We start from the raw sequence: 1,145,363 nt of genomic DNA, 5'->3' as shown, positions 1-1,145,363 counted from the left end.
TCTGTTGAAGTCATTCACTTCCTCATTCACTTCCATCCCCAGATTTGGAATCTTGACTCTGTCCCTGATGATTGCGTCCTAGAGTCCCAATTTCCTGGGTTAGAGGACTACAATTGCAAGCAGAAGTAACCCAATTCAAGCTGGTGTAGGAAAGAAGCAGAAGGCACTGGCTCCTGCATCTGCAACACGGCTGCCAGCATGGATGGCTCAAAGCGTGTGGCGGGGTGACGCTTCAGCAGACCCTCGGCTCTGCATCGGCTGGGCTCTTCCTCAGGTGGGGGCATCGCACGCTGTGTCAGGGTGACCACGGCATGCCCTGTGCTGGGGTTGGCAGCAGGCAGCGCCCACCATAGACACTGAACCGGTAAGATGCCCAGACCAAGAACCAGCCCCACAGTGGCACTTCACACTCGGGAGGCCAGGAAGCCTTTAAAATCTCATCCCGAAGCCAACTGAAAGACCCAGGAAGTGCAAGTCAGTAAATAGCAATGAAAAAGCAGGCACAGCTATTGACAAGAGCAAAGACGTGGAATCAACCTAAGTGTCCATCCACGATAGATTGGTCAAAGAAAATGTGGCACGTATACACCATGGAATACTGTGCAGCCATAAAAAAGAATGAGATCACATCCTTTTCAGGGACATGGGTGGAGGTGAAAGACATTACCCTCAGCAAACTAAAGCAGGAGCAGAAAACCAAACACCACGTTCTCACTTATAAGTGGGAGCTGAATGATGAGAACACCTGGACACATTACCAGGAACGACACACACTGGGGCCTGTTGGAGGGTGGGGTGTGGGGGAACAGGGATCATCAGGAAGAATAGCTAAAGGGTGCTGGGCTTAATACCTGTGACGGATGATTTGTGCAGCAAACCACCACGCACACGTTTCCCTATGCAGCAAGCCTGCACCCTGCACGTGTACCCTGGAACTGAAAAGTTGAAGGAAAAAAGAAAAGTGAAAGCAGGCACGAATCTTTCTAGGCCACACACGTGCGCGCGCGTACACACACACACACACACACACACACACACACTGATTTATAAAAGCAGGTACAGATTGGACGTGCATGGACTGCGCTGCAGCCACGAGGTGGGACTCTCTCTGCCCCTGGGTGTGGTCTGGTCTTCGAGTCGGTGTGTGCCACTGTCCCTCCCTCCGCTTCCTGCCCCTGCAGATTCTCTGTGGACCCTGGAGAGTGGCTGCTCTGAGAAGTCTTGGGTCATGAAAGTCTGTGACCTTGCCTAATGCAGTTCCCAAACTCATTCGTGCCCAAGGCTTTATTTTGAAAGATGCCTGTTAGAGCTCCCAGAGCTCCAGCTCTGTGGAAAAGCCCCAGGGAAGGGCCGGTCTAACCCGATCTCCCCACTCTGCAGATGAAGACACTGAGGCTCAGAAGCGCGGAGCGGCCTCTCCACGGATGCAGAACGAGTGAGTGGAGCCCCAGGCACGTGCTCACCGCCCAAGGTGCCACCTTCCAGAGATCTGCGGCTGCTGCTGTGGGTTGAGTTGTGTCCCCCAAAAAAACATGTTGAAGTCTGAACCCACGGCGCCTAGGACCTTATGTGGAACAGGGTCCCTGTAGATGGAACTGGTTATGATGAGGCCATGCTGAGTAGGGAGGGCCCTAGTTCAATGGCTGATGTCTTTGTTAAATGGGAAACATGGACACAGACATTTACAGAGGGAAGACGGCCACACAGCAGCAGGGGCAGGGACCCAAGTGCTGCATTTAGGAGCCAGGAGTGGTGAGGAGCTGGAAGAGGCAGGAAGGCTCCTCCCTGCAGGGCTCAGAGCAATAGGTCCCAGGCTTCCAGCCTTCTCTGGAGCTGGAGGTAAGAAATTCATGCTGTCATTTGCCACCTGGCTTGTGACACTTTGTTACAGTCACAGGTGGGGGATGGGGACCACCTGCTAAGAAAGCTTCATTTATAGTTTATACTGGGAGGGGTGCGTGAAACAAAACAGCCCCTCCTCATCCCCCTGCTGCGCCCCCTGTGATTCTAAAACTTCTTCCAAACCTGCAACGGGCCTCACAGATAGGAAAACTTAGTCACATTCATCTTAACGGAAATTATCTTCCTATTTGTTTTCAAAAATACCAGTTTTCTTCAAATATGAATATAAGCCTGATAAATTGGTGTATTATATTGAAATGTTCAGTTACTTACAATAATTATAATTAAGCATGGAAATCCAACTCAAACCAATTTATTTAAATGAACCCTAACCTATGAGAAAACATAAAATTCGTGTGAAAAAAAAATGAGGTTAGAATTTTCTGCAATCCCTCGACAGTGTTCTTTGCAATCATGCTTGGTAGATCAGAGAAACTCCTTAGAGCCCAAAGACAATGTCTAGAATAAAGTGCTGTAGAAATAAAACCCTTTATGTATTTTTTATAAAGTCTAAAGCAGTCACGACCCAGGCAGCAGTTTCTACACGTTTATATTTGGTTTGTTGCACCTTTAATGGAATGCTATCAATTGAAGCATTTTAACACCACTCTAGAATAAACGCTTTTTGTGAGTTCATCCTCAAGTTCAAATGGAACTGCATTTCCCGATAAAATTTTACCTTGTAATTATTACATTTTTTATCATCTTCATGCCACAAAATGTGAAGTCCAAAATATTTTATATTCCCGATTGTCAGTCTTTCCTTCTTAGAGATGTTGAAGTGAAAACAAAATAGATGACTCCTTCTGCTGAATCAATACGGGCGCATTATCACAGCAAGTTACGATTCAGGTGCACAAAACCTGCATTGTCAGAGCACAGCGAGGACGTCAGCAGGTGCTGAGGCACAGCAGGTGACTAATATCAATCAAGTGGCCCAGATCTGTGTTCCAACAGCAGAGTCGGGGGCTAACTTCAACCCACAAAAGTGACAAAAATCAGAGTGAAGCCCAGAGCCCCACCCCGAACTTGCTCTGCCACGTGGCAGCCAGGGAGGGTGGCCTGCTGATGTCCAGGATGGGTCACTGCTCAGTGACCTTGCCACATGGAGGGACCATGATTCCTCCAGGGCAGAAGCAAACTGATGAGCAGAAACAACTCTTCATGGGAGCCCAGACACAGGGATCAGGGCACAGGTGTCCTGAACACCATCAGGCAGCTCCTTACTCGCAGCTCACCTGCTTCCATCTTCCTTCCTCTGTCTCAGCCACAGCCTCCGCATCTTGATTTCTTTTCCAGAAGCAACATTGTAACATAGAAGAAACCTCGCTAGTCCACCGGGAAAGCAGAGCTTTACAGTATTTAAGCGCATTTCTGAATGCACGGAGATACGCCGCATTGGAATGTAAATTCTGTGTCTATTTTGACTTCCAGAGATCACTCTCTCTAGAGCTTAAACTACACAGAGAGTCTCCTACAAAGAGTGAAGAGCAGACCCCGAAGCACTGAGCATTTTCCTGGCTGCCCACCTGCCACGTCTTCAGCATACGTGGCCGACTCTCGGGCCCAGAAACAGCACACACATGCGGACCCCAGCCTCGTTCCCTGCACCACCGACCAGCACCTCCCCGAGAGCCGGACCAAACAGGGACCCCGTAACCCACCGCAGCCTCTGACCTTGCTCAGGACCAGGCCACAGCCAAACATCCCAGTCACCCATGGAATTTAGAGGAGGTTAGAAATGTTTCTGTTGTATGATTTCAGGACATCGAGACACTATTTTCAGGCATGTGAGTCATCACAGTGTTCCCTGACAGCAGCAGCCCCTGCGTGTACACGACACCTACAGTGACGGGCTGGGGGAAATAGGCTAAGCCCAGCTCATGGTGCCTGGGGATCCACCCAGCACCCAGCAGTGACCACAGTTCAGGGCGTCGGGTCTTGTCCTGAGCAAGGTGGGAGATACAGTAGCCCCAGGCAGCGGTGGTGAGAGGGCTGTGTGGGGTCAGTGCCTCCTGCTCAACCCAGGACACCCACAGCTGGGCAATGGAGGGCAGGTGCTCATTCCGCGTCTCCTGGAGGCCTGGAGGCAGCGGGGCCTGCGGAGGCAGTGCAGTTAGATAAGGCAGCTGCCCCGAGGGAACAGCCTCTCGAGCATCACACCCATCTCACCATCAAACACGAGTGTGCACGCATGCACACACACGAGCACTAGGGCGAGCACACGGGCACACAGCACAGAAGGGCACAGAGAGCACACACAGGTGCACGTGAGGGCACCTCCATCACATTCCATAGCAGCCGGAAACCCTGATACCCGCCTTGATGAAGCTCCATGACAGCGGCTCCCGGGCCCTGGCTCTGAGGTGGCCTTGAGGACTGGCTGGAAGCTGGCGTGCAGCACCGAGCCTCAGCTGGCACCGCAGGCCCCTGGATAGCATGGCTTCCTTCAGCGTCCTCTCCTCAGAACCCTAGTGAGAAGGAAGCTGGATTCGGGCGGCACTGGCTCATCCCCCACATCTGCGTGGGACCCCATCGGCTCACTGCACAGACAGCGCCGCAGCCATAGACAGCACCAGGCCTCCCACCGCTTCATGTTCTCCCCCGGAGCCCTCCCACCACGGCGTCTTTCCCCCTTTCCCCGCCAAGCAGCTATCCCACCGCCATGTGTTCCCTGGGAGCCAGCCCCTCCCTTCAGCCCTGGCCTGTATCCTTGAGAGGGTCGCTCACCCTCTCTCATCCCGTTGCTGGGGGAGGTTAGAAAATCTGATTTAGGGCTGGATGCAATGGCTCACATCTGTAATCCCAGTGGCCAAGGTGGGCAGATCGCTTGAGGTCAGGAGTTCGAGACTGACCTGGCCAACACAGTGAAATCCCGTCTCTACTGAAAATACAAAAATCAGCCAAGCCTGGTGGCACATGCCTGCAATCCCAGCTACTGAGGAGGCTGAGGCAGGAGAACTGTTGAACTCAGGAGGCGGAGGTTGCAGTGAGCTGAGATCATGCCACTGCACTCCAGCCTGGGCAACAGAGTGAGACTCTGCCTCAAAAAAAAAAAAAAGAAAAGAAAAGAAAAACCCAGATAATCTGATTTGGAAAAGCAAACTTCCATGGCACACATGGCTTCAGTAAGATTCTTCTACCTTCCCAGGGCTTGAGAATGTCAACTAAGAGCAATAATAGTAATAATAATAAACTGTATTCCATAGAATAGAATAAATACCCATGAGCTTAAGCTGATACAAATAGGTAATCACATAAATACACAAGGTCAGGGGAAGACAGCCCTTTCCCACAGGAGACTCAGTGTGGAAGGAAGGAGGAACACAGGAAAAGCAGGGCGCCACCATTTGGCAAGCAGCACGGTAAAAATGTAGAAGGCAGCGTTCTCGAGGGACCTGAGATTGGCAGGCAAAAATATGAGAAACCGCTATTTATGCAGCCCCCAGACACCTTTTCATAAGACACTGAATCACGGCAAAGGGGAAAGTCACAAGCTGACAGAGATCCCTGGCAGATGCCACCTACCCCTGTGGTCAAAGTTGCACCACCAGGAGTGAGGCTGGGGGACGTTGTGTGCCCACCAGGGGGCCCGAGAAGGACCCAGCGTCGCTTCTGGGCATTCTGGCCAAAAATGTGTAATTTTAATTTATTCATGAGGAAACCCAAGACGAACCCAAACTGAGGGACATACATTCTATAAAATCAGCTCTCCAGAGCGGCCACAGTTACTGAAGAGGAATCTACAGGGATGAACTCCCCTACCTGGGCAGAGGCCAAGGATACAAGTAGCTAGAAGTAGCCTGGGGCCCTGGACTGGGTCTGGGACCAGAAGAGACAACTGCAGGCAAACTGGTAGCATTCACATAAGGCCCATGACTATGAAGTGTCATCTACCATGTGACTGTAAGTTTAACACAATGAATTATGTAAATTATGTAAGCACAGGCTTCGGGGAAGCCAGGTTGAGGGTAGGGCAGATACTTTATACAATTTTTGCAACTCTTTTATAAGCATGAGATTATTTCCAAGGTGTATTAGTCTGTTTTCACACTGCTATGAAAAAATACCTGAGACCGGGTACTTTTATAAAGGAAAGAGGTTCAGTTGATTCACAGTTCTGCATGGCTGGGAAGGCCTCAGGAGACTTAACAATCACGACAGAAGGCAAGCAGGAAGCAGGCACCTTCTCCACAAGGCAGCAGGAGAGAGAAGTGTGAAGGAGGAACTTCCAAACACTTATACAACCATCAGATCTCATGAGAACTCACCATCATGAGAACAGCATGGGGACACCTCCCCTATGATTCAATCACCTCCCTCCCTCGACACATGGGGATTTCAGGTCAGGATGAGATTTGGGTGGGGACACAAAGCCAAACCATATCACAAGGGAAAAGATAAAAGATAAAAGAAGGCCAGTGACTAACTGGTGTTCCTCACCATCCTTGCTCTGGATTTATTTAACCAAGGGCATTGCCCAAGCCAAACCCCCAAGAAGAGATGCCATCGTTTCTGTGGTTTCATCCGTAGATGGAGTCTTTTCTCAGCCCCTGGCTGCACCTCCAGTGGCCAGGGACCTCACAGGGACCTACTGTGAGGACTTACTCCTCTTCGGGGCCTCAATCTTCACAGAAAACTATGATGGTGACCACCCTACTCATCTGATTTGCCTCCTCCTCCTCCTCCCTCCTCCTCCTCCTCCCCCTCCCATCCCCCTCCCATCCCCCTCCCCCTCCCGTCCCCCTCCCTCCCTCTCCCCCTCCCTCCCCCCCTCCTCCTCCCTCCTCCTCCTCCCTCCTCCTCCCTCCTCCTCCTCCTCCAAATGGATCCCATCCTCTGCCTGCAGCCTCCACCAAACAGCCTGGAAGGAGTTCCCGAGACCTGAGGTCAGAGCCATGGGTTTTGATGTTTTTGCACACTAGGTGTTTTGATGTATTTTATTTTAAAGATTATGGAGTGAAAGCATAACAAGAAAGATGAAACATTCTCTATGGACTTGCCTGTAGTCACTCAACAAAGGTGATGAACCGCAGGAGCTGCCCTAGGCTACCCTGGGCACAGAAGTTCCCATTCCCACTCTCAGGCACAAGTCTCAAGGCCAAAGGGCTGAAGGCAGAGCTTCCTTTGTTCTGGGCTCAGAGTCTCCTGGGTGTACACCCTCAGCTCGGTCCTCTCACTCAGGAGACCATCAGGGGATGAGGGGCTGGGGCATGCCACGTACACAGCCACTCGGAGCATGGTGGCCAGTGCTCCCGAGGTAGGGAGGGCACCAGAAAATGACTACAGGTGGATCAGGTGTGGGGAGAAGGTATGTGGATAATTACACCATTGTAAACATGTTTACAGTAAGTTTCTTGTTTATTTTGTCTTTGGTCTTTTGGAGATAGAGCCTCAATCTGTCGCCCAGGCTGGAGTGCAGTGGCGCTATCTTGGCTCACTGCAGCCTCCACCTCCCGGGTTCAAGTGATTCTCCTGCCTCAGCCTCCTCAATAGCTGGGACTATAGGTGCATGCTACCACACCCCAGCTAATCTTTGTATTTTTAGTAGAGATGGAGTTTCACCATGTTGGCCAGGCTGGTCTCAAACTCCTGACCGCAGGTGATCGGCTCACGTCGGCCTCCCAAAGTGCTGGGATTAGAGGTGTGAGCCACCGCCCGGGGCCAAAATACGTTTTTTAAATCACAAAGGACAAGTGTCAGGGACACGTTTCCATACTTATCCCAGCAGCCGCCTGATAGCACAGCCTCCAGCCCTCCTCAGCCTCATGCCTGACAAAGGACCTCACCCTCAGCCCGCTACCCACTGGGACCCAGCCACCCACAGCCGGCTTACACTTGGTCACACTCCACGTGAGCAATGCCCCTTGGCTAGAAGCTTCCTTGGGTCACTGTCTCCAGGCCACGAGGCCCCATCCATTTACCCCACGGGGCAATCCTCCTCCGAGCTCCTTTAAACATACATCCAAACTCTTTCTGGAAACACACAGATCTTTCTGCAGGAACTCAGAATGGAGCACTCAGATCCCCCATCATGAACAAATTATTCCTGTTGGCGCTTAAAGTAACTCTGTATTGTGGGCAAAGAGTGTTAGAAATGTGTTGTGGAAAGAAAAGACTTTTCATTAAAGCCTCTAACCACAGGGTCAAGAAACCAAAAGTCATGGGTGAGGCCCTCACACCCCTGCCTTCTGCATCTCCAGACGGAGCCTGCAGAGCCCAGCACAGCCCCGGGATCTCCGGATGGAGGACGACACTCTGCCGTCGACGTTCTCGCTCTGCACTTGCTGCCCGAGGGTGCCTTCTCTTCTCCCCATGCCCATCCTCCAAGTCCGACAGGAGGCTCGTGCTCCCGGCTGCTTGAGTCCCCCTCTGGAGCGCTGTCAGCTATTCCCCGTCCTCACGCTCAGTGTGACCGTGTGACTCTATCAGTTCTTGCTTGCCTTTAAGTCAGCTTGGGCTGCGTGCAGCCTCCCACAGACCTAGACAGCCATGGGCTGCAGTCCCCATCCCTGGCCCTGGGACCTCAGGAAACGCCTGCCATGCGCTCTTCCTGCACTTACTCAGAGACCGTGAAGTAGATTCACAGGCTTCCTGGCCTCTGTGAAAGGAACCGGGGACATCGATCAATTTCGAATACACGTCTGTATCAGTCAGAGTTGTAGGCACAGAGCTGGAGCATCCCCCAGAAGCAGCGCTCGGCGGCCGTGAGTGGGTGTTCAGCCCCTTCCAAAGCTGCAGCAGGAAGATACTGGTTTTCTGCTCACTGTGACCATACAAAGCCCCTTAGAGTCGGCACACAGAAGAGCTGGACCCCCGACGGGCTGAGGTCCAATGTGAGGCACCCAGCAGAAAAAAAATGTTCACGGCCCCAACCTTCCGCAGCCACAGAAGGGCACGCACAGGACACGCGGTGTTCACACAGGATTCACGGCTGCGTTTGAAGTTTTTTTTTCTTTTTTTTTTTCCAGTGAAGACAAGTTTTACCGAAAACTTGTTCTATCTGCCTCATCAGATCTCAGGCCATCTCTGGTGGTTTCAGCTGCTTTAATTGAGTTAACTTTAAAAGACCTGGAGAGTATTAGTAAAATATACTCCCTGGTCACAACCCCATGGACGTTAACAACTTGTCCAATTACAGGGAAGCGGGTCCGGCCCCCTGGCACCTGGTAATTAAAATTGCTAATCACCAGCAATTATCTGGCTGCGCTTTGGAAACCATTTGACCCTTCGCCCACCAAGGGAGCAGTGTTTGTGGCCCCTCCCGGAGCCAGCCAGGCTGCCCCCAGAGCCTGCCTATTAAGTGCCACTAATAAGAAATCAACAAAAGCGGCGGGACATCTGCATGGCCGTCCCAGGCGGGCCCAGGTCTGAGTGCACAGGTGCTGGCCATGAGGCCGCCACAGAAAGTGCCAAGAACAAGAAATTCAGAACAATGAGGAGGACGGTGCCCGCTTCGAAGCCCGCAGCCCCATCGCCCGCAGCCGCGCCTTGGCCTCCCAATAATTAGGTGCCAAAACCAGGGAGCCCTTTGTCCTGGGCGGCTCGCCAGCCAAAAGCACTGGACAGAGAGTTTAACAATCTCTTCTTTTTAATGACTCTTGTCCCTGCTCAAGCATAAATGAAAGATGTTATTTTGGAAAACGTCCGCTGAGAGGATCTTAATGTGTAGGCTTTATGTTGTAGGGATGGTGGGGTTTCCTACTCCTACTGCTGGAGCGTGGAAGTTTCCTTTCGCTGCTGGGTTGAAGCGGGCTCACAGGAGTGACCCTGATTGTCATCTGCTACTCAGAAAAGGTTCTGGGATAGTCCAGGCTCCTGGGAAGCTGTACATTTCAGCAGCCCCGTCCACAGGTTTCTGCAGGGCCTGCCTCTTCCCCCCATACGATCTTTTTAAGACACCCCTCGGCCCATTCAGCAGATTCACAGACACATCACTCTCTCTTGCCGTTTGAGGATGAGATGGTCTAAGTTTAGAAATTCATCCTGGGAGTGGTTTCAACAGCTCTGGATATAAAAACAGCACAAGAAGGAAATGTAAATGTAGCTGAGTGGGACGCGTGTGATTTCAGACCAATTACCGGCAGACTGCGGAGGGGACAGATGCTGACGGCTCCAGATGCGGGAAGCGCGCTCCGGTCAGGGGCTGTGATCAAGGATGATCATCTTCTGCATCGGCCCTGGGGTCTTCATGAAAAAATAAAGTGAATAAAATAAATTGCTTTCCCCCGTGTGTGTCAATTTCCTGCTCACCCTGTCCTGCCTCCCCTTAATCTCCCTACAACCTGGGTGTGGCATTCAGTGGGCAGTGGGCATTGAGGCCTCAGCACAGTCCGGCCTTATTGCTACATGGGGAGAAGCAACCTGGCACGGTGGGAGTTTTGTCAAAGCCACAGTCATTGCCAAGGTCCACTGTCCATGTGTCTGGGCTACAGTGGCTGGTTTCTGAATTCAACATGTAACGGTGCCAGTGATCCCTCTGGGAAGCCAGTAAAAGGCACATTGGAGGCTGCTGCCATGTTCCACCTGACCTCTGCCCCCATGCCGCAGCCAGGCACCTCTACCTTCCCCCAGCACAGAACGGGGACTGCCAGACACAGGCTCCAGAGAACAGGGCTGCCGAGACCCCCAAGAGGCCTGCTCATCCCTGTACTCAGGAACTGGGATGAAAACCACACCCATGTTTGTCCAGAATGAGTAGAGACTGGACTTCAGGGCTGGCCCCAATGCAGGGCTGATCAGGGGTCGGGAGGCATTTACTGGAGGTGCTTCCTGGCCCTTCCAGCCCCTGCCTGGCTTCCTCATTAGCCTTGGCACTGGGACCCTGCATTTTCTTCTGAATCCTTTATCCAAGCTTGGACTTGATAGTTCTGTCTATTCTCCCTCCCCAACTCTCCTCCCCTCTTCCTAACAGGTTTCTGGGCTTCTTACCCCCACCCCCGACCTCACCACAACCCTTGTTCCAATGTAGTACATACATAAACTGGTACCATAATGGTTGACAATCCTTCTCAAGTACTATGTACTGTACACAGCTGTCTGTGCTAGACTCTTACACGCTGGCCATGCAGCAGGTTTGTTCACACCAGCATTACCACACCCACATGAGTCACACATTGTGTGACCCCAGGATGGGTGTGATGAAAATTATGAACAGCAGTCATACTTGGTCATGGTAACAAATGATCGTGTCACAGGTTGACGTATTCATCACGCTCTACTTTTTATCACTGTCTTGGAGTGTGGTTCTTCTACATATAGGCAAGTTAACTGCAGAACAGCCTCAGGTCCTATGGGAGGTGTCCAGAAGATGGCACTGTCACAGATGACAGCTCCGGGTGTGTCCCTGCCCCATTCATGGGAGGTGCCCAAGGAAGGTGTGCCAGTTTTTACCTTTTCTGTTGTATTTTTCCTGTATTTTTTATGTTTAGATATATGTAGATATGTACCTACTTACCGTTGTGTTGGAGTTCCGACGGTGTTTGGTACATTCACACGCTGTGCAGGTTTGTAGCACAGAAGGAAGAGGCTGCACCATGCAGCTGCAGCGTGAAGCAGGCTCTGCCACCCAGGCTGTGTCAGCACACTCCACGTCAGGGATGTTCAGTCTCTTGGCTTCCTTGGGCTACACTGGAAGAACTGTCTTGGGTCACACATAAAACACACCAACACTAACAATAGCTGATTAGGTTCACACACAAAAAAAAAAAAATTACAAAAAAATCTCATACTGTTATAAGAAAGTTTACAAGTTTGTGTTGGGTCACATTCAAAGCTGTCCCAGGTCACATGCGGTCCCTGGGTTGTGAGTTGGACAAGCCTGCTCCAGATGTCCAAACAGTGATGAGATTGCCTAATAACGCACTTCTCAGAAAGCACCCTGTAGTTAAATGATGCATGGCTGTAGTTTTGGATTCCCATGTAGAAACTAACCTTAAAGAAACTGCCACTTAAATTTTGGTGTAGCATCGAAGCAGACCCAAATGTAACTGCAAAGGCCATTAAAAGACTCCTCTCACCAACTGTGCATCTGAGTGAATGGAATTTTCTTCTTCCACTTCCACCAGAAAGAGATGTGGGAATCCACTGACTCCTACGGAGCCAGGCATGAAAGAGATCAGCAAAGGTATACACACCAAGACCACTCTTCTCATTAAATGTTTTTTATTTGGAAAATATACACTTTTAATAAAAATATGCTAGGTTTACACGGAATCCATTTAATATTTTATATTTCTTAGTCTTCATATCTATCATTGTAAAGAGTACAAAGCTGCCCAGAGACGAGGCCACTTGAGAACAGTGGCTCTACCTCCCCCGTCCATGCTGCAAAGGCAGCCACATCAAAGGCAAGCCAGGATTCAGGCAGCTCCTGACACACATGTTGGAGACTTGCTTTCCCTGGAAGCTGGAAGCCTTTGGAATGAGATCCAAAGGAGCTGCCACCATCACAATCGCCGCCTCCTTTGTGTACCTGTTTCAACCCAGTGCTGAGACACCAGTCTCTCATCAGCCCAGATGCTTTGGCCTGGCTCTCAGAAGGATGCTCAAGCAGCTCCTTGGTGACAGCCATGGCAAAGAACGGTATCAGGGTCTCTGAGGTGGTGCAGGTGAGCTGCACATGCCTGCAGGAGATACATGATTTTTTGCACATCAGCCACAAAACCAGATAAGGAACTTCCAGTTCCAGACAACATGAAGCAGGTCCATTTCTCTCTATTATTCTCACTAAGAACAGCTAGAACTGTGTGTATAATACATCAAACACTCAAGAAAAAGCTGTGAAGATTAGAGAAGGCAGACAGGTTACATACAGCAGGAACTGAGGAAACACATCGCATTTTCTTTATCCTCACTGAGGCCTGGAGAGTCCAGCAACCAAGAAACACTAGCAGACACAGACCCAACAAAAGGCCCAAGAAAAGTCAATCTCTCTCTAGGTCAAAGGAATGGGGCCACTTAGCAAGAAGGAAAACTTTTCAACAACTACAGCCTCATCCAGCCAAGCACCACAGGAAAGATTGTGGCCCTGCCCACACTCCTGATGGGTGGATCAGCAGAGACCTGATGGAGAGTCTGACTTCCACCCCCTGCACTCAGAAAGCACCTCCCAACACCCCAGGTGTCAGGGCACCTAATGAGAAACCTGGACTTCTACCCCTAATTGACAGTAATAGGGCAACACCCTTCTCCCCTGACAGTTTGCTATCAAAGGAGACCTGCTAAAGCAGAAGGTGAACATAAGAATGTGGTGTAATACTGAAGGTATTGAGATACAATTAAAAATCACTCACCTGGTGAGTCCTCAGAGACCTAGAACCAGAAATACCATTTGACCCAGCAATCCCATTACTGGGTATATACCCAGAGGAATATAAATCATTCTATTATAAAGACGCATGCATATGTTCACTGCAGCACTATTCACAATAGCAAATACATGAAATCAATCCAAATGCTCATCAATGATAGACTGGACAAAGAAAATGTTGTACGTACACACCATGAAATACTATGCAGCCATAAAAAACAATCCGATCATGTCCTTTGCGAGAACATGGATGAAGCTGGAAGCCAATATCTTCAGCAAACTAACACAGGAACAGAAAATCAAACACCACATGTTCTCACTTATAACTGGGAGCTAAATGACAAGAACACATGGACACAAGGAAGGGAACAATAGATACTGGGGCCTGTGACAGGGGGACAGGGTGAGGGAGATCATCAAGCAAAATAGCTAATGCATGCCAGGCTTAATACCTAGGTGATGGGTTGATAGGTGCAGCAAACCACCATGCGCACATTTACCTATGCAACAAATCTGCACTGCACATGTATCCCAGAACTAAAAATAAAATAAAAACCACTCTTCATACCAAAAATCTGGAAAACCTCAACTTAAATGAGAAAAGACAAGCAACAGACAGCAACTCTGACATGGCACAGATGTTGAAACTATCAAACAAGCAATTGTCACAATTACAAACCTGCTGGAAACACATGTGAAAATATAAAACATCAGCAAAGAAATAGAAGGTACAGTGAAGAACCAAATGGAAATGTTAGAACTGAAAAGTATGATAATGCAGATTCAAAAACTTATTGGGAGATCAAAACCATTCTGGCCAACATGATGAAACCCCATCTCTACTAAAAATACAAGAATTAGCCAGGTGTGGCAGCGTGCACCTGTAGTCCCAGCTACTCAGGAGGCTGAGGCAGAAGAATTGCTTGAACCCAGGAGCTGGAGGCTGCAGTGAGCCGAGATTGCACCACTGCACTCCAGCCTGGGTGGCAGAGCAAGACTCAATCTCAAAAAGTAAAACGTAAAAAAAAAAATTTAAAAATTTAAAAAAAAACACCAAACCTGCTGCATGGGCTCAACAGAAAAATGTAGAAGACAGAGAAAATAGCCAAAAAACTTGATGATAGAACAGTAGAAATTACCCAGTCTGACCAGCAGAGAGAAGACGGGTTAAAAAAAGAATAAAATGGCTTCAGTATTTTGAAAGTAAAACAACCACCTAACATTAGTATTGTTGGAATCCCAGAATGGGAGAATGAGAATGAGACTGGAAAAGCATCTAAATCGTACACTTCAGAATCAAAAAACTGAGCAGAGCACAGACAGGATAAAGCCAAAGCAGAGCCCGTAACCCAGTCAAACTTCAGAAGCTAAAGGCAAATACAAAAGACAGTAAATTTCTCATCAGAAATCCTAGAAGCCAGTCCCAATAGGGTACAAAGTCAAAAATTCTTCAAGGGCTGAAATAAAAGAACTATCAGCCCAGAATTCTATATCCAGCAAAGATTTTCTCAAGACTTAAGGGAAAAACAAGAAATTCTCAGATGAAGGAAAATGGAGAACATTTATCACAATCAGACCTTCCTTAAAAGAATGGAGAGAGGGAGTTCTCTAAACAGAAGGGAAATGATGGAAAAGGGAATCTCTAAAGGCCAGGAAGGAAAGAAGAGCAACAGAAAGCAGGAAAATGCTGGTGGACACAATAGACCTTCCTCCTCCTCCTGAGATTTTGGGGGTTTTTGTTTGCTTGCTTTTGTTTTTTGATTTTATTTTTGAGATGGAGTTCTGCCCTTGTTGCCCAGGCTGGAATGCAATGGTGCGACCTTGGTTCACTGCAATCTCCACCTCAGACTCCCGAGTATCTCCTGCCTCAGACTCCCGAGTATCTGGAATTGCAGGTATGCATCACCAGGCCCAGCTAATTTTTGTATTTTTAGCTGAGATGGGGTTTTGTCATGTTGGCCAGGCTGTTATCAAACTCCTAACCTTAAGGGGTCCACCCACCTCAGCCTCCCAAAGCACTGGGATTATAGGCATGAGCCACTGCCTCAAGCCTCGTCCTGAGTTTTCTAAATTTTGTTTGGAAGTTGGAGCAAAAATTATCATGTTGTGATTCCCAGTACATGCAGAGGAAACTTCAAAACAATAATTTTACAAAGACAGGGGTTGATAATGAACTTACAGGAATGTAAGGTTTCTTTAGTTCACTCAAACTGGCAAAATGTAAACATGAAAATAAAATAAAAATCGTTTAAAATTTTAAAAAAATAAAATAATTCAAAGACTTTGGAGAACTTTAAAAGGGAAAACTGAGGATAAGTGCAGTCCCTGGAGCAAAGAATGTCTGCTGGGCATCGCCGGTGGGGGTTGAGGACATGTGCCAAAGCAGTGCTGGTGGCACCTCTCTGCTACCACAGAGACCCATCAAGGAAAATGTTGCTGTCTCCAATTTACAGGTCAAAACAGATCCAGTGACTTGCAAAGTCCAGCACCCAAAAACCAGGAAGTGACTAAGTGAAAATTCAGACCTGAACCCCAACTTATCTGCTGCCAGTGCTGCCTGGCTCCATGGCACCTCTGCGTCCAGCATCCCCCATACTCATGGGGACACACTGCAAGACCCCAGTGGACACCCAAAGCCGAAGCTCCTACGGAACCCTGTGCTGGCGCACCTCGTTTTATTGTACTTCATTGTATGGTGCTTGGCAGATACTTTGGGGTTTTGTTTATTTGCTTTTTACAGATTGAAGGTTTGTGACAATCTGTGGTGAACAAGACTGTCAGCATGACTTTTTCAACAGCAGCGCTCACTTCATGACCCTGTGGCACATTTTGGTAATTCTCACAATATTTAAAACCTTTTCATCACTATTACATCTGTTATGATAATCTGCGATCAGTCATCTCTGATGTTACTATTGTAATTGTTTTAAAGTGCCATAAACCGTTCCCATATAAGACAGTGAACTTCACTGAGAAATGTTGTGTGTGTTCTGACCTTTCCATCAACCAATTGTTTCCCCGCCTCCCTCCTTCTCTTCAGTCCTCTCTATTCCCTGAGACACAATATTGAAATTAGGTGAATTAAGAACCTTACAATGGCCTGTAAGTGTTCCAGTAAAAGAAAGAGTGCACATATTTCTCTTTAATCAAAAGCTAGAAATGATCAGGCTTCGGGAGGAAGGCATGTCAAATGCTAAGAACGGGCAAAAACTAGACATCTTGTACCAAATAGTCAGCCAAGTTGTAAATGCAAAGGAAAAAATCTTGCATAGAATTAAAAGTGCTACTCCAATGAGCACACAAATAAGAAACAGCCTTATTGCTGACATGAAGAAAAAGATCAAACCAGCACAGCATTCCCTTAAGCAACAGCCTAATCCGTAGCAAACCCCCAACTCTCTGCAGTTTTGTGAAGGCTGAGAGAGGTGAGAAAGCTGAAGAAAAGTTGGAAGCCATCCAGGGTTTAATTCATGAGGTTGAAGGAAAGAAGCCATCTCTGGCATTTCTCCCCATGTTATCCCTCCACAACCTTCCTACACCCCACTGTCCCTCCCCTTGTCCCCCCAATCAGGCCTCTATGTGTGATGCTCCCCTCCCTGTCTCCATGTGTTCTCATTGTTCAACACTCACCTGAGTGAGAACATGCAGTGTTGGATTTTCTGTTCTTGTGTCAGTTTGCTGAGAATGATGGTTTCCATATTCATCTATGTCCCTACAAAGAACACGAACTCATCCTCTTTTATGGCTGCATAGTACTTCATGGTATAAATGTGCCACATTTTCCCAGTCCAGTCTATCACCGATGGGCATTTGGGTCAGTTCCAGGTCTTTCCTATTATAAACAGTGCCTACCACAATGAATATATGTGTGCATGTGTCTTTAAAATAGAACCATTTATAATCCTTTGGATATATACCCATTAACGGGATTGCTGGGTCAAATGGAATTTCTATTTCTAGGTCCTTGAGGAATCACCACACTGTCTTCCACAATGGTTGAACTAACTTACACTCCCCCCAACAGTGTAAAAGGGTTCCTATTTTTCCACATCCTCTCCAGCATCTGCTGTCTCCAGATTTTTTAATGATCGCCATTCTAACTGGCATGAGATGGTATCTCGACATGATTTTGATTTGCGTTTCTTTAATGACCAGTGATGATGAGCATTTTTTCATGTTTGTTGGCCTCATATACGTCTTCTTTTGAAAAGTGTCTGTTCATATTCTTTGCCCACTTTTGAATGGGTTTGTTTTTTTCTTGTAAACCTGTTTTAGTTCTCTGTAGATTGTGAATATTAGTCCTTTGTCAGATGGGTAGATTGCAAAAAATTTTTTCCCATTCCGTTGGTTGCCAGTTCACTATGATTGTTTCTTTCGCTGTGCAGAAGCTCTGGAGTTTAATTAGGTCCCATTTGTCTATTTTGGCTTTTGTTGCCAATGCTTTTGGTGTTTTGGTCATGAAGTCCTCACCTATGCCTATGTCCTGAATGGTTTCACCTAGGTTTTCTTTTTTAGTTTTTATGGTGTTAGGTCTTATGTTTAAGTCTTTAATCCATCTGGAGTTAATTTTAGTGTAAGGTGTCAGGAAGGGGTCCTGTTTCTGTTTTCTGCACATGGCTAGCCAGTTATCCCAACAGCATTTATTAAACAGGGGCAATATTCTCCTTATTGCAGTGGTCCAGAACCAAAACTGCAATATCTCTGAGCTATGCCTGTATGTACTGTTTTTTCCTATACCTGTATACTCATGATAAAGATCACTGTGTACCTTAGGCACGGTAAGAGATTAACAACGACTAATAACAAAATGGAACAATTACAGCAATCTACTGTAATAAAAGTTATGTGAATGTGCATGTACACATACACACACACACTCGATTTCTCTCTAAACATCTTATTGCACTATAGTCACTGGTTTTCAGACCACAGTTGGCCTTGGGTAAATGAAACACAGAAAGCAAAACTGTGGATGAGGACTACAGCGTAAGTGTAAGACACTCTCAAAGCCCGTGTACGTTTTCTTGTACCAAAATCTGAGAATGGTTTCACAATTTTTAAGAAAAATAGTAATCAAAAGGAAAATAACCAGGAAATCAAGTGATTTCCGCCTATTTTGTAATTTCTGGGACAACGGTGCTCAGGGTGCTGCATATTCAGGAGCCACAGAAATCCCTGCTGCTCAGAGTGCAGCCCAGAGCCTGGACCCTACTCCCAGAGCCCATGTCAGCCAGTGTGAAATCTAATGTCACAGCTGAGTCCAGTGCGCAGCTGGGGGCAACTCCGGTTGAGAACTGCTGCTCCAGGGTGATGCCAGATCTTTACCTGAATTCAAAACCCATTTGAAATGTTAGTGTGAAAGCCGAAGGAAAAGCAAGGGATATATCCACATGTCGAGGACACAGCCCTGTCCTCATCAATTGTGGCTACCACGCAAGTGCCCTGACCTCATGAAGTCTCACTTTCCTCACTGCAAAATGGGAACAGTCCCACGCTTTCCTGGTGTCCTGAGGATCAAACTAGTGGAGGAGTTATACCGTGGTCCGAACCCCCCAGAACTCTGCAGGAGGCCTCATCGGGAAAGGCTTCTCTTCAGATGTTGTCCAGGGCCTGGAAAGGAGATTGTCCCAGATTAGGGTGGGCCCTGCATTCAGTGTCCTTTTAAGAGACACAGGAAGTGAAAGCACAGCCTGGGGGTTGGGGGGTGAGACCACCTAGGCAGAGACCAGCATGATGGAGAGCCAGCCAAGGCGCTCCTGCACCACAGGAAGTGGAAGAGGCAACAGGGACCCTCCCTTGCTCCCTGGAGGGAGTGCGGCCCTGAGACGCCTGGGTTTCCGACTCCTGATGTCTGACCTCCCCCACGCCCAGAACTCTGAGAAAAGGAATTTGTTGTTTTATGACAATCAGTGGGGAAATCTCCAACAGCAGCCACGGGCGGCTCCTGGCACTGGCTCATGTGTGTGGGGGGGTGGTCTCTGCATAAGCAACTGTGGATGACTAGTAGCCATGCTTTCAGAGACTTATTCCGAAGCTCATCCTCTGCCTCCACCTCCCCGAAGTGTGAGAAGCAGCCTTCGAGCCTCGGTGGGGACTAATGAAAATGCAGCATTAAACAGCTTCCTGCTCCGGGAGGGCCTGGAGATCCCCTTCCCTGCTCAGCATCTCCAAGTGCAGGTCGCCATTCCTGTGCTCATGACCCCGAGGTTCCAAGAGCTGGTGCAGGAAGAGCCGCCTGTGTGGGGAAACACGGGGATCCCGCTGGGGAAACCCCAGAGGATCATCGGCCACATCCCGAATGGTGGGGCCCTTGCTCCGGTTTCAGCAGCCCCAGCTGCCAGGGAATCTAGGGACGTCGAGGCATGGCCCGGGTTTGTCCAGGGACACACAGGCCGTCACTCCAGACGCTGCATCCCCCCGCCCCATGCCCTGCCCAGGGCGGATGGGGTCCACATGGGTGGGGCGAGTCCACAGGACAGGCCAGGTCTGCAGGGGAGGAAGGCCGACTGCAGCCTGCAGGACGGGACCAGGCCCAGAGAAATACTCTTCTTAATGGAGGGTGTTTCCAAGTAAGGGTGCACCACTTCAAACACTGGTATTACTTTTGTCATTAAAAAAACTATTTCGCACATATACACCATGGAGTACTATGCAGCCATCAAAAAACGATGAGTTTGTGTCCTTTATAGGGACATGCATGAACCTGGAAACCATCATTCTCAGCAAACTGACCCAAGAAGAGAAAATCAAACACCACATGTTCTCACTCATAGGTGGGTGTTGAAGAGTGAAAACACAGGGACACAGGGAGGGGAGCCCTACACACTGGGGTCTGTAGGGGGGAAATGGGGGAGGGACAGCGGGGGGTGGGGAGTTAGGGAGAGACAGCGTGGGGAGAAATGCCAGATACAGGTGATGGGCAGGAAGGCAGCGCATCACACTGCCACGTGTGTACCTGTGCAACAATCTTGCATGTTCTTCACATGTACCCCAAAATTTAAAATGCAATTTTTAAAAATTAGGGGGAAAAAAAAAACATTTGGTGACAGAATGAGTCTTTTTGTACCTAACCATTCCAGGGAGCGGGATGAAGTCGACCCTTCTGTTCCCGTGGTTTCTGAGGACCCCTGGGGACCCCGCGGTGACAGCCCCGGCCATGCTCACCACGGGATCCGTCTGCAGGGCTGTCGTGGAAATTATGAAGGACCGAAGGCTGGGCCCGGTTTCCAAACGTGCTCGGTGAACGGTGCCCGCCGACCCCACAGCCCCAGCCAGCGCGTCCGCCCAGCCCCTCTCTGCGCGGGGTGGGGTGTCAGACAGAACGCGCAGCGGTCCCGGGGGTGCGTCCGCGGGCCCTTCAGCACCCTCGCCGGCCTCGGAGACGCCGCTGGCTCCCGCCTCCCCGTCCCGGTGCGCGGCAGCCCGAGGAATCCCCTCCCGCCCCACGCGGGACGGCGCCTCCGGCCCGTTTTCCTCAGGATTTCTCCCGCCGACCCGAGAGCCGTGACCTCCGTGGCCGCAGAGGCTCCTGGGAAGCAGCGCGGCCTCCACCTCCGAGACTTCCGGAAAACGGCCGGAGCCGGCACGCACTGACCTCCCGGCTTCCGAGGGCGCCGTCCCGCATCCGGCTCGGCGAGGTTCCGCGGAGCCATCCCCTCTGCTCTCCACAAACGCCAACCTGCGGACGGAAGAGCGTGTCCCAGCCCCAGGCCGGGAAAGCGCAAGATGGCGGCCCGCGCCGGGAAGGCACAAGATGGCGGCCCGCGCCGGGAAGGCACAAGATGGCGGCCCGCGCCGGGAAGGCACAAGATGGCGGCCCGCGCCGGGAAGGCACAAGATGGCGGCCCGCGCCCGCCTGTGCTCAGGATTCTGACAGAAGCAGAAACTTCGCGCAGTCACCCCCCAGGGCGAGCTGCTCCTCCCGGAATCCGCAGACCAACCAGGCTCCGCCCCGACGGGCCACGACCCGACCCGAGAAGAAACGTCTCCCAGGCAAGCTGCTCCCGAGGGCCGTCCCCGAAAGACGGTAAACAAATGTGGGAAAGTGCAGGGGTGCGTCTCACACCGGCTCGGAAGGGGACCCCGAAATAAACCAGAACGGAAATGGCCGTTACCGGCGAGGCCCCGCTCCGCCTCGTCCTGGTCTCGCTCTGAGGAGCCCGGCAGAATCGGCCTAGTAGCCTCGGGCCTTCTGAACCATGGTTCAAGAAAAACGTCGTTTGAACTCCTCCAACTTCCGAGCAGAAGGCGTGTGTAAAAGCTCTGTTCTGGGGTTCGTGGGGGCCCCTCGCCTCCCCGGACGGGTTCGTGGGGGCCCCTCGCCTCCCCTGGCAGGCCGTCAACAAATGAGCTTTTCCTTCGTGTGGGGAACTTGGAAGCCCTAGCCCTGAGTTCACAGGTTGCACCTGTTTTCAGGAGAGAGCAATGACATCATAAACGGTATCTTGTGAATTGGTCATCTAGACTTCTGGGTTTTTTCTATTTTTAATTATGGTAAAAAACACATACTTTTAAATTTACCATTTTATCCATTTCTCAGGGTCCAATGCCGTGGTGTCACATACGTGCACATTGATGTGTAAGAGATCTCCAGAGCGCTCTCACGCCCCAAAACTGAGACTGCACCCATTAAAGGGCGTCTCCTCGCTTCCCCTCCCAGCAGCCTCTGGCTTCAGTTATTTGCAGTTTCTAACTATCAAAGATCTAATTTAAAAATACAGAAAGACAGACTATTCCGACCCAAGGAATTGGGGGCTGTGAAACAGAACAGAGAGATCAGTCCCTCAGCTGGAGAAAATGGACGTAGGCCGCATTAGGCCTGCCCAAGGTCTCGGTGGCAAAATTAGTAGTAAATTCTACAAAGACACTGAAATCATGGGCCCTGTGCTGGAAGCATGTGCGTCTTCCTTTGACTTGAAAGCCATTTTTTGCAGTGAGTTGGTCTTTCATGACTGCTGCTGCTGGACTCCCATACAAAAAGAAACAATCTTCGCAAGTTCACGTTTTCCATTCAATCAACTTACCATCTCCCCAGTAAGTTTAGGACTTGCTAGAATTTTTTGGTTCTGTGCGTGGGATCAATCCATGTTACTCATAGGCTTGAACTGATGGATAATGCAGCTGCACAAACCTCTGCTCCCTGCCTGGGACCCCCAGGGCTGCAGTCGAGGGGCAGGAGTTCAGAGCACGGTTCAGAGTCGGTGCCTGTTGGCAGCGCTGAGGTTCCCGCACACTCCGTACCTAACACTGTGATGTTTCTATCAACTTCGGAGGTACGCGATACAAGGTTGTATTGTTTCACATGCCGAGAACTAGACAGCCATGTTTATTACGTAGTTCTTCTATCAAGCAGTTGCTACTTTTCATCAAGATATTCACAAGGTGATGAAACATTTGGGCAAGGTGGCTCCTCAAGGGAGGAGAGGGGCCCAGGAGAGCTGTGCTCCGGGCGGGCACCGGTCACTGAACGTATGCCCAGCAGAGGGCTGGATGTGCAGCTGCGAGGTGGGCCGGGCAAAGCCCCACACACTGAAGCTCAGAAACGCGGCTGCACCAGGCCCTTCTCGTGTCCCTGCAGTGTCGTGTCCGATGAAGGTAATGAGGGCAGCATTTGCCTGAGCCCCTGAACGCCTCCCCCACCGGATGCCGGTGTGGTGGTGTCAGGCCATCCAGGTGGGGCTACGACTCGTCTCCACTGGATGCCCCTGAGGCTCCCCAAGTCACGTCTGCCAGCTCCCCAGAGAGAGGACACCAGCAAGGCAGGTTCAGGGCAGTCTCGGAGCCTCCAACAGCCTCTGCCGGATGGAAGCCGCTGGGGGAGGCTGCAAGCGACGCCCTCTGCAAGCGACGCCCTCCGCTGGCCCGGCCGCCCTCTCATCAGTCATCAGGAACCGCGGGGAAATCACTCTGAGCCCCGAGGCGGGAGCAGCCGGCAATTGTCTGTGATTGATAGCACTAAATATGAAACCGCATGTACCTCATCCATGCAGCATGGAATCAGAGGCATATTGTTAGTGGGGGAGATGAATGGAACTTGAGATAACCTCAGCAAATTAGGCACGTGTTAGCGTTAAGCTCTGTCAGTGAGCAGGCTATAAATTACAGACAGATTGTAACTCCATAAACTCTTCTAATGAATTGGATGACAGTGGTAATTCAACACGAACACAGCGGCTTAACCCTTTTAAGAGGACAGCCCCAGGCCTCCAGGATGCACCCAGCCAAAAGGCACCGTCAAAGTCTGTCTCTAGCATCTCCCCAGAGAGCACGAGAGAGCAGTGCAGCAAGATAAAATAACTTCGCGTTTTTTGCATATCAGAAACAAAAGTTCAAGACCCTATAGGCAATTGCGTTATTTCATAGTTCATGCTTTTGAGTTTTTCTCCCCAGCACATAATTTTTATCATAGTTCTTTTTTTCCTGAAAGTGATCTCACTAAATGCACGGAAGGTAGAAGCCCCAGCGCGCTGCAGTTCTGGGCGATTACCAGGCACATGGGGGGTATCGTGCACTCGCAGGCTAAAGGCTCAGAGACTTTCACCAGAAGGAGAGACGGGCTTTCCATACAAATGCACTACCTGCGGTGTCTTGTTGCAATAATGAAATGGAATTTATAAATAAAAATAAGGTGGCGAGACAGACCCTGTGCGATTTCCGGCCATTACTGACAGAGGCACGACGTCAGTGACAGCTAAACTGGGGCTGTGAAGCTGTTCCATAATTTGCTGTATGTTTTAGTAAAAGTTGCATGTAGAAATAACTGACAAATCAATGTTGATCAAAAGAAAACCTTAAATTCGAATAGGAAAATTAAAGGTAATATGTCATTATTTAAAATGTGTTGACATAGTAAAAAGCATTCTTTAGTTCCTTTTCAAAAGGCAGTAACACAAAATAGCACCAATGGGTATAATTACTGTTTATCAGGTACAGCTACTGGTACTCATGTTACAAAACTAAGAATTTTAAAAATAAACTACCCTTATCTAGGTATATTTTCTCTTCTACAGAACACAATTCTTTGACTGGAGATGTTAAAGGAAACGTGTTCTTTTCTCCTTTTATCATGGTGTTAACCGTAGCCATCTCTTTCTTCATAGGCCTGCAGCACGTAATTCCAACCAGACATTCAACCCCTGCAGATTTTACCTGAGCAGATCCTCAGTATCATTTTCTCCGGCTCCAGTAGAAGGCGTCTGTTCACAGAGCATTTCTGCAGCGCCAAAGCGTAGTATTTACGGGAGCCGGGGAAGTGAGTAACAGCGGTAACTGTATTTTACATATTCTCATTACACCTTCAGTCTGATCATCTTCGAGGACTTTGGAGGACAGTGTTAGAGTAGTGTCTGTTTTAGTGACTTACGCACTGCAATCATTCAGGAATCTGAATTATACACCTTAATAAATCTAATTCTGGAAAACAATCTATGTACTTGTCCTTTGTCACTCAGACTGTCAAACGTCTGCCACTTTTGTGAGGCCAAATGCATTCTTTCGTTAAAGTCAAGTGCACAGCCTCATCTCACCTTTCTACGATTCACCAAGAATCACTTCGTCTGCCCGGGGGCGTCAGTCACAGCTCAGCTGGCCCTGTGTGAATGGAAGTCGCAGGGATGGGAGGTTTTCATATGTAGGAAAAAGGACCCTGCATCTAGGACCCCGTTCCCTGTCCCCATGCCTGGGACACTCCCGGTCTCAGCCTCCCCACGCCGGCCCCCTTGGCTGCTGTGTCTCCTGAGGCTCCGTGTGTGCACTGGGTCTCGGGCAGACACTCCGTGGTTCTGGTGACAGACACAAACACAGCCACTGACGCTCAAAATGTTTCAAATATTCTCGGCTATAAGGGTGGCCCCGAGACCTGAGCAGGTCATTGGCTTGTTTTGTTGGCTTGCCTACTACTCAGAGAAGAGAGGACTTCACATAAAAACCCAGCTTCCCATCCATTCTCAAAACTGAAGAGCAACCGTGCAGCGCCTGCTTGCCAGCGAACAGTGCCTGGAGCCCCATCTCTGCGATTCCTCCTGGGGCCACAGGTCTGGCAGCCAGTGCAGCCCCCACCTAGCCTAGCCCAAGCCTTCCCCTCTGTCCTTCTCACCCCAGGGCCATCCACAAGACTCAGTGTGTGAGCCCCGGATGAGAACACCTGGGGCAGGAGCCACCACTGGCCTTGGGCGTGACTGTCCCCTGCTGGGAGTTCTCGTGTGTGTCTCCTTTCAAGTCCTGGTTTCTCAGTGAGCTTCAGTGAGGAAAAGGCGTGACTTTCACCATTCTGACCTTTAAGGTGAAGTCCTTGACCAGCAGCCCCACACCCACCTGGGAGCTTGTTAGGGATGCAGAGTCTCAGGCCTGCCCGGGCCTGCTGAGTGTGAAGCTGTGATTTCATGAGATGCCCAGGTGGTCCTGAGCTCACTCATGTGTCCTCAAAGGCACCTCCAGCCGGATTTGGAGCAGGCGCACAGTCAGCACTGGCCGACGGCTGGCAAGAGGATGGTGCTGGAGAGTGAGAACCCACACCCGGTCCTGAAACAAACCAAGAAACCAACAGAAACCGCACAGAGGTCAATCAGCAGAGCGGAGCCACCGCTCCAGAATTCTAAGACCTTCAGGGAGTAACATGAAGAAATTTATGGCCAAATTATGCAGTCCCATTTTTTTAGACAGCCACTGTGCTGGAGAGTTGAATGATGCCCATGAGTTTTATTGATAAGATTTCGAGAGGACTGAGAACTCAGCTTCCTGCTCAGGTGAGTGGGCTCTGCATGACTGCTCTTAGATTTGTTGAGAAGGGATGGGAAGCTGGATTTTTAAGCGGAATCTTGTCTTTTTCGAGTAGCAGGCAAGCCAAACAAGCAGGCCAGTGGGCCGGAGCTCAGCAGTATTTAACGATGATCTTCCTTGAGCTCACAGCTCTGCAGGGAGGTGTGCTCCATTGCAAAGAGGAATAGAAGGCGACTTTTGTCCTAAAGGCACTCAGAGTCTAGTGAGGGTGTTTGCAAATTTCTGTTTGTGGTAGGAGAATAACAAAGAAGCGGCCGTGAACCTATCCGTGAGGTCCTCACAAGCCTGCAGCTTGCTAGTTATGCGGGTGCCCAGGCTGCAGCCCGAAGACTCGAGCCCAGTAGCATGGAGGTAACACAGTCGTCACCCTTGGCACAAGCACCTGCAGACTCGCGGAAGTGGGCAGCACCCCTCTCGGGTTCCACAAGTGTTTGTCTCCCTCATACATATGCAAGGACGTGTGTGTTGTTTAAATGAATGGAGAATACAGTACTCACTTGTGGCTCCAGAACAAGGGACACTAGGTCAGAGATGTGGCCCTGGAGCCACCCTGCCTGATGGCAGGACTGGCCTTGCCTCTCAGGGACACTTGCTCTGCTCGTCTTTCTAACTTCACCAAATTCAAGACTACATGTCATCATCCACTCAGCATGTCTTCACAGACTGCCTGCGAGCAGGGCCCGACCTCCCACCACCTCCCAGGCAGGCTCCCCAACATCCTGGGCCCTGGCTCCAGCCGATGGGATGGGCTGACGCAGCCAGCCCAGCAGCAAGCAACTGCTCTGGTTACCCCCTGGTGGTCACTAGTGCAGATGAGGGAGCAGCAGCTCCACTGAGCAAGCCAGAGCCAGCTCCTAACCCGCCACAAACACGCAGATTCTCAGGAACAACCTCGGTTTTCTCATCTGTAAATGAGGAACTGAGAAGAAAGAACCTCTTCCAGCATTTAAATTCTATGATCAAAAACTGTCACTACTTTAAACCATCTCCCAAGTACTGTTCACCAAGAGTAGTACCTTTGTGTTCCATTTGCTGGTAGCTCTCTTTGCAGATCTGTGTTCAAAGGCTGTGCACAGCTGTGCATGGCTGCAGGTGGCTGTGCATGTCTGAACGGTTGTAAATGTCTGCATTTGGCTGTGCATGGCTTCTGGTGAATGTGACTGTGCATGGCTGTGCATAGCTGTGCATGGCTGGGAGTGGTTGTACATGATTGTGCATGGTTGTGTATTACTGAGAATGATTGTGAGTGTGCACGGTTGTGCATGTATGCGCATGGCCAGGAGTGATTGTACATGATTGTGCATGGTTGTGTATTACCGTGAATGATTGTGAGTGTGCACGGTTGTGTGTGTCTGTGCGTGGCTGGGAGTGGTTGTACATAGTTCTGCATGGTTGTCCATTGTTCCACATGGCTGTGCATAGCTGTGCATGACTGTGATTGCTTGCAAATATGCATAGTTGCACATGGCTGTGCCTGGCTGTGCATGGCTGTGCACGGTTTTGCATGACTGTGAATGGTTGCGAATGTGTATGGTCGCACATGTCTGCACATGGCTCTGCATGACTGCGTGGCTGGGAGTGCTTGTACATAATCGTGCATGGCTGTGCATGATGGTGAATGGTTGTGGGTGTGCACAGTTGTGCATGTCTCTGTGTGGATGGGAATGGTTGTGAATATCTGAATGGTTGTGTAGGGTTGGTTTCGTGCAGCTTTGAGTGACTGTGTATGACTGTGTGCATGGTTGTGCATGGTTGTGTGTGGCTGTGAACTGTCTTAACAGTTCTCGTGTGAGTGGAGTTTGTGCTCTACAAACACTGTGTTTCCTCACGTCCTCCAAAATATATGCCATATCTTCATCACAAACCTTACACTCTCCATCTCTCTCTCTTCCTTTTCTCTCTCTGTCTCTCATTCTCTCTCCTTCTTTCTGCCTCTCCACAAAAGGCAGAAAGCATGTGTATCTTGGTCTGTAACTTAATGAAAGCTCAGCCTCAGAGGCTGTAGGTGTCTACCAGGTTGCAGAGATGTTCTGGGATCCAGTTCAATTGAAACAAAACAAGATCTTTTGCTGAAAGCTCTGCTAGAGATGATTTCTGTATTAGGTACGTGTTGCCAACCACTGAGGGGAAATAAACAAGGTTTGTTATAACTAAAGTGCACTGAGCAGTCTGGGGAGCAGGTGTGAGGCTCAGCCCTTTCCTCTGATTCCCTCATCTAATCCCAAGCACGTCGTCAGGTGGGCACTGCTGCGATTCTGTAGGTGAGTTTGTATAGCCGGTGAGAAGTCCAGCAGGAATCTGGGGAAAGGCATCTGGCTGCAGAGCAGCCGGCTGAACCACTGTGTCATGGTCCTCACAGGTATTACACCCTCAGGTCCATGAAGCATTTGAGTTTCTTAAGTTTCAAGGTATTTTTCAAATACCTTTTAATAGTGCAAAAAAAAAAAATCTGGTGAATGTTGAGAAATATCTTGGGAATGGGAGTAGTGTTTGTGAAGCTCCTGCTAAGCTGGCTACACCTAAGGGCCCCTGAGTCTTGCTCAAAAAAGGATTATTGGGACCCTCAGAGTGCAAGGGTGGGGCCTTTTCAGCACCTGGGGGCTGCGGATCAGGGGCTGCAGCACCCCAGGCTCCAGGGAAGACCTCACAACTGCAAACTTCCATTGAGAACCATCCTGTAGATGGAAAGCCCATTCCCATCCACCAAGGCCAACTCTTTTTTCTTCTGTAAACACAACACTATTTGTTGTACGGTTTTAGTACATACTGAATTCTCCAGTAACGCAACGACTTTGAAAATCAAGAGAGGTCAGTGCTTTATTTTTTCAGAATGTTATCAAGTCTTGTTTATCATTGAGGAAAATCAATGGCTGGGAGTGCTTGTGCATAATTGTGCCACAGAAGGAAAATCCTGTCATTACTGGTGTTATTTGATGCAAAGATAGATAGAATTTTTGGTGTATTGGTCTGCATTTGGAACTGTTGCATTCATGGAAATCCTCTGTATTAGGATGTGCAAATCCAAATATTCTTAGGTAGCTTTTATTTCAAAACAGTAAACACAAAGTCTTCACAACAGGCAGCTGGACGTTGCTTCAATCCTCTGAAACCCGACAGGCTTGTGTGAAGGACGGCAGGCGTTTGTCTAATTCGCTCTGTTCACACAGTCACGCCCAGGTGTTCACATATTGAAATACAGGCCATTGTAAATTCATGTCCTTTTATTACAGTTTATTTTAATTACTTTCCTATCTTAAATCTAAGGTGTAATGCCATTTCTCAGGGGTGTGGATTACTCATACTAGCTGTGACTTTCATTCCAAGTCAAGGGAAGTGACAGCGTGTCTGTCATGAAAGCCGGTGGCAGTGGTTTCCGGTGGGGTTGGAAACCGCAGCACCGGGGACGCTGCCCTGCTTTGCCATGTTCCGACGACCGCGAGCAGCCGTGTTCAGGGAGGCAGCTCTCTGTGTGTGCGGCAGAAAACACACGTGGTGTTTTCCAAGGTAAATAAATAAATAATCCCTTTGATAAAGCGGGAAGGCTCTCCACAGCTTTCTCCCTCCGCCACTGAAAAACTGCTAGCTTAATAAAGCCATCAGAGTTTTCGCATTCTGACCCCACAAAGGCAGTGAATAGCTAGAACTTTGACTTTTAATCTAAGCTGCAGCATTTGAAGAACAAGGTGCTCTCGAAGGCCTTGAAGCCCAGCACCCCCGGCCACTCTTGTCCTTGGGGCTGCGCGCCTGCCAGACGCTCACCATCACGGCACAAGAGCAACTTGCTTTTTGAAAGGAGGCCTCAATCTTGTCGCTTAACCCCAAAAACATTCATTATTTTCAGCCAAAGGATAACAAGAGTTATTTCAGAAATTTTTTTCAGCCTCGTCTCTGGAGCACACTTCACCTCCAGACTTCCATTGACTTTGTCTGCCGAGGACCTTGCCCAGCGGCTGCAGCCTCACAGAAGACAGGCAGGCTGTGTGCCGGGCTCTGAGAAGAAAAACATCTTACAACGCTTTGGGTGTCCAGTCGGTGGTCAGTGGGATTAAGAATGAGGGGGACAGGAAAGAACACGAGGCAGCCAGGAAGCAACGCCTTCGGGGACACACGGAGGGGACAGTGAGCTTAGAAAACATCAGAAGCTGCTGGAAACCCCCCTGGAGGCGACGGCTGCCAGGCCCACTGGACGGCAGCACAAGGGTGCATTGTGAGCTGAGAGCAACCGAGGATCCGGGACCTGGGACCTCCCTGGATGTGCACCCAGGAGCTGGGCTACTGTGAGAACACCCGGCCCGGACACCCAGGGAAGGCCTGACTCAGCAAAGGAAACCCTCAGCCCCATCCACGGGGGGTCCTGGAAAATGGGCCCCAGGGCCTGGAGGTCAGGAAACTTCGTGGGGGTAGATGGTGGAGAATGAAGCCTGGGCCCCAGAACCCCATAGAGACTGTGCCAGGCCCACAGCCTCCGAGGGGCCTGGAGGAAGCAGCTCTCACTCACTGAGCTGCCAAAATGGCATCGGGTGATGTGACTGTCACCTCTGAGCCCCTGACCCACCACTGAACCTCTGTGGCCACCCCAGGCCCCACCTGCCAACAGGGCTCCCAGCCATGGCTACCCAGGGACGACACTCTTCCATCCCCTTTAGAGACTCTTCAAGCTCAACTGTCTTCTACCCAGCCTCCCTCCCTTGGGCCAGCCCCGCAGAATTGTGGAGGGGAGGGGGCGCTGAGTTCCCTCACCCCTGTCTCACCCTGTCTCCCCGAGGGGGTTTTGAGCTTCCCGTTAGCTGGGAGGGTTCAGACTCATTGAACGGGCCTGGCATGGGGAGAAGCTGTGACCGCGGAAGCCAGAGTCCAGGGCTGCAGAGTGACCCCCCACCCAGCACTAGATGCCGCGGGGCCCACTTGCCTGATCCTCCCCATTCTGGGGGACCCCACTTTACAGATGAGGAAACGGAAGCACCGGAGCTTAGGTGGCCTCTGAGGGCACAGAGACGCCGGGGACCCCACCCCTACCCCAAGGCAGGGCGCTGTCCTGCCTCGCGCGGGCGGGCCGATGCCATGCCTGCGATTGCCCCAGGGCTGCCAGGCAGGAGCAACAGCCCCAGAGGGCTGTAGAGGAGGAAAGGGAGACTGAAGCGGGAGAGCCACCCAGCCAGCCATGGGGGTCGCGTGCGGTGGTGCCCTCAGAAGCCGCAGATGTCTTTACTCAAGTTAAATCAATATTATATTTAAGTTAACTTTGCTCTAATCAGTTGTATTATTCAAGGCTAAGCCAGCAGAAAGGTCCAGGTGGAAGTGAGAAAGGCAGGCAGGCACCAGGCCCGTGGCCCCAGTCAGGACGCCAGCTGTGAGCGCAGCCCCCCGGGGGCTCTGCCGGCTGGAGACAGCCGCTCTCTCCTTTGGCCTCGGTCTCAGTCTGTTTAGGCTGCAGTGACAAGATCATATGAACTGAGTGCCTCGTCACAAAAATGTATTTCTCCCAGGTTCGGAGCTGGAAGTCCAACAGAAAGGCACCGGCAGATTTGGTGTCTGGAGAGGGCGTCCTGTTTTGCGGACGGGGCCTTTTCACTGCTTCCTCACACGGGGGAAGGGGTGAGGCAGCTCTCCAGGACCTCCTTCCTAAGGGCGCAAATCTCATTCATGGGGGCCCCACCTTCATGACTTCATCTGGACTGATTGCCTCCCAAAGCCCCACCTCCGAACACCATCACCTTGAGCTGAGCATCTCAGTACATGAGTTTTGTGGGGGACATGAACTAAGAGCGTGGCAGCCCCCACCAGCCTGCGGCAGCCCCCTGGGGTCTCCTCCTCCTGTCCTCAGCTTGCTCTGTGCCCCTTGCTCTCCTGGAACCCCTTCTGCCTGTTCTCCCTGTCTCTGCTCCACACACACACCCAGACAGAAGAGCTGGCAGTGTTGAGGTGAGGCAGGCACCCACGCAGGGGCACAAAACCCACCCCAAGCTAGGAACAGCGATGCCATGGTCCTGCAGGGCAGGCAGCCCTGGGAGGGCCCATGAGGGCCTGGCACACAGGGCCCCTTAGCGCTTTCCCTAATGTGACGTCCTCCCTGATGCTCACAGAGCAGGGAGATACATCTGAAAACAAAACCAAACTTCCATGAGACACCACCTCCAAAGTGAGACAAAATTGGAAACCTTTCCAATGGAAGTACCTTTAGGAGGCTTTGGGTGTGTATTAATTTAGATATTGCCCGTTATGCTAGTGCCCCCGCTGCACAGTGGGCCCTCCTGCTCCAGCAATGGCCTTTCTTCACCTGCACCAGGTGATGATGACCAGGGCAGAACCTCCGTACTGTGGGGGCCAGATCGGGGTTCACCTCCACTCCACGGCTTTTTTTAAGGCCAAAATTAATTTGTAAATTTCATCAAATTATCTCAAATAAAAACGTGTAGGGACGTGCACGTGGCCCCTCAGCCTGTTTCTCAGTGCATCTTAGAGAAGGAGGGTGTTTTCAGCCCAGCCTCTGGGACACCTGTTTCCCGTGGTCTTCAGAACGTGGTGCTTCCGTGTGCTGCGTGGACAGAGACCCAGAGTGTGTTACCTGCTCACACCCCGAAAGCCAGGCTCGTTATGCTGAAATGATGGCTCTGGCCTGTGGCCTGTTAAGCACTTGGCACAAATTTGATCCCAGAATAAAATTAGTCCTTGATTCCTCATCCCAGTGGAAATCGCATGGCTCTGGCCTCTCCACTTTCTTAATGGTTTCTTCACTACAAAGGCTCAATTGAATGACCCTGCCCGCCATCTCCAAGGTTTGAAATTAAATATACCTAAGTGTAAATCAATAGAAAGGGAATCAAAACTGAAAGGCTGGATTGTTTTTGCAGATCTCTTTGTGAAAAACAGGTTTGCATTGAACCCGGGACCACCTGCGACCCCAGAGCAGCTCCGCCTTCCAGCTTCAGGTACACGAATGTAATGGAGGAGCTTTGATGAGCAAAGATGAATCACAAGATCCATTAAAATGGAATTATGATTTTGACCCATTCACCTCCAAGAGCTGCTGGATAGCAAAATTAGAAAATTTGGAATTACAAGTGTTCCATTTTTAGACTGCGAGATATGCTGTCCTGGCAGGCCTCTGCTCCCTGCAGACTCAGACAACCCCAGGCCTTCACGCCGACGTGGATTTCACATGCATTGCATTCTCAAACAGTGGCATATGCAAGAAGACCCACAGGCACATTTGGAACCCAGTAGAAGCCAGCTCTCCGGGCCACCAGCACTTCTTCCCTCCAAGTACAATGGCTCCGAAAACTCTGGAGGTTCCTCTGGCCTGGCACCTCTGGGAGGGACCAACCAGCCACCTTTGCCAGCCTGTACTGGCGCTAAGCCTCGGACCTGCTAACCCACTACCTCATCTGCAAAACCAGTCTTTCATTTCCTCTTAGGCACCAATGCCTGGTAAATTATTAGCACATCATTTTTTCCAAGAGTGTTTCATGTTTCAACGGTAGCCACCATAACACAACATGTTAAGCAAAGGAAGACTTTCTGAAGGTAAAAATGCAGCCACCTGAGCCCATCAGAAGGCTTCCTTGTGCCTCAGGCTGTAAGGAGCTGCAACTGGATGGACATCTCTGGCTGGGTCTATGGACCGCTGCCAAATTTCCAGCGGTCAGCTGGAGCCCACATGAGATGGCAGAACCGGCGTTCTGTTCCAGACACTCACAGATCAAAGCGCCAGAGCCGTCGGCTTTTATTTATCCTGCATGGTAGGAAATCCGAGTTTTGCCTACAGCAAAGCTTAAGCCTGGGTGAGTGGGCGCTGGATGCTTAACTTCAGGGTTGAAGAAAACAGTAGCTCAGAAATTGTTTCAAGGCGAAGGTGGACTGTTCAGAAAGACGGCCAAGTGAGAAAAAGGTTTTCACTCATTCATCACAAAATTCAACACTAGTCAGAGTGAACCTTTTTAGCTAAGTCGACCTTATGTGTGAAACATGAATAATAGAAAGAGATCTTTGAACATTAAAAAAAACAAACAAACAAAACTGATACATTTCTACCTCTTATCCGGAACCTCGGAGCTCTTGAACGCCCCTGTCTAAATGAAGAGTGGAAACGAGCTTGGGAGACGTGGGGGAGTCAAAGTAAATGGAGAATTTGGGGTCAAAATGAAAAAAGTGTGTGTGAGTGTGTGTGTGTGAGTGTGGGTGGGTGTTGTGGGTGTACGTGTGTGTGTGTGTATGTGGTGTGTGGTTTATATGTATGTGGGATGTGTATGCATGTTGTATGTGTGTGGTGAGTGTATGCATGTGTATGTGTATGTGTGATGTGTGTATAGGATGTGCACTGTGTGTTGTGTGTAGTGAGTATACAAGAATGTGTATGTGTATGTGATGTATATGTGTGTATGTGTGTAGAATGTGCATGTGTTGTGTGTCGTGAGTGTACATTCATGTGTGTGATGTATGTGTGTATATGTGTGTAGACTGTGCGTGTGTGTTGTGTGTGGTGAATGTACGTGTTGTGTGTCTGGGTAGATGTGTGTATGTGTATAGGATGTGCATGTGTGTTATGTGGGGGGAGTGTGATATGTGTGTGTGTATAGTATCTATGTAGGGGAGGATGTTTGTGTGTTGTGTGTGGTATTTATATGCATGTGTGTGTGTGTAATGTGTGTGGGTGTATATTTGTGTATGTGTGTAGGATGTGCATGTGTGTTGGGGGTGTATATGCATGTGTATGTGTGATGTATGTGTATTGTGTCTATGTAGGGGAGGATGTTCATGTGTTTTGTGTGGTATTTATATGCATGTGTGTGTGTGTGATGTGTGTGTGGGTGTATATGTGTATATGTGTGGAGAATGCGCGTGTGTGTTGTGGGGAGTGTCTATGCATGTGTGTGTGTGTGTATAGTGTCTATGTAGAGGAGGATGTTTATGTGTTCTGTGTGGTATGTATATGCATGTGTATGTGTGATGTGTATATGTGATGTGTGTATGTGTGTAGGATGTGTGTGTTGTGGGGCAGTTTCTATGCATCTGTATGTGTGATGTGTGATGTGTGTGTGTATAGAGTTTATGTAGGAGAGGATGTTTATGTGTTGTGTGTGGCATATATGTGCATGCGTATGTGTGATGTGAATACGTGAGGTGTGTATGTGTGTAGGATGTGTATGTGTGTTGTGGGGGAGTTTCTATGCATGTGTATGTGTGATGTGTGATGTGTGTGTGTATAGCGTCTGTGTAGGGGAGGATGTTTATGTGTTGTGTGTGTGGTGTGTATATGCATGTGTATGTGTACGAGTGATGTGTATATGCATGTGTCTTGTGGTGTGTATGTGTGTGTGTTCTGTGTATGTTTATAACAAATAACCAAATGACTGGATCTCTATGTTTTGAAACAGGATTCCTTGATTCTGTTTGGAAAACGATGTTCTTCCTGGGGACATCAGGATTTCTGTGCCCCAGGAACAGTGATGGGTCTGTCACAACCTGATATTTCTCCAAGAATAATTTCAGGTTAAAAAACACAACCATAGTAAGGTGAAGGTCTCAGCAAATGTGAAATAACATCTCACTGCCAGTTCCCATGTTCCAGGCAAAAATTCCTTTAAGTTAATTATATATTATCCGAAGCAGTGTGTACATGTTCAGTCTCTTCCTATCTGTACACATCTTCTAGCACTTTTGTTCTGATTTCTAAAGAACCTTGACTCATTCACTTTAGCAAGAAGCTAATCCCGCACTGTAGGGCTAAGTATAAAACAAGTGACATTCTCAAATTGCTGACAGAAACGTGCAGGCGAGGGATCATTAAGGGCTCATTAGCCGCGTGTCGTCACGTTAACCACGGGGTGCGTACCAATTTTCTCTTCCTTGTCATGAGCCAGCACTGTCTCCTTTCAGGGAGCAAACCGCCAGGGTGAGTGGTGCCCACACCTGCCTGCCTTCCACTCTGCTTGTCACACAGCGGTCCCTGAGCTCCATTTCCACGGCCACGGTCTTAGAAGTTCACGCAGAGGACGCTCTTACCTGGGTCTGTTGGTAACAGTAGGGAGTAATTGAAATGGTCAAGTACCAGAAAAAAATGTATTTTTTCAGACTATTCAATGTATACAACTGTTTGACCCATGTGTGAATATCGTCATTTTATTTCAACTCATGATTTTAGAATCTTAAAGATGGTCATGTGACCCAGACATTTAGGATTCCCAGGTTTGTTTTTATTTTCATTTTGTTAATGATTTCCATTTTTATTTTAGATTTGGGGGTACATGTGCGCGTTCGTCACATAGGTATATTGTGTGATGCTGAGGTTTGGGGTACAAACGATCCCCCCACCCAGGGACTGAGGAGAGGACCCAACAGTTACTTTCTCATCCCTTGCCCCGCTTTCTCCCTCCCACCTCTAGTCTTCCCCAGGGTCTATTGTTGCCATCTTCATGTCTATGAGTACCAAAGTTTAGCCCCCACTCATAAGTGAGAACGTACAGTATTTGGTTTTCTGTTCCTGCATTAACTTGCTTAGTGTGATGACTTTTAGCTACATCCATGTCACTGCACAGAACGTGACTTTTTCTTTTTTATGGCTGCATAGTATTCCATTATGTATGTGGATTCCATTCTTTATCCAATCCACCATTGATGGGCACCTAGGTTGATTCCATGTCTTTGCTATGGTGAATAATGCTGCGATGTACACACATATATGTGTCTCTTTGATAGAATGATTTGTTTTCCTTTGGATATATAACCAGTAATGGGATTGCTGCGTCAAATGATAGTTCTATTCTAAGTTAAGAAATCTCCAAACTACCTTCCACAGTGGCTGAGCAATTCACACTTCCACCAACAGTGTATGAGCATTCCCTTTTCTCTGCAGCCTCACCAACATGTGTTGTTTTTTACTTTAATAATGGCCACTCTCAGATCCACCTACACTAAAAATGGCCCCTAAAGTGAATCGGTTGAAGAAATTAGATCCCAAAGATTCTTGATTTTTTCCTAGGTGAATTTGGAAGTCTTCATCAGTATATTCGTATTAAAAGGAGACGGCAGAAGCCAAAATGAAAGAATTATGGGCTAACAGGACAACTGGATTAAAATAAGCCTCAGTTTCATTAAAAAGGGCTAACTTGAAGATAAATCTTCTGAAGATAAATTTTGACTCCAGCTCTCTAAATAAGGTGACCTTGATGAACAGTGAAATAAATCACACTGGAATTCCTTGAATAACAATTTATTGATTTTAAAAACAATGATAATAATAAGAATGGCCATTCTGAGTGGTGTGCAATGGCATCTCACTGTGGTTTTGATTTGCATTTCTCTGATGATCAGTGACATTGAGGATGTTTTCACATGACATGTTTGTGGGCCACTTGCATGTCTTCTTTTGAGAAATGTCTATTCATGTCTTTTGCCCACTTTTTTAATAGAGTTATTTGGGTTTTGCTTGTTTAATTATTTATGTTTCTTATAGATTCTGGATATTAGATCTCTGTTGGATGCATAGTTTGTGAATATTTTCTCCCATTCTGTAGGCTGTCTGTTTACTCTGTTGATAATTTCTTTTGCTGTGAAGAAGTCCTGCAGTTTAATTAGGTCTCACTCCTCAATTTTTGTTTTTGTTGCAATTTCTTTTAAGAACTTAGTCATAAATTCTTCCCCAAGGCCAATGTCCAGAATGGTATTTCATAGGTTTTCTTCTAGGATTCTTATGGTTTGTGGTCTTACATTTAAGTCTTTAATCTATCTTGTGTTGATTTTTGTATATAGTGAAATGTAGGGGTCCAGTTGTACTCTTCTGCATATAGCTCGCCAGCTATCCCAGAATCATTTATTGAATGGGGTGTCCTTTCCCTGTTGCTTATTTTTTCAACTTTGTTGAAGATCAGATGGCTGTAGGTGTGCAGATTTATTTCTGGGTTATCTGTTAGTTCTTTTGGTCCGTATGTATATTTTTGTACCAGTACCATGCTGTTTTGGTTACTGTAGTTTTATAGCATAGTTTGAAGTCAGGTAATGTGATGTTTCCAGATTTGTTCTTTTTCCTTAGGATTTCTTTGGGTGTTTGGGCTCTTTTTTTTGGTTCCATGTGAATTCTGGAATAGTTTTTTTCTAATTCTGTGAAAAATGACATTGCTAGTTTAATAGGAATAGCATTGAATCTGCATATTGCTTGGGCATCATGGCCATTTTAACCATATTGATTCTTCCAAGCCATGAGCATATTTTTCCATTTGTTTGTGTCATCTACGATCTCCTTCAGCAGCGTTTTGTAGTTATCTTTGTAGAGATCCTTCACCTCCTTGGTCAGATGTATTCCTCGTTTTTGTTTTTTTGTTTGTTTGTTTTTTGTGGGTTTTTGTGGGGGCGCTATTGTGAATGGGGTTATGTTCTTGATTTGGCTCTCAGTTCAAATGTTATTGGAAATGCTACTGAATTTTGTACATTGATTTTGTATCCTGAAACTTTTTACTGAGGTCATATAGGCTTTCTGAGCCGTTTGATAGGGTCCTTGGGGTTTTCTAGGTATTGAACTGCACTAATGAGGAGAGAGAATCTGACTTCCTCTTTCCCTGTTTGGATGCCCTTTATTTCTTTCTCTCACCTGATTGCTTTGGTCAGGACTTCTGGGATTCCCAGTTTTAATTCTTAGTCACTCTTAGTTCCAACAGTTGTAGGACTGACAACTGTGAATTTATGGCTGTACTCCACAAAGAAGGTCTAGACATTTCACAATGCTGTCTGCATTCAGTAGCTAGCAGGAGTAACAGCTGTTAGACCTGAGCAAATGTCTTGGTGGAAATGTGGCTGGGAAACATCTTTAAAGTTTCTTTAACTCTGCTTCCCTGTTTATCCTGCCAGCTAATGATATTATTTGAAAGCAAAACTGAATTTAAACTCTGCTAACAGAGCCTGTGTGTGTTATAAATAGTAGGTCTTGATAAACATTTCTAGCACAGTTTTACGTCTAACTGATGTAAAAAGCATGATCAATACTTTTCTCCTAGTTTTCCAATTAATAATTCTATGTAAGCAAATATTTTCTCTTTCAGTGCAATGTGACTCCACCCTCATACATCTTTTGTATATTATTATATTTGATTTTGCCAAAATTATTTCTTAAAGCAACATTGAATTCCTTATTTGAATTCAAGAATCTAATACAAAATGGAGCCAGAATATATGGAATTGGTCTCAGTGAACACAGCTGCCCAGATTTTCCAGGCCAGTCTTGGCTATGGCAGGACGCTCTGCCATTTTGTGCTACTGGTTTGACAGCCAATGGTGGCCAATACGCTGGATTTTATCACAGATGGAAATCTACAATTAATCTGATTCCCTGTAATCTGATCCTGTCAGCAAGCATACTTCATAAGAAGACAAGGAAAATGAAGCAAAGAAGGAAGGAAGGGAAGATGGATGAATGGATGAATGGATGGATGGATGGCATAGAAAGCTTTTTAAGAGATTCTCTTAATCAAGCAAATCTTTTGCCTTCCCCAAAGAGACAGCATTGCGCCTTGGCATTTCAGTTTTGTCACCAACACTTAGAATCTCTAGTAGACGGATCTCTGTAACGCAGAGCTCATACGGACCATTGGGGTCAAGGTTGAGGCATCCAAGAAGGTACCCTGCATTTTCTTGCTGGTCTTCACAGACTTTTGTGGACCCTCCCTGGGCAGGAAGTGCCACTGGCCACAATCCTGCCATGACCCTCCATGCAGCATCCAGGTTCTTTCTGCCTTTTAAGGCATTGGCGTAATGTCGCCACAATTAATCTGTAAAGCAGCAGACTTGGTGATTCTGACACAGTTAATCGTTCCCAGTATCTCTATTTAAAGCTTTCTAAAGACAAAAGTAAAGAAGACAATTATACAGATTGCAGAGACCAGAGTAAGAGGAGCTTGGAGAGAACGAGAAATTCAGAGAGCCAACAACAATATAACATAAACAGCTCAGCAAATAATAGTGCAATTTCCAGCTAATAGAATGGTTTAACACCTGAATACATTCACACGCCTGATTAGGCACTAACAACACGCAGGCATAAAGGAAGATTATAAGTTGTGATATGCCTTTGCAAGAAGCAGCCCTGTAACCACTACTGTATACTTCTCCAATTACACTCCTTTAATGCTTTCATTTAGAAAACAGTTTACATTATAATAGCCCACATCACTTCTGTTTTTAAAACAATTGGTTGTATGTATATTGCCAAATTATGGGTCTACGGGATACTTTCATAAGAGAAAACAATTGGCAGCAGGCTTGGGGAAGGATCTTTAACTGGGGAGTCTGGGGACACAGGGACGCACGCCGTCCCTTCGCACTGTGCCGATGCATTTTTCCCTCTCTAGTTTTCTGTGAGTAGAGATTTGTCTCGCAGACGTGAAAGCCCGAGAGCGTGGCCCGTCCAGCTTCCTCCCTGCTCCCCGTGTGCTCCGCCCAGCAGCGCAGTCCTCCCAGGCCACCGCACCCACGGGGGGGCTGCGTGCTGCTTTGTCGCCAGCATCTGTGGCAAAGGCCTCCCATGCACCCTCCCTCCCCAAATCCCAGCACGCTGCCGGTCCCACCCAGCTCAGCATCTGGCCTGCGCGGGGTCTCCCCTGGGACCCAAACATGTCAGACACCAAGGTGCAGTCAGCGACAGCAACAGAGCCTCGGAGACTAAAGCCAAACCAACACAAAGGTCACTCCAGGACCAGAGCAAGCCAGGCACTGACGCCCAGTAGGAGCAACAGGAAACTCCAGGTGGAGGCCTGAGGAGGCTGCGCGGAGCTGGGGCTCACAGAGCCACACCCCAACCTGGCTAGGACCTGCTGAGAGGCCCCTCTGGCCTGGTCTCTGCCCCTCCCAGGTGCTGGGAGGGCTGTCTCTGGAATTAGTCCTCTGCCTACCAAGGCAGCTTCAATGCAATGATCTCACATCTCCCTGCCTGGGCATCTCATCCATGGCCAGGACAGATCAACCCTCTGGGAAGGGAGGAGATGGGGGTCCCCACACCCGGACTTCTCATCTGTCCTTCCAAGGGCAACTTCAAGAGAGGTTTGGGGAGATCGATTTGCGTAGTGAGGTGACCTTTCTTCTGGTGCAGCTCCATCCCTCACCTTCCCGCCTCCACCTCCCGGGGCTATTCGCTTTTCCCTGATGATTTATTTTCCCTCAGAAGAACTGCCCACCCTCGCCAACCCCTCCTTCCACTGTGGAAAAGGGCCTATCAGCCTCTGCACTGTGTGACACATTGAGGAAATCACTGCAATTCCCCCCAGGCATTCATGAACTGCAGGGACCTAGTCTCTGATCAATCCGCCTCTTGTCAGTTGATTTTGGAGCAAACCTTCAGAGGGTGGGTAACGGGGAAGTGAGCCTGCAGAGAGGTGGGCATAGCTAGGGCACTGCCCCAGGCAGGTGCAGCCTGAGCTCTGGTCCTAGGTGGAGAAGCGGAGCTGAGGAAGTGAGGTCTGGTGGGGCGGGTGGAGTCGGCATGAACCCAGGGAGGGCCCAGCCCCACGGCCACACACAGCAGAGCTGCTACCAGGGAAGCCACAGAGGAGGGGCTGGGCACAGAGAGGGCTGAGGGGTTGTGCTTTGAAAGCCAGGTTCCAGGTCAGGGACAGTTGGCGCTGAGGGATACCAGGGCTTCACAGATCTGCTCAAAGAACACAGTTTCTCCCAATGTCCTAGGGAAGGATGGCGCTGAGGGAGAGGTTTCGTCCAGGTCTAACTGCTTAGAAAGGAAGCCGAGACCATAAACAAGCACGCCTCCCCCCCACGCATGACCTCACTGCTATCGACCGGGTTCTGTGCCGCAATTTCGCGCGCTGCCGCTCTAACCCCCGGTGAGATGGTATTTGGAGCTGGGACTTTAGGAGCGAATGAGGTTTAGATGAGGTCATGAAGGTGGGGTCCCCATAAGAAGAGGAACAGGTCAGGGTACTCCCTCTGCCACGTGAGGACACAGCGAGGGGACCGCTGTCTGTACATCAGGGAGAGAGCCCTTGTCAGGAACTGAATCTGCCAGCACCTTGATCTTGGACTTCCAGCCTCCAGAACTGTAAGAAATCAATGTCTATTGATGAAGACAGAGTCGGTGGCATTTCATCTCAGCCTGTGATGACTGAGACTGTCACCTAACACCCTAAAGGGGTGTGGTAAGAACACAGCCTGAAGGGCCCAGCTCCACCCTCCCTGCACCCACACCTGTGTCCTCCCGCTTGGGGCTAGGGCCCATCTCCACCCCTTAGCCCTGGCTGAGCTCCACACACCATGATTTGTGAGCAAACAGCACACCATCAGAAGCTGGGAAGCACTTACCCCCAGACCTGATGGCCCCTGCTCCTTTCCACCAGGGCCATGAGAATATGCCCGAACCATCCTGCAGGGAAAGGCCCAAGGTCTGCATCTCCACAACCCCAGCTGAGAGCCAACTACCGTAAGTGAATGAGAATAGCTGAGTGAGCCCAGACCTGACAAACTGCCCAGCTCAGCCTAGCCAACATTGCTGGCCTACAGACTCAGAGTTTGATAAACTCATGCTATGTTAAGCCGCTGAGTTCTGGCGTGGTTTGTCATGCAGCATTATAGTGAAAACAAATGGCTTAGACCGGTGGGAGCTATCAGCTCAGAGGCTCAGAGGGCTACGTGACTTGCCTGAGGGCATCAGCTGGTAAGCCGCTGACCAGGAATTAACTCGGGCTGCTGTGACCATGCTGAGCACCTAGCCTAGTGCATGCTGCCTCCCAGAGCCTAACCCACCGTGGACGCCTGTCCTGCAAACATGTGCCCTCAGAGATGCATGGATGGGACTAGAAAAACGGGAGCTGACTCTGCTGCCTCCCTGCTCTTCCCGCTGAGGACCACAGAAAGCCCCAGACACTGCCCGCAAGACAAATCGAAGAAGTCGTGGAGAGGTGGAAAAAAGAAGGCACACTCGCTGGGGACCTTGAATAAAGGAGAGTCCAGCAGGGAGTTCCCTGGGTTTCCTTTTTGCCTCATGTCTCCCAAGTGGGTGCTGGAGAAACTGGCAGCCCAGAAACGGCCACGGATTCAGACCAAAAACGGCTCTGGAAAAGCCTGCCCTCTGCAGCCACAAGACCCATGAAGCAGCAGCCCTGCAGGACACAGTAACGTCTCTCCTCCCAGCCAAACACCACTGAGCTGTGGCTCTGTCCCCACCATTGCAGCATAAGTCAAGTGGGGAGCGTGGACCTCTGTCCTCAGCACACTCTCATGAGATGCCCCAAACCCCTATTTGGGTGGCATGAAAACAGGCTGATGCGGCGGCTTGGACTTCCACCCCCACCTGATGGTAAGCCCCAGGATGGTGACAGGGGAGGCAGCAGAGAGTGGAAACTCTCATTGCCCCCCAGCAGTCATGACACCATCCCCACTGCAGTTTCACCTGCGGCCATGTGGGACCAGTCCCGAGGCACTCCTGCTCTCCCCCTGCCAGCAGTGAAGAGGAGCTCCATCGTGCCAGCATCAGTGAGGGCAGAGAGGGAAGCTGGACTTCCCCTCCCAGAATGCCAGTGACACGATGGCACCTGCCCTCACCAGGGTCAGAGAAACCTGCTAAATGGCAAGATGCAGGCAAGGTGCAGATTCTCACAACATGATGCACAAACTGAACAAGTTTCCATCAAAAATCACTTGTCAGATCAAGAACTAGGAAAATCTCAAATGGAACAAGAAAAGACAACATAGACCAACACAAAATAACACAGACATGAGAACTATCTGACAAGGGTCTTAAAGCAGTGATTATAAAAATGTTTCAACAAACATTCACAAACACTCTTGAAACAAAGAAATAGAAAGTCTCAACAAAGAAATAAAAGGTCTCAGCAAATAGTAGAAAATAAAAATAAAAACTAAATGGATGTTCTAAATCTAAAAATACAATATCCGAAATTCTGAAAATCACTGGATGGGATCAGTAGCAGCATAAAATGACAAAATAATCAGTGATGCAAAGATAAAACGATACACATTTCTCATGTAATCCACTATAGTAGCACGCTAAAGAAAAAGAATTACATGGTCATATAAATTTACGTAGAAAAAATGACAATTCTCCCCAAAATGATACATAGGTTTAACACAATTTTTATCAAATTCCAGCTTCTTTTTTGCAGATATGGACAAGATTATCCTAATATGTAGCATGGAAAGCAAAAGGAAAAGGCGTAGATAAAACAGTTTTGAAAACTAATACTAAAGTGGAAGCAATTGCGATTCCCATCTCCCAGACTTTCATGTCGCTTCAGCAGTCAGGACAATGCAGCACTGGAGAGGCATAAACACGCAGAGGAACCAAACAGCAGGGAGAGCCCAGAAATAGCCCCAGACACGCATGGCCAGCTGGTTTTTAACAAAAAGCCGAAAGCAAGTCAATGGAAGAAGAACAGAGCATCAATTTAATAAGTCTCATTATGGAAATATCCAGATTTTTTTTTTTTTTTTTTTGAGATGGAGTTTCGCTCTTGTCAGCCAGGCTGGAGTGCAATGGTGCATCTCAGCTCCCTGCAACCTCTGCTTCCCAGGTTCAAGCGATTCTTCTGCCTCAGCCTCCAGAGTAGCTGGGATTACAGGCACGTGTCACCATGCCCAGCAAATTTTTGTATTTTTAATAAAAGCAGGGTTTCACCATGTTGACCAGGCTGGTCTCCAACTCCTGACCTCAGGTGATCCACCCACCTCAGCCTCCCAAAGTGCTGAGATTATAGGACTGAGCCACTGCAACCAACCCAGAATAATACTGGACCAAATGTGTGGATACCATGGCCCAGCCAAGCTGACATAAATTTAATCATCACAGGGTCCAGTGGAATCACAAGGTCCTTATTAGTCAAGAAAAAGGCAGAGACAGAGTGGGAGATGGGGAGGCTTTGCCACTGGAGAAATGTGGGCAGCCTCTGGATGGTGGAAGAGATCAGGAGGCAGATTCCCCAGAGCCCCCAGAGTAAATACTGCCCCTTGGCACCCTGGCTTTAATCCTGAGACACGATTTGGACTTCTGGCCTTCAGAACTGATACGTTAATAAATCAGTGTTGTTTTAAGGCACTAAATTTGCAGTAATTTGTGGGAGAAGCAGTAGGAAAGTAGCTCAGGTGTGAACAGAGATGTTCCCCAGAGGGTCCACGGGTGGTAAGCATGCAGGAAGACATGAGCAAGTTAAGGTGACATTACACATAACTGCCACTGTACTCCTATCGAACAGCCAACGTGCAAGTACAGCCAAAGCAAATATGGACAGGGACAGTGAGAACCTGGATTTTGCATGTGTTGCTGGTGGCCATGTAAAATGAAACACAGACTCTGAAAATAGTTGGGCACTCTCCTGAAAAGCTGAACCTACATGTGCCACATGACCCAGCAATTCCGCTGCTGGGAATGAATGCCAGGGGAGTGAAAACTTAGGTCCACCCAAACCCATGCACAGTTGTCTATATTAGCTTTATTTGAAACAGCCTCAGATGAAAAAGGATCAAATGTTCCTCGATGTACAAACAGATAAGCAAAGTGTGGTGCAGCTATGCCACGGAATGCCTGCTGCTCAGCCACGAAAAGGAACTGTCGACACAGCCAGCAGCTTGGATCTACATCAAGGGCATTATGCATAATGAAAGCAATGCCCATCTTAGAGAAATTGCCCTTCTGTATGGTATTCCCACATGACAAAATCACATACAAGGAAAAGATGGGTGCTGTCTGGGGGAGGGCGGCAGAGCCGTGTGACAGAGATCTCGTGGATGTGGAACTGTCTCCATTGCAGCTGTGGTCACACAAATCTACACGTGATAAAAGACAGAATCACACACATGCATTTCACCAGCAGAGGCAGTCCTGATGCATAAAAGTTCAACTTACAACTGTTTGACTTTATGACAGAACAAAAGCCATATACATTCAGTAGAAACTGCACTGTGAGTCAGCCTTTCCTGGCACTCCAGCCTGGGTGACAGAGTGAGACTCTGTCTCAAAAAAAAAAAAAAAAGAACGTGAATAAAGTCACTCAAACCCTAAAAAACTGCAGCTTGGAACTTGGATCCTTTCTGAAAGAACAACAGTTTAAAAAACTGGACTTGGTAACATGAGCACTGGAATCCGGAACCACTTTGGGTCATAAAGGGCTGATTCTGGTGAAGTTTGGCTCCATCCAGGGTTACACAGATTGGGGTATCACCGCCCCCAACCACCACCAAACAAGGAAATGGAGTTGAGCCCTCGGTCCGTGGCATGGACCTTGGTTCACTACATTTAGCAAAATCCCAGTGGAGAGAAGACAGGCCCAGCCATTCCTGCGCGTTGTCCCTCTCCACACTCACACTCGTTCCTCCTTCCCCCCCAACTCATCCCAGCACCACCAAGCTCAGCCCTCAAACTCCTGCTTAGAGCAGGGTGTGTAGGAGAAGAAAGAGGAAAGAATCTGGGCCTAAAACAGCTGGAGGAGGGGCAAGGGGTTGCTCATCACTTTTCAGAGCAACTGGAACATTGGGAGAATTTTCCAAACACAAGTGAGATGAAAAGAAATACATGGCAATTCTGCGAACATCCTCAAACATATCTACGTAAAATAAAGGAATACCAAGCAAAAACACACCAAAATCACACACACATGCACACGCACACACACACACACACACACACACAAACAACTCTAAAGGCAGAAAGCTATGGAATAACCAGCAAGCTATAGAAAAGCTCAAAGATGAGATTTTACAAACACAAAATAGAATTGGGTGAAAATGAAGTTATTGAAGAACGTTCAGGACCTAAACTGTTATAAACAGCAATGATATGATAATAGAACAGCACGAAACAAAATAAATACTTCTATAAATTATTACCACAGATAAAAACACAGTGAATACAGATTTAAAAAAAAAAACACCCCGAGGGTTACAGCAAGTAAGGAAAGGCTAATGGCTATGGAAGACAGACAAAGAAGGTCCAGTGTAAGGAAACAGGTGCCCCAGGTAGAGAACTGGAGAGATGGATCTGATGACATATTCAAAAACACGAGATTAAAAAGTGCCTGAAGTGAATCAAGACTGGGACTGCAGATCAAAAGGATATGCCTTCTTCCCGGGAAGTTTAACAGAGAACAGAAACACCAAGGTAAATCCTAATTAAGCTGCTTAATTTCAAGGTAAAAAAAGAATACTTCACACAACCAAAGCAGATTGTCGGTAAGTGGGGGTCCCTCTCAGGCGACCCGCAGAGTGCTCCACACAGCACTCAGGATCTATAATGGGGAGACGGTAACAACTCTTAGGGAAAGAGGGCTGGCCTGGGAATATGGTTCCCCACCTAGCAATTGTTAGATTCTACAGCCAACACCCTAAGTACTCAGGTCTGAGGAAGTCCTGGGGTAGAACACCCCTGAGCTCTTAGAGGAAATAAAAAGTTCATGGCCAATTAACACTGAACCAAAACAAAGCAGGCACACAGTGGGGAGGAGGGAAGTGAGTGGAAGGGGAAAGTGAAGTCGTTCTCATCTTTCAGATCAGGAAGTTGGCTGTTCCTGTGTAAAAGTGACACTCGTAGACGTTTTAAAAATACATTGACTCCAAATGCCTCACTTTTTTCCAGTGTCCCCTCCTCTCCTTACACAGAGCTCCGAGCAACGCCTCACAGTGAGGATCTACTGGATGTTCTTCAATTCCCTCAGTTGTGCTTCAGGTTTTTTTCCCTCTATTAAATCTGAGCAAATTCGATGAATTATTTTTGTTGCAGAAGCGAGGTGCTGCGTTCCCACATTTATTGCCTTATATCCGTCCACTGCACAGGTGTCTGCACCCACAGGAGAGTTCCTCACACCATGTCTATCCATCCGTCCGCCCACCAGCCTGTGCACAGAAACATACACGAAGAGGTGTCTTTCTCGATGTTAACCTGATATTCACAGAGGTCGTGGCTGTGGGGGAACTGGGGCCATTTTAAATTTTCACTTCTTTATAGTTTCATTGCTTAAATTCTCTATAGTGAGTACATATTATTACACTATTTATAAAAACAACATGATTTTTCAATAATTAAAAACATCAAAGGCAAATATTCTAAGTTGCTAACAGTGTTAATTTTGGACAATGCAACTAGTATGTTTGCGTTTTCTTGTTTTGGTATTTTTTTCTGAGATGGGGTCTCACTCTGTTGCCCTGGCTGCAGTGCAGTGGTATAATCACGGCTCATTACAGCCTCTGCCTCCCCAAGGTCAAGTGATCCTCGTACCTCAGACTTCTGAGTAGCTGAGACTATAGGTGCAAACCACCATGCCAAGCTGGTTTTTGTATTTTTAGTAGAGACAGGGTTTCACCATATTGGTCAGGCTGGTCTAGAACTCCTGCCCTCAGGTGCTCCAACCACCTCAGCCTCCCAGAGAGCTGGGATTATAGGCATGAGCCACCATGCCTGGCTTTTTTTTTTTCCAAGATGGGGTCTCACTCTGTTGCCCTGGCTGCAGTGCAGTGGCACAGTCACAGCTCACTACAGCCTCTGCCTCCCCAAGGTCAGGTGATCTTCCTGCCTCAGCCTTCCAAGTAGCTGGGACTACAGACATTTGCCACCATACCTGGCTAATTTTTGTATTCTTTGTAGAGATGAGGTTTTGCTGTGTTGCCCAGTCTGGTCTCAAACTTCTAGACTCAAGCGATCTGCCTACCTTGGCCTCCCAAAGTGCTAGGATAACAGGTGTAAGCCACTGGAACTGGTCTTGCATTTTTCTTTTAATTTAAAAAATTTTTACATTTCCAAAAATTAAAATAATAATGAAGACCTGTTTATTTAAAAAGAGCCATAAAGAATTCCTTCCTCTTTCCCTTGGAAGATTCAGGGAACAAATCTCTGTTGGCACGTGACAGAGACAATCTCTCAACTGAAATGCAACCATGGAGAAAAGAACTTCCAGGAGTCATATGCCGCTGCTATGACAGTTATGCAAATGAATTAAAGTCCCCATTCAAAGAAACTGGTATAAATAGATTAATTTGTTAAATTCCCTTCTGGTTTTAATGTTGCATGCAAATACAAATGCAAAGGGAATTATGTGTAAAATTGTTGCTAAAAGAATAGGAAAAATAAATTTGCCATCAACCTCCCAAGGGTTGGTGAGAGATTCTTCAAACTAGAATCTCATAAAGCAACTGATTAAAAACATACCAGACACTCTGGCCTCTTCTTTCCAACTAGCTAAACAAATCTATGAAACAAGGGAGCAGAGCCCTGTGAACTAAGCGAGTCTGACTACCACATTTCCGTGCTCAAATCTGTTCCTCCCGTCCGCATCTGGGTTTAGTTTGACTTGTTTGCTGTAAGAAAAGGCTTGTTGCCTCGGGCTTACTCTCCTTTCTGCTGTGACCAAGCCCAGGCTGCCTGCTGGAGGCAGAGAGACCACATGGAGGGAGGCCTCAGCCATCCCAAGCCCCAACATCCAACTGAGGCCCCAGGCATGTCCATGGGCCACACTAGGCCAGCAGCCACCAGGGCCAACCAAAGAGGTTGTGAGCAACCACATGTGGGCTGATTTTTTTTTCTTTTTTTTTTTTTTTTTGTTAGATGGAGCTGGCTCTAGTTTCCCAGGCTGGAGTGCAGTGGCACCATCTCAGCTCGCTGCAATCTCTGACTCCCGGGCTCAAGCGATTCTCGTGACTTAGCCTCCCAAGTGGCTGGGATTACAGGCGTGCGCCACCACACCCAGCTAATTTTTGTATTTTTAGTAGAGACAGGGTTTCACCATGTTGGTCAGGCTGGTCTCAAACTGCTGAGTTCATGATCCGCCCGCCTCGGCCTCCCAAAGCACTGGGATTACAGGCGTGAGCAGCACGCCCTGCCACATGTGGGCTGTTTTAAGTCACCGAACTTCAGGCAGCCTTGACAATGACTCCTTCCTCAACCAAACCATCCAGGCTCCTTTGACCCCTCTTCTCAAGGAGGCATCATCCCCAGCCCCTGACCAAATTCCTTGTCCTTCACCCTGAGGTCAAAGTCCCTGGCCTGCCGTAACCAGATGTCCTCCCTTGGTGCAGTGGGTATCGTTTGACAGGCAGTGGTACAGAGTTCTGCTGTCATGGGAGCTCTGGCTTGGGCTTGGGATGGCTGAGGCCTCCCTCCATGTGGTCTCTCTGCCTCTAGCAGGCAGCCTAGGCTTGGTCACAGCAGAAGGGAGAGCAAGCCCAAGGCAACAAACCTTTTCTTGCACCAAACAAGTCAGCCTCTTAGGCCCAAATGGCCCCAGGATGACACTTTGAATAGCAAGAGTCTGGGTTATATAGGCGAGCATCGCATTTGGACCATTCAGTAACTCAGAGTGGGACTTGGAACCCACAGGGTTTCTGCGAATGTCAGCCATGTTTGTGCCTTTAAGGACACGCTGAAAATCTGAAATATCCTCCCCATGCCTCAAGGTAGAATGGCTCCCACTGGAGCCGTCAAGAGGTGAACCTGAACGAAAGTGTGCTGGGGGTCCCCAGACCAGCAATAAAAAGATTAAAGAGCCAGAGATCCCGGTGGGCCAGCCAAACGGGGTCTGACAAGGCCTCAGGGCCCTTGTTAGTCTGTGCATCCAGGACCAACTGATACAGCTTGGCTCTGTGTCTTCACCCAAATGTCATCTTGAACCATAACCCTCATAATCCCATGTGCTGAGGGAGGGACTCGGTGGGAGGTGATCGGATCATGGGTGTGGATTCCCACGTGCTGTTCTCATGATGAGCTCTCACGAAAGCTGATGGCTTTATAAGTGTTTGAGAGTTCCTCCTTCATGTACTCTCTCTCTCTCCTGCCATCTTGTGAAGAAAGTGCCTGCGTCCCCTTCCATCATGATTGTAAGATGTCTGAGGCCTCCCCAGCCAGGCGAGACTGTGAGTCAATTAAACCTCTTTTCTTTATAAATTACCTAGTCCTGGGGGAGTTCTTTATAGCAGTGTGAGAATAGAGAAATACACAAGCCCTCTCTGCCACAGAGCTGGGATCTGAGCGGTATCTACCTGGGACCCCACCCATGGCCCAGTCTAGACCAGCTGCCCCACTCTAAGCTCCAGATGTAGGCATCGGTCCAGGGGTGAGATGGGATCCAGGGGAGCCAGTCAATATGACTCCTTTGAGGTTGTGTCACTGCACTGATGGAGAAAGCTCTAGAAACTCTAGGAGACTGAGTTGGGAGAATGGTAACATGGGAATGCAGCCATGTTCTCCTCTTGTGATGAAAGTCTCACTGCCAGGGAGAGATTGGGGCTGATGCTGAGAAAGAAGGCGTGGGGGAAGGGAGGCTGAAACCTGGAGTCAACTGTCCCTTGTTCTTCATGACCCCAGAACTTTGAGGGTAGGGGAGAGCAGGTGGGACATGGGGCCATTGGCCTCTGTTCTTCAGGGGTCCTTTAAGAGGTGATTAGACCCTCCGGATATGCTGGTTCTGGCGCTTGCTCTGTAATTCAACGACCTCTCCAATCCTTCAAATACACCTCTTTCCATGGAAGCAGATTTTGTTGACTTTTGGCCACTGGCCCATTAAGTCCTGATTAGTATCTACCCCTTCAGTCCTCAGGGTGCCTGGGACAGAGGAAGTCACCAGAACAGGCAAGCAGAGAGAGTGGAGAGGATCGCTGTTACATTTAGACCCCCACCAGTCTCCTCCCTCCTTCCCAATTACAGACTCTGGACAGAAACTCTGCCCACCCCAAGGGAGATGCCAGTTCCCTTCCTGGTCCCTGGACATGACCTCCCCAACAGGAGGACCCAGCTCTCTTCCTGGTTGTGATGTCACAGGTCCTGACATTCTATAGTGTCCTGGAGACCAAAGGTGGGACACTGCAGACCTTCCGAACGTCCTTCTCCTTCAGCTGGAGGGAGCATGGCAGTGAGCCAAGGAGCTGGGACCCTCTGCTTTGTCCTCCTGCTGTGCTGCTGGCAAGAAACTGAGCTCCGGCCAAGAACTATGACTCCAGGTAGGGCCCCATGGGGACGGCTCAGCAGAAAGAGAACTGACTCAGGTGGACGGTGGCCTCTTCGCCCATGGGTTCCTCTTATTCCCTACCTATGCAAATTTACCATTTATTCCTTGGGGAATGAATGTAGCTGAAAAGTCTTTCTATCTTTGAAGGCCTTTTAAAATCTAGATGTCCGTGGGAGAGTTGAATATGTTACTTATTTTAACTTTTTATTATGGAAAATGTCTAGCTTGGAAGAATATCATGAATCTCTACGTATTCACCCTCAGTTTCAATTATCGTGCATATTTTAGTTTTTTCTACATGCACACACCACACATACCCCCACACACACACACTTTTCTTGTTTGGGGAGGGTCTTAGCACTGTCCCCAATGTCTTACCACTTCATGTAAAACATTTTCTTGCTAAGAGGTAAAAGCATTATCCACCGCGTCATAATCACACTAACACAATTACCAAAAGCCTCTATAGCAACTCATACCAGTTAAAAAGTATTTGTGACATTTGTTAAAGATGGGCAGGTGGACTTGACTCGAAGCGGGCTGCTCCATGGTGTCTCACAGTGGCAGTGAGTGGGCTCCACTCCAAATACAGGGAGAGTGGAGATTTGCAGCTAAGAATCAGGGTGGGTCCATGGACGAACATTGCTAAGAGGTAGGAGAATTCTCTGCTGAATTGACCTGCAGGAGCCCAGGCCTGAAAAATGGACGGGGAGGAATTTGATCAGATATCAAGGGTGAACAGGCCAAGATGGGATTTCCACCAAAAGGCTTCACAGGATTCCTACTAAAAATGGAAAAAAAGCAGACAAAGACAGAAGCTAGCGTCAAAGAGAAGACTCGGAGGGGCCTGGCATGAGGCAAGTCAAGGAACGAGGATTTCTTGGTCTCTGCTCTTGTTCAAGAAAGAAGAGACATTCTTTTTCCCTTCAAACAAGATGAGTTCATTCTTCATCTGGTGGAGGACATTTGCCGAATGGTTCAAGTAGTCAGGAATTTAATGAGGGGAATGTCTATGAAAAAGAGAAGAAAAAGATGTGTAGCTGGAAACCCAGGTCCCGAATGCAGAGGGCAGTCTGTGGAGAAGATTTCAGGATTTTGGGCTGGAGGCATCTTCAGATGACAGGGCAAGGATGGATTTTCTGGTTTGCAGGGGGTGTGTCCTTGGTGGCATCATGACCATCAGAGCCATAGTCATGGTTATGCTCGGGGCAGAGTGTGGACATGTCCACCTTCAGCCCACCGGGCCTTTTCAGATGGTCCCACGGAAGGCCTGAGTTGTCAGACTTCAGTTCTCAGTAACACTCAGTCAGGAGGAGAGAAGGAAGACTGGAAATGTCACCCTGGGAAGTTATAGCCAGACATCGAAGGATCCCAGAAGACTTCAGGATCCAGTCCCTTTTACGGGTAGATAACAAAGTAGAAAGCAAGGTGGCGTTTACCAAAAGGCTTAAAAAGTACAATCGCAAGGGTGTGCTATCACTTTTCATTTAAACATAAAATCTGGCTCTATAGTCATCCCCCTCTTTTGATCAAGATAATCAAAGTAATGTTATTCTTGTCTCAAAACTACATCATGTCTTACAAGATTTGGTCTGATTATTTGCATAGGTGCAGCCAGAATGGTATGGACCACATACATTGAGTTTTCTCTGCTGGAGCTTTTTATAAGGAATCAGATTAGATTCTTAAAAGCTTTTTGAGACTAGAAAGTGCAAGGCCGGGTGCGGTGGCTCAGCCTGTAATCCCAGCACTTTGGGAGGCCAAGGCGGGTGGATCACGAGGTCAAGAGATCGAGACCATCCCAGTCAACACAGTGAAACCCCGTCTCTACTAAAAATACAAAAAAATTAGCTGGGCATGGTGGCGTGTGCCTATAATCCCAGCTACTCAGGAGGCTGAGGCAGGAGAATTGCCTGAACCCAGGAGGCGGAGGTTGCGGTGAGCCGAGATCACGCCATTGCACTCCAGCCTGGGTAACAAGAGCAAAATTCCGTCTCAAAAAAAAAAAAAAAAGAAAGAAAGTGCGACCAAAAACTCACCATCAGACTTCACTTGCGGTACCTAAAGACTTGGGTGAATTTCTCTCTCTGAAGGTCTCAAGCTGTCCCAGAGTTCCTGGATCTGCCAGGAACTGACCTTCTTCACTCACATGTGGGATGTGGGACCCTGTGAGCCAGGTACCAGGTCAGTTTCTCCAACTCCATCAAATCAACCTCAGTTTTTAAAAACTGTCTGGTAACATCTGACTCTATGTATCAATCTCAAATATTACATTCCAGGCAAAGCCTTGGTAATATAACCAATGTTTCCAACTGTGTCCTGTTGCAAGGAGAATCAATTTTTTTAAACTAATGCAAACAATTATATGGTCATGAAAATTATAATATCCAAATTCTAGAGTGGTCAGGTGGGACAAAAAATATAAATGCTTCATTTTTGTTTATGAACGTGTAATTACCAAATTATTGTAAGTTATACATAGCCTAAGAAAACAGAAGCAGAGAGTTCTTCAAATCTAAAAACCAAGACATTAAAGAACCAAAAATATTTCAAAGAAAATTCTGAAAAATTTTAATTGTCCCCACATCGAGTCCCACATAATTAATTCTTATTCTACTTGATCCTGGGTTAGCAGGTTTATAAATCCATCAGTTTCTCCTCAGTTCTGGAAATGTTTACTCCGTCCAGTCTAATGGTGCAATCAGAGGCATCATGGTACTTGGCAGAGTTTTATAGAAAAATCTCCTTGAAGACAAAGAATTTTAGGACTGTAGCTGATTGCAAAAGCTTTCAAAAAAGCATCAGAGTAAAACAATAACTGTCTGGAATGACGAAAGACACAAAATGACGACATTCAAGACCTGATGAGAGTTCATTATGCCACAGTTGACAAGGAAAGTCGATTGTTTCTGTGACATACAACATTGCACGACAGTAATGGAAACTGTGACTCATAACTTTATACCAGGACATATCAAGGATAGTGAAAACTTCTAGGAATTTTATACGATTTCTGAAACACTTACATACACATACAAATATAACATAAAGAAGGTTAAACATCCCTTCTTATTTGGCAATGCTTTATGTAATTTAACATCAAATAAAGCTAATTCCTTTAACATCTTTCTTTTCACCAAGTGAGAGAATAAATCCTTTGAGATTTTCTAGAGGCCCTCTGGGAAATCTCAAAATTAGTTTGAGGTCAAAATTCTTCATTTAGAATTTGACTTGGATGAAGTTGTCAAAAATTACAAAAGGTTTAAATACTTGGTTAAATAGGATCACAATTTACTATGAAGTGGTAGTTATCCATTTAAGTTAAATGAAAATAAAGAATCTTTAAAGAAAATATAGAAAGTAGTATTTTTTAATAGCTCTTTCAATATTGAGAAGATTCAGTTTTCTTAAGTAATCAAAAACATGATAAAGAAAACATGAAACACAAGAAATATTTGATTAGACACAGAATCTTTGTTTCCTGGTAAGACTACTCAACAGGTAAGAGAAAATAACCTCTTAAAATCTCTTAAGAACAGACCAGGCTGGGCATGGTGGCTCAATCCTAGCACTTTGGGAGGCCAAGGTAGGGAGGATAACCAGAGGTCAGTATTTCGAGACCAGTCAGACCAACACGGTGAAACCCGGTCTCTATAAAGTCAGCCAGCATGATGGCGCATGCCTGTAATCCCAGCTACTTGGGAGGCTGAGGCATGAGAATCACTTGAACCCAGGAAGTGGAGGTTGCAGTGAGCCAAGATCGCACCACTGCACTCCAGCCTGGGCCACAAGAGCAAAACTCCATCTCAAAAAGCCAAACAAGCAAACAAAAAGAACAGACCAATAATTCAAGAAAACTTTGACCTTTTATCAGAGAGAGAAAATCGAACTCCAGTACCACATTGCTGCACTATTGATACTAAAGCTTATCTTAAAAAAAAAAATCTTATAATAAAATTCACTTAGTGTATCTTGACCACATAAGATTTTTTCTCTCTCTCTTTTTTTCTCAGAGAATGATTCCATCTTTCCATGTTCATTTAGGTATTTCGTCCTCCTTTTTCTCTTCCTGAGAAAACCTTTAAACTATTTTAGGACAAAATTGCTCATCCTTTTCTTCAACAAAAACACATTCTTCATAACTCATATGCTTTATTATCAAAAACAGACTCTACTTTATACTTTGCACAGGAAGTTGTTTTATTTTTTCTCCCTCATCATTTCTAGTAGTTTTAATTACACATGTTGATTACAATGTTCAACAGAGGAAACCAGAAGTAGACAGTTGTGAATTGTCTGTCACATAGAGCATTGTGTGACAAAATAGCAAATTGCATGACTATACCATCTTACAGTTTTTAGAGACATATTCATCTACAGCATAATTTTTCAAGGTGGAAAAATCTTTTGTTAACAGACTCAAATACAGTCAGTCTCTCCATACGATATAAAATTAGAAGTCAAAAGCATACCAACTTGTGCTTAGTACTGTTTCGATAGGTTATCTTATTTTAAAATTATTAAGGAAACTCTTGTTTTACTTAACTGATCATAACTCTAGGGTTATGAGTCACCAAAAAGATGTTTAGAAACTATTTTTAAAAGGCAAACACAGCCTGGGTGCAGTGGCTCACACCTCTAGTCCCAGCACTCTGGGAGGTTAAGGCTGCTGGATCACTTGAGCCCAGGAGTTTAAAACCAGCCTAGGCAACATGGAGAAACTCGATCGCTACAAAAAAAAAAAAAAAAAAATGCAGAAATTAGCCTGGTGTGGTGGCACGTGCCTATGGTTCCAGATACTTAGGAGGCTCGGGTGGGAGGATCACCTGAGCCTGGGAGGTCAAGGCTACAATGAGCCATGATTACACCCCTGTACTCCAGCTTAGCTGACAGAATGAGATCCTATCTCAAAACAAAACAAAACAGGCAGACACACTATTGTAACTGCTCAAGGGGCTCACCTTGCCCACTGCCTAGGCAGAGCCAGTTCATCGAGAAAGGAGAATTGCAATAAAGAGTAATTCAGGCAAAGCGGCTGTGCAGGAGACCCGGGGTTTTATTATTACTCAAATCAGTCTCCTCCAGCATTTAGAGAAGAGTTTTTAAGGATGACTTGGTGGGTGGGAGGAGCCAGTGAGCCAGGAGTGCTGACTGGTCAGGGATGAAGTCATAGGGAGACGGAGCTGCCTTCTTGCACAGAGTCAGATCCTGGGTGGGGGCCACAAGATGAGATGAGCCAGTTTATCCATCTGGGTGGTGCCAGCTGACCCATCAAGTGCAGGGTCTGCAAAATATCTCAAGCTGTGATCTTAGGAGCTGTTTAGGGAGGGTCAGAATCTCGTAGCCTCCAGCTGCGTGACTCCTAAACCATCATTTCTAATCTTAGGCCATCTAGTCTCCAGGCAAGAAGAAGGTCTGCTTTGGGAAAGGGCTGTTACTGTCTTTGTTTATACTATAAACTACAAACTTTCTCCCAAAGTTAGTTCAGCCTATGCCCAGGAACGAACACGGCCAGCTTGGAGCTTGGAAGCAAAATGGAGTCTTAAGTTAAATTTCTTCTTCCATCTCAGTCATAATTTTGCAGAGGTGGTTTCACTATGACACCAAATAAAGCTGCCATCATCTCCAGCTTTAACCTCCAAGCTGAACTGTTTTTATTTGGCTAGTAACGCAAGTAGAACACTGTGTGTTCTCTGTGGACTGGCCAGAGCCACTCCGAGGTCAGTCATCTCTCATCAGGAAGGAGTGCTGGGGTCACTGCTCTGTTTAAACCACGGAAGGGAGGGGAGTCCGGTCACAGACTCGGATGATTGGCTCAAGGAGACAAAGGAAGGGTTTCTTCATTTCTCATGTTCCAGACCTGGCTTCTGCTTACTCCTTAGGAAAGCACTCTGGTCACAGCTGAATAAGGAATGGGTAACCGAGAAAAAAGTTCAGAGTTTAGCCCTCACCTCCCAAGATCCGACTGACAGGTGATCAAGGTCTTCCCCAGCTTAAGGACCAATTAAGGGATCATTTCTAAATCACTTTCTCAGGGGGACACTGGGTTTTCTCACTGTCCTTGGGCCCTACTGACTCAGTGGGCCCTTCAGCCATTTGCCACAGGAATTGAGTTGACCGTGTTATGTGGCTTTCTTGAGATGTCAGACCTTGAGGGAGAGGATAACGGTCGATGTGGTCCTAGTGATGGAGAAGGGTCCTGTTTCCCCAAATTAACCAGAGTGAAATCTCAGAACTCCACAGGGAATCTTTCACCGATGCCAGTGTGTGCGTGATGCACCTATCAAGAAAGAGCAGTGGATACTCACAAACACGGCATGTGGCATCGTGAGGCTGAAGTCAGAGGCGACGCAGGAAGAACCTGGCAAAGCCACTCCACTTGACAATGCACTTTAAAAACCACGCAGATGTTATAAAACACAAATATTTTACTGCACATCTTACTGGCTGACGTGCACAATACTTCCATTATAATTATGGGACAGACACAAAATGAAAAGAATATTTTTAACAAAGCACTTGCGCGACGCAGCTGTACCCATTCTTAATGATCATTAATGTCTCATCCAAAGAGAACTGTACTTTGTTTCGTTTACTGAAGGTCAGCATACTGGGAAGCAATTGTCATCACATCTCAGACCTTTTTGCATATTTTCCCGCATTGTTCTGAGCCTGCAAGTGCGCAGACGAGTCGATTGGTATGCAGATTGTCTGTCATTAAAGCCATTTGGAAATCAGCTTTGTCATTGGTTTGGTGTTGGAACTTCAGATCCTAAGAGACACCACTGGAAATCCGTGCACTCAGAAAGGGAAGGTGCACAGGGCCCTGCTGAACCCAACCTCAGGGCTGGAGGAAGAAGCCGACCTTGACCTTGAGTCTAAGCGATGCCCCAGCACACTGAAACGCCACACCTCCAATGAAGAAAAACAATGAATGACACAAGCAAGGAACCATTGTGTGGGGGCTAACAAGAGAAAGCAGTGCTCTGAACCACCACCCATTATTGGGGTCACTCAGCACAATCAGCTCCTGCCATCGAGGCAGCGGAGACCACAGGTCAGGAGGCCACAGGGCCTGTGGACAACCCACATTCCAGACCTCGGCATTTCACCCACATGACTCCGCCTCTTATCTGCAAATGGGACCACCCTGAAATCGCTTTGCTTATGGAGGAGGAGAAAGCGGGGTGGCCGGTCTCTCTGAGTCCTGACCTTCCTAAAACAGAGCCACAAAGCCAGGGCTTCATGATAGAGCCATAGCGTTGCACGCTGTTTTCCCATTGCCCCAGATCATGTTTCGAAGCTTCCAGGTGCATGCATTGTGGGAGCCGTTCATGAAGGTCAAAGTGTTGCTTTCGCAAAAGGAGATGTGCCCTCTCACTTACCCCAAAACAGCTGGATGAGCCCAAACTCCTTGGGACTGGGAGTTTGTGTCGGCCTCTCAAGGGTAATTCCAGGGACTGGGAGGGCAGGCTCAGCTCAGAGCTCCTGGGCAACTGTCCTCCATTTTCACAGCCACCCCAGAGGTGTTCATTTCCCTGCATTTTCCAGACAAGAAGCCCAAATCCCAGAGAACCTTCCCAGGGCCGTCTCTCATCACCCACAGGAGGGTCTGGAACTCAGGCAGGGCTCCTTCCTCCAGAGGGGGCCGGTGGGCACCCACAAAACCATTTGAAGAGAAGCAAATGCAAATTCAATGAACATTGTTAAACTATAGGGCTTTTATTTCCCCCTCGGTTCAACCACTGAAATGTTATTCAGCTCAAAACATCAGGATCTGCCTGGAGTATGATAGGGAAGCCCCTCCTATCAACCTCTGAAGGGGGCTGGACGGTTGTCTGTGGCTTTCCCAGATAACCTGGTACATGCTACAGACAGTGGAGGGAACTGATTGCTTTGAGGCTAGAATCACACTCCCAGGGCCCAAAGCTTTAGTGCTGACATCTAAGAGTCAAACTCCCAAGAAATTAAAGAAACCATTACATCTAAAAAGTGCCTGGGAGTCTTGCTTCTCAAAGTGAGGTCCGAGGACCCGCAGCATCTGCAACACCTGGGAGCTTGCTAGAAAGGCCCAGGGGCGAGCTGGGCCCAGCCCTCCAGCACAGCACTCAACCTGACGCTGCTGATTTCCGTGCACCTGAGAGGCACCGAGGCCCAGCCGTCCCCTCCTTCACGGCCTCAGCCCCGCCAGCCCCCTGGGGAGATGGTGGAAACCACAGGCACCCCGACCTTACCCCAGGCATGCAGGCCGTGCTGCTTGGGCTGGACCTGGTGCCTCTGTGCTTCTTTAGAGCTCTGCAGGTGATGCTAAAATACAGCCGGCTGAGAACCGCTGCCCTGCGCCGGGGCCGCCCAGTAGAAACGGCGCAAGCCACAGGTGTGCTTTTCATTGTCTAGTGGCCACATTAAAAAGGCACAGATGAAACTCCTTGTAATAACATTTTATTTCGTGTGATGATTTCAACATGTGATCAATGTAAAATTATTAATGAGGCATTTTGTCTTTCCATCACACGGGATCTTCACAATTCAGTGTGTCCCCTGCACGTCACGTGTGTGGACAGCCACGCTCCAGCGTGTGAACGTGTGGCCAGGGTCACCTCGCGGGCAGTGCCCACAGTCCTGCTCCAATCTCTCATTTACATGTGGGGAAACTGAGTCCTGGAGTGCTGGGTCTCAGAGCATGGGGTCCTGACCCGCGCTCACATTGGTGCCCGTGGGAAGCAGTCACCTCCCGAGGCCTCTCTGCCAGTGTTGCCTGTGGAGTGGGGTCAGGAGTAGAGAGTGGGGCCGCCTTCCACCCGACAGGGTCTAGACTGTGGCTTCGGAGGCTGCGCGGCCTGGGACAGGGGCTCCCGTGGGAACGCAGGGGACACCAGGTGCTGGGCCCCTTTCCAGGAGCTGCCGAGGTTGGGAAGTCAGGCTCCGCTCCATTTCCAGGTCCGGGTGGGAAAGGCCTGGGAAAGCTCTGCCTGCCTGTGCGTTTGCTGGTTACCTGGATGGATGAGTGAGCACTCGAGTGAATGAACAAATATTCCCATTCTTGCTTCTGCTGCCCCGTCCACTTTCCGGGTACTCAAGGGAACTGCCCCAGGCAGGAGTTAGGCTCCCTGAGGTCGAGGAATGGCCGTGACTGGACTTCCTGGTGAATCTGGCAGTTGCCGGATTCAGACCATTTCAGTCCTGAGACCAGCGCCGGCTCCAGCAGGTTGCTCAGCCAACCCCAGAGAACCAGGAGCCTTGGAAAAAGATTCAGGAAGAGCAAGGAGTGGCTGGGGTTTCTGATGGGTTTCCTGGGTCCAGACAAACCCAACCTAGAAGGGGGCGGCAGCGCTTACCCCCATCCACAGCCCCAAATTTCTTCTAGGTAGAAAGCCAAAAGCGTTGACAGTGAGAATTCAAATCCCTGTGGAGGTCAGTGAAGCCCGCCAGGCAGGCCAGGCCAAGGCTGTCTGTTCAGAGCTCGCCTGGGCCGGGGAGTCGCCACCATCATGTGCAATTTCAGAGCCTCTGAGTCAGGCGGGGGCGGGGGCCTCACTAGGGCGAGGGAAGCCCCGGTCTTCTGCAGGCCCAGCTGGGTGAGCTGCGGCGGCTCCTCGGACGGGCAGTGACAGGGAGCCCGCGTGCCTTTCTCTGCTGGGCTCTGAGTTGGAAGCGAAGACAGAAGCCCCAGGAGCTGCCGGGGATGAAGCCGGCGCTGGCCCGCTGGGGCCGGGCGGGACAGGGCTGCGGTTTGGCTGCCTGAGTTGCTGCTGGAGGAGGCCTGACTTCCCGCCGGTCTGACTGTGGAGCAGGCGGGTCCCCCGGACCGGCTGCTGTGGGTGTGGTCGGCTCTGCTTGGACGGATAGGCTTGTCATTAGTTGTATTTAACCTCTTCTCTCTCAAAAAATTCAACCATCGGCAGTTAGACATGGTTTGAAAACAAAGCGCTTTCTAACCTTGTTCCATCTGCTGGCTTCATCTCTACCTAAAGCGTTTTTCTGTCCCTGACCAATCTCCCCGGGGGTGGGGAGGCCTGGGGCAGGGCCAAGGCAGCCTTTAGCCATGGGCGGCTCACCGTGGGGGGCTCGGCCTCCCGCCTCTCTTTGGCCCCCAGAGCTGTGGCTGCTTCCTGAGCAGGGACACGCCCCGCCACAGCTGGGCCACCATCCGCCACCTTGAGGACTCCCAGGGTGTCCACAGTTCATGGAGTCTGGGGTCCCCAAGGGGCCACTCCCGGCTTTGGGCATGGAGTGGACTGGTTCACACTCCCAGGTCAGGGACTGTGGGTGCAGTTGTCAGAGACGGAGCGTTGCAGAGACAGCCCATCCGCCATGGACAGGAGTGACCCTCAGTAATAATGAGGTAACTGAAGCCAGGGTCAGCCAGGAAGTTCAGACAGTGCCCCAGAAGGGCCCACTTCTTAGGGCTGGCCAGCTGAATCCCGACCTCTGCCTGCCCCCGTCTGCCCTGGGGCCCATCCGCCCCTGGTGGGTGCCCTGTTCCTGCTGACCTGCTGCGCCTGGTCACGGCTGTAGACTCCTGCCCCCCGGTCACGGCTGGCTGGAGTGGGACAGAGACCAGGGGCCGAGGCTGGGCCATCCTCGGCCCCAGCACCTGTGCAGTGTCTGGTTCAGATGGGTGCCTAGTAAGTGCTTACCGTTCAAATGCATGTCCACTCTTCCCAGGCCCCCGTATCTCACTGGACACCATGACTGTTTAGGAACTTGGAATTCCTAGGATTGGTGCTCTGTCCAGTCCCTGGCTAAGGTCTCCTCAAGGAGAGGTGGAGGGCGGTGTTTGCCCGGGCAGTGCCCCAGCGGACAGAGCCTGAGAGGCAGCACCCAGCCCCCCGGCTGGGATCCTGGGCACCCACAGCTAAGAGGGAGGTGGCGCCCGGCTCAGGTCCGGCAGTTCCGCAGCACGAGGCCGTGTCCCTATGGTCGTCCTGGCCTCTCCTTGAGCTCATGCCTCATGATCAAGGATGGTGCCCACGGTGCCTGACGCCTCGTCCACTCCCAGGGCAGGAGGCGGGGTGCAAGCCTGGACACTGGTTCTCTTTCGTCAGGAGGAGCAAATTCCTCACAGAGCTGGTAGTCCTGCCTACCTTATAGGGCCACAACCCACCCAGCTGGCCACAGGGGGCCTCCCTGGGGGCACACATTGCCAAACCCCACTCTGTAGATGAGGAAGAGGGCAAACGTGACTGCTGGGCAGGGCACCAAGAGCCCAGGGCAGAAGCATTTTTCTCAGGGGCGTTGGTGGCATCTTCATTTCCAGTGGCATTTTCGGCCTCTTCCCCTTTACCCTCGAATTCCGCATGAGCTGGTTGTGGGGTGACCAGCCACCCGCTTTGCCTGGGGCTGAGGAGCTCCCAGTTGAGGGACTTTCCGTGCTAAACCCGAGGGCCTCAGCAAACCAGGACACACTGCCTGCCCAGCACTGCAGCCTGGCCTGGGGACTGCGCTGCAGAGATACCTGGCCGTGGCCCAGGCTCCGTGCTGAGCGCCTTCTGCATACACTGCTTCATTTGACCCTCAGAAAAGCCCACAGGCAAATACACACCCCGTTTTACAGACAGGAAACCGAAGGTCAGAGCCAGAGGGCACTGATCCAAGATGACATTCTGGTAGGAGCGGAGCCCGCGTGCGGGTCTTGGTCTGCTGGACACAAAGCCCAGGGCTCTCATGGTAAAAGCTCCCTAGGAGGGGCCACAGGGACGTAAAGGAAGAAAATGAGGCCGCGCTGATGCAGAGATCAGGAGGGACACTCACACAGGGAGGGCAGCTTCGGGAGAGCCTCAGAGATGGGACAGAGGGACCCAGGGCAGGAAGAAGACTTAGGACCAGGTCTGGGCCAAGTGTCAAGCCTTGTACATTTGGGGGACAATGTTCAGTGTCTAGGACGTCCAGATGGTCTCAGTTTTTCTGAAATTATTGAGGGAGGCAGCGGCCTGCCCACCAGACGAGGTTCTTTGGAAAGTCAAGTCCCACGTCCTCTGGGTTCCTGTTCCCCAGTCACTGTGTGCACAGACGGCCTTGGGGACAGCAGCACCAGGGCCAGCGCCGCGGTCTGACTCTAACGTGTTCTTGTGTGCTTCTCCCAAGATGAAATTCTAGTTCAGGAGATTCTGGATCAGAATAAAACATCGACTGAAATGCCAAGTACAGCATCAACGTTACTAACAACAATAAGTAAGGAAAAAAGCAAAATTCCCCTTCTTAGCCCTCAAATTGTCCTTATTCCTAGAGGTCTGTGGTATTGCATACATGACCCTATGATTTGAGCATAAAGACCAGCTACTTCTGGGGCAAGGGCACATGAAGATGTGAACACGATGGTGTCCAAAACCGTTTCTGCAGCTTCCCGAGGCGGAGGAAGTCAACCCTAGACTGGCAGGGATCATTCCCTTTACTCTGGGATCTCTGGATCCCAGGCACGTTCTCGCCCTCGGGAGCCACTGCAGGAACACAGGGCACAGGAACATGAGAAGTCTGCTCTCACCAGCACTTTACAGTTCAGCACCCACTGAGAGAGCAGGGCAGTTATCATGACCCCATTTGACAGAAGGTAAAACCAAGGTCTGGCAAATGACTTGCCCAGCTCCACACAGTGAGTCACGAACAAACAATGTGCTTTCCCCAAGTGCAGCTTCACGTGGCCAAAGACATATGCAAGTAAATAGGACAGCTCATTTAAAACCAAGACAGCGAATTAAATCAGCAGTTGCCCAGGAGAGAACCGGGTATCAGAAATCCCCACGCAGTGCCTGAAAATGCATTCAGCAGCAGGAAGTCAAGGATGTCCAATTGGTCTCAGTGTTTCTGAAATTATTGAGGGAGCCAGCGGCCTGCCCACCCAGACAAGGCTCTTTCCAAAGTCAAGTCCCACATTCCCTGGGTTCCTGGAGTTCCTGTTCCCCAGTCACTGTGCACACAGATGGCCTTGGGGACAGCAGCACCAGGGCCAGCCCCGCGGTCCAACTCTAACGCGTTCTTATATGCTTCTCCCAAGATGAAATTCTAGTCCAGGAGATTCTGGATCCGAATAGAACAACATCGACTGAAATGTCAAGTACAGCATCCACATTATCAACAACAATACGTAAGGAAAAAAGCAAAACTCCCCCTTTTTAGCCCTCAAATTGTACTTATTCCTAGAGGTCTGTGGTATTGCATACATGACCCTATGATTTGAGCATAAAGACCAGCTACTTCTGGGGCAAGGGCACATGGAGATGTGAACACTATGGTGTCCAAAACCGTTTCTGCAGCTTCCCGAGGCGGAGGAAGTCAACCCTAGACTGGCAGGGATCATTCCCTTTACTCTGGGATCTCTGGAGAGCGCGTTCAGACACATTCTCACCCTCGGGAGCCACTGCAGGAACACAGGGCACAGGAACATGAGAAGTCTGCTCTCACCAGCACTTTACAGTTCAGCACCCACTGAGAGAGCAGGGCAGTTATCATGACCCCATTTGACAGAAGGTAAAACCAAGGTCTGGCAAATGACTTGCCCAGCTCCACACAGTGAGTCACGAACAAACACAAACAATGTGCTTTCCCCAAGTGCAGCTTCACGTGGCCAAAGACATATGCAAGTAAATAGGACAGCTCATTTAAAACCAAGACAGCGTATTAAATCAGCAGTTGCCCAGGAGAGAACTGGGTATCAGAAATGCCCATGCAGTGTCTGAAAATGCATTCAGCAGCAGGAAAGTTCAGTACTCTTTTGAAATCTTGCATCCCGATGTAAATCCTAGTTCCCAGGACTGGTTTACCCTCCATCTGCCAAAGCTGACATCACTGGTTCAAGGGGGTCAGGGAATGCCTGACTGCTTACACGTTAACTTGCCAACACACGTTTCCATATAGAGCTTGCAAACCGTATTAGCATCCCATCCCTATTCTGTAAAACAAAGCATAGGCCAAAAATGTTCATACGTGTGTAATCAAGAAAACTTTTCCCCATTTTTTCCATGTTCTTCATTGAAGATGCTGGTATTGATGAGAATTATCAAGCGGATGGTTCTGAGAATTATCATGAATTATTAGAGAATCTACAATTTTCTTCTGGCACTGAGGACAAAATTTCCAATGACGGTAAATGCAACCCAGCAATTGCCCCTGCCCAAGTCCAGCTGTAACAGGAGAGGCAGGAGTCGGGCAGACCCAGGCGGAAACATCTCCTTGGTGGAGGATAAATCTTTGGTGGGAGAACGTGCCTCCTTCCCCAGGGTTGGGCAGATCTCCCGGTCTCTGTTGGGACTGAGGGACCCCCAGCATCCCTACCCGCTGCCATGGGGCTGACCCTGGAAAAACCACAGCCCAAGGTAGCATGGCAGAAATGTCTCAGGGGCAGGCAGGTGCCAGGACAGGGAGGCAGGTGCTGCCACAATGCCTGGCCCCTGCTCCCAAAGCTTCAGCCAAGTCATGGCTCCTTCCTGGAACAGGTGCAGAGCGAGGCAGAGTGCCCCCTGGGGGTTCCCCCAGAAGTGGGGAAAAACTTGTGTCCAACAGATGAGTCTGCTGGGAAAGAATCAGTATGCAAAGGCTCTGAGGATAAGACACTTAGTCCCCACGGGGAGCGGGGTGGCGAAATACCTCCGCTTTACCCTGGAGATTCAAAACCTTTAGAAAGGGCACATGTGTATACCGAGGGTGTAAGTCCATCCTCATGCTGCTATAACAAACTACCAGAGGCTGAGTAACTTAGAAAGAAAACAGGTTGAATTGGTTCGTGGTCCTGCAGGCTGTGCAGGAGGCATGGCTGGGAGACCTCAGGAAACAGAATCATGTCAGAAGAGCACAGGGGAGCAAGCACATCTTCACATGGCAACAGGAGAGAGAGAGTGAAGGGGCAGGAGTTACTGACTTACAACCAACCAGGCTTCATGAGAACTCACTGTCGTGAGAACAGCCAGTGGGAAATCTGCCCCCATGATCTGATCATCCCCCACCAGGTTCCTCCCCCAACACTGGGGTTACATTTTGACATGAGATTTGGCTGGGGACACAGAGCCAAGTCATATCACCGGGACGCACATGTAGGACATCTGTGGTGTTCCCCACGCACAGGACCAGCTCAAAGATCCACAGTCTGTTGGTGTGCCAGGAACAAAGCATTTCTGTAGGGGCCCAGGAATCTGCATCCATTACCCCAAACAGTCCCCCGACTAAGACAGAATCTGGAGCTGGGAAGGATTGAACTAGTTTTTTCAAGGCTTAAACAAGAATAAGATTCTATTTAAAATTAACATGAATACCTAATTTGTCTGCCTTGTGGTTAGCGTGGCGTTTGCCAACCAGTGATTTTCTCCGTCTGCCACTGCTTCTCCATTTGTTAATTGGGATTCCGCTTTAAGAAGGTGCTGCCTCCACTCCCCTGTTTATGTATTCAGTTGTTCATTACTGTCTACATGGGCTCCTGGGGATTTACCGTAGTCTGTGGGTTATAAAACACTAACACCATTACTGATTGTGAGCCAAGAACTGGGTGCTCGGTAAGTTCAATGGCACAGCATTACTGCCGGGCCCTCTCCACAGACAGAGCTAGGAAATGCATCCCTGCAAATCACAGATCTGTGCAAATCTTCCCTTCTCTGCTCACCCTCCTTTCTTCCTATCCCAGTTTTGTAGCCGTGATCTTTTGTATGGTCTTTTCTGTTGTTTGCAGTATTTTGCCATTTCAAACACAGCTGCGGAGAGCAGCCTGACGCACGGGTATTTTCATACTGTTGGAAATTATCTCGAGGGATAATTATCTCCAGGGTCAATTCTTAGCATTGGGAGGTCGGGTCAAAGGACATGTGGAGGAGTGAATGTGTAGTTTTAATAGTCAGATGAGGCCTGGCTCTGTGTTCACATATTGACTTTCCAAAACATATTTTCAAATAAAACTTGAAAATGATATTAGCATTTCAACTTAGCATTTTTAAAATAAATGACCAAAATGCTTATAAGTGTGTAATCAAGAACATATTCCCCGTGTTCATCATTGAAGAAGCCAGTGCTAATGCAAATCTCCACGGTGCTCATTCTGAGAATTATCATGGGCCACGGGTGTCTCCTGGCAGTGAGGAGAGTTTCCTCTCTGCAAAGGTACACGCGCCCTGCCCATGCTGGGAGCTCCATGGGAGAGACAGAGGCAGAGTGTGTGAGGTGACTGTCTCCCTCCAGCCTCGCCACAATGCCTTGTTACACCATTAAGTCTCCAACAACCTCATCGTGATGAGAAGCGGTATTTGTGTTACTTTTGTTTGCAATTGTCTCATTATGAGTGAGTTTGAAATCTTCCTATGTTTGAGAGCCATTTTTATATCACTTTCGTAAATGTTACATTTATGACATGTTCCCATTTTCCTTTAGGGTTTTGGTTTTTTAGCCTCGATTTCTCAAAGCTGTTTATATTTTAAGAACATTAAAACTTTGAGATACATGATTGATATAAAGATGATAGATAGATAGATAGATAGATAGATAGATAGATAGATGATTGTTGGAATTTGTTAGTTGACTTTTGACTACGTTTATAATTTTTCATGCAAAAAAAGTCAATTTTTAGATAGACAAAATTATCCTTTTCTTTCTGCCTTTAGCTTTGAATCTGAGCTAGAAAGTCTTTCTCCACACTAAGGCTAAAGAGGAATTTGTTTTCCTCCAATATTTATAGGACTTCATCTGCTATGTCAAATCTTGGCTCCATTTGGAGTTTATCCCTGAGTATGGTATAAAGTGTTCCCAATTTTATCTTTTTGTGAGTGGCTACCCAGTTATCCCTGAACCATGTTTTAAAGGCCCATCTTTGCCCATGATTTGCAAAGCCACGTGTATTACACGCTGAGTTTTCCTGTGTGTGACTGTCTCGTCTGGGCCATGCAGCACAGTCCTCTACTAAGGGGCCAGCACCACAGTGTGTTATTCCGAGTGTATTTTAACCACTGGGACACATTTCCCTCTCTTAGTTCTTCGTTTTAGCTTTTCTTTTTCCATGTTTCCCTGATTATAGTTTTGGTAACATGTCTAATTTCTTCTCCTTTAGCTTGATTGTATTTTTGTTGGGATTGCATTACATTTGTAAAGTAATTTAGAAAATAACTGGAATTTTTACAATGTTGAATGGTTTATCTAAGGATAAGTAATGTCTTTCCATTTGTTCAATGTCATTTTCTAACTTTTAGGACCATTTTAAAGTCTTCCTTGCATAGGTGTTACACTGTCACGATAAGCTTATTTCTAAGTATTCAGTCTACTTTCTTGCCATTAGAAGCAAGATTTTTATCTGTCACTGTGTACTTTAACTGTTTTTTTTTTTATATGAATGCCTTGATTTCTATAGGCTAATTTTTTATCCTACTTACTGAATTCTTTCCTTGCTTGAGTTAGCTTTATCATTGATCACCTAGGGTTTTCCAGATATGCCATATTATCATCTGTTAAATAGAAATGCTTTTCTTCTTCGTTACCAATTTTTATGCGTCTCATTGATGTCTCTTGCCTAATTCCATTGACTGACATACCCAGGATAGTGTTTAATAGAACAGTAGTGGAGTGAGTGGGCATTCTTGCCTTGTTCATGGCCTTCATAGAACTGCCTGTAGTGTTTATCCAGCAAGTAAGATTCTGGCTTTAGAACAGAGGCATACGTATTTTAACATGTTAGGAAAGCATCCATCAATGATTAAACATTTTGTCAAAGTCTTTTTCCTCATTTTTGGAACCAATAGTTTTTTTTCTTTAGATCTACATAATAAAGTGAATGATATTAATGAGTTTGCCAATAATAATGAACCAACCTTGCATTTCTAAAATAAATTCCATTTTGTCATGTTGATTATATTCTTAGAATGCTATTGGATTTAACTTTCCAATATTTTATTTCAAATTTTTGCATCCAAATATACAAATGACATTAATCTCTGGTGGGTTTGTTTAACCTCTCTTTATCAGGTTGAAATAATGATGTTATAATAAAAAATGCATAATAAAAAGTTAGAAAATTTTCTTTCTTTTTAGGTTCTTATAGAGCATCAGAAGCATTTGGTCCTTTAAAATATATGAGAAATGCTTTGTAAAACCATCTCTTCCTGGTGCTTTTTCTGGGGTAGTCCTTAATAACTTTATTTCTTCTTGGAAAAGTGATTCATTTAGGTTTCTTAATCAGTGGGGTCAATTTAGCCATCTATATTTTTTTTTAGGAAGTTATCTATTTCTTCTAGATTTTCAAATGTATTTGCATAGAGGTCTTTAAATCATTTCCTGATTTTAAAAAATATACTTGTTTCCATTACTTTTCCTTCATGATTTCTTGTTTTGTACGTTTACGCTTGATCATTTTCTTCTTGATCAAATAAGCCAGTGATCTGTCTAGTTTATTATTTTTTCTGAAATCCAGGGTTTTTTAATTTCCATAGGTTTGGGGGGAAAGGGGGTGTTTGGTTACATAAATAAGTTCTTAAGTTGTGATTTCTTGTATTTTGGTGTACCATCACCAGAACAGTATACACTGTACCCAGTCTGCAGTCTTTTCTCCCTCACTCCCCTCCCACACTCCCCCCAGGGTCCCAAACTCCATTGTGTCACGCTTATGCCTTTGAATCCTCTAGCTTAGCTCCCACTTATGAGTGAGAACATACGATGTTTGGTTTTCCATTCCTGAGTTACTGCACTTAGAATAATGGTCTCTAGTTCCATCCAGGTTACGGTGAATGCCGTTATTTCATTGCTTTTTATAGCTAAGTCGTAGTTCATGGCATATACATACCACACTTTCTTTATCCACTCATTGATTTGTGGACATTTGGGCTGACTCCGTATCTTTGCAACTGCAAATTGTGCTGTGATAAGCATGCATGTGCAAGTATCCTTTTCATATAATAACTTCCTTTCCTCTGGGTAGATACACAGTAGTGGGATTGCTGGATCAAATGGTAGTTCTACTTTTAGTTTTTTAAGTAACCTCCACACAGTTTTTCATAGTGGTTGTACTACTTTACATTTCCACCAGCCCTGTAGAAGTGTTCCCTTTTCACCACATCCACATTGACATCTATTTTTTTTTTTTTCATTTTTTTATTATGGCCACTCTTGCAGGAGTGAGGTGGTATAGCATTGTGGTTTTGATTTGCATTTCCCTGATTAGGGATGTTCAGCATTTTTTCAAATGTTTGTTGGCTATTTGTATGTCTTCTTTTGAGAATTGTCTATTCATGTCCTTAGCCTACTTTTTGATGGGATTTTTTTTTTTCTCGCTGATTTTTTTCTTGTAGATTCTGGATAGTAGTCCTTTGCCTGATGTATAGATTGTGAAGATTTTCTCCCATTCTGTGGGTTGTCTCTTAACTCTGCTGATTATTTCTTTTGCTGTGCAGGAGATTTTAGTTTCATTAAGTCCCATCTATCTTTGTTTTTGTTGCATTTGGATTTGGGCTCTTCGTCATAAAGTCTTTGCCTAAGCCAATGTCTAGGAGGTTTTTTCCAATGTTATCTTCCAAAATTTTTATGGTTTCAGGTCTTAGATTTAATTCCTCAATCCATCTTGAGTTGATTTTTGTATAAAGTGAGAGATGAGGATCCAATTTCATTCTTCTACATGTGGCTTGCCAATTATCCCAGCACCATTTGTTGAATAGGGTGTCTTTTCTCCACTTCATATTTTTGTTTGCTTTATTGAAGATCAGTTGGCTCTAAGTACTTGGCCCTATTTCTGGGTTCTCTATTCTCTTCTGTTGGTCTATGTGCCTGTTTTTACACTAGTACCATGCTGTTTTGATGACTACAGCCTTATAGTATAGTTTAAAGTCCAATAATGTGAAGCCTCCAGATTTGTTCTTTTCGCTTAGTTTTCTTTGGCTATGCAGGCTCTTTTTTGGTTCCATATGGATTTTATTACAAAATCCAGGGTTTTGATATACTAATTACCTCTATTGTATTCTCTTCTTTACTCATTAATTTCTGCCTTTGTGATTATTACCTTATTTTCTCTTATAGTTCACTTTCTTGCTCTCTTTCTAGTTTTAGACCTGAGTAATTCTTTTTTTTTTCTTTTACCAATAATGTTTAGCACTATACTTCTTTAAATGTATTCCATAGATTCTCATGTATAGTGTTTTCATTATTATTTTCCAGAAATTCTGTCATTTTAGTTTGTATTTCCCTTTTAACCCAAAATTTTCCAATTCCCAGGTGGGAGAGCATTTTTTCTTTGTTTTTCATAATAATTTCTAGTTTTATTGCCCTGTGATCAGAAAGTACTATTTGTAATAGTTCTGCTTTACAAAAGTTTTCTCATGATTACATAAATATACTCAATTTTTGTGAATGTTCCATAAGCACTTGAGAAACAGGTGTATTCTCCAGTGTGAAGATTTAACAGGAGTCTGGTGTGTATTAATAATAGCCACCTTATTGATGGTGTTGTTTAGGTCTTCTCTTACATTTTGCACCTATTCAATCTGTCTTTTGTTAAGAATAGTGTATAAATTCTCTATTACAAATGTTTTTCTTTCTGTGTTCTCTTGCATTTTCTGTAGTTTTTGCTTTATGAATTTCCTGTGTTATTTGGTACATAGATTTTTATGAATATTATCTCTGCATTGTGAGTTCAAACTTTTAGTATTAAAAAGATACGTTACTTGTCCTGTTAATGCTTTGAGGATTGGATTTTACTTTCTCTGCCATAAGGACCACTATCTCTTGGCTTTCATATTAAACAATAAGATATATTTTGTCCATTCTTTGTTTTATTAGCTTACAATTTAAACTTTTATTTTTATTCATTTTCTTTTTTTTCATTTTTTAAATTATGCTAAAATACACTTAACAGAATTTGCCACAGTAAACATTTTTAACTGCACAATTCCAAGATGTTAAACACATTCATAATGTTGTACAACCATCACCACCATCTGTCTCCAGAATTCTATCATCTCAAATTGAAATTCTGTACCATTAACCAATAACTCCCCTTTCTTCCTCCCTCCAGGCTCTGGCAGCCACCATTCTACTTTCCATTTCTGTGAATTTGACTACCCAGGTGCCTCATATAAAGTGGAATCACACAGTATTTGTCTTTCTGTGATTGGCTTATTTCACTTATCATAATGTCTTCAAGATTCATCCCTGTCCTAGAATATGTCAGAATTTTATCTCTTTTTAAGGCCAAGTAATTTGAAAATTACATATATAATGAGAGATTAATATTTACAATATATTTTTAAAACTCCTAAAACCCAACAAATAACTCTATCTAAAAATTAGCAAAGGATTTGAACAGAGATTTCTTCCAAGAAGATTTACATGGCCAATAAGCACATGAAAAGATGTTCACCATCACCAATCATTAGGGAAATACAAATCAAAACTACAATGAGATATTATCTCACACCCATTAGGATGGACAACATTAATGGATGAGTTAAACCCATTTACATAATGGATATGACTCATAATTCATCACAACTCTGTCAAAATATCATAAAATTATGTGGATTGTGTTACATTTGCTATGTTTCTTTAGGAGGCAAATATTCCTTGTTCTTTAAATTATAAACATTGTCTGTTGTTGGGTTTTTAATATTTAGGGGTTTTTATATATTCTGAATATTAATCTCTAATCATATATATATATATGCAAATTACTTGGCCTTAAAAAGAAAATTGTGACACATGGTAAAACAGGGATGAACCTTGAAGATATTATGCTAAGTGAAATAAACCTATCACAGAAGGACAAATACTGTGTGATTCCACTTATATAAGGCACTTGAGTAGTCAAATTCAGACTATTCAATAGCAAGTACTGGAGAGGATGCAGAGAAACGGGAATTCTTGTGCACTGTTGGTGGGACTGTGAGATGGTGCAGTCACTGCAGAAGACAGTCTGTTGGTGCCTCAAAAAATAAAAAATAGAATTACTGTATGACCCAGCAATTACATTTCTGGGTATATACCCAAAATAACTGAATGCAGGGTTTTGAAGAGACACATCACACACCATTACATTATTGATGCGATGGATAATTCATCATGACTCTGTGAAAATATAAAATTATGTGGATTGTGTTACATTTGCTTTTTTTTTAGGAGGTAAATATTCCTATTCTTTAAATTATAAAAAATATTTTGGGTATTTAAGAAAGTTTATATTTTTGTTCTAGTAATCACCTTTGTACTTATAACTTTTTAAATGTCCCTAACTCCCTTTTTTCTTATTATATCATGTACTATCTGGTTTTTCAGTTTTTAATTTGTATATAATAGTTGCACATATTTACAGGGTACACCTAATATTTTGCTACGTGCATACAATGCGTAATGATCAAATATGGGTAACTGAGATGTCCACATCTCAATCATTTATCATTTCTTTGTGTTAAGAACATTCCACATATTCTCTTCCAGTAATTTTGAAATATACAATAAAACGTGGTTAACTGTAATTGCCCTACTGTGCTGCTAAACGCTAGAACTTATTTCTTCTACGTAACTGCATTTTTGTTCCCCTTAACCAATCTCTGTTTCCTTCTCCTCTTTTACTTTGCCATTCTCTGGTAACCACCATTCTATCTCTACCTCCATGAGATCAATTTTTTTAGCTCTAACATATGAGTGAGAGCATGTGCTATCAGGCTCTGGGCCTTTCGCTTAACATAATGTCCTCCAGTTCCACCTCTGTTACCGCAATTGACATGATTTTATTATTTTTATGGATGAATAGTTTTCCATGTGTATGTGTGCCATAGTTTTATCCACTGATGGACACTTAGGTTGATACCATGTTTGGTCTATTGTAAATAGTATTGCAATGGCCATGGGACTGTAAACATTTCTTTGATGTACTGATTTGCTTTCTTTTAGAAATATACCGAACACATCAGTGGGCTTGCTAGATCGTATGGTAGATCTTTTTAGTTGCTAAGGAACCTCCATACAGTTTTTCATAGCAACTGAACTAGTTTACACTCCCACCAGGAGTGCACAAGGATTCCCTCTTGTTCTCCATTCTTACCAAAATCTGATGTTGCCTGTTTTCAAAAAAAGTTATTTTAACTGGGGTGAGGTGATATCTCATTGTGGTTTTGATTTGCATTTCCCTGGTGACGAATGCTTTTCACATACCTATTGGCCACTGTACGGCTTCTTCTGAGAATGTCAGTTCAGATCTTTTGCCCATTTTTAAATTAAATTTTTTTTCTATAGGGTTTTTTGAGCTCCTTATATATTCTGGTTATTAATTTCTTGTCAGATGGATAGTTTGCAAATATTTTCTCCCATTCTTGAAGTTGTCTCTTTACCTTGTTGATTGTTTCATTAGTTGTGTAGGAGCTTTTTAGCTTGATGTAATCCTAATTGTTTATTTTTGCTTGTTGCCTGTGCTTTTAAGGTCTTACTCAAAAAATATTTGCCCGGACAAATGTTCTAAAGTGTTTTCCTAAGTTTACTTCTAATGTTTTCATAGTTTCAGGTCTTACATTTAAGTATTTAATCCATTTTGAGTTGATTTTGGTATATGGTGAGAGGTAAGGGTCAAGTTTCATTCTTCTGCATATGAATATTCAGTTCTCCCAGAACCATTTATTAAGCAGATTTCCCTTTTTCAAATGTATGTTCTTGGTGCCTTTGTCAAAAATGAATTGGCTATAAATGCATAGATTTACTTACAGATTCTCTATTCTGTCTATGTGGTCTATGTGTCTGTTTTTAGTGTATTTATTACCGATTTCTGCTTTGTGTTTACTATGAGACTTTAAAAACACATCCTATAACAAGTTGTTTTAAATAGCAAATTAACTTTGATCACAAAGAAAAGAAAATAGACAAGCAAAGAGCAAACTCAAAATCCCTCCACCTTATTTTCCCCTATATTTTTACCGTTTGTTGTCTCAGTGTAAGTCTTTTTATTTTGCCTATATCTTTAAAAATTGTTACTATTCTTTAATAGATTTGTCTTTTCCTATTTATACTAAAGAGATGGGTGGTTTGCCTACCACAATTAAAGCATTAGAGTGTTTGGAGTTTTTCTGTCTGCTGACTTTTACCATTGAATTTTATACCTTCGGATTATTTCTTGTTGCACATTAGCGACATTTTCTTTCAGACTAAAGACTTCCTTTCAGGCTTTCTTGTAAGACACCTCTGGTGGGCATGAATTATCTTGGCTTTTGTCTGTCTGGGAAAGTATTTATTTCACAGGCTTGAAGCATAGCTTTGTTGAGTAAAGCATGGAAGAGTTGCCCCCCCCACCGCACCCCTTTAGCCCTTTAAATATGTCATCTAACTCCCTCCTGGTCCATAAAGTTTCCACTGAGAATTCTGCTGCCAGACGTATCCAAGCTTCTTTAGATGTTATTTGATTATTTCATCTTGCGTCTTTTATCATCTTTTCTTTGTCTTTTACATTAGAGAGCTTGATTATTAGATAAATTGTGGGAGTTCTAATTGGGTTGAATATTCTTGTGATCTTTGATCTTCTTGTTCCTTGGTCTTCCTATCTTTCTCTAGGTTTGGAAAGTTCTCTGTTATCACTTCTTTGAATAGAATTTCTACTCTTGTCTTTTTCTCTACTCCTTCCTTAAGGCCAGGACTCCTGGATTTGTCCTTTCTTGATCTTATAAGTGTTCTTCATTCTTTTTTATTCATTTTTCCCCTCTGACTGTATATTTTTTAATGGCTTAACTATTAGTCCCTTTTGTGTTGCCACAAAGGGATACTTGAGGCTGGGTAGTTTATAAAAAAAAGAGAATTATCCGGCTCACAGTTATGCACAGGAAGAATGGTGCTAGCATTTGCCTCTGGTGGGGGCCTGAGGGTGAGTTTCCTCACGGCAGAAGGCAAGGTGAGCCAGTGTGTTACGTGATTAGAGAAGGAGCAAGAGGGAGTGATGGGAGGAGTTCCACACTCGAACAACCAGCTCCTGTGTGAACTAAAAGAGCAAGAACTCATTAAGGGGAAGGCTGGCCGGGTGCAGTGGCTCAAGCCTGTAATCCCAGCACTTTGGGAGGCCGAGGCAGGTGGATCACGAGGTCAAGAGATCGAGACCATCCTGGTCAACATGGTGAAACCCCATCTCTACTAAAAATACAAAAAATTAGCTGGGCATGGTGGCGCGTGCCTGTAATCCCAGCTACTCAGGAGGCTGAGGCAGGAGAATTGCCTGAACCCAGGAGGCGGAGGTTGCGGTGAGCCGAGATCGCACCATTGCACTCCAGCCTGGGTAACAAGAGCGAAACTCTGTCTCAAAAAAAAAAAAAAAGAAAAAAAAAAAAAAGAAAGAAAGAAAGAAAGGGGAAGGCACCAAGCCATTTATGAGAGATTCACCCTCATGACTCAAATACCTCCAAGCAGGCCCCACCCCCAACACTGGGGATCACATTTCAACATGAGATTTGGAGGGGATAAACATCCAAACTGTATCAGCCTGTTTTCAAGTCCAATTCTTCTGTCTGATCAATTTTGCTATTGAGGCACTCTGATGAATTTTTCAGTTTTTAATTATGTTTTTCATCTCCAGGGTTTAATATTTATTATCATTATTACTTCAATCTTTTGTTAAATTTGATAAATTTCTGAATGGCTTTTGTCCCTCTCTCTTTTTTTTTTTTTTTTTTTTTTTTTTTGAGACAGGGTCTTACTCTGTCACTCAGGCTGTAGTGCAATGGCACAGTCTCTATTCACTGCAACCTCTGCCTCCCAGGTTCAAACAATTCTCCTGCCTCAGCCACCCAAGTAGCTGGTATTACAGGCACATGCCGGCATGCCCAGATAATTTTTGTATTTTTAGTGGAGATGATATTTCACCATGTTGGCCAGGCTGGGCTGGACTCTTGATGTCAAGTGATCCATCTGCCTTGGCCTCCCAAAGTACTGGGATTACAGGTGTGAGCCACTGTGCCCAGCCTTTTCTGTGTCTTACTGAAGTTTTGCTCAAAATAGCTACTTTTTTTTTTTTTTAATAATTCTCTGTCTTAAAGTTACACGTATTTATATCTCTAGGGTTGGCTACTGGTGCCTTATTTCATCTATTTGATAGAGTCATGTTTTTCTAAATGTTCTTGACCTTTGTAAATATTCATTGGTGCCTGGTTATTGAAGAGTTAGATATCTATTCCAGTCATCACGTGGGCTGTTTGTACCCATCCTTCAGAGGATGTTTCATCAATCCAAAGGAGACTGACTGATGATTGAGTTCCCTAAGCCTGTAGTCACTGTAGACATTTTTGCACTGGAGAGCATCCTAAGTCCAGCTACACTGCAAGTCTCTTGCAACCTCCTAGATACCCACCTCTGATGCATTTGGGGAAAATCAGGGAGCATTCTCTAGGCTCCCAAACAAAGTCCCTCAGTCACTTTCCTCTGTTGCCCTCTAGCAGAAGGAGTCTCTCTTCACACTGAGCTGCCTGGAGTTGGAAGAGAAGTGATATAGGCACTCTCATGGCCACCACAGCTGGCACCATGCTGGGTCTCACCCAAAGCTCCATGGCTGCCCAGACAAGCACAGTGCCAGAGCTCATCTGAGGCCTGCAGTTGCTACTGCCTAACTGCCATTGATGTTTGGTCAAGGCTCAAGGTCACTTCAGTCAGCCATTAGTGAAGCCAGCCAGGACTCCAGACCATCATACCAGGGTGGTGGATTCTCTTCAAACTGGTGTGAGTCTAGAAATGCTGTCTGGAAGCAATAGCCTGGACTCAGGAGCTTCAGGGTTCTTGCCAGTGTGGTTTTGCTGTGGCAGGGTTTATGCAAGGTTCCAATGCAAAGGCCCCTGTGCTTTTTTCTCTCCTTCCCCAGAAGGAATCTCCCTCTCTAAGCTACAGTGCCTGGGGTTGGGACAGTCGTGATGTGGGCACTCCTAAGGCATCTGCATCTGGTGTTAAACTGGTTGTATCCCAAGCCTCCGGCCTCCCAGACCAGTGCAGCCCCACAGGGTTCACCCAAGGACTGTGGTCACTACAGCTCCACTGGCACTGAAATTTATCTGGGACCTATGGCCACTTTAGCTAGCCAGTGATGACGCAGGGCAGGGCTCAGGTTCATCCAGCATGGTGATTCCCCTCCGGCCTGGGGTGGGTCTGAATGCTCCCTCTGTGCACACTGGCCTGGAATCAAGGACCATGGAATTCTCCCAGGTGCTGTGTTCCACTGTGGTAAGGCCAGCACTGAGCTCCAATGCAAGGGCCCATACTCACTTCCTTTCCTCCCTGAAGTACACAGATTCTCTCTCTGCACTACACTGCTTGGTGTCAGGGCACGGGTGGTGAAGGCAATATTAGACTGTCCTATCTTCTTTGATATATTTTTTCTTGTTATTATGCTAAAACTAGATACTATGATCACTCACCTGATTTTTCAGTTCTTGTGAAAGTGCTTTCTTGCATGCATAATTGTTCAATTTTATGTTCTTGCTGGGGTCAATCACTGGAGGGTAATATTTGGCTATCTTGCTCCACTTTCTGGATTGTCAGGTTTTGTTGTTGTTGTTGTTGTTGTTGTTGTTGTTGTTGTTGAGATGGACTGTCACTCTGTCACCCAGGCTGGAGTGCAGTGTTATGATCTCAGCTCACTGCAACCTGCACCTCCTGGGTTCAACCAATTCCCCTGTCTCAGCTTCCCAAGTAGCTAGCATTACAGGCACCCACCATCACAGCTGGCTAATTTTTGTGTTTTTAGGTTTCCCCATGTTGGCCAGGCTGGTCTCAAACTCCTGATGTCAAGGGATCCACCCGCCTCAGCCTCTCAAAGTGCTGGGATTACAGGCGTGAGCCACCACGCCCAGCCACTGGTTTGTCAGTTTTAATGCCGCACTTGAACTATTAATCATTGCCGAATTGATTCAACTAGGCATCAACATCAGTGAGTTTCTATTTTCCTCTTCATCTCTCTTATTACCTCTTATAGTTTAGTTTTATAACTTTCATTTTAACACATACAGCACTTGCATATTAGTTTTCCAGTCCCACCTATGTTTTAATCATTTACATATATGTTTATGAGGGGTGTGTGGGTGTGTGTATGTGTATAGACCTTCACCATCACTGTTCTTGTTGAAGTTGTCCACTTATCTTTTGATTTGATGAAGCTTATCCTAGAGCAGATTGCTGAAGAATGCGCTATGGACACACAACTCTGGATTCTTGTATGTTTAAGTTGGTGTTTGATGGACACTTAGATGGATACAAAATCCATGTTACACTTTTTTTTTCATTGAGTTGATAGAGGATGCTGCTTCATTGTTGCCTTGTTTTTTTGGTTGTTTTATCTTTGAAATAAAATATTTTCACTAGGATACATCTTGGTGTTAATTTTCCCATATACATAATGGATCTTTTCAAAATTAGACTCAGCTATTCTTTTCCCATAAAGCTATCTTAATTATAATTTTAAATATTAGTTCTATTCCATAGTTAATTCTGCTGTTGTTTTCTTCATTTACACCAATTATACAGATGTTATTTCTTCTTTGCCTGTATTATATTTTCACTATTATTTCCTCATTAACATTTTTAACTTTCTTTATCTCATTAAATTTTCTTGGGTTTTTTTTTTCCCCTGCCTTTTCTACCTTCAAGTTTCTGTTTAAGTTCTTTAGTGGATATTTTGATTGCTTTGGTACAAGGAAAATAAGTGTACTCTCTGATTTTTTGGTTCTTTTTAATCTTACAGGACCATACATGTTTCCCTTTTGCTACTTTTGTCCTTTATTATTCAATTTCTAAAGGGAGCCTACTCCTTATTTTTTTGGTCTTTTTTCTTTACCAGGTGTTATGTATTTCGAAGACTGATAAATAAAATTCACATGTGCTCTTTAAGTTCCTTCTCTGTAGACTTTCTGTGATCTACCAGGACACATATTTAGCAGTTTTGGTTTTATATTAGATTTGCTCATTCTGATAGAGTTTTCAGAACAATGTGAGGCTTTTTCTATTTCACATTTTTCCTTGCTGTTTTATCTCAAACTGCCATTGTTCACCAATAAACCTTGCACAGAGTGGATGTAGGACAGGAGCAGAGATTCTTCACTATAACTGCAGCTTTTATTTGTTTACTTTTTACTTACTGTTACTTTGATATTTGAGCATCTTATAGTTAGGTTATACCTGAGTGTGTACTTTTGTATAATCTTATTTCTCTTTCCTGTTTTTCTGTGTCGTTTTTTGAGGAAATATTGGGAGACACAGGCCTAGGCAGCTGCCATAGTCTTTAGTTGCATGGAAATCAAATCAAAGCACTTAGAAGATACAATTTACTTATTTGTGTTTGCCAATGTTGAAAACTATATAAGTTAAAAATCTTTACAAATTCTAGATAAAACATAATAAACATTTTTAAATGTCTATTATGATCTGACAGCAAAGTAAAGGAATCTTCAGGGATAGAAAACCAAGACAGAATTAAAATCCGAGCAGTAAGTTACAGATCTAATTGCAGAACAATCCTCAACTGTAATTTTCCCTTATGAAACATAGAAATTTAGCTGTTAGAGTTTATTTGTAGAAGATGAGGCCTAGGGAAGAAAAGTGTTCCAAATGAAATCCCTGGATAATGCTATGACTGCTAACAAGACTACACCCTCAGTAAAAGGATGGTGTCGATGGGAAACCATCCACCAGCACAGGAAAATGGAAACATGTCTGTGTCAGTTTGCACCACATGGGGACTTCGAGTTCTGTGTATTCTGGAATGGATAATCGGTGAAGCCAGCATGATAGGAAGTCTCATTCGATGACACCAAGGGTCAGAGGGCACTTGTCAGAAGCAAGTACAAACATGATGTGAAGAAGGATTCCCTTAACTTCAGCTCCACAGGATCTTCACAGACAATAGCTCTGCCAAGGTGAGCTTATAATTCAAAACACAAACATGGGAAGCAATACAGCATGGATAATAAGCTGCAGGCCAAATAATAGCATTACTAGACTTTAGGAACTTCAGAAAATTGAACAATATGACAGAGCGTTTGACATAAGTGTTGACATAAGGTTCTCTACTTCCATTTAGAATGCTGTAAAAAAAAAAAAAAAAATTACTCTCTAGCCAGGTATAGTAGCAGGTGCCTGTAATTCCAGCTACTTGAGAGGCTGAGGCAGGAGAATCACATGAACCCAGGCAGAGGTCTCAGTGAGCTGAGATCATGCCACTGCACTCCAGCCTGGGTGACAAGAGCGAGACTCCATCTCAAAAAAAAAAAATGCTACTCTCACTCTAATAATAAGTGGGATCATCTACAAAACCATGGCTTTCTCTGAGCCCATAAGAACATTCAAGTAGCAGGGTAGTTAAGTAGGCAAAATTCAAAAGAGAGGCAAGCCCACCCAAAGAGTGATGGAACACATGAGCTTTCTCATTTTTGGCCAAGCAGGAGAAAAACAGGTCACCACCATATAAGTGGGTAAGAAGTAACCACTGAATCTTTTAATAGCCAAGTGTGGGATATCATGTGCATTTGAAAAATCCAAGGGCCCCAGGCACAAGAGGGCTTGCACTCACAAGCTCTTCTCCATAGGTCTCTTTAAGATGTTCACAGGAAGGACTGGGGCACAGCATGACCACAGAGGCATGTAGGGGATGAATGCCCATGGGTGGGGACAGGCAGGCGACCCCTCCCACTTTCTCAGTAGCTCTGAATCTACAAAAGCATGTTGGGGAGGGGCACCAAACCCTATTATTCCCAGAACACAAGCAAAGATCTATGGCTTCTGGGGATAAGAGTAAAAGCAAAACTTTTCTGCCTCTAGAAGAAAGATGTTAAACTATCTTGGGGCCGGGACCCTTCACCATTACTAACAGAGCTGTTGTCATGGAAAAAGACAAGAACTACCACCCAAGACCAACCACTGGCTACTGAGAGAAGTGACCCAGGTGCTGATGAAACATCATAGGCTGCCTGAGAGTGAGGCTGGATGAGGACAAGTGAGAAATCCCCTGTCCATCACAGGCCTAGCAGGGAGTAACCAGTAAAGGGAGTATATGCCCTGAGGGAAGGACAAAAACTTGAAGAAAATAATATTCTAGAAAACATTCTTAAAAAGAGAAAAGAAAATTAAAGTGGCTATGTTACTATAAGACAAAATTGACTTCAAAACATTTTCAAGGATAAAAGAAGAACTAACTAGATCATTTTTAAAAGGGTCAGTTTCTTAAGAAAACACAAGATAATCTCAAATATTTATACACTCCACACAGAGCTTCAAAACAAGTATAATATCAACCCCTATAGAAATGAAGGGAAAATCAGACAAATCTACAGTTATACTTGGAAACTTCAGCACTCTTTTTTAGTAATTGATAAAAGAAATAGAATAAGGACATAAAGGGCCAAAACAACATTTTCAGCCAAATTACTCAAATTGACCTTTTATAGAACACAATCCACCCAGCAACAGAAGAAAGCATATCTTTACAAATGCTCTTGGAACATTCACCAACATCCACCATATTTTTTGACCACAAAACAAACTTCAACAAGTCTAAAGAAATTAAAGTCATGCAAAGTATGTTCTCTGCACACAACAGAAATAAACCAGAAATTGATAATAGAAAGTGATGTGGGGAAATCCTCCAAATATTTGCAAATTATGCAACACACTTCTCAATAATTCAATGTGCAAGGAAGTCACAAGGGAAATTTGAAAATGTTTAACCGTTTTTCCATTTAGTAAAAGGAAGTGCAGCTCACTGCCAGTGCTCATTTGCTTTTACATAAACATGCTCTTTAAGGCAGAAGTAAATCTGACTGATTTTCAATGTGAAAATAAAATAGGAAATCTGTTCTTAGAATTAAACAGAACTAACATCAGAATCATCTGAATCATCAGAAATCTTTTTCAGAAAAATCAGATTCATCGAACAAATCTTTGGCCAACAACTGTTTGAGCATGATGTTAACATCACACACAGGAATGCTACATTTTCTAGAATTTGATATTTTCAGTGATCAAGAATTACTATATTTTGTAAATGGAAATACCACTTCTAAAAACAGAATGCTATAAATAGTATGATGTCTTTTGTTTCCAAAGTCGATATATTCAAGTGCTTTGAAAATAAAAAGCAAAATATTTTGTGGCAAAGGCATCCTGGGGTAAGTGTTACAGCCACAAGTACCACTGGCAAGTATTCTCGGGGCAAATGGGAAAGGGTTAATTAAATGAAAATAAAAGTACAATATGTCAAAAGTTGTGGGATGCAACTGAAGAAATGCTTAAATAGAAATTTATAGCATTAAATGCTTATGCTAAAATAAGCATGTTTAAAATTATTCATGGCATAGAACTGGAATTGAGAACAGAAAATATCAAGACACTGTGAAAAATAGGCAAAGTTGTCAAACACCAAAAAAAAAATACTAGGAGAAATGAAAAAAAAAAAGTCATTAAAATGTAAGATGTAGTGGTGAGTGGAACAGCAGACCTGTCATAATTAAAAAGAAGTAAATTGGAAGGTGAATCTGGGGAATTACACAAGTTTAGCACACATAGGTATAAAACCAGAGACCAGGAAACATAAAAGGTAAGAACTGGCCGGGCGCGGTGGCTCAAGCCTATAATCCCAGCACTTTGGGAGGCCGAGGCAGGTGGATCACGAGGTCAAGAGATCGAGACCATTCTGGTCAACATGGTGAAACCCTGTCTCTACTAAAAATACAAAAATTAGCTGGGCATGGTGGCATGTGCCTGTAATCCCAGCTACTCAGGAGGCTGAGGCAGGAGAATTGCCCGAACCCAGGAGGCGGAGGTTGCGGTGAGCCGAGATCGTGCCATTGCACTCCAGCCTGGGTAACAAGAGCGAAAACTCCGTCTCAAAAAAAATAAAAAATAAAAAAGGGTAAGAACCAACATCCCACAGGAGGGAATGGAGAGTGAGCAAGGGGCAGTGTTTGAAGGAATGATTATCAAGACTGTCCCAATAACAGTGAAAAACATGAATCTTCAGGTTCAGGAATCACAGTACATTCTAAAGGAAGAGAAATAGAAATGAAATTAGACATTCACTTGTAGAGCTGCAGAACTCCAAAATCCAAGAGATCTGGAAGTCCAAGAGATCTGAAAGAAGTTAAGATTTCTAAAGTAGAACAATTAGACCATAGATGGTTATTTCCACAGAAAACAATAGAAGTCAACAGACAGTGAATTATGTCTTAAAAATATTTTTTAAAAGGCATAGCTATCAACTTAGAATTTCATACCCAGCTGAAGTATCTGCCAGTGAGAGCAAAATAGACTTTGCTGGAAAAGGCCAAGTGTTTCGCATTAAGAGAACTTCATTTTAAAGAAAACGTCATGAAGGATTTGAGGCAGGAGAAGCGAGATGCAGGAGGCAGGGGCAAACAAAAGTCTGATAAATACGGGGTGAATCTGAAAAAGGACTCCCCTGGGTGAAGCAGAGCAGCCCCTACCCTTCCACACAGCCAGCAGTGCTCTTCCCTGTCTCCACCAGCATCTCTGCTGCCCTCCAGAGAACGCAGGTACATCTGTGGTGATGCTATGTTGGGAGCATGAAGATTCCCCTCATCACTGCTGTCATTTCAGTTCTGCATTTAGCCCTCTGATCACACTGAAGTGAGATTCCTGCTTCTTATCCAGTCACAGCCTCCATGCAGCAGTCTGTGGACTTGAGAACACATCAGGAATGAAGGCTGGCTGGGGGCCAGGGAAGATTTGGAGGATCTACTCAAATGAGCTGTTTCTCAGAATAAGAACAGAATGACAGAAGCTCACATACAGACGATGGCATTGTGCTGGGGGCTTGGTCCATTCTAAAATTCAAACCCTGCTTCTATGGCATAAGGTTAAAGAAATGGAGTCTGAATCTTACAAAGTGCCTCCTCTGGGACTTTCTACTGCCAATTATTGCTTCGCTTTCTCTCACCTCCTCCTCCAGTCTGAGGCATGCCTTTTAAGTTTTAGCAAAAGCCAAATGGAAGTGTCCAGGCAGCTCCTGGTTTACCTCGGCTCCTAAGATGACAGGAACAAAAGAAGTGGTGCTGGGGTGTGGTCTCCTAGGCTGGGAGCTGTCTGTTCACACTGTCTCAGTACCTGCCATGCTGTGCTGCAGGTGTCTCTGGGCACATCCATCTCCCCCAGTGGAACAAGGCCTCTGGAAAGAGAGAGTGCGCCCTCTGCCCACCCTAGGACCTTGCCTTGAGCAGGTGTTCGTTGAATGAATGTATGAATGAATGAATGAACGAACACTGAGGGGAACATGTAACTTTGACCCTTACTTGAGCAAAGGACTGGACAAGATGCTTCTGTGAGAATGTAAAAGAAAAACCCCTGGGTTTCATTAGCACGGAGGAAAGGCAAAACCCCACAATGTCCTAGTGACCTTACCAGCAACTCAGATGCCACCTGACAGGGCAGCCCATGCCACCAGGATCCAAGGGTGAGCCCAGCCTACCCTGCAGAGTGACATAGGCCAGGAGAACATTGCAATAGAAACAGATGTGGGTCACAGAGGGCATGAATTGAAAAAACAGTTGATGAAAAGATAGGGAAAACCATTTCTCCACGTTTACTGGTGGCATGTGACAAGGATAAATTTTCTGAGACAGAAACAATGAACGATGGAGCCAATACAACTGGAAGGAAACCTGCCTTCTCCCTGGTGGTTAGGGAACAAGATGGCTTCCCTTCAGCTTGGCCCAGCCACTGGAGCCAAGGTAGGCAGCACCCTGACTCCACTCCCAGTTTTCAGGGGATGCAAGACCACCCAGGATGGGCCATAAAGTCCATTTATTTTATTGGCACCAACATTTGAAAATGAAGAGCAGAATAAAGCAGAGTTCAAGTATAAAACATTTTTGTTTTCACCAAGGGTTGTAGGGGAGAGAGAAAGTGAGGGAGAGAGACAGAGGGAGAGAGAGAGACAAACAGGAGACAGAGGATGAGAGAGATAGAGACACAGGGAGACAGAGACGGTGGGAAATACACAGAGGGGAGAGAGAGAGACAGAAGACAGAGGATGAGAGAGAGAGAGAGAGAGACAGAGACAAACAGACAGAGACAGAGGGAGACAGAATGGGTGGGGGAGAGAGAGAGAGAGAGAGAGAGGGAGATCTCTCACAACATATCATGATTTTCTATGTGCCCTGGTTGAGAGCTAAAGAACAGGAAGGTTCACTTTTGAGGCACATCATCTCTGCAAGTCTCTGAGGTCTGGGAGATGCAAAGCATTCCCTGCCTCCCTACCCCTCACCATGGCACTGGAGCCCGGGCTGGCACCTCAGGTCCTAGGGTGGATAGCACCAGCATTCCCTGCCTGCCCACCCCTCACCATGGCACTGGAGCCTGGGCTGGCACCTTGGGCCCTAGGGTGGATCGCACCAGCATTCCATCTACCAGGAGGCTGATCTGGGATCCCCAGGGAACTGATGTGCTTTCAGCATTGTATGCTTGACAAACCATAGCCCCATACAGGCACATGTTGCTACAATCAGTCACTACGTTTAGTCACTGCTAGTTCCCTGGGGCTGCCATACAAAGTACTTAAAAGAAAACTCATAGCATTAAATGCTTGTATTAAGTTAATTTGCATATATGGTATGAGGTTACAGTTTTGGTTTGGTTTGGTTTGGTTTGGATTTTTCCATATTCATGCCCAGTTGTTCCAACATCATTTGCTAAAAAATTCAACTTTCTCTCAAGTTGCCTTTGCATATTTGTCAAAAATCAGTTCATCAAATATGTGCAAGTCTATTTCTGGACTTTTTATTTTGTTTTATTGTTGTAAGACCTGTTCTTTCTCACTGTCCATTTCATTGTCTTGGTTACTGTATGTTGATCACAGGTTTGAATTTTTCAACTTCGTTCTTGATTTTCAAAATCAATCTGGCTATTCTAGTGCCTTTATCTTTCCATAAAAATTTAAGAAACATCTTATTAATTAGGATTTCTACAAATTTATAGATCAATTTGGCAAGAACAGGCATCTTAACAATATCCAGTCTTCTTACCTATGAGCAATTTCATTTATTTAGATCTTTGCTTTCTTTAATGTTTTGTAGTTTTCCGTGTAAAACTGAAATGTATTTTAGTAGATTTATGCGTGTTTAGTAGTTACTGATACTATAAATGACACTTTTTAAAATTCAATATCCAGTTATACATTTTTAGGAGATACAGAAATATCATTGTTTTTGTATATTGACTTTATAACCCACAACCTTGCTAAACTCACTCTTTAGTTCCAGTAGCATCTTTGAAGATTCTTTGGGATTTTCTACATAGAGGACATATCACCTGGGAAATACTTGTTCTTCTTTTCTAATACATATGCCTTTTTGTTTATTTTTCTTGCCCTAAATCACTAGTTAGGATCTCCAGTGAAATGTTGAATGTTGAATGTTGAATGTTGAATGTTGAATAGAACAGTAAGCACAGACATTCTTTGATAAGAGTGAAAGCGTTCAGTCTTTGCCTAGGAAAGATAATGTTAGCTGCAGGGATTTTTTTTTTTTAATAGATTCCTTGGGTTGAAGAAGTTGCCTTCCATTTCTGAGAATTTTGTTCATGAATGGAGTTTGAATTTTGAGAAAAGCTTTTTCTTAATCTATTATGAGCATAGCAAATATTTTTTGTAAAAAGTCAGAAAGTAAATATTTCAGCTTTATTCACTAAAGCAGGTGCATCCACAGTTGACCATCAGCAGTAGCTTGCAGCCCTCCATCTGTTGGGATGGTCACTTGGTTTTACTTTATTCTATTGATGAGGAGAATCACGTGTGATTGATTTTTGACCCACTTGGTCATGATATTGTTGGATTTAATTTGCTAAAATTTAGTTCAAAACTTTTGCATCTGTATTCCTGGGGGACATTGGTCTGTAGTTTGTTGTGTTTTTAATGTTTTTCTCTAGCTTTAGTTTTAAGGTAATAATGGTTTCATAGAAATGGGTTGGGAAGTAGTCTGTCTTCTTAAATTTTCTAGATACATTCATATGAAATGAATGTTATTTCTACCCAAAATGTTTGCTAGTATTTACCAGTGAAAACATCTGGGCCTATGTTTTCTTTATGGAAAGCTTTTTAACTATAAGCTTAATTTATTTAATAGAGAGCTATTTAGTGTATTTATTTCTTCTTTAATAACTGTTTTAAATTGGGTCCTTATGGGAACTTTCTCATTTCACCTAAGTTGGCAAAGTTATTGGCAAAAGTTGTTCATAATACTTTTTTATTATTCATTTCAATGTCTGTAGGAACTGTAGTGATAGTAATTCTCTAGTAATTTGTAGCTTTCTAAAAATCATATCAGTCTGATTTGAGGTTCATCCATTTTATCGATCTGCTCAGAGAGCCAGGTTATTTCATTTTCTTCTATTGATTTTGTTTTTAATTGTAGTGGTTTCTTCTCTCAACATTATTTTCTTTCCTCTGCTTATTGTAAATTTTATTTTCCCTTTTTTCTAACTTTTTGAGGTGAATACTTAGATCATGGGTTTGAGATCTCTCATTCTTTCTAATACAAATGCTTACTGTTAAAATTTTCCTCTAAGTACCACTTTTATCTCATCCCATAAATTCCAATATGTCATGCTTTTATTTTCATGCAGTTCAAAATACTTTATCATTCACCTTCTAAATTTCTTTTTTGATCCATAGGTTGTTTAGAAGTGTGCTACTGAGGCTGGGTGCAGTGGCTCACCCTGTAATTCCAGCACTTTGGGAGGCCAAGGTGGGCAGATCACCTGAGGTCAGGAGTTTGAGACCAGCCTGGCCAAAATGATGAAACCCCATCTCTACTAAAAATACAAAAATTGGCTGGGCATGGTGGTGAGCACCTGTAACCCCAGCCACATGGGAGGCTGAGGCAGGAGAATCACCTGAATCCAGGAGGCAGAAGTCACAGTAAGCCGAGATCATGCCCTTGCACTCCAACCCCTGGTGAAAGAGCATGACCCCATCTCAAAAAAATAGAAGTATGCTGTTTAGTTCCAATTATTCGGAGATTTTTCCAGATGCCATAATTTTATTGACTTAAAATTTAATTTCATTTTGGTCATAAAACATATGTTATATGGCTTGATTATTGTTCAGTGAATTTTAAAACTTTAAATATGGCTCAGAATATAGTGTACTTTAGCAAATATTCCAAGTGTTCTGAAAAGTATGTGTATTATACTGTTAAGAGGTGGACTGTTCTATCAATGTCCATTAGATCAAGTACGCCAAGTAGACGTATTCAGTTCTTTTATATCCTTACTAAATTTCCATGTACTTGTTCAATTGGTTATTGAAAAAGCACTGTTGAAATCTCAAACCAAAATTGTGTATGTGTTCATTACTCCTTTTATTTCTAGCAGTGTTTGCTTCATGTATTTTGAAGCTCTCTTATTTGGTATATAAGCCTGTAGGATTATTGTGTTTTCTTGGTGAGTTATCCCTGCAACATGAGGAAATGACTCTTGTCCAAGTTTAGTGGCTCATGCCTGTAATCCCAACCTTTGGGGGTCTGAAGCAAGAGGATCACTTGAGCCCAGCAGTTCAAGACCAGCCTGGGCAATGTAGCAAGACCCTATCTCTACAAAAAATAAAATATTAGCTGGGTGTGGTGGCACATACCTGTAGTCTCAGCTACTCAGGAGGCTGAGGCAGGAGGATTGCTTGAGCCCAGGTTTCAAGGCTGCAGTGAGCCAAGATTGTGCCACTGAACTCCAGCCTGAGTGACAGTAAGACCTCATCTCAAACAAAAAAAAGAAATAATTTTTTATTCCTAGTAACATTATTTGTCCCTAAGTATGCTTTGTCTGAGATTTAAGTAACTATTTTCACTTTCTTTTGGTTGGTATTAGCATGTCATATCTTTGTCTATCATTTTACTTTTAACCTATTTGTGTCATTAGGGGAGTTTCTTATAGGGAGCATATGGTTGGTCCTTGCTTTTATCTAATCTGACATTCTATGTTTCTTGAACATATAGTATATAGTTTTATAAAACATTTCATATCTTTGCTTTCTAATTCTATTCTCTGTGTCATTTCTGGGTCAATTTTGATTAGCTTTTCTTCTCATTATAAATGATATTTTATTGCTTAGTCACATGTCTGGTCATTTTTGTTTGAAAGCCAGACATTGTGAATCTTACTTACATTGTGTGTTGGATATTCTTATATTTTTAAAACTAGTATTGTGCTTGTTCTTTTACTCATTTAAGTTACTTTGAAGCAGTTTGGTCCTTTTGATGCTTGGTTTTATGCTTTGTTAGATGGACCAAGCAGCATTTTTTTCTAAGTCTACTATTCCCTATTACTGAGGCAATGTAATTCTGTGTACTCTATTCAATGTCCTGTGTATTATGAGGGCTTTTTTAATGTTTACTGATGGGAACCCCACCTATTGCTGGCCTGTGTAAGCTCTGGAAACTATTCTGCCTGTCCATTATGTGTCCCTTTTTCCATCCTTGAGTAGTTTTCCTACAGCTTTTCATTGGCCAATAATCAGCTGAAGGTTCAAGGAATCCCTCTGTATCTCTCTCTCTCTCTGTGTCTCTCCGTCTGTCTCTCACCATGTCCTTTGAACCCTAGCTACTTTGACCTCTCCAAACCCCTTAACATATTGAGACCCCTGGGCTCTGACTAATTTCTCACTCCTGATGCTGCCCTGGAAACTCTCCCCAGACAGTGCCTGAAGCAATCATAGCACTGCACTCAGCTGCTTTCCGTCTCTCAGGAATCACTGGCCTTTGCTACTTATTCTCTCATATATGAGAAATCACTGTTTCATATATATTTTCTTGTTTTTTAATTAAATTGGGAGATAAATCTAATCCTTGTTATTCCATCTTTTCCAAACATTAAAAATTCAAATACTAGATTTTTACCCATGTGATTCCATTGAGAATCCTGGAACTGTGAAAAGTTTGGCGTTTCAACCCTGGAAGAAAAAGCAAGGACCAGGGACGATGGCCCTGGGTTCTCCCAGCTCAGCTGCATACAACCTCAGTGCCCTTAGGAAGGTGCTTTGCCTCACTGGGGCTTCATCTACACATGAAGACTAAGTATTACCCACAGGCTTCACCAGGTGCACTATGGTCAAAAGAAACCACAGATAAGTAGGGAGCAGGGAAGTGTTAGCATCATATGCACTTCCCTGGGACTCCCAAGGGCTAGGGATTACACTCTACAAAAAAGCAAACGTAAGATAAAATTTTTTGTGTTAAATGATGAATTACATATGTTTCCACAAATACCTAACCTGAATTATCTGCCAAAATTCTCTAAAGAATCTTCTCTAAAACACACTGTGTGAATTCCTTTTGAGTATGAAATTGGCAGTGATCTCTCTGGTGTAGTTTATTCCTGGAAAGATACACAGGAAAGTGGGTCACAGTTGCGGCCTCCAGCAGGAAACTGGTGGTGAGGGCCAACCACGGCACAGCCCCATGTTTCACTGAATGCCATTTCTAACACTTAAAAATTGTTCCATCGGTTTGTGTCCTTATTAAACATATAAACTGAGCACCTAAGATAAATTCAGATAAATGTTTTTAAAGCTCAAAGTAGCCTTTGAGGATGCCTGCAGCCTTTGATGAATGTTTGCAGATCTATTTTCTACTTAATCCATTTGACATTAAGAGGAAAATGCATCTGCAACTACCTTCCTTTCATTGTTGCCCGAAAACCCAACCTCCCCATGTCATCTGTGACTTCTGGGAGTAGGAAAAGTCCCAAGGTTCATAATATCATTTCTGACGTACTAGCTGTGCCTAAACTTCAGTTTAAGAATTTCAGACCTGGTGAAATCTAAGAATCCCATGGGACATATGTAAATTCATGTCATAATCATTCACTTCCTGTAACATTCATGTCAACAAGAGACTCACTTACTCAGCAATACCTGCTGAGCCTGCTAGGTGCTAGGCAGGTACATAAGCGTTCTTGTTTCCAAGAACTCAGACTAAGAGGCCAGGCCAGTCAACCGTAGTCATTATTCCTGTGTTCACAAAATGGAGACGTACCAAACAGTATTTTTAAGGGTTCCAGGTTGCATCTGCACAAAGTTTTGGGAGAGGTGGGTCCTCCTGGCGTGCTTTGAGAGTAAGCAGAGTAAAGAAAGGAACAGGATTAGGGTTCTCGGTAGGGTGTACCCTACTAGGAAAGGACACCTCCCAGGCTGGGGGGCTGATCTGAAAGGAGCCCTGCCCTCCACAGCTATAGCAGCCAGGGCTGGTCTTGGGGGACTTAGAGCTGCTCCTGAACTGGTGTCACCCCACACTGCCTGCACCTCTCCATGAGCAGCGGGGACCACGCTGCCCAGTTATTGGTAGAAAGGGCTGGACGGGAAGAGAGGTGGGGGAAATTCCGTGTCTGTAAAACCCATGTCTGTGGTCCAAGGCCCACGGCTCAAGTGACCAGGAGCGTCAGAGGCACGGAAGGGAACCCAGCTCACCATTGGAGGTGGGGAGGCCTGAGGACACACACGCACAGAAGAGTTCGCGAGCATCTCCCAAGAGGGTAACGAGAAGACACGGGGAAGCATAAAGACGCTGGGCTCCGCTCACCGCTCGGGCACCGGGACACTCTTCCCTGGGCTTGTTGGAGGACATGCTTTGGAGCCTCCCCCGAGTCTGTGTCTAGAAGCCGCGGCAGCTCACCTCGCTTGCCCGGTGCATGGAAGCTGCTTTGCTCAGAGCTTGTAGCGCCCCGCAGTTAGAAGGAACAGTGGAAACAGCGCCCTGATCACTTACAAAGCATGACCATTGTACTTACTGTCTTCCCCACAGAAAAGAAGAATTCAAAAAACACTCAGTATGAAAATCTATCCCTTCTGGACAACATCCTTCAAAATATGGGAAGATCTTCAGGTAGGTTGGGAATAATAGGTAAGTGTCTTCCGTTTGGGGATGTTTTCCCTGCTCAAGGGACAGGTGTGTCTCTGAGCAGCTCCAGGAAGAGCAGGTGAGCCCCGCCCCCAAGTGGACCTGCCTGAGCTCCACAGGAGCCCCGTCCAGCCACTGAGGTGTGGACACCTGACCGGACAATTCCAATCCAGGGCATTGTCACCCATGTCGATGAGGCAGCACTCTCCCTTCTCAGCCAAACGGAGCAAGAGACCAGTCCCCATTTTCCTGAGAATAATCAGGACTCGAAAGGCTGCCACCACCCACCCACACAAAGGTCTCAGCCACGTGATGGCTGGAACCTGCTCCCTTGTGACAGGCCCAGGAAGGTCCCCCACACCCCTGTCAGGAGGCTCTCCACCGTCTCATGAGGTGGACCCCCAGTCCAGCCCTTCCCCCACTGACTGTCACACAGCTCCATCACTGCCCGCCTGCTAGGAGTTGGCCACGCGGGTCCTGTGGCTTCTGCCCGTGGCCCCAGGCTTCTCCTCCGAGCTTTCCAGGAGCCAGTCCTGGGTGAGGCTGACAGCCCTCCTGCCCTCCTGGCCACCCTTAGTCACATGGCGGCCCAGCGTGCCTAGACCCTGCCCCGGTACCCTGCAGCACACACCCGTCCACACAGCCTGAGACCATCCGTCTGGAGCGCGTCACACCATGAATCCCGAGCTGCTGTCTGTGAACGCCAAGGGCTTTGGCACATGAGCAGTTGCTGAGCCACACGGCTGGCTTTTCAAAGCCCGAGCACAGGGCCAGACGATGAGACCCCGACGCCCTCATTCTCCTTCACTGGTGCTTCCCGAGCACCCAACACGTGCCCGGCACTGTCCTAGGCTCTGGAGTTTTTCCCATAAAACAGAGAGCCCTGCCTGGGAGTTCACCCGCTAGAGGACGGTGAGGTGGGCGTCCCTGTGCCCTCTGAAGGCATTGGGGTTCTGACTTTTCCGTCCAGCCTGTTAGCTGCTGCTCCCAGCCCCTCACTGTCCACAGGCGTGGGAAGCCGGCCAGCCGGTCCTTGTTAAAATGCTGACAAGGACGGTCCTGGGACGCGTCACTAGAGGCCTCCCTGCTGCACGGGTTGTCATGGAGCACAGGCCGGGAGCTGCTCTGAAGTGGGGCCCGCAGCCCCCCACGTTCAGACTTTGCCGGCCAGTGTCCATCCCAGGACCACAAAACCTCAAGCCACAAGGTCTGTCCGTATCCCCAGCAGCAGGGACCAGGCCAACACACGGGGGGCAGAAAGGGCAGTGAGCGGTGGTTCAAGCGACGGCCAATTCCCAGACTGTGCCGCCGTCAGGCCAACCTCTGCTGCTTTAGATACGGATTTCACGAGAGACCTTGTCAAAGATCCAGTTCTCCGGGACCTGACTGTTCGGCCATGCTGGACAGTGAAGGACCAGGAGTCTCCACCCTCCTGGTACTGACATCCCAGGAATGGGCCCCACAGCCCGCTGCCATGAGGGCAGGAGGAGGAGGAGGACCAGCCCAGCCCAGCCCCGCCAAGCTCGGAGTTACTGATGGGTTTTAAGGGAGAACGAGGGGGAAACGACACTGGACAGAGCGGACCCGCAGAGAGCGCCAGAGGCAGCCAGAGCCAGACACGGCCAGCACCCCACTGTGCTCCTGCCTGGGACTCATCCGCGGGGCTCCCCCATCCCTCCCCAGCTGAGGCCCAGTTCCTAGTGTCCCCTGATCCTGCCGATGGCCTCATCTCTCGCACACCACACACGGCCAGGCTCAAAATCTCCTCTTTCCACACAGGAAACAATTTCCGTAAAGAGCTGCCGAGGACGAGCGCTCAGAGCAGGCGCCCAGGCAGTCCGTGAGGCCGCAGCCGCCGGAGCCCCGGGCGGGAGACGCGCCTGCGACGACCTCCACCCAGCCGCTCTGGAACAGGGCACCTGTGTGCATGCACCCACATTCTGTGAGCCATTTGCATAAAGGAAAATCGTTATTTCACACCATCCAAATGGAGTTGGTTTATTTAAGTGTTAAGCTCAAGGGTGTGTGGGATTTGCTTTTTTTTTTTTTTAAGAAAACAAGAAACAAAAACCATATTGAGCCTTGAAATAAGCACATCAGAAGATTCTGCCTACAAATAACCATCTCAGAGTTCGTGAGGAAGAATCCATCCCTGAGGACCAGAAACTATGAAGGCCCAAGAGTCTCTTTCCTGCTGCCACGCCCTGCAACACACACATGCACACATATAACACATGTGCACACACAACACACATGCACGCACAACATACGTGCATACACAACACATCCACACATACAACATCCACACATGCAACACACAACATGCACACACACGACACACACACACACAACACACACAGAGCCTCATTGCAGCGGAAATGTTTGCTGAGCTTGGGAGTGCTGGCTGGGCCTGTGTGTTGAGGAGGGCGAAGCTTTGCTGCAGGTGGTGTGTGAGGCCTACAGCGCTACCTGGGGGCAGGGGCTGGGGTGACAAGCACACATCTCGAGCAACTTTTCCTACCCAAACTGACTCTGACTGCAGATGGGCTGCAGCCTCTACCAGACTCATTGAAGTGACCTGTCCGGAATGATTTAGGACAAAACATGACTTTCCCGTTTCTCTGGAAAGGCAGCCAGGCTTTGAGAAGCTCCGGGATCATGTTTTGGAGCAATCCTGGACAGAGGACATGTGTGCCCTTTGTGCAGTGTAGCAGTGGGTGGGCATCCATGAGGGCAGCTGGAAACGGAATCAGACAAGGCCGCTGTGCTCGTAGCTGCTGGCTGTGCTCTATTCTTCAGAGATGCAGACGTCCTGCCCCCGCTTTCCATGGTGTCTCCGAGGCCACTGCAGAGGACCAAGGGGTTGGATTCAGGGCCCTTTGAGGCCTTTCGTGCAACCCCTCGATTCCAGAAGAGGAAACTGAGGCAGCGAGGGCACGTGACTTGCTGGCAACTCCGTAAGCTGGTGGCAGGGCCAGATGCAGTTCTTTGTGATGCCCAGTGCTCTCCCGTGTCTACTAACCGCACCGCGGCCCCTCTGTTAACACGTGGACAGCCCCGTGCACTCCTGCCCCTTCCTTTGTGCACTTGCAGTTTTGATTTTTTGGTTTTGCACGTGGATCTCACAAACCACTTTGAGCGAACTTTGTGGTTTATAAGTTGTTTGCGTGCACAGCGTGTATGGAGTCCTCACAGCAAGGCCAGGAGGCCGGCGTCGCCTCCACTCCACATGAGTGGGCCTGGGGCTCAGAGGTATTAAGTGGCTCACTCACCACCACACTGTCACGTGGCCCGCTGCAGACCCGACACCTGCCCCAAGCCAGGGCCCTGCTGCGGGAGGTTTTCATCATCAGTGGCTTCATCGTTTTCCAAGCAGGGCCTGGCAGGGTTTGTCCCCCCAGAAACCTTGGCAGAGCAGGGCTGACCCAGAGAAGACAAAACATAAAAGCACCATTGATCTGGCCACTCTCTCTCCTCTGTCCTGACCACGTGACAGCCCTGATCACATAGCCTTCAAAAGCTGAAAGGTTGATTTAATAGTTTGATCACATCAAAAGATTCCCTTTCTCAGGGACGGCACTGAAAACAGCCAAGGGAACACGCTGGGTCTCCAGATGGATGATTGCTGTGCAGGGCTCCCACACGCTCTTCCTGCTGAGGGGACACACTGGGGCTGTTCCTGGGACGCTTCAAACAGTCGGGAACTAAGCTGACGAGGAAACATGTCAGTGTTAATGCTAGCTACCCCAAGGCAAGTGATGAGCTGGCTTACAGGGTGTTAAAGACATGCCTGTGAGCGGGGAGTGACCCCCCACATGTACTAGGATGGGCATTCCAGGAAGAAAGCATCCCAAAGGTGCCAGGGCAGGGGTGGGCGAGTCTGAGGCTCTGCCACCCAGGGCAGGAATTGCAACTAGAGTAGTTTCCTATTATATGCTATGGGTGAGAAAAAATGCTGAAACATATTAATGTACACTGTATGATTTCAGGTTTTTGAAATTTTTTGAGGCATGTTTTATGGCCAAACATACAATTTTGGTAAATATTCCATTGGAACTCAGGAGGAAGGTGTATTCCACAGTTGTCAGGGGGCAGGATCCCATGAAGTCAGTGAGTTAGGTTGGTCCATTGTGTGGTTAAAATGTCTCCTTACACATTGCTCTTCGCCATCAAGTACCATGAGAGTTGCGTGACACATCCCCACTGCAAGTGCTAGGGACGCAATTCTTTCCTGCTCTCAATTTTGTTTATATGTTTCAGAGCTGTGTTGCTAGGGTTGTATAGACTGAACTGTCTTTCTGGTGGATTTAAGCCTCTATTGTTATTAAATGTTCCTCTTTATCTGTAGTATTTCTTCTTGCCTAATATTTATTTGGTCTGATATTAACAGAGCCACACTAACTTTCTTTCAGTAAATGTTTGCATGGCATATCATTTTCTGTCCTCTTAAACTTCACTGTAATGTTATACTTAATATAGATATTTTTAGGTAATATATAGGAGGACGTTTATAGAAATCGAGCTTTTTTGTCTTTTAATTGGAATGTTTCATCCTTTTACGTGAAATGTAAGTAGTACTATCGCTGGGTTTGTATCTCGGATAGTGCTATTTATCTTTCATTCCTCTCACATGCCTAATTTTTTTCTTATTTCACTTTATTTGGATTAAGCAAGTATTTTTTTCATTCCATTTTCCTTTCTATTAGATCATTATGTGCTTTAATATTATTTTAAAGGTGATATTAGAGACTATAATATACATCCTTCACTTACTATCACCTAAAATTAATACTTTTACTACTTCCTACATTTTCTCTTCTTTCATTTTATTTGGATTGAGCAAGTTTTATTTTTCATTCAATTTCTCCCTCTACTAGATCATTAATTACATCTTTTTTAATATTATTTTAAAGGTTATATTAGAGACTACCACAGTATGCATCCTGGACTTCCTATAACCTAAAATTAGTACTTTTACCATTTCCTGAGTAATGCAAGAATAGGAGAATATTTAACTCCACTTAGCATTTTTTGTATTTTTGTCACAAATTTTAATTCTGCATATATTTTAAATGCTTCAAAATACTGTACTTAGTTCTATGCAGTTAATATTGCCTTGGATTCATCCACATACTTACTCTCTCATTTGTTCTTCATTGTGCTGTGCGTTTTTAATGCTTCTGGCTAGCAGTACATTCCTGCCAACTAACTACTTTTAGTATTTTAGTGTAGCCTGCTGGGAAAGGTCTCAGGTTTTTATTTGTCTGAAAATATCTTCACGTTTTGAAGAATGTTTTCACCAGACGTAGACTCTAGATTAGCAGTTATTTTCTTTGAGTATTTTCAGAATGCTTTCCATTGTCTTTTGAACTCCATTGTTTCTCCAGGGAAGTCTGTTGTCACTGTCTGTGTTATTACTGCTCCTTAGACAGTAATGTGTCTTTCCACCTCTGGCTAATGTTAATCATTTTTCTTTGCCTTTTCATTTCAGCATATTTACAGTGATGTTCCTAGCTGTGTTTTTACTGCACTTACGTCATCTGGGTTTATGGTGATATTTGAACCTGTGGCTTATTTCTTTTGTAAATTCTGAAAAATTCTAAGCTGTCTTTTCAAATATTCTGTGGCTTTTTTCTCTCCCTCCTGTCTCTTCCAATTATGCACCTTCGATGTTTGTGCTGTGTCCCACATTTTTCTTATACTCTTTTTATTTTTCATTCTTTGTTCTTCTTGATTTTCAACTGAATATTTTCTCCTGACCTATATCCAGATCACTAAAGCTCTCTTCAGCTTTGGCTAATCACTTATTTATCCTAATTAAATTTTAATTATGATGTCTTTTAATCTTGGGATTTCCATTTGGTTTTATTTTATGGGTTCTACTTATCTGTAACATTCACCATTACGTCATCTGTTTTATGGAACTATATTAATCATAGCTATATGTCTAATCTGTATTTGATAACTCCACAATCTGTATTATCTAGAAATCTGTTTCTATTGCCTAGATTATTGTTATGATTGGTACTTTGGGATGGATTGGTGGACATCGTGTTATGAAAAACTAGAAACTCTGAAAGGCATCTAGTTCTGGTAGCCAGTTAGAGTGAGAACAGATTACCATAAGTTGTTTTGACACTGGATTTGTCTTTGCAACACCTGATCTACTTCTAATTTTCCTTGTTCCTATGGGAGTTCCAATTTAGAGCTCTGAGAATTTACCAGGGCCCTTCAAATGCAATTTTTCTTCTTTACACTGGGAGACTGCTTGAAAGCTCTTTAGCTCCTCAGCCTCTCTGCTACCACTTTCTACTGACCTTCTCTCCAGCTGCACAGCTGAGGACTTAGGGAATGCTTTAGACCAGCAGATTGGCTAGTTGGGCTCACTACACTGCACATGCCTTCTTTCTGGGATATTAGCACCTGAATCCCTGGCTGTATAAGAAACTCTTAACTCACACTTTTTCTTCCCAGCCCTGGGAGATTGCTGATAGCTAGCAACTGCTGTCTGCTGTGCTGCTCAACCTGTGATGCATAAGAATTAGCAAATGCCTCAGGGGTGATGAGCTCAGAATATAACACTCACATCCACAAATTTCCTTCTCTCTCAATCTTGACCACTCAAGTTCTGCCCATCTTGGGAGTTTTTCAATATACACATTTGCATTTTATCTGGGTTTTCCGGTTGTTTTCAGCGAGGATGTGGCTGCTACTTATCCCAGAATCCCATTTTGAGAATCATTAATCTAGAAACAGAGGAGTTAACCAGCTTCATCCTGACATCTGCAAGGAAGACAGGATTTTGCCACAAATAGGAAAACACGGGGCTTCTGTAGTTGGGGTCAGGGAGGGAACAGACCAGAACCACCTCAGAGGAAGGGGTGTGTGTGCCTGGTGGGGAGCGCTGCAACATTAGGGAGCTCACAGACAGCTCTAGAAACTAGAGGTGGCAGCTGTGCCACCTCCTGTGGGTCTGGCAGGACCCACCAAGAGCCTAACACCCAGGGCACCAGCCAGACACTTCCCAAACTCTGCAGAGCTTTAGGATTGAATGTTACTTCGTTGCAGACAGACTGAGAGGGCTCTGAGCTTCGCATTCTGTCACCAAATCATCAATGGCTAAGAGCATGTGCACCTGGAACAGAACAAGACCAGGGTAATGGAAGAACAGAGGTAGCAGGGTCAGGACCAGGGCAAGGCTGGTCCCCAAACCACCTTGACAAAGTGCTCTGCAGAAGGACACTGCTCGAAACATCCATGGTGAGTGGTGAGTGAGTGAGTGAGAGTGTGTGTGTGTGTGTGTGTGTGTGTGTGTGTGTGTGTATGAAAGAGAGAGAGAGAGAGAGAGACAGAGAATGAGAATGAATTGCTGGCTAAGGGCTCTATCAATGAGGAGGAATTGGAACTTCAAATTATAATCAAGTTACACCTGTATGTTATCTGCAACGTCTCTTCCATCTTTACGGAGTGAGTCACCCATTAGTGAACTTCTGCAGTCTGGGTTTCTCAGCCAGCTGCTCTGCTGTTAAAGGCACCAACCCTCCCTCCGCATCTTGCAGCATGGCCTGCTCACCTCTGGTGCTCTGGGGGAAACTGGTGCCTGAGCAAGACTGAGAGCCACACCCCAGACACTTAGATTTCCAAAACAAACCATGACGAAGTGCTGATGCACGGTACCACAGCTGGCCTCTCACCCAAGACCCTCCCAGTTCCTCACTCTGATTCCAGAGGAGGTTTTCCCTCCGTCCCATGAGCCAATGGCTGTGTCCAGATGAAGAGTCCAACCCCACGTCCTCTGAGAATCACAGTTCAGAAGCCCAGGGACCCAAAGCATCCCCCTGCCCTGCCGTGACAACAGATAAGCAACAGCAGAACTGGACAAGTGCATAGACAGTCGCCTACGGGGAGGCCGAGACGCCGCGCTCAGAGACAGATGACGGCAGGCGGGGTACCTGCCGGTCCTCCCAGAGATTTTAACTGAACACACGTCAACAAACCATTGGTTTCTTCACAAGCAAGCACAGACTCTGAAGTTAAACCAACTCCAGGAGTTTCACCCACCTTTCAGAAGATGCTACTTTTGAGTAGCGTCTACACAGCAAGAGCCATGCAGGACCCGGCCATGGCCTGCAGCTTTCCCGCAGAGAAGAGGGACGGACTGCCACGACCCACCCTGTCCCTACCTTGCCTGTGTCTCCGCCGCTCAGTCTGCTGAGCCCAAGCCCTTGGCGGCTGGAACAGACGCTTCCAGAACGCGCAGGCCCGAGCCCGACACCCCAGTGCCAGTGTCTGCGTGGCTTCGGCTCCAAGGACTTCTGCTCTCGATGCTGGTGCTCTCCTCAGCTTTGTTCCGTGCGTGCGTTTCCCTTTTCTGATGCTGTTTGGCGAACTGCACTTTCCAGACACCATGCCCCAGAGAAGAGGCTGTCCTCTGGTCTGCTGCAAATCCTGTGCCCGTTTTCCCAGGGGAAGGTGGGCCAGGAGGCCCGCTCTTCCCAGTCTCTCTGAAAATAGTCTGTGGTCCTTTTCCTCTGGCAGAGGGTGGCTTCTGCTCTGGCATGGCCCTCTATCTCCCTGTGTCCCGGCCAGAGGAAACGGTCCCAGGCGGTCCCATGCCTGACGCACCTCTGCCCCGGAGACTCTGCTGGACGCGCCCCACGGGAAGCACGCACGTGCAGGCACTCTTGAGGTCACCTGTGCTGAGGCTGCTCCCTCCCGGCCCGCAGTGCTCTCTGCGACTGGTGCCTTTGCCTCTGCGCACAGAGGCCCCACCGTGTCCAGTGCCGTAGCACAGCCCACACCCGCCACTCACACCGTGGCAAGGCCAGCGCCCCAACGCCCCACGTGGCCACCTACGTCAGGCCTCAGGTGTGACGCGGCCACGCTGCCTTGGAGGCAGACCCACCTGGATTTCAGAGCTGTGCTCCAGGGCAGGGGTCGGCGAACAATCTCCATCAAGGGCCAGATGGAAACTATCTGGGGCTTCACAGGTCCGCCACTCACTGTGGCAACTCAGCCTCCAGACCGTAGCACAAAAGCACTAGGGGCCAGGCACCGGAGACTCACTTGAGGCCGGGACTTCGAGAGCAGCCCGGCCAACATGGTGAAACCCTGTCTCTGCTAAAAATACAAAAAGAAATAAGCCAGGCCTGGTGGTGGCCGTCTGTAATCCCAGTTACTTGGGAGGCTGAAGCAGGAGAATCACGGAGCCCAGGAGGCCGAGGCTGGAGTGAGCTGAGATCACGCCACTGCACTCCAGCCTGGGCGGCAGAGGGAGACTTTGTCTCAAAAAAAAAAAACAAAAGCAGCAGGGGATCCATGGCAAGAGCATGGCTGTGTCCCAGGACCTTTAGTTACAAACCTAGGTGGGAGCTTCTCAGCGGGAGGAGAGCCTGCCCCGTACTCCCACCCTGCACGGGGACAGCAGTGGGTTCCTGAGCACTTCCAGTAAGTGTGTGACTGGAGAACTGAACTCCTAATTTTACCTGGATGAGTTTAAATGTAAAGCAGCTGTGTGGCTGGTGGCTCCACGCAGCCCCGCGCGGCCCTGGGGGTGCAGGACCCCTCTCCCCCGAGCCGCGCCTCCGCACGTGCCTGGGGACGGTCTCCGAGCATCACCTCTTCCACCAGGACGCTGCTTCTCAGACCCAAAGCCTTGCTCCTTGTGAAAGACTCGACAGCGGCACCGTTTCCCGGGAAAGAGAAAGGCTGCATGTGAAGCTTTCGAAGCCGCAACGTGGCCGGCCTGGGAAACGCTGTTTTAAAACGATGGGACCTCTTAAGACGCCACGGAGACTTAAAAAACATTTGTAAGAAAATGTTTTCCAGCTAAAGAGCCCAGTGATGTTTTTCAACCCAGAAGGCATGTATGCCTTGATTCTGAATCACTGATAAAAGAGCTTTGTAAAAGGTGATTCCAACAGCCCTACCGGGCAGACGGCCAGTAGACACCCCCGAAACACCAGGACTCCCCATCCCTGGGGCTGCGTGGAGCAGGCAGGCCTGGCCGGAGCCCAGCAACCAGGTGCTCCCAGCTCCAGCCCAGCACCCCCGTCCCGGGAAAGGCAGGCTCCACGGAGGGCGTTCCCGGGTTCGCGTCTCAGTCCGTGGTGGTGAGGACGGAGTTAGACCTGACCGTGGAAACAGCGAGAAGTGAAAGACGAGATGAATAGTAAGAAGAACGGACCCCCTCGCCACCGCCGGGGGCTGCCTCAGAGTCGCACGTCCCATGAGGACACAGGTCATCACACACCCTGCAGCCCTGAGGGCAACCCACGCCTGCAGTGTGAGGGGCTCCAGGAGACAGAAGCCCTGGGACCCCCTACACACGCACACACGCCTCGGAGGGCAGATGTTCGGGAACCAGCGTCGACGCTGCTGTTGAAGTGCAGAGCTCTCTGCTGGCAGAACCCCCTCTTCTGTGGGGACCCCAGACTTTTCCTTAAGACCTTCCGCAGAGTGGGTGAGGCCCACCCACACCACAGCCCACGATTTTACTTCAAGTCGACTACTGCTCATGTCACAGAAACAGGAGTTCACAGCCAGGCCCCAGGGTGTCTGCCCAGACATCTGGGTGCCATGGCCCAGCCAGGTGGGTGTGAGGCCTGACCATCACCTCAGCCTGCCAGCCTCACCCCGGTGAACACAGGGAGGCCTGGCGGAGAACCTGTCAGGACCCGTCAGTGGGCAGAGCCGGGAAGCCGCAGTGCCCGGGCCGGGACCTCAACCCCTGTCCTGCACTGCCCCTCTATGGCGGGTCTGGGAATGACAGCTGCCTGCGGGCGGGAAGCTCAGGTTCAGCTGTGCACACCGGACCGGTGGCCACCGCGCAGGGTGACCCACAGCCCATCCCGGACCTACATCCCTCCAGCAAAACAGCAAAGCCCTCATGCTGCTTCTCCCCACACGTGCCCCCGCGACCTTCCCTCCTCGGCAGACGGGGCCACAGAGGAGACCCCGAAAAGATAACCCCCACCGCCCCCCATTACCAAGGCCCTGTGGCTGCACCAGAGGCCCTGAGAGTGGGGGTTGGGCAGAGCAGACCGTGAAAGGGCTTGGGAGACAGGGAGGTTTGGGGGACTGTGAAAGGGTTTGGGAGATGTAGGGCTTGGAGGGTTTGGGTAAAAACTGGGATTGGGGGTTGAACCAGGGTTTGGGACCACGCCTCACCACGTGGGATCTGTACACAGTGATCCACCCAGTGTGCACGGCCCCTTCCCTCTGAACCCTCGGCTCCTCATCTGCAGGATGGGTGAGCCCTAGAGAAGCCAGCAGAAGCAGAAGAGGCGGCGAACGCAGAGCATGTGGCCTGTGACGGAGCCTAAAAGTCCACTCGGCAACAGTGGCTGTGACCCAGAAAGCCTGCTCAGCGTCTATGACCTAGAAAGCTTACTCAGTGACGGCATCTATGATCTAGAAAGCCCACTAGGTGACGGTGTCTATGATATAGAAAAGCCACTGAGCAATGGTGTCTATCACCTAGAATGCCCGCTCAGTGACAGCGTCTATGATCTAGAGAGCCCACTCGGCGACGGTGGCTATGATCACTCATGACTCTGGCCCCTGGCTCTGTTGGTCAAGGCTTGCCACAGCCCAGAGGCCTCCACAGCCTCCCTGGAGCTACTGAAAAGGATGCCAGTTGGGGAAGAACCCAAGGAAGTACCAACAGATTCAGACAGGCTCAGGGACGACTGACCAAGAAGCCAAGAGGCCAAGGGCACCCAGGCTGCCGCTGGACCCTGCTGTGCCAGCGCTGCCTCTGCATCTGGGCCCGTCTCAGAGACCAAGGTGAACACCAGAGGGTGGGAGTGAGGAGGACTCGCCCACCCGCTCCTGTCGGCCACTGCTATTTCCCCACAGGGCAGCGTAACCTTTCAATACTGGGTAAGGGCTGTGTGACCACAGAGGTAAGGCCCCTCGCACTCTGCCCAGAAATCCTCCATCAGGAACCTGAGGCTGCCCTGCCCAGGTCAGCTTCACTCACGTCCACACTCACAGCTTCCACCCTGTGGACCCCCACAGAGGGGGGGCGGCAGGCAGCCACTCAAGGTCAGCTCCCCATGCCCTCCCTGCCTGCCTCGCCCTGCCCTCACTGGGCGTTCACAACCCCCCCGACCTGTACAAGCTGAGCCCCTCTGCCTTCACCCTCGGGGAGGTGGGCTCCCTGTTAGGGACTTGGAGGAAGGTCAGCCCCGATTTCCCCACAGCCCCTCGTGATTTCACAGTGAGAAGCTGGCTAGGGACCCGCAGGTGTTCACTAAGGCTCACTGTCACTGTCTCAGCACTGGGGTCTGTTTTGTTTGGATTCACCCCAATCCTGTACGTGGAGACAGTAGGGTTCATGGTCTTTTGCCGAACTAAGTTGAACCAGTACTCAAGGAGCATGTGATGGGAGGGGCTGGTCTCTCCCTTGGTGAGGAGTTGGGAGGAGCAGCTGAGCGCAGAATCGAGACACACCACACTCAGGTCCAGTGGTCAGAGGTGGGGCAGGGGGCCCAGCGGTCAGAGTGACGAGAGGACGGTGTCCTGGGCAGGCTCGGCCCCTGCCAGCATCCCACCCTGCCCAGGCAGCAGCTTCCCAGCGTCCCTGGATCCCCTCTTACCTCTGACCAGCTCCCAGCCACGCGCTCTACGTCCCCCACGCGCCGTGTGTGTTCCTACTGAACGCTGCTGGGGACCACTGCAGAAATACTGCTTCCGACCTCAGGCCTCAGAACAACCGTGGCTTCCATTTCAGGGCCTCTCATCTTTCTCTCTCTCTCACGTGCTCCAAGGCAGGCAGCTGGCAGGCCGTGGCTTCCCTTCGGAAAACTCACGTGACGAGGAGCGGAGGGAGGCCCTGGCCACAGTCCGTGGGAGCCCAGCGTGGAAGGGGATCCTTCTCCCGCTGAGCCTTCTGAGGAGCCCTCAGCCCGGCCACAGCTTGCTGCCCTCAGGAGAAGCCTTGGGTGGGAGGTGCCCAGCGACAGGCCCTGGATTCGCGACCCACACACTGTGCCGTCATGTGTGCTGTAAGCCATTGCATGTGGGGATAACTTGTTAGTAGACAAAAGGCCGCAGACCTTCCTGGCCCATGACGAAAGCTCGCTAATGAGGGCTGGCTGCGTCTGGAACAGCTTGTGTCCTCTGCCACTCCAGCAGCAGTGGTGTGTCCAGGGCAGGAGGGCGGGACCCCCGAGAGGCTCTCCTCCTCCCACACCTCTCTCCACTGGGCGTGACTATCCATGGACGCCAGGTGAAAATCAACATCGCAGCAGCCTTGAAGGACACCCGCAGCTCCAGAGGGCTGAGGAGCAGGGGCAGGTACCACTGAATCCGACTGGGGAGCACTCACGGCCCCTGGTGGGGCCGCCCCCTCTCCAGCCCGGACCCCTGCCCGACTGTGCCCTGGGCGGAGAGCTCTCAGCCACGCCTCTGCTGCCCTGTGGTCAGGAGTTTGCAAGTGGTTTGTAACCAACAGTCAGGTATGAACTAAGAACATGAACCAGTCAGGGTTTGAGGCAGAGAAGGGAAGCCCCTCCAGGCGTCTTCAGCAGGAAAGCAGGTGATGCCAGTGTCCTGAAAGTGACTGGAAAGTTGAAGCAGGTTGTCACGTGGCTGGCTCACCTGAAATGACTCACAGGACAATGCAGAGCCCACGCAGCACGGGGCCACCGTTCCGGGGCTGCCATTGACTCGTGGGTTTACCTCGGCCCGCCGGGGCCAGGAGCAGAAGCCAGGAGCCCATGGGGTCGCGGCTGCCATCGCCTGCGTCTGGGGTTTGAAGAGCAGACACCACGCAGAAAGACTCACCTCTCAGCAGCCGGGCTTTCCAGCAGAAACGGCACACGGTGGCGCAAGACGCGCTCTTCTCCCGCCTGCTTTTGGGTTGCCTTTGGTGGGCTCCACCTGGCTTGCGGCACCCAGCTGCCAGGCGTCTCGGAAAGCAGGCGCTTTGTTCCCTGTTTTCTCCCGTCACAGGGAGGGTGGAAGGAAGGTGAAATAAGCCAACTGGGTGCACGCACCACAGAAGGCCGAAGGTAAACCGCTGGGCGGCTTCAGGGCAGTTCTGCCCATAGCCTTGATGTGCTTCCTCGCGATGAAGACGAGCTTGGAGCTCCAGCCCAGAGGCACCAGGAACGCGGCCGCGGTGGCATACGTGGGCACCATGCTTCACGGGGTGAGGGCTCTCCCACCACCGGCTTGCCCACAGCACAGCTCGGCTGGGCCTGCCAGCTCCCACTGCCTCACTGCTGGGAGTGAGTGACTCTCACGTATTTTCCATGCACCCCATGAAGTGAGACGCCGGCCTCCCCTCCATTCTGGGCGACCTGTCAAGGATACCTGAAAGCAGATACAGCCTCGGGAGGCGGGGGCAGGGCCACGCAGGCTGCTCTCCCGTAACCCAGACTCACGGCGTGCGTGGGCAGCACTGGTCCCTTTACACACAGGGCCCTGCGGGTCCCCAGCCACTGTCACTGCCATAACCAACTGTCCTCCCTCCCTGAGCCCAGAGCCCCATATCTCCTCCCAGCCCCCATGCAACTGGGCAGGTTGTGTTAGGTTACAGGTAGGTGACATTCCAGAGCCGTCAGTCCTGGACACCCCGAAAGGGGCATCTTGCATGAGAGGCAGTGGTCACGGACCAGCGAGGAGACCAGGACAATGACTCTCCCTCTTGACCCAAGTCGGGAGTGTCTGGCCACCCACAGAGAGGGCGACGGCTCATTCCGGGCTCCAGGGGCCCATCTTGCTCCTGAAGCCCATGGTTCAAACCTTGTTTCCTGCCTCGTAAACACTTAGGAGTCATTGATTTAAAAGTGTCCAGACCCCAAAATGCCACACATTTTTGTTTGTTTGTTTAACTCATAAAAAAAACTACTGACTCTAAATGAGTCCAGACTCAGGTCTTGATATTCAAAGCCTCCCACACGCGTTCCATCCCAACCTGCCTTTGCCATCACCGGGGTCTCCTCCAGAATCAGGGGCACATCTCATCCTCCCACCGCCACACATCACTGCTGCCAGGCGCCTTTCTCGCTCCTTCCACGGGGCCAGCCCCACCCTGGGTAGACCCAGCCCCCGACACCTGGGGACCCTGCTTGGAGCCTCTGCCACGCTTTGCGACGCTGCCACCATGCACGCTCCTTCATCGCCAACACCACACTTCCCAGCTCTCCAGCGGCCTCAGGTCCCTCACAGCGGGGCTGGGGCTGCTTCACCCTGCACCCCCAAGCCCAGGACAGGGGCCTGGGTTTGAAGCGCAGATAGCCTTATGTCCTTTGGATAAGTTACTCAATGTTTACAAACCTCAGGGTGTTCAAATATGTACAAATTAAATTATAAAAATGAAAATGTGTAGATTATAACAACTGATAGTTGTTGATGAGAGATGGTCGGTTTCCGCAAATGCAGCTGCAGGCAGCCCTTCCGGGAAGGTGGGTCGGGAGGCATGCTGACTCGCCACTGTCTCCAGGCTCTGCCCCCAGCCGGGGTCTGGCCTGGCCCAGCCTCCGCCGACCCCATTGTCTCCCTAAGTGCAAGTCCAACCAGCTGGAGCTGATCACAGTGCTTTAGGGAAGGGACCCACCTGCTTACGTCTCCTCAACTGACCTAGATTCTGTTCACAGGAGCCTTGTTTTGCAAGATGGGTCCAGTCTGGGCCCTTCCCGCTGCCCGGGGCTCGGTCCCACCGCGGCCTGGGAACTCCTCACACAGGTATTTCTCTTTCCTTTTACCGGCACCAGAAGGATCAACGATACCAGATTCTTTCATCTGAAAGGATTTTTTAAAAGTAACTATTTAAAAATGGTGTTTCCTTTCCCGTCTGTATTCTAAGTGCTGCTCCTCCGGCCAGAGGCCTCCGTGAGAACGGAGCTGCAGACGCCCAGGCCGGGGAGGAGGCCCCACGCCGGCCCCTCCGCCTGGCTGCGTCAACACTTGCCGAGCGTACTGACATACTAGGCTTTGCGATCCTCTTTCTATTTTTAAACGCTTGATTTATGCCTTTCAGTTGGATCTTACTCAACTAAAAATGTACTGTGTGTTCAGCTGAAAAACAGTAAACATTTTCCATGGCTATGGCAATATGTTTGCATAGACCTCAATTACAAAATTAACAGGGCAGATTCGGTTGTCTTTGTTGAGCCGAAGAGATTACAATGAAAACCTCTAATGAAAGGAGACATGAGAAATAAGACCTAAAGACAATATGAACAAGAACGGCTCGTTTATTCACGAAATCTGATGTACTAGCCAGCTGTGTTGCTTTGGTTTTAGAAATTCAACAAGTAAGAACGCCATTTCTAAATCGCAGCAAAACCCCTAAATCCCGGGTGAGAGCCAAGGCCGTGTGGGTCGGGGGTGCACGGGGGTGGGTGGAGGGCGTGAGGACAGGTGGTGGCCAGGCGGGGCCTCCCTGGGCTATCCCCACGATCCTCGCTCCGGAGTCACCTGTGGGCCCACGATGGCACAGTAAGAATCTCCTCCAGGGTGTGACTCCACGTCCTGGGACCGGCGGGAGGCGGGAGGTGGGGGACGGGAGGTGGGAGTTGTCTGCCCCCAGCCTGGAGGGGAGAGGTGCTCAGGGCCAGGCTGTCGGGGCTGCGCCAGGGGCCGAGCAACCCAGCAGAGCCCTCAGAGCTGTGCCCTGCAGCCTGGGACAGGCACAAGTACCCTGAGGGCAGGCATCACTTTCTTCCCCTGGCCCGAAAGGCCCCTGCCCGCCTGGACAGCATCAGGAGGCTGGCTGTCACAGGGGGCGGGTGTCACAGGAGAGCCCTGGCTGGCACTGGAGGTGAGCACGTCGGCCTGCAGAAGCTGTCCTTGGCCCACACTCAGTTGGCTCCTGAGCCTTTTCTAATGAGGCCTAACCTGGGGCATCCCGGAGGCTGGGAAGGGTGTGGAGAGGGCACTTCGGGGCTCTGGAGCCCACCTCACAGCCCCGGCCACCCAGCCACACCGGCCACTCCACTGCAGATCTCTGGGGCACCAAAGGAAGGTGGAGACCAGCCCCCGTCAGCACCAGGAAGCAGGGAGCTTCCCAGAGCCTGCACTGGTCTCAAGGCCGGGCGTCTCCACAGCCCACTGCAGCCCACTGCAGCCCACTGCACACCCTGACCCCCAGCAGCGCCCTGACCCCAGGCTGCCGGCGTGCACGTCAGTGAGGGAAGGAAGGAACACGAGGCCAAAGCCAGTCATGAAACCGTCTTGAGAAAACAGGGAGAAGCCCCTTCATTTAGGAGGTTCCATGCCCAGGAGGTGGCATCGAAGACGGACCCCTGAGTGTCTCCCCAGCACTGACCGAGGCAAGCCCGGCCACGCACGCAGCACAGATGATGAAGATGTCGCGTCCATCCCCCACGGAATTCCGAACCGGCTTTTATTCGCCGCCTCAATCATGGTTCCCGGGTCAGAGGTTGGGGGAGAAGACACAGAAGTCACGGGGGTTGCAGAGGCCTGAGTGTCACTCTAACCGCAAGTGATCGGAACGTTGCATCGGGTGGGCAAGATTCCAGCAGGAAGCAGCAGGCGTGAGCAGGCCGCCAGAGGGACAGGACGGTCAGAGGGACACAGGAGTCGGATGGCGAGCGCAGGAACTGGGGGCCCTGGGCAGGACAGGGAGGGGACCAGGCCTGGCTGCTGGGATCCATGTGCTGTGGGTGGGAAAAACGCTGTGGAGCCAGACACCGCTGAGGTGCTCAGTTCCCGACCCACTGCGGTTCCCAAGGGCAGCCACACAGCTGAGCTGGGCCGGTCTACCTGGAGCTCGGGCCCCTGGAGTGAGGGTTCAGGCCATCACCCCCAGCAGAAGCCATGCTGAGGGACAGCGGGAGCCCCAGCAAGACCGGACCCCCCACCACCACCACCTGCCCCACGAGCTTGCCTCGGGAAGACAGTCCTGGAGCCATGGGGGCGTCCTCTCCCACAGCATGAGCTGGGTCCCCGGCCAGTGTGGCTGGGGAGACAGCCCTGGCCTGGAGGACGCCCGTCACCGCCAGGAATGTGCGAGCTGCAGCCTCCAGCAGCCGAGAGGAGGCCCCGCTGTGCCGTCCCCGCTGGACACGCCTGGAGAGCAGTCCTTGCCCCTCGAGCTGCAGGCCCCACTCCTGCCCCGTGCCTCCTCACGCCTGCCCCAGTCCTGCCTCATCCCTGCCCTGCCCCTGCCCCTGCCCCGCCCCGGTCCCGAGGACTTACTCCAGCCCACGCCCTGCTCCTCAACAGTTTGCACGTCCGTCTCACACACACTTTCCGGGAGCCCACCCTGCAGCACTGACGTGGGAATCTGTGCTGAGCCCCGGGCAGGAAAGAAGGGCAAGGTCAGACCCCAGGTCAGCAGCGTGACCCCTTCTGTGGGAGCTGGGGCCCCCGAAGGCAGTGAGCAGAGGCACTGGCCCGACCACCTCTGGCCATGATCTGCTGAGGAAGGGCTCACCAGCCACCCACAATGAACCCGCATCTCCGAGCCCCCGAGCCCCTGACACAAAAGGCGTGAAGCCTTGCGTGAGAACGGGGGCGATAAGGCATCGGCGCGGCCAGGCACAGCCCCAGCCCCTCGGAAGCGAGCCCTGCCTCCGTCCCCCTTCAGAGGAAATTAATAAAGCTACCTGCAGATGATTACAGAAAATAGATTTGCTCCTGCTGCGATGATGTCAAACAAATTCCCTGCGAGGACTCGGCTGACACAGGACAGATGGAGCTGGCCCTGATGGGGGTGGGTGGAGTGGCCTGGCGTCCGCGGGCCCGGCCCAGACCGTCTCCTGGGGACTAAAAGAGGCAGCTCCCAAACGGCACCGCTCGGGGCCAGCAAGACGAGTTCCACTTCCGGGACCACCCTCGTCTTCAGGCCTAGTGTATTTATTTTTAAACGAAAGCAAACAAAAGATGCTCTCCAGGGATGGCGTGCTGGAACTCACCTTTGTGCTAAGGGGACAGCCAGGCCCACTGAGGTGGGGGGTGCCGGGGCTGCCGGGGGGCCCAGGAAGCCTCCTCACTGCAGCCCGGACTCCGGTCTGGAGCTCAGCAGCTCGACCCCCACCAGCCCAACCCACTTCAAAACCACACTCCCTCCCGCCAGCTTCTCTCCTGTGTACACCACACACAGACACCTCCCAGCGGCCGACCTGGTCTGCAGGTGGGTTTCTGACCCGAAGCTGAGGCGATGCTCCGGGCCCCCGGCCTCTGCCATGTGGCCCTCACCTGGAGCTTCCCAAGCCACCCACCGAGGCCCTGGCTGGGCTGTGCCGGGCTCAGCGGTCCCGAATCCCAGGAACAAAATTATACAAAAAGCAGATGGAGACGCAAGGGGATCTCAGAATCTCCTAACGTCCATGAGAAGAAACCAACGCCGTGAGTGGCTCACCTCCTGTCCCCATCCCAACCCCACCTCCATCGAAAAGGGCCTGCTGGATGCCACCCAATGCTGGTCTCCGTCACACATCAGGAAAAGAAGGTCACAGTGAGGTGTGCAGAGGAGCCAACCTGGGGGGGCAGGGGACGCTCCTGGAAATGGGCACTTGGCTCCGGCACCCCAGGCAGGCAGCCCAGACGGTGACGCCACCTGGCAAGCTCAGCCCGGAGCATGGTTTACAGTGCGACGGAAACACCCAGGGGGTCCAGCCCATCTCCACGCCGAGTGCCCGAGTCAGGGGGATTGACTCTCTGAAGTCTGACTGCCACAGATGAGCAGAGAACAGAGGTTTTGGGGAGACACACATACCCTGGGCTGCACCCTGACCCCAGGCAGGCCTTCCTGATGTCTGTGTGAAAAGGGGTCTTCCCACCGTGGGGAAATCTAGCACAGTGGCCCTGCAGGGAGTGCCGCAGCTTCAGCCCCGACCAGCTGGACTCCGTCTGAAGGAGAAGGTCTCGAGTCTGTTCTGTAAGCACCTTCCGGCTGTCCCTCCAAGGAGCTCTCACATCTGAATGATCACAGCCTGCAGGCGCAGTAAACATCTGCTGAGCACCCTCTTTATGCCAGCCTGGCTTGGCCACAGGAAACACGGAAGGAACCCCAAGTTCTTGCCCCCAAGGAGCCGGCGGTCTCATGTAAGGACGGGTGTGTCGGCAGACAGGTGGCAACATGCAGCAGTGGGCATCTCAGAGGCACAGGTGGAGCCCCGGGGCCACTGCAGCAAGCGAGTCACTGCATGGGGTGACCGTGGACGCTTTCCCTGCGAGAGCCCAGACCAAGAGGAGCAAAACACTCAACCCTGAGTTGACTGCATAGAACAGGGCTACCCAGGGAAGCCATCCCTGTTTCTGTCTTGTGTGAAAGCAACCAGGGGCAGGCAGGCCGGGCACACATGAGGGCTCCACAGCCAGTGCAGCCCGGGTTCCTCACATCACAGCACCCCCCACCCCCGGGAGTGCCCTCCTGTGCTCAAGAAGGCTGCCTAAGCTCCAGGCTCACATCCACATTCCCAGCAGCTGGAGGATAAAGAGCATGTCCCACCCACTAGAGAAATTCCTTCGCAGCGTCCAGTTACCATGCACTGTGAGTCATGCAGCAATACTGAGACGGGAAACAGATTAGAAAATCAGGCCTTCACTGGGGCTCACTGCTGCCCCAAATCAATGCACATTCTGCTACCAAAAGAGGAGGAAAAGCAGCAAATGGGGCGGGATGCAGCCCCCTCAACTGCAGATCCCCAAGGGTTGGGGCTCCCAGGCTTCTCCCTGACACCCTGAACTTCATCAACAAGGGAGGCAAGGGAAAGACAAAGAGGGGAGGGGCCTGGGGGGGCACAGGGACAGGCCGGGGGCAGAACGAGAGGAGGGGATGTTTCTCGAGGTCCACGAGGCTTGCCTGCTTCAGGGGGAATGAGCTCTGGTGGGAGGCATTGCACAAGCCACAGACACAAGCCACGTGGAACTGTAAATGTTTTAGTAGCTACATTTTTAAAAAGCAAAAATAAACAGCAGAAATTTGTTTTACTGTTCTGTTTAACCTAATATATCTAAAGCATTGCCATTTCAATGAGTAATTAGCAGAAAAACCAGATTAAGTATTCACTTTTACATCCACAGCACATGTCTGCCTGGAGAGGCCGTGGCCGTGTGCCCAGCGCTGGCTTCAGTGGGCCACGAAGCTCGAAACCACTGGAAAACCCTCATCTGGGGCACCCAGGAGCAGGCACCAAGACAGTCAGGAGGGTGTTTTTAAGACAGAGTGGCCCAAATCACACCCATAAATACAGGACTGTTTGTCACCTACACACTAACACCACTCTGGCTGTGGGGCTTGGTATGCAGAAAATAAATCTGGGAACAAAAACACATTTGCTGCCCAAGTGGCCTTGGTCGCGCAGGGCCGGCCAGCCAGCAGCTGGTCCTCGAAGCCCGTGACTGCCCCAGGCCAGCCCTCCCAGGTCAGGGCCACAGCAGGGCCCTGAGCCCTGAGACTGTGCAGGGAGTGCTCCCTTTCCAGTCACACACCTGACACTGAAGGCCTGGCCTGGCCCTTGTGGTCAACATGGATGTTCAGCCACTGGCCAGCAGGTGCGGGTTTCAAGGGTCCATGCAACCATTCTTGCTGAAGTCTGGCCACAGGGCACGGAGGCTCCAGAGGGATGGGGGTGCTACATCTCTTTCAGTGGCCCCTTTCAGAAATGCACTCTCCAGCTACACCCGACCTGCTGGGCCAGAAGCTCTGGGCGGGGCTGGGCATCTGAATTTAGCAAGCGCCCCCAGGTGCTGGGGCTGACTCAGGCTTGAAAGCCAGCGTCTTCAGCTTTGGTGCGAGGAACATACTTGTGCATGTGTCTTTATGATAGAGCAATTTATATTCCTTTGGGTAGATACCCAGTTATGGGACTGCTGGGTCGAATGGTAGTTCTTTTTTAGTTCTTTGAGGAATCGGCACACTGCATTCCACAAAGGCCGAACTAATTTACACTTCCACAAACAATGTATAAGTGTTCCTTTTTCTCTACACCCATGCCAGCGTGCTGTTTTTTTGACTTTTTAGTAATAGCCATCCTGACTGGTGTGAGATGACATCTCATTGTGGTTTTGATTTGCATTTCTCTAATGATCAGTGATACTGAGAATTTTTTCATATGCTTATTGGCCAAGTGTATGGCTTCTTTTGAAAAGTCTCTGTTTGGCTGGGCGCGGTGGCTCACGCCTGTAATCTCAGCACTTTGGGAAGCCGAGGCGGGTGGATCACGAGGTCAAGAGATCGAGACCATCCTGGTCAACATGGTGAAACCCCGTCTCTACTAAAAATACAAAAAGTTAGCTGGGCATGGTGGCGCGTGCCTGTAATCCCAGCTACTCAGGAGGCTGAGGCAGGAGAATTGCCTGGACCCAGGAGGCGGAGGTTGCGGTGAGCCGATATCGTGCCATTGCACTCCAGCCTGGGTAACAAGAGCGAAACTCCGTCTCAAAAAAAAAAAAAAAAAAGTGTCTGTTCATGTCCTTCGCCCACTTTGTAGTGGAGTTGTTTGGCTTTTGCTTGTGCTTTTAAGTCCCTTGTAGATTCTAGATATTAGATGTTTATCGGATGCATAGTTTGCAAGTATGTTCTCCCATTCTATAGGTTCTCTGTTTATGCTGTTGGTAGTGTCTTTTCACTGTACAGAAGCTCCTTAGTTTAATTAGCTCCCATCTGTTTACTTTTGCTTTTGTGCAACTGCTTTTGGCTTTTTTGTCATGAAATCCTTGCCAGTTCCTATGTTTAACATGGTATGTCCTAGGTTATCTTCTGGAGTTTGGTTGTAGGTGTGTGGTTTTCCTTCTGGGCTCTCCATGCTGTTCCATTGGTCTATGTATCTCCTTTTGTGCCAGTTCCATGCTGTTTTGGTTACTGTAACCTTATAGTATACTTTGAAGTCAGGTAATGTGGGTCCTCCAGCTTAGTTCTTTTTACTTAGGATTGCCTTGGCTGTTTAGGCTCTTTTTGGGTTCCATATGAACTTTAGCATAGACTTTCTAGTTCTGTGAAGAATGTCAGTGGTAGTTCGATGGAAATAGCATGGAATATGTAAATTATTTTGAACGGTATGGCCACTTTAATGAAATTGATTTTTCATATCCAAGAGCACGGATGTTTTTCCATTTGTTTGTGTCCTCTCTGATTTCTTGCAGCAGTGTTTTGTAGTTCTTCCTGCGGGGATCTTTCACCTCCCAGGTTAGCTACAGTGTTCCTAGGTATTTTATTCTTTCTGTGGTGATGACAAATGGGATTGCACCACAGTTGGTTCTCGGCTTGGGTGCTTTTAGGAAACATTTGGTTTAACACTTTGTAGTGCAACTATCTGAAGTGACATTGAAGTTTAGTTAATGCTGATACTTGGTTTTAATAACTATGATGACATCTCAAAAATGATTCCTCACAAGGATACATTCATCAAAATGGAGAAGCTCATCATTGCCGTATTTCGAAACAGTGCTGTGTATTATTCAATCCCAGTGACGAACTCCACCCAGGGTTTTGTTAAAATTTGGGCAGTACATTTCTATACTTCAGGATGACAATCAGCTGTTCCTCCAGGCTAATTAGGATGTATCAAATTTTAATAATTTTAACAAACAGGGCCAATCAACTGAAATCCTTTCTTGGCATATTTTTAAGCAAGTTTTAAAACTATTTTTTTCAAGTTTCTTAAGGATTTAAGTCAAATGGTTTTTAAAAAGTGACGCATCACTCTTAGCCACAAAATCACATAATAAAACCACATTTTTGAACATTCATTTCCAAAACGTTTTCTCCACAGACACATTTCTTTTGAAAGGTACTGCTTCACTTATTGTCAAAACATTATTAGTGAGGTTCTACCTTGAAGGGACTGAGCATTTTAATATTTTTGAAAATATTTGATCAGTCGTATACCATGGATAGCCATTCATCATCACAGGGAATACTGGCAAATTTGCAGCATTTACTCTTTTGTGAAATAAAATGTGTAACTGTTGAAGAGCTCAGCATCTATTTACGGTGTTTGGCCATGAGTTGACCTTCAAACCTCTGTGCTTCACACAAGAGCTTCAGGACCATCCCATCGCCTCATGAGATCCTCTGAGGATGCTGCCAGCTGAAAGAAGACACTGATGCTGTGTTCTCATTCAGGGTGCAGATGGCACAGGAAATGTGGCTCCCACCTTAAAGTGAGAAAAACTTCAATATCTAAAAACTGTCATCTTTTAAAAGCCGATTGGAGAGCTAGAGCTGGACAGAATCCCAGTGAGACGAATCCATAGAGCAGCAGCCTCCCCAGGAGAAAAGTGCCCACAGCTGCTGTCAGCCACAGACCAGCCGTGGGGGAAGCAGAAGCTTCCAGGGACACAAATAAGAAGAAAACAGATAAGCTTCTGACAAAAATGTAAAGGCTGGGTGTGGGGTGGCATGAGTGTGACAGCACCTGTGAGTCTGCATGGGAGAACCCATCCCCACCTCCATGGATTTTTCATGGACCTCCTCCAGGTGCCCTTGAGAAAGATGGGGTACATGCTGGAAGGCTGAGAGACACCCTGCCCCCCAAGACATGGGGATGAAGGGCCTACTGAGGAGCAAGGGTCCAGCAGAACAGAGACAAGCCTGTGAGAAACTCCATGCCTTCTTCTGAGGCCTGCAGAGAGACAGGGAAGCAGAGGGCCTCACCCCTTGGGCACAGGCACACGAAGCCTGCTGCAGTCGAAGGGCAGGGACCAAGGCTGAGCAAAGCCCCAAAGGCACCCCAGGGCTTGCACTAAGTACAAAGCAGAGGGCGTTTACCATGGAGAGGGGTGCAGGATGGAGGGCTGCCCCAGGTGCAGATGCCAGGAGCCAGACGACACCCAAGGAAAAGCAGGGGAGCTGAGACAGAACCCACAGCCACCTGAGCCCAAGGAAAAGAGAGCTCTGACCTGGCCTTCAAATCACGTGAAGACTGTGGTGAACAGAATCTTACTAAATTAACAGTAAAGCCCAAATGCAGCTCAGCTACAGAACGGGCTGTCCAAACCCACTGCAGTACAAACTGGCCAGAAGAGGCCACAGCCTGGGTGTGAGCAGCATACACATGCCAACAAACAGGCTTCCAGCGGTCAACAAAGCACTACAGGACACATCAGAAAGCAGGAAAACACCACCCACCATCAAGAGAGGAAACAGTCAACAGAAGCAAACCCAGAAATGACTCAGATACTGTAATTTCAGATAAAAACCTTAAAACAACTATGATAAATACATTACAAAATTGAGGGGGGGAAAGGCAGACATCAGACACATGGAAATGCCAGAAGTTAAAAATGTTGTATCAGGTCAGAGCTCTCTTTATGGGCACCTCTGCAGTCTGTGGACAGTATAGGAAAGAGTCAGTGACCTTGAAGATGTGAATAGAAATTACCCAAGCTGAACAAAAGGAACAAATAGAGTGAGGGGAAAAATACAGAGCATCTGAGGCCTGTGGGTGAAGAGTAACAGCCAGTGTACATATTACCGGAGTTCCAGAAGAAGAGAAAGAGAATGGGGCATAGAACTGTCTGAAAAAATAATGGGCAAGGACACTGAAAAAATAAGTGAACCACAAATCCAAGAAGATCGGCAAAGTCCGAGAGGAAACTGCAAAGGAAGCCAGTCCAGGGCACACTGTGGTCAGATTGCTGAAGGCCGCCCGGAAAGAGCAAGTCTTGAAAACAGCCAGAGGCAAAACGACACAGTGCACACAGCGAGACAAAGGCGACACCACCACCAGCTGCTCATTGGAAACAAAGAAGGCCAGAAGGTGAGAAAACGTCTTCTTTGAAGTGACAAAAGCATCCGCCTAGCAAATGCTTTCCGTATCCAGCAAAAATATTCCTTAGAATGTCCTCAGATAGGTGAAGGCTGAGTGACTTTGTCTGCAGAATAGCACTATCCAAAACGCTAAGAGAAGTCCTTTAGTCTGATGAGAAATTACACCTGATAGACATGACAAACACTAACAAAAGTATCATGTTAAATACAAAATACCTGAAATACATATGTGTGGGTGGGTGCGTTCTCTATTTCTCTGTATTTACATCTTCTCCCAAACATATATGTGTGTTGAATAGGCTGTTGTTTAAAGTAAAAATAATTTAAAAAAAAATGTCATTTGCTGTTTACAGTATCTGTAGAAATAAAGACAAAAAACACAAAGGGGAAAGGGTGATGGTTGCAACAATATCGAGAAATGTCTTATACTGTAAAGTCGATCTTTTTTAAGATGGAGGTTGACAAAGATGCACATTTTAATATCTGGAGCAAACACTAAAAAAAGGATGACACAAGAACAGCAAACCGAGGGAGGAGGTAAGATTCAACACCAACCAGAATTGCAGAACTCACTTTGGCAGGGGAAAAGGCGCAGATAAAGGAAGGGCAGGAGAGATGATTTCTACATAGAAAATACAGAGAATTAAACACAAATACATTGGTATTTTATGTAAGTAGACTAAATACACAAGTTTAAAGGTAGCTATTATAAAACTAATAAAATAAAAGAAAGACCAACTATATATTGTTTACAGAAAAGAAAGGCAAACTACATATTGTTTACAGAAAACACAGCTTAATCCTAAGGACACAAAGAAGTTAAAGGTAAAACGAATGAAAAAGATATACCCTGTATACCCTAAGTGAAAGAAGCCGCCGTGGCTTTATTAATACCAAAGCAGACCTTCAATCACACAGTTTAAGAGAGAGAGAGGGACAGCTTATAATGATAAAAGGGTCAATTCATCAGGAAGACATACTAATCTTAAATGTGTGTGTCTAATAATAAAGCTCCCTAACACTTGAAGCAAAAACTGTCCGAAGCTGGACTCAGAGCAGGGCCCAGGTCTTGGGTGCCAGTCCCCACTAACAGGACCCAGGGCTCTTTGGAGAAATGGTGGATCCCAGGTCAGGGGCAGCGATGGCACAGAGAACCCCGGAACGTTGTGTTTCATCAGAAGTATCAGGACTCAAGCAGCCACCGTGTCATGGGGAGAGGACATGGAGGCAGGCTAGCCGGGCTCCTGTGGGCCAAATTTTGGAGAATTTCAGCATAAAAAGAAATAGTGAAAGTAACAGATTATATCCCATTGAATCAAATGGAAAACCATGAATCTATGCTGATAAAAATAAATACATACACTGGGTGTGGTGGCTTACGCCTGTAATCCCAGCATTGTGGGAGGCCAAGGTGGGTGGGTCACTTGAGCCCAGGAGTTTGAGACCAGCCTGGCCAACATGGTGAAAACTCGTCTCTACTAAAAACACAGGAGTTAGCTTGGCGTGATGGCCTGCCCCTGTAGTCCCAGCTACTCAGGAGGCTGAGGCGGGAGAATCGCTTGAACCTAGGAGGCAGAGACTGCGGTGAGCTGAGATCCTGCCACTGCACTCCAGCCTGGACCACAGAATGAGACTCTGTCTCAAAAGAAAGAGAAAATGGAGAGAGAAAAAGAAAGAGAGAGAGAGAGAAAGGGAGAGCGAGAGGGAGAGGGGTAGGGAGAGGCGGGGGAGAGAGAGAGGAGAGAGAAGAGAGAGACAGGAATAATTTAAAGGGTTGATGAGGAATGGAATATTTACATATTCTCAAAATCCACCCCCAAATGCTGGCAGTTCCAGAGAGGGAAGGACTGAGCTCACAGTGGACACGTCTGGCAGGCGCCTCGATGGGTAGTTGGAGCTGAGCTCAGGCACCCCCAACAGCAGGGCACAGGAAGGACACCACATGACTTCAGTGATTTTCCTGCCACAGGTGCATAATTTGAACGTCATGGTGAGGAGGCACTGGACAAATCCAAACTGAGGGGAAAGTTACAAAATAACTGTCTATGTTCTGCAAAAGTTTCAGGGCCGGCAAGCCGACGAGACTGCTAACACCTCCAAGCTGAACGAGAACCAGGCCCTGAGGACTCGCTGGTGTGCCATCTGCACTGACCACTTCCATCTAAACAAGAACTTGCTGGAGTAGCAGGAAGGAGCAGAGCGAGGTCCGGCGGTCAGGGAAGCAGTCAATTCGTGTTCAGTTCTAAGTTCTGCTGGTCATGTCGTGGTTACATGGGAGAACAACCTTGTTTGCAGGAAAAACACTAAAAAATGCGAGGGTGACGAGGTGACAGGTCTGCAGTCACTATTAAATCCTTCAGTAAAAAATTATTTTGCTGTACTTGCCACTTTTCTGTAAGTCTGAGATTGTTTCAAAGTGAGGAAGCTTTTTAAAATTAAGTTGGTAAGCCATAAACAGGGAGGAAATATTTGCAATTCGTATCTGACGGAAGGCTTGCAGCCATAATCTATGACTAGCACCTATGATCCAATGAAAAGGAAAAACAGCCCAATTACAGCGGACGACACACCTGAGAGGCGCTTCACAAAGGAGAGGGGCAAACGGCCGGTGAGCCAGGAAAGGCGTCCAGAGCCACAGGCACCGGGTGGGCGTACAGAGCACGGGACAGTGCCTCACACCCCTGAACCGGCCAGAAGGAAAAAGGCCGATGGCTCCAAATGGTGGTAAGGACGTGCAGCTGCCAGAAGCCACAAGCTGCCAGGGGAAAGCAGAAAGCTATGAGCTCTTTCCACACTTGCTTGTCAGTTGCTTATAAAGTTAAACATATGCTTCACACATAATCCAGAAACTCCACTTCAAGCGTTTATCCAAGAGATGTTCAAACAGTGTGCACGCACAACTTGCACACAAATGTTCAGGGCATCTTTATTAATAACATATTGAACAAGAGCCAGAGGCTGGAAACAGCCTGGATGTCCGGCGAGAGAGGGGCAGAGACGCTGTGGCACCTTCACTCACGGGACTTGCGTTACCCGGCCGTAAGAACCCAAGAGTGAAGAACGTGCAGCACTGGAAGGGCTCTGACGAGCAGAGCGCCAGGCAGAGGGCACGCGGCGGGCTTCCGACCATGGGAAGCTCTGGGGTAGGCAAAGCTCCCTGTGCTGCTAGACGCCAGCTCCACGGTGGCTCCGGGGAAGGGGACAAACGGAGCTTTCTGGGGTGAGGGGAGGTGGGTTGCACAGGCACCTGCATCTGTCAGAGCAGCTAAGCCGTGCCTTTCAGATCCCTGCATTTCTCATACCTGACTTTTAACAAGCGTGAATTTCAGAGCAGGCTCACACATGTGAATGCAGACAGACACAGACAGCACCTGGGTCCATGTGCACACACAGGTGAAGATACACACACGGGAAGTTGCACACACATGAACATGCACACACAAGCTAACATGCACACACAGTGAAGATGCACACACGTATTCACACATGAACATGCACACACAGTGAAGATGCACACACATATTCACACATGAACATGCACACACGCGAACATGCACGCACATGTAAACACACACATGAACATTCACACACATGAACGTGCACACACAGGTGAACATGCACAAAGATGTACACATGTGAACGTGCACATATGTGAACATGCAAACATGCACAAAAGGGAACACAAACACACGTGAACATGCAAACACGCACACATGTGAACATGAACACACATGGAGGTTGCATGTGAGCATGCACACACACGAACATGCACACACATGAACATGCACATACGAAGATGCACACACGTGAACATGCGTGCATATGTGAACATGCACACACGTAAAGATGCACACATGCGAACACACAAACGAACATGCACACATATGGGAACATTCACACGTGAAGATGCACAGACGTGAAGTACACACACGAAGAAGCACACACGTGAACATACACACACATGAACATGCACACATGGGATTGTGCACACACATGAACACACGGACACACGTGAAAATGCACACACACCCCGAAGGATGCCTACTGAGTCAAGCACAGAGAAAAGGCCACACTGAAGCATGCAGAAAGCACAGTGGGGCAAGGCTCTGCTCCCTCAGAGGCACAGAAATATGCACACACGTGAACACACACATGTACATGTCAACATGTGCACACACGTGAACATGCATGAACATGCATACACATGAACATGCACACACACAGCAAAGGACGCCTGTTGAGTCAGACACAGAGGAAAGGTCACACTGAAGCCTGCAGAAAGCACAATGGGGCGAGGCCCTGCTCCTTCGGAGGCCATGGGACCCCACTCTCCCTCGGGTCCCCTCCCGGCATGTGCACCTCGCGTCCCTCTGACACCCAGGCTGCACCACAGCACCAGGCCCTGCTCCAGAGACCACCCAGGCTGAAGACAGGCAGCCCCGAGTCTCCCCGTCCAGACGCTCTGGACTGCGCCTTGTGGGTGCTGAGGACTTGGCTTTGACATTACACTGTCTCCCAGGGGCCGCATGGGGACCCAAAGTGAAATGGCCCCGAGGACGACCCTGCACCGCTATTCAGAGCTGCTTGCTTCCATGCGGGTTTCTAACTCAACTCAGCCCCTAGACACCCAGGCGTGGGGTGCAGGCTTCACCCCGGGAACACCGCGCACCCTTGCTTGGTCCCACAAGCGGCGCCTCCTCCCAGCTCCTGCATGTACAGCCCCATGTGGAAGTGGGGGCTCCTCTCCCCCAGGACCCAGGACCCCAGCTGCAGGGCGCGTGGGGAGGCTTTTCCTCTCCAGCCTGTGAGTGGGGCAGCCCCTGTGACTGGGAGGGTCGCAGCAGCTGAAACACACCCCCAGCGCACCCGGGCCTCCTCCCCCAGGGCACCTGCCCAGCGCCTCCCACACACGGGTGCATGGGATGCCAGACACGTGGTCTCCGCCCCATCCCAGGCTCGGGTCTCTCGGTGGGGGGCGAGCCGGCCCCGCTGCGCCAGGGGAGCGCGGTCTGAGGCCCCGGCGGAAACAAGGGTCTCCGCTCCGGGGGCTGCTGCGCCACATCACCCCGGTACGTTCTTACTAAAACCTTAAACCCAGCGTCAAGGCAGAGAAATAAAAATTTATTTCTCTTCTTTATGAGACACCTGGCAACACGTCCACAGAACAATATCCGTAATCACTTACCCCCATTTCCATCCCATTTGACTCAATTTTCTGGAAAGCAGAGGTATATTTTTGGAGTGCAGAGATCTTGGTGCAATTTTCCCTTCCCTTCCTCTTCCCCTTCCCAGCAGCCCTAGGCAGGAGCTGGGTTCGCGTCAACCTCCCTTCTGGAGCAGGTTCATGCTTAGGCAGCCCCTCTGGGCACTGGCTGGGGAGGGCTGAGGCTTCCAGCAGAGGAAGAAGGGGTGCTGGAAGCTGCCAGTCCCTGCGTGGGCCACCTTGGTGGGGTCCAGGCAGTGCCGTGCGGGACACCGTGCTGGCAAGGGGAGCTGGACAGCATCCACCCCGCCCTGTTCAGCTGGCACCCCAGGCAGGTGTCACAGCCCCACCTGGGTGGCCTCTCTGGCCTGGACTGGGAGAGGGGCTTTGGTGCCTGGCGCCTTACACTGCTCTGAAGATGGGTGACTCAGGGCAACTTCACTCCCTGAACCCTTGGTCTCCCCAGATTAAAAAGAAAATATCCTAAAAACTCTCTAGGGTGGCTGTTAGACCTAGAGGTAAACAGTAGGAAGTGTCTGGTGCATGTTAGGTGTTGATAACGATTTTGGAAATTGGCCCCTACTGCAGAGAGGCCACAGTGACCACACACACCTCCGAGGTAATGACACCTCTGTATTCTTGGGAAACTCCCCCAGGCACGAGCTCTCCATTCCAGGTGAGGCTGTGACCCTTTGGGACCCCACACAGGTGACACTGTGGGTGCCTGTAGGATGTGCTGGCCATTGATCCAGCAGATGCTTGGATCCCACACCGATGTCTGTGCCAAACTCCACCGAGAGCAGGACACACGGCTGGGGGAGGGTGTAAGTCAGGATGCCAGGCTCCTTGCAAATCTCCACAGCAATGCACCTGGTGATTGTGGTGCAAAGCTCACAGAACAGGCTCTCCAAGGCTTCCAGAAAGATCCCGAAACTGCCTGTGCTGCACAGAGGAAAGTGTTTTTCAACACCAGGGAGGGAGAGGCTGCAAACACGCAATGATGAAAGCACGTGGCTGGTTCTTCAGCGCAGCTTGGGGGACACCATGTGACCTGAGGCACACGCATCACTCTCAGGCATGGTGACTCAGGACATGGACACGTGTCACTCTCAGGCATGGTGACTCAGGACATGGACACATCAATCTCAGGCGTGGTGACTCAGGACATGGACACGTGTCAATCACAGGTGTGGTGACTCAGGACATGGACACCCACCAATCTCAGGTGTGGTGACTCAGGACACGGACACATGTCACTCTCAAGCAGGGTGGTGGCTCAGGACACGGACACGCATCACTCTCAGGTGTGGTGACTCAGGACATGGACACGCGTCACTCTCAGGCGTGGTGACTCAGGACACGGACACGCATCACTCAGGTGTGGTGACTCGACACGGACACGCATCACTCAGGTGTGGTGACTCGACATGGACATGCATCACTCTCAGGCGTGGTGACTCAGGACAAGGACACACAGCACTCTCGGGTGTGGTGACTCAGGACATGGACACGTGTCAATCTCAGGTGTGGTGACTCAGGACATGGACACCACGTGGCTCTCTCAGGCGTGGTGGCTCAGGGCTCCCCGAGTGATGCTCCCCAACACCCACAGTAAAGCCTTCCAAAGCGACTGCTTTCACTCCTAGCTTTTCCGAACCTCTACATTAGTTCTCTAATTTTTATTTAGCTTACAAAAGCAATTTATCATAAACTATAAAACTTTTTATGTACAAAGAAGAAAAAACTCCACAGCTTCTGCACAGCAAAAGAAACAGTCATTAGAGTGAATCGGCAACCAACAGAATGGGAAAAAATTTTTGCAGTCTACCCATCTGACAAGGGGCTGATATGCAGAATTTACAAAGAACTAAAGCAGATCTACAAGAAAAAAACAAACAAGCCCATTCAAAAGTGGGCGAAGGATATGAACAGACACTTTACAAAAGAAGACATACAGGAGGCCAACAAACATGAAAATGCTCATCATCACTGGTCATTAGAGAAATGCAAATCAAAACTACATTGAGATACCATCTCACGCCAGTTAGAATGGCAATCATTAAAAAATCTGGAGACAACAGATGCTGGAGAGGATGTGGAGAAACAGGAACACTTTTACACTGTTGGTGGGAGTGTAAATTAGTTCAACCATTGTGGAAGACAGTGTGGCAATTCTTCAAGGACCTAGAAATAGAAATTCCATTTGACCCAGCAATCCCATTACTGGGTATATATCCAAAGGATTATAAATCATTCTACTATAAGGACACGTGCACACGAATGTTCATTGCAGCACAGTTTACAATAGCAAAGACCTGGAACCAACCCAAATGCCCATCGATGATAGACTAGACAGGGAAAATGTGGCACATATACACCATGGAATATTATGCAGCCATTAAAATCGGAGAGTTCATGTCCTTTGTAGGGACATGGATGAACCTGGAAGCCATCATTCTCAACAAACTGACACAAGAGCAGAAAATCAAACACTGCATGTTCTCACTCATAGATGGGTGTTGAACAGTGAGAACACATGGACACAGGGAGGGGAGCACTACACATTGGGGTCCGTTGGGGGAAATAGAGGAGGGATGGGGTGGTGGGAAGGTGGGGAGAGATAGCATGGGGAGAAATGACAGATATAGGTGAGGGGGAGGAAGACAGCAAATCACACTGCCATGTGTGTACCTATGCAACAATCTTGCATGTTCTTCACATGTACCCCAAAACCTAAAATGCAATTTTTAAAAATCCCCATAAATTCTATAATCAGGGAGAACTCTTGCTATTTTGGGGCATATTTTCTAGTCTTTCTATCTTGATCGGTCAACTCAAAGGTAAATATATTCACATATGACATAAAATTCATATATTTTATATGTAATTTTACATATATGAAGTAAATACACTTTTTAGAGTCCCTCTTTACTGAGATTCATAGCACACTTCCTGTACGAAGTCTGTTTATTTAGCCATCTTATATTACCACCATCACCCTGCGTATCACTATAGAGATGGTCCCTGGTGTAGGATTTCTGACCTTACCACAGTGCAGAGGGATGAGCAGGCAGAGGAGCCGACCTCTCACAATGTTGGGCAGCCCCCGGGCAGCCACGCGTTTTCCTTCTTCCTTGCTTGTTTTTCTGTAGAGATGAGGTCTCACTCTGTTGCACAGGCTGGTTTCAAACTCCTGGACTCAAGCCATCCTCCCACTTCAGCCTCCCAAAGCGCTGAAATTACAGGTGAGAGCCACCGCACCTGACTGGGCCACACGGTTTCAACTTAGGCGACAGTTTATTGGACATGGCCCCATGGTAAGTCAGGGAGCAACTGCATTCTTCCAGAACTTTGCCTTTAGTGTCTAACTCCTTCCATTTCTATGTGGTGGTACAGTTGTTTATTAAGCAAAGCCCCCGTTCTGGACATGGGAAATTTCCGGCTTGACCCCTGAGGATCCTGAACGTTCAGTCAATGTGGTCAAGGCCTTGGATGGACACACGAGCTGCACAGGCTGGGAGGCAAGTGACCCATGAGGATGCAGGGGCCGGTCCCTCCAGGCCGGGTCCCACGTGCACCACCCAGAGCATGGGCCAGGTGACTCAAGGTCCAGCTGAAGCCTCTCTCCAGCACCTCCTGCAAGGACAGTGCCGCTCCTCAGGTCTCTGTGCACCAGCTAAGAAAGGCTCCTCCATACCATAGTACCCCGTGATCCAGTGACCTCCCACCAGGCCTCACCTCTAACATTGACAATCACAACTGAACGTGAGATTTGAGTGAAGACACAGATTCAAACCATATCAGACGCCTCACAATCCTAACCAAAATACCAATTTTATTGTGGGGCATGGGGGTAGAACTAGATTCTAAAATTTATATAAAAGAGAAAAGGTCAGATATAACCATTCTTGAAGAAGAAGAGCCATACAAATTAAGAGAATCTGGGAGTGATGTGGGGCAAGACGATTTGATCAATGGAACAAAACACACATATACAGAGTCACCCTTCATGACAGAGACAGTACTCTAGATCCAGCTTTTCAATCAGTGGTGCTTGGAAACTGGACACACTTAGGAAAAGTGAATGAAAATGGTCTCCTGCCTCATACTATATGGTAAAATTAATCCTATGTAGATTAAAAACAAAATTGAAAGACAAAACTATAGGTTGAGCATCTCAAATTGGAAAATCTAAAATCTGAAACTTCTTGAGCACTAACATAGTGCTCAAACGAAATGGACATCAAAGTATTTCAGATTTTTCAATTAGGGAAGCTGGACAGGTAAACATAATGCTAATAGTCCAAAATCTGAAACACTTCTGGTCCCAAGTATATTAGATAAGGATACTTAACCTGTACTAAATTTTTAGAATAAAATATAGAAGGCTATCTTGCATGATTTCAGCAATGGGAAGTATATATTTAGGGCATCAAACTACCTGACTTGAAGCTGTGCTACAAGCCTACAGTAACCAAAACAGCAAGGTACTGAGCTAAAAAACAAACAAAAACAAAGAGACACACAGACCAATAGAACAGGATAGAAAACCCAGAAATAAGGCTGCATGTCTAAACCACCTGATCTTTGACGAGGTCAACCATAACAAGCAAGGTGGAAAGGACTCCCCGATATGCAGAAGATTGAAACCAGACCCTTCCTTTCGCCACATACAAAAACCGAATCAAGGTTAATTGAAGACTTACATGTAAGACCTACAACTAAAAATCTAGAAGAAAATCTAGTAAATAACATTCTGGAACGGGGCAGTGGCAACCAATTTATAACTAAGCTCCCAAAAGCAATTGCAACAAAAACAAAAGTTGACAAACGGGACCTAATTAAACTAAGTTTCTGCACAGCAAAAGAAATTATCAACAAACATTCATTCTACAAAATGCTTTAAAATACCAGCAAACTATGCGTCTGACAAAGTTCTAACATCCAGAATCTATAAGGAACTTAAACAACTCAACAAGTAAAAATAACCCCATCCAAAAAAAAAAAAAAAAAAAATGGGCGAAGGACATGACAAGACAGTTCTCAAAAGAAGACACACATGTAGCCAGTAAACATATAAAAATACGTTCACCAACATTAATCACCAGAGAAATGCAAATCAAAACGACAATGAGATAATATTTCACACCAGTCAGTATGGTCATTATTATAAAGTCAAAAAACAACAGATGTTGATGAGGTTTCAGAGAAAAGGGAACACTGACACACTGCTGGTGAAAATGTAAATTAGTTGAGCCATTGTGGAAAGCAGTTTGGAGATTTCTCGAAGAACTTAAAACAGAACGACCATTAAATCCAGTGATCGCACTACTGGGTATATGCCAAAAGGAAAATAAATCCTTCTACCCAAAAAGCAAAACAAACAGAAGAAAAGTGCATGCCCTCATGTGTTTATTGCAGCACTATCATAGTAGCAAAGACACAAATCAACCTGGATGCCCATCAACAGTGGATTGTTATGTACATAGAAAATATGGTACATATCCACAATGGAATATTATGGAGATACAAAATAAAATCCTGTCCTTTGCAGCAACATGGGTGTAGCTGAAGACAATTATCCTGAGCAAATTCACACAGAGACTGAAAACCAAACACCATGTGTTCTCACTTATAAGCGGGAGCTAAACATTGAACACACAGCAACACAAAGACCGGAATAACAGACACTGGGGCCACTTGAGGTGGGAGGGTAGGAGGTGGGGTGGGTTGAGAAACTGCCTCCCATCTACTATGCTCACTCACTACCTGGGTGATGGGGCCATTTGCATGCCAAACTTCTGCGACGCACAATCTACCCATGTAACAAACCTGAACATGCGCACCCTGAACAAAAATAAAAGTCAAAAGTTAATAAAAAAGCAAAAATACACAACATTTGCTAACCAAAACATTTTTTAAAAACATAACTATAGGTGGGTCTAATTTGAAAGTTAAAATGTCTGTTCGCAAAAGGACAACGCGAAGAAAGTTAAAATCTTACTAGAAATTGAAAGATTTTCTTTCAATTTGAGCAATATATGTAACCAACAAGAGATCAGTATACAAAATACATAAGTAACCCCTGCAAGTAAGTAACAACCCTCGCAAAAGCAGAAAACACTTGAACCAGGAATTCAAAAGTGAAAAAAAACCCTCAAGTGGCCAGTGAATACAAAAGCATGCCCAACCTCAGTAGTATTTAATAAGTAAAAATTATAGCCACAGTGAGATACTATCATGCAGTAGCCAGATTAGCAAAACGTGTGAAGCCTGGCAATGCCCGGTGTTCCAGGATGCTGCGCAATGTTGACTTTCATGCACTGTGGTGGAAATGTAACTTAGCACTTCGTACAATAGCCTGGTACTAACTACATAGTACGTAAAACAGCAGAGCTCGATGCAGTCAAGTTAGATACCCTGTGACCTAGCGAGTCTACTCTTGGGTGTTTACCTAGAAAAACTCTTGAGTATTTGCCCAAGAGATGCTCACACCAGCAACGTTTGTAACAAACACTGCCAATAATCCAAATATCCATTAACTGTAGAATGGCTGAAGAGGCTGTGGTGTGATCAAAAAAACCACACACACACAGAGTAGTACATATCAGTGAGTGAATGTCAGTTATAGCTGACATGATAGCAACATGATATCTTCAAATTATAGGTATCAGTCTGACCTCATGTATGAAATGTGAGTTAAAGGTAACACTAACATAAAATTCAAGTGTAGGCAAAATGACTCCATTATCATGAGGAGTGTATGCACAGGTGGTAAAGTTATAAAGAAAAGCAAGAGAGTGAATGCCTCAAAAGAGAAGATAATTTACCTGCACAGAGAGCAAGAAATATAATCAGAAAGAGCCAGGAGGCTTTCAGGTTACTAGAAATGTCCTGTATTTTAAACTAGGAGGTAGAAATCATGGCTGCTGGCTTTATGATTAAACCTGAAACTATACATGTATGGAGAAATTATATAAAATCCATATAATCAAAAGCTACTTCTAACAAAAAAAAGAAACAAAACAACAACAACAACAAAAAACAATAAATCTGGAAAACCAGCACTCCAATAAAATACCTCTTGTCAAAATTATCGTGCCAAACGCAATAACCAATTTTCTATCATCATCTAATTCTGCCTTTCCGCAGCATCCACAGGAGCTGACAGTGTATTTCTTGCAACTCCGTTTTCTTGGCTCCTGAGACTCTCCAGCTCTCCTGTTCCACCTCCAAAAGTTGAGAGGACTTCAGGATTGGTCCTGAATTTTCTTATCTGTACTTTCTTTCAGGGAAACCTCATACCCTCAAGTACTATTTATATGATGATGATTCCCACATGTGGAGCTCTAGGCCTGACCTCTTTTCTGCTCAGTTAATGTGTCTTAGGACATTCAGTGCTGTAAACTCCAACAGCCTCAGCTTTCCAGGACAACCAGCTCCATCTCGAGTCAGAGAAATCGCCGCTGCACTCTGCTGGGGCCTCCTCCCTGCTGCAGACCGTCAGCTTCCTCCAGGTGGTGAGTCAGGGCACCTGCAGGACTCGCCTTGGTTCCTCCAGCCTCAGGTCTCTGCCCTCCACTGTCAGGTGCACATGAGACCCACGGTTATGTTTTGTTTGGTTTCTTTGAGACTTTTGTTTGTACCAGGCAGGAGGATAAATCTGGTCACCATTATTCCATTTGAGCCAGGAGTGGCAGTCCTCCTTCTCTAATAATTTTAAAAGTGCAGATTAACAGTGGCACATCATAGATACCTAATATTTGTTGAATCAATTACCTAATTTTAAAATGAGTACTAAGAAGGGTCTTGTCTCAGCAGCAAAGAAAAACAAATACCAGATGGTAGATGTAAACTCAACCAAGTGAATAATCACATGTAAAATCTAGAAATTAAAAGGTAAGGATTGCCAGATTGGATAAAACACACAAACACACACACACACACACACACACACACAGACACACACACACACACACCCCAACTATGCTGTCTACAAAATGATCATTGTAAATATAATATCACAAATAGACTAAAAGTAAACGAATGAAAAAAACATATATCATGCTAATACAAATCAAAAGAAAGCGGGAGTGGCTATAAAACAAAGTATATTTTAAAGCAAAGCATATTACCAAGAATGGAAAGTCTCTTTATAATGATAAACAGGCCAATTCATCAGGGAACATAACCATTCTAAATACCTAAGCACCTAATAACAACAGAGATGCAGAATGCATGAAGTAAAAATGAGAGAAGTGTCATGAGAAACAGACAAATTCCCAATTATAGTCAGAGATTTCAACAACCCTCTCTCAGTAATTGACAGTAAAAGAAGATACAAGCAGGAAGGGTGTAGAAGACCTCAGCAGTCCTGTAATTAATATCAACCAGCCTGCACTGATTGACTCCACAGGACACTCACCACCAAACAGGAGAGTAAGATTCTTTCATTGAGCACTCACAGAACATTTACCAAGACAAGCCTTCCTCAGGGTCAGAAACAAGTCTCAATAAATGTGAAAGAATTTACTTTACACAAAGATTGTTCTCTTGTAGCAGGAGCAGTGGGGAACAAACCTCTCAAACACCGAAATGAGGAAGGAAGTGTTTTTTATTCGGCCGGGAGCTGTGGCAGGCAACAGCCTCATTTACCAAGCACCCTGAGCTGCAGCTTCTCACCCCTTTTATAGGCTTACAAGGCTAAAGGGGAAACTGAGGCAGAACTATGTCACTGTCCATTTGCTAGACATCTGACCTTACAATCTTGTGGCTTCATTGATTTGCTAATTCATATGCAGTGTGAGCAGGGATGAGCAAGTGGGGGGCTTACAGAGATAAGACAAAAGCAACAAGCTGTTTGTTGGCAGAGGTTTTTCCAGGAGGGAGCCTGGTCCATGGAGACGTGGGGGCGTGAACCAGTGCCCGGCTTCAGCCGGCAGGGATAACATTCATTTGCAGCTCTTTCAAGGTTAACAGATAGTGGAGACGCTGGGAATCAAAGAGATAATCATTTTTCCAGATCTTTGGCATTTTATTTTATTTTTTTTCCTTCTTCACTCTCCTTCCCATCTGGCAGTGGGGGAAGAAGTGAAACTGAAGGAGGCGAAGGGGTCTCCCCTCTCACTCTGACCACCATGAGACTGTGCCGTAAGTCAGAATCAGAAAGATATCTGAAAAATCCATAAGTATTTGAAAGCCAAATAACAAACTTCTAAATAACCCATGAGTCCAAGAAGAAAACAAAAATTAGCAAGTATTCTGAAATGTATACAAATGAAAGCACAGCATACTAAAATTTGTGGGCCAGACGTGGTGGTTCACACCTGTAATCCTAGCACTTCGGAAGGCCCAGGCGGGTGGATCACCTGAGGTCAGGAGTTTGAGACCAGCTTGGCAAACATGGCAAAACACTGTCTCTACTAAAAATACAAAAGTCAGCCAGGTGTGGTGGTGGGTGCCTGTAATCCCAGCTATTCAGGAGGCTGAGGCAGGAGAATCGCTTAAACCTGGGGAGCAGAGGTTGCAGCGAGCCGAGATTACACTATTGCTCTCCAGCCGGGGCAAAAGAGTGAGACTCCACCTCAAAAAAAAAAAAAAAAAAAAAAAAATTGTAGAATTCAGCAGAAAGATTTTAAATCAATCACCTTACTCTCCATCTCAAGAAAAAGAAAAACCCAGAGTTGGTAGAAGAAAGGAAATAAAGATGAGAGTGGAAATCAATGCGATCTAAAGCAGAAAACAATAGAGAAAAGTCCATGACAACAGGAGCCACTGCTCTGAGGTCAGGAAACACGATTAATCTCTATCCAGGCCAATCAAAGAGAAAAGTCACAGTTTACCAATATCAGAAACGACATCACAGTAACGCATCACAGTTTCTACAGACATTGAATGAATAAGAAAATACCTCAAACAACGCCCTGCCCATCAGTTTGGCAACTTAGATGATCAATGCCCTGGAAGACACAAGCTACCAAAACTCAAGAACAACTCAGAACCATTTGAGCAACCAAACGAAGGGTGGGCCCATAATGCAGAACAGACAGTAAATCTCTGACGTCCACACTGAGATGACAAATGCTGGAATAAGGATGTGCAGGAAAGACACCATCTCCCATGCAGAACTTCAAATAACATTTGCACATACTCTACTCTCAAGAAGCTCCTGGTCTGTAAAGTTCGGGCCGTGCAGTGGCCCCCTCCGAAAGAGAAGCATAGGAAAAGGAGGGGAAAAGCAGTGAGTCTGCGGTGGAGAAAACAGGACTCAGCCAGGCAGGGGTCAAGATCAACACCAACAGTCAGAAGTCATGCTTGCCCCCGTGTGAGGAGAATGGCATTTTGCCCTGGTCTTCCTCCCAAAAACCCATACTCCCCAGTATAATCACAAGAAAAATATCCGACAAAACCCAACTGAGGGATATTCTACAGAATACCAACCACAAATCCTCAGAATTCTTGGTGTCCTCAAAAATGAAAATCTGCGAAATGCCAAAGCTAAAGGGGCCTGAGGAGATGAAACAACTGAATGTAATGTGGTGTTCTGGATGGGATCTGGGACGGGAGAAAGGCCATATTGGAAAAGCACTCTCTTGCCAGGCTCAGTGGCTCACGCCTGTATTCCCAGCACTTTGGGAGGCTGAGGCAGGTGGATCACCTGAGGTCAGGAGTTTGAGACCAGCCTGGCCAACATGGTGAAACTCTGTCTCTACTAAAAATACAAAATTAGCCGGGCGTGATGGTGTATGCCAGTAATCCCAGTGACTAGGGAGACTGAGGCATGAGAATTGCTTGAACCCGGGAGGCAGAGGTGGTGCAGTGAGCTGATATCACATCACTGCACTCCAGCCTGGGCAACAGAAAAAAGACAAGAAAAAGCAGTCTGATAGAAATAACATGAGCAACATATGTAGTTTAAATTTTCTAGCAGCTATGTTTAAAAAAAAAAGCAAAAACAGGTAAAACTAATCTTAATAATATATTTTATTTAACCAAATACATACAAAATAGTATCACTTCAACATGTAATCAGTATGAAAAAAAATTGAGATAGTTTACATATTTTCCATATTAAATATCTGAAATTTAGGATGCATTTTACACTTAGGCTGTATCCCGGTTGAGACTAGTTGCATTTCAGGTGCCCAGCAGCCACCTGTGACCAACAGGGCAGACCTAAATAAACAGCCTTGATCTAAAGCCAGCAATTGAAATTATGGTCATCACAGTGAGGACTCTGCATTAACTATAGGCTACTATGTAGACATTGCTTCCTCGTAAGAGTTCCATTTATGGTTAAAATGACAGCAAAGGCTAGGCATAGTGGCTCACGCCTGCAATCCCAGCACTTTGGGAGGCCGAGGTGGGCAGATCATCTGAGTTCAGGAGTTTAAGACCAGCCTGGCCAACATTGTGAAACCCTGTCTCTACTAAAAATACAAAAATTAGCCAGGCATGATAGCAGGCATCTGTAGTCCCAGCTACTCGGGAGGCTGAGGCACAAGGATCGCTTGAACCCAGAAGACAGAGGTTGCAATGAGTTGAGATCAGGCCACTGCACTTTAGCCCAGGCGATAGAGTTAGACTCCATCTAAAAAAAAAAAAAAAAAAAAAAATGGGCCAGGAGTAGTGGCTCATGCCTGTAATCCCAGCACTTTGGGAGGCTGAGGCAGGTGGATCACGAGATCGGGAGATGGAGACCATCCTGCCTAATACAGTGAAATCCCATCTCTACTAAAAATACAAAAAATTAGCCAGGCGTGGTGGCCCATGCCTGTAGTCCCAGCTACATGGGAGGCTGAGGCAGGAGAATAACTTGAACCCGGGATGCAGAGGTTGCAGTGAGCCAAGATTGCGCCATTGCACTCCATCCTGGGCGACAGAGCAAGACTCTGTCTCAAAAAATAAAAATAAAAATAATGACAGCAAAAATGCAGCAGTAGGTGCCTGTACATGCTGGCATTTGTGTGTGTGTTTTTTTTTTTTAATCCTATAAACTTTACCCCCAGGAGACTCTGTCCACACCATGGACTTAGATAAAAATCTCTATCTGATGAGCATAGAATCCAGTAAACACTCAATTTTAAAAAAGGATGCACCAGAGACTGGAAGAAAATATTCCCAAGTCACCTATCTAATAAAAGACTTATCCAGACACATTTTTAAAGCTCTCAAAATTCAGTAAGAATAAAAATGGGCAAAATATTTTGACAGGTGAGGTTTCACAGCAAATAAGCACATGAAATGAAGCTCAATAACATCAGACGTTAGGGACGCTGATGCCATTTACGAATTCGAGCAATTAAAGCCACAATGAGATGCCATTCCATACCTATCAGAATGCCTGAAATTAGGAGTGCTGACCACGCAGAGCGGACAAGGACTGGAGCCCCTGGAATTTCACACCTTATGCTGAGAACATCAAATGGTTCAACTAACATTTTGGCAGTCTCTTACAAAATTAAATGTAAACCTATCACGTGATCTAGCCATTCCTAAGAATCAACTCTAGAAAAAGGAAAGCATTTATCCACGTAACTTGTGCACACATGTTCACAGCAGCTTTGTTGGTAATGTGCTGTAACCACTGGCAACAACCCAGAGGCCTCCCCATGAGAAGGGATGAGCCACCATGAGGCGGCCACAGCAGGGGCTGCTCTCAAAGAAAGCGGAGCTCACTTTTGGTGCAGGAACATCATGAAAGGCACCTGGACATAATTAGGGTTACTGAAAACACCAGACACACAGACAAGCCAAACATAACAGAATTCTAGAAAATGCGAGCCATCTATGACAGGAAGGGGGCCAGTGGCTGCCTGGAGATGGGACCATGACAAGAGGGGCGGGAAGGGGCTGTGCGGGTGGGGTTGCGGTTGGACTCCTGCTGTCCACACCCATCAACACGCATCAGATCACAGACTTGAATCGTGTTAATATTAGCACAATAATACAGACTGTGTCACAACAACCTAACGGGTGAGGCTACGACAGGGCATATTTGTGTTTTGTATGTTTTTGTGTGTTCTATATTTCTTTTCTAAATTGCTCATTGACATGCTTGGAATTATTTAGTAGACGTTATATTCATTTATAAGGGAATGCTATAATTAAGAATAGAGATTTTGTTGTCAATGTGGAATTTGATTTTCTCAGTCTGTCATTTGTCCTAACTGTTGTAATGTTGCCTTTCACTGGGAAACAGTTTTCCATTTTATGTAGTTAAATCTTTCATCATCTTCCTTGGTGTCGTAAGTCAGAAACCTGGGATTATAAACATACTGCATTTTTTCTAGTAATTATGCTTTCAATCATTCATATTTATCCTCTCTGAGTTTAATCTATCTGAATTTTTCTTCTGAGTTAAGGTCTTTAATTCTCTCCAACTGGTTTGTGCCTGAAACAATTTACCCCAAAGCATTTGTTCAATAGTCAGACACTTGACATATTTCTGTAGTGAACCATCATTGTATACTAAAGACCCCTGAACACTGGCCATTTTAGTCACTTTATTCCACTTCATGGATGTTTCTGTTCCTATACCACACTGCTTTATACACTATAGCTTTAAAATATAATTTGATACATATTTGGCAAATTTCCCTTTTTCTTTTTCTAAAAGAAAAAATTGAAGGAAAATAAACTTCCTGGAAATTTTGAAATGTTAACTATATCCAGAATTAAGAAAAATAACAAATTACAAAGTAGTTAGGTATTAATAACATTGAAAATAAACTATATATGTAAAAACCTATGATATAACTCAAGTTATATGCAGAGAGCAACTCACAGTTGGAAATGCTTATTAAACAATGACAATAAATTCTATAAGCATTCAATTCATGAAACATTAAACCAAAAGATATTAATATAAAATAGTAATTTATGGCTGGGTGTGGTGGCTCACACCTGTAATCCCAGCACTTTGGGAGGCCAAGGTGAGCAGATCATCTGAAGTCAGGAGTTTGAGACCAGCCTGATCAGCATGGTGAAACCCCATCTCTACTAAAAGTGCAAACAGCAGCTGGGTGTGGTAGCACGTGCCTGTAGTCCCAGCTACCTGGGAGGCTGAGGTAGGGGAAACGCTTGGATCTTGGAGGCAGAGACTGAGGTGAGCTGAGATGGCACTACTGTGCTTCAACCTTGACAAGAGCAAAACTCCATCTCAGGAAAAAAAAAAAATAGTAATTTATAAACAAAAGAAAAAAAAGTGTATCTATAGTAAAATAAGTAACACCCACCCCCCAAAAAAAAGATAATTCTTGAAAGACATGAACTATAAACAAAATTTGGTTAATGTGACCAGCAAGGAAAAAGAGAAACAGGAATACAAAATATTTTAAAAAAGGAATATAACTCAAAAATGAGTATCTGAAAAATTATGAAGGAATCCATGTGAAAATGAATGCCAACAAATTTGAAAACCTAAATGAAAATGTGTAAATGACCTCAGAATTAGAGTATCTGGTGTAGTAACCACCGTAGAAAGTGCGGACATTATATACGACCCTTGCACAGTCCTGTCCAGCTTCTCCAAATACAGACAGAGCCTGACTGCACCTACCATTTACATGCCGAATTTCATCCTTTTGATCATTATTTCCATACAGAGGAATATGGCAGACCTCAAAGGCATCATGGGTCTGGTTGCAGACCACAAGAAAGCGAGTATCACAACAAAATGAGTCACAAACATTTTTTGGTTTCCAAGTGCATCCAAAAGTTGTGTTTCTACTATACTGTAATTTATATTAAGTGTGCAACAGACATGTCTAAAAAACCAGTGTACACTCAAACAATACTTGATTGCTAAAGTATGCCAATGGCCATCTGAGCCTTCAGCAAGTTGTAATCTTTCTGCTGGTGGAAAGTCTTGCCTAGATTTGCATGGCTGCTGACTGATCAGGGTGGTGGTTGCTTAAGGTTGGAGTGGCTGTGGCAATTTTTAAAAATAAGACAACAATGAAGTTTGCCACATCAATCCACTCTTCTTTTACCAAAGATTTCTCTGCAGCATGTGATAGCATTTTACCTATACAGAACTTCTTTCAACATTGGAGACAATCCTCTCAAACTCGGCCACTGCTTTATCAGTGGTGTTTATGGAGTATTCTAAATCCTTTGTTGTCTTTTCAACAACGTCCACAGCATCTTCACCATGAGTGGATCCAGTCTCAGGAAACCACTTTCCTTGCTCATCCATAAGCAAAGATGATGGATAGATGAATGAGCATCTCCTCATCCGTTAAAGCTGGATCACAAGAGGGCAGCAGTTCTGTCACATCTTCCGGCTCCACTTCTCATTCTACTTCTCTTACTGGTCCCACCACATCAGCAGTTCCTTCCTCCGCTGATGTCCCAACCCCTCAAAGTCATCCATGAGGACTGGAATAATCTTCTTCCAGGATCCTGTTAATGCTGATGTTTTTACCTCCTCCCACAAATCATGTTCATAATGGCATCTAGAATGGTGAATCCCTTCCACAAGGTTTTCAGTTGACTTTTCCACCATCAGAGGAATCGCTGTTTATGGCAGCTATAGCCTTACAAACTGTATTTCCTAAATATTAAGATGTGAAGCTGAAATTACTCCCTGACCCTGTGGAACAGGTGTTGTGTAGCAGGCATGAAAACAACATTCACTTCCATCAGAGCTCTTGGGCAACCAGGAACACTATCAATGAGCAGTAATATTTTGAAAAGAACCTTTTTTTTCTAGCCATCAATCTCTAGGGGGGTTTAAAATATTCAGTAAAGCAGGCTGTAAACAGATGTATTGTCATCCAGGCTTTGTTGCTGCATTTATAGAGCACAGAGTAGATTTAGCGTAACTCTTCAGCCCTAGGATTTTCAGAATGCTCAGTGAGTTCTGGCTTCAACTTAACATCACCAGCAGCATTAATTAGCCCCTAGCAAGACAATCAACCTCTCCTTTGAAGCTGGGCACTGACTTCTCCTCTCTAGCTATGAAAGTCCTAGATGGCATCTTCCTCCCATACAAGGCCTTTTGGTCTACAGTGAAAATCTGTTGTTAGCATGGCCAGCTGCATCAGTGATCTCAGCCGGGTCTTCTGGATACTTGCTGCAGCTTCTCCATCAGCATGTGCTGCTTCACCGTGCACTTGTATGTTACGGAGACGGCTTCTTGCCTTTAACCTCAGGAATCAGCCTCTACTAGCTTCAAACTTTTCTTCTGCAGCTTCCTCACCTCTCTCAGGCTTCACAGAATTGAAGATAGGGCCTTGTTCTGGATTAGACTTCAGCTTAAGTGAATGTTGTGCTGGTTTGATCTTCTATCCAGACCACTACAACTTTGCCATATCAGCATCAGGCTGTTTTGCGTTCCTATCCTTTGTGCACTCACTGGAGTAGGACTGTTAATCTCCAATTTCCTTCAAGAGCTTCTCCTTTGCATTCACGACATGACCAACTGTCTGGCAGAAGAGGCCGAGCCTTCAACCTGTGTCGGCTTTCAACGTGCTTTACTCGCCAAGCTTACTCATGTCTAGCTTTTGATTCAGAGTGGGAGACATGTGACTGTACCTTTCACTTGAACACTTAAGAGGCCATTGTAGGATTAACTAGCCAAAGTTCAAGACTGCTGTGTGTCTGGGAATAGGAAGGGCCGAGAAGAGCGAGAGAGATGGAAATGGTCACGCAGTGGGGCACTGGGAACACACGCATCGCTTACGGATTGAGGCTGCCGCCTGCACACGCCTCAGCTGCACCACACATCTCTTCCACGGGTGCCTCGTAACGCGATCCGAGCATGCCTGTGGCTATTTCATAAAAGTGCTCTCTTCCTTCAACAAGGCTGTGTCCTTCTGTCCTACATTTTAGTGTCTGGAGGCACATTTTTCCAGAGGGACTTGAGAATCATGATGCCATGAACACTGCAGTTGACAGCCTGCAGGCGAGGAAGGCAAGAGGATTCCTCTCTGCAGTTGAGCTTGTCCACGCAGCAGGACCTGAGGGGGCCAGCCCTTCTAACCAAGGACAGCTGTGCCCTTGGCGGCAGCCACATTTGCTGGTAAGGTGTCCTCACAGATGGAGCCAGGTGGCCTGCTTGAGCTGCCCAGGACACATTGGATACAGCATCACTAATATTTACAAGCGTGACAGTTAAGAGAGGTTTGCATTTTCTGGATAAAGACACGGCCATCCCAGAGCTTGGTGCAGTTGCCCACACCATAGGCTCTCCTTTCTACACAACCCCATTGTGGAGTCCCCAAGTCATCCATGTTTGGCTGATGCTGGGTTTTGGGACCTCAGCTCCCTAACAAGCCTGGCAGTGTGTCCACCATGATGGGGAGTGGGTCCCACGCAGCTCATCCGAGGCCTTGCACCATCCCAGCTCCCACCCTCCAGACCCAAGGCACCCCCCAGGACTGCACCCCCCAAAAGCCCTCCACAGTCCACAAATCTGACCTAAGTCTTGGTGACTGCTACACTCCAATGCAGTCTTAATCCCTAAAATCGAGGGGGGCATGTCCTAGAGTGGTTTCTACTGAGGATTAATCCCTGGAGCAATGCTGGCTCCAATAAAATAAGAGCTGGCTGCATGGTCAATAACCTTGGGAAATTTCTCTTGGTGATACACAATACACCATTGTGGGAAGTAGAGAAGTTTCTTTTTAAAGTTTGCTTTCTTGTTAAAGAGTAAGTGTGCTAATAACTTTGTGAAGGCCTATCCTATACAGCTTGTTAGACGTGCCCTGCTTACAGGCATGTAGTGCATTCTATGTCCTTGTACTGTCACCAAGACACTTGTGCTGGACGTGTCCACAAGCATGTCCCAGCTCTCCAATGCTTTTACTTGTTTAGAAAAGTTTTAAGTTGTTAGTCAATCGGGTTTTAGTTTAGACTGTAAAATCTGGGTCCAGCCAATGGAGATCAGACACAACCGTAAGGACGACCCCAAATGCGGAAGAGATGAATTTGCGTGCTTTCCTTTGTTCACTGTACTCTCACGGCAAGATGGCTAGTGAGAGTACCCTTCCTGCGGTCCAGGAAGTAAAAACTGTGTTGCTAAAAGATCCTTTGTCTCAGTGTTGATTGTTCTTTGCAGCATCAAGCATCTATTTCCAACAACCATAATTTTTAGAAAACCTTGCAGTAGAAAAACTTGTTTCAAATTTCTGATTTTATCAATTTTAAAACTAAAATTACATTAAATTTCTGGCCTTTGCCATGGATTCAATTGTGCATGGCCAGGATTCCTGATGGCCCCTTTAAAGGAAATCCTTACCTAAAGGAGTCAGATATGGATTAAGGTAACTAAAGCACTGAGCCTGCAACCTGAGTGGTGGCACTGCCTTTGCTTCTACACCAAAAGTCGCACAGTCTAACTTCTTAGTTTCACTGATTAAATAATTCCTATGCTGTACCACATTAAATCAAATCCTATCAACCCTCAACCCCCAAACCCGCAAGTAAATTATCCCTTCATAAACTATTCGAGAAATAATAAATGCATCTGAAAGATAAGTGCTTTTAATTTTCTAAATTTTCACTTATGCAACATAAAGGCAGATTTATGTGACCTGATAATGACATTTTTACAAAAAACAACCCCCCCCCACCAACATCTTGGTCAGTAGTATATAAATATTTACAATGAAAAAATAGGCAAGGGAAAAGGAAATCTTCATTATCCATGTCGATTCTTTCCAATGCTTATCAGGAATTTTGAAAATAAAATACTCCATTAACTTTTTCTCATCATTCCTATTTACACGCTGCTTCCGCTGATGATTCACGGTATTTGGGTTGCACTGTATGAGAGTATTTTTGTTCTGTATCACTCCTTTTTCTATACTATTTAAAAAATCTGAAATAGTAAATTAAATATAAAAATGTAAACTCTGAAAGGAGAGAAAATAAGAATAAATATGTGTAAAGGCAATGCATTAAGATACAAAGGGTCTCACAGAGGTTCATATTTTACAGCACTAAAAAAAAATAAAACGCTCTATATATTTTCTGTGTTGGGACATTCTGTTTCGATTTAATTTTTGGTTATGTTAACAAAAATTATCTCTAAAGAGGATGTTAAAAAAATAGCAATGACATTACCATCTTAACTAATGAATATCGCATCACCCTAATTTTTTCTAAAAGAAATTGATTTTTTTAAGTGACAAATATAAATTATAACACAGAAAGCTTAAGAAGCCTCAGCAAATTATGGTATCTTTTAGCAATGAAGACTTTTAGAGACAAATGTGAACAGTGCAGCCAGCCGACTTAACTTAGTGATTTACAGATGCGTTCGACTCCGACGTGTGAAACACTACGTGGATTCTCCCACGCGCCGCTGCGCTGAAACACGGCACACTCGTGGGCGGAAGGGCAGGACACCTGCAGCATGCAGTTCCTGGAAAACGCCAGTGGGAACTGTGTGTCTAGTGGTGCAACGAACATCACCTGCAGGTCCCTGGGAGGACCGCGGGCTTCACGTGTGGGAGCTGCGCCGCCCCCTGGTACCCAGAGACACGCGGAGCCTGGGCTCCCTGGCTTTGTAATGCTCATTAAAGTCCAGCCTGAAGCTAAGAAACCGAAGACTCTCGTCAGAGCTGGTCGTCAGCAACACCAAAAACTGCTGCACGATTCCCTAAAAAGACAAAAGGGAGTAAAATATTATTTCAGAAAAGAGCGACCCACAAATGTACTACCCACACCCTTAATCCCCTTTGAGTTGGGTCTGTTTTTCCTTCCAGATCCACAGGCTCTTAGTAAATGCCCGCCATGGGAGGTGTCCAGGGAGCGCGAGCTGCTGGGACCCTGGAGTCCACACGGCCAGTGCACCTGCATTAGGAACGGGCGCCCTTTTACAAGGACAAATTAGCGAACAATACATTTTATTTGAAAGCAGCTAACCAATAGGTTTTTTCACTTTGTCCTTAAGTTCCACAAGAATAAGCAAAACAGGAAAGTCCCAGATGTTGGAACACTGTATTCTTTTTATTTGGAATGCAAAACTTAGTGGCACACATTTCAACTTTCACATGACTCATGAGGCCTGTTCAGTCCTAGAGCCCGCACTGAAGAAGGAATCGAGAGCATCGATAGGGTCTCTGGGTCTAGCTGCTGGACATAGGGCTGCAGCTGCCCTCTTCACGGGCATGAGTGTCGCTACCATCCATTATTGAGGGGCCTTTGTACAGATGTGCCAGCCCTCGAACTCTGCTAAGACAAAAGGACGGACCGCTTCTATTTCAGGCTGAAGGACATGCTTCCAGAGTACAGGTCCATCCCTGCCCAGTGCTGGAGCCTACTCCATGCCATGGGACACGGATCCGTTCATGGGAACTGCCGGCCAGGAAAGATATCATGGGACTGCAGAGAAGGCAGTCACGGAGGCTCCGTGTCCTCACCACGCCCCCCCCAAGTCTTCACCAGCTATTGCTGCCCCTTCCCAGCTTCCGGTCAGAAAAACGAACGCAGAAGCTCCCAAGAAGGCCTGGAAGAGCCAGTCTGGATGTAGGCTCTGGTAACTCCACCTCTGAGTAGGCAAACGCTGTGTGTGTGCATGCGTATGTGCACGTATGTGCACGTGTGCGTGTGTGCGTGTGTGTACGTGTGGGACATTACTGCCTTTTTAGGTAAGGGGAGAAGAAAGCACCTAACAAGTTTTATTGCCAAAAATACAGACAATGACTTCCTATTTTGTGATAAAATTGAAATATAACGATCTGTGAAACTGACTAAAAGGAAATCTAAGACTATTTCTTCCACAGGTTTGACACCGGATGCTCTTTCCCATCAACGTGGAGAAGCTGTTCACACCCTGCGGTCTCCAGCACTGCCACAGAGAGCAGAGACGGACCCCTGCTGTCACGGAAAAGAAACTTCTTTGTAAATCATGACCGTTCAGATTTAAGACTGTAATTTGAGTAAAGTTAGGATTACGGTGATTAAGATTACTTTTTAAAAAAGTATTAACTCCCTCAGGGAAATGTGTAACCATCAACATCATATTCTCTCTCAGAAATAAGCACACAGACAAATCTTTAAAACAACCCATTGCTCCTTTGTAGCTATACGACTGTGATTTTAGAGTTGTATGGACCTAGCCATTAGGTCCATCCTATTAAAAATGAGAATACATACTGTACAAATAACACGAGTTCAAGAAGGCATTGTGTCGAAACTCCATCCAACAGGGGTGCCTGTGCACGGAACATGATTGGCCAGTCACTACCCCCTTTTATAAAACCTCATGAATGCAAAAGTAGGCCAAGGTCAGAGTAAGACCACTTGTAAGAGGGGCAATGGTTCTTCTTAGTTATCTCGAAGAGAAATAAGTATTTAACAAGTCTGAGGGCTGGGTATGTGTCATCCCAGCACTTTGGGGGGCCAACATGGGTGGATCACCTGAGGTCAGGAGCTCGAAACCAGCCTGGCCAACATAGTGAAACCCCGTCTCTACTAAAAATAAAATAATTAGCCACAGGTGTTGCCCCACATCTGTAATCCCAGTTGCTGGGGAGGCTGAGGCAGGAGGATCGTTTGAACCCAGACGGCAGAGGCTGCAGTGAGCCAAGATCACACCACTGCACTCCAGCCTGGGTGATAGAAAGAGACCTGGGAAACAAACCAGTGCCCACAGAACAGAGCGGGTGAGGTCTCATTGTCAGTTCTGAGTCACACGAAGGCACCAGCACACAAACCCACAAAGCTGGAGGGCTGGAGGCTTGATGCTCCATGATTAGTGAGCAGAGACGGAACAGAAACATTTTTCATGAAATCTTTTCATCTCTACCTCTCTCCCTCAGATCACGTTGAGAAATGGAGGAAATGGGAAATAGGACCCACACATGGAGGCAAAAGCAGAGTTAAGATGTGCCCAGCCTTCCGGGGTCTACACCGTGCCTGCTGGCTGGCCAGCCCCTCTCACCCAGGCTGGACAGCTGCCTCAGGGACAGTCCCCATTGGGAGTCACTGGGAGGCCCAAGTGAAGGCAGCAGAGACGCCTGCAGTCTCACCACAGGAGAGCATAGGGGCCACTCCTTGGCCAGGGTTCTCTCTGGCGGCACATTGGCACTGCCCGGAGCCCAGGCATACCTGAGTCCCCCAGAGGGTCACGGGGTCCACCATGGGTGCTACTCACACCTACACAAATCAGTGGCAGGCCAGCAGGGCTGACTCAGCTCTCATCACGGTGAAAGCAACTGTCGGGCACAGAACATGGGCAGAGTGGTGTGAGAAGCAACTCTCCATCCTCATACACACCTGGTAGAAATGTGTCAATATTCGCAACTGTGAGCACATTTTTGGTATAGATTCTTTAAATTCTCCAATCCTCTTATTTTCCTCCTCTTCCTCCGCCGCCGTCACTCCCCACTGGCCCTGAAGAATCGAAAGTGCCGAATGTAAGTAAAACCATGATGGAAAATGGATTATGGAGTGAGGCTGACACAGGAATGTGAGGAGGGGAGATGCCTGCTGTTTATGCCCCTCTGTACCCTTCAACACTTTTACAATACCTTTCTGATGCCAGACTCTCTCTAGCTTACTTTTTGCAATTAACAATGTATCTTGAGAATATTTCGGATGAATACTTCTGGGCACACAGAGAACTGCCTCTGTTTTTTGTTTTGTTTTGTTTTGTTTTGAGACAGTGTCACTCGGTCGCCCAGGCTGGAGTGCAGTGACACGATATTGACTCACTGCAACCTCCGCCTCCCGGGTTCAAGCGATTCTCCTGCCTCAGCCTCCTGAGTAGTGGGACTACAGGCATGCACCACCACGCCCAGCTAATTTTTGTATTTTTAGTAGAGACGGGGTTTCATCATGTTGGTCAGGCTAGTCTCGAACACCTGACCTTGTGATAGGTCTGCCTCGGCCTCCCAAAGTGCTGGGATTACAGAAGTGAGCCACCGTGCCCAGCCCTCTGTTGTTCTTAATATCACATTGTGTAACATGTAACAATGTATTTTATAACTCATCTCAAGCTGACCACTTTTCTGTGTGATAAACAGCTTTTATCCTTCCCTCTGGCGTACACATTATTATACAACAAAGATAGTCTGTGTGAAGTAGAATCAGCATGCTCAAAGTGTCCGTACCCTTTAAACTACTATCTTGACTTTAGTGAGAATGCTTCTAGTTCCCTAAGCCTGGTCTCTTTTTCGGTACTGGAGATAGACCCATTTAATTCTGTTTTTAAGGTTATTTTCAATCAATGATGAATTTAACTAAATGTATTCTCCGATAGCCTATACAGGAATTATAATTTTTTTTATTTATTATTTTTATTTTTATTTTTTGAGATGGAGTCTCACTCTTGTTGCCCAGGCTGGAGTGTACTGGCACAATTTCAGCTCACTGCAACCTCTGCCTCCCAAGCTCAAGTGATTCTCCTGCCTCAGCCTCTCAAGTAGCTGGGATTACAGGCATGAGCCACCACGCCTGGCTGATTTTGTATTTTTAGTAGAGACAAGGTTTCACCAGGTTGGCCAGGCTGGTCTCGATCTCCGGACCTCAGGTGATCCACCAGCTTGGCCTCCCAAAGTGCTGGCACTACCCTGCCCTGTGGGCTGCTTCGGGACCTTACCCTGTTCCACTTACTTGTCTTTCCTTGAGCCAACTGCTGTGAGCTTATTCTAGTCCTAATTCACATTCCCTCGGCATGTGTGAGGGTTCCCTTTTCTCCACATCGCCGCCAGCGTTTGTTCATGCCCGTCTTTCGGATAAAAGCCATTTTAGCGGAGGTGAGACGATATCTCACTGTAGTTTTGACCTGCATTTCTCTGACGATCGATAATGCAGGGCACCTTCTCATATGCCTGCTTACCATTTGTATGTCTTCTTTTGAGAAATGTCGATTCAGATCTTTTGCCCATTTTTTAGCCAAATAACTAGATTTTTTCCTGTTGAGCTGTCTGAGCTCCCTATATACTGTGGTTATCAATTCCTCATCAATGGGTAGTTTGCAGATACGTTCCCCGTTCTCTGGGCTACCTCTTCACTTTGTAGACTGTTTCCTCGGGGTGCAGAAGCTTTTCAACATGATGTGACCCCCATTTGCTTTGGCTACAGCTGCTTGTTGAGTATTATTCAAGACATCTTTGCCCAGACCAAGGTCCGAGAGTGTCTCCCAGTGTTTTCCTGTAGTAGTCCCATAATGTGAGGTCTTAGATCTAAGTCTTTAATCCATTTTTATTTGATTTTTGTACATGGCAAGAGACAGGGGTCTAGTTTCATTCCACACAACCGACTTTTGTAACAACAAAATACCAGCTTTCCTGCCTCACCTCTGTTCTTCCCCTCGGCTCGCAGCCCTGGCTGGCCCATCACTGCAGGAGCATGTGGGTCTTGCTCCGTCTCAGGGATGTGCTTCCAGTATTTCACCCCCAAGTATCATGTTTTGTTATAAGATTATTCACGCAAACCTTTTTATCAGGTGTTACTTGGTATTAAATGATCTTCGCCATCTATTGAGATGATCATATAATTTTTCCCCTTTAGTTTATACACATGAATTACAGTATTTGTATTAGAATGATAAAAGGAGATATTCTTGTATTCCTGGAATGAGCTGAAACTTAATTTGTAACACATTATCGCTTTAATCTTTCAGTGTGGTAGTACCATGGACTTTTCCACCCCTGTTTACGAGGGAGACAAGGACAGGCAGCAACAAAAGCTAAACTACCTAAATGCTCTGTTCTGGCACCAGGTCACCATCTTAGAGAACCGCGTTCAATTCTGTTTTGTAAGTAAATCGATCCCTAAAAATTAAAAGCCAAAATGAAACCGATTAATGTAACTGTGCACTGAGTTGACGGAACAGCCTTAAAGGAGCAATTATTTCCAAGGACATTACCACGTGGAATCTGAATGCATCTATTTAGTGGAAAAAAATCTTGGCAAAAATTTTAAAAAATATATTGGAATAGTAGAAAAAGTATTTTTCTTTTTTCCCTCAAAAAAAATTGCAAAAAAAGTACAACTATTTTTCAAACTATATTGCTCCCATATCAGCGGCAGGATTCTCATTCTGAGACAGTCACACGTACGGGTGCGTCCATGGACGCACTATCGCAGACCGCAAGTAATTAAGTACGATCCTGTCAGAAACCAAGGTTGTCAACACTTAAGATACATTTTTAAAAATAAAAGCAGTAAGTCTGTTAACCCTACGTGTGAATTGGAAATATCACTCTAAATGCAGGGGTGTGAGAAGAAAGGTGGAAAGCAGCAGAAGAGCCATGAGAAGGACCCTTTGGGGCCCCCCACTCAACAGCAGCCTGAGGACATGGTGGCACCAGGGTGCAGCAGGCAGGCACCGCTTTGGTCCCGGCGCGCGGCCAGGGCTCTGTCATCTTTCCAGGGGGTGCCTTGCATGATCTCTTCGGAACTTGCCATGGATCTCAGGTCTAACTGACTGCTTTGAAGATTATCTTGCCTTTTGAATTTAAATAATTTCTTGGATGTGGCTTTTGCTTTTGTGTCTCTTCCTGCCTCCTTAAGCAAGTCTAAATACAATACCCTGAACCAACCTGGACTTGGCCTGTGCACCTATCCCACTTGGCAAACTGTCCAAGAGAACCTTCCCCTCCACATGGCCGGCTGACAGGCTATTAGCACAGGGCTAAAATCCTAAGGATTGATTTTGGTCAACTTTGAGATAATTCAGTAATTCTCTAGAAGGGAAGCTTCTCTGGGGCATGTGGCAGTCTTACACATGGCAGTGGCCAGCATGCACTGAATGCCTACTAGATAAGCGACACTTATCATCAGACACAGATAAATGACTCTGTGAGGTCATACTCCTTACCACCCATTTTACAAATAAGGAAACCACATCTTGGAGAGGTGAGCCACCTAAAGGCACAGAGCCAGTAAGTTACAGAGGTAGGGCAGAATCGTGAGTCCGTCTGACTTGAAGTTATCCACAGGGTTCCCTGGACCAGCCCTAGGAGATTCTGTGTGCCCACTCTACAACACTTTAGAATTACCAAAATCCTCTTTGAATAATGAGACCCCTTAGCGACACAAATGTTTCCAAACTACACCAAAGAAGTAACTTGTGCTCCCAGTGACTGAGACGCCTCCAAGCTACATACGGCCCTCGAACACAGGTTTTAAGGGAAACAATACTCAAAAGTAAAACTAACCAAACTACATTGACTGAGTAACATCTTCAACAATCCCAAAAGTACAGCTATGTGGTATTAATGACAGACACATGCTGAGAAATGCATCCTTAGGTGATTTCCTCCCTGTGTGGATGTCACCGAGTGTCCTCACACAAACCTCCGTGGTGCGGCCTATACACACCCTGACTTCAGGGCACAGCCTGTGCTCCTAGGCTGCAAACCTGGGCAGCGTGTGGCTGTACTAAATGCTGTAGGCAACTGTGACACATGTAAGTATCTGTGTAGCTAACATATCTAAACACAGAAAAGGTACAATGAAAATATGGCATTCCAATTTTACAGGACCACTGTCAAATATGCACTGTCACTGACCAAACGCTACGTGGCACATGACTGCATCTTGAAAAAGTAAAAGATTACACAGATCATAGTAAATAAAAGAAATCCGATAAACAGCCAAACTTGCTTAATAAATCATCCCAAAGGTCCTGGAAATAACCTTAAGTACAGCAATTTGGTTCATATACACAGATATGTACACACGTACGTGCATGCACCTGTAAACACACATATATGCAATGCACACACACACATACATAAATACCTATACATACTCTATATGTACATATACTTGCATTACAGGTATATAAACATACATATAGTCTCCAACTGAAGATGGTTTGACAAGATTCTTTTACTTTAACAATGGGTTTATCAGGGTACAAGTTGAATATCCTTTATCTGAAATGCTTGGGACCAGAAGTATTTTGAATTTCAGCTTTTGCAGTATTTGCATATACAGAATGAGCTACCTTGGAGAGGGGATGCAAGTCTAAGTGTGAAATTCATTTATGCTTCTTACACACCTTAAACACATAGCCTGAAGGTAATTTTATATACTTTTTATAATTTTCTGCCGGAAACAAAGTTTGCGTACAGTAAGCCGTCAGAAAGCAAAGGGGTCAGGCGTGGAACTTTCCACTCGTGACATGGCGTCGGTGATGAAGAAGTCTGGGGTTCAGGAGCACTCTGTATTTCGTACTGCAGATGAGGGGTGCTCCACCTGTATTAAACGCGCTTTCAATGTGGAATGAGCTGACCGGGACACAAGCCTGCTGAGCGGAGGAGCGGCTGCAGACGCGCAGTGTGGTACATGATCCGCGCGCTTCCGACACCACAGCCACGCCGCGTGGAGGCAACTGTGAGGCTCCGACGGGAGGCGCTGGCGCTGTGGCGCTCAGTCATGAACACGGGTGTGAGGCCCGCACTCCTGAATGTGCTGCTTTTGTTTGCTTTTTGAAACGTGAAGATGATGATGGTGCATGTGACCCCTCCCTCTTTAAAGCTATCCATACTTTCTCAGGACTTCAAAAGCAGCATAGGCACCTCTCAACCTGGCTGACCACTCTGGCAAGAAAGTTATGTGTTGGCATTTGTGATTATCGTGTGTGGCAAGGAGCTCATTATTCAAATAGAGAAATTCACAAGTGTAAATACTATACCTCAATTTCACGCTGTTTCTTTTTCTCTTCAAACTGTAATCGTCTCTGCAGTTCTTCCAGAGCAGCTCTGTATATGGCATCTTGAGCATTCTGAAGTTCAATAATTTGATCAAACACAGCTCTAAGCTGATTTAAAAGTGCCTGAAGAGAGAGGACCATGTTTTAGGAATAGAGCCTCAACAAGCTTATCGAGTTTCTTAAAAAAACACTGATAATTAGTGAAAAGACACTATAAAACAAGATATCAACTAAAATTCTCCAAGTGTTCATTAGCTGCTTGTTCATTCCCTCACCACACACATCCCGAACCCTCCTGCTGAGCAGCGCCACGCTGGGCACCAGCAAAACGTGACCATCCTGCACCCGCACGTGCCGTAACAAGAGCAAGTACGACTGCCCGAGTCCCCAGCGGGCCAGGGCTCTCCGCAAATCATCTCCATTACTCACAAGCTTAAAAATAAAGTTCTGCCCCACATTTCAAAGCTAGACAGCAGTTAGTTACAATGAGAACTATTTCAAGATTTAGAAAAGAATAGGAAAGTATCTCCAGTTGTTTTAGATATAGTAAAAACAGGTAATGAAAATTATGAGAACGGAAATACTTAGTAAAATATAAAAAAGCAAACTCAGCAAGCTTTTTAAAACGTGTATCCTATTTTATACCAGGAATAAAAGGATACCTTAACATCAGGAAAAAACTCCTAATGCTTTAAACGTACATCAATGTCACAGCAGTTATCTCCCGTTCATTGCTTATAACTGCACAGTAATCTTCAGTATACAACTACTGTGCTTTGTTACTCTTTCTCCTACTGAGGCATGAAAGGATGCAATGAAATCTACAGAACAAAATCATTTATGTAAATTAAAAATGTATACACAGAAAATACCATCTACATACCCAAGGCCATAGAGCAAACACATGAAAACTGACGCAAACAGCAGGGAAGGGGGTAGAGGAGGGAGGAATTGGGGTGTTGGCGAGGAAGGGGTTCAAATTAAACCCAAGAAAATATGAGAGGCCATTCATGGACCACTGAAGGCAGAGTTCCACGACTGAAGAGAAAGGTTAAGGCTACCCTCTGCCATCTTAGGTTTGAAAAAACACACTAACGATCTCAGGGCGGAGCGAGGGGTAATTTCAATACTGCAGAAGAAAACTGTGGTAAAATCCAACACCCACTCATAATTTAAATCTAAGCATCTAAGCAAAGTAGGCCTAGGGTAGAACCCTCTTCGTTTGACAAAGGTCCTACCAGATATATTTGCAAACAAAACAGCCAGCGGTGAGGCAATAAAGCAGCCCTTGAACATCAGGAGTGAGAATGGGATTCCCTTTGCCTTTCGAGTCAGCCTCGCTAACACTCAGATGCATGAAAAAGAAGCAAAGGCAGACTGTGTGCGATGAAAGAAACAAAACTGGTTTCACTTATAAAAAAGATGCTCCAAGAAAATACTAGAATAGAAACACTGGACATCAAAGTAACAAAATCAGTACCATTTCAGGCCAGTCAAATTTCTCAAATGTAGCAATAATGTAACAACAGATTTGCAAGAAATTTATAGGAGAAAGACGACACAACTGTACTTGAGAAGCAGAAAAGAACTGAGACGACAGGAGGCTCCAGGCCCGTGGCTGGGACGACACAGTAACGTCGATTTGGGGAGACACTAAGACCAACACGACTTCACAGTTGATGGAAAGCCACCCCTCATCGCCACTGTCTAATGGACATACTTTCCCTTATGAAAGGATGGCGATGCGTGGGTTCAGAATTCATTTGCTAAGTCACAGCAGCGCCATTCACAGCTGAGCTCATGCCTGATCTCAAGCGAGACAGGCTGAAATGAGTATGTGCTGAATGGCTTTTGGAACAAACCAATGCAGGAAAACTTGGTATTGTGCAGTGAACAGCCCATGCTCTCTTTCACTTACTACAATGCACGTATGCAAAACGTCTTCGACTTACATGGCAACGAAAATAATGTGCACTCATTCAGCATATGATAGAAGGATGTGATCAAGCAATGCTGTTCCTAACATAAGACATCCACGCGATTAACAGGGCATCTTACGAGTTCTCATCTTAGAAGCTGTTCTGTCCTTCTGATAGGGTCTTCAATAAGCAAAATAAAAGGTAGAGATGGTTTCGTCTGTTGTTTTTAGTAAAGATTTTCTAATTTGTTTCTTTATGTAGTCTAATGAACGATCATTTCTCATCTCTGGAGAGCGGACCTTTTACGAGGTGGCCCGCTGACATGGACTTCAAGCTCAGGGCTCTGCTGGCAGTCTGTCCGCACAGGGCGCCCGCAGGAGGACGCTCTTTGGCAGTATCAGTGGTACCAATTCACTGTGCAACTCACAATTCCTCTCAACACCGCGCAAACACAAAACAAAACAAAACACATGCACAGCCTCCAGCTTCAAGATTCTATGCATCAAACCGCCTTGGTTTTCTTAGTGATACAATAAAATGTTAACTTAAAATTGCTATGTCAATAATGGATTGTTATAGTCTGTTTTACATACTAGGTATTGCTTTTTATTAAAAAATAAACCTCATTTTAAACAAATCATCAAATTAAGAGTAAAGCCATCAGCAAAGGCAAGTTCAGAAATGATCATGAAGCCTCTGGCATGATCCCTCAACGACGTCATGGGGGACCAACTCACACATGAACACTCACTTTCCCCAGAGCACCATGCTACAACTCACACACGAACACCCACTTTCCCCAGAGCACCGTGCTACCAACTCACACATGAATACCCACTTTCACCAGAGCACCGTGCTACAACTCACATATGAACACCCACTTTCCCCAGAGCACCGTGCTACAACTAACACATGAACACCCACTTTCCCCAGAGCACTGTGCTACAACTCACACACGAACGCCCACTTTCACCAGAGCACCGTGCTACCAACTCACACACGAACACCCACTTTCACCAGAGCACCATGCTACAACTCACACATGAACACCCACTTTCCCCAGAGCACCATGCTACCAACTCACACATGAACACCCACTTTCCCCAGAGCACCATGCTACCAACTCACACATGAACACCCACTTTCCCCAGAGCACTGTGCTACAACTCACACACGAACACCCACTTTCCCCAGAACACCATGCTACAACTCACATATGAACACCCACTTTCCCCAGAACACCATGCTACAACTCACATATGAACACCCACTTTCCCCAGAGCACCGTGCTACAACTCACACACGAACACCCACTTTCCCCAGAACACCATGCTACAACTCACACATGAACACCCACTTTCCCCAGAGCACCGTGCTACAACTCACACATGAACACCCACTTTCACCAGAGCAGTGTGCTACAACTCACATATGAACACCCACTTTCCCCAGAGCACTGTGCTACAACTCACATATGAACACCCACTTTCACCAGAGCAGTGTGCTACAACTCACATATGAACACCCACTTTCCCCAGAGCACTGTGCTACAACTCACATATGAACACCCACTTTCACCAGAGCACTGTGCTACAACTCACATATGAACACCCACTTTCACCAGAGCACCGTGCTACAACTCACACACGAACGCCCACTTTCCCCAGAACACCGTGCTACAACTCACACAGGAACACCCACTTTCCCCAGAGCACCGTGCTACAACTCACACATGAACACCCACTTTCCCCAGAGCACCGTGCTACAACTCACACATGAACACCCACTTTCCCCAGAGCACCGTGCTACAACTCACACATGAACACCCACTTTCCCCAGAGCACCGTGCTACAACTCACACATGAACACCCACTTTCCCCAGAGCACTGTGCTACAACTCACACACGAACGCCCACTTTCCCCAGAACACCGTGCTACAACTCACACACGAACACCCACTTTCACCAGAGCACAATGCTACAACTCACACATGAACACCCACTTTCCCCAGAGCACCATGCTACCAACTCACACATGAACACCCACTTTCCCCAGAGCACCATGCTACCAACTCACACATGAACACCCACTTTCCCCAGAGCACCATGCTACAACTCACACACGAACACCCACTTTCCCCAGAGCACCATGCTACAACTCACACACGAACACCCACTTTCCCCAGAGCACCGTGCTACAACTCACACATGAACACCCACTTTCCCCAGAGCACCGTGCTACAACTCACACACGAACACCCACTTTCCCCAGAGCACCGTGCTACAACTCACATATGAACACCCACTTTCACCAGAGCACCGTGCTACAACTCACACACGAACGCCCACTTTCCCCAGAGCACCGTGCTACAACTCACACACGAACACCCACTTTCCCCAGAGCACCGTGCTACAACTCACATATGAACACCCACTTTCACCAGAGCACCGTGCTACAACTCACACACGAACGCCCACTTTCCCCAGAGCACCGTGCTACAACTCACACATGAACACCCACTTTCCCCAGAGCACCGTGCTACAACTCACACACGAACACCCACTTTCCCCAGAGCACCGTGCTACAACTCACACACGAACGCCCACTTTCACCAGAACACCATGCTACAACTCACACACGAACACCCACTTTCACCAGAGCACAATGCTACAACTCACACACGAACACCCACTTTCCCCAGAGCACCATGCTACCAACTCACACATGAACACCCACTTTCCCCAGAGCACCATGCTACCAACTCACACACGAACACCCACTTTCCCCAGAGCACCGTGCTACAACTCACACACGAACACCCACTTTCCCCAGAGCACCGTGCTACAACTTACACACGAACACCCACTTTCCCCAGAGCACCGTGCTACAACTCACACACGAACACCCACTTTCCCCAGAGCACCGTGCTACAACTCACACACGAACACCCACTTTCCCCAGAGCACCGTGCTACAACTCACACACGAACACCCACTTTCCCCAGAGCACCGTGCTACAACTCACACACGAACACCCACTTTCCCCAGAGCACCGTGCTACAACTCACACACGAACGCCCACTTTCACCAGAGCACCGTGCTACAACTCACACACGAACGCCCACTTTCCCCAGAGCACCGTGCTACAACTCACACACGAACGCCCACTTTCCCCAGAGCACCGTGCTACAACTCACACACGAACGCCCACTTTCCCCAGAGCACCGTGCTACAACTCACACACGAACGCCCACTTTCCCCAGAGCACCGTGCTACAACTCACACACGAACGCCCACTTTCCCCAGAGCACCGTGCTACAACTCACACACGAACGCCCACTTTCCCCAGAGCACCGTGCTACAACTCACACACGAACGCCCACTTTCCCCAGAGCACCGTGCTACAACTCACACACGAACGCCCACTTTCCCCAGAGCACCGTGCTACAACTCACACACGAACGCCCACTTTCCCCAGAGCACCGTGCTACAACTCACACACGAACGCCCACTTTCCCCAGAGCACCGTGCTACAACTCACACACGAACGCCCACTTTCCCCAGAGCACCGTGCTACAACTCACACACGAACGCCCACTTTCCCCAGAGCACCGTGCTACAACTCACACACGAACGCCCACTTTCCCCAGAGCACCGTGCTACAACTCACACACGAACGCCCACTTTCCCCAGAGCACCGTGCTACAACTCACACACGAACACCCACTTTCCCCAGAGCACAGTGCTACAACTCACACACGAACACCCACTTTCCCCAGAGCACCGTGCTACAACTCACACACGAACACCCACTTTCCCCAGAGCACCGTGCTACAACTCACACACGAACACCCACTTTCCCCAGAGCACCGTGCTACAACTCACACACGAACACCCACTTTCACCAGAGCACCGTGCTACAACTCACACACGAACACCCACTTTCCCCAGAGCACCGTGCTACAACTCACACACGAACACCCACTTTCCCCAGAGCACCGTGCTACAACTCACACACGAACGCCCACTTTCCCCAGAGCACCGTGCTACAACTCACACACGAACGCCCACTTTCCCCAGAGCACCGTGCTACAACTCACACACGAACGCCCACTTTCCCCAGAGCACCGTGCTACAACTCACACACGAACGCCCACTTTCCCCAGAGCACCGTGCTACAACTCACACACGAACGCCCACTTTCCCCAGAGCACCGTGCTACAACTCACACACGAACACCCACTTTCCCCAGAGCACCGTGCTACAACTCACACACGAACACCCACTTTCCCCAGAGCACCATGCTACAGACAGGAAGATTTTCCTCCCCGAGACAGTGTCCTCATCAGTGAAATCGTCTAGAGGCAAAGGCTATGACAACTTATCTTACACAGAGCATTCAGATCTGTAAGTGGGCTAAAATTCCTACATTATCGGTCAGCTGTGTGGATATTACTTATTTGCCACAATTGTTCTGGTATCAGTTTGGGTATAATCCTGAGTAGCTCAAGCACTGTCTGAACTCCATGAAATCTAGTGACTAGCAACACCTCTGCAAAACACACACACACACCCAGGCATAAAATAGCAACACCTATTGGCCAGCTACTACAGTCAACATTATGCTTAATTATATAATTCTTACAAATCTATTGGAGAGAGACTAGGACCGTGCCCTTTTAAAACAAAACACTGGAGTCAAAAGCTATGAAGTGAAACTCAACCCTTGGTCTACCTGGCTACAGAGCCGGTGTCTATCTTGCCACGCAGCTGCACCATGAGACAGGCCATTGTGGCCAGCGGCACGCAGGTCCAGGAACACAGAGCTATTTGTTACACCAACTGCCCAAAGGTGTGCTGACGACGCTCATCGGCCTCTACTGAACACAGAGAGGCAGCGGCTGGCAGGCACCCTGAGCCCTTCCACAGCTTAGGCCGTAACAAGACCAGGCTGAGTAACAGAGGTTTCAAGGGCCTCTAACCTCAAGAGGTACATTTCTTTAATTATTAATTATACTCAGAGTATTTTAAATTATTGTTCTGCGATAATTTCCACACATTTATAAAAACATTGCATATAGAAGCAGCTTTGATCCCAAACACGTTTTTACATGATTGATAGTTGTTTAATAATGAAATTCAGGGCTGGTTAACCTACACGTACAAAAATGTTGATGAGGTAAAAGCCCTGATGTGGGCTGGGTTCCACTGACGGGCCGTGAGGAGAGTGCAGCCCTCGCCGGAGGCAGCCTCTGCCAGCCTGAAATGTCTGTGAAGTCACAGAGTTCGTGTACAGATGCGTCTGAAATGTTGCCCCGACTCCTCAGTATATTTGCATCAAGTGAAGCCACGTGGTTCCTTATTGCCCCAGACCTCAGAATAAAAGCAGAACCCACGGAAGATCTGCTACGTGGAACGTGCAACTTTCAGAACACGCACCCTAAAGGAAAGAATGTTTGCAAAAACCTCATGCATGTTAGCGTGTGTTTTGTTCTTATACGTGTTGCTTGCTTTGCCCAGATATTAACCTCAACAACTCAAAACTCATGGTTTTCTCTTCCAAATACCACAACAGGATATCATGGTATCTGAAAAATGAAAGGCATTATCATTTTCTACAATGTTTCTGTCCATTTTAGAGAACATCCTTGTGTCAGCACTATTGCACTACTGCTCCAATTCTGTTCAGAAATGTACAATTATCTTAATGATTACAAATGCGGCTGCTCAGGATTTCTAAGATTCCCCGCTTGACAAGGACCCAAGAAAAGAAGATTCTGCTTTTGGTGTGTTGCTTCTGAGTAGGTGGGAGTCTTACCCTGGAGTCACTGTCCAGCAGGCAGCGGGAGATGATGGTGTCTAGGAAGACCTCATGAGCTGCGATGATGTGGTCCAAGTCCTGGGCATGCTGGACTTTGTTCCAAAGCTCATCCCAGGAACATTCGAGCACCTGAGAAACAGCAATGTGAAGATGCTAAATAAGCTCCTGTTCTTCCTAGTATAGCACCACTTATAAAATATATACCACAAATGGGGGGGCTGAGGTGGGCAGACGACCTGCGCTTGGGAGTTCAAAACCAGCCTAGCCAAGATGGCAAAATCCCGTCTCTACTAAAAATACAAAAATCAGCTGGGCATGGTGGCGGCCACCTGTAATCCCAGCTACTCAGGAGGCTGAGGCAAGAGAATTGCCTGAACCCCTAGTTCAGAGGTTGCAGTGAGCTGAGATCGCACCACTGCACTCCAGCCTGGGTGACAGAGCAAGACTCTGTCTCGAAAAAATCTATAAATAGACATGTGTATATATATAGACACACACATAAATATGCCATGTAAAAGCCTAAGACACGACTGACTTATTTAGATTAAAATCCGTAGAATGACCGCAGCGTACCTCAAACGTGATGTAATACTGCATCTGGTGAATGAAATGGACCATCTCCGAGGCCAGGACGTGGCAGTGGTGTAGCACCCCGGAGAGCTCTGCAAGGGAGGAGCCGGCGTCAGGGCGGCGCACACTTCAGGCGGCGTGCTGTTCTCCCGCCAGACAAAACCCGTGCTTTACACTCCTGACCCCGACCTGGGAACATCCTGTCCGTGACCAGCTTCTGTGCTGTTCAAGCTGAACAGGAACAGCTACCTAACCAAGTAGCACGACACTACTTTAAAACATGTCAAACATGCCGTATAGAAGCTTGGTATTAGTTTTCGTATTTAATTTTTACATACAATTATATTTTGCTTAACAAAGTATAATTTAATTTTTTATAAGGCTTAGAATTCTAGAGTTTTGCTTCATAAAATATAATTGTATTTAAAAATTAAATACAAACATTTGTTTTATACTAATACACTGAATAAACAGAAGCTCTACTTCACGGCTTTACAATTAGTTTGTCCACTGTGCATGAAAGTGTCACTCTTCCCTGGCTCTCTGGAGATAAAGGTGGCATTTCTTTAAGGAACCGACCGTGGCCTTGCCGCCTGCCTGTGAGAGGGAGGAGCTCGAGGGAGGTCAGGAATGAGCTCAGACTCTCCTTTTATCCTTTAGGAGATCACACAACCATCACCAGGCTGGAAGGTCACCACAGAGCACACTTCTCTGCTCGCACTTTTAATTTTTTGTTCAAAGACTATGGCAACATATTGTTACACTAATGTATGTGATGGCTCAAATCAGAGCTGGACCCATCAGTGGGGTGATCACAAAGAAGCTTTATAACATGGGTCAGCTTGGACATGTTTTGTGACTGCTTCAAACGCCTTCCTGAGTTACCTCGATAACGAGATCGGGACTTGCCATGTGTGCAGTTAAGCAAGACGTCAGTCTCGCCTCTTAAGACAGTAACGAACAAGTGGAATTTAAGCCTCTTAATAGAGGTGTGTGAAAGTAACAGTGGCAGTGGATCCTTTTTTTAAATACTCTTTCTGTAAGTTAAAGATTCACTGACACCTTGCAGTTTTGCTGTCTTGGTTTAACACATGACAGCTTGGTCAGTAGAGAAAAGTGGGAGAGGAGGAGACAGAATTCTAAGCTTCACAAAAATTTAAATTCTTAAACAGATGATCAACTTATACGAGCATGAAACAAGTATGTGAATTGTCTGAACCCTGTCCGAAGGCACAGATTCCACTAACAGGCCGCGTCGCTGGCCGACCCCGGCGCCGGGGAAGGGAGGAGGATGCAGCTCAGAGAAGGACCCTCCTCACCTCCCCGGCGCCTGGGCCTCGGGCAGGGGCCAGAATTCTCAACACAGAGGCTCAGGTGAGGAAGGGGATCCCACCAGGAGAGCCGGAGAGCTGTGAAGCAGACAAGGATACACATTATATACCAGCACTTACCTAAGTGAAATATGTGGCAGCCAGTATAAAAAGATATTTTTAAAAATCAATTTCAAAGGCAAAAAAGAACTTGCTTTCAAGGAGACAGAAGAATTTTTAGTTAGGGATGACTGACGGCAGACTTGGACCATCCCACCTTTCAGACGGAGCAAGTTGATTTTCTCGAGAGGGGGACGACACACTCTCTCTCAGGAAACGAACAGGCAGGAGGTGGCATTCTACCCAAGAAGGAGCTCCGCAGGGCCTCGTCCACAGCCACGCACCACCCGGCGCCTCACAAGGGAACAGGCCCACTCAAGGGCTCTGGCGCCTCCCTGAATGGCTATGCCTGATGTGTCAGAGGCATGTCCAAGATTTACTTGAAAAGTTGAGAGGTCTGCCAGGAATCCTCAGCGCTCCTCCCATGGCCCCGCAGACAGTCAAACACGAGCTATAGTGTCCACAGCCATGAGATGCGGTCTCAGTAAGACCCTCAGAAGAGCCCCAGCGGCCCTCAGGCCCATGACACCTCGGAGCATCTGTACTCATGAGGCATCCAGCTGCACAGCTGCTCCACACACCCCAACTATCTTTGTTGCCATTAGGAATCTACAACCCACAGATATGGTCAATGTGCATCCCAAGAATGGGCTAAGCTTTGAAGTTCATCTGAAATCCTAGAATTATGAGTGTACTTCTCCCTACTAAAACTATAAATAGAGTCTATGATTTCCAACCAAGTAACACTCAAAACCTCTCAAACTACAATTACTTGTCAATGTAAAAGGGCATAGTAAATGTTGTTTTAAGTGATATTCAGCCATGTTATGGTTTCAGTAAGCTTCTAAGGAAAATAACTACCACTTGCACTCAATTTTAGGTTTTAACACAGAGCAGAAATGAGAGGACTGTGTCTTCCCGCACTGAAGACACCGGACTATGATGGAAAATCTACAGCCAGTCTTCCTGGGAGAACTGAGTCTCTAAAACATTCCACAAGTGCACAGAGCGTACATATATTTAATCTCAAGATATTTCTCGAATGTGATTTGCTTTCTCTCCAGTGCAGCAAAGCTATATAAAATAGTTTAGAAACCATCTGTGGAAGGGTTTTGTATTTTTATGTGAGTATTATCACAGCACTCTGGTGGATCTTTTCATTGGGAAACAAAGCGACAAATGTCTGCAAGTTACACGGCACGACCCACAGGTCTCACCACGACATCCGATGTCCCCATCGACCCTTCCCAGGTACACGCTCAGTGTGATCCTAAAATGCTCTGCTGCGCACTTAGGCATAGCGAGCACAATCTGTTTCATCTTCTAGCATTTTCAAGCAACCACGCAGGTTATACTTACCAATCCTGACATCTTTCAGAGAAGGTTTAACCTGACAAAACTGTAGATTTCATCTAAAAATGAAAAGTGAAACTTCACCTAAAAGTTCACTTCACCTAAAAATGCGAAGCAGGCTACTGACAGCTCTTCCTCTGGGAGACCCTAGCTTTGTCACAGAAGCACAAAAACCGTCTGGGCTCTTCTCCGTTCTCTAGCTCCTGCTCGGTCCCGCGAAAGCTCGGGTCTGTGCTGCTCTCCTCTTTCTGAGGCGTCCTCCGGCGCTCTTTTCAGGGGTCAGTCAAGCCACCAGCATCTGAGTAACACGCCGGTTTTTAGTGGCACACATACACTTTTGCTAATGTCTTCTACATTTCACTGTTATGCTCCTATTTATGCAACCAGGAATTTTACTCTGGCTTCAAATCAGTCTGAAAGTAGATACACAGTGATCAGTGATTTAATCACTAATTCTATTTCACAATCTCTGATTTTCTTGAGTGTACAATTTCTCGGATTACTGTTCTAGATTCTTTAATGTCACATTTGGAAATGAAAATGCAACTGAGTGGCCACAAAAAAAACAAACGAAAAACACACAAAACAACGCTGCGACGCAACGCTCGGTGCCACCTACGAAACAATGCTGCGACGCAACGCTCGGTGTCACCTACGAAACAACGCTGTGACGCAACGCTCAGTGTCACCTACGAAACAACGCTGCGATGCAATGCTCAGTGCCACCTACGAAACAACGCTGCAACACAACACTCAGTGTCACCTACGAAACAACGCTGTGACGCAACGCTCAGTGTCACCTACGAAACAACGCTGCAACACAACACTCAGTGTCACCTATGAAACAACGCTGCGACGCAACGGTCAGTGCCACCTACAAAACAACGCTGCAACACAACACTCAGTGTCACCTACGAAACAACGCTGCGACGCAACGCTCAGTGCCACCTACGAAACAACGCTGCAACACAACACTCAGTGTCACCTACGAAACAACGCTGTGACGCAACGCTCAGTGCCACCTACGAAACAACGCTGCGACGCAACGCTCAGTGCCACCTACGAAACAACGCTGCAACACAACACTCAGTGTCACCTACGAAACAACGCTGCGACGCAAAGCTCAGTGCCACCTACGAAACAACGCTGCAACACAACGCTCAGTGTCACCTACGAAACAACACTGTGACGCAACGCTCAGTGCCACCTACGAAACAACGCTGCAACACAACACTCAGTGTCACCTACGAAACAACGCTGTGACGCAACGCTCTGTGTCACCTATGTAACGCTGTGACGCAACGCTCAGTGTCACCTATGAAACAACGCTGCGATGCGACGCTCAGTGCCACCTACGAAACAACGCTGTGACACAACACTCAGTGTCACCTACGAAACGCTGCGACACAATGCTCTGTGTCACCTACGAAACAACACTGCGATGCAACGCTCTGTGTCACCTACGAAACAACACTGCGACGCAACGCTCTGTGTCACCTATGAAACGCAGTGACGCAACGCTCGGTGCCAGCCTCAACTGCTGACGTCCCACTCCAGCCCGCCCCAATGCTGCCTGGGCCCTCCCCTCTCCCACATTCCCAGGCTGGGCGGCCCGCAGCCCTGGCCCCACAGGCTTTGCACTGCTTCGCTGTCTTGGCATCAGCTCTGCCTGCCTCCCTCGCGCCCCCAACACTCCAAACACGCCTTTCTTGCGGTGCGCCCTCGAAGGCTAACTCATACCCCCTTGCTCTGAATCCACCTCTTCTTTTTGATTTTCAGCCTCCACTTCCTTCTCTCTATCAGCATTTCAAGCAGCCTCCCAACAAACAACGCATTCTAACTTGGTTAGAAGTTTTGACTTTGATCTTGCCCAATTCTTCCGCAGTACATCTTTACGTTTTCAGATGCCATATGGCAGCTCGGAAGGATCTGTTGGTTGAAGAGGCATCGTGCACCACGACGGACAGGGCTGCAGACCCTGCCCCAAGCCCGTCTTCCGCCTACCACCCTGCAAGAGCGCGGCTGCCACTCACGGACGCCACTCCCACGTTCCACTCCACAACTTCATGGATCATACGGGCTAATGACACCTAAAATGTCTACCTCTAGTCTAGATCTGCCTTCAGTCTAATTAATGGTCTCACAAGGTATCCTAAAAAATACCTCAAATTAATGTATTTGAATGGAATCTTCGCCCCAAAGGAGCTCCTCCTCCAGTGCTCCCTGGTGATAAAAGATGCTACCATCTACCAGGTCCTCAAGTCAGAGACTCAGGTGCCACTGAGACTCCAACCACCTCCTGGCCTCCGTACACACATCACCTGGTCCTGCTGGCACCACAGCCCAAGTCTCTCTCAAATCCATTCCCTTCCCTCTAGCCCCGCGACTGCTGTAACCCTGAAGGCCCACGTCACCTCACATGGATTATTACAACTGGCTGCTCTGCTAACTGCCATGGTCACGCCCCAGGCCCATTTTTCTCAACGACCTCAATCCAGGCCTTCAGGACTCCTCCCGACTGGGAGACCCAGCCCCCGCTGGCAGCACAGTCCCCCTCCCCACTGACCCGAACAGCACATCCTCACCTGTCAAGAGGCCAGCCTGGACACCACCACCTCTGCAGCCTTCTGTAAACACCCCATCTGTCAGATGCCTCCCTTAAACATGCCTATGCGACCTGGTTTTCCCGTATCAGTTGACTGTAAGTTCCTGTGTAAAGTCCGTTCTGCCCGAGTAAGCCATGAGCTGCCTGGTCACAGGGAGCTGGTGTGTCACCTCATCACTGGGAACCAGCAACAGGGAGCACTACAGAATGCATGATTTAGACACTGGAAGTCAGGGCAGGCAGTCTGCATTCATCTGGATCTGGAGTATTCAAATCCACACCTTTTCAAAAGATTCCTATAAGCAAGGTCAATTTAGTCACGACGTGAATACAGGTGTTCTTTCCTTTTGCAGTCTTCCTTCTAGAAAAATCACCTGGTATTGTATGTACAGTGAGTACAGAGGACATCTTCAGTGGTCTTCTTCTGAGAAAAAGCCCCTTGACAGTGAGAGACCTCTGGCTACTGCAAAGGAACCTGGCAAAACCATCCACATCACAAAAGTCTGAAATTACTACAACACTACAACTATTTTTCTTTCCCAGATGAGAAGTTAAACACTACAGGCAACAGTAATTCTGAACTTGTAACTGCTCTAGGGCTCTAGTGACTATGAACTCAATTCACAAGGCACCACGCAGTCCTTCAGCTCCTAAAAAATTCCATTTACACCTGCAACACACCAGCAATCTCTTTACCCAGCTCTCTGACAATATTTTTAGGCACATGTTTTCCATGTGCTTTTATGGCTGACCCACAAGTAACTATATAAGCATCCCAAAAACAAAGCAACACTGGCAATGAGGTCCGACTAACACGGGAAGCACACCTCCGGCAGGGCCACGGCCACACTGGACTCACGCCCGGGCAGCAGCCACGCGCCGGGCCCTTCCGTAGTTCTCCACTGCCCCCTAAAGGCTGTCGGGAGAACTTCGAGTTTGACGCCAACAGGCTCCTGGGGACTCGTGCGGGCACCTTCGGCCAGAAGCCGTCATCCGGAGATGCCCCTACAGACGGCGCCCAGTGCTGCTAAACATTACATTTGTTTTTTTTTCAGACAATACCTTGCAACAGTTTGTTCACAATTTCAAAATCACCTCCTCAACCCACACTTACAGTGACGCTACTTTAGTGACCTCATCAAAGTACCCATCTGATTCATTTTTCTTAAGACTAAGGATCCAAAAGACATTTGTTAAGAACCAGGATTTTTTACGTGTCTTGTCTTCAAAGTCTCCAACCACCTTTAAGGATTTCATCCTTACATCATCTGCGTTCCTGCTCTCCCACGCAAATAACCACATTGCTCAGATGGGTCCCTCTCAGGGCACTGCTGGCCTGCGGGCACCTGCCTTTCCTGGTAAGGTTAAGATCTGCGGTGCTGCTAACGGAAAAGCAGAATTTGGGCTCTTCTCTCAATAATAATTATGCACTTCACAGGTTTCAGATTTATGCTCCACTGCTATTCCTACACCTTTCTGCAAACGCAGTGCCTTTTCGTTTCAGAACAGAGCCAGGGTGTCGTCTTTTTGAAGGGAATGCACCACAGCCGTGGCTGGACGAAAGGCTGTCCTGCTGGAGCCTGCCCAGCTCCAGGCACCAAGCAGAGCTGGGGCCAAAACGGACTTTTAGACACAGTGAGAATGTGAAAAACATGTGTATCTTAGAAGGGATAAAATATGATTAAAAGGAAAACAAAAAAAAATGTAGTATGAGCTATTAAACCTTGGTTTATCCTATTTTTCAACATATTGGGCCAAAACCAAATTTGGGCCAATCCAATCTTTTCACATTCTGGGTCTCAGACTGCTCTCCACTATAAACTAGGGAGATCTGACTATGGTATATCCAAAGTGCCTTCTAAAAGCTTTCTAATTATAACTGACCTGCAGGTTTAGATGTGGCCTCACCAAGTTATTTTCATGGCCAGACCCTGCTCTTCAATACCTACAAAAGAAAGCACTCATCTTAGACGCGCATCTTACCAAGAGCACGTTTCATTCAGTGGGATTAGAAATGATAAAGGAAAACCTATAACTTATTATTATAGTTTAGACAAGAAGTAATTTTTATATTTCTCGTGTCTAGTGTACAAACTCTAATTGTAACATGTAGTATTACTTACATCTCATTTTAAGCTTTGGAGTTCTATTATCTTAAACAGTGGCTGGGCACACCCATAACCTCAATACTTTGGGAGGCCAAGACAGGCAGATCACTTGAGGCCAAGAGTTCGAGACCAGCCTGGTCAACATAGTGAAACCCCATCTCTATTACAAATATTAATACAAAAAATTAACTGGGCATGGTGCACATGCCTGTAATCCCAGCCACTTGGGAGGCTGAGGCATGAGAATCGCTTGATCCCAGGAGGCAGATGTTTCAGTGAGCTGGAGTACATGCCACTGTATTCCAGCCTGGGTGACGGAGCAAGACTTTGTCTTAAAAAAAAAAAAAAAAAAAAAAAAAAAAAACCTGGGTGCGGCGGCTCACGCCTGTAATCCCAGCACTTGGGGAGGCCGAGGTGGGCAGACCACTTTAGGTAGGAGTTCAAGACCAGCCTGGCCAACATAATGAAACCCTGTCCCTACTAAAAATACAAAATATCAGCTGGGCGTTGTGGTGGGCACCTGTAATTCCAGCTACTCAGGAGGCTGAGGCAGGAGAGTCGCTTGAACCTGAGAGGCGGAGATTGCAGTGAGCCGAAATTGTACCACTGCACTCCAGCCTAGGCTACTAACCACTGTTTCCTGAGAACTTCAGGGACCATTTCAAAGAATTAACATTATTTTAACAGCCCTTTAAAAACTCAGTGTCTAAACATCCATTTTTGTCTCAGATGCTTATGTTACTGACTTCAACATCAGAGGAAAACTAAGAAAGTGTGATTTCTGAATCAGACTTCTATTAGAACCTTACTACGTAAATTTCATCTTGATTCTTCACAAAAGATGAACGCATCCTTGTTTTCCCTTAACAACATGAGAGATCAATTTTATTTATAACAAAGACCAAAAGGAAATTATTTCATTGCCGCTGTTGTGAAAGCGGGGGAGGGAGGGAAGTGGAGGGAGAAGGGAAAAGCCTCCATTCTTGCCCTCCCCGCCCCACACAGAGGCTGAGAATGAATACGGGCTCAGTTACCTGTATTGGTCTATTTCATTTTGTGAAATGTTATCGGAAACATGAATTTCGTTTCCAGTAGTAGAAATATTTTTAAAATTAATATAATCTAACAAACCATTTCAGTATTAGCCATTGTGTTTTGTCCAGCTAAATGGCAAATACATAAAAAACTTTAACTAGTTGGTAAAGGCATGAAAATCAAACAATCTTCCATTAGGAATGAGTGCAATCTTCTTGGTAGACCATTATCAAAAACTCTCATCCCAGCAAAGTACTTTCACATGTAACTACTTACTGCACATGATGGAGCAAGTTATTATTTTGATGAATATTGTTAAAATGCTGGGGTGATAACTGTTGATACTTCAAGTAAGACGAAGCTGTCCTCTGCACGCCGCGCCCATACAAGGCACATGGCAGCTGCTGGCGGGAGAACTCTTCTACTACATGGTCTGTCTGTACTCTGCCTCAGATTTATAATTAGCAGGACATTTCTAATGGGCTGGATTAGCATGATTAGCTACTTGATTTCTGTTCATGAGGCTGTCTGGCCATGAGCTACTTTAAAATATTTCTTCGTTAAAGGTCAGAAAACTGGCACCCCAAAAGAAACACAGGGAAAACAATTCCCTGAAAAAAGAAATAAGGTAGTCCCCCATACACAGTTTCTCTTTCTGCTGTTTGTGACCTACTATCAACAGCAGTCCAAAAACAGTACATGGAAAAGCCCAGAAATAAACAATTCATAAGTTTTCAGTGGAGCACCATTCTGAGTCGTGATGAAATCTCACACCACCCTGCTCCATCCTAGCCAGGAAGTTAATCAAGCCTCTCTCTGTTCAGCAAATTCACGCCGTACATACTACCTGCCCATTAGTCACTCAGTTATCAGGTCGACAGATCATGAGAAAAAAGGTGAGTACAGTACAGTGAGGACTTTTGAGAGAGACATATACTCCCATAACTTTTATTATAGTATAATGTTATAATAATTCTACTTCTTATTAGTTATTGCCGTTAATCTCTTACTATGCTTAATATGTAAGTTAAACTTTATCATAGGTATGTACATTTGGGGAAACACATAGTATACATAAGGTTTGACACTATCTGAGGTTTCAGGCATCCACGGGGCAGGGGTGGGAAGGGCCTAAGAACATATCCCCAGGGAATACTATACAATGTAGCAAAACAGAATAAAAAGAGGCCAGGCACAGTGGCTCATGCCTGTAATTCCAGCACTTTGGAAGGCCAAGGTGGAAGGACCACTTGAGCCCAGGAATTTGAGGCTAGCCTGGCTAACACAGGGAGACCCCATCTTAAAAAGAAAAATAAAAAAGTGCTTACCCTCATCCAACATTTTAAAAGCACAACATTTAAAAAGCATAAAAATTGAAATGAACTTCTATTTTCACCTACGAATTGACAACTTATTTGAATTAGTATCCAATGTTACCAAAAACAGTGAGATAGGTAACTTTCAACAATACAATCCTGGCTTAAGATGTGAACTAAACTGGTACACACTTACCAAAAAGTGATCTGAGAATATGAACAGAGTTAAAATATGAATACTTACTAAGTAAAAAGTCAAACTAAAACTCGTCTTTTTTTTTTTTTAAGACAGTCTTGCTCTGTCACCCAGGCTGGAATGCAGTGGCACAACCTCAGCTCACTGCAACCTCCGCCTCCAGAGTTCAAGCGATTCTCCTGCCTCAGCCTCCTGAGTAGCTGGGATTACAGGCATGCACCGCCATACCTGGCTAATTTTTGTATTTTCAGTAGAGATGGGGTTTCGCCATGTTGGTCAAGCTGGTCTCGAACTCCTGACCTCGTGATCCGCCCACCTCAACCTCCCACAGTGCTGGGATTACAGGCATGAGCTACCACACCGGCCAATTCATACTGTTAAGCAAGCAGTTCCACTTTTAATCTATTCTCAAGAAATATTCAGAGAGGCACAAAAAGATGTATTTACAAAAACATGCATGGCGTTATTTCCATAAGCAAAAAACTGGAGAAAAAACTACATGTCCAGCCAAAGAAAAATGATGAAATGGTATGTGTACGAGATAGCATCATGCTATCAAAAATGGTTCGGAAAAGGTTTCAATAATGAGGGGGAAGGAGCAGCCAAAGAAACTGGAGTTAAACTCTATGAGGCAGGATCCTAGCGATATAAATTTTATACGTAATGAAATATGCATTTTCCCATACACGGAAAACTGATCAAAACATGTATGAGTTGTCATCTCCAACTAGAAAACAAAACTCATGATTGATGATTCAATACAGTAAGAGAAAAGCGAATGGATACGGGCATTGCCACACTGACAGATGACAAAACCGGATCCCAACCAGCCCGTGTTTCAACTTGCTATGGCGCCCAGCCTTCGGAGAGGCTTATCTTGGCGTGTGACAATGACAGCATCGGTATGGCCCTAATTGGTCTCAGTCCACAATCAGACAGACGCCGCTCGTGAGGGGCAGCCAGGAACCGACCCACTCGCTGGTGTTCGTAAGAACACAGAGGGAAGGAAGCGTGCCGGCAGAGTGCAAAGCTCGCAAGCAAGTACACACGCAGTTAAAGCAGCAGTGAGCGAGGGGTCCCGCCACAGCGGGGAGGATGTGTGAAACCGTGGAGAGAGGACACAAACGCACAGCCCACGCGTGCCTGTGGTCCCCTCAGCACGGCCCTCCTCCGCCTCCCCTCAGTGGCAGCCAGGTTCACAAGAAGGGGAACCTGCCCACAGCCATCACTACTCTTAAAAGAAAATACCCCTTCGCTTCCTTCTCAGCTACTTCAGAGGGTTCCTACCCTTAACTTCCCACTGCCGTCAACTATCAACGCACAATAAAAACCGACAGTTCTACACATCAGTGTTGGCTCAGACAGGCAACTCCCTGGCCCACATCCTTCGGCGGGGGTCCCTATTCTGGAACTCAGGGAGCTGCTCAGGGACCAGCCTGTGAGCTGGTAAAGAAGCAGAGATCATGAACCCCCTTCTCCAAACAACTGCTCTCTTCTGATTCTTAATAATTACTTTTCACCAAAGGATTAAGGGCACAATTTAGTTCTTCTTTAGAGACATGCCTACTGAAATACTTTCTCAAAGATTCGGACCAAATCAATTTTAATATAAAGACTTCAAAATTACTTATAATTTAAGTTATTCAATATTTATAACATTAAAATAATCTTGACTGAGACCTAAGAATTTTTACTGTAGCTTTAAATTGTTTTAAATAATATAGTCCTATGTCCTGGTTTATGAACAAAAGAAACATTAAAGAAACTCTCAAAAACAATCTAATTAAAACATTGTGAATTTTAAATGAGTCAGTGATTTATTAAACTGCTTTCCTTAAAAATGGGCAGTTTTTTAAAAGTATACATAAGAGCCGGGCGCGGTGGCTCAAGCCTGTAATCCCAGCACTTTGGGAGGCCGAGGCGGGTGGATCACGAGGTCGAGAGATCGAGACTATCCTGGTCAACATGGTGAAACCCCGTCTCTACTAAAAATACAAAAAATTAGCTGGGCATGGTGGCGCGTGCCTGTAATCCCAGCTACTCAGGAGGCTGAGGCAGGAGAATTGCCTGAACCCAGGAGGCGGAGGTTGCGGTGAGCCGAGATTGCGCCATTGCACTCCAGCCTCGGTAACAAGAGCGAAACTCCGTCTCAAAAAAAAATATATATATATATATGTATATATATATACACACACACACACATACACACACATATACACACACACACACCCCCCCCCCCCCAAAGTTCGTGATCTGAAAAAAACATGTAGCTATCACCGTGAGTCTACCTTAACTTCCACAGAGTTGCTGGAAACCGCCTCCAGCAGAAGCTGGGGGCTTCTGGGAGAGCGCGCGTACCCGTGGCCGCACTGGGGACTCACCTGGCATGTTTCTCAGGAGCTTCGCATTGCACATGTGTCCCTTTCGTATGTCGGTGAGGATGTATTCCATCCGCTTAGCCCTCCAGAGGAAGTTAAATACTCTCAGGTAGTGGCTCATACATTCTCGGGTAAACACCTGAGGCAACAGCAGAAGACGAGTTTATAGCAATCTACACGTAAGAATCCTCTCAGTACAGGTCTCAATCATTTTTTTAAAAAAGGCACCTTTAGCAAACTGTCTTATAACAACCACACTGACCACTTACATGCTAGGTGGCATGCTAAGCCAACTCACGGCGACAGAAGGCAGGCATTTTTATGCCTATTGTACAGATGGGGAAACAGAGGCCTAAGGTTACACAGATTGCAGTTCATCAGGATTTTCAAACCCAGCCTAAACCTCGTCTAAAATGTGGACTCGTCACTACAACTCCCCAAGACGCCTGAGGGACACGTGAGGCAGGAGTGCCCGTTCTTCTGTAACAATAGCTCCTGAGAGTGGTGACTCTCATGGAAGGCAGGCCGAGAAGAATCTCCATTCTGAAAAGACTCCTTCAGGTATTTCCAGAGAGCTTATGAATACTTCGTTTCAGTGCCCACGGGCTCGGTTTCACAAGCAGAGACGACGAGCCCACATGGCAGGGATCGTGCGAGGCCTCCCTGCCACGCCACCCTCCTCCTGGATGCCCAGTTCCATGTGAACATGAGATAAACCACAAGTATTTCCAGTGTCAGCATGCCCCACCGCACACACGTAACTACAGCCGAACGTGTCTGACACCGACGTGTGTTTCACACAGATGTGGGCATGTGTTCATCTTTTACTAGATGACGGGGCAGAGAGGTGACCACAGCACCAGCAGAGTTTTCCAGCACTCCGGGGGCTGGGAGACAGGCTGCCGAGGCAGGACCTCTGTTCCTAGCAGCAAGGCACAGTCGCACACCAGCGAGAACAGGCTCTGCTTCCAAGGGAGCCGCCTCCTCCCACCACCGCCCTCTGACCCAACCGAACCGCGATCACTCAGGTGGTCCTCACTAGGGCCTTTACTCTGAAAGGCCCTCTCCTGTGGTCCCTGTTCTGCCCTTTCCACCTGCCCAAATCCTATCCATCCCTCAGGCACAAAGACCACACGACTTTCCCCGGTTTGTCAATTTCCCTCTTCTTCAGAAACACAGAACACACACTGCATCATCTTCTGTGATGTCGCATGTTCTCGCCATTCCTCAGCAGTTGGCAGGAACTATCTACTTATGCCCCCGTGTGCCTGGCTATGCCAGTAACTGTCTCAACAGGGATGAGAAGCTGCTCTGAAGATACTCCAAACTCCAGGATGGATCTTCTGGAGGTTATCCCATTTTGCTGTGCTGCTCACAATTGACATTTTTTCCATTACAGAAATTAAGCGTGGCCAGTTTAAATAATTTTATGAATAAATTAAATCACTAATCAAATGATGTGTTACAGGAGTCCTTTCAGTATGATGTTCCTGTAGCATATTTAAAATAATTTCATTTTTAAAAATTCAGTTACATCACAGCTCTTCAGGAATATTAACTATCTAAGAGGAAGGCGGTCAGATTCCACTCAGTCTCCAAAGACGAAAACTTCGTCCACACTGAGACTGTAATGTCATGGTCCTTCAGTTCACCTGTGGCTGGAATAAAGCTCAGAGGAATACTCAACAAATCAGCCTCTAACGCTCTATCTAAAACTCATCTCCGGAGATGAAGAACAGAAATGATTAGATTTTTATCCTGACTATTGTCAAAATGAAAAAAAAGATAATCCCTCCTCACCTAAGCTTAGGCTATCTTACCACACATTGAAACTTCACGACCTTAAAACAAAACATAAATCCATCTTTAGTTATATGGTCAACATTAAACAACCGTACCATATTAAAATTTTAGATAAAATTAAATTACTGATTTACCTGAAGAGTGTAAGGTTCATTAAAAAGATGAACAAAAAATATTTTAAATGTTTACGAACTATTTTTATGAGCTAGTGTATTTTTATGAGTAACCTGAGTTTTAAATTTCCCAGATTAATTTCCCGTCAGACCTATATTAATTCACTGATATTTTATATCATAGAAATAGTACCACAGAATTAGTATGAAGGTAAAATTATGCTACAAGATATAATTATATAATTATTATAGGTACCTATTACAATTAAATTCTGTAAAAAAAAGAAAAAGAAAAAGACAATCTCAATAATAGAACCAAAGTAGAGGTAACACAATTAACAAGGAATAAGCAGAAAACCCATTTGCTTCCAAATCTTGACTCTAAAAGAAAAATTTTAAAGAGTACACTTTTTATCTTTCTAGTAACTTTTGTACATAACTACATACAAATTAATCTAATAAAAATTACTTCAATTTCTACTATTAGTTTGAATACCTAATGGTAAACAACTGCACAATGTGGCCAAAGTATGACAATTCAGCTGAAAATCTACCAGCGCCAGGACTGGATGGCAAATGCCAGACAGGCAAACGGCCACTCCCCACAAGGTGGCCCTGGCCGGTCCTGCTCACCCACCATGGGACACACTCTCTTCCACCATCCTCGGCACCTTAGGCTGCCACTGCCAGCCACTGCCACTCAAGGGGGCATGCAAACTGAGACCTGTGTGCCAAAGACAGGCATCTAGCATAGACTTGTTTACTTTGGGGTTTTTGTGTTTTTTTTGAGATAAGAGTGGCACTCTGTCGCCCAGGCGGGGGCACAGTGGTGACAGCTCGGCTCACTGCAACCTCCGCCTCCTGGGCTGAAGTGATTCTCATGCCTCAACCTCCCAAGGAGCCAAGATAACAGGCATGTGCCACCAGGCCCAGCTAATTTTTATATTTTTAGTTTTATATTTTTAGGAAAGATGGGGTTCTGTCATGTTAGCCAGGCTGGTCTTGAAATCCTGGCTTCAAGTGATAGACTTGTTTTCTTTTTAAATAAATCTATAATATAAACTTTTTTCCCTGAGTCCTTCTACTAAAGTAGAGCTTCAAAAACCAGAACGTTCAACAATATTGCCATGAGCAATTGTTTATGTACGTGGCATGACAACTTTGACACTCTTAGTAAGATCCGCCACACTACAAAAGACTTAATTATCTACGCAATGTTCAGTTTACCTATTTGCCAAGGCACTGAGATCTTGTGAAATAATCTACGCAATTATCTGTACTATGGTATCTCTTATGCTATGAAAATAATATGTAATGTATGCAAATTAATAAGGCAGGAGATATGAAAGTTAATAATTTGTGAAGGCCAGGCACGGTGGCTCACGCCTGTAATGCCAGCACTTTGGGAGGGAGGCAGGTGGAGGTTAGGACTTTTGAGACCAGCCTTGCCAACATTGTGAAACCCCATCTCTACCATAGAAAAATTAGCCAGGCATGGTGGCTGGTGCCTGTAATCCCAGCTACTTGGGAGGCTGAGGCAGGAGAATCACTTGGACCCAGCCAGGAGAGGTTGCAGTGAGCCAAGATCGCACCACTGCACTCCAGACTTGGCGACACAGTGAGACTCTGTCAAAAATAAATTAAATAAATAATCTGTTAAATCATGACACTACTTTTTGCATTATAACTATTTTAAATTGTTTAAGACATAAGTCAAAGAAGAAAAAGGTAATTTGAATATGATGAGAAATTAAATCTGAAGTGAGGTTATGCACTTAAAATATAGGAGCTTTGACCCATAAAGATGCGGCCCCCTCAGGCCATTTATCCGCCCCCCCGCTGCACTTCAGGAAGGGGCACCTCTTTCATTGGTGGTCAGTGAGAGGAGCACAGTATGTGGCGGCCCTTCAATGGTCTGAGGGACAGTGAACTGGCCCCCTGTGTAAAAAGTTTGGGGATGCCTGCCATAAAGGTTACACGCCGGGAACTTATGTGTAAAAAAGCTGCAGTAGCAGCTCCCATCTTACTGTAGGAGAGACAGACTCTCCAGTGGCAGGTTTCTGAACCCCAAAAGAAAACAGGGTGAGCGTGCCCTGACAGATTACTTCAGCAGCGTGACGTGCACCCCAACACGTGGGGAGACAGCGAAGCAGGCTCTACCGGAACCGCTAAGAAGAAATTTTAGAGCCCAGCTATATTCCTTCTCAACAAAATACTTTCCCCAATACCTCAAAGAAATGCAATGTTCTTCTTCAGTATTTCAGATATAAAAATAATTGAAGTAAGTTTAAAGGGGTATCTTGGTCAAGGAAATGTATTAAAGTCTGAATACTTTAAAAATGAGCACTGAAAAGAGGTATTTTGATTGCAGACATGGAAAAAGACAGCGTCCCTGGTCAGCCTTTCATAATCTGGTAACTGTTATGCAGGTAAAAGCACTATGCACAAAGCACAGCTATTTCATCATCAGTTTAAATGAATACTAAATATCAAATTTTATCTCTGTGGTAAAAATGTAATTCCCCAAAAATACACTTTGTAGTTCCTTTCAAATTATCCTAAATTAGTTGCTACAGTCTAAGAATAATGGAACAAAATCAACAATCCATTTATTAAGGACTCGCTGAAATCCCTGATAGAACAAATGATATTTTTAAGAATTTTAAAAATAATAGAGCATTTCAGTACTCATTAATAATCATTTAAAATACACACACAATTTTAAATGTCAAGTGATCACTTTAATTAGAAGTCCCCAGAGAAGAAAGCCAATTTTAAACAAAATGTTTAGCAATCTTAATAGCTGTAAATACTATAAAAAGATAATCTTACAGTTGCAATTGGTCCATCCACATGATAATCGAGGCTGAAGACATCCCATCCAGTGTCACCTGGAGAGACCTAACAGAAACAAACACATAATTGCAAGACACATAATTGAAGAACTTGTTGACTCAAAGAAAAAGCAGTAAAACGATGCCCCATTGTTAAAAATTGCTCAACAGTTCTGAATGCATCCTCGTTAACTTCTATAATCTCACCAATCAGACAATGATGAGCACACAGTAGGTGCTCTGCAAACATCTGGCAACAAACAGCGTATTTCTGAATGAAGATTGTGGATATGTGTTTAAAATTCATCACCATTTGCTTACAACAAAAACCCATCGCCTCTAGATATGTTCCAAATCCTTAGCTATTCCAAGATGACTCTTTCGATATTTTAAGAAAACCAACAGGTTTTGCTAATGATCTTTCATCACAACTAAGCAAATAGTGGGTTTCTGTTTAAAATATCCACACCCTAACCAAACTGAAACTAAAAACATCAATTTTCTGATAAATATCATTATATACCACGTCTTGTGCTCCTGTCGGATTTGCTATGAGAAGGAAGCACCATTTTCTAAGCATCTGCAATGTGCTACCAAGCACGGGGCAAGGGTGGCATGCATTTTCTCCAATTTAAGCCCAGCAGCCCTGCAAGGCTCCCTGCTGCAAGATGAGCACAGAGACCCAGAGTGGAGTACAGGGGAGGAGCTAGCCATGCAGTGACAAGTGAGAGTGGAGTTCCTACCCAGGCTGCCCAGTTTCCAGAAAGGTAACGACCAGCTGTGCCTGAAATAACATGGAAAACACCCGCCACGACACCCCAGCCCAGGGGTCCTCAGGGCCGGGGCAGCGCTCCCGACACGCCGGGCCACCGTACCTCCAGCAGCCGCACGTCCAGCCTTCGCAGGATCTCAGGACTGTCAAACTGTGCGTTGGTGGCTCTGACCGCAGTTTCTAGAATCCCAGTCAGGTTATGCTGATATAAAGTCGTAGCTGGACGGACAAGTTCTGGTCTTAACAAATTTTTTAAAAATTAAAGAAAATATTACTTTAATTCTTAACTTTAAAAAAACTTATAAACTATAAAAATTAAGAGTTCAAATCATAACAACTCAAAAGAAAAATGGGACCAACACAATAACGTGGCAATGAAAGCCTCACAGCATTAACTGCAAACAGGGCTTACCAATTATTGTGGAGTTATATTTCTTTACAATCTCAAAAATACTGGCCTGTAATCCCAGCACTTTGGGAGGCCGAGGTGGGCAGATCACCTGAGGTGAGGAGTTCAAGATCAGCCAGGCCAACACAGTGAAATCCCTTTCTCTACTAAAAATACAAAAATTAGCCAGTTGTGGTGGTGCACACCTGTAATCCCAGCTACTCAGGACGCTGAGGCAGGAGAATCACTCGAACCTGGGAGGCGAAGGTTGCAGTGAGCCAAGATCACACCACTGCACTCCAGCCTGGGCAACAGAGTGAGACTCCATCACATACACACACACACAAAAAAAAGATTTTGATTCAGCTTAAACTGACAGTACTTAGATTATGCTATGCTATACATGTTAACAAAGTTTTCAAACTTCAGGCTGACCTATGAGTTACATGAGCTGATATAATTTCCTTTTAGATCCAATGGTAGAAGGAGAGGTCTCCATCAAATTAAGGTATGTGGATGTCATGATTATAAAGGGCCAAGAACCACTACACCTTCAGCAAGCATTTCTTGAGGGTTACTGATACCTGCTTTTATAACCAAGAAGCTAACATTACTCTGATTTGGGGGGTGTGACCAAGTTAAGAACATCACCAATCAACTCAGGTAGATGTGTAAGCGCTACAAAATGCAGGGCAGAGACAGGTAAAAAAGACACACAATGTCAAATAAACCTAAAAACTAGAAACCTAAAATACAACATTGAGGAGAAGTGAATCTTGCACTCAATAGCAAGAATGCAACACTTTCAACTTCAAAATTGGGCACAAGGCTAATGCATTCAGCTGCTATATGATGTGACCTGTGACACCACCATGGTCCTAAACCTCACTTTGGTTTCTAATCTCCATCTGCAACAACTGACCCACATACACACCCCAGACCGCCACAGCATCCAGAGACCATTTTCCCTTGAAAAACTCACCACCACTCATATTTTAAACAGGAGTTGACCTCATCATGACAAGTATTTATCATACTAATGAACCTTCTTACAGTGCAGAATGCTGCTTCAGTGATCGTAACCACAAACCTGTCAGCAGACATCAGCTAGGACTAAGACATGAGCATGTCGCAAGCCAGCTATGGCTGTGTATGCCTCAAAAAGCCACATCAGTTTTCACACGGAAGAGTGGCTTCTGGCGAGAAGGCAGGATAAGAGCGCTTGCATGCCTCAAACAGTAGTTCTCAATGTGGAGCTCCACTCAAGCAGCATCCCCAGCAGCTGGGAACTTGCTGGAACTGCAAATGCTCAAGCTCTACCCCACACCTGAGAGCCTCATTCTCTGGAAGTGGCCCACGAGCTACTGCAGCGAGCTTTCTAGTGTGGAATACACTGACACTTGAAGACCTGAGGCCTAAAACAATTAAGGTAAGTTACTATTTTGTATCTTAAAGGGAACATTTAGCTTACTTTAAGTGTCCTCAAAGGAACACCAAAAGAAGTTTCATTCTTATAAACACGTGAGTGAAAACCTCCAGGCCCATGCTGTGGCCCTGCTGGGGGGCTCATGTCTGGCTCACACCGCCTGGGCAGGGTCTGCACTATCCACTCGGGTCTGTGCTGTCTCTAGACCCAGGAGCACAGCAGGCTCCAGTCCAGAACTGCCTCTGTGTCTACTGGTGGAGAACATACATTTAATTCTGAAAGGGAAGACGCCATGAGAAATGTCAGGGAACAAAATGAAAAGAGCAGAAGTTTTGTTTTTATGTGAAACGTTAACTACAAATATGAAAGTAAAATTCAATTTTAAAATATATTTTATTTTTCAAATTTATTTCAAACTCAAGCTAAAGTTAATTGTGATTAGACCAGCTCCTCACACATAAAGACTGTTTAAGCACCACAGTTTTGGTAAGAAAAACCAGTTTCTCTTCTGAATAAAGCACAGAACATAACAATAATGCTCTACTGATAACCAGAGCAAAAATAAAGGGACTTTAACTTTTGAAAATTTTACATTCTTTTCCAGTTTTATTAAAAAAATATGCTCTGTAAGAATTCAACTCATTTTCCTTTAATATCATTTATTCTTTTAAACACAAGATTCTTTGTCATGTCAAATATACTACTTAAAGAAATCAAAACCATGTCTTACTTGAGCAAATCCATTAAGTGCCTTATGAAGTCTCCTTGACCAAGAAGCAGGTACCGCCTCATTGCCTGCATGTGGTCCAGCAAGCTGTACTTTTTATTGAGAACATCCAGTAGGTATTTGCTGGTCTCAAAATAAGCAGCATCAATCTTCCCCTGAAATGCATTTTCTAAGTCTGTGAATAAGTCTGCAGCTGGAAAGAACAGGGAAAGCACACATGCATCCGTAACTTGTATTTTCACAGAGGAGAAATGAAGGCACACACATCCGGACTCAGGGCCAACCACTGTCTGTGGCGTCAGTAACAGACTGACCCCAGGCACGGGCAGCTGGACGCTCCACTGAGGAGACCAGAGTCTTGAGACCACAAAGATGAAAACGCTTCTGCCAGCTGGGTTCACAGCAGACACCTACATTTGTGTCCTCATGATTTCCAAGTCCCTTTCTACACTGTAACTAACCTGAAATCTCGCCAAAACACCCTGGTGATAGGGCAGGTGGGTACTGAGTCACCTGTCCACATCCATAAGACGTTTCCACAAATTCGTCTTAAGATGGAAGCAGCACATGGAAATAAGCTTGCTGAATGCACAACTCGCAGAAGCTGAGGAGCATTATCATGCATCACAGAGTGAACTCCAGGGAGACTGCCAGAGACGCCCAGGGGACAAGACCAGATTGTCACCAAGAAAGACGCCTGACTCTAAGCAAGAACACAGGCGGGAAAAAGTACTTCCACAGCTTTCTATTGAAAAGAAATACAGTCTCCATGTGGAGACTACACACGCAATAGAGCTGCTGCTTTTAGTGCTGATTTACATCTGTAGAGCACACAACTGTTTTTAAAATTTATCTCAATACTTGACTTCATTAAACCCACAATCACACTTGAGCTAGAAAAGAACCCCAGTGGAAGGAACAACCACAGACTGAGAGAAGGCGAAACGCTAGCTAAAGACTAAGCAAGAACGAGGCGAGACCTGATCCGGACTTTAAGTCTCTTTCCACTACCTAGTTACCCAGTTGGAGTGTATCAGAAGACTTTTGAGATCTGTTTGTCCTTCAGAATAAGAAAGCAGGTAAGACAGGCCTATCTTAGTGTTATCATTCCAATTGCATACTGGTAGTAAAAAAACTAAAATGCTCCCAGTGAAGAATATGCAGTTATCTGAGGATGAGTGAGGTCTGCCTGGAGAAATGACACCACGAAGCCCCTTGATGAGCTCACCATGGTCCTGATTTAAGGGTATGGGGATCTATTTCTGTTGACCTGCACAGTTTTAATGACATAAAGATTGTTCTCTAGAAATGTTTTCATCATACCCTTGCTTGAGTCATTAAAAATTTTCATTCCATGGCTCAATCCTGTAATCCCAGCACTTTGGGAGGCTGAGGAGGGTAGATCACCTGAGGGCAGGAGTTAGAAGCCACCCTGATCAACATGAAGAAACCCCAACTCTACTTAAAATATATATATATATATTACCCAGGTGTGGTGGCACATGCCTGTAATCCCAGCTACTCAGGAAGCTGAGGCAGGAGAATCCCTTGAACCCAGGAGGTGGAGGTTGTAGTGAGCCAAGATTGCACCATTGCACTCCAGCCTGGGCAACAAGAGTGTCTCGGGGGGAAATAAAAGAAAATTCATTCCAAAGAGAAGGTTTGAATCAGTCCTAACCAGCCTGAGCGCAGAGCAGCCTATGAAGACACAGACCCGGAGCCTCCTCGGTACACCCTTTGCTCTTCAGGGCTGAGGCATCTCTCTTGTTCTCCAGTTTTTAAATTTTCACTATTCGTTTTTCACATTTTTAAATCTTCATAACCTTCACAGACAAAGATGAATTTGACATGTTCTGTAGTTTTTTGATCTTACTGAGAGTCTTTTAGGATTTGTATCTTCCATCTTCCCAGTTGTACTATAAACTCAAGAGCAGAAACTTGGCTCTCGACAGCCGTGGACAGGTGTAGACAGGATGAGGTGACAGCAGGAGTCATCACAGAGAAGCAGCGGCGGCGGCAGAAGCAGCACCCCGTCACCCTCAGCGTCTGCAGGGGACCGATCCCACGACCCCCACAGACACTGAAATCCCCGAGGCTCAAGTACCTTATATAAAAAGGAGCAGTATCTGCACCTAACCTACACACATCTTCCCAGACAGGTTAAAGCATCTCTGAATTACTTATAATATCTAGCACACTGTGCCTGCCATATGAATAACTGTTATGCTGTATTTTTATTTGTATTTTGTAATGGTTGCGTTGGTTTTTTTAAGTTGTTTTTGATCTTGAGTTGATTGAGTCTGCAGATGTGGGGCGGTGGGTATGGGGCCGCTGGCAGCAGAGCAGCAGCAACCTGCAGGGAGAGACTCCGGCAAGGCAGGCGCGTGGGGACATCCTGTCCCAGGCACGGCCCGTCACAGCATGGGTGCACCGTCTTCTCTGGTGACTATGAAAGGTCGTGACTCGAACACAACTGCTCTCCGGGTTCTTTTCCTTCCACCTCTTCAGCGTAGAACCATTTCTGCAAAATCTGTATTGGATCACATTTATCTCTATTCCAGGAACTAACCCGAGGTCTATGGACCACCTGCCACCCAAAAATACATGTAAAATTGTGTGTGAATGCTTTAGGGTGAGAGGGGCGGTGGCTCTCACGTGCCTGTAAAGGGTGTCTGCCCTGGACCACGAGGGAGCTCTTGCTACAGCATCCAGCCTTGTCCTGAGTTATCATGGTGAGAAAAGTGCTTCCAAAATCTCTATATTCGGCCCTGACTTCTAACCAGTTTCCATATTGCATTTCCAATACATGCGGGAAGCCTCTATTTAGTAAGCCCTCTCAGCTACTGAAAACCAAACTGCCCTAATGACACACCTCTCTCGGTGCTGTCTTCTTCCCAAATTCCCTGCTGCCCTCCTGACGGCCTCGTGAGCTCAGTTCTACTGCCGTGACTGACTTCCCGATCCCCAGCCCTCCTGTCCAGAGAGCCACGTCCTGTCAGAGAACGTCTGTCATTCCAGTAACATCCGCAACCAAAGTCACACCCAGTAACCTATCCCGCTTCCTCGAGAGGTCCTTGTCTCTTCTTTAGTCTGTCACATTAGTAAGTAATAACAACTTAGAGCTTTTTCCTTTATTTTCACTATAATCTTTAGACAAGTCTAACCGACACTATTTCTCATCTGCACTATCACACACGTTATTCCTTTGTCCTGGGCTGCACCATAACCCACAACCAAATTCTCCTCCTCCTCCCAGGGCCAGTGCAATTGCTGCCCCTTTCCAGAGCCTTCTGGCTGAGCCTCGTCTGAACATACCCAAAGCACTTTGCCTGCACACCCGACCTCCCTGATCGCTTTCCACCTTTATTGCTGACTCTTGGTTATTTTATCACACATCTTCTCCATGAGCAGACTGGTAAGCTCATGAAAGGACAGTCACAGTGAAGTCATCCTCGCTTTCCCGTGGCTACCTCACTGTCCTCCGCAAAATAAACGTTTTGAATGAACTATGACAATATAAATAGCAAATACAGCCAACACTGGAGAGCTACAAACGTAAATTAGCCATAGACAAAATATCATGAAATTACTGGGGGTGGGGCAGGCAGCAAACAGGAAAAAGGAAGAGAGGGAAAGTCTCAGTGCTTCACGCAGACTGAAGCCTCGCGTGGCGCTCTGAATGCAATAAACACTTGCTAAGTCCTGGTACTTCTCCACACAGAGTCTTTGCATCCCAAAGCATGGGTACCGATAGCAGTATTTTTTCCGTTAGTGTCTTATTTTCACACACTGTCATTTTATCGTTTTAAAAGTAACACAAATTATTAAGAAAGACAAAACAGCAAAACCTATTCTAATACATACTGTTTAACTCTGCATAAAAGGAAATTAAAAATTTACACAGTACTATATATACAAACACATAATACTATATATTAAGGTATTTTAGAGAGTAATTCCAATAATTGTAAGATACAAAAAATACTTTTAAATAATCTATAACATCAGCATGTCATCACCATTACCTCCACTATCGTCACCATTATCACCACCATCGTCTCTATCACCATCACCATCACGATTATCACTGTCATTGCTATCATCATATCACCATCAACATCACCACTACCACCACCACACCATCATCATCGCCATCCTCACCACTCATGCCAACATCCCTGTCACCACCATCATAACCACCATCTTCACCATCACCGCATCACCGCCACCATCACTACCACCACACCATCCTCACCACCCACCCCAACATCGTTACCACTCTCATCACATCACCATCATCACATCATCAGCAACACTGTTACCATGAGTCTCACCATCCTCACATCATCATCATCACCACCACCACCGCCGCCGCCAGCAGCAGCATCATACCGTCCTGGGGTGACTCTGCAGACTTGGTCACAGCTATCATCTTTGTAGTGGGAGTCTGATCGTGACAAACCTGGTGCAAGAAATTTATTGATTTTCCTATCAAAAGGACCTAAAAAGAAAAACATCCTATGATTACCTTTATGTACATTTAAAATGACTGCCCAAATACTACAAATATTCATAAGCTACAAATTGGCTATTGATTAAAAACTAACAAGAGCATCTGCTACAGTACTGAGTGAACTCTAGTAACTCAAAGATACATTGAACAGCTACTATGTTGATGTATTCAATTAACACACACTTCATCTCAAGAACATTAACAATCTCAAAACGCATGAAGTTTCATTTAACTAAAAATTGGTTTTGTCACATAATCCAAGTATACATAGCCATAAAACATCAAAATCACAAAAATCTCTTCTAATCCTACCTTCCTAGACTGATCCATTGTAATAAATGAAGGAATCATCGATTTCCTCAAAGTATACTTGTCATGCCACAGTCGATCTGTTTTAACTGTTGGATCTGATGCTACGAAAAACTGAAAGCAAAGGGGCATTGAAACATCAAAAAGTGATATTTATGGCAAAATATTAACCAACAGCAACATCAAAGAATCAGTGTTTCTACAAAGCCAAGTTCTCTGGACACAGGGAGTCTCGCCCACTTATACAATAAAATTTGCACGAAACACAGAAATCTCTCTAAATCCTAGACTTTTAAAACAAAAGCATAACAAAACAAGTTGTTTTCCTTGGAGACTCAGCATGCCCATGAGAGCCTCTGCAGCATAGCACTGACGACCCCAGTCTGAGGCCTCCTGAGCTGCACGGAGCTCTTCCTCAGTGACAGCGCAGGCTTTCAGGGTCCCCTCCCTCACAGGCAGCAGCTGCACCTCTTCTCATCACTCTGCCTGCCCTTGCAGTCTCTCTTCTACAGAGCCCCAAAGCCTGGAACACAGAGGTGCCCAGACTGGTGCCCTCTGTTCACAGAGAAGTCCCAAGCTCTATGGGCAGATCTTGCTGTACATGTACCCACATGTACAAGGGGCCAGCACCAGCCAGGTGGCACTGTAGAAGTGACCCTGCTGTGTGGCTCCCCCAGGAACCACCTGTGCTCAGGAGCATTCTTCCTCATTGGCACGTGGTTCCCCTGCACCGACCCTGACAGGCACCTACATCACTGCCATCAGAAAGGACACTGAGCAGTGCAGAGAAAATTCAACTGCTGTTGCTTCCAGTTTATTTGCCACTACAACGAGGCCATTTTCGTTTTTCAGTCATACACCCTAACAGACTTAAGCTTTTATTTCTATAAACTTGTTTTATAAAAGTACAACTGCTGAACTGAAGTAACTTTTAATTTTTACAGACGAGGCCAGGTTTCCTTTCCACACAGCTGTATAGACTGACACTCTCACGGGCGGGATGTCCTGTTTTTGCATCCTTGCTCATTTTAGATTTCGCCAGTTAGGTGGAACCATGGTTCTCCTATATTGCTGTCATTAATCAAAAATGAAGCCAAGCATATTTTCACAGTTCGAATTGCCATTTGCTTTTCTTCTCCTGTGAATGGTCTTTTCATGCCCTTGACCCATCTTTCTATTCATTTTGTCTTCTCATCAATATACATTTTTTGTACATTAGGGATAGTGACCATCTGTGAATCATTAAATATTAGAAATTTAGTTTTTCCAAGTTAATCATTTGCCACTGTTTATAGCATACTCCATATTTGGTTCTGATCTCTTTTTCCATTGCACACAGATAAACACCTGTCTTCCTTTATGGTTTCCGAGTTTCCTGTCTTCCTAAGAGCTTCCCACTCCTAGATGATGACAATGTTCGCCATCATGTTCTTTCAGTATTTCTACTGAGTTATTTTTATTACCTAGATTTTTTTTCAAGACTGGGTTCTCTCTGTTGTGCAGGCTGAAGTGCACTGGTAAGATCTTGGCTCACTGCAACGTCTGCCTCCCCAGCTCAAGCCATCCTCCCACCTCATCCTCCCAAGTAGCTGGGTCCACAGGAGCACACCGCCATGCCTGGCTAATTTTTTGTATTTTTTGGTAGAGACAAGGTTTCACCATATTGCCCAGGCTGGTCTCGATCTCCTGAACTCAAGCGATCTGCCTGCCTCAGCCTCCCAAGGTACTGGGATTACAGGCAGGAGCCACCATACCCAGCCTATTACCTAGATCTTTAATTCCTCTGGAACACAGTATAATCCTGGCACACAGTATACTGTTAGGGGGAAGTCTATGTTTTCTCCTGGATGGCAGTTTATTCTTTACTGGCCAGGCCAGCCCTGTTTATTGAATACACCATCCGTTCCGCTAAGCTAAGGATGCCTCATTAGGAATTGTTAATGTCACCATAGTTAATTACATCAACAGATTAAAAGAGAAAATCATTTGACTATACCAAAAAATGCTGAGGAGGCATCTGATAATGCCTCTATTTACATCCTCCAACAGTGACCAATTCGACTTTTATTATCATGAGAGCATGGATTTGGCGTATCCAGTGCTTCCCGCATCACAGCTATGCTCTTCCTGGAGCCCCCCATCTCCTGTGTGGGGGAGGGAAGCCTCTTCAAGGTGCTCCTGAGTCCTTCACACTGGGCACGAGGGGTCTGCCCTGCTTTCCGCTGTAGAAGGTGCTCCAGGCTTAGCTTTGTTTCTCCCAAGACCCAGAATCAGCCACTTCTCAAAGGAGCCCTACTGCCTTTGCGGGAGAAATAGCACTGGGGCCATGGCCTCAGCACTTGGCAGTATTTTCAGTTAAAAGCTAGAGGCCTAAGAGCCAGCACTGCCCTGTGATGCCAGGCACTGAGTTCTCCAGTCAGACTGTAAAATACATTCCAGTCGTATCACACCCAAAGTGCCTTTTTGGTGATCTTTCCATAAATTCCAAATTTTTTTTTTAGATTACATAGCAATACAAAATTAATGATTCCTTAGCAAAATGTAATGATCAAAACTAAACCAAGAAGCAAAAGAGAGAAGACCCTGAATGCAGTATCTTCAGAAGAAACTGGAAATATATAATGCTATCACTAAGGCACAGGGCTACTAACATTTCTTAAGACATAATTCTTAGGTGGCTTACAGTATGCTAGGCCACAGAAACACACATAGGATGCCCTCAGTTGATTTTATGAAACTGGCCTACCACTAGCACATGTGATTAGAAAAATACCAAAAATATTACAGGACAGTCTCATTTGTGAATATGAATAACCTCTGAATAAAATGTTATACTTGCATTACTGGAATAAAATATTCCTCATCAGCATATATTATACCTCCAATACGTTATACTACATGTCTTAAAAACAAGAGAATATTGAAATGAATTATAAAATATTACCATGTAGTCATTAAAAATAGATTGTTCTTAACTGCCACACACCCTTCCAATAATCTGATGAAACGTACAGGTAGGTCTTCCGGGAGAAAAAAGTCACATGTACAGCTGACCCTTGAATCACACCAGTTTGAACTGTGCGAGCCTACTTATAAGTGGATGTTTTCAAACCAAGGGCACATGTGGAAACACAGCATCCGTGGGGTGTGAAACTCACTGGTATGGAAGGCCAGCTTTCCCGATGCACAGGTTCCACAGGGCCGACTGCAGGGTATGAGGACCAATTCCCCTCGCATATCATGGGACAATTATATTCACAAAATAGAGTTTCAGAGATCATTTTAATAAGTCTTGGTGTCAAAGAAAAATATTTAATGGCATAAAATAATGTTCATTATTTGCTTCAACCAAATAAGGTGACAAAATACTGTGCATAATATGATCCACACAAATACACCAGAAAAAAATCGGCATATACAAATATGAAGAGGATGTGTCTGGTCCTGCAGGTCACTAAAGAAGTTTAACTTTATCCTCTGTATGTGCTTATGTGACCAACGTTGTTTGAACTGCAAATATTTTTCTATTAGAAAAAAAATACTGTTTAATAAAAGAATCAAGTAATTCTAGCCAAATACTGAACACAGGTTACCAGTAAATTGTTGTTGCTGTTTTAAAGAACATCATTTTCCCAGGGCAACCAAGTAAAAACAAATTTTTTTTCTTTCACAGAAATCTACTCCAATCGCAAGCATTCAGGGAAACAAATTTTAATGATGTCAAGATCTTATATTTGAACCTTTTAAGGGCTAGACAGCATCAATTATGTACGACCAATCTCCTTCATAAGTAGGCACACGAATAAATGTCAACATTTTTATGACCATAGGGAAGGGACTGCTACGTTTATTTTTAACTAAAATGTCTTATCCTTAAGTATCCATTTAAATGACTAAAGCATTCACTGATCTATTTTAGACTTTTTGGATCTATACTACCTTTGAGGGATAAACAGCAGTACGAGCATGGAGCCGCCCTCCCTTTAACATACACAGAAGTGTGCATGATAGAAATAAGCCCCCATGAGTAACCTTGACAGCGACTAAGTCACTGTGCTCATGCTGGAACTGTGCTGTAGCTCGCCATATTACAGATTAGATTAATTGCACATAAATTGTAAGTCTGTTATTCAGTTAGAAGAGCTCGTTTCTACAGACAACACACTAATTTATCCTAATAGCTGGAGTACAGCCGGATTTTTATCAGTATGAACAATAAAGAAAACTTAATTTAAACCATAAAAAACCTCAGACAATTCAGCCATCTTTAGAAGTTATGAAAGCACTGCTTCATCTAAGGGCAAAGCAGCACGCAATCACTCCAGCGGAAACATCTCAGCAAACAGAGAGCTTGGGTATGCTTTAGAATATAATTAATTCTGTGAAAAATATATAGTTATAGAGAGAAAAAAACAAGGTCAGAATATAATTACAACGTGCTTTTATTTTACTGAGGCATTTTCCACTCAAGGTTCTTTAATTTTCACCATTATGTCAAACGCAGAAAGAATTAAGAAAAAAAAAAATAAAACATAATTGTACCATGATTTCTCATTAATTGTTGGACAAATGCCAAGGCCTCCCTACTAAAAACAGAAATGAAGAGGGCAATTTTCTTAGCAAGCAACTTCGAAGAATCAGATCCATTAATACAGACCACAAAAAAACTCCAACTTCAACTTGCCAATCATGCAGGCAGCTACCAAGAGATTTCTGCTAAGGCCACACTTAGAAAAAATAAAATGGCAACTGGACCAGGGGAAGGAGTGAACGGGTCAGATTCTCTGTACGACAAAGGATGTTTACAAGGTAAACTTAAAATTACAATATTTCAAGAGGTATGGCATAAAAATTCCAAAACAGTAAGATATTTATTTGGTAACCTTTTATAGTTCAGTAACGCAGCAGGAGTGCTAAAAAGATCCAGAGATACTCTGCATTACTCATACTTTGTGGATGTTCAGATTCAAGGCTGTAGAGTTTTAGAATATTATCACAGGATTCAAGGAAACATTTAAATCACATCGGCAAATCTAATTTTGAAAACAAGAGAGTTTAACTTGACCTGTCTTTTCTTGCTGCTAGTTGAAGCACCTAACCTTTACTCTCTAAAGGGCAAATGAAACTGAGTGATTTTGCTTGTAACTTGAATAGACTGGCATAACTTGTTTACCTGGTTCGGTTTAAAGGGGGAAGAAGCCATGTTAGCTACAGAAAGGACTCACCATGCAGCTTCTCTAGATAGTAAAAACACAAGAAAAACTTGGTTTACTTTTACAGTACCTACATTTATGAGGAAAACAATATAAACTTGTCCCCGAATGCTGAAAGCGGGTTCCAACTTAATTATGCAGAATACCTTCCAAACTCTTAGGACCCTCTATTTTTGTCTGCCTTTGCAAACATGCAAGATATAAATTTAAAAAAAAGCAAAATAAAATGTAGATACCACTCTTAGCACTAGTGGGCTAAAAGGTCTGTATCTTTTATATTGTTAAAAAGTAAAATCTCAGATGTTAGACTTAGAGGCAGCTTTTAATGATACCACAGCAGACACAGCAAAGCAAAGATGCCATCTGGAAGTTTTTCTCTCGTCTTTCAGTTGCAAATCAGCCAAGGCCAGAGGCAGCTGGGCAGGGAGGCAGTGCAGTGCTCAGCCATGATCACATTCAAAGAGCTTCCAGGAAGGAAGACAGAGGAAAGCCTTCACACGTGGACTGGGCTCTGCTGGGCCGTCAACAGAGAGACTGAGAGGTCCCTGAGACTGGCAGAAGCCCAATGCAACAAAGTCCCTGAGGAACAGCAGTAGGCTCTGGACAGACACAGCCAAGAGGGAGATGGATCCGTCCCCATTCGACAGGCATCCACCCGCTCCCAGGCAGGAGGAACTGGAGGCCGAGATGCGTCCAGGCTTCGGGTCACTACAGAAAGCGCAGCTCTCACACCAGCGCCCTGCCCGACTCAAGCACAGCTGGTGTTTGCAAAACCCCAAGTCAAAGAAAAGCCCTAGATCCTGTTCTAACTTGTGCTTCCCTCACCAGGACCCACAGACAGAGAGGGCACCAGGGGTCTGTGGACTTGGGAGAAAAAATAATCTCATCTTTATGTTCACTAACATCTACCTGAAATTTATCTCCTCCTTCAGTTATAAACTCGACTAACAAACCACAGTAGCCATGCCTTGTCAGCAACAGGAACCACACATTTCACATCACATGTTAAGCTGTCGCAGTGTTTTGAAACAGGCACTAATTCTTCTTTAATATGTCAAATTTTACTTTATTTATTAAAAAATAAGCTCACATATTGTCACATCACTGACTTGAAACTAAGTTTGGACAAACTACTTAAAGCAAGCAGAGTTATTTCCAAGAGAATTTCTATTTTTTTAAATTTTCTATTTCCACAGGTTTTGGGGAAACAGGTAGTGTTTTGTTACGTAAGTGTTCTTTAGTGGCGATTTGTGAGACTTTGGTGCGCACATCACCCGAGCAGCATACACTGCACCCAGTTTGCAGTCTCATCTCTCGCTCCCTTCCCACCCTTTCCCCAGAAGGGAGTTCCCTGGAGCCCGCACTACTGCACGGAGGAGTGTGAGTGTGGAGTGTGGAGGGGAGATGAGTGTGCGGGGCTGATGTGGAAGGCGGTGGCACTCTGAACTCAGGCCCCTCCCATCGCCTCAATTTTAGAACAAACTTTGCAGGTCCTCACCCGACTCCGGGGGGCTGGATAGGCCGGGGTCCTCAAGTGTCAGGGAACAGGAGAAACCCTGCAGGGCTTTGGAAATCCTCATGCCCACACCAATCCACTGAAACTCCTGCAAAGCCCCACGTGCGGGCACACGGATGTGCAGTTTGAGAGCTACGTGGTTCGACTTAGGCACAGTGACTCCATGGTGAATAGGAGCACCGAAACCTGGCAGGGAGACAGAAGACCCAGGAAAGGGCCCAGGAGCTAGCATTCCTCACCAAGCGTTTGTGTTTTCAGAACTTCTACACTTTGTTTGTTGTTTACTGAGAGAAAATTCACCTAATATAAAAGTTACTATTTTAAAGTGTTCAACTCAGTGGCTTTTAGTATATTCACAATGTGGCTGTGCAGTGTCCCTGTTATCTAACCCTAGAACATTTGCATCAGCCGAGACAAACTATATCCATTAAGCGGCCACTCACTCCTCTCTGCCTCCCTGCCCCCAGCCCCTGACAACATTAACTAATTTCCATCTCTATGGCTGTGCTGATTCTGGGCATTTCATACAAATGGAATCATGCAATATACGGCGTTCTGCATCTGGGTTATTCACAGAGCATAGGGTTCTCAAGGTTCATCCACACTGCAGCAAGTATCAGATTTCCAGCTTTTTGTTAAGGCTGAATGATATCCCACTGTATGGATATACATCATTTTACTTATCAGTTCATCAATTCATGGACACTAGAGCTGTTTTCACTTTTGACCGTTGTAAATGTTCAGACAAACTTTTATATGAATGCATGTTTTCATTTCTCGAGTACATACCTAGAACCAGAACTGTTGGGTCACATAGTAAATCCATATTTAATTTTTTTAGAAACTGCCAAACTGCTTTCCAGAGTGGCCGCACCATTCTGTGTTCCCACCAGCAATCATGCAGCTTCCAATTTCTCAAATCCTTGCCAACACTTGCTATCTTCTGGCTGTTGGTTTGTTTCTGTTGACCAACCTAGTGGCTGTGAAGTGGTATCTAACTGCAGTTTTGATTTGCATTTCCCTATAATGATCATCTTTTCAGCACTTACTGTCCATTTTTCTATCTTCTTTGGAGATCTATCTCCTCACATCCTTCTTAAATGCGGTTATTTTTCTTGCTGAGTTGTGACAGTTCTTTATGTGTTTGGGATGGGATACTAGACCATTATCAGATTCGTGATTCAGAAATACTTTTCTCCCATTCTGTGAGTGGTTTTTTCACCTTCTCAAAAGTGCCCTTTGGTGTACACAGTTTTTCTTTTGAGGAAGCCTGACTCACTTGTTTTCTTTCCTTGCTCATGCTTTTCATGACATATCTCAGAAACCGCTACCAAACCTATGGTCCCAAAGATTTACCACTACGTCGTCTTCTAAGTTTTATACCTTGGGCACTTAAATTTAGGTGCCTGATCCATTTTGAGTTCATTTTTTTATACGGCGTATGACCGAGATCTCAATGCGTTCGTCTCCATGTGGATATCGAGTTGTCCCGTTATCATTCGCTGGAAAGACTCTGTTTCCCCACTGAATCCTCTTGGCACCTTTGTTGAAAATCAACAAAAATGAAGATTTACTTCTGGGCTCTCACTTCCATCTCATGGACCACAGGTCTATCACTACGCCAGTATCACATCGTTTTGATTACCTTGCACTGTAGCATCTTTTAAAATCAGAAAGTGTGTCTTTCAACTTGGTTCTTTTGCACGATCGTTTTGGCCTCAGGGCCCCTTGCAATTCCTTGTGAATTTGAAGATCAACTTTTCCATTTCTGCGAAGAATGTTGGAATTTTGGTAGAACCGCACTGAAAGCATGGCTCGTGTTGGGGGAGCACAGCCCTCCCGACAAGATGGAATCTCCCCATCCATAAGCATAGAATGTCTTCTTCCTATTCCTTTAGGTCTTCTTCATTCCCTCAACAGTATTCTCTTGTTTTCAGAGTACAAGTATTGCACTAAATTTTCTCCTACATATTTAACTTATTTAGATGCTATTTTACGTGGAGTTGTTTTCTTAACTTTGAATTTGGATTATTCATTGAAAGTATGTGAAAATATAACTGAAATGTGTTATTGAGCTTATACCCTGCCAACCTGGTGAAATTACACTTTAAACAGCTATACATACACCTTTCTACCTATATTAATCTTTATTATAAAGCATGTGTGGATTCTTTAGTTTTCTACATATAAGATCAAGTTATCTGTGAACAGAAATGGCTTTACTTTTTTTTGGAGACATGGTCTCACTCTTGTCACCCAGAGTACAGTGGCACAATCATAGTTCAATGCAGCCTCAAACTCTTGGGCTCAAGTGATCCTCCTAACTCAGCCTCCCAAGAAGCTCAGACTACAGGTGTGCACTACAACACCTGGCTCATTTTTTTCTTAATCTTTTGCAGACAGGAGGGTCTCATGATGTTTCCCAGACTGGTCTCAAACTCACTGACCTCAAACCAACTTCCTGCATTGGCCTCCCAAAGTGCTGGGATTACAGCTGTAAACCACTGCACCCAGCGTGTTTTACTTTTTCCTTTCCAATCTGGCTACGTGGATGCTTTTGCCTTTTTTCTTTTTCTTTCTTTTTTTTTAACCTTGACTAATTATCCTGGCCAGAGCTTTCTACACAATGCTAAAAAGAAGTGGTAAGAGTGAACACCCTTGTCTTATTCCTACCTTAGGGAGAAAGCATGGCATCTTTCACCATTAAGCAAGATTTTAGCTGTTAGTGTTTCACAGATGCCCCTTATTAGTTATGTTCCTTTTTTTTTTTTTTGAGACAGAATTTCGCTCTTGTTACCCAGGCTGGAGTGCAATGGCGCGATCTCGGCTCACAGCAACCTCCGCCTCCTGGGTTCAGGCAATTCTCCTGTCTCAGCCTCCTGAGTAGCTGGGATTACAGGCACGCACCGCCATGCCCAGCTAATTTTTTGTATTTTTAGTAGAGACAGGGTTTCACCGTGTTGACCAGGATGGTCTCGATCTCTTGACCTTGTGATCCACCCACCTCGGCCTCCCAAAGTGCTGAGATTACAGGCTTGAGCCACCGCGCCTGACCATTATGTTCCTTTCTAATTCCACATTTGACTTTTTTTTTAACCATGAAAGGGTACTCAATCTCATCCCATGCTTTTTCAGCATCAGTTGAGTTGACCGTTTTTCCTTTTGTTGCCTTAATAAGATGTCTTACATCGACTGACTTTGAGTATATTGAACTACCCTTGCATTCTTGGGATTCACCCAGTTGGCCATGGCATACATTCCTTCTACTATGCTGCTAAATTCTGTTTTCCAGTATTTTACTGAGGTTTTTTTTTGCATCTATATTCCTAAGAAATACTGGTATGTTGTTTTCTTGTGTAGTATCATGTTAACTTCATAGAATGAGTTAAGAAGTGTTCCTTCCTATTCTATTTTTTAAAAGGAATCTGAGAAGGATTAGTGTTAATTTTTTAAATATTTGGTAGCACTCACCAGAGAAGCCATCAGCTCCCATGATTTCCTTTGCTGAAGTTTCTTGATTACTGATTCAATCTCTTTACTTGTTACAGGTCTATTCAGGTTTTCTATTTCTTCATGAATCAATTTTGGTAGTCAGTGTGTTTCTAGGAACTCTCTCAGGTTTCATCTATCAAGAAACGTCTTGATTTCTCCTTCATTTTTGAATGGGAATTCTGCTGGATACAGAATTCCCGAGTCATCGGGTTTTCTCTCAGCCTTTTGAGTGTGTTCTCCTCCCACCTGCGGCCTCCATGGTTTCAGGTTTTCCCACCTGCCACTTTGAAGATTTGCTTCGTCTCTCTACAGTTTGGTTATACAGGATGAGTATCCCTAATCCAAAAATTTGAAATCCAGAATGCTCAAAAATCCAAAGCCTCCTAGACACCAGCATGACACTGACAGGAAATGTTCGCTGCAGCATTCCTGAGAGCAGATTTTCTGACAGGGGGTGCTGAACCAGTAAGTACAATGCAAGCATTCCAAAATCCAGACTCCACAAGGGCAAGAGATACTCAACCTAAATGTGTCTTGCTGTGGTGAGTTTATCCTACTTTTGAGAGTCTGTTGAGCTCCTTGAATGTGTAGATTAATGTTTCTCATCAAACTTGGGTCTCTTAGGCTCTGTTCATTTTCCTTCCCTCTTTTAACTTTCCGTTCTCAGACTGGATGGTCTCAGTTGACCTAAGCTCAAGTTGCTGACTTTCTTCTCCCTGCTCAGATCTGCTATGGAGCCCCACTAGTGAGTTCATTCATTTCAGTAACTGTACTTTTTGACTCCAGAATTTCTACTTGGTTCCTTTTTACAATTTATTTTTATTGATGTTTTATACATATTATAAAAAGGAGCATTTTCTTACGTAAATAGGCAATAAATTACTATGAGATGAATGATTATAAAGCTCACTTACAGCTACTTAAGAGTTAACCACACATTTGAAAAAAATGTAATTTTACAACAAAGTTATAACTCCCATTAGGGAAACTGAGGAAAAATTAACCTACAGAGGAAACAAAGAGACAAAATTCCCACATTTTAATTACATAGTGATCAAACACACAATGTAATTATCTAAATTACCAAATTCTTACAGTAAATATGTTATGAATATTTAGAGTAAATTAAAAGAGAACTTTCCCAAAACTAATCAAAGACTTAAATTGATGTTTATAAATTTAGGGTCTAACAAAAAACAGAGATGTCAGAGAACTACAGACAAATCAGAGAAAGGCCAGAGACATCTTAGAGACAGAAGATACTCAAATTTTATCAATGGTCTCCTTAAAGTAGCAGCAGATATACTACACACTTCCTATTTGTCTGACGTAATCCTCACACATACACAAAATCGCACGAGACAAGCACCGTCATACACACATCTGGAAGATGGGGAAGGGAAGACCCGGAGAGGCAAAGGTATTTGCCCAGGATACAGAACCATCAGAACCTGAAACCAAGAACCAGACCTAAATCAGACTTCAGAATCTAAGCTCTTAAGCTCTAACCCACATAAAGTAGATAAAGTAGTCAGATGAGTTACAATGAGATAAACCAGTAGGTGGTATTAGCCCACTGGTATCGCAGTACTTAACATAGCAGACCCATGAGAAAGAACGTAATATACTTTATGTCAAGAACAAATAATTTTAGCTCTATCAATCACAATGCATTTCTGAAAAAACCTACAAGAAACATTAGTGAAGCAAACAAGAGTATCTCAGGTGTAAAGAGTTACTCGGACAAAATAACTGGCAAATTTAAAAATTACAAATCATGAATTTCCTAAAGCTCTGTCTAATCTCAGACCCTATGTACGTGCATCAGTAAATACAGAACCTTTAAAATAAAAATGAAAATAAAAAAGACGGGGATCATGACATCAGTGTAGCTTCTGAGCACTCAGGTAGTCTTGGGAAAGGATACCTGGAATGTTGGCCATTAATTCTTGCAACTTTTCTAAGTCTAAATTAAATCAAAAGTAAAACATTTAAAAGTAAAAATTTTTGCAAGTGACACAAGACCTGGGGTAAGTTCATTAACAATGAGATACTGACTTGAATATTATACTCAATAGACATGTATTAATTTTTAAATAAATAAAACATGAACATTAGCCTTATGCATATTCTAACCAACAAGAGTTCTTCAAAAACATTTCCCAAATTTAAACTACACTAGTCTGAAGGGTCTGTTTTTGTCTCACCTCAGTGAATCAAAGTTTAAACACATTAAAGAAAAAGCCTAGAGGAAAACCAATTGATCAGTTTTTGCCCAATTCCCTCTGCATTCCCTATCAACTCTCCATCCCCAACTTTTTTTACCATGAAAGGAAATGAATACACAGGTCTGAATAACACATAAGCAGAGAATCAATAAAGAACTGGTGATACCCTTTAAGGACTCCTTTAAAAATACAAATGGCCGGGTGTTGTGGCTCACACCTATAATCCCAGCACTTTGGAAGGCGGAGGCAGGCAGATCACCTGAGGTCAGGAGTTCAAGACCAGCCTGGCCAACATGGTGAAACCCCACCTCCACTTAAAAAAAAAAAAAAAAATTGGCCAGGCAAAGTGGCACATGCCTGTAATCCCAGCTACTCAGGAGTCTGAGGCAGGAGAATCACTTGAACCCAGGAGGCAGAGGTTGCAGTGAGCCAAGATCACACCACTGCATTCCAGTCTGGGTGGCAGAGCAAGACTCTGTCTCAGAAAAAAAAAAAAAAAAAAAACCCACAGACAAATATAATGAATTGGTGGTTCAATTAAGTAGTACTTTAAAAAGCTGGTTGTGAGAAATAGGCAAACTAAATTATTCTCAAGAAAAAAATAGAAGTATTACAAATTAGGTGCTAAAGTCAAAAAAGACAATTAGCCAGCTTGCAGTTTTGACTCTTGTTCTAATTGTTAGCAATATCTAATCCAATAGTATGAAAACTCAACAATTCCCACTCTATCTCTGCAGAAAACCACGTTTATCAACTGATCAGCAATCATTAGGAAAGTCAAAATCACCCAAATTCATACTACAATAGACATATTAATTATTGAATGAAGAGCATAGATTCTTTAATTAAATAAAAAGTAAATTTTCTCATTTTTATAATTCTAATTTTTAAAGACTGCCTTAAAATGTCATCTTGTAGTTCTGAAGGGTACAATTATAATAGATTCCGAGAAGATATGCCTCAAAACCGAAAACAGTAACACAGAGAACTTTTTATTTCCAGCGCAGAAGCTGGCCAAAGTATTTCTCACACATCTACACTGGTAAGCATGGCTGAGAGCATACAGATCATGGTAATAGAAAAGAACACATGTTCTCAAAATAAAACATTAATTTTTCATTTTCTTAACCACAAGATCACTTAAACTCCCATAAACTCATTACATGACACATTTTTTAAACTCAGAGAATCTGGCTTATTGTGATAATAGGCGATTTAATATGCATTCTAAATAATCGATTGCACAGGTTTTTAAACAGCTTCCAAATTCACCTGATCCTGTAATTATGGAATAACTGAACATAAATGCATTAAAAATGACAAGTCTCACTCTATCAAAGGAAATGCCTCTCACCTATGTGTCCCTGCCTCCTCACCACGGTGATAAAAACTCGACAGTAAATCTGTCAGTCAATACTTACTCTTGAAACATTAAGTCTAGAACTTTAAGTCAAAATAATTTTACAATGCTTTCCAGAAACAGACCTAAAAATAAAGATTCAAACTTAAAGGATGAATAACAAATATGCCTCTATAGATGGCATGTAAATGTATTTTAACACTGAACATTATATAAGATTTAAAAAAGACTGAGCTAACTACAGTGTCAGAAGTCAGTATCAAGTTTACCCTTAAGGAGAATGGAACAATGACAGGTACAAAATTGGGTACTTATAAGTGCTATTTCTTGACTTGGATAGTGGCTTATTACAAATTGCATATAAAAAATTAAAAACATAAAACAACCTAGATTTAAACAAAAGGTATAGAGATTAAGAGTGTGGCAGTCCATGCAGGTATGCAGAACCTGGGAAATGGGCATGATTCTTCATCTTAATGGAGGAAGGGATTAAAAATACCAGTTTACTCATTATTTTAATGTTTAGAAAGTTACAGGCTCACAAAGCTTTGAAAAACTTTAGGCAATCATTAGAAAAATAAAAACATACCTTTCGAAGCTTTCAATTTTTTTTTTTTTAAAAAAGTTCATTCATCGAAAGGAACATAAGAAGCCTGAAAGCGCTTTTTAATCTCTAAATTCAATATCTAATCCCTACAAAAATTTTGAAAAGAACTTTAAACAGAATTGACAGGCTGATTCTAAATTCATATCTAAGTATAAATGTACAAAAACAACAGAGAAATTGTGAAAAGAACAAAAGGTAAGAACTGCTTCTACCAAATTTCAAATGGAAAGTAGAGTCATTTAAATAACACTGACAAATAAAAAGCAAACAGAAAAAAGACAATCCAGAAACAGATTCAAGTATACAGAGAAATTTAGCTCAGTCAACAGTACAATGATTCTTTGTCCTAGTTTTGCAACTTTTTCATAAGTTTGGAAGAATGAGGAGAAAAAAAATTAAAAGAGAAATTCCATATAGAAAATAATTGAAAATATAAAACCATGCATGATTCACTCCTAAAGAGAGAAACAAATCCCTAAGAAAAATGGGCAAAGGATACTAACAGGTAATTAGAAGAATAAATTTAAAAAACAAAAAAAACCTTATATAAGCATGAAAAGCTGGTCAGTCTCGCTAGTAATCAGTGAAATGCAAATAAACACCCTAGTGAGATGGCACGTTTTGTGCATTAGGTGAAAATATTCTTAACACTGGATAATACAAAGTGTTGACAAGAACGGGGGAATGAGGCGCATAACAGAAAGCTGACAGTTGGGTAAACCTGGATAGCTACTCCTGAGCACAGCGTGGCAGAATCCAGGTTTAAAACATGCATCCCCGCAACCCAGCAACCCATCTCCCAGAACCCACCTTAGGGAAACATAAATACATGCAGGGAGACACATAAAAGGATGCTCATGTTAACACTGTTCATAAGATTAAAAACTACCAAGAACATCCTCTCCAGCAATAGGACTGGCTAGATGAAAACAGATCTGTCCCTGCCGTGAAATAATTCCCAGTAATAAGAAAAACTACACACCCCGTCAGGAAAGAGCTACGGCACAGGCTGAGCAGCTGGCACGGTGCAGATGCCCATGTGCCATGCTGTTCAGAGAGTCAATTCTGCTCCTCTCTTGCTTTAAAAACAACTCATAACAGCACAAACAATACATAAGGAAACAAACTGAATATAACACACACTTCCTACTTGCTTATTTGCAATGTCACCCATGAGAAACAGTACAACACAGGCCACTGCACCCAGCAGCACCCACGCACAGGCACACCTGTGTTTCAGTGGCCAGGACTCCACCACCTCCCGTCACACACAGGCTGTGGCACCTACAGCCCACTCCCACAGGCAGACGCCAGGGCTTTTCCAAGGTCAATGTGACCTTCACTGCAGTCCTTAGGTATCTGTTAATGCTTTAACATGTTCAACTGTACTGCAACTTATGTTAGATCCCTGTCTTTCTGTTGTTTTAATGTTACTGACAAAGCTTTTGAGTATCGTGCCCCTCATCCTATCTTCCACCAAAAGCCCCACCATTTCTATCGTGTGATTTTTCAGCAGCACATGCTGCGGCATAAAATTGCCTACATTTCAATAGCCATATATGCACTGACTCGTTTCATTAAGCAGCTAGCACCGGTCCATCAGAGTGAGTTTGCAAAGTTATCCCGGCAAAGCGGCAGAACCCGCCACGACGCCTGCAGCAAGGCTTGCCTCAGGAGGCCTGGTCCTGCTCTGCCATCCACGTGCCGGTAAACTCGGACACGTAATTTGACTCCGCTAAGGAATAAACTGGGACAATTTTCCACTAACCAAAGAACTCATGAACGCATCTGCTGTCAAGGCACTGTGTAAAATGTATACGGCATTCAAATGAAGCGCAGTCGTATTCCTGTTAAGAGAATATGGTAATCATGGCGGTGGGCGGGGTGTGACTGCATGGCCATGCTGTTTGAACCCAAGTCTCAGAACCGAACAGAGATCCTTACTTCGTGGTAAGTGTCCTCCAGCTCCCCGTCATATATCCAGCGGTACAGGAAGCTCAGGACGGGATGGGACACGACGCTGAGGATGTGCTGCACCAGGGACCGCATGTATGGGTCTCCCGTTTTCGTGTAGGCATGGACAGCCGAGGCCAGCTCACCTCCTTTCCTTCCTGGGAGAAATGGGGGAAAATACATAACAACACCCACATTTACACTCACAGTACACACCAGTCACTTCACACTGACCAAAGATGCCCAAGTAATTGAGATAAAGCACATTTGTTTTCTTATGGTTAATACCGCTTTGGACCTAGAAGCAGCAGTAACATGTAATGTTTCAGAAACCAGGAGGTCCGGACTCTAAGCCTGACCTCACACAAGTCTGTGAGTTACTCCTCTCTTTAGGGTTGCTGAGGAATTTCTCAGAAACAAAAAGTAGCAAAAAATTGCTGGCTACACAATCTGAAGGGCACATGACTATTCATACCCTTTTCACTTGAGACATACTAAGATTCACGCTTCCTAGTGCAATGCAGGCTCAAACATGTATGAGAAACAAAAGTTCTATGAATCAACACTTGCTCGCTTTTTTGTTACGGTATGCTAGTCCTAACCCACTGACTGGTTTCCTGACCCACGAACTGGTGACAACATCCAGTGTGAAAAACACTGCTCTGTGTGGAGAGAAGAGGGCCCCTGGGCCTTGGCCAGAACTACTCAGTATGAAGGACTAGAAATGGCAAAAATCCGCTCCAGAAAGAGAAGCACATGAAGGGTTCTCAAATTATGCTAATTTTATTAGACCAGTGGAAGGTTTTAAGGAGAGGAGTGAAATAATCTGATTTTAAAACGATGGCTCTAGTGTGTAGTGGGAGTGTGAGGGTGAACCGGGATCGGACAGCAGGTCTGACAACAGCCCCTAGGGCACCTCGGCCAGGCGCACAGGCTGAGCAGGGGGAGGGGGGTGAAGGACCCCAGGGACCTGCTGGTCACCGAGAGTGACAGAGGAGTCCGGGGGGAATCCAGTTCTGGAGGAGCGCTGGGAACTGGAGAAAACGCTGCTGTTTCTTCACTGTGCTCCACTCCTCTCTTTTTTGAGGAAAGTGCCAGGACGTGAGAGGGGAGGGTGTGCAGACAGCAAGGCGATCAATGTGGCCCTGCAGATTCTGGGGACCACCCCGGGCAGAGGGAGGCAGAGAGCAGGGAACTCTCGTGTGGCAGACGGCCGGCTCGTCCATCTGATGCGGTCCTAACAACCCTAAGAGGTAACGGCTGCTAGGATCTCAATGTTGCAGATGAGAGAAAAAGCAAAAAGGTTCCTGGACAAGGCAGCACAAACAATGAGAAAACATGTCAGAACGCAACTAGAAATACAGAACCTGGAGCCAGAGAGGCCAACGCAAGACATGCAAATATGGGAACATCTGACCAAGAAACACCAACACCAGCACGGCCCCTGACCGCAGAAGGAATCAAGGCAAAAAGCAAAATGCAAGGCGGGCTACCGAGGGAGCGGCCAGCACGGTGGGGAGCCACGGCTGAGGACCCTGCGAGAGAGATCTTCACACACAGACACGCGCCCCCTTCCCACCTCCTCTCAATGCCACCCCAGCTTCTACCGTACAACGACTGGGCCACACTGGCAACTGGTTGTGTTCCCTCTCGGTTAACAGCCATCGATTCCCACTGAATCCTCATGGCCGTTAAGGAAAACAAAGGGCAGGACACAGAAGTCAAAGCCTGGATGGCGCCCCTACACACGAGTTCTGAAACAACGCGAGCGCAGGACGCCACGGGACCTTGGCAGTGGTCCACCAGGGCCGCGAGGGTCTTCAGCCGGATTTTGGGATCGTAGGTCCAAACCAGGAGGCGCCGCAGGGTTAAACTACTCTCAAGTCCCAAGTTCACACCCTGGTCATCCTCCAGTTGTAGCTAGAAAACAATGAAGACAGAAATGTTTAAGTACGGATGACTCTGTAGGCCGCAATGCTTCACCTACACTACGTGAACGTAAGAAAACGGTCCTGCTCAGGAAAACGCAGCCAACGTCCCGTTTAAAAAACAAGTGTTTCTAAGCCGCAGGTCGCCTTTAACTGGCAGAACCCCAAAATTAGCAATCGATTTGGCTCCAGGAGACACTGAAACTTGATAGATATTTAAACCTTACAAACACTATTGTGAAAAATATTGCTATCTTTTAAATGTAATGTATCAAGTAACTTAAAATATCCTATATAGCTTCAATTTTGTAACACTTCAAATCATGAAGAAATTAAAATAAAATATGTACCTGAGAATGTAAAACTGAGAGCAATCGATAGTATTCTCTGAGTTCTTGGTGCAAGGCAGCACAAAAGCTCTGTTTGGAAGAGAGGTATAATTATGGCATGACACACTCGTTACACATGGACTGATTTTAAGTGCAAAGGTGTAATGCTTTTAGATACAGCTCAAGTGGGGTTCTTCGTTATTTAAATTCAGGTTTTGTCAATAATCTTCTAATCATCTTAATCCCCACAATATATATTTTAACAACATGAAAGAAGTGTTTCCTTAGTACAAAAAGCATGAACTTTGCAGAAAAGCAATGGGAAAACAAAATGTGGTATAATTTTCATGAAGTGTAGTCACTTTAGAGAATGACCCTTTAATATCATATCCCCTGTAAATATTCAGGGCTAAAATGTGATGTTCTTTAATGCTCTTAATTCACAAAATGTAAAAATTGGCAGCTCAATGCCAATCCCAATTTTTGTTCTGTTTGTACTGCTTTCTTTTCTGACCAACTTTTCCACACATATCCACCAGCCACACTCCCGCCATCAGTCACACTCCCCCCTCACCAGCCATGCTACCCACCACCAGCCACGCTCCCACCCACCAGCCACACTCCCCACCCACCAGCCATGCTCCCCCAACCAGCCATGCTCCCTCCCACTAGCCACACTCTCATCCACCAGCCACACTCCCTCCACCAGCCATGTTCCTACTCATCAGCCACACTGCCACACCACACACCTACTCACCAGTCATGTTCTTACCCACTGGCCATGCTGCTACCCACCAGCCACACTCCTCCCCACAAGCCATACTCCTACTCACCAACCATGTTCTTACCCACCAGCCACATTCTTACCCACCAACCATGCTCCTACTCACCAAGCCACACTGCCACACCACACATCTAATCACCAGCCATGTTCTTACCCTCCAGCCACGTTCCTGCCCACCAGCAGCACTCCCACCCACCAGCCACACTCCTACCACCAGCCACACAGCCACACCACATGCCTCCTCACCAGCCATATTCTTACCCACAAGCCACGTTCCTGCCCAACAGCCATACTGCAGCACTCCTACCTCCAGCCACACTCCTACCCACATGCCACTCTTACTCACCAGCCACACTCCCACCCACCAACCCACCAGCCACACTCCTACCCACCCGCCATGCTCCCATCCACCAAACTCCTACCTACCAGCAACACTGCCACCCGACATACCTACTCACCAGCCACATTCTTACCGACCAGACACACTCCTACCCACCCACCATGCTCCCACCCACCAGCCACACTGCCATGACTTCTGTGCTATGCTGGGCTCATAGTACAGTTGTTTTGTGATTCAATAATTTTTGGAGATTTCATTGGCAATAATTACTGCCCAATAATCAACCTATGGGAAAAACCACATGCTGCTTAGCCACGGAGAAGGGCTGGACAGTGGGAAGGCCACTGCTCCTGTCAGCTGCTCCGTCAGGCTCCAGCAAAAGGAGCAGCAGCAGCTCCCTCCCAACCATGTGCTGTGACATCAGCAGTTTCCACCCACGGCTGCCAAGACAGCCATAGCTGGGATTCCCATCTCCAGCTTCGGCAGTGTTCCCAAATCCTGCCTCGCCGTGCTGCCTGGGAAACCACAGAGCTGGGAGTGTCCCCTGTTGGCAGGCCCCATCCCAGCAGGGCCCCTCCCCAACCTTCCAGAGGAGGCAGCAGCAGCTGGGCAGGGCCCCGTCCGAGCGTCTGGGATCAGGGAATGCCATCTCCCCATGGCCAGCCCTGTCTCACCGCTTTCTCTGTGCTTTACAGGCCCCAGCAGGTCCCGAGCCAACCTTCTGTACTCAGTGTCCTCATCAGCACCCACTGTGGGTTCTACTTTCTTGAGTGGACCCTGACAGTTGGCCTCAAGCTGCTTTACTTGGAAAGAGCCCTAGGAGGGGCTGTTTCACAGTAAGATTTCAAACGGAGTATGCGTCTCCCAAAGTGCAAGGCACCCCAGCGTCCTAGAAAGCAGGAACGCACCTGCCCGACAAGTCCGAACGAGCGGTCCAGGCTCCTCTGGTCTGTGTATCTTCTGATTTTATTATGCAGCCAGCCCAACTCAGACAGCCTGACTGCTGCGTCTCTCAAAGACCTGCTTAGATTTGCCTAGAAAGTAAATGTATCAAGAGTTAAGCATTAAAAATCAGCACGAGAGTTCTAATTAGTATTTTTCGCAAGCACTTATACTTTTCATATTATAATCCTTAGGCTTCAAGACATAAAAGTAAAAACTGTCAGGTGCGGTGGCTCACGCCTGTAATCCCAACACTTTGGGAGGCCGAGGCTGGTGGATCACGAGGTCGAGAGATCAAGACAATCCTGTTCAACATGGTGAAACCCCGTCTCTACTGAAAATACAAAAAATTAGCTGGGCATGGTGGCACGTGCCTGTAATCCCAGCTACTCAGGAGGCTGAGGCAGGAGAATTGCCTGAACCCAGGAGGCGGAGGTTGCGGTGAGCCGAGATTGCGCCATTGCACTCCAGCCTCGGTAACAAGAGCGAAACTCCGTCTCAAAAAAAAAAAAAGTTAAAACTAAGATCTCATCCCTAAAGGGAAGGAAAGCACATCAGGTGCCAGCGTGATGGAAAGCACCTTGAAGGGCACAGTGAGCTCATTTCACACCCTCTGCCATTGACCTGCGGTGTGGCAGAGACGGTCTGTGACCTCAGTCTTGCTGTGAAAGGGCTAAGAAACACAGTGTGACCCATACCACAAGAAATGGGCATGGTAAAGGCAGGTTATGGAAAAAGAAAACAAACGCAGATGAAGACCCCTGACCTGGAATCCTGCATCAATGCCAAAGATGCCAAGGGACCTCTGTCCTTGAGTGCCTCAGGCATCACACAGCAGGACGCAGAAATCGGCTATGGGGCGGCCCCATCAGTAGAGTCGAGGAAAGGAGGCACGCATTCTTCACAAAGGTTCCCCATAATAAAACAGCACGAGCCACATGGACAGAAATATAAACCAAGATTCCACAGGGCAATTTTATCTCACACCCGATTCTGCAAAACCCCAATACCACCTTATCAATCAGCAGCTCACTATCTGGACTTCATGACATTATTTTTTGAATATTTTAAATTAGATTTTATGTTACATACCTTTCCTTCTACTCTGTAACAATTTTCAGCATTGTTCATTTTGATGTTTTTGCCGTCTATGCCCTGGAAGACGTACAAAATGTCCCTTACCAGAGCTGCTTCTGTAACTTCCATAGCACCTGCAAAATCATTTTTTAAAGAGAGTAATTACTAGACAATGCGCTTTAAGACACAATAGATACTATGATACAGTTAGCTTCAGATTAGACATTTGCCACCAGGATGCAATTTACTAACTCGATAAATAAGCTCAAGATGACAGAGTATGAGGTTAGAAAGAAACAAGGCTTTGCTGAAAGGGGATGGAGACCGTGCCATTTCTTATCTAAAGATCTCTCAAAAAAGAAACAAGCTTCTGTGTGGGAACCTAATATATAATCAAGGTAGCAGTACAAATCAATCACAAAAGGATCAATTATTGAAAGATGGTGTTTGGAAAACTGGGTTTACTACAAAGTATACTAACCGGTGTTCCTCCCTAATACCACATAAAAGAAGTTAATAGTACAGAAAAGACATTTATGGTTTCAATAATTCCTTTGAACAAAAGCTAAGCCAGAGCTCAGGTAGTAAGCCAAAATAAAAAACGGGAGGCAATGCCCAAAAATCCAAGACACCTGTGGGAGGCAAAAGATACCTCCAGCATCTGGTCTGGGGATCAGGACGCTGAACCGCCCAGCGCCTGCCCCAGGCCTAAGCCTGCCCCACCCAGATGCAGAGTGCATCTCTCAGGCATGGAACCTCTCATAAATGTCCACTGTGTCAGGCGGCTGAACAGAACTGCTCAGATCTTACATATCAATATTGACTACTTTCCTCTGCTTATTCTATCCATTCCTGAGAAGGAAGCTGAAATACCCAACTATAATTATAAGTTTGTTTTGCTTTCTAATTCTGTCCGTTTTGCTCTGTGTGTTCTGAGGGTCTGTCTGTCAGTAGATGACTTTGGTTTAGGATTATTTCTTCCTAAACAACTGACTCTTTCATTAGGAATACCCACTCTACCGCTGGTGCTACTCTTGATGTCTGCTTAACACAGCCGCCCATCTTTCTTCCCATTACTCTTTACAAAACTGCTGTTTTTCCATCCATATATTTTCCTATCTTTGTCCTTACATTTAAAATGTATTTCTTGTAAGCAAGGTGTAGCTGTCCGAATGATTTTTTTTTTTTTTATTACAAATCAATCACAAAAGGATCATTTATTGAAAGACAGTGCCTGGTACTTCAAAGAGAGTCACTGAGGAATTGCTCGATGTAATTTAATCACACTAAACTACATTTAATTAGTAATATGTCTGAACTTAAAGTCACCTTATTGCTGTATGTTTTAAACCTTTATCCCACTGTTCTTTATTCCTTTACTTCATCTCCTGTTTCTTCCTCAAGTATACATTTTAAGTCCATTTTATCTCTCAGTTTTGAAGCTATTGGTTAGGGATCAGGAGTCCCAGCAAACGAAAAAGCAGCAGGCAGAGAACAGCACCTGACTCAGTCTAGATGACTCTCAGTCTCGAGGCTGGCCTGCTGTGCCACGGACACACAGCTGTCAAACATGACATGAGTCGATGGCTGTGGACAGACAGAGACTGGGCACCAGAGCTATACACAGGGACAGGCAGCGTGGGGCTAAGGCTGTGCCAGGATGATCCAGCTCTCAGATGCTCCTCACCTTTGTACTCTACAAGAACACCCAGAGCTATTTCAGAATCAGCGGATCATGAGCCAACAGGGAAGCCCAATCCTCTATATCCAGGACACAGGACACTCATGTTTGAAACGCTGCTAACTGCAATGTCTCAATAAAGAAACGCAAACTTCCTTTTGGAATCTAGCAGGGCTTTAAAACCCTGAGGTATTCATTTCACCATCAAGCAATTCCTCAATGACTCTCTTTGACATGCCAGACACAGTGCTAAGTGCTGGCACCATTAATGAAACAGACATAGCCCCACTGTGGACTTAAGACTTTGGTAGAAGAAGGCGATTTTTACTAGGGGCCCTAACCCAGCCTTAACGACTTTCCCAGGGAGAAAGACAGGATGAAAACTGACAGGGAGAATGGGATGAGGAACAGCAAAGAAGAGAGATGTGGAGGGAGGAGAACACGGGGACCACCAGCCAAGAAGCAGACTATGCTGGGAGGAAGAAGCCCAGGCGTCCTGGGGTGACAAGCCAAACTCCCCAAGGCGCTGTAGACCGCCAGGGACTCTGGACTTCACTGTAAGAACAAAAAGAAACCACTGGAAGGTTTGAGGTGGGGATCCTGGGCCGTATTTTAAAATAAGGAAAGGCCGAATTCCAAATGTTCACAGAAAAGCTCTATTAACACAGTCCTTACTCACCACCCGTATCCCCTTCTCGCCTGGACCTTGTCATGTTGCGAGACAGAGCATTTGGGACACCTTTTGAGGTAGTGGCTTGTGAAGAAGGCTGATTTGAAGTTAAAGTCCATGCGAGTCGTGACCCCAACTGCTGTCGAAGGCAATCTCCTACTCCTGGAGCTTGATGAGACTGTCTAAAAAAAGGAAGAAACATGTATTATCTTCACTGAAGAGACAAAAGTGTCCCCGGAAATTTCTCTCATATTACTATCATGAATTACACAAATTTATAAATGTGAGATAGCTGATACCATGACTTTACCCTAATCGAATATATTAATAACAATCAGTCAGTCCCAAGTCCCTTGAACTTGGGACGCTTGGCCTAGCGTTCAGACCCAACACAGCGGTGGAAAAATAATGTTACTGCTGCTACCTTATATATATATATTTCCTACCATTAATATCAAAATCTGTTTGGCTTTTGTTTATAAACACTTAACATACCTTACCCACCTATAACCACTTTGAAATTCTCTACTTATTTTAACTTCAAAATCAGCAACTCTCATCCACCCCCCACATACTGAGCAGAGAAACCGAGTCATCTGGAACATTGCCCCGGGGGTCTGTCCTCACCTGTCTTCAGTCTTCTGGGTGCTCACTATGAAAAGCAGCACTGTAATTTTCAACTAACTTCTAACATTTACACACATATAAAATCTAAGGCAAATGCGTATTCGAGGTCAAGATGGCTTTTCAGCAATGCTGAGACTACGTCAAAGTTATTTTTTTGAAAACTATAAGAACCTCATAGCTAATTTCTATTCTATAAGCATAAGTTTTGACAGCTGAAACAAAAATATCACTTCCTGGGACTGCAAAACACAGCAATGAGAATCTCAGCTGCACCACGGTCTCCAGGTGCCAGAGCTTGGAATCAGCACTGGTATACCACTTGGGGGCGGAGGGTAGTCATCCATTGTCCCCTCGTGAAGTAAGGAGAAGAGGAAAGAAGCAAAACAGTCCTCATTTTACTCCACTCTCACCAGGAGAAAAGTCAACAACATTCACTAAAATTATGTCTTTGGGTATAGTTCTAAATTTAAGAGGAAGATTCTAAAAGACTGTTTCATTTCGAAGTTCTCCATACAGATTTTTAATAGGATAACAATAATTACTCCAAATTCTAAGGTATAAATGAGAATGCCAGCTAATTTTTTTTAGCTGGACCTTACTTCTAGATGAAATGTGTCAAGTGTTATTTTTAAATGCTTTACATTTTCTTTATAGAACACTAGACCCCACTGATAATCCACATTCTGTTTTTAAGTATCTTGAACATAATTTTGTAACTCACAAAATGACTTATGATTCTATTACACTCATATGGAAAACACCATGCTGAATCCTTGGTCACTGTTTTTCTGGAAAAATATCTACTCTATGATAATCCACCTTAATGTGATTTCCAGGAACCAACTATGGCAAAAAGCAAAGCCACCTGTTTATCTACACACAGGAGGAATGTGTTTAAAAACAGAGGAAAACAAAGTTCTAGGCATTAATGACAATGGCACCCGCTTGATTCTCAACTGTAAATCCTGTATTTCCTGAAAACGTGCTTTGACCACGGACATAACGTCTTCGCTGTGCATTCCTGCATTTCATCACCTTAATTCACGTGCATTAAAAGGTCACAATCCTTGAAGATCTCAGCACTTGAGGAATGTTCAACCTTATTTTATTTTACTTAACAATTTACTAAAGAATCCAATGAGGAGAAAAACATACATCAGTGAAGAGGCCACTGGTCCCTGAGTGATCAATCTGAGAACACAGTCAGAGAACCTCCAGAGGAAGGGTTTGCACACAGCACTTCCAGCTCCCTCATGATGGGCAGGCACTTCAGTGACAGGTGAAAGTGGCCAGAACTTTACAGTCAGCTCTGTCGATTACCAAGTGGAAAGAACTCCTGTTGTATCACAGCTCTGAAGAGGAGTAACACTCTGAGACAGGGTGCTTCAGACACAGTGCCCAGAACACTGCCTGGCACAAGAGGCCCCACTGATACTGTTGGTGAACACCGATGGCCGGTGAACGGCCTGCAGGCATCTCTGTTTCTAGCATGTAGAGAATCTGTACATGTCAGCATGGCCTTACCCCGGGAGGAGAGATTGTGGCGCAGGCGTGGGGCCACTGAGGGCACACAGGCCGATGCTGCTGATGCCGCTGCTGCCCACGCTGCCGGAGCTCTGGGCTGACTGGGTACTCCGATCCTGGTAGCTCAGGGGGAGGGTCTGCGGCCTGGCATAGTAGTAAGGGGTTGAGTGGGCATCTCTTGGTAAGGCCTGAGCAAATAACGTAGCATAGCTAGAAACCTGAAAAGAGAAACACACTAAGAACAGAGACAGGAGATTACAGAATACTCTTCCCGGACCTAACAGGGTCCTTTACGTTCAGATTTGCCTTCTTTTTCTGTCATTGGATTTGGATTCCATACTTTCTTAATAAATCAGATGTTACGCTTTTAAAGTATGCCTGAATTGATAAAGTTTTAGATTTTCTGGACTCCAGAATCACTACACTTATAACTAAATATTCTGATTCAAACAAACTAAAACTTAAATAATTTTCTGAAGTTAGGCATTATGAAATCATGATTGCTCTCTATATATCCGTATCTATGTGATTTACATGTATATTAACATATAATGATTGCTGAGATGAAGCCATGAGCGACAAACAGAACTCTTTCGCCCACAGCTTCGACCTCTTTGGCTGCCACGTCTCTGGCCAGTGAGTACTTTATTACACCAGACTCTGGGACGCGGAGCACCCAATTCGCTCTGATATCCTGCAGGGGATGGACACCGAGCCCGGGGATGAGAGAATTTCACAGGCACATCAGAAAAGAATGCTCATAACTCAAAGCAAGAAAAACTCCTAAAGCGTCTTTTAGTTCACAAAGAATTACCGATCAGCATTGATATTACTAACTTCACAACATAAACATTTTGAAAACTCACGATTTATTCTCTAATCACCCATTGCCATGTTTGAATAACAAAATTCTGAAAAAGATCTTCAGGAAGCTGCACACTGACTAAAAATGCTCTTAAAAAGAAAAAGGAAAAGAAATCTCTTGACCTTCTATGACCAGACAAGCCTGTTGCTTTCCTACACTACTTTCTGAGCTGCAGAAGCTGTTTCCTATCAAAGTTGGCCAGGGTGTCCGACAGACACAAAGCTGGAAGGCAAAGCCACCTACCTTGCTTGGCTGCCTGCGTGGGTCCTCACTGAGGCTCAGCAAGAGGTAGAGTATTGACCACTTATTTTTCAGAACTCCCTGTTTAGAAAAAAGTTAATATTAAAAGAACAATTTTATACTACTCTCCAGTCTTATTTTCCTCTTTCCTGAACTATATTTCCAAACTGGAAACGCGCTTTAAAATTCTTTGTAACATCAAATCTAACCGTTCACAAGTATTTTCAACAGTGCCGCCCAACCAAACGTGGAAGCAAATATCTTTATGCAATCAACACCCTTTGGTCTTTCATTCCCCTATTAACTAGCTCTACAGTCCCCAATAAGAAAAGTTTTTCAAACTACCCTATTCCTGAATAGCGGTATTGTCTCCCCTGAAATAATCCTTATAATGTCTCCAAAACCATAATTATGAGACAAAGCCATCATAAAAATATGTGAATTATTTTTTCATTTATCAACATCCCATTTCCACCACAAGCACAGGTTAGTCTCATTACTGTGTGTACCTAAAGTCAAGATGTGGGCAGGAGCAATGGCTCACGCCTATAATCCCAACACCTTGAGAGGCCAAAGCAGGTGGATCACTTGAGGTTAGGAGTTCAAGACCAGCCTGGCCAACAAGGTGAAACCCCATTGCTACTAAAAATACAAAATTAGCCAGGCATGGTATCACGCACCTGAGTAGTCCCAGCTACTCAGGAGGCTGAGACACGAGAATCGCTTGAACACAGGAAGCAGAGGTTGCAGTGAGCTCAGATCGCACCACTGCAATGCAGCCTGGTGACAGAGTGAGACTCTGTCTCAGAAAAAAAGAGATTTGGGTCTGAAGCACTTAGCTGTCAAGATAACTAACCCACAGGTTTCTATCCAAGGGTTATATACAGATTGCATTCATTTCCAAATGTGTATCACACCAGTCTGATTTGCAAACATAACAGCAGCCAAACCTGTCGTTCTGCCTTGAACTTACATGGCATTATCCTCTATTCATACAGCCTCATCTTTTGCACGCACAGGCTACAATATATAAGTACCTTTATTGACGAAACAAACTACGGGATGATTACTTACATTATGCAAATTCTCCATTATATAAAACATTCTCTGAAAGTTTAAGAGTAAGCTCATCCCAGGTATTTACATTGCTGTCTAACGTAAAACACTGATGGACATAGACGTTTTCAGATACTCAACTTATTTCCCAGCCAGGGCCACAAGGATGAGAAAGAGACCCAGCCCTGATGGAGTGTATCTCATCACAGGCAATGGACCAGTGAGCGGATGCAATGTGACAAATGGCACTTCACAGCTCACGAAAGGGCTCCCAGGGGAGACTCGCATCTCCTAGGAAGACAGGCGGTGCAGGGGGAGAGACAGGAACAGTGAACACAGCAAGCCGGCAAAGGCCAGGAGTCAGGAGGGAAACCGACGACACAAGGAGGCCTCGACGCCGCGCCAAGGAACTTGGATGTGGCACTGAAGACAGCAGCAGGAAGCCCCTGACGGACGTCCTGGGGAGAGGCAGCATCACTGCACCCGCAGTGACCAACTGGCTGGAGGGGACAGCCCGAGAGGAAGAGCGCTGTCATCTGGAGATGTGAGCAGCTGATCGCAGTGCAGCGAGCTGAGTGTGTGCTCAGTCATGTGTCCCTGGAGAGTCCCTGCAAGCCGGCATCAAGGGCCCGAGAGGCTCAGGCACTCAGGCCCAGGACCAAGGAGCCACTGCCCATCTTTAGCTCCTTCCACACATGAAATCCTGTCATCGTCACAGCCGCGCTCTACAGGACTTATTCTCTTCACGCCACAAATGAGAGAACGAAGGACAGCAAACCTCAGTAACTCACCCAAATCACTGAACTACATGCAGGGTTCACAGCCGGGTCTGCCCGACTCCAGAAGGGACAAAGGAGAGATATACCGGGGCATGACACTCAGGGGCCCGTGTGGGGCAACGTGAATGTGCTGTCATTCACCAAAAGAGAGCACACAGGAGACAGAGCAGGCTGTGTGGGGGTGGATGCGAATGGATGCCCAGAGGGGTAGAACAAGGGGCACACTCCTTTCAGCTCAGAGGATGCCAAGCTGTGAGTCCCTGTGGGAGTTTCCAGGGAAATCTCTGAGTAAAAATGACCAGTAGGTGTAGGGAAAGATGGCAGGAAATGTTCTATAAGAAAGTACTGGGTTAAAATCTCAGATTTTATTTCAGCAAAGATACATTTGAGAGTGAAGGGTGGAGAAATTTCAAAAATGAACAAAATTATACACCAAAAACTTAGCAAGTAACATATTTAAAGGAGGAGGCAGCATCATTTTTTACTATTTTTTTTCCCATTTGTGTCTTGAGAAAATACATTTTTTACTATTAAAAAAAAAAAAGAAAAAACCAAGGATCTCTTCAGTCTGCTAAAGAGCATTTGATACGAAGGTGTGGATGGAAACAGGGAAACCACAGGAGACAGTGAGGCAGTCTGGGAACACCACCAGCTACACTGTCAGCCAGGAGCCACTAGGGACCACCACCGGTCAGGAGCCACTAAAGACCCCAAGGCCAGAGGAATGGGGGCTGGAGACAGCAGTCACAGGGCCCAGGAGGGCCCATCACAGGGCAGGGTCTGCCCTCAGAAGCTGTGGGCACAGCCACGCCACTGACAGCTGCCTGGCAGCAGTGGAGATGATGGCTTAGCAACATCCCTCTCCCAACTCGGATTCACCCTGGGGCTGAAGCCAGTTCCAGCTAAAGCCAACCGGTAGACACACAGCAAGAGAGGCTGAGAGTACCATCCACAAGGCCTGCAGAGCACAGGGAGGGGCAGGAGCAGGCAGAGGAGAGATCTGGCAGAGGAAAGCACATCGTGCCTGCCACTCTGGCAGTACAGATGCTTTTAACCAGGCTAAACCACTTCAGACCTGCCACATAACACTCTGAACTATAGGACCGCAAGTTCAGGCATAAAACTTTTAAAACTGTGCACAAACTGAACTCTAAGTGAGGAAAGTCTTATCAGGACATGGTGTAAGATCTAGAGGAACACGAAATCAACAGGTTTGCACAGCAGCTGTCTAGTGCCCAGCACAAGAGCTGCCCCAGCTCTCCCGGCACTGCCACGCCAGAACACCCCTCATCAACAGGGCACCACCTACCACCCCGCCCCAGCCGGGGCAGTCCAGCTGCACAATGTCCTCCTTCTGCGTCCCTCATAAGCCACCCTCCCGCCTCCGCCTTTCTACCCAGCTCGGGAACACCGCGGCGCTCTCGGACCCAGCCCGGGAACACCGCGGCGCTCTCGGACCCAGCCCGGGAACACCGCGGCGCTCTCGGACCCAGCCCGGGAACACCGCGGCGCTCTGCTCACATCTCCAGGTCAACCTGGACCCTCCTTCCACTCCCCGACTCCTTCCTCTAGGTGTAAAACAAGAGCAAAAGGTCCACTGCACCTCCGACCTTTCTTCCATGTGGTCTGCACAGCACATCCACAAATGGGGACCTAACTAAGACAAGATTAAAAAAAAAAAAAAAAAAAAAAAAAAAACAGGATCAACAACCTTCATACTTCTGAGGAGCCACTTTGAGCAAAAGGATGGAATGGCTGCCCATCTGAATACACTATTCTGCTTTGTTTCATTGTTGCTCTTACACTGTTTTTCCTAGTACTTTTCATCACGTTTCAGTCATACAATAAAAAACCCGAGAGAGTCAGTTTGGGGGCAAGCCCTAGGAAGCAGGCTGCTATTTAAAACACTGATATTAGGAATAAACATTCAGAGCGTCAAACAAAATTTTAGAAAGCAACCATTTTAAGTCACCAAGTGTCTAAATACGTTTTCATCCAATGGCTAATTTTAACAAATACAACAGCTTTTACTAGATGAAATCTCCCTTCGGGGTCCTGGGAAGGCTAAGGATCTTGAGAAGTGTGATATCCTATGAGCAAATCTTTTTAACATTCAATGTGTAGAAAATGGTCTTAAAAATGGAGAAAGATTTAAGAAAAGCAAATGATAGAGGAGTTCAAACTAATTTGCCGGGAAATGAATGGACAAAAAAAGTTCCTATTTCTTATTCTATAAATATTACAAAGATAATATCGCAAATATTATGGGGAAAAGCATGCTAAAAACAGTGAATCCAAGTCAGACAATGAAGGAATCAAAATGGGCAGCGAGTGAACTAAGCTCATTTCAAGAGCACAATATAACAGAGGAAGACTCACAATGAGGGCTGAATCACTAGCAGCATCAGGCCTAACTCAATCGTTTCCACTGTGAAACACTGACAGTATTTGCTGCGCAAAGCACTAAACCACTAGATTCTGGAATCTAAAACTAGATTCTCTCCGTGAAAGGAGAGAAAGCTGGATGAACTAAGTTCCTTTATGGTCAGAAATCACAAAAATCTCACCCTAAGATTCAATTAATGTATTGGTATACAAGCTGCCAAAATCTTTTATCAAGACACAGGGCGGGGCTCGGTGGCATGCACCTGTAGTCCCAGTTACTTAGGATCACTTGAGCCCCAGAGTTTGAGACCAGAAACCGCATCTCAAAAAAAAAAAAAAAGTTGGAAAAATCATTTATTTTCAAGTATCAATATCCAATCACATTCAAAATCAATTTTTTCAGTTATTCACTATGGCAGTGCAAATTATGACCCAATGAATAAAGTAAGCAACCAGATAAAGTTTAGCTATTACATGTAGATAAGTCAAGGAGTCTACCGGTGTGCTTCCTCCCAGCAGTATAATTAGCGACTACAATACAAACTCACAGATTCTGTTGACTTTCCCAGTGTAGCTTCATTCATCTTTATAAGCAATTTAGCATTAAATCCAGCTAAAACTTACTTCTAATACTAAAATTCACAGACACACACACACACACACACACACACACACACACAGAGTCTACAATTAAAAGCAATTACCAATTACAGAAAAGTTTAACAGATACCACGAAAAGCATTCAAAGGTTCCTGTATAACCTGTCATATCCTCAGCAATCAGCACAATGCCTTTCAGAATTCCGCACAGTACCTGTGAATGAAGTTTTCTGTGGAGTTCCGAAAATAATGCAGCATCTGCTTCTCTTCGTTGTCGAATAACTGAAAAGTCATGAAGAAAATAAGCGTGGTAATTACAAACACCAAAATTCATTTTTATGACACTATTTCACCTACAATAAAACTTGCAAGTGATGAAGTCAGAGAAGAAAGCCATTGTCAAATTAGATGATGAGCGACTTGTGACCTCTATGAATCTGAGCAGTTTAACCTCCCTGACATTTGTAAAGTATGAAAAATATTAGGCTGGGATCAAAGAGTTTATGTGAAAATTAGGTAAAATAATAGAAATCATGGAATTACTTACAGTCCACCTACAAATGTTAATCAACAGTAAGGCGAACATTGTAATTAGCTAACAGTGGCCACCTGGGGGTAGGGATGGAGAGTGAAAACATCTGGAATCCTGAATCCAACGGCAGTAAGCAAGTACAATATTCATGGCCATTTATTTCACTTGGAAACTAAACATCCTAAACATTTTTGTTAAGATACACAGCAATGTTTCATCTTGTTTTAGTATTAAATGTCATAATCAATTACTGTTTCAAAATAAAATTCAAAATAGCTTATTAATTTTCATCCAATTCATTTTATTAACAAATGTCTTTGGCTGTGGCAGCTACACTCACAAATCATCTGAAAGCAGCCATAGTGGCTCCAGTCCATGAAGGAGGAGAAGCTGCAGTCTTACTGGGTTCCCTGGGGGAAGAGAACTCACTTTGCTCACAATGACAATACTGCACACACCACCTGTGCATCGGTGCCTCTCAAAGACGCCGTAACACCCACTGGAAAAGGTGCCACTTTCAAAGGCTAACTTATAACTCCAATACTCTCTAATGAACCTTCGTATTTATCCCATTTTAGTAGTGTGACTTTATAAAAAGCTCATCAGCCAATCACATTTAGCCTTAAATGTTCTAATTCATTTGTGCAAAGATAATGACTGACTTTACAGCCAACCCCATATTCTTCAGCTAAAAAAGGATGTTGTATGAAGCACATACCAGAGATGACATAATCTAATCATAACTGTATATTCGACTCTTCCTATACAGAAAAGAAAAGCTATCCTAAAATATACCATGTAAAGTGCATTAAACAAAATGAATACACTTAAAATTTAATAAAATTTACTGTATTTAAAACACATAGACTCCAAATACAACCATGAAATCAAGCGAGTGATGCTCTTTCTATAGAATGAGATCAACACACTAAAGTCTGGAAAGAACAAACTGGCACCAATTCATGCATGCACTATAGTCACAGCAGAATGAAATAAGAATAGAGATGAACACAAGTGATGCTTCTCTATTAAACGATAACAAATCCCCAGTGACAATGTGCCCCACCTGCCAGTGTGAAAAAGGAGGGAACTGACAGGTGTTAGTTTTGTCATACATGATCGCCTTTGCTATTTGTTTCAATATAAAACATACTAGCACTTTATATTTGAGGTTGGTTATATCAAATGGAATATTAACTCTTCTGTATTATTCCAGAAAGCAGAGCTACCGTAACTCAACTAATCTATCAACAACTGTAATCCAATTTCTAATGTCTAAGCACTTGTAAAAGATGACAAATTAACAGTGCCCATCACATAAGAGGACTGACTACAGGTGCTGAAGGAGGTGGTGCTCACTGGAGGTCCCCAAGAAGAGGTGGGAACACCCCAAAGGCACCTGAGTCACTCAGTACACACCATGCCTTAATCTCAAAACACACACAGAAAACACCAACTCTATACTGTTTTCTTCTTTAAAAGGAAAATCCCAGACTCCCTTGAATATCCACTGCAACAATGTAGCTGTCAGTTATTGAACTAGGAGTTTAAACAAACTTTATTTTTAGCTATTCTGACACATAGGTGTAATATTCTCACCATGAGGCCCTGCAATGAACTTTGTAAAGGACAAGGTCTGCTGTTATATAGTACCTAACTGGTGGAGTCCTCAGTAATCATCTAAAATGTGTAAAGTGGTTACAGTTCAAGAGGAGAGCACAGTGTTCTTATGTTCAGTTTTATAGACATGAAAGGAAAATAAATTTTAATACGTTAACAGCAGTTAAAATTCTCCATTTTTATTCCCCATCTTAAATAACAAACGCGCACTCAGCAACACCGAAGCTCTGCATTGTAACAGCAGACGCATCACTTCCGACCCCGCTGCTCATCCAGCCCTGGACAGGCACAGGCACTGGGTCTAGGTGAAGTTCTCCCAGGTCACAGCCTCAACTCTATCCACAGCTGACTCGCCTCCAGTGCAGCCACATAGCTCTAAAATGGTACCTCCACAGACCACAGGCCACACAGTGCATAATGCAACAGCCAGGGGTGGGAAACTGTGCCATGCGTACTTGTGGAAGGTGTATTACTGAGACCCAAGGCACACGTCTGCTCCACGTGGGCAGTTTAACGGTGAGGCCCAGCAGGGAAAGGCACTCCCCTTCATGCAGGCCTCTTTTCTAGTCCAGCTGAAAAGCACCACTGGGTTTGGCTTATACAGCCCAGAGAAATGTAAGGACGGAGAGCTGGCCACCTGGAAAAGGCACCTTTCAAACGGGACGTCTCATGTGTGGCTGCTCATTGCTCAGAGCCAAGCTTCCCCTTCAGACTCCCCAGAGGTGAAGCAGGGCGCAGAGCCCCACCAAGGATGATCAGATAATCTACTAACCAACCAAGAGCTGACAAACGGAAAGCTTTCTTCTCTAAGCTGCCAGGATTTGCAAAAGCTTTATGCACCATCTGGAATTTAAAATTCTAAAGTACTATGTTCTAATAGTTCTGACTCTACAACAGAACCCACCGGTCCTTATTTTGTACCTATATTAAATTGTGCTTGGGAACTACATACACACATACACACATGCATACATACACCTGCTGAAGCCCCAACAGGTTTTAAGAATCCAAGACATGACATTTAGAAAAATACATACGCTCTTTCTTGATTTTTTCAGCTACCAGAAATTCATCTCTTTCAACAGTTGGGGCAAAGTTGCTGCCAATCACCCGCACGGCATACTGGAACTGCTGGGCTACATCAGCTGAAAGTCAAACAAAAGGACGTGGATTGTTACCAGCCAGGTTAAGTTCTGGTCACCTGAAGCTTCGAGTTCAAGACAGTGAACTAGATACATCTACCTTCCACCTCCCCGAGGTCTCAACCGAGAGGACAGAAAAGCTATTAAGAAATCAAAACAGAATGAGTGAATGAAATTAGAGTTCAATAAAATAAGAATGAGAACAGCAACACACCAGAGAGTCTGAAAAATCCTAGATGATAAAAAACCAAACTGGCTCAATAAACACAAAAAGAAAAGGAAGAGAAAGGGCCACATCCCAACACATGAACATGAGAAGGCGGCCTGGTCAAGAGAGCCTCTGAGAAGCTCCCAGGTCAACAAACACAAAAGCCGGAGGTGGGTCACTCAACAGTCAAAATAGACAGTTAGCTTGCATGTGCACCTCTAGACGAAGATGACAGCTTAAACACACGTGCCTCCACTACCATCAAAAATGCCGTCAAGTTGAGGATAAAGGAGTTTTTAAAATTAAAAGCGTAAACCAACAAGGACAAAGAAAACAAGGCAGAAAGGAATCAGAGAGAAGGCGAACTGTGAGAAGCTGGACTGCAGCTGGATGTGCGGTCTGACTCAAGAGGGCAGTGAAACCTGAACACTAAGTGTCCGTCAGGTTCAGAACGGGGAGAGGGGAGTGGGAGAAACAAATGTCAAGAAGAAATACATTTCCCACTGCGGAGCCCAGGGAGGTTCCGGACAGGAAGCAACTGGGTGCTCTCAGGGTGCAGAAGCAAGCAGGGCTGAAGGGGGAGCCCTGGCCGCAAGTCTGGATGGAAACAGACCCCTGGGTCCTCCATTCAATCCCACACTGCCAGACAACCACCGAGACCTGCCCAGCAAGCCTGCCCTGCATGGACAGCAGGGTGTCCCTGGTCACTAAGTAAAGGTAACAGGCAACTCAGGGACCCCCCAGTCCTTCCTGGAACTCCGGTATGCACAATTTGTCTGTGGGAAGACTGATCAGCCCAAGAGAAAAGAGACAGTGATGGATGGAGATCCCCAACAAGCAGACGGGTCTGTGTCCAATTCAGGCAGACCACAGAGAGCTGCAGATCTGGTTCCAATAGTAAAGAAAATACTGCGAAAAGAGAGTCACTTGAACTTTTTGGTTTCTCAGTGCATATAAAAGCTTGGTTTAATATACTGTCATCTATTAGGCATGCAACAGCATTCTGTCTAAAAAGAAAAAATATATACACACTTTAATTTAAAAATACTTTATTGATTAAAAAAAAAAAAAAAAAAAAACACGCTAACAATCATCTGAGCCTCTGAGCCTTCGGCAAGTCACAATCTTTCCTGGTGGAGGGTCTCGCCCTGATGCTGACGGCTGCTGACTGACCAGGGCAGTGGGTGCTGAAGGCTGGGTGGCTGCGACGATTTCTTAAAATAAGACGATGTAGTTTGCCACACCGATTGACTCTTCCTTTCATGAGATTTCTCTGCAGCATATGATGCTGTTTGGTAGCATTTTACCCACAGCAGCACTTCTTTCCAAACGGAAGCCAATCCTCTCAAACCCTGCCACTGTTTTAGCAACAAAGTTGAGGTAATATTCTAAATTCTTTGTTGTCATTTCAACAATGTTCACAGCACTTCAGCAGGAGTAGATTCCATCTCAAGAAACCACTTTCTTTGCTCATCAACGAGAAGCAACGCCTCATCCATTCACATTTTATCACGAGATTGTGGCAATTCAGTCATCACATCTTCAAGTTCCTCTTTCTAATTCTACTCTTGCTATTCCCACCACATTTGCAGTTCCTTCCTCCACTGAAGGCTGAACCCTTAAAGTCACCCATGATGGAGGCCAGCTGCAGTGGCTCATGCCTGTAATCTCAGCACTCTGGGAGGTCGAGGTGGGTGGATCGCAAGGTCATGAGTTCTTCAAGACCAGCCTGGCCAACATGGTGAAACCCTGTCTCTACTGAAAAAAAAAAAAAAGACACCAAAAAAAAAAATAAATATATATATAGCCGGGCATGGTGGTGGATGCTTATAATCCCAGCAACTAAGGAGACTGAGGCAGGAGAATTACTTAAACCAGAAAGTGAAGGTTGCAGTATGCTCAGAGGAGCCACTGCGCTCCAGCCAGAGCAAAACTCCGTCTCAAAAAAAAAAAAAAAGTCACCCCTCATGGTTGAAATCACTTTCTTCCAAACTTCCGTTAACGCTGACAATCTGACCTCCTCCCATGAATCGCAAATGATCTTAATGGCATCCAGAATGATGACTTCTTCCCAGAAGGTTTTCCATTTACTTTGCCCAGATCCATCAGAGGAACCACGATCTGTGGTGACTACTGCCTTATAAAATGTGCTGCTTACATGGTAAGATTTGAAAACTGAAATTACTCTTTGGTCCACGGACTGCAGAATAGATGCATGTTAGCAGACATGAAAATGACTCCAGATGCATTCTCCATGAGCAAGAATATTTTGAATCTTTTTCTGGGCAGTAAACCTTAACAGTAGGCTTAAAATATTCAGTACGCCATGCTATAAAAAAAGATGTGCTGTCATCCAGGCTTTGTTGTTCCGTTTATAGAGCACAGGAAGAGTAGATGTAGCATTAAGGGCCCAGGATTTCAGGACGGTCAAGAGCACTGGCTTTAACAACTTCAGTCACCAGCTGCATTAGCCCCGGACACAAGAGTCAGCTCTGAAGGAAGGCTCTAACTTCTCTCTAGCAATGAAAGTCCTAGATGCCATCTGCTTCCAATAGAAGGGTGCTTCATCTACACTGAAAATATGTTAGTGTAGGCACCTTCCTCAACAACCTCAGCTAGATCCGGACGCTTGCTGCAGCTTCTCCATCAGCACGTGCTGCCTCACCTTGCACTTTTATGGAGAGAGCTTCTTTCCTTCAACCTCATCAATTAAAAACCACCACTGGCTTCTAACTTTTCTTCGGCAGATTCCTCACCTTTCTTAGCCTTCACAGAGTTAGGATCTTGCTCCAGATTGGGTTTTGGCTTAAAGGAATGCTGTGGCTGGTCTGATCTTCTATCTAGACCACTCAAACTTTCCTCCTATTAGCAATAAGGCTGTTTCAATTTATTACTCCTGTGTTCACTGGAATAGCACTTGTAATTTCCTTCAAGAACTTTTCTATTCAATCACAACTTGACTAACTGGCATAAGAGGCCTTGCTTCTCACCTATCTCAGCTTCTGGCATGCCTTCCTCACTAAGCTTAACCATTTCTACCTTTTGATTTAAAGTGAGAGACATGTGGCTCTTCCTTTCACTTGAACACCAATTTCTTTTTATTATTTCCTCTCAAAAAACAAAAAACAGGATCCATGTGCAGAAGGTGCAGGTTTGTTACATAGGTACATGTGTGCCTTGCTGGTGTGCTGCACCTACTGACCTGTCCTCTCAGTTCCCCCGCCTCACCTCCCACCCCCAACAGGCCTGTTGTGTGCTGCTCCCCGCTGTGCCCATGTGTTCTCACTGTTCAACTCCCATGAATGAGAACATGTGGTATCTGGTTTTCTGTTGAACACTAATTTCATTTGAACAGTAAGACGTCACTGTAAGGCTATTAACGGGCCTTATTTCAATATTGTTGTGACTCAGGAAATAGGGAGGTCTGGGGACAGGGGCGGCGGGGAGACGGGGAACAGCTGGTCGGCAGAGTAGCCAGAATGTACACACCATTTTTTTATTAAGTCTGTGCACTTCACAGCACCCCGAAACAATTACAGTAGTAGCACCGAGATCGCAAGTGACACATCGCTGCAACAGATATAATAATCATGAAAAAGTCTGAAATACTGTGAGAATTTGCGAATATGACACAGAGATACAAAGTGAGCACATGCTGTTGGAAAAACGGTGCCTAAAGACCTGCCCAATACACGGTACCAAAAACCTTCAATCTGTGAAATAACGCAGTATCTGTAAAGGATAATAAAACGACGTGTGCCTGTTCTCCACAAGGAAGCTCAGCACTCACAAACGCTGCCCTATCCAAGACCTTCCAATCAACTTCACTCTTGCAGATGAAAAGAACAGGTATCACCAGACACTCAAGGGCATCGTCTAACACAAAAGAGAGACAAAAATAAGAGGAAAAAAGGAAACTGAAACTAAGAAAAGGTAGCAACGTCGGAAATAAGAAAATGGGGGGGAAATGAACAAAAACAAAGACGCTCTAATGGCCTACAAGATTAGACACAACACATCCATGAAATGAAACCAAATGCCATCAATTCAGAGAAGACAAGCTCTTGAATATTAAGAGTATGAAGGCAGATGTTTTTTGAAATAAGTAGCCTGTATTTAAAGTTGAAGAAGCCTCTCAAACGCTAAAACAAAAAGGTAAAAAGATGGAAATTAAGACAGCCAAGACAAGGAAATCACCAGATCGGGCCAGGCAGAAGTGGGGAGGGAGAAAGCTGGAGTGGAGTCAATGTCCAAAGAAGTCATACAAGACAGCGCCTCAGAAAGGACGGGAGAGGAAGGGCCTGGGAAGGGACATGGGTCACAGCAACTGGCTCACCCCAGAATAAAAACCCAGGCTCTCACCTCTGCTGAGGCAAACTCCCAATCTAAGGAACTCCCACCCCTCAGTACAAGAGACCTGGGGAAAGAATGGCTGCCCGTTACAAGCTCAGCAGCAAAAGCAAGTCAAGGGTCAGGAAGAAATATTTCAGAAAGCCTCCACCTTCCAAGTAAAGCAATCACTTCAATAAGTGGATTAGGGTTGGTAGCAGGGTACGACAGCCTGCCTGTCTGCCCAGCTTCTATGACTCCAGAGGTCAAGCTACCAGCAGATACCTCCAGACACTCCCACTGAGTGAGGGGCCCAGTTCAATCTGGGATTCAGAGCAGCAGCCCGACAGGGCAGTGCCAGCTGCAGCTGCCAGCAAGAGCCAACACCGTTCTCCAATCCCAGAAAGGAAGTGCGACTATGCGTGGCACCTGGACATTCAAGTGACCCCTCCAAGCTCCGTGCGGCTTCCCCTGCCCAATCCACAGAGAATCTTCAAGTCAGCACTCTGAGCTCACAGTGTGGCTTCCCCTGCCCAATCCACAGAGAATCTTCAAGTCAGCACTCTGAGCTCACAGTGTGGCTTCCCCTGCCCAATCCACAGAGAATCTTCATGTGACCTCTCTGAGCTCACAGTGTGGCTTCCCCTGCCCAATCCACAGAGAATCTAAAATTCTCAGAAATTTAAGAAAGGATTTAAGGAAGAGATAAACAGAAAAGTGGATCTAAGCAGGACATTCTTGGTGAAACAGGAACTACGGAGAATCCCTGAAAGATGGAAAGAAAACAAACAGGATCGACTTGAAAAAAGAAACTAGGGACAGAAGCCACCTCAGTCAAGACAGAGTATACACACTCCACCACTGATGACAACACAAAGCTCTGGCAACAATACATCAGACACCTCTGAAGAGACTCTGGACAGTGGGCAAGAGGAGCAGACTGGGTATGAAGCTCATGATCAAAGGGAAACCTGGAGTGACTTCCCCATTTTTGCTTCTTGATATTTTGTTTACGTGTTTGCTGCAGACTACACCATCTGGGGCTGAGTGAGACCCCAAAACCCAAACCACAAACAGGCAAAGACAGAAAAACCTCTGAGCCAGGCCCAGTCTCCCCAGCCAGGGCCCAGGTGGGGAAGGAGGGAGAACGCTCTGCAGCTCTTCCAGCCCTGTGCCAGGCTGCCAGCCCCTTCCTCCTTCACTCAGGGGCATCCCCACAGTGGGCTGCCCCCTCCCACACTTGGCAAGAACCAATAATGGCCCCAAGACTCCATCACAAGGCTGGCAGACTGGGGGTTCAGATTTTAACCAGAACATGAGGAAGTGTCTTAGGAACCAGAGAGTGAGGGCAGCAGCACAGAAGAGTAAGCTGGAAAAAGGCACCCCTGAAAGCTGTGTGCTGCCCAGAAGGTGCCCAACTCAGACATGATGAAAGACAACCTTAAAAGTTAATGGATGGAAAAAGATATTCCATGAAAACACTATTCAAAATGAAGGTGAACTGGCTACATTTCTATCAGGCAAAGAAAACTTTATACTAAGAAAAATTAACAAGGATAAAGAAGGGATCTCCAAATGATTAAAGGGAAATTCACCAACATGACATAATAATTCTAAATGTGCACACTCTATCAACAGCAGAGGTGTTAAGACACATGAAGCAAACTCTAATAGAACTGAAAGGAAAAACAGACATTCACAAATACAGCATGGGGACAGTAGTTAATGACAATGCATTGTGTACTTGAAATCTGTTGAGAGTCAATCATAGGTTTTCTCACCACACACAAAAAAAACAGGTACCGAGGTGAGCTGATGAACACAATGATTAACTTCATTGTGGCAATCATTTCACAATGCATACATACATCAAAGTATCATATTACATACCTTGAATATATACATTTTGTATTTATCAATTATACCTCAACAAAGCTAAAAAAAATACATAGGCAATAAAAACTGTCAAGAAAAATCAGAAAATGAATTGAATGAAAATAAAAACACAATATATCAAAATATGTGAGATGTGGTTAAAACAGTCCTTAGAGGAAAATTTATAGCATAAAATGCTTTCTTATACTTCCAATCAATACTCTCAATTTATATGATAAAACTCTGAGTTTTGTTTCCAAAGTACACATTAGGAAATAGTAAAATTTAAAAAAGAAGAAAAGAGCAGCAATCTATGAAATTTACAACAAAAATGGTTGAGGGTGGAGGATCAATGAAACGAAACTCTAGATTCTTAAAAAAAAAAAAAAGAAAAAAACACAACAGAATTGATAAACCTTTACCAGATTGACCAAGAAAAACAAGACAAGACACAAAATCAGGACGGGGTATTGGCACTGATCTTGTAGAAGTGTAAAAGATAAAGGGCTAAGTAATTTACGTAGATACTTCACTCTCAAGGAGGTGACTAAAACGTAACTCCAAATCTTAAGTGTGCACTGGGCATAGCGACTTTCTTCCAAAGAGCACAATATAAGCAGGAAACAAGAGTCACTCACAGCAGAGAAACCTGGCACACACCTCAGCCAAGCAATCAAGATCGCTTTCAGAAATGATGAGTCACCCTGGTGGCAGGTACCCTCCATATAATGTGATGAAAATGTCACTTCACCTTGGGGGTCTTCCTCCCAAAAATATGTAACCCCAGTCTCGTCATGATAAAAATATCAGACTCAATTGAGACATTACAAAATAATCTTTAATCCTCAAATCTCTCAAGATCATGAAAAAAAAACAAAAAACAAAAAAAAACCTGAGAAATTGTCAATGTCAAGAGAAGCCCAAAGAGACAAGACAATTGAATGTAACATTACGACAGGGAACCCAGAGACTGCAAAAGGACACTGAGTGGTAACTGACAAAATCTAAATAACTTATGGCGTTTCATTAATATTAGTATATCATTATTGATTGATTAATTCTAACAACTGCACCATGGGAATGTAAGATGCTAATAATAGACAAAATGGTACTGGGCTTACAGGAACTCTATCTGCAATTTTTCTGTAAATCCACAATCATTCTAAAATAAAACATTTATTTTTTAAAATATATTAATACCAAGACCCAATTTTCACAAATTCTGATTTTATTTGTCTGGAGTTGGGGGCCATGGCATCAATATTTTTTAAAGCTCAATTTTAAAACTTTTAGTCTTCAAGATAAGAAAGCAACTAAAGTGTAAGGAGGAAAGAGCGTTCTTCAGTAAACTCGAAAATGAATTTCAATCTATTATCACAAACCATGTATAAAAATTAACTCAAATAAAAGAGTAAAACATAAGCCCCTGTTAGAAATAAAACAAAACAAAACAAAGAAGAAATCTTTGCAACTTTGAGTTTGGCAGAGTTCCTACATGACACCAAAATCATGACTCATTTTTTTAGAAATTCAGAAACTGGCCTTCATCAAGATTAAAAAATTTGCTTTGCAAAAGACACTGTTAAGAGAATGAAAATACTGAGAAAAAAAATTTGCAAAACACAAAGACATAAGCAAAAGTTTTAAACAGATTAATTTCACTAAGAAGACATACGAATGGCAAAACACACACACGCACACACATACGGAAAGATGTTCAACAGCCCTAGGAAAATGAAAACTAAAACCACACTGAGATATGGCTACACATGTGCTAGAATAACCAAGATAAAAACCACTAACACTGCCCAGTGCCGGTGAGGCCAGGGCATCCCCAGAGCTCTCCCACGCTGCTGGTGTGGAGGCAAAGCAGCCACAGACACCCTGGAAAACAGTCTGGCAACTTCTGAAAACGATGAGCATGCACCTTCCCCGAGGCCCAGCAACCCCACTTGCAGGTGTTCATTCCAGAAAACTTATGTTCACATAAAAACCTGTCCATGAATGTTCACAGCAGCATTATCCATAACTGCTAAAAATGGAAGCAATCCAAATGTCCCTCGGTGGTGAAATGGATAAACTGCGCTTCATCATACAATGGAACACTACTCTGCAATGAAAAGGAGTGAACTACTGATACGGAACTGCAGATGCCTCTCAAACGCATTATGCTAAGCGAAAGAAACAAGGATCAAAAGACTGCTCGCTGTATGAGTGCATTTACATGAAATTCTAGAAGAGGGGACATATACAGACACGGGACAGTAGCTGCCAGCGCAAATGCAAATTGGGAGCACAAAGGAAATCACCGTGAACCTAAACACTAACAATTTTTTTAAAGGGCTAAATAGCAGAATGGCGAAACTAAAGGACAAATTAAATGCAAGCTGGAAAATCAAACACAACAAGACAGAACAGTTAAAAATAATGAAGAATAATAAAATAGTAAGATTTTTCTATCATTAAAAAAGTCGCGCCGGGCACGGTGGCTCACGCCTGTCATCCCAGCACTTTGGGAGGCCGAGGCGGGTGGATCACGAGGTCGAGAGATCGAGACCATCCTGGTCAACATGGTGAAACCCCGTCTCTACTAAAAATACAAAAAATTAGCTGGGCGTGGTGGCGCGTGCCTGTAATCCCAGCTACTCAGGAGGCTGAGGCAGGAGAATTGCCTGAACCCAGGAGGCGGAGGTTGCGGTGAGCCGAGATGACGCCATTGCACTCCAGCCTGGGTAACAAGAGTGAAACTCCCTCTCAAAAAAAAAAAAAAAAAGAAAGAAAGTCAGCCCAGCATAGTGGCTCATGCCTGTAACTGCAACACTTTCAGAGGCTGAGGTGAATGGCTTGAATCCAGGAGTTTGAGACCAGCCTGGACAAAACAGCAAGATCCCTTCTCTATTTAAAAAAAAAAAAAAAAATTCTAAGTCTGTCACTAGTTACAAAAAAAAATTTTTTTTAAAGAGTCCTCAGATTGAAGGATCATCAAGTGTTAACCCAGGTAAATTTTTAAATTCCACACCTAGACACATTATTGTAAAATTTCAGAACTTAAAAGATTTAAAAAAAAAATCCTAAAAGATACCAGATACAACTTCAAAAGAGTAAGAAATGAATTAACTTAAGACTTCTCATCAATAATTAAAGACTATCTTCAAAGTGGGCAGACAGAGAACACTTCAGACCAAAGTATCTACATCTGACTGATGGTCCAAGAAATCGAGAACAGGAACATGAAGAGAAATAAAGAAATTTTCAGACTGTTAAGTAATTATTTAAATCAGCAAATCTGTTAATTCTACTTATAAAAGCATATCCCAAATACAATCACCCCACAGCTACCATTCCATTACAGAAGTCTCCTGAGGATCTGGTCACCTGCTTTCACCTTTGCCTCCTTAGAATGAATTATCCACAGAGCAGTCACAGTGATCCTCTCAAAATATAAATATTAACATCACTCTGCTCACATACACCCCATCACACTCACAACAGAACCCAAACTCCTGGCCCAGCCCAGGAAGCTAGCCTCTTGCTCCCCACATTGCACTCCTGCTGATCCTGGAACACACCAAGCTCACACCCAGCTCAGCACCCAGCTCGCTCTTCTCCACATCCTCTCAGGACTCACCTCAGCATAATTCTGTCTCTATTCTCGCTAAAGCGGACACATGCCCACCATGTCAGCAAGGATCCAGTGAATGTCTACATAGTGGGGAACGGAACAAAATGAAATCTAAAATGTTTCATGGGGTCACAGGATCAAGGGTAGGTTTTTTTGCCTTACATTTTTCCACACTTTCTGAATTTGTATAATGAGTATATATTAATTTTATAAACATTAAAAGTATCACTGAAAAGTTTCCTTTAAAAGTTGTGTCACTATTTTAGTTAAGAACTTTTTTTTCCAGACAGGGTCTCACTCTGTCGCCCAGGCTAAAGTGCAGTGGTGAGATCTTGGCTCACTGCAACCTCCACCTCCCACGCTCAAGTGATTCCCCACCTCAGCCTCCCAAGTAGCTGGGACTACAGGTATGTGCCACCACGTGCAGCTAATTTTTATATTTTTTGTAGAGACAGGGTCTCACCATGTTGCCCAGGCTGGTCTCGAACTCCTGGGATCAAGCAATCCTCCTGGCTCATCCTCCCAAAGTGCTGGGATTACAGGTGTGAGCCACTGCACCAGCCGGTAAAAATTATTTTTAGGTTACCATTTTCATACTCAAGTACATCCCCACTCCAGATGTTTTATATACTTTTGAACTTTTTCCTACCAAAAAGTTAGGAATGCTTCAATGCCAGAAACGCTCTCCTCTTCGCCTCCTCACTTTCTCTACACCTCAGATGCATATTTCACTCCCACCTACCTCTTCGGCCACACCTGAGGCTCCTTACCTGCTTACTAACAAAATTTCCAGTCTACCTCCTTACTGATCATAAAATAGTTTTTTAATTCACCAGTTATTTCTTAAACCAAATCTACTCATCCTGTGTTTCAAAGGGAAAAGCACGGAATGCAGACTGTTAAAGGAATTAGCCATGGCAATCATTCCTTGTTTAGTGAACCCGCAATCAAAGAGTAAGATGGGAAAAATCAAGCAATGTCCACTACACATTTCTAGTTTAAATACTCCCAAAATATTGTTCAGTGTTTAAAGTATAACTAAACTCAATCAGGAATTAAATGAGTAACTCTCAAGTCCTTACTACAGGCCAAACACATCAGGCCCTAAGAATATGATGTACAGTGGTTAATGAGCTGGACATAAAACACAACAAACATGACACATAACTACGCAAGGCAGACTGTGATAAGAGCGTCAAAGAAAATGAGGGCACTATGACAGCTCATGACCAGGAGGACCTTCTGAGACAGGAGCTGAAGGAAGGCCTTGCAGGGAGCACCGTTAGGCTGGGCGGCCAGGCCGCCACGTGAGGAGCCCACGAAGCAGAGAGGGAAACCACAGGGAAGGGCAGCGCTGGACATGCTGTGCCACAGGACTCTAAACGACACTCAGGCAGTCACTCCATCGAGAGCCCCAGGTGATGGGGCCCAGATGTAGATCTCTGATGACTTTGCTTAATCCAAAAGTGAAAAACAGACTACTCCATTTCTTTTGGCCACAAAGCACCTAAGGAGTGCACAGTTCTTCCACCTCTAATCTACTCTGGGTGTGCGAGGGGTGGGCCATTCTCAGGTGCCTGGAAGGAAGTGAACACTCCTCTAATGATCCTCTGAAAATATTTCAATGAATTCAAGCACACACTGGCTGACCAGAAAGCAGTGCTGCTGAGCTATACACTCTAAACACAAGAGTGGACGGAGGGGAGAAGCCGTCCCAAGGGCCGGACTAGAACTTCTTGTCTCTATGGAGCACAGAGAGAAATCCACCATTGAATTCAACACTTAAGAGCAGGGATGAATTAATTCAAAATATCAAGCTGTGGAATTAGCAACCTGGGTTCCATCCTTGGCCCCGCAACTGACTGACTAGATGACACCGAGCAAACTACTTAATCTCTCAAAGTCTCAGTTTTCTCCTTTACAAAATGAGGGTCATGATAATTCTACCACTGTATAAGCACAACATCCAGCATATTTTAAGCTTTCTATGAACGTAGGCTATTTTACTGTATCTATCGCAGCCATTAAAAATCACAACTCAAAAAAGCACCCAGTTTTTAACCTTAAGCAAGATAATTTGGTTTTGATCTTGAAGATTACAAAGTCAGTCTTTGGCAGATTCGATGAGATTGTTTTTCTAGAAAGGACCCTCTGACTGCAGAGGAAAAGTGGAACTAGAGGGGATACAAAGCTAAGGCAAGACCCTCAGCTGAGACTGCAAAACTGTCTCAAATGTGAAGGCTCCAGAGACACTTGGATGTGGGCCCAAGAGCTTTTAAACAAAAAAAGATGCCCTTTGTATCCCAGAAAGATTCTATAAACACTCAGGTTAAAGACGACAACTGAACTTAAAAGATGCACAAAATTAAACGTGACTCAAGTGAACACAGAAACTCCACAGTTGTATGCTTTCTCGAGATTCAAAAAACAACTGCAGAAAAGTTGAATTGTTTGGGAAGACCTAAGTTTCTGCCTTCGTGTTTCTTGCCTACAGTGTGGCTTTTATGTTTCATACTCTTGTTTTTCTGAAGGATAAGGAGGAGTCAAGGGAAGTTGGAAGTAAGCCACAGTGCTCAGTGGAGGAACAGAGCACCTAAACTAGCCATCCTCAACTCCAGATGCAAGTCGGAGTAACTTACCACGCATTTTAATGTTTCAGATGCCAAGCTCCAAAACTACAGGATCAGAATCCCTAGATATGGAGCCCACAATATTCATTCTGAGTAAGTCCCCACATTTAGAGAGTTTAAAATGAAAAGCCATGAAGATACCATAAAAAGTCCCGTTCTCAACCACTGTCTGGCTATCAGTTAGTTCCCCTTCCCACAGGCAATCACCGTTATCAGGCTCTTGTGTAATCACAGGGACTCCAATGCATGGCTCTAGCTGGAAAGCAATGCTCTAAAAAAACAAAAACATTACTCTGGACGTGTGGTTCTCAAACTTTTTGGTCTTGGGCTACTTTACACTATTAAGATTGAGAACTCCAAAAGGTTTTGTTTATGTAGGTTATATCTATCCATAGTTACCATATTAGAAATTTAAACCAAGACAATTTTTAAGTATTATTTTAAAAATAATATATCCAGCCGGGCGCGGTGGCTCAAGCCTGTAATCCCAGCACTTTGGGAGGCCGAGGCGGGTGGATCACGAGGTCAAGAGATCGAGACCATCCTGGTCAACATGGTGAAACCCCGTCTCTACTAAAAACACAAAAAATTAGCTGGGCATGGTGGCGCGTGCCTGTAATCCCAGCTACTCAGGAGGCTGAGGCAGGAGAATTGCCTGAGACCGGGAGGCGGAGGTTGCGGAGAGCCGAGATCGCGCCATTGCACTCCAGCCTGGGTAACAAGAGCGAAACTCCGTCTCAAAAAAAAAAAAAAAAAAAAATATATATATATATATATATATATATCCATTAAGTACAACTTAAAGCCTGCAACTCTAAAGTTTTAATACACATCTAATGTATATCTTAATATACATGTCATACACATTGATCTTCCCAAAAAGGTAATTATAAAACCAAAGGAAGATCACGTGGTATTTGGAACTTCATCAAAAGCTCTTTGCCATTTTGGAAAATCATGAAACAATAGCAACACCACCTGTGGTACTGAATCACCAAAACAATACTCTTTATCTTCTGCTAGAAGTACATGCATAGAGGTCTTGGAGTACGCTCATAGATGTTCCGGAGTACACGCACAGAGGTCTTGGAGTACACTCACAGAGGTCTTGGAGTACACGCACAGAGGTCTTGGAGTGCACTCACAGCATCTTGGAGTACACGCATAGAGGTCTTAAGAGTACGCTCACAGAGGTCTTGGAGTACACTCACAGAGGTCTTGGAGTACACGCATAGAGGTCTTGGAGTACACCCATAAAGGTCTTGGAGTACACGCATAGAGGTCTTGGAGTACACTCACAGAGGTCTCGGAGTACACGCATAGAGGTCTCGGAGTACACGCATAGAGGTCTCGGAGTACACGCATAGAGGTCTTGGAGTACACCCATAGAGGTCTTGGAGTTCACGCATAGAGGTCTTGGAGTACACGCATAGAGGTCTTGGAGTACACGCATAGAGGTCTTGGAGTACACGCATAGAGGTCTTGGAGTACACGCATAGAGGTCTTGGAGTACACCCATAGAGGTCTTGGAGTACACGCATAGAGGTCTTGGAGTACACGCATAGAGGTCTTGGAGTACACGCATAGAGGTCTTGGAGTACACGCATAGAGGTCTTGGAGTTCACCCATAAAGGTCTTGGAGTACACACATAGAGGTCTTGGAGTACACGCATAGAGGTCTTACATATTATGGTAATCACTTATGCTGAAATACTTACCTAATATAAATTTCTTTATTTATTTTTTACCTCATAATTAGAATTACAAAGTAGCTATGAAAAGAAGGGTTACCTCTGACAGATTTGAAACACTAACATCAAGCACACTGCTTTCAATGATAAGAGTAACTATCCAAAGACATAATAAATGTGCTCCCAGGAGGGGCAGGGATATGGAGACAGGATTTGCCTATCACTGGCTAGCAGTATGTGTTTCAAGCAAATTCACAGATGTTATAAGTTGGCAAAGGTAGTAAACAATGGTTATGCTAACTTTGTAAAATTGTCAAACACCATTATATGTAGGTGCTTTGCTTCTGAAAGTCCCTTGAAGTCAACAGTTTAATTTTTTAAAATATACCTTATAAAAGGGTGATTCATATGAAATTCTCATTAACGTAACAAGTATCTATTATGCCTTGATTTCACAGTACTAAAAAAGCAATGTATTACTTTTTACTAAAAAAGCATTAAGGTCAATTGTTAGTAACATGTCATTAAAGAATAAGGTAATTAATCAAACACATAAAATGCCCACTAATCAAATTTTTTAACATCAAATATTGTAAAGGTAGTAATCAATATTGCTCCTTTGCTCACTAAGGTAAAACAAATGAAAGAACAAGGTAAGCTACTAAATATAAATTCTTCAGTAAATACCTGCATAATTTGAAATTACATTATAAATGCTTGGCGATCCTAGCTATTTAGAACATCACAAAAAGAGCATCACCTTTAATGGACTTTATGACATAATTCATTCAGAGAGGGCCAGGCACAGTGGCTCATGTTTGCAATCCCAGTGCTTTGGGAGATGGAGATGAGCAGATCACTTGAGGTCAGGAGTTCGAGATCAGCCTGGCCAAGATGGTGAAACCCCGCGTCTACTAAAAATACAAAAATTAGCCAGGAGTGCTGGCATACACCTGTAAGCCCAGCTACTCAGAAGGCTGAGGCAGGAAAATCACTTGAACCCAGGAGGCAGAGGTTGCAGCCAGCTGAGATCAAACCACTGCACTCCAGCCTAGGTGACTAGACTCCATCTCAGATAAATAATTCAGAGAGGACTCTGTCAGGATCTAAGAGCCCACTTTTAATTCAGACACAATTCTAAATGGGAAGATAGTAGGATACAGAATTTTGCTGAAAAGCAGCTTTTCAACATCTTGGAACAGGCAAAACTTATATATCAAAGAATCTTCAACATAAAAAAAGTTTTTAAGTTGAGAAACATCATTCTAGCTCACAATGAATGACTTTCAAAATCCAATTATGACAAGAATGTATGAATGTGTGGTTTATCCTTAGAACAAAAAACTCTGGGAAAAAAAAAAATCTGGAACCACCTGTATAAGGAAAACACCCATATGAAGGTGGGTATGTGACTAACAATCTTAGTTTTATCTGATTCTCCCTATGTATGTCATAACTAGCAATCTGAGTTTTATGTGATTCCTCCTATGACTAGGAACATGAAAAATGAGAAAGGTAACTCAGTGTACTAGTGACATAAACGAAAGAGGGCAGGCCATGCTCATACCTCAAGGCCTTTGCACTGGTTCCCTCTACTCAGAACCTTCCCAGATGTTCAAATGGCCCCCCCTTACTCCATTCAGGTCTCTTTAATTATCTAAAAGGCTTTCCCTCACCTCTTCTCTCTCTATTCCTTTACCCTACTTTTTCATCACAGCACTGACTACCAATTAACATGACGGGTTTATCATCTGTCTCCTCCAGTAGAGTGTCTGTCAGATCCGTGAGAGGAATGATTTGTGCATCTGCATCACCAGCACTTAGCAGAGTTCCTGGGGGGAATTTTGAGAACGGGGTAATCCTCAAAGATTTCTTAGATAAATAAGGCGACAAAATGAAACTTCACAAAATGTAGGAAGAATTCTGTGAAGTCACTCATTTAATAGTGACACAAAGTCATTCATGATTGCTCCAAGATTATCATAGAACATCCAATGAATTACATATAGTAATTGTCATGAAGCATGAAAGGTCAAAATGCATTCTCGGTACTTTAAATGTAACTTTGAAGTCTTCTTTCAAAAACTGAATAATTTCTTTTCCACATTTTGGTACTTAAAAGGTAACTCAGTTTCTTCAATTACTCAGGAAATTCCCTTATGGTGCATCCTCACTCTCTCCCCGACCAACCTGGCCAAAACAAGTATCAGGAATTGACATCCTGTACCACTTCTTTTAAAGTACCTCGGCTACCTACTGTACAGGATTCGTTGAGTTGTGCTTGTTAGCAACAATATTCGCCATGTGAACTTTCTCAGATTAGTTTTATACGAAATCCAACCCTCAACCTTTTAAACAGTAGGAAAATACGGCAGATAACACCCCCCTTCCCTTAATACTCAAGCCTGTTAAACTTTCCTAATGAAAGGGACGACGAAGTGGCTCTCCAGCACCTGGCATCCTCCCCCGCGGCGCAGCCGCTCTCTCCACCTCACGCAGGATGAACCCAAAGGTGCGCAGCGGCGCCCTCCCCCGGCGTGTGACACCAGAGAAGGGGGATAAATTGGCGAGCTGGCATCCCTCCCGTCCTCACTGACGGACCGGCGCGCGGAGTGAGCGGTGACTCAGCCGGCTGCGGCCCGCACTCCGCCCTCCCGCCGCCGGGCCCCGCGTTCTCGCCCCGACCTCGGCCTCTCCGCTCCCTCCACAATGGCACCGGCCCTCCGCTCTCCTCCCGCGCTCCCCGTCTTCCTGACCCCGGCCCCCAGCCCTCCGCTCCCTCCCCGCATCCCTGACCCCCAGCCCTCCGCTACCTCCGCTCCCTCCCCGGATCCCTGACCCCCCGCCCCCAGCCCTCCGCTCCCTCCCCGGATCCCTGACCCCCGGCCCCCAGCCATCCGCTCCCTCCCCGGATCCCTGACCCCCGGCCCCCAGCCATCCGCTCCCTCCCCGGATCCCTGACCCCCGGCCCCCAGCCATCCGCTCCCTCCCCGCATCCCTGACCCCCGGCCCTCCGCTACCTCCGCTCCCTCCCCGGATCCCTGACCCCCCGCCCCCAGCCCTCCGCTCCCTCCCCGGATCCCTGACCCCCCGCCCCCAGCCCTCCGCTCCCTCCCCGGATCCCTGACCCCCGGCCCCCAGCCATCCGCTCCCTCCCCGCATCCCTGACCCCCGGCCCTCCGCTACCTCCGCTCCCTCCCCGGATCCCTGACCCCGGCCCCCAGCCCTCCGCTCCCTCCCCGCATCCCTGACCCCCCGCCCCCAGCCCTCCGCTCCCTCCCCGCATCCCTGACCCCCCGCCCCCAGCCCTCCGCTCCTCGTCCTTCCAGCCCCGGGACGTCTTAGCGCCGCGCGCGCAGGGAGGGCCCCCCGGCGGCCCCTCTACCTTCGTTCCTGCCCAGGATCCTGCAGCACAGGTTCTGCAGCAGAACGTTCGGCGACTTCTGGTCCGGGGTCGCCATCCTCGCCCGGGACTGCGCGCGGGGGGCCCGGCAGAGCCGCCACCGTCGCCGCACGCGCAGGGACCGCGGCCCGCGCCCTCCCTGCGCCCTGCAGGCTGCCGGCTCCCGACAGGCTAAGGCGCGGGCGCCGCCGGCCGCCAGGGCGCCATTTTAACGGAACCCGCCGAAAGCGCGGGCGCTTCCCACAATGCCCCGCTTCTTCCCGGCGCCGCGGCCGCGCGTGCGGCGGCCTAAGCGTTCCCCGCCCTGCCCGCGCATTCTCCCGGCTGCTGCCTGGCCGGCCGGGAAGGTTCCGGGCGACAAGGCGGCCCGAGGCCCTCGCGCTGCGCGGACAGAGCGGCCCCGGGGTCGCGAGCGGGACGGGCTTGCTGGGGCGGCACTTGGTGGCCAGTAGCCCGTAACGGCCGTCATTTGGCGTGTGCGCGCGTGTGAACGGCATCGTTTGATTCCCATTTCTGGTGGGAGCGGCCCGGTTACGGGGTGCCGGGGTCATGGTGGTTCGCGCGCCGCGTGGCGGTTCACCTGCGCTCTCCACGGGCGCCCTGCTCGGCCCGACCTCCCGCCGCCGCGCAGGCCGCTCCCCAAGGCCCAGGTAACCGGGACGTCCTGGGAGGATAAAGCAGTCAGGTCAGGAGTGAGACGACAGGAGGGGACCTGCAGAGAAGAAGGTCGGGAGGCAGGCAGTGACACCGGGCCATGCTCGGTGCAGCCGGGAAAGCCTGCACCACGGAGCACGCTGGGGGGGTGAGCTGCCGGGCTGAAAGCCCAGCTTCCTGAAGGAAAAGTGATGGACAGAGAGAGATCCCAGGATCCCATGACATGGAAGAGGGAGGACAGCACAGCTCTCCCGACATCCCAGCTGAGGCCAGCCGCACACGGGACTGTCTGCAAAGCCTGCCGGCCTGGGTCCAACTCAGTTTGCAGAATTGTTAGCAAATAAAACGTGGATTGGCGTTCTGACTCAAAAACATGGACACAAGACTTGTAGGATATTACAGTCAACAACGAGACCCTGCAGGTAAAGGACTGCCTCCGTGCAGAGAGCAACAACCAGCACAACGCCGCAAGAGCCTGTCAAGCAAGCACCAAGGATGCCATCACCCCTCACTGCCTTCCGCCCGCTTTCTGTGGAAGCACGTCTCAACTTGCACCACACTCAACTTACCAGTTAGAAACTAGCTTCTTACGAAGTTCTTCTCTCACCCCATACTGCAATCTCCAGATGCCATCTAAATCCTGCCACTCTCCCCCACCTTCAGCGGAAACACTGCATGCCTGCATTATCTTAACTGACCAACCGTCTCCAAGGATGGACATACAAGAACCCCCCTCACTAACGCTGTTATTTGGTTACAGATGGCTCTTAAAGGATTCATCTGGAAAGTATTACACTGGTTATGCCATAGTGTCTTTGCCCAAAGAAATAGAAAGTGCTTGTCTTCCAGGAGCAACCAGCTCAACAAAGTTAATAGCATTAATTGGAGCCTGTCAGTTGCCAAAAGGAATAACTGCTGATCTTTATACCAATAGCAGATGTGCTTACAGAGTAGCTCATAACTTTGGAATGCTATGGAAACAGATTTTTAGGCTTTTCTGGTCAGTTCATAAGAAAATGGGTGTTTTGTTTCAGAATTACGGCAAGCCATACTATTGCCAAAAGCATTAGCTATTATCAAGATTCCAGGCCATTCAAAGACACTCAAAAAAGCAAGATAAACCAGTTAGCAGATAGTATAGCAAACAGAACAACAACAACAAAAAAAAAAAACCATTTTGGCCTTTAAGGAAGTTCGATTTTTTTATGTAAAATAGCTCAATCCAATCTCCAGAAACAGGACAAGAAAACTGGGAAACAAAAGTAGGCACATGCTCTTCTGAGACTGAGGTACACTGTGGATCAGATGGGCTACTCAGACTAACACCTAACTTACAGCCATCTTTTTTGTTTCTTTTTTTTTTTTTTTTAGACTGTCTCACTGTCACTAGGCTGGAGTGCAGTGGAGCGATGTCGGCTCACTGCAACCTCCACCTCCCGGGTTCAAGTGATTACCCTGCCTCAGCCTACTGAGTAGCTGGGACTACAGGCACACACCACCACGCCAGGCTAATTTTTGTACTTTTAGTAGAGATGGGGTTTCACCATGTTGGCCAGGCTGGTCTCAAACTCGACCTCAAGTGATCCACCTGCCTTGGCCTCCCAAAGTGCTGGGATTACAGGCATGAGCCACCATGCCCAGCCACAACCCTCTTTCTTAACATGCATACACGTCATAACTCATTGGAGCCCTGATAAGATGATTAAATTCTTGAGGAAAACAATGTCATCAGAAACCTTTTCTGACTGTTGCTCACAGGTATACAATCACTGCCATCTTCCCAGAATATGATGCAAAGAAACCTTGACGTAGTTCTCCAGGTCATTCTCCTGTACCAGAAGGCCCTTTTGAGGTATGGCAGCTAGATTTCTTCAGTTAACCCCATCACAAGGATGCAAGTACATCCTAGTGATGGTTTGTGTATTTTCTCAGGTTAGAAGTATTTCCGTGCAGAAGAGTAACAGCCGTAGCGGTAACTAAAATTATCTTAGAGAAGATTATTCTGACTTGGAGACTTCCTCAAGAGCTTTACAGCAACAGAAGTACTCATTTCACTGCACAAATAATCCAGTCAGTGTGCAAAATCTGGCCCATTTTCCACATTTCCGTTGTGCCTATCACCCCAGTCATCTGGATTAGTAGAAAGCACAAGCAGAATAATGAAAACTCAATTGGCAAAATTAACAGATTTTAAAACTTCCTTGACTAGAAGCTCTTTCTTGTTTTGGCTTCACCTAAGATCAGCCCCTCTGTGTAAACACCAACTGTCTCTATCTGAAATTATAACAGACAGACCTGTGAAATTGTCTGCAGAAAATTGTAAATCAGTGATGTTAAAAAGGGACAGTTTGTATTATTGCAGCAGCCTCTTAAGGCACCTAACTAAAAACTGTCACTTAGTAAAAGACTTTCCACAGTGAGCTCCAAGAGGCAAAACTCAAGGACCACAAACTTCAACCCGGAGACTTTGTAGGAAACAGCATCATTTAAAGGACTTTCTTCAACAAGGTGGAAGGAACCTTCTCAGGGACTGCTAACCAACCCTTGTGCCACTAAGTTCTAAGGCGTTGATTCCTGGTTACCTGCCACCTACGTAAGGAAAGCTGCTTTGCCAATTTGGACTTCATCTCAAACTGGTTATCTACGACTAAAACTCTCCAGAACCAACAAGGATAAGAAGAAAACGACATGTGAGGTGATCAGCCTTCTCCAGACACCCAGCCAGGCGTGTATCTAGACAAACCCTTAATATTGATCACCATTAATAGATAAGGAAGCGCCTCCTCTGCAAGTTCCCACCATGTGTCCTTCTTTTTGTCCCCAGTTCTTATGTTTTGTTGCTGCTATCACCAGCCATTGCCCATGAAGTAAATGTCTTCTTGCAGTGGGCTTGGGACTGTGCTAGTAAATTACAGGAAAACATTCCTAGGTGTGTGGCCTCACGCCCCTTTCTGTAGGTTTGACCCACCATGGTGGCAGCTCCTCTGCAAGGACAAGAGTAGAGAGAATATCAGAAATGTGTCTGTGCTTCTCAGAAACAGTCATTGGTACTTGGTGCTAGTATGACGAGGTTACTGTGCATCGCTGGCCTATTAATAATACGTTACAAAGAAAGGCGTAGGAAGACCTTTGCAGTAAAAAACTGGTTCACATGCCTTAATGCTGGCGCTTCCCCATCTGAGAAGCTAGACCGCTCGGTATGAGGATGGCATAACACAAACTTGGGATGGTTTCACCTGCTGACCCTCTCTTTTGGTCTACTAAGTCCACTTGCCCCTTTCCATTGGGAACAAAAGAATCACATGAAAGATCCCTGGCCCAGTAGCACTGAAAACGGATGGAAACCCAGGGAATGGGGCATCCACACCATTGCGTTACAGAGTCCTGGTGGGCATGCCACTGAGAGAAATCAGCAGTGAGGGGATACTGTCTCATTGCTCAGAGAGCCCCTAACAAAAGGTTTCTGCCATTCTATGGCCCTGGAGTCAGGGGAAGAGAGAGGAGGCAGCTTAGAGTGGAAAAGTGCTGAAGACTGAGTCAGAGTGGGAAAAATGTCTTCCAGGCCCCCCAAAAAGGAGGCTTTGGCAGAGGTACCTGAGACGGGCCTCAGCTAAGGGACCCGTGTGGAGGTCTCAGAACGGAGGTTCCTAGGCTGGGCACGGAGGATGCCCAGGGCACCCGGGTCCTTCCGTACAACAGCCTGCAGACACAGCAGGACGCTGGCCACACACCCTGAGGCAGCCAGGTAGGACCTTTGTCATTGCCCACGGTCAGACCTGAAAGATCCCACAGGGCATTTGGGCCTGCAGACAACTTTCCAGGCAGCTTGTTGCATTCCAACTCTGTTTCAATTAAACTAGTTTCAAAAAAGAAAGATTTCAAAATATCGATGGGCTGCTGCTAAGTTGTTGATCCTTACATTAGAAAGGAAGATGTAAAAGGAGTAGTTTAAGCTTCCACATAAGGAATCTAGAAAAAGAAAACCAAATCAAGCTCAAACTAAGCAGAAGGAAGGGCAGTAAGATCAGAGTAGATGCCAGGCATGGTGGCTTAAGCCTGTAATCCCAGCACTTTGGGAGGCCGAGGCGGGTGGATCACCTGAGGTCAGGAGTTCATGATCAGTCTGGCCAATATGATGTAACCCTGTCTCTACAAAAATACAAAAATTAACTGGGTGTAGTAATGGGCACCTGCAGTCTCAGCTGCTCAGGTGGCTAGGCACAAGAATTGCTCGAACCCAGGAGGCAGAGGTTACAGTGAGCCATGATGGCACCACTGCACTCCAATTTGAGTGACAAACTCTGTCAAAAAAAAAAAAAAAAAGAAAAAAAAAAAAAAAAAAAAAGCCGGAACAGTGGCTCACTCCTGTAATTCCAGCACTTTGTGAGGCCAAGGGTGGATCACCTGAGTTCAGGAGTAAGAGACCAGCCTGGCCAACATGGTGAAACCCTATCTCTACTAAAAATACAAAAATTAGCCAGGGGTGGTGCCACATGCTTGTAATCTCAGCTACTCAGGAGGCTGAGGCAGGAGAATCACTTGAACCTAGGAGGCTGAGGTTGCAGTGAGCTGAGATCATGCCACTGCACTCCAGCCTGAGTTAACAGAGCAAGACTCCATCTCAAAAATAAAGAAAAAAGAAAAGAAAAGATCTGAATGGCAATGAGTGGCAGAAAACATAAGAAACTAAAAGAAGTTGGTTCTAGGAAAACAAAACTGATCAGATTTGCTAGACTGAACAAGCCAAAAGAAAAAGACAGAAATATGCCAAATGAGAAATAAATAACATACTAGGGTCCATGGTGAAACTGAGAATATCACAAAGAAATTTTAAAATGTTAAAAAATTAGATAATTTACGTAAAATGGACAAATTCCTTAAGAGACATAAATTATGAGCACTGGCCAACAATGAGTAGAAAATTTGAATAGATGTATTAGTAACCAAGTTGAATTAGTAGTTAACTACTTGCCCACAAAAAAAAAAAGATCTGAACCAGATGGCTTCACTGGTGAATTTTCCAAATTCTTAAGAAGCAAATGATATCAATCTTACAGAAACCAGAGACAGAATAATACTTCCCAACTTATTTTACAAGGCCAGTATTAACCTGATACCACAGCCTGGCAAACACATCATAAGAAAACTACAAAACGAGAAAGGTACAACTTTTTAACAAAGTGATTGCAGATTAAATTCAGCAACACAACCAAGTGGGGTTTATCTGACGAATGCAAGGTTGGTCTAACATCTGAAAGTCAATTAATGTCATAACTCCTCAATACAAGAAATGACCTTCTAATAGCCACAGAAAAAGCATTTGACAAAACCAACCTTTTCATAATAAAAACTCCCAACCTATAACTACAAAGAAACTTTCACAACCTGATAAAGGCCATCTATAAATAAATCTGCAGCTAAAAGTTTCAGAGAATCAGCTATTTGTCTTATTTATTTCCTCTGCTATGTCTCTGCTTTCATTAATTTCTTCATTATCTCCTTCCTTCTGTTTACTTTGGGTTTATTTGCTCTTCTATTTCTAGATTCTTGTGGTGGGCACTTAGGCTATTATTTGAGACTTTTCCTCTTTTCTAATGTAAACATTTAATGTTATAAATTTCTATCTAAGTACTGCTTTGCTGAGTCTTGTGAATTTTAATATGTTGTATTTTCATGTTTATTTTGTTCAGTGTACTTTTATTTATTTCTCTTATTCTTTGACCCGTGGATAATGAAAAATGTGTTATTTCTTTTTCACGTGTTTGGGGATTATCCCGTTATTTTGTTGTTGATTTCTAGTGGTGAGACTATGATTTTAATTCTTTTAAGTATGTTGAGGTTTCTTTGATGGTCAGAAATGGTGTCTCTTTTTATATGTTTTGTGGGCACCTGAAAAGATTATGTATACTGCTGTTGTTGACTGCCACGTTCTCCAAATATCCATTAAATCCAGTTGATTAATCATTAGTTGTTCTCTTTCCTTGTGGATTTTCTGTTTAGTTGTTCTGTCAAATGTTGGGAAAGGAGAGTTAGTGTTCTTAACAATAACTGTGGATTGCTGTTACTCTTTTCACCTCTATCAGTCAATACATTTTGCAGCTCTGTTATTTAGTGTAAACACATTGAAAATTGCTATGCCATCTTAGCAAATTGACCTTTATGTCATTATATAATTGTCTTGGCTCTGAAGTCTACTTTATCTTATATTAATAGGACCGCTCCTGCCTCTTTTGATTGTTTGCATGGTATACATTTTTTTCTATTTTTTCCCATTTCATTCTACTATGTGATTGCGATTGTGACTGAAGAATAGACAGCATATAGTTGGGCCATGTTTTTTTTAATGCTGTTTCTAATATGTATCTTCTAGTTGGTATATTTAGACCATTTATATTTATTATAATTTGATATGTAAGGCTTAATTCTGCTATCATATTTGTTTTCTGTTCATTCTCTCTGTTTTCCATTTCTTTTTCTCTTTCATGCTTTTCTGTGAATTATTTGAACGATTTTTTTAGAATTCCAGTTTGATTTGTCAATATTGTTTCCCCATGCACCTTTTTTGAGGAGTTTCTCTAGATACTACTTTACATGTACATAACTTATTTCTGTCTACTGCTGTTAACATTTTACAGTGTGAGTGAACCTTATCTCCTTTTATGTCCCTTTACATTCCCTGTTTTTGATGTAAATATTTCCTCCACAAACATTGAGAACCATGCTAAATGGTGGTACTGTTTGTGCTTCATTCATAATTTAGAAAACACAAGAGTAGAAGAAAGTCTATAATAGTTATTCATATTTTCATTCTTTTCATTGTACTTTCTTCCTGATGTTTCAAGATTCCATCTTTTATCATTTCCCTTCTGTTTAGAGAACTAGCCATTCTTTTTGGATAGTTATAATGGCAGCAAATTCTTTTTGTTTTCCTCCATGTGAAATATCTTGACTCTTCTTTCATTGCTGAAGACTGTTTTCACAAGATAAAAAATTCTCTGAGTTAACACTTGATAAATACTGTGCCACTTCCTTCTGGCCTTTGTGGTTTCTAGTGAGAACTTTTCTTTCATTCAAATTGTTTACCCTGATGCTAGGGTGTTCTTTCTCACTGGCTGTTTTCAAGACCTTTTTTTCTTTGTCTTCAGTTTTTAGGAGTTTGACTATGAAATGTCTTGACATGGTTTCCTTGGGTTTGTTCAGCTTCTTGAATCTATAGGTTTGTGCCTTTTTCCAAATTTAGGCATTTTTCAGACATTATTCCTTGAAAACTTTTCAGCACTTTACACATTCTGCTTTCCTTCTAAACCCTGGTTATATGGATGTTAATTATTCTGTTATGGTCCCACGAGTCTCTGAGGCTTTCTTCATTTTTTAAAAATATATTTTCTCTTTGTTGTTCAAATTGAATGACTTCTATTATTCTAACATTTCCAGACTTAAAGACTAATAAAAGACTAGTTAATTCAGACCAATCCTCCCATTGCAAACACATGGAAACAGTGGACACAATATAGAAACCATGTTTTCTATATCCCAGTTATGTCCAAAGGCACTGGAACATAAACAAGGCAGTGAAAAAACCTGAGGACCAAGATTTGGGAGAATAAGAAAACAGAGAAGGATGACCTTGGCATTAAAATGCTTTTTCTCCCATGGGTTTCCTCCAGTTTCCAGAAGAAATGGCTGGGATATCGACGAGCTGAACAAAGCTTTAAACTTACTACTGAACCTACGAAAACAAAAATTGGAGTTTATGGAATGATAAGGAGGAGAGTGGTGGCTTGTCTATCAGCCTGACTAATAGCCTGCTAAGGTTGCTTAGGGATCTGGGTTGGGAATTGATGGTAAAACTGTAGAATACAGACTAAGCTGTAAATAGATTGTCCTCTTCAGAGATGTGTGCTCAGCTTTAAATTATTTCAACCTATGACTGGATTAAGATGGTGGGCAGGACTGCTGGTGCCCCAATACATGGAAGAATCAAACATAAATCCCCACTAGGAAAATAAAACTTCATTCTGTCCTCAAAGTACCTCTATAAGCTTTCATATAGTGTCTCAGTCACAGAATACAATTTAACCAGTCATGTGAGGGGATGGCTAGTGTTTTGGAAAACCAAAAGAAACAACAGAAAGTAGAAAGAGATTTACAGGTGTCAAAGATAATGCACTATGAATAAGATGCTCAAGGGAAGTCAAAGAAAAGATTGGGAATGTTTGGCAAAGAATTTAGAGAACAACAAAACAAAAAGCCAGTAGAAACTTTAGAACTAAAAAACATTATCTGAAATTAAAAATCAATGTGTGACCTTACAGCAGTTTACATACAACCAAAAAAAAAAAAAAAATGACATGAAGAAAGAAGAAAACACACATTAAAGCATGGTGAAAGAAAATGATTCAAAATACGGGAAAGAATATGAAATACGTAGGGAACAGAGTGAAAAAGTGTAACTTCATACTATTGGAATCCAGAGGGAGGGAAGAGAGAAAATACGTCAGAGGCAACAACTGAAGAGATCATGGCCAGTGACACTCCTGATATGGCAAAAGACATCAAGGCAATGAAAGAAGTGCCACAAACCACAGCCATACTCACCTAAGGAAAGTCAGGCCAAGGCAAACCTAAGCAAAATCCTTGGAGACCAAAGCCAGAGACAGTGTTAATAGCCAGAGGAAAAAAGAGTTTATCTTCAAAGCAGCACTAATTAACCTGATAGTTGATATTTTAGCAGAAAGAAAAAATAGAGGCCAGATGAAAATGGAATTATATTTCCAAGCACTGAAAGAAAACAACTGCCAATCTAAAATTCTATACTCAGCCAAAATACGCTTTACAAAGAAACAGAAACAAAGCCGCCTTTAGAAGAATGGAAATGAAAAGATTTACCACTAGCAGATTTGTAGTAAATGATATACTAAATAATATTTCCTTCAGGCAGAAAAAAAATGATACTAGGCAAAGGCTGGCATTGTAGGCAGGAACACACAACAGTGGATGCCATAAATACAGGATAAATATGAATCAATATTGATTAGAAAAACAATAATGTTTTTAGGTTTAACATATGTAAATGTAAATACATAACAAAAATATCTCACCAATAAAGAATATGGCAAATATTATTAAAGTGCTCTGTTATCTTTGAAATGTCCTGAAAGAGATAAAAGTACTATTTATATTAGACGTTAATATGACAAGGATATTTGTTGTAGTTTCTAGGGAAACCATTAAGAGTAAAAATATTGATAACTACCAAACTAATAAAGAGTAAATTGTTAGACAACGAAAGGTTTGTATCAATCCAAAAGAAAACCAAAAAAAGAAATAAAAGGGAACATATTACAGGAAGGATAAAAGAACAATAGAAAGATGGCAGAGTTAAACCAAAATATCTCACAAATTACATCAAATATAAAAACACTAAATCCATAGAGGTAAAGTACAGTTCTCATCGAATGGTATCAAGGATGCATACTGTCAACATGACTTGTCACTGTTGGTGGTAATAACTTAGATCACCTGACTTTGGGTACTGTTTGTCAGGTAAAGTTCTTCTATGAAGTTATTCTTTTTCTTTTCCTTTCCATATTGTAGTCTTTGGAAACAAGTCACTACGCAGCCCATACCTAATAAATGGGTCCTTATGCTCCACTTCCTTGTGGATGGAATCGCCACATAAATTATTTAGAATTCTTCTGACTGAGAGAGTTGTCTATTCTCCCTCATTTATTTATTTATTCAATAATTTATTTATATCAGTATTTATGGACATTTCTTTTATATTTGGAGTTATAATCTAAAACTACTTTATTGATTTTCTTGCTCAAATTGTTCCAGACTTGAATAGTTGAAGCTCTTTCACTTGGTTCCTGTGTCACCTTCACATTCGTTCATCATTTCAAGTTAAAAAAATTAATGCACCTTATGGTTTATACCATTTTAGATTTTATACTCTTTTTACACCATTTTAGATTTACAGAAAAAAATGAGAAGATAGTATACAGTCTTTCATACACCTCTCCCCATTTCCACACCCCCTGCACAAGTTTCCCCAACAATTAGCATCTTGCATGAGTGCACAGTGAAGGGACCGATGTTGAGACATGATTATTAACTAAGGTCCACAGTTCGCATTAGTCCGTGGTAAGACAATGAATCCGACACTGATGCACCCACTGTGTCATCTCTTCTCCGTGAAATGGATCCTTTCAGCTGAGGATGCTGGTGGGATGCTGCAGCAGAGAATTCCAAAAGATGGCTGCCAATCATCCTGCTGATCTCTGTGGGAGTCCGTTTCTCCTCTCCTTGATGTGGGTTAGTTTTAAAATTCTTTTATATTCCATGTCTCATGTCACACTTGATATTACAGGGGAAAAATGCATTCAACCTGCCTAAATTGGAAGCTGTATGATTAATGAGTTTATCAGTACCCAACTCAATTAATATCAGGAGCTTCTGATTGATTGACTACAACTAGTGAACGATCTTTAAAATTACAATTAATTTATAAATTTATACTCACTTTTCTTTTTTGAGATCAGAGTGATCTGTTGCTCTGTCATCATATCAACAGATTGAAATTTCAACCAGGCTTTGAAAACCTCGTATCTTTCAGGAAAATGTCATTGAACTGTTGAAAGTAGATGGATAAATTACTTTAGAAGTCAAGAAGTCTTTTAAGCCACTCTCCTTTCTGTTATCTTGCTTTATGAGCATGTAGTATTTCTTCTTATACTTTAAAAAAAACTGGAATTAATTTTCAAAGGTTGACATTTGATAAGGCTTTACTATAAATATCACTAGAATCAAAGGATGCTTTTTGCCCCTCTTTCCAGGTTAGCAAGCAGAAACCACTACTGCCCTCTTCTCCAGAAACATTTTAACCTATATTCTTCTGTCTTACAACTCGGATATATAGTTATGGTTTTTGAGGCATATTAAGTTTTTGAATATGGTGTTCAATGGTAACACTGCTTCTTTGATTCTAAACGTATTTTAATTTTAAAACACAATTTAGGTCACACCTGAAATCCCAGCACTTTGGGAGGCCAAGGCAGGCAGATCACTCGAGACCAGCCTGGCCAACACTGCAAAACCTCGTCTCTACTCAAAATACAAAAATTAGACACAATGGCGTGCACCTGTAATCACAGCTACTAGGGAGGCTGAGATAGGAGAATTGCTTCAACTCAGGAGGCAGAGGTTGCAGTGAGCCAAGATCATGCCACTGCACTCCAGCCTGGGCAACAAAGCAAGGTTCCATCTCAAAATAAATAAATAAATAAATAAAACACCCCACAATTTTAAAAGAATACAAATGGCTTTTTGTAATGGTGATGAAATGTCCTTGTTTGGACACAAAATTCCATGACTAATATTTTCATCTTCTCTCATCTTGCTCTTCCTCATATGGCCTCATTTAATAATGCACTTGCCATGAACTTTAACTTCAGTTTCTTCATAAACTGGTTTTCTTGGTAAATTGGTTTAGTGTTCTCACTCTGTTGCCCGGGCTCGGGTGAGGACGGATCCATTCCCTCTGTAGAGTTAACAGTGCTTCACAATTCCCACAGCTCTGACAGGGGTTGTGGTGAGGAGTGGATGGGGTAACGAGAAGTGCATGCTGAGACTTTCACCCAGGTGGCCTGTGACGTCTGGAATGTCGGGTTCTGAGGTCAGATCTCTCTGGAAGGTCAAGACAAGACCTTTGGAGATAGGCTGAAGGTTGGGCATGCCCCAGTCAGGTCAAACTCATCCCCAGGCATGTGAGGCGAGCTCTGTGTCTCTCCTTTCAGCTTATAAACCCTTCTCAAAGCCTCTTTCTGGACTAGGCTTGCTCCAAAACACTGATTTTCATGACGGGATATTCCTTGTGGTCAATCAAGTCTATTAAGCTTCTGGAATCCAGAGGGTAGGAGAGCCCAGGTGCCCCTGGCCATGGCTACTTCCAGTGCCCTAGAAGTCCTGGTGTCCACACTTCCTGCTGTGCCTACTGTAGCCCAGGGATGTCATTGCTGTTTTGCGTAAATTATGATCACTGCGCTACTGCTCCTTGTGACAGGCACTTAGCAGTTACATCTCTAATCCTCACAACAACTGAACAAGGTCAGTCTTGTTCTGCCCATTTTATAGAAGTGGAAGCTGCAATCTGAAATTGTGAGCAGTGTGCCCAAGTTCACGGTGGGGGGAGACCCCGGGTTCAAGTTTGCACAATGAGCCCCTCAGGCTATGCTTTCCAGCTGTACAGCAGTGCCTCACATTCAGACATCTGTGATTGCTTAACATAGTTTCATACATTCTCTAGTGTCTTTAGCCCTTCAGTCCTAAGGAATTAGAGGAAAGCATCAAGGGAGAAATCTGATAAGGCATTTGAAAGAAAGAGGTTAATGAGTTTCCGGATGATTAGAGCGCTTATTTCCCTTCTGCTTGAACAAAGTGCTTTGCCCAGGTTAATAATGTAAAGAGAGGGAGCCTCTGTCCACCAAAGACCCTGCAGATGCAAACTCTTCCACAAGCCACTACCATGGTCAGAGGAGGTCTCAAAAAGCCTTCTGAATAAGTCTCTTTACCCTCGGCAGTGAGCATTGTACTCCATGATTGATTTGAAACACATGAATGCCCAGAAGGGCCATTTATTTCTATAAATTTATGTTATAAATTACCTTGGCAGCAGCAGGCTTCAGTTCATCTCGGCACAGGAGAGGAAAACATTTGTTCTTTGTCATATTTTTATATTTCATCTGCCTTACAAAACAATTGAGTGCGCTAGTGACCAGTCATGCACAGCCACTACTGTTTGTTCATTTCACTCAGCATTAGCTTGAATGGTTTTTAAAGATACAGCTGGAATTTGCAGATGAGTCTGTGTAATCTGAGGCAGACTCAAAACCAAGAAACTCCCCCATTACATGTTTTACCCATTAATGCTTTTAATTTGCACAAGTTATATTTCTACATAATGCCCAGCTAACATTTAGTATATAATGTGAATATAAGATTACCATGAAAACATTCCCAGGGTAAGACCTGCATTCTAGTCTGATGTGCAAACTGTTTTCAGTTTAAAAGCAGATGATTTAATAAAACACAGGAAGAGACTGAGGCTGAAGACTGGGGTTGGGTGGCTCTACTGCTGATGAGAATAAATCATTTCACTTCCTCTCACCCACATTCTCAGCTGAGAAGCACCAACTCGAGTACTTTATCAATTTTGGATTCTTACTGAAAGAACCAAATGGATCATGTCCCATAAAATTTGACCTTGCCTTCTTCTGATTCTACTCCAGGCTTCTCCATCCATGATCACAAATTTGCATACCAAGAAGAACAGCGGCAAAGTTATCTTTGCAGTTTTCCAGTCTATCTTTGTATTAAAAGGGAGTTGTTCCAAAATTTACTCCACCTAAAACCGGGCAAGTCTTTGCTCTTTCCTATTGATTTTATTTAACTACTAACTCTCTATTATTTGGTACATTTTGTTCTTTTAAACTTAAAAGATATTAAGGATTGTGTATAACAGTCCTAAGTGGTAGTAACAGTCACAAATGTATCATGCCTAACTTTTTTATCTTGGCTTATGGAATGGGGCCAAAGCTGACATACACAGAGTGGAAGGAAAGTGGAGAAGGTCAGAAGAAGGAAAGGAGAGGAAGGCAGACGGAGGCCGGAAGGAGGCGGGCTGTGCTGCCTGCTTGACTGATTTTGAGAATTGCTTTCTGCTTTTCTACTCCAAATTGGGGCTCTAGCTCTGCTATTCTAGAACCAAGAGCAAGAACAGAAGCTGTAACATTGTCTACCTCCTCTGTTCAGATTTAGTCCTCCCTGGGATCCTATAGCAGTTTCCAGGAAAAAAGTCACTACCCAAGTTCTACCTAGAGAATTTCAAGAAGAATGTTAATGATTAACTAATAGGATCACTATTTCCAGGTGAGAAAACAATCCAATCAAATTCAAATGCTTTGCTCCAATTTGACCTACAAGGCTCTTGTTAGGTTTCATTCCATGTCTTTAGAGTCTTGCATTATGACTTTTTGTTTTCAATTCATGCATTCTTTTTCTATTTCCAAGGTTTTCTTTGGTATCTTTTAGTTAGGGAAACTATCTTCAAATATTCACCAACAAACTTGGTTGCTTTGTTGTTGAAACAGAGTCTCTGTCATCCAGGCTGGAGTGCAGTGGTATCATCACGGCTCACTGCAGCCTGGACCTCCTGAACTCGAGTAATTCTCCCTCCTCAGTCTCCTGAGTAGCTGGGAATACAGCCATAAGGCACCATACCCAGCTCATGTTTTAATTTTTTGTAGAGATGAGGTCCTGCCATATCGCCCAGACTGGTCTTGAACTCCTGGGCTCAAGCAATCCACACCACCTGACTCCCGGAGTGCTCCAATGACAGGGGTGAGCTAACACGCCTGGCCCAAACTTGTTTTTATGTAATTGGCAATACTAGATACATGTAATCTTTAAAAAATAAGTTTTTTCCTGCACCCAGGATAATAAATGTGCATTGAAAAATTTGGAAACCACAAACAATACCTAAAGAATGAAAGTCAGGACAATTGTTCCCACAGAGACAGCCCTGGTGATGGGTTAGTGCCTGTCCACTGTCTCTCTCCACCGTGTGGGTGCGTACACTTGGGATTGCACTACACAGGATATTTTGTAACCTCCCTTTTCAATATTATATCTCATATTTTTCTAAGTCATCAGAAAGGCTAACCCTTGGTTATTAAGGATTTCTTAATATCCCATCACGTGGATGTGCTGCCCTTTATGGGATTAATTTCCCTCTTCAAACATGACATCCAGCTTGTCTTTAAATTTTTAAATTTTTCACTATTACATATAAATAAATTAAAGCCATTCTAAAAACTGCTTGGGGCCAGGCGAGGTGGCAGGCGCCTGTAATCCCAGCACTTAGGGTGACTGAGGTAGGCGGTTCACTTGAGGTCAGGAGTTTAAGACCAGCCTGGCCAAAATGGTGAAACCCATCTCTACCAAAAAAAAGAAGGAAAGGAAAGGAACGGAAAAAGGAAAGGAGGAAGGAAGGAAGAAAAAATTAGCTGGCATGGGGGTGCGAGCCTGTAGTCCCAGCTACTTGGGAGGCCGAGGCAGGAGAATCTCTTGAACTCGAAGGTGGAGGTTGCAGTGAGCTGAGATGGTGCCACTGCACTCCAGCCTGGGCAACAGAGTGAGACCCCATCTTAAATAATAACAACAGCTTGGAATCCAAACCGTTGGCTGAAGCCCATTTGTAAAGAATTTGGAGGAGACAATCACACAAGGTCTTTATCCAGATCTTTCCGTGGAGACGAGGCTGTCAGCCCACCTCGTCAGAAGTCAGAATGCCTGGGGAGCCCTTAGTCCACGGGTCAGCTGCGCCCCGTCTCCTGCCTCCACTTCGTCCTCCACCATCTGACCAGGCAGTGCTGGGAAGGGCAGCGGGCTGGAGCCCTAAGTCCTGGCGGTGCTGTCAACTGTTAGTGTGGCCACTGCAAAGCGACGTGAATGCCCCAGAGTTCGGCAGCTGGTTGGGAAGACGACGTCATGGAGGCCTGGGAAGAGGAATGCACTGGATGAAACGCTGCGTTACTGAACTCTGTTCACAGCCCTGAGCGCGCACCTTTGATTATATTCATAGCCTTGAAGAAGAGCTGGAGATGAGGCACCTTTCCTCACCGAACAGCGCACACACAGGTATCACAACCTGACCACAGGCTCAGAGACATCACGTGCTCTGCCTGGGCTCACACAGCAGGGAGTGGCCGAGCAGAGGCCAGACCCGGCCGCGAGGCCAGCGCCCTCCTTCCGCAGCCGCTTCGTCATGGCCACTGCCGCCACCAAGAGGGGCTGAATCTCAAAGCCTCCAGCAATGACGCGCTACAAAGCGCATTCTTACTTCCAAGGTTAACGCTTTACTCATTAATTCGGAGATAAAAAGTCGGCATAAGGCCGGGCGCGGTGGCTCACGCCTGTAATCCCAGCACTTTGGGAGGCCGAGGCGGGTGGATCACGAGGTCAAGAGATCGAGACCATCCTGGTCAACATGGTGAAACCCCGTCTCTACTAAAAATACAAAACATTAGCTGGGCATGGTGGCGCGTGCCTGTAATCCCAGCTACTCAGGAGGCTGAGGCAGGAGAATTGCCTGAACCCAGGAGGCGGAGGTTGCGGTGAGCCGAGATCGCGCCATTGCACTCCAGCCTGGGTACCAAGAGCGAAACTCCGTCTCAACAACAACAACAAAAAGTCGGCATAAAACGTATGAAAAGCCTCCGCGGACGGCTCCCCCGAGCCAGGGGGCTGCGTCCCGTCAGGCTCCGTGCGGTTCTCCTCCGCAGCCCTGGCGCGTGGCCCGGACCCGCCATGCGCTGTGACTCTCCGTCCAGCTCCCGGGATGTCGCCGGAAGTTCCGGCCGCATCAGAGGCATTTTGGAGACGGCGTCTGGGCATCTGAGGCGGAAAAGACGCGCCGCGGCCACCGGCAAGCTCGCGGTGTGAAGGAGGCGCCGGACAGCGTCGGCGCTGGGCTCAGCCCGTTCTCACCGCGGCGCCTGTCCCGGGGAGACCGAGGAGGGAGCGCGCCGCCGCCTCCCTCAGCGCCAGGCTCGCGCCCGCCAGGCCCTTCCCAGGACCGCCCGCGCCGCGGGTTTCCCGCCCTCCCGCCGTCCCTCGCGGCCGGAGAGGAGGCGGCGGCGCGCGCGGGCCGGGCCCCGAGGCGGCCTGGTGCTGCCCCCTGCCGTCCCGCGGGACCAACCGCACCTGAGTTCGCAGAAGAAACGCAGCAGGAACAGCTGTCAGGGACTTGGAGGGTCCCCGAGTTCTGCAGACGCGTCTCCCCTGGCGCGGTCCACCGCCTTCGCCTGACGGAAGAAGGCAGCTGGGAAACGGCCCGCCTCGTTTGCAGGATGCGAGCGAGCGCGTTCCACTCTGTCGTCGGGCGCTTCAGAAGACCCGGGGTCGAATCCCAGTGCCGGAGGCGACCGAACCTCAGCGTTCCGGTCCTCCAAACAGATTGGCCTCGCAGGGTGTTGAGAGGCTTAACACGTACCCGGCAGGCATCTAAAAATGGTAGCAGTAAAAGAGGCTGCGGAATTTTTATTAGTAGACGTCAATACGTGAACTTTTTCAAGATTACATGAATAAGATCAAGACAGATTCACTTTAGCATACAGAGCCTGCGTTTAAATGAACCTGAATTTAGTGTTACACTTAAGTCAGAATTGCATTGTTTTATATATTAAAAATTCACCCAAGATTAATTGGAAAATAAAGAGTCTAAATATATACAATTATTTCAGTACTAGCACCTAATAAACAAAGGTCTGGTCTGCAAAGATTTATTGATTCAGCAAACAGAGATTGTCTCATCTACACAGCACTAGAAACCTGTGCATCACAAATGAGAATCACGTGTGTAAAGTAAAATTTCTAGTAGCCATTTCTTAAAACTTTAAAATTAACTGAGATTGTTCTGTCCCGTATCTTTCTTTCTAACCAGTACCATTGTGGCTTCAGAGCCACAGGTCCTAAATTTGAATCCGAGTCTGGCTTCTAGGCAAACACCTCTCATATGCTGGATGGATGGTGCTTTTGAAATAAACACGTTATAACCCAGTGTGTACAGAAGCCTCATGCCCACAAACTATTGCTACCTGAGAACGTCAGACAGCCCTGCCTGCCACTGTCAACCCAGAACTGTTTGACTTGTTTCTTCTCCTGTGGCCTTGACTGTTGGCTCTTGACTCTGATATTCACTTGGCCCTGGTATCATCCCTACTAACCTGTTGTATATAAGATTCGTGTGTATAGTAAGTTTTTATTTTTCTAATTACAAAATAAATCGATGCTTATTAAAATGTTCCACCTTGCTGAAATCTGAACTAGACCAGATTAGCCTTGCAATGCCCTGAAAACCAAATTGTTACTGGAATTAAAGTTCACAAAAATAGGCCAAATCCTACACGCTGAACCTAAACACTATCTGTTAAAACGTGGAAACTTAAATATGATCAAGAGGTTGCAGCTGAGCCAAGACTGCATGCTACTGGACTCCAGCCTGGGACACAGAGAGAGACTCTGTCTCAAAAACAAAACAAATAAAAGAAAACCATAACCCCATCTGGTGTGGTGTGCAATGTATGTAGAGTAAAAACTTGAGACAATCGTATTTTAAAAGTGATACAGTAGCCTGAGATAATTTATTTATGTGCACTGCAGCACCTGGACCAAGTACCAGGAAGGTCACACAGAGTGATATACTGGAGAAGAAGGACGGATGGAGAGGACGGAAATCGTCAGATACAGAACAGCAAACATCAGCCGGGTGCAGTGGCTCACATCTGAAATTCCAGCATTTTGGGAGACCAAGGCAGGTGGATCATTTGAGTCCAGGAGTTGCAGACCAGCCTGGGTGACATGACAAAACCCCATCTGTACAAAAAGTATTAAAATTAGCCCCATGTGATGGCACACACGTATAGTCCCAGCTACTTGGGAGGCTGAGGCGGGAGGACTGCTTGAACCTGGGAGGCAGAGGCTGCAGTGAGCCGAGATCGTGCCACTGCACTCCAGCCTGGGTGACAGAGCAACACTCTGTTTCAAAAATAAATAAACAAATGAAGAAAACAGCAGATACAACTGCAGATTCTGCAGCGTTAAGGATAAAAAGGGATTACTGTGAACATACAACGTAGACTCATGCACACGGCAACTTTGAGGGATTCATTAATCAAATCGTTAATCCTGGAGGAAATGCAAATGGAAACTGAAGTGTGATGCAGCTTTGCACTAACTAGAATGGCCAACACGGAAAACACTGATAATGTAAGTTAACAAAGGGTATAGAGCAGCTGGACTCTCTCCTACACTGGGATTGTATAATAAAATGGTGCAGTTACTTGGAAAATGTGTCCCATTTCTTTCTTCTTCTATTTCTTCTTCTTCTTCTTCTTCTTCTTCTTCTTCTTCTTCTTCTTCTTCTTCTTCTTCTTCTTCTTCTTTTTTTTTTTTGAGATGTGGTCTCGCACTGTGGCCCGGGCTGGAGTGCAGTGGCACCATCTCTGCTCACTGCAACCTCCGCCTCCCGGGTCAAACCGTTTCTCCTGCCTCAGCCTCCCAAGTAGCTGGGATTACAGGTGCCTGCTACCATGCCCAGATAATTTTTGTATTTTTAGCACGAATGGGGTTTTACTATGTTGGCCAGGCTGATCTCAAACTCCTGACCTCAGGTGATCCACCCACCTTGACCTCCTAAAGTGCTGGGATTACAGGCATGAGCCACTGCACCCAGCCATTGTGTCACATTTCTTATAAAGCAAAATATTCACCAATCTTATGACCCAGCAACTCTCTTAGAGAAATGAAAGTATATGTCCACAAAAAAAAAAACTTTACAATAATGTTTTGAGCAGTTTTGTTTACAATAGCCCCAACAGAAAGCAATTTTCATCAACAAGAGAACAGATATACAAAGTGTGGTGTGACCATACAATGGAATTCTATTCAGCAAGTAAAAAAGAAAGAACTATTGGAGCATAAAAATATAGGATGAATCTCGGAAACAGTATGCTGAACAAAAGAAGCCGGAAACAATCGTGCGTTATTGCCTTTATTTGAAGTTGAGAATGACACAAATCTCATCAACAGTGATAAGAATCAGAACTCTGGATGCCCATGTAGGGGAGAGGTCGGACCTGACCACAATGAAGCATGCAAGAGTTTCTTGAATGACAAAAATATTTCTATATCTTTTTGTTTGTTCAATCGCATCAGGATCTGGCTCTGTCACCCAGGCGACAGTGCAGAGGCGCCATCTGGCTCACTGGGCTCCATCTCCTACGCTCAAGCAATCCTCCCGCCTCAGCCTCCCAAGTAGCTGGGACTACAGGCACACACCACCACACCTGGCTAATTTATGGTATCTTTTGTAGAGAAGGGTTTTCACCATGTTGCCTAGGCTGGACTTGAACTCCTGAGCTCAAGCGATCCTCCCACCTCAGCCTCCCAAAGTGCTGGGATTGCAGGTATGAGCTGTCACACCCAGCCACACATCTTGGCTGCAGTGATGGTTACATAGGGATATACGTGTGTCAAAACCATTGAATAGGACACTAAAGCTCCGTGCATATTACTGTATGCAAATTTTACCTCAATAAAGCAAGTACATGCATTTATGTCAAAAGAAAATGTTTAACTGTTTTATTGGCCAGGAATGGTGGCTCACGCCTGTAATCCCAGCACTTTGGGAAGCCAAGGAGAGTGGATAACTTGAGATCAGGAGTTTGAGACCAGCCTGACTGACATGGTGAAACCGTGTCTCTGCTAAAATACATGGTGGTGCTAAAATACAGGCATGGTGGTTCATGCCTGTAATCTCAGCTACTCAGGAGGCTGAGGCAAGAGAATCACTTGAACCCAGAAAGTGGGGGTTGCAGTGAGCCAAGACTGCAGCACTACACTTTGGCCTGGGTGACAGAGCAAGACTCCATTTCAATAATAATAATAAGGCTGGGCAAGGTGGCTCATGCCTGTAATCCCAGCACTTTGGGAGGCCAAGGAGGGCAGATCACCTGAGGTCAGGAGTTCAAGACCAGCCTGGCCAACTTGGTGAAACCGTGTCTCTACTAAAAATACAAAAATTAGCCGGGCATGGTGGTACGTGCCTGTAATCGCAGCTACTTAGGAGGCTGAGGCAGGAGAATCGCTTGAACGGAGGCAGAGGTTGCCGTGAGCCAACATCACGCCACTGCACTCCAGCCTGGGCGACAGAGCGAGACTCCATCTCAAAAATAATAATAATAAATAATCGTATTATTAAATACATTCTTAAAGGGCATCTTCATATGGACTGTATCAATCTTTCCTTTAAGATTGGGAATCAAATGAAGATGCTTTGTTGATTGGATGGCCTCGGAAACCCTGTTGCAAACTCCAGGAAAAGAAACTGATTAAAAGGTGAAATATTAAAATAAATAAACACAACTATCCATGTGTTTGTGGCCATTAGTCCTTTTTCGGAGTGGCCTTGCCTCGGGTGCTGTGTACTGAGGCATACGGTGGACCTCTGCCCCGTGCCAGACTATCACAGTGAAGAGCGCACATAAAATAAGCAGGCAGAAAGAGTTCCCCAGATCTACCTCTATCACTCAATAACATGCAGTTACATGTTCCTCTCTATATACTAAAGAATGCCACAAGATGCTTCAGAGGAAAAGGAAAGTCGTCTTCTATTTTAGGTCAGCTGAGTGATAGCTGGCCCAGGACATGCCCTTCCTGTCCACCTCAAGCTCCTTTTAGCATTTGGTGAGATGGAGAGAAAATGGTCCTCTGATAGCAAATCAATATCCAGGTAGGATAGAAAGAGTATTTTATATCAAGTTTCCATAATGCCTATGTGGGGTATGTGATAATGCTTGAAAATGATGCTGCCACCTGCCAGCAATAGACTCAAAGCTTCAATTTTGGCAAAATAAATAAAAGGATGGTTAAAAAAAAATGATTTTCTTTTGCAGTGATCTCGTAGGACACAACATTGAGAAACAAGGGCAAATTTCTTGCAAAGCTTGTAGAATATACAGGAGATGGTTGGAAAGTTAAAATGTAGAAGGAACTAAAAGAGCCAGAGAGGAAGAAAACTTCCTGTGTGCCCACCGAGTGCAGGTACTTTGCACAAATCACTGTCAAAGCCATCCCAAGCCTGTGCTCACCCACGCGTGGATCCAGGGCTCCGAGTCCTGGCTCTGCAGCTCTCCAAAGTGCTCTCTAAAATACCACCCAGATCTCTGCAGGTCGAACTCAAGGCAGGTGTCTTTGAGAACTCCCAAAAGGCTTTTAATGCAAGGTTTCATCTCCTAGGGCCGCAGCCAGACCCACCTGCTCTCTCAACCCTGGGTCTGCCCCGGCGTTGGGCACCTGGTCCTGCTCCTTTACGGGGCTTGTTCTTGACCACCCATGCATCTGTTCTTCCTCCTGATCTCTGAATCATGTGGTACTAAGGAAGAACCTAAATGCTTCTTCTCTATGGGCACCTGCTGTGCAGCACCCCTCAATATCACCTCTGGGCCCTGTCGTGGACACCCTGCCCCACCCCTGGCCCCAGTGGGCCCTGTTCCCACCCTACCCATTCTCCACAGGGCCCACGATCTCCCCTCAGTGGTTTTTTTTCTTGAGACAGAGTCTCACTCTGTCACCCAGGCTGGAGTGCAATGAGGCAATCTCAGCTCACTGCGCCCTTCACATTCCAGGTTCAAGCAATCCTCCTGCCTCAGCCTCTGAATAGCTGGGATTACAGGCATGCACCACCATGCCAGGCTAATTTTTGTATTTTTAGTGGAGACAGGATTTTGCCACGTTGGCCAGGCTGGTCTTGAACTCCTAACCTCAGGTGATCCACCCGCCTTGGCCTCCCAAAGTGCTGGGATTATAGGCATGAGCCACCGCACCTGGCCCCTTCAATGATTCTGAAATTAATCTCAAACAGCTATCACGTCATCCTTAAATATTCTAGCAGACAGTTGGTGTTTAACTGGGAAAACAAATGCAAATACAACTGAAATGCTGGCTAGCGCTCTGTGCGACACTCCCTTTCCCCTGTGGGCCACCTCCCCAGAAATGGGGTCAGAATGGCTGCCTGGTCTCCCATGAGGGCTTTGTGATGGGTACATACCACAGTAAATGTGAAATGTATAAAATACACGGGACTAAGATGCAGAATGACAGTCATGGCACTCGTTTCGGAGGGCACACTTCCTTGGCGCTCCTCCTTACGGTTTATAGGCCACGCGTTCCCATCCCTCATTGCTTCCATATCCCTTCAAAAAGAGCAGCTCTGCCGGCCTTGTCCGAGGTTGCTGTGAGCCCCCCGGTGCCGGGTCAAAAGTCCATGTTGAATTTTCGTCCTACCTGAGCTCTCCCCACCAGTGGACAGTGACTGCTCTGGAAGCTCCCTGTTCTTGGTGTTGGGAGCGGCACTCTTTCCTGGTTTAATAGAAGTAATTGACGGACGGTTCCTCCTGTGGACTATCCCTTGAATGGCAGGTTTCCCGCCTCCATGGGCACTGTTGGGCTTCCATGCGTCTTCACCCCCCCGGCCTAGGGCTGGCTTGGACGCTGGGTAATTACCCACCAAGTCTGTGGGCTACTCCCAGGGGTGCTAACCCACTCCCTCTGCCTGGCCGGCCCCATAGGACTGAGGGCAGCCTCAGCACAGAACCTCACCACTCCCGTGTGATCCTTGAGGGTAGATGCCACGCTTTATTAATACCTATATTCCAGCATCGATATATCGCTATTCAATGAGTGTTTGCCATGAATAAATAAATGAAGACGTATTAAATGTGATTCAAAAGGCACTTAGGGGAAAGAACTTCAGTGAATCATAAATATGCCGCGAAGGGGCCAAACAGGAAGCATTCTTTAGCATTTTACAAGCCTAAGAAAAGACGTGTTTACTCCCTAAGTTTGGCTTTATGAATATCACACGTCACGCCTGCCCACGGAGTTTTCCACATGCAGAGCAAACCCTCTTGATTTCAGGTGACACGAGCACAGTGCCAGGAGGAACCCGGGCCATCGCCCTGATGCCTTTTTTCCCTTCAGGCAGGACCCAGTTAACTGACCCAACACAGGCAGAAACCTGTCCTGTTGTTAAAGCCCTTTAGGGAAGGGGATTCCACCCTCTTCCCGGCAATCAATTCTTACTGCAATGAGTGACCTGAATACGTCAAATCTATCCAGAAGAATCGTCTCTGCCAGGAACTCCCTCCCCACGGGACTCCAAGAGGAACCCCGCGGTTTCCAGCCCCTGATTCTTCCCCAGGTCAGGTGCAGGCCCACTCTCTCCCATGGGCTGGGAGGCAGCTGCGTCAGCCCAGAGGCCGGGGTGTTGACGCCCGTTGGCTGGAGTCCCACTGTCTGTCTGTCTGTGTTGGGAGGCACCTGTCTGGCTGCAGATGGGGCTGAATGTGGACACCAGTCCTGCTCCAAATGCGGGCTGCGCTCTCAGGCTTCAAGATGAAGGTGAACACAGCGAGACCGGGGGCACCCCCTCACTGCATCACACACTGGGTACCCGTGTGTGGCTCCATCTGGAGGACCCTAGGGACCCGGCCTGCGGGGAAGGTGCCAGCCGTCTGCTGGTGCCTCGGGCAGCAGCGCTGGTTCCTGGAATGGCGGCACCACCCTCAGGGGTCAGGGCTCGGCACCACTGTAACGTCCTTAGAAAGGCTTAGCTGCTGCCCATTCATCGCCAGCCAGTGAGAAAGTGTGGGCTGAGAGTGTCGTCTGTCTGTCTTGCATGACTATGCAGCCGGCTTTGCAGCTCAGACAGACACACTGGGTCGGGGGGCACTGCTGCCTGAGATCCGCTTGCACCTCCCAATGTACTCGGAGGCTGGGGAGACATTCCACGTAGAGCCCAGGCTGGGGAGGTCAAGAGGCATTTGGGTTGTAAAGACGGAATGCTTGCTGTGTTTGCAGTAAAGCGGTGAACCCTCGAGTCACAGCCCCTGGTGTGCACAGAAACGCCGTCGATGGGGACCCCTGAGCATCCTCAGCGTTGGAAGAGGGAAGAGTAGCAGGGCTCTGCAGACCTGGGGAGCCTCGTGGAGAAAGTGGAGTGTTCGGTGTTATTCCAGGAGGGAGAGGGGACGAGGAATGCCAGGCAGGACGGACGCTGCGGCCACAGTGGGCCGCAGAGGTGCCGTTTCCTCCTTCCTCCCGCGGGGTGAACCGACTGTCAGCTGCCCTGCGGGGTGACTCGTGCAGTGGTGAATGTACAGTCCACACGCGTCTCTGGCTGGTCGGACCTGTAGTTCGAGGAAAGACAGTCAACAGGTAAACCACACCGGAGCTACAAATTATGGGGCGGGGGAAGCACGGGGGAAGGAACCCCGAGAGGAGTAACAGAACCTCCCTGTGCCCTGGGCAGTCTGCCATCTGAGAGCTGGGGGAAACAGAACCCAGCGAGTGGAGCTGGTAGGAAGTCACTGCAGGTGACTGGCCTCTGCTGTGGGGCTGCCCCAACCCCTCAAGGCCCACCTCGTGTTCTCAGCCTCGCCCTGGTGGTCAGTGTCACACAGCTGCTCTCTGAGGCCCTGCGTCTCCATTTTCTCTGGAGCCATGAGGCGGGGAGAGGATCCCCAGACTGGACGCATGAGGCCGTCAACGCTCCCTGTGGCAATGCTTGGACACCCATGAGTCACGGGACTCCTCCCACCCCCCTGCATGGTGGACAAGGCTCCCCTGAGGCCCGTCACCAACAGTGTGGCCGGCCTGGCAGCACCCACCTGCTCCGTTCTTCCTCCCTGCCAGCTCCATACTTCCCAGCCTCCCTCTGCTGCCCCCTGGTCTCCCTTCCCAAATCAACCACCTTCACACAGCCCCTTGACCCCAGCTCTGCCATCCGGGGGAACCCAGGCTAAAAGAGCCCATGCCAGAGGTGGCCTGAAAAGTGTGTCCTCAGGATGGGTTTGAGAACTTGTGGCAGATGGCCCGGGAAGTCAGCCCAGGTTAGCAGAACAGCCTGGGTGGCACAGCCTGGGTGGCACAGGCTGGGTGGCTCAATTTCTCTCTCACCATTCTGGAGACAGGGAAGTCTAAGATCAAGGTGCTGGCAGATTTACTGAGTGACAAGGGCTCTCTTCCTGGTTTGCAGACAGCCACCTTCTTTCTGTATTTTCGCATGGCAGGCAGAGAGAGAGAGAAGGAAGAGAGAGAACACAGTGCTCTATCTTCCTCTGCTTATAAGGACACAAATCCCTCCACAGGAACCCCACCATTGTGACCGCACCTAAACCTCCATAATGCCCAAAGGCTTGCCTTCAAAGACCCTCACACTGGGGGTTGGGGCTTCAGCATGGGAGGTTTGGAGGGACATACACACTCGGCCCATCGCAGGCGGTGACACAGGGCACGCAGCGGCCGCACATACTGTGACCCCTGGAAGTGCAGGGGGAGAAGCGAGTGGAAAGAAACGCACTGGCTTCCTCTGTCGCTGTGGTATTGAACGGAGTGGAGGAAATGGCTCTTACAGACTGTGGAGTTGGCTGACTTTTAGAAGCCCCTAAAAAAAGAAATGACGGGCTTGGTGAGCCACCCTCAGCCCAAGGCTCCCTGTGAAAGTCAGAAGGCTCTGAGGCAGTGTTGACAGAGGCCTCCTGCGGCTATGGGGAGACCATGGAAGGTCAGGCCCAAGGGCGGATTGAACAGCAGCTGAGCTACAGGAAAGCAGAGCTCACAGCCTTGACGTGTCTCCCAGGCCAAGTCAGGGTCCTGCAGGGTCCAGCCCCTGCAACCTGGGAGGAAACACCTGCTGTCCACGGTCTGAGGCTCTTGACTGCCCAGTACCCCTGAACCCCCAGACTGGGCAGAGTGGCTTCCTCCTGCTGCTAGAGACAGAGACACTGGCCTAAGGGAGTGGGCACCTGAGTCTGTGTCTCACATGAACATTCTCCAGAGAGGAACTTGCCCCCGGGTCACTGTATGATGTGTGTGGCTCCCTCACATGTATGTGTGGAAATCCTGGCCCCTCGGGGGGTGGCATCAGGAGGTGGGGTCTCTGGGAGGCTCCACCCTCATGCATAAGATTAGTGTCTTTTTTTTTTTATTTTATTTGAAATGGAGTCTCATTCTGTAATGCAGTGGTGCTATCTTGGCTCACTGCAACTGCTGCCTCCTGGGTTCAAGTGACTCTCCTGCCTCAGTCTCCCAAGTAGCTGGGATTGCAGGCACCTGCCACAATGCCCAGCTAATTCTTTTGTATTTTTAATAGAGACGTGGTTTCACCATGTTGGCCAGGCTGGTCTCAAACTCTTGACCTCAGGAGATCTGCCCGCCTTGGCCTGCCAAAGTGCTGGGGTTACAGGCATGAGCCACGCACCAGGCCAGATGAGTGTCTTTAGAAAAGATGTGCCAGGGAGTTGAGTTGCCCGCCCACCACGTGAGAGCCCTGCAGGAGGCACGGTCTGTGAAGGGGAGAGTCCTCCAGACCGAATCTGCTGGCACCTTGGTCTTGAATTCCCCTGCCTTCAGATCCAAGCAACACAGTCTTGTCTATAAATGATGCCATCGGTGGCATTTGCCCATAGCAGCCCAATGGTACCAAGCTGACCAGAAAGACCAAATGAGCTGCAGGTGTCGGAGTCCTCGCCCAGCACCTGTGCCTTCCGGCCTGGTGATGGCGCAGCAGGAGTGGGACGGAGGCGGGTGCAGGCCCACACAGGGGCTCCCGGTCACCCGGTTTGCTCCAGGTTCTGCCCCTAGCACCCAGCCCTGATGCGGCATCTCCGCCGAGGGAATGGCAGGCTGTACCCGTATCAGTCACCTGGGAAGAGGCAGCTGTCTGCACCAGAGTCACCTCTGCTCTGCTCTGCACAAGAGGAGGCTGCTCTGCTGGGGGCTGGACGGTGGCAGCACCAGGAGCCTTGAGAACACCCACCTGGCTACAGGCATGAGGTCCTCAGAGGGAGGCAGCCCTGAGCGAGGCCTGGGCGAGTGTGTGTGAGTGCGAGAGTGTGTGTGTGTGAGTGTGTGTATGGGTGTGTGTGTGTGTGTGTGAGAGAGTGTGTGTGTGAGAGTGTGTGTATGGGTGTGTGTGAGTGTGTGTGTGTGTGAGTGTGTGTGTGTGTGTGTGAGAGAGAGAGAGAGAGAGAGCAAGAGGCAGGGTCTTGCTCTGTCACCCAGGTTGGAGTGCAGTGGCTGATCACAACTGATTGCAGCCTCCACCTCCTGGACCCAAGCAATCCTCCCACCTCAGCCTCTTGAGTAGCTGGGACCACAGGCACATGCTACCATGCCCAGGTAATTAAAAAAAATTTTTTTTAGAGATGGGGTCTTGCTGTATGTCCAGCATTGGTTACAAACTCTCGGCCTCAAGCAATCTCCTGCCTTGGCCTCCCAAAGTGCTGGCATGACAGGTGTGAGCCAACGTACTCAGCAGAATTTTGCCTAATTGCTTTTTTCCATTGAGCAAACAATGACTGAATTGGCCACCGTCAGATGCACATGAAAGAAACGCTAAAGGGCGTATTTGCTGCAGAGGGAAAATGTCCCAAATAGAATCCCAATAGTAAATACATTGATAACAGAGCGTGGTGACGCTAAAGAAAAATAAATCATATAAAATTAACAAGAATATATTATTTATTTTAAAACGTACAGAAAATTAGAATTCACGAAACTAGTATCCTGTAGGTCAGGGTGCGTACCTACGGAGAAAACAGGTCTTAGGCCCTTGCGTGTCTCAGAGGGCAAAGGTGCTCTCTCACTTCTGCTAGAGTTTGATAAGTCAAGGACAGACGCCGTAAACTGTAGGCTGACCACTAAAAATAGCAAAAGAATGTCTAATAAGCCCGTAGGAAGAAATGTGTAATAAAAAGTTCTTGAGAGCTGGGCTTGGTGGCTCATGTCTGTAATTCCAGCACTTTGGGAGGCTAACACAGGTGGATCACCTGAGGTCAGGAGTTTGAGACCAGCCTGGCCAACATGGTGAAACCCTGTCTCTACTAAAAATTATAAAAATTAGCCAGGTGTGTGGGTGGGCACCGGTAGTCCCAGCTACTCAGGAGGCGGAGGCAGGAAAACGTGGGAAGCAGAGGTTGCAGTGAGCCAAGATCACGCCACTGCACTCCATCCTGGGAGACAGAGCAAGACCTTATCTTAGAAAAATTATTAATGAGGAAATGGAATATTCCTCTTCCAGTGGCCATGGAACAAGTTGACCCACTCCTTTCTCCTCTCCCCCAAAAAAGACTAATTGAGTGTCAGATTTAAACAGTCTTACCAACATGAGTAAACAAATGCAGAACGTTGTAGCCAATAGCGATGAAATACATATTTTTTTAAAGGTCCTTTGAACAGTTCTGAAGCAAGACATAGTTCAACCACTGCAATGACACAAAGTAGATATTCTTTTTCTTTTCTTTTCTCTTTTCTTTTCTTCTTTCTTTCCTTCCTTCCTTCCTTCCTTCCTTTCTTTTTCTTTTTTGAGACAGAGTCTTGCTCTGTTGCCCAGGCTGGAGTGCAATGGTGTGATCTCAGCTCACTGCAACCTCTGGTTCCCAGGTTCAAGAGATTCTCATGCCTCTGCCTCCCAAGTAGCTGGGATTACAGGAACCCTGGGAGTTTAAGACTTTAAGAACAGCCTGGCCAACATGGTGAAACCCTGTCTTTACAAAAATACAAAAATTTGCCAGGCATGGTGACAGGTGCCTGTAATCCTAGCTACTTGGGAGGCTGAGGCAGGAGAATTGCTTGAACCCAGGAGGCAGAGGTTGCAGTGAGCTGAGATTGCACCATTGCACTCCAGCCCGGGCAGCAGAGTAAGACTCTGTCTCAAAAATACATAAATGAAAATTTAAAATTAAAAAAGTTAAGATGGGAAAGGAGATAAAACAGAAGAAAATATGAAAAAAGTAATGATAAGAGCAGAAACTAGTGATGTGGGGAAAAATAAAGAGAACCAACTAGTTAAAAACTTATTTATTTGAAGAATTTTTAAAAACCCAGACAATTGGCAAGATGGATAAAAATAAATTTAAAAAAACACACAGATTATCAATATCGGAAATGAAAAATGAAACATCACCACAGCTCTTACACAAACAACAGCAACAACACAAGGATACTTGGAACAATTTTATGCAAGTTCTTCAACCCCTTAGATGAAATGGACAAATTCCTTGGAAAACATAATTTACCCCAACAGAGACAAGAAGATACAGAACACTTGAATAGTCTTTTTCTATTAGGGAAATTATTACCCATAATTTTAGAACTTCTCACAAAACAGCATCCAAACCCATATGCCCCTCCAGTGAATTCTTCCGAAACTTTAAGGAAACACAACTGTCTTACACGTGCTGATGAAGACAGAAGAAAACGAGGAAAGTGCGCCCACTTGTTGCTGAAACCAGCATAGCGTTTGTACACAACTTCTAAAAACACTGTCAGAAGTAAAGCTGACAAGCCGACATCTCTTATAAACATAGATGTAAGAATCATATTGAGAAGAGAAAACCGGGGCTCCGTGTTTGGGTCCCCCTCCACGGACACCCCCTTCCTGGGAGCCGTCTTTCTCCCTCCTGGGTTTTCCCTCTGGGGTCCCCTTCCACGCTCTCTCGTGGAAGCCTGTCTCCTCCTCCGTAACTCCGTTTCTCTCTGCTCCCTGCCGCTCAGTGTGGAGGCTGTTTTCCTCTCCTGGATCCCATCTTTCTGGATTCTCTCACTCAGTGTGAGAGTCAGCAGTTTCTTTCCTTCTCCTGTCACTCTCTCTCTAAATAAATCACTTTCTTTTTTTTTTTTTTTTTTTTTGAGACGGAGTTTCGCTCTTGTTACCCAGGCTGGAGTGCAATGGCGCGATCTCGGCTCACCGCAACCTCCGCCTCCTGGGTTCAGGCAATTCTCCTGCCTCAGCCTCCTGAGTAGCTGGGATTACAGGCACGCGCCACCATGCCCAGCTAATTTTTTGTATTTTTAGTAGAGACGGGGTTTCACCATGTTGACCAGGATGGTCTCGATCTCTTGACCTCGTGATCTACCCGCCTCGGCCTCCCAAAGTGCTGGGATTACAGGCTTGAGCCACCGCGCCCGGCCAATAAATCACTTTCTAAAAACAAACAAACAAACAAACAAAGAATAGCAAACCAGGCATAGTAATTACAATTAAAATGATGCTACATTATGACTAAATAGAATTAATCACAGGGAATGCAAAATTAGTCAACATTAGAAAATCAATCAATATAATTCAGGACAGTAATAGAACACAGGAATAAATTGTGACAATCTCTGAAGAGGCAGAAACAAAGTTCAGCATCCATTCATGATCAAAGTTCTCAGCAATTAAAATGGCAGCATTTAAAATCTCAAACATATAATTTACAGAACAACCATAACAAGCCTTGTACATAATCACAAAGCAGTTAACAGCTTTCCCCGACCTCAGGAACAGAAGTCATGTTTACTGTTACCATTTATGCTCGCCTTTTAACTGGAAGTTCTAGACAGAGAATGAAGGCAAGTAATAATAGTAATAAATTAAGGATTGGAAATGAAGAAACAAAACTGTTATTACTTATGGAAAAGTTTATTCTATATGTAAAAAAATTAAGTAACTACAGATGAAAGTGACCACAGGTCAATATTCAAAAATAAACTGTGGGCTGGGCACAGTGGCTGACGCCTATGATCCCAGCACTTTGGGAGGCTGAGGCAGGCAGACCACTCCTGAGGTCAGGAGTTCAAGACCAGCCTGGCCAATATGGCAAAACCCCGTTTCTAATAAAAATTAAAAAATTAGCCAGATGTGATGGTGCATGCTTATAATCCCAGCTACTTGGGAGGCTGAGGCATGAGAATTGCTTGAACCTGTGAGACAGAGGCTGCAGTGCGCTGTTATCACACCACTGCTCTCTAGCCTGGGTGACAGAGTAAGACCCTGTCTCAAAAAAGAATAAATAAATAAACTATGAACATCTGTCTCCAGTGATGACCAAGTAAGCTCCTATCAAACCAATGGTCTTGCAGAAAATATCATAAACTCAAGACAAAGTCTAAAAAGATGAAATCAACTATGTGGCCTGGTGCCGTGGCTCATACCTACAATCCCAGCAGTTTGGAAGGCTGAGACTGGGGGACGGCTTGAGCTCAGGAGTTCGAGACCAGCCTGGCCAACACAGCAAAAGCCTGTCTCTAATAAAAATTCAAAAAGGAGCTGAGTGTTACATACTTGTAATTCCAGCTACTAGGGAGGCTGAGGCGCCAGAATCACTTGAACCTGGGAGGTGGAGGTTGCAGTGAGCCAAGATCACGCCACTGCACTCCAGCCTGTTATTACTCATGGAAAAATTTATTTTACAAGGTAAAAAATTAACTACAGATGAAGGTGACCACAGGTCAATTTTTGAATATTGACCTGTGGTCACCTTCATCTGTAGTTCATGTTTTACTGACAGAGCAACAGAGTGAGACTCTGTCTCAAAAAATAATAAATAAATATAAATAAGTAAATGAACTATGAATCTCTGTCTCCAGTGATGACGAGGTAAGCTCCTATCAAACCAATCCTCTTGCAGAAAGTACCATAAACTCAAGACAAAATTTTGTTGTGTTTTTTGTTGTTATTGTTTTAAAACTACCTGGCCAGGCGCACTGGCTCACACCTATAATCCCAGCAGTTTGGGAGGCTGAGACTGGGGGATTGCTTGAGCTCAGGAACTTGAGGCCAGCCTAGGCAATATGGCAAAACCCCATGTCCACCAAAAATTAAAAATTAGCCAGGGATGGTGGCAAGTGCCTGTGGTTCCAGCTACTTGGGAGGCTGAGGTGGGAGGATCGCTTGAGCCTGGGAAACAGAAGCAGCAGTGAGCCAAGATTGTGCCAAGATTGTGCCAGTGCACTCCAACCTGGGTGACAGAGTGAGACCCTGTCCAAGAAAAAAGAAGAAAAAATCAACTACCTGAAGACTGACTCAAAAGAGACAAATTCTAGGGAAATTGACACTTAGAAAAAGGAAACAGCTTCCCAGTGTGTTAGTTTGCTGGGGCGTCCGTAACAAAACACCGCCGGCTGTGTGGCCTAAGCCATCAGTATTTGCTTTCTCACAGTTCTAGAGCACGGAGGGCCAGTGTCAGCAGGACTGGTTCCTTCTGAGGCCTCTCTCCTTGGTTTGTAGACAGCTGTCTTCTCCCTACGTCCTCACTCTGGCTTCCCTCTGGGACATTATACAGTGAGGAGCAATTATTCAAAGAATGGCTAACTCCCCGTCAGAAACAACAAGGCCAGAGGAGAGGGGAACGATCTTTTTTCTTTTGGCTGAGTTTTGCTCTGTTGTCCAGGTTGGAGTGCAACGCCTGCCTCTCTGATTCAGGTGATTCTCCTGCCTCCACCTCCCGAGTAGCTGGGATTGCAGGCGCCCACCACCACGTCTGGCTAATTTTTGTATTTTTAGCAGAGATGTGATTTGCACCGTGTTGGCCAGGCTGGTCTCGAACTCCTGATCTCAGGTGATATGCCTACCTTATCCTCCCAAAGTGCTGGGATGACAGGCGTAAGCCACTGCGCCCAGCCTTAAGTATTAATTATTCAACACTTTAATTAAAAGGCAGACATTATCAGATTGGATTTTAAAACGCAAAGCCCAACTGTATGCTGTCCTCGGGAGTTCTACTCCAGATATAAAGCTCAAGTGGGCTAAGAACCAGTGACGCCGAAGGATATGCCATACCAACAATTCGCATGAGAACGCTGGACCTCTATGTTAATATCAACTGTCCTAATTCCGGTAGACTTCAAGACAGAGGATTAAGAGAAACAAAGAGACATTTCATAATGTCTGAGGAAAACAATTTCTGTCTTTCTCTCCTCTTACAGAACGCTACCCAAACCAAACGGGAGTTTTTCCCCCACACCCACCGACCTCCCATGCGCCAGACACCGACGCAAGGTCCTAAAACTCCGTCATGGCGTTCCTTGGAGCCAGTGGGCACCCATGGGTGGAGAGCTCAGTCCTGCAGGGTTGCCTCCACTTCCGACGCCAGTGTCAAGCAGTGGTCAGGTCCTCAACTTGGTCCCGCTTCTGTCCAACGTAGCTGCATATCAGGGGTTCCCATGAGCCCCTCTTCAGGTTGATAGCTTGCTGATGTGACGGCTCACAGCACTCAGAGAAACACTTGCGTTCACTAACTTAGTATAAAGACCACAGATGAACTCTCAGGTGAAGAAAGGTGCCAGGGCAGGAGCTGGGGTGCACCCCCAACAAACACCCCCACCCCCAGCGTGCGGGGGTGTTCAGCAAACTGGAAGCTTCCCAACCTCGTAGTTTGGGATTTCACAGTGGTTTTGTCACGTGGGTGTCATCAGTTAGGAGCTCAATCTCCAGCTCCCCCCAGGGGGTTGGCGTTGAGAGTTCCAGCTTCTCAGGGCAGCTCAGTCTTTCTGGCGACCAGCCCCCCTCCCAGGGGCCACCAAGAGTCACCTCATTAGAACAAAAGGTGCTCCTATCACCCCCAGAAATTCCAAGGAATCAGGGGCTCTGTGCCGAGAACTTGGGACAAAGACCAAATATATATTTCTTGACATTTCACAATGTAACATCTCAAATTAACTTAGCAAACGAAGCAGATACGTGAAAAAACGTGCCTTGGTCACTGGAAATGGGACCTGGGGTAAACAGTGAGAGAGAAAGTGCAGCTGTGTGTCTCTTACAGAGACGCCGCTCCCTGATGCTTCACAACGCGGCCCAGAGCCTCTGCACTTCCTGCGCAGAAACCTGCAAACTTAAGAGCTGCAAGACAAGAACAGAGTATCCAGCCCTTTCCCAGGCTCATCGACGGTTGACATCCGGCCCCATTTGCTGTAGCATTTGTTCTGCTCCCTCGTCTGACATATATTTATATAAAATGTGTGCACATCATATACATCAAAAAGAGTACAATTTCCTATATAAACATATCGTTCCCCCTAAGTTATCTGAGAATAAATTGCATACATTGTGGCCTCTAAATACTTTATTTAGCCTCTAAACATTGACCTTCTAAATATTTCAGTGTCTTTCCTAAAACCAAAGATATTCTCTAGCATAACCACAGCACAGCTATCCACTTCAGTAAATTTAACATTGATAAACTATTTTTGTCGAATCTCTTGCCTGGATTCCAGGTTCACCACAGATCCATAATGTCCTCTTTTCCTCAGCGCAGGATCTATTCTAGGATCGTAGATCGCTTTTAATTTTCTTGTTTTTTAATCCTCAGCCTTTCTGTCTTTGATGGCGTCGATGCGGTGTTTGCTTTAATGATAATATAGGATGCGTTTATGGCTCTGGAGCTATTGCTCTGATGAGAAGACAAGACCAAGAGTCAGGGGCTTCTGGGGTGTGGTGGGCACCCACCTACCCTCTCCCACCCCGCAGAGCACCAAGCATCAACAGCCCCCACCTGTGGCCCCTCCTCTAACTCTTTCTTGAGCCCATGACAGGACCCGCAGGGCCAATGGCCTGCTGTCACGAGGCAGGTATCTCATGCAGGACAGCCTCTCCCTTGCTCCCACTTTCTGCCCACAGGTGGTCAGAGGAAGGTAAGAAAAGAAAGAGGACTTCTGGGACCCCAAGACCCCCACCCCAGGCTTAGCGGAGGCAGGACTCAACAATACCATTCTTGATAGCCAAGGTGTCCTGGATGTCAAAGAAAACAGAAAGACGGGCTCTGAGAACAGGTGACTCCTTCACGTTCTCCTGCCCTGCAGCCACGGGTGCCCCCACCCTGACAAAGATTCATGGAGTTCAGACCCCAATCCTCGGCTTACCTGAAACAGCCAGAGAGAACTGTGGGCAATCTCCCCAGGCAAGCATTCAAAAACAGTTTTTAGGTGGTATCTAAGTTATTTCAGGCCATCTGAACTCTGGGCTACATCCAGTTATTTCTGAATTTGAAAATCTTCAAAGGAACAATAGAAAGCCCCAGAGGCATTAGAGATAATGATCATAGAACAAGAGTGATATTTTTAATTGCAAAATCGCTCAAGAAATAGCATCTTCCAAATGGGAACTGATCTAGCTGATACTGATTATTTGCTTATGGTAGATTCCAAATTATATTCTGCCCCTGCCTTTTTTCCGGTGGAAAAATCAACATCTCTTTGAAAGATCGAATCTCGTGTTTTCCTTAATTTCACATTGAGACCATCGTCCCTTCCAGTGGGTGCCGTTTCTGTCTTCATTCACCGGCTTCCACTTCCAGCCTGCAGCGCTGCTTGCTAGCAGTTTCCCTCAAGCCAGTGCTTAGAGTTTGTCAATTACTCATGCAAATGAGCTAAGTTGCCAATCCGGAATTAGTAGAACTGGGTTTCCCTTTTTATTTTAGGATCGTGCTAGAGTGCAGGGAAAACCAGCTGTGTCTGTCAGAATGCTTTCAACCACAAGGGACAGAAAGTCTCACAAAGGCAGCTCAGCCAGTCGGGAGAACGGGTCACCTTGAGCCACACCTCCCAGGTGTGTGCAGGCCTGGGGACCCCGAGGAATTCAGGGGCCACAGACACCACAGTTCTTCCCTGTCACTGCCGTGGAAGCCAGGCTCCCGCCTCCAAGCAGTGTGGCTGAAGAACTCAGAGAGCAGATCAGCCCTGCTGCTTCCAGGCTGCAGGACCAGCTAACGCTCCATCTGCAGGGTCCATCCCCTCCAGGGAGGATGGGGGATGACGGCCCATGCCCTTGGGTGCGCACCATGGCCAGGACCCTGCGACCCGGCGAGTGTGCAGGATGACTGACTCCTGTGTGACAGAGGAGGAGCCAGGAGCACGGAGATGTCAGGAGCTGCCCGAGACCACGCAGCCCGTGGTGGAGCCAGGGTCTGTCCCGTCTGTGCTTTGCACCAACAGCCCTCGCTGTCTGCACCTCACGGGGTTGTCTGGGTCCCAGAGTTTGTATGAGTAATGGGCAGGGCAGGCACATGGTAATGCCATCCACTGCCAGCTACTCGTTTTCCGAGCGCTATCCCACTTCTCTCCTGGTTCCCAGATTGTCCCCACATGGCACCTGGGGCAGTGCATGACACAAGCTCGAATGGGACCTCTGCCCCCAGACGCACCCACCCTCCCGCACCCCACATCTCAGGAGCCAAGAGCCGCTGCTGCTCCTCTAGGGTGAGGCCCTGGCTTCCATGGGGTTCACGACAGGCAGGGCTCGAGGTGTCATTGTTCCACTCACAGCCCAACATGCTTTTGTGAGTCAACAGTATTTATACCATCGAGCAGCGTCAGCCTTAGGAAGGTGGCAGAAACGTGGGAGACGGGCGGGAGCTGAGGCCATGCGGGATTCCTCGGGAAGAGCCTCCATGGGGAGGAGGAGCCAGTGCAGGAGCCCACGGAAGAGGCCAGGAAGGAGGAGGGAGGAGGGCGAGGCCAGGGGCATTCTCCTTCCCACCTTGGCCTTGGTAGACAGATCCAAGGAGCTGCAGCCGGAGTGGCCTCCGGCCCCCAAGAAGAATTCCTGGGAGACTTTGCAAAGCCAGGGTTTCCTTCACACAGTGCCACTGTCAGAGACGTTCCAACCAGAGCGAGTCTTGAGTGAGGGCTGGGAATAGGAGGCCGGGACTGGGGGGGCTGTATTCTCAGAAGGCCAGGCCTCCCTCCCTCTAGGCGTTTACAGGTCAGGGACAAATTCATGATGTTTACTAAACAGACCCATACCTGGAAGGGTCCAGATATGCCGATATTTGGAGAGCGAAGGCATTCTTAATTTTGCTTTAAAGCTAACAATATCGATTCTTGTAAAATAGAGCAATTAAGAAAATTAAACCTTTATCACAAACCCTCCTCAGAGAGCACGTCTCCCATCCACACAGGCCTTTTCCTGGGGCGGACGCTGCGTCCTTCTCTGTTGGCGGAGCAGCTGCGCGTTCGCCACTTTACTTTCTGAATCAACTTGCTTCGACTTTGCACTGTGGACTCGCCCTGAGTTCTTTCTTGCACAGGACCCAAGAACCCTGGGTCAGGTCTGGATCGGGATCCCTGTCCTGTTACATATTTCTGGCAACCACAGAAGGGACCATAGTGCAGAGTCCCTGACCTGAGGCCACCTTAGGGTACGTGGTGGGGTCCTCTAACACCGCTGCGGGGCCCACTGGCCACCTCTGCTGCAGGAGGCTTCAGCTGCCACGTCACAGCAGAAAGCGTCTCACTGTGGAAACGAGGTGGGTTCTGCAGGAACCAGGAAGATTTCATTGATTTCAGTGGCGAAGAGAGGAAAGGCCAAAGCTGACTCTGGCACAGGACAGGCTTGGAGGGCGCTGAGGACGAGGTCGACCGGACGAAGGCGTGTGCACCTTGACCTTCCCCTGGCCCTGCCCTGCCCAGCACCATCTGGCTGACATTCTGCGCAGACAGGAAAGGCCGGGCTGTCTTCACGTCTTTCCCCTGGAGCGCCGCTTCCCACCTGGGGAGCTTTAGAATCAAGCTGGCTGGGACTCCACCCTCAGGTTTCTGGCTCCATCGCCTGGGCTGTGGCCCTGCCGTGGTGTTTCGGAGGCGCTCCCAGGAGAGCCATGAAGGCTGCTCTGCTCTGCCCTGGGTCTTTGTGCTGCAGTCTGGAGTGGAAGCATCTGTGCAACTCAATTAAGCACCAATTCAACCACCCCCTGTTTAGTACCTGGCGTATTTTGTACTGGGCATGGGACTTGGTTACTGTGCCCCAGGAAATTACAGGGTACAGTCCCAGCCGAGATCCCCTGTGCCTAGGGATATACACATCCAGCCCCGGCCTGCTGTGAAGGGGAGGGAGGGTTTTTATAGAGAAGGGAGACTTTTGAAAATGCCAAGTCTCTTAGCTCAGCGTCCGTGCCAGACCCTGCTCTGCTCCAACACCCCGGGGCCCCGCCTTCCTGTTGCCTTCAGCCTCTGTCCTTGCTTTGTTGCTGAATCAGCACAGCACGAAAGTGCCGTCAGATCAACCAGTTTCTCCTGGATGCTGTGGCCCTGTAGGTGGGCAGTGGCTTCCGTCCCCCGAGCCATGTAGCCACAGTCACCCGGTTGCCCAGGAGGGGAAGTGTGAGTGTAACACTGTCACCACCACCCTCGGCCGCCTCTCACGCCATGTCCTGTGACTTGGCCCCCACAGTCTTCCCCTCCCGGTGCCCCATCTCAAAATGTAACTCCTCTGCCTCTCAAGGGGCTAAAAATCTGACAAATTAATTTCCTTTAAGATATACCAACCCAAATGCCCAACGATGATAGACTGGATAGGGAAAATGTGGTACATATACACCATGGAATATTATGCAGCCATCAAAAACGATGAGTTCACGTCCTTTGTAGGGACATGGATGAACCTGGAAACCATCATTCTCAGCAAACTGACACAAGAGCAGAAAATCAAACACCGTATATTCTCGCTTATAGGCGGGTGTTGAACAATGAGAACACATGGACACAGGGAGGGGAGCACTACACACCGGGGTCCGTTGGGGGGAAATGGGGGAGGGGTGGGGGGTGGGGAGGTGGGAAGAGATAGCATGGGGAGAAATGACAGATACAGGTGAGGGGACGGAAGGCAGCAAAGCACACTGCCATGTGTGTACCTGTGCAACAATCTTGCATGTTCATCACATGTACCCCAAAACCTAAAATGCAATTAAAAAAATTAAAAAATAAATAAATAAATAAATAAATAAATAAATAAATAAATAAAGATATAATTGGATAGAACGGGCGCTGTAGCTCATGCCTGTAATCCTAGCACTTTGGGAAGCGGAGGCAGCCAGATCACGTGAGGTCAGGAGTTACAGACCAGCCTGGCCAATGTGGTGAAACCCGTTCTCCTCCATCTCTACTAAAAATACAAAAATTAGCTGGTGTGGTGGCAGGCGCCTGTAATCCCACCTGCTCGGGAGGCTGAGGCAGGAGAATCACTTGAACCAGTGAGGCAGAGGTTGCAGTGAGCCAAAATCAGGCCATTGCACTCCAGCCTGGGCATCACAGCAAGACTCCATCTCAAAAAAAAAAAAAAAAAAAAAAAAAAGATATAATTGGATTGATAAAGCCTAGTGGTTACCATCTTAGAGACGTTTCTACTCTGTTGGCTGTAGTACCTCCATGTTGAAAGTGTGAAGAGTCTGTAGCGTACATTGGGAGTGAATTCCCCGTGGGTCTCTCATGTTGCCACATGCCTTGCAGGCAAGACGCTAACTGTCTTTGTCCAAGGCTGTCTTTTCCAGAATGACTGAATAGCAAACAGCCTTGAAAGATACAGTTTTCTCTGGTACAAAAGGTGGGCACATTCCTGCCTATGATAGAAGATTTGCATCCTCTAAGCTCAGGGTTCCTCTCTGTCATGCACCTGCTGTGTGTGGGGGTGCCCACCTGTGTCCAGCCACTCACCCTATGGCACTGGAAGGCAAGAGGAACTGCCATTAAGATGCAGATGTCATGCTGCCTGTGGCAGGAGTAACAGTCTTTTTTCTCTGACCTTGGAAGCTCATGCCTGCCACAGCATCCGTGAAACTGGCAGGCGGATGCATTAGCTCACAAGTGGTGAAATCTCAGTCTTTCACAGTTTCTGGCGCTATGTTCATATGGTGGATGATGACATAGCTGTCAAAATGAACACACTGCAGTGAGACATAACATGGTGAAACTTAGCAACGTAAGGCCAAAAGAAAGTCTAAAATCACTACAGAAAGTACAAGACCAGTTTAGTAAAGTTAAGCATGTTCACACACACACTTTTTAGGGATACATATGCGAGCAAAACTATTTTTTAAAAAGTGAAGGTGGGAGAGTAGGGACGTGGGATTTAGGATGATGGTCATCTGGGAGTGAAGAGCCAGGGGATGGTGTGGGAGCAGGGTGGAGCTGTGCGGTTTAAGGTAGGCTATGGCCAAAATCCTGGCTTTTGTTTGGGGTAGTGAGGTATAGATGCTCCGACTACATTATCAAAATAAACAGATAACTAGCGGCCCACAGTATTGGCCAATGATGAAAGTGTGCTACATGAAGCAAGGATTATTATTAATTCAGTTTGTCTGCCTGAAAACAGTTATAAAGATGGACAAATAAATAGATTAAATCAATAAATGCATGGATGGATAGACAGATGGATGGATACATAAAAAACAGACAAGAAGTTTGGCCGAAAACCTTCTTGAGGACGCTTCTTGCTCAGGAACTCCTAGCCTTTCTTATCCTTCCTTAATCTAAAGATGAAACGAGACATCTCACAGGGAATACTGCTTTAGAGGATGGCTACCGGTGCCACATGGCAGAGTTTCTGTTGTTGTTTTTCTTGGGGTGCGTTTGCATAAACACCTGCAACAGCAATTTCTTATACTGCAGAGCCCCAAAGACACCCTTCAAGTCCATCAGTCTGGACGTGGTGAACTTTGCTGCAGGTTCAGCGAGACCCTTCCATAGCATTGATGGAATTTCTAGAAAAACTCACCAGCTGGCCTCTTTGCCTGGCTCCATGAAGTCCCAAAGAGGCAGAGGGAGACTGGGAACCACTGGAATTGTGGGTTTCTCCCTGTGGAGTGCTCACTAGGGCCTGGGCACCACACAGTGGGGACATAGGGACGGAGGTGTCCACCCAACCCGGCAGCAGTTCCAGGCTTGCAGGGCCATGCACTCTGCACCCAGATGACGCTCTTGGGATCTGGCCACGTGGCTGGTCCTTTGGCTCAGCTTGTTCTGTGCCCCCAGAGCATGTGCTGCCTGTGCCAATGTCCTCTGGAAAGGGATGGAGTTTACAGACTTTTCTAGGCCTCTAGGCTTGAAGTAAATTTTACAAGCTAATTTCCTTGAAAGACAGAATTGCTGTGGGTGAAGAAAGGCTCGTATAACTTGAGCAAGGAATGAGGTGTGTAATTTAAAATCACTTCATAGGCTGGGCATGATGGCTCATGCCTGTAATCCCAGCACTTTGGGAAGCCGAGGCAGGCAGATCACCTGAGGTCAGGAATTCAAGACCAGACAGGGCAACATGGTGAATGAAACCCTGTCTCTACTAAAAATACAAAAATTAGCCAGGCAGGGTGGTGCATGTCTGTAATCCAAGCTACTCAGGAGGCTGAGGCAGGAGAATTGCTTAAACCCGGGATGTGAATGTTGCAGTGAGTCAAGATTGCACTGCTGCACTCCAGCCTGGGCAACAGAGCAAGACTCCATGAAAAATAATAAATAAATAAATAAATAAATAAAATCAATTCCTAGGAAATGGAATAGTAACCACTGAAACATGGAGTTTCTGGGGCTCATGCAGCCCAGGCCCTGGCTGGACACCGTGACCCCGGCACGGCCCAGGCTTTGTCACCTCCGCTGTGGGTCAGGCTGCTTCCAAGTGCTGAGCTGCCAGCACCCCTGTTTCCCCACCACGTCCTGGTCCTCACAGCAGGTACTGGTCTCCCGGGCCCCTGAAAGAGGAATCAGAAGATAAAGATTCTATTCCAGGCACGATGGCCGCTCTTGGACCCCTTTGTCTACACAGCAATCACACACATCCCTTTGTCTACATGGCAATCACACACAGCTCCTTTGAAGCTGTAGTTTTTCACCCATGGCCTTTGGTTCACGATGCCCAGCACCCCCAGCCCCAGTCCAGGAGGATTCATTCCACAATGTCTGTGAAGGGCTCACCTCATCAAAGGAAAGAGCTACAGGAATCGGTGGCATTCAAAATAGAAGTGAAGCCAGAAGATGTTTAATCTCAAGGGTAAACGCTTCCTGTGCAGTTCAATAAACCGCATGTGTTCAGAGAGGAGCAGGTGGCACAACGGAAGAGGGAGAATAGCGCTCCGCACGGGGGACAAAAGCGGGCCAGCCCAGCGGGCACCGGAGGGAAAGGCGCCCGGTGCTCAGAGGCCCGCGGCTGGCAAGAGGGCCTGTCCTGGGGCCACATGCGCAGGAGGCAGACAGCATCACAGGCTGTTGCTTGGCGCTTCCAGGCGGTGTCAGGGCACCCCTAATTGGTGGACGCACCCTGCAGTGGGAAGTCGGGGTGGGCCTAGCCTTTCCCTGGAGCTTGGGCAAAGTACTCCTTGCCTCTGAGTCCCGTCTTGGAGAGGAGGGCTGGCCACACACTTTTCAGTTTGCATGAAGGCCTACGATGCCTTTGCCAGGTGAATGCCATCAAGCCCCTCCCTGCCTGAGAGGCGTCGGAGCACCGCCGCCGGGAACCCAGGTCCCAGAGCCTTGGTTCAAATCTCAGTTCTGTTGCTTAATATTTCCCCCAATATTTTGTTATGAAAAATTTTAAACACAGAAAGCCTGCAGGAACGGCCCAGTGGGCACCCGCCCGCCTGCCGCCCGCTCCTACATGCGAGCAGTGGACAATTTACCACATCCACCCCTCTGTCTACCAATCCGTCTTGCTTTCACGTATTTCAAAATAAACTTCAGGCCAGGCAACCTCCCATCAGGAAGGTCAAGGCGTGGCCTCCCATGGCTGCCCCAGCAATGCCTCCAAACCAACTCTGCCCAAGAGCAACCAGGGTTATGTGGATTTCACTTTGCAAGTAAGATGCCAGATTAAGGAGAAAGATTACAGATGGGGAGGGAAGTCAGGGATGGTCCCTGCCTGCCCGAGTGCTATCACGGAACAGCAGCGGGCATCCGTGACTCCGACGGCCATGCCAGAGCCCTTCTGAGCACAGGCAGGCGGGTGACCAGCATTCCCACACCCTCCAACAGACGACTCAGAAAGGCAGGGCTTTTATGAAAACATCTGAACTGAGAAGTCATCTGCTAATAGTTTTCTTTGTCAGACTCTGTTTTCAATGTTTCATTAGGAGCAATCTCAGCTTTAGAGGAACTTTGGAAAAAAATAACCCATTGTCCACGCTTAACTTTTTTTTTGGGGGGGGGGGTTTGTTTTGTTGTTTTGCTGGGCCACTTCATGTAGACATCACGAGGTTCACCTTGGTGACCTCAACATGTCTCTGAAAAAACAGGATGTTCTCCTGCACAGCCAACGTCCCATTCTCTCACCTAAGAAAGTAACGATTCCTTAATGCCATCTCCTATCATGTCCAAATTCAGAATGTCCCCATAGTCCCCAAACGCCTTGTATTATACCACCAAAGTTCATGCGTTGTATTTTGCTTTTCTGTCTCTATTCCCTCTTTTTATTTCATGTTTTGAGACATAGCTGCACTCTGTTGCCCAGGCTGGAGTGCAGTGGCGCCATCTCAGCTCACTAGAACCTTCACCTCCTGGATTCAAGCGATTCTCTCGCCTCAGATTCCAAGGTAGCTGGGATTACAGTCGCACATCACTGCGTCTAGCTAAATTTTGTATTTTTAGTAGAGACAGAGTTTCACTCTGTTGCCCAGGCTGGTCTCAAACTCCTGACCTCAGGTAATCCACCCACCTCAGCCTCCCAAAGTGCTGGGATTACAGGCATGAGCCACAGCACCTGGCCTATAAAAATAATTTGCTCTTGAAATTTGACGGGATTTAACAAAAGTATGTTCCTGCCTCCTGAATACATCTTCTATGAGAACTGCATACAGATGTTCACCTGTTCACAAGAAAATTGAGTAAATTATTTAAATGTTACTGTGCCCTCCCTGGATTGGACTTTGGAATTTGCCTTTCATTAACACACTACAGTCTGACGTGGGGCTAAAATGTAAACACTATCTCTATTTTAAAATAAGTGATCCTAGGCCGGGCGTGGTGGCTCAAGCCTGTAATCCCAGCACTTTGGGAGGCCGAGGCGGTGGATCACGAGGTCAAGAGATCGAGACCATCCTGGTCGACGTGGTGAAACCCCGTCTCTACTAAAAATACAAAAAATTAGCTGGGCATGGTGGCGCGTGCCTATAGTCCCAGCTACTCAGGAGGCTGAGGCAGGAGAATTGCCTGAACCCAGGAGGCGGAGGTTGCGGTGAGCCGAGATCGTGCCATTGCACTCCAGCCTGGGCAACAAGAGCGAAACTCCGCCTAAAAAAATAAAAAATAAAAAAAATAAGTGATCCTACATAAAATTAGCAAAATGGAACACTGCTAGTCTGTGAAAATGAAGTGCCCAGTGGGACGTCAGGCACGCTCCTAGTGTGGTCTCACCGTTGCCTGACTGTCCGTCTACCCATCTTCCTGGAGTGGTGGCCGCTGTGTCTGACCCTGACTCGGATGTGAGTTGACTCCAGAGCGTCCTGAGTTTGCCGGCTTCCCGTGTAGGGCTGGTGTGAGACGGGCAGGCAATGGTGCTGTCTTGGCTCACTGCAACCTCTGCCCCCCAAGAACACGCCTGCAACTGACACCCGCTGGATGGAGTTTCTCTCCTGGCTTCCCTGCCCTGCTCTCAGAGTCCCCCAGACCCTAGCCCTCACTGCTGAGGACCACGGCCCTGAGCATGCCCCAGCTTTCCTCCCTGGGCTGTGATAGGGCCCCAAACCCACCTCCTCCCCCCAGGATCCCATCCCTGCCCTCTGGCTTTGGGCTGGAAAGATGGCGGTAAGTGTCAGTGGCCCCCAGAAAGTCATGTCCCCTGGAAGCTGTGAATGTGACTTTATTTGGAAATAGGGTCTTTGTGGATGGAATCAAGGTGATGTCACACTGAAGTAGGGTCAGGTGTAACCACCAGTGTCCTTAAAAGAAGGAAATTGGGCCAGGTGCAATGGCTGTAGTCCCTGACCTCAGGCTTCCGGTCGCCAGCATGGTGAGAGAACGCACTTCTGCTGCGTACGCTGCGCAGTGTGTGACACTTTGTTACGACATCCCTAGGACACGAATTCAGGAGGCGTCTGTGACTGGCCAGGGTGTCCTTTTGAAGATGGTTTTAAAGCAGGACGGTGTCTCAGCTCAAGAGGAAACATTTCAGATGGTGAGGGTGTGGACCAGCTACTCAGCAGGAAGAAATCACATCTCGGAATGGAAGAGGAGAATTTGAGAAAGCCGCTTTGATCTGCAGGTTTTGAAGGAACTGTGGGTATTTTGATGTCGCTTTTCTGAGCAATTGAGCCCAAGGCACCCATGTAGAAATGGGAAGTCATAACTTCCAAGCATTGCTCATCACAGACACCCCGGATCAGACAAGCCGATCGCTCCGTATCCATGCCAGGCTCTCCCCTGCTCCCTGGTGCGGAGACCCTGGGCCACGGAAGAGGCAAATTCACTCAGTAATTCAGCAAAACAGCTCTTTGGCCCTTTTTTTTTTTTTTTTTTTTTTTTTTTTTTTTTTTTTGAGATGGCGTCTCTCTCTGTCACCCAGGCTGGAGTGGAATGGTACTGTCCTGGTTCACCACAACCTCCGCCTTCCTAGTTCAAGCTATTCTCCTGTGTCTCAGCCTCCTGAGTAGCTGGGATTACAGGTGCCCGCCACCACGCCTGACTAATTTTTGTATTTTTGGTAGAGACTGGGTTTCACCATGTTGGCCAGGCTGGTCTCAAACTCCTGACCTCAGGTGATCTGCCTGCCTCGACCTCCCAAAGTGGTTTAAGAAGGAAACATACCCCCCTCCACTTTCATCTGCTTGTTCACATGCTAATTCTGAGAAACATAGCCATTGCACTTTGACACTAATTATTCCACTTCTTACAATATTTAACCAGTACTCTAACAAATTGTTAATTTAAGAAGAATTTGCAAAGGAAGTAGCCCTACTGTGCTTTTTTAAAAGGCAGACCAGAAAAGAGTGTGTGAAAGCGTCTTACTGTAACCTTCCCTGAAAGGGTCAGCCAACCAAACCCGAACTCTGCATCCAGAAGTTCAGCTTTGTGTGGTGTGTGACCATATAATGCAAGCTGCACATTGTGGTGACCTACCAGTTTGAGTTGAATTAAATATTGAAAGCAAACTCCAGAAATATCTCAAAGGAAACACACCAGCAATATTGTATCGATTGTGCTAGGCTGCTTAATAATTAATTCCCTCACCTCAGTTTTTGAATGTCTTTCTGTTTATGCCTCAGCACCACAAACAACTGAGAAAGGGGCCGCAGCTCCGGCCTCCATCTGCTGCTGCGAATTCCGAGCAGGGTGCTAGCAGGGGTGGGGAGGAAAGAGGGCTGGCCCCTTCCGTGTGTCCACTACATAGACACCCAGGCCCGTGTCCCAAAGCAGACCTCGGCTTACAGCAAAAACAGGACAAAGTTGTTGCCCCCTCAGTAGGGTGACCCTCCCAGGGTTGGCAGGCAGAGAATCGAAACAAGGACCCTTCCAAACACAGCAGGAGTACCGACAAACGCCGGGAAGTTCGGCTGTGGCCTTGTGGCTGCGTTTCGTGGCCCTGCTTCAACCCCATCAGTGTTTTGAACGCCGTTGGGGGGAAGACGAGAGTCTGCTCACGTGCTGCCCAAACCAGAAATGCTGGCGTCACCTCCACACTTCTGCTTCCTTGAAGAAGGGACCAGTCTCACACGTCCAGACAGGGCTTTGGAACTGGAGATGAAACCCTGTGAAAGAGAAGCCTTGGTTTGTGGTCTCACCGAGCCTGGGCAAGGAGGCCAGAGGAGGCTGGAGGAGGCTGGAGGAGGCTGGAGGAGGTCGCTTCTGTGTCTTGGATAGGGACTTGCTTAATTCTTTTATTTATTTTTTTTTAATTTGAGACAGAGTCTCACTCTGTTGCCCAGGCTGGAGTCCAGTGTTGCTCATCTTGGCTTACTGCAAGCTCCACCTTCCGGGTTCCAGTGATTCTCCTGCCTCAGCCTCCCAAGTCACTGGGATTACAGTTGCACACCACCACACCTGGCTAATTTTTGTATTTTTTAGTAGAGATGAGGTTTCACCATGTTGGCCAGGCTGGTCTCAAACTCCTGACCTCGTGATCTGCCTGCCTCAGACTCCCAAAGTGCTGGGATTATAGGTGTGAGCCACCGCACCGCACCCCCTTCCTTAATTCTTAAAAGGACTGATTAAAAACAAAAAGCCTGATCGAGTTACAGATCTAACAACTGAATTAGTGAAAACGATCTTACTCGAAGGATCTTGCCAACAGGAAGAGCTGGGATTGTTCACGGAGGTTGGTTGTCGTGTCTGGTTTCCCTCTTCACATACAAAGCCTTCCTCGGTCCGCCCATGGGTGGGAGAGGGACAGGCCTTTCCCTGACCGGGCTGTCAGGGCTCACGGGGAGCACACAGAGCTCCCGCCTGCGGCCAGGAGCCGAACTGAGCGCCCAGCTTCGGGTTTCACGGATCTCACAACGATCTGACATGTGCAGCAGCAGGGCCGGAGCGAGGGCCACTGCCCTCGGAGGCTCGCATGAGCCGGCCATGCAGGACGCCCAGCAGGGGCAGGGTTGTCAAGCAAGGGAGACAGTGGGGGAGGGGACCACGGGGAGCCTGGGACTGGGCCAGGCAGGAGAAAGAGGGTCTCGTTCTGTTTCTGCAAACTGTATTAGTTTCAGGTCTTAAGTACCATAAAATAATTCCAATTTGGGATCCTTGCATTACCTGGTTTATGCAAGTAGAATATAGAATACTCCACATTAGGCCAAAAGACCAATGAAAATAACGTTTCATACATTTATTCTTTTTTTTTTTTTTTTTTTTTTTGAGACGGAGTCTTGCCCTGTCACCAGCCTCGAGTTCAGTGGCACCATCTCTGCTCACTGCAACCTCCACCTCCCGGGTTCAAGTGATTCTCCCACCTCAACCTCCCAAGTAACTGGGATTACAGGCACCTGCCACTGCTCCTGAGACAGGATTTCACCATATTGGCCCGTCTGGTCTCGAACTCCTGACCTCAGGTAATCTGCCTGCCTCCACCTCCCAAAGTGCTGGGATTACAGGCCTGAGACACCACACCCGGCCTCCTCCATTCATTCATTCGTCCATTCGGCCCATATTTCTCCAGCACCGTCTAGGAGCCGAACCCGTACTGGACTCTGGGTGTGGGGACGCTCCGTACGGAGCTGCGCTGAGTCGGGCCTTCCTGCAGCCGCTTCTGGGACTGGTCAGCGCTGCCTCCCACGCGATGCTGTCTCATCGGTGCACCTCCGAGAACACACTGGGTTCTTTCGGCTTCTTGCTGGGAGTCCCATCATTTGATAACTGAAGAACAGCACGCTGTGTAGACACCTGAGACTCTGCTTCAGGGGCTCAGTATCCCTGATCTAAAATTAGGGGCGCACTCATTCACCCCAGAGACCACCCCATTCCTACACCTTGCTGCAATTCTGCAAGAGGCCATTTGGTCTGGTGGCGAGGCGGCTTCTGAGTAGCCAGCCCCCACGTCAGCACAGCTTCTGCGGGGTCCAGAAATGCTCACTTCTCTCCAGAAGGCGGTGTGGGGTCCTTGCCCCTGGGGAGCCCCTCCCATCTGACACTAAGAATTGCAGCGGTGGCTTCTCCTCTTGGCCCTCATGGGCGGCATCCCCAAGGCCCTTCTGTTGGCACCCCAGGCACTGGACAGAGCCTTCTCTCCTTCTGCCCACACCTGGGGGCCACACCCAGCCCTGGCCCCATCCTGCCTGGTAAGCAGATCCAGCATCACACTCCCTAATGAGAAGTGTTGACGGAAGAGCTGAGGCACAGGGAACGCACACCCTCTTCAGGTGGCGGGAGGTGACCTGGTCCCTCCCGGGCAGTTGGGTCTCCCTCCTAAGTTCTCCACTTTTGCTCGTCCCCACAGTCTCTACGTAAAGCAGTGACCTCTCTCTCCCTCGCTGTGAACCATTTACCTCTGAGCTCAGCTTCTGGGCTCCCTTCAGCCAAACAACAGTCACGCTGACACTCAGACCATCTGCGGTACTTCAAGGGTGCCCCTCAGTGGACTCAGCCTCCACACACCTTCTCTGCACAAGGTGATGGAAATATTTTTCACCTAACAAAATATAAGCACACAGTCTGGGCTCAGTGGCTCTCACCTGTAATCCGAGAACTTTGGAAGGCCGAGGCAGTCGGATTACCTCAGGTCAGGAGTTCGAAGCCAGCCTCGTGAAAGGCCAACGTCGTGAAACCTTGTCTCTCTTCAAAATACAAAAATTAGCCAGGCAGTCGGTGAGTGCCTGTAATCCCAGCTACCCCGGAGGCTGAGGCCGGAGAATTGCTTGAACCAGGGAGGTGGAGTTTGTAGTGAGCCAAGATCACGCCACTGCACTCCAGCCTGGGCGACAGAGAGAGGCTCTGTCTCAACGGTAATAATGATAATAATAATAAACAAACAGAAATGTCCTGGCTGGAATGCTGTTGTGAAGGAGACATGCTCTCCTTGACATGGGCAGGTAAAAACTTCTAGACTGCTGGGGCTTGTCCTGTGACCTAGCCTTGTGCCCTCAGGTCACTTACTCTCCCTGGGCCTCAGTTTCCCCATCTATAAAAGGAAGGGGTTGGGCTCGTAGTCTCCAGTTCTAACTGGATCTGGAGCAACTGGAACGCCCCCCTCCCCCTGGGGACACATCGCTTACACAGAGAGACACACTGGCCACCTCTTTCCAAACAGAGTCATAGCACCATCTTCGGAGCTGTTAGCAGAATAGTCCTCATCCTCTGTGCCAGCTGGGTGTAGGTGTCTAGAAAGAGACTTTATTCCAGTTGTGTGCCAGGTGCCATAAGGGAGCCCTGAGCAGGTGGCTGGGGGGTCGCCATTGGGTCTCCATGCAGAGCGTTGACTTGCACACTGAAGATACCAACCCTGGGTGATTCTCCAGAAGCTCACAGCCAGCTGTCTGTTCTCATCGCACAGAACCAGTGCCCGTTCCCTTCTCCTCTAGCTCGGCCATTGTTCCCATCTAAGTCTCGTGCCGATCCATGGAGCTTCCTGCGTTTTAACAGCTGTTTTTCTGTTTGAGTGGAGGTTGCAGCAGAAGGTGGCTGCATGGCTTAGCAGTGGACAAGCCCAGACCTGTGAACGCCGCTGCTGTGCAAAAGCTTCACGCAGATCTTCTCTGGACAAAGCCATACCACATGCCTGTCAAACAAGTCAAAAGGGGTTTCTCTAAAGCTTTGAAATCCAAGACTGATTCAAGGCGGAACTCAAAAATAATGATGACAGACGCTCCCAAAAGGTCCCCTGTCTCCACCTAAAGCCTTGGTAAGCTTGTGCGTCACTCCAGAGTGTGGAAGCGTGCACAGCACTGCGGAGTGATCCCAGGCCCCATGAGGAAGGAAGGTGCGACCCTTGAAGGAGGAGCTGTGTGTTCATTCCCGTTTTAAAGGGAGTAGAAGCCCAGGAAAGTAGACTGATGTACAGAAGAGCATCCTGGCCGTCAGTGACTTGGGGATGCGGGTACTGGGTCACATGACAAACCCAGGCTTCACCCTGCGCTCTGCCCACTCCAAGGCTCTGGCCCTCAAACATCATAAAACACTCACGCACTTCTCGGGGGCTCAGTGTAAACGGCACACTCTTGGCAAACCCGATTATAACACTTGTCAAGCAGATAAGGCCTTGAGAAAACGTGGAAGAACGATTGGCATTTTGCTGCTTAAAACCTTAAATGAACTCCCACTCTAAGATGTGAGCCTTTGCGGTTGATTATCACACAGCGTCTTCCACTGGAAAGCTTCCCTGCTGCACTGAGATCTCGGCTTCACGTGCTGCACAAGAAAAGCGCAGCTATTGTGCAAAGACAGTGAGAGGAGCAGAAACGAATGTGAATCTGCTGCAAAATGCCCTCCTCGATCCTCATGCCTTATTCATGAATGTGCCTCATCAACATTTAGACCACAAAGACATTTGTACTATAAGTAGAAATTCCAGAGATAGTAGATAACTTAAATTTTCTTACTTTAACCAACTCTTGATGAATAATGCATAATTTGCTATATAAGACGCTTATCAAGTTTGACTTAGAAAATGAGGAAGTAAATTTACTGAAATAAGAAGGAAAGAGAAAAACTCCAAATTATTCAGGGACTTGAGATCTACAATAACACAAAATACTACACATACTTAAAAAAAAAAAAACTGACCAAGAGAAATTCCTCTCCTCAGTCATTTAGTCTGCATGGAAAAAAGCGCTGCCACTTATGGAGAACTTTATTTAATAAAATAGGCTTGCTGTGTGCAAAACACTCTTGTCCTTGGTTCCTGTCAACAAGACAAAAATCCAACTTCTGCCTAACACCAGATGCCTTTGTGGGCTGCAGCTTCCCTTCCAGCTGTCTGATAACACTGAACAGATAAAATTCTTTAAGAAACAGGCAGAGAAGCTTTAAGAGTCTGGCAGGCCAAAGAAGTTCTGCTTCAAAAATTAAAGCTCTGCAATTCTATCAGGACAAAAGGGAGCTGGGAGCTCCCATGGCAAGAATCCACGTCCCGTCTGCAGAGCTGCAGGCCTCGATGGGAAACTGGAATACTCAACTCCATGTCCCCGCCGGGGGGGCACGGATGGAGGTCACCTGCTCCCGCAGCTGTCCTGGCACTGGCAGGTCTCAGCAGCTCTCGTGGCCCCTCAGTCCTGGGGCCACCTGGGCATCAGAGGACAGGGACTCAGATTGGCAGAGAGAGATGCCAGTAAAAAGGAGAGCATCAGATCCAAGTGACAGAGAGAAAAGAGAACGACTCACCAACACCAGCACACCGTGGGCACTCTGCGGACCCCAGGTGTCGGGGACAGCCCTCGGTTAATTTAGAAAGCTTATTTTGCCAAAGTCAAGGATGAGCACGCAGATGACTGTCTCGGGAAGTCCTGACATGTGCCCAAGGTGGTCGGGCACAGCTTGGTTTTACATATTTTGTGGAGACATGAGACATCAATCAATATGTGTAAGATGTATGTTGGTCCTGTCCAGAAAGGTGGGGCGACTCGAAGTGGGGAGGGGCTTCCAGGTCGTAGGTAGGTAAGAGACACACGGTTGCATTCTGAGTTTCTGATTAGCTTTTCCAAAGGAGGCAATCAGACATGCATCTATCTCAGTGAGCAGAGGGTGACTTTGAGTTCTGCTTGACCTTTGTCCACAAGGAAATTCCCTCATGAGGGACGTATGTAGCCTTTGTTTTTTCTTTTCTAGAATCTTACTAGCTTCCTTGTTAAGGAATAGAGTGGGATGCAGCTTTGCCCTAAGCAGTTCCCAGCTTGACTTTTCCCTTTGGCTCGCTGATTTTGGGGTGCCAGGCTTTATTTTCTTTTCACGACTTCCGAGGCGATCCTGCTCTGTCTGTGGAGATGACGGAAAGCTACACGCGAGCCAGCCGGACCCAGCCCCTTTCCAGCGTGACGCAGAGAACGCCCGGCCAAAAGGTCCCTGGGCTGCAGAAGAGAAAGAAAAGGCGAAAACGAGGAAGAGCAGGAAAGGAGGAACAAGAAAGGGGGTCACGGGTTCCACACAACCCTGCTGAACTGAGCCGTTTCTCACTCATTTTTATCTTATTAAGTTGAGCCGAATTCAGTGTTTTATGTTGAACCATATGTAATAGCCATTTTTGCCGGTAAAACTGGAGAATTTAATGTAGTGGTGATTTCATATAGTTCCACTTGATATATTGTTGGTGAGAATGAGCTCTGACTTGATAAATTGTTGATGGGGGTCAGCTCTGACTTGATACATTGTTGGCGGGGTCAGCTCTGACTCGATACATTGTTGGCGGGGGTCAGCTCTGACTCGATATATTGTTGGCGGGGGGGCGGGGGTCAGCGCTGACTCCATACATTGTTGGCAGGGGTCAGCGCTGACTCGATACATTGTTGGCGGGGGTCAGTGCTGACTCGATATATTGTTGGTGAGTGTCAGCTCTGACTTGATACATTGTTGGTGGGGGTCAGCGTTGACTTGATATATTGTTGGTGGGGGTCAGCTCTGACTTGATATATTGTTGCGGGGTCAGCGCTGACTTGATACGTTGTTGATGGGGGTCAGCACCGACTTGATATATTGTTGGCTGGGGGTCAGCACCGACTTGATATATTGTTGGGAGATCAGCGCTGACTTGATATATTGTTGATGAGGATCAGCTCTGACTTGGACCCACAGGAATTCGCAGACTTTTTCAAATGACCACGTTCAGGAATGAAGGCACGGTTGACACCATTGACTGAGTTTACAGAAACAAAAAGGGATGATGGGACTGCTAGGAGAATTGTGTGTCAACAAAGTGGTAACTAGGATGAAATGGACTTTTTTTTTTTTAGACAGAGTTTCGCTCTTGTTACCCAGGCTGGAGTGCAATGGCGCAATCTCGGCTCACCACAACCTCCGCCTCCTGGGTTCAGGCAATTATCCTGCCTCAGCCTCCCGAGTAGCTGGGATTACAGGCACGCGCCACCATGCCCAGCTAATTTTTTGTATTTTTGGTAGAGACGGGGTTTCACCATATTGACCAGGATGGTCTTGATCTCTTGACCTCATGATCCACCTGCCTCAGCCTCCCAAAGTGCTGGGATCACAGGCTTGAGCCACCGCGCCCAGTGAAATGGACATTTTTATAGTAAAAAAAAAAAAAAAAAAAAAAAACTACCGAAACTAACTCAAGAAGAAATAGAAAATCTGAACATACCTATAACAAGTAAAGAGAGTTAATTAGTAATTTTAAATTTTCCTACAAAGAAAAGCCCAGGCCCAGCTAGAAGTAGTACCAAAATCTCACAAACTCTTTCAAAAAATAGAACACTTCTAAGGAATACCTTCTAATTAATTGTATGAGGCCATTATTACCCTGATACCAAATGCAGGCTAAGACTGTGATCACAAGAAAACTACCTCAATAAACATAAATGTGGCCGGGCATGGTGGCTCACACCTATAATCCCAGCACTTTGGGAGGCTGAGATGGGTGGATTATCTGAGATCAGGAGTTCAAGACCAGCCTGGCCAACATAGTGGTCATTTTTTTTTTTAACCACCATGTTGACTTTGACCATCATATTCAATTTTTTGTAGACAGGTCTCTATAAAAAATGGCACCCACCTTATGAGATAAGGCTTACACTGCTCAGAAGGGAGCACATCAGTGCCACAGTACGATTCTTTATCTTTGACTCTACGTTGCTTTAGTTCACCTTCATTATGACCTACAACACACGTTACCGGTTGGAGTTGACGGTAGCCTTTTAGTTGTGTGCATTATTTACTGACCAGAGGGCTTCGGACATGGCTGAGTCAAGCTGTCCCCCTTGGGTTCTCTACTTGGGGGTACAGAGCAAGAATAATCTGGATTTGAGGAAAGGTAGGACTCAATCCCAGACCCAGGATTCCTTGTCCAAGATATTTAGGCTATAAAATAATGCAATTTGCAGGCCAGGTGTGGTGGCTCATGCCTGTAATCCCAGCACTTTGGGACCCTCAGGTGAAATCCCATCTCTATTAAAAATACAAAATTAGCCAAGCGTGGTGGTGCACGCCTGTAATCCCAGCTACTTGGGAGGCTGAAGCAGGAGAATTGCTTGAACCTGGGAGGCAGAGGTTGCGGCAAGCCAAGATCACGCCATTGCACTCCAGCCTGACCAACATGGTGAAACCCTGTCTTTAAAAAAAAAAAAAAAAAAAAAAAAAGAGAGAGAGAGAGAGAAAAGAAAAAAATCTTTAACATTTCTTAGCAGAAAGACAAAAGAGGCTACTTCAGGGAAAATGGCAAGTGTCGAACTGTGAAAATATTTGCAAGCATGTGACAAGAGGCTGATTTTCTGATTCAACATATTTTACAAAAGAAAAAAACGCAGTAGTAAAACTGTCTGAGTATGCATCCAGAAATAAACAAAATGGCCAGCTTCACAGTGAATGGGAGAAATTTCAGTTGAAACTGTGATTAAATATTATCTCGCACTATTACATTAGCCCTCAGCATTGGAGAGACAATGAGGTGAAACAGGTACTCTCCTTTGCTGCTGGAGGAGTATAAATTGGTAGAACCTCTTGGGGAGAAATTTGACTTTTTTTTTTTTTGGAGACAGAGTCTCTCTCCGTCGCCAGACGCCAGGCTGGGGTGCAGTGGTGTGACCTAGGCTCACTGCAGTCTCCGCCTCCCGGGTTCAAGCAATTCTCCTGCCTCAGCCTCCCCAGTAGCTGGGATTACAGGCACACACCACCACAGCCAGCTAATTTTCTTATTTTTAGTAGAGAAAGAGTTTCACCATGTTGGCCAGGATGGTCTCGATCTCCCGCCCGCCTCGGCCTCCCAAAGTGTTGGATTACAGGCGTGAGCCACTGCACCTGGCCGAGAAATTTGACTTTATAAATGAAAACTATTTATTAAGATACACACTTTTGCCAGGTGCGGTGGCTCAAGCCTGTAATCCCAGCACTTTGGGAGGCCAAGGCGGGTGGATCACGAGGTCAAGAGATCAAGACCATCCTGGTCAACATGGTGAAACCCCGTCTCTACTAAAAATACAAAACATTAGCTGGGCATGGTGGCACGTTCCTGTAATCCCAGCTACTCAGGAGGCTGAGGCAGGAGAATTGCCTGAACCCGGGAGGCGGAGGTTGCGGTGAGCCGAGATCGTGCCATTGCACTCCAGCCTGGGTAACAAGAGCGAAACTCCGTCTCAAAAAAAAAAAAAGAAAGAAAAGATACACACTTTTAAGGTGGAGATTCCACTTAAGACTTCCCCGTCAGCCAGCCAGGCGCGGTGGCTCATGCCTGTAATGCCAGCACTTTGGGAGGCCAAGGTGGGGTTATCACTTGAGGTCAGGAGTTTAAGACCAATCTGGCCAACATAGTAAAACCCCATCTCTACCAAAAAGATAAAAATTAGCTGGGTGTGGTGGCATATACCTGTAATCTCAGCTACTTGGGAGGCTGAGGCAGGAGAATCACTTGAACCGGGAGGCAGAGGTTGCAGTGAGCCAAGGTCACGCCACTGCTCTCCAGCCTGGGGGACAGAGTGAGACTCAGTCTTAAAAAAGAAAAAGAGGCTTCACCCTCAGACAATGGTGATCCTCATGAACAAAGCTTCACTCTGGCATTTTTCGCAATAAAAAAAATGAATACAATATGGGCATCTATCACAAGGAGATTGGAGAGATGAATATGATAGAGCTTTCTAATTCAATGCGGGTTTTTAAAGAGACGTAGATCTACATGTGTTAGCACAGAAAGTTATCCTCCATGTCTAAGAGAAAAAGCAAGTTACCGACTATTACAGAGACAAAAGTTACACACACACATACACACACACGCACACACACTCTCCATGCCTATGACCCACACACAGGGCTTACACGCACACATGTACACACACACACTCTCTGTGCCTGGGACCCACACACAGGGCTCACACACACACACACATACACACACTCTCTCTCTCTCCATGCCTGGGACCCACACACAGGGCTCACACACACATACACACACACACACACACAGGGCACACACACACACACACACACACATACACACTCTCTCTCTCTCTCTCTCCATGCCTGGGACCCACACACAGGGCTCACACACACATACATACACACACACACACACACAGGGCACACACACACATACACACACACACACAGGGCACACACACACATACACACACACACACACACAGGACTCACATACACACACACATACACACACACACACTCTCTCTCTCTCTCTCCATGCCTGGGACCCACACACAGGGCTCACACACACACACATACACACACACACACACAGGGCACACACACACACACAACACATGCACACACCCTGCACCCCATTCTTCTGCCTCCTGGATTCTGTCCCGGGCTGAGACCGACCCAGGTCGTGGCCCGCACCAGGCGTCCTTCCCAAGCAGCCGCTACAGAGGCTGAAGACAAGGCCAGGGGCCTCCTTCCTGATGGAGCCCGTGGGGAGGAGGCGGGGACCAGCCTCTCCCTCCTAAGGAGCCTGTCAGCCCTGTGCCTAGAGGCACCTGACACCCGGGTCACAGAGGAGCCACCTTCCCTTTTACCCCAAACCTAGGGATTCCCAGAAGGCGGGACTCGCGGTGTCAAAAGCAGGACTGTCCTGGGGAGGTGGGAGTGAGCCCAGAGGCCAGGCTTTTGCTGGAGCCCCGAGTCGGGGCAGAGGCCTGGACTGTCTCCTGCCAATGGCAGCACCGCTCACTTCCAGGCTCTGCAGTCCGCCAAGACTCAGCCCACTGCCCAGGGGCCAGGCCTCAACCCACGTGGTCTGGGGTGTCCGCAGCTGTCAGCACGTCTTGGAATGTGCACCCTCAGGGCTCACAGGCTGCGAACCTGGCTGTGTGAAGACTTAATTTCACTTGTTAAATAATTTACAGCTCTGGCAGGTCTGAAGAAGTTTCGTTTGCAAATGCCAGTGTTTTTAGTTTAGTTTATTTCCCTCAAAACTCTTGAGTGTGAAAGAATAAACTTAAAAAGGGCCCATGGTCAGGTTTTCTTCTCCCTCCAGTTAGGGCTGTTTCTCCGGATAGCTGGAGGAAATGGCTTGGAGTCAGCCGCAGGAAATCAAGTGAAAGTTAGACACTCACGGCCATATTGGCAAGAATGAGAGACAGAGAGAAGGCAGGTAGAAACCTCGGTTTATATTAGATGTGTGCACACACGTGTGCAACCCCTGGTACACAATGGGATATGAAGGGGATGCTGGGACCCCTGTGGGGCAGTGCGCCAGTTCGAGACGACACGTTTTATACTTGGAAATAAGAGAGTGCACTCTGTGAGTCGTACCTGTGTGCTGTTTTGTTTATTTGTCGTTGCTGTTCCCTGTCAGCAGCACAATATGGGATATTTTGTCTAAACACGCCGCCGCCACGTGCGGCAGGCAGGAAGGGGAAGCAGGTGTTTCTCACCTGTCTCTCCCTCTTCACTCCCTGCCCCACCGGCTGCGGCCCCTCCCTGTCTCCCAAACCCTTCTCGGGTCTTAGGCAGAACGTGGTGGCCAGCAGAGGAACCGGGAAAGCCGGATTCCAGAACGGTCGCTGCAACTCTTTCAGGCAAACCTGTTGTCAACACCAGCTTCACTACCTTGAAGTGAATTCGCACATATTATCTACCCTCACAGACAGGTTTTGAAAATCTCTATAGTGCCCAAACTGAAACAGAAGCCAAAGAAAATCACAGGGATCCCTGCACCTCTCCGGGCACGCTGGCTCCTGCTTCTTCCCCACTGTGCCCTGCCCATGCCGCCACCGTCCTGGGCCCGATCTCCGAGTCACATTGCTTTCCCCGCCTCCTTTCTCATGACTGCTGGCTGTAGGGACCACCAGGAGGCTGATGGTTTTATAAAGACCATTGAGACGACGTACAGGACAGGGCTTTGGGCACCGTATCCATCTCTACACATCGTCACTGTCATTTTACAGGACTCATGGAAGTATATTTCCCCAAGCAGCCTTGATTGCCAACCAAATTCAACTCTAAAATCAAGAATATCAAGGCCGGAAGGAGCCATAAAGCCATCTCCCAGGGTAAGACGCTGCCTGAAACATCCCCGCACGGCCGCCTGCCTGAGGCCTGAATGGCTCTGGTGGAGCAGAGCTCAAGGCCTGCCAGGCAGCCTGTTCCATTTAATCTGCTTTGCCTGTTAGAAAGCTCTTTCTCTCTTTTTCTTTTCTTTTCTTTCTTTCTTTTATTTCCTTCCTTCCTTCTTTCCTTTTTTCTTTTTTGTTAATTTTTATTTATTTACTTTTTTAATAAAGACAGGGTTTTACCATGTTGGTCAGGCTGGTCTTGAACTGCTGACCTCAGGTGATCTGCCCACCTTGGCCTCCAAAGTGCTTGGATTACAGGTGTGAGCCACCACGCCCGGCATTTATTTATTTGTTTATTTCTTCTTTCTTTCTTTCCTGCAGTCGTGAGACTGGGAAAGAGTAGAACAAGGAGCTGGATCTGTCACTGACTCTGAACTATCAATTGAGATAACTCCCACCTTCAGACCGGCCTGAAGGCTCTTCCCTGTAATAAGGGAAAATGCTCCAGAGTTCTGCCACGGACCCTCCAGCAAAACTTACTTCGCTTTAATTGTTTGGAGCAGTGGATGGCAGCAGTGAGATGAACTCATACCAACATTCCAGCTGGTTTCCTTAAAATGGGTTCAATGTAGTCTCAACTTGGACATGACAGAATTCCAGCGATGAGGCTCATCAGTGTCTCTGAGGCCTGGTGATTTTACTGAGGACACCTGGAGGCTGATTCTGACTGAGGCTCTTATTCGGCCTCTGCAGTGGGCGCACCATGGAAGAGGAAGCCATCCCAACACCTGACTCAGGTCTGCGAGCCCATTCGTGCCTCAGACATCACTGAAAGCCAGAGTTTCCAGCCTCAGCGCCACCGACATTCTGGACCAGGTGGTCTTGTCCCGTGGGTCATGAGACATTCAGCAGCATCCCTGGTCCCTGCCCACCCGCTGCCAGAGCACACACTTCCTCTTCCCAGGTCACGAAGATAAAAAATGTCCCCAGGTATTGCCAGTGTCCCCTGGGGGACGAAGTCAGCCCCAGGTGAGAGCCACCGGTGTGGGCTGTGTGCAAGCCTTTGGTCTCAGCTTAGTGCCTTTAGTGATCCTTCTTGAAGAGAATATGTGGCCGGGCACGGCGGCTCACACCAGTAATCCCAGCACTTTGGGAGGCCAAGGCGGGCAGATAGCAAGGTCAGGAGTTCGAGACAAGTGTGGCCAACATAGTGAAACCCTGTCTCTACTAAAAGTACAAAAAATTAGCCAGATGTGGTGGTATTCGCCTGTGATCTCAGCTGCTCAGGAGGCTGAGGCCATCGAGTGAACCTGGGAGGTGGAAGTTGTGGTGAGCTGAGATCAAGCCACTGCACTCCAGCCCAGGCGAGACTCTGTCTCAAAAAAATATAAATAAATAAAAATAAAAGAGAGAGAGAGAGAGAGAGAGAATGTGCTACCCAGAATCTTAGCACACCCTCTTAGGTGAGGCCAGACAGTGTTACACTGAGACCAGGACATTTTTTTTCTTTACATAAAAAAGCTGACCAAGGAAAAATGTTTCTTTTTCTTCCTCTGTTTCAGCTAAGATTGCCCATTGTGCTGTTGACAAGCGTAGCTCCTATTAGCTTGGCTATTGGTGAACCAGTTCCGCTATTTTTTGTGTGTGTGATTTTTCTCAATCAACAGGAGGACACCTTTGAAGCACTAATAATGTCATATACTTCATTTGAAACTTGAGGTTAGAGGACACTCAAAATCAGGTTTGATCAATAGCATAATAAGGAAGACTAAAAACTGATTTTTGGTTTCTTAAGAAGCTATTGGAACAATTTGTCATAAACAGTCAGGTAGTCAATATAAACCAAACTTACTGGAGGAAGATAATCACTAGTGTAGGTAATACACATTTAATTGATTTGCATTTATTATTAAAAAATGAATGGATAATTTCTCAGAGTTAAATATTTATAGCTCCAATTTAAAAAATTGATCTCTATGCTTTGTACTCGTAAACCAAACAGATAGGTATACTTAATGCTGTTTCAAATGATGCCAGAGAAACAGCTGCCTGTGAGCTAGTACATAGGTCATGGTGAAGGTTTTGCATTTTCGCAATTTTATTGTTGTTTAAAATTTTTAACTTCATTTGTACCTATACATGTTTTATTTCCAGTTTATTTAAAATTAGCTTACTGTAAATTTAATTTATGAGTATTAGAGAGTTTAATTGTGTCAACGTGGAGCTGCGGCTTTTCCACACCAGAGAGAGGTGGAGAATGGCGTCTGCTGTTAGTGTGTCCCACGTGCTGGGCCTTTCCCACAGTCACCTTACTTTTTACCAGAAGGAAGCAGAGACTCAAAAAAAGTTAAGTAATTTGCCCTCAAAACCCACAGACAACACGTGCAACAAAACCAAGTGACGAACTATTTCTTCATGCCCCAAAATTCGAGCAGGTGGGAATAGTCATCAACAACTAACAAGTTCTCCCAGTATCGGCAGCTGTGTCCGAAACCAGGGTCTTCTCGCGGCCCTGGGCAGCCGGGGCGCTGCACAGTGAGCCGGGACAGAAGCCCCGGCCCAGACGGCTGCTGCAGATTCCTGAGAGACTGCAATGGGCCCTGGGTGAACACTGAAGGGCCAAGGCTGGCTGGATCCCATAAACGGCTGGAAGGTTCCTTCCTGAGCAGAGCTCCGTGCTGGGGGAGAAGTGCCCAGATCTGAAGCAAATCAAGCAGGAGAGAGACATGAAGAACGGAGGAAAATGGAAGCCCAGGTGACAGTGAGGAGAACAGAGGAGGCTCGTCTCAGAAAGTGCGACGCCATCTTTCTATTCACTTTGTAAAGGCAACAGAAGTAACAGAAGACAGACCTCTCTGCCAGCAAGTTAGATAACTTCAATCGAATGAGCCAGTTCCTAGAAAAACAGAAACTGTGAAAAGAGACTCAAGGCCGGGCGTGGTGGCTCACGCCTGTAATCCAAGCACTTTGGAGGCCAAGGCGGGTGGATCATCTGAGGTCGGGAGTTCAAGATCAGCCTGACCAACATGGTGAAACCCCATCTTTATTTAAAAGACAGAGAGAGAGAGAGTGAGAGAGAGAGACTCAAGAAGAAATGGAAAATCAAGTAGACTTACAACAAGTAGAGGTTTAATTAGTAATTAAAACTTTTTCTGTAAAGAAAAGACCAGGTCCACATTGCTTAACTTGTAAATTTTACCAAGCATTTGAAGAAGAAATAATACCAAACCTTCATAAATCCTTTCAAAAGAAAAACAGAAGAGGAAGAAACACATTCTAACTCATCCAATGACATCAGTATCATCCTGATGCCAAAACCAGACTGACTTGTGATCAATGGAGAAGGAAACTACAGGCCAATGTCCTCAATGAGTCTCAGGGCAAAATCCTCGACAAAATACCGGCAAACCAAATCCAGCAACGTGGAAAAAAGATTCTACAACACAACCGAGTGGAATTTATCTCAAGAATGCAAGGGCCGTTCAATACCCAAAAATCAATGTCATGCAACACTTCCAAAGACTACAGGACAAAACCAGCCGGTCATCTCAACAGGCGCTGAAAAAGCATTTGAGAAAATCCAATGTAAAATCAGAACAAGAGCACCTAACACACCGGGGACAGAAGAGCACTTCCTCAGCCTGGCACGGGGCATCTACATACAGAAAAGCTGCAGTTACTGATGAGAATCCTCATGCTTTCCCTGTAGCTCAGGAGCTGCGAGGGGGAGGTCTGCTCTCCAGTTTCTATTTAACGCTGTAATGGAGGCTCTAGATAAAACAGCACAGAATAAGAAGAGAATGAAAGACAGAAAGAAAGAGAGAAAGAAAGACAAGGCTCCATGCTGGGAATGAAGCATTGAAATGATCTCTGTCTGCAATTTCATGAGAACAGTGGCGGATCGCAGCGGGGCGGGCGCGTTGTAAGTGGAGCAGGGTTGGCCGGGAGCTGCTAATGATGGTTACCCATTTACTCAATTTTTTTTATATGCTTAAAATTTTATGCAACTTTGGCCAGTGCAGTGGCTCACCTGTAATCCCAGCACTTTGGGAGGCCAAGGTGGGCAGATCACTTGAGGACGGGAGTTTGAGACCAGCCTGGCCAACATGGCAAAACCCCGTCTGTATTAAAAATACAAAAACCAGCTGGGTGTGGTGGTGCACACCTGTAATCCCGGCTACTGGGGAGGCGAGGCAGGAGAATCACTTGAACCCATGAGGCGGAGGTCGCAGTGAGCCAAGATGACTCCACTGCACTCCAGCCCAGGCGACCAAGTGAGACTCGGTCTCAAGAAACAAAACCAAAACAAAATTTTTGTAACTTTTAAATAACATTTAATATTGGAAGATGTTTTTAAAGGAGTAGTAAACATTCTCAGAAAATTCAGAGATTTCTGAATCAAAAGGGAACTAAGCTGCTTTTTCTTGTCTTTCTGAGGCAGTGTAGCCAGATCCCAAAGCTATTGGTTAATTTTACACAAATCAGAATCCATTAACTTTTCATTGAATCCAAGTCTATCACAAAATATCTAGTGAATAGTTACTGATTCTATTTTATAATGGGAAAAACCCGACAGTGTGCTGTCTAGTACGTAGAGACATAAGTTGTTTCCACCGTCTTCCCCGTCATGCTTCCTTACGAAACATAAATAATTCACACATCCATTCCCTCTCCTCTTCCCCTAATTAACCTGTAATTAACCCAATGAATTCTTTAAGAACTCGGCTCATGTCACTCTCCTGGGGGCTGGCCTCCCGGTGCTGCCCGGCTGGGTCGAAAGCCTTTGCCACACGCAGGAGGCTCCGGCCGTTTTCCCCAGTGTCTGCCTCTGGAGTTGCCACATGCTCCTTGGTAAGATCAGGCGGTCGTGGTGAGTCTCCCTCACCGCCCTGCGTCTGTCTGTATTCGGCCAAAGGCTGTGCCTGGCACACAGGACAGAGGATGAGCCTGGCAGAGCTGAGTGAGAAGATGTGAGAAGGGACGGATGAAGAGAGACAATGAACTCACGCTGTCTTTGGCCCACGCCTCGCCCGCCGTTATTGTACACCATACAGTATATAAAAAAGACATTTCCATGTTTTGCAGTATCTTCTCAGTACCTTCAGAAAGTACATCAAACTTAGCCATTTAAACTTATTTATTTGGTTTATGATCCCTCTGCTTTTCATCTTTTAATATTTCTGTATACTCTATAGGATTCTTCCCTTTGATCATTTCATATTTTTTACCAAAGTAAAATTCTAGGCCGGGCGCAGTGATTCACACCTGTAATCCCAGCACTTCGGGAGGCTGAGTCAGGTGGATCACCTGAGGTGAGGAGTCTGAGACCAGACTGGCCAGCATGGCGAAACTCCATCTCTGCTAAAAATACAAAAAATTAGCTGGGTGTGGTGGCACGCGCCTGTAATTCCAGCTACTCAGGAGGCTGAGGCAGGAGAATCACTTGAACCCGGGAGGCAGAGGTTGCAGTGAGCCGAGATTGCACCACTGCACTCCAGCCTGGGTGACAGAAGCTCTCTTAAAAAAAAAAAAAAAAAAAGTAAAATTCTGCTTGACCAGAACAATCCCATCATTAGGTTTTTTTTGTTTTTGTTTTTGTTTTTGTTTTTTTTTTAATGTCATGGTTTAATTAATTAATTGGCCCCTTCCAAAAGGAAGCTTATGAAGACATTTAATAGTATCTTAAAGAAAATCCTCACTTGTTGCATTTATTTTGTTGAATTGGTTTGAATTTAAGAAATCGTCATTGAAGATTTACTTTACTTACAGAATGTCAGTAAATTTACCAGGAAAACACTTGTACTGCCGTTATGCAAGTGAGCCCCAGAAGATGAGGCTGCTTCATAATTAATGCCTCCAGCCCTTAACATACACAGCCATCTGTGCTCTCCTCTGCGCAGGCCTTGGGCTCATTAATAATGCATTTACGTTTGTCTGTAGCCCACGAGTCGTATGACAGAAGAGATCAGAAAACACAGTCCATTTCACACAGTCTAAGTTGCTGGTTGGTGTGGATAACAGGTCAGTTTATTATTAACTTTAGTTTCGAGTGAGAGTGACGTGACTCAAAATAATGTGACTAAACCAGGAGAACGTGTAATCCACTCTCATACAGACCATGCAGAGGCCAATAGCCTGGTTACAAGTGCTGAGGGGCCCAGCCTCCTTGAAGCCCACCCTGCTTTGGGGACAGCGGCACCCCGTCCAGCTCCCAGTGACATGAGAGCAGACAGGGCCACCCGGGCTCCTGCCTGGGTCGGAGTCTTGCTCTGTCGCCCAGTCTGGAGTCCAGTGGCGCAATCTCGGCTCACTGCAACCTCCGCCTCTTGGGTTCAAGTGATTCTCATGCCTCAGCCTCCCAAGTAGCTGAGACTACACGCATGTGCCACCACGCCCAGCTAATTTTGTGTTTTTAGTAGAGATGGGTTTTCACCATGCTGGCCAGGCTGGTCTCCAACTCCCGACCTCGGGTGAACCGCCCGCCTCAGCCTCCCAAAGTGCTGGGGTTTCAGGTGTGAGCCTCCGTGCCAGGCCCATTGCCAGGTTTTAAATCCTGGCTTTTGACCTGCCTGCCTCGCGATTCTTTTCTCCTACCTTCTCTAAGATGCTTACTGCTCCGCGCTTTTCAGGGCACATGGAAAGTTCGGTGTGGGATCAAGCCCCAGCTTAAAGCACCCTCCACAGCACAAGGTGAATGTCTGGCTGGTCATAAGGGCCTACGTCAGCACAGTGTGACATTCTGCCATCCGCCTGACTCACGGTGGACCAGCCCCTCTCCCTCCCCTCACAGAAGATCTGGTCTGATGAGTTCACTGGGACCGTGGCGCGTCCCGACCTGAACCCGCATCAGGATCTCTCCAAGTCACCTTCATTTCCCACCAAGTTCTGCTCTGATTCTGCTTCATCCCTTCCTACCCCATTTTATTCTTTAGCAATATCAGCCAACCTTCCAGTTTTCCAAATACCTAGTTCACCACTGTCCTCCTCTATCACACTAAGATCACGTTTAATCATTTGCAGTCCTTTCATTCCATGTTCTGCTCCGGCAGCGAGCGTGACACTTGGAGCCGGTCTGCGGTCGGCACAGCCTGGTGCCTCTCACCGGCCATCGTGGCTGGCGTCTGTCCAGGGCTTTTCTGGTTGTTAAATATATTGACCATCTCTCCAGCTATATTAACCAGCAAATTTTGAATTGTTGCTCCTGAATGTGGTAGGTATTCTTTTTTTTAAGACATAGTCTTACTTTTGTCACCCAGGCTGGAGTGCAATGGCACAATCTTGGCTCACTGTGACTTCCACCTCCTGGGTTCAAGCGACTCTCCTGCCTCAGCCTCCCGACTAGCTGGGACTACAGGCGCCTGCCACCAAGCCCAACTAATTTTTATATTTTAGTAGAGATGGGGGTTTCACCATGTTGGCCAGGCTGGTCTTGAACTCCTGACCTCAGGTAATCCCCCCATCTCAGCCTCCCAAAGTGCTGGGATTACAGGCGTGAGCCATGGTGCCAGGCCGAATCATTCTATCTTTAGAGTCAGAGGAAATTAACTGGAAGGGGCTCACAGAATCGAAGGAGGCCAGAAAGCCAGGGTTAGAAATGGCTCAAAAAACCACCGAGAGAGGCAGAGGAGCCGGGCCACAGCAAGTCCAGCTGGGTCTGAGCCGAAAACACTCCTTTTGCCTTTGGGTCCCTGGTCCAGGAATAACAACCATGCATTTTGGTCGAACAACATGCACCAGGGGACAGAACAAAGAGTCTGTCTCCTCACATTCCTGGTAGTCAAAGACCATCCCATGCCCGTTCCACAACAAATGGTCCCCTCCCATCTCTGGTTCTGAAGAGGGGGTGCAGTGAGGAGCAGCCGCTCACCTGAAGCAGTCAGGGGCCAGTGGCTGTTGGAACCATCCTCCATCCAAGGCCATGCACTGCTGCCCCTCCTGGAGGGAGGGCAGGGCTGTCGAGGCGGGCATGGGCGGGTGCCTGCTGGGAAAGCTGCAAGCCCGGAAACCATCTCACACCCCAGCAGGCCCTACCAAGAGGAGCAACCTGCACCCCGCCTCCACGGGCAGAAGGAACACGCTGCACAGTTGATGTGTCAGAGAGCAGCTGAGGTGAACAAGGAGGGCATGGCAAATGCCTGGACACCTACCCCAACACCCCGCAGCCTGGGGGGCTCTCATTTGCAATGGGGGTGACTGTCAGGGTGACTGGTTTGCTTTGCAAAAGACGGTGGTGTCGTGAATGTCCCTCCACTGAAGGAATTCACAAAAGCAGTGCCAGAGGCCATCAAAGCATCAAATGATTACAGTTTAGCAGAGGGAGTGGCAGGAGAAGGCCGGACCCTGTGCCGTAGGATGCCTGTGTTAGTCTCGCTCCTCCCTCCCCCCCTCCTTCTTCCTTCCCTCCCTCCCTCGTTCTTCCTTCCTTCTGTTCCTTCCTCCCTCCCTCCTTCCTCCCTCCCTCCCTCCTTCCCTCCCTCCCTCCTTCCCTCCCTCCCTCCTTCCCTCCCTCCCTCCTTCTTCCCTCCCTCCTTCTTCCCTCCCTCCCTCCTTCCCTCCCTCCCTCCCTCCTTCCCTCCCTCCCTCCTTCCCTCCCTCCCTCCTTCCCTCCCTCCCTCCTTCCCTCCCTCCCTCCTTCTTCCCTCCCTCCCTCCTTCCCTCCCTCCCTCCTTCCCTCCCTCCCTCCTTCCCTCCCTCCCTCCTTCTTCCCTCCCTCCCTCCTTCCCTCCCTCCTTCCCTCCCTCCCTCCTTCCCTCCCTCCCTCCTCCTTCCCTCCCTCCCTCCTCCTTCCCTCCCTCCCTCCTTCCCTCCCTCCCTCCTCCTTCCCTCCCTCCCTCCTTCCCTCCCCCCCTCCTTCTTCCTTCCCTCCCTCCCTCCTTCTTCCCTCCCTCCCTCCTTCCCTCCCTCCCTCCTCCTTCCCTCCCTCCTCCTTCCCTCCCTCCCTCCTTCCCTCCCTCCCTCCTTCCTTCCCTCCTTTCTTTCTCTTTCTTTCTTTGTCTTTCTTTTTTCCTTCTTTCTTTCTTTCCTTCATTCCTTCCTCCTTCCTTCCTTCTCTCCTTCTCTCTTTCTCTTTTTCTTTCTGATGGAGTCTCGCTCTGTCACCCAGGCAGGAATGCCGTGGGACCTCCAGATCCCGGGTTCTAGAGATTCTCCTGTCTCAGCCCCTTGAGTACCTGGGATTACTGGCACACACCACCACACCCGGTATGTATATATATGCATGTATTTTTAGTAGAGACAGGTTTTTGCCATGTTGCCCAGGCTGGTCTCAAACTCCTGAGCTCAGGTGATCCACCTGCCTTGGCCTTCCAAAGTGCTGGGGTGACAGGTGTGAACCACTGTGCCCAGCCCCTTTAGTAGTTTATTTTTGCTGCACAGCAAATGATCCCAGGCTGAGGTGCTTAGAACCACACACATTTCTCTCTTCATTTCCGTGGGTCAAGAGTCTGGGTGTGATCCACTGCCTCCTCTGATCAGGGCCTCACAAGGCTGAAGTCAAGGTGCTGCTGGGGCCAGGAGCTCATCTGAAGGTCAAGGTCAAGGTGGCCCTCCAAGCTGACTGGCCAGTGGCAGCATCCAGTTCCTCACTGCCACCCCCTGGGAGCTGCTCTCAGCTGCTGGGGGGCCCCTCTGCTCCCTCTCATGCGGTCCCTCCCCCAGAGCACGTGCTCCCTCACGGCCGGCAGGAGCACGTCTCTCAGCCTCCAGTCTCCCTAACTTCCCCATCTCTTATCCAGGGCCACCCAAGATAACCTTCCCTTTGACTAGCTCAAAGCTGACTGACGAGGGACCTTGATTCCCCTGCAGAATTCCCTCATCTTTACAAGAGAATGCAACCTGGGCAGGGAGGGACATCAGGCTCTGCTCCCACTGAGGAGAGGCGATTGCCCAGATGTGCCCAGCATGCGGTTGCAACTTGGTGAGCCCCCTCAGAACTCTGCCTCCCGCAGTCCCGGAGAGAGAAGCAGCTCAGGAACAAGGGGCGCACTGCAGCACGGAGCCTCCAGGGTGGGCGAGGTTTGCCCAGCACGGGAGGAAGGCGTGCCGGGGATGTAACAGCAATGTCGAGAAATGAAGGAAATCTGGGTGAACACGTAGAGGCTGGCCAGCTGACCAGAGACTGTGAAAACCAGATGGAGAAGTTTGTATTTCATGCTAAGAAAAGCAACCAAATCTAGTTAAAATATCCTAAGTTGCATAATAGGATCAGATTCTTTACAGTGAAGCTTACGAAAGTAAAATTATCTTATTGTATTATAACAAACAACAGAGTTTAAAAATGGTCCCTTAAAAATGAGCCTTAAAAATAAGCAGCCACTTAATACTCATTCGGTCCCAAAGCCACAAAGGTATCGACATTTTCTTTATGCTGAGGAAGTCTTGGTGGTATTGATTCTCATACAGCGGAGATCAGGAGGAACATCTTGTACCTCCTCTTCCCCACCTGCCTCTGAAGCAAACGCTGATCTGATGACATTGTCATGAGGCCTGATGCCCTCAGCAGCTTCCTAGTGTGCCCTGGGTGTGGCCGTCCAGTGCCAATAAATGGAGGAAAATGGGAAGACAGGAAGAAGGGGGACTGGGTGGGAGGAAAGAAGGGAGTGGGAGGCAGAGAAAGGCAGCTTAAGGGAAAATGCGACATCTGGTCATGCCAGGGTTCACGGAGTGGGAAGAGGTTCTAATCCCTGGCCTCCGCAGACCCACGGCCCACAGTCACGCTAGGGTTCACGGAGTGGGAAGAGGTTCTGAGCCCTGCCCGCTGCAGACCCACAGTTCACGTGGCCTCACCAGCATTGCGTCTGTCACAGTTCCAAGTCCTCAGGGATAACATCACAAAGTTATTTTTTTTTCTTTTTCCATTGTAATTTATATGGAATTCTGAACAATGGCAAATCAGAGCCCAAACAGGTGACAAAGAAGTTCATTAAGAGGCTTGTGAACCTGAGAGCACATCCAGAATATACCCTCGTCCTCAAATCTATGAAAGACGTGATCTCTGGCCCATCTGCCGCAGACACTCACACATCCCCATCACCGCAGGCCTGCACCTGAGCTTCCTAGCACATCAACCCCCGCCCCCCATTCTGCAGATGTTCCCCTTGAAGAGCTGGAAACACTCGTGCTTAGGAAAGCCTTTGAAGATAGAAATGAATGCAAACGCAGTTATTGTTATTAATAATATCTCAAACTTGGCACACAGAACTTGATGACATTTTAATTAAGTTTCTGATTTTATTGGTCATGGGGCAAAACCCTTTTTATTTTTATTTGCAAAGCCTAAAGGCAAGTCAGGTTCACAGACAGCAGCAGGGTTTACTCGGGACGTTGGGTTCTGCCTGGTGATGTTTGCTCAAAAGCTCATTTCTGACGGCTTCTGAAAGCAGATTGAAGAAAGCGCTCCCCACCGTAGCCTTTCTGGATGCGGAGACGCTTCAGGTATTTGCTTTTCATGTGAGATGTCACACTAACCCAAGCGCTATAATTTTACTATCTCCTGCTAAGCTCGTCCAGAGATGGATCATTTCTATCCAAAATTGGCAAGCTTCCCTTCATTTATATTTCAGACTTAAAAACAGGAGAAAGTTTGTAGAAAATGGTTTATAGTAGAAACATACTGGTTTAAACTTAACCTACTTGCTATTTGAAACAAGTTCTTTTAGTTAAAGTGGGATTCCTTACGTAAAAAATCATTTTAAGAAATTTCCATACTGCATTTTGCTTTTTCAAAGTTGTGTATTTAGTAATATGCAAAAATTCTTGTCCTCTGAAGACTCCCTTATAACATTTCTCACACACCCACTCGTGTTCATACCCCCAATCCAAAGGTTCATGGGGATACTTGGCTATCTAATTTTGTTGTCAATGGGATTCATAGGTTTCTGGTTTTGCTATCTAGGTGCTCTGTTTTAATATTGGGATTTAGAAAGATTAAACACTATGCCACCACCACCTTTCACTTTCAACATTTTAAAGACAAGTATTTCCTACTTGGGCCTAACATACCAGACAAATTATCCATCGCTATAAGGTCAGAAAAATATTTTTGACTACTGACATTTCATGCACCCTTTCCCAGGAAACTACTAGAGAATATATTCTACTAAATTAAGCAAATCAATCCAGGAGGAAGACATCGTGAGATGCAGAAAACGAGGGCTTCTGAGAGAGGCGGAGGGAGTTCCTGACACCTGTGAAGGGAAGCCCAAGCACAGAAGCACCCAGCAAGTTTAGAAAGTCACCAGCAGATTGGGGCAGGACGCCAAAGGGTGACAGGAGGGATGTCTCAGAACAGAAGTGGAAAGGGACTGATAAGTACGAACGCGTGGTTGGGAACTAGAAGGACGCATACAGAAAGCTAAGGAAATGAGGCAGGCGTGGTGGCTCACGCCTGCGATCCCAGCACTTTGGGAGGCTGAGGCAGGCAGAGCACTTGAAGTTACTTCGAGACCAGCCTGGCCAACATGGTAAAACCCCGTCTCTACTAAAAATACAAAATGTAGCCAGGCGTGGTGGTGGGCACCTATGATCCCAGGTACTCCGGAGGCGGAGGCAGGAGAATCGCTTGCACCCGGGAGGCAGAGGTTGCAGTGAGCCAACGTCCTGCCACTGTATTCCAGCCTGGACGACAGAACAAGACTCTGTCTCAAAAACAAAACCAAACCAAACAAAAAAGAAAGCTGAGACAATGAAAGATGGAGGCAATGATTATCTTCAAGGAAAAAAGTGGAATAAGAAAGAAGTTGCAGTGAAAACGCATGGACAGCGCGGGTGGCCTGTAGCACTCACACCCACATGCAGCTACGATCCTGCCATCCTGTTAATATCATGGGCAGGGATTGAATGGAGACCCGTGTAGCCTCAGCGGGGACACATGCAGGAGAGAGAGGCGGGGGTAGGAGCGAGAATGAGCTAAATATTTATATCCCCATGTAACTGGTGCTGTTGAAATTTTTAAAATTATGCTATAAGCACATGATTTAGAAATTCAGACACAATAAAGGCAGACAAGGAGCAAAGAGCTGTGAGTGGTCGTCTCTGCAGGGGTGTCCGGGTGGGCGGTGACAAGGACATCGGGTTATTAGATTACCGGCCAGGCAGTGCCATTTTCTTTTAAAACTATGCAAATGCAGCCGGGCGCAGTGGCTCACGCCTGTAATCCCAGTACTTTGGGAGGCCGAGGCGGGCGGATCGCCTGAGGTCAGGAGTTTGAGACCACTCTGACAACATGGTGAAGCCCCGTTTCTACTAAAAATACAAAAATCAGCCAGGCATGGTGAGAGGCACTTGTAATCCCAGCTACTCAGGAGGCTGAGGCAGGAGAATCACTTGAACCTGGGAGGTGGAGGTTGCAATAAGCTGAGATAGCCCTACTACATTCCAGCCTGGATGACAGAGTGAGACTCCACCTAAAAAAAAAAAAAAAACTAACAAACAAAAACAAACAATTATGCAAATGCATTTCTTTGGCTAAAATTAAAGTTTTTACCAAGTTTCATTGTAATACAGAAAATAAACTCTTGGTGCAGGATTACACAGAAGAAAACCAGCCGTCCGATGCCTTTCTTCTGTCATTCCCAATCAGAAGGTTGTTTCTGACCCACCCAAATATTATCCACTAAGAAGACAGAGCCTCCCGCAGCAGTCTCAAGCGGTCTGAGAGCTGAATCAAGGTTTGCGGCCCATCTCCAGGTGATCTGAATATCCGTGCATCCAGGGCCTGGTTAGAATGAACCCTTCAGAGGCGTTCTGGGTTGCTCAGTGCAGAGACTCTTACCCAGGGTGTCAGCCTCTGAAAGAGACACGTGCCTGGGCTTCCTCCCTGAAGATGGACCTGGCAGGTCTGGAGGGAGGCCCCTGTGATGAACCCTGTGATAAGCCACTGATCGGAGCTTGTGCTTCGTCACGGGACCAGCCACAAGGTCGACCGACCTCTAAAGGTCACAGGAGTGCCTCAGGGAGACAGTAGCAAGGTGGGGGCTGGGGAAGGCTCTGTGCCAAGGCTGCAGTTTGAAAACTGCCTGGTACATCAGCGGGGGTGTGAGCTATCAGGAGCCTGCCACTGGACTGAGCCACCAGGAGAACACAAGTTCTGTGCATCCGATGGAGGGGCTGAGCAGAAAGGAAAAGCCCTCCCTGATCAGGCTGTTCATCGGGCAGCCTCCGGCCACCTTATACATATTCTGCCATTCAGCTGGGGTCTCTCTGCTCCCAGATACTAACCACGCCCACTGGACCATCTTCCCTCCAGCTGGGGAAACGCGCCACAGAGCCCTTTACCTTCCAAAGCCTTGGCCCGACTCGATCTCCTCTTTGCCCTGGGCCAGGACCATCACTCCTGTTTCATGTTCGAAGGCAGTGAGGTGGGTGCCGGGCTCCCCTCTCCCACGCGCCGTCAGCGTCTCAGGTGGGACCAAGCCCAAGCCCGTTTGTTCTGGGTCCCTGCACTTCTCGACCCAACCCTGCCTCTCAACACCACCCACTGGATGGTGGGCCCGGGCAGTGCTTCATAAAAGGTGAGTGCCAAGGCACGTGGAGGGAGAGGCTGCTCTCCCGGGCCTGCTCAAACCTCTCTCCGTTTTTCCCAGACTGGCGCTGCGTCTCTTCCTGGCTGCCACAGCTCTTGCAGCTGGACGGTCACAAACCCACATGTGGAGGAACACCACGGGTGGGCAGTGCCCTCCTCTCCTCCTGCATCTGCCCTGCTCACTGCAGCCAAGGGTGGGTGGGCTGGGGTCACAGGAGAGGTGCCCTGGAGGCAAGATGGTGCTCGTGGCATCAGGAGTGGTGGGGTGGTGGGGACCCAGGCCGGGAGGCACTGCCACCCTGCTTTCCACATCCACCCATGGCGAGCAGCAGGGCAGGGGAGAGGGTCCTGCCCTGGACCTGGCAGAGGAGGTGGGCCTGGGCCAGGGTCTTCCCTGGACAAGACAGGGAAAGCCAGAGAGACCCAGCAGGACGGGTGACCGCGCGCTTAGAGAAGGCAGCCCCTCGTGCCTGGCCTCAGGCAAAGTCCTTCTCTGTGGATCCGAGAAGCAGGTACCACGATGGTGCCCAGCTTACAGACAGGCAAGCAGGGGCGTCCGCAGGCTGAGGCATCGCTGCAGGATGCACCAGGCCCTTCCCTGACCGCAGAGCACATGCTCAGCTCCCTCCTGCTCCATCTTAGCGAGACAGGCCCGGAGAAGTACGGGAGTGAGGGAAAAGCAGAGTCCCTGCCAGGGAAGCAGGTGTACCCAGAGACCGACGAAATCCATCGTGGGCCCCAGCTGTCCTGAGGTGGGTCAGCCCAGCGGACCACAGGGGCCGGGCTGGGAATGGCCATGATTAGGAAATGGGTGATGCAGCCACGAGCCTGTGCTGGCCTCGGGATCCAGCTGGCCAGGGGTGATTCCCGCCTTCACTGTCTTCAAGTCAGGGGATTTTGGACTTAGGTTTTCTCATCAGAAAAATGGAGCAGTGGAGCCCACCACTCATGTCCTCGTCTGTTTACAGGCGTGCACAGAGGTGGGTGTGGGATTCCCAGCACATGGCCTGGTCTCCAGCACCAAGTTCTCCAGGCTGAAGCATGCACTGGTGCAACCTGTATCACCACATTCCACGTGCTGAGGCTGTGAGCTGTTAACACAACCACGGGGCGTCAGAGTTTTTCTTCACCTGTGTTACTAAGGCAGAAACTGGTCTTGTCAATGTTGTTTTGTTTTCGTTGTTTTGAGACAGGGTCTTGCTCCGTGGCCCAGGCTGAAGTGCAGTGGCACGATCACAGCTCCCTGCCGCCTCAGACTACCAGGTTCAGGTGATCCTCCCACCTCAGCCTGCGGAGTAGGTGGGACCACAGGTGCGAGCCACCACACTCGGCTAATTTTTTTACTTTTTACAGACACCAGGTCTTCCTATGTTGCCCAGGCTGGTTTTGAATTCGTGGGCTCAAGTGAGCTGCCTGCTTTGGCCTTGCAAAGAGCTGGGATTACGGATGTGAGCTACCGTGCCTGGCTGGTTCTGTTGTTGCTGTTGTTGTTTTTGAGACTGAGTCTGCTCTGTTGCCCAGGCTGGAGTGCAGTGGGGTGGTCTCGGCTCACTGCAACTTCTGCCTCTTAGGTTCAAGCGATTCTCATGCCTCAGCCCCCTGAATAGCTCAGACTATAGGCACATGCTGCCACACCCAGCTAATATGTATATATATATATATATATATATATATATAGTGTATATATGTATATATATATGCATATACATATGTTTGTATTTTTAGTAGAGACGGGGTTTCACTATGTTGATCAGCCTGGTCTTGAACTCCCGACTGGTTTTGTTTTTTAAGTGCTTTCTTCTTCATGAGCTCTGTCTTCTGAAATGGAATTCGGAATAATTAAACATGAACATAAAAAGTTATCTCTGCGGCCGGGCACGGTGGCTCAAGCCTGTAATCCCAGCACTTTGGGAGGCCGAGGCGGGTGGATCACGAGGTCAAGAGATCGAGACCATCCTGGTCAACGTGGCGAAACCCCGTCTCTACTAAAAACACTAAAAAGTAGCTGGGCATGGTGGCGCGTGCCTGTAATCCCAGCTACTCAGGAGGCTGAGGCAGGAGAATTGCCTGAACCCAGGAGGCGGAGGTTGCGGTGAGCCGAGATCGCGCCATTGCACTCCAGCCTGGGCAACAAGATGGAAACTCCATCTCAAAAAAAAAAAAAAAAAAAAAAAAAAAGTTATCTCTGCTTCTGGAAACACTATTTCTTTTTTTTGTTTTAATTTGGTAAAGTATACATAACATTCAATGGACCATTTTAACCATTTCAAGTGCACAGTTCAGTGGCATGAAGTATTTACACATTCACCCTGTTGTAAGGCATCACCATCCATCATTCCAGGACTTCTGCAGCATCCCAAGCTGAAACGCTGTGACCATTAAATACTTACTGTGACCACTAAAAACTCTGTGACCATTAAATTCTCCAGCCCCCATCAAGCCCCATTCTAAGATACTTTGTCTCTGTGGATTCTCCCTCTCTGGGGCCTCATGTCAGTGGAACCTCACAGTATTTATCCCTTGAGTCTGACTTTGCTTAGCAGCATAGATTCAAAACCATTCATTTTTTTACATACTTTTCTGGATTTTAGAGTAGACTGAGGTAATTTTCAGTTACCTAAGAATATTTAAATATTCTTATATGTTACAATAGGTGAAAAAATATTTTAAGGGAAACCATTTTATCTTCGTTTTAAAAAGCAAAGGGGTGGCCAGGTACAGTGGCTCATGCATGTAATGCCAGCCCTTTGGGAGGCTGAGGTAGGCAGATCATGAGGTCAGGAGTTCAAGACCAGCCTGGCCAACATGGTGAAACCCCATCACTGCTAAAAATAGAAAAATTAGCCAGGTGTGGTGGCACACGCCTGCAATCCCAGCTACTCGGGAGGCTGAGGCAGGAGAACTGCTTGAACCCGGGAGGTGGAGGTTGCAGTGAGCCGAGATCGTGCCACTGCACTCCAGCCTGGGTTGGACAGAGCAAGACTCCATCTCAAAAAACAAATAAACAAACAAACAAACAAGCAAACAAAAAAGCAAAGGGGCGAGAGTTTTCAGTTTTCTAGAAAGTAAACAGTTTAGTTTTACCTTTAAAAGTAAAAAGTTTGGTTTTCATAAATTGAACATTTGTTAAAGTGATGTGATGTAATATACAAGCCAGTTGCTTGAGTGAAGGTGCCAATCACTTTGAATGATGTTAAATTTCTAATTACTGTCCACCTCTTACTCAGATCCCCATCATCTTCACTTTGCTGGAGAGGAGCTGTAATGATAGTCTACATTAAAGTTACTGTTCAGACAAATGATTCCAACAAATTGCTTTCATTACTTTATTGGTAATTTTAAGCACCACAGAACTTAGTTGTTGTTTTTCTGGAAGAAAACTGGAATTAAAATCATTGATCCTTTAGAAAAATATAAAACAAAGGAGAAGGGAGTGTAAAAAATGAATAAGAAAATAATTCTTAGCATACTTTCCTTTCCTGTATTCTCACTGAGAAATAAAAAGTAAATGGGACATTGAGAAGCAAAATTAATCCTGATTAGGCTCGCTTTGGGACAGGCAGCCTCGCTGCAGACTATCCATTGTTCGGTGTGAAATGGAGCCAGTGATCGCTCATTGTCAAGGAGAAAAGACCTGGGAGCCACGGTTCACCCAGTCTTTCTCCTGACCTGCGTCTGAGCACCTGAAGGAAAAAACTTTAAGAAGAAAAAGACATGAAGTGGCAGCGGAGACAAAAGTCTCAAAGATGCAGAATTCAGGAACCCACTGTGTCTCAGGATGGGTGTGGAAGCAACAGCTATGAGATTCCCTGACAACGAAACCCAGGCATGCCCAGGAATCCCAGCACGTGGTGAAAGTTTTCACGGCGGGGCTCACATCAGCAGTGTCTAGAAGATTAAATCTTGTTATTCTTTGAGATCGGCACTCATGCTATCCACATATTTTTTATTAAGAAGTACAATGAAATTTAACTTATTCCATTTTTGATACCAGTGTAATGACCAAATTAAACTAGATTTTCAAAAATAATCAGAGGCCCTGCCCCGCAAACTACCCCCCGGGCACGGGGAGATGTGGGGGCAGTAATGACTCCATCTTGGGTGCTGACCCGCCACGCTGACTTCGGACACACCCCGGTCCCGAGCGCTCCCAATTCCTACGTCATTTCCTGTCCCTGGTGTTCAAACAAGTCGGCCTTGATGTTATCACACAAATTATGGGCCATGAGGCATACAGCACTCTTGCCTGTTCTGAAGGGCTGCCTTTTATTGTCTTGCGAAGAGCACTCACACTTCTTCCCTACTGCACAGGAGCCCTGGGTCTGGGGTGACAGGTGCAGAGACCTGCCTGTCCAGCAGCCACCTAAGACCATGCTTCTGTCTGTAAGTTCCCCAACAAAACACCCTTCACTGACAAACTTGATTGTTCTGGCTTATTCTTTGGTTTCTAGGCTCCTTCAGCATTTGGGGACCTCGTTGCATAGGTGGCCCTTTCCCAGGAGATCATATTCTATGTCATGTTCCAGGAGAAACAGCCTGGCAGAGCCGTTTGATCTCAGGGACCGTCTGAGCAGTACGTCACTCTCGCTGCTCTCCTTCACGGTGATGGGAGTCACGTGGGATGGATTTGCCCGGGACCCTTTTCACTCTGTGAGTGCTCACCCCTTATGCCCTTCCTTTATTCTGTTATGTTAACACTCACAGCAGTTTATGTATAACTAATTCTTTCAGCATCTGTTGGGCACCACGTCATGCCTGAAGAGAAAAAGGATTGATACCTGATCACCCGCAACAGGTTGAGGTTCAGGCGGGAGACAGACATTGAGATGAATGAGTCTCAAACCTGCGATATTGGGGAGCTTTCACAAACGCTTCGATCCCACTCCAAACCAACCGAGTCATCCGGGACTACACGTATGCAGCACCATGCCCAGCTCATCTTATTTTTGTGTGTTTTTTTGGAGAGATGGGGTCTTGCTATGTTGCCTAATTGTCCCACCTTGGCCTCTCAAAGTGCTGGAAGTACAGGTGTGAGCCGCCGTGCCCAGCCTGGGGAAGTGCTACTTGTGAAAAGTAATTCCCAAAGTGAGTTTAATCTATAACCAGGGTTTAGAAATACTGCTGTGGAAAAATAACTAAGCTTCACTAAGTGGCGCTATTAGGAGTGCCAAGGGGGTGGTGATTAATAAGTGAGCCGGAACCCAGGCAGGTGCAGGGAGAGACGGCATCTGAGAGTGACTAAGAGGGGGCCAAACACGGGGTGGGGAAGAAGATTCCAGACCAAGTGACCAGGGAGGTCAGAGAATGGCTTTGGGGAGGCAGAAAGTGAAGTTTCCACCACTGAAGAGCTCTAGGGGCCAGGATCTGTGGCTCATGCCTGTAATCCCAGATCTCTGAGAGGTCGAGGCAGGTGGATCACCTGAGGTCAGGAGTTTGAGACCAGCCAGGGCAACGCGGCGAAACCCCATCTCTACTAAAAACAAATTGGCCAAGTGTGGCGGTGGGCACCTGTAATCCCAGCTACTTGAGAGGCTGAGGCAGCAGAATCGCTTGAACCCTTGGGGGCAGAGGTTGCCATGAGCTGAGATTGCATCATTGCACTCCATCCTGGAAGACAGAGTAAGACTCTGTCTTGGGGAAAAAAAAAAAATCTTTAGGACCAATCCCTGGGGATACGGTCACCTAACTCATTCTGGACCTGTGGGGATAGTGACTTGAGATGCGTGGATAGCATGGGCCCGGAACTCGGAGGAGCGAGGCTGTTTGCCCCCGGAGGCCCAGCTTGACTGCCCTCAGGTTAATGGCTCTTTCCAGCACCAAAATGGCACGTCCCAGGTCTGTACCTACCCACAGCCGTCAGTTCCGGCTCAGGTTTGCCGTTTCAGCGCTCAGCGTGGTCATTCTTTCACAGGAAGGTCTCGTTTGCCGCTCCCACTCCCTCATTCCCCCCCCCTCCAGTTCTTTTTCACATAGGGGGCCAATGATTCCAAGATTTCTTTGGAAAAAACGGTGGAGGGCGGAATGGAGGATGGGTGTTTATGAGTCTGTGTGTGGGTGAGGGTGTGGCTGGGGTGCGGTCTGCAGCATTCTTTTGCAAACCCACAATTTCAAGTCTTGGGGTTGGCATCCTACCTCTGCCTCCTCCTCATCCATCCCCTCCCACCAGCACTGTGGAGCTGTGAGGGTCAGGGGTAGATCCTGGTTACCTGAGGCTCATCCCCAACAATTTCATTCCCCTTGGACACTCACTAGTTTGGTGACATGCACTGACCTCAGGCCTAAGCCGCTCACCTCATGGACTCCCCCACCCGCATGACTGGCCAGGAGTGGACGCGTGACCTAGCCAGTCCATCACCACGAAGTCTCTCCTGCTTGGATGTGAAGGACGAAGCTTGTAGGCCCTGGACTTTTCAGCAGTTATTTCACTTTTGCACTCACTGGGATGGGCACCAACACATTTCATGATCGTTTAATCAGTCTATGGTCGATTATTTCAAAGATAATCCCCTATAAATTCTCTGCATGATAATCCCTCATAAGGATTAAGAGTTCTCATAATCCCTCATAAGGATCCCCGTCGGTACATGGGATCCTCCCACCATGAAGTGAAATATGTGTCCTTATCCCTTGAATCTAGGCTGGACTCGGACTGTATTTTCCCCAAAAGAACATGGTAGAAGTCTATTCTAAGACTTCCAAACCGGGCCTTACAGGCCTTATAGCGTCCGCATGGACCCTCCTGGGCTGCCATGTGAAAAAGCTCGGGCTAGAGCACTGATTGATGAGAAGCCACAGAGCAAGACAGCAAGGCCAGCCTGCCCCCAGGCTTTGTCATCCCAGCTGAGATACCAGCTATGTGGCTAGAGCCACAGGAACCTTCCAGCCCCAGCAGAGCCCCCAGAAGAATGCAGCTGCAGGCCAATCCCAGCCAACACCAGGTGGAGCAGAAGCACCATCTTGTCGATTCCATGGGGTCCCAAGAAATGGAAACTCGCTGTTGTCTCAGCTCCTGCACTCACGGTCATTCATCACACAGCCAAAAATAACAGACTCACAGGACGTCTTACTCTGCTCAGGCTGCTATAACAAAATCCCTTAGATGGCAAGGCATACACATGAAGTTTGCTTCCCTCAGTTCTGAAGGCTGAGAAATCCAAGATCAAGGTGCCAGCAGATCTGGCATCTGAGAAAAGCCCTTTGCTCACAGATGGCCTCCTCTAAGGGTCTTCACAGGGCGGAAGGGGCAAGCAGGCTCCCGAAAACCTCCGTTTTAAAGGGCACTAATCCCATTCCTAATCACCTCCCAAGGCCTTCACCTCTTACTATTTGGGATTAGGAATTAGGGATTTGGGATTAGGTTTCCACATGTGAATTTGGGGGGGTCACTTTCAGACCATCGCATAGGGTGAATTGGACTTTGTTTTTTAATAGTCCTGACTTTTTTTTTTTTCCCCACAGATTTACAGAGAAGATGCTATGTTAGAAACAGAAAATCCAACTCCTGTGGTTTGAATGAAGATGTTGTCTCTCATAGCAGGAAATTCCAGGTGAGGGCAGCAGGATTTGGGGGAATTGCCTGATCGTATCACTGAGGACTCCGGCTCTTCTCATCTTCCCAGGCAGCCATCCCCAGGGGGAAGAGGCTTTTCTGGCCCCCTTCTCTAGAGGGTGCAAAGGGCTGCGGAGTACCAGGCATTGCATCCAGACAGGGAATGCAACGTCTGCCAGGGAAAAGGGAGCATTTCCTCTTTATGTTCTTGTAAGACAGAGAAAAACCTTTGCCAGACTTCCCCCAGCAGACTTCCTCTTGGGACTCACTGACTTGAGCTTGTTTGAAGCCAATCATTGGAAAGAGAAATCGAGTTACCAACAATTTCTCAAAAGAGAGAGAGTTTACCCTTAGGCACAGAGAGGGTGGATACCTGAACTAGCAAGGATAGAGACGGCATGGTGGCCACACTGGCAACCAAGGGTATTTACTACGGGACAAAAACAATTCGCATTTACTGCTGAACAAGCAGACACTCCCGACAGGCAGCCTTGATCTAGCGCCTCATACCTCCTCTGGCTGCGCCTGGACCCCAAGCCCCCAGTCACAGTTTTCAAGGAGGAAGCTTAGTCAAAATCTGGCTCCAGCAGTCAGGGGTCCCGCAGGAAACAGGAGGTGTTCTTGGGAGGGGATGTGGAAGCCAGTTTGATGACCCGACGGTTTGCTGTGGTGCGGTCATGGTTCCAGGACCCTTCCAAGGGGGCCGTTATTCAGGGACCAGCAACAGTGGCAGCCGACGGCCTGTCTCGCCTTAAAAGGCGTGGGGGTGGGGAGATGTTCTGTTCCTAGAGCCTGGATGCGTTATGCAGTGGAACAGGCACCCAGGAAGAATGGCAGCCAGAGGGACACCAGCACTGGCTGGTGTGGGGACAGGCCGGGAAGGAGGCGAGGAGGGTCCCTGCCTCTCTCCCACCTGGTCTGCAGCGGGTGCCTCTGTGGGTGAGGTCCACCGAGGGGCCACGTGCTTCCTGAGACAGGGCAGGTGGAGCAGGCCAGGGAGCAGGCTGGAATGGGAAATGGAGAGTCAGTCGGTGCTTTGGCCGACCAGAAATGGGAGCCACGTTTAGTCACTGTGACTACTGTTCCCTAGTACTAGTACTCATTGCTATTCGTCTAAAACGTGGCCCCTACCCTTTCTTTTCCACAAGCACTGGAGAGAACAGTCACGGTCAACTGCATTCCTGAGACCCAGGGGTGACAGGGGTCTCCACGGGCCACAAGAGGTGTTGGCTGCCTGGTGTCATCAGTGACATCTGGGGCAGCAAGACGGGAGGCTGGAAACCAAGGGTCTCAGTTCAGTCGAGGCCGACGACCGGCTTGAGAACGCAGTGCTCATCCCTGGCTGCGCGCACGGGCCGCGGGGGAACAGGGGCCCCTCTGGGGCTGAGCGGAGCTGTGTGGCACCGAGTTCTCAGCCAGCAGCGCTGGGACACGCCACCAGGAACGGCAGACCAGCGAAGCGGCGCCCCTCTCCGCGGGTCACCCACCCCTCAGGCCACCAGAGTGCCTTCTGCTGTCCCAGCTCTGGGGCCCGAGGGCCAGAGGCCAGGCCCGGGAACCACCCGGGTTCGGAGCCAGGGGCTTCCCGTCGCAGCTCGCCTCACCCTGAGGCCGGCCGGGGGCAGCCACCTGAGGAGCCCCTGGGTCTCCACCTGCAGAGCAGGAGACGCCTGCGGGAGGGCGGCGCCACGTTCCGGGGCGAGACCCAGCCTCGGCTCAGGGGACCTCCCCCCACCTTCCCGCTCCCGCGCCCCCCCGCCGCCCCGCGGCTTCCGCCCCGCGATCTCCCCGCCGCCTCGAGCCTTCCGGGCGGAGGATAAAAGTTTCCCTGCAGGAGCCCGGCAAGGCCGCCCCGGGACCCCGGCCGAGCCTCCGGCCCGGTCCCCGCCCGCGCGCGCCTGCGCCCCGGGAGGCGGAAGCAACAGGGAGTCCCCGCCGCGGCCGCTGCCCTCCGCCCCCAGGTCCCGCCCGGGCGAGCGCGAGGGGGCAGGGCGGGCGCGGGCGCGACGCGGTGTGGGCGCGGGGCGGGCGGGGACGGGCGCGGGGCGCATGCTCACTCGCGCCGGTGACGTGCGCGCCCGGAGCAGGGGCGGGAGCCCGCGGGGCCCGGAGGCTCAGAGGGCGGCGGGCCGAGGAGGAGGAGACGCGCCGGGAGCAGAGCGCAGGCTCCGCCGCGGTCCGGGCGCTCCGGCCGAGCCAGCCCAGCGGGCGGACCGACGGGGAGGAGGCGCCGGCGCGCGCGCGGCCCCCGGCAGCCGCCCGCGGAGCAGCCGCCGACGCGCGGGGCCGCGGACCCAGCCTTCGCCGCCCGGCCGGGCATGAGCGCGGAGGGCCCGCGGCCGCCCCCTGCACCGCCCGGCGCGCTCGGGCCGTGACCGGAGCGGGGGGCGCGGCCGCACTCGGACCCCGGAGCCCATGGGCGCGCCGAGCCGGGCGCGGGGGCGCTGAGCGGCGGAGCGGGCGCGGCCGGAGGAGCCATGGACTGCAGCCTCGTGCGGACGCTCGTGCACAGATACGTGAGTGCTCCCAGAGCGGGCGGGGACCCGGCGGGCAGGTCGGGGGGACCCGGGGTCCCGGGAGAGCTCCGAGGTCGGGGACGCCGGCCGCCCCGGGGACGACGGAGATGCTGGGGAGCGGCCCGGGGTTGACACCCTGGGGCTTCCGACGGGGTCCGAGTGGCACCGCGCGGCCCGCGTCCCGGGCCGCCACCTGCCCCCGGGCCGCAGCCGCCTCGCGCCCCCTTCCAGCGCGCGGCGCCCGGGTGGTCCCTGGGGAGTCTGGCCGGGGTTCGAGCCGTCCCAGCGGACCGGGCGCCCCGAGAGCGCCGACTTGGACCCGCCGGGGCCCGGGTCCGGGAGGAACCTTAGATGCGGCTTCCGCGCAGCCGTGCCCGCGAGGAGATTAAGGGATTGGGGGGAAGTGTCACACTTGTGCCGAGGCTGGCGGTTGTGTTCGTTCCTCAGCACCCGGGGCATTCAGAGCGGAGTGTGCAGTCGAGTTGTTTTTTACCTTAAAGTGACCGATTAGGTCCGAAGCCCGGGGTCTCCTCGGTTCCTCTGGAACCTGCCCCTTGAGTGACCAGCCGGTGGAGAGCTCCGCAGGGAAGACTCCGAAGGGGAAAAGTTGGTTTTGTTTCGGCCCGGAGGAGGGGAAACCGGCGTCGCTGGCGGTAGGTGTGAAAAGGGGTGTGTGTAGGAGAGGAAGAAGCTGTCCCGAGCACGGAGCTTCCTGCCCCCGCCTTGCACAAGACGCTTCATTGTTCCACGGCGGCTGGCGGTCAGCGGGCAGTCACAGGTTCGAGAAGTTGCCGGCCCCGGCTTTGGTACCGGAGAGGGCAGGATTATGGGAACTTGGTTCTTTCCTGGCATGGGAATGACCTCAGGCAGTCTTTCATATTTATGAGCTTTCTTTAAATAGGAGACCTTGGCCAAAGATAGGTTTCTTTTCACTGGGGGATGCCAGATCGATCAATGCTCTCCCCCGGATTTATTTACTAACCGAAAACCTCGGAGGGTCAAGCGAGCCTGAGTGCACCTCGCCTGTTTCCTGGTGTCGGGGAAGCCGTAGGAAGCTCAGCCTGCTTTACCTAAGGGGAGAGAGCTCCCCTCTGGTGATTCTGATGACTCTGGATGCTAGATCCTGAAAGGCTTAGCTGCAGAAGCCGATTGTTATCCCCCCACTGACCTCCAGCCCCCAGTTCTTGTCTCATGTTAATGTGAGTGGTAAGCATCTTGCGATACCTGCGTTTCTCCATGGTAATGTTGTAGAAGACCCGGTAACAGTGACTGTAGGTGACCTGACGTGTAAAAAAAATGCTTTACTGGGCAGGAACCTTCTGTTCCCAGTTGTGTCACTGGGAAGTGTGGGTCCCTACACAACTCATTTTCCTGGGGTGTTTCCTCCGAGGGACATGGAAGAGGGAAGGGGCCAACATTCACTTTACCTGCGCCCTCGGGGTTCCCAGTTCACTCAGTTCCCTCCTGACGTTCTGTGTGAAAAGGGAGGGTCACGTTGTAGGGCTCCTGTGCAGCCTCTCTCCGTAGAAATGGGAGCTGCATGGGCCAGCTCGGCTCCCCCTGTGGAGAAGAGTTCCTGACCCCTTCATCCTGGGGGCCGCGGAGACAGACATCCAGTTTTGGTACTCTTACTGGCTTCCTTTCTCCAGACCTTCAGCTGTTTTCTGTTACATAGATCTACATGTGTTTGGGTAGCTTACAATTTTAATTCCCCTTTGCTGTATTATTAACGCTTGTGGCATCACATTTTCTCGTAATCTAAGGGGTAAATATTCTTGAGTCAACTTTTCCATCGTATATATTATTTGATAACGTCTAGGGAACACAAGTTAGGGGATAGGATTATTTCTGTTTTTCTCAATCCACATGTTTTTTTTTTTTTCAGTGTATTCATCTGGCTGCCTCACCCGTATTTACACAGAAAACCATTCATTTCTATAATTTTAAATTCATGTCTATGGTATGAAACTAATTTGACTTTTTCCAGTAATGGTCACGATCTGTTTTCTTGTAATTTCATTATCTTCCACTGTGTAGGACTAAATTATATCTCCTTTTGTTACAGGGAAAAAAAAGAGTCTGGGATTGAATACTCAGATTTCCTTTTGCTCTCCGTATGTGACTTATTTGATAAAAAAGGATAAACAGGCCCTCTTCCCTCCCAGTGTTCACATAGAATTCCTGGGACGAAGAAAGCTTTGCGGTTCATTCTGATGTGTGAGGGTCACTACAAGATAAAAAAGTCCTCGGAAAACATTGCTGTAGGCATTTTATTGTGGGTTGACTCCAGAGAGATAGAAGAGGCAAATGAGTGAGAGAAGAGTTGCAGGGGCGTGGGGCGTTAGGCGGTGTACTCCACAATCCACAATCCGGGTTACTGGTTGTTTCCTTTAGGTGTTTGGATGGACAAGGAGCTACTTTGTACAAAGAGATACTTTGTATTTGTAAATGGTGTAGTGTTTGTATACCACGAGGCAGTGCATGTGCCCACGGGGTGGTGTATGCTCCATGGAGTGGTGTATGTGCTGCGGTTCAGCGGCGGAGAGTGTGTGTGCCGTGGGGTGGTGTGTGTATTGCGGAGTAGTGTATGTGCCGTGGGGTAGTGTATATTCTATGGGGTGCTGTATGTGCCGTGGGGTAGTGTATATTCTATGGGGTGCTGTATGTGCCGTGGGGTAGTGTTTATTCCATGGGGTGGTGTATGTGCCGTGGGGTGGTGTATGTGCCGTGGGGTGGTGTGTGTATTGTGGAGTAGTGTATGTGCCGTGGGGTAGTGTATATTCTATGGGGTGCTGTATGTGCCGTGGGGTAGTGTATATTCTATGGGGTGCTGTATGTGCCGTGGGGTAGTGTTTATTCCATGGGGTGGTGTATGTGCCGTGGGGTGGTGTATGTGCCGTGGGGTGGTGTGTGTATTGTGGAGTAGTGTATGTGCCGTGGGGTAGTGTATATTCTATGGGGTGCTGTATGTGCCGTGGGGTAGTGTATATTCCATGGGGTGGTGTATGTGCCGTGGGGTGGTGTATGTGCCATGGGTGGTGTGTGTATTGTGGAGTACTGTATGTGCCGTGGGGTAGTGTTTATTCCATGGGGTGGTGTCTGTGCTGTGGGCTGGTGTATGTCCCGTAGGTGGTGTGTGTATGTGGAATAGTGTATGTGCCGTGGGGTAGTGTTTATTCCATGGGGTGGTGTGTGTGCCGTGGGTGGTGTGTGTATGTGGAATAGTGTATGTGCCATGGGGTGGTGCATATTCCATGCGTGTGCTGTGTGGTAGTTTGACCTACATGATGTAATACTTTAAAAACATTTTTAGGTTGGGTGTGGTGGCTCACGTCCATAATCCCAGCACTTTGGGAGGCCAAGGTGGGCAGATCACCTGACGTCAGGAGTTTGAGACCAACCTGGTGAAACCCCGTCTCTACTAAAAACAGAAAAAGTTAGCTGGGCATGGCGATGTGCACCTGTAATCCCAGCTATATGGGAGACTGAGGCAGGAGAATCACTTGAGCCTGGGAGGCGGAGGTTGCAGTGAGCTGAGATCCCACAATTGCACTCCAGCCCGGGCAACAAGAGGGCAATTCCATCTCAAAATAAATGAATAAAGAAGTGCATTTTTTTTTTGAGATGGAGTTTTGCTCCGTTGCCCAGGCTGGAGTGCAGTGGCACGATCTTGTCTCACGGAAACCTCCGCCTCCTGCGTTCAAGCAATTCTCTGGCCTCAGCCTCCTGAGTAGCTGGGATTACAAGCAGCTGCTACTGTGGCTGGCTAATTTTTGTATTTTTAGTAGTGGGGTTGGGGTGGGTTTCAACAGTGTTGGCCAGGTTGGTCTTGAACTCCTGACCTTGTGATCCACCCACCTCAGCCTCCCAAAGTGCTAGGATTACAATAAAAGCATTTTTGACAGCGTGGGTGGAGAGCTAGTTCCATTTCCTCTTCACCTGTGCTGTGAGGTGAGCAACACAGATTCAGGTAGTTTAAGTTCTGAGAGAAATCAGGGCAGCCTCACAGGGTGGCTCGCATGCTCTCCGGGCAGTGGCCTGGATGCTGAGTGGGAGCCTCCCCTGCCCTTCTCAGCTATGTGGCCTTGGGCAAGTGGCTTAATTCCTTCTGCCTCAATTTTCTCCACTGAGGGTAAGAGCAGTACTCATTTCATGGCTCTTGTGAGAGCTGAATGAGGTAATCTGTGTGGAGAGCCCAGAATGGGACCTGACTCCCAGGAAGCACTTGGTCCATTTGTCGTGCCTGGCTGTTAACACAGCCGAGTCCCTGGGTAGGTTTGGCTGGGCAGAGGGCAAAGCTGTGGCCTGCCGGGTCTGTTGCTCAGCCACCCATGGGTCCCAGCTTGCTGGCGTTGTGGGTCACAGGAGAGGTAAACCAGGCGCCCTGGCAGCAGGCGTGGTGGGGAGGGCAGGTCGGAGTCACGGGGCTTTCCACTGCCATGGTAAAACGGCCCTCGATCTCTGTGAGGCTGAGCACCCTAGCCTGGGCAGGACGCTTCCCTCCGTCTTCTTTTCCGTGCCTCCGTTGAGGGCGTTTGCGTTTGCCTCGGCATTCTGTGGTTCGAGAGCTCCATCTTGTCATGGCCCCGTCATCTTTTTTCAGTGACGGCCCAGATGCTCCTTGTTGGTTCTGTGCTTCTGTTCGTTTGACCCTTACATTTTTGCTCGTAACATTTCTGACCTTCTAAGATAGAAAACATGGAAGGATCTGAAGGCTTTCTTTGCTGACAGTAGATGCTTGATTTCAACACAAACTGTTACCTTTGACTTTTCTTTTCTATGAGAAAAATAAACATTTTTGCTTCCTGAGAACTTCAAGCGTTGCTGTATTAGAGTGTGGTAAACCTTCTAGAAAGTCCATCTATTTAAGTGCATGCATACGTGTCCGCTGCTTTATCCCCAAACGGTGTGTAACGTGAACATCAGCGTTCAACTGTCATGCCGTCCCTTTGGAAAGACAGACTTATTCATTCGATTCCGTTATGCCAGCCCCTGTTTTAAAACTTCGGAAATGCCACATCGTTTTGGAGTTTCTTCTCCTAATCCAGGATTAGATGATCCAGTGGGGCCTTGCTGTTGCCCAGCTGCTGGAGTCTACACCGCAGGACCACTACGTTAAGCCGCTTTAGCTGCCAAGGTCTTCAGGTATTGGAAGTAAGTGAATCCTGAGGCGTAGGATCCAAGACTGGTAATCTGCGTCCAGCAGTGTGGCGGCCCCCCTGCAGTACGGGCGCGGAAAGCGTTTCTCATGAACGGGGTGTAACTGGCGGGCTCATCACGCGCATGCACCAGGCGCTGCTCTTGTCTTCAGGGCCTGGGGTTTCCACCTGGACCTTTCAGCGCAATCTGCCGAAGTGGGTAAGTCAGCCTTTGTGTCTACACAAAGGTGGAATCATTTCCATGGCTTTTTGGAGCCCTGTTGAATGTCTGCTTATTAGGAACAAGCATCTTGAGGTGCTTTTATTTCTTACCAGGGAGTAAATGTAAAAACCTAGAGGAAAAAAAGTTTGTATTATTAGGCTTGGCTATAGACAGTTAAATTTCTAGGGATGAGAACACTGTCTTCAGTTTGCAGTTAGTTAAAATTGCATTGAATTTGCACTAACAAAAATACATAGTTGCTTAACTACACGTGAAATCCTCTGTTTACAGGTGTGTTAAACCCTGAAGCCCAAAATACAAGTTGTCCTTTGGTGCTTGGAGCGTATGTTCAATAGAAACAGGGTTAATAAAAGCTTCTCAAGCCCCAGACTTATAAATGTTGTTTTAACCAAGTTAAATGCAGGCAAAAATGCTGTTTATTTGCAGCAAAAATCAATAGCAAGCAGGTTTTACAGCAATAGAAATTCAAGAAGATCAGATAAGGGATGATTTTCTCTTTCACTCTGAAATAGTCCATCCCAGAGGTTCCGGGGTGAGGTGCCGGAGTCTGACGGACCAACGTTCACGTTCTGTGTTGGTTGCCAGCTGTGTGGCCTTGGCAAGTTGGTTGATGCTGGCACGCTTGATGCCCCATCTGCAAGGTGGGGGTTATTCATGGTGCCCACCTGGCAGGTCTGCGTGGGGACGGGACTGGTCACAGTGCATGTGCATGCTGGGCGCCCAGCACACGGGGCACCTTTGTGGCGTGCACGGATCTGCAGCTGCGTCACCGTCCATGCCTCTAGGCTTCCTGAGGAGACTGCTTTTCACTTTGGGCTTTCTGCAGCTTTCTCCCCACCCTCCTCTTCATGTGGAAAGTTGCTGACCTTGCCCTGCTCTTCCAGGGAGAGCAGTGGTCATGATGGGAGTGACCCTGCGATGCCCAGTAGCCTTTCTGCCTCTTCCCTTGCCTCCCTGTTCGGTGGACGAGGCCAGGGGGCAGTGAGTGTGCAGGGTGGTGGAGGACCAGGCGAGGGGGCAGTGAGTGTGCAGGGTGGTGGAGGACCAGGCGAGGGGGCTGTGAGTGTGCAGGGTGGTGGAGGACCAGGCGAGGGGGCAGTGAGTGTGCAGGGTGGTGGAGGACCAGGTGAGGGGGCAGTGAGTGTGCAGGGTGGTGGAGGACGAGGCGGGGGCTGTGCGTGTGCAGGGTGGTGGAGGACGAGGCGAGGGGGCAGTGAGTGTGCAGGGTGGTGGAGGACCAGGCGAGGGGGCAGTGCGTGTGCAGGGTGGTGGAGGACCAGGCGGGGGCAGTGCGTGTGCAGGGTGGTGGAGGACGAGGCGGGGGCTGTGCGTGTGCAGGGTGGTGGAGGACCAGGCGAGGGGGCAGTGCGTGTGCAGGGTGGTGGAGGACCAGGCGAGGGGACAGTGTGTCATTAGTGGACGCAGTCTTAAAATCATGTGACCTTAAGCTCCTGGATTCTCTTTCTCTGGCTCATTATAGAGTCCTGAACGTCCTCCCAGTCTGGGCTACAAGGCCACGGCCTGGGTTCAGTCTCCCGTTCCTGCTCCCCAGCCTCGCCCTCGTGTTCCAGCCCACGCCCCGTGCGTGGGCTGCTGCTGCCGTGGCTGCTGTGGGGATTCGTTTCCTCTGTGTCCCTGTCCATGCCTCTGACCGCAGGCCGGAAAGGGAGAGCCGCCATCGCGCTGTCCCAGAGCCTGGTGGCCAGAGCCAGAGTTCTGAGGGCCTCCTCATAGTTTTAAAACTATTTTTATTTCTGAGACAGACTCCATCACTGAGGCCGGAGTGCAATGGCTTGATCTTAGCTCACTGCAACCTCTGCCTCCCAGGTTGAAGCGATTCTCTTGCCTCAGCCTCCCAAGTAGTTGGGATTACAGGTGCATGCCACCACGCCCAGCTAATTTTGTGTTTTTTAAATTAGAGATGGGGTTTTCACATGTTGGCCAGGCTGGTCTTGAACTCCTGACCTCGGGTGATCCCCCTACCTCAGCCTCCTAAAGTGTTGGGATTACAGGTGTGAGCCACTGTGCCCGGCCCTAAAACTCCTTTCATTTTGAAACTGTTAGTTCTGAAGAACTGGACTCATCCCTGGAAACAGCATGTCCACCCCTGGCACACGTGACCTTTACTTTCCAGGTAGGCGTGTCCCAGTTGTGTGAGATTCTCAGGGGAGCCCCCGCTCCCACCAAGGTTAAGACCCCTGTTCTGGAGTAGGCAGGCGACTGCTGCTCTGAGGTGGCTGCACCGGCCCACTCAGTGGCCTTGACAGCAGTGGAACTTCTTGCCAACATTTGCATACAGAGGACTGCACTTACGTACCCACATTTTACCGCTTTTTCGGAAGCCTCGTGACTGGGCGTTCCTGGCCTGCTGTTTCCCCGAGGACTGCTCCTGCTGGAGCGACGGCCACGTGAACGGGGGTTGCTCTCCACTGGCCTGAGTTGCTGGGCCCATCATTGCTGCGTCCAAGCCTGAGACCACCCCACCCCGTCCCAGGGAGGACACAAGCTTTTCTGGTTTGGTTGACATTTGCAGAGCTTGAAGTAAAAATGCTGGGTGGTTTTTGCAAGTCACTTACTGGTGCTGTGCGTGCCTTGAGCTTTTGTCCCAGGTACGATTCTGTGTCTGTAATTCACCACGGCTCTAATTGCAGCAGAGCCGGAGAGCTTTCTCCTTGTTCTGTATCCTGAGAAGGAAGCCCTGGCAGCCGGACCTGAGAGAGGGCTGTGTGGCTCACTCATGCGGGGATGCTGGGACGTTAGGCTGGGAGTCAAGGTGGAACTGTAGGCTTTCTCTGCCTACTGTTACCTTTGTAACCGGGGCTGATGCCAGATCAAACCGGGTGAACTCTGTGGGCAGATTCATCGTGAGTTCCCTCTTTAAACCAATCCTTTGTTTATTAATTGATTTTTGAGCCAAAGTTTCACTTTGTCGTCAGACTGGAGTGCGATCTCGGCTCACTGCAGCCTCCACCTCTTCGGTTCAAGCGATTCTCATGCCTCAGCCTCCCAAGTAGCTTGGATTACAGGCGCCTGCCACCACGCCTGGCTCACTTTTTTTTTTTTTTTTTTTTTTTTTTGTAGTTTTAATAGAGACAGGGTTTCACCATGTTGACCAGGCTGGTCTTGAACTCTTGACGGCAAATGATTCGCCTGCCTCAGTCTCCTAAAGTGCTGGGATTACAGGTGTGAGCCATGGTGCCTAGTCTTTAAACCAACCCTTTAAATATTTTTGTCCATTTTCAAAGTGGAGTGGGAAGAAACTGATTTTTCTATGAATAAAAATGGTATAAGTCCTTATTTCAAATGTGATTTCTGTTCACATTCAAAAATTTGTAAGTGACATATTTTCACTTACTTGCAAGTGCCTTTCCTTACAGTTTTTCTGTCACTCAACTCAGCTGAGACAGTCACTCCCAGGGATAAAGACCACTTAGCTGAATATATTTTCACATTTTTATTCTCAATGTGTTTAAGTAACCACCCTCTACCCGTCTTTGGCAAAATGTTTCCCCTTTTTCTGTGGTTTGTGTTGTATTTTTTGTGGCTTTCAGAACCAGACCACTTCTTGGAAGGTACGTTAGAGGGTTTATGATTGAGACACTAGAATAAGCCACCTTTTCCTGGGAGAGGGCATTGTGTCACACATCAGTTGGTATCAGAATTTCCCCCGCTGTGGCTGCAGAGTTGAAGGACATCAGCTGCCTGCACTTGGGGTTGGTGGTCCGTTGTGAAATCTGCGAGGTACACAGTGCATGTGCCTTACGTGCAAACATTTTAACAAAGACAGGTTGCCACGGGCAAGAATTTTTTTTTTTTTTTAAGACAGAGTTTCACTCTTGTTGCCCAGGCTGGAATGCGGTGGCGTGATCTTAGCTCACTGCAACCTCTGCCTCCCAGGTTCAAGCAGTTCTGCCTCAGCCTCCCAGGGAGCTGGGATTATAGGCGTGTGCCGCCATGCCCAGCTAATTTTGTATTTTTAGTAGAGATGGGGTTTCTCCATGTTGGTTTGGCTGGTCTCGAACTCCCCACCTTAGGTGAGCTGCCCGCTTCAGCCTCCCGAAGTGCTGGGATTACAGGCGTGAGCCACTACACCCAGCCCCAAGCAGTGTCTTAACTTCTGTGTGTGTTACTTCTGCTGATTTGGGAGCAGCGCATTTCACAGATGATGTTGTCGGGGGAGGCTGAGCCTGCCAGCACCTGACCTGCACGTGCTTCGGCCGGCCGAGGGTCCGCACTGGCCCCTGTGCCGCCTCCCGCTGGGCAGCCTGTGACCACCTGGCTCTGCTCTGAGCCATTCATGTCGCTTCCAGGGGCAGCTGTAAAACGAAACTCACTCATGACATTTGCAGTCCCTCCTTCCCTGAATGATGAGGATCAAATGAACCTTTATTAATGGACATGAAAATAACCTTGTAATTTCAGACAGTGAAATTACACTTTACCTGCACTTTTCAGTGTAATACATGGTAAAGTGCTGTAAAAATATCTCAGGGAAGGGCTGCCAGCTTTTGTCACGTCTCAAGTGACCAAGGTACTTTTTTGTAAATTTTTTTTTTCTTTGGCTTGGGAAGGGAACAAAAATAAGATCATTTTTCCTGGTTGGAAGATAAAGGATTTTAAAGAGAAGGTTTGTTACACGTGAAAAAGATGGTTTGGTCAAAGGCTTAATTTGTTGAGTTAGACATTCGGCGAAGATGGAAATTACACGTTCAGCAAAGATGTGAAGATGTGCGCCTGGCAAGGCGTCTCTGTCCTGGTCTGCTCACCCCCACCCCCAGTGAGGAAGGGGAGGAGAGGCTGGCGGGAGGGTCACCCGTGGTCGGTGCTGTGGTTCTTCTGGGAGGTGGCCTGAGACAGGCAGGGCTGCTCCAGGGGGACAAGGGGCTGCCGTTTGGCGTGTCTCGGAGTCCGGGTCCTTCTTTCCCAAGGCTGGTATCCACGGCCTCTCTGGATCTTCACGGCAGCCTGTGAAGGAGCATCGTGCCATCCTGTAACAGGGCAGCCAGGTCTCACGGGCCCCTGGTGCTGAGGCTGATGGGTGGGCGCGGACCTTTCTGCCCGGCTCCGACCTTGCCGTCCCCGCCATGGCCTGCACCCTGTGAGGGGCGAGTGGACGCCCTCCTGGCCCAGTTCAGCCCCAGGTCGTGCCTGTTGTCCGCACATCACGCATCGTCATCCACAGCGTTCCTTTCACACGCGGAAGCGTCCCAGCTTAGACGGCCAGTTCCACCGCCGCCCCACCAGAGGGGCCCGAACGCAGGGCCCACCCCTCCTGCCACGTGCCGTCTTCTGCTTGTCACCTGCCTTGTCCTGAGGGGCCGGTGGCTGCTTCAGGACGTGTCCCCATGCCAGATGTCCCGGGCAGTTCTTCACTGGCATCCCCACCACCCCTGAATCCATCTCCACATGTGGGCTCAGACCTGCTTCTCCCGCCCTCTCTTCCCCGTGTCACTGAGTAGTGAGCCTTCCATGTTCATGCTGTGGGGGAGAGGCTGGGCCTGGTTCAGCTGCTGAGGGATCAGCCGACCCACACATCGCCGTGGCCCTTTCTGGAGGATGCGGGGGACAGGAGTGGCACCCCAAGGTGCAGAACACACAGAAACTTGAGTCCACCGTGGCCGTCTCCCTGGTCCTTTCTGCTGTGATTACTGCGCGTCCCTGCACAGGGACCTGACCCAAGCAGCAGGGGAGAACTCTGGGACGTCGTCTGGAAGTTACAGGTGCATTAAACGTTGTTGCTGCATGCATAGGTCTGTGCATGCTCGTCAGTTAGGGTCGGCCACAGCTAGTACCTTCAGGGCATCTCGGCAGTGCCTGGCATTGGGCAGTCAAGCTGTGTTTAGTTTTGACTTAAAAATGGAAAAGGTTATCGAATACAGGAACCATCTTCTACCCTTTGAGGGAAAACTTGGCAAGTTGACCTGACCTCTGCCAGGCTGAGAATTACAGAGAAGCTGAAGGAAGTGTCAGAGGAAGGTCTGGTCCGTAGCAGATGTTCAGTACACTGATGCTTTCCGATAAAACGTTGTTTGTCTGCATTTATAACGCCAGCAACGGACTCAGGTGTGAGTAGGTTCCGCGACGCCTGGTTCCTCCGAGTGTTACTCCGGCCCTGTGCTTGTGCCTGAGCATCCTGTGGACGGGCCCGCTGTGACCCAGCTGCTGGTTCTTGAGCGCTCACGTGCCTAGAAGATGGATAGAGACAGGCGTTGCTAGTAGCGGTTCATCCTCTTGTCACAGAGTGCAGAAAAACACTCCAAGTACAGCTGGGTGTAGTGGCTCCACTGTGGAAGGCCCAGGTGGGTGGATCACCTGAGGCCAGGAGTTCAAGACCAGCCTGGCCGACCTACATGCTGAAACCCCGTCTCTACTACAAATAGAAAAATTAGCCGGGTGTTGTGGCGGGTGCCTGTAGTCCCAATTACTCTGGAGGCTGAGGCAGGAGAATTGCTTGAACCTGGGAGGCGGAGGTTGCAGTGCGCGGAGATTGCTGCACCATTGCACTCCAGCCTGGGCAACAAAAGCAAAACTCCATCTCAAAAAAAAAAAAACCGCTCTAAGTACAGACGGCGTAGCCACCGTGTGGAGGCCCACCATGCCTCGGTAGCTTCTCCTCCTGCGTGCTCCGTGGGAGGCCGGGCCTCTGAAGGCTGCATGCTGTGTGCGTGCTGTCATCTCCCTCAGCCTCGAGCCCCGGTTCGCCAGGGAGGGTCCTTGTGTCCTGCGGGCTCCTCGTCCCTTCTCTCTGCGGCGCTGTGCGTGCGTCTCTCTGGTGGCCTCCGCTGGGCTCCTCTCTGTGAGAAGCGCTCGTCCCTCAGGGCTTTCTTCGTCTTGATCTCCGTCCCCTCAGGTGCGCCCGCCGTCGAAAGCGACAACTAAGCTTGTCCCACACGTGTGCGTGAGAGTGAGGCGGCCAGGCGTGGGTCTGAGGACTTTGCCTGAAGAGCGGACAGTGTGTGTGTCACGCAGAGCCCTGCTGGGGCACGCGGGACCTTGCCATCTTCCGGCTTTTTCTCTGTGTCTCACCAGTGAGGTCACTGGCTGTTTACCGAGTGAGAATCATGTAAACACACCAGCTTGGTGATTGAGAAAGCAGATTCTTCTGAGATTCTTCTCAGATTCTTCTGAGAATGTGACTACAGAATGAATAACTTTCATTGTGAAAAACTGGCATGTTGTTTACGACGTGATTATCTGAGATGCTTTTGGCTGAGGTTGCGAACTTGAACGGTTCTACTGTTGTTGAAGCACCTGGCAACCTGGCGTGGAGCTGAACAGGTACCACATGTGTCTCAGAGAGCTTGGCAGCTGTAACAGAATACTGCGGGCTGCGTGGCATACGCAACAGAAATTTATTTCTTGTAGCTCTTGAGGCTGGAAATCAGATGAGGGTGTCCGCACGGCGAGGCTCCGGTGAGGGCCCTTCCTGGGGGACAGGAGGCCGTGTCCTCCCAGAGTGGCAGAGAGAACGCTCCTTCTTCCCTCGTAACCACACATCAGTCCTGTGTGATTAGGACACAGACCTCATGACCTCATTTAATCTTAATCACCTCCTAAAAGCCCCGTCTTCAGATCCAATCACATCACTGCTTAAGGCGTCAACATGAGATTTTTGAGGGGATCACAGTTCAGCCACAGCAGTGTGCTGGTGGCAGAGGCGCCGTTTAGATGGCGAACGTCCAGGCGGACGGGAGATGGTGAAGAGGACAGTCCGCAGAACACATCAAGTCTTGTCTGCTGCTTTATCGAATCGGCGTTCCACAGAATCTGGAAGGACACAACATGATGATTTAGTGGGCAGGGGTTATTTTTTAAGCTGTGGAACAGAGTTAGGCGATCTGGCCCCGGTTGGATGTGACAGACCGCAGCTCCCATGGTTAGATCGGCTCTTCGGTTCTGTGTATTCCCATCTTCTTCCTGCTTATTTATTTACTGTTTTCCTGGAGAAGGCTGGTGGGGAGAGGTGGCTGGTGTTAAAACAGTGCTGTAACGTATGGCTTTGGTTTTTGCACGACGTTCAAACATGCAACATCTGGCTCATTGACAAGACAGATGTTAGGGTTTACGTCACAAAATGGGATTGGGCCTGTCTGCTCCGTAAACTCAGAGGCTATGGATCATGATCGAGTGCTTCCAGTAACTGGAACTGCTTTGTGGAGCCCGTACCGTGTTCACCTGCACGTGTGGAGGATGCCGTGTCACCTTTGGCAAAATTGGATCCTGCTGGTCGGAGGTTGCACCTGAAATGCAAGTTAGAACAACAGAACATGTTGCTCCCTGCTGTCCAAGGCGGGAATTTTGGGACGGCACCCATGCCACACCACCCACACGTCCGCCACACCACCCACACGTCCGCCACACCACCCGCACATCCACCATCACGTGGGTTCTCAAGGCAAGCAGTGAGTTCCCAAGCCAGCTGTGTCCGACTTTCTGGGTTAGGGTCTTTTAAAATCATCATTACTTTCACTGAGTGTCTGCCCAGGTTATTGTGTGCACAACTCAAAGATAAACACAGGTCGCTGCTCCCCTCTCAGTCAGTACTTAGGGTGGTCTCTGGTGACTGTTGGAAAAATTACGGATGCTTTGCACTCTTTTTGACTGAAAATGCAAGGCCCCGTGGCTCCAGCGCTCAGCAGAAACCATGAATGGTTTAGATGCTCTGGGAAGCCCAGGGCTGCAGTGGCTGCTCTGCCCCCGGGTTGTCTTACCTGGAAACGACCGTGGGAGGGGAGGCTCTGACTGCGGAGCGCAACTCAGGTTTGTATCTGGGGCACGTGAGAGTCTGAGATGGGCTGGGAGTGCCCCCTCCCTCTGCACCCACTCAAGCACAGGAGCGCTTACCTGGGTCTGAGATGGGCTCGGGGTGCCCCCTCCTTCTGCACCCACTCATGTACAGGAGTGCTCGCCTGGGTCTGAGACGGACTGGGGGTGCCCCCTCCCTCTGCACCCACTCAAACACAGGAGCACTCACCGGGGTCTGAGATGGGCTGGGGTGCCCCCTCCCTCTGCACCCACTCATGTACAGGAGCGCTCACCGGGGTCTGAGATGGACTGAGGGTGCCCCCTCCTTCTGCACCCACTCATGTACAGGAGCGCTCGCCTGGGTCTGAGATGGGCTGGGGGTGCCGCCTCCCTCTGCACCTGCTCACATACAGGAGCGCTCGCCTGGGTCTGAGATGGGCTGAGGGTGCCCCCTCCCTCTGTACCTGCTCACGTACAGGAGCGCTCATCTGGGTCTGAGATGGGCTGGGGGTGTCCCCTCCCTCTGCACCTGCTCACATACAGGAGCGCTCACCTGGGTCTGAGATGGGCTCAGGGTTCCCCCTCCCTCTGCACCCACTCATGTACAGGAGCGCTCGCCTGGGTCTGAGATGGGCTGAGGGTGCCCCCTCCCTCTGTACCTGCTCACGTACAGGAGCGCTCACCTGGGTCTGAGATGGGCTGGGGGTGTCCCCTCCCTCTGCACCTGCTCACGTACAGGAGCGCTCACCTGGGTCTGAGATGGGCTCAGGGTTCCCCCTCCCTCTGCACCCACTCATGTACAGGAGCACTCACCTGGGTCTGAGATGGGTTCGGGGTGTCCCCTCCCTCTGCACCCACTCATGTACAGGAGCACTCACCTGGGTCTGAGATGGGCTCGGGGTGCCCCCTCCCTCTGTACCTGCTCACGTACAGGAGCGCTCACCTGGGTCTGAGATGGACTGGGGGTGCCCCCTCCCTCTGCACACACTCATGTACAGGAGCGCTCACCGGGGTCTGAGATGGGCTCGGGGTGCCCCCTCCCTCTGTACCTGCTCACATACAGGAGCGCTCACCTGGGTCTGAGATGGACTGGGGGTGCCGCCTCCCTCTGCACCTGCTCACATACAGGAGCGCTCACCTGGGTCTGAGATGGACTGGGGGTGCCCCCTCCCTCTGCACCTGCTCGCCTATTTCCTTCTTTCTGGTTTTGTTGCTCACCATTGCCTGGGAAGAAGCGGCTGCCTTAATAATTAAATAATCTCCTGCTTCAGAGAAAAGAGGATTTCCTTCAACCTATTTTCAGCAAAGGATTAGGGACGATGAAGCCCTGCCACCAGAATGCCACCGAGATTTTGGTGTGGTTTTCCAAGGCCTCAGACTGCCTGGGAAGACAATGGCTTTGGGATCTCAGCGGGACCGAAGCTGTGTAGGACGGGAGATTTGAGGGAGAGTCGGACCGGAATGGGACCACAGGTTCTCTGTCACTTTCCGATAAAATGCCTCATACACGTGGAATGAGCTGCACCGCCTTTTCTCTAGAAAGTGCAGTGAGGTGGCATGATTTCACTTGGATAAATGTAGACAAACCACTAAAATATTCAGTAACTGTAGAGTATACAGGTGTTTTTTTTCAGTAATAAAGGACTTTGGGATAAATCTGAATGCAATGCACATAAAAAGAAAGCTGGGGGACCGTCATGGTGGCTGGAGTTTACGTTTGTCCTCGTTTCTGATGTTATTTAACCCCTTTCACCATTTCTGTGATGTAACCTGGAAATAAAATGTGCAAGCCCTCAACAGGGAGCGATCCGTAGCGAGGGAAACCCACTGGGATTCTTGTAGGGAAGGGCGTGTGACGTCCTCAGCGCACGTAGGTGCTCAGCAGCTGATGTTCATCCTGCACACATTGAGTGACTGCTGTATGCACTGAAGATTCTGTGGGGGAGCAAGAGGCACAGGCATGTCCCAGCTCTCCTGGAGACCGGGCAAGGATGGAAGGCACGGGGCATGTGGCACACCGGCTGTGAGGAGGCGCCAGAGACACAGTGAGGAGGGAGGGGTGTCGGGGAGGGGCCACCAGGTGACAGCTCAGGGCAGAGCAAGCCCCGGGGCCTGCAGACGCAGAGGCCACCTGCACCTGCCCACCCCCAGAAGGGATGAGCTGAGGGCTGGTCCAAGACCTAAGCAGGTGTCGAGTGCCCCTCTAGTTTTCTTGCTCAAAACACAGAATATATGTGTTGCTTTTTGGTAATGTTTTAAATTTGTTTAACATTATGTGGCCAAAGGAGGAAAATGTTACATAGTAGGTAGAATTGGGTGATATTTAACGTTATAAAGATGTTTTGCTTTATCGAATGACTATACAATAAATTGGTTTATAGGTAATTTTTTTATTGTGGCAAAACATACATGAAGTTTACCATCTCATCTGTTGTGAAATGTCCCATTCTGCAGCATGAAATACACTCCCAGTGCTGTGCGGTCGCCACCGTCATATACTTCCAGAGCTTTTTCATCGGCCCAAACCGAAACTGATTTAGGGGCAATTTTAAGTCGTTTCTGTGTTTGCTATTGTGTAGATTCCTTTTTGGGCAACACTTTTTTTTTTTTTTTTTTTTAATCAGTGAGAAAGATCTTAACAGGTTGAAAAGAAGACATTGAAACACCAGCACCAGTTACATTTAAATGCAAAATTGACAGAGATAGGAGGATTTTTTCCTTTTAAATTGTTGGCCATAATAGGTATCTTAAAAATATAATTACTTGAAGGTGAGGATTCATTTGCACTTATGTTTTGCTTAATGTGCTAAGAGCAGCAGGAGAGGGGGATCTGGTGTTTCATCTCAGAGCAGATCATGCTTGAATGGTGAAAGTCCTGAGCGTGATGTTCGGTAGGCAGGACATTTAGGTAATACAGCTCATGACGATGCTAGCTGAACGGTGTTACACGGTTACGTAGCTTTTTCCGAAGTGTGTCTATGATAAATTGGAATGAGGACATCTTATGTGGCATTTTCTTCTGGCAATTCTTCTGTTCTGCTAATTGCTTGGTTTGAATAAATGTTCTCTTTTCAGTTAGTCTATAACATTTCTTTTACTGTCTAAGAAATTAGGAAGACATAGATTGATTAATTTGAAAATTACATTTGAGATTATTTTCCTGTAAAACTGTTGGTTCTGTGAGAAGCAATTCCTGTTATTTCTTCTCTCAAGAGGATATGAAATTTTTTTGTCCTTATATTGAAATAATTCTTTGATTTCCTAAATTGCTGTGTTGCTTTTTAAAGGATGGCATGGTTTCAAAAGCTGTTAGGTTGGTGCAGATGTATTTGTGGTTTTTGCATGGTGGAAATTTGCCGTTTGATGTTGGGATACATTCTTAAATCAGTCAGCTACACATCATTGTAGTGTGCGTTTCTCACTTACGGTCTTTTGCTACTGACTTACTACTTGCCGTTTATTTTATATTTATTTTAGACTGTGAAAAAGATGTTAGAAAAAAAGCAGATATGAGCGATTTTCTATTTGGAGTTCAGAGTGGGTTGTAAAGCAGTGAAGACAACTGGCAATGTCAGCAGTGCACCTGACCCAGGAACTGCTCAGAAACCTGCAGTCCAGGATAGGTCAAGACGTTTGACAGACCGGCGTGGCGGGCGTCTGCGATCCCAGCTATGCGGGAGGCTGAGGAAGGAGAATCGCCTGAACCCAGGAGGTGGAGTGACGGGGGTGACGCTCCATCTTAATAATAACAACAAAAAGGTTGACATTGGTTTCTGCCAGCGTGTCAGCCTTGCAAACCTCAGTGACTGAGTGTGACGGACAGTTTCTCAGCGGCGTCCCTGGCTGTCACTAAGATGTGGCCCCTCACCGTGGCTGCACGTGGGCTGCCTGTGGCCCTATGGCTCTGTCCCACAAGCCCGTAGCTTTGCCGGTTGATCGGCGGGTGGCTCTCCTGCCTGTGCTTTGAACTTGTGGAGGGGGAGGAGGATTTATGCAGAGAATCTAGGATCATGTGTGTCTGATTTTATTTTTTTATGGGCCTGGCCAAGGAAGAGAGATTTGGTTCCTGTCTTGACTTGAAGACCCTCTGGGCCTGGCACCCTCTCCAGGGTAGGCTCCAGGAGGGATGGGTGCCATGTGTCCACAGGAATCCAGGCAGAAGGGGAGTGCTGCTTTGCAGGTGTGGGCGGGGGAATTGGCTGTCCCAGCCAGCTCGTCTCAGGGGCTCATCTGGACCCTTGGCCAGGCCTCTGTGCCCCTCCTGGCTTCGTCTTCAGGACTAAGCTCTGATTTTTTATCTTAGCCAAATTCCTTTCTAAGGGTCTGGGGAGTCATGCCCTACAAACCACGAATTCTCATCAGAATTTTATTTGATGGGATTTATTTGACCCTCCATATCTTGGTTTACCTTCCAGTCTGACTCTGGCATAGCAAGGAGGAGAATCCGAATGTTTTACCCCAGAATAGATTTCCTCGTCATACTTGAAATTGCCCTGCAGGGTCTCTTGCGGGAAGAACCCACATTCTGTAGAGATTCCTCTTCCTGCTTTGTCTTCCTTCCTTCCTTTCTAGATCCGGTAGATAATCAGCTAAGAGCCAGACACCCGTCTAAGTCTGATAAAAAACAACTGGCCACCTGCTCTCTCTGAAGTCGGCTATCTAAGAGCTCCCTCTGCACAGTAAAACTTGTTCTCCACAATCGTTTATCTTTAACCTGAACATTGCTTTCTGTCGACCCCAGGTCTGTGGACAACCTCAACCAGTTGTCAACCAGAACGTGTTTAAAGTTACCCTGAGCCTGGAAGCCCCCGCTTTGAGTGGTCCTGCCTTTCTAAACCAAACCATTGTGTTTCTTAAGCGTATTTGATTGATGTCTCACACCTCCCTAGAACATATAAAACCAGGCTGTACCCCGACCACCTTGGGAACTTGTTCTCAGGACCTCCTGAGGGTTGTGCCACCACTCATCTTTGGCTCAGAATAAATCTCTACAGATATTTTACAGAGTTCGACTTTGTGGCAACAGTCTGCAAGTAGGAGCTGCCCCCATGAGGGCAGAGTCGGGTGGGCCTCATGGCCCTCTGCTGCTAACCAGCCCCTGTGGGAGCTGATGCTGCCCAAGTCCCACAGCTGGGAGCAGGGGTCACAGCAGCACTGGCCCCTCCTCGCACTCTGCCCTGGAGCCAGGAACCAGCTGTGGCGACGGCCTGGCAGTTCATGGCACCCAGGTGTTAGCGGCCACTCTCAGCATCCATGCTCCCGCAGCGTCCACGGGAAGTGGGCGGTCAGGAGTCACGGCTTCGCTGTGTGTCATCCATGTCGGCCTCTCTCTTTGCAGATGTGTGTGTGGCCGTGGTGTTAGTCGGCGGTCGAGAGTCACGGCCTCGCTCTGTGTCATCCATGTCGGCCTCTCTCTTTGTAGATGTGAGTGTGGCCGTGGTGTTAGTTGTGTCGGCTGCTTCGGGGGTCCTTGGAAAGGTTCCTTCTCACAAAGATGCATCCTGTTTGCAAAGCCAGCTCATGCTTCCAAATGTAAACTCAGAACCCAATTAGCCCCTAAGCAGGTGGCCACACTGCGGTGACTCACAAAATCAGCTGATTTCCCATCAGGTGTGATAAACGGGGCTGAAGCAGGGCAGGGCCGCTCCCCAGAAAACAAGCGCTCAGCTTTCCCTTCTCTTGTCCCACGGCCTGGGAAGAGGTCGACCCACGAGGGCCCCTGGAGCTGCCTCGGCTGTGATTTTCACAGTAAGGAAGGAGCTGCAGGGAAGACAGGGCTCCAGGAGGGGCCGAGGCCTGTGTGCTGGCGGAGCAGGCCCTGCAGGGCTGAGCTGCTGGCTTCTCCTGGTTGTAACTAACACCCCCGGCAGAGCTGCTGTTTCATGGGGAGGGTGTTCACACGTGGCGACCGTGGACAGTGAGGGGAAGACCGATTCCACTCTTTGGCAAATGCTGATGATAATCAAAATGATTTTAAAAATCATAGTGGGACAGACAAGTCCCCGCTCTGGTGACTCTTTACCTCGTGTCACTGTCTTACCCCTTTAGGGCTCGAGAAGGTTCCGCTCCCTGGGGCTCTCCCAGCCCCGTGTCACGTGATGGGGCGCTAGTCACGGATTGGGAGACTTGGGACCAGAGGGCAGGGCCCCCACTGACCACCCAGATCCCCTCACCCCCTGCTGTTTAAAGCAGGGACTCCGATCTCAAAGTGCTGGGGTTGGAGGTCACCAGAGGCTGCTGAAATTAGATGTGGTTGGAGGGCTGGGATGTTCCTATTTGGTGAAAGGAGGCAGGAGCCGCAGGGGACCCGTCCTGTGTGCTGACGCTTTACCACGGGGCAGCCGAACTGGTGCAGCCCTTCTGACTTCTCATCACGCTTCCTGAGCCGCAGCCACTTCAAACAAAATCTGCTGAAATGTAAAAGGTAGTATTCACTCTAAAATTGTGTTGCTTAAAAAGGTTACTTGGGGCCGGGCGCTGTGGCTCACGCCACTAATCCAAGAACTTCGGAGGCAAAGGCAGGCGGATCAGCTGAGGTTGGGAGTTCAAGACCAGCCTGACCAATATGGTGAAACCCTGTCTTTTTGACTTGAAGTATTCAGCAGGAAAATTGTCTCAAATTACTTATTTGTTAAAAATAAAAACTCAGCCGGGCACGGTGGCTCAAGCCTGTAATCCCAGCACTTTGGGAGGCCGAGGCGGGTGGATCACGAGGTCGAGAGATCGAGACCATCCTGGTCAACATGGTGAAACCCCGTCTCTACTAAAAATACAAAAAATTAGCTGGGCATGGTGGCGCGTGCCTGTAATCCCAGCTACTCAGGAGGCTGAGGCAGGAGAATTGCCTGAACCCAGGAGGCGGAGGTTGCGGTGAGCCGAGATCGCGCCATTGCACTCCAGCCTGGGTAACAAGAGTGAAACTCCGTCTCAAAAAAAAAAAAAATAAAAATAAAAATAAAATAAAATAAAAACTCAGCCGGGTGTGGTGATGCACACCTGTGGCCCCAGCTACTTGAGAGGCCAAGGTGGGAGGATCACTTGAGCCCAGGAGTTCGAAGCCAGCCTGGGCAACATAGCAAGACCCCACTCCCCAGAAATTTAGAACACCCTCAATTTACTTATGTCTCTAATACATAAGTAAATAAGATAAAAGTTAAAAACTCAGAGGTGAAGAACCTGAGATCCCATTTGAAATCTACTTGATAAGAAAGAAAAAAAAAAAAAAAAGGAAGCAGCTCAGGGCCGTTGCCGTAAATGGACAGCACACATGCCAGGGCTCAGGGCTCAGGGCTCAGGGCTCAGGGCTCAGGGCTCCGGACCAGGAGGTGCTCTGTTGTGCTTCCATTTTTGAAGCCACTGGAAGTCCTGGCTGTTGAGAATTCCAGGTTTGAATTTCTAGAGCGTGTTCCCGGGACTGGGAAACAGCCCACATGAGTGGAGCGAGAGGCAGCTTTCACTTGATGTGCACCTGGGGAAGCCGGGCTCCCGTCCCCTCCCAGCCTCTCTGCCTCCAGAATACAGCCCAGGAGCCTGGTGACTCACTTTCTGGAGCACAGAGATAAGGAGGGGGTGAGGGGAGGGGCCTTGGTTAATCAACATTCCTAGGATCCAAGGCTTCCTCTCCCAGCCCTGCTGTCTGGGGATCCGAGTGCTGAACTCGGAGTGAGGACAGCTGGCTGCCTGTCAGGGGCAGGACCTTTTATTGATGAGTTTAAAAAACAGAACAGGAGCTCCAGGTGCCTCCTTCGCATGGTGGCTCCCCGTGCTCTCCCTCCCCACCCTGAGTGACACACGCTGCTTGAAAATGCCGCAGGCGTGATTTGCTTCCCGTGAAATGTGGCCCGTGAACAATGAGGTGGTACCCACAGGGAAAGAGCAGGTTAACTAGGCGCCCACCCCACACACAAAACCATGGTTGGAATCTGCTGGGGCGGTGGGGTGAGGGCTGGTTTTCTGCAGCCCTCTTGGAGCTGGGGGATGTCATTTAAATGGCCTTCAAAGCCCCACCTGGATGTCTTCACTGTGCTCTGCTGACCTTTATCCAGGCTCACGTGGGCCCCACAGTCTGGCTGATAATGAGAGTCTGGGGGTGGGGGATAGTGAGGTGAGGGCAGCGGTCCCTTCCTGTCTTATCTACGCGTCTGAGTCAGGCCCAGAGGACAGGCCCCTCTGTGCTGCGGGTGGTGCTCCTGGCCGGTCGCCAGCGTCCACAGCTCCTCTCACTGGAGCGGCCTCAGTATCCCGTGGAGACTGGTACCCTGTTTCCAAGCTGTGGCTGTAGGTCAGGCTCGGCCTGGCTCTGGCCAGGGTGCCACCTCTGCTTTCCTTACGTCCACTGGAAAAGATGAAAAAAGAGGTGTTTGCCATCATCTGTCGTGGGACTCGGTGCTCAGCCTCGACTTGGGGAGGTTGTGTGTTTGGTGTTTGCTGAGCACGAAGCGTATGAAAGTGGGTAACGCCTTTTTATAGCAGCCACCCTGGAACTCAGTGTCTGAGCAGATCTAGAGTGTTTGCATGTTTGAAAGACACATATCTGCTTAATGTGAGCAGAGGCTTGGAAATTTAGAACACCCTCAATTGTATTTCCGTAGACGTATGACGGTAGCTACACATCCATCTGTTTTAGCATTCTCAGAGCATTCTAAAACAGGGAGGGCCAGGCGCAGTGGCTCACGCCTGTAATCCAAGCACTTTGGGAGGCTGAGGCGGGCGGATCACGAGGTCAGGAGTTCGAGACTAGCCTGGCCAACATGGTGAAACCCCGTCTCTACTAAAAATACGAAAACTCGGCCGGGCGCGGTGGCTCACGCCTGTAATCCCAGCACTTTGGGAGGCCAAGGCGAGTGGATCATGAGGTCAAGAGGTCGAGACCATCCTGGTCAACATGGTGAAACCCCATCTCTACTAAAAAAAATACAAAAAATTAGCTGGGCGTGGTGGCGCGTGCCTGTAGTCCCAGCTACTCAGGAGGCTGAGGCAGGAGAATTGCCTGAACCCAGGAGGCGGAGGTTGCGGTGAGCCGAGATAGCGCCATTGCACTCCGGCCTGGGTAACAAGAGTGAAACTCCGTGTCAAAAAAAAACAAAAAAAACTAAAAACTCACCCGGCATGGTGGTGGGCACCTGTAATCCCAGCTACTCAGGAGACCGAGGCAGGAATATTGCTTGAACCTCAGAGGCGGAGGTTGCAGTGAGCTGAGATCGTGCCATTGCACTCCAGCCTGGATGACAGAGCAACACTCTGTCTCTAAAAACTAAAAACTAAAAACATGGAGTTCACACAGTGGCATGCATAATTGTCAAAGTGACTTTTCAAAGCATGGTGGTTCTCATGCATATAAGAATTCATGTTATTCAACATGTCTAAATACAAAATTGTGCAGTGCATAAGTGACAGATAATTTCGTAGTGTTTGTTAAAGTGCCGTGACACCTGCCTGTGAAAGAGGTCTCAGTAGGTGTCTCATTCTTGTTTAATGCCACGGCTTCTGAGGCTCCATTTGTTTCGGACAAAGTGGACATTTCTCTTGAGGTTTAGTATGCAGGAAGATCACATTCTGGCCATATAGTCTTCTGATGACAGACAGCTAACTGTTGCTAAGGGTAAAATGGTCTGCCTGTGTCCAGTTTCGGGGAAAAGGCTGAGGATGCTGTAGGACCAGGCAGGCAGCCTGTGTAGGTCGGGGAGGAGTGGCTTGGAGGGGTGGCTTTCATTCCTGGCCCCAGCCTCCCTCCATTCCTCCCACGAGGCTTTCCTTCCTGGTCCCAAGCTTCCCTTCTCCTCCTCCCACCCGGCTTTGTTCCTGCCCCCACAGCTCCCTTCCACTCCCCCCGGCTGTCTTGTACTCACTCTTTCCCCTCGTTTGCTCCTTTCCTTCCCTGATTAGCCCACCTTTCCCTTGACCTCCCGTTGCCACTCCAGCCTTGGTCTCCATCTCCTGGTCTGAGGAGTCCCACTGCAGCCACGGGACCCCACTGTGGGGACCCACATCTCTGCAGGGAAATGTCTGCTGTGACTTTCCTGTGTGTGTGGCTGGCTCAACAGGGAACGGTGTGGAGGAGACCTGGAGGACAGCCCTTCCCCTTCCCTGTCCCCCTCCTCACTCTCCCCAGCCCCACCCAGCTCTGGGCCTCTCCAGGGCAGGGGAGAGGCAGCCGACCGCACTCCTGACCTGGCAGCCTGTCTGGCTTCTGGCTCCAGCCCCCTGTGCTGCCTTCGGTGTGCGTCTGTTATGGAATACGCATTTTGTGTGACGAGACTTTGATAGACCCAAGAGAATGTGAAAGTGAAGCCTCCCGACCTTGGGGTGGGGGAGGGACACTGACAGCTCAGAGAGACCCTTGCCACCTCAGCCACCTAGCCAGTCCCCACACCTAGCCCTCCCCTGCACCTCGCCCATCCCCCATTCTGACAGGTCGGCGAGGCCAGTGTGGATCAGGCTTTTCAGAGTGGGAAAATACACGTAACAGACATGTAACTCAGCGTGGGAAAATACACATAACAGACATGTAACTCAGCGTGGGAAAATATGTGTAACAAGCATGCAACATCTTAACCAGATTTGTGTGCACAGTTCAGTGCCTTGGCACGTTCACCTTGTGTACCTATCACTACTGTCCCCTACAGAAGTTCCACTTCTTCCCAAACTGAAACTTTGTCCCCCTTAAAATGCTCACCCCTCTTTCCCCTTCCCTAAGAGACCCTGACAGCCCACATTCAGCTTTCTGTCTCTGTGTATTCATCAGCTCCAACGAGTGACTCACACAGGATTTGTCGTTTTGTGACCAGCTCGTTTCACTCAGCACGGAGTCCCCAAGGGTCCCCGTGTTGTATGCTGTATGACTCCTTCCTTCCTCTCTAAGGCTGAACAGCATGCTTTGCCTGGATGTGCCACATTTTGCTTACACATTCTGAAGGACACTGGGGTTGTTTCCTGTGGCAGCTTTTGCTGACCCAAAGCCTCCTGAAAGGACTGGCCCCCTCAGGTGCCCCAAACTCGATTGCAGGAGACTGTGTTGTCATCTGCCTACTTCTACAGAGAGGCACCAACCTGGGTGACATGTACATTCTTGGCTTTGTAGTGTCCTGGCCAATTCCTACCCAGCCCACCCCCACCTGGCCCATCCCACCCACCTGGCCAATTCCCCTGCAACCTGACTGATCCCCCCCACTTGGTTGATCCCTCCACCTGGCCAATCCCTCCACCTGGCTGATCTCCCCACCTGGCTGGTCCCCCCACCTGGCTGATCCCCCCACCTGATCGATCCCCCCACCTGGCTGATCCCCCCACCTGGCCAATCCTCCCACCTGGCTGATCTCCCCACCTGGCTGATCCCCCTACCTGATCGATCCCCCCCACCTGATCGATCCCCCCCACCTGGCTGATCCCTCCACCTGGTCAATCCCCCCACCTGACCGATCCCCCCACCTGGCCAATCCTCCCACCTGGCTGATCTCCCCACCTGGCTGATCCCCCCACCTGATTGATCCCCCCCACCTGGCTGATCCCTCCACCTGGTCAATCCCCCCACCTGACCGATCCCCCCACCTGACCAACCCTCCCACCTGGCTGATCCCCCCACCTGGCTGATCCCCCCCACCTGGTTGATCCCCCCACCTGGCTGATCTCCCCACCTGGCTGATCTCCCCACCTGGCTGATCCCCCCACCTGATTGATCCCCCCCACCTGGCTGATCCCTCCACCTGATCAATCCCCCCACCTGACCGATCCCCCACCTGGCCGATCCCCCTCACCTGGCTGATCCCCTCACCTGACCGATCTCCCCACCTGGCCAAAGCCCCCACCTGACTGATCCCCCCCACCTGGCTAATCCTCCCACCTGGTCAATCCCCCACCTGAGTGATCCTACCAACTGACCGATCCCCCCACCTGACCAGTTCCCCCACCTGGCCAATCTACCCTACCTGCCCAACCCCCCCACCTGGCTGATCCCACCACTGACCAACCCCTCCCACCTGACCAGTCTCCCCCACTGGGCCCATCTCCCCAGCTGGCTGACCCCCCACCTGGCCGGTCCCCCTCCCCTGGCCACCCTGCCTCTCCTCCCGAAAGAATTGCCCCTCTGTATTTACAGTGGATTAAAAGCTTGCTTTCTCTGGGAATTCTTTTCAGATTAATCTTCTTCCAAAGACAACCCTAACCCGTGCCTTTTCAGCAGTTGTGCAGTTTGCGGGATGAATTCCCACCTGTTTCTATGTTGCTCTGTGAACATTCCCAAGTGGCTTTGGCTTTGAGCTCTGTTGCTCATACCTCTGGGGCCGGGAAGGTGTTTGCCCAAGAGAGACAGAACGTGTGGCCTTGAGGGCGCCTTCTCCTTAGAAATCTTGCTCCTTTCTCCTTCTCCTGCTAAAGGCTCTGTGTTGGACCGCAGGCCGGGTGTGGAGTGCTGTTTTGCTTTGCTTTCTCACCCCGGCAGCACGGGGCGGGCTGGGCTGTGGGGGCCTGGGGGCGGCTCCTGCCTGGACTTTGAGTGTTGGAGAGACGCATTCTCAGTGGAGTTCCCGGCGGCTGCTTCGCTCTTCTGAGCTTCTGGTCCCTGCAGATGCTGGGAGCCACAGCAGCCTTCCATAGACATTCTGCCAGAGCTACCGTGAGAGCATCCCACCATAGCGGGCCTGAGCAAGTCCCTCGGCCTCAGGCGTTCCCTGTCTGGTGGGAAGTGGGGGCTTTGGCACAGCGCATGTTGTCTCTGCCCCTGCTGGCGAGCCCGGCTCTGAGAGCTGTGGGAACCCATGGGAGTGCCCACCCAGGTGCGCGTGGCCTGGCATTTCCCTAGATGCACCTCCCAGATTTTCCCTCAATGTGGCCTAGAGACTCAGAAGGAACCACCAACCCAGTGGTCTGTGGGGGCTGTGGGGGCTGCCACTTCTAGTCTCCTGGCAGGTACCCCTCCTCCTCCTGAGAGGACACGAGCTAGGAAGGAGAGGGCAGGGAGGGGCTTCCAGGGACTGGGGCGCGCCTCGCCTTCCATGGCGCCAGCCTTCCCACGGGCTCAGAAGCTATAGCCTGGCTTGGGGCTGGGTTTTCTCTGAGCCACGTCCTCCTGCCCGTGTCCTGGGCATGTCCATGGGGCTGGGCCGTTGGGGAAGGGGTGGGAACAGGTTCTGAGACTGGGAACCCACCTCCTTTCCCCAGGTCTCAGCTAGTGACAGGGCCTGTCCTGAACGCGGGGGCTCCTTCAGGCCCAGATGGGGTACGGGTGGGTCGGGGAGTCTGCCGGCCTCCCAGCCTCCCTCTCCTTCCGCGTTCCAGAGATAGTATGTGCAAAATAAAGGTGAAATGACGGGGCAGTACCAGCTCAGGTGGACACCCGGGAGCTCGAGGCCCATGCACCTGCGCTTTTCTGGGATGGGGAGAGGCTCGCGGTGTCCGCCCGTAGGCGCAGACCCGCCGGCCTGCAGGGCCCATGGAGGCTGTTGTCGGCACAGGGGATGAGTGGGGGACACAAGGGGAGGTTCGTGTTGTGACCTTGACCCTGAAGAGAAAGGGAAACCAGCAGGGGCGCAGACAGGCTTCTGCCCGGAGGACAGCATTTGCTCAAGTGTAAAGAATGGCTTGCTCAGGACAAAGTTTAAATGCAAATATAGTCTCATTTACTCGTGGTAAAAGGCTGCTGGAAAGCAGGTGCAGGAGTGGACTGAATTAATGTCATACTTTTTCTCCTAATGGCATCCGACTTGTTTTTCTACCTTTATTTCAGAACGTGCCCCCCCCCCAAATAAACTGTCTGAACATATGATGATATTGAATTAAGTTATGGTGGTAGGTGACAAAACAGGACATGTTGTATGATGCCACTCTGAAAAGTTTCAAACACATACTCGTGCATCAAAAACGATTGCCACCGTGGCCAGGCGTGGTGGCTCACGCCTGTGATCCCAGCACTGTGGGAGGCCGATGGGGGTGGATCATCTGAGGTCAGGAGTTTGAGACCAGCCTGACCAACATGGTGAAACCCTATCTCTACTGAAAATACAAAAATCAGCTGGGCATGGTGGTACACACCTGTAATCCCAGCTGCTCTGGAGGCTGAGGCAGTAGAATCACTTGAACCCGGGAGGCTGAGGTTGCAGTGAGCCACAAGCAAAACTCCATCTAAAAAAAAAAAAAAAGATTGCCACCCCACCCACCTGCCAAGGTGTGAGCAGGGGTTGTCTCTCCCCCATTGCTGTGTCAGCCTTTTTTTGCTTGAATTTATCTTGCTTTTTGCTAAAGAACCCTCATTGTTTTTGCCATAGGATAAAAAGCATAAAAGCAATATAAATATTAAAAGCACCTGGATTTTTTTGAAGCTTAACAATTTTAAATTTCTTTTCAGGTCACTGTTCAATTCTGCTTTTTGTTTGTGCGCATGAAATTTCATTTGTTGGCCAGCCAAAACTGAGTGTTTCTAGTTAGCAAACTTAGAACTCTTCTGCCTGTTCTGAACATAGCCTCAGCAAGAAGACAGCCGTGCTGCCTGCCACAGTTCCACGGGGAATCCCCCCAGAGGGCAGCTGCCTCGGCTGGGGTCCTCCCTCCACGGCGTGTATGGTGGGGATGGGGACCAGCAGAAGCAACACCTAGCTGTCTGCCACTTAGGTTCTTATGACGGCCCTTGAGAGATTGTCCCGGGGTCCTGGATCCCTGGGTTTGGAGTAGACACTTAGCAGTCAGAGCAGGGTGGGCTCGAAGGCTGTGCTGCTTTTTTTTTTTGAGATGGAGTTTTGATCTTGTCATCCAGGCTGGAGTGCAATAGCTTGATCTTGGTTCACTGCAACCTCTGCCTTCTGGGTTCAAGTGATTCTCCTGCCTCAGCCTCCCTAGTAGCTGGGGTTAGAGGTGTCCACCACCACTCCCAGCTAACTTTTTTTCTTTTGTATTTTTAGTAGAGATGAGGTTGTGCTATGTTGATCAGGCTGGTCTCGAACTCCTGACCTCAGGTGATCTACCCACCTTGGCCTCCTAAAGTGCTGAAATTATAGACGTGAGCCACTGTGCCCAACCTGCTTTTAAAATAGGATGTAGGGATTGAGAGCGGGTTAGGATTTCAACATTGGCTTTTTGGTCTTTTTTTTGTGGAGAATGGGGTCTTGCTATATTGCCCAGGCAGGTCTCGAACTCCCACCTCTGCCTCCCCAAGAGCTGGGATTGCAGGCGTGAGCCGTTGTGCCCGGACTTGACACTGGCTTTAACAGAAGAAGACACTGAAGTCCAGCTTATTTGAACTGTGCGTGTGTGACTTTGAATTGCGTCAGATGCTGTCTCAGAGGGGCCTTCGGGGTGCGCTGTGTTGTCTGGGCAGGAAATGATGATCGTGTCTCAGGTATGCAGCCTGCACCAGGAGGCAACAGCAGAACAAGTCAGTATAAAAAGACTCATGCCTTTCATGCCTTTCGTTAGATTCTTACGTAATCTGGCCATGACGTATATTCTTAGTAATCAGATCAGGTAATCTGACAGCCAAATTAATCTTACGTGATCTGACGTCGGAAAGTGAGCTACAGGCCACAGTTTCTGATTGGGAAAGGGTGTGTGGAAGGCCAGTGCGTGGCTTTGTTTTGAAACACTTTTAAAACGTAAGATTAATTAACTCGCAGGCTGTGGGAATAATCTCATTTGCTTAATCAAAATAATGTATCCTTGATATGAACTGTCAAAAGACAAAATTGCAAAACATTTAGTTATAGATCTGATTGGATTTTATTTACAATTCATTAACGGGGCAGCCTCCGTTCTGCGTAATGAGAGCTCCCGCTGGGCACGGGCAGAACAGTAGGTTTTGTGAGGTGGAAGCGAGCAAGCAGAATGGGAAAAAGCTGACGGTGAGCATCAGGCTACCTCAGGTAACCAGAGGGGACTCTGTGACTTGCTGACTTGGGTCAACGGAATCTCCTATGTTCGAGAAAACCTGGTCCATTTTGGGATCTGTCACTTTGTTAAAAGTTCCATTTTGGTGACACTGCATTGGGCAGGAGCAGACCCATTCCTATTTGGTCTGCTCTGTTCAGGCCTACTGCCAGAGCTCAGTCCAAAACAACAGCCCCTCGTAATTTGAAAAATGTATTTCCATTTCATTTCTGGAAATAAAGCCTAAGAAAGTCACAGCCCAAGTGCCCACAGTCATATCAGGGTCCTTCTTAGTCAAGAAAATGGTGTTTGTTTTGGTCTCTCAGATCACAAGTGTACTGAAAAGCAGCAGGAAGGAAGGTTTGAAGAGAGAAAATGCACGTTTGCTCACTGAGTACAGAAGAGGTTTTGTTCACTTGTGTGTGCGTTTGGGTATGTTGAGGGAAGCTGGGTGCTCCAGGTGGGGCCCAGAGGTGGTGTCACCCCCACAGCACACTGCAGGGGTCACTGCTGAAGATACGGAAGCAGCTTCCCGTGTTCTTGGACTTGACATCAAAGACAGAAGGACTTGGAGGCTGGGAGTGGTGAGACGGGAGGGTCCCAGCAGACAGCAGAGGGGCCTGTGGTGAGTCCGGGGTCCGTCGTGGGGGGCGGATGGTCCCTGTCCTCCACTGCTGGGCTTCCCGGGATGTGAGTATCCCCTGGCCCTCAGCTAATGGTGTTGCATAGAACTGCCTTTTTAGAGTGTTAAGAAAAAGACTATTTCCCAAATTCAGATTAATATGAGCAAAAAAGGAGGAGACCACAGTAGGAGCCAGGATGTCAGGGCAACCAGGAAGGTGCACCAGGGCCACTGGAGGACGCAACGCGCAGGCCTTGGCAGGCGAGGGGTGGCCGGCACACTGTCCACCATGGGAGGTGTTTGGGTCATTTTAACTTACACATCCTGGGGCCATTTAACACTGCAATCTGGAGGAGCCTACAGTTGGCAAAAACCGAACTCTGTATCAATGAAAGGAGTCAACTCAGAATGTTGAAGAGATTTATTCTGAGCCAAATATGAGTGACCATAGCCTGTGACATGTCCTCAGGAGGTCCCGAAAACGTGTCCAAGGCGGTCGGGGCACAGCTTGGTTTTACACATTTCGGGGAGACCTGAGACGTCAGTCCATCTGTTTAAGATGTGCATTGGCTTTGTCCAGAAAGGCAGGACCACTTGAAGTGGAGCAGAGGGGGTGTCGCTTCCAGGTTATGGATAGATTTAGATTTTTTCTAATAGGTAGTTGGTTGAAAGACTTATCAATAGAAGGAAATGTCTGGGTTGAGGTAAAGAGGTTGTGGAGGCCAGGGCCTTATCGTGCAGGTGATCAGAGAGAATGAAGAGACTGTAAATGTTTCTCATCAGACCTAAGGTCTTGTGTTGACCGCAGGCGGAACTTGCCCCTCATCTGGAATGGCCCTGGGCCCTGTTTATAATTTGACATCTTAGTGCCACAGAGTCAGTTTGTGTGTGTGTGTGTGTGTTGTGAGACTGAGTCCCACTGTGTCAGTCAGGCTGGAGTACAGTGGCGCGACCTTGGCTCACTGCAACCACTCCCAGGTTCAAATATTCTCCTGCCTCAGCCTCCCGAGTAGCTGGGATTATAGACACATACCCCCACATCTGGCTAATTTTTGTATTTTTAGTAGAGATGGGGTTTCACAATGTCGGCCAGGCTGGTCTCGAACTCCTAACCTCAGGTGGTCTGCCTGCCTTGGCCTCTCAAGGTGTTGGGATTAAAGACATGAGCCACCTTGCCTGGCTAGAGTGCATTTGGTTAGTTTTATGATCTCTGTTTTGATGTTCATGCTGGTCAGTTGTGCCTGAACTCCGAAAGGGAGCGGGTGGAAGGAGGTATGTCCATCCTCCTGCTCAGTCATGGCTGAGAGCTGTTTTTAAGATTTTTCTGGTGTTTTCTTGGCCAAGAGGGGGTCTATTCAGTCGGTGGAGGGCTAAGGATTTTATTTTCAGTTTGCAAGTTGAATGTCTAGGCAGCTGACTGTGAGTTATTTGATGAAGCCAAAGACGTGGATGCCTTCAGAGTGTGCATATCTGCTGCTCTGTCTCACCCAGAACCTGGAGGCCCTCAGGGCCTGTGGATTCACGGGAACACTCACATCACATGGGCCACGGTGGCATTTGTGGGGACATATCGCTTAATGTACATAAAAGCCTGTCATGTAGTGCAGTTGATCTCTTTTTTTTTTTTTTTTTTTTTTTTTTAAGGTGGAGTCTTGCTCTATTGCCCCAGGCCGGAGTGCAGTGGCCGGATCTTGGCTCACTCAACTTCTGCCTCCTGGATTCAAGGGATTCTCTGGCCTCAGCCTCCCAAGTAACTTGGGATTATACGCACACACCATCATGCCCGGCTAATTTTTTTGTATTTTTTGTAGAGACATGGTTTCACTATGTTGGTCAGCCTGGTCTCGAACTCCTGACCTCGTGATCCGCCGGCCTGTGCCTCCCAAAGTGTTTGGATTACAGGAGTGAGCCAACAGGCCTGGCCTGATCTCAATTTTTAAATAAAGATGAGGCATCACCCCCAACCCCCCTGCTCACACCTCTCACCAGCACTCACTGCCTGGTGTGGACCAGCCCCCATCACCCCCTTCGCCCCATCGTTCGGCCTCTGCCACCTTTCCTGTTTGTTTCTCACCCGCTGCCTTCACTCACCCCTTCCCAAAGCCAGCCTTGGGTAACATGCTGGTCTTCATGGGGCTGGTCCACCTGGGTGTCCCGTGGAATAACTTCGGGGAGTTTGCTTCTCCCTGAAGTCTCTCCTGTGCTGTAAGAACCGTGGTGCCTGTCCCGCTCCAGCGGGCGTCCAAGCATTCGGTTCAATCCTGTTCTGACGCTGTGTGCCCTGAGTTCACATGGACCCCACAGGTTACGGGCTCAGTCGCCCAAGACAGCCTGCCACCCGCACTTCTGACCACCCGCCATAAATGCCCTGTGAGTCAGGGTTGACAATTCACTGGAAGGACTCGTGGAACTCAGGGGATCACTGTGTTGAGGACAAGGGGCTTATGATGCATGGGAGCAATGCGAGGGGTCTGGGTCTCATCACTGCTCTGGGGATCTCATCACTGCATAGGGATCTCATCACTGTGTGGGGGTGTCATGACTGCTCCAGGATCTCATCACCGCATGGGGGTCTCATCACCGCACGAAGGTCTCATCACTGTATGAGGGTCTCCTCACTGCGCGGGGGTCTCATCACCGCACGGGGGTTTCATCACTGCCCCGGGGTCTCATCACACCATCGGCGAAGAGATTGATTTCAGTCTCTAGTGCCTCCCTTCTCCCTGCAGGTCAGGGGTTGGGCTGGGGCTGGAAGCTGCAGCCCTGTCCTGGGGTGAGACTGGCCCCTCCCCAGGAAGCTGTTTGGGGCCCACCTTGAGTCTCCTCATTAGGGGAAACTCAGATGTGGTCCACAGGGGCTCTTGGTGAGCAGCAAAAACACTCCCGTCACTTGGGAAATTCCAAGGGTGTTGAAACGGTGCCAGGCACACGAACAGAATCCAGGTATGTTGCTCTCTCCACGACGGAGCCAGGGCCTGGTCCAAGTGTTTCTGTTTCCCAGGGCGATCTGCCTTCCTATGCCCCAGCCACCCCTGCAGCCACATCTCCTCCTGTGCCCCCCTCTGCCACTGGGCGCCTCTGGTCCCTGCATGGGCTGGGCTGTAGCCTTGGGCCTGGTCCCCACTCCCTTTGCTTTCTCCCTCCGGGTGGGTCATTGGTGGGCCCAGCGTGGGACCGATGGCCAATGGCCGACGCCCCGCGTGCATGCCTGTGGGAAGACTTGCACTCCAGCGCTCCCTCAGCCCTGTTCTGAGTCACAGGAGACTGCGCACCCCTCTCAGGGAGCTGACTCAGGCTCCGGCTGGGCTTGAGGCAGTGGAGTGGGGACAGGTAAATCTGTGACCATGATGCGACGTGGTCCTTCCTTGGTCAAGGCAAATCCCAAATGCTGGGAACAGAGTGACCTGAAGAAGCCTCCTGGGGAGTGGATGAGGTATGGGCAGAGGCATCACCCCTCCACGCTCTCGCCCACTGCCCAGGCGTGGACCAGCCTCCTTCGCCCCCTTTGCCCGACCCCTGCCACCTGGGTTCTCACCTGCGGCTTTCACCCACCCTCCCCGCTGCAGCCTGGGCTGACAGGCTGCATCTGCACGTGGCTGGCTCTACCTGGCTCTGTCTGCAGGTATCTGAGAACGAACGTGCTCTGTGTGCTAATGACTGCAACGCCCAAGTGTGGGAAGCTTTTTTCCATGGTTCCGGTGTAATAACAAAATAGCTCAGACGTAAGCAGATCAAATGCAGCAGCCCTCCCATGTCCAGCCAGTGAGTGTGTGGCCACAGCTGTGGCTGTGAGGGCCCCATCCCTGGAGCTCCTTGGGCAGGAGAAGCTTATATTTGTGGAGGGTGACTGGGGACAGCGTCCCTGAGGGTGGCCGTTGGTTACAGGAGGTTGAGGTTTGCAACGGATCCTTGCGTGCAGGTGAGGATGATAGAAACAGGTGAAGGAGGCTGAGAGAGACGCAGGATCCCCCAACCCTCCGCGGCAGTGAGATGACGAGGGGCCCCTGAAGGATGCCCTCGGAGTGGAGTGCTGAGGAGGGGCAGGAGTGAAGCTGTGGTCCTGGGGCCTGCTCGCTGTACTTTTGTGCCAAGCAAGCTTTGTGCTTTTAGTTTTCACTGACTCTGCTTCTGTAAATGCACCTGGTGTCTGGGGAGTCACACTCGGTCCTTGAAAAGAGAAAGTTTCTCTGAAGGGAATAGTGTGTGTCACCAGGAGATGAATGCTGGGGATGGGGCACAGCCTGCATGAGGGGAGAGGGGCCGGGGGCACAGAGGGCATGCGGGGAGAGGGGTCGGGGGCACAGGGCGTGCGGGGAGAGGGGCCGGGGGCACAGAGGGCGTGCGGGGAGAGGGGTCGGGGGCACAGGGCGTGCGGGGAGAGGGGCCGGGGGCACAGAGGGCGTGCGGGGAGAGGGGTCGGGGGCACAGGGCGTGCGGGGAGAGGGGCCGGGGGCACAGAGGGCGTGCGGGGAGAGGGGTCGGGGGCACGGAGGGCGTGCGGGGAGAGGGGTCGGGGGCACAGAGGGCGTGTGGGGAGAGGGGCCAGGGACATAGTGGATGTGCAGGGAGAGGGTCTGGGGGGCACCACCTGTGATCAGGGAGGGGGCTGGGAGCACAGTCTTTGTGCAGGGACAGGGGCCGAGGGGCACAGTGTGCAGGAGAAGGCTGTGTCCATGTGCTGGGGAAACACAGTCAGTGTGCATGGAGAGGGGCTGGGGGGACACTGTGTGCAGGGATAGGGCCAGGGGCAGATGATAGGTGCTGGGGGACAGGCCTAAAGGCAGTTGTACTTCCGAGAGCTTTTCCTGGCGGGTTCCCAGATCTGCAGATGAATGAGGTGAAGGAGCCGAGGGGCTGTGGGGATGGGGCAGGTCCTGACTGTCTCTGTCCGTCTCCGTCTATGCTGCTGCCACGCCCTCCCTGTTGCTGCAGCCGGGGTGCTGCAGATGCTGGGGGACAGAAAACTACCAGTCAAAGGCCTGGCTTTGCAAACTGGAAAAAAAGTCTCTTAATTTTGGCAATGTGAAAAACTTATAGGCACAGAAAATTAGTGGTGAAGAGAGTTATAAAATTACTGGTTACAGTGCCTTAACCTGTAAACTTGCAGCTTTTGGCACAAGTGTTTGTGCCATGAGAAAAGGACAAGCAGGATAAACAGTGCCCCACCTAATGCTGCTGCAGGTCCCCCAAATTCATAATTGTAAAGACAACTTCCTTGGGACATGGCTAATAGGGACAATCTCATAGAAAATTTTGGGGACACTGCAAACTTTTTGTCTGATACACAGTTTTAAAATTCTTGTATGTTTTCTGTGAATTTCTTAACTATAATTAGGGGTTGTAGGTAATGGTATATCTGAATGCTGTTTCCTTTTTTCATTTTTTTTTTGAGACAGAGTTTGCGCTGGCGCCCAGGATGGAGTGCAGTGGCGCAATTTCGGCTCACTGCAACCTCCGCCTCCCAGATTCAAGAGATTCTCCCGCCTCAGCCTCCCGAGTAGCTGGGACTACAGGCGTGTGCCACCGCACCTGACTAATTTTGTATTTTTAGTAGAGACGGGGTTTCGCCATGTTTGCCAGGCTGGTCTTGAACTCTTGATCTCAGGTGATCTGCCCACCTCGGCCTCCCAAGGTGCTGGGATTATAGGCGTGAGCCACCACGCCTGGCTGAACGCTGTTTCTGGTGATAAGTTGCTGCTCTATTTTTAGCAAGTTTATTTATTTACTTTATTCAACCAGTAATTACTGAGCGTCCGATATAGGCAGGTTCCAGGGACGCAGGAAACAAAGCGATCAACAGAAATCAGGACGGATCTTTTCCTGGTAGGAATTTAAAATCTAGTGGGAGCATCAGTCTCTTTCAAAAAAAAAAAAAGTGACAAGTGACACAGGTCACTCTAGAGAACACTGCTTTTGTTCTTTGCACAGGAGGGAAGCAGGCTGCCTGGGCGGAGGGGCCTCACACGTGCGGCACAGGCCCAGCAGCCCCTGTCTGCCAGGCCGAGGCGGTCCCTGGCTGCCTGGGAAATTCATACCTGATGCCGGATTGAAATGCAAATCAGCTTTCATCTGTTTCTGGAACTAAACTGTGGCTCCGTGCAGCCCGCCACGCAGCTCGGGGATCTGGCGCTGGGCGAGGAGCTCGGCTCCGGGTGCGTCTCGTTCAAGGCTGGGCCCCGTTTCTCACCTGCGCTGCGGAAGCGATTTCTCTGTGTAACTCAGAACTCAGAGTGAAGGGGAGGTTGATACACGTGGGGTTGCGCCAAGGGCCATATCTGGTGAGCAAGGAAACAACATGCCTTTCTCCTAGACCAGGGGCTGGCAGACTTTTTCTGAAAAGGGCAGGTGGTGAATGTTGAAGGCTTCGGGGCCTCATGGTCTGCGCACCTGCTCACATCTGCCATCGTAGCGGGAAAATGGCCACAGACAAAATGGAATGAGTGAGTGTGGCTGGTGCCAGTTAACTGTATTTACAAAACCAGTCACTGACCCTTACCCAGATAACTGGGGAGGGGCTGTGAGACTCTGTGTCCGCTGCCTCCATGTTACCTGTGTGAACTCCGCTGTCGGTATCCACGGAGCTTTAACTACGAATAGTCCATGATCGCTTACCTCTGCTGGTCCTCTTCTCCTTGTTTATCTTGATAGAGTGATTGACTGATAGATTTATTGAATGGATAGACACACAGTTCAAAATTCAAAGCTAAGAGAAGAATGTACAGTGACCTCTGCCCTCTGCTGCCAGCTTCCCTGCTGGGGGTGGCCCACGGGAAACTCCACTGCGATCTGTGTGCGTGTGAGAGCACACGCAGTGCCTGGAGGCCTGGCTCAAGCAGGTTTTCACATTGGCAGCATTTAGGATGCTTGGTTTTTTAACGCATGTAAAGCAAAGGCTTTGTTCTCTGTTTAGAGTCTGGGGTAAGGTCCCAACATCTCAAGAGTCTGAGTGACAGAATTAGTGAACCTGAGAGAAAATTTAGACTGAGAAGATGTCTCTGTTAACGCGTCATCCCGGGTGCTCCTGGACGCACGTCTGGTGGGTGACCGACTAAGCCTGACTTGATGACAGGCCACCCCGTTACTCATCAGATGCTGTTTTTATGACTCTTGACTACGTTTGCTTTCCCACTACGTGTGGTTTCTGTGGATTTATCGGACCCTGCCCACTGAGGCAGCGAGCCCCCACCTCGGCATCGCGGGTCTGGAGAATCTAACGCGCCTGAGTGTGAACACTGTCAGAAGGTGCTGCCACAGCGCTCCGACTATATTTAGTGTCCTGCTATCTTCAGCCGATGGAGTCAGGCCATGGTGAGGCCAGCAGGCCGCCACGTCTCACGGCGGCTTCAGGAAGTTGTGACAGTAGCCCCTCGGCTTGGTTTGCAGAAAGCTTTCAGGAAAACATGCAAACTGTTACTGTCGTCAGTGATGAATGTGATTGGAAGCAAACGGGGAACATTTGTTACTTTTAAAATGGCTCCTGACAGTGATTTGGTGTAACAGTAACACTTATGTCTCTAATAGCCAAAGCTTCAACTTAGGAGAATAGATAGCATAATTTTTAGTTACAGATTTGGGAGCTGGGAGGGTGCAGAGTCTCGTCTCTGTGTCCATGCTAAGTGCAGCTTCTGATGGTGGTGGAGGGCGAGTTTCCTCCTGGGAAGTTAAACAGCCCGTGGGAACCCTTTGCAGCGGCCCCCATAGACCACACACCACATGGGAGCCGTGACCTGGAAGGGGTCACCTGCAGCCACGTGGCAAGTGCGAGCTCGCAGGAGTCCAGTCTGCCGGGACACGGGCAGCAGCAGGGTTTCCTTACTGGAGACGATGCTGCTTTCTTTATTTGCGTGGATCTGTGATTCTCACTGAAGTCTCATGGAGGACAGAGGACGGGCATTGATGAGGGAAGACAAGGCTGGCAAATTCCTGGCATGGAACAGTTTGTTCTCAGAGAGCCAGCTGAGCCCACAGCAGTTTTGTAATCTGGAACCTCGTGGCTGGCGTGTGATGTGACAATCTCCTCTGCTAAGGGATGCGTGAAGAACTCCTGAGACATCCCTGTCCTCTAGTAGCACTGTGCTAGGCATGGGATGCACTGCCGCTTCCCAGGACACCCCAGGGCATGAGCGCCATGCAGGTGCAGGAGGGCAGGGCTCGGGTGCAGGCCAGAGTCTGCCGAATTTATGCTCTTGTGTACACACTGCTGGGCCGTCACGTGAGCCCATGGCAGATCATATAAAGATGAGGTTTTTTAGGCTCCTAAACATTTGGAGGGAAAGGGCAGAAAATTGCCCCCACAATGGGGTCTGAGTGAATCAAGTCCCATCGCACAGCAGGGAGGATTTTCTGAATTAGATGCTGCTGTAATGGTGGCGGGGTGGGGTGGTAGAAAGTGGGCCTTCGAGCAGCACTTCCTCATGGGACAGGGGTTCTGTTCCATGGACAGTCTTTATATTTTTATTTTTATTTTTTGGGGATAGAGTCTTGCTCAGTCACCCAGGCTGGAGTGCAGTGGCGTGATCTTGGCTCACTGCAACCTCTGCCTCTTGGCCCACTGCAACCTCTGTCTCTCAGGTTCAAATGAATCTCCTGTCTCAGCCCCCTGAGTAGCTGAGATTACAGGCACCTGCCACCATGCCCAGCTAATTTTTGTATTTTTAGTAGAGATGGGTTTTCACCATGTTGGCCAGGCTAGTCTCGAACTCCTGACCTCAAGTGATCTACCCCCCAAGTGCTGTGATTACATGCGTAAGCCACTGCGCCCAGCTTCATATGCAGTCTTTCTTAGATAAAACATGAAGCTTTCTATTTAACAGGTTAGCTTTAATACTAAAGAAAAAAGAAATGCCAGCTAAACAGAAATAGGAGTTAAGTATCAGAACTCCTGCGATGGCTGCGCCACGCTTCTCATTGCCATTCCGTTCCCAGCCAGGAGTCCACAGCCCACGTCCTGTTCCCACCAACGGAGCTTCTGTAGTTGATAGTCAGTTGCATGGCACTTACCAGTTTTCTGTTTTATTTATGAGTAGTTTTAAGTGTGACGATGTAAGTGGAAATTCAAGAGTTGGAATTGGATGTGCATCAATTCATTGGCTGTCAATGGCCCGGCAGGTGCTGCCATCCCCAAGGAACGTGCGGGAGGGGACTGTAGATGTCAGTCATGTTCATGGCTGTCTTGCGGGGCCTGTCATGTCCTATCCTATAAGATCTATCACATCCTATCCTGTGAGGTTTATGATATTCTATGCTATAAAACGTATCACATCCTGTCCTTCAAAAAGTATCCCGTCTTGCCCTTCGAGACTCTAGGAGCTGTCGGGTGCAGTGGCTCATGCCTGTAATCCCAGCACTTTGGGAGGCCAAGGCCAGCAGATCGTCTGAGGTCAGGAGTTCAAGACCATCCTGACCAACATGGAGAAACCCTGTCTCTACTAAAAATATAAAGCTAGCCAGGCATGGTGGCACATGCCTGTAATCCCAGCTACTCAGAAGGCTGAGGCGGGATAGTTGCTTAAACCTGAGAGGCAGAGGTTGCAATGAGCTGAGATCATGCCATTGCACTCCAGCCTGGACAACAAGAGCGAAATTCCAACTTAAAAAAAAATAAAAAATCTAGGAGCAGGTGCAGAAGTGCAGGTACGGGTAAAGACAGGTGAGGAAGGAAGCAGTCACCTGAGGGGTGTATGGGACAGTGGAAGCCCCACCAGTGTGTGGTGGAATGAGAAATGGGGAGAGGGGAGCAGGTGGCCCAGGCTGCAGCGTGGGAAGGCATGGGGTGCGGGCACTGGCCTCCCCAGGTGAGATGGCGGCGTCCTGTGCACAGCTGCATCTGTGGTGTTGAGCAGTGAATAAAAGGCTCCAACAGAGAGTTTGGTCCTTTTGGGAAGTTGGTCTGGGGTTTTAGGGACATGGCAGTAATTGCATCCCAACCAGCTCCTCCATTCAGGACTCATGACAGTCTGGAGTCTGAGGAGCCACAGACCACCTTCTGGTTCATCCATTGCACTCAGAGGTGGGCAACTTTAAACATTTCTAGATTAAAACAAAGTCTGACTTATTGTAGAATACAATGAAAACTTTTAGTTCAAGACCAGCCTGACCAACATGGTGAAACCTCGTCTTTTAAAATACATTAATAAGTGCTCACTTCGGCAGCACATATACTAAAATAAATAAATAAATAAGAAATTAAAAAAAGAAAACTTTGCACAAAAATGTAAGAGTATAGACAAAAAAAAAAAAAAAAAAGAAAGAAAGAATGTGTAGTGGGTGATCGGAGGTCCTGGGCCGAGTCTCTCTCCCCCCTCTTCTTTCTCACTCTCTGCTTCCCTCTCTCTCCAGCTGTCTCTCTCTCTCCAGCTGTCTCTCTCTCTCCAGCTGTCTCTCTCTCTCCAGCTGTCCCTCTCTCTCCAGCTGTCTCTCTCTCTCCAGCTGTCTCTCTCTCTCCAGCTGTCTCTCTCTCTCCAGCTGTCTCTCTCCAGCTGTCTCTCTCTCTCCAGCTGTCTCTCTCTCCAGCTGTCTCTCTCTCTCCAGCTGTCTCTCTCTCTCCAGCTGTCCCTCTCTCTCCAGCTGTCTCTCTCTCTCCAGCTGTCTCTCTCTCTCCAGCTGTCCCTCTCTCTCCAGCGGTCTCTCTCTCTCCAGCGGTCTCTCTCTCTCCAGCTGTCCCTCTCTCTCCAGCTGTCCCTCTCTCTCCAGCTGTCCCTCTCTCTCCAGCTGTCCCTCTCTCTCCAGCTGTCTCTCTCTCTCCAGCTGTCCCTCTCTCTCCAGCTGTCTCTCTCTCTCCAGCTGTCTCTCTCTCTCCAGCTGTCTCTCTCTCTCCAGCTGTCCCTCTCTCTCCAGCTGTCCCTCTCTCTCCAGCTGTCCCTCTCTCTCCAGCTGTCCCTCTCTCTCCAGCTGTCCCTCTCTCTCCAGCTGTCTCTCTCTCTCCAGCTGTCCCTCTCTCTCCAGCTGTCCCTCTCTCCAGCTGTCCCTCTCTCTCCAGCTGTCCCTCTCTCTCCAGCTGTCCCTCTCTCTCCAGCTGTCTCTCTCTCTCCAGCTGTCTCTCTCTCTCCAGCTGTCTCTCTCTCTCTAGCTGTGTCTCTCCCCATTTTCTCTTCTGGCCTTGTGGTTAAACTTGAAACATAAAAGCACTTACAAATTTATTTTATGACCATATCTGCCTCTAGTTTATTTATTTTTTGTTTTTGAGACAGTCTCGCTCTGTTTCCAGACTGGAGTGCAGTGGTACGATTTCCGCTCACTGCAACCTCCGCCTCCCAGTTTCCAGCGATTCTCGTGCCTCAGCCTCCTGAGTAGCTGGGACTGCAGGCGCACACCACCATGCCCAGCTACTTTTTGTGTTTTTAGTCAGGATGGGGTTTCTCCATGTTGGCCAGGCTGGTCTCGAACTCCTGACCTCAGGTGATCCACCTGCCTTGGCCTCCCAAAGTGCTGTGATTACAGGCGTGAGTCACTGTGTCCGGCCTCTGCCTCTAGTTTAATTAGTGCATATGTTTTATTTAGGTGGCAGGTGTTGAATTACAGTTTTGATTAAAACCTTTCTATTTTGGAGTTGAAGCCATAGACACACAGGTTTACAAGTTATTTATATAAAGATTTCTGTACATGTTTTCTTCTAAAAATACATTGCATTGTTAAATTGGGCATTAGAAGCACAATGATAGATTTCTTAAAGAATTAACTCTACAGGCAAACACTACTAATATTTAACAAGGCATGTTTTTCTCCCTGTCCATCCACTTCCCCACAGAAGCACAGAGAGGAAGCCGAGTACGGCTTGGGGCGCATGGTGGGGGGCACAGCATCTCCCCTTTAGTTAAAAATGAGCAGTGGGTAGAGGATTCAGGCAGTGGGGACAGGATGGATAGGACTGTAGAGCTTGTTCGATGCAGAGATTCTAGGCAGGGATGCGAAAGCCTCAGGCCAGCGCTGCCTGTGAAGGTGTTAAGTTTCACTGTTTTTACTAACACTGGATATTAACCATTTAAAACACCTTGGGCCTATTTTCATTTGTTTTTCATGACTTGATGGTGAAGAGTTGAGCCATTTAACCTAGTTTTATTGTTGATTAGCTTTTTGCTGAAAAGCTAACAGGTGGAATGGTTTGTTAAATGTAACCTGCCTAGGCCCACATTATCACATGAAACCACAAGTGGATCACAGTGAAGGAGTATTGTGCAGAATCTTTTCTCCTTTCCTTATAAAATGCATTAGTCTATGCAAACAGAGACTACCTCAGGGGAAAAAATCATATATGTAAAGTATATTAATGCTGTCCTGTATTTATATATTTCAATTTGTTTTGCCTGAGAGCCCCAGAAATTCCTTGCTGACATTGTGCAAGCCAGTAGGCAGCTAACTCTCTTTTTTCTGACTCACTTCTGCGATTCTCATCTTCAGAACGGCTTGGATTATTTAGCAGTGGTTCTCTCTTTCCTTTTCTTTCCAATCCTAAATTAGCAGTTCTATGTTTCACTGATGGGTCATTTGTCAAATACTCAGTGAGTTTCTATTAATACCATTCAACCAGGCTTTTCTGTTACTTAGTTTTCGAGAAAATGATTTCCTCTGAGTTAATGAGCTAAAATGGCACTGTAGACAGTGAACTCTCAGGAGAGTGGGTGCTCCTGAGGTTCACTAACTGTGCTGCTTGCAGCTGATAATGAGTTTTTGTTTGGGAAACTAAGCCCTCTGGATGTGGCCTCACAGCAGAATGGACATGCGAGCTCAGCTATTCCCTTGCTTGGCTTTTAATTGGTGCTGAGGATGAGGCAGGTGGAGAGGGCGGGTAAGGAGCAGGGAAAGATCCTTAAAATACTTGAGAAAGGACCTTTCCTGCAACTTGGTTAAGAAACTGTTGCAATCACAATAATATTGGACTGAGGTTGGTCTTTATGGAATTTTAGTAACCCAGAGTTTAAGATGGGAGTGAAATTTCTTGTCTTGATTTCTAATTTGCAAACTGGAAAAGCGAGTCTGGGCAGAAATGGCAGCCAAAAAATGCAGTGGAACTGCAGGCTGCTCAGAGACTCAAACCCTGACTGTGCTGGACTCAGAAAATAAGTGTCAGTGACAAACGCAGACTTAGAAAATGTGCCCCAATACTTTCACACTCCTCTCTAATTTTCTTTTCATAAATTGGTGGTTTTTACAGGGGATAGCCATATGAATAATTCTCTTTTTTCAGTGATGCTGTTTTTCTTAACAACGCAAAACTATCCTATACCCTGCGCTTGGCCCCCCTGCCCTCATGGCCACATGTGGGGGCATCACTGTGGCACCTGGTGGGGTGGCAGGTGGCTCCTTCTAAGGCAGCCGTCTCAAAAGTTAAGCATGGTTCTGCACACGCCTCCATTTCCAGCAGCCCATGTCAGCAGTAGGACCACAGGTACTGACGGGCGAGGAGGAGCGCCAGGAGACAGAGAAGACAGCTGCCCACTGGGGCTTCTAGTCTCCATTCCAGGAAGGATTTGAAGTAGGACACAATTAAACACAACATAAAAGAGGACTTTTTTTTTAAAAAAAAAAAAAAAAAAAAAAAAAGAAAAGAAAAAAGCAAGAGAAAAATGTTAGCAGACGTCTGGGATGGATTTAGCTGTGCATTTTCTGGCAGTGAAGGTAAAAAAGGAAATCTCCATCTGGGTCTAATAAAAGGCACTCCATAGATACACTGGGGAAAATAAACTTTTTCATTCAAGGCAGAATTAATTATAGGACACTGGGAAATCTAAATACCAGAAACGGGTTTTGCTAATGTTTCAAGAATGTTCAGATTGAGTTTTTATCTGTTAAATAAAAAGTTGATTTCTCTGAGTGCCCTGAAAGCCTGACATTGCATGGCAGCCCAGCAAGAAACCCTTCTGCGTGACTGATGGAAGCTGGTTCCGATTGCCTGAGCTCACACAAGCGCAGGAATTACAGAACTCACATTGATCTCTACGGGTTTGTGTCAGCAGACCTCTTTTCAAACCATTTTATTTGTATACATTCCAGGTCTTAACATTACTTAGTATGAATTCAGTGAAAAAGTAACTTTGGTGAACGCAAAAAATGAAGCGAGAGGTACATTTCCAGGCTCCGTTTTGGTTGCATTGTGTAGAGGAAACCTTCACTCGCACAGATAAGAAGTCCTCAGTGGTCACAGAGCTTAGAACCCTGCACTGTGCAACCTAAAATAGCTCCAGAACGTTGACAGGGGCATTATGGAGTTGAACTCACCAGCAAGTGCGTGATTCACCTAACATCACTTGCATTTCTCAACGTAAAGTTAAGCAGCGCACTAGACCCTTCTTCAGCAGTTGCTAAGTTGGGCTCAGCACTAGAGAGCAGCTGACTTTTCCGAGGTGCATCCATCAACCCCACGGTCCACGTGCTCCTCTGTGACTTCGTGTGCGCATGCCCAGAGCTGGTGCCGGGCCTCCTCCCGCACCTCTGTCTGCGCATGCCCAGAGCCTGTTCAGAGCCTCGGTGCGCGAATGTCTAGAGCAGGCGCAGCGCCTCCTCCCGCACCTCCATGTGCGCATGCCCAGAGCAGGTGCAGGGCCTCCTCTTGCACCTTCGTGTACGCATGCTCAGAGTAGGTGCAGAGTCCCTTGTGACCTTACTAAAGGAGCGCACAGGTGTGGACCATGGTGCCAGGACGTGGGTTATGAGGGTAGCATGGACAAAGGGTCAGAAGTCCAGCTGTGATCCAACCACACTCTTTGAACTTGACCGTATCACTTAGCACGTTTTACTTTGGCACGTTATCTATTTTTTTCTTAGCTTAAGTTTGCTTGTCTCTAAAATGGGGATTATATGGCACCTTTTTCATGGGAGTCACATGATAATAAGAAACCCATGTAGAGCTGCTAAATACTATCTGGCACATAGGAACACACACACAGATCAGCTAATTTTATAGGAAAAGATGTTATCACCGTGTTTTCTGGGGTGACCCGGAGCTTTTCTCCCGCGGTAGCATCCCAGCAACAGAGAGTTATCTTACATGTGTCCCGAGCCATTGATGCTGCTCAGCCAGGAGCTCTGGGTAGGTGAAAGAGAAGAAAGCTGCTGATGAGAAGTCCTCATCTTTCATCTCCCAATTAAATTAAAATGTGCGTTGTTTCTAGCATGCCAGAATTATATTGATAATACAATTGAGTGTGCAGGTTTTCTATCAGTATAGCTTGGCAATAATTGAGCATATTTTGGAAATCTGTCCCCTAGTGGCATGCGTCTAATGCACTGTCCATTTTAGGCAGAGATGACAGTAAACAAATATATTATTAAACTTACTCTAAAACTAATTAAAATTAAACTAGATTAAAATTAAAAACTTTTGTGCTTGAAAGGACACCATTATGAAAGTGAAAAGAAGATTCATGGGATGGGAGAGAAGATTGGCAAAGCATAGGTCCGGTCTGGGATTTGTATCCAGAAGATACAAAGAATCCTGTCAACTCATAACAAAACAATGCTCTAATCTAACCGTGGGCAAAATATTTGAATCGGTATTTTTCCAGGGAAGAATACCAATGGCCTGTCAATGAATGAAAAGATGTTCACTGTTATTTGCATTTATTTACATTAGAGAAATGCAAATAAAACTTTGTACTTTGTACCCACTAAGAGGGCCATAATAAAAAAGACAATGAAGAGATGTTAAGGCAGATGTGGAAGAGTTGTCTTGTGCATTGCTGGTGGGAATGTAAAATGGTGAAGCTGCTTCGGGAAACACTTTGGAAATTCCACGAAATATAGGAATATGAAGAGTTACCAATACGCCCTGCAATTCTACGCCTAGGTTTAGCCTCAGAAGCATTGAAAATGTGTCCACAAAGAAACTTTCACACAGATGTTCTTGGTTCTTGTGCTCTTGGCAGTATTATTCATCGTGGCCAAAGAATGGAAGCCTCTCAAATGCCCATCAGTAGATGAATGGATAAACAAAATGTGATTTATCCTTACAGTGGAGTATCATTCAGCCACAAAGAGGAAGTACTGATTTATGTGCACCATGAATGAACTTTGAAAGCATGATGCTAAGTGAAGGAAACTAGAACTAAAAGGCCACACGTTGTATGATTCTGTTTATGTGACATGCCCAGAATTGGCACATTTGTAGGGAAAGGAAGTAGATTAATGGTAGGCAGGGGCTGGGGTAGGGGACGTGGAGCGACTGTACATGGGTCTTGGGCCATCTCGGGGTGATGAAAATGCTCTAGAATTAGATGGTGGTGATGATTGCACAACTTTTTAAATGAACTAAAAACCACTGAATTGTACATTGTAAAGGGTGAGTTTTATAGTATGTGAATTGTGTCTCAATATTTTTAAAAAGTGTGGGCATAATAAAGAGATTTCTGGCAGTGTGTTGAAACCTTGCCAAAAGGGATTTGTAAAGATGTGACTTGCTCGTCCATAATCTGTATATGTTCAGACTCAAAAGACGATCCTCAATTTCAGGATCATGTAGCCTCTTTTGGGGTCAACATCTTTCATGTCAAAGTCATGTCAAAGTCTTGCCCATGTCCTCACTGGCTGCCGCCAACTGTGTGATGGGTCTGGTGTGGTCTGGCCTGGGCCAGCGTGACCTGGGCCTTCTCTGAGGCACTCAGGGGTCCCAGGGCCTTTCCTGGAAAGCATGAGGGTGTGGCAGAATCGTTGAGTGAGTGGCAGGACCCAGCGGCCAGAGGTCTATGTGCAGCTGTTGGAGGGTCCAGGGCAGGGGTTCCCCTGGGGCCTAGGCCCGCCCTGCACCAGGCAGAACAGGCATGGTGAGTCCCGCAGTGACTCTGTCTCCGCTGAGAAGGGCAGGGCCGAGGCAGGAGGTCGCAGGTGCTGGTGGGGGACAGGAGCGAAAACTGGTGGAGAGGCTGCAGTCCCCAGTGACCCAGCGAGAGGACTAAGGAGTCACTGGGCCAGGGAGGCGGCGGCTGTCACATGCGTGACTGTGAAATGTGCTGTCAGGAATAGCGGGGTCATACTTGTAACTGGGAACCTGCGTCCCTGCAGCAGGACAATAGCTGCCCAGACTTCTGGCGGCCAGCTTTAGAGCCGGCCTGTGGCAGAACGCACGTCTTCTCTGAGCAGGCTTACTCGCCATTTCTTTCCTCCAAGGACACATCTGTCAATAGAAGACCCGCTGCAGGAGCTTCTACCCTGTAACCTCCTTTTTCCAAGACCCCTCAGCATTGCTTGATTTAATAGAACTCGCACCAAACAACGATTGTGCCAATTCTGAAAAGGTCCTCTTGGGACAGACTGAAAAGCTACTTACTGCTGTATTAGGTTGGTGCAAAAGTAATTGTGGTTTTTGCCATTAAGAATTTTAAAAAGATGTGGGGGTCATAAAGAGATTTCTGGTAGCGAATTAAAACAGATGACTGACAGGTGCTGACAGGGAGCTCTGTCTCACTGGTGAGCTGGTCACATTGTGGTTCCAGTAAAGAGCGCAGGTTCTGAGGTCAGATCGCCTTTGTGGCTACAGGCAAGTTTCTTTCGCCTCCTTGTGCCTCAGTTTTCTGACCTGCAAAATGGAAGTAATAGTGATGGTAATAGTAGTATAATAATACTATTTTGAACAGTTGTGAAAATGGAATGAATCGGACATGTAAGTATTAAGAACAGTGCTTTACACTTAGCAGTCAGCTGTGTCCTATCACCCTAAGTTTCAGTTATTGGAAAGGCGATGCTGTTGGGATTTTGTAGCAAATTTTATTTCTTATTGTGGAAGGGCAAGCTTATGGGTATAAGTACACTGCAATAGATTTTGGCTTGAACAATATCCAATACAACTAGCTTTAATCCAAATCTTTTTTTTTTTTTTTTTTTTTGAGGCAGAGTCTTGCTCTGTTTCCCAGGCTGGAGTGCAGTGGTGCAATCTTGGCTCACTGCAGCCTCCGCCTCCCAGGTTCAAGTGATTCTCCTACCTCAGGCTCCTGAGTAGCTGAGATTATAGGCATATATCACCATGCCTGGCTAATTTTTGTATTTTTAGTAGAGACAGAGTTTCACCATGTTAGCCAGGCTGGTCTTGAACTCCTGACCTCAGGTGATCCACTCTCCTCAGCCTCCCAAAGTGCTGGGATTACAGGCGTGAGCCACTGTGCCCAGCTAATTTTTGTATTTTTAGTAGAGTTGTGGTTTCACCATGTTGGCCAGGCTGGTCTCGAACTCCTGACCTCAGGTGATCCACCCACCTAAGCCTCCCAAAGTGCTGGGATTACAGGCGTGAGCCACCGTGCCTAGCCCAAATCTTTCTTAAGTTGTGTCTGGCCTTTGGCAGAAATAGCTACAAAGCCAAGGTAGAAACATTTTATTCTTCATGTGACTATGGCGTTCGATAACCTTTTAGAAGGAGCTTTTAAAGTGAAACGTAGCCCAGGGCTCCAGAAAAAGACTGCACAGAGGAGAGAGGGTTTTGTGGATCTCAGCAGACAAGGTGCACTGCCCAGGGAGCGTGGTTTCGGTGTAACTGGGTTGCACTGTTGCTGCTGGTCTCCTCCCCGCCATCCCATAGAAGGACTTCCTGTTGTGTAACATCCAGAGAAGCTTCTGGAAGCCTGGGGAGCTCTGGCTGTGCAGGAAGGATCAAGCCATTTTGTTCCTAACTCTCGGGCTCCCGCGTGTCGTTGACCCACCCCGTTCGCTGCTCACGTCATGCTGTGCTCGGCGTTATTCAGGGTGGAATTTCATTCATCAAAAATGGATTTGGGAGCGTTTTAAAATAGTGCGTTTTCAGGATTTCTGTGGTTGTCTGCGAGCCAGACAAGGAAGGGACGGCATGGGTTTGAATGACTTACGTGGGCTTTGTTTGCTCGTTTAGGCCAGTGTTTCTAATACTTTATATTTCTAATATAAAGCCAAAGAAAGCAGCAAAGAGATTTAAGGTGTGGGTGGAAGTGCTGGGTTCACTGTGCCTGTTTCCACGGAGCTTTATCTATTTTTGGGAGGGTGGGGACTGGGGAGGTGAGGGACAGGGAGCTACAGCCGGGAGGGTTGGGCAGCCACACTGCTGGCGGAGACGATGGCCCAGCCCCGCAGGGCTGTGGGGCAGGTGAGCCCTCGGGAGGCCCCTGCCATGGTGAGGGCAGAGGACATTGGCCCAGCTCCGTTTCCCTGTCCTGGTCTGCTCCAGGCTGCCCGTCGCACCAATGGTGGCGGGTGGAGGCACCAGCCAACCGGGGCAGGCTGTAGCCTCCCTGTGGAATGGAGACTTGGTCCCTGTGCTGATCTGGGACGGGTGGGCTGCAGGGGAGACACAGGGCCGCGAGCTCCTCAGTCCTCTGTCCCGGCCAGGCCACGTCTCTGTGCCCGTGTTTGGTGGATGCCAGCTGTTTCTGTTTGTGGCTGTCTCTGGACTGTTTTCTGCCTGCCTCTGTGCAGCGGGGCCTTCAGTGTTTCACCAGGTTATTTTGAGCCGCACAGTGACTGTTCCGGGTCCAGGGGAGAAAAGGTTATGTCCCCTTCCCCTGAGTGCCCCCCTCCCCTTGGAGGCATACTCCCCTTCCCGAGAGCGCTTCCCTTTCCCCTGGAGGAATGCACCCCATTCCCCATAGACTGCTCCCCTTCCCTGCAGAAGAGTGCTCCTCTTCCCCCACAAAGTGCTCCCCGTCCCTGCAGAGGAGTGCTCCCCTTCCTAGCAGAGAAGTGCTCTCCTTCCCCACAGAGCACTTTCCTCACGAGTCCTGAGTGTGGGTGGTGCAGGCCGAATGCATTGTCCACAGGGACTAGCCATCCCTGAAGGCAGACACTCATCTAATCCCTGATCTAGATGGCGTCAGGTTGAAGGGAGGTTTTTAAAATAAGTGCAGGCTCGTTTAGAGCTGGCTGTTGCCTGGCGTTCTGTTGCATCGGAAACACAGCATCGGCACCCCGGGGCGGAGGAGCCTCTGTGGGAGGGGGCACTGTGCTGTCACTTCCCACGTTGAGTTGTGCCTGAGACACCAGTGTCTGTTCTGCCCAGCACGTGGGTCCCATGGAGGAGCCCCTGCAGGCACTGGCCTCTGTAGGAGACTGGGGTGTGAGCCCCTGGGTGTGTGGGGACAGGTGCTGTCCCCTTTCGTGGTCTGTGGATATTGGGGTAAATTTGATGTTAGCACTAATTTCAGGCACTGGACGACCAAAAGTGAGAAAAGGGAAAACCTGAGAATTTGCTCAGCTATAAAAATGATGCCACTTAGGATAAATCTGTGAAGCTACCGCTTACGCCAGCTACCTGCGGAGCGTAGTTTTGGCTTCCTTAGGCACTCCCGACCTGCTCTGTTTTATTTTACTTAGACGGGACACCCTGCATGTGACAGCCGGCCTTCGCTCCATGCCTCCCTGCAGCGCAGCTGAATCTCAGGGGGGCTCGGATGCGTGCTCAAGCTAAAGGTCAGAAGGAACACTGTCCATGCTGACCCCCATGAGTGGTGTGACTTTCTGCGGATAGACACGCGTTTTTCCAGTCCTTATTGTGGACATGGGCAAAGGGTAGAGGAACTCACTCGAGAATGGCCTAGAGGTCTGAAACAGAACTCAATTCGTGAATCCAGTTAGGTTTCTAAGCATCCATAGCACAGTGTCATGACAGCACTTGTGTGCCGGCAGACCTTACCTGGGCAGAGGGCTCTATGGAGAGGCGAAGTCGTTAGCCTGCTGTGGCGTCCACAGGGGAGAGTCAGACGGACAGACAGTTGCTCCGGCGCCCTCATCCTGGTCTGCTTATTCCCTGTGACGAGCACATGTGCTTTGTGAGATGTCTGCCACATGGGTGGGAACCATGTATGTTGACTGTTGTGAAATAAATACGGCTGTACTGAATAGCGTTTCTGGGAAATAGAATATGGGCTGAGGGAGGTTTTTGAGGGTGCGGCTATTAGGCAGATGTTGGAGGTTCCCGCTGGAGTGTGGTGAGTTGTGTGGATGTTGGAGGTTCCCGCTGGAGTGTGGTGAGTTGTGTGGATGTTGGAGGTTCCTGCTGGAGTGTGGCGAGTTGTGTGGATGTTGGAGGTTCCCGCTGGAGTGTGGCGAGTTGTGTGGATGTTGGAGGTTCCTGCTGGAGTGTGGCGAGTTGTGTGGATGTTGGAGGTTCCTGCTGGAGTGTGGTGAGTTGTGTGGATGTTGGAGGTTCCCGCTGGAGTGTGGTGAGTTGTGTGGATGTTGGAGGTTCCTGCTGGAGTGTGGCGAGTTGTGTGGATGTTGGAGGTTCCTGCTAGCATTGACGGCATACACAGTTGTAGTTTCTTGCTGGAGTTGATGGCTTAGGCAGATGTAGATTCCTTTGAACTCAGGACTGTAACACAGTGAGCTTAAGGTCACCTAGACTGCTTCAGGAAAAAAGAATTATTGATTATTCATTTTCTGTGGTCTCAGTGTGTCCCTCCCTGGAGTTTAGAATAGGCCCATCCGCCGTCTAGAGGTTGCATTTTGAGTTTGTGGAGTTTGCCAAGAACTCTAGTCAGGTCTGAATGAAAAAGGGGACTCGTGCACTTGTCAAGTATTTGGTTTTGATGGAACCCACAGTGCGAGTGACAGGTTAAGCCAGTGTTTAGGTTAGAATGTGCCTCACTGGCATGGACATGGTCATTTTAGTCACAACACTGTGATAACAGCTGCGTCTCCCGGCACGGTCAGTGGCCACCTGCCTCTTTGGAGTAAGAACGGCTTCTCTTTGCCCTTGTCAGTAGTGTTCAAGGAAGAAGAACGAAGGCAGGGGAGTGTCGCTGTCCTCCCAGCACCCCGCTTCGGGTGGGTAGGTGTTGAGGGAGACGGAGGGAAAACAGCCCCACGCCTCTCCACCTGCAGACTCGGCTGCCACCACCGTGGCCTCTGGAGCTTGGTGTCCACGGGTAAAGACCCTCCTCAGCGTGTGGGCGACACGTCTCCAGCCAGTGTGCCAAGAAACTGCAAAGGCAAAGTAGTGTTTTTGGCAGCGTCCCAACGAAACAGAGAGTGCATTGTGTGCGCATTTGATGGCCCTACTGTAGCTTTCTGCAAATTAAAAAAAGTAGCACAGGGCCTGGTGCCGTGGCTCACGCCTGTAATCCCTACACTTTGGGAGGCTGAGGCGGGCGGATCACTCGAGGTCAAGAGTTCAAGACCAGCTTGGCCAACATGAGGAAACCCCGTCTCTACTAAAAAGACAAAAGTTAGCAGGCATTGTGGCAGAGGCCTGTAATCCCAGCTACTCAGGAGGCTGAGCAGGAGAATGGCTTGAACCGCGAGGTGGAGGTTGCAGTGAACCGAGATCGCACCACTGCATTCCAACGTGAGGGAGAACACAGGATTGATTGCACACAGAAAGGAAGGGTAAGGCAAAGTGGAAGGGATGGGATGAATCTGAGCATCCCTAATCCCCAAATCCCAGATCCCAAATCCAAAATGCTCCAAAAATGGAAACTTGCCAAGCACCAACATGATGCCACAGTGGAAAATGCCATTCATGAGCTGTTGACACAAACTCCCATGCATGCAATTGTTTAAGCTGTTGTGTAAAATTACCTTCAGGCTGTGTATGAGGCGTGTGGGAAACGTAGATGAATTTTGTCTTTAGACCTGGGTCTCATCCCAAGGTGTTAATCATACCTATGCAAATATCCCCAAATCCAAAGCACACCTGGTCCCTAGCATTTTGGATAAGGGATACTCAACCTGTATTTATAGACAGAAGCTGGAAGGACTCTCAAACCAAGACGGATCTTTATTACCTTCTAATTTTGGTGATCATGTAGTAGACATATTTATTCTGAGAAACGATCATAAATGTAAGTGCTTTTTTTTTTTCCATTTCTTTTTATTGAGATGGGGTCTTGCTCTGTGGTGCAGGCTGGAGAGCAATAGCATGATCTTAGCTCACTGCAGCCTCCACCTCCTGGTCTCAAGCAGTCCTCCCAGTTCAGCCTCCAAAGTAGCTGAGACTGCGGGTGTGTGCCACCACGCCCAGCCAATTTTTGTATTTTTTGTAGAGGCAGGGTTCTGCTTTGTCACCCAGGCTGGTCTCACGCTCCTGGACTCAAGCGATCCATTCGCCTTGGCCTCCAAAAGTGCTGGGATTGCAGACATGAGCCACGACACCCGGCCTGAACACAGTTCTTACATTATGGTAATTTATGCTTCTTCCTGTTAATCCAAAATAAGCAATTGTGTTTTTTGCTAGCCAGCCACAGAGACGATGTAAAAAATGTTTTAAAACCATATTATCAGAGAGAAAATGGTGCCTTTAGCTCAATATCTTCAATAGTTGCCCATTAAAATTTCAGTATGTGGTCGGCTCTAAGTACTAGGGAAGCTTCGAGGTCAAGCCGGTGTCCTTAACACTCACATTTGTTAGAGACAGCCAATGCTGCCCTCTGCGGCTGTGCCCCTCACCTCTTCCACGTCACAGAGCACACACGGGATGACGGCATTTGAGCCGTGCCCTGGGTCACAGGTGGGCAGGGCATCGAGGTGCCCATAGCTGGAGTGACCTCCAGAGCCCGGCTGTGCTGGGTCCCCAGGGCAGGTGGCTGTAGCATCCCTACTGGGCCCCCTGTGTGCCACAGCGTGAGGCTCTCTGCTCTGGTGGATGCCGTGGGCCGTGGATGCCATGGGCCGTGGATGCACCTCGACCTCTGTTCTGCCCAGTGCAGCCATCTAGCTCCCCAAGCCTGTGCTGAGCTAGGCAAGCAGCATCCAAGTGGAGAGAGCTGGCATGTGTCATCCCTGGCCCCAGCCTTCTATTTCTGATGCCACACTTTTAAAAAAAGGGGAAACGTGGCATTCTAACCTTTATTTTAAAAGTCTTTCACTATTGAATGACTCTCCTGAATTAACAATATTCTCAAAAATATTCTCAGCACTGGTCAAAGGCTTAAGGAATTTTTTTATGAAGAGTTGTAACTTGTTGAGTATTACAAGTCCTACAGGTAAAATTAAGCAAAGGAGGTTTACAGAAGTCAAAAGAGAAGAAAAGACACAGATCTGCTTTGGGGAAAGTACTGAACCTAGATATCAGTCAGAGCAAGCTGGGAATGGGGATTCCTACGAAGGGGGATACTTTGTTAGGAAGAGCAGGGGAAGGAGACCCTCCTTTCTCCAGGGGGGGACATGCGTGCTGAAGGGTGCGGGACCCCCTCTCGACCCTCTCATGCGTTTCTCAGTATTTCAGTCCACTTGCCCACTAGTGGTCTGTGGACAAGGTTTTCTTTTGGGAGCATGACAAGCCCTCCGTCAAGTTTGGGCCAGGGTGGAAGTGGAAGCTGCCTGTTTGGGAGAGACGACTTCTGATCTCTTCTGGATTACATAGCTTCCCCCGACTTTTTATAAAGAATGGAATTGTTATGAGTAAGTACCGTCATCATGGTATTTTTATTTATTATTATTCTCTGTTTCATCAAACATTTATAGAATAATTAATTCTGCCTCATTCTAACTTCATCGGTGTAGCGTCACCATGAGGCCCATTAAATAGTGTCATCACTTGACCTTACAGATGGGAACCGAGGCGTAAACGTCGACTCCTGCCCACTGTGGAGGGGCCGGAGCTTGGCAGTGTGGCGCCGGCTCTGGCCCCTCCTTGTGGGACGGCGTTTTCCTCACTGTTGGAAGCAGGGCTGTTCCTTTCCCAGCAAAACGCACACTGGTGTAAGCACGCCTCCGCTCCTTCCGTGGACGTTGGTGGAGGGGGATCTGTTGTGTCAAAAGGCATGTGTTGTGGTCTTGTTCGTTTACTGCTGAATTGCCACAGTATGTTTTTCTTGTAGGAACAGCCTGTGAATATGCCCTGCCGTTTGTTTATTGGGCTGCTGATTTTTTTCTCTTGATTTGTGAGAGCTCTTTTTATATTAAATTAGCCCTGGCCGGGTATAGCGTGGCTCATGCCTATAATCTCAGCACTTTGGGAAGCTGAGTTGGGTGGATTGTTTGAGGCCAGGAATTTGAGACCAGCCTGGCCAACATGGTGAAAACTCATCTTTACTAAAAATACAAAAATTAGCTGGATGTGGTGGCACACACCTGTAATCCCAGCTCTTAGGGAGGCTGAGGCAAGAGAATCACTTGAACCCCGAAGGTAGACGTTGCAGTGAGCTGAGACCTACCACTGCACTCCAGCCTGGGCCACAGTGAGGCTCTGTCTCAAAAAAAATAAATAAATAAAACCCCAAAAACGGACATTAGCCCTTTGACTAATACACACACTGCAGTTACCCCCACCTTTTTTTGAGACAGGGTCTTGCTCTGTCACCCAGGCTGGAGTGCAGGACAGTGGCCATGCCTCGCTGCGGCCTGGGTTCGAGTGACCCTCCTGCCTCAGACTTTCAGCAGGGACTGCAGGCCTCAGCCACTGTGCCTGGCCTCCCAGTTTTTCATTTGTCTTTTGACATGGCACACACACACGTGTATATGTGTGGGCATGCATGTGTGTGCATGCAGATGTGTGTGTATAAATACACAAATATGTTTGCCCTTGCATATTTGTAAATAATGACGTGGCCAAATCGTTCATCTCTTCCTGACCTCTGGAGTGCCACATGCTTTCAAGGGACCACTTCCCTTTCCATAGGTAGAAGCCTTTCAGGAATTGGTCTGGTATGGGTCATTCATTTCTTAGGAAATTTAGGATAAACGTTTCCTTTCTTAGGGCCTCTTACTATAAACCCCGTGTCTGATTGTGTCATAAGTGGTCTGTCTCATTCCAAGGTGGGGGGATGTCTGGCAGCAGCAAAGGTACAACAGTAACGGTGGCCGTGTCATCTGGAGACGAGACTGGAGAAGAAAATGAGGCAGCTTGGTGGGCTCGGGGCCGGGGGGCAGGCAGGCGTGTTCGGTGCTGCAGGCAGGAGGGCCTCCTGCAAGGACAGGTGTGAGCACAGGAGCTGTCCCGAGCCCCGGGTGACGCACCACACCCTTCCCGAAGTTTCCTGGGTTCCGTCCGGGGTGGGGAGTGCAGCTCAGCAGAATCCTTCCACAGGTGCTCCTGTGTGGAGCGGGCACCCCTTCGTGGAGCGGGCACCCCTGTGCCTGGCAGGCGCCCCTCTGTGGAGCGGGCACCCCTGTGCCTGGCAGGCGCCCCTCTGTGGAGCGGGCACCCCTGTGCCTGGCAGGCGCCCCTCTGTGGAGCGGGCACCCCTGTGCCTGGCAGGCGCCCCTTTGTGGAGCGGGCACCCCTGTGCCTGGCAGGCGCCCCTTTGTGGAGCGGGCACCCCTGTGCCTGGCAGGCGCCCCTTTGTGGAGCGGGCACCCCTGTGCCTGGCAGGCGCCCCTCTGTGGAGTGGGCACCCCTGTGCCTGGCAGGCGCCCCTCTGTGGAGTGGGCACCCCTGTGCGCAGTGGGCTGTGAGTGATGGGGGCCCCTCTCTGTGTCCCCACCCCCAGCCTCCCGCCGTGTTTTCAGCACTGAATACGCCTCTGTCTGACGGGTTGTATATTTCTATGTGAGAAAATTAGTGAGGAATTTTACTCAGAGATGTTCTGACCATACAAGCTTAATTGCCCTCTCAGTGGAATGAACCACACATTTCTACAAAACGAAATACCATAATGTAGTTTCACAGCCTGGAGTAGCAGAATGCCAAACACTTACTCTCCGTCTTCCATCACTGATAACCACAATGAGCTTGCCATCCTAAAACTGCTAAAGAGAACGTAGTTATCAGTGTCGAATTAAGAATTTCCAGGAAAGTCAGCTAGAATGCGCCTGCCTGGGGGTGGCTTCCGCCTGGGGGTGGCTTTCCCCAGAGGCCGTGTCCTTTGAAGTCGGTGGTAGGACGGGCTGTGTATTGAATCACATTTGCCATCTGGTCTACACATCTGCCCACAGGTGAGTTAACAGACTTTTTCTTTCATCTTTCACTCTTAGTCTTAGGGCAGGAGGAAGAAGTCAGTGACCTCAGGCCCAGGGTAAATTCGCCAGTGTTTCTTGTTGATACGCACGGTGGCTTATGGTTACCCCGCCACGGACGTTTTTCTCTTATTCTATCCCAAGATTCCTTTGTATCTGCGTGTTGTGTGGACGGCGTCCACGTGTCTGCACAGCTGTGTGATGTTTCCCTGTGGACTCAGCACACCCCACCCCACTGTGGACAGCTGGGCTCCAGTCTCCTGCTTTTGTAAATCGTGCTGCAGACGCCTTGTGAGTGCATCGGTTGTATTCACGCAAGGATGGCTTTGGGATGGCTTTGGAGAAAGCAGAATCCTGATGAGAACGGGGTGCGTGTGCGGCTTTCTCCATCAGTGCCCTAGCAGGATGCCTGTTCTCCACCGACCTCACCGGCGGCCTGTGCTCCCCGTGCTGCCCGGCTTCCCGGCCTTCCTCCCACCGCCAGATGACACGCCACGTCCCACTGAGGGTTTATGTTGTGCTTCTGCTAACAGGCAGGTTGAGAATCTTCCCATGTGTTTAAGCCCATTGGCCGTTCTTTTCTCGTTTATAAGAAGAACAGTCTATTTATATCTTTTGCCCACTTTTCATTTGGGTTATATCTTTTTCTTCTCAGTATGAGGAGCCCTTTATATATTTCTTTATTCTTGATATTTTTCTGTGCCTGATGCCTGATGTATTTATTATTAATAATAATGGAGCAATAAATGTGAGTCACATAAAAAAATGATGGAGACAGTGATTCTCAAGCCAAGAGACACATACATTATTTAACTGCAGTCAGACAAGCTCGTGTTAGAAATGCTTTTTCCAAAATCCAATGTAGAGTTATTTAAATTTAAAAACATGCTGAGGAATTAGAGAAAGAGGCCGTCTGTGTTCTTGCTGGGGCATCGTCTAGGCTTGTTGTATGGACACAGCTGGCTCTGAAGCTGGTTCTGCCGCACGCCTGGCGGGGGCCGATCGCAGCCTGACCTTGGCCGAGCAGCGTCCCAGGCGATGCTCGCTCACCGTGGCCTCCGGTGTTTCGGGAGCAAGGAGGGGTCAGGCCTCACTCTCTTCAGTACCTGGGACCTTCGTCCTGAGCTGCAGTCAGAGCCATGGTCCCTGCTGCTGAAATGTGAGAGAGCCGCACGCTGGGGTCCAGGAAAGTCATTTCTCACAGAAGGCAGAGAAGGCCCTGGAACCACAGGGCTGGGCTCTCTCCTCTACGATCTTGGTCTTTGGAGACTTGGTCCCCAGTCCCACGTCTGCATGCCCCTCCAGATAATACTCGCGTGTTTGTGGCATGTGAGCACACTCCTCAAGCTCACTGTCACCAGGGCATCACTCCCAGCAGCCCTGAGAGGCAGGCACCGCCCCACAGCCCCGCCGCCCCGCCACCCTGCCGCCCTCCTGCCGAGGAGACTGAGGACTGGGCTCAGTAGCCTGCTGAAGCTGCACGTGTGGGACTTCCTGTAGCCACTGTGTGCCATGCGGCCCCCCGAGATGCAGAACTTCCAGAGCGGGATTCCCAGGCCGCCTCAGGGCCTCTTGGAGAGGTTGAGCCCAGACTCCTGGGAAGCTATCCCCCACGCTCTGCATGCCACTCACAGGCAGACCCATCGCCTCCCAAGCCCGTGGGTCTCATTGGCTGGGATGTCTCATGCTGCAGGGCGCCTGGCCGCACAGGGGCATGTCACCAATGCGAGAGGGGGGCTCCACCCTGCAAGCCTGCTCAGGCAGCCTCTCCACCATCCACAACCGCTGTGCCAGCTGTGCCAGGGCAGTCGTTGTCAGCCCTTGGCTCCTGAGGGCCACTCTGGGCCGATGAAACTAGACCATGGACGACAACATTTTACCTTCCGATCATTTTCACGTGTCTCATGTTTTTCAACCATTTAAGGACGTGAAAGCATTCTCAGTTCACGGACCACACAGACAAGCTGCAGGCTGCATGGGGGCCATGGGCCGGCCTGTGGGTCCCGCTTCACAGGTGAGAGGTGGCTGGGTATTGGCCTTCTCTGCTCTCCATTGCACAGCCCACCCTCTCCTGGGATCCTAGAACTCTGCCCGGCGTGGACGGTCTCTCTACGCCAGGGGACCGGTTCTCTACTCCTTGTCTGCGTCCCTTGTAGCAGTCACCCACGAGGCACTTGCCAGAGGACGGTCCCCAAACTGCCTGAGAGGTCCCTCCAGGGATGGTGGCCAAGGTTAGCAGGATGGTGGCCAAGGTTAGCATTCACCATGTCTGGTCGGACCCAGGCATTCGGAAATGGCAGCTGGGGTCTTAGCATTTTGGATTCAGTTGTGGGTTTTTAAGCTAAGCTGAAAATGGATGGACTGTCCATGTGTGCGGCTGCCGTGGGCTCTACGTCAGACACCCACGGTCAGGTGCCTGGAGGTGACCAGAACAGTCCCTCGTATGTAAGGCTGTGGATGTTATACGGTTAGTTTATGATAATAAGGTCATTGGCTTGTCTTCCTGGACTCTTTTCTCAACCTCTTTGTCAGCAAAACAAGCGAATACCTTCAGGGTTCACGTCAGGCTCAGGTGTGACTGTCGACCTGAACCTGCTGCCCTGGGAAACACAGTGCCTGGCTGGGTGGTGACGGTGATGTCACTCAGGAACACCCCTCATGTGAACCTAGAGTTCGTGCCTCCCTTCAAACCCACAGTTTGCGGATACCCCATTTCCATCCTGGGAGAATTGTCTAGAGTAGCTAATGCGTTAATTTGCCTGCACCAAGACGGCAAGCATGTCTTTATTCATTCAGAAAACAGCACTGAGCATCTACTGTGTGTCCTGCTTTGTGCCAGACACCTCACTCACTGAACTCCGCCGTGGGCAAGGGACGTAAAAAGGGACAAGCAGCGGATCCTGCCTTTAAGGCCAGCGGTCGTGTGCGTTGTGCGGAGCCCAGCAATTGTAAATTACAGTCCCTCAAAGCCTTTCTAGGAAGCGTCGCTCGCAGCGGTTCCCGGAACCCTTTCCGGTCACGGGAGCCCCTTCCATGGGCTGGCAAGGCCTGAACACGTGGCCCCATCCAGACACCTGCATCCGTCGCTTCCCACCCCTGGGGGCCGCCTCCCCGCTGCACCTTCAGGCTCTGGAGTGGGCAGGCCATCACCACTCTGGGCAATGACATAGAACATTTGTCAGGACATTCTGGGTAGCTGAATGTAAGTATGCGAACTTCTGCTGGAAGGAAACTTCTGAGTAGATGTCACATACCGTTTTAAGTAAAATTTTGATGCTGCAAAAGAAATAGCCCTCAAAGATATGTTTTCTCAGCAAGGCAGTTTACTTCTCCAGAAGGGTGCGGGGTGCACAGATGGAGCAGTGATGGCCGCCGCACCCTTGGACAAAGGCGGGGGTACTTATGCCTGACAGGGTAGGGGGTTGTCCCCGCTGCTGTGTCGTCCCCTGTTGGCTAGGGTCAGACTGCACAAGCTAGGCTCATCCCGATTGGTTATTTTGAAAAGAGCAGGGGTCCAAGCTGGAGTGGCAGGGTGGGTGTTTTGGTGGGAAGGACGGTTCCGGGCGGATCAGAGCAGGTAGCCAGGGAGGGGTGATCAGGTGACGGAGGAGTCAGGATGCTGGGGGGGGCGGGGAAGCAGATGTGAACTGATGAGAACACATCTGCTGATAGATAAGGTTGTTTACTGGAATTACAAGGAAGTTAACTTTGAACTAGAGAATTAAAGAATAAGAGAGCTGCAGACTCTGATATACGGATTCTTTGGAGAGAAACTTGGGATTCACTGTAACAATACTTTGGATCTCATTAGTTGTTAATAATGAAAATGATTAAAGTAAAACCTGCTGCTGTTGGTGAAGATCTGTCAACGTTTCTTTTGGAATAAAAGTGTGTGTCCTGATGGCTGCACACCCAACCGTCACAGGCGCCGTGTAAGCCCCCGGCCTCCCTTTGTGGTTGAGCGTTTCTTCTCAGTGCTGTCCAGGGAGCCTGCAGGATCCATGGAAACCTGGAGCAGCTCAGCCTTTCGCTTCCTGGTTCCACCTTGGCGCTGCGGGTGGCCGGCAGCCACGGTACCATGACTATCAATGAGAGAGCGCAGGTGACGGGATTTGGTTTTTTGCAGCCTGACCGTAGAATGGTGAGGTAGAGAAGTTGAGGGGTCCTGGAGGTGGACGGGTTTCAAAATCCATGCTTCTCTGAGCACCATGTTCTTCCTGAGACGTAGCCCAGCGGTTTGTCTGGAGCAGGTGCCAGTCTTAGGACGCCCGTCCGACGGCAGGTGGCCCGTCCCTCTGCTCTACCTTCCCAGGATGGAGAATTCACATTTTGAGGACATGGACTAAGAATAGGAATTTGGTATTTTTTAGGGAATAAAATGGAAATTAAAATGTATTAATTTCTCATTTTAGCAGCTTTGACATCTGGTAATTTGCTGGTTGAAACTGTTACATGCCAGTTACATTGTTTACAAAACATATTTTAAGAATTAGCTTTATGTAGATTCATTCCACGTCTGAACACCCATGAGAGCATGCTAAGTGCTTTTTGTTTATTTAGGCAAAAGATAAAAAGTTACTGCTGCCACGATTTGAAGTGTTGCTGGTGGAGCTACACACGCTCGCTCGTGGACGTAGGGAGCCCAGCCCGCAAGCACCACTGCCTGCGACAGAAGGCAGGGACGAGCGTCCGGGAACAGAGCTGTGCTCATGGTGAAACAAAGACGTTGTGTTTTCCTGGTCTTTGTGTTCTCTCCAGTGGTGAACAAACATAGGAAGCTTTCATCTCCAGAGTAAACAGAAAATTCCAAACCCATTCCACGCAGCTTTTTCTAGAAGGCAGTGTGTTTAGTCCACTTGTTTTCTGAGTATCTTACTGTTATCGTAACTTCCTCTTGTGTCTGTGGTGATTACCTTCACAGGTATTTGGGAAGACTGCAGGGTCTATTCAGGTCAAGACTAGCTTCTCTGTTTTTTCACATTTCACTTGGTGTTTACACAACTGGGCTATTATTTTTAGACCCTTGCAGAAGAGAACTGATTTGAATCTGGAAGAGCCAGAGGTCCCCTCATGGAGGTGGACGGGATGCCCGCTCCTTTCCCAGGCTGGCCTCCTCGCCCTCACCCCACGAGGGAAGGGCCAGGGGCATGGACCAGCAGGCCTGTTGTTCAGTGTTCAGGAACCGGGAGACGTTGTTAAACGTTAAGTTATATAAACAATTAAGTCGTATTAAAAACAAAGCATTTAACAGTACCTATTCAGAGCATGCTTCTTTTCGATTGTCTTGTGTGTTTCTCTGTAGTGTGTGCTTCCGAGGGTGGCGTCTTGTGTGTGTGGCAGAAGGGGAGGTTCCGGTGAGGGCGAGCAGCTGCAGGCCTGCACGCTGTGTTAGGGGAGCCAGGGGCCAGCGTGGTGGGGCTCCCAGAGAGAGGCCTCTGAACTTCCAGAAGTTTCTAGGAAGTCCACGCCACATGCAGGAATGCGGGACACACGCTGCTCACGTTCCATCCAAGTCTCAGCCTTTGTTTCTACATTAAAAAAACACTTTTTTTTTTTTGAGATGGAGTCTTGCTCTGTCACCCAGGCTGGAGTGCAGTGCCATGATCCTGGCTCACTGCAGCTTCCACCTCCCAGGTTCAAGTGATTCTCCTGCCTCAGCCTCCCAACTAGCTGGGATTACAGGCACCTGCCACCACACCTGCCTAATTTTTGTATTTTTAGTAGAGACAGGGTTTCATCATGTTGGCCAAGCTAGTCTCGAACTCCTGAGCTCAGGCAGTCTACCCGCCTTGGCCTCCCAAAGTGCTAAGATTACAGGCATGAGCCACGGTACCTGGTTGCTAGTGACGTTTGAGATAAGAAGAATGGATCAGTAAACATTGGACATTTCTTAAATCTGTCTTACCAGCTCCTTTCACACTTGAAATCAAACATTCCAGTAACTAACACTTGTGAAGCATTTTTCAATAGTCATACATAGTTATATTACCTCAGAACGGTTTATTACTGTGGGTGGTGTGCTCTTCACAAATGCAAACTGACTGAGAAGCAGCCGTCAGCCAAGAAATTGGTTTTAAGATACACAGTTTTGTAGTCTTCATTTTGTAGGTTACATTTTCAGTTAAGATGTCAAAATCATTGAACCAATTATCTTAATAAAAAGTTAAATGACATTTATACTTTATCACTTTCATTTGCGTGAAACACCAAATGCTTCTCATAAAAACAGCGACGTTTGCAGGGTATAGAAATTCACTCGTCCCTCGTGTGGTGTTGCCCTCTTATCCTGGGTGAGGGCTCAGACAGAGCTGAGGATTTGCTGCAGAAACACTCTTGGAGCAGGAGGAGGCTGGGGGAGCTGGGGACGGTTCTAAGTGAATGAGGACACATCCTGCAGCCCTCTGGAGAGGTTTTTCCTGTTGGGTGCTGGGGGTTTAAACCTGGATCTGTCTCGCTCTGAAGCAGAGACTCTCACCCAGGAGCAGTCTTGTTCCAGCCACCTGCAACACACTTGGCAGGGTCCTGAGAGTTTTGACTGTCATGATGGTGGGGGTGCTCCCAAGACCCTGCCCTGAAGACTTCCTAACCTGCATGCTCTTTCAACAAATAGCCTGTGGACACATTTTTAACCTGAGCTGTGTAACAGAAATTCAGCCAGCTGTGATGATGACTTTTCAGTTTTATGTTAACATCTCATTGAGCTTATACACTAATAAAACTTCTCCATCACTGTGAAGGGCTCAGCTCACGTACTTTTCATTTATTGATGCAGAAATTGGAAATTGGTACTCTTTATCTTCTGCTTACTGTGTAAAAGATCTTTCCAGGATGATGTAGAAGGTTTTCAGTGCCTGTTTTGTAAACTTTTAGTTTTTTTAAGTAGAACAATTTTATTTTTTCCTGTTTTTCCAAGAAGACAGAATGAAGTCAATTCTGAAATGCTAAATTCTTTTGTCTATAAAATGTTATGAACATTTTATCACCAAATAAGATTAATTTTTGTAAATGCCCTTGGGTAAGTTATTCTCTTAGAGAACTATTGTGCCCTTCTTGGTAACAAGTAATGCATTTTTCATGTGAGTTGCTTTTCACGTAAAAAAAAAGTGCATACAACAGAAAACACAACCTTATCCAATCCATATGCTGAGCTAATTCCTGTCATCATTAACTGGATAGGAAGCGCAGGAAGCCACCTGTCAATATGCCTGAGGGCGGCAGATGCAGTCTGGGGCTTAAAGGAGAGAAATGGAAGGTTTTTACTATGTTGAAGAACAGTCTGTCATCCCTGAGCTGGATTTTATTTAACATTTTATAAACAAAACGTGAGTCTTCATTTCTCAATCTTCCATATAAGCAATCCAGAAAGTGGGAATGAAAGTGATTTTCTTGTTTTTCTCTAATTATTTGGAATTCATAATAGTACAGCTGAGGAGGGGGTGCCTCACTGAGAGTTTCATGCTTCCCTTCCCACAGATTCTAACCAGGGGCTGCTGTGTCCTGGGCGCTGTGTGTATGGGGCCCCCGCTGTGATGGGTGGCAGAGACACATCTAGAAGCCCCCAGGAAGGTTAGCATTACCGGCTCCGCTGAGGGCTGTGGAAGAATAGTTTCTGGTGATTTAAGTAAAAAATATTTTTTACATACCAGATAGAAACATGCTCAACTGATGTCAACATGATTTGGGTTGGGTTATTTAGTTGTTCTTTTAATGTTCATTTAAAAAAAGATTTGGTCTCATTGTAAGCATACTGGCCTAGGATTTCTCAGCTAGTTCACACAGACGTTCAGCTCGTGTTCCTGAGCTGGCCCTGGTCCCTCTTCTTGCTCAGAGGCTGGAAGAACTTGCCATGCTGCCCATCATGTTTGCGTAAATATAGTTATACCGTATGTGTAAATATAGTTACACTGTGTTGTGTAAATACAGTTCCCAGCACGGTTGTTAACAGTTCTGCCAATAAACATTTATTGCTTTGCTCTGAGTTTGATAATCAGACTGAGATTTAAAACACAGTGGGCTGGGACGGATCGAAGGCGGTTTTCAGGATGCATTCCCTGTTCCTTCGGGCCACAGGTCTTGGTGGTTGCTGGGAGGTGGGTGGAGGTGACCTGGTCGTGTCCCTCAGCCACAGCTCTGCCTTCTACAGTTTCAGTTACTTGAGGCCAACCATGGTATGAAAATATTAAAAGGAAAATTCCAGAAATAATTCACAAGTTGTAACTGTGCACCCTTCAGGGGAGCGTGGTGAAATCTGGCGTCGCCCACTCTGCCCTGCCCGGGACTGAACCCTCCCTGTGTCCAGTGTCTCCAGGCTGCGGACGCTCCCCGCCCTTCGGTCACTTAAGGCCCTCTTGGTTATTAGGTCTGCAATCGAGGGCTTCAGTGCTCGTGTGCAAGGAACCTTCATTTGACTCCATCATGGCCCCAGAGCACGAGAGCAGTGAGGCTGGGAATGCGGGTTCACGTGAGAGAAGCCGGAAGGTGCTGCTTGAAGTGAGAAGTGACAGTTCTCGGCTTAATAAGGAAAGAAAATGTACGCTCAGGTTGCCAAGATCTCCAGTTCAAATCTTCTATCTGTGACATTGGCAACAGCATATTGTGATGATTGTTCTGTTTTATTAGTTATCGTTAATCTCTCACTGTGCCTAATTTATACATAAACTTTTTCAGGCGTATGTGTGCAGAGGGTAAACATCGTGTACATAGGATTCAGTACTATCTTGGGTTTCAGGAATCCCCTGGGGTCTTGGAGGTACCCCCGAGGATAAGGGAACATTGCATACGTAGTGTTGGGTACTATCTCGGTTTTAGGAATCCCCTGGGGTTTTGGAGGTACCCCCGAGGATAAGGGAACATTGCGTATGTAGGGTTGGGTACTATCTCGGTTTTAGGAATCCCCTGGGGTTTTGGAGCTACCCCCGAGGATAAGGGGATGCTGCACTCACACACTGCACACTGTATTCTGCTGCTTGTCAGTCAGGTGTTGGCCCGGCTGGAACACTGTGGCTCATTCTAGCTGTGCTTTAAAAAAGCCTGGTGACACACGTGCTGCACGGTGAACCTGCAGCAGGGGTGGGGCCTCCCCAGGGACATTCTGGCCAAGCTGGCAGCAGCTGCCCCTGGTTTACAAGCTGAGGGTGGCACACTCACCTCCTCCCTACTGGAGTCACCTGCCTGGCCCTGCAGGTGTTTGAACTCGTGACCCTGATGGAAGACAGAAAGCAGGAAAGACAGTCCCATTATCAAGGCATGTTAACCTAAGGTCACGGAGTCTCGTGCTTATGAAGTATGTGTGTGTTGTAAGCGCAGAGCTCCCAAAGCCCTCCCTCCTCTGCCCCAGGGGTGGGCTTCTGGGCTCACAGCGAGGTTGGAATCTGCACTGCAGAGGCTGCGATGTTGCTCCATCATTCCTGATGCCCGGTGCTGACATGGGGAAATCAGTCTCTGAGGCTGAGAGGCGGTTTCTGAGAGTATCAGCTGTGACTTGAAAGGCTGCCGTTGGAAGGACGCAGCCGACGGCCAGGACTTCGTGAGAATTGTCTCTACGGGCCCCCGAGACTGCTGCGTGCCTGATTTAAAAACATTTGTTTACAGGATGTGCCTCAGTCCCAGCTGTGGTTCAGAGACCACGATGAACTCCTTAGGATGCTGCTGCATCATCGTCCTCACCGGGAGGTAGGAGCTAGCTAGAGGTGGGGTGTTTGGGGTGTGACACAAGCCGGCAGTGTGCAGGACTGGTGCGCTTTTCTTTATCTTAACTCCTGTGTCCATGCGGGAAAATTCCATTGCTGTAAAGTCATGACCTCCAAACCCAGTTATGCTCAGCTAAGTTCCATGGAATAATTTGATTCAAGATCATAAAACTGAACACATCACAAGCAAAAAGCATCTGTTTACAAATGCTCACGTTACGACGGACAGCCCTCCGGGAGTGGGGTGGAGGCCGGAGCACCCGACCACGTACGTGAGTCCTTCCTCGCTGCGTGTGGCCCCCAAGCTCGGAGTGAGGCCGGCGATGGCAGTGACCCATCCTTTTCTGGTAACTTCTTAGGGGCAAAGAATAAAACCATTCTTCGGTTCGCTCCATTTTCTGCCTATAATTTCAAAAAGCATTTGACTCAGAGCTGAAAAGTGCTTCCCCGAGTAGCCCTGTGTGGTGGCTGAGCTCCTGTGTCTAGGGAGTTGAGGAGAAAGGTGTTCCTCCTTCGGGATAGTTTCCGTCTGCATGTCTTACCATGCCTGATTGTAGCAAATCCCAGGTACACATTACATAACAACAGCTATTACATCGTAAGCCGAAAACAAAAATCTAAGTCCCCAACTGATGGAATGGACCTGCCTCTTGGCAAGGGGACCCCAAGGACACCGGGCAGGCGATCAGGCCATGGCGGGAAGAGCGGCTCAGATGGGCCTCGCCTACCCTCCTCCTCCCTCTGGGCCAGCAGTGACAGTCAGAGACCCTGAGACTGACGGAACACACTCTTCTTACCAGTAGGAGACCAGATTCCAGCCCGACTGGTGTAGCCGTGAATGACAGCAGGCCCCGAGGGGAATTATTTTACCCCAAACTAGATTTCATTGACGTATTTTGAAATGGCCCCGCACAGCTGCCTCTTGTGGGGGAAATTTGCATTCTGTAGAGAATCCCCTTCCTTTTCTAGCTCTCTCCTGGGAGGTCTGAACCCTTTTAAGCTCTGGTAAGAGACGCCATTTCTTCCCTCTGAAGCCCGCTAGCTGGAGGCGCTCTCCACGGAGGAAACTTGGTCCCCGTGACCTCCTTATCTCCACGTCATGCTGACTTCAGCTCTTCACGCAGAGCTTCACTCTTTCAATTGCCGCCACTCAGGAAACCTTTGCATCCACCCGTGACCTGGAAGCCCCAGCACCCCCTCCTTTGAGATACGGAACCTTTCCAGGCTCCACCAGCACTACCTTCCGTGTTCTGCTTTGTGCCTTTGCCTGTCACTGTCTTCCTAAAATGTGTAAAATCAAGCTGTGCCCCAGCCACCTTGGGCACATGTTCTCAGGACCTCCTGGGGCCACGGTCTTTAACTTTTCACAAAATAAACCCCTAAGTTGATTGAGACCTGTTAAACGTTTGGTTAAACGTTAGGTTGTGGAAAGAGATGACATATTCTGTTTGGAGTGTTACCAGAAGTTGTCACTGTCTTGGAAAGTCACAGCCTGTAGTAGCACGCTTCAGCTGCAGCCCCCCTAAAAGCAGGAGTATCGGTGTGGGGTGACGGAGCCCCAACCCCAGGTGTCCCTGCAGGGTGGTGCCTCTGCTTTCACGGTGACGTCGCTCCTGGACGCGCTGCCTCTGACGCCTCCGGGGACCTGGCCTGTACCTCACAGGCTCACGATTGAGTGTTTATCACGACTCAGCTTCCTTCTGTCTCGTCACAGACAGTGTACTGTGGTGGTTTGTAGAAGTTACCGATGGTGGCTTTGTTCCTTATGCATTTCATGGAGCGGGGACATTAGAGTATTTGTTTCCTGATGAAGGGGCTGCTGGGTCTGTCAGGGTGACAGAAAGCAGGGTGGTGAATGCTCTGTCTGCCGGGCCCCCACTCTGCCTCCCATCCAGACAGAGTCCAGGGAGGCCTGTGGGCTGCGGCTGCCACAAGGCCAGCATTAGAGGAGCCGGAGAGGCCGCTGAGTCCCAGGAAGCTGGTGACGCCCTCCCCCTACCCCAGCAGGCTGTGCATGAAGTCACCGCATTCAAAGGGTGTTGTTCCCTCGATGCGCTGTCTGCAGGGGCCCGGGTGACAGTGGGCTGGAAGTGCTGAGTCACGTTCTCACTGGATGGCTGCTGAGGTGCGTGGACCCAGGTGTGTTTTTTAAGGAATGTCCACGGCCTAGTTGCTTGTCCCAGAACATCTGTGATAGGGATCACCCTCTGACCACAGGCCCACCTCTGTCCTTAGCTCAGGGCGTTGCCAGTCTGGGCTGTTAGAGGCCCTGACACCTGCCTCGCCCAGATCCCCAGAGGAGGAGCCAACGGGCACTGGAGCAAGGCGAGGACATCTTGGCCCCCCCACCACCATGTGCTTTTCTTGCAAGTCCTTCAGACGGCACCTACTCCTTAGCTGCTGCCTGACGACTTTGAGGCTTACTGGGGTGGGGTGAGTGCCTCCCACTCAGCAAAGGGCCTTGACAGTGGCTGGTTTTCCTCCCCATCTCTGGAAGCTTCTCCCCCTGGGCCTGGACAAAGTCAGGAGGGGTGGGGAGGAGCTGCCGGGGACGGCCCGGCAGTTCCCGTGGCCTGGAGTGGCTGCTGGGGACGGCCCGGCAGTTCCCGTGGCCTGGAGTGGCTGCTGGGGACGGCCCGGCAGTTCCCGTGGCCTGGAGTGGCTGCTGGGGACGGCCCGGCGGTCCCGTGGCCTGGAGTGGCTGCTGGGGACGGCCCGGCGGTCCCGTGGCCTGGAGTGGCTGTTGGGGACGGCCCGGCGGTCCCGTGGCCTGGAGGACTAGCAAGTTGTTCTGGCAGCCAGGCATGTCCTCCAGGGAGATGCCGGGAACCCCAGGCCAGCCGGCCTCCTTTGCAGGTCCTGGCCTAGGAGGGTCGCCATCCCGCCGGCCCCGCCTCCTCCGGGCAGGCCCCACCTCTGCTGCCTTCCCCTCACTCCGTCCCATTTGGGCCCCCTTTCCTTTCCACTCCACGTTCTTCTTAGCGTGTGTGTGGTTAAGATTAAGAAGTGGCCTCTGAGCGAGGAGAACATACTGAAATCGCGTAAGTGAACTTCAAACGCTGGAAGAAGCATTCAGTCCGATGTTCAGGGTGAGAACGAGGCTTGATCTTCCGAACGAGTCACGGGTTTGAGAGACCTGAGAAGGAAATCTGAAAAGCAGATTCACTTTGAACAAAGTGTCTCGGGTGCTAAATACTCCAGTGGGGTGTCGGGAAACGTCTCTGAGAGTGAAAGCGTCCGACTTAGCGGGGCCTGCCACGGCGTGCTGCAGTGCGCTGTGGCGCTTAAGAAGCCAACCATGCAGACTCGTTTCATGTCACCAGCTCTGAAAGCTTTCCTCCCGGCACGGAGCAGGCGTGCTCACCTGCTTCCTGCTGAGCTGCGTCCTGAAGGGGCGACCCACTGAGTCTCTGTGGCAGCCTCAGGTCAGCGACTGCCGGGCAAAGTCTTCTGGGGCCAGGGTCCTCGTGTGGCATCCATCACATGCCTGCCTCAGTCTCCCTGGAAGGGGAGGGGAAGGAGAGGGTTTTGCTCACCTGCTCCCTCAACGCCCCAGCATGGGGCAGAGCACCTGACGGAGTCCACCTTTTCCCTCCACGTTCACTGCACTGAAAGCTGATGCAGGTGCCCAGTCCTGTAGGAAATATGCTTTGAGCAGGAATTCCTGAGCAGGAAGGATGTGGGGGTGCCAGGGGCCCCTGTGGGAAGTTGGGGAGGATGTGGGGGTGCCGGGGGCCCCTGTGGGAAGGTGGGGAGGATATAGGGGTGTTGGGGGCCCCTGTGGGTAGGTAGTGAGGATGTAGGGGTATTGGGGGCTCATGTGGGAAGGTGGGGAAGATGTGAAGGTATGGGGGGTTTCTGTGGGAAGGTGAGAGGATGTGGGGGTGCCAGGGGCTCCTGTGGGAAGGTGGGGAGGATATGGGGGTGTTGGGCTCATGTGGGAAGGTGGGGAGGATGTGGGGGTGTTGGGAGCCCCTGTAGGAAGGTAGGGAGGATGTGGGGGTGCTGGGGGCCCCTGTGGGAAGGTGGGGAGGATGTGGGGGTGTTGGGGGCCCCTGTGGGAAGGTGGGGAGGATGTGGGGGTGTTGGGAGCCCCTGTAGGAAGGTGGGGAGGATGTGGGGGTGTTGGGGGCCCCTGTAGGAAGGTGGGGAGGATGTGGGGGTGTTGGGGGCCCCTGTGGGAAGGTAGGGAGGATGTGGGGGTGTTGGGGGCCCCTGTAGGAAGGTGGGGAGGTGCTGTTGAGAGCCAGCTATTTGCCTAACCACAGACTGTTACTGTCTGATCACCTATACATGATTGGCTTTTTAAAGATGCGTGTGTGAGTGACTCTTTTACTCTGAGAGAGGACATCCTTCTTATGTGCAGTCTCATAATAAAACGTTGCTGCACCGTGCTACTGGTCACAACTTGGCTTGGTGGCCCCACTCTGAAGTCTCTCAGTGCTCTAGTCCAGGGCTCCGGAGCGCGAGGGCACCCACACTGCCGACAGCAACTTTTTATCACGAGACTGCACGTACGCTGTTGGTGGGAGTGTAAGTTAGTGCAACCACTGTGGAAGGCTGTGTGGTGATTCCTCAAGGATCTAGAACCAGAAATACCATTTGACCCAGCAATCCCATTACTGGGTATATATGTAAAGGGTTATAAATCATTCCTTAAAGACACGTGTACACGTATGTTTATTGCAGCACTATTCCCAATAGCAAAAACTTGGAACCAACCCAACTGTCCATCAGTGATAGACTGAATAAAGAAAATGTGGCACATGTACACCATGGAATACTATGCAGCCATAAAAAAGGATGAGTTCATGTCCTTTGCAGGGGCGTGGATGGAGCTGGAAACCATCATTCTCAGCAGACTAACACAGGAACAGAAAACCGAACACCACATGTTCTTACTCATAAGTGGGAGCTGAACAATGAGAACACATGGACAGGGAGGGGAACATCACACACCAGGGCCTGTCAGAGGTGTGGGGCAGGGGAGGGAGAGCTTTAGGAAACATACCTAATGTAGATGACAGATTGATGGGTACAGCAAACCACCATGGCACGTCCATACCTGTGTAACAAACCGGTCCATTCTGCACATGTACCCCAGAACTTAAAGTATTTTTTTAAAAAGTTGCTTTACTTTCCCCATTTGACCAATGATGTCAATGTCAACCCTGCAAACTCTGAAATCTCTGCGAGCTCTGGTCTAGGACTCGAGAGTGTGAGGTCACCGGCGACAGCGGGCTTGGCTTGAGGCTGGTACTGTCACCTGCTCTGTGGCAGTGCCTGTGTGCAGCCCCCTGCAGCACTTAGGTGTGGCTCGCAGACTTGCGGTTTTGCTGCTGGTCAGGGAACCCCATCCGGCTCCTCGCTTCCCCAGCAGGCACTGGTCATAGGATGCCCTTCTCTGGTCGCTGCTCTCCGGCCTGGCTTGGTGGTGGCTTTGGTGATGGCCCGTCACCCCTGGGATCCACATCCTCCCGATTCTTTCCTTTCTCCTGAAGGTTTTCCAGGTGCCTGTTTGCGTCTAAGAATTCCCGTCTCTGCCTTCCTCCCACTTTCTCATGGCCATCCTTCTTTCTATCCTGGCCTCCCAAGACGGCGTGGGGCCCACCGTTGCCAGGGTGGCCCTGTGATGAGCCACGCCGGGCACCTGCCTCCAGCTCCACAGCAGTGTCTCCCACCTGCACCTCTGCTGTCTGTGGCCTTTTCCTCTGTGGAGTTGGCATCAGTGCTGGCCGTGGGGCAGCCTCTGCTTCTCCAGCAGACGCTGCACCGTCCCCACAGTGGAGTCTCCGCCGCGGGATCCGGGTGCCCACCGGATTGCAGGCAGTGCATTCGCAGACTCTCGCCAGCTGAACCACGGTGTCTGGAGTTGTTCTGTGTGTGCTGTTCTCCAATTTGCTCGTATTTTCACTCAACAGCAGGCTGTAATTACTGACTCACAGTCCCGCAGTTGTCTTCATTAGATATATATTCAATATTTTGGAAATCTGCCTATAATGCATTTGGAAGGTATATAATTTCCACTTCTTAAAAGGCGGCGTGTACACTGACACGTTTGTGTTTGTGAACTGGGTATGCTTGCTTAGTGTTCTGGCGAATTCATCGTTAGAAGGAGGGACTCAGCGTGGGAAATAAATGCAGCAATCACTTGGTGTTCCTGCTGGGCTCGTGGGTGACCCCGTGTTTTCCGGTGGCTTGGGAAGAATCTGGAGGTCTGGGGCTGAGGCTGGTGCGTCTTCTGCAGGTTGGTTTCGGCGGGTCCTCAGGGTGAGTTGCTGCCCATCTGCCCCCTGGGCCTGTTTTCCCGCTGCCTGGCGCTCTGCGGTCTTCACTGCAGTTCATTTTTGGGGGGCAGCGGAGGCTGCACTGCGGTACGGACGAGTGTATTTCTGCGATTGACGGGGAGGTGTTTGTGGTCGGGACTGCTTTGGGGGCAGGTTTGCATGTCAGGAGGTGGGAGCCATGACGGGCACCAGGGGCGGCCTCCCAGCTCCTCCTCCCAGGCTGCTCCCCTGCCCCACGCCCGGGCTTCCTTTCTCTTCTCAGGACCTCCGAGCCCCACCCTCCTCTGAGGTGCAGACACACAGCCTCAGCCCTGAGGCTCCCAGGACAGTTGTCCCGGCCAGTGGCTCAGGACCCTCTGCCCGCTGCATTTGGGGGTAAACTGAGGGAGTTACGTACCTGTGACCCAGGTCCCCGGCAGCTGCGGCCTGTCTGTTGTGCTTCCTCTTTGGCCGTGGTCAGAACCGGGTTCTCTTCTGTACGCCGGAGCAGGGAGCTTGGTCTCAAACGCCAAGGCCGAAGCTTGCCGTTCTCCGAGCTTCTCCAGAGCCGGCCCAGAACTCGGCAATGTGAACCTCGTTGCCACGCTGGTTTTCCAGGTGAGATGAGCCTCAGTTACAGGCAGAAACACGTGGCCAAGAGGAACGCACCGGCCCGATTCTGAGAAGCTGCTGATTTCTAGCAGAGGGATGGGTGAGCCCACCCAGTGCCCTACAGTGAGGGAGGCATCGCTGTCCTGACAGACAGCGTGAAGGCACCGCGCCGAGGCCGGCTCGGAGCCCCAGGGAAGCCAGGTCTGATGCTTCCCTGCACGGTCCCACGCGCTGTAAACAGAAGCACGTGAGCCATGGCTGCTGCCTCACGAGCAGCCAGGTCAGAAACGCACGCCTGTCAAAACGGAGGGTGGATTGATGAAGTCAGCGTGATTTTCGCTCCTGCTGCATTTCACGAGTCCTGCGGAGTCCTCCTAATCCCGGACGTGCCCGTGGGCTCCAGACGATGGCTTCGGTCGCCAGCTCTTCTCCGTGTCTCCTATGTCTGACCTCTTAGGAAGCTCTGTGTTTCTTCCCACTGCTGCAAACTATCAGAATTAGGCAATCCAGAGTAGGCCGAGCATGATTTGGGTGAGAATGTATATTTTTATTTCCATTCTGGACCCAGGAGATGATGGTCTAGGTCCTCCGGCATTCAGCGTTTCCCAGCTCAGGTGTGTTTCCAGATCAAAGGGACATCCCTGTGCTTCTGCGGATCACTGTGACCCAAGTGATTTTCTGTGAAAAATATTTCATGGCAGAAAATGCCACCAAGAGCCTTGAAAATACTTGAGGTTTTTTGGGGGGAGAAAAAGAAAAAAGGAAGGAGAAATCCAGTCGTTAGCATGAGTGATGAGTGTGGGGAAAACCAGCGGAGCTTTGGATCCTGCCCCAGCAGATGCCAGTGGCTGGGACCATGGAGGACAGAGGGAGGGACGCGCCCATGTGGGGCCTCAGCACAGACCCCAGACCCTGCCTGCCTGCCGGGGTGAAGGTGGGAAGAGAGCCACGCATCTCAGCACAGCGGCGGAAACGCAGTCCACCTGCGAGGGCTTGCTTGCATTTATGTCCCCCGAGCAGGTCCCACATGCGAAAACAGAAGCTACCCCATGCCTCTTGGAGGGGCCAGGAGGAAGCCACCCCGTGCCCACCTGAGGGGCCGGGAGGAAGCCACCCACACCCACCTGAGCGGCCAGGAGGAGACCACCCATGCCTGCCAGGAGGAGGCCACCCCGCGCCCACCTGAGGGGCCAGGAGGAGGCCACCCCGCGCCCACCTGAGGGGAGGGGCCCGGGCACTCCCAGAGCCACTGAGAGATGGGCAGGCAGGGCACAGGCTCCATGAGCTGCTTCCCTGGACTGCAAGGCGACAGGGGTGGCGGGTCAGGAGGAAGCCTATTTTTAGAAACGCCTGAATGCCCACAATCTTCTGACCATCAAACAAGAAACGTTGCTGTTTGAAGCTATAAACAGACAGCAGAACAAGAAGTGGCTGTGTCACTGGATCCCTGTGATGTGAAAACCGGCCATTAGGAGGAATTGCCCCTGTAAACATTGGTCCGGTGGTTGAGGCTGGATGGCTGTGCCTCTGTTCTGCCTCACGGTGTGATCAGCTAATAGGTTTCGTTTGTCTCAGCTGAAATGTGAAACGTCCATTAGGTGACTAACACTGGCTAAAATTGGTTTTCAGCCTATTTTAACAAAATCTTCGTCCCTGCATGCTTACAACCGCATTCCAACCTGACTGGTGCCGCATCCCAGACCCACCAGAGTTGGTGGTGAGGTTGGTGAAGGCGTGGCCCACCTGTGACCCACTGTGGAGACTTGGTTATTTCAGGGAATCCAGCCATTTTCTGATTGAACTTTGAATGCAGAAACATCTTGCCCTCACTGCTGCAAAAGGGGAGGAATTGTGTGCACCAGACAGAGACACGTTGGAATCCCACCAGGCCCTGGTGTGTGTGCTGGGGTCTGGGACGGCGCAGGTGACTGGATCTGAGTAACGGCCCTGGTGGGAGGTATTGCTTTCCTCGGTTAACCCCGGAGGACGCAGCTGCGTGGTTTTTACCCTCCGCCGCTTCTCTCTTCTTCCTTTGGGAATAATCTCTTTTCTTTTCTGGTTTCTCAGGCACATTTCTTTGGAAACTTATGGGGCTCACTTTTACCCACTTGTCATGGGTGGTTCGAAGTGAGAGATGACCGAGTCCACATGCGTTCGTGTCTTTCTATAGCGTGAGGCTTTTGTTGACATTATTTCAGTCACAAAAGCCGGGACCTGCATGTGCTTCTTGTCACTTGGCGGTCCCAGCCGCGGGCACACAGGCTCAAGGCAGTCCTCACGTTTGTCAGTACTGTAAGCCATAATGCTAGTATACCTAACCGATACATGAATGTTATTAACACTGCACAAGAAACAAAGAAACATTTAACTTCAAGAGAAAAAGGAGATGGGAGGAAGGGTTAGTGAACTGGTCTGGGGACAGGGAAGCAGACACCAGGAGCTGGGGCTGGGCGGGGTGGTCCCCCGTCTTCGAGGACGAGTCTGCGGTGGCACAGCCTGCGGGGCAGGTGCCCAGTGCCTACCACGGGTGACTGAGGCAGCGTCGGCTGAGGCAGAGGAGTGTGCTTTCTGTGTCCTTCTCGGTTGGAGACTGTCTTTTTATTTATTTATTAAGCAAATCACCTTACCTTTATTGACAAAGTGCCCTGTGAAATGTAAAACAGTCTTTTTCTAAGATGGAGTTTGTTATGGCAACTCTGCTGTATAGGCTGTATATAAAACTGAACTGCTTACACGAAAGCCAAGAGAAGCCCACCTTTGTGCAGGAGATGGGCAGGCGGGAGGCTCCCGCGGCGAGGCTGCTCACTCGGCGGGGCCGTGTTTCGGGGGCCGGGGCAGTGAGCAGTCGCGAGTTCATAGAGAGCTTTGTTGAAATATAACTGGCATATCATAAAATCAGCTACTTAAACAATTTGGTGCTTTATATTATATTTACCAAGTTACACAACGTCACCACAATCTAATTTTAAAACATTTTCATCACCCTAAAATGAAACCCCGTCCCCAGTACAAGGTGCTCCCAAGCACCTGTCATCACCCCAAAATGAAACCCTGTCCCCAGTACCAGGCCCTCCCAAGCCCTTGTCCCCACACCCTCCCCTCACACCCCAGCCCAGCCCTGGGCAGCCGCTAATCCACGCTCTGTTGCCACACATTTGCCCATGTGGACACTTATGGTTGGAGTCAGCAGCCTGAGGCTTTGTAACTGGCCCTGGCACGTGGCGGGTCTGCGCACCTTTCCCTGCTGAATCAGGGTCTCTGCAGCCTCTCCTGGGCGTGTCGGCCATGTGCACGGCTCTAGAGAAATTCTGTCTCGTCTTTCTATTTTTGAGTTTGAATCATTCTTTATTCCAGGTACAGTCTCTAATCACATATCGTTGGCATCACGGATGCTCCATGTAGGGAACAGCTCTGCTTTGAAAGCTGAAGGACCATGTGTGTGTCCACGTGGGCTGTTCAGGGACGGCCTGGCCCATAGTGATCTGTGTCTGGCAGAACTCAGGACCCTCCCAGAGCCTGAGAGCTGTGGCCCTTGAGCTCCTGCCCCAGGCCGTGGCCCATCGGTGTCCCTCCCCAGAGGGTGCCGTGAGGCTGTTTCTCATCGCCTCCGGGCTCTGATGAGCTGTGGGGCCTCCAGCCCTGCCCCACCATCGCCCCCCAGAACAGAATGCAGGCTGTAACCCCTTGCCGTGGCCTGGATCGGCTGCAACAGTTGGCATGGTGTCCCCGCCCTAATGCTTTCACATATTTTATTTACCGCTTAACCTGAGCAATGGAAATGCCGCGCTCTCTGTATCAACCAAGCCCACCGTGCGGCTCCTCCCGCGGAGAGTCTTGCTTTCCCAAGCTGCACGAGTCCCAGGCCGGTGCCGGGCATTCAGCCGGTGGCCAGGAGTCCTGGCCCGCTCTCCCTGCCCTCTGAAAGGACACTCGAAAGGCATCCTCCAGCAAAAGCTGTAGCTCTTTTGTAAAGTGCCGCCTTGCGGCTGATGAGGGTCTCAGGAAAGGCCCCGGGCGTGTCTGCAGAAACAGTGTTTTTCCTGTGCTTTTGGGGCAGCTGGTCCTTCCTAAGCACTGTCAATAGCAGCTGTGGCAGCTGGCAGCGGAACGCCATGTTTTCAGTCGCGGTGCCCTCCGTGTGGCAGCTGCCAGCGCTCCGTGCGTGTGAGTGGTGGTCTGCGCCTGTGGGTGACGCCTGTCATGGGGCGTGAAGAAGTGCACCTGTGCGGGATTTCCATGCCACCTCCACCCTCCACCCCACCTCCAGTGGCCTCCATGCCACCTCCACCCCACCTCATGCCTTCCCAGGGAAGTCCTGACTGCACCTCTGCTGCCTTGGGAAGAAAAGGGGCCCCAGGGGAGCTCCCCGGGTGGCGGGGAAGGCATCACAGCCGGAGACTGCCTTCGCATCGGGGCTGGGGGTGGGGGCGTGTGTGAGTCCCAGCTGCACCATTTGGAAGGGCTCCCGCTTCAGCTCATCTTCCCAGTTCTGTGCGAGGCCAGCCCAGCCCCTCCAGGTCAGCCTGTTTCTCTCCTAATTCAGTACCCCTCGCCATCCCCAAAGAGGGAAAGGGACAAGCTGCCCCTTCGCCACCGGGGGGCTCTCGATTATAGTATTTCCTGAATCGCAGGGATTCTGAGAACTCTCCTCCTAAGGGGAGGGAGGGCTGGCTCTGCATGTCCAGTCCCCAGACCCTAGCAACCTCTGCACATCTGGGCGTGTGTCAGAGCAACAGGACAGGAAGGGTCTGTTAGGTGTCTGCTTGCGTTAGGACTCTGCTCTGGTTCCTGGTAGCCGGTGGATTTGAAATTAGAGGAAGGGCTCTGCTTTTGCATTTCAGGACCCACAGCACCCGGGTTCACTATGCTCATGGCCGCCCTTGGGAAGACCTGACGGGGGTTTTCCCCATTGCAAGTTAGATGACTCGGCATCTCAAACACAGGGCCTGCGGCTCGTGCTTCCCGTCCATCTCTCGAGGGGAACTAGACATTCCCGCCTGCGTCTGGAGAACAGAGAACCGTCCAGGCGTTGTGGCCGAAGGTTGCAGCCTTCTAGGAAATGGCCAGCACAAAGACTAGGCCACGGGCTACTTTTATCTTACTCATTTTTAAACAGAACTTTTATGAAAGCAAATTTCACTTGGGTCTGGTTCTAGGATATTTTACTTGTAAAAGCAGCTGGCACCTCCCGGGTTTCGTAAGTCATCTGTTCTAAACTGGAAGCCAAGAGTCTTACATCAAAGCTTCCATAGCTCCAGTTGCAGAAATTAGAAGAGGCTGGTTGAGAGCCGTGTCTTTCTGGTGACGCCCTTGAGAAGATGTCAAGCCTGGGCTCTATTCATTGTATATGGAGAAATGGGAGATGACGATACTTCAGAGGAACATAGATCCCCTTCCAGGAACTATTTTAATCCGGGACTCTCACGGGAGGCTGATTTCAACTTACAGATTGCAAATGTGCGATGTGCCGCACCCACTCACAAGAGACGCAGACCAGATCACAGTTGCAGCTCATTTCGTGGTAAAGCAGCACTGAAGACACGCAGAACCAGAGCCAGAGACCAGCCGGAGCAGCCGGAGGCTTCGCTGTCCTGTGTGCACACAGCCTGGGCCGCACGGTGACCCACCGCGGGTTCCTCATCCCGGGTCGCAGTTGAATTTCACATCCCAAGGGCATTCATGGCCACCCTTGGGAAGACCTGACGCGTTTTCCTCATGGCAAGTTAGATGACCGGTGCACCGGGAGCCTCGGCTCCTCAAACGCAGGGCTGCGGCTTCCTGTCCATCTCTCGAGGGGGGCCCGAGAACCGTCTAGGCGTTGCGGAGGGTGGAGCGCTGGGTCTGTGGGCCAGTCTGATGGGCGCGTTCCTTTGGCCTTTTTTTGTCACTGCCTGGTGCGTGTCGGCCTGGCTGAGCAGCGCACACGTCTGCCGGTGCCGGTGGAGAGCGCTGTTGGCATGCGAGGCTGTGCGTGAGCCGCCCCCTCCACCTTCCCCCGCCGCGGGAGCTACACGGTTGCAAGACCCTAGGAACGGGGGCTTTGTCGTTCGGTGGGTCCCACTCCTCCTCAGGGTGGGCGGCAGGGCCTGCAGGCTGCCGTGCGTGCCTCGGATGCAACGTCCAAGGGCCGAGAGTGGGCTAGCAGGGATCTTGCTTGCACTGGCTAGAGAGCTAACGGCGTCTAGCGTGACTCAGTTTACCCATTTTTCCCTGCTCTGAGGCAGCCCTCGGCTTGCAGGTGAGGTACCCGTGGGCTGGCCGCATAGCTTCTCAGTGTCTCTTCTTCCAGTGGGGTTGGCAGACACGGCCTGCAGCTCTGCTCTGGAGATGCCCCCCCGCTGTAGGGCACAGCGGTCCAGCTCTGCTGCGGCCCCTTCCTCTTCCTTCCTGCCCTGCAGCGGGAGGTGTGGGATGCACATGGTGAGCTGCGTTGGTCGGGGGGCGCCAGGCCTGTGCTCAGGAGGACCCCTCCCGGCAGTTTCAGGGTGCTTTTGGCCGAGCAGCCTGGGGCCGCCAGTGGCTGCACTTTTCTCCGCTCTTCCTCACCCATTGCCAGAATTTTTAAAAAGAGGGAGGAGGTGAATACTTCCAAATGACTTATATAAAAATCTACATTTTAAATTTATTTCTCTAAGAAAAGATTGGTTGGTGCAAATATAGCAAAAATGTTAACTTCTGTGAAATCCGGGTGATTTGTTTCCTCACGCCAGTTTTCTGCGTCCTCCGCTTGTGAGTGAGCGCCTCTGGAGAAGTGTCTCCCCAGTGAAGAGGGCCGTTGGCTGAGCCACGTGTGACCAGGGAGCCCCAGCCCGGAGCGCAGCCCACGCCTCCTCGGTCGCCCTGGTGCAGCCCGGGTGGGACTCTGTTCCCGGAGACCTGGTTTCTGCCCCCAGAGACCAGCAAATACGCGCCCCATGCCAGCCCCACAGATGCCAGGCCTCCCGGCTGTGAGCACCCCCTCCCCCCGCAGGCCCACAGCTGCCGTCAGAGGCCTCTTCCCGCCTGGCTGGCCCGTCGTCCCTGGGAGCCCGTGGAGGGGGCCGACCTGCAGGCCCTGAGTCTGTGACCGCGGCTGTCGTTCGTTTCTACGGGGATTCATGTTGACATCTGCGACTCGTCCTAAAGTGAGCCCGTCTGTGCGAGGGCACGCCTCGGGCTGTGCAGCCGGCCACATCCTTCTCCTGTGTCCTGTGTGTGCGCAGAAGTCCAGGGCAGATCCCAGACCCTCCTTCCGTCCCTGGGGCTGGGTACATTGAGCAAATTCCTCCCTGCTTCCTGCTCCATCCTCTGCCTTGTTCTGCTCCTTCCGTGTTTAATAACAAGGAACTTTGGGCAGGGCACAGGGCCAGCGAGGCCAGCGCAGCCCCTCAGAACGTAGGCCTCTCTGTGCTGCGTGATGCTGAACGCTGGCTAAGCCACCTGAATAATCGATCGGGTGTGTGCTGAGTTTGCATGCTGTGCTTTGGCGTCACACTCTGTCAAATGGGAAGGAAAAGCAAATTCTATTTTATTTATTTATTTTGAGATGGAGTCTTGCTCTGTCACCCAGGCTGGAGTGCAATGGCACCATCTCAGCTCACTGCAACTTCTGCCTCCCGGGTTCAAGCCATTCTCCCTGCCTCAGCCTTCCGGGTAGCTGGGCTGACAGGTGCCGCCACCACTCCTGCCTGATTTTAGTATTTTTAGTAGAGATGAGGTTTCGCCATGTTGGCCAGGCTGGTCTCAGACTTCTGACCTCAGGTGATCCACTCATGTTGGCCTCCCAAAGTGCGGGAATTACAGGCATGAGCCACCACACCAGCTCCTGCGTGGGATCAATACAGGACTGAATGCTGTTGTGCACACTGAGAGTGTCACATCGTAGATCTTCTGAAATGCTAGTTCTTGCCCCTTGAGCCTTTCTGCACCTGGGGTTTAGAGCTGGTCCTGCATGCATACTCCTGTGGCAGTGGCTCAGGGACATTCGCTCCTTGGGGGATTTTTTCTCAACCACTGGACACATGTGCTGGGTACCTGCCAGAAGGCCACACTGCCAGAAACCACCGAGCTCAGGCCTGGCACCTGTCAGAAAGCCACACTGCCACACTGCCAGGCACGTGCACAGAGACTGTGTTTTCAGGCAGGAGTGGATCAATCCCAAATGTCAAAACTCTCTTTAAAAAAATAATTAAGGGAAGGAGCCACAGAGACTGCTGCTCCGGTAGCTGCATTGATACGATCTTTGGTGACATTTTCTCCGAGACTCCTGTGCTGCGTGATTACAGCTGCCCCTCTGTGACGCCCCCTCCTGCTGGAAGGTGGGTGGGAAGGCGGCCAGGACGCTGCACAGTGCTGTGTCCAGAGCACACATATCAGGAGAAGGGATGTGAGACTTCCTCCCCCGTGGGCCCCGTGCCGCGGGGAAGCCCCGCCCCTCTTCCCCACATGCCGCTCACCACACCTGTCTCCTCCAACTCCAGACGTGGAATTCTTCTCGGGGGTCCTCTTGGGGTGCCCTGCACGGAGAGTCCTGGGAGTGCCCTGGAAGGCACGCTGGGTCCATCTTCCTGTTTCCGCAGCCCCGTAACACTCCTCCCTGTTCTTCCTTCCACAGTCTTCTGTGTGAGTTGTGGAAACGAGACAGATGGGCATGTTTAGCATCATACCACACAGGCCTTTTGCAAAACTGTCTTTCTTAGTGGCCAGGTGAGCTGCTGATGTGGTGGACAGAAAGCTGGTGAGCCTGTGTGGCCTCCCTGTGCCTCTCAGAAGTGTGTGAGGTGCGGTGGGCAAAGGTTGGCTGAGCTGAGCTGCTTCGTGAGAGGAGGTGGTCCGGGTCAGCAGCTTTGAAAGCCCCTGCAAACTCCATCTCCCATGCAGTTACATTGTGTAAGAAATGGCAACAGGGCCAGAACCTTCTAACTCTTCAAAGTTAGCTGTAAAACACTGAGGTAGCAGGAAACGTTCCCATTTTAAGCTGAGGGAATTTGGGATGTGGCAGCATGCCTGCAGTCTCAGTGCTTTGGAGGCCAAGCAGGGAGGATTGCTTGAGTCCAGGAGTTCAAGGCTATGGTGCACTCTAACTGTGCCTGTGAAACGTTCCCATTTTAAGCTGAGGGAATTTGGGATGTGGCAGCATGCCTGCAGTCTCAGTGCTTTGGAGGCCAAGCAGGGAGGATTGCTTGAGTCCAGGAGTTCAAGGCTATGGTGCACTCTAACTGTGCCTGTGAACGGCTGCCTCAGTGAAGAGCCATGGCACCCCAGCCTGGACGGCACAGCAATACCCCATCTCTAAAAAAATAACAGCAGTTAATTACTTATTTGTTAAAAAATAAACCATTTTCACTTCCTAGGAGATTTTCAGGAAGAGCTTTAGATATTAAGTTTCTAGAATTTACGTGGAGGACTGAAACAGGGAAGCAGTTCAGCATGTAAGAATGACTTGTCCAGCTGGGTGCGGTGGCGCACGCCTGTAATCCCAGCACTTTGGGAGGCCAAGGCAGGCAGATTACCTGAGGAGTTCGAGACCAGCCTGGCCAACATGGTGAAACCCCATCTCTGCTAAAAACACAAAATTAGCAGGGTGTGGTGGCGCACGCCTGTAATCCTAGCTACTAGGGAGGCTGAGGCGGGAGAATCGCTTGAACCCGGAGGCAGAGGTTGCAGTGAGCCAAGATCGTGCTATTCGCACTCCAGCCTGAGTGATGAGAGAAAACTTCATCCCATTAAAAAGAAAAAAAAAGAGTGACTTTTTCCTCTAAGGTAGTAAAGAAAATCCCTTGAGTCATTGAACCATTGAACCAAAGACTAGCTGAAAATCCAAGCAAGTTTGATGGTGATAGTTGTGCGGATGAGTGATATCATTTGATGCCAACATTCCTGTTAGGTTTCTGGATTACCCGTCTAGACATTTTCAGCATCTCGCTTTAAATATTAAGCTACATTACCTCGATAAATGCTTAAATAAATATTTAGTGGCGGGCTTATGTAGGTTTGAAATTTAACTGACTGCTGTATTAGTGTAAGTATGTTTTCTGAAGGGCATGCTTCAAGGTATGTGGGGAGTCACCACGTGCAGGGCTACCCGCTGGTGTATGGGGTAATTGCAGGGCACACAAGTTTTCCAGTTCGTGGGACGTGTATTAGTAAATAATGTGAGTAGTGGGATGTCTCTTCATGGTGTCTGCCTCAGAAAATACGGATCGTGCTTCGGGTTTGGTTGTTGGAGTGGCGGCTTAGCTGCACGCGCGGGACGTGCTTCCTGGCCCCACGCGCGCTGCCTTCCTTCCTTCCCGTGGCTGATTAACACCCTTCATCAGTGGACCTGCGTTGGGAGGCGGCCACTTCTGTCTTTGGTGAACAGTGCAGCTGTGACCCCTTTGCCGAATTTTTCCCGTCCTCCGGGTGTCACTCGAGATGGTTCCCTTGGTCAGTTTGCGTCTTTCGGTCGGTCCCATCAGCACGGTGTAGATTTTGACTTCAGTCGGAACTTGAGCCGACCGGGGGACAGGCCACGTGGCTTTCTCAGTGCAGTGAGGAGGACAGCTGGGTTGCCACTGAGTCGTTAGGAAGCCTGCGGATTGACAGAGACAGTCTGGCGCCTGGTTTCCGCTTTGCTCGCTGATGGAAGCCTCTGGCCGCGGCTGGGACGGCCGGGAGGAGTCGCGTGGGGCTGGCTGAGCCGTGTCACGGGTCCTGCCTGGGAACGAGGAGAAGCAGGCCGGGGTCCCCGTCCCCCCGCCCTGGAGAGCTTCCTGCCTCCTCGGGTCTTTACTCTGAATCCTGAAAACGGCTCCACGTGATGTGACCCCTTTTTTGTTTTGTTTTGTTTTGTTTTGATACAACGTCTGGCTCTGTCATCCAAGCTGGAGTGCAGTGGTGCCATCTTGTCCCTGCAGCCCCGCCTCCCGGGTTCAAGCACTTCTCCTCCCTCAGCTTCCCAAGGAGCTGGACCACAGGCGCCCCCACACTCCGCGAATTTTTTTTTTTTTTTTAAGTAGAAATGGGGTTTCGCCATCTTCGCTGTGCTGGTCTTGAACTCCTGGCCTCAAACGATCAACCTGCCGTGGCCTCCCAAAGTGCTGGGATTACAGGTGTGAGCCACCGTGCCCTGTCCCCATTTATGCACAGCGCAGGTGGCCTTGGGTTCAAGACAAGCGAGGTTCAGGAGTTACATGATTGGGCTCCTGAGTCTGTTTTCATTGTCACTGAACAGAACCAGAGCGTCAGGGCTGAGAGGACCGTGAAGGTTAGCTCTCCTAACCCCTTCGTGTCGCTGCTGATGACGCTTGACAGAAACGTGGCGTGATGCAGCCAGTGTGTGGCAGCGACCGGGCGCCCTGTCCGAGGCACTGCCACGTTTGCGACCATGTCTGCACTCTCTGGGGGGTCCCGTGTGTGGTTGTCTCTGTTGCTTTTGGGCAGCTTAGTCTTAGAATTTGGACATTTGTGGAGAATACAATACAAAGAGCTCCCTTTGAAGTGTGAACCTGAAGAGACACTTCGGTTTCTGACCTTCCCGATGCCCTGGGTGAGGCTGTCTGAGTGACCTCGTGGCCTCGAGTCCTTTCCTTACCCAGGCTGGTGTCTGCTGTGCTGACGGGGCTGGCAGGCAAGGGGGCCGGTGGTGACGGAGCTTCCCGGCATCAGCGTTCAGTTTTGGGCCACTGGGTCGTAGCCCGTGGGTAAAGCCAGGAATCAGAAAGCAGCCTCAAGGGCCCCTCCCGTCCCCACAGCCCAGGGAACACCTGCGAGGTGGCGTGTCCCGCGCGATGTGGCTGTCATCGAACGTGTGTGCGCCTCATCTCAAGCGGGTTTTACCGGTTTGGAGGGTTTAGGAAGTCCCACCGCATGTAGGCAGGTGATTTATTTTCTGATGTCATAGCACAGACAAAAACGGTCCTTCCCACAACCCAGTAGTGTCAGTGTAAATGGCACTACACTGGAGCGCCGTATGTGAGCTGTTTAATGTGATTATTTAATAAGTGTCTGCGCGGCAGTGTGGAGAGTGTGGATTGGACTTCCTCAGTTCATCCTGAACGTGCCTCCCTGAGACAGGGTCCCTTTGTTGCTGGCTGGAAGCGGCCCGGAAGCACGGGCTTGCCATGGCGTGGGCTCACCGTGGCATGGGCTCACTGTGGTGTGGGCACAGCCACAGCGCTCCAGGGAAGCGTTCAGCTTTCAGAGCCAGTGTCTGGGCTCCTGGCCACTCCCAAAATTCAGATGTTGCCTTTGAAGCTAGAAGAAAGTTTCTAGGATTTTTACTTTTGTATTAAAAGATATCTATATGGTTTTCTTTTTCTGGTTCACTTATATGCTTATTCAGTGCAATATCCTGGTTCCATGAGAATGAGAAGCATCTGTTTGGCTGTGTTCTGAAAGAAGAAAGGAGCCAGGGACTTTTCTTGGCCTTTATAGGCAGCAGTTTATTCTGAAGCTCTCAGGACGCTTTTAAAGTCCACATCCCTTAGGTTTGTTGGCTTCGCCACAAAACAGAGGCGGCAGGGAGGCTCCGTCCCGGAGGAGGAGGGCCTGTCTGTGTGGGGAGGGGCAGCCAGGCTGTGGCATGGCCAGGGCAGTGAGGTGGCACTGCCTACCTGGCTTTGAGTCTGGGATGGCAGTTAGTGCTGTTCCAGGGCAAGCAGGAGGTGGAAGAAGGCAGCGTTATTCAAGAGGCCGTGCCACAGCTCTGTGACTGCCCCTGCAGAGCAGGGTGCCCCACAGGCAGAGAGGAGCAGCTCAGGGCGGTGCTGCGGCCACACGTGTACCCGTTTCTAATTGCATGCAGCTTAAGGGGTGGTTTATGCAGAAATTTCCAGGGGGAAGAATAGTAATTTCTAGGCAGTTGGGTCATTGCCACGGAAAGTGGGGGGCAGCTCCCGGCTGTTGCCATGGCAATGGTAAACTGACAGGCACACGGGGCGTGCCCTGTGGAAAGCTGCCTCTACCCCAGCCCTGTTTTCACTAGTCCTCTATCTGGTCTGGTGTCCAAGCCCCCCGCCTGGAGTTGAGTCCCGCCTTCTGCCTCAACTTCACTGTCTCTTCCCCTTTGGAAGCCTTCTGATTTCATGGTGTCTGTTCTCGAGTCACACCCTGTGCCGTTTCCACTGGCAGTCAGCTTTGGTGTTCACTGTGTGGCTCTCACGGGAGCACCACGCCTCCTGGTGCTCACCTGAAGGCCTTGGCCCCTGAGGGCTGTGTGCGACTGGGGGGTGGCGGGGGCCGGGGCACTGGGGCCCGTGTCTCCCCCAGCCCTGAACGAGGCGCTCAGCAGCAGGTTTGCTCTGGGGAGGAGCCTTGGCATGCGGGTTCTGAGGCAGCTGCCTGACGTTGCTCTCCTTCCCCAGTGTGCAGGAGAAGAGAACTGGGTGGACAGCAGGACCATCTACGTGGGGCACAGGGAGCCACCTCCGGGCGCAGAGGCCTACATCCCACAGAGGTACCCAGACAACAGGATCGTCTCCTCCAAGGTAACTGTCTTGGGTCTGAGGGTCCGTGAGCCCCTAGAGCAGCTGCCTGGGGGTGTTAGTGCTTCTCGGTCTCAGAAACCAGCTCTGCTCCTGGCCCTGCTGTCACGGCCACCAGCACCCCAGCAAGGGTTTCGGATCAGAGCCTTACCAAGGGCATGGGACTTGCTCTCCCGATGACTGTCCACAGGAGGCTTTCCCCTGGCCAGGCCTCACATCACGGTGTCTCTATTCTTGGGCGACCATGTCACAGAGGCAGTACAGGTCTCACGTCCAGGATTCAAACCCTACCCAGCTCCCACTTCTGAGGCGCCTAGCTGCATGCTTGTCATGGGCCACCCTGGCCAGAGTCTCAGTGCTGGTAGGATGGAAATGATACCAGCCACCCCGGACAGCAAAGCCTGGGGCATATCTTTGAGCTGGTTCGTGACGTACAGCCAAGGCAAAGCGTAGACGAGGTGAGCACAGTGCCACAGTCGAAATGAAGCATGTTTCTCTCCGTGGACGGGAGCGTGGACGTGCACACACATTTCCCACATTCAGAGAGTGACGAGGAAACGGGTCTTAAGAATAGGCTGGAAATTTAGCAGCTGCCATTAAAAGTGGGGCAGACGGTGCTTTCCAGATAGTGTAGAACGCATGAGCCTGTGTGCAGACGCCTCCTTTTAGCTTCATTCTCCTTCACAGTGGACGAGGCTAAACACGGGCGCACTCATGGCTGGCTGCACATGTGGACACGTGAGGCAGCCACAGAATTCACACGTGTGTCCTGACATTCTAGACGTGCTTAATTCACACTGGGCGTCTTGACATGTCAACTCCTGTGGAGACCTGCTCAATTCACACTGAGGGTCCTGATGTATAGACCCCTGTGATAGACCTACTTAATTCACACTGGGTGTCCTGATGTGTAGACCTACTTAATTCACACCTGGCGTCCTGACCTGTAGACCCTGTGTAGACCTGCTCAATTCACACTGACTGTCCTGATGTATAGACCCCTGTGATAGACCTAGTTAATCCACACTGGGCATCCTGGAATGTAAACCCCTGTGTAGACCTACTTAATTCACACCAGGAGTCCTGATGTGTAGACCCTGCGAAGACCTACTTAATTCACACTGGGTGTCCTGATATATACACCCCTGTGTAGACCTACTTAATTCACACCAGGTATTCTGACGTGTAGACCCCTGTGATAGACACACTTAATTCACACCAGGTGTCCTGACCTGTAGACCCTGTGTAGACCTACTTAATCCACACCAGGTATTCTGACGTGTAGACCCCTGTGATAGACACACTTAATTCACACCAGATGTCCTGACATGTAGACTCTGTGTAGACCTACTTAATTCACACCGGGTATCCTGATGTGTAGACCCTGTGAAAACCTACTTAATTCACATCCAGGCATCCTGACGTGTAGACCCCTGTGCTAAGTCTACTTAATTCACACTCAAGCGTCCTGGCATATAGACTCCTTTGGTTATTATTTAGGTGCTCTCAAAGAGTTGCACATTTTTTTAAATATTGTACAACAAAGATCACCTTTTCAAAGCCTTTTTATGGAATTATTTAATTTGTAACTGTGGATTACAAAAAATTTTAATAGCTTTAATCTCTAGAAACAAGACATATAAGTGCTCAAAAACAAAGTCCAATCAGATAAATATGGGTGTTTTCCCAGTCATGATTCATGGAAGAAGTGTATTATGAGAAATCACATCCAAAATGCCGTCTCTGCCCTGGTAACGTTGGTAAAGTTATCAAGTCAGCGCAGTCTCAGGCAGAGCTCGCCGAAGATGGTTTCCAAGCTAATGTGCACCTCCGCCACCCTCCTAGACGTGCTCGAATCCTAGGTGAAACGAATCCTAGATGTGCTCCTTTGAGCTCAGCTTTCGCAGCACAAAGGTGCAGGGAAGCAGGAAGCACCCAGCGTCAATGTGTGGTGCCCCTGCGGGCTCTAGGGCGGGACTCCGGGATACAGGTGACGGGCGCTGCGAGCCGTGATGGGGGCCACGAAGGCATCACCCGGCCCACGCCCCCCACCCCCAGGAGCTGGCTTCTCCCTTCTTGGGGCAGACTTGCCCGACAGCCACACATGCCTGGTTCTCCCTGCAGATGTGGAGGGTGCCGTGCGGGGCCACAGGGAGGAAGCCAGCAGCAGTGGCAGAGCTTGATCGCGGCGCAGAGGAGGGTCCCGGTCCACCTGGCGGGGGCTGGGGGGCGGCTGGCAGGAGGACGAGGGCAGTTTCGGAGGAGGTAACGGAGCGTGGCGATGTCTGCCCGCCACTTCTGCCTCCTTCGCTGTGTCATTCAAGTTCTGTCATTTTCCGACTGTCTGCTTCGAACGTCCCCGCAGACGGTGGCCCTGGTGGCTTCGGCCGCCCCCCCCCACCCCGCGCCCTGGCTCTGCGCCGCCCTCTCTCCCACTGGGCTGGGCCCTTCCTCTCCACTGCTGCCGGTGGGACTGCAGCCCCGCAAGGCCACTTCGGTTTCCGACCGGGAAGTCCTGCACAGAGGGGGTTGTCAGGATGGGTTTTGTGGGCTTATTGCTGGTTTCCAGGGCCTCTTCAGAGCTGTAAGGGTTTTTCCTACCAGGAAGCCCTCGAGCAGGAACTCACAGACGGGTCAACAGGCTCTCGGGAGCGGCCTGAGCCAGGTGGAGGGCCCTCGGGGCCAGGAGAGCACGTGGAAGCCTTTCATCTCCGCTTCCGAGGACCGAGCGGGGCTCCGCTCTCACAGACTCGCTCGAGTTGGCTGGTCTTCGCTCTTCACAGAGGGGGGGGTGACGGCTTAGTCTCCGTTTCAAGTGGATGAGGTTGTGTAATTTCAAGGGAAAATTACCTCTGGCGTAACCTCTTGCTGACGACACTCAGGAAGGAGAGGCCCTCAGAAAGGGTGCGGTCTGGAATCTCGGCGGGTAGCTGGCCTGGCAGTGACCTTGATCCAGATAAACCCAAGTGGAATTCTCGAGCCTGGAATTGAGGACTCATAATTGCTTTTGTGTAACAGCTCAGGATGTGTGAAAAAATGCTGTCTAATTTGTAAAACATAAGTTTACAACTGATTTTGGAGAATACGTTTGTGGTGATGCATCTGTTTTCCTGAGGTGGGGAGAAAATGATTTCTACCTTTAAAAAAAAATGCTAGTAGTTAAGACTTTTTAAGTGCCACGGAAGCTTGTTCTCTGCAAGTTTGCTTTTATGAAATCAAAGAATGCGAAAGCCTTTTTCATGGAAGAAGACGTCATAGGGGATGACAGTGCCAGGGGAATTACTTTTAAGTTCTCATCTGCTTGATCAAAGTGCAGTCACCGGTGATCAGTGATTGACAGAGTTCTGTTTCCTTCTTGGGGGAGAGACTTTGGGCAGTGTCAAAACCCAAACGACAGCCCAGTGCACCCCATTCCCTGCTTCCTGCACTGTGCAGAGCTCCCCCAGGCCTGCACCCCCCACACGGGGAATCCCGAACTCCAGAGCTCCCTGAGGCCTGCCTGCCCTCCCCATGGGGGGAATCCCGAACTCTAGAAAGTGATGGGTTGCCTCACACCTCCTTTTCCAGATTTGTACTTCAGGCACAGAATTCACATGGTTCTCAGGAGGCCACAGAATCAAATCTTGCCCTAACCTGTACTGTCCCTCCATGGCTTCAAGAAAGCAGAGTCCTTCTGATAATTGGGTAGGAAAAATGCCCTCTGCAATTCATAGGTATAGCCAGTGTTTTCAGGACTTATATGTGTATGAATGATTTCCGTGTTTATTTCATCATATAAGCTCTAAAGCAACCCCGTGAGCCCACCAATACTGATTATTCCCAGCGTATTCATGAAGAAGCCATGGCTTAGAGCTCAGTCATGTGCCTGAGGCCACAGGAGAGGATAGACTAGTCCGTAGCCCCTGTAGGCTGGAGTGCAATGGTGTGATCCTGGCTCACTGCAACCTTTACCTCCCAGGCTCAAGTGATTCTTCTGCGTCAGCCTCCCGAGTAGCTGGGACTACAGGCGCATGCCACCACACCCAGCTAGTTTTTATATTTAGAGTAGAGGTGGGGTTTCATCATTGTTGGCCAGGCTGGTCTTGAACTCCTGACCTCAGGTGGTCCGCCCACCTCAGCCTCCCAAAGTGCTGTGATTACAGGTGTGAGCCACTGTGCCTGTCCAGGAGCACTTTTCATAGACCCTCTGGGTGCTCGTGCATTTCCAGTGTCAGTGATCCACTGTCCTGGCATAATTTTCTGTGTTTTGTATCCCCGCTGCCCAGTCTTAAATGAAAGATCCCAATTCCCTGTGAAGGGCTCACTGTCCGAAGCAGATAGGTGTCCGGTGTCCCCATCATTTTCAGGACCGTCAGGTGGGCCCTGCCTTGCTGGAGTTGTTTCAGCTAAACACTAGCTGAGGCTTCAGACAGCTAGCAGGTGCTCCTGCGGGCACCCAGGCTGCTGGCAGAGGACAGTGCCCGGGTTTGTCTCGGGCCAGGTGAGGCCATGCTCTTCCCTGTCTACACCCCACACTGCAGGTGAGTAACGCAAACCAGAGACTGGCTTCACAAGGGACAGGAGGCAGATGGGAACATGAGGCTCAGACACTGGTGAGACGTTTCAGCTCAGGGTCAAAACCAGAGCCAGGCAGCTGTGGACTCTGGGTGTGGCATCTGTCGTACCAGTGAGAAATAAAAAGAACGACTGTCCTGTACCCTTCAGCAAAGCGCTTGGCATCTGTGAGGAGAGGTGCTGAGGGCCACCTGGTTTTCCCAGATTTCCTGCAGGAGGAATACCGCTTGATTCCATGCTGTGGCTTTCCTGCTGAGAATTCCCGGGTCTGAGTACATCTGCTGATCGTATCACAGTTGAAGGGCCCAGTTTTACATTACATTGTGTCTCCAGGCAAATATTATATTAATACAATTCCATGAAGATGGGCAAAGGATAACTGGCCACCATTGTCACCTTCCTAGCTCTAACATCTGCAGTAAAATGCTCATTTCAGTTTATTTTATCCAGATGTTGCTGGTACGTCAGTGTAGTCATGACAGTTTACATGAGTTCCTTGGGGTTGTTATGCACCACCAGGAGTTAATAACCCTCCTTTCAGCACTATTAATGGTCAGCAGTAAGAACTTATTCTGTGAAACATGGAGATTACACAGCATTGTGGGGCTCAGCTACAGCCCGCAGTGCCCAGTTAGAATAAAGCAATTGAGGCCCGGCACGGTGGCTCACACCTGTAATCCCAGAACTTTGGGAGGCCGAGGTGGGCAGATCACTTGAGGTCAGGAGTCCTAGACCACCCTGGCCCACATGATGAAACCCGTCTCTACCAAAAAATATAAAAATTAGCCGGGTATGGTAGTGGGTGCCTGTAGTCCCAGCTACTCAGGAAGCTAAAGCAGGAGAATCGCTTGAACCCAGGAAGCAGAGGTTGCAGTGGGCCGAGATTATGCCAACACACTCCAGCCTGGGTGACAGACAGAGTAAGGGACCCTGTCTCAAGAAAAAAAAAAAAGAATAAAGCAATCATGCAGGTGTTTTTAAATTCCAAAACTGTACAGTTCAAATATGACAAGGCCAGGCCAGGCTCAGTGGCTCACGTGACTTTTCCAGTACTTTGGAGGCTCAGGTGTGTGGATCATCTGAGGTCAGGAGTTCAAGATCAGCCTTGGCAACATGGTGAAACTCAGTCTCTACTAAAAATACAAAAATTAGCTGGATGTGACAGGTACCTGTAATCCCAGCCACTTGGGAGGCTGAGGCACAAGAATCACTTGAATCTGGGAGGCGGAGGTTGCAGTGAGGCAAGATCGTGCCACTGCATTCCAGGCTGGGTGACAGAGTGAAACTTCATCTCAGGAAAAAAAAAAAAATGATGGCAAGTCCAGATGTTAGCACAGCCTTCCAGGGTTGATGGAAGTTGCTCTGATTTTTGGAAGGATCACAGATGATACTTTATTTTATCTCATAAATATTACCAGAAGTTCCTCGTATAACATGGAAACTTTCAAAACCATAGAGAGGAGCACTGTAAATCTGTGGCTCATCGCCACTGTCACGGTTCCCAGCCTGTGGCCAGCCTGTATCCTCCGCACCCTCCCTTTAGTTCCAAGGGTCCTTTGGAAGGAGTCCTGGACAGCATGTACTTTTCATGTGAAAGTACTTCAGTAAATGAAAGGTGGAATTTTCAGTAGAATCTTTTCATTAATGTGACTTTGTTACTGAGTAATAGAGAAATTTGTGCAAATGTTTAGTTATAACAAACATGTTGGCCTGGGCGCTGGAAAATAAGACTGGTCTCACATGGGTGGACTAAGAGGTTTCTTTAATGTGTCCTAAAGTTAATAGAGAGTAACTGACTTTTTCTATGTGGTCCATTTGAGAGAAAATATATCTTTCTTAAATATTTAAAAAGATCGATCACATGTATAATGTTTGCCAAGTTGTATAGACAAGAAAACTAGAAAGCAGAATCGTTAAATAATTTGCTGAAGTTTACATGGTTTTTAAATGGCAGGGCCAGGATCTAATGGGGGGGTCTGACGCTGTGTTTCTCATAGTATACTAAAGAGCAAATATTTTAAGAGTTTTTATAGAGTACCTAAATTGTCTTGAGGTGGGGTTAGCAAATTGAGAATTAAGATTGTGGTTTTTGTTTTAAAGGAAGAAAGTGCCTATACTTCTGTTGGCAATCTGGAGTTTTTGTTTGCTTTTTTCTGAATAAGAAGCAAAAGGAATGAAGAGCTAGCCATGTGTTCTCTACTCTGTCTCAGTTTGTGTGGCTACTTTTCCGTCCAGAGCTCTTGCCTTTTGGTTCTTAATTTGGCTGTATTCACTTGAAGAAAACCTAGTGTGGCAGGCAGAGGATGACCTCCCACAGATGTCCACCTTCTGATCCACAGAACCTGGGACTGTGTCACCATCCGTGGCCAGGGAGTCAGGATTGCCGAACGGCTGACATTAAAATAGGGAGGTGATTACAGAACTATTCATGTGAGCCAAAAGTAATCACAGAGGCGCTCATAGGTAGAACAGGCAGGCAGAACAGGGAGTCTCCGAGCCACAGCTGGCTTCAGAGGTTGAAGGGAACCACGGGATGCAGGCAGCCTCTGCAGGAAGCAGGAAATGGCAAGAAAACAGTTTCTCCCAGGGGCATCCAGAAGGAAACCGGCCCTGCTGATACCTTAATTTTACTGCCATGAAACCCATTGCAAATTTCTGACCTCCAGAATGGTAGGATAATAAATGTGCATTGTTTTAAGTCACAAAGTGGAATTTGTTAGAGCAGTATAGAAAACTCATACACCTGGCCTAGCTACATTGGGGATTTATAACACAGACTGTACAGAGACTGACGTAGTGTGCAGAGGACCTGTGAGCTTGTGACATGTCTGTGGAATCATAACCCTGGCTTAGCCACATAGGAGACTTATAGTACAGACTGTACGGTGTGCAGAGGATCCGTGAGCTTGAGACGTGTCCATGGACTCATACCCCTGGCTTAGCCACGTTGGGGATGTGTAATACAGACTGCACAGAGATTGACGTGGCGTGCAGAGGATCCATGAGCTTGAGACGTGTCCATGGAATCGTACCCCAGGCTTAGCCACGTTTGGGATTTGTAGCACAGACTGCACAGAGATTGACGTGGCGTGCAGAGGATCCGTGAGCTTGAGACGTGTCCATGGAATCGTACCCCTGGCTTAGCCATGTTGGGGATTTGTAGCACAGACTGCACAGAGATTGACGTGGCGTGCAGTGGATCCGTGAGCTTGAGACGTATCCATGGACTTATACCCCTGGCTTAGCCACGTTGGGGATGTATAATATAGACCATACAGAGACTGACATGGTATGCAAAGGGCCCGTGAGCTTGAGAAATGTACATAGAAACTTTCCAAACTGAAAAGCAAAGAGAAACGATGAAGAAACTGAACTGTGGACAATTACAAAAGGTGTAGCAGGCTGGGCACCGTGGCTCACGCCTGTAATCCCAGCACTTTGGGAGGCCGAGGTGGGCGGATCACCTGAGGTCAGGAGTTCGAGACCAGCCTGGTCAACATGGTGAAACCTCATCTCTACTAAAAATACAAAAAATTAGCTGGGTGTGGTGGCAGACATGTGTAATCCCAGCTACTCAGGAGGCTGAGGCACGAGAATCACTTGAACCCGGGAGGCAGAGGTTGCAGTAAGCCAAGATCACGCCACTGCACTCCAGCCTGGGCAACAAGAGTGAAAACTCCATCTGAAAAAGAAAAAAAGAGTGAAGCATCTATGCATAATGGAAAAACCAAAAGAAGGGGGAAAGAAGAAGCAGAAGAAACATCTTCAGTAAAAGTGGCTATTTCCAAAATTAATGACAGACGGCAAACCACAGATCCAGGAAGCTCAGAGATAAATACAAAAGCAAAATAGATTTTTAAAAAAGGGTACACCTAGACATATCACATTTAAATTGCAGAAAATTAGACTCAGGAGAAATCTTGAAAGATGCCAGAGGAAAAGAACATTTTACCTGCTGAGAAACAAGGGTAAGAATTACATCAGATTTCTTGCCAGAAACCATCTAAGGAAGAAAAGAATAATGTGAAAAATTTAAAGTGTTAAGAAGGCCACCAAACCAGAATTGTCTGTCTCATAAAATTATCCTTCATACATGCAAGAGAAATAAAGACTTTCTCAGAAAAGCAAACATTGAGGAAATTCATCGCCAGTAGACCACCCTTGCAAGAAATGTTAAAAGAAGTTCTTCAGGAAGAAGGAAAATTATATAGGTCAGAAATTCAGGTCTGAAAAGAACAAAGCGTTAAAGTGTGAGTTATTTGTGCTGTTACAACAGAATACCACAGACTGGGTAATTTGTAGAGAAGAGACATTTATTTCCCCACAGTTCTGGAGGCTGGGATGTCCAAGACCAAGGCACTGGCAGGACTGGTGTCTGGTGAGGGCGCAGTCTCTGTTACCAGTGTTCAAGGAGGGGAGGAAGGCTGTGTCCTTACGTGGCAGAAGGCGAAAGGGCAAAGGGGCAAACTCCCTCCGCCAGGCCCTTCTGTACAGGCACCTGATCACATTCATGAGGGAGGAGCCCACATGGCCAAATCATCTCTTAAAGGCCCCACATCCTGGGACAGTGACTAGTTGTCTCACTGGCAACACCTGAATTTTGGAAGGGACACATTCAAACCATAGCAAGAAGGAATAAGGGAAGGTCGTACAATTAAATATTTTGCTTTTGTTTTGTTTCTTTTAGAGACGTGGTCTCACCATGTTGCCCAGGCTGGTTTAGAACTTCTGGGCTCAAGGGATGCCCCTCCTCAGCCTCCTGAAGTGCTAGGATTACATACCACAACACCCAGCCTTCATTTTGTGTTCTTAATTGGTCTAACGGAGTACTTTATTCAGAATGCTAGTACTTGTTCAGTGATGATTGCTCTGGGATGAATGAATGTATGACAGCAGAAGAGGGAATTGGGCATGTCCTTGCCGGGAATCTGGGTTACATGAGAGTGGACGCATATGAGCTGTACATATGTATTGCAAATTCTAGTGCAACCACCAAGTAATTTTTTTTAAAAGTGTAGTTGATATTCTAAGACAGGATAGAAAATTGTCACATAGAATGCTTGATTAAAACCCAAGAAGGCAGGAAAAGAATAGAAGTCACAAAAGAAACAAAGACTATGAAGAAAGGAGTAAAAGTCAGTTACAAACACGGTAAATATTAATCCAGCTGTAGTAATAATCCCTCTAAGTGTGAACTGTCTAAATACACCAGATAAAGACAGAAACTGTCAAAATAGGAAAAACAAGCCCTCACCATATATTGTGTGCAAGAAAGCCACTTTAAATATAAAAACACAGGTTTAAGGGATAGAGGAAGAGCTACCATGCTGTTGTTACTCAACAGGACACAGGGTTAGGTCTATTAACTTCAGACAAAGCAGACTTCAGAACAAGAGAAATTACCAGGGATAAAGGGGACATTGCATCACAACAAAGGTCAGTTCTCCAAGACAGCAAAACAATTCTTAATGTCTCTGTAACAACAGCAGATTAAAATATGTGAGGCAGAAATGGATAGAAATGGAAAGAGAAAGAAAATCCACTGTTATAGTTGGAGCCTTCATCACCTCTCTTTACAGGCAGAAAATCAGTAAGGCCACCGTTAAACACAACAGCACCATCAATCCCTTGGACCTAACGGACATTTGTAAAAGTACTGCATTCAACAATAGCAGACCCCACATTCTTCTCAACTTCACATGGAACATTTGCCATGACAGATCACATTCTGGGCCATAAAATACACCTTAGCACATTCTCAAATAATAGAAGTCATACCAAGTATTCTTTCAGACAACAGTAGAATTAAACTAGAAAAAAATAAATAAAATTAACTGGAGAATCCCAAAATACTTGGAGAGTGAACAAAACACAACTAAGTAACACATGAATCAAAGAAGTCTCAAGATATATAAAAATATTTTAAGCTAAACAAAAATTAAAATATAACATCAAATCTTGTGGGATGCAGGAAAAGCAGTACTTAGAGGGAAATTTATCGTGTTGACTATAGAGATTACAAAAGAAGAAAGATCCAAAATCAACAAAATCAACAAACTTCAACTTTAGGAAACTTTAAAAAAAAAAAAAAAAAAAGAATGAATAAACATTAGAGCAGAAATTAATGAAATTGAAAACAGGAAATCAGAAAATTTTAAAAATCATCAGCTGGTTCTTTGAAAAAAAATCAGTAAAATCAATGAAGCTCTTGTCAGGCTAAACAAGGAAAGAAGAAAAGAGACACAAATTCCAAACATCAAAAATGGAAGAGGGGCATTACGACTGGCAGCATCACTAATAAAAAGATTAAAAGGAATATTATGAACAGCCCTACGCCCATAAACTTGATAACTTAGATAAGATTGACCAGTTTTTTGAAAAGCACTATCTACCAAAACTCAAACAAGGAGCAAGGTAATTTGGGTGAGTCTACATCAATTAAACAAATTGAATCAATAATTAATAATCTTCCAAAACAGAGAGCACAAGTCCCAAATGTTTTCACTGATGAATTCTACCAAACATTTTAGAAAAAAAAAAAAAAATTCAATTCCCTACAATCTCTTCCAGATAATGGAAGCAGAAGGAACACTTTCTAATTCATTCTATGAGGCCAGCGTTACACTAAAACCAAAACCAGAAAAAGATATTACCAGAAAGGCAGTATCACAGACCAGTATTTCTCATGAACATAGAAGCAACAATTTTCAATGAAGTATTAGCAAATCGAATTCAATGTATAAAAAGAATTATACAGCCGGGCGCGGTGGCTCAAGCCTGTAATCCCAGCACTTTGGGAGGCTGAGGCGGGTGGATCACGAGGTCAAGAGATCGAGACCATCCTGGTCAACATGGTGAAACCCTGTCTCTACTAAAGATACAAAAAAAAAAATTAGCTGGGCATGGTGGCCCATGCCTGTAATCCCAGCTACTCAGGAGACTGAGGCAGGAGAATTGCTTGAACCCAGGAGGCGGAGGTTGCGGTGAGCCGAGATCGCGCCATTGCACTCCAGCCTGGGTAACAAGAGCGAAACTCCGTCTCAAAAAAAAAAAAAAAAAAAAAAAAGAATTATACACCACGACCAAGTGGGATTTATCCTAGGTATGCAAGGCTGATCCAATGTTTCAAAATCAACTAATATAACACATAGTATTTGCAGGCTAAAGAAGAAAATTCACATTATTATCAATAGGTGCAGAAAAAGCATTTGACAAAATTTAGTACCCACTCATGTATTGCAGCAAACTAAGAATAGAGGGGAATCTCCTCAGCTTCATAAAGAACATTTACAAAAAGCCCTATAGCTGACGTCACACTTAATGGTGAAAAAGTAGATGATTTCACCCTAAGACTGGAAGAAAGGCAAGGAATCCTTCATCACTGTTCCTTTTCAACATTGTACTGGAAATCCTGGCTAATACAGTAAGAGTAGAAATGGGAATAAAAGGTATACAAATTGGGAAGGAAGAAATAAGACTTTGTTCACGAGTGATATGATTGCCTATGTAGAAAATCCCAAAGAACCAACAGTAACAAAAAAACTGGATGTTAGAGGCGATGATAGCATGGTTGCAGGATTCAAAAATTAATCACCTCCCTGTATGCCAGCAAGGAACAATTGGAGTTTGAATTTTAAAACTCAGCACTATTTACATTTATTCCCCCACCCACCAAATTACATAGGTATAAATCTAACAAGATACGTACAAGGTCTAGATGAGGAACACTATAAAGCTGTAGTGGAAGAAATCAAAGAGGATTTGAGTCAATGGAGAGATGTTCCATGTTCATGGATGGGAAAACTCCATGTTTTTAACATGTCAAGTCTTCCTAACTTGATCTATGGATTCAATACAATCCTAATCAAATTCCCAGCAAGTTACTTTGTAGATAACAACAAACTGATTCTACATTTAAATGGAAAAGGCCAAAGACCCAAACTAGCCTCACAATATTGAAGAACCAAGTTGGAGAACTGATACTTTAAGACTCACTGTAAAACTGCAGTAGTCAAGGGAGTGCGGCATTGCTGGAAGAATTGACAAATAGATCGATGGATCGATGAAGGATCGTGGGGTGCCTGGGAGTACCCACCCAGTAAATTCACCCGGATAGTCAACCCGTCTTTGAGAGGGGAGCAAAGGCGATTCAGGGCGGACAGAAGAGCACGGTTTCTTTTCAACAAAGACGGCTAGAAAAACTGGACATGCAGAAATCCCCAGCAACAGTGACCCCACACAGTGAGCATACACCGTTCAAGAGAATTAACCCTGACAGTTTTGTCTCTTGGGAGAGGAAAAAAAGAAAAAGAAGAAAATTAACTCACAATGAGTCATAGACCTAAATGTAAAACGCACAATGATGAGACTCATAGAAATGTCGGAGAACGTCTAGGCGAGCTTGGGTTTGGCAGCAGGTTTTTGGATATAACACCAAAAACACTGTTCATGAAAGAGAAATTGGTAAGTTGGACTCCATGAAGATTAAAAACTTAGGCTTTACAAACCACAGTTAAGAGAATGACAGCACGAGCCACTGCCTGGGAGAAGAGATTTGCAGAACACGTCTCTGATTAAAAAAAACAAAACAAAACCTAGTATCAAACAACACACAGAAAATAATGGTGTTTGGATGGGTAGGGCGGGCTGAGTCACGGAGGACCTGGAAAGTTTGTTTCTTTTCTAAAACTCCAGAGACTCTCCTGGAGCACCCCTGGCCCCTTTATCACAGTCAGCCTGAGAAGGGAACTGAAAATATGGCCATAGTTGTCATCAACGAGGGGAGCCACTTTTTATCCTCACTAAGGAACTTTATGATGAAAGGTGAAATCACTTTGTAAATGTGAATTAGAATAGAAACTGGAAATTCCTTATATAATCTCTAAGGCTAAGCCATTGGAAACTTGAGGCAAAGAAGTTTTCAAACAAAAGACACACATGGATTTCCTCTGAAATATTTGTAAACACCAAATTCAGAATATGTTGGATGGTTTAGGCCCGTACCAGGCTCTAGCTGTTATGTTGAACTGTGAATCACTTATGTTCATGAGCCTGGAATTAAAGAATTCAGCAACTGCTTCTGGCTTCCCAGAGCCAGAAGCCACCTGGACATGGGATCTGGAAGTGCGCACCGTTGAGGACACACACAGGTGGCCGAGGCCGCCGCGCCGGCTGTGAGAGCTGATGCGGGTTTCCATAGAGGGTCTTCGTTACGGCCTAAGACACGTCAGATGAGATGTTAGAAACGATTTCCAGACTCAGCGAAGGTCATGACATCTGGGATGTTGTTGTTTTCAACACAGAAGTTGAGTGAAACTGCTAGAGAAGGAAAATAAGTGTGGAGGGAAGAGGCTGTGGTGGCTGGGCCCTCCCCCGGCTTCCCCCCCTCCCCCGGCTTCCTCCCCTCCCCCGGCTTCCTCCCCTCCCCCGGCTTCCTCCCCTCCCCCGGCTTCCTCCCCTCCCCCGGCTTCCTCCCCTCCCCCGGCTTCCTCCCCTCCCCCGGCTTCCTCCCCTCCCCCTTTCCTCCTCTCCCCCTCCTTTCCCCCCTTTCCTCCCCTCCCGCCCTTCCCCCCTTTCCTCCCCTCCCCCTCCTTTCATCCCCTCCCTTCCCCTTTCCTCCCCTCCCCCTCCTTTCCTCCCCTCCCCCCTTTCCTCCCCTCCCCCTTTCCTCCCCTCCCCCTTTCCCCCCTCCCCCTCCTTTCCTCCCCTCCCCCTTTCCTCCCCTCCCCCTCCTTTCCTCCCCTCCCCCTTTCCTCCCCTCCCCCTCCTTTCCTCCCCTCCCCCTTCCTCCCCTCCCCCTCCTTTCTCCCCTTCCCTTCCTTTTCCTCCTCCTTTTCCCCCCTTCCCCCCCTTTTCCTCCTTCCCCCCTTCCTTCCTTCCCTCCCTTTCCCCCCTCCCTCTCTTTTCCTCTCCTTCCCCGAGTCCTCCAAGCCCTTGTGCCTGGGCTGTGGACCCAAAGCCCCTCTTCCTCGGAAGCTGCTTGGGACTGGGTGGACACTGCACTCAGCTTTCTGCCGTCCCCTCGCCAGGCTGTCACTCAAAAGAGAGATGGTGCAGAAGTTGCTGACGTAAAATGCAGATGCGTCCAGTTACCGATCACAGGTTCACGTTTTCTAAAAGGTGTCTCCATACTCGAACGACTGTTGAGCTACCTTGTGTTTTACCTTGAATCCTCTCGTCAGGTGATTGACGGATGTGTTTCAGAGCACACTTTGTTTCAGCCGTCGTAGCTGTCAGCAGCTGCTCCAGAGTGGGAAGGATGAGTTTTCTGTCTAAAGCTAAACATGGTGCTTTTTATAAAACCCAGTGCTGCTTACTGTGCCGTGAAGTAACGCTGTGAGAAGCAAAATCTGATCTAAATGACCGATGTTTGTTTTTCTTTTATGCAGTACACATTTTGGAACTTTATACCCAAGAATTTATTTGAACAATTCAGAAGAATAGCCAACTTTTATTTCCTTATCATATTTCTGGTGCAGGTAAGGCCGGTCACTGTTTTCCATCAACTATAAATCTAAATAAGTGAAGTTTTGTTCTCGGGTAACTGCCGTGCGGGTAATGAAGGAGCCAGGATGTGGTGCCCTCACCCACGATCATGCGTTTATTTCTTAAGGACAAAACATGTTGGTTCTGAGACCCACACAGGATAAAGCACACACAACGTCACTTGGGGTTTAAGTTGGTGACAGCCCTTCCTGCCCCTTTCCTTCTAGTACCTGAGGGGAAATCAGAGCCTTGCCATCTTTCGGACAAGCTCACAGCCAAGCTGTGCATTGTTAGCCTGACTTCACTCTTCCTAAATGTGTGTGGATGCTCTATAGAAAACCAAAATCCAAAGACGGCACGTGTTAAAAGAGAGTTTTAAAAACCAAAAGAGTGAAAAAAAATATCTCAGGGGTATGAGTTAAGGAACAGGAGTCCAGATGCGCTTTAACAACAGCGCTCTGATTCTTCCAGCATGAAATTATCCAAATTGTGTAATCGAAGTGTGACCCTGGGGCACGGGGTGCATTCACACAGTGTGCCCAACTTCAGGCTGTCTGCTGCTGATGATCAGTGGTTTCCTTAAGCATGTTCCTTAATTTTAAAAAGTTGCCCTCATTTTAGCAGCTAGTGAAACAGGATGATTTAGTCCCTGTCCTCGGTGGTGGGCGGAGTCGGGCGCCAGCAAAGGGTTTTAAGTGAGTCAAAGTGAATGCCAGGTGCCCGCTCGGGGCAAACTCGCCCGCCTCAAGTCACTGGTTTGCGTTTTTGAAGATGATTCTGCGATTCTCTGTTTCCACAGTTGATCATTGACACGCCCACAAGTCCAGTCACAAGTGGACTCCCACTCTTCTTTGTCATTACTGTCACGGCTATCAAACAGGTAAGCATTTTACAGAGGAGAAAGAAGAAAGTCGTCATCTTTGCCGGGCGAATTGCCTTTCATTGAGAGCGAGGTAATTGGTTTGTTTCAGCTAGTTCACAGAAAATTCAACCAAGTTCTGGAAGTGCATTTTTACAACTGTGTTAGGTTGATACTTGAAGCAGAATAAGAGATGTGATGTAATTCAGTTTGGCGCCATCTGAGTTGGAGAAGAAATCTCTGCTTTTGCATCCCGAGTCCCCCGGGGATAAGCTCTGATTCCAGGGAGTCCCTTAACCTTTCTGCCTCCTGGCCCGTCTTGACCACGGCAGAACCTGTTGCTTACGGACTCTGGCAGATGGGATGGTTTTGTTTTTGTGGTCTTGCTTTTTGTTTTTCGTAGCCCTGGTAAGTAAAGCCAGTGACTGACGCGGAGAAGAAGACGTTTCAGACTCACTCGCCGTGTATCCATTTTCTCACTTGAGTCACTCCCCTTTTCTCCCCCTGTCCCTGGCAAAGGCGCATCTCTTGTCACCGTAGAGTTGCCTGTCGTCGACACTGCATAGTCCGGGTTCATCTTCGGCGCTTTGTGACTGTCTTCCTCACTCGACATAATGTTTGTAAAGTTTCTCTGTGTTTAACATCAGCTCTCCGTTCCCTGTTAGGAATGAGTAACAGTCTGCTGTGTATCCGATAACACGCCATTTAGCTTTTTCCTCCTCTGTGGATGGACATTTGGGCCGTTTCCACCTTTTCGCTGTTGTGAATAATGCTGCCGTGTACAGGTTTTACGTGGATATAGGCTTCCTTTTTTCTCTGTTTATTTTAATTGACATATAATAATCATATACATTCTGTATTTAGGGGTAAAGATCCGTTTTTAATTTTGGGGGTATGTCCCTAGGAGTGAACTGCTCTGATGTTTTGAGGAGCTGGCAACGTGTTTTCCCGAACAGCCACACCATTTTGCGTCCCCACAGGCCGTTCCGGGGCTCTCTTCTCCACGTTCTCACTGACCCTTGCTGATGTCCGCCCTTTCTATCACAGCCACCCTGCGTGCAGAGAGCTGCCTTGAGCTGGCTCCTCTAGTGACGAAAAGTGTTGAGCAGCTTTTCACGTGCTTACTGGGCATTTGTGAATCTTTCAAGGAAAGTCTTCAGATCCTTTGCCCATTTTTAAACTGGGTTATTTGTCTTCTGCTAGAAAACTTGTAAGAATTCTTTCTGTGTCCTATACACAGTTCATTTATCTGCTGCAGACTTCTGAACCCAATGCTATTTTGACATTTGTTGGCTGGCTATCATTTGAGACATCTGGATAATTTGCAAAATGACAGCCTCTAGTTAAATTCTTGATGATCACATTCTTGCTGGAAAAGCTATGCTTTGGTGGTGTCTTTTTTTTTTTTTGAAATGGAGTCTCGCTGTGTCGCCCAGGCTGGAGTGTGGTGGCACAGCCTCGGCTCATTGGAACCTCCACCTCCTGGGTTCAAGCAATTCTCCTGCCTCAGCCTCCCGAGTAGCTGGGATTACAGGCATGTGCCACCATGCCTGGCTCATTTTTTTGTTTTTAGTAGAGATAGGGTTTTGCCATGTTGGCCACGCTGGTCTCAAATTCCTAAACCCAGGTGATTCACCTGCCTCGGCCTCCCAAAGTGCTGGGATTACAGGCATAAGCCACTGCGCCTGGCCAGTGTTAGTCTTTAAATCAATAAACACCTGAAGCATACTTTACACGCGACGTGGTACGCACGCAGCCCTGAGCGGGCACAGGTGCTGAAGGTGGCGTGTTGCAGAGTGATGACTCCAGTGATGACTCCAGGATCTACAGGGTGCCACGTGGAGGGCTGGCGTCACTGCCGCGTGTCTGTGCGTGGGTTTCAGAGTGCCGTTCTCCCTCTGGCGGTTAATTGATTTTCGGCACGAGGATGGATGTCTGTATTATTTTTCAGATGCACCTGTGAGGAGTGGGTGAGAGTTACAGAATGTTAACGTTGGTTTGACTTTTCTTTCTCACTCACTAGTAATCTGGAAATACAGATTTGGACAACAGCCTGAACTGTGTTTCACACCCACCAGATTGGCTTTCAGATGGGAAAGTCGAGATGACGTGGTGAAGCAGGCACCACGGGCCCCTGGCAGGAGTGTGGCAGAGCCGCCGAGCACAGTAGTTGGCATCATCTGGTACGGGGACCAGTCCCAGGGCAGAGACCGTGTCCCGACCAACATCTGGACACACAGGGGCCGAGTGGATGATAAACATGCAGCTGTGTAGTCAGCACATGGGGCGCGTCTTCGCTAGGCCGGAGCCGGCCGGGCCTGCCGGGATGTGTGAACCAGGGTGTTCGTGGTGACCATCACTGGTTAGTAAAGGACTCGGGCCGCCCCGCGTCCCTCAGCAAGGAGGTGGATAGCTCCACGTGGTGCGTGGCAGAACACGGCACAGCGACCGAGAGGAAGTCCTCTGCCTGAAAACAGAGCGTGGGGAAACTCAGGCTGCTGGGGGCCGCGCTGCCCGTGACCCGGGCAGTTCAGCGCTCACACGGGATAAGGCCTCACTGCATGGTGCTGGTGGGCTCTTGCAGACTTCAGCTTTAAGCAAAACGATGGGTTTTCTCAACTTCAAAAGGAAATGGTGCTGAAGGAAATGATGTTATTCGGGGACCTGCTGTGTTTCCAGGAACCCCTCGAGGAGATGAGCAGAGGGCGTCCTGTGCTGGGCACGTCCGTGTGGCAGGAGCAGAGGCTGCAGACAGGAAGGAGACCCCTGAGACTCGGGCGCCGAGAGCAGGGTGCGGGGTGCGGAACAAGGGGCTGAGGCTCTGCGGCGGCGTCCTGCCCTGCCCTGGGAGGCGGGTGCAGAGAGTTTGTTATTCGGTGCCCTCTGCTCTGACCTTTGTAAGGATTGCATCCCTCCCTGGACCCCACTGAGGAGGAAACTCCTGCGGGCTCCAGGAGCATCCTGGAGGTGAGGAGAGGATTGCATGGAGTGGGGAGGGTGGCTGTGAAGACGCATCTGGGCCAGAGAGGCAGTGGCCCGGGAGCCCACGGCCCCATCAATGCGGAGGCCACTTCTCAACACCGTGCAGACCACGGCCCAGACAAGAACATGAGGTGTCCTCGGCCTGGCCATGGGGCAGTACCCAGGGGTGGGCGTTGGGGGGTGGGGTTAAGAGGGGTCAGATGAACAGAACCGCAGGTCTGGGCCTCATCTCCAACGTCCCTGCCTAGAGGGGTTTCTTCTTCTCCCGTGCGTCTTGCTACCCAGCCCTCACTCTGGGGGAGGTGTTGCTTCTCCCGCTGCTGGCCTGGACCTGTGTGTGCCCGAGCACCATCCCGGCCTCCCCACCACTGACCTCCTTGTCCCTCTTCCTCAGGAACGGCGCCTCCCTCTGTGGTGGTCCCCCCACACTCTGGCTCCAGCCGGATGTTCATGCTGGGGTCCCCATGCTCCCTCCCAGCCCCTCCGCGCTTGCCTTGGAAGGCCCCCTGCACTCACAGAGCCCTCCCTGATTTCTCTTAGCTTCCCGCCTCTCTTTTCATGCTGTCTCCCCAGTGTATCGCTTGGACACTGATGGGCATCTCACTGTACCTGGCCTGCTGCTGCCCAGGCCCTGCCTGAGCGGCCTCTCCCTGCGGTGCCCGGCCTTCCCTGGTGTGTGTGGGGCCCTCCCATCAGCCCGCCACCTGCATGGGCCTCCATGTGTCTCTCCCGACCCAGCCAGGCTGGCCACTGGGCAGTGCCATCCCCGCTCCATCACCACTGGGCATTCCTGGGCACCTCCTCTCTGGCTTCATCCCGCAGCCAGGGCACTGGGCTTCTTGGGGGCACTGGCGTCTCTCACCCGAGCTGAACTGGCAGTTGCTTCTGTTTCTTCCCCACCAGTTCTGAGAGCAGCAGTGCTGCGGACAAGGTCCATCATCTACAGGTCCCTGGTGCCTGGCACTTGCTGAGCATGCAGTTGGTGCTAAATAAGAGTGTTTAACGAACCCAGGAATCATCTACCCACTGCCGCCTTCCAAGAAGACTGTTCTTCAGTTTCCCCAGAAAGAGGGTATTTCAGCCATTTGGGAGGAATCTCTGAAAAGCAATCAGATGCCACGGCGTCCCTTGTAATGGTCAAAGCTGGAGAAGGTGCCACACCTTCGGACATCCATGCACCCCGGGTTCTTAATTCTCCAGAAGCTGGAGGTTTTGGGTCACTTGTTTATGCTCCCGTCAGAACAGACGCCAGTTGCAGGCCTCTGATGCCGGGTGGCCCATAGCCAGGCGGCCCCGTGAGCCTCCTGCCCCACAGGCTGTCTCGGCATATGCGCCGCGGGCCCGTGGCACAGGCTTCTCGTCGCCACCCCGTGTGGTTGTGCTGTGTGTGGCACAGCTGCGTGCCCAATCCCGACGCGCGTTAGGTGTAGTGGATGCCCGTAGGCCCGGGTGTGCAGTCTTTCATGCTGGGATGGTTGCTGAGAACGGCCGTTCCCCACCCTTATCTGAGGCCCCTGCAGCCAGCAACGCGAGACACAGAGGCACGTCCGTCATCCCAGGAAGCGTCAGCGTGCGGCCTCTCCTGTTGCCGCTGCTTTCACGATACCACCCGCTTCTCCAAGCAGAGGGTGCGCCTCGGGAGCTGGACTTGGAGCGCTCGTGTCCGCACCGTCTCAGGCTGGGGTCAGGGTGAGCTGCGGCCGCTTCTCCAGCGCGAAGCCTGCGCACACGGGAGCCCCGGTGGGATGTCTCCCGCGTGGGTTACTCAGACGCAGAAGTGCACGGAGAACCCGAAGGCCGCTGCGAGCGTCACAGAGGGAGCTGGGGGTTCACCGAGAGTCTGGGCTGCCAGATCTCACGACAGACGTCCGTGTTCAGCGAAAGGGAAGTATGGCCAGCGTGTGCGTTTCCAGGCTGAAGGCTGACGCTCGGCGGGTGGCAGGCAGCCGGCTGCACAGCGTTTCTGTGAGAAGCCTTCCCTCCTTTCACTCGGACGTTCCTTTTTTAGGACTATCCTAAGGTGATGTCAGGGATGTGCACCAAAGTGCAGTTACGTGGCACTTACGCAGACTTCCAGAAGCATCTTTATCAGACGTCTTTGCGGTCACCCAACTGCAAACGCAAAGCAGCCCCGATTCCTGGGAACGTGTCGATGCTCTGTCAGGGATACAAAGAGCAGTGTGTGTGCTGTGTCCTGATTGGAAAAGCACGCGTCTGCAGGCCTGGCTCGCGCTCGCGCAGCGCCCAGCTCCAGCCCGCCGCCTGCCCCCGTCGCGCCCCCGTCGCGCCCTCGCTCCCCGCTCCCTCTCACCCTTCTTTTCCTTCCTTCCTTTAGGGCTATGAAGACTGGCTTCGACATAAAGCGGACAACGCCATGAACCAGTGTCCCGTTCATTTCATCCAGCACGGCAAGCTCGTCCGGAAGCAAAGCCGGAAGCTGCGAGTGAGTGCGCCCCACGCGGTTCCCGGGGCTTAGTCTGGTGACCGTGGGAGACGCAGGCTTGACCCAGGTGCGGTGGCTCACGGCTCCCGTCCCGGCGCCTCAGGAGGCCGAGGCGGGAGGATCGCTGAGCCCGGGGCCTGGAGGCCGCTCAGGAGGCTCCACCGTGCCCGTGAACAGCCACTGCTCTCCAGCCTGGGCAGCAGAGAAAGACCCTGTCTCTTGAAACGGTTTTTAAATACAAACTTTAAAAAAAGTTGTTATTTTCTTTGACAAAACAGACCGTCTGAGATGTTTTTTATTGAGCGTAGGCCCCAGCTCCCTACTACCTTCCTACTACCTTTTTTTTAACCTTTAATTTTTTTTTAATAGTCTTTACTTTTTAAAGCAGTTTTGAGTTCTCAGCAGAATTGGGTGGAGGTACCCACCGCCCCCACGCGCACACACAGCCTGCTCCCCGGCAGCATTCCACACCAGAATCCGTGGAATTTAAAATCATTGTGGGGACATACGAATCAATCAAGATAGAGAAAGGCTGGAAACACTGTTTCTAAAGTTTGTTTTAGAATAAGAGATAATAAAGTCATATTAATATAAACTCTACTCGGTGGAAATGTATTGTTTTAGGATCAGGTATAATAAAATCATATCAGTATAAATTCTAGGTGGAAGTTGATGAAAATTGGAACAGGAAACTTCATTGAAGATTGTATAAAATATTTATTTATTTATTTATTTACAGACAGAATTATTTAGAGACAGCGTCTTGCTCTTTCACCCAGGCCAGAGTACAGTGGCACAATCACAGCTCAGAGCAACCTCTATCCCCAGGTGCAAGTGATTGTCCTGTCTCAGCCTCCTGAGTAGCTGGGATTACAGGTGCACGCCACCATGCCCAGCTAATGTTTGCATTTTCAGTAGAGATGGGGTTTTACCAAAATGTTGGCCAGGCTGGCCTCGAACTTCTGACCTTAAGTGATCCGCCCACCTTGGCCTCCCAGAGTGCTGGGATTACAGGCAGGAGCCACTGCGCCCTGCCAAAAGTTTATTTTTTATTGATATATAATAGTTGTATGTATTTGGGGGTCTGTGTGATACTTTGATGCCTGCACACCAGTGAGTAAAGATGAAGTTGGGGTAACTGGGATGTCCGTCACCTCGTGAATTGTTTCTTTCTGTTGGGAATATTACAGTTCTTCTTGAAGGCTGCCTTTTAAATGTTTCAAATGAATTATTAGTGTAACTAATATATCAATATATTTTAAAATGTGTTTAAATTATTTAAATGAGATATTTTTGGAGTTTCACTAGTCGTTTGGAAGGACCTGTCTAGGTGGAACCGTGAGCATGGTTTTCATGTTTGTGTCAAGGCAGCGGTCAGCCTGTTCCAGTCCGCCATGTGACTGTGGAGCTCGGCGCCAGGCCCACGCCGGCCCCTTCCTGCCCCTGCTGGTGCCCATGCTCGCTGCCCGGCCCTCGCCCACTCCCATGCCTCCCTCCCTCCTGTAGCCCCACTGCCTACCCTCCTGTTTTCTCAGCCAAGCCGTGGGAGGTTCGGTGAGGAAGACAGGAAGCTCCCCAGTGGGTCCCATGCACAGGGAGAGCCAAGCTCATTCCAGAAGCCCGGAGCGGGAGGGCCTCTGAGCAGCCCGGCCAGCCGGACGCAGTGAGCCTCTCCGGACCAGGCTGCAGTCCCTCCCGGTGCAGTGCGACAGGACCCCAGGAGGCGCTCAGAGGTCCTTCAGAGGAGCTGGCATCAACCACTGGCCCCCTGCCACCCCGGTTCACCGTGCTCTCACTGTTCTGTCTATCACACACATCACCGAATGACTTCTAAGTGTTTAAACATTTTCACTCATAAATTTGCTATCCAGGTGTTTAAATGCTCCTGAAAGAGCTTCCCTTCAGTGAGTTCAGGTAGGTGATGTTTTCCTAGTGGTCAGGGGTTCGGAGAGCAGATGGCCCCGGCCTAGGGAACAGCCGTGAACTCACACCTGTGTCAGCAGGCGTCCGGTCTCAGGCTTTCCATGCCATTTCCTTTAACGATTATATTCCCCTTGTGAAGCCTTTCATACTTGTAGCTAAACATCTTTTTTAAAAAACAGACCGGGCCGGGCGCAGTGGCTCAAGCCTGTAATCCCAGCACTTTGGGAGGCCGAGGCGGGTGGATCACGAGGTCTAGAGATCGAGACCATCCTGGTCAACGTGGTGAAACCCCGTCTCTACTAAAAATACAAAAAACTAGCTGGGCATGGTGGCGCATGCCTGTAATCCCAGCTACTCAGGAGGCTGAGGCAGGAGAATTGCCTGAACCCAGGAGGTGGAGGTTGCAGTGAGCCGAGATCGCGCCATTGCACTCCAGCCTGGGTAACGAGTGAAACTCCGTCTCAAAAAACAAACAAACAAACAAACAAAAACAGACCTAAAGCGTGTCTGTCCACATAAAACTGAATTTTTGATGTACTGGTCTCCATGGGAAATGCCTGCTTTCTATCCTGTGCATCGTAACAAGAGAGGATTCTAAACAGCTATGGAGGATGAGAAAGAAATGATCAGGCTTTTCCTACAGCTGCAGGCATTGGCTTCCATCGGTTGTGATGGCTCAGGCCTTGCGGGGTGCTAGAGCGAACTGGAAAAGCAATCCTTTAATTAGTTTTTCTTTCTTAATTAAACTTTTATGTCGAGGTAATTACAGAGGCATCCTGTCTTGCCTTTGCCCTGGTGTGTTGCCCAGCTCTAAGATTTCGGTATTTCATGGATGATATAAAGAGAATCCTGCGGCCTGTGACCCCCAGGGTTGGCTGTCATGAGGCAGCCTAATTCCCTCGGGATTCACTAAGGGACATACCTCAGTTTCATCATTCCCAAGTTGACGGGTGTGCCGGTTTTTCTAGTTTAGGGCTGTTACCTATGAAGCTACTATGAATATTTGTGTACAGGTCTCCACGTGAATGTAGTTTTCATTTCTTTGGCATAAAAGCTCAGGCATTCAATTGCTGGGTCGTCTAGCATATCCACGTTTGCTTTGGAAAGGAACTGCCAACCCATTTTCCAGCACGGCTGCCCCGTGTCATTCCTGCCCACCACGTTCCGGTATCTGCCGCCCACAACGTTGCGGTGTGGCTTAAACGTGCGTCTGCCGATGGCGCTGTCTGACATCTTTCCCCGCGCTCGCTGGGCATCTGTGCATCCTCTCAGTAAAAATGATTCTTCATGTCTGCTGTCCATTTTTCCGGCTGGATTATTTGAGCTTCTTTTCACTGTTAAATTTATTTATTTATCTATTTATTTTTAAAAGCCAGTCAAATTTAGCAGTGGGGGATTGTATACCAACTTTAGTGACACTAATGTTAATAAGTTCTGATAACCCAGCACCATCAGACCAGCCCAGTGTTAAATTTTGCGAGGTCATATAGTCTAGATATTACTACTTTGTCAGATACAGATTTTTAATACTCAGCAAGATATTTCACAAAGCAAATGTTTTAAATTCTGTTGAAGTCCATTTTATTTATTTATTTAATTTTTTTAAAATGATTATTTCTTTTGAGACAGCCTTGCCCTCGTCACCAGGCTGGAAGTGCAGTGGCACAATCTCGGCTCACTGCAACCTCCACCTCCCAGGTTCAAGCCGTTCTGCCTCAGCCACCCAAGTAGCTGGGACTGCAGGCGTGCACCACCACGCCTGTCTAATGCGTGTAGTTTTAGTAGGAACACGGTTTCACTGTGTTGCCCAGGCTGGTCTTGAACTCCTGGCCTCAAGTGATCCACATGCCTTGGCCTCCCAGAGTGCCGGGATTACAGACGTGAGCCACCGCGCCCGGCTGACTTTTTTTTTTTTCTTTTGAGGACTGTACGTTCAGTGTCCTGAATGAAGCGTTCTTGGCCTAGTCCTGAGACCCAGAGACTTTCTCCCACGTTTCTTTCTGAAAGTGTTATAGTTTCACGTTTTACGTTTAACTTCCTGATCCACTGTGAGATGGTTTCTGTATAAGGTGTGGTGTTTCTGTACTTGCTGTTTGGCCTGTGGCTGTCCGACGGCCCTGCACCAGGGCTTGGCGGCTCTCCCTCCTCCAGGGAGCAGCCCTCACTCTCTGTCACAACCAGTGAAGCCCATTTGCGAGGGTCCATTTCTGGCTCCCTGGTCTGTCCCATTGGTGTCCACACCCATGCCCCGCCAATCCCACACTGTTGGTCACTAGCTACCTCAGAAGCCCTGTCATTGGGGAGACCGAGTCCTTCCACTCAATCTTCTTTTTCAGGGTGGTTTTAGCTATTCTAGAGCCTGTGCCTTCCCATATGAATTTTAGTGTCAGCTCATTTGTGTCTATAAAAATCCTTGCTGGGATTTCCGTAGGGATTTTAGTAAACTCATAGGTACATTTGGGGGGAGTAACCCTCTGATTTTAAAGTCTCAGAAATTCACAGTCTGCTGTGACCGTCATGTAATGGGACAGAGAACTCTGCTTGCAGTGTAGACAGAGGCACAGCAAGCCCCGACCCTGGCACGCTGCCCAAGTGGCGGTGAGACTGGCCGGGGGACCCACACCGACTCCCTCAAGGGGTCTGATGATCCTTCACCTTTCAGACACACAGTGCAGCTCACTGCGATGCCATCTTCACCAGTGAAATGAGATGGGCACAGATACAAACCAGACCGTTACGAAAAACCCACACGATGAGCTTCCTGCGACTGAGTTTTACTTTGGCTTTTGAGACGTTGTTGGCACTTTGGCTGATTTGTCCTCATGCTCTGATGAGCTGGGCAGCGCCTTGGTTCTGTTGATCAGGAAGCTCTCAGAACTCTACCACCCGGTTCATAAAACGCCGGATTGAGATCAGAGCTTCTCACGGGAGTACGTCCCGCTTGGCCACGCTGACAGGCACTCCGACTCGCCTTGCTTGGTCTGAGTCAAAGATAACCTTGTTGCAGGTGTTTGTCTCTGTTTTTGCTCCGGAATATTCGATCATGCTGTGCTTTGGCACGTCTCTGAGCTGCACCTGGAATATAGAAACCTGACCTGGTCTTTCTTTGGCCCCAGCAGAATGTCTGGCAGGTGTCTTTTCCTAGAGTCATCTCTGCATCCCTGTATCTTCCTATAAAGAGATGAGCACCTTGAAAGAAGTGGCCCCCCACGGCGGTGAGCTTTCACGGAGGGGCTTTCTGCTGACCATCCTTTCTGCTTGTGCTGTAGGTTGGGGACATTGTCATGGTCAAGGAGGACGAGACCTTTCCCTGCGACTTGATCTTCCTTTCCAGCAACCGGGGAGATGGGACGTGCCATGTCACAACCGCCAGCTTGGACGGAGAATCCAGCCATAAGGTAAGGGGCCTTCTCCTTAGATTCCAGGGTGGGCTCCACCAGCTTAGACGGAGAATCCAGCCATAAGGTAAGGGGCCTTTTCCTTAGATTCCAGGGTGGGCTCCACCAGCTTAGACGGAGAATCCAGCCATAAGGTAAGGGGCCTTTTCCTTAGATTCCAGGGTGGGCTCCACCAGCTTAGATGGAGAATCCAGCCATAAGGTAAGGGGCCTTCTCCTTAGATAGGATATTCCTGTTCAGCTTCAGGCTGTGCCCGTGTGGCCATGGGAACCAACATCCTGTTTAGAAAGTCAGCACTTTCGGTGTTTGCAGTGAGAGCCCAAGGACTTGTGCAGCCAAGCTTTTTCCTCACTTTTGCTTCCTCCTTTTCTTCACTTTGCTCTTTTTCCTTTTTTAAAAAAATGAAATTGTATATGTTGAAGGCGTATATGATGATGTCATGAGACACGTGACATCACGTTTTTATAGTGAGGTTGTGGTGAGAGTGGACCAGATGAGCGTGTCCGCGTCTCACCTGACTTCCCGTTCCCTCCCCTGGCGCCCGTGCCAGAGCAGCCAGAACCTGCTCGATGCAGCAGAATCCCCGAGCCCAGCACCCTTGCCCACTCCAGCCTTCCTGTTGTGAGCTGGGTCTTCGGACAGGTCATCCTGAATGTTGCTGCTCTGTGTTCTTTGACCTACACCTCCCTGTTTCCTTCCCACTTTTTGCTTTCTATTCTCAATGTTTAAAACAACCAGTCATCTCAGGGTAACAGAAATAACTTCAGTGTTCACCTGTGTCAGTCAGCTAATGCACCAAATTAAATATTAATGAATAGATTGTTGGAATTTAAGGAATTTTTATTTTACTAGTTAAAATTAATGTGAAAACTGGCCTAGAATTATGTGAAAAGTCACACAGAATTCTAGATTTTGCCTGTTACTTCGAGTATCTTTTTGTTGATTTATCTTAATCAGGATTTTCTGAAATTACTATGTAAGTAATTTCCTGCACTCAATATAAAATTCTGCACAGGCAGTTGATGCTACAAGAATTTTAATTGTCAATCATAAAAGATATGCTACCATGAATTTTAAGATTCTTATTTTAAAAATCTGGAAGTTTCTAAGGAGTTTATGAGCTCAGTGGATTCAACTATTCCTAAGTCATCAGCTCACAAAAGTGCAACTCTAAAATGGTATTTAGGTAATACCTATGGACATAGGCCATTTCTACTGTGAGATAGAGACATTTTCTTTACAAAATCACTGAAGGGTATGCTAGTCTTTCATAGATAATTCAGATATGTATCATGAATTGATAAATGAAAAACCTGTGGATATTTTCGGTTCAATTTGCTTTCACATTTTCCGTGTAGCGTATCCCAGGAGAGTGGGCACCTAACCCAACAGATTGTCAGCAGCAGTGTTTCTGGGGAGTCAGAGCCCCTGGGCAAGTCAGGAATTTGTTGTAGGTGGCTGCTGGTCCCCCTGGAACCTGGGAGGACGTTAACGTTCCGTCCACCCAGGGACCTTGCGAGCCCTCCACACTCTCTGCAGGCAGCGGCTGCCTTTGTACCCCTGCCCTGCAGGACTGTGGCTGGTCAGGCTCTGACAAGTCCCAGCCACGCTAGTGAGCAGATGCTGTGGGTCTCCAGATGTGCCGTGTTTGTCCAGAAGAAATGTGGTCGTTGTGGAAGATGATAAAATAGCTCTTGCACGTTGACCGTTTGCTGCTTAGCAGTTCGCGTTACAGTTTTGTGTTCTCTAATGTCATTTTTGTGCATTTTGTTCAGCGTTGGGGGACTGGAATGATTTGAGCCCTTTCCCTAAAAGCAGAGTGGGGCGTGGGAAGGGTCCAGCCAGCCTCTGTTGGAATCCCAGGGCGGGCTCATGTGACTGGCAGGCTCGTGAGCTGCTCTGGACTGCATCTGTGAAACAGGACAGCCGTGTCTCTCAGGGGCTCCTGTGAGGGTACGATTAGAAAACGCCCACTGAATTTAGGAAATAAGTGCCCCTGATTTGTGCGCTTGGTGACAGAGCAGCGGTCACTTCCCTCCCCCACCCCCTTTTGTTTGTTTGGTGACTGAGCAGTGATCCTACCCCCAGCCCCTTCTGTGCGCCTGGTGACGGGGCTGCGGTGGGCTCCCGGATCTGTGCGCCTGGTGACGGGGCTGCGGTGGGCTCCCGGATCTGTGCGCCTGGTGACGGGGCTGCGGTGGGCTCCCCCTGATCTGTGCGCCTGGTGACGGGGCTGCGGTGGGCTCCCCCTGATCTGTGCGCCTGGTGACGGGGCTGCGGTGGGCTCCCCCTGATCTGTGCGCCTGGTGATGGTGCAGTGATCGTTTCTCCCTTTCGTTCTGACTCCTGTGTGTTATTTGTCCAATGCTCGTCCCTTAGAAGGAAGCACAGGAAGGGATTCAGAGATGCTGTTGCCTCTCCCCAGATCCTTGGGCACACATTTCTTCTCTCTCCTCTTAAGGCAGGGCCAGTGCAGCCCTCATGCCCACCTGCTGGTGCTCACAGATGCTACTGAGGTCCGCAGGCCTCAAGATGTGCTCTGAGACCAGCAGCACCAGCGGGCACCATGTTAGAAGGGCAGTTCTCTGGCCTTCCCTAGACTCGCTGCATCAGAAACCCTGGGGCTGAGCACAGGAATCGGGGCTTGAGGAGCTCTGGGTAAAGCTGGCACACACGAAGGCTGGAGGAGCCCTCCGGCCAAGCCACGTGAACAGTTAAGTAGAAGGCGTGTGCCACCCAACAGGGATGGGCGCAGGCAGGTGTTTCTACATAGTGGAAATGAATGAAGTGACACCATGCCCGTGCCAACTCCCCATGAACGACAGGGCATGCTGTCAAAGCAAAGGGGTATTTCAGGTCCTCAGCCTGTTTCCTGATGAATAGCTGCTGTGACAGATAAATCAGAGTGTCCACATTTGAGGAATTGGAACATCACTGTCTGTCCTGTTTAGGTTGAGGACACTGGGTAGGAATGGAAGAATTAGAATCTTCTGGCACGTCATAGATGCAGGAATAACAGTGGGACCTTATCTTTCCGTAACTTTAAACATTGACAGACTCCATGGTCAGCCGGGCTCTGTAGCCACTCGGTTGGAGGCACCGGTCTCTGGGTTTGTGTCGACCGCTCTGGCTGTGAGCTCACCTGTCTTGTGATTTGCAGACGCATTACGCCGTGCAGGACACAAAAGGCTTCCACACGGAGGAGGATATCGACGGCCTTCACGCCACCATCGAGTGCGAGCAGCCGCAGCCTGACCTCTACAAGTGAGTGGGGCCTGCGGGGTCTCTAGAAACGGGTTACGCCCTCAGCCTTGTTCCCTCTTTTTCACCCCAGATACTCCGGCCATCTGCTGGTTTGGAAAGAGAATGTAGATCACTGCTTAAAGATTAGGACCGAAACGACGTCACTCACTTGTTTGCATAGACTTGTACCACTCAGATCTGCAGCTGTTTACTTATGCAAATATTTGAAGTGGCTGAGGGAAGTAGATTTGTGGGGGGAAACTATGTTTCCTTTATTTTGTGGAAGACATTCCTAAACTGTGGGTTAAGGAAAATGACCGAAGCCGTGGGCTGATCAGAACAGAAAGTACGACGAGGAAGGGGCTGAAGGAGCCTGCTTAGCCACACGGGGAGCGGGCTGGGTGGTTCAGCGACACGCAGAACAGGCTGGGTGAAGCCCTGCACCCCACGGTGACCCGCACCCTCCTCCGTGGACACAGGAAGGCAGGCAGGCCAGGCGTGCGCGTCGGGGTGGGGCCGCTGGGTGCACCCGTCACTAACATGGCTTTTCTGTCGCCAGGTTCGTGGGTCGCATCAACGTTTACAGTGACCTGAATGACCCTGTGGTGAGGTGAGTGTCTCTGTGGACGCATGGACCGTGGTCATCTCCCTGGTCGCGGTAGAAACGCGTTCTTGGACAGACGAGCGTTTCCACGGCCGCCGCTCTGGTAGATTTGGAAGGTGGAGTTCCACTTTCCCAAAGGGCCAGGCTCCGCTCTCTTCCCTGGTGTGTCTCACGCACAACGTCTGTGAATGTTGACAAGTTACTGATGCTCGTGAAACAAAGTTTTGCACAAGACTCCGCCAGGAGGGTTGTCTCACAAGCCGGGAGGCGTCAGGGTTCCATGAACAGTTTTGAAGTGAGGGGCAGAGTACAGCGTCCCCGTGAGAAATGTCCTCTCACGGTTCCTGGACTGATTTGTCTTCAGATATGAAGCTGAAGACTTCTTGGGGGCCGTTTTTCGGAGTATATTTCATCCACTAGCCATCGTTACTGGGGTGCATTATGGGCTCAAGGTCTCTCTCTGGCTCACGTCCACCCAAGAAGGTGGACACAGTGACCCGGGGCAAGGTTGGGGCAGCTTACAGGCAACTGCTGTGCCTCCCGCTCACCAGCACAGACTCAGGGCAGTCACACCGCGAATCCGTGAGGAAGCCCGCGCCTCAGGCACCTGCCCTGTGGCCCCAGGGCAGCCGCGACTGAGAGCCAGCCGGTGCCCAGCCCACCCCCAGCAGTGCCCGCCTCCCGGGCCTACGGATATTCTCTCTGACGTTATTTCAAGATCTAGCATTTGTTGCTGACAAGATATCTGAAAGTCACAGTTGAGGGAATTGGCTTTCAGTAGGTTTTAAAGCTGCATCTTTTTCATAAACTCCGCTTGCTAGGGATATGATTTTTCTTCCGTTGTAAGCACTCCAAGTTGTTGATGTCTGGGTGTGTATGGAATCATGTGTTAAAGAACACACCTCCCAGACACAGAAACACTCACCCAGAGACTGCGGCAAAATGCGTGGTTCCTGAATGCCGGTCCCTGGGGCATGTCTCCTTGTGGTCTCCTGGAGTTGCTGTCTCATGGCAACCCCTTGTGCGCTTCTTAGTGTGTGCGTGTCACCATTACCCATCAGCAGGCCAGCAGGTGCTTCTGAGGATTGATAGTGGCCTTGCCTACGTTTTCCTAAATATGTACTTTTCTAAAGGTAAATTCCTCCTTACTTTGGAGAAATCACTTGTATTTCTGTGTGCTCTGAGAATTATTTTGTATTTAAATGAGTAAGCAGACTTAGGTTTATTCATACTACCTATGGGTTGAATCCACAGTATTAAACATTGCAGGCTTTTCATCTTTATAGTTAGACCGAGTTTATTGCTCAGCAACCTGGGATGATAATTGCTAATATATTTTGCATTTTGATACTAACTCTAGTTTTACTTTTTTATTTTATTTTAATGGAGACAGAGTCTCGCTCTGTCACCCAAGCTGAAGGGCAGTGGTGCAATCTCAGCTCACTGCAGCCTCTGCCTCCCAGACTCAAGCAGTTCTCCTGTGTCAGCCTTCTGAGTACCTGGGATTACAAGCACGTGCCACCACACCTGGCTAATTTTTATATTTTTAGTAGAGATGGGGTTTTGCCATGTTGGCCAGGCTGGTCTTGAACTCCTGACCTCAGGTGAGCCACCACGCCTGGCCTAGTTTCACTCTTAAATATTCATGCTGTTCAATAGACTTTTAATATTTAGGTTATTTAGGAGGTTTATAAATTTGTGATGTGGACAGTTAAGAGTTAATTATGCACCTAAATTCTCAATCCATTCAGAGCAATGTTTCTTCTTCCTTCTGTCCTAACTAGAAGCAAAGTACTTTTCCAAGTAAATTATTTTTAGGCTTCCCTGAGTCACCTTTTTAAAAAAGCTGTTTGTTTTTGTAGACACTTGACAGGAATTATTGTAAGTGTGTTGCAAACAGAAGCTGACAGTGCTTATCACAAGCAGACAACCCATATGCAGCCCAGAGCTCCGTCCTGAGTGACTGCTGGGTCAGGAGGCGCGTGGCAGTCTCAGCCGCAGCCGGGGGCGGGCGCTCCGCCCGCCGTGGCCAGGGCTACTGTCTCCCTCAGGGCAGCCCCACTCTGCCTGCCTTCAGCCAGACGCAGCTCCGAGTTATGTCGACTAGATATAGTGCATGCATTTTACATTCGTAATAGTAGGGTCTTCCCTTTCTGTGATAGAAGGCCAGTAAATACAATGAGGCATGAAAAGCAAACTTCAGCAAACACTTTTGAACCTTTCCCCTCCGAAGAAATCCTTAGGATGATATCAGTAGCAAAATTTATAAATTGGAATCTTGCTGCTTATTTCTCCCTTACTACTAGGAGAAGAGATGATTTTTCCAACAGCAGGGAGCCCTGCTATATCAAGCATATAAGCCCCTGCTAGCAGGGACCGCACCCGCCGCTCACCGTGGGTTCAGTGCGCAGAGCCAGGCTTGTTCCTCGATGCATGAGGTCTTTGAGTTCTTTGGCCATTGCTTGCTTTTCCCCAAAGTAGCCGTGCGTGGACTGCCCCGGGTGGACAGGTCTCCCGTTCAGAGGAGCTCTGCAGTGTGGCTTCCAGTGTTTCTAAAGGCCATACAGAGTATCAGCCTTTGTCTCCAGGACAGACAAAGACTGTTACATGAGACTCCCCGAGTCTCACTGAGGATGTCAGAGAAACAACTGAGGCTGGGCGTGGTGGTGCCCGACTGTAATCTCAGCTCTTTGGAAGACCAAAGCATGAGGATCACCTGAGCCCAGGCGATCAAGGCTACAATGAGCTATGATCGTGCCCCTAGCCTGGGTGACAGAGTGAGACTTTGTCTCTCAACAAAAAACAGAGACAGCTGAAAGTTGAGTGAGTCACATGCACCGCTTTTTAGCCTTTCCAGAACATTCTGGGATCTTCAGTGCAGCCGTCCTCAACCTGAGGCTCGTTAGGAGAGGGTTGCTGGGCCCCACCCCAGGGTTTCAGGTTCTGCCTCTGTGGGTCTGGGATGATCTTCTTGACTAGTGTGATGTTCCTGACGGGCTCCAGGTGCTGCTGACGGCGCTGGTGGGGCCACTGCAGGGACCCCTGCCCGGCAGGTCTCTCGGAGTATTGCTGAGGCTGTCGGGCGCAGCTCAGTGGGTCTGGGTGAGGCCTGAGGTCCCACGTACCTGCAGGCACTGACGTGAGGTCCTTGCCCCTACTCCTCGCCTCAGATAGGACCACATCCTTCTGCGTGGACCTGGGCTGGCGTCATCGTCTGCACATAAGCCAGCCGCCGTGTACACCATCTCCTCTGAAAATGACATCTGTGGGGCAAACCAGCGGGCTTTGTGTCTGCCTCTCCCCGCACTGCCTGCCCATTCGCCCTCACGTCCATATCATTTCTGATCATCCGTGTCCTTACAGGCCCTTAGGATCAGAAAACTTGCTGCTTAGAGGAGCCACACTGAAGAACACGGAGAAAATCTTCGGTAAGTATTTAATTCGTGAGTTATTACCCATTGCCTCTAATGCTCGTAAAACACGCAGCGGAACCCTGAGAGCGTTTCTTGGTGCCTGGAGGTGCCGGAGGCTTTCTGTCCACGCAGTTCCACGGCACCGAGATTAGTGTCCGTGGGTAAGCGCGGTCCTGAAGCAGGGGCGCCGGAGAACACGGCTTGCATGTTGAGGCCTCTAGTTTTGGATTCAGAAACGGAGTTGCATCCGTGAAGGAATTCATGAAGTTGAATTGTGCTCGACGTTTCTTTCATGCCTGTGTTTCTTGGCTAGGATCTCCCATCTCTTGTGGGCTGTTGTCTATTTTAGTTGAGGTAACTGTTAGAAATATACCCACGTGCCCCGCTGTCAGAACATGCTGAACAGGTGTCCCTGGTGTCATTGGGGGGCTGGCTCCAGGACGCCTGCAGATGCCAAAATCCACGGGTGCCCAAGGCCCCTTTTTGCATGTGGTCTGGGCACGTCTGCCCCTCTGGCTTACATCGTCTTAGAGGACTTCCAGTACCTAGCACAGCGCAAATGCTAGGCACATAGTCACACTCGGCTGTGTTTATCATCTGTATTTTTAATCATTGTATTGTTATTTTTCGGGGGGATTTAAAAAAATATTTTCCATCCCCAGTGGGTAGAACCTGCAGACTCTGAACTCATGGACATGGACAGCCCAATGTATATTAAGATATGAACTCTTAAAAAATGAAGCACAGATTGCCTCCTGTGTACGAAGAAAGGTTCTGATCCTAGGGAATCAAGTGCTAATGTTGTGTGACTATGGACACTAGTTCGTGAAATCAAAAATAGGATTCATTTTACCCAAGAATTGATTTTCCCTGCAGCTGTGTGTGACTCGCCACAAGGCAAGACGGGCATGCAGCACGGTCCTCACCTTCCCCTCCTCTCTGCAGGTGTGGCTATCTACACAGGCATGGAAACCAAGATGGCACTGAATTATCAGTCGAAATCGCAGAAGCGGTCTGCCGTGGAAAAGTAAGGCTCCCTGCCCCGTCGTGGGCGAGCGTGAGAAGCTGCGACTCAGATGTGTCAATTCCCACTGCAGACGTGTCAATACCCACTGTAGACGTGGAAATACCCACTGTACACGTGTCAATGCCCACTGTAGACGTGGAAATACCCACTGTACACGTGTCAATACCCACTGTACACGTGTCAATACCCACTGTACACGTGGAAATACCCACTGTAGACATGTCAATACCCACTGTAGACGTGGCAATACCCACTGTACACATGTCAATACCCACTGTAGACGTGGAAATACCCACTGTAGACGTGGAAATAGTTGCTTCTTGGCCTTATTGGCGGTTCCTTCGCCAATAGGCAGCATCTTAGTAACCGCAGAGCTATTCAGATGGACTCTTACTCTGTGGGGAGGTGGATGGCTGCACCCCTCCTTCCCGCACTTCCCAGCGCCTGGTAAGAGGCAGCGCTGTTGCCCCTTATGGACGCCCTGAGATGCTGGTTCCGAAACCAGTGTTCCACAGCTCCTCCTGCCATTTCATGAAGAGCTCCAGATGGGCTCGCTTTTCACTCTGGGCTTTGGTGGAAGCCACGCATTCCCGGCTGTGGCGTTATGAGGGAAAGTGTTAGCAGAGAGAACAGAGTCATCTTTGCGTTAAACAGCGAAGTCCTGATGATAAACATGTCAGAATGGTCGCTGAATTTGTGCTGGAAAATCAGGCTTCTTCCCGAACTCGGCCGAGACCTCAGTGAAGGATCTGTGCTTTCCTGTCGTGAGGACGCTTCCTTTCAGAGTATTTGCTCGTCCCCTGTCCTTCCCTCCCTCCCTCTCTTCCTCCTCCTTTCCCTCCCTCCTTCCTTTACAGTGGGGGCTAGTCACCATGTTCTGAACTAATTTTTTGATGCTCAGTGGTAGAAGTTGATCTCTGGATGTTCCTTTCTTTTTTTTTTTTTTTTTTTTTTTGGAGATAGAGTCTTGCTCTGTCGTCAGGCTGGAGTGCAGTAGCGCAGTCTCGGCTCACTGCAACCTCCGCCTCCCAGGTTCAAGTGATTCTCCTGCCTCAGCTGGGACTCCAGGCACATGCCACCACTGGCAGCTAATTTTTGTATTTTTTTAGTAGAGACAGGGTTTCACCATGTTGGCCAGGTTGGTCTTGATCTCTTGACCCCATGATCCACCCGCCTCGACCTCCCAAAGTGCCGGGATTACAGACGTGAGCCACCGCGCCCGGCCTGGGTGTTCTTTTCAATGACGGAAGCAGGTGTGGCTGCTTTCACAGGCACGGAAACCACAGACAACGCGGAAGCATTGCGGTGTGGCTGCGAGCGGCTCTCTCCTGCTTGTGGCACGTTCCCCCTGCTTGACTCTTTCCTTTGGCCTCTAGAAGTACATGCCAGGGAACGTGGCATGGACGCAAGCACAGGGGGCCCGCTGTGGCACGTCGAGGGCAAACACATCACCGTGCCGCTCCTATTCTGTGTTTTCGCAGGGTTTCATCTTGACGTTTGTGAGAAGGAAGGGCAGAGCTCACTTCCACAGGGCGCGGCGATCACCTCTGTCCTTCTGTTTCAGATCCATGAATGTGTTCCTCATCGTGTACCTCTGCATCCTGATCAGCAAAGCCCTGATAAACACGGTCCTGAAGTACGTGTGGCAGAGCGAGCCCTTCCGGGATGAGCCGTGGTATAATCAGAAAACGGACTCGGAAAGACAGAGGAATCTGGTAGGGGAGCGACTGCCCGGTATGACCAGAGATGACCGGTGGGCCATCATCACAAAAGGGCGGGGCATGGAAAAGACGGAAGTGAATCTACTGTAGGCCAGAAGCATCCTGGATGCATCCAGTCTCCACAGTAGATGCACTTACGAAACGTGAAGTGTCAGTGGGCCCCGCTGGTCCTGCCGTCTTTTGAGACTGGAGAGGTGCAGCGTCCCACAGTCGAGTCATCAGCACAGTGCCTCAAATGCTTGCGGCATTCCTTTGTTTAGAGGGTGCCACATCGATGCTTGTTAATGACTGTGAGATAAATGGCACGTATTCGTGGTAAATACTTGGAAAAAGGTTCTGCTTTTAGTCCAGAGAGGGCCGTGTGCAAACCCAGACCTGTGTCCACTGAGCCTAGAGCAGGGCCATGTGCAAACCCAGACCTCTGTCCACTGAGCCTAGAGCAGAGCCATGTGCAAATCCAGACCTGTGTCCACTGAGCCTAGGGCAGGGCCACGTGCAAACCCAGACCTGTGTCCACTGAGCCTAGAGCAGGGCCATGTGCAAACCCAGACCTGTGTCCACTGAGCCTAGTACAGGGCTGTGTGCAAAGCCAGACCTGTGTCCACTGAGCCTAGGGCAGGGCCGTGTGCAAACCCTGACCTGTGACCCCTCTGTCCAGAGCGGGGTCATGTGCAAACCCAGTCCCGCGTCCCCTCCATCTGGATCAGGGCCATCTCTGCACATGATCCTTCATTCCTACAAAACTAACTTGGCTTCACAGACCAGGATAAAAGTATACTGAAAAGTCATTTCATCAGGCTTAGTTTTCACGTCTATAGGTTGTTACCAAGTAAGTTTGGTTATAAGAGTCACAAAGAGGTCCCACGGATGCAGAAGTAAAATTGCCACTGGCGTCTGGTCTGCGTGCCTCCTGTCACACGTGTGCTTAACTCATGATTTAATCTCCACCCCCGCAGCAGGGCAGCCCTGCAGCTCATCCCCTGGCCCCGCAGGTCCTGGCACAGACACCAGGTGACCCTGTGGCAGCACCCCCACCAGCCCATAATCCTCATCTTTGGACTCTGAAACCACATACTTAGCAGTAGCACGTGTGTAACTTACGACTAAGCCTGAGGTGTCAGGGCAGCGTGCTGGGGCCTCTGTCCTCCCGCGGAGGCCCTGACCTGGGGCCTCTGTCCTTCCCCGCGGAGGCGCTGACCTGGGGCCTCTGTCCTCCCGTGGAGGCCCTGACCTGGGCCCTCTGTCCTCCCGCGGAGGCCCTGACCTGGGGCCTCTGTCCTTCCCCGCGGAGGCGCTGACCTGGGGCCTCTGTCCTTCCCCACGGAGGCGCTGACCTGGGCCCTCTGTCCTCCCGCGGAGGCGCTGACCTGGGGCCTCTGTCCTCCCGCGGAGGCGCTGACCTGGGCCCTCTGTCCTTCCCCGCGGAGGCGCTGACCTGGGGCCTCTGTCCTCCCGCGGAGGTGCTGACCTGGGGCCCTCTGTCCTCCCGCGGAGGCGCTGACGCACACCTCTGCTCTCGCAGTTTCTCAAGGCCTTCACAGACTTCCTGGCCTTCATGGTCCTCTTCAACTACATCATCCCCGTGTCCATGTACGTCACGGTCGAGATGCAGAAATTCCTTGGCTCTTACTTCATCACCTGGGACGAAGACATGTTTGATGAGGAGACTGGCGAGGGGCCTCTGGTGAACACGTCAGACCTCAACGAAGAGCTGGGACAGGTTGGTGTCTCCTGAGTCATCTGCTGGGATTTGCTAACATGTGGGTGAGTCTGTTTCACGTTCCTCAGGTCCGGTGCCTATCTTCCGAGCGTGGCTTCCCTGCTGGTGGAAGACAGCAGCAGGGTGTTTTTGAGCCTGGTTTATGAAACAGTCAGCCATGCTGTTACATTTACGACGGATGTGGAATTACCTGCGCTCGCTGGTGCCTGGAAACTCACCCGAGCCTTCTGGGCAGGGCACCTTCTGGGCAAAGGTGTGAATCAAGGCTGGTGGGTAGAAATGGCTTTACCAGCCTTGCACTCTCCTTCTGCACCTGATATTGAGGTCTCATAGCAAGCCAGGTATTTTTTCACTTTAAAGATGAGCAAACTGATACTTCAGAGAGTTTCGGTGACTCGGTGGATTGCAGAGGGTTCAAGTGCCTCCATTCAAATCCACTGCTGCGTGACGGCTGCGGGCACTCGGGCTGCACCGCCACACCTCGGGTTTCTCAGTCTGAAGTGGGATGGCAGGTGCTGGCCCCACAGGACTGTGGTGTGGAGTCAGTGAGATCCTGGACACAAGGTGCCCAGCCCAGAGTCTGTGCCACCACCGCCTCCCTGCCACAACGCCCCCGGGAGCCACACACCAGACCTGCTGGCTTGGGAAGGGAACTAAGGAAAGACGCATTCCCGTGGCTCCCCAGCCTAAAGCGGGGACCTTCCCTGCTTTCCCAGCCTTACTGTCGCAGAGCGCAGGGTTGGCAAAGCAGGTACCGGTAAAGGGTCACTCTTCGGTCTTTTTGGAAGAAATAGAAAATGATTTTGAGGACTGTTTTAGCCAACAAGGCCGCTTTAGACAGGTGGCTGAAGTCTGCGTGTCACTCGCAGACAGCAGTCTGTAGATAGACTAGACTCTGGCAGGTGCAGAGGCCTCTGTCTGCGCCTGTGAGGAAGGCAGCGCGTGGCAGGCGCGTGCTTCGCTTTTCATGAGTTCGACTTTTCAGTATTTCTCTGGTGTATTCCAGACCCTCGCAGTGGTTTACTGTGTCTGTCAGCAACGCGCAGACTGTAAGTCCGTTGCTCAGTAGTCAGGTATGTTTAGCTGAGAGTGTTCTATCTTCTTTGCAATAATAGATGGTGCATTTTGTGTGCTCCTGATAAATTCGTTGGGAAAGGATGTTTTTCCGTAACGAGGAAAATGCCCAGCAGTATTGAGTGCAGCTAATTCCTTCTCTGCCCTCCTCGATCCGTCGCCCTGGAGTCCAGCAAAACAGAATTTGATTTCCGCCATTCTGTCCTGACCAAAAACAGGCTCTCGCCTGGAGGCTGACCTCCCCGGACACGGAGAAGTGTGTACTGTGGCTCCCGGGCGATGCCCCGGGGAGAGGACAGGTGGGCAGGCCCAAGAGGCAGGTTCATCTGACTGCAGCTACGTGGGTGAACGCCTGTGCCCCCGTCTACCTGGACAAACGCCCGTGCCGCCCATCGCTGTGCCATATGATGTACATAACTTCTTTTGTATGTGAGATGGAGACTCACCCAGCACTTGAGTGTCTGTGTCCACAAAAAAACCCACCATCTCCTGTGGCACTCTGGGCCATGCACTGTGCACACCTTCTCTGTGTCCTGTGTACCACTGCCCATTTCTCAGATGAGAAACAGAGTCAGGAGCAGGCAGTGCCGCCTGAGCACGAGTGCCTGGGAACACAGACCCTGCTCCGGCCGAGTTGAGCGGGCGGGCGTGCACTGCGATGGGTGCCATGCTTTGTTCCGAGAGCTGAGGGTGACGCAGCATTGACCAGCACCGTGCTTAGGGCTGGCTGTCTCACTACCAGAAAGGAACATTGCAGGCCAGGACCCCTGATGAACAAAGCCGAAAACCCTCAACAAAACACTAGCAAACCAATTCAGTGGCACACAGAAGGATCGTACGCCGCCTGTGGGGTGCCGGGTGGCTGCATCCACGTGCACAAATCGGTAAGTGTGGTGCGTGGTGTCAGCAAAATGAAGGACGGACCATATGATTATCTGTGATGCGGAAAAGGCATTCGACGAATTTCAGCATCCTTTCGTGATAGTGTCTCTCAACAAGTGAGAGGGTACCTCAACACAATACAGGCCGTAACTGGCAGACCCACAGCCGGCAGCACACGCAATGGAGGATTGCTGAAAGCTTTTCCTCTAAGATCAGAAGGAAGACAAGGCTGCTTGCACTCGCCCCTTCTATTCAGCATAGGCTGGGAGCTCTAGCCAGAGCAGTGAGGCATGAAGAAGCAATCAAGGCGTTCATATAGGGAAGGAAGAAGTGAACTGTTTGCTGATGATACAGGCTTATGTATATAAAGGCCTAAAGACTCCACCAAAAAACTTTGAGAACTAATCAAGAAATTCATTAAATTTTCAGGATACAAAATCAACACCCAAAAGTCAGTAGTGATTCTATATTCCAAACAGCAGACTATTTGAAAAGGAAATCAAAGACTTCCCAAACTTGTTTAATAGTAACAGAGCAGACAATCTTACCTCCGTTTGCTGAAGTCACAGAACTGACTGGATTTGTATCCAGAGGTTTTAAGCTTTTGTTTCCATGTTCTTAAACTGGGATAAGAACACAGTTGATACGTTAATCCCAGCTGAAGATGAAATGAGCCACTGCGCCATGGCAGGCACACCCTGAGGGCTCAGTAAAAGTCTGTTACCATTAATTTTTATTATTGTCATTTTCATGGTCCTGGTTCCTAGAAAGATGCCATCTATTTAGCTATAGCTAAACAGGATGATAAACCAAACTTCTTAACATTTGTTGTTTCATTCTTATCCATTTTACCCTTTTAAAAATGCTTTTTGAGACAGGCGTGGTGGCTGACGCCTGTAAACCCAACACTTTGGGAGATCTAGGCTGGTGGATCACCTGAGATCAGTAGTTCAAGACCAGCCTGGCCAACATGGCAAAACCCTGTCTACTAAAAATCCAAAATGTAGCTGGGTGTGGTAGCATGGGCCTGTAATTCTAGCTACTCAGGTGGCTGAGGCAGGACGATTACGTGAACCCAGGAGCCAAAGGTTGCAGTGAGCTGAGATCACACCACTGCACTCCAGCCTGGGTGACAGAATGAGACTCCGTCTCAAAAAAAAAACAAGTAAAATAAAAATAAACACGCTTTTAGGATTGAAAAGAGTTTATTCTCAGTTACATCAAAATCCTTTGTAAGAAGAGTACACAGGTAGAATATCTGTTATCCAAAATGCCTGGGAAAGACCTGTCCCAGTGGGTGTGCCCGAACTCAGTCTCTAGACCAGGCATCCCCAGACTCTGTACACAGGGGGCCAGTTCACTGTCCCTCAGACCGTTGGAGGGCCGCCACATACTGTGCTCCTCTCACTGACCTCCAATGAAAGAGGTGCCCCTTCCTGAAGTGCGGCGGTGGGGGCGGGGGGCGGATAAATGGCCTCAGGGGGCCGCATGTGGCCCGCGGGCCGTAGTTTGGGGACGCCTGCTCTAGATGCCGCCTCGCGTTCAGAATTCCCACCATCAGTTATTCACAATAAATGTGTAACCTGTGAGCTTATCTAAAATCAGAGTTTAAGGTGGGTTGTATCTTTACACATATCACAGTTTTCTGTGAGATTCGCTTTGTTCTTATTTGTTTGAGTTTTACCTTCTAAAGCTTACGTGCTACTGTGGGCTTTGTATCTTCTCCGTAGCATGGGTTTTCATTGCTGTTGTTAAATAAGATTCGGGACGATCCCCCTCACACTCTGTCTTCCCAAACAAACGGAGCCCTGGCTCCACTCGTGTCTCCGTCCCTGGGAATGTGACCGTGATACTCTGTTTTGCTCCCCACCCAGAGAAGGTGTCCCCGAGGCCTCCCCACCCGTCCTCCTGAATGGCACCTGCCAGCACTGCTGGGTCCTGTTGGACGCTGGGAAGGAGGATGGCCGGGAGCATAGCTCAGCCCTGAGAGTCATCTGTCTGGGGGAACAGCTGTAGAAATCCACCGCCTCGTAAAGTCACAGTGGGAGCTGGGAGGACACACGGCTGCTGTGTGTCTGTGTCGGGAACGCTCGGGTCGCCCTCGAAGCGTCCTGACTTGCTGTGCCCTGGCCGCAGGTGGAGTACATCTTCACAGACAAGACCGGCACCCTCACGGAGAACAACATGGAGTTCAAGGAGTGCTGCATCGAAGGCCACGTCTACGTGCCTCACGTCGTCTGCAACGGGCAGGTCCTCCCAGACGCCTCAGGGATCGACATGATCGACTCGTCCCCCAGCGTCAGCGGGAGGGTAGGTGCAGCCCCCACACCGTCCGCCTGTGGGAGGGAGTGGGTGGGTGGCTGTGCGTCCTGAGCGCACCCCCTTTCACGCGGGGGCCAGGAAGTCCAAGTACTGCCGTGGGAGGGAGGTCAGAAGGTGCGACCTGTGCCGTGTCCCGTTAGATACCGGGGTGCTCAGTGATACCTGTGTTAGAATTGCTGTGAAATCTACCGAAGCGGGGCAAACACACATACACACCTGCACACATGCTCACATGCATGCACCCAGACACCATGTGCACATGCACGCATGCTCACGCCCTGAGTGCTGTGGCTCCAGATCTCCACATCTCTGGGCAGGGCTGCAGTCCCAGGCCGACGCCATTCCTGAATTTCCCGTGTGGGGTGCAGAGCGCTGTGGGGGAGCCAGGCAGCTATGTTCAGTGAGTTGTGCCGTTGCACCTGTCCCCAGCGAGGGCGCTGATGCTCTCTCACGGTGCCCCAGCCGGCGGCAGAGGAGCAACCAGCATTTCATCACAGGGCTCACGGCAGTGGGAGCGGGTGCGTCTGTGCCTGTGCCGAGGCTCCCGCCCCCACATCGGGGCGCTGCGCTGGGTACACGGCATGTGATGGAGCCCTTCCCGGAGCTCTGCCGTGGTGCTTCCCAACCTTGGTTTCACATGAGAGTCTGGAGTCTCGGAGCTCCTGAAGAATGCAGTGTGCAGGCAGGGTGGAGAAAGACGTCCTCGGGGCAGCCTCGGGGACGCGGTCCCAGCCGGCTGTGGCCTTGAGTGCCTCACTTTACCTTCCTGAACTTCGATTCTGCAGCTGCAGCTGCAGGTGCAGGGTAATAGCTCCCCCTTCGTAGGGGTTTTAGGGTTGGTGTCACAGTGTGAGTTAAGAGCAGGTGCTCCGTAGTCACGTCTGGTCTAACGCTTCGGTTAGGAGAAAGCCGCCATCGCGCAGGTGCCGGGTGGAGGCACAGCCAGGCTCCAGGGTGTTTGTGAACGTCTGCGTTCGCTGCACCGTGTGACTCAGTCTCCCTTCCTGCATGCTTAGTGGTTGCGTGTCATGTCTGGGTGCCCTGGAAGCCATGCCTCCGTGGTTTCTAAAAGTATCACTGCTGAGTTACACACCCCCATTTCATGGCTGCCTTCACGGCTGCACTGAAAAGCCCTTACCTCCCGCAAGCTGCCCTCACAGCTCCGGGTTCCCTTGGGTTTTCTGTCTGCGCCTGTTTCCCTCCATCTTCAGTGGATGCACCATGATTTGGGGGTTCTGGGAACTGCTTTTTCATAGGAGCGCGAGGAGCTGTTTTTCCGGGCCCTCTGTCTCTGCCACACGGTCCAGGTGAAAGACGAAGACAGCATGGACGGCCCCAGGAAGTCGCCGGATGGGGGCAAGTCCTGCGTGTACATCTCGTCCTCGCCCGACGAGGTGGCGCTGGTCGAAGGTGTCCAGAGGTGGGTCGCCGGCCGAGGGCCTGCCTGGGTTTCCTGATGTGACTCAGCCCTGCCGCAGCCCCGCTCAGGGACTTGCACCGGGAGGCGTCCTCCGCCCCGCCCCGTGCCCTCCGCGCGCCGAGCTCTGCTGCCTCCCCATCCCTGTCTGAGCCCCGTCCACCATGATAAGCAATGTCTGGTCCCTGGCGTGGGACTCTTCATCTGTCCTTCATGGGTGGCTTTTCCTCCTGAGGTCTGCAATAAGTTAGAGGTCATTCCAGATAACCACAGGCTCCGAAATACGGAAACAGTCCTTATTCCTTTAACACCAGTGTCCCTCCTGCATCTCAGAAAACAAGCCTGGATGGCCAGCGGCCTTCCCAGAGCCAGCCTGGCGGCAGCGGAGCAAACCAGGTCGGGGCCTCTCACCACCCACCCTTTAAGCCAGGCGTCCCCAGTCTTTTTACACAGGGGGCCAGTTCACTGTCCCTCAGACCGTTGGAGGGCCGCCCCATATTGTGCTCCTCTCACTGACCACCAGTGAAACAGGTGCCCCTTCCTGAAGTGCGGCGGGGGGCTGGATAAATGGCCTCAGGGGGCCGCAGTTTGGGGATGCCTGCTTTAAGCAAACACTTGGAAGAATACTTTAAATGTTCCAGATACATGGTCTGATTTCAAGTCAGTAAAGCCCTTTTCAAATCTGCCCAGCTCATGGCTTCCGTAACACTAAATTTCCTCTCCCCAAAAGTGACGAAGGGACGCTTTATCACTGCCTCCGGGACCAAGCGTGGGGAGAGTAACACGTCTGCGCTTCTCATCCGTCACAGCGCACAGCCCCGTATTTGTCGCTGCTGAGCTCATGAATCTGTTTCCTCATGCAGTGTGAATAGCAGCACACACACGTCAACAGTGTCACTGGGGCGCTTCGTTCCGTGTGTGAACCCACACAGGTGTAGGGGAGGCTTCTTGGAGCTGGGGTTCTCTCTTCTGGGAAAATAAGAGCCCGGGAATGCCACCACATTCATCCCAGGTGTCAGAACTCAGGGCAGCTGCCCGCGCCCTCCCACGCCTTTGAGGCTCCGCCCTGCACAAAAGCTTTTCCTCTAGCTGCTGCTGCCACCTGAGCTGGCCAGAGGCCTCCACCCCTGTCCCCGGGTGCCACTTACCTTACGGCCGCAGCGGCGCTGGGAAGCACGCCTGTCTCCCCGGTCTCTGCTGGCTGCCACATCCCAAAGCCATGCTCTTTGTCTCTGCTGTCCCCGGGGCTCCCACAAGGTCCTGAAGGCGCTGACCCCCGGGCAGGCAGGAGACGCACAGACGCACAGTACACCCACTTGCTGGCTGAAGGCCTGCGCTGGGCCTTGGTTCCCCATCGGTGACTCAAGGGGCTTGGTCTAGGGGTGGCAGCCTCTCAGGGACCTGCTCCCTCTGACTTTGTGTTTCCCGCTCAACCACAAAGACAAAGCCCACGAATCAGTGAGCCAGGATTGCAGCCACCACTCTCTTCTGGAGAGCAGTTAATACCAACAAGAATGTGCCTCGCCGTGGCGTGCTGGGGAGGGCTGGTCAGGGAGAAATGCTGTTACTCCTAGAAGATTTTTCGAGATGGTGAATAGGTTCATGACGATCGTATCCCAACTTTATAATGCAGCCCATAATCTGTTTGACAAAAGTGTTTCTCTTTTGAAAAGAACGCTTTACCAAATGTAAAGCAGATGATCTGTGAGAGGAACATCAGACTCAGATTCACCCCGAGCCTGGCCCTCTCGTTGCAGACTTGGCTTTACGTACCTGAGGCTAAAGGACAATTACATGGAGATACTGAACAGAGACAACGACGTGGAAAGGTACGTGCGCCCGCCCTCCGGTGTGAAGGGCTCGAGAGTGGAGAAGGTCATCACACGGGTCGGCATTTCCGGGAAAAGACAGATTCTCTGTGTTCTCCGTGACAGCGCAGAATGTTCTGGAGAAGGGCTGGGGTGCAGCCACAGGGCCGCTTCCCCTGGGTGGTTTTCCCTCGAGATGTCAGCTGTGGAGTTGAGTGAAGAGAAGTTTACTGGCAAACACGTTTTGGGTTAAACCTAAAGTCAGGTGTTACGCAGGACGTTTCGGGCGTCTAGTGTGTTCTGACCTCTCCCGGCCCCTCTGCCTCCACAAGGGAAGGCAGTGGCTGCCACCCGAGGACGGCCATGAGTCCCGTCGGGAGGAACCCTGGCTCACGTGCTGGGAGCACGGCCTCCTGTTGAACACGGTTTGCACAGTTATGCTTTTCCATGGCCCGTTTGATGTTGGATTGTTTCACTTTTCATGTCTTTTTTTTTTTTTTTTGAGACGGAGTTTCGCGCTTGTTACCCAGACTGGAGTGCAATGGCGCGATCTCGGCTCACCGCAACCTCCGCCTCCTGGGCTCAGGCAATTCTCCTGCCTCAGCCTCCTGAGTAGCTGGGATTACAGGCACGCGCCACCATGCCCAGCTAATTTTTTGTATTTTTAGTAGAGACGGGGTTTCACCATGTTGACCAGGATGGTCTCGATCTCTTGACCTCGTGATCCACCCGCCTCGGCCTCCCAAAGTGCTGGGATTACATGTCTTTAAAACTCTTCCCATTTTTAGGGATGGTCTCTGTCTCAGATTGCTTATACCTGAGACAAGTGACCCATCTTGAGAGCTGACTCATGAGAGTGGGTGGTGGCGCCTCCTTTATCAGAAAGCACGAATGTGCAGTCACGGTTCCAGCAAGGACGCAGATCTGTGGTGCCAGCCTCAGGACGCCCAGATTTTAAAATTCCATTCTTAGGGAAAGTTAACTCCCGGTGGAGGGAGAAGACAAACCCCTTGATTCTGCGGCGGCTCCTGCGCCCTCCGCTGGCACCGGCCGCGCCCTCCTCACAGTGCCCTGGGCTTGCTGGGGGCCGGGGTGACCTGGGGGCCACGACTCATTGCAGCCGTGGAGGAGGTGAGGTCGTGGCCGAGACGAGAGCCCCGGTCAGGGCTCTGCCAAGGGACCCCTGGCTCCAAACTGCTGGCACCACGGCTTCCCGCTGAGTCCGAGGCTCTGAGGAGGCTGAGGGGCAGCTGAGGGGCAGCCGTGGGGGGTGCGGAGCACTTCTCATACCCCAGACGCTGCACAGATTTTAGGAGTCTTCCGATAACAAGACAGCACCACCCAGAGCATCTGTGTCCTTTGCTTTTTCTGTGGTTTTTATCTTAGGGCAACCCTGGCTCATTGGCAGAGATCCAAGCTCTGACACAATTTTGAGTCTCTGTTCAGCAGCATTTACGGATGGAGTTGGTGCACAGGAAACGCAGCCTGCGTGGCAGAATCGGAGCCACCTGAATCTGAGTGGCCTGGATTGGGTGGGGACATGGTGAGGAGCCGGGGCTGCAGGTGCCACGGGGCCCAGACTTGTCCCACTGGGGGCACCTGCCGCGTCCTTCAAATCCAGGCCTCTCCAGGGTGTCTGTGTGAGGCCCCTCCTCGCCCAGCGGCCCTCAGTGTGTCCCCCGAGGAAGGGCCAGGCCTGCCCCTGTCATTCTGCCGAGGAAGCTCCACAGTTGCCTGACAGAACCGCGTGAGGACCCGCGAGGGCCGTGTGACCTTTTGCATTTCTCTTTCAGGTTTGAATTGCTGGAAATTTTGAGTTTTGACTCAGTAAGAAGGAGAATGAGTGTCATTGTGAAATCTGCTGAAGGTAAAATTCCTTTTTCTCTCCATTTATTAAATTATATATGGTGATGGTGTTTTATTCTGATGACTAAATTCTACAGGAACTTTAAGGATTTAGAGTTTAAGAATGATTTATTTATTTTTTTAAAGTATAGATAACCCCTAATTTCTTATTTTTAAAAAGTGAAACATTTTGAAATGCTGAGGAGGAGCCGTGGGCTCAGCACCCAGCCCCTTCCCCTGTCTCCTCTAGTGTTGAGCTGGGGTCACTTGACTGTTGAAAATGACTGAACTCCATTGATGAGTGTTCCCTGCCCACCCCCACCCCCCGCTCCCTGCCAAGCTAAATGACATAAATATGTTTTTAAATAACAATTTTCAAGGAAAAGGTAATGTGGGTTTGCAAATACATCCATAATAATGTTCAAAATTGCAAAGTGAGCTCTGTTGATTGGCAGTTGCGGTCACCGTGTGTCTGAGCCGCACACTCGAGCGGCCTGTGCTCTGGAGCGCTGGGATGAGCAGTGGCGGGCAGAGCCCTGTGGCCGCTGGGATTTTCTGGCTGACGCGCACAGTGGGCACTCTCCTGGTCCCCCCGGTGATCTGTGGCTGTCCCTCTCCCGGACAGTTCCCGCTCCAGGCCGGGTGGACGCATCTGTGGTCCCCTGACCTCCTTGCTCAGAGCTCTCCCAGGCAGTGTGTGTCCCCATGCACAGATGGACAGCGTCGTCTCCTCCCACGCTCACCAGGTCATACACCACACCTGGCACAGGCCGCAAGTCGCTGAACGCCACAGCCCCTCAGCGTCCTTCCCAACGTGCCGAGGCTCCAAGGTGCAGGCCCGCTGGCTACTTGCCCTGGACTGGCAGGGCCCACGGGCTCCATCTGCAGGGCCCCCCTTTGCATGGCCATTGCTTCCTAAGAGCACCCACCCACCGGCGCTCAGCTTCTCCCGGTGCCCCCTCTGAGGCTGTCACCCACCTTCGCTGCCAGGCTGTCCCCAAGTGTCCCCTGAGGGCACACCCACAGCCCCCACCGTGGCCTCGTTCCGCCTGCCTTCCATGGGCTTCCCCCTAGGAAGGGCCTTTCACCCATCTGTCCCTCTCTGCCCCGGCCTTAGCCGCACAGCCGCGTGAAGGTTGTCGCACCGTGGCGGGGCTGTCCATCCATCTGCGGCCGCGGGCAGCCTGCACGCATCCTGAACGCAGAACCCACGCTCATGTCGCGCCACCGTCTGCCGAGTGCTCCTGAATCCTGTGCTGTTCAGGGCACTCCACGCAGCCTGGGAGTGGGGCTTCATCAAGAGCTGTGGGAGCTCACTCCACGGTTTCCTGAAACAAGACAACCCCAGGCTGTGTTCAGCTCTTCGGAAAGATGCCTGGCAACAACCAAACAGCCACTCCCCGGAACCAGACCGACTCCAGGCTGGAGAGCCTCGTGCCAGCGTTTCCCCAAGATGTGCTGAGTTTCATTGTAACACAGAGTAGCCGGAGCAGGGCCTTCATCAGTGCCAGGGGTGCCCTTCTGATTAGGACCATGGAGACTCTTTCTCTCTAAGCCCCGGAAGGAGCTGCGGGGGAACACAGTGTGACTCTCTGAGTGGCACCCTGTGAGCCATGGTGGATCTGGGGTGGGTGGGCAGCAGCCTCAGGAGGGTGCCGTGACTGCCCTGGGGCGCTGCCGCCGCCTCCCGCTGGTTCCGTAGCCACAGTCCCACTGCGAGGCACAGCGTCACCTCTGCGACAGGCCACTGAATGCAGATGAGTCCAGGCTCTGTGGTGAGACGTCCCTGACTGTTGTGGAACAAGGAGCAATCTGTACATGTTGCCAGGACTCCCGGGAAGAGCTTCCCATGGCCAGACCATGGGATCAGCAGGACGGGGTCTGAGAACAGGTTCAGATGTGTGAGACCACTGTGTGCAGGAGGCCCTTCCCCAGCTGGGAAGAGGCCGGTCCTGAGAGTCTCAGCCACTTGGAGTTATCTGGGATCAACACATCCTGGGTGGGAAGTTCCTAGTCCATCTCGTCACATGGTCCCCCTATAGAAGTTGAATCTGGCTGTTGAGCCGTGGCTGGAACGTGCTGCCCATGACCTGCGGGGCTGACCGCAGTGCCCAGGAAGGCGAGCATCAGCCACCCCGGAGCTGCCCCTGCCATGTGCTCACAAAGGGTCTTTGCTGCGTCCTGAATGCCCAGGACCTCAGGGCTCACACTGTGGGCTGCACGGCGGAACTCTTGTAAATAACTCCCGTGACCATCAAAAGCCTGAAGAGCTGCCAGATCACACGAAGAATCAAGGTTGGAGGCATTTGCGCTGTGAGAATCTCCCCATCCACACAGGGAGCCTGTGGACCTCCGAGGGCCTCTTTGAGGAACTTCCGGCTTGCACGGGAGACTGTCCTGCCGTCTGAAGCCAGTCGCTGCCTGAGCTACATTAAGACATGTTTGAATAGTTAATTAACAAGTTGTTCTCCGAGTAGTGATCATCCCAGGAAAGGCGCACTAATTACACTGCAGTTCTGCCTTCTGGGTGGGGAGACCCTGCGGCCACCTCACAGCTCACAGCTCACAGCTCACCACTCACACCTCACACCTCACCACTCACACCTCACACCTCACAGCTCACACCTCACCGCTCACACCTCACCACTCACACCTCACACTTCACACCTCACCGCTCACCACTCACCGCTCACCGCTTACCGCTTGCGTTTCCTCCTGGGTTCAGCCCTGTGGGGGCATGCAGCCACTGGAGCCCTATATCACCGTCGTGGGGCCCAGCAGCCCCAGAGGGGCCCCCTATGACTTCAGCAGGACCCCCTTTCAGATGTTTATATCTCAATCCTGTGCTCTCCTGGGATTCTTCGCCACGGAATTTTCAGAAAGGACTTGGGAAGTCACAGGCCACTCGGTGGCATCAGGCATTCCCGTTTGAAGGGAGACATGAAGTCTTCCTTTTCGGGGCATCCTGCAATGGCCACTGCACCCAAGGTAAGATGTACGCAGTGTACGGAAGGCTGACTTGGAAGGAAGAAAGAGAGGGTACAAATGCATTATTCATCTAGACGAAAGGCAAGCAGAAGGGACAAAACAGGAGAGTCCCAGCTGTGCACCTTCCTGGAGCTCCTGCTGGAGCTGCTTTCTTGACGCCCTGTTTTCTAGCCGTTTCGGGCACATTGGCTGTCATGCCTGGCTTTCCGTGTCCTTGAGGTCGTGTGTGAGACACAGCGAGAGACTTCCCGCCACGAGCTCAAACTGTGGTTCTGTAGCCCTTTCCCTTCTCCAGACGGCACTAAGCCCTTCTTGGTCCTGGAGGGGACAGGCCACCAACCACAGCTGCACCTGGGACACAGCCACCTACCTTGGGGACTAGACCCTGTGTGTTCCATCACAGCACCAGTGTGCGCACAGCTCTGCGTTAGGAACCACGTGCTTAGTTGTGAAACTGGAAGAGCTGGTGCCCACATGGCCTTCTGATGCTCTCTGCTCTGGGTATGTTTATTCCAAGGCTGTTCCTGACCAAGTCTTCAGGCTGCAGGTGTCCTGTGTCTTATAGCAGAATTCACAGGCTGAGACAGTGGGAAAGTTAAGCCATTCACATGCTGCTAGCATGAGTCGTGAGCCATGAAACATGAATTTTCTAGTAAAAAATGCGTGGTTCAAGAATGCATCATTATGTCGTCTGGACTGCAGTTCTCACTTTAAAGTGCATCGACAAGACAGCACTGGCTGGAAGCCGCGGGAGTTGGAAAAGCGTTCTGACATCAGCTGGGTGGTTTCACCCCCGGGCCTTGCTTTTCAGTGCTGAGCAACTGACTCTGTGGTCACACCTGTGCGGCTCTGCAGGGGTCCAACTCCCATCGTCAGCCTGCTCCCTCTCCTGTCCCCACCATCCCCCACCTGCTCACTGTCCGTCCCCTCCAGCCTCAGCCTCCCCTCTCTCCCATGCCCTCCAGCCTCAGCTTCCCCTCTCCCATGCCCTCCAGCCTCAGCCTCCCCTCTCTCCCATGCCCGCCTGCCTTTTTGTGGTGCTGGCTTGCTCTGTGTATTGGCCACACCGCGTCACCAGCTGCCATCCTCTCTGGCTGCAGGTTAGCAGGCACCTCGGCCCCATGAGTGTTGGTGTAGCCATGTTCCCACTGTTCCCCTGTTGGTGTCTCAGGAGTTAGTGCTCCCGGGATCTGGGAAGGAAGGCAAGGTGGGCCCTCGATCGTACTCCCGAGTCCTCATCCAAGCTCCAGGCCTTGGATCTGGGTCATCAGCACCGGAGCGTTCCCTCCCCACGTCCCTCCCACCACCCACCCCGGGGACCACGGCCTGCCCACCCTGGGGCCCCCTGGATTTGGTCCCCGATAGACTTCCCGAGGGCCGTCAGTGTCTGGAGTCTCAGGGTTCTTCCCGCCAGGAGCTGGGCATGGAGCTTCCTAATCCTGTGGCTCAGGCTGCCAAGGCGCTTCTCCTGCCCCGCAGTCACCGTGATGGAGTATCAGGGCTTTTCCCCGAGCCCAGGCACAAACAGCCCACCTGCCAGAGTGACACGTGGTTCCACAGGCCAGGGGACGCTTCCAGTGCAGAGGGGGCTCTGAGTGTGTCAGGGACTCTGCATGTGTGTGTTGGGGGTTCTGTGTGTGTGTGTTTCAGCGGCTCTGTGTGTGTGTGTCTCGGGGGCTCTGCATGTGTGTTTCGGGGACTCTGTGTGTGTGTGTGTGTGTGTGTCGGGGGTTCTGTGTGTGTGTGCTTCAGGGGCTCTGTGTGTGTGTGTGTGTGTGTGTTTGTATGTGTATGTGTGTAGAGGGTTCTGCGTGCATGTCAGGGACTCTGTGTCGGGGGCTGTGTGTGTGTGTGTGTGTGTGTGTGTGTGTGTGTAGAGGGTTCTGCGTGCATGTGAGGGGCTCTGTGTGTATATTGGGGGCTGTGTGTGTGTGTGTGTGTGTGTGTGTGTGTGTAGAGGGTTCTGCATGCATGTGAGGGGCTCTGTGTGTATATTGGGGGCTGTGTGTGTGTGTGTGTGCGCACGCGCATGTGTGTTGGGGCAGGGGCGGGGGCAGGTGGAATCGCTGCAGAACTGTCATGGCATTTGCTGCGTTCCTGGGCACCTGGAAGAGAAACTGGCTTTATCTGAGGCCCGAAGACTCTGCATTCACAGCACAGGTCCAGCACATCCACAGCAGCAGCGACCTTACTGGAGACGTGGGAAAAAAACGAGGCAAACAGCGTTTCCTGTGACTCTTCCGAGTGCCAGGGGTGGCCCAGCGGCCTCGTTCCGTGTGAGGACACACGCCTTTCTGAAGGGATTTGTGTTCACCTTCCAGCGTTTCAGAAACAGTGACCCCCTCGGGTCACCCACCCGCCATCCCGAGAGTGTTTTATCCTTCCGTGTCCTTCCCAGAGTAAAAGCAGAGCCCTGGAGCCACGTTCTTTTCCTGGTTCCTGACTTTCCTGCGAGATTTCTAGGGTTGTGGGAATAAAATGAGGCTATGGAGGTAATCTGTAGTTTTCATTTCTTCCTGACTGGAACATGTTAACTAGTCCATTAAAAAGTTTTCTGCACTGCTATCCCTTTTTGTGTGTGTTTTATTAATAGCATAATTTTAAAAACGATCTAGTCTTCCTCATATTGGGATTAAACTGCTTGTTTTTCTCATTTTGTAGGAGACATTTATCTGTTTTGCAAAGGAGCAGATTCTTCGATATTCCCCCGAGTGATAGAAGGCAAAGTTGACCAGATACGAGCCAGAGTGGAGCGGAACGCGGTGGTGAGAGCGGGTGGAGGGGGGAGGACCTGGCAGCGGGGATGAGAGCCGGTGCGGGGAGGGTCTTGCCACATTCTGTGAGCGGGCTGGCACAGCAGTGGTGAGAGCCGGGCTGGGGAGGGCCTGGCGGCCGTCACCTCCCCAGTAGTCAGGAAGGAATTCCACATTGCGCAGATCCCCTGCCGGTAATGTCCTATTATATCCCCTGGGGAATGTTCAGAAATCTACTGGGCCAGAGGCAGACAGAATGGGTGCCTCTGCCAGCCTCTGCTCCAGGGGCCTCCTGTACCCAGCCAGGCACAGGCTCTCCTCCACGGCCTTGCACAGGGTTTTATTTTGGGGTGGGGGTAGGTTGGTTGGTTGGTGTTTTGGGGGGTCAGAATTATAAGCACATTTGAGGTTGATGGACTGGAGCAAAAGGTCTTTGTCTTGACCTTTTTAAGTAATTTGCTTCAAAACAAATCACGCTTTCATTTTCTGTTGTGACATCACCTGTTCGAGCGTCTTTCCCCATCCGGGTCTTAAGCCGGCACGACACACTTCCTTCCACGACTTCTTGAACAACACGGCCCAGTGGCGAGATTTAGTAGGAATTTTAGGATGGGCTTTTTCATTCCTGCAGAAAATGCTATTGCGGGCCAGGTACCGTGGCTCATCCTTGTAATTCTAGCGCTTTGGGGGACTGAGGCGGAAGGATCACTTGAGGCCAGAAGTTCGAGACCAGCCTGGGAAACATAGCAAGACCCTGTCTCTACAAAAAATACAAAAAGAAAAGGGAAGGTAATGGAAGGATGGCTTGGGCACAGAAGTTTAAAGCAGCCGTGAGCTGTGATGGCACCAGTGCACTCTACCACGGGCACCTGAGTGAGACCCTGTCTCGAAAACAGAAAGGGAGGGAGGGCAGGAGGGAGGAGCCGGTGAGATGTTGATAGGGATTTCATTTAATCAGTAGATCACTTTGGGTAGTGTCATCTTAACAATATTAAGTCTTCCAATCCGTGAACATAGGATATCTTCCCATTTATTTAGGTCTTTTTAAAATTATTTCTTTCGGCAACCTTGGTATTTTTCAGACTTGAGTACTTCACCTCCTTGGCTAAATATATTCCTAAGTATTTTACTCTTGTTGATGCTATTATAAGTGGAATTTTTAAAATTTCCTGTTGTTCATTGGTAGTATCTAGAAATGCCACTAGTTCTTGTGTGTGGACTTTGTACCCTGTGTCTTTGCTGAATTCAGTTAGCTCTGATAGTTTGGCAGTGGGGGCACATTCTTCATGGTCTTCTAGATGTAGGATCATGCCATCTGCAAATAGAGAAGACTTAGAAAGGCAGCCTTTCTAATGTAGAAACTTTTTCTCTTTACAGCCCAATCATCTGACTAGAACTTCTAATACTGTGTTGAATACAAGTGGCAAAAGCAGGCATCCCTTTCTTGGCCCTGATCCTAGGGAGAAGTCTTCAGTCTTCCACCATTGAGGGTGATGTTAGCTGTAGGTTTTTTCTTTTCTTTTTTCTTTTCTTTTTTTTTAATACAGAGTTTCACTCTTGTCACCCAGGCTGGAGTGCAATGGCATGATCTCCGCTCACTGCAACCTCTGCCTCCTGGGTTCAAGCAATTCTCTTGCTTCAGCCTCCCGAGTAGCTGGGATTACAGTCGCATACCACCGTGCCTGGCTGATATTTGTATTTTTAGTAGAGATGGAGTTTCACCATGTTGGCCAGGCTGGTCTTAAATTCCTGATCTCAGGTGATCCACCTGCCTCCCAAATCTCTGGGATTACAGGCGTGAGCCATCGTGCCTAGCTAGGTTATGGTTTTCATCATGTTGAGGAGGTTTCTTCTCTCCCCAGTTTAGTAAGTGGTTTTATTGCCAAAAGGTGATGGATTTCTTTCAAATGCCTTTTCTGCATCAGTTGTGATGATCATGTGGGATTTCCCCCTTCGTTCTGTTAATGTTATGTGTTGCTCACTTTTGCATTCTGGGAATAAACCCCACCTGGTCGTGGTATGTGATCCCTTCTGTGTGCCATTGGATTCAGTTTGCTAGCATTTTGTGGAGGATATTTGCATCTGCCTTTCTAAGGGATACTGTTCTGCGGTTTTCTTATGGTGTATTTGCCTGGTTTATGTGCTGGGTCCAGGGTTTTTGTAGTACTTAGCAAGAGGAATAAAGAAAAGTGTATCTTTTTTTTTTTTTTTTTTGAGACTGAGTCTTTCTCTGTCGCCCAGGCTGGAGTACAGTGGCGTGATCTTGGCTCACTGCAGCCTCCACCTCCTGGGTTCAAACAGTTCTGCCTCAGCCTCTCGGGTACCTGCAACTATAGGTGTGCACCACAATACCCAGATAATTTTTGTATTTTTAGTAGGGATGGGATTTCACCGTGTTAGCCAGGATGGTCTCGATCTCCTGACCTCACGATCCACCTGCCTCAGTCTCCCAAAGTGCTGGGATTACAGGCAAGAAAAGTATTTCTACTCCGTGTTACCACAAGAGAAAGTCCTTGATCTACTTTTAAAACAGAAACATATTCATTTCCAAAAGCTTCTGCTTATCATTCACAGCAACCTAAGTTCTAGGGCCACTCTGGGCTATTATCCTTTAAAACCATGTTCTTGTCATGCAATTTTCCTGGCTTCAGATTGAAGCCAGAAAACATACAATGAAATGTACCTTGTATATTTTATTGCCTCTTAGGAAAAGTCGGAGAATTCATTTTGCAATTCACATTTGTCACTCCAATCTGTAACTCGATCAACAGGTGCAGAAAAGGTCTAACTTCACCACTTACTCAGCAAAAGGTGACTGTGTTTTGGCTGTGCACTAGGGATTCAGTGATAAAGTCAGACACTGCACCCACAGCCAGAGAACTCAGCGCCTAACAATCGAGGCAGACCTACCAGCAGAAAGCTGCAAGGTTGTGTGCTAGCAGGAGGCGAGGCTGGGGTGGCTGAGCAGTGTCCGTTCAGTGCTGCTTCCCTCTGGGACGGGTCCGTTGGCTTCTCACTTGTTCTTGACCAGGAACCAATATCTGCAGGATGGGGAGGAAGGATTTCCGAAAGGTTCCTGGAGAACAGGACTCAGGCACACAGAGACCCTGTCTCGTGCTCTCACTTCTTCCACACCCCTTTTCCCTTCTGGCGTTTGCGAGCTCAAGGGCCAGGAGAGTCACTGACCCAGTGGCGATTCGGTCCTTCATATGAATTAAGAGGTGATAAACGTGAGCCTTCCCTGAGAGCTAGGAGACACTTCATCTCATATAATGAAAAGCATTTTTTTTTAACTCTTAAAAACCAGTATTCTCCCAGATTGTGAAATGATAATTTAGGAGAATTATGGTTCCTTTACTATTACGGGTAGGGCTGGGGCTGAAGGGGCAGGAAAAATGGAAGGGAGCACCCTAGATCCTCAGCTGAACCTTTGTGACGGTCGGGCTCAGCAGCCTTGACTGATGGGGTGAAGAGGTTCCTCTGTAACCCGCCCCGTGTGGCTGCGGCAGCCTCTGCCCCGCTTCCCAGTGTCTTGCTGGTGGCGGCTGCATTCTCTCTGTATGGTGACCTCGGGAATCAGGATCACAGTAAGGAACTTGTGATTCTTAATTGGCCACCAGTGATTTTGATAAATAACCTGGCAGTGTTCCTTCATTGTGAAAGAACAGCCTACCTTACGTACTTCCCACATAAAACGTGTTTCTTTAGACATATCACTTGATATTACCCATGAAATTATATATGATTATCCTTAAAAGAAGGTTAAATTTAACTCTGCATTTGTCAAAATAAAGGAACAAAGTTTACCTTTTGGTAGATGGTCCTGGTTTCTGTTATTTGTTTCTAGGCTTTCTAGTCTGAAAATGTTGCGATCCATAATGCTTCTTTTCCATTTCACGTGGACCTAAATAAATCACTTGTTCATAACTTAGTCCTTTCGAGAGTTGGTTGGGCTCGCTCGCTCCTCCCTCCCTCCCTCCCTCCCTCCGTCCCTTCCTTCCTTCTTCCTTCCTTCCTTCTTTTCTTTTCTTTTTCTTTTTTTCTTTTCTTTTCCCTCCCTCCCTCCCTCCCTCCTCCGTCCCTCCCTCCCCTCCCTTCCTCCCTCCCTCCCCTCCTCCCTCCCTCCCTCCCTCCGTCCCTCCCTCTGCCCCTCCCTCCCTCCCTCCCTCCCTCCCTCCCTCCGTCCCTCCCTCCCCTCCCTCTGTCCCTCCCTCCGTCCCTCCCTCCCTTCCTCCCTCCCTCCCTCCCTCCGTCCCCTCCCTCCCTCCCTCCCTCCCTCCCTCCGTCCCTCCCTCCCTCCCCTCCTCCCTCCCTCCTCCCTCCCTCCCTCCCTCCCTCCCTCCCTTCCTCCCTCCCTCCCTCCCTTCCTCCCTCCGTCCCTCCCTCCTCCGTCCCTCCTCCCTCCCTCCATCCCTCCCTCCCTCCCTCCCTCCCTCCGTCCCTCCCTCCCTCCCTCCCTCCTCCTCCCTCCCTCCCTCCCTCCTCCCTTCCTCCCTCCCTCCCTCCCTCCGTCCCTCCCTCCCTCCCTTCCTCCTCCCTCCCTCCACTCCTCCCTCCCTCCCTCCCTCCCTCCGTCCCTCCCTCCCTCCCTCCCTCCCTCCCTCCGTCCCTCCCTCCCTCCCTCCCTCCCTCCCTCCGTCCCTCCCTCCCTCCCTCCCTCCCTCCCTCCTCCCTCCCTCCCTCCCTCCCTCCGTCCCTCCCTCCCTCCCTCCTTCCTTCCCTCCCTCCCTCCCTCCCTCCCTCCTCCCTCCCTCCGTTCCTCCCTCCCTTCCTCCCTTCCTCCCTCCCTCCCTCCGTCCCTCCCTCCCTCCCTCCCTCCCTCCTCCCTCCCTCCCTCCCTCCCTCCTCCCTCCCTCCCTCCCTCCTCCGTCCCTCCCTCCCTCCCTCCCTTCCTCCCACCCTCCCTCCACTCCTCCCTCCCTCCCTCCGTCCCTCCTCCCTCCCTCCCTCCCTCCCTCCCTCCTCCCTCCGTCCCTCCCTCCCTTCCTCCCTCCTTCCCTCCCCTCCCTCCCTCCCTCCCTCCTCCCTCCCTCCGTTCCTCCCTCCCTTCCTCCTTTCCTCCCCTCCCTCCCTCCCTCCCTCCCTCCCGTCCCTCCCTCCTCCCTCCCTCCCTCCCTCCCTCCGTCCGTCCCTCCCTCCCTCCCTCCCTCCCTCCCTCCCTCCCTCCCTCCTTCCCTCCCTTCCTCCTTTTCTTTTTCCTTTCCTTAGTGTCATACATTTTCAAAGGGTTGTAATTCTTGGGTAGGTCATTCTAATTAGAGAGAAGGCCGTGGAGCGTCATATTTCACCGAGTGACACCTTGAATTCGTGTAAACTGCGTCGTCTTCTGCAGGAGGGACTGCGGACTTTGTGCGTGGCCTATAAAAGGCTGATCCCAGAAGAATATGAAGGCGTCTGTCAACTGCTGCAGGCTGCCAAGGTGGCCCTTCAAGATCGAGAGAAAAAGTTAGCAGAAGCATATGAGCAGATCGAGAAAGATCTTATTCTGCTTGGTGCTACGGCTGTCGAGGACCGGTAAAGTAAACGCACACACCCTGTCCTGAGAGACAGGCGGCGTGAGCTGGCGGCCCGGGGTGCGTGAGGACGAGGGGACGCAGGGAGGCCACCCGCACAGCGACGGGCGTGTTTCTGCTCAGGAGACTCGAGGCATCTTGCTGCCTGCTCGAGTCCCGCCAGGAAGCTCATGCCTGGGGGGTATTTTGTTGTCGATGAATGAGCCGGCTGAAACTATTTCCCAGGAAGTAATGAAAATAGCTTGTTCCTATCATCTTATGAACAGACAAGACAGAAGGGCTTTTAAAAATTGTCTCTTTCTTTTTTTTTTTTTTTTTTTTTTAAGGGATAGCATCTTGCAGTGTTGCCCAGGCACAGTGTAGTGGCACGATCACAGCTCACTGCAGCCTCAGACTCCTGGGCTCAAGCTGTCCTCCCTTCTCAGCCTCCTGAGTAGCTAGAACTTCAAGCACATACCACCATGCCTGGTTAATTTTTTCTCTTTTTTGTAGAGATAGGATCTGACTGTGTTGCCCAGGCTGGTCTCGAACTCCTGGCCTCAAGCAGTGCTCCCACCTCAACCTCCTGAAAGTGCTGGAATTGCAGGCGTGAGCATCCTGCCTGGCTGTAAATCCTCTTTAGGATGGAATCCGTCGCTGACTCTGTTCCTAAGCTTGGTTGCTAGTTTTTTCCAAATGCTGATATTACTTCTTAGATCATTACCTGCTTGTTAGTAATAGTTATCGTTACCTGAAAAACTTAAAATAATGAAGTAGAAATCACAAAACCTAATCATCGTCATAACTGGTAAAATACCAAGTACAGGGGTTCAGGCAGCTCTAAGGCAAGAGCTGCCAGTGCGCCCCAGCCCCACAGTCGGAGTGAACGTCGTGTGAGGCCGAGACCACCGAGAGGCAGTCTTCTGGGCCACACGGTGTCTTCGCACTGAGTGAAAGGCATGGATTTCAGTGGTTTGTAGGAATGGAGAAGAGAAGAAAAAAGAGCTCCATTTACGAGAATGAAGCAGAAGCTTCAGGAAGTTTGCAGGGAGTTTATCTCCTAAAAGAGGTTAAAAGCATAAAGTTTAAAAGTCTTTAAGATCCATTTCAGTCTAAAACTTAAGTCTTCATCACTAACCTGCATTTTCTGAGTGTGTTTAACAACGTTCCCGGAGTTCTTGACCTGAATGGAGTATTAGGCGGAGCAGGAGGTTTTGATTTGGTGGTTTTGTGTTTTGCTTTGTGAGAGTAAGCACATGGAGCACCGTGTAAGGAACACCCGTGGCACACAGACAGGCTCCAGAACGCAGGGCCGTGGCCGCCGAGAGGCTTTGCTGCTGATGCCACCGGGAGCGGGGGCCTTCTCTCGTGGTCAGCCACTCGCCCACGTCTGTCCAGGAGAAGAGGGATGTCTGTAGGACGGTCTGTGCCAGGGGAGCAGCTAGATCAGTCTTTACAGGCTGTGGTGGTGGAGCCTGGGGTGCCTTGGGCAGAGCAGACGGTATGGAGACCCTGGGGCGGGGACAGGCTGACTTGACTGGATGGGAGTTCAGAAAAGTGGGGAGTTAATGCCTGGTGGGGGAGGGGGCCCAGTGGCTTTGAAGCTATGATGCTTTCTTACAAATTAAAATCTCTAGTCAGCCAGTGGGAAGCCTCTGAGCCTCAGCTTCCTTTTGAATAGAATTCTAGGGCCAGGCCCAGTGGAGCACGCCTGTAACCCCAGCCCTTTGGGAGGCTGATGCAGGATTGACTAAGGCCAGGATTTTGAGGCCAGCCTGGGCAACATAGTGAGATCACCCCTCTCACATTTTTTTTAATTGTTCAGGTGTGGTAGGAGGTGCCTCTTGTCCCAGCTACTTGGGAGGCTGAGGAGGGAGGATTGCTTGAGCCCAGGAGTTGGAGGCTGCAGTGAGCTGAGATCGTACCACTGTACTCCAGCCTGGGCAACATAACAAGGCATGCATGCTCCCTCTCTGTTTCTCCATACATGTACGTTATATATGTACACAGGCGCGTGCGCGCACACACACACACACACACACACACACACACACACACACACACATAAAATTAGAGGCATTTTTTCCGTCTCTGGAATACCATGATTGTCTGATCTTGAGACTTGTAGCTAGGAGTTCTTCCCAGAGCCTAACCAGATCATTCCATTTAGAATTTAAAGCCTTTCTTTTCATACATTATAGAAATGGGGCAAGTTACTTCACATGAAAGTAGAGGCCAAAACCTAGAGAAAATGCAGGCCCCCAAATGAGGCAAGCATGGTTTTGACACCAGATCTTCCAAGGAGAGGAACGTGACCTGACCGCTCACCATCCGATACCTGCTGTAGTGTCTGCAGGCTTTGGATTTTCCATGTGTAAAATGGATGTGACGCTAACACCCTTACTGGTGACCTCGTGGTAAGGACGAAAGAGCACACACAAGAAGTGTCACCCAGGCCTGGCACAAAGTAAGCCCATGATGCGTGTTAGCTAGCCATAAAATCACTGGTAGTATTATCAGTATTTTATATTATCTAGAGGTACCTAGACCCCAAGTGGGTTCTAAGTGAAAACTTTGAACAGTTTATGCAAAACGAGACAATGAATATCCCTCACCACCATGATTCCAGATCCCATCTTTCCAAGGTGGAGACATTTGTGTTGGTGGTTCTGTCTTTGCTATCAGTAAAATTTTGATGCCGCCAAAGAAACAGCCCCCAAAGAAACAGCCCCCAAAGATAAATTCTCCCAGCAAGGCAGTTTACTTCTCTAGGAGGGTGTGGTGCACAATTGGACAAGGGGGAGGGGGTGCTTATGCGTGACAGGGTGGGGGGTCGTCCCTGCTGCTTCGTCATCCCCTCTTGGCTAAGGCTAGACTGCACAAGCTAGACTACTCCTGATTGACTGTTTTAAAAAGAGCAGGGGTCCGAGCTGGAGGGGCAGGCTGGGTGTTTTGGTGGGAAGGATGGTTACGAGTGGGTCAGAGCAGGTAGCCAGGGGTGATCAGGTGATGGGATGAGTCAGGATGGAGCGGGGGAGGGGGAACAGATGTGAACTACCGATAAGAACAGGAATTTAAAGTCTAAAATAGAGAATTAAAGACTAAGAGAGCCCAACATACTGATTCTTAGAAGAGAAACTTGAGGTTCACTGTAACAGTCTTGGCGACAGTTTCCTGACACCCCCAGGTAGTGAGTCCCACTTAGAGAGAAAACTGCCAGTGACACAGGATAGCCCCTGACTGCTCAGGTGCTTCATCTGTATTTCTCTCTCTGATGTTATGAAGTGTTTCCCTGTAAAGTGCTCATTCAGACCTTCAAAGGCCGCTTCGTGGTCTGTCTTTAAGGTAAGACCAAGAGCCACGGCATGGTCTGTTTTGGTGTTGAGGGGCTGCCGTGTTTTGACAGCTTTGCAAGTTTCTGCGGCTCCTTTTTGGGGTTTCCTGGGTCAGCAGTGAGTTTTCTCTGTTTCGTTTGGTTTCGTGTCCTCCAGGCTGCAGGAGAAAGCTGCAGACACCATCGAGGCCCTGCAGAAGGCCGGGATCAAGGTCTGGGTTCTCACGGGAGACAAGATGGAGACGGCCGCGGCCACGTGCTACGCCTGCAAGCTCTTCCGCAGGAATACGCAGCTGCTGGAGCTCACCACCAAGAGGATCGAGGAGCAGAGCCTGCACGACGTCCTGTTCGAGCTGAGCAAGACGGTCCTTCGCCACAGCGGGAGCCTGACCAGGGACACCTTCTCCGGGTAGGCAGCACGTCCCCGACCCGACCCCACGCTCCCGCAGAGGGCTTCAGGCCCTGTCCCGCCCCACGCTCCCGCAGAGGGGCTTCGGACCCAATGGCCTTCACCTGCAGGTCGGTGAACCACATTGTCCTTCCTGGGAATTCAGTTCTGCCCCGGAGCATTAACGCCAGCTTCTTAGGGGTCAGGTGAACACAGAGAACAAGACGGGCTGTTTTTTCCAGCAATGGTGATATGTCTTTTTGCACACATCTGTGTGGGTTCAGTTTCAAACTGCTGGGTAACAGAGGCAAAAAGACATGATTGATAGAATATTTTGAGTGGGATCCTTCTCCTTGCTCTGAGACTTAGGGCCTCTGCTGCAGACACCTTCAAGCATCAGCTGGAGGAAGTGGGGATATTCATAACATGGTTGTTTGTTAAGACAAAGCAGCACACGTGGAAGAGTTTACTCGGATACATTGTTTCGATACCGTCTTTACTGCTGTTAGACGCATTATCTGAGATTAGATTTTATTTAAATCATTTCAGTTTCATTTGTGTAGATAAAGCAAAAGCAGCTCTCTAGGTATTCATAAATAGCACAGACATTTCTCTCTACCTGATCTGCAATCTGCAGAACTCCTTTCAGGGATTAGAGATGTTCCTTTTTTTGTGTGTTTTTTTTTAAGATGGAGTCTCAATCTCTTGCCCAGGCTGGAGTGCAGTGGCTCGATCTTGGCTCACTGCAATCTCCGCCTCCCAGGTTCAAACAATTCTCCTGCCTCAGATGCCCAAATAGCTGGGATTACAAGCGCTCACCACCACACCTGGCTAATTTTTGTATTTTTAATAGAGACAGGGGTTTCACCATGTTGGCCAGGCTGGTCTCGAACTCCCGACCTCAGGTGAGCTGCCTGCCTCAGTCTCCCACAGTGCTGGGATTACAGGTGTGAGCCACTGCATCCGGCCTCCTTGTCATTTTGAAAGCCAGCAGAGAGGCGCTGATCAAGTTCTTTCCAACTTAGGTCATCCGGGCAGAAACCCAAGGACTTGGCTGTGCAGACAGACTGTGACCAACAAGGTTTCCAGTAAAGACTGACCCAGATCTTAGACTGCAGGAGAGATGCCTTTCTGTTGTTTCAGAAGTACGGGGACTTGGCAAGTCCACAAAGAGAGCAGACACTTGCTTTACCTAAAATAAGAATGTTTCCTTAAATACGCCCTTCGGTGTAGACCAAGGTGCTTAATGCCATGGATCCGTAGCATCTGTAGATATCCAAAAAAATACGGAGTCTTCTAAAATCTCTAGATTTCGTTTCTGAGCAACCTTTCTGACTCGAGTACTCGAACAGGCTTTCGGCAGACATGCAGGACTACGGTCTGATCATCGATGGAGCCGCGCTGTCTCTGATCATGAAGCCGCGAGAAGACGGAAGTTCCGGCAACTACAGGGAGCTCTTCCTGGAGATCTGCCGCAGCTGCAGCGCGGTGCTGTGCTGCCGTATGGCGCCCTTGCAGAAGGCCCAGGTACTGCCCGCCCGTCCTCCGCGGCTGCTGGTCAGGGCGCCCAAAACACTGAGAACGTCCCGTTAGGTCTCACCACCTCGGACGGTGGAAAATCCTAGCAGGGTACCACCTGTTAAAAACAGAAGCAGTCATGATAGAGATTTCAGACGCGAACCTTATTTTCCTTGTTGGGCCAGCCCCGGTGATGAGTGAGTGTTGATCAGATGTGTGACCGTTCCAGATGCAGCGGCCAGGACAGCTGCCCTGGCTGACTCCTGTTTTTGTTTGTTTGTTTGTTTTTTAAAAAAAGCCTGTCTCAATCAGTCCTGAGAACGTACACTACATGTGTAGGGGAAGAGAGCTGACATTACCGAGCATCTGGTGTGCGCTTCCACAGACACGAACGCGTTTAGCCTCAGGATCACCCTGACAGATGAGTGAGGGCATCCAGCTTTACAAATCGGAATGATTTGCCCAAAAGGCGGCAGTTGGGAAATGCCACGAGGATTCAACTTGTCTTGTCCATCAAACTGCAGACGTCTCACTCTGCTATGTTCTTTGGGAAACACACACCCTGAAGTTTTTTCTTTAAATACTTGTAAAAGCACTGTGGAATATACATGTAAACATGGATGTCTTTCTGATATCAAGAAGCCTAGAAAAGTTCCAACTTTGTTATACCACATTTTAGATAAATTAGGCCAATTTCTCTTGAACTGTTCATGAATAAATTCATAATTGGTCAGAGCAACCCAGTGGGTAACGTAAAATACGTCTCACACAAATTCTGGAAACCAGAGGTAAAAAGTTGAGCGTTTGTGCATGTGGGTGCACTAATCTGCCACTTTCACAAAATATACAGAACAGGGTCCTTCTTACAATGACGGGCTGAGCCCAGAGCATTCGCAGACCTTCCCTGTGGGGAAGACGCTCTGATGTCCCCTCTCCCTCACATCTGTATCAGCATGTAAACCTTACACAGTTACTTCCCGAACGGAACAGCAGCAGAGGGCTTTCCGTTGGCTCTTCATGTATTCCACAGTACTTTCTGAAGTCCTCACTGGCTTTTGAAAAGTTTCGTACAAATTAAGTTGTGTCTCAGTTTCCCATCTTGAAACAAGAAAGCACCACATGCATCTCCCCCATCTCTTCATTCTTATATCTTGCACATACATGGAAAGAAAAAAGACGTTAAAGCAACTGACCAAAAACTTGGAAATTGCTTTTACATAAAATTTTGTCATATTTGATTTTGTACATGTTACAAATTTGAAAATTAAAAGAGCATCATTAGGAGTAATTTATTTTTAGGAAGAGATGCTTTATACCAAATAGCTTGAATTAGCTTGGAATAGTAATGTCTTCTAACAGAATGCAAGGTTCACATTTACCCTCTATATTTAAATGTATTTTCCCAGTATTTATACATTTTCCATTTATTTAAATAGATGAATATGACAGTAATGAAGAACTGCTTCATGTATCTCACGTCTCCACCGCCAGGGTTTGCCTGCCAGCCTTTTCCAGCTCACGCCATTTTAATCATACCTTGTTTTGTTTTGCTTTCGATATGAAACAGGTTTTATCCTGTAGGGAGAAAACAGAATGTAGTAAATTAGCTCCAAGCAGATAGATGATTTTTTACTTGGCCAGGATAACTTCACATCTTTGTTATTTCTGCCCAGCGAATGAATGACCTGTTTAGAGGTGCCACAGGCGATCCATTCTGCATTTCTCTCTTCTGCAGATTGTCAAATTAATCAAATTTTCAAAAGAGCACCCAATCACCTTAGCAATTGGCGACGGTGCGAACGATGTCAGCATGATCCTGGAAGCACACGTGGGCATAGGTGAGCCTCGCCCTTGCTGCTGGCACGTCCCGGTGGCAGGTCTCCCCTCCTCTAGACAGAGGCCGTGACAGCACGCAGGTGCTGCGTTCAGGACGCCCCCGTCACCACCCTCGCGTGTGACCGGCAAGGCCCGTGATGTTGGTCTCGTGGGGTCTTCCCCCGTCGCCGCCCGGGTGTGCTGTGCCGGAAGGGCGTCCTCAGCTCCCTCCCCTCCGCCTCCTAGGTGTCATCGGCAAGGAAGGCCGCCAGGCGGCCCGGAACAGCGACTACGCAATTCCGAAGTTCAAGCATTTGAAGAAGATGCTGCTTGTTCACGGGCATTTTTATTACATCAGGATATCTGAGCTCGTGCAGTACTTCTTTTATAAGGTAGGAGGTGGCCGCTCTGTGTCGCGGTCTCGGCAGTAGATCGTGCACAGGGTGGCCCCACCCTTGTTTGAGCCACTTGATGCCCCAAGGGGTCGTTGATCTCAAAGTGGAAGCAACTGTCAGGAAGGAGGGGGGAATCTGATTGCAGTCATACCCCCCAGCTGTCCCTGTCAGGAAGGAGAGGGGAATCTGATTACAGTCATACCCCCCCAGCTGTCCCTGTCAGGAAGGAGGGGGGAATCTGATTATAGTCATACCCCCCCAGCTGTCCCTGTCAGGAAGGAGGGGGGAATCTGATTGCAGACATCCCCCCCCAGCCATCCCTGTCAGGAAGGAGGGGGGAATCTGATTGCAGTCATACCCCCCCCAGCCATCCCTGTCAGGAAGGAGCGGGGAATCTTACTGCAGACATCCCCCTCAGCCATCCCTGTCAGGAAAGAGGGGGGAATCTGCAGTCTATCCCCCAAGCCGTCCGTGTCAGGAAGGAGGGGGTAATCTGATTACAGTCATCCCCCACAGCTGTCCCTGTCAGGAAGGAGGGGGGAATCTGATTACAGTCATCCCCCACAACTGTCCCTGTCAGGAAGGAGGGGGGAATCTGATTGCAGACATCCCCCTCCAGCCATGGCTTTGCTTTCTGCAGTTTCCATTACCTACAGTCAACCCAGGCCCAAAAATGTCAAACGGAAAATTGCAGAAATAAACAATTCCTGAGTTTTAAATTGCATGCCATTCCAAGCAGCGTGATGAAGTGGCCCGCTGTCCCACTCTGTTTTTCCCGGGATGTGGCTCGTCCCTTGGTCCAGCGTGCTACACTGTGTGTACACTGCTCGCCCCTCAGTCACTCTGCAGCCGTCTCAGTGAGCAGGTTGACAGATCACAAGAAGAAGGGTGAATACAGCATGATAATGTATTTTAAGAGGAAGAGGGCAAGACCAAATTCATGTCACTTTTATTATGCTGTGTTATTATAGTTATTCTGTGTTGTTGTTACTTTCTTACTGCACCTACTTTATAAGTTAAATGTTATGATGGGATGTATGTGTCAGAACACACATACCCATCTGCAGTGTAGACAGGGTTCAGGACCACCCGCAGTTTCCGCATCCCCCAGGGGTCTGGGAGTGTGCCCCCGAGGATGAGGAGGGCTGCTGTGCCCAGGAGGAGACCCCTGGTGCTTTCCTTCCGTCGACAGAACTGAGTGTGACAGCAGTGAGAAGCTAGCGGACGGCACGTCTGAGGCAGGGGTATTTAGAATTCCCGATCCGTGGTGCAGTTCAGATCTTTGCACGCCACCTCTCCTCTTTGAGCTGACAGATTTCCCCTTTACATTATCTGTCCTCAGAGTGGCCAGAACATGTACATTATCTGTCCTCAGAGCGGCCAGAACATGGTCACATGTGCATTTCAGTTGCCCCTGAAATAAGAGAATGCTTTCCAGAGCCCATGAGTGCTGTTCTGCAGAAAGCTGGGCACGCAGGGATTGCTCTCCCGCGTGGGCAGGCCACGTTGGTAGGTGGTGGCACCTCCCACGGCACCGTCTCTGAACTAACCGCTGTGCCTTGTCTTTCAGAACGTCTGCTTCATCTTCCCCCAGTTTTTATACCAGTTCTTCTGTGGGTTTTCACAACAGGTCAGTCCTAAGGTCCTCAGGGACAGGCTGTCTCAGCCTTCCTCTCCTTCCCCCAGGGGTGGCTGCCAGGGGGAGGGGAGACTTGGGAATGAGCAGCATTCCAGATGCCCAGCAGCAGGCAGGGGTGAAGGGTCAGGGACGGGGCAGGGGCCACGGTGCCAGGGAGTTGGCTGGCTCCAGGTCTTCTGAGTCTTGGGCTAGTGATGATGTGGCCTCCCCAGGGCCCAGCAGCACCAGGCCAGGCTTCCTGACACCACTGCAAGGATTAACTCCAGCTCTGAGGTCCTCATGGGTTTGGGCCACCCAGCACTGGCACGTTAATGGGTGCAGTGTGCCCATGGGGGAAGAAGACAGTTCCCAGCCAGAAGGGGTGAAGGCTCCCCGGGCACCTGCCCCAGACGGACATCTCCTTCTGTCACGTTTGCGCTCGTGGGAAGTGACTGGGAGCAGACAGTAAAGCTTGAAGACTGCAATGAGAGTCGCTGATGCTTCATATGACTTTCCCTCCGTTTTTTTTTTTTTTTTTTTTTTCTTGAAGTTAGTGTTAATAGAATGGGACGAGTCAGTGTTAGGCTTTCTGCCAGCTGTCACTTTCATCCTGAAGTCACAGTTTATATCACAGACCCTAGTTTATATCATTAAGCTTTGAAAAGTGCTCTGGTCTTTCTGTGCATTTCAGATGCATTTCATGCTTGTTTTGTGATTCTTTGCAAATAAATATATTTAATCTAAAGATCCAAAAAGTTTTTAAAAACGCACTGAGGTGCCCCTTCCTTGTGACTTTCCTCTCTCAGACTTTGTACGACACCGCGTACCTGACGCTGTACAACATCAGCTTCACCTCCCTCCCCATCCTCCTGTACAGCCTCATGGAGCAGCACGTCGGGATCGACGTGCTCAAGAGAGACCCGACCCTGTACAGGTACTGTCCCCCAGACGGCCCCTCCTGAGAGGGCGGGAACAGCAAGGCAGCGCGCTGGCACTTCCCTCCAGCAGACGCCTGGCAGACCTCAGTTAGGGCCGGAGACACTTGGCCTCTGCTGACACACTTGCTTGGCCGGGAGCCGGTTTAAACTGGAAGCGACATAGTTCAAACAGAGGTTCTTCCAGGCTCGCCGGATGGTTTACGCCGCATTTGGGGCATCTGTGTGGAGCCAGTTTGCACTTCCTGAGCTTTCTGACGGTCCTGAAGAAGCCAGGGTACAGGTGTCTGCCTCGTGACCCCAGGACATCTGTGACCTAAGTTAGTCTTTAAAACCATGTGTGTTCCATCCAGTGAGGAAAAAGAAAAACTAACGGCTCTGGCTTCAGTGTGTCTTTTCCCCCAAAAGGTTTTTACTAATGGTATGTAAGAGAGATTTTTCTGCTCTTCAGAAATGCCCACCAAGGTCTCTGGCAGATTCCATATGTTAGTGTTTCCCATTGTCTGCTAAATCGTTTGAGTCCATTTTCATCTGCTGTGAAAACACACCCGAGACTGGGTCATTGATGAAGGAAAGAGGTGTCATGGATGGACTCAGAGTCCCGCATGGCTGGGGAGGCCTCACAATCGTGGTGGAGGGCAAAGGCCTGTCTTCCATGGCGGCAGGCGAGAGAGCGTGTGCAGGGAACGGCCCTTTACGAAACCATCAGACCTTGTGAGACTTAGTCACTATCATGAGAAAAGCACGGGAAGAAAAAACTGTGATTGAATTACCTCCCAGAGGGCCCTTCCCTTGACACGTGGGATTACAGGAGCTACATTTCAAGAAGAGATTTGGGTGGGGACACAGTCAAACCATAGAAGTTAAACTTTTGTTTTTCAGATAATTTTAGATGCATTTGCAGTTGTAAGAAATAATAGATTCTGTGGGCCCCAATCCTGTGTCCCTCAGTGGTGACACATGAGAAACTGCAGTCCAGCATCACATCCAGTGACGTTGTGCCCTTCACCCCTTCCCCCATTCAAATCACCCAGCTTTGCCTGCACTCATGTGCGTGTGTGTACATGACGCGTGTGTGTCCAGGTCTGTGCAGCCATCTCACGTGTGTATGTGATGTGTGTGTACAGGTCTGTGCAGACACCTCACGTGTGTGTGTGTACGTGACATGAGTGTGCATGTTCAGGTCTGTGCAGTCTCACGTGTGCATGTGTTCATGACGTGTGTGTGTTCAGGTCTGTGCAGCCACTTCACATGTGTGCATGTGTGTATGTGACGTGTGTGTGCATGTTTGGGTCTGCAGTCTCACATGTGTACCTGTGTGTATGACACGTGTGCATGTTCAGGTCTGTGCAGTCTCACGTGTGCATGTGTTCATGACGTGTGTGTGTTCAGGTCTGTGCAGCCACTTCACATGTGTACATGTGTGTATGTGACGTGTGTGTGCATGTTTGGGCCTGCAGTCTCACATGTGTACCTGTGTGTATGTGACATGTGTGCATGTTCAGGTCTGTGCAGTCTCCTCACGCGTGTGCACGTGTACATGACACGTGTGTGTTTGGGTCTGTGCAGCCTCACGTGTGTATGTAACACGTGTGTTCAGGTCTGTGCAGCCTCCTCACATGTGTGCACGTGTATGTGACACGTGTGTGTTTGGGTCTGTGCAGCCTCACGTGTGTATGTAACACGTGTGTTCCGGTCTGTGCAGCCTCCTCACATGTGTGCACGTGTACGTGACACGTGTGTGTTTGGGTCTGTGCAGCCTCACGTGTGTATGTAACACGTGTGTTCAGGTCTGTGCAGTCTCCTCACGTGTGTGCACGTGTATGTGACACATGTGTGTTTGGGTCTGTGCAGCCTCACGTTTGTGTGTAACACGTGTGTTCAGGTCTGTGCAGCCTCCTCACATGCGTGCATGTGTGTAAGTGATACTTGTATGTGTGTTCAGGTCTGTACCGCCTCCTCACATATGCCTCCTGCGCCCACCACCACAGCCAAGACCCCCTCACTCCCCTGCCCAGGATCTACAGGACCCATGCATTGGCCTCACTGCCCTCATCAGAATATTTGGCCAGTCTGTGGGATCTTGACAGCTCAGACCCAAAAATAATCAGCAGAGGTGATTAAGGACGGCAATAAGAAGGCAAACTTCTGAATTTGTTGTACATATTTCATAGTCAGGAATCAGTCTTAAGAAAACAGGAGAGACTGTGCTGTTCTAGACATGTCCGAGGGCATCCTGCACATTCTCTCCCTGAACAGGTGTAAGGCATCACGTCAAGAGTGGTTGCAAGCTCCATGAATGTCAGGTGTGTGCCTTGTGCTCCATGTTCGTTACTTTCAAAACCAGAAGCATCTCTCTGCCTGTGACTATGAGAGAGAAAATATCCAAATGAAAGATAGCCAAAGACATGAGTGCCTAGTAAGTTTAGCTGGTTGTGACGAACATTCTGCATTTGTGGCCAGAGCACAAACTTGATGTTTACTGCCCACGCACATCTTATTGCATCGAGACAGCGTCCAGGGGTGGCCACCCAGAGCGCCGGGAGGCGCCGGGCCAGATTCTCGAGGACACAGCCTGTGCCCCTTTCTCCTCACACAGGGACGTCGCCAAGAACGCCCTGCTGCGGTGGCGTGTCTTCATTTACTGGACGCTCCTGGGACTGTTCGATGCGCTGGTGTTCTTCTTTGGTGCTTATTTCATGTTTGAAAACACAACCGTGACGAGCAACGGGCAGGTGAGTACGGGGCTCGGTCGCGCAGACTTAGCTGCCTAGGAATAAACCCTGCCAGGCCCATATGCTTATTTTGTCAAAGCAATTAATTCAGTACAGCCCTTGCGACTTCCCGATGGGGTCAGTCCCCATCTGGGCATAGCTACGGGTCGCTTAAAGATGGTGTTACCGGAGTGCTCAGTGTCTCTGTAGGGAAAGGTCCTGCTGAGGTTTTTCAGACTTTGTGTGTGTAGCTTACAGTTCACCCTCAGCTGATTACCTAGTGGTACAATTACGCCACGCAGACCTTGCTTTTTAAATTTGGGAGTCAGTTCCATGGTGAGCCCGTGTTAGAGGATTTCCCCGAGTACTGCCCGTGAGTCTGTTTCCTTTGCGGTGAACAGATGCGTAGTTTTCGGACGGACATTCAGCTCTCTGGTTGCTGGCCTAATCCCTGGGGGTTTGTTTTATTTGTATCTTGCTTTTTTCTCCTTGCCACTGGCTTCCCTTCCCACCCTCAGATAATGACTACCAACACACATATGGTAAGACAATTACGGGTTTGTCGTTTCTGTGTTTTTGGAGTGCATTACAAAAAAATATTTCTTGAAAATATTTTCACACGTGACTTCCTGTGTGCTTTGTCGGTAGAAACGCTGTTAGCCGCTGCTGCCCTCGCACCTGGAGCTCGCTCTGTGTTAGGAGGGTGCGTGCGCATCCTGGGCATGTCCCTGGCCGGTCCCCGCGGTGTCCGTGTCAGGGTTGGCCATCCAAATTGCCTGGATTCATGGGAGCTTCCCTCGACTTTAAATTAAAGGCAGCACAGGCAGGTGTGGGAGGCCCGCTGGGGACCCGTGCTACCTGAGAGCTGCGCCAGGCCCTGAGCAGATGCCAGAGACCATCCCTACTTCAACGTCCCAGGTGTTAACTAACCGAACAAGCAAACGCCAGTGCTGACCTCAGAGAAAGTCCCTCTTCAGCAGCCCCTTCCGGGTGACTCCTAAACAGAACTCTGCTTCGTTTCTTGTTTAGCCTGACCTCCCTCGCCCTCTGTGTTCGCCCCTCAGACTGATGGTTCAAACACCACAGTCCTGCCGTGTGTCCTGTGCGCCGTGTACCTGCCTAGTCGCTTTCATCTCTCACTGCTGAACTCCGCTGTTACCGTTCGTTATAACTTAAATCCTTTTTTACCAGGTCAATTTTGAGAATCCATTCAAATGTTATTTCACTGTTTTAAAAACTTTACATTTTTCTAGAATGTATTCTTTCTCTTAGTTTATTTTAATTGACTAATTCCTGAATGCCACCGCGCCATGAACATAGTCAAATAGAGCTACCTGTTGATTCTTTGGTGTCTTTTATAAGATGTTCCTCCGGGTTGGGCTTAGGTAAGCATCTTGTATGGATCTTAAAAAGAACTAAGCCCTAGTGTCCTGGGCACTGAGATTCCATAGACCTTAAAAAGAACTAAGCCCCAGTGTCCTGGGCACTGAGATTCCATAGACCTTAAAAAGAACTAAGATCTAGTGTCCTGCCCACGGACGTGCCAGGCTCCTGCCACCTGCCGATAGCAACGGCAAGTCCCATTTGTCCCAGGCTCGACTTCCCAGCTTTCTCTCACAAGCGTCATCCTGGGCCTCTATAGCCACCAGGACATTGAGATCCTGTGGAGGCCGAGGAAAGAGGGTCAGACAGGCTCGACCCCTGCGCAATGTCAGCTCCTGAGGGGCAGGGCCTGGTGACACCCAGATGTCCAGCACAGAACTTCATGGTGTTGCCTGGTGTGTACTCTGGGTTGTTCTGGTTCCGAATTTCAGCATGAATGTGAAGGTGCCTCTCAAGAGCCCCTGGAGATGGCCCCCCTTCAGGGGCGAGGACACGGCCGCCACTGTCCTTGGAAGGCTGCCGGCCGTGCTCCTGAACGAGGTGCTGGCGAGGCAGTGCCAGAGGCTTCTTTTGGCCTTCCCAGCAGGGCCTCTGCAATGTCTCCACCTCCTCCGGTCCCTGGAGCCCCGACGTGTCCCCAGGTGGCTGCACTGCCCTTCCTGGGATCCGAGCGTTCACTAGCTCCTGTTTCCCGGGCTCTTCCGGCAGTCCCCTCCAGCCCCCAGCTGCATCTTGGAAGGTACCTTGAGCCCCCACGGCAGCCAGTTCACCCCCGGGGTGATGCCAGCACTCAGGGAACCTGAGGGCAGTTCTAAGGGCTGACAGCCCTCTTGGTCCTTAGGTAGCAATTGGGGGTTGGGAGCTCACCCCTGAGAATTTTCCCTTCCAACCGTGATGCTCCTGATGGGGTCACAGGGCAGAGGCCCTCGGGAATTGATTGTTCTTAGGTGAGGACTGCTTTGTGTTAAAGACCTAAATTATTCTATAGGAATGTTCTAGATCCTGTGTGGCCCTAAAGGAACAATAGAATTATGGACACCTTTTTCAAAAGTTCACCAGTGGAGCATTTTCTGCACTGACATTGTAAGCCAGAGAACTTCTCATTTTGACGCCACAAATGAGAATGCTAAGACCACAGTGATTTGTTGAACAGCAGGATATTCCTAGGTGAACGTTCAAATGCTTGGAATATGCTTTGATAGAGGTGGGAAGAAGCAGTGAGAACAGATGAGACGTGAGCGGTCCGCGTGTGGGGGGCGGGGTAGGAGGCGCAGGGATCCGCACAGGCAGGGAGGCAGTGGGTGCTGCTGGTGACCGTGACCTTGAGAAGGCGCAAGGTACGCTTGCCATGGGAGATTTTCACACATGAAAGTTAAATTGGTCTGGGTCTGAAGGCCCGAGCAGAAAACTTCCTATAGGAGTACTCATCCTCAAAGGAGGGAGGACGCCGGGGACAGGGGCTTAGCCTGCAGCGGGCGAGGGCGGCCAGCCCCAGAGGCGGCTCTGCTGAGGGACCGAGGCTTTCGGCTGCTCAGGTGCGCGGCTGAGATGTGCCTGTCATGTGAGGACGGGGTCCTACAGAAATCTGAAACAGGAACCTCACTGGGCATGAGGACCAGTTTTCCTCCAGGTCCAGCTGATGTTCCTGTCTGGGTGACATCATGGTGTTGATGTCACTTAGAAAAAAGGGGTTCCTGTGAACAGCCCTTTGAGAAAGAAGATTGGTGTCCCAGTGGTGTCCCAGGGATGCCAGCCACCCCCAGCATCCAACTGGAAATAACAACCAGCAATCATAATAAACTCTCCGCACGTATTAGTCCATTTTCACATAGCTCTAAAAAGCTACCTGAGACCAGGTGATTTATGAAGAAAAGAGGCTTCATTGACCCACAGTTCTGCAGGCTGTACAGGAAACGTGGCTGGGGAGACCTCAGGAAACTTAAAATCATGGCGGGAGGCGGCGGCGGGGAGCAAGAACCTTCCTCACACGGCGGCACGCAAGAGCGCACCGAGGGGAAAGCGGTACACACTTCACACGTCCAGAGAACTCACTCACTGTCCTGAGGTCGGCCGGGGCGTCCACCCCACGATCCGGCCACCTCCCGCCAGGCCCTCCCTCCAGCACACGGGGATTACAGTTCGAGATGAGATTTGCGTGAGGACAGAGCAAACCACGTCACTGCAGTTCACCTGGGGCCCCCACTTCGGGGAACCAAGGGAATAACAGGGCTTTCCAGATGTGTTTCACAATAGCTCCAGGGCGAACCACATCCGAAGGACGTGGACACAGGTCAGTGAGGGGTCAGCGCTTCTCGGGGCCCTGACCGAAATGCCTGATTCCGGGGCCACGTAGCTGTGCTTTCTGTAGAGATTACAGCTGTGGCCCACGCGCTCTGCAGGGCAGGCATCCGAAGGCCTGATGCCCGTCCCAGCTCTGCCATGACCCCCAGACCCAAGGAGCCCCAGCAGGGAGCACAGAGAGGCGGCATCACGGCCCCCAGCAGGGAGCGGGGAAGGTGCGGAGGCTGTGTGAGTTAGCTGTGGCTGTCACCTGTGACACTGCCGGTGGCACACACTGCTTGACGGGGCACCCTCGAGTTGGTGTCATGCTGCCTCCAGCTTTCTCAGAGTCCTGTGTGGAGACGGCCAAGGCGGGGCCCGGGGAGGACGAGGAGGGCCGGGCAGCGTGAGGGGCTTTTCCTCCAGGTCCAGCGGGTGTGCCCGTCTGGGCACAAAGCTGCCCTCACCGTTTGGCCCACAGCCTTGGCTTCCAGTGGCAGCACAGCAGCCTCTCGCCCTCCAGCACCGCGCTGGCCGCCCGCGCTCACAGGCTGCTGCCCACCACAACTGTTCCTAGAGTCAGGAAGTCTTCGGCCCCAGAAGCAAAGCCACGAAGAGAGAGCACTTTCTGGCAAGAGCGCAGCGGGCCTGTCACCCTGGCTCTGAGGACACTGGGGCCGGGTGTTCTTCCTCACGGGCCACTGTCCTGTGACTCGGCAGCTCCTCACCCCCATCCAAAGCTAGCAGACCCCACACCCTGGAAATGTCCCTGCCACGGCCAGGCGTCTCCCTGGGTGCAAGGCTGCCCCGGCCAAGAACCACAGCGTGTGCAGAGCTGAGTGACACTGGGCCTGTGCTTCCAGCCCAGAGGAAGAGGCCGGTGTTCACCACAGAAGTTCAAACGCTGTTGTCTAGGATCTGGCCGTGGGAGGACTTAGCCCACACCCTCACCCCAGCTGAGTTGGGGCTGTGGTGATAGGCAGACTGTTTTGGTTGCAAGTGAATTCCGAAGAAAAGCCATGTGTATTACAGCTTTTTAATTCTTTAGAAAACAAAATTCCCTGAGAGGCGCAGTTCACAGAATCCCACAAACTAGAAATGGGCCACAGTGAAGGAAAGCAGTTCTCGTGGGATAAAGTTTCCAGTCAGGGTTTTCACCGAGCCAGGGGCCCTGGGTAGCAGGCCCTTTTTTTGGCTTGTGCCTCGTGCGGTAGAGAGGCGTGTGGTCCTCAGGGGTCCACTGCGCCATCCTCATGAGCAAGGCATGTGGTCCTCAGGGGTCCACTGCGCCATCCTCATGAGCAAGGCGTGTGGTCCTCGGGTCCACTGTGCCATCCTCATGAGCTGGGCGTGTGGTCCTCAGGGATCCGCTGTGCCATCCTTAGGGGTCTGTCTGTGTCTGTGCTTCCCCAAACCTCGGTGCCCTTTGCATCCTGCTGTGTTGCCAGCTGGCAGCTGGTGGGTCCCGCTGGCCTTCCCTCCTCCGCAGCCTCCTGGGTGTGGCTGCTGGCGGATCTCTGTTCTGGCCACACGCAGGGCAGCCTCTGTCCAGCTCTGTCCTGCCTGCCTGCTTGTCTTCCCTTCCCGAGGAAGGTTCCCCAATGAGAAGCCCTGGAGCTTCCACCTCTGCGTGGGTGCCCGGCTGTTTTCCCTGATCATGCACTCACAGAACATTCCAGCCGCTGTTCTTCCACAGCAGGCAGGAGTCTGAGCTGAGTTCAGAAGGGAACAGACACAAAGGTACAAGACTATTCCTGAAACCTGCACAGCGTGGCTGGGTCATCAGGCATCCGTCTCTTCTACATAAAGCACAAAACAGAAAAAGGAGGTTCGCAGGTCCTCAGGTTCCCCCACGTTCGCATTGTGGATGTTTCAATGCCAGCCGTGAGGGAGTTTCTGAGCTTAGTTTGAGACGTTGGGACCAACCGACATCTGTTATGGCTGAGAGCCTTGAGCAGGGCTGGTGTCAAGAGCAGGCAGAAAGTTCCGGATAGGTGGGCTCTGAGCCCCTCACTGAGCCACAGACTGGGGTGTCCTGCTGTGCCCCAGGAGCGGGGGGGGGGGGGGGGGCTGTTGCATCTCGTTTTACATGATAAAAAGAAAACATAGTTCTTGTATCTGTGAGGTTTGAAGTGTTAGCAAGCAAGAAAAATGAGATGTATTTTCTAAAACTTTACATAAAAACAAGATGACTTGGACTGTTTTCCCCAAACAGATATTTGGAAACTGGACGTTTGGGACGCTGGTGTTCACTGTGATGGTGTTCACGGTCACACTAAAGGTCAGTGCTCCCACACCCACGTCCCCCCAGCCACAGGGAGTCCCTGGTGTCAGTCACACCAAAGTTGAGAGTTCTGATGCTCACGTTCCACCCCCCCCCCCCACCCCCCAGCCACAGCCAGTCACTGCTGTGCAGGCCTCACCCCTCTGAGCTCTCTGAATTAGAACTTCGTACTAAGGCTGGAAGCCACCCTAAACCCAGCCCAGGCCAACTCCTGCAGCACCCCTGGGCATCCTCATCCTGCTGTTTAGACAAGTAATGCACAGCCACTCAGCACACCAGCCACCCCGTGTGTAAACCCCAGAACTATGTCGAAGGAAACCTCAGGGGAGCGCTGCCTCTTGGTGAAAGAATTCAGGCTAGAATTCTTTTCAGTGGCAAGCAGCCCTTCCCCCAGCGCCATCAAAATACATTTTAATTGGAACAAATTAATGTATTTTGGAAAATTTCACTCTTTTTTAAGTCCAGTGAAATTCTATACAGAATGTATCACTGTGAAATCTCAAAACCTATCAGACTGAGTCTTAAAAAGTGATAGCAAAACATTCCTAAAGTGATTTTTTCAGATAGTGATATAAACAACACCTGAATCTAAACTAACTTTCTAATCTAAACACAGTGGCTTACGCCTATAATCCTAGCACTTTGGGAAGCCGAGGCAGGTGGATCACCTGAGGTCAGGAGTTCGAGACCAGCCTGGCCAACATGGCGACATGGCCGTGTCTCTGCCAAAAATACAAAAATTAGCCAGGTGCGGTGGTGAACGCCTGTAATCCAGCGACTTGGGAGGCTGAGGCAGAGCGCTTGAACCCGGGAGGCACAGATTGCCTGAGCTGAGATCGCACCACTGCATTCCAGCCTGGGCGAGAGAGAGACTCTGTCTCAAATAAATACATTTTAAAAAGTAACCTTCTTAGGTAGTGACATAAACAACACCTTAATCTGAGGTGACTTTCTTCGGTGGTGATGTAAACACCTTAATCCATGGCCCCCACACCCTCATCTGGGAAATGACCCACGGCCCTTTCTCCGGGATCCGGGACTGTGGCGTCACCACGCCCCCCTCTCAGGCTGTGTGAGGTGTGGTTGTGACTTCCTGGGCGGTTTTATGTGGGTATTGAGTCGCCAAGGCTGGGTCTCCTGTTTGGTTTCGTTTCTCGTCACCCCCAGCTCTCTCTCCTGTCACCAATCCTGACTACTCACTGCCTTTTTTTTTCCTTTTAGCTTGCGTTAGACACACACTACTGGACTTGGATCAACCATTTTGTCATCTGGGGGTCACTGCTGTTCTACGTCGTCTTCTCGCTTCTCTGGGGAGGAGTGATCTGGTAAATATCTGATAAATAACTGATAATCTGGTACCTGTCACGTGAGTGTTACTACCTCAGTCGTCTGGCACTATTTTTTAATCAGGGGTTGAAGACGCATTTTCCAGCGAGGCTGCTGGTTGGGGCCAAAGTTTGTTAAATACCTACTGTGTGCTGGGCGTCATGTGGGGTCCTGGGATACACCTGGGGGCAAGACACAGCAGGGGTTGGTCCCTGCTCCTGTGACCTGCACCTGCGGGAGAGAGATGCTAACTGGTAACAGCGAGTGGTGAGTTCTGTGGAGGACCAGACCAGGATTCTGCACCAGGGGACCTGTGTCAGACTGAAGGGCTAGAGATGGCTTCTCAGAAAAGGTCATCGTTTAAACTGAAACCCGGAAGAAGGGCAGCGTCACCGCAGCACGTCCCGGCTGCTCACCGCCTCCCAGACGAGGCGCCGGCCAGGCATTCGCGTTCGACAGGTGTCGTCTCACTCCATCCTCACGCACCGCAGACGACATGGGTCCGGGCGTGTGCGTGGCAGGGCCAGACCTTGCCCACGGCAGCCTGACTCCCGGGGGCCAGCAGGAGGAGCGCAGGCCTGGGCGGGGGAGGTCCTCAGTCAGTGGGAGCCGTGGCCAGCAGAGAGGGGCCGGGACCAGGCTGCAGAGCAGGCAGGGCAGCCTCCTGGCCCGCCGGCTGTGGGGATCCTGGCTTGAGGCTGCCATGGTCAGTCGAGTCATTGGAGGGCTGTGGGCAGAGCCCAGCGGAGTCGGGCGGCTGCGTGTTGAGCTGGTGAGAGCGATGCAGGCAGGGTGGTCAGTCCAGAGACGGTCATGGGAAGCCAGGAAACGACGCTGGGTGGTGGCCCCAGACCGGATCCCAGTCTCAGCCTCGGCCACAGCCCTCTGCAGCCCTGGGGCCAGGGCAACCCTCAGGACCCCTGACCTGGGCGGGATTGTCAGCTCAGGAAGCGTCCCTCCAGATTCTCCCGTTCAGGCGGCGGCCCCTGGTGGCCCCGGCTCGCATTACACAGTCCCAGAGCTGAGAGCCGAGCTTCAAGGATTCCAGTCGCCTGCCTGCCCCAGAGAAGGCCGCCCGGCCTCGGAGAGCCCCGCGTTCCAGCAGCCCCGAAGGCTGTGGCTGAGTAAGAAGATCCCATCCCAGAACCTCTCCGAGCCAAGGGGCCACGGCGCGTCCGCCCGGGTAGAGCCCCCGGCCTCTTGTTTCATTTCCTAAAACACTGATGTGCTGGGAGCTCGCCACATCACCCCCTCTTGGTGACAAGACCCATCCTCCTGCCCGCCACCGGCACCGCATGGGAGCCCGCAGCCCCGTCCCAGCCCTGCCGGTGGCTCCGCGTCCCCTGTCACCCACCGCGCGTGCTCCTGTTTCCCTCCGTGGTCCACACCCCTGCTCACTGTGCTCCTGGGGTGGGCCCCGTCTCTGTGACTCTGCCACTGTCCATGGTGCCCGGGACGTGGAAGGCGAGTGGGAATCCTTACCGGGAGGCACGGATAGAAGTGGCTCTGTGGGCTCGGGCTGGCTGTGGGGCCCCCGGTCCCACCTTGCCAGCTCAAGGAGCCCGACGAAGACATCTTCTTTGAATTACCCTCCTTCCGGGGAGGGCGTCATTGCCCGCTCTGTTTTGATGGCCAGCGCTAGCACAGCCTTCCCACCTGATGGCCGAGGCGTCGGGATAGAAAAGCACCCCCGTTCCAGTCCCCTTCTTTTTGCGTCTGTGAAACTGAACTTCAGAGACTTCTGTTTTCCCTTTGAAATGATGTCACAGAATTCCTCCTCTCGTTCCTCTTGCCCAGCATTGCCGGGAGGTTCCACATTCATTTTTTACATGATACATTGAGAGCAGGCTACATGGCTTGCCAAGCAACTCTCACTGACGAAGGTGCAAACTCCCAGGACAGACGGCCCCGTCCCCGACGAGTACAGGCCTCACCTGCGGCTTCTCTTCCCTGCCCCTCAGGCCGTTCCTCAACTACCAGAGGATGTACTACGTGTTTATCCAGATGCTGTCCAGCGGGCCCGCCTGGCTGGCCATCGTGCTGCTGGTGACCGTCAGCCTCCTTCCCGACGTCCTCAAGAAGGTCCTGTGCCGGCAGCTGTGGCCAACGGCAACAGAGAGAGTCCAGGTATGGAGCGTCCCCAGCCGGGGCAGGGGTGCCCCAGTGCCCTGGCCTTAGGACTGGGAGATGACCGTTTTGACAGATAGCGTGAAAAGTTTGGGTTTCATGAAAATATGGTCTGTCCAAGTATCGTTAATGAGATTCCCAGTGACGCATGATGTTAAACGTCTGGGAAATTTGGTATGACTGATGTTTATGTTTCAGCCTCAACAGTCATCTGAAATAAGACACAGATAAGAGAAAAAGATTCATACAGAAGGCAAATTATTTTATGTAAATGCAAGATTTTTTAAGATTAATCATTACTTTAAAAGGTTGAATGACATAATTTTTAAGGGGGGTAAATTTGGCTGGAAATGGAAGCATTTATACCAGGAAATGCTGGTGTTGGCGGAGCTGCTTATTTTCCACACTCCCAAGTTTTAGCCACAAGCAGAATTCTGGGTCCTGGGAAGATGTGACGATGCTGAGTGCCCCCCGCCCAGGTGCAGGGTTCGACAGGTGTGAGGACTCGGCCCCCGGCCCCCCATCCTTTGCAGCAACTGGGCTCTTGCTTCAAGCTCAGGCCTGGAGTTGAGGGACAGCCCAACCCTAAATCAGGGGCAGTGACCGTGTCTTCTGCTGCTGTCACAAGAAGCCTGCCTGCCCTCGGCGGGCCACCGCACCTGTCACAGGACTCTGTTAACAATGCAGGTTTTCAAGTTGCATTCCCCCTTTTTTTTTTTTTTTTTTTTTAAGACAGAGTCCCGCTCTTTCGCCAGGCGCCAGTCTGGTGTGCAGTGGTGCAATCTTGGCTCACCGCAACCTCCGCCTCCCAGCTCCAAGCAATTCCGCTGCCTCAGCCTCCTGAGTAGCTGGGACTACAGGCTCGCACCACCACACCCAGCTAATTTTTGTATTTTAGTTGAGACAGGGTTTCACTATGTTGGCCAGGATGTTCTTGATCTCTTGACCTTGTGATCTGCCTGCCTCAGCTTCCCAAAGTGCTGGGATTACAGGCATGAGCCACCGCACCTGGCCCATTCCCCAGAATTTCTAATTGCCCTGTGAGGTGGGGCCCTGGACTGGGCAGGGCAGAAGCCCGGTGGGGAGGCCCCGGCAGTGGCCACTCCTGCAGGCTGTGAAGCTGCCCAGGACAGACACAGCGGCGCAGGCGGGAGGAAGACAGAGAGCAAGGGCATTCTGGGGCCCCAGCCCTGACTGACTCCTGCAGCCCAGACACCCGGGGCCCGGCTCCCAGATGGGAGGGAAGACAGGTCGCCCTCCTCGGGGCACAGTCCCACCCACCCCCCCTCCAGCAGTCAGAATGGGATCCTGGCTTGAAAGCCGTCATTGGTGCCTGTTTGAAATGTTGAAACCGACGCCAGCAGTTCCTGGCACTCCCTCCTTCATGCCTCCTGCCACGGTTTGTAAAATCAGAGCGAGCAAAGCTCACAGTGAGGAAACCCCCTCTCAGCATAGTGAAGATGTCCACGCACAGCTCCACGGCCTCGGGGACCAGGGGCAGGAGAAATACAACAGGATGCACGTGTCAGCTCCTCTGAGACAGTCCCACCGCGGGCCTCTGTGCAGGGAGGGGAGCCCTGCCTGTGACCAGCCAGCGGGGGCAGGAGCCGGGGCCCAGCCTGAGACTCCATGGCCCCCAGTGCTGCAGGGAGACTTGCACCAGGCAGCCACTGCCCAGCCCTGTAATGGCACTTTTCTCGAAGCGTGGTCCTTGGCTTCACAGCGGGCACACATGTTATGGCAGGGCTCTGCGCACGGGACACATGTCATAACCACATCCCATACATGGGGACATGGCAGTCAGGCAGGTCACGAGGACACCGGGCACAGAGGAGGCAGCAGGGCTGGTGTCTGACACCAAGGGTGAGCAGGTACAGCTTGGGGGTGTCCGCCGGGCCCCCAGCTGTGGCCACAGCAGTGTGGCTTGGTGTTTATGAGAGTCTCAGCCCTACCTGGCCCCAGGGCGCTCGTGGATGCAGTGGTGCTTGGTCAGAGATGCCCAAGCACACAGGACATGACCTCGGGGCGTTAGGAGGGCCTCTTCCCCGGGACTCTGGGCTCTTCCGGACAGTACGCATGCAGCCTCCAGAGTCAGGGCTGCTGAGAGCCGTGCCCCGGACACATCTGACCACAGGCCTTCCGCTCTGTGGCCCGTCCCCAGGGTGGGCGGGCCTCGGGGCACTGTGGGAATGCCAGTCAGGACCCTCCCTGTCCCACCCTTTGTTTAGAAGCCCCTATTCTGCTGTGGGTCTCGGCATCCCACAAGGGCCCCAGCAACCCTGATGAAAAACCACGCAGGGACCTGCAGGAGGCATGAAGCCAAGGGTGGAGGGCTGGCAGGTCACAGCGTGGGCACCGGTGTCTGTCCAGAGTGGCCAGGCGAACGTGCATGTGGTGGTGAGCCTCTGACTAACTCCACTCTGTCTCTTGTTTCTCTCTCCTTCCTGTTTTCTTCTGTCTTCTGACCGCTTTGCCTAAACTCCCACACCTTGTTCACACGCCCCTGTGCGTGTGGCCACTGACCTCGGGACTCAGACTAAGAGCCAGTGCCTTTCTGTCGAGCAGTCAACCATCTTTATGCTTTCTCAGACTTCCAGCAGCCTGAGTTTCTGACGGAACAAGGTGATACTCCCTGCCTTCCGCGCGCTTGGGGCGGTAGACCTGGGGCAGCAGGCTCCACCCCTCCCAGAGCCCCGAGTCCACACGCTGTAGCACAGCGTCCGCAGGCGCCAGGCACAGCAGCCCCACACCAGGAAGCCCACTACCACTTCACCTTCAGACTGCTGGTGGGCTATGTTTTCCATCAGTCACATGTAACCAGGGCTTCTCCCTCAGCGTCTGTCCACACAGCCCGAGACCCCACCCGTGAAGGCTCGGACAGAGCTGACAGTGAGAGCCGGCCATATGACTCCTCACACAGGTGTCAGAGGGGTCCCTAGGCAGGAAGGGGTGGTCACCCAGGCCCTGAGCTCAGCACAGCCTTCCCTCCGCAGCCTGCAGGGCAGGGACCACCAGGCCTCCTCCCTCACGCACCCACTTCCGTGCCCATTCTGCAGCTGGAAAGACTGAGGCAGCTAGCGTCACATGGTGTGCTCAGGACCCATGCATAATTCAGAAAACGGGACCCAGGCTGAGCCACAAAGCTGGAGACGGGGACAGAAGTGTTTGGTGTCAAATGTTTGACCAAATTCCCTTTTTAAGTTTCTTTAAATGAAGACTTCATTGTTTTTTTAAAAAGCCTTTTATTAATAATTCGCCTTAAAAATGGCCACCCTGGCCCTTCTGGGCAACGCAGAGGTGTTCGCATGCCACTTTCCTGAGGTGGCATCCGTGGTCAGAGCTCTCGTCAGGGTGCAGGCTGCAGGGGCCACGCGTCGTCAGGTCGCCTTCTGTCTTTCAGCGTGTGCTCCTGCGCCGTGTGCTTGGGGCACCGTGGGAACGCCAGTGGGGATCCTCCCCCGTCCCACCCTTTGTTCACACATGCCTCAGAATCAGGGATGCTTTGGAAATACATACCTGGTATTACTGTTTTACCAAACGCAGCTTAGAAAAATGCCCAGAGTAGAAAAAGGCTTTTTTTCCCTTTAATAATATCATCTTCTATATATTTTAAACACTATTTTTAACTGGCAACATGGTCTTTTTTTAAGTCCAAGTAATTAATAGGAATCAAAATTTTTCTAATTTAGTGTCATCAGAATTTGTTAGATTAAATTACAGAATTTCATCTCGCCGTTTTCATACTTGAAAACATTCAGGATGAAATCACTAGGAGCACTTTAATAAGTCATAGGAGGCCCTAAAGAAACTGAGTACATCACACCAACTCTGGGATAAAAATACACATTGTTTAACTATCGCTGAAGTTCGCTGGGAGCTGATTTGCTTCTGAGCAGGTGCAGAAGCTGAGCCCCGCTTCTTAGTGACCACGGCACGGAGGTTGTCCTGGCCTCCGCGAGGCCTCGGGCCCCAGCGTGGCCCCTGCAGGCAGGGCCGGCACGCACCTGAACGCAAAGCGCCCAGCACGCACAGGACACGCTGTGGTGCTGAGACCACCCGCGTTCCGCAAAACTTTGGAGGAATAGACATGTCAGCAGTCCTGACGCGGGCATACGCTACTTCAGAAGGATGGCTGCCTTTTAACCTGTTCCTATGGGAAGGAAAAACCTCGCGGGCATCAGGTGTACGCGTTATATATGTGCAGCTCACATATATAAGTCCACGCTGGCACCCCTCTGTGATCTGTCTGCAGTTCACCTCTCCGTCACTGTCCCTGGCAAGGCTGGCAGCCTTAGCCTCTTTCCTGCTTCTCCTCGCCCGGACGTTCGCCCACTCGGACCTGCGGTTCTTCAGCTCCTGCGCTTCCCTTATTCTTTGAATAGACTGAGCCTGGGCTGCAGGATCTCAGTGGAGCTCTGTGAGCACGTTGGCCTCGGGACACTCGGCCGCAGGGCCCTGGCAGAGCGGCTCCTGGGGCTGGCTGGCTGCCATGGAAACGGGCATGTGGCCAGATGTGTGGCTTCAGGATTCCAGAGGTGCCCGTGGACCTTCCAGCTGAGGGACTGAGACCCTCTGCCTCCCACAGGTGCCGTGACCTGTACCTGAGCTGGAGGCTGCCTCCGTTCTGGGCTTGGGCTCCCCCTGGGAGCGGCCCTGCTGGGACAGCGTCTGTTTTCCCGGAGAGGCCCCGAGCCCTTGCCCTGGCAGCTCCATGACGCCCCATGCAGACTTTAACAGGGGCTCAGAGCCTCTTCCTGCTGGGGCCCACAGATGGTGCAGGCAGAGGCCCGGGTGCTCCTGGTTCCCATGGGTGGCAGCTCAGTAGCCCCGCGTGGCCCGTGTTGGGTGGCACCGCTCAGTGTCTTTCCTCGCCTTGCAGAGGGGCGCGAAGCACAAGGCTCCGGTCCAGGCCGCACAGCGCAGCGACGGGCCCCTCCTGAAGGATCTCCTGCGGCGGCCGCGGCGCAGTTAGCTCCACGCTAGGTAACGTGCGGCCGCTCGGTGCCGCCCGTGTGTTGTGACTCAGATCTGTTTTCCTCCAAAGTTTTGCTGTGTTGTGCTGTGCTGTCTTTGGTAACAAAGGTTCACAGTGAAAAAGAGCAGCCCTCTTTACACACACATGCGTTTGCTGTCCCAGGTAAGTGGCACGCCTGAGGGCACGCTGACTGCACATGGAGCATGCTGTGCACACACACACACACAGGTGTACACGCACCCCAGGTGTACACGCACACAGGTGCACCCGCACCCCAGGTGTACACGCACACAGGTGCACCCGCACCCCAGGTGTACACGCACCCCAGGTGCACACCACGCAGCCTGAGCAGGCCCAGCAACATCAGATACCGTCCTGGTCTTTCGGGAGAAACAGCTTCACTTAAAAGGCCTCACAGGAAGGAGCCTGCTTTGAAATCACATGTGGATATTGCATGATTCATGTGGAACCTGCACCCAGGCAGGCCTGCCAGAGCACATAGCTTGTCACCTGTCTGACAGCCGTGGAGGCCGTGAGGACACCTGCCCCTGCCGGCATTTCCACCGCTGCCCCCTGGTCTGAAAGTCGGCTCACCTGGGGACGGCCCCCCAACAGATGGTGCATGCTGCCGGCCTCCTGCTGCTCCCCACATCTGTGCACTTCCAGGCCCCGATGGGCTGTCAGTGAGAAGCCATGCAGGCCCCATCCGTGTGGTGACACCCAAGGCAGCAAGCTGAGGGGACACAAGCCAGACACATCCAGCACGACACCAGCCCGGGGCCTGTGGGGTGGGGCCTCCCCTCTCTGGGGCAGTGAGTGAGCTGTTATGTCCGAGGGTCTCTGGGTATGGGACGGCATTTGAGCTGTCACTGCCCAGGATGCCAGCTACAGGGAGGAGGCCCGTAGGCTTCCTGTCCATGGCCCGTATCCCTGGGGCCCCTGGGTTCTTCCATGGGATGGTGGGACGGGAGGACGGTACTCTGTTAGTACCAAAAGGGAGAGGTGCTCGTTCCTACACAGAGACCCCTTGCCTCTGTGTGGCTTCTCTGGGGGTGGTAGGGCGGAGGGGTGGATCCCACCTGACATGCCCTCAGGATGAGGCCATGTCCTGAGTTGAGTCTAGCAGTTCCTGCAGGAGGTGACGGTCGCGAGTGCGTCCCAGAGTGACTCAGCCCCATGGGGATCCCCGAGACTGACGGTGTGTCTCTCATTCTCTCAGCAGAATGGGTGTGCACAGCCTTGGGACCGAGACTCAGAATTCACCCATCTTGCCTCTCTGCAGAGCCCAGGCTACCAGAGCACCCGTCCCTCGGCCGCCTGGAGCGGCTGCAGGCCTCAGCGGGTGGCACTCGCGGTCTGGAAGGGGAAGGTGTCCGCGGAGCCCCCACCCGCCCCCAGCTGTTCCCATCACTGCTGCAGTTCCAGCCCGAGGCACAGCCGCCCTGGGTCCCTCGTGGGAATGCTCGTGTGATGGGCGACCCCAAGCCTGTGGAGACTGTGCTTGTGCCTCTTCCTGGCCCCAGCAGGCAAGGAGGGGCCACAGGCCTTGCCTCAAGCGTGGCTGTTGGCCATCTGGACTAGCGCTGTGGTGGTTCAGCCACAGTGGTGGCCTCTGGGCATTCAGCTCAACTCAGAAGGGACATTCTGCCAGCCCACCCTCTGCGCTGTCAGGAAGAGGCCTGTGTCTTCACCCACCTGCCGTCATCAGCCTTTGCTGTCACTGGGAGAGAAGAGCCATCCAGGGACCTGTGGTGGCCCACGTGTGGACGCTGCCCGCTGTTGTGTCCTGCATGCCTGGCTGCCGCCAGTGCCCTCCGTAGGACGAGGTGAAGCTGTGTCAGCACGTCCTTTACTCAAGAACCCTCAACCCTCTTGCTGTGGGAAGGGCCAGGTCACTCAGACACTGTCGTCCCCACCGACGCAAGGCTGAGCCTGCCTGCCCTGTGCGTCAGGCTGACTGAACTGCGGTCTCTTCCCATCACCGGCAGCCTCCTGGAGAAAACTGCCACGTGGGAGGACGACCACGCCAGCAGCTCCCGGCCCTGCAGCAGAAGCGCCAGGATGTCCGTCGGCCACGCGCCTGAGCACGGAGCCGTCAGCCTGCCCCCACCACTTTTATGGGAGAATGTTGATTTCGTGGTTGCAAGGGACAGGGGGACAGATACTTGGCTGTGATGGGCAGATATCCTCTGTCCCCATGGAGGGGTGACCACCAAGGTGGTGTTCATGCCCCAGAACCTGTCTCAGGCTGATGGGGGCAGCCCACAGGAAGGGGGTCAATCCCACCGGGCTCTGCCTCCCGCGTCCCCACATCCCCACGCAGGGCTCTCCTTCCTCTTAGGATTCTGTTCAGCGCTGCTCTGAGTGAGTTAGCAACCCCCCGGCTGCTGTGATAGGAAGTCCCTGTTGCTCTCTGTACCGGCATTTCTATTTCTAGAAACCTTTACGTAGCCTTAATGGTCCTTAAAGAAGACATTTCAGTGTGAAATTCAGACTTCAGACACTGAAACTGCTGCCTTTTGGGAAAGCACCGTGGGATACACAGGAGCCGCCCGCGCGCCCGCCCGCACGCACCGCGCCGGGAAACGGGGCTGCGGCAGGGGAAGCCCAGGGCGGTTCTGAGGTGCTTCACAGTAGGCGTTTTTGGAAGCTCAGATTTCACCATTTGATTGTATAATCTTTTACCTAGAAAATATTTATTTGAACTAGAGGATAAATCAACGGTAAGAACAGTGAACACGGTGGCTGGGATGAACTGAGGGCACAGACACCACACCAAAGATTAGGATAGTGAGCAGCTGGCTTCCGCCGACAGAACGCCGAGGACGCGCCCTGTCCCGAGGGGCCGTCCCGCCCCGAGGTCTGTGTGCGGCCGCCCTGGCTTGGCAGCCCTGCCCACGCCACCCCGCAGACAATGGTGTGTGCATTTTTACAGCCCTTTTTAAGAACCCAATATGGGTATAAATGTAATACCTGTAGGGAGACAGGTTCTCTGTATGTTCAGTTAACAAATTATTTGTAATGTATTTTTTTAGAAATCTTAAAATTGCCTTTGCACTGAAGTATTTTCATAGCTGTTTATATCTCTTTTATTCATTTATTTAACATATGGTCTAATTTTAAAACTATGTTTTTAAAGCTTTCCTTTTTAAGTTTATGAAATTTTGGCCACTTTACATTTAGATGCTGGGGAGATGTTCCAGTCTCTGATGAATGTGAATTTCCAGGTTTGATTTTATTCTCCACACATGCCTCTTCCCTTTCTTGGTATTTCTGGTGGCGGTGATTAGTTGAACAGCATATTTAAGGTACGATGATTTGCTATGCTTTTTCTTTACAATTCATTGCAGTTTCATCTGCTTTCTATGTTTTGTTAATTTCCATCCTTCAGCCTTAAAAATAGAAGATTCTCACATGAAGGGTTAGTAAGCTGGGGCCCAGTTCTGCTTGTGCCGAGATAGTCACCACGTACCTCTGACCACAGGTCTTAGTGTGACAGTCACTAAACTTTTACACACTCCCAGACATCTTTTTAAAATTGCTTGGGAAATTATTAAGTGAATGTGCCTGATAATTTGAACTAGACAAGCGGCATGAGACGAGAAATGAAAGGATGGGAAGACCCTCAGTGACTGACGTTGCAGCTGTGACTCCAGGCAGTTTCCACCTCACACTAGTTAGTATTTACTTGCCTTAAACTAACTTTGAAGCAAGTAATGTCAACTTTAAGCACTTTGTTTTAAAAATCTTATTCGCTGCTGCACATGTTAATGAATTACCAACTTGTAACTCGGCATGTTGGTCAGATACACGGTTGCTGCTCCACACCCAGTCCCTGCCACAGATCGTCTGTCTCATACACGCACAGGCAGGCCCGCTGCACATGAGTTCCCTTCGCTTTGGCTCCATTTCACTCACAGCCATGTACACACATGCAGGCTTGCACACAGGAACACATGTATACATATGCACATGGACACACAGGTATGCAAGCTCCTACAGGCATGCATGCACACAAATGTGTACACAGTGTGTGTGAGCTCCTACACTTATACACACACATGTACGGACACCACAAAAGCATGTGTGAGCTACACACATAGGCAATCCATGCATAGGTGTACACATACCACAGGTACATGAAAGCTCCTACACACAGAATGCATGCATGCACACACACCACAAACAAGCTAAGTTCCTGTACATGGACGCGTGAGTACATACATGCATGTATATTAAGCACATATGGACAAGCTCCTATGGGCTGGTCTCACATGCCTATGCACACCAGAAATACCTATGAGCTTTTATACCTGTACACATGGATACACACATGTACATTCACTACAAACGCGTGCAAGCTCCCACGTGTGCACACGTGAGCTCCTACACATGTGCACACCCCCAGACGTGCAGGCTCCTGCACTCATGAATGCATGTATACACACATGTTTGCATACATGAACACGTGTGCACACATGAATGCACACACATGCACCCCTGCCTGGTGTCCCACACCGCATTCTTCCTCCTTCCTGAGGGCCCTGTGAGGGGCCTCTGGCCAGGCGTGGGAAGATCGGGCTCCCTGGACCCTGCCCCATGCCTCCGTGCGAAGAAGAGTCCTCCTGGTAGAATGTCTGGGTTTTGCAGAGCAGGCCCTGGGGGTGAAGCCGCAGCTTCACTTACACAGCTGCTCTGTGCGCCACGCTTGGCATCCTGGACAAGGCCCTTTCCCCCAGGGAGGTCCGGCCCCACAAGATGAAACGTCCCCTCGGCTCAGCCCTAAACCAGGCGGCCACAGCAGGGCTGGCTGCAGCAACGCCACACCTCATCCCCGGCACGTCAGGGAGCATGGCCAGCCTTCCGCCACAAGCCAGCGGGGCAGGGCCACAGCCTCTTCAAGCCCCAGTCAGCCCAGCCTGTGTCTGAGCAGACGCGGCGAACGAGCAGGCCACACAGCCTTGAGGGAGCAGGCCAGGCATGGCCAGCCTCTCCCGCACGTGACCATTCGGCTTGCCGAGCGTTTCAACACCTGTTTAGATGTGCCGTTGGGACTCCACTGAATTGAGCCTCGGCCCGGGGTCCAGTGCCATAGCAGGAAACCTCCAGCCTCCTTCAGACCACTCTGTCCATGTGTTCTGCACTGACTCGTGTTGAATGATACAACCACTTTTATTTAATCTTACTGTTATTTATTTGACAACTCAGTGTCCAACAGCTTGATATGCAGGTCCATGCATTCCACATCTCTTTAGGAAGCTACCCATTTGTAACTTTAAAAACAGGAAAAATATCAGTTGGCAAATGCGATTTTTTTTTATTTTTAGCTAAAGGTGGGTGAACTTGAACAAAAATGGTTCTCATGTTGTGTCTATAGGCAGCTTTGATGGGGATGTGTTAGAAGTGTCATGAAAGTATGATTCTACTTTTGCAGAAAAAAATCTAAAGATCAATTTATATAGCTTTATTTTTTACCTTATCAAAGTATACAGAATTTTAATATGCATATATTCTGTCTGACTTAAAATTATAATGTCTGCATTACCATTTAAAATGTCTATCCATTATGTAATGTAATAAAAGAAGGTCTTCAAAAATGTACTTAACACGAATGATATCCATAGCTGTCATCATCATAAATACTGGAGTTTATTTTTAAATTATTGAACATAGTAGGTGCATTTAACATAAATCAGCCTCCACACAGTAACATTTAACTGTTAATTCATTAATCTGCTTTGAAAAATTAAATTGTGAATTAAACCAAATATAACATTTCTGTAAAGTTTATTTTGTATGCTCCTGTTTTTAACTTTTATTTCTGTAGATAAACTGACCTGATAATATTAATTGGACTTTTCTCTAGATTATCTAAGCAAGAGACCTGAATCTGCTTGCAATAAAGAATAAAAATCTGCTTCAGTTTCTTCATAAATGAAATCACACAAGTGGCCTGTACGTTTTCTGCCAATAGAAACAGTGTAGTAAGAACACTTTCTCAGCGTGCTTCTGTGTGGGACGGAGGTGAAGAGCCCAGTGTGAGTGCTGTGGGCCCTCCCTGGCTGTTCACCCGGCCGCCACCCCCCGCAGAGACACCAGGTGTGCTGGGTGCTGACCCCCCTGGATGCCAGGGCCTGCACAGAAAGGGAAACTCAGGACTGGGCTTCCCAATCTTCTGGTTCGTCCCTGCTCTTAGCTCCTCCTGACTGATCTCTGCCAAGCCCCTGCCTGCCACCTCGTTCCTGGGGTCTAGGCGCCCCCTTCCAGCCCACTTCTCCCTTCCTCTTGACCAAACCCCAGGCTCCTCCAAGCCCTTCAGCCTCCAGGGCTATGTCAGCCGGACCCAGCTTTGCCCAGTCTGAGGTGGAGGGCAATTCCCTGTCTCCTGCCCCTCCCAACACTGGCAGAATTTTGCGTGCTGCCACGGAGCCCCCATAATGCCCCTTGGCCTCTGAGGCCATGGCCTTGTCCCGACCCTGGCCTCGCCCTCTCAGTCCCTGGCCCTGCCCCCGGCCCTGCCTGGGTCATACTCTGCAGTCTTGTGCCTTGTCTGGAAACACCAGCTTCACAACGCCACCAGCTTCCAGCTTCTGAGATCCCGGCTCCACTGGGGCTCCCGGAGAGGGGCCTTTGTGTGAATCCTGGACTGTCCCTGCTGGCCGGTGCCTGCCCAAGTCCCGCCTGGCCACACCTCCTCTCTGTGCCCAGTCACCCGCTTCCCACGCTTCCCACGGAGTCTCGGCTCAGGGCCACCTGGGAAACCCCTCTGGGAGGGGTGAGCAGGCCCTGCCTCCAAGGCTGGAATTCTAACCACGGGGGTTTTCCTGGCTCCTGAACACCGCAAAGTCAGGGGCCGCCTTTTGCGCGCAGCACACAGGCAGGGCTGGGGAAGCGCCCTCGGTGAATGGCCTGCAGCCTCCCTGGATGTCCGCCGAAATGCTTTCCTGTCGCTCTTGGATTCTCAGCATCTTACTGTGGGCTTACCTTCACCTCTCCAGCTCCTCACCCTGAAGCCATCTTCCCCACCACCGTCTCTTCTCTTGTAGCAGGAAAACAGATACTGCTGTGAGTTTGCAGGGTGTGGGGACCAGAGGGAAGGGCAGAGCAGGCGGGTCCCGGGGTGGCACTGGGGCCGGAAGGCCTAGCCCTCACACTCGCTCCACCTCCCCTTGCTCTCAGGACAGAAGGCACCATCCAGAAAGCGAGGTGCCCAGTGACCCTGCCCACTGCCTGGGCCTCCCCGCCCGCCAGAGCCTCCGGGGGAAGCCCGAGGGGATTCAAGCTTGCCCTCCTCGCTGGCCCAGCTGTCGTGTGCCAAAGATCTTATTAAGTGCAGATGCTCTGTGGGTGTTTAGCAAACGTCAACCACACAGGCCGCCTGAGACCCCGCAGCACTGGTGCTGCATGCGGACCTGAATGGGAGCGTCTGTGCGCCTGGAGCAGTGAGAATGGGGGAGGCGTGGGCCGGTGCGGGATCTGAGCTTGGGTGTGTCCAGGTGGGCTCCTCCCAAGGCTGCTGGACCCCGAGGCACACCAGATGGTGCCCGCACAGTGTGGAGCCAAGACCTCCGTGCCTTCGTTCTGGGGCGGGCGTGAGGGAGGGGCAGGACCGCTGTCTTGTCTAGGCAGGGTCTGTGCAGATTTGGGGGCTAGAGGAGGCCAGGGCAGCCCTGTCCTGCTCCCTCCAGCCGCCCAGAACCCCAGAGGGGCCAGGCCTGAGTCTGCCTGCGGAGTGTCCAACACAGAAAGGCAGATTCTGAGACAAACCAGGGCGGCCGCAGGTTTACAAGGGGGCCTTGCGGTCTTTTCTCTGTAAGTGGGAGGACACGGTCACCCCTTCCTTGGCTGCGTAAGGTAAGCACAAAGGTGTTTCCCACCTAAGATACAGTCACCCCCTTTCTTTCCCATGCAGACATTTTCGTGAGAGTGACGCTTTCACACAAACATCTCCAGCGGTAAAGTTTCAAACACTAAGTTGAAAAACTGGAACAATTTGGAAGCAGATGAACCTTCCTAAACTGCTTATGGGACACAGTGACCACAAGGAGATGCCCTGGAAGGATTCCAGCCTTTGGGGTCACGGGCACGGGTGCCACCGCTTCCCGGGTTCCTGCTACCGAGCTCGCTGTAAGTGCCACACAGCTCATGGAATCCACAGGGCGGCCATACGCCCGCTCCGTGTGCGGAGCCCAGACACGTGTGCAGAGTCCGCAGGTGTGCTATACACAGCGTCCATCCGGCCATCCCCACAGCCTCACCTCCTGTGGGATCCCCTCGTTGGCAGGTAGTGACACCCCGGCAGGAGTTGTCCCTGAGGTCTCTGCTCCTGCTGCCCTGGTGGGGAAACCCATTTGTGTCGGTGATCTCGCGGTGCCCCACTGGGCTTCTGTGGCTGTGAAAGCTGGTGCAGCACAAAGGGCTTGCCCAGCCCTAACACGCCGGGCGCCAACGGCAGCCTGTGATGCGCTGCTCTGGGCCTTTGTCTCGGCTGAATTAATTTCCTCTTGAATCGCCTCCACTTGAGAATTCGCCCTCGCCTTTTCTGAAGGCACACAGATCTTGGGGTTTTGTCCTCTGTATTTTTGCTGCACTGGTTTACCGTGTGCCAAGGTGGAAAGCTTTCATGGGGAGAAGACGTTCTGGCTTCTTGTCTGTCTGTCCCGAGGCCTGTGGGCCAGCCCCATGCCCATCTGTGGTGTGCAGGCAGAGGCACCTTTCAGGATATCAGGTGGAAATCCTTGCTTCCTGGCAAAGTACGTTCCCGTGTGGTGCCCGCTGCCCGTGGGCCTGTGGGTTTGAGCCTGCACCCTGCACGAATGTGTGAAGCCGGGTTGTGGCTGGCTGCGGTCACTGCCTGTGCCCTCCTTTTCTGCACCTGCAGTGCCGTCAGCGTGCACCTCCTGCAGGAGATCCTCAGGGTGGGGTCCCATGAGCAGGCTCCTTTTGGACTTTACCGCTCAATTAAATGATATTTAACTCAGCCTCCCTGGCAGTCTGACAGAATGTGTGATGTTATCAGAGGGTTTTGATGCCAGCATGAGAAATGGGGCATGGTCTCCAAAAAAACCAACCAAGCAACCAAACAAACCATGTAAGAGACGTCCTGTGGGCCCTCTGTGGCCTTTTTAACTGTGGCACCTTTGAGAAGGAAAGCCTGCTGCAGCCCGACTCAGCGCTCCCGAATGCACTGCTAGTGACAAGCCCTTCCTGTCCCTGTGGCTAATTATGAGAAGAAAAGTTACTGGAGTGAGGGAGTTCCCTTGGGTTTAATTTCCTGTCCTTCTCAAATCAACCCTCCTCCTTCCCGGAGCCTGGCCTCCCCTTTCCCGCCCCTGCTGGCAGGTTCTGCCTTTCCTGGACCCCTGTCCTGCCCCTGCACAGGTCTCTGCGGGGCTTCTCCATGCTGGGAGGGCAGATTCCCCAGTGGAGCCACTCCCTGCAGGTCAAGTGGGGATCAAGGTCCCAGCACAGTCCCTGCTGCTGCTGCTCCAGGGAGCAGGGGTCCAGTCCCTGAACACGTGGGCTCCCCTTGGGAGAAATTCTGCAGCCAGGCATGGTCCACGAACCCTCCCCCGGACCCCGCCTGTCTGCAGCACACACCTGTCACCTGTCAGCATTCTCACCTCAGTGGGCACAGAGGGGTGGCCACGCTTTCCGCTGCCTGCCTTGTTCACGGTTATCTTCCTCCTGCCAGAGCTTCGCTTTCATTTCTTTCACACAGGCTTCCTCTTTTACCCACTAAATGGAGCCATTTTAAACCCCCCACTGAAAGTGCGAAAGTCTACATCTGGGTCCACATTTTTCATGCCTTCATGTTTATTTGTTTTTTGTTCTCCATAAACTGTTTCCACTGAACCTCAGAAGACACAATAATTAAATGGTGGGGTTTTAATAGTTTTTTTGCAAACAACTTCTGCTGCACCTTCAGGTACCAAAGTGAGGCCTCCCTGGCAGAGGCACAGCGTCCTGTGCTGTGACCCACGGGCTCCTTACCCACTCCAGTACTGGGGAGGGAGGTGGGTTCTTGTCCCTTTTTACCCTGAAAGAGACATGGGGAGCCCTAGCCTTTCTGATCTATTTCGGGGCAGCTCTGATTTCCGCTGTTAACCTAGTTACCTGGTCATCTGCTCCGCAGCACTGCTGGGAGCTGTGGGCACTAACCCGTGGACCCGAGGGTGCCCAGGAGCTAAGTACTTTCTGGTTCGGCTGCACAGATGAGCACACAGGCCAGAGGGTTTATTAGTGACTTATCTGATGTCACAGGCTGGTCAACTCAGCTGGGCCGCACCCCACTGGCCCCAGCTTTCTCCTGGGAAGCTGCAGGGAAGAGTCCAGCTAGGGCGATCCCAGCTGGGTCCCTCCGGGGCTCCAGAGTGGACACAACTTCCCTGCCAGCCGGCTCAGATCCAGGGGGCAGGTGGGACCCCAATTTACAGGTGAGCCCAAGGAATTGGGGCCTGGGTCCCATAAGACCTCCAACCAGTTCCCTGGTCCAGCTCTCTCCCCTCTGGGCGGAGCGAGGGTGACCCCAGGTGGCAGGAATAGTCACGACCCCGCCCCGCTGCGCCCCCGCTACCCGTCGCGCCCCGCCACCTCCGGCGAACCCCCCATGTCTAGGGCACAAGGGGGAGGGGCAGGAAGGGGGGAAAGGTGAAGAGAGCAAAGGGTGGGGAGAGGAGAGGGGTGCGGGGAGGGGGAGGGGGGAGGCTCTTCCCACGGCCCCGCCTCGCCGCCCTTCCCCCGCCGCTCTCGGCTCCGGCCCCCGCCCCGCCCCGCCCCGCCCCGCCCCCGCCTCCGGGCCCCTCTCCGCCCCTCCCCCTCCAGCCCGCCCGGCCCCGCCCCGCCCCGCCCCTCCTCCCTCCCCGCCCAGTGTCCGCGCGGCGCGGGGAGGAGGCGTCAGGACGCGCGGACACCTGCGGGACGCGGGGCGCGTTGCTCGGCGGTCGCGGGAGGGCAGCGCCACGGGCGGCAGGTGCGCGCGGGCGGGGAGGGGCGCGGGGCGGGGAGGGGGCTCGGTGGGCGCTGCCGGAGGAGCAGGAGGGTCGGGCGGGCGGAGTCGTCTCCCCGGCGTTCCTCGGCCCGGCTGGGGACCGACGCGGGGACCAGGCTCGCGGTCAGGGCGGCCTGGGATCGGCCCCCGCGGCCCCTGCCCAGCGTCCTGCCCTGGGGAACTTGGAGGCTCCCGGTCTGGGGGGCTCGGAATGGGAGTGGAGGAGCCCCCGCGAGCATCCAGGCGCCCAGGCTCCCTCCGCATTGTCACGGGGCTACTGTCACCCCCGGCCGGTGTCACCCCCGGGACGGGCTTCTGCCCATGTTCCCGTGGGCACCTCCTAGGGCCACCCGGGAGCTCTGCCCACCCCTTCCTGCCAGGGCGCTGGGACCAGTGTCCGGGATGGCTTCTAGGGACAGGGCGGGAGCGGAGGAAGCCTGGGGTCGGCCGCACCTGCGTCTTTCATCTGCCAGTCCCCAGGCGGAGGGCAGGAAGGCCGGGCACCGCGGGCTGGGCCGGCTCCTCCCGGGAGATCCTTTCCACCTGCCGTGGTTGCTGGGGGCCCTCTGTGGCTCTTCCCCAGCTGCGGGCCCCTGGCCTGGCTTCAGATCCTGCCGGAGGGCTGGGCTAGAGGGGGGCTCCGGAGCCCAGACAGGCTCATCCCTGGAAACTCCCGCCCGGGGCACGGCCAGGTGGCCCCTACAGATCCGGGACCCTGAAGGGGTTAAGGTGGCTCAGGGCTGTCCAGGCAGGATGTGCTGAGAGGCATGGCCGTGGGAGGCCCCAGGATGTGTGGCCACGGGGACGGCAGGGCTGGCCACACAAATACAAGTGCGGTCCCCAGGGCTGCCAGCGGGAGTGTCCATTCGGTCCGTCCCTGGCAGGCAGGAGACTCCCATGGCCAGGTGGGTACTGGGTGCTGGGGCTGAAGAGGAGAGCCTCTAGCCCTGGGGGGACTCCTGACCTGCAAACCGTGTGGGGCAAGGGGTCGCAGGCTGGTCATGAGAACTGAGTACACACCCAGGCTTTGCCTGAGTTCTGCAGCCTCTGTGGGTAGCTGGGGGGAACAGGACCCCCAGAGCCTGCAGAGCCCTCAGTCCTGGGTGGGGTGGTGAGGACTCTGGGGTGAGCTGGCAGTGAGGCAGACAGGAGAAGGGAGACCCTCCTTCAGCCCCTCCCCATCCTGTGGGGCCGGCCCCGCCCTCCCAGGTCTGGGCTCACAGTGCTATGCAGGGGCCCAGATGCCTCCCACGCTGGGTTTCCCCAAGAACCTCCCACAGTCTGTGAAATGAGGGAGGCACCTCCCCTGGGAGCCACAGAGTTGCTGTGAAACCCGAGATCATGGGAAACTGCTGGAATGCGTGGAAGGTCTGCAACATTAGAAGGTGGGCTCCCCACCATGCCTGTGTTGACTTCAGGGCCTGCAGGCACAGCCAGGTATGGGGGAGAAGGGGCACAGTCATCAGACTCACCAAGGCGATAGGATGTGCGGCAAGATAGAGCGGCCATGTACGGCTTCACATCTGTCCTCTGGAGTTCGGGTCTCTCCACTGCCCCCGCCAGGCCCCCTGCTGAGGTTTCCCTTTAACTGGTCCCTAATTGGCTGGTCCTAGTCTGCTCTGCCTTGGAGAATCACCGTTGCTCACTTTGAGGACCCCAGAGAAGACTGACTGAATGTTTGTCTTGGAAAGGCAGCCTCTTGCTGGCTGAAGGTCCCTTCGGAGGAGAGGCCCCTGCCCTTCTGGCTGTGTAATTTGCGTTTGTAATGTGGTGGGAGAAGGCCTGGCATTGCCAGTGGCCATGGTGGAGATGAGTGGTGTACGCTGGCCAAGAACGCCACCGGTTGGCAGCCTTGGTCACCAGTGGAGCTGATTTGGGATCATTTTGGGAGGCTCCTGGAGCAGCCTTGGTTAGCACCGTGGCTGTAAAGACAGAGTTGCCATGTTCTGTGTGCAGCCAGCTTTCTGTTCGGCCCACCCGCCTCACTGTGCACTGGCTCTCAAGGATGCTATGAGACTCAAGTGGCAGGTGCACAGCTCTGGGCTGAATCTTGGTGGCAGGAGCCCCTCCCCTAGCATCACATTGCAGGTTCCTGGACCCCACCACAGCCCTTCGCACCTCACAGAGGGGACAGGGGCCTGCGTCTTCTGCATGTACCCAGTGGTGTTTCTAGACTTGCGTCACCAATGCATTCCTGCGGAGGGTCCTTTGGGGGACGGGAGGGCGCTGGTCAGGGGCCACACAGGCTGGGAGACCCCCCGTGAGAGGAGGCGGTCCGGCGGAGCACAGCCCCAGCTCGGCGTGCGGCCGGCAGTCTTCAGTGCATAGCCTGCTGGGCGGCGGCAGAGCGGCGCTTTGGGAATTTCAAGTCCTCCGCAGATGCCTTGGTGGCCTCTGACTCACGTGGCCTGTTCATGGCCACCCCGCTTTGGGAAAGCTCCATCATGAGGGACACTCCTGGCTTCCTAAAGTGAACCTCTCTGAGCTTCTGGCCCATGGTAGGATACGGAGCACTGTTTGGCCACCGAGAAGCTCTTGGACATCTGTGAAGGCCACCATCGTGAACACAGGGTCAGGAGCCCTGCGTGAGCCAGATTCAGTGGAGCATCGGGGCTGCCCCGGCCGGCTCTGTGGGGTTCACAGGAAGCCCCACTCCTCCTCCCCAGCCACGCCCGGGGTCTCCTCGGAGACCTGAAGGATCGTCCCCATGGGGTTCCACGGCAGGGACAGTGATGGCTCAGCAGCCATTGGGACCAGAGCTGGGAAGCTGTGGGGCACCCTAGATGGAAGTCAGGACGTAACTCACTGGGGGCCATGCAGCCCCACCTGTTGAGAAAGTGAAGAGTTACTGAAATTGTCATCATGGTGAAGGAAATTAAAGCACACGTGTTAAGAAAGTGATGTTGTGGGGACAGACGGGTCACCATGTTTTCTTCGAAGTCTCTGCCTTCACTTTTCTGTCTTGTCATTCATTAGAGAAATGCAGAAGGAAGGCAGGACTGACTCCTGTGGGGACAGCCCGGCTTCTGGGTCCAGGTGGGTGGCGGAGACAGGGCAGGCAGAGCCAGGTGAGGGCGGTGCTGACTGGCAGTGCAGACAGGAGTGGGGGGGGCACAGGGCAGGTGGAGCCGCTGACTGGCAGTGGGGACTGGGGTGAGGGCTAAAGTCAGGGGTGTCAGCCGGCACCCGCTCTGTGCTGAGGCCCAGCTGGCCTCTCGCCCTGCAGCAGCAGAGGCAGCCCTGGAGGTGCCCTGTGGCCTGCCCAGCGCCAGCCCCAGCCCCCGGCCACGGCTCTGCAGCCTTCACGCTTCAAGGGAGCTCTCCCAGCTCCACCTGTCCTAGGGCCGCCGCCCACACCTCTACTCCACAGTATTAATACTGGCGATGTGCGGTCGCTGCCACAGTGTTGTGAGTGGAAGCCGTGTGGTGGCGGTGGGGATCTTTAGTGCCCCGTGCCCAGGATGGGGGATGGGTCATGCTGTGTGACCGCGAGCTCACTGCTTCCCCTGCGCACGTGGCTGACGTCTGCCATGAGGACCCAGCAAACGAGTCCCGAATCCGCGTTGACTTGGCTCTTCCGTGCTGCTGGGCCGAGTTCTAGCCGCCCGCGACTGTGTCTGCTTCTGTTGACGGATTTAATTCCGTGTGTGCATGCAAGGTGCCTTGCTCAGCCGGAGATGACAAAGCCCAGGAGGCCTCCGGTCCAGCCTTGGGCCTTCGCTGCTGGCGGCTCCTTGGGCTTTGCTCAGGGAAAAGCAGAAACTCCCAGGGCCGCGGCGCCTGCTCCGTGCCCTGTGGTCTGGCTGGTCTTGAGTTTTGAGAAGAACAGGTGTGAACGGCACCACGTGGGCCCGATGTTGGCTTCATCGTCTGTCCTCTCAGGGCAGGGAAGTCTGTTTCCTTACCTCTCAGGAAAACCCACTGCTGGAGAAACAGCAGCTTCCAGACTCTCTCTGCCTACGCAGTTTGGGGTTAACGCCAACATCCTTTGCCACATGAGAGCTGTTGTCTGAGGCAGCTGGAGGAGGCAGATCCTAGAGGAAGGAGGACCCTCCAAGCAGGGGCCACACCTGCCCCAAGGCCCGTGGCCCCAGGTGCCGACCTGCGCCTGCTGCCGAAGAGGACGGCCTGGCCCTGCCCTGAGGAGGGAGGGGTGGCTGCACCGTCTCCACCACGTCAGTGTGAAGGGCTGAGTGTTCTGCCTGCTGCCTTCACTGGGGGAAAGCAAAGGTCCCTCACCTGGGTCTTTCCCACCGTTTCTTGAGATGGAGTGGATGTGAACCCTGCAGAGTCTTGTTTCATAGCGGAGAGAAATAGCAGGAAAAGTGTCTTGGGCTGGTTTCGGGATGGGGAGGGCGTGGACATCGGCACCTGGTGTCCGCAGAGTCTAGCTTGGGGACACGATTGCAGCCGGGGGATAAACCCGATGTGCACACCTGGCCTTTCTTATTCCCTTTCGGAGGTTTAAGATCATGATGAGCCTGCTGATGTCTGAACTTCTCCGAGAAGAATTTGGAAGAAAAAAGGGCAAGATAGCCTTGACCAGGGACACTTTTATTCCTACTTTTCAATCATCAAAATGAGATGTGATCTGAAAATGAGTCTTTGGACCTGCGTCTGCTGCCCTCCTGTCTGTGTCCCTCCCAGACCCTTCTGCAGAGATGAAGCAGGTGCCAGGACCAGGTGGCGAGCACAGCCAGGTCCCAGTGCCGGCCAGCGGGGGCGGGTGTGAGACACACAGGCAGCCTCATGGTGGGCTCTGCGCGTCAGCTGGAGAACACGCCACACGTGAGCAAAAGACACACACGAGGAGCCACGCAGGAGCTGTGAAACAGGCTCTGAACAGTAGCAGCAAAGGGACGTGCTGAGCACCAGGGATGTGTTTGTGGGGTGTTGGAGGCCCATGCCCTGATGAGCACCGAGGGGCGAGTGTCTTTGTGGGGTGGGAGTTGAGGCCCTCAGAGCTTGTGTGTTGAGGGAAGAGGTGGGTGGAGAAGCAGAGCCTCTCCGGTGAGGGGCGTGGTGTGTCCCTGGTGTCCCCAAGTGTTTCGCATCGCCCTGTCCTCGGCAGGCTCCTTTGTCCTTAAAGGGTCCACGTGCTGGGACAGTGGTGCTCATGGCGGGCCTGCTCTCCAGGGCCTGGCGTTGCTGTTTGCGGGCCTCCCTGGGCACTGACAGCAGCAGCCTGTGGGGTGCTCTGGGCACCTGCAGGTCTGACCTGAGGGATGGGGATAGGGATGGTGTTTCGCTAAAGACAACGATGGGGGGAGACGCCCCAGCAGGGGCTTCCGAGCAGCTGGAGCAGGGATTTCAGGTTGCAGGGAGGCAGGAGGCCGCTTCCCAGGAGGATGCTGGGGCAGGAGGGATTTCCCAGGGGCAGCACCGAGGCCCAGGCAGCAGAGGAAGGGGCCACAGGATGCAGCGTGGCTTGGACAGCGACATCCCTGCTGGAGCCACCAATACCTTTTTATATATATATATATATAAGAAAAAGAATAAAGAAGAGGAAGAAAGAGAAAGAGGAAGAGGGAGAGAGGATGGGGGTGTTGCTTTATTGCCCGGGCTAGAATGCAGTCTGAATATGGGTATGCCTATAATTGTCCTTAATAATGGAGACATGAAAGAAAATGAGGGAAGAGAATAACAAACAAGGAGCCAACCAAGATTTTGTTTAAACTTCTAAGTTGATATGATGTGGTACTGATAAGAGTGTACATTTTGTATATTTAAAGTGGAGAGTTCTATAAATGTTAATTACATTTACTTGTTCCAGATCTGAGTTCAAGTCCTGAATATCGTTGTTGATTTTCTGTCTCATTGATCTGTCTAATATTAATGATGAAGTCTCCCACTATTATTATGTGGGAGTCTAAGTCTCTTTATAAGTCTTGTATGTCTGCGTATTCCTGTATTGGGTGCGTATATATTTAGGATCTTTAGCTCTTCTTGTTGTTGCATTGATCCTTTTATCATTATGTAATGTCCTTCTTTGCTTCTTTTGATCTTTGTTGCTTAATTGTAACTTCTGCTTTTTATTTATTTATTTTAACTCTCTGGTTGGTTGGTAAATCTTTCTCCATCCCTTGTTTGGAATCTTTGTGTATCCTTGAATGTGAGATGGGTCTGGATGCAGCATACTGATGGGTTTTAGTTTTTTATTCAAATTGCCTGTCTTTGGATTGGGGGATTTAGTCAATTTAAATTTAGAATTAATAATAATATATGTGACTTTAATACTGCCATTTAATATTAACTGGCTATTTTGTCCATTAGTTGATGTAAATTCTTCATTATATTGATGCTCTTTTTGATAATTTTTTTTAGAAAGGCTGATACTGTTTGTTCCTTTCTATGTGTAGTGGTTCTTTCAGAAGCTCTTGTAAAGCAGGCCTGGTGGTGATGAAATCTCTGAGTGCTTGCTTATTCACAAAAAAACTTTACTTTTCCTTCACTTGTGAAGCTTAGTTTGGCTGGATGTGAAATTCAGGGTTGCAAGTTCTTTTCTTTAAGGATGTTGAATATTGGCCCCCACTCTCTTCTGGCTTGTAGGGTTTCTGCTGAGAGATCTGCTGTGAGTCTGATAGGCCTCCCTTTGTGGGTAACCTGACCTTTCTCTCTGGCTGCGCTTAGTATTTTCTCCTTCATTTCAACCCTGGTGAATCTGACGATTATGTGCCTTGGGGTTGCTCTTCTTGAGGAATATCTCTGTGGTGTTCTCTGTATTACCTGGAGTTGAATATTATCCTGCCTTACTAGGCTGGGAAAATTTTCCTGAATAATATCGTGAAGCATATTTTCCAGCTTGGATTCATTCTCTTCGTCACATTCAGGTACACCTATCAAGCGTAGATTAGGTCTTTTCACATAGTCCCATATTTCTTGGAGACTTTGCTCATTCCTTTTTATCCTTTTTTCTGTAATCTTGTCTTCTAGTTTTATTTCATTGAGTTGGTCTTCGACCTCTGATATCCTTTCTTCTGCTTGATCAATTCGGCTGTTAAAACTTGTGCATACTTCACGTAGTTCTCGTATTGTGTTTTTCAGCTCCATCAATTCACTTATATTCCTCTCTAAATTGTGTATTCTTGTTGACATTTCGTCAAATCTTTTTTCAAAGTTCTTAGTTACTTTAGATTGGGTTAAAACAAGTTCTTTTAATTCACAGAAGTTTCTTATTATCCACATTTTGAAGCCTGCTTCTGTAATTGGAACACACTCGTTCTCCATCAAGCCTTGTTCTGTTGCTGATGAGGAACCGTGATCCCCCGCTGAGGGAGAGGCGTTCTGATCTTGGGTATTCTCAGCCTTTTTTGGCTGTTTTCTTCCCTTCCTTGTAGATTTATCCATCTGTGGTCTTTATAATTACCGTCTTTATAGTTGGGTTTCTGAGTGGACGTCCACCTTATTGATTCTCAGCGCCGAAATCTGAGCAACCCACTGCGCCGACTAAATCAGCGGCGTTAAGATTGACGGTGCTTTTCTGACTCTGCACCAAGAACCGTCGCTCCGAGGCGCCGGCAAAACCGCCTCGCCGGTCACAAGAGTCGCGCTGGCGACCCGTGGGGCTCCTCCGCTGGGAATCTCCGGGTGCGTGAGCAACAAGAATTCATGTGAAGGTGTGGCGTCCTCTCCTTCTTTGCGCTTTCACTGGGAGCTACAATCCCAAGCTGCTAGTGATCAGCCATCTTGGATCTCTCTCGTCAATACCTTTCTTTTTAATTAATTTTTTTTTTTTTTTTTTGAGACAGAGTTTCACTCTTGTTGCCCAGGCTGGAGTGCAATGGTGCAATCTCAGCTCAGTGCAACCTCCGCCTCCCAGGTTCAAGCGACTCTCATGCCTCACCCTCCTGAGTAACTGGATTACAGGTGCCTGGTACCACGCCTGGCTAGTTTTTGTACTTTTTAGTGGAGACGGATTTTCACCATGTTGACCAGGCTGGTCTTAGACTCTTGACCTCAGGTGATCCACCCGCCTCGGCCTCCCAAAGTGCTGGGATTACGGGCGAGAGTCACAATACGGTTTATTTAAGTATCACTGCCATCTTTATTCCTAGGAGGGGTCCTGCCGGTGTGACGCTGACAGTGGGAAGTAGTAGTGAGCCACACGTGTGCGGACGGCAGCAGGGACAGGCACCGTGTCACTGCCTGTGCGGGCAAGGGCTGCCGGAGGCTTCGGTTTGAAATGCTTCTGCTTGTTTTCTCTTTACATTTCAGGTTCTTCCCAAAAACTTCTTGTAGGTTTCTTTGCCAAATTTTCCGTGAGGAATTATGCGCTAAAGTTTCTGGAGCCTGGAGGACATTCTCTGCTTAGGGGATTTAAACGTGTTTTAGGTAATCTGAGTAAGCACTCAGCACTGACTTGGAAAGGTTACCAGTTCCGTGAATTAGAGGCTGGAACCTGGAGAATTCGGGACTTCTGTGTCCTTGAAACAGGAGTGTACATGTCAAGGGGAAAACCTCGTTTGTTTTTTTTTTTCTTTTCTTTAGCAGCAGAAGTCAACAGTGTTTTGCTCTCTTTATGTCAGTGTTACAGTTATGGAAGACAGTTTCTTGTTTCAGTGAACACTGAGGAGGTAGACATTCACTGGAGAAGAAAGAATTTAATTTCCGACATACCATCTCCACTGCAGAATAAATACCACGGGAGGCTGTAACTAGTTACTTCGGGTTTGTTCCGAGAATCAGTTCTTAAGTCTCTGCAGCATGACCTCACTGTCCTTTTAAAATCTTTCCGCCCTGCAGCCTCATGTTTGACTGCTGGAGATTTATCCTGTGCAACAGACCTGGAAGCAACAGTTACTCTTCCCCACAACAGCCCGATGAGGCCAAAAAGGAGGAAACGGATCACCAGATCGACGTGTCTGACGTCATCAGGCTTGTTCAAGACACACAGGAGGCGCCGGCCATGGCTGCAGGTAGGTGCCTGGTGCTGCGGCCTCATTTCATCTCATGGCTCTCACTGCTGACGGGGCCTGTGATGTCCTTTGCTATTCTGGTCCTTTTAGAGATTGATATGGTTTAGATCCTGGGGACGCGTGACCCCCCAGGTGTCAGGTTGTGGGAGGGCTAAGAATGGGTTCACGTGGCTTTTACCTGCCCAGGTCCACGTTGGGAAGACTTGTCTCAAGATGTGTGGTCTCTTATCTAACTTGGTATCGGGTGTCTAAGTGGGTATTTTAAAACGAGTTTGGCTCCGGTTAGAGATCATGAGAAATGTTTCTTTGGGTTCCAAATAAAGCCCAGTGTACCTGAAGGGAACAATTTATAGGCTTTGCTTCATGCTTTAGAAACAAAAGAGCTATTGTTTGAATTTGCATTTGGTCACATTAACATGGCAAAGCTTCAGCTGGTCGTCAGACCAGTGCCCCCACCAAGACATCTGGAATTGGCTGCACCCCGAGGTGAGAGCCGGGCAGACCTGTGGTGTGAGTCGCCTCCCCGAGCTCGGCTTGACCTCCCGATCCAGGCCAGGAGATGCTTTCCTCTCCAGCCCCCGCCCCCACCACCCGTCTGAAAGTTCTGCACGTATTTTCAAACCTGAGCACGGGGCTGAGTTCTCTTAGTTTTGCCTGCATTTAATTACGTGTTGCCATTTCTTCCCAAACTGATTCCAAAAGTCAAGTTTTCACTACAGAAAGCCAGTGTGGGCACTCGCCACCGAGGGCAGGTGTGGATTTGGTAGCCGAGTGCTGGCCTGGCACTGCAAATCCATCCTGTGGCTGGACAGGACGTGTAGGCTTCTGGCGCCAATGGGGTGGCTGCCGAGCTGAGAAGGGATTTTGATAATTCTGCTGCCTGCTCTAAATCAGGTGCTTTTCTGAACCTTATCCTAAGCTGGTATTTGCACTGACTGGTGTGGAGGCTTGCTGGGTCAAGGCATCATTCTGAGACTTTCGCCTTCTGAGTCCACCCTGTCCCCATCCCACAGCTGCCGCCCTGAGGGCTGGTACTGGAGAGTTCGTCCGTTTCGTGTCTGCAGGTGAGACCCACCCTGGCCTGTCTTCAGCTCAGCTCTGTGTCTCTACTGCTGTAGAAAGACTCCACCTGGTGACTGCCGGTGTCTGTGGCTCCCTGGCCCAGTGGTTCCTGGCTACGACTTCTGTAGACTCGTGCACCTGGAAATGCAGGCTGCTCGGTTAGAGTTGGCTGACTGGGGGGTTGCGTCTTGGTATAATCACCGCAGCCAGGTCTGTGCTTAGTTTTGTGGGACCGAGAATTTGGTTTCCATCACTTCCCTTGTCAGTGACTGTTGCGAACGGCAGGCTGAAGTCTGAACCTCCCGGGACCTCTCCCGGGTTGAGAACCAGGTGTTCTCATTATTCCCTGGTACACCGCCTGCTTCTCTGCAGTGTTCACACCTAAGAAACCCTGTGAGCAAGGAGACAGCTACTTCCTACGAGAACGAAGCGGGAGCTGTCAGGACCATGACACGGCTTAGCGGTTGCGCTGGGGGCTTCAGAGGGGGCTGGGAGTGAGGGGCTACTCAGTGCTGCAGACACCTGGCTGCCTGACCTCTGCGACTGGAAGGTCGTCAAGTCTTCCTGCGCTCAGCATGGCTGTGAATTAACTGCCCGTGGCTGCTCAGAATCTGGCCATGGGCACTGGTGCCTTTCCCCAAGCACCCGAGCCTCGCGTGGACCAGCTGTGGGGACTGAGGGAGCTGGCTGCGGTTAGGGCTAGGGTTAGTTTTAGGATTAGAGGTTAGGGCTAGAAGTTAGGCTTAGGGTTAGGGTTAGGGTTAGGTTTAGAGGTTAGGGGTTAGGGTTAGGGGTAGGGGTAAGTGTTAGGGGCCGGGTTAAGGGTAGGGGTTAGGGTTAGGATTAGGGTTAGGGTTAGGGTTAGGGTTAGGGTTCAGGTTAGGATTAGAGGTTAGGGTTAGGGTTAGAGGTTAGGGTTAGGGTAACAGGTTCGGGTTTTGGGTTAGGAGTAGGGGTAAGTGTTAGGGGCTGGGTTAAGGGTAGGGGTAGGTTTTGGGTTAGGGCAGCTTTCTGATCATGCTCAGGGAACCCTCCCAACTGACCTAAGTGCTCTGATGTTTCTCAACGTACCAAGCTTTCCCGGGCTCAGGAGTGCACGGGGTCAATCACTGGCTGTATAGCAGGACCTGGTCCTATGCTCCGGCTTTTTCTCTTTCCCCGATTGTCCCCCAAAGCTTGAGTGATTGAGAAGCCTCTGCACCATCGTGGCCAGCAGTGGCAGCAGCCAGGCAGCTGCGGTGAGGAGCCCGGATGTGTGGCTGGTCAGAGCACCCCCACTCTGCATGCCGTGGCTCTTAGTAATGTCACATCTGACTTCTTCCTCTGCAAACTCACAAAACGTCTCTGATCCCTGAGTCCTTGAGGGCCAGGGCTGGCTTTACCGAGAAAGCTCTTTAGGCCGCTTCCCTCCACCCTGGCTCCAAGGGATTGAAAGATAATCTGCTTAGCGTTCTGAGTGGGGAAGCCCTTCTGGCCGTCCTTGCCATGTTTGCTCTGTGGAAACAGGGACGCTGCGTGGACTGTGGCCTGCGGGGAAGCACACCGGCTCTCGGGCCCTGCCTGCACCACGCCTGCTCTGTGTCCAGGTCATCTGGGGGCCTTGGCAATGTCCTAGCCCAGCTGGCTGGACACTGTCGCTGGTGATCAAACTTGTTTGTTTCGCGACAATTTTGAAATCAGTAATAGGGTTTTTTTTAATTGTCGTAAAATAGACACCCCATGAAATTTACCATTTTAACTACTTTTAAGTGTACAGTTTCCTGATGTTAAAGTCACCACCTTCCATCGTCAGAACTTTCTCATCTTCTCTGAAACTCTGTCCCCATTAGACACCCACTCCCATTTCCCTGCGCCCAGCCTGCCACCCGCCACCCTTCTTTCTTTCTCCGTGAGATCGACTACTAGGGACCTCATGTGATTGGAGATTCTCACCTCAGCATCACGTTCTCAAGGTTCATCTGTGTTGCAGCGTGTGACACAGTTTCCTTCCCTTTTACAGCTGAGTAATATTCCACGATGTGGGTGCCACATGTGTTTATTCATTCGTTTATCCATGGACGCCTGTTTCACAGCTGCCTCTGCTGTCGTGAATAACGCTCCTGTGAACATGGTGCACAAATACCTGTTTGGGCCCCTGCTTTCAGGCCTCGGGGCTGCCTCCTCAGAAGTGGAATTGCTGGATCATACGAGTATTTGTTTTGAATCCATGATAGAGGGCGATTCCTCCTGTTCTATCTTTGTTTTCCTGCTGGGCAATGAACTGAGTCCTATCCAACTTCCACGTTCCCACTCAACAGACACGTGTCTTCGAGGTCACGAGAGTCCTGGGCCGTGCTGGGTAAACACTGAGGAGCTCATTTCCAGCTCGCTGTGGGCGGTCTGTAGCTGCTCTGTTTGCTCTTGCTTTCCTTCACACTTCCTCATTTTGACGTGCCGCCCCGACAGTGTGTTCCACCACGTGGTTCCAGCGACTTTGCCGTTCACAGTTTCACAGTCAGCTGTGGGGGGACCTCTAATCCGAGGACACTGCACACAGGCCTCCTCAGGGCACTCCACTGAAGGTCAGCCCTCGCAGCTCTGCCGCAGGAGAGAATGGCTGAGTCCCGGCGACCGCGGCCTTTGCAGGGGCTGCAGTTGTGTGTTGGTGAATCTGGCGGGGGAGCATGATCGGGGAAGGTGTGGCTGCAGTCAGCTCCCTGTGGCTTCTGGAGCTCACCCTCTGCAGGATCTGTCTTGCTGAGAAATGCACATTCCCACAGGAACATGCACACATGCTTCTGTACACACATGCTTACATACACACATGCTCATGTACATACATGCTTACATACACACATGCGCACATGCTTCTCTTCACACATGCTTATGTACACACGTACTCATGTACACACATGCACACATGGTGCATTTGTTATATACACACATGCACACATGCTCATGTACACGCACGCACACACTGCATTTGTTACATACACACATGCACACATGCTCATGTACACAAACATGCACATGCAGTGCATTTGTTATATACATACATGCACACATGCTCATGTACACACACACGCACATGCAGTACATTCGTTATATATACAAATGCACACATGCTCACATACACACACACATGTGCATTTGTTATATACACACATGCACACATGCTCATGTACACACATGCACACATAGTGCATCTGTTACATACATACATGCACACATACTCATGTGCACACACGCACAAGGTGAGTTTGTTATATACACAAATGCACACATGCTCACGTACACACGCACACACAGTGCCTCTGTTATATACACACATGCACACATGCTCACATACACACATGCACACATGCTCATGTACACACATGCACACGCGGGGCATGGCGTGCATGTGGAGCTTGCCTGGCTCTCTTCTCCCTGGCAGTGCTTTTCTATCAAAACCCCAGTGCCCACTCCACCGTGAGTGTGTGGCCTTGCTCTTCAGCAGTGCATGATGCGTCTGGCTCCAGTGGGTCAGGCGAGAGCAGAGGCTGGCGGGATCCTGTTGTTCGGCCTCTGTGGAAGAACCTCTGTCATCTTAGAATTGAGGTTGAGAGAGGAAGAGGCTGTGCACACAACATCCTTGTACAGCAGAGGTGAGCCCCCCCACGGCGCAGGGCAGCACCTCCAGCTTTAGGGTGGCTCTCAGGGCCCCCTGTTAGAAACCCCATCTGTCCCGACTGGCCAGTGGTGTCTTTAAAGATGGCAGTGATTTTTTTCCCAGCAAACCTTTGAGCATCACACTGTCCAGGTGCGGGGCAAAGCTCTGTGGATGAAAGAAGGAGGGGAAGACCACCCGTGACTTGGCTTCAAATGAAAGGAGAGCGGCACAGAAACAGACACCTTCGCCGCCTTGGGTGGAGCCGTGATGCGGCTGTTTCCTGCCAGAAGTCTTGGTGTACAGATGATGTCATGGCTGGACCTAACACTTCAATGCTTTACGGTAGAGATTGCACTGGGTTCTGAGGAGGGACCTCATCTCTACCTGGGGGCAGGCAGGAGGGCTGGGAAGGACCAAGACTTGCCCCAGCCTTGAGAAGTGAGGGGCTGTGGCATTCAGATGTGAGTCTCACAGAGGGGTGTGCAGAAGCACTTAGCTGGAGCTGAAAGTGTGCTTTGGCAAAGGCGAAAATGACCACGGGAAACGGATGCTTGGAAGGAAATCGGCTTTTTGGCCATCGGCTGTGTTTCTGGCAAGGGGCGGAATCACAGCTTGGTGGAGGGTGGCTGAGTCCTGGTGACTGCGGCCTCTCAGGGGCTGTAGCTGTGCGTTTGCGAATCTGACGGGGGAAGAGGCGTTTTCTCGGGCTCCTTCTGTGGCTGGCTCTGGCTCTTGTATGCTGACGATGGGGACGGGCTGGTGTTTCTTGCAGCCCACGGAAGGTGTGTTCTTTAACAATTCGGGAGACTCTGGACTTGAAACTTCCTGGTTCTTTGTGCAGTTCTCAAAGCTCCTGATTTTCTTGGGAGATTCACTGCTTTTTCCCTGCATGCCGTTTAGCGTTGCAGAAAACAGCTCTGAGAAGAGGCAATCTCAGCAGCACACCGCGCTGAAGAACCACGGGCGTTGGGAGAATGAGCTCCCCACTGCTCCGCCCCACATCTTTTCTTTGTGGTCCTGTGAGTCCCGGGTGAGACAACCTCCGAAGATGAACGTGCTGTTTGTGGAAAGCGCACTGGCAGCGTGGCTGTCAGTGATTAACTTCCCCTTTCAACCCTCCTGATTCCCCGGCATCTTTGTTACTTGGCCTTTGTGTATTACTCAGGAAGCTGGCAGGAATTCCTAGTTTTTTAAGGGAATGTTTTCAGTGCATATGAACTCTCAGACATTTGCGGACGAGTTGTGTTACTGGTTAACGTTGGAAGCATGGCTGGTATCTGCCCATGCCCGCTGCCAAGGGTGTGGGCATCTCCCCAAGGCCAGGTGAGATGCTGGCATGGGGGCACCTGTGCCTGGAGTGGACCACTGCCCCAGCTTCCACAGAGGCCCCCTGGTCTCCCCAGCACCCTCTGATTCTAGTGTGCCTAAATCGACTGTTCTGAAAGGAATTGGCTGGAGTATTCTTCCTCTTTTAATTAAAGTGAATGTGACCTATTAACCTGAAACAGAAGAGCTGCTCCGAGCTGCTGGAGAGACTCCTCGGGCGAGTGGGAGGTGTCTGGAGGCAGCAGGCAGTTCCTCCCGAGAGCCTCCTCTCCGAGCCCGGGCTGCTGCTGCACGCCCCGGAGCACATGTGATTCTGAGTGCTTCATCAGAAAGTTAGGGGTTTTGTGCCTAACTGCGTGCTCTATAATACCTGCTCTATGATTAAAGTCTGATTTCTCCTCTGAAACAAGTGTGTTTGACATTACAGACTCAAAGGTGAGCATCACCAGTCACCAGCGCACCAGACACAAACGCCATGCTCGTATCTATCCACGAGGCTCTCAGCTTTGCCAAGGGGATCATCTGCGTAGGGGCTTTGCTTGGTTTGAATTGTTCCCACTGCAAAGAAATCCTCTGCTTCCCACTTGCTGTGTCTACTCTGGGTTAGGATTCTGCCCATCTGTCCAGGGCTGCCAAAAACACTGCCCATTCCTGAGGGAGCCCCTATTGCCAGCCTCTCACCGGGATGTCTGTGATTCCAGCAGAGGTCTCAGGGTCTCGTCCACAGCGAGCTGGGGTCCTGCCAGGTCCTCAGGGGGCACTTGGCAACGTGAGTATGTCCTTCGCCTCTGTGTCCACAGACCCGCCTCCCTGCCCAGCTCGGGTTAAAGCGTTGGGTAAAGCGTTGGTCCCATGTGCTGTCTGCAGGGGTTTGGGTCAGGCCTGGCCATTCACACAGGGTTCCGTGCAAACGTCTTCCTCTTCCGCGTGCCACATCAGGAGTGCACTTGGGATGTCCTGCTCTAGTGCAGACAGCGGCACTCAATGCATCTGTCCAACTGAATGGCGTAGTGCTCAGTAGCGTTTGGGGGAGTTTCTAGTAACCAAGGGGATGAATCCCTTGGAATGATCTGATGGAAACAAGAAATAAAAAGGGTTTTGTTTTATTTTGAGGTAGAGTCTGGCTCTGTCGCCGAGGTTGGATGGAGTGCAGTGGCATGATCTCAGCTCACTGCAGCCTCTGCCTCCCGGGTTCCAGCGATTCTCCTGCCTCAGCCTCCCGAGTAGCTGGAATTACAGGCGCCCACCACCACGCCCAGCTAATTTTTGTTGTTTTAATAGAGACGGGGTTTCACCATGTTGGACAGGCTCGTCTTGAACTCCTGACCTCAAGCGATCCACCCACCTTGGCCTCCCAAAGTGCTGGGATCACAGACGTGAGGCACCACGCCTGGTCAAGAAATGAAAAGATTTTACTACCTGAACCTTAGAACTGTATGTGAGAAATCACCAAGACTGACCGGCCAACAAAAACCTGGAAAATAATTTCAGCAAAGGATGGGTGTCGATCTGTGCCTCTCTCTGACAGAGCAGAGTGAAAAGGAGGCATGCCTTCATAGAAAGTCTATATAAAGCTTGCACAGAAAGAGCCTGACCTGTTCAGTGTGAGGAAATGTGATGCTGACCACAGGTCTCTATTTCCATTTTCATGGCCAAAAATTCAAAGCCTGTGGTAGGAATGCCAGTCCTTATCGATAATACTGGAAAATAATTGGTGTGAGTGAAAATCTTCAAATATTTTTAGTTTTCAGTCAGTCATGCTCACTTCTAAGAATTCAAACTTAAAAAATGAAAAAATATTGTCACAAACATTCATGAACAAAGGTGATCATCACAGCTGTTGTTTATAACTGTGACCCTTGCAGGAAGGTAAGATTACAGCAGTTGGGGTTTGGAAATTATTTAGCTGTTGAGATCATAATTCTCCCTGGCACATGTTACACTATAATAAGTGAAATTGCCAGTTACAAAACCGTACGCAGTCAGCAATTTTGTAAACACTCAGTATGTGCAGTTTTGCAAAAGACTTAAGATATGTACCTAAATATAAATGTCTCTAATCATCCGTGTGCCGTGTGCTGTTCTGTTTGTTTTTCTGCATGAGGAAACCTTATCTCTGTCAGAATAAATGTTTCTTAGAACAGGAAATTAGACAAAACCAGTAGACATGAGGGGTGCTGGGGCTTCCTGGCTCCCGGCCCCCCGGTTTACCGCCGACGCCCGTTCTCGGGAGAGCTCTTCTCGCCTTCACCGTCCTGGCGGCTGTCTCCCCGGACTGTGTGCTGGTGACCTGAGGGGTGTTAATTACCCAACAGTTTTCAAGGGGAAAATATTTCATGGGAGAATTCGTCTGAAATTCTGCTGTTGACACCTTGGAGAACTAGCTACGTGTAAATAAAGCCACCGCCAAAATGCAGGCCAGGGAGCCCGGCACTTTCCCAGAATCTAGGGGGTGGGGCTGCCTCTCTCATCCCTGCCCAGGGCCTGGCCCCTCCTGCCCAGCATCAGTGAGTGCAGTGCCTGGTGATGGGGCTGGCGTTGAACCCAGTGGGTCTTCGGGAGCTTGTCCTGGTGGCGGGCGGTGAATGTCAGGGCCTCCCTGGGAGCCTTAGCTCTGTTCTATTTTCCAGAACAGGTCAGTGACTCCAGAAGACTCAGAAGCCGGGTTGGGCCCAAGGTCATGGCCAGAGGGAGTTCATTTGCAGTGACCCATGGCCAGAATGGGTCTGGCTGGCCGGCCCCTGTGTCTACATATGTAGCCATGAGTCCCAGGGTCTGTCTGCAGCCCCGTCCAGCACCATCCATGCGGAGTGTAGACCCAGATGCTCGCCTGCCTCGTGTCCACCGGGCCACGCTCCTCGTCCTGGGTGCCCACTACGTTCTTCTCTCCCAGTGTGGCCACCAGGTTGGCCGTGACCCCTGGATCCTGTGTGCTGCAGGGTCCCCTGGGAATGGCCCACCCATCATGCTCCTCTGAAACCCTCCTCACTTCCAGAGACCTGGGCCCCAGGCCTCGCCCACGCCCCTGCTGTGGTCACCCTCAGGTGTCTGAGCCCTGGACACGGTACCTCATTCGGTCTTCATCTCCGTCCCAGAGGCTGAGTGCGCGGCGGGCCCGCACCTGCCTTTGCTCAGAGAATACCGAGGGCCTCATGCAGCGGTGCCGAGTGACGGCCTGTCCCGGCTTCCGTCTTCCTCCCTTCCAACTTCTTTCCTTCTGGGAACAAATGTGATCTTTGATCACTGAGTTTTCCCTAAATGTTACTGGACTGTGTCATCAGAACTTACACTTCAGGTACCTCAATGAAATGAGGTTCTGTTGAGCAGCAGAGAAGAAAAGGGCTAAATGCAGGTTAAGTGGCTAATCTGCCAAGAATAGGAATGAGGCGAGCTTTGGTAATCCTTTTTAAAAAGAAAAACCAGTGTCTTCATTGAGTAAGTTCTATCACACCCTCACCAAGTGTCCCATGGCCCGAGCCCCTTGCTCTGTGAAGTTTCCCATGACCCGGCCAGCAGCTGCATCCTCGGAGTGTCAGTTCACATGTGTCTCTGTCGCCTGGGTGTAGTTGATTAAGAACCGGAGCCAGCTCGGGGAGGGCACCTTGCTCTGCAGGCAGTTTCAGAGTGGTGCTCTGCGTCTTGGGAGTGGGTGATGCCTGGGCTTCAGTGTCCGGGGACATTGGCAGCCAGGGGTCATTGCTGCTTAGATCTATTAATGTATTCTTTCTTTCTTGATTTTTTTTGAGACTGGAGTCTTGCTCTATCACCCAGGCTGGAGCACAGTGGTGTGATCTCAGCTCACTGCAACCTCTGCCTCCTGGGTTCAGGAGAGTCTCCTGTCTCAGCCTTGTGAGTAGCTGGGATTACAGGCGCGAGCCACCACATGCTGCTAATTTTTGTATTTTTATAGTAGAAATGGCATTTCACCAGGTTGGCCAGGCTGGTCTCCAACTCCCAAAGTGCTGGGATTACAGGCGCGGGCCACCACACGCAGTTGTTAACGTTATTCTTAAGAGTTGCAAATGTTCTCATTCTGTCATTTGTTTTTTACTTATTTGCTAGAAGTCACCTAATAAATGTCCTCACATATATTTTATATCCTTCTTATATTCTTCTTATATAAATGGTTTGTGTCTTTGTCTCTATGTGGCTGTGAGTGTGTGTGTGTGTCTGTGTTTGTATATCTGTGAGTGTGTGTATGTTTGGAGTGTGTCTGTGTGTGATTGTGTGTGTTGATGTATGTGTGTCTGTGTGATTGTGTCTGTGTTGACGTATGTGTGTCTGATGTATGTGATTGTGTGTCTGTGTCTATGTGTGTCTCTGTGATTGTGTGTCTGTGTCTATGTATGTGTGTCTCTGTGTGATTGTGTGTCTGTGTCTATGTATGTGTGTCTCTGTGTGATTGTGTGTGTGTTGATGTAGGTGTGTCTGTGATTGTGTGTCTATGTGTGTCTATGATTGTGTGTGTGTGTCTGTGTTGATGTGTGTCTGTGTGTGCTGATGTATGTCTTTGTGTGATTGTGTGTATGTCTGTTGATGTGTGTGTGTGTCTGTGTTGATGTGTTTGTGTGTGACTGTGTGTGTGTGTTGATGTTTGTGTGTGTGTGACTGTGTGCATGTGTCTATGTATGTGTGTGTGTGGTTGTGTCTGTGTGATTGTGTCTGTGTGATTGTGTGTCTGTGTGTGATTGTGTATGTATATGGCGAACCCAGAACAGAACATTATTCCTCAGCTCACCTGGCAAAACAAAAAGCTTTCGAGAGATGCTTGGCGGTCGTGATGTTGCGGCTGCAGGCATTTTTCAAGGTTATCTGTTATGTCTAACGCAGCTGGCACCTTTCTTCTTGGGGACAAATGTGGTCTTTGATCACTGAGCTGAGGATGAGTTTACTCAATAATTTAAAATGCCTTGGTGTGGGAGGACGGGCGGCTGGTCCGTTTATGGCAAACGTGCATGGCCTCTTCCTCCTTCACGTGTGTGGGGCAGGCGGCTTCTCTCCACGCCTGTCCGTGGGTCGGCTGGCCCTGCTGCCTCCCCTGCCCCAGGGCTCAGTGCTGAGTGTGGCTCTCGGCCGCCCCAGGGATGCTGGGGAAGAATTCAGCCCAACAAATAGATATGTATGCTTTTAGAAATGCTGTTAAAAATGATTTAATCTCATTGTATGCTTTTAAAAATGTATTCAGTTTTGCACTCCATTTCATACAACATGTACAACTTTAAAACATTTATTTTTAAACAGCTTTGTCTTCTGAGCACTGCAGACTGTTTCTCGCTCACTTAAGATGCAGACATGGGGCCTGTGTTCTCTTCCTGCCGAGAATCCAGCAGCCCCCGATGCCTGCAGCTTGAGTCCAGACTCCTCGGTGCTGCGTTGGGACGCAGCCCCGCCAGCGTTTCCAGTCCCTTCTCCCGCCGTGAGCCAGCCTGGGCTCTTTTCTGTTTCCTTTCTTCCCTGTTTTCCTTCTTTCTTTTTTTAGTTTGTAATAATAGACATTTTTTTGCGTGTGGTTAAGAAATCAAAATAATAAGGACGATATGGCTTGAGGATTCTTGCTCCGCACAGGTGGTCATTCCGCCAGGACCTGGCGTGTCCCCCAAGAGGACCTGGACACGCGCGAGCTGACACGCACGTGCTCGCTGTCCTCCCGGCTCGTACACGGGGTAGCACGCAGTAAAGAGCATCCTGCGCCCTTCTCCCTCGCCCTGTCTGGGGACTACTCCACACCCATGAGGAGGCGGCGTCCTTATTCTCTTCACCGTGGACAGTGGCCACACCGCAGTTCCCCTGTGTGTGCGGACGGCGCTGTTGCACTGGTGCAGTTAATAACCTTGGACATACGCCATTCGGCACGCGTACTGGTGGATGGAGTCCACGTTCCCGGAGGCTGAGTCAAAGAACAAAGGCCTATTGATGGTATTCCTCAGGTCCTCACGCACTGGCTCCGTGAGGCGCGGTCACGGGGCGGCCCCCGGTGGGGGTGTCTGATGGGAGAAGCTGATGTCTGTGTCTGACGGCTCCGCCGACCTGACGATGGTGAGCTGCTCTCTCGGAGCAGACTTCCGTCACTTGCATCTCAGACGTGAGACTGAGCTGCTTCTCATTTGTTTATGTGTTTGTCGTTGTTTGCCCGTATTTTAGCTGGATTGCTAATCTTTTAATGATTTCTAGGCGCCCTTCATAAATTAGGGAGTTTAGCTGTACTGATTTCAGTTGTAAGTATCTTTTCTCAAACCGTCAATGTCTTGACTTTCGTTTTTTCTTTAGCCATTTAAAGTCTGTGGTCGAATTTCAGTATTTGGGGGCTTCTGGATTTTGAGTCGTAGTTTAAAAGGTCTTCCTATTCTGAAGTTATAAAGGAATTAATCCATTTTTCTGCTACTATTTTATTTCCATTTAAACCTTTGACCCACGTGGATTGATTTTGTCGTCTGGTGTCAAGCATGGATCCAGGTTTGCTCTTCTGGCCTGGACGTCCTAACATCATTTATTAAAATCTCCATGTTCACTGCACCCATTGGCAGTGCCCCTATTCAAATATATTGTGATTTCATACGTATATGAGTCTGTTTCTGGACTTCCTGTTCTGTCTCATGTCTGCTTGCCTTCTGCTTTAGTTACTGGGGCTGGTGGGCTGGCTTCACCACTGTCCTTAGTAAGAGCTTCCCTGGACACTTGCTAGTGTACCTTTTCACATGAACCAAAGTTCATGCTGTTTAATTACATGATTGCATGAACAGATCTGCAAATGATCAATGTTTTCTTCCTTTCTTGTCAATTTTTGTGCTTCCAATGTCACGCCTTGAGTGCCTTGTCCAGTATCTCCTGGACGTGATTAAGTGTTGACGGTGATGTTCGGCTTTGGTGACCCTGCCTTCTGTAATATCCTGATTCCATGTTATACTGGCCTTTGGGCTGGGATGAGTACTTCATTTTTTTTTTATTTTTTTTTTAAAAATTAAAAGCAAGTTTCCCCATATTTATTGAGAATATAAAGAATGGATCAATATTGTCTGTATTTAAGGTGCGCCACGTGGTGTTTGAATGTATGTTTACACTGTGAAGTAAAGGCCCAGTGTCCATCACCTCACAGGGGCACCATCTGTGTGTGCGGTGAGAACACGTAAGAGCTACCCCTGGCCAATTTCAGACATCCAAGACGTCATTGTTAACCACAGTCACCAGGCTGAGCACTAGACCCTGGCACTCATTCGCGAGATGGGCACTTTAGGGCGTGTAATGTCACATTCCACCACCCACCAATTTCCTTCATTCAGTGTCTTAAAAATCAAGAACAAATGTTGAATTTAACAAATGTTTCTTCAATATCTGTGGAGATAATCATCACACTTTTATTTAGGTATGATATTATGAGGCATCACATTAGCGAATATTCACATATTGAATCCTCTGCAACATTGTTGCTGTGTTCCTGGCATAAAACCTGCCAGTCATGATGTCACCCTTGGGATATGATGCTGGATTCTACTGAATGTCTCTTCCTTTCCCTCCTTCCTTCCTTCCTCTCTCCCTCCCTCCCTCCCTCCCCTTCCTGCTTTCTAGTTTGATATTTTTATATAATATGTCCTGTGTCAACTAAGAGTTGAGCTCTGTAAAATATCTAAAGAGGTTTATTCTGAGCCAAATATCCGTGACTGAAGCCGGTGGCACAGCCCCAGGTCCTGAGAACATGAACATGTGCCCACGGGTACTTGGGTTGCAGCTGAATTTTATACATTTTAGGGGAACAAAAGTTATTGGCAGACTTTGGTCAATTCATGTAAGGTAGACATTGGTTCTGTCCAGAGAGGTCAGGGGAGTGGGCTTCTACGTCATAGGTGGATTCAAAGATTTCCTGATTGGCAATTCGGTGAAAGAGTTAAGTTACTATCTATAGAGCTGGCATCAGTAGGAAGGAGTGACTGGGTTAAGGTAAGATTCTCACACTGAAAGACAGCAAGGTTCTTATGTGCAGAGGAAGCCCCAGGTAGCGGGGGTAGATGGTAAACGTCTCTGGTCAGAGCTCAAAGCAAACCCCGTCTCTTAGTTCATCACTCCTGGATCAGGAAAGGACAGGGGATTCCCTGCAGAATGTAGATTTCCCCACAAGAGAGAGCCTTGCTGGGCCATTTCAAAACATGTCAAAGAAATGTATTTTGAGGTTAAATATTTTAATTTCTTTCAAGGCCTGCTGTGTCATGTGATACTGGACTAGAGTCATTTGGAATCTGATGTCTTATTGCTGTAAAGAGTCTGGGTCAGTCTTACGGTCTCTGCTTTAATGTTGATGCTGGTCAGCTGTGCCTGAATTCCAAAGGGAGGCGGGAACACCCCGGCCTGAACCCAGGCCTCCCTCCGGTCAGGGCCGGACCTGGTCTTTCAGGTTTCTGTGGGTTCCCTTTGGCCAAAAGCAGGGTCCATTCGCTCCTTTGTGGGGCTTAGGATTTTATTTCAGGTTCACACCTCATGTTTTGTATTTCAGATGTGACATAGGTCAGTTACCTATTTGACAATCCTCTTTTCTAATAGACTTAATTTTTCAGGACAGTTTTGGATTAACAGGGAAGTTATGATAATGACACAGGCCGTTCCGCGGGTCCCATGCTTCCTAATTCTTAACGCATCAGGGTTTGTGGTGTAGTTGCTGCAGTCCGTGAAGTGGCATGGACACATCATCGACTAAGAAGGCCTGGGCTCTGTTTGGTTTTCCCCGCGCCCCGTTTCTGTTAGGTCCCCTTGGCTGGGACCGTTTCTCAGCGTTTCCTTTTCCCGCCGAGCTGCAAGCCTGAGGGGCGCTGGTCAGGTGCGTGGAGGATGCCCCTCCTGTTGGAATGTGCCTGGTGTTTCTCGCCCTTTAGACTGGGGCTATGCGTTTTTGGGAGAAATGCCAGAGGTGGAGTGCCCTTCCCCTCACGCCGCGTCAGGATGCCCGCTGTCCCCGTGGTGCCGCCTGATGGCCCGGCGGTTCTAGCTGAGCAGGGCAAGCCCAGCGCCCTCCCGGTGGCCCGCCCGGCCCTCCTCCCTCTGGGCGGACACGGGACCCCCGTCGGTTCCTCGAGGCCCGCCTTGGCGCCCTCCTGTTCAGCTCTGACCTGGAGGTACCTCCTCGGGATTGGGAGGTTGTGTGTTTGTAGGTGTCGTTTCATAATATGATTTTCACTTCTCATTTTTGCTGCCGGGGTTTTCTTACGAAGGGTGAAGACTCACAGGCAAGCTGGCTTCCAGGGCCTCTGGACCCCGACGGAGCCTCCCCGGCCCACCCTCCCTGTGAGCTCTGCCCATTCCGCAGCCTCCAGGGCCGTGCCCGCCGCCCTGTACCATTGCCTGGTCTAGGTGGTCGACCCCGGGACTCTGTATCTCTTTGGATAACTTGCCACTTTTTCTAACCGGTGGCGTAATCACTTGAGTACTTGTCTTCACCTACCTGAGTGTTAACTGCGCGGAGCAGGCCTGCCTCGGAGTCCCGGTGCCGTCTTCGTGAGTCCGAGCAGTCACAGACGAAGGGAACACGCTGACCCGGGAGGGCGTCCTCAGGGGAAGCGCTGAAGCTCCCAAACACCCGTTAGGGGCGCGAAGGGTCCCTGGAGACGGCACCGACAGCCCCTTCGAGGGGGGCACTGTTACCACCCTAAAGCTGGGGATGGGATCACAGGAGCATCATCAGAGCATCGTTTTGGGAAGCCAGCTTGGTCCTGGGAGGGAGGGCCGGGGTAACTGACGCACTTCACTTCCCCGTGGGGTTCCCTCACCTCGGCCAGGAGAGGGTGCCGGGGCCCTTGACCTGTCGGGTTGCCTGCGGAGAGAATGTCCGGTGCGGAGAGGGTAGGGAGGGGGCCGCGCCCTGCCAAGGCCACCTTGCAAAACCCAGGCCTGGGGGATGCACGGGTGTGGGGCGCCTCCTAAGCCAGCTGCCTTGGAAGATTCCAGCAAGGAGCAGAGGCAGAGCTGGTGGCTGGCTGTCACTTCTTGTCTTGGTCTCCGGGGAGGTGCTGTGATGTCAGCATAACGGGCCGAGCAGCAGCGCTGTCTGGTGGGGATGCAGGGTTTTCATTCGCTCAGCAAAAGTGGACCCGAGAGTCACCTCGGTAGGAGACCCGGCTGAAGCGCCGGCCCAGACCTTCAGGAGCCGGGACCCCTTTTCCCAGTGAAGGAGCTGGGGCCCCTCGGGTGACACGGATTCTCCAGGCATCTCATCCACCATGTCCCCACCTGTGGGCTCTGTCCTGTGCCGCCGCCACCCGCGCCCCCTCCACGGCACAGGGCCCTGGACTCGCCCACAGAAGCACTGCTGAAAGGCTCTCAGACGTCCACGCTGGCGCCTGCGGTCTGTGGACTCCCCACCCCTCTTACGGTTCCTTCTTTCTCTTTCCTTGTGCTTAGCAACAATTTATTTAATTCAAATTCATTTAAAATGCGTAAAACCACACAATATAACTTTTAATTTTTAGGCATTTTTTTTCAATTATATATTCTTTTTTAAAAAAGACTATCAGGTAATAATTTGCAATTTTTCAAAATATTTAAATGAAATTTTCCTTTCAAAAATGTTAGGAATCACTGTTTTGTTTTTTTTTTTAAAAAAATGGCTAGTGCCTGGGCATGGTGGCTCACACCTGTAATCCCAGCACTTTGAGAGACCAAGGCGAGGTCAGGAGATCGAGACCATCCTGGCCGACAAGGTGAAATCCGATCTCTACTGAAAATACAAAAGAATTAGCTGGGCATGGGGGGCGGGCCCCTGTAGTCCCAGCTACTCAGGAGGCTGAGGCAGAAGGATCACTTGGACTCGGGAGGCGGAGGTTGCAGTGAACTGAGATCGCACCACTGCATTCCAGCATGGCCGACAGAGTGAGACTCCAGCTTAAAAAAAAGCAAATGCCTAGAAACACCTTGAAAAAAATAGGAAGCACATAAAGCACGCAAATTCTGAGAGCAATTGTTATTAAATGGGTGTTCGTTTTTCCCACAAGTTTGTATCTATAGTCTTGTCTTAGCTAGTTTAACATTTGCTCTGAATACTTACTAGAAAGATTTTTAAGTTACACTCTTGGTAACAGTATTCATTCATTTTTATCAGTACCATCTTTAAATCCAAAATGCAATTTTTACATTTATTAAACTAAGTAGACCATGAAATGTATTTGCGATGCAATATCAAATTTCTTCATGCTTCGAAGGACCCCAAAGCCAGTGTAATTTCTCTTCCCTGAAATTTGAAGGCATGGCTGAATTATGCATGTTTAAGATTTCTCTTTCTTTCTCTTCTTACAGTAGACAGGCACACCTCCTTCATGAAATCAGCATTTTCCTGCCTTTGGAGTGACTGGTTTCCCTCGTCTGAGCTAGGTGTCCATGGGAGAGGGTCTGACAGGCACGCCCGTGTTGCCTGGCTGAGCTGCAGAGTGCAGGGCTCAGCGTGGTGCACTGGTGGGAGGGGCATGCGTCTGTGGGTCACGGTTCTGTTGTTCGCTAATGGAAAACACAGAGTTTTTGTTGTTTGTAGTTGGTGCAAAATGCTGAAGAAAACTCTGCACTTGAAAGCCGCTGTGAAGAGTGATGTCTGTGTGTTGCTGCTGGCTCTGTGTGTGTGTGTGTGTGTGTGTGTGTGTGTGTGTGTGTGTGCTGGCGTGCGTCTGTGTGATCAGTTGTCTGATGCTCACGGGGCACATGTGTACCTCTTGAGCTGACCTGTGTTCCTGAGATGTGCTTAAATGCAGAAAGAGTAGAATTTACCATCTGTTGAAGCCAGATGCCTGTGGATGGCGGGTGACCTCAGGACACAGGACAGCATGGGCAAGGACCCTGTGCAGAGCGTGTCCTGGTGCCCTGCTGTTAACGGGCTGCTCTAAAGCTGGAGAGGACATTGCGAGCAGTCAGTCAACAGTAACCCGGTCAGGTTGTGGGTGGGTGACAGGGTGAGGGCTTGCAGGGAAGACCTGACCAAACTCTTCCAGGTGGACGGGATTCAGAGGGTAGGGAGGACAGAGAGCCCCACAGGCTGAGGACACAGATCGGCTCACAACGATCAACGCAGCCGCTCACTCTGCACAAGAGACACTTCTGAAAGAGACAGCCAGAAAAAGTTAAAACAGAAGGATGAACAGGGCAGGCTGGTCAAACCAAGTAAGAAAATGGAGGTTGCAAGTTGGATGCCTAGCAACATAGAATTCAGAGCAAAAAGCTCGAAGGTTAAAGACACTTACATTTATAAAGTCTGAGATTCACAGGGAGGGAATACATGCTGTTTATCTACAAGCATCCAGCAGTGCAGTAATAACTTTAATAAATCAGAGTCTATAGGATTTGTATGGAAAACGACCAGGAACCAAATGACCTCCCACCTCCTGGTCTAGGATAGGTCAAGTACTGAAAAGTCCTGTCAAGACACAGACCACTGAGGGAAGTCGTATAGACTCTGTCAACCTGCAAACACTGGTTCAAAGTAAACCTTCTTTTTGGATATACATGAGACACAATTTCTGGAAAATTGATTGTATTTTGGATGACAGAGACACCCTCAAATTCCCAGGGATAGAAAGAATAGTAGCATTATCCCTAAACATTAATAATAAAATCAAAAGGCCCGTTTCCCTGGAAAAGAAACAAAGCAAAAAGTGCCACTGAGCAGCTCTTGAGTTGGAGGCCATGCCACCTGCAATGGAGGGTTTCTTTCTTTCTTTTTTTTTTTTTTTTTTTTTGATGTTTTTATTGCATTTTAGGTTTTGGGGTACATGTGAAGAACATGCAAGATTGTTGCATAGGTACACACGTGGCAGCGTGATTTGCTGCCTTCCTCCCCCTCACCTGTATCTGGCATTTCTCCCCATGCTGTCTCTAATGGAGGGTTTCTTAAAAGCATGACACACAACGTATCGAATCTATGGAACATGGCAGGAGGGACTGCCAGGAAGATTCTGTCAATACCCGTATCAGTAAAAATGTGAAAAGGATACCAATACCGACATAAAAATGGGAGAAAAAGAACAATAAGACAAAGCAAAAAAAGTAGAGAGAAGCAGGAAATAATGATAGAAATAATAAACATAATGAATCCAAAAGCTGTTTTGAAAGAGGCGGACGAGGCCCCAGCTCACAGTGAATGGTGGAGGAAAAGGTCCCAGAGGCGGAGCGGGGAGCGCAGGGGCTGGGAGCAGCCTCTGCCAGAGGACAGTTGATCCGGTAGTAGGTTTTGTACAACCAACCACAATATGTTTGAAAGCATTGAAGAAGTGGATAGTTGTTCAGAAAATTGCAACTTTCCAAATTTGATCCCAATAGAGCCAAAGTCTCCTAGAATAAATGGGGAGCGCCAGGCTGGATTATGTCTCTCGGAAAGTCTTCCAGATCTCTAAAGGTCATGCGGTTTAAACGCAAACTACTTTGGAAGGTTTTCTTTTCCTGTCCTCTAATGTCACTTTAGTGATTTTAACATTGATCCCCAAGCCTGGCAACATAGTACTTTGGAAAAATAAACTATGGACTAATCTCATTTCTCAGTATTGAAGTAAAAACTTAAAGCATTCACAACACATTAAAAAAAATAGTGACAATTAGGGGTTTATTCAAGGAATGCAAAGATGGTCAACATTATATCCATTATTGCACAGGGAGAAATCATATAATAAGTTTCACAGAAGTGGGAAAAGCACGTGACAAAATGCAGTGCCTATTTATGGTAAAAGAAATCCGGTTACACAGGAATTGGCAGACACTTTTTTCTGTAACTTTTCATTTTGACAATTTCCCATGTACAGAACAATGGCAAGGGTAGCACAAAGAATTCCCGCACATAAGACACTCTGATTCCTTAATTTGCTTTCTTCTCTCTCATGTACGTGTTACACAAATACGCATTATTATTTTCTGGGTGTTGGAGAGTAAGCAGCAGACAGAGTACCCTTTTATCCCCATGAACTTCAGCATTTGCTTCTTAACAAATATGTTTGTTCTCTTATAAAACTAGAGCATAATTCTCCAAACTGTTAGGTTGGTGCAAAGAGAATTGTGTTTTTTGCCATTCAAAGTTAGAGAATTAATAAAGTTACTTTGAATGGCAAAAGACACGATTCCCTTTGCACCAACCTATAGGTAATTAACTTCAATACACACTCTTCTCTGATCACCGCTGTTTTGTATGATCCAGAGTTTATGAGTTTCCTCCCAAATGTTCTTTAAAGCGAAAGAAAATTTTGGAGCCCGAGAGCGTGGAGCCGGAGCTGCATCTGCGTGTCCTGGGTTCCAGCCCCGTACTCTGGAGCCGCCCCTTCACATTTCCTTGTTTCATGACATGGCCACTTTGGAGAGGACAGGCCCGCTATGTTGTAGAACATTCCTAAATTGGGGTTGGCCTAATGTTTGTTGTTAAATCCAGGCGATGCATGTTTAGCCCAGAAATGCTGATGTGTTCTTCCCAGCGCGTCCTATCAGGAAGCACGCGAGGCCGGTTTATCCCCTTACGGGTGGTAAATTTGACGACATGGTTAAGAAGGGAGAGCTTCCGAAACGTGACCTAAAAATATGCACACACATTATCCCCAAAGCCAGCATCCTACTCAGCAGGAAACGCTGGAAGCTTTCCCACTGAAGCCGAGAACAAGAGAAGCTGCCCACGCCCCCCTACTACGATGTGACATCGCTAGAGTGCTCCCCCACGCAGGTGGGCTGCAGAGACCACAGAGACTCCGGAGCTGACCTTTTCCTTTTCATCATCTCTGTTTTCAGTTTCTCTGTATGTGGTTGCTATATTTCTGGAAAACCCAAAAGAATCATTGGATAAAACACTAGAAAAAATAAGAGGATTAATAAATTTTGTACCCTGCTGCTTAACATGTAGAAATCATATGTGGGAACAAAAACCAAGGAGAAGATGTAATGGGAGAGATAATATTTCTAGTAGCAAAAATAAATTCAGTTTTTAGGATTCTCCTTTAATAAACGCCGATATGAGGAAAACCATAAAATGCTCCTGAGACACAGAAGGCTCGAACAAATGGAAAGGTGTATGATCCCTTTAGAGAGGAACGCCCCACCTTACACAGACGTCCGTTCTCCCTGAATTAATGCATACACGTCATGAGCCCCGATAAACACATGATCTTTTTCTCCCCTCAGGGTGCTCAACAAGTTGATTATAAAACCCACTCAGAGACACAAACATGAACACCTATGAAAACCCTGGAGAGTGTCAGAGGAGAATGGGGGCCCCAGGTGTTACAATTTGCTATTAAGTCTTTTCAGTGAAAACGGTAGGGGGTCCTGGCATAAGAACAAGGACAGGTGAATGGAAGAGAATAAAAGTCCAGAATAAACCAGACCGTACGAGGAAGACCCTTGTAGCTCAAGGTAGCTCATACATTTTGTGCTGGAAAAGACCGTGGTCATCGCTGCTGTTGGGATAACTGGATAGCCGCGTGGAAAAAGATGAGTCAGGTTGTCTTCGCCCCCTGCAACTGGATAAGTACCTGATGGACCTGAAATTTAAATGTGAAGAGTGAATCTGTATCCAATAAGCACATGAGAATGTGGTTGGCATCATGATCAAGGGCAACATGTACGTTAAAACCACAGTAAGCTACCACTTTACATCCACCAGAGCGGCTGAAATTAAAGACTGGCGATTCCGAGTGTTGTGCAGAAGTGGGACCCCAGTGCTCACGTTTCCTGGTGGGAATCCATATTGCTATGACCGCTTTGGAAAACGTGGGCAGGGTCTAAAGCCAAGCATGTGCCTGCCCTCTGATTCTACCCTAAGTGTGCACCCAAAAGGAAGGAGTGCTTCTGGATGTGGACGTACGTGGATGTTCACAGCAGCTTCATCCTGGTAGTCCACACTGGACACCCTGAGCTCCAGGAGCCTTCAGAGAAAACGGGTTAAATAAAGGGCATTATATTCATACCCCACAAAGCCGTGTGAGAAGCAAGCACGGGCTGCCACACGCCTGCAGCTCAGACATCAATCTCCAGGTCAGGAAGAACTAACTTACCAGGTAGTGGTCATAGTATTAATCGCTGCTACCTCTTGGGAAGTATTGGTTGGGAAGGAACAAGGAAGCCTCCTGGGGTATGACAAAAGCTCTTCAGCTGATCTGGGCAGTGGTCACTGGTGCATCCATACCTTCGACGTGGTAAACTGCTCCATGTGCCTTCCTGTATCTAGTGTGAGAATGTTAATGTAAAGCAAACCACACAAGAAAGCATTGGGTTGATTACATTCAACATGTTTTAAACTTTGCATGAGAAGAAAACAAGAAGCCAAGTAAAAAGTCGCGTGACAGATGGAAAAAATATTGGCCATCATCAAAATAAAAGATTGTTATTTAATATGTAGATTGTTTCTAAAGTAAAGAATAGCATGATTTTTATCCCTATGTTAAGAAAAAAAAAGCATCACAGTAACCAAGATACGAAATCAGTCAAGATGAGTGGATAAAGAGAACGTGGTGTGTATCCACAGTGGAGTTCGGTACAGCCCGGTCTGTATACACAGCAGAGTGCGGTATAGTCCGTCTATATACCAGGGGAGCGCTGCACAGCCTGGTCTGTGTATGTAGCGGAGCAAGGGACATTCTGCTAAGTGAAATAAGCCAGACACAGAAAGACAAATACTGCCTGATCTCACTCACATATGTGAGAAAGGGAAACTCACAGAAGCAGAGGGTAGAGGGCGGGGGACAGGGGTGGGGTGCACTAGGAAGATGTTGGTCCGGGATGCAAAGCTCAAGACAGCCATTGTACAGTATGGTGACCGTAATTAATGAATTTCTGAAATTGCTAAGAGTCGATTTCGGTGTTCTTACCGCTAAGAAATAAGCATGTGAGTTAAGACATGTGCTAATTAGCTCGATTTCGCCATTCCGCAACACATACATACTTCAAAACATCATGTGTGTACTATAAAAAATAGTTTTGTCCATTTAAAAGATAAATGCAAAAAAGGATGCTAAATCACACTTACAGAGAAATATGAATTACAAGCGCACGGACAGACTGCCTCTCGCTAATCAGAAGTTTAGCTGGGGAAGGGGTCAGAAGGGAACTGTCCTGTGGCGTGGCTGCGGCAAATGGCCTGACCCCATCACGCGAACTTGGTGGTATCTAGTGAGGTCATAGACGTTTGCGCTTTATCTGGCAATCCCACTTCCAGGAACGTGTCCTCAAAGTACTCCGGCAGAAATAGAGTTATTCACAATTTTTTAGTAGTCTTCTAGTTCTGAGTTTGAACTGGAAGCATCTGTATAAATCCAGTGTCTTCTATCTTAAAATGCATGGCTTCCAGATCTGTCCATGGAAAATACTGAACACAGAGAGCCCAGATGTGTCATTCCCACCGAGAGGATCTGGAGGTCTTTGGAAAAATGACCAGGTCTGGGACAAAATGTTCCCAACAAGCCTACAACTTATTCTACCAGCAAGCACAAGACTAAAAGGTAATGAATGACTTTTTAGAAAACATCAACACAAATCATCCATTCCACAGCCTCTGATCAGGAAGCTGCTGGCATCACAGAAGGTGAGCTGGACATTAGCACCTCCCTTGTGAAGTGCTCTTGCCAAAAAAAGTCAAAGTAAAAGCTGAACCAGAATCTAACCGGGCGTCTAGATGTAACTATCAATTTATAGGAAATACCGGGAACAGAGGTGCATGATGAACACCTCCGAAGGGGCGTGATCGCCAAAACCCAGACCGTGTGAAGCCCCGCATGACAAACAACCTGGTCTCTCCAATAACAACAAAAAATTGCAAAGAGAAAAAATCAGCAAGAAAACCTGTCCATCAAAAGAGACTCAGGGAACAGCAGCCAATTGCAGTCTGTGGACCGGATAAGATTTTGATCCCAGTTCAAACAAAATGTATCTGGAAAACACAGGAAAAAATAACAGGAGAAGTGTTAACGCTGGCCAGATGTTTAATTCTGAATATTCATTGGATTGCGGCTGTGGAACTGATTGTATTGTGTTTGCGTGTTGTAGAAAGTCTTTACCTTTTGGGAATATTTGCTGAACTATGCACATGTGACAATTCTGTGATGTCTGGGGTTTGCCTCAGAGTGATCGTGGTGGGCAGCAGTTGGTGGGTGCGGGTGAAGCACGGCTGGCCGTGCACCAACATCGTTGCCGTTCATTGCACTGTTTCTATGTTTTTGCGTTTGTTTGAAGTGTCTATGATTTGAAGAAAATTTTCTGTAACATAAGTCGCATGGTAGACGCTGCTTCACCTGCTTGGTTCTTCGGTCTCCTAAGCACGGCTGCGGTCTTCGGTCCTCACAGCCGTAATTAATTCTCTGTGTGAATGTGCCTAGTTATAATCCTTGGAAATGTGCACAGAGCCTATTTCTGTCTAGTCGTGCCAGCAGTTACTGTGACTTGCAAAGATGCTCTCTACGTGGAAAGGAACTATTTCTGTATCTTTCAAGTAAATATGGTGTTTTTCTCTTCCCCCTACCCCCCAAAAAAGTCAGGATGACTCTCCACTCCTTGTCTTTGTTTTATAGGAGCGTTGGCATTGCTAATGTCAGTGAGTAGCCGAGTGTGCATTCTGAAACTTTAGTTTGCCCGTTGTATGGGACGCACACAGGACTAAGATACACATGTAAAATGCATGTGGTCTGGGCACGGGGAAAGGACCGTACGTCTTTTAGAAACAGTCTCCAACAGGTCTGAAGCTCCCCTGCAGGGAGATGGATGTGCGTGCTGTTCAGACCCTCTTCGGGAGGGCTTCCCGGCCGAGGGTCTTTTCTGGCCATATACATGGATGACGGTCTGAAACCTCCTCCTGGCTGACAGCCTGTGGCATCTGCAGTGGGGCTGTCTGTGGCTGGTACCTGTGGACAGAGAACCAGGAGACACAGACCAGCCTTTACCAGTGCATGTTAGAGCCGGGACACACCTCTCACCTGAGCTGCTCAGTATGCAGATGCCAGACAGGTTCAGTCCTGGCTGTCTTTCGGGGCCTCCCAGCAGGGAGGGACAGACATGCAGGGTTTCTACATCCCGTTCTGCCTGCACAGGGAGCTCCAGCTGTTGGCTCCTTTGGCCTTTTCCTGCTATGGAGAAACCAGGGACTTAGCCTGATCAGTTTTACATCAGTTTTGTAAATGGCCCCGGGCCTCTCTGTTCAGAGGGGTGCCTGGCGTTTATTCCTGGATTCATGGTTGTTGCCCTTGATGTGAATCTCTCCCCCGATTCCTGCGCCGCTGCAGCGACGCTGCGCTGTTCAGCTTAGGGGCTGCAGGACGCTGTGGGCACTTTGGTCTCGTTGGCTCGCTGCTCATCAGAGGGCCAGGAAGTGGGACAAAGCCGTTCATCTTCTGCCGGGGTGGCAGCCTGCGGTTTCCGCCTTCTCTTAAATGCATTAGTCAAGCCACTGGGGAAAAACAATGGGGAGAACGTTGGAAACTCGTTTCCAGGTTAACTCTTCGCATCCCTGATGAAATCTGTGAAGTGCGTAGAGTCTGTCCCTGCCCTCTGGCCTCTCCACAGCAGGCGTCAGAATCACCCGGTGGACGGAGCCCCGGACCCTGGCCCCTCACCACGGACCGCAGCAGGCTGCGCAGCCCGCCCAGCACCTCCAGCCTCGGGCTCCTCTTCCGCGTCGTGATGCAGGAGATGACGATGCCCGCATCACGGATGGCACTGTCGGAGCGGCAGAGTGACCACAGGCTCGGGAAGGGACTTGGGACGGTCACTGTGGCTGAGTTAGCGGTTGGTTGCCTGTTTTCTTCCATTTGTGACGGTCCTTTCTTTCCCAGATGACCCCTGTTTTGTGACATTCATTCTTCCCACTTGTCATTGAAAGTCCTTGCTGGGACAACACTCTCAAACATTGTGACAAAAACCAGTGCCAGAAAAGATGCTTCCGATCATTTGTCGTTAGAGAATTACGTATCTTCCTACTCACCTGTTAGGAAGATACAAAAACCTCACAATGCCCCCCCGCCCCCCGCACTAGCGAGGACACAGCAGGGGGAGCACTCATTGATGGGGACGGAGTGGAGGGGCTGGGAAAGAGTTGGGCCCTGACTTCCAAAGCTAAATGTCCTCTTACCATACGGTCCAGTGATCTTGCTTCTTGGTGTTTACTTAAACCAGGGGGAAACTTACATCCACACAAAAACCTGCACATAAATGTTTATAGGAGCTTTATTCGCAAGCACTAAAACCCAGAAGCAACAAGTATGTCCTTCGATCGATGAATAAGCAAACTGTGGCCCATCCAGGCAACGGAATATATTCAGCAGTGAAAAGAAATGGGCTGTCATGAAAAGACATAGAGGAAACTTAGATGCTTTTTGCTGAGAGAAGAAGCCAGTCTGAAAAGGCCACACACTGTGTGATTCCAACTCTGTGATCTTCTGGAAAAGGCAAAACTATGGAGACAGTGACAAGATCCTTAGCTGCTGACAGCAGAGAGGGGTGAGTAGGTGGAGCACTGGGGATTGTTACGGCAGGGAAATTACTCTGTATGATGTCATGCATAAACCATGTAGATGTACAACACAGAGTAAATCTTAATACCTACAAATTTAAAAATCATTCCGGACATGCTTGTAATCCCAGCACTTGGGAGACTGAGGCAGGCAGATCACCTGTGGTCAGGAACTTGTTACGAAGCCTGGCCAACATGGTGAAACCCCCATCTCTACTAAAAATACAAAAATCAGCTGAGTGTGGTGGTGGGTGCCTGCAGTCCCAGCTACTCAGGAGGCTGAGGCAAGAGAATTGCTTGAACCCAGGAGGTGGAGGTTGGAGTGAACAGAGATCATGCCATTGCACTCCAGCCTGGGTGACAGAGCCAGAACGAGACTCTGTCTCAAAAAATAAATACATAAAATGAAATAAAGTAAAACAAAAGTAAAAATCATCTAGGAGGTCAGTGGGGTCCCAGGGAGGAATGCAGACCCAGGCAGGAGAGCCAGCCTGTGTCAAAAGATGGATGAAACCACCTCCTGGAGAGAGAAGAGGAACAGGGTGCTGACCTGCTTGACACGGCACGAGTCGGGTCTGTGAGACTAGAGGAAAAAGAAGCCACGCAAACACCCCAGGCTCCGCTTAATCACGTGGCTTCCCATAGATACAGGTCGGCAATGCCGAGACTGATCTGCCTGAAGCTGAAATGGAGCGATCAGGTGAGCAGCTGTCTGTGGGTGGGAGCTCCGTTCTCACTGCTCCAGGAGAGGCTACAGATGAGCGAGGAGGGGGCGAGAACGCCCCGTGTTGTAGCAGAGCAGGTGTGCGGCTTCAGTGTGATCTCACGCGTAGCTCGGTGCGGACACAGGTGGCGACGTGCCGAAGTACTGTGCACACCCCACAGCACACGCAGGCCTCTCCTCGCCCTGACAGCGGAGAGGCCTGGAAGCAGCATCTCCCAGTGGCCAGATGCTGGTTTCTAATTCCATTTTCCGGTGAAAGCAGCTGGGCTCCTTAGAGAAAGGGCCGATTCTAGCATGGGGCCAGGACGTGTGCAAGATGAGACTGGATCATCTCACAGTGCCAGAAAGGAAGGAACTGTGTAAGCAAAACAGAACCCAAACCCACATGGATGGGGGCAGGCCAGGGGACACAGGAGCCAACCAGCACTCCCCGCGGCCAAAGGAGAGCAATTGGCGCAGCAACGTCGGGTGCATCGGATTATACCCCAAAGAACAAGATGAAGAAGCAGGAGTCCACTCTGATATAAATGATTGAGTGGATATTCGTAAATGACTGGAGAGCAGAGGCAAATGTCCCTTGCAGAAGAATTCCCCATTCTTAGCGTAGGTGAGTTGCCGTCAAGGAGGGGAGCTCAGATCCTGACTTCCCGAGTGTGGGCTGCGTGCAGCTACGTGGTTCTGAAGAGTTCAGGATGGACGAAGGAGAAGGAGTAACTTCCCAGCAGAGGACCCGATGACCTCAGCCAGGCAGTCGAGGTCAGCATGGATGGCGACCAGGCGTGGGACGTGTATGCCCTGGACAACGCGCGGCGAGGACAGCACTTTCCCCCGTGGGCCTCCTCGCCGAGCACCTCCTCCCCACTCCGGTCATGAGAAAGTCACCAGATTCCAACAGAGCCTTCCAGTGAACCTGACCAGCACCCCTCAAAACTGTCAAAGTCATCAAAAACAAGGGAACGCTGAGAAACCATCACAGCCAAGAGGGGCTGAAGGAGACAGGGTGACTGAATCCAAAACAGAAGAATATATTCGGGAAAATGGTGGAAATCTGGATAAACTGTGCATGGTTATTCACACTGCACCAATATTGGCCCATTAATTGCAACAAAGGTACCATAAGCTTCAGGTCCGAATAGTGGAGGACACTGGGCGAGGGTGAGTGGGAACCCTGTTCTATGTCAGTTTTGCTGTAAATCCAAAGCTGTTGTAGACAAAGTTACTTGAAAAAGAAGCATCTCGGCCGGGCGCGGTGGCTCAAGCCTGTAATCCCAGCACTGTGGGAGGCGGAGGCGGGTGGATCACGAGGTCGAGAGATCGAGACCATCCTGGTCAACATGGTGAAACCCCGTCTCTACTAAAAATACAAAAAATTAGCTGGGCATGGTGGCGCGTGCCTGCAATCCCAGCTACTCAGGAGGCTGAGGCAGGAGAATGGCCTGAGCCCAGGAGGCGGAGGTTGCGGTGAGCCGAGATCGCGCCATTGCACTCCAGCCTCGGTAACAAGAGCGAAACTCCGTCTCAAAAAAAAAAAAAAAGAAAAAGCAGCATCTCAATACCATCAGTGGGCCCATGTCCCCCCTCGTAGGTATTTGTGTTTTAGCAAAAGAGAAATAAACAACTTTCGCCAGGCATGGTGGCTCACACCTATACTCCTAACACTGGGAGACCGATGTGGGCGGATCACTTGAGGTCAGGAGTTCAAGACCAGCCTGGCTAACATGGTGAAACCCTGTCCCTACTGAAATACAAAAATTAGCCTGGTATAGTGACACATTCCTGTAATCCCAGCTACTCCGGAGGCTGAGACAGTCGAATCACTTGAACCCAGAAGGTGGAGATTTCAGTGAGTCAAGATTGTGCCACCGCACTCCAGCCTGGGTGACAGAGCAAGACTCCACTGAGAGAGAGACAGTGAGAGAGTGAGAGAGCGAAAGAGCGAGAGAGAGAGAGAGAAGGGAAAAGGAAGAAGGAAAGAAGGAAGGGAAGGAGGGAGGCAGGGAGGCAAGGTCCGCTGTGCTGGGCCCGGAGCCTTCTGGGAGACCCACAGCCTCCTGGAGCTCCGGGCTCTGGCCCCACAGGGCTTGGCTCCGGTTGTGCTTCTGATCCGATGGGACTTTCAGAGACACCCAGGCCCAGGCCACTGCCTCTTTGGGCTCTGTGTTCAGGGAGGTCTGCGTGATTGGAATTCCAGAGGCTCCTCTGCCAATCATTTCCGCCACCGGGAGCTCCCGTGGAAGCTGTGCCCAGGAACACCGAGGTCTTTTCGGCCACCAGCCCTGCGCCTGCTCTCCCAACCCTGGCTCTAGCGAGAGGCTTGACGGCCCCACGGGTCAGGACCAACCACATCGGACCTCGTGCCACCGCCTCCCAAGCCTGAGTGCTGGGCCTGTGCACTTACAGAGAACAGGGGAGGCCCCGGACAGCCCTGGCCCTGCTGCAGATTCGGAACACCGGGGATTGGGTCTGGGATCTCGGTATTTTTTTTTAATAGGTGAGCAGCTGTTTTTATTATTTCAGCATAAATATTTCTCGTAGCGCACGAAGACAGAATGTGTTGATGTTAACTCTTAATCCTCACGACAACCCTGCAAGTCGTGCCTGAGTCTTACTAACCCATTTCACAGACGAAGCAGAAAGCAGCCACGCAGCTGGCCCGTGGCCATCGGTCGACGACGAGCAGGCAGGAGAACCCAAGGCCGTGTCCCTGACGGCTCTGTCCTGACGCCCCTGTGGCAGGCCCAGAGGACATGTTTCTAACAGGTATCTGCAGGAGGAAAGGCGGCTCAGCAGACACAGCCTGGGTTGCTGTTGGGCAGTCTGTGCCCAGTGCTGACGCCGTCTGCAGGTACTGACCTCCTGAGCTCTGTCCACTAGCAAATAAATAGAAAGCAAAATTCTCCTTTTGCTGATTTATAAAACTTCATCCAGCCATTTGCCCATTCACTTATTTGCTCACGGGGTTTCTGGCTTCTAAGATAAAGGAATGCATGCCTGAACGCTGTTTCCCGCCAGGGGCCCATCTGGCCATTCACTTGCACATCCACCTCCCGGGCAGGGACCCTGGCAGCTGATGCAAGGAAACCCCTGCTTGCCACAGGAATGTGACTGCCACCATCTGCAGCGTGGCCATCAAGCCCCTAGCAGCCTACGGGGTACCCTGTGGCAGCAGGAAGCACGGCCCACAGCAGGGAGGCTCAGCACTGTCTCCAAAGGGGCCTGCCCTGAGCCAGGCACGTGGCCTGCACCTCTTTATCCAGTGCCTGTCACGGGATTGCCACAGGGCCGGGGAAGGAGCCAGCAGGGTGAACTAGGACAGTGCCTTAGACTGCACTGTGCCTCAGGACCCTCCAGGCTTGTGCAGAATCAGACACCTGGGCCCCACATCCAGAGGCTCTGATTGAAGAGGTCTGATGTGGGCTCCAAGAGTGTGCAGATTTCCAGGGGATTCTGCCAGTGTTGCGGCTACTGCTGGTCTGGAGACCTCACTTTGAGAACCATTGGTCGGGAGTCCAGCTTTGTCCCTGGCTGTGCTGTGTGTTCTCAGCCTCCCAGTTGCAGGCAGATGCTGTCACCGTGACTTGGGGTAAGAGGTCGGGTGTCCTGGGGCCACCCTTCCACAGGCAGGTGGAAAGTCAGAGGCCACTGGGCACTGCCTGGCATTGCTGGCCTCCCGGAGACTCTTCAGACACCCCACGTTACAGATAGGCCAGCCTTTCCCTATGGGTGCCCCGCCACTGCTCGGTCCAGAGGGTCTCATGGAGCCACTCGGAAGCCTGACGTTGCTTCCTTGTCCTGGACACGTTCGTGTTCATGTTCCCCAACAAATAAATACTTTGGACATGTGATAAGATCACATCACAAGATAGAAACCCAGCAGGGTGGTTGAATTGTGTCTCCTGAAAATTTGTGTGTTGAAGCCCTAACCCCCAGTACCTCAAAATGTATTAGGGTCACTGTAATGTATGTAATTGCAGACGGCCCTCAACTTACAGTGGTTGGATTTAATTTTTGACGTTATGATGATTCAAAAGCCATGTGCATTCACCAGAAACCTTACCTCAAATACCCAAACATTCTGTTTTGCACTTTGAGTACAGAATTCAATAAATTACATGAGATATTCCATACTTTGTGTGTGTGTGTGTGTGTGTGTGTGAGAGAGAGAGAGAGAGAGAGAGAGAGAGAGAGAGAGAGGAAAGAGGGAGAGAGAGAGAGAGAGGAAAGAGGGAGAGAGAAGAGAGAGAGAGAGAGAGAGAGAAAGTCTCGCTCTTGTTGCCAGGCTGGAGTGCAGTGGTGCAATGTCAGCTCACGGCAGCCTCTGCCTCCTGGGTTGCAGCGGTTCCCCTGCCTCAGCCTCCTGGGTAGCTGGGATTATGGGCACATGCCACCATGCCTAGCTAATCTTTGTATTTTTAGTAGAGATGGGATTTCACCACGTTGGCTAGGCTGGTCTTGAACTCCTGACGTCAGGTGATCTGCCCTCCTCGGCCTCCCAAAGTATTGGGATTACAGGTGTGAGCCACCATGCCCAGCCCCATACTTCATTTTAAGATGCGCTTTCTGTGAGATGATTTCGCCCAACCAGAGGCTAATGTGAGTGTCTGAGAGCATTGGGATAGCTGGTCTGAGCTGCGATGTTTGGCAGGTTGGGTATTCAGTGCATTATCTACTTGTGATACTTTGAACGTGCTCTGGGTTTACGGACATAACCCCGTCACACGTTGAGGAGCGTCTGTAGTCAAAATGAGGTCATGCTGGAGTGGGGGTTGCCCAGCCCAATATGATTGATGTCCTTATAGAAAGAGGAATCTGGACACAGACACAGGGAAAAGGCCGGGTGATGAGAAGGCCACGATGGGGGTGATGCAGCCACAAGCGAAGGGGCAACAAGAATCAGGAGCGATCAGCGGAAGCTGGGAGAGGCCTGGGACTGACCCTTCCCTCGCAGCCTCAGAGGACACAGCCCTTGGCCAGGCGTGATGGCTCACACCTGTAAACCCAGAACTTTGGGAGGCCAAGGTTGGTGGATCACCTAAGGTCAGGAGTTCAAGACCAGCCTGGCCAACGTGACGAAACCCCATCTCTACTGAAAATACAACAATTAGCCAGGTGCAGTGGCATGCACTTTTAATTCCAGCTACTTGAGAGGCTGAGGCAGGAGAATCACTTCAACCTGGGAGGCAGAGATTGCAGTGAGCTGAGATCATATCACTGCACTCCAGTCTGAGCAACAGAGCAAGACTCTATCTCAAATTTAAAAAAAAAAAAAAAAAAAAAAAAAAAGAAGGACCCAGCCCTGCAGATACCTTGACCTTGGACTTCCAGCCTCCAGAGCAGAGAGAATAAATTGACTGTTCTTTATGCCACCCAGCCCATGGTATTGTGGCTCTGCAGCCCGGGAAGTGAACACAGCTTTCCTAATCAGCCTCTGCCATTTAATGCAATTAATGAGCTTTGGGTAAAAGTCTGATCTAATGCTGGTTATTTGGGAAAAGATGGTTTTGGGGGATAAGAGAAGAGGTGACAAGGTGTGTGATTTATTCATTGGCGGCAGAAAATTCAGGGATGTCTTATCAAGTTTATTTACCTCACACTGCTGGTAAAAGATTTTTCCCTAATCTGGAAATAATCTGAAATGTTTTACGGTATGCTCCCAGACATTTAGAATTCAGGTCACATTAGAAAACTGATTCCTAGGACATGTCTTTTCACAACAATGGAGGGCAGATACCGTCATTTCTCTGATGTAAAACGGTGTGGCATTTGCATATGACCTATGTGCCTTCCCTCATACACTTTAAATGAGCTCCAGGTTGCTTATAATAACTAATGCAATGTAAATGCCATGTAAATAGGTTTTATACTGAATTATTTGAGGCATAATCATGAAAAAAGGCTGTCTATGCTCAGTACAGATGAAGTGGAATATTTCAGTCTGCAGATACAGCTGTTCTTAGTCACTGTAAAATATAATAATTGTACTTAAAATGATTACGTTTTATTTATTTATTTTTGAGACAGAGTCTCACTCTGTCCCCCAGGCTGGAGGGCAGTGGTGTGATCTCAGCCCACTGTAACCTCTGCCTCCCAGGTTCAAGCTATTCCCCTGCCTCAGCCTCCTGAGTATCTGTGATTATAGGCACGCCACCGTGCCTGGCTAATTTTGTATTTCTAGTAGAGATGGGGTTTCACCATATTGGCCAGTCTAATCTCGAACTCCTGACCTCAAGTGGTCCGCCCACCTTGGCCTCCCAAAGTGCTGGGATGCTTACATATTTTTAAAACTCCAAGTTTGAAATTACAGTATGGTAGACATTACCTGCACTTCAAAAGAAATTTAGAACATTTTCTTAACACATTATTAATAAGCCTTAGGTGAAAGCTGATGGTAAATTCGTTTGTGAACAGAAGTTTTCTGAAAAGGAATTTGGAGGAAAGAGACTTTATTCCAGTGAACGGTTTACAAACCTGGGAGCTGCAGCCTTTAGTGTGAAAGAAAGTGTATTCCAGAGAACGCAGGAAGGGTTTGGGTTTTATGGTGTTGGGTCCTTCCCAGGTCCCGTTCAGGTCCATTTACACACATGAGGGACTCAAACTTGGTTGGTTCTGATTGGTTGATACAGCTGAGCCCTGATTAGCCAAGGCAGATGAGCACTGATGGGCTGGTTCAGGTGAGCACTCAGTGCTTGGTTCAGGTGAGCTCTGATTGGTTGGTTGGTTGGTTCAAGTGATCTCTGAGTGGTTGGTTCATTCAGTTGATTACCGAGTGGTTGGTTCAGGTGAGCAATGATTGGTTGATTCATTCAGTTGATTACCGAGTGGTTGGTTCAGGTGAGCACTGATTGGTTGATTCAAGTGAGCTCTGAGTGTTTGGTTCCGGTGAGCTCTGGGTGATTGGTTCATTCAGGTGATTGCCAAGTGATTGGTTCAGGTGATCGCTGAGTGTTTGGTTTAGGGGAGCGCTGATTGGTTGGTCCAGGTGAGCTCTGAGTGGTTGGTTCAGGTGAGCTCTGATAAGTTGTTTCAAGTGAGCGCTGATGTATTGATTCAGATGAGCTCTGATTGGTTGGCTGGTTGGTTCAAGTGATCTCTGAGTGGTTGGTTCACTCAGGTGATCGGCGAGTGATTGGTTCAGGTGATCGCTGAGTGGTTGGTTCAGGTGAGCACTAATTGGTTGGGATGAGCACTAATTGGTTGGTTCAGGTGAGCTCTGAATGTTTGGTTCAGGTGTGCTCTGAGTGGTTTGTTCAGGTGAGCTGAGTGGTTGGTTCAGGTGAGCTCTGATAAGTTGGTTCAAGTGAGCGCTGATGTATTGGTTCAGGTGAGCTCTGATGGGCTGGTTCAGGTAAGTGCTGAGTGGCTGGTTCAGGTGAGCTCTGATTGGTTGGTTGTTTCAGGTGAATGCTGAGGAGTTGGTTCAGGTGAGCTCTGATGAGATGGTTCAGGTGAGCACTGAGTGGTTGGCTCAGGTGAGTTCTGAAAGTCCAGAAGTTGACTGGAGATGCAGGTTCCAGGGGCTCAGAGCAGATGGCCCGTGGTCAGCAGTGGCCTCTTAGGGCTGTTTTAAACATAGGCACAGTTGGGCACTCAGGATGTGCTCTTTCAGTTCCACATTTGTTCACAACGTGCTTTGTTGTGAAATGAAGGAACTGCAGGAATATCTGACTGCAGCGGCATTGATGGCAGATTTGGGACCTGAAACTGGGATGGTAAGAGAAGCAGCTTTTCCTTTTGTTTTTTAAACCAAATGGTCAATTTGAAAATTGAACACATTATTGGCCTCAGTTTTATCATGCCCATGTCAACTATTTAATATAAAAGACCTGCCTTTTGTGTGGCCTATGTAAAAACAAACGTTTGGGCACTACCAGGGCAAGGTTGCGGGGCACACATATTCACTAACGCAGCTCCCACAACCACCGAGGCAGGTGCTGTGGCCAGGCAGGAAAGCTGGGACAGCTAAGGACCACGGAAGGCAGCAACGCCAGCATGGCGGGGTGGGGGTGAGTGTGTGGGGTTGGAGGCAGAGACCACCTGTCTTGACACCGGGCAAGTTCTTCCAGCTTTGGAGTGAACCGGACGTGTGGGCTGAGTTCTCAGGGCTGGGTGACAGCCGCCCAAGTCCTTCCTCACGAGGACAGGAAGAGCAATGGACATGTAAATAACATGAAATATAAGCAGGGTCGCTTTTTAAGAAAGGAAAATTATTCACACAGAAGAAAGAAAAATATCACTTTTGGGTTTCAATTTCCAGATTCAACTGATGGTTCACCTTTGTCTGTGATGCGTCACGAAACAACACATGAAGAATTTTTATTTACGGTCCAAGGAAAGAAAGGTCAAAAGGTCTCCTTGGCATTTGAGGGCCTCTGGCAGGTTTCTCAGCCTCTCCGCGGTGGACATCTGGGGCTGGGTGGCCCTTGGTTTGGGGGCCCTGGCCTAGGCGGCGTGAGGTCTCAGCAGTATCCCAGGACTCTACCCACTCCATGACAGGACCTTTCCTCAGGGGTGACATCAAAATTGTCTCCAGAAATTGTCCAATGCATGCCCCGCCCCACCCCCACCCCAGGGGACAAGGTTGTCTCTTGGCTATCAATCTCTGGTGTCTAATAAGAGAAATAAAAATCCAACCACAAACATGCTCTCCACGGATGTATTGTATTGCTGGAAGCGTGGACCCCATGTCTGCCTGACTTCTAGTCACCCGAAGATCCACTGACGCTAACTCTGTACCTGGACACTTTGGATTAAATGGAAGGCATCCAGCGGATGTGCAGCAGAGGGAGAGACACCCCTCTTGGTATCAAAAGTACCAGGCAAGCTGGGTGCAGTGGTTCACCCGGTAATGCCAGCACTTTGGGAGGCCAAGGTGGGTGGATGACCTGAGATCAGGAGTTTGAGACCAGCCTGGCCAATATGGTGAAAACCCACCTCTACTAAAAATGCAAAAAATTAGCTGGGCATGGTGGCACCTGCCTGTAATCCCAGCTATGCAGGAGGCTGAGAGGGGAGAATCACTTGAATGCAGGAGGCAGAGGCTGCAGTAAGCTGAGACTGCACCATTGCACTCCAGCCTGGGAGACAGAGTGAGACTCCATCTCAAAAAAAAAAAAAAAAAAAAAAAAAAAAGGTGCTAGGCAGGTGCAGAGCAGGCTTGCAGGGCATACTGGCAGCTGTGGGTGGTGATTGGGTCAGCTCCCTTCTTCAGGGCAGTTTATCAAGTTTTTACAAAACGGGAGGCCATCCGCATCATTAAGTTGGTCCCTCTATGGTTTTGAGGTACGTCAGTTTCCTTATGCAAGGATTTCATTTCTCACTGTTTTCATAATAAATATTTTGTCTTTAAAAACATCTTGAAACTTTTTCACATAAATCTGTGTTTTATGATAAGTAATTTTGATACCACCAGAAAGTCTAATTGTTCATTTTACTGTCTCATCTGTCTGGAGACAGGGAGTTTCATGACTGCGTCTTCAGCACCAGCATGGGGAAGCTGCCCAGGTTTTGAGGGGAACTGAATGTGGAATTCCGGGGGTGCCGGGCAAGCCAGATGGCCTTGTGGGCAGTCACTTCCTGTGGTCAACTGGGGTGGGAAAGGCCCTGAGGCACTGCCAGCTGCCTACCGCCTGGCCCAGCTCCCTGCCTGTGCCTATGTGGGTCACCTCTCAGTGGGTTTCGGGGACAGATAAATAGACGACTTCCGTTTTGACTCTGAAATCTCATGGGCCACTACCTGAATGTGAATCTTTTCTTAAACACACCAGTACATTTAAATCAGTTTTTGCAGTTAGAATATACTGTTTTGCAGTCTTCTGTATAGCTTTATGTGTATTATTATAAACATAAATGTAGCTACAAAAGTGGCATAACGTATTCACTCTGCACATATTTATATGTTTATGTCAAATATCAATGCTTCATGTCATGAGCACTTAAAAAATCACATCTTCATGGGCTTGCTCTGTAGTTACTTAGCTACCTACGCAGAGCCCAGTATTGGGCAGTATGTGATGCAGAAGGCGGTCAGCACCTTTCTTTGCTCTGGGGTTGTGATCTCTGAGCCCACCCACATCCTTGCACAGTCCCAGGGAGGACTGCCCGGGAGCATCAAGCCCAGAGTGACTGAATCAGACACACGGCTCTGGGTGTACAATCCTCCTGGCAGCCCCACCACGTCTGGCACCACCATGGGATGCATATTTTTACCATCTTTTCTGCAGGATGGGAGTGGCCATCTTGGGCATCACATAAAAATGTAACCTACAACAATTCAGATCATCAGCCTGTAATGCCATTTTGTTTTATCTCGGTGCTTTCTTGGTTTGCTTTAGAAGCAGAATTCCTCTGATGTGCCCTGCTCCCAAAGCCCAGGGTACAGTCTGTGTGGTGTGTGGTGGTGGCATTTGCTAAGCCTCCTCTAGAAGCCCACAAGCCATATATGTATTATATATATAACTTCTATTTGAATCCCATTGGAAATAAAATTTCTTGTACACTGCCTTTAGATGTAAAAGGAAAATAACTTACAGTAAAATGTAAATCTACTAGCGCTGAGCACACTGCTGTGTGGGGGACATCCTGAGTGAACACAGGTGCAGGCAGGCACAGGTGTGGATGTCGGGTGATCGAGCTCACAGACAGCCTTGACGTGGTCATGGAGTTTCTGAAATCGCAAAACCTCTGGATAAGGCTCCTAAAACCATGGTGCACCTGTTTGATTTACACAATAATTTATTTTAAGAAAATCTAGTCTAGTTTAAAATTAGTCAAAAAATTCTGTCTCGTTACCTGTAAAACGAAGTGAATGAGTTCAGATGCAGGCAACCAAGTTTTCCCTGCAGGAATGTCCAGTGGGTGCAGGCAGAGACCTTTCTTGAGGTGGCTCTGTTCCCCTGCTGTGGGTGACCCGACATTCTCTCCACTCACCTGGTAGGCGGGGCCATGTCCTACGAAGTCCTTCCCCGCACCATCCCCACAGGCCAGCAGAGGGTGCTGCTGGGCAGGAAAGGGGGCACAGCACCCTGCTGAGCTGCCGTTCTAAGGGTTGACATGTGTCCAGAGGATATGGTATGTGAAGATGATGGGGACATTCTGGAATCCATTTGGAGGAAACGGAAATGCAGTGCCAGGAAGGCGCTCAGAGAGGCCCGAGAGATTTCTAGCAAAAACCTCCCGGTGAGCTTTGAGGTGCAGGCTCCCAGAAACATAGCTGCAAGGAGCATCCAGACCCGGGCTCATGCAGATGTGACTTACAGAATCGCAGGTGACCTTCCTCACTGGGCTCAATGTCCTCACCGTGTTCCTCAGTGGGCTTCTGGCTGGTTTGCAGGGAAAGCGTAGAGGGGGGTTCATTCAACAAGCCCCACTGTCATTGTCCACGAGGGGCTGCTGCATGTGTGCAGACTGTCTGCTCCAAAGCTCGCTTTTAGTAACAGCTTCATTTAGGCATAGTTCACACCGTAACAATTCACCCTGCAGTGTGTACAATTGAGTGTTTTGGGTATCTTCACAGAGTTGCAGTGAGCTCCGCTATCTAATTTTAGAATATTTCCGTCACCCCAAAAGGAGGCCCACACCCATTAGCCGTCGCTCCCCACCCGCTCTGCTCTCTAATCCCCTGTGACCAGGAATCTGCTTTTTCTTCCCCTGGCCACCCATCCTGGGCATGTCATGTAAATGGGTCTGACGAGGCATGGCCTTCTGTGTTTGGCCGCCTTCCCCCAGCAGTTCTCAAGCTTCAGCCATGCTGTAGCACGGATCAGTACCTCTTTTCTTCTTATGGCTGCCAAACTGCCTATTGTCTGGATAGAATATGCTTTAACTGTTCACCAGCTGGTGGACATTTGGGTTGCTTCTGCTGTGGGTCATTGTGACTAGTGTCGCTGTGAACATTCATGTACAAGTTTTAATGTGGACATACGTTTTCGTTTCTTTTAGGTATATATGTAAAAGTGGAATTGCTTGGTCATGTGGTAACTGTATGTTTAACTGTTTTTATTTTTTATTTTTTTTGAGACAGGGTCTTGCTCTGTCATCCAAGCTGGAGTACAGTGGCTCAATCTTGGCTTACTGCAACCTCCACCTCCCGGGCTCAAGCAATTCTCCTGCCTCAGCCTCCCAAGCAGCTGGGACTACAGGTGTGCACCATCACGCCCAACTACTTTTTGTATTTTTAGCAGAGAAAGGGTTTTGCCATGTTTCCCAGGCTGGTCTCAAACTCCTAGACTCAAGTGATCTTTGGGCCTTGATCTCCCAAAGTGCTGGGATTATGGGCATGAGCCATCGTGCCTGGCCTTTGTTTAATTCTTTAAGGAAAGGACAGACTGTCTTGCACAGCGGCTGCATCGTTCTGTGTCCCCAGCAGCCACGTGAGAGGGTTCTGGTTTCCCCACATCCTCCCCAACACCCGTTCTTATCTGTCTTTTCTGTCTTTTTATTCCAGCCGTCCCAGTGCAGGTGAAGCGTATCTTATTGTGGTTTTGATTTACATGTCCCTTAAAACGAATGATGTTGACCATCTTTTCACACGCTTATTGGCCATTTTATATCTTGAAGAAAACGGCTATTCACATGCGTTGCTCACTTTTAATGTGGTCGTCTTTTTATTGTTGATTGTTAGAGGTCGTGTGTTCTGGAGGCAAATCCCGTATTAGATGCAGATTTGCAAACATTCTCCCCATTGCGTAGGTTATATTCACTTTCTTGATGGTGTTTTAGAGACATAAACTTTTGAAATTGGGATGAAGTGGATGTATTCTTCTTTCGTTAGTTGTGCTTTTTGTGTCCTCAGAAGCCGTGGCCTCATCTAAGACCACAAGGACGTTCTGTGTCTCCTCCGGGATTTCTGTGGCGCTCCCTACCCGTCAAGGCGGCCCGGGTTCCTTCTGAGTTTGCTGAGGGTCTGGACGGCTCCGGAGTTGGGGCGCAGCGCGTCCGGCCCCTTGGTCCCCGACGACGCGGCCGGGACAGGGGCGCTGGAAGGAATACTGGTTCGGGGCTCCTCGGAGCTCCCGTCGGGCAAAATCGTTTGCTTTTCCTAGTATTTCGGCACCGTGTTCGGAGCACTACGCCGAGTCCGAGCGACGACACTGCGGGCGTCGGCTTCGCGGGCCTCGCGCGTCCTTCCTGCACCTGGGGACCCCGGGCTGCTCGCGTGCTCGGGGCGGCCTCCGTGGGCGCCCGGCTTCGGCACCGGGGGAGGCCTGGCCTCCCTGCGCAGCGGGAGCTCGGGGTGGGGCGGGGCGCTGAGTCCCGACGCCCGAGGCTAGGTGTGGGGGTCGTGATCGAGGGCGGAGGCGGGGCCTTCCGTCCGTCCGGGGCCCCGGCTGGTGTCGGCGCGGAGCCCGGGCGCGGGGAGGGCGGTTCCCAGCACGCCCCACTGAGGGCGCCCGCGTGGCCTCGGCTGCAGGGGTCGGGCGCGGGGGCGTGGCCTCGGCTGCAGGGGTCGGGCGCGGGGGCGTGGCCTCGGCTGCAGGGGTCGGGCGCGGGGGCGTGGCCTCGGCTGCAGGGGTCGGGCGCGGGGGCGTGGCCTCGGCTGCAGGGGTCGGGCGCGGGGGCGTGGCCTCGGCTGCAGGGGTCGGGCGCGGGGGCGTGGCCTCGGCTGCAGGGGTCGGGCGCGGCGGGGCGCGGCGGCGCGCGGTGCGAGAGGAGCGGGTGTTGCCCTCCAGGGAGCGCGGACCCGCAAAGCCGAGCTCCGCGCCTTCCCAGGCCCCGGGAGGAGGCGGCGCCCAGGGCCCGGAGTCGGGGACTTGGGGGCGGAGGTGGCGGGAGGCGCAGCGGGCGGGGTGACGGGGTCTCGGGGCGGCGCGGCCGGTGGGACTGAGGACTGAGAGGGAGACCCTCGAGCCTCGCAGGCCTGCAGTGAGGAGCTGAGCCCCGCGGGCCGGGGGCGCACGGAGGGACCCGCGCTGGGGTGGAGGGTGCAGGGCTGGGAGGGGAGGGGGGAGGAGGGCGGGGGAGGGGAGGGGGGTGCAGGGCTGGGAGGGGAGGGGAGCAGAGTCCTGGGCTGCGATTGCTCGTCTCGCCCGATGAACACCTGGTGTCTGTGGAGTGGGGGGATGCCGTCCGCTCGAGGGTCGCGCTGCTAGTATGTGCATCGGCAGTGCTAAGCCGCAGAAGAGCCATCGCTGTGTCACTCCTGTCCCGCCAAACCTGAACGTCTGAGAGAGCCTGGGAACCGGCCTCTTAGGGAAGCCCCTCCACCCTGCTTGGGTTTTCTCGGCAAGCTCTGTAGAAGGGAGCAAGGTCTGCCGAGGCCACCACCGTGGGCCCAGCGTTCCTGGTGTCCTAATGGAAGCGTTGAAATCACTTCGTATTACTCCTGGCCCTTAGGAAGATCGATGCAATGCCCATTAGACGCTAATTACTACTTTTTTTCCCCCCTAGAAAACATTTGAGGAAGATGGTGCGGGGTGGGCCCTGCAGGGAGTGGGGTCCTGCCTGGAGCTGCTGTCCAGGCTCACCCTCGGTGCTGTGTTCACATCCACCATTGCAGTGTCATATAGAATCTTCCATTGCCTTTTTTATTTTAAAAAGTGCTGCTCACACAGGGGAGTTTTAGGGCAGTGCAACTGTTCTACGTGATCCATGACATTATGTACTTGTCAAGACCCAAAAACTGCATAACGGGAAGAGTGAACCCTCAAGTAGACGACGTGCTCAAGTTAATAATGATGTATCAAGTTGTAATGCGTGAGCCACCAATGCAAGCAGTTATAATAACTGGGAGGAAGTGGGGGCAGAGGCAGAGTCTGTAAGGACGCCCTGTACTTTCTGCTCAGTTTTTCTGTAAAACCCAAAACTTCTGTAAAATATGAAGTCTATTAATGTTTTTAAAGGTGCTTATTATATAAGGAAATGATTTTGGTTCACTGTCTTTGGGACCTTTTTTCATGAGATTTGTTTAAAGCAGTGACTGGTTTGCAGTGATGGCACCATTCTTCTGGATGCCTTTTTGACTTTGAGCAGCAGTTCCTGCCCTACTGAGCAGGGAGACCCAGTGAGTGGGGGACAGGCCTGGATGCTCACATGGCCTCATGTCCTGGTCTGCGAAATGGGGTGGCATCTTGCATCACGGTGGTCCTGTCTAATGGAAGAATGTTAAAGTGTACTTGGCACAGTGTGTACCTGCAGTAAGTGAGCTTGTCAAAAGCAACAACTGGGTTGGCACTGACATTCGTTGTAGATGTATAGAAGCAATATGTAGATGGTGAATTGATGAGGAGGGGCCTATGGAGACATGGGTTTGTGCCATATACTTTATTATTCTAATTTTCTGTGCTCTTTGGGACTGTCCCTGTGGCTTCCATATGGCCTCAAACAGGTGAGGAGCTGCTGCATGTTCAGACCGGAAACCTGAGCTCATCATCACACGAGTCTGGGCTCTTCTGAGGTATCACGTTTGGGAACATTTTTCTTTGAAAATTTAAACTCTCTTCCATTTGTATTTGTTGAAATTCTAGAGCTTTTGATAACTCATGCTAAAATTTTTAAATCTTTTTGCTTTATTGTCTTTTTATTTGAAATATCAAAATTTATGTCGGAAGCATCATTTTGCCATCCTGCCCAACTATTCAAACTATCCAAGATCCTCCAAGAAATGCATGACTAAAGACGATGTTTCTCCCTTTCTGATTAAAAAAAGAAAAAAAAAAACTATAGTAACTTTAATCCCTAAATAAATAAAACACGTGGGGTCCTGACCCACATGAGATAATCACTAGCTCTATACCCTGTGAGTTGACATATTGCTTTGTTTGATTTTTAAAACCTATATTGAAGTACATGCGTTACTATAGGAAATTAAACATTGTACAAATGGACTGAAAGTGGGCACTAGAAAGACAAGTCAGGCCTGTATTCCAGAGGGCTCAGAGGGAGTGGTAGAGTCCTGTGTCTGCTGCTCCAGCCCCTGGAGGTTTTGCTGTGTTGACAATGGGTGACACGGGTGTGACTGTTTTCCTCTTGGGGGGGTGAAACTGACACCTAACACTGCTTGTTGTCTTAGGACTTCCTTTTGAATGAATTCAGGCAGAGAACCTGCATAAAGGGCGCATTTAGGGCTCATGTCGTCAGAAGAGGCCCTGCAAGATGTGTATCTCATGCCTTTACTTTAGAAACCCACAGAAGACTTCATCCCGGGGAGGTGGAACAGGCATACTTTTTCTTGCTCTTCCCACGAATAAAACAACCCTGGGTTCGATGTAGAGGAAGCACACAGAGGACAACTCTGAGAGGGTGAGGAGGAGGCAAAGCAGCCATGGCCTTAGGACCCAGGGAGCCCTGGCAGTGTGATGAGTTCCCAGGGTTTCTTTTGGTCTCCTGCATCCTAGACATGGAGCTTGTCTACTGCGGTGCGTTTGTGCTCCTCTAACAAACGCACAGTTTATAAAAAACAGAAATTTATTTCCTCATGGTTCTCAAGGCTGGAAGTCCAGTATCAAGGATCCAGCATCACAGGTGGAAGGCAGGCGGGCCGGTGCGTCTAGTTCCTCTCCAGCCATAGGCCTGTGAAATTGCACAAGTCCTGCGCTTCCACAGTGCAATGGTGGGACCGGCAGAGGACAGACATTTCCCTTCCAAAAGGAAAAATAGGCAAAAGGGAGTAACAGGCCTTAGCTAAGTCCGAAACTCAACAAGGCAAACAGCATTAAATCATCTTTGACTCCACGCCCCACCTTCTGGACACACGGGTGGGGTTGGGCACCCCAGGCCTCAGGCAGCCCCGCCTCCATGGCTTGCTGGGCTCAGTTAACCTCAGCAGTTCTCTCAGGCTGGCGGCTCCACACTGGTGGCTCTGTAGGTCTGGAGTCTCAGGGGTGGCCCTGCCTCCACAGCTGCATTAGGCATTGCCCTGGTGGAGACTCTCTGTGGTGGCTCTGTCCCTGCAACAAGTCTCTGCCTGGGCACCCAGGCTATCCACAGCACACTTGGAAATCTAGGTGGAGGAGAAAGCTGTGCCCCCACAACTTTTGTACTCTGTGTGCCTACAGAATTAGCACCACATGGACTCTGGACACCTGAGCCATAGCTGTGTGGCCAAGGAGTGCTGTGCCAGAATCTGGAGATTAGAGACCTGAGATGGCTGTGGGCAGTGAGGTTGCAGGGGTGTTCTGGGCCTCTCTTCCTAAACTGTCCAGTGCTGTGGTGAGCATGGCAGCCCCGAAGATCTCCGAAATGCTCTTGGGGCCGTTATTCCATAATCTTCATGAATAACTCCAGGCTTCCTTCTATCCATACTAATCTCCTTATGAAAGTAGGTTACACCGTTGGTTTTCTTCCCTAAATACTCTTTGTTGTTCTTTACATGGTTAAGCTGACATAATTTTCAAATCTTTACATTCTGCTTCCCTTTTAATTATAAATTTTGCCCTTAAATAACATTCTGTTCTCAAATTTTACCAGAAGCAATTAAGGAAAACTATCCTGAATACTTGGCTGCCTAGAGATTTCTTCTGCCAAATTATCTTAGTTCATCACTCTTAAGCTCTGCCTTCCACAAAGTCCTGGGACATGGACACAGTTAAGTCGAGTTTTTTTTTTTACCACGTTGTAACAAAGAAAATGGAAATACACCATATCAAAATTGATGGAACACAGCTAAAGCAGTACTGAGGGGAATTTTTAGCACCAAAATGCATGCATTTGAAAATAGGAAAAGTCTCAAATCAATCTCAGCTTCTACCTCAAGATCCTCATTTCTACCTCTCTGGAAAATGAAGAGCAAAATAAACCCCAAGAAAAAGCAGAAGGAAGGAAATAACTGAAATCAATGAAATAAAAAACAGGAAAGCTGGAGGGCATGGTGGCTCATGCCTGTGATCCCAGGACTTTTGGAGGCCAAGGTGGGTGGATCACCTGAGGTCAGGAGTTCGAGGCCAGCCTGACCAATATGGTGAAAATCCGTCTCTACTAAAAATATAAAAATTAGCCAGGTGTGGTGGCATGCGCCTGTAGTCCCAGCTACTTGTGTGACTGAGACAGAAGAATTGCTTCAACCTGGGAAGAGGAGGTTGCAGTGAGCTGAGATTGTGCCACTCTACTTCAGCCTGAGTGACAGAGAGAGACTCCCGGGGCGGGGGGGCGGGGGGAGGGGGCGCGGAGAAGGTTACCTAGCTTTTTAAAAACATTACAAAAACTGACAAATCTCTAGCAAGACTGAAAAAGAAAAAAAAAGATGCAATCAGCAATATCAGAAATGAAACCAGAGATAGCACTATAGAGTGCAGACATCAAAAGGATAAGGAGAAAAGCTACAAACAACAGTACACCCATTAATTTGACAACTTAGACAAATTGGGCTACTTTCTTAAAAAGGACAAACTACCACAACTCACCCAACAGGAAGCAGATCATTGAATAGCCCAGTAGCTATTAAATGCATTGTATTCATAATTTCAAAAAAGAAATCTTCAGGCCCAGATGGTTTTTCTAAAGAATTCTACCAAACATCTAAAGAACTGACACCAATTCTACACAATCTTTTCCTAAAAATACAGGAGGAGGCAATACTTCTCAGTCATCTCATGAAGCCAGAATTACATTGATACCAAAACCAGACAAAACAAGAAAGCTCAATATCCAAGAAAGCAAGCCCAGTATCCCTCCTGAATATAACACAAAAGCCCATAACAAAATATTGATAAATATATTTAAGCAATATACAAAAAGAATTATCCACCATGACCAAGTCTGGATTTATACCAAGGATGCAAAGCTGATTGATATTTGAAAACTGATCCATGTAATCTACCATATTAATAGACTAATTGAAAAAAAATCATATCATCATATCAACCAGGGCAGAAAAAGTATTTGACAAATTTTAATGCACATACATGATTTAAAAAAAAAAAACTCTAGGACAGATAGGAGTAGAGGGGGACCTTCCTACTTATTAATGACTACCTACAAAAAACACCCACAGCTAACATGGCACTAAATAGTGAAAACTGTATACTTGCTCCATAATATCAGGCACAAGGTAATGTCCGCCTTCATCATTCTTATTCAGCATTGTACTGGAAGTTCTATCTAGTGCAATAAATCAAGAAAAGGAAATAAAAGGCATATAGATTGGAACAGGATAATTAAAACAGTCTCTAGTTACAGATGACATGATCATCTGATTATAAAATCCCCAAGGATTGTACAAAAAAAAAAAAAAAAAAAAAAAAAAAAAACCTCCTAAAGTTAACAAGTTCAAAAAGGTTGCAAGATACAAGATAAACATAGAAAAGTCAATTGTCTTTCTTTACATAGCATAAATACCAAAATTATGGACCCCAAAATTAAAAATGCAATACCATTTAAAATTAAAAACGTAAGTATAAATTCACTCAAACATGTACAAGACTTTTGTGCTGAAAAGTGTATGATGCTGATGAGAGAAATCAAGGGAGATCTAAATGCATGAAGAGGCATACCATATTCAGGGATTGGAAGACACAATATAGTAAACATGTCAGTTTTTTTCAAACAGATGAACAGAATTCTTATCAAAATCCCAAAAGGATTTTTTTTGTAGATATAGTCAAGATTATCCTAAAATTTGTGTGGAAAGTCAAAGGAGCTAAAATACCTAAATCTTGAAATAGAGGAATAAGATGAGAGGAATAATTCTATCCAAAACCAGGACTTATTATTGCCAGAATAATCAGGGTAGTGTTATCCTAGACAGACTGACAGGTAATAGAACAGAACAGAGAACTCAGAAACAGACCCACAGAAATATGCCCACCTGATTTTTGACAAAGATGCAAAATCAATTCAGTGGAAGAAAGATAGTCTTTTCAACAAATGGTACTGGAGTAATTGGACGTCCACAGAGAGACAAAAGAACCATGAGCTACACCATATATTAGAATCATGAGTTCTAACAATGAATTACAGATTTACACATGAAATGTAAAACTATAAACATTTTAGGAAAATATGTAGTAGACAACACTTAGGACCTGAACAAAGAGGTCTTGACTTGATGCCAAGAGCATGATCCGTACAAAGAAAATTGATAGATGAGCCCTTATCAAAATTGAAAGCGTATGCTCTGTGAAAGAATCTGTGAAGTGGATGAAAAGGCAAGCTCTACAAACTGACGAAAATATTTGCAAACCACATATCTGATAAAGGATTAAGAAATCTCAAAGCTCACCAGTACAAAAGCAAACAATTGGGTTAGAAAATGGGCAACAGGCATAGAGACATTCCGCCAAAGATGCCACAGTGATGGCAGAAAAGTACATGGCAAGGCATCAGTCAATAGCAGCCAGTGGCGAAGTGCAGGACCAGGGTACCACTGCACACCATCAGGAGAGCTAAGATAAAAGGCAGTGCCACCTTCAAAGGCTGGCGAGGATGTGGATAAACTGGGTCACTCATAAGTTGCTGATGGGACTGTAAAATAGTACAGCCACTTTGGAAAACGATTTAGCAGTTTCTTTTAAGACAAAATATGCAACTCTCATATGAGCCAGAAATTGCCCTCCTGAGAATTTATCCCAGAGAAATGAAAATTTGTGTTCACATAAATACGGGCATATGAATGTTTACATTAATTTATTTGTCATAGTCAAAAACTGGAAAGAACCCCGATGTCTTTCAGTGGGTGAAAGGTTAATGAACTACTGACACCTGCGACAACCTGGATGAAGCCTCCAGGGAATTGTGCTGAGTGACAAAAAGCCAATTCCAAAAGGTTATTCTATTATTCCATTTACATAACATTCTTGAAATGGCAAAAGTATAGCCATGGAGAATAAATAGTTCAGTGGTTGCAGGGGTGTCGAGGAGGGGTGATCTGGGAGGAACGTGGGTTTGTCCAGGAGGAGTCTCAGGAGGGTCCTATGGGTGGCGACGGCCTGGGTCTGGCTGCATGGATGCCAGTGGCTGCAGTCTTGTGCTATAGTTTAGCAAGATGTTACCCCTGGAGGAAAAGGTACACAAGATTTCTGTCTGTCTACTATTTCTCACACCTGCATGTGAACCTACGGTTATCTAAAACAGGAAAAATCCGTTCACACCTATTCACTGTCTGCCAACAAACCCAAATATATGCACCACATTACAAGGGCTTTACCAATATGTAGAATCTTTTTTTTTTTTTTTAACCGATATGTAGAATCTTATGTGAAGTGGGAAGAGGGAAAAGGGCTTTCCTTCTAGGTAGCTATGACCTTGACTGACTTAAAATAATTATTTGCTGCAGATTTGCAGGTCCAGATCTAAAAGTTTAAATAGATGTCAAGGTACATTAATTCAATTTCAGTGACCTTGGTGTTGAGCCTTTGAAACACTGCCTCTCAGTTAAGGCTTGAATAAATAACATTTCTAAGGTTGAACTGGGAGTGTTTAAATATTCAGAGCCAGGCAGAGGAAGGTGGAAGGCAGCAGGCTGCACCCTGCTTCAGGCTCCCTCTCGCTCTCTGCCTGCCTGGGCTGGAGCCTCCTCTGGATCAGGGCCGGAGACCCTGCAGCCCCGCCTCTCCCTCCCGCCAGGTGGGTGTGGGTGGCCCAGGGATGCCTCAGGTGGCATGTTTGTTTTCTGTGGATCCCAATGTGATCGTGAACTTACTGCATCACAATTTCCTGCCAGCCACCTCCCTCTAAAGGAGAGGCCAGGAGGAATCTTTGTTTTCTTCAAATGCTTGGATGTCCCACAGACCAGTGACTGGATCCTCTTGGCAAAATGAGGACCCCAAGAGTTTAGAATCTGAATAACTTTGCCTTCCTTCTTACTTTTTCAATAATTTGTGGATTGTTTGGGGGCATATCTGGTGGAGAGAATCTGAAAGCTAAAAATAAGTGATAAAATGCAGGGTAAATGCATTAGTAGTAAATTTCTAGACAGGGCAATGAACACCAGCTAACTAGAAATCGGCACGTTCCCCAGCATGCGCTGTTTTGGACTGAAGTCACGTGGAGCAGCAGCAGCAGCAGCAGGTGCGTCAGCGCCAAGGCGCTGCTGTGCTGGAGCTCCCCAAAGCTAGTGTTTTGTGGTCGCAGGGTGTCCATTGTTGTAGTTTCCTCCGCACCAAAATGTCGCAACCACCGGCCAGAGAGAACATGGGGCACCTGGTCTGATCAGCCACAAAGCAGGTCACACTAAATGCCATTTTTGGAACGGCCTGTTTATACTGGAGCAATTTGTTCTCAGAAGGTCTAAACAGGATGGGCCCCGAGGGCTGCCGCTTCGGGGTGATCCGTTGTCCTGTAGACTGGACGTGGGCCCCACTCCTCCTGGCGAGAGTGAAATGACCTCTGTTTACTTCAAGAGTTACATAAATACAGGACTTCCCCTGCTTGGAGCCCTGTCTGGGAATCAGTGTTTACTTGCTGTGTTTTTGGTGAACTGGAAGGTATGTTTCCAGGTCTGCTTTTCTGTGGGAATGCGGGGCGGCGCTGGCCATCTGACAGCTGTGTCAGCCTTGCTCTCTTCTTCCTCCAGCCCCGTGGACAGAGTGGGTGGGGTGGCCTGGCCCCCTTCTCACTGAAGGAACTGGCCCAGGGCAGCAGCACAGCTGCAGGGAGGGGCTCCTTGGTGAGAGGTGGTCACTGGCGCTGAGCTGACATGGTGTCCACTCCCCTCTCAAAACCAAGGTACCACGTATGCATGGAGCCACAGACCTGCCACAGGTGGTGCCCACTCTGTTCCACATAATTTACCTCTTCGGAGGCAGGAACAAAGGTCAGGCAGAAAGGAGGGTGGGAAAGATCCCGCCTTCAGACTTCCCCTGTGGCCGGCTCTTCCAGAGGCCCGGGCAGGAGACCAGCTCCGTCCTGTGTTGCGTCTCCCGCCTGGTTGGCCTGGGTTCCCAGCCTCCTGAGGCCAGGTCTGTCTTGGTCCTGCCTCAGAGACCTCCCTAGCCAGGGGACGCACAGACCTGGGGCTGAGCCTGACCCCAGCAGACCCCAGCCTGACAGCAGCTTTCAGCCGCCCACGAGGGGCTGGGTGAGACAGCAAAGGAAAGGGGGACAAGGAGGCTGCCGGGCCCCGCCTTGGGCACTCGCTGCCTCACCTCTCCTCCCCACACACATTTCCAGGTCGCATGTGAGTGTCTAGGTTGGGAAAAGGGTCTCTGTGTGGCCACCTTCCCCGAAAGAGCTGTCTGCTCTGAGAGCGCCGCGGTGCGCTGGGCTTGGCTCCTGCGCTGCTGCCTCGGAATGTCATTTCGTGCGTTGATCTTGTGCCTAATGTTGTGAAGCGAGGTGAGGCCATCGTGTAAAGTGGGCTCATCCCAGGACCTGCTGTGCATTTGTCTTGTCACCCGAGGACAGGGGAGGTACCGTGGAGCCTGGGGCCGACTCCGTCCCCCTAGAACTCTTGTTTCCAGGCCTCGCACAAAGCCACATCAGAAGAGAAAGCGTCCCCAGCTCTGCCCACCAGCACCGTCCTGGGCTTTCCCCCCGGGGTCTTCTCATCTGTCCACGACCCTCCTCCCTGGGGCTGGAAAGTGGCCGAGGCCACCACCCTTTCCTGAAACCCCGAGGAGGCAGCGCCCGGCTCCTGCCAGCTGCATCCTGACGTGCTGGTGGCCCTCTGCATCCCATCGCCACGCGGAGGACCCGCAGTTACGTTCACTCCCTCCTCATTTTACTTCATGTTCCGTGGGCTCAGTGGAGTCCACAAGGGTGAAGGCAGAGGAGGGTTTGCTTGGAATGACTGCTTTGCGGGGAGCGAGCCCGTCTGTGGCATGGCCCTCCGTGGGCACTTCAGGCTCTTACTGGTTCCCGAGGGGGCATGGGTGCACTCAGGGTGTTGTCAGCGCCAGTGGCTCGGACCTGCCCCACGGTGGAGTGCTCTTTATGGAGCTTGGCACGTTGCTTTGTAAACAGCAGGTGCTCATAGTTGCCGTTTTGCTGTGAAAAGAGAAAAGCAATCCTGAATATTTAGAGCTGTGTGTGTTACGCCTTCCTGCTGTCATCTGTGGGGCGATCAGCATCTGGGGTCCCTGCAGGAGCTGCCTCCTGGACCAGCGCTGGAGCCGTGGGAACTCATGCTGTTTAGGGCGAGTTGGTCACGATGGCTGTGGCTGCATCGTCCCCGTGGTGGTGGAATCCAGCAGCCACCGTTTAATGTAGATGCTGTGCCGTTGGTGACATGGATGCTGGCATGCATCGGACCTCAGGAGCGTTGCTCACTGATGGCAACATGGCCGGGACCTGATCCCAGGTGTAGCCTCTCAGAGAACTCAGGGACCCAAGGGAAAGCTGTCTGAGGTGGCAGGAGAAGAGTGAGGGGCTTTGTGAGGTGGAGACCTTATCCCATTGTTCAGTCCTGGGTCCCCAGCAAGAAGTGTCTGGCACAGAGGAGGCCTCACTTGTCCTAAACCTGCATCAAAGCAGGATGAGTGGAGCCCAAGCCTCTGTCCTGGGTCTCTTGGGCAGGACCCAGAGGCTCCCAGCAGACCCTCAGGAAGCTACCAGCGAACGGAAACACGGGAATCGCAGCCAATGGGTCCGATTGGGTCTGGCTATTTCCATGGCCCGCCTTCGTGTTCCAGTTCTGATTCTCTGAACATTGTGACTTTGGCTGATGTTAATTTAATGCTCCCCACATGCCAGGTTACTGTTCAGATCATTTATATGCATTTGATCCTCAACCCACAAGGTGGGGACTTTGCAACCCTGCTTTACAGATGAGGCAACTGAGGCAGAGAGATATTAACTCCCTCAAGGTCACCGCCTCATAACTGGGATTGGAACCCAGGCAGGCGACTCTGGGACCCAGACTCTGAACCCTTTCACCATAAGGCAGACTGTGCTGGAGGCTGTTTCCATTCCCAGAAAGAGCCCCCGCACCCAGCATTTTCCGAGCTTTGAATGTGAAAACCAGGATCGAGGGCTTGTCTGCTGTCAGAGAGTGGCCACATATACACATCCTGAATGTGGGCACCTTTAAAATATAAATATCCAGGAAATCCCCCGAAACTTTGGAGACGAAGCGTCAGCTCAGGCTGCCAGCATTTAGATGTTGCATTTAGTCCCGTAGGACGGATGCCACACTCAAGGGCCAGCTTCCCTCTCACTTTTCATTTGGTTTCTTTTCAGTATTTGAAATGCAGGAATCAAGTCTGGATGTCAGAATATTCTTCATTTAGTTTTCTGTTTTCCCAGGAGGCATGATTAACAAAGAGCCACAATGGCAAACTGTGTGCAGGCAGTGGTGTGGGCTCGCCTGGGATGGCATCTCTGGTCTACAGAGGCCAGTCTGTGCTGCAAAGCCTGGTGCAGGCACACGGATGGCAGGAGCGTCCTGGAGTCGAGGGATCGGCTGTGTTTCATTGCAGTAGCTTCTTTTTTCCAAGATCCAAGTTAAAAAAAGAAAATTCACCTCTTAAAAAACATCATACTTAAAACCTGCATTTATTCTATACCCAGATCATATTTTTAGAGCCAAAACATCCAGAAACACGGCCTGAGAAAAGCACATGAAAATACCGTTCCCAGAATTAAGCAGTAATGACATTCTGAAGCCTCGCTGTTTAGAGACCCCCCTGCTAGTATAAGGGGACCCCTGGTATATTTATAAAATTCATTGTCAAAATCGAGCAAAGTAATATTTGCAAGCATCTGGCCCACGGATGATGAGGAGCTGGCCTCTGCAGAGGACACTCAGGATGGTGCACAGCTCCCTGCCAGCGGCTGCGGCTCTCGTGCTGCTGGGGTAGTGGCCGGATGCAGATCTGTGAGGTGAGCTGTAATCTGCAGAGGACATTAAGGACGGTGCACGGTTCCCTGCCAGAGACTACAGCTTTCACGCAGCTGGGGCAGTGGCCTGATGCAAACCTGTGTGGTGCAGTGCCTCCTGCTGCTGCAGCGAGGGTGGCCACATAGGTGGTGCCCTGCCAGGTGTGTCCAGCCCCAGCCTTGAGGTAGCCTGCTTTGAGGCCAGGTCTCCTGGGAATCCAGGCCTGCTGTGTCTAAAATCTCACGTTCCTTAAACTCCCCTGACCAGGACACAACATGAGGTTTTCCTGTCAAACTTGACATGCATTTCATATGACATCTCCAGATTTCATTGGCTCCTATTAGACCAAGCCTTTGTCCTTACAGCCAGGCAGGCATGCGATACACAGATCTGATCACCTTCTGCCCGTTGGCGCATGTTTTAGAAGCATGTGTGTGTGTTTGCCCTCCTCGTGGCTGCTGAAGAGCAGTAGCTACTGCATGCCCTTCTGTGATGGCTTTGTGATTTTGTGTGCAAAGCCTTATTTACAGGCCGCCCCTGAAAGCGAAGGATAATGGTACCTTAGCTATTAATGTGACCCTGGAGAGCTCTAATTGAACTGCACAAATAGAAGAATCCTCGCGCACCAGCTCCTGCTGCTCAGCTCAGCAGGGGGCTGCTCTTACAAATGTCACCGCAGCACAGGTGGCCCATGCTTGGCATTTTCCAGGGCCCCTGGTTTCCTTTCAGAGGATGCAGTATTTTCAGAAAGGGAGTTCGCATTTCTGCTCATCAGTCAGCAGCCGTCAGCTGCGACATCTCCAAACTGTAGAGGCTTTGGACTTTTTGGCCCGCGTTCTACAGAGAACGATGGAAACTGAGGATCTTACCGCCCTAGTTTAATCTTGTTACGCAGATGAGGGGCCGCGGCCACGGGAGCTGGGCTTCCCGCTCTGGGTTCCGTGCAGCGCTTCCTCACCAGGTTGGCATGACCAGGTTGGCATGGCCAGGTTGGCATGGCCAGTTTCTGTTTCAAGGTCTTATTCCAGTCAGGTTTTGTTTTATTGATTTTTTTGTCCATGAAGTCGAACATGGCTTATGTATTTGTACATTTCTGTGTGTTTTTATTCCAATATCTCTTTGTCATGGGTTTTTATAACTTACCTTGCCCCCGACCTGTGACCCTAGTACTCTCTTCTCCCACCACGTGTATCCTAATGTGGGAATTCTGCTTTGGTGGCTGACTTTCATGAAGTCAATTAATATACATTTCATTTAGAGTAACGGTGGAGCAACTCAAAGAAAGTAAATTTAGTTTTATTACTTAGTTTTTATTTTATACTTCAAGAGCTCTATTTGACTTGTTCAGATTTTTGCCATCAATTTTGTGTATACGCAATGGGAAACTAGGCAAAATAACTTGGTTAGATTTTCCTAAAATTTTTTTACATTCAGCATCCAACTCCTCTAAGTCCCTTTAACTGGGACGCCCCCAGCCATCACCCTCAGTCCTCCTCAGATGCCAGTTTGGTGACGCATTTCTCTTTCCTTGATGCCTCATGTGCCAACAAATAAAGACTTTCAGCTCTTCCTGGACTCTCGAGACCAGACCCACCCACATTCTCAAAGAAGCAGAACCTTAGAAGATGTGTGGCCGTGCGTGGCGCATCTGTGTGCACGGTGTCATGGGCTGGCACGTCTGACCTCAGTAGTGCAGGCACAGGCGGAGACCCAGGCGGGATTTCCCTGTGGCAGTCGGCAGGCAGGTGTCCACTTGTCCAGGGGACCCCATCCTGTTCTCTCGGGGCCATGCAGGGATTGAATGAGGCCCAGCCCGCTCTAGGGGGGGCACACGCTCCACTCAGAGCCAATTGACTGCAGGTATGAACCAGCCACATCCACACGACACTGCACAGGCCTCCAACCCTACGAGGGTTGGACTGGGTGGCTGGAGTTGGGGCTGGGGCCTCAGCAGGCTGACCCCTGACCCACCCAAGGCCAGGCCTCATCCCAGCTCACCTCTCTCATTTCCCTGACATGCATCATTCTTTCTTGGCCACCTGCCCGGCATGTGCCCAGGCTGACCTCACGGACCATTGCTGTATTCTAGGGTTTGTTACTTCCCATGACTTCATTACCCCTGGGGCCTCTCCTCCCACGACTCCTCAGACCTGGGACACCCCCAGCCCCACTCATGTGTGCGATATGTGTGCCAGCCACCGCCTGGTGGGATTCCAGCTTCTGTCCTGGGGCTCAGGGCACCTGGAGGCTCAAGGTGACTTCCTCAAACCCTTGTGCGCAGGGTCTGGATGGATCTCAGGAGAGCCCGGAATGCAGCAGCTGCTGTGGAAGCAAAGCCTGGGCGTCAGGGTGGGCTGCATCTCCACGTGGTGAGCACCAGGGGTCCCACAGGAAAAGCAGAGGCCTCCTGCACTCCTGTGCATTCTCCGGAAACTTCCTGTAGGCACAGAACAAGTGTCGCGTCCCAAACCCCTGATGTTGGAATTGTGGATAAATGTTAACCTAGAGGTTTTTATTTGAAAAGTTCCAGTTTAAGTCTTGTTTTTACCAATTCTGCTTGTTCAAGACAGACTGTATGCCTTTTTCCTCTAGCTTCTCTTTTAGAAAGAATGTAATGAATTGTGCTGGCATCACCCTCGTAAGCTCTCCCTCACCCTGCATCCTCTGGGGCTCTCCACTCCGGCCCAGGCAGTTGGCGTGTCAGTTATATTTATATTACGCATCCTGCCATCTGGGGCTCTCATCGAGAATTTCTCGGACATGGTGTGACATCAGTGGGTCCTTTGTTTCGGAGCAGGCGCGTTCTCCTCACTCTCTGGCACGGCCTCGGCATTAGGGGTTTCCTCTTTCTGGGAAGCTGTTCCTTCTTGAGAACACCGCGTGCTTTGTTCCTGCAGTGCGGGAGGTGGGTCATCCTGGGGGGAAACTGCTGGCCGCTCGCAGAACAATGGGACGGGAGGAGGCTGTCGACCGCTATCTAGGCCTGAGCTGCTCAAAGGTATTCTCGGTGCTTCCATGGGAGAACATCTGTTGGAAAGGGGGATGTCAAAACCCAAAAGGTGGATAATTGGTAACAACGCACTGTGGCACACACCCGTGACGGCCAGGCTGCACAGGGGCCGGGCGTGGACGGGCATCATGTCCACAGCAGCAACTCAGGTGCTGCAAACCGAGTTTAGAATCTTAGGAGCGCACACAAGCTCACGAGGCTTTCTCAGTAACCACGCGTGCCTCCGTTGTGGGAGGTGCACAGTGGACAGTCCTCAGCCTGTTCCATCTGTGAGGGCAGGAGCCCCTCCTCAGGTGTAGAGAAGGCCATCTGTCCTCACGCTGAGCTGCGGCAGGGGCACCTGTGTCTCGAGGTCCCTCAGTAACCTCAAGGCAGAGGCCTTCTGTCCCTGTGCCTTCTCTCGGGGGGGGCTGTGTCTTAGTCTGTTTTCTGCTGTCATACAGAGTATCATGGATTTTTAATTTATAAACAATGGAAGCTTATGTGGCTCATGGTCCTGGAGGCGTGGAAGCCCGAATTCGAGGGGGCGCGTCTTCCCAGGCAACGGCATCACCTGGCGAGAGCGGAGAGACCCAGAGGGGGCCGAGCTCACTCTTGTAACTGAAACAGCTCTCGTCCAGCCATGTCACCACGGTCCTCCGATCCGGTCACCTTTTCTTAGGCCCCAGCTGCAAGCACAGTGGCATTGGGGTGAGGCTTCCCACACGTGACTTTTGGGGGACACATTAAACCCCAGCAGGCTGCCTTGTCCCCTGCTCATTTTGGTTGTTTCGTTGAAACGTGGGTGTGATGGATGCTCGAGTTTCTCTCTGAGGGGGTGGGATAGGCTGTCATTCCAGGGAAGGGGGGCTTTGGGGTTCACTGTCCAGACTGTGTTCATTTCCTATTGCAGTTGACAAATCACTGCAAACAGTGGCTAATGACGTGCATTCATGGTCTATAGCTCTGGGGGCCAAAAGTTCTAACCCCAAATTGAGGGCAGGGCCGGTCCCTTCAGGAGGTTCCAGGGAGGATCCTTTCCTTGCCCTCTCCAGCTCCAGGGGCTGCACACACGGACGCTCACACACATGCATGCACACACATGCACACACAGACATGCTCACACGTGCACACAGGCACATGCACACACATACATGCACACAAGGACATGCTCACACATGTGCACACGAACATGCTCACACATGGACACTCAGGCACATGCACACACATACATGCTCACACCAGGCATGTTCACACATACACACACACTCAGGCACATGCACACACATACATGCTCACACCAGGCATGTTCACACATACACACACACTCAGGCACATGCACACACATACATGTGCATGGACATGCTTATGCACATACATGCACACGGACATGCTCACACAAATACACATGTGCACACGGACATACACAGTAAAATCAGGCCCATGCACACACATACACACATGCACACAGACATGCACATACACATATACATGTGCACACGGACATGCTCACACACATACAAACAGGCACATGCACACACATGCACACAGATGTGCTCACACACGTACACACGTGCACACAGACATGCTCATACACGGACACACACTCAGGCACATGTGCACACACAAACATGCACACCGGACATGTTCACACATGTACACATACTCAGGCACATGCACACACAGACATGCTCACACACATGTGCACATGGACATGCTCACAATCAGGCATATGCACACACATACACACGTGCACATACATGCATGTACACATACATGTACACACGGACATGCTCACACGTACACACTCAGGCACATGCATACATGTGCAAACGGACATGTTCACATACATACACACGTGTACACCGACATACACACACTCAGGCACATGCACCCACACACATGCACATGGTCATGCTCACATACATGCACACGCACATACACACATGTGGACTTACCGTCTAGTGAGGCAGTGCTGTCTCCCCGGAGGCCTGCATGTGCAGGTGGGTTGGGGTCCCCCGTGTGGTGCAGGCCAGGCCTGCTATGCTGTGAGGTGCCGGCCACGGGGGGGGGCTTCACTTCTAGCTGACCCAGTTGGTGGCCACATGCCTGGTCCCTGGCCAGTGCAGCCTTCACACGTGACAGACCCTTCTTGCCCAGACTGTGGCAACAGGCAGGCCCTCTCCTTCAGCTCGGGACTGCTGGGCAAAGCACAGGTGTAACTCTGGAGCCAAACCCCCGAAGGCCCCGGCAGAGCCGTTCCCCCAGGACCTCACCCCAGGCTCTGGGAGGGAAGGCCCCAGTTCCTGTCCAGAGAGGGTGTGAGGAAGGAGCCCCTGTGGGCACAGGCTCCGCCTCTCTCTCCAGGGCACAGGTGGGAGGGGTCCCAGGCAGCCGATGCCCTCAACACACAGCAGTTTGCTGAATCCAGAATCTGGGCATCTTTGCCTTAATTTTTGGCTCTTCTAGGAAGACTCTAGTTGGTACCCACTTCTCACCAAGCACCTGGCCCGTCCTGGGGCGGGGTGTGCTTCCCTTTCTGAGCAGCTAAAAGATGTTTGAAGGGGTGGGGCCTGCGGGTGGGAACCTGTCTGGGCCTGGAGCTCTGGGAGGTGGACGAAGGGGTTCTGGAATATTCCAGGCTGGTGCCAGATCTGCCACAGCAGCCTTGTCTGGCTCCTGGCTCAGCTCTTCCATTCTGAAAGAGCCTGTGGCTCCCCCCGACCCCTGCCGCCTCCACCGCTCTCAGTAGGGAATGCTACTGTCTCTTCACATCCTTCTGCCAACCTGGGGCCCAGGCATGTCTCATGGAATCTAAAGTTGCTTTTGAAGGAATTCTTTCTCCATGGAGCAGATTCCTTCTCCTCCTCCGGCATGGCCTGAGCGTGCTCTTCCTGGCCAGGATTCCAAAAGAATGGCATCAGAGGGTGACGAGGGTCCCTGAGCGCCTCCTAAGCTCCTCAGACCTCCCTCCTCGCTCAGGACTCCACAGCAAGGCATGGCTGGGAGGGAACCGCATGTGTGGGGACCAGGATGGACACCAGGCAGAACCTCAGGTCGTCAGCAAAGCCCTCAGCGGGTCCCCAGGGCCACTCACCTCCCTGCACCAGTGTCTCCAGCCAGTCCTGTGTGTGCCTGCTCTGTAGCCTGTTGTGGTCCCTTTCCTGCTGTTGTGGGTAAAATTGTGTTCCCTGAAAAGATGTGTTGAGTCCTGACCCCTAGCACTTGTGGGTGTGGCCTCAGGTGGAGATGGGGCTGCTGCAGATGCATGAGCTCAGATAGAGTCACCCTGGAGGAGGAACCGTAATCCAACCACTGGTGTCCATGGAAGATGGGGAGAGACACAGGCAGACTGGTGTGTGGCTGGGTGGGGCCACAGCCAAGGGTGCTGGCCCCCCAGAAGCTGGCAGAGGCAGGTTGGCTCCTCCACCGGTGTGCACAGCCACACCAACCACCTACTTGCTCCAGGCCCTGGAGACCCTACCCCTAGGATGCAGGTGATTCCCAGAGGCTTGGCCTGCAGCCCGACCGGACGGGTTGTGCCTGGGGGTCTGACGCATTCAATGTAACTGAGGGAGGCTGGGTTCACCAGGCTGCCTGGGAGGAGACGGTGTCTACTTTCGGGTGCACCTCAGCACAGGGTTGGTGGGGGGTCCCAGCTGGGGCAGTCAGCCTGAGTCAGTGCACAGCCCACCTCGGATGGCCTCTGCCCGTGGCGGTGACTCCTGAAATTCTGTTGAGGCAACCCTGGGGCCCCGGGCTCTACAGTTGCCCAAGTTGATGTCAAGCTTTGAGCTGTGGTTCTTGCCTCTGGAGCAGCTCTCCCCACCATCCGGGCAAGTGGTCTCTAGCTAAAGTGAGTTTTCCTTTTATTTTTTAGCTAAACAAGCCCATGTTAGCAATACCCGGGCTGCCCCCAGGATGGCGTGAGCCCATCACAATGCTCCCTGTGACAGGGACCCCTCACCAAGGACTCAGGTGCAGAATCCCACAGCGTCCTGTGTCTGCCCTGTGTGATGCATGCTACGACATCACTGCACACATAAAAATCATGGGCGTATTTCAGAAACTAAAACAGCCATGCCCTTGGCCTGTAACACTATTTGTAGGAAATTAACCTAGAGATACAATCAGGTGTGAGATGACGATTTGCCTGTGTGTTGTTTTGCCGCAGTATTTATGACAGTCAAGAATCACCAGAAGCCCTGATTAAATTTTGAAACACACATCCCAGGAAATATTTACTCAGCTATTTAAAATCATGTAGAAGGGTGGCATCATGAAGAAACGTTTGAGTGAAAAATTTGTTACACGCAATATACATTGCTTTTATAATTTTGTATAAAAGGGCATCAGAAGGATAAAGAAAAGACATCTAGGTGATGCTGTTAAAGTATATTGTATTTTTATTTTCTATATTTTCCAAAGTGAACACAATGATTTTGTACTCAGAAAAAATACGTATTATTTGTTTTATGCATCAGAAGGTAATGGTCATTTGTGTGTGAGAACTTTGGATGATGCATCCGGGCCAGCAGCCTGCCAGATTTTATCCCCAAAAGAACATCTCCGAAGTGTCCTTAATCACTGATTCTGCCTTAATGGTTTGTGTTAATGTGAATTCCGGACTTCCCTGCTGGGTAAAGCCATCAAAAAGACAGAAGTCCAGCAGCTCCTCCTGTTCCTTCCTGTCCCGCCCCTCCCTGCCCTGTCCTCGCTTCAGAAGTCAGTTGTTCAGTCGTCCATGTGGGGACTGGGTTCTGCTGGCTGCTGGAACACAGGGACCTGCTCACACGTCATACTGGCCCCCGGGAGGGAGGTGCCAGCAGCTGCAGCTGCCCTCCCATCACCTACACAGGCGCCACGTCGCCTCTGCTGCGGCGTGAGCCCTGGGCGAGCAGGAGCCACCGGCCTTGCTCAGCGCTGCGCCCGGAGTGGGCCCCGGTTGCCCAGAATCGAGGGTTCGTTTCCAGATTTCCCTGAGTGGGTCTGGGGCCATGGCTCCAGAGCGGCCCTGACATGCTGGTGTAACACCTGGGGCTCTCCCAGGTCACCAGGAGCTTCTGGATTTCCTCACACAGCCCCATTCCAGTCTCCACCCTTCCTTATTCCCCTCCCAAGGCACAGAGTGAGGCTGTGCAGAAAACACCTGTGCCTGCCCTCGCGTGGCCGGGGCCACTGCCCCCCCGAGCCCGACTCCCCTGGCCTTGGGCCTTGGCTCTGGGAGCTGGGCCCTGCCTGCTGCAACTCCCATCTCTTGCCTGTTTGTGGCTGATGATCCGGAATGGTCGCTATGAGGATATTCGGTATCCAGGTGTTGTGTTACCTTCCGCCTCCCTCCTGGGGCGCCTCTGGTTCCTGGGAGAGAGGCCGAGGCAGGATGGAAAGAAGCCTGTCCCTTGGGAGACACGGCTTGCGACGTCACCTCGGTGTGCTGGGTCTGCCTGGCCGGAACTTTGCAGTACCATTCTCCTCCTAACACCACAGCGTCCGGGATGCAGGCACCACAGGTCTGCACCTTGGTGCCTCTGTGTGGCCTGAAGCAAGTCGCTGAACCTCTCTGTGCCTATTCTATAAAATACTAAAAACGGTGCCATCTCCCAGCTCTCCGCAAAGATCACTAGTTCACAGCAAGGGGAGTGCTCTGGTGGGTGCCCAGGGCTCTCTAGCGGTGTGCACACTGGTGACAGTTGTTCTTTAGACAAGTATTAAATGATTTTTATGGAAAGATGGCATCATTTCTGCTATAATTTAAGACAGAATAAAGACTTGACAGAGCTAGAGAGAGAGAGTTTAACAAATCAACTCCTGAAACTGTGGGTGCTGGCAGTCCGAAATCTGCAGGCGGTGGGGCAGCCGGAGCTGCGGAGAGCTGGGCTGTATCCGGGCCGTCTGGGGCAGAGCACCTGCTCCTCAGGGAACCCGTCTCTTTCTCTCAAGGCCCTTGATGGATTGGATGAGGCCCGCCCACGTTATGTCATACGCTGTACTCAAAGTCTACTGATGTAAGTGCCAATCCCATCTAAACACACCTTCACAGAGACAGCTAACCTAGCATTTGACCCAAAATCTGGGCATGGTGGCCCAGCCACGTTGACAGATAATAAAGCCAACAATCACAGAGACCAAGAGTCTCCACCCTGGTGCCCTAACGTGACATAGTGCCAGCTAGAGGATGTCGGCCGGGCAGAGCGGAAGACACAGGGTTGAGGAAAGAGGCTGATGGCATGTGTGGAATGCCCGAGGGTGAAGAGGGAGATGAGAGAGGCAGGAGAGGTGAGAGGGTGTGGCCCTTTCCTTTCGTCTTGCTTTTAAGACGCAACGGATTTCAGCACTGGCTCTTAAAGTGTGGACCAGCACATTTCAACATCCCAGGGAATTTTGCTAGACGTGCACATTCTCGGGCCCCACCCCAGACCTCCTGGATCAGCAAGGAGCCATCAGAGTGCAGCTGTGCGGGTTTAACAAGCCCTTGGGAGATCCAGATGCAGCCCAAGGCTGGGCAGGCTGGAGGACACCTGCGTGCCAGGAGAGCAGCCAGAGGGGAGGGCAGGTGCCCAGAGGGAGTGTGTGGGCTGTGTGGTCTGGGGACTAGGGAGGGTGTTGTGCCTTAGACTAGTGGAAAGGGCAGGGCCTGCGTTTCAGGACCCTTCTGCCTGGGCAGGCTTTCCCTGAAGCTGGAGGGGGCAGGGTTGGGCGGGGCCAGGGAGGGGGTGTGGCAAAGGTTCCCTGAACTGGCAGGGAATGAGCTAGGAGTAGACCTTCTGAGGCACGTTTTGCAGACCATGGGTAGGCAGGAGGCAGCAACTGTGCAGCTGCAGGCACAGTGGGGTTGTTTCAGCACTGGGCAGCCCCGGGGACACTTGTCCACTCCCTGAGGCCTTTCCATAGTCTCCCTTCACTGGGCTCCAAAGAGATTCTGTAGAACCCAGTGAAACTGCTGATACTCAATACGTTTCTCATGTTTAAAAAAGGAGCCATTTCTTACAGATTTACGCAATACTTTCTGTTGGTGGTTATCATATCTTTTATTCTGTAATTATTTATTTTTTACTCTTATTTATTTCCAGATCTATCTAGCCTATGCAGACCCGTGGGTGCTATAAGGCACCACTGTGTCACTTCATCTTTTTATCCCTTTGCCTCACCCTGTTCCTGAACGGTCACCACCCTGGAACGTCCAGGCGCACATGTGCCACTGGACAACGGGATGTTGGGGCACACACATGCTGCTGCGTGCTGGAATGGTGCACACATGCTCTGCTGAACACTGGGATGCTGGTGCATGTGCACATGTTATTGGCATGAGCTGTAGTTTGAACCTCAGCCATTTGATGCTTGAATTCCCAAACCATTCATGGAAATGGGTACTTCTTCCTACTGGGATCTCTCTCTCTCTCTCTCTCTCTCTCTCTCTCTCTCTCTCTCTCTCTCTCTCTTCTAACTGATTGTGGGGAAGGGTCTTATCACATTGTCCAGGCTCAAACTTCTGGGCTCGAATGATCCTTCCACCTCTGCCTCTGGAGTAGCTGGCAGTATGGGCCTGAAATACTGTTTCTTTAAGGAAGGGCATGTTACCTATTATTCCAAACCACAAAAGGAGGGCCCCGGCGCTGGGCAAGGAGAGGTCAGAGTTTCTTGCACATGGCCTTGTAGTGGCAGCCATGGCCCTGCATAGAATCTGCAGGTGGCAGCCAGGACGCTACGGGTGTCGAGTGCACATTGTGGCCGGGTGCCAACCATGGCGAGGGTGGGGAGCCCCGTGCCTGCCGCGCGCACTTCCCTCACCCGGTCCTGCGTCCTTGGACAGGCGATGCCCCTGCCTGGAGGGGCCAGTCCACCCCCGGCCAGCCACGGACCCACGCATGGACCCAGCGACCCAGGGACCCACTTACCTGGGTGTGGCGCGGGTGACATGCGGCCACGCGGAGGGGGCGCGCTAGGCTGCTGCGGCCTCTGCAGCTTCTGCACCCGCCACGGGGCGGCCAGAGGTAAAGGGAGGCGCGGTCAGGCGCTGCCCCGCCGAGGCACTGCGCTCCCTCGGTTGTCCACTCGCGTCCCCGCGGCTGCTCCATGACTGGAAGGCGTGGGGACGCGGAATGGGGCGGGGGGCGGGGGCGGGGGGACTTGCGCGGGGCTCCCAGGTGACCCCGGCGGTGACTGCGGGGCTCCCAGGTGACCTCGGCGGTGACAGAAATTTCTAGGTGACCTGTGTGACTGACACGCGGGCCTCCCAGGTGACCTCCGCGGTGACACGCGTGGCTCCCAGGTGACCCGCGGTGGTGACTCGCCGGGGCGGGCGCGCGCCGCTTCCGCTTCCGCCGAGCCGCCCCCCGCCCCCCGCGGCGCAGCGCGCGCCCCCCTCCCGGTGGCTCGAACCAATCCCGGGAAGGGAGGCGACGGCTCGAGGCCGGGAAGCGCCACCGCGCCCCCTCCCCGCCTCCGCCGCGCCCCCTCCCCACCCGGCGGCGCCCCCCGTGCGGAGGAAGCAAATCCGCGAGGATCATTCGTGCTGCGTCGGAGGATGAGGTTTTGGCTGCGGACTGAAGAGATGGCCCTGGAAGAAATGGTGCAGAGATTGAACGCGGTTTCCAGGCACACGGGTAGGAGGAGCTGCGGCCTCAGTGATCAGAGCCCCCGCTTGGCATCGGGGCTGCGTTGTAGGGAAGCGCGTCTGGGTTTCTGAGCCACCCTCGTGTTCCCTTGCAGCAGCCAGCTGTGATGTGGGGGCCCTGGTGGGTAGCCGGGGTGCGTCCAGGGGCTGTCGGCGATTGCATGCCGCCCGGGAGGGTTGCAGTGACTGCGCACTGGTGACTCGGGCTCTCTCGGGGACGCTGGGTCTGCATGCGGAGCCATTTGTGTGTCTGAAACCTGCCCATCCACCTGCCTGTCCTCGGCGCTGGCCACGGAGATGGAGAATGCACCAGCGCTTGGGAGCTGAGAACCATCTGAGCCAAGGGCTGTCAGAGCTCGGGGTCTCAGAGCCAGGGGCGGGGATGGTGAAGCTGCTGGAAGCTCATTTTGAGGAGGAAAAAATCTGGACGAATCAAGTGGTTCTTTTCTTCATTCAGTGCGATTTAAACCTCAGACAAATGTGTGAGACGGTGTGGGTAAAGAGTGGACTCTGGCGTCACTGGACGTTCATTTTCAGTATTAATCAAAATATTACTTCAAATAAGCTTTGAAGAGCAGTTCAGGTAGATTCTTTAGGATGTAAGCAGAGACAGGGCTGACAGCTTGCCTCTGGCCACGGCTGTCAGGCAGTGGCATCTGAGTTCTCACGCTGCGTTATGCAGAAGGAAGAGGCATCCTTAGTAGTTTTTCTTAAAATGAAGAGGAAATAATGATGTATCCTTGAAACTCAGCTGGTAAATGCTTTGTCTGACGTTGTCGTGTGTTACGTTCTATATGCCATCACTAGTTGTCTAACTAGGTCTTGCCTGGGAGATTAAAATGTCAGTTACTTGGTTTGGGTGTGGTTCTATCTCTTTCTTTACCCACCCCGATGGATTCTGAAAGCAAACCAACGACTAAATCAGCATCAGTACCATTGTATGGGATGGTCTAATCAAGCTGTTTTTAATGTGAGTTTTGGGGATCAAAGCTGCTGGGTTTATTGTGTCTGGGTCGAAAGAAAACAAAACCATTTCCATGATGTCTGCTCCCTGGTTCTTAGAGAATCAGCTCTCTTTTCCTGAAGCTTGAGTGGAGCTTTTCCGTGCAGGGTTTGCAGGGTTCGAGTATAGCGAAGGGCTGTGTGGATGCCAGGTTCACAGGGAGGCTTCTAATCAGCTGGCGGCGGGTAGGAGAAAGCGCCCCCTTACTCTGTGTGCCTCTGCGTGTGGCTCGGTGTCAGAATCACAGAGTGGGACTGCTCCAGACAGTGATGTCATTCCCCGAGTTTTTAGGAATTGGGGTTTCTTCATGGGCTCCGAGAGACACCTGCGCATTCTCAATTGTAAAAAGGCTATCTCAGAAGAGCAGCAGTGACACCAGCCAGTCCCTGAATGTCATGGAGCTGGGCGCTCGGTGCAGGCCATCGTCTCCTCGGAGCAGGCAGTGAGATGCGCATCCTCCCACACATCAGCATTACCGGTAATCGCATGCTTCACCAGGACTTTCAAATCCAGCTTACCAAATAGCCACAGTTATGAGCACTCCATAGTGCTTAGTTAGGGAGGGTGAGCCTGCATCATACCCCACTTACCACCCACTAATGCTGGCCTCTTCCTTCAGTACAAACCCATTTTTTGCTGACGCTGTGTGTGAGGTACCACTGAATGGGGCAGGTTATGAGGCTGAGAGGCTGTAAGCCATCATGCGGTGGCTAAATTGTGCGGTGTTGACATGATGCTGCTGCAGAGTGTAGGGGTGTGGTGCACGTTCTCTGGTAGGGCTATAGGTCAAGGTTAACCTGATCCCCACCTCGGGTTTAAATTCCAAGCACTTCCTCAGGAGAATTCCCCACCCGCAGGAGGACGCCTTTCAGCTCAAGGTCACAGAGATGCTTCTCCCTCTAGGGTCATGCCAGGGTCCGTGCCAGGTAAGAGCTGATGACAGCAGTGGCATCTGGCATAGGTCCTCAGAGCGGGGGCGGGGCTAGGTCACAACTGAGGGTTTGCAATACAGCGGCTGGCCTTAGAGCAGCTGCCTCATTCAGCTGCACAGAGCTTCACCCTCTGCAGATTCACCCCCAGCCCGCAGGCATTTCATCTTTGCTGCTGCTCAGGGCATGCTGCTGCAGTGTTTCAGTTTCAGATGTATGCCTTTCTTCTGTCACCTAGAACCTTCATTATCTAGGCTAATCTGCATGTGAAGCAGGATAATGTGTGCTGGCCATATGGTCTGGGAATCTGTATCCCTTGACCTTGAGAATTGACATTTTATGTGCTCTTCTGGACCTGCTCTTTATTAACAAGGCCAGGAGCACTTTCCCCTGACCCACAGGGCTCATTTTCACCTGTTTTGGTTTTCACTTTGGATTATTAGCCATTGGTGAAAAGATAGAAGACATTTGAGGGAGCAATGCTATGGCTATAGTTGATTTAAGTATTCGATGAACTCAGAACAGTGGTCCTCTAACTAGAGCACATAACTGCGTCACCTGGAGGGCTTGTTAAAGCACAGGCTTCTGGGCCCACCCTCACAGTTTCTGACTCAGGAAGTCTGGGGGAGGGTCTGAGAATTGACATTTTTAAGTTCTTGATGAAGACAGTGCTACTCCAGGAATCAAACTTGGAGAACTGCTGTAGTAGAAGAGTCTTTAAATCTAGCCCTGCCTTTTCCATTAGTTGACCTAATACTAACTCTTGTCATGACAGATTACGATAGATGGATAATGCATGGATGGATGGGTGACTGGATGGAGGGATGCATGGGTAGATGGGTGGGTGGGTGGATGGATGGGTGGGTGGATGAATGTAGGGGTGGATGAGTAGATGTGTGGGTGGGTGGATGAATGGATGATGATAGATGGATATGTGGGTGGATGGATGGATGGATGGGTGGGTGGATAGATGACGGATGAATGGATGGGTAGGTAGATGGAGGGATGGATGGATGTGTAGGTAGATGAGTGAGTGGATGTATGGTTGAATGGGTGGGTGGGCGAGTGGATGATGATGGATGAATATGTGGGTGGATGGATGGATGGATGGGTAGATGGATGGGTGGGTGGATGAATGTAGGGGTGGATGAATAGATGTGTGGGTTGGTGAATGAATGGATGATGATACATGGTTATGTGGGTGGATGGATGGATGGGTGGGTAAATGAGTTAGTAGATAGATGGATGAGTGGATGGATGGATATAAGGTAGATGGAGGGGTAGCTGGATGGGTGTATGGATAGATGGATGACTGGAGGGATGGCTGGGTGGGTAGATGGAGAGATGGAGAGATGGATGCATAGATGAGTGGATGCATCGATGGATGACTGGATCACCAGATGATGGATGCGTGGGTGGATGGATGGAGGGATGGATGGATGCATAGAGGAGTGGATGCGTGGATGGATGACTGGATCACCGGATAATGGATGGGTGGGTGGATGGATGGAGGGATGGATACATAGATGAGTGGATGCATAGATGGATGACTGGATGTATGGGTAGGTGGGCAATGGTTTGATGGATGGATAAATGGGTGGGTGGATGCATAGATGAACAGATGGATGGATGCATAGATGAATGGGTGAATGGGTAGATGTGTGGGTGGTTAGATGGGTAGCTGGATGGATGTGTCAGTGGATGAGTAGATGTGTGGGTGGGTGAATGGATGGATAGATGGATGGGTGAGTGGATGGATGGATGAGTGGGTGGATGGATGGATGATGGATGGATGGTGGAGGATGAGTGGGTAGATGGATGGTGGGGTGGATGGATGGATGAGTGGATGAATGGATGTAAGGTAGATGGATGGATGAGTGGGTGGATGGGTATGTGGATAGATGGATGACTAGATGAATGGGTGGGTGGGTGGATGGATGGGTAAGTGAATGTGTGGATGGATGGGTGATGATGGGTAGGTGGGTGGGTGGGTGGATGGGTAGATGGATGAGTGGGTGGATGGATAGCATGCCTGGATGCATGGATGGGTGGATGCATAGATGAGTAGATGCATGGATGGATGGGCAGATGGGTAGGTGGATGGGTGGATAAATAAGTGGAGGTATGGATTGATGGATGACCAGATGGATGGATGATGATGGATGGGTGGGTGGGTGAATGGATAGATGACTGGATGAATGGATGGCTGGGTGGATGGATGGATGATGACGGATGAATGGATGGGTAGGTAGATGGAGGGATGGATGGATGTGTAGGTGGATGAGTGAGTGGATATATGGATGAATGGGTGGGTGGGTGAGTGGATGGACAGATGGGTGGATGAGTGGATGGATGGAAGGTGGGTGGATGGAGGAGTGAGTGGATAGATGGAAAGTGAGTGGATGGATGGATGAGGGGATGGATGGATGGATGGATGAGTGAATACATGTATAGAAGGTGAGTGGGTGGATGGGTGAATGAGTGAACGGGTAGATGTCAGAATAGATGAAGTTACATACAAGACAGCAAAAATGTAAGGTATATCATATTGTAAAATTTAAATGCCCCCCAATGAGGACTAAACTTGTAGCATTTACATACTGAACGAGCAAATCATTGGTTTGCCTCAGAACAAGAGTGACAGGGGTGCTGCCAAGTCCATCTGGCCCTGCTGGTGGCGGTTTAGCTACTGCCCATTTTCCGTGGGCTGGAAGTCTGCTGTTCCACCTGTTTCATGGCATCCTCTAACTCAAGCTCACTATAATCCAAGAAGTAATTTCAGCTAATATTTTAGCTGCTAACTCAGCCACCTTTTTTGGTTGGGGAGGGGTTTGTTCCCATGTCATTATTGTGGCAATATCTGAGTAGTAAGTGTTCATCTTTCTGAAAGCTTCCTTTAAATAAACATGAGCATCACACCATGTTCTCTATGCTAGATTAAATAGCCAGGGGAGGTGAGACTTGGTGGCTGGTCTGTGGCTGAGCTCTCTGAAGCTCTCGTAAGGATAAGAAGAGATTGTGGAAAGCATCAGGACGCATTCCAACGTGGAACAGAGACGGGCTGAAGTCGGAAAATGTGCAGACCTGGTCTGTGAAGTTTTTTGTAACAGAGACAGCTGTTGTTGGACAGAAGGGAGGGGCTGTGAAGAAACTGAACACCCAAAAAATACGTGCCAAGTGGCCCATGCCGGAGAGACGCGGCCACAGGTGTCTCGTGTTCTAAGGGATATTCACTCTGGTTTTCTTTTTCCTAAAACAAACAAACAAACAAAAACCCTGTCCAGTTATGTGGCTGCTGATTTTCACATCATAATGGAGCTTAGGGGCTGCGCCCAGGTCAGCCTGGTCCCGCCTGGCAGAGGCGTCAGGCTCAGCAGCGCCATCAGCGTGTCGCGCCCGCGGCGGCTCCACTAGCCCGTGGTCTGTGTTCCACCTTGGAACGCGTCCTGATGCTCTCCACGATCTCTTCCCATCCTTACGAGCGCTCCAGCTTCTGCCCCATTTTGCAGATGTGGAAATCGAGTTTCCTGTCTTACAGCTGCCAGGCTAGTCAGTGGCAGAGCTGGCTTTCTGCCAAACCGCAAAGTCACCATTTTGCCGTTGTCCTGGCATAAACTGGTCAACTCCTTAGATTCTCCCGAGTGCCCCTGTGTGCTGGCAGCCCCTCACCAGTGGCCAGCGATGTAATGAACCATGCCTACGTAAAGAAGCTTGCACAGAAACCTGAAAGGACTGGGCTCGGGGAGCTGCCGAAGGCTGAGTGCGTGGAGGCTCCTGGAGGGTGGCGTCTGGGTGGGCTGGGAGGTGTCACGCCATCCCCCGTGCCTTGCCCTGTGCCTCTCTTCGTCTGTATCCTTTCTGATGTCCATATTAAACCACAAAATGTAACCAAGTGCTTCCCCAATTCTGTGAGCTGCTCAAGCAAATTAACCCAGCCCAAGGAGGGGGTCATGGAAACTCTGAGGCACAGCCGGCTGGGCAGAACTATGGGTCACAACTGGGGCCGGTGATTGGCACGGGAAGCGGGAGGCTTCTTGAGGGTCTGAGCCCTCACCCTGCAGGCCTGACGCTGTTTCCAGGTAGATGGGGTTGGAATTGAAGTGGGTCGCCCACCTGGCATCTCCTGCAGAATTGATTGGCTGCCTGTGTTGGGGAGAGACCCCACACGCTTCTTGGTGTCGGAGGCCATGGGCGTCTTCTGTGCTGACTGGTGCAGGGTCACAGCAGCAGAGGAAAACAGCTTGTTTCCCTCAGTCATGAAGCCCCCAGGTTGCCCCAAGCTTGTGAGAAGCTCACCTGAAGCAAAACTGTGTTGACCAATTTTGGAAAAAGGGAAAGTAGGAAGTAATACTGCCTAGCTCTCCGATACTCCTGCCCAGCAAACCTTCAGGATCCGCGTCCCCGTGGCATCTGCCTGCCGTGGTGTGAGGCCCTCCTCTCTCGTGGCCGTGTGACCCACAGCTGGGAATGGCCCGTCGCCGTGTTCGGGGTGTGCGAGGCTGGCGCATTCCTGAAACAGCAGGAGAGGGACTGAGACCAGGGTCTGGGTCTGCTGGGGCTCGGTGACACAGGGCGGCGGGCTGGTGCTTAAACACCGCTGTTCATCCTCGCTCGGTCCCGGAGTCTGGGCGCCCAAGCTCAAGGTGTCCCAGGGCTGATTCCTCCTGGGGCCTCGCTCCTTGGCGTGTAGACAGTTTCTCCGTGTGTCCTCACATGGTTGCCCCTGCGTGCGTGTCTGTGTCCTCACCTTCTCTTCTTATAAGGACACCAGTCCTGTCGGGCTAGGGCCCACCCTAGGGACCTCATTTTAATTTAATGAACTGTGTGAAGCTCCTGTCCCCAACGGCAGTCACACTCTGAGGTGCTGGGGGTCAGGATGTCAACGTATGAGTCAGCCCGTGGCAGGTAGACACGTGTGGGCTACAGTCCCTGGGTGGTGGGTGGTGGGTGGTGGGTGGTGGGTGACCAGCTTCTGGGTGCGCAGCGGAGGCCAAGCTGACGGAGCTGGACGTGGGCAGTGAGTGAAGGAAGAGCGGGGTGCGGCCCTCCCTGAGCGAAAGCTGGGTGCCGCCTTCTGTCCTTAAGCTCTTCCTGGAAGGGACCTTTGGCCTCTGTGATGGGCTGAGGGACACAGCAGCACGGAGGAGCTTTGGGGGATGAGGGGCTTTCCAGGACGACCACACAGGCACAGCTGTCCAGCGCTCCCGGTTGCAGGTCTTGGAGGAAAAGCTGGGCGTGGAGACGCGCACAGGGGCAGCAGGGGACGCGTCCCCGTGTGGGACAGAAACGTGACATGGAATTGAGGCGCTCTCGGAGTAGGGGCGGCATCCTGGCACAGAGCCGCCTGCTCCTTAGCCCACCCCCCGGTTTCCGACGGACGCCTCGGCTCCCCTCTCCCACCTTCACCTTCCGCCTCGGTGACGGGGGTCTCCTCAAGGCACCGTGAGTTCTTTCTCCATTTTTTAAACGCGCTGAGGCTCTTTAGTAGGAAAACCATGCGACAGAGTGCGGGCGACGCCTGTGCGGGCTGCTGACATTTTGGAACGTGAAATTTCGGCCTCTAGTTAGATAGGCATGACTATAAAGTACGGAAAATTTTTCAACAATTTGATTACATGGGCTGTGGTGTTAGAGATCCTGTTAGTCGGGATTCAGGCTCCGGCATTAGAGATTCTGAGCGGACGGGGGCCTGTGAAGAAACAGCGAGGCCTTGGCAGCCTTCGCTTCCCGTGTTCGGATCCTCTGTGATCAGACGTCGCAGGCTCAGTGCGTCTCAGCAGCTCCTCAGAATGCAGCGCCCGGGCCTCCCAGCCTGGGGAGTCCACCGCCCTCCACGCGAAAACAACCCGAGTTTGTCCTGTGGAACCAGGGTCAGGCTGACGAGCTCCCAGGGGTTTCAGCTTTAGGCCCCTTTAGGACACTGGGGGGCTCGCCCTGGGTTTGCTTGGAGAGTCTTTAAGGGAGGCTGGTGGCTCCAAGGGCCGGGCGCTGAGTGACCCCAGGCCAGGTCTCAGGAGTGAGCGACACAGGGTGAGTTTGCTCAGCCCTTCGCTCCGCTGGCTCGCTGCTGTGCTGCTGCTTTGTGTAAGCCCGGCCTTGGGCGTGGAGGGCTCGCGGTTTTTAGGGGTTCCACTCGTTTTGCAGGCGTTCCAGGGAGCACAGTTGTTGATCATCGATACCAGCTGAGTCCTGGAGGCTGCACTGCAGAATTCGACCTCTAGGGACCAGTAAATATGAGAGGAGCTGGCTCGGGAGACCTGCTTTCATTGTAATAAAGAACAAGGCGTAAGTGTCATAACCAGACAAGTTCTCCAAGCTTCAGCGACTCAGGAAAGGCATGCTCTGTCTGATAAGCACATGTTCACTAGCAGAGGATAATTTTCTTCGCCCCTTAGGGTCTATTGATTCATCATTTAACCAAATACAGTTTCTGGAGCCGAGTTAGCCCTGCAGCCTGGCTGTGAAAAGCTCAGCTGCGTCTCTGTGTGCTTCGTTCCCTGCGCCCCCCACGTGCGGGCAGCACCTCCTGCGCAGCCCCTCCTTCACCAGAACACTCGTCCCCGCGTGAGCTCACGTCGCTGTCCCTGGAGTTGGACGGATACCATCGTAAGCAGCATTTTCACACTTCCACCTTTCGGATTAACTCAGTGTATCTGGTCACCTTCGTTTTATAACTCCGGGTGTGGAGAAAGAAGCACCTGTTACGCCTTTCAGAATGTTTGCAAGTGACTGCCCTCGTCTGATACACATATGAAAATCGAGTTTCGGCCGGGCGCGGTGGCTCAAGCCTGTAATCCCAGCACTTTGGGAGGCTGAGGCGGATGGATCATGAGGTCGAGAGATCGAGACCATCCTGGTCAACAAGGTGAAACCCCGTCTCTACTAAAAATATAAAAAATTAGCTGGGCGTGGTGGCACGTGCCTGTAATCCCAGCTACTCAGGAGGCCGAGGCAGGAGAATTGCCTGAACCCAGGAGGCGGAGGTTGCGGTGAGCCGAGATCGCACCATTGCACTCCAGCCTGGGTAACGAGTGAAACTCTGTCTCAAAAAAAAAAAAAGAAAAGAAAAGAAGAGAAAATCGAGTTGCCTACATCGGAATTCTAGTGCAGTGCTGAAGTTAGAACGTCTAATGTCCTATGGTCATATCTGGGTAAGTTGTAGGATGAGGCTTTTCGCCCTGTGAGGTTGGCAGGGCCCACTGTGAAGGGTTGCATTGATTATTAGGTTAAAATCGCAGGTGCTGGACCCGTGACCCATGGGGCCAAACCCCAGCTCTGCTGTCCATGTCTGTGCTGTATCTCGGTTTCCTCATCTGCAAAATGGACTCAGGAGAGCACCTACCTGCTGGGGTTGATGTGATGATCAAATGAGTTAAATTTGAGGCAGGAAGCTGTAGGTAACTCTTTGCTGTCAAGGTCACACGTGCACATTCTTAGCATCGGCCAGTGCTGGGCACAAGTTCCCGTGCTCAGCAAAGGGCCACGTGAACACTGTATGTTCACCTGGCCCTCTGAATATACAGTGAGGTGCGTGACCACACTGATGATCCCGGTCACGAGGTGTGTGGGGATTTTCCACGTGAATGAGAAGGAAAAGGAAGGTTCTGAGGGAAGGAGAGGAAGGTCTGTGGTTTTGTCACGTACCACTCTGCATCACCTGCTGGCTGCCTCCTGCATAAACGACCTCCTTATGGCCACATGGTGATAGAGGTGACATCCGTGGTTGCCATTGTCTGAGACACCCTTGGTTGCAGAGAGCTTGAGTCCCGGCTTCAGCGCGCAGCACCGTGAGGGCCCCCCTGCAGTAGTGAGCTCCTGCCCTCCCTCCCTCCACACCAGGAGCCTTTGTCCAGCATAAATCCCAGGAGATGCACAGTGCTGAGGGGAACCTGAGCCTTCGGGAGGAGGTGAAAAGTTGTGAGTTTGAAAATACAAAACAGCTGATTGTTGCTTCTAAATTATGGGGCAGCATGGCATCTGCATCTAAACTGGGCTCTCAGCAAATGTCCCGGTTTTTGTTTATTTTTTTCTTTACTCCTTTATTAAAAATGGTGAAGAAATGAGACAAATCCCCAAAGCATAAAAACCAATTTCTCAGTGGTACAGTCATATCACATAATTGTGCTACTTAATTCACTAAAGGAAACAACCAGCATTAAGTTTCATTAATGACATTTTTGGCAAGAGATGAGGGATGGTGAGCTAACGCCCCAAACAGGACTCAGTTTTTGTAAGAATGCCTGATCTTTTCAAATGGAACTTGTCAGAGACAGTGACGAGAAGCATTCCAGCTGACCCACTGCCCAGGGGACCACACGCCTTCAGGTGGCTCACGGGGCAGCGAGGCTGGAGCTGTGGGCAGCTCGCGACGCTCACGCAGGGTACCACACTGGGTCACCTGCACCTCTGAAGCCGGGCTGCGTGGCCTTCCCAGCCATTCACCAAGGGGGCCTCCGCCAGACCAGAGCCCCTGACCTTCCCTGGCAGGTCCAGTTGGGGCTGAAGGAGAGGAGGGGCTGCTCAGCATGTGGCCTCTCGGATACCTCCGCGGGGAAGACGACTGGGCTGCAAGAAGGAGTCACACCCCGCCAGACCGGACCATAGGCCTCCTGTGCAGCGGGAACCCGGCAGCAAAGACCGGGCTGGGCAGGGCGGCTGGCACAGAGATGTTGCGGTCACCCAGCTGACAGCGAGGGGCTTCCCAGAGCTGCTGTCTCTGCTTGCAGCCAAGTCATCCGTCTCCAGAAGCACGCTTGTCCTTCCCCACACCCCACGCTTTACAGAGAGAGGAAACGGGACACCTTCGCTGCACCCCCGGCGTGCACGCCAGCTCCCACCCTTGCCAGCCCAGGAGCGCTGAATTGTAAATCACCCAACAGCTCGTTGGAGACCGGCCCTAAACAACTCCCTTCGTGTTAATGTAAGACTCTTTTACTGCCAAAAATGATGCCACTTATTGACATGGGTTTTTTTCTTTCTTTCTTTCTTTTTTTTTTTTTTTTTTTTTTTTGAGACAGTCTTACTCTGTCACCCAGGCTGGGGTGCAGTGGTGTGATCTCTGCTCACTGCAACCTCTGCCTCCCAGGTTCAAGCGAGGCTCCTGCCTCAGCCTCCTGAGTAGTTGGGATTACAGGCGCCCCCCATCACAGCCAGCTAATTTTTGTATTTTTAGTAGAAACGGGGTTTCACCAGGTTGGTCAGGTTGGTCTCAAACTCCTGACCTCAGGTGATCCTCCCACCTCGGCCTCCCAAAGTGCTGGGATTACAGCCGTGAGCCACTGCACCCGGCCGATATGGATTTCTTAACAGTAGCTTGGGGCCACATTGTATAAAATAGATTCCCAGGATTCACCAAAGTCAGCCCACTTCTCAGGGGTCCAGCCATTCTCGCGCCTCCCTGAGGCCAGCCAGCAGGGTGACAGGAAGAGCTTGGATCTCACGTGGGTTTTTTCATGGAGGGGCTACCACGGAGCTTAGGGAGGAAGCCGCCTCCTCCAGCCAGGAGAGGACAGCAGGGTTTTCACAATGGTCACTAAACCCAAAGCTTGTACGTGCCACATACAAGAAGAAATTAGCAGATCATGAGCGAGGTTCACATCTCAGAATTGAGTTTTGAAAAATGGTTTTCATTAGTAACATCTTTAAAACATATTTAGATGTTTAGGACATTGAATGATGAGCGTGTGTGTGTGTGTGTGTGCACGTCTGACCTGCTCAGCTCCAAGTGGCCCTGGCATTCCAATTCTGTGACTTTCCTCAGCACCTTACCAGGCATGCAGGACGGAAGGCAGAGAGGTTTGGTGCTGACCCCAGAGGCGACCCTGGTGGCTCCTGAGGTCACCACTCACTGCTTCTGTGAATACAAAGCCTGTTCCGCTTCTGTCCTTGCAGCCTTGTGGATGGAACCGGCGTTTAAGGCTTGATTTCCTGGTTATTCAAAGAGGCCCTTGGAGGATCAACTGAGGTCAGGAGTTCAAGAACAGCCTGGGCAACATGGTGAAACCCCGTCTCTACTAAAAATACAAATATTAGCCAGGTGTGGTGGCAGCTGCCTGTAATCCCAGATACTTGGGAAGCTGAGGCAGGAAAATCACTTGAATCTGGGAGGTAGAGGTTGCAGTGAGCGCTGATCACACCACTGCATCCAACCTGGGGGACAGAGCAAGACTCTGTTTCCAAAAAACAAACATACAAAAACAAAGAGGCCAGAGCTCTGGAAACACCACGTGAAATGTGCTGTTTTACCCCTTTCTTGTGAGTCGGGTTAGGGCTGGTCTGTCCTAGGCCCATGCACAAGCCCCCAACAAAACGGAGTCGTGGTCTCTGCTCCTGGTGGCTGAGACTTCGAGCCCCTCGCCCTGTTTTCCTCTGTAGCTGTTTTGGGGGATGCAGCACAGAGAACGAGCTCCCTGTGCTTCAGGGGCGGTGGCCTTGGGACCCCCTAGTTGCCTCTGGCAGGTGGGTGTGTGGAAGGCAGGAGGGGGTTAGTGTGGAGCTCTGTCTTTGCTGGAGGAAGCTGGCTGTCAACACCTGCAGCTCTCAGAGGAGCAAACCCAGCATAGAACCGTTTGAACGGAATCACTATGTCTGTGGAGGCTGATGGGACATGGAGGCACCGCCTCTCAGGGCGTGGAGGCAGCCACTCCCTCGATGTCCCTGACGCCAGTGGACGGGCGCAGTAGGTGGGACCACCAGCCATGCTGTGAGCGCCTGTGCAGGGGTGCGGGAGGGGTGTGCACTCAGTAAATGATGTTGAATAAACGCATTCTTTTGCTGTGAACCGGATGCATGCTCTAATCACTTCAGCTCACAAAAGGGCACGTGGTGCTCGGACAGCATGTGGCTTTCACAAGCAGGCCTGAGCAGCAGCCCTGCCACCTTCTCTCCCTGTGGCCTGGAGCATGTAATAGGAAGAAGAGTTAAAATGGCACTATGCCATTTGCACAGCCTCGCACATCAGCTGTGAGGCCAGAACCCTGGGTGTGTCCAGCATGGTGCCCAGCGGCTCTGAGTGCCCACGGGTAGCACGTCACCTTGGGCGCTGTTGGGAGCCCCAGATGCTGTCACCTCCCTCCCCCCGTTCGGAAGCAGCCGTGGCGCCCAGGGTGGGAGCTGCTGGCTTGGGCCCGGCTCAGCATCTCTTGGGGAAAAGTATCTCCGGCCACGCAGAGCCGCCCGTCGCTTCCTCCCTGGAGCTCAGCAGCAGACGGGGCCGCAGGCCTGGAAATCCCCACCTTGTTTCTGGAGAGCCGGAGCCCGTCCCTCCCTTCCTCTCGGTTTGTAGTTGTTTGTTTGAATGTGAGACTTCCTGAGGCCCGGAAGGTGTTTTTGGCTTGCTCTGTAAGGCAAGGAGGTCCATCCCATGCAGGCCCCCCGCCCCGTCTGAGGAAGGAACCGCCCAGAGCTCGCACACAGAGGGGCGGGCGCCGCCGCGGTTTCTCCCCGTGCATTGTCTGCCTGCTGTTCCAGGCGTGCAGGGTGGTGGTCGCTCGGGCCGGGCACTGCGAGCCCAGGCCTGGGGCAAGGAGAGCCGGGGACTCCAGGAGCCGGGCGCCCCTAGGAGGCCGCTCGACCCTCTTGGGTTCTTTCTTTCTCGTGACTTGGTGACGCCCAGGGTCACCAGTGTCCCAGGCACCGGTTTCTCGTGACCATGCAGCGCCCACCCGGCTTTTAACCATCCCAGCAGAGACTCGAAGGCTGTGGCTCCAGCATCGGGGTCACCTGTGCCCCTGCGTGAAGAGCCGGAGCTGCTCTACTTAGTAGCAGACTTCAAGACAGGGCACTCGATGGCCGAGAAGGGAGCATCCCGGAGGACCCTGCGCCGGCTGTGGTCCCTGCCCCGGAGGCGCAGGGGGGCCGTGGGGCACTCGAGGCCAGGTGAGATGGAAGGGGGTCGTGGGGCTCGGAGCAGGCTCGGGCGCAGGCTCCGGTGTCCCCTCTGCAGGCGGGCGCCTCCCTGGGATCTTTCTCTCCCCACGTGACCGGCAAAACCTGTGCTGCTTGGAGACTCAAAAGTTGTGAAGATGTGACATCTTTCTTATAAAAGAAAGAAAAAACAAAGGTGGAGGTGGCTGCGGGGCGTCCCGCCCCAGGGCTGCGGGCCCAGCCTTCTTTGTTCATCGCCGGGCTGGCCTGGCCTGCGGCTCTGCAGCCTGGGCTTAGGAATTTCTGCTTCGATTGGAAGGAGGAGCGGATTCAATGCGAGGGAAACGGCTGTGGCGCGTGTGAAGGAGGCTCCCCGGCTCTCGAGGTCTATTGGCAGCTGGGTGTCCTCTGGGCCACGGGAGACGTGTTTCGGGTGGGATAAGGGTGCTGAGCTGTCGCACGTGCAGCCCGGGCTGGGTGGACCAGCAGTGCAGTCTTGGGCACCTCGCACCCCGCACAGAGCATCGCAGGCCGCCCAGGCCCCGCCCAGCCACTCAGGAGCAGCACGTGGGCTCGGCCCCGGGGCGCAGCCTCAGCTCTCACAGACACTGCCTCCATTAACCGCGAGGAGAAGGGCCTTCTGCTGGCTTGAGCTGGAGAGAGGCGCTCGCTGCTCATTTCCTCTCCCTCCTGCCCTTTCCCCTATCCGGGGACCAAGAACCACAGGTGGGCTGTGGAACATGGGGCAGAAGCTGGCCGGAGCCAGCCCCCGCCCCTGCTTTCACCTGGCTCCTCCTTGGGGGCTTGGGAGCGTTTCTTTCAGGGATGGATGGGCGGCGGCTGGGCACCGGCACGTGAGCATCAGGGAGAGGAAAGGGAGGCAGGGGACAAATCCGGGCAGCGCCTGGCTGCCCTGGGACGGAGTTCATGGCTGGGATGGGCGAGGTGGGCAGGAGGGCCTCCCAGGCTGTGCCCGCCCTTCTCCCTGCCTTGGGCACGGCAGAGCCTGTAATGCTGAGGCGGACTATGTCAGTCGATGCTGGCGGCTGAGCATGAGCCATGTGGGTACGAGTGACCCAGGGCTAAAAGAACAGAACCCAGCCTCCCACCCAGTCCGCTGACATCCCCCCAGCACAGCGCGAGGGAGGCAGCCGGGGCCATGCGTGAGTCCCGCACATGCCAGGGTGACCAGCGATCTGTTCACGCCCCACCACCTTTCCAAAGCTGAAGTTGCCAGACCCTGGACATGAGCACGGGGTGGGGTGGGGGGCTTGAAGATGGGGACCCTGGGACATTCCCTTCCTGTGCAGTGGGGACCACACGACGTCCCCTTCCTATGCGTGAGGTCCCCGAGACATCCCCTCACAGTATGTAGGGACAGAGATGTCCCCACACTGCGTGGGCACCACCCTATTCCTTGTGAAGCCGGGGAACACAGGAGCCACGCTGATCTTGTCCCTGTGGCTCTCACAGCAACAGCCGCCCCTCTGCGTGGCAGCGCTGGAGACACTAAACTAAGACTGTCATCCGCTGCCAGTTCTGCGGTGCTCTGATCACCTGTGAGGACATTGTCCATGACGTCAACACTCACTGAGCCCCGTCCTGCCCTTGGCTGGAATGTGCAGGTGCGGAGGTGACCCCTCCTGTAAGGAAATGCGCACGGAACCCTGGCCCCGAGCGTGGGAGTGGAGCGGTCCCCGCCGTGCCGGTCCCCTGGGTGTAGTGAGAGGCAGATTCTGGATCCCCGGGCCTGGGGCCTGAGACCCCATGACTGCCAGCTCCGAGGCACAGGCTGGGGGATGCGTGCCCAGGTGTGGGGTCGCCTCCTCTAGGCTGGGCCATGCGGGTGCGGCTCAGAGCCCAGGGCCTCTCTCCGCCTGGGTCGCCAGCGTGGCCCGCCAGGCGTGGACGCCGAGGGACTGAGCCGTGTGCGCCCCCTCCCGGCCCTGGCTGTCTCCATTGGCAGGAGCTTGGCCCCCCTTGGATTTTGCTCCCAGGACGTGAGTCCGATTGGAAGGTAGAGGAGCCACCGGTGCCCCTTCCTGTTTCCAGGCCTGGACCGGGCAGGCCGCTGTGGGGTCGGGGGGAGACGCCTGGCTCGCATTGGACCTGGGTAGCTGGGCCCGGAGTGCAGCAGTGGAGGCCTCGTCTGAGGGGTTGGCAGTGGGTGCTCCAGCAGAGAACATGGGGCTGACGAGGGGGGCCGAGGGACGGGGGTTCCGGCGCCCTGGAAAGAGGTCTGGGGGCCTAATGGGCTCCGAGCAGGGCAGCAAAGCCCCGGTTGTGCCTGGTAACAGGGGCTGTGCCCACCTTGGGAAGGGGATTTCTGGGCTGGGGCCAAAGGCACAGGGTGTGGAGGCATAGGAAGAGCAGGTGGCAGAGGCTTCTTCCCAGATGTCGGCCATGCAGTGGAGAGGAGTGGGCGCTGGGCCAGGGTGGCCATGTTTCCTGGGGCCTGGAGCCTGCAGGTTGCAGGAAGCCACAGAGCTGTGGGAGTGGGGAGACCCAGGGATGGGGCAAGGGCAGGCTTCGTGGTGGGGGGTCTCCCAAAGGCTCTGCCCCTCTGTCCACAAGGTGGGAGGTGCAGCCGGCGGGGAGTCTGGGGGCCTCCTGTGGAGGAGAGTGTGTGCCCGGAAGGCTGCTGAGCCAATGTGAGTCTGGTGGGGGTTGGGCATCACGGGTGTGCCAGGAGGCCTGTCCTTGTGTGCTGTGGGAGGGGAGGTGCCTGGTGGGGAGCTGGGTGTGGACCGTGCCTCGGACCCTCAGGACAGGGTGAGCTGTCCTAGCAGTGGCCGAGCTGGTGCTGCGTAAGGGGCTTGGTGTGATGTCCGTGTTGGTGTCTGTGGTTGGAAGGGACGTCTGAGCTGGAGCTGACCCCAGATTGGAGCTGTGACAAAGGACAGGATGATCAGGGAAACTGCAGAGAACAGAGTGACGATGGAATCTTGAGGGCCTCCGCGGTGTGGAGGGGGCCTCGGCGGAAGAACCCAGGAGGCGGGGTGGGGCTGGGGCAAGGTTTGTCCCCGAATCCAAGGTGGCAACTGTTAGGAGGTGTTGGTTCGGGCGGGAAGGTTGGGGAAGGCGTTTCCCGACAACTCGGGGAGTGGAGAGAGGTGAGGGCAGCCAGGCTGGTTGAGCGCAGGCCGGAGGGAGGTCCCGGTGCAGCCTGGGGGCTGTGGCAGGGATGCAGCACTCAGCAGTGGCTCCGGGCTTGGTGGAGGTGAGGCGTGGCGTGCCCCTCGCACGGTCTAGGGTTTTTTGGAGGTGGAGGTAGTGGGCTCCTCACACGGTCTAGGGCTGCACATTCATGCCAGCTGGGTCGGGATGAGAAGCTCCAGTAAGATCCACCGAGGGATTTTTCACCAGAAACTCCTAGAAGTTAATTCTGTGCCTGAGAATAAAACAGTGGAGATTTCTTTGGCTTCACCTCTGGGGGGGACGTGCCCAGTGGCTCCGCGTAAGCCCAGGCTGGACCTGACAGTTGCGGGATGAGCCTCCTCCTCCTTTCTGTCCACCAGGCAGCCTTCTCTGGGCCCTGCACCTGGAGGACCCCAGCGCGGCTGGAGTCAAGCTCCGTGAATGCCGCGCCCAGCATCTGAGGCCCGCCACACTGTGGGTTCCCATCTCCGGAGCCCGTGGTGCTGGGCACGGCAGAGCCTTAGGCAGAGACAGAGCCGGGAGGGCGTCGGACCGTGCGGCCTGTTGACCGAGCTGTCTCCTGCCTTATCTCCCGGCTCTGCCCTTGGTAATCAGGATGTGAGGCGAGTGATGGACACGTGAGTGCTGGTGAGCACTGTGGCCCCGGGCAGACGTGACGTCTGCAGCCTCCTGGGCCTTCCTTCCCGCCTGGCTCCCTCCTCGCCCACCCGTCCACCCGAGTGTCTGGGCCAGGCTGGCCTCCGCATCTCTGGACAGGCCTCTCCCTGTGGCTCGGTGGTTTTCCTTGGGTTTGGGGAAATGGGGGAGGGACGGGGGGTGGGGAGGTGGGAAGAGATAGCATGGGGAGAAATGACAGATACAGGTGAGGGGACGGAAGACAGCAAAGCACACTGCCTTGTGTGTACCTATGCAACAATCTTGCATGTTCTTCACATGTACCCCAAAACCTAAAATGCAATTAAAAAAATAATAATATTAAAAAAAAAAAAAAGAAAGACACCCCTCTGGGTGAAGAGGCTGGCGCGCTTCCCCTGCCCATGGAGGAGGAGCCTCCCTCTCGGAGGAGACGGTGCTGGGAGAAAGTGCAGCTTCAGGAGGGTGATTTTCTGAAAACCAGGAGGGGGCGTTACTGAGTGAAAGTTAGGGACAGTGCTGCCTCCCCTGGTTCTGCATGGCATGGTGACAGAGACACCCCCATACCTTCAGAGACAGCTGCACCCACACCGGGTGCCAGGTCTCCCAGGGTCCACCTGTGCTGCTCTGCCCTGGGGTATTTGGAACTGAGAAAAATTGATTATTTTTAGAATTTTAGAATTCAGCAATACTCTCTCTTTTTTTTTTTGAGATGGAGTCTTGCTGTGTTGCCCAGGCTGGAGTGCAGTGGCGCCATCTCAGCACACTGCAACGCCCGTCTCCTGGGTTCAAGTGATTCTCCTTCCTCAGGCTCCTGAGTAGTTAGAATTACAGATACCTCCCACCATACCTGGCTTTTTTTTTTTTTTTTTTTTTTTTTTTTTCTGAATAGAGACGGAGTTTCACCATGTTGGCCAGGCTGGTCTTGAACTCCTGACCTCATGTGATCCACCCAGCTTGGCCTCCCAAAGTGCTGGGATTATAGGTGTGAGCCACCACGCCCAGCCTAGAAATTGTCTTCATAAAATGTGTTTAAGATTGGCACAGAAAGTTTTAAACAGAATCAGGATTTGCCAAAAGAAGCAGATAAATAGTTTGAGGCATCTGGGGTGAGTGATCGCGGCCAGACTCCCCTTCATGCTTCCTGGAAGCACGTGCAAAAAGGGAAAGGTTTGCGCTGCAATCACACACACAGAAAAGCTGTTCTGCTGGGAAGAACCCATCCCCGGGCCGTGGCTCTCCCACGGGAGAGCTGGGAGGGGTCCCGGTGTCTCTGCGCGGCTCATCCGCCTTCAGAGACCCCTCTGCTTCTGTCCATCAAATGCCGGTTGTGTCAGCATGTGGGGATGTGGTCGGATGGAGGAAGCCTGGCAAGCAGACTCGCCCCACCGGCCTCTGACTCGGCCTCCCCAGGCACAGCGGAGGACGTGCCGCACTTCCTCTTACGGCCGCCTGTTTACAGCCAGGGAGGCCGTGCCGCCGAGGGGCCCCTCATGCCTGCGCCCGAGGCGAGAGTAGCTCAGGCTTCTTCCTTTCTCCCCCAGCCCCTCTTGGCCGGTGTGCGGTCACCTGGCCCTCGTGTACACATGCAGGGTGGAGCGGGAGTGGGCCTCTGGGACGGTAATTACCTGGCGTACTCTGTCCCAGGTAGTGCATGAAACGGAAGTAAAAAGCCAGCTGGTCCCTCATGCAGATTTTAGGGGACAAAGTTCGGCGTAGAGAGGTCCCGTTTCCAGGAGAGAGGTGCGGGAAGCCCAGGGCAGCTCGGGTCCTCCCCGGCCACTGATCCTCGCCATGGGGGATGGAGGGCCTGTCCGGATTTCTGTGGCAGAAATGAAAAGCTACTACCTGTATTCCGAGTGGTGCTCCTGGCTGCTGTCGGTGGCTGAGGGTGAGTCTCCCGGTCCCCTGGAGTCCCTCGCAGGCAGTGTGCTCGGAGAGTCGCGGTGGGGAGGTGCCCTCATAGACACCGCGTGCTCCGTGGGGGACCTGCAGTCTGCATCGCCTGTGGAATCTGCAGTAGCTCAGTGAGTGGGGATGAGACGCAAATGAGCTTTTCACCCTAAAGTTATCATTGGACTCTAAGTTATGCCACAGTTACCAAAAGCAAATAACCTCCCCTTGGCTGGCAGGCCTAAGGCTCACACCCTCGTGCAAACAGCTGGGGGCTCAGCCTGAACCAGGCTGCCCCGCGTCCGGAGAGCTCTGCTGTCTGCGGCCACGGCTGCAGGTGCAGGGCAGAGTCAAGGCCGCGACCGAACACTGTCCTCTGATGGTCCATGGGACGCAGAGTGCGTGCCTGAGGGTCAGCCCCTGGCACACGGACGCCCGTTCCCGCACAGAGCCTCCCGTGTCAGCCATGCAGGGACCTGTGAGTCCCAGTGACTGGTCCTGTCGTGGTTGTTGAGCCACCGGGGCCACGCGTGGAGCTGAGCAGGTCTCTTGTCTCAAAAGGGATTTCCTTCACTCAACCTCGAAATCCAGAAGAGGTCCTGGGATGAGGGAGGGCTTCTCCTTCGCCGGCTCAGTGCCGTCTGTGTGTCTGCCTGCACGAGCCTGGCTGTGAAGACACAGCCTCCATGACATGGAGCTGTGGACGGACACCACGTGGCTCTTTTCCTGGAGCCAGAGTGCTGAGTCCTTGTCCTCGGAGCTGGAGCTTTGCTGTTTATAAAACCGCTCTCATCTGAACTCACCCCTTCTGCAGATGAGGCGAGTCGGAAAGTCACTGACAGACATGTCGCTCACCCACAGGGTTATCAGAGCGTCCTGCGAAGCGGGAGGACTCAACAGTGCTTAGTAGACTTGGTGCCACTGCCCCGTTCACACCCGGGCTTCTCCCAGGCCTCCCACCGCCCCGTTCACACCCGGGCTTCTTCCTGGCCTCCCTCCTCCCCATTCGCACCTGGGCTTCTCCCAGACCTCCCGCCTCCCTGCAGTCCCGCTGCCAGCCCTCGGAGGGCCCACCATGCAGGGGGTTTAAGACAGCGGTGGCACTCCCAGGAGACCACAGGCCTGTCTCTGAGGACACCCTCTCCCCTAGGCCCAGTGGTTAGGACAGAAACGAAGGAGCTACCCAGACCTCTCTTGGCACTGGGGACCCCCTGAGGGAGGGAAGCACCACTGGGGAGGGGTCTGTTGGCAGGGTCTGCCCGCCTGTGGGCGGACGCCGGGGCGAGGGTCTGCCCGCCTGTGGGCGGACGCCGGGGCGAGGGTCTGCCTGCCTGTGGGCGGACGCCGGGGCAAGGGTCTGTCTGCCTGTGGGCGGACGCCGGGGCGAGGGTCTGTCTGCCTGTGGGTGGACGCCGGGGCGAGGGTGCCAACCCCACCCGCAGGCCTCAGTCCCGCTGCAGCCAGGTCTGTGCTGCACCCTTACTTCCCGGCCTGCCTCACAGATGTCGTGGGCTCCCCGGACGGCGAGGTGGATGCTGCACCCTACCAGGGCCTTCTAGGGTCCTCTCGGGGACTATGGGGACGTCTTGAGGGTGGCAAGAGCCACTCTTGGCCCATACGCAGTTCGATTTGACAAGAAAACGAGCCGGCATTCTATCCAGGGCTGGAGGGGAGCCTCAGGTGGGACTGGCTGTGGTGCCAGAGCCGCCACACGTGAGGCTGGAGGGCTGCCGCCACCCTGGGCTCCCGCGTTTCCATCTCGGGGGTGCCTTCACCTTCACACAGATCAAACCAGGGGGACTCACTTCGTGGAGCTGCCTCCCCTGACACCGCCCCTTCACCCCGCTGCAGGGGCGAAGTCAGCAGGCCACAGGGTCTCTGCGGCTCGGTCCGGTTCAGGTTGGATGTGGTCCCAGAAGGCATCTCCCTCCACCTCCCCCTTCCGCTTTCCGAAAGCCCATTGTCTGTGCCCATGTGGAGGACAATGAGAGCCTGGAGCACCTGCGCCCCGGTGGGGGTGGGGCCTTTGGACGCAGCCCAGGGCTCGTGCTGACGCTCCTGGCACAAGGTGGGCACCGGCACCCATTTGGTGTTTTCCTCTCGCTTTTCACTCACTGCCCAGACTCCCCTCCTCGGACACATTAAAACCAAGTCGGAGCGGCCCAGCAGGGGAAGCGGACTTGGCCTTCTGCAGCCTCACGACTGATCCCTGGAGTTCAGAGATTTTAGCTGCTGTGCCCGACGTGGTCTGGCGGACCAAGGAGGGGCCAGGTGTGAGGTCTCAGCCATCCTGCATGCCACGTTTTCACATCAGAGGAGGGGGAAGTCCTCTGTGCTGTGACTTGCTGGTCTTTGCGCGGTGGTGGGAGCGTTGGACGTTGGGCTCCCTCACCCCCGTGCAGCCTCCCGTCCCTGTCTGCGGCCTGGAAGGGGCCGGTGGGGGCGTCATGCAAGCGTGTCTGTAAAGTGTGTCTGGTGGGGCATGAACGGTCCCACGAGCACCATGGCTGTGGGCGGACGGTGGCGGAATCCTCCCTGTCATCACAGCTGACCTGTGAGATGACCAGAACTCACCCCACCCAGCCCACAAGGGGACAGCCCCACCCAAGCAGGAAACACACAGTCACAGTCCCTTGGAATCCTGCTGTATATGTTTGTTCTTCAGAGAAGAGGAACAGGAGTGTGTTTAGAAGAATGTCACTGGGTCGAGCTGTGGGTAGAGGAAGCCTCTGTCTGGAGGTGCACATGCCACTCGCCTTGGGACTGAGACCGGGAGTTTGCTCCGATTTGGAGGGAAGGCGGAGGCGTCTGTGGCAGCGCACAGGTGCCCACTGTGTGTGCGGTGGCCGGCGGCCTCTGCCCGGGACACATGATGCGCATGGAGTCCTGTCTACTGCGTTTGTTTTTTTTAACTCTACATGGTGAGCCGAAAAGGTTGCTGAGCACCTTTGGGGCACAGCCGACCGTGATGAGAACGTATTTCTAAACTAGAGGAAGGAGAGTCTGGGAAGGCAAGCGCTGGCCCGGCGTCAGGAGCAGGGCCGGTGTGTGCGAAGCTGTGTGCGCTTTGATCCTCGGAGCTCTGTGTGGCGCGGAGGGCCGTGTCTGTGCCGAGCAGGAGACGCAGCTACTAGTCCGAGGGCCTTCCTGGCTCTAGACTGCATGCGAGCTCAGCAATGTCTTCTTTTTACTTCGCCAGTCCTCTTAAACCAGCAGGCCCCAGCCTTTTTGCCACCAGGGACCAGTTTCGTGGAAGATAGTTTTTCTGTGGAGCAGGAGTAGGGATGGTTTCAGGATGAAAGTGCTCCTCAGGTCGTCAGGCACTGGAGTCTCACACGGCTGCACATCCTAGATCCCTCTCATGCGCGGTTCACCACGGGGTCCGCTCCTCGGAGAATCTAATGCCGCTGCCGACCTGAAAGGAGCCGGCTCAGGCCGTCCTGCTCACTTGCCCGCCGCTCGCCTCCTGCTGTGTGGCCCAGTTCCTAACAGGCCACGGACCAGTACCGGTCTGTGGCCCAGGGGTTGGGGACCCCTGTGTTAAGTCATTCAGACTTGTGGGAACCTTGTCTATCCTGAAAGTGCAGGAAGCACCTCGCCCTTTGTCACATTCTGATGTTTAAAGACCCCTGGGTCTTACAGAATGTGGGGGCTACACCCCGTCCAGCCCTGCTATGGGTATTCATTCCAAACCCCGCAGTGTCGGGTAGGTTCAGGGATGGGAGACCACTTTTTCTTCACCTCAGAGAAGTCTGTTTTCTCAAGGACAGAAAGTAAAGAGTGTGCTATGCAAACCCAGCAAAAATACGGCGCCTTGAGAAGTGTGGGGAGGTTTACTACCCGTGGCTGAGGCAGGGAGCAGTGGCTGGCAGAGACCCTCACTCGGCGTCCTTCAGAGTCGGGTGGCGGGGTCTGCTTGTGCAAGGAGACCTTTGTTTCCACGATTGCTGGGAGGAGTTCCGAGGACTTTCCATGACTTCCGTGTACCGACACGAATTTTCAGAAAAATAAACTGTTTTCTGTGTGGAGCTGAGAACAAATGAATTAACAAAAGATTGCAGAGGCCCGAGGGGTGTTTTCTTCCTCTCTTCCTTCCCCGCTGACTTGGGAAGTGTGTGCCCAGGTCTTCTCTGTGCCAGGCCAGGCCCAGTGCTACAGGCAAAGCAAAGAGGCAACCCGTTCTCTAAACAGCAGGCAGGGATGACCCTCCGGGGGAGGGTGGTCAGGAGAACTGCCGTGTTTGTCAGTTTTGAGGAGGGCGCAGCAGGATACCCGCCACCTCCTCCCGAGCCACCACCCTGCAGCCCTCTGACAGTAACTAGGTCTTTGCTAACACATTGTTGTTGCCACAGAGACAAAAACAAAGCAAGCCTGCTCCCCCCGCCTCCGCCACCTGGCTCTGCACCCGGGGCTCTGCACCTGCGTCCCGCGGCCGGCCGTGTGTGTGGGGCCTGCAGGACGGGACGGGGCGGGAGCTTTCCTTCCAGGAAGCAGAGTCTCAGCTGAACCTCAGCGTGGCCACTACACTTGCTCACCGAGGCTCTCTATGAATCCCAGCCTGCCTGCCTTCTGCTTCTGTTAACTGCGCACATTGTGTGGGACCTGATTCACTGTGTTTTGTGGAAGGTGTCTCCCAGGATACGCACACCTTTCACACATTCTCTGATTACAGTTAACATTCCACAAGGAAATAATAGCAGATTTTTAAAGTGTGACTTCATTAGGACATTGGACATTTTATTAGAAGTTACTATTTCAAAAATCTATCAGAAGTTTGCAAATGATTTGATTTAAAAAAAGACCCTCAAGATGGCAGCTCGGGATGCAACTGAATTTGCTTTTTTGAATGTATTTGGCCTTTGCCGTTTGTGGACCTGATTTTCATGCTCCCTGGCCGGGAAATGGGGCCGTTTGCTCAGAGCCCAGAGGCCTTCCCTGCGGGTAGGTTACCGGAAGTCACAGGGCAGGATTTCGCTGGTTCTGGTCTCAACCACAGCCCGCTCCACGGGACTCGGCCGATGCGGGATTCAGCCCACGAGAGCAATTTCTTGTTAAAAGCACCTTCTTACCCTCCCTAGTGCTCCCACTGTATCTAAAATATTTCTTTTAAAAAGTCAAGTATTGCCTTTTTACTACTTGAGTACCCCAATCAGAAAATCCAAAATGCTCCAAAATCTTAAACTTTTGAGAGCCAACATGACATCACAGGCGGAAAGTCCACACCGGATCCCGCAATAGGTCACAGTCAAAACACATTTCATACACAAAATTATTTAAGATTGTATAAAATTACCTGAGGCTACATGTATGAGATGTGTGTGAAACATAAATGAATTTCGTGTTTAGATGGGTACATCCCAAGATGTCTCATTATGTTTACGCAAATAGTCCAGACTCTGAAAAAAATCCCAAATCCGAAACACTTCTGGCCTTCAGTGTTTTAGATGTGGGACCCCAGGCTGTAGGAGACATTTGGCCACGGTAGGGGAAGCCAATGGATATGGATTTAAGAATATGCCTAAACCCGTGGCTTCCGATGCACGAGGCCGAGTCTGAATTTGCCCGACTTCCCCATCTCGGTGAGGACGGTGGGCAGGGAAGCCCTGCTCCCGCGGGGAGAGCCGCCGCCCACCCAGGGCTCCCGCCACTCCCGCTGCCCCGCCGTGCGTCCGTGGCGGCCACTCCTCATCCTCAGTGGCTGCACGCTGTTCCTTGAGAGTGGATTTGGGAAATAAGCGTGGCCTGTGGGAAGCTGAGTTTGAAGCAGTGAGCTGGGCCCACTGAATAATGACGTGGAAGTTTCTGACCAGGCCTCGTTTTTGTGAAACGGATACAGAATATTCTAGTTGGGGAAAGGGGAACTTGGCAGTTACAGAACTTACCTCCCCTTAACGTTTCATAGGCAGTGATCGTACCGCATTCGGGCTCCTAGACTGGAAGTCTATAGAACATCTGAAACACTGGAACGTTCGCCTCAGTGCCTGCTTTAAAAGCACTGACTTGCAAATTATATTTGAGCTGGGAACAAAAGAAAAGAAAACATTTCCCTGACCTCACACCACACCAGGCTGACCTTCCCCAGGCCCGAGCCTGGCGTCGGCTCCCCATGCGGTCCTGGTTTCCACTCCCGTGGCCCCGTTTAGAGACTCCCCCTTTCTGTAAGCCACCAGACTCACGGAGTCTCCAAGGCTGGCCCAGAGACTTCTAAGTCACCTTCTAAGGGTGCCCCGCATCTCGAAGGCAGATGGCATTTAAAATAAAATGTAGGCCGGGTGTGGTGGCATGCACCTGTAATCCCAGGAGACAGGGCGGCAGGATTGCTGGAGCCCGGGAGATCTAGGCTTCCTGGAGCTGAGATCACACCATTGCACTCCAGCCTGGGTGAGAGTGAGACCCTGCCTCTAAGAAAAGCGTTGACTTTAGAGAGTTTTAGACAAAAGAATGGAAATGGTTCTGGTCCCTGCATCCAGCCAGCCGTGGTGACCCTGACACTCTGGACAGGCCGTCCTGCCCTGGGCTGTGGGTGCAGCGGGGCTGGGATGGGCCAGGCTCGACCTGTGCTGGGATTTCCCACCCAGGACGCCGTGATGTTTCCCACCATGCAGAATGTTTGTCGGGGAAACGGTGTCCAGAGTGTGCGGTGCACTCCGGAGGCCCCAGGTCTCCATCTTTTCTCTTGGACATCCTGCGACCGTGCCCCTCGGGCCCGGGACTGCCCTCCTCAGGTGGGTTGTCAGCCCAGGATGGTGTCCAGACTCCGGTGAGCCCTGTGGGTGGAGACCTGGTGCCCTGCACCTCTCCTGGGTCCTAATGGCTGGCATTGCCGCCCACGCAGCCAGACGGCGCTGTGTTGTGTCGTCTGCGTCTGTGCACAGCCCAGCCCCTGCCTGGGATCCTCAGCTGCTTTCTCTGCCTTTGCCGCCCCCATGAAACTCCGGCACAGATCTGGACGCGCCCTGGCAGCCGCTGGGCCAGTCCCGCCCTCGCTGTCTCAGGTGTGGCTGGGCAGCAGCTGCAGGAGCCAGGCCTGGGCGGGTGGTGCTGCCAGCCCCGGGACGCCCTCACCTTCGCTGCTCTCCCGGCTGAGCGGCTGCTTCTCGAGAACAGAGGGACTCTGATATCATCTCGTCCCCAGGTCTCCATCCGGGGAGAGCAACTTTCTAGCTCAGCACAGATCCAGAGCCACAGATTCCCATCGAGAGCCTCGGGTGAGTCCTGAGACAAGACTGCCTTGGGTGTGGCCCAGGAAAACAGGCCTCCCCTTCTCTGCCATCCTTCACCCAGGCAGCAGCAGATGCAGGCTGCCCTTCCAGGCTTGTGATGGGGGAGCTACAGACGCCCCTGCGCAGGGTGGGGGCCAAGGAGCTGGCGGGTAGACTCTCAGAGCAGCGTTTCGCAGGCGGCTCCCACAGATGCCTGCATGGGTGCCCACGTCCCCGTAGCCGGGACCCCGTGCGTGGCCAGCAGGGCAGGGGCGTGGGCGTCGCTGACCCCTCCCCAAGTCCACTGCCCCTTCAGCCCCAGCCACCTGGTGAGCCGCGCCCTCTGTGTCCGCTGCCACGGAGGTGCTTTATTTGACTTGAGGTTTAGCTGTTTGCTTTGCACAGCGGGTCCCGCCCCACAGCTTGATGGCTCCAGACAGGGCTGACCAGGTTTGTAAAATGAAATTGTCCATCTGGGAGGAGGAGGAAGCAACCCCCCATCCGGGTCAGTCTCCCCACCCTCTCCGCCGCACCTGGTGCCGTCACTCCTGCAGCTGCTGGGACGCGAAGCGGTGGGTCGAGCTCCTGCTGGACACGGGCCCTAGGCCCCGCGTGGGCATCTTAAGGTTCAGGGACCGGTGCAGCCATACTTCCTGTTCAGAGCGGCCGATCTGGGGCTGGCGTGTCTGGTTTCCTCTCCAGGCAAGGAGCGCCTTCCTGTTTAGCTTCTCTGGACAGGGCAGGGTGGGCTCTTGGCCAGGGTGCTGGGCCTGCCTGCAGCAGCGGCTCCCTGGGGCCGGCACATCTGCTCTGAACCCTGAGTGAGCCCATGTGTGCGGGGCCTCTGTGCCGCACTTCACGGGGGGCGCCGGGGTCCATGGGGCACCTGCTGGGCTGAAAGGACAGTGACGGCGCTTTCCACTCTGCGTTCCAAACCCCCATGCACAGCACAGCTCCTAGACACGGTGCTTCTCGGCATTTCTGGGCACATTTGTAAAGCACGCACACAGATAAAAGGTAAGGGCCAAATAAAAATAAATATAGGTAAATAGTTGCTTCCCATGCCGCTTTTGCGCCAGGCTGCAGGCGACCCTGAAGCCTGAGGTCTCCTCATGGCTGCTCTTGGGAAGGCAGAACCCGAATGTGTGAAAAAGCTGGAAAACAGCACACAGAGTACAGTAGCTGGAAACGCAGGGCCCTGGCGTCGGGGAGATGGGAACTCAGACCCGGGACACGTGAGGGGGCTGCAAGCCACAGGCCTGGCCAGGGCTATAAATGGGCTTGGGATGTTTCTGGAAGGTTCTGGATGGTCCTGGAGGCCTTACTACGGAGGCGGGGCTTGAGCTTCTCAGAGGGTGATTGGTTATGTTATTCAGGAAGCTGACTGAGCTCTCAGGTTGGATTTGAAATCACACCACGGGGAAGCTACAAGAAATTACAAGAAATGTGCGTTTCTGGGGGACGGCTGTGTGTCCGGCGTCCACTCAGCCTGGCCTTGGCAACAGGCCTGGGCTTCTCCACGGCCAGGCGTGGGGTGCATTCTGTCTTGCGGGTGGAGGCCTCTGCTGCGGGTGTGGATTCACACGCACTGTCTCAGGCTGAGGGTCCAGGTGCCTGGAACAGCTTTCGTGATTTGGAAACTGGACAGAAACCAGCCTGAGGCCACACGAGCTCCCACAGCTCCGGGAGGAGAGCTGTTTCCCAACTCCAGCCCCAGCCAGAGCGGCTGCAGGGACGCCCGCTCCCTTACTGATGTTCTCATGCCTCATCCGCCCTGCCTGCAGCACGTATGTCCCGAGGCTCCGCCCGGCCATGCACTTGGGGAAGGGCTGCCCTGTCCACAGCAGCCGCAGCAGGAGGAGCCTGGGGTGGGAGAGGTCAGAAGGTGGAGCTGCCTGCGTGGTGTTTGCTGTGGCAGGCGCTGCCCGCGAGCCCGAGACACAGCTGGGCCAGAGCAGAGGCTCTCATTCCTGGAGCCACGCACCCCAGGTTGCAGGTTTTCTGGGCTGGATCAACTTGTGTCCGTCTTTTAAGCTTTCCTCGTGTTTAAAATATGACATTGCTTCTAGTTGGTGCCAGATACTGCACGTTTGGGCTGGTAGGGCTGCGTTTCTTCAAATAAGCCAACCATGGCATTGGAGGCCCTGGGCTTCCCTCATGCCACACTCCCCCAGTGGCGCGAAATCAGAGCCCTGACCCTGCGCTCCTCTCGGGAAGGTGCGTTGAGAGTGGGCGGCGGTTTCCGTGCCGGCAGGGCGGAATCGCCGCGTGGACGGAGCGCACAGCCGCGTCCCGCCCGGGGAACCTCCTTCGCAGCTGCGCGCTTGGGTCTCCCCAGGCCTCCTGTTCTGCCTGCTCTGCGGTCTGCGCGCCTCCACTGGCTGCCTTCTGGCTTTAGTTGCGTTGTCTGCCCTGGGTCGCCCTTTTAATCGCTCCGGCAGTTTAAATGTCAGCAAAACCGTCTCCCCGGCACACTAAAGAATGCAGGCGTCCTGAGAAGCGGTTTCTCCGCTAGAGCTGCCTGCGGGGGCCGTGGGGAAGACGGGCCGGGCTTCGTTCTCGGCTGTGAGTGTCGTCGTGGTGCACCTGGGGAGGGAAAAGGGGAGACGGGACGCCTGGGACTCTGCCAGCTTTTGGGAGAAGTGACAGTTTGCCACTTGGTTGGGGCTGAAGTCTCCAGCTGCTAATACCACAGGTCAGTTGTCTGTGATGAGCCCACCGCCAAGTGCCCCGTGGTCCTGTGTGCGCTGCACGCTGGGGCCATGAGTCTGGGGGCTCCTCAAGGCTCAGCCGCCCCCAGGGGCGTCTAGAGGGGGCCACCGGCTGTGAAGAGGTGTCCTCGTGCCTCCAGGGGCTCCTCTTCTGGGAACTGTCTGGGGCTATGTCTATCTGGGAGCTGCCCCAGGCCTTGGAGATTTGTCAGAAACATCTTCCTGCCCTCTGGCCTTGAGTCTGCCCCCTCCCGTGCCCTCCTCGAGTCTCGAGTCAAACCTGGGCTGCGTCTGAAACCATCCAGGCAGCACAGCCTCAGCTCCATCCAGGGTGCTTGTCGCAAGGCAGAGCTGAAAGCCCACTGCCCGTCGGCCAGCAGCAGGGCGAGAAGCAGCGTCTCCCTGGAGAGGGCCGGGAGCAGCCTTTGGGGGACACTGAGGCAGTGCGTCCCCCGGGACCCCAGCCAGCGGGGCTGTGTCCAGGTCGGCGTCCCGCCCGCACGCCACACTCAGCGCCTGTGGTGGCTGCGGCGGAGGACGAAACTCCTCCTGGCGGCGTCTGCACGGCTCGTGGCTCCAGCTTCCTGCCTCGCCTGTCCTCTCCACCTGCGGTCATACTCAGGGAGCCCAGCCCCGTGGGAGACCCTCCCAACAGAGGGGGCAGCGCTCGCCCACAGCCCCACAGTGGTGCCAAATGGGAGAGGCCGCGGGGAGCCGTGGAGGACTGGGAAGGGCGGGTCGGGACGGAGCTGCCCCCCACCCCGCCCCGCCGTGTGTGGATGGAAGGAGAAGCTGAGCTGGAGAATAATCGGGGCTTTGTCTTCAAGGTGTTTTCCTCTTGACTCTTCGTGTGATGGGAAAATAGCACACAAGCGCCACGCGTCTGAGGACGTCCCCCCTCCGCTCCGGAGCGTCTTCTCCTAGCAGCAGCCCCACCCGCCTGGTTCCCATCCTCGGCCCGTGCCTCAAAACCATGGCACACATTTGTGGGAGGAATGAATTGTACGTCCTCGGAGAAACACTCCCTGCAAGCTGCTTTCCTCCTTAAGCTCCAGCTCCGGCTTCTGAGGAAGACGGGTGTTCAGAGGAGAGCGCGTGTCTCTTCAGGATGAACTGCAGGGCGCGTGTTCCAGAGTATTCTTCAGTAGTTCTGTGCTTAGGATCAACACTTCCAAGGGCTTCCCGAACTGCTGGCCGAGGACCCCAGAGGCCTTGAGACCACACAGGCCCAGGTGGTCTGTGCCGCGTGGGCAGGGCCTGTGGGAAGGGCAGAAGAGGCACCTGGACAGGGACGCTGCGCTTGTCTTTTGTTCTGACGAAGGTCTGTGTGGCTGAGTGTGTGCTCAAGGCTCCGGAGGACAGGCAGTGTCTCCGGGAAGCAGGTGACCACGTGGCGGCTTGCCTGAGGTCAGGGCCCTGGAGCTCAGGCCTTCCATCTTGACGTGGGCCATAGGGAGCTCGAAGGGCTCAAGGGCTGAGGGAGGGGAGACCTTAGTCGTCTGGACTGGGTGAGACATGGTGGGCGAGACAGTGGGTGAGCAGCCCCGGCCACAGCGGTGAACCCGGGATGGTTTCCTGGACGTGGTTCGGGTCATGTGTTCCGGCCTCTGATGGCGGTTACCGTGGTCATCAGCGGCCCCTCAAGGACACAGAGCAGGACAGTCCCTCCCCAGAACAGGGCAGTCATGAGCTAGTCCTTCCTGAAGATGGCCAGGTCCTCCCTGGCCTGGGGCCCCACCGCCTGGGTCTGCACTCTGGTGACTGTGGCGTAGCCCCCCTGCTCATTGAGCAGATCCATGAGACTCCACCCTGTGCCCTGCGGGAGCACGGCCTTTGCCCACCAGAAGCTCCAGCGTGATGAGACATCGGGGCCAGGAGACACACAGAAGAGGGGAGTGACTGATTTCCCGGGGTTCTTGCATCTGTACCAGGGGCCTCCTTCCCCGAACGGCATCCTCTCTTTAGACGATAGCCCCTGGCACCGCCACTGTCCCTGTGATTAAAAACTGAGGCTCCTCTGTGAGATGCCCCTTCTCAGAACACAGCTCTCTATTCGGCTGATCTGTTCACCCCATCTGCATTGGCGGCTGTGCCTGAGACGTCCACAGGCCTCCGTGCCCTCCAGTGCTGGGAGCAGCAGGAGGAGGAGGGGCTGGGTCCTCGGGGTCTCTGCGGGCCTTGAGCACACAGGGGACATGTGTCCCGAGCCTGATGCCTCTGGGCTGCTTTGCGGTTGGGGGTTGGAGGCTGGAGGTGGGGACACGTTGGACTGTGCTTGGCTGTGAGGGGACCCGCCACGTGGCACCATCATCTGCGCTGTGTCCCTGCAGCTGACAGTGTCGGAGCTGTGCCTGCAGAGCATGCTTTGGGCATCAGAGAGGGCCAGGAATGATGCCAGCTGGCCCAAGAGGCAGGGCTGAGGTGCAGGTGGCAGGTGCATCGGCTGGTGACAGCGTGAGGGGCCATGACGTGGTGCCCCGCCCCCCACAGCTCATGTTCCAGGGAGAGCTCATCTGGGGCAAATTCCGATGGCAGAAGGTAGGAACACGAGAGATCTCGGACACAGGAGGCCCGGGACAGCGTGCAGGGCCCACACCTACCGCGGCTCGGGGGTGGCTCACACCGCCGGCACCAGACCAGCCGCAGGTCCAAGCTTACAGGGAAGGACAGCTGGGCTGAGGAGGACGTCAGTAATTATGGGGGGACATCAGAGCCCCTCACAGGCCTGAGTGTGTGCAGAGGGGCTTCCAGAAGCGACATGCCTGCCCAGGGGGCATGTGGCTGCCTCCCAGAGGACCCAGGTCGGCAGGGAGCAGTGGCCCCTCTCGGACGTCCCTCCCCTGAGTGTGCGCAGGGTGCAGAGCAGTCTTGGCCCGGAGGAAGGTCGAGGTTCCTGGCAGCTTTGGTGCTTGCCGGCGATCACAGCCACAAGAACAGCGTCCATGGCTGGTGTTCCCAGAGGCAGGGCCCGGCGAGGCCACGTCTTCCCCCTCCAGGCGGCAGGGGACGCGAGCGTTTGGGCGTGACGGAGCGGAGGTTTCATTTCCAGAGGCAAGAGCCAGGGGTCTGGCATTCGCGGTTGGCCACCCCCAGGGGCCGATGTTCCCAGAGGGAGGAGCTGAAGCCTGGAGGGCCAGCTGTGCCGGGCACACACAGGGCGGGAGTCAGCACACGCATGAGGCTCGGTGGAGGGAGGCACCGGGAGAGGCCAGGGCAGTGGGGACACGGCAGGCCGGAGTCCCATGGAAACCCACCGCCCTCCCAGGCCGGCCGGGCTCGGGCTGACTTCAGCACTGGGCGCAATGTTCTCAGAAGACATGGTCGGTCCCCTTAGCAACTTGGCTTTTCCTTCTCAAACTCTGGGCCTGGATGAATGGCCTCAGGTCACTCGGGAGCACGTCAGAGACAGAACCTGCTTTTGAACGAGCTCTCCGTGGGCTCCCACCCAGGGCAACAGTGAGGAACCCCCTCCCGGAAGGCTAGTTTTCAAGGGTTGTGTTTAAGTATCCCCCTCCCAGCCCTGGAAAAGTACAGGCAGCCCTGAGCCTGTCTTCCGTGTTCTCGGTGCAGGGTATTCTGAAGTCGGACTCCTTGAGCTGAGAATGACCTCACGCAGCTTTAAGAGGAACCCAGTGACTGAAAGATGGATGGGAACAGCAGACGCAGCTGCCTTCTGGGCACTGGAGGGCTCAACTCTCCATGGGCATGTGTGGCCGGGGCAGAAGGCCCAGCCCCCTGGGCCAGCACACTCTCTGGAAAGCTCCTCCCTGCCTGCCCAGGTCTCCCCAGCGTGGGGCTGGATCAGGGGATGGGCACCTCAGCTCACGTCCCCACAACTTGGGGCTGGCTAAGGGGCTGGCTCTCCACTGAGCGTGGCCGCTGTCAGCTCAGGTCCCTGCCACTCAGTGGATGGGACTTTGGTGGAGCATGGGGCCCCTGCAGGGAGGGTCTAGACAAGCAACACCGGGAACCTGAAGCCTCTCCGGCTGGAGCTCAGCTGCCGCCGGGATCGCAACAGTTAAGCTGCCTGCTGCAGGATGAGTGAGCCACTGCCTCTCCTTAATCAGCGACATCAAATAGGAGTCGGAGGCCCTGGGAGGAGCGGCCGGCAGGCAGCCCTGCGGAGCCCAGGTCTGTGCCACGAGCCCAGGGAGGTGTGGCGTCCTCACGCACGGCCAAGATGGTGCTGGTGCTGCACGGTCCTTTGTGTGCCCGGGGAGGGCGTTGTGGGAGCCGGGTCGGGGGCTCCTGACAGCTGCGGGGCAGCATGACGCTGAGCCGGCTGTCACTGCTGTGCCGGGACCTCTGGGTGCTGTGGCTACTGCTGAAGGCGGGCACAGGTGCGTGGGGAGCGGGCGGGTCCTCGCCTCCCTGGAAGGCGTTGTGGGGCGCCCGCGCATGGGGACACGGGGCTGGGGTGGACGTTCTGGGCTCAGCCCTGTCCTCAGAGGCTGCCTGGGCATGCAGCATGGCTGCCGGGGCAGGAGCCTGGGGCTGGGGATGCCAGGGGTAGATGTGGGTCAGCTCAGGTCCCTGCCACGCAGTGGATGGGACCCGCTCCTTGCAGAGAAGGTGTGTGCTGGCCTTGCCCTGTGGATGGTGTAGGGCTGTGGTCCTGGGGTCCCTGGGCAGCAGTGCGGCCGCCTCTGCCCCTGGCTGTGAGGGACCGCCTGTGCTGGTCCCGGAAGGCTGGGATCATCTTTCCACAGGCTCCTTTGTTCAAGGTTTCTCATAGACAGGCTGTGTGGACACGTGAGTGCAGCGCCTGCGTCTGGCTGCTGGAGGGGCTGCGGCTCCTCCTTGGAGGGGACTCCCGGCCACTGCTGTTCCCACAACGGGGCCACCCGTGGTGCCAGGTGTGACCAGCTGCCCTCTCTAGGCAAGCGGGACGTGGGAGGCCCCTGGGCAAGCCTGAGGACCCGGCCGGGCAGCGTCTGTGGGCTCAGGTCTGGGTGGGGTTTGGTCTGGGTGGGGTCAGGGCTGCTGGTCCACGCTGGCTCCATCCTGGCACCTGGAATTTTGGGGCAGGGTCCCTGGAGACGGGGCCTCGCGGGGAGGAAACAGCCTGGGTTTTGCTGATGCCTTTCTAAGAATGGAGTGTGCGTTTTGAAGAGATCTGCCCTCATTTCATTTTCTAGGGGGTACTTAGGCCAAGTATTGATGAATAATTCATAAAATAAGCATCTTTGTGAATTTTACTGACTCAGAGTTTAGCTATCAATGGCAACAAATACACATCTGAAGTTTCCAATTTTTAAATAAAGAACTGGCTGGGTACAGCAGTTCACGCCTACAATTCTGGCTTTTTGGAAGGCCGAGGCTAGAGGATCACTTGAGCCCAGGAGTTTGAGACCAGCCTGGGCAACATGGCAAGACCTCATGCTACGAAATACTTTTTTAAATTAGCTGGGTGGTGGCATGTGCCTGTAGTCCCAGCCACTCAGGAGGCTGAGGGGATGATCATTTGAGCCCAGGAGGCCAAGGCTGCTGTAAGATATGGTTGCACAACTGCACTCTAGCCTGGGTGAGGGAGCGAGGCCCTTTCTCAAAAATAGTGATAATAGTAAACAAAATGAACTGAATGTGTGACAAACGGCTGATTAAATGAATTTCCCTAACAGATGAATTCAGGGGATGTTTAGGGGGCAGAGATGGAAATCCCAGTCCTTGGTTTTTAAACTAGTGTAGGCACTGGTGTGTGTCAGAAGAGTTTGATTTCACATCTGAAGTCAGGGTGGAAGAGGCAGCACTGTGAACAGTCCCGCGGAAGGACCCAAAACAGGCGCTTTTGCCGATCATGGCTGACGCTGGAGTGTCACAAGCACGTGGCGCTGTCCGTGGGGACGGCTGGATGCCGTCCTGCGGTCCTGGAACCACGCGTATTTCAGCGCAGGAGAATAGGGTGGAACTCTTCAGCGGGGCCGTAAGTGCTCACTCTAGGTGGCTGTTTGTTTAACTAAGTGCTTCTTTCAATTCTTAAAACCCTCTTTTCACAAATCCGTATTGTCTAATTCCTAATGCTGACGTGTACTTTATTTTTCAAACAAACGGACTCTCAAATGTCCCCGGGGATTTCGTGTGATTCAGGGTTTGGGGCTTTTCTCCACTCTGTTTTCCTCCTCCCCGGGCCCCCAAAACGTTTTCTTAGATTTCTGAAGAAGCAAATGTTAGCCTATTTCTCTAGGGGACCCTGGGGAAGCCTGTGGGTGGGCGGAGTGTTGCCGGGTGCCACAGGCTGTGCCTTTGGGGACCTGATGTTCATTAGCACCCGCTGTTGACAGAGAAAGGCTCCACGTAGGACTCTCATCCCACAGGCCACAGTAGGCGGTGGGCAAGCCAGCCAGGTGCAGAGGACAGGAGAGAAGGTGGAGCCTGGCCACCTGCTGGGAGCCGAGCTGAGTGGACAAGGTGGCATGGGTGAGACCCTGAGGGTTGACCCTTGGTCTGGATTCCACAGGCCACGGCCAGGGCCAAGCGGCAAGTGTGGGCACAAGTCTCGGAGGTCGGCCCCTGTTGTCTACCCCTCACTGAATTAGTGACGTCCGAAAGTACGCGTGCCCACAGCCACCCTTGGGAGGAGGGCTCTGCCAGCCCCACCCCACCCGCCCATTTCTCCCTGTCTCTGTCTTCATTCCTGTCTCTCCTTCCTTCCTTCCCTTCCCTTTTCTTCCCATTCTTCCCTTTCCTTCTCTTGTTCTTTTCTCTGTCTCTGTCTCACTGTCTCTCTGTTTCTGTCTCTCTCTCTGTCTCTCTCTATCTGTGTCTCTATCTCTCTCTGTCTCTGTCTTTCTGTCCCTCTTGTCTCTTGTTTCTTTCTCTCTGTCTGTCTCTGTCTCTCTATCTCTGTGTATCTGTCTATCTCTCTCTGTCTCTTTCTGTCTCTGTCTCTCTATCTCTGTGTTCTCTTTCTGTCTCTGTCTCTTTGTCTCTGTCTCTGTCTCTCTCCCTCTGTCTCTCACACACACTGTCCTTCTGGTCAGCTTGGCCTGTGCTGCCCAGCTGACCCCTTGATCATTCAAGGCCCAGTTGATAGTACCCCTGTGCCCCGCCCCAGCTCCTGCAGGTGGGCGCCGTCAGCCCCTGTGCCCCGCCCCAGCTCCTGCAGGTGGGCGCTGTCAGCCCCTGTGCCCCACTCCTGCAGGTGGCGCGCTCAGCACCTGCGCCTCCCAGAGGCTGACCTCCTCTGCACAGTGTGTTACCGTTTCACTCTGTCTGGGATGTTTTTGGTGAAGGTTAGAGTAACTTCCTGTTGGTTTTTGTATGCATAGAATTCTTGGTACTTAGAAATGGAAAAGGCTTATGCAGCTACAGTTGAGGGAGGATTTTCGGAGAGCTGCTGGGGTTCCCGGAAGGAGCTCAGCTCTGGCGTTGGATGGAGCAGTGGCTGGCTGCGGGGCTGCGTGCAGAGCGCTGTGTTCTGTGCGGCCCTCCCCATGGCAGGTCTGAGCGGGAGACAGAGGCGGACACCCGCGCCACAACTAGGGACAGTGCCATGACCAGAGACCGCCCGGTGTCTGCGCCGGTCGGCGGGGTCAATCTCCCTGATCTTCAACTGAGTTATTTTGATTTTATGTGGACAAGTAATTATTTTAGGATGTGTAAGGAAAGAAGAAACGCTGTCGGAAAAATCTCCTTCATTCCTAACTGGCAGTGGGCCCACGTGGCGTGTGTGTGTGTGTGTGTGTGTGTGTGTGTGCACATGCACGTGTGATGTGTAAGCCGTACCTGCTCCTTAAATACCAGCTGAGATCTGATGCTGCAGCCACCCTGGGGTCAGACAGGGGAGACTATAAACAGACTCTCGGAGGTGCGGGAAGACGGGGGTGCAGCTGCAGGCCGAGGCCCGGTTCTCCCCAGCGCGCCCCTGCGGTGGGGAAGAGAGAGTCCGGGCCGCGACCGCCGCCTCACTTGGCCTGAGGCTAAGAGTTCAGGCTCTGCAGAGGACCTCCCTGCTGTGTCTTCGAGTGTCTGAGGGGCTGGAAGGGGGTGAACGTTCTTCCAGCCCCTTCTCCCTCCGCCTCCCGTGTTCACAGGGTGTCAGGGTTCCTGGGACTCCTCCACAGCCCGTTTCTCTGTCAGCCTGGCTGCTGAGCTTCTCCCCAGGGGACAGTTCTGTCCCCGTCCTGAGCCTGCGACTCGTGGGCCGGTCTCCGTAGAGACTCCCGTCCCCTTTGTCTTTGGGGACTCCTCTGCTGGGGAGCGGACGGGGCGGTTCTCAGCCGGGCCTGCTCAGCCCTCAGTCCTGTTGGGCATCTGCGTCCGGTCCAGGCACAACCCCGAGCTCCTGGACCGACCAGAGGCAGGACCCCCAGGAGAGGCTCCTCCACAGATGATTGAACACAAGCAGCAGGTGCGCCTTCTGACTGACGCCAGAAGCCGGTGTCAAGAAGAGCCGGGCCCGTGCGTGGCACCCACAGGCCGGGGACAGAAGCAACCGAGACTCTGCCCGAAGCTTCCGCCTGCCTCATGGAAGCCTCCAACTTCTGTTGACCATTTCTCTTCTCCAGTAACCTCTGCACTTGGGTGGTGGACATGAGAGCTTCGGGGGCAAAACTCACTGAAGTAGCTGGATCCTTGGAGGACGTGGCGCCCCTGGGGAAAGCAAGAAGCCAGGAACACAAGTCATTCCTCCAGGTCACCTGCCAGCCACTCGTGGGAGCCAGTTAAAGAACCTCAGAGGAGGCTCCCACGAGGCACTGCTGAGACCATCCACACACGCACAGCACGTTGCTCTCAGAATTTGCTCCAGCCACACTCCAGGGCTCACCCTCACTCAGAGGTCCAGGCCGGGGGCGTGGGCAGCTTCGCCAGCAGAGTGAGCCCACCACAGACTCTGCCCAACACACCTGTGACCTCGACCGTCATGACCTTGGCTGCTGTGACCTCCCTTGAGCCCGTGTCTCCCACCAGGAGATGCATGGGAAGACGGATCCGAGGACTAACTGATGTAAGACACTTGCACAGTGCCTGGGTCTGGGTGGAAAGTTCCTGAACAGGAACTTTGATTGATAATAAAGCATCTACAGATGTCTCGCTCTGAGATCAAGGAAGCATGGATCCTCAAGTCTGACCCATAACCAGACAGGCGAGGGCTGTAGTCAGCATGCCAGTCAGTGGCCCCAGGCCCTGCTGGTTCTCGCTTGACGTTCCCTGGTGCACCTGCCACCCCGTCTGTCCCTGCAGCTGTGGCCTTCTGGACCTGGCCAACCCCAGCAGGTCTCCACCCACTCTGCACTATGCGCAGTGACAAGCATGATAAATTCGCCTGCAGTGTGACCACAAGCCTCCTCTCTGGGCCGTCTACCTGGCGTGACCCCCCACCTGCCCCCCACCTGCCTGGGCCACACTGTCCTGAGGTGTCTCTCTGGGATTACTCTTCAGGGAAGGCTTCTGCAGGCAGAGCTAAGTGAGGGCTCGTCCCAGCCGGACCCGCTGCACCGCCCTCTCTCCTCTAGATTCACGGGTCTGGACGCCCTCAGTTCCACTGGGCCTCGCACGTTGGTGACCACAGGCGCCAGCACCTCACTGGCCTCCTGCCTGCTCCTCTGGGCTGTGGCCTTCCCGTGGGCCTCGGCTCCCTGACCTGCACCTACATGAGGACACAGGCCTGGGGAGCCGCTGTGCGGCCTCCAGAGTCCCCATCTGCTCTAACGGAAGAAGGGACTTAGGAGCGTCACTTTCCCGAATCACGACCCACAGAGCCTTTCAGCCCTTCCTTTCAAAGCCACCTTGCCCTTGTCTTCAGTCTGGGCAGCGACATAAGCACTGACGTCCCCACATCGCAGTCAGCTTTTCCTGCTGGTGGGAATTCTGTCGGTGGGCGCTCAGCAGGGGTAGGGCCGTCTGCTGGGTCTCACCCAGTCCCGGGCCTTGGCGGTGACAGTGCCAAGTGTCCTCCCTGCCCGCTCAGAGGTGCAGAGCGTGGGTGCTTGGGGTTTGAATCTGAAGCTCATGGGACCATTCCATTGGTTTCTGGATCCACACGGGAGTTCCCTGTGCCCTCCATAGCCATAAAAGCAGTGCGGTCCACCCTGAATTGAGCAGAAATATGTTTCTCTTGGCACAGAAACTAAAAGCTGAAAAGCACAAATGAAATTCCCTGTTACATTTAATAGTTCTTTTTTTCTTGGTGGAAGTTTGAGTTGAGGCAGCTGGAGACGCTGACTCAGGACCCAGGAAGCATGTGGCCGGGAGGTCCCAGGAGGAAGCCAGGGCTGGAGTCAAGGCAGACAGAGACGCTGACCCAGGACCTGGGAAGCCTGAGGCCAGCAGGTCCCAGGAGGAAGCCAGGGTTGGACTGCACCTGCAAAGCCAGGTGGCCCCAGGATGGCTTTGCCACAGCAGTGAGGCAAAGTTCCAGCTCCTGAAGTGTGTGGTTTCTGGATCATGAATGCCAGCTAGCCCCTTAGAATGAGATGCGCCTGGGTGAGCACATCCGTGGCCTCACTGGGTGATCCTGCAGCACATCATGAGGAGTGGGCCAAGCCTGGCTCCTGCTGTGTCGTCACCGGGAGTGAAGCACTAAGTCCCAGCCCCGTGCCCGAGCCGAGCCTCCAGTGGGCCTGGCTGTCAGCACCCTGTGGCTGAGATCCTGGCTCCCTGAACCCGAGGTCTGAGTGACACAGCTCCTGGCAGGGCAGGGAAGTACCCGCCTGCCTTCCATGATCTGTTCATGGTGGCCATGGTGGTCTGTTCTTGTTTGTTGTGGTCTGTTTGTGGTGAACATGGTCAGTTCGTGCTGGCCATGGTTGGTTCATGGTGGCTGTGGTTTGTATGTGATGATTGTGGTCTGTATGTGGTGGCTGTGGTCTGTTTGTGGCAGCTGTGGTCTGTTCAAGGTGGTTGTGTTTTGTTTAAGGTGGTAGTGGTCTGTTCATGGTGGCTGTGATCTGTTCGTGGTGACTGTGGCTAACACTGTATTTATACATGAGATTTGCTGGGAGTGGATGTTGAGTATTCTAACTGCCAAAGGAAATGGCAGCTATGGGAGGTGACAGACATGCAAGTGAGTTTGGTGGTGGCCATCATTTCACAATATGAACTATATAAAAACGGCACCTGTGTGCCTTAAATATATACAACTATTTTTCTCAATATAGCTGGAAAAAATAGCCAGGAGCTGTAAGCTCAGGAAAGGAGGAACCAGCAAAAGGCTCCATTCACGACGGCCTGCACAGTGAGCAGGGCTGAGTCCGTGAGGCTGTTCGGTGAGAACTGTCGGGTACGCAGCTCCCGCTCGGCTGGGGGACCCTCACCCAGGCAGTGCTGAAGAAAATGAGAGGCAGACACCCAGATAGAACAGCAGAGTGGGTCTGTCCGGGGGGCCAGCAGCCTGTGGAGCTGAGAGTCTCAGGGGCTGACAGCTTTCCAGGCTGAAGGCCCCGAGCAGATTCTGATCCATGTGTTTATTCTCTCTTAATAGGTGGTGATTATTAATAAACAGGTTTTCCTACTCATAACTCAAAAATATTCCAAGTAGGCAACTGTTACCCGCTTACCACTAATTGCAAACTAAAAGGTATTCTCCACAAGGAAGCCACGGGCCCGGTAAACTTAATGTTTCTCAACAGTCTCCTGTGACTCTGGGCAGCTCCTGTGCAAGAGGAGGCCTTGCCCTGCCCTGTCCCGCCTTCTTGCCCACAAGCCTGCCCTGTGCCATCACTCATCAACCTGGAAACAGACGCATACTCCCAGCCTCCTGTGAGAGCCTCTCCGTAGACTCGCTGTTGAGCCTGTGGCAGTGAAGGTCTCAGGAGCTGGAGCAGACGGTGTGGGCTTAGTCCTGACACTGCCCACCCTGCAGTCCTGGACTGCTCATAGCTGAGCCTGACCTTGGATTCCCCATGTTTGAAAGGAGGATGATGAGGCTTCATGCTCCTAGGTCTTTGTGACGACTCCCTCCCTGCACTGGCACCAGGTGTAAGAAGACTGTCTTTCTGGCCTGATCCTCCCTCCAGGAGCCCAGGGTAGTCCTCATCTGAACCCCGAGGGGTCTCCCTGGCACGGCCTTGCTCCTTGGACCCCAGCCATTCCAGGTGTGACCCTTCCCACAGGCAGGGGGTCTGTGTGAGTGCTCAGCTGCCTCCGAGCAGGACAGGCACTGGAAGGCAGTGGCTGGGAGGGCAGGTGTACCCCGTGCGGTCTCCAGGAGAGAAAGGGAGAGACGTGTGCATCTCAGTTGGGGGCTGGCAGGAGACCCTAAGATGATCAAGACCCTCAGATCCAGGCCCTGAGGAAATGCTCCCTGTGGGGCCAGCCCTGCCACTCAGCTGTCACTTCAGAGTGCTCTGAGCACCTGGCCCAACAGCACAGCCCACCTCAGATGCACGAGGTCTGGCTCAGCCCGCAAGGCAGGCCCAGGTCCCTGGCAGGGGTGGTGAGGTAGTGGGGCCATGGGTACTGTGCAGTGGGTGGGGCCATGGGTACCGCGAAGCTGGTGGGGCTGTGACTGGAGGTGGCCTTTATCAAAATGCAAGCTGGTGAGTGGGCAAGTGCCCCCTGTGAGGACAGACCCTCCTGGCTTCCTGGCTCAGAGAGTGTGACCTTGAGAATGGTGGGGGTCTAACCCCTGACCTCAGTGTCCGAGTGACCTGGGAGCCTCACCTTGAGACCCCTGTGTTGTGGTTCTGAAATCACTTGAGTGGGCTGTGGCCCCCATGGGGCAGAGGGAGAGAAAGTACCTGCAGAAGATCGATCCATGTAATTGGAAAGTCTCTCGGCTGTGCTGGCAATTCTGGAGGCAGGCAGCACTCGGTTCGGTGAGCGAGAATAGGAACTCCAGTGAAGCACGCAGTGCGGGGCGGGCTGTGCGGACGGGCTGAAGGAAGCAGATCCTGGTGGGTCGCCTCGGTCACTGTCCTTTGTGAGCAGAGAGACAGCAGGAGAAACACACCCCACGGGTCCCCTTCAGGCGACTCTGTCGTAAGGATTCGTTTCATGTTAGGTGATGGCCAGACTTACGTCAAGCTCCAAGAAGCAGAAGGTCCCTGCACATGCGTGTGGCCCCGGCCAAGAGCTGTCATGTGACAAACTTTGTTCTTACGTGGGTTTTTAGTATGTGTATCTTTTTTTTTGAGATGGAATCTTGTCCTGTCTCCCAGGCTGGAGTGCAGTGGCACAATCTCAGCTCATGGCAACTTCCGCCTCCCAGGTTCAAGCGGTCCAGCCCCCTGAGTACCTGGGACTACAGCTGATTTTAGTATCTTTAGTAGAGAGGGGGTTTCGCCATGTTGGCCAGACTGGTCTTGAACCCCTGACCTCAAGCGATTCACCACCTTGGCCTCCCAAAGTGTATCTTTTGGACAGTGTGAAGAATGTATTTACGCTTGACTGTTTTAAAGCACCACCATGAATGTGTAGTTAAGCTATGGTGAAGTCTCACGCCTTCATCACAGGGGACGGGAATGTGGGTGGCCGCGTCCCAGCCCCTGGACTCTGGCCCTCACCCTCATGAAACCTCCATCTCTGCGGGGAGCTCAGAGCTTCCACGCTTTTACATTTAATTCTCATGGTTAAATTCACCACCATAACCCATGGAATTAGGTCTTTTAAAAATCTAAGCAAATTATCTTCGAGACAGAGAAGGTTGGGTGATTCTCCATCTACTTGAAGTCATGCCGTCTGGGTGGCCGGCATCCTACAAATACATTAAAAATAGAAATTCTGACCAACACTTTGATTGCCCTTTTGCGTATTAAACCAGCTGAGAACAACAACAAAAAGAGGGACCCCCGAGCCACGAGCGGGCCTGGCCTGGCTGGAAGATGGGCCTCCTCCCGCTCTCCTGCTTTCTCCGAGGTTAGATAACAATTCGGTTTCCCTTGTGAGCTTGGGGACCTGGTTTGATTTCTAGTCTGGTCTGTTGGGGTCTAGGCAGGAGCTTGGTCCCAAACAACACACCCACATGGGGGTCCACCGGCTCTGGGCCCGTGCCGGTTGGTTTTGTGGGTCTGAGATGACACCCCCTGTGGATGGAGCTGCATTTGTGTGATCACCACTTCTGCTGACCATCTTTTCTGTCAGGACCTTTTATTTTAAAATGTGTCAAGGTTGAGCTTTCTGCAATCAGAAAAAGAATATTTAGTGAACTGGGTGATTTAAGTAAATGAGATATTTATACCTAACCCACTAGCAAATGGGTCATTAAAAATATTTGGGATTTAATGTAAATGAGAACTCTGCCAACCAACTCAGGATAAACCTTAAACCTCTGGAATTCGAAATCAGCCCTGAACGTACATCACAAACAGGTGTGGATGCCCCTTTTGTCCCAATGGCAGGGACGGGACGCTGGCCCCCGGGGTGTCCTGGTGCTCCTCCCTGACTCACAGTGTTAGGAGCTTGTCTGGAGGGCACGGGACGCTGGCCTCCTGGGGTGCCCTTGTCTGAAGCCTGCGGTTTCGAGCATTCTCCTTACTGAATTTAAATTTCGTTCTGATTCTATGGCCTGCCTTTCTTCTTACTGCCCTGCTCTTCCTGGGTTGAAGAGCCTCATGGATGGGCTTGGGGAAGGCCTCCCGCTGGACGATTCGGTGACGTAATCCCATCCGATGCTCAGCCTTGGACTTTGAAAAGGTACGACCGTCCTGTCTCATGGACAGGATGCAGAAGGCTTTGGGAATGGGCTTTTTGCCAGACATACAGAAAGGAGACAATTGCCCAACGATGGACTCTGTCCACGGCCCCAGGCTGCTGCGTGGAGAGCCCTGTCCTCTCCTCTGCCCACGGTCATCAGTGAGCACCAGGGACGGGCTTTCCAGCTGCACCCGGGGCTCCTCCTGCTCACAGGAGCTGCCTGGCCGCCTCCACCTGTGACGATGCACGCCCCCACCCCAGTGAGTGAGTTTCCAGGGCCCCCCCAGCTCTCCCTGTGAGGGTGCACTCCCCACACCATGAGTGGGTTCCTGGGGCCCCACCAGCTTCACCTGTGAGGGGTTTCCAGGGTCTCACCTGGCTCCACCTGTGAGGGTGCACCCTCCCGCCCACACTGTGAGTGGCCACGTGAGTGGGTTCCTGGGGTCCCGTCTGTGATGTGCCACCCCACCCACGCTGTGAGCGGTGTCTGGGGCCCCACCCAGCTCCCATCTTCTCTCCTGCATTCTCTCTGCTGCTTGTCAGCAAAGCCGAGGTCACCCCGGGTTGGAAGGCGTACCCGGGATGCTGCTCAGACATCCCGGCCGCTCTCCCACCCCCACCCCCCACCCCCGACTCCCGGTTTTCAGGATGAAATTGTCGTCAAATAAAGCCAGTCTTCAAGTCCGTTTGCAAGAGGAAGGAAGTTTGCTTCAGGCGCCTTATTTTGTTGGAACAAAGGGGTCTAAAGATAGACACATGGTCCCACCTCCCTGAACTGTCACATGGCCAGGAGCCAGGACCCGATTCTCTGTGAGGAGAGCTCGGCGGTGGGCTTCACCTGGGTATCCCCTGAGCCAACGGCACCTCTGCCCTTCCCGCCCGTCATCCCCGAGGTGACCAGAAGAGATCGGCCCTCCCAGGTGGGGCCGCTGCAGTCGGGCAGGGGCAGGCCTGGCCACCGCGCACTAGCCTCCCTGCCGCCTCTGCCCAGATGTGCAGGATGCAGGAAGTGACCCGCACGGCAGGGGAGTGGACGGGCAGCCTCCACCCGGCCTCGGACGTGAGACCCTCACCCTCGCTATCAGACCTGCCTCCGAGCTGTGGGGTCGTCACTGGGTGTTGGTTGGGGCAGGATGTCGTGCCACCTGGTACTCCCGCAGAGGAGCTGGGTGAGGGCGCTCGGCCTGGCCTGGGCTTGGGTGGCGAAGACGGGTGCGGGGCCCGTCACCTCCTGGGCTTCTGAGAGGATGGAGCGCCACGAGGCCACGCTCACCTGCCTGCTTCTCCCCGGGGACCCACCTCCTCCACCGGGGGCCACCCTGAGAGGATGGAGCGCCACGAGGCCACGCTCACCTGCCTGCTTCTCCCCGGGGACCCACCTCCTCCACCGGGGGCCACCCTTGTTCTTCTGTGAGCTTCTTAGTCTTATGGCTGCAAAATTAAGTCAATTGGAACTTTTTTTAAAATGTGGTCATAAGTGCAGAATTTCCCATCATTCTTGAGTGGATTCAAAAAACCAGGAACAGTGACGACTTACACATGTGAACGACAGAAACACCTACGGCCCTGCATATACCAGCGCCCTGGCTGCCAACGGTGTGCTGAGGAGCAGCAAAAGGCCAGCACTCTGATGGTGTCAGAGAGCATCCTTCGGCCTCTTCAGCTTCACGCAGTGGCCGGTGACCACTTCAGATGCAGTGGTTTTTTTTTTTCTTTTTCTCTTTTTGAAGACGGAATCTTGCTTTGCTGCCAGGCTGGAGTGCAGTGGTGAGATCTCGGCTCACTGCAACCTCCATCTCCTGGGTTCAAGCAATTCTCCTGCCTCAGCCTCCCCAGCAGCTGGGATTACAGGCTGGCATCACCATGCTCAGCTAATTTTTGCATTTTTAGTAGAGACGGACTTTCACCGTGTTGGCCAGGATGGTCTCAACTGATCTCATGATCCCCCCACCTCAGCCTCCCAAAGTGCTGGAATTCTAGGCGTCAGCCACCACACCCGGCCTGTGATTTTTTAGAGTTTATCTGTATGAGCTTGCCCGTGTGCAGTTTCTGATCATGCAGAGGGGGAACCCTGCTTTTCAAACCCAGAATGAGGCATTTGATCTAAGGTATAATATTTAGAATTTGTCCTGGCCCAAGGAGTCCAGAGGCGCCAGGCACCACCAGCAGGTGGATGCGGCAGTGTGGACAGGCAGTGTAGATGGTGAACAGGCAGTGTGGACAGTGGATAGGCGGTATGGATGGTGGACAGGTGGTGTGGATAGTGGCAGGCGGTCTGGACGGTGGCAGGTGGTGTGGATGGTGGCAGGAGGTGTGGACGGTGGACGGGCGGTGTGGACGGTGGACAGACGGCGTGGACAGTGGACAGGCGGTGTGGACAGTGGACAGGTGGTATGGATGGTGGATTTGTGGTGCTTCGAACCCTGTGGGCCTGTGACACCCAGAGAGTGGGAGCCCACGTGTGAGGGGTTGGGGCCTCGGCACTGGATTCCACAGGCTGCTCTGAGAAAGCCCCCCTCCCTTCCTCCGCTTCGTTAGCAGGGAGAGCTGCTGGGCTGGGCCCTGTGGGGAGGGGGCCGAGCCAAGCCTGGTCCCTGCAGTCTTGAGTAGGGGCTTGCAGGCACCCATGGAGCGTGCAGGATGCCGGGAGGGCCCCTGGCTGGCAGAAGGTCCTCTCTAAGGTGGCGTTTCCATAGGAAATAGAGTGGGGTCAGAATGGCCACAGAGGGGCCGCTGAGCAATGGCTCCCGGCCTGAACCTCACCTGTCTGAGGAACTCTGAGTGTGTGGCCAGCCCCTGGAGGGGGTACAAGGAGGCCCCTGTGGACAGCCTGTCCCAGAGGCTGCTTCCACTTCACGCACCACTCTCCAGACCTGGAGGGGCGGTGGGCGGTGTCTGTCCATCTCTAACACACAGGAAAGATGTCCACTGTCAGCAGGGCCCCAGAGCAGGTGTGGGCGAGGTCCAGAGCTGCGTTAGGAGTGCCCGAGCTGTCAGGGAACACACCGCCCGCCTCCTGGAGCTGCCACAGTGGAGTCTGGGAGTCATTGTGGAAATGTCCATTCGATGCCTGACGCGCGGTCGATGGCGTCCGGAGGCTGAAGTGTGGAGGGAAGACATGGGTGACGCTTCCCTGATCGTGGCCAGGCCCCAGTGAGCCCAGCCGCCAGCCTCCTGCAGCCGCCACCGGCCATGGCAGCCCCTGTCCACGCTGACCCCTGTGACTGACCTGCCAGCTCACAGTGGCACAGTCTTTTTGGTAGCCCCCGGAATTTCTCAAAACTCCAGGGAGAGCCTTCCCCGTGGGCCGCGTCAGCCGTGCGCTTCTCCAGGGTGAGCAGGCGCTGGACTGAGGAAGGCACCTCCTGGTTTCCTCTCTGAGGCTGCAGCTGCTCCTGGTGAGAGAGAAAAACGCAATGTAAAATCTGAATGTTCAGCTGTGCATTCGAGGCTGCTGTCAGCTGCAGCAGACGCAGGCTGTACAGAGAGGTGCGCACCGGTGGGGGTCACCTCGCCCGGAGTGCACAAGAGTATTTCACACTTTACTGCTGTGACTGTTTCTGTCCTTCTCCCACAAAATAAGCCATTGCTGAGACGTGGCTGCGTACTGGGAACAGATCTGTGCCCTGAGCTCTCCCTGCAAGGCTCAGTGGAAGGGCCTCAACATCGGCGTGGCTCGGGCAGCCCCGTGACGCCATGGCCCCGCTGCTCTGTCACCAGCACTGGGGTTGTCCCCAGCCTGGAGGCAAACCAGCCCGGTAGCAGGCAGGGCCACAGCTGCCACAGCCCAGGAGGGGCCCCCGTGGGTTCCCTGAGTCCTGTGTTTACACTTGCTCGTCTGCAAGACTGGAGGAGCAGGATTTAAGCCTGATGCCAGGTCGATATCTCTCGGCCTCCACTAGTAACTTCCAGATACAAACACCTCTCAGACCCATATCTTCAGGCTGTGGGCAGCCTGGGTCCTCAGGTGCAGAAGAATGGAGTGTTTAAGTCATTCTCAGGCCATCAGCGTGAGTCCCGCATCTTAGAGGGAAATTGAGTGGCTGTTCAGGTGCAAATGTGTCTGTGTGATGAGAGCACTGGCCAGAAATCGCGTCTGCTCCGGGTCAGTGTCCCCAAGGCACAGGCACCTGGCACCCGCTCTGAGACTGCCAGCCTAGCAGTCCGCACAGCTTTCCCTGGAGGGTCTTGCTGACCCCATGCTCCCGGCCGGCGCTGACCCTGTGCTCCCTGCCAGTGCTGGCCCTGTGCTCCCGGCTGATGCTGGCCCTGTGCTCCCGGCCGGTGCTGGCCTCGTGCTCCCAGTCGGTGCTGACCCTGTGCTCCTGGCCGGTGCTGACCCTCCCCGTGCTCCTGGCCAGTGCTGAGCCTGTGCTCCCTGCGGGTGCTGACCCTCCCCGTGCTCCCGGCCAGTGCTGACCCGGTGGCTGCAGGTGCTGCAGTACATCCAGACCCCTCTGGAACCTGCTGCATGTGGGGATGGATGTGGGGGTTGGCCCTGTCATTACCATCCTGTCTCATTTGTATCCAGCTAATGGTGAGGCCAGAGGTATAGCACAGACCCCCGAGGGTCCCGTGTGTGCGGTGGCAGTGGCCTGGTCCTTGGCCAGGATTTCCTCATGGGCCGCAAGTTATTCCGCCTGCAACAGGTGCGGGCCAGGGATCATCTGAACGTGTTCCCCGACGTGGGTGAGACACAGGCCAAAGCAAAGTCATCCAAGGAGCCAGGACCCAGCCCTGTGCCGCTGCCCCCTGCCTCCCCTCTGCCCAGGGGTCTATCTTTGTCCCTCCCCCTCTCTGCCTCAATCTCTCTCTCTCTGAACCTCTTATACCGCACTATAAAAATTGATGGTGACTCACTCAACACGCAGCTTTTGTGCGCTGAGAAGCGAAAGGCCTCTCCGTATTGGAAACCGAAAAGCCTTTCTCCAGCCACACGACGCGGCTCCCGTAGGTGACAGTGGAAGTGCCGGCTCTGCATGGGATCGGTGGGCACTTGCGCTGGGGGCAGCTTCTCGGGCTGACGCGTGCTGTCTGTCATCCCCACAGATGAAATCATGCACCAGGACATCATCCCGCTCTGCGCTGCCGACATCCAGGACCAGCTAAAGAAGCGCTTTGCTTACCTGTCCGGTGAGTTCCGGAAGCCGGGACAGGGTGGGGAGGGAGCGGTCTGGGGCCAGGTGTGGGCTGAGCAGCCCCCGTGGCCTGGGCTGGGCTGGAGCTGGGAAGGATCAGGTGAGGGCTGCTCGTTCACTGCCTTGGGTCTGACCTATGACCTGGAGGCTCTCCCCATATCTCTGTGCAGTGGGCGGCTCCATGCAGTTGGCACACGGCCACTGGGAGGAGGTGGGCAGAGGAAGGTCAGGGTCCCCAGCCGGACGTGGCCTGGGCACTACTGACCACGCCCTCCAGGGACAGACGTGAGTGGTGTGTGGGTGCTGAGCCCATGGGCTTCAGTGACTCCCAGTTCCTGCTGCATCCGGGCGCCTTCTGGCTGCTCTGGCCACCCTCACAGGCCACGCTCCGTCCACTGCAGCCTCCAGCCCTGCGTCTGGCCCACCTGTGGAGGTGATGCCTGCAGCCATGGGGACACAGCGAGGCTCCCAGCCCCCCGTGTGGGTGCGGCAAGGGCGCCTGCAGTGGCTCTGAGCTGTGCAGACGCTGTTCTTATGTGAACAAATCTGCTGTTCTTATGTGAACAAATCTGCCCAACAGGACCCATCAGAAAAAAACCCCACACACATGCATGCCCTCCCTGGGCCATGAGGGTGCCCTGGCACTGAGGACGCAGTGCTCTTGGGAGTCAGCCTCTGCCCCTCTGCGTTCTGCCAGCAGCCCAGCCCCGACCCCGTGACTGGCATGGTGGGGGCCTCCATCCTGCACCTGCACCCCAGGCCGGGACTTGGAGTCTGGGGGAGGCTGACTGCCAGAGGCCGAAGTGCAGCTCATGGGTTTTTCGAGAACGAAACTGAGGAGAGCTGTCCGGGGACGGGCCCTGCTTTCCGTGGTCTTGTGGCCCGGGAGGAGGAAGGGAGGAAGCGGGTAGTCTCCAAGAACCAAAAACTCCCAGGGGGCAAGGGCTCCAAGCTCCCTGCATCAGGGACCAGGCGCAGTGACGGCTCAGGAGAGGCACTGTGGTTTCTGCCAGTTCCTCCTGCGTCCTTAGCTCCCTTATCCCTTCCATGACTCCAGAGAGGCTCACGGCTTTGCCACGAGCAGGGAGCTGACCTAGGCCTCCAGCCTTGACCTTCCTCCAGATGCCAGGCTGTGCCCCTACCCAGCGGTGCCTGGGAGGGCAGAGTCCCGCGACGGCCCCAGCCACCACTTTTTCTCAGTGGTTCCTCAGACACCACCCCAGGAGCTCTGTGAGGGCATCTTGCAGATGAATTTAAGGCTCCGAATCAGCTACTTTAAGATCTTCCTTGGTGGGCCAGACCCGCTCAGCCAAGCCCTTAAGAGATGTGCTCTTCCCGGCATGAGAGATTCCAGGTGCCGGAAGGATTTGACACCGGGAGTTCTCTGTGTGGCCCTGAAGGAAGCAGAGGCCACCTGACCAGGATAAGAGCCGCCCCATGGAGGAACCTGGAGCCTCGGCACTGCAGCTGGGAACAGAGCTCTGCCAAGCCCGTAGCGGGGAGCTGGAGGAACGGGGCTCAGAGACGATCGCAGCCCGGCGACCCTCCGCATGGACCTGGAGACCTCGAGCAGAGACCCGCATGCTGATCAGTGCCGGAGCGTCAGAGGTCCTGGGCGCCACACTGAAGTGGGCTCCTCTCCCTCCTGGAATAAAAGCCAGACTCCCCTGTGCCCCTGCTGCCCGCTCTCGTCTCCTGCCCACACCCTGGAGGCAGGCTGCCTCCCTGTCCCCTGCCTCGGGCCAGCGTCCAGCCTTTGCACGGCAGGCCTTCTCTCTGCAGCCCATTATTTCCACGGGGCTTGGGGCTGGTCCGTCCCCTCAGGCCCTTGCTCAGAGGCACACCCTTGGCCACACCCTCTCCCTCCTCGCCTGTGCTCTGCCACATACCCCTCGTTACGTGACCTTGTGTCTTCCTCTGTGTGGTGAGGGTCCCTCCTCAGGGCTGGGCTTGCTCACGGCTGCCCCCTGCCTCCCAGAGGTGCGTCCAGCTCAGAGCCATGTCCTGATGGCTCAGCCACGAGCCCAGCTGGGGTGGAACCCCGTGCAGGCCAGGCTGTTCTCAGGATCCAGGTTGTAGCAGCAGTACCGCGTCTGAGACGGATCGGAGTCGGCTGGCGCTCCTCCTGCAGATGTGCCTGGGTTTGGATGAAGTCCTGTGTGTAGGTCTCCAGTCACATCGCCTCCCCACCGCGTCCAGCACAGCTGCATCCTGAGGCTGCACCTGTGCTCTGGGTTCCTGCCATGAAACCCCCTTCTGTGTCCCCATGACACAGGCCACGCACGGGGGACTGAAACGACAGGGGCTTCTCTCAGGTTCCGTCGGCTGCATCCCTTCCAGAGGCTCCTCCAGCTTTGGGGCACGGGCGTTCCTTGGTGTCCCTCGGCATCTTCCTGCGGCCGCCTCGCCTGCAGGTAGCCCCTCTGCCTTTCTCCCAGGACACCTGTCACGACGTTTACGGCCCACCCTGCAATCCATTACGGCCTCATCTGGAGAACGGAGTTACCTCTGCACAGAATTTTCCAAATAAAGTCACGTTTTCAGGCTCCTGGCACCGAGCATGAAAAGGGGCCACCCTGGACTCAGGGTGAATCTGGCTCAGAGGTTTGCTGTCTTGACGGCTGCCCTGAGCGGGGCTCCCCCGCCCCAACACCACCTGTGGGACTTGCCGTGTCACGCCACTTGAAGGGAACACAGACTCCCCCGCCTGCCCGCCCCTGCACACCGACCACTGTGGTGGTGGGGCCCGGCCGGGTGAGGCCGCTCATCGTAGCTGGAGCCCACAGGCCGACCACCCCGCAGCCTGCTCCGTGGACTTTTGCTTAATTCCCGGGTCTTCCGGTGCCTGGAATGAAAAAGAACTAACGATGTCAGGAAGGAGCGGCTCCAAAGCTTCCCTTTCAAGAGGAGGCTCTGCGATGGGTTCTGCGTGTGCTGCTGACTTCCTCTCCCTGCGGACGCGTCTGCCGTGGAGCCACGGCTGCCTGTGACCTGTGCGGTCCCCTCTCTTCTGCCTCTGCTGTCTGCAGGTGCACAGGGGCCACGCAGACCCCCACAGCTCTGTCTACGTCCTGGTCCAAACCAGGCAGTTTCTGAAAGGCAGCCAAGCGAGGGGTGTCTCCGCCCTGGGGACTCTGAACTCCTACACGTGGCCACCCACAATTGGGACGAGCTTCGGACGTGGCCCCTGGAATCTGTCTGTCACCGCGACAGCGGCTCCCAGTCCAGCCTGCGTCCTGCATCATCCACACCCTCTACCCCACAGTGACATCCGCCCTGAAAGCACCTCACTTAACCCAGAAGCCACAGGACATGTCACCCGACTGTCCCCTCTAGTTTTCTGAGATTTGGGGAACAAGGAATTGGGTGTAAAAGAGGAAATATGCTGCATGTAAATTCTTGATTGTTCTTGTCCTTCAGGGCAGAGCGACCCCCGAGAGTCAGCCGTTGGACTCTCTTGCTGAAGGCTGAGGGCTGGGGGGTGGGTGCCCCGAACCCAGAGGCAGAGGCGTGTTCCCTGCGTGGCAGTTGGAGCAGGGCCTGAGGAGGTCGTGGCCTCAGAACTCAGGCCTTGTGTCATCTCAGAAAAACGCTTCAACTTGCCGGCCGTCAGCAAGAGCTAAAAACAGGGCGGGAGGATTTACCGTTGAGGAACTTATGGTCTGAAGTGAAAAACGCTGAGAACAGACTTGCCACCAGTGAAAACCACAAAGCTGAACGGAGGCTGTGCCAGCGCCAGGCGTCTCTCTCCCTGCCGTGGACGCGGCCCCCTCCCCGTGTCCGTGCAGCTCGGGGGAATTGCGTTTCGCTTTTACAAGAACGTGGCGTGATCAGAGGCAACGGTCCGGGCATCCAGGGACCTGGACTTGATGGGATTGTTCCATCCCAGGCCCGGGCAGCCTCTGGGGTGGAGACCCTCCCCCGGCCTGCGCCCTCTTCCCGGGAAGAACGCTGCAGACCCTCGTCTTGCCTCCTCACCTGCTGTGCAAGCCCCTCCCACCGGCCGTGCCCATCTCCCGGCCCGCGTCGGTTTGTCCCAGCTCGTGTCTCATCCTGAGGATGTAAGTGTCTGTGAGCCGAGCCACAGTTCTCAGATGAGCTGCAGGGCTCCAGTGTGGTGCTGCCCGGGCCGTCCTGAGAGAGGGCTTCGAATGGGGGCGGGACCCTGGGGTCTTCCTGGCACACGGTCTGAGGCTCCAGCCACCAGGCCCCAAGCTCACTCTGCACTCACCAAGGCCGGATGGCTGCTCCAGCCTGCGGGGACCGATTGTGCCCTCCCTGAGACCGGCGTCGCCCAAGCATCAGCCACAGACACGGGGTCCCCACCCATAGGGGTTCACCCTTATGGAGAGAAACAGAAATGGACAGAAGGTAGCAGGGGTGGCCCTGGGCGTTCTGCAGAGAATCAAGGCAGTGAGACAGCGACAGGAATCCCGGCAGGTGAGGGCGGAGCCGCGGGTTCTCCTTTCTGGACCCGCTTCAAGGAATCGATGTTTGCACAACGCCGAACCAATTGCTGTGGGACAAATGTTCGTGCCCCTCCAAGTTCAGAGTTTGAAACCCTAACCCGCGAGTGATGTTTTGGGGAGGTGAGGCCTGTGGGAGGAGATGAGCTCATGAAGGCGGAGCCCCAGGTGGGCTCAGTGCCTTTAGAAGGCGCTGAAGAGACCAGCTCTCCCTCCACGGCGCGGCCACACCGCCAGGAGGCAGACACCAAGGCTGCGGGCGCCTCGACCTTGCGCTTGCCTGGCTACAGCTGTGAGATTAATTTCTGATGTTTGAGTCACCCGGTCTATGGTGGCTGTTCTGGCTGCCCAGACAGACCAGCGAGCAACGTAGGCGAGGGTGTGAGTCACGCCGCGACTGTGGTGTTGACCAGCGAGCAACGTAGGCGAGGGTGTGAGTCACGCCGCGACTGTGGTGTTGACAAAGGCGCCCGTCCAGGTGCAGCCCCACGTCACATCGTGCCGTCCAGTTTCAGAATGTCACGCCTCCTTGATGCCGTCCCCACACTAACAGGAGGTTTTTATTTAGTTCTTAAGATTTTTCTACCCGACAGTCATCTTAGGACACAGGTGTCATAGTCAGTTAACCACGTGAATGTTTTCATTCCTAAGCAGCGCATGTGGGTATGAGTTTCTAAAGCCAGGTTTGGGCCGATGCATCAAAAAGAGGGACACCCTAAGACACATCATGTCCATGGACAAAATGAAGCTGGACATGTGTGTGAGTCATCACAGGCTTGGTTACCCGGCTTGGCCATCACACATGCCTCCTGCCCAGGATGTGTGCGGGCGTGCGTGTGTATGTGTGTGTGTGTCTACATGTGTGTCTCACCTCCCGCCCAAGATATGTGGGTGTGTGCCTTTGTGTGTGTGAGTGCGCGTGTGTTCACATGTGTGTCTCGCCTCCCGCCCGGGATGTATGTGTGTGCCTTTGTGTGTGTGCATGTGCGTGTGCATGTGTGTGTGTGTGTGTGTCTACATGTGTGTCTCACCTCCCGCCCAAGATATGTGGGTGTGTGCCTTTGTGTGTGTGTGTGTGCGTGTGTGTTCACATGTGTGTCTCACCTCCCGCCCAGGATGTGTGTGTGTGCCTTTGTATGTGTGTGCATGTGCGTGTGTGTGTGTGTGTGTGTGTGTGCATATCTATGTGTTTCTTGGTCAGCTTAGGCTGCTTGCTGTGACAAAGTCCCCTGTGCTAGGTGGTGCAAGCCAGAGGAGTTTCTCTTGGTTCTGGGGCAGGAAGTCTGGGGTGAAGGCACTGGCAGACGTGCTGGCTGGTGAGGGCTCACTTCCTGATTTACAGACTGCCGCCTTCTCACTGTCCTCATGTGCCCAGAAGAGCAGAGCAAGCCCACAGAATCCCATTTGCGGGAGCCCCACTCCCACGGCCTCCTCACCTCCCAAAGACCCCACCTCCCAGCACCGTCCCCTTGAGGGTCGACATTTCAACACGTGAACTTGGGGGAAGACAAACATCTAGTCCATAAGAGTGTGTATGTGCAGATGTGTGTTCATGTAGTGTGTATATGTGTGCATGTGCAGCTGTTTGTGTGTGTGTAGATGTGTGTATGTGTAGTTGTGTATGTGTGTATCCATGTGTGTAGGTGTGTGTGTTTGTATATATATGTACATATACATACCTGAACATGCACATGCATGTGTATGTAGCTGTGTAGATGTGTGTGTAGATGTGTATCTAGCTCTGTGTGTAGTTGTGTACATACGTGTGTATCGGTAGCTGTGTGTGTAGCTGTGTATATGCGTATAACTGCATGTGTGTCTATGTGCATGTATGTGTGTATAGGTAGCTGGTGTAGCTGTGTGTGTGTAGCTGTGTATGCATGTGTGTATGTAAGTGTGTACCTAGCTGTGTGTATGTGTAGCTATGTATCTGTGGCTGTGTACATATGTGGGTATGTGTTTATAGGTAGCTGTGCATGTAGCTGTGTATATGTGTGTAACTGTGTGTATAGGTAGCTGTGTGTAGCTGTGTGTGTATAGCTATGTATGCCTGTGTATGTGTAGGTATGTGTCTAGCTGTGTGTATGAGTAGCTATGTATCTGTGTGTAGCTATGTATGTGTGTATGTGTTTATAGGCAGCTGTGTGTGTAGCTGTTTATGTGTATGTATATGTGCGTGTATGTGTGTATAGGTAGCTGTGTGTAGCTGTGTGCGTGTGGCTGTGTGTGTATATGTGTGTATAGGTAGCTGTGTGTAGCTGTGTGTGTGTATATGTGTGTGTATGTGTGTATAGGTAGCTATGTATAGCTGTGCATGTGTAGCTGTGTGTGTGTATATGTATGTGTGTATAGGTAGCTGTGTGTGTAGCTGTGTATGTGTATATGTGTGTGTATGTGTGTATAGGTAGCTGTGTATAGCTGTGCGTGTGTAGCTGTGTGTGCGTGTATGTGTGTATAGGTAGCTGTATGTATAGCTGTGTATGTGCGTGTATGTGTGTATAGGTAGCTGTGTGTGTGGCTGTGTGTGTGGCTGTGTGTATAGGTAGCTGTGTGTAGCTGTGTGTGTGTGGCTGTGTGTGTATTAAACTGCGTGTGTATCTCACATTAAGGCGAGATGCCATAGGAGTCACACTTCTTTGTGTGACAGGGATGTGAGGGATCTGCCTTCCCCCTCAGTGAGTGGACGAAGGCCCAGTTGCTAGGGTGCAAGAGTTCACATGCAGGTGTGACCGGTCTCCGCCAGGACAGTGGTTTTGGACATGGGTGGGGACCGGGGGCTGTCCCTGGTGCTGGTGGACCACACTCTGTGTGGTTCAGGTGCTTCTCTGAACCACACAGAGGAGCTTTGCAGCCCTCTGTCCTCTGCAGCGTCCAGTGGGCCCCCAGTTACCAGGCCAGGTGCAGACGCAGAAGTAGAGCTTGCTCTTGGTGCCCTCCGCCCTGCAGGGTCCTGGCACTGCCCACCTTGGTGGGAGGGTCTCTCCAGAGAGGGGCTGTGCCCCCGACTCCACATCCAGCCTCATCTGTAACCTGCAGGTGCTGGGAGCTTCGGCGTCTCCTTTCTGAATCACAGTGGACAGACTGGGACTTCCACTCCTGACTTGGGAAGAAGGAATAGGGTCTTTGCGTTGGATCACAGAGGGTTCACAGATACCCGGGCCCCCGGGGGCAATTTCAGCCTCGGCTGAACTGGGCTGTGAGGCCCAGTCCAGGCCCTTGGGGCTGATTTCAGCTCTGGCTGAACCAGGCTGGTAACTGTGTCAGGTGCCGCGTGAAGCTGAGACGTGCTTTGAGCCCCACCATGGCAGAGGCCGAGGGAAGGTTTGTCGTACACGCTCAGGGGGACACAGGGCCGCAGGGGTCACTCCAGGGCCTCTTATTGTTAGGATCTGAGGCATTTCGAAGAGGAAGTGAATTAGCCATCTGAAGGGTTTGTGAGCGAGGGACAGGCACGTTCTGTTGAGCACTGCATGGGGCATTGTGCGCTGCCACAGGCAGGGGCAGAGGTCAAGAGACTGGGGGCCTGGGAGAGTTCGGAGGGCAGAGGTCATCCGAGCACAATGGAGCCAGATCAGGCAGCTGCCTTCCTGTTTGGGGCTTTATTAGAATCAAGCATAGCAGGGACTGGGCTGTCCCAGGTGAAGGGGAGGTCATCACGGGGTGTGGGCGCCCCTCAGCTCTGCCTGCTAAGAGGCTCGGCAGCTGTGACGGGCTGGCGGCAGGAGCCCCGAAGGAGGTCAGGAAGGAGCTGGGGAGACGGGGCGCACTCGTGTGACGTCCTGGCCAGGCGAGAACAGTCATGTCAGACAGAATCACGTCACCGAGGGGCCCTGACGGGCCAGATGGGCTCCGTGGAGGGGGCGCTGGGAGGAGGCCAGAGCTGGGCGCTGAGAAGGCACCACAGGAAGCCTCGCGGGCCCGGCGCCCCGGGTTCGCTGGACAGTGAAGCCGCCCTGCCTGGCGTGGCTGAGGTTGGCCAAGACCCAGAAGCAGAAGGTCCTGAAGCCGGTGGCAGTGGCTGTAGGGGAGTGAGGCAGCGGGGCTGTCGCTGTTAAGACACAAAGCCGTGGCTGTCGTGGACCGTGTGAGGCCCGGGTCATCCCAGTGAGGACGTGGATGGGGGCGGGGAACCCACCATTATCTGTTCTACGTAAAAAGCTTCCCTAAACTTAGCAGCTTGAAACAGCCCTATTTCACTGACTTATTCTTCATTTAATGGATCAGTTCTAAAAGGGCTCAGCCAGGCAGTTTTCTTCACTCAGCAGGGCACTGACCGGGTCCTTCACCTGCTGCGTCCTCGCGGGGGTGGGGCCGGGTGTCCCAGGGACTGGGTTCTTCACCCGCTGAGTCCTCGTGGGGGCCGGGCCGGGTGTCCCAGGGCATCCCGGGGGCTGCAGTCCCACACCCCTCTGCCCTGCCCTTTCACACAGCCCGCCCTCCACCCGCAGCTGGGTCTCCTCACAGCAGGTGGGTGCCGTTGTGGAGCCACCTCGCCAATGACTGCGAGGCGGTGAGAGGCAGCAGCAGCGTCCTGAGTCCCAAGCTCACCTCTGCTGAGCCCTGTGGGGCAGCAGGTCGCAAGGCTGGCCCAGGCTCGGGGGAGGGAAGTGGACTTGGTCCGGCCGAGGTGCTGTGGCCCGGAGCCCAGCCTGTGTGACTCAGTCCGTGTTCGTACGGGCCCTTTGGAATTGAATCGCTCAACGGGGAGCGTGGGAGAAGCTACGTCGCACCACAGACGGCACCGGCAGCAGCGCGTTAGGCACGTGCGTACGTGGAATATCACGCGACATTTAAAGTTACGGTCACGTTATTTATAAAGCACAGAAACGGCTTGTTCTCGGCGTTACGAAGGAGCCGGGAGGCGGGCCTCGCTGTCTGCTTCCATGTCCTTGAGGCTAAAAAGCCCAAAGAAAAAGGCTTGGAAGGGAGACGCTGGATGCTGACGTAGCCGTCCCACGGTGGCCAAAATAATGGGTGATTGTCTAAATTCAAGGCAGTTTCATGTACTTTCCAAATCTTTCTTCAAGCAGAACACCTTTCTTTCAAGTAAAAATTATGTTAATGGTGCAGAACATGCGTCTGTTGTGACTGAAACACCGGGTGCTGGTGGGAACCGAGGGACACCCGGAGCACTGGGGGTGTGGAGGTGCCCGCCTGAGTCCTGCCTCTGCTCTCTCCCCAGGCGGGCGGGGACAGGACGGAAGCCCGGTCATCACCTTCCCCGACTACCCGGCCTTCAGCGAGATCCCGGACAAGGAGTTCCAGAATGTCATGACCTACCTCACAGGCATCCCCAGGTACGTGTACTCAGAGGCCAGCGGACACTGTGGGACGAGGCAGAGTCTCTGTGAGGTTTCACCGTGGTGGGGTCCCCGAGACTGTGGGGCACGGCAGAGTCTCTGTGAGGTTTCACTGTGGTGGGGTCCCCGAGACTGTGGGGCACGGCAGAGTCTCTGTGAGGTTTCACCATGGTGGGGTCCCCGAGACTGTGGGGCAGGGCAGAGTCTCTGTGAGGTTTCACCGTGGTGGGGTCCCCGAGACTGTGGGGCAGGGCAGAGTCTCTGTGAGGTTTCACCATGGTGGGGTCCCCGAGACTGTGGGGCAGGGCAGAGTCTCTGTGAGGTTTCACCGTGGTGGGGTCCCCGACACTGTGGGACGAGGCAGAGTCTCTGTGAGGTTTCACCGTGGTGGGGTCCCCGAGACTGTGGGACGAGGCAGAGTCTCTGTGAGGTTTCACCGTGGTGGGGTCCCCGAGACTGTGGGACGAGGCAGAGTCTCTGTGAGGTTTCACTATGGTGGGGTCCCCGAGACTGTGGGATGACTTTGGGTCTGTGGGAGCCATCGCCGAGCTCCCGTGGTTTTGCTGAGGGGTTGCAGGCGTCCCCAAACTTTTTACACAGGGGGCCAGTTCACTGTCCCTCAGACCGTTGGAGGGCCGCCACATACTGTGCTCCTCTCACTGACCACCAGTGAAAGAGGTGCCCCTTCCTGAAGTGCGGCGGGGGGCCGGATGCATGGCCTCAGGGGGCTGCACGCAGCCTGCGGGCCGTAGTTTGGGGACGCCTGGTTTAGGGCTTTACCTGCACTGTGGCTCCGTGGAGCTCTGTGGTCGGCCTCAGATCTGAGCTGGGCCCCGAATCCAGCTTTTCTGCCCCCCAGCTGCCGCTCTTTCCCGATAGCACCTGGAGGCCCCGTTGCTCAGCAGCTGGGGTCTGACTTAGCCCAGGAACTGCTTTTCCCCCGCGGAGACTGTCACCAGCGCATGCCTGTTTGATCAGCAGAGCTCTGCAGGGCGCGGGCTTCCGCGTTTCTAGTGCCAAGGGGGCCGTCTGCACAGGGGCTGATGCTCACGGGGCAGTGCCCGTCCACATGGCCTGTCTGGCGTGGTCAACCCTGGGGGCGTGGCTGCCTCCTGCCCTTTCCAGGAGAGAACTGACCCGAGAGGTGGCTGCTGGGAAATCAGGTCAGCAAAAATGCAGCCTCACACCGGACGCTGCAGACGCTGCTGCTGCTTGGCATCTAGTGAACCCCGCACCAAGTGAAATCAGAAATATCCTTAAATGCGGCATCTGTATCCCTCATGTGACTTAAGCCGGCGAAACACACACAGAGGAGGCGTTTCACCATTGGTGTGAAAGTGTGGCCGCGGCCGTTCCTGTGAGGGTTCTCCCTCCCTCTTCACAGCGCTCTGGGCCTCGTGACCAGAGCTTGGCGAATCGGCCCGACCTGTTAAACAGCACGTGGGCACTCTGATGAATGTCACCTGACGCCCGCCGCAGTAGCTGGCATCTGCAGTAACGCCTCAGAGTGCGGGCACGGCGGGCTCCTCTGTCCTCTGGGTGGGGTGAGGCGGGAGCGGGGAGCCTCCCTGGTGAGCGTGTCGGGGCAGGGCGTCTTGGGGGGCAGGAAGAAGGGGACTCGTGGCCACCTGTGGTCAAAAGCCTGCGCGTGGCGGAATCCCGGCAGCCCCAAATCACCATGTGCTGGGTTTGTTTTCTGATCTCGGTCTCCTGTCTTTTTCGAGAATCTTGCAGCCACCATGTGCCGGGCTCTGCTGGTCTAGCCGAGGGCATGGAGGATGTGCTGGGTCTTGGCCGAGCGGCCACGCCCCTGAAGGGCTGCTGGGACCGGCTTGGCGGGGCCGGGGCTGGGATGCTGCAGACGCTGCCCACGTGTTCCTCCCTGGCCCTCAGTTCCACGGGGGTAGGAAGGCAGTTATTGAGCCCATGTTATAAATGAGGCCGAATGACGGGTGATGTCTGGAGAGAGGGGATGGCTGGGTGTGGGAACGCCCCAGGGCTCAGACCACATGGCCACACCCCGAGGACACAGGTGCCAGGCGTGCGGTGGCCAGAGGGGTGTCCTTGGGGAGGGCGGTGATCCCAGGCCTCCAGCCCTTGTCTGTCGTCTGCACAGACGAAGAGGCTGTGCCCCGGGGACCGGCCGGCCTGACAGGTGCGCCCGGCCCCTGACGGCACCTCCCAGCATGGGGCTAAATGAGATCCCCTGGTGTCCACACTCAGTGATGAACCGTCAGACTCGTTCTCAGCAGGCGGGGCCATGGTCAGCGCTTGCTTCTTGGCGCTGTGAGCTGGGCATCTCCTCCTTGTTGACCCTTTCTGTCTCTCGTTGGGGAAACTTCATGGAGTCCCTTAGCTACCCACATCCCTTTTCTGGAGCTGTTTCTAGACTCTTCAGCACTCAAAGGCCATCCACAAATGCCACGAGAGCACAGTATGTGATGCACATGTGCAATCACATGTGCACGCTGCTGCTCCAGAACCTTCCACAGCATCCTTCTCTGTCTGCTTCTCCTGAGATCCAGGAATGTCCAGATGGGTCCATACACCCGGAGATCAAGACTCGCTCCAGCCCCCTCGGTCAGCAGGTTGCCCGTCTGCGAGCCACAGAGCCTGGTCTGGCTGGGGGCAGCTGGAGCATGGGTCCCATCCTCACTGTGGACACGCGGACCCCGGGTCCTCAGAGGTGGCTGCATGGATCCCCACTGGGCGCCCGTGCATGCAAAGTCAGGTTTTCTGGTCATACTTAGATTTCAGAAAGTGGAAGAAGCCTTCTACGTCACCAAACGGTTTAAAGCACATGCTGGAAATGCCACTCTGTTCAGCCGTGAGCAGCACTGCTCACCATGCGTCTGTCTCCCCCGCCGGACTCTGTGTGTGTGTCTGAGTGTGTGGTTGTGTGGCGTGTGTGAATGTGTAGTAGCTGAGCGTCTGGGGTGTGTGGTGTGTGTGGTGTGTGTAGTGTGAGCATGTGGTGTGTATCTGTGTGGTATGTGTGGTGTATGTGAGTTGTGTGTTTAGTGTGAGCCTATAATATGTGTGTGGGATGTGTAATGTGAGTGTGTGGCACATGACTGAGTGTATGTGGTATGTGTGGTATATGTAGTGTGAACGTGTGGCATGTCTGAGTATGTGGTGTGAGTGTGTAATGTGAGCATGTGGTGTGTGTGACGTGTGGCATGTGTGGGGTGTATGTGGTATGTGCGGGGGGTGTGTGTGGTGTGAATGTGTGTAATGTGAGCATGTGGTGTGTGTGTCTCTGTGGGGTGTGTGGTGTGAGTGGGGTGTGCGGGGTATGGCATGTCTGAGAGTGTGGGGTGTGTGGCATGTGTGGTATGTTTGGTGTTAGTGTGTGGGGTGAGCGTATGGGGTGTGTGTGGTATGGCATATGTCTGGGTCTGTGGTCTGTGTGGTGTGTGTGTGGTGTGTGTGTGTATAGTGTGTGTGTGTGTGGTGTGAGTGTGGGGTGTGTGGGGTACGGCGTGTGTCTGGGTGTGTGATGTGTGTGTGGTGTGAGTGCATGAGGTGTGGGGTATGGTGTGTGTCTGAGTGTGTGGGGTGTGTGGTGTATGTGGGTTGTGGGGTACGCAGTGTGTGAGTGTGTGGGGTGTGGGGGGGTTGTGGGGTATGCTGTGTGTGTCTGAGTGTGGGGGTGTGTGGGTTATATCTTGTGTGTCTGAGTGTGTGGGGTGTGTGGCATGTGTCGGGTGTATGGAGTGAGTGTGTGGGTTGTGTGTGTGGTGTGGGGTGTGTAGGGGTGTCTGTGGGGTGTGTGAGTTGGGTGTGTGTAGGGTGAGTGTGGGGTGTGTGTATAGGGGTGTGGGAGGGTGCGGGGGGTGTGGCATGTGTGTGGTGTGGGAGTATGAGTGTGTGGTGTGTGGGGGGTGTGTGGTGTATTGGGGATATGTGTGGGGTGTGAGTGTATGGTGTGTGTGAGGTGTGTGTGGAATGTGAGTGTGGGCTGTGTGGGGTATGTGTGGCATGTGTGTGGGAGGGTGTTGGGTGTGAGTGTGCCGTGCCTGTGGTGTGTGGAGGGTGTGTGTGGTGTGTGGACGGTATGTGTGGCGTGTGTGGGAGGTGTATGTGGGGTGTGTGGGATGTGAGTATAGTGCGTGTGTGGTGTGTGTATGGTGTGTGAGATTTATGGTGTGTAGGGGGTGTGGGGTTTGTGCGTGTTGCGTGTGTGGGGTGTGTGGCATGTGTAGTCTGTGGGGGATGTGTGTGTGATGTGTGTGTAGTGTGTGTGTATGTGGCATGTGTGTGGGGTGTGTGGTGTGTGGGTGTGTGTGGTGTGTGTGGAGTGTAGGGGTGTGGGGGTGTGTATGTAGTGTGAGTGTGGGGTGTGTGAGGTGTGTGTGGTGTGTATGGGGTGTGTGTGGGGGCGTTTGTGGCATGTGGGGGGTGTGGCGTGTGGGGGGTGTGTGGCTTGAGTGTGGGGTGGGGTGTGTGGTGTGAGTGGGGTGGGGTGTATGTGTGGTGAGTGTGTGGGGTGTGTGGGGTATGTGGCATGTGTGTGGTGTGAGTGTGGGGTGTGTGGGGCATGTGAGGGGTGTGTGTGGCGTGTGTGTGTAGGGTGAGTGTGGGGTATGTGGCATGTGAGTGGTGTGTGTGGTGAATGCGGAGTGTGGGGTGTGTGGGGTGTGTGTGTGGCATGTGTGAAGGGTGTGTGGGGTGTGAGTGTAGGGTGTGTGTGGCGTGAGTGGTGTATGTGGTATGAGTGCGTGAGGTGTGTGTGTGGGGTGTGTGTGGCATGTGTGGGGTCTGTGTGGGGTGTGTGGGGAGTGAGTGTGGGGTGTGTGTGGCGTGTGAGTGGTGTGTGTGGTGAGTGTGTGGAGTGTGGGGTGTGTGGAGAGTGTGTGTGGCATTTGTGGGGGTGTGTGGGGTGTGAGTGTGGGGTGTGTGGTGTGTGTGGTGTGAGTGCGTGAGGTGGGTATGTGGTGTGGGGGAGTGGGGTCTGTGTGGGGTGTGTGGGGTGTGAGTGGATTGTGTGTGGTGTGTGAGTGATGTGTGTAATATGTGCGTGGGGTGTGTGTGGGGTGTGTATGTGGCATGTGTGGGGTCTATGTGGGGTGTGTGGGGTGTGAGTGGAGTGTGTGTGGTGTGAGTGGTGCGTGGAGTGTGAGTGCATGGGGGTGTGTTGGGTGTGTGTGGCATGGGTGGGGTCTGTGTGGGGTGTGTAGAGTGTGAGTGTGGGGTGTGTAGAGTGTGAGTGCGGGGTGTGTGTGGCATGTGAGTGGTGTGTGAGGTGTATGGGGTGTGAGTGTGGGGTGTGTGTGGCGTGAGTGGTGTGTGGGGGTGTGCGTGTGGCACGTGTTGTGTGTGGAGTGTGTGTGTGGGATGTGTGTGGCGTGAGTGGTGTGTGGGGGGTGTGTGTGGCGTGTGTGTGGGGCGAGTGTATGGGGTGTGTGTGTGGCATGTGGGGGGGATGTGTGTGGCGTGTGTGTGGCGTGTGTGTGTGGGATATGTGTGGCGTGTGAGTGGGGTTTGTGGCGTGTGTGGCATGTGTGTGGGATGTGTGTGCTGTGTGTGTGGTGTGTGTGTGGGATGTGTGGCGTGTGAGTGCGGTGTGAGTGGGGTTTGTGTGTGTGTGGCGTGTGAGTGGTGCGTGTGTGTGGTGTGTGTGTGGCGTGTGAGTGCGATGTGAGTGGGGTTTGTGGTGTGTGTGTGGGATGTGTGGCGTGTGAGTGCGGTGTGAGTGGGGTTTGTGGTGTGTGTGTGTCAGATGTGTGGGATGTGTGTGGCGTGTGAGTGCGGTGTGAGTGGGGTTTGTGGTGTGTGTGTGTGTCGGATGTGTGTGCTGTGTGTGTGCTGTGTGTGTCGGATGTGTGTGCTGTGTGTGTGGTGTGTGTGTGGGATGTGTGGCGTGTGAGTGCAGTGTGTGTGGGGTTTGTGGTGTGTGTGTGGGATGTGTGTCGGATGTGTGTGCTGTGTGTGCTGTGTGTGTGGTGTGTGTGTGGGATGTGTGGTGTGTGTCTGGCGTGTGTGTGGTGTGTGTGTGGGATGTGTGGCGTGTGAGTGCGGTGTGAGTGGGGTTTGTGGTGCGTGTGTGTCGGATGTGTGGGATGTGTGTGGCGTGTGAGTGCGGTGTGAGTGGGGTTTGTGGTGTGTGTGTGTCGGATGTGTGTGCTGTGTGTGTGGTGTGTGTGTGGGATGTGTGGCGTGTGAGTGCGGTGTGTGTGGGGTTTGTGGTGTGTGTGTGTGGTGTGTGTGTCGGATGTGTGTGCTGTGTGTGCTGTGTGTGTGGTGTGTGTGTGGGATGTGTGGTGTGTGTCTGGCATGTGTGTGGTGTGTGTGTGGGATGTGTGGCATGTGAGTGCGGTGTGAGTGGGGTTTGTGGTGCGTGTGTGTCGGATGTGTGGGATGTGTGTGGCGTGTGAGTGCGGTGTGAGTGGGGTTTGTGGTGCGTGTGTGTCAGATGTGTGGGATGTGTGTGGCGTGTGAGTGCGGTGTGAGTGGGGTTTGTGGTGTGTGTGTGTCGGATGTGTGTGCTGTGTGTGTGCTGTGTGTGTCGGATGTGTGTGCTGTGTGTGTGGTGTGTGTGTGGGATGTGTGGCGTGTGAGTGCGGTGTGTGTGGGGTTTGTGGTGTGTGTGTGGGATGTGTGTCGGATGTGTGTGCTGTGTGTGCTGTGTGTGTGGTGTGTGTGTGGGATGTGTGGTGTGTGTCTGGCGTGTGTGTGGTGTGTGTGTGGGATGTGTGGCGTGTGAGTGCGGTGTGAGTGGGGTTTGTGGTGCGTGTGTGTCGGATGTGTGGGATGTGTGTGGCGTGTGAGTGCGGTGTGAGTGGGGTTTGTGGTGCGTGTGTGTCAGATGTGTGGGATGTGTGTGGCGTGTGAGTGCGGTGTGAGTGGGGTTTGTGGTGTGTGTGTGTGTCGGATGTGTGTGCTGTGTGTGTGCTGTGTGTGTCGGATGTGTGTGCTGTGTGTGTGGTGTGTGTGTGGGATGTGTGGCGTGTGAGTGCGGTGTGTGTGGGGTTTGTGGTGTGTGTGTGGGATGTGTGTCGGATGTGTGTGCTGTGTGTGCTGTGTGTGTGGTGTGTGTGTGGGATGTGTGGTGTGTGTCTGGCGTGTGTGTGGTGTGTGTGTGGGATGTGTGGCGTGTGAGTGCGGTGTGAGTGGGGTTTGTGGTGCGTGTGTGTCGGATGTGTGGGATGTGTGTGGCGTGTGAGTGCGGTGTGAGTGGGGTTTGTGGTGTGTGTGTGGGATGTGTGGCGTGTGAGTGCGGTGTGAGTGGGGTTTGTGGTGCGTGTGTGTCAGATGTGTGGGATGTGTGTGGCGTGTGAGTGCGGTGTGAGTGGGGTTTGTGGTGTGTGTGTGTGTCGGATGTGTGTGTTGTGTGTGTGCTGTGTGTGTCGGATGTGTGTGCTGTGTGTGTGGTGTGTGTGTGGGATGTGTGGCGTGTGAGTGCGGTGTGTGTGGGGTTTGTGGTGTGTGTGTGGGATGTGTGTCGGATGTGTGTGCTGTGTGTGCTGTGTGTGTGGTGTGTGTGTGGGATGTGTGGTGTGTGTCTGGCGTGTGTGTGGTGTGTGTGTGGGATGTGTGGCGTGTGAGTGCGGTGTGAGTGGGGTTTGTGGTGCGTGTGTGTCGGATGTGTGGGATGTGTGTGGCGTGTGAGTGCGGTGTGAGTGGGGTTTGTGGTGTGTGTGTGTCGGATGTGTGTGCTGTGTGTGTGGTGTGTGTGTGGGATGTGTGGTGTGTGTCTGGCATGTGTGTGGTGTGTGTGTGGGATGTGTGGCATGTGAGTGCGGTGTGAGTGGGGTTTGTGGTGCGTGTGTGTCGGATGTGTGGGATGTGTGTGGCGTGTGAGTGCGGTGTGAGTGGGGTTTGTGGTGTGTGTGTGGGATGTGTGGCGTGTGAGTGCGGTGTGAGTGGGGTTTGTGGTGCGTGTGTGTCAGATGTGTGGGATGTGTGTGGCGTGTGAGTGCGGTGTGAGTGGGGTTTGTGGTGTGTGTGTGTGTCGGATGTGTGTGTTGTGTGTGTGCTGTGTGTGTCGGATGTGTGTGCTGTGTGTGTGGTGTGTGTGTGGGATGTGTGGCGTGTGAGTGCGGTGTGTGTGGGGTTTGTGGTGTGTGTGTGGGATGTGTGTCGGATGTGTGTGCTGTGTGTGCTGTGTGTGTGCTGTGTGTGTGGGATGTGTGGCGTGTGAGTGCGGTGTGTGTGGGGTTTGTGGTGTGTGTGTGGGATGTGTGTCGGATGTATGTGCTGTGTGTGCTGTGTGTGTGGTGTGTGTGTGGGATGTGTGGTGTGTGTCTGGCGTGTGTGTGGTGTGTGTGTGGGATGTGTGGCGTGTGAGTGCGGTGTGAGTGGGGTTTGTGGTGCGTGTGTGTCGGATGTGTGGGATGTGTGTGGCGTGTGAGTGCGGTGTGAGTGGGGTTTGTGGTGTGTGTGTGTCGGATGTGTGTGCTGTGTGTGTGGTGTGTGTGTGGGATGTGTGGTGTGTGTCTGGCATGTGTGTGGTGTGTGTGTGGGATGTGTGGCATGTGAGTGCGGTGTGAGTGGGGTTTGTGGTGCGTGTGTGTCGGATGTGTGGGATGTGTGTGGCGTGTGAGTGCGGTGTGAGTGGGGTTTGTGGTGTGTGTGTCGGATGTATGTGCTGTGTGTGCTGTGTGTGCTGTGTGTGTGCTGTGTGTGGGATGTGTGGTGTGTGTCTGGCGTGTGTGTGGTGTGTGTGTGGGATGTGTGGCGTGTGAGTGCGGTGTGAGTGGGGTTTGTGGTGCGTGTGTGTCGGATGTGTGGGATGTGTGTGGCGTGTGAGTGCGGTGTGAGTGGGGTTTGTGGTGTGTGTGTGTCGGATGTGTGTGCTGTGTGTGTGGTGTGTGTGTGGGATGTGTGGTGTGTGTCTGGCATGTGTGTGGTGTGTGTGTGGGATGTGTGGCGTGTGAGTGCGGTGTGAGTGGGGTTTGTGGTGTGTGTGTCGGATGTATGTGCTGTGTGTGTTGTGTGTGCTGTGTGTGTGCTGTGTGTGGGATGTGTGGTGTGTGTCTGGCGTGTGTGTGGTGTGTGTGTGGGATGTGTGGCGTGTGAGTGCGGTGTGAGTGGGGTTTGTGGTGCGTGTGTGTCGGATGTGTGGGATGTGTGTGGCGTGTGAGTGCGGTGTGAGTGGGGTTTGTGGTGTGTGTGTGTCGGATGTGTGTGCTGTGTGTGTGGTGTGTGTGTGGGATGTGTGGTGTGTGTCTGGCATGTGTGTGGTGTGTGTGTGGGATGTGTGGCGTGTGAGTGCGGTGTGAGTGGGGTTTGTGGTGCGTGTGTGTCGGATGTGTGGGATGTGTGTGGCGTGTGAGTGCGGTGTGAGTGGGGTTTGTGGTGTGTGTGTCGGATGTATGTGCTGTGTGTGCTGTGTGTGCTGTGTGTGTGCTGTGTGTGGGATGTGTGGTGTGTGTCTGGCATGTGTGTGGTGTGTGTGTGGGATGTGTGGCATGTGAGTGCGGTGTGAGTGGGGTTTGTGGTGCGTGTGTGTCGGATGTGTGTGCTGTGTGTGCGGTGTGTGCTGTGTGTGTCAGCGACAGTGCGTGCGTGCACTCCGCCCGCGTCCTTCCCCCCGGGCGGGCCCCGTGGGTGTCGGCCCCACGCCCTGGTTCTTCCTGGAAGTCACACTCCGTAGCGACACGAGCCGCGCGTGGCCCTGGGAGGCCCCGCGGGCCCGGGTGGGCAGGGCACGCGGCACAGGGAGGGCGCGGGCGAGCAGAGCCGCCTGGCCCGCCGGCTCCCCGGCGCCGTGGCAGCTCCCTGGATGTCGTGAGCACGGGGTGGGGGTCCCCAGGGGGGCTGTGGGGCGTCCAGGGTGTGGCCGCCGGCCCGCCCTTCCCGAGGGGGTGAGCCGTCCTCGCCGCGTTTTGGGGGAGCCCTCTTTCTGAGGGCATCTGAGGGATGCTTTCGTGGGAGGTTCAGAGCCTGGTAAGACGTGGGCGAAGCCCGGCCTCTGCGGTGAAGCCGGGGCTCCGCGGGCCTGGCAGGTGCGGCTTGGTGGAGGGACCATCCCAGGAGTCCCTGCATCGTTGGCGAGCAAAACTGCCAGGCTAGTGAGGAGGGGGAGACCTGCCCGTGGCGCCCTGGGGTGCCCCCACCAGAAGCGCCCTCTCAGGGGCCCTCCTCCCAAGGCGTGGGCGGGGCTGCCCTCTGCTGGACACACGGAGCGTTGCGGGCCAGTCCGGGGCACCCCAGACCCAGGGAGGGAGGGCAGCGTGGACCGTTTCTTCCGGAAGGCGGGCGAGACCCTGGCACAGGCAGTTCCCCAGCAAGCAGCTTCCCGAGAGCGGCACAGACGGCGCGGTCTCTCAGTGGGAAAAGTGAGGTCAGGGCCAGGCTCGTTCTTCCGAAGGTCAATGCAGATTAAATGCACAAATCTCTCACGAAGGCTGCTTTTAAGGGGTTTCGGCTCTTACGTTCTAGACCAAGCATCGCTCTGTCACTTGAGAAAGAATGTTGTATTCTAATGTTGATCTTCCTTCTGTTTTCACATGCAAATACCAGGTGTCCCCATTTAGGCACCGTATCTGACTATACGCATCGTTTTTAAAATATTAGACTGAAGTAGACGAGTTTGCCCCGAATGGTTTGGGACGCCTATTCATATAAAGCTAGTTCCTGGTCTTTGGAAAGATGACTCACCAGGGCGGAGGGGGTGACTTGTGCTTTCCTGCTCAGGTGCCCGCCGGTGCTGATGTGGGCCCTGCATGTTGTGGGTGCCGGGCTTTGCGCTCTCCCGTCCGTCAGAGGGCAGATTCGGACCTCTGAAAATCCTGCAACCCTTCCTGTTCCTAATGGAACTCAATGTCACCAACATCGGCCAGGCCTTGGTAGGAGCCAAGGCCTCAGAGAGGCGCTAGGGACCAGGGACAAGCCGATTCCAGACCCTGCAGCCCCGTCAGAGCCCCGTGGGCCAGGGAGGAGACGTGTCAGGCCTGGGTGTCCAGGCCCCACTTGCTGAGAAGTCTCAGGGGTCAGCGGACACTGCGGACGCAACGGCAAATAAACAGAAAATCGTGGTGCTGAGACACTGCGTCAGCTGTGGAGGGTGTACAGGCAGCAGGGCTCTGGGAAAAGAGTCAGAAAGAGACGGAGAGACAGAGTCAGAGACAGAGAGAGAAAGAGACAGAGAGAGAGAGACAGAGACAGAGACAGAGAGATAGACAGAAACAGGGAGACAGAGAATAAGAGACAAAGAGAGAGCCAGAGACAGAGACAAAGATAGACACACAGAGACAGAGAAAGAAACAGAGACAGAAACAGAGAGAGATAGAAACAGAGGCAAAGAAAGAGACAGAGGAAGAGACAGAGACAGAAAAGAGAATCAGAGAGAGACAGAGCATGAGGGAAGTAGGGGGGCAGCAGCATCACCATGGAACTTAATGTTAGGGGGGTCACAGAGGCCCCAGGAGGGAACTTAATGGCGGGGGGATCACAGAGACTCCAGGAGGGAACTTAATATGGGGTGGATCACAGAGGCCCAAGGGGGAACTTAATGTTGAGGGGGTCACAGATGCCCCAGGAGGGAACTTAATGTTGAGGGGGTCACAGATGCCCCAGGAGGGAACTTAATGTCGGGGGGCAGGTCACAGAGGCCCCAGAAGGCAGCCAGCTCCCTGCAGGATTTTCCAGCAAGAGGAACAATGTGTCAATCAGCTGGGGAGAGCTGCACAGGCCAGATTAAAGAAATAGCATGTTTTATGCGGCCAGAAATGACCCAATAAAGAAAGAAAAATGAATTCACATTTTCTTGATTTCACACCTAAAACGTATTCTCTGTGCACCGACTGAGCCCAGTGGTAAGCAAATTGGCACAGATATGACAGAGCCCACAGTGCACAGGACTGGCATGGCGGTGGCTCTAGAACCTGAGTCCTGAGTCTCCTCCCCGGGCCCCTGCAGTCCTGGAGCCCACGTCTGCCCTCCACAGGAGCATGTAGAGTTCACTGACGCTGATGACAGTGACTTTCCATGGGCCTGGTTCAAAGCCCCCAGCTCCTTGGGAGGTAGGGACTCCATCTCCCAGTCAGCTTGCAGGGACAGGGTCAATTCAGCCACAAGAGGCATGTGTACATACAGAGACACACACACAGGCTTGCACGTGCCACACACACACACAGGTGTGCAGGCACAGTTACACAGATGCACAGACACGTGGGCACTCACACACACAGACACACCCACACACACAGATGCACACGATACACACAGGCTTGCATGTGCCACACACACACACATGCATGCAGGCACTCACAGTTACCCAGATGCACAAAGGCACACGGGCACTCACACACACACACACACACACATGCATGCAGACACTCACAGTTACACAGATGCACAGACACACGGGCACTCACACAAACACACACATGCACACACATACACACATGCATGCAGGCACTCACAGTTACCCAGATGCACAAAGACACACGGGCACTCACACACACACACACACACACATGCATGCAGACACAGTTACACAGATGCACAGACACGGGCACTCACACACACACATGCACACACATACATGCATGCAGGCACTCACAGTTACACAGATTTGCAAAGACACGGGCACTCACACACACAAACACACATGCACACACATGCATGCAGGCACTCACAGTTACACAGATGCACAGACACACAGGCACTCACACACACAAACACACACATGCATGCAGTCACTCACAGTTACACAGATGCACAAAGACACAGACACTCACACACAAACACACACGCATGCAGGCACTCACAGTTACACAGATGCACAAAGACACACGGGCACTCACACACACACACATGCATGCAGGCACTCACAGTTACACAGATGCATAAAGACACACAGGCACTCATACACACACATGCATGCATGCACTTACAGTTACACAGATGCGCAAAGACACGCGGGCACTCACACACACACACAGAAACACCCCCACACGCAGATGCACATATGCACACACACAGGCTTCCATATGCCACACACACACATGCATGCAGGCATGCAGGCACTCACAGTTACACAGATGCATAAAGACACACAGGCACTCACACACACACACATGCATGCAGGCACTCACAGTTACACAGATGCACAAAGACACACGGGCACTCACACACACAAACACACATGCATACAGGCACTCACAGTTACACAGATGCACAAAGACACACGGGCACTGATACACATGCATGCATGCACTCACAGTTATACAGATGTGCAAAGACACGTGGGCACTCATACACACAGAAACACCCCCACACGCAGATGCACACATGCACACACACAGGCTTCCATATGCCACACACACACATGCATGCAGGCATGCAGGCACTCACAGTTACACAGATGCACAAAGACATGCAGGCACTCACACACACACCCCCACACATACAGATGCCTGCACCATGCACATGCACACACCATACTCACATGCATACACCACACATACCTACACAGATGTACAGATGTACAAAGATGCAGGCACTCACACAGACACACCCATGTGGGTGTTCACACACATGTACAGATGTACAAAGATGTGGGCACCCACACACACAGACACACCTATGTGGGTGTGTACATACACGTACAGATGCACACAGGCATGCACATGCATACACACACATGCATGGTACTCACACACACACACACCTGCCATGAGGGATCAGCCCCCAGGATCCAAACAGCTTCCATCAGGCCCTACCTCCAGCACTGGGGATTGCAATTCAACATGAGATGTGGGCAGGGACAAACATCCAAGCGATATCTCACACACACAGGCACACAGATGCAGAGGCCCTCACGCACTTACATACACAGATGTGCACATGTATAACCACACACACGTACACACAGAGACACACAGGCACTCATGCACTTACATACATGTGCACATGTACAACTACATACACAGACACACAGACTCTCATGCACTTACACAGATGTGCACATGTATAACCACACACAGACACGCAGGCTCTCATGCACTTACATACACAGATGTGCACATGTATAACCACACACACACACAGGCACTCATGCACTTACATACACAGATGTGCACATGTATAACCACACACAGACACACAGGCACTCATGCACTTACATACATGTGCATATGTACAACTACATACACACACAGGCTCTCATGCACTTACACAGATGTGCATATGTGTAACCACACACAGAGACATGCAGGCTCTCATGCACTTACACAGATGTGCACATGAATAACCACACACAGGCACGCACACACAGGCTCTCATGCACTTACATACACAGATGTGCACATGTGTGACCACACACACAGAGACACACAGGCACTCATGCACTTACACAGATGTGCACGTGTGACCACACACACACAGGCATGCAGGCGCTCATGCACTTACGCAGATGTGGGCATGTGTAACCACACACACACACACACACACACACACACGTGCATGCATACCCCCCACAGACCTGCACATGTACACACCACATGCATGCACAGTTTCTGTAGACTGTATGAGGAGGGTGAGCGTGGCTGGAACAGAAACACAAATGGAATCATCGGGCTGCCAGTCAAGAGGGGCGTCCTCCTATCTCACTGATTCTAAGATGAACGCCTACATCCAGCCTGGTTTGTTGTCCCCTGTGGTGACCTGAGCGCCCCGTCCTGCTGTCTGAGCTGGCGAGCAGCTGGACCCCAGCCCTTGGAAGAGCCCTGCTTCTCGCTGAGGGTTTGATTTCCTACTGAACTTTGAATTGGCTTTTGGATATAAAGACAGGAAGTGTCTGTGGGCATGGGTGAGTGTGCCAAACGGTTGCAATACGTGTGCATTAAAAAGTGAAGCTTCCGCTTCACATGCTTCCCTCTCCCCAGCTGGCTGTGGAGCTGCATTTGGTGGCACCCACAGCGGTGGGACAGCACGGGACCCCCCGCCTCACAGCCTGCTGCTTCTGTGCAGGGCATGTCGTGGCACCTGTCTACCTTGGCACCCTTTGCTGCCACCTTTAATTTTACATATATATTTTTTTATGTTGAGACCAGCTCTTGCTCTGTCACCCAGGCTGGAGTGCAGAGGCAGGATCTCAGCTCACTGCAGCCTCGACCACCTGGGCCCAGGGTGATGCTCCTGCCTCAGACTCCTGAGTAGCTGGGACTGCAGGCATGAGCCATCACACCCAGCTAATTTGGGTATTTTTTGTAGAAATGGGGTCTCACCATGTGGCCCAGGCTGGTCTGGGTTCAAGCAATCCGTCCAAATTGGCCTCTGAAGTGCTGGGATTGCAGGCGTGAGCCACCACACCCAGCTGTGCCTTCTTTTTAAAGGCTGACTGGCCCCATGACGTAAGTGGACCCAGTGTGTGCACGGCCTGCTTGTGGGCATTTCGTGGTCCCCACGGTTTCCCTGTTAGGGTCACTGCTGTAAAGAGTAGCTGTGTGGCTGGTTTCTGTGTTCTGTCTGTGAAATTATACCCCGTTTCCGGCAGTGCTCAAATGCTCTGGCCGGGTGATTCCCTCCAACCGCAACCCCAACCCCAAAAGAGTAGGCAGTTCCAGGGCCCCCCTCGTCGGCCAGCCTTGTCTGGCCTGAGGCCATGCTTTCCCCGGTCACCCCGCATAGTCTTAAGCCCTGAGAGGAAGCTCTGCCACCCAGCAGCCTCGTGGGGAGGAACCGGGTGTCTGCGCTGCCCTGGCTGTGAGGTCTCTTCCCGGCGTGCTGACCGTCTCCAATCCGCGTTTTCTTCATGGAGTCTGCTGCTTCTGAGCACTTGGGACAGGTCCTGGAGTTCCTGCAATGCTTCCTCCGGGGCCTGCACACACCGCGGTGACCGCCTCCCGGACGCCCTCGTCCCACGCCCTCCTGAAGTGAGTTCTCTGTTACGCTGTTGAATTGAACAGCCACTGACCACCTGTGGCCGTTTAAATGTAAAATGAAAGCCAAATAAAATTAAAAATCCAGCCCATAGCAGGTAGGGCTGCCCTTTTTTTTTTTTTTTTTTTTTTTTCAAAGACAGAGTCTGACTGTTGCCCAGGCTGGAGTGCAATGGCACAATCTCAGCTCACTGCAGCCTCAACCTCCCAGGCTCAGGTGATCCTCCCACTTCAGCCTCCCGAGTAGCTAGACTACAGGCACGCCACCAGTTCCGGCTAATTTTTGTGTTTTTTATAGAGATGGGGTTTCACCATGTTGCCCAGGTTGGTCTCGAACTCAAATGATCCCCCTGCCTCAGCTTCCCAAAGTGCTGGGATTACAGTTGTGAGCTACTGGCCCAGCCTGGCTGCCTCGTTTGTGCTCACACAGGACCAGCAGCTGCTCACTGGCCATGCGATGGTTATGCTGGCTCCGTCCTGGATAAGGAGTGAGTGCCCATGCTCTTGCCCTTGCCCTGGTCTCGCCCTTGCCCTGGTCTCGCTGGCATGAGCAGAAAGACAAGGCCAGGGGTTGCACTGTCTGTGCCCAGGGTCCGGGATACAGCCCAGCACTGACCTTCCTTGGGGAGGGACTGTCCAGGAGGTTAAGGGTTGCAATGGCCACGGAGACATAGGTCTGAGGTGAGGAAGGTGCTGCCTGGGGTAGGGCGGGCCCACAGTCCCGGGAGGCTGGCATCAGGTTGGGTGCCCTGATAGCAAAGGACCCTGAGGTCGGTACACCTCTTGGGCCTGTCCTGGGAGGGGGCGGACCCTTCCTTGGGCACGGCGGCTCTGCTCCTGGCCCTGCCTGTGCCTGCCCACACCCTATCCTCCTGTCCCCTGCCTGGGGGGCCAGGGAGGCAGCCAGATGTAAGGCCCGGTGGAGACCTAGGGAGGTTCTTGCCCAAGCAGCGGTCGGACCCCACGTCCCGGGCCCCAAGGGCTGGTCTCTCCTCGGCTTAAAACTCCTGAGCTAGCAGGAGCTGGGAAGACACCCTCAGGGTGAGATAAAAGGTGCCAGGACTGAGAGATCTTCCCAAAGGCCACTGTCCCCCCCACCCCCCCCACCCTGAGATTCTACAAGACAGGAGAGCCCGCGTGAGTGCAGAGGCTGCATTCGCCCTCCAGAGGGGCCCTGGAAGACCCCGCGCCTGCCCCTGCGCAGGATGCCTGGGCCAGGCTGGGGCCGTGGTGCCCATGGCACCTACACCGGAGGGCGGGAGCAGGAGGAAGAGCAGGTCCCCGTGCAGCCCCACGTGCGGCCCCACGTGCGGCCCCCGCGGACTCACCCTTCCCGCCGGAAACACTTGCGATGTTCACTTGCAACCACGCGAGGGCGCCGCTGGGCACCCACCGCGCAGGGAAACGTTTCCAATCTGGAGGCTTCTCCGTGTGGCTCGACGCTGTGGCCGCTTCACGTTTCCAGGTCGTGTCCGGCTGTCACTACCGTGCAGGGCGTTTTTGAGCCGTGCGTGCTTCACTGTAAGCTCGTCTGTAAACCGTCATACATGACGCTGCTCAGGTAGGACGTCCTGACAGTGAGGTTTTCCATATTTGCAAACCACAGAGTTACGTCCCGCTGGCCACAGACGTCCTTGGTGGGAAGCCAGGCCCCGTGGCCTCGCCCAGCTCTGCAGTCTGCGTTGCCGCGTTCCGCCTCAGGCCCCCTGGCGGTGCGAGCTCTGGGTGTCTGGTCCCTCAGGGGTCCTGTCTCCCCTCCCCAGCCCCCCTGCGGCTCCTTCGCCTGTTCCCGTCGGGATGCAGCTCCAGCCCCCCCACCCCCGGCAGCTTCGTGGCCAGCCGCCTCCGTGGATTCAGGTGGACGCAGCTCCTGCGGGGAGCTCCTGTGTCATCTGCCCTCTGCCCAAGGCTCCTTGGAGGACAGGGATTCAAAGTCCTGCTGTGGTGTGAGCCATGCACACACCCCAGTGTTTACAGGTAGCCTCCGGGCTCAGACCCCAGCGCCCCACTTGTGAGCTGTCTGACCCTGGATATGTGGTTCACGTCTGTGTTCTTCAGTTTCTGCACATTGACAATGGCTGAGGCCCCTTCGGTGGTGAGTCTGTGTGACGGGCGGTGGTGCAGCAGGGGCTTGAGGGGTGTTTGGGCAGGTGGAAGGTGGCTTCCGGTCAGGATTTGGCATCACAAAAAACAGTCCTGGGGTCACATGAGTGGATTTTGCTGTTATGGAGGACACCTGTGTCTGTGACTCCAGGGCCCACTGCCCATGCCCAGAGGCTCTGCAGTCCACCAGACCCCAGCCTTATTCTGGGTTCACAGTCGGGCTGCTGTTGCAGAAGCTTGCAGAGGAGTCTTTGGAAGTGAGAATGACGCCAGTGTTCCCTTTAAGTTGTGCCATGGATCTTCCTTTCTTTTATGCAGAAGTTAACAGATTCGTTTGCTTTTCACAACCGGAGTCCTAAGACAACTGAGTGGCGCTTTTCTTTTGCCATTTCTTTATGACTGTGTTGGCTTTTAGGAATCACAGGTGTGCTGGGGTCACCAAGGCTGTGCCTGTGCCTCTGAGCTCTGGGAGGCCTTCTGCAAGGTTTGCTTGAGACGCCGGCCACCCACAGGTTACTGGGCATGGAGGGCAGGAGAATAAAGCAGGCCAGGGCTTCAGGTGGGGCTGATGCCATGGAGGGCAATGGCAGTGGCAGGAGCCACCAGAGAAGGCCGTGCTGTCCCTGCCCCGCACCCCCGGGAGTGCCTGTGTCGCAGAGGCCGGTCCTCACCCAGGAGCCCTCTGAGCTCACACCTTTCTCATCCAGGCTTCCACGATATCACTCCCCTTGTGTTCCTCTTGGGTTCCAGCTGCTGCAGGCGGACGGCCCCCACACCCCTCCACCAGATCCTGACTCTCAGGGGACCCCCAGTCTCCATTTGTGTTATTCTCATCTGGTCCATGGGGTTCAGATACCAAGGAGAACTTTTACCATCCGTGAGTTCCAGGCCCCACTCTCGAATCACCGCATCAGAATATCCAGGAGTGGCCTGAGAAGACCTGCAAGCTCCCGATGTTTCTCTTGCCGAGCCCCTAGGCGTGGAAGGTGGATGGCAGACCAGGGCAGGTTGAGCTAGACAGAGTGAAGAACAGAAATTCTGGGGAAGTAGGAAACTGTAATCAAAGGTGAAACCGCCTCTTCCCAGCAGTACCCTTTGTGGAAACCTTGAAGAGGTGGCTGCACATCTACAAGGCACGGGGTGAGACTCAGGTCCGACTGATCTGGTTCAGAGCCAGGATACCCCTTTCCACCTGAGTTACATTTGTCATCGTTCATGTAAATGTTTCTGTTGGATGGAAACAGGCTTAAAACCCACGATCTGACTTCTGTTCTGGCTATAATAGAGCATCTTGTAACCAACTGATATTCCTACCAAGAGCCACTGTAAAACCTGGGTAAAATTTTATTTAAAAATCTGTTGGCGGGACTGAGAGCCTCCAGAGGCAGCCAGGACTTGGGGAGCCAGATTCTGGAATTTCACAGACCTGAGCTCCACTTTCTGCATTTAATGGTGAAATATGGAACGTTGCCCCAGAGCTCAGAGACACTGTTCCTGTTTCTATTCAGAATTGTGCTTGGAGGTACCAGGCAGACAAGAAGACAAGAAAATAGGATAAAAGCCTTAGGATTGAAACAGCAAGAAACACAGATATTCATTATTTGTAGACAATGTGGTTATGTATGAAGAAAATCCAAATTAAGTAACAAACTCTTAAGCTGAGTAACTTAGCAAGGTCAATGGCTAGGGGCCAATATACTAAACTTAATTGTATTTTAGTATTTTTATATATACCAACAATGTGTATCTGGAAAATGAAATCTATAGATATCACCTATAATGACATCAAAATTGAGTACATAGGAATAAAATCATATCTAATAAGAGATGTGCAAGACTTCTAAGCAGAAAACTACAAAATGTTATTGAAAGAAATTAAAATAGCTCAAATAAATGGAGGAATATTTTAGTTCACAGATTAGAAGACAATTAATATTATAACAATGTCAGTTCTCCCTAAATAGACATATAGATTGAATGCAATTCCCAAATAAAATTCCAGCAGGTTTTTCTTTATCTAGCTGTAAACATTGAACATTTATAAGAAAATGTAAGGGGTGAGGAACAGTCAACCCAACTTTAAAGAACAAAGTTGGAAGCTGATACTGCCAAATATCAAGACATATTATGAAAGTGACAATGATTAACACAGATGGTGTAAACCGAAGAGCAGCAGTGCAGAATACAGAATCCAGACACAGACATCTACAGTCTCTCCATTTATTTCAAAAGTGATACTGTCACACAGGGGCAGGGGGAAAAGAACATCCTCAGTAAGAGGAGTGGATGTGATTGACTGTTCATGTGGGAAATTATGAAAGCAGATCCCTGCCTCACACCACATGTAAAAGTTAATTCCAGATAGATCGCAGGTGTAAATGTGAACTCTAAAGTAACATAGCCTCTATTCTAGACAAACAGCAAAATGCCTACCTCAGAGTAAGAAAAGATTTCTTATACAAGGTTTAAAAAGCAGTTATCAAAGCAATTATCAGAAAGGGAAAGGTCAGTAAGTTGGGCTACATTAAAGTTAAGTGACTCTTTTCATCAAAGTGCACCATGAAGACTGACACCGAAAGCCAGCAGATGTTTGCAATGTATGCATCAAAGAAGAAACTTGTTTCTAGCTTATACAGAGAACTACACACCAACAAGAAAAAGAGAACCGAGTAGCAAAACAGCAAAAAGATGTGAACTGGCATTTCGTGAACAGGAGGAAGCTTCCTACCTCTGGGAAGTGCAAATTAAAGCCATACCAGGGCACCACTCTGCACCCACAAGAATGGCTAAAATGCCACCAACAGACAGTGTCCAGTGCTGACAAAACCAGGGAGCAACTGGAAGTCGCGTGCATTTCTGGCGGGTATATATTTGTCCACATCTTCATAAACACAGCAATTCCTAAGAACCTGTCCAACAGGAGTGTGTATTGTGTGTACTAGAAGACATGCATAAGAATGCTCATTGTCTTATATTCAGTTTAACCCCAAACTAGAAACAACGCAAATGTCCATTAAGAGTAGAATTTATTAATGAATCATATGTCGTCATATATGTATAACCCAGCAACAAGAATGAACAGACGCCCCACTGCAACAATGTGGGTGAATCCCACAATGTTGAAAGAAGCCACACACTACAAAAGCACGTATTGCATATTTTTATTTGGTCAAAATTCAACAGCAGGCAAGACGAATTGATGGTGACGCGAGTGGGGATGGGGCACCCTGGGTGAAGGGAACGGCCTCTCAGTCTGGGCACTCGCTGCCATCACTCACCCTCTGTGCTTCTGCGTGATGTGCTTTATAATTGGACAAAATATTCGCGTAAAGAAAGGTGTCCTCCAAGTAAAAGAGCTTAGATGCCCCCTCCTCTATCCCAGATGGGCCAAGGTAACTGAGCCACACAGTGGAGGGAGCGTCCTCTGTGTGTTTTGCTTTTCTTGAGGATACAGCCACCCTGCTGTTTGGGGACCTTTCTCCTGGGTTCCTCTTCCCGTCTTGGGTGCCGGTTGACGTTTGAGAAGCAAAGACACCAAGGATCCCCTTCCTCCTGCCTGGGCCTCATGTCACCTCAGCCCCTCCTGGCCACACACTGTTGATTCCTGAGCACTGCTGCTCCAGTGTCCTGGCCTCCGCCTGCCCCCACCACGTCCACGCAGCAAAGGCAGGTGGCCAGGCACCAGGGGAACGTGGTGCTGGGGCCTCCCTGCCCCACTGGCAGGGAGCAGCCAGCCTCTGCATCCAGAGTGCCCCTCACGCTCTGCTCCTGTCCAGTGAGCTGTGGTCAGAACACCCAGGCTGGCTGCCTGCCCACGTGGGTCGGGGACCACACGGCTCCCAGGGTCACTCAGGAGTCCTGAGCGGTTTAGGCCTCTGTCAGAGAAGACACAGTGATTGGAACGTTCCTGAGACCGTTTATGAGACCTCTGGGCCTTTTCTGGGCCAAAAGTGATCTCACTGGCCTCAAACTTAGCTGCTGGGCGGCTGGCCAGGGTGGCCCCTCCAAGGGCAAGTGTTGCGGAGCTGGAAGCCGATGTCGGAGCACCTGTGCGCGCGTTCGTGCCCCGGGTACTCAGGGCATTTCTGGATGGCTGCCAGCTTGAGTTATTTCACCAACTCCTGCCGCACCACCTTCCTCTATCTGGGGACCCTGGGGATCATTTCTGCTGGAATTAAGCAGGAGCCACACCACCCTCTCCCTCAGGCACAGGAGGCCACAGATGTGGGCGTATATCCGAGCTCCGTGAGCCCCGGTCCTTGCTTCTGTGAGCAGATCCAGGTCCTGCCTTACAGTTTTGGGCAGTGTAGCCTCAGGAAAGCCATGTGCTGCAGAGGGGATTGTGTGGCCCTGCCCTCAGGACCACAGTCCATATGCGTAGAGGAGGCGCCGGGGCTCCTGACATCCTCGAATCAGCACCTTCTGAGCCGGTGTTCCCAAAACGTGGTAGGAGAGGAGACTGAGGAGGCGTGGACAAGTGTCCACTGGGCCCTGCGCAGGGGCAAGGTCACAGTGGGGGCTATGCAGAGCAGGAGGCTGCGTGCTCCTGTGTGGGCATCTGGGGTCGGGCCTCTGCTTGGTGGGAGCACTAGGAGGCCACCGGGGTGGGTGTGGCCTTAAGGAGCACACATGGCACCTGAGCCAGGCTCCCCTGTCTGTGCTCACAGCTATGTGACTTTGGGCGTGTGACTAAAACCTTCTGTGCCTGGAGAGGATCATAGCACCGGCCTCGGGATGGTCCCCCGAGCTTGGTGAATGTCTGCAGGGCTGCCGGCTCACGGCCTGGTCCGTAGCAGCCCTGGAGGACAAGTCCGTCTCCCTGAAGAAGCGAGCCTCCCGCCCTCAGTGTTCCCGTGCACTCCCTGTGCCGGCACCCACGATGGTGAGCGCGGCCCGGGCGGGAGGAATCTGCGCTGTGGTCCCACGCAGGCCCCACGCCTTCTGCAGCTGAGCCACGGCGACACCCAGGACCACCACCTGGAAACCAGTCCGTCCTTCTCGTTCAGAAACTGCTTTTCTAGGATGCGTTTTTGTGAGTTGAATAAATTTACGGCACTTCACATTTCACTTACAATTTTGACTTCTAAAAAATATTTTTGGTTGGTAACTTTGGTTTCTCGTTGAAAACACTTGCCTATTTGTGATACTGGTGTTCCCATTGCAATGTAACGTAAAGATTTTTATATCTTAGAGCTTTTTAAACTCGAGTCGTGTACACACAGAGTGAGTGGAAGCGCCCGCACGGGCGGGCCGGGCCGCTTCCCAGTGGTGTTGGGAGTGCGTGGCATCTTTTCGTGGCTGCAGCGTCAGCCTGCACTGCCTGGGTGTGAGATAGACGTGCACCTAATGGCGTGAGTAGCTGGATGTGGGGGGCTCTGGGCACTGCAGACGGTGAGGCAGGAGCTTGGCCGCATGGGAGGCAGAAGCTCCGTGGCTGGAATTGAGTGTGTTTGGGTCACAGAAGTCTGGGGGGGGTGGTGTTCTGTGTCCAGCAGCTCTCACACGGCAGTCGTGATCGTGGTTGCTAGTCCTAGCCTGTTATGGAGTACCGAGGAGATTCATTGGCTGACTCAGAGGCAATCACCTCCACCCCAATCAGGGCTCTATTCCAGGGGAGAAACTGAGTCAGGCTTTGTGACTCTGCAAAACAGTGATGCCGCTCAGCCAGCGTTTCGGGTTGCAGCACCCTCAGTGGCTTCATTTCACTCTCACAGTAACCCCCAGGGGTGGATTCTGTGACTATCCTCGTTTCTGCAGAAAAGGAAGCAGAGGTGGTTCACAGCTGAATCACCTGCCCAGGGCGATGCCTTTGCAGGGCCTGGCAGAGCCTGGCAGAGCCTGCCAGCATCACAGAGGCAGTGAGCCCCTCTGGCCCGACCCACGGCCCCTCAGCAGGGGCTCTTTAGCAAACCCTGCAGATGGGCAGCTTGGCGGGTTTCTCAGACCCCCGCTTCGGGACTTGAGAGTCCTTCGCTGGTCTGAGGATCGTGTGCTCAGTGGAAATTGATCATTTGGGCTCTTCTTTCCTTCACTCTGGGAGGAGTGGGATTATGTGCTTAGCAGAAGTCAGTCGTCCTGGGCTCTTTTCTCCTCCACTCTAGGAGGACTAGGAGCCAGAGAGCTCTGGGCCCGGCTCCCTGGCTTGAAGTCCAAAGGCAGCTCTGACCGCACCGCCTGGGGCAGGAGGGAGGGGAGCTGGCTTCTGTCTCTGTAACCTGGCGTATCCAAGGTCCCGTTGTGGAAAAGGGACGTTTAGCGCCTGTTTCTGGAGGGTAACTTGTAACTCTGTGCCTCTCCCAAGGGAGCACGCAGGTCTAAACGGGGGTAAGATTTCCTGTACCTACTGCATCTCACAGTTCAGAAAAAGTCATCAAAGTGCTCAGACTCAGGAAGTAAATAAGGAAATATGAAAACATTATTTACTTCTTTTTTTTTTTGAGACAGTCTCTCTCTCTTGCCCAGGCTGGAGGGCAATGTTGCCATCGCAGCTCACTGCAGCCTCAAACTCCTAGGCCAAGCAATCCTCCCACCTCAGCCTCCCAAGGAAGGCTGCACCAGCACACTCAGCTAATATTTGCAATTTGTGTAGAGATGTGGTCTCGTCATGTTGCCCAGGCTGGTCTTGAACACCTGGACTCCAGTGATCCACCCACCTTAGCCTCCCAACGTGCTGGGATTACAGGTGTGAACTACCATGCCCGGCTGATAATATAACAACAACAACAAAAATCTTAGCTCCGTGAGAATTAGGCCAGATCAGAAAATGAATTCTGTTTGTGCCCCCACAGCTGTGAAAAGGAGGGGCTGACTCCCGTGCGTGCAGCAGTCTAGTGCTTTGGATGAAAGCAGATGTTTATTCATGCACTTACCCAGAAGGTTTCTGCTGTTACTGAATCAAACTTCCCTGTATATGAGGAGTTGTTCACTATCGGGTGCAGACAGGGACACAGAAGCAGCAGCAAACACAGCCACACACCCACGCACAGTCGGGGGTCGCTGCCGTGTCTTCGTGGTCCTGGGGGTTGCTGTTTCTGTCTTTTAAGTCCGCGTGTCAGAAGGTCTGAGACATCTGCTTAAGTCCCTGGCTTCATTAATGATGCTTACAGCGTGCAGAGCGTTCTCAGAGACTGCATAATTGATCTGTGCCCTGTAGAATTCTGATTTTCGTGTAAACCCAGGATGTGTTCAGGGACTCGGAAATCAGCAGTTCCAGCCCTGCCTTAGGCGTGCCTGTGTGGTTCTTTCTGCTGTGGATTGGCTGGTGGTAGCAGCTGCTGGCACCACGCAATTGGCTTGGCTATGGAGTGAGCCCGCGGAAGAGGCCTCTCCGCCTCTACTCCGTGACTCAGGCTCCCGCCGCCAGCCTCAGCCGAGGACGGAGGCTGTGGTTACACAACGCGCAAGTGTGGTCCTGTCACAGATGTGGCTGTCGCAGAGAGTGCTGCCTGTGCTCCTGTTTCCAGCAGATGCCTGGGAACCTTTGGACGTCTTGGGGATTTTCTCCCAGCACCATGTCAATGCCGCCACGAGCAAATCCTTGACAGGGACCGGCACGGGCACCTCAGATGCCAGGACCAGCGTGATGTATGCGCCATAAGACTATTTTGGAGGGTTTGGTCAGCTGGTCACTCGGGAAAGGAAAATGACTCGGCTGTACTGTGGAATGTAAAGTGACTGACTCGGGAGAGGTGGTTCTGCCTGGATGTGCGAACTGAGGGGGCTGATGTCAGGCGGAGCGATGAGAACACACTGAAAGTGTCTGCCCTTCCTGAGATAAGAGCAGGTTCTGGGACTGTGGGGCTGGGGCTGCAGGGGCCCCCAAGGAAACGCCGAGCTCTGCTGAGACCCCCGTGCGGCATCACTCTCACCTGGTGTTGCAGAAGTGGCATCATGAATATGGGGGGACCACCTTCCAGGGAGGTCTTCCTAGGGGGTTCGTGGGCGGCCGGCTTCCCACCTGCACACATTAACGGCGGCGTCTCTTCCTCACTGCAGCCTGCAGGACGCTGGCATCGGGTTCATCCTGGTGATAGACCGGCGGCGGGACAAATGGACTTCCGTGAAGGCGTCCGTCCTGCGCATCGCGGTAAGTGCCACCAGGCTCTGCCCTGCGCCCAGCCCCTCCCTGGGCTGCGTGACTGCAGGGTCCTCTTCCTCTGGGTGCCTCGCGCTGAGGGGGACAGAGCCCAGCCCCGGCAGGCGGAGGCCGGCGCCAAGGCCCCCTGCTTGGGCTCCCGAGGAGCTGGTGCCTGTGTGTGGGTTTTCGCAGATGGGGGAGCTTTTAGGGAGCCCAGGATGACTTGAAAACGATTTCCTCAGGCAGGGCAGCCCATCTGTTTCTGAACAGCGCGTCTGAGATGCTCAGGTTGAATCTGCACTCTCTCTTTCATGAAACACAGCATGCCTGGCTAGGCGGCGGTGGGTGTGTGCAGAGACACTCCAGCCTGCAAGTTTGAAGCAGCCCTGCACAGCTTTTCTCAGTGATTTTCTCCTTTCCAAATCGGGCCATCTATCTTTAGCTGTGACACGATGCGCCGCCACCGCCTCCCTTTCCCGGTAACCCAGCCCTGCTTGGAGCTCTCCTCCCTCCCAAGGACCTTCCCATGGCGTCTGAGAGTTTGCAGATTCTGCACCCTGCCTTCCATGGCAGAGGAGGAGCTGGGTTTGCCGTTGGTTTTAACCCAGAGTAACCATTTAAGAGGAAAGAGATTAAGTCAGCAGAAAGCCCCCAAGTCTTATTTTCGTCGGTAGCTCTCACCCGTATGCACAACCCCGGCGTGGAGCATTTCTCACCCACACTCTCTGTGCCTGTCAGTCCAAGTTTCATTGCAGCCAAAGGACCAAAAATAAGAGGGCTGAGTCAGCTGAGTCAGCTGTCAGTCTTTGGGGTGAAGCATCTCCTTGCGCCCCCACCGCGCCCCTGCCCCTCACCGCGGCTGGCCCCTGTTCCCGACCCTGCCCCAACCTGGCGCACGATACCTATGGCATCATTATCGGGAAAAAGTCTGCCTGTCTGCCTGGAGGTGACCTGGGACCATGGGTCCTCAGCTGGGACGGCACAACTGCTCCAAGCATTCCCCAAACCCTGGTGAAGTCCGATTCTCCTGGCCTCTCCCAGGTCCTGCGTTCAAACCATCTTTGGGTTCCCCGGCCTCTAGTGGCTGCCGCGCTAAGGTTCTGGGTAGAAAAAGATGCCGTCCCTTTCCCTGCCCACTCCCTCTTTCCTTCGTCTTTCACAAGAACTAGAGGCCCCACCTCTGTCCTGATGCCCACAACCTTCATCGTTTTGGCAGAAGCCTGTCACTGGGCCACTAGTTCTCACCGGAGTCTTTGGAATGAAGTGTCTCTTTGCACCCTCACCGCACCCCCTGCCCCTCACCGTGGCTGGCCCCTGTCCCTGATGCTGCCCCAACCTGGAGCACGCTGCCTAGGGCATCGTTATCTGAAATAATTCAGAACACTTCAGGATGCTTCCAAAAAAGTAGACGTGTATAGAATCAGCCTTCCCTTCCTGTAACACTGCATTTGTTTGCTTTTGCGTCACTGTAAAGAAATACTTGAGCTGGGTAATTGATAAAGAATGAGGTGTAATTGGCTCACAGCTCTGCAGGCTGCACAAGCTCGGCACCTGCATCTTCTCAGCTTCTGGGGAGGTCTCAGGGAGCTTCCAGTCATGGTGGAAGGCAGCGGGAGCCTGAGTCAGGTGGTGAGAGAGGGAGCGAGAGAGAAGGGGGCGGTCCTGGACTCGGACAGCCAGATCTCAAGTGAACTTACTGAGCGAGAACTCACTCATCACCGAAGGGATGGCGCTGAGCCGTTCATGAGGGGTCACCCTGTGATTTGATCACCTCCGGCACTGGGAATCACATTTCAACATGAGATTTGGAGGGGACATGAGGGGACAGAAGTCCCACCCATATCAAATGTCCCCAGAAATGTACCAAGTTCTTGAGATAAGCCATCACCAGCTAATAGCAATGTGTCCCTTTCATGACTGCACGTTTTAAATGAGTTTGCGCATGATGTCATAGACAATTTTTTAAAAATTAAATCGTGAGAACCACAGGGTCAGACACACGTGGATGGACAACAGATGCCCTAGAAAGCATCCATCAGTCCTGGGCTCACAATGTTCCCAGCAAGCGCATCATCGTTGAAAGAACAGACAACCCTGTTACAGCCACATCTTTCACACTTACCTGCCACCAATATAAGCCAGCCCTCAGGACGTCTCTCAGCAAGACGTGGTGGTAGGAGTTGGCGTCCATGTCAGGACGCTTGAGGGTATGAGGACGCACCTGGGTGCCTCCATGCCTGTGGGGTCCATGCGCCTTCATCTTCACACACCCACCACAGCCATCACTCACACATGGCTCCCGAACCAGGGACTCTTTGCCTGGGCTCCTGCTCTGCTCCTTCCTCTGGGAGGCCACACTTCACTACATGTGTCACGGCGCTTCTGCTCAAACTTCACAAAGTGTGCCATGGCATCCCCACTCACACTTGACTACATGTGCCATGGCACTTCTGCTGAGACTTCACTAAGTGTGCCACAGCGTCCCTGTTGACACTTCACTACATGCGCCACAGCACTTCTGCTCAAACTTCACTAAGTGTGCCACGACGTCCCTGCTCAGACTTCACTACATGTGCCACAGTGCCTCTGCTCACACTTCACCATGTGTGCCATGGCACTTCTGCTCACGCTTCACTGTGTGCCATAGTGCCCTGCTGACACTTCACTACGTGTGTCACGATACTTCTGCTCATGCTTCATGTGTGCCACAGTGCCCCGCTCATGCTTCACTACATGTGCCACAGCACTTCTGCTCACACTTCACTACGTGTGCCACATTGCCCCTGCTCACACTTCGCTATGTATGCCACGGTGCTTCTGCTCACGCTTCACTACATGTGCCACGGTGCCTCTGCTCATGTTTCACTATGTGTGCCACAGTGCCCCTGCTCACACTTCACTATGTGTGCCACAGTGCCCCTGCTCACACTTCACTATGTGTGCCATGGTGCCTCTGCTCATGCTTCACTACGTGTGCCATGGTGCCCCTGCTCATGCTTCACTACGTGTGCCACATTGCCCCTGCTCACGCTTCACTATGTGTGCCACGGTGCTTCTGCTCACGCTTCACTACGTGTGCCACGGTGCCCCTGCTCACACTTCACTATGTGTGCCACGGTGCTTCTGCTCATGCTTCACTACATGTGCCATGGTGCCCCTGCTCACGCTTCACTACGTGTGCCACAGTGCCCCTGCTCACACTTCACTATGTGTGCCATGGTGCCTCTGCTCATGCTTCACCACGTGCCATGGCACCCCTGCTTACACTTCACCACATGTGCCACAGCGCCTCTGCACATGCTTTGCTACAGGTGCCACTGTACCCTCACACATGCATCATCCATCATGTGTGTCTCAGATTAGTCATTCCCAGGTTAGATGACAAGAGCTTCCCGAGATACAAGGTCGCTTTTTTTAAGAAATACAGAAATTATTTTCTAAAAGGAGAGTATTTCTGCAAGGTCACCCTGCAAGAGAGCGAAGCAGCCCCCAGCAGACCCATGGTTTAGATGTTGCTCTTCAGCTGCCGAGTGTCCCATTCCACACACGTGTGTGTGAGCAAGTGAATTTCTGAAGCAGGTGTGGGTGTGAGTGAGTGAATTTCTGAAGCAGGTGTGGGTGTGAGCAGGTGAATTTCTGAAGCAGGTGTGGATGTGAACAGGTAAATTTCTGGAGCAGGTGCGGGTGTGAGGGGGTGAGTTTCCGGAGCAGGTGCCAGTGTGAGCGGGTGAGTTTCTGGAGCAGGTGCGGGTGTGAGTGGGTGAATTTCTGAAGCAGGTGCCAGTGTGAATGGGTGAGTGTCTGGAGCAGGTGTGGATATGAGCAGGTAAATTTCTGGAGCAGGTTCCAGTGTGAGCAGGTGAGTTTCTGGAGCAGGTGTGGGTGTGAGCGGGCGAGTTTCTGAAGCAGGTGCCAGTGTGAACAAGTGAGTGTCTGGAGCAGGTGTGGATGTGAGCAGGTAAATTTCTGGAGCAGGTTCCAGTGTGAACGAGTGAGTTTCTGGAGCAGGTGCGGGTGTGAATGGGTGAGTTTTTGAAGCAGGTGCTGGTGTGAGCAGGTGAGTTTCTGAAGCAGGTGTGGGTGTGAGCGGGTGAGTTTCTGAATCAGGTGCAGGTGTGAGTGGGTGAGTTTCTGAAGCAGGTGCAGGTGCGAAAGGGTGAGTTTCTGAAGCAGGTGCTGGTGTGAGAGGGTGAGTTTCTGAAGCAGGTGCGGGTGTGAACGGGTGAGTTTCTGAAGCCAGTGCTGGTGTGAGCGGGTGAGTTTCTGAAGCAGGTGCGGGTGTTAGAGGGTGAGTTTCTGAAGCAGGTGCAGGTGTGAGAGGGTGAGTTTCTGAAGCAGGTGGAGATGTGAGCGGGTGAGTTTCTGAAGCAGGTGCAGGTGTGAGCAGGTGAGTTTCTGAAGCAGGTGCAGGTGTTAGAGGGTGAGTTTCTGAAGCAGGCTGGCTCATCTTGAAAGCTCTGTCTTGTGAACATCATAACTGAACAGTTAGTGTTTGAGTTTTTATTTTTGTAGTGATTCTTATACCACAAAAATGTGGCTTTTTCTATTTTTTTTCCTTTAGTTCTCAGAGCTCACCAGCACTGGTTTGGAAGCAACAGAAGCTAGCATTTTTCCAGTAAAATCACCCAGAATTCTGTCTAATGCCAGTGCTTTCTTGCCATGAGAATTTACAGTCATGTTACTACACAGACTGTATTTGTGTAGTCAGCATGTCCTGAGGGTCTTCTCTGTCCCGGGCACTGCCCGGGTGTCGCAGATGTAAGGGAGGAAATGAGCAAGGCGCACCCACAGCTGGGAGTGGACAGTTGAGGGACATCTCGATGGGGTCACAGGCAGGGGCGGAAAGGAGTGGCTGGGAGGGCAGCTGAGCGGTGGGGAGGGGGCAGAGTCAGGCCCCGCCCACCAGGCCCCGCCCACCTGGGCTGTGACCCTGGAGGAGTGTCTTCTTGTCCCCAGGCCCCTGCTGCTCAGGAGCCAGGCTGCCTCCAGGAGGGTTTGGTGCGCGAGGGGCATGAGCAACCAGCAGGAGACGGTGATGGTGGGCGTTGGATGGGCAGGAAACAGAGCTCGGAGCCCTGGTTTCATGAAGGAGAAGTGGGGCACAAGGCCGAGGGGCCAGGCAGTGGTGGCACTGTCATAGGAGCTGCTGTGCACGTGCTGAGGCTCGTGCCTGGGGGTCGCTGGGCAAGGGAGCGAGGGCAGCCACGGACCTGGCCGAGCCTGGGTACCGGGCAGACTGGGAGGGGTACAGGTCTCTGTGGAGGGGAAGGGGTGGGTGGCGGAGCTTCAAGAGGGCCCCAGGCTCTGTCCATGGGCTGCTCACTGCCCGGAGAGGGCAGACCAGGGATTACCACTTGCGCATCTTGGTTCAGTTGTTTGGAGATGGTGCGATTAACCTGACATGGGGGCACCAACTAGTGCCTGCAGGGCCACCTGGATGCCACCCCCTGTGCCCCAGCCTCGACCGCAGGCTTTGGTGGCCTCGCCTTCCGCCTAAAGTGGCTTTGGGAAAACTAGCACTTAGCACCAGCCAGGCCAGCCGGGTCCTCAAGCAGCTTCCAAACAGCCACAGGCTCCAGCTGCCCAACCCCACCAGGGCGCCCGGCTCACGGTGCTGTGGGCGCCACACAGCAAGCCCAGGACAGAGACTGCACCTCCAAGCACTCAGCCACTGAGGGAGACGCAGCACTTACGTAATGCACTGTGATCGGGCTATATTTAGCCACCATATGTGCTGTCGTATGAGCTGAGCTTTCCCTCATTTGGGGTGTTCTTTTTTCTTTTTTGGATGCCTTCAGCATGGCTTGGAATCGAAAAATAAGACATTGGAAGAGCCAAAGTCCAGTGTTCCCAAAACCAGGGTCCCTGTGCCTCCATGCAGAGCAAAGCCCGTGTGGTGCTGAGGGTGTGCGGGAGCAGGGTTCGTTCACTGCCAGCCATGCAGGGGTTCAAGCACCCAGCAAGGCCAGAAGGACGAGATTCTCCTCTGGGAACGCACATGCCTCTTCTGCCTTAGTCCAACAGTCGCGCAGTCCTCAGATAGAGGCATCTTTTATCAAATGCTGTTGCAAAATCTCACCCTCTTCCACTGTACCGTGCATGCGTGTTCACACTTTCTGATTTTGTAATTTATTTTTGGATTTTATATATTCGTGTTTATATCAAACTAAATCTAGATCCTCAAGTATGTGGCTGGAGAAAGTGAATCTAATTTTTAGTCTGCATGGGACCAGAACTCTGGTTTTTCCTGTGACGCCAGTGCAGTCTGTATGTGCAGGAACACTAGAAAGCGAGGTGTCTGAGGGATCCCGGACTTCTGGGTCATCCAGCACATCCCTCACATTGGCAAAGTACGCTTGTATGTGGCCCTGCAACTGGACCCTCCCCTGTGCCAGCTACTGGGGCTGCAGAGGAGCTGACTGTGGCGGTGGGGGGAATGGTGGCGGTGGGAGAGGTGCTAACTCCAGGAGGACTTCTCGGCGGAGGTGATGCTTACTTACTGAGAGCCTGACAGGAGGAGCTGTTCAGATGGAGAGTGGGGGACGAGGAGCTTCCCCTGAAATGCAGAGCAGCTCTGGGATGAGGGGTGAGAGCGCAGGCTGCCAAAGAGAGACAGCCAGGTCCGTGTGCCCCTCTCTGAAGAGGCAAGACCGCCCCACAGGGCAGGGAGCTAAAATGCACAATGAGTAACCTTGGTGACTGGGGAACCCAGCTCTTCCCTCTGTGGCTGAGCTTCCTCAGGACAGGACCGCTGTGCACAGCAAGCACCTGCTCAGTGGGCACAGCCCCGGCGACCAGGACCTGCTGGGCATCTCCTCCACGCCAGCTGCTGTGGCCCATGCATTCCAGCACACCCAGCACGTCCATCAACCCCAGACCACAGGTGGAGGAGCTGGGGTGGGGCGGCTCTGGGGCCGGCCTGAGCCTTCCTGTCTCTGAAGCCCGAGCTCTCTCCCTGCTCCAGGGGTCCCAGGGCCGCGGTGTGGGCAGTGCCGGTTCATGCAGAGTATTGTGGAGGAGGCAGCCCGTGAGGCTTCCAGCAAGAGAGATCTCAGCAGGTGCGGCCCCTTGACCGTAAGACATGAATCCATGACAGTGAGGACATCCATTTAAGTGACTATCCCTCATCCGAAGGGTCGTTCCTCCGACCTCGAGGATTTAACGACCTTGAGCATCTCTAGCAGGGGTGGGAGATCCAGAGGCCCCAGCCCGTCCTCTGGTGTGTTTCCTGGAACGTGGAATCCAGGCGTCTAGTAATGTCACGTCAGCACCGGTCACTCTGTTCTCTCTCGAAAGACCTCGGAGTTACACGGTGAATAAAAGGTCGTCTTAGTCCAGGTCTGCTGCGTGTGTGTGAGTATCTGGAACCGGGCCCTTGACAAGAAAGGGAAGTCATGTCTTACAGTTGTCAGGTCTTACAGTTGAGGGGCCGCAGCTGCTGCGAGCTTGCTGGTGGGTCCCGAGGCGGTAGGGGGCCTTGCCTGGCAGGGACAGTGAGCCCGATCAGGGCTGCCTTCCGCTGCTTATAAAGCCACCAGGCCCCCGCCCACCCCCAGGACAGCCCATGAAGCCCTGAACCCATGAATGGATTAATCCACTCACGGGGGGGTGGCCGCCCTGACCCAGTCGCCACCACCTCTCAGTGCACCACAAGTTTCGAGGTTTCATATGGATGAACATTCCATCCACAGCAAATGTATATTTCAGAATTGCTGAAATAATCGATTTTAAATGCTCTCAGCACAGAAAAATACTGAGTGGCGAGGTGATGGATCAGTTAATTGGCCTGATGTAATCATCCCACCCAGGACACCTACAGCAAAACGTCACTGCGTCCATGAGAGTAGATTCAATCATGATCCGTCAGGTAAACGCAGAAACAGTTGTTTTAAAAAGATGAACAGAGAAAAAGAAAGAGCTCTGGGACCCAGGCTCAGTCAGGAGCTTTTTCTCACAGAGAAGAGGAAGGAGCCTGGGGATCCCTGAGACCAGGGGCCTCGCGAGGCTCCGTGGGAGGGGCCGTGGACCCCATAGGCCACGCGGACTTCCCGACAGACAAACCGAGAACCAGGCCGTGCGGCGAGGGGCGGGGCTGCTCACCGAGGCTTCTCCAGCGCTGCTCCTCACTCCCCTTGATGCCTGGAGCGAGAGTCTTTGCCTGATTTATTTGGTGCAGCTCAGAGCGCATGGCGCGGAGGCAGAGCCCCTGCATTCGGGTGGCTGAGGGTTTGAGTTAAGGTTGGATTGGGAGGGAGGGAAGATGTGGCTGCTCCACACGTGGACGAAAAGAGGCGTGAGCTGCAGCAGCCCCGTGTCCTTTTCCCCCAAATTCCAGTTTAGAAATATTTCCGACCTACAGAAAACTGGGGAGGGCCTCACGGTGAGCACCGACATCTCTGTTCCTTAGTTGTGGTCGTTACCAAAGTGCCCATTTGTGCGTGTGTGTGTGTACAGAGATAACACACACAGATACACATAGACACAGACGTATACACACCACACAGACACACATATCACACACACCCAGAGACACACACACACATCATATACATAGACACACATGTACACACATTATACAGAGACACATGTTACAGACACACGATCACATAGACACACACACAGGCACAGACATGTACATTTGACACAGATACACAGAGACATCACACACACACATCACATAAACACACACACAGACATGTACACATATCTCGCAGATACATATATCACACACACCCAGAGATACACACAAACTGACACATCACGTAGACACAGACACACACACTCATACGTACAGATACATCACATAAACACACAGTATACAGACACACATCACAGACACAGACATGTGCACACATCACGCAGACACACATATATACGCATGTACACGCACATCACATAAACACAGACACACACACACACAGAGACACACACACACCTTTTGCTGGTGAGAGCCGGCCCCGCCATCGTGTCTGTTCATCCTGGATTGCTGTCATGGGTGTCTCCCAAGAACAGCCTCCCCACTGCGTAACCACAGGAAGGTCAGCATCGTGGCAACACAGCCCTCGGATCAACCACATGTGGGGATCTCTCAGCGTGCCCCCGTCACGTCCTGTGGAAACCCAGGCCCACTGAAGGGCGATGCCCGCGCCAGCTGTCAGCCCTTCTCGGCAGTCTCTAGTCCACCCAGGTGTTCGGTTTCGTTTTGCTTTCTCTCCTTTGTGAGATTGAGATTTGCGAAGGGTTGAAGCCAGTTGCTTTGTGCATATCCTTTCATCTGGTTTCCATGTAATTAGGTTCCTCGTGGTCCTTTCGGGCGGGAATCCTGGTGGTTGAGCTTCTGGGGCAGCCCGTGGAGGCCCAGGAGGCCCAGGATGTGTCTGGTGATTGGGAAGGTCCCTTGTGCTCACAGGGCCAGGGAGGCTTCCGGATCCCCCCTGGAGAAGGTGCCTCTCCTCTGGGTAATCAGTGAGTCACGTGTGGTCTGTGTGTGTCTCTGTGTGTATGTGTGTCTGTGTGATGTGTTTGTAGGTTTATGAACATGTGTATGTGTGTATATGTATATGTGATCCTCGGGATGGGGTGAAGGTCCCGTGGCTGAGGTGTCCACTGACTGTTTCTACCTGAATGGGAGGTGTGGCGGTGGTGGCCGCAGGGCTGTGTTTTCAAGGGGAGCGGTAGGTGCCTGGCGCCTGCATCCACACCTGCCTGGGAGCCGCCTCCGTCTCTTACTCCACCACCTCCAGTGCTCTTCCCTCTACTGTCTGTCTCTGCAGGGTGAGGTTTTGCACTGACTGTGTACAGGAACACATACACATTACACACACACAGACACGCAGATACACAGAGACACAGACATGGACACACATGTCAGACATACAGAGGCACACATCACACAGACACACACGTCACACAGACACACAATCACATAGACACACAGACATGTACACACATCACACAGACACACATATCACACACACACACAGAGACATCCACGCCCCTTCAGGGTGCTGGTCCTTAGGGAGCTGGTTAACAGTGTGGCCAGAAAAACAACTGAATACTCCTCAGCTCTCGACGTGAGCTCTGAGTTCAGTGGCTCCGGATCCGTGAGATGCGAGCAGCGCTGGGTAGACCCTTGGCAGGACTTTGCTGGGATCTGCTGGGAAGCTGGTGGGGAGGTCCCGGCGGGCGGCTTGAACTGTGGGCTGAGTGTGAGAGAGATGGCGAGTTCCCGCCCATCAGTCAATCAGCAGACTGTCCCATTTTCATGGCAGTCCCCACCCAAATGTCGTTCGAGTCCAGTCTCAGGATCCTGGGTGTACGCCTGTTCTCCAGGTGTGGTTCCTGTGAAATTCATGGAGATTACTGTACATTCTCGAGTGGGAGTGCAATTGATGTGTGTGCCGATTCCCCCTGTATTTTCTCCCAGGCTTTCTAAGAGGAACGTTTGCAAGCAGACCAGTCCCCAAACGGCCATGCTGGGGTTTCGGATTGGTTTTAGAAGCCATGTCCTCAGGCACATGGCAGCGGCCATCCTGAGCGCTCGCGTCCGGACACGGGCGGGAACAGTGTCCATGCTCACTGCGTCCCTCACCCGGTCAGCATCTCTGACTCAGCCTCTGAAGTTTCTTCATCTGTGAACACTGAGACACAAACTTTCAAATGCGTATTTTTATATAAACTTGTGTTTGCTTTTTGGCTGCTGTCAGACAAGTGTAACTGGTGAGTTTTCAGCTGCTCTGAAATAAGTAATGTCAAGCTGGATAGATGTGGCTTTGAGTGGACCGCAAGGAAGGTTATTCGAATTTCGGGAGGGTTTTTCAAACAGCGTTCCCCGAAGTACCCAGTTATCAGAGTTCCCAGCATGTCCTGTTGGCTTTAGCCGCGCTGGTATATATACACAGTGATTATGTTGTGAGTCACTAAGAATGTTAACTCAGAAACCAGTGAGCTTTTTCTACCTCCAGATTACAATGCTGTGGTCATCACATATATCTGTTACTAAATTCATCCAGGTCAGCCCAGAAAATGAGGAATATTCTTTTCATATTAGATAGAAACCTATTATAATCTTATGATTACTTTATTGTTAAGTAATTTACAAAAAGACTTGACAGCCCCATCCCAAATTCTTCACCCAGTTACCATTTATACTTACCCCTTCTTGTAAAATGAAGTTTTTATTTTAGACCTTTCCCCAGCTTTTAATACAAATGGTCGACTCCAATTCAGAGAAAATTTAATTTACTGTTATTTATATTCAGAGTATGTGTTTGTGCACATCATTAGCACCTTCTCGCTCAGCTAGGATCTTGCAATTATTCTATCTCATATAATGACCCAACAGCTTAAAAAACAAAAAGACTAAAACTGAGCCAGGGAAGAGGGATTGCGGCAGAGCTGGAGAGCCTCTAGGGACCAGCGGCCTTGCTGCCGAGGTACGCTTCGCTCCCAGAGGCTTTAGGGGCACACTGAGCTGAACCTGCTGGCGACGCAGACACCTGCCCCCTACACACCCGGCTTCATCTTCGCACTTCAGGCTCTCAGCCTGTCCTAAAAGATCCAGGTGATAAAAATAACAGCAAAATTTAGAAGAGCATAACTCATTGCGCCTCCAGAAAAAGACTGGTTTTCCTTAAGTAGCAATGGCTGATTCCAGTGGCGGTGAGGGATTTTCAGCCCTCTTGTTGCTGAGAGACACAGAACCTGCCCGGGGCGTCCCACCTTTCAGGGCCTTGCTTCTCCAAGAACTGCCCAGGTGTCTCGTCCACCAGGAACACACTCCCCGCAGACGCTCAGCTCATGACTCCCTGCTTGTAATTTGGCCTGTCTGTCACAGCATCCACCCACGCGCGCTCCTGCCACAGGTCAGGCCGTGGCCTTAGTCCACGTCCAGTTGTCGTGTGAGACGCTGGGGCAGAGGGTTCAGATGCAGGCCTCTCCAGAGCACTTCCCTGAGACCCGTGGGTGGAGGGGATGGGTGTGGAGGGCTGTGGAGACAGGAGGGTCCCCGGTAGCCATCAGCCTCCCCTCCCCATCCCCTCAGCAGAAGACACCCACAGAGCACCTGCCAAGTGTACTGGCCACTGAGGGCCATGGTCCCTGCCCTCCCCACACAATGCAAATGAGGCAGAGGTCTCCATGGGAGGGGCTCTGTGGGAAAGGCATGCAATGTCCACCCAGTGACAGGACAGTGTCCACTCACCCTGGACGGGGAGGGCGGCCGCCCAGCGACTGAGCCCTTACCTTATGCACATGGGGCAGAAGCACGTCTCTGGTTTTGATTCCTGCAGGGCAGTGAGGTGAACTGAAATGCAGCTCGTGGTGGATGTGTGGGTGCTGAGCACAGGCTTCTCAGGGTCTTGCTGCTGGGATCCCACAACTGTGGAAAGACGTTGTGTAATCCTGGTTGGGGTCCCAGCCGCCTGTGTTGTAATCCCAGAGCTGGGTTGGAGCTTGGGGCGCGTGATCTAGAATTCCCGCCTGAGACCATGCTGTCAGCAGCAGAGATGAGCCGGGGGCACCCAGCCTTGGCCCAGCCCCCACGGGCCCCCTGACTTCACACCCTCCCCCAGCTTCGTGACCTCAGGGCTCTCCTATGGCCCTCACCAGGCCAGCCTGGACCTTCCAGTGTGGGCAGCGCCCAGCCAGGACCTCTTGGCCAGTCAGCCACTCATCAGTCCTTGTGCTACGTTCATTTCCGCTTTAGGGCAATGCCACCCTTTTCTGTATGTCACACTTTAGGTGCATTTAACCTAGTTATCCAGAAATCAAACTCAGTTGCTGCACAGTTTCCTTTTGGTGACAGGGTCTCTCTGGGTTTCAGCATCTGGACAGAACTTGGCGTTGAGAGCAGCTGTCGCTGCACATCTGTCATGGTGGCTTTTGAGCACGTCCTCTGCGCGAGCACCCATGAATGCCACGCACGCCTGGGTCCGTCTCATCTTGGGGAGGGCGTGCCGCTGTCCCCACTTTCCAGATGGCGAAGTCGAGACACAGAAGGGGAGTGGCCTGCCCAAGGTCTCCCGCCTTGTAATAGGCAGAGCCGGCTTCCAAATAAGTTCATATACTTGTGTGGAAGGGCACGCGTGCACACCAGGACGCAAGATCATCTTTATTTTTGTAGTGACACACGTATGTGTCCATGTTGCTTTTCTTAAATTTGAAAAGTGTCTTGGTTTCCTGGGGCCATGGTAACAAGTAACCAGAGACTGGCTGCTGGGCACAGAAGCACACTCCCCCCGCCCCGGAGATGGGGTCTGAACTCAGGTGTGGCCTGGGCGGGCTCGTCCCGAGGCTGCGGGGAGCATCTGTCCACCTCAGGCCTCTGCAGCTTCTGTCCTGGCTGGGTCCCTGGGCCTCCTGGGTGTGAAAGCACCGCCCTGACCTCTGCCAGCATCTTCTCTGGGTGTGCTCCATGAGACAAGGGGTCAGGGCCCACCCTAGGACCTTGTTTTAGCTTGGGTACCTCTGTAGAGTCTCCAGCCAAGGTCACATTCTGAGGCACCAAGAGCTAGGCTTCAGCATCACCATTTGGGGGGACACAGCTCGGCCCCTAACAGCTATCGTCAGCTTTTGACCTTCACATTTGTAGGCAGCATAAATGCTGCAGATGGCAGCATAAATGCTGCAGAAAAGCAGATGGCTTTTCTTCTTTTCTTTTAAAAACGGGTGATGCCTCTCACAGAGGCTGGCATCTCTACTGTGTTTATCTGAGCATAAACATGCCACGGTGAGGACGCCCCGCCTGCGAGCTGTGCCTCCCGGTCAGCCCGGGGCGTGGGCGCCGCGCTCGGGGGCCGTCCGCAGGGCGAGCTGCAGGCTCTCGTCTCCCGCCCTCTCTCGCAGGCGTCTTTCCCGGCAAACCTGCAGCTCGTCCTTGTCCTTCGCCCAACGGGATTTTTCCAAAGGACTCTCTCCGACATCGCGTTCAAATTCAATAGAGATGACTTTAAGATGAAGGTGCCGGTAAGTGTCCCTGCCCCCATCCTGAGGGAGCAGAGTGGAGCTCACCGCCCTCCAGCCCCATCTGTGGTCATCAGCACCCTCGAGGAGCTGACTTCGCGGCCACGCGGTCAACTGAACCCCGCGGGACTGGCAGGACGTTGTGCTTCCTCAACACTGTCAGGAGCGACGCAATCCTTTCTTCCTCCGCTCCTGCCCCCGGCCCCCGCCCCGCCCACCTCAGATGGGCCACGGTGTGGGCCTCCCACCAGGACACGGGTCACACAACATTTGTGCACCCAGGAAAGCTGCAGAACTCTGGACCCCGAGGGCTGAAAGTCCCCCCAGCCCACCTGTGAGGAATGCAGCCCAGACCCTGCCTGCGCCCTGGGGATGGGAGAAGGGCTGGGGAGGGGGCTGTAAGCGTCCCTGGACCGGGGAGGGAGCCCCACTGCTGGCAGGGATGGGCCGAACTTGTCCTGGAGCAGCCAACAGGGTGACCCCAGCCCCGTTGCCACCACCTTAGCCAGGCACAGGGCATCATCTCCCAACACTGCCCACTGAGAAAGTACCTTCAGCCTTGATCCACTGTCCTTTAAAGAACAAAGGCTCCACAAAGCCCGAGCTGTGCCAGCCCCCCTGAGAGCCCTGGTCAACTGCTTTGGGGAGCTCATGTCTTCTCTGCCACAAAGAGAACAGGGACATACGGGCCAGCACCAGGAGTCCCCTATGACACCAGCCAGATCCTGATGGAAATCAGGGAATCTGGGGTGCGGGTCGCTAGCTGTGAAGCTACTCCCTGTGCCCTGGGGATCAGGTGGCACCAGCCCTCCATCCCCACTCTTACTGCACGCTACAGCCTCCCCGCCACATGAGCAAGAGCTCTGTGCACGCCCCGCCATCAGGAAGCTCTCTGCACGCCCCGCCATCGGGAAGGTCTCTGCACGCCCCGCCATCAGGAAACTCTGTGCACGCCCCGCCATGGGGAAGCTCTGTGCACGCCCCGCCATGGGGAAGCTCTGTGCACACCCCGCCATCGGGAAGCTCTGTGCACACCCCGCCATCGGGAAGCTCTGTGCACACCCCGCCATCGGGAAGGTCTCTGCACGCCCCGCCATCGGGAAGCTCTGTGCACACCCCGCCATGGGGAAGCTCTGTGCATACCCCGCCATCGGGAAGGTCTCTGCACGCCCCGCCATCGGGAAGCTCTGTGCACGCCCCATTTTTGTAGCCTTCAAGAACCCTTTGTTTCTGAACGGTCTGTTTTCTAGAGATGACCAGTGACAAAACCGTGCAGAGCAGGGAGTCGTGGGCAGTGGGAGGCTCGTGTCCTGACACCAGGCGAGCCAGGCGTTGCAAGTGCAGCGCAGCACCCTGAGGACAGCACATCTTGTGGTGGCGTGTGCGTATCGTGGCCCTTGTGAGGGAGACGATCCCATGGGCCCAGCCGTTCCCTCCTGTCACTGCACGCTAGCCACGGGCTTCATGACCACACACGTGTCACAGGAGCAAGACCGACCTCCCTGGTCATCATGCCACAGGCTCCCCCACGCAACAGCGCCACCGCGAGGCATCAAAGCGGGCTTCCCAAAAATCATCACCAGCATCTTTAAACACACAGCCCCACTTAGACAATTCTTGACGTCACAGAGCAAAGCGTGTGAAGGATGCCATTGAAACGTGCACGGCCTGCATTTCAGTGCCACGTGCTGAACTCAGCCCTAGAACGGAGACAGCAGGGGAACAGTGGCCTCGGGACCCCTGCCACCGTGGCTGGCTAGGGAGAACAGTGGCCCCCAGAGCCCCTGCCACTGTGGCTGTCTGACAATCACCCGCAGTTGAGAGTCCCCACTCTAGGCTAATACACTAATAATACATGACAGGGTGTCAAACAACCCCTAAGCTAAATCTCGGGAGACCCGTTTTGTGGTCCTGCCTGACAGCTGCAAAGCCAAACCTAGATTTTATCCAAAACCGTGGATGGAGTGACCTCAAAAAAGGCAAGAGAAATGCAGAAAAATGAAGACAAGGCACATGTAGAGACGCGTGTGCAGCCGACACAGCCACGGCTTTCCCGTGTAACCGTAGCCGGGAACCGCAGGCCACGTTCCCCAACTGGCTTCAGTGGGGTCGTATTGATTCCAGCTGGAATCTACAATGACTGCGGGGTGTTTTCGGGAGGAATAGGGACACAAGTGATCATCTTTCCATCAGCGCACTATTCGGAGGTGTTTCTGGGGAGGTGTAAACGCCTACTGCACATGTCATCGGCTGCCACGGGCCACACTCCCGTTGGGTTCTGTGCGCCTCCAGTGGCGCCATTTGCTCCTCACCGTGGCATTTATGAAGGAGGCAGCTGAGACACACAGAGTCGGCAAATGGCCTGCGGGCAAGTGGGACCCACACCCAGGTCCATGCAGGTCCGAAGCCCAGCGCTCCATCCGCACAACCGCCTACAGGGTCCAGACGCCCCCGCCCCCACAGCCACCCACAGCGTCCAGGCCGCCCCATCCCCACAGTGTCCAGGCGGCCGTGTCCCCTCTGTGCTGCTGGGTGCTCTGCTGATAGGGCAGCTCTTTTGGGAGCCAACAATAATCCCAAAGGCCACCGCCCATTCCCTTTCTCCTCCAGGTCATAATGCTGAGCTCCGTACCAGACCTACATGGTTACATTGATAAGTCGCAGCTGACCGAGGACCTGGGTGGGACCCTGGACTACTGCCACTCTCGGTGGCTGTGCCAGCGCACGGTGAGCCACGTCGGGGCCAGGGGTTGGCTGCGACCAGCTCGAGTTCACCCACGAATTGCTGTCGCGTTACAGCACGGCCTTTTCCAAAAACACGTCCATATTAAGAGACGTTTTCTTCCCCAAGAATGAGATGGTCTCAGTGGACCTTCATCATTGTAAAGAAGCGACATGAGCGATAAGTCAGGGAGTGGCTTTCTCTGGGCTTGGAGAAGACCAAAAAGGCTTTGTGCTGTGGTTTTCAGCACTCACTGCTCTCAACAGGAAGAGGCAGCTCAGGCAGGGGGTGACGCAAGGTGGCGGGCGTATTTGCAGAGGGTGCCTGGCAGGGGGCGACTCAAGGTGGTGGGCACATTTGTAAAGGGTGTCTGGTATGTTTCTGAAGAGGCCCGGGAGGGTGGCACGCTGCGGGAGGGTGTTCGCCGTCGTGGCATCGGCCGGTCTCTCCTGATGGGTCCTCGTGGGACAGTTTCCGACGTGTCTGCTTTCCGGACGGCAGGAGGTGGGTGCAATGCGCAAGGCGTGTGATTGTGCTTTCTCTCGCCTCAAGGCCATCGAAAGTTTTGCCCTCATGGTGAAGCAGACGGCTCAGATGCTGCAGTCCTTCGGGACCGAGCTGGCCGAAACGGAGCTGCCCAATGATGTCCAGTCGACAAGCTCAGTGCTGTGTGCACACACACAGAAGAAGGACAAGGCGAAGGTCGGTGGGGGGCTCTGGTCGGAAGCTGCGGGGTTCTTCCGTCCCAGGGTTGGAATCCACAGCATGTGAGACCACGAAGTCAGCAGGCTGGAGGTGCCTTTTGATGGCCATTAGCTAGGCAGCCTCTTGGATGAGAAGGGAATGTGTTCCTTTTTGAAAGGAGCCCTGTCGAATGCCAGCTGCGGTTGCCTCGCACAGGCTGGTGGTGGGTCAGCCATTGGCCCTGGGTGGCGGTGGTGTCAGGAGGGGACCAGGGTGGCTTTACTCTCGGGAGCGCTCTTGGCCGTCTGCATAGGAGCCCCCAAATAGACGTCTCTGTGGCTTCTGAGTGTGACAGAGACAGGATGTCTGCCCCGGTTTCTTCTGCCAATCAGGCGATGAAGCGGTGGTTGGATTTGTGCACGAAGGGCACTCCAGTGCTCACGCGTCCACAGCGCTTGCTGGGACGGACGTATTGTGAGGAGTGTGTGCGCCTGCTCTGTTCTGCCCCCACCGCCCGCACGCTGCTGGCTTTGAAGCAGCAGGACCCAGGCCCATGACCCGCGGGTGCATCCCCAGGACGGTGCTCAGCGGCCACTCCTCCCTGAGAACAGTGTGAGGACCAGGAGCAGGCCCTGTGAGAAAGCCTGGCCTCTGGTGACTTCCACCGTAACCCTCTGCCCCAAGTGACATGTAGCAGCAGCTCTGCCCGGGCACACAGGAGTGAGGGAGTGCCCCACATCAGCCTCCCCTCCCTGCACGACCCCACAGAAGACACTGGGAAGACGTGGGAGGGTGACCCCCTCCTCAGTCCCCGCCCCTCAAGAGCAAGGCCCCGCGAGGTCTCGCCTCTGGCCTGCGCTGCTCGCCTGTCTGGGGCCGGGTGCGAGGCTGCGTTCTCTCTGCAGGAGGACTTGCGGCTGGCACTGAAAGAGGGGCACAGCATCCTGGAGAGCCTCAGGGAGCCACAGGCCGAGGGCCCGGAGCCCGGCGTGAACCAGGACCAGCTCGACAACCAGGCCACTGTGCAGAGGTGAGGCCGGCCGCCTTCCTGCCCTCGCCCTGCCCCGGTCCAGAGCAGGAGCCTCTCAGGCACGTGGCCTCTGTGAAAGAAAGAGCCACAAATGGCAGGCGGCCCTGCAGGCAACCCCACGCCCACCCAGGCCAGCACGTGGCCGGCATCCCAGCCTCCATGTGGACCCGGCTCCTCCTGCTGAGATGCTTTCTCCTGAACCCCACGGAAAGCAGCTGTTATAGGGAGGACGATTTTCTAGAGCAAACGCCCTTCCTCAAGCATGAAGGAGACGTTAGAGCAGGAAGAGACAAGGGAGCGCTTTACACACAGGGGCTTCCACATTCCCAGCGGGGGTTCACAGACAGGGAGAAAGCCTGGGGGACCCCTCGCTGCAGCTCATGTTCCTTACTTCCATGGTAAAAGGTCCTTTGGGCTTCCAGCTTCATAGAGCACAGGGTAGGGCACTTGTGTGGTTGGCATGGTGCCCTAGGGCATCCAGAACTCCGAGAGCCTCCCCCGACCCATCCCCCAGAACTCCCCGAGCCTCATCTCATCTCCCCATACCCCCTAGAAATCCCCCAGACTCATCTCTATCCATCCCCCTAGAACTCCCTGAGCCTCCCCTCCCCCATCCCATCCCCCCCAGAACTCCCCAAGCCTCCCCTCCCCCATCCCATTCCCCCTCAGAATGCCCCAAGCCCCCTCCCCAGTCCAGTCCTCCCCAGAACTCCCCGAGCCTTCCCTGCCCCATCCTCAAGGGTGGGTGTTATCAGCCCCACCTCCTGGCTGAAGAACAGGCCCCACACAGCTGGACAGAGGTTTGTCCGGCAGAGCTGTGCTGGGTGCACCCCGGCCTGGACTGAGCTGGTCCTTTTGACTCTCAGCTGCCTTTGACTCCCACGCAGCATGACCCACACTGAGCTGCCTTCTGTGCCAGAGACATGGTAGAGGCCCCACGGACACCAGGCGTATCCTTGAGGGGCTCCTCATAGATGGGGTGCTGTGACCCACCAGGCGGAGGTTGCAGCCCAGCCCATGAGGGTGGGCCAGCCCTGGTACGTGTTGGGCACCTTGTCAGCTTCCCAGAGACTCCGTTTCCCCATCTGTAAAGTAAAGCTGATTCATGCACACTCCTGGAGGTGGGCGGGGGGCTGACTGGGTGATGCAGGTCGGTGCCAGCTTCCCCCTGACATTTAGGGACAGCTCTTTACCCTGGACCACAGTTGTAACTAATCGCCCCAAACCTTGGCCTTCTTGGCCTTTTAAAAATGAACAAACTCAGGCCAGGCACAGTGGCTCACGCCTGTCATCCCAGCACTTTTGGAGGCCAAGGCGGGCAGATCACTTGAGCGCACGAGTTCGAGACTAGCCTGGGCCACATGGTGAAATTCTGTCTCTACGAAAAGTACAAAAATCAGTCAGGCATGGTGGTGCACAGCTGGAGCCCCAGCTACTCGGGAAGCAGAGGTTGCAGGGAGCCAAGATTGCACCACTGCACTCCAGCCCAGGTGACGGGGCCAGACCCTGTCTCAAAACATAAAGAAAACTTTTTTACATTTTTTTAAAAATTAAAATGAACACACTCAGTGGCTCGGCCCAGCTGCGGGGACATAGAGGGAGAGAAGCAGGCAGGAAAGCCCGCAGCCCATGACGCTGTCTGCGGGGCCGCCTCCCATCCTGATGGTCCTGGGTGCCTGCGCCCGCAGATTACGGGTTTGAGTGCAGGGGTGAGCGGCGGCCAGATCTCAGGAAGGCCGGCCTGGGTTGGAGATGAGCCCGCGGGTCACTCGAACTCCCAGTATGCTCCACGTTGTGTGGGGCTCCCTGGGCCACGCAGACTATTGACTCCCCCTCTTTCCCAGGCTCCTGGACCAGCTGAATGAAACCGAGGCTGCCTTCGATGAGTTCTGGGCAAAGCATCAGCAGAAGCTGGAGCAGTGCCTGCAACTCCGGCACTTCGAACAGGGCTTCCGGGAGGTGAGTGGCCCTGGCAGAGCTGGCAGTCGCCCTGAGGCCCATGGGGCCTCCTGTGCCCATGCCCTGGTCCCAGTGCCGGGAGCTGAGCCGAGCTACCTGGCTGACTTTGGCTTAATGCGGAAAAATCTCCACTCACCACGTGGAGCCTGTGAAATCATGTTGGGCTGAGCCTTGAAATGCACAACTGATGACTGGCCATTGTATTGTATAGAAAGGTGATTGAGGGGCCGGGCGCGGTGGCCCAAACCTATAATCCCAACACTTTGGGAGGCCGAGGCAGGCGAATCACGAGGTCAAGAGATTGAGACCATCCTGGCCAACATGGTGAAACCCTGTCTCTACTAAAAATACAAAAATGTCCTGGGCATGGTGGCATGCACCTGTAATCCCAGCTACTTGGGAGGCTGAGACAGGAGAATTGCTTGAACCTGGGAGGTGCAGGTTGCAGTGAGCTGAGATTGTGCCATTGCACTCCAGCCTGGGTGACCCAGCAAGAGTCCATCTCAAAAAAAAAGAAAAGAAAGAAAGGTGATTGGACATCAGCTCACTGGGATGCACTTCCACCTGCATTATTCTTAAATTAGCCAGGAAGCCCTTGCTCTCCCTCCATAGTCATTCGCACGCTCTTTTATTCAGCATGCCTGTATGATGTGCCTGCTGCATGCCAGACTGTGAGGTGGCACCACAGTCGTGAGGTGCCATCAACAGCCAGTGCAGTGAGACCCAGACCTCTCCCTCCTACAGCCCCTCAGGGACCCACCCACGTTCGTCCCAGCCCACCCTACCTCAGCCCCTGGCAACCGCTCATCTGTTCCCATGGCTGTGCTTTTGCCATTTTGTGATATAAATGAATCACACAGAATGTCCCTCCGGGGACTGGCTTTGCTTGCTCAGCACAGCTCTCTGCAGACCCCCAGGTGCTGGTGGTTCATTCACTGTGTTCCCAGTGTGGACAGACCACAGTTCCTTTTCATTCACCTGTTGAAGGGTATCTGGGTTGTTTCGAGGTTTGAGTATTACAGATAAGGCTGTTACAAACATCCACATACTGATGTTGATGTAAATGTCAAGTTTTCATTTCTCTGATTTAAATGCCCAGAATGTAATTGCAGGGTTAAATAGTAGTTTCATGTTTAGTTTTTTTAAAGAAAGTGCCAACCTGTTTTCAGAATGGCTCTAACATTTAGCATTCCCACCAGCGGCGATGAGTGGCTAGTTGCTTCCCATTTTCCACAACATGTGACACTGTAGGGACTCTTTACATTACGCTCACATCCTGATGCATGTGCAGTGAAATCCCGCGATGGTTTTCCATTTCATTTCCCCAGTGCTGGTGGTGCCAGACACCTTTCCATGTGCTTATTTGCCATTCACATATCCTCTTTGGTAAAATGTCCTGTTTCTGTTGCCCTCCCCCCCAACCTTTTTTTTTTTTTTTTTGAGACAGAGTCTCGCTCTGTCACCAGGCACCAGGCTGGAGGCTGGAGTGCAATGGCACAATCTCACTCACTGAAACCTCTACCTCCCGGGTTCAAGCAATTCTCCTGCCTCAGCCTCCCGAGTAGCTGGGACTACAGGTGTGTGCCACCATGCCCAGCTAATTTTTCTATTTTTTAGTAGATACGGGGTTTTTACCATGTTGGCCAGGATGGTCTCCATCTCTTGACCTCATGATCCGCCCACCTCGGCCTCCCAAAGTGCTGGGATTATAGATGTGAGCCACCACGCCCGGCCCTTGTTGCCCGTTTTCTAACTGGATTGTTTGGTTTTGTGTTTTCATTTTACTGTTACATTTTGGGAATTCCTTATATACTGCAGATACTAGTTCTCTGTCAGACGTGTGACTTCCAAATATTTTCTCCTGGTCTGTAACTCGTCTTTTCATCCTCTTAACAGGGTTTTCCACGTAACCAAAGCATTTAATTTTGATGAACTCCAGTTTGTCAGTTTCTCCTTTTAAGGATTATACTTTTGGTTCTAGATCCTAAGTATATGCCCCTAAGCTTTTCCCCCCAAATTTCATAGTTTTACATTGAAGTCTACGATCTATTTTGAGCTAATTTCTGTATAAGATATGAGAATTAGACCGTGATTTGTGTTTTACCTCTGGATGTCCAATTGCTGTAGCACCATTTGTTGGAAAGGCTCTTTCTTCTGCTGGGTTTCCTCTCCACCATTGTCAAAACTCTGGGCGCATTTGTGTGGGTCTGTTCTGGAGGTTCTCTCTATTCAGTTCATTTATCTGCATACCTGTTCCTATGTCAGTACCTTGAGGTCTTAATTACCATCACTGTATACTGTCTGGAAATCAAGCATACTCCTTCTTCCCTCTTTGCTCTTCTTTTTCAAAATCATGTCAGCTGCTAGTTTTTTGGCCTCTTCATGCCAATTTTACATTTATCTTGTCTGCATATGTAGAAACAAATTTGCTGGAGTTTTCACAGGAGTTGTGTTAGACCTGTATTTTGGGAAGAATCAATGCCTTTACTGTGTTGAGTCTTCTAGTCAACATTTGTTTCTATTTCTTTCATCAGTGTTGGGTAGTTCTCAGCACACAAGCTCAGCACATGTTTTGTTTCACTTACATTTAAGATTGCATTTTAAGAAGTCATCACAGTATCATATTTTTAATTTTGGTCTTTATGTATTCATTGCTGCATATAGAAATACAATTGATTTTTGTATATTTATCTTGTCTCCTGTGACCTTGCTGAACACACATATTCTAGACAGTGTTTTTAAAGTCCTTGAAATTTTCCATATAGACAATCATGTCAGGTTCAAATAAGGACAGTTTGATTTCTTCCTTATTGAAGATATGCCTTTTATATCCCTCCCCTCCAACCCTCAACATGCTGCCCCACTGCATATTGCACCAGCTAGAGCTTCCACCGTTTGATAAGAGTGACGAGACTGGACATCTCTGCCTTGTCCCCAGTCTTAGGGGGAAAACATTTAGTTTTTCACTATCAGGTGTAATGTTAGTTGTAGGATGTTTGTAGATGCTCAATAAAACTCTCTGGGCCTAGAGATTTCTTTGGGAGACTTTTAAAATTATGAATTCAGTGTCCTTAATATTTACACAACTATTGAAATTATCTATTTCACAGTGAGAGGTGGTAGTGTGTTTTCAGGGCAGTGTGGAAGGTTGTTATCTGGTTCACAGTGAGATGTGGTAGTGTGTTTTCAGGGCAGTGTGGAGGGTTGTTATCTGTTTCACAGTGAGATGTGGTAGTGTGTTTTCAGGCCAGTGTGGAAGGTTGTTATCTGTTTCACAGTGAGATGTGGTAGTGTGTTTTCAGGCCAGTGTGAGGGGTTGTTATCTGTTTCACAGTGAGATGTGGCAGTGTGTTTTCAGGGCAGTGTGGAAGGTTGTTATCTGGTTAACAGTGAGATGTGGTAGTGTGTTTTCAGGCCAGTGTGGAGGGTTGTTATCTGTTTCACAGTGATATGTGGTAGTGTGTTTTCAGGCCAGTGTGGAGGGTTGTTATCTGTTTCACAGTGAGATGTGGTAGTGTGTTTTCAGGGCAGTGTGGAAGGTTGTTATCTGGTTAACAGTGAGATGTGGTAGTGTGTTTTCAGGCCAGTGTGGAGGGTTGTTATCTGTTTCACAGTGAGATGTGGTAGTGTGTTTTCAGGGCAGTGTGAGGGGTTGTTATCTATTGCACTATGAGATGTGGTAGTGCATTTTCAGGGCAGGGTTGGGGGTTGTTGATTCTTTTTTATCTTTTTGATGTCTGCAGGGTCTGTAGTGATATCCCATTTTGCTTTCTGATATTGGCAATTGCATCTTCTTTCTCTGTTTCTTTGTCTGTCTAGATTGAAATGTATTACTCCTTTTCTTTCCAAAGAACCAATTCTTTGTTTCATTAGTTTTATCTGTTGTTTTCTGTTCTCAGTTTTATTGATTTTTAGTCTTACACTTATTATTTCTATGGATTGCTTTTGTGGGAACTTACATTCTTTATGTGAGACAATTCTTCTTATCTAACATACACATTTAATGAGAACATTATAAATTTTCCTCTCATCACTGATTTAGCTGTGTTCCACAAATTTTGATGTACTGTATTTTCTTTCTCATCTAGTTCAATTTTTTTTCAGTTTCTCTTGGAGCTTCCTCTTTGATCCATGAATTATTTAGATGTATGTTGTTTGGCTTCCAAGTGTTCAGAGATTTTCCTGTTGTCTTTCCATTCTTGATTTCAAGTTTGACTCATTGTGATCAGAGAGCATAGTCTATATGATTTAAGTTCTTATTCATGTGTTGAGATTTGTTTTATGGTCCAAGAAGACGGTCTTTCCTGGTATATCTCCCTCATTGAAAAGAATGTGTATTCTGCTATTGTTAGGTGACATTCTGTAAGTATCAGTTAGATCCTGTTGGCTGATGGCATTGTGTTCTTCTAGATCCTAGCTGATTTCTGAGAGTGCTGTGTTAACCGTACTCAGTGGCTGTGGGTAACATGGAGGGAAGTCTCACACATCTGCTGTGCCAGATGCAGGGGGCTCAAGGATGGACAAGAATCCTGCCTTCCTGGCCTTCAACCCCAGGCCATCTGAACGACAGCCCCCCATGGCACTGGGACGTCTGCATACACACCCAGCTCTCAGGATAACTTCCTAACAAAAATTAAAAGCCTTCGTATTTAAAGGAATAAGCGATTATATGTCTTAAAAATCAGGCCAGGCGTGGTGGCTCACGCCTGTAATCCCAGTACTGTGGGAGGCTGAGGCAGGTCGATCACCTGAGGTCAGGAGTTCAATACTAACCTGGCCAACATGGTGAAATCCCATCTCTACTAAAAATGCAAAAATTAGCTGGGGTGTGTTGGCAGGTGCCTGTAATCCCAGCTACTCAGGAGGTGGGGGTTGCCACGAGCTGAGATCGCGCCACTGCACTCAGACTGGGTGGCAAGCAAAACTCCACCGCAAAAAGAAAATTTAAGAATAAAAATAAAAGTCACTTGTAGGACACCCATTGTCTTTCTGCCAACACCAGAAATCGTAGATGCTAGAGGTCAGTAGCAAGCTAGAAGGGACGGAGTTACGGAACTCTCCTGGCCCACGCCTAGGATCCCACAGGAAGGCAACAATCCGGGGTCCACGCTGCTGCGACAATCCAGCACCCGTCCACACTGCTGTCTTTCAGCTCCCAGGGCCTCATCCCTGCGCAGTCTCATCTTCTCATGCTGTTTTCAGGTGTCCCCATGTTGTGGTTGATAAACGGAGGCACACACAGGCCACAGAGAAACAAGTGTCCTCCTGGTGAGGTCACTGATGGGCAGCTCATCCCAGAAGGTCCCATGGTCCCCACTTGATTGGTGGCCACATGGCTTGACTTTGAGTTCCATCATTTCCCTGATCTGGAGGAGGTTCTCTCTGTTCGGGTGACGGAGACGCCCCCCCTGAGATAGACCCTCCTCTGTTCCAGGTCAAAGCCGTCTTGGACACGGTGTCCCAGAAGATAGCGACCTTCACGGACATCGGCAACAGCCTGGCGCACGTCGAGCACCTGCTGAGGGACCTGGCCAGCTTCGAGGAGAGATCCAGCGTAAGGCAGAGTCCCCGCTGGGGCGGCGGGAGGGTGTGGGCAGCATTGTCAAGTGCTGCTCAGGAAGGTGCAGGAATGGGCCTCCCGCCCATGAAGGAGGAGCCCCCATAGCCCTCCTGGGGGATGGCCACAGGGGTGGGGGCCGCCGCCTGTGTACCTCCCCTCCCCCACCCCACCACCGGCACAGGGTCCTGCCCGGCCTCCTCTGGGTCAGGTCCCTGCAGATGGGCAATGCCTTTGCTGGGACCATCACAGCCCCCAGAAGCATCTGCCAGAGACCAGCTCGGGGATTAGGCAGCGTCTCAGTCATCCGAAGCAGTAAACAAAGAAAGCATGACCCACGTGTGGCCCGGGACACATCCCATACAGCCAGGCACCGTCTGCCTCAAACAGAAAGAGGCCTGAGCTGGTCCTCTGGGTGACCGTCCGCAGGTGGCCGTGGAGAGGGCCCGGGCCCTGTCTCTGGACGGCGAGCAGCTCATTGAGAACAAGCACTACGCCGTGGACTGCATCCGCCCCAAGTGCGAGGAGCTCCGGCACCTCTGCGACCAGTTCTCTGCGGAGATCGCGAGGAGGAGGGGCCTGCTCAGCAAGTCGCTGGAGCTGCACCGCCGCCTGGAGACGGTAGGCCCAGCTGGACCCCCCCACCCCTGCTGCGAAACCAGCCTCCTCGCCCACGTCCACCAGCAGCTCACCCGTGTCGTGGGAGGCAGCTCCCTCGCTGGAAAACGTCCTTTCAGCCTTCCGTTCCGTAGGCCTTGTTCTTCTCAGCCTAGCGGGTCTTCTTCTAGAATTCATTGGCCACAGTTTGATTTCTTTTTTTTTTTTTTTTTTTTGGCTCACTGCAACCTCTGCTTCCCCTCTCTCACCTCAGCCTCCCAAGTAACTGGGACCACAGGTGCATGCCACCATGCCCAGCTAATTCTTGTATTTTGTGTGTGTGATAGAAATGGGGTCTCGCTATGTGGCCCAGGCTGGTCTTGAACTCCTGGGCTCAGGTGATCCTCCCGCCTTCGCCTCTCAAAGTGCTGGGATTACAGGCGTGAGCCACCCTTCCTGGCCAAAAATGATGTATTTAAAAGGACCAGAAGCTTATGGCCTGGTTGATTCTGCTGTGCGTTCCCTGTGTCTCTGAGCCCCGTCCTGGGTAATTCACTCGGCCTTGTCCAGCGCTGTGTCCCCTTGGAGTTCCTTAGACAGGCGGCAGGAGCATGAGGACTTGGTGGTCCAGGGCCCGTCAGGAGGGTGCCCCGGCAGCGTAGGCCTGGACAGGGCGCCGCGCCCACCCTCTCATGGCGTCCTGCCCTCGGCAATGCTCTGTTTCCAGTCCATGAAGTGGTGTGATGAAGGGATTTACCTGCTGGCCTCACAACCTGTGGACAAGTGCCAGTCCCAGGATGGCGCAGAGGCCGCCCTCCAAGAAATTGAGAAGTTTTTGGAGACCGGTGCTGAAAATAAGATCCAGGAGCTCAGCGCGATTTACAAGGAATACGACTCCATCCTCAACCAAGACCTCATGGTAACGCTGACGCAGGCTTTTCACCGCAGCTCGGCTGTGCTAAGCAGTGGGGCATGCCTCCGTGGGAAGTTTTAAATAATTATTTAATGAACTACTTTTATTTATTTATTTATTTTTGAGATGGAGTCTCACTTTGTTGCCCAGGCTGGAGTGCAGTGGCGTGATCTCAGCTCACTGCAATCTCCGCCTCCCGGGTTCAAGCGACTCTCCTGCCTCAGCCCCCGCCAAGTAGCTGGAATTACAAGTGCCCACCACCAAGCCCGGCTAATTTTTGTACCTTAGCAGAGATGTGGTTTCACCACATTGGCCAGGCTGTTCTCGAACTCCTGACCTCCGGTGATCCGTCCACCTTGGCCTCCCAAAGTGCTGGGATTACAGGCATGGGCCATAACACCCAGACCATTTAATGAATTGCTCGAAGGTAACGGGCATTTGAGAGAAACATACATTCGGGAGGTTGGACTGAATTTTTCAACACAGAAATTATTACCACGCCAACCGTGCGAGGTGGCCATCCGCCTCCCCCAGAGGACTTTACGGTGTGGGCGTGTCTTTAGGAAGGGCCTGGCCCTGGGACCTGGGGATGCCCTTGAGACCAGGCTCCTCCTGACCCTTCCGCATGCCTGGGGAAGGCCTGGCTCCCTCCCTGGCATGGGGCTGCCCTTTCCAAGGCTGGGGCCCCATCCTGTGGGTAGGCCGCCTCCCCGTCACCGTCCGTAGCAGCCAGGACTTGACGCAGCCACGCAGCACTGACAGACCCCGCCTGGCAGACATTCAAGCGGGGTCGGGCGTGCCCCAGCACATTCTGCGCGTGACCATATGTTTTCAATGATGACGCCAGCGTGTGCGAGGCGCCTCACTGCGCGTGTGGTTTCAGGAGCACGTGCGGAAGGTCTTCCAGAAGCAGGCGAGCATGGAGGAGGTGTTCCACCGCAGGCAGGCCAGCCTGAAGAAGCTGGCGGCCAGGCAGACGCGGCCCGTGCAGCCGGTGGCCCCAAGGCCCGAGGCGCTGGCAAAGTCGCCCTGCCCCTCCCCAGGTCTGTGCGGCCACCCCCTGCCCTGAGTGCCGTGGGACCCTCGGGGGGTCAGTGCCTGGGGCTTGGCACTCCTGAGGCAGTCCCTTACGAAAACGGTCTCTCCACACGTCCTCCCCTCCCACCTCCGGCCAGGTTCGGGGCCTGAGGCCGGTTCCAGCTGCCCCTCGCCCACGTTTGTCAATATAGTTTGTCAGGACCTGGCCACGTGCCTCCTGTAGGCATTGGTGGTGGCTGTTCGTCGCTGAGGCTGGCAGGGTTTGCTGGTCTCCGTGCAGCCCGACTGGCCCAAAACTGGAAACGCGGAGCTCCCGCGGAGGATCCACCTCTGACTCTCCCACTCCAGCCTCCCGGTGGTCGGTCCTTTCCCAGGGCCGTTGCCAACGACCCTCCTCACACACGGCCCAGACCCTGGGCTCCCAGGGCCCTGAAGAGCCACGTCCACGTGCCTCGGGCCGCCTGGAGTGCCTGGTCCCGACCCCGCCCTCTACAGCAAGCTGGGCACTGCACCATTGCCAGACACTTTCCTGTCACCTCCGTGTCTGAGAACGGACCCTCTTCCCGTCCTTGCTGGTTTCTCCCACGAGAACCCACGAGGCGCGCGGCTGGGCACGGCCGCCGCCCCAGCTGTGGGAGAGTCAGCTGTGGATCCCAGGAGCCCAGGCCGGCTCCTGCCTTCCCGAGTGGGGTCCCAGGAAACCTCCTTTTCTCTGCCTGCTGGGGGCTCTCCCAGGCTCCTGTCCCTGTGGGCTGTGGGGACGTGGGATGACTTGAGGAGCAGTGAGAGCCCCGTTCCCCCCGTTCCCGAGCCACCACCCGGGGCCTCAGAGGCCGAGTCCTGCCCTCCTCTCAGGGCCTTTGCCCACCGGGCGCACGTCCCTCTCCAGGGGGTCGGAGGGGCCTTCATGCCCCGCCCCCCTTCTCCCCTGCAGGCGTCCGGCGAGGCTCCGAGAACTCCAGCTCCGAGGGCGCGCTCCGGCGGGGGCCCTACCGGAGGGCCAAGGTGAGGCTGGGCCGCCACACCCCGCCACCCTCGCCCTCCTTCTCCCCGGTTCACCCCGGGCCTGGTTCTCCGAGTGGCCCGCCCTCCAGGCGCTGCCCAGCTGCCCTGCTGCCTCCTGTCCTGGAAACAGCCCTGTCCCCAGATGGGAACCGGGTGGGCTCCAGCCTCGAGTCAGCCCTTGAGGCTCCGTCCCACCCTTCAGACCTGATGCCGTTCCTCTCCCCAGAGTGAGATGAGTGACAGCCGGCAGAGCCGCAGCTCGGCGGGGGAGGAGGAGGAGAGCCTGGCCGTCCTGCGCAGGTGGGTGTGCTGCCCTTCTGGCCTCCCAGGGACCTCCGACCACAGTCCAAACCAGCAGGTGCCACTGGGCACTCGAGTGGACGCCTCACGGAGAGAAGGCTGGAGCAAAAGTCACTGTGGTTTTTACTTTTGAGGCCCTGCTGTGGCTCGGGCATGTGTCTGGTCCCCACCACATGAAGCATACATATGCCACACACACGCCACTGGGGGCGTTCGGGAGGGAAGAAAGGGCGATGGTTGAACGCAGCAGTGACGGGGCGTCTCCACCACCACTGCCATTCACAGGAGGCACCGCTCAAAGCCCCTAGCCAGCGCCAGCCACCGGCTGCTCACGGCTGCATGCGGGAGGTGGTGGTGCCAGGCGCTGGTGTGGGGGCGGCACCATCTCCATCCCGCCTTCTCCCCTGGGATTCCCGGTCCTCAAATTCAGGGAGCATTGTGTGAACAAAAGCAGTTCCCTATCTTGGCCTCCTTCGCCTTTAAGAAAGACCTCACTAGTGCAGTTCCAGGGAACGCAGGCCCAGGGCAAAACAGAAGGAGCCCAAGCCCGGGGGTACACGGGGCTCCCTCCCAGCGGCCCTGGAGGAGCAGGAGGAGGCCACACACCCACCAGGTGCCCGCCACGGGCCCTCCTCATGCTTTACGCTGTCTCCCTTTTTAATATTTGCACTGAAAACGTTTGCAAGAGATGCTTGAAACCAAGTCCCCTCCTTCGATCAACAACACTCCCAAATTAGGAAAGGGGAAAAGGCTCTTCCTGACGCGTTGACAAGCAGGTGTCTGCAGGCAGTGCCAGGGTGACGGCGTCTCTCTGCAGGGTTGGGAGATGGAGCAAAATCGGGAATTAGAGTAAACTGAGCTTGGTGTGAAAGCTGAGTCTGTAACTTCTGGCTTCTGATTGAAGCTGGTGGGACAGGATGAGGAGGAAGAGGGGGTTGCCAAGAAGCATCCAGGCAGGGGAGCGTCCACGGGGAGAAGGGCCCGGGCAGGGGTGCGCCCACGGGGAGGAGGGTCCGGGCAGGGGAGCGTCCACGGGGAGGAGGGTCCGGGCAGGGGAGTGTCCACGGGGAGAAGGGCCCGGGCAGGGGAGCATCCACGGGGAGGAGGGTCCGGGCAGGGGAGTGTCCACGGGGAGGAGGGCCCGGGCAGGGGAGTGTCCACGGGGAGAAGGGCCCGGGCAGGGGAGCGTCCACGGGGAGAAGGGCCCGGGCAGGGGAGTGTCCACGGGGAGAAGGGCCTGGGCAGGGGAGCGCCCACAGGGAGGAGGGTCCGGGCAGGGGAGCGTCCACGGGGAGGAGGGTCCGGGCAGGGGTGCGTCCATGGGGAGGAGGGTCCGGGCAGGGGTGCGTCCATGGGGAGGAGGGTCCGGGCAGGGGTGCGTCCATGGGGAGGAGGGCCCGGGCAGGGGTGCGTCCACGGGGAGGAGGGTCCGGGCAGGGGTGCGTACACAGGGAGAGGCAGAAAGTGCTTGGCCCTGAAATACGGGAGTGGCTCTCAGCCGGCAGTTCCAGGGTTGTGAGAGGGACTCCCAGGCCCCCTCCCTCCCCACCCTGTGCCGAGGCAGGGGCCTCTGGGTGCTGACAGCTGTTTTAGAATGAACCTTGCTGAATAGCCTGGACCCAGGACCAGCCCATCGGCTCGTTTCTGTGCATCACATAAGCAGATGGGGCCCTGGCTGCTGAAAGGTGCTCACGCCGTAACAAACCGGCACAGCCTGGGCACCCTCCCCTTCCAGATCCCATGTGCCAAGTGCAGGGACACCACAGACCACCCCTGCCCACCTGCTGTGTGTCAGAGGGCGTGGGCAGGGGTGGTTCCCTCAATGCCAGAGCTCCGCCCTGGCCACAAGTGCCCACACAGATACAAACCACAAGGAAGGCTCAGGGAGGCCGGGCAGGGGCGCGGTCTTCTTGGCAGAGGAGACTCGGGTGGATCTGAGAAGGATGACTTGCCCGTGAGCATGGGGAACTGAGCCCATTGTGCACAGGTGGGACCCTAAAGCCCAGGAGGCAGGTCGGGGAATCCCTCCTCTCAGGTGGTGTGTGCCAGGCCAGGGGCAGGACAGTGCTGGCCGGTCTGGGAACCGAGGAGGGGTCCAGCCGCCATCTGTGGGATCTGAGGCCACGAGCTAGGAGGGGAGTCCCCAGGAGCGTCCAGCCTGTGGGCTTAGTGTCGCCACCAGTGCCCTCTCGTGGGGCAGGCCGCCACTCTAGGTGTGCACGGGAGACTGTGGCGGGGCCCTTCCTGCCCTCCCAGTGTAACCTTTCTTTCTTTCCACATGACCCATGACCAGGCACGTGATGAGTGAGCTTCTGGACACAGAACGGGCCTACGTGGAGGAGCTGCTGTGCGTCCTGGAGGTGAGGCTGGACGTGGGAAGGGCCGACCGCCGTTCGGACTCACCTGCACCGGCTGCTGGGGCTTCCTCTGACAACTGCTGCTCGGAGCACGCTGCTGTCCACCAAATGCATGTGAAAGAGCACCCACCACAGCCTGGTCACGGCTGCCCCAAACAGGGACCCCCTCTGGGGCCCTCCGCAGCCTGGTCACGGCTGCCCCAGGACAGGGACCCCCTGGGGGCCCAGAGCAGCCCAAGACAGGGAGCCCCTCAGGGCCTATTAGCAGGACAGGGACCAGGCAGCTCAGAGGGGGCCACCAGGGGACCCATGTAGTAACAAGAAAGAGGAGCTGACACAACAGACGCAGGAAACGCACACCCATCCTCATGAGCACAGGCCACAGAGTGCATGCAGTTCCTGGCACACAGCACTCCAGGGCAGGCAAAAGTGGTCTGGGCTGGGAGGCAGGATGGGGTGACCTTGCCTGTGGGCTGTTGCCTGGCTGAGCTTGATGTGAGTGGTGGTCACCTGAGTGTAGACAGGTGTCTCATTCGCCAAGGGTGCATAGGCGGTCATCGCCAGAGTGTAGACAGTGAGTGTGCACAGATGGTAGTCGCCTGCGTGTAGATGGGTGTCTGAGTCATTGAATGTGCAGGTGGTGGTCACCCAAGTGTAGACAGATGTCTGATTCACCGGGTGTGTACAAGTGGTCACCCAAGTGTAGATGGGTGTGCAGAGGTAGTGATCACCTGAGTATAGACGGGTGTCTCATTCACCAGGTGTGCACAGGTGGTGGTCACCCACGTGTAGACGGGTGTCCGAGTTGCCAAGCGTGCACAGGTGGTGGTCCCAAGTGTAGACGGGTGTCTGAGTTACAGAGCATGCACACGTGGTGGTTACCTGAGTGTAAACGGGGGTCTGATTCACTGAGTGTGTGCAAGTGGTAGTCACCCAAGTGTAGACGGGTGTCTGATTTACCAGGTGTGCACAGGTGGTGGTCACCTGAGTGTAGTCGGGGGTCTGATTCACTGAGTGTGCACAGGTGGTGGTCACCCGAGTGTAGACAGGTGTCTGAGTTACCAAGTGTGCAGGTAGTGGTCACCCAGGTGTAGACAGGTATCTTATTCACTGAGCATGCACAGGTGGTGGTCACTTGACTGTAGACAGGTGTCTAATTTACCAGGTGTGCAGAGGTGGTAGTCACCCGAGTGTAGACAGTATCTGATTTACCAGGCGTGCACAAGTAGTGCTCAGCTGAATATAGACAGGTGTCTGAGTTGCCAAGCATACACAGGTGGTGGTCCGAGTGTAGACGGGTGTCTGAGTTACAGAGCATGCACAGGTGGCGGTTACCTGAGTGTAGACGGGGGTCTGATTCACTGAGTGTGTGCAGGTGGTAGTCACCCAAGTGTAGATGGGTGTGCACAGGTGGTGACCACCTGAGTATAGATGGGTGTCTAATTCACCGAGTGTGCACAGGTGGTAGTCACCCAAGTGTAGACAGGTGTCTGAGTTACCAAGTGCGCAGGTAGTGGTCACCCTGGTGTAGACAGGTATCTTATTCACTGAGCGTGCACAGGTAGTGGTCACCTGAGTGTAGACGGTATCTGATTTACCAGGCATGCACAAGTTGTGCTCAGCTGAGTGTAGACAGGTGTCTGATCTACCAGGTGTGCACAGGTGGTGGTCACCTGAGTGTAGTCGGCGGTCTGATTTACTGAGTGTGAGCAGGTGGTGGTCACCCGAGTATAGACATAAGACTTGTGCCTCTGTTTCAGTTACACCTGAATAATACAGGTTAAAAGTTTGAAGGGTAGAACGTCCACACCACCCCCAGGTCGGTGCTGTTCACAATACTTTTGCTTTGGCGGGTGCCTGTCCAGATGACTCTCTAGAAATCACCGAGAATAAAGACGAAGGGACTGCCCGCCCACAGAAGAGCGGCATCCCTGGCCCATCTGCCCCACCGCGGCCCACTGCCGTGGGTGGGCTGCAGCCAGGACCCCCGCCGACCTCCGCGCTCTCCCCGCAGGGCTACGCCGCTGAGATGGACAACCCGCTGATGGCTCATCTCCTTTCAACAGGCCTGCACAACAAGAAGGACGTTCTGTTTGGGAACATGGAGGAAATCTACCACTTCCACAACAGGTGGGTCCTCCCTGACTCAGACTCGGGCGTGCACCTGGGATCTCCCGCGGCTAATGACACGGGCTTGCGGGGCTGCAACAGGAGGGATCTGGCCGCGCCTGGCTGGGGGGGAGCGCCCAAGGAGTGGGCTCACGGAGGCTCAGGCATGAGTGTGGGTACGTGGGGCCGTCTCTGAGTGCTCGCGTGGCACCGCGCCTGGTGGCTGGTGCCCAGGCAGCCGAGTTGCAAGTGAGCCACCAGCCCTGAGGAGAGGGCTCTGATCGTGGTGCGGGAGATGGGGCCCGCCTGTCCCTCACCCCTTCCTCGTCCTGCTGCGCAGGTGGAAGCCGAAACCCCCTCCCGGGTGTACATTCGGCCCTTTGGGGGTCACCGACGGCCACACCACATAGCAAGGCCTGTTTTGTTCCCAAACTCTTGAAAAGGATGGCAAACCAGGCGTTCCACAATTGTCGTGGGGTTGCCTGTCTGAGCGACCCGTGGGCTCTCCAGTGCGGGTGCTCTGTCTGACTGCCTGTCCTCTGCTCCTCTGAGCTGTTTGGCTACTTTAATGCAGTTTGGGGGAGCTCACGGGAAGTGCAGGGTGGGCGTGAGGTGCAGGATGCTGCGGAGGCCGGCAGTGGATGGCCCCTGCCGCGTGTCCTGGAAGGAGCCCGGGTGAGTGGCTCCCAAGGTCATGCGCTTGGGGACCAGCGTGCCCCACCAGCCGTGGACATCACAGTGCTTGGGATATCATTCTGACACCTGCTTCTCGCCCCCTGCCGTGATCATCGCCTCGCCTGCTACTTACAGGGAGGCAGCACATCTGCAGTTAACCACCCAGGAGACTTCCACGTCCACAGAGCTTGGGCAGAACCTTCATGTCCCTTATCGTCCCTGGGCATCTGTCCGAACCGCCCCAGGCTCTCGGCCAGTCCTGCATGCCAGGGTCCCCACAGCTTTAAGCTGTAGTGTTCACGCCCCGAATCCACCCCCAGGTGGGTCTCCGTACCCCAGCCAGACTTCCTCCAGCAGACAGACGCAAGTCAGACACTCAAGGGCAAACAGCCCAGGAGCCTGGGTTTGGCACTGCCTAGGGCCAGGGCTCAGGGGTGTCTGCAGAGAACCCACAGACCGATGGCCATTTACGGGGGCAGCGCCTCCAGGGCCCTGAAAGGTCCCATCTCTGTCTTTGCCTGTGGCCCTTCGAGCCCATTCGTGCTGAGGGAAAAGCAGCTCTCTCCAGCTTCTGAGTGCAGCCAAGGCCAGAAACATGAAGGAACACAGCCCCGGGCCGCACCTGCCGGTGCCTGGGAGCTTGGCACTCAGGACAGGCATGGGCTGCAGCATCCCCAGGTCGGGCGGGGCACTGTTGCCACGTAGTGGCTTACGTTGTCCAGAGCAAGGCAGAAAAGACTTCTGAAAAATCCTATCAGTTTATCACCGATGCTGTGTGACGGGGCTGTCCTTCATACTGTTGTCTAGGATATTCCTGAGGGAGCTGGAAAACTACACCGACTGCCCAGAGCTGGTTGGAAGATGCTTTCTGGAGAGGGTATGTGGTTTTTTATGTATGTTTTGTCACAACTTCTTAAAATTACTGAATAATGACTTCAAAATCTACTGCAAGTTCCTATTCTAACCAACTGAAATCACAAATACAAATGTTTTCAATTTGGCTGAAATAACTTGACACTCCTGTATCCCCAGAACCTCCTATACCCCAGAATCTCCGGTGCCCCCAGAATCTCCTGTGCCTCCAGGGACTCCTATACCCCAGAATCTCCTGTACCCCTGAACCTCCTGTGCCCCCAGAACCTTCCGTGCCTTAGATCCTCCTGTATCCCTGGAACTTCCTGTGCCTCCAGAACCTCCTGTGCCCCAGAACCTCCTGTGCCCCAGAACCTCCTGTACCCCAGAACCTCCTGTGCCCCAGAACCTCCTGTGCCCCAGAACCTCCTGTGCCCCAGAACCTCCTGTACCCCGAGAACCTCCTGTACCCCAGAACCTCCTGTACCCCGAGAACCTCCTGTACCCCGAGAACCTCCTGTATCCCCAGAACCTCCTGTACCCCAGAACCTCCTGTGCCCCAGAACCTCCTGTACCCCAGAACCTCCTGTGCCCCAGAACCTCCTGTACCCCGAGAACCTCCTGTACCCCAGAACCTCCTGTACCCCAGAACCTCCTGTACCCCGAGAACCTCCTGTATCCCCAGAACCTCCTGTGCCCCAGAACCTCCTGTGCCCCAGAACCTCCTGTACCCCAGAAACTCCTGTACCACCAGAACCTCCTGTACCCCGAGAACCTCCTGTATCCCCAGAACCTCCTGTACCCCAGAAACTCCTGTACCTCAGAACCTCCTATGTCCCCAGAACCTCCTATATCCCCAGAACCTCCTGTGCCCCAGAACCTCCTGTACCCCAGAAACTCCTGTACCATCAGATCCTCCTGTACCCCAAAACCTCCTGTGTCCCAGAACCTCCTGTCTTTAGAAACTTCTATGCCCTGTGCACTAAAACCTTCTATGCCCCTAGAACCTTCTGTGCCCCTAGAGGCACCCAGGGCAGTTGCACCTCACAATAGGGTTAGAGTCTATTTTTCACTAAATAACTTAGGTAGTTTGTAAAACTGCCAGAGAAAATGCTAGAAGTTCTCTTATAAGCAAATCAACAAATGACACCGTAAATGGCCTTTTAAGAATGACTGGGGCTGGGCATGTTGGCTCACACCTGTAATCCCAGCACCTGGGGAGGCCAATGTGGGCAGATCATGAGGTCAGGAGATCAAGACCATCCTGGCTAACAGTGAACCCCATCTCTACTAAAAATACAAAAAATTAGGCAGGCATGGTGGTGCGCGCCTGTAGTCCCAGTTACTCGAGAGACTGGGGCAGGAGAATCGCGTGAACCCGGAAGACAGAGGTTGTATGAGCAGAGATTGCTCCACTGCACTCCAGCCTGGGTGACAGAGCGAGACTCAAAAAAAAGAAAAAAAAGAACGACGGGGCAGAACCCCGTCTCCACTCCACTCCACGCCTGTGCTCTGGGAAGTCAGTGGGGGACAGGCAGCCCCACTCATGGAGGCAGGCCCCCCAGCGGAGCCTGGGAGCCAGTGCCGGCCTCGGAAGCTGCGGGGCAGGCAGCAGTGCCTCGCTGGGCCGGGGAGACGCTCCGTGACGTGGTGCCTGTCCCTCGGTGCAGATGGAGGACTTCCAGATCTACGAGAAGTACTGTCAGAACAAGCCCCGCTCCGAGAGCCTGTGGAGGCAGTGCTCGGACTGCGCGTTCTTCCAGGTGTGTCCCGGACCTTCCCGCAGAGCGTAGCTCCCTTTCCCAGCCGACTCCCGAGGAATGATGAAAATTGGGCAAACCAAAGCTCTGGGTTGGTTCCAGGAATGCCAGAGGAAGCTGGACCACAAGCTGAGCCTGGACTCCTACCTGCTGAAGCCAGTGCAGAGGATCACCAAGTACCAGCTGCTGCTCAAGGTGGGCTCTGCGGTGACTGTGGCCCAGCCTCCCGAGGCACCTGCTGGCCAAGTGCCTGTGCCACCCTGGGGCCCCGTCCCCATTGTGCCCTGCCCCTCCCATGCCCAGGGTGCCTCCTCCGAGCCTGTGCCGTGGCCTGGCTCATTTGGACAGCTTTTGAGGTCCTACTGTGTGGCACTGTCAGGGGTGCTGGGGACGGAGGTGAGCAAACAAGTCCCTGTCCCCACGGGTTTCTGCACAGCCCAGCCCACATGGGATTCTGTGTGATGTGCTGACCTGTCCCTCCACGGGAGAACCATGCCCAGATTATCTGGTACACAGCAGGGATGTGGGAGGCGTAGATGGAGGATTCCAGCTATGAGTTTGCCATGTGGGCCCCTCTAACCTTCAGGCAGGAAACTGCAGCTCCATACCTTTGGCCAGGGTCAGGGTGGCAAGAGGAAGCTCCCTGGGAAGTGGGTGTGAGGAGTCTGCACCTGGGCATCAGGGTGGCAGCAGGAAGCTCCCCAGGGAGCAGGTTCCAGAGGTCTGCACCTGGGCATCAGGGTGGCAGGAAGGAGCTCCCCAGGGAGCAGGTGCCAAAGGTCTGCACATGGCAGGGGTGCCACCCCATCTGCAGCACAGCTCAGTCCGTCCCAGCACCAGGAGGTTGGGCAGGGCAACTCCCCACAGACTAGGGGAGGGTGGGCAGCATCCCTACCTCACGCCAAGCTCCCAAGGGGTCTGTTCTGGGGGTGCCAGAGCTCTGCGTGTCCTGACGGTTGCCCCACCCTGCGCCCCTCAGGAAATGCTGAAATACAGCAAGAACTGCGAGGGGGCTGAGGATCTGCAGGAGGCCCTGAGCTCCATCCTGGGCATCCTGAAGGCCGTGAACGACTCCATGCACCTGATCGCCATCACCGGCTATGACGTAAGGCGCCCAGACGCCCAGCCCCGCCCACCGCATGCCTCCGTGGACCACACCAGACCTGCAGTTCAGCAGTTCCCCGGCACGCCCCCTAGCTTTGATGCGAATGTGCAGGTTCTGAGCAGGAGGTCTGGGTGGTCCCAGAGGAGCCCTCTCCCAGGCCCCACAGCCAGGTCCAGACCCCGCTGGGCTCTCTGGGACATGGAGAAAGTCAGGAAGCGTCCCCCACGTGGAGGGCACGCATCTCCCGCAGGATGCAGCTCAGACCTCCTCAACTCCTTGTCTTCTCCTGGGGAGGAGGCATGGCTTGGAGCAGATGTCTGTTTCCTGGGCTGGTGACTCAGAGCACGTGGCCGCAGAAGCCAGGTGTCCACTTTCCCCTTAGAGCTCCGTGTCAGTCGGCTTACTCCGTTTTTGCCCTTCTCCATGTCCATGCAGCACTCATTCTCAAGGTTTTTTAAACTAGTAGATTTGACTTATTGCAGCAGTTTTTGGTTTGTGAGATAACTGAGGGTCAGTCTGAGTCCCCGAGGCTTCTGCTAGTGCTGACGTCCAACATGCCACACGTGCAGAACCTGGTGCTGATCAGTGACAGGGCTGCTCCCCTCGGAGCTCACTGTGGGTGCCGCACGGTCTGCGGTTTGGACAGGCGTGTAACATCCTGCACCCACCACGACAGCATCACACGGAGCTTATGCCCCCAGGTCCGTCCCGCCCTCCCCCAGCCCCAGTCATGGCCTCCGGGGGCTCGCCTCTCCCAGGACTCCTGCAGCTGGAACCGCACCGTGGGTGGGCTTTGCGGAGCGGCTGCTTTGGCTCAACGACGTGCTCCCTCAGCCCCACGCCTACCCCGTTTTGAATACACCCTGCGGTCCCTCGTTTAGGGGAATCTTGGCGACCTGGGCAAGCTGCTGATGCAGGGCTCCTTCAGCGTCTGGACCGACCACAAGAGGGGCCACACCAAGGTGAAGGAGCTGGCCAGGTTCAAGCCCATGCAGCGGCACCTGTTCCTGCACGAGAAGGCCGTGCTCTTCTGCAAGAAGCGGGAGGAGAACGGGGAGGGGTATGAGAAAGCCCCCTCCTACAGCTACAAGCAGTCCCTAAATGTAAGTGAGGCCCGCCCGCGCACCCCAGGGGGGCGGGAGACCTCTGGCCGGGTCGCTGTTGCCACAAACCTTGGTCTGCGGTGGCCGCACGGAGACTCAGCTCTCACCCGTAGCTGTGGGGGTGGGGCATTCTGCACCGACACCTTTTAAACACGGCGGCAGGCCTGCGGCGCGCGTGAACCCCGTCTTCGCTCTCTTCCCACAGATGGCGGCCGTCGGCATCACGGAGAACGTGAAGGGGGACGCTAAGAAGTTCGAGATCTGGTACAACGCGCGCGAGGAGGTCTACATCGTCCAGGTGGGCTGCCCACCCGGCTCCCGGCCTCCTACCCGTCGCTGGGAGAGGTTCCTCATGGGAACCGGAGCTAGAATCTGCCAAAGTCGCATCGAGGCCAGGAGCAGCTGCCGTGCCCTGAGGGTGCTGCCCTGGCTGTCTCCACCCTGAGCCGGACCCAGACACAGTGTAGGGAAGGGACACATCGGAGTGGCTCTGCGAGGACGGAGGTCACCGTCCCCACGGGACCTTGTGCATTCCTGCAGAGTGTGAGCCTGCGGCCGCAGGCAGAGCCCTTTCTCATGGTGGGGAGGGTGCTGTGCCCTGGGCATCAGGCACAGCTCTTCTGGTCAGTCCCGTTGGTGCGTGGGGAGCCGGGAGCCGGTCCACAGCGCTTCCCTCCTCCCCCCTCACATGCGGCCATCTGACCCTTGACTTCTAAGACTGTCCTTGGAAGTTCTGAGAGTGAAACCAGAGGGTGTTTCCTCGGGGACCTGAGTACTCACCTCCTGGCGTTTCTTTTGGGGCAACAGGCGCCAACTCAGGAGATCAAAGCCGCCTGGGTGAATGAAATTCGGAAAGTGCTGACCAGCCAGCTGCAGGCTTGTCGGGGTGAGGCTGCCCAGCGACCCTTTTCCCGTAGCTTCGCTCCAGGTGCCTCTTTACCTGCGTTCAGAGCAGCCACCCAGTCCCTGCTTGTGCGAGGTGCCTTGGCAATGCAGCAGGGACCCCCGTTCACGTGGTTTGTGTGCTCCCTCCTCGCAGAAGCCAGCCAGCACCGGGCACTGGAGCAGTCACACAGCTTGCCCCTGCCGGCGCCGACCAGCACCAGGTGAGGACGCGGAGGCCACCGCCGCGGGCCTGCATTTCGGGAGCACTCCCAAGCAGGGGTTTCGCGCACCAGGGTCCTCGGCCTCTGTCAGTGGGACCCCGTGGTTATGGGGCTTTTCCTTGAGGCCCCCGGTGTTGATGTGTTGCGTGCTGACGGGTCAGTCCTAGAGGGTCCCCTTCACAGATATGTGCCACTGGCAGTGCCCAGCCCCTCTCCGGCTATTCCCGGTGTGGCCATTTCACGTCACGGCAGCACTCACAGCCCATCCAGGTCACAGCCACACCCGAGCATTGCAGAGACAGTCGGTACCACAGCTGGGATTCTGGGTGCTGATGGCCCCAGCACACAGGTGGCCACATTTCACCCTTGGCTGTGGCTTCATCATATCTTTTCTGCCCTTGTTTTTCTTTATTTTATTCATTCACTTATGTTTTTCACTTTATCCTGTTTCTGATGTAAGCCACCTTTAATCATTCATGGAACAGAATATGGCCTAAATAAATAATGCATAGAACAGCAGTTTTAAAAAAGAAACACTCCCCTGCCACCCCACCACAACGAAAAGAAAAAATAAAAACCTCCTACTTCAGAGCTAGCAGGGGGGTTTCTGTTCTCATCTAGCCAGTCGGGGTGTAACGTAGAAACGAGCGCCCCTCAGAAGCAGCAGGAGACACAGCTTGGAGTTGGGGCCGGGAGCTCGTGATGTCTGAATACCTCAGACCCTCAGAGTTCTGAAAAACTAACCAGGCAATATATTGTTTCTTTTTTCATTTGTCTGATATCATCAGTCCCTCAAGAGGAAACTCAAGGAACATCAAAAAGCTGGAAGAAAGGAAAACAGACCCACTGAGCCTGGAAGGATATGGCAGCTCAGCACCGATGTCAAAGCCCCCTGAAAAGGGCAAAGGTGGGTGTGTGCAGGGGCCGGACCTCAGAGCGGCTCACGGAGCGCTCCCCGTGTCTGAGACTCGCGTGCGTCCTGCAGCGTGAAGGTTTGCAGAGCGGGCGTTCAGGGCCCCTGCTCCCCGCTTAACGGAGCTGAGGACCTTACAGAAGAGCAGCTCCCTCTTGGTTGCCCTGCACCCCTGCATCAGCAGAGCCAGCCCCAGAGAGCCCCGGCGGAGGCCCAGCCTGCGACCCAGAGCCGCCCTGGGCGCTCCGGACTCCCCTCGACGGCCAGACTCGGCTCGTGGGGTCGTGATGCGTCTGCATTGTGTCTTTCTCTTCCTTCATAGATGACGCGGTCACTAGCTCTACCTCAGAAAGCTCTGCGCTTTCCAGAAAGCGCTTTACCCTGCAGGGCTTTGGTAACCTCAAAGGTCAGAAAGGTAAAAGCAGAACCCACCCGAGCCCGCGCTCACCGTGGGGTGTCTGTCACGCATCGTGTGGTGACCATTCGTGCCTCCTTCATCACAAGGGCGGCCACGCAAAAGCGTTTCTTTCAACCAGGTCACATACTCACGGGTGCTGTGTGTCGCGGTCTGGCACACAGACACCAGAGTTGCCCTTTAGGGGCATCCGCAAGGGCACCCACATAGCGGTGCTGCCTTCCCCCAGTTCCATATGCGCTGACACTGTGTGTCTGGCATTCTAGCATACAGACACCAGAGTTGTCCTTTAGGGGTGGCTTTGCTTTGGGAAAATAAAGGCGAGTTTTTAAATGGAGGCCTCCTCAGACAGGGGTGCTGTCCTGGCTTCCCAGCACCTCCTTCCTCTCCCTGCCCCCCACCTTCTCCCGCCCCGTCAGGTGAGTTCCCTGCGGGGCGCTGACCTCCCACCGGGAGGCGGGGGCGGCCCAGCCGTCCATCCGTGGACATCGCTGGTGAGCAGGGCTGACGGGTCCGTTGAGGTGGGGACGCCCTGCTCACCGCGAGAGCTCCGTGCTGGGAAATGGATGGAGGGAAGTGGCCGGCCCTGGAGGGCAGGCGGCTCTTCCGGGAAGCCCTCGAGGCCAGGGTGAACGGGGCTCTTTCTAGAGAACTAGGAGTGTTTTCCAGTTGATCAAATGTTTTGAAGTTGGCCTCGAACTTGAAACAACAGATTCTGGTGCTACAAACCGCTAGCACAGAACTAAGAAAACGTCCCTAGGACACTGAAAGGACGCCTCTGAGTGCCGCAGCCCCCCCAGCCGCTCCCGGCCCCCCTCACCGCGCAGCCCTCGGGCCCTGCATTTTGCTCGCAGAAGCTCCTTCTCATCCGCGGAAAGGGCCAGCCTGGGTGTCCCCTCCCGACGTGAGCGCGGGTGGCTTCCTCACCTCCGCCCCCGCCCCTCACGCGCTCTCTCCGCTTGTATTTCTGCTCCTCCTCCTCTTGCAGCTTCTCCTACCAGTCCTGACAAAAAAGCCAAGCGGCACGAAGTAAAGAGCGACCCGACTCCTTTTGGTCTGCGAGGTAGAGTGGCATCCTCGGGCACGGCACCGCTCTGCGTTGGCGGGGGGCGCCGCCCGGCTGGCTGTCGGTGGCCGTCAGGGCCACCTGAGGGGGAAGCCGCGTGGGTCTTTGTGCCCCAGAGGCAGACGCGCCACTGTGTTCGACGCGCGGAGCTCTAGACAGGTCCCTGAGGAGGGCGGTGCTCACAGCAGGTCCGTGGAGCTGCCCACCCCGGCGGTGGCTGCTGGCCGTCGCTGCTGTGCTGGGCGGGGCTGGGTGGGTTCTCACTGCCCAGTGGCTGCTGTCGGCTATAGGGCACCGCATTCCCCGCCCCTGCCCTGCGCCACAGTTTGCCCCAACGCGTCCTGCTGGGGACACAGAGCGCAGCACTGGCAGGGCCGACCCAGACCCCCCTTGCCCAGGCAGACGAGGCCGAGCGCGCGGTTGAACGCGGGTGTTCTTGCTTCCTGCCTGCCTTCTGTTCTGCGGGTAGAAACTGCCCTGTGAAGCCCAAAGGCTCCCCTGGCCCTGCTGAGGACCTCAAATGCAGGGAGCGGGGGTCTCACGTTGAGAATCTTCCTGAGTTTTCAAAAAATTTGCAAATGTTCCCAGGGGTGTAAGCAGATCCAGCCTCCCCATCCCAGCCGCCTCCAGAGCCGCCTCCCATGACACTGTGAGCCCCCAGGATCCAGGCGGAAGCTGTCGCCACCCTGGGCATGGGTTCAGAGGCCGGGAGCTGGGCTGGCGTTCTTGACCGTCCCACAGCCTACAAGGGGGTGGGCACCGGGCCTGCTGCTGTGAGGCCCCAGGAGGCCCCAGGAGCTTAGAAAGGCACTTCCCCGCGACAGTCTCCCAGGAGGGGCTACTCTTGTCTGTCAGACTTTCTCCCCGTGTGACCTGGAGCCTCGGAGCCGGTCCCTGGTGGAGAATGTGGGCCGGGCTGGCCCTGCAGGGCCACACGCTGTTTCTGCCGCACGTTGGCCAAGCGCAGCCTCTGCTGCCGCCTCCTCCTCCGTCAGTGGAGCTGGTGCAGCCTTGCAGGGTCTCGAGGAAGCCAGTGTGGGGCCGGGTGGTCCTGTGTGGCCTGGGGCGCGGCCCAGCTCGCTCCCAAGCCCTGCAGGCGGTGACTCCACCCGTCGTCGAGCAAAGGCCAATGGCTGTTACAGAAAACACGGCTGTGGCCCGGCCCCTGCCTTCATGCAGACTCCCCCGCCTCCGCGCCGGCCAGGCCTGTGGAGAGCAACGCTGCCCACGGTCACGGTCAGACCTCAGCGTTTCGCTGCTGGCCTCCCCCGGGCACTGTTCCAATCGGGCGCTCTCGGAGAGCGCTGCGCACCCCAGGCCCCGGCGGCTCCCAAAGCCCTTTGTGTCTCCGGTGGTGCCGGGGACAGAGCCGCTTGGGGTCCCCCAGGGCAGGCCAGCCTCAGCGCCCCTGTGGAGAGGGTCGTGTGAGGTCCTACCCAGGTCACGCTGGCTCCTCTGCACACAACAGCTGTCCTTTTCTGTTGCCACTGTCCTCAGTCAGACTGTTGGTTCTGTCTGTCCAGAGGCCCCACGCCCGGTGCCTCAGAGTAACTGGGGGCCTGGACGGGGAGGGGACGCTGGCAGCCAAGCCCACAGGCCAGGCCCTGCTGCTGTAGCGGAGGCGCCAGGGCCCCCCGGCCTGTGCTGTGCCTCAGCCTGCCTCGCAAGGGGCAGCTTCAGGGACACCCAGGAGGCCGGGCCACAGGTCTGCAGCTGGAAGGTCACAGTCCTCAATTCTCACGCAGAGCAGGCCTGTCTCAGCTGCCTCCAGCTGCACCCCTAGACGGCAAAGCACCCAAGTGGGGTGGAGGGAGCGGCCCCGTGCTCTGCTGGCTGGCGGGGGTGCCCGGTCCCAGCTCTATACAGATAGCAGAGGCCCGCTCAGCACAGGGTTTTTCCTCACTGGCACGGACACTGTCGGCCATTGGAACTGGCCCACAGAACAGCTTGCAGTGGCGGCTTCGCGGGCACAGGGCGCTCAGGCACCCATACCCACAGCTCCGCTGTCCTCCCCATGCCCTGCCCCCTCCATTGCAAGGAAACACTTGCTTCCAGCAGCACCAAATAGGATCTGGAACCAGTCTGTGCCCAAGCTGGAGTCCCGTCAGCGTCTGCCTGCCGCCCGCAGCTGCCCGCTGCCGTGTTTGTTCAGCCCCGAGGGCGTCTCCCGTCTCCCCTGAATGGGAAATGCAGTGCTGCCCTCCGGGCACCTGGCAGGAGGATGAGGGTGGGGAAGGAGGACATGCGGGGTCCCAAGTTCGAAAGAAGCTCCTTCCTCTCGCCCGCTCGAAGCTGATGGTGGGTGGGAGCCCATCTCCGCCGCGGCACCTGCGTGGCCTTGGCCTCCTGGTTCGGTGTCTGGGCGCCGCTGTGCTGGGGGCTACTCTCTTGCCAATGGGGACCGCAGCCCTCGGTATTCCGTAGGTAAGGGTGTCGGGCCTTCTCCATGAGCCTCTGTCATTCCTTTTAGAAACTGCCTCCCAGCTGGGTCTGCTAGGTGATGAACATGACGGTGGCCCTGACTGCACACCCCTGCCCTGGGCGGGTGTCAGCTGCAGGGGCAGTGCTCTGACGAGGGCATGGCTCCCCCCGAAGCCTGGGGATTCCGGCCTCCACAGGGTGGCCCAGCAGGGGGAAGCAGAGGCTCTCAAACCCTGAACCGTGCCGGGCATTTTGGAAGTCTTCGGGGGTCCCGCTGAGCTCTGTGTGAACTTGGGGAGACGACAGGCTCTGTTTGGGGGCCCACGGCCCACATTTCAGGGGGTCTGTGGGACTTAGGTGACCCTACCTCAGACGGATACAGACAGTGGCTCATCACTGGGGGGTGTCTCACGGGTGTCTGTGTCTCTCTTAGGCTGGAGCAAAACATCCCACTCCCTGGAGGCTCCTGAGGACGACGGGGGCTGGTCAAGTGCAGAGGAGCAGATTAACTCATCCGACACGGAGGAGGACAGCGGGGTGGGCCCCAAGAAGCTGGTAACCACAGCCTCCCTGCGGACACTCGGGGTGGGGGCGGCCCTCCAGGAGTAGGGGTGCTTCTGGAAGGTCCCCCAGTCCTGGGTCTCAGGGGCAGCCCCAGCTCCTCCTCACCCTGGAAGGTCCCCGGTCCTGGGTCTCAGGGGCAGCCCCAGCTCCTAACTTTTCCGTCTCAGCGGTACTTTGTGTTTGCTGCGTTAATTTCCAGGTGCCCACTCAGACTCCTGTGGAGCCACCCGTGGGTGCACCTTCCTCAGAAGAGACAGCCCCACCCCACTACCCTTATGTCATAGAATGCTGTCACTGAGCCTTCCTAACTGTACCCACACCTGCCTCTCATTTTGTAACAAAGCGCAACTCCTAAGCATGGATTTGCATTTGAAACTGCATCCATTGTTAATGTCAGAGCAAGAAAAAGCTGCCGAATGTACATCATTCCAGCGAGGGTCACGCCAGGAAGCGCCTGCTGCCCCTTCTGTGCTGTGCCTAGTCCACGCACCGAGGCTGCAGGAGCAAAGGGGACAGGTCCCAGAAGCTCTGCAAGGGCAGAGAAGCCAGGCGTGGAAGGGCGGAGAGGGCCCTCGGGGCCAACAGCCTCTCCGGAAGAGACAGCAGGAAGGCAGGCCTGGGCGTGAGAACAGATGTGGGGGACACAGAGGCAGAGGCCGCGTGGCAGGAGGGGAAGCAGGCTGGTGGACCAGGGCGCCCGGGGCCTGGGGAGGGATTTGGACCTCATTCTCTGTGGGCTGTGGGAGTGGTCCTGTCTGCTCTGGGACCACAGGGGCAGGAGCCAGTACAGGCCATGCGGCCAGGTCACCGTCCTGCGCCAGGGCCTGCAGCCGCAGCTGCCCTCCACAGCGCTCGGCACGCAGCACCAGGAGGCTGTGGATCTCCCCGCTCTGTGGGAACAGCTGCCACTTCCCGGGTTCCCATTCCCCTGAGGAACGTGTTCCATAGCATCTGTGCAGCATCCGCTGGGGGCCAGGGGCAGTTCTAGGCTCTAGAGACAGCCCGACCAGCGCAGACAGGAACCTCCGCTCTCAGCGTGGAGAGGAGTGAGGCTTGGAGACGCTGCGCAGGACAGCTGCGGGGCAGAGGGAGGGCAGAGGAGGGCGCGGCGGGGAGCGCCACGGAAGGCCTCAGCACAGCGGCAGGGAAGCCAGAGCCAAAGGCAGGGAAGCCCCCTCCTCCCGGGGCGGGAATGCAGAGCAGAGGGCCCGGGGCCGAGGGCTGTGTGGAGAGCAGCGCCAGGCTGGGGCAGCTGGGCCCGAGGCCAGAGTCGCAGACGTGTTCTGTCACCTTTGACATGGTCATGAGCTGCGGTGTAGCCTCCTCCTAAGGCTGCAGCTCTTCCCTGAGATGACCACAGCCAGGAGCTCCCACCGGGCCAGGGTGCTAGCCCAGCACTCCACCTGGCTATGGAGAGGGTGCTCTGTGTGTACAGCAGACGGTGCCGGTGGGGCGCCCCGGGGGTACAGCAGACGGTGCAGCTGTCGGGCAGGTGCTGACGCTGCCTGTGCCCCCGCCCATCTCCCACCAGGTTCCGGGGAAATACACAGTCGTGGCAGACCACGAGAAGGGAGGCCCCGATGCGCTGGTTGTGAGGAGCGGGGACGTGGTGGACCTGGTGCAGGAGGGCGACGAGGGCCTTTGGTAAGAGCCGCACTGCCCCCCGGGCCGCCCTGCGTGTGGCCGCCGCTGACCCACACCCCTTGCAGGTATGTCAGGGACCCGACCACCGGCAAGGAAGGCTGGGTGCCAGCCAGCAGCCTGTCTGTCCACCTCGGCCAATCCGGCTCGGCCCAGTGCCTGAGCAGCTCAGGTAAGGCCCACGCGCTCCAAGCCCACCCGTGACGCTGCCAAGGGCCCGTGTGTGAGGAGGAGAGCGGACGCAGAAGCCTGTCCCTGCCTGGTGTCCCCGCAGAGTCGAGCCCAGGGTCGGCCGTGCTGAGCAACTCGTCCAGCTGCAGCGAGGGTGGCCAGGCCCCCTTCACCCTGCAAGCGTAGCACCACGCGGGCTCGGCACAGAAGACCGGAAGCTCTGGGGACTGCCGCTGCGAGGGCTGGCGTGGCATGGGGAGGGCATGGTGCCCCCGGACAGCGCAGGAAGGGGCACCTCTCCACCCTGACCCAGAGCTCCTGGTCGTGTGGGCTGCCGAGGACCCCTCCGGGGCAGAGGCTGGTTCCATGGAAGACCCCAGACCACAGGGCCTTCCTCGGAGACTCCAGAGCCCACCGAGGAGGGGCTGCCGGGAATAACCGTGGCAGGCAGTGCCAGGCAGCGGCGTCTCACCCTGGCTGCACCGTGCTGTCTCTGCCTCTGGACAGTCCTTTCAGGCGCGTGCAGACCGTGGAGCTGGTCCCGGAGAAGGGGAAGATTCTCTGACCAATGGCCTGAGGAGAGCAGGGCACGGGGACTCCATATTTAAATAAAGTTTTAGGATTTTTTTTAAGCAGGGATCAATCCCATGGCCATTTTTTTGTGGTACTTTGGCCTCAGTTCTTTACCAGGAATCACTGTGTTTACATGAAATGACAATTTGATACTGTATTTGATAGAAAACTATTTTTTGTTACTGGGGTTTACATAGAAGCATGTTGTTTATACCACGGCATGACTCTGGGGACCCCCCTGTGGGAACAGATGGCACTCCCTGAGCTCCCTGCTCACAGGTGGATGAAAACATGCCCCTGGTGACATCAGGTGGCGTCTCCACCACCAAAAGCAGTCAGAAGCAAGGAGATTCCTTTACCTGCATACACTTCATTTTCAAAAGAAAATTTAAACTATAAGCAGTTAACCTTCTTTTCTACAAAAATAAAATGCAGGGACTTGATTTTTTAAAAAGAGCTTCACTGAATTAGGATATTTTTATTGCTTTTAAAGAAAATACGGAGATGCCGTTTCTGCAGGGTGTCGCGTGCACCAGCACCGCTGACCATAGCTCAGAGAGCCCTGCCCCCGCCTCACTGCTCCGGAGCCTCCTCGGAGGCCGCACCTCCTCTCCCTTCCCCACTGCCCCCTGCCTCCCTCCAGGTCCACCTGCCACCCAATGACCACCTTGGGTACAGAAATGTAAGTGGGGAGAGTTTATTTTATTCAAGTCACAGCAGAACTGGAAAAACCCCTTTCTGTCTTACCCTTCTTGTGTTTCAGAAACATATTTTGTTCTTTCGAAGCCTTTCTGGTGTCTGGTCTGTAGATATTTTTGTATGTGTGCACCTCTGACCATGTGTGTACATATGCCTCGCCGGAAAGGGCACGTTCGCTGTCCCCATGCTGCTGGGTGCGCCGTCACCGCCTCACAGTTGTGGCCCCAGCACAGTGGTGGCGGGCATGGCTGCATTCCCTCGCGCTCCACGCCCGGCAGCCTGCAACCATCACTGCCCAGACCTCCGGGGTGCAGAATTACACAGGGAGCGTGCAGAGACGCGGTGGCTTTTCCTCTGATGTGTAAGTCACTTAGAACGTGCTGTGTCCTGCCACGTCCCCGACGTGCTGTGCGGGCGCAAAGCCTCCGTCTCGTGGTGCAGCTGCGTGCCCTCGTGTGACCCTCTCCACACAGGCACTTCACAGCTTCGTGTTTCATCCACTGTCACTTTTTTTTTTTAACTGCTGATGTAAATGAAATTTTAAAAGCAGAGTTCTTTATTGTATGGATGAAGTTTGAATAAATATCAGCAACTCCTGCCGTCTGTCTGCTTTTGTCTAAGGCACAGAACGTCTCTGCTGTCAGGGTCCCCAGGGCTGTGCTTGCACACGGCGAGTCCGTGTTGGTACGGAACAGAGCCAGGCAGTGAGCGGGGCCTGCCACGCGGCTCCGGCACTGAACAGCCCCTTTGCTCCAGCGTGTCACATAAAACACAGCAAGGCTGTGCGTGTCAGAAACGCAAAGGCCGCAGAGGAGGCGCAGAGGAGCCGTCACAGATCACAGTTCAGCAACACGCTCCAGACCAGAAAAGGGAGCATAGAGAGGGTATTACTGATCCGATAGAGGAAGGGAAGGGTGCAGAAAGGGGAAAGTGTGTGAACAGGAAACTGTGATGAACAGAGCGCCCTGTTGGGTCTGCCTCACCACAGATGGGAGGGATCATGTTAAGCTGGCCTCCTGGAAGAGCATGGGATCAGACGTAACAAGTAACCACTGAGAGACCATCGAGCAAAACTATACAAAGATTGAAGACTGAAAATAAAAGAAAAAAGACAGAACAGACAAACACTAACCAAAAGAAATCTGGTGTCGCAGTATCGATAGCATGAAGCAGAATTCAGGACAGTTGATAGAGAAACGGGGCTGCGTGGCAATCAGGAACTCATAAGCAGCTGACGATGAAGCTCGAAACGCAGCAGAAGTTGGCAGTCGGGTGAGATGTTGACTGTCATGAAAGGGATCCCTGTTGATCCCTAAACATGGAGAAATCTGCATTATTTTCCAGCACACATGGAGCACAAGAAAAATATTTAGCAGACAGTGGGAAGACCATGGAAACTGGCGATTTAAAAGCTTGTTGCTAACTCCTCATTGGAAAGGCAGTGCCGTAGGGATGCAGGATTCTGCTCTCTAGAACTGGACAGACGCACAGGCCCACAGAAGAGGAACAGCCATGGCTCAGACTGGCCTTGGCAGCTTAGTGGTGTCTGATTTTATACATGACAAAATAAGTGCATTAACCATTTAAGCCAAAAAATAAGACCAGTGTAACCCAAAGAAACTATGTAAATGCTTCTCTCAATTACAATCGAGAAAAGAGAGTAACAAAATCAAAAGCAAAACTCGGACTTCGTACCTGAGAAACCTAATAAAACTTTAGAAAGTCTGAGAAACTCCATATCAAATAAACACGTTTAAATATGAGAGACCATTATGAACGCCTTTCTGCCAATATATTTGAAAACAGATAAAGTAGGATTTAATTGTTAGAATCGGTCAAGAAGAAATAAAATACTTGGGCAGATAAATAACAATTACAGAAACTGCACTTCAGTAAAAAAAAAAAAAAAAAAATTACTCCAGATACCAGATGTAGGTGATTTTGTAAGCATACAAACATATTTGTTAAAACTATTTAAAAGAATATAACAAGAGACAGCAACTCAATAAAGTTATGAAGGAAGTTTATTTAACCTTGGTAGCCAAACCTGACAAAGATTATGTAAGAAAAAAATCAGCTGGGCCACGTGGCTCACACCTGTACTTCCAGCACTTTGGGAGGCCAAGGTGGGAGAATCATCTGAGACCCGGAGTTTGAGACCAGCCTGGGCAACACTGCAAGGCCCCATCTGTACATGAAATTTAAAAATTAGCTGGGCATGGTGGCACATACCTGTAGTACCAGCTACTGGGGAGGCTGAGACCTGACAAGCGAGCCCAGGAGTCCAAGCCCGCAGTGAGCTATGATCGCACCACTGCCCTCCAGTGTGGGCAACAGAGCAAGACTCTGCTCTCAAAATCAACCAAACAAAAAAATAATGTAAGAAAAAATAAAATGAATGCAAAAATTCCAAATGAAATGTAATTAAATAAAACCCAATTTTATGTTATAAATAAAGGTAATAAGTTCTAAGCAAGTAAATTCACCCCGAGAATGCAAGACGTAGTATGTTAATATGGCTATAATTTGCCATATTAACAAAGTGAAGGGGAAAATCACCGGCTTAACAAATGAAAAACAGTGATTCAATTTTTAGTCAACATTTATCTATCATGTTAAACCAACTAGTAGAAGAAAATTTCTTTAACTAAATAAAGTGTATCTAACAAAATCTTTGCAGCAAAAATTTAAGGTACTGAAGTCCTTTAGAACGGTCCCCACTGGCGGCAGAACTGAACAGGGACCCCACCACTGTCCAACGCAATTTAGCAGCCATACTGGTGATTTCCACAACAAAGAAAAAGGAAAGAAGGCCTGGCGCAGCAGCTCATGCCTGTAATGCCAGCACTTTGGGAGGCCGAGACGGGCAGATCACCTGAGGTCGGGAGTTCGAGACCAGCCCGACCAACATGGAGAAACCCCGTCTCTACTAAAAATACAGTATTAGCCCAGTGTGGTAGCACGTGCCTGTAATCCCAACTACTCAGGAGGCTGAGGCAGGAGAATCGCTTGAACCCGGGAGGCAGAGGTTGCAGTGAGCCAAGATCGTGCCACTGCACGCCAGCCTGGGCAGCAAGAGTGAAACTTCGTCTCAAAAAAAGAGGAAAGGAAACAAGACATGCTAATTGAAAAATAACTTTTCATATCTAGAAAACCCAGGTGAATTCATAAACTATTGAAACTAAGAAGGCCACAAGATCAACCCACAAAAAGTTATTAATATGCCTAGAAATGACAATACTATTTTAACAGCAACCAAACTTAAAATAAATGTAACAACACTTTTGGACAAAATTATGAAACATGATAGAAGGCCATAAAAGACCTAAATGGGAGATTTTTATGGATGGAACAATTCAGTATCACTAAAATGTTAACTCTCCCCCAAATTAATCTGTGTATTTCATCAAAATCCCAACAGAATTCTTTGTGGAATTAATAAATTGATTGTAACATACATAGAAGATAAAGGTCTAAGTATAGCCATGGCGATGCGGGGAGCAGAGGCAGGAAGGGGAGGGCTCACCTACCAGGCCTCTGGACAGGTCATAAACCTGCCGTACTCGTGCCGCGGGGGAGCGAAGCTAAACTGGCCGAGCAGAATTCGGATTCCCATGTGTGCAAGTACCCAGCTTGTCCTGGGGCTGGTCAACCAGTGGCACGGAACGGCCTCCAGGAACAGGCATCGTTGTTGGGACAGCTGCCCTTCCATGTGGATGATGGCGTAAAAGTAGAGCCATCATCTCCCAAACCGAAGATCAACACGTTAAGATTATTATGAGAAAACACAGAATATTCTTACTGCCTAGGGTAAGGATCGATTTCTTACAAAAGACAAAAAGGCTGCATTTTAAGAGATGGACAGAAACACAAGATGGGCACATCCGAGCACACCCCTGGTGAATTTCTCTCCGCACTAAGACCCTGGACAAGGGCGAAAAGCAGGGCAAAGGCCCAGAGAAAACAAACTCTGCTCCAGATCATAACCACTCAGCCTCCACACATTCTCTCTTCCTTAAGCTGAAAGCTGCTTAGCATCACACAGCACTGGTGTGACGCCCGGCAAGCCCGAGGGCTCAGCTGTCTCCAGCATGGCCCCAAGAGGGCAAAGCACCCCGGTGGGTCGAGGGAGCAACCCCCACTCTGATGGTTGACAGGGGTGCCCGGGTCCAGCTCCCTTCTCTGTTCAGGCAGCAGAGGCCCGCTGAGCACAGGCTTTTCCTCGCCAGCACGGACCCGTTGGAACTGGCCTGCAAGACAGCTTGCCACGGCAGCTTCCTGGGCACGGGGCACACACAGCTTCTCTGTCCTCCCCATACCCCACACGCTCCCTCATAGGGAACGCTTGCTTCCAGTGGCACCAAACAGGATTTGGAACCAGCTGGTGTCCAAGCTCAAATCCGGTTAGAGTCTGCCTGTTTCCCTAGTGTCCGTGCGTCTAGCCGAGATGCGTTCGGCACCGGGCGGGGTGTGTTCACAGGCTCCCAAAATGCAAACATAGAGCAGTTTCCCTGGTGTTAATTAAGTACTATTCCTGGGACCTGCCCTGAGATTCCAATTGCTTACGGATGTGGAAAACCCTGGAAGTCCCACGTGTGTGGGTGCAAGTGTGGCGTGTGTATAGGGGTGCGTGTGTTTATGTGGTGTGACTTTAAGGTGTGTATGACTCTGGCATGTGTATGGTGCGTGAATGTGGTGTGTATGGTGTGAGTTTGGGGTGTGTGTGGTGTGAGAGTGGCATATGTGTAGGGGTGTGTGTAGTGTGGGGGGGGTGTGGTGTATGGTGTGAGTTTGGGGTGTGTGTGTGGTGCGCCAGTACAAGTGTGAGCACGGAGATTCTTTGGTGGGAAGGCCGAGGCAGGTGGATCACTTGAGGTCAGGAGTTCCAGACCAGCCTGGTCAACAAGGTGAAACCACCATCTCTACTAAAAAACATAAAAATTAGCCAGGCATGGTGGTGCACACCTGTGATCCCAGCTACTCGGGAAGCTGAGTCACGGGAATTGCTTGAACCCAGGAGGTGGAGATTGCAGTGAGATCGCACCAGTGTTCTCCAGCCTGGCAACAGAGCAAGACTCCATCTCAAAAAACAAGACAAAACAAAGACAGACAGACATAAGATATGGACTGCCGGAGAATGGGAATGCTGCCTGCAGTCAAAGCGGAGTGGGGGGCCCAGCTCAGAGCCAGAACGATCCTCTCCTCCTCCCTGCGCTTTTCAGTGAGGCTCGGTGGCTCACCTAAGAATCCAGCCTCCCCTGCAGGCAACGGCCCAGCTGGCCGGGTCTCCTGGAGGCTCTCAACTCCGACGTTCACACCCAAGATGCACTCTCGAGATTTGACTTGCATCGTGGCTATGGGACAAGTCTTCGCCGGCAGTTTAAATGTTTCCCTAGGACATAGGAACCTACATCCCTATGGCCTAGGGGTTTGGAATTCTAGATCGTACTTGAAGTGTTCGTGCCACACACACCCCTTAGCACTTACACACTGTCAGCAACACCAGCTTTGCAGCATAGCTGGGGCCGCCAGACCTCGCTCCTGCTCTCCCGGCTTGAGCTCAGTGGCTGGTAGGAGGGGGTATGGCCACTGGCTGGCCAGGTGCAGCTCTGTCCTCCCCTCCCCCATCCCTCTGTCACCCTTAGAGGCCGAGAACTTTGCCCGCCCGTCCCATGGGGATTGTCAACAGGCAGGGGCTGCGCTGCTGAGAGTCACCATGGCCTCCCAGGCCCACCAGCTCCTCTGCCTTCTGCTTGGGCTTCAGGGCTGCCTGGCTGCAGGTGCGTCCGGAGACGTTTTCCCCATAAACTTGGTGGAAGGGCGGCGGGCAAATCCCAGGAGCGGGCCAGGGCTTCCCAAACCCGCCCTTGCTCTGGACACCCCCATCCGCCATGAGGGTTTTCTGGGAGCTCCTGCTCAATTTCTTTCCTTCCGGAAACCAGCATCCAAGCGCCTGCTGTGTGACAGCGGGAAGCCCTTCTTGGTGGCTCAGGCTTTGTAGGGATTCTTTTTCAAAGAACGTTAGGAGCGGGTGGTGCTTTCCTGGCCTCCATGAGACCCTGCCTGTGAGGTCCGACAAGCGCAAGGAGCCTGGGGCCGCTGTGTCCGGGAGGTGCTCACAGGCTGTTCCCAGGCTGGGGAGGACAAGTGAGGGACAGTGCGTGGGGGATAGTGCTTGTGACGTGGTGGACGGGGTGTGGGAAATGGCGTGTCGGGGCTGGGGTGCGGGAAACGGCATGGGGGGCAGGGGGATGGGGTGCGGGAAACGGCATGGGGGGCAGGGGGATGGGGTGCGGGAAACGGCATGGGGGGCAGGGGGATGGGGTGCGGGAAACGGCATGGGGGGCAGGGGGATGGGGTGAGGGAAACGGCATGGGGGGCAGGGGGATGGGGTGCGGGAAACGGCATGGGGGGCAGGAGGATGGGGTGCGGGAAACGGCGTCTGGGGGCTGGGGTGCGGGAAACGGCATGGGGGGCTGGGGGATGGGGTGCGGGAAACGGCATGGGGGGCAGGGGGATGGGGTGCGAGAAACGGCATGGGGGGCAGGGGGATGGGGTGCGGGAAACGGCGTCTGGGGGCTGGGGTGCGGGAAACGGCATGGGGGGCTGGGGGATGGGATGCGGGAAACGGCATGGGGGGCAGGGGGATGGGGTGCGGGAAACGGCATGGGGGGCAGGGGGATGGGGTGCGGGAAACGGCGTCTGGGGGCTGGGGTGCGGGAAACGGCATGGGGGGCTGGGGGATGGGGTGCGGGAAACGGCATGGGGGGCAGGGGGATGAGTGCGGGAAACGGCATGGGGGGCAGGGGGATGGGGTGCGGGAAACGGCATGGGGGGCTGGGGGATGGGGTGCGGGAAACGGCATGGGGGGCAGGGGGATGAGGTGCGGGAAACGGCATGGGGGGCTGGGGGATGAGGTGCGGGAAACGGCCTGGGGGCCTGGGGGCTGGGGTGCGGGAAACGGCATGGGGGGCAGGGGGATGAGGTGCGGGAAACGGCATGGGGGGCAGGGGGATGGGGTGCGGGAAACGGCTTGGGGGGATGGGGGATGGGGTGCGGGAAACGGCATGGGGGGCAGGGGGCTGGGGTGTGGGAAACGGCATGGGGGGCAGGGGGATGGGGTGCGGGAAACGGCGTGGGGGGCAGGGGGATGGGGTGTGGGAAACGGCGTGGGGGGCAGGGGGATGGGGTGCGGGAAACGGCGTGGGGTGGGGGATGGGGTGTGAGAAACGGCGTGTGGGGAATGGGGGATGGCATGTGGGGTGCAGGGAATGGGATGTCAGGGATCGAGGGTGTGGGGCATAGAGTGTGGAGAATGGGGTGTCGGAAAAGGCATGTGGGTGTGGGGGGGTGGAGCGTGGGGGACTCGGGTGTGGGTCGTGGGGTATGGATAAAGGCATGTGGGTGTGGGGTATTGGGGGGTGGGGCATGGGGGTGGGGCGTTGGGGATAGGGCATGGGAAAGGGTGTGTGGGTCTGAGGGACTGGACGTGGCTGTGGGGGATGGAGCGTGGGGATGGTGTGTGTGGGGCGGAGCATGAGAAACAGCACGAGGGGTGAGGGGATGGCGAGTGGGGCATGGGCTGTGGGGGGCAGTGCCTGGGATGTAAGGCTGCAGCCCTGGCTCACAGCATGGACTTGTGACCCCAGGCGGGGTGGCTGAGGCCTCGGGAGGAGAAAACAGGATTCGCTGCGGAAGCCGGGCCTGAGAGGCGAGCACGGCTGACCCTGGTTCCGTCCCGGGGCCCAGTGGGGACCAACGCCACCTCCTTCGCCTCCCACGGCAAAGAGCCGGCCCACGGCGTGGCTACTGCGGTGCCCCCGAAAGAGGGCGTTCCCTGCTCAGCCTCCCCCGGGGCTGGGGGTGCAGGCGGTTTTCTCTTCTTTCTTGCGTTCTGTCCCTTCTCAATGATCATGTGTTCGTCAGATTTGTCTTGGTTCTTGAGAGTTGTCTTTCTTTCTTTTTTTGAGACTGTTGCCCAGGCTGGAGTGCAGTAGTGCGATCTTGGCTCACTGCAACCTCCACCTCCCAGGTTCAAGCGATTTTCCTGCCTCAACCTCCCAAGTAGCTGGGACTACAGATGCACACCACCACGGCTGGCTAATTTTTCTATTTTTAGTAGAGTCGGGTTTTCACCACGTTGGCCAGGATGGGCTTGATTTCTTGACCTCACCACCCGCGCTCCTCAGTCTCCCAAAGTGTTGAGGGCTTTTCTGATGCAAAGATGTTTCCATCCCAGGGCAGTCACCGGCTGTGCTCAGGCGAACCTCCAGGGGTGTGGCTATCCCGGAAGTGTGGGTGTCCTGGGGTGTGGGTGTCCCAGAAATGTGGGTAGCCCGCGGCTGTGGGTGTCCCCAGGCTGGAGTGACGGGGGCTCCCCTCCCCCATCCTGCTGCCTGGGGCACCTCCTGTGAGTCCAGGACCTCCCCCCTCCCGGAGTTTCGATTCTTTGGAGTCCCCGCCTGCATCCTCAGCCTCCCCTTCCAAACCAGACTGGTTCTCCAGGGACGCCGACGTGTGAAACTGATTTTAAAACGGGCGGTGGCGTTTCTCTCGGCCCCACGTGGCCCGGTGGCGCCCACCTTCCGTCCCTTCTTCCACGCTGGGTCACCGACTTCTGCTCCGCGTTCCCGAGGCCGCTCCTGCAGAACTCGGGGCTCTTGCCCACCCGCCACCTGAGAGCCGCTGAGGCCCGTCCTCCCAGCAAGGGCGGCCTGGCCGTCCCTCCGAACGCGCCTCCCGCGTGTCCCCTCCACCCCGCTCGCCTCCTCCCGGGCCTCCCTCTCCCGCCTGCCGCACGGCCGTCTCCCCCACGGCCTGCGGGGGTTCAGGCCGCGCAACTGCCCCGGGAGGGTCGCTCCTCATGCCGCCTCCGCGTGGCGTCCACAGCTCAGGCACCACTGGCCCCGTCTCTGCGCTCCGGGAGGCGGTCCCCTCGGCTGCGGGGCGTCGTGAGGTCCCCTCGGCTGCGGGGCGTCGTGAGGTCCCCTCGGCTGCGGGGCGTCGTGAGGTCCCCTCGGCTGCGGGGCGTCGTGAGGTCCCCTCGGCTGCGGGGCGTCCTGAGGTCCCCTCGGCTGCGGGGCGTCGTGAGGTCCCCTCGGCTGCGGGGCGTCGTGAGGTCCCCTCGGCTGCGGCGCGTCCTGAGGTCCCCTCGGCTGCGGGGCGTCCTGAGGTCCCCTCGGCTGCGGGCGTCCTGAGGTCCCCTCGGCTGCGGGGCGTCGTGAGGTCCCCTCGGCTGCGGGGCGTCGTGAGGTCCCCTCGGCTGCGGGGCGTCGTGAGGTCCCCTCGGCTGCGGGGCGTCGTGAGGTCCCCTCGGCTGCGGGGCGTCCTGAGGTCCCCTCGGCTGCGGCGCGTCCTGAGGTCCCCTCGGCTGCGGGGCGTCCTGAGGTCCCCTCGGCTGCGGGGCGTCGTGAGGTCCCCTCGGCTGCGGGCGTCCTGAGGAACCGCCTACGCGGAGCGGACGGGGTGCCTCTCCGGGGGCCGCCTCGGCCCTCCCCAACCCCGTGTTCCCATAAGCAGGGCGGGGGTCCTGGTGCCTCCCAGTAACCTCAGGGTTGCTGCGAGGCCGGGAGCTGCGCGGGGGCGCTCTGCCCTCAGGACCGGCCCGAGCAGGATCCGCGGGGTCCTGAGCTCCGGGGGTCGCCGGGGACCGCGGGGCGCGGGCGGAGGCGGGGAAGGCCCAGGAGCCCAGGACCGCCCGGAGCGGGCGAGGAAGCCCGGGCTCGGTGCGGGGGAGCCGGGCAGGGCCCGCGCCTCGGACCGGGACGGGGGCCCGGGGACAGCAGGCCTGGCCGCCGCGGACGCGGTGCGGGTGGAGACGAGGGATTCGGCTTTCCGCAGGCGGTGTCGGCGGCCGCTCACGTGGTCCCGGGGGGCGCCCTGGTGCCCGCGGCCGCGCCGCCTTCTCCTCGCCGGGCATCAACCCCAGCGTCACGTTTCCGCAGCGGCGCCCGGGGCCCCCTTCGGCTCGGCTTCCGCGCGGGGCCCTGAGCGCGCCGTCGGGATCAGCTCCTGGGAGCGCAGAGACCAGGCCGGGAAGGAGGAGGGAGTGGGGTGACCGCCCCGGAGCACCGCAGGGAGGACGCCGCGCAGACCCCCGCCCCGCGCCGCTCCCCTCCCCCGGGACGGCGCGAACCTGGGATGCCGCCGCTGCGCTGGGCGGGGCCGAGGGCGGGGCCGGGGGGCAGGGCCGGACAGGGCCGGGGCGTGGGAGGGGGCGGGGGCGGCGCGGGGGGGCGGGGGCGGGGGGGTGCGTGGACGGTCTCGCGGCCCCCGGCGGGGCAGGTGAGCGTTTGACGCCGCTCCCACTCCTCAGTCTTCATCGCCCCGGAGGAGGCCCACGGCGTCCTGCGCAGGCAGCGGCGCGCCTACGGGTTCCTGGAGGAGCTCCGGCCGGGCTCCCTGGAGCGGGAGTGCAAGGAGGAGCAGTGCTCCTTCGAGGAGGCGCGGGAGATCTTCAGGGACGCGGAGAGGACGGTGAGTTCCCCGCGCTGGCCGTGCGCGCCGAGAACCAGGCCGCGTGGGGCGCCCGGCGTCGGGGAGCGCGCGTCTCCCTCTGCGAGTGGGAACGCCCCTGCCGGGCACTTTCCACCCCGGGCGACCCCGCTGTCCTCTCCCCCCTCCCCGCACACGCTCTCCCCACGCGGCCACATCACGCATGACCTTCGCTGTCCTTCCCCCACCCTCCGCTGTCCTCCCCACCTCCGCTGTCCTCCCCCCTCCGCTGTCCTCCCCCCCTCCGCTGTCCTCCCCCCCCGCTGTCCTCCCCCCCTCCGCTGTCCTCCCCCTCCGCTGTCCTCCCCCCCTCCGCTGTCCTCCCCACCTCCGCTGTCCTCCCCCCTCCGCTGTCCTCCCCCCCTCCGCTGTCCTCCCCCCCCGCTGTCCTCCCCCCCTCCGCTGTCCTCCCCCTCCGCTGTCCTCCCCACCTCCGCTGTCCTCCCCCCCTCCGCTGTCCTCCCCCCCTCCGCTGTCCTCTCCCCCCCCCCGCTATCCTTCCCCCACCCTTCGCTGTCCTCCCCCCTCCGCTGTCCTCTCCCCCCCCCGCTGTCCTCTCCCCCCCCTCCGCTGTCCTTCCCCTCCCTCCGCTGTCCTCTCCCCCCCCTCCGTTGTCCTCTCCCCCCCTCCGCTGCCCTCTCCCCACCGCCCCGTTTCCGGGACGCCCCGCCACCACCCCCACCACACACGCTCTCCCCACGCAGCCACACCGCGCATGACCGTTTTCGCGTCAGAAAATACGGGCTGAGAAGCACGCTTAGGATGCCCCCCTTGACTTCCCAAGGGAGGTCCCCCAGCCCCCTGAGGATCACAGACGCGCGGCTCACGGGAGGCACGTGGCAGGAGCGGGGCTGGGCGGGCGGCCCACACCGTCATCAGCGGCACTTGGCGGGGCACATGTCGCAGAGAAGCAAGGATCACGGACCGGGGGCTTCCTCCACCTCACACTGGCAGGGGACCTCACACTCAAAAGGCCGACTTCACACTCACGGTCACCTCACACTCGGGGCACACACACACAGGTCACTTCACACTCACAGTCACCTCACACTCGGGGCACACACACACAGGTCACTTCACACTCACAGTCACCTCACACTCAGGACAGACTTCACACAGATCACCTCACACAGATCACTTCACACTCAAAGGACAGACTTCACACTGACAGATCACCTCCACTCACAGATCGCCTCACACTCACAGGACAGACTTCACATTCACAGATCGCCTCACACTCACAGTTCATCTCCACTCACAGGACACCTCACACAAATCACCTCACACTCACAGGTCACCTCACACAGATCACCTCACACTCACAGGTCACCTCACACAGATCACCTCCACTCACAGATCACCTCACACTCACAGGTCACCTCACACAGGACAGACCTCACACAGATCACCTCACACTCTCAAGACAGACTTTACACAGATCACCTCCACTCACAGATCACCTCCACTCACAGATCACCTCACACTCACAGGTCACCTCACACAGGACAGACCTCACACAGATCACCTCACACAAGACAGATTTCACACTCACAGATCATCTCACACAGATCACCTCACACTCACAGATCACCTCCACTCACAGATCACCTCACACTCACAGGTCACCTCACACAGGACAGACCTCACACAGATCACCTCACACTCTCAAGACAGACTTTACACAGATCACCTCCACTCACAGATCACCTCCACTCACAGATCACCTCACACTCACAGGTCACCTCACACAGGACAGACCTCACACAGATCACCTCACACAAGACAGATTTCACACTCACAGATCATCTCACACAGATCACCTCACACTCACAGATCACCTCCACTCACAGATCACCTCACACTCACAGGTCACCTCACACAGGACAGACCTCACACAGATCACCTCACACTCTCAAGACAGACTTTACACAGATCACCTCCACTCACAGATCACCTCCACTCACAGATCACCTCACACTCACAGGTCACCTCACACAGGACAGACCTCACACAGATCACCTCACACAAGACAGATTTCACACTCACAGATCATCTCACACAGATCACCTCACACTCACAGGTCACCTCACACTCACAGGTCACCTCACACAGGACAGACCTCACACATCACTTCACACTCGCAAGACAGACTTTACACAGATCACCTCCACTCACAGATCACCTCCACTCACAGATCACCTCCACTCACAGGTCACCTCACACAGGACAGACCTCACACAGATCACCTCACACAAGACAGATTTCACACTCACAGATCATCTCACACAGATCACCTCACACTCACAGATCACATCACACTCACAGGTCACCTCTCACAGGACACCTCACTCTCACAGGAAGCCTGACACTCACAGGAAGTCCAGCTGTCTGAGACACAGGCTAACATGGCCGTCTCCAGGTAAATGGAGGGTGGTCATGCCTAGCATTTTTATACACCTGCTTTTCAAAGCAGTTCTCATCTGTTATATTCTCACAGCACCCTGTGAGTTTGAGTTCAGATGGCCAAAAGTTTCTTCAGCAATCACTTTTTTCTGTGGAGCGCTTTCGTAGTTTGTGGAAGATTTTGCATCTGCTATTGCACCCTCTCCCAGTGTCAGCTGTGCGTGTGGCTGCCCTGTCAGAGGTGGAGCTGAGGCTCAGAGCCTGTGTCCCTCGCCCTAGGTCCACAGCTCAGCAACAGAAGGTCAGGGCTGAACCCCGGCTGTTCTGACTTGGGAGCAGGAAATGCGTGGTTACCCGTAGTTCCAGATGTCCTGGGGAGGGGCCGAGATGAGGAGAAACCTCCCTGGGCTCCAGAGGAAAGTCTGGCTTGCTGAGCTCACCCCGCCAGGCCCAGCTCCAAGCCCTCAGCCCTAGCTCGTGGTTTGTCCAGTGCTCACTGACGGGTGCCCTGGTGAAGGTGTGGCTCACGCGCTTCCTCTCTTGTTCCCCCAGAAGCTCTTCTGGATTTCTTACAGTGGTGAGTAGATGATCGCCCGCCGATGCTGCCTGCAGCCTTCTCCTGAGTGTACTGACGCCAGCCCACTCCACAGATGGGGACCAGTGTGCCTCAAGTCCGTGCCAGAACGGGGGTTCCTGCGAGGACCAGCTCCAGTCCTATATCTGCTTCTGCCCCCTTGGCTTCGAAGGCCGGAACTGTGAGACAAGTGAGGCCCCACTTGGGGTCCCATATTTGCAGAGGGCCCTGGGGAGCTGGTGGAGGCGGCCTGGCCCACGGGCTGCAGGGTGCACCATGGTGGGGTGTGTGGACCGGGCATTCTGAGCTCAGCCTCGAAGTTCCTTCCAGTCAGGTCTTTGATCGAGGGTTCTAAGTCTCAGACTCAGCGGCCCCTTGGGCTCCCGGCCCTGGGAAATTCTCAGCCCTCGAGAGGGCCCAGCCCGGTGTCCCTGTCCCACCTGCACATCCCACCAGGCGACACAGCTTGGTAAACTTCCCTTTCTCTACTTCCCATTACAAAGGCTTGAAGGGTTTCCCTTCTGAATAGGAAATTACTGCAAAGCGTGGGGCCCCCAACCTCCCTTGGGGTTCAGTCATTCACTAGAAGGACTCATAGTACCCACTGAAGTGCATACGCGCGCCGTTACTGTGTCTTACTGCAAAGTCTGCAGAGGGCCCAGGCACAAGCTTCCAGCTGTCCCCTCCCTGTGGGGCCATGTGGACAGTTCTTAATTCTCCCAGAGCGACGTGTGATGAGACGTGGGAAATACTGCTAACTTGGGAAGTACCACGAGCCCTGGTGTCTAGAGATTTTGTCAGGGCTCAGTTACAAAGACCCAGCTGACCCTCCATGTGGCTGACCTAAGTCCCAGCCCCTCCAGGGGCCAAGCTGATAGTGTGGCCCAAGGCCCTGCCATACGTCACATTGTCAGCTAGACCATCCAGCATGGCCCAAGGCCGGGTGAACAACAACATTCCCTCAGGCAGGACCTTCCAAGGGCTTAGTGGTCACTTCCCAGGAGCCAAGGCAAAGGCTGCCCTATCTCCTTGACCATCTGAGTCTACATTCTTACCCTGAATGAGCTCTCTCAGGCAGCAGCCACTTTCTTCTCTAAGCAGAGGAGAGCCCAGCAGGGTCGGGGAGGCCCAGGACACCTCGGACCTCTGCTGAGCCCTGGTGCCCAGCAGCCCCGGTGCCCAGCAGCTCAGGTGTGCGTGCTGCCGGGCAGCCTTCCCCCCAGAGTCCTGGGCTGACTCAGGGCCACTCCCCTTGCCCACATCAAGCAAAGTCGGGCTGCCGGATCTGTGTCTTCTGTCTGAGCCCGTGGCCAGTGCTGGGGCTGACTGTCCCCAGGCTGGCTCATGGCGGCACGAGGACAGCATGGAGGACTGTCTCAGCTCTCTGGTCCTCCTGCCAGTTGGGTCCCTGACTGGAAGTCCCTTGGACACTTGTATTGTCTCCACGGGACTTTCACTTTCCTCCAGGATCCCTTCAGCTTCCCATCAGCTGCTTAGAAGAGCGGTCGCCCTGGAGGCCGCTGCCCACCAGCCAGGCGTCCCCCAAATGCAACTGCAGCCAGTGCGCCCCCAGCTGGCAAGGCTGTTCAGACATGTGACTCCTGATCCAGGCCTCGTCCTTCGGATCAGTCCGTGGAGCAGTTGGTGCCAAGCTCAGCCTCTGTCGCCCACAGCTGAGTGCCACCTTCCAGGCAGAATGCCACTGCTGACCCAGGGCACGGCTACCCCCGGGGCTGGCTCTCACTGACTCCAAGTGGCCACTCTCGGCCTGTCCCCTTCCTGCCCTCAGACAAGGACGACCAGCTGATCTGCATAAACGATAACGGCGGCTGTGCGCAGTACTGCAGCGACCGCGCGGGCGCCAGGCGCTCCTGTCGGTGCCACGAGGGATACTCGCTGCTGGCAGACGGCATGTCCTGCATGCCCACAGGTGAGTCCCAGGGGCTGCTTGTGGTTTCATGTACCAGATGGCCCCCAGTCCCAGGTGACACCCGTCCTTGTCCCACCACGGCTTATCTTACTGGACAAAAGACGGGTGGGGGTGGCTTTGCATCTACTGAGCACCCACTATGCGCTGACCAACTGTGAGGCGGGATCTGGGCACCAAGGTGGCACAGGCCAGAGCCATAGTGCCTAGGATGGGCACCCTGGGGCAGTTCCTGAATGGCCTCAGGCCCCCTGCCCATTCTAGGCAGGCCAGGAGAGACAAGTGAGGCGTTGTCTCACATCCCACCCCCACTCGTGGGGCCTCCGCCAGGGTTGGTGAATCTACTTTGACACAGCCAGTGTCTGTACTGACTGCTGCCCACTTTGCATTCCTAAACCTGTAAAGGCTCCTGGGAAAATAGGATGTTTCTCCAAAGCAGCCTGGAACTAATGGGCTGTACTTCCAAAGACAGGGACACCCCATGCCGGCTCTGTCTCAGTCAGGGCCACTCCATGCCCGCTCTGTTTCAGGCAGGGCCACCCCATGCCCGCTCTGTCTCCGGCAGGGACACCCCACACCCTCTGTCTCCGGCAGGGCCACCCCACGCCCGCTCTGTCTCAGGCAGGGACACCCCACACCCTCTGTCTCCAGCAGGGCCACCCCACACCCGCTCTGTCTCCGGCAGGGCCACCCCATGCCCGCTCTGTCTCCGGCAGGGACACCCCACACCCTCTGTCTCCGGCAGGGCCACCCCATGCCCGCTCTGTCTCCAGCAGGGACACCTCATGTCCGCTGTGTCTCCTGGAGGCAGATGTGCCCACCCCAGCCATACAGCCTAGGACTCAGCCTGCCACCTCCTCGGGTTTTCTTTCTGGCCCAAGACCTTGATTGGAGCAGATCAAAAACTAAGCCTGGGATCAGAACAACACAATTGTTTGTGCTGTTGATTCATCTTGAGGCAGAATTTCATTAACCTTTTAGTAAAGTCAAGCAACACGTTGTCCCCTTGAAAAGTAAGCAGAGGCTGGTTTCAAGATGTAGGGCCCTCTGTTTCCTCCAAAGCCAGCCCTGACCATTGTCCCCTCAGCCAGCTGCTTCTGCCAGGGCCTCTCATGGCCCAGCCCCACCAGCCAGGCCCAGCCAAGGCCCTGCCCTCCCTACCCCTGGGACCTGGCAGCTCCTGCGAGGGGACCTCCCGAAGCCTCGACCTCAAACCTCTCAGAGGAAGGATGCTTCTGAGCCTGAACTGGTGGCACACTCCTCACAGATCTCTGCATCTTCCTGACTTTTGTTTTACGCAGTTGAATATCCATGTGGAAAAATACCTATTCTAGAAAAAAGAAATGCCAGCATCCCCCAAGGCCGAATTGTGGGGGGCAGGGTGTGCCCCAAAGGGGAGTGTCCATGGCAGGTAAGACTTCCCTGGCCTCAGGATTCTGAGCCCTGAGGGGCTTGGAGACTTTTGAATGTGAGCTGGACAACAGCTCCGGAAGGGAAACGGGCAGGTCAGCCCCAGGCCCACCAGGCTCCACGTCAGCCCACCCAGCACCTCCAGCTCGCTGCACTTGATGGACGAGAAAAGAGAACAACGCTGAGGGTCTGCCCTGTGCAAAGAGCGCAGCGAGGTTCCGCGCCCGGGCTGTCATGTCATCCTCACTGTTACTCTTTTTTTCTTGAGACGGAGTTTCGCTCCTGTTACCCAGGCTGGAGTGCAATGGCGCAATCTCGGCTCACTGCAGCCTCCGCCTCCTGGGTTCAGGCAATTCTCCTGCCTCAGCCTCCTGAGTAGCTGGGATTACAGGCACGCGCCACCATGCCCAGCTAATTTTTTGTATTTTTAGTAGAGACGGGGTTTCACCTTGTTGACCAGGATGGTCTCGATCTCTTGACCTCGTGATCCACCCACCTCGGCCTCCCAAAGTGCTGGGATTACAGGCTTGAGCCACGGCACCCGGCCTCACTGTTACTCTTTAGGGTAGAATTCTTGCCTGATCTTTGCAAAATCAGGAGCATTGCATCAAAGCTGTGTGAAGATCCTGCGAGGTGAACAGTGAAATCCCACAGCGACATCTGTGTTGTTAGGCTGTACCCAAGAGCATGCTTCAGCCAGAGAGGGGCTCAGCCCCCCAGAGCTGGGTGTGAGCAGCTCTGCCCGGGAGGGATCTGCAAGGACCCGAGGATTTCAGAAACCAATTGTGTGATGCCAGAGGTCCCTTGGGGTGCCCGGGAGGGCGAGTCACCCGGGAAACAGTGACAGCCATGTGACTTCCACGCCTGCTGTGCCCCACGCAGGTGCTGCTGGTGCAGAATGGAGCTATGTTTTGTGGGGGGACCCTGATCGACACCAGCTGGGTGGTCTCCGCGGCTCACTGTTTCGACAAAATCAAGAACTGGAGGAACATAAGCGCGGTGCTGGGTAGGTGCTGCGTAGGTGCTGCCCTCCCTACCTGACGGCAGCTCTCGAGGCCCAGAAGCCGCGGCTCTGGGCTTCATGCTGTCACTTCCACAGACAGACAGATGTCTCCTAAAGGGGAGTGGCTGTGCTGGGCATGCCTGCTCTGGCCACCATCCTCTCACAACCACTTTCCCATGCCCAGATAAAATGGTAAAAGACTGGAGCCGCTGCCCATCCTGCCTCGCTTGGCCAAGAGCCCAGAGGAAGGTGCAACGCCCAGAGCCTTATGGGCCCGCCAGGTGGCTGGGTTTATGGGCGAGATGAGCACTCCCAGGAGGGCCACCAGGCCGAGAAGAACTGTGAAGAATCGGGGCACACCCTGTCCCCCAGGCTGCCAGGCCCCAGCACCCCTTCCCCAACCCAACACCCAGGCCCCAGATTCACCCCAGTTCACATGTCCCCCAGGAGCCACAGGCTGCCACTGGAGCAGGTCTGCAGGGTCACCTTGGGGTGGGATGCAGGACCCCTGGCCCCAAAAGGAGACTGCAGCTCTGCAGACCTGAAAATGGCCACAGCCTGTCCCCATGCCCCAGGGTGAGGCTGCAGGTGGTGGCACAGGCCTGAGTAGGGCCCCTTCCTTCCAGGTGAGCACGACCTCAGTGAGCACGACGGGGACGAGCAGAGCCAGCGGGTGGCGCAGGTCATCATCCCCAGCACGTATGTCCGGGGCACCACCAACCACGACATCGCACTGCTCCGCCTGCACCAGCCTGTGGTCCTCACTGACCACGTGGTGCCCCTCTGCCTGCCTGAGCGGACGTTCTCTGAGATGACGCTGGCCTACGTGCGCTTCTCGTTGGTCAGCGGCTGGGGTCAGCTGCTGGACCGTGGCGCCAAGGCCCTGGAGCTCATGGCCATCAGTGTGCCCCGGCTGATGACCCAGGACTGCCTGGAGCAGTCGGAGAAGACGGGAGGCTCCCCGAATGTCACGGAGTACATGTTCTGTGCTGGCTACCGGGATGGTAGCAAGGACTCCTGCAAGGGGGACAGTGGAGGTCCACACGCCACCCGCTACCGGGGCACCTGGTACCTGACAGGCGTCGTCAGCTGGGGCCAGGGCTGCGCAGCTGTGGGCCATTTTGGGGTGTACACCAGGGTCTCCCAATACACCGAGTGGCTGCACAAGCTCATGCACTCAGAGCCACAGCCAGGCATCCTCCGTCGAGCCCCATTTCCCTAGCCCAGCATGGAGAGAAAGCTGGGGCTGTGTAGAGATGTCCTGGCACCAAACCCCATCGATTCTTCTGCAGTTCATGGGGTAGAGGAGGGCATGGCAGGGAGGGAGGGGCATGGAGGGAGACAGAGACAGAAAGAGAGACTGAGGGAGACATTCTGAGGACATGGAGAGACTCAGACTATTTTAATAAAGACACAGAGGGCATAGAAAGATAAGAGGCAGAGGCAGGCAGGCGCTAGATGGAGAGCAGGGGAGTGCCACGGCTGTCCCGGAGGCAGACAGCCCAGCTAGGCCTCCTTGTCTCGCTTCGGCCAAGCCCACCTGCACGTGATCTGCTGGTCTCAGGCTGCTGCTGTGCTTTCACTGCTGGAGACAGTGGAGTTGTGTACACACACAGATACATACACATACCAATGCACATACAGAGAAACGTACACACAGATACATGTGCACACAGATACGCACTATGTGCACAGATGCACACAGATGCACCGATGCACACACCAGTGTGTGCACAAATTACGTGGATGCACACAAACATGCACACACGCCAGTGCCCACAGCTATGCACACACATGCACAAAGGTACCCACACCAAGGCGCACACAAATGTACACACATACATATGGATGCACACACATATGCACACAGGTACACACACTGATGCATACACACACCAATGAGCACACACACCGATGCTGACTGCATGTGTGCTGTTCTCTCTCACTTTTCTCGTTCTTATGCAAACGTTTCATCTTCACTTCAGACAATTCAGAAGCATCACCATGCATGTCGTAAATGCCCCAAACTCTTCCACCAAATGTACTTCACCCTAAGCTGGGTGCCGCACTGCACAGGCTGTTCTCACCTGCTGCCCAACTTCACAATAAACAGCTGCATCTCCTCCGTGCCTGCGGGGCCTCCCACCCCCTGGGTTGCCCATGATTCATTTTGGGGCCCGGCGCTCATCCTCTGAGCTGCTCTTTTCTTCACAGTTTTCAGCATCACTGAAATGACCCTTCACACGGAAGCTGTTTTTTCAAAACAAACCTCTTGGATAGATGTCTGAGGCTGTAGCTTGCAGGCCCCTGTGCAACTGGATGTTCTGTCCCTGCAGCCCTTGTCAATGACATTTCTCAGTGGCCCCGGGAGCACCTGCTTGAAAATCGGGAACACTTCGCTAAATGCAGTCTCCCAGGCCCTGGCTGCAGGGGGAGGACCTGGCAAGCTGCACTCTTGCCAAGTCCCCAGGGTTGGTGGGGGAAGAATGAGGAACGTGAACAGGGAAATCGGGAGGCGACAGACACTGTCCCCACTCCAGCTCCAGCAAGCATGGCTCGTAAAGCCGACTCAGCGTCGCCCTGCCGGGCCGTCCTGGGCACCAGCGGGGCTCACAGCAGCACGGCAGGGGCCAACCCACCTCAGGGGCGCTCAGGGAACATCTGCTTTGGAGCAGACAGGGCCCGGGAACTATGGCCAAGGACTGCTTCCAAGCCACCCTGCTCTCGTAAATAAAGTTTTCTGGGAACACACCCATGTTAGTATCGATGGAATGTGTGACAGAGGCCGTCCAGACAGACAGAGCCACTGACCCGCGAAGCCCGGCGTGGTTCATGTCAGGACCACTGCCACAGACGCTTGCTGACGCTGGCCAGACCCCGGTTCCTAACGCCCCGCACATGGAACTCAGACTTTACAGGAGCCAACGGCAGGGCCTAACCCGGGTCAGAGCTGGCTCTGCTTTCTCTTTTGTCCGAGTGACTATGCCTCAGTTTCCTCGTCTGTAAAACAGGAGCCCGCCGTGATGCTTTTGGTGGGATGAGATCAGGCCGGGTAGAACGAAGTCCTGGAAAAGCCCATACCGTCCTCATCGACAGCAAAGCCACTTTGCAAATAGACGCTTCAGTGAATTGGTAGAAAATTCTGCAGTCAGAATGCTCCGGGCTCCTGAGGCCCTAAGCCCAGCCCAAGGCTCTGGAAGCTGCTCTGGCTTCTTGGGAGAGGAAGTTGGCAGGACTCCTCTTCCGGGGAAGAAGCGGAGGGTGAAGATGAGAGGACAAGCCAGGAGCCCACCCAGATCCACAGGAGTCAACAGGGGAGTCACGCCGGGTCCCGAGCACCGGCCTCCCTTCCTGCCACTGGGAAGTGCAGGCACTCACCTCACGGTGCTGTCGGACGAGGAGGGCTCCCCAGAGGCTTTGCTGAGGGCCTGGGCACCCCGAAAGCCTACATGTTTCATATGGGACGTGCCCCCTGCCACGGCTGGGCTCCAGCTTTCTGTGAGCAGTGAGACAGAGTGCAGGGAGGCCACGGGGACGGGGTGGAGGAGGCGGCAGGCTCACGCCCCCACAGCCAGCATGGCCACCAGCATTGATCACAAAGACTGTGTGTCTGCATGGGCACCCTGCTGGTGGTGCACACACTGCATCGGTCTCTCCTTACACACATGCTTAGAGGTGATGCCAGAGCCTGGACACCAGGAGAGGCAGGAGCCAGACACCTGACGCCACCAGGAAGGCCCTCTCAGAGGACTGGTGTCCCGCCTGGACATCAGTTTGTGCAGTCGGTGGGGGCCTCAGTGAGCAGCTCTTGTGTGCCGGGCACAGATGTACCGTGTGTGCACACCAGGCTCATGTGCAGGTGGCCACGAGACAGGGCGACTCGTCAAGGCAGATGCAGCATGAGGCAGTGGCCAGCGCTGTAGGTCTTAGGGACCTTGTTCCCCGTCCACTACCGCATAGCAGGGAGTGGTCGTCACGTGGCCAAGTTTTAGACCATTTACTCCAGAGACCCCAGAGGCAAAAATCCTGGCTGCACCTCCCAGTGACTCCCACAGCCACTGAGCAGAGGAGTGCTTCTGGAAAACGCCGTGTTGTGATGCAAGATGAGCTGGAGCTGCAGCAGCCAACCCGCCGGCCTGCAGGCAGAGGTTCTGCGCTGGAGAACAGGCCCAGGGGCCCGCTTGGTCTCGGAACAGTGTGGCCAGTGGTGGGGAGGCCAGGAGGGGTTTCAGGCAGAGCCTGTCCCTCCAGATGGTGAGGGGAGGCCCACTCCCCACGGCAGTACATGCTGGGGCCACGTGGGCACAGAAGGTTTGAGGGTGGGTGGGACAGGTACCAGCCTGGCCCTTGGGAGACCGTGGTGCGGACGCCAAGCCCCTGCCGTGACTTGAGACCACCAGACACCACCCAGAGAGTGAACATGAGCAGAAGGACCCGCCCAGAAACAAGCACGGCCTTGGAGCAGCCGCCCTGAGGCCCAATCCCACAGTCGCCACCCGTGGCCTCCGCCCAGGCTTCCTGCGCTCTAACCTCAGTTTTCTGTGCTAGAAAAACGACGGGAAAAGTGACTCTTTTATGTGATCGTGAGGACGGAGAGTTAAATGTAAACATCTGGAAACTACAAAACAAGCACGAAATGATGCTTTTATTCGCTCTTGGAACAGAACGTCCCCACGCCCACGGCAGGCCCTGGTTACTGATGAGGATGGGGCTCCACTGGGCCCCTCAGCTCTGCCTGGGGAAGGTGGGGCCAGGCCGGCTGTGTTCCCAGCGTGGTCACTCCCCTGCCTCGCCAGCAGGCCCTGGCTCCAATCAGGAGGCCTAAGCCAAGTGACAAGCAGCGGGGCAGCAGCCGTCCCAGCCGGGGCGTGGACTTTGCTCAGGCAGCCTCCCGCGGAGGACGGGGACACGGTGCTCAGCCACACCATGGGACGCCCACTGCACCTCGTCCTACTCAGCGCCTCCCTGGCTGGCCTCCTGCTGCCCGGGGGAAGCCGTAAGTGCCCCTCGCCCTTCAGACTCAAAGGCGGCAGGGGAGCAGGGAGGGCGGCCGCCGGGGAAACCCTCTCGTCTCTGCAGCCGGGGCGGTGGGTGGCTTGGCCGCTGTCAGGGGCTGGCCTCGGATGGCTAGGCTCGGCCTTTCTAGCCAAGGACATTCCTGTGGCTGAGAGTCAGACGGGCAGGTCAGAGGTCACAGAGGCCAAAACGCAAGGACAGAGTCAGCAAGGAGAGGGAGGGAGAAACAGTGAAATGGGAGACCTGGAGGCAGAGATGGAGAGACAGGGACAGGCGCAGCGGGGGACACAGAGGGAGGGGTGGGGGCAGGCAGAGGCAGGACAGCTGGCCGTCTGCCACCACAGGGAGGACGGGGAGGGGGCACCACAGAGGAGCGCCCAGGGAGGAGGAGCTGAGCCGAGCCAGCGTCACTGCCCTCGGACTGGCTCCGCACAGCTGGACTGGGGGGGCCACCAGGGATGTCCAGGACCCCAGGCCTGTCCAAAAGCAGAGGCCCAGGAAGGGCAGAAGCCAGGCAAGGCTGGGGGCAGCAGAGGAAGAGGAGGCTCCTCTGGTGGGGACGTGGGAGACGGGGACCCTAGGCTTGTGTGCGTCCTGGATAAAGCGGACAGGCAGGGGCACCTAGCAGACACAGGCATGGAGGAGGGTGTGAGGGAGAGACGGAGCAGGGGAAGACCCTCGTGAGGAGGAAAGGGGAGGCCCCTGGGAAGGCTGAGTGGACCCTCAGACTTGGATAACGCATCTGAGGCTGAGGCCTTGCTGACCCGAGCGGCCCCCCGCCCGGTGACACCAGCGCTCCAGCCCCATTGCATGGGGGTCCGCCACCCCACCCTCAGCCCGCTGCCCGCCCCCAGCCTCTGTCCCCTGAGCCCGCCTCTCACTGTCTTCCACACGGAAGGGGACCCCCCTCCATGGAGTAATGGGTGCTTCCATCTCCCCCAGCTCCTCCCCACCCCTCAGGCCACACTGCCCCGTGCAGGAGCCCTGAGACCTCTGGACCCACAGGAGCATGACACCCTTAGCCGTGTGGAGCTGGCCTGGCCCATGACCACGACTGTGGTGTCTCCGGGGCCAGCCTGCATCCTGGGAGGACATGGTCAGCACCAGAGAAGGCGCCAGGCCGTCTCCCTCCCCCACTCCGCCTCAGAGGCCTTAGCAGCTGCACTCTGGGGTGGGTGGTCCCAGAATGTCCCACTCAGGACCTTGCTGTGCACACTTTTTATTTTAATAAAATCAAATACGCACAGCACCTGCAGCCTAGCCTTGAAACGAACATGGCTGTCCTGGCAGTCACGAAGCTCCTCTGGGGTGGTGGGGCCTCAGCACTACGTGGCTGGGGCTGCTATGAGAAAGGACCATGGACCAAGTAGCTTATAGCCACAGAAACATTTTTCCCACAGCTCTGGAGGCTGGAAGTTCAAAATCAAGGTGTCAGTGGGGCTGGTTCGTCCGCAGCCTGGGGGAGAGTCTGCTGTGGGCCTGTCTTCCGGCGTCGGGTGGCAGTGGCCTCGGAGCCGTGGCTTGGGGGTGCATCACCGTCACCACTGCCTCCATCACCGCGTGGCCTTCTCATCACAGCTGTTTTTCTGTGGGTCTTCTTTCCTCCCGAAAGGACACCAGTCATTGGATTTAGGGCTCACCCTACTCCTGTAAAATGTCTTCCTAACCAAATACATCACAAAACTTCTATTTCTAGTTAAGGTCACGTCTGAGGTTCTGAGAAAGACATGAATTTGGAGAGGTATTATTCAGCCCTGTCCTGACACCTGTGAGTGTTTTTGCAATCCAATAAAACTTTTTATTTTTCATAAAATCAGGACACGCACAGCGCCAGCCTCTAAACGGCCGCTGTTGGACTGGCAATTACTAACGCTACGTGACTTCAGGTTCCGTCTTTACATTCAGCAAGTTTAAATCCATTCTTCATGAGTTTTGACCCTACTGGCTGAAATTTCTGCTTGCTGGTAAAACCTGTTCGAATGCAGTTGCTGATCATGGAAGTCGCTGACGTTGCCGCAACAAACGCGACCGTGTGTTCAAGGATTGCGACACTCCTGACAGCTTCTGAACAAATGCACGCAAGAAACAAAACCACACAACCGACGTGTGTTGAGTGTGGACACTCCAGAACTCTGATCTGGATCAATTCCATTCGTTTCTTGAGACGTGTCTAAAAACCTTGGCGCATTTTAATTTCGTTTTGCCAATCCCACTTTACTCACATCAGAAAATGTGGCCACGTGGCCGAGGCCCGACCTACTCAGCCTGGCTGAAACGCTGATGTGGCTCAGCAGTAACCGACGGCGGAGGTGCCCAGATTCAGTCCAGAGGCCCGGGCCAGGCGTTCAGTCTTTCCATCATTCCCTTAACAAATATTGGTTAAGTTCCGGTCTTGCCAGGCGTGGGGACACAGCTGTGACCAAACAGACCAAGTCTTTTTCCAGCGGAGGGAAGGATGAACCTGTCAACGTGTAACGTCAGAGAGGGGTTAGACGCTAGCAGACAAACAGCACAGTGTAAGGGGCTGGAAGAGAGACAGGTGGGGGCAATGTCAGAGAGCGTGGTCAGGGAGGGCCTCTCAGGGGGAGCTGGGGCCGGGCCATGCAGGTATCTGCGGAAAGAATGTTCCAGACAGGGAAAAGACTGGTGCCAAGGTCCTGGGGTATGAGTCTTGGGCTCAGCCTAGGTCAGTGTGGAGCCCTGTGTGGCAGAGAGACATGAAGGCAGAGCGGAAGGTGGTGTGGCCTGGGAGCCCTGGCTGTGGGAAGACCCTGGGGTCGGGTTCTGGGTGGTCTTTGACTTCCATGCATCATCTCTTCCACCCCGTGCCCGCCACCTGCATCCTCCTCCCCACCCGGTCCTGCTCAATTCTGTAGGCAGTGTCCTACCCCCCTGAGCTGGGGAGAGGTGAGCAGGCTTCAGGGAGATGGGAAGCAGCAGGAACTGGGCGAGCACTGCACAGGAAAGGTGAATTCTTAGTGGTGAGTCAGCCTGGGGATGCTCAGAGCCGGATGCCAAGGGGAGCAGAGGTGTGGTCGGCACTGCAGAGCAGCGAGCTCCTCTGAGTCAGAGGGTGCGAGGGACTGACCAGAAACAGTGAGGGCATCAAGCCCTGGCTGAGTGGCAAGTCTGTGAACCGTCACTGTGGCTCTAGGGCAGCAGAGAGAAAACCAGGCGTACGTCAGTCTGGCACAGGGAAGGAGACCAAGTGGAAGAGAGGTAGGGTCGAGAGGTGTTCATGTGGACGTGCATGAGAACATCACGGGCAAGGCAGGATGGGGCCTTCAGACCCCAAGTGGAGCCCCGGAGGCCACCAGTCCCAATTTGGAAAACACTGAGCCATGCTTGGATAACTTGTCTGAGGCTGTGGTCATCCCAACATGAGAGCCAGGGGTCCCGAGGGAGACGGGCATTCCCTGCCCCACTCTCAGCACCCTAGGTGACTTTGTGGAGTGAGGTGACATGAGGCTGCAGGTTGCAGCAGGGAGCCATGTGTACAGACCTGCAGGAGCCACGTGTGGGCTTCGTCTCAGAGCAAGTGCTTGAGCAGACATGCAGAGTAGTGGGGCAGGGTCAACAAACAGTAAATCTAAGCCTAGCGTTGGTGGGATAATGTCGGTGTCACTTAAGAAATGGGGAATTTGGAAGATAAAGTAACGGAGATAGGAATGAACCTAAGATTTATTGAGCACCTTCTGTATACCAAACTCAACACTAGAAGTTTATACACTCTTTAAAACAACTCTAAGAATAGGTATTATTATTCTCATCTGCCAGTAATAAGTAGTAAGTGAGTAAGATGTTTTTGAAACCCAAAATTGCTTGGTTCTGCAGTCTTGTTTTTAAATCTTGGACATGGAGTCTGGAGTTCTGAGATGAGGGAAGGCATCTGTCATGGTGAGAGAGCCGAAGACACGGAGCTCAGGACAAGTCAGTGCTAGAGAGGTCAGTTTGGAGAGTCATCTTTATAGTGGTGAGACACTGAGTTTTTCAGTGGAAAAAAAGTACAGAAAAAGACTACAGAGCCAAGAAAAGAAGCTTGCCAGTCATGCCAGTGATTTCATGCTTGCCATGAAATCAACTCGGTATTTAAAAAAAAAAAAAAAAAAGTAGAAAACTTTGCACTAAGCTTTTTTTTTTTTTTTTTTAAATACTAATCAGTGCTGTTTCTTGAAAGCTGGCATATGTGTGTGTCCTGGGACTTCATACATTGTACTTCTAGAGCTTGTAACCAAAAGAGCATCACAAACCACCACATTACAAAGAACGGAGACCTTAAAGACAGTGAAGCCAGGCTGAAGGGGCACAGCTTGAGCCAAAGCACGGGGCAGAGTGGGCTGAGCACTCTGGGGGAGAGGGATTCAAGGAAGGGGGCTTGGGTGGCCCACTGAGCCGGCGTGAGCATGTGAGGAGGCTGATGAGCTGACTGGATGGGATGTGTCTACTTCTCCAGAGCAGGGTGCATGGGTCTAGAGCAGGTGCCTCGTGCTGTACCTCATAGAGAACTGGGGAGAGAGACAGCCATTCCCTTCCACAGTCTCCAAAGTGCCTGAGGAAAATGTTGATGAAGAAGCCAAACTCTGTAAAATCTTTGAAGAGATTTATTCTGAGCCAAATGTGAGGGCCATGACTCATGACACAACCTTGGGAGGTCCTGAGAACATGTGTTCAAGATGGTTGGGTCACAGCTTGATTTTATGCATTTTAGGGGGACAGATATCAATCAATAAGCATAAGGTGTAAACTGGTTCATTTCAGAAAGAGGAAAGGTGGGGGCTTCCAGGTCATAGGTGGCTTCAAAGATACTCTGATTGGTAATCAGTTGAAAGAATTATCTAAAGACCTAGAATAAATAGAAAGGAGAATCTGGGTTATGATAAGGGGTCGTGGAGACCAAGGTTTTTGTTATGTAGATGAAGACTCATAGGTGGCCACCCTTAGAAGCAATAGATGGCAACTGTTTCCTCTACAGACGTTTAAAAAGTGCTACACTCTTGGCCAGATGCCATGGCTCATCCTGCAATCCCAGCACTTTGGCAATCACTTGAGGTCAGGAGTTCAAGACCAGCCTGGCCAACATGGTGAAACTCCGTCTCTACTAAATACAAAAATTAGCTGTATGTGGTGGTGCTCACCTGTGGTTCCAGCTACTCGGAGGCTGAGGCAGGACAATGTCCTCCTGAGGCAGGAGAATGGCTTGAACCTGGGAGGCAGAGGTTGCAGTGAGCTGACGTGCCACTACACTCCGGCCTGGGTGACAGAGCGAGACGCCATCTTAAAGGGAAAAAAAGGTGCTCGACTCTCGACTCAGAAAAAGACATGGGAAGGTAAGGGGGTTCTCTACAGAATGTAGGTTCCCCTGAGACAGCTCTGCAGGGCAATTTTATAATACGTTAAAGAAATACAATTTGAGGTGAAATAATGTCTTTTAGGGCCTGCTATATGTCATGCGATCCTATACTAGACAAGTCAGGTTGGAAACCGGCATCCATTGCTACAGAGAATCTGTTTGGTCGGTCTTAAGCTCTCTCACTGCAGAGGATGGTCAGCTGTGCCTGAATTCCAAAGGGAGGAAGAAACAATGAGGCACGTGGGACCCCCCTTCCCGTCACGGCCTGAACTCGTGCTTCAGGTTCCTATGGAATCCCCTTGGCAGAGAGGAGGGGTCCACTCAGCAGGCTGGGGGCTTAGAACTTGATTTTTGGTGCCCAAGGGAGTGACCCGCCTTCCGTGATGTGGACGTGGTAAGGGCCGCTGCCGCCGGGGGCGCGGCGAGGGGCCCGCGGAGGGTGACCGGAGCTTCTCCCCTGTCCTCCCCGTCTTCCAGTGTTCATCCGCAGGGAGCAGGCCAGCGCCGTCCTGGCGAGGGTCAGGAGGGCCAATTCCATCTTAGAAGAGTTAAAGAAAGGAAACCTCGAGAGGGAGTGCCTGGAGGAGACCTGCTCCTACGAGGAGGCCCGCGAGGTGTTCGAGGACGGCGCCCAGACGGTAAGGGCTGGGGCCGGCCGGGGGCCAAGGAGCTGGGCAGGGCGCCCTCGCGGGCCCGCAGCGCCGGCCCCGACCCCGGGGGTCGCCTGGAGGAGGGCGCAGCGCGCGGAGGGGCTTTCCGGGGCGGGGCCCGCGACCGAGGCGCGGCCGGGTCCCGCCGCGGGGATGTCGTGCCGCCCCGGCCGGCTCCTTCCCGCGAGGACTCCGCAGGGAGGGTGCGCCCACGTGCCCCGGGGTCACCGGGTCATGCCGGAGTTAAGTCCATTGACCTAAAAGCCAACACTCGCGGCCTCGGCCAGCGCCTCACCGAGCTGCGGCACGCCGACACCGCGCCCTCCCGCGCCCACACCGCGCCCTCCCGCGCCCACACCGCGCCCTCCCGCGCCCGCAGCGAGAGGGCGATCGCCGGGCCCGCGGCCAGCGGCAGTGCGCATGCGCACAACGGACGCCGGCCACGAAACCCCGCGCAGCCGCAGAGCCCGCGCTGAGGCTGGGCCGCGAACCCAGCATCGCGCCTGCGCGGCAGGAAAACCGGCTGTGTCGCCCGGCGACACACCCAGCACTGCGCCTGTGCCGCGGGAGGAGCGCGCTCACAGCGGGCCGCGATTGCGCAGCCTCAGCGCCCCTTCCCCGGAAGAGGCGGGGCTTCGGGCGGACGTGGACGTGGACGAGGGGCCTCGAGGGGTTTTGAGGCCTCATCCCAGGCCTCAGGAAAGGGGGCTGCGGGGCGGGACTCTGAAGTGTAAGTGGGCGGCGGTGATCCGGAACTGACAAAAATGAGCTGAAGAGAAGAGAGCAGCCAGGAAGGGGTCCAAGCCAGAGCTCAGTGAGCAACCGCTAGGCCAGCCGTGGCTGCCGCCACCAGCCACACCACTGACTGTGGACCCGAATGGAAACTTCAAGGCTCCATGCAGGTCCCCAGCATAGGCCCCCGCCAGAGGTTACTGTGGAAGACCCCCGCAGCCTGTGACCACCTGACTGACGTCACCCTGAACATCCATGCCAAAATAGCTGGGGATAGTTCACCTTCTAATGATCCCTGCAGTCTGGAGTGGAGTTGCAAGTTATGGCCACGTCGAGGAATTCTGAGTCAGTAAATAAACTCCCACAGGAAGACATATTGGGAGTCCAGGAAAATCTGGGAAACGCCAAGAACGGCGAGCGAAGCATCAACCCCTGCGGAATTGCATTGCTGTCTCCTGGCTCACATGTTGCCTCATCCTTACTATAGCCTCAAAGGCAAGGAGACCCAGTATTATTTGAGTACTTGGACTTGATCCTGGGTGACTTTTTGAGAAAGCAATATGATCTGCCCTGAGATCACCACATATACGAGAAGTTTTTTGGATGAGTTGAGATTTCTAGACATTGAAACCTTCTTGATGAACATCTTCCCAGGGTATCGGGGCTAAGCCTTTCATCACCTACCACAACAAGGTGGGCATTAACTTATATTTGAGAATTGCTTCAGGACTCTACCTTAAGATGCTGGTTAGTGGCATTGATTGGATTTATGAAATTGGATGCCAGTTAAGGAATAAGAGAATGTATTTGATTTGCCACCCTGAGTTCAGCACCTGTTGGTTCTACATGGTCTATGCAGACTATCATGATCTATTGAAATCCCAGAAAAGACTGTGGAAATCCCAGAAAAGATTATTCAGGGGTGAAGCACATCACAGGTGGTTCCAAGGTCACCCACCATCCAGATGGCCCAGAAAATCAAACCTTCTGCTCACCCTTCTGGAGAATCAGCATGGTAGAAGAGCTTGAAAAAGTGCTGGGTGTGACGCTGCCAGAAACTAACCTCTTTAGAACTGAAGAAACAAAAAATTCTTGGTGATTTCTATGTAACAAAAGCTTTTGAAAGTCTTCCACCTCGGACCACAGCCAGGCTCCTTGATAAGCTTATCAAGGAGTTCCTGAAAGTTACTTACATCAGTCCCACATTTGTCTGTTGTCAGTTGCAGATAATGAGCTCTTTGACCAAATGGATCATTCTAAGAATGTCTCACTTAGCACTTTGAGCTATTTGTCATGAAGATAGCTGAATGTTTCCATGCAGCAACAGCAGCAGCTGTTGACAAACAAGACAAGGCCAGTGAAGATGATGAGGCCACGTTCATAGGTGAAAACTTCTGTAGAGCCCTAGAATATGAGCTTTCCCCCACAGCTGGTTGAAGTGTGACAATCAAATGTGTTACCATATTTCTCATAGACTCACAACATCAAGAAAATACTTCTGCCTCCTGGCATGAAACTTGAAAACAAGGAAGAGAGTATAGCAACCACTAATACAATGGAAATCACAACATTGACACTTCTATCTAGAACATTTAAATTGTCTAAGTTGTGTGATTCAGGTATCTTTGCATTTCTGCAAAAGATCAAGATCTACTCTAATTCTTAATTAAATTAAGAATTCCTTTTTATTCCTTGTTAGCAAATAAATAATTTGTCTCTAATAGAAAAAATTTAGAATTTTAGCAACTATTTTCAAATATTTCTTATATATACATATTTTTCTCCACTGGTAGAATTTTTCTTTAATAAAATCATGCTGATTCAAGTTTATGTTTAGCTCAGCATCATTTCTCAAACACTCTTCTTCTATATAGCTATGCTATATTTTATCGAATGATGCATTTACTTCTCACAGTTTGGCCGTATCACTTATTTCTAAATACTGCTTTTAGGGAAACAGATACGCATGCATTTCTTCTAGATTATTTTCTAAGAATGGCTTCTCCAGAGAGAGAGATGACTGAATTAAAGGTTATCAACAAGTTCCAATTCCAGATAAGATGAAGAAACCACATTGCACACCATCTCTCCCACTAAGTGTAGCTCCAAAACATGGATAGAATGCATGTAGCAGCTATTTGAGGACTCTTAAAAAGTAAATTACAGTGTATTGAGGAATAAGACTAGAATTAGAAGTACTATATGATACAACTGGCTGTGAGTTTATCATTTTTTCCTCCAGTCTTCCAGACATCATTTGACCTGAATCCAGTGGACATTGATAGGATTCTCAACAATAGCAGAGTACACTTTATTTCCACCTGTGGAAAATTCCCCAAGGTAGACTATATCCTGTGTCTCAAAGCATACCTCGATAAAAAGATTGAACTCACATAAAGTATGCTCTCTGACCATAATGTAATTAAGCAAAAAATTACTAACAGAAAAATAACTATAAACTTCCCTAAGTACTTGGAAATAAAGTCACACATGTATAAATAATCAGTGAGTCAAAGAGAAAATTTTAAAGGAAGTAAAAAGTATTTGGAGCTAAGCAAAAATGGGTATGTAACACAAAATCTGTGGGATGCAGCAAAAAAAAGCAGTGTTTCAAGGGAAATTTATAGCATTCAATGCTCATATGGGAAAGGAAAGAAAGTCTCAAATTGTTTACATAAGCTTCCATTTTAATAAAGTAGAAGAAGACAAAAGGAAATTTAAAAAGCAGAAATCAAATAAATTGAAAACAGGGAAACCAGAGTGAACCGAGAGCTTAGTGACCAACATGAGCCTCCTCAACAAGCCCAAGAGTGAGATGACCCCAGAGGAGCTGCAGAAGCGAGAGGAGGAGGAATTTAACATGGGGCCACTCTCTGTGCTCACTCAGTCCATCAAGAGCAACATCCAAGTGCTCATCAACTGCTGCAACAATAAGAAACTCCTGGGCCGTGTGAAGGCCTTTGAAAGGCACTGCAACATGGTGCTGAAGAACGTGAAGGAGATGTGGAAGGAGGTACCCAAGAGCGGCAAGGGCAAGAAGAAGTCCAAGCCAGTCAACAAAGACCACTACATCTCCAAGACATTCCTGCACGGGGACTCAGTCATCGTGGTCCTGCAGAACCCGCTCATCACCGGCAAGCAGGAGCCACCGATCCCTGTCAGTCAACAGAACTCACTCCCCTATCCTACAGAGACCGCTGCCACTGGTGTTGAGAATAATAAAGCTCTGTATTTTTTTCTAAAAAATAAATAAATAAATTGAAAACAAAAATAATAGGCAAAATTAATAAGCTAATGAAACTCAAGACTGACAGAAGAAAGAACAAAAAAGTAACTATGTTTGGAGTGAAAGAGAGGGGACATCACTACAGAAACTGCAGATGTTAAATGTATAATAAGAAAATACTTTGAACAACTCTGCACATATAAATTGGGATGATATTTGAACAATTTGAATGAAATGGGCCTATTATTCAATACCACAAGCCACCAAAACCTACACAAGATGAAAGAGATATCTGCCAATTCAATTCTTTTTTTTTTTTTTTTTTTTTTTTTTTGAGATGGAGTTTTGCTCTTGTTACCCAGGCTGGAGTGCAATGGCGTGATCTCGGCTCACCGCAACCTCCGCCTCCTGGGTTCAGGCAATTCTCCTGCCTCAGCCTCCTGAGTAGCTGGGATTACAGGCACACGCCACCATGCCCAGCTGATTTTTTGTATTTTTAGTAGAGACGGGGTTTCACCATGTCGACCAGGATGGTCTCGAACTCTCGACCTCTTGATCCACCCGCCTCGGCCTCCAAAAGTGCTGGGATTACAGGCTTGAGCCACCGCGCCCGGCCAATTCAATTCTTAATTAAAGACCTTCTGAATAGTAATGTTCAGGTACAGATGATTTCACTGGTAGAATTTTACCAAACATTTCAAAAAGAATGTCAATTCTATATGATTCTTCTAGAAAATAGAAGAGGGAACATTTCTCAGTTTGCTTTAGGCCAGCATTACTCTGATGGCAAAACCAGACAAATACTGAAAACAAAACCACCCTATATAACAATATCTCTCATGAACCTAGACATAAAAATCCTCAACAAAATATTAGCAAATTGAGTGCAGCAATATGTTTTTAAAAGAATAATACTACACCATGACCAAACAAGTTTATCTGGGGCACACATGGCTGGCTCAATATTAAAAAATAATTATGTAATCCACCATATAAACAAGAGAACACCCACATAATCATGTCAATTGAGGCAAAAAAGAAATTTGGCAAAATTTAACATCCATTTATGATTTTATAAAAAACCTATCAGAAGAATATCAATAGGAAGAAATTATATCAACATAATAAAGCTCATCTGCAAAGAATCTACAGTTGATATTATACTTAAAGGTGAAAATTGAATGTTTTCTTTCTGAGACTGGGAACACCACCAGAATGTCCATTCCCAACACTCCCAATTCAACATTACACTGGAAGTCCTAGCTATAAAGAAGTCCTTCAATAGGTCAAGAAAAAGAAATAAAATTATCACTATTTGAAGATAACATGATCATGCATATAGAAAATTGTAAATAATGTGAAGGGGGGAAAAGCTTGCTTTAATCCATTCTCATGCTGCTATGAAGAACTGCCCGAGACTGGGTAATTTATAATAGAAAAAAAGGTTTAATTGACTCACAGTTCTGCATGGCTGGGGAGGCCTCAGGAAACTTACAGTCATGGCAGAAAAGGAAGCAAACATATCCTTCTTTACATGGCAGCAAGAGAGAGAAGAATGACAGCTAAGCAAAAGGGGAATCCCCTTTAAAAAAATCAGATCTCATGAGAACTATTACCAGAACAGCATGGAGGAACCACTCTTATGATTCAATTACCTCCCACTGAGTCCCTCCCACTACACATAGGGATTGTGGGAACTACCATCCAAGATGAGATTTGGGTAGGGACGTAGCCAAACCATATCAATGCTCCTAAAATTTACAAATGAGTGTAACAAAGTCACAGAATACAAGGTCAGCACACATATTTTAATCATATTTTTATGTAGTAGCAATGTACAGTTAGTTGTAAGCCAAAATTTTTAAAATGCCATTTGCAGTTGCTTCAAAGAAAATTATATACTTGCATGTAAAGCTAATAAAACATATACAGGATCTTTATCACGAAATTTGCAAAATTCCAGTGAAAGTATTTAAACAGACTTAAGTAAGTGGAGACACATAAAATGTTCATGGATTGAAAGACTCAACTTATTAAGATATCAGGGCCGGGCGCGGTGGCTCAAGCCTATAATCCCAGCACTTTGGGAGGCCGAGGCGGGTGGATCACGAGGTCAAGAGATCGAGACCATCCTGGTCAACATGGTGAAACCCCGTCTCTACTAAAAATACAAAACATTAGCTGGGCATGGTGGCACGTGCCTGTAATCCCAGCTACTCAGGAGGCTGAGGCAGGAGAATTGCCTGAACCCAGGAGGCAGAGGTTGCGGTGAGCCGAGATCACGCCATTGCACTCCAGCCTGGGTAACAAGAGCGAAACTCCGTCTCAAAAAAAAAAAAAAAAAAAAGATGTCCATTTCCCCCAATTTGATCTATAAATGCAGTACCCTGCCAGTCAAAATTTAGCAGATAGAGACAAGTCGATTTTAAAATTTATGTGGAAAGGTAAAGGAACTAGAATGGCTAAAACAATTTTGAAAAGGAAGAATGAAATGGGAGGAGTCACACTATCATTCTAAGACTCATTATAAAGCCACATTAACTACAGAGGTATGAATGGGTGGCATTGGTGAAGGAACAGACACATAGCTCAGTAGAACAGAATAGTGAGTTCAGGTGTAAACCAACACAAATATGGCCAGTTTATTTTTGACAAAAGTACAAAAGCAATTAAAGAAAGAATTGTCAGCCAGTCACAGTGGCTCACACCTGTAATCCTAGCACTTTCATGTAGGTGGATTGCCTGAGGTCGGTTGAGACCAGCCTGGCCAACATGGTGAAACCCCATCTCTACTAAAAAAAAGTACAAAAATTAGCTGGGCATGGTGGTGTGCACCTGTAATCCCAGCTCCTTGGGAGGCTGAGGCAGAAGAATCGTTTGAACCTGGGAGGCAGAGATTGCAGTTAGCTGAGATCGCGCCATTGCACTCCAGCCTGGGCAACAAGAGTGAAACTCCATCTCAAAAAGAAAGAAGAAGAAAAAGAATTGTCTTTTTCAACAAATGATACTAGTCTCAGTCTGTTTGTGCATCTATAAAAAAAAAATAGCTCAGACTGGGTACCTTATAAACAGAATAAAGTTATTGCTCACAGGTATGGAGGCTGGGAAGTCCCCCAAAATCAAGACACCAGCAGGTATGGGGCCTGATGAGGGCCTGGTCTGTGCTTCCAAGATGGTGACTTGTGGCTGCATCCTCACCTGATGGAAAGCAGAAGGGATGAACACTGTGTGAAGCCTCTTTTATAAGGACAATAATTCCATTTACAAGGGCAGAACCTTCATGACCTAATCACCTCTTAAAGATCTCATCTTTAATACTAGTACATTGTCAATGAAATTTTAACGTATGTATGGGGAGCATGTTGAGACCATAGCAGTGTTGGAACAATTATATATTTACATGCAAAAAAAGCACCTGACCTAAACTTCCTAACTATGCGAAAGTGAACACAAAATGGATCGTAGATCCAAAGATAAAATATAAAACTAGCAAACTTTTAGGAGAAAATACAACCGAATTTATGACATGGAGCTAGGCAAAAATTCTTAGACATCACACCAAAAGAATGATTCATAAAAGAAAAATGTCATAAACTGGACTTTATCAAAATTAAAAACTTTTGCTCTGCAAAAATACACACTGTTAAGAGAATAAAAATACAAGCTACAGACAGAAAATATTTGCAAATCACATGTCCAACAATGGAATCATATTCAGAATATATAAAGGAACCTTACAGCTCGAAAGAAGAAAATAAACACCCAATTAAACACTGAACAAAAGACCTGAACAACCACCACACCAAAGAGGATATATGGATGGAAAATAAACATGTGAGAAGATATTCAACGTTATTAGCTCTTACAGAAATGCAAATTACAACTGCAGTGAGAATGACTACATGCCTATAAGATAAAAAACACTGACACATAACAGCGTTGGTTAAGATGTAGAGCAAGCGGAACTTTGATACACTGCTTGCGGGAACGCACAATGGCACTGCCACTTTGAAAAGGAGTTTGACAGTTTCTTATAAAGTCATAGAAGGTCACCATATGACTCAACGATCCCATTCCTGGGCATTTATCCTACAGAAATGAAAATGTATTTCCACATAAAATTCTGTACATAAATGTGGATAGCAACTCTAGTCTTTTTTTTTTTTTTTTTTTTTTTTTTTGAGACACGGTATTCCTGTTGCCCAGGCTGGAGTGCAATGACACAATCTTGATTCACTCCTCTGGCTGGTTCAAACGATTCTCCTGCCTCAGCCTCCCAAGCAGCTGGGATTACAAGTGTGCGCCACCACGCCAGGCTAATTCTTGTACTTTTAGTAAAGATGGGGTTTCACCATATTGGCCAGGCTGGTCTCGAACTCCTGACCTCAAATGATCCACCCGCCTCAGCCTCCCAAAGTGCTGGGATTACAAGTGTGAGCCACCACGCCCAGCCAGCAACTCTGTTCTTACTTGCCAAAAGGTAGAATTAAGATAAATGTCTTTTGCTGGTTGTAGTCATACAGCATAATAGTTGTCAGCAATAACAAGGAAGAAACTATTGATACAACAGTTTATTTACAACATTTTGTACATTTGTGTACAAGAATAACTTGGATGAATTTCAAAGACTTTGTGTTGAATGAAAAGCTAGTTTCACAAGGTCCTATAATGTACACGTTCATTTACGTGACATTCTCAATAGGTCATTATTATTGTGATGAAGAGCAGATTAGTGGTGAAGCAAGGTTTGCCAGGGGTTGGCAGGTGGGAGGGTGACAGCATGGGGAGTTCCGGGGGAAGGAAGGAGCTCTCCTGTATCCTGCTCGTGGTAGTTACACAAGGCTCTACATGTGTTGAAAATCATAGATGTGTACACCAAAACCATGATTTTACTGTGATAATTTTTAAAATAAAAAAGTAAAACAACGACATGTTTGCTTCCTAGGGCAACTGTAACAAAGCACCACAAATGCCTTAAAATAGCCAGGATTTATTGTCACAGCTTTGGAGGCAAGTCCAAAATTAAGGTGTTGGCAGTGTTGATTCCTTCTGAAGGGTGTGAGAGAGTCTCTGTCCCAGGGTCTCTGCTTGCCTCCGGGGCACCCAGCACACGTGGGCGCCCTTGGGTTGAATTGGTCCAATGTCTGCTTTCATCTTCACATGGCCTTCTCTCTCTGTGTCGCTGTGTGACGTTCTCTGTCCCATATAAGGATGTGGTCTTTGATTTAGGGCCTGCACTGACCCCGCATGATCTTATCTACAGCCTTGCCTCGTAACAGCTGCAAAGACCCTATTTCAGACTAAGGTTATATTCTGAGGCTAATGCAGGTCGGCCTGAATTAGGGAGGACACTATTCAACCAACCTATTTTTTTTTTTTAGAGAATTAAAAAAAATAAGACCGCGGACATTTTTTAGTATAATACAGCTCTTGATACCTAGTTTAAGCTAATCAGCAATAAACATTTTTCAGCTAACATAATGACTATTGACAAGCATGTGACTCTTGTCTGAATGTTTAGCACATCAACTAAAAACCATCCACTGACCAGCAAACTGAGCAAGCTATTTTTGGTGCAATCCATTTCTAGGTAATTAACTTGAAAATATTTTCAATATTCAACAAAGATGGTGCATTTAAGATGACTGAAGCCACATCTTCACAGATGCAGAAGATCTGGATAACTTTTCTCTTTAGATAGAATAGTTCTAGAACAATTCATTCCTAAAAGTGACTTCTGTTGGGGAAATACCCTATTCAGGTTAAGTCACTCAGTTTTGGTTGTTATTGGTGGAAAATGTCTCTGTTTTTCCTAATGTATTTTTTAATCTTTGTTTTCCTTTTAGAATGAATTCTGGAATAAATACAAAGGTACGTTTTTTATTGTTTTAACCTCAAGTGAGGGGTTCATTAGGATATTTGAATTTTGAAAATATGTCCTGAATTTCCTTTCTGCTTTTGTTTTAATCTTACTCATTTAAGACTTTTTCCCTCAGGGTGTTTCCATAATAGTTATTGTAAAAGAGTTTTTAGAGTAATTTTATACTAATTCTTGTTTTGTTATTGACTTAGAGATAGATACTTAAATCAGTCCATTCCCATTTGAGGATACCAAATTCCATAACTTTTCTTAAATACAAGTGTATTAGGTAAAAGCCAAAAACAGTCTGAAAGATCAGATTCCCTACTAAGGTAACCACCTTGGTTTCATGCTTAGTGGTGTCGGAAATGGTATCAGTCATTCACATTTCTTGAAATGACATCTGGACCTATCTCTAAATCAGATTGTGTAAATCCTCCAAGAAATGTGAAGTCCTGTGTTAGCCTTCGCATTCTCATTTCGCCCCCGGCTCATTTGGAAAGAGGAACCCTAACATCCTCTCCCGTCGAGGCTCAGCCCAGAAATGAGTGCCATGCTCTCGCCTTCTCTGTATCCTTCCAGCTGGTCCCTGTGGTTGCCTCTGACGGAAAACTCACAGCAAAACACCTCAGCAGAAATTAGAAAGTCAGGCCAGTGATCCACCTAGATAAAGGCGTCACGTACACACGGCCACAAGAGGGGGTGGAAAAATAAAGTCCAAAGAGGAGGAGTTGTTTACAGAGGAACAGGAAGCCATTTCCAGTTCCCTGAACAGCAGTGCCAAGGTCAGCACAGCAAACCTGTTTCCATGATGCCCAGAAACGGCTTGCAGACTCCAGTTTCAAAATCCTCTCTTTGCAGACGGCGACCAGTGTGAAGGTGATCCTTGCCAGAACCAGGGCAAATGTAGAGACGGCCTCGGGCAATACACCTGCACCTGTCTAGAAGGATTCGAAGGCAAAAACTGTGAATTATGTAGGTTCCTCTGCTTGATATACCTTCAGATCAGACTCCCCTGAAGAGTAGCAGGTGGGACGGGGGAAGAAGTGCAAATGAAACAATCTGAAGTCATTACTGATTTATAAAGTCTGGGCTCTATTATGCTGTGCCACTATAGAATAAAAAAGCCCTAATATGTCCCTCAAATGACTCGGTTTGGGACACAGTCACTTCTCGACTCCTCCGAGATAGACTAGAACGTTGAAGTGTGGGATCCATTCACGTGTAAACAAGAGTGGACTCTGTTTTCCTTGGGGCCAAGTGCATTGCCCTGTGACCCTGTGCAGTGATTCTAAATCACCTCTTATTGATGTGTGTGGATGCAGGTGTCAAGGACGAATAGTGGAGATTGTCCAGTTATAAAAATTTGATACATTTAATTATCTCTACAAGGAAACATCACTAAGAGCTTTCTCTAATGTGGTGATTAATTTTTAACTAAAGAGTTAGGTTACTATTAGGTCAATTATCCCTAAGGAAAAAGATTAGCATTTCTTTTAAAGTACTTAATTTATCATCTTTAGGCCATGTTCTTAGATTGCCTTACTTTTGAATTTTCCCTGATGGGAATATCAATTACACCTCATTCCATTACAAGTCCAGAGACGCCTCCCTGGGACACCATTTGGTCACTTATGAGGCATAATCCTGCCCAGGCTCCCAGGGCTGTGAATGTTTTCTAAAATTCCATGCATGTTGACCTTTGCACTGGGATTAACTTTTTCATTAAAACACACGCAGAGGGATATGGAGTCAGCATACTGTGAGTGCTGCTGGGGCAGGGGGTGCCGGCCAGCCAGTATGCGTGAGGGTCAGGTCCCTGGAGCCTGGCGTCTGCCGAGGAAGCCAGGCTCCACCAGGCACTGCACCATGAGCTCCCCATGACCCTCAAGGTTGCCCTTTGAGGCAAGTGTGCCTGTCGCCTGGCTCTGGCTGGCCCTTTGCTCTAGCCCAGTGGCCACTTTATGGCAGAAAGACAAGTGGAGGTAGCTGGCAACCTTGGGCCAGCCCAACCTCCATGTCCCCAGCCAGATGACCCCAGAGCCAACATGCCTGTCTCTTGCAGTCACACGGAAGCTTTGCAGCCTGGACAATGGGGACTGTGACCAGTTCTGCCACGAGGAGCAGAACTCAGTGGTGTGCTCCTGTGCCAGTGGGTACATCCTGGCTGATGATGACAAGGCCTGCATTCCCACAGGTAGGAGGCACGCTGGGCCACAGCTGCTGATGGGCCGGGCAGGGAGCACACACCCACGCCGGTGGGCAGGGACATAGGCATGTTCTGGGTGGGCCTGGCGGGTGACAGCAGCCCCAGGAGGGTAGGAGTGAGTCCTGGGCTCTGGGCCCAGGCCCAAACATGAAGACCACAAGGTTTGGAAACAGACCCATGATTTCTGTGCACCAGATGTGCTGTTTAACCTCAGCTTCCTCATCTGGTAAATGGGACCAACACTCTGGCCTGAGTGCCTGGGTGACCCCTGGAGCACCTTGCAGGATGCCTGGCCCACCACAGGCCCTCGGTCTCCCTTAGGACCGGGGGGGATCCACCCATGCCAGGGAGCTGGGGGGACCGCAGGCCCAGAGCACCAGGGCAGGCGAGGGGCAGAGGTGGCCCAAGAACTGGCGCTAAGGAGCGGGCCTGGGGTGGGGGTCAGAGGACACTCAGCCTCTGAGCTCGCGCTTCCAGAACCAGTGTTCATTGAACTTATTTTTTCTTTTCCTTGATGAAAGTGGACAACAGGTGCCCAGAGGGCAGTGAGTATAGGACAGACCGGGGCCCGGGCAGGGTGGGGACAAGCCTCCTTGTCCTGACCCTGTGGGCATCGTCTGTGCTGGGCCTGCCTGGCTATGGGCGCTTCTGCACAGCCAGCACAGACCGCGCCCTCGAAGGCAAGTCCTAGACATCACAGCTGCTCGTTGCACAGCGACCCCATTCCCACTCCCAGCCAGCCCCGCTCACAGCTTTAGCCTCACCCAGGGGTGCATTGAAATGCAAAGGCCCAGACCTGCCTTTGTAACCCAGCTCACCTTCCCACCTCAGGCACAGCTCGGCCCCCAGACTGTGTCCTGCCTGCGGCTGCCATGACTATCCCTTCCAGACACAGGTCACTCCTGAGCACCCCGAAGTCATTTCTTGACATACGCACAAATATTTTTTAATTCTAGAAATAATCACAGATTCACTTAAAACCAAGCGTGATGTTTGAAAATAAAATGAGGGAAACTATTTCCTAGTGCAAAAAGTTTAGGCCAAGCGCAGTGGCTGATGCCTCTAATCCCAGCACTTTGGGAGGCTGAGGTGGGTGGATCACCTGAAGTCAGGAGTTCAAGACCATCCTGGCCAACATGGTGAAACCCTGTCTCTACTAAAAATACAAAAATTAGCTGGGTGGTATGGTGGCAGACATCTGTAATCCCAGCTACTCGGAGAATGAGGCACAAGAATCACTTGAACCCTGGAGGCAGAGATTGCAGTGAGCCGAGACGGCACCATTGCACTCTAGACAGAGCGAGACTCCATCTCAAAAAAAAACCCAAAAGTTCAGTTCCACCTAATGGATGAACTCAGAACTTGTAAGGATAGTGATTGCACACATGGGCAGAGTTGAGGCCTGCAGGGGATTGGGGGTGACGGCACCTGCAGCTGGCGAATTCGCCAGAGCCCCCTCAGACCCTGCAGGAGCACAGCAAATAAACAGCTGAGCGGTGCCCCTGCCATCCATTTCCTCCATCTCCTCTCCTCCCCTGCTCCCCACACCCCTGCCTTCCTCCCCTGCTCCCCACACCCCTACCTTCCTCCCCTGCTCCCCACACCCCTGCCTTCCTCCCCTGCTCCCCACACCCCTGCCTTCCTCCCCTGCTCCCCACACCCCTACCTTCCTCCCCTGCTCCCCACACCCCTGCCTTCCTCCCCTGCTCCCCACACCCCTGCCTTCTTCCCCTGCTCCCCACACCCCTGCCTTCCTCCCCTGCTCCCCACACCCCTGCCTCTCTCCACTTGTCTCACCGGTTCGCTTGGCCCTGCCCCCGGTCAGCTGTTGTACAATAGGAAGCTCCGGCCGTCTCTCGGCCTGGCCTCCCGGGAGCTGTGTGCTCCCTTCTGTGCCTCTGGTTGTTTTCGTGCAGTGTTCCTTCTGCCTGAAAACTTTTTTCTGCAGTGTTTCGTTAGGAAAATTTTCAAACACACAGCACACCGGATAGAAGTTCACAGGGAGCCACGCACGCCCAGCGCCTGGGTTCTCCCATCGGCACCCTTGTCCAAAAATATGGGAAATATTTTTACCCAAACACCTAAGTCCTATGGAAATAGGTAGCACCTTAGGGCCTAATCTTGGGTTGTTGATTTGGACTAATGCTGCCAGATTAAACAAATAAAAACACAAGACTCAATTAAATTTCAATTTCACATACACAAGAAATACTTTTAGGGTAAGTATGTTTCCAGTATTGCATGAAGCATACACATGCTAATGCATTCATCCCGGGTAGCCCGGCCCGTCCGCCCTCTGTCCATCCGCACACCAGGCTTTCTTGGCTTGTGCATTTCCAGGCAAATCGCAGACGCCCACACTCCCCTTGCTGCCTGGGCTGCTGCCTGGGGTCCAGTGTTCACCGCTGTCACTTGAGGGGGAGCCAGTGCCGGACAGCGGCACTCCCCTGCAGACCCACCCCTACCGACCTGGGGCTCCCCGCAGAGCCCCCGCCCCTCCCGGTGCCGCTCTGCTGCTCCGGCTGTGTGACTCTTCCCCCACAGGTGAGCCTTGCAGGTGTGGGGAGCCTCTCGCTGTGCTGAAGGCCCGGATTGTCCTTTCTTTCAGTGCCCTACCCCTGTGGGAAACTTACCTTGGAACGCAGGAAGAGGTCAGTGGCCCAGGCCACCAACAGCAGCGGGGAAACCCCCGACAGCATCACCTCGCCACCGCACAACACGAGCGACCTGGACCCCACCGAGAACCCCTTCGACCTGCTGGGCTTCAACCAGACGCAGCCCGAGGGGGAGGACAACGACGTCGTCAGGATCGTGGGTGGCCGGGAATGCAAGGATGGGGAGTGTCCCTGGCAGGTAACAGTGGGGACAGCCCCTCGGGCCTGCTGGCCGGACCACCCGACCCGCTGCGTACCTCGGGGAGTAGCAATCCGGGAAGGCACCAGTCCGCACTGGGACAGAGGGGCTCTGCCACCCAAGCCCCCCTGCCTGTCCCTCCCTCCCGGCAGCTGAGAAGGCTGTGAGCTCCGCAGGGAGCAGCCAGGGCTGAGGGAGAGGCTGGGCCCAGTCCACGCCCCCTCACCCGCATCCCACCAAGAGCTTCTGTGGCTGCGTGTGGCGTGTCCAGGACGCTGTCCTGTGAAAGAGAAAAGAAGGAGAAGGCGCAGCCATGCCCTCAAGTGCCCTCAAACCTCCCTGCACCAGAAGGAGACAGGGCTGAAGCCCGGGAGCCACCCAAGCTGCAGGGCCCAAGCGGGCAGGAGGAGGGCGAGGGGGTGGGTGAGGCCTCCGTTCGCTCTACTGTTCGATGGAGGCAGGAAGATTCCATGTCCTCACTTCATTTTTAATTTCAGAAATATTTTTTACCCAAACACCTAAGTCCTATGGAAACAGAGGGTACCTTGGAGAAAAACACATCTACTTATTTTCAAAGGTAGAAAGAAAATCACTCTTTAATGTTTTCTTTATTAAGACACAGTACATTGCTCTGTCACCCAGGCTGGAGTGCAGTGGTGCAGTCTCAGCTCACTGCAACTTCCACCTCCTGGGTTCAAGTGATTCTCGTGCCTCAGCCTCCCAAGTAGCTGGGATTACAGGCGCCCACCCCCACGCCCAGCTATTTTTTTTATTTTTAATAGAGACAGGGGTTTCACCATGTTGGCCAGGCTGGTCTCAAATTCCTGGCCTCATGTGATCCACCCTCCTCAGCCTCCCAAAGTGCTGGAATTACAGGTTTGAGCCTCCATACCAGGGCCTAATCTTGGATTGTTGATTTGGGCTAATGCTGCCAGATTAAACAAATAAAAACACAGGACTTTCAATTAAATTTCAATTTCACATAAACAAGAAATATGTTTGGGGTAAGTATGTTTCAAGTATTGCATGAAGCATACATATGCTAAAAAGTATTTTCTGTTTATCTGATTCAAATCTAACTGAAGGTATTAATCAGTTTTCACACTGCTGATAAAGACGTATCTGAGACTAATTTATAAAGAAAAGGGGGTTTAATGGGCTCACAGTTCCACCTGGCTGAGGAGGCCTCCCAATTCTGGCAGAAGGGGAAAGGCACGTCCTACATGGTGGCAGCAAGAGAGAATGAGAATCAAGTAAGAAGGGTTTTCCCTTATAAAACCATCAGATCTCGTGAGATTTATTCCCTACCCCGAGAACAGTATGAAGAAACTGCCCTGTGATTCAGTTACCTCCCACCGGGTCCCTCCTACAACACACGGGAAATATGGGAGCCACAGTTCAAGATGAGACTTGGGTGGGGATGCCGCCAAACCATGCCATGGGCATCCTGTATCTTCTCTGCAGTCCTCACTTGGACTTGAATTTTCAGTGCCCAAAGCCAGAATGTCCGCTCCCAAAGCAAGAACTTCAGAGCCGCCAGTACCCTCAGGAATCCCTCCAAGGCTTCCTCCACCCCAGGCCATGTGGTGGGGAGCCTCTGTCTAATTATAAAGAGCTGAGCCAGAGGGAAGCGGTGAAGCAGCTCTGACCCCTCATCCGTGTGACATGTTTGTTGAGGGCTTTCTACGTGCCAGGCACTGAGCTGGGTGCTGTGTAGGTGGGATATGAAACTGCAAACCCCTCTTCTAACACACAGAAGTCTAAACCTAGTTAGGGAGCTGAGACCCAAATCCTCCCAATCCCAGGCACTGTGTGTCTCAGGCAAGAACTGGGATACAGGAGACCCCACTGAGGCCCATTGGGATGAGCAGGAAAAGCCTCCTGTGGGGCTGGGAGCTGGACTTGGAGCCCCAGGCGGGGTTTTGGAGGGGGTCCCGGGCAGCCGGCAGGACGGAGCACCCTGGAGGGCTCCTCAGAGGGCCCCTGCTGGGTCTGTTGAGGTTTGAGATTCTCGTCTCCTGGTTCGAGTCTTGGCAAGTGGCCTCACCTGCACCTTTAGGAAGAACGGTTGGTGTTCATTTCTTAGAAAGCCTGACTTCCCCTCACGTCAGCTGGATAATGAGTTGATAAATTATGCAAAAAAGAGGCAAAAACATGACCCCTTTTCTAGCCATGAACATTTTAAGAAATCTTTTAAGACTGGGTGTTGTCACTAGTCTCACTGGCCGTCACATGCACCCAGCCCCTATCGAAAGACAGGAAACTCCCCGGAGAAAAGAAAGCCAGAATATCCCAGGCTCCAGACATGTAAGTCCAGCTCCCTGAGGATAGCGTGGGGCACCCCGGTCAGTGCTCGGTCCCGGGGGACCCCTCACAGGAGCTGCCACAGGGATCCCCAGGAAGCCACCTGGGGTGGAGGCGTCCGTGCCCCGTGGGGGACGGGCTCGCTCTGCTGAACCGTGGGGGCCCCAGGCAGACACACCGGCCCGGGCAGACGTTTCTGCACAGACTCCCGGTCCCAGGTGGAAATGCTGCCACGAAGGTGGAACAGGCTGCTCCCCCAGCGAGCGTCTTCTCCAAAGCACGGACAGATGCACTCTGTGCGTGAGACTTTAGAGAATGCTGTGATGGGTCTGGAGGAAAGAAAAGATGATTCTCTGCATCCGTGAGTGTGCAGCACAGGTGGAGAAAAGAGACGGACAAGGAGCTGTCCTCGGGTGGACAGCAAGAGACCAGAGAGGCCGGGCTGGCACGGGGAGGGCCGGGCAGTGCCACCTGAAGAGCTGGCCTCTCCGTTGGGCACCACCTGTCCGCCCTGGCCAGCCACACTGAGCCTGTCACGTCTGTCACAGGCTCTGCTCATCAACGAGGAAAACGAGGGGTTCTGTGGTGGCACCATTCTGAGCGAGTTCTACGTCCTCACTGCGGCCCACTGTCTCCACCAAGCCAAGAGATTCAAGGTGAGGGTAGGTAAGTGACACCCAACAGCACCCAGGGCCGTGGAGGGGGGCACAGTCACTGTCTGCTTCACAGAGACCACTAGAGCTGATAGAATTTCCTGGGAGCACTAGTTAAAATCCTGAAATCCTATTTGTGGGGTTAGGGGCGTTTCACAGAAGAAGCAGAGGAAGGGGAAGAGGGAGGAGAATGGGGAGGGGGAGGGGACCCAGCCCAGCTCTTTCCCCCTGGGTGTCCAGGTCTCGGGTCTTCGAGTCTCTGGGTCCCAGGTCTCTGGGCCTCTGTGCCCAACTAATGTTCTGTGTTTCAGTGTGTTTTCCTGGGAGCCTTCCAGACCTCCCTCTCTGTTCAACATACTCTGGCCACCAAGTACCTCTGTCTCTTCTGTTTCTGTGCGTGTGGAATTGTTTCACTCACATCTGTCTTCGTCCTCTAGACCCTAGAGCTGTTCAGTGCAAACCTAACACAAGCCACAGATGCAAGCAATATATGTAAATTGATACTTTTGTAACATTAAGTGTTCTATTACACATCATAAAATACAAAAACAGGCCGGGCACAGTGGCTCATGCCTGTAATCTCAGCACTTTGGGAGGTTGAGGCAAGGTCAGGAGTTCGAGACCAGGCTGGCCAACATGGCGAAACCCTATCTCTACTAAAAAATACAAAAATTAACCAGGCGTGGTGGCGGGCACCCGTAATCTCAGCTACTCAAGAGGCTGAGGCAGGAGAACCACGTGAACCCAGGAGGTGGAGGTTTCGGTGAGCCAAGATCATGCCACTGCACTCCAGCCTGGGCAACAAAGCAAAACTGTCTCAAAAAACAAAACAAAACAAATATATATGTGTGTGTTTGTGTATCAGATTTTATCATCTGATATATATATGTCAGATTTTCCTAATATATCTTATGTAACTCAGCATGTTGAAAATCTTATTTTTTCCGTGTGTATGCATGTGAAAGGTGTAATAAGACATTCTGCACATTTTCTTTCATTCTAAGACTCTATTTTACACTCACTCTCGGCCGGCAGCCACACCGCACAGCCTGGGTCTGGGATTCCAAGCCTTTGGCCCTGGGACACCTGGTTGGTGCCCATGACTGGCACTGAGGATGCACCAGTCAATGGACACAGAGGGGCGGCCGTCCGAACAAGCAAACTGTGAGACGTGACCAGTGGGTCCCTGGTAGTGAGGCGGAAGGTGGTTTTTATTTGCTGTTTTTGCACTTTCCTATCTTGTTTAAATTTTCCAAAGTGACCACGTGCCATTTTTAATCAGAAAAAAACGTAGCTTCCTTGAAAAGCAGCGGATGTGCAGAGGCACATCCGGGCTGAGCTGAGCGTGTCCTGCCCGTCTTCCCAGGGGACCGGAACACAGAGCTGGAGGAGGGCGGCGAGACCGTGCACGAGGTGGAGGTGATCATCAAGCACAACCGGTTCTCGATAGAGACCTACGACTTCGACATCACCGTGCTCCGGCTGAAGACGCCCATCACCTTCCGAATGAACGTGGCGCCCGCCTGCCTCCCGGCGCGGGACTGGGCCGAGTCCACGCTGATGACACAGAAGACGGGGATCGTGAGTGGCTTCGGGCGCACCCACGAGAAGGGCCGGCAGTCCACCACACTCAAAATCCTGGAGGTTCCCTACGTGGACCGCAACACCTGCAAGCTCTCCAGCAGCTTCACCATCACCCAGAACATGTTCTGTGCCGGCTACGAAGCCAGGCAGGAGGACGCCTGCCAGGGGGACAGCGGGGGCCCCCACGTCACCCGCTTCAAGGACACCTACTTCGTGACAGGCATCGTCAGCTGGGGAGAGGGCTGTGCCCGGAAGGGGAAGTATGGGATCTACACGAAGGTCTCCGGCTTCCTCAAGTGGATCGACAGGTCCATGAAAACCAGGGGCGTGGCCAAGGCCGAGAGCCACGTCCTGGGCGTCAACACGTCCTCTCCATTAAAGTGAGATCCCACTCAAGGCCTGGTCTGTCTCTCCATTGCCGCCTCGCCCTGGCTTCTCCCACCCTGTCGAGGTGGGAAGACGAAGTGTCTGTCTGCAACACCAGCTCCCGCCCTTCCCAGCCAGCCTGGAGATTTCTCCAGGGAACGTTCTCGTCTGTGGGGACAGGGAGGATGCTGTGCTGTGGTGGCCCTGGCTGTTCTTGTCCCCGCATGCCATCCTGTGTCTGGGTCACGCTCAGAGGCAGGCGGGAGCCTGTGCGGGCCCTGTGGGGTCCGGAGGGCCCCACACACTGGCCCGGCCGCCCCATGACCTCTCACCTGGCCTGATCTTTCTTGTTCCCCCTGGAATTACACACGTCCCTGGTGACCGCAGACTCCCTGGTAGGGAAATGTCCAGAAAGCTTCTCATTGGCATGGACCCTTCACATTGACCTGAACAACCAGGTGCCCTTCAACTGCACCACGCCAGGCCCCACCCCACGTCGGGCTTGCATGGTGGGGGCGCACGGGCATCCCCCAGGAGGGTGAGCTGCTCACCAGGTGGCGACCAGGACCCCGCGCAGTGGGCCCCACCCTCGCCACCTGAAGGACCCCCTGGGGGCTCTAGTATGCCTGCATCCAGGCCACAGCCCACCACCAAAATCAGTCTCTGGGGTGAAACTGGCCAGGAGCTTCTGGAAGCTTCCGGAGCGCCTCAGGAACTGAGTGGTGGTGGTGGTGGCATGGCCAGAGAGGCTTCCGAGGGCTCCTCCTCCTCTCCTCGGGTGCGATGTTGAGTCCTCGCCTGCTGCAATCTGGACTGTCCCCAGGCCTCAAGTTAAATGCCTTGAAAACCAAATGAACTTTCAGTAAACAGAAAAGCCTCCAGACGAGGCCTGCGCGTGCCTCCCAAACGTCCCTTACCGTTTGCGTCCTGTGTAATGTCCCCGGGCAAAGTTCAACAGTGCTAGTGCAGAAACTCCCAAAAAAAGTCGTAAGCTGGGCAAAACCGTTGGTAAACAGATGTTGCAAGGTTCGGGAAGATCGAAGTGGACGGGCGTTTGACTTCCTAGAAACGGGCTGAGGAGGGCGGGCGGGAGGCGTTCCTGGCGGCCTTCCCTGTGGAGCCGGCTGTGGGTCCACCCTGGCCCGCCCTGGAGAAAAGCCTTCTGCCCGGGAGCCACACGGTGTCAGGCAGGATTTCCTAGGCAGCAACATGGTCTTCAGGGCCCCAGAGGCAAACCCCAGCCTTGAACTCCCATTTCTGGAAATCAAAAGTTGAGTGGGGTCCAGAGAGACCTCTGGGGGAAAATTTACAAGTGAAACCCACCGTCACTGTCATTTTTTAAAGAGATGCCAAAGTGGCAGCGCCCCCAGGGGGCACCATAAAGTACAAACCCTTCAGGAGGAACTTGACCTTGTCCAAGCTGACATTGGAGCACAACTGCTGTGAGGAGCAGCCCAATTCAGGGATGCTGAACCCTGAAACCTAGGTCCTGGGGTTCACTGAACGTGCTGATTAAACAGGGACCGTGGCAAGATCTAAGCATTCAGGGAGCAGGTTCTCCATAGCCTGCTCATTTCAGGTTCCACACCAAGTTGTGGGGTCAGTGATTTAGCTGGGGACCCCCACAGAGGACACCCCAGCATCTGAAGGACATGACAAAGACCCCAAAGGAAGGAAGATCCCCCTCAGGTATACAGAAGGAAAGTAAACCAGTCAATGGAGAAAGTCCCCTGAGGTGGTTTGGTTTGTTTTTCAGAACAGAAGAGGGTGAGAGGGATGATTATTCATACGCGAGCTGATGGAGTAGAGCGAGGCCAATCTTGATGTTTGAACAATTTATTGTTGTAGAATTGGTGGTGGTATCTTAGAGAAGACAGATGAGAAAATTAAATCACCACGTACAGCACGGTCAGTCCACACGCAGCACGGTCGGTCCACACGCAGCACAGTCGGTCCACATGCAGCACGGTCGGTCCACACGCAGCACAGTCGGTCCACACGCAGCACGGTCGGTCCACACGCAGCACAGTCAGTCCACGTACAGCACGATCAGTCCACACGCAGCACAGTCAGTCCACACGGCCCACACGCAGCACGGTCGGTCCACGCGCAGCACGGTCGGCCCACGCGCAGCACGGTCAGTCCACGCGCAGCACGGTCGGCCCACGCGCAGCACGGTCGGCCCACGCGCAGCACGGTCGGCCCACGCGCAGCACGGTCGGTCCACGCGCAGCACGGTCGGCCCACGTGCAGCACGGTCGGTCCACGCGCAGCACGGTCAGTCCACACGGCCCACACGCAGCACGGTCAGTCCACATGCAGCACGATCAGTCCACACGCAGCACGGTCAGTCCACACGCAGCACGGTCAGTCCACACGCAGCACGGCCGGTCCACACGCAGCACAGTCGGTCCACACGCAGCACGGTCGGTCCACACGCAGCACGGTCGGTCCACACGCAGCACGGTCGGTCCACGTACAGCACGATCAGTCCACACATAGCATGATCAATCCACGTACAGCACAGTCAGTCCACGTACAGCATGGTCAGTCATAGCTGTGGCCTCAATGTTGGTTTCTTCCTGTTTTAGTCTGTTCTCACAGCACTATGAAGAAATACCTGAGACTGGGTAATTTATAAAGGAAAGAGGCTTAATTAACTCACAGTTCCACATGTCTGGGGAGGCCCCAGGAAACTTAGGATCACGGCGGAAGGCACCTCTTCACTAGGTAGCAGGAGAGAAAATGAGTGCCCTTGAAGGGGGAAACCCCTCAGAGAACCATCAGCTCTCGTGAGAATGCACTAGCATGAGACCAGCATGGAGGAAACCACCCCATGATTCAGTTACCTCCACCTGGGTCTGCCCTGTGGAAATTATGACAATTCAAGGTGAGATTTGCAGGGGGGGCACAGAGCCAAACCATATCACCCCGCAAAACTCATGTTGAAACCTAACCCACTGTGCAATAGCACGAGGAGGTGGGCCCTCTGGGGGGCACTCTGCCCTCGTGGATAGAAGACTGCCCTTCCAAAAGAGGCCCCAGGGAGCACACATTCCTCCTTCCACCAACCAAGGACCCGTCTATGCATCATGGGCTGTCACCAGACCCTGAATTTACTGGCGCCTGATCTTGGACTTCCCAGCCTCCAGAACTGTGAGCAATAAGTTTTTGTTTATTGTAAATTACCCACTCTGAGGTGTTTGTTAGAGCAGCTCCAGTGGACTAAGATGGTCCATGAGGGAAGAGCTTGTCGCTCAGTCACCCATGACCGGCACATGGGACGTGCTTAATTAACATTTATTGATCAAATGTGCATGTCCCCTGTCTGCCTTTCCATTTTTAAGCAGATATTTATGGTTTTTAAATTATCCAGCAGAAGTATTTTTAAAGTACATAAATTTCCAAGTGGGAATATATTTTCACAAAAAAAGGGCACCTTTTCTTAAGAGAAAGCCACGTAAAGATTACCAGGCTGGGCCGGGCGCGGAGGCTCAAGCCTGTAATCCCAGCACTTTGGGAGGCCGAGGCGGGTAGATCACGAGGTCAAGAGATCAAGACCATCCTGGTCAACATGGTGAAACCCCGTCTCTACCAAAAATACAAAAAATTAGCTGGGCATGGTGGCGTGTGCCTATAATCCCAGCTACTCAGGAGGCTGAGGCAGGAGAATTGCCTGAACCCAGGAGGCGGAGGTTGCGGTGAGCCGAGATCGCGCCATTGCACTCCAGCCTGGGTAACAAGAGCGAAACTCCATCTCAAAAAAAAAAAAAAAAAAAAAAAAAAAAAAAAAAAAAGATTACCAGGCTGGTGCAATTCACCCAAGATCTATACAATCAACTATCAACTTCTGGCTTTGAATTATTTCAGCTCACTCGCTAAAGATAAACTTTAATTTGTTTTCTTTTCCCAGCTTTTTAAAGCAAACTTCACAGCGTTGGTGTATTCACTGGCACCCTCTTACTCAAAGGCTGTTAGCTTCTTAGTTTTCTTCTGTTCCCACTTTAACAAAATTTTATAAAGAATCCTTTAAGTTTTGCCACTTTTGAGTATCATTCAATCAAACAAAATCCATATACTGACAGTGCTGTCATTTCATCTGTTACCACCTGAATCTCCACTGAGAGTCCGGCTTCTCTGATTCCCAGCCCTGTTTCCACCTAGACTTCTCAGGGACACCTCGAATTCTCCAAACCTCGCTTCCCTCTGCCATCTGGGAGCCTGGCCACCTCAGCCCATGCACTGCCACCCTGCCAATCGCTCAGCCCAAACCTTGAAGCCGTGCTGCCCGACCCAATTTGTCACGAATCCCATCAGCTTTACCTTCGCAAGGCACCCAGACCACAGACATGCTTCCTGCTGCCTGGCCGCACCCTCACCCCCTCCTGGACGTGCCAGCAGCTTCCCTTTTGACTTCTCTGGAATGTTCCGTTCTCCACACAGCAGCCATGGTGATCCCTTCAGAGCACAAATCTTCCCATGTCAATTCCTGTTCCCTTCAATATCTTCCTAACATGGTGCAAATGAAACACCAGGTTCTAGAAGCCGGGCACAGTGGCTCACGCCTGTAATCCTAGCACTTTGGGAGGCCGAGGCTGGTGGATCACGAGGTCAAGAGATCGAGACCATCCTGGTCAACATGGGGAAACACCAGGTTCTTACCTCGGGCTTTAAGGGCTGATGTGGTTTGGCTGTGTCCCCACCCAAATCTCATCTTGAATTGTAATTCCCATAATCCCCACATGTCACAGGAGGGACCCAGTGGGAGGTAACTGAATCCTGGGGGTGGTTTCCGCCATGCTGTTGTTGTGATAGTGAGTGAGTTCTCATGAGATCTGATGGTTTTATAAGTTTGCACTCATTCTCTTTGCTGCCACCCTGTGAAGAGGTGCCCTTTGCCATGATTGTAAATTTCCTGAGGCCTCCCCATCCAGGCGGAACTGGGAGTCAACTAAACCTCTTTTATTTATAAATTACCCAGTCTTGGGTATTTCTTCATAGCAGTGTGAGAAGGGACTAATACAAAGGGTCTGCTTCTGAAATCAGCAAACTACAGCCCTGGAGCCAAATCTGGCCCCTCACTGGTTTTTATAAATAAAGCTTTATTGGCACACAGCCAAGTGTTCATTCATGATTGTGTGTCCTGCTTCTGCTACAATGGTGCTGAGCTGTTGTGACAGACACCATTTGGCCCTTCCCCACTTTCCCCCTCCTCCCTCCTTCCCTCCCTCTTCTCCCCTTCCTCCTTCCTTCGGCCCTCCCTCCTTCCTCTTTCCCTCCTTCTTTCCTGTGTATTCCACACACACCTAGAACGTAAGCTGCATGTGGCTTTGTCTGTCCTGCCCACTGCCATGTCCCCAGGCTGGGGCCGTGCCTGTGTCACCCCAATTCATCACACAGGGCATGGGTGCCACCTTCCACCTTGCACCTGCTGCCTTTACCCTCTGCTGTCTCCCTAAATATTTCCCAAGGCCCTCTGAGCCTCCACCGTTCATTTCTCTGCCTGGCCTCAAACAGAAAACTGCAGGAGGAGAGCACCCAGCTGTGCAGGTCATGCCCGGAGGCTCCTGCTGTGGGCACCTCCCCCAGCCTGGACTTTGGCTGTTTGCAGCCCTACCCCAGTGCTCCGGGTGGGAATGGCAGGCTGCATCCCGCTGCTCCAGGGCCTGGTCCTGGTCCTCGCCCTGCACCGTGCAGCGCCCTCAGGTAGGCGTCTGGCTTATCCATCGGTCGCGCCTGCACTGCAACCTTCTTGACTCAGTCCACGGTGAATTTGTAGATGACGCTTTTTCTGGGAGGTGGAGGAGCCCTGAGTGCTCAGGCTTGCCTTAATTCTCCTTCCTGAAACAGCTGCTTGAATCTTTATCACTTGCTGAAGTTTTTGGGACAGGACAGTGTCACTTGGGGTCCTCCCAAGAGATGCCCAAATGGAAAGAAGCGTGTGTGCAGGAGATTGAGCAGGGAAAGGCCTGGGAGGGGTGAAGGGTGGGGGGCCAGGCTTGGGCCGGGCAGCGGACAGGATGGAGGGAGTGGGGCAGGCCTAGCCCAGACTGCAGAGTGGACAGAGAGAGCCTTGGCTGGGCCAGCAGGAGGGCCCGGTCTCGAGAAAAGACACAGCCAGGGAGCAGGCCCTGGAGTGTGCAGCCACCCTGCCCCCTGCCACCCTGACCCCTGCCACCCTACCCCCTGCCACCCTGACCCCCGCCACCCTGACCCCCAACACCCTGCCCCCTGCCACCCTGCCCCCTGCCACCCTGCCCCCCGCCACCCTGCCCCCCAACACCCTGCCCCCTGCCACCCTGCCCCCTAACACCCTGCCCCCCAACACCCTGCCCCCTGCCACCCTGACCCCCGCCACCCTGCCCCCCAACACCCTGCCCCCACCACCTGCCCTCGCCACCCTGCCCCCCAACACCCTGCCCCCAACACCCTGCCCCCAACACCCTGCTCCCAACACCCTGCCCCCGCCACCCTGCCCCCTGCCACCCTGCCCCCGCCACCCCAACCCCCACTACCCCGACCCCCGACACCCCGACGCCCACCACCCTGCCCCCGCCACCCTGACCCCCACCACCCTGACCCGACACCCCGACGCCCACCACCCCGACCCCTGACACCCCGACGCCCGCCACCCTGACCCCCACCACCCTGCCCCCCGCCACCCTGACCCCCACCACCCTGCTCCCCGCCACCCTGCCCGCCCACCACCCTGCCCCCCAACACTCTGCCCCCCACCACCCTGCCCCCGCCACCCTTCTACCTCCAGCCACTTCGCTGGAGGGATAGACACAAACCCCATCCTGAATCTGCCTGCACAGGCATCCAGGAAAGCTGCAAGTCCCCCCTGGTCCCGTGGTCTCCCGCCCTGAGAGGATGACCCCCCCAGCACTGACCGTGGCCGGGCTTTGCCGAGCCGCCTCTGCTGGACCCCTCAGCACCGAGCGAAAGGGAGGGAGGATGGGCCTGGGCTTTGGCCCCTGGGGAGCAGGAGAGGGTGGTTGGGGCCCTGGGCTGGGAAGAGGCTCCGGGGAGCGCAGCCTGGCCGCCGGTCCGCCTTCTCCTCCTGGGAACCGCAGAGCCCGGGCCGGGCTCCATGTCTTCTTTCTGTGTTTTATCAAGAGCTTAAATACTGAGCACAGAGGCAGCACAGGGGCTGGGCGCTCCTGGTCCCCACTGCTCAGCACGGTGACCTTTGTCTCCAGCTCGGCCTTCCTTTACACTCGGACCCAGGACCGGGCCCGAGCCCTCCCCGTCCACTCTCCCGACAGGCCCGTGGCCTCGCCGCAGAACCTCAGTGTGTCTGCCCTGATCCGAGGCTGGTTCACTGGCCCGGAAGATGAAGTGCCTGCCCCCCTCGAGGGGAGGGGGAGCCCGGGTGCCCCCGAGGCCCACGCAAGCTCTCTGCGAGCCCGGGGCGGTTCTGGAAAGCAGGGACCCCGCGCTGCCAGCCACCCGCCTTCTTGTCCTGCCTGTAGTGTTTCTCCCGGCCTCAAAAGCAAACGACGTCCTGGTGAGGTGGAAGCGTGGGGGCTCCTATCTTCTGGAAGAACTCTTCGAGGGAAACTTGGAAAAAGAATGTTATGAAGAAATCTGTGTCTACGAAGAAGCCAGAGAAGTGTTTGAAAATGACGTCGTCACTGTATGTACCCACCGCAAAGCACAGGCTGCCTCATTATTTAGACTCCCGCTGGCTCGGGGCACGTGGCTTCTCAGAGCCTGAGTCCCGCTAATCAGCCTGTTCACTTCCTTGCAGAATAGTAGCATGTTTGATAAAGAGTTTCCAGCTTTACATATAAACATAGTAATATTAAAATTGATTCTGAATTAATGTTGACCTGTTTCTCTGCTGTTTTTTAATGTTTCTATACGAAAACTCTTATGAAGTAGACCATTTTTAATGCAACTCAGAGAAATCGTAGAGGCATGTGAAAAGTATAAAAATTTTTCAAAGTATTTTGCCCTAATTTCAGTTTTCAAACTTCCTGGCAGAGAAAATTGTGTAAATTCACTGCTTATGATTCAAGTTGTCAGAAGTCTAAATATGATTTTGGGCGATACCATTCCTTTTACATTTTCTTTCTAGGCGTTAAGGCTGAATAATTCTCCTAATTTTAGGATCCTCTGTCTCCAGACTAAGCATCCCCACTCCCCTACACACATACGTATCTTTAAAATCTGACCTGGTTATAACAAATGAAAAGGTGATATGACTTCTGTATCACGTGCTTTTGTGGAGGGTGGTGTGGAGGTTGGCCCCAGGAGGGGGGGGCCACGTCAGGAGCTGTGCATGGCGGGTTTGTGCCGAATCGCAGACTACCACCCTTCCTTAAATAGGTGGTGGTGAGCAGATGTTGAGTAGATGATCTTACAGGTCCATTTAGTTAATATGCATTTAACATAAACAAATAGGCCATAAAACAGACAGGAAAATTGTGCGTTTGTTTCAACCAATATTGTCCCATTAGGTGAATAAATATTTTCTTACCTTCAAGTTCATCTACAGGAAAGAATACAGAAAAACAAATGTCCCATTTGTAACATTTTTGTGTTTTAACTCTAAAGGATGAATTCTGGAGACAATATAAGGGTAAGTGGGTTCCTTCATCTCCTTGGTGTGTTAACTCCTTGGGGTGAGGTGAGGGCGTGGGCTGAGGACACTTCATGACCTGAGACCAGGAGATGCCAAGCCTTTGGCTCCGGGACCCACAATGTCTTGCCAAGGAAGGGCACAGCCCCGACTCTCCAAAGATAAGGGTCAGGAAGCCCCCGGGCTCTGCCACCAGGGCCACAGGCAGCACCTGATTTGGCTTGCCCAGCATCTGGGTAGCTTCTAGGCACCCAGGGGCATGGGCCTTGGGCCAGGTGGGTCCCCAAGAGCAGCTCCTCCAGCTGCCTGGCTCCTGGGAAGCCTCATGCTGCAGCAGGGTCAGAACTCATCTCACATTTGGAAAGTGACAGCCCCCGATGGAGGTGACTTTGGTTAGGGGACTGCTCCCGAGGGAGGAGCTCAGGGTGGGCAGCTGCAGAAGAACTCGGGACAGAAGTGACAGACGGAGACCCATGGGGCTGGGGGGGCCAGGGTAAGGACCCACCCCGGAATGAGTAAGGAAAGAGCTGCAGCCACCACCAGACAGGTACGGGGACGACTGGCCACAGAAGGAAGAGGGAGAGGCTTGGGAGGCTAGAGAAGGGCTGACGGGTGGGACAGAGGGGCCACAGGTGGACACAGGTGTCACCAACAGCGGAGCGGGAGGTACCCACAGCCCAGCCCTGTGACCTGAGCGAGGAGTGTCCTGGGGGCCGGATGATGGCATGGGGAGCAGCACAAGTGGGCTCAGGTCCCCGTCCCTGCTGCCACCCCCACCCCGTCCTCCTCCTGCTCAGGTCCCCGTCCCTGTCACCCCCACCCCGTCCTCCTCCTGCTCAGGTCCCCGTCCCTGTCACCCCCACCCCGTCCTCCTCCTGCTCAGGTCCCCGTCCCTGTCACCCCCACCCCGTCCTCCTCCTGCTCAGGTCCCCGTCCCTGTCACCCCCACCCCGTCCTCCTCCTGCTCAGGTCCCCGTCCCTGCTGCCACCCCCACCCCGTCCTCCTCCTGCTCAGGTCCCCGTCCCTGCTGCCACCCCCACCCCGTCCTCCTCCTGCTCAGGTCCCCGTCCCTGCCACCCCCACCCCGTCCTCCTCCTGCTCAGGTCCCCGTCCCTGTCACCCCCACCCCGTCCTCCTCCTGCTCAGGTCCCCGTCCCTGCCACCCCCACCCCGTCCTCCTCCTGCTCAGATCCCCGTCCCTGCTGCCACCCCCACCCCGTCCTCCTCCTGCTCAGGTCCCCGTCCCTGCTGCCACCCCCACCCCGTCCTCCTCCTGCTCAGGTCCCCGTCCCTGTCACCCCCACCCCGTCCTCCTCCTGCTCAGGACCCCGTCCCTGCCACCCCCACCCCGTCCTCCTCCTGCTCAGGTCCCCGTCCCTGCCACCGCCACCAGCCCCCCGCCATCCTCCTCCTGCAGGCGGCTCCCCGTGCGTCTCCCAGCCCTGCCTCCACAACGGATCTTGCCAGGACAGCACCCGAGGTTACACCTGCTCCTGCCCCCCTGGCTACGAGGGCATCAACTGCGAGCTGGGTGAGGCTCCGGCCGTCCCCTTCCCCCAAGGGCCTCCCCAGGCAGCTGGGCCTCGCACTCTCGGCCAGGGTCCTAAGGGTCTCCTCCTGGAGTGTAGACAAGCGAGTACCTGTGTGAACCGCGATTCAGCTCACCCCAGTAGATTCCTCTCCTCCCAACCAGATCCTCCTCCGGAAACCACGCCCGGAGCGCTGGCTGCATTCTGAGCTGCCCTCCCTTCCGGATGGGCCCCCCATACTCATCACAGTGTGGTCTCCTCTCCTCCCCACCCCCACCTCCCCATTCACAATCTGCTCACAGGCTGTGGTCACAGGCCAGATCCCCCAGCGGGAGACTCTGCAGACAGGGAAGAGAGAAAGCACGTAAACAAACATCCTTAAATACCCGCCAAGGGTCAGCGTCCATAACCACCAGCTACAGCAACAAGTGCCCTACATCCTCAGTGCCACTGGGCAACTTGGAGCCCATTCCTCTGGGGAAAACCTTCCTTCCAGCCCAGCCCTCTCCTCCCAAGTCCGGATTTCTGCTCCATCTGCCTCCTCAATGCCCCAGCTAGTGCCTGCGCAGATATTCCAGATTTACCACGCACCAAAGGAGGCTCTGACCTCCACCCACCATGTGCCCCCCAACTTTCTATGTATTTATTTTTGAGACAGAGTCTCGCTCTGTCACCAGGCTGGAGTGCAGTGGCGGCATCTTGGCTCACTGCAATCTCTGCCTCCCAGGTTCAAGCGATTCTCTGCCTTAGCCTCCTGAGTAGCTGGGACTACAGGCACACGTCACCACACCTGGCTAATTTTTTTGTATTTTAGTAGAGATGGGGTTTCACCATGTTGGCCAGGATGGTCTCGATATTCTGACCTTGTGATCTGCCCACCTTGGTCTCCCAAAGTGCTGGAATACAGGTGTGAGCCACCATGCCCAGCCACATGCCCCTTGCTTAATCTTCTCCCTCTTGGTGGAAAGCCCCCATCCCAGCTGCTCAGCCACCATCGACGTCACACTAATCCCCTCCCATCCCACATCCCCTCCTTGAAGAAGCAATTTAAAAGGACCAGCCATTGCAGTGGGAAATGCAAGCCAGCAGAGAAAACAAGCGCATGGATTCCAGTCCATGTGTAAATACACCCAGGGCCACGTTTTCTAAGGACAGACAGAAGTGCTGTCACTCACCGAGTCTTTGATCTACATGTACCTTCCTGAAACACGGAAGCGTGGGGGACTGTCACACAAAGGGCAGCAGTCTGAAGAGAATGAGAACGCAGGGACCGGAATATCGGACCTCTGTGCAAGGCTGTGATCAAATGACTCTCTTTCCAAGCTAGTGTTTCTAGTCTTTCTCTTTGTTTTGTTTTGTTTTTTTTTTCCTTTTCAGCTAAAAATGAATGTCACCCAGAGCGGACTGATGGGTGTCAGCACTTCTGCCTCCCGGGACAGGAGTCCTACACATGCAGCTGTGCTCAGGGCTACAGGCTTGGTGAGGACCAGAAACGGTGCGTTCCCCACGGTGAGTGCTCAGACCACAGCGGCCTCCACACCCTTGACCTGTCCACCTCCTCCTTCCTCCTTCTATGGTACCGGGTGAAGCCCACGGATTTGTGATAAGGAATTGCCACGACTCAGAAGGTGGTCGGGTCTCCCTGCCAGAGCAAAGGCAACTCGAAAGTGCAATTCCTGTCACTAGTGCTTGCCCGGACCACTCTGAGCTAAACCGTGAGTGCAGTGAGGGGTGGTTTAACTCCACTCTGCTCCATGTCTGCATCAGTTACTGCACATTCATCAGCAGTGAAGACGAGATTGTCGTGGCTAGGGCCGCAGACCCAGATCTGCAATGGCTAGCACCACAGACGGCGTCCGATGCTCGCTGGGAAGGCGCTGACTTTTATTCTCTTGTTGCTACCACAAACCCAGACCAGTGTGCCTGCGGGGTGCTGGCCTCCCGGAAGAGCGCACAGGATCCACAGGACCTCCCGTGGCAGGTAACAGCGCGCTGTCCGCGTCTTGCGTTTACTGCGCGGCCTTCACCTCACCTGTCGTTTCCATCTTTGCTAAACGGAAATGTACCGACTAAGGGAATCGGGCTTCCTGACTTTGGTGGGCTATTGACTGTATCGACTGACTAACCTCTAGTCACACTCCAAAGCATCTTCTACTGCTGAGCTCGTAACTTCAGCTGTCTCCATTATTTGCCCCAAATACCAAAAGACAGCAGCACCGTTCACAGCCCCGAAGACCCTTTTCTCCAAACATCTCGAAGTCACAGCGTGTCTGGAAGCACTTCAGCGACCGGCTGCTCCACCCTGGGGGCCTGGGCGTCACCGCGGAGGCTGAGGGGCAGCCTGGGCCCAGCTCAGGCACCGGCTCTGCTCTCAGCTCCCGGCCTGACTGGTGTTCTAGCTTTGTTATTTCCTTCACTGCTTTTCTCTAGTTTGGCATTCATTTTTGTTCTCTTCCCTTTCCCCCTTGGCTGATTTAGAAGTCAACCATTCACTTGTTTTTGGTTTTTCGGTTTTTTTCAGACGGAGTCTCGATGTGTGGCCCAGCCTGAAGCGCCGTGGTCCGATCTCCGCTCACTGCACCTCGGCCTCCTGGGCTCCAACGATTCTCCTGCCTCAGCCTCCTGAGTAGCTGGGACCGCAGGCACACCACCACACCCGGCTGATTTTTATGCTTTTAGTAGAGATGGGGTTTCACCATGTTGGCCAGGATAGTCTAGAACGCCTGACCTCAAGTGATCCACCCGCCTCGGTCTCCCAAAGTGCTGGGATGACAGGTGTGAGCCACCACGCCCGGCCTAATCTTTCACTTTCCATTTCATGCTCACTCTTGACACATAAACATCCGTGTTTAGCATATGTAAAGTCAGCCATTTCTCCCTCCTCAGACTTAATTCCCAGCACATCTCCTTCCGGGTCCATTTGCTATCTGGCCAGTATTTTATTCTTTTCTTGCTTTCTGTACAGCTTCACAAACCGGATATTACAATTTTTATTATTATGGTTTTATACCACCAGCATTGACTTTGATTTACTTACATCATTTTCTGCTTTCCTTGCCTTTCCGGCTCTAACACAGTTATCTCCTTCTGCCTGAGTAAATGCTTCAGAACAGCCTGTCCAATAGAAACGCAACGTGAACCACATATATAATTTAATATGTTCTAGTAGCCACAATAATGTAAGTAAAAGCATGTGAAATTAATTTTGATGATATTTAGCGCAACATAAGAGTCAACGCTTCCACATATAATGAATATAAACATTATTGGGGTATTTGCCTTTTCCCTTTACACAAAATCTTTCGAATCTGGTATGAATTTACACTGAAGTGCAGCGCTGGTGTCCACAATGCTCAGAACCCAAGTGTGGCTGCCGTGTGGATGGCGCAGTCTCAGGGGCCCCCTCTGTGAGGGCCTGTAAGGAACAAGCCCCTGAGGTTTCTGTGTGGTGTGTGTGTGTGTGTGTGTGTGTGTGTGTGTGTGTGTGACATGCTTCAGTTTCACCTGAATTCTTGTGTGTGTGTGTGTGTGTGTATGTGTTTAGACGGAGTTTCGCTCTTGTTGCCCAGGCTGGAGTGCAATGGCGCAATCTCAGCTCACTGCAACCTCTGCCTCCCAGGTTCAAGTGATCCTCCTGCCTCAGCCTCCTGAGTAGCTGGTACTACAGGTGCCTGTCACCATGCCTGGCTTTTTGTATTTTTTAGGAGAGATGGGGTTTCACTATGTTGGCCAGGCTGGTCCTGACCTCCTGATCTTGTGATCTGCCCACCTTGGCCTCCCAAAGTGCTGGGATTATAGGCGTGAGCCACTGTGCCTGGCTTTACTCCAATTCTTACTAGATAGCTCTGCCTGCCCACTGACGCTGGCAGCCATGTGGACTGGGAGAGAACAGGATGGAGCTGAAGGACTTGAAACTGCCCAGCTCCAGGATCGAAAGGAAGAGACTGAGGGAGGCAAAGCAGATGGAGTGTTGGAAGGTGGAGGGAAGCAGGAATGATCTATCATCAGCTTTGCAAGCTTCCTCTCAATCTCATCACCTTCCTTCCCCAAGCTTTCTAAGACAGTTCCTCCTATCGCTGCCTGCCCCATGAGTGCGTGGAGGGTTGGTACCCGGGGGCCCAGGGTGCCGTGGTCCTCCATGGGCGGTGACAGGGTCTGGCTCTGTCCCCTACAAGGCTAAGAGCCGTACAACCTGGGAGGTGGCATTCTCTAAACATAGCTGGTGTGTTTAAGACACAGGACATTGACTTATGTGGGCTACCTACTGTTAGATTTTTACTTCAGTACTATAAATTGTTCTGAAGTTATTTAATTGAATTGACATATGGAATTTTCCTAAAACAAACTTTGAAAAGGAAAATAATCAAGTGGCCTAGCAGGATGTAGCATTGAGGATTATCTTTAGAACTTCCTTGTTTCTTTTTTTTTTGAGACGGAGTTTCTTGTTACCCAGGCTGGAGTGCAGTGGCGCGATCTCGGCTCACCGCAACCTCCGCCTCCTGGGTTCAGGCAATTCTCCTGCCTCAGCCTCCTGAGTAGCTGGGATTACAGGCGCGCGCCACCATGCCCAGCTAATTTTTTGCATTTTTAGCAGAGACGTGGTTTCACCATGTTGACCGGGATGGTCTCGATCTCTCGACCTCGTGATCCACCCGCCTCGGCCTCCCAAAGTGCTGGGATTACAGGCTTGAGCCACCGCGCCCGGCCAGAACTTCCTTGTTTCTTACATCCTAGGGAAGAAATAGGCCGTTTGGCTCCACTGCATTTAACTAAAAGTCCGGCCAACGGATGGCACAGGTGCCATCTTCTCTCAGACTCGGTTTTACCCACCTTTAAGTGAGGATCACAGATAATGTCTTCTCACAGTAGGTATTCAGCATGTGGTAGCTATCATTCATAAACACATCAACGGTTCCAGGAACGATGCCATGGTCAAGTTGAAAAACTCTTTTCTACTTTGTTCAGCTTTTTCCATTGTATGAGACCACTGAAGAGGACAGCACTTAACACTTCCAGAGCCAGCACCTGCACTGTGTGGGGACACGCTTTATTTCACTTAGTCCTTCCGGTAACTTCTGGAGTTCTCCCTTGGTATTCCTGGTAACAACTGCTTGCTCTAAAATCCCCTTTGTCTGATATTGATACGGACGCTTTAGCTTTCTAACCATTAGTGTTAGCATGACTGACTTTTTCCATTCTTCTACTTTTAACCTATTAGTATTTTTATATTTAAAGTACATGTTTTATAGGTAGCATATAATTGGCTTTTATTTTTACCCAGTCTGGAAAATCCTCGTCTCTTAATTGGGGTATAGAGGCCATTTTACATTTATCGTAATTGTTGATATGTTGAGGTTTAAAGCTACGATCTTGCTACTTTTTATTTTCCTCGTCTGTTATTTTCCCCCTTTTCTGCCTTCTCCTATATTAACTACATCTGGTTATGATCTGCCTTCTCTCCTCGCTGGTTCATCGTCTCTGGTTCTTGGCAGTGGTTGCTGCACGGTTTGTTTGGAGAACACATCTTTAGGGCACCGTGGGCCACTCCACCCTCGCGGATGCCACGTCCGCTAGCTGTGGCGTGAGTCCTCACGACAGTCAAGCCCCACTCCTTCCCTCCTGGCCTGTGTGCTGGTTTTGGCAGATGTCTTATATCTAGAGATATTATAAATGCCACTCTGCACTTCCATTATTTTTGCTTAAACAGTCTCCTGTAAAGAAGTTTAAAGAATAAGAAAAAACCCTTACATGTACACTGGAATGCGGATAAGAACTCCATAGGCTATCATGACCATTCCTGGTGTTCCCCGCTGCCCTGTGTAGATCCAGGTCTCCCTCTGGCATCACCTCCGTCCTGCCGAAAGGGCTCCTCTGATACCTGCTGTGCTGTGGGGCGTCTGGGGAAGAAGCCCTCCTGCATTTGTCTGCAGAGTCTTTATTCGCCGTCATCTCTGAAGGGCTCTTCGTCCGGCACAGAGCCCCAGGCTGGCAGCAGTCCTGTCCCCTCGGCCCTGGGGCCTGCCCTGCTGCCTTCCCGGCTGCCTCGTGCCACGGACAGCCCCCGCCACCCTGCTGCCGTTCCTCACGCGTCCTTTCCCGTGGCACTTTTAAGATCTTAAACGCTTTTTAATCTTAACTTTCTAAGATTGCCTCTATCACAGATGTTGAGGAGTTTAATTATATTGTATCTTTCTGTTGTCTTCATGTTTCTTATGCATAGGTCTGTTGAGATTCTCAGATTTGTGGGTTTATAGCATTCATCAAATTTGAAAACTGGTCATAATTTTCTCTCTCTCTCTCTCTCTCTCTCTCTCTCTCTTTTGTTTTGTTTTGTTTTTGAGACAGGGTCTCACTGTGTTGCCTGGGCTGGAGTCTAGTGGTGTGATTATGGCTCACTGCAGCCTCAACCTTCTGGGTTCAGGTGATCTCCCACCTCAGCCTATTGAGTAGCTGGGACCCTAGGTGTGCACCACCACACATAGCTAATTTTTAATTTCCACGTAGAAATGGGGTCTTGCTGTACTGCCCAGGCTGATCTCAAACTCCTGGGCTCAAGCAATCCTTCCATTTCAGCCTCCCAAAGTACTAGGATTATAGGCAGGAACCGCCATGTCTGGCCCATTATTTTTGGATATTTTTTCTCGTCTCTCTGCTCTTTTTGGGGACTCTAATTATATGTATCTTAAGCTTTTTGAATAGTATAGCTCAGAGATGGTCTGTTCGTTTTTCAAAAATCTCCTTTCTCTCTGTGTTTTACTTCTGATACTTTGTTATGATGTCTTCAAGGTCATAAATCTGTTCTTCTGCAATGTCTAATCTGCTACCAATCCTGGCCAGTGGATTTTTAACCTCATACATTGTAGCTGTCATCCAAAAATTTAATCTAGGTTTTTAAAAATATATTTTTTGGTCTCTCCTTAACTTCTTGAATATTTGGACTATAGTTACAATCCCTCTTTAATTGTCTTTGTGTACCAACATCTGCCAGTGCTGACAGTTTGGGAGATTTCTCTTCTCATTATGGGTCAGGTTTTCCCATTTCATTGTATGCCTGGTGATCCGTAATGGATTTTCAGACATTGTGAATTTTATCTTGCTAGGTGCTGAATGTTTTGTGTTCTATACATGCACACGGTTATTGTTCTGGGACGCAGTTAAGCTGGAAATGGGTTCCTCCTTTGGGATGTCGTTCTTATGATGTGTTGGGCAGGACCCAGGCAGCTCAGTCTGCAGCTACTTATCCTGACCACCGAAGCGAAGCCCTTCCGTGCACCCTGCTGCGTCCCCCAGAGTCAGGGATGTTTTAACTCAGAAGGTGGAAACGATCGCTGTACCCAGCCTGTGTGAGCGTCCAGCACGGTTCCCTCCCACCCCCTTGGGTGGTCTTTTCCCTGGCCGTAACTAGTCTCCACGTACACATGTGATCGCCACTGCTCTGCTGAAAAGTGCTAGCACGCGGCCATCTTCTGGTGTTCACTCCCAAGCCCTCTCCTCAGCCGGACTCTGTTCTGCAAACTCCAGCCACAGTGGTCTCCTTGGGCTCTCAGCTCTCTGTCTTCAGTTCAGGGAGTCGGCGGGGCTCCGACTGAGGCGCCCCGCACTGCCCCACACCATGGACATTCAGGACGGTAGCTGGGACAGTCATTTCTTGGGGATTACGGTCCCTGAAAACCATCATTCCGTAGATCTTGTCCGTATTTTGCTTCAGGTGGGAAGGTGGATCTGGCCACTCCTACTTCACCGTGGCCAAGAGGGGAAGTGCCAGTTCCGTTTCATCCCTGAGCAAGTAAAAGCTTAGGTTGCCAGTGATTCGCTAACAATCCTATAGCCATTTGAGTGCCACGGCAAGATTCAAATGCAGCTGTCTGCCTTCCGAGTCCATATCCCTAACCAGTAGACTTCACCACCCCGAATCCTGCAGACAGTCACCAGCTATTTATTGTCTGTTTTAATTTTTAAAGGTAAAGCTAACAAATTCCGAAGGAAAAGACTTCTGTGGTGGTGTTATAATACAGGAAAATTTTGTACTGACAACAGCAAAATGTTCACTGTTACACAGGAATATTAGTGTAAAAACATGTAAGTATTTTATGAGTTTTTATAAAATCACATTGGAAATAAACTATCCTATGCCAGAATGAAATGAAAATTTTAAAACTGGAATGTTTGTTTCTAATGCAACATAGAATTGAATTTACTGTCAATAAAACTGAGATCCTTATACAGCCAGGGCATCCGTAAACTACCCGGCATGACAGCTGGGTGCGGTGGCAGGGGCGTGACAGCTGGGCGCGGTGGCAGGGGCGTGACAGCTGGGCGCGGTGGCAGGGGCGTGACAGCTGGGCGCGGTGGCAGGGGCGTGACAGCTGGGCGCGGTGGCAGGGGCGTGACAGCTGGGGGCGGTGGCAGGGGCGTGACAGCTGGGCGCGGTGGCAGGCAAGTGCTGACTCATACTTAGCAAGGGAGGAGTCACAGTGACAGAAGGATGATAGAACGGTCGTGGCATAAGAGATGAGTAACTGGCTAAAAATGGGAAGAATGGGGCTGGAATCCCCCAGCAACTGAGAACTTGGGCTGAGACAGTAGGACTTCTCCTCGGCGTCTCTGTGCCTTGCCTCTTTTCTCTTCTCTTCTCTTCTCTCTCTTCTCCCCTTCCCCTTCCCCTTCCCCTTCCCCTTCCCCTTCCCCTTCTTTTTTTTCTTTTCTTTTCTTTTTTTTTCTTTTCAGAGACAGAGTTTCACTCTATCCCCCAGGCTAGAGTGCAGTGTTGCAATCTGGGCTCACTGCAACCTCCGCCTCCCGGGTTCAAGTGATTCTCCTGCCTCAGCCTCCTGAGTAGTTGGGTTTACAGGTGCCCACCACCACATCCGGCTATTTTTTTTTTTTTTTTGCATTTTTAATAGAGATGGGTTTTTGCCATGTTGGCCAGGCTGGTCTCGAACTCCTGGCCTCAGGTGATCCACCCACCTTGGTCTTCCAAAGTGCTTGAATTACAGGCGTGAGCCACTGCACCCAGCCATGTGCCTATTTCTTTAGCTGTCCAAACGCACAATAGTTTCTATCTCATCGAGAGTCTGCAAAGTTCCACATTAACCTGTCACAGGCTCTATAATGACTCTGAAGAAACTCAAAATAAACATATATTTATTCTTCATCTTTTATTATTATTATTATTATTATTTTGAGAGAAAATCTCATTCTGTGGTCCAGGCTGGAGTGCTGTGGTGTGATCTCGGCTCACTGCAACCTCCACCTCCTGGTTTCAAGCGATTCTCCTGCCTCATTCTCCTGAGTAGCTGGGATTACCGGCATGCACCACCATGTCCAGCTAATTTTCTGTATTTTTAGTAGAAACAGGGTTTTGCTATGTTGGAAAGGGTGGACTGAAACTCCTGGCCTTAAGTGATCCACCTGCCTTGGCTTCCCACAGAGCTGGGATTACAGGTGTGAGCCACTACACCCGGCCCTTAAATATCTGTCAGTGAACAAAATCACCCGAAACCCACTTCTCTACAGCCAATATCTGACTGGCCTGGAGAAGTTCCACACCAGTGCTTCCTACTTTATAACCATTTCACCAAACCCCATTGTAATTTCCAAAACAGAAGAATTTGCCTTGACTATTTTTAATGCTGGGGCATTTGGTTGCAATGGTGCAATCTGTGAGTGGCCTTTCCGTCCACAGAAGAATACAAAAGGCCACCACAGGGCAGTGAGCCTGCGGGTCCTTGAGGGGTGGTCTCTCCCTCCTCAGGTGGCTCACTGAGAAGTGTGTTCCTGTACTTACCTGGCAGGGGAGATCCCAGAATCACGAAGGTGATTTTCCCAGGGCGAGGCTTGTCACTCCGGATGTGCTGACCCCTGCGATTTCCCCAAATGTGGGAAACTCGACGGCATAAATAAAAGTAAAAAAATGAAAAAACTTTTTTAAAATTAAAAAAAAAGGGAGAGAGAGAGAAGTGTGTTCCTGAATATCATGTCACCTTGAAAATCAGACTGTAAAGAATTGGCGATTTTTCTGGATTTCAGATTTTAACAGAACGAGCGGAGACCCGCTGATGATGAAGATAAAGCGTGCCCATGTGCACATGAGGTACGATGTGGGCACTGGGGAGAACGACCTGTCCCTGCTGGAGCTGGAGCGGCCCCTCCAGTGCCCGGGCGCGGGGCTCCCCGTGTGCACCGCTGAGAAGGACTTCGCTGAGCACGTCCTCATCCCGCACACCAGGGGCCTCCTCAGCGGCTGGGCCCACAATGGCACTGACCTGGGCAACTCGCTGACCGTGCTGCCGGTCACACCTGTGGAGGGGGAGGAGTGCGGGCAGCTCCTGAACGTGACTGTCACCACCAGGACCTCCTGCGAGAGAAGCGGCATGGCGGCCGCGCACTGGTTGGAGGGAAGTGTGGTCACCAGAGAGCACAGAGGCTCCTGGTTCCTCACGGGGGTCCTGGGCGCCCAGCCAGCAGGAGGGCAGGCTCACACAGTCCTTGTCACCAAGGTCTCCAGGTACTCACTCTGGTTTAAACAGATGATAAAGTAGCAAAACTCAGCTAGCCAGGAAGAGCACAACCTGAAGTGGGATTCCAAGCTTGCACTGCCACCAGGGGGCGGGGGCGGGGGGTGCTGAAACTTCACCACACGCCAGGTCACAGCGTCTGTGACGACTGTCACATCCCTGACCACGCGCTCAGCCCACGAGCAGCAGAGCAGCTGGGTCGTTTACTGAGCGCTGTGATCTTTCTTCCCCTGGAACTCTTTATTTCAATAGAGACCTTAGAAAACACGAGATACACTACATAATAAAAGACGATAATCTGTGAGTTGTAAAACAGCCTGGTTTCCTGACATTCTTTCCTCCTCCGAGTCCAGTGTTCTCTGTGCTCAGGGCGTGGCCACCCACCTGCACACAGGTGAGTGTGTTCTTGTGCAGAAGCAGCCAGCAATCACCAGTTACAGCCGAAAGTGACCTCCTGACTCTGCTGGTTCACCGGTTGCCACTGTGACCGAGATGGTGGCTCAGAGCGGGGAAAGTCACTAGAAGCAGGTTGGCAATGGAGGAGGAGAACGATCCTGGGGTGCCCTAGAGAGGCAGCCTCAGAGGAAAGGGCTGGGGAGCACAGGTGGCTGAGGAGGCAGTTCGGTGTCTCATGGGCTGTGTACCTGCCCGTCTCCGGGAAGGCTCCCACGGGTTCCCAGGCCCGGGTCAGGACTGAGCACTGGAGTCTCAGCTCTCTGCTCATCCTGCCAGGTGGCTCTTGGACAATTGCTCCAGCTCTTCATGCCTCAGGGTCACCCAGGGTGGAGTCCCAGCATCACGTCAACAGGCTGATGGGCAGCTGGGACGGCGCTCAGCACCGCTGTGGCTTGAGTGTATGTCCCTTCAAAACTCCGAAGCTGGAACTTACCCCAAGATGATGGTATGGGGGATGTGGTGCCCCCGGGAGGTGACTAGGCCATGAGGGCTCTGCCAGACCCTTCCGTCCCTTCTCCTACACGAGGACGCTGGAGGAAGTGCTGCCCTGGAGACAGCCCTCAGCAGACACCGAATCTGCCAGGCCTCTGCCGGCACCCAGATCTTGGACTTCCCAGCCCCCAGATCTGTGAGAACTGAGTTTCTGCTGTTTGTCACCCAGTCTGTGGTATTTTGTAGAACAGACCAGGAGTCACAGTGAGCACCTGCTGTCCTGAAGGCTGCAGCTACAACGTTAGTACCAAGGACAGAGCTATAGCCCAGCCACCCACCCCCCCGCCCGCCCCCCAGCAGGCTTCCCTGGAGACCAGAGCTCCTAGCAGGGTCTGAATTTGCACCGAACTGGACAGAAATGGCGTGAATGTTCACATGTTAACTCTGACTTCGTTAAGGAAGGGGCACGGCTGCTTCTCCACCAGTATCCTCGAGCAGCAGAGTTCGCAGAGGCCGCCTCCAGGTGGGTGAGCGAGGTGTGCTCAGCTCGGGCAAGGGCGAGGGCCAGCTGCAGGCACCACGGCCCGCAGAGCGTCGCTGAAGAGCAGAGAGGACTTTGAAAAAGGGGATTGGAAATGTAGGTGAACTCGCACGAGTTCACAGGTTACCTGGGTTTTAAGCCTTACTGTTCTTCAGCACACTCTGTTCCGTTTATGCTTTCACCCCAGAATTAAACTTCTTTTCTCCAATCTGGAGATGACATGGCCCATTTCTCTGAAAGGAACTTGGCAAAACGCAACTCTGTAATTTAAGGCAAATTAATGGGGACAGTTTAAAATTCACCCTCGTGAATTTTGGTCTTAGTGAAGTTTGGTTGTATTATTCTCAAACTAACATAAGACAATTAGATCACTGCTTTAAATGCCTACTAATGATTTTTAAACCAGCTAATGAATATGGCAGGTTTTCTGTAAATAACGCTGCAGAATTATCTGCAATCTTGCTTCTGGTACTTCCATTACAAATTTGGATTGACTAGAGTAGAAGCCCTGCTTGAAAACTATTCCAAACACAGCTGAGCAGAGGCAAAGCACAGGAAGACCCTCCCTGCATAATGATGCGATCAGGGACAATCAGAGAAAGCTGCAGGCCCAGACGGTCAGCAGAGACATGAGGGGGCCTTCGAAATGAAAGCACTTCTCTACCAGCACGTTAGACAAAACCACAGCAGAAACAAACCCAACAAAATTCAAGAAAAGGGAAGCTAGCTATGATGACTTTGTTTTTTGAGACAGTCTCTGTCTGCCGCCCCAGGCGGGAAGGCAGGGAACAACCCTCTCACCTCAGCCTCCTGACTACAGGTGCACACCACCATGCCCAGCTAATTTTTTTTCTACAGAGATGGATTTTGCCACGTTGCCCAGGCTGGAATCAAATGGGAGTTTCAAGCAATCTACTGGCCTCGGCCTCCTAAAGTGCTGGGATGCTAGGTGAGAGCCACCATGTCCAGCCTGTGATGATGTTTTAAAGGACCAAACTCATTTACACTCAGGCAGGGATGAAGACCAGTATTTGAATCCACGCAAACACACTGACACATGCCCTTGTGAACTTGAACACAGCCATGCTGGACGCAGGCCTTGATATGGTTTGGCTCTGTGTCCCCACCCAAATTTCATCTGGAATTGTAATTCCACGTGTTGAGAAGTGATTGGATCATGGGGGCAGTTTCCCTCATGCTGTTCTCCTGATAGTGAAGGAGTCTAACAAGATCTGATGGTTTTAAAAGCAGCAGTTTTTCCCATACTCACTTCCCCTTCCGCCATGATTGTAAGTTTCCTGAGGCCTCCCCAGCCACGTGCGACTGTGAGTCCATTAAACCTCCTTCCTTTACAAATTACCCAGTCTCAGGCAGTTCTTTACAGCAGTGTGAGAACCAACTGACACAGGCCTGAACACCAAGAGGCAGACCTGCACTGAGTCTGTTTCTTTCATCATCAGGAATAGCCATGCGCGACCTTAAAGTGGCCATCCTTGACTCTGTCACTATGGACTGTTCGGCATGTTACCCAAAATGCTGACCGCTATTAAATCCAGAATGAAATTCAGGTATGCTGCTAGAAATTCCAATATTCAAATTACTGTAAGAAAATCATTTACATCAAAAGGTGAAGGACGTTCAAGGCCCATGCTGAGCAGCAGGGAAGATCAGATTTCCATACCCAACTCTACTGGACACATGGTAGTTAGAAAACAGATGCACACCCAAAGCCTCCATCGACGTGAGTTCACTCTGTGTCTGCGCCACAGGACACAGGAGGCACCTGCTGCGATAATGCGCTGAGGACCTTGCTGCTGGTGGGGAACAGCTCTGTAGGTCACGAGGACCCCTGGCATGAAGTCCACAGGCACAGGCACCCACCCTCCTGCATTCATCTCTCGTGTGTGTGTGTGTGTGTGGCAGCCCGCAGCTGGAATCCAGGCGTGACTCAGGAGAGCAGGGCATAAAAGAATCTGGCTTCCCTGGCTCTGCTGGGACCTGCACTCCCCGAATCCAGCTCCCAGTGTGGAGAGGGATGGGGAGCCCACTCACAGCCCTGCTTAGCCCCACAGAGAGCTGACCCAGCACTGCTGACACGTGGCAATAAGTCACCTTTGAAGGGGCCCGTTCAGGCCCCAGAAGAGCCCCCAAACTTCCCCTCCCAGCCCCAATGAAACTGCAAATGAGCACATGTCCCAGCAAACTAAAGAGCGCTGCTGAAGCCCTGGGCAGCTCCTGCATCACGGGGAACCCGAGGAGGGACCCACACAGTGAGTCCTGTCCTGCAGAGTGAGCAGGAGGGATTTGCACTTTATAGGACAGCATCTCCTTGCACGAGCGGCTTTCAAATGTGGCAACTTCACAAAGATGAGCTAATGTAGTTTGTGTTCTTCTTTAGGAAATTTTTTATAAAATAGGGGAAATGTGCACGCTCTGAAAAATGGCAGTGCTAGGGGCTGAACAGTGTCCCCCCAAATGTCTTACGTCGAAGTCCTAACCAAATGTGACTGTACCTGGAGGTGAGGTCTTCAGGAGGTAATTAAGGTGACATGTGTCCTAAGGGTGAGGTCCTAATCCGACATAATTGTGGTCCTGTAAGAGGAAGAGGGCCAGGTAGCACATGCCCGGAATCCCAGCACTTTGGGATGCTGAGGAGGCGGGGACTGCTTTAGCCCAGGTGTTCCAGACCAGCCTGTGCAACATGAGCAAGACCGTCTCTACAAAAAATTAAAAAATTAGCTGGGTGTGGTGGCATGCACCTGTGGTCCCAGCTACTCGGGAGGCTGAGGTGGGAGGATTGCTTAAGCCCCAGAGGTCAAGGTTATAGTAAGCACTGACTTCATACCACTGTACTCCAGCCTGGGTGACAGAGCAATGCCCTGCCCCCATCAAAAAAAAGAATGTGGGGACAGGAGAGTCATCTCCATCTGTACCATCTCTAGCATAGCTACAATACCACCGTATTATTTATTTATTTATTTATTTTGAGACAGAGTCTCACTCTGTTGCCCGGGTGGAATGCAGTGGTGTGATCTTGGCTCACTGCAACCTCTGCCTCCCGGGTTCAAGTGATTCTCCTGCCTCAGCCTCCCAAGTAGCTGGGATTACAGGCATCCACCACCTCGCTAATTCTTGTATTTTTAGTAGAGACAGGGTTTCACCATGTTGGCCAGGATGGTCTTGGTCTCCTGACCTTGTGATCTACCTACCTCAGCCTCCCAAAGTGCTGGGGTTACTGGCATGAGCCACCATGCCCAGCCAAATACCACCATACTCTTAAGTGTGCAGCTGAGAAGAGAGTCCTCCTCAGAAGCCAACTGGGCTGGCAACCCCGTCCGTCAGACCTGCAGCCTCTAGACCTGTGAGGAAATACACTCCTGTGGCTGAAGCCGCCCAGCCTGCGGTATTTTGTGATGGCGGCCCCAACAGCCCCATGTGAGTGGCCTGACTTAGCGACCGCTCAACCTCACCGTGGTGCTGAAGGGACGCACCCGGGGACAGCCATGCCTCGGCGCCCACGCGGCCCTTCCGTGTCCACTCTCCGTGCAGCACCCAGTCAGCTACACGAGGTATCTACACCTTAGTATAAAATAAAGTCGCCTTTGTGTTTGGTTTTGCCCAAGTGGAGGCTTCGTTAAGGAAAGCTAGAGTGAGCCATGATGTTTAGTAGCGGGTGTATTAAATGCATTTTCAACCTAAGATGGTTTTTTAAAAGAAAGTTTTTTTTTTTTTTACAACTAAGCAAAAGCAAATAAAATAAGTTTATTGGGATGTAACCCCATCATAAATTGAGGAGCATCCATACGGGCAAGCTATAAAATCTGGAAAATTTAAATCAAATTAAGTTCTCCTTTTAAAAAGATGCCTTAAGTTAACCAATCACTTTGATGGCATAAAATATTCAAATTTAATATATAAAAATAGATGAATCCTGGAAGATACAATGAAGAACATGCCATGTGTATAAATTCAGAATACCCTTCTTGTACAAAAAAGTCACAAAGACAGTCTTCAGGAACCACGATTAGGAGAAGTGAGTCGGAGCTGCCTTCACACAAAGCCTCCTTCAGAGAAGTTTCACAAAGACTCCAGAACCAGCTGAGTTTTGTGAAAAAGGAAATTCCAGGTTTTCATGAGGCTGAAATTAGTTACACATGAAGGAGGAGACTGAGTCAGGTGTGCTGAAACACTCAGCCTCAGCGTCCCTGGGAAAAGCGCCTCCAAGAGTTCCAGCTTCAGAGAGCCTCGTCGCAGTGCCGGGGGGTCTCATCAGCACAACCAAAACGGAAACAACTGCCCCCCATCCTCAGGGCTACGTGTACATTCAACACACCGTGGACAGCGGAGGAAACGGGTTTTGCTTGCTGACCACGAGCTTCTGATGCTGATGCGATATGTAGCCTTTGATGTGACCCTGGAGGAGAAGAGGAGAGGAATTAGTTTACATTTTTGGATCAGAGTCCTGTCAAAGATGCTGGGTGATTTAATTAATTTGGCATTAGCATTATTCCCCAAGAGCAACACAGCTGAGTTCAGTGGGAGGACAACGAATAAAAATAAATACAATCGACCCCCTGTATCCAATGGTGAGTTTCACATTCATGAATCCAACCAACTGTGGATTGAAAATATTTGGAAAAAGACAAAAACACAAATGCATCTGTATGAAACACTTACAGATGCCCTTCCAGGCCACGAGTCCCTAAACAATGCAGTGTAACGACTCTCTCCAGTGCACTGAGTATGATAAGTCACCTAAAGTTAATTTACAGCATGCAGGAGGATGTGCAAATACTACATCCTATCAGTGACTGGAGCAGCTATGGATGTTGCTATCCGAGGGGCATCAGAGAGTCAACAGATACGGAGGGATGTACCGACGGCAAAGAATGTACAAATGGTCGGTCACGGCGGCTCATGCCTGTAACCCCAGCACTTCGAGAGGCCGAGGTGGGTGGATCACCTGAGGTTTCGAGTTTGAGATCAGCCTGACCAACGTGGAGAAACCCTGTCTCTAATAAAAATACAAAATTAGCTGGGCCTGGTGGCACATGCCTGTAGTCTCAGCTACTCAGGAGGCTGAGGGAGAAGAATCGCTTGAACCTGGGAGGCGGAGGTTGTGGTGAGCTGAGATTGCGCCATTGCACTCCAGCCTGGGTAACAAGAGCGAGACTCCAACTCAAAAAAAAAAGCAAACATATGGAGTATCCATCCCCTCATGCTCCTAAGGCCCTGGTGAATGGTATTTCCTGGGCTAAAATTAGTTCTATCAAAAAATACCTTCAACAAAAGCAAAAGGCCTTTTTAACCATTTTAACACCCCCACACTGAAGCTTCAAATTCTGGGCTGAATCCTGCTATGAGTAGATGCTTCGATGAAAACCAGGACTCACACACCATGTATATCAAGTTAGCCAGAATGCACTGGACTTCGTCAATGTCCACGTCCTCCACCTGCATGAATTTCAAGGCAACCAGAAAAGCATCCAGAGACAGCTGGTGTGTTTTCAGTAACAAATAGCTGGAAGAGGGAGAAGAGCACTGTGGTTACCGACAGGACACAGCACTCCAACGCCAAGAAAAGGCACTGTGAGTCAGCAGGGAAAAAGCAGCTTTCACCAAGCCCCTGTTCTAAAGCAGTAGAAAAGTTCCCACCTATTAGACAAACTCGAAAATACACTCAAAGAACTATTAAGTCTAATTTCAGTTTTCAATCTTGAAAAAGCCACTAGTACAAATTTTTAAGAATTTTCTAAGTATTTCATTCATCTAAGGTGTATTTTCACATGTTAATCTCCCCCAAATCAGGAGGCACCCAACAATGGGCTAAGCCTCCTGGATTCAGTGAAACAGGGTCCCTCCTGTCTGTGACGTGGTATCCACAGCTCCATACAAAGTGGGCCTCTGCCTGAAGTTTACTCAACTGAGACCCTGCGGGGACAGGGCCTCAGACGACGCGTGAGGAGAGGAAAGGGGTGACGCTCTCTGCATCTGCCTCTGTGGCAGGCGGGGTGGCTGGAGGGCTGGTAGGTTACGAATAAGGGAGGTGGGTAGGTGGTGAGTCCTACGAGCCCTGATGAAATGTGGGGCTGCCGCTCTCAGGGCTGATGTTTTCAAGTCTTCTCACGCAGAACCTGCTTACCTCCCCGAGAAGTCCAGGCACAGCCTGAGCTACTCAACGTGTCTCCACGCAAGGCCCCAGGAGGCAGTGGACCGAGGCTTCACTTCAGCCCATACAAGGGAAGGAAGATGGCGGCCCCACCCACGCGGCGGCTGCAGCAGCCTGGCCCTCTGCTCTGCGGAGAGCCCCACTGGGAGCCCAACTGCGCAGGGGAAACACTTACACTTTTTTAAAGAGGTTCCTGTAGGTGATGATCTTCAGCTTCTCGAGGATGAGGAAGATCCCACAGCGAATGAAGAAGGCCTCGTGCTTCGCCAGCGCCTCATGCAGCAGCAGCAGGTTGCCCTCGCTGGTGACGGAGGAGGCGTGTCAGAAGCAGGGCGAGTTTCTCACACAGCAATCACATCGACTCTCATCGGGTTTGCATTTTTAAAAACCCCAAACAGAAAAGACAGCATACTCTACCTCACAGCTCTGGTGACTTCTGCAAACTGCATCAGGTGATACTTTTTCAGAAGCTCAACAGTGGGCATGTGACCCTAAGACAGTCAATTTTCCAGAATGAAAAAGCTTTCATTTTTGACAAAATTGTCTTTGATAAAAATTCACATCAAGGAATTAAGTTTAAAGAAAACTGCAACCTGAGTGAGTTTCTTAGCGTGTCCATGGATCACACACACCATAGCATACTAGGAAAACACTGGTCTAGAAATCAGAACACCTGGGTACAATACAGTTTTGTCATTCTGTGACTCCTGATCTTGATCTTGACTTTCTTACACCTCTTTGAATTTCTGTAACAGGAGGGGAGTGGTAACTGAAGAAATGCCAGTATAAGCATGAGCTGTGGGAATGAGGAAGTAGCTTCCAGAAAAATCAGCTAAGAATTTGAAACTGGCTGTCTCTTAAGTAGGGTTAGAATTGAGAAGGCCAGGACCACATCAGCACTCTTCCATCACAATCCATTCTGGACTACGGCAGCTTTAGCCACCTGTGTGTAATGCTTTCTTCATTAGTCAATTAACTTACTAGTTATTTCAAGTATCAAAACTACATTTTGGTAACTAAATGAAATACCCACAGAGGGGCTGAAAGGATGTTTTTCTTTCTTTGTGAACCCACCGCTTTTAACTTAGGTTTTAAGGGAAAATACAAGTGATATGTACTTGTTTTATTATATGTGAAACTCTTGAGTTAAATACTTTCATGGGAAACAAGACACAGGGAAAGCTTTTCTAGAAGGATCGAGGCGTAAGGCATGAAGCTCGGGTTGGGGTCACACCAGTGCCTGCTCCTTCTTTATTTTGGGGTGTGCTCACACACAACTCAGACTGAACAGCTACAGACTGTCTGCTAGGTTTTAAGAAACCTATCAGCTGTCAACTGCGTGAAAGCACCAGGAATTATAAACATGGAGTAACAATCACTCACCAATAGCATTTTTACTGGAAGCAAATAGATGAGAATCATCCTTTTGTTCTTCTGACTGGAACGGTGGCAATGCTCAAAGGCAAACGACAGGTACTCTTCAGCTACGAAGAAGGCAGAGCCGGCACACGTGAGACCTTGGCTGTTCCAGCACTGTGTCAGGCCCTTCATGCTCCATATTCTACCATCGTATGCTGATTTAAAGGGCAAAACCCCTCCCTTGATTATCTCAAAAAATACCAGCCAGTTTCATTTCTGTGAGCGATGACTTTTCTTAAGTAAAATCCATAGCCCCAAATTCACCAGGAATTGCCTGGGAAGTCCTACTTAACAGAGGAATCTGAAAACCAAATTCCACAGATTCTGATTTGCCTAAGAGCATCTGGGAAGCCATGATAACATTTTAAAAGTTTGACCCTGTTCAGATGGTTTCTACATGCATGAAAAATATAAAGACATGGTTAAAAGTGGACCTGCACAATACATTTTAATCACTCATTATTAAACAAAATGAAAATAACTTAGCAAAACATCACCTCCAGCTTAGCATACAATTCGGGGATCAAAATCACCACTTACTTTAAAAAATTATCTTACTGTTGCCGGGCGCGGTGGCTCAAGCCTGTAATCCCAGCACTTTGGGAGGCCGAGGCGAGTGGATCACGAGGTCAAGAGATCGAGACCATCCTGGTCAACAAGGTAAAACCCCGTCTCTACTAAAAATACAAAAAATTAGCTGGGTGTGGTTGTGCGTGCCTGTAATCCCAGCTACTCAGGAGCCTGAGGCAGGAGAATTGCCTGAACCCAGGAGGCGGAGGTTGTGGTGAGCCGAGATCGCGCCATTGCACTCCAGCCTGGGTAACAAGAGCGAAACTCCGTCTCAAAAAAAAAAAAAATTATCTTACTATTAATAGTATATGACATATTCATTCTGTCCTGATAGCAATATCAAAAAAGCATTCCATTTCATATGAAACAGATTTGAATTTAATAGACTTCAAAATATGAAAACAATTCTACTTGTCCAGATTAATCCTACAAGCTGCACACGACAGGCCCGCGAAGAGTTCTGCTCACGCTAAGGAGAAACCCTCAGAACAGGCAGGCTCCGGGGAGCTGAGCCTTGTCCTGAGGCTGGAAAGCTGAGAGCAGAGGAAACGACAATTCCACATTTTCCCTAGGTGACAAGAAGAGACCTTGCTGAGGCTGGGTTTGGGTCAACAATTAGGAAAGTGAGATGTTCCTGTTTATGTAATTCTTCCTGAACAGTGTATTAAGTCCCAAATATAAGAGAAGAGAGATGCTCAGAGCTGCAGCAGTGCTCCCCTATGCAGAACGGGTCACCAGAAGCAGCAGGCCCCGGGTCTGGGTCAAGGCCGAGGGAACTCACACTGAGACCCACTGTCTCTGCTCCTAAACTGTGTGGCCACATGGGCACAGTAAACACCCAGTCTGCACAGGGAGCGTGAATGCTGTGGGGTGAGAGTGTCTCTTCCAAACCACGAAGTCTTGCCCCACCAGGAACCCTGTGGGTGGAGACCAAGGAACGGGATTCACGGGAAGTCTGCAAAATCCCACCAGCTGCCAGTTTGACCTTTGCTACTGCCCAAGGTAATCTCAAATTCTCCTGGGTGTGCAAAACGTGCATTTTCTAATAGTTAATGCAAGCTGAGATTTTTCTGCTGCCTCTGAGGGAACTCTAGTCATTTTGCATTAAATAATATATTTCGGTTGGAGTCAAAAATATCTAGAGGAGTATAAATCTGTGAAATTAATAAACTAAAGAAAGTATATTAACAACTGAGATACTCCAAATATTCTTACATAAATAATATAAAATCACAGGAAAGAAAATCACCACAATCTTTGCAGACATGTTATCCACTTAAATGCAATCAGAGCTCTAGGAATTCCTAGCAGTAAAATGGAAATAAAAATCTCTGAGAGCTACAAGGCAGAAGATCCATGGGCCAGTGCTGGCTTTTTGGAGACACAGAATAGCTCAGTAATCTCGGAAAATCACACTCTCAATGGCTTTCTATTTCTTTTACAGTAAAATGAAAGGGTTGGATGATACAGACTTGAACAAACTTGTTAGCTCTAAAGATGTCAGAAACTATGAATATGTTGCATCAATATTAATAATCATTTCTGGCTATGTTAGGTATTCAAAAATACCACTTAATGAATCCTAAGGGAAAAAAAAAAAAATCAGTATCTTAATAAAATCCAAAAGAACATAAGAGCTTCTACCTTTATGCTTCATATTAAGAAAAAAAAAAAGAGAGAGAAAGTCAAGAAAAGCCGTTCTTTAAACCCCTACATCTACTAGAAACTGTGGAAGGAAATGAAGAGTTGGTCTATATAAGCCTGCAGAGTGAAAACAGAGCGTCCTTATGAAAGGGCTGTTATTTATCTTGCATTGCCTAAAGTTATGTTGCTTCATGTACTCAGGACCCTGTGCTCCGCAAACAGCTGAAGAGTTTAAAGTCTGGTCTGAATACAAGAGAAGTGACCACAAAGATCAATGCGATGACAGCCAATAAAAAATTACAAAAAGAAGACACGACCGGTTTCCTGTTCTTGAGAAAGTTACCAACGTAAACTGAGACAATCACGTCAGGTGTAACAAGACACCGTGCAAGGCTGTTTAAACATGAGCTCTGACACCAGGTCCAAGGGCACAGCCCCTGCTTCAAAGTCGTCTCCAGGTGGGATTTTTAGGTCATAAATCAGTCGTTGAACTAAATGTCCTAATCTCCATTTTCTACGTCAACATAGCCAGCAGATATTAGAGTCAAAAGGCAAACAGAGAAAACAATGATTTACATTCTATTCCAAGAACAGTCATGCTTAGTTAACTCAGAAAGGACATCCGTGATGCCTGGGAGACTCCAGCAAGCACTTCAGAGACCCAGGATGGATAAACAACCTTCAACAAAATTTCCATTTAATCAGCTTTAGTGTCAAAAAATATACATATGTTTACACAAATATTCTACCTTAAAAATAAAATACAGTCATTGTGTTCTCTGAAACTATATTATTCAAAGTTGTTCAGAATGCAGTGCCTTATTTAAAATACTGGGAAAAAAAAATTAGCAACGCACCTTGCTTAAAGTCACTGTCAAACATGGCCTTGCGTCCAACGTAGTATTTGTATGTGACTCTCTGTGCAGTGCTGTAATCGTCTTTCAGGTTTGAGCTGTCAATTGCTCTAATTAGGGGTTTACATAAATGGAGTTTGTTGATCTATAATGAATAACAATCCATTTAAAATATTTAAAAACAACAAAAAATAGGTAGTAAAACAAACTAAGCATGACTCCTTAAAATGCAAATTACAAAACCTATTATATCATTAAAATTATTTGTTTAATAATAAAAACCAAAACAGAAAGCAGCCAGCATAGCGAGGTTCACCCTGGGAGGCTCTGGGAAGCCCTTCTGGGGGCACGGCCCTGTAGAAGCCTGAGCTTGTGCGGCGCTGGCAGGAAGGTGGGAGGCGCTGCATGAGTGGAGGGCCCTGGACAGAAGGCACAAGTCCCAGCTCTTCATCTGGCAATGGTTTCTTTATCCAGCCATCCACCTATACGCCTGCTTTTCCATAGTTATGACCACAGAAGACAAGGCTCTGGATTGAAACCACCTGCGCTGAAAGCCTGATTCCACCACACCAGGCCAGCTGCTTCACACACAGGTGCCTTCGTTGTCCTGGAGCTGGGAGCACTAACCTCAGAGGGCTGAGCTGTCAACAGGACAACATTTGTAAGGCACTCAGAATAGTGCCCTGCACCTAGTAGGCATTCAACAAAGGTTAGCTGTTGGGACTATGACTATGGTTATGATCATTTCCTGAGCAATGCTGGAGAGGCTAATCATGTACGATATGTGGGAAGCCCAGGAGAACGGAAAACTATAGAGATATCCGGCATCCAAATCGAAGCGCACCTTGAAGTAGATTTTAAACAGCTGATTCACCAGGAACAGCATACCCCACTTCTTCGAGTCCTCGATACCAGCGCGGCTACGGGGAAATAATTTTCTTAAAGTTACACAGGAAATACAGTGTTATTTATAAACCACAAAATAAAATGCCTAAACAAATTAACATCTTGAGGTAAAGTCCCAAAGCTCAAGTTATATTCATCACACAAAATAACATTATGAAAAAAGATGTCATACCTGATGGGCAAAACGAAAGGAAAGGCAAACCAGGAAAATCCCCAGTCACTGCTTGAGTAACACACTCCCTCCACAGCACCAGCTAAAAACAGTCTAATTGGCAGCAACAATGTGTAAAAGTTAATTGTCATAAATCATTCATGAAAAATAGGACTTGGTGGTACATGCCTGTAATCTCAGCTACTCAGGAGGCTGAGGCAGGAGAATCACTTGAACCCAGGAGGCAGAGGTTGCAGTCCCAAAAAAAAAAAAAAAAGAAAAGAAAAGAAAAGAAAAGAAAAATGGAAAAATACAATAAAACAAACCAGTAAATCACACAAAGAGGGTAAGTCCCACCAAGGAAGACACATTTACCTGAAGTCACCAAAGAGGCAGAAGTGACTCACAGTGGAACAAATCCAGACAGCAGAAAGAGCCTGCCCAAAATTAGGGATGAGGGAAGTTTCTGGGGTGACAATAATGTCCTATACCTCAACAGCAAACATACAGATAATATCGCACGTTGTTCACTGGATGTAAATTTTACCTTGAAAGACTAAAAAAACAGAAACAGAAGCACCTAGGGGAGCATATACCACTGTCGTCTGCCATTAACCTGGACAGTCACACGTCACACAACGTTTCAATCAACCGCATATACCACTGTCATCCGCCATTAACCTGGACAGTCACACGTCACACAACGTTTCAATCAACCGCATATACCACTGTCGTCCGCCATTAACCTGGACAGTCACACGTCACACAACGTTTCAATCAACCGCATATACCACTGTCATCTGCCATTAACCAGGACAGTCACACGTCACACAACGTTTCAATCAACCGCATATACCACTGTCGTCCGCCATTAACCTGGACAGTCACACGTCACACAACGTTTCAATCAACCGCATATACCACTGTCGTCTGCCATTAACCTGGACAGTCACACGTCACACAACGTTTCAATCAACCGCATATACCACTGTCGTCTGCCATTAACCTGGACAGTCACACGTTACACAACGTGTCAATCAACCGCATATACCACTGTCGTCTGCATTAACCTGGACAGTCACACGTTACACAACGTGTCAATCAACTGCACATACCACTGTCGTCTGCCATTAACCTGGACAGTCACACGTCACACAACGTTTCAATCAACCGCATATACCACTGTCGTCTGCCATTAACCTGGACAGTCACACGTCACACAACGTGTCAATCAACCGCATATACCACTGTCGTCCGCCATTAACCTGGACAGTCACACGTCACACGTTTCAATCAACCGCATATACCACTGTCGTCTGCCATTAACCTGGACAGTCACACGTTACACAACGTGTCAATCAACCGCATATACCACTGTCGTCTGCCATTAACCTGGACAGTCACACGTTACACAACGTGTCAATCAACCGCATATACCACTGTCGTCTGCCATTAACCTGGACAGTCACACGTTACACAACGTGTCAATCAACTGCATATACCACTGTCGTCTGCCATTAACCTGGACAGTCACACGTTACACAACGTGTCAATCAACTGCATATACCACTGTCGTCTGCCATTAACCTGGACAGTCACACGTTACACAACGTGTCAATCAACTGCATATACCACTGTCGTCTGCCATTAACCTGGACAGTCACACGTTACACAACATTTCAATCAACTGCATATACCACTGTCGTCTGCCATTAACCTGGACAGTCACACGTTACACAACATTTCAATCAACTGCAGGCCACGTGTGGGGCGGGTCCTACAGATCCTCATGCTGTATTTTTACTGCATCGTTCCTGTGTTTGGACACGTTCAGACACACAAATGTCCCACTGCGCTGTAGGTACCTAGAGCATTCGGGCCGGCACGCGCTGCCCTTGCTCCCCGTAGCCTAGGCGCCATGGGCTACGCCACACAGTGGGGGTGTGGGGCAGGCCACGTGTGGGGTGGGTCCTACAGATCCTCATGCTGCATTTTACTGCACCGTTCCTGTGTTTGGACACGTTCAGACACACAGATGTCGCACTGCGCTGTAGTTACCTACAGCATTCGGGCCAACACGCGCTGCCCTTGCTCCCCGTAGCCTAGGCGCCGTGGGCTACGCCACACAGTGGGGGTGTGGGGCAGGCCACGCCATCCAGGTTTATTCAAGTACACTCTGGTGTTAACACCTAAAGTCAAGGCACAAAAATATAAAAGTGCCCAGTATGAAAAACAGGTGGTTCACAAGCTAGAGAAAATAAAATTACTCTTAAAATACCAAAGTGTGTCCATACAGAAACACTTAATATAAAAATAATTTTAAAATATCAAAGCCTGTTTCATAACTGCCCGTGAGCTACTCTAACCAGCTCTTTTGCATGGCTTTTATTACTACCTAGGTGTAGGACTGCAAACAAGATTCAAGATTTCATTTTCCTCATCTGAAGACGGAAACAAATAATAATACTGTTCTATGATTTCAAAGGGTTATGGAAAAGCCAAACAGAACACACCACACAAGTACTCTGTAACTCCTGTAGAATGCTACATGGATGGCGACATCCTAGCTGGGCTGACACCAGGGACAATGATCTCTCTTGGAGACACGTGACAAAAGCAAACCCCAAGGGGAGAGAGATGTCACTGGGATCTGCCTCTATCTTCTGAACTGCGGGGTCACGCGGTAACTCTACGTCGAACTCTGAGGAACTGCCATCCCGTTTCTGCACAGCAGCTGTACCGCGTTTGTTCCCCGGCAATGTGTACGAGGCTCCAGTCTCTCCACACCTCTGCTGGCGCTGACCGTCTCCTGATTACAGCCCTCCCACAGGGTGTGGAGTGGCAGCTCTTGGTGGTTCTGATTTGCACTTCAAGTGACTGATGCATTACTCATTGGTGACTAGTAATTTGAGCATCTTTTCATGCACTTACTGGCCAGCTGTGTGTTGTGTTTGGAAGGTTTTTCAAATTCTTTAACCATTTTAAAATTGGATTGTTTGTCTTTCTACTGTTGAGTTGTAATAGTTCTTTATATATTCTGGATATTAGGTCCTTATCACATATATTATTTGCAAATATTTTTTCCTAGTTTATGGTTGTTTTTTACTTTTTTGATAATGTCCTTTGAAATCTAAAGTTTTTAATTCTGAAGTTCAATTTATTTTTTCCTTTGGTTACTCATGCTTTTGGCGTCCTATCTGAAGAAACCACTGCCCAATCAAAGGTCATGCAGATCGCTGCTGTGCAGGAACAGACGATCAAGCAGAATTCCAAGTACTCATCTAAGAAACACTGAGCTCCTGTGCTGCAAGCAGCTCTAGTGATGGAGAAGGCCCACGGCCTCATGCGCTCGCCACCAAACGCACAGCACCCGCACGGCCATCAGATCACCCAGTAAATGCAGTGGAAGGAATTTTCTAAAAGGGGAATCGGATCCACCGTGAAGTCCAGCAGCAAGAGCTCTAGAGAGGGCAGAGACCTTCAAAACCAGCGCAGACGGCCAGGAGTGCAGGAGAATCTCAGCCTCAATGGGAAAGTGCCATGGCACAGCAAGGACTTTTCCACCATCCAGCCCTGGTAGGAACATTCTGAAGCGAGGCTGGGTAGGGAGGCCATGTTACCCCCCCAGCACTGCACATCTTGCAGGCTTGGCCGAACGGCTGCACAGCTCACACTCTGCTTATCTTTAGCAACAGAACGTCTGAGGTCAGAGGCTCCCCTTTCAGTTAAACCAGCTAAGACCAGCAGGACACAAAGCGGAGGTCTATCTGGCCTTTCGGGCCTCCAAACTTCATGACAATCTCATTTTCATGCTCAGTGACATTCCCACCAATGCCACAACAGTTGACAATGATGGGAACAAGCCACAGGACATAAAGATGGCAGTACTTCAGCTCCCAGAAGTCTACCGCCCATTTCCAAAAAAGCCATGAATACTGCTCCCCTGGCTTGGAGTGCCAACATCATCATTAAAGAAACCCTGTATTTCAATCCCCTCACCCTTCCTGAGTAGAGAAGCTGACCTGTGAGCCATATTCCTGCTTCTTCATTCCTCAGCCTTTGCATACAGCTTGTTCTGCTCAACACTGACTTTCGCTTTGGTGGGTTGGATCTACAACACCCAACAGCAAAAACTCCCATCTTCGGAGGCCACCGAGTTTACTGGCAGCAGACACAGTGAGGGAAACGCGGTGCCAGGCTACTGCTATGGTTTAGATGTGGTTTTTTGGCCCCAACAAGCCTCATCTTAAAACCTGATCCCCGGCCGGGCACGGTGGCTCAAGCTTGTAATCCCAGCACTTTGGGAGGCCGAGGCGGGTGGATCACGAGGTCGAGAGATTGAGACCATCCCGGTCAACATGGTGAAACCCCGTCTCTACTAAAAATACAAAAAATTAGCTGGGCATAGTGGCACGTGCCTGTAATCCCAGCTACTCAGGAGGCTGAGGCAGGAGAATTGCCTGAACCCAGGAGGCGGAGGTTGCGGTGAGCCGAGATCGCGCCATTGCACTCCAGCCTGGGTAACAAGAGTGAAACTCCATCTCAAAAAAAAAAAACAAAAAAACCCTGATCCCCACTGTTGGAGGTGGAGCCTAATGGAGGTTTCTGGGTCACGGGGGCGGGCCCCTCATGAATGGCTTGGTGCCGTCCTTGCCATAATGCGTGAGTTCTCGCTCTGAGCTCCTGTGAGTGTTCCCAGATAGCTGGTTGTGGAAGAGCCTGGTGCCTCCCCTTCTATCTCCTGCCATGGGGTAGGCTTCTCTTCACCTTCCCGCATGAGTGGAAGCAGCCTGAGGCCTCACCAGAAGCAGATACCAGCACCATGCTTCTTGTGCAACCTGCAGAACTGTGAGCCAGACGCATCTCTTCTCCTACTTCCCCAGCCTCAGGTATTCCTTTATAGCAACACAAGAGGACTAAAACAACTGTTCTCTGTAAACGATCGGTTTTTTGTTTATTTATATTTGGGCACCTTTGATAATGTTTCTTTGCTTTAAAATGTCCTAAATCTCATAAATAAATGTGATTATATAATGGGTGAAGAGATGGGAGCTTTAGGATAAAAAAATGGAAACTCTAAAGTAAAATGAGATGGAAAGTTGAGAATTAAAAATAAATAATGGCAGATAAGATCAACTTGTAAGTCAGTTAGTACAAATTACCCAAAATGAAGAAGAGGAAAAAAAAAAATACTGAAGCCTGGTGCAGTGGCTCACACCTGTAATCCCAGCACTTTGGGAGGCTGAGCCAGGTGGATCACTTGAGGTCAGAAGTTCAAGACCAGCTGGGCCAACGTGGTGAAACCCATCTCTACTAAAAATACGAAAATTAGTTGGAAGTGGTGGCAGATGCCTGTAATCCCAGCTACTCGGAAGGCTGAGGCAGTAGAATGGCTTGAACCTGGGAAGAGGACGTTGCAGTGAGCTGAGACGGTGCCACTGCATTCCAGCCTGGGCAAGAGAGCAAGACTCTGTCTCCAAAAAAAAAAAAAAAGGTTAAAAAATAAAGAGTAATGGGAGCCTGTGTGAGATAATATCATGCATTTAATACACATGCAGGTGAAATCCCAGAAGGAGAGGAGACAAAATGGGGCCAAAAGTCGCTGAAGAAAGAAGGTAAAAAACTAAATTTTTAAAAACATCCAGGAAGCCCAATGAACCCTGAACAGGAGAAATTAAAGGAAAAGAAAAAGGCCACTATGTCCATCAGAGCCAAATTACTGAAGGCCAATGATAAAGAGAAAATCAGAGCCAGAGGAAAAAGACCTGTTCTATATGGGGAACAATGGCAGGGACCCATCAGAAGCAAAGGAAACCAGATGGAATGACATTTTTAAAGTGCCAAAAGGAAAAAAAACCAGTCAACCCACAAGACTCCATCTAGCAAAAGGAGTCTTTAAAAAGGAAGATAATCAGTGCTGCTTCTTCACTGGTAAAAAGAGAAAATGTCTTTTAAAAAAATAATAAAGACAGCTTCAGAAAAATGAAAGCCTAGAGGATTCACTGCCCACAGACCCTCACCAAATGCAAATGCTGAGACAGGTGCTTCAGGAAAGGGAAATGGCACCAGAGGGAAACTGGGAGCTGCAGAGGCTCCAGGCGTGGTCACATGTGGGCAATGAAAAAACTAGGACCTGCAGAGGCTCCAGGCGTGGTCACATGTGGGCAATGAAAGACCTTTCTTTTCCTGAGCTCTTCTTTCCTTTACAAAACAATTAACTTTCCAAAGCAAACATAACGATGGCTGTGGGATTATGTGTGGAAGTAAAATACATGTCAACAATAAACACAGGCCAGAAAGGGGTGAGCATTGCCGTAAAGAACATGACCAACAGTGTCTTCTGTTCCTCAAGTCCTTACTCACGTGTCGCTGGCACAGACCCGGAAACAGCTCATCAGTAATTCTGCTGCTTTCTCTAACATGTCCCCAACTTTGCTTTTTCCTTTCTTTACCAACTGCTGATCTGCCTAAGAAAATATAAAAACATTTATTTTATTTTTCCGAGGCAAGGTCTTGTTGTGTTGCCCAGGTTGGACGCGTGGCACAATCACACCTCACTGTAGCCTCAACCTCCTGGGCTGCACCAATCCTCCCACCTCAGCCTCCTGAGGAGGTGGAACCAGGGAACCAGACACCACCATGCCTGGCTAGTTTAGGGGGTTTTGTTTTAATTTTAATTATTTTTTTTTTTTTGCCGGCGGGGGCGGGGGGAGAGATAGGGTCTCACTTTGTTGTTCTGGCTGATCCTGAACTTCTGACTCCAAGTAATCCTCCCACCTTGGCCTCCCAAAGTGTTGGGATTACAGGCGTGAGCCACTGTGCCCAGCCAAAACATTTATTTCTTAAAGTAAAAAATGGATACAATTAAGACTCAAAGTCTCAAAGGATTCTGGAGAAATCAGCTAGCATGTACCGTAATATTTTTTAAAATGCAGTAGTCTATATTATTCTAATTCTTCCACAAACCAAATCTTTCTTCAATTAATTCAAGTCAGTCATCAATTTTTCAAACCTGCACTACGTATGTTAATATGCTACTGAGCTTTCTCTTACTTAGGTCCCTGAAGTTGGCTAGTCAAAATGCTTGAAATAAAAACGTTTAACAAACATTGAAGACATCGCTGAGTTTGACTTTTCCCTTGCATTTAGGAGGATGGCCTTGGTTAAGGCAGGAAGAACCTGTTTCTCCCACCTGTGTTCTCCACAAACCCGAGGCCTACAACAGGTTTGCAGATGACCCCCACACAGCTCAAACTGTATTTACGACAACACTAAGCCGTATGGTCTTTTTTTTACTGTATTAACCTTTACACTAATGGTGCAAAAACAGCAATAGGGAAAATGCTGGAGTGCTCTCACCGGCAGCAAACTACAAGATAATCATGTTCTTAAACACCAGACACTTGCAATCAATCAACAAACCAATACAATTCATTGCCCTTTATGTCCTTCACGGCCAAGCACAGTGGTTCACACTGCAATCCCAGCACTTTTGGAAGGCTAAGGTGGAAAATCACTTGAGCCTAGGAGTTTGAGATCAACCTGGGCAACATGGCAAGAATCTGTCTTTATGAAAAATTTTAAAATTAGCCTGATATCATGGCATACGCCTGTAGTCCCAGCTACTTGGGAGGCCGAGGTGGGAGGCTTCGGCCCGGGAACTTGAGCCTGCAGTGAGCTATGATTGCACCACTGCACTTCAGCTTGAGTGGTAGAGCAAGACCATCGCTAAACAGATAAATAAAATGTTCTTGATAATGCAGCAAATATGAATTTTCTTAAATCTTGGTCCTTGAGCACACATATTTTAGATATTCTTTGTGATGACATGAGAAGCACGCAGCACTTCTGGTGCACACGGTGTTTCATGACTGTTCACGGAAAAGCTCTTGGCAGCTGTCTGAGCTGCGAGCTGGACTAGCTGCTTCTTGTGGAACAGAAAATTGACAGGCAAGCACAGCTACCCAGGCTTGAGCATCTGGCAGACCATGTTCTCCAAAATGAATGAAACAAATCTGTCACTTCTAGGCAAACAACTGATAGTACTGGTTGCCAATGACATTTGTGCTTTCAAGAAAACTCAGAATTCTGGGAAACTTTTATCAACCATCATGAGCTTAGCAGTTTCTCCTTACTCCAAGACTTTTCTGATGAGGTCCCTGGAGATGTTAATAAAGGTAGGGGCTTGGGGGCTGGGTTTTTAACAGTGGTGTGTCAACACTCGGTACCTGCTGCATGGCTCAGTAAGCCAACTTTCTCCAAATGGCCTGCTATGGTCTGAATGTTTGTGCCCCCTCCAAGACTCATGCTGAATCCTAACCCTCAAGGTGATAAGTGTCTGGAAGAGGGGCCTTTAGGAGGTGATGAAGTCATGAAGGCAAAGCTGTCGTGAATGGGACTGGTGCCCTCATAAAAGACCCCAGAGAGATCCCTTGCCCCTTCTACCACATGCTGACACAGCAAGAAGATGCTATGAGCCAGGGAGCAGCCCTCGCCAGACCCTGAATCTGCTGGTGACTTGATCTGGGACCTCCCTTCCTCCAAAACTGTGAGACATCAACGTTTGTTGTTTACAAGCCACCCAGTTTACAATGTTTTGCTGGAGCAGCCCAAATGGACTAAGATATATGACTAACGCAAAATACGACAAAATCCATTCAAAGTGCTCTAGGCAGACCAGCGGATCTTAGTGCAAAGGCAGAAAAAAGTTTATTGTACATTTCAGAAGCCACACTGTTAACTAACCTTTAAACAACAACTGCTTCTTGAAGTTCTGGTATTTAGAGTCAAAGAAGAATTATCTCAATGGTCTGGAAAGCCTATCAGAGTATTTCCCTTTTCCACTTACATCTTTGTGGGGCCAGAATGTCTTGAAATGCTTTATTCAAAACGGTATGCTGCAACAGAGTGAGTGCAGAAGCAGGTAAGAAGACCAGATGGCTTCTGCTGAACTCAACATCAAAGAGGTCAAAGGTGATGTGACACCATTTTTCTTAGTATTTTGTTTTGGAAATAGTTATTTTTTATTTAAAAAGTCAGCTATGTTACATGTAAAAGGTTTACTGATGTTGCTTTAAAATGAATAAATATTTTTAAATCTTCTCTAAAATTTCTAATATAGTAAATATCAATAGATAAAACAAAAATAAAAGCTCTCTGGGGTCTTCAGTATACTTTTCAGTTCTAAAATTTCCATTCGGTTCTTCTTTGTGTCTCCTATTTCCTTGTTGAGCCTTTAAATATTTTCATTCGTTTCAAGCATGTTCTTATCTGCTTGCTGAATCATTCTTAGAGGGCCGTTTAAAATTCCTGACAGATAATTCCAACAGCTGTGCAATCTCAGCATTGGTGTCGTCTGCTGAATATTTTTTCTCATTCGAAATCTTAAAAAGTTGAGAATTTTTCTGGTAACCAGTGTCATTAAATCCCGAACATCTGGGGCATTACGTGACAAGACGATGGACCTTATTTATCTTGCTTTTAGGAGGCCTCACCATGCAAGTGGAGAAACAGGGGCATCCCCACTGCCACTGAGTAGGGGAGCCCCAGGCCCCCTGCGCAGCCACTGACATCAACCTGGTGGGAATCGGGCTGGCTCCTCATTACTGCTAGCCCGGGGTGCAGGTCCTGGGCCGCCCCCAGCCAGCACCACTTTGCGGATGGGGCAGAGGCACCTGCTGACTTTTTTGTGCCTGACACTGGAGTGAAGCAGTGACGGTCAAAGTTCTGTCATGCTGGACTGTCTTCCCAGCCTCCTGGATTCCCTGGGGCTTTTTGTCTCTGCCTGATGGTAGAAGACTTCAGGCTTCTAAGGCACCCAGTCCAGGACAGACAGGAGGCAAAAAGGAAACCCGAGGACTCCCTACACGTGACTCTGAGAGCCTCACCCCCTCTTCTCTCCACCTCCGACAGCCATGCTGGCCTGACAGCTCCCAAGGTTTTAACTGTTTTCAGCAGGCGCAGTAGGGAGAAATCTACTGCATCCTGCCTAGAACTGGAGTCATCAATCATTTCTAAAACTGTAAAGGGGTTGTCCTAAGACCAAAAAGTTGACAAATGCTGCTCCATAATGGGAGCTTCTGTGGGTCCCCAAGCGGAAGTCACCTCCAAAAAACCCAGGATCTCCCCTCACCCCAGGAAGCCCCTTGCTACTGCCCAAATCTATATGAAGCTGAATTCTTTTCGGCGGGGAGCAGGCCACATCTTAAGGGTAGAAGAGACACAGAATAGCTCATATGTTGTTGTTCCACTCATTTCACAAAAATAACACATACCATAAATGGTTAACCACAGACTGAAACCTCTCCCTTTATAGGAACAGTGCGGAAATCTGAGCAAATGTTTATTTTAATCTGTTTGTGTTAACCCAGAAAAAAGAGTCAATATCTGTTCTTTTGCTCCCTATACCAGACACATCTCAACTCCCATTTACCCCTCAAAAGTTTTGGAAAAAATAACATGAAATTAAACAACAGTCACCAAGTTTTAGTTCTAAAGCAATAATGATAGCAAGTTAAACTTACATTGTTGGCAAACACTCGAAGGTCAAGCGCAACTGCATACATGACAGGCAGGGCCCTAGGTGCAAAGAGGAAACGTGTGAGGGAGTGTGAGGCACCAGATTCCATCCCCAGAGGTCGCCCAGGGCTACTATCCAGAATGGGGTCCATATTTTTCCAAAACTCTGACAGGTGTCTGCTTCCTCACCCTCTGTCCAGATGGGCTGCAGGCCCCAAACTTCCTGATCATCCTGGGGCGCCACACTGCGGGGCTCCACACCCCTGTCCCCAACCCTGTCAGAAGACCCAGCCCTGTTTCAGCTTGGGGCTCCCAGGATATCCTCCTCCCCTCAGCTTCCCACCAGAATCCAAACAGCACCACTAAAAAGGAAGTGGTTTGATCAGATTTCCTAACAGGAAACAGAATATGTCATACACAAATGTCACAAAACCTTTACAGCCAACTGGCAAAAGTGGACTGTTTTCATGAGTGAGCTTTCACATTAAAAGAGAAAAGCGTGGGTTTGTTTGTTTGCAAAAGGCCTTTGGTTATTTTAGTATAAACAAATTTCGGTATTTACCTACAGTTTGTTAATAAATCATAAAATTAAGAATCTATTTGAATTAGTTTGGCAAGGCATCTAAAAATGCCACCATTACTATGTATCAGAACACCCTAAATGAACTGCCATTGGTCCACCTCCTTCATCCAACATTTAAAAATCAAAAGCAAGTTCAAAATTGATACTGAAGGAAAAAGCAGTATTCAATAAATATCTGGGGAAATAGACATCTGAAATAAAAATAATACTATATTTACATACACACACTCCAAACAATGTGGCTGATCTACAATTAAAGTTTACTCAATTTATAACTCCACTATCTGTGTAGATATTACGTCAACACACTGATATTAAATATCCACACGGAAAAAATACAATATATATATTTAAAGCAAATTTGTAAAAAGATTCTGCTAAAAAAAAATTGCGATTTGCTAATCTCCAGCTGTTTGTGTTCACACTTACCAGTTTTCTTCTTTGTGCGCCTGGAATGCTCGCAAGAACGACGTACTGTATTAAGGAAGATATGGCACATAAAGTTCAAATAATGCTACGTAGAATAAAAGGAATAAGAACCTAAATTTTAAAGAATGTAGCTCACCCTTTAGCAGATTGTATATTACAACAGCAATAAGTTCTTGAAGGAAAACAAAAAAGGTATAAACTCACATTACAAATATCTGTATCTTAGTAGGTTCGAGTATACTGAATATATTTATTTCATATATACGGTCTCTTAAATAAAAAAGATTTTTTAAATCAGCAGTTTCAAATGTTTTGTTTGGGTTCTCTGAGCCCAGAAGATCATGAGTCATATTTAAGTGCTTTAGAATCTGTAGCATACAGTTGATTTTATCAACAACAGAATTCCTGAATTCCAAGGATGCTGTCAGCAAGTAGCCCGACTCTCTTCTTTGTATAATTAAACAAGGTGGTTAAAAAGAAAAGACAATAATCTAGAGATACATACAAGTCCTTAGAACACTCACTGATTCAGCCTTTAACTAAAGATACTCTTTAAGTGACTTAAGTACAAACCTCTTGATTTAAGGTCTTCAGCTGCCACAATTCAATGCCGATGTGTATCTGAGTTCACTCTCGTCCACCTCTGCCTGAATTCTGGATTTCTGTTATTTCACCAACAGGGCTTAACCAATCCCTGTAATTATACTTACTACCTTATTAAGGGCAACGAAACATTCTTCTTCTCAACAGAATTAAATAAGATCCTTCCTCTTAACACAGTGTTCTTCCTTACGAAGTGGCTGCATGAGTCCTAAGATCCATGCTAAATTTAAGTACCCGAATGAAATAGCTGAAATGAGTTTCTCTTCCAAAACACTGTCATTCCTTTCTAACTGCAGAAGTGAGCAACTGCCCTAATGTTTCCAGGTCTCAAGTCCCCAATAATCCACTGCATGTGTTCTACATTGGACAGCCGTCATAAATGACAAAGGATATTGGACGATCACGGTCTGGCACTTGTATGCCTCTATGAAGTCATGGTTCCCCACTGCGTATGTGCACCTGGAAAAGAAACACACTTTCACACAATGAAAACCTAGACACTAGTTATGCCATCCACACAGCTCACTTCACTGCACTGGTCCCAGTGGTCCTGGGATGAAAGCTGGTGGTCCTGCTCATCAGGTGATAAAGGGTGAAGGAAGAAACACACAAATGAATGAACACAAACAGGTGAGTAAAAGATGAAGTCCAGGCCGGGTGCGGTGGCTCACACCTGTAATCCCAGCACTTTGGGAGGCTGAGGTGGGCGGATCACAAGGTCAGGAGTTCAAGACCAGCCTGACCAAAATGGAGAAACCCCATCTCTACTAAAAATACTAAATTAGCCGGGCATGGTGGCACATGCCTGTAAACCCATCTACTCAAGAGGCTGAGACAGGAGAATCACTCGAACCTGGGAGGAGGAGGTTGCAGTGAGCTGAGATCATGCCATTCCATTCCAGCCTGGGCGAAAAATCAGTCTCAAAAAAAATAAAAATAATGGCGCGTGCCTGTAATCCCAGCTACTCAGGAGGCTGAGGCAGGAGAATTGCCTGAACCCAGGAGGCGGAGGCTGCGGTGAGCCGAGATCGCGCCATTGCACTCCAGCCTGGATAACAAGGGCGAAACTCCGTCTCAAAAAAATAAAAATAAAAATAAAAATAAAAAAAGATGAAGTCCCACAGTAAGTTTTGAGACTCTTCTTTCAAATACTAGAAGGACCTAGCCCCAGCAGTTTTATGAGTAACACATTATTAGTATGACCCTTCCACTCTATCAGATGCTGACAATGACATTCAAACTAGATTCCCAGCTGCATAACGTCAGGATAAGTTCATTGTCAAATCTTGAACCCATAGCACGCTGCACAGAGCTAGGAAATCACGGGTGCTTTGTACTACAAGGAACACGGTGGTGCCCCAACTCTTCCAAGGGCCCTGCAGGGTTCACAGGGCATTCCTGCTCATAGACTACACCCTGGCCCAGTAGCCCAGGCTGCTGTGAAAGACGGTCATCAAATCTCACATAAGGACACCATCTTTTGCCTGAACTGATCCCTTAAGGCTAAAACAGTGGCTATGGAGTGTATGTAAAAAGTAGCACCGTTTGCTTTGCTCAACTCTGGTTTCTTTCCCAGGAAGGTAAAGAGGTTCCAAAACGGACATATTTCCAGGAAAAAGGTAAGTTATTGGTTCGGTTCCATACTCTACTAAAAAGACCACTATCCAGTCACCATGGTAAGTATTATTTGATTTTAAAAATGGTATTATACAACTGATGTAAAAAATTTCCACAGGCTTTATCAAAGTGAAATTACAAATGCATTTTCCTACTTTTTCAAAGTCAATTATCAGTTTCAAGCATAAGATAATGCAGAATAAAATCCCCCAGCAGTTCAGCCATTTCCAGATGTGTGTGTTCCTTCCTCCCGCACAGATTACCTTAAATGGGCGGCAAACATTTCATCGTAAGGGGGTTCCAAGACCTGTTGACACTTCTCCTCTGGAGAGGCCATCTGATTTCAAAAAAGAAAAATGGCAAAAGTAAAATTAATAGGCACAGAAATAATGCAACATATAGAAAGAAAGATTTAAACCTCTGTTTCAAGAGAATTTATACTTTATAGTTCACAGTAACACTTTACATTTAATACTCTAAACAGAAGGTTCAGGCCGTGAGCAGTGGCTCATGCCTGTAATCCCAGCACTTTGAGGGGGCCGGGGCAAGCAGATCACTTGAGGCCAGGAGTTCGAGACCAGCCTGTTTCTACAAATAAAAATTACAAAAATTAGGCCAGGCACGGTGGCTCATGCCTGTAATCCCAGCACTTTGGGAGGCCAAGGTGGGCAGATCAAAAGGTAAGGATATCGAGACCATCCTGGCTAATGCGGTGAAACCTCGTCTCTACTAAAAATACAAAAATTAGCCAGGTGTGCTGGTACGTGCCTGTAGTCTCAGCTATTTGCGAGGCTGAAGCAGAAGAATCCCCTGAACCCAGGAGACGCGAGGTTGCAGTGAGCCGAGATAGCCACTGCACTCCAGCCTGGGCAACAGAGAGAGACTCCATCTCAAAAAAAAAAAAAAATACAAAAAAATTAGCCAGGTGTGGTGGCATGTGCCTGTAATCCCAGCTACTCAGGAGGCTGAGGCAGGAGAATCACTTGAACCCGGGTGGTGGAGGTTTCAGTGAGCCGAGATTGTCCCACTGCACTCCAGCCTGGGTGACAGAGTGAGACTTCACCTCAATTAAAAAAAATTTATACAAAAATTAGCCAGGTGTGGTGGTGAACACCAGTAATCCAGCTACTTGGGAGGCTAAGGCACAAGAATCGCTTGAACCTGGGAGGTGGAGGTTGCAGTGAGCCAAGATCGTGCCACTGCACTCCAGCCTGAGTGACAGAGAGAGACTGTCTCATAAATAAATAAATAAATGATTCACTACTTCAACAAATATTTATCAATATTTCAGGGGAACAAGAAGCCCATGAATATAATTTAGTGTTACCTTCTGCAAGCCAGAAAATATTCTGGGCACTCTCATGTATATTTTAGTATTTAATAGCCAGTCAGTCAATAAATAAGTAACTATCATGTTTATTGTTAAGCAGCTATCATGGGTTTAGTAAGTGAGGCATAGAAGGCCTTCCGTGAGGTCTAATGAGTTACAGGCGGTCCCACGTTAGGACTCAGCCTTCTCAGCTCCCGCTGACAGCACCACTCTCATGTCCTGGGCTAGTGTAGACATTTCTAAGTTTTCCTCTCCTCTCAACTTTAAGATAATCTGAACAACTGAATAGACGATGGTTGATTTTTCCAACTTGACTGGCCGTGGGGTGCCCAAACAATGTAATTTCTGGGAGTGTCTGTGAGGGTGTTTCTGGATGAGACTGGCAATTGTACTGGTAGACTCAGGAAAGCAGACGTCCCTCCTCAGTGTGGACAGACAATGGCCAATCTGTTGAGGGCTTGAATAGAACAAGAGGTAGAGGAAGGAAGAATTTACTCCTTCTACGGACTTCTTGACCTCTGTATCAGAGGACACAGTTCCTCATACTAAACCTCTAAAAATATCAATATATCCCATTGGCCCCGTTTCTCTAGAAAACCCGGACCAGCACAAGATACATGATAGCACACTGAGGTTTTTTCACAGAAGCAATGAGCCCATGCTGATATCGTGAGAGAGAAGAATGACACTATCAGAAAAATCACCATTCTGTAGTCCCTGGTGAACGAAACCACTGTAAGAAAGGTTAGCGGGGGCCGGGCGCGGTGGCTCAAGCCTGTAATCCCAGCACTTTGGGAGGCCGAGGCGGGTGGATCACGAGGTCAAGAGATCGAGACCATCCTGGTCAACATGGTGAAACCCCGTCTCTACTAAAAACACAAAAAAATCAGCTGGGCATGGTGGCGCATGACTGTAATCCCAGCTACTCAGGAGGCTGAGGCAGGAGAATTGCCTGAACCCAGGAGGCGGAGGTTGCGGTGAGCCGAGATCGTGCCATTGCACTCCAACCTGGGTAACAAGAGCGAAACTCTGTCTCAAAAAAATAAAAAAAAAAAGAAAAAAGAAAGGTTAGCAGGGAGTTTTACAATGAAGGGATCGTCTCAGGTTGTAAACAGGACAGTATGTGTCCTCTCATGTGACATGATACAAAGCACACGGCACCAACCCTGGGGTGCTCTGGCCAAGGCAAGCCTGGTCCCATCGAGTTTCCAGCACTAACTCCTACTTAGAGCAATGGTTTTCAACACTGTCTACACACAGAATCACCTAGATAACTTTATTAAAAACAAAAACAACAAGCCTGCCGCTACCGTAGAGAATGATTTACCTTGTCTGAGTTGCAGTCTGTACACCACTAAACATAATCCCCAATAGATAAGCCCATTTTTCTTCCAAAAGAAAAATGCTGCACCTAGTAGGAACACATTCCAATATGATAATGGGTGTCAATAAGGAAACAGGGCTTTATCAAACTCCCACAAGATTTTATACATAAAATACTGCTTTATATCACCTATGCCACAGATGACACAGAAACTCCATGGACAACCCCAGGCTGGGCCTTGGCTTGCCGGCCTTTCTAAGGACTGAAATGGGAGACACCTGCAGCGCACGACGTCCATGGGCCTTTGGGGACGCAAAGGCCTGGACAGAGTCAAGTCTCCACCACCTCACTTCTCCAAACCTCAGAGAGTTCCAGAGGAATCAAACACAGGGCGGGAGGTCCACACCACTACAGTGTGCCTACACAGTCAGTGCTCCGGAAAGAAATAGGAATTACATACATCATAAAGAAACTTTAAAATTTTCAAATAAAGAGTGACAATATTGGTTTTCTTCTTACTCAAATTCTACACTTCCCTTAGGAAAGTGATTACCCTGTCATTATCTGCAGACACCTGTGTGCACAGCTCTTTTACCTACTTGGAGTCGTGGGTTTGCAACATGAGGATGTTTAAAAGACACCAACTCTGCACAAGATGCTCCATCTCTGGTGTCGATGGCTTCGTATACCTGAAACATTTGAAAGGGAAACCTAAGTAGAAAATAAAATAGTCTGTTCTAATAGAACCTACAATATACCGTATGCCTCACAGGGGAGAATTCATTTTCCCCTACTTTGAAAAAAGACAGAATAATCCAAATGTAACAGGCCGCTACTCTGCAGTGGGTAAACAATAACTTCATTTCAAAATGAGATGTTCCTAGCTGGCTCAGGCCTGTAATCCCAGCATTTTGTGAGGCTGAGGGAGGATTGCTTGAGGCCAGGAGTTTGAGACCATCCTGAAAAACATAGCAAAACCCATCTCTTTAAAACAAACTAACAAACAAAAACAGATGTTCTTGAAGCAAAAAAAAACAGGCCAAGCAAGCAAGTCAGTGGTTTATCATGTAATTCTTCATAAAGGTGAATTATTCTGGTTTTACTTGATCACATTCACATATGTTTGAAAATCCAATTTCACAGTTTATGAAAAAGAAATCAGTTTAAAAACCACATATATCCAAAATTCAAAAAGCTTCTACCCAACCTAAACATAAAAGGGAAATGGAAATGGCCGGGCATGGTGGCTCACGCTTGTAATCCCAGCACTTTGGGAGGCCAAGGCGGGTGGATCATGAGGTCAGGAGATCAAGACCACACTGGCCAACATGGTGAAACCCCATCTCTACTAAAAATACAAAAAAAAGTTAGCTGGGCGTGGTGGCTTGCACCTGTAGTCCCAGCTACTTGGGAGGCTGAGGTGGGAGAATCATCTGAAGCGGGAGGCGGAAGTTGCAGTGAGCCGAGAGTGCACCACTGCACTCCAGCCAGCTTGGTGGCAGAGCAAGTCTCCATCTCCAAAAAAAAAGGGAAATGAAAATAGCTAAATAGATTGTCACATTCATACAATGGGATACTTGGCTACTGTTAAAAAGAATTAATAGATCTACATGTAATAATGTAATAACATGAGAAAACGTCTACAATATGATGATTAAATCAAAACAAAATTAACTGCAGGAAAACCGTGTAACTTGATTTGGGAGAAATAGGAACAGAAAAACTACGTACAACATGTAAGCGGAGGAAAGAACGAGGGCCCGTGCCACACCACGCCAGCTGACTACGCGGACCGTGGGGTAGGGGCTGGGAGACCCGAGAGCCATTTGCCCCAACTAGCTCCTGCCGCAACAGACATTTTGTAATTAGAAAACCAAATATGCTTTTAAATCATGTTTACAAAAAAAGACATAAAAATTCTAACTAAGCAAAAGAGATAAGCACAAAGCTTTAGATACAGTGTAATTAAACTATGATAAAATTAAATATATACATTTTATGCTCACACAAGACTGACCAGGGATGTCATAACAACGATGTGCAGATGGAAAAAAGCACAAGCAGAGGGTCCTCCACACTGCGACCCCTCAGTGAAAGGCAGAGGGTCCTCCACACTGCGACCCCTCAGTGAAAGGCAGAGGGTCCTCCACACTGCGACCCCTCAGTGAAAGGCAGAGGGTCCTCCACACTGCGACCCCTCAGTGAAAGGCAGAGGGTCCTCCACACTGCGACCCCTCAGTGAAAGGCAGAGGGTCCTCCACACTGCGACCCCTCAGTGAAAGGCAGAGGCTTCCACACTGCCACCCCTCAGTGAAAGGCAGTGAGCTCCCTCCACATACCCACCAGGGAACTCAGAACTAGGAAGGCTGATGACACCGAGTGCTGCCGAGAACATGAAGCAACTAGAAGGCTCACACATTCGTGATGGGGTCAATCGGGGTAAAATTTTCGTAGAAAACTGGTATTCTACTAAAGCAAGCAAACACCTACTCTGACTCCAACCGTGCTCAACTAAGGTGCGTGTGGCTACAAAGTGGTTCTGGAGCCTGCTGACCAAGCCGTGCTCTCTCCTCGGCTCCACACGAACAGGAGGTTCACGCTAAAGAGTTCCCCACATCCACCCCTGCCTATGGTTGGAAGCACACCGGGTCCTGCACTGTGCTATCACTCTCACCACCCAGGGCCTGGCACAGCCCCAGGAGCCTGAGAGGCCTCGCTCTGGTTAACATCACGACGTTCTGACATCGCCAAGGGCTCCAGAGTTCTCTGCAGAGGGAACCTATGGGTGACTGAGGGCTTTGAGTCTCAGACTGGAGCAAGCACTGTGGAATGGAAGCATACTTCAATGACTAAACGCACTGGGGTCACAGTGGTCACGAAGGGATCAAACCCTGGAGTCTAGACACCGGGTCCCTCCAAGGAGAGGTGGAGATCCCTGTTGGGGGCACTCACTGGTCACCCTCTTTTGCCTGTGAAATCCCAGGGTGGTCCCTGCACACATGCAGGGTGATGTCGCCACATCCTCAGCTCACTCCGCCACACCCACCTGGGCTGCACCCAGTGTCCCAGGTGTGACCTGACCAGAGGAGGCCTCAGTGACACAGGGCCTTGAACCCAAGGAGAGCCCCAGCTTGCTTGGCAGGCATGAATGTGTCCCAAGAGTGGGCCTATCAATGCCCCCGCCTCAGTGACTAAATTGTGAGAACGGCGGGGGTGTGAACAGGAAAAGCAGGGATAGCAACAGACAGTACCAGCAACCCCTAAAGTTGCGACTGGCGCCACAGGGGATGCAGGATCCTAAGCAGCCCAGCCACCTGGCCAACTGTTAACATCTCATGCTGCAGAGACTTCAGCCCCCAATGGGACCACACAGCCACATTCCAAGTGAGCATCTTCTGAGCGGCACCCCTAGGCCTGGTTCACCAGGGCATGCTCCCCGCTTCTGGTCCCAGCAAGACTTTCTTGTGGCTGGGGCATGCCTCTCATGCCCTCCAGTGCGGTCCACAGAGAACGCGTAACTTTTAAAAGTGCAAAATTATCGGCCGGATGCTGCGGCTCACGCCTGGAAGTAATCTCAGCACTCTGAGAGGCTGAGGAGGATGGATCACAAGCTCAGGAGTTGGAGACCAGCCTGGTGAAACCGGGTCTCTACTAAAAACACAAAAAAATTAGCCCGGCGGTGGCGCATGCATTGTGCTTGGAGAGAGAAGGGCGTTAAACGGCAGCGAGGACCCGGAGCGCTCGCCCGGCCCGCGGCACCGCCAGGGCCCGCGCTCGCCCCGCCATCGCCCCCCGGACGTCCCTCCGACGCGGCGCCGCCCACACCAAGGCCCGCCGGCCCGTCCGAGCCCCCGCGAGCGCGGCCACACATGCCAGCAACAGACGGCAGCGCCCTGGGGCCCCGCGTCCACTTCCACTGCGACGACTCCGCGATCGGTCCACGGACGCCGCCCACGGCGGCCCCGCAGGGGAGACCCCGGGCGCCTTCCCGAGCCCCAGCCGCCGCCGTGCGGCCTTTCGGTCGGCTCGCGGGCACGCGGACGAGGAAGGGGTGGCGAGGCGGGGAAGGAAGAGGCCCGAGCGTCCACGGCAGGAGGAGACACGCGGAGCGCGCCGAGGGCCAACCGCGCCGCCGCGCGCGGCCGGGCCGGGACCCACCTGCTGCAGGTACTGGTTGATGGTGATGTGCGCCATGGGAGCGCCGACGCCGGGCGGGCCAGCTGGCGTCACTTCCGGCGCTCGGTCCGTCTGGGTCCCGGCGCCCCCGGCCGCGCCGCCCGCGCGCAGGTGGTTCCGGAGGGAGAACCGGGGTCGGCTGGGCGGCGCGCTCGGGCTGAGGGGGCCCCGGGGTCTTTCCGCCGGGCCCGTCCTCTCAGCGGGGACGCCAGCGGCTCTGACTGTGTGTTTGAGCCCGCCCCGGCTGGGGGGCTTGGGGTCCGGCGGCAGGACAGCGCCACGGCCAAACTGCTTCTCCCCGCGCTGACCCCTCGACCGCCTCCTGTGAAAACGAGGCCGCGGAGGACGCTCGGCGCGCGTCCGGGTCAGGGCGTCGGGGCGCGCGCCCGAGCGGGGGGCGGGGGAGGGACACGGCGCGCGCTCCCGAGGCCGCATGAAGTGCCCCGCCGCGCGCTCCCGAGCCCTCAGGCGTGGGGACGTCTCGGCGCGCGCCCCCCGAGCTCTCGAGGTGGTCCCGAGTCCCGCATGGGGGTGCCGAGCCCTCGGAAGGGGGGCCCCGCCGCGCGCGCCCCGAGCCGGCAGAGGGGGCCCTGATCCCTCAGGGAGGGGCCCCGGCGCGCGTCCCCGAGCCCTCGGGGGTCCCCGTCCCGCAGGAGGGGCGGTTCCCGGCGCGCGCCCCGAGCCCTCGGGAGAAGCCGGGCGCGGCGGCGGTTGGGCTCGGGCACGCGGGCCGGGCGGGGCGGGGCGCGCGGGGAGGCCGGGGCGGAGGCCGCGCGGACCGGGGCGGGCGGCGGCGGCTGCGGCTCTCGGGGCGGGGCGGGGCGCGGCGGTTCCGGCCCAGCCATGGCGGACGAGGCCCCGCGGAAGGGCAGCTTCTCGGCGCTCGTGGGCCGCACCAACGGCCTCACCAAGCCCGCGGCCCTGGCCGCGGCGCCCGCCAAGCCGGGGGGCGCGGGCGGCTCCAAGAAGCTGGTCATCAAGAACTTCCGAGGTGGGTGCGGCGGCCGGGCCGAGGGCCGGGCGACCCCGGCGGGGACCCCGCGAGACCCCGCCCGCCGCGGGCCGGGGAGGCACCGAGATCCGCGCGAGCGCGGGGCCGGGGCGCGGGGCCGGGGCGCGGGCCGGGCCGGGCGGGGGTGGGCGAGCGGGGTCCCCGCGGCGCGCCCTGAGCCGCCCGCTCTCCCTCCGCCCGGCAGACAGACCGCGGCTGCCCGACAACTACACGCAGGACACGTGGCGGAAGCTGCACGAGGCGGTGCGGGCCGTGCAGAGCAGCACCGCCATCAGGTGCAACCTCGAGGAGCTCTACCAGGTGAGGCGGCGGCCGGGGCCGGGGGGTCCTGCCCCGCGTGACGCAGACGCGGCCCCGCGGCCGCCCCGGAGCCCGGGAGCCGGAAAGGCGGGGCGCCGGCCTCCTCCGCGGGCCGGGAGCCCCAGAGGCAACAAGTGGTTTTGTTTATTGCGGCGGTGGAATTTTTGTTTTCAGGCTTAAGCTGCTTAGAACGATATTTAAAGTTATCCCATTACAGAAGAGAAGGAGGTGTGTTTCTAGGAGCCACGTGACTCGTTTTGCAAGTATGCAGCGGATTGTTATTTCCCTCGTTATACAGTATATAAAACTGGTTACTGTGTCACTTCCCAGTGCGGGTTTTTTTTTTTTCTCTGCTGTGTTTTGTGATTAATGGTTGCCTTTAAGATAGTCAAACAGATTTTGTAGCGTTTAATTCAAAGTGATGGTGTTCTGTTTTCTAAAGTAGCAAAAAATGGCCCCAAGTACATTTTGCTACTTGGAGATTTCGTTTACAAGCGGACTTTTTTTCTGGCATCTTCTTTTGTAAGACAACGTTCATTAAGTAGTCTAATATCTACATTTTAGGGCTCAATGTGTCATACAATTACTTCTATTAACAGGCTTTAAAAAAAATCTTTTTCTGGATATGCAAGTGACTGCATTGTAAAAATTACAAAAAATACAAAAAAGAAAACTTAAATCACCTATAATCCTACCACCCAAAGAAAACTACTGTTAGGCAGTTTGGTGTACATACATCCATTCTTTGTCCTAAGTGTAAGTGGATTACGTGTTCATACCAGCTTTTTTGAGGCACAATCTGCATATAATGTGTATTTCAAGAAGTTTTAACAGATGTATACAGTTATGTAACCGGCCCCTCTTGGTAGACTGGTAGAATATTTCTACCACCCCCAAAATTGCCATGACCACTTTTGCAATGAGTCTTCTCCACTGACTCCCAGCCCTTGGCAATCCCCAAGGGACAAAATATAATGACATTTTGTCATTTCTAGAACCTTTTCTAAATGCAATCATGTGTTTTATCGTCTTTTGTATCAGGCTTCTTTCACTTAGGCCAGTGCTTTTGAGATTCATGCACACACAGTGTGATTGTGGTTTGTTTATTACCGAGTACAATGGGTGTACCACAATTGTTTTATCTGTTCACCAGTTAATGGACATTTGGGTGTCCATGTTTTGGGTTGTTTTTTTGTTTTGTTTTGAGACAGAGTTTCCCTCTTATTGCCCAGGCTGGAGTGCAGTGGTGTGATCTCACTCACTGCAACCTCTGCTTCTCAGGTTCAAGCAATTCTCCTGCCTCAGCCTCCCAAAGAGCTGCGATTACAGGCACCTGCTACCACATCCGGCTAATTTTTTATGTTTTTAGTAGAGTCAGGGTTTTGCCACGTTGGGCAGGCTGGTCTCAAACTCCCGACTTCAGGTCCGCCCGCCTTGGCTTCCCAAAGTGCTGGAATTACAGGCATGAGCTACGGTGCCCAGCCTTGGGTTGTTTTAAATAAAGCTGCTGTGAACATTTGTGAATAAGCCTTCATTTGGAAATATATTTTCATTCCTCTGAGGTAAGTTCTGCTTACTTTTATACTAGAGGTAAGTTATCAGGGTCATGTGGAAAATGTATGTTTATCTTTGTAGGAAATTCCTTGTTTTTCAAAGTGCTGCCCCTTCTGTGTTTCTCCCGGCAGTGTATGGGAGTTCCAGTTCCAGGCTGCTGCCGGCATGTGCTATTCTCAGCTTGTAATTTTAGCCGTGCTGGTAGGTGTGTGGTGGAGCGTCGTTGTGGGCTTGGTTTGCATTTCCCTCTGATGCCAAGCATCCTTGTACTTGCCATTCTATATCTTCTTTGACGAAGTGTCGATTTAAGTATTTTGCTCATTTTCATTGGGTTGATTTTCTTGAGTGTATGAGTTTGTTATGTATTCTAGATACAAGTCTGATACCAGATTTTCGCCTTGCTAATACTTTCTTTCTAGTCTTGAACTTGTCTTTTGATTCTCTTAACTGTGCCTTTGGAAGAGCAATAGTTTTAAGTTTTGAAGTCACATGAATCAGTTTGTTGTTCTATAAATTGTGCTTTTAGTATCTGAGAAATCTTGCTTAATCAATCTAAGGTCACGGAGTTTTCTCTTATATTTTCTTCCAGACATTGTAGGGTTTTAGGTTTAACATTTAGTTCTCTGATCTATGTAGGGTGAGTTTTTTTATGTATTGTGAAAGATAAATCTAGGGTCAGGGCCGGGGCTGGTGGATCACCTGAGGTCAGGAGTTCAAGACCAGCCTGGCCAACATGGTGTCTACTAAAAATACAAAAAAATAGCTGGGCGTGGTATCAGGCACCTGTAATCCGAGCTACTTTGGAGGCTTAGGCTGGAGAATCACTTGAACCCTGGAATTGGAGATTACATTGAACCGAGATTATGCCACTGCACTCCGGCCTGAGCAACAGCAAAGTGAGACTGCATCTCAAAAAAAAACAAAAACCTCTAGCGTTACTGTTTTTCCTGTAAATGTGGAGTTGTGCAGCCTCTTTTCCCCTGCTGATCTGCCTTTGCTCCTTTGTCAAAAATCATGTAGGAGTAGGTGGAGTGACTTGTGAAATAGGCTGTGCTGGCCCTCCACCTCATACGTTTGCACAGGTTTTTGGCTATTCTTGGTCCCTTGTGTTTCCATATGAATTTTAGAATCAGCCAATTTCTATTAAAAAAGTGTGCTAAGATTTTGATTGACGGTATATAGAATCTATAGATCAACCTGGGAGAGTTAATTTCTTAACAATATTGAGAGGCTGGGCACAGTGGCTCATCCCAGCATTTTCAGAGGCCAAGGTGGCCTGATCACTTGAGCCCAGGAGTTGGAGACTAGCCTGGGCAACATGGTGAAACCCCATGTCTACAAAAAATTTAAAAATTAGCCCAGTGGGGTGATGTACACCTATAGTTCCAGCTACTCATTCAGGGCCCCCACTCTGCAGGCTAGAAGCTCTCCATGCAGGAAGCTGAGCAGTTGGGGCCTGTTTGCCTCTCATCCTTCTGAGATTCACTCTTTCCTAGCCCAGTACCCAGTGCTTCAAAAACTGTTGCTTTGTATTTTTGTCTGATTTTTTGGTTATTTCAGGCAGAAGGTTAATATAGTTCTTTTACTGTGTCTTGACCAGAAACAAGAGTCCCACCTGAACCCTTATAGGTCTTTGGTTTAATAAAATGTGCTATCTTACAGCTAAGACTTCTTACTACTATTTTCCTGGAGATTTGGCTGTCATCTGCTGCCTCATTGTTTTTACTTAAAATGGTGGAATTAACCTTGCAACACCTTGTACGCAGTGATAGGTCTCATAAAACAATCACTGTAGATACTATGAACAATGTTTGCAGGTGCCTTGGGTGTCTGTCTTGAAACCCTGAGAACTAGGAATGCTAACCCCAAAATGACAGTCACTGGTTCCTCCTGGGTTGAAACATCGCAAATTCTAAGGGCATCTCTGGAGGTGCTGTCCCACCAGGGGACATGTGGAATCCATTGACTTACTCACCTGTGAGCACGTGCAGCTAGTCATTTCTCCACACACAGGTGGGATTCTGGCCTCTCACAGAGTCTGAAGCATGGGCTGCCTCTGGTGGATTGGAAGCAAGTAGGGTAGAAATGGTAAGAAAAGTAAATGTGAAGTTACTGATCTCTAATCATTTGGCTTGGTGTTTCAAAATAAAATCTGTCTTTGTATAGGTGGTGTGATGTATACTTTGCCAAACAATCTTGCGTGAAAGTACCAATTCTCACACACCCAAGTTTGCAGGGTTTGGTTGAGGGTTTGGTTTGGTTTTGCTCAGTCTCCCTCTAAACTCCTCAGGAGGCCTGTTGATGACTGTGTGGGCCTCCGCTGGTCTGTTGTTTCTGTTTGTTACTTATTTCCTTCTTGTCATTTTCCTTCTGTAATGTGTAGAGGAGAATGTTGTGAAGGCATAAACCTTTTCCCTTTAACGGCCTTAATTTATGTCTGTAATAACTAACTCCCTGAGGAAAGTGGATCTTCTGTGTCTTGTGTCTGTTTTAGTCCTACTTGTAGCTGAATGAGACAACAGAAAACTGAATACTGCATTTCTAGAAAGGCTATGTGTTGATTTAGGACTGGTTTTTCTGTTTGTTTTTTGCACAAAAACAAGTCTCTCGGGCCTTTAAAAAAAAGAGAGAGGCGTGGCCTCCTGATGTTGTCCAGGCTGCTTGGGAACTCTTAAACGCAAGCAGCCCTCCTGCCTTGGCCTCCCAAAGTGCTGGGATTACAGGCATGAGCCACTGTACCCAGCTGACATACAAGTTCTGAGGAAAGCCAGGCCGTCTTTCTTGAGTCGCACAGTAGTTGTCTCCGTGACATCTTGATACTAGGTGATAATGGTCAGTGAAGGGGAGTGATTAGTCCTTTGTATGTGGTGGCATTCTTCCCTCACACCCAAGCTAGAGACCCAGCGTAGGAATGGAACCTCCGTAGCTACACAGGTCTCATCCCGTGGGGCTGCGGAGGTTTTGTCCCGTGTGATTGTGAAGGTCTTACCCTGTGTGGTTGTAGAGGTCTCTGTGTGACTCTGGGGGTCGCATTCCATGTGGCCGTGGAGGTCACCCCCACAGCTCCCTGGACTTCCTTGTTCTGTCTTCCACACCTGAGAGCAGGGATCGCCCTTGTCCGCAGGGAGCATTATGTTTAAGTGGCAGTGAGTTCACTCTGGGCAGTGCTTGGACACTATAAATAGATGTGCATATTGAGCTAATACAGACAATCATTTGATGAACCTGTTGGTTAGGAAGTAGCTGTGATGTGAGGAGAGACACTGTTGGGTGAAGATATACACAAATTCTCACTTGGCCTTTTTATACAAGGAAAGCATTTTGATACTAATAGGAGTAGAATGCAAAGGATGCTTCTCCACCTCTGATCGTTGGATTACGTTCATTTTCTCTGGGTTGAATCTTTAAAATTCTGATGGTCCAAGGGCACCAACAGGAAGCACACAGTACCATCTGATAGCTTGCTTTATACCTCCAGAGAGGTGTTGCTAAATCTCATTGAGTCTCAAAAATTCATTTTGGGGAGGGGTGACTCCTGTGTTGTGCTGCTTCTATAAGAACACAAAAAAGTCTTCCAGCATTCCAACCAGCAAGGAGTTGGCAGGACGGAGAGAAACAAAGGCTGTCGCCTTTCCAGTGATGAGTGCCTGTAACATGAAGCTGGCAGTCCTGACTCAGCACCTACAGCAAACCCGGTTACCCAGGGCTTGCTACTTATTTTGAGAGATTCCTAAATTCTTAATTTTAAAAACAAAATAAATTGCATTATGACTCATATAAATAGTAAATGTGTACCAAATAGGACACATGGGAGGAAGAGTAAGTTATAAAATACTCAGCAATGATATGGCACACCAGGAAGAGGTGGTTTTCAGGATATTGGTTCTTAGTTTAGGAATTAAAACATCCAGAAAATGGTCCTACATTACTGTTTATGAAGGATATGTACCACTAAGCTTATTTTGACTTTTACTGAAGAAAATACATTTTCTTCGTGTGTTATATAAAAAACTTACTTTGTAGTAATTATGTCTGTGGGATCCACTAAGGTTTAACTACTGGAGCAAAACCTTTGTCCTGAAGTTCTACTGGTTCTTTGAGGAGACAAAAGATGGCAGGTCTTTGACCAAATTTTAAAGACTTAGAATCCAAAGGGATGGAATTGAAGAGTTTGAGAAAGGAATTAAAAGAAATACAGAATGTGGGTAGGAATTCTTATGTCTATAGTGAGACAAAATGTAGGGGCAAAGTTTTTATTTCTTTGTTTTGCGGATATTAAGCTTGTTAGAAAACAGGATAATAATTATTTTAATCTTCGTAAATGTGTATGTATTTTATATGGTAGTAATTACTGTATTTATTTAACTTTGGTTAATATAATATGTACCAGCTCTCCTATAATATTGGAATTATTAATACTTGTAAGTATTAGTAAAATGAATAGTTTTTATAACTTTAATTTACCTTTTTTCCTAGGGGACTATTGTATTCAAACTACATTCAGATTATTTATCTAAAGTGTTTTTATTCTGTATATCCCCACATTTTTTGAACCCCACATTGGTTCAAAACTTGCTAGTAGAAAAACCACATTTCTGTTTATAGTATTTCATATTTGAATTGAATGAGATTAAGGTTTTGTACATGAGATTTGAAAGGAACTGTTATTAGAACTGGGGAGAATGTACAAGCACTGTTTCTTTGAGATGGGTAGAAGTACTGTAAGAAAAAATTTTGTGCCTCAACAAATGGTTTCAGCTGGGCACAGTGGCTCACACCTATAATCTCAACACTTTGGGAGGCTCGGGAGGGTGGATCACCTGAGGGCAAGAGTTGGAGACCAGGCCAGCTAACAGGGCGAAACCCTATCTCTGCTAAAAATCCAAAAATTAGTGGGGCGTGGTGGCACATGCCTGTAATCCCAGCTACTCGAGAGGCTGAGGCAGGAGAATTGCTTGAACCTGGGAGGCAGAGGTTGCAGTGAGCGGAGATCGTGCCATTGCTCTCCAGCCTGGATACCAGAGCAAGACTTCATCTCAAAAAAGAAAAAAAGAAATGGTTTCTTCTTGTATTGGGGATGTTCACAGAAGAAAAAAAAAATGTTTCTTAATTAAGACAAAACTGAAGTGAATTACACATCTAGCCTGCAGAAAAATAAATAGCAAACACTACAATCTGGCCTGAGTCACCCAGAACAAAGCTCAGTATGGACGAATCACTGCCCCGGGGAGAGTGAAGGGAACTGGAGCCCCAGCCTGTTGTTCTCCTTCCCAATGAGATGGTGGTCACTGAGGGAAAAGATATTCTTGGTTCGCTAGCCCTGATTCACTTTGTAATCATTAAGGTGAACTAAACTCATGCATGCTCCAGTGACCCCCACCTCAGGCTGAGGAATCAGAGCACCCAGAAACAGGCCTGGGAGGATCAAACCTGTTCAGAAGTCCCCAGATGCTCAGAAGTGGTGCAGGCCAGCTAGCCGCCTGGGGCCCGAGGTGCCACGTGCCCACGTTAACTAACTGTTGTTACCCCCATGCCAACTATGACTTTTTCCAACGAGAAGTGCCCTCAACTTAGCCATAATAAATAATATATTTGTAGATTCTGTAAGTACTGCGGTGGGTGGGGTGCCTTTTTGTTATGATTACAGCTATATAAACAATCGGGTTTTTTAAAGAACCAATCTGTTGTTCATACTGAGGAATTTATGTGTCCCTTTTGTGTGCAGGCTGTGGAAAATCTTTGTTCGCATAAAGTCTCCCCCATGCTCTACAAGCAGCTGCGTCAGGCCTGTGAAGACCACGTCCAGGCACAGATCCTTCCGTTTAGAGAATATCCTTTTTTTGGTTCATAAAGTTTCTGTTTATCTAAGTCTTTTAAAACTGAACATTATGATAAATAACTAATGAGTATCCTTAATATTAGAACAAAAGCTTTAAAGTGCTCTTTTATTTCATGACTCAATATGGTAAGTTTTTAAGCAAAATTTGCCATTTAAAGTATTTTGTTGATCCAAATTAAAGGGAAACCGTGTCTACTTATTGGATATGATTGAAGTATTTAGGAAAAGTTCTGAAAAATGTCTTAAAGTTTGAGTATCCTTTATTCTAATAAATATCATCTGCATTAGCTTTCTGTGATGTGTGACAAATTCCCATCTACTTGGTGACATATGGAGACGCCCGCTTATCAGCTCATGGTCGTGTCTCTTAGAAGGCTGGGCAGGACTCAGTGGATTCTGTGCTCAGAGTCTCATGGGCAGAGTCAAGGTGTCAACCAGGCCAGGGCCTCACCTAAGGTGAGGTCCTTCGCTAGCATGGGCAGGCAGTTGGCAGAAGCCAGTTCCTGTGGCTGTGGGACTGAGTGCCCTGCTTTCCTTCCTGTGTTACGTGGGGTCATGTGCAGCTCTTTGCCTCTCTTCTCACAGCACAACTCTTTTTTGCTTCTAGGCCTGCAGGAGAATCTGCTGCTCTGGCCTGCTGAGATAGGGCCTTATATGATGTAACCTGTAACTGAGTGAATGAATGATGACCCTTCATATCCACAGCCTCATTCACAGTTGCATGTGAGGCATCATCCATGTAGGGACAGGGCAGGGGCATCTCAGGATTCTGCTGCCACACCAGCTGTGACTCAGTTATCTGCAGAGGAGTCTCTGGGCTCCTTGGCATGCTATAGAAAATCCTTTAATCTGGACTCAGTCTCATTCCCCAGCCTCCTCCCATTACTGTAGCTATCCATGTGTTTCATTGGGTAGGAATGAGAAAGTAGAGTTTATAGTTGCAGAAAGTCTACTTGTGATTGGAGTTTTCTAGGCCTCCGCTTCTTTATATGTAAAATTAAGTAGTTGGTCTTTCCTTCTAGTTCAAGGACACTTCTGCTCCCCCATGTCCCTGATCTTGGGAAACTAAACCATCTGAGTTCCTTGGAAGGACCTTCGCAGAAGCTGCAGCAGCTGGTGTTGCTGAAGTTGAAGCACATGGCAGGGAAGCTGAAATGCAGGGTGAGAGGTCTCTGTTTAGACAGTCTCCACAGTGCTGCCCACACATGGTGAGTGAAGTCAGCTTCAGTTCTTTGATGCTGGTTTCTGTAAATACACCTCTGCAGTGTTTTCCAGCAAAGCCCTTTCCTAACGATCATGAGGTTGTTCAAGAGATCAGTGACCACACACAACCTTCTGGAACCTGGCCAAAGTGCATCTTATCTCATGAGGCACCTGTGAGGGTGCACAGAAGCAGGCCCCGCCCCAGGGCCACCGCTCAGCAGTGCGCTTCCAGGAACCCATGTTCCGGATGCTTCCATCCAAAAAGTGACCTGACTCCTGGGCTTGGGAGAAGTCCTTAGCAGATGCCCAAGCCTTCTCCTAAAGACTTTGGCATCGGTGAGAGTCAGCAGGTGATCATTGTTCCTACTCTAGTTGCTGTCCCAATTTACTTGAAAACTGCCATTTGATTACCTGATCAAATTATCCTTCTGCCAGTTACTTCTACCCTGTGGGTTGTCATTAATTCACTCACTGCACAAGCGCTTGCTTTCTGCCTGTGGCACTGGCACCGCAAAATGGAAAGTGATCACCCACCATGCCTGATTTCTACCCTCCAAGAAGTTACAGTCCTGTGGGAGAGGCGGGAGAATTACTGTGCTTTCCTGGTGCGGTGGCAAAACCATGATTACAAAAATTATTTAGTTCATTAAAGGCCAAAGAAGAAAACACTACCATATCAAATGGCCTTATTAGTCATGAGACATCTTGAGTTGAGAACTGTTGAGTCAGGCCAGCAGTGGTGGGGTGTGAGGCATCTGGGGCAGAGCCTCCCGAAGGAGACACCCTTGGAGGGTGGGGAGGGTCCGCCCACCTGTAGATGTGGCACCAATGCAGAGCGTGGAGGGTGCCTTGGAAATCCCCAGCAGCACAACTAGAACTCCAGAGAGCTGGCGGCCCTTAGGCTGTGATGCTGAGGTGGAGATTGAATTAGAATCTTTGTGGATACTGTCAAGGAGTTGGACTCCAGTCTATGAATATCCCAGCATCCTCACAGGTTTTGAAGCAAGAAACCAGAATAAGATTGTTCATGGACGTCACTCGGGCAGAATGATGAGATAAGTTTATGTAGAGACCAGCACTCCACAGCCTTTCATTGCACACGTTTTTAAGTATCGGTCATGTGCTGGGTATAATACCAGGCCCTGGGAAAATAAATTTGAGTAGAACGGGATTCTGGCCCTTTGGAGCTTAAAGCCGAATGGGGATGGCAGAAGCATCAAGATAAGCATTTACAAGTGCTGTGATAAGGGTTTTCAAAGGTTCAGATAAGCTCCTGGGACCTAAATAAAGAGTAGCCAGCCCACCTGCATAAGGGAGTGTTGCAGGCATGAAGCGATGTCTGAGCCGTGTCCTAAAGGGTGGATGAGGAGGTGGCACAGGCCAGTGGCACAATCACTGGCTCTGAGGAAGCATACTGGGCACAAGAGCCAGGTGCACTGCTGGACGTGGGAGAGTTGACCGCTTACAGGATCCCTAAAGGGGAAAACGAGAGGAAGGCAGATGCTGAATTATGGAGGGCCTTTGTTGAACCGAGAAGTCAAGGTTTTATCTGAAGATGGAGATTCATCTGAGGTATTCAGGTACAGAGCATCTGGGTTATGTTTGTAAGAAGTTGGTGTGCCTGTGTGTGTGCCTTGTGGTGTGAGAGGTCAGTTGACTGACTGGGCAGCAAAACCATGGAGTCGGAATGGCAGCATCCTGCCAGCAAACCTCTTACGGTTTAGAGGGAAGGGATCTGACTGGTGTGGAAGGAGGAACCAGACAAGGTTTGAGGCCCGGAGCGTCTGTCTTGGTCACATTGGTTTGAAGGAGGTGAGGAGGCACTGGGGTAGAGGTGCCTGATGTGCATTTGGGGCTGTAGACACAGATCCAGTGGTCACAGACACAGATGAAACTGGCCAGGAAAAATGAGCAGAGTGGCCAGATGTGGTGGCTCATGCCTCTGATCTCAGCACTGCATTTTGGGAGGCCAGGGTGGGAGGATCACTTGAGTCCAGGAGTTCAAGACCCACCTAGACAATAATGAGCCAGGCATGGTGGTGCATGCATGCCTGTGGGTCCAGCTACTCTGGAGGCTGAGGTTGGAGGATTGCTTGAGCCCAGGAGGTCAACGCTGCAGTGAGCTGAAATTGTGCCACTGCATTCCAGCCTGGACAACAGGGAAAAGCCCTCATCTCTAAAAGGAAAAAAATGAGCAGAGCCATGGGAGGCGGTGGTCAACGGCTGGTGTCAGGAAGGTGAGAGGAAAACCTGGAGAGTCATCTTTGGGAATCGAGGGGCATGTTTAATATGGCATCTGGCTTAGTGGCTGAAGGGATGATGAGACCAGAGAGTGGCGGTTACCATGACGAAGGCTTTCTGCTGCATGCGTACATTAACTGAGTAAACATCGATGAGTGTTTATGTCCAACTCCACACTATGCGTTGGGGACCAGGGACAGGAATGGGTGGCATGGGCCCTGCCCTCAAAGAGCTTGTTTTTCTGGAAGAGAGTTGTGACCCAGCCCAGTCTCATATGGCGAAGTGGTCATGTCATGGCAGATGCTCAGATACCAACGTAGCAGGACATATTCAAGGTCTGCATATTCAGATTTCTTTTGCCTCTGGGTTATTCCAGTATTTTACGTAACTCTGCTTTCTAAGATTTAAGTAATGTTATATGCTGATTATATTTTAGTCGTGTGCTGATGTTAGATTATAGATGAAACCCATCAGATGCGCATACAGAAAAAGGGCTTTCGTGGAATTGCGTCCTTCACTCGCGTCTTCGTTCACCATTTCCATTTCCTTGTCTCAGGTGTTTGGTAAATTCTGCACTTAGTTGTCCCTTTCAAAATAGATACCTGTTCTTGGTGATGTCCCTTCCCAAAATAAAAGCCATTCGTACCCACACACACACACACACTCGCTGAGCCACAGGCAGCTGCTGCACATCCCAGATCACATGGTGCGGGACCACGTGCCACCCAACCAGACTGCACGGGCACCGAGAGCTCTTCGAAAATGTCAAGCCAGCTGTCCTCAGAATCTAACCTATAGATAACAACAGATGAAACTCACCTTTTCCTTCCCCTGGTTCACCTTGACAGCATTGCAGGTCTGGTCAGCTACAGAATGCCGGGCAGTGGTGGACACCACAAGAGCAGCATGGTCAGTGGAAGGGAAGGGCGTGGGAGTGAGCAGGGGAGCCTTGGTTGTTGGGGGACTCTCGAAGCTCCAGTTTCCTCTGTAAGCATGCCTGTATGATCCACACCGAGAACAACAGGCTTTGTCTTTCCTTAGAAAGACCTGGCCTGTTCTCACTTGACCAGATACTGTGTTCGCAGCACTTGCTGGCAGTGGTCCAAGCTCTGCACATTCACGAATTGCTTTCTGTCTCACAACACCCTGAGCTGTAGGTACCTTCGTTGACCCTATTTTCTAGATGAAGAAACAAAAGCCCAAGAGAACCCTGTTAGTGCTCAGCCAGATCAGAGGGGACAAAACGGCACCCCTGCCTTCATGGGCTGTGTAGACGGATGAGGGTTGGCATAGGCCTGTCCTCTTTTGGCCTGTCTGTGGATAGAAGCAGCAGATGAATCATTCTTCCCTGGAATTGGCAGAAGCAGGATAACCAAGAGTAGAAAATGTTTGTATCCCTCTTGTGCCCCAACAGAAGCACTGTCTTTTTTACTTTCTTTTTAATTATAGATATGATGGGTAGGTTTTTTCAATGGTGTAAGCATTTCTGCTATTGGATTTTGTTTGCTGTTTGAAGACCTCCTAACTCATCTCAGCAGGCTTTATAAATCTTTTAGGTAAGATTGGCCCTTCTCTGAAACCTATTTCAAGAATACGCTGTTGACAGACTCTCACTGTGTCTGTATGTCTCACATCCTGGAATTGCACATCATGGCTATTTGTTATATCCTAGGATTTGGAATTGATTTTGATGTTTAGAAGACCGGAGCTTACTTAGTAAATGCCACACTGTGATTTTAGCTTACCATTTTGTACCTTTTTCTGTGGGAAATAGCAAAAAGTTACTGATTGAGGATCTATATTGATTTTACAGAGCTATTTTAGAGAAAGTGTTTCTCATTTAGTGAACATTTTATGTTGGACCTTTCCATCGTAACAAGATACTGCCCCAGGTGGAACTGTGATCTTCACAACACCTGAGCTGCCCAGTGGTGTCAGATTGACTGGCGTCAGTTTAACCCCATTAAGTTTAAAGGATCTGTGCAGCCTCAACCTGAAACAAAGCTCCGCCTTCGGCTGGCGTGGCCTACCTGCCAGCAGAGGCTTGCTGGGGGGGGTCCAAGCTGCAGCTCTTGTTCAGCTCCTGGAGTCAGAGCTGCAGGCTGGCTGTTGGGGTTCCTTGAAGCCTGTCCAATGGACTTACGGTGGATTTTTTTTTTCCAGACTGTTTCTGTAGCTTCCTAATATAATGAGCCGTTATAATTTTGCACAATTTAAAAAGAATTCTTCCAGAGGCACCTGTTAGCTGTTCAGCCATGAGGTCTTTGCTATAACTGTCTGCTTTTAGTTTTCTGCCAGTGCTTCCTGAGAATTCAGCAAAGCCTCAAGAGAAAATAGAGTCAGCCTGTCTTAGCCAGGCTCCTGTAGCTGTGGTCACAGCACTTCCTGGTGTGACGAGGATGCAGACCCCCTGGGAGCCCCTCGGCTGTCCTCAGCACCCTTATTCCTCCTCAGGCTGTCTGGCACCCAACCCTCCCTGCTACTCTTTCCTTGTCAGGCCACTCTTTGCCACCCTGAGACTCCAGCCCCTGTCTGATTTGTGCATCCTACTTGGCTGATGCGTTTTCCTCCTTTCTGTGTGCTGAGGATATAGTCACCACCTCATGTCGGCTCTGAATGTGTAGTGTCTTGCGCACAGCAGAAACAGACAGAAGTCCCTTGGCTTGGCCAGTATTGTGTTGCTGACAGGCGGTGGATCAAGAAGAGTTAAACTAAGATGTCCATGTTATGTCCACTTCGACCAGCCGTTTTGCTCGTCTGTACAAAGGGAACGATGCCTGCACCACAAGGTGGGGAGGCTCAGTGAGAGTGGATGTGAAGTGTTTCGTAAACCAGAAAACAGTTCATAGCCATTGATGGTTCTCAGCTTTGCGTGAACCTGAGGGATGCCAGGCCACTTGCTCTAGGAGCCCAGATTTTGATTTCTTTGTCCCAAACTACTTTTGGGGGCTTTTCCTAAAAATATACGTTCTAAGAGTCAAGGTAAGAGTGTTCCTAATTTGGTACCTGGATGAGAGTTCATGTCAGTTTTCATTGACGCTAGAGATTGAACCTGAGCCAAAGTCTGGCTGCACTTTGCCCTGACAGGCTGGGCACCGTGGCTCACACCTCTAATCCTAGCACTTTGGAAGGCTAAGACAGAGGATTGCTTAAGACCGTGCGTTCAAGACCAGCCTAGGAATACGATGAGATGCTGTCTCTTTAAAACACACAATCTTTTTTTTTTTATTTTTAAAAAATAGTCCTAGTGGCTGACTCTTACCAGGCCAGTTACCATGTCTGGGAGCCCCCCCTCCCCGCCCCCACCGCACCCTGCCCCATAGGATTATGTTCAGTTTCTGTGCTTTGTGAAGTGGGGCCTTTTGTCTGGCCATCCAGCCCCAAGGCACTTACAGCCTGGGTGTGTTTCTGGTGGCAGGGACTTGAAAGCATCTGGTAGTGAAGGAAGCAGAATATGAAGGGAGGCCGGAGAGGGAGCGGGAGGGGCAGGTGCGGCCACGGGAAGGGAAGGCAGCTCAGGCAGGCTGTGTGCATGTCGGTGATGAGATATGGAGATCCATAATTGAACTTCTCGTCTATCTTAGTCCACTGGGGCTGCTGTAACAAAACACCATATACTGTGGCTCATCAATAGCAGGAATGTCTTGCTCACAGCTCTGGAGGCTGGAGGTCCAGGGTTGAGGCACGGGCAGGATCCATGTCTGGTGGGGCCCCCACTTCCCAGTTCACAGTCAGCACCTTCTCACTGCATCCTGATGTACTGGCAGAGGTGGAAAGGTCTCTGAGGTCTCTTTCGTAACCCCATTCTTGAGGCTTGTCCATTTTCATGACTAATCACCTCCCAGAGGCCCTACTTCCTAACACCATTACCTTGGGAGTGAGAGTTTCAGCCTGTGAATTGGGGGGCGGGGGGGCATGAACATTCAAGACTAATAGCACAGTCTTTCTGTATGTCGATTACTAAGTGATGTGTAGTATTCAGTGGAGAGGGTAGCTGAAATCAGGGGGTTGAAATTGTAACAATTGGCCAGCGCTTTGCAAGTTCTCCTTAGCAGGTCTGTACAGACTCACTAGATAGTGTTGTATTTCTAAAGAAGATGAACGCGTGCTGGCAAGACCACTGCAGACAAATGGTAAGCTGCTGCACTTCCTTTTCCTTAATCAGAGCATGGCCTCATCGATCTTCCCTCCCGCATGACTGAGAGCTGAGACACAGAGTTTCTGTCTAGGACTCTGTTCAGAGTGCCGTAGTTGAACAGCACAATGAGAAAAGCAAGGAAGGTGAACTCCTCAGCTCCTGTGGGAGGGCACTGCTTGCTCTCCTGGCCCTCAGGTCCACAGTCAGGGCCTGCAGTGGTAACAGGATTCTTAGATGCCTGAGTGGGTCTGTAAATGTCTCTTAAAGCACAGCATACTTCTGAAAATCAAGCCTGAATCCCAGGTCTTGACTGAGCCACACAGCCAACGTCTTAGGCTTTGTAAATGTATTGGCTCTGACTTCATGTGTAAATTTTCAGTGTGACCTGGCTATTAATTACTTAAATGAGAGAAAAGACAGTATTAATAGCTTTCCCAAGTAGGTTGAAATCTTTTATTTTCTAAATGAGGTAAGTAGGAGACGATGGGTGTATTTCACTTCTGGGCCAGACACCTGGCAGCTAGCTGCTAGAGCTCGCTGAGTGTCGGTTGGGAAGGTTTTGGGAAGATGTTTCAGCAGGTCTCCCCAGCCAGGTAGTGGGCTTGACGGTGGGAGCACAGGACAGGGAGCAGTGTATCATCCTGCGCCCCCTCACTCTGCTCGCAGCACTGAGACAGAGACATGTGTCCAAGAGCTTCATCATGTACCAGAACTCATTTTTTTAAAGTTTAGAGCGTCTCCCTAATCTAGTAAGATGTACCACATCAGTTAAAAAATGACCAAATTTAAAGATATCCGTTAGGCCTTGGCTGAACGTAAGACATCTTAAAAAAAAATAAAATAAAATAAAAGGCCTGGGTAGCCCATCCCTGTAAATCCCAGCACTTTGGGAAGCTAAGACAGGCGGATCACAAGGGTAGGGATTCAAGGCCAGCCTGGCCAATATAGTGAAACCCCATCTCTACTAAAAATACAAATATTAGCTGGACATGGTGGTAAGCACCTGTAGTCCCAGCTGCTCGGGAGGCTGAGGCAGAAGAATCGCTTGTACCTGGGAGGCGGAGGTTGCAGTGAGCCGAGATTGTGCCACCGCACTCCAGCCTGGGCAACAGAGTGAGACTTCATCTCAGAACAAACAAACAAACAAAAAGATATCCTTTTAGGCTAAGTGTGTTAAAATCTCTACAGTCAGATTTATGATATCAAAGAGATGAAAATCACATACCAAGGGGACAAAATTAACTTTAGAAAACAAATGAAACCTGAGGGTTGTGGACAGCATCTTCCCAACAGGAAGCAGTTGTTGGATTTGAGACAGCTAGCATGGAGTCCAAAAGGCCTGATCTTGAAGATTCTGCTAGTAGAATTCCTGAGTAAATGGTTCTCCTTTCTGCTGGTCAGATCATGATCAGAAGCATCTTCCTGTTCTTGGACCGCACCTACGTGCTTCAGAACTCCACACTGCCTTCCATCTGGTGAGTGTCCTTGTCTGCACAGCTGTGTCTCCCCTGTGGCTGACACCTTCCGTCCCTTTTGTGCCTGCGGTGGGCTAAGGTGGTAAAGCACATGTGATTACTTGTGCCTTCTTTTCTTCAGCCAGAATTGTTAAAGTGAATGTAGGAGTCCAGGTGGGTCTTAGCCTTGAAATACCAGGTGTCTAGCCAGCAGCGAGGAGTGGAGTGGGAAGCTGGACAAGTGGCTGGCTTTGGTCCTGAGGGTGGAGAAGGAGGGCCTTGGTTTCTCTCTGACAGCTGGAGTTTGAGCCAGGCGCAGCTCTGTCCAGCGTTGCCGTTGAAACTCTGAGGAAGACTGCCTGCCGTCCATGGGGTCCTGGCCCTGAGGCTCTGCGGCCCCTTCGGAATGGCTTGCTCAGCCTCCCGGCCTCCTGAGCACATAAACAGCTCTCATCGTCCATCATCTTTTGGGGACTGTCTGCACTAGGGGTTCTGGGGCCCCTCAGCAGCATTCACAGCCACTGACCCCTGCATGTCCTCTGCTGATGCCTGTGTGTCCGCTTGTGACCACCCCGTGGTGGGGAGTCCTGCTGCCTCCTGCAAGCCGACTTTGGACAAAAGCTGTGTCCAGTCTCACCCTCTGATTTGTCTTGTTCTCTGTTAATGTAGAGTTTCATTCTTCTCACATTGGAACATAAAAGTGATGTTGTGGCTTCTCATGACCTAAAATGTTGCTTTTTTTACCCCCCACCCACTGAGCACGCTGACCCAAGGCAGTGTGGTTTCTGCTTTCTCCATGCAGAGATTGACCTGCAAGTTACCAAATCCAGCAAGCGTCTTTTGTCCTTATTTTATACAGTATCTGTGCAATTTTGGATACCCTCTCCTTGTTGAAGCTCCCCTTAATGCTCTTGCCCTTCTGACTTCCCTGTGGAATTCCCACACCTCTCTTACCAGACATCCATGTGGTCTCCGAGAAGGCAAGCGCTGCACAGAAAGGACAGCCCGTGTTCCAGGAAACACTGGGGATGATGAAAGTGATCAAAGCAGATGATTTAGCATTTGCTCTGTGCAAGGGGATGGTTCCTACTAATGTATTTGATCCCTAGAACAGCTGTGTGGCATGGCCGTTATCATCCCTATTTTATACAAACTAGGGCCCAGAGGTTAAAGTAACTTGCCCTGCCTGGGTTGTCTGGGCTGGAGGGCGGTGGTGCAATCAACTCACTGCAGCCTCAAACTCCTAGGCTCAAGCGATCTGCCTGCCTTGGCCTCCCCTGTAGCTAGGACTATAGGCGTGGACCATCACATTCAGCTAACTTTTAAAAAATATTTTGTAGAGCCAGGATCTCGCTATGTTGCCCAGACTGGTCTTAAACCCCTGGCCTCAAGCGGTCCTCCCACCTCAGCCTCCCAAAGTGCTGGGATTACAGGTGTGAACCACCACACCCAACACTAAACTTTTAATTAGTATAGTTTATACCATAACCGTCATACAAACTATAAACATTGTTTATAGCATAGAATAAATGATAACACCTCCAGTTTACCACAAGAGGCTAACAGCCTGAACATGAGCATCTGTATAACAAGAATCCTGGTTGAGGTGTGCGTGGGCAGTACGTGGTGTGGACACACTTCGTCCGTCTCTGGGATGGGGAGGAGAGCTGAGGGTGAGCCTTGGCCTGTGCTTTGAAGAATGAGCGAGGGTGGTCAGGCAGCTAAGAAAGGAGGAGAAGGAGGGAAGCAGGAAGTTCAGAGCCGGGTGTCTCCTGCCGTGGACGGCTAGGAAGGCAGCATGACCAGAGAAGCAGCCCGTGTGGGAGTCGGTGGGGATGAAGCTGATGAGGGCCATGAAGGGTTTTCAGCTGAGGCCAATGTTCTGAAGAGAAGATCTCAGTAGCAGGGGTAGAGGGTCACACAAGTGGAGACCCAAGTCTCCCCAAGTACTGGCGACCTGCCTGGCACTGCCCTCAAGGGCTTCACAGGCAGGAACTAATACATCTGATCCCCGTTTTACAGTGAAGGAAGGAAAGACACAGAAACGTTAAGCTCCTTGCCCAGGGTCACACAGCTGGCAAGTAGTAGGGCCAAGATTCAAACACAGGCAGGTGCCTGGAGCCCGCAAGTCTGGCCACTGCACCTTCCTGCTCCAGCTGTGGTAAAGTGCACTGAAGACCTGCTGTTACGCAGCACGCCAGGGACAGGAGAGACCTGTGGCGTTGTGGTGGGCAGTCAAGGGAGGTACACATCTCTACCATTGAGGTGGCTCCTGGGGCTCTCTGCACACCTGTGTGGCACCCACCACCATAATAATTTTATAGTCAGGCGCAGTGGCTCACACCTGTAATCCCAGCACTTTGGGAGACCAAGGCGGGCGATCACAAGGTCAGGAGTTTGAGTACAGCCTGATCAACATAGAGAAACCCCATCTCTACTAAAAATAGAAAAATTAGCTGGGCGTGGTGGTGTTTACCTGTAATTCCAGCTACTCGGGAGGCTGAGGCAGGAAAATCATTTGAACCAGGGAGGCAAAGGCTGTGGTGAGCCAAGATCATGCCACTGCACTCCAGCCTGGACAACAGAGCAAGACTCTGTCTCAATAATACAATAATTTTACTGCTGCCACCACTACCCGCTCACCACTATTACTGCTGCCACCACTACCCGCCCACTGTTACTGCTGCCACCATCACCCCTATTACTACTGCCACCACTAACCGCCCGCCACTATTACTACTGCCACCACTAACTGCCCACCACTATTACTGCTGCCACCACAACCCGCCCACCACTATTACTGCTGCCACCATCACCCCTATTACTACTGCCACCACTAACCGCCCACCACTATGACTACTGCCACCATCACCACTATTGCTACTGCCACCACTACCTGCCCACCACTATTACTACTGCCACCATCACCCCTATTACTGTTGCCACCACTACCCGCCCACCACTATTACTACTGCCACCACTACCTGCCCACCACTATTACTGCTGCCACAACTCCCTGCCGACCACTACTACTGCTGCCACTACCCGTCCACCATTATTACTGCCACCACTACCCGCCCACCACTACTACTGCCAGCATCACCCATATTGCTACTGCCACCACTACCCGCCCACCACTATTACTACGGCCACCATCACCCCTGTTACTACTGCCACCACTACCCACCCACCTCTATTACTACTGCCACCACTACCCGCCCACCACTAGTACTACTGCCACCACTAACCGCCCACCATTACTATTGCCACCACCATTACTACTGCCACCACTAACCGCCAACCACTATTACTGCTGCCACCACCACTGCTATTGCTGCTGCCATCGCCACCGTCACCAGTATTACTGCCACCACCACCACTACTATTGCTACTGCCAGCACCACCATCACCACTATTACTACTGCCAACACCATGCATGCATGACCTGGCAGTGTCTTAGTGCCGGACTGCCCCCAGGAACACGGAGCAGTCCTGCTGAAGGAAGGAAATACAAGGCACACTAGTCCGGCCAAAGAACCAGACGTTTTTGAAAAGGAATTATTGGCGTCTAGATGTAGAGAATTAGCAACTTCACGTTTTTTTGATGATGTTGAATAGCATAGCTGGAGCTTCACCCATAACTTCTAAAAAGCAAAACTAAGTCTTCTTGTTTCTTACTGCCTGTACAGGGATATGGGATTAGAACTGTTCAGAACCCATATTATTAGTGATAAAATGGTTCAGAGTAAAACCATCGATGGAATCCTGCTGCTGATTGAGCATGAGAGGAGCGGCGAGGCCGTGGACCGGAGCCTGCTGCGGAGCCTCCTGGGCATGCTGTCCGACCTGCAGGTGAGCGCGCTGTGCTGGAAGATACCCGGGGACCTGCCCGGCTCCTCGCTCCGGAATAAATGGTTGTACCAAAGATGTTACACGATGAAATCACAAAAACAGGTTGAAAATAGGAGTTTTTGAAATCCCTAGGAGGGGAGTTGCTCTCAAGCTAACACCACACCAGATGCCACAGAAGAGAAGACAGATCAATATGACTACATAAAATGCATGTTTTTCACGGAAAGTACACCATAAACAGGCAAAACCAGGCAACACACACAAAACACAGGGCGAAGTTGTTTAGTGCACCATGACCTCAAGGCACCGCAAGAAAAGGACAGAGGAAGGACTGCCTGGCTGGCTTGGGAAGGACAGTGCAGCCGGGCTGGCTAGGTGACCACAGGCGAAACTGGGATGTGTTAGCACTGGGATAGATCGTTTCCTGTACTGAAACTGGTCAGTAACTCTGCTCGTTTCTTAGGTGTATAAAGACTCATTTGAACTGAAATTTTTGGAAGAAACTAATTGCTTATATGCTGCAGAAGGCCAAAGGTTGATGCAGGAAAGAGAGGTGAGGTGATGGGATGTTTCCAAATCCCCCGGCTTCATTTCTGTGGATGAGTCCCCGGGAGTACTTTCCTAATGTTTGCCTTTACACACACACGCAGACGTTTCATTGAAATCTGAAAGCTGCAGTCTTGCCAGATTCCCCAGTAATGAGCTTCATTCTTAGTATACTAAGAATTTAGTTTCCGTTAACTTAAAAACTATTGCACTCCCCTGACAAGTAAAAAGCCAATCAGATCGTTTCTGAAATAAGTAAAATAACTCAAACTTAAGCAACATGAGAGCATTTTAAAAATGAAAAATAAATACAAATTATGAAATTTTTTATTTGTGTGAAGCACCGAAAAAAATTTCCCAAAAAAGCCAGGTGAAAAAACATGTTTAATAATAATAGGAACCCCAAAAATGTGCCCACTTTCCGAGATAGCAGAGCAAAATCATAAAGGAGGCTGCCCCATGGTCTGTCACCCAAATGGTGCATGCCACTGCCTAGAATGGACCCTGGACATGGGTTCCTTTATCCTGGCTTTGGAAAGGAAGTTTCATGTCAGATGCTGGACCTGGCTGCAGCTACCCAGGGCAGAGCCTCAGACCTTTCCTGTGCTGTCTTGGGAAACGTGGGTATACTTTGAGGTCTGCAGCCATGTTTGGTGTCCCCACATGAACAGCCAGCTTGTTGCCTTGCTTTTGCTGACCCAGCTGTGCGGGCAGGGTTGCCGTTTAGCACCTCACCCTCCTACCAGGTGCTGCTCACCTCCATGCGGGCCTCAGGGATGGGAGAAGGCTCTGCACAGGCCCCAGAACTCGATGGCGAACAGGGACGACAAAGAAGTGCAGCCCGGGTGCTCGTGCGAGGATGACGTTTGTCTCAGGGTCCTTTCTCCTCGTCCCCCACACGCTTCAGCCGACCTCCCCCTCCCTGTTAATCTGTGTCAACATTTGGCTTGAATATATATTCTGCTTTTTAAAAAAATTAAATATAAGGAAAACAAAATGTCAATTTCTTGGATAATGTCAGCAGTCTTTTTGTTACTGATCTGCTTAATTGTTTTGTTTGGAAGGTTCCAGAATATCTTAACCATGTAAGTAAACGCTTAGAGGAAGAAGGAGACCGAGTAATCACTTACTTGGACCACAGCACACAGTAAGTACCATTCACTCGCTGAACGTTCGTATCTTCAGCACAGCTGGAAGGTTCTCCTGGCTGGTTCTTGAAATAAAGGGTGTCTTTGTCAATTCATTCAGTACTTTCTAAGAGTATTTTTGCACCTAGCGTATTTTACTTATGTTATTTGTCATTATTTGGCATTTACAAATTACACTTTTTACCCAGTGCTTCGTCATGGCTTATTATTTAAATAGACTAAACCTTGCTGAGATACCTGGCATATTTGAGTTTTGAAATGGGCTGTTCACGTTAATAGAGTCTTACTGAGTATTAGGCTATTATGATTGCAAACCTTCTGCTACACATTTTATATTGCTTCAATTTTGTGTATGGTGCTGTCACACATTTTCTCTTTTCATGTAATGTTTTTCTGTAAACCTGAGTTTGATGAGTAGTTAGGAGAATAAAAAGGGAAAGATTATGTGAGCATGCATGTCAGGCACAGAGTGCCTATTCTTGTGGTGGGAGGCAGGAACAGAGGCAGAGAGGACAGCCAGGGAGAGACATGAAAATGATAGAATGTGCAGAACAGGACTCAGTGGGGCTCAGCAGAGAAGACAGAGATGAAGAGAGATGGAAATGACACCATGTGCAGAACAGGACTCGGGGGGGCTCAGCAGAGAAGACAGAGAGGAAGAGAGATGGAAATGACACCATGTGCAGAACAGGACTCAGTGGGGCTCAGCAGAGAAGACAGAGAGGAAGAGAGATGGAAATGATACCATGTGCAGAACAGGACTCAGTGGGGCTCAGCAGAGAAGACAGAGAGGAAGAGAGATGGAAATGACACCATGTGCAGAACAGGACTCAGTGGGGCTCAGCAGAGAAGACAGAGAGGAAGAGAGATGGAAATGATACCATGTCCAGAACAGGACTCGGGGGGACTCAGCAGAGAAGACGGAGATGAAGAGAGATGGAAATGACACCATGTGCAGAACAGGACTCGGGGGGACTCAGCAGAGAAGACAGAGATGAAGAGAGATGGAAATGACACCATGTGCAGAACAGGACTCGGGGGGACTCAGCAGAGAAGACGGAGGAAGAGAGATGGAAATGACACCATGTGCAGAACAGGACTCAGGGGGACTCAGCAGAGAAGACGGAGGAAGAGAGATGGAAATGACACCATGTGCAGAACAGGACTCAGTGGGGCTCAGCAGAGAAGACGGAGGAAGAGAGATGGAAATGACACCATGTCCAGAACAGGACTCGGTGGGGCTCAGCAGAGAAGACGGAGGAAGAGAGATGGAAATGATACCATGTGCAGAACAGGACTCGGGGGGGCTCAGCAGAGAAGACAGAGATGAAGAGAGATGGAAATGACACCATGTACAGAACAGGACTCGGGGGGACTCAACAGAGAAGACGGAGGAAGAGAGATGGAAATGACACCATGTGCAGAACAGGACTCGGGGGGACTCAACAGAGAAGACGGAGGAAGAGAGATGGAAATGACACCATGTGCAGAACAGGACTCAGTGGGGCTCAGCAGAGAAGACGGAGGAAGAGAGATGGAAATGACACCATGTGCAGAACAGGACTCGGGGGGGACTCAGCAGAGAAGACAGAGATGAAGAGAGATGGAAATGACACCATGTGCAGAACAGGACTCAGTGGGGCTCAGCAGAGAAGACAGAGAGGAAGAGAGATGGAAATGACACCATGTGCAGAACAGGACTCGGGGGGGACTCAGCAGAGAAGACAGAGATGAAGAGAGATGGAAATGACACCATGTGCAGAACAGGACTCAGTGGGGCTCAGCAGAGAAGACAGAGAGGAAGAGAGATGGAAATGACACCATGTGCAGAACAGGACTCGGGGGGGACTCAGCAGAGAAGACAGAGATGAAGAGAGATGGAAATGACACCATGTGCAGAACAGGACTCAGTGGGGCTCAGCAGAGAAGACAGAGATGAAGAGAGATGGAAATGACACCATGTGCAGAACAGGACTCGGGGGGGCTCAGCAGAGAAGACAGAGAGGAAGAGAGATGGAAATGACACCATGTGCAGAACAGGACTCGGGGGGACTCAGCAGAGAAGACGGAGGAAGAGAGATGGAAATGACACCATGTGCAGAACAGGACTCAGTGGGGCTCAGCAGAGAAGACGGAGGAAGAGAGATGGAAATGATACCATGTCCAGAACAGGACTCGGGGGGACTCAGCAGAGAAGACGGAGGAAGAGAGATGGAAATGACACCATGTGCAGAACAGGACTCGGGGGGACTCAGCAGAGAAGACAGAGATGAAGAGAGATGGAAATGACACCATGTGCAGAACAGGACTCAGTGGGGCTCAGCAGAGAAGACAGAGAGGAAGAGAGATGGAAATGACACCATGTGCAGAACAGGACTCGGGGGGGACTCAGCAGAGAAGACAGAGATGAAGAGAGATGGAAATGACACCATGTACAGAACAGGACTCGGGGGGGCTCAGCAGAGAAGACAGAGAGGAAGAGAGATGGAAATGACACCATGTGCAGAACAGGACTCAGTGGGGCTCAGCAGAGAAGACGGAGGAAGAGAGATGGAAATGACACCATGTGCAGAACAGGACTCAGTGGGGCTCAGCAGAGAAGACGGAGGAAGAGAGATGGAAATGATACCATGTGCAGAACAGGACTCGGGGGGACTCAGCAGAGAAGACAGAGATGAAGAGAGATGGAAATGACACCATGTGCAGAACAGGACTCAGTGGGGCTCAGCAGAGAAGACGGAGGAAGAGAGATGGAAATGATACCATGTCCAGAACAGGACTCGGGGGGACTCAGCAGAGAAGACGGAGGAAGAGAGATGGAAATGACACCATGTGCAGAACAGGACTCAGGGGGACTCAGCAGAGAAGACGGAGGAAGAGAGATGGAAATGACACCATGTGCAGAACAGGACTCAGTGGGGCTCAGCAGAGAAGACGGAGGAAGAGAGATGGAAATGATACCATGTGCAGAACAGGACTCGGTGGGGCTCAGCAGAGAAGACAGAGAGGAAGAGAGATGGAAATGACACCATGTGCAGAACAGGACTCAGTGGGGCTCAGCAGAGAAGACGGAGGAAGAGAGATGGAAATGATACCATGTCCAGAACAGGACTCGGGGGGACTCAGCAGAGAAGACAGAGATGAAGAGAGATGGAAATGACACCATGTGCAGAACAGGACTCAGTGGGGCTCAGCAGAGAAGACGGAGGAAGAGAGATGGAAATGACACCATGTGCAGAACAGGACTCGGTGGGGCTCAGCAGAGAAGACGGAGGAAGAGAGATGGAAATGACACCATGTGCAGAACAGGACTCGGGGGGACTCAGCAGAGAAGACGGAGGAAGAGAGATGGAAATGACACCATGTGCAGAACAGGACTCAGGGGGACTCAGCAGAGAAGACGGAGGAAGAGAGATGGAAATGACACCATGTGCAGAACAGGACTCAGGGGGACTCAGCAGAGAAGACGGAGGAAGAGAGATGGAAATGACACCATGTGCAGAACAGGACTCGGTAGGGAAAGGGGCAGACCGGGTGAAGGAAAGGGACAGGATTATGGCAGCATACAGCACGAAAACAAGACGCAGGCGAAAAGATGCAGTCATTCAGACACATGGAGTTGGAGGAGCCTGTAGGAAATCCAGGATATTGAGCCAGGCCAGGTCTGCTTAGGAGCCACCTTGTGCTTCCATCCAACCGGGAGCAGAAGCGGAACCCCCCGGGGAAGTCCGGGTAAATAGCGGAAAGAGCAGCGGCCGCAGCCAAGCCCCACAGCCAGGGTGTGCAGGTCACACAGCCTTCCTGAGCTCTGTCTGCTCTGCCTTTCTCTATAAGGCGACTGTAAGATTTAAATAAGATGGTACATTAAAATGTTCCTTGTAAACTAGAAATGAAGGCTTGGGAAGATGGCTAAAATTAGCAATCCTTGGAATAAAGCAGATGCTCTGATCTTCTGAAAAGAACCTCTGAAGAATGCATTGTGCATAAGAAAAAAGAAAGGCATGAAGAATGGTTTCTGTGCCCCCTGTGTGTGTGCTGGTCACACATCTCAGGCCTCACAAAGGAGCTTCCAGGATCAGCAGGAGCATGCTCAGTGATGAGGGGAGAAAAGGAGGGGAGCGAGGGACAGAGGCGTGGAGCTGGAAGAGGTGGTGGCCCGGGTGCCTGGAGAGGAGCGGGCGTGTGGATGTGGTGGACACCTGCATTGCACCAGATCTCAGGGGTCCTTCAGTGCGCGTCTGAACCACAGAAGGGGTGTGGCCTATCCACCTGTGCCTCAGAAAAGTAACAGCACTAGTGCTACGAATAAATGAGAAAGCCACACTGAGGGCAGGAAGATGGGGAAAGAAAGAGGTGAGCAAGCAGCGTTTTAACTCTGAGGGAGAACAGCTGATCCCAGAAAGTTCTCAGGCCTGCAGACCTGGGGCCATGCCACATTTCAGTGACTGCACTGAGTCCAGATTGAACTGCTTGGCAGGCTTGTCAGGGCCCTAGACCCTGCTCTGGAATTTGTGTCTACAGTGCGGGAAGCTCTCAGGAAGTGACAGGAAATGCACATTGATGGGGACAAAACTGGAACGTGACCCCTGGCCCTGCACGCAGCCGGGGCAGGCACAGCCTGGATATTGTGCTCGGGGTGCCACCCACCTGCCCACTGTGTCCCTGCTTCCCTGGGCCAGCCCGTGGGCCTGTTTGTGCTACTCAGTAGGTGGTTTTTAGAAAGCACTTCCTTCAGTCATGAGCAACAGGAGTCGTAATCCGTTTGCGTGAGGAGAACGCACTTATCCTTTGGTTTCTGATTGCCTGTACACTGCCTCTGTCACAGACAAATGCCCTCATCTTTTACAGAGAGCCGGTTTCTTTAAACTCAGTTTCTAACGCTTATTCTTTTTGCCCTATATAGGAAACCACTGATTGCTTGTGTGGAGAAACAGCTATTAGGAGAACATTTAACAGCAATTCTGCAGAAAGGTAGATTTCCTAATTCTTGTGCAAATTAAACTGAACAATTACCCTAAATTCATTAGGAAAGTAAGGGAAGCATTACAAATAGCAATGTTAGGATATTTGTTATTTTCATAAGACAGTCATTAAAAAGCTTTTCTAATGAACATGTTAGCTGTGAAAGGAGAAAAAAATCAGTATGAGAAATAGTGGAAGGCACTAGGTAGAACTACAGTAATCACTTAAGATCCCATTGGCGGGAAGGCCGGGGACCTTGTGCACCACACGCATGCTGAAATGTGGGTACATTCGTCACTGCTAAAACCCCAGTGGCGGGAAGGCCGGGACCTGTGCACCCCACGCATGCTGAAACGTGGAGGCAGCGAGCCTGGTGCCGCTCCCCAAGCGCGCTCACTTCCTGTGCCAGGTCATTCTTCACGCATACTTGGGTCTAGGGGATGCAGGCAGCTGTTCAGGCTGTTAGATTTTCGTGGGACCTCCCTCACCTGTGGAGTTTGTGGATCTTAGTGTCAGGTGAACTACTGACTAGGTGGTCTGCTTAAGTAGAGTGCACTTTTCTCCTGATCTTCTGGAAGAGAAGAGCCTATGTTCTCATGCTGACCGTGCGGCCTTGCCGTCCACTTCTCGCTGAGTGGTGGCCCCAGTACCTGGCTGCAGCAGGATGGCTTCTAGCAGCCTGCACCTTTAAAATCGATGCTCGATCTTTGTTTTGTTGTTTTTATTTCTAGGCTTCAAAGTGTGCTTAATTCTGTGAAAATTAAGAACAGTCCAACCTTTGTAACACTTTAGTACTTATTGTGACATTTCAGTGTTGCCATTTGAAACAGTGTTACCTTTTGAAAGTCATTTTAAATGTATTTGGAAACTACAAGGTTTTTTTCAAGCCATTGGATACCTTCAAGTTTAATTTTGAGAAGGTCCTGAATGGTATCCAAATACATTCTGGTTTGGGTTCTGTATTGTCAGGTAATAGTATTACAGCTAATGAGATACTTAAGTGAAACCAGAATAATACCAAAAGGGAAGAGAATTAACATGATTGAGCATCTACTGTTAGAAGCAACTACACTTCATGTAAATATCTTTTAGAACAAATTCAAGACCAGCCTGGACAACAAAGAGAGACCCTGTTTTTACCAAAAATATAAAAATATTTTAAAAGCCGCAGGTGGTACATGCCTAGGGTGCCAGCTACTGAGGAGGCTGAGGTGGGAGGATCACTTTGCCCCAGGAGATTGAGGCTGCAAAAGCCTGAGTGACAGAGCGAGAGACCTTGTCTCAAAAAAAAAAGGAAAAAAGAAAAAGATTTCAAGTAAATAGTAGAAATTTGCGTAAATTGTTCCGGTTCATACTTTGTTGAGCAAAATTGTTGAAAGAAAATGGTAAATTATATATGTAAAAGCTTACTCTAAATTTTATTAGTATTTTAGTTACATTTTTTTGAATTATAAAATCATTATTTAGGGTTTTAGTAAACTAAAGTATCAAAAGTTTGTGTCAGTAGATCAAAATGTAATTGAGAGGAATAAACATTTGGAATTCTAGGTAAGGATTGTAATGATAGCCCCACCACCTGTTTGCACACATCTTTAAACCACCTCGTATGTGTGGTGCCCATTATAGGCAGAATCGGAGACTTTGTGAATTGTATGACTGTTCACAGCTTTTATGCTCTAATCTGACTGTCTCTCAATATTTAGAAAATCTTCTATGAGCGTTTTTCTAATTTATGTGTTGTCTTAGAAAACCCTTGTAAACTTCAGAAATCTAAAACACTGAAAACTTAAAAATGCACTTCAAAATATCTGATGATGTTTTTCCCTTATGGTTTGCTGTAGGTATGAATAAGTGTGATCCACTATAAATTAGATTTGATAGCTTGTCCACTAACAAATGCACCTTCTGGCTGATGGACCAAATCGGAAGTAACTTGGGAACCTCCCGGGTTAAACAGTCGGCCTAAACTGGGTTTTTTGACCATTGCTAACTTTAGTGAAATAAGAAGGCTTTAGTGACATGAAGCAGTAAATAATACATCTTCCAACATACTCAGAAAAAATGAGGTTCACCTAATAGGATCCACTGCAGATATTTACCCAGATCAACCTGTCTGTGTAGAGGCTGTGATACGTATACCCGCCCGATTTCTAAGTGGTGTATTCAGTGTGTTGCACACCGTATTCTAGTTTAGCTGTTGTTAATGCTGCCCTTGCTGTACTCTGCTGACATGTCCTGCACATTTCAGGGCTTGATCACTTACTGGATGAGAACAGAGTACCGGACCTTGCACAGATGTACCAGCTGTTCAGCCGGGTGAGGGGCGGGCAGCAGGCGCTGCTGCAGCACTGGAGCGAGTACATCAAGGTACTGGTGGGTGTGAGGCCGCAGGCTCGGGTGTTCCCTGCAGGGAGCAGAGCCCCTCCTGAGAATGCCCGGTGCCCTGGTAAAGGGAACTGGGCTGCTGGAGGGGCCGTTTGCATTTTCATCACAGATGGTGGGTGGACGGTAGGCTTCCATCTGCTTCCCAGACACCAGTGTAAATTTGTTTTTTAAGATACCACCAGCAGTGATTAGCAACATCCAGGTAGAAAGTGTACCTTAAAGAACAGCTGTTTTGCTCTTCTTCATCAGCATAAATATTGGTTTAGTTCTACAGTGATTTTTCCGAAAGGAAACATTTTTGTAAATCTGCTTGTGAAACATGATCTTTCATGCCCTTTGCTCAGTGAGGACTATTATATATTTGGCATGTCAGGTTGCGTTGTAGACTTTATTTCTTAATGATCCAAATTTAGGATTTACTACTTAAACTTTCACATTTCAAAAGCATTTCTTTGACATTTCTGACAAGCCTGATCCAACCTGTACACAGAGTGAGTTCTTGGGCAGTACCTTGCATTTTCACACGTCCTTCCCTGGAGTATGGCCCCTTGGTGCTGACATAGGACCTCATGGATTGAGCAGTGCCCTGAGTTTTCACATGTCCTGGCCGGGAGAGCAGCCCCTCGGTGCTGACAGACCCTCACTGAAGACTAGGGGCTCTTGGCCCACAGCACTACCCCACCAAGGGGACACTTGTTGATGTCTGGAGACATTTGTGTCTGTCTTAACAGAGAGGGTGCTTCTTGTTCTGCTGGGCGACACCAGGGGTGCTGCTGAATGCACAGGGCAGCCCTCACCACAAAGAATTGCCAACCCAGAGTGCCAGTGGTGCCCAGCCCAAGAAACCTGCCGAAGACCCTCTTAATAGAGAAGGCATTCTCCAGCCTCCCTTCCTGGAAACAGGAGAACTGGGGCAAACAGCAGGAGCCTTCGCAGATAGCTCGTGTTTCCAGCATGTGCCGGGGGCCTAGCATGAGTTTTCTAGCTTAAATGGTGAACATTCAGCAGATATCTGTGTTTTTGCTTGCTGGTGACTCTTCTTAGATCCTATAATGAAAAGATAAAATTTCCAGAGAATTATGCTGAGAAAAATAAAAAGCCAATCCTAGATACTTAACACACAATTAATATATTATTCCGTAACATTTTGGAAATGACAAAGTTCAGAAGTGCAGGACAGAGGAAAAGTTACCAGGGGGTAGGGACGGGGTGGGGTGTGTGGTTAGAAAAGGCCCAGGAGGTAGCCTTCTGGGGGAACGGTTGGGATTTTGGCTGAGGTCGTAGACACGCACACCGAGATGAGTTACAAGTAAACTGGGCCATCTGAGAAAGAGTAGGGGTTGTTAGTGTCCGTGTCCCAGCTGGAATGCTGCTCTGTAGTGTTGCAGACTGTTGCCATTAGAAGAAACTATGGAAACGAAGGTGCTGGGATTGCTCTGCTATTTTTACCACAATGCAAGTCTTTCGTTATCTCAATAAAGATTTCCATTAAATAAAAAAGCTAAATGAAGGCTTACATGCTGCTTTACAGAAAATCAGATCTGACGTCATGTATCAGTTCAGCTTGGAAAGCCGGTACACACACAGCACCCCTCCCGACAAGGTCTCGTACAGTGCTATTGAATTGGAAGTTATAACTGAGTCGCATTAAATTAGCCACAAAGCTACTGAAAATTTAGGATTTTTGCCAGTGAGACAGTCTTCAGGGGATAGGAATACATCTAAATACTAGGAAAGGTTCATCTTTGCAGTTTTCAGTCTGGGTAATAAAAATCAGTGTGTGGCAACTGGCGCAGTGGCTCACACCTGTGATCCCAGCACTGTGGGAGGCTGACTGGTGAATCACAAGGTCAGGAGATTGATACCATCCTGGCTAACACAGTGAAACCCCGTCTCTACTAAAAATAGAAAAAATTAGCGGAACGTGGTGGTGGGTGCCTGTAGTCCCAGTGACTTGGGAGGCTAAGGCAGGAGAATTGTTTGAACACGGGAGGCAGAGGTTGCAGGGAGCCAAGATCGTGCCAGTTCACTCCAGCCTGGGCAACAGAACGAGACTCTGTCTCAAAAAAAAAAATGAGTGAGTGACCATCACCCCCCAGTGTCAGCAGTAAGCGGCTATGCTCTAACAAAATAGTAGTTTACATTCAACTCCACATACCGTCGTGAAAATAAAGCTGGACCTTAGAGTGTATAAGATGTTGAGTAAGAGGTGAGTCCCTCCACACCTGTGAGCCACATACTGCCCTCTCCAGGAGGATCTGTGCCCTGTTGACTGAGACAAGTTTTTTAAATTCAATAATTGTATTCAGCTCCTCTTCAGCCTATATAGTTTATGTCATCAAATAGTTAACTGTTTATTAGCACCACACACAGACTTTTAGGAATGTTTAATACATCATTTTTAAATTAAAAATACAAACAAGCCCAGGTGCGGTGACTCACACCTGTAATTTCAGCATTTTGGGAGGTTGAGGTGGGGGGATTATGAGGTCAAGAGATCGAGACCATCCTGGCCAACATGGTGAAACCCTCTCTAATGAAAATATAAAAATTAGCTGGGCATGGTGGCCTGCACCTGTAGTCCCAGCTACTCAGCAGGCTGAGATAGAACTGCTTTAACCCAGGAGGCAGAGGTTCCAGTGAGCTGAGATCGCACCACTGCACTCCAGCCTGGCGACAGAGTGAGACTGTGTCTCAAAAAAAACAAAAAACAAAAACAAAATACAAACTAGAAATAGCTTTTCATGGTTAGAAGTGATGGAGAAAGAAAACTGTAGCTAAGAAATCCCAATAGATGTATTGAATTAATAAGAATTAACTTGTCTTTGAGGAACTTATACATAAATGTTCTTTAAGAAGCACTGGAGGCTGGGCGCGGTGGCTCACGCCTGTAATCCCAGCACTTTGGGAGGCCGAGGCGGGTGGATCACGAGGTCAAGAGATCGAGACCATCCTGGTCAACATGGTGAAGCCCCGTCTGTACTAAAAATACAAAAAATTAGCTGGGCATGGTGGCGCGTGCCTGTAATCCCAGCTACTCAGGAGGCTGAGGCAGGAGAATTGCGTGAACCCAGGAGGTGGGAGGTTGCGGTGAGCCGGGATCGCGCCATTGTACTCCAGCCTGGGTAACAAGAGCGGCGAAACACTGTCTCAAAAAAAAAAAAAAAAAAAAAAGAAGCAGTGGACATTTTCCCAGTCATTTGTAAGTTCTCTCAGAAACAGAATTTAAGAGCAAGGCATTTATTGTATATCTAACTGTATATTCACACCAGGTACAGGGACTCATCCCTGTAAACCTAGCACTTTGAGAAACCAAAGCGGGAGGATTGCTTGAGGCCCAGAGTTTGAGACCAGCCTAGGCAACATGGCAAGACCCTGTCTCTACAAAACTTTAAGATTGGCCAGATGTGGTGGCCTGAGCCTGTGGCACCAGCTTCTCAGAAGGCTGAGGTGGCAGGATTGCTTGAGCTTGGGAGGTCAAGGCTGCAGTGAACCGTGATTGCACCACTGCGCTCCAGCCTGGGTCACAGAGTGAGGCCCTGCCCCATAAAAAATAAATAAATAAAAAATAAGTATATTCACTTAATTTTTGAAATATGAACTCAATTTGTGAAACTTTTAAAGTTATTGAGTGTTTACTACTAAGAGTAATTTATATTCAACTATCCTGATTATGTGATAGCAGGAGAAAATACCATTTGATATTATAAACATGTTGCTGAGTGGGTATTGATTTGCTTTTGTAGACTTTTGGGACAGCGATCGTCATCAACCCTGAGAAAGATAAAGACATGGTCCAAGACCTGCTGGACTTCAAGGACAAGGTAGACCATGTGATAGAGGTCTGCTTCCAGAAGAATGAGCGGTTCGTCAACCTTATGAAGGAGTCGTTTGAGACGTTCATCAACAAGAGACCCAACAAGCCTGCAGAGCTGATTGGTAGAAAAATGTGGTTTTTTTTTTTTTTTTTTTTTTTTTGAGACAGCGTCACCCATTTCTAGACAGTTTTTTAATGTGGGAAAATAAGGCAAAACTCAACCAAATTTTTTTCCACAATGTTCAAGCTGCTTGTGGGGTTTGTGGAAAGTGTTTTTATCAAGTCTTATTAGGACATACATTTTAAAAAGTGGGACACACCTGCATTCATGGGTGGAGGAGGGCATTTCCGTAAGGGAAGATGAGGTAGGAATTTAGAAAGAAATGACGCTTGACTTCGCCAAAGAGGAAAGGGTGATCCACCATCTTTGTATCCTCTGATCAGTATTAAAATAGGATGAAATCAGGTGAGATCTCAATATAGCATATTTTGAAATACTGTTTTTAAGTTGTACAATTTTTTCACAATAATACCAAAATAATTTCAGAATTCATAGGCTTTCTCTAGTCAGTAAAAAATGTTTTTAATTTAAAGGAGAAAGGGCAAAGAGAACTGTAATACGATGATACTAGACTGACTGTTGGTCACGCTGAAGGTGCGTATGGGACGTGGAGCTCATTGTGCAGTTGTCCACTTTTCTGTGTGTTCAAAATATTCCATTGTAAAATGTTCAAAAGAAACTAACAAAAGCAGCAACAGAAGGAACTGAGGCAGTTTGCTTTGGCTTTGGTGCCTCGGTTTCAATTTTGGTTTCTCTAAAAAGGAGTGTTGAGCTTTTGGGAGTTTGGGCTTCTGGAAATGTTGAGTTCTATCATGTGGGATGCAGATCCTCCTTCCTGAGCCACCTCACAGATGGCTTGTGCAGCCTCAGAAACAGGGAGCCTGAGCAGAAATGCTTCTACCCTGCGTTGCCACCTTGGATGCCCTGAGAAAGTCTTTTTCTTTGAGAATGTCTCCTCTGAGTTGATGACACCAGATCCTAGGAATGGGCACTCCTGCGTTTGGGGCAGCCATGTGTCCTGAAACCTGAGCATGTGATCACTGAACCCATTTTATTTTGAAATTCAGAGATTACATTTAGAGATAGGAAAGATAGTTAAACCTGCTTTAAACATTCAGTCCTTGGCTTTGTTAAAATTTTGGGAAGTATTTACTCTCACATGACTTAAGAGTATTTATCTTAGAAAATTGGATATTTGCTTTTTCGTCATATAGTAATCTCATTTGGAAAGGTTCCAGAATGTTACTGTACAGTGTTGCTTATAGAAATTAAAGATGCTGTGTGTTTGTATGTTTTTACGCAGTATTCCTATATGTTTATGCTCACAGCAAAGCATGTGGATTCAAAGTTAAGAGCAGGCAACAAAGAAGCCACAGACGAGGAGCTGGAGCGGACATTGGACAAGATCATGATCCTGTTCAGGTTCATCCACGGTGAGATTTGGTCACTCAGAAAATGCTGCATAATCTAGAGGTGTAAACACAGGCTCTGCTTTCTCAGAGGAGGTTTAGCGTGAGAATGTTGGTATCAGTAGAGCCAGTTTGCATTAGAATGGACACTTTTAAGGGTTTTCAGCAGTTGAAGCCTAACATTTGCTTATCCACACTCTGATGGCTTGATTCTTCTCATCTGGTTATAAATAGGTAAAGATGTCTTTGAAGCATTTTATAAAAAAGATTTGGCAAAAAGACTTCTTGTTGGGAAAAGTGCCTCAGTGGATGCTGAAAAGTCTATGCTGTCAAAGCTCAAGCATGGTAAGCATGTGGGTCCTGGGCTCCTCCCCTGGAACTGAGGGTCACCGCCTTGCTTGCTCCCCCAATCTCACTCCCTCCTTTGCTGTGTCCAGAGTGTGGTGCAGCCTTCACGAGCAAGCTAGAAGGCATGTTCAAGGACATGGAGCTTTCAAAGGACATCATGGTTCATTTCAAGCAGGTGAGTTGTGTTTCTTCAGGTAAAGCGGCTTTTTAAAAAGTGTCTGCTGAGTGTGGTGGCTCATGCCTGTAATCCCAGCACTTTGGGAGGCCGAGGCGGGTGGATCACGAGGTCAAGAGATGGAGACCATCCTGGGCAACATGGTGAAACCCCGTCTCTACTAAAAATACAAAAAATTAGCTGGGCATGGTGGTGCTGTAGTCCCAGCTACTCAGGAGGCTGAGGCAGGAGAATTGCCTGAACCCAAGAGGCGGAGGTTGCGGTGAGCCGAGATCGCACCATTGCACTCCAGCCTGGGTAACAAGAGCAAAACTCCGCCCCCCCCCCCCCCCAAAAAAAAGATACATAGATTCAATAGATCAGATGGAATGAATGAATCTCACTCTAAACTATGTAAGAAAAAAATTACACTATTCATGTTTCACAAATAAATTTTAAAAGGAGAAGAAAAAGAAGCTCTAAACCTGTGGCAAGAATTTGATTTCTGTGAGTCTGGTGGTAACACCTGAAGAAGGGGAGAAGGCAGTTCCAGTGAGGCATTGGATTTCACAGAGTACGTTCTCGGGACTGAGATAAATCCACAGATGAAACTTTGTTTTGAAAATTACACAGTTTATTTTGTTACAGGTTAATTATGTGTTATGACTTTCTCAAATGATTATTTGTCTTGGATTTCTCTGTTTTTAGCATATGCAGAATCAGAGTGACTCAGGCCCTATAGACCTCACAGTGAACATACTCACAATGGGCTATTGGCCGACATACACGCCCATGGAAGTGCACTTAACCCCGGAAGTAAGTGTGCAGGCAGCATGCTGTCCGCTCCCACGGTCATGCCCTTTCCAGGCAGATATGTTGCCTTCAAGAATTGTTCAATGGGGAGTTTTTAAAAATAGCCCACTCAGTCCAAAATCAAAGTGCTCTGATGGTCTTTGGAAAGCAGCATTAGAAAGTGACCACTTTCATCACCCTCTGTGGCTCCTCCCAGTGCAGCCTGTGTCCACCTGCTGACCTGCAGGGGCCACGAGCACAGGCATTTGTTTGGAAGTTACGGCTGATTGAGCTGTGGTTGTCTGGTGGTTCGTTCTTTCCATTGTAGACATTGCTGACGTCTTGGGAATGGCATTATTTAGGGTCTTTTTTGTCAGCTACTACTTTTGCCACCCTAAACTCTTTAGTGGAGGGTTTGCACATCAGAGGTAGAATTCTGTGCCCAGTGAAGCTAAAATCAGCAGGAGACACAATATGTGCACGATTCATTATAATACTGGGCAAAGGGAAAGGGCTCATACCAGCCTGGGATCATCAAAGACGTCCTGGAAAAGGCATCCCTTAAGCCTGGTCTCAACTAGAGGTGAATGATCATTTTCTCAGCTGACAAGGGAAGAAAAACATACAGCTACAGTGGTCGGACAATGTCTTTCCTTTTCTCATCCATCATAAGGGTCATGGCCAGTGCTCCTTTAACAAAAGACAAATTAGGAGGAGAAAACCATACAAATTTATTTAATGAAAGTCTTAACACAGCAGGCTTCAGAAACGAAAAGCAAAGAACCGGGGAAAGCTGCCCATTGTTATGCTTAGGTTTGATCAAGAATGGGCAGCCACGTCAAAATCAGTGCGGCAGTCTGTTTGGCGTTGATGTCAAGGAGTACCTCAGGCAGGTAATTTGTCAAGAGAGGTTTCACTGGCCCACGGTTCTGCAGGCTGTACGAGCGAGCATGGCACCCGTGTCTGCTCAACTTCTCATTAGGTCTCAGGAAGCTTTTACCGAAGGGCGAAGGCAAAGGGAGAGTAAGCCACAGGGCGCCAGAGGTGGTGGAAGCTCCCAGACTCCTAAACATCAAATCTGGTGTCTCGTTACCTCAGGGAGGGCACCAAGTCATTGATGAGGGACCCACCCCATGACCCAAACACCTCCCACCAGACCCCCCTCCAACACTGGGGATCACATGTCAACGTGAGATTTAGCAGGGACACACACCCAAAATCTATTAGTGTGACTAGACACAAGGGTGCCATCTAACAGTAATAGAGCAGTGGGAATCCAGTAACGCCTCTGTTGAGATTCTTCTTGGCCTCTCAGGGCAGTGTTTGTTCCTCCCAGGTGTAGGGCAGGACTTAACGATCAGCAAGGTAGGTCAGTCAACTTCTTAATGTCCACGTCCCACACAGAAGGGCAGGGGAAGGATGGATTAATATCTCCAGGTTTTAAGGCTGGCTTTGGGAAAGAGGGGTTCAAGTTTTCTCTGACCCGCCTCAGGGAAGAGGAGTTCTGGTTCCAGGACTCACTTTGGTGTAGAAAGTGGGGTGGGAGCAGGTCAGTGAGAGAGCTTGCTTCTGACGCATCCCTGTCAGACTTAACAGAAAATGTGCAGGATGCTCAGAGAGCCAGGCAGCCCGCTTTCCACGTCGGCCGTGTGGCGCCCCTCCCGCCCTGTGCAGATGCGCGTGCTCCTGCACCATCCCCTTCACCCTTGGTATCTGAGTGGCTGTTTCCCAAGAACAGAAAGCGCCCTGTCAGGTGAGAGCATTCACCTGATTCCTGCTTTCACCCCGTTTCTACTGGCTCTCAACTATGTCCTTTGCAGCATTTTTTTTCTGGTACCCAGTTGAGCCCAGGACCCAGGCAGTCTTTGGTGCTCCCTTGTGGGTAGCAGGTTCAGGTTGTGCAGGTCCAGCCAGTTGCCCCATGTCCCCATCAGGTTCCTGGCAGGAGGCGTGTGCTACTGTGTGTACCAGTATCTTTGTGACATGCGATAGAATCCTTCCGTTAAGGTGCTAGCTGGTTTCTCCACTGTATTGTTAGTGTTTTTCCTTTTGTAATTACTAAGGAATCTGTGAGGAGACGTTTCAGGACTACGTCAACATCTTAATCCTCATCCAGCTGTCACCTATGTGGCAATTCCTACCTGAATTGATATTTACCTTTGTGAATGAGGATTTTTTTCCAGTTCTGTTGTTTCTTTGTATTTAGAAGTTGACTTTCTACTCTAAGGAAGAGCCCTCCTTTCCACCCACTTTATTTGCTTATTTCTTTCTCTCTCTTTATCATTAAGAACTCATGGATTCTTAATTTATATACTTATTTTTGTGCCTGAATTGTCCCATATGTGGTCCGTGGCCGGCCACCCTTAATGCTGGCTCCTTTGCTCTTTGATACGTCCACATCATTTTTCAGTACTTTTTTGTTTTCTAGCAAAAGATGCTTGAGGCGTACCCTACTATATTTTTTTAATGTGGTAAAATATACTTTAACATACAACTTACCATTTTAATATGTATGGTTCAGAAACATTAAATGTAGTTGTTCCTCAGTATCCATGGGGTATTGGTTCCAGGACCCCCACAGATACTAAAATTCACAGACTCAAGTCCCTTATTTCATGTAAGTGTGATATCTTACATAACCTATGCATACCTTCCCATATACTTTAAATCATCTCTAGATTATTTCTAATACCTAATAAATGCTATGTAAAGAGTTGTTAATACTGTATTGTTAATAGTACAATAACAGACTGTTCAGATTCTTCTTGACCTTTTAGGAAATTAATGACAAAAAGGTCCGTACATGTTCAGTACAGACAACCATCCTTTTATTCTTTCGAAAATTTTTGACCTGAGATTGGTTGAATCCATGGCTGTGGAACCCACGGACACAGAGGGCCAGTAGTACATTCACAGGGTTACAGAGCTGTCACCACATCTGTCCCAGAATTTTCCATCACTTCGTTAGCAGTTCCTCCCCAGCCTGCTCTCGGTAGCCACTATCTGCTTCCTGTCTCTGTGGACTTGCCTACAGTAGATATTTCACATGAATGGAATCATACAACTTGTGAACTTTTGTGTCTGGCTTCCTTGACTTAACGTTCTGTTTTGAAAGTCCATCCGTGCCGTACCACACGTCAGCCCTTCATTCTTTCTCTGGCTAACGTCGCATTGTATGGGCAGGTCACATTTGGTTTATCCATTCACCAAATGTTGGGCATTTGGGTTATTTCTACCTTTTAGGCACCGTGAACAATGCTGCTGTGAACACAGGTGTACAGGTTTTAGTTTGAACACCTGTGGTCGCTCCTTTTGGGTATATACACACCTGTGATCACTCCTTTTGGGCATATACACACCTGTGATAACTCCTTTTGTGTATATACACACCTGTGGTCGCTCCCTTTGGGCATATACACACCTGTGGTCATTTCTTTTGTGTACATACGCACCTGTGGTGGCTCCTTTCGTTATATACACACCTGTGATCTCTCCTTTTGGGCATATATGCACCTGTGGTCGCTCCTCTTGTGCGTATACGCACCTGCGGTCCCTCCTCTTGTGCGTATACGCGCCTGTCGCTCCTCTTGTGCGTATACGCGCCTGCGGTCGCTCCTTTTGGGCGTATACGCGCCTGTGATCGCTCCTTTTGTGGGTATACGCACCTGCGGTCACACCTTTTGGGCATATACGCGCCTGCGGTCGCTCCTTTTGGGCGTATACGCGCCTGCGGTCGCTCCTTTTGTGCGTATACGCGCCTGCGGTCGCTCCTTTTGGGCGTATACGTGCCTGCGGTCTCTCCTTTTGTGGGTATACGTGCCTGCGGTCGCTCCTTTTGGGCGTATACGCGCCTGCGGTCGCTCCTTTTGTGGGTATATGCGCCTGCGTGCGCACCTTTTGGGCATATACGCGCCTGCGGTCGCTCCTTTTGGGCGTATATGCGCCTGCGGTCGCTCCTTTTGTGCGTATACGCGCCGGCGGTTGCTCCTTTTGTGCATATACGTGCTGGCGGTCGCTCCTTTTGTGTGTATATGCACCTGTGGTCGCTCCTTTTGTGTGTATACGCACCTGTGGTTGCTCCTTTTGGGTATATACCTGGAAATGGAACTGCTGGGTCATGAAGTAGCCTGTAGTTTCAGTTCCTGAGGAATTGCCGGACTGTCTCCCACAGTGGCTGCAACGGCTTTTATTCCAGTTAACAGTCACGAGCGCTCCAGCTTCCCCTCTTCTCTCCTACGCCTGTGATCTGCCTCTTTCACTGTAGCCATCCCTGTTGGTATGAGCTGGTCTCTCATCTTGCCGTGATTTGCATTTCCTGGATGACTGTTGATGTTGGGCATCTTTTCATGTTCTGATTGGCCATTTGTGTGTCTTCTTTGGAGAAACGTCTGTTCACGTGCTTTGCCCAGTTTCTAACTGGTCTGTTTGTCTTTTGTTATTAGGTTGTAAGAGCTCTTTATATTCCAGATGCTAGACCCTTCTCAGACCTGTGATTTGCAAGTATTTTCTCCCATTCTATGGGTTACCTTTTTACTTTATTGATAGTCTGCCTTCTACAAAAGTTTTTAATTATGGTAAAATCACATTTATTTTCTCTTTCGTTACTTTTGGTGTCATATCTGAGAAACCGTTGCCAAATCAAGATCATAAAAAATTTACTAGGGCAGGTGCAGTGCCTCACACCTGTAATCCCAGCACTTTGGGAAGCCAAAGATCACTTGAGCCCAGAAGTTAGGATCAACCTCGACAACATGGTAAAACCCTGTCTCTGCAAAAAAATAGAAAAACTAGCCAGGTGTGGTGGTGCCTGCCTATAGTCCCAGCCTCTCAGGAGGTCGAGGTAGGAGGACTGCTTGAGCCTGAGAGGTAACGGCTGCAGTGAGCTGTGATCGAGCCACTGCACTCTGTCCTGGACAACAGAATGAGACCCTGTCTCAAAAAAAGAAAAGAAAATACCACTGTGTCTTCTCCCAGGAGTTTTAGAGTTTTAGCTCCTATGTTTCAGTTGACCCATTTTGGGCCTGGAGTGGTAGCTAGCACGTAGTAAGTATCCAAATGATAGCATTATGATTATAATTATCATTATTAATACTGTCCCAGACCTAGGATTGAATCCCAAGGAGATGATTTTTAGGAAAGATAGGCATTAAGAGGTTTATCACAAACCATGGTACTTCTCAAGGCAAAAAGAAAAAGAAAAAAGAGGTTTTATCACATTATTGACTTTTGGTTTTTAGGTTTGTAATGACATAGTAGATATATTTCCTGAAAGAGTTCCTTTCCTTTAGATATACATGGAAATACTGACAAATGAAATTGTATTATGCCTGGGATTGGGTGTCATTGGAGTTGGGTAATTGGTACATCCGGTGATTTATATGTTTGGTTTCATAGAAGGGTAACTCTTGGGCTGAGTTTTGAAGCATGAAGAGGAGATTGCCAGGCAGGTGTGAGGTTGGCAGGAACATCTGGCGGGCACAGCTTAGACAGAAACACAGAGAAACCAAAAAGGGCACATCATGTCTAGGGAGCAGCAGGCACTTACGCAGCACCTGCTGGTGCCATGCACAGTCCAGCAGTGGAGAGTCAGAGGCCCTGCCCTGTGAGCTGTCCAGAGTCCACATTCACACCATGCTACAGATGTGGTCCGAGCTAAGAGGGTGTCAGAGAAGGCTTCTCTGAGGAGGCAGTTCTGGAAAAGAGTAGTTTTCATGAGGGAGATGGGATATGGGATCCAGCAGAAAAGACCACATATGTGAAAATCTGGAAGGATGAGAAGGTGTGAAAGACAGTGGAGTGATCCACTAGACTGGGCCTGGGGATGGGAGGGCATAGTCCAGGTCTGTGAGATCAGAGGTTAGAATTTCTTGCTTTCTTTGTCCCAAGGTCTTTGGAAGCCATCCAGAAAAACAGGGAATGGTGAGTGTGTGGAAGAGGACTGACTGGTATGGATTTGTATCCCTGCCAAAATCTCACATACTGAATTGTAATCCCCAGTGTTGAAGGAGGGGCCTGGTGGGAAGTGACCAGATCCTGGGGGCATACTTCCCCCTTGCTGTGCTGGTGGTAGTGAGTGAGTTCTCATGACATCTGGTTATTTAAAAATATGTAGCACCTCCCCCTTCTCTCTCTTTCCTGCTCTGGTCGTGTGAAGACGTGCCTGCTTCTGCCATGATTAAAAGTTTCCTGAGGCCTCCCCAGCCATGCTACCTGTACAGCCTGCAAAACTGTGAGCCAATTAAACCTTTCTTCTTTATAAATTACCCAGTGTCAGGTATTTCTTTATGGCAGTGAAAGAAGGGACTCATACAAGGCGTCTAGGTGGATACAGAGTCCTGGAGCACTGGTGTTTGTGGAGTGTACAAGGGCAGGGGGAGGCCATGCCCTGGGCCGTCCAGAGACGGTCTCCTGAGGTAAAGCCGATGAGCCCTCGTGTGTACAGCACAGACTCATCGGAGAGCCTGGGCACGGTGGGCACCAGACGGGATCAAGCTGAAGAGTGGAGGGTATGATGGACCAGGAAGGGCACGCGAAAGTTGGGCAGCATCGCGCATGGGGAAGTCACGCATAGGCTGCCTCCAAGGCGTCCGCAAACGAGCAGGATGCAGGCCATGGGAAAGGCTGGTGCACCGAGTGCTAGGAACTTGGAAATGTGACACACGCAGTTTTTAAGGATCAGTAGAAAGTTTGCAAAATGTAAGAAATTCACTCAAGGCCAGGCACAGTGTAATTCCAGTGCTTCGGAAGACCAAGGCAGGAGGAGCACTAGGGCTCAGGAGTTCAAGACCAGCCTGGACAACATAGACCCGTCTCTACAAAAATTTTAAAAAGTCAATCAATTGACCAGGTGTGGTGTCACATACCTGTAGTCCCAGCTACTCAGGACCCTGAGACAGGTGGATCACTTGTACCAGGGAGGTCCAGGCTGCAGTCAGCTGGGATAGCCCCACAACCTGGCTGACAGCAAGCCTGTGTTCCAAAAAAGAAAACGTCACCCAGAAACTAATCATAAAAACAGCGAACTCATGCTGCACTTTCCGTGCAGGAAGTGTTTGCCGTCGGCCCCTGCACAGCGCAACACGAGTGGTGGAGCTGTCGCCCTCCCGGCTGAGGAAGTAGGAGCCCTGCTCACTGGGGAGAACACGGCCAGGGCAGGGCAGGGCTGAGCTGAGACGCAGGATCCGGCCTCAGACGGCTTTTTCTTGTTGGCTCCAGTCTTCTCTCTGTGCCACTGGTGCTAGCAAACCCAGGTGTGGGCATAGACCACCGAATGTAGCTCATCTGCACCATGAAACACCAGTGCAAGCATTATCTCCTTGGCATTGGGAAGCCCCAGAGTGCAAGGATTGAGATAATGTAATCCAGAGTGTCGGAATATAGAGCTGACCTTTCAATTCAGCTGTGAAAAAACTGTGAAACTCTGTGCACTGAATGTGGGGCCGTTTAGATGGATGGTGTGTAACATAATTTTGTTGTTCTCCTATGCTTGACAGATGATTAAACTTCAGGAAGTATTTAAGGCATTTTATCTTGGAAAGCACAGTGGTCGAAAACTTCAGTGGCAAACTACTTTGGGGCATGCTGTTTTAAAAGCAGAGTTTAAAGAAGTAAGTTCTTTGTTTCATTTATTTTTTGTTTGTAAATATGTTAATAGAAGTTTTTGATTGTTACTGAATTTTGGTAGCAAAAAGAAAGTGTTTCGCTTTAATTTACTAGGTTTTGTAAGTCAATAAAATTAATAACAAAGGGTTAATATTCCAATCAGTAAAAATTATTAAGAAATTAATCCATAGAAAACCATTTACCTATGGGGGAAAAAAAAGCAGGGACTGTGAAGAGGCAACTCACAGAAGCAAAATTGAAAACAATGAATGTCCATGAAGATGCATTATACTTCTCTGCTAAACAAAGGGCTTCAAAACAAAATACAGTAAGATACCACTTTTTGACTAAGAGATTTGATGAAGCCTAAAAAAAAAAAAAAAAAAAAAAAAGGACTCTTAGCCACTACTGGAAGAAGCATCAGCTGTAGTGAGCATTTGGAAGGGCAGCCTGGCACTGTCAACTCTTGAGTGTTTGGAAGGGCAGTTTGGCACTGTTCACGACGGCAGCACTGCTGATTGTTGCTATACTGCCAACTCTAGAACTTCATCTTAATAAGACATTTTCACAGATTAGTGAATGCGAATAGTTGGGGCAGTGCTGTTACTGTCAGTGATTATTTAAGAGGGGTGAATGCATTCAATGCACCAATGAGAGGAGCTTGTCGTGATACAGGGCAATTATATACACTAAGCAAAACTTTATAAAATTTCTATTTTTCTTAGCTATTATATTAATAAGACACTTGCCTGTACATTACTAAAGAAGTTATACATACCTACTTTATGTATATTATTGTATAGAGTCATATATGTAAAACCATATATACTCTTCCTTAAGGTATAAGGACAGTCAATTTCTGTTAGCCTCAGTTCTTTCCTTACTTGCTGACCTCAGTAGAACTTGACCTCCACAGGTTTGTGCTGGCACCACCGACTGCGCTCTCTCCAGGTGTGCAGGAAGGGCTTCTTACCGGCTGGTGGAGTGTCAGGGCTGGGTCTGCAGAGGGAGCCCCTGACTGCCACCCCACTTTGCACGTGCCTTTCATGGGTCTGACTGGGAGACATGGGGCAAGTCACTTCAGCAGAAAATCCTGAATAGAAAATGAGATCATCTTAGGATATCTAAGGCCACGTTATGTTGCCCCTATGATATAGTCAGTCCCGTGCAGAAGGCAGCTGGGCTAACGGATTGATTATGCTCTACGAGCTTGTTTTGTTATTCTTTCTTGTAATGAAATTGCTGATGGTTTTGCCAATTTCCTCTTTTTGGCATTTTTTTTCTTTATTCTTTGTTTTGGGACAGGGTCTTGCTCTATCATGGGCTATAGTGCAGTGGCATGATCATAGCTCACTATGGCCTCAACCTCCCAGCCTCCTACCTCAGCCTCCCGAGTAGCTGAGACTACAAGTATGTTCTATTGTGCCTGGCTAATTTTTTTTTTTTTTTTTTTTTTTTTTTTGAGACAGAGTTTTGCTCTTGTTACCCAGGCTGGAGTGCAATGGCGCGATCTCGGCTCACCGCAACCTCCGCCTCCTGGGTTCAGGCAATTCTCCTGCCTCAGCCTCCCAAGTAACTGAGATTACAGGCACGCACCACCATGCCCAGCTAATTTTTTGTATTTTTGGTAGAGACGGGGTTTCACCATGTTGACCAGGATGGTCTCCATCTCTTGACCTCGTGATCCACCCGCCTCGGCCTCCCAAAGTGCTGGGATGACAGGCTTGAGCCACCGCGCCCGGCTGTGCCTGGCTAATTTTTAAACATTTTTTGTAGAGATGGGGTCCCACTGTGTTGTCCAGGCTGTTCTCAAATTTCTGGGCTCGAGCAGTCCTCCCCCCGGCCTCCAAAGTGCTGGGGTTCCAGGCGTGGACTGCCGTGCCCAGCCTGCGAGTAGTCCTTCAGCACGCCACAAAACGTTTGAGAGTGAAAAGAAGCTTCTTTTAATTGTTCAAAGATGGTACAAGCACAGCTTCAAGGTGTGATGAGGCCTTCTCTTCCAGGGGAAGAAGGAATTCCAGGTGTCCCTCTTCCAGACACTGGTGCTCCTCATGTTCAACGAGGGAGATGGCTTCAGCTTTGAGGAGATAAAAATGGCCACGGGGATAGGTATGAAAACCCCAGAGTGCGTAGCTCCACGAGTTGTTTCTAAAGCATGTATGTGTTTTAAGATAGGACACAGACTTGTTAGCATGATCTGTTGACTGTTGCTGAGTCTCATCCATGTAATGCCGACCTTTGCCTGCATGTGCTTCCCATTCAGAGGACGGAGAATTGCGGAGGACGCTGCAGTCCCTGGCGTGCGGCAAAGCGCGTGTGCTGATTAAAAGTCCCAAAGGAAAGGAGGTGGAAGACGGAGACAAGTTCATTTTCAATGGAGAGTTCAAGCACAAGTTGTTCAGAATAAAGATCAATCAAATTCAGATGAAGGAAACTGTATGTATCAATTTTCTCCTTTTACTCATAGGGTGTTTAGCAAGGAATCATTAGTTTTTGTAGTAGTTTTTTTTTTTTTTTTTTTTTTGGCTGTTAAGAGGGCCGAAGCACATTTCCAAAATATCTGATTTAACTATATAATGTTTATAAGAGTACGCATGTTCATGTCACTTTCATTAACTTTACATTCTTAATAGGAAAGAAAATCGGGAAAAAAGCCATTTAATGTTATTCCTATTCACAAAAACCTGTGTGCTAAGCCAGAACTTCCCCATATTGAATTGTATTACCATAGAAAGAATGGAGAATTTCTGAAACCCTATGACTGTCTTTATATTTTCTGCAGCACAGTTCAGCCGTTCTCTGAGCCTCAGCCTCACCTAGGGTTCTGGGTGGAAAAGTGCAGGGTCTGTGGCTGGGTCTTTGATGTCATGAAGCCATTGCAATGGGATCTGTGTCACTGTGACTGCAATGAGGTCTTTAGGTTAGATCAGACTCTGGAGGGTCACGTGTCCACTCAGTTAGGAACCACTGCTCTGAGGTATCTTCTGATGCAGCAGCCCCCACCCCGTGCCCACCAAACTCACATGTGTAATGGGCCAGCCGGCCTCCCAGGGGTGCCTGTAAACACCATGTCTAATGCAGGATCCCTTCCCCGCCATCCCATATGTGTAACATGGACCAGCTGGCCTCCTGGTGGTGCCTATAAACACCAGGTCTAATGCAGGAGCCCTTTCCCAACTACCCATGTGTGTAACATGGACCAGCCACCCTCCTGGTGGTGCCTGTAAACACCGTGTCTAATGTAGGATCCCTTCCCCCAACAAGCTGCATGTGTAACATGGACGAGCTGGCCTCCTGGTCCATGTAAATACCAAATCTAGACAAGAGCGTGTAACAAGGAGCCTTGTGAAGGAGTGGAGTCATTTTAGACAATAAAGACAACATTCATTGACCTGAAGCTGGATCACAAATGCCTCTGGCAGGAGGTGATGATGCCTCACCCACCTAGAGGGGTTCAGCTATGGCACAATCAGAACACACAAAAGTAAACACAAAAGACCAATCAAGAAATAAAAGATGTGGCCGGGCACAGTGGCTCACTGCCTTATCCCAGCACTTTGGGAGGCCAAATCAGTTGGATCACCTGAAGTCAGGAGTTTGAGAGCAGCCTGACTAACATGGTGAAACCCCATCTCTACTAAACACAAAAAAAGTAGCCAGACGCATGCTTGTAATCCCAGCTGCTTGGAAGGCTAAGGCAGAGAATTGCTTGAACCCGGGAGGCAGAGGTTGCAGAGCAGCCTGGGTGGCAGAGCGAGACTCTGTCTCAAAAAAAAAAAAAAAGGAAAAAGAAACTGTTTGGATGGTAAACTTGTGTGAATGTGTGCTTTTTTTTTTTTACAGACTATTTTTAGTGTTATTTAGATTCACAGCAAAATTGAAAAGAAGGTACATACGTTTCTAACGGGTCGCCAATGTGAACATCTCCCACCAGAGTGTCCAGTTCTTACCATCAGTGCACCTACATTGACATGATTATCATCCAGAGGACACGGTTTACATATGGTTCACTCTTGGTGTTGGATTCTGTGGGTTTAGATAAATGTATAATGTTATGTGTCCACCATGATAGGATCATACAGTACAGTTTCATTGCCCTAAAAATTGTCTTAGGTCTGTCACTGTATCCCTGTCTCCCTCCAAGACCCTGGCAACCCCTGACCCTGTTACTGTTGCCAGAGTTTTGCCCTTTCCTGAATGTGTGCAGTTGGAGTCATAGTGTGTAGCTTTTGTAAATTGGCTTCTTTGACTTAGTAGAATGCATTAAGGTTTACCCATGTCTTTTCATGGCTGGGTCACTCATTGCTTTCTGCACTGAACAATTCTCCGTTGTCTGGATGCATCGCAACTTATCCTTTCACCTATTGAAGGTCTTCTCGGTTGCCTCCAAGTTTTGATGATTATGACTAAAGCTGCTATAAGCACTTCTGTGCAGGTTTTTATGTGAACTTGGGTTTTTAGCTCCTTTGAGGGTGCAGCTTTTTTTTTTTTTTTTTTTTTTTTTTTTTTTTTTTTTTTGAGACGGAGTTTCGCTCTTGTTACCCAGGCTGGAGTGCAATGGCGCGATCTCGGCTCACCGCAACCTCCGCCTCCTGGGTTCAGGCAATTCTCCTGCCTCAGCCTCCTGAGTAGCTGGGATTACAGGCACGTGCCACCATGCCCAGCTAATTTTTTTGTATTTTTAGTAGAGACGGGGTTTCACCATGTTGACCAGGATGGTCTCGATCTCTCGACCTTGTGATCCACCCGCCTCAGCCTCCCAAAGTGCTGGGATTACAGGCTTGAGCCACCGCGCCCGGCCGAGGGTGCAGCTTTTATAGTGAGCAGAAGCAGGAAGGTCTGTCAGTTCTTCCTCCCGAAGAGAACCACTGTTGCCTGTTTTGTTTGTGGTCATAGCCTTTTTCTGTGGTATAAGTACATGTAAACTTTTTTTAAGTGGGATCACTAAGCCAGGCACAGTGGCTTGCACCCGTAGTCTCAGCTACTCGGGAGGGTCGCTTGAACCCAGGAGTTTGAGGCCATCCTGAGCAATGCAGTGAGATCCCCAGCCCTACAAGAGCAAACGCCTGGGAATCACCGTATACATGGCACCAGTCAGGGCCCTCCTGTAGCCAGTTTTCGTTGCTTGTCACCGTCTTTTCTGGCCAGGACTTGTTGTAGGAGCAGAGTGCTGGTTGTGAGGACCCAGCATGGCTGGCAGTGCCCTCGGCCACAGGAACTAGCACTTCCCCATTTCCCCCCCGGAAATAAGATTACGTTAAACACCCTGGCACAGACGTTTCTGTGCACTTACTAGATTGCTTCTGTATATGATTCTTGCTCTGGAGCTGCTAGGTAAAATAACATGATGTTTCTTAGTTTGTCTGCCCTTTTCAAAATTGAAGTCTGGCAGATTTCACCAGATCACAGTGTCTGCTTTTAGGAGAGCACCTGCCCCCCCCGCCCCCGTCCTTTGCCCACGCTGTTCTGAGCAGCCCAAAGATAATTTGTTACAGTGTTCGCTTTGATTTCTTTGATTGCTTTGAGCATCATACTACCACTGAGTAGTTTATACAAATTATGTAATCTTTCTAATACTCAGTTTCTCGTATTTCAAATAGACATACTACTACCTCAAGGTGTGAGAGTCAAATGAATGGTTTATAAAGCTCTTTGCCACACACCTGTGATCACTTCATAAATGTTGGTGCTGCTCTTCTTATGCTTAGCCATTTGTATTTTTCTTTTTTTAATTGCTTTTCAAGTCATGTATTTATTATAATGTTCTTTCTTTTATTGATTAGTAAGTTTCCTTTATACATTAAGGATATTAATGCTTTGTCCTTTTTTGGGGTGGGGGGAGTCTCACTCTGTCACCCAGGCTGGAGTGCAGTGGCGTGGTCTCGGCTCCCCACTACCTCCATCTCCCCGGTTCAAGCAATTCTCCTGTCTCAGCCTCCCGAATAGCTGAGATTACAGGCACTTGCCACCACACTCAGCTAAGTCTTGTCTTTTTAGTAGAGATGGAGTTTCACCAGGTTGGCCAGGCTGGTCTCAAACCCCTGACCCTGGGTGAGCCACCCACCTCAGCCTCCCAAAGTGCTGAGACTACAGGTGTGAGCCACCATGCCCACCCTACTTTGTCATTTTTGACAGATAATTTTGTTGTTTTTAGTGGGGTTTTTTTTTTTTTTCCACATAATAGTTTTTAAGTTCTCAAATATACTCTCCTTTTCTTTTACGGCTTCTGACCTAACGTGTCATGTTGTATTAGGCCGTTCTTGCGTTGCTGTAAGGAAAAACCCGCGACTGGGTAATTTATAAAGAAGAGAAGGGAAGTGGGCTCACAGATCTGCAGGCTGCACAGGAAGCGTGGCACCAGCGTCGCCTCAGCTTCTGGCAGGGCCTCAGGGAGTTTCCAGTCATGGCAGAAGGTGCAAGAGGAGCAGGCGGCTCACATGGCAAAAGCAGGAACAAGAGCAGGGAGGGGCCTCACGTGTTTCAACCACCAGATGTCATCACAAGCGGAGGGGCCTGAGCCATTCATGAGGGACCTACCGCCCTGACCCAGTCACGCCCCGCCAGGCCCCACCTCCAACACTGGAGACCCCATTTCAACATAAGATTTGGAGGGTACACATATTCAAAACTGTATCACAAACCTAAGAGAGAAGTTCCTTTAACCAGATTTTTTAAAAAACATTTTATGCTGTTTTCTAGAAATTTTTACACTTAAATGTTTCTTTGCATGATGTAGAAATTATTTTAGTATCTGAAACCAATCTAACCACCCACCCTTTCTAGAACCAAACTTAAAATATTATCCTTGGACAAGTTATTTGAATGATCACCTTATTATGTATCAAATTCATATAAGTCAGTTTCTCAATTCTCTTCTATAAATTCTGTATCTATTTCATAGCCAGCCCTCTCCCCACCCCCAGTTTTTGGGGTGCGTGTGTGTGTGGTGTGTGTGTGGTTTTTTTTGGTTTTTGGGTTTGTTTTGTTTGTTTTGAGACAGGGTCTGGCTGTGTCGTCCAGGTTGGAATGCAGTGGTGTGATCATAGCTCACTGCAGCCTCAACCATGTGGGCTCAAGAGATGCTCCCACCTCAGCCTCTGAAGTAGCTGGGACCACAGGCGTGTGCCACCAAGCCTGGCTAATTTTTTGTATTTTTGTAGAGATGAGGTCTCGCCATATTACCCAGCTAGTCTTGAACTCCTAGGCTCAAGCAGTCCTCCTACCCTGACCCCCACCCCCACCCCCCGAAGTGCTGGGATTACAGACATGAGCCACCACGCCTGGGCACCAGGTTCTTTTAATAATGTAGCTATTCCAGGCCAGGCGTGGTGGCTCAAGCCTGTAATCCCAGCACTTTGGGAGGCCGAGGCGGGTGGATCACGAGGTCAAGAGATCGAGACCATCCTGGTCAACATGGTGAAACCCCGTCTCTACTAAAAATACAAAAAATTAGCTGGGCATGGTGGCACGTGCCTGTAATCCCAGCTACTCAGGAGGCTGAGGCAGGAGAATTGCCTGAACCCAGGAGGCGGAGGTTGCGGTGAGCCAAGATCACGCCATTGCACTCCAGCCTGGGTAACGAGAGCGAAACTCCGTCTCAAAAATAATAATAATAATAATAATAATAATGTAGCTACTCCTTTAACTTTATTTTCCCAATGAACTTCACAATAATTGTATCATGTCCTTGCTTCCCTAAATAAGAATATTAACATTTTAAATACATACTGCATTAAATTAATTTGCAGAGTTTTTCTTTATATGACATCTCTGATTTGTACATGTGTATGTATGAAATGTATATGCAAACCTTTTCTCTTAGAGCTTTCTAGTTTTAGTCGTGCATATTTCTTGCTAGTTAAAATTTTAATTCATTCAACAAATACTTAGCATCTGTGGTGGGCCAGGTCGTCTGTGAAGCACTGAGAATTCATTCATTAACAACAAGGAGTAAGTCCTTGTTTCTAGGCGTGTTCAGTCTTTTCTGGCAGAGAGGTTGAGGGTATCACACACATTGACTGACCTCTAAGAGTGGAGGAAGACGTTAGGACAGAGAAGTACAGCGGAGCCTAGTCAAATACTGGGGTCAGCCAGGGCTTCCCTGAGAAATGACTGGTTTTGCCCAGGAACTGAAAGGCCTCTGGCTGCAGCATCCTTGCCAAAAGGGGAAGCTGAGCCAGACAGGTCTAATCAGGAAGCCACAGCCGGACCCTCTTTAGACAGCTCAGACCTGTGAAGCATTTGGAAAACCACTAGTGTTTTAAGCAAGACAGGCTAATGAAATGTTGATGTCTTATAAAGGGGGTCTTTTTTCTTTACATTTCTGACAGTTTTTATCAGAATGTATATATTAATGCTACTTATTTATTTCCAGCCACTTTACAAAACTCATTCGCTTTGAAAGTTTTTGTGTTGATTTTCTTGGATTTTCCAGCTCATCTATAATTAATGATCATTTTTTTTTACACCTTTTCAATATACCTCTTTAGTCTGTTCTCATATTGCATAGTTAGAACCTCCAAAGTAATGTTTTTAAAGATTAGCAGTGCAACTAAGCTTCCTGATTTTATCTCTGGCTCAGAGAATACTAACTTTTGGGGGTCATGGGTCCTGTTGAACATGCGGTGAAAGCTTGGAGTCTGTCCTGCCCGAAGCATACTTGCCTCACATGTATGCATAGACCTTCCCCCAGCCTCACCTCAGCTGCAGACCACAGCCCCATCAGGTTCCTATTTGACTAAGGTTAAGTTGCCTCTACTATTGGCTGTTTGTGTCTGATAACCAATAACCACGCTTCATCATGTTCAGATTCTTTCCTTTTTTATTCGTCCTTGTAGGCTAATATTTATTTTAAATCGAAAGTCAGTTTTCAGTTTGATCATGCCTTTTCCAACATCTATCAAGATGGTCATATAATCTAACCTTTCAACTATGACAGTGCCCTCACGTATATTCCCAGATTTCCTAATGTTCATCAGCGCTTACATTTCTGGAATATATCCGGATGGTCATTATGCTTTGCTTTGTTTACTGTGCTGCTAGTTTTAATCTACATCATGTATAGAGTTGTTACAGCTTTCTTTTAAAGAAAATACAACTTTTTTTTTTTTTTTTTTTTTTTTTTGAGACGGAGTTTCGCTCTTGTTACCCAGGCTGGAGTGCAATGGCGCGATCTCGGCTCACCGCAACCTCCGCCTCCTGGGCTCAGGCAATTCTCCTGCCTCAGCCTCCTGAGTAGCTGGGATTACAGGCACGTGCCACCATGCCCAGCTAATTTTTTGCACTTTTAGTAGAGACGGGGTTTCACCATGTTGACCAGGATGGTCTCGATCTCTCGACCTCGTGATCCACCCGCCTCGGCCTCCCAAAGTGCTGGGATTACAGGCTTGAGCCACCGCGCCCGGCAAAAATACAACTTTTAAAAATGTTTTCTAAGCTTTGGTTTGGGAGTTTTGCTATTCTGGGAAGGTACATATTACTAGAACAAATAAACCTGTATAATAAAGTAGAATTCATCCAATGTCTGACCTGTCTTTGCATCAAAAGAACATTTCTCATCAAATTTGGTAACATAAAATCATTAACTTTGAAAATACAGGTTGGGTACAGTGGCTCACATATGTAATCCCAGCACTTTGGGAGGCTGAGGAGGGCAGATCACCTGAGGTCAGAAGTTCATGACCAGCCTGGGCAGCATGGTGAATCCCCGTCTCCACAAAAATACAAAAAGTAGGCAGGCATGGTGGCGGGTGCCTGAATCCCAGCTACAAAGGAGGCCGAGGCCGGAGAATCGCTTGATCCCGGGAGGCGGAGGTTGCAGTGAGCCAAGATCACACCGTTTCACTCCAGTCTGGGCGACTGAGCAAGACTCCATCTCAAAAAAAAAAAGAAAGAAAGAAAATACAGCTTTGCAGCTAACTTTTTTTTTTCTTTTTTGTACAGGTTGAGGAACAAGTTAGCACCACTGAGAGAGTGTTTCAGGATAGACAATATCAGATTGATGCTGCTATCGTCAGAATAATGAAGATGAGAAAGACCCTTGGTCATAATCTTCTAGTTTCTGAATTATATAATCAGCTGAAATTTCCAGTCAAGGTAAATGTAACGTGAGCTTAATTAAATGTGTAGTATTAAGCTAGGTAATTGACAAAGCATGTTTAATTCTCACTGGGTTCAGTCATATATCATTTGACCTGCATTATTCGTGATCATTTGTTTGTACACCGAATGTAGAAAGACTGGCGAATGTGAAGACCTTTATTCCAGATGTTGTTCGTTGCCACTGTAGAAATAACAGCACCCTAAAACTCCTTCCCAGGGATAGTACGCTTGTTCATATTTTCAAGAAGGGGAGAGAAAGATACAACATGGAAAGCTCAACACTTTTCTTACAGTAGCAGCGGTCAAGGTTACATCACAAGATTTTAAGGAAATGATGACAATAACTAATTTGTTCAGCATGTACAGTTTGCCCAGCGTTTTCTACCACGGTAATAGTCCACTGTCACTGTTGCTTACGAAAATCAGCCCAGACCTGTCAATCTGCACTGTGTATTTAGAACTGAGATTTACTGTCCTGCCGCATGTGGGATGCAGGATAAGCCAGGAAAGTCTTATAAAATGTTTTTACATGTAATTATCGACCTAGAAAATCCCAAACTCTGATGACACCTAGCCTCTCAGGGACTGAATCAGCCACACGTGCTTTGGAGGGAAAGTCCCCAAATGCTGTGTTGTGCAGTTTGACCCTTCCTTCAGGAGAAGAGAGTTGGGATGCACTAAATAGACACGTAAGAGTCTGATGGAAGTGCCATCGTCCATCAGCCTGCATTTGCCTACTGCCCTGCAGGGGTGAGGTGGCATCCTCAGGGCCCTGCGCAGCTTCAGAAGCACCATCAGGGACACTGCCCCTTCCTCCCACCAGCTGGAGCATGTCTCCTGGTCCCACTGCAAACAACCAGGCCCAGCGTGAAGCAGAAGGCGGGCAAGGGCAGAGTGTGGCCAACCAGGGCACCTGCTGTGCTCTCACGGGTAGTTAGGTTTTCAGCCACATCTTGTGAAATATGTGGCTGAAATGAATAGAAGGTTATGTTGGTTTGGAAAATAGCGGGTCTCCCTTGTATAAAAGAACCTTGTACATAAGTCCTCACACAGATTTACTTCCTTATACTGCGGAGCTGGTGTGGGTGCCCCTCCTGGGCAGAGACAAGCATGGCTGTGGATTCGTCTAGACAGTTACCTAGTTTTAGCACAGGAACACTTGGGATTGTAGTTTCACGTATGTAGACATAGCCTGTAATAACTATATAAATACATAAGAATGAAAATACAGCCGGGTGCGCCGGCTCACACCAGTGATCCCAGCACTTTGAGAGGCTGAGGCAGGCGGATTGCTTGAGCCCAGGAATTTGAGACCAGCGGGGGCAACATATTGAGACCCCTTCACTACAAAAAATAAAATTAGCCAGGCATGGCGGTGTGCACCTGTGGCCCCAGCTACTGGGGAGGCTGAAACAGGAAGATTGCTTGAGTCCAGGAGGTTGAGGCTGCAGTGAGCTGAGATCGCACCACTGCACTCCAGCCTGGGCAACAGAATGAGACTCTATCTCAAAATAAATAAATACATAAATAAAACAGGGTACTTAGGCAGAAGCATCCTTACAAAGGATAAAAATGCCCCAATAAGGCCAGGCAAGGTGGATCACAAGGTCAGGAGTTCAAGACCAGCCTGGCCAACACAGTGAAACCCCGTCTCTACTAAATACACAAAAATTAGCTGGGCATGATGGCAGGCTCCTGTAATCCCAGCTACTTGGGAGGCTGAGGCAGGAGAATCACTTGAACCTCAGAGGTGGAGGTTGCAGTGAGCTGAGATCGTGCCACTGCACTCTAGCCTGTGTGACAGAACCAGACTCTGTCTCAAAAAAAAAAAAAAAAAAAAAAGCCCCAATAAGACATGATGAAATTTTCCTTTCAAACAAATAAAAAATGTGTCATGTGATGGGCTCTACCTTGCTTATGTTCTCTTTATGATGGTAGCTGATGTATGTGTATTTTACAAGTTTCACATTTCCCTCAGGAAGCCACACTCTGACCATAAACTCACATGGACACATTTTTGATCTAGAGGTAACGTTAACTTTGAAATAGACAGTTGTATTCCTTTTATAAATGTGCATAATTATAAATGATTTATATATAAATGTCTGTGTGTGTGTGTGTGTGTATATATATATATTTCAATAATTACAATTACATACTTCATGCATATACCCCTATGTTTGTAAATTTATTGCTGCTATAATTAGGGGGTTGTTTTATTTTTCTTTTTTAGCCTGGAGATTTGAAAAAGAGAATTGAATCTCTGATAGACAGAGACTATATGGAGAGAGACAGAGACAATCCAAATCAGTACCACTACGTGGCCTGATGCATCTGCAGGCAGTGCCCCTTCATGAAACACTAGAATGTACCCTCAGAGCAGGGAAGCACACCTGTGCCATTTCCAGGACTCTGTGATTGATCCCAGCTGTGGACGTTGAAAGAAAGAAGGGAGGTGACTCCTCCTGGGTCATCCTTCACAAGACTCAAGACTTCAACTGGCAGATGTGTCTTTTTTTCCCTCTGGTTTTTCCTCTAGTTCTTTTAGGCATTTAAATTGTTTCTGTTACTCTGCAAAATAACTTTGAGATTGGACAGAAGATACTGCTAAAAAGAAGTTCCTTTAAAAGGTCTTGTTCTTGTGTCAAAAAGCTGAAAGTTTGGTTTGTTCTTGTGTGTGATCATGAATGCACAATGAAGAAGACCCTAGATGCTGCATTTTTTAGCTCTCAAGATTCCTTAGGTACCCCTGAAGACAAGCTCGCTCAGATGACCGGCATTTGCAGTGACAACAAGGACCCTTCGCGGGTGAACATTAGAAAGCCAGGCTCGAAGCTGGTAAACGGATGGTGCATCCTAGCCACTGGCCTCTGTGTGTCATGTATTTCCAAAAGTTTTAAACTTCGACGGCTGGTTTTTTGTACGTCAAGTTTCTAAGTGAGCTCCCTGAGGTGCCAAGGCCGTGGTGTCCGCCCCGCCGCGTCTGTTCGTTTCAGCTGAGTTGCTTGTGAATATCTGTTTAAGGGTTTGGGGCTCATGTGTTTGTGTTTCCATGCTAAGATTGAGTCTGGCAGTCCCTGGTTTTTTTGCATTGGGGTAACTGCTCTTTGATTTTTTTTAATTGCAGTATTTGTATGATTGCAATCATTAAAAGTTTGGTTTGGTTTTACAGTCATGTGCAGGGACGATCCTTGTCCTCTGCTGTCAACTGTAAAAAGTTTATGGAGACTTAAAGTCTTGATGTTGTGAAGCAGAGGGTATTTTGTTGAAAGATTAAAAGGATTTTGTTGGTACCTGGTTTTGTGTTGTGTATATATACATGAGGTTGAACAGTGAAATGAAATTTCAGTAGTGATGTTAGAATGGTAACTATGACAAAGATACTTTTGAGGTAACATTTAAAAGTACTTTATATTTTACATAATAGCATGTTTCATTTTGATTAAAAGCTACCAAAGGAATTTTGATCATGGCATAAATGTTTAAAGCAATATTTTCTGGAATATACCAAGTTTATATAATTTGATTTTGTGCTAAACTATTAAAAGATTCCCTTTTTGAAACATGCGGGTTTGAAATATGACACCTTGTGCATTTCCATATTAAAATCCTCACTCTTTAATTGTCATCATTTCTATCTTTGAGGATATTCATTTATTCTATGATATGCGGTCTAAGAAAGACCAGATTTCTATTTTTATTTCTTATATTTTAAGTTCTTTGTGCCTAGTGATTAATACTGTAATTTAATGTAGACTTACTTTTAATAAAATTAGTTTAATTGGCCTTAAAATTACATTAATAAAATTTTGTAATATGCAAACAACACATTCTTCCTAACTCTTTAGCAGCTTTGACTACTAGTGGGCTAGACAGAGTCAGAAGCAGGGAGCGCCTGTCCCTTCCCACGTGATTTTTCTTTCCTGGTCACCTGTACCACACACTGCCGTGGCAAATGGGTCTCCTTCACCCTGATGATTCATTGTGCTGTGCCTTTAATTCTGTTTTGTTTCATTCAGACACAGTGGCTCATGCCTGTAATCCCAGCTTTGGGAGGGCAAGGTGGGAGGATCATTTGAGCCCAAGTTCCAGACCATCCTGTGCACCATAGGGAGATCCTGTTTCTATTTATTTTTTATTTTATCTTTTTTTTTTTTTTTTTTTGAGATGGGGTCTTGCTCTGTTGCCTAGGCTGGAGTGCAATGGCACGATCTTGGCTCACTCCACCCTCTGTCTCCCGATCTCAAACAATTCTCCCACCTCGGCCTCCCGAGTAGCTGGGATTACAGGCACCTGCCATCATGCCCAGCTAATTTTTGTATTTTTATAGAGACAGGGTTTCACCCTGTTGGCCAGGCTGGCCTTGAACTCCCCTCCTCAGGTGATCTGCCCACTTCAGGGATTTACAGGCATGAGCCACTGCACCCAGCCTGCCTATTTGCATTTTTAAAAAGAAAGAAAGAAAATTCTATTTGTTTCTATCCTCTTATTTAGCAGTATTTATGTTTTATTGTTAAAAGTCAGTGTGGTAAAACAGATAATGTGGAGGAAATGATGGAGAAAGAAGCAGCACTTGGACAAGCAAAAAGGTGTAAAAGTAGAAAGGAAGCGCTGAGATTACTTGAAGATTAGGTGATTGCACACCCAGGTCATCTAAGAGGGGCAGACGGAAAGCAATTACTGAAGAAAGAATTCGTCAAGTTAACTGTACACAAAATTAACAAACAAGTTAAGCAGCTTTGCTGTAAATGCAGATTATAATGGAGGGTCATTTTTTATTTTTATGTGGAGACAGGGTCTTAATTGTCACCCAAGCTGGAGTGCAGTGGCATGATCATGGCTCACTGCAGCCTCTACCTCCTGGGCTCAAGCAATCCTCTCTTTTCAGCCTCCTGAGTAGCTTGGGCTTAAAGGTGCACATCACCACACCCAAATAATTTTTATTCTATTTTTTGTAGAGACAGCATCTCGCTATGTTGCCAAGGCTGGTTTTGTGTTGCTGGCTTCAAGCGAACCTTCCACCTCAGCCTCCCCAGATGCTGGGATTATAGACATGAGCCACTGTACCTGGCCAAAGGTCATTTTTTCAATAGCAACCCAAAAAAATGATAAAATACTGGGACTGGGCATGGTGGCTCATGCCTGTAATCCCAGCACTTTGGGAGGTGGAGGCGGGCAGATCACCTGAGGTCAGGAGTTCGAGATCAGCCTGACCAACGTAGAGAAACCCCATCTCTACTAAAAATACAAAATTAGCTGGGTGTGGTGGTGCATGCCTGTAATCTAAGCTACTCAGGAGGCTGAGGCAGGAGAATCGCTTGAACCCAGGAGGCCAAGGTTGCATGAGCCAAGATCGCACCACTGCACTCCAGCCTGGGTAACAAGAATGAAACTTCGTCTCAAAAATAAAGCCGGGCGCGGTGGCTCACGCCTGTAATCCCAGCACTTTGGGAGGCCAAGGCGGGTGGATCACAAGGTCAAGAGATCGAGACCATCCTGGTCAACATGGTGAAACCCCGTCTCTACTAAACATACAAAAAATTAGCTGGGCATGGTGGCACATGCCTGTAATCCCAGCTACTCGGGAGGCTGAGGCAGGAGAATTGCCTGAACCCAGGAGGCGGAGGTTGCGGTGAGCCGAGATCGTGCCATTGCACTCCAGGCTGGGTAATGAGCGAAACTCCGTCTCAAAAAATAAATTAATTAATTAAAATCAAATAAAATACCTAGTAGCAAAAAGGGAAACACCTATGTGAAAGGCATTCTAAAATTACTACGGAACACAGGCCCTGAACAAGTGAAAGGTCTGTTTATTCTCACATTTCAGTATACAGTTCCTTATGATGTGAAAAACTTCCTTTAAAACACAAGCTGATTCTAAAAAGAAAAAATATGTGAGAATAGTCAGAAATTGTTTTAAACTCTTGTTTGTTTTTAGAACAATATAATTGATGCTGGCCCTTTAAAACGGTTCCTGTAACGAGAAAGTCCACAAATAAGGCAAACACGGGAATGCGGCGTGGCACAGAGGGCCCTGGGGATCAGGAGCTGGGAACTCGCAGCTGGTGCCTGTGCTTGGAAGCTTGGGTCACCACCTTGAAAGGCGAAAAGTTGGGTTAGACTCCCTTTTTATACGAAGAAATTCCAAGTGGTTGAGTATTTACCTGTAAAAACTATGAAACCATATAACATGAGATACATTTTCATAAGTTGGCAATTTGTAACCGTATAAATTTAAGAGTATAAAGTGGTCTTACAACTTATGCATACAGTGCGGACTAGTCAAGGTAGATGGATCCAGCACCTGAAATACTTAACATTTTTGTAGTGAGAATGTGAAATTTACTTGTAGCAACTTTGATATGTACAATACTCTATTTTGTATTATATTCACCATGCTGTGCAACAGAACTCAGGAAAAGGAAAATACATTCCTCCTTTCTAAGATGTTTGTACCCGTTGCCCCTTTATTCTTTGTGTTTTCCACTAAATAACCTAGTGACTTAACATCGATTTTCTTAAAATAGGATTGACATTAAATGACATCTTTTAAAGTCAACAGGGAAAAACAAGATTTAAGAAACTGAAACCATCTTGGATAAAATGTATGACAAAAGACTGATTCGTTTAGTGTTAGCAGAACCGGAAGTTAACAAGGAGACCACCCCCGAGCCATTGGGTTAAGTGTGAGCTCTTCATTAGCTCTGAGCGAGTGGGACAGAGGAAACGCAGCCGTGAGGACAGACCCTGCTTTGCAGAACAGATGGACGGCGGGGGAGGTGACGGAGGCTGCCGAGCAGGGCTGCATTTCAGCGGCAGGTGAGTGGGCGCCATCCTGCTGCAGGGCCCTGACATCCCAGGTGAGGGTGGGACCGAGGGCACAGGAGGTGGGGGCAGGTGTGGGCTGCCTGTAGATGTGGTGCCGAGGGAGATGCTGGTGGTGACGGTGGCCGTGGCCCTAGGCTGGGGTGTGAGGGGTTGTGCAAGGTGAAGATTTAGGAAGTGAGTTTGGAGGGCGCAGCTGTTGGCAATGGTGGTCTTGGTGAGGACAGACGGGAAAGTGGGGCCAGAGCACAGGGGACAAGACCTCACGGTCATCCAGAAGTGAGAGACCCCGACAGGAGCCGGTGCTGGAGGCCATGAGCTCAGGACAGCCCGGGGCCTAGAGGTGGGCCTGCCAGTGGGAAGGGTGCCCCTCCCCGGGTGTCCAGCGGCGTGGAAGGAGTATAGCCTGGAAGTGGCAGTGGGCAGAAGGGAGGGCCTCACCCCACCTGCAACCCAAAGTGGAGGTCACGAAGTGAGCAGTGGGCTTCTGCCCCACTCCCAGGAAGAATGGGCACCCTGTGGTGGGTTTGGAAGGAGAAAACCGGCGGTGGCCAGGCCCAGGCCTCATGGAGCAGCCCAGGAAGTCCGGGGAAGAGGAGTGCAGGAGTCAAGACCACCTGGCAAAAACATTTAGAAGATGGGGGTTTTATGAACCACAGACTGAATTAAGAAAGGTCAGTAGAAAGGGCTGGAGGGGGGAGAGGTGACAGTTGGGCCACTGAGAGTGAAAGGCCCAGCAGTGGTGGGGGACAGGCTGGTCGGCTCTGGTGGTGGAGACAGCTCAAGGGGTCTGAGACGTTGTGAACTGATGGTTTCTCAGGTAAATGTGTGAGGGTGTATTCAATTTGAAAATGCCCACACCTTTGACCCAGTAAGTTTTTCACTTACGTGGAGTGATTTCTAGTACCGTTCCAGCATACACAGAAAATAAACGTTCGTCAGTAAGGAAACTGGCCACGTGCCAAGTCCATGTGTGACGGTCTGACCATGCAGCTTTGAACCCAGTAAGGTGTAGACGTCCGGCCCAGCCCATGAGCCGGATGGCCCGGGCTGCGGGTTTCTGATTCTCGCACCTCACAAACCCCTTCTGTGGTCGTCACACCCGCACCTCTCATCCCTCCCTTGCTGGTCTTTGCTCCTCCCGGCTCTGCTTCGTTCACTCCTCAGCGTTTACTGAGCACTGTGTAGCAGACGCTACAGACTCGGGGACAGACTTGTGCCTAAAAACACTACTTCAGAGGCCTGGCAAACGGGGCCCAGATCGTAACGAAGGAGCTTGATGCTGAGGCCCGCCTCAAAAAAAAAAAAAAAAAAAAATTACAAATTCTCTGAGGACACCAACTCAATTTGTTTCATCTTGTTTTTGACAGGCGGCTGGAGTGCAGTGGTGCGGTCGCTGCTCACCGCAGCCTCGACTTTCTAGGACCAAGCAATCCTCCAGCCTCAGTCTTCCGAGCAGCTGGGAGTACAGCCGTGTGCCACCACGCCTGGCTCATTTTTGTAGAGGTGGATTTTTTCCGTGTTGCTCAGGCTGGTCTCAAGCTCCTGAGCTCAAGCAGTCTGCCCACACCGGCCTCCCAAAGGGCTGGGATTACAGGCGTGAGCCACTGCGTCCCGCCTGAGTTGTGTAATTTTAATCCTAATAGCTTCGTTTGCCTGATGTGCAGGAAGTTGCTATACTGAGACACTTGGAACTGCAGCAGAGGCAGGGCTTCACAACCACAGGGCAACTGAGCAAGAGACGGGAGGAAGCCTTCAATCCACCTCTCTGGGGAATTTGGGGCTAGGGATTTTGAGGATTTTGGAGTGGCTGTGGTGTGGGAGTTGCTGATGAGCTGAAGCGTGCAGGGTGAAGTCATGGGATGGGGTGACGAAGAAACTGCGTTCTTATGCCGATATTAGCTCCCCATGGAGTCTTCAGCTGCTTGATGTCAGCTGTTCTGCTGGAATTGAGGATCTGAAAAACATATGAAGCAATTTTTAAAGCCCTGTGGTTCTAACGTCAGTGGCCCTATCTGTAGGAACAATGGGGGTGTGCTCAGTCAGTATCTAGGACTACATGGCTTTCAGTTACAAGGACGTGGGCCGAAGTGCAGCCTGACTAATGCTTAGTTATAACTGCATTTCTGCCCAGAACCCGGCGTGTAATTCCTGTCAACCCTGTGAAGACAGTTTAAGATTCAAGAAGATATTCTAGAAATAAAATGAAAACAATCTTTTATTAAAAAGAAAAGATATAATATAAAAACATAAAAGTCTTTTATTAAAAAGAAAAGACATAATATAAAAACATAAAACGCCGGGCGCGGTGGCTCACGCCTGTAATCCCAGCACTTTGGGAGGCCGAGGCGGGTGGATCACGAGGTCAAGAGATCGAGACCATCCTGGTCAACATGGTGAAACCCCGTCTCTACTAAAAATACGAAACATTAGCTGGGCATGGTGGCGCGTGCCTGTAATCCCAGCTACTCAGGGGGCTGAGGCAGGAGAATTGCCTGAACCCAGGAGGCGGAGGTTGCAGTGAGCCGAGATCGCGCCATCGCACCCCAGCCTGGGTAACAAGAGCGAAACTCCGTCTCAAAAAAACATAAAACAATTTTTTATTAAAAAGAAAAATAAGAAATAATAATCTGATAATAGAGGCCACCAAGAGAAAAGCTGACCAGGTTCCAGCAATTCTCCTGCCTCAGCCTCCCAAGTAGCAGGGATTATAGGTGTACACCACCACACCCAGATAATTTTTGTATTTTTAGTAGAGACGGAGTTTCACTACCTTGGCCAGGCTAGACTCGAACTCCTGACTTCAAGTGATCGACGTGCCTTGGCTCCCAAAGTTCTGGGATTACAGACATGAGCCACCACACCTGGCCGGCTCAAGTTATTTTCAACAGAAATGCCAGACCGGGTGCAGTGGCTCACACCTGTAATACCAGTACTTTGGGAGGCCAAGGCAGGTAGATTGCTTGAGCCCAGGAGTTCAAGACCAGCCTGGGCAACATGGTGAAACCCATCTCCTCTAAAAATAAAAAAAATTAGCTGAATGTGGTGACACACACCTGTAGTCCCAGCTACTCGGGAGGCTAAGGTAGGAGAATTACCTAAGCCTGGGAAGTCAAGGCTGCAGTGAGCCATAATACCACCCCTGCACTCGAGCCTCAGTCATGGGAGTGAGATCTTGTCTCAAAAAAGCAAAAACAAACAAAAAAAAACAGAAGATGCCAAGGCAATTTTGACAAAAAAGCCAAACTTGTAAAATATTTAAAGAGATTTACCCTTGGGCCCAGGAGTTTGAGGCGGCCTGACCCTGGGACGGCACCACTGCCCTCCAGCCTGGGGACAGAGCAAGAGTCCATCTCAAAAAGAAAAAGAAGAAAGAAAGAAGAAAGAGGTTTATTCTGAGCCAATACAGCTGACCATGGCCCAGGGAACAGTTGTAGGAGGTCCTGAGAACATGCATGAGATAACTGGGTTCCAGGCTGGTTTTGGGGAGGCAGAACTTGCAGGTGAACATGTAAACTGATGCTGGTTAGTGTACTTTGGTTTGGCCTGGAAAGTCAGAGCATCTTGAAGCAAAGGTTGGAAGGGTCATGCATGGAGTCGAAGATTTTCTGATAGGCAACTGGTTGAAAGAGTTAAAGACTTGAAGTGAGCCGGGAGCGGTGGCTCACGCCTGTAATCCCAGCACTTTGAGAGACTGAGGCCGGCGGATCGCCTGAGGTCAGCAGTTAGAGACCAGCCTGACCAACATGGAGAAACCCCGTCTCTACTAAAAATACAAAATTAGCTGGGCATGGTGGCACACGCCTGTAATCCCAGCTACTCGGGAGGCTGAGGCAGGAGAATCGCTTGAACCCAAGAGGCGGAGGTTGCAGTGAGCTGAGACGGCGCCATTGCACTCCAGCCTGGGCAACAAGAGTGAAACTCCGTCTCAAAAAAAAAAAAAAAGGACTTGAAGTCAGCAGAAAGAAATGCTTGAGATAGGATAAGGGGGTTTTGGGGTGATGGCTCATGGCTGGAATCCCAACACTTTAGGAGGCCAAGGAGGGTGGTCGTTTGAGACCAGCCTGGGCAATACAGTGGAACCTTGTCTCTACAAAAAAAAAAACTCAAAAAATTAGCTGGGCATGGTGGCCCATGCCTGAAGTCCCAGCTGCTCGGGAGGCTGAGGCAGGAGGGTCTCTTGAGCCTGGGAGGTCAAGGCCACAGTGAGCCATGATTGTGCCACTTTCCTGCAGCCTGGGTGACAGAGCAAGACCCTGTCTCAAAGTAAAATACATTTAAAAAAATAAAATGGAAAGCTTGCTTTTTGACAGATACCATTGAGAAAACAAACGGGCAAGGCACAGAATGGGAGAAAATATTCACAGCACACAGAGCTCACAAAGGGTCTGTGTCCAAACTATGGCAAGAACACTCAGAACTCAATAGTAAGAAAACAACCCATTCTTAAAAATATGCCGAAGTTTAGACACTTCACTGAAAAAGATACAAATGGACATTAGATGCATAAAAGGACCCTCCATGCCATTAGTTGTCAGAAAAATGCAAATTACAATGACAATGAGATACTATTACAGAGCTATTATAATTTTTCTTAAGAACACCCAATTGCGTGTGGTGCTGCACACCTGTAATCCCAGCTACTTGGGAGGCTGAGGAGGGAGGATCACTGGAGGCTAGGACTTGAGAGGAACCTGACAATGTAGCAAGCCTCTGTTGCAAATGACAAAAGGGAAAAGATTTACAGAGAAAAAGACTGACAATACCAAGTGTTAGCAGAGATGTGGAGATGCTGTTGCTGGGAATGTGGAATGGTGCAGCCACTTTGGAGAAATAGGGAGCAGTTTCTCGGGAAGTTAGACACACCTACCACACGCCGCAGCCATTCCACTCCCAGGGTCCAAGACCTGCACACAAATGTTCACAGCAGCTTTATCTGTAACAACCAAAAAACTGGAAACAACCACCCAAATGTCCTTCGACAGGAGAATGAGTGAACAATTATGGTAGAGCCAAACAGTGAGACGTGCCTTCGCACTGGGAATGGTGAACGCGTGGTGCGCACAGCATGTGGGTGAGCCTCAGAAACGTCACCCAAAGACAGAGAACCCGGACACGACAAGGTACACACTCTGGGATTCCAACCGAGTGAAATTCTGCGATGCAACAACTCATCTCTAGACCCGTGGCCGTGCGGGTTTAGGGGTCAGGGTGAACCACAGGGGCATGAGGGAGCCTTTTGGATTGTGGAACATGTTTCCTATCTTGACTGGGGTGGTGGTTTCATGGGTGCGTGTACTTGTCAAAATTATTCAAACTGAGCACCAAAAACGAGTTTCTTTACTTTATGTAAACCTCAATGAAGTTGATTTTTAAAGTTAAAAGAGGCCAGGTGCAGTGACTCACACTTGTAATCCCCGCACTTTGGGAGGCTGAGGCAGGTGGACCACTTGAGGTCAGGAGTTTGAGACCAGCCCAGTCAACATGGCGAAACCCCATCTCTCCTAAAAATGTAAAAATTAGTGCAGCATGGTGGCACGTGCCTGTAATCCCAGCTACTTGGGAGGCTGAGGCAGGAGAACCACTTGAACCTGGAAGGCGGAGGTTGCGGTAAGCCAAGATCACACCACTGCACTCTAGCCTGGGAAACAGATCAAGACTCTGTCTCAAAAAAATAAAAGAAAAAATGGAAAATGAAGAAGGCACTTTTACGTAGCTCTACCTAGATAAACCAATAGTTCTTCATTGAGGGTCTTTTTCAAAGTCAGTACCATCGTCATTGTGAGTTTTCTTAACGCTCTTGTCTGGTCCTAACGTTTTCTTCCTATGAAACAGAAACAGACAGTGGCCACAGTGACTGATGACTGATGCTGCTGTGTGGTTCCTACCAGAGACCACCTGGGGACCACAGAGGAGCTGGAGTCTGCAGGTCTTTCGTCACACCCCTGTCTCATCACCAGCTCCTCAGGCGTGACGTTAACACCGTTCTGACATATCTGCCCTGTGATGATGCTCACTGCTCTATTGCAACGGCTGCATAGAGCCTTTTTTTGGGGGGTGGGGGTGGAGTGTTGCTCTGTCACCAGGCTGGAGTGCAATGGCGCCATCTTGCCTCACTGCAACCTCCGCCTCCCGCGTTCAAGCGTTTCTCCTGCCGCAGCTTCCCGAGTAGCTGGAATTACAGGTGTGCGTCACCACACCCAGCTAATTTTTGTATTTTTAGTAGAGATGGGGTTTCACCATATTGGTGGGGATGGTCTCAGTCTCCTGACCTCGTGATCCTCCCGCCTCAGCCTCCCAAAGTGCTGGGATTACAGGCATGAGCCACCGCACTGGGTCTCACGGAGCCATGTTTAAATTCACCTTTGAGGTTACAGTCATGAGTTCAGACGAAGAAGTGGCTTCATGTGGATTTCAGTTCCCATTCTGTGTTTGCCATTATTAGGTATAGGCTCTGGTTAACAGAATTTCATTCTTAAAGAAAAACAGGCTCTAATGAACCACACCTTGGACCCCAGGGCTCTCAGGAGACAGCATAAGGTGAGTCTGGAGTGAGAACTGAGCATTATTGCAGTTACCGAATATCTCTTGCTGCAAATGACTTTCAACTATATTTCTTTAAACCTGCTTTCGAAGAAGGTAAAAGTTTTGGTTCTTTTTTTGTGAGAGGGTTCCTGTTTCATAACCTTCTAAAGAGAAGCCTACCACGGTTTAAGTACTTCAAGGAAACTGGTAAACCTTGCCCATTTTAAGAGGGTTAAGTCACAGCACCTAACACTCAGGACAGTATTGTGAGGCCTTCTCGTGAGCGGCTCCTGGAAAGCAACTCAGACACAGAGGTCCGAAGGCTGACACTTTCTGACCCAGCCATTCTCCAAAGACGCTCTCAAAGGGAAACGGAAACTCTGCCAGGTGAACCAACACACTGGTATAAAATATGCTGCCAAAGGCATTATTTGATTTTACTACTTCTGAGACAAGGTCTTGTTCTGTTGCACAGGCTGGAGTTCAGTTGTACAGTCACTGCAGCCTTGACCTCCTGGCCTCAAGCAATCCTCCCACTTCAATTTCCCAAGTAGCTGAGACCACAGGCGTGCACCAACACATTCAGCTAATTTTTGTATTTTTTGTAGAGATGGGGTCTCCCTATGTTGCCCAGGCTGGTCTCAAACTCCTGGGATCAAGTAATCCTCCCACTTCTGCCTCCCAAAGTGCAGGGATAACAGGCGTGAGCCACTGTGTCTGGCCCCAAAGGCATTATTTTTAACAGAAAAAAAGTAATTAAATTTTCATAGAGGGGGCTCATTTAAAAAAGTTATCACATCATGGGAGTTTTGCTTCTTTTTTCCTGCTGATTAGCATATATTTTACTTTAAAACTTCCGGTTTTACATTTTTCTGACATGTTATTTGTTAACCCTGACCTCACCAGCACGATCGGTTGCGTCTCATTCACTAACCCTGAGGCACGCTCACCTGCACGGTCGGTGGCCTCTCATTGGTTAACCCTGGCGCACGCTCACCTGCACGGTCGGTGGCCTCTCATTGGTTAACCCTGGCGCACGCTCACCTGCACGGTCGGTGGCCTCTCATTGGTTAACCCTGGCGCACGCTCACCTGCACGGTCGGTGGCCTCTCATTGGGTAACCCTGGCGCACGCTCACCTGCACGGTCGGTCGCCTCTCATTGGTTAACCCTGGCGCACGCTCACCTGCACGGTCGGTGGCCTCTCATTGGTTAACCCTGGCGCACGCTCACCTGCACGGTCGGTGGCCTCTCATTGGTTAACCCTGGCGCACGCTCACCTGCACGGTCGGTGGCCTCTCATTGGTTAACCCTGGCGCACGCTCACCTGCACGGTCGGTGGCCTCTCATTGGTTAACCCTGGCGCCCGCTCACCTGCACGGTCGGTCGCCTCTCATTGGTTAACCCTGGCGCACGCTCACCTGCACGGTCGGTGGCCTCTCATTGGTTAACCCTGGCGCACGCTCACCTGCACGGTCGGTGGCCTCTCATTGGTTAACCCTGGCGCACGCTCACCTGCACGGTCGGTGGCCTCTCATTGGTTAACCCTGGCGCACGCTCACCTGCACGGTCGGTGGCCTCTCATTGGTTAACCCTGACGCACGCTCACCTGCACGGTCGGTGGCCTCTCATTGGGTAACCCTGACGCACGCTCACCTGCACGGTCGGTGGCCTCTCATTGGTTAACCCTGACGCACGCTCACCTGCACGGTCGGTGGCCTCTCATTGGTTAAACCTGACCTCACACTCACCTGCATGATCAGTTGCCTCTAGTTTCATTAACGGACCAACAGGAAATGCTGCTGAGGTAAGTGTGCGTGAGCAGGGTAAAGAAGTGAAATTCAAGGACCCCAGTGACAACTGACGACAGGAGCTTCAAGCCCAGGTGCACCTGGTGCCAAAGCCCACACTCTGAGCAGCCTCACCAGAGCTCAGCTGTCATGGGACCCCCCGGGAGAACGGCAGGGTGGTGGGAGGAAGACCTGTTCCCACCCCCACCCCCCCAGGCCCAGTGCTAGAAATTCTAATCACCACAGCAGTAGTCTCTTCTGATACGGAACTATTTGCTGATTCTTGGGAAAAGAAAACAATAATGGATATGGAGAGATTTGCTAAAGGACACCAGATAACAGAAGGAACCAGTTCTAGCATTCCACAGCACAGGATGGTGACTACAGTTTCAAATAGCCAGAGCGAGGATGCTGAATGACCCCAACAACCATAAATGATAAATGTGTGATTTGACAGATACGTTAATTCCCTCAATCTGATCACTACACATTAGACGGATCCAAACTTCACTAAGTACTCCATAAATATGTGCAATTATTATGTGTCAATTAAAAAATGAAATAAGGCGGGGCATGGTGGCTCATACCTGTAATCCCAGCACTTTGGGAGGCTGAGTCAGGGAGATGGCTTGAGGACAGGAATTTGAGACCAGCCTGGAAAACATAGCAAGACCCTGTCTGTACAAAAAATTAAAAAATTAGCCCGGCATGGATGCATGCACCTGTAGTTCTAGGTACTCTAGAAGCTGAGGTGAGAGGCTCTAAAAATAAGAAATAAAAGTAAAAAACAGAATAATAGATAATTTGGGTAAAACAGAAATATAAACAAATGATTCAGCCTGTTTGATGAATCGCTAAATGAAAGAATAAAACAGTATGCTCTTTACTGTTTGCCAGAGGGGTATAAACTGGCCATGCGTTAAACACCACTGCCTTTTACCCAGTAAACTTCATCTATGGGAAAATCATAAGCACATATGAAAAATTTTATTCTCAGAAATGTTTATCATATTATTACTTATAGAAATCATCAACATGGGGTATCATTAACTAAAATGTTGTAGCCAAATGATACATTATAAAAATATAAAAACTGTATATTTAAAGAACTTGTAATGTCATAGAAAAACATTTCTGTTATAAGTGAAAAAAGTATGATACAAAATATGATGACAATTATTTTTTAAAAGCACATATGCTTGGATAAGAGACTTTGAACATATGACATAGAATTGATTATTGGTAAGGAGTGAATTTTTTCCTCTTTTCTAATTATTCTACATCTCTCAGCTTACCTATTACACACAACTATTATTTTCACACAGTAAAACAATAAACTATTTAAAAACAAAATTAGCCAGGCGCGGTGGCTCATGCCTGTAATCCCAGCACTTTGGAAGGCCAAGGCCGGTGGCTCACGAGGTCAGGAGTTCGAGACCAGCCTGGCCAACATGGTGAAACCCCATCTCTATTAAAAATACAAAAATTAGCCAGGTGTGGTGGTGGGTGCCTGTAATCCCAGCTACTCCAGAGGCTGAGGCAGGAGAATCACTTGAACCCAGGAGGCAGAGTTTTCAGGGAGCTGAGATGGTGCCACTGCACTCCAGTGTGGGTGACAGAGCAAGACTCCATCTCAAAAAAAAAGTAGTGAATTTTCTTTTATTGCAGAGAAGTTTTCTGTTGTAAATAAACTATGTACTACATACCATAGTTTATTTTATTATATATATTTTTTATTTTTTGAGACTGAGTTTTGCTCTTATTGCCCAGGCTGGAGTGCAATGACGTGATCTTGGCTCCTTGGTCAGGAGTTTGAGACCAGCCTGACCAACATGGAGAAACCTCATCTCTACTAAAATTACAAAAAATACAAAATTAGCCAGGCGTGGTGACACATGCCTGTGATCCCAGCTACTCAGGAGGCTGAGGCAGGAGAATCACTTGAACCTGGGAAGCAGAAGTTGTGGTGAGCCGAGATCACATCATTGCACCCCAGCCTGGGCAACAAGAGTCAAATTGTGTCTCAAAAAAAAAAAAAAAAAAAAAAAAAGTAACTTCTATCACAGTGTCCCTAATACATAATGAAGACCTACATTTAATAAAAAATTTAAGACTTACATTTAATAGAAAAATGTGCAAAAAATACAGATAATTTTGCTTTGAAAAGTAATGCAAACAGGCCTTAAACATTTGAGGGCCGAGCACAGTAGCTCACGCCTGTAATCCCAGCACTTTGGGAGGCCAAGGCAGGCAGATCACCTGAGGTTGTGAGTTCAAGACCAGTCTGACCAACATGGAGAAACCCTGTCTCTGCTAAAAATACAAAATTAGCCAGGTGTGGTGGTATATACCTGTAATCTCATCTACTCGGGAGGCTGAGGCAGGAGAATCGCTTGAACTTGGGAGGCAGAGGTGAGCCAGGATCGTGCCATTGCACTCCAGCCTTGGCAACAAGAGTGAAAACTCCATCTCAAAAAAAAGATAAATAATAAACATTTAAAAAGATCTTCAGCCTCACTCATAAGGGAAATGCAAATTAAAACTACAAGAACATAATTTCTTACCTATCAGATTGGCCAAAATCTAAAATACAGACAGTGCACTCTTTTGGCAAAACTGTGGGAAAACAGGCAGCTGACGCGTCGTTTGCTAAGATCGTCCTGGGGTAGGAAAGAATGACACAGGACAGAGGACACTTTACAATATGCCACCTTTAATGCAGGAACAGGGAAGGAATAGTAAAATATTTTTATGGCTGGGCACAGTGGCTCACCCCTGTAATCCCAGCACTTTGGGAGGCCAAGGTGGGTGGATCACCTGAGGTCGGGAGTTGGAGACTAGCCCAGCCAACATGGAGAAACCCCGTCTCTAGTAAAAATACAAAATTAGCTGGGCATGGTGGCGCGTGCCTGTAATCCCAGCTACTTAGGAGGCTGAGGCAGGAGAATCGCTTGAACCCAGGAGGCGAAGATTGCGGTGAGCCGAGATCACGCCGTTGCACTCCAGCCTGGGCAACAAGAACAAAACTCCATCTCAAAAAAAAAGTGTTTTTATATAGTCAAAAGCAGGCAATGGAAAGATAAACCAAAAATCAATAAAAAGGAACAGAGATGAAAGCCCAGTTTCTCTCATTACAACTTGTTTGACAGTATTATCTTAGGAGCCATGTAAATGTTTGAAAATTCTATCAAAAAGTCTGCGCATGGTGGCTCACGCTTGTAATCTGAGCACTTTGGGAGGCTAAGGTGGGAGGTTCACTTGAGCCCAGGAGATTGAGACCAGCCTGAGTAACATATCAAGACCCCATCTCTTAAAAAAAAAAAAAAAAAAAAAAAAACGCAAAAAATTAGCCATGCATGGTAGCATGCACCTGTGGCCCCAGCTGCTCAGGAGGCTGAGGATGGAGGATCGCTTGAGCTCAGGAGTTCGAGGTTGCACTGAGTTGAAATTGTGGGTGACAGAGCAAGACTCTGTCTAAAAAAAAGAAGGGAAGAAGAGAAGGGAAAGGAAGAAAGGGGAGGGAGGGAGAAGAAAGGGAAAAAAGCAAAAGTTTCCTTAAAATTTGGAAAGAAAGAAGTCAAGGAGCCTAACTGTATGCAGAGTGGGCGGAACGCTCGCACAACGAAGATGCTTTGAGTGACTTTGACACAGCGCACCGGCTGCTGCCCAGGGAGGATGTGCTCACAAGATGAAAAAGGGCTGTGGACAGACCCTCGAGGCACCCAGCAGTCCTGGCGGTGGCACAGGTGCTGCGCTGCAAAGCCAGCCCTCACGTATTGTAGGAGAAAGCAAATTACAGGACCGTTGTCAGGAGTCAAGATTGTCAGTGTAAGAAAAAACAGACGCACAGACAGACATAAAAAGGAAGTTAAAACTCCCTGATTTTCATTTGAACAGAAAATCTCAGTATAAAGTCCTGGTTTTCTCTTACTTAAATATTCTTTCTTAGCTCTGTGCACTGCAAAGACCTAAAAGCTTGACAAACCAGTTGCTAAAATAGATTGTGATCTCGGTGAAAGTTGATCAGAAAACTGGGTCATTCTTGCCACACCCAACTGAACCAGTCAAGGAGCCGAGGGAGAAAGCACTCAGGACACACAACATTGCTCCGAAATGTCATTCTCTTCAAGCCTGGCAGCTAAAACTGCTGCTGTAACTCGAATTCAGTTCCATCCACGGCGGCTGAGACACCCGAACGTCCCAGAACACTACCCCTCCCCACCCCCTGCCGCCCACCTCCCACCCCAGACTCTGCCAGCTCCCCACAGCTTTACCAACAGCAGGGAACTTTCTCTAAGACTTTACTCCTCGTTATCAAACCCCCAACCTTCTCTTTGTTCTTCAGGCCTACTGAAGACATGCGGTTTGTGTGTATGCCCCCGTGAAATAAAACGAACCAAACATAAAGCCATTGAAGCTGTCAGTTATCCTGAGCCTGAGGGGAACCTGGCTATGCAACCCAGGTCACGCCACACGCACCTGCTGTTTCTGCCCTTTTTCCTGTAAATAATGAAGACCAAATGGCACCCGAGATAAGACCCCCCTCAGATCACTACCCCTCCTCATGGAGTCATAAGGCAAATCTTCCTTGAAATACAGTGATCCTAACCAATCCAGTCACTGTTGCGTGTGCCCCTGGTCTCCTGTGAAAACGGAGGTGATTCCCCAGAGCTCCTGCGGCTGCCTGGCAAGTGAAACCTGAGCTTCTCCACCTGGAAATGCTGACCCCATTTGTCTGCAATCAGTGCCTTCCCAGGTGGCCATCCTCAAGCTCTGTGCTCAAATACACGCTATAGGTAATCACATTTTCTCAATCTCATTATTTGAGGTCGAAAGCTGAATTGCAGTGCTTTCTTCTCAAATATAATGTTAAATTTGGAGAGTCATCTCTACATTTTTATTTTGACTGTGATATCTCTAAAGACCATTTTTCATCACAATAAACCAAGGCTTCTTTTTTTTTTTTGAGACGGAGTCTTACTCTGTTGCCCAGGCTGGAGTGCAATGGCATGATCTCAGCTCACTGCAAACTCTGCCTCCCAGGTTTTAAGTGATTCTTGTGCCTCAGCCTCCTGAGTAGCTGGGATTGCAGGTGTGTGCCACCACGCCTCGCTAACTTTTGTATTTTTAATAGACGGTTTCACCATGTTGGCCAGACTGATCTCAAACTCCTGTCCTCACGGGATCCTCCCACCTGAGCCTCCCAAAGTGCTGGGATGACAGTGTTCAGGCCACTGCGCCCCACCTGAACCGGGGCTTCTTGATGAAATCATGGATCCCCACTGTGACCTAGAAATACCTAAGGCGAGCTCAGCCATAATGTTGGTAACTGGGCTGGACATCGTGGCTCACACCTATAATCCCAGCATTTTGGGAGGCCAAGGCGGGATGATCACTTGAGCCCAGGAGTTTTAGAACAGCCTGGGCAACACAGCAAATGCTGTCTTTTACTTAAAAGTAAAAATAAATTGGCCAGGCATGACGGTGCATGCCTGTGGTCTGAGCTACCTGGGAGGCTGAGGTGGAAGGATCACTTGTGCCCAGAAGGCTGAGGCTACAGTGAGCTAGGATTGTTGCTGTACTCCTCAGTGGGCAACACGGTGAGACTATCTCTTACAAGTTTTTTTTGTTTGTTTTTTGTTTTTTGTTTTTGAAACCGAGTTTCGCTCTTGTTACCCAGGCTGGAGTGCAATGGCGCGGTCTCAGCTCATCGCAACCTCTGCCTCCTGGGTTCAGGCAATTCTCCTGCCTCAGCCTCCTGAGTAGCTGGGACTACAGGTGTGCACCACCATGCCCAGCTAATTTTTTGTATTTTTAGTAGAGACGGGGGTTTCACCATGTTGACCAGGATGGTCTCGATCTCTTGACCTCGTGATCCACCCGCCTCGGCCTCCCAAAGTGCTGGGATTACAGGCTTGAGCCACCGCACCCGGCCATAAGTTGTTTTAAGTGGTAACAGTGATAGGCACGATGGGGTTCATTATATTATTCTATTTTTATTTAAAATGTCCTGTAAAATTGTCATAAAAGACTGCTTATGTCCATTTTACCTAACAGCCACTACTTTCTTTATTTCAAATACTGAGGCCATGTATCTGCTACCAAACTTCAACTCCAGTGGCAGGAATTGTAGAAGAAAATTTCAGGAGCGTCTACGTTTCCTGTGCCCGGGGGAAGCTAAGCCCTGTAGCCTGGTGGTGCAGCAGGCTTGCAACTTCAGCTTCTCGGACTGGTGAGGCTCACAGGTGACCACTCAGCCCCGTGTTCTCGTTCTGTGAATGACTAGGAGAGACCAGAGACCAGACTTCCCTCCTTCCGACGACTGACCTTTGCTGTGGATCAGCCGCCTCCTTGATTGCCCTGTGCATCTGTCCTGACTCAGACCACATGGCACAACCACGCCATGACATACTCAGTGTGGAACTCCAAACATGCCTCTCCCAGGAGGAAAGGACCGCCTTGGCTAGTCAGCGCGTGGCGACTGTGCAGTCACCCTCGGAGAGAAAGATGCTGAAATTGAAATTTAAGCTTCCCTAAACCTCATCTACAGAAAGGATTCCAAACTGCTACATTTCCGAACAGACTTCCATGCTTCGGAATCTGCACTTCCTGGGTGGCCTGTCCTCAAATTTTGTACTTGAATACACTCTCTCTGGATTCTGACTCTTGATTATTTTAGGTTGACAATGTCTTCAGAGAAACATATTCCACACCAAATTACTAATTTAAAAAGAAAAGAAAAAATATAAAAGGTGAAAAAAAAAAAAAGGGCAAGCACGGTGGCTCATGCCTGTATTCCTGGCACTTTGGGAAGCCAAGGTGGCTGAATCACTTGAGTTCAGGAGTTCGAGACCAACTTGGGCAACATAGTGAAACACTGTCTCTACTAAAAACACAAAAATTAGCTGGGCATGGTGGCGCGTGCCTGTGATCCCAGCTAATCTGTTAAAAACTGTCCAGGTGTGTTGGTGTGTGCTGGTCGTCCCATCTACTTAGGACGCTGAGGTGTAATGACTGCTTGAGGCTGCAGTGAGCCATGACTGCCCCCTGCACTCCAGCCTGGGAGACAGAAAGAAATCCTGTCTCAAAACAAAACCAGAGAGAAAAGAAAAGGAAAGAATGAAAAAAAGAAAGAGAAAAAGAAAAGGAGGGAGGGAGGGAGGGAGGAGGGAAGGAGGGAGGGAGGGAGGAGGGAAGAAGGGAGGGAGGGAGGGAGGAGGGAAGGAGGGAGGAGGGAGGGAGGGAGGGAGGAGGGAGGGAGGGAGGAGGGAAGGAGGGAGGGAGGGAGGGAGGGAGGGAGGAGGGAGGATGGAGGGAGGGAGGGAGGAGGGAGGGAGGGAGGGAAGGAGGGAGGGAGGAGGGCATCGCTTTGTCTAAATAATTGTAACTGCAAAAAGGTGAGTTTGGCCAGAGCATGGGGCAGCAGCAAAGGAAAGAAGAGATAAAGAGCTCTGATAGCAAACTAAGGATTGTGACTTGTATCTTCAGGCAACAGAAAATCAGCTGAGAGTGTTATTTTAGGAAGGTCCTAGCATCAGTGACTTCCATGTCTTTTTCTGTAGGATGTATGGCTTGGACTAGGTGAGTGCTTCTGAGCCTTTTTTGATAAATACCCTCCCCCTCCATTCTGATACTCACTCTAGGACATGGTGTGGGAATCACTGTAACTTCTGAACCTCCTTCGGCCAAGATTTCGTCCAGCATTAGATTCTATTTTTGCGTCGTTAAGCAAGGTTCTTTTGTTTTGCACCGCAAAATTTTACTATTCAGCATGCTTGTTCAAACACCTCTCCACTTTCCACACCCCACTTCTAGCCTCTTTAAGAAGCAGTGGATGACGAGTCCTCAAATTTAAAACTCCAGAGTTTCGAATCATTACCTCATTCCACTACATAGAAATTAAATATAATTTCTCTTCTTAGTTTAGATTCTCCTAAAAACGAAAGAGCAACAGGAAGAACAAGCAGAAATTTATTAGCACTTGCTGTACCCATCATGTGACAGGTCTCAGTTCAAAAGCACTTCTCTCTCAGGCATGTTGCGAACAGACTTAAACCACATCCACACACGTTTATGTCTTTCCACAAGGTCAGACTTTTATTGAAGCTATTTCTTTCTCTCTCTCTCTCTCTCTCTCTCTTTTTTTAAGAGATGAGTTTCACTCTTGTTGCCCAGGCTGGAGTGCAATGATGCCATCTTGGCTCACTGCAGACTCTGCCTCCTGGGTTCAAGAGATTCACCTGCCTCAGCCTCCCAAGTAGCTGGAATTACAAGCATGTGCCACCATACCACGCTAATTTTGTATTTTCAGTAGAGATGGAGTTTCTCCATGTTGGTCAGGCTGTCTCAAACTCCCGACCTCATCCTCCCTAAGTGCTGGGATTACAGGCATGAACCACCGCGCCTGGCTATTGATATTTCAATTACAAAAGCCACGAGCTATGTGGAGTTGCCTCGATGATGGGAAAAGCAGTGTATCCCGGCCTGATCTGGACAGAAGTCATCCTCTTCCGAGGAAGTCTTTGATGTGCGGATCCTTAGGCAGCAGATGCAGGGCGCTAAGTACAAGTGACAGCAAGATGGGACCCATCAAAATGCCCGTGCTGACTGGTCAAGTCCTGCCCTTTTCACGGCCACGGTCCTCTGGTGAGGAGTGATAGAGAGTGCCTGGCTATGTCTTTCTTTGATTGAATGCTGTCTCTATTAACGAGGCGAACATCTGCTCCCTGTTGGTATGATGCCTTTTGAAATGTAAGATTAAGTCTTTATTATTATTATTGAGACTGAGTCTCACTCTGTCACCAGGCTGGAGTGTAGTGGTGCAAACTCAGCTCACTGCAACCTCTGCCTGGGTTCAAGGGATTCTCCTGCTTCAGCCTCCCAAGTAGCTGGGACTACAGGTTTGTGCCATCACACCCTCCTAATTTTTGTATTTTTAATAGAGATGGGGTTTCACCCCAGTGGCCAGGCTGGTCTCAAATTCCTGACCTCAAGCAATCCACCCACCTCGCAGCCTCCCAAAGTGCTGGGATTATAGGCGTGAGCCACTACGGCCAAGATGAAGTCTTTTTCTAAGATGTAGTTACTTACGTGAAGGGTGCTTTATACAAGGCAGTAGTTAAGGTGCCTTGCTTCAACAGCATTTTAACATAAAGCCATAAATCCTAAATCCTATTGGTGACAAGCCAAAAAACACCATCTTCAGTCTTCTAAAACGCAGAAGTTGGGCACGGTGGTTCATGCCTGTAATCCCAGCACTTTGGGAGGCCCAGGCAGGTGACCTGCTTGAGGTCAGGAATTCGAGACATGCCTGATAATGGGGTGAAACACCGTCTCTACTACAAATACAAAAATTAGCATGCCGTGGTGGCTCATGCCTGTAATCCCAACACTCGGGAGCCTGAGGCAGGAGAATCGCTTGAACCTGGGAGGCGGAGGCCGCAGTGAGCCGAGATCACGCCACTGCCCTCCAGCCTGGGCAAGAAAGTGAGACTCTGTATTTAAACCAAAAAAAAAAAAAAAAAAACGCAGGAAAGTAGACTTATACAAGACGAAAGTCTGCACTTAATAAGATAAGGAAGTGTAGTAAAGGGGCCCATCTTCAGGGAATAAAGGCAGGCGGGGTGTGCCCCTGTGTTTTAAACTTTTTTCTTGCTCAACAATCCCCAGTATTTTAGGGAAGAATACTTTGGTTTCCTTCACAAGAGGAAAACGTTTCAGTATTGTGTTCCTTGTGGAAACCTTTAATAATATCGGGCGGGACTGAGCCTTGCGGCCGGGAGCGGGACCTCGCGCCTGTAATCCCAGCACTCTGGGAGGCCTAGGCGGACGGGTCACCGGAGGTCCGGAGTTCGAGACCAGCCTGGCCAACAGGGAGAAACCCCGTGTCTACTAAAACAAAACCAGCCGGACGCCGTGGCGCGCGCTGTAGTCCCAGCCACTCGGGAGGCTGAGGCAGGAGAATCGCGCGAACCCGGCAGGTGCAGGCTGCGGAGAGCCGAGATCGCGCCATGCCCTCCAGCCTGGGCACAAGGAGCCAAACTCCGCCTCAAAAAAAAAAAAAAAAAAAAGGGTGCTCGGCAGGAAACTGCCATCAGCCTGCCGGCATCGCCGCCGCCGGCGCCCTCACCCGGGACAGCCCGGCGCCCTCGCCCCGCAGCCCGCGCTGCACGAGCGGACAGCCGCCCCGACCCGCCTGCACAGCCCGTCTTCCTTCCTGAAGCCACTCGGGAGTCGGGGCACAGCGGCGACCCCGGGGGGCCCTTCGCCCGCCCCGACCGCGCACCCGGCCGGCCACCCCTGCGGCCCTCGGGCCCGTGAGGACGCCCACGGCTGGGACGCGGCCGCCCGGGCCTCGCGGGGTGACGAGACGCCTGCGCGCCCGCGCTCCGCCCGCCCTTCCCCCCGCGCGGCTTCCCCTCTCCCCGCTTTCTCCGGCCGCCACGCTTCCTTCCTCCTCCCCGAGCTCCGCACGCTTCCCCTCTCGGGGCCGGGGTCGCCGCGAGGCCGCGGGGCAGGCCGGGTCACGTGGGTCCGGGGTCACGTGGGTCCTGGGTCACGTGCCCGCCTCCATCACGCGCGCGGCGGCGCGGGGCCGGGAGCCGCGGGGAGCGGAGCCGCCCCCGCCCGACGCGCGCGCTCTCGCGAGACCCGCGGGGTCACGTGACGTCGGGGCGCGGCGCAGCTCACGTGACGGGCGCTGCCGGCCGCGGGGTCTCCTTCGTGCCGGCGTCGCGGTGGCGCGGCCTCTCGCGTCCGGGAACGCCGCCGTCCCTCACGCCCGCCCTCGGCGCCCGCGCCCCGCCGCCCCCGCGGCCCAACCGCCTCCCGCGCCCCGGCCCCGGCCCCGGCCGCCCCGCGCCATGGCGGCCTCCGGCTGCGCCCGGCGGCCCCTGCTGCTGCTGCTCGGTGAGGGGGTCGTGGCGGGCCCTGGGGTGCGGGGCGGGGCGGAGACGCGGCCCCCGGGTCTGGGGGGCGGGGGGCTGCCGCTCGCCGTCCCGCGGGCCCCGCACGCTGCTCCCAGCCCCGGCCCCCTCGCCCGCGGGCGGCTCGTCCCCGGCGCCGTCGGGTCGCAAGCGCGGTGGCGGGTGCTCGGGGCACCCGGAGGTCCCGTCCCAGGCCCTGCTCCTGTCGGGGTTGAGCCCCCGAACTCGGCTTTCCTCGGTGTCGCGTCCGAAAGGGAACTTGGAGGGCTCGCTCGGCGTCCGGTGCCTTCGGGACGGCTGCGGTCCGGTCGTCTGGGTTCCCGGCGGGCGGAGGCGGGGAGGTCTAGACGAGGCCGCGCCGCCGAGGGTGGCGGGGGACCGCGGCTCGGGCCCTGCCCGGCTCGGATGGCACCCGGGACGCGGAGAGGCCCGCGCGGGCGTCCCCACCTTTGTACCTGGACCTGTCTCCCCTCGGCGGTGTGGCGCTGCGGGTGTGCGCGTGTCACTGTGAAGTCACCTTTGTGTCAAAATAACGTTTAAAGTTATCTTTGCGACTGTACGAAATTCCGTGGCAGGCCAGACGAGGGAAAGCTGGCGTCAGACTCGCGATGAACGCGTTCGTTTCTAGTGAGTAAGGAGCGCTGCCCTCTTCAGACGGGCAGTCGGTGCTCCGTGCCGAATCGACTGGTGAATTTCGTTCTCATTTATTCTCGGTAACAGCATGCGTGCCGTGTCTTTAAGACAGTCCCGAGGGCCTCCCCCTGCCCCGCCCCCAAACCTCCTTGTGATACGGGAAGATTATCTTAAGTGGCAGTATCTGAAAGGTGATGCAGAATTAAGCTGGGGCAGTGAATGCGAGTTAAGTAGATACAGAAATGCGCTCCCTACACACCTGCCTTCTTTAAATCCCTTATTCGTCCCATCCAACTCTAAAACTGTGTTATGTAAGTCAGTGTGTTTTGGTATCACGTTTTTGTTTCGCTCGTTGTGTGAAATGAATTCTTTGAACTGCGCGGATAGCCACAGAGGTGAACTTACTCCCATAGTAAGCCTGAAGCCTTGCTCAGGGCCTGTGACAGTCAGGTGTCGTTAATGAGAGGAGCTGCGGAAACAAGTTTTGTCATGTCACAACAACTGCATTGTTCTGTTACAGATGCTCACAAGCCTCATGACTTTGATGTTTTGTTTCATGTTTTAAAAACTCACTTTAAAAATGAAGAGAAAAATCCATGACTCCCTAATACTGTGATAGGAATATTGGAATATTGTTCGTGTAGTTAGCCTTCTAAGGTCTGTTCCATTATGTCTTTTAAGTTTTATATTTAAAATCCAACTTTGTTTGTTTGAGATGGAGTCTCGCTCTGGCCCCCAGGCTGGAGTGCAGTGGCCCGATCTTGGCACACTGCAACCTCTGCCTCCTGGGTTCCAGCGATTCTTCTGCCTCCTGAGAAACTGGGATTATAGCCTCGAGCCACCGCGCCTGGCCAATTTTTGTATTTTTAGTAGAGACGGGGTTTCACCATGTTAGGCTGGTCTCAAACACCTTGACCTTGTGATCTACCCACGTTGGCCTCCCAAAGTGCTGGGATTACAGGCGTGAGCCACTGCACCTGGCCCAATTTTTTTGTTGCTTCTTTAGTTGTTTTCACCTCTCCTCTGTGCTTTTTTTTTTTCCCCCCTTTGGATCACTCTGTCACCGAGGCTGGAGTACAGTAGCTCAATCTGGGTTCTCTGCAACCTCTGCCTCCTGAGTTTAAGCAGTCCTCCTGCCTCAGCCTCCCTAGTAGCTGGGACTACAAGCGCATGCCGCGATGCCCAGCTAATTTTTGTATTTTTAGTAGAGGCAGGGTTTCACCATGCTGGCTAGGCTGGTCTGGAACTCCTGACCTCGTGCCTCCCAAAGTGCTGCGATTATAGGCATGAGCCACGGTGCCTGGCCAAAATCTAACTTTAAAAAAAACCCTTTTTAACAACTTTTATTTAAAGGTATTTAAAATGTTTATTTTAATGTGCAATTTCACCAAAAAGCATCTTTAAAAATACTTTTCAATTACTAATTTCCCCTACATTAATAATTAGGCATTGCCTAAAGCTACTGTGTTTGAATACTTAGAAAGCTAAGAAAAGCAGCCGGGCACAGTGGCTCACGCGTGTAATCCACGCACTTTGGAGGCCAAGGTGGGCGGATCACCTGAGGTCGGGAGTTCAAGACCAGCCTGACCAACATGGTGAAACCCCATCTTAAAAAAAAAAAAAAAATCTCAGAAAAACATAAACTGAAACTTTGTCTTGATAGATAGGATTAGCTGTGATTGCATAATGTGACCCTTTAAACCATTAATGTCAGCAGGATAACCTCCTTACCCTTTCCCCATGAACAGCTGTCACTTAGGAGGTTTGAAAAATTTCATACTCGGCTGGGCACAGTGGCTCACGCCTGTAATCCCAGCACTTTGGGAGGCCAAGGCGGGTGGCTCGCCTGAGGTCAGGAGTTTGAGACCAGCCTGGCCAATATGGTGAAACTCTGTCTCTACTAAAAAGTACAGAAATTAGCTAGGTGTGGTGGCAGGCACCGGTAATCCCAGCTACTCAGGAGGCTGATGCAGGAGAATTGCTTGAACCTGGGAGTCGGAGGTTGCAGTGAGCCAAGATCAGACCATTGCATTTCAGCCTGGGCAACAAGAGTGAAACTGTCTCAAAAAAAATTTTGTACTAACTAATGTTACCTTTGATTGTACAAATTGTCAGTTATGCAGTGGAGAGAATGAAGTTATGAGTAGATTGGAGATCAGAATGTCTTTGTAGCCCTGTAGTTTTGAGTTGCATTACGTTAGACCCATCCTGGACTGCGTTCCCCTCTCTCCTCTGTACCCCAGGACTTTTACCGTCTGTGCCTCTGCACCACAGCATCCATTCGGCTGCACTGGGATTAGTCTGTGTATCTCCCTTCCTTAGCTGACACGTGGTAAGTGATGAGCACGTGTATGAAGAGAGGATCAATTCTGTAACAATGTCTCTTAAACCCATGCACAACCTCCGCCTCCCAGGTTCGAGTGATTCTTCTGCCTCAGCCTCCTGAGTAGCTGGGACGACAGGCATGTACCACCATGCCCAGCTGATTTTTATATTTTTAGTAGAGATGGGGTTTCACCATATTGGCCAGGATGCAGGATGGTCTCACACAGATCAGCTTTTTAGAAATACACATACTGCAGCCAGGCACAATGGCTCATGCTTATAATCTCAGTGCTTTGGGAGGCTAAGGCATGAGGATTACTTGAGACCAATGTCTCTACAAAAAAATTATAAAGAAATATATACACTTATACCCTCTAGAGGTTGTGATTCAGTACCTGGGTTGGTATTTTTTTTTCTTTTAATTCTTCGTAAATGTTCATCACTGGTTAAGTAGAATAAAAATACCATTTTTAAAAGAATCAAGCCAAGATTAAGATGTGATTTTTAAATATGCATTAATTTTTTAAAATAAAGTGTGTGTGAGAGAGAGAGAGAGAGAAATGGAGTTTTGCTCTTGTTGCCCAGGCTGTAGTGCAATGGCACAATCTCGGCTCACTGCAGCCTCCACCTCCTGGGTTCATGCAGTTTTTCTGCCTTAGCAGCTGGGATTGCAGGCCTGTGCCACCACACCCAGCTAATTTTGTGTTTTTAGTAGACATGGGGTTTCTCTATGTTGATCAGGCTGGTCTCGAACTCCTCACCTCAGGTGATCCGCCCGCCTTGGCCTTCCAAACTGTTGGGATTACAGGTGTGACCCACCCTGCACAGCCAAAATAAAGTTTTTTACTCATTTCTTCGGATGGTACTCTTTAATGTCAAAAGCAAGTGTTTCTTAATTTTTATTTTTAGTTCCAAAAAATTTATTTTTTTTAAGAGACAGTGTCTTGCTGTGTTTACCAATCTGGTCTAGAACTCCTAGCCTCAAGAAGTCCTCCATTTCAGCCTCTCAAAGTGCTGAGATTACAGGCATGAGCCACTGCACCCAGCCAGTGTTTCCTGATTTCAAGCCTGTTCCTTCAGTCTTCGAGTGCTGGAGAGGCAGTGTGGTTCTGAAGTAGTAGGTGCTGTGGGTCAGAAGACCCCCTGCTAGATCGGGGTCTGCACCACTCACTAGCTGTGTGACCTGGGCGGGGTAGTTGACCTCTTTGCGCCTTAGTCTCCCTGTTGGAGTTGTCATGATAATTGGGATGTGCTTAGAGCAGCACCTGGCACAAAGTGAGTACATTCCAAGTGCTTGTGAAATAAGATCATTTTTTATATTTTGTGTCAATTACTGAGGATCGAATGATGATAGGAACTCTGTGTACCTGTGTGGATGTTTAATAATAGCAGGTATCAAAGCTGGTGTCAGTGCCAGGCACAAGGTGCTCAGGTGCTCCGACAGCCCCGAGGCATTGGCGCACCCTCCTCCTCGTGGGCACGTAGACTGGGGATTGGCTCTGCTACTGGCTATGGTCACACAGCTCCTAAGTGTTGAGGGAGCTGCCCAGAACTGAGGCCTCTGACTCAGAAGCACACATGCTTCCCACAGCGGCAACGGTTTCAGAGAGTAGAATTGCTCCAAGTGGGAGTATTTTGAAGGAAAAAGCCGCAGTTACTCCTTTCTGTGATCCCTGGAGAAGTGATCCTGTTTGTGTGTGAGTCCAGGACTGCTAGAGATAGCAGTCACCAGGAGGCTAGGGCGCCCAGCTTGACGGTGCTGCCAGGAGCCGCCCTGTTTGTTGGCTGTGCCCCCTGTTAGGTTACTGGAAACATTCACCTATTTGAGAAGGGTTTTTTTCATCTTTTTTTCTTAACCAATGCCACTGCTGTGGAATTTTTTTTAAAACTTTTGATCATTAGCATACATGCTGTGGAATTTTTTTTAAAACTTCTGATCATTAGCATACATACATTTCTCTTACTATTCTGTGTGCTAATGCTGTTATTTTCCTCTATACCAAAATTGTCTTCTGAGGGTAAGTTTATTTTAATGACTCAAAATTTCTGGGCCTCTCCAGAGTAACACAAGCATCTTGTGTTGCCGAAGTGTATTTTAAATTTGTTTTAATAATATTTATTTTCCTCTGAAAGCTGAGACCTGGCCAGGTATGGGGCTCATGCCTATAATCCCAGCACTTTGTAGGGCCAAGGCAGGTGGATCACTTGAGGCCAGGAGTTGGAGACCAGCCTGGCCATCATGGCAAAACCCCATCTCCCCTGTCTCTGCTAAACATACAAAAAGTAGCTGGACTTGGTGATACAGACTTGTAGTCCCAGCTACTCAGGAGGCTGAGGCGTGAGAATCGCCTGAACCTGGGAGATGGAGGGCCACTGCACTCCAGCCTGGGCAAGAGTGAGTCTCCAAAAATAAAAAAGCTGAAACGCTCAGTATATTTACTAAATGAAAAAAAAAATGTGTAGTTGAAAAGTGACTCAGTGTGAAATATTTCCTAATGAAGTGCTTTGGGTCAGTAAAAAGTGTTTGAGGAAACTTTTATTTTTGGGCAGCTTAATAAAAACTGGCTTGCGGGTGCTCCCCTGTGGCTGCCCATCCTGTCAGTGGTGGCTGTGAGCCATATGGCTTCTCAGCTGAGGGCAAGGGTGGGCAGTGGCCCCGTCCACGCTAAGTTCCAGTCAGTAGTAAGCCTTTCTCTGGTGTCTGCTGGGTCTGCCTGTCCACTGCTTCTGCCTTTCAGTCATCTGCCATCGCTTCTTTACACTCATTTGATCTCTCACAGGAGTGAGAATATTTTGTTTCTTTTTAGAAACCTTTGCTGTGTGGAAAAGGGATAGAATATTCTGGATTCTCTAGGTTCATTGGAAGTGCTATTAGTATGATCTTGCCTGAGTGTTGACGGGTGTGGGTTGGAAAACCCAGCAAAGCGGACAGTAGGTGGCGGGTTTCCTCGCATGCACTGCTTTGCTTTATTGTCACGTACCACCTTTTCTTGTCCTTTTCTGAGACGGAGTTTCACTCTTGTCACTCAGGCTGGAGTGCAGTGGTGCAGTCTCAGCTCACTGCAGCCTCCACTTCCTGGGTTCAGTCGGTTCTCCTGCCTCAGCCTCCCGAGTAGCTGGGATTACAGGTGACTGCCACCACGCCCAGATAATTTTTATATTTTTAGTAGAGATAGGGCTTCACCATGTTGGGCAGCCTCCCAGGCCAAGGCAGGTGGATCACGAAGTCTTGAACTCCTGACTTTGTGATCCACCTGCCTTGGCTTCCCAAAGTGCTGGGATTACAGGCCTGAGCCACCATACCCAGCAGCACCTTTCCTTTATGGACATAGATTTTGGTATTTCCTTTACCAGAAGCTCAAGAGAAGATAGGTGGGACTTCTGGTCATATGCCTTGCTTTATGCTTGAAGAATAGTTGCTCTAAAGATTTTATTTTGTAAAAGACCCGAGGTTGAAATGAATTGATCTGTTGGAATCCATTACTTTTCCAGGGAATAGGGTTTTCAGTGAAAAGCTGAGCGCCCTCTCTTTCAGTACCGGTCCTCACAATGTTGCCTTAGAGCGACAAATGAGACCCAGGTATGGTGTCATTGGAAGGCTGTGCTGATGAAGTGAGAGATGCGCCCCCAGGTGGTGAGTGCTCACTGGACTGGCGTGCATGAGCTTGTAATGGCAGAGACAAGTGAAAGCATGTCATTTTTGCTTGGTTCACTGTGGTGGCTGGTAGGTGTTTGGCTTCAGAACAAGCAAAAACACCTATTTTTGCTACTCTGTAATGAAAGAACTGTGTAATGTGTGATTTGTACAATTACCAGTGTCTCTACTGTAGTGATCAGATTATATTTGTTGCCAAACATCTTGATCAGGGAAGTGGGGTATGAAAAAGCCAGAAAGGTAATATTTAGCAGTGACCACTGTTAAGCTAGAAAGACTTACAGAGGTTCAGTCCTGTCCCTTTAGTTCAGGATGGGGAAGGGAAGCCACTCCACCAGGTGTGCGGCACTGTGAGGACCTTTCTGAAATTGAACAGAGAGCTCTGCTCTTTTAAGTCCATGGCTTTTTTTTCTTTTTTCTTTTTTTTTTCCCCCCCGAGACGCAGTCTTGCTCTGTCCCCTAGGCTGGAGTGCAGTAGCATGACCTCAGCTTACTGCAACCTCCGCCTCCTGGGTTCAAGCGATTCTCCTGCCTCAGCCTCCTGAGTAGCTGGGACTACAGGTGCGTGCCACCATGCCCGGCTAATTTTTTGTATTAGAGACAGGGTTTCACCATATTGGTCAGGCTGGTCTTGAACTCCTGACCTCCTGATCTGCCGACCTTGGCCTCCCAAAGTGCTGGGGTTACAGGCATGAGCCACTGCGCCTGGCCTGAGTCCGTGGCTTTTCTTGCCATATCACAGTGTGTGAGAAAGAAAACTGACCAAATGTTAAGTAGCAGTTGAGGACCACAGGGAAAGCTACTACAGACTCCCATGGATTTCTGCAGAAGGGCGAGTTGTGCCTTTAAGGCCCACCACATCTTGCGGAGATCCTCTGAGAAATGTGCAGTAATGCATGCCTAGGATGACCCAGAAATTGACATGTGCCTTCCTGATAAGTGCTCTGAAATAAAGCTCTAAATAGCAGTAGACCAGGTTGGCAAACTTGTCAGATGGGTTTAGAGAAAAGAGTTCCAGAATAGTATACGCAAGGGACAGGGCACCAGGTGAACTGGCCGCAGAATCCACGTGTCTGGTTCTTCAGTGGATTTAAGAAACACAGGCTGGGCGTGGTGGCTCTCACCTGTAATCCCAGCACTTTGGGAGGCCAAGACAGGCGGATCACCTGAATTCGGGAGTTCAAGACCAGCCTGGCCAACATGGTAAAACACCGTCTCTATTAAAAATACAAAAATTAGCCAGGTTTGGTGGCACATGCTTGTAATCCCAGCTACTTGGGAGGCTGAGGCAGGAGAATCACTTGAATCCGGAAGGAGGAGGTTAGGAGGTTGCCGTGAGCCGATCATGACACTGCACTCCAGCCTCGGCAGCAGAGCGAGGCTCCGTCTCAAAAACAAAAAAACCCCACCGTAGAATCTTGTAATAAAGCCCATCGCTGCTGCAGCTGTGGAAAATGGAAGTACTCAGTTGTGTTTTCTGAAAAGTTTTTGATGGTCTCCGTCTTCCCGGAATTGACAGGCCTCCTGCATTGTGCGTCATCAGTAGTGTTTGTGGTGAAAAACAGCAACGACACCGCGTGCATAATGGCTAACTTCTCTGCTGCCTTCTCAGTGAACTACGACTCCAAGAGCGGCCCTAAGGTAGGAAGCACCAGGGTACCTCACGCTTCGCCTGTGTGTGTGGGACGATGGTTTTGGAAGTTTCTACCAAGTCTTTGAACAATGGCCCCACCTGAACCTGGTGCTTTCCCTTCTGCGCGTTTCCTCTGGCACAGTGTCCTGTGCTGTCACGTGCTGTGGCTGCTGTCATAGTCACAAGCCTTTCTTTGTGCTGTATCTCACTGTTATGAAGATTTTTCTAGTTTTCTTTTTTTTTTTTTTTTTTTTTGAGATGGAGTCTCGCTCTGTTGCCCAGGCTGGAGCGCAGTGACGTCTGAGCTCACCACACCCTCTACCTCCTGGGTTCAAGCAATTCTCCTGCCTCAGCCTCCTGAGTAGCTGGGACTACAGGTGCCCACCACCATGCCTGGCCAGTTTTCGTGTTTTTAGTAGAGATGGGGTTTTGCCATGTTGGCCAGGCTGGTCTCAAACTCCTGATCTCAAGTGACCTGCCTGCCTCAGCCTCCCAAAGTGTTGTGATTACAGGCGTGAGCCACCACGCCCGGCTCTAGTTTTCTTCATGATTGTCTTTTATAATCATGATGTAATACTTTATTATGTTAGTTTACCATAATTTATTACACACTCTCCTATTGGTAGCTGGTAAATTGTTTTGAATTCTTTTTTTCTTTTTCTTTTCTTTTTTTTTTTTTTTTTTGAGACAGAGTCTTGCTCTGTCGCCAGGCTGCAGTGCAGTGGCACAGTCTTGGCTCACTGCAGCCTCCGCCTCCTGGATTCAAGTGATTCTCCTGCCTCAGCCTCCCTAGTAGCTGGGACTACAGGCACATGCCACCACACCATAGAGACGGGGTTTCACCATGTTGGCCAGGGTGGTCTCTATCTTTTGACCTTGTGATCTGCCCACCTCCCAAAGTGCTAGGATTATAGGCATGAGCCACTGCACCTGGCCTTGAATTCTTTTTCATGCTCTGTGAATGTGGCTTTTTTGCTTTATTTTAGAGAAATTATTATACTCCAAGTAATGTATCTAAATGGTTATTTGACATGCCATGCTACAAACACTGGACTAGTTTGATTAAAGTGTTCCTGAGTAGTTTTGTTGAAATGGCTTTGTGTTTCTATGGGATTACTGAAGCCGTTTGTAATTTAGATTTGTAGCAAATAAGTGGCATGCATTTATTGTGCTTGTTAATGATCTGTTGTAGACATTTCGCATACTCTTTCTGTGTAATGTTTGTTGTTTTGTGTTTGTTTCTTTGAGGCAGGTTCCCACTCTGTGGCCCAGGTTGGGGTGCAGTGGCGTGATCTCAGCTCACTGCAGTCTTGACCTCCCGGGCTTAAGTGACCCTCCCACCTCAGCTCCCCAGGTAGTTGGGACTTCAGGTGCATGCCACCATGCCTGGCTAATTTTTTATATTTTTTGTAGAAACAGAGTTTCTCCATGTTGCCTAGGCTGGTCTCAAGCTCATGAATTCAAGCAGCCCTCTCACCTCGGCCTCCCAAAGTGCAGGGATTACAGGTGTGAGCCACTGTGCCTGGCTATTTTACGTTGGTTCTTTTGAATATATCCCTGAACAAAATTTGATCTTCAGTGCTTTGTTGAAATGATCCTTTTTCCTTTCACACCTCCACGTCAACACTAATCTCTCTACTGCCACTCAGAGGGTCGTGGCAGGCCCAGGACTGCTGGGAGGTCTGAGTGCGTGCTGGGCTTTCTGCCAGCTGCTGGGCCCTTACTGATTCGTTCATGCTGGTCTCTAGCTAAATGTGGCCTCTGTCAAAACTGAAGAAAAAGGCTGGGCTCGGTGGCTCACGCCTGTAATCCCAGCACTTTGGGAGGCCAAGGCAAGTGGATCACCTGAGGTCAGGAGTTTGAGACTAGTCAGGCCAACATGGTGAAACCCTGTCTCTACTAAAAATACAAAAAAAAAAAAAAAAAAAAAAAAAAAAATTAGCCAGACGTGGTGGCAGGGTGCTTGTAAACCTAGCTACTCAGGAGGCTGAAGTAGGAGAATCAGTTGAACCTGGGAGGCAGAGGTTGCAGTGAGCCAAGATCGTACCATCGCACTCCAGCCTGGGCAATAAGAGCGAAACTCCGTCTCAAAACAAACAAACAAAACACTGAAAACTGAGAAGGTTTTGTCCTATGAAAATGTCTCAGGGCTGGGCGTGATGGCTCATGCTTGTAATCCCAGCACTTTGGAATTTTTGAGAGGCTAAGAGGATCACTTGAGCCCAGGAGTTGCAGACCAGCCTGGACAATATATCAAGGTCATATCTCTCTTAAAAGGCCAGACATGGTGGCGTGTGCCTGTGGTCCCAGCTGCTTGGGAGGCTGAGGTAGGAGGATTCCTTGAGCTTGAGAGGTCAAGGCTGCAGTGAGCTATGATCTTGCCATTGCACTCCAGCCTGGGTGACAAGAGTTGAGACAGTCTTAAAAAAAAAAAAGTCTCAAATTATAAATACTTGTCAAAGCTTTTTTTCTTTTTTTCTGAGACAGAGTTGCACTCTGTCCACCAGGCATCTGGAGTACAGTGCCAAGATCTTGGCTCACTGTGTCCTCCGCCTCTCAGGTCTGAGCAAGTCTCCTGCCTCAGCCTCCTGAGTAGCTGGGATTACAGGCATGCACCACCTCACCTAGCTAATTTTTGTGTTTTTAGTAGAGACGGGGTTTCTCCATGTTGGTCAGGCTGGTCTCAAACTCTCGACCTCAGGTGATCTGCCCGCCTTGGCCTCCCAAGGTACTGAGATTACAGGTGTGCTCCGCCATACCTGGCCTCCTCCGTACCTGGCCTCCAAGCATTTTTTTATTTAATCACTTTTTAAATATTTGGTCTTGGTGGTTGGATTTTTAATATTTTTTTTATAAATTATGTTTCAAAATGAGGCCACCTATATGCTGATAAGCACTTTATTATCTCACAAAACGTCTATCACCTTGTGTAGTTTTTTTTGCCGTTTTTTGGACCACGTAGTATACTGCTTCACTGTCGTTCATTTGACCTGTCCAGTTTATTTTGATGAACGTAGGTGGTTTTCCAAACACTTCTGCAATAAACACCTTCTTTGTTTAAAGAAACATGATTTAAATGAACATTTCAATAGCAAAAAAAGTAGTGATAGCTTTTCTCAAATATTTATCTCACCCTGAAACTGGTATGAATTGTTTCAATTTCAAGACACTTTAAATGCTCTTAGAAATTATATTAATAGAAATTGAGTCTATGGAGTTGTTTTGTTTAGAGGCAGGGTCTTGCTGTGTTGCCCAGGCTGGAGTGCAGTGGAGCAGTCGTAGTTCACTGCAGCCTCAAACCTAGGCTCAAGCAATCCCCCTGCCTTAGCCTCCTGAGTAGCGGGGATTGCAGGCGGACACCACCATGTCTGATTGATTTGTTTTGTCTTTGTAGAGCTAGGGTATTGCCATGTTGCCCAGGCTGGTCTTGATCTCCTGGGCTCAAGCAATCCTCCCACCTCAGCCTCCCAGAGTGCTGGAATTACAGGTGTGAGCCACCACACCCAGCTACAAATTTTTGATTGCATGAATAATTAAGCCAACTTTCTCTTAGACTTGAAATACTTTTTAGTCTGTTTACTGACATGTAGTACTAACGTTTTTTGTTTTTTTTTTTGTTTATGTTAAAAATGAATATCTCAGTAGTGATATCTCAGGTAGAAATGGAGTATAAGTTTATATCAGACTTACAGAAAATCTTTCTTTGAACTTTTAATAACCAGAACCCAATTGGGTTGTATTTAATTGTGTTTGTTCTAGAATGTGACCTTTGACCTGCCATCAGATGCAGCAATGCTCAACAGCAGCTCCTGTGGAAAAGAGAACACTTCTGACCCCAGTCTCGTGATTGGTTTTGGAAAGGAACACATGCTAACCCTCAAGTTCACGAGAAATGCAACACGTTACAGTGTCCAGCTGATGAGTTTTGTTTATAACTTGTCAGACACACACCTTTTCCCCAATGCAAGCTCCAATGGTAAGGACCACAATGGGCTGATTGTGAATTGATAGAAAATTGGGTTGGAGGATTGTCTAAAGTTACGTTTAACTAAGTATTACAGGCTGGGTGTGGTAGCTCACGCTTGTAATCCTAGCCCTTTGGGAGGCTGAGGCAGACGGATCACTTGAATCCAGGAGTTTGAGACCAGCCTGGCCAACATTGCGAAACTCTGTCTCTACTAAAAATATAAAAATTAGCCAGGTGTGGTGGCAGGGGCGCCTGTAATCCCAGCTACTTGGGAGGCTGACGCAGGAGAATCGCTTGAACCCAGGAGGCGGAGATTGCAATGAGCCAAGCTCGTGCCACTGCACTCCAGCCTTGGTGACAGAGTGAGACTGTCTCTAAAAACAAAAAAATCACATGGCCGGGTGTAGTGGCTCATGCCTGTGATCCCAGCACTTTGGGAGGCAGGCAGATCACAAGGTCAGGAGTTTGAGACCAGCCTGACCAACATGGTGAAACCCCTTCTCTACTAAAAATACAAACATTAGCCGGGCATGATGGCATGCATCTGTAATCCCAGCTACTCAGGAGGCTGAGGCAGGAGAATCGCATGAACTCGGGACTTGGAGGTTGCAGTGAGCTGAGATTGTGCTACTAAACTCCAGCCTGGGTGATAGAGCAAGAATCCATCTTAAAAAATAATTATAAAATAAAAAATATAAAATACATAAAGTAAACTAAGTATTACAAATACTTTGTAATTGTAATTAGCCAGGTATTTATAATTGTGATTTTTTTTTTTTTTTAAATTAGAAACCAAGACTGTGGAATCTATAACGGACATCAGGGCAGATATAGATAAAAAATACAGATGTGTTAGTGGTACCCAGGTCCACATGAGCAACGTGACCGTCACGCTCCGAGATGCCACCATCCAGGCGTACCTTTCCAACAGCAGCTTCAGCAGGGGAGGTAGGACGCTGACCCTTGACCCTCTGGTGCTAACAATGGGGTGGTTGGGCTGCAGTGACTGTGGGTGACTCACTTCTCTGTGTCCTGGCACTGGGCTCTGTGCTTGGAAGGCGTGTGCACACAGCCAGGGACACATCTCTGCAGAACGTTCTCAGACTTCTTCCTAAATGAGGATGGACACATGTCAATTAAAAAGGGTAGAAGATTGAGGTGAAATGTGCCAGGACAGATAGAAGCTATTGTGTGGTCTCACTCCTGTGGGAGCTAAAGAAGTGGGGCTCAGGGAGGTAGAGAGAATGGTGGTCACCAAGGGTTAGGGGTGAAGTTGGTAAAAAAAAAAAAAAAAAAGATAGTTTCAGGAAGACCAGGTGCAGTGGCTCATGCCTGTAATCCCAGCACTTTGGGAGGCTGAGGTGGGTGGATCATGAGGTCAGGAGTTCAAGACCAGCCTGGCTAATATGGTGAAACCCTGTCTCTACCAAAAATACAAAAATTAGCAGGGCGAAGTGGCAGGCACCTGTAATCCCAGCTACTGAGAGGCTGAGGCAGGAGAATGGCTTGACCCGGAAGGCAGAGGTAGCAATAAGCCTAGATCACACCACTGCACTCTAGCCTGGGAGACGGCAAGAGTCTGTCTCAAAAAAAAAAAAAAAAAAAAAAGTTTCAGGAAGACAGGAGGAATAAGTTGGAGAGATCTCTTGTATAGCATGTGACTGCAGGTAATAATATATTGTGGCTTGAATATTGCTAAGTAGATCTTAATTTTCTCACCATAAAAAGATAAGTATTTGATTAGCTGTCACACAGGTAGATGTATTTCAAAACATGACATACATGGTAAATACGTACAATTATGACTTGAAAATGTCAGAAGGGCAAAGCAGTTGAAACTTTTGTGCCTTCACTGGGCCAGAGATGATGGGATCAGGGTCTCACATCTCTCAGTTGGAGCCAGTTGCCTTTGCACAGAGACCTGGTCTTAATCTGCATCCAGCTCTGGCCGGCCAGCTTAGGGACAGGCGCAGAAAGACCAGCATTGGCTCTCTGAGGAGGTCAGGGCTGCAATGATGCACCTGCTAATCCAGCCGCCGGGCTCTGGGGTTAGGCAGGGTCCAGGCCACCTTGCTCCAAGATTTTGGGCAAAGACCTCTCAGTGTCTTTGCATGTGGGATGAGATTAAAAGCCTTTCTTAGAAGGTTGTTAAGAATTAAGAGAAGTGTATGCAGAGTGTGTATCTCAGCATCTGGCACAGTGTAAGTGGCAAACACCCGGTAAATCATGTTACTGTTGAGCTTCTCTCCGGAGCCTCGAAGTCCAGGCAGGTCATAGGTCATAGGTCATTGTCATTTTGCTGAAGCCTGAGGGCCTGTGCTTTGCCTTAGGGTGGCTCCTGGCTGGTAGAAGTATGTATGGAGACATGACAGCCTTCTCTAATCTTGAGAGCTGCTGTGGAGACCTTTGGTTTGCAGCATTCCTCAGCATTGTTGCTTAAGGCTGAGAAGTGACTGCTAGGCTCCGGGCAGGGGCTGGGGGGATCCTCACGTCGTACCCCTCCCGGAGGAGCCAGGACTCCCGCCAGTCGGCCCCTCACTGTGCTGGGTTGGTCCTGCCCACCTCCGGTTTCCATAGAGCCCATGGCTTTTATGTTTATAAACTTAACATACCAAAAATCAGAAAAAGAATATTTCAGGACACATGAAAATCATGTAAAATTCAGTGTCTATAAATTAAGTTTTCTTGGAACCCAGCCACAGTCATTTATTTACACAGTATCTGTGGCTGCTTGCGCATGAACAGTGGCAGGGCTGTGTTGTCTTCACAGAGCCACAGCCCACAAAGTCTGAAATCCTTCCTTTCTGTGACCGGAAGGCTCTCATTCATCTTGCCCTTGAGTACATCACGCCGTCTTATCTAAGCAAGCTTGGGGACCTCACAGATTTTATTTTTAAAGGAAATGAAGCGTAAGCCAACTTCGAATGGACTTTGCTTTTGGTTTTGCACCTTCTCTCCCGAGGATCTTAAAAGTAGGGCTGATGTGGCTGGGAGGTGGCTCATGCCTGTAATCCCAGCTTAGATGGAGGGAAGCGATGGTAAAACATCTTACCCTGTTGTGTAGGGAAAACTCTCTAATGGCCTCTTTCCTCTGCTTTCACTCTAGCAGCCACCATCAACACAGAAGGCCTCTGTGACCACATATGGCCAAGCTTTTTCCCCACACACCAAGCAGTGGACACCAGCTGGGTGTCCTCTGATTCAGTTCTGACCCCATCTGCCCGGAGAAAGGTCAGGTCCCACAGGGTGAGGGCTCCATCCCCAAGAGCGCCTCCCCCTAGTCCAGTCGGAAATCTGGGCCTCCGGAACTTCTGACCGCCCAGCTTCAAGTTGCGGCTCTCATGACACCCTCTTGGGTTTGATTAAGTTGCTGGAGTGGCTCACAGAACTCAGGGAAACATTTATGGGTTTGTTATAAATGATAGTGGAAAGGACACAGAGGAAGAGACACGGGGGCCAAGGTGTGGGGAGGGGCACGGACGCCAAGCTCCCATGCCCTCCCTTTCCAGGGCGCCACCCTCCAGGAGCCTCCCTGGGGTAAGCCGATTTTGATCTTCCCAAACCCAGTCCCCTTGGGCTTCGGTGGAAGCTTTATGACCTCAGCGTTTCTTCTAGCCAGTAGGGCAGGACCCTGTCTGGGCGGGTCTTAAGACCTACAGTCAGGCCTGGCCAGGTACTCAGACCTGTAATTCCAGCACTTTGGGAGGCTGAGGTGGGTGGATCACTTGAGCCTACAAGGTGGAGACCAACCTGACCAACATGGTGAAACCCCGTCTCTACTAAGAATGCAAAAATTAGCCAGGCGTGGTGGTGCATACCTGTAGCCCCAGCTACTCGGGAGGCTGAGGGAGGAGTATCACTTGAACCTGGGAGGTGGAGGTTGCAGTGAGCCGAGATGGCACCCCTGCACTCCAGCCTGGTGGCAAAGGGAGATTCCATCTCAAAAAAAAAAGAAAAAAAAGACCCATCGGAAAGGCGGGGAAGGTGAGAGTCCTGCCTTAGGACAGGTGAAAGGGGCTGCCCGGAGGCCTGACACACCCAGCATTATAACTGAAGACTAACGGAGGCTGTGATGAAAATCATCCTAATCTCACATACACCCTTGGGGCTCTGAATTGCAGCCTGCAGGTTGGTATGAGTGTCTGCTGCTGCCAGGAGATGAGGAGAGGCCTTCAGAGCACATGGGCTTTGGAAAGACAGCAGTCTGGGAGGACCCGGCTGCACGCTGCTCTCCGGAGGGGGCTGGGGGAGATGTGCCCGTGGCCCTCTGGTTCCCAGGGCTCCCCAGAGGCTCCTGCACCACCATCTCCCCGCGGGCAGTGCAGGGCACTCTGCAGCGTGTTCTGTGATGACCTCTCCCTCCGTGTCCTCGGTAGGAAGGACTTTGGTGTTTTGTATGCGATCAAGGAAGGAGAATGTGAGTTTGCATTTGTAATTCTGGCAGAAGGAAGAGGACATTTTCCACACTTACTTCTCAAGTTCTGACTTTTTAAACTGGTGGTTAGACATGAGGTTTTGTTCGTGTTTCTAGCCTAACTTCTTGTGACCACTTTAAAGAAACAAGGTGGTAAATGAATGTGGATCACAGGTGAAACATTGTCAAAGCAGAGTCGGTCACGCTTTTTTCCTGCGTTGCGTGGCCATCTAGACTGGAGTTTGGAGACTGGCCAGTTTTGATTGGTTTTTGCACATTTAACTTTTGCCTGTTTAGCCGTGTTCTGTAACATTTTATAAAGGAGCAGTCAAGCTGCTTTTTTTGTTTTGAGGCAGGGTCTTTGCTCTGTCTGCCAGGCTGTCGTGCAGTGGCACAGTCAAGCTCACTGCAGCCTCAGCTTCCCAGGCTCAAGTGACCCTCCTGAGTTAGCCTTCTGAATAGCTGGGACTACAGGCACATGCCACCATGCCTGGCTAATTTTTTATTTTTATTTTTATTTGAAACAGTTTCACTCTGTTGCCTAGGCTGGAGTGCAATGGTGCGATCTCGACTGACAGCAACCTCCACCCACCTACACCGGGTTCAAGTGATTCTCCTGCCTCAGCCTCCTGAGTAGCTGGGATTACAGGCACCTACCACTGTGCCTGGCTAATTTTTGTATTTTTAGTAGAGATGTGGTTTCACCATCTTGGCCAGGCTGGTCTTGAACTTCTGACCTCATGATCCACCTGCCTCCAACTCTCAAAGTGCTGAGATTACAGGCGTGAGCCACTGCGCCTGGCCCTGGCTAATTTAAAAACAAAAATGTTTGTGGAGATGGGGTCTGGTCTCGAACTCCTGGGCTCAAGCAATCCTTCATCCTTGGCCTCTGAAAGCACTGGGATTGTAGGCACGAGCCACTGCGCCTGGCAGCCGAGGCTGTTTTGGAAAGGAGTGGTCAACCTGCAGCTTAGCCCAGGGCAGTGAGCGAGGTCTGTGAGCATATCCTGGGTTGGGACGGCTCCCGGTGGCCGTGGCGCCTGTCACTTCAGAGCTTGGTGTGGTTACCGTAGCTCCTCTCTGCCGTCTTCTGCTCTGTCCAGAAAGGGCTTTTACACCGGGGTGCGGGGGGACTCCTGAGTTGTGTGTCTCAGAACCACTTGGGGTGCAGCTGTAGGCGAAGGTTCCTGGCTCTCTCCTCCCCCAAGGCAGAGGGGATGTGAAGGTGGGAATTGGCCGCTGAAAGTTGAGATGGAAGCAGAACCAACAAGTGGCCGATGGAGTTACAGGCAGCAGATTCCCCTCAGGGTTGCCCACCCTGGATATTTGGGGCTCACTTGTGCTGACTAAGCCTAGTGGAGATGTTGAAAAGATCAAATTGGGTAGAAATTATATAAATCCTATTTTTGAGTACCCACAGAAACAAGGTGGTAAAAGAAAGAACCTAATTTCAAGGTTGATGGTGTGTGGGTGTGAGAGTGTCAGCCACAGAAGAGTTGGCAAAGCTCTACCTGGAGTTCAGTCTGCCTTGACTTTCAATATAAATGTGTGTTGTGAACATCTTGGTGGGTCAGATGCTGAAGGACAGAGTCACATTCAGACTGCTTATTGTCCTCAGGGTGCCAGATGGCCACTCTCCACAGACTCCCTGGACTTCTCAGTGTCCTCGGGGTGCCACGTGGCCCCTCTCTGCAGACTCCCTGGACTGCTCAGTGTCCTCGGGGTGCCACGTGGCCCCTCTCCGCAGACTCCCTGGACCACTCAGTGTCCTTGGGGTGCCACGTGGCCCCTGTCTGCAGTCTCTCTGGACTTCTCAGTGTCCTCGGGGTGCCACGTGGCCCCTCTCCACAGACTCCCTCGACCGCTCAGTGTCCTCGGGGTGCCACGTGGTCCCTCTCCGCAGACTCTCTGGACCTCTCAGTGTCCTCGGGGTGCCATGTGGCCCCTGTCTGCAGTCTCTCTGGACTTCTCAGTGTCCTTGGGGGGCCACGTGGCCCCTCTCCACGGACTCCCTGGACTGCACCGTCTTGTCCAGGGTTTCAGATGTACCCACACTTGCTGCCTTCTCCCTAGTGAGGATGCTTGTTCATCCCCCCGACTGCTCCCTCCCCGAATGAAAACCCAAGACAGCTGGCTAGCCTTGCCCACGTTTGCGTCTCTGCTCACACGTGGGGTCCTGCCAGAGGGCCTCCTTGGCTGCTCTGTGTCCCACCTGGCTGGGCTGTGTGTGCTGTGGATCCTCTGTTTTCTTCTGGTTGGTGGTTCCAGCACAATCCTGGCACCCATTTGACAGCTCAGGGAGCAGTGACTGAGTTATCAGCATTTCCTGTGGAGTAGGGTGGCCAGTCACACAGCACAGCCTCCTACGTTCACTCCTTTGTGACAGCGTTCAAGGCCCTCTCACCCTCACTTTAGGAGGGTGGCACAGTGGACACTGTCCAGCCATGGGGCATTCTGGGTGGTGCGAGCTGGAGGCTGAGCATGCCCTGCGAGTCTCTGCCTGCCTCCCTGAGCCGTCTGCTGTCTGCAGGACTCAGCTCTGTCCTGCACGTCTAGAAAGGCATTAGTGAGAGCCACCTTGGGAGTTTCGTTTCTGAGTTTGGATCTTACTGCACCTGCTGCTAATGATGAGAAACCCAGACCTGGATTCCCTCCACTGTACCTGCAGAGACCCGCTGTGACCAAGACGGGCCTTCCCCGACCACAGCGCCGCCCGCACCACCCAGCCCCTCACCCTCACCCGTGCCCGAGAGCCCCTCTGTGGACAAGTACAGCGTGAACGGCACCAACGGGACCTGCCTGCTGGCCAGCATGGGGCTGCAGCTGAACCTCACCTACGAAAGGAAGGACAACACGGTAGGACCAGGGCCTCACCTGGGAGAGAGGGGACTTGGGAGGGGGACAGCGCTGTAGGGTGGGCCTCACCTGAAGGGGAACAGCAGGCCTCTGTAGGCCCGGGGCCTCTGCTCCCTGTGCCCTGAGAGTGCACATCTCTGCAAGTCACGCTTTAAGTTGGGTTGGGAGCTCAGCTTGCGGGACGGGACCCTGTAGGACAAGAGCTGCGGTGTCTGTGTCAGTGAGTCGTCTTGTTAACGCACAGCTTCCTGCTGGTTCTGTTGTCCACGGCTGCTGTCCCAGCAGGCCTGCGGAGCAGTGTGGCCCACGGAGCCTGAACCGTTCACGTGGCCCCTGATAGAACATAAGGTTTCTTTACATGTTTATCATTGAAACATTTCAGTGTTACATGTTTATACTTTTCTTTTGAAATAGTTTTTCTCCCCTAATAGTGACAGGCTGTGGGTTTGTGGGGGCGAGTTTGCAGGGTTGATAGCTGCAGGGTGAGGTGGTGCTGGTGGCAGGGACGCCGCACTCCAAGAGCAGCCGTCACAGTGGTGCGGAGTCGTCTTGGGGTCCCGAAATCTGCGCCAATGTGGATGAGCAGCGTTTCCTTCTGATTTTGTTCAAAACAAATGTGGCCTTGAATTCGTGGTTTCAGGACTGTTTTTCTTTTTTTGAGAGTGTGGAGGACCTGAGCTGGGGTGATGACTTGCTTGTTTGTCTTACACAGACGGTGACAAAGCTTCTCAACATCAACCCCAACAAGACCACGGCCAACGGGAGCTGCGGCGCCCACCTGGTGACCCTGGAGCTGCGCAGCGAGGGTGCCACAGTCCTGCTGTTCCAGTTCGGGATGGTGAGGCTGGGCGTCCCCTTGTGCCCTGGGTCTGCTCATGGGAAGCAGAGTTAGGAACGAGGCAGCCTCACTTTTTTCTGCCTCTTTAAAATCCTGGTTACTCAGCAGTGGATTTGGGCGGGGCTGCCGTGCCCACAGTGGGGTTGCTGCAGGGGTTAGGCTGCTGCTGTGAGGCCACGAGGCCTTCTGGCCTCAGACGCTGCTGCCCCGCGGCTACGGGGTGGCAATTCTGCCCGGAGCACTCCTGTGCCGTGAGCAGCACAGAAAGGAAGAATGTAAATGTCACTCGTCAATCTTTTTAAGTCGCTGTGCAGATGAATTAGCAGTTCAGTTTCTTATCATTTGAACTTTCCAAATCATGCTTTCCTGTGCCGTGAGAGCTCCTGCAGGCCCCACTTCCCAGAGACTGACTCCCTGAAGAGGTCTGGAAGGACCAGCCTGCAGCACAGGGAGGCTCTGTCTCCACAAGGGATCAGACGAGCTCGCCGGGCACAGCGCTGCATGCCTGTGGTCCAGCGACTCGGGAGGCCGCGGCAGGAGGATCGCTTGAGCCCAGGAGTTCAGGCTGCAGTGAGCCGTGACCACACCATTGCGCTCCAGCCTGGGCGACAGAGCAAGACTCTCAGAAAAGGGTCTGGAAGGAACTAACTAAAATTTTCATTCCCCAGAGATACACAGTGCCTTTTGTAGACAGGATGTTCTGTGGTTTTGTGCTAACACTAGAAACATGGGAAGTGAGGTTTTTTACCAAACGACCTTTCAGGTTTGATGATAAATGTTCGAATCTACTCAGTGGTTAAAGATCATCTTTCTTTTTAAGAATGCAAGTTCTAGCCGGTTTTTCCTACAAGGAATCCAGTTGAGTACAATTCTTCCTGACGCCAAAGGTGAGAACCCACAATCACTGGAGCCCCCGCCCCCCACCCAGAGTGTCCCGGAGTCACTTGACTTCTGTGTGTGTTGCAGACCCCACCTTTAAAGCTGCCAACAACTCCCTGAGAGCGCTGCAGGCCACAGTGGGCAATTCCTACAAATGCAACGCCGAGGAGCACGTCCAGGTCACGGAGGCGTTTTCCGTCAACATATTCAAAGTCTGGGTCCAGGCTTTCAAGGTGGAAGGTGGCCAGTTTGGCTCTGGTGAGTGTCGCCGAGGGCAGCTGTCTCAGGGTGTAGAGGACGCGCTTCAGACTCCACCTATGGATATTTAATCGCTTCTGTGTGGGCTGGCGCAACACCCCTGTTCCTCTGCAGGCCATTTCTTCTTCCCGGTCTGAGATTCTAGAGGAAACTCCCCCTGCTTTAGAGAGGCCCAGCGTATCTCTGAGCTAGGAACCCCTGGTATCATTTGAGAGTAAGGGTGTCATCTTAAGAACAGTGGTGGCGTTTCTCCCATGAAAGTTGAATACAAAACCGTCATCCGATGCACTGTGTTCCAGGAAGCCCAGAGGCCCTGGACGCGGCACAGCTGCCCAGCCACAGCCCCTGATTCCAGCCGGGGGAAAAACGTGTGTGGTTTCCCAGCTGTGCAGGGCGCCAGTCTCTGCAGCGGCTTCCCCAGGCGACAGCTGGACCTGGAGCCGTCTGCCAGGGTTCCTCTTGCCTTGTGGCTGATGTGGGGAGTGGTGGGGAGAGGCCTGTTTGCAGGCCCCGTGTGGGTGGAGCCCGACGCTGTCGTGTGTCTTGGCAGTGGAGGAGTGCCTGCTGGACGAGAACAACATGCTGATCCCCATCGCTGTGGGCGGCGCCTTGGCGGGGCTGGTCCTCATCGTCCTCATCGCCTACCTCGTTGGCAGGAAGAGGAGTCACGCCGGCTACCAGACCATCTAGCCCGGCGCAGGCACAGTGGCCACGGGCCTCGTCCTTGCCCTGGCTCAGGGTCCTGTCGAGGGAGGCACACCTTCTGGCACCGTTTCTCAAATCTGCTTCATTCAGTGTGGAGTTCATCTTGCAGCATTTACTATGCACAACAGAGTAACTATTGAAATGACGGTGTTAATTTTGCTAACTGGGTTAAATATTTTGCTAACTGGTTAAACATTAATATTTACCAAAGTAGAACTCTAAGGAAGGGTGGGAGCGCTGCTCTAAATTGGCACTGGCTCAGCTGTCATTTGACTTTAAGATTCTGGTGTTTGGTTTCTTCATTCTTTACTGCACTCAGATTTAAGCCTTACAAAGGGAAGGCCTCCGGCCGCCACTCATCATTAGGCTGACATGCTCACAGTTTCAACAGTAGAGAGGGAAAGTCCTGAGACAGAAGAACTCCAGAGGTGAGCGTCTCAAGAGCTCCAGTTCAGCTTTAAAGGCCAGGACGGGCCGGCCGCATGCGGCTGACGGCCCCGCCCGCGTCCCAGTGGCACTTGGCGGCACGTCCTTGGGCGTTTTCTGATGCTCTGCGGCTCAAGGGCTGGCACTTTTTTAAATATAAAAATGGGTGTTATTTTTATTTTTTTTGTAAAGTGATTTCGGTCTTCTGTTGACATTCAGGGTGATCCTGTTCTGCGCTGTGTACAATGTTAGATAGGTGCGCTCTCCTGGTGTGTCGCCGCGGCTTGGGGGTTGTACACAGGATCGGCTCACGTAACGCATTGCCTGTAACGATGTAATAAAAAGCTTCTTTCTTTTTTGTCTGGGCCTTGTCCTTTTGTCAGCTAAGATGGGACCTCGTGAGAGAGTGGCGGGGGTGAGGCCGGTCTTGACGCTGTGTTAGGGTGTTAGGGAAACGGGGGTGAGGCTGGTCTTGGCGCTGTGATAGGGTGTCAGGGAAACGGGGGTGAGGCCGGTCTTGGCGCTGTGATAGGGTGTCAGGGAAACGGGGGTGAGGCCGGTCTTGGCACAGCCTGGCGTTGGGAGAGCTGGTGTGGCCATTCTTACGGACGGTAGTTTGAGGTAGTTGGATGTCTCAGGATCTGGCTTTGCTTTTGACGACTTGGCCGTATTGCTGTGGTCTCTCCGGCAAACACCCATCCACGTCTTGAAGAATGCTGTCACAATAAAAGCAGGGGGAGGTGAGGAGCGGGGCGGGGATGAGTGAGCACAGCACCCTTCATGTCTGCCGAGGCGGGGCCCTTCGGAGCATCAGCGTGGGGCCCCAACATGGTCATCAGGGCTCCCCAGTTTAAGATGGAAAGTGGCTGTGTTCAGACCTGAGGCTCTGGAGATCAGACCACCTTTAAAAAGGCAGCCTCCCTCCCCCAGGCCACGTGGGGAGCCCTCTCCTGGGTCCTGGGGGAGAGGGTGGCTGTGCTAAGAGCCTTCAGAGCAGGAGCTCGAGCCGAACAACACCTCCCTATCAGGATCTGTAGACCTTGGTGAGGCTGAGGACAGACACCAGGAGCCCTAGAATTCAGGCTCCAACCTGCATCTCAGTACCACGTCCCAGAATCTGGCTCCAAGAACTCAGAGTGGGTAAGTCCCCAGGTGGCCGCACGCTGTGTGCTCTTCTAGCAGGCTTCGAAGAGCGGAGCCGTGCCGTGGGGCAGGAATGGCCAGGTGGGAGCAGGTGCCTACTATGGTGAAGGCCACAGCGGCAGGTCAGAGCACTCCTAGACTCATCCTGGGTCTGAACAGTGCAGGGAGTGTTGGGAAGCTCCTGGTTCCTGCTGCTGACCCAGCAGGCCCTGGTCAGCCCTTTGCAGATGTTTGAGGATTGTAGCATCATAAGAGAGGATGTGGGAAATGGCCTGTACTGAAGCAAGCAGTGTCTGCCTGGAGGGGGAAGGCAGGCTTTGGAGGGCCCAGACCCAGCCGGGAGATCCCCCTGTGAGAGCCGGGCCTGCATGGCAGCGGAGCCGGCAGCATGTCCCCTGCAGGCGGCAAGGCTCTGAGACCGGGCTGGTGATGCCAGTAGCCCTGCCTCAGAGGCACCAGCTGGCTCCACCTCCAGAGGAGTCACAGTCACTGCTGAGTTCTTTCCGGGCCAAACCCAACAAGTGGATGATATCAGAGGTGGGTGACATCGGAGACGGTGCCAAGCCTGTCCTGTCCAAGCCTGGACCACAGCGTGCATGGTCCCTGGCAGGGGACTCTGGGTGCTTGGCTGGGGCTGGAGTGTTGGGACTGCAGCCAGAGGCCGGGGCACAGGGCGCCATGTCTGCACTGTGTGATGCAGTGCCACCTCAGCAGCCTCATCTTTGGCTGCCCTGAGCGTTTGGCTGAGGAGGAGGAGGAGGAGGCGGAGGGCTGGCCCCAGGGCCCCAGAGCGGTGTGGTGACTGACGGCCAGGGTGGCCTCTGCCCTGATGGTAGCGAGTTGTGAATTGGGAGCTGCTTGGCCCCAGGGCAAGGGTACATCCTGGCTCATGCGCCTGCCACGTGCTCGCAGTAAGGAGGGGCCCAGGTGGCAGCGTGATCATCTGGGAGGTGAGCATCGTCCCTTGGGCATGGGGAGGCCACGTCCTCTCAGGACGGCTGCCATGGCTGTGCTGCCTCTAGCGAAGGCTGGCCTCCTCCTGGGAGGAACGGGGACAGGGTCTGCAAGGAGCGCCTGCTGTGGATGGACAGACCTGGAGATGCCAAGGGAGTTGACACGTCGCTGCTGAGGGCACTGGGCAGCCCGGGGCAGCAGCGGCAGGCAGCCTGTCCGCCCCCCACCCTCACGCTGTCTGTGCCTCCCTGCCGTCCCACCCAGAGCTCAGCGTGGCCTCAGAAATTCAGCCCCAGAGGCGGCCAGCAGGGTTGTCAGCATGGCCAGGAGGCAGCACAGCTTCTCAGGACAGGGCAGGGGAGGGAAGGGAGGCCCAGGGCCTGGAGCGGGGCCCCTTCCGGCCGGGGCCCAGTGTGCCAAAGCACTCGGGCCACTCCAACCCTGTTCCCTACGTCCGGCACACTTGTCTGCTTCATTCATGTCACATGGTAATTTTTAAATCATTTAAAAAAAATTCCCTTTCATACATAGATACCATGGAATACTCTGCAGCCATGAAAGGAGTGAGGTCACGTCCTCGGCAGGACATGGATGGAGCGGGAGGCCCTTACCCTCAGCGGACTAAGGCAGGAACAGAAAACCAAACGCCGCACGTTCCCATGTAAGTGGGAGCTGAATGATGAGAACATTCGGACACAAGGGAACAGCACACACTGGGGCTGTCGGGGAGGGGAGGGGAGGAAGAGCTGAGGGATGCTGGGCTTCATACCTGGGTGACGGCGACGTGTGCACCAGACCCCCACACCCCACGCCTGTACCCCACAACTTAGAGAAATCACCTGCCACACGCAGGAGCCTCACATAAAGTGAACACTGTTCCACAGAAAGGAACAGAATATTTACGCCGCCGCCGGGAAGGCCACAGTGATTGCTCACTACTCCAGTTTCCAGTGGGCCGAGAAACTGATCACAAGCTTACAGGTGTTGGCATACTTTATTAGATACGCACATTCACATTTTATAAATTATTGGTGTCTTCAGGTAAAAATAAGTTTTCTTTAGAAAAGTATGACCTCATAGCTATAATCAAAAGCTGGTAGAATGACTTTAAACTTCTCTTTAAAAAAATTCACAACTAAAGTGTAGTGACGTCGTCAAGTATTTACAACGACAAGAAGGAAAGCAGTGACGGTTGGTCCGGTGTCAACTCTGCAAAGGGGAATCGTCGTCAGCCTGGGGACACGGAACCCAGGGCCGGGCGCTCTCACCCCTGCGCCAGCAGGCGGGCCCTGCAGCTCTCACGGAGTTTGGCGACAGTGGCCATGGATAAGCTTCCGGGTTCTGAAAATATTTTCTGGAATGCAAACAGAATTAGTTTAAAAACAAACCCAACAACACATTTCTACCCCAGCTCTCCCAGACTTCGGCAGACGGACGGGTGGGGCCTCGTGTCAGGCAAGGGAGGAGCAGCCCACATCTGAGGGGTTCTGGGGTAACCCCCAGATTGTCACCATTGCACTCCTGCCCTGGGGCCTAGGACCGCAGCTCTGCTGCTCCAAAATGTTAAATGAATCAAACAGTTGAAGCATTTAACAGTTTTTTGTTTTGGGAGGTTTTTTTTGCAATGGAGTCTTGATTTGTTGCCCAGGCTGGAGTGCAGTGACACGATCTCAGCTCACTGCAACCTCTGTCTCCTGGGTTCAAGCAATTCTCCTACCTCAGCCTCCTGAGTAGCTGGGACTACAGGTGCACACCACCACACCCAACTAATTTTTGCATTTTTAGTAGAGACGTGATTTCACCATGCCAGGCCGGTCTCAAACTCCTGACCTCAGGTGATCCACCCGCCTGCAGAACCAGTTAAGGGGAAGGCTGCTCACTGTGGTGCGGGCTCGGGGTCGCCTCCCTCCACCCGAGCTGGGGCTGGACCTGCAGGACCGGGCTGCTGTCCTTGAGGCTGGGGGATCTGGAAACTCCCTTAACACGGGCAGCACTTGCTTGTGCTGAACAGTGTGCACCCCTGGATGCCACCACGTGGTGAGAAAGATGGCGCTCTCCCTGGGGAAGACCGTAGTGTGGGGCGGCAAGGGCACCAGCAGGGGCCAGGAAGGACACCTCAAGCGCTGGCAGGGTGCGGTCCCATAGCCACAAGCACGCGACGCTGTCTAGACAAAGTGCCCTCACCCAGAGGCTGCGGCAGAATCGAATTAGGCTTGGTGCCACCGTGGTTCTCCCGTTCAGGGCCAGAACCTTGGAAAGTAAGTGGCCTGAGGGGCAGAGGCAAAGCAAGGGCAGAGGGTGTCGGACCCACGTCTGCCACCCGGGCCCTCCTGGAAGTGCCCCCTGCCCGCCTGATTTAGGATCCTGTCAGGGCTACTGGGCACAGGCTGGAGAAAGCTGGGGAGCTTCAAGCCACGCCACCGCCCAGCACATGTGCTGACCCGGTGGGGGCAGATGAGGGCTGAGCAGGAGCCAGGCCAGGTGGCGGAGTCCCCCGTGGGCTCCTGATACCCGCTATGCTTACGGAAAGCTAATTTGTGTTGGTTCTGTAACTTCTCATCTAACTCAAATGAATCCCCAAGATCACACTACACCATCGCACACCAGCCTTCACTCACGAGCGCAGGGTGACGCTACGCCATCGGGCACCAGCCTTCACTCACGAGCGCAGGGTGACGCTATGCCATCGGGCACCAGCCTTCACTCAGGAGTGCGGGGTGACGCTACGCCATCGCACACCAGCCTTCACGCACGAGCGCAGGGTGACACTACACCATCAGGCACCAGCCTTCACGCACGAGCGCAGGGTGACGCTACACCATCGGGCACCAGCCTTCACTCACGAGCGCAGGGTGACGCTACACCATCAGGCACCAGCCTTCACTCATGAGTGCAGGGTCACACTACGCCATCAGGCACCAGCCTTCACGCACGAGCGCAGGGTGATGCTACGCCATCGCACACCGGCCTTCACTCACGAGCGCGGGGTGACGCTACGCCATCGGACACCAGCCTTCACTCACGAGTGCAGGGTGACGCTACGCCATCGGACACCAGCCTTCACGCACGAGCGCAGGGTGACGCTACGCCATCGGACACCAGCCTTCACTCACGAGCGCAGGGTGACGCTACACCATCAGGCACCAGCCTTCACTCACGAGTGCAGGGTCACACTACGCCATCAGGCACCAGCCTTCACGCACGAGCGCAGGGTGACGCTACGCCATCGCACACCAGCCTTCACGCACGAGCGCAGGGTGACGCTACGCCATCGGACACCAGCCTTCACTCACGAGCGCAGGGTGACGCTACACCATCAGGCACCAGCCTTCACTCACGAGTGCAGGGTCACACTACGCCATCAGGCACCAGCCTTCACGCACGAGCGCAGGGTGACGCTACGCCATCGCACACCAGCCTTCACGCACGAGCGCAGGGTGACGCTACGCCATCGCACACCAGCCTTCACTCATGATGCTACACCATGAGACACCAGCCTTCACTCATGAGCACAGGGTGACGCTACACCATCAGACACCGGCCTTCCCTCATGAGCGCAGAGTGACGCTACAGCATCAGACACCAGCCTTCACTCATGAGCACAGGGTGACGCTACACCATCAGACACCGGCCTTCCCTCATGAGCACAGAGTGACGCTACAGCATCAGACACCAGCCTTCACTCAGGAGCACAGGGTAACGCTACACCATAGCATGCCAGCCTTCACTCATGACGCTACACCACTGGACACCAGCCTTCAATTACAAGCACAAGGTGACGCTACACCATCGCACACTAGCCTTCACTCATGAGCACAGGGTGACGCTACACCATTGCACGCCAGCCTTCACTCATGACGCTACAGCCTTCAATTACAAGCACAAGGTGATGCTACACCATCGCACACCAGCCTTCACTCAAGAGCACAGGGTGACACGAAGCCATCAGACATGGGCCTTCACTCACGAGCGCAGGGTGACACTGCACCATCACACATCAGCCTTCACTCACGAGAACAGGGTTACACTACACCATCGGACACCAGCTTTAACTCATGAGCGCAGGGTGACACTACACCATCGCACACTGGCCTTCAATGATGCTACACCATCGGACACCAGCCTTCACTTACAAGCACAAGGTGACGCTACACCATTGCACACCAGCCTTCACTCACAAGCGCAGGGTAACACTAAACCATCGGACTCCGGCCTTCATGCCTTCACTCATGAGCACAGGGTGACCCTACACAATCACACAGCAGCCTTCACTCATGAACCTACACCATCACACACCAGCCTTCACTCACGAGCACAGGGTGACACTACATCGCACACTGGCCTTCACTCACTAGCACAGGGTGATGCTACGCCATCGCATACCGGCCTTCACTCACGAGCGCAGGGTGACGCTACACCATCAGACACCAGCCTTCACTCACGAGCGCAGGGTGACGCTACGCCATCAGACACCAGCCTTCACTCACGAGCGCAGGGTGACGCTACACCATCGCACACCAGCCTTCACTCACGAGCGCAGGGTGACGCTACACCATCACACACCGACCTTCACTCGTGAACCTACACCATCGCACACTGGCCTTCACTCACGAGCACAGAGTGACACTACACCATCGCACACTGGCCTTCACTCACGAGCACAGAGTGACGCTACACCATCGCACACCGACCTTCACTCGTGAACCTACACCATCACACACCAGCCTTCACTCACGAGCACAGGGTGACACTACACCATTAGACACCAGCCTTCACTCATGACGCTACACCATCGGACAGCAGCCTTCAATTATGAGCACAAGGTGACACTACACCATCACACACCAGCCTTCACTCATGACGCTACACCATCGCACACCAGCCTTTACTCATGAGCACAGGGTGACACTACACCATCGCACACCAGCCTTCACTCACAAGCACAGCATGACGCTACACCATCGCACACCAGCCTTCACTCATGAACCTACACCATCACACACCAGCCTTCACTCATGATGCTACACCATCAGACACCAGCCTTCACTCATGAGCACAGGGTGACGCTACACCATCAGACACCGGCCTTCCCTCATGAGCGCAGAGTGACGCTACAGCATCAGACACCAGCCTTCACTCAGGAGCACAGGGTGACGCTACACCATCGCACACCAGCCTTCACTCATGAACCTACACCATCATACACCAGCCTTCACTCATGACGCTACACCATTGCACACCAGCCTTCACTCACGAGTGCAGGGTGATGCTACACCATTGCACACCAGCCTTCACTCACGAGCACAGCCTGTTTTCACCAACACTGTCCTTAGGTCTTGTGGGAAAACAGATCTGAGCCTCTAAAATCACTCAGCCAGGAAACACCATTCAGATTGTGTCACAAAATCAGCATATTAACAAAAATTACAATCAGGAAAAAAGGCAAGAATCAAATTGTGTTTCTAAGAATCAGAGGCTATGGAATGACAGATTATGGGGGCCCCTTGTGAATCACGAACGCACAACAGTCCAAACCCACACGGGTGGAGGTGGGGGCTGCAGCAGCTCCACGGAGAGACTCCGTCACCCAATGCACCAGTGACTCTGGGTGAGATTTTAGATTCATTTGAAGGTTGTGCTGGGTGTGTTGACTCACACCTGCAATCCCAGCACTTTAGGAAGCCAAGGTGGGAGGATCAGTTGAGCTCAGGAGTTTGAGGCCAGCCTGGGCAGCATAGGGAAACCCCATCTCTACAAAAAATTTTAAAATTGGCCAGGCATGGTGACAAGTGCCTGTGGTCCCCGCTGCTTGGGAGAATGGCTTGAGCCCAGGAGGTGGTGACTGCAGTGAGCTGAGATTGCACCGTTGCACTCCACTAAGGCACAGATGGAGACCCTCTTTCTCCAAAAATAGCTGTGGCTGTCAGTCTTGTGGAAAAGATGCCATTCACAGAACAACAGGCACAGGCTCATCTCCCCAGGGTAGCCGGGGCTGCTTTTCCCCGTGCACTTCACGTTATGTTAATTATTTAGTGATGTAACTCAGAAGGCTGACGGAAGACACCTTACTGTCTGTGGCCTCAAACAGATCTGAGGGGTTCAGAGTCCCGTTTACCGTTTAGTCTCGAAGCTGCTGCACGTCACCTTTGGATCAAGCTCATTCTAGGAAAATAACCGTCTCCGGCACACACTGGGCACAGCCAAGCCAGCCAGCAAAAAAGGTTCCCGGAGCAGCCTCTCCAGGAGGCCTGGGCCCCGGCTCCGTCTCGGGAAGCTGATGCTCCATGAGGCTCTGAAACCTGCTCACCCAGTGGCCACCAGCCTGACCTCCGAGGACGGGGGGCTCTCCCGCTCCAGAGCAGGCACGCGTCCGCCGCGAAGCGCTCCTTTCACCTGACCAGCCCTCGAGTGAGTCACAGCTAACTGCTGTGTCCTCTGCCAAGGGCTTGTGTCTGACATCTCTCGTTTGTCACCACGGTTTTTTGTTTCTTTTTTGGGGGGGCGGGGGGACTGAGTCTCACTCTTGCCCAGGCTGGAGTGTAGTGGCTCTCGGCTCACTGCAACCTCCACCTCCGTGTTCAAGTGATTCTGCTTCAGCCTCCCAAGTAGCTGGGACTATAGGTGTGAGCCACCACACGCAGCGGATTTTTCTATTTCTTAGTACAGATGGGGTTTTGCCGTGTTGGCCAGGCTGGTCTTGAACTCCTGGCTTCAGGTGATCTTTTCACCCTTAGCCTCCCAAAGTGCTGGGATTACAGGTGTGAGCTATCACACCCGGCCACCGTTCTCTTCTCTTTGCTGAGGCCCTGGCTGCTGAAATACCCCCCACCCCCACCATGCTGCATCCCGAGGGGCCCCAAGCCTCCATTCCCTCTCAGGGAGCTGAGCAGCATCCTGGGCCTGAGCCTGTCCTCGCCTCTTGGCCTCAGAAGTCCTGTTGGGTGCGGCTCCCATGTCACCCTCATCAGGGCCTGAGTCTCTACCACCCCCGCGAGCTACAGGACCCAGGAGGGAAGCTGGGCCTCGGGAAGCTGCCATTCCAGCAGCACAGAGAACAGATGAGGACGGGCTGTAGGACCAGGAGCAGCGTCCACGGGGAGAGGAAAGCCCTGGGAGGCCAGGCACGCAGGACAGAGCCGGAGGCTCACTGACACTGGTGCCCGTCCTGTCACCCTCGTGTGGTCAGAGCAGCCCTGGGCTGCAGGTAAGGCGGGGCCCCCTGGGGAAGGGACGGAGCCACGTGTGCCCCGTGAGCACCCGCACTCACTCACCTGCATGAACGTGTGACACTCCATCACGAAACTCCCTTTGGTAATCTGCTTAAACTTATCACAAATGTCTGGAATGCTGGTGGCTTCCAAAATAAACTCCTGGTGTTGCTTAATTAAGGTCAGGGCCACCCGGAAGATAATCTTCGAGCCTTCGTTGAACAGACAGTCCCAGATCCGAAGCACTGTCTGCAGAGACACAGAAGCCGCGTCACTCCCTGGCGGCTTGCCTGCCCGCCCCGGGCCCCGAGCGAGGCGCTCACCTCCACAGGCAGGACATCCACAAACAGGCAGATGAACCAGCGGGACACCACCAGCGTCCACAGCACGCCGAGCTGCTCCATCAGGGCCCCCACGGCCGGCAGCTTTGCCCGAACCAGCTCTCCCAGCACCTCCTGGTCGGTCTTCAGGCCCAGCATGGCCGGGGTGTAGTAATCTTGCAGGCAGCGGGAGAAGAGACCCTGAGACACTCCCCTCACCTCCACAAGCCCCATTCCTCTTGCAGCCAAAGAAAACAGGGCCACCCCACGGGGACCCCTCTCAGGAGGGAAGGAGAAGTGTGAGAGGAAGAGTCGGGCTGAAGCCTGCAGACACAGGGCTCGTGGGGAGCGACCCCCACAGCCAGGCCTTTTAGGACATCCCTGGGGCTGGAGGGCTGGGCTGGGGGCCGCCTGGCTGGGTGTCAGTTAAAATCTACAGGTCGAGGGCCAGGCTTAGCCCTGTTAATCCCAGCACTGTGGGAGGCTGAGGCAGGCAGATCACCTCAAGTCAGGAGTTCAAGACCAGTCTGGCTGATAATGGAGAAACCTCGTCTCTACTAAAAATACAAAAATTAGCTGAGTGTGGTGGCAGGCGCCTGTAATCCCAGCTATTCGGGAGGCTGAGGCAGGAGAACTGTTTGAACGCGGGAGGTGGAGGCTACAGTGAGCCGAGATCACGACGCCGCACTCCAGCCTGCGAGACAGAGAGCAAGACTCCGTCTCAAAATAATAAATAAATAAATAAAAATCTGCAGATGGCAAACAGGGTCCCAAGGCGATGAAGGCATGCCATGCTCCTAGCAGAACTAGTCACAACAGCCAAGAGATGGAGGAAACCCACGTGCCCGTCAGCAGATGAGTGGATAAGCGAAACGTGAATGGCCACGCTGAATGAGTATCATTCAGCCTTAGAAGGGGAGGGAGTCAGCCACAGGCCACGGCAGCGGGGGAGGGAAGGAGTGACGGGGACCAGGACTCTGTCTGGGGAGATGCAACAGCCCTGGAGGGCGGTGGCGATGGTCACACCATGAGGTGAGCGGCCCTGCTGCCGCTGCGCTGGAAACCCGGGTAAGATGGCACATTCCACGTTCTGTGCATTTTACCACAACAAAAAGAAAACTCAGACAAATGCTTCCAACAGCGTGTCCTCCTTTCGAACGGACATTTGTCTCACCAAAGCACTTGTGTGTTTCCCAGGGCGTTTTTTAGCTTGCTTATGTAATGAGTTACAGTAAACTTTAGTGCTTGCATTTGCACCGGGAAAGAGTTCAGTATGTGACCCGCGTGATCGCGCCCCGCCCTGCAGGTGCACAGCCTCGGCTGACGCCCACGCAACTTGGCCTCTTGCCATGCGGGGCTGAGCTGTTCTTGCTATTTTATTATTTTTTTAGACAGAGTCTCGCTCTGTCACCCAGGCTGCAGTGCAGTGGCACAATATCAGCTCATTGCAACCTCTGCCTCATGGGTTCAAATTATTCTCCTGCCTGAGCCTCCCTAGTAGCTGGGATTACAGGCACCCGCCGCCACACCTGGCTAATTCTTGCATTTTTAGTAGAGACAGGGTTTCACCATGTTGGCCAGGCTGGTCACAAACTCCTGACCTCAGGTGATCCGCCTGCCTCGGCCTCCCAAAGTGCTGGGATTACAGGCGTGAGCCACCGTGCCCAGCCTGTTTTTGTTAATTGAATGTCTTGGTTAAAATAGAACCATCACAAACACTGACGCAACAGCACGGTCCTGTCACTGCTTTTCAGAGTGAGCACACGGTGGAGTCGGTTTAACAGTAAATGCTAATGCCTCTGAAGGTGGTTTAGCCAGAGCCAGCTCAGTGAGCAAATGCCAGGGATTAAATCCTCCCTTCCAGATCCCTGTTTTGCATCTGCCTCCGGAGCTCCGAGCGCTTTGCTCTTCTTTTACCTTCTTAGCTGAGTACATCCTGGTCCAGCTGGGGGGAAGAGGACTGAAGAACCCGCAGCACCCAGCCTGGTTCTGCAGGTGACCCCAATCCCACAGGTGGCATGGCAGGGGGCCCTGAGCGCCAGGCAGCAGGGGGTCTGTAGAGAAGCATAGCCTGACCTTGGCCCCAGATTCAGAGAAGCTTAGAGCAGCTTCCAAAAATAGAGGCGCTAAACTCATTCCCTGAACTCCACGGGGCTGAGCCGGCCACCAAGGGGAGGATTACATTAAAGCTGCAGCTGCTTTCCTTTCCTTGAACATGAGGGCACAGCGGCCACTCCCTGCAGAAAGGGCTCATCCCTCCAGGCTGAAATGCAGGCACTCATGTTCCCAGGAGTGACCACCTCCCTAAGGTTCCTTGTCCCTGTCCTGGGGACATCCACACCTCTGCAAACAACCCAACACTGCACTCGTCACCAAGGATCCGGGATGGCGCCTCCCGGACGAGGACAGGTGGGGGTGCAGCTCTGACATTCCCCTGCGGTCAGATGTGGGCAGGGGCCACGCAGACGGGGACCACGAGCATCTCCATGTGGCTGCAGCTTCCTCGTCTCTATTTCATTACCACTCCCAGATCTTCCTCCGTGAGCACGTGTGAGTCCAAGACCACACTCTCACACGCACTCACGAGCCGGTTCTCCACCCGGGTGCTTCCAATTAGAAAATAAAAAGTATGAGGTGAAGACTCAAAAAACTTTTTTTTTTTTTTTGAGAAAAAGTCTCTATCTGTCAGCCAGGCTGGAGTGCAATGCTGCTATCACAGCTGACTGCAGCCTTGACCTCCTGGGCTCAAATGATCCTCCCGCCTCAGCCTCCTGAGTAGCTGGGACCACGGACGTGCACCATCACACCCAGCTAATTTTTTGTTTTATGTAGAGACAAGGTTTTACCATGTTGTCCAGGGTGGTCTGAAACTCCTGGGCTGCCAAAACATTAAATGGTTTGCACAGACTTCTATGAAGGGAGCTTCCATTCCCAGGGGTATCTCCCTCTCTCTGCCAGTAAAGACACTCCTGAAATCTGCATCTCAAACCTTACAAAGTGACCAGGTGCAGTGGCTCACGCCTGGAATCCCAACACTTTGGGAGGCTGAGGCAGGTGGATCACCTGAGGTCAGGAGTTTGAGACCAACCTGACCAACATGGTGAAACCCCATCTCCACTAAAAGTAGAAAAATTAGTTGGGCATGGTGGTACAGGCCTGGAATCCCAGCTACTCAGGAGGCTGAGGCAGGAGAACTGCTTGAGCCTGGGAGGTGGAGGTTGCAGTTTGCTAAGATAGCACCATCGCCCTCCAGCCTGGGTGACAAGAGTAAGACTCCATTTTAAAAACAAAAACCTTACAAAGCAGCCTTGTGGACTTAATGTCCCTGATTTCCTTCCCAGAAGCCTGAAAGTAATAGGTGCCCAGGATGGTGGACGTGCCCAGGCTCCAACCACGCTTTCCCAGGTTGTGTACGACGCACGTGCTGATAAATGTCTGTTTCTCGCTCATTATTCAGTCTTCAGCCAGTCCTAGGTACAGAGCCCAGCTGGGGGACCTGAGGCGTACATGGTAAGAGATTTCTTTGTGCACACGCACCACACACGGGCACACACACACCACACAGGCACACGTACAACAGACACAGGCACACACATACCACACAGGCAAATGCACACGTACACCACAGACACACACATGTACATGCACACCACACACAGGCACACACATGCACATGCACACCTGCATCCCCTGGACAGTGTGAGGCAGAGCTTTAAACACCACACATGGGCACACGTACATCACACATGGGCGCACAAATGCACCACATGGGCGAACACACACCTGCCTTGATCCCCTGGACTGTGAAGTGAAGCTGTACATGCGCATCACACACGAGCACATGCATATCACACAGACACACACAGGCACATATGTGCACACGCACACCACACGGGCACACACACGCACACACACACCTGCCTCGATCCACTTAACGGTGTGAGGTGGACCTGTACATGCACACCACACATGGGCACACATGGGCACATATGTGCACACGCACACCACACATGGACACACGCACACACACACCTGCCTCGATCCCCTTAACGGTGTGAGGTGGAGCTGTACATGCACACCGCACACAGGCACACATGTGCACACACACCACACACGGGCACACGTGTGCACACACCACACAGGCACACATTTGCACACACACACACCACACGCGGGCACACATGTGCACACACAGGCACGCACACCTGCCTCGTTCCCCAGACTGTGTGAGCTGGAGCTGTACACGCAGTGCCCCATCACACCAAATGCTCCAGCCAGGGTGTGCTTCCCCAAACAATGGCCTGGCCACCCAGACCCGAGTCAGCACCACCTCCTAGTTCCCAGACACCTTCTGAAGGTGTCCAGGGACTCCGCGAGTACAGTTTCCACAAACACGCCCCAAGGAATCCACACAAGAACAAGCTTAGGGAGCCACACTGACAAAAGGCCCAGTGACCCACATGACACCAGAGGTTCCTGGAGAAACAGGCTGGCCCAGGTCTGGGGCAGAAGGCTCAGAGGATGAGCCCGGAGCAGCCCGTCCTGCAGACGCGAGGAAGCGGCTAGCACCACAGTCACATGCACAGGACTCAGGAGCCAACCACGAGAGGCTCCCGCGGGCCACAAATGGGCCAATCTGAGCTTCAAGGACAAAAACCCTCCCATGGGTGCAGCCCCGGAGTCCACAATTACACGGACACACACCATCACCCGACCCCCTTCCAATGACCAGACGCCAATTGATGATCTTGAGGGTGGGGCTGTAAAGCCAAGAGATCCAGCATTTGTCCCGCCTCCTCTAAAAACTCATAACCTCAGGTGACCTGCCCGCCTCAGCCCCCCAAAAGTGCTGGGATTCAAGGCCTGAATCCCAGCCTATCCTGCCCCCTCGAACGGACTCAGATCTCGGGTCTTGCCACCAGTCTATAGGAAATTCCAAGGAGAGGGGCTCAGCTAGAGGCTGCTGGGGTGTTCGCATCAGGAAAGCCTGCAGCCCACGTGCTTGGACGGGAAGAGAAAGAGGTGCAGATTCCCACGCACAGACCGACGGGCCCAAGGCTCCTCAGGTGTAACCCGGAGTGACACTAAGACACACAGCCCAGGTGCTCACGTGCATGGCAAACCTCAGAGAGCCGCACAGAGTGGTGTGCTCAGTCAAGAAGCTGGGATCCAGTTACCACCTTTGCCAAACACATGAACACACCATCACCACTGCACCGTACGCGTGACATGGGGACACTGTGGGGTATGTGGATCATACCTCAACAGAGACTTCTCTTCAGTGCCTGTGCTTTACAAAAAATGTGCGTGCATGTGTGTGTGTGTGTGTGTGTGTGTAGGAATCAATGAAGGACAGGTCCTTGCTCTGTCACCCAGGCTGGAGTGCAGTGGTGCAATCTCGGCTCATTGCAACCTCCACTTCCCAGGCTCAAACAATTCTTGTGCCTCAGCCTCCCAAGCAGCTGGGATTACAGGTGTGTGCCACCACACCCAGCTAATATTAGCATTTTTAGTAGAGATGGGGGTTTTCGCATGTTGGCCAGGCTAGTTTTGAACTCCTGGCCTCAATCAATCCACCCCCCCTAGGACTCCCAAACTGCTGGGGTGACAGGTGAGAGCCGCCACACCCAGCCCAGTGCCTGTGCTTTAATATTTGTTTATTTATTTGAGATGAGTCTTACTCAGTTTCCAGGCTGGAGAGCAGTGGCCTGATCTTGGTTCACCGCAGCCTCCACCTTCCAGGTTCAAGCGATTCTCCTGCCTCAGCCTCCTGAGTAGCTGGGATTATAGGTGTGTGCCACTATGCCTGGCTAATTTTTTTATTTTTTAGTAGGTATGAGGTTTTGCCATGTTGGCCAGGCTGGTCTCGAACTCCTGACCTGAGAAGATCCACCTGTTTCAGCCTCCCGAAGTGCTGGGGTTACAGACGTGAGCCGCTGCGCCCAGGCCGGTGTTTCCAAAAGCACGGGAGCTCCCGAGGGCCACAAATGGGGCAACCCGAGCTTCAGAAAGGACAAAAACCCTCCCCTGTGTGCAGCCCCCGGAATTCACAATTACACGGACGCTCACCACTGCCCGGCCTGCTTCCAATGACCAGACGCCAATTCATGATCTTGAGGGTGGGGCCGTAACGCTGAGCGATCAGCATTTATCCTGCCTCTTCTAAAAACTCATAACTCACAGGCATGTTTAGAAACACATGAAGTGCTCTCGCACCCAGGGGGGACGGGTAACACGGGAAACCCTCTGCAGGGTCCGGAGGACGGAGAGGGAGGGACCTGCTTCCCTACCGTCCCCACCCGGCGCTGCTACGAGACCGTTTGCGGCCAGCCTGTGACTTTTGCACCTAGAAGCTGACTAGTTAATAAAATTAAAGTCAGCTGAAAAGATAAAGCCATCGAGAAAAACAGAAACTAATGAAGAACAGCGAATGTTTACCTAGGTATTAACTTGGTTCCGAGTATGAATCAGTAGCGCACACCCTCCAGGCGTGAGCTCCAGCCCCCAGCCCTCTGACAGGCAGGCGCCCTCCACGTGCTGGGAGCTAGAAGGGCCAACTAGGACTCACCAGGCCGGGATTCTCCTCTGCCTGGGAGTCTCCACTGCTGCCTGCAGACACCGAAGGGCGGTGGTGGGGGCTCTGGCCGTGGCGAGGGGGTGAGTCGAGGGGGGCTGGCTTTGGAGTCACCCGCTGGGGTGCCCCTGCCTGCACCCCACACCAGCTGTGCAGGAGACCAGCCCCTCACCCTGGGCCCCACCTCTGCACTGGGAACACGAGACCCCACCTAAGGTCCTGAAGCCCTGAGGGCAACGGACACATACCGGCCAAGTACCCGCCTGGCGCTCAGCCCTACGACGCCCCTAGGACTGTGGCAAGGATCCCTGCAGACAGCGGCCGTGCTCGGGTGAGAGGGCCCTGGCCGCGCTTCCCAAGTGCCCTGCACAACTTTCTAGATTCCAGAAAAGGTGCAGAAAAGCTACCATGAAACAGTGTTTCTGATTTGCTTACACTGTTACATTTCACAGGTAAAAGGCAACAGACCTGCTATATGTCAATTACACAAACTGAGGCCAGGTGCCGTAATCCCAACACTCTGGAAGGCTGAGGTGGCCGATCACTAGAGCCCAAGAGTTTGAGACCAGCTTGGACAACACAGCAAGACCCTGTCTGTACTCAAAATACAAAAATTAGCCGAGCATGGTGGCGCACACCTGTGGTCCCCAGCTAGTTGGGAGGCTGAGGTAGGAGGATCCCTTGAACCGGGGAGGTCGAGGCTGCAGTGAGCTGTGATCGCACCACTGTACTCCAGCCTGGCAACAAAGCAAGACCCTGTCGCAATAAATAAATACACTTTAGAAGTAGCTAAGATCTCTGGTTAAATACTTAATAGAAAACTGAGCAATTACTTCCATTTTAAGATCCCACTAAATGAGAACAACTGTCTTAAATTCAGGAGTTTGTTAGCATACAACTCAGTAAAACTTTAACTGCTATAATTAGGAGATCCCGAATGGAAAAGCAGCAATCGCTTTTTTCCCTAATGTATAGAGTTATTTTTTTAAAGTAGCTTATGGAGAAAGTCGGTACCGACAGGCCCTGGATCGCACAAAGAGCCCTTCTGTGCAGCCGTCTCACGGGGTCAGCCCACTCTGAGGTGTGAGTCCACGGATCTGGAAACCTGTGTGTGGGAAGCCCGCCTGCCTGACTACTCAGGGTGCTCTGATCCCAAAACAGATGCTCCTGACCCCAGAGATGAGCCTCCTGTGACAATGCCAGCCCGACGGGGCATGGCCCAGGCCACGTGAGCTCCACTCCCAGGACGGGCGACCTCAGGGAAACCCTCTCAGAGGACGCAGGAAACACTCCTCTGACGTGTGAGCGGGCACCTCTGCCCACAGGGCTGCGCTGTGGTCCCGACAGAAGGTGGCTCGTTGGTCTGTATCTCGGCCAGTCCTTCCAGCCAGAGCCGAGGGGTTTCTATGGCGAGTTATTATAACCTGACCTATTTCCCTATTTTTCAAGGGAAACCAGGTCAAACCCGTCTTTCAGGACTGCACTGACTCATGAGCGACGCCTGTCCCGAGACGCGGCCCCCTCCACCCTCGGACATGTGGCAGAGCCTGGCAAATCTGCTCCTCTGAGGCGGCCGGGAACCATCGCCCGCCCGGGGAGCGGCGTCTGCACCTTCCCCTGCGTTTTCCCTGCCTTGTTTGAATGGCGATTGAGGGGGGTCTTCATGGGCTCGGGAAGAGGCCGGGGGTGTGGCAGGTGTTGTGGGCTGAGAACTCGGGGTGTGCGAAGTCTGCGCGTGGATGGTCACAGGCCACGGGCAGCGTGTCCTCGGGCCCCTTCCTGACCGAATTGGATTAGAGGCATTTGTGGTAAAGTGACTCCCTTAACAGGACCCCCTCTAAGTGACAACTGAGCCACGCATGTCAGTCCTCCTGCCTTCCAAGCAGCGGCGGGAGAGGCCCGGGAGGCAGCTGAGGGGTGCAGGCCTCGGGCGGGGAGGCCTGGGATGGGATCGCAGCCCCTTGACTCGTCGGGGGCCTGAGTACCAGTCACTTAATCCCCGCCGGCCTCGGCCTCCTCCTTTGTAGAGAGACGAGCCGTGCATGGCGTTGCCAACGTCCAGGCTTGCCCTGGGGCCGCTGCTCCGCAGCAGGGAGGGTTCGGTTCGCATCACCGGCCTGGAGGTCTCGGGCGGCTGCAGAGGGCTCCACTCCACCCGTCCTTCCATCTGCACCTTCGTGCTCACCAGGGAACCTGGCCCCGGGTTCACAGGCCTGGGGGCCACACAGGGCTCTATTTTGTGAATTTCCTGTTAGGCACATTCTTCAGATGTTCTGCTGAGCTGTGTCTTTTTCTGCTTAGGTTTGTTGTTTTTTTTTTTTTTTGAGTCAGAGTTTCACTCTTGTTGCCCAGGCTGGAGTGCAATGGCGGGCTTCGCCCACTGCAGCCTCCACCTCCCAGGTTTAAACAATTCTCCTGCCTCAGCCTCCCAAGTAGCTGGAATTATAGGTGCATACCACCACCACGCCCAGCTAATTTTTGTATTCTTAGTAGAGACAAGGTTTCACCATGTTGGCCAGGATGGTCTCAAACTTCTAACTTCGGGTGATCCACCTGCTTCAGCCTCCCAAAGTGCTGGGATTATAGGCGTGAGCCACGGCGCCTGGACTTTCTGCTTAGACTTTTAGAAATTCACCCACACAGTCCAGACACTAACCCTTTGTTCATCATATGGATCAAAGAGAGTTTCTCTGAACCAGCAGCTTATCTTTTTACTTTGCTTATGAAGACTCTTACCAAAATTAGTTTTTAAATTTTCATGTAATTAAAATTATCGATGCCATCTATGCTTTTTTGAATTATGCTCAACTTCTCTCCTGCTCCCACATGACACAATTGTTATATATTTTGGTTTCTGAGTTTCAAAGTTTTTATTTTTGACATGAGTCTTAAATCCATCTGGAATTAAAATATGGAATTTTTTCTTCCATGCAGTCAACTGTCACTGAATTATGGTTGTTTTTTTTTTTTTTTGAGACGGAGTTTCGCTCTTGTTACCCAGGCTGGAGTGCAATGGCGCGATCTCGGCTCACCGCAACCTCTGCCTCCTGGGTTCAGGCAATTCTTCTGCCTCAGCTTCCTGAGTAGCTGGGATTACAGACACGCACCACCATGCCTAGCTAATTTTTTGTATTTTTAGTAGAGACGGGGTTTCACCATGTTGACTAGGATGGTCTTGATCTCTTGACCTCGTGATCCGCCCACCTCGGCCTCCCAAAGTGCTGGGATTACAGGCTTGAGCCACCGCGCCCGGCCTACTGAATTATGTTTTAAAGAGTGTTTTTCCCATTAATTGACATATCTCACAGAAGACATTCCCGTAGATTTACATGTCCACCGACTGGTTGATTTCTGTCTGGCTTTGAAATTCTATTCCATTGGTCTGTTCATCCACTCATAATTTACTGCACTTTGAAGGCTGAGGTGGGAGGATCACTTGAACCCAAGAGTTCTAGACCAGCCAAGGCAGCACAGCAAGACAATATTTTAATTATGAGAGCATTACAATATATCTCGAGAGTTCTTCCTTCAAGCTTTTTTGGCTTTGCCCTTGATTATTCCATATGATTAAGCCATCTTCGCATTTCCGGAATAAACTATCTCCAAATAAAAAAAAAACTTCATAATCATCTGTGGGTTCAAGTTCCTAATATTAATAGTTAAGATTTACATAGTTCTGTTCAACAGTGAGATTAGCCTACATGTTGTCAAGGGTGTACTAGGTTAATAACATGAAGTGATGAGCAGTTTCTCTTTTTTACTTTCTGCAAGATTGATTTAATTAATTAATCAATCAGTTATTTAATTAGACAGGGTCTTGCTCCGTCACCCAGGCTGGAGTGCAGAGGCCTGATCTCAGCTCACTGCAACCTCCGCCTCCCAGGATCAAGTGATTCTCCTGCCTCAGCCTCTCAAGTAGCTGGGATTACAGGTGCCTGCCATGATGCCAAGCTAATTTTTGCATTTTTAGTAGAGACAGGGTTTTACCACATTGGCCAGGCTGGTCTTAATCTCCTGACCTCAGGCGATCCGCCCAGCTCGGCCTCCCAAAGTGCTGGGATGACAGGCATGAGCCACTGAGGCCAGCCCAGTTCCTGTGCTTTTATTTAAGATGGGGTCTTGTTCTGTCACCCAGGCTGGAGTGCAGTGGCAAGATCTCAGCTCTCTGCAACCTCCGTCTCCCAGGTTCAAGCGATTCTCCTGCTTCAGCTTCCCAAGTAGCTGGGACTACAGGCGCATGCCACCTTGCCTAATTTTGTATTTTTAGTAGAGACGGTTTTCTCCATGTGGGCCAGGCTGGTCTTGAACTCCTGACATCAGGTGATCCTCCTGCCTCAGCCTCCCAAAGTGCTGGGGTTACAGGTGTGAGCCACCAGGCATGGCCACATTTTTTTCTTATCAGTCTTGCCAGAGATTTGTCTATCATCAGTTTTCCCAAAGAAACAGATGTTTGTCTCCGTTCCCCTTTTCTCTTGCTTGTTTTCTGTGTCACTAATTCTCACTCTTTCACATGAGTTACGTAGGTCTAAGAACACTCTGGAAATACATACCCCAGACGGGTGATAGCACAACAGTCACCTCTGAGTAGGACATGAACAGGGATGTGCTAGTGAAGGCAGACTGGGGTTTTCTTTTTTTTTTTTTGTAGCGATGGGGCGGTCTCACTTTGTTGCTCAGGCTGGTCTCAAACTTCTGGGCTCAGGTGATCCTCCCACTTTTCCCAAATGCCGGGATGACAGGTGTGAGCTACTCTGCTGGGTCTTGTCGGTTTTTTGCTTGTTTTTGGTTTTTGTTTTTTTGAGATGGAGTCTCTCTCTGTCTCCCAGGCTTGAGTGCAGTGGGGTGATCTCGGCTCACGGCAACCTCTGCCTCCCGGGTTCAAGCTGATTTGTGTGCCTCAGCCTCCTGAGTAGCTGGGATTGCAGGCACCTGCCACCACGCCTGGCTAATTTTTGTATTTTTAGTAGAGATGGGGTTTTGCCATGTTGGCCAGGCTGGTCCTGAACTCCTAAGTGCCAACCTCGGTCTCCCAAAGTGTTAGGATTACAGGCGTGAGCCACAGTGCCCAGCTGTCACTTTTTATTCAATAAAAAGTACTGTATTTTTTGAACTTCTGAAATGAGAGTATATCTGTGCATTTCTTATATAACTTCAAAAGCAGGAATTAAGAGCAGGGTAACTGTGGCACTGGAACGACCCAGTTCGGGTAACTCTAACTTAGAGAATGAGGTATTTACGCTGCTTTTCTCTGCGTCTGGGAGAGCTCTGATGGGACAGGAATAACCTGCTTCCTCCCAAGATCCGAAAATCTTAGTGTCATACTTTTTCTTTTTGAATCCAGACCTATTTGCACTGCAGTTTGGTTGAACTTAATCTCATAATGGATGTGGGAAACGACACCTCATGCACTGAGAAGGCGCCTGCCCCGCACGCCCTCTGACCTGAGCTCTCACCTGCTGCTGCTTGGGGTCACCCTCCGCAAAGACAGGGACTCGTGTATGTTCACCAGTGTTTCCCACACCCCCCAACAGCGCCCAGAACATGACAGGCGTTCAACAAAAATGTGGTGAACAGAACTGCCCGGCCCACGGCGGTGAAGGTTCGCCACGATTCGCCCTGGGACGTAACTGCAGCAGGCTGAGCCGTTCCCACATTCGGAAGTCTCCTGACTCCACCTGCCTCTAAGGTCACCATTCCACCGTGGTCCGGGCGTTCACCAAACTGAGCTGAGACAGCAGCGTCCTTTCTGCCCCGCGAGGCTCTGCCCGCTGCTGCTGCCACGCCGGGTCCCGGGATCTCTGTGGGGCTCCCTTCCTCTGGGGTAGGCAACTCCTCAAGCTGGTCTCTGGCACCCCTGTCTCTGCGCCCTTGGGTTCAGGGTGGCACCGATTCCTCCCTGCCCTTAACGATGTGCTCAAGCTTCACCCCGTCGGTGACACACACTGTGGTCTGTCAGTCGCCCCATCAGCGACACGCGCTGTGGTCTGTCGGTCACCCCGTCAGTGACACGCGCTGTGGTCTGTCGGTCACCCCGTCAGTGACACACACTGTGGTCTGTCGGTCACCCCGTTGGCGACACACGCTGTGGTCTGTCGGTCACCCCCTCAGTGACACGCGCTCTGGTCTGTCGGTCGCCCCGTCGGCGACACGCGCTCTGGTCTGTCGGTCACGCCGTCAGTGACACACACTCTGGTCTGTCGGTCGCCCCGTCGGTGACACGCGCTCTGGTCTGTCCATCGTGCAGTCTGAGTCTGAACCAGGTGCTGCCGCGTACAGCGGCGTCAGCTCAGCACGCAAATTCTCCCGGCCTGCAGCGTCTGCACCCTGGAAACGGGCTCGGTGACTGTGTCCACGTGCTGCGGCTGTCCTCAGGCCAGAGTGAGGACGTGTGCAGCTCAGCGGGAAAACGACAATGTGGGCCTCGAACTCGCCAGGCGGGAGCTGAAGCCACACGCGCCCCCCACGCTCCAAACACCAGGGCCGGGCCGGGCTGCCCCTCGTAGCCCCTCCTCCCTGCAGGCTGAGCACGCGGCCCCCTTGACCCAGCAGCACAGCCAGGCCGGGGACCGGCGGAGTGGTCCTAGCCCCTGGCCCTGCCCACGCCACGGATCCTTCTCTTCCCAAGTGACCTGACCTGCAGCTCACAGCCTGCCCCGGCCCTCACCGTAACCGGCGGATACCTTATTCACTAATAAACACGTTTTAATTTCAAATAATTAAACTAACAAACAGAAAAGTAGAAAGGTTTGAAAAGAATGATTTTCACCTTAAAAAGTAAGTAATTACTTAAAAAGCAACTGTAGATACATACGGGGCAATTATTGTACTCTCAAACTCAATAACGAATACATACATGAAACCAAGTGAGCCTCTCAGAGATTCTGTGACCAATACAAACTGCACTGTGGCACTCGATGGACACAGAAGCTGCCAACCGAGGAAGGGGTGAGCCAACCACATGGCCCCAGCTGCCCGCAAGTGCCAAGGCAGGGCACAAGGCCCCTGCCGGCCCAGGAGGGAGCAGCTGCTGCAGCTGGGACCCGCCACTCACGCGGGTTTCTCCTCTTCAACTCAACCGCAAAGACTTTTTTTTACTGCAAAAAGATTTTTGGCCAGGCACGTTGGCTCATGCCCATAATCCCAGCACTTTGGGAGGCCGAGGTGGGTGGATCACCTGAGGTCAGGACTTCAAGACCAGCCTGGCCAATGTGATGAAACCCCGTCTCTACTAAAAATACAAAATTAGCTGGGCATGTTGGCACGCACCTGTAATCCTAGCTGCTTGGGATGCTGAGGCAGGGGAATTGTTTGAACCTGGCAGGTGGTGAGCAGAGATCTGGCCACCGCACTCCAACTGGGGCGACAGAGCGAGACTCATCTCAAAAAAAAGGATTTTAACCTCAACGCCTAAACAATTCAACCACGCTTCAATTAACTCTTGATTTCTCAGGGACATCATTTTGGTAGCACCAGAAACAAGACAGTTAAGGCATTCAGCAGGAATTTTCAACATACCAGGTAGTATTCTTCCAACAAGAGCATCTAACAGCCAAAAAGATTCTTCTTCATTATTTGTGATGAGAATCAGATATCCTGCTATAAAATTCATTCCCTGAAATTAGAAAAAAGAGAAACAGAAATTCACATTGAGTTTACACAATTCTGCAATCATTCAGCTACGAACTACCCCATTTCAGTATCTCCTGCTCTCCCCTAAACCTGCATAATTCCAGAATGATCCTTTAGCAGGTTGCTAGAGTTGCTAAGTACCCACCGTCCAGTGATGTGTTTAGTCAAGGTTACATGAAGAAAAGAAAAAGCAAAAGGAAACAAAGAAATCCTGAACACTAAAACTAAAGACTCTTCCACTAATGGTAACCATGTGGCATAATAGAATTTACCATTGGTTTCTAAAGAAATTTTTATCTACCAATAGCATGAAACTGTCTATCAGAGATAAAACTACACCAATGACCACATTTTATAAAAACCGTAAGGAACACATTCTGACATTCGGGTGTTGGGAGAGTTTCGTGGTGGAGACCCTTTCAGGAAATCAATGCGCACACGTGTCAAAGGGCGGGTGCCGCCTGCAGACATCACGATGTGACCTTCTCCATCGAGGCAGCCCCAGCCCCTGGGGGCTTTGCAGCCCTGAGTCAGCACCATTTCCCGGCGACTACTGGGTTTTATGATTTAAACTCCCTCATTACTCATCTGTAATTTTTTTAAATTTTATTTTTTAAAATGTTTTGGTGCTGTGACTTGGATCGTAATTTCTAAAATACTATTTTTCTAGTAACAAGGGAAAAGAATCCAGCTTCAGTCACCAATTAACATGACAGGAAGCGTGGGGGGCAGCCCCAGAGCGCGATGCTGGAGCACCACAGTGGCTTCCGTGGCACACGGATGTGGCGCTGCTCTCCCGGAGCCAGAGCGCTCGTGGACACGCGCAGCCTTACATGACCTCTGACCTGGAACTCCCCTTAAAAACAGAGCCTAAGAGTTTGACTCAAAAACCAAAGTAACCAGTGCGGAGAAAATCATGTTCCGGAGAATGATGATGGAAGTGCTGGGAAGAACCGACCCCTTTGAGCTGATGACAGAAATGTGACAAAGACCTCTGTGGCCGAGCGGACCCCCTCGAGCCGACGATGCCACCGGTCCTGGGAGAGGGCCACTGTGTGGACACCATCAGCACAGGGAAATGCGGGTGGGTGACTGTCGTACAGAACACGGCCGGGCATGGTGAGGGATCCCAGCCCTGTGGGAGGTGGAGGGGAAGGATCGCCTCAGCTCCGGAGTTCAAGACCAGCCTGGGCAACGTGGCAAGACCCCAATCTCTACAAAATATACATAAACTACCCGGGCGTGGTGGTGCGTCTGTGGTCCCAACTCCTTGGGAGGCCCAGGTGGGAATCGCTTGAGCACAGGAGGTTGAGGCTGCAGTGAACCAAGATCGTGCCACTGCACTGCAGCCTGGGTGACAGAGCAGGACCCTGTCTCTAACCAAAAAAAAAAAATAAAAACAAACAAAGCTAAAAAAGCAGAACACAAGATCCTACGTGCACTGCGTAACTCTATACGTCTGCTATGCACTGAACTTTGTCCCCGCCCCTAAATTCATCTGGTGAAGTCCTAACCCCCGTCCCTCAGGCTGGGACCCTTTGGGAAAAGGACTGTTGCAGATGTGGTTACAGATGGGGTCAGGGTGGTGCAGGTGGGCCTGACTCCGACAGCCTGGTGTCCCTGTCACCGGCGGGGCTCTGGACACAGGCACGCACAGGAGAACACACGTGGAGATGAAGGCAGAGACAAGCAGCGATGCCACCCGCCGGGGGGCACCCAGGACTGCCAGGACCCCGCAGAGCTGGAGCGAGGCCTGGGACAGTCCCTCCCTCACAGCCTGAGAAAGAACCCGCCCCGGACGCGGTGACCTCGGCCACGCAGCCTCCAGAGCTGAGAGGATTTGTTTCCACTGTTTCCCAAACTAACAGGTGCACGTCGGTGCACAGTATGTACGTATCTGCCTGTAGGTTCCAAAAGCCACCTGAGCTCTGCCTTTCTGTTAGTATATAACACTGTGTTTTGTTTTTTAAGTACAGAGATGGGGTCTTTCTATCCTGCCCTGGCTGGTCTTGACCTCTTGGCCTCAAGCAAACAATCAAGGGCTTCCCAGGTGGGTGGTGATGTTTTGGTTTTTGTTTTTTTTGAGACAGGGTTTGCTGTGTTTCCCAGGCTGGAGTATAGTGGTGCAGGCTTGACCTCCTAGGCCCAGATGATCCTCCCACCTCAGCCCCCCAGTAGCTGGGACGACAGGCATGCGCCACCACACCTGGCTAATTGTTTTAGAGATGGGGTCTCATCACCTTGCCCAGGGTGGTGTTTGTATTTTAAATAAAGCTGTTTTTGGCAGGGCATGCTGGCTCACACCGATAATCCCAGCACTTTGGGAGGCCAAGGCAGGGGGATCACCTGAGGTCAGGAGTTCAAGATCACCCTGGCCAACATGGTGAAACCCCATCTCTACTAAAAATACAAAATTAGCCGGGTGTGGTGGCAAGTGCCTGTAATCCCAGCTACTAGGGAGGTTGAGGCAGGGGAATCATTTGAGCCCAGGTGGTGGAGACTGCAGTGAGCTGAGATCGCACCACTGAACTCCAGCCTGGGTGACAGAGCAAGACTCCGTCTCAAAACAAAATAGCTGGGTTTTTTTTTTTTGTTTGTTTGTTTTTTGAGATGGAGTTTCGCTATTGTTGCCCAGGCTGGAGTGCAATGGTGCGATCTCGGCTCACCGCAACCTCCGCCTCCTGGGTTCAGGCAATTCTCCTGCCTCAGCCTCCTGAGTAGCTGGGATTACAGGCACGCGCCACCATGCCCAGCTAATTTTTTTTTTTTTTTGTATTTTTAGTAGAGACGGGGTTTCACCATGTTGACCAGGATGGTCTCGATCTCTTGACCTCGTGATCCACCCGCCTCGGCCTCCCAAAGTGCTGGGATTAAAGGCTTGAGCCACTGCGCCCAGCACAAAAAAGCTGTTTTAAGCAAAATGATGTAGAGGGTTTCTTGGCGGTTCTACTTCACCTCCAGAAGGCCAAATCCTTGCTCCTGGACAGTCATAAAAGCTGTGAGTGGCAGGAATCCTGTCTACAAAGGAGGGACCCTTCCAGCTTCACCTGAGGCGGCACTGCCTGCCCGCTGCAGAGCCACACACGCCAGCCCGAGGTGTGGCTGGTGCTGGTGGCAGTGTCCCGTGGCTCTGCTGCTGGCCTGTCATGGTGGCTGTCCTCACGCACGTCTGCCCTTTCACCCTCGGGAGCATTCACTCCGCCAGGGGCCAGGCCTGGGGCTGTCAGGCGGGGCTCAGAGTGCCAGTGGCCCACATTGCCGCAAAGGTTCACTCAAACTGCCTCTTCTGCAGGGTGCATGCCTGACTCCCGGCTCCCACGGGACGTTTCTGGAGGTGTCACTGGGACTGCCAGTGAAAACAATGTGATTTGTTTCACCGCCCATCAGGACGGGGTCCTTAACTGTCCTCCTGGAGACAAACCCCTAGGAACCTGTGAGGCACACGGCCTGGGTGCCAGAGCTCTCCACTTCCGGTGGCAGCCGTGGGCACGAGGCTCCCAGCCACGGGGACTCACAGGTAGTCCCGGGCCGTGCGTGCACCTGGAAACGTCGTGGAGGCCGGTGCTGCCCTCGGCAGGCTCCGAGACTGGAGCAGCGCAAGGGCCAAAGGCCCGGACGGGACACACCCGGGCTGGGGGACTGTGCGGCTCCTGGCTGCCCCGCACTCCGGCCTGTCTCCTCCGCCAGTTACCAAGAACATCGCCCTTCACGTGCGCCCAGCTAGGCGGCCCCCCGAGGCGCGAGGACTCTCCCAGCCACACCTGCTTGTTCACACCACAGAACCAGCCACCTGGGGGGAGCAGTGTAGGCGGCAGACACGCCAGGAGTGGCCTCCGAGGACCACTCACACCCCATGCCACACGTGCCCCATAGACCAGCACACGCACCCACAGCACACACCCCACAGCACACATCCCACAGCACACACGCCCCATAGACCAGCACACGCACCCACAGCACACGCACCACAGCACACACCCCACAGCACACACATACCCAACACAAACACCCCACAGCACACACACAACATACACACCGCACAACACAAGCCCCCACAGCATACACCCCCAACACACACCCCACAGCACACACTCCACAACACACACAGACCCCACAACACACACACCCCAGAGCACACACCCCACAACACATGTCCCACAGCATACACCCCACAACACACACTCGACAACACGTCCCCCACAGCATACACCCCCAACACACACCCCAGAACACACAAACGCCCCACAGCACACCTCAAAACACATACCCCAACACACCCCACAGCACACATGCCCCGCAGCACATACACCACACAGCAAACACCCCCAACGACACATACCCCACAATATACACACCCCACAGCACACACAACACACACACACAACATGGTAACGCCCCACAGCACACGCACCCAACACAGCACACACATTCCACTGCACACGCACCCCGCAACAGCACACACGTGCGCCGCAGCCTGTGCCTGCTTCTCCTCCTGCCACCCGAGGCAGAGCAGAGGTGCTCAGCTGTTGCTCCCTGTGCTCCCTGCCGGGAAACAGTGTCCAGGCCTCGTGAGGATCAGAACGTGGAGTTCACGAACGGGCTGACAGAGACGTGAGGCCCTCACTGCCGAACCTGCAGCCTCAGGCTTGCGCCGGAGGGTCCCGAGGCTCACCTGGCAGAAGCCCACGGCCTGGTTATGGTGCCCGTATGCCAGCAGCACATTGTACAGGGTCTCCTGTAAGCAGGGCTCCGTGGTCTTCCGGAACTTCACGTTGTCGGGGAAGGTCCGGTTCAGGTCTGCAGGAATTCAGGAGGAATCACCCACAGGTTTCTGCTTGGCAAGCCTCCCACCCTTCCAGCTGCCCCGAGCGTGGCCGCCTGGGTTCCGCCTGGGACTTATGGACGGGTTTTCACCCCGGCTGCACAGCAGACTCAACACGGCCAGGGCGACAAGCTCACCAGGGCCAGGAAGGAGGGGGCAATCCTGGACTCAGGGTGGAGGGGACCCCAACCATCCTTCCCGCAGTCTCAGGGACAGCAGAGCAACCCCAGGGCTGGCAGCCGGGCCGTGGCGCCCCCTCCTCATGCCCGCCTCCTCCCGGCCTCCAGCCCAGGCCCCTGCACCTCGGACCTCACGCCTAGCAGAGGTGACTCGCCTCGGGGACCCGGGGTGACATGTGGAGAGAAATGCACACAAAATTTTGGGTTGTTTTCTTAATGAGGAAGATCCAAAACAGAAGGAGACAGAATGAGCCAAGACTCCTCGGAGAAAAGGACACAGCTGAGCGCTGAGAACTGAAGAAACCTCGCGTGGCCACTGGAGTGTGCGGGAGGCGTCCCTGCCAGCCTCCTCCTTCCTCGGCACCAACCCTCCTGCCATCCCGCCCGGGCATCTCTTGGCAGGACAGTGGCCCTGGCCAAGCCGTCCTGTGCCAGGGGACCCTAACCAAGCCTCATGCTGACCCAGCACCAGGCCTCACAGAAGCTGACCTCCACATTAACCCTGGATGCAGGCCGGGCAGGAAGGGTGATGCCAGCCTGACACCTCCACTGGTTTCTGCTCCCTCCGGCCCCACCTCTGTTAGAGGTGCTCACCGGGCACCTTGGGCGGCCACCAGCGGACGGGCGCCTTCTGCACAGGTTCCAAGATGGACTCACAGCAGCCCCGCCGGCCATGACACTGAGATGGGTGGGGGCGCACCCCGCTCTGGAGGAACCCAACCTCCTATGGTCTCTCTATAACTGCTGCAAAATACCGTGAGTCTGTTTCCGACCTCTGGGCCCAGGCCTCGTCTTTGCTTACAAAACACTAGATTCGGGCAGAACGTTAATTCAGTGGCTCAGAGCACATTATTTCTCATTGTTTTCTTACAAAAGAGCTGTGTTTCCCCCCTGGAATTCTAAACATTCCAAAAAATGGAATCAGTCAAGGGGAAGTTAGTCTTTTTGCTATTTCAGACTAGAGTGACCAGCTGTATTCATTTCTATGTAATATTGAGTTTTTCCATATATAGGTATTTTTGAGACAGGGTCTCACTGTCACCCAGGCTGGAGTGCGGTGATGCAATCACGACTCACTGAATCCTCAACCTCCAGGCACAAGCGATCCTCCCACCTCAGCCTCCTGAGTAGCTGAGACTACAGGTGCACACCACCACGCCTCGACTAATTTACGTATTGATTTGTAGGGATGGAGTTTTGCCATGTTGCCCAGGTTGGTCTCGAACTCCTGAGCTCAACTGATCCGCCTGCCTCAGCTTCCCGAAGCGCTGAGATTACAGGCGTGGGCCACCGCACTCAGCTTTTTGATACCTTTTGATGACATCCTGTGGGAAAGGAGACGGCCCATCTCTGCTGGGGATGGGCAAGCATGGGAACTTTCTGTCCGGGCACAGGTGGCCCAACGTAGGCTCTGCAGGCCTGGACATCACCGCATGGCTCCTGAAAGAGGACTGACCCGGGTGCCTCCAGTGACTAAGCACAGAGCCGTCACGGATCCAGCAGCCCCACACTCTGGGTATGAACCCCCAGCTGGAAGCAGGGACTCCAGCAGAATCCGCATACCCGCGCTCACGGCCGTGCCACACGTAACAGCCGCACGGCAGGAGAGCCCCGGTGTCCACTGACAGACGGAGAAGTGAACAAACCTCGGTCTGCCCACGCGTGGACTGTCATTCACCCCTAAAGAAGGAGGAAGTTCTCATGCGAGACGCAGCACGGAGGATCCCTGAGGAACGAGGTGAGGGAAAGGGCCTGGCTGCACGGGACGCGGCCGCGGGGCTCCTCTTATGTGACCCCAGAGTTGCCAAAGCATGGACACAAACACACAGCGGGCTGCCAGGGCTGGGTGAGGTCCCGGGGGCCAAGGTTCAGCTTGGGAAAAATGAAACAGTAAATTTTATATTATGTATATTTTGCCATAATTTAAAAAAAGACTGAGCCAGGTGATGGCTCACTCCTGTAACCCCGGCACTTTGGGAGGTGAAGGAGGAAGAATCTCCAGAGCCCAGGAGTTCAAGACCAAAACCCCATCTCTACAAAAAATAACATTTAAAAAAATGAGCCAGGCCAGGCACGGGGCTGACACCTGTAATCCAGCACTTTGGGAGGCCGAGGCAGGTGGATCATGAGGTCAGGAGATCAAGACGATCCTGGCTAACACGGTGAAACCCCATCTCCACTAAAAATACAAAAAGTCAGCTGGTCCTGGTGGTGTGTGCCTGTAATCCCAGCTACTAGGGAGACTGAGGCAGGAGAGTAGCTTGAACCTGGGAGGTGGAGGTTGCAGTGAGCCGACACCGAGCCACTGCACTCCAGCCTGGGCGACAGAGTGAGACTCTGTCTGAAAATAAAATAACGAGCCAGGTGTGGTAGTGCACACCTGTGGTCCCGACCGCGCCCAGCTACTCGGGAGGCTGGGTCAGGAGGATCACTTGAGCCTGGGAGGTTGAGGCTGCAGTGAACTGACACTGTGATAGCACCACTGCACTCCAGTCTGAGTAACAGACTGAGACCTGTCTTAAAAAAAAAAAAAAAAAAAAAAGGCCGGGCGCGGTGGCTCATGCCTATAATCCCAGCATTTTGCGAGGCTGAGGTGGGTAGATCGCCTAAAGTCAGGAGTTCCAGACCATCCTGGTCAACATGGTGAAACCCCATCTCTACTAAAAATATAAAATATTAGCGGGGCGTGGTAGCAGGCACCTGTAATCCCAGCTACTCGGGAGGCTGAGGCAGGAGAATCACTTGGACCCGAGAGGCGGAGGTTGTGGTGACCTGAGATCACACCATTGCACTCCAGCCTGGGCAAAAAGAGCAAAACTCCATCTCAAAAAAAAAAAAAAAATTCAAAAAAACAAAACAGAGCCTTTAAATTCATTTTGCAGACAGCAGTGCTGTTTTAATACGCAGCCCCTCCCCACCGCACCCAGCCTCTCCTCTTTCCAACCTGAATCAGCGTTTCTGGCCGCCAGGCTGTGCATGTTCGGAGGCCTTTGGCGGGGGTCACTCTGTGCTCAGGATGCAGCCTGTCCCATGGCAGCCCCAGCCCCAGCCTGGGGAGCCCCTCCCCGCTGGCTCTGCCCTGTGACAGGACACCCCCAGGAAGGGCCGACGGGCAGCAGGATGCATCCTGTCCTCACCATCCCAGGTCCTTCTAACCTCTCGGCACCTCGAAGCCGCTGCGTTTTTAAAAATTAAGTATATGAAGAAAGAAAAAAATTCTATCATACACTGAGCATAAAAGAATAAAGAAAGGAAAAAATTAAGTATATTGTACTTCAATGTGTATTTCTCAAAAACTGTTAAAATCAGAAGGGCAGGTGTACTTTCTAAATTACTCAATTTAGGTTAAGCGATTTTGTTAGCACTTTGAACTTCTGAGTGCCGGTGACCCTATCGCTACGTGATTACTGAGAAAATCAGGAGAAGGCAGTCCAGCAATTATTTAGACACAAAAGCGGACACGTCTGCAAGGCCACGCGACCAGCGCCACGCGAACCCGCGCGGCGACAGAAGCTGCTCCCACTGTCTGGCGAGTCTTCACGGAGGATTCCTGCTCCCTCGTGACCATCTCCTTACCCGCCAGGGGGCACGTGAGTATTTGCTGCGTGAATTCAGATCACTGTTCTCCCCTTGCAAAGGCTTGTTTTGATCCTTTCGTGGATGTTGAAGACATCACCAGTGAAAAGCAGCAGGTGCACAGCTCACTCCTGGACGCTAAGACCAGAGACGGTGGGAACCGGTTCCTTCTGGCCCCGGCCCCCGTGCCAGAGCCCCGCCGCCACGCCTCACCTGTCCGGATGGCGTCCTCCAGCCTGGGGTTTCTCTCTCCCTGGAGAAGCCGGTGGTAGTAGCCGGGATTCTGGTCCATCTGGGCCTGGGCCCCACTCAGCGCCATCCAGACGCGGGCGCGGTGCTCCAGCGGGACCCCTTTCCGGACGTAGCGCTTCACTAAAACCCGAGAGGACAGAGGGCGCCTGAGCTGGCCCAGAGGCCCGCAGAGCCCACGCACCCCTGACACCTTCCGCTCTCGCCACTTCTCTTCTGAAATCAAACATTAAAAAGACCCAGAACTTCATCTCCACCAAAACTGGTACATACACTCCTGTAAAACTTCTGCTCTCCCTCCCAACAGAGCACAAATCAGACCAGCTACAGAACCACCCCCACACCCGCTTCACCATCCAATGCCAGGTGGTCGGGACACCCAGGCCCCCGGGCAGATGGGTGTTCTGGAAAGTTCCCTGGGAGCTGCGCAGAGGAGCAGCGAAGGGGCACAACAGGGGAGTTAATCTCTACACACTGACAGCTACTGCATTTTGTAGGGGTATTTTAATGGACAATAAATATGTGAAAAAGTAATTAGTAATTTTCTTTTTTTTTTGAGACGGAGTTTCGCTCCTGTTACCCAGGCTGGAGTGCAATGGCGAGATCTCGGCTCACCGCAACCTCCGCCTCCTGGGTTCAGGCAATTCTCCTGCCTCAGCCTCCTGAGTAGCTGGGATTACAGGCACCCGCCACCACGCCCAGCTAGTTTTTTTGTATTTTTAGTAGAGACGGGGTTTCACCAGGTTGACCAGGATGGTCTCGATCTCTCGACCTCGTGATCCACCCGCCTCGGCCTCCCAAAGTGCTGGGATTACAGGCTTGAGCCACCGCGCCCGGCCAGTAATTAGTAATTTTCTAATGGCCACAGAAACACATAGGAACAGAAGCCAAAAGCCAGGCACTATTTCCATTAATCAATACTGAGTAATTTCTTAGGCGGATGGAAAAGCTATGTATATGACAAACACCCAAATTAATTATGGTAAGTCCAAAGGTGTAAAACTGTGCTCTTAACCTACAAAACAGCTAATTTTCAAAGCAAATATTTAAAGTGTTGCTGTTTTCCTTTGATGGTGTACTGCACTATTTTTATTTCATTTTATTTTGAGATGGAGTCTGGCTCTGTCGCCCAGGCTGGAGTGCAGTGAGTTCAAGCGATTCTCCTGCCTCAGCCTCCCGAGTCGCTGGAATTACAGGTGTGCACCACTATACCTGACTACTTTTTTTATTCTTAGTAGAGACGGGGTTTCACCATACCAGCCAGGCTGGTCTCAAACTCTTGACCTCGTGATGTGCCCCCCACCTGCCTTCCAAAGTGCTGGGATTACAGGCATATAATCCCAAGGCATAAGCCACTGTACCCAGCCCTGCACATATTTTAAAAGAAACAATTCTTTTAATATAAACCATACTTTAGGGGAAAAAAAAAAGCATATGCAATTTGTGGAATTCCATAAGCTGCCATAAAAAGAAAAAAATCCGAGGCACCAGCTGTATTTAGCAGATAAAATACTTATAATAACTTTATAGGCTACAGTCAAGAAAAGCACCACAGGGTAAAACTTTATGAGCTTGAATTCCAAGGTGATCCACAATTGATGATCATCTGGACACAAGCACCCTAAAATGCAGGCTCTGGAAGGACAGACCCTTTTCTGTCCACTGGGCCTCCCACTCCTGGAAGGGAGCCTGGGAGGCAGTAAACGCTCACTAAATACGTGATGAATGATACCAGGGTAAGGAGGAAGGCCCAGAGGAGAGAGAGAGCAGACCAGCGCCACCCACTGAAAGCCAAAGAATCCGTCTGAGGAAATCTCTTTGCTGGTTTAGAAGCAAATTTGAGGATCATATCTCAGGCAAGAACATCTCAGAACACCTGGCTTATTCACACTGTTTACAGGAACATGAAAAACATGCTTTGCTTTGTTTTTAAAATTCTACTAAAGACAACAGTAATTCAGCCTGACTTTTTCCCCACGTTAGTAGGATGCATACCAAAGTCTGGCTACAGGTCTTGTGATCCCTTAGAGGGCAACTTGACCAGAAATGCTCTGAGTGAGTTCTTAGTCATTCTGTGCTAAACAGCAATGGGGAGGGTCAAGGCCAGCACAGCCAGGGACTGTTCTAACTGAGAGGGACAGAGGCTGAAAGGAAAGGCCATGCAAAAACCAGTGGTACTTCTACAAACTAATGATGAGTACCTAGAAATCATATATTTAAAATTGGGGCCTGGCATGCTGGTTCACGCCTGTAATCCTGGCCCTTTGGGAGGCCATGATGGGTGGATCAACCGAGGTCAGGAGTTCAAGAACAATCTTGCCCACGTGCCAAAACCCCGTCTCTACTAAAAATATACAAAAATTAGCTGGGCATGGTGGCAGGTGCCTGTAATCCCAGCTACTCAGGAAGCTGAGGCAGGAGAATCGCTTGAAGCCAGGAGGAAGAGGTTGCGGTGAGCCGAGATAGTGCCATTGTACTCCAGCCTGGTGACAGAGTGAGACTCCATCAAAAAAATAAACAAACACAAACATTAGCTGGGCATGGAGGTGCATGCTCGTAATCCTAGCTACTCAGGAGGCTGAGGCAGGAGAATCTTTTGAACCCAGGAGGCAGAGGTTGCAATGAGCTGAGATCACACTATGCACTCCAGCCTGGGGGACAGAGTGAGACACAGGAAAACGTAAAAAAAAAGAAAGAAAGAAAAAATTCTAACAAAATATTTGCAGAAGCCAAATGCTAACGCCACAAAAGATATCAAAGAAGCCAGGTGTGGTGGCTCACACCTATAATCCCAGCACTTTGGGAGGTGAGGGGGATCACCTGAGGCCAGCAGTTCAAGACCAGCCTGACCAATATGGAGAAACCCCATCTCTACTAAAAATACAAAAATGAGCTGGGCATGGTAATGCATGCCTGTCGTCCCAGCTGCTCGGGAGGCTGAGGCAGAGGACGGCTTGCAATGTAGAAGGCAGAGGTTGCAGTGAGCCGAGATCACGCCATTGCACTCCAGCCTGGGCAACAAGAGCAAAACTCCATCTCAAAAAAAAAAAAAAAAAAAAAAAAAAAGAGAGAGAGAAAGAAAGAAATCAAAGAATGATAGATATACCATGTTCATAGATTGGAAGGCTCAATCTGAAGATGTCAAATTTTCCAAAGTTGAGCTATAGATTCGTTGTTGTTGTTTTTTTTTTTTTTTTTTTTTTTTTTGAGACGGAGTTTCACTCTTGTTACCCAGGCTGGAGTGCAATGGCGCGATCTCGGCTCACCGCAACCTCCGCCTCCTGGGTTCAGGCAATTCTCCTGCCTCAGCCTCCTGAGTAGCTGGGATTACAGGCATGCGCCACCATGCCCAGCTAATTTTTTGAATTTTTAGTAGAGACGGGGTTTCACCATGTTGACCAGGATGGTCTCGATCTCTTGACCTCGTGATTCACCCACCTCGGCCTCCCAAAGTGTTGGGATTACAGGCTTGAGCCACCACGTCCAGCTATAGATTCTTATATATACCTCCTATCACTGCTCCAGGAAAAAATACTTTGTAGACAATGACAAGCTAATTCTGAACCTTATGTGCAAAGTGAAAAGAATCAAAACAATTTTGAAAATGAAGTTGGAGGAGACACATTACCAGATTTTATGCTTTACTATAAACCTACAGTAAGACAGACAATGTGGTACTGGACAAAAGTTAGACAAATGGAATAATGGGATATAATAAACAATCCAGAAAGAGACCCATACAAACAGAATCAACTGCTTTTTGATAAAGGGGCAAAGAAAATTTAGTGCAGACAGAATAGCCTGTCTACAAAAGAATGACGAAACTAAAAAAACACCAACAACATGAAGAGCTGGCAAGAATGTGGAGCAATGAGAACACTCACACATAGGTGGTGGGAAGGCAAAACTTTACAGCCACACTGGAAAGACAGTTTGTAATTTCTTACTAGTTAAACATACACTTATCATATGACCCAGCAATCCCATGCAAAGTGTTTAGTCAAAATAAATGAAAACTAAGTTCGCACAAAAACCTGTATGTGAATGTTTATAATGTTGCCTTTACACATCCCAAATGTTTTCAGCTGATGAACAGATTTTTAAAAATTGTAGCCAGGCGCGGTGGCTCAAGCCTGTAATCCCAGCACTTTGGGAGGCCGAGGCGGGTGGATCACGAGGTCGAGAGATCGAGACAATCCTGCTCAACATGGTGAAACCCCGTCTCTACTAAAAGTGCAAAAAATCAGCTGGGCATGGTGGCGCGTGCCTGTAATCCCAGCTACTCAGGAGGCTGAGGCAGGAGAACTGCCTGAGCCCAGGAGGCGGAGGTTGCTGTGAGCCGAGATCGCGCCATTGCACTCCAGCCTGGGTAACAAGGGCGAAACTCCGTCTCAAAAAAAAAAAAAAAAAAAAAAAAATTGTAATACATCCATAAAATCAAATACCTCAGCAATAAAAAGGAGTGAACTACTGACTCATACGAGGTCCTGGATGGTCTCCAGTGCATTCGGTGAAAGAAACCAGACTCAAATCTGTATGATCCCCCCGACAACACCATGGAAATGGCTGAACTACGGGAATGGGAAAGAGGCTGGTGATGTGGGCAGTGGGCTGACTTCAAAGGACAAGATTGTTGAAACGGACAGAGTCCTGATTATGGTGATGACTGCCTAGCTGCGTGTGTCCAAATTCATAGAACCATATACTGATAACAGTGAATTTTACGTAAATTGTAAAATACTTTGACAGGCCAGGTGCAGTGGCTCATGCCTGTAATCCCAGTAGACTCATCTCTACAAAAAAAAAATCTTAAAAATTAGCTGGGCATGGTGGTGCACACCTGTAGTCTCAGCTACTCTGGAGGCCGAGGCGGGAGGTTTAGGCTGCAGTGAGCTATGATCGTGCCACTGTCCTCCAGCCTGGGTGACAGGGCAAGACCCTTTCTCAATAATAATAATATCAGGGTTGTATTTAAAGGAAAGGTCAAAATGACTGAACGCACCAGCTTTGGAGCCAGACACTCTGCTCTGCTATGACTTGCAGGCTCCAGAGCCTGAGCATGGCTCGGTTTCCTCATCTGTAAAGTGGACAGAAGGCATGGAGCCTGTGCCCATGGCCCCCCAAGCAGCTCTGGCAGTTGGAGCAACACCCGGAAGCTTTACAGAACAAAGAATTCTGTGCCTTTTTAGTAAATTTGTTATCTGAATTCACACTTTTTTGTTTTTGTTTTTGTTTTGTTTTGAGACAGAGTCTTGCTCTGTTGCCAGGCTGGAGTGCAGTGGCACAAGGTCTGCTCACTGCAGCCTCCACCTCCTGGGTTCAAGCGATTCTCCTGCCTCAGCCTCTCGAGTAGCTGGGATTACAGGCACGTGCCACCACGCCCAGCTAATTTTTGTATTTTTAGTAGAGACCAGGTTTCACCATGTTGGCCAGGATGGTCTCCATCTCTTGAACACATGATCCACCTGCCTCAGCCTCCCAAAGTGCTGGGATTACAGGGGTGAGCCACTGCACTCAGCCTATACTGCTTCTTTATAGAAGAATGAAAATGGTGCCACCGGGCGCGGTGGCACGTGCCTGTGGCCCCAGCTACTCGGGAGGCTGAGGCTGGAGGATTGCCTGAGTCCAGGAGTTCTGGGCTGTACTGCTCTCTGCCCATCGGGTGTCCACTCTAAGTTCGACATCAATATGGTGACCTCCCGGGACTGGGGGGCCACCAGGTTGCCTAAGGAGGGATGAACCAGCCAGGCTGGAAACGGAGCAGGTCAAAACTCCCATGCTGATTAGTAGTGGGATCGCACCTGTGAATAGCCACTGCACTCCAGCCTGGGCAACATAGCAAGACCCTGTCTCAATTTTTAAAAAAAAGAATAATAATAAAAATGGTTTCCTTGTCCTCACAGACTGACACTTTCCCAAGGGCAGGGCTAACCACAGAGCATCACCAAGGTTTGGAGACAAATAAAATATTAAGTCAAAACAGTTGGGGAATTTTTTTAGAAAAGCTAAATCCAGGCTGGGTGTGGTGGCTCACGCCTGTAATCCTAGCACTTTGGGAGGCCGAGGTGCGTAGATCACCTGAGGTCAGGAGTTCAAGACCAGCCTAGCCATCGGGGTGAAACCCCATCTTTAAAAAAAAAAAAAAAAAAAAAAAAAAGCGAAATCCAGACAACTGACATCCATCTATCCGAACAAAGTTAGGCAAATCCCCAGTTTTTCAGTGTATCTTTGAAAATATGTTTTTCAACTGCATTTTAACTTCGGTGGTGTTAACATTCACCAGGAAGGAGGTCTTGAGGAAGCCAACAGCCCTGAAGCTGCATCCTGCAGCAGTCCCTTCTCGAGATGGAGAATGAAATAGGAATACCACAGGACTGTTTGGCGATTTTAGTCTTTATAGGGAGGAAGAGCAAGCTGTCTTCCTAAGGGGTCCTGGTGGATATTTCCCATGGAAAAAGAAAAATACAATATTTATTGTACTCGTCAAGAGTGTCATCAGGCAGAATACATAGTAACCGTCCCTTAAGACATGTGGAATGCTGAGATTGCTAGATGACTGTGTTACTGGAGACTTTAACATGGGAAGTACAGATGAAAATCCTCCAAAAACAGAAAAAAGAACTCTACCACAGTGAGCCTGGAACACCTGGCGGGAAGAAGTTATTCCCATTTCTGGAATAACTCGCCCACTCCTGTTTTATGCCCGACTCTCTGCTCTTAGGGCTCTGCCAGTGCTCATGGGCTCCCTGATGGTCACACCAGGACCCAGGACCCACGCCAGAAGGGACACACAGGATCAAAGACTACACGTGCCTCCCACCGGAGTCACCAGCGACCCTGCTCCCTGCAGAACAGGCCCACAGCCCCGTGGCTCCCACTTTTCAGGCTGAGGCTCACATGGCATCAAAGAGATGTATTTGCTCCCAGACCCATTTATGCCAGTGATTCTGCTACTATAATTACAAGGGACAATTAACCTTACATAAATCAGCCCAGATGCGGAGGCTCCCGCCAGTAACCCCAGCACTTTGGGAGGCTGATGTGGGCAGATCACCAGAGCTCAGGAGGAGAACAGCCTGCCTGTCAACATGGTGAAACCCTGCCTCTACCAAAAATACAAAAAATTAGCCAGGTGTGGTGACGCGTGCCTGAAATCCCAGCTGGAGGCCATTGCCCTCCAGCCTAGCTGACAGAGCTAGACTTTGTCTCAAAAAACAACCAACCAACCAGACAAACAAAATTAAATTTAAAAAAGCAAAAAGGAGGTAGTTGTTACTTCAATAATAAAGTGAAATTTTTAGAAAGAGCTCAAAAAAAAAAAAAAAGAAGGAAAAGAAAAAACAGAAACGAAACTTTAATTAGGTGTAAACTTATTGGAAAGGGGGTGGGCATGGTGGCTCACGCCTGAAATCCCAGCACTTTGGGAGGCCGAGGGGGGCAGATCACGAGGTTGGGAGTTCGAGACTAGGCTGACCAACGTGGTGAAACCCCACCTCCACTAAAAATACAAAAAAATTAGCCGGCCTTGATGGCGCACGCTTGTAATCCCAGCTACTCAGGAGGCTGAGGCAGGAGAATCTCTTGAACCTGGGAGGTGGAAGGTTGCAGTGAGCCGAGATGGCGCCACTGCACTCCAGCCTGGGCAACAGAGCGAGACTCCATCTCAAAACAAAAACGTAAAGGATTGGGGAAAAGAATAAAAATCCGGGGGATTTTGCATTCAGATTGCTTTTTTCTCTTTCCCTGCTCTACCCAGAACTCGCCTCCCAAGTCCATATCGGAAAGTGGGGGCCAATGTACCGAGTGATTCCATAGAAAGGAAGACACGGAACCCAAGTTAGCAGCCCCTACTCAAAGGAGCAAGAGCGACAGGACAGACCCAGACGACGAAGACGCAGACAGGAGAATGACTTTGCAGCTGTGTTTTCCGTAAAAACAAAGAGTCGATGCACAACCATCCACCTTTCAGAGTCTCTGCCCTGACCAGCCTCCAGGTCACAGCCACAGGACTTCCCACGGACCTCCCTCGCCCTGAAAGCTAACTGCAGAAGCAAGTGTGCACTTCTGCTCCTGAGGGGGACGGAAGGACAGTCCCCTGTGGTCGTCTCTACAGGAGATGGGGGCCAAGGGTGGGAGAGAAACTCCTAGTGCCACCTTGCACCCCTTAGCATGATTAAAATGTGTACCTCGTACGTAACTTACACTTTTTAAGTTCACATGTCTTATATACTTTGTGTCACTTTTTAAAATTAAAAGACCAGTCAACTTTTAAAGAATAAATCAGGCACAGTGGCTCATGCCTGTAATTCCAGCACTTTGGGAGGCTGAGGCAGGAGGATCACTTGAGGTCAGGAGTTCAAGACCAGCCTGGCCAACATGGTGAAACCCCATCTCTACTAAAAATACAAAAATTAGCCTGGCATGGTGGTGGGTGCCTGTAATCCCAGCTACTCAGGAGGCTGAGGCAGGAAAATCTCTTGAACCGAGGAGGTGGAGGTTGCCGTGAGCTGAGATCGCACCAATGCACTCCCGTCCCCCCGGTGACAGAGTGAGACTGTCTCAAAAAAAAAAAAAAAAAAAGCATAAATTAAAGGAAAAATAAAGAGACACACATTCCAATGGAAACGTGAACATACAGAGACGACCCAGGGATGGGACGTGACGTATTTGTGGGATGCTTATAGGGTATTAACTTCAGAGCTGTGGAAGGCAAAGACAGACCAAGCTTTGAGGGTGTGATTTTATGAAATGCTGCCTTTACCGGTGCTCAGGAAAGCCCAGCGAGCTGCGCCCACACCCCCATGAGTGACAGCCTTAGGGAGGGAGGCTGTCTACGGCGGGGTTGCTGGGCCCTCACCACCTCCGGGTCCGACATTCCACCAGGCAGCAAGGTCCCATCAGCCTCACTGCAGGCAGCACCTCCGGGCCCGCGGGCCGTATCCCAGCGCCAGGGTCCCACCCATCGACCGCTTTAGCAGCTGACCTTGGCGGGCTCGGGGGCTCACTCCTATAATCCCAGCACTTTGGGAGGCAGAGGTGGAAGGACCTCTTGAGCCTAGGGGTTAGAGAACAGCCTGGGCAATGTAACGAGGCTCCATCTCTATAAAAGATTTCAAAATTAGCCGGGACCTGAGGGTGGTGCCAGTGATCCAGCTACCCGGGAGGCTGAGCGGGGAGGCCGGCTGGAGCCCAGGCGGTCAAGGCCACAGTGAGTGGCGATTGCCCGGGGCACTCAGAGGGCTACCCCGTCTCAAATAAATAAATAGAAGGAAAAACTGATCTTGTCACCCATTGCCTGGAAAGCCTTTAACAGCTGGCTTCTCTGTGCCTGGCTGCGGTCACCACACACCCCCAGCCCTCCGCGCAGGGCAGGGTCCCTGCTTCAGGTCCTGCCCTTCCCCCGCCAGCTCCCTGCAGCCGGGTCGGCTCCCTTTCTCCAAGCTCAGCTGCCATTCACACGCCCCTTCTCAGGAAGCCCCCAAGTCTCCCCTTTGACCTCACTTCTCTGCATTCCGAACTCCAGGGCACAGTCCCGGCAAGCCCTCACCCCAGGCAGACACTGCGTTCATTCACCGAACGCACAGGGGAGTCGCCAAGCAGTGCCCCGGGGTCAGAGGCCTGAGCCCCGATGAGACCCCGGCAGGGAGGGCGTTTGGTCTCGCGGGGGCTGTGCTGGGAACGTCCGCACCGGGAAGCCTGGGGGACCAGGCCGGGTGCCCAGCGAGGCAGGAGGCCCGGGTCTCGGGGGAGTGGCGCGGGGGGCAGGTCCCGCAGGGCCCTTGGGGTCCCGTCACCAGGACTTCGGCTTCTTCCCAGGAAGCGAGGCGAGGCCGGTCACCGGTGGAATCGAGTCCGGAGCCCCCGACCCCGCTCCCGGCCGGGAAGGGCGGGCTCCCTCGGCCGCACCTCGGAGCGGGGGAGCAGGTCCCCGCGCCCCGCGCCCCGCGCCCCGCGCCCCGCCCGCGCCCGGACCCCCCACGCACCTGCGCGGCCCCGCGGGACGCCCCCGCCCTGCAGCAGCCGCGCCCACTTGCCGGCCCTGCGGGCGAGCGTCGCCAGGTACCCGGCGAGGAACTCCTCGTAGGCGGCGGCGTCGAAGTCCTCGGGCCTCTCGAAGCCGTACGGGTCGATCCTGCAACGGCGAGCGAAGGCGGCCGGCGTCCCCGAAGTTTCCTCCAGGGGGCGGGGGGCCCACGTGGGGACCCGCGAGCGCTCGGCGGGCTCCATGCCGGGAGGGAGGCGCGCACCGAGCGCGGCGGGCGGGTCGCGAGTTCGCCTCCCGGCTCCCGGGAGCCTGAGTCCTTCCGGCGGGGCCGCGGGCGCGGGGGGCGGGGCGGGGCGGGGAGGGGGGAGGACCCGGGCGGGGGAGGGGCCGGGGCGGGGGGCGGGGCGGGGCGGGGGACCCGGGGTCGCTGTTGGGGGCGCAGAGGGAGGAGGCGCAGGCGGGGATGGGGTGGCGGAGGACCGCAGGGCGTGCTGGGGGCGGGGAGCTGGGAGGACCCGGGGCAGGGGAGGGGCTTGGGGAGGGGAGGATGGGGGAGGGGGGGCAGGTGGGGACGAGGGAGGGCGAGGGGCGGCGCTGGGGCGGGGCGCGGCTGCTCCTGGGGCCTCGGAGGCCGCGGCGTCCCGGGCGCGGCGGGCGGAATCTGGGGCGCCCCCTGCACCCCCCGGCGGCCTGGACCCGGGTTGCCGGAGACCCGCCGGCGCGGATTCTTCTGCGATTTCTTCAGACCTCAGTGCCCGGCGGACCCGACCGACGTCTGGTTCCTGTTGTTGATGTTCTCCGCCGCAGGTCAGGGCCGAGCCCCGCGCGGATGAGCAGCCCGCGGTCCCCGCTCCGGGACGCCCGCCCCCCCCGGGCCAGGGCCCAGGGCCTGGAGCCCCCCGCGGGCCCGGGAGACAGGGGGCGCCCGCCGGCCTGGGCTTCCCGGGAGGAGCTGGGCGGCTCCGGTTCTGACCGGCCTCTCCTCGGTCCGCATCCCACGACAGCGTCTCCTGCCCAATTTGCCAAAACTGCGGGTTTTGAATTGAGCTCTGGCGACGTGGCTAGGGGAGACTAAAGAGGTGACGTTGCGGGGCGTCCTCGCCCTCGGTCCCCGACGGTCTGGAGCGCGGTGGGGGGGCGCGACGGGGGTCCCCCCGCAGGCTGCAGGGGGTTCGGGCCCCGGAGGAGGCGCCGTTCCGGACTCACGCACTTTCCTGCGGGCGGAGCGCTGGCCGCGCGGGGCGGGGCGGGGCGGGATCACCGCTCACAGTTCCCCTGCGCGTCCGCCAGGGCCTTTGGGAACTCACTTGGGGCCTGCCCATCGGGGTTTCGGGAACGTTTCATCGAGTGCCGCCCAGGAGGCGGGAAAGCCGCGCGTGGAACTGACCGGCCCCTAAGTGGGGGTTCCCGCCTCCGCCTTGCCCCTTCCCCAGCGCCCCTGCGAGCCCGCGGGGTTCAGTGCCCAGACCTGCCCCGCCCGTGCCTGTTTCAGCCAGCGCCGCAGCGCTGGCCTTTGGCAGCACCCAGCGTCCCTCTGAAAGGTCGCACGGCCCCCGCGCTGCGCTCTGACCTCGTTGGGATGTTTCGACTTAAACCGGGAGGCAGCGCCACGGCCTCCCGCCCCTCCGCGTGCGGGCACCCCACGACCCGGGACTGACAGGTGGCCTTCGACCCCCGGGGTCTTCCAGCCCCCGTCTGGGCTCCTCTCTGCCTGCCCAACGACTCCCTGAACCCCTCTCCAGTTCTGACAACCCCGTTTCCTGCACTGTGTCTCTTGTCCTTTCTGGAGCAACGGACACAGCCCTCCCCACTTTCTGGGGCTCACCCCACAGCCCTGCTCCCCACGTCCCAGCACCTGGGGTCCTGCACCCAAACGGCCCCACACCACCCAGCTTCTGTTCCAGTCCTAGGCCTGGGAGCCTCACGGCCCCCCGTTTCCCTAATTCCTGCCCTCTGCCCACGGACATGGGGTTCTAACCTCCCTTCCCCACCATTGCCGTGGAAAGCAGCGTGGCAGGAGGCAAGACCCGGCGCCGTGGGCTCCGGAGCCCGAGTGTGATGGTGGGACCGCCACCAAGTGTATTTTTGGGCCGGATGTCGGAGCGTGTGGGAGCAAGCCAGATAAGAGTGGCGCCCTCAGGAAGAGTGGAGAGGAGAGATACAGAGGCCAGCGCCCCGGGCTCTGTGGAGCGGGGGCAGACAGATGGGGGCCGCTGGAAAGGCCTCTGCTCCAGCCCAGGCCCGGACACGCCCCCACCTAAACAGCTCCCACCTGCGACCGTGTCCGCAGGTGCTGCCATTCACCAAGCACCCAACAGGTGCCCGAGCACCCTCACACAAACTCCCTTTCTGCGAAGCCACCAGCAGGGTCAGCCATGCTGTGAAAGCCAGGGGCACACCCACCTGAACCTGAGTGTGATGCCAGCCACAGCTGGCCCACGACAGCGCTTCCCTGGGGAGGCTTCGTGGCGCTGGAGCTCTGGCTCAGCTCACCCTGCAGTCCAGGGACTCAGAATCGTCGCCCCCGGGGACCCAGCTCCCCTGCAGCAGGCCCCCTTCGGTCTGAGGGGCCTCAGGGTTCTGCACCCACGATGCTCCTCCTCCCTTCAGGAATTCGGCTGTCTTGTTGCTTTGTTTGTTTTTCTTTTTTTGAGACCGAGTTTCGCTCTTGTTGCTCAGGCTACAGTGCCACGGCGCCATCTCGGCTCACCACAGCCTCGGCCTCCCAGGTTCAAGCGATTCTCCTGCTTCAGCCTCCTTAGTAGCTGGGATTACAGGCATGTGCCACCACATCTGGCTAATTTTTGTATTTTTAGCAGAGACGGAGTTTCTCCATGTTGGTTAGGCTGGTCTCAAACTCCCAACCTCGGGTGATCCGCCTGCCTTGGCCTCCCAAATTTCTAGTATTGAAGAGGGAGCCCCAGGCATCTCAGATCAACTTCCCTTTTCTTAAAACTATAAACTTCCCCTTTTCATTCCTAAGACTGTAAACAGAGACCCTTTTCATATGTTAAGCTATGAACCTAAGATTCTTCCACGTGTAGCATCTAAAGTATAAGCCTATATAAAGAAGGAACCTTCCTTTGTTAGGGGAGCTTGGATATTAGGCAAATATGCCACCTGGCTCCCGGCCGAATAAACTCCTTCCTCCAATATTCGGTGTCCGAGAGATCTGTGTCCCGCGGCCGCTCCTGCAACAGTGTTACAGGCGTGAGCGACAGTGCCTGACCCGTGCGCTTCTGCAGAAGCTGCTGCCCTTTGGAAGTTAGAAGGGCTTCAGGCGTGCTTCAGTTCTGGGGCGCCCATCAAGATGGAATGAACGTCCAGCATCACCAAGGCCAGGAGGACCTGAGAAAATGGGGTGTTAATACTGAATCACAAAGATGGCGGCAACAGAACCCGCCAGTATCGGTCAACAACGACCCGGACATCTTCGTGGAGCCATGGCGAGTGCCAAGCCCCGCAGGGCCCCAGGCTGTCCTGGAGCCCAAAGCCAGTCAAGCCACCACACACACTGCCCTGTTACAGGAGTGGGGAGGGTCGCCCAGATCTCACTGCGGGACATTCCAGTGCAGCGACCCTCACCCCGAGGGGAGGGCAGGTCTCGCAGGGGATGTCGGGTCCCGCGGCCGCAGGGCTGGCTGGGGACTGGGGCTCTGCATTTCCAGCCGGCTGGCCGGAGACCCTGCTCTGGCCATGGACAGCACTGTGCAGCCAGGCTCCGGAACACCGGACCTGATTTTCAGCAGAGGGCCGGAGACAGAAGTGGGGGCGGGCAGCATTACAGGTGGAAAGGGTGTGCCCTCATCGGAGGTGCGTGTACTCATGCATGCATAATAGTATGTAACAGTCGCTGTTTTTAGTGAAAGTTGACAGTGATGAGCATGAGCTGACTCCTGTGATCCTGGAAGGTTAGGAAGTCCCCGCTTTGTGTTCTGGAAACAGCTCAGAACCCCAGGCCCAGGTGACGGAGGTGAGATTCACGATGTCCCTTGTTTACCTGTGACAAGGCTGGACACGCCCTCCAGAGTCCTGACATTTGTCATGTAAATAAGTAGCTGAACAGATGTTCTGGTTGGAACCAAATGCGCTGGTCCGGTTCTGGTTACGTCTCCTGCAGGGCCCTGACCGCGGCCCAGCCTCAGCCCGGGCAGGCTGCCGGGAGCAGGGGTTCCGACGCGGCTTTCTTGAACCTGCTACTGACCAGCGGGCTCCCCACCCTCCTCCCCACACCATGCTGCTCCACTCCAGACAAGAAAACCGCTTTCTGCCTGACTGGAGACATCACAGGTCTCACACACTTGCAATCATCCTTTCAAACACAGTACCAAGTCGAGATTTTACAAAGGCTCTCATTTATTTATGGCAACCACTCTTCTACTTTCTGCTTTTATGCCCTGGCAGATTTGCTTTTTTTTTTTTTTTTTTTCCGGTGAGGGGTGGTTTGTGACAGGGTCTCGTTCTGTCACCCAGGCTGGAGTGCAGCGGTATGGTCTTGGCTCACTGCAGCCTGGAACTCTCCAGCTCCAGTGAGCCGTCTATCTCAGCATCCCGAGTAGCTAGGACCACAGGTATGTGCCGCCACACCTGGCCGATTTTTTCGTTTTTGTAGAGACAGGGGTCTTGCTATGTTGACTAAGCTGGTCTCAAATTTCTGGGCTCAAGCAATCGTCCTGCCTTGGCCTCCCAAAGCACTGGGATTATAGGCATGAGCCACTGCGCCTGGCCCCGATTTGTTTTTTACTTGACAAAAGAGAAGAGTACTTACGGGGAAAAGGATATGAAGTCTGCAGTTGCTTTCAAAAATACTCCAGCATGCCAGGCATGGTGGCTCAGGCCTGTAATCCCAGCACTTTGGGAGGCCGAGGCAGGCAGATCGCAAGCTCAGGAGTTTGAGACCAGCCTGGCCAACATGGTGAAAGCCCGTCTCTCCTAAAAAATATAAAAATTAGCTGTGTGTGATGGCACATGCCTGTAATCCTAGCTTTGGGAGATTGAGGCAAGAGAATCACTTGAACCCAGGAGGTGGAAGTTGCAGTGAGCTGAGATTGCACCACTGCACTCCAGTCTGATGACAGAAGGAGACTCTGTGTCAAAAAAAAAAACAACCAGGCGTGGTGGCTTATGCCTGTAATTCCAGCACTTTGGGAGGCCAAGATGGGCGGATCACAAGGTCAGTAGTTTGAGACCAGCCTGACCAGCATGGTGAAACCCTGTCTCTCCTAAAAATACAAAAATTAGCCAGGCATGGTGGTGGCGCATGCCTGTAATCCCAGCTACTCAGAAGGCTGAGGCAGGAGAATCGCTTAAACCCAGGAGGCGGAGGTTACAGTGAGCCGAGTTTGCACCACTGCACTCCAGCCTGAGTGACAGAGTGAGACTCCATCTCAAAAATAGAAAAAAAAAAAAAAAAAAAAAAAAAAAAAAAACACTCTAGCAGGCTGGGCATGGGGCTCATACCTGTAATCCCAGCACTTTGGGAGGCCGAGGTAGGGGAACGGCTTAGGCGGTGGAGGCTGCAGTGAGCCAAGGTCACACCACTGCACTCCAGCCTGGGCAAGCGTGAGACCCTGTCTCAAAAACAAAACACAACCACAACAAAAATCCTCCACCAAAATATAAAAAGGAGAGGGTAGATTAAAAACAAAAATAAAAAGCAACATGATGAAAATCCTTAAAGATGACTGAGGAGATTTCTGTGTCTGTTTGAAAATTTCCATGATAATTTGCCTTAAATGGTGAGGAGCGACGCCTCCCCTTTCCGGGGCTGGCCCTGCTGCCTTGACCATGGCAGCGCCAGCAGGCCCAGGCCACGGCGAGTCCAGCTTCTGGGCCCAGACGCCACCCTCCTCGGGAGCTGGGGTCGTAGGACTTTGCCAGCGGAGCGTCACCTGTCCTCCCCCCCACGGACCTCCTGCCTGAAAGCAAGCAGGGGTGCATGTGGGGAGCACAGAGATGACGGGGCGGGAGACGATGGGGTGTCCAGCCACTCCCCAGAGCTCCTCATCTGCACGTCGGGTGGCGGGTGGCGCAGGCCGGGTCCGGGCCCTCTGTGCCTCCTGCCTTCTCTGCACCGGGCTCGAGGTCTGAGCCAGAGCGGGGTGATGAGCCGCTGTCCAGGAGAAGCAGCCTGTGGCCAGGCTGCGTGGGGAAGGCCAGACACCGAGTGGGCCTGGGACCGCCGGCCTCTAGCTCAGCCACGACGCCGCTTGGGGCCCGCAGGCTCGTCTGTCCACAGGAGTGAGGGAGGGCACGTTGACTCCTGGCTGCGCCCACTAAGCCATGCTCAGCAGCCCTGGTGGTTTTATGGCCATCAAAGCCATAAAGTTGACCCAGCCCCCATTCATGACCCTCCCAAGCTCAGGAGGTCACCAGTGCCGGGGGGGGGAGGGGCAGGAGGCCCACCCACCTTAAGGGCCACTCTTGTGGGGGTTCTGTCCGAGAAGGCCTTTGAAGAAGGAAAGCAGGTTCAGGGGAATGAGCTTGGTAAGGCGCAGGCTGCCAGCTCTGGCTGAGCGGGACAGTTCCCGGCCGCCTGGGCCTTCCGTAGGAAGCTTTGAAGTCAGGCTCTTCAGGCTGCTTTGCCTCCTTCACTCTTTCAACAGATTTTCGAAGATCGGGTATTGTGCTGGGTGCTGGGCATGGCAGGGAGCTCATGATTTGGTTTAGGAGAAAATGTTAAGAGTGCTACGCATGCACAGGTGCGATTTTCCTGGTAGACAACAGAACATTTTTATGAGATGTCGCAATACGATACGGCATCACTTAACAACCACAATAAAGTTTTGCAAGAATGAGGCCGCCGGTGGTTCACGCCTGTAATCCCAGCACTTTGGGAGGCTGAGGTGGGTCGATCACTTGAAGTCAGGAGTTCAAGTCTCGCCTGGCCAAGGTGGTGAAACCCCATCTCTACTAAAAATACAAATAGCTGCCGGGCGCGGTGGCTCAAGCCTGTAATCCCAGCACTTTGGGTGGATCACGAGGTCGAGAGATCGAGACCATCCTGGTCAACATGGTGAAACCCCGTCTCTACTGAAAATACAAAAAATTAGCTGGGTGTGGTGGCACGTGCCTGTAATCCCAGCTACTCAGGAGGCTGAGGCAGGAGAATTGCCTGAGCCCAGGAGGCGGAGGTTGCGGTGAGCCGAGATCGCGCCATTGCACTCCAGCCTGGGTAACAAGAGTGAAACTCCGTCCCAAAAAAAAAAAAAAAATACAAATAGCTGATTGTGGTGGTGCATGCCTGCGGTCCCAGCTACTCGGGAGGCTGAGGGCTGAGGCAGGAGAATCGCTTGAACCTGGGAGGAAGAGGTTGTGGTGAGCCGAGATCGCACCATTGCACTCCAGCCTGGGTGACACAGCGAGATTGTGTCTCAAAAAAAAATAATAATAATAATCTTTTCGAGAATGAGAGACAGCAGATCATTGTCTCCGGGCCTCCAGGAAGCCTTCTCCAGGAAGCGATGTTGGTTTAGAGAGGGTGGTCCCACCTGAGCCTGCTCCGGCCCGTGTGGGGTCAGAGCAGGAAGCTTGGCGAGGGCTGCCGGCTGCTCCCCACCCCCATCTCCCTGCCCCAGTGGAGCCCACCGGTCCGGTGCTGCTGTGACAAGGGGCCACCGGCAGGGCCGGGCTGGATGGTGGGAATTCATTCTCCCGACTAAAAATACAAAACTAGCCGGGCATGGTGGCGCTTGCCTGTAATCTCAGCTACTCGGGAGGCCGAGGCAGAATTGCTTGAACCCGGGAGACCGGGACGTGGAGGTTGCGGTGAGCCGAGACTGCGCCACTGCACTCCAGCCTGGGCAAGAAGTCTTGTCTCAAAATGAAAAGCAGCAGCTACTTTTTGCTTTAGCTGCATTCTTGGCTGGCAGCAAATGCGTGTTGCAGAGGAAGCCTGCTGGGATTTGCTGTGGGACCCAGCAGGCAGGATGCGGGTGCCCACCGGGGTGCTGCCTTAGCTCCCGCATGATGGGGAAGCCCTGGGGCCACGTCTTCCGATGTTCATGTGCCACGTGAGCGAATGGGGGGTGGGTGCTGGAAGCCCCTGGAGGGGCCTGCACCGGGGTCCCAGGACAGCAGCTCCAGTCCCACAGGTGCCCAGTACTCCCTTGCTGGCTGTTTTCTCCCAGGACTGGCTGATTTAATCACACCCGTGGCAAATCGATCCCCGGAGAGACGAGGTTGGGGACTCCTGCCTGACGCCTGACCTGAATATCTGACCCCTGCGCACTCCGTGGGGATCTCCAGCTTGAGGCACATCCACGCGCAGGTACCCCGGAGCCCCCGCCAGCCTCCCAGCAGGTCCGCAGAGGGGCCTGCCAGCCCCGCAGCCCTTGGGCCTGAGCACAGAGCATCCGGGGCTGCCTGTCACGCCTCTCTGGACTGAATGTGGACTCCGGTAACAGCTCTGTCTTTTGAGTCCCCAGTTCCCAGGACAGCTCCAATTAGTCACTGTGCAACGGATCGCCCCAGCGTTGTGGGTGGGACAGCAGTGCTCCTCACTGTGCTCTTCCCAGGTTCTGGGTGGCCTGGCACCTCCAGGCGGCCCTCAGGATCTCTCCATCATGGTCACACCCCTGGGGCCAGGGGGCACCTGAGGGCTGCTCATGATGCACCCGGGGTCACTGCTAGCTGTCACCTGTCACCCAGCTGTGCCATCGCTGGGTGGCCCACCCCCGCTTTTCTGCTGTGCCTGCACACTGCCTGGAGGCTGGGCTTGGAGAGCTGGTGTCCTGGATGGACAAGAGGAAACTCTGCTGCCACGCTGCTTCTGCCAAGTCACAGCCGCCCAGAGTCAGGGGCAAAACACAGGCCCCTCTCCTCCAGAGAGGAGTGGGTGACAACCTAGGAGGAGTGGTGCTGCCAGGAGCACTTCAGAACATAGGACCTGTGACTCCTAACCACGGCAGGCACCCACCCAGGGCCTGCTGGATTCATGGGCAAATGTGAGGAAAAGACAAGCTGGGGTCTGTGTGATGTCACCCTCTAAGACATGCCAGAAAGTTCTGACGCATCGGGTGGATGGGGACTCATGGGGACTGATAAGAGACTGATGGGGTCTGATGGGAGCTGCTGAGGACTGGTGCGGTCTGATGGGGGGCCCTGCCATCCTTAGGAGCTGACGGGGTCTGATGGGTCTGATATGGATGATGCAATCTGATGGGATCTGATGGGGAGATGGGGTCTGATGGGGGGCCCCTGCCACCCTCGGGAGCTGATGGGGTCTGATGGGGGCTGGTGGGGATGGATAAAGACTGATGGGGTCTGACGGGGACTGACGGGGTCTGGTGGAAGCTGATGGGGTCTGTTGAGTCTGATGGGGATGATGGATCTGTCGGGGATGTTGGAGTCTGATGGGGATGATGGCGATGATGGGGATGATGAGGACTTATGGGGCTGGGCCAAGGACTGTGGCCCACATTTTCATGTCGAAGAGCCTGATGTGGTCTGATTTATGTTTTTAAAAAGTATTTCCCCAGTTACTCTGTAGCTTGCTGTCTGACAAGAGCAGAGGCAGGGTTCATTGAGGAGAGTTAGAGAAGACAGTGGCCTGGAGAGGAGCAGCTGGGGAGGAGGGGTCGCCTCTGGATTCTGTGCTGAGGTGGGTGCAGCAGGAGCTGCCTCCAGGTGGATTGTCCGGGTGTCTTCATTCTTCTCTACTTCATCTACCCCGGGAAAGAAGGAAGTATACGTCCGGAAGCCTTCATTCAGACTATTTTTACTGTTGAAAAATAATGGCTTTCTCTAGTTTAGAATTTAGAAGCAGTAATATAAAGATTCGTGAGATGAAAGTCATACATCCAGAGAAACGACTTACACTTGGCATAGGGTTACTAGATTTAGCAAATAAAAATGCAAGTACAGGACACCCAGAGTGAGACATACTTATACTAAGAACAAAGCATTTTCTCTACTCTATGGCTTGAGGCAGCTTGGACCTGGAAATCAACTGACCAGACAGATTAACAACAGAAAGAGACAGTTTTGAGATCCTATCTTTAAAAAAAATTAAAAAGTAAAAAAAAAAAAAAATAAAAAAAAAAAACAGTGCTAGTCTAAGCGGAGATCCTATCTATAAAAATAAATAAATAAATAAAAAGACAGGGGTTTTTTTGGTTTGTTTTTTGTTTTTTGAGATGGAGTCTTGCTCTGTCACCCAGGCTGGGAGTGTAGTGCCATGATCTCAGCTCACTGCAGCCTCCACCTCCTGGGTTCAAGCAATTGTCCTGCCTCAGCCTCCGGAGTAGCTGGGATTACAGACATGTGCCACCATGCTCAACTAACTTTTTTGTATTTTTAGTAGAGAAAGGGTTTCACCTGGCTCACACCTGTAATCCAAGCACTTTGGAGACCAAGGCGGGAGGATCACCTGAGGTCGGGAGTTCAAGGCCAGCCTGACCAACATGGTGAAACCCCGTCTTTATTAAAAAAAGAAAGAAAAGAAAAAAGGAAATTGAAGGGGTTTCACCATATTGGCTAGGCTGGTCTCAAACTCCCGACCTTGTGATCCGCCAGCCTCATCCTCCCACAATGTTAAGACAGGTGTGAGCCACTGCACCCGGCCAAAAGACAGTTTTGATTATATACACAGTGGCTAGCCAAAATATCTATCAGGATCTCCTGAGGTGGTGCCAGGGTTCAGGTTAGACAACTGACAAGGGGCTGTGGGCTTTTAGAGCGCAGTAAGCGGCGGGAAGGTAATCAGGAAGCGTACCGTCGTTCAGGAACTGTGCCACGAGGCCAGGCACAGTGGCTCACACCTGTAATCTGCGGAAGTGTTGTAGCAAAACTCCAGCCACAGAAGACAGAGAGACCAATGCAGACCGAAGAGAACTTTAATTCGGACGCCCGGGCCAGCAGCAGGCTGACGCTTAAAATGGCCACCGACCCCAACAAAGAAGGCAGTTTAGCTTATGTGTGGTTTGAGGCTGCAAAATGAGGCAGGAAGCGGGTTTTAGACAAAGACAGTCAATCAAGTTTTACAGCCTTGGGCTTCGTGGTCATTTAACTCTATGACCTTGCAGCTGAGGTAAGGGGTCGAAAGGTTGGGGAGCACGCCCAGGGAGATGAGAGGAACAGGAAATGCAGAAGTGTGTTGGGGCGCAGACCTCAGGGGCTCTTATCTATGTAGAGAGAGGGTGGTGCCAGATTTGCTTTGCCTTTACTTCTTTCTAAATGCAGTTTACAACCTAGCCTGGAATGCAAGATAAGCTTGCAGCTTCACTAGGGAGAGGTTGCTTAAATTCCTTAGCCTTTGTACCACCCTTAAATGGCCTTTAAAGTTTAACTACTGCCTATGTTATGCTTATTATTTAAACTATATTTTCTTCTATTTTATTTTCCTTCCACAAAAGAAAATTCAATCTTAAGCTGAGCACCATGGCTCATGCCTATAATTCCAGCACTTTGGGAGGCTGAGGTGGGCGGATCACAAGGTTAGGAGATCAAGACCAGCCTGGACCAACATGGTGAAACCACGTCTCTACCAAAAATATAAAAATTAGCCGGGTGTGGTGGTGGGCACCTGTAATCTCAGCTACTAGGGAGACTGAGGTAGGAGAATCTCTTGAACCTGAGAGGCAGAGGTTGCAGTGAGCAAAGATGGGGCCATTGCACTCCAGCCTGGGTGACAGCAAGACTCCATCTGAAAGAATAATAATAATAATAAAATAAATCTTGAGACCCCAAACTCAGTAAGCCAAAGGAAGAAGTCAGGCTGGGAACTGGGTCACGGAAACCCACCTCCCCTCTTGATTTCTAAATAATATGGCCACAAGATGTAAAGCTACATGCCTCTCCAGTATTTTGCGCACAAGGACATTCCTAGTGAGCTCCAAGATCTTCCCCCTAAGGTGTTTCCGTTCAGGCTTCTCCGTGGCAATGTAAATCGACCCTCATCCTTCAAGGCGCAGTCACCCCGGCCCACCAGACACAAGGGCATGCCTGACTGTTGCTCCCCAACCCCATTTTGCCCCCATCATCTTAAGTGCAGATTCCCCGTATTTTTCCTCTGCCCCATTTGTCTATGTGATCATATGTAAAAATACGGATTCAGAGCCAGACAAAGGCATGAATGACTATTTTCCCAACCCTCCTCTTGCATGAAAATTGTGCACTTTTCAATATCCTGTTCTTCCTTCCTTAAATTTGGAGCCCTCAAAATCATCTTCAGAGAAAGTCTGAGACCTGTCTCCTGGGTGCACATGCCTAACTTTGGCAAATAAACCTCCTAAGGGGGCTGAGACTTGTCTCACCATTTTTCTTTGGGAGGCCGAAGTGGGTGAATCACTTGAGGTGGCAAGTTCGAGACCAGCCTGGAGAAACCCCGTCTCTACCAAAAATACAGAAATTAGCTGGGCGTGGTGGTGGGTGCCTGTAATCCCACCTATTCAGGAGGTTGAGGCAGGAGAATCACTTGAACCCAGGAGGTAGAGGTTGCAGTGAGCCGAGATCACCCACTGCACTCTAGCCTGGGTGACAGAGTGAGACTCTGTCTGAAATAAAAATAAGATTAACAAGCAATAAGGTGTGGGGTCCTCCACGATGAGTGGAAAGTGTTTTGAATACATAAAGGTAAATATTAACAATCTAGATGAGGAGTCTAATCTTTAGAATATTAACTCAAAAATAAATGAATTCAGGCCGGGCGCGGTGGCTCAAGCCTGTAATCCCAGCACTTTGGGAGGCCGAGGAGGGTGGATCACAAGGTCAAGAGATCGAGACCATCCTGGTCAACATGGTGAAACCCCGTCTCTACTAAAAACACAAAATATTAGCTGGGCGTGGTGGTGCGTGCCTGTAATCCCAGCTACTCAGGAGGCTGAGGCAGGAGAATTGCCTGAACCCAGGAGGCGGAGGTTGCGGTGAGCCGAGATCGCGCCATTGCACTCCAGCCTGGGTAACAAGAGCGAAACTCCGTCTCAAAAAAAAAAAAAAAAAAAAAAAAAGAATTCTTGAAGCCAGAGTTAGATCATGTGAAATTTGTATTCAAATACAAAAGCACAATTTCTAAGGTACTCCCTGCATTCATTCAGTGAATCAACAAAATTGATTCGAGACTACTGTGACTACTGTCAGGATAAATACAAATTTAAAAAATACACGATTTCTAAATTTCCCTAGTGCCGAAAGGGAAAGTGAACGCATTCTTCTCTTCAGTGTTTCCTCTCAAAAACACAATATTGTCAGCCAGGTGTGGTGGCTAAGCCTGTAATCCAAGCACTCTGGAGGCCAAGGCAGCCGGATCACCTGAGGTTGGGAGTTCAAGACCAGCCTGACCAATATGGTGAAACCCTGTCTTTAAACAAAAAAAACACAATATTGTCGATGCTTTTTCTCTTTTTGAGATGGAGTCTCATTCTGTTGCCAGGGTGGAGTGCAGTCAGGTGAGACTGTGCCACTGGGACCCTATCCCGTGCGGCTCACATCTGCAAATCTACCTAGCCTAACACGAGGACAGTGAGCTGGAGACACATCAGGCTCCTCCGCGTCTTCCCGCACACACACCCCTTGCTGTGCTCTGGCCTTCTCACACCAGCTTTCTTTGCCATATGTGGCCATGACACACAGCCTGACCTTCCATGGGAGGACTCGGAAGTCTCTGAATTCCAGCTACAAATCCCAGGGAGAGAGGATGTGGCTGGCCCAGCCTTGGCCCCGTGGTCACCGGGCTCCAGTCCATGATGGGCAGAGGGCAGGGCTGCACAGTCACCCTGTGGTGGGGCTGGGCAGAGAGGAGGGCGCACATCCTGCATGTGGGCAAATCCCCACAGCTACACCACAGGGTGCATATGGAGACAATGGAATGGAGGCTTAAAGAGGAGACGTGACATCTCGCACGTCAACGTGAGTACCCAAGGCCAAGATAAATGCCCAAGGTCAAGGTGAGTGTGCCAGGCCACGGTACCTGCTCAGGGCCAAACCAAGTAAGTGCCCAAGGTTACAGTGAGTAAATGCCCTGGGCCAAGGTGAGTGCCCAAGGCCATGGTGTCAAGGCCAAGGTGGGTTCCCAGGGCCGAGACGAGTCCAGATGAGGTTTCAGTCTTCACCCTGGAGCATTCTCTCTGGTTCCAGGGTCCTTGAGAGGAGAACACTGTGATCATGTTAAAGCCAAAAGCACTCCCGTGAGTTTGTGATTCTAATGGTTCTTCCTTCCACACATGACCCAATTCATCTTGATGCTATAATATCTTTAAAATATAAAAACTGTTTGTTTACTAAATTGCTACCACTATATAATAAAATGGTCCATGTTAATTTCCTTTTTTTTTTTTTTTTTTTTTGAGACGGAGTTCTGCTCTTGTTACCCAGGCTGGAGTGCAATGGCGCGATCTCGGCTCACCGCAACCTCCGCCTCCTGGGTTCAGGCAATTCTCCTGCCTCAGCCTCCCGAGTAGCTGGGATTATAGGCACGCGACACCATGCCCAGCTAGTTTTTTTTTTTGTATTTTTAGTAGAGACGGGGTTTCACCATGTTGACCAGGATGGTCTCAATCTCTCGACCTCATGATCCACCCGCCTCAGCCTCCCAAAGTGCTGGGATTACAGGTTTGAGCCACCGCGCCCGGCCAATTTCCTTTTAAGAACATTAATTAGGGTCTGGTGCAGTGGCTCATATCTGTAATCCCCGCACTTTGAGAGGCTGAGGTGAGAGGATCACTTGAGGTATAGAGTTGAAGTCGAGCCTGGACCACACAGTGAGACCCTATCTCTACAAAAAATTTAAAAATAAAAAATAAGCTGGGCATGTTGGCTCATGCCTTTGGACCAGCTACATGGGAGGCTGAGGTGGGAGGACTACTTGAGCCCCGGAGGTCGAGATGGCAATAAGCAGTGATTACACCACTGCACTCCAGACTGCACAACAGAAAGGGACCGTGTCTCAAAGAATACAAACAAAAATTTAAGAAAACCATGAGTTAAAAAATATTTCAAAAGGCCGGGTGCGGTGGCTCAAGCCTGTAATCCCAGCACTTTGGGAGGCCGAGGCGGGTGGATCACGAGGTCAAGAGATCGAGACCATCCTGGTCAACATGGTGAAACCCCGTCTCTACTAAAAATACAAAAAATTAGCTGGGCATGGTGGCGCGTGCCTATAGTCCCAGCTACTCAGGAGGCTGAGGCAGGAGAATCGCCTGAACCCAGGAGGCGGAGGTTGCGGTGAGCCGAGATTGTGCCATTGCACTCCAGCCTGGGTAACAAGAGCGAAACTCTGTCTCAAAAAAAAAAAAAAAAAAAAAAAAAAATTCAAAAAATGGAAAAATGTAGAAAAGATTCAAATTGGCTGGGTGGGGTGGATCATTCCTGTTATACCAGCACTTTGGGAGGCTGAGGCAGGCGGATCACCTGAGGTCAGGAGTTCAAGACCAGCCTGGCCAACATGGTGAAACCGTCTTTATTTAAAATCCAAAATTAGCTGGGCATGGTAATGCATGCCTGAAATCCCAGCTACTCGGGAGGCTGAGGTAGAAGAATCGCTTGAACCTGGGACGCGGAGGTTGCGGTGAGCTGAGATCATGCCACTGTACTCCAGCCTGGGTGACAAAGCGCCATCTAAAAAAAAAGGAAGAAAAGATTCTAACCTCCCTCGCTTTCTGCTGTGCCTGCTTTCCTCTTGAGGATCGGCCGTGTGATTTTGGCACACTGCCCTCTGGACGAACACCGAGTCCCTGGCTATAAATTCTTAGACACAGGAACTATTTGCATGACTCTGCACCTCGACTGGCCTACTGCACCTGCAACTCAATGATATTTAAATACATCTTGGGAAAGATGGCAAGTAGAAGCAAAATGATACTGTCTGTGAGCTATTTAAACACGAGCCTCAACCTCTCAAGGCATAACGAGCCTTGCAAATTTCACAGCAGAACTACCCAGACCATCAGGACCCCCGTCTGGTTCTGGGCCCTGCCCTGCGTGGTGTCTCGCGCCCTGGCTAGGAAAGGGAAGACTCCCAGGACAGTGGCTTCCAGCCTCATGCCCTTTCCTTGAACAATTCACCTGCTCCGCTTCATAAATGACAGCTTGTTCTATTTCATCAGAGCCTGCCCCACACAGAATGATGGCATCATGCCCAACGTGGGCATGTTTGTGTATGCCCGAGTCTGTGTTTCGGAAAGCTGATGTCAAGGTCAAATGATCAATGTTCCAAGCAGGGCACAGGCCAGGCCTGGCTGGCCAATGTCATTTCTGTCACCATCACAGTGTCCATCTTCCATTAGAGTTCCTTAGCGTTTCTCACTAAGAAAATGTCCCAACCCTGCCGATTCCGTGGTGGCATGCAGGCCAGTGGATGTTTCTGGGGACCCCACATGTCCTTCCAGGACAAGTTGGAGCAGTTTTGGCTCTGTCTTCCAGCAGCCAACTCCAGCCTTCTGAAAGTTTAGTGCTTCTTTTTTTTTTTTTTTTTGATATGGAGTCTTGCTCTGCCACCCAGCTTGGAGCATGGCGTGATCTCAGCTCACTGCAGCCTCCGCCTCCCGGGTTCAAGCCATTCTCCTGTCTCAGCCTCCTGAGTAGCTGGGATTACAGGTGTCCGCCACCACGTCCAGCTAATTCTTTGTATTTTTTTTTTTTTTTTGAGGCGGAGTTTCACTCTTGTTACCCAGGCTGGAGTGCAATGGCGCGATCTCAGCTCACAGCAACCTCCGCCTCCTGGGTTCAGGCAATTCTCCTGCCTCAGCCTCCCGAGTAGCTGGGATTACAGGCACGCACCACCATGCCCAGCTAATTTTTTGTATTTTTAGTAGAGACGGGGTTTCACCACGTTGACCAGGATGGTCTCGATCTCTTGACCTTGTGATCCACCCGCCTCGGCCTCCCAAAGTGCTGGGATTACAGGCTTGAGCCACCGCGCCCGGCCTTGTATCTTTAATAGACATGGTTTCACCATGTTGGTCAGGCTGGTATTGAACTCCTGACCTTGTGATCTGCCCTCCTCAGCCTCCCAAAGTGCTGGGATTACAGGTACTGTATCAGCAACTGCAACCGGCTGAGTTTTAGCTTTCTTTGGCCATCGGGGGCATTTTCTTTCTTTTCCATTTGACTTTTTGTTAGGAAGTGGAACTTTTTATGACACATTTGTCTCAAAGATTGTACAGAAGAATCTGTACAATCAAACAAGGTGAGAAGCTTGATTGCTTGTTTTGGAAGGATCTACAAGCATCCTAAGATGTTCTCGAGCTCCTCAGTGGTGGGGAATTGGCCAACACTGAAGTCTGTGGTGCAGATGTGTGTAAAGCTAGCTACACAACATTCCCAGGTCGGTAGGGCAACGCCAAAGCAAATTGTTCAAAATGGCCCCAAGGAGCCAAATCAACAACAAAAAAATGCAATTATTATTTGTACATTAAAAACAAAATTTAATAAAATAAGTATAAAAAACTGTGATCATATCCATGGGATTTGTTTGCAGGAGCCACTTGGGAAAGAATAATTAAATAAGCAGCCTGGAGAGATCAAAGTCCAGGAGTAGAGTGTTTATTTTTAGAGGCTGTTGACATTTATCAACAGCCACCTCCCTGCAGGCAGGAGCTGCCCCTCACTGTAGCTCCCCTTCACCCAACCGACCTGTCTCCTCCCTGTCCATCAGAGCCAGGCCTGCGTGCTGTCCCTGTCCCCTTTTTAACATCTGGCAATATACACATAACATAAAATTGACCCTCTTAACCACTTTAAGCTTGCAGTTTAGCAGCAGCAACTACAGCCATGACCGCCGTCCTCTCCAGAACTTTCCATCTTCCCAAGGTGAACCCTGGACCCGCTGATCACGCACACCCCACACCCTCCCCCAGCACCTGGCACCCACCTCTCCTTTATGTCTCAGTGGATTTCACTCCTCTAAGGACCGTGCTGAGGAAAGAAAAGAACTTTCATCTGAGGAAGGCAAATGCTTTCAAATGATCAGGCGCAGAGAAACATTAAAATGGGACTGTGTGAGAGGCATTTGAACCAGAGCAATGCATCCTGAATAGGAGCTGGGTGAAAGGCTGAGACTTACTGGGCTGCATTCCCAGAGGGTTAAGGCATGCCAAGTCACAGGATAGGAGCGGACAGGAGGTGGGCACAAGACACAAGTAAAGACCTTGCTGATAAAACAGATAGCAGCAAAGAAGGGGCCAAATCCACCAAAACCAAAATGGCCGTGAGAGTGACCTCTGGTTGTCCTCACTGCTGCGCTCCCACCAGTGCCACGATGGTTTACAAATACCATGGCAACATCAGAAAGTTATCCTATAGGGTCTCAAAGGGGAGGCATGAATAATCCACCCCTTGGTTAGCGTATCATCAAGAAATAATCATTAAAATGGGCACCCACAGCCCTTGGCTGCTCTGCTTATGGAGTAGCCATTCTTTATTTCTTCACTTTCTTAATGAACTTGCTTTTACTTTATGGATTTCCCAGAATTCTTTCTTGCAGGAGATCCAAGAACCCTCTCTGGGCGTCTGGATCAGGACCCCTGTCTGGTAACACCTTTCTGGCAACCGCAGGAAGGACGATAGTGAGGAAACCCTGACCCAAAGGCTAACTTTGGTTAAGTGGTAGGGTCCGGTAACATCTTTCTTTCTTTTTCATTTAAAAATGTTTATTGCTGGTCGGGCGCAGTGGCTCAAGCCTGTAATCCCAGCACTTCGGGAGGCCGAGGTGGGCGGATCACAAGGTCAAGAGATCGAGACCATCCTGACCAACATGGTGAAACTCCGTCACTACTAAAAATACAAAAAAAAAAAAAAATTAGCTGGGCACGGTGGTGTGCGCCTGTAGTCCCAGCTACTTCGGAGGCTGAGGCAAGAGAATTGCTTGGCCGGGCGCGGTGGCTCAAGCCTGTAATCCCAGCACTTTGGGAGGCCGAGGAGGGTGGATCACGAGGTCATGAGATCGAGACCATCCTGGTCAACATGGTGAAACCCCGTCTCTACTAAAAAAAATACAAAAAATTAGCTGGGCATGGTGGCGCGTGCCTATAATCCCAGCTACTCTGGAGGCTGAGGCAGGAGAATTGCCTGAACCCAGGAGGCGGAGGTTGCGGTGAGCCGAGATCGCGCCATTGCACTCCAGCCTGGGTAACAAGAGCGAAACTCCATCTCAAAAAAAAAAAAAAAACAACTCCTATAACTCTCATATAACTTAATGTATGTTATTCATGGATGTAATTGTTATATAAAATTTTGTATGCCACAGAAGTAACCAAATTTCCTTATCAATTGTGGCTTTAATAGTGGCTGTCCTAAGACGTTTTGCCATCCACAAACGATTGCCTTGTTTCAGCCCTCTTTAGAAGGTGGTTTATAATCAGCTACAGGATTTCGACAGCTGTCTTGAGGGCAGGTTTCTGATAACTTTTGTGATTGTGACATCAGAATGGAGGAAAAAACATTCAGACTTTCATGGAGAGCTGAAATGTTCATGGATATCAAACAGAAGTTAACTGCATGGACTAAGCTAATAGAAGTCAGAAGTAAATTTTTTAATTCTTTGCTTAAAACATCACTGATACATTTTGTTTTATCCAGAATCAAGGAAACTTTTGAGCTATTTACAGCATTTAACAATTAAGTAAAGGATACTCATGTGAACAAAATGTGGGGCATATTTGCTTCTCTCTACCTAATTTCTCCAAAATTTGGAAACTAGTTTAACTATTTTTAATTTATGGCAACAGTTATTTGCATAAGTGAGATAAGAATCTGTTTTCTTTTGCAACAGGATACAATTGGAGAAAATGCTTATTTTACCATGGCTTTGACTGGAATGATGAGTTTTCCTTTAAGGAATTAAACTTGACTTACAGAGCCAATAAAGCCCCTTGGGAAAACCAAACTGATACCTTCTCGCCACAGTCCCTATACAGGGTTCCTGACCTGTGGTAAGTACAGAATGTCACTTTCTTTTTTTTTTTCTTTTTTTTTTTTTCTTTTGAGATGGAGTTTCGCTCTTGTTACCCAGGCTGGAGTGCAATGGCGCGATCTCGGCTCACCGCAACCTCCGCCTCCTGGGTTCAGGCAATTCTCCTGCCTCAGCCTCCCGAGTAGCTGGGATTACAGGCACATGCCACCATGCCCAGCTAATTTTTTGTATTTTTAGTAGAGACGGGGTTTCACCGTGTTGACCAGGATGGTCTCGATCTCTTGACGTCGTGATCCACCCGCCTCGGCCTCCCAAAGTGCTGGGATTACAGGCGTGAGCCACCGCGCCCGGCCCCCAGAATGTTACTTTCTAACAGGCCCAGGAGCCCCAAGTTATCTTGGAACCTCAAGAGGAGAGAAATTTACTCAACTCATAAGTATTTGAGGGTTCAAACCCATGGCAGGGCTCAGCTCTAATAAAGTCTTATTTAAGACTCCTTCTATGGAACAGAGTTCCATCAAAGCCAATTTAAAAAGAGCCTATGTGAAAAATATTCTTGCTGTACTTTATACAAATAATCAGGCCAAGTATAACAAAGCAAATCAGTCTATGATTTGTCTATAGTACAAACGGGAAACTGCAGAAACATGTTTCAAGAGCTATCGTAAATTTGCTATTAAATTCTAGTGTCATCAGTTGTTTTTAGATTTGTTTCTGCAATTCAGGCTAATGCTGCTTATTCCTGTGAACCAACCAGTGAACTCTGACTGCTACTCAGGAGAAATAAAAGGGATGGGTAACGTAAACATCTGAATCAATATTCTAATTCTGGGCACACTGGAATTGGCTCACAACCTCGTATCATCTTGGGCCCAACAACTGCCCAGTTCATGGGAAGTCTTCTAATTTAGTTTACTTGGAGTACGTTTACTTATTTTGCTTTACTATTGTGGCATATATTACTGTTGTACTCTGTGTAGGTGTGCAAAATAAGCTTACTCAATATTTTCTTAAACTGAACATTTATTAATCATCCAGATGACACCTTCTGTTGGAACTCAAGAGTTAGGAATGGCCCTCACCATACTGACACTTTATGACTGAGATCCTCTCTACCCTGAACACAAGAGTCCCTAACAGGCAGGAATATCATTGCCCCTATTCAACCTGAAGAAGTTACAGAAGATGGATCTTCGTTCCTCTGCAACTCTTAGCATTAAGGGTTCTCTTATAAAATGGAAGGAAGAAATGTCAGACGCGTTTGAACCAGAGCAACCCCATCTTGAGTAGGAGGTAGGTAAAGTGAGGCTGAAACCCACTGGGCTGCATTCCCAGATGGTGAAGGCATTCTAAGCCACAGGATGAGATAGGAGGCACAAGATTCAAGTGATAAAGACTTTGGTGATAAAACAGCTTGCAGTAAAGAAGCCGGCTAAAACCCACCAAAACCAAGATGGCAGCAAGACTGACCTCTGGTCATCCTCACTGCTACACTCCCACCAGCGCCATGACAGTTTACAGATGCCGTGGCAACGTAAGGAAGTTACCCTACATGGTCAAAAAGGGGAGGCAGGAATAACCCAAACCTTGTTTAGCCTATTATCAAAAGATAACCATAAAAATGGGCAGCCAGCAGCCCTCAGGGACGCTGTGCCTGTGGAGTAGCCATTCTTTCTTTCTTTACTTTCTGAATAAATTTGCTTTCACTTTACTCTGTGGACTCACCCTGAGTTCTTTCTTGCCTGAGATCCATGAACCCGCTCTGGGGGTCTGGATCAGAGCCCTGCCTGGTAACAACCGGAGTCAACACCCTCCCACATATTGAGCTGTTTGTTCTTGTCCTGGAACTTGCTGTGTGAATTAACCTAACAACCCCACTCCCCGCACTACAACCCACACCCTGCAGCTTAACGGAGCAAAGCCCATCACTAATCAAAGTTATTTCTGTAAACCAACAAGAATTCCTGAAAAACAGCTTTGTATCAGCCACTCCCTGTTCCCCTTTCTGCCTTTAAAATTCAGCTTGTTAACAAAGGCCTAATGGGGCTCATATCCAAGGCTGTTTGGGTCTGAGTCTCCCAGGGAGCTGGCCTCACCTTGGCTCACACCTTGTGCCTCAGCCTCTTCCTTCTTGTCACCCTTAGGTAAGTGGCATCCTATGGAATCTGTCCTTTGTGTCTGGCTAATTTCACTTAGCATGGTGTCCTCAAGGTTCACCCAGGTTCCAGGGCAGGGAGCTTTTCATACACTTTTGTAGCCCGCCTAACCTCTCTGCTCTGGGAGGTGTTCCAGAAATGAATTTGGTTGACTCTCTTTCCTCTTTGAGCTTTATTGGACACATTTCTGGCTTAGTGGGCCAAAGTCTGCTAAGAAGAAATCATCTCTGTGCATCAGAGGGGGAAATGGTGAGGACCATATACCCAAGGGCAGCCACCCCCTCAGAGGACGCTGAAACAGGACACTTTTAACTTCCTTCTATCAAAGCCATGGAAGAGAAAGGCGTGTTTTAAAAACAGACTGTTCTCATTAATCCTGCTGAAGCCTCACTCCGCTGCCCAGGCTGGTGTGCAGTGGCACAATCTCTGCTCACTGCCAGCTTTGCCTCCCGGGTTCAAGCGATTCTCCTGTTTCAGCATCCCAAGTAGCTGGGACCACAGGTGCCTGTCATTATGCCCAGCTAATGTTTTGTAGAGACGGGGTTTTGCCATGTTGGCCAGGCTGGTCCTGAATTCTTAAGCTCCCCCAACTTTTTTTTTTTTTTTTTTGAGACGGAGTTTCGCTCCTGTTACCCAGGCTGGAGTGCAATGGCGCGATCTCGGCTCACCGCAACCTCCGCCTCCTGGGTTCAGGCAATTCTCCTGCCTCAGCCTCCGGAGTAGCTGGGATTACAGGCACGCGCCACCATGCCCAGCTAATGTTTTGTATTTTTAGTAGAGACGGGGTTTCACCATGTTGACCAGGATGGTTTCGATCTCTCAACCTCGTGATCCACCCGCCTCGGCCTCCCAAAGTGCTGGGATTACAGGCCTGAGCCACCGCGCCCGGCCCCCAACTCTTATGTAATCCAACTGCCTCAGCCTCCCAAAGCGCTGGGATGACAGGAGGAAGCCTGTTCTTTTCTTTCCTTTTCTTTTCAGACAGGGTCTTGCTCTGTTGCCTAGACTGGAGTACAGTGGCACAGTCTTGGCTCACTGCAGCCTCAATTTCCGGGGCTCAGTTCATCCTCCTGCCTCAGCAGTGCTGGGATTACACGCATGAGCCTTCATGCCTGGCAATAGGATCCTCTTTACCTGAACTGCCCAGGGACCTCCATCAATGTCCCTGACTGACTGCTGTGGGTCACACCTGTAATCTCAGCACTTTGGAAGGCCAAGGTAGGAGAAGTGCTTGAGTCCAGGAGTTCAAGACCAGCCTGGCCAACATAGCAAGACCCTGTCTCTACAAAAATTACAAACATTAGTGCACACCTGTGGTCCCAGCTACTCAGGAGGCTGAGGCGGGAGGACTGCTTGAGCCCAGGAGGCTGACGCTGCAGTGAGCTATGGTTACAACACTGCACTCCAGCCTGGGTGATAAAGTGAAACCCTGACTCTTAAAAATAAAAAAGTATCCCTGGCACCATGTCCTTCTCAGAGAGGAGAACAAGGAAAAGGAGTGGGTTTTACATCCCTGTGGGGCAGAGCAAACCCACACAATGAGCCCTTCGGGGGGGGGGGGGCAGGAGCAGGGTGGGGCTGTCTCCCATGCACCATCAGTCACTTGGCTCAGGAGCCCAGGCCGATGCCAGGAGGCTTTGCCCCTCTCTGGAGAAGACATGCAGCCAGCTTGACTGGCAGAGTGGTCGGGTCAGTGCCTGGCTGGGCCACCCTGTAGCAGCGACACGGGCATGGCTGTGACACCCCACACGGAGTGCCACACACACTCACAACAGCCCATGAGGCAGGTCCCAGTATTCCCATTTTAGGGAGGAGAAGACTGAGGCAGACGCACCTGCACACATGGACGCGTGGGCCTCCACCTCTCCTGCCCAGACAAGTGCACCTGTGCACATCACACACGCACGTGGGTGTGTACACACTGCCCAGACAGCCCTCCACAACACAGGGACCCACATATGCACACGTGTGTACACACCAGTCCTCTCCAACACAGAAACCCACACATGCACACACACGATAATACATACGTGTGTACACAAACACAACCCAATCCTCTCCAACACGCATGCACACACAGTCTAATACACACACGTGAGCACACACACCATCCAGGCATAGCCCTCCACAGCACAGGGACCCACGCACACACGTGTGTACACACCACTCAGACACGGCCCTCCACCACACAGGAACCCACGCATGCATACAGTCTAATACACGAGCACACACACCACCCACACACGGCCCTCCACACACAGGGACCCACGCATGCACACACGTGTGCACACACACCACCCACACGCGGCCCTCCACACACAGGGACCCACGCATGCACACTCATGCACACACACCACCCACACACGGCCCTCCGCAGCGCAGGGACCCACGCACGCACACACTCATGCACACACGTGTGCACACACCACCCACACACGGCCCTCTGCAGGACACGGACCCACGCATGCACACACTCATGCACACACGTGTGCACACACCATCCACACACGGCCCTCCGCAGCACAGGGACCCACGCATGCACACACTCATGCACACACACCACCCACACACGGCCCTCCGCAGCACAGGGACCCACGCATGCACACACTCATGCACACACACCACCCACACACGGCCCTCCGCAGCACACGGACCCACGCACGCACACACTCATGCACACACGTGTGCACACACCACCCACACACGGCCCTCTGCAGGACACGGACCCACGCATGCACACACTCATGCACACACGTGTGCACACACCATCCACACACGGCCCTCCGCAGCACAGGGACCCACGCATGCACACACTCATGCACACACACCACCCACACACGGCCCTCCGCAGCACAGGGACCCACGCATGCACACACTCATGCACACACGTGTGCACACACCACCCACACACGGCCCTCCGCAGCACAGGGACCCACGCATGCACACACTCATGCACACACACCACCCACACACGGCCCTCCGCAGCACACGGACCCACGCATGCACACCCTAAGGAACTCTGGAAGCACCAGGTGACCCGCGGCGGCAAGGCCAGGCTGGAAGCCCGCGCTCTCTGCGCACTCTCTCCAGCTTCCGGGTCCCGAAGCCGACGCCGCCCCGCCCTGAATCCACGCGGAGGTCGCGGGCCGCTCCACACTGGGGCTGGCGAAACTCCGAGCCCGCGCCGAGGTCCCCGCGCGTGCGCCCGCGGACCCTCTCCGGGGAAGGCAGCCGTCCCTTCGGGCGCCAGAGCCCGCGCGCCTCCGCGGCCGCCGCCCTCCGCCCCGCCCCTGCCCGCTCGCTCCCACCTGCGCGGCGGGTCCCGGAGTCCCGGAGTCTCGGAGTCTCGGGGTGCGGCCGCGCTCGGGGCGCCCTCGCCGCGGGACTGGAGGCCGGCAGCGCCCCCTGGCGGGACGGCAGGACAGAGGAGGCGCCCGGGGGTGGCCGCCCCTCGGAGACCTGCCGCCCGGAGCCTCCCTTCGGAGGGCGGGGAGCCGAGCCCGGGAGAGGCCGCGACAGCGCCGGGCTCGCACAGGCCTGTGCTTTCTAACGTGATGCAGACGCACTTAGCGCGTGAGGGAAACGTGCAGGCGCACTCAGCGCACAGCGCGCGACGGAAACGTGCAGACGCACTCAGCGCGGAGCGCGCGACGGAAACGTGCAGACGCACTCAGCGCACGGCGCGCGACGGAAACGTGCAGACGCACTCAGCGCACGGCGCGCGACGGAAACGTGCAGACGCACTCAGCGCACGGCGCGCGACGGAAGCGTGCAGACGCACTCAGCGCACGGCGCGCGACGGAAGCGTGCAGACGCACTCAGCGCACGGCGCGCGACGGAAACGTGCAGGCGCACTCAGCGCGAAGCGCGCGACGAAAACGTGCAGACGCACTCAGCGCACGGCGCGCGACGGAAACGTGCAGGCGCACTCAGCGCGAAGCGCGCGACGAAAACGTGCAGACGCACTCAGCGCACGGCGCGCGACGGAAACGTGCAGGCGCACTCAGCGCGAAGCGCGCGACGAAAACGTGCAGACGCACTCAGCGCACGGCGCGCGACGGAAACGTGCAGACGCACTCAGCGCACGGCGCGCGACGGAAACGTGCAGACGCACTCAGCGCACGGCGCGCGACGGAAACGTGCAGACGCACTCAGCGCACGGCGCGCGACGGAAGCGTGCAGACGCACTCAGCGCACGGCGCGCGACGGAAGCGTGCAGACGCACTCAGCGCACGGCGCGCGACGGAAGCGTGCAGACGCACTCAGCGCACGGCGCGCGACGGAAGCGTGCAGACGCACTCAGCGCACGGCGCGCGACGGAAGCGTGCAGACGCACTCAGCGCGGAGCGCGCGACGGAAACGTGCAGACGCACTCAGCGCACGGCGCGCGACGGAAGCGTGCAGACGCACTCAGCGCGGAGCGCGCGACGGAAACGTGCAGACGCACTCAGCGCACGGCGCGCGACGGAAACGTGCAGACGCACTTAGCGCACGGCGCGCGACGGAAACGTGCAGACGCACTCAGCGCACGGCGCGTGACGGAACCCGTGCTTACGCATGCGCTGTGCGTGGTTAATCACTGCTCACCTTCATGCGGGTTTTTCTCTCCGTTCCCCTTTCACGTGTATTTGCATATTTGGATCTACTATTTTATATTGGACTTTTTAAAAATCGTTTTGAGATAGAGTTCACTCTTGTCACCCAGGCTGGAGTGCAATGGCGCCGTCTCAGCTCACTGCAACCCCCGCCTCCTGCAGTCAAGCGACTCTCCAGCCTCAGCCTCCTGAGCAGCTGGGATTACAGACGCGGGGCAACACGCCCGGCTAATTTTTGTATTTTTAGTAGAGACGGGGTTTCCCCATGTTGGCCAGGCTGGTCTCGAACTCCTGGCCTCAGCGGATCCACCTGCCTCAGCCTCCCAAAGTGCTGGGATTACAGGTATGAGCCACCACGCCCGGCCTTATATAGGATTTTAAACATGAAGTGGTATGGTATTTTCCATTTCACAAAGTTCTTTCTAAGCTAATTTTAGATGACTGCCTATTTCACTGAATAAGACACCATACTTTATTTAATCTCTTATTGGTGGGCATTTGTGTCATTTATGGCTGTATCTTGAGTAGCACTACATTGAACAGATTGCTTTTCCTAAATATGGTTTCTCAAAGCTGGAATTGCTGGACTGTGGAGCCACACCTTCTAACGGTTCTTGACATTATTGCCAAATTGCTTTATAAAAAGGAAGAGCAATGTTTGGTCCCATCAGGAATGACTGTCTCGGCACATCCTCAGAGGTAGTGAGTGTTACTGATTCCTTTTAAAAATTGGGGGTTTATCAGTCAATGATACTCCAAAATAAAAAAAGAAAATAAATAAAATAAAAATTGGGGGTTTTGTAAACACCGCATGTTCTCATAAGTAGGAGTTTAACAACAAGAACACATGGACACAGCGAGGGGTCCACCATACACCAAGGCCTGTTGGGGTGTGGGGGTCCAGGGGAGGGGTAACAGGAGAAATACCTAATGTAGGCAAAGGAGGATGGAGGAAGCAAACCATCATGGCACGTGTACGCATATGTAACAAACCTACCCCAGAACTTAAAGGATAATTAAAAAATTGGGGGCTTTGGTTATCAATTTAATAGACCCATCAGAATGTTCAATTTCATGTCTTTGACCACCACACATGCACTTCGTGGTCTAAGACAGTACTCCTGCTGTGGGTTTTGGTGGGGACGCCCCGTGTGCTCTAGTAGGTGATCCGATACAGCACGCCTGCCATGGGGTTTTGATGGGGACGCCCCGGTGTGTTCTTGGGTGCAGGAGGCAGAGTCCATTCTGGGGAATTTGAGCAGAAAGGGACACGGTGAGTGGTGTGGACAGCTCCTGGCTCCTTGCGAGACTAGAGGAAAGGCCTTCCCGCACCGGCTAAAAGAGGTTGCGTCTGTCACTTCCCTGGAAAACTCTTTCTCTGCACACCCAGGAGACCCCACATCACCAGCTCATCCTCGCTGTGGGCCCGGAAGCTGCCATGCCTGCTGCCCTGGGCAGCTGCCTCTCCCTGACACACCCATGTGCACCCCAGCAGTGAGGAAGGCTGGGGTGTGGGGATATGGGGCTTCTGTGCAGAGAGAGGGCAGGATTCACATTTTGGGGAGCTGTCGAAACATGGAAAAATATTCACACTTTGGGGTGGTGTCTTACTGACATGTTTGAACCCTTTGGAATCTGAGATGAAGCCAAGCTCCCGTCCTAACTACACAGACCTCACAGAAGCCACAGTTCTGAGTGTCCTCGTGCTCCACGCCTGTGGCTTCCTGCTGTTATCAAAGTCTAAGCATTTCATCAGTTTCTTATTCTATTTTTAAAAATTTTATTCTTTTTTTTTTTTTTTTTTGAGACAGAGTTTCACTCTTGTTACCCAGGCTGGAGTGCAATGGCGCGATCTCGGCTCACCGCAACCTCCGCCTCCTGGGTTCAGGCAATTCTCCTGCCTCAGCCTCCTAAGTAGCTGGGATTACAGGCACGCGCCACCATGCCCAGCTCATTTTTTGTATTTTTGGTAGAGACGGGGTTTCACCATGTTGACCAGGATGGTCTCGATCTCTCAACCTCGTGATCCACCCGCCTCGGCCTCCCAAAGTGCTGGGATTACAGGCTTGAGCCACCGCACCCGGCTCATTTTTTCAAAGATACAAACTCCTGCTATGTTTCTAGGCTGGCCTCAAACTGGGCTTAAGTGATGCCCCCAACTTCAGCCTCCTGAGTAGCTGGGAACACAGGTACGGCCACCACACCGGGCTTCTCAATGATTTTATTATCATCATTATTGATTGAGCAATGGAAATCTGTACTTTTTGGGTGTTATTTCTGCAAAATTTGGAAAATTCTTCCCTAGGTGCAGATTCGATAGTGGGTTGACGCCTTCTTCCAGTTTGGGATTAAGACATGACTTTTAGTGGTACAGGTCGCAAGAAACGGCCATCCAGGGAATTCAGCAGCTTTCTCCACACTTCAATACTACATGACCTGTGGTCTTTTGTTCTGTTATTTTTTTAATTTTATTTCCATTTGTACATAGAGATGGGGTCTCACTCTCTTGCTCAGGCTGGTCTCGAACTCCTGGCCTCAAGTGATCCTCCTATGAGAAACAAACTCATCTGTCCAAACCCAAAGAATGGACTCAGAGACCCTGACAACAGTGAAAGTGAGACTTTTAATGATGGTCTTGTGAGTTGGGGTGTCTGATGAGCAGGCACACCCAGCATGGTTTCCACAGGTAATTTGTCCTCTGGTGCACAGGCCCCACCCAGGCTCCTCACATGCTGACTACTGTGGGGTCACCCTCTCCCTGGACGTCGCCCGTTGGTTGTTGGGTAGGGGCTTCTGGTGTTTTCTTTGGGGTTGTCCTGCTGCATTTTGTCGAAGCCCACAACGTATTGCAATCCCAGCCAGCTCAGGGGCTCTTCAAGCATTTGACTTATGACCTGAGTCGCTGGGCAGGCTGATAAGAGCTGTTTTGCAGGCTAGTAAAACAGCCTTTAGTTGGGGTGAGGGCACCTAAGGGTGGTGGGGGAGGGGGTCAACAAGCAGGCACGGGTGATCCAGGCAGGGGCCTAGTCATGCTGTTTCTTCTGTAGTGTGCTGACCTCAGCCGATCGAAGGCACCTGGCCTTGGACATGCGCCACCGTATACACGATTTCCTTCACTCCGCCTTGGCATTCTTTGTTCTTCCGGGAGAAGATGCCTCAGCACGTTCACGGGTTTGGGGTTTGCACAAATGGATTTTCTAACCGGCTGCTGTGCCTTCCATGGCTTCCCAGGTACCACGTGGGGTTGTGGACAAGAGCAGGGCAGTCCTCTGCGGTCAGAAAAATGGCGAGCACCACTCAGCGGCTCTGGGCAATGGGGCTGCATGACATCCATTCCTGTCCAAAATCCATGGCGGCCACGGAGACTCGGAAAGGCGCTGAACCTCAAACAGACAATGTATGCAAATGTATGCAAACGTATGCACGCTTCCTTCCGTGCCTGGGGCTTTTCTCCTGTTTAGGGGACCCTTTGTCTACCCCAAGCTTATAACAATATCCCAAGAACGAGGCTTGGTCGGACTTCTGTGTACACCAGTCTCACAGACGCCTTCAATAAGCACTTTTAAAATAAAAGTTCTAAAGAAAGCCTGTGTCACAGCCTAATTGACAGGGGTTTTCCTTCAGGACAAGAGGTGCCTGCACCATCCCAAAGCATTGGGTGCCTTCCAGTGCTCTCAGACTGGAGGTGTCAGCTTGATTCAGGGGAACAAGCTTTCCTCCTCCCCAGATGCCAAGACCCCGCGCCCACCCACAGCACAGCGGTGGCTCGGATGCAGGCATTCCCGGCTGGGTCTGGCATGAGCTTAAACCAATCGCTGTTAAATCCTCATGAAAAGTCACTCACAAAGTTCTCCTGCACGCAGAGTTGCAGAGTTGCTGGCGGGAAGAGGGTTTCTCACTGGCCGGCTGGCCCTGTTACAGCCATACTCTCTCCCTCCTTTCTGTTCAGTCTGCTGCCGCGGCAGGGGGCCACCCGAGGCCCAGGTGCGGTGGCTGAAGTCCAGCTCCGTCTTGCTCTGAGGCAGGCAGTCTTGACTGGACTGAGGGAGGGTCTGGGGAGCACATGGCCTTGTTTCTCCAAGGACACCCTAAGGGGCTCTCCTCCTACTTGGGCCCCTGGCCAGACCCTCCCTCCTGCCGGGACCACTGCCCCAGGCTGGCCACGTTCACCCGCCGGGGAGTCTGCCGTAGCCCCAGGCCTGAGTCCTACCTCCTTCATGCAGTAGCTTCAACAATGACAGGACGAGATTTGTAATGGGAAAGGTATTTTATTTCCTTTTTTTGAAATTATTTCCAGTAAAATGTTAGTAAAAATACAGAGAGAATACAACAAATGACATTTAGTAATTTTTTTCTGACTAACCCATTTTAGGGTTGTTTATATACAAAGAATATGGACAAGAAAAATTTAATAAATAGCTGTAGCTTATTACATAACTGAAAGATCGTAACTCAAAATAGCAGAGATACCCTAATAACCAAACAAGGAAGTGACGTTGAGCCTGTAAAATCCTTGACAATGACCCTCTCCGACTGAGCATCCCAAACATGGCCGCACTGTCACAGCTGTCTCGGGACCTTCCCGCGGCCGGAGGGTGCCACCACCCGCCTGGCTGCTGTCACCGGCACCCACAGATGTGTGGCTCACAGCAGGCCTGTCAGCAGCCAGAGACCATAAAAAACTGCCGGGAGGAGGCAGCAGACAAGCTGCTCAAATACACAGAATTAATGACGCTAAGAAGCTAAAATAAATACCGTTTTCTTTCCTTTGAAAAAAAACCAACTCTGGGTTTTTACATCAAATGCCCATGGGGTGGTTAGCGCGCCGCTCTTCTGATTTCGTCGTTTCAGCCCGGGAGGGGGCCGGGCCTCTGCTTCGAGGAAATGGCGGTGGCATCTGCAGTGCCAACACTATCTTTGGACGTCACCGTCTCAGCTTCGCGTGAATGTGCCGACCGCTCCAAATCCCCGTGAAGTCACTTCCAGTTTTTTCCTGCGTACAGAGCAGCTCTGGTGTTCTGAGCTGAGGGCAGCGTCACGCCGGGCTGCATTTGGCACACGGAGAGGACGGGCCAGCCAGGCAGGTGGCCTCCTGCCTGCTCAGACTCTGCGCCCGCCAGACAGTGAGAGGGGTTCAGGCGCGACACTTCCAGGACTGTCATCTGGAGGAGATTCTCGCCATTTTTTCCATCACTTAAAATAAAACCACTCAGCAGCTTCTCCAGAGCAGGCTCTGGTCTATTTAAAAATAGCAACACAAGTCCCAGCGCTTCTTATTTTTAAAGGGAGCAGCCAGTGAACGCAGTCTCACCTGCCGCGTCTGTCGTCACCTTCCTGCCACTTGTTGCCTCAAACCCCAAATAGATAAAGAGCGAGGGCCGTGCTGCTCTGCCTGGAGTGGGAGGGCAGCCACACAGACCTGGGGGTCCCTGAGATCCCCCAGCCCCAGGGAGGATGACCCCCCCCCATCCCGTCCTGAGCGGGGACTGCCAACAGGACAAAGAGGCTGCTCCGTCAGCCTCTGCAGTTGGGCGTCTCTGAGAGGCCAACCCCAGCCCCAGCTGCAGCTCCCGGGACAGCAGGGGCAGGGACCACCGGACTCCCGAGGCCTGCCTGCTCAGCGAGAGAGGGGACCCTGCCCTACTAGCAGGGCCCAGCGGCACCACAGCAAGACCTCTGTGGCCAAGTGCACGCCACTCAGCTCTGCCCCCACCTGCACCCCCAGCCCATCCTGCGTGCAGCTGGCTGCCCGGTTCCCACACATGGGAGGTGCACCCAGCACTCAGGAGTCTCCACCCACAGCGACTCGCACTGAAAACCCACACGCCAAGCAGAAGCCCCTCCAAGTGGGCCAGGAGCACGGCCCTCCAATTCATAGAGGAGGCCTGGGTGCTCTCTGAGGGGAGCTGTGGGAACCGCCCCCCCAGAACTCAGCACAGCCTGGCCCTCCTTCCAGACACAAGGATCCCCACGTCCTTACAGGGGAGGGAGGGTCAGACCTGCCGCATCTCAGTTGTTTGACTGGAAGGAAACATGTGCATTGCCTGGAGCATGACGTCACGGCGCCTGCTTGGCCCCCCAGAGCCAAAGCCACAGGTGCAATGGGACCCTTTAGTCTGCCGGGCAGACCTGCCCTGGGAAGAGAGACTCCAGCAGCCCCAGCCTCCCCGTGGATAGGACGGGCTTGCTCAGCGCCCACTCAAAGCCAAGGTTGGAAAACACCAAGTCAGAGAACAGTGCTAGCAGCGGGCACCAAAGCTGAGGGCTGTGGCAGAAAACTGCTCAGCAGCGAAGACAGAACACACCACGACACCTTCAAAAAGCAGGAATTAACTTTCCACAGGGACAGCACCACCAAAAGCTAGGTGCGGGGCCGAAGGGCGATGGGCTGTGGGTCACTCTGAAGACCTAGCTGCTCTGGGGCCCCTGGGCGGCCTCACGGTCAGGGTTTTAGAGGCCACCGAGCAGCTGGTGACAAGGAGGTGCATGGCCCCATCATCGTGAAAAATGCGCTTTAACATAGATGCACTGAGGAGGCCGGGCGCGGTGGCTCACGCCGGTAATCCCAGCACTTTGGGAGGCCGAAGTGGGTGGATCGTGAGGTCAAGAGATCGAGACCATCCTCGCCAACATGGTTAAACCCCATCTCTACTAAAAATAAAAAAAAAATAAATTAGCTGGGCGTGGTGGCGCTTGTCTATAAACCCAACTACTCAGGAGGCTGAGGCAGAAGAATCGCTTGAACACGGGAGGCAGAGACTGCAGTGAGTCGAGATCACGCCACTGCATTCTAGCCTGGCGATAGAGCAAGACTCCATCTCACAAAGAAAAAAAATAGATGCCCTGAGGAAAAGCCAAATAGTCCAGAGTAGTGACAAAAATCATCTCAAGCAACGTGACGATGGATGGGTGCCTTTGATTTCCTTGCCTCTAGACAGCATTCAAATATTCCAGCCTGAAAATGCATCATCTCAGCACCTGAACAAGGCAGGCGTCGTGAGCCATCTCAGGCCAGGGCAGGGAACACTTCCGCGCTGTTCGGGGAGACGGAGGCCAGAGGACAAGGCTCTCGGGTCGCTGGCACCAGCGGGCGCCTCCCGGGACTGCAGGGAAGGGTGGCGGCTCCCGCTGATTCTCCCGTTTATTCTCCCAGCACCTGGTTTCCAAATGAAGCTTTCCTGGGACCCTGGCTTTCCGGGATCCGTGCTGTCCCCTTCTTGGAACTTAATGTGGACATTTCCCGAGGCCGCTTTCTCCAAATGAGCCGGCTCCAGCCCGGGACCCCAGCGTCCCTGTACCCTCTCACACGGCCCAGCAGCCACACAGTACCCGGCACCTGCACTGGCGTCTGGCTGGAGGAAGCTCTGCCCTGTCTTTGGAGTCACTTTGGGGCCATGGATGGTGGGTGCCACGCGGCCACATCAGAGCAGGGCGTGGCGGGGCTCGTGCAGGGAGGGGTGGGAGGCATCCCAAAGAGCCAGCGTCCTGCAGGGGGAGGGCGACACCTACACTGTGCCACCAAGGGAGGTGTGAGCTCCTCGCGGCAGGCTGTGAGAGGGGTGAGCTGGCGCCCGCAGGTGAGATGCAAAGAACTGAGGGCCCATGAAGCTGAAGGCCCAGACCTCTCACCCCAGCAGCCTCGGGAATCTGTGGGGCGACACGGACCCCACCCACGTGTAGCTCAATCCTCCCAAGGTCAGCTTGTGAAAAAGGGAAAGAAAATGATGGAAATAGGCGTCTCTGTAGGGGACGCTCCGGAAAGAATTTGGAGGCAAGACAACGCCTCAAGGCCCCGACGGGTGGATGCCGACGTGCTGGGTGAGCCACGGCTTGGACTCGGGCCTCACTTTGGGAGCTCAAAGGTGTCACTGGCCCTGAGGCTCATTGGTCTGAAGGACAAATCGAAGGCCCTCTGGTCACTGAAGCTTTGGGCTTTGTACTTGGCCAGGCGCGTGGACCTCTTGAGACGTTCAGGCTCTGCTGGCTCCATCGCGTCCTGCAGGTCCCTCCTGGCCCTGGGGTGGTCTGGGGGCCCCTCCTGGGTCGGGGCCTGGGGAGTCCTCCAGCTCCCAGCCTCAGGCGTGGGCTCAGCCGGGCTCTTTCCCAGGCCCAGGGGAGAGGTGGCAATGCTCTTGCCCCCAAGGGGGTGGCTTCTTGGGGGTGGATGCTGGGCACCAGGCTCCCCCAGTCCACTGCCTCCCCACTGTCCATTGTCCCTGGGGGCTGGGCTTCCAGACCCTCCACTCCTGCCAGCAGTGGCCACTAGCTCAGCTGTGCCACTAATGGGCTGCTCCCAGGCCCGAGGCACCGTCCCACAGGCCAAGGCCTGTCCCTGGGCCTCTCTCTGGATCTGCCTCCGGGGCTGTCCCGGGACCTCTCTCTGGATCTCCCTCTGGGCCTGTCCCGGGACCTCTCTCTGGATCTCCCTCTGGGCCTGTCCTGGGGCCTCTCTCTGGATCTGCCTCTGGGCCTGTCCTGGGGCCTCTCTCTGGATCTCCCTCTGGGCCTGTCCTGGGGCCTCTCTCTGGATCTCCCTCTGGGCCTGTCCTGGGACCTCTCTCTGGATCTCCCTCTGGGCCTGTCCCGGGACCTCTCTCTGGATCTCCCTCTGGGCCTGTCCTGGGGCCTCTCTCTGGATCTGCCTCTGGGGCTGTCCCTGGGCTGCCAGGCTTCCCAGCCCCTTGGGGTCCCCTGGAGGTGCGGCTGAGTTCCTGGCAGTGCTTCTGCCCTCTGCCTGCACTGCTCTCCTCCCCTGCTCCTCCCAGGGTCCCCGCGGACGCTGCTGACCTTGGCCACTGCGCTGGCAGGTACCCCCAACCCCAATGGCCATCCCTTTGTCCCCACCCAGATCCTGTGCCCACTGTGTCCGAGGCTCTTTTGCTGTGGTCAGCACAACCTTCAGGCCCAAAGGCGTCACCCTCTTCCCTGCATCACTGGGCTCAGGGGCCTCCTCCTGCGCCTGGTGACTCTGTTGCCTCCCCAGGTCTGCCTGGGTCGGGAGAGGCTTCTGAGATTCACCCCTCTGGGTCGGGGGACACTGCTGGGCTTCACCTGCCTGGGTCCCGGGCTCAGAAATGCTGGCCCAGAGCTTTGCCTGTGCGTCACCAGCAGTAGGGGGCAGATGTGCCTGTACATGGGGAGGGTCCCGCTGGTGGGTACCACCCACCCACCCTGTGTCAGCCTCTGCAGGAGGCGCGACAGGAAGTAGACGGTCAGGCTCTGCCCCATGGAGAGAGTCGATACCCTCCCTGCCCTTTCCCTGTTGGTTCTCAGAAGGCGATGGCCGGCTGCCAGGGCCATGGCTGGGGGACCCTGCCACACTCCCTGCCGGTGTTCTGGGATGATCGGAAGCAGGAGTTCCAGACTTTGTGCCTTTACCCAGAAGGTTTTCTTCCACAGGCACATCCTTTCTGTCTCCCGTGGCTGCTGAGGCATTTGAAATGTGTAATCGGGACACCTCTGGATGCCGGGCAAGGGTTGCAGCGTCCTCCGGGTGCCAGGTGAGGGCTGCAGTGTCCCCCGGGTGCCGGGCGAAGGCTGCAGAGTCCCCCGGGTGCCAGGCGAGGGCTGCAGAGTGCCCCGGGTGCCGGGCGAAGGCTGCAGTGTCCCCTGGGTGCCGGGCGAGGGCTGCAGAGTCCTCTGGGTGCCGGGCGGGGACTGCAGAGTCCCCCGGGTGCCGGGCGAGGGCTGCAGAGTCCCCCGGGTGCCGGGCGGGGACTGCAGAGTCCCCCGGGTGCCGGGCGGGTGCTGCAGTGTCCCCCGGGTGCCGGGCGGGGGCTGCAGAGTCCCCCGGGTGCCGGGCGGGGGCTGCAGAGTCCTCTGGGTGCCGGGTGGGGACTGCAGAGTCCTCTGGGTGCCGGGTGGGGGCTGCAGAGTCCTCTGGGTGCCGGGCGGGGGCTGCAGAGTCCTCTGGGTGCTGGGTGGGGGCTGCAGTGTCCCCCGGGTGCCGGGCAAGGGCTGCAGAGTCCCCTCGGTGCCGGGCGGGGGCTGCAGAGTCCTCTGGGTGCCGGGCAGGGGCTGCAGCATTCTCTGGGTGCCGGGTGAGAGCTTCAGTGTCCTCTGGGTGCTGGGTGAGAGCTGCTGTGTCCTCTGGGTGCCGGGCGGGGGCTGCAGTGTCCCCTGGGTGCCGGGCGGGGGCTGCAGAGTCCTCTGGGTGCCGGGCGGGGGCTGCAGAGTCCCCTGGGTGCCGGGTGAGAGCTTCAGCATCCTCTGAATGCTGGGTGAGAGCTGCAGTGTCCTTTGGGTGCTGGGCGGGGGCTGTAGCGTCCTCTGGGTGCCGGGTGAGAGCTGCAGTGTCCTCTGGGTGCTGGGTGAGGGCCATGCCTCTCAGGAGGCTCCTCCCTGCCACTCTACTCTTGGGCTCTGAGGACTCCCCGGGGGCCAGGATGCCACGGCTATGGTGGTCTGGAGAGAGAACCTCTCCTCTGGAATGGCTTTCAGACAAGGCTCTGTATTCCTCCTGGCCCAGCGTCTCCAGCTCTCCCACTGTGCGGTCTCCTGGCCTCTGGGTGCCACCTGGTTCGGATGTTGGTGTGGCAAGGCTCACAGCACTCCCTGCGGCTGCCATCTCCCCACAGGCTTCGATACCAGGTTTGGGACGTTCATTTAATGAGAACAGTGGGTTCTCACCAAAATCATGGCTGGTGATTTCCTCGGCTGCCTTCAGGGTCTGGGGGGACTCTGTTAGCCCTGGCCTTCTGTGCTCCTTCCTCGAGATGGGCATGTTCGTGCCCGTCAGGGTGACACCCCCAGGCCCTGTATACTCCTTGGATGGTGCTGCCAGTGACGTGGGGGCACCTGCTGGATTTCTTCCGGTCGGGGATGGCACTTGCTGGCCACCAGAGGCATGGCCTGTGTTTCCCCTCAGACCGTTTTGCGAGGCTGCGGGAGAATTTGCTGCGGAGCCCTTGTTCTGCACGGATATTTCATTTGATTCTTGGAACAGATGCATCTCATCTCTGAGCTCAGAGGTCCTCTGTCCTGAAATATCCTCAGGATTCCTGGGACCGTGTGAACTCTCAAAGCTGCCTTTGAGAATTCCCTTCCCGCCAGCAGGATCTGTGTGGGTTCTCTGTGTCAAAGCCGTCTCTGGGACAGGGTGGTTGGCGCCTGCAGCCCCTCCCGCTGCCGCCGGATGCAGAGCTGCTCGTGGTCCCTGTGGTAAGGAGGCGCCGAGTCTCACCTGTGTCCCTGAAGGCTTGCTGGATTCCACTGGGGCTCGGTTATCCCTTCTGTTCTCAGTCACGGTGGAAAATTCTGTGTGTGCCTTTTCAGCCACGTTCTCTCCTCCAAAAATACCAGAAGGTTGGTTTTCACTTGATGCATTTTGCAGCGTGGTGGGAGGGGCTGGCATTTCGTGGACGACTGGGATTTGGACAGTTATCCGTGGAGGCTCCGTGCTGGGCTGTGTTGTCCTAGCAGCCTGGACCGATGGCGTGTTCAGGGGTGGGATGTGTTCTGGCGCCTTCTGTTCTGGGAAATGCTTCTGGGCGGCAAAGAGGGGGTCTCTCCCTGGGTCTGAGAAGCCTGTTCCTTCCGTTTCATCTTCCGAGCTGCAGACAGTCATGGTGATGTCAGGGCCCTCCCCTGCACCCTCGCCCGTGGGACCAGGACACCACATGATTGTGGCTCCCGTCACCCCCTGCACGTCGTCGTCGGCGCTCTCTGCCGGGGGACCCCACGGGCTGGCGGGTCCCAGTGCGGATGATGCAGGCACCAGGCCAGGACCGGCTTCGCCTGTGCAGGGAGCCCAAGAGGGAGCCAGCGAGGGGCCAGCGTGGCCGTCCCTCCGAGCCGTCACCTGGGGCGTCCCGGGCTTCAAGGGGCTCGGCCGTCTTTGGGGCTCCTCCTCCATGGGCCCCTTTCCCGCTGCTTTGCTCCCGCTGGGCCCCGTTTCCCCGGCCCCGGGGGGCATGCCGGTCTCCGCCCTGGGCTGCCGCCTCGCCTCCGAGTGGCTGATCTTGGCGCAGTGCGACAGCCAGCTCCTGGGGCCGCAGACCACGGTGGCGACGCTGAGGGCCGGCAGCGGGTCGGCGGCGCAGGCCAGGAAGCAGGCGGCGGGCGTGCGGACGCAGGTGCTGGCCATGGCGGCCGTGTGCAGCACGCGCACTTCCGGCCGGTGCATCCGCTTCCGCTGCAGGTTCCGCCTCTTCCGCTCGTCCGCGCGCAGCCGCAGTGCGCCGGCCTCGGAGCGCAGGCAGCCGCCCTGCTCGAAGCGCTCGCGGAGCCTGGCCAGCACCGAGCCCCGGCCCGCCGCCCTCGGCAGGGCCCGCTCCGCCGGGGGCCGCTCCCGCGCCTCTCTGCCCTGCGCCTCCTTCTCCTCGGCGGCCAGGAACTTCTTGAGGATGCTCTTCACGGGGCTCTTCCCGGCCGGGGGCCCCCAGCGCGGCCTCTCGCCGGGGCAGGGCCTCGGGGCGGGCTCCCTGCTCTTCTCCAGGAGCTTGTTGATGGCGGCGCCCACGAGGCCCCTGCCCGGCGCCGGCCGGTCCCTGCAGATCAGCCGGCCCACCTCGCGGGTCCTCTTGAGGCAGCGCTCCCGGCCGGGGCCCAGGAACTTGGCCTGCAGGAGCTGGAAGCGCGTGGGCCGCTGGGCGGCCTCCTGGGGCCGGGCCTGGGGCTGCGGCTGCGGCTGCGGCTGGCGGCCGGCCCCGCCCTCCCCGGCCTCGGTCCCCGGGGGCCGGGCCGCGCGGCCCGTGACGTAGAGCAGCAGGCTGCCGAGGATGGCGCGGGCGGCCGGGTCGCAGGCCATCTTGCCCATCTTCTTCTTCAGGGCCTGGGCGTCGGCGGACATGACGTCGCTGCAGGTCTTGCTGCGCCTCGCGCTGCGGAAAAGAACGCATCGTCACTTGATTTTATCATCGTTTTTTTCCAAGACGACTCCATAGAACATGTCTCATGGGCCAATCCCATGTTCTCAGGGGCCCCGAGGGTCTGGTAGGGAGAAAAAGACTGGGAACCAGGAGCTTTGGCTTCTGGGCTGTCCCTGCTGTTAACTCGGGGGTGTCGGGGGTGCCAAAGGTTTTCTGGGCCACTGTTTTCCTCTTAAATGGCAGGAACTTCTGACCCACGCTCCTCCTAAGGCCGTGAGGAGTTCACGTTGAACAGCTTTGTGAAAGCATTTGGAAAACCACTTTGCATATGGAACGTATTTTAAAAAAAGTTGACAAACCCATTTTGCTTGTACAGTAGGTAAAACAGCAAAGTATAAAGAAACGTCTCTTCTCTGTGTGGCCTATGTATGTCTCTACCTTTAAGTACGAGAGATGAAATTAACATCTTAAATTCTGCCATGATCCCGAGGACCTGGGTCCCTACAACAGAGATTCTGAAGATTCGGCAGACGGTTCAGGTCTGGGGTGGGTGGAGAGGGGGAGTGAATTTCTGCACAAGCTCCTGGGCAGGAACTATTACTGCAGTGGCCAGCGGCCCCCCAAGAGCAGAAGAGGGTGGGCCTCGATACAGAGAGACGGGGAGGAGGGGGCTGCAGAGAGGAAGGGAGGAGGACTGGGATCACCTGGCTGGGTCTCCAGAACTTCTTTCAAAATGGCTTTCACAATGGCTCAGAGGACCCCTGGGGCTGAGCGCTGCAGCCCCTTCCCAGTGAGACTTTTTTCTACAGGTCCACCAGGGATTCCTTCCCACCAGCCCAGCTTTCAAAGAGATGGGACCAAGTGGGTCCTGGCTGGAGAGACGGGGACGGGGTCTTTGTGATTTGATTTGACGGTGTTTTCTGAGCCCAGGTGCAGGTTAAGTTCTGCTCCCGAGCAGCCCTGACCACAGGAACAAAGCTGGAAGGTCCCCCCGTCTGTGGCGGGGGTGGAGCCGTCTCTGACCTCTCCAGATGGTAATTTTCTGCAGAGGCACCCAGAATCTTTACTGTCACACCTGTTAGTCATTCATTCTAAGGAGCTCATCAGAGATGAAGAACAGACTCGAGTATTTCAGGAAAAGCCACCTTCACGGTGCCGTTTATGATGTTGAAAAATCAGGAGCACCCTCGATGTCGAACAACAGGGCGGCTGCACAAGGGCACATCCGCGTTTGTGGGAGGAGAGTCGCCGGCCGGACGCGGCCGTGACGTGGCACCAAGTGAAACGCTCACTCTGATCCGATTGTTTTCAAGAAGCTGAACAGGCTGAAAACAGACTGGAAGGAAATGTGTGAGCATGCTTCTCTTTCTGTGTTTCTCCGCATTTTTTCCAAAAGAGAGAGCTCTGTTTTTGAAGCCATGGACGGATTTCCTTGTGAAAATCTGTTGCCGAGCAGCTGTGATGGGGGAGGTGACAGTGGCTGACCACGTGGCCGTGTTGCCGTGGGCACACAATGACCCAGGGCCAGGACAGACCCCACACGAAGGAGTGGCAGGGCCACAGATGGAACACAGGACTCCGATTCCTCGGCCTCCCTGCAATGCCTCCCTCCCAGGTTCAGTGAGTTCCTGCGGTGAGAGTGTGCGCTGTTTGCCCACAAACCCCGGTGGGCACTGGTGTATCGAGGCCTTGCTGAGACCTGGATTTCGGGGCTGCACTGCCAGCACCTCCCATCCACGGTCTGGGGCAGGGCCTGGGAATCCGCATTCTGAGGAGTTCCTGGTGACTGCGATGCTGCTGGTCTCAGGACCCCACCAAGAACCACTGAGGCAGACGCTCCTTCCAAACCCACCGAGGAGGAGACACGGAAACAACTCTGAACCTGGGCAAGGGCACCACATGCAGTGGGCGGGGACAACTGTAAAAATAAACTAATCCAAGGAGCAGCTGTGCGTCCTGGCCAGGGACACCCTTGTTCTGAGTCATCGGAGCCCACCCAGGAAGGAGCTGCTGTGTCCCCACGGCTGGTAAAGTGATCCTGGTGGCACCAGAACTGCCCCGGCCAGCGGCTCCCCACACCCCCCTGAACCCAGAATGGACAGGTGCACCCTTCACTGCGCTGTGGGGATGGGGAGGGTTGGGGACCAGCCTGGGGTGTCGTGCTCCCATTAAAGGCTGCACTGGCACCCCCTGGCCATCACAGGGTCCCGGGCCCTACCTGCCTTCCACCAGGCGTCTCCGGCACGTCCGCTTCGCTGTGATTCGGCCGCCTGAGGAGGTCTGTGCTCCTTTACCTGAGGAAGCTGATCTCAGGCTGTTGTCAACAGAGCCTGTCATGCGTTTTGTCCCCACTCACTCACTGGGCGTTTCAGTCATCTTAATGACTCTGCAGGTGAGTCATTCAGATGACTGAACCAGCCACACCGACCGCTTGCGGTGGGGACATTCTGATCATCTGAATACAAGGACCACAGGCTTAGCCACCTGTGACGTCAACTGCCACTTCTCACATCCCTCGCTGATGGCTCGTGAGCCCCACTGTCCAAATAGAAAGATGAAAAACAGCTGGGATTAAACTAGCGCATCCTCCTGTCTTGATAGGAAGCGAGTTTTGGCAGAGGAGAGTAAATGGAACTCCATGCTGACTTCTAAATTCCCACTTCCCTGACCTCAGGTGGTGGGCAGCTGGGTGACGGGCCCACCACCCCCACTGGGAACCCCGCGTCCAGGTTGAGCACCTGTTTGGCCACTGCGGCTGTGTCGGGGGGACCCTCATAGGTTGCATGTCCTCCTCGTGAGTCATGGTGGCTGGGAATCCAGTTTAGCTCTCGCATCACACAGCTAAGTCTGTAACCACTTGTGAGGTCAGCGTTTCATCAAGACCTGGCCAGCAGCCCACGGAGTGAATGGCATGCAGAGGTGACCTTGGAGGATGTACTTGGCCGCCCCATCCAGCGCCTCAGCCGTCACAGCGGGCTTTCACCCCGCAGGATGATCATCTGAGAAACGTTTTCACCCGCAGAGGTCAGGATGCTCTTCTGGGTTTATTGCTGAGGATCAGGGAGTTCAGCCAGAGCTAGAAAGTCCTCTTTGGGGTGAGCCCTGCCTTGCTGTGGCTGTTGGAGGTGTCAGGGGTTCAGGACGACGCCCTCGGCAGGAGTGAGGATTCCACAACCTCTTCACGGAGCCTTTGTGTCCCGCAGTCCTCATTAACCAAGGTCCTTCCTGGGTCTGGCCTGGCCACTCCCCCATCCCTGCTGTCCTGCCATCTAGCTGGGCTGCCCCTCCCCGTCACAAGGACCTGCGCCCACCATCCACTGTTGCGTGCACCCTCTCTGGTCCCACCCCTGGCAGTAGCCCCAGAGGAGCTGTGGTCTCTGGGTTCCTTGAACCTGCAGGCGGTTCCTTCCTCCGGGGTCTGCACGAGCTGTCCCCGCCTCAGCATGTTCTGCCCTCTGGACTTCACTGGTCGGGGCATTCTGGGCACCCATGGCCCATGGCTGCTGCTAGCACATCCGGGTGTCTCTCACTGGTGACACCAGGTGTCACAGCACTCATCATTTTCTAAGATCCAAGTGCACTTTTAAACAGGTCACCTGTTTTCTGCGCAGCTCCCCACCAGAGCATGGCAGGACCCATGTTGGTTCTGATTCCACTTTCTCAAGCCCAGAACAGGGCTGGGCACAGGAGGGTGGGCCGACAGCAGACCCGTGGGCGGCGAACAGCACTCCCGGATGCTCTGTTCACCCAACCCCAGCAGCACCGTGGAAACTTGGTTCACTCACCCCAGCAGCACCGCATGGATGCTCAGTTCACCCACCCCCAGCAGCAACCCAGAGACTCAGTTCACCCACCCCCAGCAGCACCCTCAGAGACTCGGTTCACCCACCCCAGCAGCGCCCTGAGGAGACGGTTCACCCACCCCCAGCAGCGCCCTGAGGAGACGGTTCACCCACCCCCAGCAGCACCCTTGGAGACTCGGTTCACCCACCCCCAGCACCACCCTCGGAGACGGTTCACCCACCCCCAGCACAGCCCCTCGGAGACTCGGTTCACCCACTGCGAAACCCCCTTTCCCTCCTCGCTTTCCAGCCGGTTCCAGACTCCACCCTGCCTGCCTTCTCCATGTCCAGCCACACTTCGGCCTTCAGCCTGGAACAGCCTCGCTGCCTCCCTGACAACCCAGCTCAGACACTCCCTCCTCAGGGAACCTCTCCCAGAGGCCCAGCTCCAAGACATCCACAATGACCCACACAGACCTCTGTGTCCCCACGATGGGGAACAGCATGGATGCCAAGAACACCCCTAAGTCAGGGACTCAGAGAGGCCCCAGGACTTTTGGCCAACTTGCCCACAGGGCTCTGAGCGTCAGCTGAGGCACACTGTGACTGGGGCTTCCCTCGTTGCCAGTCCCACAGTCCGGCAAAGGTCCCCCTCCCTCCGACGCACTCCCACCCTGCTGCTGCCTGGTTGCCCAGTGAACACGTCCCCATGTGCCGGAGCCCATGCTGCCCCTCGGGCCATAAGCCCCGCTCCTCAGTCTCCCACAGAGGCCCCTGGTCAGAGCTGAGCTTGGAGTCTGACCGCCTGGTGTGACCACTGCGTGCCCAGCAGGCCTCCCTCAGCGTCCCCTTGGCACTGGGACGAGCTGCAGAGCCCGCAGAGAATGGAATGTCTTCCTCCCAGGGGCCAATGTAAACAGCGGGGTGCCCGGCTTTCCTGATTTAGTTGTCGATGGCTCTGGCCAGCCACAGAGGTCGCTTGAAAACACGAGACCAGAGGCCATCACAGTGCAGGAGACCCAGCCGGGCCCACCGTGGCACGGACAGCAGCGCCCACGGCAGATTCTTTGCTGGGGACCTTCCAGCCAGCAAGGCCTGGCGGTCACTCTTCTGCCCAGTCGGTGGCCATGCTGGGCTCGTCTATCAGCCTGGCCCTGCTGGGAGAGCCCTCGGGCCGGGAACACCCTCAGCCGCAGTCTCCTCCTTCGGAGATGGGCAGGGCTGGTTTTGCTCAGCAGCTGGGCCTGCGACCGTCTGGCCATGCCAGGAGCCAGCTCAGAACACAGACCAGCCTCAGCCGCGTCACGCACATCGCGCCGGCCACCACGTGTCTGACGGGGACACTCGGATGCCCTCGGCCAACAGTGCCCAGGAAACACGTCCTGGGCCTCCGGGAGCACCAGAGGCCCCCACTGCCATTTCCTGCCCCTCGGGATGAGCCTGCAGTCGCCCGGCCTCCCTCCCCGCTGGGGCTCTGCCCGGCCTCCCTCCCCGCTGGGGCTCTGCCCGGCCTCCCTCCCCGCTGGGGCTCTGCCCGGCCTCCCTGCTGTGCTCTCAGGGCACCACGGCCTCCCTGGGGCACACATCCTGGCAGCAGCTCCAGCTGTGCCTGTGGAATTGCTCATGTCACTGTGGTTCCAATGCTCCTCTCCCCAGGGTCTCTGCACATCTCCATGCGTGCGCAGAGAGGCCAGCGTCTTCTGTTTTTATGGCTGCTTGTTCTGTGCCCGTTTTCCCCTGAAGCCGTGAAGACCAGGTGGGCGACACCTCCCTAGGTATTCAGCCCGGGCAACCCCTGGGGCAAGCGGGGAGAGGGGACGGGCTGTTTACCAGCCGCAGCGGCAGAGCCCCTCCCACAGCTGCGCCTTCGGGCTCCTGGGCTTCTCACCGGTCAGCGCGGGGATGAGACGCCCTTCTGGGGACACAGCGCTGCCAGCGTCCCGGCTGGGCACAGTGAGAGACGCCTGCCCGAGACGTGGTCCCAAGCACAGTGTGGACCTGGAGACGGTTTAACCAAAGGCCTCAAAGAAGTGGCCTCCATGGCCCGACTGCTCGGCTGAGGAGGTTCTGCCCGGAGGCCAGCGGGGCGTGGGCTCAACTGCCGACTCCAGGACACCAGGCAGGGTCCCCCAAATTAATGTTATAAAAAGAGAAGGGCCGGGTGCGGTGGCTCACCCCTGTAATCCCAGCACTATGGAAGGCCAAGGTGGGCGGATCATGAGGTCAGGAGTTCAAGACCAGCCTAGCCGACATGGTGAAACCCCATCTTGAAGAAAAGTGCAAACATTAGCTGGCTGCAGTGGTGCACACCTGTAATCCCAGCTACCCAGGCGGCTGAGGCAGGAAAATCACTTGAACCCAGGAAGCAGAAGTTGCAGTGAGCCCAGGTCGCACCACTGCACTTCAGCCTGGGTGACAGAGGGAGACTCTATCTCAAAAAAAAAAAAAAAAAAAAAAAGGAGAAGCAAGCTTGCTTCCTTAGTAGTTTTTTTTTTTTTTTTTAAAGATTGGTTTTACATAACACAAGTCCCTTTAAGCTGAGGCTCCTAACGTTTTACAAATAAATCTGTACTTGATCTTAGCCCAAAGGCTGAGAAGCAATTACTAAAGAATCTAATATTAGATTTATGAAAAAGAAAATCTAACACCAAGGGATGAGTACTTTCTAAAAATCCCAGAAGGCCAGGGACCCGGCTGGGGTCCTGCAGGGTGGCCGGAGCAGCCCTGGACCGCAGCAGACCCCGTCTGGCCAGTCCCTCCCCAGCAGCTTCTGAGGATCGTGGCCACGGTCACTGCCCACCCTGTAAGGTGAGAACAAGTGTCTGCTCCCTGTTGATTTTGTGTGACAAGGTGGCAGATTGTTCAGACTGAGCTAATGAATCAGCCAGAGAACCTGAGAATCTGTGTTTCCTGGAAATAAATCTGGCTAATGATGGATGCAGCCTTTTGGGCCAGGATACCCCACAGCCTTGGCCTGAACATCCTTGTGTGACGTACACAAGATCTTATCTGTGACTGACTTAGCTGGACCCACAAAGGGGCGTCTGGTCAACTGTCTGTGACCAACGGAGGGGTGTCTGGTCTGCCGGCTGTGACTGACGCAGGGGCTGCTGTCCATCTCAGGCTGACTTGAGGCCGTGAGCACTGGACGCTCTTCCAGGCCTGAGACGTGAGTAAGTCAGCAGAGGTTCTGGGGACGTTCTCCACTGCCTGATTACAGCAGCTACGTCGGGCCTCTCAGTACCTGTGGGGCATGCAGGGTATCGGGTTCGTGAGCTGCTGTCACGAATTTGTGCTACAAATAAATAGATTATAAAGCGCACTGATTAAGCAATAGGCAAAGATTATAACATGATATAAAATTCACTATAGTATATTATGTTGCAACAGAATGCTGTTATGTGGGATAATAGCATTATTGAAGGTTAAATTCCGATTCTGAATAAGCAAACAGTGGTTACAGAAGAGCTTGCTGTTTTCTGAGGAAATTCGCCTGAAACATTTACGGCGAAGGGATATAGGGTTGGCAAGTTATTCTCAAATGGTTGAGAAACAATTGTGCGTGCACATATGCGTGAGTGTGCATGTGTGCTGCACGCATGTGTACCGTGAGAAGAGAGTGCAGTCAGGCCGTGGGACCAATATTAACAGCTGCTGGCTCTGGGCGAAGGGGCACGCGCGTTGCTGGAGGTAGTTTTGTTTGAAACAAACTTTAAAATGAACCGTTAGGAGAGGGAGAAAGGAACGCTGCAATGTGACAGGTGGCATTCAAGGACTCCGACAGCGCAGACGCATCCCGGGCCGGGCGATGCTTTGCGGAACCCGGGATGCACCAGTGCCCGCTGTCGGGGCCCCTGGGAGTCCGTGCTCCCCAGCTTCCTGGTGTATGCACAAGACAGGGCTGCCCCCGGGATCTGCCGGCTGGTCACGGTCCCCAGCGGCACCACCAGGGCCCCAGGTCCTCCAGCCTGGCCTGCCCAAGGCAGAGCCGGAGTAGGGAGTCCTGGGTGATCGCCCTCCTCAGGCAGGGAGGGTGGGGAAGAAGGAGAGATGCTGCCCACGGGGCCACAGGCTGGTTCAGACCCTGGGGGTCGCCACTGTGGCCATCAGACAGAACGTCCGCTGCGTGTGTGGTGCTGGACACAGAGTGCCCAGGTCACACGCTGTCCCTGCCTTTGTCTCAGCCTTCGTTTGCTGACCAGCCACCACCACTCAGGACGCGGCACACGAATCACGAGAAGACTCAGACTGTTCTTTAAGACCCCATGTTAATGACTTATTTCTGCGCGTTAACTGAAAATGCGTCTACACACCAGGATTTTAACCAGGGGAGCTGCAGTGCCTGCACTCAGATTGGAAAGTCATTTCCACCCTAACGCAACTCTTGGAATGCATTTTAATGATGGAGTTTTTATTTATTTTTTTTATTTATTTTTATTTTTATTTTTATTTTATTTTATTTTATTTTATTTTTTTTTGAGACGGGGTTTCGCTCTTGTTGCCCAGGCTGGAGTGCAATGGCGCGATCTCGGCTCACCGCAACCTCCGCCTCCTGGGTTCAGGCAATTCTCCTGCCTCAGCCTCCTGAGTAGCTGGGATTACAGGCACGCGCCACCATGCCCAGCTAGTTTTTTGTATTTTTAGTAGAGACGGGGTTTCACCAAGTTGACCAGGATGGTCTCGATCTCTTGACCTCGTGATCCACCCGCCTCGGCCTCCCAAAGTGCTGGGATTACAGGCTTGAGCCACCGCGCCCGGCCGATGATGGAGTTTTTAAAGCCCAGATGTTTGGACTGAACATCAGTTTGGTATCTCCCTCCCTCCCTGCTTCCTTCCTTCCCTTCCTTCCTTCTCCCCCACTCCCTCTCTCCCTCCCTGCCTTCCTTTATTCTTTCTCTTTTTTTTTTCAGGGTCTCACTGTGCCACCCAGTCTGGAGTACAGTGATGTGATCTCAGCTCACTGCAGCCTCAACCTCTCAGGCTCTGGCAATCCTCCTGCCTCAGTCTCCCGAGGAGTTGGAACTACAGGTGCCAACAGCACACCCAGCTAACTTTTGTTTTGTTTTTGTAGAGACAGGGTTTTGCCATGTTGCCCAGGCTGGTCTCAAACTCCTGAGCTCAAGCAATCCTCCTGCCTCGGCCTCCCAAAATGCTGGTATTACAGGCATGAGCTGCTGCACCTGGCCACACCTTATTTCATGAGAATGTCTTGGAGAAAGAAAAATAAAAACTCCATCATTTAAACTATGGATGTCGCACATTATAAGATGCACCACAGTTTTAGAAAGACCGAATACAAAGATGCATCCTAGAATAAACCATGGCATCACTGTGCTGCAGGGAGAGATCAACTCCTTTTCAGAAGACGTAAGAAGCAACACTGGAAGTTGCCATAATGAGCAGGTGTTTAGAGACGCCACTCACACAATGGAAACCACTGAGAGCCACATCCATGGGGCATTTGAATTACGGCGCAGGAGTACAGTGGAATACTAGACAGCAGTTAAAAAGGTGGGAATTGGTCTATATATGGTGATACAGAAAAATATTTTAAAACCTAGTTTGATGAAAACAGCCAAAAGCAAACTATGACACATACTATACTTCCTTTGGGCAAAGAGATCACACGTGCAGGTGTGTCTCACGCACAGGCGCACAGCAAGGGTGTGTGCGTGGAGGGAACTCCCAGGAGGAGGCTTAGGCGACTGTGGCCCTATTATCTGTGGGTGGTTGGAAGCAGCTTTCCCGGCACACCACTGTTAACAGCATTTGGATTCCCGAAGCTGTGCACACATCACTTTTGTAACAAAACGAACCCGTCAGTGCTGTTCTAAGCAGCAGAGTGGGCTCAGCGTTCCCTCAGTGCCTTCTACGGTTTTGTTTTTCTTTTCGAATTTTGGGTCTCTCTGCCACACGAACGTGGAGCCAGGCGGTGCTGGCTTTTTGTTTACGATGCTAGTGGATTTTGTGTTCCTGGGTTTCGATCTACAGTCAGTTTGCAAATAGACTCACTTTCCGACTCTCACGGAGGGGTTTGATTTGCGGCTGGAGACCGGGTCCACCCTCATTTGGATCCAGCGGCGCCCTGCTCCTGCGAGCTGGGCTTCTCTTCCACCCAGCAGGGTCCGAGAGGGAAGGCCAGTTTCAGGTGAGCTGGCGAAACGGGTACTACTGTGTTACTTATGCAAAAGTTCCGACTTACCTGAATTGGGTTTCTTTTCCTGAAAGGTAATTCTCAGTTAATTTTCCCACACCCACGGGTCCTGGGACCACGCCGCGTGGCCATGTGTGGCGTGAGGCCCTTCACCGCACGTGCCTGTCTCTCTGGTTCTTCTGACTTAAAGCACCAGTAGCAGCGCGGTTAGTCCAGTTATTGGGAAGCGCAGCACAGAGCCACATTGCCGCAGTCAGTGCAGCCCAGAAGGTCACAGCTTCCTCCGTCAGTGTGGACTCCACTTCCCACACAGTGACCGGGCATCTCTAGGGAAAAAACAGAGCCTCCCCCCAGACATGCCTGCTCCCCTGACTGAATGAATGCAGGGGTCGTTTCCTCCCAAGGGAGGTGGGCGGGGAGTGAGGCCCCCGGGAGCTGCGGCGGGGCCAGTCCGGGAAGCCTCCAGCCAGTACACCTGGGCGTGGGGGTCCACGGCCCCGCCTGCGAGCTCCAGCAGCCTCTCTCGCCAGTCCACTCACACAGGAATCTCAAGTGGGAGTATAAAGATGCCACCACTTTCCCCTTTCAACTCATCCAGTCAAAGAAGACAGAGCCCTTAAGGGTAGGGGTTTGCATTTCCGATGCCGGCACAGATTCCAACCAACCCGGCTTTCTGCCCCGGCCCCCTCCTCTCCCTGAGGCCGGGCCTTCCGCCGGGACCCCAACCCTGCTCAGAGGTGAGCCCTTTAATGAAATCACAACAAAAAGAGAGGCTCCCGCCAAGCTGCCCAAGCACAGTGGTCAACATCAGTCAACTGCTGTTTTATTCACACCAGATGCTGCATGGAAAAATTATGTCCAATTGATTTTGAACAAGAGCAGGTGATCTCTTTTCCAAGAATCTGAGAGACAACATCATCCCAGGAACAGTGCTTCCTGGTCAGTGAGCCTGGCGGGGCCGGCACGGAGGGGAAAGGCCTTCTCTGCCTTTGGGCCCGGCCACTGAGGCAGAACAGAGAGAGAGATGCTGGAGCCGGCAGGAGGCCTTATGGCCGGTTTTCTCCGTGAGCTGTTTCAAAAGAGGTTGCTCTTAAAATCTAGTGTGATTAAAAAGTTGTGTGGGGTTAAGAGCAATGCTTCCGTACATGTCCTGCAGGCCCCAATGTGGACTGTTTCTCTGTCCAGGCCCACACACGACCCACTGCAGACAAGGCACGGGGAGGCGGTGCGTTGGCCCTCGCGGGGAACGCACACCTGGAGGCAGAGGCCGGACAGGGGGTCTGCAGGGGGTGTTGGTGGGGAGGCCTGCAGACCCCCGCAGTTAGTGTTGAAGTGAGTGAGCAAACAGCATTAGCTCCGCGACACAATAAAATACACCGCCTGTCCCAGGACTGCGGGTGAGCAAGTGCAGCAGACCCACGCTGTGCCAGCCACGGAGGGGGACAGATTCCCGATGGACACGCAGTGTATTTTACGCAGTAGTTAGGATTCTGAAATTGGCAGTGGAGAGTTAAGTGTGGCCAGTCGGGCACAGACTCTGCAGTGGAGCCGCACAGGGTCGCTTCAGCCAGGGGCTGTGAGTGGACACTGGGGCCCTGGGGGTGGAATCGGATCTCTAGGGGAAAGTGGCGGAAATGGCTTTACTTCTCCTCTGCGGACAGGCGGTAGAGAGCCGCGCCCAGCTCCTCCAGTTTCTGCTTGTCCTCCAGGTCCTGGTACAAGCCTTTGGGAACGAGGTCCAGGCCGTACAGCAGCCCGAACAGGCAGCCTGCAATGGTGCCGGTGGCCGCGGTCTCCCCTGAAATGCAAACGCAGGTGGTCACAGTGGGCTCCACCCGGCCAGGGCCTCTGCGAGACCCCCGGGGCTGGTTGCTCCTCCATTCTGCTGGGGGCGGCTGATAGGAGGGACAGGCAGGCTGGTGTGGTGGCTCACCCCTGACATCCGAGCTACTCCGGAGGCTGAGGTGGGAGAATCTCTTGAACCTGGGAGGTGGAGGTGGCAGTGAGCCGAGGTGGCCTCTCTGCACTCCAGCCTCAAAACCAAAATGAAGACCAAGTGGGAGGGGGACAGGCGCTCCCCTTCTCCCTCGCTGGGGTAGGCACCTGTGTGAAGAGGTGTCTCAGCACTAAGAGCCAGTGAGGTGCCAGGACTATGCAGAGGGAGGCGGAGGGAGGGGAGCCCAAGGCCCCACGGCCCCACCGTGGACCCAGGATCATGGAGGAAACCCTTCGAGGGACTGAGCAGGCTCTGTGCAGAGCCTTCCTGACCAAAAAGGCCACAATGGTGTTTTCCCAGCTCAGGTCTATGGTCAAGCTCAGCTCCAAGCCTCACTGAATGAGGCAATTTCAGCCAGTCTCATGGAACCACAAGGCAGGGGGTTGACCTCACGGGTAGGAGCTGTCTGGAGCTGCCGCAGCCACCCTGATGGGCTTCCTCCTCTGCCTCCATGGCCAGAGACGGCCAGGGCACCACAGAGCTAGCATGGATGGAGCAGGATGTGAGCCCAGGACCCAACTCCAGCCTGTAGTCTGTGGCTTTGCACAGAGGCTGCAGAGCAAAGATGACGGTGACCTGGGCAGAGAACCCTGTGAAGGTGGCCAGCCTGAGGCAGCGGCGACAAGGGCAGGAGCCTCCACACCTCCACTCCACCTCCTCCAAGGCCGCACTGCCCTCCAGGCTCGTGGACCAGGCAAGAGACTCTGGGTGTGCTGGAGCTCATGGCAGGAACCTGCAGCTGCACCTGTATCCTGTGATGTCCACCCATGAGCACCCTCAGGTCAGCAGGTGTACCTGGAGCCAGTGCCATCCCAAAGTGCGTTCCAGGAAGGAAAGAACAATATCCTGGGGGTCAGAAGGTGGCCCCCGAACACCTGTGGCCCTAGGATACCCCGAAGGGATGCTTCAGGAGAAGGCCGCTACCCTCCTGGAAGCCACAGCCATTAAGGAGGGAACATCTCACCTCCATGAAACATGGCCCGGTGACACAGCTCAGTCCAGCTGTTGCCTGCCGCAAGGAGGGCGTCATAGGCTATCATAGGGGCATCATGACCTCGTCTTCCCCCTCGACCTTCTGAGCTCCACTTTCTGTAGGTCTGACAAGAGAACCACGGGTCAGCAGATGTGCCCAAGTGGAGCCACATCTGGGTTCATTACAGCACAAGCTTTCTGGGCCCATCTTAGTGAACTGCCATTCCATCTATCCACTCACCCACTCACCCACCCAACCATTCACCCAGCCACTCATCCATCCACCCATCACCCATTTACCTACCCATCCATTCACCCACCCTTCTGCCTACCTGCCCTTCCATCCACCTACCCAACTACCCATCCACATAACCACCTAACCACCCACACACCCATCCATTCACTTGTCTACCCATCCACCCACCCATCCATTCACTCATCCTCTCACCCATCCACATATCTACCTACCCATCTACACATCCACCACCCATCCGTTCACCCATCTGCTCACCCACCCACTCATCCACCCGCCCATCCACTCATCCACCTGCCCATCCACTCACCCACCCAGCCACCCATCCATTCACCCAACCACTCATTCATCCACCCATCACCCATTTACCTATCCATCCATTCACCCACCCTTCTACCTACCTGCCCTTCCATCCACCTACCCAACTACCCATCCATATACCCACCTAACCACCCACACACCCATCCATTCACTTGTCCACCCATCCATCCACCCATCCATTCATCCATCCACCCACCCACCCACCCATCCACCCATCCATTCACTCATCCACCCGCCCATCCACTCATCCACCCACCCATCCACCCATCCATTCACCCACCTACTCGTCCACCCACCCATCCACACATCTGCCCACCCATCTACACATCCACCCACCCATCCGTTTACCCATCCACTCATCCATCCACTCACTCATCCACCCACCCACCCATCCATTTATCCACTCACCCACCCATCCATTAACCCGTCTGCTCACCCACCCATCCATTCACCCATCTGCTCACCCACCCACTCACTCATCCACCCACCCATCCATTCACTCATCCACTCATCCATCCACACATCTACCCACCCATCTACACATCCACCACCTATCCACTCACCCATCCACTCATCCATCCACCCATCCATTCATCCACCCACCCATCCACTCATCTACCCACCCACCCACTCATCCACCCACCCATCCATTCATCCACCCACCCATCCACTCATCTACCCACCCACCCATCCATCCACTCACCCACCCATCCATTCACCCATCCGCTCACCCACCCACTCACTCATCCATCCACCCATCCATTCACTCATCCACTCATCCAGCCGCCCATCCACTCACCCACTCATCCATTCATCCATCCACCCACCCATCCATTCACCCATCCACTCACCCATCCACCCATCCATCCACCCACCCACTCATCCACCCACCCATCCATTCATCCACCCACCCATCCACTCATCCACCCACCCATCCATTCATCCACCCACCCACCTATCCATTCACCCATCTGCTCACCCACCCACTCACTCATCCATCCACCCATCCATTCACTCATCCACTCATCCAGCCACCCATCCACCCATCCACCCATCCACCCATCCATTTATCCATCCACCCACCCATCCATTCACCCATCCACTCACCCATCCACCCATCCATCCACCCACCCACTCATCCGTCCACCCATCCATTCACCCATCCGCTCACCCACCCATCCATTCATCCACCCACCCATCCATTCACTCATCCACTCACCCATCCACACATCTACCCACCCATCTACACATCCACCCACCCATCCATTCACCCACCCACTCACCCATTCACTCATCCACCCACCCATCCATTCACTCATCCACTCATCCATCCACACATCTACCCACCTATCTACACATCCACCACCCATCCACCCACCCATCCACTCATCCATCCACCCATCTACACATCCACCCTCCCATCCACCCACCCACCCACTCATCCACCCACCCATCCACTCATCCACTCATCCAGCCGCCCATCTACCCACCCACCCATCTATTCATCCACCCACCCACCCATCCATTCATCCATCCACCCACCCACCCATCTATTCATCCACCCACGCATCCATTCACCCATCCATTCACCCATGCGCTCACCCACCCATCCATCCACCCACTTGCCGTGCACTTACTGAGCACCACTGGTGTGCCAGACATTGCCCCAGTTCCAGTACAACAAGGCTTACCTTTTCCCTCTCCTCTGCGTCATAATTGTCGGGGAAGATGGCTTTGTTCTCTGAGTCTTTACTGATCTTCCTCTCCTCCAAATAAAACTGCCATTTAGCTTCAAAGTAAAACCAGTGCTCCTGGTATTCTAAATGTAAAGAACAGCAGGAGCTGAACACAATGGCCTCCATGGAAAGGAGGTGGAGGGCACTGGGGTGGGTGTGGGGGGGGAGGAGCAACGGTGACGCCCTTCCACCCAGCTGCAGGCATGTGGAGCACGTGGAGAGGCCGAGCGCCCGTCCTGGAGTAAACAACTGAGCGACTGTCCAGAATTAGGAACATAATGACATTTGTAGCTGTTTTTTTCTTTCTCTTTTTTTTTTTTTTTTTTGAGATGGAGTCTCGCTCTGCTGCCCAGGCTGGAGTACAATGGCGCAATCTCAGCTCACCCTAACCTCCGCTTCTTATGTTCAAGCAATTCTCCTGCCTCAGCCTCCCAAATGGCTGGGACTACAGACTCATGCCACCACGCCCAGCTAATTTTTGTATTTGTAGCACAGACGGGGTTTCACCATATTGGCCAGTCTGGTCTCAAACTCCTGACCTCAGGTCATCCACTTCTGTGCTGCAGAGCCAGGAGGCATGCAGGCTGCCCAGACCCAGGCCCGCAGCCCTCCTGCCTGCACTGAGGCAAGCCCCCCTGCTCGCCATGCTGCACCTCCTGTTCTAGGCACCATGGGAGCCACAGAGGGCGGGAGCCGTGCATGCTGCTTGGTGGCTGTCAGGCCCGAGGACACGTGTGGATTGCACGCGGTGACAAAGCACAGACCTGTCTGCCCAGCTGTGGTGGAGAGTGCAGGGAGCTGGAGGGCTGCAGTAAGGAGGCCATTCTCCTGCCACAGAGCTCCAGGCCACAGGGAGGCCAGGAAGGCCCTAGGCCAGGACCTAGACGAGCCTCATGGGCACCCGGGACTCGCAGGCCCCCGAAACTTGGGACCGACTTGGTTACATGCAAGTAGAAGTGTAGGCCCTTCAGGATCTTGTTCGATGAAATGAAATTGGAAGTGAAAGATGCAGAAGTAAGAGGGCAGCGGCCACAGGCACACCCCGTCACCCTGCAGGGCCTGAAACTCCTGGTGGGGCAGCAGCGTGGGCCTGGGCGCTAACTCGAAGCCTCTCACCCGAGTCAGTGGGGTTTGGCCAGTTTGGAAACAGACGTCCGAACAGAAAAGCAGAGAGCGAATCTGTGAACTGTCCCCACTGCCTCACTGCAGATGGGCCGTGTCGGGGGGACCGGTCGGAAGCCCAGAGCAGCGTCTCCCGAGGGTGTCCCCAGGACTTCTGTCCTCTGGATGATTTTAGGTGTTCTGTTAAAAAGGGTTCTGTGTCAAGGGAATTCCTAAAACTCTGGCTTAAACAAATTTGAGATTAAATAGATTTATTTGGAGGACTGTTTCCTAGAGCTTTAAACTGGTTTCTGTGTACTTCGAATCCCCAGGAGAAAGAATAAAGTTTTTTGAAGAACAGCCGGAAACATTCCATGACCATAAAGCGGAGGAGGTTTTGCTGGTCAGATGATTCCGACTGTTCTTCAGAAAACGCTTTGAGGAAACCATTTTGAACACCAGAGTTCAGGGAGAGCATTCGTTAAGACACTGTGAATTCAGTAATGCTGTGGCCCCATGCCCCACAGCTCACCTGTTTCAAAGATGGGTCAGGGCGACTGTCCTGGGGCTGGGGGATGACTTAGCCTGTGACTGCAGACAACAACCTCGGAAGAAAGCGGGTGCTACAGCTGAGCTGTCCCCCACCGCCCCCCACCCACAGTAACGAGGGTGAAACCACCTGAAATAAAATGTGTTGTGGCCACCAGGCATGCTCGGCACTCATGCTTTCTGAGGACAGCCACGCTGGGGGCACACAAAGCAGTGACTCAAGCAGCTGCTGACTTCGTGTGGACACTGACTTTCCTGCTCCCATCAGCAGAGGCCTGGTGGCTGAGCGGCCCCCGAGCCATGTCCAGGCAGATAGCCATGGCTGCACCCACCGTGGAAAGCTGGGCATCAGCCCCCACAAGGCATTTCAGAACATGCCCCTGCACCTTGCAGGGGAGGTAAAGGGAGTCACTTGTTTTCCTGTTTCAAGAAGACGTCAGACCCAGTGTGGTGGCTCATGCCAGTAATCCCAGCATTTTGGGAGGCTGAGGTGGGTGGATCACTTGAAGTCAGAAATTCGACAGCAGCCTGGGCAACATGGTGAAACCCTGTCCCTACTAAAAATACAAAAAATTGCCAGGCGCGGTGGCTCAAGCCTGTAATCCCAGCACTTTGGGAGGCTGAGGCGGGTGGATCACGAGGTCAGGAGATCGAGACCATCCTGGTCAACACGGTGAAACCCTGTCTCTACTTAAAATACAAAAAATTAGCTGGGCATGGTGGTGCGTGCCTGTAATCTCAGCTACTCAGGAGGCTGAGGCAGGAGAATTGCCTGAACCCAGGAGGCGGAGGTTGCGGTGAGCCGAGATCGTGCCATTGCACTCCAGCCTGGGTAACAAGAGCGAAACTCCGTCTCAAAAAAAAAAAAAAAAAAATACAAAAAATTAGCCAAGCATGGTGGTGCACACCTGTAATCCCAGCTACTTGGGAGGCTGAGGCAGGATAATCACCTGAACCTGGGAGGTGGAGGTTGCAGTGAGCTGAGATCACATCATTGCACTCCAGCCTGGCGACAGAGCCAGACTCCATCTCAAATAAATAAATAAATAAATAAATAAATAAATAAAGAATACTTCATCCTCAAGCTTTTTGAAAAATAAGCAAACTTGATCCTATATTCAAATCCTCCCTCTTTCTCCAGGACAAACTCAATACCTTATTTCCTATTTCCTCAACAGCAAAAGACGCCAAAGGCTGCACAAGGCTGCCTGTGCCCCTCCTGCTGCCCGCTCCCTCTTAGAGGGCACCTTCCGTGCAGTGGGAGAATCTTCGGGAACAGCCACAGATTTCCTAGTCCCACACCTGCTGTCCCTGCATCTGGCCAGCCTCATGGGGCTCCTGGGGAGAGGGCCCAGACCTGAGCTCACCCAAAGTGGCAGAAGCAGAGCTCTCCCAGGGCACACCATGGGTCTCACTCACAGCCCAAAGGCTGCCAGTAGCTTGGTGCCTCAGGCTGGGGTGGGTGGGGACAGATGGACCCGCTGGAGGCAAACGTCCTCAGGGGCAGAGGTCTCTCTGAAGCTCCATGCGGGGAGGCAAAGCCCTCCCAGGTGAGGGCAGAGGCAGACTGCTCAGGAGCAGCGTGGGGCTTGCCTTGTGAGGCCCACGCTGCTCACGTGGCCCAGACGGCCCTCCCAGTTCCATCTAAGAGAGAACATGCCTTGAAGCATTGGGGCTGATGGAGGGGCTGAGTGTGTCCAGATCTGCCCTGCGTGTGCAGCGGCCCTGCCCCTCACCTGCCGCGTGCCGGATGGTCTTCCTGCAGTACTCTTCCGCCAGGGGCACCGCCCTCAGCATGTCTCTCCCCCACTGGACGAGCGGCTTTCCTTGTGCGGCGAACGACACAAACAGGGCCGTGCACAGGGAGCCCAGGAAGCCTGGAGGGGCGGGGAGGAGAGAGAGGCACCATCACCTGCGCCACCTGGGAGGGTCGTGTGGGACCCCCGGGGAAGGGTTTGCTCCTGTTCTGGCTTATCCACGTTCAGGTGCACAGTTCAGCCGTAGTAACCACGTTTACACCGTGGACATTCTCCGTCCTCTCTAGACCTCCCCATCTTCCCAACCCAAGGCTCTGTCCCCACTCCACTCACCCCACGGCCCTCCCCAGCCCTGGGCCACCCCACTGACTTTTCTGTCTCTGGATGTGACTGCTCTGGGCTCCTGCTCCTTATGGAACCACAAGAGATTTGTCCCTTTGTGGTGGGCGATTCCACTCATACACATCCTCAGGTTCACCTGCGTGGCCCTGCCATGTGATTTGTCCCTTTGTGGCAGGCATAGTCCACTCATACACATTCTCAGGTTCACCCACGTGGCCTGCCACAGCTTCCCTTCCTCTCCGTGGCTGAATCACATTCCATGTATACATGAACATACTTTTGATTGCCCGTCATCTGCATGTGAACACATGGGCTGCCTCTGCCTTTGGCTATTGGGAACACCATGCCTTGTAGACTGTTAGCATCTGTGGCTGGGGATTATCAGTTAATAAGCCTGTGCAGGCGGAATGCTTAGATGGGGACTCTCCTGACTCAAGAGACCCTGCAGAGCTCCGGGGCCGTCGTGCCACTGGAGTGGTTCCTGTGCGGGGCCAACTCCTGCGTCCTGCTGGAGCCTGGGGCTTTTCTCGTCTGACTTCTGGGCGTGAATTAGCAGCCGGTGAGCTCATCAGCACAGACAAGCTCAGAGTTCATCCCAGAGGCATCTTCTCCCCTATTTTCTTTGGTATGTCAAATTTTACAACTGTTCACTGAAAAAAAGTGTGTGTGTGTGTGTGTGTGTGTGTGTGTGTGTGTGTGTGTATTTTAATAACACATGGTCAGGGAGGAAGCCAAGTCCGGGCGGCCTGTCCTGGTCCATCTTCCAGGGCTGTGGGGAACGATGGGGCTGGGGCTTCTGGGTGTAGGTACTGAGCTCGCCCCGTGGTCCACATTGCCAGCCCGGTGCCTCCCTGAGCAGGTGGCACTGAGTGCGCAGCTCTCAGAGAACAGCCTCGTCCGGCCCTACCACGTCCCGTCCACTCGCCGCACGCGCCTCACTAGACGCTAGTGTGGAAGCCATTGGACAGGACTTGGAAGAGACTGATGTGAATTACTCACAATGATCCGGGCCATAACGAGGCTAACAATGCCCGGGGCTGGCAGGACAGTCCTGGAAATCCCGTTGTCACTGTCCAAGTGGAGACAGCCCCTGGGAGTTCGCCTCTTCCAAAGACGTGAGCTCCCTCCTCTCACTGCCAGCCATCATGGGGACTGTAGGGTGCAGGGCAGTAGTGGCAGGAGGAGAAGTGACAGCCATGGTACTCGTTATGTAGCACCAGAGACGCAGTCACGCGGGAGGACCAGTGAGGCCGTGGCACTTGTGATGTAGCTTCAGAGACGCAGTCACGCGGGAGGACCAGTGAGGCCGTGGCACTCATGATGTGGCACCAGAGACGCAGTCATGCGGGAGGACCAGTGAGGCTGTGGCACTCGTGATGTAGCACCAGAGACGCAGTCACTCGGGTGGACCAGTGAGGCTGTGGCACTCATGATATAGTTTCAGAGACGCAGTCACGCAGGAGGACCAGTGAGCCCGTGGCACTTGTGATGTAGTTTCAGAGACGCAGTCAAGTGGAAGGACCAGTGATAGCAGTGGTGACAGAACCAGTAGCCACAGCAACAGTGGTGGTGGTACTCGTGATGATCACAGTGGGAATGGTGTGGTACCAGTGACTGCAGCAGTGGTTGTGGTATTAGTGGTAGTACTAGTGACGGTATCATGTGGAGGAACCAGTGATAGCTGTGGTGACAGTACCAGTAGCAGTAGCCATACTGGTGATGGGAGTACTGGTGATAAAAGCGGAGCAGCAGTGGCAGTACTGGTGGCAGTGGCAGTGGCACTAGTGGCAGCAATGGCAGTGTTGCTAGTAACAGCAGCAGTAGGGTTGCTGCGGTGCTGCTGATGGGAGCAGCCGTGGCAGGGGCAGCAGTTACAGCATGAGTGGCCATGCGGGGGAGTGGTGGCCCATGTGTGCCAAGCCCTCGTCCCACTGGGCACTGCTCCCAGGGCATCACCGTGCCCCTCAGTCTTCACGAGAGCTTGTGGAGGGCATGACGATCACCCCGCTTGTGGACAAGGTGCGTGGGGCTGAGAGGTTGCTTAATTTTGGAACCGTGTTAGCTTCAGAAGGGTTGGTTCTGCTGGGGACCCTGTGGGTGTGTGTGAGGCCCATGCTCACCCAGGAAAGGGGAGAGCCCGCTGTCAGGGCGCCACTGGCCAGAGGCAGGCCCCGGGGTGGGTGCTGTGTATGCTCTGACCTTCCACTTCTCTGTACACAGGGGCTGTGACACCGCCATGCCGGGCTGTCATGAGGAGCAAATGACTCTAAGCCCAGGCTGGGCCCAGGGCGAACGGCCACTCAACACGGCCACTCCTTGGAGCACGGCCACCCACGACAGACCACGCAGAGATGGGCCGCAGAGACGCGTGGCTGTGGGCTGCCTTTGAATGTGCACGAGGCTGGACTAAGGGCCGATTGCAGGGGAGAAGTTGAGTCATTTTTGCTTCTTTGAAATGGAAGCTGACGAGCCACCTCCTCATTGCCTTTCATTCACACCCCTGAGTCAGGTGCTGCCACAGCCACCCCAGCCTGGCCTCCAAGAGGCCTGCTTTCCACAGGACAGGCTGGGGATGGGGACAAACCCCAGTGAGCAGCTGGCCACCTGGCACAGACCACAGGGAAGTGCCATGTTAAGGGGGCAACTGTGATCCAACCCGTTTCACCTTCAGCCCCATACACAGGTGTAATTCACACGTGGCAGTTGCCCCATTACAAGTGAGGAACCTGCGGCCCTGGGGGTGGAGCTGCTCCAGTGGCTCCCATGGCTCCCGTGGCTCCTGTGGCCTGTGGGTGGTGGGGCCCGCCCAGTGCACAGCAGGAAAATGCAGGAAATACCGTAGGAACCCTGGTTCCTGATCCCACCCACACCCAAGCATTGGTGCTTTTTTCTTCCCTTGTTCCGACATGAATGATATCAAAACCACGCAGAATTCTTTCCCTGGCAGTTTCTTTAGCGTCACTGCACCTATTGCCAATCCTGCTTTTGGGTTGAAAACAGACCTTAGCAAAGCAAGAGGTTAAAAAAGAAGCCACCTCTCTCAACAAAGAAAAAAATCGATGTGATCCCACCAGATTTCCAGCCCAGTGCCCAAGCAGGAGACCTTCACCACAGGCACGCGGCAGGTGCAGGGTAAGCTTCTGTCTCCTTTAAGCAGACGTGCACATGGCCGCAGCTCCAGGCCCCCACCCCGCCCCACACTAACCTGTGGGATGGTTGTGGGTCATCCGGCCACACTCGACGCTAACCTCAACGAGGGTCTCCAGCCGCTCGGGCTTCCAGTACCGCAGGCCAATGCACATGGCCTTGGTAGCTGCTCCAAACCCTGAGCCTATGTGGAGAAGGAAGACCTGGTTTAGACTTCCGCTCCAGGAATTCCACCTCTGACAATCTAGCTTTCATGAATAATTTTAAAAGTGTGCGTAATAACACGTTCATCAGAGTGTGGTTGAAATGAGGGAGGCCTAGGCAGCCGCTCAGGTGCCTGCAACGGAAAGGAGACGGGACTAGTTCGGTTGTGTCCATGTGTCAGGTGTTACTCAGTCACTAGTTCTGTTGTGTCTGTGTGTCGGGTGTTAGTCACTAGTTCGGTTGCATCCGTGTGTCGGGTGTAACTCAGTCACTAGTTCGGTTGTGTCCGTGTGTTGGGTGTAACTCAGTCACTAGTTTGGTTTCGTCTGTGTGTCAGGCATTACTCAGTCACTAGTTCGGTTGTGTCTCCATGTGTCGGGTATAACTCAGTCACTAGTTCGGTTGCGTCTGTGTGTCGGGTGTAACTCAGTCACTAGTTCGGTTGTGTCGGGTGTAACTCAGTCACTAGTTCAGTTGTGTCCGTGTCAGGCGTTACTCAGTCACTAGTTCTGTTGCATCTGTGTGTCGGGTGCTACTCAGTCACTAGTTCTGTTGTGTCTGTGTGTCGGGTGTTAGTCACTAAAAGCAGAGCGCTTGGTGGCCTAGGGATATACTCATGACACGCAGCATGCGCTCAAGGTTTTCCTTGTAAAAACAGTTTCATTGAGTTATCACTACTTACAACAATTACACATAATTAAACATGCACGATCCTGATGTCTATGCAGGTGTTCTCCTGTGACCCAGCACCCAGGCGCAGAGAACTCCTCTGTGGCCCCGGAAGCTGCTGGTGCCCTTTGCAGTCCGTCTTCCTGCCTCTCCTCAGCCCCTGCTGCGACCATGCGCATGACCCGTGTCCCAGGCCCCGTGTAAACGGAATCAGCAGAACGTGCCGTGCTGTCCTGACTCCTGTCACTCCGCGTAACCGTTCTGAGAAGCGCCTGGGTTGCTGCGGATCAATAGCTCCCCGTTGCACTGATCTGCCGTGACCGCTCTATCCGCTGACCCGCGGGGGATGTTTGGGTGGTGTCCAGTCTGGGGCTCTGAGGTGAGGTGCCAGATCCTGGTGTGGACAGAGGCTGCCTCTTCTCTTGGGCAAATGCCTGGTGGTGGAGCCTCCAGATCATGTGGTGATGAATGAACTTTTTTGTTTGTTTTTGTTGTTTGTTTGAGACAGAGGCTTGCTCTGTGGCCCAGGCTGGAGTGCAGTGGTGTAATCTCAGCCCACTGCAGTTCCGCCTGCTGGGTTCAAGCAATTCTCCTGCCTCAGTCTCCCGAGTAGTTGTGATCACAGGTGTGTGCCACCATGTCTGGCTACTTTTTGTGTTTTTAACAGAGACGGGGTTTCACCTTGTTGTCCAGGCTGGTCTTGAACTCCTGACCTCAGGTGCTCCACCCACCTTGGCCTCCCAAGGTGCTGGGATTACAGGCATGAGCCACTGCACCTGGCAGAATGTTTAACTTTTAAGGAAACTACCAAATGCGTTTTCAGAGTGGCAGAACCCCTCCGTGTCCCTCCAGCAGATCTGCCACATCCCTGACAGCACCTGCTACGCTTTTTTAAATTTCAGCCATTCTTTTCGGTATGTGATGATATCTCATTGTGGTTTTATTTGCATTTTTCTTAGAACAAAAGATGTTGAGCATGATTTTGTGCTTATTGGCCACCAATATATCTTCTTTGGAGAAATTTTGCCCCATGTTTTATTCTTTTCTAAAAATTTTTTATTTTAATTTTTAATTTTTTAATTTTTTAAAGACAGGGTTTTGCCCTGTTGGTCAGGCTGGTCTTGAACTCCCAACCTCAGGTGATCCGCCCACCTTGGCCTCCACAGTGCTTGGATTACAGGCGTGAGCCACCACGCCCGGCCTTTTCTAAAAATTTTTGATAGGCCTGGCGCAGTGGCTCATGCCTGTAATCCCAGCACGTTGGGAGACTGAGGCAGGTTGCTCACGAGGTCAGGAGTTCAAGACCAGCTTGGCCAACATGGTGAACCCCATCTCTACTAAAAATACAAAAATTAGCCAGGTATGGTGGCAGGCACCTGTGATCTCAGCGATTCAGGAGGCTGAGGCAGGAGGATCACTTGAACCCAGGAGGTGAAAGTTGCAATGAGCTGAGATCGTGCCACTGCACTCCAGCCTGGGTGATAGAGCAAGACTCCATCTCCAAAAAAAAATTTTTTTTTAAGTAGTAGAGTTGGTGTCTCTTTATGTTGCTCAGACTGGTCTCTAATTCCTGCTCCAAGCCATCCTCCTGCCTCGGTCTCCCAAAGTGCTGGGATTGCAGGTGTGAGCCGCTGCACGTGGCCCTCTTTCCCCTTTTTGTCTGGGCTTGCTTGCTTCTTATTAAGTTGTAAGAGTTCTTTATGCGTTCTGGATTCAGGCCCTCATCAGATATCTGCTTTGCAAATATTTTCTCCCAGCTTGCACTTGTCTTTTCGTTCATTAAACAGAGTTTCCTGGAGAGCAGAAGAATGAATTCGGGAAGTATTTCTCTTCTTCAATCTTTTGGAAGAGTTGTGTACAATTGATATTATTTCTTCCTCAATGGTGGAGTTTTGGTGGAATACCCTGTGAAGCCGTCTGGGACTAAAGCTTCCTTCCTTCTTCTCCTCTCTTCTCTTTTCTTTTGATGGAGTCTCACTCTGACTCTGTTGCCCCGGCTGGAGTGCAATGGCACGATTTCAATTCACTGCAACCTCTGCCTCCCGGGTTCAAGCAATTTGCCTCCCTCAGCCTCCTGAGTAGTTGGGATTACAGGCATGTGCCACCATGCCTGGCTAATTTTATACTTTTAGTATAGATGGGGTTTCTCCATGTTGGTCAGGGTGGTCTCGAACTCCTGACCTCAGGTGATCCGTCTGCCTCCCTCCCGAAGCACTGGGATTACAGGTGTGAGCCACTGCACCTGGCCTCATCTTCACTATTTTCTTTCTTCTGCTTTCTTTCAGTTTAGTTTGCTATGAGTTTTCTGGGTTTTAAATGTGAAAATGCAAGCCAGTGGTTGGAGACCTTCATGCTGAAATCAGTGCCTGTAACTGCGGGTTTGTTTCTCTTCACGGCATTGTCAGCTTTTGCTTCATATATTCTGAAGATCTGCTATTAGGTACAGAGACACTCAGGCTTGTTACGTCCCCCTGATGAACTGATTCATCTGCCATCATGAAATTGCCTTCTTTATTCTTGGCAATATTCTTTGCTCCAAAATTTACTATATGTGCTCCAGCTTTCTTTTTTTTTTTTTTTTTGAGACGGAGTTTCACTCTTGTTACCCAGGCTGGAGTGCAATGGCGCGATCTCGGCTCACTGCAACCTCCACCTCCTGGGTTCAGGCAATTCTGCCTCAGCCTCCTGAGTAGCTGGGATTACAGGCACACGCCACCATGTCCAGCTAATTTTTTGTATTTTTAGTAGAGACGGGGTTTCACCATGTTGACCAGGATGGTCTCGATCTCTTGACCTCGTGATCCACCCGCCTCGGCCTCCCAAAGTGCTGGGATTACAGGCTTGAGCCACTGCGTCCAGCCCTCTAGCTTTCTTTTGATTAGTGTTAGTGTGGTATATTTTTCTATCTTAAAAAAAATTTTTTTTTGACATGGAGTCTCACTCTGTGGCCCAGGCTGGAGTCAGTGGCACAATCTGAGCTCACCGCAACCTCCGCCTCCTGGGTTCAAGCAATTCTCCTGCCTCAGCCTCCCAAGTAGCTGGGATTACAGGGTCACACCACCATGCCCAGCTAATTTTGTGTTTTTAGTAGAGACAGGGTTTCACCATGTTGGCCAGGCTGGTCTCGAACTCCTGACCTCAGATGATCTGCCCGCTTTGGCCTTCCAAAGTGCTGGGATCAAAGGCATGAGCCACCACTCCCAGTCTATTTTTCCATCTTTTAAAAAACTTTAAATCTATTTATGTCTTTATATTTAAAGTGTTACTCAAGTGCAACAGGTGTTGTTGTTGTTGTTGTTGTTGTTGTTTCAGTGTATTCCTTGGAGAGGCATGGGGCCTCACGCCTGTGATCCCAGCACTTTGGGAGGCCGAGGTGGGTAGATGACTTAAGGTCAGGAGTTTGAGACCAGCCTGGCCAACATGGCGAACCCCCGTCTCTATTAAAAATACAAAAATTAGCCAGGCGTTGGGGTGCATGCCTGTAATCCTGGCTACTGGGGATGCTGAGGCAGGAGAATCAGTTGAACCCAGGAGGTGGAGGTTGCAGTGAGCTGAGATCGTGCCGCTGCACTCCAGCCCTGAGCAATGGAGCAAGACTCCATCTCAAAAATTAAAAAGAGTATTTCTTATAAGCAGCACACAGTTGGAAGCTGGGACCTGCTTCTTTATCTAACGTGACAACCTCTGACTGTTACTTGGGGGTCTTCAGACCCTCCACCTTTGAGGTCATCCTGATTATCTTGATGGTTTTCTACGTGTACTGTCTAGTGTTTGTCCCCACACCCCACTTTTCTGCCTTTCTTGGGTTGACTGTTTCTCAAATGATTCAGTTTTATCTCACTGGCTTACTAGCTCTAACTGCTTTGAGATTTCTGCGGTGGCTTTTGGGTTCATGGTGTCTGCATCTCACTACAGGCTCTTCCTGTGGCTGATCCCACTGCACACAGTGTGGGAGCCTCACAGTCCTCAGCTTCCAACTCTCCCCTTCCCGCCTTCGTGCCATTGCTGTCATACATTTTACTTATATTTTATAAACCATACAGTTCATTCTTATTTTTAATTATCTTTTAAAGACATTTAAATAACATGTTTTAAAATTTTAGGCATTTCCCCATACAGTCACCATTTCTGTAATGCTCTATCACACTGCATCAGTCTGTGTCCCTATCACGCTCCATCCTCCCACTGCGTGGGTCTGTGTCACTATCACGCTCTGTCCCCCTGCGTGAATCTGCGTCCCTATCACACGCCGTCCCCCAGCACTGGTCTGTGTCCCTATCATGCTCTGTCCACCCCCCCCCTCGTGTGGGTCTGTGTCCCTGTGCAGGTTCATGTCCCTATCACGCTCTGTCTCCCCACGCAAGTCTGTGTGTCTGTCACACTTTATTTCACTGAGTGGGTCTCTGTTTGCATCCATTGCGTTTTTCCTTCTGTCTGAATGACTTCCATTAGCATTTCTGTTACATGACTCTGACTCTGTGGGTGATGAATTCTCTCAGCTTTTGTTTGTCTGAAAAAGACGATTTTGCCTTCATTTCTGAAAGATATTTTTTTCAGGGTGTAGAATTCTAACAGGCCAGGCATGGTGGCTCACACCTATAATCTCAGCACTTCGGGAGACTAAGGCAGAAGGATTGCTGAAGCCCAGAAGTTCAAGACCAGTCAGGGCAACAAAGTGAGATTCCATCTCTACAAAAAAGAAAAAAAAAAAAAAGAAAGAAAGAATAAGAAAAACAGACAAGGGAGGTGGCACACATCTGTTGTCCCAGCTCTGCGGGAGGCTGAGGCACGTGGATTGCTTGAGCCCAGGAGGTTGATGCTGCAGTGAGGTGTGCTGTGCCACTGCACTCCAGCCTGCGTGACAGAGCCAGGCCCTGCACCACCCCCAGGAAGAATGCTAGGTTAAAGTGATTTTTGTGTCTTTTCAGTACCTTCATGATGTGGCTCTACTGTCTTCTCACTCACGTCGCCCTGCCAAGACACCTGCTGTCATCATGACTGTCGTTTCTCTATCCGTGACGTGTGTCCTCCTCCTGCCTGCTTTTAAGACTTTTCTTTCGTATTACTTTAGAGCAATCTGACTACTGTGTGCCTTCCTGTCATTTTTTTCATGTTTCTTGTGCTTGGAATTGATTTTCTTGTATCTGTGGGTTTACAGTTTTCATCAAATTTGGAAACGTTTTGACGATTGTTTCTTCAAGTATTTGTGTTTTGTTCCCTCTGTGTTGAGATACATGCACATCAGGCTGCCTCAGGTCACCCACGGGTCCCTGATGCTCCTCATACCTTGGATTCTTTTTCTTTGTGTGTCTCACTTTGGATAATTTCTGCTGCTTTGCCTGCAAGTTCATTAACATTTTCTTGGAAATGCCTAATCTGCTATTAATCTAGCCAATGTATTTTAAAACTCAGACATTATAGTTTTTATTTCTAGAAATGTGACTTGGGTCTTTTTTGGAATGCCTTTCATGTTTCTACTTAACTTTTTGAACACAGAATATCTAGCATTTTATGTCCTTGTCTGCAGATTCTGACGTCTACATTGGGTCTTTGTCAGTCTGGATTTATTTTCCTTCTCATGAATTGGATGCTCCTGGTTCTTTGCATGCCTCATATGCTGCTGCATCCTGGATATTTTTATACTCCTATAGCTATTTTTGACCCTTGTCTTTGGATACAGCTAATTTACTTGAAAATAGTTTGATCTGTCCAGGTTTTGCTTTTAGGATTTAAGTCTTGGCTGGGTGTGGTGGCTCATGCCTCTAATTCCAGCCCTTGGGAAGCTGAGGTGGGCAGATTGCTTGAGCTCAGGAGTTCAAGACCAGCCTTGGCAACATGGTGAAACCCCTTCCCTACAAAAAATGCCGAAATATTAACTGGGCATTGTGATGTGCACCTGTGGTCCCGGCCACTCACAAGGCTGAGGTGGGAGGATTGTTTGAGTCTGGGAGGTCAAGGCTGCAGCGAGCCATGACTATGCCACTGCACTCCAGCCTGGGTGACAGAGTGAGATCCTGTCTACAAAAAATAAAAATACATAATTAAAAAAAAAAAAAAACTTGGCCAAGCATGGTGGCTCACTCCTGAAATGTCTACATTTTGGGAGGCCACAGAGGATGGATCATGTGCGATCAGGAGTTTGAGACTATCTTGACCAACATGGTGAAACCTTGTCCTTACTAAAATATAAAATTAGCTGGGCATGGTGGTGGGCATCTGTAATCCCAGCTACTCAGGAGGCTGAGGCAGGAGAATTGCTTGAACCCAGGAGGTGGAGGTTGCAGTGAGCCAAGATTGCACCACTGCACTCCAGCCTGGGCAACTAAGCAAGACTCCATCTCAAAAGAAAAAAATTAAAGTTTGCTTTTCAATAGACATCTTTATGAAAACAAAAAGGCAAGTCATAGAATGGGAGGAAATATTTATGATACACAGAGTTGACAAAGGATTTGTATCCAAGATATATAAGGATTTGTATCCACTCATCTGTGCCAGAGGTTGCCCCATGTCTCAGTACACATATATCCACTTCACTCTTTTTAATGGCTGCATAGTATTCCATCATATGGATGTGCTGCAATCAGTTTCACCATTCTCCTACAGAGGGACATTAGGCTGTTTCCAGGTTTTGCTAATGCAAACAATGATGCAAAGAGCATCCTTGTACACATATCTTTGCTCACTTGCTTTTGTATATCATCATCATGGGTCTTCAGAATTTCTGGAAGTAGAAGTGCCAGATCAAAAAGTGTGTTCATTAAATCATTTTGATGGGCAATGCCAGATTTCCCTCTTGAGAGGTCACTCCGTCTTTACCCTTGTCCAGCAGGAAGCCGTGTACCTTCAGGAAGCCGTGTGCCTTCAGGAAGCCGTGTACCTTCAGGAAGCCGTGTGCCTTCAGGAAGCCGTGTACCTTCAGGAAGCCGTGTGCCTTCAGGAAGCCATGTGCCTTCAGGAAGCCGTGTACCTTCAGGAAGCCGTGTACCTTCAGGAAGCCGTGTGCCTTCAGGAAGCCGTGTACCTTCAGGAAGCCGTGTACCTTCAGGAAGCCGTGTACCTTCAGGAAGCCGTGTACCTTCAGGAAGCCGTGTGCCTTCAGGAAGCCATGTGCCTTCAGGAAGCCGTGTACCTTCAGGAAGCCATGTGCCTTCAGGAAGCCGTGTACCTTCAGGAAGCCGTGTACCTTCAGGAAGCCGTGTACCTTCAGGAAGCCGTGTACCTTCAGGAAGCCGTGTGCCTTCAGGAAGCCGTGTGCCTACAGGAAGCCGTGTACCTTCAGGAAGCCGTGTACCTTCAGGAAGCCGTGTACCTTCAGGAAGCTGTGTGCCTACAGGAAGCTGTGCACTATCTGCACCACTGAAGAGCCGGCTCCGAGGCTTTTGTGGCTGGTGATCTACTTCTGCTCAAACTGCCCCTTCCACATGCCCAGAGCATGTTCCTCTTGGGAGTAGGGCTGCCAGAGCAGCTCACCAGGTCTTACCCTCTTGTCATGGCTTTCTGGGGATACCTGTGTCTCTGCTGCTCTGTCGGAGAACACGTGTCGTCTCACAGAAACCCCTCTAGCCTCTGGGCTTTTCCTTTTCTGTCTACAGAGTCTATGTTCTCCAGCCTGAAAGAGCTTTTTGGGGAGGAATCATACAGGAAGTGGGGCTGATCACCGCGGTACTAACAACACAGCAAGTCGGCCACCACCCATGCTTTGTGGATAAGCATGCAGGACTCGGGCCAGGATGAGAGGAGCAGAGGCTCTTCAGAGGCAGACACTGGGGCCACCTAAATACGGATGCACCAGAAACACGCCAAAGTGTTCTAGAGACATTCATGCAGACCACACAAGCTTTCATTGAGGTTATAACAGAAAAGACCAACATGAAGGGAAAACAGTGGGAAATATCTCTTAAAATAAACTGGCAATGGTTGACAAAAGCCCCGTGTGGGGAGGCCAGGCACGGTGGCTCACGCCTGTCATCCCAGCACTTTGGAAGGCCAAGGTGGGCGGATCACAAAGTCAAGAGATTGAGACTATCCTGGCTAACATGGTGAAACCCCGTCTCTACTAAAAAAAAGATACAAAAAAAGATACAGGGCGTGGTGGCACGTGCCTGTAGTCCCAGCTACTAGGGAGGCGGAGGCAGGAGAATCACTTGAACCCAGGAGGCAGAGGTTGCAGTGAGCCGAGATCGTGTCACTGCACTCCAGCCTGGGCAACAGGAGCGAAACTGTTTCAGAAAAAAATAAAGCCCCATGGGGAAGCCCAGTGCCACATGGATGGGTGTTCCTTAAGGAGATGCCCCCGCTGGCCAGGCTGACCAGGAGGGGCACCCTCCCATCAAAGGGACTCTAGGCAGATCTGGTCTCACCAAAACCACCTGGAGATGCCGGGGGTTAGTGGAAGACAGTCAGGTGGGGAGCACAGGGGCCCCAGCAGGGTGGCACTAGGGGGAGAGGAGAGGATTTCCCTGACCCTTTTCGTTGAACGGTGTGTGCCAGGCGAGGAGGTAGTTATTGGGCTTCAGCTGAGCGCAGCCTTCGATGGTAGCTGGGTCTGGCCGGCGTTCTGGAAGCTTCTCGACAATTTCCACATAGCACCTCACCATCTCCCGGTACAGGTCATCAAGGCACCAGTAGTCTGGGGAAGAAAGGGTAGGCAGACATGAGAGCGAGCTGTGGCCTCCTCCCGGGGGGTCGGGCAGGCTCCCCAGGGCTCAGCACCCAAGGCCACAGCCCTAGTGAGCTTGTGGCAAGGGAAGAGGCAGACCAGTGTCTTCAGGGGGGTGGAGAAAGGTTTGGGGATCTTTCCTACACAGCCCTGGCTGCCGAGGGAAGTTCAACATGCAAACCATTCACTGGAGATTTCATTCTGATTTCAGGCATTCTAGTTTGTTGTTGTGCTTCTTATTCTAGTTACACGTGAGAATCTAGAAGAGACCCACTGTGCTCACTTCCTAGTGGGTCCATCCATGTGGCAACAAAGGAAACCAAAACGGGCCTGTGCCACGGGCTTGTAGCGCACACGGTGGAGGCTGATGCGCCCGGCTCCGGCTCCCTCTTCTCTTGCCGGAAACGTGGGTACCACAGGGACAGCTGCCATCAAGCGGCAACCCCAGCCCCATGAGTGGTGTTCTGGAAACAAGCGTGGGCTGGAGGCCCTGAAAGACCCTGGGGCACGAGGGTGGAGGAGCTGGACACACCAGACACCTACCGTGTGCCCAGTGTTGCCACTGGGAGCCCAGACATCCTCCCTCAGCAAGGGCTGGTGCTTATTAGCCATTTTCCCTGATGAGGCTCAGTGAGCTTACGTGTCTTGCCCAAGGCCAGAGCTGGCAAATGTGTTTGCTTGCAAGGCCCGAGCACTTCGGTGACTAACTAACCAGCAGTGGCGGATGGAGTCCACACAGCCTGTAAAATCAGAGCCCAGGTGCCCGGCTACACCAGGACAGGCTGTGGCAGGCAGACGCCTACATGGGGCCGGTGAGGGCGTCCCTCCCGACGGCGCTTTAACACCCAGCAGCTTGTTATCATTCTACAGTAAGGCTGCGCTCCGCTCGGCGCGGCCGGGGAGACGCCACTGCTCACTTTTCCTTGGGGATGGATCCCCCACCTTTGGGGAGGGTAGGGCTGGGCATGAGCAGGGAGAGGGAGGGGAAGACGGAGGCCTGGCCCACTCTCCACGTCCTAACGCGGATGGGTTGGCGAGATTAGGAAGGGCACTTGGCAAAGTCACTCCCTCCTCCAGGACTTGAAACCTCAGCCCTACAGCTGCAAACCCCTGGAGAGAGCACTCAGGGCGCTGTGGCTGCAGACCCCCCGGGAAAGACAGCCCAGGAGCAGGGACCTGTGGCTGCAAACCTCCAGAGAGAGCGCGCAGGACAAACCCCCACTGGACAAAACCCCAGAGAGAGTGCGCGGGAAAAACCCCTGGGGACAGCGCTCGGGACAAACCCCTGGAGAGAGTGCTCAATGCTTGCAGGACAAATCCCACACCCCCCTACCCCGCAGACAGCAGAGAGAGCCCGCAGGACAAACAACCTCAGAGAGAGCACACAGGACAAAACCCCGGAGAAAGCGCTCAGGGCCCTGCGGCTGCAAAAGCTGGAGAAGGCTGAGGACACGGACTGCATGTCATGTCGCGTCCTCCTGCCAGCCAGTTCCCCCACCCAGCCCAGCAGAGGCCTCTGGAGAGTGAGGGGCAGTCCTGGGAGGCAAGGCCGGCTGGCCTGTGCAGTGTTGTCTATACACATGACGTTGTGCTGTGTACACAGTGCTGTCTACACACATGGTGCTGTCCTACAGGCACAATGCTGTCATGGAACACAGCGCTGTCTACACGCGTGCTACTGCCCGCACTCACGGTGTCATCTATACACGTGCTGCTGCCCACACTTGTGGTGGTGTCTACACACATGCTGCTGTCTGCACTCATGTCCACACTCATGGTGTCATCTACACGCGTGCTGCTGTCTGCACTCCCCGTGTCTACACGCATGCTAGTGTCTGCACTCACAGTGTCGTCTACACACATGCTGCTGTCTGCACTCCCAGTGTTGTCTACATGCCTGGTGTTGTCTTATGTGCACAGTATTATCCACATGCACAGTATTGCCTACAGGCATGGTGATGTATGTGCATGGTTATGTGTGTGCATGGTGTGTGTGCATGGTATGTGTGCATGGTGTTGTGTGTGCATGGTGTGTGCGTGTGGTGTTGTGTGTGTTGTGTGTGTATGCTGTGTGTGTTGTATGTGCATGATGTATGTGCTGGGTGTATGTGCATGGTGTGTTCATGTTGTGTGTGTTGTGTGTGCATGGTGTGTACATGGGATGTGTGTGTGGTGTGTCTGTGTGGTGTGCGTGTGGTGTGTGTGCATGGTGTGCGTGATGTGTGTGCATGATGTGTGTGTGTGATGTGTGTGTGTTTTGTGTGCATGGTGTGTGTGCATGGTGTGCGTTCAGGGTGTAGCTGCATGGTGTGTGTGCATGGGATGTGTGTGCATGGCATGTGTTCATGGTGTTGTGTGTGCATGTGATGTGTGCATGGCGTGTGTGCATGGTGTTGCATGTACATGGCAATGTATGTGTGGTCTGCAAATATGTTGTCTACACGCATTGTGTTGTCTACACACATTGTGTTGTCTACACGCACAGTATTGTTTTACATGCACACCCACGTTCATCGCCCCAGTTCAAGTCAGGGAGGGGAGAGAATGTGGTAAGACCATGGCTTGGGAGATACAAGTCTGGCCGTCTCATGGGAGAGATGTGAAGGCTACATTCCAGCAGGAATTAGTCACCTGTGCCTGCACACGAAGCCCCTGGGTGGGGGTAGAGCTGCATGGCTTTGTCCAGGCTGGGTCTAAACCCAGCCTGTGCCACTCACAGTCACCAGCACGGTCGGTCCACGAATAGCCTTTCTCAGCTCTGGCCTGGGTTAGCAAGCCTAGCCCTTCCTGTGTCCCCTAAAAGGATTCATTTTATTCTGGAATTAGAGATGAAATGTCTGTATTTAACTGAAATTTGCCTTTTCAAAGCAAAAAGAAGTCCATAAAACAAAATGGCAACAAAAAGCATTGTCTTTTCAGGTTAGAATTTAAGCTACAAACAGATTTTCAAAGCTGCTAGTCTTGGGCTTCTCTCTGGTTCTCTTTCCTGTGGGACATTCAACTCCTGTCTCCCGTCTTCCCTGTCTGGTCTCCTCAAAGACAAATCAGTTTATAAAGCTGTCTGAGGCCGGGCGTGGTGGCTCACGCCTGCAATCCCAGCACTTTGGGAGGCTGAGGTGGGTGGATCACCTGAGGTCAGGAGTTCAACACCAGCCTGGCCAACATGGGGAAACCCCGTCTCCACTAAAGATACAAAAATTAGCTGCGTGTAGTGGCACATGTCTGTAATCCCAGCTGCTCAAGAGGCTAAGACAGAATTGCTTGAACCCAGGAGGTAGAGGTTGCGGTGAGACGAGATGGTGCCACTGCGATCCAGCCTGGGCAACAAAAATGAAACTCCATCTCAAAAAAAAAGAAAAAGAAAAGCTGCCTGAGTCTCCCACCTAACATCTCAATAAAGAAAAGGCAAAATACCACTGTCCAGTGAGCTTGTAGCAAAATGTCAAGTGTTTCCAAACGTTTTCCACCATAAGCTGAAGTGCCACTCTTCGTTATCAGGGCCAGTGGGCGAGACAGGCGCTGGCTCCGTGCCCCGAGGCCGTGGCCAGGCGGCACCTTCTGCCGTGCGTGCTGCGCCCTGAAGCTGGGGCTGCTGAGTGAGCCTCAGGGCAGAGACGCATCAGATGTGCCTTCAGCCACACTGGCCTGCGCCACCTTTCCACGTGAACCTAGGTGCTTCTTCACACTTTGCTGGCTGCTCCATTTAATTCTTTGTATCCCGGTGTGGAGGAAGGCCCTGGGAGGGAAGCGACAGCTCCAGTTTTCCCAGGGAACAGGGGTGGGGAGCTGGGAATGGCCAGCTGCATTCCTGGGTGATGGTTGAGCGCTATGCACGTGGACCCCTGCGCAGGCCTGGCGTGCACACACACCTTCGAAATGCTTCCCCTCAGCAGGCCTGGCATGCACACACACCTGCTAACTGCCTGCTGAGTGAGTCAGTGACAATGTGCTGGCAACACGGACTTGCCACTCATGGCCACGGACACCGCATGGAAGCAGGAAGCCACAGGGGCTGCGCCTGCCCCTCTGACCTACGCTTACTCCAGCAGCAAAGCCAGGGTTTGCCAGCCCACATGGCCCTGTGGCTCGCCAGGTGAAGGACTTAACAGTGCAGTTTACTTCAAGATGCCATATGTAGTTCCATTTGTAAACGTTGGCCTGCCTTTGGAAAACATGTTGAAGAGCTAATGCACACTCCAACCGTTACGATACCTGCAGGCCACCGTGATCTCAGTAGTCAGGGAGGGTGCCTACGAGCATGGGGACCAGACTGCATGGTTCCCGTCCACGCCTGCCGCTCACTGGGCTGTGTGGCACTGGGCAAGTGCCGGAACCTCTCTGAACATCAGTTCCTTCCTCTGTGAGACTGATAAAATCAGCCTTGTGGTGACGTGAGGAGCGCGTGTGGAGAGTGTGCATGAGCAGCTGGGACAGTGGCTAGTACCGAAGTGCTGTGGACTCAGCACTCACCACTGTTGTTTTGCTTTGTGGAAAGGGAGTCTTGCTGTGTTTCCCACACTGGTCTAGAACTCCTGGGCTCAGGCCATCTGCTCGTCTCAGCCTCCCACAGTGCTGGGACTGCGGATACGAGCTACTGTGCCCAGCTCTCACCATTGTTAACACAGCCCAAAGCCCCTCTCCATAGGCTGCAATTTGTTATTTAAAGAAAAAAGCTAAACTTAGGAGAAATTTCAACTGATTTTTAGTGAGTTGAAAAAAACATGCTTGCTTTGGTTTCTAGAGGGGTGATTCCAGGGGTGATCCTGGAGGCCTGTTTTTCATGACCCATAAACTAGATGCTGCAGCAGCCCAGTGAACTGTCCTCCTCGTCCCTAGCTGAGGACTGCGAAAGCTTGGAGCAAACTTACTTTCCTCCTTAAAAACAGCGCCGGAACATCTATGACCCTTTTCACTGTGTGAATTTCGTGTCCTGTTGGGCCGACCTCCATTGGCATGTTTGTGGAGTGTCCTGTGCTGCTGCCCTCCCTGTGGACCCAGCAGGACCAGACCCACAGCCACAGACGCTGCCATTCACAAAATGCCCACCAAGTGCCACCGGAGACGGGACACATGGAGCTGGTGTGAGTGCATACACAGCATCAGACGCCCAGAGGAAGCCACGCTCAAGAGTGAGCACCCACCGTCTATGGTGAAAACAAGCCGGAGCCTTGTTCTGACCGTATACTCTCCCACGGGCGTCTGTGTGTGGGGTGCGTCTGCTCCGGGCTGCGGGGACACAGCATGGGGCCGCTGGTCCTAAGGGCACACGAGAGGCCGGCTGGAAAAGCAGAAGCAGGAGCTCTTCGATGCCTCCTGGTCCCCAGCAAGCCGGGGAGGCTTATCTTATCACCAGCACTTCAGCTCTGCCGTTATTTAGGGACCGGCCACAGGCTTGATGACATTCCTCCGCCGTGAGCACAGAACTAAACTGGGCGCGTCCACAGCAGACGAATGGAATGGTGGAGTAGACGCATAAGTGAAATTTCATTGACCTAGCCGTAGTCCTCAGATTTGAATTCTGTCATGATAAACAGCACCCATGGGGCTTTGAACAGCTCGTAGGAAAGTTGGGCTGTGTGTCTGCGTACCTGCCGTTTCCCTGAAACTCATGCAAAAGCTTGATCCTAAGATCAATTTGCTACTTAAAGATATTTTAAGAAGCTTTCTCTCCAGTCTCGTCCAATCAAGTTGTCATTTTTCTTAGAACACATCTGTGTATGGGCAACTCTCCAAGCTGAACCATTCTGGGAGATGATATTCTAACCTTAATTCATTGGAATTTAGAACTAATCCCCAAACAGTATTAATGGGTCCACATTTCAAACTGGCTTATTTTACATCCCTTTGTAATGTCTTCGGAACAAAAAGGCTTGATCTCCGCAGAAGTGAGCCCTCAGCTCAGCCCCACCACCCCAGCAGCTGAGAGAGGCTTAATTGGCTTTAACTCTATTAGCAACGCCAGGCTTAGTCAACGCTTTGCAAATACAAGTGAAAAGTCACATTTAAGTCAAGTAATGCTGTCACCCCCAGAGAAACCACAGGAGAAACACGATCTGCCACATATCAAATCCGAGGGACACTGGTGTCTATTAAATAGCCACTTTTAGCGGGTAACACTATCGGCAGAAGGACCACGCCGCCTTCAAAACTCCCGGGGGGTTATTGGGAACGTGAGCAGCCGCAGCATTCCCTCCGCCCTCTGTCCGCACAGCAGTGCACCGCGGGGCCCAGTCCTACCTGTGGTGAGGGCCTGGGCGGTCGCCATGTGCATGATGGTGTTGTCACTCACAGGCCATTCTCCTGGTGAGAGTACGAGGTGGTCCAGGCCCCCGGAACGCTGCAGCTCCTCCTGAATCTTCATGCCTGCTGCGCTGCTCTCCTTGCAGACATTTCGGTAGCCAAGCGCATCACCGACGCTCCCCAGCAACATCGCAGCCTTGAATTTCTCCATCTCAGGAGCCGGCTCCTCTTACCCTACAGCTGTGGAGTCTCCTGGCCTTTTGCTGCCTTCCGTGGTCCGCCTGACTTTTATAGTGGTCATTGTGTCGCTGTCGGAGCGTCCTCTGACGGCCAGGCGTTGTGTCTCTGCAGGTGGCACCAATGAGAGGACCTTTCTGTCCCCCACGTGGGAGGTGTCAGCTTTCTTCTGCGTCTGGACAAGCACCAGCTCCTCAGCAAAGAAGCCTGCTGGCGTCTGCCAGCACTCGGAGCACCTTCCGAGCACCGACAGGTAGGGCTCCTCTCGCCGTCCCTGGAAGGGGAGTGGCACTTCCCCGTGTGTGGTGAGGGTGTGCTCTCACCGCTTAGGCAACAACCCACCCGCTGTCGCTGTGGTTTTGCCTTCTCTGGACGTTTCAGATACGATGTGTGGCCTTCAGTGTCTGGCTTCCTTCACTCCACATAATGTTGAGATTAATCTGTGACATGCAGTTTTATCTTTTTTTTTTTTTTTTTTTTGAGACGGAGTTTCACTGTTTCGCTCTTGTTACCCAGGCTGGAGTGCAATGGCGTGATCTCGGCTCACCGCAACCTCCGCCTCCTGGGTTCAGGCAATTCTCCTGCCTCAGCCTCCTGAGTAGCTGGGATTACAGGCACGCGCCACCATGCCCAGCTAATTTTTTGTATTTTTAGTAGAGACGGGGTTTCACCATGTTGACCAGGATGGTCTCGATCTCTCGACCTTGTGATCCACCCGCCTCGGCCTCCCAAAGTGCTGGGATTACAGGCTTGAGCCACCGCGCCCGGCCCCAGTTTTATCTTTTAGAACACTTTTCGATTATGAGTTTTTGATAGAAAACTTAAAAAAAAAAACACACAGTGTAAAGGGAACAAAGCTTATCTAGCTCCTGTGTGAAAAATGATGGCGTTTCCTCAGCACGCAGGGTTTAGCGGCTCTCAAATAACAGAACGGCATCGTGAGGGGGAAAGTCATCAGCAGAGCGCAGGCTTCACTGGAACCGCCAATCCGGCCCTCGGTCAGCTCAACTATTTACAACATCCCTGCCAGCTCGTGAAAAGAATATTCGAAAATATGAAGAGGTAGGGGTAAGGTAGAATGCATACAGCCGGGGCTCCTGGTTTGAAATAAATTAGGAGAACAGTCCATTTTCCGACCCCCACCCCTGGACAGGTCTCTGTAGAGGCCGGGTGCCCAGCGGGGCTGTCTCTCCCATCTCCCTCCTTGGGGCCTGGTTTCCATCAGACCCAGGGGAAGCAAAGGGAGTTACACCTGGACTAAAGAAATGCATCTGATAAAAATAAAACTCTTGTAGTATACAGCAAGATAGGCGTAGGAAGCATTTAAGTAACTGGCGTTATACCAGCACTTTAATGGAGGTTCTGAAGCAGTGAGCTAAACTCACTCTTGACCGTCTGCTGGTGGAGCCAGCTGTCAGTGAAATCATGCCAGCTAGCACGATCCTGAGAAACAAACGGTCCTTCAAAACCAGCATGCAGGCTGGGTGCAGTGGCTCACGCCTGTACTCCCAGCACTACGGGAGGCCAAAGCAGCTGGATCACCTGAGGTCAGGAGTTCGAGACCAGGCTGCCAACATGATAAAACCGTCTCTACTAAAAATACAAAAATTAGCCGGGGGTGGTGGCATGCACCTGTAATCCCAGCTACTCGGGAGACTGACAGAACCGCTTGAACTCAGGAGGCACAGGTTGCAGTGAGATGAGATCGTGCCAATGCACTCCAGCCTGGGCAACAAGAGCAAAACACTGTCTAAAAAAAAAAAAAAAAAAAAAGCCAGCGTGGTGGCTCATGCCTGTAATCCTAGCACTTTGGGAGGCTGAGGCGGGCAGATCATGAGGTCAAGAGATCGAGAACATCCTGGCCAACATGGTGAAACCCTGTCTCTACTAAATATACAAAGTTTAGCTGGCTTGGTGGCATTTGCCTGTAGTCCCAGATACTTGAGAGGCTTGGGCAGGAGAATCGCTTGAAACCAGGAGGTGGAGGTTGAAGTGAGCTGAGATTGCCCCACTGTTCTTGCCTGCTGGCTGCACTCCAGCCTGGTGACGGAGCTAGACTCCATCTCAAAAAAACTCCAAAAAACCAAAAACCAAAATCACCAGCATGCACGCAGTTTCCCTATCCAAGACAGACAGACATGAGGGGCGGCCCTGCATTCAAATGCCCACCATTTTAGGCAGAACTGTACTGCGGGGCCGAGGTGTGTTGTTTTGAGAAATAACAGAGTCCTGCTCGGCACTTCAGTCGATTCTCAGGTGGCAGAAACCTTTGCTGAGAGCACTATCTGGCTTCTTCAGTAAACAGGATGGGATAAGGTTTGCTAATTAGTTTATTCAGTAAATATTTGCAGAGCCCTATTTTGTACTAGGAACTGTGGATGCAGCAACAAATGTCAGAACGTTTACCCTTGGCCCTATGAAGCCTGAGGTCTAAAATGGATATACTTTTATTAAGCTGAAATAACACAATGACATGTATGACGTCACGAAGAGAAGGCGCTGACGATGTCTACTAGGGAATGCCTGGTGGTGCGCAGCAAAGGTGAGGTCTCTCCTGTTCCTCAGACCCCCGTGCTCGGCCCTGCATTTGCCTCCGATAAGGGACGGTTTGCAGCAGTGTGTGCTGGCATATGTCTCCCCACACCCCCGTAAATCCTGCCTGTCGAGGGATCTCTTAATTCCTCACCAGAGCCACATCAGGCACACAGTGCACCACCGAGAGGGAACGCCGTGACAGCTGGCTGAGGACCTGGTACCCAGCCAGATGGGCTGGCGGGCCACACGCGGGGGCAAGGGCTGGCCGGCTGGTTGCTAGCCGGGGCTGTTCCTGCCTGCTGGTTGCTAGGCCGGGGCTGTTCTGTGCCTGCTGGTTGCTAGGCCGGGCTGTTCCTGCCTGCTGGTTGCTAACTGGGGCTGTTCTATACCTGCTGGTTGCTAGGCCGGGGCTGTTCTGTGCCTGCTGGTTGCTAGGCCGGGCTGTTCCTGCCTGCTGGTTGCTCACTGGGGCTGTTCTGTGCCTGCTGGTTGCTAGCCGGGGCTGTTCCTGCCTGCTGGTTGCTAGGCCGGGGCCGTTCCTGCCTGCTGGTTGCTAGCCGGGGCTGTTCCTGCCTGCTGGTTGCTAGCCAGGGCTGTTCTTACCTGCTGGTTGCTAGGCCAGGCTGTTCCTGCCTGCTGGTTGCTAGCCGGGGCTGTTCCTGCCTGCTGGTTGCGAGGCCGGGGCCGTTCCTGCCTCCTGGTTGCTAGGCCGGGCTGTCCTGTCATCCCAGGACAAGGACCCAGATGCTGACACCTGTAGGCAGGCATCCCTGCAGCCAAGGAGAACTGAAAGGACGCCACGCCCAAGAGAAACCAATTTAATGCTTCTGTTCTCAGCATTTCACAACATGCGGGACTCAAATGTATACAACAGAAGGAAAAAACCCACAACTGTTTGAAAAGCTTTTGTCCAGTGATTAATATTTTGGTATCTATTGACAATCCCTTAGAACTTTAAATCTCAAAAACAAAAAAGCACTGCAGATCTCCATCATTTATACAGAATTATCTGAATTCTTTTTTTTTTTTTGAGACGGAGTTTTGCTCTTGTTACCCAGGCTGGAGTGCAATGGCGCGATCTCGGCTCACCGCAACCTCCGCCTCCTGGGCTCAGGCAATTCTCCTGCCTCAGCCTCCTCAGTAGCTGGGATTACAGGCAAGCGCCACCACGCCCAGCTAGTTTTTTGTATTTTTAGTAGAGACGGGGTTTCACCATGTTGACCAGGATGGTCTCGATCTCTTGACCTCGTGATCCACCCGCCTCAGCCTCCCAAAGTGCTGGGATTACAGGCTTGAGCCACCGCGCCCAGCTAGAATTATCTGAATTCTATAAACTCTTCTGAACAGAACAATCACATGTCAAGAATCCAGGAAGCCTAGGTGCTTTAATATTTTTGAGGTTTTTATGAAAGCCAGTGTTTTGTATAAAACAAATACCCTCTGAGAATCGAAGCCTTCTAAAGGCAGACATGGCCCAGTTTCCTGTTAGAGATTTGGAAGCAGAGCCTTGGGAAGGCCTGTGACTTGTCCATCACTTGACCAGCCAGGGACCAGCTGGGGCCAGGCAGATCTCCGGGCTGCAGGTCCCTTCCAGTCCTGTCCCTGCTGCCCTCTGTGATGCTCTCTGCTGAGAAGTACTGATGGTTTGGCAGCCGCTAGGCGCACGAACCTCAGTCACCAGATTTTCCTGAAGCCAACCCAGCTGCGCGTCTGGGCCGTGCTCTCACTGCAGCTAGGTCTGTGGCCGGTGACTCTCCTCTCTCCTGGGGAGCAGCTCCAGCTGGTCCGTATCCTGCACAGTGCTGCAGGGGGGCAGCAAGGCACGAGGGTCTCGGCACATGTGAGGTAGGGTCAACAGAGTGACGTCCACAACTCGACACCAGCCCTCCACGCCTGGGCAGCACTCACGGGTCCTCCTTCACCAGGCAGACACGAAAAACAGGTGATAACGTGACTCAAAGAGAGACTTCAGCTCACCAGTCAGTTGAAGGTTTGGGGACTGGGTTTTTTTGGACAACGATGTACATTTTAGCTTCCAAATGTGCACAGCTACACAAAGGTCTGGGTGCTGGGTGCTATGGGCACCACAGGAGGTGGGAGAGGGCCAACCCATTCGATGTGAAAATGTATCATTCATCACTCATAAATGTTTTTCATGGAGAAATGTCTTTTTAAATGTAATTAAAGAATATTAAAAAAACCACACTTTATGAAACTTCTCAGGCAGTTCAAGTAACATTATTGAATGAAGTAAAAGAGGCCCACTGACACATAAACTGTGAAACAAACTCTGCTGGAATCGTGCCACGTGTGCGGTTGCTGTGCAAAGCTACATGGGGACTGAGAACCATGAAATGATTTTCAGATGAATGTCTAGAGAAAATGAAAACAAAAATAGAGCTGATAAATCTAGACATTCGATAATTCAAAAAATATAAATCTTGAATTCCTGGCACCAATTTTAAAAAACATTAGACTCTATGACAAGATCATCTTCTTTAGGGCACATTCTTTTTTTTTTTTTTTTTGAGACGGAGTTTCACTCTTGTTACCCAGGCTGGAGTGCAATGGCGCGATCTCGGTTCACCACAACCTCCGCCTCCTGGGTTCAGGCAATTCTCCTGCCTCAGCCTCCTGAGTAGCTGGGATTATAGGCATGCGCCACCATGCCCAGCTAAGTTTTTGTATTTTTAGTAGAGACGGGGTTTCACCATGTTGACCAGGATGGTCTCGATCTCTCGACCTCGTGATCCTCCCGCCTCGGCCTCCCAAAGTGCTGGGATTACAGGCTTGAGCCACCGCGCCCAGCTTTAGGGCACATTCTTAACAGCTTTGATGTGTATAAAACACAGCATCCTGCATAGGACACATGCCACGTCTCCAGTGTGGCGGCAGTGGCACTCAGCGGGTGAGCTCTGCGGCATGCTCTGTGCTCCCACGGGCGGCGCTACGGCTCTACCTTACCGTTCTGTGAATATTAAAAAATCATGCAGAAATCTCCTAATGCAGCAGCTATGATGACAAATCTCAAACATCCAAAGAAGCTGTGTCCTGAGGAACTTCCTGCGATGTCCACAAGGCAGCCGCTGCTGTCCTCCGGCAGAATGGGGTGACTCCTCTGGTTTCATGGCTGGTCAAGAATGACTTCTGGAATCTGCAACGATGCACCCAGGAACTGACCAAAACCTCCTGGCAGGATGCAAATCATTTCATAATCTTACTCCAGCTTAACGTGCTGCCTAGAAAGGGCTGCGCTTTCCACCTGTGACTACTGGCCGTGCATATTCTACAAAGTCATCTATAAGAACGGGCCAAGCTCCTAAAGGAAAGCAAACAAATGGAAAACCCATTAGAGCACACCATTTATCTTCAAAGCATTGTGCCACGCATGGATCCAACATTGACAGGTAAAGAACCCAAATGACTTGAGACCCATACCGTTCATGTTTCACAGAATAAACCAGCCCAAGTTACCCAGTTAGCAAGGCCAGGTCAGGAGCCCTGGTATGTGCGTGCTGATACGTCCAGGGGCCCATGGGCTCACAGTGGCCCCGCGTCCTCGGTGAGCGCTCCGCGAAGTCACATCAGCGGCTCAGGAAGGGAGCTACATGGACCCACATGGAGCAGGAGAGCAGGAGGCACATTCCTCCAGTCATTGGCATTCTTGGCAGCAGGGGTTACTGCCTCCTGCCCATCTTCCCAAGTAGGACCCTCCCTGCCTCTCCCCACTGGCAGCCCTGAGTGCCCTGTGAGCTCCTGCACTGCTGCCTGGAAGGGTCTTGAAAGCTGTGCTTCTGTCAATATTCGACGATCCCTTCTTTCATTTGACAAGCATTTACTGGGTGCCTCTGATCTAGGGATGGTGCTCATTGTAGAGGGCACCAAGAGAAATGTAAGCTAAAACAGGAAGACAGACACGTAAACCACCTGTCACAGGCACCGTGCCAGTACTGAAAACAGATCACTGCCTGCCGAGGGGGCAGTGAGGGAGCAAAATGGGTGGGGTCTAGAGGGGAGGCCTTCCACTCAGAGACCATCCCTTCCCTAACATGGCAGTGTGCCCAGCACACAGCAGGATCCAAAGGCCCACTGATGCAGCGTCCTAAACACCGAGGAAGACAAGTATGTAGAGATATATTTATGCAAGTGGACGGGAGTTGGAATCTCCAAGTAAACCTATGTAGCGCAATGCAGAACTGACCAAAGGCATCGTGTGGGATTGAGAATTTGGGAGTGGTGGTTTCCAAATACCTAACTCCATGGCTCTACCGTGGGGGTCACATTCAATTTTGAAATGCTTTGGCTTAGAGGACTTCTTGATTTAAACTAAATATAAAGCCCTATTCTTCTTTTGTATGGTTTACAGAAAATAATAAGAGGATAGTATTATAACCACCCCTATCTCAGTGATGGGGTCACCACTCTAGAGGCAGGAAAAGTTAACGTTCTCAGGTGTAAGCATTTTGGTCAATCATCTGAAGCACAATTTCCAGTACCTTCTTCATCATAGTTAGACATATCATCTGCAATCATGTTTCCAAAGTCCAGCAGGAGATTCCAGGTGTCCCTTGGAATTGATCTTTTGTGATGTTCCTAATACATGAGAAAAAAACAAAACAAAACAAAAAACCCACTAGATTTAAGAGATTGAAGACACTAGGCCACTACAATAGGAAAGGTGCTCACAGCGTCACTGTGATGGCAGGACACTGGAAAAGCCCGTGACCATCCATAAGAGAATAGACTTAAAAACTTCAGGGCCATGCAAACGAACACTTTGCATGGCTTAACTCGTGTGGCCTAGTGTCTTCAATTAATGAGTGACGTTCAGTTAATGATCTTCATTAATTTGATCAGGAATAAGTACAATAATAAAATTTTTAGAAGTTAAAAGTAATAGCGTTCTGTATAAATGTTAAGTGCTACAACAATGCCAAGGTTCAAAAATAGAAAGCAGACTTATTTAAAAAAATTTTAAATATTAATATTATAAACTCCTGTTTCTGTTAATTTTAATCTTGTCACCTGTCCATTAGCTGCATCTAAATATGTATATTCATGAACAGCTCATAAGCTTGTCTTACATTTTAAAACATTAATGCTACCAAATTAAATGTAGTTTTCTGCAACTTGTTTTTTTCCCATTCAGCATTATGTCTGAGACATGTCCAGGCTGAGTGTGTGAATCTGCATTCGTTTGCATGGCCCTGAAGCTGTGCCCCATTGCACCGATGTCCTGATTTTTAAGTCTATTCCAGGCGTCCCCAAACTTTTTACACAGGGGGCCAGTTCACTGTCCCTCAGACCGTTGGAGGGCCGCCACATACTGTGCTCCTCTCACTGACCACCAATGAAAGAGGTGCCCCTTCCTGAAGTGCGGCGGGGGGGGCGGATAAATGGCCTCAGGGGGCCGCATGCGGCCCGCAGGCCATAGTTTGGGGACGCCTGGTCTATTCTCTTATGGATGGTCACGGGCTTTTCCAGTGTCCTGCCATTACAATGACCCTGTGAGCACCTTCATCCCCATCTCTGCGCACAAGAGCGTGAGGTTCTCTGGGAAACATCTATGATGTAGGTTTGACCTCGGGTAAGTGTAAGGGGGCTGCAGGGACAGCATTACAGACCTCTGGATATTTTGAGAGACGCAATGCAGCACATGATGTAATGGAAAACACAGAGCTGCGAAGATGCCTCCCTGTGGCAAACCCGCAGACTGAGTGACATCACTTCCACAGAGCTCCACCCTCCACCTGGCATGCTCTCTGGCTGCCAATCTCAGATGAGGAAACAGAGGCATGTAGAAGTGACCTGCCCAAGGCCACAGGACTCGTAAGTGGCAAAGTCCATGTCACCCGGTGTCAGCTGAATCTAGGCGGTGTGGGTCGTGGCCCAGCCGTGGGTTGGGCGGTGGAGGGCCACTTGTTTCACTTTCGTGGACAGAACGGCAAGAGCTCTGGGCATCTCTGCCATCACTGGGCCTGGGCCACTCACTTCCAACAACCCAAAGCTGCATCTGCTGCCAGCAAGACGGGTTGGTATGACGCAGCCCTGCCCCATGCCAGCAAAGTGTCTGTCTGGAGGCCCATGAAGGCCTCCTTTCCTCCCGAGCCTGGTAAGACACACTTAGAAATGGCCTTGGACCATGGACACAGGGAGTGGCTGGGCACCAAACCAATCTACAGAAGTGTGGTACTGGCACCCTGTCGAGGATTCAGTTCTCAGTGAAGACAGAATTACCATCCGGGTCCTCGGAGGAGACAACATGGGGCTGCTGTGGCGGCAGAGTCTCCAGGACCAAGAGGACCTGCGGATCTGTGTGGGACGCTCGTCTGCTGAACACCACCTCCATGCACGTGGGATGCTGACATGCAGCCTCACGCCTACCACCTCCCTCCACAGTGGGCACAGAGCGAGATGCAGGAGGACACTCACCAGTAAGAATGTGTTCCAGAGATCTAAAAACTTAAACCTTCCAGATAACACTAATTTCCAATATGCAACAGCCATTTCTAAGTCTGGCAAAAAGAGAGAAAAAGCGGTTAGTAAATTTCACTGTCTTTTTCTACACACAAAAAACAACCACTTCTTAGCACATCAATATTTACTTGTTCAATAAAATGTGGCAATCTCACCCAAGAGTCATGAGTCTTAATCTCTACCGAAGTGCTCCTGAGAACCATATGTAGTCTAATTTTATAAATGTGGGAAAACTACTTTAAAAAGGATTTGTATACTAAGTTACTTGGATATGCACATAACCTCCCCCTAATTAATCAATTATGAAGACTCGCATTTCCATACATGTCGGGTGTTCTTTAAACCTGACCTGATATGGATACTATTAATGCATATCATTTGTTTTTAAAAATAGGCCACTGGCCTGAGTGTTGAACATCAAAGGGCCAGTTCAGAAAGGAAGGGACACACTGTTCTCCAAATAGACCCGCCTTGTCACTACTTGAGCTGAGACAGACTCTGTTTCACAAGTAATTATAGACCCTGCAGAGTCAAGACCATGGGCACCAGCAGGGAAAGCATTTTCACTGACACAGGGACATCTCAACATCTACATGGCATGTCATTCAAAGCCGATGCCCTCACTTTCCCCCACGGGAAGGTAGTGATTATTTCACGACTTCTATACAAATCTCTGCTACTGAAGATGTCTGATAGAATATAAATGGTGAGGTTCAGGGCTGTCTCCAATCCACAGTTTGTGAAATACTGATTTATTCTCTGCTCACTGGAAGCTCGATAACGATTTCTTTATATATGCTTGACACAGCAAGTACATAAAGTAACCTCCTTTATGTACTATGTACATTTTTTTAAAGTAACCTCCTTTATTCGTGTTGAATAGTGTTCACCACTTTTAGGCATAAACAAACAGTTATATTTATGTAAAATAAGCTAATGTGAAAAGCAAATTAATAAATATGTTAGGTAATATATTAGTTTAAATGCAAAATACATAACTATACCCTTTTCAAAAGATTTTTTCTAAATCTGGCTTAATCCCACTTAAACAGAAATTATTAAAGTTGGAGCTCTAGCAAGATGCCCAGGGTTGATCATTATTAAAATGGGATAAGCAAGAGGTGTCTGAGTAGCAACCAACTTTAAATAAAACGCCTCCATATTCCCTGTGCAGAGGCTTCATTGCCGCCTTTCTCAGTTCTGAATACCCTGGAGTCTTAATCAAAAAGAAAGACAGAGTCAGCAAGTTCCAAGTAACTGAGACACGGAACAGCTCTCTAGACCTTACCGATGGGACCCGCAGTAAAATGCTAAGATGATTAGTCTTGTCCTGCTTATAAGTCTACATCCTTATCACTTAGGAAGGACATTAATTGAAATCTATATTCAACTCATCTTAATGATGTAAAGCTCTCACATTGAGAAATGGAGGTGAACCTGGGGAGGAAGAAAAGATAAAGTTTTATGGCATATATTTAATCTAGTTACTTTGGGTTAGTTTTGGTCCTAAAAACTTTTCTTACAAAGGACCGGATTTGTATGTTTGTCAATCACATTATCAAAAGTATATATATGATTTTTCAAAATTTATTATTTATATAAAAATGTTTAATATTGTCCTCATGGACTTAGCTATTTGCAAAACATTTAACAACAACAAAAACAACAACTCAGAAAGGCAGAACTTGAGAGTGGAAATTAAGACCAATAGCTACTCTGGTGGCTACATCTTTATAGTCACTATTTTCTTTCCAAGAACCTTTAAAAAGTCTCATCTCCTGCGTGAAAACATGTTAGAAGACAGCATTACTATTTAAAATTCATGCTTGTGATGCTCCTCTCAGGATTAGACAATGAAGAGTGTCCTCTGTCAAAAAAAAAACCTTAAGGCAGACATAAAAATTAGCTAGCTCTCACGAAATCTTACTTCCTCAAACATCAAGATGCTCCAAGCTGGCCGGGCACAGTGGTTCACACCTGTAATCATAGCACTTTAGAAGGCCGAGGCAGGAGGATCACTTGAGATCAAGAGTTTGGGACTAGCCTGGGCAACATAGTAAGACCTTCACCTCTCAAAACCAGAAAACAACAACAAAAAAAACTACACACACACACACACGATTCCCAAAGCCAACTAATTCCAGTCTCCAGCCAACATGAAACTATATTGTTTCTTACATTAAAACAGAGCCAAGTAACTTTATTCTCTGTATTAGGTTAATCATTAGTTAAGTAATGAGTAAAGCATAATCTTAAATAAAAACAATAAATAGAGTACACACAATCTTCACACACACACAGATACCCACAGACACACAAATATAGACACAGACACAAAGACACGCACACACACACACAGACACACACAGAGGCACAGAGATACCGCCACACACACACAGATACACACAGTGAAGGAAATAAAGGATAAATCTGTGTCTTTTGGCTCCATTTGGCTCCATGTTTCCACCGCAGTCCATGCTTTTTCTAGGAACAGGTAAACACTTGTCTCAACCTCTCCAATTTTATTTAATTCTTCACAAGACAGATTGTGTAATAACATGCTATACTTTGGAAAACTGACTGCTCTATTTTTGGGTTATAGTCATAAAATTATTCTTGCTTTCTGTTTTAAAAAGCCCTCAAAAAACTTTTCTAAAAATAGTATGTAATCTAGTTGAAGTGTTCATACAATCTAATCATTTTCCCAAGGACGCTATTATTTTCTTTAATAAAATTTCATATTCTCTCAGCTACTCTCATGAAGCAAAGAAACAAAACCATTAATCCTTCCCACCCCATAGTGAATGACTCTGATAAACATTTCATTTAAGTGTCTACAAGAGTAAACAGGTCCTTGTTCTCCTTGAGGAAATCAAGGATAAAGTATCAATCTGTTGCAACTTTAATGCTTTCAATGGCCTGTTCTGCCACTGAAAGCCCTGATGCTTAAGGAAATTTATAAAATGCAGGCTGAATGCAATAGGTCCTGAGTCTCAGGAATGTCTCAAAACACTCTCTATCCATATACTAATCTTTGCTGAAAATACGTGCAGAAAGAAAATAAATTATGCTACTTTGAACTGGGCAATTGATTTAGACTCTAATTTATAACCTCCTGGAAATGACCATGGAATGAAGCGGTGGCGCCCAAATTCCTGAATTCTGTCAGGAATTTGGGCAGATTCCGCCGGGCAGCCCTCCTCCCCATCATGGCCTCCCCCGGGGTGGCCGGCCTTTGCCGCGGGGAGCGCGGCAGCCTCTGTACCAGCAGTGCCTCTGCCGGAGCCACCCGGGCTGTGAGGAAGCCCACCAAGGGCAGCCAGGGCAGGTGGGAGGCCGTGATGGGGAGAAGGGCTGCCCGGCGGAATCTGCCCAAATTCCTGACTCAAAGGATCATGAGCTGTCAAAATGACTGTCATCTGAAGCTACTGTGTTTTGAGGAAGTTTGCCGTGAGGTCATTACTAACCCAGACGGAGGGCCTGTCTAAAGCCCGAGGGCCTGCATTTCCAGCAAGCTCTGCAGTGATGCTGAGGCTGCCGGCTTTACCAAGGTCCTAGAAAAGCTCCATAATACTTATCTGTATGTGTCAAGATAACATGGCATTATAAGACAAAAATTCTTAAAGATAATACCTACACATGACAGTCAGATAAAATGCTAAGCTTTCTAACATTTTTCCATTTCAACATTTAAATGAAGGATCCCCTGGACTGCAGAGTATCAATAAATATAAATCATTATCTCTAATAGAAGCTCAATTATCCTGATTATGCTGAAGATATTAAAATAACAGTTCAAAATAGTCAGGAAAAAAGTTTTATTATTCGCTGAAGTTTCAAAGTATCCTTCCTGATAACCATTTAACAATAAAAAATAATTGCTATTATTTTAAAATTTGGATCAGACGAATTCTCACTTTGGAAAGGAAGCTGGATAGGCCTCTGAGAATTAAACTGCTCAAAAGCACAGCATGACCAGACTTTCCTTGAAAAATCATGATAGTTACACTGGGACCTGAATTGGCAAAATTTTAGAAAGGTGTGAGAAGCAGTATTTCTTGTTTGGATGACTATTGCCAGAGAAAATGGGGATAGGGGATCAGGAAACAAGCGAACTAAAAAAGAAAGAAAAAAACCACCACTGCATGAGATGGCAGAACACACAGTAGAAACCAGCACCTGTCAGGAGCCCGCAGCCCTGTCCTCACGAGCGACAGAGCCCGAGAATGCTGAGGAAGCCCAATCCACATCTTCCTCCACATCATTATTCTCTTGTCTGTTTGCCCTTTTTTTTTTTTTTCCTGTCACCCAGGCTGGAGTGCAGTGGTTCAATCTCAGCTCACTGCAGCCTCCACCTCCCAGGCTCAAGCAATCCTCTTGCCTCTGCCTCCTGTGTAGCAGGGACTACAGGTATATACCACCACCCGGCTAATTTTTGTATTGTATTTTTAGATGGAGTCTTGCCCTGTTGCCCAGGCTGGAGTGCCGTGATGTGACGTCAGCTCACTGCAACCTCTGCTTCCTAGGTTCAAGCAATTCTTGTGCCTCAGCCTCTTGAGTAGCTGAGACTACAGGTGTGTACCACCATACCCAGCTAAGTTTTTGTATTTTTAGTACAGATGGAGTTTTGCCACGTTGTCCAGGCTGGTCTCGAACTTCTGACCTCAAGTGATCTACCTGCTTCAGCGTCCCAAAGTGCTAGGATTACAGGCGTGAGCCACTACACCCAGCCTCCTTGTTAACTTTCTAGAAAAGACTGGTAATGGTTTCTTGAAAATACTGATGATAGTTACTGAGTAATCAGGGTCTCAACTAAAATAAGCTTTAATTTTTGCCTCAGCCTCTTAGAAAGAAATAGAGTGGAATAGAGAAGATGAAAAATAAGAGTTTTATCATAGAAAACCAAATGTTTTCATTTGTTAAAAGTAGACTGAACGTGACCATCTGGTATGCAGCTCATAAACCAGGAGTTATTTTACAAACAGAGCAGATGCAGAAATACTTTTCAGTGCAGGCTTTTCCCTTCTCTTAACATGCTGATAAGTCATTTCTCCATTCAGAGGTAAAAGAATAAATCTTTAGTGCCTTTAGAATAAACACTGAAAAAATATACCCAAAACTTTTCTTCTAACTTAACCAGTCATAAATGAGTGAAAGGGAAGGACTATGATACTCAGAAATAAAATCACTCTGGGAGCAGAATACGCCAGTCGGGAAAGGAACGATGGAGACAGAAAAGGAAGAAAGGCTAAGGAGAGGAGAGGAGCAGCGCCAGACAGTCTCGGACAGCAAAGACAACATTTCTGTATACTACATGCCTGCGCATGCACGCACCCACCCAAGAGGGAGCACCATGAAGTCGAAAAGCTGCCCTGAACCATCTTCCTTGTGAAGAACAGGAAAACTAATTTCACAGAAAAATGAGCTCTGATATCAAATCCCATATAATGCTATTTTAAGAAAAAAGAGCCGGGCGCGGTGGCTCAAGCCTGTAATCCCAGCACTTCGGGAGGCCGAGGCGGGTGGATCACGAGGTCGAGAGATCGAGACCATCCTGGTCAACATGGTGAAACCCCGTCTCTACTAAAAATACAAAAAAATTAGCTGGGCATGGTGGCCCATGCCTGCAATCCCAGCTACTCAGGAGGCTGAGGCAGGAGAATTGCCTGAACCCAGGAGGCAGAGGTTGCGGTGAGCCGAGATCGCGCCATTGCACTCCAGCCTGGGTAACAAGAGCGAAACTCCGTCTCAAAAAAAAAAAAAAAAAAAAAGAAAAGAAAAAAGATACTCCATGGTGGCTCACACCTGTAATTCCAGCAATTCAGGAGGCTGAGGCGGGTGGATCACAAGGTCGGGAGTTTGAGACCAGCCTGGCCAGCATGGTGAAACCCCGTTTCTACTAAAAACACAAAAAATTAGCCAGGCGTGGTGGCACGCGCCTGTAATCCCAGCTACTCGGGAGACTGAGGAAAGATAACTGCTTGAACTCAGGAGGCGGAGGTTGCAGTGAGCTGAGATCCAGCCACTGCACTCCAGCCTGGGCAACAGAGCAGGGCTCCATCTCAAAAAAACAAAACAAAACAAAACAAAAAAGATACTACAAACAGAATTTCACACCTAGAAAAGAAACATGTGCCAGGAAACACACCGACCGAACAGATTGAAAGTGCGATCTTCAGCCAGGCACGGTGGCTCACACCTGTAATCCCAGCACTGTGGGAGCCTCAGGTGGGAAGACTGTGTTAGGCCAGCAGTTTGATACTAGCCTGGGCGACACAGTAAGACTCCATCTCTCCATAAAAAACTTTAAAACTTAACCAGGTACTGTGCATGTGCCAACAGTCCCAGTTAGCTGGGAGGCTGAAGTGGGAGGGTGACTGAAACCCAGGAGCCTGAGGCTGTAGTCATGATCACGCCTCTATGCTTTGGCCTGAGCAGCAGAGCGAGAACCTCACCGTAAAACAAAATGTTAAGTCAGGTGTGCTGGCCCATGTCTGTAATGCCAGCACTTTGGGAGGCTGAGGTGGGAGGATCGCTTAAGCTCAAGAGTTCGAGTCTGCAGTGAGCTATGATTGCACCACTCCACTCCAGCCTGGGCAAGAGAGCAAGACCTTGTCTCAAAATAAATTAAAAAAAAATTTTTTTAAGTGTGATCATTGACTTCAAAATAGGCTAAGGGACATTAAGAAATGAAACAAAACATGAAAGACCACAAATGAGAATTAGGAAAACTTAGAAATGAGGAAATGACACTCAAGAATTAGAAACAAAGGAAAAACATTCTGGAAACTACTGAACTAGAAGGCACATGAGGAAGATAAAGGCAGCCCCGCACTGCATTAACGTCTCAGCCAATGACAGGCTGCATATGTGACAGCGGTCCCACAGGACTGCAACAGTGCATTCCCGCTGCACCTTTTCTATGCTTCGGTGTGTGTGGACACACAAAGCCTCACCACGGTGTCACGGTTGCCTACCACACTCAGTACAGTCACATGCTATCCAGGTTTGTATCCCAGAAGCCATGGGCTGTGCCATCCCGCTTGGCATGTGCCACCCAGGTCTGCAAATGTGCACCCTGTGATGTCACACAAGGATGAGACTGCCTAATGCTGCACTTCTCAGATCCCATTGCTGCCATTATGACACATGACTGAAATGACTTCAGAGGAGGAGACAGTGAAAAAGGAAGATCATTTTTACAATTAAAAAAAAAAAGAAGTACAGATAAAAAGGACCAAGAGAAAGTGACCCGCATTGTTGAAGACCTAACTCCCCGGAGGACCCAACTCCACAGGGGACTCAACTCCAATTATATGGGTAATAACAGTTCCTGTGGAGACTAAAACCAAATACAAGGAACAGAGCAAATGCTTAGCGCTATAATTCAAGAACATTTTCCCTGAAATTATAAAAAGATTAGAAAGTACTTACTGAAAACACTCAGCATCACATATGAGAACACTGACCATGGATGACCCACAACACCCAAATTCTAGCAAAATTACTGGGCTCTAAAACAAAAGAAAAAAATGGCTTTTGTTTGGGAATCTAGGCAAAACAGTAACTTATAAGGCCAAGAAGACTGGCTTAGCATCAATCTGTCTGACAATAACAAGCCATGCCAGAAGACAGTGGAGTGACACACTTCAGACATTCAAACAACAGAAGCCCTGGAGATAAGCAGGGGCTGTTGGCGAACACAGAGCCAGGCATCTTTCTGAAGAAGCCTAGAAGCGACGACTCTGTGAATGAGCACCAGCAGCGACTCCGTCATGGCCTGAAGCCAGTTTCCACTCAAAGAAATCAGGGCTTCTTGGGAGAAAAGCGAGTCCAGGTCTGGGGCAGAAGGTGACTGGACGAGCCCAGGACAGCCTGTCCCGCAGACAGGAAGGAAGCGGTCGCCACCACAGAGCACACCAGCAGTACTCCATGAGCTCACGGGGACATGAACAAACTGACCATCGGTGGAAGGAGGCAGGGAATACACTCGCCTCTTGAGGTCACCCTGCCTTTCTAGTGGCCGGTACCTCTGGCACCCAACACCAGGAGACGGAAAGACTTCCTTCTGTGATCATCCCAGCTCACAAACAGAAAGCACAGGACAGGCTCTCATCACTTCGCAGCCCTGAGTAAGGTTGGGGTCTCAGCCCTGGGCAGCAGCTGCTGGTGTCCCTAGGTGCTGGACACGGCAGGCTCCTGAGCCAAGATGCAGCAGGTACCGCTACTGTTGCCCAAGAGTTTCAAGAGCCCAACAGGTCCCACGTGCCTCACACGGCAGGGACTGTAATTTAGTAACTACAGCGCGGGGCTGAGATGCGTGTCAGCACCTGGTTCTCTCTCACCAGCCTTGTGCCTGTCCCCTGTGCCTCTGTCTCCTGTGCCTCTGTCCCCTGTGCCTCTGTCTCCTGTGCCTCTGTCCCCTGTGCCTCCGCCCCACTGTCTCCCATGTCCCTGTCCCTCTGTTACCTGTCCTTCTGGCCCCATGTGACTGCCCTCTCAGGTGATCACTGCACACCTCCCAGTGCCCAACCCAGTTCCACGTCCACCTTCACTGCAGTCCCTGAATCCCTGCTGCAGGGTTTGGAAGTGACAGCTAAGGTGAATGCAGACTCCTCAAGTAAAAAAAATATTTATTATGGTCCACACAAATGGGCCAGATGAATGGCCCATAAAATGGACTGCAGTATTTTAATAAAACGCAAAAGTAGGCTGAATTGTTGGTATGTGGGCTGGGTCTATGTGCTATAGAGAGAGCAATATGAGCTGACACAGGACATTTATCATTTTAAATGTTTACATTTAAAACTTAAGTGTGTAAACCCAGACGCTGAGAGACACTATCAACTGAGATTTTCAGGCACATGGTATTATAAACTCATCTACCTACGTGCAGGGCAAAGTGTGGAGAGGAAAAGAAATCAGAGGGGGTGGTGGTGCCACAGCTGGGCCAGGCGTGGTGACTCATCCTGTCATGCCTGAGCTCAGGAGTTCGAGACCAGCATAGGCAACAGAGCAAGACCTTGTCTTTACTAAAAATTAAAAAACAAAAGTGAAAGCAGCCGATGAGGTGGTGGATGTCTGTAGTCCCAGCTACTTGGAAGGCCGAGATGGGAGGATTGCTTGAGCCCAGGAGATTGAGGCTGCTGCGACTGTGCCACTGCTCTCCAGCCTAGGTGACAGAGTGAGACCCTACCTCAAAAAAAATCAAACCAAAACCCAAAAGCATTACAGTAGGTTATACAGAAATCATGTGCTCAAGTCTACTGATAATCTCACTGTGATCCAGCATTTTACGTATTTGGATTTCATACTCACCTAAACCCTTCTGCCCCGGGTTCTTAGCGAAGGTAAAGGTAAACTGATAAAAATCTTTAAATTTGGCTGTGTCTTTCAGCTCCTGCTCCAGCCTTGGCAGAAGAGCCTTTAGCTTCTCCGTGCTGTCACACCTGCGATGACAGACAGTGGTTTGTGTCCGGTGCGGACATGCCTCCTCAGTCCACTCCCCCCTTCTCCAGTGCACAGGAACTGTGGCCCGGCATGTGGCTCCAGCCGGAGACCGTATTCCCCACCTTCCCTTCCCGGGCGTGGCCTGAGGGCTCTGTTCTAAGTGATGAGGTAGAAGGTTAAGGGCAGCAACGTCTCCCTTGCTAAAAGGAATTCAAAATGCTCTAAGACAGACACTGGTGGTGGCCGCTCACTCTGGGAATACACTAAAACCACTGAGTTGTAGACTTTAAATGAGAGAAAATACAGTATGTGAATTAATCTCAGTAAAATTATTAAAAGAAAAACCCAAAACCAACATCTTTTGCCCTCTTCTTGATAACTGGGACAAGGGCGTGGTCTGACACCTCCATGGTCACAGCAGCTGTGACCATGGAGAGAGGCCCCTGCTCTGCAGTGACGAGATGGCAGGGGACGAGGGAATAGAAAGATGGAAAGATCCCATTTCTCAGTGGCTTGCAGAATGGAGTCATCCTGCCAGCCTGGGCCGCTGCTATCTCTGTCCAGTCATACAAGTGAAAAATAAACTCATATAAATAAATCTTAAGCTACCTTATTTAGGTATCTCTTCATTACAGCAGGTTAGATTTAAAATATCCAGGTATTGTAAAACACAGCTCTATATTGTTTTAAAATTGGATTTTCCATCAAAAAGTCAACAACCTTTAAAAACAGTCAACAGCCTTTAAGGCAGAAAACAACAGTAAAACAAAGTCTCTTTTTAATTTTGACTGCACAGCAAAGAGGAGACTAAAAGCAACACGTATGCACTTACCCTAGTAGAGTAGAGGTAAGGAAAGAACATTGGGAGAAGGCTTTAGAGCAGCTACAAAAGTCCATAAAGACATGCACAGAGAAGCACAAATGCACGGCTCCGCCAGCTCTGCGCTGCCATGACACTCTGGTCAGCAGCGTGCATGCGACAGCGTTCCCGTAAAATTATAATGGTACTTAAGAGATTGCTGCCATGTTGGGGTGTCAGAGCCACAGCAACATCTAACCCAACGCATGACCACGTCTCCCTTTAGGTGTGCGGAGACACACACACTTACCGTTGTGTCACAGCTGCCTACAGTGTGGAGGTCACAGCCCAGGAGCACAGGCTGTACCACAGGTGTCGTGTGCTGTACCACCTCAGTTTGTGCAGGTTCACTCTGTGAGGTGTGCACAATGAAACTTCCTAACAATGCACTTCTCAGAACATGTCCCCGTCTCTAAGGGACACGTGACTGCACCACACGTGAATGTGAGCAGAGTTGCCATCCACATCAAGGGTGGCGGCTGGGGCCAGGTGCAGCGGCTCATTCCTGTAACCCCAGTGCTTTCAGAGGTGGAGGAGGGAAGATCGCCTGAGGCCAGGAATTTGAGACCAGTCTGGGCAACAGAGAGAGACCTGTCCCCACAAAGAATAAAAACTAACCAGGCATGGTGGCATGTGCCTGAAGTCCCAGCAACCAACCCACAGTACCCCAGTTGGCACAGCAGAGCACGACCCTCTTAAAAAAAACGGGGTGGCAGCCAAGGGCTCTTTCCCATTTCAGCCTCCTCTTCCCTCCAGGGAGGAAAAGACAATCACACTTCTGGGTCAGGCCCTCTGTGCCCCCCTACCTAACGGAGCGGTCCTCCACCATGCCTCTGGTTGGCTGAAAACAGGAACTCAGTGTGCACCACCTCACGTCTGGCTGTTTCTGCCTTTGGGATGTCTCAGAGGTTTGTTCCTGTGGGTATTCACAGCTCCAGCTGCTCATTTCCTTTGCCATAGAGAATTCTTGTTACATCCATATTTTATGATTCATAAATGCCACTGTTGGTGAACATTTTCCTGGTTTGGAGTAACGGTGCCAACATTTCTGTGCCCATATCTCAGCACACCTGTGATGTACCACATTGGGCACACATTCCAGAGTGGACGGCTGGGTCACAGTCCGTGCAACTTCCACTTAGTAACTGATGTCACAGTACACTAGAGCTCCCGCTGCACGCATTTTCACTAACATTAGTTACCGTGTCTTAGCTTGGCACTCCAGAGGGTGGCTTGTTACGGGGTTCTATTTCACGTGGTTTTCTTCTGCATCTCCCCAGTGAATGAGATCAAGCACCTTACCCTTTGGCCGGGACTCATGCATCCTCTTTTGTGAGGTACTTGTCAAATCTTTTGCTTGTTTTCAACGTCTTTTTCTTATTGTTTTATAAGAATTCTTTATAAAGATACAAGCCTTTGTCAGGTATTTCTGAAGAACTCTCACACAGAACATGGATTGCCTTTCTATGACTCTTATGATGTTTCTTAACCAGAAGTTCTTGATTTTTAGTGTAATACACTGTGTCAGTAGTTTTTACAGTGATTTTTGTTGATGTTTTAAAAATTATCCTATTGGATAGTCATGTATTTTCCTGTATTATTTTCTAGACTTTTTCCTTTTGCTTTTCATACTGAGATCTACAATCTATCTGAAAATGATTTTACATATGGTATGTGGTAGAAATCAGGATTTTTTTCCCCCAAAATACTAATTCTCCCAGTATCAATTACTGAAAAAATGTCTTTCTCCACTTAAGGCTAGCTCTATCATAAACCAGATGTCCCTAGCATTCATGGACTTCTTTCTGAGCCCTCCATTCTGCTACACAGGTCACTGGTCTGTTTATCTGATCTGGCACTTGATGCCATGTAGTCTTAATTATTCTAACTTTAAAAGTTCTAATTATCTGGTAGAGCAAATCTTCCCATCTTGTCCTTTTTCTTCGAGAACTACTTTTTGACTATACATTTTCATATAAATTTTAAATCAGCTTGTCAAATTACACATACATAAATCCACTATCTCGGATTTTTAAATTGAGATCATTCAGTATAAAAACCTAAGGATAGGCCGGGCGCGGTGGCTCAAGCCTGTAATCCCAGCACTTTGGGAGGCCGAGGCGGGTGGATCATGAGGTCGAGAGATCGAGACCATCCTGGTCAACATGGTGAAACCCCGTCTCTACTAAAAATACAAAAAACTAGCTGGGCATGGTGGCGCATGCCTGTAATCCCAGCTACTCAGGAGGCTGAGGCAGGAGAATTGCCTGAACCCAGGAGGTGGAGGTTGCGGTGAGCCGAGATCGTGCCGTTGCACTCCAGCCTGGGTAACAAGAGCGAAACTCCATCTCAAAAAAAAAACCTAAGGATAGGCCAGGAGTGGCGGCTCACGCCTGTAATCCCACCACTTTGGGAGACCAAAGTGGGCAAATCATGAGGTTGAGAGATCGAGACCATCCTGGCCAATATGGTGAAACCCTATCTCTACTAAAAATACAAAAATTAGCTGGGTATGGTGGCGCATACCTGTAGTCCCAACTACTCAGAAGGCCGCGGCAGGACAATCACCTGAACCTGGGAGGCAGAGGTTGCTGTGGGCTGAGATTGCTCCACTGCACTCCAGCCTGGCGACAGAGCGAGGCTCTGTCTCAAAAAAACCCTAAGGATAAAATACTGTGTTCCAACCTATCAATGAAGTGTATTTCTCCATGTATTCAGGTCTTCTTTCCTGTCTCTTGATGAGTTATTTTTTTCTCTATGGGAGTATCACACATCTTTAATCCGATTTATTCTAGGCATTTTGTATTTTTGAAGATACTAAAAATGACATATATTTTAAAATTTACCGTTTTGCTGTTGTACTTGGCGTCCCGAAATATAACAGGTCTTTATTTGCAGAACTTGGATCCTGTGGTTTGGCTAATGTCACTATTGATCCCAGTATTTTATCCACAGATTGGACTAGCTATGATTTCCTGTTTAATACTGAAAAGAAATAGTCATTCAGGTTTTTTCGCTGTCTCAAAGGGAAAGTGGCTTACAATTCCAGTAAATACATCTGCCATAGGAATTTTTTTCTTTTTGGTCAAATTAAGAACTGCCCCTTTTATTCTTACGTTTCCTGTTTTGTCTTTTAAATGAAGAAATGCTGAATTTGATCAAACCCATCTTATAATCCTTTTTTTTCTGTTGTTAATGTGGTAAATTAATTATGCCAATTGACTTAACATTAAGCAAATCTTGCATTCCTGTATATAACCAACTTTGTCTTGATGTATCATCCTGGGCTTATCGTCCTGGGTTTTTGCTACTGACTAGTCAGTTTTCTGATACTCTGTTTAGAATTTTTGCATCTTATGATCATTTTATGTATCTTCTGATTCTTGTAACTGAGAGTGGCCTATCATTTGCCATTCTCAAACATTCTTCCTCCGTTTTGTCATGCAGTTTGTGCTGGCCTTAAAACAACTTGCAGAATCTTTCTTCCTTTACTATTTTCTGGAAGATGATGTTTAAAATTGGCGATTTTCCTCTCATTAGGAGTTTGGTAGGATATGCCAATTAAGCCATCCCAAACAGTTGTCTCTTTGAGGAAATTTTAAACTACAGGCTCAAATTCTTAAGAGTTACAGAACTGTTAAGATTTTCTATTTCTTCATGTGTCAGTTAAGTTATATTTTTAAAAGACCTTATTTCATATAGGCTGTCAAATTTACTGGCATAAAGCTCTTCATAAGACTTTTTCTTTTTAAGCCTTCTGCAACCTACCTATCATTTTGTCCCCTTTTCATCTATGTATGTTACTTGTGATTCGCCACATTTACAAGTCTTTTCAAATAACAAGCTTCTGCTTTACTGTTCCTAATAACTTCTTTTCTACTTATTATTCTTGCTAAATTAGTGCTTATTTAAAAACATTAATTCCGGCCAGGCGTGGTGGCTCAAGCCTGTAATCCCAGCACTTTGGGAGGCCGAGGCGGGTGGATCACGAGGTCGAGAGATCGAGACCATCTTGGTCAACATGGTGAAACCCCGTCTCTACTAATAATACAAAAAATTAGCTGGGCATGGTGGCGCGTGCCTGTAATCCCAGCTACTCAGGAGGCTGAGGCAGGAGAATTGCTTGAACCCAGGAGGCGGAGGTTGCGGTGAGCCAAGATTGCGCCATTGCACTCCAGCCTGGGTAACAAGAGCTAAACTCCGTTTCAAAAAAAAAAAAACAAAAAAAAACCATTAATTCCTTCCTTCTATATTCTTTTTCTATTTCTTGAAATGGAAGGCTTTGCTCACTGATTTTCAGCCTTTCCTCCTTTCTAAAATATACATTTAATAAGCTGAATCCTATACATACACAGTATTTTCACCACTCAAGATATTTTCTAATTTCCACTGTAACTTCTTTCTCACCCCAAGGGCTATACAGGATTGCAACATCCACACATATCCTACCTATATTTTTGTTATATTCCTAGTTTAACTGTACTGTGATCAGAAAACATACCCTGTATCATTACAAACCTGTGAATTGTTGCAGTTTACTTAATAGCCCAGTTTATCATCAATTTTTATTAATGTTGTGTCTTTTATAAAGTTCTTTTTTTTTTCCTTTAAACACCAGGACAGAACATGAACGTAGTTCCCCACTACAAGTTATGCAGTCCAGCTTCCCACAATTGGGAAAACCACAGGTGTCAGCACATCTGGAGTACAATGGATAAGCCTAGCTCTGGGAAAACCACCTTCATGATCATGGGATCTCTCCTGCCAGGTTGTTCTGTTTTCTTTTGAAAGGAATACGTATTCCTCAACATCGAAGCCAACAGTCTAAATGTTCTCCTAGGCCCTCTGTTGTGCTGTCCAAATCTTCTATTTACTCATTAATTTTTCACCTACTCATTGTATCAGTTACTAAGATGTGTGTGAAAATCTCTCACTTTGATCATGGATTTGTATCTTTCTTTATAGTTGCTTATTTTTGCTTTCAGTACTTTGGGACTATTCAATAAATACATAAAAACATAACTGCCTTCCTGGTGAGATAAACCCTTTATTATTATCAGTGGAGTTGCTGTATGCCTCCTTATCTGTAGAGTTGCTGTATGCCTCAAAGCTGTTTTAGTTGTATCTATTTTAAACAATATGGACAGCTGATATTTAAAACTCCATCTGGGTCAGGCATTTAGATAGCTCCCACTGTAATCCCAGCATTTTGAGGTGGGTGGACCATCTGAGGTCAGGAGTCTGAGACTGGCCTGGCCAACATGGTGAAACCCTATCTCTACTAAATATACAAAAAACAGCCACATGTGGTGGTGGGCACCTGTAATCCTAGTTACTTGGGAGGCTGAGGCAGGAGAATTTGTTGAACCCAGGAGGCGGAGGTTGCAGTGAGCCAAGACTGTGCCACTGCACTCCAGCCTGGGTGACAGGAGTTAAACCTCATCTCAAAAAACAAAACCAAAATTAGTGTAGTGGTGGGTGCCTGTAATCCCAGCTACTTGGGAAGCTGAGGCAGGAGAATCACGTGAACCTTGGAGATGGAGGTTGTGGTGAAGCGAGATCGATCGTGCCACTGCACTCCAGCCTGTGTGACAAGGGTGAAACTCTGTCTCAAAAATAAATAATAAAAATAAAAATCCATTTGGCATTTAATTCACTTACATTTAATTATGTAATTACTGACACACTGGGCTTAAATACTCCATTTTATTATATGCTTGCTATTTGTCCTGCCTAAGCCCATTTTCCTTGCATTTCTTTGGATTTAACTTTAAATTTGTTTTTGTTTTTTTGAGAGAGTTTCACTCTGTTGCCAAGCTGGAGTGCAGTGGTGCCATCTCGACTCATTGCAACCTCCACCTCCTGGGTTCAAGCCAGTCTGTTGCCTCAGCCTCCCAAGTAACTTGGACTACAGATGTGCGCCACCACACCCGGCTAATTTTTGTATTTTTAGTAGAGTCAGTGTTTTACCATGTTGGCCAGGATGGTCTTGATCTTGACCTCGTGATCTGCCCACCTTCACCTCCCAAAGCACTGGGATTAAAGGTGTGAACCACTGCGTTTCTCCCCTTTATTTAGAAATTATACAAAAATGATATATTCTAACAATTATACATTTAATAGCAAATATTTTCTCCTACTATTGTGCCTTTTTCATTTAAATGGTATCTTTTGACAAGCAAAAATTTTTAACTTTGATGAAATCTATCAGTTTTTTCCTTTATGATCTTTTAGTATCTTCTCTATCAAAGTGTTTAACCCAAGGTCAAAAAGACCTTCCCCCGTTTTTTCTAAAAACTTAAGTTTTAGGCCGGGCGCGGTGGCTCAAGCCTGTAATCCCAGCACTTTGGGAGGCCAAGGCGGGTGGATCACGAGGTCGAGAGATCGAGACCATCCTGGTCAACATGGTGAAACCCCGTCTCTACTAAAAATACAAAAAACTAGCTGGGTGTGGTGGCGCGTGCCTGTAATCCCAGCTACTTAGGAGGCTGAGGCAGGAGAATTGCCTGAACCCAGGAGGCGGAGGTTGCGGTGAGCCGAGATCGTGCCATTGCACTCCAGCCTGGGTAACAAGAGCGAAACTCCGTCTCAAAAAAAAAAAACAAAAAAAAACTTAAGTTTTAAATTTCTTGTCCAGCTCTCTGATCTACCTTGGTTTTTATGTATATGAAGTATAGACAGGTTAATTTTTCCACGTCTGTCCAGTTGGTTCAACACTACTGGTTAAAAAGACTCCCTTTTCCTCATCTGAAATGTCTTGACGTCTTTGCAAAAAGAAAACACTGACCACACAGGTGTGAGTCTATTCTGGATTCTCTGTTCTACTCACTGTCCTGATTGCTACAGCCTCAGAGACTTGAAATCAGGTAGCAGACTCCTCCTCCTTTGTTCATGTTTCAAGATGGTTTGCCACTTTTGTTTTCAGTCCTGTTATGTGGTTTTTATATGTCTAGTTCTTTGGCAGTTTTTCAGTGATGTATCTGCTGAACGAGTGACAAAGTTGCTTTGAAGTCTACTGAAACCTTCTCTCACCGGAGCCCCCGAGTGCCATTTTTATGGCCTGTTCTTCTGTTGGCTCCTTTCACGTAATCCTGCTTCCTCACAGGACTATGTATTCTGGTTTTGTCCTGAACATTGTATAAGAAAAAAACTGTTCATAGAAATAATGTAGGATGTTTTTCCAAATACCATTTTTATTTGCCTCTGCCAGGTACCTGTGAGCACTAGCAATGTGGAATTACCTTAATCCAATTTTAGTGACATATTTTCTAGTCTCTCTAGATGACTTGAGCTAGGAGTTCCCACGAGGTCTTCCAGTTCACCCTGACTCTTGAAGTACAGGTCTTCAGACCCCAGACTTGAGTATTCCAACCTTGAAGACCTGGCAGACCCCAGTTTTCAGCTGTTGTCCCTGTACCTAAAAGAGGCTATCAAAAGGGGCTGTCAAAAGAACTGCTTTTCCGGGGAAAAGTAGCCCCAGCTGCTGGGCTCACCTCTTGAGATTTTTGTTTCACAATTTTTCACTATCTTGTTAGCTCCTTAATGCCCTGACACAGATTTTTTTACCTGGTTCACCATCTCTAAACACAATGCTCAGAAATTTTACTCAGTTTACTTAAGAACCCCTAGGCCTCTAATGAAATGATATAGTATTAACTGTTAAAAGCAGGTATTCTACTAACCTCAGTCAGGAGAGTTAATAGCCATGACAAAGTGTGAAAAAAATAAAAATAGAGACACAAAAGCTAAAGTATTTTTTAAAGCTTAGCACTATTTAAACTAAGAGCAAATAGTCTTAAAAGCACTGAGATTTTTAATCTCTACATTATAGTTTAGTATAAACCTTTAATACTGACAAAATGCTTTCCTTCTTAACAGCCCCATAAAATGTGGACAGCAGTATTTATCCATCATAAACTTGTAACCGAAGATCACATTCTGCATACTCGAGATAAGAGGCACAAATCATCTCGGCTATTTTGGGAAAGACTCACACTCAAAATCTTTAAAACATGTTAAGTTATAACAGATAATAGGACAATAGACAGGAATTTTAAAAACTTCTTTGTATAAATTATTTTTAGATAATGACTAAGAAATGTCAGTATTTCCCTAAGAAGCATTTATTTCCAAAATTTCTCATTTCAGAGAGATTTTAATAGATGGGATAATGTATCGTACCTTACCAACAGAATGCTTAACAGGTATTTTCCATTCTAAAATTACTGGTAATTCACCTAGACTTTCCTAAGTGCAAAGAACATAAATAAATATGCTGTTATACCATGGTCATGGTATCTTTTGCTTGTTTGCACCCACAGAGAATTTTATAAGATATCACAGACAGGGCCTTACTTACGATGTTTAAGATTTTTCTGGCTAAGTGTAGTGGCTCATGCCTATAATCCCAGAGCATTAGGAGGCCGAGGCAGGAAGATCGCTTGAGCCCAGGAGTTCAAGACCATAATGGGCAACACAGAGAAACCCTGTCTCTACAAAAATTTTTTAAAAACTTAGCTGGGCATGGTAGCACCCAACTGTGGTCCCAGCTACTTGGGAAACTAAGGTGGGAGGACTGCTTGGGCCTGGGTGGTCAAGACTGCAGCGAGCCAAGACTGTGCCAATTCACTCCAGGCTGAGTGATTAGGAGAGAAATCCCATCTCAAAAAAAAAAAAAAAAAAAAAAAAAAAAAAAAAAAAAAAGATTTCTTTTGACTTTATAAGATGATGAGGTACTAAATGCATTTTTAACTTATGATTTTTTTTTTTTTTGAGATGGAGTCTCACTCTGTTGCCCAGGCTGGAGTGTACCGGCTCACTTCAACCTCTGCCCCACCAGGGTTCAAGCGATTCTCCCGCCTCAGCCTCTCAAGGAGCTGGGATTACAGGCGCCTGCCACCTTGCCCAGCTAATTTTTGTATTTTTAGTAGAGACGGGGTTTCACCATCTTGGCCAAGCTCATCTTGAACTCCTGACCTCGTGATCCACCCTCCTAGGCTTCCCAAAGTGCTGGGATTACAGGCATGAGCCACTGTGCCCAGCCAACTTATGATATTTTTAAACTTAAGATGCGTTTGTCAAGATGAGAAGCATCTATATTAGAAATAGTTTATCATCTAAACAGACAAGGCTATAAATAGAACAGATTCATCAGTTCAGGACAGGAAACAAGTTCGCTATTTTTTCCCTCAGCTGCTGTTAACTATATGCTTTAAGAACAAGTTTACTGTAAGGCTTCAAGCTCTCTTCAGCAGCTAAAAATATGCTATTCTAAGTTATCAACACCAAAATCAGAATATGAGAAATATCAGCAAGTCAAATAAGGTGGATTTTACACCGTCTCATGAAACACACTTGTTTGTTGTTTAACAACAGGGATATGTTCTGAGAAATGTGTTGTTAGGCAGTTTCGTTGTTGTGTGAACATCCTGGAGTGTATTTACACAAACATAAACATATCTGAACATAGAAAAGTATACTAAAAATACAGTAAAGATGATAATTGTACTCCTGTATAGAACACTTCCCATGAATGGAGCTCGCAGGCCTGGAAGTTGTTCTGAGTGGTGAGTGAACATGGCAGTCCAGGACACTGTACACTAGGATAGACTTTACAAACACTGTACACTAGACTATTACTACATTTATTAAAAAATTTTTCTTTCTTCAATAATAAATGTTAGCTTACTGTAACTTTATAAACTTTAAAATTTAAAAAAATCTTTTAAACTCTTGACACTTAGCTTAAAATACAAACACATTGTACAGCTATACAAAAATATTTTCTTCTTTATATTCTTATTCTATATACTTTTTTCTATTTAAAATATGTTTTTAACTTTTTTGTTAAAAACCAGTACACAAACACACACATTAGCCTAGGCCTACACAGGGTCAGGACCATCAAAATCGTTGTCTTCTGTCTCCACATCTTGCCCTACTGGAACAGGGATGTCCAATCTTTTAGCTTCCCTGGGCCACAGTGGAAGAATTGTCTTGGTCCACACATAGAATACACTAACACTAACAAAAGCGGATGAGCTTAAAAAAAAAAAAATCACAAAAAATCTCATCATGTTTTAAGAAAGTTTACAAGTTTGTGCTGGGCTACATTCAGAGCTGTTCTGGGCTTCGGGTTTAACAGGCTTGCACTAGAAGGTCCTTGGGGCAATAACAGGCATGGAACTGCCACCTTCTGTGATAACAATGCCCCCTTCTGGATACCTCCTAAAGGACCTGCCTGAGGCTGTTTGACAGTTAACTTTGGGAAAAAAACGAAGAAAAAAAACTACACAGCCAAGTAGCAGTAGCTTCTGCCACATATCCTGCAAAATAATAATAATAATAAGTTGAATTAGGTTGGGCGATGTGGCTCATTGGGTGACGTGGCTCATGCCTATAAAATCCCAGCACTTTGGGAGGCTGAGGTGGGTAGATCGTCTGAGGTCAGGAGTTCAAGACCAGCCTGGTGAAACCCATCTCTGCTAAAAATGCCAAAATTAGCTGGGCATGGTGGCAGGTACCAGTAATCCCAGCTGCTCTGGAGGCTGAGGCAGGAGAATCACTTGAACCCAGGAGACAGAGGTTACAGTGAGCCAAGATCGCCCCACTGCATTACAGCCTGGAGACAGAGTGAGACTCCATCTCAACTAAAACAGAAAACAAAACAAAACAAAACAAAACGAGTAGAAGGAATACACTCTAAAATAACAATAAAAAGTATATTAACGTAATCATCTGAATTATCAGGTATCATACACTGCACATAACTGGATGTGCTATGCTCTTATATGACTGGTAGTCTAGTAGGTTTGTCTGCACCAGCACCACCAAACACAGGTAACGTATTGTGCTACGACACTATAAGACTGTGATGTAGGAATTTTTCAGCCCCATTTTAACCTTACAGGACCACTGTCACATAAGTGGTCCACTATTGACCAAAATGTCATTATGTAGTGAATGACTGTAGTTCATTAAGCTTAATGATGAAAAGACAGTTACATTAGGTCTTTTCATTTACTTTTGTAACTTATCTGATAAGTGAGAAACAGCTTTAAGTTATTAATGAAGCCTTTACCCCAATCCTGTAGGTAGAATAGAAAAATATTACAAGCAAAAACCAAAATGACATCTTAATTAATTTTTAACATAGCAACATAATAAATTCTACATTTATGATACAGTATTATGAAATAACATGAATGAACTGAACCTGGTATTTACTGCCAATTCAAAATTGGAAAGAAAAAACTCAAAAAGAAGAAAATGAGTTACAAAAGGAATATAAAAAAATTCAAATATGAAATGAAATAAAGCTTTCCACTGAAAATTAAAAGGAAACCAATGGCTTAATAGTGCAGATACATAAAAAATGTTTAAGATACACAAAGAAAATGAACAGATATGAAAATAATTTGTATTAAGTTGCTGGAAAATAATTACGTTGAAAGTATTTTCAGTTCTGAAAAAATTTAAGCTAAGAATAATTTACTTACCCAAGTTCTGTCATGCCATCTAGAAATTCCTTCCTGCTAAATTCACACTGAGTTGCTGCCCTGAACTTCCACGCGATGACCAACACGCTGATACTGGCAGGATCTAGGCTCAGATCATCACAAAACTGCTGGATCCCATCTACTCCAATTTTGTTTTCATCTTGTGGGTCTGTAGTTAACACCAGGGGAAAAGAAAGTTACACTTTTTTGAAAAGTAATTCTAAAACAGGAGGTTTGAATCCTATCATTCTATTATACGACCTAGTTCTAGCAAGCATGCTTCCAATACATCATTCAACAGGCTGCACAGGAAAGAAACACTGAGCAACAAATAACGTATCCAGAAAACTGTCCTATTTTTAAAATCTAGGTTACTGGATTTCAGGGGAAAAAAAAAATCATTGTCTTTTTTTTGAGAAGATCTGATCACTAAGAAAAATTTAATTTCCCTAAAGTGAAATAAAAATTCAAGTTTACAGAAATTTAGCTCACCCAAAGGCAAACTGCTACGAAAATACTGGATTGATAAAGTATTTGTAATACCTCAGTTACCACAACTCTGCCAAAGTAAATGAGTGATTGATGTTTTTCTTCTTAAATGATTTCATTTGCTAGTTCTAATGGTGCTGGACAATAACTATTTTTCAGAATCATTTAGCTTATGCATCCACATTTAATAGCTTAGAAATTCAGGCTCCCCACCACCTATTTCTAGTTTAAAAATAAAATTAAAGAACTTAGCATTCGTTTATCGGAAAATCAAACAGTAAAATGTATTTAAAGCATCCCAGCAAGACTTCACTAAAGCTAGTAATTTCAGACAGATTATGTATATCATAATATATCATAATGCTATGTCAACTGTTGATTTAGAAGGTGATATCGAAAACCTGTAGCTTCTTTGCTCAAATAAAGATTAGGTATGATAAACTTTTCTTCCCTTCATACAAAATTTAACTTTGGTCATTTAAGTAATATATTACTACATATATATAGTTACCAAAGAAAAATTGGTGACATAAATGAAGGAAACCATAAACATCCTTCTAACTCTATTCTCTTATATCAGGAGAAAACAACCTCACCCATAGTTTATGGGACAGAGGTTCTATTAAAAAAAAGTCCTCACTTATTACCTTATTCAATTCCACCTCCTTACATTACACTTCAGGAATAGAAATATTAATCTACAAAGCCCTGACTTAATAAACCATCTCAGTAAATTTCATTATAACAATGTTCAATTTTTCAAGTAATTTTGCAAGTACTTATTCATTTGTATGTTAATATAATTGTTATATTTGTCAACAGTCTTAGAACTGTGTTTATTTTTAGAGTCTAAGATGATTACACCATGTTTCTACTTTAACTGACTATAATTGCATGATAAAGTTAAATAATAATGAAGGGATGAAGCTTCAATAACACCTAAAGATACTATTTTCCACTTATACACAGGTATTTTTTCAAAGGCAGCTGTATGTAAATAACTTTAAAAAAATGTGCATAGCATATGACTTACAAAATTAGCTCAACAACTAACTTAGCCAAAAATTCTTAAAACAGACTAAAGCTTAACTAAAAACAATTTAAATTTTTCAGAAACTATAATAAGTACAAATCTGATTTGTTTGTTTTACCACTAAGTTTCTGAGCCAAGATTTTTTAAGGCAATTTTCAATCCATTTTTCAGATCTACACAGAAAGACTAAAGTGCACACACAGTATCTGGCTGGACACGGTGGCTCACGCCTGTAATCCCGGCACTTTGGGAGGCCGAGACAGGCGGATCACGACATCAGGAGTTCGAGACCAGCCTGGCCAACATGGTGAAACCCTGTCTCTAAATAAAAATAGAAAAAATTAGCCTAGCATGGTGGCGCGCACCTGTAGTGCCAGCTACTCGGGAGGCTGAGGCAGAAGAATCACTTGAACCTGGGAGGCGGAGGTTGCAGTGAGCTGAGACGGTGTCACTGCATTCCAGCCTAAGCGACAGAGCAAGACTCTGTCTCAAAAAAAAAAAAAAAAAAAGCAAAAAATGAAAATAATAAATAAACAAGAAGTTAAAGCCAAGGAAATTATTCTATATTTGAGCTAATACTTGTTTAAATGACGGTCAAGGTTTGGTTTTGTTTTCAAGTTTCAGAAAACTTAGTCTTAAAAACTGCTAGAGACCGGGCGTGGTGGCTCAAGCCTGTAATCCCAGCACTTTGGGAGGCCGAGGCGGGTGGATCACGAGGTCAAGAGATCGAGACCATCCTGGTCAACATGGTGAAACCCCGTCTCTACTAAAAATACAAAAAAAATAGCTGGGCATGGTGGTGCGTGCCTGTAATCCCAGCTACTCAGGAGGCTGAGGCAGGAGAATTGCCTGAACCCAGGAGGCGGAGGTTGCGGTGAGCCGAGATGGCGCCATTGCACTCCAGCCTGGGTAACAAGAGCAAAACTCCGTCTCAAAAAAAAAAAAAAAAAAAAAAAAACTGCTAGAAAGAAACAGCTGAACAAGTCAGCTCTTAGCCTACTGCCTCTCCCTCTGCACTGGATGTGAAATGTAAAGCCTGCAGAAGGACCTGGATCTGCATATGCTCATCAAGGCAGTCTAGAGTTCAAGGCACAGCTGCATTTTCACAAGAAGCTTTGATCTAAGCACTGATGTCAATAAAAATCATGACTGTTCACAATCTGCAACACAAGGTTTCTTTGCTGAGAGCTTTTCCCAAAGCCTCTCTAACCATGGAAGCTATTTCAGTGCTGACATGCCACTACCCGGGCAAGGAAAACACTGAGGTTTACCCTTGCTCCAGGATCATCTTCGTGATTTGGTGTTGTTCTTAACCTTCTCATCATCAATATTTCAGCCTAAAGAGAAGTGCTTGAAAACAATACCATGTTAACAGACACAATCATGCCGACACCAAGCCTCCCAGCAGTGGCTTTTCCCTGACAGGCTGTGCAACATCAGACTCAGTGCATAGAACAAGTGGGCACGGGCCTGGTCCTGATCCATCCCTGACTCCCCTCTTCTTGCCCTCCCCCAACCCTGGCCAATCACAGTCCCAGCCCCATTTAAACTGGAGAAAGTGGATTCTGTAGCTGAGTGCCGGGAGGAGAAGCAAGAACAGCCTAGAGACCTCCTGCTCCTGGCACCAGAGCCCTGGACATGCAGTGCGCAGGCCGCTGATGGAGGCGGGCATCCGTCCAGCTTTGCTGCCGACCCCTCTTACCTTTGTACCTGCCGTACAGCTGCTCCAGCTTCTTCTTGTCCACAGTGTTCCGCATGGACTCCCTGTGGAACGAGTCTGGGTTTTGGAAGAAGCTGTCCGTGGCCTCGTCTAGTCTCCACTCATTCTGCGTTAAGCAGTAGATGGCAGTTCTCTCGCCAGCCTGAGTGCATGCCATAAACTGGCGAACCTTGTCCCTCTGAGACGATTTAAGCTTATGCTTTGGGATGCAAAAGAAGTAGGAAAGCCATGAAGCTGCTCAGGGTTTGTCCCAGCCTCTAGCCTAACGCCTGCACTTAACTGGGCAGAATCACAGAACATAAAGCTTTGCTCTTCATCAGTTAAAAAGACTGGACAGCCTTCTGAAAATTGAAACCACAGCACCTACACAGTAACAGGCAGTCTAACCTTCAAAAATTATGAGAATTAACATTTTATACAAGACGTACTCTGACCTCTACCCAGTCACTCTGCATAAAGTAAGACTGTTGCTTTTCTAAAAATCTCTGTATGCCTCCCTCTGTAATGCACATCTAACCCTCTGATGAAACAGGGCAAGGACTTCACAGCATCACTGGGGGTCCTAGCTGCAGGGTCTTCTTTGGCTTCAAGTAAGTTCAGGCTCTAATGAATGGGAAGAGGCCATGCAGTTAGGAGACATTAAGTTTTTCCCAGTTTAAAATCAGCAGAATCACATTGATGAAACGTACACCAATAACTAAGGAGAGTGTTAAAAGTAATTTATAAAAGTTTCACAAGCAGGCACAAAAAAGCCTGTTATGATTAAATGGAAACAATAATACTAATAACAAGAATGCCTCTGTATATGAGACAGAAATAAAATGAAAAATAGGACAGAGGCTCTGAGCAGGCAATAAATAACAAAACTGCCAAGTAGCTGTACTATATATAGTATATAATGAAACAAAGTAACATCTTGACACTTCCAGATATAGGAGGCTGAGTTTCCACTTATCTAAAGTAACTTGATGATGTAATCCCAGCACTTGGAGGCCAGGGCAGATCACTTGAGGTACAGAGTTTGAGACCAGCCTGGCCAACATGGTGAAACCCCATCTCTACTAAAAATACAAAAATTAGCAGGGCATGGTGGTGTGCACCTGTAGTCCCAGCTACTCAGGAGGCTGAGGCAGGAGAATCGCTTGAATCTGGGAGGCGGAGACTGCAGTGAGCTGAGATGCTGCCCCTGCACTCCAGCCTGGGCGACAGAGCAAGACTCTGTCTCAAAACATAATAATAATAAACGAATAAAGTAACTTAATGAAAACAACACTGGAAAAGAAAGTGATTTACTAACTTCTCTAAATCCAAACAGACCCTAGAATCTACTGGATGCTAATGTTTTACAAAAATGCTTTCCACAATTAGGGGGTAATTTTTTACTCAAATTTTTATCAGGAATTTATACTCAATCTTGTTCAAATAAAAATGAGACAACTTATAAAAACATATGGAATGAATCCTAACATAATTTACAGAAACATATAGAAGGATAACAAGGTATGGATGAGAAAACTTGAGACTGGGGAAAGACGTACCAGGAGGCCAGGGGTGCTGTTAGTACAGGGACACGCCTGTCACATGTCAGAGCTGGAAATCAGGCTCCAAGCTTCCCCAGTGCCACAGCAAAGACAATATGATTAGTTAGGAAAATCCGTTTTCATAGGATCTAAAACCTTAGCAGCAGCTCAGAAGTGGTACAGACCCTTCCGGCCTAAAACCTGAGGGAAACATCTCCTGGGGCTCCTCATGAAGTTCGACGTTTCCTCGTGTATACCAATTCCTCACCAAAATGCCAACCATGTACAGCAGAGCCAGCTTCCAGTTTTTTTTATTTTTGTTTTTTTTTGAGACAGGCAATCAAAAAGCATGGTGCCAAAATACCAGATGACAATTCTGCAGGAACATTAAGAGAATGCTATCCAGATAGATACTCCCCTGCGTGCATCTGGGACCCTGGGGTCCTCAGGCCTCTCAGGCGTTCCACAGAACTACCTTCCTGAGTGTCCTAAGCTGTCACCAGCCTTGCTCACTCTCATTCTCACAAAGTGCACAGCAGAGGCTTCCACAGGCTGTATGGCTTGTGATATTACAGGACTGAACACAAGATTTGAGAGCCTATCTTTTATTGAGCCAAAATTAAGATATTTGCAAAAACTAATGGGTTTTTTATTGTTAATTAAATACAGAAATATTTCAATACTTTCTACTTTAATTTCTAATATGGTAAATATTGATGACTATTACCCACATATCATTTAAGAATGACTGGGGTTCAACGTTCCAATGACTGGGGCTCCAATCATTCTTAGAAACATACAGGAAATGTGGTTCATATACACCATGGCATACTAGGCAGTCACAAAAAGGACGAAGATCATGTCCTTTGCAGCAACACAGATGGAGCTGGAGGCCATCTTCCTAAGTGAACTGATGCAGGAACAGAAAATCAAATGCCACATGTTCTCACTTTTAAGTGGGAGTTAAACACTGAGCACATGTGGACACAAAGAAGGACCAACAGACACTGGAGCCTGCTTGAGGGTGGCAGGAGGGAGAGGGCCACAAAACCACCCACCGGGCGCGGTGCTTCTTACCTGGCTGACGATACCATCTGCAAAGCAACCCCATGACATGCTACTGGCCTTTATAACCAACCTGCACATGTACCCCTGAACCTAAAATAAAAAAAACCAAACAACCCAAAACAATATAGGACTCCTGAGACGAAACGCTGTGAGAACTGCTAATTCAGGAGAGTCCAGGGAATGGACATTCCGGCTACTCAGAACAATGAGTGTTGGGCATTTGGGAGCCTTGGATTCCTTTTGGAATCTGACGAGTCATTGCTCTGCCCTCCAGGAAAACATATACGAACCTCGCACGCGCAGGCAGCTTTGAATAAAATTTCAGGGGTTTCACAGATGGCTTCGGTCTATCTGGAAAGTCCTCACAAGGTAGGAGAAGGCAGAACTCAGGTTAAGCACTGACGAAGATCAGAAACCTTCATTCAGTCAGCTTTCTCTCGTAATGTTCCAGACAGCAGCATCTCAGGCTTGTGGGCCAGGAGGTATGTTGCAAAAGCAGCCAGCCATAGTGGTCCAATAAAACTCAATTTACAAAAACAGCCAGCTTGTGGGCTGTAGTTTGCTGACCCCAACCTACATTCTAGAGGAATAAATGAATACATATTCTCTATATTATTTCCTGAAATTGAGCTTTTGAAAAGAACTAAACAAAGAATTCAAGGTTGTACTCTCTGTTAAGATTGAATTTAGCTAAATTAAGTCAGATCCCATATTCTCTGACAGTAAGCTGACAAAAGATAGAGCTGGTGTCTTTTTATGAAGTTGACAGCCTTCTCAAGGGAGGGTGAGCAAAGCCAAGAGTTAAAAAGTTTAGGGTAAAGACACAAGTGCAACCCCCAAAATGGTCCACCACTAAGAATAGCCCTGACATCCTCATTATGGAAGCGGCCATCATTGCTACATTTAAAAATTCTGCCATGTTACACAACAAAATTTAGTATATCCATGTAACAGAATAGAATTTGGCCATAAAAAGGAATGAAGTATTGACACATGCCACAACATGGATGAAGCTCAAAATCATGATGCTGAGTGAAAGAAGCCAGGCACAAGAAGCCAGACAGTGTACGATTCCACTTACAGGAAATATCCAGAATGGGCAAATCCACAGAGAAAGAAAGGTGAGTGGTAGCCAGGGGCTGGGACAAGGGAGGAGTTGGGAGTGACTGCTGATGGGTGCAGGGCTTTCTTTTGGGGCAACAAAAATGTTTTAAGACTAGATAGAGGTGGTGGTTCCACAAATTTGTGAACATACCAAACACCATTGAATTGTACTCTTTAAAATAATTTTATGTCACATTAATTTCACCTAAAAAAAAGGTCAACATTGTACTCGTTAGATTCTCCGAGACTATTCAGCAGGCTAATATCCTCTTGGGTGACTGAATTATTCAACCAGCATTATACAACTGATGGCTCCACATCAAGAGATCTGGAGTGCGGACACCTGGAAGACACGATGGTGTCTGATCCTGAGCTCCCGCTAATCACCCCTTGAAGCCTCTTCTAACATGTGACGACACTGGTACACCAGCAGCCTAATCTCCTAGAACTCTAGAAGAATAGATGCAGGAGCACATGGATTCAAGGTGGTTTTGGATCATTACTGTTAGCTACAGAGGGAACCGAAGGGTATGGAGAAACACGAAGATCCTCCTGCAATGTCACAAGATACGCCAGGAAACACTGAACTGCACGGTGGTGCCAAGGCACTGGCTCAGAATGAGCAAGAGCAGCTCGGAGGTCTAGGCTTAGCCCATTAACAAGTCTGGCCAGTCAACAAAGCTGCAATCATTTGATGTCACCCCTTACAGGTTTCTCCATAAAATAACAGCAATTAAAGCAATGATGAGTAGCTAAGTCTAAAGACTACGTGCTTCATGTCCAAAAGTGACTAAGAGACCCAAGTGGCCTCTTCTGAAGAAGGGAACTGGCATAAAGCTTCTTAGGAAACAAAAAGGTTCAGCAACTAACAAACTACAGGGGCAAGAAAGAAGCCCCGACTGCCCTTAGGACTAAACTCAGGTCAAATTAACAAAGGCCCAGACGTCGGCAGGAAGCTTTGAGTGTACCCAGATAGGACTGAACCCAGGTCAAACTAATCAAGGTCGATCCGCTGTGGAACCAGGGCCACCCTTCAAGCTGACAACCTTCACCGAGGCTTACCACGCCATGCAAATTCAATTATTAAGGCCAGTTTTTCAAGACTGTATGTAGGGGGGTATTTTCTAGGTTTCACTATTTTATTCTGTTAAAATAAAATAGTTGAAATTCTTGAAATAAAATACACAATTCTTAAAATAAAAATCCGGGCAATCCAGTGGAAACAGCAAATAAAATCTCTAAGCTATAAAAAGTCTTAAACATTTTTAACTGACTTTGTGTAAAACTACTCATATTATCTGGCATGGAGGATACCCATAGGTCAAATGGAAAGAAATTACTCTTACAATGTCCTTGGGTCAACTTACAAGGGGCTGGCAGGCCCATCATTTTGATCAAATAAACTGTTTAAGTTTATCGATCACTTGGACGCTGTTTTGGTAGACAGCACACTTGAGGGAGGGGGAGTGAAATTCATCCGCTCCGCAGCAGTGGAGCTGACAGATGCCATAGACCCTCCTCTCCTGCACTCTGAGCGTGTTCGAGTTTTCCCCAAGCTAAGTTCCTGTCTACTCCGCCCGTTTCCTCCTAAAAGGTGGAGCGAACGACCCCTACCTGCCCAGGTGTGCACCCTAACTCATGCCACCTCGCTGCAGACCGGCCTCTGCAGTGACCCCTGAGGGTCACACAAGCCCGGCTGCTGCAGTCAGTGGGACCTTCACAGCTGCTCTTGCGTTCAGCACTGCTGATGGCTCCCCTTTCCTTCGACACCTTCTAGCCTCCTGGTTTCTCCTACCGGCCCTTCTCAGTCTCCTCTGCGGCTCTTCTCCCCTCCTGACAGCGTCCCTTCCCGGCTCTCTGGGCTTTAGCCAGGGCAATCTTTCAGCTTCTAGGCGGCGCCGTCGCCTCCCACCGACGCACCGTCCGTGCGCACCGTTCCTTCTGCCCCGAGCCGCGCACGGCTGGCTGCCCCCGGCACCTCACTTTTTCTCCGGCTAATTTCCAGAGAAAGCCTCCAGCGTTCAACTCAGACCCTCGGCCTCTGACAGCGCGCCCCCGCCCGCGTCCCACAGGCTCCCGGCACCCGCGCCTCGTTCCTCGCCCGCGCGTCTGGCGCCCGCCTCCCCCGCCGGGGCATCGGCCCGCCCGCAGCACCCCGCCGGCCTCCGAGGCGCTGTGTCCAGTCCCAACCATCCCCGTGGCTTCCACGCACTTCAGAGCCGCTGAGGGGCACCCCGGCAGCCCCCTCCGGGGCCGCAGACGCACAGCCGCAGCCCCGGCCCGGCCCCGCCGCCCCTCCTTCCCCTCCGCCCGCGCGGGTCTGTGCTTCCCGCGGTTCCTCCCCTGCGGTGCCGGTCAACGGCCTCAGCACCTGCACGGCCGCCCGCAGGACCGGCCGCGACCTCGCACGCTCCCGTGTCCGAGCCGCCCTGGGAAGCCCCGGCCCCCGGCCCCCGCCCCGCAGCGCCCCCAGCCTCCCGCTCCGCGCCCCGCAGCGCCCCCCGGCCCGCGCCCCCCGCCCCGCAGCGCCCCCAGCCTCCCGCTCCGCGCCCCGCAGCGCCCCCCGGCCCGCAGCGGCCCCCGGCCCCCCAGCTACCGCGGTCCCCCCGCCCCCCCGGCTCCCGCCCTCCGCCCTCCGCTCAGTCGTCCCTCGACGCTCGCGGCTCCGTCAAACCTGTGCTCCCCACGGTCCCGCGCCTCCCACGCCGCCGCTCCGGCTCGCAGGCCCCCGGCGCACTCCTCCCTCAGCCCCGCTCGGGACGCCCCACACAGCTCGCCGGGCTCGGCCCCACCTATCCAGCGCGTCGCCAGCGCCCGACCCCGGCCCCGGCCCCGGCCCCGACCCCGACCCCGGCCCCGACCCCGACAGGCAGAGGCGACGCCAGGGCACCTACCATCTCCCTCGCGCCGCCAGCCTCTGGCCGGCCCCGGCCTTCTGCGCAGGCGCGGCGGTCGCTCCGCCCTAGTCCTAGGACGGCCGCGGCCCGGGGCTCCGGGACACTGGCGGGAGCCGGCCGCGGGGACTCCCACTCCCGGCATGCTCAGCGCCGCCCGGGGGCCGACGGGAGCTCTCGCACCGCCCCTGCCCCAGCGCTCAGCCTGTTCGGCGCCGCCATCCCCCTGTCGCCCCTGCTCGTCCGCCCTCCGTGAGGGCCGTGGCTCGCGCCTGCGGTGACCGATGCCGGCCTGAGGCTCCCAGGCCCCACGCAGGCCGGGAGGTGCTCTTGGAAGAAGAGGGCGACGAGTCGGTGCACAGAACTCCATCTCCCGACATGCTCCGCACCGCCCCGCGGCCGACGGGACACGCCCACGCCCCGCCTTTTGGGGGGGGCGCTGCGACTGCGTGTGGGCGGGAGTCCCGTGCGGCGGCGCTGGGCGAGGGCGGCTCCTTCCCGGCCTCCCGGCCCGGGTCCCGCCTGGCAGAGGATGAAGGGAAGCCCTCGGGCGCTGCGGTCCGTCTCCGCCCCTCGGCTCCCGGCGCCGCAGAGCCCTGCCCAGGCCGCGGGACGGTGATGCTGTGGCCGGGCGGGTGGGCGCGGCCCCCTACGTCCCGGTGAGCGCCGGGCCTCGTCCTAACGGGGCTCTTTCCCAGGGGTCCCCCGCCTTCCTTTCGTCTTCCTCCCTCCCCGGGGCTCCCCTCCCTCCCCTCCCCGGGGCTCCCCTCCCTCCCCTCCCCGGGGCTCCCCTCCCTCCCCTCCCCGGGGCTCCCCTCCCTCCCCTCCCCGGGGCTCCCCTCCCCGGGGCTCCCCGGGGCTCCCCTTCCCTCCCTCCCCGGGACTCCCCTTCCCTCCCTCCCCGGGGCTCCCCTCCCCGGGGCTCCCCTTTCCTCCCTCCCCGGGGCTCCCCTCCCTCCCTCCCCTCCCCGGGGCTCCCTTCCCTCCCTCCCCTCCCCGGGGCTCCCTTCCCTCCCTCCCCTCCCCGGGGCTCCCCTCCCTCCCTCCCTGCCCTCCCCGGGGCTCCCCTCCCCGGGGCTCCCCTTCCCTCCCTCCCCGGGGCTCCCCTTCTCTTGCAGGCGCTGTCTCCCGGGGTCGGGTGGTCTGTGGGGCCTGGGGTCCCGCTCCCCCAGGCCTTGCCTAGGCGTTCTTGGCCGAGGCCCACGTTCTCGGCGGGTATCCACCTGCGTTCCCACCCTGGCCGCCCGTGTGGGCTCGGGACCGCCAGGGCCCGCGGCAGGGCGCGGTTGCAGCCCACCCCCGACGCCCCTCCTGCGGCGTCGGTGAGCCAGGGTGCGGACGCCCGCGCTGGGAAGCAAGGCCGCCGTGCTTCGGGTCCCTAGTCACTGCCCGTTTTTCTGGTTACTCTGTCTTACAAATTTATCTTATTTACCGGCTTTTTCAAAAGGAGCGTCTTAATGATTGAATTGCTTAGTGAAATATATTTTTTTTTTTTTCCCGCAAACTTCACTTAAATATTCTGAAGCTTTTGTGTTGTTGAGACAGAGTCTTGCTGACGCCCAGGCTGGAGTGCAGTGGCTGGTCAAGGCTCAAGGGGTTGTCCCGCCTCAGCTGCCTCAGGAGCTGGGGCCGCAGGGGCTACCACGCCGCACTAAGTTTTTCATTTTTAATACAGACAGGGTCTTGCTGTGTTGCCCAGGCTAGTCTCCAACTCCTGGCCTCAGGCAGTTCGCCCACCTCAGCCTTCCAAAGCGCTGGTAATATACATAATTGTGTTATAATACGGCAGTGGCATGAACCACCGCACCCAGCCTTTTTATTTTGAGATGTTACAGATTCACATGTAGTTGTAAGGAGTAATATAAAGAAATCCTGGAGTGCCTTGCCCTGTTTTCTCCAATGGTAGCGCCTTGCAAAACCATAGTATATGCAGGCAATTTTCATTGATCAGATCCCCTGACCTGCTGAGATTGCACCAACTGTATATGCACTAGTGAGTGTCAGTCTACAGCTGTGTGTCTTCTCAATGAAATTGAGATTTTTTTCACTTAGCGTTGAGATACATCCGCATTGTTATATGTATCAATAGCTCAAGAAACAGAAATTCTAAGAATTCATTATTTAAAAAGTAATCCCAGCACTTTGGGAGGCTGAGGCAGGCAGATCAGCTGAGGTCAGGAGTTAGAGACCTGCCTGACCAACATGGTGAAACCCAGTCTTTACTAAAAATACAAAAAGTAGCTGAGTGTGGCTGTGGACGCCTGTAATTTCAGCTACTCGGAAGGCTGAGGCAGGAGAATGGCTTGATCCTGGGAGGCGGAGGTTGCAGTGGGCTGAGATCACACCACTGCCCTCCAGCCTGGGTGACAAAAGCAAAACTCAGTCTGAAAAAAAAAAACCAAAAACCAAAAAACCACACCACATTACAGGTATTCAAAGTCTTTTTTTTGAGATGGAGTCTCACTGTTGCCCAGGTGTGATCTTAGCTCACTGCAACCTCTGCCTCCTGGGTTCAAGTGATTCTCCTGCCTCGGCCTCCTGATTAGCTGGGATTACAGGCGTTTGCCACCATGCCCGGCCAACTTTTGTATGTTTAATAGAGACAGGGTTTCACCATCTTGGCCAGGTTTCTCTCAAACTCCTGAATTCGTGATCCACCTGCTTCAGCCTCTCAAAGTACTGGGATTACAGCAATCAGTCACTTCACCTGGCCTCCAAAATGTCTTTTTAATTAGAACAGCTAAAGATGCTTACTTATTTACTCAAAAAACATGCTACAATTTGGTAGTCCATAGGATTTTGGAGGCAAGTTTGAAGGTAAAATCAAATGAGTTTGAAAAGAGAGTGATTTGTATTTTAAGGATCCATAAATAATTTCACTTTCATGTTATGTTTCAGTGGGAAATTTTAGTATAACTACAACTAAAATCCTCAGTAAATCCTCATAAAAATTAATAGCTCCCTTTGAGGGACACCTAATTTCAGGAACCTGACTGAGGAAGGAACCGGAAATGAACATAGAGGTGTCATTCACACATGAGCTCTGTTGAAAGCCACTTTTCTGGAGCATAAAATCCATCAAAGAATCACTTTTTGGGATCTTTTGGGAGGTGTAAACGAAGCATCTCAAATGTCTATCTTGGTTCTCGAAAATACTAAATGTGCACTTCTGAAGTAGCTGTTGATTTCTTTAGCTCCCTTGGAAGGAGAGACGCTTAGCAATTGAGTGAGTCATTAAAATAACAGTTTAGCTATATTGCCAGGCATGACTAAATGATTGCCTCATTGTTTGTTTTTAAGGTGGTAAATGTGTACTTAAGGGTGTACACGTGTACTTAAAGTGTATTGAAACTAACATAAAATTGGTTGGAAGAGCGCATTATTTATCGTACACCCTTTCAGGTAAGTGGCCCTCCGTGGAACGTGCTTTATCTGGAGTCAGTTTCCAAGATTGTTCTGTAATTGATCACTTTCTAACCCGAATATCGTCTCTTCTTGGTGACTTTTGCTGTGATTCTGATGAGTGACTCCTGTTGACTAACACTACTGTCTTCAGGACCTGCCGAAGTGCACACAGCTGCTGAGCACTCACTGGGGAATCTTTGGAATATGTGACGATTGAGTAGGAATTCCTAACAGTCCATTGGATGCTGCTGTAAAGAATGGTTAGGTTAATATTTCGTTGTTGTTTCCTTTCAACCGTACACCTGCGTACGTGGTAGGTGTTGGTTTTGCTGCCTTTTTTGGCTTAGCTGCCTGTGATCCCTTAGTGGCTAAATTCCATGGACTCGGCGTTTATTCCTCCTCCTCTCCAGAGTCTCGGTTTCCAGCCTCTAAGCTCCTCCTGCCTTAGTGGCCTTTGCTGGCCGCTGTCTCCACCTGCTCCCTAAACAGTGCTCAGTCTGGGTGCACTGCCCTGCCCCTGCTTGTGGTCACCTGGATGCCACGGCTCCCGCCGCGCTGAAACCATCTTCATTCCCCCAGCAGTCATGTTCAGAAAGCAAGCTCCTGTCTGTGCTCTGCCTTGCCAGGATAAATTCACGTGTAGTGTTTTAGGTCCCTAAGGAAAGCTGGAGGAGACTGAAATTGGATGATAGCAAAACGTTCTAGACATCTAGGTATTGTGGCGTAGATACATGTATATTGTGAGTTCTTGACGTCTTCCTAGCACTTGACTACAGACTGTTGGGCCATGTGGCAAAATTTCAAATGATTTTGGGAAGCCCGCAAAGCTAACGGTAGGTAGCTCAGAAAATTTCGTTTCTGGAGTGACATCGAGTGTGGTGTCCCCAGGCAGTCCACTGACTTCTGAGGAGAAGTTGATGGTATTTTCTGGGTTTTGATAACATGGACTCTCTCTCTTTTATTTTTTTATTTTTTATTTTTTGGGAGACAGTTTTGCTCTTGTTGCCCAGGCTGGAGTGCAGTGGAGTGATCACAGCTCACTGCAACTGCAACCTCTACCTCCTAGGTTCAAGGGATTCTTCTGCCTCAGCCTCCTGAGTAGCTGGGATTACAGGTGCACGCCACCATACCCAGCTAATTTTTGCATTTTTAGTAGAAATCGGGTTTCACCACGTTAGCCAGGCTGGTCTCGAACTCCTGACCTCGTGGTCTGCTCACCTCAGCCTCAGCCTCCCAAAGTGCTGACATTACAGACGTGAGCCACTGCACCTGGCCAACATGGACTCTCTTAAATAGACTTGGTTTCTGTATTTTGCATGTGGTAGAGTTGGTAGCGATATGAGGCTGTTTTCTTTAAAAAAAACAAAATTGCCTTCAAACCTTTCCATAAAGATGTAACTGACCTTTAATCATCTCAGCCCTTCGCAAGGTACCACACAAGGTACGTCAACATTCAGTATTTGGTTTTAATCTCAGTGCAATGGTTTAGATATATAATCTAGGAAAGATTATATTTTCTTCAGAAAGGTATCAGTTTTCTGGATCTGATTATTTAATACTTTGATGAGTAGTAATGAATTATTATTCAACTATATGTGACAGTAATTCTTTTTCAGCTGAAAATGTGTATCTGAAATGCGAGGTCAGCAAGGCAGAGACCTGTGGATTGCTGTGCCCTGCCCTCCAAACCTGGATCATGAAGGGGTTGGGAAGAAGCTTCTTCTGGGTGCTGTTTCCCGTCCTTCCCTGGGCGACTCAGGCTGTGGAGCACGAGGAGGTGGCACAGCGCGTGATCAAACTGCACCGTGGGCGGGGGGCAGCGGCCACTCAGAGCCGGCAGTGGGTCCGGGACAGCTGCAGGAAGCTCACAGGGCTTCTCCGCCAGAAGAATGCAGTTCTGAACAAACTGAAAAATGCAATTGGAGCAGTGGAGAGAGACGTGGGCCTTTCGGGTGAAGAGAAACTGTTTCAGGTGCACACATTTGAAATCTTCCAGAAAGAGTTGAATGAAAGTGAAAATTCCGTTTTCCAAGCCATTTACGGACTGCAGAGAGCTCTCCAGGGAGATTACAAAGATGTCGTGAACATGAAGGAGAGCAGCCGGCAGCGCCTGGAGGCCCTGAGAGAGGCAGCAATAAAGGTCAGTCAGTGAGCGAGAAAGGTGGAGAGCGGGTGCCCACATCCTCGGGAGAGCCCACTGCGAAGCTGGGGGGCAGGGAGGAAGGGAAGGCGTGAATGCTGCTGACGTCTCCTGGGTGTTGTCTTCCTAGGAAGTCATGTCTAGAGAGATCTCCAGTGTGAGGGAGAACCTTTTCCTTTTGCATAATACTGTAGTTCTTCTAGGAGGAGCCACTCTCATGCTGTTCTCTACGGAGAAGTTCCCTGGTAATTCAAAGTTATTCAAGTTGTATTAGTAAACTGATAGAAAAATAAATATAACCCCGTTGCTGAGTTTCTGACGGGAGTTCCTTTTAGTGTGAAGTTTTACTTCTCTTCAGTGGCATAATATTGAAAATAAAAATATTAAAATTAGTTTTAAACTAATCTATACATTTCAGTTTAGGACTTTGACCAGGTATGCTTTTAAAATGATGAGAAGTTTCTGAATTACTATATCAGTTGTTGTATTAGTTATTCTTTTTTTAAAGCCATCTTTTCTTGAGTACCTGTTCTATGACAAGCCCTTTAAATATGTAAAGTCATCTTCACAGAAAAACCTGTGGGATTATTCCACAGCGTAAACATTGGAGAAAATACAGACATGAAACTCTTTACCGAAACATGTCGTGGGGGAGAGAAATATCATCATCAGGCAAATGTATAAATCAAGGTTTTCAATAACACTGATTCATTTGTCTTGCCTGTGTGATGTGTGCATGAGCTGACTGTATGGTGGAGACGTGACAGGGCATTGGTCTAGATTTGTGGCCCTTTTACTACAGAGAAAAAACATGAGTTTGAGTAACATTGGCTCAAATATGCACACTTCATAACATGTCAACAGCAGGCTAACATACAATAGTTATTATCTGCTATGTCGAGATTCTCTAGGTGCTGGTACTAGCCCTCCAGTCACATGCTTGACCTGGCAGCTGTGTGTCGGTCAAACCTGCAGCTGTATGTGAGACCTGCAGGTGTGTGTCAGTCAGACCTACAGCTGTGTATGTGAGACCTGCAGCTGTGTGTGTGAGACCTGCAGCTGTGTGTCAGTCAAACCTGCAGCTGTGTGTGTGAGACCTGCAGCTGTGTGTCAGTCAAACCTGCAGCTGTATGTGAGACCTGGAGCTGTGTGTGGGAGACCTGCAGCTCTGTTTGCGAGACCTGCAGCCCTGTTTGTGAGACCTGCAGCTGTGTGTCAGACCTGAAGCTCTGGATAGACCTGCATTCGTGAGCTAGACCTGCAGCTGTGTGTGTGAGACTTGCAGTTGTGTGTGCGAGACCCGCAGCCGTGTGTTTGAGACCCGCAGCCGTGTGTGTGAGACCCCCAGCCGTGTGTGTGTGACCTGCAGCTGTGTGTCACCTGCAGCTCTTTGTCAGTGGCATCAGATGATGTGTCATGACTACTTGGGAATTGAGGCAACAATGTGCTTCTCGCTCTGGTCATCTCTGCTGTCCTATGTCCCATCCCTTTAGCTAAGAATAAATGTTTTGGTTTTTTTTTTGAGACAGAGTTTCACTCTTGTTACCCAGGCTGGAGTGCAATGGCGCGATCTCGGCTCACCGCAACCTCCGCCTCCTGGGTTCAGGCCATTCTCCTGCCTCAGCCTCCTGAGTAGCTGGGATTACAGGCACGCGCCACCATGCCCAGCTAATTTCTTTTTTTGTATTTTTAGTAGAGACGGGGTTTCACCATGTTGACCAGGATGGTCTCGATTTCTTGACCTCGTGATCCACCTGCCTCGGCTTCCCAAATTGCTGGGATTACAGGCTTGAGCCACCACGCCCAGCCAAGAATAAATGTTTAAAAGTAAATTATTGATGAAATATAATTGTGTAAAATAGATTACTAGGTTACTATTTCCAACATCACTCATCAGTTCCCCAAATGATGAATGCTGTTGGTTTGTACATGTGTTTTGGAACAGTTTTCCCTTGTAACTGGAATTTGACTGTGCATCAAGTTTAGATAGTAGCGCCACATTCAGGTCTCAGATCTGGTTTTAAAGTACTGCTGCACTCACATGATAGGGCTGGAGCACTGTCACTGTTGAGGAAATGAGTTGTGTGAATAGATGACCTGCAGATACTACACTACTTTTGTGTAACGAATGTTTCTCACATGTCGATGTACATGTACAAAAAACTTTGCCTAAATGTTTTGCTAAGCTCAGTTATATTTGAATAACTAGGATGCGTGACTTCCCTAGCTGACCAGAGTTAACGTTATTGACATATGAAGAGGGACATTTGACCAAGAAAGCGGGAGAACTGATTGAGAAAGTCACGTCCTGGCTTATTTCTTCATGTATCTCCCTCTTTTCTTACAAATGAATAGGAAGAAACAGAGTATGTGGAACTTTTGGCGGCAGAAAAACATCAAGCTGAAGCGCTTAAGAATATGCAGCATCAGAACAAGAGTTTATCCATGCTTGATGAAATCCTTGAAGATGTGAGAAAGGCAGCAGATCGTCTGGAGGAAGAGATCGAGGAACATGCTTTTGATGACAATAAATCCGTAAGTCTTCAGAACCGCTGAGCCGCGTGCTGATTGAAGGCGTGGTGTTGACATTGCGCGCGTGTATGTTTTCAGTGTAGTTGAGAGTGAAGACAGACAACACTTCATTGTCGTAGAGAAAACAGTTTGGTCTTGTAGAAGTAAGCTGATCATCCCTTTATTTTCCTTTTACGCCTTTGACACCGGCGGTCGGCTCCCCTCAGCAGCTCGCGCCTGTTTTCCGGAGACCAGATGGATTGGGCCTCTGCTCTCAAGAAAGTCTGGACTTTGGGTTTTAATGCCGACCTACTGGGTGTTACCAGAAAGGGGTCCTAGTCCAGACCCGAGAGAGTTCTTGATCAGGGCGACTCCATAGAGTAAAGTGAAAGCCAGTTTATTAAGAAAGTAAAGAAACAGAGGAGTGACCGCTCGGTAGGCAGAGCAGTCCTGAGGGTGACTTTTGTGATTGTTTCTTGATCATATGCTAAGCAAGGCGTGGGTTATTCATGAATTTTCTGGGAAAGGGGTGGGAGTTTCCTAGAGCGGAGGGTTCCTCCCGTTTTAGACCACATAGGGTAATGTCCAGATGTTGCTATGGCATTTGTAAGCTGTCATGGCGCTGGTGGGAGTGTCATTTCACGTGCGAATGTATTAAATTAGTGTATAATGAGCAGTGAGGACCACCAGAGGTCACTTTCACAGCCATCTTGGATTTGGTGGGTTTTGGCAGCTTCTTCACGGCATCCAATGTTTCGTCAGTGCGGTCTTCGTGGCCTGTGTCTTGTGATACAAGTCTTGCTGACCTCCTGTCTCATCCTGTGACTAAGAATGCCTGTCCTGGAAAGGCAGCCCAGAAGGTCTCATCCTCCTTTTGCCGCTCGTGTTCGAGGTGGAGTCGCTCTGGTTTGAACGCCTGTGGCAGGGGGAGCAGTGAACACCTTGAAAATGATCTTTATCTCTGAATCGGGAATTCAGGCTGCTCATTTGGTGTAGTGTGTTTAAGATTCTAAGAAAAAAAGTGGGATTGGTGACGAAAATTACTGTGGGTCTTGAGGACTTGCGAAAGGGTTGGGTAATAAAAAATCAGAATAAGATTAGAGAAGAAAGCGGAGAGAGTAAAAATAGAGCAGAAGAAATAAGGTGTTTAGAAATTGACTAATTATGGAATTAGGAGAACTCGTTGATATTTTAAGGGCTGTGAATTTTTTGAAAGAATGTGAAGTAGATGATGGAAAGTAGCAGAAAGCCTACACCTGTCCACTCCTAAGTCATTTCGTTAACTGAGAAAGAAGTCCTGATTCACTGCTAATGAGCGTTGAGTGTTACATTTTTAACATTCTTCTGTTTAGCATTCATTCTTTAAAATTTGAAAGCACTTAATTGATTTTAATTGCATAACATTATTATTCTTACAGGTCAAGGGGGTCAATTTTGAGGCAGTTCTGAGGGTGGAGGAAGAAGAGGCCAATTCTAAGCAAAACATGACAAAACGGGAAGTGGAGGGCGACCTGGGCCTTAGCATGCTGATCGACTCCCAGAACAACCAGTATATTCTGACCAAGCCCAGAGATTCGACCATCCCACGCGCGGATCACCACTTTATAAAGGTAGTGAGTCATGTGGTGGGGACGCCCACCTTTCCCCCATTTGTCCTGGTTCACAGTGTCAGTACGACCAAGGTTCATCTTCTGAACATGATACTAGAGTGTACAGCCTTCCTTCTAAGAGATTTTTCTAGAAATCCCTACCTTTTCTGTGATTTGAGCCATCTTCCCTTAATTTCTAATCTTATTTTCTGAAAGGAATAAGATAACTTTAAAATGAAAGTTAATTTTGTTTTGGAGAATTTGGAAGACTTTGAAATTAGGAGTTACTGTAATGGGACTAAACCTTTTAGTTGTCTAAAAACTTTTCACTAAAGTTAAAAATCCTTGAAAGGCAGAGAGGCCTTGGCCAGGGAGTTACATATGGGGTGCAGAATGTGAGAACCCACCCAGCAGTGTGGCATTCCAGATGGAACTGGGTTCAGACCTGTCTCCCCCCAGGAACCCAGTCTAGAAAAAGGCTCTGCAGGGAAGTGCTTGAAGCTGAGGGCATCATGGTCCAGTGGTCACTAAGGAGGGAACTGAGTGGCGGTGACAGGTGCAGCCCCTTAGGGAAGCCCGGCAGGACCTGAGAAACCTTCAGGTTCCAGCAGAGACTGGAAGTTGGTATAGAAGCAGAAACCAAGCCAGAAGATCCTTTGGTGCTGCCCCAGGCAGGAGGAAGAAGACCAGCCAGAGAGAGATGTGGTCACAGTGGAGTGGGCCCCACCCAGGAGGGGCTGGGGCTGCCATGCAGCACCGTCAGGGCCCTCCAAGAAGGGGCAGAGGTCTCCGTGAGGTTAGTCTTTCTCCCGTTGTAATGAATCAGCAATTTCCAGGGAGAGGTTTTGAGACTGTGCAAGCATCCTGCTCCTCACTGAGCTTCAGACTGCAGGCACAGCACTGCTGGCACTCACTAAAGATTCCTGCCCGCACCCGTCGTGGTAAACCCCATGAACTGCGTTTTGGACACCAGCACTGAAAGTTTCCAAGATTAGAAAACTCAGTGGAATTCGACGACTCAGAATTCTCAGGACACTCTGTGGGGCTTGAGCAAAACAAAAATTTTGCTAGACAGTCTGCCCTCTGTGTCTACAGGCTGCATCCTCAGATTCAATGAACTGTAGATGAAAATATTCAGGAAAAAAAACAAGAATAACAGTACAGTAAAAAATTTATATATAACAGTTTCCATTGTGTAGGTGTCACGAGTAATCTAGAGGCACCTTATCCAGGAGGACGTGCTAGGCTCCTGTTTCGTTTCAGACTTGAGATCCAAGGGTCTGGTACAGGGGTGGGGAGGATCCTGGAACCACTGCCCCAGGGATGCTGAGGGGGGCTGTTATCTTTTACGTCTATTCCCAGAATACACTGTTCAGGTTTTCAGCTTCTCTTGGACACTCAGCAGTAGGAAAATCTGTGGTTTTGTCTTCACTCTTCACTCCCATCAGGTGAAATCAGGGAACTGTGTCCTGTTCCGTTTCTTAGCCAGCCAGCCCTCTTCTTATCACTTTATCTGACACTCTGTTTCTTATTTTGTTCTCCTTCAGGACATTGTTACCATCGGAATGCTGTCCTTGCCTTGTGGCTGGCTGTGTACAGCTATAGGATTACCTACAATGTTTGGTTATATTATTTGTGGTGTACTTCTGGGACCTTCAGGACTAAATAGTATTAAGGTAAGAACAAAATTTAACTGTTTTAGTATCTGCTTGACAGAATATAAAAGAAAATTCATAATGACTAAAAAGTGTTGAATGTGAATTAATGAAGATACCAGTTTGCTGTAAACTATTTCAAAGAACATGCCCTTTCAAGTTTCATGGGAAGTCTTCTCTGAACCCTACGGAAGCCGCTGTGCCTGTTAAGGAACGGGTGGAGTGACTGGGGACAACAGCCCTGCTCCTGTCTTTCCCTTCTGTTAGTTTTAAGGAGTCCTTCCTAGTAACGTGCTGGGCCAGGTTATTCAGACTGCCCTTCACGTACTGAATTCAACCAAAGTACTGCATTAACCGTGGTTTTTTTTTGTTTTTTTTTTTGTTGTTGTTGTTTTTTTTGAGACAGAGTCTCCCACTGCTGCCCAGGCTGGAGTGCAACGCACGATCTTGGCTCACTGCAACCTCCACCTCCCGGGTTCAAGTAGTTCTCTGCCTCAGCCTCCTGAGTAGCTAGGATTACAGGCGCCTGCCGCCACATTGGCTAATTTTTGTATTTTTAGCAGAGACAGGGTTTCACCATGTTGGCCAGTCTGGTCTTGAGCTCCTGACCTCATGATCCACCTGCCTCAGCCTCCTAAAGTGCTGGGATTACAGGCGTGAGCCACCGTGCCCGGCTGTGTGTGGTTTTTCTTTGTTTTTTTGATAATTCCACTGGGCATATTAGGACATGGTTGTTTAGTTAATTATACTTAATATGTTAAACTTGTAAAATTATATGGTCTATTTTTTGTGTGTTTTTCAGTCTATCGTGCAAGTGGAGACATTAGGAGAATTTGGGGTGTTTTTTACTCTTTTTCTTGTTGGCTTAGAATTTTCTCCAGAAAAACTAAGAAAGGTAAGGACCTCATCAATCTGTTGCTGCCTCTAAGGAACTTCACATCATGTGCTTTTGGTTCATATACTTTTAATACTTGTTGATGGATTAACTGTCAAATTAAATGTTTTTAGAATAGAGTATGATATTTCAGTTTGATATTTTTGGGGCAAATTCAAAAAGATAAAAAAAGTGAGGTTTGAAAGAATAGAAATTCAATGAAGAATTGGAATTAGCTTTCACATGGCGGTTTCAGGAAAGGTCTGAAAAGTAATGTGTTTGAGCTTGAATAGGTGGGTCCCTCCCAGAAGGTACAAAACTGTTAGCGAGTCAGATGTCATAGAGGTTATACACTCAGTGTGTTACCCTAGAAAAAGCTTTGTAAATTGGAAGTGCCTTAATTAAAAGACACTGTTTTTCAACAGACACCTCAAAAAAGAGGAAAGTAGCTGCTTAAAAGCTGGGGTGGGAAGAGAGAAAATGAACACTGTTGGTGAGAAAAAGAACCCCTGTGAATTAAGATCAGATACCATTTTGCCTACAGTGCTACCTGGAAAACTAATATCGACTTAGCAAAAGTTTTTAGGTGACTGTAATAGGCATTCCTGAACCAGATTCATGAGAAATCACAAGTGTGTATCCTTTTTTTTTTTCCGTGAAAGACTTGGTCATTTTAAACAAAGTGACTTAATTCACAGTGTCAGGTTGGCCTAATCACTCAGCCCTCTCACGTAGGATTCTTTCTTTTTTAAATTTTTACCTTTTTAATTTCAGTAGGTTTTTGGGGAACAGGTGGGTGGTGTGTGTTTGTGTGAATAAGTTCTTTAACGGTGATTTGTGAGGTTTTGGTGCACCCGTCACCCGGCAGCAGCATTGTGTACAGTGTAGAGCAGGCGTCCCCAGACTTTGTACACAGGAGGCCAGTTCACTGTCCCTCAGACCGTTGGAGGGCCGCCACATACTGTGCTCCTGTCACTGACCACCAACGAAACAGGTGCCCCTTCCTGAAGTGCGGCGGGGGCCGGATAAAGGCCTCAGGGGGCCGCATGCGGCCCGCAGGCCGTTGTTTGGGGACGCCTGGTGTAAACTGTACAGTGTACACAATGTGTCATCTTTTACATTGTACACATTTACATTGTGTACACTGTAAACTGTAAACTGTACACAGGTTTAGCCCTTGCCACTCTCTACCCTTTTCTGCAAGTCCAGTGTGTCATTCCTACGCCGTTGCATCCTCATAGCTTAGCTCCCACTTATGCGTGAGAACTTACCATGTTTGGTTTTCCATTCCTGAGTTACTGCACTTAGAATAATGGTCTCCAATTCCATCCAGGTTGCTGCAAATACTGCTATTTTGTTCCTTTTTATTGCTTAGTAGTATTCCATGGTGTATATATTTATACACACACCACGTTTTCTTTATCCAATTGTTGATTGATGGGCATTTGGGCTGGTTTCATATTTTTGCAATTGCAAATTGTGCTGCTGTAAATATGCGTATGCAAGTATCTTTGTCGAGTGACTTCTTTTCCCCGGTAGTGGCACTGCTGGGTCAAATGGTAGTTCTACTTCTGGTTCTTCAAGGAATCTCCGCACTGTTTTCCATAGTGATTGTACTAGTTGACATTCCCACCAGCAGTGTAGGAGTGTTCCCAGCTCACCACATCCACGCCAACATCTGTTAGTTTTATTTTTTGGTTGTGGCCATTCTTGGTAGGAGTTAGGTGGTATCACATTGTGGTTTTGATTTGCATTTCCCCAATCATTAATGATATTCAGCATTTTTTAATGTTTTGGCCATTTGTACATCTTCTTTTGAGAATTGTCTATTCATGCCCTTAGCATACTTTTTTTTTTTCTTTTTTTTTTTTAAGACAGAGTCTTGCTGTGTCACCAGGCACCAGGCTGGAGTGCAATGGCACGATCTTGGCTCACTGCAACCTCTGCCTCCTGGGTTCAAGCAATTCTCCTGCCTCAGCCTCCGAGTAGCTGGGACTACAGGCATGTGCCACCATGCCCCGCTAATTTTTGTATTTTTTAGTAGAGACGGGGTTTCACCATGTTGGCCAGGATGGTCTCGATCTCTTGACCTCGTGATCCACCTGCCTCGGCCTCCCTAGTCCACTTCTCATTGGGATTTTTTGTTTTTTTTCTTGCTGATTTTTTTGTAGATTCTTCTTTGTAGATTCTGGATATTAGTCCTTAGTTGGATGCATAGATTGTTGAGCTTTTCTCCAGCTCTGTGGATTTGTACACCTTTTAGAAGAGCTGTCTAGCAGTTTGACCTAAGAGCCTTAAAATGTCCATATGCCTTTACCCAGTAGTTCTTTTAGGTCTCTATCCAAGGCAAAGAATCAAACATGAGCTTTTAAAAATTTACCTTCTAAAGGTCTCAGCTCCCCATTATAAGTTTTTAAGAAACAGTAGAAGCAGTCCTGAGTGTCTAATGGTCAGTTGAACTGTGCCATGACTCCTGATGGACGATTAGGTAGCCATTGCAAAGTTACAAGAGCATGCACTAGCAAAGGAAAATGTTTGGCATAATGCTAAACTTGGGGGAAAAAGGAGCACGTAGCATGACTGTGGCAATGTAAAGGCAACACTGATACGTGGGGAAAATACAGGAAGTAAGTGTGCCAGGGAACCATGGGTGGCTGGTTTCTTCTCCATATTTTCCAAATTTTCTGTAATAAGCAGTATATATTTTGTCATGATAAGGAAAAATCAACTTTTAAAGTCTTGTGTTTACGTCAGTGGTAAACTCTGGTCTCATTGGCGTCTTCTTCTTTATGTTCTCTTCCCATTTGCTTCCTCAGTTCATCCTCTTACCAGAACTTCATTTTCTTCACTCTTCTGTGTTTCCACTAAAACTCCATTTGTCCCTCACCTCATTGCTCTTCCTTTCCTGTGAGCAATCCTGAAGCTCAGAAGACGTTCTGAATTACTTTAGGGTGTTCTCCAGGTACTTTGTATCTGTTTATGGATCTTGTACATTGTTAATTTATGAACTCAGAGATGAAAGAGAATTCACCACTCTCCTGGGTCCTAAGGAAAAGCGGCCCCATCCTTACCGTTGACCCTGTGAAGGAGCATGTTGGCAAGTAGGTGAGGGGCGTGGGCTGTGTGGCTGCCCGGCCCGTGAAGGAGTGTGTTGTGGGTGGGGGGTAAGAGGGTGTGGGCCGCGTGGCTGCCCGGCCTGTGGAAAAGTGTGTGATGGGTTGGGGGGTAAGGGGGTGTGGGCCACGTGGCTGCCTGGTCTGTGAAGGAGTTATGTTCTGGGAGAGGTAAGGGAGAGTGGGCCGCGTGGCCGTCCGGCCTGTGGAGGAGCGTGTTACGGGTAGGAGGGTAAGGAGGTGTGGGTCGCGTGGCTGCCCGGCCTGTGGAGGAGCGTGTTACGGGGGGAGTCGGGCCGTGGCTGCTCCGTGCCCTGCCTCACCAGTGTCCAAGAGGCCCCGTAAGAACCGGCGGCCTTCGTTTCGTGGCGCAGCATGAGCCTGTCTGGGTGTGGCTGTGGGTGTGTGTATGTATAATTTAGAGAAGTTTACAGCAAACCCCTAGGGGAGGCGGGACGGGCTGCAGCTCTGGCTGTGCGGCGGAGCTTCCGCCGGGCACCTACCTGCCGGAACATTCATTTCCTCTCCCACAGTGAGGAATCTGGAAGATTCAAGTTTCTTTTGACTCTGCGTTTTTGTAGTTTGTATTTTTCGCCACTATGGTATTCACAGTTAAATAAAAAACATTTTGTAACGTAACGTTAAGATAATTGTAAGCAGTGTGAGCACGTGTTTCATCAGTGCTGCTGTCTAAATGGTGCTTCCTAGGGTTTGCACCCAGTTCTGAGGTGCCTGCTTGGTGGTGTGGACTTGGAGGCTCAGGAAGAGCCTGGCGTTCTCTGAGTTGTGCTCAGCTGCTCTGTGTGGTGAGAGTCAGATGCATGGACGGACGCTGCATTGGGACTCACGAAACGTCTGTGAGACTCCCTGCTGACACCTGACTGAGTAGTGCCGGCAGGTGTCTGGGATGTACAGGTGTCTCGGCGCTGGGGAGGGTCTCCTGGTCCCAGCTCCTCTCACCCATTCCTGAGCCTGTGCTGCTGCCCCTGGCAGGAGCCCTTGGAGTTCAGCCCCACTCTGGTTCCTGGAGACAGCATCCCGCTGTTTTTCTAGGTCTGTGGACTCAGATTGCAGAAAATAACATTAATAAGCAATGTGTTTATTTTTCCCTTTTTGTTACTCAGGTCTAAATACCTGGTCGAGCTTCAGAACAGCCTGAGTTACCTGGAGTAGCTTTTCTGCTGAGCTTCCTGCCACGTGGGTTAGCCTGCATGCCCCGCTTGTGGGTGGGAAAATAATTTCCTTGGGTTTTTGAAATGTTTATAATTGCGAGAAGGCCCGTCTTAGGACCTCTAAAGGTATGATGAGAAACTACTTGAAACGCTGACGTCCCGAAGCGCTGTAGTGTGAGAGCCGAGGAAAGCGGCCAGCTCTGTTCTCGCCGTGGTAACCGCTGGCACCTCTAGCTTGACTTCAGCTGTACCTTAAACTTGATCTTTTAAGAGTCTGTCAGTTTCTGCCTCTCCCTCGATCGTTCATAGAGTCGTTGGGGTTGGCAGTTTTGTTTGCTTCTCTCTCGTTTCTTATCTGTTCTTCCTACAAGCACCTGTGATGTTCCGGGCTTTCCAGGGCTGCAGGGGCCCAAGGTATGTTGGCCTGGTGCGTGCCAGCTGAGGCTGTGTGTAACGTAGATGTGCCCCTACCCTGTGGCTTGTGTTTTGGGATTTCAGGAGAATGTGTCTTAGAAGAGGAAGAAGACAGTGACTGAAGAGGCAGTATTTGAGGCTGGGGTCCTAGTACAGAGGGAGCCAGGTCGCCCAGGAGCCCGCCCGTCAGCACATCCTGCCCTCCAGCGCGCATGCGGCCACCTGGGGTGCTTGCTAACCCACAGATTCTGACCTGGGTGGGCCCGCAGGTGGGGTTTCTGATGCGTGCACAGGTCTCATGTTGAACAGGAAGCTTCTTACTCTCACCTGTGCCCCTGTGGCCGTTCCCGGAGCCCTTTTCCCCTGTGGCGTCTCCACACCTTGCTCCCAGGGCCCTCCTGACCAGAGTGTGTGGTGACACAAGATAGTAAGGTCAGAGAAAGTTCACTCTGGTAATGACCTCAGAGGTAACAGAGTCTCGCTTGTTCTCTACAGATGTGGAAACTAAAGCTAGAGAGATTGCTACCCACCCTGGCACACGGTGAGTTAGCGGCAGGTCAGGCCTCAACTCCAGGTGTCCCTTGAGCATTAGGAAGACCCTAAATCAGAGCTGGAGAGCACTGCTCACAGGTGACCCCTGAGCCCGGGGCCTCCTCAGGCTGCAGCCGGCATGGCCTGCGCAGGTGCTTCCGTGGCTCTTCAGCTGCGATACTAGGAAGAGGAAGGGTTGAGATTAGCGCTGCGATAACCCTCATGATTGCAAGGTAGGAAGTAGAGAAGAGAAATTCAGGAGCAGCCTTTGTGGGGACTGACCCTTCCCCTTCTTGTGGAAGGAGAGAGCAGAGGGGGCCGAGCAGAGTAGAGACTGTCTGAGTCTCTGCAGCCCAGAGCTGTTTGGTGGCTGGTGGGCTTAGGGAATGGGTCCCCTCAGAGCCACTTGTGTACACTGGGGCTGGTGGGCTATGTGAGTGAGTCCCCCAGAGCCGTCTGTGTATGCTGGGGCTGGTGGGCTATGCAGGTGGGTCTCCCATAGCCACCTGTGTATGTCGGGGCTGGTGGGCTTGGTCAGTGGGTCCCCCTTGAGCTGCCTGTGTATGTCGGGGCTGGTGGGCTCCTCACGTGGGCGCCCCAGAGCTGCCTGTGCCCAGCTGCTCCACGACACCTGTTTAGCCTACAGCCCCTGCATCCTTTCCTTCTAGAGCCCCCCAACCACTTTCACTTTCAGTAGAGGGCCTAGAATTAATTGATGCTTATTTTGATTGGGACTGTGCAATGAGGAGAAAAAAAATTGAATGAGTACTTCCAGTAGAATAGGAGGAGTTCAGGTTAATTTATTTGGTTAGTAAGTAATATTTATGTTTATGTAAATAGGTAGTTGGTATTATTTTATAATTAAAATGTGCTTTTTTCCCCCTTTCCCATCTCATTTAACAATGCTGAGTGCACCCCCAAGCACCTGATAGAGGCGCCGTGATTTTCGGGCCACGCTGCCTGGGTTCACATCCTGTTTCCAACACATACTGACCACGTGACCCTGGATGAGTCACTTAACCTATGTGTGCCTCAGTGTTTTCATATAAAAGTGGGGGAAATTGTCATCTTGTCCTCAAGTCGTTCTGAGGATTAGGTTTTGTGTACACACATGGGGAAAGAGTGCATGTGCGTAGTGGACACGTGTGCATGTATTGTGTGCGTGCAGCCCTGTGACAGTGCCTGGCACTGAGGAAACCCAGTGTGAGCATTCTTCGTGTGAAGATGATGTTGGATGTGTGACCCCAGTGTTGCTTCCTAAAAGCTCAGCTCTGCCTCCTTTCCTGGAGGTAGAAATGCACAGTCTGCGTGGTGTGGTCGTTGCCTGTTGTCACTAAAAAGCGTGTGAATCACTGTGTTCTCTTTAAGGTGTGGAAGATCTCCTTACAAGGGCCATGTTACATGACATTGTTAATGATTGCATTTGGCTTGCTGTGGGGGCATCTCTTGCGGATCAAACCCACGCAGAGCGTCTTCATTTCCACGTGTCTGTCCTTGTCAAGCACGCCCCTCGTGTCCAGGTTCCTCGTGGGCAGTGCTCGGGGTGACAAAGAAGGTAGGTGACGGTGTGTTCCGAGTGCATGTGCAATTCATGCTCGTGTGTAGGTGACGGTGTGTTCGAGCGTGTGTGTAGTTCATGCTTGTGTGTAGGTGACCGTGTGTTCCAAGTTCATGTGTAGATGACGGCGTGTTCCAAGCGCGTGTGTAGTTCATGCTTGTGTGTAGGTGACTGCGTGTTCCGAGCGCATATGTAGTTCATGCTTGTGTGTAGGTGACCGTGTGTTCCAAGTTCATGTGTAGATGACGGCGTGTTCCGAGCACGTGTGTAGTTCATGCTTGTGTGTAGGTGACTGCGTGTTCTGAGCGCATATGTAGTTCATGCTTGTGTGTAGGTGACCGTGTGTTCCAAGTTCATGTGTAGATGACAGCGTGTTCCGAGCGCGTGTGTAGTTCATGCTTGTGTGTAGATGATGGCGTGTTCCGAGTGCGTGTGTCACTCATGCTTGTGTGTAGGTGACCATGTGCTCCAAGTTCATGTGTAGATGACAGCGTGTTCCGAGCGCATGTGTCGTTCATGCTTGTGTGTAGGTGACCATGTGCTCCAAGTTCACGTGTAGATGATGGCATGTTCCAAGCTCATGTGTAGTTCACACTCGCATGTATGTAATGGTGTGTTCCGAGCGCGTGTGTAGTTCACACTCGCGTGTAGGTGACAGTGTGTTCCAAGTGCGTGTATAGGTGACTGCGTGTTCTGAGCACATGTGTAGTTCACACTCACATGTAGGTGACAGTGTGTTCTGAGTGCATGTGTAGTTCACGCTCGCGTGTAGGTGACGGCATGTTCTGAGCGCATGTGTAGTTCGTGCTTGTGTGTAGGTGATGGCGTGTTCTGAGCACGTGTGTAGTTCACACTCACGTGTAGGTGACGGCGTGTTCCGAGCACATGTGTAGTTCATGCTCGCGTGTAGGTGACGGTGTGTTCCAAGCGTGTGTGTAGTTCATGCTCGCATGTAGGTGACGGCGTGTTCCAAGCGCATGTGTAGTTCATGCTTGTGTGAAGTGATGGCGTGTTCTGAGCACGTATGTAGTTCATGCTTGTGTGTAGGCGACGGCGTGTTCTGAGTGCATGTGTAGTTCACGTTCGTGTGTAGGTGACGGCGTGTTCTGAGCACGTGTGTAGTTCACGCTCGTGTGTAGGTGACGGCGTGTTCTGAGCATGTGTGTAGTTCATGCTTGTGTGTAGGTGACGGCGTGTTCCGAGTGCATGTGTAGTTCACGCTCATGTGTAGGTGACGGCGTGTTCCAAGCGCATGTATAGGTAACTGCGTGTTCTGAGCACGTGTTTAGTTCACACTCGCGCGTAGGTGACAGTGTGTTCCAAGCACGTGTGTAGTTCACGCTCACGTGTAGGTGATGGCGTGTTCCGAGCACGTGTGTAGTTTACACTCGCGTGTAGGCGACGTCGTGTTCCGAGTGTGTGTGTAGTTCATGCTCGGGTGTAATGACTTCTGGATTCACAGTTGAGGGCCTGTGAGGAAAAATTGTAAGTCTTACTTCCCGTCTTAGGACGTTCCTAACAATCGTGGATCTTAGGACGTTCCTAACAATCGTGGATACTGGGGCTTGTATCCCGTAAGGAACTGATGTTCCCGTGAACTCCTCCTCCAAACCTCCACTTCTCCACTTGATTAAGAAAAATCCCCATTACATGCTTACAAATTTAGGATCGTTTGAGAGTCAGAGAGAAACTGGACCAAGATTTTGAAAAACCACTGAGGACTGGAAATGACCTAAGGTGAGGAAGTTGTGTGTGAGGTTTGGCTGCTTTAACTCTAGCAAGCACCGGGAATTGACAAACTTTTTCTTCCTGAAATCAAGGTGCTTTGGTAACTGAAGGTGTTGCCACTCTCAGGCTTTGGCCTTAGTTTCATCGCATGTATGAAATATTGGCGCCTCTGAATCGGGACTTTGTTTAGTGGAAGCCGTCTTGCTCAGAAGCCTAGGCAGGACCGTGTCCCTGTGCAGGGAGGCTTTGGCAGGGTTACTGTTTCTGACAGGCTGCTTACTCACTGGGTAAGTTGCCATTGTTTGGCTCTTATTTTATAAAAGTCAGTAACATACAAGGTGGAAATGTCACAGTAACTTCGCTCTGACGTTCACCCTGCACTGAACACATAGGCATAGAACTAGAGAAACTATGAGAAGAGAAAACCAGAGAGGTGTGTCTGATCTCTCCTGTAAACCAGCAGGCTCTGTGCCTCTGACAGGAACCCAGAGCCTGAGCAGAGCTGGCCGTGGGCCACCAAGCTGGGTGCTGGAGCACGTAGGACCACACGTGCCCTCACTGTGTGACGGGGAGTTGGGAAGCTTCCTTCTATGAAAGGAGACAGGGAAGACTTTTAAAAAGTCTGCTGCCTTCTGCTGGGCCTGAGGCTCCAGTGGGACACGGATGGGAAGACACTGGATGGGTAGCCCTGGCCATAGGCCTCCTCAGTTCTGGTCCCAGCATCCCTATGGGCTGATCTTAGGGTCAGCCCCGTCGTGAGAGCTGGACAGGGATATAGGGTCGAGGGCCAAGGGAAATGGAAAATGACCAAGTGGAGATCAGGAGTGATGCATGAAAACAGTCCTGGTTTAGTGACCGCACGTGAGAATACGCACACCTGCAAAGAAATGTGTGGCTGGAAAAGAGCTGACAGACTCAGCAGTCACAGTGTCAGCTCCCCTTATGGACAGAAAGCTTAATAATTACTTCAAAATAAGTGTGCGGTACATAGAGACTTGCAGCCCAGGTGCTGGACTGCAGAGGGGGAGAGTGGGTGGGGAGGGTCAGTACATACAGATTGTAGCCCAGGTACTGGACTGGAGGACCTGTTATATTTTCGGAACTCAAGGCAGGAGCCCGTCTCCAACACCCACAGGATAAAGGGAAATAAGCCCACCCAGGTATGTCATGTACTGCAGCAGAGCGTGAAGGGAACGTCTGAACACTTGGCAGAAAAGACAGGTGGTCTAAGAAGGAGCAGCATATAAATGGGCTGACAGGACACGTCTCAGCAACCTCAGGTGGTGGAAGGGAGCGAGTAGGTATCCCACACCCTTGGGAGACAAGTCATATGTGTACAGCAGAAGTACCATGGAAGAGTTGGGGGTGACACGCTGGCATTTCTGATGTGCAAAGACCCCAGAGCACCGCCCACCCCACCGTTTCCACAGGGCCAGCACAGGGGCCCAGCAGAGGCAGGGCTGGGCGTGGAGACGGCAGGGAGACAGAGGGTTCTAGAAGCTGATAAATTTAGTCAACTATGCCTGTTAGAAAAGGAAGTGTTTGAGTTTGTGGTTTTGAAGGCCAGGCTAAAACTCTGTATAGTAAGAAGACAGGAGGGTTGCACGTTTGGGAAGGAGTTGGACTCAGTGACCTGGACTTGGAGGGGAAATTTATAACTAAACCTGTTAAATGTGTGGCGGACCCACAGCCCGTTTAGAAAATGTAAGAAATTTACAATTATACATGTTAAATGTGTGGTGGACCCACAGCCCGTTTAGAAAATGTAAGAAATTTACAATTATACATGTTAAATGTGTGATGGACCCACAGCCCGTTTAGAAAATGTAAGAAATTTACAATTATACATGTTAAATGTGTGATAGACCCACAGCCCGTTTAGAAAATGTAAGAAATTTACAATTAAACCTGTTAAATGTGTGGTGGACCCACAGCCCGTTTAGAAAATGTAAGAAATTTACAATTATACATGTTAAATGTGTGGCAGACCCACAGCCCGTTTAGAAAATGTAAGAAATTTACAATTATACATGTTAAATGTGTGGTGGACCCACAGCCCGTTTAGAAAATGTAAGAAATTTACAATTATACATGTTAAATGTGTGGCAGACCCACAGCCCGTTTAGAAAATGTAAGAAATTTACAATTATACATGTTAAATGTGTGATAGACCCACAGCCCGTTTAGAAAATGTAAGAAATTTACAATTATACATGTTAAATGTGTGGTAGACCCACAGCCCGTTTAGAAAATGTAAGAAATTTACAATTATACATGTTAAATGTGTGATAGACCCACAGCCCGTTTAGAAAATGTAAGAAATTTACAATTATACATGTTAAATGTGTGATAGAACTACAGCACAGTTAGCAAATGTAATTTGAAAAAAGCTTCAGGAATAAACTTCTCAAAAGAGAGCTGTGACTTTTGAGGATAAAGTCACAAATGGAGTGAATTTGTGTTCACAGAGTTCATAAAAAGACCTATTCATAAAGATGTAATTTCTCTTCAAATTTATAAACTCATAGCTGTTCCAATAAAAAAATATGGCAGGGTTTTTCATGAAACTGAACAAACTGATCCTAAAATGTATTTGGGGCCAAAAGGCCAAGAATAGCCAATTTTTTTTTTTTTTTTTTTTTTTTTTTGAGACGGAGTTTCGCCCTTGTTACCCAGGCTGGAGTGCAATGGCGCCATCTCGGCTCACCGCAACCTCCGCCTCCTGGGTTCAGGCAATTCTCCTGCCTCAGTCTCCGGAGTAGCTGGGATTACAGGCACGTGCCACCATGCCCAGCTAATTTTTTGTATTTTTAGTAGAGACGGGGTTTCACCATGTTGACCAGGATGGTCTCGATCTCTTGACCTCGTGATCCACCCGCCTCGGCCTCCCAAAGTGCTGGGATTACAGGCTTGAGCCACCGCGCCCGGCCGAATAGCCAATATTAATTTGAGATGAGGAGTCCCCAGCAGCTGGCGGGCCTAATGAGGTCACAGTATAGTGTCACCATAGGCTGAGATGGAGCTGGAAGTGGGGCCCACAGCCCAGACATTGCAGAGAAGCTGGGATCAGCTCACCAGGAGTGGGAATTAGCTCTCCAAATGGAGAAAAATAAAATTAGCTTGGCTTTAAACTAGGAGAAAGAAATAGAAAATCTCTTTATAACCTTAGGGTAGAATTCCTTAAAATATAGCAGAATTCAAAAGACAAAATACTGATACATAGGACACATTCAACTTTGTAACTTTCTTTTTCATACTAACCTCACTGTGGGGAAAACCATTTAACTCATTGAAAGGCTTTTTTTTTTGAGATGGAGTCTGGTTCTGTCAACCAGGCTGGAGTGCGGTGGTGCGATCTCAGCTCACTGCAACCTCCGCCTCCCGAATTCAAATGATTCTCCTGCCTTAGCTTCTGAGTAGCTGGGACTACAGGCACGCGCCACTACGCCCAGCTAATTTTTGTACTTTTAGTAGAAATGGGGTTTTACCATGTTGGTCAGGCTGGTCTCAAACTCCTGACCTTGTGATCTGCCTGCCTCAACCTCCCAAAGGGCTGGGATTACAGGCATGAGCCACTGCACCTGGCTGAAAGGTATTTTTTTTTAAAAAGTCATAGAGCAGAGGAAGACATTTCCCATAGTTATTTATTATTTGTTTGCTTACAGTAGGCGTCTCCAAACTTTTTACACAGGGGGCCAGTTCACTGTCCCTCAGACCGTTGGAGGGCCGCCACATACTGTGCTCCTCTCACTGATCACCAATGAAAGAGGTGCCCCTTCCTGAAGTGCGGGGTGGGGGCAGATAAATGGCCTCAGGGGGCTGCAGTTTGGGGACGCCTGGCTTAGAGCAAAGGATTAATATTCATAATGTATTAAGAACGTCTGTAAATCCAAACCAAAAATTAACCTAATGGGAAAATAGGCAGAGTATCTGAGTAAGTAACTTATGGAGAAGAAACCTGAATGGTGAGTGAGTAAACATGAAGACAAGAGCCTCGCTAGTAATTGGGGTTGCAGGCTGAGGGGACTGAGAGAGATGCCGTCCACATGTGCTTGCTGCCAAGCTTTGTTTTAGATTGGGTTTTGTCGTCACCCAGGCTGGAGCACAGTGGCTCTATCTTGGCTCACTGCAGCCCCGACCTCTTGGGCTCAAGCGATCCTTTGTAGAGATTTTGTGTAGAGACGGGGTCTCTCTGTGTTGCCCAGGCTGGTTTTGAACCCGGCCTTAAGCAGTCCTCCTGCCTTAGCCTTCCAAAGCGCTAGGACTGCAGGCATGAGCCACCACACCTGGCCCTGGGAAATGTACCCTTGGCAAGAATGTGGAGTCACGAGATCTAAGCATTCTCCGTGGGAATGTAAATTGGTTCAGCCACTTTGGAGAACAGTTTTATAGTCAGAAAATTCCAGTTCTACATACATAGCCTGGAAAATTTTTGCTAAGTATTATAATTCAAAGCAGCATTTTTATTTATTTTTTTTTTTTTTGAGACAGAGTCTTACACTGTTGTGGGGGCTGGAGTGCAGTGGCATGATCTTGGCTCACTGCAGCCTCCACCTGCCAGGTTCATGTGATTCTCCTGCCTCAGCCTTCCGAGTAGCTGGGATTATAGGAGCCTGCCACCGAGCCCAGCTAGTTTTTTGTATTTTTAGTAGAGACGGGATTTCACTATGCTGGTCAGACAGGTTTTGAACTTCTGACTTGTGATCTGCCTGCCTCGGCCTCCCAAAGTGCTCGGGTTACAGGTGTGAGCCACTGCACCTGGCCAACAGCATTATTTTTCATTGCAAAAAATTGATTAACTGAATATTCAGTAACATGCTGGACAGTTAAGGTGTATTCATACACTGGAATGCTGCGGAAGCTCATGTGAATTACTCCTGTAGTATAGAAGGAAAAATATAAGATGTAGAATACAACGTATTTATATAAAGTCTGAACTTTACATACATGCAAACTTTTACACCAAAAGCCAGACGTGTTTGAGAATGACAAATGTGTTGGGTGCCTCTGCCAGAGGCGGGGAAGGTGTGCGGTCAGAGAGGGAGGCGGGGCAGCGGCCGCTGTGACATTTCTTTCAGAAGCTGGGTGATGGCTCTGGTCACTGATGACATGGTGCTTTCTACCTTTTTTCTTGATCCAAAGTATTTTATAATAATTGTTTTTGAAACCAGGTAACCACTAAAAAGTGGAAAAGCAGTTTATAATTTCCAAATGCTACTGTTTTATTTCTATAGTTTTGTAGTAAGTTTTGAGACCAGGAAGTGTGAATCCTCCAATTAACTTTGTTCAAGACTATTTTGGCTGTTTGGGGTCACTTGAGATTCTGTATAAATTTTAGGATAGGTTTTTCTATTTCTTCAGAAAACATTATTGGGATTCTGATAGGAATTGCCATTGGATTTGTAGTTGTAATTTGGGTAGTATTGACATCTAAACAATATTAAGTCTTCCAGTCCATGAATACAAGATACCCTATTTAAGCGTGTCTTTCATTTATTTTAGCAGTGCTTTGAAGTTTTCAGTGTATGAGTGTTTTGCCTCCTTGGTTAACTTTGTCCTCAAAGTATTTTATTCTTTTTGACCTGTTGTAAATGGAATTGTTTCCTTAATCTCCTTTTCAGATTGTTCATTTTTAGTATATAGACATGCAGCTGACTTCTGTGTGTTGATTTTATGCCCTGCAACTTTGTGAGTTGGTTTATTCTAACAGATTTTTGGGTGTGAAATATTTAGGATATTCTACATTTAAGATAATCTCGTCTGCTTACAGGATCACGTAATTCTTTCTTTTCCAATTTGGACACCAGCCTTATCTCTTAGAGAGGCACCCTGAGATGTGTGGTTAAGAGGATGTCTGGGGCTTCTCTCAGAAGGGTACAGAGGAGGTTAGCATATGAAACACGGTTATTCTACATGATCATGGAAACTGGATTATCTGTTCCTTGAGATCCACCCTATTTCTCTTTCTACTTTTGCATATGTTTGAAATTTTATTAGAAATTCCTATAGGTGGCCAGACATAGTTCATGCCTGTAATCTTAGCACTTTGGGAGGCTGAGCCAGGCAGATCATAGGAGGTCAGGAGTTCAAGACCATCATGGCCAACATGGTGAAACCCTGTCTCTACTGAAAATACAAAAATTAGCTGGGCGTGGTGCTGTGTTCCCTAGTCCCAGCTACTCAGGAGGCTGAGGCACGAGGATTGCTTGAACCCTGGAGGCAGAAGTTCAGGTGAATCGAGTTCATGCCACTGCACTCCATCCTGGGCCACAGAGTGAGACTCCATCTCAAAAAAAAAAGAAGAAGAAAAAGAAATTCCTATGTAGCCCAGACTTAAGACTGTACCACCAGAGCTTAAAGGTATCAACTTTGACCACACCAGAAGTCTGTCTTACGTGGATTTTGGTCCAAATTCTGCTCCTTTTTATTTCTCAAGATATCTAGCCAGTTCATGTGATACTGGGGCCTAAACCCTCAAAGGGATCCAGTAAATGTATAATTCCACTCTGCCTTACCTGTGCCGAAAACGCAGAGGAACGGAGGAGGCAGGCAGCTGGAGGTCTTAATGGCAGCTGGATCATGAAGAAGGTGTGGGTGGCATGCCTGGCAGTGATGAGCTTCTTAAGCCTCATGTTTAACCTCGGAGCAAGACTCTCACCACCCAGCCACATGCAGCGCTGGCATCCAGAGGCCTCCGTGGGCAGGGCCTGCCCTGTGGAACTCAGGTCTGCGAGGGAAACTTGAGACCAGGAGCCGTGGCTGGCTGCTTTACCAAAGGAAGATGGGCTGTATCCATTCCCAGGAAGAGGGCTCTTGTCTCTCTGGAAGTAAAGTAGGTGGGACCAGGCAGGAGGCCAGGAGCGGTAAGGAGACATTCCCTTCTTGTGAAAATGCCAGCGACGGGGAAAGAGGCTTCCCCAACAATGTGCTAGAATATTCATGCAGCAAGTCTTATACTACTGGATAAATGGAACTCCTGAGTGTCCGTCAGGAGATGAGTGGAGAGAGTGTGGTCTGCTCTGCCACAGTTTTAAAAATGAATCAGAGCTTTGTGCACCAGCATGGATGGTTTCAGATATAGGCGTGGTCAAAGACAGCAAGTTGCAGAAATGTTGATTCTGTGAAGTTTAATATGAGAAAATAATGAGCCAGCATTGTTGCCAAATCTGTAATGTTACATTAAGCAGAAGTGCATTCAAGGGATGATGACCTTTAAGGGTAAGGTCAGGTGGGGAGTGTGGGTGGAGGAAAGAGGGTCCCAGCGGCAAGGGGTTTACGGCGCTCCTTGGTGGCACTCTTAGGACTTTATTTCTTTAAAAATTGGAAGCAAATGTGTCACAGGTTTAAAATTCAGCAAAATTCCTTAGTGGGTATGTGAGCATTTGATACACTCCTTGGTTTCTGTATATTTAAACTTTAATAAAAGGAATGGAAAAGAGGAAAAAATTAAAATGGTTGTAGTGAGAAACACAAAAAAAGAGTGCAAATTTCAGAAAGATGACAATGGTAAAAGCGTTGAGAAATCAGGGGAGCCGTGCTGTTTCTGGGAGTAATCCTCTCCCGCCCACCTGCTTGCACTGCTGGAGTTCGGTGCCCATCCCGGCTCCCCGCACTTGGCTTCTCCTGCAGCCCCGTGAACTCCCTGCCAGCAGAGGTTTCCTGCACAGGCCCTGTGGGTGTGGACTTGGGGTTCTGCACAGGGCTGCGGTGAAGACCTGCCTGGTCTCTGCAGAGTCTCCTGTGTGGTCTAGTGGACGACAGTTGAATGCTGATTTAAGCCAGTTCACTGTGATGTGCAAAGGAAGAGAACAGAATTAGTTAAAACATTTACAAAATGCTGGCAGTCATATCATCAAAGGCTGTGTCTGAAAAGTGAGATGTAGTGAGAGATTTTGTGTTTTTTTAAATAGAAGGGGTGCAGGTGTGAGTGTATTATCTGCAGAAGGTCGGGGGTAGCTCAGCTCCTTCCCACGCTGCAAACTCTCATCTCCCAGCCTCCCTCCCGTTTTGCAATGGCTGCGAGATGAAGGGACGTGCGGTGATCAGACCCCAAGCCTTATGGTGAAAATCACCAATTGGTGAAGCATCTGCACAGACACTATTAGTTGGGAGGCAATTTTTATTATCTCTGAATCGTGTAATCCTAAAAGGCACAAAGCTGTAGCCACAACAGCCTGACGCGATCGTCTGTTCAGACTGTTTTAAAATTCTAGACCAAGATACTTTGTTCACCGAAAATTTAATTTTGTATAATAAGTAAATCAAGCCTTCTAAAATGATTACCTGAACTTCTGTCCAGAAAGAGATTTTTGCTGGCATGGAGGGGGTTTTGTGTGGTTCTGCTACTTTTTAAAAATAAGCCTTTTCTATCACATTGGTCTTTAAAAATCTGTTAATAGCAGTAGCTTTATTATTATTATTATTATTATTATTATTTCTTTTTTTTAGACGAAGTCTCGCTCTTGTTGCCTACCCTGGAGTGCAATGGCGCGGTCTCGGCTCATTGCAGCCTCTACCTCCTGGGATGAAGCAGTTCTCCTGCACCAGCCTCCCAAGTAGCTGGGATTATACGAGTCCACCACTACACCTGGCTAATTTTTTGTATTTTCAGTAGAGATGGAGTTTCACCGTGTTGGTCAGGCTGGTCTCTAACTCCTGACCTTAAGTGATCCACCCACCTCAGCCTCCGAAAGTGAGCCACCAAAACCCGGCTGTTTTTGTTTTTTGTTTTTTAAGACAAAATTCCTTGTTTAGGGTGAGGTTGGGAAATGACAGTTTAATTTTTAGAAGCATATTTACCAGAGTTCATAGCCAGAACTGTGTGTTGAAAATGGGGATCTTTGGAGGCTTGTGCAAGTTACTGAATTCATGAAAAGTGTTTCATCATTTTCTTTTCTTCTTTCCAGAGTTGTTATTTAGTCTCTTCAGCTAGTCATGGCTACTCCTGTTCTGCCCTCATGAGCTAGTGTTTCTCTACCGAGCCTGCTGGTCTCACAGTGAAGGCTCATTCCATGTGGTGGCTTGGGTGGGTCTGCACATTTGGACACCACGTCTGTGTTGGTCACGCAGAGAAGGCTCACTCTGTGCAGTGGCTTGGGTGGGTCTGCACGTGTGGAACACAGCACGTGCCCAGAGGAGCCTGAGTCAGGCCTTCTGCAGTAGCTCAGGGAAGTCATAAAGGTAAGAAGCGAAGGCTTCGTGTGTTTCTGGGACACAGTGAAATTGGTGTGATTATTCATCATCTTGTTTGCCATATCATCTTTTTGTCATGAGGTTTTTCTGTGATTATATAAATAACAAGTAGTAGAAGTAAGGTATTTTGGTGACTTGCTTTACAAGATTTTTAATCTAAAATCCCTCAGTGTTTGTTCTCAAAGAGATGTTAAAGTCTATTCTTAAAAACGTAAAGTGCCAAAGTCGTTTGAGTTATTTTGGAAGTGTGCACAATGGCGGTATTTTGATTTCGGCTACTTTGAGTTGCTATAGATCTGTCTTCAATGCCTTTCCCCACCACTGCAGGCGACATCGACTACAGCACGGTGCTCCTCGGCATGCTGGTGACGCAGGATGTGCAGCTCGGGCTCTTCATGGCTGTCATGCCGACCCTCATACAGGCGGGCACCAGTGCATCTTCTAGGTAAATGCTTTGTGGACACAATTTGCTTTTCTAGTTTAAAGTCACTTGTGCATAAAAACACGACTTTATACCTTTTCCAGAGAGATGTTCTGAACTCAGCATGGCTCAGGCCTCTGAGCACAGACCCTGGAGCAGCACTGCCTTGCTCACCCACCCTCTGCTCTGCGCTTAGCTGCTCCTCCCCTGCGCAGTCTGAACTCAGCATGGCTCAGGCCTCTTGAGTGCAGACCCTGGAGCAGCACTGCCTTGCTCACCCTCTGCTCTGCGCTTAGCTGCCCCTCGCCCTGCGCAGGTGACTTATCCTCACTGTTCCTCAGTCTTGTCTTCCATCAGGCGTTGGGGGGCAGTAGTGCCCACTGATGGAGTAGTCAGGAGAACTGAATGAGGTCAGATACAAACATGCTTAGAACAATGCCTGGAACACAGTAATTGGTGTGGGTGGGAGGGGTCTGTATGCTTGTGTATGTGTGTGTGGGGAGGGAGTATCTGTGTGTGTACGTGGGGTATATCTGTATGCTTACAGGCTGTGTGTGTGACATGTATTCATGTATATCTGCATGTATTTGTGATGTGCCTGTGGGGGGCATGTGTAGTGTGTGTTCTGTAGCATGTCTGTGGGGGTTATCCATGTTTGTGTATGTGGGTGTATCTGTGTCTGTGTGCCTGTGTCTGTGCATGCATGCGTGGCATGTATTCATGGATATCTGCATGTATGTGGGGGCATGTATGGTGTGTGTTCTGTGGTATGTCTGTGGGGGGTATCCATGTGTGTATGTGGGTGTATCTGTGTGTGCGTGTGTCTGCATCTGTACATGCATGTGTGGCATGTATTCATGTGTATCTGTATATATGTGTGTTGTGCCTGTGGGGGGGCATGTGTCTGCATGTGTGGTGTGTGTTCTGTGGTATGTCTGTGGAGGGTATCCATGTGTAGGGGGGTGTATCTGTATGTGTGTACATGTGTCTGCATCTGTGCATGCATGTGTGGCATGTATACATGTATATATTCATGTCTGTGGCAGTGGGGGCATGTGTCTACATTTGTAGGGGGGTGGTGTGTGTGTCCTGTTGTCTGTCTGTGGGGTTATCTACATGTGTATGTGGGGTATATCTGTGTGTTTGCATGTGTCTGTGTGCACGTGTGTCTGTGTGCATGTGCAGCACCTAGGCATGTATATCTGCATGCGTGTGTGTGTGTGTGTGTGTGTGTGTGTGTATGAGAGCAATCATTGTGTAGTTGTCATTGTTACCATTTCCCCTGATCTTTCTTTTCATTCTCCCAGCATAGTATTGCCAAACGTCAGTGCACTTGGTTGGGTTCGTATGGAGAGAGAAGCCAAATGGGAAGAATTAATTCATCCAGAAAGTTGTAGGTCAGGCCGCATATACAAGTACATTCCAAGAATATCGACCAGAAAACAAGTACAGTTGCAAAGTCCAGGGTGCCCTCTGAAACTTAGAGGACTATGAGCTTGAGTTCGTTTTAAGCCAATATACTGTACTTCATGTATATAAATATTGTGCTTTAGATCTAATCTCCAGAGGCTGCCTCTATTACATTTCTTACAACAATGAGTACAACTGGTCAAAACTTAGGAGACATTTTTGAAACTTCTTTTGGAATCGGATTAAAGTACCAGGACCTGTCTCATGTGTTTACTTCTTCCTTTGTAACCTGTATGCTTTTGGGTTTTTTCTTGCCTTATTGCACTGGCTGGAATGTCCAGTACTTTGTTGAAAAGGATTGCGTGAAAGGACATCTTTGCCTTGCTGTTGACCTCTGGGGAAAGCGTTCAGTCTTTCACCATTAAGCATGATGATAGCTGTCACTTTATTGTAGACTCTGTTTGTCAAGCTGAGGAAATTCCCATCTACTCCTACTTTGCTGAGAGCTTTTTTTTTTTTTTTTTTGAGACCGAGTTTGACTCTTGTTACCCAGGCTGGAGTGCAATGGCGCGATCTCCGCTCACCGCAACCTCCGCCTCCTGGGTTCAGGCAATTCTCCTGCCTCAGCCTCCTGAGTAGCTGGGACTACAGGCATGCGCCACCATGCCCAGCTAACTTTTTGTATTTTTAGTAGAGACGGGGTTTCACCATGTTGACCAGGATGGTCTCGATCTCTTGACCTCGTGATCCACCCGCCTCGGCTGCCCAAAGTGCTGGGATTACAGGTGTGAGCCACCGCGCCTGGCCTGCTGAGACCTCTTATGATGAGTGGGTGGTGGATTCTGCCAGTTGCTTTTTCTGTACCAATTGATGTGATTATGTAATTTTTCTTTTTTAGCTAGTTGACATGATGGATAACATTGATTTCTGAAAGTGGAACCAGCCTTACATACCTGGGATATTCCCACTTGGTCTAGGGCTATAATTATTTTTATACGTTGTTGCATTCAATTTGCTAATTTATTGAAGATTTTGGGGTCTCAGCTCATGAGAGATATTGGTGTGTAGTTTTCTCTCTCCTTATTTTTTTTTGGATACTCCTTGGGTTTTGGTATTAAGAGTCATACTAGGTTTACAAAATGTTTTGAGAATTGTTCCTTTTTTTTTAAATTTTCTGGAAAACATTGTATAAAATTGTCAATTCTTCCTTAATATTTGGTAGAATTCTCCAGTAAAATCCTCTGTGATATGAGATTTCTTTTGGGGGAGTATTCTTTCCTTTTTTTTTTTTTTTTGAGACGGAGTTTCGTTCTTGTTCCCCAGGCTGGAGTGCAATGGCGCGATCTTGGCTCACTGCAACCTCCGCCTCCTGGGTTCAGGCAATCCTCCTGCCCCAGCCTCCTGAGTAGCTGGGATTACAGGCACACGCCACCATGCCCAGCTAGTTTTTTGTATTTTTAGTAGAAACGGGGTTTCACTATGTTGACCAGGATGGCCTCGATCTGTTGACCTCGTGATCCACCCGGCTCGGCTTCCCAAAGTGCTGGGGTTACAGGCTTGAGCCACCGCGCCTGGCCCTCTTTCCTTTTTTTGAAGCAGAGTTTTGTTTCACTCTTCTTGCCCAGGCTGGAGTGCAGTGGCTCAGTCTCAGCTCACAGCAACCTCCGCCTCCTGGGTTCAAACGATTCTCCTACCTCAGCCTCCCGAGTAACTGGGATTACAGGTGAGGCACTACACCTGGCTTATTTTTGTATTATTAGTAGAGACGGGGTTTCACCACGTTCATCAGGCTGGTCTCGAACTGTTGACCCCGTGATCCACCTGCCTCGGCCTCCCAAAGTGCTGGGATTACGGGCGTGAGCCACTGCACCTGGTCTTTTTTTTTTTTTTGAGACGGAGTTTCACTCTTGTCACCCAGGCTACAGTGGCACCATCTTGGCTCACGGTAGCCTCTGCCTCCCAGGTTCAAGTGATTCTTCTGCGTCGGCCTCCTGAGTAGCTGACATTACAGGCGCTCACCACCACACCCCACTAATTTTTGTAATTTTAGTAGCGACAGGGTTTCTCCTTGTTGGTCAGGCTGGTCTCAAACTCCTGACCTCAGGTGATCCACCCACCGTGGCCTCCGAAAGTTCGTGAGCCACTGTGCCCTGCCTTGTTCCTCGTTTTATTGATTTTCTTTATTTTGTTGTTGTTTTCCGTTTCATTAGTTTCTACCCTCACCTCCCTTCTTGCTTTGAGTCCATTTTGCTCTTCTTTTTCTAGGTTCTTATGGTATGAACTTAGGTTCTTGATTTTAAACTTTTCATCTTTTCTACTGTAAGCATTTAGTGCTATAAATTTCCCTGTCAGCACTGTTTTATCCGCATCTGATATTTTGATATGTTGTATTTTTATTTTCATTTTGTTAATGAGCTTTTAAAATTTCCTTTGGTACTTCTTTGACTCATGGATTGTTTAGAAGTATTGCGTAATTTCCAACCACCCGGAGATTTTCCTGATGTCTTTCTGTTACTGATTTCTAGTTTGATGCCACTGTGGTCTGAGAACACTTTGTATGATTTCAGTTCTTCTACTTTTGTTGAGGTTTGTTTTATGGCCGTTGATGCTGTCTCTGGTAAATGCTCCAAAGTCACTCGGGAGGGAAGAAAAAGCGTATTCTGCTGTTGTTGAGTGGAGTAGTTTATATATGTCAGTTAAGTCCTGTTGGTCCATTGCACTCTGCGGTGCTCTTGCTGTAGTTGTCAGGGAGATGGTGTTGAAGTCCCCTGTTATAATCGGGTGTTTGTCTGTTTCTCCTTTGAGCTCTATCAGCTTTTGCTCTGTGTACTTTGGGGCTCTTTTGTTTGGAACATACACATTTAGGAACGTTTTGTCTTCCTGGTGAATTGATCTTGTTATTATGTAATGCTTCTTTTTGTTGTTGTTTTTTGAGAGGAGAGTTTTGCTCTGTTGCCCAGGCTGGAGTGCAGTGGCGTGGTCTCAGCTCTCTGCCTCCTGGTTTCTGGCAATTCTCATGCCTCAGCCTCCTGAATAGCTAGGATGACATGTGTATGCCACCACACTAATTATTCGGAGAGACAAGACCCCGCCACGTTGGCCTGGCCAGTCTCGAACTCCTGGTCTCAAGTGATCTTCCCGCCCCAGCCTCCCGAAGTGCTGGGACTACAGGCGTGAGCCACTGTGCCCAGCTATATTTCTTTCATTTCTGATAATTTTTCTTGCCTTGTAATTCACTTTATCTGGTATTAGTATAGTCACTTCTGGCTTTTTTTTCTTTTTTTGGTCAGTGTCTGTAATGGTGTATCCGTTTCTTACTTTTACTTGCAACCTAGTTATATGCCCTTGTATTTGATGTGAGTTTCTTGTAGAGAACATACTGTTGGATGATTTTTTTTTTAATCCACTCAGCCAGTCTCTGCATTTTAATTGGTATGTTTAGGCCATTTACATATTAGGTGAATATTGGTATGTTGGGACTGAAGTCTGTATTTTATTCGTTTTTTGTCTCTTGATACTGTCTTTCTTTTACATCCCTGTGGGTTGCCTGCATGTTTTCAGGAATTCGTTTCGACTAATGTGTCATGTTTTCAGTGTATTGCTCTGTGTGGTTTCCTTGGTTGCTCTGGGTATTACAGTGGACACACGTAACTTACCGCTGTTTGCTGGAATCCACATTTTACCACTCCATATGAAGTGTAGAAGCCTCATTTCCACTTAGCTCCCTCCTCCTCCCCATGTGCTCAGTAGTCATGCAGTGCATAATGACATACTAGTCAGTGGTGGCCCCTGTCCAGCAGGGGGCCCATAGGATTCTGTGGACCTGAGCAGTGCCTGGGGCCTCGTGAAGCTGCAGCCATCGTGATGCCACAGGGCAGTGTCATGCCTTTGTGCTTGTGGTGCTGGTGTGAACAAAGCTGCTGCACTGCCAATCACATAAAAGTCTCATACACCCAATTAGGTGTGGTACAGAATACTTGATAACGATAGTAAGTCACCGTGTTAGTGGTTCATGTGTTTACTACACTGTACTTTTTTATCATTGACTTAGACTGTACTCCTTCTACTTACAAAGAAAAGAGTTAGCTGTCAAACAGCCTCAGGCAGGTTCTTCAGGAGCTATTCTAGAACAGGCGTTGTCATCACAGGAGAGGACAGCTCTGTGCCTGTTATTCCCCCTGAAGACCTTCTAGTAGAACAAGATGTGGAGTTGGAAGACAGTGATATTGATGATCTTGCCCCTGTGTGGATTTAGGCTAATGTGTGTTTTGTGTCTTAGTTTTTAACAAAAAAGTTTACAAAGTAAAAAAAAAAAAAAGAAAAAGAAAAAACAATGTAAAGAAATAAAATACTTTTGTACAGCTGTGCAATGTTTGTGTTTTAAGTGTCATTACAAGAGCATCAAAAGTTTTTAAAAACCTTAAAGTTTATAAAGTAAAAATGTTATAGTAAGGTAAGGTTAATATTGAAGAAGGAAAAGTATTTTTAATAAACATAGTATAGTGGGCCAGGTATGGTAGCTCACACCTGTAATCCCAGCCCTTTGGGAGGCCAAGGCAAAGGATTGCCTGAGCTCAGGAGTTCAAGACCAGCCTGGGCAACATAGCAAGAACTTGTCTCCACCAAAAAAAAAAAAGAAAAGAAAAGAAAAGAAAAACTTAGCCAGGCGTGGTGGCATATACTTGTGGTCCAGCTACCCGGGAGGCTGAGGCAGTAGGATCGCTTGAGCCTGCGAGGTCACGGCTGCAGTGAGCTGTGATCCTGCTGCTGTTCTCCAGCCTTAGCAGCAGAGACACTGTCCGTTCCGTGTGGCCTGCGTGTGCCGTGTCTGTGACGATCCCAGCAGTGTCCGAGGCCTTCACATGCACTCACCCTTCACTCCCTGACTCACTCTACTAGGGCTGTGCCATTTTTATCTTTTTTACTGCATTTTTAGTGTCTATTTTCTGTGTTTAGATATACAAGTACTTACCATTGTGTTACGGTGGCCCACAGTATTCAGTATAGTCACGTGCTGTGCAGGTTTATAGCCCAGGAGCAAGGGGCTGTGCCCCACGGCCTAGGTGTGTGTCTGGTTTGTGTGAGTGCACACTGGGGTGTTTGTGAAACGATGAGATCGTCCCCCGATGCGTTTCTCAGAATGTATCCCCATGTGGAGTGACGTATGACTTTCTAATTGTTGTCTTTTCTCTACTCTTATTGAATTCCACATCAGATGGTGTCATAATTTTTACTTCAGACGTCAAATAGAATGTTTTTAACTCAGGAGGAAAAGGGAGCTCCATTCTGCTCATGCCTCTTTTTGCCCATTCTGATGGTCTTCTTTCCTGGTGCTGTTCCAAGCTATCTTCTGTGATCATTTCCTCTCCGTGTAGAGAACTTTTTTGGTCATTCTTTCATAGTTAACCAGCTGGCCACAAATTCTGTTTTTCTTCATCTGGAAATGCCTTTGTCCCCACGTCATGCCCGGGGCGCGCCACAGGATGTGGGTTTCCACGTGGTGGCTCTCCTCTCCCAGTGCCCGGGAAGCACGCGCCCCTTCTCCTGGCTTCCGTGTTCCGCGTACGGAACTCACTCCATTTACACTTGTGCCTCTCTCTGAGGAGTGCGAGGGGTTTCTCTCTGGCAGCTTTCAGGGTTTTTCCTGTCTTTAGTTTTCAGAACGTCTATTCCTGTGCATCCTGGAGCAGACTCCTTTGGGTTTGTTCTGTGTGGATTCACTCGGCTTTGCTTTTCTGTAGGTTAATGTCTCTTGCCTCACAGGAGCTTTTCAGCCATTGTTTCCTCACATCGTTTTCGGTCTCCTTGCTCTCTCCCCCTGGGATTGCAGAAACTTTGAAATCTGCTCTTTTGTTATGATCCTGTGGGTCTCTGAGGCCTTGATGGCCCCGGTTCGTTCCTCTCTGTTCAGGCAGGTGAATTCTGTCTCTGTCCCGGTCACTGATCCTACCTCTCTAATGTCCACTCTGTCACCTACCCATCCCCAGAGATTCTTTATTATGACTGTATTTTTTTGTTGTACAATTTCCACTTCCTTCTTTTATGTAACATTCGTTTCTTTGCTGAGGCTATTTTTTGTTTGTTTACAGTGTTTGTGGCTTTTTGAAGTGTTTTGATCACGGCTGCTTTAGCATCCTTGTCATATAATTCCAGCATTGGTTCGTCTTGATATGAAGTCCAGTGCTTGTCTTCTTCAAGTTGTGATTTTCCAGATTCTTAATATGGTGATCCACTTTGTGCTGTATCTTGGATGGTCTTTGTTTTATTAGGAGGCTTTAAACCAGCAGCTCCCCCGTGGACAGCAGTGTGAGGCCCGGCCAGGGCGTTCTGCTTCCGGCCAGGCCCCAGCCCTGCCCCTTCCCGAGCGGCTGACGAGCGCTTCCTCATGGCAGACGGTGGGGTGGAAGAAGTTTTTAGATGTTTTAACTTTTGCCAGATCTTAAATCTTCTCTGCTGTTGGTAGCTCAGCCAGGCAGGCAGGAAAAGAGGGGGAAGGAGCGGCTTTTTACCTGAGTTTTCCAGTGTCTCAGCCCAGGCTAGAGCTCCAGCTTGGCCGCGCTCTGGCCGTGCAAGCCTTGGCAGCTTTCTGTAAACTGGGGAGGACGTGGGAACAGTGCCTACCTGGTGGGCCATGGGAAGACTGAAAGAGAAAACCAGGCAGGGCACCCACTGCAGCCGCTGGCGGAAGCAGCGATTCAAGTTTATTCGCTAAGGTCCTTATGTTTGCTATTTTCCTTCAATCCAGATGTCTTTAAATATCAGAAAAGTCATACTTTTAGTCCTAACCTCAAAATTAAAATCAGCTCTTATTCCTTCTGGCTACAATGTTCAACATAAGTGAAAAAAAATGGATGACAGAAGAGTTGTATGCTAGCTGGAGATGACTTGACTTCTGTTTAAGAGGCCTGAGGCTGGGCGCGGTGGCTCCCAGCACTTTGGGAGGCCAGAACGGGCAGATCACAAAGTCAGGAGTTCGAGACCAGCCTGGCCAACATGGTGAAACCCCGTCTCTGCTAAAAATACAAAAAAAAATTAGCCAGGCATGCTTCTCGCAGGTAGATAACAAGGGGTGACCCAACTGTTCATTCCTCGGTATTTACCTGCAAGAAACAAAAATACATATCCACATAGAGACCAGTACACAGTGGTGATGGGGGTTCAATGGTGTGAATGCACGTGATGCCACAGAGTCACACGCTCAAAAATGATTAACGTGGTACATTTTATGAGTATTACACCACAATGAAAAACTTGTACATGAATGTTCAAGCAGCGTTATTCACATAGTTAAAAAGGATTAAGAGGTTGGGTGCGGCAGCTCACACTTGTAATCCCAGCACTTTGGGAGGCCGAGACAGGTGGATCACGAGGTCAAGAGATTGAGACCATCCTGGTCAACATGGTGAAACCCCATCTCTACTAAAAAAAAAAAATACAAAAGTTAGCTGGGCATGGTGGCACTCAGGAGGCTGAGGCAGGAGAATTGCTTGAACCCAGGAGGCGGAGGTTGCGGTGAGCCGAGATTGCGCCATTGCACTCCAGCCTGGGTAACAAGAGCGAAACTGTGTCCCAAAAAAAAAAAAAAAAAGGAGTAAGAACTCAAATGTCAATTAGATAACAAGTAGATACATAAAACATACTGTATCCCAGCAAATGAATATTATCCAGCTGTAATAGGGAATAAACATTGATTCATCCTGTAGCATGAACAAACCTTGAAAACACACAATTGTGAAAGAACCAGACACAAAGGCCACACTGTGATTCCGTTCACACAAACATCCAGACTAGGCCAGTCCGTGGAGGTGGAAGGAGTTACTGGTTGGCAGAGGCTGGGGAGGTTGGGGGAGATAGGCAGTGAGTGCTGATGGGTACAGGGTTTCTTTGTCGGGTGATGAAAATATTCTGACATGGATTGTGGTAATAGTTGTGTGACTTTGTGAATGTGCTGGAAACCGTTGAATTGTATACCTTAAATGGGTAAGTGTATGCTAAATGAATCATATGTCAAAGCTGTAAAAATATACACAATATTTTAATTAGACATAGAACATGAATAGATAGATTAGAAATATATATATAACAAGGTGTTAATGATTTTCTATTAGTAGACTAGTAGATTTGTAATTTTTTTCTACTATATACACTTTTCTATAATTTAGGAAAGCTTTTCAATTTTAATAACCAGGGAAAATTTATATTTAAAATATCAAATAAAATTAGTTGTAACATAATAGAATCTGCTTCCTCATAAGTTTTATTCAGAATTAACCTTGATCATTCCTAGAGGAAAGAACAAACTCCTCTCAAAATCTTTCACAGGTAAAGAACAAAGCACAGAAGCTGTAATAAAGAACTGGAAAAACATGTTCATGCACATATTAATGACAGGGTTATGTTTCTTGTTTTATAAAGGTCTCTTATACATTAATAAAAAATATTAAAAACTCAGTTGAAAACAGGTCAGCAGCAAAAGCAGCTGCTACAGACTTGAGTAAAGTGGAAAACACCTACCCCCACACCAAAGAAGAGTCATGGCTCTGCCTGCCCATCAGACTGGGCACCCTTAGAAGTTGGGTGGTACCCACGTTGAGAAGCGGGGGGCCTTGGGGGTCATCGTTGGGATGGGAATTGGAACAACCTTCTGGCAGCCCACCAGACAGCACCTGTCATAATGGTAGGTGCCTGGCTCCCTTAGCACCCACTGCCACCGTCAGTAGACCCACAGGCTCCTCGGTCACCGCGGTACACAGGAACCAGGATGGCGTGGAGTCCGTGTGAGAACCGGAACAGCCCTTGCATCTGGCTGAGTGAAGGAGCCCTTCCTCACCTGTCAGCGGGTCAGGCGTGTGCTGTTGGGAAGCTTCTCCAAACACACTAAGAGGGGCTGGCAGAACAGCCATGGACATGCTGTGCCCATCTGTGCAGATCAAGAGCAGCACACACGTGTGGACCTGCAGGTGGCATAGGCGAGCAGGAGTGCTGAGTGGTTGTCTTCCAAAGAGGTCAGAGTTGAGCACGCTGTGGCTTCTGTTTGGTGTCGCTCTGAGCCTTTGGATATTTTGTCCACATCGCTGCATTTAATGGACACTGTGGGAGTCTTCTGGGATTTAATGCTAAATCCAGGCTGGGCGCGATGGCTCAAGCCTGTAATCCCAGCACTCTGGGAGGCCGAGGCGGGTGGATCACAAGGTCAAGAGATCGAGACCATCCTGGTCAACATGGTGAAACCCCGTCTCTACTAAAAATACAAAAAATTAGCTGGGCATGGTGGCACGTGCCTATAATCCCAGCTACTCAGGAGGCTGAGGCAGGAGAATTGCCTGAACCCAGGAGGCGGAGGTTGCGGTGAGCTGAGATCGCGCCATTGCACTCCAGCCTGGGTAACGAGCGAAACTCCGTCTCAAAAAAAAAAAAAGCTAAATTCAGGCCCTGGGGATGGTGGCTGCAGGAGTTTGTGTAGCCGTTAGGGGCCCAGCCCTGGAGCCAGGTACTGGGGTCGTCCCCAGCTCTGCACTGGGCGCATGGCCTGGAGCAGCTCACCTGGTCTCTGCCCCGTTCTCATTGTGATGTAGCAGTGGGGATTGTACAGTTCTTACCAGGCTGCCGTAATAGGTGCCACACACTGCTCTAGGGGCTCAGGCTGCAGGGGTGAGCTCAGCAGAGGACATTACCCACTTGGGGAGCTGCTGTTGTGTTTTGGAGACGTAATGAATGAATAATGAATAAATGAATGGCAGACAAGACGTCCATGGCAGGAAACCACCCTGCAAATGATTCAAACAGGGTGATGAGCCGGCAGCAGTGAGCCTCCAGGCTGGCCCAGGCTCGACCTTGGTGACACGGCTAGAATTTGAGGAACACAGCTGAGTCTGTTGGGAGAAGAGTCTGGGTTGGGGACCTCCCAGCCAAGGGGCTCTGTGGCCCATGTGGGTGGGCTGCTTGCTGGGCTGGGGCAGTGGAAGGGCACAGCAGGGCACAGAAGCCTGGGTTCCATCCCAGTGTCCAGGAGCTGGTTGATGTTCATGATGAGCTGTTCGGCCTTCTGTGTGGAGGGCAGGTGGGTGAGGAGGAGGCCACTGGAGCTGCGGGGGAAGGGGTGGCAGCCCGGACTGGGACCACAGTGTGGGGCTCAAGGGCAGATGTGGGCTGGGCAGTGTGGGGGTGCAGTCAAACGCGGCAGTCCTGGCCTGCTTGGCTGGGAGTCCATCCCTGCCTTCCAGAGCTGCAGAAAGGGGCCTCCCTCTGAGACGAGACTGCAGACATGGGTCCTGCGGTGAGCTCTGGAGAACGCTCCCTCCTTCCCTCCCTCCGGGGTCACAGGCGTGGGTCCTGCAGTGAGCTCTGAATGACCCTCCATCACATTTGCTTCTGTGGCTGCTGTTGATCCCTTCATTCCATTCCTCTCTGCTTCAAGCCAGCTCTGCTCTCATTCCCCCCAAGGAATCGTGGCGGTGTGAGATGTGCATTTCCAGCGCTTCTGCTTTAAGCCGGACTGCAGAGGCTGACACCCTTGGGAATCATAGGTTTGTTCCGTAGAGGAAACTTTCACCAGGACTGTGGCCTGAGAGGTGGAAGACTGGAGTAAAATATAGGTTTGTGAAGACTGGATAGTGGTGTCTTTCCTGGTGATCTGTTCTGAGATCTGGGTAGTGTATTCTAAGAAGAACATAGTCAAGAATCGCTCTGTCTGATCACAGACTTCAGAGCTGGCTCGTGAGAGCCTTGCTGATGCTCACTGGAGTTCACACATCAGGTGTGGTGGGAGTGCCACTGCCTGACGGACACTCACGTGCAGTGAAGCCTGACGAAGAACTTTATTATCAGGCATCGGCCGAGATAGGAACGCCACCAGTCGAGAATTTTCACATCCTAGAATACGTATTTGCACCGAGGTATTGATTGCAAACCAATCCAGCCTCTACCTTAGGGTCACATAACTTAATTTCTGAGATGAGTATGATTCATAGGGGGTTTTTTTATTTGAAAATAAAGATGGGTATGCTTCAGTTAATTTATTTTGTAGCATGTTAAGGAAAAACTGAAAGATTATTTTATTGAGTTTTAGAGAACTATTTTTCGAAAGTGAGATCACTTCTCTTTTTCTTTCTTTCCTAGCATTGTCATGGAAGTTCTGCGAATACTGGTTTTGATTGGCCAGATTCTTTTTTCACTAGCAGCAGTTTTTCTTTTATGTCTTGTTATAAAGAAGTATCTCATCGGACCATATTACCGGAAGCTGCACGTGGAAAGCAAGGGGAACAAAGAGATCCTGATCTTGGGAATATCGGCCTTTATCTTCTTAATGTTAACGGTAATTCTCAAACTGTGTTTTTTATTTATGTAATCTGATACAGTCTGTTTCACTGAAATCTTGTGATCCATTCTTTAGCTTTCCATTTTAATTATGGTTAAAATATTTGAAACATTTACTAGCATTTACTTTATACAGTTTATTATACTACCCATCAGTATATAATACAGTGAGCTCAACCTGTTTAACTGGTCTGACTCATACTCTTAAGCATTTTGCTAAAATACTGCCTGTGCGTACTTCATTAAAAACAAATCTGTATAGTGACTCAGGCCTGTAACCCTAGCATTTGGGGCGGCCGAGGTAGGAGAATCGCTTGAGCTCAGAACCTTGAGAACAGCCAGGACAACATAGTGAGAACTCCTTCATTACAAAAAATATAAAAATTAGCCAGGCGTGGTAGTGCGCACCTGTGGTAGCAGCTACTTGAGAGACTGAACCGGGAGGATTGCTTGAGCCCAGGAGGTCAAGGCTGCGGGGGGCCTGGCCGGCAGAGCAAGATGCCATATCAAAACAAAAAAAAACAGAATTCTGTGATCATAAAAAGCTCCATAAGCACCAGTGTCAAACTGTGCTACTCTGACTTACATTTTTAAATAGCTTTGCACCTGGAATACAAGATTTAAGTTTGGAAAGACAATTTTTAATTCTGTTTGTTGCTCACATGCTAATTAACTAACTACTGCTGCATGTGAAAGGTTAAAAAAATAAAAGTTCATTTTGGACAGTGGGCTCACTGAGGCCACAAGCTTTCCATGAGAGAGGGGCGGGAAATGCTCGCGGACCCCCACGGAGAGCCTCAGTAGTCCTGACAGGCAGCGCGCCTGTGTGCCGTCACCAGTGCCCTAGCAGCGTGCAGGGCGCCGTCAGCGTTCAGCCTGGCAGGTGCACTCCAGCCATTTATCCCGGAGACTCAAAGCCGTGTTCACGCAGTAGCCTGCTCACAGGTGTTTCTAGCAGCTTTATTCGTGTTAGCCAAAAACAGTCCAAAGGTACTTCAGTGGATAAATAAGTGTTCAACAAACTGAGCTATGTCCACACCGCTGAAGGCCACCCAGCAGTAAAACCACTGGCACACACCTCCCAAGAACTGTGTGGAGTGAGAAAGCCACCCCCGAAAACTGCATACTGTGTGGGTTTTTTTTTTTTTAATTTAAATTAAATCTTTATAAATAGAACTCAGCAAAGTTTCTCAGTTGCTCTGTGCCATCTGGCAAAGTTTCAATGACTTCAGAGTGGGCCAGGCCCAGGGTTTGGGCTAAGATGGTGTCCTCCAAGCTGGTGGTGGGAGTGTATGGTGCTTTTTATGTCACATTTGTGAGGTGAGAAGATTCAGAAGTTGAGAAAGGCTCGTGGTTCCCAGGAACTGAGGAAGGGTGGTCTGGGGAGGGGCTGCAGGTGGCATTCAGTGTCTTTGCTGTATCCACGTCAGCACCTGAGTGGGGCCTTGTTTGTAATGTGGCAGGATGTTACCACTGGGGAAGCTGGAGGGGAACGAGGACTTCTTATTAGTTCTTAAAACTGCAGGTCAGTACTTAGTTATCTCAAAATAAAAAGTTTCCTCCAGGCACAGTGGCTCACACCTGTAATACCAGCACTGTGGGAGGTGGAGGCTGGTGGACCATCCGAGGTCAGGAGTTTGAGACCAGCCTGGCCAACATGGTGAAACCCCATCTCTACTAAAAGTACAAAAATTAGCCAGGCGTGGTGGCGCACACTTGTAATCCTAGCTATTCGGGAGGCTGAGGCAAGAGAATTGCTTGAAACTGGGAGGCAGAGGTTATAGTGAACTGAGACTGTGCCACTGCATTCCAGCCTGGGTGATGGAGCAAGGCTCTTTTTCAGAAAAAAAAAAAAAAAAAAAAAAAAAAAAAAAAAAAAAAAAAAGTTTCCATTTGAAAAAGTAAATTAATAAAAATATTTCTTAAGACATGATTTAATTGCCTTCTAGTATTTGTAAACTTGGGGGAAAACTGTGATTTGGTTCTGGTCACAGTGATCTTAACTCTTGCAAGAGTTTGACTTACTTAAATTTTTACATTGCTTTATCCATTCCAGAGTATTTTTCCTTTTGAAAGTAACTCACAGCGAAATTGTCTTATCTCGACAACTTCCGTGTTTCCCTCCCAGTATCTTCTTCGTTCAGTGACTCACGGGCTCCCGGGTTTTCTCGCTCACTGGGCAGCATTCGCCTCGCACCTGCTGCTGCACGCCAGCCAGTGGGGAGCTGGGCTTTCCACATGTGCCCAGATGCCACAGTGTGTTCCTTACACTGTCATTCCGAGCATTTGTTTCCATTTAGAGCTGTTAGGAATAGAGCTGCTGTCCATTCTGGTGATTTTGGAAGGTGCTTTCACTGCGGAGGAGCCTAGTACGGTACCTGTGGAGGTGGGGTTGCAGGGATCACCGTAAACAGGAGCTCAGCCCTAGTCATGACGTAGGTTTCCCCAAAGTTGTCACAGCAGCCCGTCCTGCCGTGAGCGTGCAAGGCAGGACGCACTCAGCCTCCCCGCCCCCGCCCCTCGGCCTCCCGGCACTTGCCCCGGGTGCAGAGCCCGTCCTCCCCCCGTGCCATGAGTGCACGGTGCTCCTCAGCCTCCCCGCACTTGCTTCAGGTGTAGAGCGTCTCAGGGCTGTGACAGGGACTCCAGCGTTCACTTCCTGAAGGCTGGTCCCTCCCGCCCTTTCAGAGGCTCAGTGGCATCTGGGTGTGTCCCTTGCGGTGTGCCTATTAAAGCCTCTGGGTTGTTCTTCTGTAGAGTGAGGATTTTCTTACTCATTGTGGGATATATATATGCCGGCAGATATTTGACTTTTTTTAATTGAGGTGAAATTCACATAAAATTCACCGTTTTAATCATTTGAAAGTCAGTATTCAGAATGCTCTGCCACCATCACCTCTGTCCGATTACATCCACCTCCCCAAAGGAATCCCCATAGCTTTCAGTTCCCCCCCAGTCCCCTGGTGGCCCTGTGCAGGTGGCCATGGATCCACTTCCCGGCCCTGCGGGCTGCTGCTGCTGACCACGTCACGTGGGGGCGTCCGTGCCTGGCTTCCACTCAGCGTCGCGTCCTCCGGGCCTGGCTGCTGTCGCAGTACACACCAGCACTCCATCCCTTTGTGGCTGACAAACGTTCCATGTCAGGTCTCACAGTTTGTGACTTGCCTTTTCACTCTTAACGGTGTCTTTTGATGAACAGAAGTTCTGAATGTCAGTGTCATCTAGTTATGGATTGTTTTCGATGTGGCTGTCTCTGTGTTCTCTGTGAAAGACCCACCTGCCCCCGGGTCACGAAGGTGCTCTTTACTGCTGTCAGTGAGCTTCTGCTGTGCTTTCCTCATCGGCTTTGCAGTCCATCCAGAGATGAGCTTTGCTGTGTTGGAAGAGAGGAAGTGGATCAGGATTCTTTGATTTACATGCCTTTCTGAATGCCATGCGTTGAAAAGACCTCCTGTTCTATAGCATCACTCTGTTAGTGATATAGACCCCCATTCTATAGCATCACTCTGTGTGTGTGTGTGTGAGACGTGTACTTGTGGAGTACATGTGTGTTCTTTGTGTATGAGGTATGCACATGTGTGCTTTATGGCATGTGTGCATGTGTGCATGCCTGTGCTCTGTGTGGGGTACCGTGTGCTTTGTGTCATGTACATGTGTGGCATGTGTGCAGTATGTGTATATGCACATGTCTGTTTCATGGCATGTATACATGTGTGGTGTGCATGCATGTGCTTTGTGTGTGCTGTGTGTGTTGTGCATGGCATATGTACGTGTGTGCTTTCTGGTGTGTGTATGTGTGCATGTATGTGTGCTTTGTGGCATGTGTACATGTGTGCGGTATGCTTTACGTGATGTGTGTATGTCTGCATGCATGTGTGTGCTTTGTGTGTGTACGTGTCTGCATGTGTTTGCTTTGTGGCATGTGCATGTGTTTGGTATTCTTTATGTGATGTATGTCTGCATGCAGGTATGTGCTTTGTGTATGCTGTGCACATGTCTGCATGTATGTGTGCTTTTTGGCATGTGTACATGTGTGCTTTGTGACGTGTGTACATTTGCATGTGTGTACCTTGTGTGTGGTGTATGTGTCTGCATGTATGTGCTTTGTGGCATGTGTATGTGTATGCAGTATGCTTTATGTGATGTGTGTACGTCTGCATGCATGTGTGCGGCATTTGTGCATGCATAAGTGTGTGCTTTGTGGCATGCAAGTGTGTGGTGTTTGTTCTGGTGTGTGTGTACCTGTGGTACGTGTGCATGCGTGTGTGGTGTTTGTGTGTTCTGGTGTGTCTGTACCTGTGGTACGTGTGCATGCGTGTGTGTGGTGTTTGTTCTGGTGTGTGTGTGGTGTTTGTGTGTTCTGGTGTGTGTGTACCTGTGGTACGTGTGCATGCATGTGTGTGGTGTTTGTGTGTTCTGGTGTGTGTGTGGTGTTTGTCCTGGTGTGTGTGTACCTGTGGTACGTGTGCATGCGTGTGTGGTGTTTGTTCTGGTGTGGTGTGTGTACCTGTGGTACGTGTGCATGCATGTGTGTGGTGTTTGTGTGTTCTGGTGTGTGTGTGGTGTTTGTCCTGGTGTGTGTGTACCTGTGGTACGTGTGCATGCGTGTGTGGTGTTTGTTCTGGTGTGGTGTGTGTACCTGTGGTACGTGTGCATGCGTGTGTGTGGTGTTTGTGTGTTCTGGTGTGTGTGTGGTGTTTGTGTGTTCTGGTATGTGTGTACCTGTGGTACGTGTGCATGCGTGTGTGAGCACATGCTTCTCTGACTCTGCCTACCTGCCCTCAGCTGCACGGAAGCTTGACCTCTGGTTGTGTTTGGGCCCAGCTTTGTTCTGTGCCAGGGTCATCTTGGCTCTATCCGTACTCTTTCCAAATTCCACCTGAGTTTTTAAATTCAGCCGGTCAGTTTCCCACACACACAGGTCGGTTGGCGTTCCTGTGTGTGTGTCTGTCGGCCAGGTGAGAGAATCCGCCGCTCCGCAGTGCTGAGCCCTCGACACTGTTCTCTCGGTCTTTCGTGGGTCTTGCCGTGTTTTGCAATGTCAGGTGCAGGTCTTTTGGGTTTAATCCTCAGGATGTGGTTTTTGGTGCTGTTATAAATCACAGTTCTTTACAACTTGCTTTTCTTTTCGTCTGATGCTGCTATCTTCTACAGTTTTAGTTTCTCAAAATAAAAAGCATCTTTCAGGTTGGCCGGTATGAGCCATGCCTCACAGAGGCCGTCCTGCGCCTGCGTTTCACGGAGCTGCTGAGGCTCCCATGTCCTTGCTGGCCAGCGGGCACTCTGCTCCGGCCCGTGTATCTAGGTGTTCACGTCAGCCGCTGCGGACGCACCAGCGCTTCTCTCTGGCTTCACACCCTCCCAGAGCGCTTGCTTGTTGCCTGTTGTTGCTGTCCTGCTTTGAGACTGGTAGTGAGAATGAGTTTCTAAAACCACCACCAGGCTGTTCTGATTCAAGGTAAAGAAAATATATCACAAATATTTAAAACAATTGGAAAGTATTCTCATTTTAAAAATTCACAGCAATCTATATGGGTATTTGTTTCAAATATTTTTAAATAATTTTATTCACCCAGTAAGGTGAATTCAACTCATCGCAGCCACCACGTGTCACCATGCAGCAGAGCCCCAGGCCCAGAGGCATGCTCCATTTGCACAGCTTCTGCGTTTCGTCGTGGTGGCTCTGCTGAGTCTCGGGGTGTCCTTGGGACGGGGTGACCCTGGTGAACTGTGGGGTCTCGTGTAAAGCTCAGTCCTCCCTCTCTCAGGTCACGGAGCTGCTGGACGTCTCCATGGAGCTGGGCTGTTTCCTGGCCGGAGCGCTGGTCTCCTCTCAGGGCCCCGTGGTCACCGAGGAGATCGCCGCCTCCATTGAACCCATCCGTGACTTTCTGGCCATCATTTTCTTCGCCTCAATAGGTAATCTTCCTTCTTTACATAATTGTGTTTGTTAAACACATGCAGAGTGGTTCTGTAATAGGTTGATGTGCATATATATTCATATTTTATATAGCAAAAACGGTCATCTTAAAAATTAAGTGTTTTCAGAATATTTCAGTTTAGATTGCTAGTAGCCAGAAGCTATTTTCCACTTGTTAGAGTCCGCAGAGAAATCTTATTTTATTTTACTATTTCTTCTGTCAACTTTTCCTTTAGATTCAGGGGTTGTGTAGGTTTGTAACATGGGTAATGAGTGTCGCAGGGGGTTGGTGTACAGATTATTTTGTCGCCCAGGTGACGAGCATAGTACTCAAGGTCGTTTTTTAATCTCACCCTCCTCCTCCCACCCTCCACCTCACACAGGCCCCAGTGTCTCTGGTTCCTGTCTTTGTCCACGTATACTCGGCGTTTGGCGCCCACTTTTAAGTGAGAACACGTGGCATCTGGTGTTCTGTTCTTGTGTTAATTCACTCAGGAGAATGGCCTCCAGCTGCATCTGTGTTGCTGCAGAGGATGTGATTTCATTCTGTTATGGTTGCTGATGTTCCACGATGTGTATATTTCCTGACCTTCCTTTCACTTATTTTAGACGAAAGCTAATACAGTGGGTCAGACCTGATTTTTCCCGTTTCCCCAGGCCGCGCTGGCTGTGGTGTGTGGCCCGGTGTCTGGTCAGCCACGGCTTCATTACACGTGCATGTTTGAGAGCTGCTCTTGTTAAAAATCTAAAATTTCATAAACATGTTGTTTACACAGATATATTTATTTTAATTATCTCCAAACGAGGGTTGTTTTATATTGAGAACCGAACCCTTTGCATTCGCATAATAATTCTACGTGTTTTTGCCCTAGTTTTTTGTACTAAGTATATCAGGGAATTCAAGCTAATTTTCCTCCATCTGAGAAGTCTGCTCATAGCCTCTTTTGTCTCTAACTCGGCCAGGACCTTATTTTTGTTCTGTAGTCCAGCCGGCACATAGACAGCATCTGCCCACTTCGGACGGCACCTTTGCCTCTGTGCGTGGGACCTGACGTCCACTTCTGGGTGGCAGAAACGGGGGTGGAGCTCCCAGCTCCAGCAGATGTGTGTGGGCTGCTTGCCCTGCGCAGCTGCAGAGACTCCGCCGCAGGTCTGCCACAGCCAGCAGCAGGCTGGCGGGCATCACTCTCGGGCTCCAGCTCTGAGGCTCCTGCCTGCTGGGTGAGGCCCAGGCTGTGCTTCTGACTGAGGCTGCATTGAAGGGGGTGAAAGGGGAAGGGCAGTCTCCAGGCCCGGAGTGAGGAAGGGCTTCTGTGCCGAAGGATGACCCAGAAGGTGCCATGGAGCAAGGTCGGGGTCTCATGGACAGCACGTGGCAGCGTGGCTCTTCCCACTAGACCAGGGTTCGGCCAGCCACGGCCCAAGGCCTGCTCACCACCTGCCTTTATAAATGAAGCTTTCTGCAGACAGCCACGCTTGCTCGTGTACTCAGTGGCCGCTGTGGTACTACTTACTAGCTCAGGCCACCAGCAAAATACTCCCGACTGGGCGGCTCAGACAGTACTGTTTACTCACAGCTGTGGGGGCTGGAAGTCCAAGATCCAGGTGTGTGGTGAGGGCCGTGCCTGCTCCACAGATGGGGCCTCCTGGCTGTGTCATCTGTGGCCCACCCTCCATGGTCTGTGCAGAGATTCGGTTCTCACGCTTACGGCCTCATTGTGGCTTCAGTGGGTCCTGCAGACCCTGTCTCCAGATCAGCCACACTGGGGCTGGAGCCTGGATGTGAGAGTTGGCAGGCCACAGCTCAGGCCACAGCAGGTGGCCGTGGCCCAGAAAGCACAAAGTGTTTTCCATCCCGGCCTTTGTGGAAGACGCCTGCCCAGCACCCCACCCTACTTCCTAGTCACGTCCAGCTTCACCGACAGCGTCAGTCATTTGGTGTGTCTTGTTATGACATTTTCAGCGAGGATTTCATTCCCTTTCCTCGCATTCCTCACAATCAGAAGCAGGCACCGCTGTCTCTGGCTCAGTGCTGGGAGCTGCCTTGCCGTTGGGCGTCCCTCCCTGATGGATGGACACGGTGTGCGCTGCCGCCAGCCTCGCTCACCTTCACGCAGCGGCCCGGTGTGTGTGCAGGCAGGGGCCTTAGCACAGCCCTGAGCCGGGCACGTGCCTCACATGGCACGTGTTCTTCACGCAGCCTCTAGATCACAGACCCTCACTTCCGTTGCTGTTTGGGGGACTGACCAAAGGCATTCGGCTCCGTCATTTTTGGCTCACCACCCTCCACACCTCCTCTCTGAGCTCAGGCCGGGTCTAGTGAGCCGTGTCCCCAAGGCAGCCCCGCCGTGAAGGAGCTTGCAGCCCAGGGGTGGGGTGAGGGGGCAGACGCCAGGACACAGCCGCTCAGCTCAGCTGAGAGCACGGGAGCCTCCAGGGTGTCAGCGACCCACCGCCCGCCAGGGAGAGGGGTGCGCCACGGGCAGAGGCGTAGGCTCAGGCCCTGCTGCGGAGGAAGAGGCTGGTGGGGAAGCCCAGAGGTGGGAGGTGGGGAGGAAGCCCGGACTCCCTGGAGCAGGGCGTTCCCCAGCAGGAAGGAAGCCAGTGGGGCTGGAGGCGAAGGGGAGGCGGTCAGGAAGCTTAGGCGCTTTCCTCGGGGCAGCAGTGTGCAGAAAATACAGCGCGGTGCCCCCAGGGTGGGGAGCCCTGGGTCCCTGTGTGGCTGCGGTGTGAGGGCCCCTCTGGGGCGGGGTGAGCATCCCTGTGCCAACACTGTTGGGAGCTTGTCTCATTTGTGCCAGTGTGGACGTAGGGCCGTGGTGGTAGCGACCTCCTGAACACCGATGTGGCCAAAGGCAGCCTGGATGGAGCCTTGCAGCAGGGCAGAGGCACAGACGTCCTGAAGGGGAACAGGACTGGGGTCAGGGTTCGGCAGACAGCTGGGAAGAGAGGGAGGGGGACCCCAGGCTACCCAGGGGCTGAGGCTTCTGAGGGGGACACGGTGGGGCCAGGCTGGTGATCAGGGTTAGAGGGGCCGTGGGGAGCGCCGAGAATGGGCGTGGAGGGGGCAACTCCGAGACCCACACCCAGGAGGAGGGGCCATGGCTGGAAGATGCGGCATTGGGAGAAAGCGGCCCTCAAGCGAAAGAGAACCGCAGGTTGGGGAAAGAGAAAAAGGGAAAGTGTTCATATTTATGTTTCTGCGTCAGGTAGAGACAGTGTTTTGTGAACGGCAGAAAGGTCATGGGTCTGTCGCGCTCACTGAACTCTGGGGCCGGCATCCGTCCAATCCCGAGGAGGCCCCGGGGCTGCCGGGGTTCCTCGAGGGGCAGACTCGGGGTGTGGCTGGAGAGCTGAGCCCAGGCCCAGGCCCAGCACCACGGCCCCTCTGCGTCACCGGCCTGGGTGGCTTGGTGGGCAGCCACACATGGTTAGAGAGCCCTGACGGCAGAGAGAAGACGTATGCAGAGACAGTGTTTCCCATTGTCTTTCCCTTCCTCATTCTGCCAAATGAACACCGACCACAGCTGTCCTGTGAGTGTGGCACTCCTGGGCACCGTGGGCTGGTGGCTCTGGGGTCATCTGAGCTCAGCTGGAATATTTCCTCAAGGACCGATCGTCATAGGTCACCAGGCAGAGTGCCGCCTCTGTGCGTTTTGCTGTGTTCTCTGCAGTTGAGGCCTGACGAGGGAGGGAGCTGGGATTCCACCATGTCACACGGTCCCCCTGAGGCAGCCTTTTCCCGTTCACTCCGTAAGAAAGGGACAGCTTTTTAGCATTTGCTGCTGCTTTCACAAGTGCACTTAGGATTTAGGGTTTTAATCCCTGTTTTGAAGCAAATGACACCTGAAGTTGTGAGGAATGGGTGTGCATTGGGGGAGGCTGTCCTGTGGTCATGAGTAACGTGTCTGTCCTGTTCCCACCAGGGCTGCACGTGTTCCCCACCTTTGTGGCGTATGAGCTCACGGTGCTGGTATTCCTCACCTTGTCGGTGGTGGTCATGAAGGTAAGGACTGGCAGGATCCACGCCCCTCACAGTCAGCAGGTCCAGCACAGGCCTCCCTGTGGCCCTGGTTTCCAGCGGGGCGCACGTCAGGCCTGCGGAGCTGGCCCTGCCCGTCGTCGCCGCTGGGCCCTGGGGGAGGCAGATGGGGATTAGGCTGGGTGGTCTGGGTTTGTCCATGTGATCGATTGTTTCAGGATTGAGGATGTTTAAAGAGGGGAACTACCTTTTGGGACCGTGGTCTTCTGACAGATGCAGACATGCCTTCTACAGACCTAACGATGGTGCGGGCGCTGTCCGTCTGTCCTCCGTGACCACCAGCAGTCAAGCTGCCCGTCTGTGCTCACACTGAGGTGTGAGGATTTTCTGGCTCATTAACAGGGACTTAGATCATGTCCATTTTAAGGACCCAGAATCTGACGACCGTTGGGCCACTCCACCCGCTCTTGGGGCTCAGCCCAAAGACATGCATCGCCCTGTATTAAAAAGAAATTTCCATCTTGAATACCCCATCATGCTTCATGTTATTAATCACCACCCCCCTGTTTGGCTTGATGGGGGAGCAAGGCTTATTTTCTACTCATGAGCCTAAACCCTTGATTTTGCCTTTTTGTTCTGTGTGGATTATTTAAGATGTTTTGTTTTTGGTGCCTTCGGGTATTTGGGGTGCTCAGTGCGTTTCCCTCTACATGTTATTCAGGGACCACCGCGGCGTCCCTGTGGTTTCCGTCTGGGGTCTCTGCTCCGTGTTATTCAGGGACCACCGCGGCGTCCCTGTGGTTCCCGTCTGGGGTCTCTGCTCCGTGTGTGTAACTCTGTGCGGTCCAGTCTTCAGCAGTGACGTGACGGTCCCCTCTTGCAGTTTCTCCTGGCGGCACTGGTCCTGTCCCTCACTCTGCCGAGGAGCAGCCAGTATATCAAGTGGATCGTCTCCGCAGGGCTCGCCCAGGTCAGCGAGTTTTCCTTTGTCCTGGGGAGCCGGGCGCGAAGAGCTGGCATCATCTCTCGGGAGGTGAGTGGCTTCCCCCTGCCCAGCACTTGGGGCTGCACTCTGGGTTTGAGTCGGGCATGGCAAAGGCAGCTCAGCAGCACAGCTCAGCTGGGCCGGGTTCCTCCTCCAGGTGGGCACGCAGAGGCCTGGCTTCTCTCTGCTCATCCAGCGTGTGCGTTTTCAGAGGAAAGTTGCAGTTAGTACTGCTTGAATTGTTGGCGTTAACCTTTTACAGCAATTCAAAGTGAGTGTCAGATGTTTCTTCTGAAAGAAAACTTTTTAAAGCTGAGCTGCCAGTGTGCACACAAGTGTCGCCCAAGAAACATGAAATGCCACTGTGCCCTGAGAGCTGGGCAGACTTCCTGCCGTCACTGAGATGGCCCTGGGCATCAGATTCACGGCGTGTCTCCTTGCATTTGTAAGTTTGAGGAGGGTGGAAGTCCAGGTGTTACGTGCAGTGGAAGTAAGATGATGCTGAAAAGTAGAACTGCTTACAGGAGGCTCCTCCTGAGGCCTGATCCAAGGCTGCATCCCAGGGTCAGGGAAGCTGTGGGGCGGGCGGACTTGTCCTGCGTCCCAGGGTTGGCCTCAGGCTAGCACAGGCTAAGGCTGCTGCCCTGTGGCCCATCAGGACTGACCATGCACCGCTGATCTTCACATCACAGTTGCTCCTACATCACAGTGTCCTCAACTTCTGGCTGTGCTTTGATGTGCTTTCAAGAGATAGTAGTGGATTTATGGTGTGCAGGTGACCCTCCCAGCACCCGGTGCCACCCAAGCTCAGCTTCCACCCCATGCCCCACCCTGTGCAGGTGTCCCTCCCACCACTTAGCGTGACTGCTCAGCTTTCCCCGGTGCAGGTGAGCCCTGTGCTTTCCTGTTGCAGGTGTGAGTCCTGACACCCTCTGTGACCCGCTCTGCACTCTGCCGTTGCAGGTGTACCTCCTTATACTGAGTGTGACCACACTCAGCCTCTTGCTCGCCCCGGTGCTGTGGAGAGCGGCAATCACGAGGTGTGTGCCCAGACCAGAGAGACGGTCCAGCCTCTGACTGCACGGAGATGATGGACCTTGGAGCGGAAGCCTGTGGGGAGTGAGCGCTTAGATGGCCAGCAGCTGCTCCTTCTGGGAAGCTTGCACCTTGGCAACAGAACAGCTCTCCAGCAAAGCACCAGTGCAGTCGTGTTTTCCCAGCTTTTACAGAACATTCCCGTTCTATTTTAGAATTTTCCAGAGTAGTTTATTTGGGGTCAGTTGATTATGTGCCGTAGACCTGGGACGCTGCGTTTTACCAGTCGCCTTTAATGTGTTGCCTGGATGTGCCTTTTGTTTTTCCTGAAATTATTATTGATTTTGTATTGTGAGTTGATCAGTTCATGGTTTTTTTCGTAAAGAAGCAGAATTAGAAGGCTTTAAAAAATGTACAACTTCAGAATTATAATCTGTTGGTCAAATATTTGTTATTGAACATTTCTGTGATACGAAGTTGTAATCCTGGCAATCAGCTTGGAAGCTTACTTTTGAATCTTAAAGTCTATGTTTTCTAAAATGAGACAAATATGGATGTCTATTTTCCTTTTATTATAACTATTTTAAATAAAATACTTTCATGTCAATTTCTATTAGATGTATCACTTAAAATATTTGGTTTTGAATCAGAAGAACATGCATTCTTTAATAAAGATAATTTATGATCAGGGTATAATTAATTGAAACTTAAAATCCATTTATATTAATTTTTTGTATTGAGTTAATCTTTACACAAAATTTCAGCCGATTTTTTTTGCTAAAGATGATTTCTATATTATCATGCTATTCTCCAAGACACCAAATTAATACAGCGTTAATTGATAAGTTCTTTTTATATTTAAAAGTATATTTTGGTGATGATGTGCCCTGTTGTAGAAAACTGCACAGGTGAGATCTGAGCCTCACAGGGACTTCCCTAAGGGGCGCTGCGGCCTGTTTTGTGCTGCTGTAACAGAATGTCTGAAACTGGGTCATTGAAAGAACACAAACTTGTTTCTCACAGTTCTGGAGGCAGGGGGAGAAGATGGAGGTGCTGGCAGGTCAGGCCTGCTCTCTGCTTCCAGGATGGCACCTGGGGTGCTGGCTCCTCCAGAGGGAGGAAGGCTGGGTGCTCACGTGGTAGAAGAGCAGGAGAGTGAACCCACTCCCCGGGCCCCTTTGTGTGGCAGCACTGATTCACGAGGGCAGATTCCTCCTGATCTAAACACCTCCCTTGAGACCTCACCTCCCAGCGCCTGCACTACAGATTGAGGGGACAGAAGCATTTGAACCGAAGCAGGTACCTTATTGTGCTTTTTCAATGACATGAATTTTTTGACTTGACAGATAAAATTCAACATATTAATTGTGTACAGCATAGCAAGTACTTTAAGCCAGGGTTTTCCTGGAAGTATCAGCTTTAAGAGCCTAGGAATTTGACCAAAATACTTGAGATGAAGATAAAAATGCCAAGTGTAATTATGTATTGCACATATAAATTATATAAATTAAAGCATTTTGAAATAAGTTGTATCTAGTCTGAAGCAAATTAATGGAGAAATGATACAAACATGTTTATTTTTAGAAAATAGCATTGGTTTTCATTTGCAAATGATCCCAAATTGTCTGGCACCGTTTTCTCCTCCACTCGTTCTGAGGTGTGCGATGTTGCCAGGTGCATGTGAGGTGTTCTGCTGTGGCCTGTCCACTTGAGGCTGACTCGCCCGTCACTGTGCCCTGTGCCGCTTTGCCACACCTGTGATGCTCCCTCTTCCCCATGCACACACCTTCTCCCCATCCAGGTGTTCAGGATGCAGTGAGTCTCTGCGACAGGGTGACTTTCTTTTGTCTTCAACACCTGTGACCACCTGGGTCTTCTTAATTTTGTTAAACTGAAGGAAACCTACTTGATGAGGGCGACATCAAGTTCCCCCAGAACACGAAATTAGCCTCACTCTGCAAGATGAAATAAGAAGTGCACTTAATGACGAGAACGCATGCCAGGACACTCAGGTAAGACCCTAACTGCCCAGGGAGGGTGTCTTCAAAGCCCCCACTGGGCCCACCTGCCCTGCTACAGCCACAGGACATGGTTCTGTGAACCTGTTACTCCCGTTTTCACCCCCACCTCTCTGCTAATGACTTCCTCATCCATGACCTGCCCGTCTGTCCCTTGCTGACCCAGCAGAGCCCTTTCTAGACCTCATGACCCCTCTTACATCCAGACCTTCCAGAAAGCTGCACCTTCCCCATCCCATCCCCATCATGCCTGCCCTTCTCATCCAAACAGGGCTCCCCGAGCCACACCAGTACCCAGGAGCCACATTGCCCCCACCCTGCTCTCAGCATTTCCCCAGTGTGTAGCATGTCCCTAGAAAGAAGTGGGGGGGACAGGCTCAGGGTCAGTCTTATGGGGACACTTTTTCTGGAGGCTAACCAGCCTGGTCATAACAACTTCATCTTCAGTTTGAAAATTGGCATCTGGTTGGGCTCAAATCCTACCAGATCAACACCTGAGGCCAGGCTTATGAAACTGAGCTGGAGGCTTTAGGCTGGAGCGGTGCTGGCGGCCTCAGCAACAACCTAGACAACAGCCAGCAGCAGGGAGTGCCTGGGCCAGGTGTCCCCAAAGCACGGACCTGAGCGGCCCACTCTCATGTCTCGAGCTTCAGCCATGAGCTCACACAGACTTCACACTCCCCCGCCACTGCTGTTTTGTTTCTTTTCTGACAAAAACCAGCCATTCTCAGTCAGCAAGGCCTCTGAGTCTGCAAGGCCAGTTTTATTTCTTCTTTGCTATTTCTGCTTCTGTGTCCTTCCCCACCTACCCAAAGGCTGCCTTCCATCTGCCCAAGCAGAGCTGCATCACCCAACACCCAGCGCAACTCGAACAGGCCTTGGGAAAGTAGGAGCTTGGGGGAAGACCCACGGGCCCCACAGCAAGACTGCAAGGGTTGACCCTAAACATGGGTCAGCTGAACATCCATAAACAGGGTACCTAAGTTCTTGGGATATTGAGCAATGAAAGAAATTGCTCTATTTGAAAATTCTGTTTCATCATAAGAGAATATAAAATGCCAGCGTATCAGAAAGCATCATGAACAAACTGAAAGCCAAACAAAACTGGGAAGAACATTTTCAATACATGCATAAAAAATCCTAACACTGGTACATAATACATAAGAGAAGGTTCATATGTATTTTTGAATGACTGAAACTTGCAATACTTTTATTCATGTCACAGGAGCTTATAAAAACTATGGAAATAAAAAAAAAACTTGAAATCCGTTTTGGTTTTCTTTTATAATTCCTTGAGTTCAGCCCATTCCCATAACCACGTGCTCATCCCCACAGGACTAGGCAGTGCCCACTCTTGGTGCCCTGCAGTGCACCCTCGAGGACGAGCAATGGCCTGGGGCCTGCCTCCCTGTCTCCCTGCTCCTCCCTGCTTCCCTGCTCCCTTCTGTCCTGGCTGCCCCGCCCCATATTTCCCTGATTATATTGTTTGGCTGTGTCCCCACCCAAATCTCATCTTGAATTGTAATCCTCATAGGTTGAGGGAGGGAGCTGATTGGATCATGGGGCAGATGTCTCCCATGCTATTCTCATGATAAGTGAGTTCTCACAAGATCAGATGGTTTTCAAAGTGGCAGTGTTTTCCTGCGCTGTCACTTCTTCCTGCTGCCTTGTGAATAAGGACGTGTCTGCTTCCCCTTCGGCCATGATTGTAAGTTTCCTGAGGTCTCCCCCGCCATGCAGAACTGTGAGTCAATTAAGCCTCTTTCCTTTATAAATTACCCAGTCTTGGGGAAGTTCTTCATAGCAGTGTGAGAACAGACAAACACGCCTGAGTACCTGAGTCTGTGACACTCATTCTTCAGCATGGGCCTCGCCCAGGATGGGGTGCTCCTCCCTCATCCCATTCACAGCCCACACCATGACCGTGGTGTCCTTCAAGTAACACTGCTGCCACCCCAGGGACTCTTCTGTATGATTCCAGTGCCCCATCTATGTCCCTGCTAATCTTCTGGAGATTAGGGGTCCATCCGAAGCCCACGCCACCCACGTCCTTTCATCCTAGGTGCCTTCACCCCCATCCAGGACTCCAGGGTCACAGCCACATATGCTCACATCACTGTGAGGCCAGGCCCTGCAAGGCCTCAGATGTACAGATGCCATCCCCCTGGGGACCCAGTGTTTCCCCTTCCTCCCTGTCTGCCTTTTGCTCAGTCTCTCAGTGCCCTCAGGAAGTCCTTTCACAGCTCATCAGGGAAACCTCTAGGCTCCTCCCTCTTCGTCAAGTCACTGGGAAGCTCTCAGGCTGGCTATGGAAAGCTGCACCCACTGTCAGGAGACTGGACAGAGAGGCTGGCCTCATTTTTCAGTCACTTCCAGAAGGAAGGAGGGTGCTTCTGAGAGTAGTGAGGGGTTGTGTTGAGAAAAGTTAAGTTTACTGTTGAGAAACATTAAGTTTACCCAGCCCCCGTAGCTCCCTTTTGAAGAATATCTTTAATTCGCAATTAGTGGTAGGTGGTTAACAGCTGCCTAATTGGTAATTTTTGAGTTATGAGTAAATACAGAACACCTATTTATTAATAAAAGAACACCTATTATTAACAAAAAGGATCACCTGTTTAAGAGAGAATAAATATGTGGATCAGAATCTGCTCAGGGCCTTCAGCCTGGAATGCTGTCAGCCCCTGAGCCTCGCAGCTTGTTAGGTATGTGGAATGTGTGTGCAGATGTGTACAGGTGTGTAGATGTTCATTCAGGTGTGCATGGGTGGATGTGTGTGCACAGGTGGGTGTGTGTGCACAGGTGTGTGGGACCTGTGTGCAGATACGTGTAGGGGTGTATGTGCAGGTACACATGCTTAGGTGTGTGCAGATGTGTGAATGTGTGCAGGTGTGTGCGCATAGATGTGTGTAGGTATGTAGTTGTGTGTGCAGGTGTAATGTCCCTCGTGTGCAGGGTGTGTAGGTGTGTGTGTAGGTGTGTGTGCAGGCATGTAGGTATGTGTGCAGGAGTAGTATCCCTTGTGTGTGGGGTGGGTATGTAGATTGTAGATGTGTGTAGGTGTGTGTGCACAACGATGTACACATTTGCATTTACCTGAAGAGCGTTCACAGCTTTCATCAGATTTACTACAGGACCAGAAAGCTCAAGAACAAGTCTCATGAAAGGTTCTCCAACAGCTTTTTGAGGCATTATTCCTAGCCCAGCAGTAAAATTTGTGTAAGGGAATGACAGGGCTCAGGCTTCTGCCAGGGTATTAGAAGGAGAGCCCTATTCAGGCATTTGCTGGCAAACTTAAAGTGACCACACCCTGTTCCGCTATATATTTATAGTACTAGTTACTAGTTCTCTCTCTGCTTAAACCTTCTCTCTCTGCTTAACTCTTCACTTCTGCCTCGTGGGACCCAGGGATGGAAGATGGCCCTCCTGACTCATGGGCCTCTCCCTACCCAGGATCTGTCCATCTTTGTGGGTGTTTGTATGCCGATGTACACGTGTAGGGTGTGTGTATGCAGGTGTGTGTGCAGCTGTGCATGTGTAGCGGCCGAGTTTAATTTGCACATTCCACTAGAAGAACTAGGGGTTGCCCAGGCTGAGTTGCCCTGGTTCCCCGGGTGGGGGTTGGGGGGCAGACACGACAGTGGGCTCCCAGCCCCAGGGCGATGGTCAGGCTGGTGTATCCTGGACATGGATCAGACATGAGCCTCAGGGCATCTGCCACTGCAGGCAAGTTTCCCATGTGAGGCACCCCAGGCATTAGGCTGTCCATCAGATGCATCTCATAGAAGGCGCATGGTAAATGTCATATCTGGCCCCTGCATTTCCCCATAGGGCAGGGTTGCCACCCATTCTGGTACTGGAACCCCAGTTTAGCGGGAGGCTCCCACAACAACTTGGCCTAAAGAACAGCCTGAAAGTATGCAGCCTCAGGGAGAGTAGGCCCTCACCCACTTCTTAGTCCCATAGTGTGCTGAAACAGTGACAGAGCATTCTGAAGAAATCCCTTAGGCCACGTGTTGTTCCCATAGTATCAACACATTTAGGACCTGGCGCTACTTGGCACAGCCCATGTCATCTAGCACAGTGGCTCTCGGGTTTGAGAGGACATAAGAATCATGAGAGGGCTTCTCAAAACCCAGTTGCTGGACAACCCCAGAGGTCTGGGGTGGGCCTGAGAATGTGCATTTACAACAAATATTCAGGTACTGCTGTTGCAGCTGGTCCGGGACCCTGTCATGAGGAGCATGGATCTGCACAGTCGTCCCTCATTATGTATTTGCTGATTGACTGAATGAGTGAATCCAGGCAGTGAGAACAATGGCACTCAGAAGAGGGGCCCAAGGAACAGATCTGGGAGTGGTTGCTGTGTTGTGATCCCTCAAAGGATGGTTTAGAGCAGGCGTCCCCAAACTACAGCCCGCGGGCCACATGCGGCCCCCTGAGGCCATTTATCCGCACCCCTTTTCCACCGCACTTCAGGAAGGGGCACCTCTTTCATTGGTGTTCAGTGAGAGGAGCACAGTATGTGGTGGCCCTCCAACGGTCTGAGGGACAGTGAACTGGCCCCCTGTGTAAAAAGTTTGGGGATGCCTGGTTTAGAGGCTTGTTTCTCAAACAGCAACCTATCAGTGGAGAGCAAATTCAATTTGGAGGATTGTGACTACCATTAGAAAGGGAAGTAGAACAGAATAGATGATGAGGGTGCACTGTCTCATGTAGCCTTTGGTTCCATTTTACACCTACTTCCCACTCATGTGCATTTGTGTGTGCTGATGATGTATAAAGTAGCTTCTCAGGCAGTCAGGAAAGTCTGAAGCCACCAGGCGTAATGTCACTGAGGAAAGGTGGCCAAATGGCAGGGGCAGCAAACTGAGGCCACCTGGTCTGGTCAGTGACCAGAGGGCTGCAACATGAAGTCCTGAGAACCCAGGGCTGGGGGTGCTCTCCAGGGAGGGGATGAGGCCGTGGCTCTCTCTCCGTGGGAGTGTAACTGGTATGTTTCCTTTCACAATCTAACTAGATTATTTCATGATCTATGAGTAAGATGAACTGTGGCCCAGAGAAGTAGACCCAAGAACTAGGGGCAAGGGGAGGCCCCAGGGGATGTGAGGAGACTTGAAAATGGGTACATGTAGCTGTTGTCTACGTGAAGGATTACAAAAAAAGGGCATCACTATTTCCACGTTAAAGGTTGTAAAATGGAGCCGATTTTATCACTGAAGTTCTCTGCTGCTTCAGTGGTCCGGGGTGAGACGTACCTATGAGCCAATGTGTCCACAAGCTGACGTGTCCGAACAGGTGTTGACTGCACCCTGTGGGAAAACAGCACATTTCTGGGGGGATTTCTAAGCCCATGCTCGCTTCAGGCGTCAGCGTCTGCTTGCACCCCCTGAGCACATGCAAATCTGGACGGGGTTGTGTAGGTTTTGAGATGGGCATTTCCTCCCCCAGCATCTCAGGGTGCGTTCTTGGCAGCCCCAGCCCCGGGACAAAACTAGTTCGCTGTGTTCCTCGTGTTTGTTTTACAAAAGCGTAAGCAGCAGGAGCATTTGAAGACTCCGCGGAGAGGGCGAAAGGGGAGGCAGGCATGCAATGTAGGCAAAAGCTGGGAGGGGCCGGGCAAAGCTTCTCCGACCTCAGAGTTGGGACGGGAGGGTGAAAGGAGGGCCCAGCAGCCAGGACGTGGTAGCCTCACAGAGGCCAGGGGTTCAGGACGCTAGCCACTGCTGCCACATCCTGGGCACAGGGAGATAGCCCAAGGACAGATGGGTCTCATGGGCCTATGGGTGGGTGGTGCATAGAAAGTGAGCCCTGGCTGGGCGCGGTGGCTCACGCCTGTAATCCCAGCACTTTGGAAGGCCGAGGCGGGTGGATCACGAGGTCAAGAGATCGAGACCATCCCGGTCAACATGGTGAAACCCCGTCTCTACTAAAAATACAAAAAATTAGCTGGGCATGGTGGCACGTGCCTGTAATTTCAGCTACTCAGGAGGCTGAGGCAGGAGAATTGCC

General features: G+C 50.5%; 13 protein-coding genes, 2 long non-coding RNA genes, 1 other non-coding gene and 3 pseudogenes across 69 annotated transcripts; 12 read left to right on the top strand and 7 right to left on the bottom strand.

Annotated features, from left to right (window-relative positions):
* Positions 1-135,872: 135,872 nt before the first annotated feature.
* On the bottom strand, positions 135,873-239,340 carry TUBGCP3 (tubulin gamma complex component 3). The gene is made up of 22 exons (XM_039473272.2): positions 239,073-239,340; positions 221,228-221,335; positions 218,253-218,320; positions 213,223-213,300; positions 212,115-212,332; positions 209,973-210,145; positions 207,628-207,746; positions 206,502-206,627; positions 204,491-204,559; positions 204,000-204,132; positions 202,204-202,370; positions 185,847-185,957; positions 185,414-185,522; positions 181,025-181,214; positions 178,584-178,719; positions 177,707-177,775; positions 172,962-173,097; positions 160,541-160,629; positions 159,965-160,096; positions 152,211-152,351; positions 146,837-146,953; positions 135,873-144,215 (listed from the first exon to the last, which is right to left on the bottom strand). The coding sequence occupies exons 1-22, from the start codon at positions 239,146-239,148 to the stop codon at positions 144,057-144,059; spliced, it is 2,724 nt and encodes a 907-aa protein (XP_039329206.1). The 5' UTR covers positions 239,149-239,340; the 3' UTR covers positions 135,873-144,056.
* Positions 239,341-322,636: 83,296 nt separating this feature from the next.
* Positions 322,637-502,404, top strand: ATP11A (ATPase phospholipid transporting 11A). Of its 14 annotated transcripts, none has more exons than XM_039473221.2 (30): positions 322,637-323,051; positions 410,323-410,445; positions 425,385-425,474; positions 426,281-426,361; positions 431,658-431,765; positions 436,958-437,086; positions 440,247-440,350; positions 440,889-440,939; positions 444,297-444,361; positions 445,292-445,373; positions 446,938-447,088; positions 448,617-448,814; positions 452,907-453,080; positions 454,349-454,512; positions 456,267-456,338; positions 458,111-458,184; positions 463,812-463,915; positions 469,236-469,417; positions 472,887-473,138; positions 474,470-474,644; positions 476,371-476,473; positions 476,697-476,842; positions 478,416-478,475; positions 479,270-479,397; positions 481,998-482,133; positions 487,991-488,056; positions 489,281-489,384; positions 491,347-491,512; positions 496,392-496,495; positions 497,770-497,859. In XM_039473221.2, exons 1-29 carry the CDS (start codon positions 323,013-323,015, stop codon positions 496,482-496,484), a joined length of 3,420 nt encoding a protein of 1,139 aa, XP_039329155.1. In that variant the 5' UTR covers positions 322,637-323,012; the 3' UTR covers positions 496,485-496,495; positions 497,770-497,859. The 14 variants fall into 14 exon arrangements, with proteins under 14 accessions (XP_039329155.1, XP_039329156.1, XP_074243535.1 ...); XM_039473222.2 differs by having other exon boundaries at positions 497,710-497,796; XM_074387434.1 differs by having other exon boundaries at positions 497,707-497,791.
* A 4,966-nt stretch (positions 502,405-507,370) lies between these two features.
* On the top strand, positions 507,371-715,632 carry MCF2L (MCF.2 cell line derived transforming sequence like). 21 transcript variants are annotated; one of them, XM_074387422.1, is made up of 33 exons: positions 507,371-507,459; positions 516,220-516,392; positions 629,869-629,952; positions 639,606-639,720; positions 665,655-665,745; positions 679,582-679,701; positions 682,309-682,425; positions 682,973-683,122; positions 684,010-684,134; positions 685,979-686,093; positions 691,528-691,647; positions 692,080-692,271; positions 692,975-693,166; positions 694,044-694,203; positions 695,133-695,203; positions 695,430-695,503; positions 697,797-697,863; positions 699,875-699,990; positions 701,452-701,521; positions 703,167-703,259; positions 703,359-703,451; positions 704,236-704,361; positions 705,243-705,464; positions 705,670-705,762; positions 706,272-706,350; positions 706,504-706,570; positions 707,359-707,477; positions 707,806-707,898; positions 708,887-708,961; positions 711,819-711,940; positions 713,481-713,593; positions 713,659-713,762; positions 713,865-715,119. In XM_074387422.1, exons 2-33 carry the CDS (start codon positions 516,224-516,226, stop codon positions 713,945-713,947), a joined length of 3,630 nt encoding a protein of 1,209 aa, XP_074243523.1. In that variant the 5' UTR covers positions 507,371-507,459; positions 516,220-516,223; the 3' UTR covers positions 713,948-715,119. The 21 variants fall into 21 exon arrangements, with proteins under 21 accessions (XP_074243523.1, XP_074243525.1, XP_074243527.1 ...); XM_074387424.1 differs by lacking the exon at positions 707,806-707,898; XM_039473179.2 differs by lacking the exons at positions 507,371-507,459; positions 516,220-516,392 and adding an exon at positions 579,680-580,227 and having other exon boundaries at positions 713,865-715,632.
* Positions 594,818-598,595, top strand: LOC141581581 (uncharacterized; annotated as a pseudogene).
* Positions 715,633-720,617: 4,985 nt separating the features above from the next.
* On the top strand, positions 720,618-735,604 carry F7 (coagulation factor VII). Of its 2 annotated transcripts, none has more exons than XM_039473346.2 (8): positions 720,618-720,813; positions 725,349-725,509; positions 728,483-728,507; positions 728,581-728,694; positions 730,294-730,434; positions 731,733-731,842; positions 732,724-732,847; positions 733,471-735,604. In XM_039473346.2, exons 1-8 carry the CDS (start codon positions 720,750-720,752, stop codon positions 734,064-734,066), a joined length of 1,335 nt encoding a protein of 444 aa, XP_039329280.2. In that variant the 5' UTR covers positions 720,618-720,749; the 3' UTR covers positions 734,067-735,604. The 2 variants fall into 2 exon arrangements, with proteins under 2 accessions (XP_039329280.2, XP_074243522.1); XM_074387421.1 differs by lacking the exon at positions 720,618-720,813 and adding an exon at positions 720,908-721,180.
* Positions 735,605-737,698: 2,094 nt separating this feature from the next.
* On the top strand, positions 737,699-763,677 carry F10 (coagulation factor X). Its single transcript, XM_039473345.2, has 8 exons — positions 737,699-737,840; positions 743,688-743,848; positions 753,665-753,689; positions 754,540-754,653; positions 755,744-755,875; positions 758,496-758,740; positions 761,593-761,710; positions 763,064-763,677. Exons 1-8 carry the CDS (start codon positions 737,771-737,773, stop codon positions 763,663-763,665), a joined length of 1,467 nt encoding a protein of 488 aa, XP_039329279.1. The 5' UTR covers positions 737,699-737,770; the 3' UTR covers positions 763,666-763,677.
* LOC141581580 (uncharacterized) lies at positions 742,447-743,690 on the bottom strand. The gene is made up of 2 exons (XR_012514267.1): positions 742,996-743,690; positions 742,447-742,703 (listed from the first exon to the last, which is right to left on the bottom strand). It is a non-coding gene; the product is annotated as an uncharacterized LOC141581580 (long non-coding RNA).
* On the top strand, positions 744,505-748,380 carry LOC104651450 (small nuclear ribonucleoprotein Sm D2 pseudogene; annotated as a pseudogene).
* Positions 763,678-769,155: 5,478 nt separating the features above from the next.
* PROZ (protein Z, vitamin K dependent plasma glycoprotein) lies at positions 769,156-784,594 on the top strand. Its single transcript, XM_003928259.4, has 8 exons — positions 769,156-769,353; positions 771,123-771,286; positions 772,210-772,234; positions 773,653-773,766; positions 775,142-775,273; positions 775,678-775,745; positions 781,726-781,843; positions 783,794-784,594. The coding sequence occupies exons 1-8, from the start codon at positions 769,284-769,286 to the stop codon at positions 784,303-784,305; spliced, it is 1,203 nt and encodes a 400-aa protein (XP_003928308.3). The 5' UTR covers positions 769,156-769,283; the 3' UTR covers positions 784,306-784,594.
* Positions 783,544-783,694, top strand: LOC120365869 (U1 spliceosomal RNA; annotated as a pseudogene).
* Positions 784,595-789,949: 5,355 nt separating the features above from the next.
* Positions 789,950-818,438, bottom strand: PCID2 (PCI domain containing 2). 3 transcript variants are annotated; one of them, XM_039473137.2, is made up of 14 exons: positions 817,986-818,438; positions 814,427-814,516; positions 811,437-811,510; positions 809,950-810,015; positions 808,954-808,995; positions 807,947-808,001; positions 803,787-803,890; positions 797,211-797,286; positions 796,370-796,511; positions 793,263-793,363; positions 792,297-792,370; positions 792,055-792,180; positions 791,108-791,231; positions 789,950-790,124 (listed from the first exon to the last, which is right to left on the bottom strand). In XM_039473137.2, exons 1-14 carry the CDS (start codon positions 818,436-818,438, stop codon positions 790,035-790,037), a joined length of 1,617 nt encoding a protein of 538 aa, XP_039329071.1. In that variant the 3' UTR covers positions 789,950-790,034. The 3 variants fall into 3 exon arrangements, with proteins under 3 accessions (XP_039329071.1, XP_074243521.1, XP_074243520.1); XM_074387420.1 differs by lacking the exon at positions 817,986-818,438 and adding an exon at positions 815,559-815,689; XM_074387419.1 differs by lacking the exons at positions 809,950-810,015; positions 811,437-811,510; positions 814,427-814,516; positions 817,986-818,438 and adding an exon at positions 809,527-809,861 and having other exon boundaries at positions 808,954-808,998.
* On the top strand, positions 818,437-876,214 carry CUL4A (cullin 4A). Of its 4 annotated transcripts, XM_074387417.1 has the most exons (20): positions 818,785-818,994; positions 819,200-819,315; positions 826,595-826,699; positions 834,217-834,285; positions 835,692-835,765; positions 839,434-839,596; positions 840,060-840,149; positions 841,207-841,289; positions 846,194-846,261; positions 848,501-848,619; positions 852,384-852,576; positions 853,844-853,948; positions 854,159-854,269; positions 854,362-854,447; positions 855,135-855,242; positions 862,712-862,825; positions 864,824-864,929; positions 865,084-865,256; positions 872,763-872,915; positions 875,155-876,214. In XM_074387417.1, exons 1-20 carry the CDS (start codon positions 818,847-818,849, stop codon positions 875,248-875,250), a joined length of 2,280 nt encoding a protein of 759 aa, XP_074243518.1. In that variant the 5' UTR covers positions 818,785-818,846; the 3' UTR covers positions 875,251-876,214. The 4 variants fall into 4 exon arrangements, 3 of the variants coding, with proteins under 3 accessions (XP_074243517.1, XP_074243519.1, XP_074243518.1); XM_074387416.1 differs by lacking the exon at positions 819,200-819,315 and having other exon boundaries at positions 818,437-818,994; XR_012514265.1 differs by lacking the exons at positions 819,200-819,315; positions 864,824-864,929; positions 865,084-865,256; positions 872,763-872,915; positions 875,155-876,214 and adding exons at positions 861,105-861,137; positions 861,373-861,447 and having other exon boundaries at positions 818,437-818,994; positions 862,712-862,800.
* On the top strand, positions 826,710-829,139 carry LOC141581579 (uncharacterized). The gene is made up of 2 exons (XR_012514266.1): positions 826,710-827,431; positions 827,731-829,139. It is a non-coding gene; the product is annotated as an uncharacterized LOC141581579 (long non-coding RNA).
* A 22,512-nt stretch (positions 876,215-898,726) lies between the features above and the next one.
* LAMP1 (lysosomal associated membrane protein 1) lies at positions 898,727-921,932 on the top strand. Its single transcript, XM_039473265.2, has 9 exons — positions 898,727-898,968; positions 907,118-907,239; positions 910,991-911,207; positions 911,988-912,146; positions 918,281-918,468; positions 919,181-919,306; positions 920,127-920,193; positions 920,273-920,443; positions 920,994-921,932. Exons 1-9 carry the CDS (start codon positions 898,923-898,925, stop codon positions 921,131-921,133), a joined length of 1,236 nt encoding a protein of 411 aa, XP_039329199.1. The 5' UTR covers positions 898,727-898,922; the 3' UTR covers positions 921,134-921,932.
* A 2,714-nt stretch (positions 921,933-924,646) lies between these two features.
* Positions 924,647-964,530, bottom strand: GRTP1 (growth hormone regulated TBC protein 1). 2 transcript variants are annotated; one of them, XM_074387414.1, is made up of 7 exons: positions 964,212-964,530; positions 954,193-954,351; positions 950,075-950,199; positions 945,289-945,385; positions 931,203-931,375; positions 930,943-931,128; positions 924,647-925,025 (listed from the first exon to the last, which is right to left on the bottom strand). In XM_074387414.1, exons 1-7 carry the CDS (start codon positions 964,453-964,455, stop codon positions 924,936-924,938), a joined length of 1,074 nt encoding a protein of 357 aa, XP_074243515.1. In that variant the 5' UTR covers positions 964,456-964,530; the 3' UTR covers positions 924,647-924,935. The 2 variants fall into 2 exon arrangements, with proteins under 2 accessions (XP_074243515.1, XP_074243516.1); XM_074387415.1 differs by lacking the exons at positions 954,193-954,351; positions 964,212-964,530 and adding an exon at positions 950,527-954,018.
* A 29,731-nt stretch (positions 964,531-994,261) lies between these two features.
* ADPRHL1 (ADP-ribosylhydrolase like 1) lies at positions 994,262-1,044,988 on the bottom strand. 3 transcript variants are annotated; one of them, XM_074387406.1, is made up of 8 exons: positions 1,041,499-1,044,988; positions 1,035,067-1,035,231; positions 1,025,788-1,025,913; positions 1,022,220-1,022,360; positions 1,018,789-1,018,916; positions 1,016,516-1,016,648; positions 1,015,200-1,015,353; positions 994,262-1,003,631 (listed from the first exon to the last, which is right to left on the bottom strand). In XM_074387406.1, the coding sequence occupies exons 1-8, from the start codon at positions 1,041,710-1,041,712 to the stop codon at positions 998,654-998,656; spliced, it is 6,039 nt and encodes a 2,012-aa protein (XP_074243507.1). In that variant the 5' UTR covers positions 1,041,713-1,044,988; the 3' UTR covers positions 994,262-998,653. The 3 variants fall into 3 exon arrangements, with proteins under 3 accessions (XP_074243507.1, XP_074243508.1, XP_074243509.1); XM_074387407.1 differs by lacking the exons at positions 1,022,220-1,022,360; positions 1,025,788-1,025,913; positions 1,035,067-1,035,231; positions 1,041,499-1,044,988 and adding an exon at positions 1,020,467-1,022,213; XM_074387408.1 differs by lacking the exons at positions 1,015,200-1,015,353; positions 1,016,516-1,016,648; positions 1,018,789-1,018,916; ... (2 more) ...; positions 1,035,067-1,035,231; positions 1,041,499-1,044,988 and adding an exon at positions 1,005,838-1,015,199.
* An 87-nt stretch (positions 1,044,989-1,045,075) lies between these two features.
* DCUN1D2 (defective in cullin neddylation 1 domain containing 2) lies at positions 1,045,076-1,082,475 on the bottom strand. Of its 5 annotated transcripts, none has more exons than XM_074387412.1 (7): positions 1,082,386-1,082,475; positions 1,075,782-1,075,998; positions 1,072,558-1,072,726; positions 1,060,069-1,060,199; positions 1,050,706-1,050,788; positions 1,048,770-1,048,866; positions 1,045,076-1,047,427 (listed from the first exon to the last, which is right to left on the bottom strand). In XM_074387412.1, exons 1-7 carry the CDS (start codon positions 1,082,386-1,082,388, stop codon positions 1,047,408-1,047,410), a joined length of 720 nt encoding a protein of 239 aa, XP_074243513.1. In that variant the 5' UTR covers positions 1,082,389-1,082,475; the 3' UTR covers positions 1,045,076-1,047,407. The 5 variants fall into 5 exon arrangements, 4 of the variants coding, with proteins under 4 accessions (XP_074243513.1, XP_074243514.1, XP_074243511.1 ...); XM_074387413.1 differs by having other exon boundaries at positions 1,045,076-1,047,592; positions 1,075,782-1,075,843; positions 1,082,386-1,082,466; XM_074387410.1 differs by having other exon boundaries at positions 1,045,076-1,047,592; positions 1,082,386-1,082,465.
* Positions 1,065,675-1,065,835, bottom strand: LOC141581704 (U1 spliceosomal RNA). The gene has a single exon (XR_012514464.1). It is a non-coding gene; the product is annotated as a U1 spliceosomal RNA (small nuclear RNA).
* Positions 1,082,476-1,082,811: 336 nt separating the features above from the next.
* On the top strand, positions 1,082,812-1,137,943 carry TMCO3 (transmembrane and coiled-coil domains 3). 8 transcript variants are annotated; one of them, XM_074387400.1, is made up of 14 exons: positions 1,082,813-1,083,044; positions 1,085,686-1,087,231; positions 1,087,407-1,087,930; positions 1,090,286-1,090,465; positions 1,091,860-1,092,051; positions 1,093,578-1,093,706; positions 1,094,488-1,094,580; positions 1,101,158-1,101,344; positions 1,112,595-1,112,712; positions 1,125,217-1,125,412; positions 1,131,183-1,131,333; positions 1,135,261-1,135,340; positions 1,136,200-1,136,349; positions 1,137,265-1,137,943. In XM_074387400.1, exons 3-14 carry the CDS (start codon positions 1,087,487-1,087,489, stop codon positions 1,137,376-1,137,378), a joined length of 2,034 nt encoding a protein of 677 aa, XP_074243501.1. In that variant the 5' UTR covers positions 1,082,813-1,083,044; positions 1,085,686-1,087,231; positions 1,087,407-1,087,486; the 3' UTR covers positions 1,137,379-1,137,943. The 8 variants fall into 8 exon arrangements, with proteins under 8 accessions (XP_074243505.1, XP_074243501.1, XP_074243499.1 ...); XM_074387398.1 differs by lacking the exon at positions 1,085,686-1,087,231; XM_074387403.1 differs by lacking the exon at positions 1,082,813-1,083,044 and having other exon boundaries at positions 1,083,608-1,085,787.
* The last annotated feature ends 7,420 nt before the right edge of the window (positions 1,137,944-1,145,363 follow it).

This window comes from Saimiri boliviensis, chromosome 16, assembly GCF_048565385.1.
Source record: "Saimiri boliviensis isolate mSaiBol1 chromosome 16, mSaiBol1.pri, whole genome shotgun sequence".
In the NCBI taxonomy this organism is placed as follows: domain Eukaryota; kingdom Metazoa; phylum Chordata; class Mammalia; order Primates; family Cebidae; genus Saimiri; species Saimiri boliviensis.
Note: the sequence above shows the minus strand (reverse complement) of the source record. Positions and strands in the feature narration are given on the sequence as shown.

Bases quoted from the DNA above. Each gene is read 5' to 3' on its own strand.
- TUBGCP3 (XM_039473272.2), bottom strand. From the start codon at position 239,148: ATGGCGACCCCGGACCAGAAGTCGCCGAACGTTCTGCTGCAGAACCTG. The intron at 212,333-213,222 runs GTAGGTGGCTTT...TTCTCTTTTCAG, and splicing joins CACGCAGGCAGCCAAGCAAG to GTTTCTAGCTATGCTACGTT. The intron at 202,371-203,999 runs GTCCCGTGGCGT...CATTTCTCCCAG, and splicing joins CCTGGTGGACCACTGCCAAG to GAAGGAAAGGAGGTGAGCTG.
- ATP11A (XM_039473219.2), top strand. From the start codon at position 323,013: ATGGACTGCAGCCTCGTGCGGACGCTCGTGCACAGATAC. The intron at 410,446-425,384 runs GTAACTGTCTTG...TCTTTTATGCAG, and splicing joins ACAGGATCGTCTCCTCCAAG to TACACATTTTGGAACTTTAT. The intron at 474,645-476,370 runs GTACTGCCCGCC...TCTCTTCTGCAG, and splicing joins CGCCCTTGCAGAAGGCCCAG to ATTGTCAAATTAATCAAATT.
- MCF2L (XM_039473179.2), top strand. From the start codon at position 579,978: ATGGCGAGGGTGGGGAGCCCCGTGCCTGCCGCGCGCACTTCCCTCACC. The intron at 706,571-707,358 runs GTGAGGACGCGG...TGATATCATCAG, and splicing joins CCGGCGCCGACCAGCACCAG to TCCCTCAAGAGGAAACTCAA. The intron at 707,899-708,886 runs GTAAAAGCAGAA...CTCCTCTTGCAG, and splicing joins TAACCTCAAAGGTCAGAAAG to CTTCTCCTACCAGTCCTGAC.
- F7 (XM_074387421.1), top strand. From the start codon at position 720,925: ATGAGGGTTTTCTGGGAGCTCCTGCTCAATTTCTTTCCTTCCGGAAAC. The intron at 721,181-725,348 runs GTGAGGGACAGT...CCCACTCCTCAG, and splicing joins TCCCAGGCTGGGGAGGACAA to TCTTCATCGCCCCGGAGGAG. The intron at 725,510-728,482 runs GTGAGTTCCCCG...TTGTTCCCCCAG, and splicing joins TCAGGGACGCGGAGAGGACG to AAGCTCTTCTGGATTTCTTA.
- F10 (XM_039473345.2), top strand. From the start codon at position 737,771: ATGGGACGCCCACTGCACCTCGTCCTACTCAGCGCCTCCCTGGCTGGC. The intron at 737,841-743,687 runs GTAAGTGCCCCT...CCCGTCTTCCAG, and splicing joins CCTGCTGCCCGGGGGAAGCC to TGTTCATCCGCAGGGAGCAG. The intron at 758,741-761,592 runs GTAACAGTGGGG...CGTCTGTCACAG, and splicing joins ATGGGGAGTGTCCCTGGCAG to GCTCTGCTCATCAACGAGGA.
- PROZ (XM_003928259.4), top strand. From the start codon at position 769,284: ATGGCAGGCTGCATCCCGCTGCTCCAGGGCCTGGTCCTGGTCCTCGCC. The intron at 772,235-773,652 runs GTAAGTGGGTTC...CTCCTCCTGCAG, and splicing joins ATTCTGGAGACAATATAAGG to GCGGCTCCCCGTGCGTCTCC. The intron at 775,274-775,677 runs GTGAGTGCTCAG...CCACAAACCCAG, and splicing joins GAAACGGTGCGTTCCCCACG to ACCAGTGTGCCTGCGGGGTG.
- CUL4A (XM_074387416.1), top strand. From the start codon at position 818,437: ATGAAGTGCCCCGCCGCGCGCTCCCGAGCCCTCAGGCGTGGGGACGTC. The intron at 840,150-841,206 runs GTGAGGTGATGG...TTTGTTTGGAAG, and splicing joins GGTTGATGCAGGAAAGAGAG to GTTCCAGAATATCTTAACCA. The intron at 848,620-852,383 runs GTACTGGTGGGT...TTGCTTTTGTAG, and splicing joins ACTGGAGCGAGTACATCAAG to ACTTTTGGGACAGCGATCGT.
- PCID2 (XM_039473137.2), bottom strand. From the start codon at position 818,438: ATGCGGCCTCGGGAGCGCGCGCCGTGTCCCTCCCCCGCCCCCCGCTCG. The intron at 797,287-803,786 runs GTGAGTAAGGAC...ATTTCCCCGTAG, and splicing joins CGGGTCTGTGCCAGCGACAC to CCGCGCTGGTATCGAGGACT. The intron at 792,371-793,262 runs GTGAGTGATTGT...TGACTGTCTTAG, and splicing joins TTCCAGTAAAAATGCTATTG to GGTCACATGCCCACTGTTGA.
- LAMP1 (XM_039473265.2), top strand. From the start codon at position 898,923: ATGGCGGCCTCCGGCTGCGCCCGGCGGCCCCTGCTGCTGCTGCTCG. The intron at 898,969-907,117 runs GTGAGGGGGTCG...CGGAATTGACAG, and splicing joins GCCCCTGCTGCTGCTGCTCG to GCCTCCTGCATTGTGCGTCA. The intron at 920,444-920,993 runs GTGAGTGTCGCC...GTGTCTTGGCAG, and splicing joins AGGTGGCCAGTTTGGCTCTG to TGGAGGAGTGCCTGCTGGAC.
- GRTP1 (XM_074387414.1), bottom strand. From the start codon at position 964,455: ATGGAGCCCGCCGAGCGCTCGCGGGTCCCCACGTGGGCCCCCCGCCCC. The intron at 954,352-964,211 runs GTGCGTGGGGGG...CTCGGGTTTTAG, and splicing joins CGTCCCGCGGGGCCGCGCAG to TGAAGCGCTACGTCCGGAAA. The intron at 945,386-950,074 runs GTGAGCCTCGGG...TTCTAATTTCAG, and splicing joins AGGCCGTGGGCTTCTGCCAG to GGAATGAATTTTATAGCAGG.
- ADPRHL1 (XM_074387406.1), bottom strand. From the start codon at position 1,041,712: ATGGAGAAATTCAAGGCTGCGATGTTGCTGGGGAGCGTCGGTGATGCG. The intron at 1,035,232-1,041,498 runs GTAGGACTGGGC...TTTCTTCCCCAG, and splicing joins CGCCCAGGCCCTCACCACAG to ACTACTGGTGCCTTGATGAC. The intron at 1,022,361-1,025,787 runs GTTAGTGTGGGG...CCGCCCCTCCAG, and splicing joins GACCCACAACCATCCCACAG to GCTTCCTGGGCTCCCTGTGC.
- DCUN1D2 (XM_074387410.1), bottom strand. The intron at 1,050,789-1,060,068 runs GTGAGTATGAAA...TCTTTTTGCCAG, and splicing joins CCCGGGGCAGAAGGGTTTAG to ACTTAGAAATGGCTGTTGCA. The intron at 1,047,593-1,048,769 runs GTACTGGAAATT...GCTTTCCTTTAG, and splicing joins GTCTAACTATGATGAAGAAG to GAGCTTGGCCCGTTCTTATA.
- TMCO3 (XM_074387398.1), top strand. From the start codon at position 1,087,487: ATGAAGGGGTTGGGAAGAAGCTTCTTCTGGGTGCTGTTTCCCGTCCTT. The intron at 1,090,466-1,091,859 runs GTAAGTCTTCAG...TTATTCTTACAG, and splicing joins CTTTTGATGACAATAAATCC to GTCAAGGGGGTCAATTTTGA. The intron at 1,092,052-1,093,577 runs GTAGTGAGTCAT...GTTCTCCTTCAG, and splicing joins CGGATCACCACTTTATAAAG to GACATTGTTACCATCGGAAT.